The sequence below is a fragment of the Ciconia boyciana genome, chromosome 5, assembly GCF_034638445.1.
Source record: "Ciconia boyciana chromosome 5, ASM3463844v1, whole genome shotgun sequence".
NCBI lineage: Eukaryota > Metazoa > Chordata > Aves > Ciconiiformes > Ciconiidae > Ciconia > Ciconia boyciana.
The window spans coordinates 12,551,014-13,700,163 of NC_132938.1; the positions used below are offsets into that span (position 1 = coordinate 12,551,014).

The 1,149,150-nt window shown below is 40.0% G+C and overlaps 9 protein-coding genes and 2 long non-coding RNA genes across 30 annotated transcripts; 6 read left to right on the forward strand and 5 right to left on the reverse strand.

The window, feature by feature from the left end:
• The first annotated feature begins 53,321 nt into the window (after window positions 1-53,321).
• ABLIM2 (actin binding LIM protein family member 2) lies at window positions 53,322-111,229 on the forward strand. Its single transcript, XM_072861804.1, has 15 exons — window positions 53,322-53,355; window positions 56,643-56,701; window positions 60,779-60,856; window positions 65,506-65,652; window positions 69,015-69,047; window positions 71,747-71,867; window positions 80,574-80,627; window positions 85,754-85,806; window positions 86,430-86,577; window positions 93,782-93,840; window positions 94,154-94,156; window positions 96,240-96,294; window positions 97,662-97,669; window positions 97,898-97,978; window positions 110,867-111,229. The coding sequence occupies exons 1-15, from the start codon at window positions 53,322-53,324 to the stop codon at window positions 110,978-110,980; spliced, it is 1,047 nt and encodes a 348-aa protein (XP_072717905.1). The 3' UTR covers window positions 110,981-111,229.
• A 12,551-nt stretch (window positions 111,230-123,780) lies between these two features.
• On the forward strand, window positions 123,781-245,891 carry AFAP1 (actin filament associated protein 1). 6 transcript variants are annotated; one of them, XM_072863257.1, is made up of 18 exons: window positions 123,781-123,923; window positions 180,485-180,613; window positions 185,827-185,924; window positions 198,322-198,430; window positions 203,194-203,405; window positions 206,431-206,610; window positions 215,956-216,048; window positions 217,733-217,817; window positions 221,160-221,309; window positions 224,632-224,843; window positions 226,323-226,468; window positions 230,385-230,502; window positions 234,087-234,201; window positions 235,714-235,878; window positions 236,478-236,668; window positions 237,394-237,555; window positions 239,505-239,555; window positions 239,785-242,249. In XM_072863257.1, exons 2-18 carry the CDS (start codon window positions 180,487-180,489, stop codon window positions 239,968-239,970), a joined length of 2,400 nt encoding a protein of 799 aa, XP_072719358.1. In that variant the 5' UTR covers window positions 123,781-123,923; window positions 180,485-180,486; the 3' UTR covers window positions 239,971-242,249. The 6 variants fall into 6 exon arrangements, with proteins under 6 accessions (XP_072719358.1, XP_072719357.1, XP_072719360.1 ...); XM_072863256.1 differs by lacking the exon at window positions 123,781-123,923 and adding an exon at window positions 139,606-139,626 and having other exon boundaries at window positions 239,785-242,250; XM_072863260.1 differs by lacking the exons at window positions 123,781-123,923; window positions 239,785-242,249 and adding exons at window positions 139,607-139,626; window positions 242,259-245,891.
• Window positions 245,892-251,068: 5,177 nt separating this feature from the next.
• On the reverse strand, window positions 251,069-904,128 carry SORCS2 (sortilin related VPS10 domain containing receptor 2). 5 transcript variants are annotated; one of them, XR_012042837.1, is made up of 29 exons: window positions 903,786-903,850; window positions 901,630-902,084; window positions 659,174-659,241; window positions 515,592-515,691; window positions 374,134-374,298; window positions 369,350-369,423; window positions 358,673-358,737; window positions 356,391-356,509; window positions 352,175-352,264; window positions 339,463-339,642; window positions 333,976-334,122; window positions 332,456-332,558; window positions 322,054-322,130; window positions 315,790-315,881; window positions 314,210-314,317; window positions 299,497-299,617; window positions 298,022-298,155; window positions 297,289-297,417; window positions 295,696-295,867; window positions 292,067-292,253; window positions 288,042-288,175; window positions 286,572-286,695; window positions 284,695-284,807; window positions 282,939-283,064; window positions 275,868-275,967; window positions 274,260-274,362; window positions 264,414-264,571; window positions 261,955-262,215; window positions 251,069-261,796 (listed from the first exon to the last, which is right to left on the reverse strand). XR_012042837.1 is itself a non-coding variant. In XM_072863384.1 (28 exons), the coding sequence occupies exons 1-28, from the start codon at window positions 847,396-847,398 to the stop codon at window positions 261,773-261,775; spliced, it is 3,453 nt and encodes a 1,150-aa protein (XP_072719485.1). In that variant the 3' UTR covers window positions 251,069-261,772. The 5 variants fall into 5 exon arrangements, 2 of the variants coding, with proteins under 2 accessions (XP_072719485.1, XP_072719484.1); XR_012042835.1 differs by lacking the exon at window positions 901,630-902,084 and having other exon boundaries at window positions 903,786-904,128; XM_072863384.1 differs by lacking the exons at window positions 901,630-902,084; window positions 903,786-903,850 and adding an exon at window positions 847,027-847,398 and having other exon boundaries at window positions 262,136-262,215; window positions 264,426-264,571.
• GRPEL1 (GrpE like 1, mitochondrial) lies at window positions 903,364-909,645 on the forward strand. Its single transcript, XM_072863387.1, has 4 exons — window positions 903,364-903,530; window positions 904,521-904,689; window positions 906,262-906,343; window positions 908,725-909,645. The coding sequence occupies exons 1-4, from the start codon at window positions 903,460-903,462 to the stop codon at window positions 909,069-909,071; spliced, it is 669 nt and encodes a 222-aa protein (XP_072719488.1). The 5' UTR covers window positions 903,364-903,459; the 3' UTR covers window positions 909,072-909,645.
• Window positions 909,646-911,308: 1,663 nt separating this feature from the next.
• Window positions 911,309-917,881, reverse strand: TADA2B (transcriptional adaptor 2B). Its single transcript, XM_072863386.1, has 2 exons — window positions 917,545-917,881; window positions 911,309-916,296 (listed from the first exon to the last, which is right to left on the reverse strand). The coding sequence occupies exons 1-2, from the start codon at window positions 917,869-917,871 to the stop codon at window positions 915,304-915,306; spliced, it is 1,320 nt and encodes a 439-aa protein (XP_072719487.1). The 5' UTR covers window positions 917,872-917,881; the 3' UTR covers window positions 911,309-915,303.
• A 321-nt stretch (window positions 917,882-918,202) lies between these two features.
• Window positions 918,203-920,531, forward strand: CFAP184 (cilia and flagella associated protein 184). Its single transcript, XM_072862341.1, has 2 exons — window positions 918,203-919,123; window positions 919,410-920,531. Exons 1-2 carry the CDS (start codon window positions 918,203-918,205, stop codon window positions 919,989-919,991), a joined length of 1,503 nt encoding a protein of 500 aa, XP_072718442.1. The 3' UTR covers window positions 919,992-920,531.
• A 2,861-nt stretch (window positions 920,532-923,392) lies between these two features.
• Window positions 923,393-998,953, reverse strand: TBC1D14 (TBC1 domain family member 14). Of its 4 annotated transcripts, XM_072861900.1 has the most exons (14): window positions 998,560-998,953; window positions 992,278-993,013; window positions 975,476-975,596; window positions 955,547-955,665; window positions 952,790-952,872; window positions 950,519-950,636; window positions 948,815-948,921; window positions 947,821-947,901; window positions 946,307-946,401; window positions 945,181-945,252; window positions 943,701-943,829; window positions 940,714-940,823; window positions 930,733-930,991; window positions 923,393-926,779 (listed from the first exon to the last, which is right to left on the reverse strand). In XM_072861900.1, the coding sequence occupies exons 1-14, from the start codon at window positions 998,600-998,602 to the stop codon at window positions 926,714-926,716; spliced, it is 2,139 nt and encodes a 712-aa protein (XP_072718001.1). In that variant the 5' UTR covers window positions 998,603-998,953; the 3' UTR covers window positions 923,393-926,713. The 4 variants fall into 4 exon arrangements, with proteins under 4 accessions (XP_072718001.1, XP_072718002.1, XP_072718004.1 ...); XM_072861901.1 differs by lacking the exon at window positions 945,181-945,252 and having other exon boundaries at window positions 923,394-926,779; window positions 998,560-998,950; XM_072861903.1 differs by lacking the exons at window positions 975,476-975,596; window positions 998,560-998,953 and having other exon boundaries at window positions 923,394-926,779; window positions 992,278-992,405.
• Window positions 998,954-999,037: 84 nt separating this feature from the next.
• LOC140652465 (uncharacterized) lies at window positions 999,038-1,015,013 on the forward strand. Of its 2 annotated transcripts, XR_012042819.1 has the most exons (4): window positions 999,038-999,066; window positions 1,005,499-1,005,604; window positions 1,009,409-1,009,630; window positions 1,013,191-1,015,013. It is a non-coding gene; the product is annotated as an uncharacterized lncRNA (long non-coding RNA). The 2 variants fall into 2 exon arrangements; XR_012042818.1 differs by lacking the exon at window positions 1,013,191-1,015,013 and having other exon boundaries at window positions 1,009,409-1,011,940.
• KIAA0232 (KIAA0232 ortholog) lies at window positions 1,006,174-1,079,733 on the reverse strand. Of its 6 annotated transcripts, XR_012042817.1 has the most exons (11): window positions 1,079,263-1,079,733; window positions 1,059,318-1,059,821; window positions 1,043,409-1,043,546; window positions 1,029,633-1,029,699; window positions 1,028,123-1,028,204; window positions 1,023,247-1,026,544; window positions 1,012,146-1,012,227; window positions 1,009,768-1,009,865; window positions 1,008,657-1,008,801; window positions 1,007,655-1,007,760; window positions 1,006,174-1,006,859 (listed from the first exon to the last, which is right to left on the reverse strand). XR_012042817.1 is itself a non-coding variant. In XM_072863283.1 (10 exons), exons 3-10 carry the CDS (start codon window positions 1,043,454-1,043,456, stop codon window positions 1,007,720-1,007,722), a joined length of 3,861 nt encoding a protein of 1,286 aa, XP_072719384.1. In that variant the 5' UTR covers window positions 1,043,457-1,043,546; window positions 1,059,780-1,059,821; window positions 1,079,263-1,079,732; the 3' UTR covers window positions 1,006,174-1,007,719. The 6 variants fall into 6 exon arrangements, 5 of the variants coding, with proteins under 5 accessions (XP_072719384.1, XP_072719379.1, XP_072719380.1 ...); XM_072863283.1 differs by having other exon boundaries at window positions 1,006,174-1,007,760; window positions 1,059,780-1,059,821; window positions 1,079,263-1,079,732; XM_072863278.1 differs by having other exon boundaries at window positions 1,006,174-1,007,760; window positions 1,079,263-1,079,732.
• Window positions 1,079,734-1,093,604: 13,871 nt separating this feature from the next.
• On the forward strand, window positions 1,093,605-1,119,564 carry LOC140652432 (uncharacterized). 2 transcript variants are annotated; one of them, XR_012042786.1, is made up of 3 exons: window positions 1,093,605-1,093,764; window positions 1,095,417-1,095,547; window positions 1,119,429-1,119,564. It is a non-coding gene; the product is annotated as an uncharacterized lncRNA (long non-coding RNA). The 2 variants fall into 2 exon arrangements; XR_012042787.1 differs by lacking the exon at window positions 1,119,429-1,119,564 and adding an exon at window positions 1,096,104-1,096,361.
• Window positions 1,119,565-1,120,361: 797 nt separating this feature from the next.
• On the reverse strand, window positions 1,120,362-1,124,224 carry S100P (S100 calcium binding protein P). Its single transcript, XM_072863382.1, is given in 3 exon segments — window positions 1,120,362-1,120,466; window positions 1,120,468-1,120,518; window positions 1,124,087-1,124,224. Coding segments are annotated over 3 exon segments (294 nt in total).
• Between the last annotated feature and the right edge of the window lie 24,926 nt (window positions 1,124,225-1,149,150).

Genomic DNA, 1,149,150 nt, shown 5'->3' on the forward strand with positions numbered 1-1,149,150 from the left:
AAGAAGAATGTCATTAAGTATGTAATTTACTTATAATGCTTTATATATTTTCTTGTTATTAGTTCTTCTTCACATAGGAAAAAAGCCAAGTCTATTGAGTTATAGTACAGCCCCTTTATAATTAACTGCCTTGATGTTTGCTCTCTAGACTCCTAAGTACACTGCGATAAAAAGTTGATGCAAGTACTACAGCAGAATGGCAAGAATGAAGTCATATCTCACCTGTTCCAAACAGCACTTTGGGATGCCAATTTATATTGTAATTATCAACAGCCCAATAAATGCAATTTCTAATTTACATCACAAGATGGCAGCAAATTTTTAATTCACTTAATATTTTACTAACCTAGATAAACCTAGTATCCTGAAATCATGGTTTTCTTACAAAATGACAGAAATCTTTGTTTAATGATCAGATGCATGTGGTATTTACGGAGATGTCAATGTTTCAGAAGTATGAAGTCAAAACATCTACAGAAGTGTATTTCTGTCTTAAAATCAATTAAAAAGGCAATTACTTTGAACTTTAAGGATCAGTAGCTCACAGTGTAATAGTTACTAAAACCTATTAAAGGTATTTTGGATAAAAACAATAGCTTTTTTCTGTAGTCTTTGATTTCTTGAAGAGAAAATGCAACAAAGCATTTTTTTGAAATTCAGGTGGAGGCTCTCAAGACTTGTGGATCATGTGGATTCTTTCCTCTATAAGCAGTTCTGATTTATGTTTGAAATGTTTGCTGGCATGAGCTTTGAAAGTTATGAAATGAGAAGCTTGGCTCAGCTCCTTTAGCAGATCTTTTCTCCTGTGCTGGCCAATACTAGAAGTTAAAACTGTTTTATCTGTTTGACCTGTTTTGTCCCAGATGTTAATTGTCATTATTTGTAGGTCTTACAGAAGATGCATCTGACAGCCTTTAAAATGCTCTACCTTTTGTTTTCCCTTGCAGTTTCACAACCACAGGCTGTGCATAGCCAACTGGAGAAGCCATCAAGTACTGCAATTCTCTGCAATAACTGTGGAAACCCATGCAAAGGAGAAGTTTTGAGAGTTCAGAACAAATATTTCCATATTAAGTGCTTTGTTTGCAAAGGTAAGTGTTTGTCACAGCTCTTCCTATGAGTGAGGCATTAGCACTGAGCGTGTGACTTCATGGTCCTGGAAACTTCACAAACATATTTTACAATCCAATCCATGCGTGAAAGGATTTACTGTAAACTCTATGATTGCTTACTGTAAGATTATAAACATCCTAAATCCTAAAAGTGGAGTATGTTTTGAATGGATATAAATCCATGGAGTTTACCACGGAGTTGGGACCTGAAGAACAACAGGTTGGGAGAACTGGTAGTGAAACACGGTGCGGGGTTAGGAGAGAATTAGCATTTACAAAGAAATTTGGAGGGTATCCCTCTCCCAGCTCTCTAATGCATGCCATGGGGTGGGCCATGGCCACGTCTGTTCAGACTCTCTTGTGTTGGACTGTGATATTTGAATCCCAGTGTGACCCTCTGTGCTTTTCCATTTTTTGGGGGGGGACTACTTGGTTTGCTCCAGGTTGGTGCCTGGCTGTGACCTAATATTGACACATTGTGAATGGCAGAAGGATGGTCAAGGAAACAGGGAATTAACCGGTACAACACCCCTTCTGTAGATACTTGGTTGTTTGAAAGATTATCTGGAAGTTGCAAAGATCCAATTTGTTTTGAATGTACAAATGAGTAAATGTTAACTGATGTTCACTGGGCAACCTGCTTACTTCGTTATTAAATACTATTTCAAATTACATTTATTAATCCTTGTAGCACAGCCTAGAAACATGAGCATGGCTCTGGTCCCAGCTGTATTAATGTGACTATTTCCACTTCTATTTAGAGGAAACTATCAGAAAGAGAACTGTCATTATCTGTCAGCTACACTGATATTTTTGTAAATGTCATGGGATTAAGTATATAGTATTCAATACCTGAGTCAATCTTTAATGAGTTAGATAGACAGGATTAAATGTTCATCTCAATAATTGTGTTCTTTGCATAATTACACAGCAAGAAAAATAAGCACAGTGCAGTATTGTAAATAGCAAAAATATTTTGGTCACCTATTCAGAACCAAAATGGTATTTAAAGCAGAACACAGCCCCTACATACATCTTTCAGACTCTTTTAAAGCCACTCTTATGGCAAATTTTATTATCAAATTAGTTTTTCACACGTAACTCAGGAAGAGAGCAGCTAATTTGTTATTCAGGAGTCTTGTCTCCTGCATGAAGTCTCAGTAACATACTGGTATGTGCTCCATATAATGATCTTGATGAAATCCAAGCCCCCTTTTATACAGATCTGCTATGAGAAAACATTGACAAGTCCTATGGAAGGAACGAGACACAACTATACATCCACGTTTTCATTTCATAGGGCATCTCCTTTCAGAGGTTGCCAGGTCACCTGCAAATGCAGCAAGCGGATTCTGAAACTATTCACTGATCCCAAATTTAGGCAGTGCGGAGGCTTTTCTTCCCACCCCCATGCAGAAGAAGATGATGAATGTACTGTAGAAGCTATATTACCCCTACCTGTCTGTAAAAGATAAGAAGGAGTTTGTTCGCTTCAGGCAAATCTTGGCTAAAATGAGAAAAAAAAATCACTATGTTAACAAGGAAGAAGCAGGGTAGCGTCTGTCAGCCACCCATCTGCCTCAGCTGGCACAGGAGGCAGTGTCAGAGATGCGTGGTTAAACTGCTTCTTGGTGTCAGGGCTCTCGGAGTACTTCTATTCCTCCTTAATAATCACTTTGCTAAGTGCTAAGTTTGCACCCATAGTTGGGGTTTTTTTTCCCCCTCATTATTTAAATGCCGTAATTCCTTTTATCACTTTCCAAGGGTTTCCATCCATTTACTGGTATCCTTCTAGTATCTGTTTTTGTTTTGTTTCTGGGTTTTATTTGTTACTTAAGAAGCATAAGTTGCTTTCTAGTGTGGATTTACCACCTTGTTACATGAGAAGAGCTTAGGAACAGAACAGAGCACTGAACATACATTTCACTAGCTAACATAAAGGGGAAAAAATCAGGTTAGGCAAATGTGATTTGGGGTTTTCATCATGTGCTCAAATCAATGGATGAAAAAATATAGTTAATGTGTTAGGATTTAGCAAAAAAATGGTACTCAGTTCTCCTGGTCCATTGACCACTTACCTCCTTTCAGCCTTGGAGGAGAGGTTCGTACCTCGACCCCTTTTCTCAAGCCCTTTTCTTGTCATGCTGCTGGACTGTTGTGCATGGGCTGGATGACGATCCTGGGAATATATTTACCTTACAGTTGACTCCTCCCTGCGGTGCATTTATTTTGATGGTACTCAGCGATGCAGTTTGCCCCCTCTCACCTCATCTGCCAAAGATAGCACCTTGACAGAGGCAGCGTGTCCAGCGGCCAGCACAGCCGCAGGACAGTCCCAGGACAGATAATCCCACGTGTGGGCTGGCTGCATTGCCCTGCTAAGCTGCGTGCCTGCTTAGGTTGACTGCCTCTGTGTTAAACTACCTCAGGTATTTAGTCTAGAGGTATTTGAGGTCTGTTTGAATGACTTGATCAGTGGCAGATGATATTACACTGGAAGAAGTCCCACGTACCTTTTGAATATGTGTGAAATGTGAAACCATTTATTTGATAGTGTTGGATAAATTATGAGGTTTCAGGGGGTAGAGACATTTAATTGTTTCTTTTTTTTTTTAGGGTAGAAAGGTAGTTTTGTATATTGCCATGCTGCTGTCTAATTATTTCTGTGGGGACTATGAGTTTCAAAACGGTAACACAAAGCATGTAGGTGCCTTTTGTATTCAAATTAAATTATATAACCAAGGAAGGTTAGTATAAAGTCACTCATTCCCATCCAGTTCTTCTTACATTCCCCAGATAAAGATTCTGAAGAATTCTAAGAAAAGTTTTGAAAATCAAATAATTCTTATTATTCAAGATTGAGATACACATCCAGATTAAAAATTTTAATAGCAATACTGTGAACATCTGCTAGTTTTGCTCAGTATCAAAGTTTAATAGGATTTATGGAGGTACATAGGCATTATAAATAAGGTTTATACTTGTATCTATTCATATATATTGTTTCTTGTTAAAGTGCACGTCTAATCTGCTAGTAAAAGGCTGTAGGGAACACGCCATCTAGTCTCTCTTCAAATTTTTACTTAGTCTCTTTTACTTAGTCTTAAAATATACTTTTAATTGGGTTTAATAAAAATGCAGTTATAATAGAAGTAGGTGCCTTAGAAATATAAGGCAAACATTTTATTCACTAAACTTCAAGGGCTTTGGTTCCCACGTTTGCATGGGAACCAAAAGAGAGGTTGTAAAAAGAGAATAATGATTCTCTCATTTCTTACCGCTGTAATGAAAGCACCAAGGAAAATGACAAAAGGTGATAAAATATTGATGACTCAGACTATCAAATTAAAACAAATTGTGTTGTCTAGTTCATTCTGAGGGTGTCTGTCAGGTCAGGACTGCTTCTCATACGGGGTATGGTATTAGGCAAATACTCACTTGGTGCTGCATTACAACAGCATAATTTAGTGAGCCAGTAGAGACACAGACTAATGTAGAATTGTAGATGGGAGAGATGTAGGTGCTGCAATTATATTATCCTGGATAGCCTCTTTGATCTTTCATAAAGATAGAAATTACCTTGTTTTAGCAGTGTTTGTCAAGTACTTCTTTTTCTGTGATGTGATTGCATCCCAGCATTTCCAAAGTAGCAGTAACCTACGTCAGATACAGTAGTTAGGAAATATTGGAAGCGTGAATCAAAGCCCAATGTTTCTAGGGGGTCTGGATAACTTGATTACGATAGCTTTATATAAAATGAGAAAGTACACTTTCCAGTATTTTGTATAGTCACTCTAGCAGACCAAAAAATGGACAATCCATAGTATGTTTGCAAATCTATTTGCATGCAAAAATCCTGCAGCCCTCACCCTAGTTAAATGGGAAAAATCCATTCAATCCTGCAAAAAACTGTTCTTTCTACAAGATTACTCATATGTGAGAAGAACCATAGTTCATATCTTTGTCCTTCACTAGTTTGGTCTTGATTAAATGATGTAAGCTTGCAATCTGAACCACAGATGTAAAAACATGACCATTGTGCTACAGCAGTGTGGTGAGTAGACCCTGGCTGGACACCAGGTGCCCCCCAAAGCCGGCCTGTCACTGCCCTCCTCAGCTGGACAGGGGAGGGAAAATGTAACGGAAGGCTCCTGGGTCGAGATCAGGACAGGGAGATCACTCCCCTGTCACGGGCAAAACAGAGTCTGTTTTACTGTCACGGGCAAAACAGAGTCGACTTGGGGAAATTAATGTAATTTATTACCAATCAAGTGAGAGTAGGGTAATGAGAAATAAAACCAAATCTTAAAACACCTTCCCCCCACCCCTCCCTTCTTCCCAGGCTCAACTTCACTCCCGAAGTCTCTGCCTCCTCCCCCTGACCAGCGCAGGGGACGGGGAATGGGGGTTGTGGTCAGCTCATCACACGTTGTCTCTGCTGCTCCTTCCTCCTCAGGGGAGGACTCCTCACACTCTTCCCCTGCTCCAGCCCGGGGTCCCTCCCACGGGAGACAGTCCTCCATGAACTTCTCCAGCGTGAGTCCTTCCCAGGGGCTGCAGTTCTCATGAACTGCTCCACCGTGGGTCCCTTCCACGGGGTGCAGTCCTTCAGGAACAGGCTGCTCCAGCGTGGGTCCCCCACGGGGTCACAAGTCCTGCCAGCAAACCTGCTCCAGCGTGGGCTCCTCTCTCCACGGGTCCACAGGTCCTGCCGGGAGCCTGCTCCAGCACGGGCTTCCCACGGGGCCACGGTCTCCTTTGGGTGCACCCACCTGCTCCGGCGTGGGGTCCTCTGTGGGCTGCAGTGGATATCTGCTCCACCGTGGGCCTCCATGGGCTGCAGGGGCACAGCCTGCCTCACCATGGCCTTCACCACGGGCTGCAGGGGAATCTCTGCTCCGGCGCCTGGAGCACCCCCTGCCCCTCCTTCTTCACTGCCCTTGGTGTCTGCAGGGTTGTTCCTCCCACGTTCTTGCTCCTCTCTCTGGCTGCAGTTGCTGTTGCGCAGGTGTTTTTCCCCTTCTTAAATATGTGTTGTGGTTTAACCCCAGCTGGCAACTGAGCCCCACACAGCCACTCACTCACTCCGCCCCGGTGGGATGGGGGAGAGAATTAGAAGAGTAAAAGTGAGAAAACTCGTGGGTTGAGATAAAGACAGTTTAATAGGGAAACCAAAAGACATGCGCACAAGCAAAGCAAAACAACAAATTCTTTCACTCCTTCCCATGGGCAGGCAGGTGTTCAGCCATCTTCAGGAAAGCAGGGCTCCATCACACATAACGGTTACTTGGGAAGACAAATGCCAAACGTCCCCCCTTCCTTCTTCTCCCCCCAGCTTTATATGCTGAGCACGACGCCATACGGTACGGAATATCCCTTTGGGCAGTTGGGGTCAGCTGTCCCAGCCGTGTCCCCTCCCAGCTTCTTGTGCCCCCCCAGCCTCCTCGCTGGTGGGGTGGGGTGAGGAGCAGAAAAGGCCTTGACTCTGTGTAAGCACTGCTCAGCAATAATGAAAACATCCCTCTGTTATCAACACTGTTTCCAGTACAAATCCAAAACATAGCCCCATACTAGCTACTATGAAGAAAATTAACTCTATTCCAGCTAAAACCAGCACACGGGGGAAGCTTCTAGCAGCTTCTCACAGAAGCCAGCCCTGTAGCCCCCCTGCTACCAAAATCTTGCCACACAAACCCAATACAAGCAGCTTTGCTATGTATGTGTCTGTCTTGTTTTACCTCTAATCAAAATTACCTGGATGGCTGTCTTGCTATGGATGCAGCACGTGCAGTCTTCCAAGCTAGCATGGCTAGCAGTTCCAAGTATACTTTTTTCCCCATGAATTTTCATCTATTTGTTTAATTAACCTGTTAGAACATATCACATCTTCAGCTAGAGTTGGGTACATGTTTCTGTGGGTCAGCGTTCCTGATTCTTGTGGCACTACAGTTTCCTGGGAATTGTGGAAAAGCCCTGGACTGGGTATATCACTTTTATACCATTTTTTCAGTAGAACATACAACACAATCCAGAGTTATATCATTTACTTTGAAGCCATGTTAATGGGAAGGGCTAACACAGAATATTTGGTGAAACGGTTAAAAACATCAAGTAACTTGGTAATAGGAGTGATTTGTTTGTTAGATCAAATGCATCTGCTAGGATATAAATATGTTAAAAGCTATGCTGTGTAATCTGAGGGACTTGCGTTTGAACATAGCTACGGGGTTTCACATTTCGGAATTGGGAGTCATTTACGGGAAGCTCACTGGTAAGATTTCTGAGTTCCAACTTTTGGCCAAGCAGTAGTTGTTGATGGCATGTGTGGTATCTTAGGCACTGGGGATGCAGCGTAGGGGCTCTTGTTCATCAGGTGCTCTCAGCAATGTGCCCATCGCTTCCCAAGTACTTCAGGAGTTTGCGGTCCCAGATCATATTAACTCAGTATAATAGGAAAAACTATGCTTTCGGTGCAATACTCTCGGAGTCTGGCTTGGACAGTATGGCTGACTTACCAATGTCACATTAGCTTAATATTTTATTTCATTGAAATAATGATAATAACAGTGACAATTATAATCACTTTTGCCTGTGCCAAAGGGATTTAATGCAGTGGCCAATGGTTCTGTGTTGTGGTTTTGAGATTTTTAAACTTAAACTTTAAAAATCATTAATCACTGACTTTCTAAAAGCAACTCAATAATTAAAGTGTGAAAAAAATTTTCATCGGTAAACTCTCACAATCATAAAGTAATTGTTAATTTTTCTGTTGTTTTGATCACATCCTTATTAGTTGCAACATTTCTTTGGATTTATGAAGAACTTTCTGCAACTCCTCATGTCTTGGTTGTACACCAATCACATCAGCACTTCAGTGAAAGCTTTATTTCATGGCACATGTTTCATCCAGAGTTTGATGAATTTTTTTAAGAGTATCTTTCATGAATTTACATAATATTAGTAAAGTGTGGGAAAGGGACAGGGGAGGAATCACGGTTAAGAGTATTGGTAGAGGAATCTCTTCCTAACATTTCAATAAAGGTTATATATCTGTCCACCACAGGAAGCCAAGCTTCTGCTATTTCTGGTTTCCAACTTGATTTATCTCATTGAAAGACACAAAATTTCTGGGATTTTAGGTTTTTAGGGCATAGTAAAGCTATATGAGAGGTGCTTAACCGTGCTGGGAATGCTGAGATAGATTTAGACAAAGACACCAAATAAATGAAGAGTAGTAAAACTCACCTTGGTTGAAATCAAAGTAGAAGTGGGACAAAACTGAACGCATTTAAAAATTATGCCTGATGTTTGTTAGATAAAGTTTGGGATTGAAGCATAAGCTTTGCAGGCAGTAAAATTATTATTCATATAAAGCAGTTTTGAGCACACATAATTCCAGCCCACATTAGTGTCACCCCCGTGAAGAGCCTGTAATTCTTTTGAATTACTCAAGTTCTCTTCTGTCCTGGCTTTGGCTGGGATAGAGTTAATTTTCTTCCTAGTAGCTGGTAGAGTGCTGTGTTTTGGATTCAGTATGAGAATAATGTTGATAACACACTGATGTGTTAGTTACTGCTGAGCAGTGCTTACACAGAGTCAAGGCCTTTTCTGCTCCTCACCCCACCCCACCAGCGAGGAGGCTGGGGGGGCACAAGAAGCTGGGAGGGGACACGGCTGGGACAGCTGACCCCAGCTGACCAAAGGGATATTCCGTACCGTATGGCGTCGTGCTTAGCATATAAAGCTGGGGGAAGAAGAAGGAAAGGGGGGCGTTTGGCATTTGTCTTCCCAAGTAACCGTTATGTGTGATGGAGCCCTGCTTTCCTGGAGATGGCTGAACACCTGCCTGTGGATGGGAAGGAGTGAATGAATTCCTTGTTTTGCTTTGCTTGTGTGCATGTCTTTTGGTTTCCCTATTAAACTGTCTTTATCTCAACCCACGAGTTTTCTCACTTTTACTCTTCTAATTCTCTCCCCCATCCCACCGGGGGGAAGTGAGCGAGTGGCCGTGTGGAGCCTAGTTGCCGGCTGGGGTTAAACCACGACATCTTCTTAGGGTAAAGTTTTTCCCCACGCAAAAAATGTCAGTGCAAGAATGCCTTTGTGAAGGGGGACTTTCTGTCTGTATCATGCTCTTTCACGTGGGGCTACAGCAGGGATACAGGCAGCACACTGGAGTAGTTACTGGGCGCTTCGATGCACTACGGTGATGTGAGGCCTGCATGGAGACCCAGAGAGAGTTGTTGCATAAAATTCATCACAGCCACAGTGGTGTTACTCCACCTCCCGCTTTCTGCCACTCATTAACACAAGACCATCTGCCATATCTGTGCACAGGCAGAGCAAGCACTTGATTTGCAAACCTGTAACTGGCACCCAAAGCATCATTATGAAAAATCAGAAAATATTTGATGTTGTTGCTTTACATGTTTTTCAAAAAAAAAAAAAAAAGGCAAACTGTTTTAATTAATCTGGCAAATGACAGCAGTATTTTATCATAAACACTTAAGATGCTATTAGGTGGCAAATGGATTAAAAGACATTACTCTGTTTCTTAAATCTCTTTAGCATGCTTCTAAATTTTAAATAACCAGACTGATTTCTTAAAATAATAAATCAATATAAACTAATCAACTTTTCCAGTTTTCCTGGGGGTTGTTTTGGCAGCTTGGAACAGCCATATACCTAGTGCTGTGAGGCTCTCTCTCACCCTTAACGCTATAGGAGAGCTTTTATAGGGCAGTAACACTGTTTTTAAGCTCCTGGGAAATTCTGCTTTCCAGAAGGGAAATGGAAAATGGAAATGCACTTTCTAATGCAAAAATTACTAGATGTGTAGTTCCCATGAATTATGGGACTCAAGTCACATAATGCACAGGAAACTCCCCAAACTCTCCTTCATTTTAATTAGTACACCTGAGTCATTAATGTTTTGTCAGTCTCATAAGAGCACGCTAAATCTCTAAGGGTTTTCCCGCACTGAAGTGTGTACTCTGCAAATTAATTTATGGGTATTATGGCCAGTCTAGCCTGAGAGCTTGTGTAGATGTGCTGTACACTGGATCCTTTATAGCTTTATCAATGCTACACATGCACGGTGAAGTGTCGTAAGATGGATAAGCTATAGCCCACAGTTCTCTGTATCTTACCCACTCCTGAAAGCTGGTATGGTTTTCCTGTGGCAGAACTCTCTGCCTCCCTGCAGTTCCTGGTTGGGAGCTGGGGAAGGGGCCAGCAGGTCTGCCCCAGACTTTCCTGGTGCTGCGTACTCCTAGTTTTGTTTACCCCAGACTGTAACAAACTGAAGTGGGATTCCAGTCCTTGAGATAATAGCTGGTATTTCAGATATTAAAGTTAAAATTGTGCCAGTGACTGACAGGCTTGAGTATTCTTGATTTCATGGGCATCTGCTTGGAAAGACTTAGATATAATCACTCCTGTCTAGGAAGAGTGATTGGATTATATGGATTATATACCATCGCAAGGTTCCTTCTGTCTTGCCGCTGCCTCACCTGTAGGCAGAAGTTTCAGGTGTGAATTGTCCAAGAGGGCGAGTGAGATGATATTCCCATGCAGACTTTGCATGGTCAGTAAACTTCCAGCTGGGGAAGACTTCCCCAAAACCTTCGTGAAAAGCTTACCTGAACTCGTCTGCACCAGAGCACACAACAGAAGGAGTATCACAGTGACAGCTTCTGGAAACAGACTTAGACTTCTTCAAGTTACTTGCAGGTTGGTTTGAAGTTAAGTCAAAGCTGTAGCAGTGGAAGTTTGCCAGGTGGTTGCTGTTGCTTCTCAGAGGCATAGCGGCCAGGAGAAATGTTCCAGATATAATCATGGGCTTTTGGAGAATGGGCTCCCAGACTGCATCAGTGGTGTATGAAGACATGCAGTTTAGCTGCCAAAAGAGAATTATGTCAACAACATACTATGTGTCATTCTTGAGATCTTAGTCAGCCATCAGCATCCATCTCAGAGATGGAGGAAAATACTAGAAATGGACATAAAGCTGCAGTGCTGAGGAAGAAAATTTTTATTTAGTTCTGAGCAAGCAGAGATCTTTTTCTTGGTTTCTCTGTAACAATGTTATGAATGGGTCTTTGTTCCTTCTTTTATTTTCAGGGGCTCTGCCTCTCTCTCTCCTGTGTTGGATTCACGCCTGGTTGCTTACATCAGGCAACAAATCGGGGAAAAAAATAGACTTCATATATGCAGTTGCATGTAAGCAAACCGCTTGATTGTCTGGCAGGCTGAAAGCAAAATGGCACTGTTTGGATGACAAGACCCCAGTGCATTTTACTGTTACAGCCTGCTGTAGTATACAGCAGCACAGCGAGCGTAGCATCTTCCGAGCCTCTCAGGACACAGCTGATTTTCAGGCCCAGCACACAGCCAAAAAATTAATCTACTTTCAGTAGGCTCATTTGCCAGCAAGGAAGATAGAGATGCATTTTATATTCGTACAGTGCAAATGGAATACTGATGACATACAATAGCGGGATAGCAACATGCTTAAAGTGCATTAATTAATTGCTGTTGCTGCTATTTATTTTTATAGGCTGTAGGCAATAAAGAGTTATGGAGTTAGATTGACTGTGAAATCACACAGCATAAATGACAGTGCTCCAGGTGCTGTTACAAACACTGGGCTGGAGGAGAAAGTAGCCTGTTTCTAAGCAAGTAGAGGAAGCCCTCAGATCTATATGAGCTATTTTGGTGTCAGGTAACTGCAAACCATCTTCATGAGTGGAATTAGTGAGTTGTCAGAGAAGCATCCTGAGGTACCCTCCTCAGAAATGGTATGGATATCTTCCATCTCAAGTCCCATAACACATCCAGGTACTGGCTTGCTGCCAAATACCATAAGAGGAGACAAACACTTATTTATTCATTACTTTAAAATTGCTCCTAAAGCTCGTAACTGTTCAGGGTAGGGCATTGCCTTGGTATGCAGGGTAATACCAAGACAATCAGCTGAGTTACTCAGTGTTAGTCTCTTCATTATCATAAGTGCTATGTTTGCAGTGCTTTTCTTGTTTCACTAAGATGAACTTCAGTAATGGTTGGAAACTGTTTCTAAGTTTTAAATAACCCTACCTCCAGATTCTCATTTTGGATGACAAGTGTTGGGTAGGAGTGGATCTGTGACATAACGCTGATTTCCTATCCTAGGAGAGTAAGATCTGGTAGTTGCCTTCAAACATGCTCCCTAGACTTGCTCCAGCTTTCCTTTCCCTGATTTCTTGTTTCTGCAGGTGTGCAGGATCATCTCAGCTGGGCAGTGTCTCTGTCCACGTAAGGAGCAGGCAAGGGGCACAGCATCTCTCCCGAGGGATGGCTAATGGGCCTGTTTTCAGAGCTACTCTTCTCAGCTTTAAATTGGGACTATTTTAATATCCAAGCCAGTATTTAACTGGAATCCCTGTGTTCTCCTCTGGTCAGCTGAGTGTTGAGTTAAATCATATCAGGTGGTTCAAAGAGTGCAGGAGCACACAAGGGTTTGTGACTCAGGTTGTGGCTGGTGGAGCATAGCTGGTGATGGAGTGATGTGTGAAGAGCAGGGAAGGAGGATTTGGATTTTGGAAAAGCTGTGACTTCCCCCAGCCTGCAGAGTTGGTGGGTAAGAGGAGAGACTCCCTCCTGTGCCCAAGATTCACTCATGAGCTAGATTTTTCTTCATTCATGAATAAATATAAAGACTTTGCAGAGGGGAGCACCTCGTGAACTGTCATGTATGTGGTCTCTGTTATAAGCATATGCCAAAACAAGATGGAAAGGAAGGGCCGAAAGCCTGCCCTGCTCAGTTTTCTGGGCCAAAAAATGCATTAATGGACTTTCTTTCTTAGGGGTTTTGCTTATAGCTAATCAGTTTGGAGGGAACTCTAGAAGAACTAATGACCATTGACAAGAACTGAGATTAAGAGGCCAAATGTGGCATCAAGGTCTGATACAAATGATTTTTGAAACTTTTTGGAATGCTAAAACACTAAAAACCTATATCACTGATACGATAAAAATTTGTGTCATGGCCTGTTTGAAATCTTTTCAACCCAGCTTTTTTCTCTGAAGAAATATTTTACAGTGTACCTAACATTTTTGCATGAAAAGCCTCTTTTTGTTTAAAAGCTATAATGAAAAAAATATTTTTCTTTAATATGGCACATGTAAGATTGCTTCAGCTAAGATCTTCACAAGTTATGTTTTTAGTGACATAAAAACGTCTGGCTTTATGAAAGAAATATTTAAGAAAATTACAGTCCTCTGCTATAAAAATGTTCTTGCGCTAAACTGAATCAGTAGTCATACTGATGTACATCAGGAGATTTAATAGCCTTGCTGAGCGGAAGAGGTTATCAAATCTCCGAAGAAGAATAAGCATGTTGGCCACTAGTCTCAATTCAATTTGTTACGGATCTAATTGGTTCCAAATAAATTTATACTGTAACCTATTTATATGTCAGTTTATTTCTACTACTGTATTACACAGACAGTAGTACTGCCAGTGAAGAAAAAGAGCTTCTTTCCTTATTTCCCATGCATTTTCCGCTGTAACCATAGAGTTCAAGGACTTGAAATTTCGTGCAGTATCAGGGAACAGTTGAATAAAACTGTTAGGTATTTGTTATATTGTAATGTTTGCTAAGTGCTGATTTTATGGAGGAAGACAGGTGCATCTGCGTAGTTAAGTAGAAGCATTAAACGGAAGAACTGTATTTTTGAATGTTGATATTTATATTTTATTGATGGTATTCGGTTTAAGGTACTCAAACCCTAAGAAATATTAAAAAAACATTTTTTTTCTCATTTCATCCAAGCTTGTGTGACATTTGATACTTTTTATGGTTTTGTGATCTCTCTGTCATTACCCTTTAACAGACAGTCTCTTTAAGCTAATATTTTAACCATATCTCATAATCCCTTTTAATATTGCTCAGACTTCATTCCAAAGCTATAGAGATTTGAGGCCTTTTTTCCCATATTTCTTCCTTCTTAATGGGATGCTGTTCCACAACCTCTTTCCTGTGATGGTTAGAAACACTTGTATTAATTTGCAGCCTCCATTTATTCATGGCCAGGGTTTCCTCATTTGTTTTTGTGACAACATTCTCCTTGGGTTTAAATAGCTCTTCATCTTTGCTTTAACTCGCTGTGTTTAAACTTCAGATGTATATGGAGATACTAGTTGTTTCCTAAGGCTTATTTTTTTTGTTACACTAAACAAGCCAAGCTCTGCTTGTCTCTTAAAATAGGCTTTTATTCTTTATGTCATCCTGATAGCCCTGCTCTGCTATTAATCAGTCTTTCGTGAAAATAACTGAGCAAGATATACCCTGTGTGCTCACAAGGTATACTGTCTTTAGTACTAGCTAGCTCTGTGCGACCTGCTTGGCTCAGTGCATCCTTACTTATTACTTCAAAACATTAATGACTTGTAGTTGTCCTGTGATCGCCAATATTTCCAAGTCTTTCTTTCCTTCTGCCACTCAGAAGGGAATTTTTTTGTTGTTCCTGTTTGAATGAAAGGCGTTTCACCTTGTGCATTTAAAGTAAATCCCTTCTCTATGTCCCAAGGTATCCAGCTCCCCTTCTATCCGGATCCCCCTCTGCACCGATAGTGCCTATGGGCTTTGGGTCATTAGTGCACTTCATTGTCATGGGTCTGCTTTGTTGTAGCAAGAACATTATTCCTACTAGCATTTCCCATAGTCATTAATCAGCTGTACTAATTGCCTTCCTTGAGGCTGTGCTTCCCCCTTCTTCACAAACCACTGTCATCTCCGCCTTGGCCAATTACCTAATTAAAATCTTATCCTGTTAATTTTTTTTGTCCGATCTATTGCTCTAGAGCTGCAGGTAGGTGAGATTTACAGCACTTGGTTTACCTGGAAAGTGATGTATCTTGCAATAGCTCTGTATTGTGGAGCAAGTATGTTGGTAAGTTGTTTTTCCTTCTCATGGTCCACTTCATTTCTTGTATGAATGCCACCATAGTGTGGTGTGTAGCAAAAGCCACTAGAAGAAACCATCACTTCAGCATGGAGTTCACTTGCAGCGTATCTGCTGTGACTGTCAGGCTGAATTCGTTAATATTAATTGGAAAGTACGGTTACAGGTATTAGCGCAACTTAGGTAGAAAACAATTCTTAATCTTCATTCTGCTGTTCAAATGAACGCGTGCTCTGCTCACGCTTGCCCATGCTTAATGGAGCAATTTGTGTTCCTCCTGATGGAATTCAGGCACTCTTTGGGTACAGGGAGGCTGAAGTGATGGCAATGCAGAGAGCGGCCTGGGTAGATGATGCCAAGCTCAGCTCTTATTTTGAAGTCCAGGTATGTTGTTTATTTGGCTCTCTTTGGGTAAACAATTGCACTGCAGGGCTTCCTGAGAAGCCAGGATTAAGTGCATTAGCGCAAACTGCTTTGGGGGTAATACACAGCAAGCCATAGTAATTGTAACCTCGCTGGCAGCAGAGGGAAAGGCAGATACCTTCAGGGTGGGACAGGGTCCCATCAAACACCAGTGACCGGGCTGTCACCGGCCCCAGCTGCCCCAAACCTCAGCACCGGGGCCCTGTTAGCAGTGAGACGGGGCCTGTGGGGCCTCCCTTAAGAACCCGGGTCAGCAGTAAAAACATATAGATTTGCTTGTGCTTACCGCTCATTTTAGCAGGTGAGTAGTGGCAAGGGTGCTCGACAGAGCAGTGGCAGGCAATTTGTGGGTATGCCATCAGCTCTTCATCTTCCCCTTGTTATGGAAGCCCAGCTCCGAGTCCGTCTTGGATGGCCCAGACCAAAACGCGTAGGTCGGTGCCTGCCCTGTGGCTCAGAATGGTTCTTGCTGGCTTTGTTCAGGTGTGTTGCAGTAAGATCTGCCGCTACTGGCATAAAGAAGTATTCTGTAGGGACGTAACCCCTCCCTGCTCACTTCAGAAACCCAATTAGGTCCTTTAACTTTTTTCTCTCATGATCCACTCTGCAAGTTTAAACACTGTATGATACAATTTAGAACTGCTCTAGTGCATCATTAGTATCAGCTCAGCATGCTGTTCAGCGTCATCTCAAATCTGTAGTTGATTTGTGCTTCTGTCACACCAGTATGTACCTGAGTGAAATATATAGACTGAAATAAACTCACAATATTCAGCAAGTCATGCCATATTTTTGAAAAGTCTGTGCAAAAAGCATGTCCTTAGTAAAAAATAGAGCAAGGATGAGAAAGAAAAATGTTAAAGTGAATGTGTTAAGCCTGTGAGATAAAGAGCATGAACAATGTATTGCAAGATAAATTATATAATCCATAGTTGTGTAAAAATGCAATGCAATATAACTGGAATTATTTTGACTGATAAGAAATGTTAATTAACCCATGGTTCCTCAGTTCTTGGTCATATACTAACATAATTTCAGCATGATTGTTGTTTTCTGTCACTTAGTGGTTGGGGCCATCTCCAGGGAGAAAGATCAGGATTTAAATGCCTACTCAGGGTTTAAAGAGGGCCTTGAGCCCAGGCCTCCTGTGCTGTGGTCTCCAACTACTAAGAAAGATGTTAAAAAAAGGGTGGGTGATTGGATGTGTTTTTGAATGAACATTCAGAATCCTATGCTTTCTTGGGGTTTCTGTGCTGTGAGTATGTGTTATTTTGTGCCTTGAACATGCCTGCTGGATTCATTTCTCATAGGTTAGATGCAAGATGACTGATTCTGGCATTGCAAACAGGCTTTGGTGTGAGTTGGGAGGCTTTACATTTGAAAACCAAAGTGCCTGTGGACTCTCAGGTACCTAAGCAGAAATCTTAGTCTTGAACCTTAAACGTTTAGGTACCTCTGCTAATTTGGGTCCAAGGCACTGAGCAGCTCTGCAGTGTTTTGTACATCCAACCCAAATTTGATAAGCAACATTCCCACTCTTCTTCTGTGTGCTGCATGCGAGGAGTGACACTGCCGTGGTCGTCTGTTCAACCTCGTTTGACTGTAAGCACTGTTTGCTTCTGGAAGGGCTTCCCTACATGCTTATCCTCAGTAGCAGAAGTACATAGTAACAAGTGTGAAGCTGTGACTCAGATGACAGTAGTAGTCAGCACAGCAGCAGAATCACCATTTTGAATTCTAGTTCTCCTTTTAAATCAATTCAAGTCTGTTTTCAAAGATCCTGGCCTATATGGGTGAGGATCATCTTCTACATGTCTGTCTACATCTGTATGACTTCAGCCAGACTGTTGTATCTCTCCTTTCCCATCTTGTATGTTCTCAAAATGCCAACCTAGCTCCATCCCTGGTGCAATGGAGAAAGCCCCTGAAAAGTCTCATAAGCCTTTGGTTAATCAACTTTAACCCTTTCCTACAGATTTAGCTTAAAAAATAAAAATTGACAGATAAGATTAAAAACTCTACTTTTGCCAGGAGCAGGTGGTTCTGGAGATCCCTCCAATTCACGCTTGGTGAGTGATGTTTATCAGGTAAACGTAAGATCTGATTTAAAAAAAGGATCTTGTAAACTTGTGGAAGTTTACAGTGGTTGCCATGCACATCAGACCCCGTGTTTAGAGAGAGCAGATTTTTAACCACTTTTGTGTCCAGGAGCAATATCAGACAATTATAATCCCTCAGAGACGTTTCTTTGTAACATTGGTGCTTTAGATTTTGAAGGTTTTTATCCTTTATGCATTTCCTTTAACCTGTTAAATATGACAGGTGTTGTATGTGCTAGCCCTGAACTCTGTACTAGCAGCCTCTGCACTGAGGTTAATATTTTTACATGGAATAAATCCAAACTATTAGTGTACAAAATACATCACTGATGTAATTTACTATAAAAGTAGTGGTTTTCAGATGTACAACTGTTCTGTGATCATAAGCCCATATATTGAAGTGCTTAAATACTCCACTAGGAACCATACTCATCATAGGTGAAAAATCAGCATCGTCTTAGAGAGTGAACTTTGCTTTTCCAGCCTTCTGAGTCTGCCTTTTCTCTTCCTGCAGCTTGTGGATGTGACCTGGCTCAAGGAGGATTTTTTGTGAGACAGGGAGACTACATCTGTACTTTGGACTACCAGAGACTGTATGGCACACGGTGCTTCAGTTGTGATGAATTCATTGAGGGAGAAGTGGTCTCAGCACTGGGCAAAACCTATCACCCAGACTGTTTTGTGTGTGCTGTCTGCAGGTATGTTTTCTACATGAAGTTGTGTTTCATTTAAAAACTAGATTTTGAAAGACAAATGCCGGGTGTTCAAACTTATATCCTATAGATGGAAAAAAAATAGTACTGTTTTCCATTGTCCACTCCATCAAAAGCAGCAGATTTTTTTTTTTTAAAAAGGCAAATTCTGAGTGCCTCTTTTTGTTTCAAATGCTTTTCTGTGTTATGGTATCTTATGTGTGAGGTTTTCAAAGTACTTGAGAAACTGCCACTGCCTCTACTGTCAGACCTTTAGCCTCAAATGTTGCTTTATTTCTCCGGTGTCTGCTATTTTGTCTTTTGTTGACTGAAGTTACAAAGGATTCAAATGCCAGTGGCTGAGCCTTTGGCGAGCCAAGTGGATACCATATTAATAGATTTAAACCAAAGTTTCACAATGCAGCTTCCCAGAAACTCCAACAGTCATTTAAAATAGGACAGAAAGGTCCTGGACTCACAAACGCTTATGTACGTGTTGGATTTCACCGAGGGTCTCCAGCAGCTGTGGAGGTGACAAGTGACACAGCACACAAGGTTTCCTCCCACTCCCAGCAGCCTTGATGGAGTTCAGTGGGATCATTTCCCACGTGGGTACCTGCGACGTTGTGACCCAGTGTTGGTGGGGATGTTTGCAGGCTCTGCAAGCGATTGATGTCCATTTGACCTGCATCTTAATCCTCTTCTGTGAAAACAGCACAAACAAATCTGTTGAAGACTTCAGGAAGAAACTTTTAAGTCCACCAAATCTTCAGGAGATGCACTGTTATAGCATTTTGGAGCAAATGGAAATGCTCTAATAATTTTTCTGGCTAAACTCAAGCCTTTAGCAGTACAAGAAAAGTAACCCCACGTTCAAAGGGAAAGCACAACGGGGCACTGATGCAGCACATTGTAGATGCTGTATGTGCTGGTGCCACATTCAGGTGACTGTGCAGTCCAAACCAGCGTGTCCCTGTCACTGTGGCCGTCTGCCAGCTGAATCTGCCCAGCCTGTAGGGCTGCTGAGCTCAGATGTTCTGCTGTGCTGATGCAGAAGCAGAACTTCAGATTCCCGAATAGCTGTGTTTCACGGCAGGATCAATTTAGTATATCAGTTGCAGGAATAATTAAACAGGCATGTTAAGGGGAAGACTCTGAGACTGACAAGCCTTTATTATATTAAATTCTGTCCAAGTTTTGCTATGTTTAATAGATTTTTTCCTTTTGAATATTTTAAACAAACATGAAGAGTAAAGATAACAAAAAAACCTAAAATCTTTTTTTTTTTTTTTAAATAGGAGGACAAATTATTTCATTGGCTAATTGTAGATCTCTTGTGTTAACTGCTGGCTGCACATGCTTTTGGCCTGCAGCCTGTCAATATTACAGCTCTTCTGCAGATGAGTACACCTAATTCTTGGTACCTTTCTTCTTAGCACTAGTACCTTCCTAAAGTGATGTACTTCTTCATTTAAGAGAAGAAGAAAAACTGGTTGATTCCATTTTCCTGCTAAATGTGCTTGTATCCTCAGCCACACCGTTAGGGTTTAGCATTGAGGCATAGATTATTTACCTGTGTGTTACTGTACTTAGCAGCTTGGTACCTAACTTAGGTTTCAGTCAGGCCATTGGATATACTAACCTCTTGCTGTATTTAGTCAGTCCTTCAGCTGATAGTTTGGAGCTTGGTGGTACAATTTGTCTTGTTTCCCTGGAAATTCAGAACAATTTTCCGTATGACTAAGCTACTTATTCTTAGGTACCTAACAATTCAGGTGAGCTGAATTGCAATACAGTGAAAATACTCACTAGAACATGCTGCATATATCATGTGTATTGAAGACATGCTAAAGCTTTTAAAAATGAAGTTCCTGATACAATAGTATTTCATATTAAAAAAAAAATAAATCAGAGATGTTCCCTAACCTTCAGTATAACTAAATAGGTGGATTACAAGCTGTTTCACTGATGAAGTTTCTAATTGCTGCTATCTGAAACGTTAGTAGAAAGACACAGATTTGCTTCCGTTGCTTTCCTTAGAAGGACACACAAATTCCTGTTGTCTTCATCAGAGCCAACTAATGCCCTGCTGACTAGCAGGATTCAATTAGTGTCTCCCAAGGGGGTTGTAACACTGACTTGTGGTGCAGAGCAACAGAAGAATTCTGTCATCTGTTTGTAGCAAAAACACTGGGCCAGGTCCTCAACTGCTTTAAATCAGCATTGCTTCAATTACCCCAGTCTTTGCAAGCCAGGCATAATTTATGTTTTTTATGGGAAAGAGTGTCGTATCTAAACATCATCAGCATTTATTTTATTGAGTGATATCCTCAGTAAAAATAAGGTGGGTAGACTGTAAATACATGTGGTTTAAGCAGAAAAAATAACTTTTCTTTTTGTTTTTAAAAAAATATTAAAAGGCAAAAAATAGAGCTCTTTGTTTTGAGGTACAGGATTGTAAAGCACTCAACCTTGGCATTTTCTTTGGTAGGAAGAGTCAGGAGTACCATTTGTGTCCTCATTTCTTACACATGAGCGGAAACCTTAAATAATGGGCCAAAAGCATGCCGTCTGAGGCAGTTGGCTGATCATACTGCATCTGATGTTGCCTTTTACAGACGGACTTTAATGTTGGTGCTCTGTTAGAAATCTGACTTCCAGAACGGTGTGAACTTGAGAGGTGGTGACTGCCTGACAGTGGGGCTGATCTTGCTCTAGTGGAAACGAAGCAAGGCTCTTACCAACTTCAGCAGGAAAACATTGGCAGCAGAAGGCACTTTGCACTCCTGACAAGGGTCTCCAGAGTGGTGCAGGATCATTAGGTGCTTTAAATGAGCACTTTTATAACCTGTATTTCTGTAGCTCTGAAGTAACGCTTTTAAACTGTTCCTGCATTGAGTAGTAAACCAGTCACGGTAGCAACTCCTTTTCTTCTTATTTTCAGAGTAGATAAGATTTGAATAGAAACTGGTGGGAAGTGTATATTGCTTCAGATGGTAAAACCAGTGAGAAAATCTGAAGTGCATACAGCTAGCTGGAGCAGCAGGAAAAAGCCAGTAACACAAGCCCATTTGTTTTCTGAAGCTCCTGCTATTACTACTTTTGAATGCCACGTGGCCCAGCGTTACAGAAAAGAGCTGTATTCCCTGGTGCCCTCTGCACTGCGGAGATAAGCTGCTGTCCTCCTCTGCGAAAAAGCTTGTCTGTCAGAAACCCAGCTCATCCCTGGGCATCCCTTGGGACTCAGATGCTATTGCCCTGGGCTGCCACAGGTCAAAGCGTGAAAAAAAAGAATTGGTATTCAGAGAAATACTGACTAGTAAAAGTACAGTATAATGTATCGTCCTATGTGATTGTTTCTCTCTATCTTGCATTGACCAGTTGGCTCTTAAACAAATTCAGGTTTTAATTGCATGTTTGCTCTGCTCGCATAAAGATTGAGGGTTTAGCCCCTTCTTCTTCCAGCGCTGTTTGTAGTCCAGTGAAACCGTTTTCTGCTGTTGTGTTTCATGATGATAATGCCTAAAACTAGGAATGAGTAGAAGAATAACAACATCAATTGGAAAACATTGCAGATTAACTGCTTACTCTGAATTCCCAGAAAGCAGGTGAGCAATCTTAGTCTTACAGTTTCGTAAATTGGAAGGAGCTGTGTTTGGCAACAGAGGGTTGCCAAAGACATTTCCTCCAAAAGGTTCACGTGTTTGTAAAAGTGAAATAGAAAGAGGGAGAAAATTAGGGCTATCTGTATCAGTAGAAGCTGAGTTTTATTAAAATTGTGCCTGTAGCTCTTATATGGCTGTCAGAGACAGGAGTGTACGGCTCCCAGGAATATCTTATGCAGGAGGGGAAGGGGCAGGAAATTGAGTCTTTCAAAAAGCAATAGGTAATCATACCTGTGATAATACTTTTGAAAATTGAATTTTCAGGAGAAGTCTTAGTGTGATAATAAGTTACATAAATGTATTAATACATCTGTGCAGACCATACATACATAAGATGTATGGTCTCCATAAGGTTGTACTATACAAAGACTCTATAGTTGATTTCAGTGTTACTGACGTGCTGGGTGTACATAGGGTATCAAAAATCTGGGTTCTGGTTTTAAGGGTTAATGTAGTTGGTAAAGTTGCAGGTGTTGTTTATTCACCCAGTTGGAGGAATGTGTGTAATCGTTATCCCTTTAATTTCAGTATTTTTGTAGTTAAAGGTGGGAAAAATAGAGCTTTTTGTGACATGTAAATGATGAAGAGAGAAGGACAATTTGACTCTTACTTAGCTAGGGGGATAAATTAGCACATATGTTCCAGGTTAATAACCAAACAGGTACATGTTTGCTTTACAGGATTTGGATATCTGAGTTCCGTATTTTCTCTGAATTTAGGAAGCTTTGTCTTGAAACAGCATATTGACAGAAGCTGAATATGTGCCATGCAGAGGTGAATAATGTGTGGAGGGGCAAGAGGCAGTTACATATTCTTCAAGGGGTTTTGTGCCAAATCCAGATCTAAAACTTCTCTCAATCCATTTGTATTTCTGTTATCTTCAAGAAGGTAATTCACTGTGGCCAGGCATTTGAATGTAAAAATTCAGAAACCTGAACTTTTTTTTTCCAACAAAGGGTTTTATAATCCTACATACAACACTGCTATTTCTAGAAAGAAGCTGATGGCTTTTGTGTATGTATGTCTTAAGAAATTAAGACAATATTGAAAATTGGAAGTTAAAATTCAGTTTGTTCTAGAACGTAGCAATTATGTCAGACTTTTCAAATATGCTAAACCTTTTTAACTGCTCACTTTTTTTAGTGCTGCTGAATTTTGAAAGAGCTCGGGTCCCACTTAAGCACTACTGGGTACTCCTTAAAGCATCTCATGAAGCAGGCTTCTTCATCTGGATGTTGAGGCCAATGTTTTGAAATCAGACTGAGTGTTCTTCTTGACATTTTGATTCTAAAACAAATACAATGATCAATATATGGTGCTTCCTGAACAAAGGAGTCTTCCTATCCTGCTCTTCAGGTTTACGCATGGAGCATACCTATAGCCCTAGAGTCATGTAAGATGGAGGGGACCTGTGGAGGTCCTGTGGTCCAACCCCTGGCTCAAGGCAAGTCCAGTTCGAGCAGACTGCTGAGGGCATTGTCCAGTCACATTTTAAATATCTCCAAGGATGGAGATCCCACAGACTCTCTGGACAGCCTGTTCCAGCGTTTGAGCAGGCTCGTGGTAGGTTTTTTTCCCCCCTTATATTGAGTTGGCATTTCCCACGTTCCAACTTATGTCTGCTGCCTCTTGTCCTTTCACTCTGTACCTCTGGCAAGAGCCTGGCTCCAATTTCTTATACATGTTATCAGGTAGTTTTAGACAGCAGTAAGATCTCCTCTGAACATTTTAAAGCTGAACGAGTCTATCTCCTTCAGCCCTGCTCACATGTCCTGTGCACCAGCTCTGGACCTAGCCACTTCCACCGGTCTCCCTCCAGTAAATCTTGTCCTGAGGAGCCCAACATGGTACACACTGCTCCAGATGCAGTCTCTCAAATGATGAACAGAGGGAAAGATCAATTCCCTGGACCTGCTGACTATACTAGTGCAGCGCATTATGCAGTTGGCTGCCTTTGCTGCAGGGACACTCTGCTGACTCATGTTCAACTTGGTGTCTACCAGGACTCCTACGTCTTCTTATGCTTTCCAGCTGATTGATCCCCAAGGTGTACTGGTGCATGGGGTTACTTCTGCCTGGGTGCAGGACTTAGCATTTGTCTTTGCTGAGATTCGTGGAGGCAGTAGATAGGAAATAATGTCCACTTTGTCTCATTAGGTTTCACATCCTAGGTCAAATTTGTCCCTGTGGAGCAACCCTGAGGGATGTGATTGTACCAGGTACAAGTTAGAGAAGAATTTGATCCTGTAGGTCCTCAAGTTGCAGTCTGACATTACACCTGACCCAGTGTAAGTGCAGGCTGCTACTGAAATGGATAGCTCTGCTCTTCCCACATCCCTGACCATATGCTTCTGTTAATTTTCTTATATCAAATTTAGTTGACTGTTCAGCCACAGAGTCAGATCAGCAACTTAAAGAACAGAATGCCATCTGTCTGCTCTGAAAAAAATTGAATATTTTCTTTTGGCCCAGAAAGCTTGAATGACATGCCCACAGCTGCATAGGTTGAGGCATGGTGCAGAGAAGGATGAGACCAGGTCCAGACCTTTCAGTGTCAGCACATAGTTACCCTGGATTAGGCTGATGGTGGTTTGATGTTTTACAATATAACTTTGTTGGTCAGCTCCAGACGTTTCTGGGTTTACAAATATTGTAGGCAGGTGGATAAAACAAAGTTCATTGGGAAATGTATCATAGAAGATGTATTAAAATCCTACAAGTCATTTCAGAGAGCTGCTTTAAAGATGCTCTTAATTCTCATTTTAAAAATAGATTATCCAACTGTGAAAATCACGCTGAATATTTTTAAAAGGATAAATAGCCAATTAAAACCCATATCTAGCAATGTTCAGTGGGTGACTGGTTGCGAGATGTCATTATAGTCAAAGGCAGATATGCTGCTCTTAACCTACAATGCTATATATAGTCCTGCTCACAAGTTAAAGAGCTCAGGAACCAAAACCTTGTTAACTGACTGTTACCACCTTCTGTTATGCCTTCACTCGTACAGGCGTTGAAATCCTCGAGTAGGGCTGCTTGTGAAAGGGAGAGGTCAGATGTTACAGAAATACTGGCAAATGTGTTGTGTATGAATTCTGGATTCCCAGTGAACGAAATAGTGAAGCAAGCGCTGAGACTTAATTACAAGTTTAAAAGACCAGTGAGGGAAAGAAACGTCTGCCTGTACCTTTGGGCAGACAACTTCCAAGGAGGATTTCCCTGCTTTTATAGAGCAAGGTATCTTGCAGACATGAAAAACTTAATAGAGAAGTGAAATTGTTGCCCTCTCCCCTCTGAATGGAAGGGCACAGTGAATAGTTACTAAACTTTCAGAAAATGACCAAACAAGATATGTTTATGGGGTAGGAAAGCCTCCACACACGGTCACCCCAAAGGATGCTCTGTGGCATGCTGTGGTGCCTGTGAGCTTTGGCATGATTTGTAGGTGTCATCTACCTGGCTCTGTCTTTGTGCTGTAGGAGGTCAGTTATCCTATTCCTCTCTAAGTTTTGACTATATTTTCTTTCAGACTGTTTAATTGCCTAACGTAGCTGAGCCAATTCAAAGTGAACGGTCCCTACTTCTACATTACTTGATACTTGGTGCATCTGTTTCAGATGAGCTTCTGTGTTCAGCTGGAAGTTCAGCTGGATTTTTGTTAGGTAAATCATTGAGTCAAAAAATATATTAACTTTGCCTCTGGCTTCTACTCCTAATATACTAGATACAAGAATGCTCAGTAGTCGCGGTACTTCTTCAGAGCAGTGAATCGTTCATGGCTTCCAGGACATCACCATCTCCAGGATTATTAATGGTGCAAAGCCTCCCATTTTACTGAGACCTCTCACGAGAGTCCGGTTGGGTCATTAGCTGAGTCCCAGTCTTGTTCCCCATAAAGAGTATGGCAAACCATACTTGATGGTAATATCCTGCCCAGGGCATGCAACTGTGCGTAAGAATGAAAGGTATTAGGGTAGTTGTATGGCAGTGTAGTTGTGTGATTGTATCTGTGGAGCAGGTTACCATTTTTGTGGGGGTTTAATTCAAAATAGATTACCAGTGGTCGTAATAAATATATGGGTGTCTGTAAATCAAGATGAGATGTCTTCCTACAAGCGCATAGGACCCCAATTACAAGTTCTTGTCTCAGTTCTGAAACAGTTGAAATTCCTTGGCTTGTGCCTTTCCAATTCAATCAATAGTGCTTAGTTCTAGACTTCATTTTGTAACATTCTGTTAAACTGAAAGCATGATTAAACGGTATCTTTCACATTGGCAGCAGAAAACTAGGACAGCATTTGAATAATATCACTCCGTTGTTAAGACAGTTTTTGGTAATTAGTCATTAATTTTCATTATCTACATAGAAGTGTATCACATTTGGTAATTTTTATTCAAATGAATGTACGTTCATGTCCAGAGGTCCTTTCCAACCTCAACTGTTCTGTGATGTTCATGAAACCCTTTTATTATTCCATATGTTAGAAGGCTCTGTACTTTAAGCAGTATAAAAATCCATTGCGAATAACGGTTATGACCTAAAAAGAACTTTTTTTTTAATACATAACACAGGAGCTTGCTGCTGCTGGATTGCTGCAAGACAGGGCAGACTTGCTGCTCACTGGAGCAGTGCGGCTCCATCACATCCTGTCTGTTATACTAGAGACAGTGTTGTCTTCGTCTCATCAGGTTATTGAGTAAAATTCATGGTACAAAATCCTCTCTTGAACAGGTGGAAATTTAGGACTCCTGGATCTGTACTAACGTGGTGTTGGGCCTGTTTGTACCAGAATCACACATGGAACGTTTAGTTGTGTCAAAGAGCAGGACAATTTTAAAGGCTATTTCCATAAAATATTTTTCTTTAGCTTAACTTTAGGTAAGTAAGAAGGTAGCAAGTATTTGGAGTATTAAGTCGTTAGTGAAGGGAAAAAAAAAGGTGAAAAGGAGAATTCATTATTAGCTATCCAAAGATGTAACAATATTTAAACTCCATGTGTTCTCATAATTTTTAAAGTATTGCCTATGTTCTAAAATGGATGACGGTGTTGAACACTTAATTAGCTGGTTTAAAATAGATTTTAGTAACATTATTTAGAAACGAAAGACAGCATTGCTTGTGTTCTCTTTTTAAGTAATAAAAATTTTATTTTAAATGCAACACAAATGTAGAATAAGGCACTCTTGCGTGGTTTAGGGAGCACAGTAATGTTTATGCTTAGCAAGTAGTATCTCTGCAGCTTTTGTAGTGAAGGCAACCTCTCAACTGGTATGAATTTGATAGCGTTCGTGGGGGAATGTATATTTTAATGAAATGTTAATGAAATAATCTGATCAGATGGACTTCACCAGGAGGCAGAAGGCTTGCATTATGTTTGTGCCCCACTTAAGCCGTATTTTGATAGCTTGCTTGGGATTTAGTTGGACATGAGCTTTGGGTGGAGTTAAATGTGTTTCTAAATCCTCACCATCCTTTGCTGCATTATGAAGTGATTTGTCCATCTGGTCCTCCTAGAGAAAAACCTCAGCAGTTTCTGTGCCCAGACAAGAAAGCTCACGGCGGAAAGCTTTTTGTTTTAAGGACATTGATAAAAAGGAAGGATTTAATTAAGTGTAAGGAGACCTGTTGTTGAGTAGAGCAAACAAGTATTGTAGACACTTTGGGTTTTATAGCTGGGATATATTTTCTCCTGTGAGAGTTCACTGACATTTGCTTTCTGAGTGTATAGATTAAGAGAAGGACTTTGATATGATCAAAGTTGGGAGGACAAGTGCTGGGTTTTTAATGTATAAAAGTCATCACTCTCATGCAGCATTTTAACAACATAAAAGCAGCTGCATTTGCCTGTACTTACTCCCTGTAATGCCAATTTTATTTTAATTCTGTAACTGATCCTGTTAGTCGTCAACCCTGGCTGATACTACATTACTTAGGTACATAAGGATTTGGACTTGAGTGCTCAGTGTGGTTTTGTATCTTTAGATATTACTGGTTTTCTAAGTAGCTGTAACATCTGCATTTGCAGTTGTCTGTTTGATGTGTCCCTTCGATACTTTAGCCTCCAAATGGCTGAAAAATCGTGAATGAGAACGGGGCAAGTAGGGAAAAAGAAACCAGAGTAATAATCAGTTACTTTATGGGAATATACTTAATTTTGATAAAGGCGTGAGAATGTAACCTGTATGCTTTTGTTTCCTCTGTTGTAGGCTGCCTTTCCCCGCGGGCGACAGGGTAACTTTTAACGGGAAGGAGTGCATCTGCCAGAAATGTTCCCTGCCCCCTTCCAGCAGCACTGGCTCTTTCCCTGTACAGAACCTGCGAAGTAAGTAGGGGTTTCTGCTCTTTTCTGTTGGTACTTCTTAGTCCGCACAGGTTTAAAGAACACAATTTTACACAGATATGGTTAACTGGAATTTTTACCACTATGCTGCTTAAAAGGTGTCAAGAAATACAATGTAGTCATGTGAAAAAGTATATGGCAGTTTTCCAAGAAGTCTGATATTAAAAAGAAATAGAAATGGTGCCATTATAGGGTTAACAATGCACAGAACCTCCCCGAACATTTGATTAAAACTGGAGTAAATCAGATTATCTGGAGAAAGGCGTAATATAGATGTAAATATTTTTGAGGATTTAGTCCAACTCCAGCTAAACTAAAATTCAATGTGATGCTTAATCATTTGTAAGCATTCCAGGGTTGCTTCAGAAAATATTGGTGACATGGCTGCATGGCTAAATACTACACAGGAAGGGTTAATGTATGTAACATGACCAGAGGGACATTTGCCTTGATTACTGTTGTGTGCTATCAGAAGATACAAGCACTGCAGAGAATAAATGTGGTCTTTTCGTAACACGTTTTTTGCACCAGATCATAGCGTGGCATTGTTGCTCTGAACTCTGTTTCTCTGCTGACATGTTCGTGAGGAGCTGCCATGCTTTAGCATTCATCCACTGCCTATATGTAATTAAACATCAATAGCAATTCAATTAAACAGCAAAGACAGAAATATTTTTAATGACTATCATATCGCATCAAGCTGGATTCAGCATGGCTGAGGAAAGACCCCATAGATTGCCCTTCTTTGTGTATAAGGAATCCAGCTCACTTCAGGGAGAACTTTCTCCTTTTTTTTCTTTTTTCTTTGTTTTTCCCCACATCTCCCTTTTTTACAGAAGTTTTCACCATCTCCTTTCTCCAGTTTGCCAGCAAAAGCTGCTGTGTGAATGCAGTGAGAGACGCTGTGCTGATTCCTCTCTTGCTAATGCTGTTCTCTTTTGGGGAGGGGATGGCCCGCTCTCTTAGGTGGTTTCTCTTGTCACTTATTCCAGAGATGGATCATCCTCAGCCATCTTGGCTGGCTGCATTTGCAGATCCATACTTTAATGGCCTATCATCTGTTTGTCTCCTCATCATATGGGAAAAGTGGCTTTGACTTTAATGGAAATTATTTGCCTGGTTGAGTACTGACAGAACAACTTCATTTGATTATCTGTGATACAGAATCCTTTAATGTACTTACATTCCCTTTCTCTGTACACACACACACCATAGAAAGTTTTTCTTGTGTTGCGTTTCCCCAGCTCTCTCAGGTCACTGCACCAAGCCTTCGCAGTGCATGGGTACCTGCAAGCCTCAGCAAAACACTTGCCTCAGAGAGAAAGAGCACTGGAAGCATGTCTTTATGGCAAAACCTGACCTTGGAAAACAAAAGTTTAGCTTTTCCCTGAATAAAATCTCAAACAGATGCAAGTGTTTAAACCTCAAGTACAGGTCTGCTTTAAAACTCATTAGAAATGGAGGAAATCTTGCTTGCTACAGGTTTTAGTGGATTCAGGTAAGAGTCTTGGTTCAAGCCTGGATATCTGCCACACTACACTGGACTGCTAAAAGAATTTGGTTTGGTCTTCACCTGAGACTTACCAGCTCTGCTTCTCAAATGATGTAGTGATGGGGGTGAGCTGATAGATACCATGGCTTCTTAAAGAGCAAACAGGTCCATATGTGGTCTGCAAGGAAGTTGTGCCATGATCTTGCCACTATCTCAGATAAATATCTTCCTTACCTGTGTAGACTATGTCCACTCTTATCTCTTCCTTACTCCATTTCCCCAGGGTCTTGCAGTGCTGCTGCAGGGCAGCATCTTCTGATTGCATGGTGACATGCAACACCCAGCTGGCCCAGGAGCGGCAGAGCTCATGGGCTTCGGGAAATTGGGTAGCAATGGTATAATCCCTCCTTGGTGTGGGGAATAGAGCTTTGATGGGTCAATGGGAAGCACTGCAGCCACAAATACATGGAGGCACATGCATGTATATGTAGCAGGATATGTCAGAGCCTGACCAATGACGATATACAGAAAATTAACCAGGTATCTAAAAAGATAATAAAGAATTTGGGAAACACTCAGATTAATATGTAACATGTGAAATAGCAATGTGTAATAACAGCTGTTTTCCAAGCACTTACTAACCCTTAGGATAGAACCAGTGTTTCAGGAATAAGCAAGCAGTGTCAGAGACATCTTGGTTGAACTGGAAAACTGAAAGTCCAGAATGGCTGTCTGTAGCTTTGCGACATATTATGCAAAGCAATTAATGGCGTTATTGTCTCCTTGTTTTAACAACAGTCTTCTTGGAAAAGACCTTAATGTTTTAAATGAACAATTCTTTTTATAAAAGAACGGTGGTGCACAAAAACACATGACTGCAAGCAAGCTGGGTCAAGGACCAAGTAATAGGTTAACCCACTGTTACATTGGTTTTGCTTTTGGCTCAGATCTGCCTGATACGTGCTATGTATGTTATTCGTCAGCCTATGTATCTCTGACTTGAGCTAAAGAATGCTTTCAGGAGATCTCGTGGGACTCACTGAGCTCCCAACATCACTGCCCCTTCTGACCAGTCCTTCTATTTTCATCCTCCCAGTTTGGTTTTGACCTCCTTTATGCATTACATTTTAAAGAAATGAAGAATCTCAAATATTTGCTTTTTGCCCGAGTCCTTGAATTTTTTATTACTATATAAATACCTAGCTACCTGGTTTGTTTCTTTTCTAAAATGCTAGCTGTGAAAACCTCTTGTGGCAGTGTTGATGTTGCAAGAGTACTCAGGGAAAAACATCAACATGTAGCAGCAAATTGATGTGTCTTGCAGAGTTATTGGTTGAAATTAGGTGAGTCACCAAAGGATGCTGCATCCAAGACAGGAAGACAAGGACATTGCATCAATGGGCACTGTTGGCATAGCAACCACAATGTTTGTTTTTAATTATCTGGAATTTAACAGAGAAAACAGGAATAAAAAAGTAGCTCACAAAGTGCTGCATTTCTGCTCACCCAAGCTTAGACCAGATAAAAGGTGAATGACATCTGAGCGCGCAGTGTTGTATTAAGTTTGTGAAATAAACCCTCAAGCAGTGAGATTAAATTAGATTACCAGATGAACCCCTGGTGCAGGGGAGATCACAAAAAAACATTCTGATTGCAGTTAAAGAGTAGATACTGCAGTATTTATTGTCTTGTGGGACTAAATCCAGGCACACACCCAAATGTTCTCTTTTATTAGCAAAACTCAAATGTTCTGATCTGTGGTGCACACACTTTTGTGCTGGGCTTGTTTCCACATATTAGTGCTCTACAGGGTGGTATTAGAGAGGCATATTATTACTCCCTTAATCCATTCCAAATCCACTAAAGGAAAATAAGAACTATCCTTTATTGTTGTGCACTCAGAAATCAGACATTTACAATTGCACTAACAGAGCGTCTCATTAGGGTCACGTAACCAACTAAATAGAATCTTAAATCAGAAAGTTTTTAAGAGGACTGTTTAAATCTTTTAAAGAGCTCCTATGTTTGAAGTTCTTTCTTAATAACTAGATAAATATTTTTAAATGCTTTTGTGTATCTTTCTTCCATGCAAGACATTGTTGTGGGTTTTTTTTCTTTTCTGGCATCTCTAAATGACTCTTCAAATATCTTTCAGGGTTTCTTTTCTCTAGCAAATTGTTGGTACACATGAAGAATTCCTTAAAAAAATACGTTTTCACATAAGATGGAAGATACAATTGTATGGAGGATTAGAAGGGTTACAGAGATATTGATACTAGAATAAGTTTATTACTGATGTTTATCCCTATTTTTCCACATATTCTGACTATTTGAACACTTTGTAAGAAAATTATGCATAGATCGGAATCTGTAGAGAGTGAAGAGTGTATGAGAGCTATAGGGTAATAGAGGATTCATTTAGGATACAGACAACCAGGTTCAAATCCCACGTCAGTGTAGCTTCCCTAAACAGAGCCCTCACTGGTGGACTGTTCGCATGGAAGCTAAGAGTGGATTTGGCTTTTACTACCATAATCAAAAGCATCCATCACTAAAAAAACCAAAAAAGCAACCAAACCCCCCCAAAAGTCTTGTCCTCAAATACTTTTTCTGAGGAGTGTAGCTGCTTCATGTATAGCCTGTTTAATCAACATAGCCTAGCTTATGTTATCCACTTATGACATGTTTTGCATTTAATTTTCCTTACAACTTTTTGGAGCTTTATATAAGTGAATTTCTATAAATAATAAATATATAGCTAGCCATCACTTTCACATGTTGCAATGTCACTACTACTGAGGAATTTGTAATGCCTCTCAAGTACTGGTGTATTTTTCCTAGTTACAGAAGTTCACATCAGAATTTCAGCTCAGTTTTTTCCACAGCTGCAAAAAGAATTTTGAACTATGAGTAAAGCTTTCAGACCCAGAAGCAAAGTCTAATATGAAGGTTCAATTATTTGTTTTAATCTCATGACTTTTAGGTCTTTTTTAATTCATTTTATTGGGCTGATTTGTGATTCTTGAAAACTTAATCAGCAAAACTTCATATCTTTTAAACACAGTATAAATGAATTAAAATAAAACCTAAGTCACTAGGAAACCTAAGTAATTAGTTTTTTATTTGAATGATTCATGTCTTCTAGCAATGTTAGGACAATATGAGGGCAGCACCACTTGTCATCCATCTGTGAGCAGCCAGCAGCAAGCTTTAGAGCCTCCGTGAGCTGTTAACTAGGACACCGATGGATCCTCATGCCGCAGTAACCAGTATTGTGTGACCATCTAAAATGTGTGATTCACTCATATTGGATTTTTCTCTTGCAGATTGTGGGGGCTGTGGTTCAGAAATAAAAAATGGGCAGTCATTGGTTGCCTTGGACAAACACTGGCATTTGGGCTGTTTTAAGTGCAATATATGCGGCAAGCTACTGAATGCAGAGTACATCAGCAAGTAAGTTGAGGGGAGGAGCATTTTCATTCGTTTTCAACGTTCTTTTAGTACCAAATAATTAATTCAATATTGCATATCATTTCAATTGTGTTTATCAGTGTTTGGAGATATATAAAAGATTAGAGGTTATTACCTAAATTATTATCTAAATTGTATTAAATGCAGAAAAATTCAAATTAAGAAAAGTAGAATTTGTCCATTCACCTGGAATGGGACTTGCCAAAGCTATAGAAAAGCAATGGGTGGAGTATGCCCTTAGTTGTCTATGTTTGACTTTGCTCTATGTGATGCTGTAATGTGAACAAGCAGTTATTATCCTTTGCATGTGTTTCACATAAGCAAAAATGTTCTCAAAAAGTTCATTAAGGCGGTACGTGTCATGCTTTCGTGCTGCTCCAGACCTTCATGCTGTCAGATTTGGACTGAATGTGATGACAGCAATGAGAGGCAGCACAAAGCACACATGCAGACCAAGTCGCATGTCAACACTCATATCAGTCCAGTGAGATACAGGGCTTTCACTGGCCAAGGCACCTGGGATTAATTTCTGCTTCAGAGAAGTGCATTGATATGATGAAATTTTCCTAAACAGCTAAGTAACTCAATCGCCGGTGCCCAGAGATGATGGAGTTTCAGAACCGGTGTCCCACTGACTTTCAACAATTCTTTGGATTTAGATTAATACAAGTATAACATTTAATTTCACAGCTTGCACTGGAGGCTGAGAAAACAATATTTAATAAAAGGGTGTTCTTAAATAAGGTTTTGCATTATCTCAAATGTTATGCGACTCTGCTGTATTTTGGTACGGTGCTTTTTTTGCTTGTTATTTAATAATAAAACCTCCATAAATCATAAAGATACAGTTATTGTAAAAGCCTCTTTTAAAAAAGCTAAATGTCAAACAAAATAACTCAAGAGAAGAAACATCCTTGCTTCAATTAATTCAATTAATTATTATGATAACTTATAGGTTAGTCTCTAAGCAGTCCAACTCGTATGCTATAAAATTAATTTTTATGTTTCTCCAGGGAAATGTCCAATAAAATTATGCCTCTGCTAATAAATCTGTCTGATCATGGGCTGTTTTAGCATAGCACACTAAACATATTTAACTATGTTAAATATGGACCACAAAAATGATCAGAGGGCTGGAGCACCTCTCCTATGAAGGCAGGCTGAGAGAGTTGGTGTTGTTCAGCCTGGAGAAGAGAAGGCTCCAGGGAGACCTTACTGCAGCCTTTTAATACTTAAAGGGGGCTTATAAGAAAGATGGGGACAAACTTTTTAGTAGGGCCTGTTACGGTAGGACAAGGGGTAATGGTTTTAAACTAAAAGAGGGTAGATTTAGGCTAGATATAAGGAGGAAATTTTTTACAATGAGGGTGGTGAGGCACTGGAACAGGTTGCCCAGAGAGGTGGTAGATGCCCCATCCCTGCAAACACTCAAGGTCAGGCTGGACAGGGCTCTGAGCGACCTGATCTAGTTGAAGATGTCCCTGCTCATTGCAGGGGGGTTGGACTAGATGACCTTTAAAGGTCCCTTCCAACCCAAAGTACTCTATGATTCTATCATTCTATATTTAAATTGCACTTTGAAACGGAAAAGTCTGCGGTTTCTTCTAGAGTAATTTATTTTCATTCATCAGTTTAGTGGTCTAAATATAAAATTTTGTAAAATTGTGATCTAAATGTAAAATTAACAGATAGGTTCATTTCAGAGCAATAGCCCAAGTGTTCTGGTTCTGACTTTTTAGAATAAAAGCTAAGACTCTTGTTTTTATTCTTCATATTTTTGAATTGTACATTATCTTAAATCACTTGTGGTGGTGAAATAACTGTTCACATCATGCATGAACGTACATCAGGATCTCTTCAGCTGCTCAGGTTGAAGTCTCTTAGTCATTACTGGCTTCCATGGAGCAAGTTCCCAGGTTGGTTAATCCATGACTGTCTTTAAGTAAGTCCAGTCAGAATGTCAGTAGACTTGAGTGTTAAGCAAAACTTGGTTTACAGTCAGGACAGTCAGTTGAGAAATTACTCTGAAGTCTAAGTGAAGTACAATTAGATGATAAATAAAGAGGAAAAGAATAATATGTAGAAATAAGTATTTTTTCCAGAGTGCGAAACACATGGAAGAATTTAATGAGTAACACTATCAAAACAAATGGTATGAGAGTCTCAGAGACTGAGTGTTGTGACTGCGGGAGAGGTGATAGCTGAATCCAGCGACAAAGCAGGAAAGTGGGATTGTGGTAGACTCTGAAGGGCCAGAATAGTTCATTAACTATTCAATTTTTCACAAAAGGAATAAATACAGGTGTTTGGGAGGGGGAAAATTCCATAAACACCCTGTGAAGTGTTGAAGCATTAACAAATTTTAGCTGTATAACCTCCCAGTAAACCTGTAAACCTACCTAAAGCAATGTCTGTATGGCCTGTTTTTCTTCCCTAGGGATGGCATTCCATACTGCGAAACGGACTATCATGCAAAGTTTGGTATCAGATGTGACAATTGTGCAAAGTATATCACAGGAAGAGTGCTTGAGGTAAGGAGAACCTGTAATTCAAACACATTTCAAAGTGTACAAAGAGACTTGCTCTTTTGGGTCTAGTCATATGCTCACAAATGACTGTTAATGCAGCAGTTTAATGTGACTTTTGTGAAATACTATAATTTTAAATAATACTAAAAAGTATATGCTATACTTTTTTCTATAATTCTTTTCTGTTTCTTCTCTTAATGGTTTGATAACACCCATACTCCCTAAATGGATATCTGTGGTATTGGAGAACGTTCAGGTAGCAGAAGTAATAAGTGAATGGGTTATCAGGCACATTTTAATACTTACACTAAATTTCTTTGTAAGTTCTGCTCTTTGATTCTGTTTTATGTTCCCCAGAGTTAGGGTGAAGCTGCTGGAAAAACTAAAATGAATAATTTGAAATGAATTTTTGCACCCAGAAATGAAATATGTTGCAGGGTTTTTTTGAGTGGTTGTTTTAAAAAGCAAGGAGGTTGTTTAGTGTAGGCGAATGTTTATACTTTATGCAAAAGAGATTTCCACATAACTGACCCAGAGTCAGAAATTGATATATACCTTTGATCTAAATAGAATTTATCCTTGGATCTAAGTGTATGGTTATCCAGTCCATGTTATCATGTATCCATTTTTTCTTTCTGCCCTTTCCCTGTATCTTGTGAAGTCTTAGCAGTAATGTTGTTAGGAAGAGGTTCTCCAGGTCACTCGGTTCACTCCTTTCTCACTCTGCTCCAGTTAAGAAAGCCTGGAGAAGTCCCAAAGGACTTCCACCAGAGAAGGATCTGCTAGGAGTTGTACAAAGACTTAACTATCCAAATGGTGGACAATTATAGCTATGGAAGGGACTGAGAAGCAAGTAGAAGGAAACAGTGAGTCCATACTAGATGGCATGGTACGGTGTTAGGGTTAGGCATGGGAGGCTTCTCCATTATCAAATGTTTTTACAGACATCTCAGAAAACAGACTTCTAATAAGGGATTTGAAAAAGTATAAAGACAGCTTTCTCACTATTTACAGATGGCTCACTCAAGTGGGAGAGGCAAAACAGAAGAAAACATTAAAAAACCTTCCAAAATATAAGGGGTGGCCAGTGGAAGCTGCTACACGTTTTCAGAGAGGTCAGCCTTTGACACTGAATGAAAGGCTTTGGAGTTGAAGCAAATTAACTTACATTTGCTGTGATAAAGGAGAGAGATGTGAATGCAGAGAGAAGAATGTCATGGTAAAAGCTGTAGCAAATTTGGGGTGCATTTACCCATAGCAGGTTACAGGGAGTGATTAATACTAAGACGGGAGAACAGGAGCTCCAGTTTCTCTGCTGACTCTTGGCTTCACAATATTGTGTTTTTCTGTCCTGGTTCTTGCCTTGAAACGTCTGTACAAAAATACTCCTTTTATTTGGTAGTATTTTACCCGCAATATGGTTAAACAATAGCATGTGATGTGATGTGATTAAGAGCTGAGTCCTTACTGTCTCCGTGGATGATGAAAAGAAAAAAAAGTTAAAAAGATTTGCCTAGTAACAGTGCTGAGTTGGATTTGTGGGACCTGGGGGCATATGTGGCTGTATCTGTTTCTTCTAACTGCTTGGTGAGAGCGTACTGAACAGGAGGAGAGTTCCTTGTTTTTATTATAGATGGACCAATAACAAACTCGAGAAAAGTTAATTCTTTAAAGCTGTTGTAGGAATTTTACCATGACCGGTTACATCTGTCATTGTAGTTCTAGGTGATGTTTTCGGTTAGTGCATGTGTGTCCCCCTCCTCTCCCCTTCCCCAGTGTTGCTCTGATGACAGTGCTGTAGCACTGATTCTCTTCTTACTTTGGTACTGGTGCAGGCTGGGAGCGACTTTGATTGAAGTCTGTGGCATTTAACTGTGGAAAAAATACTGATGCCAGATTCTGAAACCTTTTTAAAAAAAAAGATGAGGAGAAAGGACTTTTGCTATCTGTAAAAGCACAGCAGTGTGAGATAGTGTCACTGTCAAATAGCAAAGATAGGATGAAGTTAGTGTGAAGCAGGCAATGGATTTGAACAGATACAATGATATTTAATGTCTGGAGGCTTGCTAGAACAATCTGGAAACTTTATGGTCTATAACCTTCTTTCCATGAGATTGTATAAAAGAATTTGTTGTTTTGTGTGCAACAAAACTAATGAAGCTTAAATATGGGTGAATGTCCTATGTCCTAGCGTTCTGCTGTCACGATAGGTCCTGTTCCTCATGACATCTCCCAAAATACCTGCTCCCATCCCCTCTGTTTCCTTGTGAAATATCTTGAGAGCTTTCTTTACATTTCCACTGCCTGTTTACATGGTCAAGAGGTGACACACAGCGTGAGGCTCCTTCCATGGTGATCAGCCTGTGATTTCCATGAGCTCTGTAAGGGGTCACTTTAAATGGCCATTGAGTTTCAGTGTTGACCGTGGAGAGCAATCAGATGAAGAGGTAGCACGCACACCTCATTTCATTAGGAAGCTAGACTAAAAGTCGTGACCTAAGCAAACAGATTTGAAAGAACACAGAGACCGTATCCATAGGTGACACGGTTAAGTCATTTGCTGTTGGTCTGCAGCAGACGGACTTGTTCGAAAGGCTTGGAATTGGGGCTGATTCTTCTGTCTGTCCGGTATCAAACTCAGTGTGTGTTTGTCACTGGCCAGCTTGCTGGTATGTTTGTGTATCTCCTGGTCAGGAGGACAGAAAGAGAAAAAGTAGCCATGGCTGCTCTTTGTTGCACGAGGTATTTTCTGTGGAATTGTCTGGAATCCTGGAACATTTTTCAAACTTCAGTATTTCTTTTTACCATCTTGAATATAATCTGGAGATGCACAGAAATAATAGGGCAAATTGCTATTAAAGTGGGGGAAAATCTTGACAGCAATAGTTATTAGGCAGAGGAATAGTCTCCCAAGGGAGCTGCTGGAAGCTATGACTTAGATCATGTTAAAACAAGATTGGACAAGGCACTGGAAAATCTACATTAGGAAACAGTCCTGCAATGACAAAGGGAGGGACTATATGACCTAATAGGATTTTTTCCATCTCTGATTTCTGTGATAATGTCAGGACAGCTGCTTCCACAATTATTCTGTGCCCAGATTTTATAATATTGTCTCCCTTTCCAACACTTGTTCGTTTTAAAGTGTTTATTCAGCAGAGGAGGAAGGGAGAGTCAACTAGTGTGAGTTACTGATAACTTATAAAAATATGGCTGTTTTTGTAGGTTGCCAGCCAAATACAATGATGATTTAGTTACTTAAATTCTTCCTTCAGCCCATTTTCTGAGGGCCAGATTAATTCCATGTAGTAAATGGGCTTAAACACAGCATAGCTCTGTTTATAATTCCTTTCTTGTTTCTTTCTTCCCCTCCAGTCCACCTTGGCTTGCCCCAGTCTCCCAGGGAACTTGTACTGGAAAAGCTACAAAAGGAGCTGAGCAGCTAATTTACGGAGACCATAAATTCTTCTATTGCTTTTAAAGGCAACAGTTTTGCTGTTCTTTTTACAAAAACCCTGCCCACTAGTGCTTTTATGGCCAAGGTTTGCTTTGCTCGTGAAGCACGCAGAGCACTGTTTAATGCAACATCAGTCCTCTCCTAGAAATTGCTATGTTTTATCCCTGACCATATATATTGATCAACCTACCATCTTAAATGGTGAGCAAGAGGTAGCTGGAGTTTACATTATAGTTTGACTTAAAATGCAGTGCGACTGGAAACCTTCAGGGAGGAAAAGGGTTTATTTTAGTGCTTACTCTATAGCTCTGTTCCCAATCCAGCAATAGCTAAAATCATGCAATAACAAAGAAAATAAACATGTTTTAAAATAATAAGCTGTTGATTTTTATAACCAGCCATTTACCTTTTGTCATGTTGCAATCTATTTCTCTGCATTTGGCACTAAAAATATTTTTTCTCTCTTTTTCTGTCACAAGCAGTTATTTATTAATTAAAATTGCAACTTGTGCTAATGAGCATATCATAAAAATAGACAAAATAAGTGTAATTGCCTTTTTGCTAAAAATATACTATATTTCGCATGATAATTCAGAGACTGATACAAACCCCTTTCAATCAAGAAAACACTTTCCATTTGTTTCATGATCTTTAATCAGTCTTCTAGCTGTGTTTTGCTCGGAGGAGGCAGAGGAGGGTTGCCTGCCTCCCAGTCCTTCCCACACGACGAGCCGTGCAGAGGCTTGGAAGGCTGTTGAGGTGTGTGGAGGAGCTGTGTGACAGCCAGTGACTCCTGGTCCCCTCCTGGGGAACATGCCTGGGTTTCCTTAACATCGATATTTAGAAACTTAATTCCAGCAAACTCTCAATTTCTAAGTGGTCTCTGTTGTCCTGGTTTCAGCTGGGATAGTGTTTATTTTCTTCCTAGTAGCTGGTATAGTGCTGTGTTTCGGATTTAGTATGAGAATAATGATGACAACTGAAGCTAAACCATGACACTGTATAGCTATTAATTCTTCTGATACAGATTGATTTTTAGCTTTTTCAATCTTCTCCCCTTTAATTGAACTCTAAGGAGAATTTATGTCTTAGTTCCTCCCAACTTCTGTTTTGCGAAACTGAATGAGACAAATTCTCCTCTGCTCATAAAGTCAGCTCCAGGCCCTTCTAGTGATGCTGGTGGACCTTCTCACCATCTATTCCCAGCTGGAACCACCTTCTCTCAGCATGGATAGACATTGCACTCCAGATGATACCTCACCACTGCCTTGTGCAGTGATAGTAACCCCTTCCACAGTTTCTAAAGAAAGTACTTTCCCTGGTATATCTCACACTGAGTGTGAGAGAAAAACTCACACACAGGTTTTTTTTCTGTGGCCTCGTTAACATAGCCTGTAGCAAGATACAACTTGGCGGGGGCATTTCTCTTCATCTGCTTTTTCAGCTAATTATGTTGTTAGAGGAACCTTTCATAACCAAAGATAACCTCCTGGGGATGTTTTGATGGCAAACACAGTATAGGCGGTGAGGGGATCAGGTGTGATCGGACCTGATCCTTGGATAGTTGCCTTGGATAGGCAACTGCAGCCCAGTGATGGCCAGGCTTAGTTGCCTCTTAGCAGGCCTCCACGACCAGCTGTACTGGTAGCTGATGAACAAACTGGATCGCTGCCCCTACTAGCTGGTGTTTTGAAGTTCATGTGAATAAAAGTTAACAGTGTAGCACATTGGAAGTTACGCTTTTGGAAGGGTCTCTTGGGGCTTATTTACATGCAACCCAACTGCTTCTGTAAGCACTGAGGGGTGTTTTCAGCACTTGACTAGACTTCTGTCTACAGCTGTCCTGTGATTTACAGCTACACGGCTGTGGTGTAAATGTGTCCTACAAGTGCTGGTGAAAACGGCTGTATCACTTACAAAACATAAAGATGGGTCTAGCTGCTGTATCTGACATCCTAACATGGCAGCATGGCACTCGGTATATGTGGGAGAAGAAAGGGTTAACATTTTTCTGGTTTACATGTATATGCAAATGTCTAGAAAAGCATAATCAATATATATTTTTTTAAATCTATTAATCATAACTGTATGTTACTTTAAAATAAGGGAACAAATGCAATAGGCACTAGACAGGAATGAGACTAGAAATGTCAATTATTTAGATGTCAATTAAATGCCACTTATACCTCAGTGACTTATTAATTAAAACATTAATCTTATTTTTTTCATTTTTGTAGTTTGTTCTTTGCTTTGCCCTAGTGTTGAGCTGCTTTTTGTTTGCAGCCACATCTACTTTGTAAATCAATTGCCTTTCCCTTTGCAAAAGTCTCATATAGCAGAGAGACGAGACTAATTCTTTACAGCAGGGTGTACAAATTTCTGCCTGCAGTGTGGAAGAATGGTTCATTCTGAAATGTCTGTTACCCTGCTGTTTCGCTAACAACAAAACCTAGTGATGTGTGAAAGGTACTTGAGCAGCTTATAATATAGGCATTAATACTGAAACGTGCAATAAAAGCGGCTCCATCTATACAAAGGAAGGGTTTCCAGTAGCATGGGCAGCCTTGCGAGGGCTGTCAGAGCAGCAAAAGGATCCAAGTGCCAAGTACTAATCTTCAGTTAGAAACTGCTCTCTACGCCAGTTTTCTCCCATCATAAGAGAAGAAGGAAAACTGTTGGAAAAGATACTTCTTAATAAACCAGCATTAGCTCTTGCAAAAGGAAACCATCTAAGGTAGGAAACATTAACTAGCACTTTCAATGCATAGTGTTTGCAGGGATGCAAGGCATTTTGCAGCTTGAGAACAGTCTCTGTTTTGGTGCCACTTGCATTCATCTGGGGCTGCTGGTTTGCAAAGGCAGGGTTAATCATCGTGCATAGTATCTGCACTTGGCTGGGTAAGTGTTAATTGACAGTTGACTTAGACTTTGCTTTAAAACAGGCATCATTAAAAATATTATCAACAAGCATATAAATAGCAATGCAAATGTTTTTGACCTTAGCTTTTAGCCTTTTCTGTAGCCCAATTGTATTGTTTCAGATACATTCACCTTATCTTTCTCCCACCCTCATCCTTTCCCTTTTTCAGCGACCTCTTTTCTGCAGAAAGAGATACAGAGCTACACCTATCCATATTTATTATCTGAACTGTTAAAAACTCATAATTGTTGACATGCCAGGAAAAACCAGTACATATTAAAAGGAACTGTTTGCATAGTTTTTACCCTGTAAATCAGTTTTTAGGTTTATTGAGGAAGAGCACTGAGTAGCATTTGGTGATAGCTTAAGCCTGTTACATTTTTACCAAAGTAAGGGGTTCTGCAAGCTATTTCTGAATAGCACGAGAGAAGTTCAGAATTTGAGGGAAACTGCTTGATAGGGAAGAAAGAATGACTATTGCAGGTTTTGTGGGTTTTTTCAGTTGTTTGCTTGCTTTTCTGTTGAGGATTTCTCTCGTATGTATGGAAAAAGTCCCCGGTAGTGCTGCTGTGCGTTTGTGCCTGTGTGGATTTGTACGTGTTAGAGTTTTAGTGCATAGTTTGACTCTTGAGCCTGGCAGACAGGTAAATGGTGTCCACTGCCTTTTCCCATTATGCAAAAATGTAGTACCAGTTAACTATCTTAAACCATCTTAAATGATTAATTAAAGCATCAAAGCAGTGATTCCAGTAGTCACCCTGATACCTTCTGAGCCTCAGACGCAAACAGCATACAGTATGCCAGTTACAATGCCTTTCTAAGTGATGTGTTGCTGTGGTGATGCATTATTATCTAGTACTATTTGCCGGCATTTGAATATTTTGACAATGTGAAACGTTGCACTTTTTGGACGTCTTCAGTTCCTCATCCTATTACTTTGCACAATTTTGTTCATTTCTGGAGGTCTTCTGACTCAGGCCTTGGGCATGCAGTGGTCGGCCAGACCACTGCTCTGCAGTGCCCTGTACCTGCCCATGATCCAGCCCACAGCACAAGTGTCTCCTTCCAGCTCTCTCCCGTAACCATGACAGTGGTGCAGCAGTAAGTGCACTTAGTGACAATTGGCTTTGTTGATAAAGTATCTGCAGGATGCTCTGGCCCATGTGACAACAGCTCAGTGTGTCTGCTAATAGCAGGAAAGCAGCCTTTAAAAAAAAATCTTTAGGATTTTTCATCCTGCCAACCTTCAGCATTTCTTGTGCTTCTTCAAATTTCTTTTTTCCCCCCAAAGTAAGAACTTCTGAATGGTACCTTGAACTGGAAATGTGTGGATGAGTCTGAAAGTAGCAACTTCCTACTTCCAGGAAGGACTGTTAATATCAGTTCTGCATATGACAGCAGCATTTCCAGTCCCAACTAAACTTGGGGATCCAAACTATCAGTCCTTATTCAGGCACAGAATGAGAGACGGCTTCTGTCCTCAGATGGTTGCAGCCTGGATCACCACAACCAGTGTGAAAAGAGCTGATAAATCATGCTGCCTCTCCAGGGCTGTTCAGTGTTGGTTGCAGCTTCATTCTTCCCATCTGAAATGGGTGGGCTAAATCCACAGCTGCAAAGTCAAAAAGGAAGGGGAAGATGTCTGCAAGTCATCTTCCTCCTTCTTTGCTCCCTCTCCCCTATCAAGGGATGGCAGAAGTGAGAGCCAGCTGCAGCTTGTCTTGGCCTGTAAGTGGGTTTTAAGGAGTGGGAGAGGAAAGTGGAAAAGAAATGAAGGAGGTTGTTGAGCAAACGGAAAACAGAAGCCTCTTCCAGTCTCAGTGGGTGGCAATAAAGATTTGCAAAGCTGAGAAGAAAGAGGCAAAAGGGGCAGATCACTCATCGCATAACAAAGCAACTGAGTGCAAAATCAGTGATTTTAGGCATGACAGACCATTTTGGATTACAAGATCATGTACCAAATTCTGTAGAAAAAATGCACTATTGGCCTTTTGCAGCTTTTGCCTGACTGTGTCAGGGCTGAATTTGCTCCTGAGTCAGAACTTGTTTGCAGGTGTCACAGAATGAGATTACAGTTATAATAGTGCTGATTTTTCTTTCTAGTCTTTCTTTTTCTTAATTATTACCTTTAGGGTTTTTAAATTATGTTTTTATTTCTCCCGCAAGCATTAGAAACTTCTCCTTCTGAGAGTCCAGTATATAGTAAGTTACTATCATTCTGAAATAAATGTCCCCATTGGTACATTCGATCTGCACTTTATACCTGGAAGAATAAAGAGTGTGTGGGAGGCAGTAAAAATGACTCAAATGTGGGTGGGAAGTCTCAAGGCTCTGCAAAGGGATGAGCCAGAACCAAGACAATATGAAATAACCGTACATGTGAGACAGCTAAAGCTGTAAGTAATGCTGCAGGTGCATGTATTGAACATTTCACATGACTGTTTCTTGGCATCTAGTGGGATGATAAATGAATCCAGCAAGGAGAAGATGAGGAGAAGGATTGATTCAAAACATTACACTACATTTACGCTGGTGTAAACCCCGTTGAAAACGGTTCATTTGCCCTGGCACACTGCTGAAGTGACTCAGTGGTGAGTCAGGTCCGCTGTGACTAAGAGAATTAGTAAGAGTTTTCCTCCACATAATTCTCTCTTTGTGTCCTGGCTCTCACACTTTTCTGTTCTCGGCACTGTTGTATAACATAAGCAATAGCTATTTTGCCAAATACCTCTGCCTTGATAATGTCGCCTGTCCCTTCATACCCAGTAGATGACATGACAGTTGTTTACTAACTTAACCAGTTCTTCTGTAAGGTATGCAAAACTCTAGCTTTGCTATAAATGTGAATGGAGATTTTATGTGGTTACACTTAAAGCTGGTAACTGAACACAGTCTTCTACTCCAAGCAGCAAAGGTTATCTGATTTTATGAATATCATCACTATTTTGAAAATACCCCATAGAATCCAGTTTGCAGAGCAAGTATAGTCCACATAACAAATATGCCACTATGTGGATGCAATGGCAGAGTTATGAGTGTGTGGCCATTGCAACACTTGATGGTACCGTGCTGTGCACCTTCTCCAAGGTACTCTTGAGATAAAGACAGAAGGACAAACATCTGGGCCCTAGATTTTTCACAGCCTTTAGCATTAAAGCCACATCGCACAACCTCATGTTCAAGCACTGGCCAAGAACGAGAGGGTTATATTACCAGGTGGGAATAAGCAAGAACAACCCCTGATTTCAGCCTAGTAGGTGGAATAACTTGATAGGAAGATTTTCTGGGCCAGTTTTGTGCTGTTAGGTCAGAGAGTTTTTCAATAATAACTAATCTGGTTCTGGGAGCAGGAACTAGAATCTTAGTTCAGCCAAAGTCAGAGAACTGCTTTTCCTTAAAGAAATTGTGAATTTGCCTCCATAAATCAGTGCAGTGTCTGGTTGGGCCATTTAAAGTTGAAATGCTGTATCTCGTTCAAAAACTTTATTAAATTTCATAAAGATAAATATCTGGAGTTCCTTTTTATACCTGTATTTCATTATCAGTTTCCTGTACATTTCCGCCACCTAAGAAAAAGAACAGTTCATTCACATAATAGTTTAATACCCCAGTAGAAACAGTCATTTGGGGAATGAATGAGGAAGTATAAACAGGATGAATTAAATATCGACTAAAGGAGTTCAGTGTTTTCCACCTTTTTTGATTTGCATACTCTGAAAAAATTTCCCAGTGAAGGTATGTACTCCTCAATGCTGAATTTAAAATGATAGATAATGAACTTCCCTTACCCAGTGTTAAGATGTTTTTCTCCCCAGATCTACTCATATGAATCCATGGACATAAGCTGAAAGTGGTAGGGAATTCATTTATCAAGGATTTATGTCTTGATTTTATGTTCTGTTTCAGTATAACGTACATCAAGCACATCTTGATTTATTTTGATGTCTTCTATTCAGTTATAAGTGCTTGGAGATGCATATGGATATCCGAGGTCCTGGTGGGCAGTCGGCTAAACCTGAGAGCAGTGTGCCCTGGCAGCGATGAAGGCCACCAGCATAGAGGGCAGTTTCAACAGGAACACAACCAGTAGATTGAAGATACACCCTTTTACTGAGCGGTTGGAAGACCACATGTAGGATTGTGCCCTCCCATACCAAAAGATGCTGATTAACTGAAACTAGTTCGGTGGAGGGCGACTATGATAGCTGAGGGGCTGGAGCACATCTCCTGTGAGAAGATGCTCAGGGAGCTCAGCTTGTCCAGTCTGGAGGACTGATAGCTTCGGGGGGACCTAATAGCAGCATTACCATACCTACAAGGAGGCCTTCAAGGGTGTGGAGACAAGCTCCTTACTGAGGTGCATGGTGGGAGAGCAGGAGACAACTATCATAAATTGAAAGAGGGGAAGTTCTGACTGGATAAAAAGAAGGAAAAAAAAAAAATCACTGTAAGGATAACTAAGCTCTGGAGCAGTCTGCCCAGAGCTTGTGCAGTCTCCATCATTGGACATTTTCTGGACATCACTGGAGATCTGACTGGACAAATACCTGAGCAGACTAGTCTGAATTGAACATCAACCCTGCTTCGAGCAGGAGGTTGGATTAGATGACCTCCTGAGGTCCTTTCCAACCTGAGTTATTCTATCATTCTGTGGTGCACTTGCACACTTCCTGACTTCAGACTGAATTATATTTCTACTATTATCTGTATTACAAAGTGCACCTGAAGAAATCTCAGTGCTCTTTAATGAATGAATGTGAATGTTCATATGAATGAAAAGTATTCAGGAAATAGAGACAAAGTATAGAAAAGAGAATAATTTATTGTCTAATTGAAGTTTTAAACTTCTGCCCATCACTACAGTACCTAAGTATTTTTCCCCTTCGCATCCCAAAACTCCCTTCCACTTAAACAGATAACAGCAGTCAAGTCATATGTCTTTCATAAGAGCTTTAGTCCTTCATTTCAGGGTGAGAAGCTGCCTGATGGAAAGGCTTGATTGTCGTTGGTTTTGTGCTTTATTCTGTTTCCCTTTGCTTGAACAGGTGGTTGTCTGGTGATGACCCAACTCTCCGACAAATTTGTTCCATGTGAAAAGCTTTTAACTAAGAATGCTTTATACCAGTCTTCTGTTGGCTTTGTTTCTGGGTCAGGCAACTGCACCGTGCCTTGGCATACCAGCAGGCTCAGTGTTTTGTAGGCTGACTTCCATTATCTTTGTTCAGGATAGGATACAGTTAGAACTTCATTTGGAGATTTTAGATTATGAGGATGGCAGGATTTGGACCTACCTCAAATAGATAACACTCAGTGGTAATAATGCACTATTACAGCAACCTAATATACTCTTAAAATGGAAAATATTCTTTGATATGATTGAATCACTGAAGCAGTCTAACCTTTTCTCAGTTCCACAAATTCTTTACTCCCAGCAGTAAAAGATGTCCATTACTACTGTGCATTTTGATAACGAGATAGATTTTTTAAATTTTTTAAATTTTTTTTCAGGAAGAAGTTTACTGAAAACTTTTCATTCTCAGGAAAGGAACTAAATAGTTACAAGTTTATTTAACACATGAAATTATTTTGTCTACTTTCTTTCTTCCCTCTAAATAGGAGAGGTATGGATTTGATGGGTGTACTGTTCGGTGGGTGAGGAATTGGTTGGATGGTCGCATCCAGAGGGTAGTGGTCAACAGCACAATGTCCAGATGGAGATCAGTGATGAGTGGTGTCCCTCAGGGGTCCCTATTGGGACCAGTAATGTTTAATATCTTCATCAGTGACACAGGCAGTGGGATCGAGTGCACCCTCAGCAAGTTTGCAGATTACACCAAGCTGAGTGATGCGGTTGACATGCCTGAGGGATGGGATGCCATCCAGAGGGACCTGGACAAGCTCGAGAAAGTGGGCCCATGTGAACCTCATGAGGTTCAACTAGGCCAAGGTCTTGCACCTGGGTTGGGGCAACAGCCAGTATCAGTACAGGCTGAGGAATGAAGGGATTGAGAGCAGCCCTACAGGGAAGGACTTGGGGTACTGGTGGATGAAAAGCTGGACATGAGCCACAATGTGCGCTCGCAGCCCAGAAGGCCAACCGTGTCCTGGGCTGCATCAAAAGAAGCGTGGCCAGCAGGTCGAGGGAGGTGATTCTGCCCCTCTACTCTGCTCTCGTGAGACCCCACCTGCAGTACTGCGTCCAGCTCTGGAGCCCTCAGCACAGGAAAGACACAGACCCATTGGAGCGGGTCCAGAGGAGGGCCACAAAAATGATCAGGCGATGGAACACCTCTCCTATGAAGAAAGGCTGAGAGAGTTGGGGTTGTTCAGCCTGGAGAAGAGAAGGCTCCAGGGAGACTTTTCAGTAAAAGGGGCTTATAAGAAAGATAGGGACAAACTTTTTAGTAGGGCCTGTTGTGATAGGACAAGGGGTAATGGTTTTAAACTAAAAGAGGGTAGATTCAGACTAGATATAAGGAAGAAATTTTTTACGATGAGTGTGGTGAAACACAGGAACAGGTTGCGCAGAGAGGTAGTAGATGCCCCATCCCTGCGAACATTCAAGGTCAGGCTGGACGGGGCTCTGAGCGGCCTGATCTAGTTGAAGATGTCCCTGCTCATTGCAGGGGGGTTTGGACTAGATGACCTTTAAAGGTCCCTTCCAACCCAAATTATCCTATGATTTACTAGCTACTTTACTAAGTGAGTAATGCGGTGAGATAGGATGTACTGGTGAGAGAATCATCAGAAATCTTGAGTCTTCTTTCCAGGACTCAGGTCATGCTTTGAGCTCTAGGCTGCTCTGGTTCAGTCGCTCATGTGTCAATCCATTAGCAGTTGTTGCTCATTGGCTGCAGTAAAAAATTACATCAATTACGCTCCTAGCAACGGCATGAGAGGCCAGACAAGCAATGTCACTGTGATAGAGTTACAATTATTTTACATACCATCTTTTATATATTCTATCACTTCATCGGTTATTGCAGCCATAGCCAGAGAATGAGCAGAGGTTTTCACTGAGCTGTCTGCAATAATGTAGTATATTTTTCCTGACTGATGACAGCTAATTTAAAACCCAACCTTAACTAGATAAGGTTATTCTTTCCGGTATGAATTACTCCAGTTTTGCTAGCGTGGCATGCTTCCCAGGCCTGGTGTTCATACTGCTCTGCAGACTTTAGGATAATACCCGTTACTGTCTTCAAATTGTGCTTTAAATTATATGATTCACATTTGTCGCATCAGGTTCGTTCTTCTTTTATCTAGTTCAAGTGCTGAAGTTATGAGAAATGAGAAAAGGTGGTTGTGTGTACTTTGTTGCAGAGCTTTCTTGTCCTGTTTTAAGTGAAGCATGGGTTTACTTGTCAATGGGCTGTGGGACATGCAGCAACAGTGCAGTGCCCCTGATGCTTAGGGCAGGGAATGCAGGGAGGTCCTCGGCTCCGCTCGGAGAACGTTCCTCACGTTGACCCAGCCCAGAAGGCTCTGCCTGCTGTGCAGAGGAGATTTACCATTCAAAGTGGTCCCTCATACCTAATTCATAATACTTTGTCTCAAAGCGTTAAGGACTGTTTTGACTCTACCTTTAAATTACATACCAAGGCTTTGACTTCCACAATCATGTGGAAAGCTGGTGTAGTCACTTGAAGAGAAATTAAACTGTTGGTAGTGTGCTCTGTTCCTAAGGACATGCTTTGCTATTCAGGTTTGAGGAAATCTCAGTTGAGAATTAATCTTTAAATTTATCTTCATAATAATAATATCTTCAGGTCTGGATGCCTGGGCACAAAGACCTGGTGGGGTCTTGAAGCAAATGTAGGATATTGAGAAGGTTTCTTACAATCTACCACTTGAACCGTAAGAGATCTCTCAGAGATGAATGTCACTTCTTCTGTGCTCTGTGTCTGTTGATATTTTACTAAACACTGAGACAACAATCTGTCAAACTAAGTTTTCAAACTGTGCAAAGAAGAAGTAACCATATGGTTAAGAATTTGTTTGCTGCATTGAACTCCCTCACATCAATATAACCAAGAAAAGAAAAAATAATGAGGCCATCATTACAACTGAACTGAAAACACAAAACAGTTGCTGCCCTAAGCTTGTAAAATTTCTGGGTTCTGCTGGAACCGATTGTTCATCTATGAGATGAGGCCTCTGAAACAGTCTAAAGAGAGAGGAGGAAGGGGCACTGATGAAAGTCTCCTTGGCACGTACGCAAGTGGGGTTATAGTTCGCGTTCAGACCCAACACACCCAGGTCTGAATATAATTTATGGTATCTAGTCAGGCTAACTGTATAAACATATGAGGGAATATTATTAGTTAATTCCTGCGTGAAGTCCCTAGCCTCAGATTCACCTATCACCTCTCCTTCAGAAAGATGGTGTAATCTGTTTTAAATACTTACAGTGATGAAGAGTCTGCCGTGCCTCATCTTCTGTGCTTTGGTTAGAATAGGGACATCATAAAAAAATTTTTAAAAGGGGGAACAAAGAAGACTGTCAGCACTTAGAGTTATATGAAGAGTTTGAGTATGTCCCATTTTAATTCAGAGGTAATTATGCAAAATCCATTGGAGTTATGCTGGTGTGAGCATCAACAAAAGGATCACTAGACCTTTTCCCCCTGATTTTTCTGTTACAATTGTATCTAAGTTATAAAAAGAGGTCTCTTTGTGCCATGCTACAGCTAGTTGATATTACTTACTCTACAGAGTGAATTAAAATGATGTATTTGGTTGTGCTGTTAAATTTAGGAAAATAGATTTTATTCTGTGATGCATCCAGGTTATCTGAGAATGTGTTCTGACAGTTTATTTTGGCAAAGGAGTAATTTAATTCCCCTGGAGAGTGTTAGCCTGGGAATTGTATCAGCTGTGCTAAATCAATTGAATTATTGAGGCTATGCATTGCATTAGCAATGCTTGTGCAGTACAAATCTTCCAAGGGAAATTCTATTTCTTTTCAGCTTGATATTCCAAATTTAAGTTTATCTCATGATTGTTAGATAACCTTCTGTGCTTAAACACCTGCACACAGTCAAGCAATTTTAAACCTGAGGTTTAAACCCAGTACTGATACTTCATGGTCTGATACTTTAAGGTGTCAACACAGGTAGTAGTGACCATCTTCCATGTCTAAAGTTGCAGAAATCATCCAATCATCTAGAAATCATCTGCACAAATGACACCATAAAAAGAAGAGTGAACTGGAACAAAACTGTTTTCAAAATGGCAATTCTGATGTGATACGTTGCTCTTCCTTATTGCTGATTTAAAATACAGCAATAGGTTTTCAGGGGTGAACCAAGTTAACACTGATGAAGTAAAACCAGAGATTCTTTAACCTAAATTTATCACACTCCTGTATTTGATATTGTGAATGGCACAATAGCCCCCAGACACAGATTATGTTCTTTAGTATAAATACCTCTGAAGGCTTCGACATTCAGTCAAGGAAAAAGAATAAGACAAGTCATCCCTGTAGTAACAGTGTTACATTTCTAGAGTAATAGAAGGGGGATTTACAGTGCAGTGCTGTGAGACCACATTTACATGCCGAAGACAGCGGGGCAATACTTGATAGAAATTTCTTAAAGGTACACTCAATGCTCTTTCAACCTTTTCCAGATAAACAGGTTATGAGACGTTCTACGTGGACCAAAATTTGCTTATTTTTAACCCCAGGAGAACTTCTACTGAAGTCAGATTTAGCTTAGTTTTAAGTTAAGCTTAGTTTAACTTAGCTTTAGAGTTACTTGGTCTCCTCGGTTTTGTTCGTAATGGAAGTGGCATTGACCTTAAGCCACTTAAACCATGGGCCATTCTGTCTATCACAGAAGAGTGTAGGGCCAAAGAGGAGGAAGGAGGTACCAAGATTTGGCTTTCAGTTCTGTAGGGGTTTTGAAGAGTGAGGAGTGCTGGGAGCATGTGCAAGAGCTGGCTTTGGGCTGTTGAAATCTGTTTTGTGAGTGTCATCTGAAAGATGGGGTAGGGGTGCAGTTTGGAGGGGCTGTCCGGCATCGTTCACGCAGAAAGCACAACTCCCTGAATGCTATTTTTGTCACTAGCTCAAGCCAACATTGCCTTGTGGTGCTGCTGTCCTTGCCTGTGGGAACTAGAGCTAACAAGTTTGCCCACAGTTGGCCATAGAATTGAATTTTGGCCAAGCTACCAAAATTGAGTCCTGCATACATCCCGTGATCCAAGAATCTTGGCTTTTTTTTCTGATAGTCATTTGAGGTTAACTTCACCCTTGTCTCTTTTACACATTGACATAGACAAGCCCTTGCTCCTTTTAGCAGGTAGATGTCTCCTCTTGAAAAACACACTGAGGTCAATGGTGAAACAGTTTAAATTAATGGAGTTATAAGGTAATTGGAAATTTAAATTTATGAAAATTGATGAGTTACCAAGCTGTTCTGAGCAAATTTAGGGCTCAGTCCTATTCTCATTCCAATCAATGAAAATGGTGGTATTAAATTACAAGGATTAATCTCAGAACAATTGGCAAAGCTCCTGGCTTGCCTACATGAGGGATTTAGTGCACAGTACCCAAAAGGGGCAGCTCTGAACTTACAGTCCTATAGGCACACCACACACATTCCTCATGGAAACCCTTTAGTACCCGTTACCTGCAAGCCACTTTCAAAGCAGATACAAACATTCCTTGAACAAGATGGTTCTTGCTGTGCATTAAGAGTATATGTTCAGTGGGATCATGAAGAACATACACTGAATTGCAAATGCATGCTCAAGGTTATGACCTCCAACTTCCTTCTGCAGGTGAGTCCTAAGCTACCTTGCACTTGGTGCACAGCATAGTTGTCTACAGGGAAAATGTGTTCGCTGTATAGATTTGTTTCCATTCTGTAAATTCAGAGACTTAACTATTGCACGTTAACTTTTTTTTGTGTAGGCAAGACCATAATTACATTTTCAATCATGAATTGTCTATAATCAAAAATAAGCATTGTGGTTGTAGGAGATTGTTGAGCTAATTGGCATTAACTAATTTATTCTAATTAGTCATGTTCTAGAGGATGAAAGAAAAACTCCTCATAGCGAAGCTGCTAAATTGATCAGTATACTTAATCATCTGTACCTTTTTTCCCAAACAGGCAGGAGAAAAACATTATCACCCAACGTGCGCACGATGCGTCAGGTGCAGTCAGATGTTTGCAGAAGGAGAAGAAATGTATCTTCAAGGTAAAAACAAACAAAGAAACAAACAAACAAAACTCCAAACCCAAACCAGTTGCACTTGGCAGCATGGCCCTCTTGCCGTACCTGCTAGCATGGCTGAGCTGTTTTGCACATATTCTCACTTCATAACTACCAAAGAAAATGAAGAATGCAATGTGTAGGCTAAAGAAAAGCAAAACCAAACCCTTGTTGCTTCTTACTCACTATTACTTCTCTCTCAAATCCAACAGCAAGTGTGAATCACAGAAAGGGTGATTGGTAGCAGTTATTTCCTGCAGATGGACGTACTTGACAGTGAAGATTATAAAATTTTCCATTTAATAAAAAAATGTGAATTTTTCTGCAGTGATAAATAGTCCAGATGAAAGTTTACACACATATGGGACAGCAGGTTCCTAAGTCCAGTTGTGTACCCATTGCCCACTTGGTTACGAGGAGAAAATCCAAAGGTCCTTACCTGAATTCCCCTCAGTCAGACCTAACTGCCCTCAGAGGGTGGAGAAGAGGACGCCATGGAGCTGAAGCCCTTACCAGACAATATGCCTATACTTTATGCAGCCATAAGCTTGCGTTGCTTAGGAGAAAGCTATGCAGGGAGAAGTTCAGTCTTTCTTGTCAGGGAATTTCAGTGGTAATAGAGAACAACTTGCATAATAGTATATTCAATGGAAAAAAAAAGTTATTTAACATAGATATGAGCTAAAATCTGTATTTCATATGTAGCAACTTTTAGCTGTACTAAACTAATCCAAGAAAACAATGTCTACACAGTTAAATACAGGGTCAGACACCAGAGAAAATGAAGGCTTTTGCCTATGTCTTTGACTGGCAGTACCTTTTCAAAGGAAAACAGAAAAGTGAAGCTCAGTAGGATGTGGGAACTGCAAGGCTGGTATATTATCCTAAAATCACATGCTTGCCCAGATCTGTATTACAACTTTGCAATTGTCCAAAGTTTTCTAGAAGCATACTTTGAAATCATTCATTAAGCTGGAAAAGTTAGACTTTATTTAAAACACAACAGTGGTCTCAGTAAGATCTAATTATAATTTAGTACGTTATTTAAAATGACAATTTTATTGTCACTTTGGTTTGCAACAAGAACTAGCTCATTAAAGGACATAATGATCCTTGTCTGTGCTCATGGATTCTCCCTCAGGAGACAGAAAATGCTGTGGTTCTTCCAATTGCAAACTAGCTTAGCAGTACTAAAGTCCCCTGGGAAATAAATGCTTTAAAAAAAAAAATCAAACTACAGATTTGTTTCTAGATTTCAAACCCTCTGAAACTGGGTTGCAAGTGAATCTTCTTTTTTAGTTCAGTTTGTTATAAGGGTGGTATTTGTTAGGTTTTGTGCTGATTTCTAGTTCAAATAATTGCAAAGTATGCTCAGGTCCTGCTAATTTGGACCCGTCTTACTCACTTCATTTTCTGATGCATGAAACTTTCATACCAGCTTACAATCATATACTTTTTCTCTTCACATAAAGAGCAGTTTCCATTAGAAACTGGTGTTAACTTCATGAAAGCTCTGTGATTAGGTATTTGGACTGCCTGACCTGATGCGTTAGATAATAAAAAATGTCAGAGCCCAGGGTTTTATAACTTGTTCTTCTTCCTCTTAATAAAATACTGTAAAGTTCCTTTAGGTGATGCATGTTCCTTAGCAGAAATTGAGTCACCAGTGGTCATCCAGCAGATGACTTTTGGGTGAAAGGACTCTTTTTTCTTCTGTGTGAAAAAGTTTCCAGCCAGTTTTGCTTGACCACAGATAGGAGTAATTAAAAAAAAGTTGATCTAAATACTTCTTAAAACCATTGGGTAGATTTACATCAACTTATGCAGCAGTTGGGACAAACACTTTCAGTGGGCAAGCTCAGACCCACTCATAATTGGAAGATAAATTAGCACTGAATGTAAAGGTGCTATAAAGATGTTTCTTAGTAGTTCAGTCCCAAAAAAGTGCAGTAACTTAGTAAACATAATTTATCCAGTCTGTACTTACAGATAGTCTTTTACTGGTTGAGTCTGTGTTCATCTGGGTTATTTTTGTGAAATAAATTCCAATGATCTCCATCTGTCTTCTGGGAAATAGACTTTCTGTTTCTATCTTGTTTCCAAGATCCACTGGTTAGAAAACTATCAAACTGCTGTGAAAACAAAGCATTTCCAATAAATCTTCTTGGTGCTCTCCACCCAGTATAAACATTAAATATTTGTAACACAAAAGTTCTCAACTTCCCATTTAGTCAGGCAGAAGTTGCAGTGCACTCACGTTATTCAACTGTGCAGAGCTTTAGCTTGCGGCTCCTCTGAGCTCAGACTGACATAAACATAAACGTTCCTTTTAACTCTTAAAATTTACAAAGAATTCTTTTATTTTATATAGTTACATGCATTCCACTTCCATTGAACACTGAATATTGAACATTGTGTTCAACTTTTTAAAAGGTTTTTTCTTTGCTTTGTGACTGATGCAAAACTACTAAGTTTCTTTCTCACACTTATGGTTACTTGTATCTCTGGAGTTCATAATTCTCTCTTCAATACTTACATGCAGTAGAGAGTTGGTTCATTCTGTATTTCCTGCTTCTCTAGGATGGATATTCCCCTCAATTTATGCAGTTCTTTAGTATTTGACTTATGAGAGACAAACATATAGGAAGTGCAAGATCAGTACAGTGAATAATTCAGAAAGAAAGACTGGATTTTCAGCTAGTGTTAAATGCCACAATGCTATTCCATCCCATCACAGTGTGCTACTTAGTATGACCGGGGTCAGACTATTACGAGAGTATGTATAATAAGAGTACATGAAATTCTGACTATGTACAAGGAAAACAAAATTTGCAATGAGAGTGGAACAGGTTGCCCAGAGATGCTGTGGGATCTCCTCCCTCGGAGATATGCAGAACCCAACTGGACACAGCCCTGAGCCGCCTGCTGTAATGGGACCTGCTCTGAGCAGGAGGCTGGGCTGGAGGAGCTCCAGAGATCCCATATCACACTTCTTAGGACTCAAGTTTTGATGCTGATCTCACGTATTGAAGTCCATGTAGACATCTGAGGTGCACCTAGTCTTTAATATGTGTGCGATCAGGCTCGCTGATACTGAGAAGTTATCAGTTTTAGCTTTGAAAGTATCCATGAAACAGTGACTGCAGTGGAATCAGTCAGTGTGCTGTGTCTTATAAAACCTCATAGGAAGGTTTAATAAGGTTCTTATTTTAAACCTTTTAAGGTTCTTATTGGAGAACTGAATTAAGCAGAACTTTAAATTTACTTTCCAGGTACATCTATTTGGCATCCGGTTTGTAGACAGGCTGCAAAGGCTGAAGAAAAAAACAAGGTAAAAATACCTTATTTTTACCCAGTGTTATTCCATTGTCATATTATTCTCTATCCCTTTTTTTGCAGCAGGCATGGAGGGAAGGATTTGGAATTTTTTCACTACTGTAATTTTAAATTTTAAATGACAGAAATCTAGTAGGTTAATGTAATGTAATAACGTACTATAAATATTCTGCTTATACTTAGTGATTAAAGCTACAACTTCAGGAGAATGCTGACCTAAGAGTTATATGTATAAGCTGAATAAGGAAAAATGTGAAAATATGAGTAAGAAAAAAAAAGTTAATTTTTAACTTCTGTCTGATTATGATGGGATCAGTGCATGACCTCTTCTCTTTTTATGTGGCTCTGCACTTAAAAGATCAGAGGACTTTCACTGTATTTGTTTTTAAAAAAAAAATTCTCCTTGGAATTTCTTTTTTATTATTTGTTTGTAAAATGTTGGCAAGCCAGCCCCAACTTAATTTAATCTCTGGGTTTAAGTACCTCCTTAAGTTGGATGATTTGTGCATCTGTCTGTGTGCAAGAGGAAAAGGGGGGAGTTCTGGCAACTTTAATAATTACAAGGTTAGCAGATGAATAAGCTGCCCCTAGGAGATGAAGAATTAATCTGTAGCTGGGGAAATGATCTCTCTGAAGTGGTGGGACTGAGATGCAACTATCTCATTTAACGCGGAGGCCAAGCATGGGGTTTTTCAGTTCTGCTGTTCTCTGATGCTCCAAGTGGTATCCTTGTAGCCTTGTACCCTGGTATCCTTGTTCGTAAGAGCTCTGCTTTGATTCATCGAGGCTTGGATGCAAGGCACATGGGACAAGTCGGAACAGCAGGCAGCAGCTATAAAAAGAGTGTTTACAAATCTGGTGTGGTAGCAAGTGCAACTTTGACTAAATTACAGTTTTGAAAAAAAATTTGGTTTGGGCTTTGCCCTGAAGGATCTCGGCTGTATTTTTTGTACCCGTGTGTTTGGGAAGCGATTGCTCTGGTATTCTTCATGGCAAGCTCTGAAAATGGCATAAGTAGTATTTCAGTATAAAATGTATTGTTTAATACATGTGTATTTCAAATTGTCAAAATACTTTAATGAGTGTTGTTGATTCAGCCTAATACTATTAAGCAGTATTTCAGGCTTCCTAAGGATTTTATTCTGGCTGAGTAACTGAAATTGCAAGGCTAAAACCCCATGTAATTTATTGAAAATGTAGTAGGGTTTGGGGTTTTTTTCCCCTCCTTCAAAGAAAGACAGCGGACAAGGTTGTACTAAGCTCCTACTTGGCTGCCTTTTCCTCACAAAGAGTACTTGTAAGATATTGTGTAAAGGCTGACTCATTTATAACACATCTCTCCTGAGCGCTGGGAGTCTGCCCCTTCCCCAGCAGAGAGGAAGACATCTGTATCTGAAAGTCAGTGGGAGTTTTGTATAAGTAGGGAAAAAAAACCAGAATGGAGCTCAAAGAATTTTTCCAAGTCTAGTCATTTTTCCTTTTCTTTGGGTTTTTCCTCTTTTTTTGGTCTTTACACTCATTATTGAAAAAATAAACCAAGAAGAAAGGATGCCATTTCAAAGAGGGTAGTAATGGACTTTTCAACATAACTTGTAAAGTTGGGAATGGGATATACTGGTTGAGAAATTTTGTGGTCAACCTTTGCAGTTTGTTGTTTTTAAAAGCTACCTTTCTATATATTTATATAGATATATGCACAGCATGTAATTAAAGTAGGTGAAAAAGGCAGAAGGAGTAAGTGGCAACACACTCCAAAACTTTGGAGATGGAATGGAAGGGAAAAAGAAGTTGTGAAAGAGAGTGACAGCAAAAAGAAAAATGATGGGAGAGTGAAATTGTAAGCAGAAGGGATGAAGCTGGAAAAGACAGCAGAAATCAAAGTAGCAAGAGAAGGAATAAGGATTATCAAAAGGCATAAAGGAAGAAGAGGTAGGTGGAGGGAGAATAAAAATGTGTAGTACAGAGAAAAGAACTGAACAGAAGCAATGGAGTCAACTGAGATGTAAGTTTTTATTGCAAAAGCTAGCAGATTATGTGCAGCAGGCATGGGTTGGGGATGCTAAAAGGGGTAATGGATCATACAGAGAAAAAAGAGCATGTGTGAGATGTGGCATGAGCAGGTTTTAATCACCAGGAGGAGAAATGGGAAAATCTGTGGGAGTCATTGAATAGTGTAAGGAAGCACGGAAGCAATCTGCAGAAGTACCTTAGAAAGATGAGACTCTACACTTTTGTTGCAAATGTTAGAAATTTTAATGAATTGTAGTTCTTAAAACAAGATGGCACCTCTAAGTTGAGGACAGCCCATGAAAAAACTCCAGGAATTTATTAAGAATTATTAAATATATTCAGCCAGGTATGTTATGCGTTTTAAGGTCATGCTACACTGTTTGGTCTTAAAACACACTCCACTGATGCACATGACACAGAAGCTTTATCTGAAGCTTTATCTAGGGAATCCTGAGGTTAATCCAAAACTGTCACTTGACTTTAACAGGGTTTAAAACATTGAGATAGTGCCGTTTTCTTCAGGGTTTTTTTCTCTGCTGCATTGGACCTCCTGTAGGGACATCCTGAAAAAGAAGTATGATTTGCACATGACATCAGTGCATTGATGACACTTTCATGTCATTTACACAAGTTCTGGAAAATTGCAATGTATTTTAACTATGCAGAAGAGCAATGCAATTCCACTGTCCGTGTTGAATGATCATCTCAATGGCAGCCACAAGTATTTCTCAGAGAATACTCTATTTCCCTGTCGGTGTTTGGCTTGTCCCCTCAGACCTTCTGAGCTTGTCCAGAGCCTCAGTGGGAGACAACTGAAAATGAGAGGGAGAAAATTCCAAAATCCCAGTCAGACATGCCAAAACAATTAAACTGAATCTTTTTTTTAAATTAGTAAGTATCTCCACATACTCTCTCAGAGAAATCCAGAGGACTATTTGGGCTAAAGAAGGTCAGTGGAAGGATAGTTGTGATCATTGAGTTTGTTTGCTGTGCTAACAGAGTACAGTACAGATATATTCACATATTGCTTCTAAAAGGTAGCAAATACTTCAGGTAAAGACTGGAGTAGTAGGAAGGATGCTACCTTGACCTGACAGCTTAATAATGCTAAAATCCTTTTAAGGGTTTGAACAGTTGTAACCTCCAGGTGAGAAGTGTCAGCCTTTGGTGAGACAGTAAATGATGGTCATTCTGAGCGCATGGAAAAATATGCACTTTTGTAGTCAAGGACAGGTTTTTTCCATAGATGGGAAAGAATATTTTATGATGAATTAACATATCTGGATAAAAGAGGGTATAAAACCATTGATTTCATAATAAGATTTGTTTAAACTTCAATTATGAATGTCAGGTCTGTTTGCTCATGGTTAATATCATTGTGTCTCACAGCCCTTTGTTATTTAAAAGTAATTATATTTTTCATCATAAAGGAATCTACCAAAAAGAAAGCAATAAAGGTCTGTCACTCTGAATGCCAGAATGATTGAAAACAGAGCAAAACCAGTTCAGTATTAAAATTAATCTGGTAGTCTTACAATCAGAGAGGGGAAAGCTAACCCATTGGGTATCTGATTCAGGATGCTCTGCAGGATGTTGTGCTGTTTGCTGTGAGGGAATGGCACAGTAGCATGACACATTCCAGAAGCAAGATTCGTTTGTAGATTGGTTTGATGGTATAACCTCAGAGTAAAAATGCTGCTACCATATCATCTTGTGATCCCAGACTCAGAGCTGCTGTAACTTGACCTGTCCCTGGTAGTGCCCAAAGGCTGTCCTGGCAGCCCAGAAGTGCTCCAGGCCATTTCATTCTGAACAGAGGGGAAAAGAAAGTAAAAAGTAAAATCATTTTTACATTTTCAAAAGGTCAATTTGATTGACTGCAGGTGTTCTTTTATTTTGAAGTCTTTGGTACGCCTGTATGTTTTTAGCTTGCTGTAATATGCCATTTTTGAGTGGTAAAGGTTAGATTAAATGAAATGTCTTGCACGCTCTTTTTGAAGTATCAATTACATTTTCTTTCCCTCTTCTCTATTTCCTATCTGTTTCACTTCTCCTGCCATAGGAAACGAGGACTTCTTCTGAGAGTATTATTTCTGTACCTGCTTCAAGTACATCAGGTTCCCCAAGCCGTGTGATCTATGTGAGTATTTCATGGTGAAATTCATTTTGGGGAATGGGGAAAACCCTGTGCTTTCTCCTACAATTTAGCGCGTTGTGTGGAAAGCTAGTGTCTCCAAACGACTGCAGTTGGTGATTCCTCTAAAATGGAATTTACTTTCTCATGTTTAAAATGTTTGAGTACTGTATTTACCATAACAGAATTCTGGCAGTTTCCTGTTATTTTTTGTGGTCTATTTATAGCACTTACATTACCACTAGAGCTGGCTTATACCAAAGCATGCAAAATACTGCAGTCCTTTCTAAAAAGAAAAGTTTAAGTAAACGGTACAGCCCACAGGTAGATTACAAGCTTAGATTTGAACACAACTTGTCTAAATTGAGCTCTTGAGCCTGCATCTGATTGCTTGTGAAAACACTTGTGCTTGTGATTGCAGGACTCGGGCCTTGACGAATGCCAGTCCCAAACCTCAGAGGACCTTTGATGTGTTTATGGTTTAAGAAGTGCTAGCTCTGGAAAGCTCATAGGGAGAATTTAAAATAACAAGTATGATAAAAGCTTATGCTAAGTATTTTTTCAATACCAGGTATACCTTGCTTGTCATAATTGCTGTAGCTAATGGTCGTGGCCAAATTCTCAAGGCTACCACCAATAGGTAAAAAACATCCACAAGTGTGGCATGTTCCATACAAACATCGCTTGGAGAGCTTCAGTATTCCCAAGTCTATTCTTTGTCCTGTCCAAGTATCCCTTGGGAAGGCAAGTCGTTCTCATCGGATAGGACCACATGCAGAGGAAGTTGCTGGAGATGCGATTGACTGACAGAAAGATTACTATATGAAGATTAAGGGCTTTTATCTACTACACTGAGACAAGCAAAACATTGCCTTGGAGCCAAACATGTCTTCTTTCTTCCAGTAAAAATTATTTTGAACTCAATATACCCTTTATCTGAGTAAGACTGAGCTAGAAATGTAGGAGCTGCCCCTTATCTAAATGCTCATCAGTGTTTCTGAGTTCTCCTTCCAGCAGAGCTCCATGCTGGTGGATACCAGTGGTATATTCCCAGTAAAAAAATGTCGTTTCCTCAACTCCTATGAAGACATTTCATTGTGCTAGGAGTCTATTATCATGTAAGCACTTTCTTTGGCCAGATGGTCTCTATCTCTCCAGCCATGCACCACTTCATTGTTTTTATAAGCATGAGCATTCTTCTAAGATTTATATGTTTTTAGTGACATTTATCTAACTGTTGGATGGTACAGTTTTTCTTGATGTTAGTGATTACAGATTTAAATATGCTTCGCAGGCTGTTAAGGACAAACCTCCATTTTCTTCTTCTGTTTTTTGAAAGGATATCATTAAATCAGCACACAACTCTTATGTTTGTTACTGTAATATACTTTAGAGGCAGCTGGGACTGTGAAAGAATAAAGTTCTCTAGCAAATGTGAGTAATTAGGAAAAAAGATTCCCCAGAGGCATGCAAGTTCTTGCTATATCTGTCTCATGTCTGACTGCTTAATTGTCAGAAAGCTGTGAGATTGATTAAATCCTATTTTGGCTTTCCTGAATAGGAAAGTAAAAAAAATTAAAAACTTGTTATTGGACTTACATATTATCAAAATGATTCTTTGGCTATCTTTGCATCTGTTTTCTGTTACAGCAGTGTTATGACATACAGGCATGCTCAGGATTTGTCTTGGATGCTTTCATGATTGGTTTTACCAAAACTAAATTCGTACTGCCACTTAAAGGAAGGTCCCACCCACATGTGGCCCTGTCCTTCTCCAGCCATGTCTTCCCACCTCCACTTTGGTGCTAGCACTAGAGGGTACAAAGAGGTACGATCAGTCAGATTTGAGACCAGATTCAGCTAAAAAATAACCCAGGAAAAACCTCCAGTCAACCAAAGAGGCAAAAAAAGACCCAGCCGTCTACATGTCTCTAATGCTAACGTAGAAGGCAGAGCAAAGTGGGAAGTCAAACACAGGACAGCCGCTTTCAGCAGTAGCATGGATTCAGATCATTAAAACCAATAGTAAAACTGTACCTTAACAACTGGTGAGCTCTGTGAAGTATCATGTTGGACAAAAGAGAATTTAGAGAAAACAGTTAAAGCTTAGGAACGGTAAATTCATGGTGCTCATACTTTCAAAGGCATCAAGTCAGAGCAACGCAGTCATTCTGAACAACGTGCCATCTCATGGGAGACGTGTTTCTGGGTCATGGTTGAGTGGTCAGCTAGGGAAAGATGAAGAAAACCTGTTTTAACTAAACCTGAATGTGGTTCATACAGATGGTTTACTAAAGCCATACCATTGTTTCTTCATCTGTTGATATCAGACTTTGGTGTCTTCCTGCACTGAGAGAGGACATAGGCCAATGCCCTTTGAAGTTAATGAGCATCTTTTCATTAACTTTAGTGATGGCTTCACTATATCCAGACTGAAATTCACCCCAGTGCAGGCGTCCCCTGAGACTCCCTAAATTCCACTTAAAAATCAGTTAATTTGTAAATCATGCAATTAAATAGGGCTTAAATAAAAATCCTTCTTTAGATACTTAGCTAAATTTTATGAAGAGAGAATTAGGAGCTCCCTGCAAAGATCTATCTCTCTGGAAGGTTTAGATTAGGTTACATAGCTGTGTTGTACTTTCTCATACTAGGAATAGAAATCACATTATATTTTTATACAGGATCATATTTGCAATTATACAATTTTAAAATTACATATTCCAAATGAAATAGATACTCTAAACTTAGAGCATGGTTTTAACAGAATCCAAAATACCAGATTATTGAAGAAATGGCTTAAAGTCTCTTAGCTGTAATTGGAGCCTTCCCTAGCATATTTGAATTCCACTCACATATTTGAAAGTAGATGAAACAAAATAAAAAACAATGTAGGCTGAATGTTTGTAGAATTGAGTGTTTAGAAAGCAACTGTATCTCTAAGGTGCTTTTTCATCCAAATTTGCCTACATTTTGATGTTTAAGCTGAAAGGAATTACGTAACTAGATAAGTTTTACTCCTGACAGTTCTGAAGTCTAATGGGAGGATCTCAAGTTGCACTTCTATGTTGAGAGATAGGGGCTTAAATTACCGTAATTCACGTTCAAGTATTCCCAATTCTGAACTTCTTTGGGTTCACTTGAATAAACTCCACAACCCTGGATAGCTTAAAAAAGAAATTATTATAGCCTCCTTGGCCTTCCTTGTAGGTACAATGCTGCCCAAAGTCTTCCTGGAACAGACCTGATGGACAGACTCCTCCTTATCTTTGCACAACCTGTCCCTGCATCAGAGCTTGCCACTGGCGTCTCAGTAGGGAGAGATTTATTTTTATTATAGGCTATTTCATTGCTCTTTAGCTTCTTAAAGTAGCTGCAAGGAAGGTGAGATCTATAGATCACTAAAGAATTGCATACTTGATTAAAACACTTTTTTTCATTAGTTTTGAGGATGAGAATGTGTGGTGGTTATGGCAGCTTTGTTCCACTTTCTTAGTTAGGAATTTTCCTCCTTTCCGTGTTGCTTACGTTTGCACAAATTCATACATTGTTTTAGAAAAAAGGATAAATGAAAGTTGTCACACTGAATTTTTCCTGTATAACCTAATAGAAAACTTCAATGGAAAGTCTGTTGAACTTTTCTTAGCTCCTACTAAGAAAAAATATAATCACTGCACACATAAATCCTGGATACTTTCATATTTTTGAATGTGGAAAACATTATTACAGTTTTACAGCTGATCATACTGAGATTTTCAGAGAATAGTGAGATACACTCATCATTTTGTTACCAAGGAAGAGCTTATCATTCTGCAAAGCCTGAACTGGGAACAAGATGATTATGCTGCCCATTTCTCACTCTCAGTGTAGCCACCTTCTCATCATATCTACAAGACAACATGTGCTGGATACAGTTTTGGTGCAAGTTACCATTATCCTAAGGATAATCTGTGCAACTGTGGCATTTTGATAATTATACTTTTGGAATAAGCATAGTAAGAGGAGAATGAGGAGCGACACAGCCCTTGCCCTCTGTTGGCTGTGTGAGTCTCATGAAAGGATTTGAACTTTACTTAAGTGGCATCTGTGATCTTCCAACTAATCCACCATGGTGCAAATCCATCATCTGCTGGTTTGTGACCCATAATTAAGGGCTACTGAGACACAGTCAGGAAAGGAGGTGAAGCTGTGGGACACAGCTGAATGGAAAAAATGAAAGACCTCACTAATGTTTTTCAGCATCTGGAGAGTATATGTTGGAAATACGTATTTGATTATTCACTAGTGCTTATGGTAGGGGAACCCTGCACACCGAAACCGCTTTAAAATGAAGGACGTTTTGACTGAAAAAGACTATGATATCTGTCCCGCATGTCTCTCTGTGAGCTAGCAGTAAGCGGGATATAACCAAGGGAACTGGAATGATGCCATGCTACTCCTATTAGCCAAATGTGAGTGACAAAGAAAAGTAGAAAGCACCAGTATATAAAAAGAAAACAGTAGTAATATTTAGCACTGTGTAGTAAATACAAGAGATTTAAATGCACACAAACAGATGATGATGACTTTTCTACCTACATGAATCTGTCCTTTACTGATTGCATCCTGATCATATTCTTTCTTATTCTCACTGCTTTCTTTCCTCCTTTTCTTAGGCAAAGCTTGGAGATGAAATTCTTGACTACAGGGATTTGGCTGCTCTTCCTAAAAATAAAGCCATCTATAACATTGACCGCCCAGATATGATCTCCTATTCTCCATATATCAGTTACTCTTCAGATGACAGGCATAGTTACGGGGAGGTACTGAAACATGGGTATTTTTTTTACTATGAATTTGAGATTTTGTGTGCATCGTTAAACGTGCTGCTGAACACTCTTAAACATGTGCAAAATTTTAAAAAAAATTTTTATAACTTCAGCTAATTGAGTCATGTCATCCATTCATTCACAAGGCATTTTAGCCTTCCAAAAACAAATGAGATGTTCATTTCACTTTTTAGTTTGTGGAAAATAAAGAATTGCTTTCTGTGATTGTTTTTTAAACAGATGACATGTAATTAAAATATGTCTTTCTGTGAGAGGAGTTCTACATGCATGCAGTAGGAAACAGGAGCCATTGCTAATTATAATGCAAAAATCAGAAGCGAAGCCAAATGTCTTTCATTATTTTTTTTTTTTTTTAAAGTGTACCATGTTATTTTGGTAACACAACAATGGTACCACTTTCCTATGTACAAATTTCTTTCAACTGTCCCTTACTAAAGTTCATCCTCATGTCATGCATGCATTTCAACCTATTCATATGCAGAGCTAATATTATGCAGTTTGTGCTAATGAAATCTAACTTAACATAATCTTACTAATACTAATTCTGTTTTCTGTGAAGCATATTTGTATATAACTCCTGTCATGCAAGTTAGCTTTTCTTCCCTAACCATATCTACCTTTTGTTTGAATTTCTGATTTCTTTTATAATTTTAGATACTTTTTTACAAATCAAACCTCTTATATATACTAGGTCTAGAATGGAAGTCTGCATTGTTCTCTATAGGTGTAAGTGAATGGGTATAAATCAATACTATAAATAATAGCCATACTGTTTATAATAGCCCCAGTCCTGCTATCACTTAGATCTTTTACACTTAATCTACTACTCAAGTCTCAGTACTACTCTCAGGTAAAGTGCAGCACATATGTTAGATCTTGCAGACTCTCTTCCAAACCCTCTCTCTACAATGCTGAAGCACATTAGCTCTGTTATAATACATGCTAAAAGAATTAAGATTGTATCTGGTAAAGAATTTAAATGGTATTTAGGTTTCTGAACTCAAAAACCTGAAAGCTGCTTGCTAGCCCTGAACTTATGGAGTATAAACATTGCCTTTCTACATCAAAATTTGTGGGTGCTGATAATGTTTGTGGTCCTCTTCAACGGCCCGTTTACATCTAGACTTGGCAGAGGTGACATCTAGGCTTGGCAGAGGCGCATAGACTAAACAACCTTCCACCCAGCTCCTGGGAAGACTCACTCATTGCACCCACTCCAAGGTGATGGTTATAAAACCATTGCACCCAGCATAAATCTGTGCTGCTGCTGGAGGGAGTTTCCCCCTGCCTGCCCTCAGCATCTCCTTGGCCACTTCTGCTCCTCTCTTTTGCCAGAGCAAGCGTCCGTGTGGCTGTGGTAGGGCTTAGGTTTCTTCTGAACCCCTGGCGTGATCTGACTCCATGCCATGACTCAAAGGCTGGAGATCCCGCAGGGGGACAACTGCCTGGTGGTGCAGTGAAACTGCCCATCTTGGTGGCAGCCCGGCCTTTGCTGGGACCCAGCGGCTGTGAACTGTGGGAACCTCAGCATCACACTTTCAGGAGTGGGATAAAAGGTAGTTGCAGTTGAGCTCTAAAAAAACAACCAACCTAAGAAATAAAATCACAGCAAAGACGGTATTGCTGCTGTCACCTGCTTTTAGTGGGTAGCGCAGTGATGAGACCACGACAGGAGGGGTTTATTGGTACAACTGGAGTCATTGCCCTTTTCAGTAAACATATAACTTAGCAGAAGATAAAAAGGGACCACATCATGAATGGGGGCCTTTTCCCATGGGGCTGTAGGAGACACCTACAGGGTTTGCATCACCAGCTTAATGCTGTCTTGGGTAGGTCTGTGCTGATACAGGCATTTGTGTCAGCAAGACCTCAGTGATATCTTAAAAAATAAAAAAGTGAGGTCCAGTCATCTGTTTCTAGGTGCCTAAACCAGGAGGGGATTTTGGGCTGTGCTCGCAATCCAACATGCACATTTTCATGATGCTCCAGGTATTTACATCCTTGATGTTGCCAGGGGAAAAAAATATGATAGAATCATAGAATATCTCAAGTTGGAAGGGACCCATAAGGATCATCAAGTCCAACTCCCTGCTCCTTGCAGAACTACCTAAAACTAGACCATATGACTAAAAGCGTCATCCAGATGCTTCTTGAACTCTGACAGACTTGGTGCCGTGACCACTTCCCTGGGGAGTCTGTTCCAGTGACCAACCACCCTCTCAGTGAAGAACCTTTTCCTGATGTCCAATCTGAACTTCCCCTGGAGCTTCACTCCATTTCCTCATGTCCTATCGCTGGTCACCAGAGAGAGGAGATCAGCACCCCCTGCTCTGCTGCCCCCCTTCAGGAAGTTGTAGACTGTGACGAGGGCACCCCTCAGCCTTCTCTTCTCCAGGCTGAACAAACCAAGTGACACCAGTGCTCCTCGTAAGTCTCGCCCTGGAGACCTTTCACCATCTTGGTCGCCCTCCTCTGGATACACTCTAATAGTTTGATGTCCTTCTTATATTGAGGCGCCCAAAACTGCACACAGCACTCGAGGTGGGGCCGCACCAGTGCAGTGTAGAGTGGGACAATTACCTCCCTTGACCAGCTGCCTATGCTGTGCTTGATGCACCCCAGGACATGGTTGGTCCTTTTGGCTGCCAGGGCACACTGTTGACTCATATTCAACTTGCCATCAACCCAGACCCCCAGCTCTCGTTCTGTGGGGCTGCTCTCCAGCCTCTTGTCCCCCAGTTTATACGTATGATGTCCTGTCTTCCAAATTTCAGCATCCTGGCTACAGCTGCACCTGCAATAGTTTGAGTAGATTTCTGCTCAACTAACTGAGTTTAGCCTTTAATTTTGAAAGGAAAATGAACGAACAACAAATTTTCAAATTACATGATGTTTAATTAAACATTAAATAATCCAGGTATTTTTCTTTCCTTTAAAACAGCCAGCTCTGAGCAACAAAGTTCTAGTCCAGATTTTGGAGCTGCTTCAATGCAGATTTAACTAGGGCTTGTGTCTAGTTTCAGGCAGTTGCTTTAAATGTGAGTTTCCCCACTAGCAGTACTAGCAGTACTCTCTGTGGTACAGTACTGGCCTCACCAGACTCCAGGATTTTGTAGTAAAGAAATCAACAAAAGCTTTATGTGAAATTATTTAGATCTTGTTCCTTATTTACTTCTTTAAAAACAAATAGAAAGAAAAATTGCCCTAACTTAATTGACAGGTGGTTTTCGTAACTATGTTATACATGGATATTGATATTTTAAGAGTAGTTCTTCTCACAAGTAACATCATGCATGAATTTGTATCACTAATTTGTTGTGTGTTGCTGTTTGCAGTCACCTCAGTTGCTCTCTCCAACACCTACTGAGGTAATCCCCAATGCCTTTGTTGTCATGTTCTGACCCAGTTTGTGATGCATAAACCTCATCATATTGATAACTAGCAGCGTCTGAAATGTGGGGTTTGCCTCCTGCCTCTGCAGTGCATGGGGTTTTATAATTTATGTTTTTCACAGTGTTACTTGTGTTGAATACGTGCTCTGCTTCTGGATTGTCATCTGTATGCATCTATCTCCACTGTCATCCATGTTTCTGCTTTCCAAAATAAAGGTTGTATTGTGGTCACTTCTTCAAGCTCTACTAAATAAATTACTTTTGGAAATATGATTTATGTTTACATTTAAAGCTGACAGCATGAGTTGACTTGAATTAAGGCTTGGCATAGCTTTCTTTTCTTTTTCTCTTTTTATTTTTTTATTCCACAAATAGTTAAACTATTTATACTACTTGTGCACACATACTGTGAAATCATTTGCACATACCTGAACTTCTAGGTCTGTGTTTTTTGATGTGCATTAATGATCAAAGCCAGTCATTGTTTCAAGAAACGTCATCTTGGAAGCTGCGAAAGCATTTCAGATAGCTTCCCAGATAATAGTAACTCAATTACATATCACAGGCCTGGCTAATTTCTCCATTATCCCAATTTTACATTAAGAGAACTGTATTGCAAAGTTTTGGTAACAGTGGAGAATTGCAAACGTTCATTAAGGATTGTAAATGGCCAGCTCTTACTATGACCATTGGTTAAACAGAAAAGTTAACCAATAGAAATTTAATTTAATTGATAGGTTAAAAATAAAAACATGCTTTATTTAATATTGGATTTCATGAACTTGATTGACTGTTCCTTACAGAGACACAAAGTTCGCAAAAGATAAGGTCTGAAATAATCAATGTGAAATCTTGGTGTTTTGGAAGATTATAATAATTTCCTTTAAATTAGCTATCAGTTAGCAAACAATCATACTATTAAATTCCAGAAGTCACACTGGTATGGAGGTTGGTGCTGCCATGATTCGTGTTACCTGAATTCTCCAGGTTATCCAGCTTTGCCATGCTGTCTTTCTCTAAGAAGTCTATGATTAGGTGCTTCAGGCATCATCATCTGCAAACTTGTCACCAGTTTTGTTGCAGGGATTTTTATTAGAGAATTCCACTGTATCATACAATTGGACACATCATAGACCATTAGCCAACACGCATATGATATTTAAATATCGTCACAAGACTTTCTAGAGACATTGCTATACTGCTTGTACATCTCTTTGCAAGGGTTAAAGTGGGTATTAAATAATGTAGCTACTTCTGGAGGGAAACATCTCAAGCTGGGCATAGAGGAGTTGGTGGCAGAATGCCTACAGAACGCTGCGTGCTTGGGAAGGCATCAGTTGTTCTCATTTTTTCGTATAATTTCTTCTGAAATGAATATTAAAGCAATAATGCTACTTACCACTATACAAAACTGATTTTCCATTTTTGAAAATGCAGTCAGTGAGTCTGGGGTGAGGTGGAAGGGATGAAGCACACCTGAACCAGAGGAGAAAAACTGATGATGGGAGAACATTCTACATCTCTATGGAGTCAAGGATAATCACAGAGAAGCCAAATAAGAAACTGCATTAATCTAAAAATGAATGGATGGATATGATTAGGTTGTCCTGATATGAATCTGGGAGATGATTATAGGGCTAAGTAGGATCTCCTGTGTGTTTAAATGATGAATGATCCAGTGGGAGTCACACAGATGCCTAAAGATGTCCCACTATTCATGACAGGTGACTAACACCTGCTGTGGTATAGCCTATCTTCACTCACTCCTACTGGAAAAGGAGAGGGGAAGCATTTTTTGGAGTATGACTTTTCATAAGGGAGCATCTGCAGGTTACATTGATTTGTTCTAATTTGAAGTTAACTCAAGCCAATTCTTGTTTGTCTTAAAAGAAACAAGAAATGTGAATTTGCTTTTATTGCTAGTTTACAAAAAGCAATTTCCACATCTAATTCACTCAGTAATGCTTTTACTGTTAAGAAGATGTTACATGCAAATTGCAATTGTAATTTAACTAGCTATAGAGAGTGAGGGGTTTGGAGATGGGTCTACATGGTTTTAAGTGGTTGAAGCCAAGGGTTTAGTGGGAAATGGGTTGTATGACTTGCTTTGCACAATGCTGCAGTATTAATGCTAATGCTATATAGGAGCATTACCTAGCTCCTAATGACCATGCTGTAATATGGTACACTGGGCAATTTATATAGCAGGCAGAGTTGTTTCTGTGATGTAACGCAGCCAATAAATGCTGATTTTTGTGTTGCCTGTAACTGTTATGCATCCATTCATATGGCTACAAAGTGACCATTGTATTATCACGCTAACCTGATCTCATCTTCCACCCACCTGTGTATGTTCAGGGAATTGTACTGTCCTCAAACAACACTTCTACAGTGTTATGTCTTTGTCAAATTATGTTGTCATTTTAAATCCATGTATGTGCTGACTTTCCTGGGAACATGACCGTTCTCTGATAGTTGGCAGAGCTCCTTCGGTCACACTGTGGTGGAGGTGCTTACAGCTGAAGGCCACCTCATTTCACTGGGATTGCATGGAGCGTTAACGACAGCATCAACTTGCATCTACACGGCACAGAAATGTGCAAAACGGCATATTCTGCCTGTTTCGGAAGTTATTTATCTTCACTAATGACATATATTTCCTCTCTTCCTCTCAGGGTGACCAAGATGACAGATCTTTCAAGCAGTACAGGCTGTCAAGTCCTAGCTCTGCTGGCTCTCTGGGCTATGGTCGCTACACTCCAACCTCCCATTCTCCTCAGCATTACAGCAGACCAGGTAATTGAAAAGCAGCCTTATTTATTCTCTAGATTTTTCCACTACTTTGTCTTATGTTGTAAGTAGGGTAGACTCTGGTTAGACGGGTTTAAGGTGCAGTAGCAGTTCATTGGAGTGATTTATTGACTGTGAACAGAGAGTCCCATGGGGAGAAAGGAAACAAGTGCTTCAGGAATGAGCATCTAAGAAAACGAAAACAGGCATCTAGAAAGATTGATTTTATGTATCTGTAAACAGAAGATAGAACAGTTTAAAGGACTTAATCCTGGTCCCATCCTGCCTGAACCTACCCATTCAATCCACAGCTCTTTCACAGTGCGACATGGTAGCAGTGAATGCACACAAAGCCAAGAGGGTGACTGAGTGACTTCATATCCCTTCTTGTACTGCAGGGTTATGGTCCGAGTCTTCTCTCCACGGTGCAAGAGCTGGAGGAGTGACTAGTGGTTCTAATGGCTGGATTTTGAAGGCCAAGTTGCTTTAGTTGAGAAGCTTACAGCAATGTTTATTGCAGCTTTGGGCTGTAGTGGCAGCTATGTTGGTGTTCCTGTTGCACAGAAAGGAGGGATCACCCCCTTTTGATCTTTGCATGGGGGCCCCATGCAAAGGCCCATTTGTATTTGGGCATTGTACAGAGTTTTATCCTTAGAAATAATCGACTAAATTGTTCAAAATTCATTCTAATTTTTCTCCACTCCATCATTTGGGTGGAAAACACAGAGCATTTGTATTATTTTCTTGGTGTCTTTTAATTTCATTTGGGATACATTATAATTATAAACTAGTTTGGAAAATTGGGAGTTCTTAATCTTTCCAGTGGAAATGAAAATTTTATGGGTAACACAATTTTTACAGGAATTGAATATTCGTACTACATAAAGTCTTTGACGAAGGGGAAATGAGACTGAGTATCAAAGATCTATTAAAGAGAGGAAAGATTAGTCTCCGCTGAAGGTCTGGCAGCTGTGTCATGCTTAAGCTTAGCTGCACACTGTTAAAGAAAGGAGGAAAGACGAAAGAAATTCCAAATTAATTCTAATGTTTTACAGCTTCATTGAAAATTCAGAAGATAGTCATCATAATTGCCACTTTTAATAATGGCCATTAGTCCTCCAAAATATGTTATCAGGACATTATTACAACAAAGCAAACAAAGATGACTTCTGAGAATGTTTTTCAAAGTACTTAATCACATGTCTAACTTTCAGAGCTCAAATAACTTCAGGATGTTTCTTCAAATGCTTAAATTAGCCATGCACTTGAGTGCCCTGTGAACTAAATCCTACCAGTGTGCACCAACGGCAGTGAGAACTGGACCCACTCATAGCACAGTTCTCAGCAGAGACAAGGCTCTCCCCATTTCATTTCATTAGATCCATTATGAGCATATATCATTCCCTCTTTCAGCTTTTGAATATGCAGATTTTCCCCTGAGTGCAGCTATGCTTTTTGTGATGCCTTTTCTGGAATATTTTCTGATGCATTACATTATCAGCATTTTATATGATACTCTTTCTGTCTGCAGAAAGCCCGTGTCCCTTGGCCAACCGCATAGTATGGCCACTGTGATGTTTTTAGCAATAACCAGAGAAAGATGAAGTCTTAAACATAAACTATATGTTTTCTAAGCATCAGGAGGAAAATGTTCCTGAAAAAAAGGATGGCATTGTAATTTGTGGCTTTCAGTAAGTGAACTAAATAGTTTATTTTCACTTACTCTCTGTTGCCCCCAGCTGGTACTCAGAGTCTTGGTACCAGTAGCTGCATCTCCCTGCCCCAACACCCAAGCCCTACATCTACATTCAGACATCATTACATCCCTTTCTTCAAAGGTAAGGTCCAGGAATGCAAAACCGTGCTGTGATACTGTAGACTTATTCAGATGTGTTTCACTTTTATGTCTGTGCAAGCATGGCTTCCACTTGGATAAAATTTGTCTTAATTTTGTGCAAGTGCTTTCTTGATGTACTGTGTAAGTTTTAAGAACTGAGTGGGTATGGGATATTTTATTTTTGCTTTTTTTGGTGGGTGGTAAGTGTTTTTCAGAGGGGTGGAAGGAAGGAATTAGATTTTCTAATGAAAATGAGGGAGGGAAATATTTTAAAAGTCTATTTGTTCTAAAATACAGTGTTTACCCTATTTTGGTGATGCTAAATAAATATTATAGCAAGCATATACATTGGATCTAACATTGGATGATCAGTTATCTAACCTTCAAATGTACACTTAGGGATTCCTCATATTATTTGTAGCATTACCAAAAATTATGCCAGATAAGCTGGTTAAATCAATATACCTGCACTGATTATCAAATAATATTATAAAACAGAGTAACTGAGTCTAGTCTTCTTGCCATTAAATTTTTTTGCAGTGGATATTAACTTTTAATGACCTCCATGTTGCAGATGTGAGACAGTAACAAGAAATGCCAAGAACTTTTGAGGCAAAGGCTATTTTTTTTTAGCTAGTTAGTTAAATGTCAGAAAGAGAAGACATTCAGCTACCACATGTGTCATCCCCTGAGCCTGGCCTCTCTAGTAACAATACGAGTGGGGAGTAGACATGAATGATGAATGCCAAACATTTTCAGTGCCTGTTCCTTGACTCTCATGTACTGTTTGATTTAATAAAGCAAAACTGTTCTTCTTGCCTTCGTAACCATTACAGAAAAGGAAGTGACCCTCTGCAGGAACCAGACTTGCAAACTCAAATGAATAGCAGGTGTTCATCACCTTTGAAAAAATAACTAATGCATCTTCCTTGGGCCCTAATGCATCCAGAAACAGTTCTGTCCAAAGTCAGCTGAATTTCACTGGTATAAGCAGGAACAGAATCAGGCTCGAGTCTCCCAAATGTGATCCCTGAGAGAAAATTTTGGAAGAAAAAGCTGAGGAGATTAAACTGATTGTTGCCATTTTAAAGGCTACCTGCAAAACTCCTTCCCGCACCCACAAGCGCTCACCCCCCCAGACATCCTTTGGAGGGCTGGCACATACCCTGGTACTCCCTGAGGCACTGCATGAACAATTTTTTGATCTGTCCTCTAAATTTGGACGATATCATCCAACCTGAGGTACTGAGTAAGAAAAACCTCTTCAGTGTGCTGCAGTGCACGATTTCACTGTATGGAAAGCTCTTATTGGAAAGCCCGCCTGCAGTTGCTTAGCAGCACTCCTGTTCAAATGAGTTTCTGTTCAGTGCTACCCGCTGTTGCTCAGAGCAGCAGCAATTACTTTGTGCTGCTGTTTGGAAGAAGAAATCCTCAAGTGGCAGCTCCTTGTGCCCAAACAATTATTAGTAGTGTGATCAAAATTATAATATTTTGCAATTCTGCAGCACTTTTTATCAAGGAGCTAAAATATTTTGCAAGCAGGAGCTCACAGTGCCTCACAGTGCTCCTGTGAGGCAGGCAAGCCGGTTTATAATTTTCCTATATAGGTAATCTTGAGCCCTGCAGAGGTTGTATAGAATATCCACTGTTTTACACTGAGTTAACATCTCCATCTGAAAGGAGTCAGAAGATTTGTTCCCATCCTTTTCAAGTTCTCTGAATTCTTTTCTCTGAGTTGCAGACTGTATTTTTTCCTTATCTTGCGAAGCCTTTTGAGGGCGTCAGTGTGCTATTTTTTTCTCTTCAAAGTGATTAGTGTGGAAAGAGTAGGATTGTAGACATTGTTGCTTTGTATCCAGTAATGTTGCCACTTCAGTTTTAAAAAAGTGAAATCACGCTCATTTAAAAATTTTTTATTAAATCCAAAAATAATGCACTGCTTAATAATACTAGAAGTAGTCTTCGTAAAACCAGCACTCCATAAAAAATATTTCTTTAAGCTTCCAGGAGACAGAAATGTTACTACCCTAGGGAAATTAAAATAGGCAGAATCTTTCTTTTGACTTCAGTAAGTTTGCATCATATTCATCCTGAGAATTACATGGTTCATCATTTTTCCAGAGATAAATGTAATTACTTAGTTCCTGTTCTTTCTTCAGTATACTGTAGTCTAGCTCCCTTAAAGTGTAATAGAATGAGCTATTCTTTATCATGCAGACAAATGATTTGGTTATGCTCTTTTAAGGATTTTTGTCTTCAAAACGTCTTCAAAATAAATCCTGTGACAGCCTTGCTTCAAGGAAGCTTCACAGTTCATGCCTTTGCAAATCATAGGGCATGATATTCCAAGTACCTATGCTTGGTGTAACTCTTCCTCTTGAGGTGATGGAGTCAGTGAGCGTACAGGCTGTGCTGAGCCCTACTAAAAAAATGCGTACGTAAAATGTGGTGGAAAGTATCTTCCCTTTCTAGTGCAGGAGCACAGCTTCCAAAGCCCATTTATTTGGCTTTGAAAGCTTGAAAAGAATTAGTCATCAAACTTCAAAAAACTTTGTCTAGCTCAATGCACCATGTGCAGAGATATTAAAGGATCTGGTTTTGGGAGTAGGCTCTGACATCTCCCTCATTAGGCCAGTGTTTGTTGCTCAATCCCGAATTTAGACAGCTCTTACTGTAACTTGTTATCAAATTTCCCATCCTTCCAGATAAGATAAAAGCTGACTAGGAAGGAGGTATAAACAATGTGATACTTTTCCTGACAATCCTTTGAAAAGGGAGCACGGTCTGAGCTCTGGTCAGTTGGCTCTGCACACAGAAGGTTAAAAGAGCAGCCTACCCTGTCAGCAGCCAAAAGACACAAGGAAGTTTTTGTGGTTGACACTCAAGTTCAAAGTAAACCTTCCCAGATTCTTTCCAAGTTGAACAAAATCCAGGGAAGAGTTCATGATTCTGGTTTTTTGCTCTGCACTGACCAGTAGAGCAGATCACAGCCTGCGGCTGCTTGTGGCAGAAGACAAAACCAAAAGTTTGAAAAATATCTCTCTCTGGTAGTTTTATTTTCTCTGAGACCTTATTTGAAGTTCTTTAGTGTATACCAGGCAAACCTTGAAAGAGACAAATTCTTGTCAAAGTCTCATTTTAGAGATTTTTATTATAGGCTAGATTAAATGACTGTCTGAAGTTCCTACACATGAACTTTCTACACGGGTCTTCAGTTTGCATTATTATTAAATACTTATTTTTGTATGCAAAATGTGAAATACAACTGCTCCTTTGTGTTTGTCCAAATCGGTGTCAGAGTTATAAATATAATTTAAATGTGCAACAACTTGTGTAAATGGGCTGCAAGAACCTTTTCCCTCATTTCATCCTTAATTCTTCCCTTTCGAGCAAGTTAGAGGTGATGGCTTTGCAAACTGCTCCACCCAGGTGATCCTTGCATTGAGAAGTTCACAGATTTGCTGTCCCCTGGTACTTGTGCTTGCATCCTGTTTTCTTACGAGTTTATTCCTCTTAATCAATGCTTCCTCCTGATTCCCCACTGACACCCTACCGTATCCCTTAAGAATGACTATGTGTGTACGATACCAGCACCTTGGGGTCACTGCTCAATGAAGTAATTATTCATGCAAGTCATATATGAATATGAGTTTTTAATAATATGCTAATTTTAAGTAAATGAGTAATTAATACACTGTGAAAATCACTTAAAAACTCATTTTCTTTTTAAATTAAAGAATTCCAATAGTAACATCACTTTGGGATCGAGTTTTTTAAGGTTATTCAAGTTGTAAAGGACCTTACTTAAATAAGTGTCTAACACTGCATTCAAACTTGGAGTGACATTGAGGCTTCTTCCATTTAGTAGGGGTGGCCAAGCATCTGGGCAGCAAGCAGCAAAGAAAGAGGGAATTAATAAAAGGGCAGTGAAAACCTGTCACCACTTCTTTCCTTCTAAGAGCAAAGCAGGAATCAAGAAACTGGATAACCGTCTGGTTCCTTGTCTGAGGACAACTTGACTGCAAGCTGGTGGTGATGCACCAGAATTTTAGTAATGCCACAGTTCTTCCCTTACTTTGTGGAAGGACCATAGGCTATCATCACGTGCAGTTGTGATTTCAATTTCTCAGCTGCTTCGACTACATTTTTTCCAACGTAAAATCACTGTTATTCAGTTCACAGTGGTAATGGGTGAATAGGTTTTGAGTTTTAATTTTTCACCGACTGTGAAAATAACAGACACAAAATTTAGAACGTATTAGTTAGTGTATCATCATGACTTACACAGCACGCTCTTCTGACCTCATCTGGCCTGCTTCTGCTCCCGTTGAACTCAGTGTCACTACCCAGTTGACTTCAGTGGTGCATGTCAAGGCTGGCTTTGGTGACAAACCGATGACCATGCGTCCACTGCTTGTCAACAGAGGCAAGGGTTCAGCCGAGACCACCTCCATGGGCATGGCCTAGATAGTTGTGGTAATCCAGTAGTTTTATGGTTATAAAGCTTAGCCTTCCTGAAGGCAGAACTCAGTTAGAGACCTAGTGCTCTGAGCTGCTGCAGTTTGTTTACCCCAAAAATCTTGCTATAATTTCATCGTTACTAGCCATTAAATTTGTGCTCCATCCACACTAAAACAATAACAGCAAATTAACAACCATTTTATGTTAGAGTAAATGTCATGTTTGGCTTCCAGTTGCTTAACAGTGCTGTAAATTAATTGGATTTTACAAGTCCCAAAAAAGTAGAGCTTTACTTTTTTGTTTGCCAAGCTGCACTATAATGCCATAGAGTGTGCTTCGGGGAAATAAGCTAAGAGGAAATGAATGGCACCTAGTGAACATTTGACAAAACCAGGGGAAAAATGAATACAGATCAATCCTATGTATATCTTGAAATTTGGTGAAGTGACTATGGCATTATAGATCCATGACTTGATAATCCAACCTTGTTTGCATAAATGTAAAATGCTGTGGCATGTTACCTGTGGGAAAAGTTTGCAATTAAGAACCAAATTTCAACATCTGTTTTTGTCACTGATATATGCAGGAATATTTGACTTAACCATAACATCTGTTTTTTGGTCTAGTCCTGCTTTGAGATAATTTAAACACTACCGAATGATTTCTTTACTGGTTTCAGGAGCCATAGCATTAAACTTTTCAAAAACTTGATTGATAGATTATTCAGTTAAGGCTATGCAAAACACATTACAAGATTGTGGATGTTCTTATCTTTATATTTTCTTCTAGAAAGTGTTGTTAAAAGAGAAGCTTTAGCTTCAAAGTGGGGCAGTTTAATCTGATATTATCTATCAGATATTCATTATTGATGAGATGTTTGGAGACTGAGCCAGTACACTGTGCTGAAAAATACTGAGTTTTACAAAAACCACATATTTCAAACTGTTGGATTAACAAGTCATTCTGAACAAGCTTTTATGCTTGAAATACTCTACTTTGCTTTCCATTTTTTCTTTTATCTGCTTTCTTTGCTCTTCCCCTTGGAGGCAGTGAAAGTGGTCGGAGCACTCCAAGCTTATCCATGTACTCAGACAGCAAATCTTCACCTTCTGTCTATCAGCAGGCTCCTAGGCATTTCCATATTCCAGGTAGGCATTCACTGCTTAGCTTTTGATCTTCAATTGCTGGCACCTGTTTATTCTCTTCTGAATGTAATTTTTTTTTTTTTGCATTGATTTGTGAATTTTGAACTGCAAGAGAAGAACATGTCTGATAAGTGAAAAACTGTTACCTGTTAAACTTCATCTCAGAAATAAAGGAGTTAGCGAGCTGTGTGCTTATGTATATTTAAAAAAAAATGCGTTAGAGGAGGCACACAGTGACAAATGTTATTAAGCCTACAAAGATACAGTTATTTATAGTGCCATGGCTGCATAGGTCTGTTGAATTTGTGTGCAGGAGGGAAAGCTGAAGGGGTTTTCGGTTTTGGTTTTTTCCTTATGCATCTCCTCTCTGAATTAAAGAGTCATATTAACATAGACTTGAAAAATAGCTGGAAGACTTCAGAACTCTGGGAAGCTTACTGTGGCTGTGTCTTTGCGTATGTACTATACTGTTTTCAAGTTCACATTCAGCCAAAAAGCACATTAAATTTATGTCCACACTGTTTAGCTTTTTGACTGCTAAGCATATCTACCTGCTCAGTGGAATAGTTTATTTATTTCTGTTTAACTTCTGGGGTTAACGTTTCTGTAAGCACACCTTAATTAGGAATAGTATTTGCTCAGGTCTCTAGTACTAAGTAAATCTGATGTCTGTACAACATGATATGGGAACCCTGGACTGTGGCTCTGGGGGCTTTCGAAAAATTCCTGGAAGGCCAAGTTAGCTATACAACTCAAAATATAGACAAACTATGGGATTTCCTATAAGAATATTGGGCATTTCCAGTATAAACATCTATATCTGAACATGTACACTTTCTTCATAATTAATGGAGAAAGTCCCTTTTCAAGCGCGACTATTATAGTAGTCTGTTGTACCTGTATATGAATTTTAAGTAGTGACAAGTGCAGCCAATTTCTCTTTGTTGTCTATGAAGTATACATTGGTAGTGCAGATATAACCACCTACATTTCACCAAATGGATGCCACTTGAGGTGTCTTAAAGCATTTTGAGGGACTTTGGGGGGATTAAGCTGCATAGGTAGGCATAGCCAATGTTTTAAATATATAAAGATGGTGGGTAAGGCGCCATTCTCTGGTATTAGCCAGTGAATGACAAACCACTGAATGAATGCATAGTCTTTGTTGAAGTGTTTGCATTTTAGTGTTGTTGAGAGGAGACAAGAGCAGCATGGTCTGAACTGCTTGCTTACTCTTTTATTCTTGCCTTTCTCTTTCCTCTTCCTCAGACACTGGCGTAAAAGATAACATCTATAGGAAACCTCCTATCTACAAACAGCATGGTACAGTCTGATTTTCTCTGTTGCAGTTTTCTCTGCCTGTCTTTATAAAGAAATGCATATTGACTTCCAAATTAGTTTGCTGTAGTCTTTGCGTTTCATTACGCCCCTATAATCTCAAATAGAAAAGGAAAAAAAGTACTGTGAAAATTAAATAGCATTTTGTATAACATGCTGTCCAATGATTCAGTAAGTTCTCTAAAACTGGGATAATGATATTTTGATTTGTCTTGGTAATTCAGAGTTGATACTAACTTCAAAGCAGTTTCTTATTTATGGAATGATATGAAACATGTAAATGTAGAAGGTTGCTCTCCTGTTTTCAAACCATGCCTTCGGATATCTAGTTTTTGTAAGTAATTCTTACTTCTACACTGCTGGGGAAAAAAAAAAGTTCATTGATAAGTGGTGTATATGAAATATCTACTTTTCATCTGCAAGTTCTTCAAGCTGTAAAATATCAAGAACAAACGTAATCACACCGTGGCCGTTAGGAACAAATCCAGTAGCTGATAACATCAGCAAGATATGATTGGAAAACCTTTGGTAGACCCAGCAACAAGATTGCTGTCTGAGTTTCTAAACAACAGAAGGAAATATGTAATGTTTTATGCCACTGAGGATCTGACTTAAGACTCTAGTAAATATAAAAAAGAGAAACATAAAGTCTGCATTTTTCTCTTATTATTTTTGCTGTATATTTAATTAACATCAGTGCAATTTCCATGTTGATGTCAGTGCCTATGTATTCTCAGTGATGTTTGACAATGGTCTTGGTTCATGATACAGGCTTAGCAATACAGAATTCGTTTTTCTAAACTGAATTCCATTATTAATCTTTAGAAACAAATAGGTATGGATTCTGCTGCATAGGGTGCCTAGAAAGTGCAGAAGTGCATTTCTGATTAAAAGTCATGACTGGAGTACTCCTGTACTCAGAAGCAAAGGATAAAAAAAAAAAAAAGGGCGTAATATAAATCTGCCACAAACCAAAAATTGTATTTTAATCATGATTGCTCTCCTGCTTGGGAACGAATGAGAGAATAAAGTAAACATGAGAGATGTTCATCACACCGTGAGCAGTAGCTAAGGCACTTTGGGGATGAAACCATGTATCTTTGGGGGTACAGATGGGAGAATGAAGCTCTGCCACTCTTCATGGCAAGGGAAGGTCCAGTCTGTGCCTGCGAGCAGTGTCTCTGTTGGAGCAACTCTTCCCATCCTATTACCTTCTGCAGCACTGTCTGCACAGAGGTGACTTTCCATGTTGTATACAAGAGTGAGAAAGCTCCATGTGTCTGTTCTTATATACTTTGGCTTTAGCTGATAGCTGGTAACTTTCCGTGAGTCAAAGGTTAGGGAACTGCAGATACATCACTGGCTTCATGGTCGGAACAAAGAAAATACATTTTACGTATTTTTCTGTTGTGGTAATAGGGGGCTTTAACTGCTTTTAACATATTCAATTAATATTTAGCCCCAAAAATGATGCTTTTATGTAGTTATCATTTTATACTATCTTTCGTGGAAAACAACATTTATTTCTGTTTTGCGTGAAGTTCTAGTTTAGATCTGATATAGTAATAGGAGAAAGAAAATTGTCAACTGATGTCTCCCAGCTGAGTGAGTCAGCCTGTGCACGGTAACTGGTGCTTCATGCTAAAGTAACTGCACGTTCAAATCATCCAGATTTAGAGAACTTCTGTGGTTTTTCTGGGTATGGTTTTGAACAAAGTCAGACTTGCTGATGTTTCAGTGTGCTTTAGGTATCAGTCTTTGATAGACATTTTCTGCTCACAGTGTCCTAATCTTGGACAAACTAATGTTACCTCTAAGGCAAAAAGATAGTATCTGTTTGGTTTAGTGCTTAATTTAATGTAATCTGCCAACCTCATAGTCTGCCCAAGCTCTAATTCCTTCTTGTCTTTAGATATATAAATCATTTGAGGCAACTACTCAGGGTGAGCAAAAAAAGCTACTGACAGAGGAAGAAGTTGAATATTATGGTGGTGTTTGGAAAGATAATGAGCAAATGCAAAGTTACAATCATCTGGTGTAAATCAGCATGGCTTCACTGATTTACACAAGCTGATGATATGGCTTCGGTGTCCTGTATCCTGGCTGTGTCATTTAGTTTTATAGATATTTTTGGTTTGCAAAGAGGATTCTAAGCAGCAGCTTTTTTTGTTCCAGGCCAGACCTTTTTATATCAATTTTCCATCCATCAGATATGCAGTTAAAGTCTGGATTATGTCAATTTTGCACTGCTCTATAGAGTCATTCCTCATATTCAGTGGAGTGAGCGGAGAATTAAATTACCGAGTCAGCAAGCTCCATAGGTTAACAAGGATATGTGTTTTAAACTGTCTTTTATAGAGTATAGATGTTCTGAAAGGTTGTGTTGAAAATACATGCTCATTGTTTTTCTACTGAAGAGCAAAATATAATTTACTGTAACTCAAAAAAACAAAGAAAATCAATGAACTTCCCTTCCAATTAAAAAAAAAATAAAAATTAAAAATAAATAAAATTTACCTTTTCTTCTGGAAGCACTCCCAGCTAAAGCGTGAACACATGAGCAACTGATGATTCAGCTCCTCAAGCTAACAGGACACTGAACTGATACATGCTGAAAAGGAGCCAGAGAACATTCCTTCGTTGAAGAGACCAAGTTTGAACAAACAAGCACAAAAATGTTCTTTGAAACAAAAACTGCAAGAAGCTCGTCCAAAACATTTGGCTTTAAAAGTTTTCAGTTACAGCAGTTCCCAACAGATTTGCTGTAGCTACAGCTTCTGTGTTTCTATTATAAACACTCAACTTCAGAATGAAAAAAAGGTGGTGGAAAAATGGGCCATATATGAGATCAGGCTGAGAGCCGGTCAGAAAGTGAAGAGTGCGGGAGCCTGCGTGGTCATTCTTTTGTGTGTGTTCATATTTCAGAAATATTTGATAATCATTCAGAGTTTTAAAAAAATTGAAGAGGTTTGCTCTTCAGCGATATTAGCAGTGATCCGTGTGAAACATGCCGTTCACATTGGGGTTCACAGCAGAACTGAGTATCCCTTGTAGCGGTGAAACTAATGCCCAGTACTGATGAAATTCAGGCCACTTGGATTTATCTGCCAACAACGTGTTGTATAAAGGACTCTCAGAACTTGGGAGGGGCAGGCCTTCATGGGTCCTGTTGGTTTTGGTTGTATTCCTCAGGATCTCTTTATAAAACCTTGGTGTTTAAGTAGTTTGAAGTCAGATGCTTTCAAGATCCCGTGGAACATTTGAAAGCTCTGAATAATGCTTTGGATTAAACTTGTTTTTTTGCTTTGAAAACATCAATGTCTTGAAACAAAAAACATTTCCAAAAATGCATCAGATTCTCCATATGGATTTCTGATTTAGTGAGAGCAAGATCCATACATATAGCCTGGAACAACTCGTTGATTGGTGATTTAGGATATGCTCCCAAAATATCAGTGAACCAAGTTTAAGTCCTTCTTGCAATGTAGGGACTTTATTTTTCATCTTTCATATGTGGATATTATTTTCTACTTCTTTCTCAGAGAAGCAGCTTGCCATCTTGGGAAAATGCCCCCTGCTCAGGATGCTATTAGCTAACTGTGAAAACTTCAACTTTTTTCATAATGCTGTTTTTATTTTATGACCCAGCTTTGTTTTGCCACATTAAATTGAGAAAAAAAACCTCTACAGTTACAGATTTTCACCTCTAACCCATAGATTTTTTCCTTACTGCAATTTGTCATTTTTTAAGTATCACCTCCTCAACAAAACCAGTTACGGTCCGGACGTGAGCTCTGTAATGGCACCAGAGAATGAAACAGAATAACACTGAAATGCTGATGGTGGTGGCCTTTTGCCCGTGTTGTTTAGATGCAGGGCAGATCCCCTGCAAACATGCTGGCTGGGGAAACGGAGAGGACAGAGTTGTTCCCAGCTTGCTGGAAGCGTTGCAGCACTTCTCACGGTGCAACTTGAGCTCCTCCTCACCTCTGTCTCTGAGAGTCTAATCTGAGCCTTAACTTTTGTACTATCATACTATTTTTAATATTAATAAATATGTTTCCTAGCTACATTGCGTTGCATGGGGCTCTTGTGTTGCCCTTTTACTCGGGCATTGCAGACAACCCCCTTGTTATGATGGCTTCTCATGGGCTTAAAATTATGCTAGATCATTGCATTACTCCAGTTTTGTACCGTTAAACTCTCCCCAAAAGAACATAAAGTGATACAAAGGCAAGTAGGACTCAAATTTTGGGAATTTATCTGCAATGATGTGAAATTTGGCACAAAATCTTTCTGTAAGATTCTGAGGTGTAACTCAGGTGTAACTCAGAATCTGGAACAATACTCTGGGACATCAAAGACAAGGAAAAACATATTTAATGGTTGGGAACTGTCTAATTAATAGCTTTTAGGTTTTCAGTTTTGAGTTTTTCTTCTCAGCAAGTTGGAAAGTTACAAGAAAAGAAACCAACAGTAAAATATCAGCAATATTTTTTTGTTAAAAGACTCTTTAAGAGGGCAATACAGTCAGAAAAGTGGTTGGTCACAGAATTGTGAATTTTAGAGTCTGACACAGCCTCTCTTGCAGATTTCGTTAAGAGGTAATACCAAATTTGTTCCTATCTTCTTTACCATCATTGTCTATCCTTTTTGGGAATGTAGGAGGCCCAGGTGTGCAGACCACAAAATATCTGTGTAACCATATGTACTTTCACGGTCATCGTAACACAGAATAATGGAGAAATTACTTGCTCCTGTGTACAGTGTTACCATATAAATCTGTCGCTAAGTTATGATGTAGATATTTTCCCACCGATCATTCCCCAAAAGTAGTTTCTTACTAAAAAGATAGGTTCAAAATCCAGCAGGAATAGATTGTCTAAATTCACTGTATGCCTGAAGGATGAGTATTACTGTAATAATTTCAAAATTATTTTAAGTAATTCTGTGAAACCATAGCTCTACACATTGAATTTTCTGCCCAGCTCTGGGGTTTTTTTTAAATTTTTTTTCCACTCTTAAAAATATTTGGAACATAACCACAGTCAAAACAGAAGACAAAAAAGGTGTAATCTGTTCTAATTTTAAAAAATAACTTAATATTCCAGCAGCAAGAAGATCAGAAGGGGAGGATGGAAGCTTGGATCAGGACAGTAAGAAGGTAATGATCAGAAAGAACAAAAGGGAGTAGTTTATTGATCTTTCTTGAAGCAACTGTTTTTTAAAACATGTTCATATGTAAAGTTATTCTTTCATATAGCTGAAATAATCATTACTACTTTTAGGTATTTCCAAGAAGATATAGAAAAGATTAATCTCTCACCCAGAGGGTTTAGAATCTACATTCTACAGTAAATAAAGAAATAGGCATATTGAGATTAAGAGCAATAAGCTCGTGGATTTTCACTCAGTCTCAATATATACATTGGTGATTCAGCTAAGGCTGTGGACTTTTACTTAGGGTGCATATTAACATACACAAAAAAAGTTAACAGCAGATTCATTATAAGAAAATGACATAGTGCATCTTCTAAAGTGGGGCACAGTGGGCAGCTTAATTAAAAGAGAAACTATCTTCAGCCCAGCTGAAAGTTAAAAAGTTTTTGGTAGCTGTGATGTCTAAGTCATGATATAGTCAACTTTTATGGTTTGATAAAGGATGGTACAAGTTGCAATGAGCATAATCATACAATCAGTGCACAAGACTTCCTAGACAGGTGAAGTAGGAGAACTGCATTCAGATGTTAAATCCTGAATCTTGTAACAGGCTTTTACTCTCTCCAGCTAAAGACCAGTTGGCTTATTCTGAAAGGGGATGTGGACACCAGAACTAATTCCCCGGATTCGGACACGCGGTCCCTGTCTCTTACTGCCGGAACCGACAGAGAAAACTTCCCGAGGGCACAGGAGGGCACGACTGCCGGCTACTCCCGTGAGTACTGCATGCCCTGCCCGCCGGCGCTGTCGAGTAGGAATGTGGCAAAGGCAGGCGGCCCTGCTGCAGCCTCGCCCACATAGCTCTCCAGTTGGCTTTATGCTTCATTTCTCTATCGTAACTACACCTATTTGTCAGTTGGTTTTGCTATGGCTTGTAAGCATTCAGTGCCTTCAGACTTTGATAGTGAAACTGCTTATAGTTTCATATTAGTGAAAGAAGCAGCATTGCTTGTATAAAGAAACGGTATTGTCTCTTTGGAGAGCAGAGGTTCCTTACCACAAAAACCTGCCCCTCATTAATACATAAAAGTGCCTATTTATTATACGCTATCTATTTTCAATAGACAGGACGGTAGTATCAGGCAGATTGTTGACTTGTGCTAATTGCTCCTTGATACAAATTATGTATTTTGAATGCTGGTAGAGCCATTTCTTCTGTATCGTGATAAGCGTAAAGAATACTTTGCTCCAAAGATGAACTTAGAATAGGCTTTTTTTGTTATCGCTCACAGTTAAACCTGTAGGTTCACAGAAATCTTCCAGGTGGAGTAATGGGCTAATTCTATTACTAAATACTGGTCTGAAGACCATATGCCCATGCTAGCTGTCAGTACCAAAAGCATGTTCTAGACATTTCTTACTCCACATTTCAGCAAGTCAGGACGTGAAGGAAATGGTCATCAGAATCAGGTCTGAATTTTACTTTTAGATTACATAAATGGCAAAAAATAGGTTAAATGAATTTTAACAGATAACTTGGCCATTCCTCTCCCTGCCTCCTGCACTTTGCACCATAGAGCAGTAGCAGGTCATCTGGGGTAAACAAGTTGGAGAAGCAGTTTTCCAAAAGAATGCATCCAATGCGAGGCATGTCTGGCAGCAGGGCTAGGATGTCAGTCTTGTGGGCATTTTGGTAATGTGATAGCTGGCTCCATCAACTTATATTAAGGAAATTATGGCTTAGCTATGCAAGGAAGAGGAAAAACAGATGCTACTAAGTCTGTCACAAGGCTGTAACAAGATAAAGAAGAAAAGTTATTTTGGATCGTCAGTCTCACTGGTCTAACTTGAAGGGATTTGATTCCTTAGTCCTCACCAGACATCGCATACATGTGCACAAGGTGTACTGTCGGATTCCCTGTGCAGGGGAAACCAAGTCTGACCACCTCACACACCTAACATCTATAAGTCATTGCCCAGAAATGAACACCTAAACCTTTCATTGTAAAGCGCATATCGGGTATGTTTGGAAGCTTTCTGGAGTTGATCTGATGCTTTTCTACATATGTATTGAGAAAATAATCCTCGCGTGCAAATTTTAAGTAGGGAGAAGTATTTAGCACACAAAGAACTGTGTTATACAGGAACAACATACGGTGTCAATTTTTTTCATGAGACTATTGCTATACCTGTCACTCTTCTGTACCAGCATTTCTTTTATGTTTTTTTATTATCTTGGGAATGTGGAGCTATTAAAACTAGCAAAAGATGGTTCACACCTCTGTCAGGGTCAATATCACCTCTCTGCCAATGCAATATATGTTGTGTAGTTCATTTTCCATTGCTTTTTGTCAGCGTTTCTCTGTCCCTCATGAAAGTTGGCCCTGCTACCCAATCAGCAGCTATGCAGAAATGACATTGAGAAATTTTTCTTTTCCTGACATTTACGCTTCTTTTTTTTCCTTTCTTTATGATTTTATTCAGCCACCTGACTGTTTTAATACCCGTGGACAGCCTAAGTAATTCCTTCTCTACTCAGTGTTTCCCTATTTACTTCTGAATATTTGTAGTCTGTCACATGCCCCATTGGCCATGGAAGAGTAGCTTCTCTGCCTCTTGCACTTATGGCTGAGAACTCTGACATTCAGCCCCATCTCTATAGCATAGTCAGTGAGTATCAGAGAAAACAAACTTTTCAGGTATAGGTTTGCTGCCAAGTGGTTACATGCAGAGTGGAGGGGGTTAGCAGGCATGTTGTGGTTTAGCCCCAGTTGGCAACCAAGCCCCACCTAGCCGCACGCTCACCCTTCTCCACCCCCGGTGGGATGGGGGAGAGAATCGGAAGAGCAAAAGTAAGAAAACTCAGGGGTTGAGATAAGAACAGTTTAATAATTGGGGGGGGAAAATGTAATGAGAAGGAAAACAACAAGAGAGAGAGAGAGGAACAAAACCCAGGGAAAAAAAACAGTGATACAACCGCTCACCACCCGCTGACCGATGCCCAGCCAGTCCCCGAGCAGCCTTCACTGCCCCCCGGCCAACTCCCCCAGTTTCTATACTGAGCATGACGCCATATGGTATGGAATAGCCCTCTGGGCAGTTGGGGTCAGCTGTCCTGGCTGTGCCCCCTCCCAGCTTCTTGCTGGCAGGGCATGAGAACCTGAAAGGTCCTTGACCAGTGTAAGCACTGCTTAGCAGCAACTAAAACATCAGTGTGTTATCAACATTATTCTCAAACTAAATCCAAAACACAGCACTGTACCAGCTACTAGGAAGAAAATTAACTCTATCCCAGCCGAAACCAGGACAGTATCCACCCCCTATTCTATACCATATGACGTCATGCTCAGGAAAAACCTTTTTTCCTGGGTTTTTTTCCTCTCTCGCTCTCTTGTTGTTTTCTTTTTCATTACTATTATTATTATTATTATTATTATTATTATTATTATTATTATTATTATTATTATTATTATTTTCCAATGATGAAACTGTTCTTATCTCAACCCCCGAGTTTTCTTACTTTTGCTCTTCCAATTCTCTCCCCCATCCCACTCGGGGGGGGAAGGGTGAGCAAGAGGCTGGGTGGGGCTTAATTGTCAATGGAAGCTAAACCATGACAGTCCTTTTTGGCGCCCAACGTGGGGCAATAAGGGTTTGAGATAATAACAGATTAACCAGAGCGTATTAAGGAATTTGGATCTGTTAATAGTTGCGCATCACAATACTGATTCATCTGTTCTCGATACTGGTTTATCTTATCTGCACCATGCTCTTTTTTTTGCTGTACATGTTAAAGATTGGTGTTGGTTTTTGCAGTTTGCTGTGCTCTGCAGTGATTAGTGATGTTCTGCCTGGGAGATTTGTTATTAAAACAGTGACCTTGAGCTTAGTTTGGTATCTAAGTTTTGTACTGAAGCCATTACTGTGCTTCGGGTACCACCTGGTGGAGACAATTAGCAATTATACTTCTTCCTCTGAGAGGTTTTTTATGGAGGAAATACAGAATGGCAGCTTCGCTACCTTCTTCTATGATGTTTCTTCCTTCATTACAATAACTTCTCAGTATCTTGAACATCCCTGGGTAGTTAAGATACTTCTATTGGTATTTCTTGGGAATATTGTTTTGGTTTTGTCTAGGGTTAATAAGCGATTTAAGAATACCATCCAGAGATCTGCCCCGAGGGTGGATAGTTATGAGTGGCAGGGTGTGTGGGATAGTATGGGCAAGTACCTAGGACAAGGCATCAGACTGCGAATCTCTGGCGATGTGTCCAAACATACTGTGCAAACAGACCTGCATTCACCTGTCCAGCCTCCGAGCAAACCAGACAAAGGTTACTCTGCTCTAGAAGATATTTAGCCACATTACGTTAGCTATATGCCCAGAAGAATATATCTAACAACAAAGCACATCAGTATGAGGCTTGTGTAATTAGCAGGCATCTAGAGTGGAGCTTGTACCTCCTTATATCCACCTGTGTAAATGTGTCTTGTTTCTGTACATGTAGATGTTTAATAGTTAATCATTTACCATAATTCATGATTTTAAGTGTCACATATTTAGGGAAGCAGACATCTAGCAAGGTGTATAACCCTTGCTGTTCATGTGTCCCTGATGTGCTCAGAGGCAACCTCAGAATATCCAGGTTAGAGTGAATGTCGTACTGGAAAAAGCAGGAGCCGTATCCATGAAGAGTGTAGCTGATGTTCAGATAGTGCTTAATTAGAGAGAAAGATTGCTTTATCTTGGCCAGTTACTCCGGAAAATTTACTGTAATGGTACAACTGCAGTTGGATGTGATAATGAGCAGTATGTGATTGTTGGCTTTTGGTGTTATATTTTCCTGTATATTTAAAAAAAGAAGCAAAATAAAATGTGTTTAACTTTGTAACTAAGTTCATGGGAAACAGAAGCTAAGTGAAATACAGCTCCCGCTGGAGTCAGTGGGTCTTGCTAGCTTGTTTTGGGCTATTTTGGCCTTTTTGGCCTCTTGGATTTTTTCCAGCCGGCCACACGATGTCGCCTGTGCCCGCGGATGTGGCTCAGTCCTGGCAGCCTGGGAGGCAGCTCCTCAGTGCTACGTGCTAAAGTGACTTGTGTTTGTCTTCAAACTGGTCTTTCCCTTAGTGCACTTTTCCTTGGTAACTGAGTGGTATTATTTGGCAGTAGAACAAAACCGTCTCTCCCATCTTCTCTGTAGCTAAGGGGCCAAGAAATTGAACTCTGCACTGATGTTCAACACCAGCATCTTTTTCCGGGCAAGAGCAGAGATGTTAGTTTGGTTGCAGATACATGGATTCCATCTCACGGGTATTATACTCTTTGCCCTCTGGTGTCACTGCCATTCAGGTAACAGGCAATGATAAGTTTCTAGTTTCCAAACTGGAATAGCTAAGTGATCCATCTAATTCAGTATTCATCACTACGTCCCTGTATCAGATGTGGAAACCCTCTGCAGGGCTGAAAACAAAAGTTCTGCTCATAGTTTATACCACTCCTCAGATGGTGGCTGATTCTGTTTCTAAAACATCTCTTGCTTTTATAGATCATCTTCATTTTACTAGCTTAGATAAGTCAGGTTTATCAAGCCTTCTTTCCTTTCATTGCCCCAGTTATCCTGTAGGCCACTGGTCTGGTGGAGTTAATTTAAGCCACCTGAACACTGATGGACAAGAACAGCACAAAGGATTCCTCCAGGATCTCCTGTCACTGCCTGAAAATACTATTATTTCCATATTTTATATGTATCAGGACAGACATTTCCAACTTTTGCTTATCTAAGCCAGTCTCCTTCCCCAGCACTTCCAAATTATGAGCTCTCAGCTTAAATAGTAGAAGTTTGGGGTATTTATTAGTCCCCAAGTGCATGAATTTTGCTATGAATTATTAAATTTTATCCCATTTCTATTACTCTAATGTTCAAGGTTATCCCAGTTCTTTATGATATTCCAATCCTCCTCTATATTGGCAGTGTTTTATAACTTTGTGTAGACAGCAAAGTTTATTAGCCCATTACTATTTTTGGTGTCCAGATCATTAGTGAAAACATGAAGCAATTTCAGCTCAACACCAGTCCATGCTGACACTTTTCTCTATCAGCTCTGCTCAGTTCTCACTACCCATTTCTTACATTTCATTATTTTCTTACTGACCCTATAATTCCTCTGATAAACTCCATCTTCTCCAGATTTGCATTTAATTCCATAAGCAGCCAAATACCAAACACTGTAATGATAGTACATTAGATGAGATCCAATAAAAATTATGTTGTGCAGAAATCATTTCTCTTAACAAAGAAAGCTACCAAGCAAGTCTGGCACTGTGTCTTTAACTTATGTCAAACCAATTAAAATCTATATGAATATAATTGATTTTCTGTTTACTTCGATGTTTTTGTTCAGTCTTTCCTTAAGTTTTCTGTTGGAAGCAAACTGGTAGCTCCTCATTATCTTTTTCCCCTCTTAAATATAAAAACTATAGTTGCTGTTCTCCAATGGTAAGAGGTATTGGGCTTGCAATTCGATGTGAGCTTATCGCTCCCTGTTTAAGTACATGAAGTGCTTTGAATTATGTTTCCATCACGACTGTGATTCATTGACGTACCCTTGTTCTGTTAGCTCTCCCTCCTTGCTCAGTACTCTACCTTTTGTTCCTAAAAAAGGAGGTGAAATACTCCTTCAGTGTTGGAGCCCTACCTAGGTTACCTTTCACCTCTGCTGTGCACTGACATAGCGTAACTCCCAGTGATCCCATTTCTTCTTTCCTTGTTCTCTTTTTATTTGGATAGCTGGAGAACCTTTTGCTATTTGTTTTAATATCATTTTCAGTGTTTAACTCAGCTTGACTTCTGGCAGTTCTCACTTTATCTCAGCACATCGTGAACTCTTTGCTGATCCATCTTTTGTTTTTTCTTTCTGTATGCTTATTCCTAATCATCTCCTTAGGGTATTTATTAATCCAGTGGGGTCTGGATTCCCTTTCCCTTTGGACACAGATTGCTAACATTTTTGACAGAAAGAAGCGTTGTACATTCAGTTCTTTGAGCTAACTGACTTCTGTAACTCTTTGCATCAATTTATCAAAGTTTCCTGTACTGGAATCAAGAATGTTTATTACACACGTTTTTGTTCATCTTCTGTTTAATTTAAACTGATTCAGCTTGTCACTTCTATACAGCATTATTTTTATTAACCAAAAACTAATCTGAAACACTTTTTGTCCTTTCACTGACAAAAGGAACTTCCAAACTTTATTAGACTCTCAATATTAAAAGTAAGGCTCTTCAGTTGTTTCATAGTGACTGCACACAGTTCCCTCACCATATTACATCCAGATCGATCATGGTAACACCACTTTGCCAATTTGTCTATCATCTTAAAACTTTCTTTCTCTTGAGTGTTTATACTCTCACTGATTTACTCTATCCATTGCCGTTATCTTCATTTATGCTTTTTTCCACATGAAGCAGTAGAAGTTTTAAAGAAAGCAAAAAAAATTTGTTTTTTTTTTTTAAGTGGTAGGATACCAACCCTTCTTTTTTAAGAAACAAAACCAGAACCAGAGCACATACATCATGATCAGAAATGATGTAACTCTAAAATGATGGTACCTTTAATCCCATTTTCAAGGCATGGTTTAACACCAAGTTGGAGGGCAGAGATTTCACAAGCTCTCAAATCTGCTTTGCATCACGTAGCTGCATGAGGCTTCCATAACATGACTCCCACAACTCTCTTCATGTCATGCCCAGTACGGTGATTGCATCCTGGCATGCTGTTATTTATAGACATGGTTGCACATGTTCGTGCACATTAAATATGGAGAAAAGATGAGCATTGCTTAGTTGTATTTCATCCCGTTAATAGAATGTACATAGTGATCTTGTAATTGCTGTTTCTGGATGTTTTCTTGAATTCTGCATTTTAGCAGGCTGTAAAGGATTTACAAAAAATATAGCTGTATGTTATGTCTTTTACAGGATTTCCATATTCTAAATCTGCTTCTCTACCTGGCTATGGAAAGAATGGCTTACATCAGGTAGGTATACATTTAAATGCATTCTCCAGGCAATAGCATATCATAAATAGGCAGCTTAGTAACTAGTTGAAAATCTACACAGTAATAACACTTCAAAGGTGTTTTGGCTGCCAGCCCTGTCTGACAGATTCATGCCCTATGTGGGTTACATTTTGTCTGTCTGCAAGAGTAAGACAGACTGAGGCTTCTCCTTTTAATTGTGTGCATCATGAGCATTAGGAGTGTTGATTCTCCTCCCAAAACAAATGAAGGTCCAAAATGTACAGGCTGCACATATTAATAGATCACAGTATAGCTTGAATTAATGGTAGAGAGGGTTAGGCCTATAATTAGGCAAGTAATGATCTTAAAGCAAGGGTGGAGCAGCCCACATCCATTGCATTTCTTGAACCATCTGTTCTGGTTTTTTTTCCAGTATGCATGTGTGTGTGTATATATATGTATATACACACATACACACATATATGTCTATATATGTGTATATATATGTATATACACACAGAGTCATCGTACTTTTAAGGTGGGGAGGGAGCAATACAGAGAGAATGGCAGGCAGCAATCTAGAAAGCAAAATGCGTAACAAAATTATGATCAGATCAGACTAGGCGTTCTTTTTCTAATCTTTTTTATAATTTTTGTAAGTCTTTAGGAAAAAGGCATCTTTGACACTGTGGTCTCTCTTTCTATCTGGCATCTAGCGTTATGGATTCTCAGTTCATGGCTTCTATTTTTAGGTACTAACCCATTGTGGTTAATAGTGATAAGTTGGCAATAAATAGATGCACGTGCACTTACATTTTGAAGATTGATTTGCGTCTAAATTACATGGACAGGACTTCATTCAAATTCCCTCCTTTCTCCAAAGGAAGATGTGAAAGCTCCAAAAGTACATGAGCAGGATTATACTTCCCCATTGATAAGAGTCAAACTGCAGGTCATTGGAAGGAGCTACAAGAAGGCAACTGTCAGAGAGTAGCTAAATGAATTTTCCAGTAGCTGCTGAAATGTCCATCCCTTTGAGTTAATATTACAAGACTAACTGTGCCTGCATTGCTTCAATACCTGGCTGCTTGAATTCCTCTCTGAAGGAACCAGTGGCACTGCAACTTGATCAAATGAGATTGAGGAATTTGAAAGGGTCTAGATAAACCTGTCCCCACCTGTGAGTCAACAGCTTTTTTCCGACTTTTCAGAATAACTGTTCCCAGTAACCTGAAGCGAGCAAGGGACCGACTTGCGCCCAGCCACTGTGCTGGTGAGGCACCAAAGCCATCAGAAGGCTTCACACAGATGAGGCCAAAGCAAACTCCAGCAGCGGTGGAGTTGGCCGTGCTTGCAGGCTGACACCATGCAATGTGATATGAAAGCAGCAGATGGCAGCATTTGTCCCACCTAAAAGGTCCAACCTCACAGCCAAAAACTGTAGGAAAGTTGAAAAGGTTGCTCATGGCCAAATCCTTGAGGCCAAAATTCTTCTCCGAATGGATGTCCTCTGTTTGGATTGCAGGTTCATACCAGCTTTTGTGGTTTGTTATTTTTAATCAGCCATCCCAGTGCTGCATAACAAAATAAACCAAAACCAAACAATAAGGAGCCTCGCAGGTTATTGTGAGCATAGCTGTGCACACCGTTGACACCCTAACAGGCAAAAATGAGACTTGGGGAAAAAAGTCATATAATGGTGTTTTTCTGATCTCCTGTAATGTTTTTCATCATAGCGTTTGCCAGCAAGGGAAAAATACAGTGGGTCAAACAAAGCTATGGCACATATGCACAGTTCTCCCTGATCTTAGTGGCATCAGCAGTGTGAAGCAGAATGCAGAATGAGACACGTTTCAGTGCAGCATAAGTGATTCGTGACGACGGCAGTAAGACATCTGCATTGCAGGGAAAGGCATGTGGCAATTTCGATCTAACCTTACTCCCAGGCCTTCAAATAGGGGTGGCTGGTGGCTTTCCGACACCTTTCTGCCTCATTGAAAGCTGCGAGGAATCAGAGCTCAAAAACGTCCCAAGGGCGTAGGGGTGAGGTGGGTTGATACGACACTGCAGTTGCCTCTCTGAGTGACATCCAAGCTCCAGCTTTCGCTGGTCTGTGGGAGCTCATAGCGTAGGCAGCAAACTGCACCTGCAGTGCCTCCGAGGACCCAGGCATTCACTTGACACTCCATCCCTGCCTACAGGCAGAGCTCCATCTCTGCAGTCATCGATTGATGGATGTTGGACTCCTGCCTTGAGCAGTCGGGTCAAGTTTGAATGAGACTTTATTCTCTTTCTCTCTCGCAAGGATCTGTATTTTGATTGTGTGCTACCAACTGGTTTTCTTTTTTCTCTCAACAATGTGCAAGTGATTTTGCGGTGTAGTTTGCTGCTATATTGTTTCTTTCTTTCTCTTTCAGCCTGAAAATATGGGCCAATACGAAACGGACCAGGAGGCGAGCTGGGGGATGAAAGGTACATTGCCATATCATTTCCACTCCAATTCATGTTTTCTTCCTTTGAGGATGCTCATTAACATCTTGCCATAAAGGGTTACTATTCTGAGATCTTCCCATAGTTCACATAATAATGACTAGATAGAGACCCAGCTCAATATCATGGTTATCACAGAGAATCTTCTTTTTATCTGGCTGAACATAAAGGCCTGGCTGAAGTCCTGCATCGTAAAGTGGTGCAACCATTTGAGTCAATCCCAGTATCCTCAATATGTGGCAACAGCCCCTGGTTCTTTTTGCTTAGCAGGTGGTGGTCTCATATCAAAGAGAGGAAGAAATTTAAGATAATCACTCCTTCAAGATGTATCTAATAAAAAAATCCATTGTGCTTCTTGGTTGCGCTACAGTGTGGTTAAAATGTACAGAATTCAAAAAGCAGAATTGATTTGCATTCATTTTTTTTATTACAGTTTAATTGGACTGTGAATTTAATATGAAACTTGGGTTGGAATTTTCAAAAGAGCTGAGCAATTTAGGAACATGCATCTACTCATGAGGAAGAGCAGGATTTTGTTTCCAAGACACAATCTCGTTTTAAAAAGCTTACTCTAATGCTCCACTTCATGCCTCTGTGTTGATACAAATCTTTGTCTCTATGTTTGAATAGTTCAAACTACAGACTTTGAAAGTAGAATTATCTTTTATTTCATTTCAGCCCATAAAAAGGTCTATGAAAACATACTGGCTATTCTGGTTGCATTTAATTATTGATGTGAATAGATGACCTTGTTGTAGTCATAGCATCTATAGTCATATACTGACCTAACTAGAATACTCTTGTGCTAGTTTAGATCCAGGAATCATCGTCCCCACACCCCCAAATCATCTTTTCTTCACTATCGTTATTCCCACTGCAGTCAGCCCAAGTGCAGGATCTTGGCATATCATATTAACTCAATGATTTTCATATAAGTTCACAAACTGACACACCTGTAATAATCCATATATTTTAACTGTTTTCAGTAAAGAACAATAAGGGTAGGACTTTTGGATGACAGACTGACTTAACTGCACAAAAGCCTCCTGTAAAAAGAAATTCCCAGTTTTGCCAGAAATACTTACTGTGTAACCCAACGGCATCAGGAGATGGATTTTCTGTAATAAGCCTTTGATTTTAAGGACTATTGCTTCGATAATAGACAGTGTTATAGGCATTCAGAGCATGGGGGTCAAATGCTTACTATACATGCAGTTATCCAACAACTATTGAAAACCGTAAGAGAAATGTAATAGCATAACAAATTGCTGATGTACCTAGATCGTTACAGTGACTGCAAAAGAAGCCTATAAATTCTAAACTGTGAACCTGTTCTCGTTCTCTTGCAGAATACAAGGTAAGAAGGGCTTTTCCAACACTGGAAGAACAATCAGATTCAGCACTTCCTAGCAAGGTTACCTGTGTTCCTTTTTTTATTTTATTTTGTTAATTTTTGTCCCAGTGAAATATTTGTCAAATCAGGATGCAAGTATGTACCATTTAAATTAGTAAGTTCCCCACACTGTCATTTCCGCACATCAGAATCAGATTTGCTGGAGTTCATATGCTCTTGTCTTTTTAACAGATTTATCCTTATGAAACACTTATTGTAACAAACCGAGTTCGTGTGAAATTGCCTAAGGATGTGGACAGGACCAGGCTGGAGGTAGGAATGGTATTTGCTTGATGTCTTTGCAAGTCTTTGTCGTGTTCGTTTACCATCTTAGATATTCCTGTGCCCAAGTAATAGCAATGAAAGAAGAGAGAAGAGAGGAATAGCATTATGTGTTGTATTTTATTTCAAAACACTAGTATGTAGGCAATTTAAAAAAAAAAAGCCAAAAACCTGGCGAATGTCTGGCCAAATGGATTTTTACAAAGATACTGATGAAACCCAGTAGTTCTGAATGATTATACAGGATATTGAAAGTTGGAATGGGGCGGGTGGAAACTTTTTTTTTAATTCCTATAAAAAACACCCTCCTAGAATAACCTGAGTATTATAAAAAAAGGTCCATTTATCCTGCAAATATACGACCTATGTTTCTGGTTCATTGTCTTATTCAGCCTCTGCTTTGGCTGTGTGATCCATGATCACTGTGCTACAGATTTGCTGTAGCATCCACCTCTCTCAAAGAGTAGTAGTATAAGCTGGAGAAATGCAGATGTAATTTATCATAAAGGAAAGCTTAGTTTCCAAAGGCCAAATCCTGAAGTTGATGTTCAGGCAAAAGTCATGAGGTTGATTTTTTTGACTGAGTAATGACAGGACTGAATAAAGACTCACCTAAATTATTAAACTAATGTATCTTTGTGTGAATTACTATTAGGAAGAAGAAGAGACAGTTCAATAAAAACTATGTGATTAACAATATTGGACTTTTGGGAAGATTTATATTTAAATAAAATCATTGTATTTTTAACTTGATAACGTGATGAGAAAAGAAGACAGAAACTTTAATCTTAAAGCAAAAAAAGAAGAAAAACTATGAAGTAGCTGAAAGTTCCTCACTAAAGATCAATTTTTTTAAGACAATTCATTTACCAAATTCTTATACATGTAGTATATTTTGGAAATGGTGTTATGTTCTTAAATACTTCAATGTGCTTGTCGCTTGATTACCCAGCAAGTGGTATTGATTTGATTGTAAGGAAAAAAGAGCCTCGAACATGTGCTGTTTTAAGCCTGGGGGATAGCAAGGCATGATAGCAATAATAAAAAGCATAGTGAGTCCAGAAAAAGGAGCAGGGAGTTGGAGGGATACTCATCTGGACACATCCTATAAAGGATTCTTTTATATATATGCATATATGTGTATGTGTGTATTAAAGAATAGAGTCTTCGTTTAAACACATCAGACTGGTCTGAATAGCAAATGCAGCTCCAAATTGCTTTTTTAGGACAACATATAGTTTGCTTTGGATGGATCATGCCTGTCCTGGCTGCCATTATCCCTCACTCATACACTGTCCTCAGCTGGGATGGCTGTTTGTTTAACATTGGAGTTGCTCCGTCTGCCTCCCACCAGGTGCAGCCCAGTGCCTGATGGCTCAAGGAGCCCGACTGCTTCAAAGATCTCACAGAGGTTTGCAAAAAAGAACAATAAACAAGATCTGCTCAAACCTGCACCAGAACAGCGATAAGGGGACCAGGCTGATCCTGCTGATTGCTGCACTATGTTAAACATGTGTGTCTGCAGGAAGGACTTCTTTGTAGACCATCTTACATTTATTAGGGATTGGTGGGTTTTTAAACAATTAAATTAGCAGTGTTTTAATAGGATTATAACTACTGGAAAAACAGAGGCAGCAGCTCATCTACACATTCAAACCATATGCAGAGCTGCGTGACATGCACAAACTGTTGCCTTCCCTGCCGGCCTCTTCCCCTCTTCCCCAACCCTTCCTTCTGCATTACAGAATTGCTGGAAACAAGTAGTTTTGCATAGAAAAGCAGTTTATCATTATTTCTTCTTGTGGCAGAAGAAGAAGAAGATTGTAAGTTAGTTGCTGACTTGTGCATTCAGCAGATTTCAGGCTTGGGCAAGACCCAGGACTCAGGGAGCCCAAGACTACATGGATTTCTAGGTTTGCACAGGAACAGACCAGGATTAGACACACAGACAAACACACACACACACCATCTGTTAGTAGAGGACCCACTTAGCATATCTTGGTATCTTCAAGCTTTTGGGGGCAACACTGGGAATGCTGGAAGCAGGTACTAAGGTTAGATTTCACCTTTTCTTGAGCTCTGTTTCACATTTGCCAGAGGATGTGATTCGATGCTCACGGGTCTCTAGGAGGCAAGTGCTCTCTCTGAGCAGAACTGGTTGCCGACTGATCTTCTGTTTTCATCCTGCACAGCCAATGTCACTTGTGAAAGGGCTGGATTGTGCCTACAGAAGTGGTGAAGGTGATAGCACTTCTAAGCCCATGTATTATCCGAACCGTAGAGTGATTTATCTAGGAAAATCTTTTAAGAAAACATCCATGTTCTAATATTCCAGTTTTATTCTGATCAGTTTTGTGGGCTGAAGCCTCACCTTGCTCTCACTGCTGCAAATCAGAACAAGCTCCTGGGTGTGATGGCTGTGGACATGGTACAGGTGGTGTCAGTGAAAGGAGACCTATAACCGTTGTGTTTTATATCAACTATGAAACCTGAAAGCAGTCTTACCATGTCCAGTATGATTAGAATATCTCACACGTGATGTTTCTGATTTCCTGGTCTATTTAGGAGCAATAAGGTGACTGAATCTGCATGAGCTAGATTTATTTAACAGCCCTCTTGCAAGTTGACTTGAAGCGGGCTCCTGTTTGTGAAACAGAGTTTGTTGTGAACTTTGAATGATCTGGCATAGATGTCATGGAAGAGGCTCTGTTGTTTGTCTCTGATTCCCTCTTCCAAGGGAAGTCTCCCATATTGAGTGTTCCTGTCATGAAAAATGAACTCAAGTAAATGGTATTAGCTCCTTGGGTCAAATTAAGGGAGGCTGCAATGAAGGCCTCGGCTAATGGTCAAGGACCGCCAGGAGGGTGGGGTTTTAATGGGTGGTAGTGTTTTCCTAACTTTGCTCCCATTGTGAGTATTTTTTAGATTACGCTGTTGTGTAAGAAATTAAGGATTATAAAAAATATTTTCATGTAAAAATGCATATTTTTCTAAGCCCAAGAGCTTAGAAAATAAAAGCATTCAAATAACAGGAATTCTTTCTTCAAAAGCCATGTATCTAAGCATAGAAACACTCGGCATGTTTTTGTTTGCGTGTTCTAACTCAGCAGTGAGGCAGAAGTAGCCCAGTTCCTTGTGCTCCTCGAGGAGATGTTTATGCCAACAGTGAACTAATACATGCAGCATCGAGAACTAGTTATAATAAACGACCTGCTGATTTTTAAATACGTTACTGGCACGCTGGCTTTTGAATGAATAGCCTGGATCTTCATTTAGTATAAGCTGATTAGAAATGCAAGGAATTTACACTTGATAAGGATTTGGCCCAGCATTTTTTTTAGAAGTTTCTCGCTACCACAGTGCTGTTTATGCTAATGTTAGATGAACAGAGCAGCATTCCCATGAGCTATTCTAACGGGAAATGGTGAAGAACAAGTTAATTCAGATAATGTTGCAGAACAACAAAGCAGTAGGACAGGAATGGATTATACAGTCTGGGTGAAGAAGGGGAATTGCACCTTCACCACGTCGGCAGATGACACAGCCTGGGGGGGACAGCAGTTGATGCTCTGGTGAGCAGAGCCTCCGTTCAGAGGGACCTGGCCAGGCTAGAGGAATAGGTCAACAGGGACCTCGTGAAGTGCAGCAAAAGTAAATCCAGATTCCCGCACTTGTGACAGAATAATGCACAAGATGGGGGGAACAGCTCTGCAGGAAAGGACCTGGGAGTCCTGATGGAAAACAAGCTGAACATGCGTTGGCAGTGCACCTTTGCACTAAAGGGGTTATGAAGGAAAACATACCCTTCTCAGAAGTAGGCACTGGAAGGCCAAGAGGCGCCAGTCACAAGTTGCAGGAAGGGAAATGACATTAGATATAAGGAACAAGTTCCTCACTGGGAGAATAGTGCACTGGGACAGGTTGCCCAAGAGGCTGTGGAGTCTCCATCCCTGGAGGCATGCAAAACTCAGCTGGACATGGCCTTGAGGGATGTGGTCTAATTTTAAAGTTGGCCCTACTTTGAAGACCTCCATAGGTCCCTAATTTGCTTAGGTTGGTGTATTCTCTGAAGACAAAGCCTTAACATAATATAATTCCAAAATAGGATTTTTTGGTGCTCTTGCTGCAATAGGAGTTGAAAAAATACATAATTTGGTCTGTCTCTGAATATTTTATCAAAAGGATCATTTTATTATGCAGGGGCTTAAGTGCAAGTGTCCTGGAGCAAACGTCCCTATTTTGGACAACTTAAGTCCTGAGTTTCCAGGGACTAAGACATCACCTTTGGATGGTACACGTTAGCACATTCCTCACCTGCTGGTTTCCCGGTGGTGTTCCACATGGCCTGTTTTTTTTTTTCCAAAGGAAGCTGGGCTTATGGACACTTTTGAAAATCTTGATACCTCTTTTAAGTACTTTTTAAAGTACATAAAAGTACCTTTTATGGTTTAGGCCTTGGGCTTCTAAAAGCATGCACTTGATACTTTTATCTTAGATTGGATATTGTTTGCCTGTTATTCAATCATAGCAATGTGATTCAGTGCTTGCACATCCAAATTGATGGTTCATGCCCAGCTGCATAGACTTTTTTTTTTTCCTCCTGAGGTTGCTTTTATCACAGAATATAAGATTTCTTTTGTGGTCACAGGCTGGTAGTTTTGAAAGCCAACATAGTTAGAGTCTTCCATTTGGAAACCATATTTTAGTGTTTTCATTTGATTTTCTTATCTTAATGTATCTTAGTTTCTTTAGCCTTTTCTCTTGAATGTCAGAGAGTTAAAAGCATTATTCATTCATGCCTATCAAACACAGTAGAAAGTAAATTATTCCACTTGTGTTTGAGCCTGTTCATTCTTTGCTTAACAGGTATACACCGAAACAATTGCTAAGGAAAAATTCTGGCATGTCAAGTAGCAAACCTTCATCTGCCACCTTGTTCTCTTGTAAACAGAAGTGAGAGATTAAACATGGGTGCGGTCTTGTTTGAACAGAGCACTCATGTTAATTCAAACATGCTTCTCCTCCTGAAACTGCTTGTCTGGATTTGTTTTAGGGATGACATTTTTTCCACTATTTTTTATTCAACAATCCCCCTGGGTTCTAGCCACTTCGGCTGCAACCATTTTAGGACTGGTTTCCAGTAACCAAGCCTGAATTTATAACAGCCCCAGCTCCTAGATGTCATTCATAAAAGTAATGTTGTGTGTCCCACCCCCTCTGGAGCTCCAATGGGGAAAATCTGAGCAAAACTGGAATGCTGTGTGTTTTAACATAGAGCAGTGCAGTTTGTCGTTTGGGGCTGGTTTTGAGGTTACGGGCTCACTTGACGATGAAGCTGATAACCTGGAGTGAAAAATTGCAGGTCACTGGCTTCGGTGGAACTTCATGCTGTTTAACTTGAAAAACGTTTGTGTGGTGTTTCTTATTCTAGGCACATGCTTGTGTTGTGATCAGTGCTGGATGTCTATATCAGTTTTCAAAGCCCTTACGAAAGGAGCTGTTGTAAAATGAAAATATGCATTAGAAATTATGTGATATGTATGAAAGCTAATTCCTATCAGTCGAAACGCTGTGGGAGTGAAGAGAGATTAGATGTGGAGCATTCATATTACAGATGCACTAAAGCCCAAACTAAGGGAAACTGGAAAATTTGCTTTAAGAATAAGGTATTTTGTACCTAAATCAAATGAAATTTTTGAAACTCAAAATCTTATATATATTTCATAATTCATTATGGATTCATAGTTTTAGTTTTATTTATGAATTATTTTCTTAATTATATAATATTTTTTATCAGGAGTCTGCTGAAGGCAATTACTTACATCAGTGTCAGTATGAAGCAGCTCATTTGGTTGAATGACAGAATGATAGGACAGGTTATCCTCAGACATGTTCTATGTGTACTGCTGTGTAGGTAATATATTGATATCCCTGAGAGAAATACTTGTATCTTTTCAGCTTTTTGCATATTTAGGGATGACTCAGCTGGGGAAAATACTGAATGTACAATGCTACTACAGAATATTTTGTGTGTCCCTTGTGATATTTCACAAGAGGTTAGATTGTAAGTACCCCACAGCAGTAGTGCTGAGTGGAATGCAGTTTCTTTGTGAAGTTTCATGATGCCCTGAGGTACTGAACGATATATATCCACAGATCCAGGAGCCTTCCATAGATGCCTGGGGTGACATCGGCATGGGGAAGGGTTTCAGACTCCTTTCCTTGCTGCTTCTGTTGCACTGCTTTTCCTGGGAGCCTTTTTGGGGACCCCCATTGCTATGTGGAAGCAGAGGAGAGGGGGATCTCTACCTCCTGCCAAGGCTCCGTTGCACAAGTGCCCCAACTGTTCAGTGCTGTGACTAAGTGCCCTCATCGAGCGTAACCGCAATTGTAGCACCGACTGCCACATCCCCTGGTCAATGGAGTTGCTCTAGTTATCTTTTGATACCTTTTGAAGTTCATTAGGTGGCAACTCATGCTGTTTCTTAACTTTCCCTCCCCTATCACATAATTGCTTAATAGTTTGAAATATTTATTGAGCGTGAAGTTTAATTACGTCGTAGATGAGCGTAACATTCAATACTCCCTTGGGAACGTGGCACATGGCTAATTACAGCTTTGTAATTAGGCATGCAGTAGGCTTAGAAGAAACCTCTGAAAAGCCTGCTGAGCCCCAGCAGTACAACAGAAAGAAGGGGGAAGAGTGCAAACCTTGTGAAAGCAAAATGAGGATTCAAAATTCAGTAGATAATAAATTTTCCAGAAAATAACAACTGGGCTTCCGAAAGTAATATTTGGGCTAACTTTGAGAGGCACAGGAGAAGTGAATGGGGTGGGAGAGAGGAGAAAAACTGGAGAAGGGAGGAGGCTATAACTGTTCCAAATATATTCAGTTGAGATACTTTTAACATCCTAACGAATACAGGAAAAGTCTATGGTCCCACCAGCAAAGCCTCTGCACTAACTACCCTAAAGAGCTAAGCTCTGGTTATTTACATGAATGCTTGCTTAACTGTGGATAAACCTTTCCCAGTAAATCCCAGTTTAGTTTGACTATTTTGCATTTTGAAGACTCTGGAAAAGATCCTGTAGGTCTTACTTCTGGATTTTGTGGATCAGAGGTTGGAAGTGTTACAAGGATTCTGAACAAAAATGAATTGAAGTGGACAACTACTTAAAATTACACTCTATAAAATGGAGTGCACAGTAGTGCTTCAGAGAGACTATCTGAAAGATTCACTATGGATTCAAGCAAAGGCAATGTAATGCTCAGCTGTCATTTCCTATGAACATAATGTAACAAAAAGCAAAAGAGAAACAAACCTGAGGTTTTAAATGACGTCTAGGAGTTAGGACTTTGATTTTTCTAGTCTTCAACTCATCACCTCCTGCCATCCACTGTGTTGGTTCATTGGTTCAATATGGACTCATGAGGAAGTGCGATATCCTCTGAATTTCCTACATCAGCAGGTTTTCACATGAGGACTCCCATCTAATTACTGACACAGAATAAACATGCTTGTGCAGCATGACCTGGTCACAGCTTACTGCAGGACGGCTGTAGGTTAATTGCAATTTTCCCTTCCTGTGACTTACTCACACTAATGCCATGTTCCTAAGTATTAGTTTTGAAGATCTCTGAATTTCATTAAAAGCACAATTATTCTCCGGGAAAAGAAATCTCATTGAATTAAATAAACATTATAAGTCTGTTTAGAATGATTAGTGGCTTTTTAGCAAGCTACAGAAAAACAGAGGCAAGCCTCATTAATTTACAGCAAAAAGCATCACTTCTTTCTGAGATAACACTGTGGAGCAGGTATTTGAATGTGCAATTAATTACTTTTGTTCTGAGAGACTCAAAAATGAGCGTGTATCTGTACCGCTCATTTTAATGATTGTGTTTCGTAGAGCATGAGGATTTTCCATTATAGTGGTTGCGTTGCAGTAGAGAGGCTTAGCTCAGCCCTTGCTTAGTTCTATATATCTTACTAAGAAACATTTGCGTTTTAATTCTTCCATTGTGTGTTTGCATGTTTTAGGAGAGCTAGCTACATAACTACAGCAAGGTGTGGTGACCCTTCTTACACAGTGCTGTGTCCTATGGGTAACACCCAGGTGAGGAATTACAGCAGCAGCATTCGGTTCCCAAGCTGCAGGCCACCTTCGGGCTTCCCAAAGTGGGATCCCATGGTTGTGATCCCATATCTCTAATCCCAAATGCTGTCAGTGCAGGTGAGAGATTGTGCTTCTGGAGACATGAGTCTCCTCTTCCATACAAAGCCACCGCTGTGACCCATGGATGCATCTGGTGGATCCTCAGCACTTTACTGAACTTGAGCCTCACTGTCTTTTTCTGCTTTCCCGTGCAAGCTGACACAAAATGCTATCCAGAACAAAAGATTGAGCACTATTGACTTTACAAGCCTCAGACTAATACAATTTTAACAAAACAGTACGATGCAGTAGTCCTTTCTAGCGTGGCAATTTCACACTTAAATATATCCAAAATGCTGATGTTCTGATGCTGCGAGCTCCGGTATAGCAGTCTTTTTAATGAAGAACCATTTTTAAACTGTTTACCTTATCTTTTAGCAAGGTTTTCAGGTAGCATCATGTTAACATCACTATGCAGCTTCCAAACTGAGCTCACTTAAATACAGTCAGTTCAGAGTGTGGGCAGAAGGGAACCTCAGTCTGCTCCTCTGTACTCTCCTCAGTGTCTGCTGCGTGCCCAGCTTTGTCATTGATGCAGAGCAGAGAAGTAAATCGAGTTAAGCTGCCTGAATATGGCCAAATTGTCACAAAGGGAATTAAGAAGCGGTTACTAGCACACTGTAAAACACCCAGACTTCCTATGTAAACAAGGCCAACACTAATAAAAAAAGGAATGAATGCTACTTTTACTAATAAGTTTGGCCATTCCTTTAATGGCCCAATGATGCACTGTTAACATAGCTGGATATTTTAAGCTGATCCAATCTTAAAAAAAAAAAAGAAATCATGTTCTTGGCCTTATAAAGCATAGCTTTACGTACACATCGTTTCTCATACCTCAAGATTAATATCCTCCCTATTCCCTATGCATCATTTTCAATTTCCCTTCTTTTGTTTGACTAATGAGACAAGGTAACGCTTCAGTTAAGACAAATTAATATTCAAATAGCTGAGAAGAAAGATAAATCAATCTAACATTTCTTAGGGGTGCATTTTTTCTGCCTTTGTTTGGGAAGAGCTCTAGGTCTTAAAGGTATAAGGTTTAGGAAAGTCCCAACAATAGTGCAGACAAAATTTAACATCATACATACAAAGAAAAGTATGAACATAAACTTCCCACACTGGTCTATTCCCATGGTGTTTAGACCCTTCAAATACTTGTAGACATTTACCATATTTTCCCTTAGTCATCATTTGGCTAAGCTTATACATACTTAGGCCTTTTAGTCTTTCTTCATAAATCAAACTCTGCAACCCATGATTACTTTTGTTACTTTTATCTGAAGCTTTGCCAGTTTGATGACATCTTTCTGGGATCAAGGTTTATTCCAAAATTTGCAGACAGAACTGTAATCATTGCTGCTTCTAGGGTCGTTCCCAAAGCTAGAGCCCATGATGCTTAGGAAAGGGATGGTGAACGTTTCTGAGATGCAGGGAAAACAGTGGGAATTATGCTACACTGGGCACACACTGGTGTCCTCAGAGAAAGTTCAGACAAAAGGGGAACTGTTCCCTTCTACTAGAATTGATTTTGCGTGTGGATAATGCATTGATGGAGTAAGAAACTTTGCTAATATTGCAGTCTGGTTGTTAGTCCTTGAGATGAGGGACAGCATGTGGAGGAAAATTAAAAGCAAAGAAACTGCCTAGTGGAATGGGAGGTGGAAATAAGTGAGCTCGTGCTTCCCCCATCTCAGTCTCTGCTACTGCATCCCTGGGCTGGAAACTCTCAACTCATTTTGAACCAGGTGATATCAACTGAGAACTTCTGTGAGGGGAAAAAAAAATGTTGCTGGTGTAAAACAAAACTTCAGGATAATTAGAAAATGAGTGCATGCAAGGAATGAAGGTGATGTCATCTGGATACAAGCAGAGGAGCAGAACGCGTATCTGATTCATACTGGCTTGGATAGGTGCATGCAGACTGAAAGCTTGCTAAGCCTGAGGGCGAAGCAAAATGATAAATGGCAAAGTATGGCCTTGGAGAGGAAAGGGGGAATTGCAGAGCTTGTGCTGAGATTGGTGGCAAGCTTCGTCAGGAGGGGAAGTGTAGCGAGTATTCACACCCTGCAGAAAAGGCCCGAGGCCTGACATAGGGCTTGCTGACTCTCTCTCCATTGACCTTCAGTATTGAAATAGATCTGATGAGACCACAGCAATTTCTAGGAAGAAATGGTGTAATTTACCTCAAGAAAAAAAATGGTGAAATTGTTCCTTTTAAAGTTTTACATCTGCTATGGTTTTGGATGATTGGCAAAGTGGGTTTACCTGCAGGGTATAGGCTTTCTGATTTTCTCTTTGAGTATGACCTACAGTTTGTCACTGCTGTCTCCTGAGTGAGGGGACATCTCAAGTCTTATCCACAATCTGGAAAGTAAGATAAAATAAAACATGATACACTTTGCTCATCCAGACTTCTTTTTCAATCCCACAACTTACAGACAGGTTCCTTGCTGTGAGAAATTGCTGAAGTTAAGCTTGCTCACATTTGTCCACTGGATTACCAGGAAAATATGAAAAAAAAATCAGTGCAGAGAGAAGTTACTTCTTCTTTCCAGACCCAGTAGAATTAAATTCTGTTAGTGAGAGATTGTTTCTAAAATACATTGTCAGATGTTGCTCATTTCCATGCGATACAGGATCTCCTTTGCCAAATATGCACGGTGTGTTTGTTCCATGCTATGCATAGTGCTTATGGTGGGTTGCTATCATTGGTCAAATGAAAAATGAAGGCTCAGTTCCAAACTTTTAGTCACTGTTGTTCTGAATACATGGGTTTTCAAGGGAAAAAAACCAAGGCTGTCCTTTTTTAAGAAACCACAAGGGCCCATAATGACCATTCAAGGTAATTAAATGTAGTGATTTCTTAGAAACAATTTCATTAATTTTCCTTGAGTAATTTACATTACAAAGATAAATGCCTTGTTAATAAGTGGAAAGTAAAATTTTGCTTTCGAATTTGTCCAAAAAATAGCTTTGTAAGGTAGGCCAATGGGGCTGTGTCCATCCTGGTCAGGTAGACCATCATGGGATTACCAAGGCATGTTAGCAAGCTCCCAGCCACAATTTTGGCTAATAGCAGCAAGCACTCTTCCAGACAATGCTGGGACCTCATTCAAATGATAGACAACCTTGGCTTATTTGAATTACCAGAAAAAAACGTAGTCTAAATGACCCAGTGGCTCTCTGCCTCTGAGGAGTGCTGTGCTCCCCTCTGCCTTCAGCATCTTGCGCTCAGCATTTGCAGGCAGCATTATTCACATTTGTGAGGACTGTATCTCCTTTAAAATTACCCTCCTGGCTGGCTTGCCAGCATGCATCTTGAGAATGAGTGATGTGGACTAGATGGTGTTTTTGAGCCTCCTCGAAATGACGAGGACGTTGACCCCAGGTTTCTCACCTCCTGGGAGGTTCTGCAACCAGGAGGCAGTGAGATGAAAGGAAAGGGCCGATATCCTTCCCTTGAAATAACGCAGTTGTCTAATGTGTGATGAGCCTGATTCTGCTGTGTGAGGCATGTCCAAGTGTTTCTTGCGCTTAGCAGCTTTGGGAGACCTCGTTTCTGGATGCAGGAGGTGCTTCAGCAAGCACTGAGGTGCTCAGGCTGGGGCTGCCTGGAAGGAGAGCTGTGCCTGGGGACTTTCAAGTCAAAAGCTCGGTTGGGGAGGAGAGGGTTAGATTGCAGGGCTGGTCCCAGGTTTCAAGGAAATCTTTATGGAAGAGGAGAGGCCGTGTTTAAAAATTTGTAATTCTCTGCATTTGCACTGTAGTTGCAGAGTCCTTGAGAAACTCTGTAATTGCACTGAATCTGTCCCTTTCAGACAGTGTGTGTTTAACACGTCGGAAACAGAGAACCATAGCTGATACTACTGAAATGCTTGGACAAGAGTTAGTCCACAATTATCAGAAGAATTTTATAAGATAGTAATTTGTAATTTAAACATTTCTCTTTTCTGCCTTTTCTGTGTGTATATATACTAGTAATTGTTAGGCAAACTGTATATACTTTCCTTATCCTAACTCCTTCCAATTTTTTATGTTGGTATTCTCCCCTCTTCATCTATTTTTTTTTTTAAATATTGAATCATGAAAACATGAAATAGAAGCATAGTTCTTGGCATTTAAAAAAAACCATATATCCAGCTTGGACTTCTGATATGAGTTTATCCCCATGGATAAGCATATTTTGGATTTAAGAATTTAGCAGTGTGCTCTCTCCTTTGTTACAAGGCTGCTATTAATGGACCAGTGTGGTGTCCACCACTCTCATTAAAGATCAAGGCAAAACAAATCCAAGTCTGAAATTACATTGTTATCAATCCCTTTAAAGTCCTGGAATAGCTTGAATTTGTTTCAGCGTGCTCTGTCATCAAGCACCGTGTATAAACACATCTTTTTGCCGAAGACCATAGCTTCTGCTCGGTCGGAACTATATTGGAAAAGATTATTTTTTTTCAAAAGTCACTACTGCCATCAATAATTTCATTTCCCAGCTACTCTGAGCTCATTTGGTTTTGATGCAGTCTTTTCCAGAACCAATTTGGGAATTTAAATGCAAATCCTAATGCATTATTTTGTGGTGTGTTTTAAAACTTAGGAAGGGCAGAAATATTCCTGTGCACAGAAGAGCTTAATAGTACCTTTTGTATTTTCATTTTCAAGAGGCATTTGTCCCCTGAAGAGTTCCAGGAAGTCTTCAAAATGAGCATTGAGGAATTTGATCGTCTGGCACTTTGGAAGCGGAATGACCTGAAGAAGAAGGCCCTGCTTTTCTAGCCCCTCCCGGATAAAATATGTGCTTAATCAAAACAAAAATAGTCTTGCCAGAACTATCACATGCACTTGCTGTTGAACCATTGTCCAGCTTCATTGTGTTAGTATGTGTCGGGGGAAACAGGACAGATTAGATGGCAACGCGTTGGAATACAGAGAATTTGCTAATCTTGCATGACCAGATGGTTTTGTCAGTAACTCCTGGTCCTACCCAGTTTACAACGTGCAAAAAAATCTAGCTTTAAATTTATTGTTGCTTGCAGTTATTGCTTGATGCAAATGGAAGTTATGAAAGGAAGAGAAAAAGTGTAGCTGTGACAAAGGAAATGCATCCAACATTTCGTTCCATTGAGTTTTACAACACAATTTTTACAAAATCAAGTAAGTAATGAATATAAAATTCTCCAACAGGGGATCACATGCTATTAAAAATATGGTAAAAGCCAAAGAAAAGCATGTCCGCAAGCAATTATTGCAATTGTTTATGTGTGGTACTTTTTAAGAATGAAAGCAAAAATATGGAAGCACCTTAATTCTACTTCTTATACTTTAGACACAGCCTACTCTCTAAAAGGTCATATTTGTCTAGAAGGTAACTAGCTATCTTTAATTACAACACAAGAGTTTTTATTTTATTAAGAATATATTGTGACATAAGACAGTTATAATGACTAAAATGTATACAGACCTACTTAAAAAGTTAGTCCCATTCATCAGGAAAACTGAAGCCTTATTCAAAACTGGTTTAAGAGTGTATTGTGCCAGTTAACTGTGTTTTCCTACTAGTTTGGGGTGTCTGGAGAACTTTTTTTACATTTCATGCTGATAACAATACCATGTAATCTTAATTATATGCAGATAGATATATCTATCTATAAAAGAATTGTTTTCATTAATATATGTCCTAAGTAAAGACATTCTTACTTTCTCCACTTTCTGGCTTTACACAGTAAGCCATGAGAACTGTGATGGCAATTGGTAGGTGTGGAAATGGAACAGTTCAGCATAAAATGTAACAAAAAAAGCTTGGTGTGCTCTATCAATAATACATCCAATTATAATCAAATGTATAAAACCCTCATGCATTACTATTTGCATGTTTCTATACAAATCAATTTAAAAAAAAAAAACAAACCTATGTGATACTGGTGCAGTACCTTGAAACTATCTTAAATAACAAGCAAAGCTAACAAAATCTAAGCGTTTGATATGAGCGTTAGACCTTAATATCTCTTCCAGCTGAAAGACTGTATTAAATTTAATAATTTCATATAGTCAGAAGAATGGTTGCTGACAAAGAATGTTTTAAAGCGAGTTGCTAGTTTTGTGTGGTACTAAAAGAGCATTACAAAAAGTACATTTTTCAGCCATGTGTCAGTATTCTGCATTTTTACTGCCTTGAATGTTTGTACTCATTTCCTACTTCACTATGTCTTTTTGCATTTCCTCAAAGTAACTGGTTAATATATGCACTACAACACACTGTTTCAACTGGCCCAGCATTGGAAAAACCATAGCATTGAACATGCCTTCTTCCAACTAACTTTCAAAATCCCTGCTGTTGGAAATAAATATTTTCTCATGACCTAAATGTTTTGTCTGATGATACAAATGTTTAAAAAACTCATTAAACAAATACATAACTGAATGACTTTGCTAACGTGTGTATAATTTTTAGATTGCACTGCTGCTCTGGATAGGGTCTTCCCATGATATTAATGTAAATAATATGTAATTTGCATTAGTTTTGCTCAGCGAGGAGAGCGTTAAGTGTACCTCCGAATGTCAACTTACTGTAAAGTTGGTCATGATTTAAACCATCCACCTAGCAACTGGAACATCTCACCAAGCAAAAGCTGCTCCACTGGTGATGATCAGTGTACAGAACCATTAGCCAGTCTTAACTGAGAGCTCCTGATCACCTGTAGACCACATCCATAATGCTCTTCAACCTCAGAATAGCTTGTTATGTTTTGCCTACATGTGAAAATTGGCAGCCCACTGAAATGGGCCAATCTAAAATGTGATCAGCAAGGCCCATTGGTACTATGAAAATTTAAATCCAAGAGAACAGTTGGTTGGAGAATGATGATGAGTAAGTTTGACATTGGTGAAGACCACTCCTCATCTACACCTTTCTGGGACGTCAGATTGATTACAGGCATCTTCTCCATGAGTAAAAAAATTGCAGGTTGATCAAAGAAATCCATATACCAGTGCAGATCAGGTTCAATGTGGATCTTCATAAATAATTTGAAAATTGCTTAACCACAGCAGCTATTGTACCAGTGTAGGATACAACCTATGCTGCAAGGAAAATGTGCCTTACTAAGCAACACGTGGTCAACAGCTCCATGCTGCTGTGCTGTATTATGCAGATGTATAGCTGATGACAAGTGGGGACAGTGAGATCATGTGAGCTCTGTTTGACCCATTTATGCTGTTTTGAGCCAGTTAGTCTATTATAACATCAACAGCCTTAAACGTGTCTCCTGAAGATCCTTGTCCTACCTGAGCTAAATCAGATATAATTCTTGTTTTACATACCCCCATGTAGATGTTCTAGCTCATGAGCATCAGTTCTTATCACAACGCGTAACTGTACCTAGGAGTGGTACCCATCATCTATCTATATTTGCTTACAAGTCAGTTTGTCATTCTGTGCTACCTTTTATGGTCAGTGAAGAGAAAAAAAGCACTTCAATCACATCCTAATGTTCAGAACTAGTTATATGAATTGCACCTATCATGTTTCTGTCCACTGAATATAAAGCAAGCTAATCCAACTGCAGAAGTATACATTGCAAGCTATCTAATCTTAGATGAAGTTAATTCTATGCGTACAGTCTGTAAGTGAAAATAATAAGCCAGATTTAACCAAGTTGGTGGAATACCAGTCTTGCAACCATTGGCAGTTCCTAGACCATGTTACCAAATCACTTTCAAGCCATCAGGACGGTACTTTGAATTGCACAGATCTCACAAAGCGCCTTAACACAGTAATTCTTTGTGTTCATTATACTGTTCACCAAACAGGCATGTATTCGATGCCAAACACGCAAAAATGTTTTAGAAGACAGTCAGTTTATCAACTTACGTTTCTACTACCAGCCAAAACCAAAAAGGAATTTTGGCTTCCATACACAAAACCTTTGCTGACGTTAGATGAACAAGTACTCTTGTGTGCCCTTCTTATTTCGTTTTCCTGAAAGTTTGAAATGGTCTGTGGATGTCTGTTCTGTGCAAAGGTGGCATAACTCAGTAAGCTGTTCTGTTTTTCAGATGATACATGTCGGTGTATCACTGTATATTTAAAGCGTCTGCTGTCATATGGTGTAGGGACCTATTTAGTTAGGCTTTCTAGCCTAACTAAATTCTAATTTACGATATGATATTGTATGCCTGACTTGGCACCAGCCAAATACATCACTGTAAAAGGGCCATAAAGTGAGTAGTGTTGTAATTCACTTCACTGCTGTTTTCTGTACGTGACCTAAACTCCATAAACCAGAACATGGCATACCAGAGAATACAACATTTGTGTTTCAAAAATTTATCATATTTTCCCCATTTAAAAACTGCAAATTGGAATTTTAGTCATGTAGTCTTTTTTCAGGAACTTAAGAGTGTCTTTTTAAATGTGGATAGACTAACATGTGCATAATCAATGTTCTGGTTTATTTCTAGAGTTCCATATGCTAATCTTAAATAGCATTATGAAATGGAAAATGCATTTCAGAGTAATTAGATAAATCTTTGCCAGAATATTCCATCTGATAGTGTGGTCCAGCATTGGCAGTAACAAACTGAGAGTCTCAACAAATCATCGGCTGTTTTTTAGATAATTCTCTTTCGAGTTATTAAGATACTGTTCCATAGTCCTGTGTTCAAGGAACTGCTGTCTTTCACCATTTTGGTAAGTATGGCTATGGCTATGCAGCTCAAAAGGATCAATATAGCTCTTGAAGGATCCTATTTTGATATGTATACAAGAAGCAAAGGAATTCTGTCAGAGATTTCATTTTCATACTTGGATCTGAAGTGTATGTCTCAGCTGTTCATGACAACCCTGACGTATGACCTAATTCTCACCTCATGTATTTTAAAGAAGGCATGTCTCAAACACAGCAATGAAAGAGCCAACTTATTTCATCATCATCGTCTTTGAGACAAAGGAACACATGGATTTTTGTGGTTGCTGAGGAATATCTGACCCACAATTCCAGATAGGAAAGCAGGCGTGCCAGATTACCAGCATAGCTGTCTGAGAAGGCTGGACATTTTTGTCTGACCTTCTGCTATTTCATTTCCTTGTGGTTCAGGGGAGAACTCTGAAAACTGGAACTGCAGAAACAAAAATACATAGTTGTGAGGAGCTACCTGGAATCTAATAACCCTCTGAGACAAGGTTAGTTCTACATGAACAAAAAAGATAAGTTCAGACTAAGAGAGGCCTTGTCTTACATTCCTCATTTTGATGAGGAACTGTCTATTTAACATTTCCCAAGCGTGACCAAGCCAGACCATTAATTTTATTAGCCTTTTCACAGATCTGCAGGAAAATGCTGTTCTGCTATTTGCAGATGAGCTAGGTGACATCCCAGGCACTGCCATCTGTGTGGCACATGGGCTCCAAGGTGTCCTTGCATTCTCCGGTCCCTTTGACTCGGGCGTGTGAGGAAAAGGGTCATGTTCTAAGCTTCCCAAGATCTAGACTGACCCTTGACCAATGTGATTACCTGATAGCTCACAGGCATGGCTACAATTTTTCAGATATCTTAAATATCTGAAAAAAACACAAATGTTTTTAATATCACAATGACAGACTGCAACCCTCTTGTACATGTAAAATTATACTGGAGGCTTGCATTTCTTCTTCATACCCAGGCCACCTCTGAGGTATGGCCAAATCCTCACAGGCTCACGGGAGGTGCTTGGAGTCTTTGCAGCCCTTCTCACTTTTTCTATTCTGTGAAAAGCCGTGTTAGAAAAGGTGGTAGTCAGTAAAAATGCATGCCTTTGAAACATTAGATCTCAATAGTTTACTTCTCTGATAATGAAGCACACACAGCAAATTGAAGCTTGTCGGGTTATTGCGGCTGGTAGTATTCCCTCCTCGCAACCACCGTCTGTGGGGTAGAGCTAAGAGAAGCAAGTAGTTTTGTGTTTTTCTAAGTGCTCTTATGTTCATGATTTAGCACATTTTCTTCCTACCACCAGTGTTTGACATCTTGAGTACTATGCACGCAGGTATTTGTAAGTAGGCTCCATTTTTTTTTTTTTAATGGTGGAACAAATCTATGCAGAATTCAAGCAGTTTGGACAAGCCAGTAGTCCTTCTGTGCCAGACTGCCCAACAGCAGCAGCTCCAGAGTGATCAGTAGGAAACCAAAACCAGACAGAAGCAACGTGTCCCACATATCTAAATTATAATGATTCAAGGCTTTAGGGAAGAGGTTTACTGTCTCAGCTATGATGTATTTACCATTTGTTAGAAGTCTGGATATCCTTGATTTCTTTTTCTCGATCTTGTTACATTTGTGTCCTGAATGATTTGCTGTTGACCTGTTGTCTCCACTTGCTATGATGCAGTCCTTTATTACATCCTGTAACTCTTCTCTGCTAAAAATTGCAATGTTTTCAATTTCTTTGGAGATTAAAACCTTTCTTGCCCCTGATAATTCTGCTGCTAGCTCCTCTCAGCCCATTGTACCTTGTATGCAGGAGGTGGTCTGACAGAATAAAGGCATTACAGTATTTGCTTTATATTCACCGCATTATGTCAAACATTATAACATCTTTTTCTACAGGGAAAGAAGAAAGGTAAGAATGACTTTGACTTCTTTAATACAAATATACATTATGCTGAAGCCCTGCTAGAGCTAGTCTCACTATTGTAAGCTGTTGGGTTTTTTTTCCCCCGAGTCGACATGCTCCTGAACTCTGACAGAAGAGTAATTTTAATTTTTTACAGTATCTATACATTTTTCTATTAACTGATAATTAAATAGGTAAAATGATTAATAGCAAATTAAAAAATTGAAGTTGACAATGGTCATCTGAATTTTTGGTCATGCCAGTGGTCATCTGGAATAATTCAGTTGTGGAACCAGGTTAATACTCTTCACGCCACTTGACAATTTTGCTAGTCAGACTTTAAAAAAAACCTCTCTCAATTTAAGGATCTGCAATACAGACACTTTGGGCTCCCCAGTTTTTGCCAATTTTATACTAGACATTTTTCATCTCCCAGCTAGCGTCTGATAGATGGCAGTGCCTGCAGGACTTTATGAGTCACTGTATAAGCATCAAATTGTTCAAATTGCATTTTTTTTCCTTATCCTTTTTTTCAGTGTAATAACTGGTTATTTTTATAGTGCAATAAAAATAACATAATAATCAAAGGCTACTGAAATAATTTATTCTATTTTAAATGGCACAGAAGAGAATAAATACCTAATAGAAGCTGAAATGTATCTCTTATTTTGAGTAGGGGCCAAAATTACAGGGTTCTACAGAAGAATGTACTCCTGTTGTCAGTAGTGGGAGGACTCTGCTGCTGTAGGTTATTATGAGGTGCTGAATTTCAAGGCAGACACTTTCCTCCAGGGTCTATAAATGTTTTTTAAAATATTCTATAAAAATATAAATATCAGATTATGTGCTTTCACATTTACTTTATCTTTGTACCTCTGAAATAGGCTCACATATAAATTAGCATATTTCAGGCCTTCTACGCTCATGAGATGACTAAAATTAGTATTTCTATACTAACATCAGTTTGGCAACACTTCTGTTATTCTGAAATTAAAAGTTTTTATGAAAATTTTCTTGAACCCTATCATGCTTACTAAAAAATGGTGAAACTTCTTACTGAAATTCAGTAAGAAATAGAGGCCTAATACTTGCAAAACAAACCTTGTAAGTATACTCACTCTATATCATCAGACCTTGATTTCCAAACACTGTACAGAAGGCAAGCATTAAAGTAGCACATGCTCAACCATAAATAAGGTATTTTTCTTTCAAAATCCTTCTAATTCATTGGCTTAAATAGAAATATTGGAAAGGGAGTTTGGAGCAGAAAAAGTATGGCTTTGTTACTTGTGAAAGTATCATTAAAAGCAAACCTGGCCAAGCTTTCTTGAAGGGATAAGAAAATTACTCATGTAAAAAAGTGACATTGTATCACAGTGAGTCAACTCGAGAGTAAATAAGGGGTGAATAAGGAGTAACTTGAAGTAGCTTTCCCAGTGCTTACGTACGTGTGTTTCTGTAGGAAAAAGTGCAAAGTAATGCACAAGTAAAACAACACAGTGGGTTTATCTGAATAATTGAGATTTTCAACAGAATTGCACAGGCATTATTTTGACAGAGGATAAGTTTAAGACCTGGCTGTTCCCTGATCTTGATGATAAAGGAGAAGGAAGGTATAGAGTTTCATATGTTGTTGAGGCATGCAGGGGGAAAAAGAGGCAGGGAAGGGCTGAGATTCCATTTTTGGCCTAATCTTGCTTGAATTCAAAGAAAGCAGGAGCAAGGAGGCGAGATTTACTGGAAATCTTCTCCCAGTGTATTCAACCTTAATATAAAAATAAAAATAATGAGACTAGGATTATTTTTTTTTTTAAAGTTTGTACTACCCAAAGGTAGAGCTACTTTTCAGTGATGCTGGGGGTTTAATATGCAAGTAATAAAAGCAAGTTAGCATAGCATTTTGAAAATGTCAGGCGCTAAATGCTAAGCCCACTGAAATCAGTGGCAATCTCACCTGCGCAAGACCGCAAAGGTCAGGTTATATAGAAATTCTTCTAAAACTGAAATCAGAAGGAGGGATTGTTTGTTTATCTTTAGCTCAAACAGAAGAATATGAGTGGGAAGTAACCATTTTTAGCTACACATTAAGATTCCATAAAGTATATATTAACCTTTTGTATGTATTCCCTCCTTCACCCGGATGCAAACTCAAGTAGCAGTGGAATGAAGAGCCTAATTTAAGATATTTTACATCTCTGTGAAGAGAAGATAGTTGCAAATAGTTTTGTTACACAGGAGAAGACCTATCTGTGTCGAGGGTAAGGAGAGGCCCGTGCATTATGTAAAAGCTGCATAATCCCTCTTCTTGAAGTTTCTGTAATGCACACCTTTTTCAAATTTGCTTTCTGCAGAAAGGTGAATGGCATTTCTGTAAAAGTAAGTTTTACCTGTATCAGAAGTCCTTTTGGGGCACATATATACTCAGTGCTGTGAGATTCCTGAAACAGATTTTAAAAGTATATCTAAAATACGATTTTTTTTCCCCCAGTGAACCTGGAAAGTATGTGGGACCCAAGAAAAAAACAACTCATTGAAGAGATACTTTAAAAAGATACTCTTAAAAAAATCAGAATTATGCTGAGGATTAGAGTATTAATAACAATATATTCTGCAGTAACAGGATCACAGTATAGGATAAGAAAGGGAAAAAAAAAACCTTTATCAAGAGCTTTCTGCTGTGGGTAGGAGACATTTATTCCTAGTTTGTAAATGCCTCAAGCATCTGAGACAGCTGTAGAAACACTGGTGTTTTCCTTACAGAAAAATCACAGTTTCAAAGTAACAGAAGAAGATTTTTGTTCTAAAAAGCTGTAACTTGCCTTCTGGTTTTGAAATCCTGCCATCATTATGTTTTACTGAAGAGAGTGGTAATTACCGTAGTGTCACTCCATCTCTTGACAGCCCAGCTTGCACAGTAGTTTTGCCTGCTTTTCGCTATTCCCTGAGACCATCCATGCCCCCCATGCCAACACGATGCGAGAGCCGGAGGCCGGACACGGCAGGCAGTGGCCGCAGCAAGGCTCGCTGCAGGGAGCCCTCATCTCCCCTGCCCAACACACCAGTGCCTTCTGCACAGGGCACTGTCTGGTCTCTGCATGAGGTCAACATTTTGACAATTGTAGGTTTTTATGTCTGCTCCAACAACAAAAATCCCTCAACGCCCACCCCCTCCCAAAAAAAAAAAAAAAAACAACCCAAAGAGGCAGATTGTGTTGACAGCCTTTCTGGTACCAAATGACAAGAACATACCGGCTCTTTCTTACAGCTATGATTTCACTTTAAGATACTGAAAAAAACCCCCATCTTCTTATAGAAACATCTTGAAAGGTCTTACTGAAAAGTATTGAGCAGACTTTTGGGGGATACCAATCATCACTTATATCACCCAATAGATTTTCTTATACTTGTTTTCTCACCGGGATGTTGCTGAGGTTTTGGGGCCTCTTAAACTAGCAAATTCTCTGCTTATGGACGCAGTCCAAGGCAGATTTGAAGTGGAATTGAGTGTATCTTTAAAAACTGACCCATACTTTTAAATGCTTAAAGTACTGTTTTCCTGCCTTTTTACATTATTTAAGTGAGCCAAATCCAAATTGCCTGGAGTTCCTTACAAGGCATAAATCACAACAAATGGTTGGAGATTTTTTTTCTCATGCCTGTGTTTCTCAGATTTCATCCAATGTTGATTTGCCAAGGGAAAAAAAAAATCTTAAAACATGCATAATAACTCTTCTAAGCACATCCTAAAGATAATAAATATGGCCTGTCATTGTCATGACTTTTCTCCTTCAACACGCTGGGATTATCTGATGGTTAAAGTCCCAATCTTGTAAACAACGATATTTGGATATCTTACTGCTGGGACTACTCGATTATTTTGGGGTTTTGGTCTGATTATTTTATTTTTTTGTGATAACCAGTACTAAGAAGATTACGGGAAGATAAGTGCATCCCTATGGCTAAGCTTCATCAGGTCATGCCTAAAGCTTGTGAAGACTGTTTCTGTGGTAGTGAAGTTACCCTTGATAGAGTGGGAATTTATTGTGAATTACTGAGAACAAAGATAATATTTGGAACATTGCATGGATGTTTGGTCTTAAAGCTAGAAGGCACTTTGTCAAACACGGAGGACGTGTGTTTCAAATAGGGAGATTTATACAAAATTGCCTTCTACTACTTTGTGTTAGAAGATGATTAGTTTAAGAAGTTTATTGGGTGCAAAGTATGACGTACAGTTACTGTGAACCACAGATTTCCTATTAATGACGTGACTTCAGTTTCCATGCAAGAAACGCCTTAGTAATCAATTGATTTATTTTGGTCATATTGTGTTTGAGGTGAGTTATATACTGTTCCTTTTAATTCTATAGAATAGAATTTGTATTTAAATAGTGTCATTAAGACTCATGGGAAAGAAATTCCCTGAATCACTAAGGTCTATTTTGCAGCTGAAGTAGCTTACAGAAGGCATATGGCCAAACTCAGAACTGGGGGGGGGGATGCCATTTTAAAATGCAGCACTGTGGAAACCAAGAACTCAAATAAGAAAAAAGTTCTTTTGAAAGCTTCAGCTTTAGAGAGAGTTTGTCTTCAAGAAGAACTGGATGTTTGTCTCTTTGATAGATGGCCCATTCTTTAGTCCCTGTGGAGTTACCACCAGAAGACAGGAAGTCCTCACCAAGCTGTCCAACAGCCGAAGGACAAACCCCTTGTTATCTCACTTTCTCATCTGGCGTAGGGCATAAAGTGCTCATTTTCTTGCCTGTCTAGTGATGACTATTTCTCATCTTTGTTTCTTTGCTGATCAGCTTCCTAACATCTTCAGGACACTTCTGTGGAAGAAATACTCTGCAGCGTTGCTGGAACCAAGCACCCTGCTTAGACTGCAGAGGGGCCACACAACGTCGTAGGGCAGGCAGGGGCTATACACTGAAGCGTTACTTCATGTAATGTGGGCGTTAAAATTTATCAAACCGGAGGCAGTAAAGCCACCAAATCCTTGAAGTGCTCACTGCAAGCATAGAAATCAGTGGTGCTAGGCACGGATTACACTGCATGCGCCAGAGCAGCCAAGAGCTGTGCTTTTACAGCAAACTTTTGGATTATTCTCGCTAGCGATCATGTTTCACAGATTGTGATACAAATCAAGTAGCTCTAAGACAGCAATAGCTGAAAGCAATTGAACTGTGGAGAAGAGGAGCTACGGTTTAATTTTTCAAGGCCGACTAAGCCCTTTAATATTGCCAGAAAAATCACTACTTCAAACTACTCCAAACCCCACTCCTGCCAGCTCCCAACAAGCAGAATGAAAAAAAAGGCAGGTAGGAGCAGGCTGCTGCTGTCAGAAGAGCTCATCCAGCAGGCAAGTCCTTCCCTGCCCATACCCAAAGGCAATACAAGAAATAGAACAGCTGAAAGTGAGATTTTAGGCTAAATAATTTGTCCTGACAGTGTTGGGCTGTGAATTCAGCACTCCTGGTTTAGGCTACAGAGATCTCATGCATATCCTAGCTGGCCACGCAGTGTAAATGCTGAATAAATGGAATTTTCCCTGGTTGAACCTGTTACTTTGGGTACCACCCTATTGGAATGACTGAGGATGATGAAACAGGACAGAAGACCACATTAAACTTGGCCAGATCAAACCAAATTTTATTCACCAAAATTTAAGATGCTTAATGAGTTGTATACTGTAAGATGTACAACAACATAAGCGACAAGCTTGTACAGAATGATGAACTTGCATGTAGAATGCTCCACAAATACTTCTCGGAAGAGAACATTTGTGCATCCAACTATTATAGTTGGAGTAAAAGAAAAGATGCTCTAACACCCAGCTGGACTATAGGTGAAGAAATATTGTTGCCTTAACTAATCTTCTTCCTTTAGTAGCATGGCTCTGTGGCCTCAGTTTTCCAATTTCTTTATGGACAGAGAAGAAAATAAATATGTGAACTTGTCAAAGTTGGAATGTCTTTACCCACCTTATGCAAGTTTGCACTGGTTCAGTCTGCAATTTTGTGGAAAACTGCAGCCTGCTTTAGGCTCTCAGAGGGCACTTTTAATCAGTATAAACTTGTACCAACATAAACTGACTCACTTTGCACTCTTGATTTAAATCTGGCTTGTATCGAGCTAAACTAAGGTGACGGAGCCCAGTTTTAAATCAATGTTGGGTCTGTGCACGATTTTACACCATTTAACAAAAGGGCTTAAATTGTGACTTTAGATGAATGGCAACACGCTCCCTGTGCTCCAGGTTAACCCTGTGCTGCGGGTTATTCCCCGCAGCTGCCCGCCACAGTCACACCATCCCCCGGGCACAGCTGGGGAGGGGACGGACCGCGCCGAGGCTCCGGCTGGGATATCGCACTATTGCAGCATTTACTCGGGGAAAAAGCCTCCATCCACCACGGACGCTTTAGTCGGGGCAGGAAACCCGCGTCTGAACTGCCACCATCTGCCTCGCAGGGGGGGGCACTTCGGCTCTCCTGCCCCCGGAGCCCCCCTGCCCGGGGGCTGCCGCACCCCCGGCCCCCTCAGCCCACCACCCGGGGGAAGCCGCACCCCCGGCCCCCTCAGCCCTACACCCGGGGGAAGCCGCACATCCCGGCCCCCTCAGCCCTACACCCGGGGGCTGCCGCACCCCCGGCCCCCTCAGCCCACCACCCGGGGGAAGCCGCACCCCCGGCCCCCTCAGCCCTACACCCGGGGGCTGCCGCACCCCCGGCCCCCTCAGCCCTACACCCGGGGGCTGCCGCACCCCCGCCCCCCTCAGCCCTACACCCGGGGGCTGCCGCACCCCCGCCCCCCTCAGCCCTACACCCGGGGGCTGCCGCACCCCCGGCCCCTCCCGGGGCCGCTGCGGGCCCGCACCGCCCCCCGCCCGCCTTTGTTCCGCTCGCTCCGCCTCGCCCCGTCCCCTCCCCGCGGCCCGCGGCGGTGGGAGCGGGCGGGCCGGCACCTCCTCCCCGCCCCGGCCCCGCCTCTCCCCGCCCCCGGCGCGGCGCGGTGCTGGCCCCGCTGCGCTGGGCTGCGCGGCGCTGGGCTGCGCGGCCGGAGCTGCGCCCGCCCCCGCTGCTGCGCGGAGCCCGCTTTGTGCCGGCAGCCGCGGCAGGACGGCGGAAAGGTAGGACGGCTCCCGCGGCCCCCGCTCGCTCCCCTCGCCGTCCAGGCAGCATCTCTGACCCGGGCTCCGCGGGCGGGGAGGGAAAAGAGGAGGCAAAAGAGGGAGGGGAAGGGCTGGGTTCAGACAAGGGCTTTTTCTGCCGAGGCTCCGCTGCTGCTCCAGGCAGCCCCGTGCTAGCAAAGCGGTGGGCTTGCTGGAAAAAAAGCCTAAAAAAAAAAAAAAAAAGAGGCTCGCTCGTGTTCTTGGCCGGGAGAAGCACATGGGAAGAGCTGCGAGGGAGCCCGAGCATCAGGCGGCGGCGGCTCCGGCGGCTGCCGCCCCCCTCGGCTCCCCGCCGGGCCCCGGCGTCGCTGCACGGTGCGGCCCGTGCCCCGACTTCGGAAGAGCAGAAATCCGGCTGAGATCCTCCGGAGCGAAAGCCTCTGTTTGCCGTCCCGAAACTCGCATCCCTTCCCGGGGAAAGGCGGCAGCCGGCAGAGCCCGGGCTGCTGCTTTGTACAGCTGAGAGTTTCATTATTTTCTGCCTTTTAGGGTGGGAAGAGGTGGTCTCTCTCCAGACTTTGCCACTTGAACCCGTTTCATCATAGCGGAGAGATTGCATCATGTTACAGCCCTGGATTCAGTCAGGGCAAAGGCGAAAAGAGCCATCCTTCCAGATCTGTCCCATTGGCTTCCCCATCCGACCCCCTCCTTTTTATTTCCTGTCTAACGCAGAGGTTAACACCAAAGAGCCGCCTGCGATTGGTAGGCAGCGGCTCAGTTCGCAGCGACGTATTTTGATTTCTTCCACTGAGGGGTTTTTTGGAAACTCAGTTTTCACTTTGTCGGTTCTACGCGCGTTATGTATCTTGGGCGGGGGGGGATAGAGAAAACTTGCCAAAGATTTAGCCGGTAGGAAAATAATAGGTGGCAAAAGAGCCAGACAAACAGCCAAAAGCTCTGGAGTCGGAGGAGGTGAACGGCTTCAGGCAGGCAGCCCTCAGAAACCGAGGCGTTCACCTGCCCAGAAAGGCAGCGTAGATGAATGAATGCACACTTCTGAAAGGCAAGACGAGACAGATGTCAGGAACAGAGGAGTATTTAGCTGATCTCCCTTCTGGATCCTATATGATCAGTTTGATGCAAACACTTGGTGTGTCCTTGCCTGTTTTATTTATCATACTTTCGCAATGACTGATCTTTTCAGCTGAGATCCGACTAGAAAATAATACATCTCAAAGCCAGAGAGATCTAATTAAATATTGTGCTGCAGTCCGGGACTTCCTAAGCCGATGGATTCCGCTGTTCTTTGTGCAGGTCTTTGTTTTGTTCCATGGGGAAAAAAAGTCACAGCACGCTTGGTTCGGCTCTCGGAGGTATTTTCCAGAATTACTGTCTCGCCCTCGCAGGTGCCCTGTTGCTGTTTGCTCCGAATGTTACAGGGCCACTTTTTTCTTTCACGCAAATAGCAGTATTATGAAGTTCTTTTTCTCTGCTTCTTCGGGAAGGGTCAGTGCAGGGAACAAGGGAACAGCTTGGCAGCCAGATGGATCCATCCATCAGCGCTCTCCTATATGGGCACTTGGTGCCCTTCAGTCATCCCTTATGCCTCCTGGTGGTTTCCATAGGAAGAGCTGCACAATTACTTTCTCCTTTTGAACAATTCCTTTTTCCTTTTGGAACTGGCGTGAAACAGGAGGAAATCCTGCATTATAGCCGGAGGGAGAGCAGTCCTGTCTTTCTGCGGCTATAGGGCACCAGATGGGTTTAAGAAGAATTTGAAATGGATTCTGAAAAGGAGCATCTACAGTTTTCTTTGTGTGTCTGGATACCCTGTGATGGCGGTGACAAGCCTGCGCACAGAACAATGAGCAGATATTCACTGCCTTTGGTGATATGTGCCACTGTTTGGTGTTTTCCAGGAAATATGTCAGCAAAATTCAAAGTGTTATGTAGTGTTCCTGGGTCTCAGGTAGATTTTTAGATGAAAGGATTTGGAATATCTGTGGGGTTGAAATCGCAGTGTTTCTTGAAGCAGTGGCAACAAGGAGGGGTAAAATGCAAAAACAGTTCAATAGGTCAGCCATTCACACTGTTTAAAATCTTATAGCCTTAGTGGAGAGGTTTTTCATTTTCATCTCCTGAAGCTCTCAGAATTGAAGGGATACTGTCAGAGACATAAAACAAAAAATAATATTGAAATCTCGATGGAGGCAGGCTGTATTTGGTACACATATGACTAATTGTGCTATTCCTTTCAGTGGTGCAAAGAGAACCTGCTGTAAGGGCAGATCAGGAATTGGCTTTGCCCTGCTGCTCACTGCAGACTTCCTTGAGACATTGCCCCAGGACAAAGAGCCAGCAGTTCAGGGCTGGTTTATGCAATCTGGAGTCGACCAATTTAATTTCCGGCCATTTTCAAAAGTTTTGTATCTGATACGTCAGTCAATGGGAGTATGGTATCCAGGAGCCCGCCTGGTTAACCGCATTGTTCAAAGCTGCGCTCTTTGTTTTGCGAGGAGGAGGAATGGATGTGCGTTATATTCACTTGCAAGAGATCTCTTGCTGAAGTGGGAGGGTGGGATGCAAGGACTTACGCTTCCAAACTCCCATACAGTTTAGTTCACTCTATATTATTGTCAGTCACGCTAAAGCCTACTGGGTCAACTTTTCAAAAAATTTATGCATCCCTTCCAGTTACACAATTTAACTTGTTTTACATGTGAATGACACCCAGCTACTGGTATGACCCTGAATTTCCTCTGATTCACCAGTTTATTGACAGATACAGTGTTTCATCTGGCACAGGAACTGACTGACTGGGCTGGGCAGGAGAGTGTTTTACACACTCAGTAGATACGTTCCAGGTGAATATACTCTAATATGAAATGTTGTTAGGCTCACAGTTGAGCTTTAAGACTCAACCCCCCCAAAATAATAGAAGAATTGATGTCAACCAAAGGGCTAGAGTTACTGTGAAGTCTGAACCAGGACTGAAAAAGCTAAGTCTTGAATGTAGTCCTCCCATTCTACGTCTATTAAGGTTATCTATTGAAATTCAGGAGGATTTAGCTTTCCTACTATGAAGCATCCTAAGCTGGCCTTAGAGCAAATATAAGTTTTTAATATCATACCAGATGTCTTTTTGGGGAGTGTCTGTATAAAGCAATACCGAGAATAGTCTGTCAGCACTATGAGCAGGTAGGAAAACATGCAGCTGCAATCACACGGGGTGACCCTGCATGCGGCGTGCAGGTGTTACACCTGTGTGACTGTCGGACTGCACCTACCCATCTACCTATACATGAAGGGCTCGTATTTATATTGCATATGCAACAGCACTGTAAAATGCTATGTATAGATTAAATTGCTCTTACTCTCTGATTAAAAGTTAACTCTTGACTCTCCAGGTCATGAAACACGTGTTGATGCTAGTAATGCTAATGAATAGTATTGCAGGAACATGATCAGGGTTTGTGGAAAGGGGAGATATCTCATAGCAGATAACAAATGAACCTTTTGGGACACAAGCCCTAATTCCAGAGATATGGTAAGAAATGAAATCCTGAATGGCAGAAAAATAGAGTTGTCTGCCGTCCATTATCCCTCTGCCACCTTGACAGAAAGTCGTTCATGAAATACAAGGCATAGTAAGATTTGAGTGCTCAAGGTGCTGAGCACCCTTAACACATAGCAATGTCCAAATGAGCTGATGGTGATCATGTCTCTTAGAGTAGCCCTGGGATAATACACTAGGCTGTGAAAAGGATGAATCAATATCTGTTGTATATTTTATCACTGTCCATCAAGAAATCTAGGAAAGAAACTCCTAAGAGGACTTTTTTATAGGTTTGGTTTTGTATAGGTACTGCTCCTTACATGTAGTGGTATCTTAAAAGTTGATGGTGTATATTTGGTGGTAAAATAAGCAGAACTGCATAGGACTGTTCTCTTTAAATCTCTTTCCTAAACTGAAAAAGAAAGAAACATTGTTAAAAAAATCAGTGCTTTATTCCTTTCATGGTGACATAGTGGTGGGATTTTTTGGCTATCTGGGGGATTTCTGCTGCCAGCATCTCTGCCATCATGTCTTTTTGAGCTGAGTGATAAAGGCTGTCTTTCTCTAGGACAGATGTTGGTAATGTCCTTATTGTGCCAAAATTTTTATGAGTACAAAATGCTGAATAAAAATATTTCCATCCATTAATAATAAGTGCCAGAAAAGAGTACACAAGTGGTTTCAAATTTAATCTGTAATGTAGCTGATGCCTCAAAGATAACAGCATTTTATCCCCAAGAAATCTAGCACTTTGTGAGGTAATTGCTATGAGTTGCATTAATATATATTATTCATTAGGGGACTGTTATTATATCATGTTTGTGAATTCCCCAAAGTCTCTTATCCCTGTCCTCATCACATCTAAACATTTATGGAAAACAAGATTTTGGTGTCCTGCTCGACTGACTGATGTTCTAGCTCACTGAATTTATCCTGAGCTCATAGCCACTTTTAATGAGCGTGCTTGCTTGGTTCATGTAAAATGAACAAGTTTGGGGAAAGGAGCTTAATTCATGTATTCGCATTATCTGAGATAGCACTCCTTCACAGAGAATGCGTAGTGGTAGGTTATCTGAGTTTTGCAGAGAAGCAAATAGTAAAAGCTCTTAGAAGCAAATAGTAAAAGCTCTTTAATATGCCGCTTTCATGCTAAACTACTATGCGCCGTCTTCAAACGTATAAAGGCTCAATATCTGGCCAGTTGCTGTGGGTGGCTTTTTTTGTCCATTAAAGTATGTTTGAGTGTCTCTTTGAAACTTATCTGGTCTCTCATCAGTTACACATGCTTATGGCATTTCTGTTGTTCAAAACTGGAAGAGAAGAGAAGGCAAGGTAAGGAGGGAATTTCCGTCTTAGTAGCAATTAGTGGATCCAGATTTTATTTAGCTGTAGCATTTCTTACCAGGAGCAGCTGCAAACAGAGAATTACAGTGTGACCTTCACAGCATTTCCTAGTGCGGTCATCAATCAGATCTGGCAGGAGCTTTATCGCATCTATCAGTGTGGCTCATAAGCCACATGCTGTCTCGTCTGGGGGAAAAACAAACAAACAATGGGAGCTACTGTAGGTTTTGTTTAACAGAAACAACCAGGAGTGAGCTTTTCCCATATGTGCCAGCTTTGTAGGCAGATTGCAATTTTTACTGTGTGCTGTTGGGCTGATTAATAAAATATGATGATTGCAAAGCAGTGGAAGAGTCTTCCACTAAGTCTCAGTGGCACTGGCAAATCGTTCACAAGCCGTTGCAGCTTCAGCCTTTCGCAGTCGATACGCTCCAGTCTCATTCTAATCCCGAGTGTTATTTTTACTAAGGAGTTCATGCAGTTAGATTATTTTAGGTGTTTTCTGTACACATAAATGTTAGTGAATAAAGAAGTGTTTTCAGACTTCTCTGAGTCTTATATGAAATACCGTAGCTTTCTCAGATTAAGCGGTTTGCTATATTTTGTGGGAATGTGGCTGCCTTCGCAGGCTATTCTAGGGCTCTTTCGGAGGCAAGTTTATAGTGTAGTGGCCAAGGTCGGCCCATCAGCTGCAACATCCCACTTTTAAGCATGCAAAACATTATTAACACCCTGTAAATGTTTTGTTTGTTTGGTGTCTGTGGGTTTGGTTTTCTCTACTGACCTTGGTCTGGTTTTGGAGTTTTACTGAAATTTAAAACATTTTGTGTTCTTAGATGTTTTTTTCACTGTTACACCAAGTTCACTGCCTTTTTCAAATTCCTTTGCTCTCCTTTTCTTGCCAGCTGCAGTAAGTACAACTTTCTTGCCTTCCTTTGCAGGGCTCAGTACGGTGACAGGTTGTCACTTCATGCCTGGCTTCCTTGCAGGCCAAGTCCTAGCTGACGGCTAGATGGGAGAGCAAGAAGCAATGTGGACAGGCAGAATTGCTGGTGTGTAATTCTAACTTCCTTCATGGGCATATGTTTGTGGGTATATCTGATACATACAGGTATATATGTAGATGTATATAGATATATGCAGAGAGAGTGCATATATGTATAGGTGGTATATACTAGAGCTGCCTTTGGCACACAGGTTTTCTGAGAAAAAAGGCTAATTGAGTGCACCTTCAGTAAGTTTGCAGATGACACGAAGTTGGGCGGGAGTGTTGATCTGCTTGAGGGTAGGAAGGCTCTGCAGAGGGACCTGGACAGGCTGGATCCATGGGCTGGGGTCAATTGTATGAGGTTCAACAAGGCCAAGTGCCAGGTCTTGCACTTGGGTCATAACAACCCCATGCAACACTACAGGCTTGGGGAAGAGTGGCTGGAAAGCTGCCCAGTGGAAAAGGACCTGGGGGTGCTGGTCGACAGCCAACTGAACATGAGCCGGCAGTGTGCCCAGGTGGCCAATAGCATCCTGGCTTGTATCGGGAATAGTGTGGCCAGCAGGACTAGGAAAGTGATTGTGCCCCTGTACTTGGCACTGGTGAGGCCGCACCTCAAATCCTGTGTTCAGTTTTGGGCCCCTCACTACAAGAGAGACATTGAGGTGCTGGAGCGTGTCCAGAGAAGGGCAATGAAGCTGGTGAAGGGTCTAGAGCAGAAGTCTTATGAGGAGCGGCTGAGGGAACTGGGGTTGTTCAGCCTGGAGAAAAGGAGGCTGAGAGGAGACCTTATTGCCCTCTACAACTACCTGAAAGGAGGGTGTAGTGAAGTGGGTGTTGGTCTCTTCTCCCGAGTAACAAGTGATAGGATGAGAGGAGATGGCCTCAGGTTGCACCAGGGGAGGTTTAAATTGGATATTAGGAAAAATTTCTTCACCGAAAGGGTTATCAAGCATTGGAACAGGCTACCCAGGGAAGTGGTGGGGTCAGCATCCCTGGAAGTATTTAAAAGACGTGTAGATGTGGTGCTGAGAGACATGGTTTAGTGGTGGACTTGGCAGTGGTAGGTTAACAGCTGGACTTGATGATCTTAAAGGTCTTTTCCAACCTAAATGATTCTGTGATTCTAATAAATAGATATATATTTACTGTTATACTACCAAGTAAAAGGTTAAGGCCCTGAGCCTCAAACTGGTAATGTTGATGGCCAAGAGCGGGCTATGATCTATAATTTTTGTGGTTTTTAACCAGCCAATTCTTGGTAGAAGCTACCTTGGTACCAGATTTGGGTAAGGAAGCTTGAAATGCCATAAGAAATGTGCAATAGCAGGTGCAAGGAAAAAGCTCATAACATGTGAAATAAGTTTAGCAAAATGGTTATCTACTTTGTCAGGAAAAAAATCACGTGAATTGGCTAGCTGGCTATGGAAAGGATGACTTTTGTGGTTTCCCTCTGTGTGTGCCGTGTCAGCTTGACAGGTTTTATGGCCCCGGCTGCTGAAGTGGCACTAGGCAGGGCAGCGGCCGCAGCTCAGCCCCTGCCCCAGAGACCAGCAAACCCACGTGGAAAGGAGCCTGCCCAAAAACAATGCTGTGCATCATCTGTCTTCAAACGCTGGAATCCCTGAGGATTTTGGCAGCCAAGGGGAAGGGTTTGATAGACAAACATCCTTGGGTGGTTTTAGACAGTGCTGTCAGCCACTGCGTGCCAGCGGTGCCCGTCCTCACTGTTGAGCCGGCATCAGCCCCTGAGTCCCAGCCCAGCATCTCTGCCCGAGCAGGAGTTGGGGCCAGGAGAGGCTGAAACTCTGGACCACGAGCTCCAGCAGCCAGGCACCGCGGCTGCACAGCTGCTTGGTAGAGGGGTTTTAGAGGCCAAAGCCATAAGCTGTCCCGTTCCAGCAGGAGGATGATGAGGAGAGGGGAAGCTGCCACCCCTCGGGAATGGATTCCATCCCTCGGGGTGGAATCGGCCTCGGGAACTGAGTCCCATGTTGTCATTCGGGGCCTCCTGCTTCATGAGCACGCAGCAAACCAGCTGGCTGCCTGCTGGTGGCGTAGACCAAGCGAAAAGACATAATTTCAGCCCTGCAAGCAGAGTGGGCTGCAATGAGGAAATGATAAAATGTCAGGAGTTGAAAATAAGATAGATAATGTAAAAGGCAAAGTCATTAGATAAGGAGAAGCAGGGCTGCTGAGTGTCACGGGCACGGGGGTGGCCAGGAGCTGAGCTGCAGAGGGGCCACTCTTTGATGCTGTTCTGCTGCTGGGGCTTAGCATAGATCAAACTGAAAGAAATTGCCCCTGTGGAGAGCGGGATTTATTCTTGTAAGCCAAGTCCGTACAAGGGAATAGAGTGAAATACTTACTGGGTGTTGTTGCTGGTAGGAGGTACAGACAGAAGAAAAGAAATACCTGAAAATGTTAGGAGCTAAATGATTTTCAACTCTGTTAACACATAACATTATCAAAAATACCCTTTGGAAAATGAAAAGATCTGCTTCTTGTGGGGGGGGAATATTCAGGGTGAGGAGCTTCTGTGAACATACAGAGCTCTTCTCCTTGCTGGATCCATCTGTCTGCACCATGTGTTTGCCATTAGGACCATGAAAAGCTGCGAGTCTCCTTGGACAGGGGATGATGGGTGCATGGTGGGTCCTTCAGGAAGAACCAGGAGAGCTGAAAGGAGATAGAGGCTAGGTCAGGCCACGGCATTTTGTTTTCAGCTTAACAGGAATGAAATCCACCCTGAAGAGTCTTGGGGAAAATTCTGGATGAGGGCCAGTGTGAATAATGCTGAGTGCAGATGGGTGGGACCCCACCTGGTTACAAAAACAATCCTATTTCCAAGGTTAGTTAGTTCTGCTGAAAAAAGGGATATTTAACAAGTAAGGTCTCATTTAAAAGGAAAAAAACCTGTTGGAGACCTTAAAAAAACAACCAACCAAACAAACCCCCAAACCCTAAAAGTCTCTCACTTCAGAAATTAATGAAAACAAGCCCCCAACATGCAGACAGCTGAAAGCACACACCATAAACCTCAGACAAACAAAACAAGTGTCCTCTGGGGAAAGGAAGAGCTGTTCCCTCTCTGGGAAAGTTTGTCTGTTCCTGTGGCTTGTGAACTTTTCATCTTCTCTGGGACTTTCTGCTGTCCTCGGTTCACTTTTGGCAGCTTCTTGGTCTCCCGCACTTCTTTCCCTGGAGCTCAGAGAAGTGTTTGTGCAAGCGCTCAGCTTTAAATAAATGAATCATCTTATTTGATGTCGGTGAGATTAGTGCTTTGGGTTGTGCGGCGTGTGTTTACGCTGCTCTGCTGGATGGGAACGTCTGCGGACAGGAGTCGGCCGAGGTGCATGAGTGTGCCCACCCCACATCAACCTTTCTGATCGCAAAAGGAGCCCTCCCACTGACCTCCACTGCTGCGGCTTGGAGCCACCAAGATACCTTCCACCTTGTGACAGCCACGTCCTGAGCCTGATCTCAGAGCTGATCTGGATCAAACCGTATCCAACAAGCCAACAGGACGCAACAGTTAATTTTAACCTGACTCAAGTCCCAATTAGGCTCTTGGTGACTGCTGTTCCCGTCTGTCTGTCTGCAATGACTGAGCCTCACAGCCTCTCAACGCTGCAATTTCCTTCACATCCCTTTGGATCTGCTCCTTTATTATTGTTTACAAAATGCCAAGTCTAGATTTTGCATATGGGGAAAATCTTGCTGAGAGCTGTCAGCCCTTTAACCTCATCTTCTCCAGATCTCTCATTTTTCTCTCGTCTTGCTTATAGTCCAACTATGTAACTTCTTTTAAAAGTAATTTGAGTGTTCAAAATAAGCTATACTGAAGGCTTCCCTGTAAACAGTAGCTCTCTGTACAACCTAAAGGCAATTACAGGTACGTGTAGAAGGCCCATGTGACTGTCTTCCCCCAAAGAAACAACTGAAATATTGATTAAATTACAAGGAAAGCAAAAGCTGTCTTGAAGAGGTATGATGTTTGGGGATTTTTAGATTTCTTCAGCCCTTTTCAACTCCTTCAACTTCTTTTTCCTGCCACAGTAATATCTTTTTAAGGATTATGGGACTAGCTCTGCTGTACTTGCACTTGGGGATTCCTTTCTTGTTTATGGTCAGCACATCTACGGGCTCCAAGATCTAAGTGCAGACTCAGATTGCCCAGAAGTTTATTGTACTTTATGAGAGCAAAGGGTGAATTCAGTCTTTGAGACTCGGGGTCATTTGGGCTAGGTTTCCTGATATACCAACCCCTACAAATAAACCAGCTGTTCTGGGATTGTTACTATGCCAGCTTTAAAGAAAAACAACCAAATAAAGAAAAAATACTCTGCCAAATAGGGATCAAACCTTAGCTTGGTTTGAGTGTGCTTTAAGTAGTCTCAGTCTTTGCATTTACACTAGTTAAGTTCTTTCCTGTCAGGGAGGTGACTTGGAAGCAGTGTTTATGAAAGAGTCCAGTCCTTTCCCTGTACATCACTGGGAAGGGATGCTTCCTACTGAGGTCTAAGTGCTTTCTTCTGTGAGTCAGGATCTGAGCAACCCAGAACAAGATCTAAATGTGCATATCTGAAAGTAAAGATAGCTGAAATGAAGGTATGCAGCTTTCGTAGGTGTGACTGCGGAGCTGTTCTGGGCCAGGAGGCATCACCTGGATGGTGCAGTCACCTGGCTGAGCCAGGACCAAAGTTGCCCAGAGACAACATAGCAGGAATGTTCCCTTGCTTGAGCTATAGCTTGAACTATATATATATAGCCAAAGAAGTGTGTGCCCTTCTAGTAGGTTGTCATCAGTGACTTAGAGAGTACTTGGTACCCTAGAGCAGCTCTTTACATGTTAATAACTCATAAAAAAATTAATGACTTCATGAGGTGGGGTGGGGAGTAGGAACTGGAAATGGCAGATGCTCAGGGCGCAGAGGGAAGGAGAGAACTGACTTCGTCTCCCTGAATGCTTGAAACAAATGCATAATAAAGCTGTAAGGATTTTGGTACACTGGTCATTTGTGTCATCAGCCCTGCTAGTGCCTCAACGCTCCTGAGATTTCAGTACAAAACTGTAATCCATCTTCACTTCAATCAAGTCCATAGGAGGGAGAGTAGTGTGTAAGAATCTTACAGCATCTTTTCCCTTTTCTTGCTATAGTCACCCCTGTTTTATAAGCTTTCATCTTAACTCCTGCAACTCAAATGAGTTTAGGAACACTCCTAAACTCTGGGACAAACAAGCATTTATCTGCTTTACCTGGGAAACGTAGTTTTTGGAATAACGCTAGGTGTTATATGCATAGGACCATTTGTCACACCACTTTTGAACTGCAGTTTACAGCAGTTATCTTACCTTCCCCTTCTGTCGAGCAGTCTATGGAGCAAACATCTCGCCTGCTGGTTTCCAGCCCTGTACTCCTTATGTGAGCAGTGTCACGTAATGCTATGCTATTTGCTATTAAAATGACAGACTGCACTCTTCTCCCAGTGAGCCAGCGTAGGAGAGCCGTGCAAGTTATCTCACTGATGTGAGACGTGCTGGGACTCTCCACACATACGTGCACTTTTCTTTGATTGCATTCACTGGGGTCAGCTATAGGGGGTCATGACCATCCTGGATCAGTTCACTTCATTACAGCAGTCTGCTGAAATAATCCTTCCCCTATTCAGTTCAGCTGCACCCAGTGCAATGAAGTAACTAAAAGTGTGTGTATAATTCTAGAAGGCTCTTATCAGCTCTGGGAGGGGTGGAACTAAGCATGTCTCTGTGTGTACCATAGCACTTCACAGGGGTGGTTTTGCTACAGTCAATAATAAAGAGCATTTTTGCATAGTTCAGAAAGGCACAAAATAATATTGAGCAACTGAACCTTGTGATAATAGAGTCTATCAGGGTATAAATACATGAAAGCAGACAAAGGGCATGACAATAAGGTTTTTCCTTGGATTGGAGAAATTGTTATTAGTGGCATAATTCTCCAAAATTGTAATTATTGGACATTTTCTGAGGTAAGCCAACCTAGGAAAATGTTAAATTCCTTTTGCCGTTGTTTCTTCATTACAGTGAGAATTTCTTCCCAATGCAATTTTTGTAAGGAGGAAACAGATACTCCACATTCACCAGTGGAAGTTGTCCAAAGCAGAAGGGGAAAATGTCATTTCAAACTGTTAAGAACAGAATGATAAAAGCCACCTGGAAAAATAAATGTTCAGTGGTTGCTGATTTCACATGTAAAGTGCATTTTCCTATGGAATTATTGTTTATACTGTAGTAAACCTAATACAGCATTCAATAATTTTATTAATTTTTTAATTTGGCATTGTAATCAGAGTGATGCCTCTTTCTTCCTGTGCTTAAGAAATAGCATCCATGCCCAAAAGGACTCTTCCTCTGCCTGTAGGCAAGTGAATTTTTGTCACTGACTAATAAGAGAAAGATCAAGAACTTGGGACCCTAATAATAGGACTGCTGGGAAATCACTGAACGCCAGCAGAGAGCCCTTTGAGTGAGAATTTTCATTGTCTGCTGCCATTATCTTGTTTTACATTCAGCTTGTCTGCTGGCTTGCAACTAGTAGCGAAGATTACTAGAATCTAGGCTTTTGAGGATACCATTATTTTCCTTTCTTTATGTGATGGCACCATGGAATTATGTCATTGAATTAAAATTCTGATGGTGGTAGACTGTGTATCCTGGATGATTAAAAGCTTCGTCAGCATAAAGTTGCATGTTCTTTAAGGATCAGAGGGCTGCATCCCATCTGTTCCATGTGTGAGGGCTAAGAAATGGCATTATTAAGCTAGCTAAACAACTGTGAAATGTATAATAAGACTAGCAAAGGGATTGATTTGGGTTGTTTTGTATTGCCCTAGCTTCTTTATCTTCCCAGAGGTTTTCTTCTACCTTCTTCATATGTGCACCCATTTTCAGAATCCTTCAAGGCAAGAACTGTGTATTCTGTAAGATAAGTATAAATAATGTGTCGCCACTCTTTTGCTGTATTGCTATTGTAGGATTTTTACTAAGATACGTGTTAGGTCAGATTGCTATCAGTTTCCAGATTAAAAATATTAACTTCTGAAGGGAAAATTTAAAGTGGTGTGTTGATTGTGACTGATAGCTGCTTTTCCAAACACATTTCCAAATGACCATCTATCAGCATCTACTCATACAGGGCACTTTACAATGTCGGGTGAGCTTAATCTAACTGCATCATCCAAAGATGACAGTATTTCTGCTGAACTCAGAAAACATTAAACTGGTTTGTCTCCCCAGTGAAATCACTGCAGTTGTAAATACCTACCCCAAAATAATAGTATTAATTATTATTTATGTTTATGCTTGTTCTTAAGCAAAAGCCTGCCCCATCCTGGGGATTTTTTGGATTTGGCATGTATTCATGACTGAATGGTACCTTATCCTGTATATAATTGTCTGCCATCCCTCTTTTTTTTTTGCCTTGCCTTACTCTGTATTTGATCAAATACCTGCACCTGTTGTGAACTTTCATGTGAGAGGAGATGATGATAGAGTCAGTGACAAATCCTGACAAACTGCTTTAGAAGAGAAATGGTGAGAAAGTCCCTCCTTGTAAGAAATGAGACCAGAGTGCTCCAGCATGGTGATTTTCAGTCCCACAATACACAGTCTTGCCAATGGGAATTTGTTTGGGTCTGCTTTCTTATCAAAAGACCATGGACAGCAATTATGTAGGGAATTTAATTTCAGATTATTTTCAATCATAGTCCTTCAAGGACAGAATGCAACTCAACATGTGCAACCAAAGGCAAAGTGAAGCAGAGGGTAACCAACTTGGACATTGATCAAAGAGGAGAATTATTTCAAATAGTAACAGGACAGATTTGTGAGATAAATGCATTGATGCTTATCTACATAGAATCATAGAATCATAGAATGGTTTGGGTAGGAAGGGACCTTAAAGATCATCTAGTTCCAACTCCCCTGCCATGGGTAGGGACACCTTCCACTAGACCAGGTTGCTCAAAGCCCCATCCAGCCTGGCCTTGGACACTTCCAGGGATGGGGCATCCACAGCTTCTCTGGGCAACCTGTTCCAGTGTCTCACCATCCTCATAGGGAAGAATTTCTTCCTTATAGCTAACTTAAATCTACCCTCTTTCAGTTTAAAGCCCTTACCCCTTGTCCTATCACTGCATGCCCTTGTAAAAAGTCCCTCTCCAGCTTTCTTGTAGGCCCCCTTCAGGTACTGGAAGGCTGCTAGAAGGTCTCCCCGGAGCCTTCTCTTCTCCAGGCTGAACAACCCCAACTCTCTCAGCCTGTCTTCACAGGAGAGGTGCTCCAGCCCTCTGATCAGCTTCGTGGCCTTCCTCTGGACTCGCTCCAACAGGTCCATGTCCTTCTTATGTTGGGGGCCCCAGAGCTGAAGGCAGTACTGCAGGTGGGGTCTCATGAGAGCGGAGCAGAGGGAGAGAATCACCTCCCTTGACCTGCTGGTCACGCTTCTTTTGATGCAGCCCAGGATATGGTTGGCTTTCTGGGCTGTGAGCCCACATTGCTTGGTCATGTTGAGCTTCTCATCAACCAACACCCCTAAGTCCTTCTCCTCAGGGCTGCTCCCAAACCATTCTCTGCCCAGCCTCTATTTGTGCTTGGGATTGCCCCGACCTGTGTGCAGGACCTTGCACGTGGCCTTGTTGAATTTCATGAGGTTCGCACAGGCCCACCTCTCAAGCCTGTCAAGGTCCCTCTGGATGGCATGCCTTCCCTCCAGCCTGTTGACTGCACCACACAGCTTGGTGTTGGCAAACTTGCTGTGGGTGCACTCAATCCCTCTGTCCACGTCGCCAACAAAGATGTTAAACAGCGCCGGTCCCAATACCGACCCCTGAGGAACGCCACTTGTCACTGGTCTCCACTTGGACATGGAGCCGTTGACCGCAACTCTTTTGAGTGCGACCATCCAGCCAATCCCTTATCCAGCGAGTGGTCCATCCATCAAATCCATGTCTCTCCAATTTAGAGACAAGGATGTTCTGCAGGACAGTGTTAAATGCTTTGCACAAGTCCAGGTGTAGAAGAGTAGTAATGGGATATAGAAGGGTAGTGATGGGATATATAACTGCATTATTCAGTGTACTGCTGGGGCTGGAGCTAAATCGACATGGCTGAACTTGTGTTGGTAGTTAGGAAAAGCAAAGGTACTGAGTGCAGTGCAAACCCTTACCCTGCTTACCCGTGGGACTTGAGGGAATAGGCATGTTGTTTGTTAAAACTATTTTCATTATGTTTGTGGTGGCTTGTTGCATTGCTTCTTCCTGATACATGGGTGACAGCTACGAGCCAGAAGTGCTTTCTTTCCCTCCTCCCTTCTCTTGGGACAGCAGGATGAAATCTTTCATTTGTACGTCAAATCTGTTGTTTTTCACACCAGAGTTTTGAGGCTGGGAGAAAAAGACCCGTGATGAGGCTGCGACAGGAGGAAGCCAAAGTTAGAGTGAAATGAGAATGCATTTTTATGAAGTAATGTTACATTTACTAATCTTGAACATTAGCACTTGGAAATGTGCTTTCTAACTGAGGAAAAACAGTTTGTTTTAATCTATTCACTTCTAAATTAGGACTCAACTATTGGTACTTGCAAGGCACTAAGAAAAGCACTCACTGGACCATCTGTATTGAAAAAATGGGAATGTGAAGCTAAGTGTCATCATATGTTCACAAGTCCTGCCTGTCCCTGGTGCTTGTAACAGCAGCCTCATGTGCATGCTGAGTGAGTCAGAAACCGAGGAGACTATGTGAGCTCCGCTGTGGCTCCCAATGGTGCCGGTTAATGTGTACTTCAGAAAATGTAAGTCTAGATATTTCTCTTACTTCTATTCTCAGTAAAAGTGCTTAAGCACAGGTAAAAGATGACATAAAAATGATAAGTGATAATAGCACTATTAAATATGTGTGTGAATATAACATATGACTATATGTAAACAACTTTCTGACTGTATTTAAATAGCTTTACTGTAATGAGAAAGCTCTTTTTCACTTTCGTATTAGTAAACATGGGATCAGATTTTCAAATTAAAGGCATGTGAAAGCCAACAGGCATTTAGGTGGGATACATCCTGCCAGACTCGAGCCACACACGGGAGAGCAGGTCTACAGCTGAGCTCATTCCCTGTAGACTTCCCGTACAATCAGGGGATAGAAATCTGCTTCTCTAGGATGTAATTAATCTGATCTGTTCTAGATGTCTCTTTTAGGAAGCCTAAATTTCTCCATTGACTGTGCATTGAGCCTAGGGCAGCTACCTGAGATACAGATGAGTACCTCATAAGCATTGGCATTTAGTCAGAGGAATGTCACCTCTAAAGCTCAAATGGTCTGCCTCCCTCCTTTCAACCATATGAAATGAGTAATTCTTCTGAAGTAAAAGAATTTATTCAGGAGGTTTAAAACAAGGTGATCGTTCTTTGGATTTGCACAGATAGGTGAATTATTTGTACTCTTAATTTAGGTTTACTCAGTGCTTACAAAAAAGTCTGTCATAACATCTGTGCGTGGCTCCTTCAATGCTGTGAAGACTCAGGGGACTCTGTGAAAACAGCCTTGAAAAGAGAGTGGAGATGCAGGAATGATGACCAAGACAGATTCTTGGAAAATGAGTTTTATGATATAAAATTGTTAGCTGTGTATTTCTGAGAGTTGCTGTATGATATTAGTTCTCTCTTTTATGAGAAATTTGCCATATTGGTCTCATATAAGATCATTCGTATACCAAATGTCAGTTCATTCAGCTGTGAGATTTTTATTTAGACTGCCGTGCTTAGTGCCTTACTCATTAAGATGTCTTGCGTTGGCTGACTGAGGCTCTTAATCTTAAATAGACCAAAAATAATTAGTTTTATTACTACTGTTTAAAAAAAGAAAAAATTGTGCTGTCAAATCACAGAAAAACATATTCTGAAGACAGAAAAAATGAAAAAGAAACTGATTGTGTAGTGCCTTGGGAGTCATTACTTGAAGGTACATGGGAAACTAAAGCTAGAATTTGGGGAAATGTTGCTTGTGTCCTTGGAAAAGGTGCCCATTGGAGAATTTCTGGGAAGGAGAAGCATCTGGGTTTAACCAATAGTTTACTAATCCATTTCAACATGAATTCTACATCTGAGTAGTGCCAGGGATTTGGGATTTTGAAAGGAAGTCCAGGGAGGACCAGTGGCTTGAATTTATTACCAAAACCTGATTTTTTTATAAGCATACTTCAGATTTGGACAGGAAGTATAGATATAGATATAGATAACTGAGAAATATGGCTTTCTTTAGCAGAAATCCATATATAAACTACTGTATTGCAAGGTGATCTCCATAAAGGCTGTTTTTTAACCAAAATTTTATTTGGTTTGGGTTTTATTATATACTATATACTATATTCTATATTAAATACATTATATATATTATCTGTATATCTCATTCTCAGGTAGTTTAGTAGAGCAATCATTTCCATAGAATTTAGTGAGGAGATTTACGTAGAGATGGCTGGAAACTGTAAACATGCAACAGTACTCAAATGGCTCCAGTAGGAAATGAACACCTATAAAAATAGAGTTTTGCCCATGAGACCCAATCAAGCAAAGTTCTTTACACATGTGTGTGTTTGCATTTAAGCCAATGGGAAAATTCAGAGACTGAAATATGTCTGTTAATGCACCAAAAGGTCAAATAAAACTGCAGACCTAGAAGATGCAGAGCGCCTTGTGAAGCTCCTTCGTCCTGGGGTTAACTGCACCCGTCAGGCAGACAGTGTACATAACCCATGTTCTGTATTTCTTTTCCTGTTGATATTTGTTTACTGGCATCAGCCTTTGTCTGAGTTTTTGGTGCTGTTTAAGTCTTAAAAAAAGACTTAAAAATAGTTTATAAAAAAATAAAAATAGCTTTATAAAGAATGTAGTTCTTCATCTCTGCTTCAGGCTGAATAATTGCTATCTGGCTACATCGTGCTTATAATACCTACTGTTGGTGACCTCCCAGAAGGATTCATTATTGTTTGAAATGTGATGATTATTGCTGTATTGTTTTACCTAAATAATTTTTGTTGAAAGAAAGAGATAAGTTAAATATTATTAGGAGCTGGAGAGGTAGAGCATTTATTAGAAAGTGCTATACATAAACACATCACATTCACTCAAGTGTACATGACCACATGGTTGCTGTTTAGTTTAGGCAAGCATGCATTTACATGTTCTTTACAAGGGCTTATGATATGCTGAGCAGCTGGAGTTTATGTTAACATTCTGTATTAACCACAAAGGCAAGACAGAGCTAAAAGAGGGCATCAAACCTTGGTAGGTGTTTCAGTGCTTTCCCCGAAACTGTACCCAGATCCCTAGCAAAACACCATCAGTTGCTACAGATGTTGGCAGAAGATATCTGTAGTACATATTCACACAACCCTCCTTACCTTACTATTCAGAGAACTGGTGATACCTCTTACAAATAAAGACCTTAGATACAACAAAATGTACAGGACTGGGCAGGGATTAAGAATTTAAGTGCAAGGAACAACCTTCTGGAGATGCCTCCCTTTCACTGTTGACCTTGATTTGGAAGAAACTGGTTTGTACCGGCAACCATATAGTATATAGGTGCTTATACCTCTTCAGCTCATGAGGATATTAATAAATAGGATTTCTTGACTTAAAACTAATTTGAAACTAGTCTTCTCCCCTGGGGAGTAGTGAGGTCTGACCTAGTAATCTAGTAAAGTATATTGCTAGTGTAATTCTGCAATAAAACCATATACTGTTCAACAAGCCTATGTCAAGAGAGCACAGGCTCTCAGTTTCAAAAGGGTGGATGCATCTAAATTGTTTTTCTTCAAGCAGCCTCATTTGCTGACCACAAATAAATATCTGGGGAGAATTGGCCCCATGAGATGACTAGCTATTAGATGACTCCTCCCCCTTCTGTTGCTATAACACTATCAATATGTATATGTATATATATACGTAAAAATATGTACTCCAGGGGCTCCTCTTGGGTCAATGAAGGATGGCTGAGAGAAGCCATGCTGTGAAATGACTCTTAAATCAACCCTTGCACTGCCCTGTCTCATCTCTGGCAGTGAGATTCCCGAGTAACATGTATACCCTGGGTCTTTGCAGTGGACCTGATTCTTTTCCTCCTAATTTAGGCAAGCTTCCCCACTTTTTGTGAGTCCATGATGGAGCTGTGGGATTTTGCTGGAGAAACACTAAGTAAAGTTAGATAGTGCTTCCAGCTGAGGAATTGTTTTAGCTTAAGCTGTGGCATTGGAAAGACACAGTTACTTAAACTGTGTTAAGAACAGCTGGTCTTATATATGAATGCATATGTATGTAGTCTCTTGCATTAACACTTCTGCACGCATCTATACTGTGTAACAGACATTCATAGATGAGCAACTAGAAATACAATATTGTCCATAACCTGTTGCAGTGGAATTCTGACAGCCTTCAGGAGAGATTTCTTCCTATCATTTCAGATACATTTCCATTTTCTCATATATTGGAAGCACCAAAGCTTTCCACCTTCCCATACTCTGTCCTTAAAGGGTATGGGTTCTTTTTTTTGGTTGTTTTTTTCTTTTTTACTTATTTATTTATTTACTGCATTCATTTTCCATGCTGCTTGTGGATTCCAAAACCTTGCCAGGAGGTACTTTAAAAATGCTGACTTCTCTTGGTTGTTACATGTCACCACAAATCAAAATAGGTGTCATCTTTTTTTCCCATAAATAGTTTTATTAAATTCATCTTACAGTGTAAGAATATGTATGTGTTGCATGTTATTATTACTGCTTCTGTAAGGCTTGAGTAATATGTTTGAATGATACTTCTAGGAAAAAAGAATGTAGAAGGAACTGTATTGTACTCTATTTCATCTGGAGAACAATGTCCTGAGAGGTAAAATACATCAAAAAAATTAAATAAGTCCCCTTGAAATGGAAGATGTGAATACCTCTGTGCATTCCTCCATTATAACATTTGCTTATCCAGTTTCAGTCTCTTCTGTTTAATTATCAGGTAGAAGCACAAAGTAAAAAGGATAAAAAGTAAAGGGTAGGTGTGGTGCCCACTGGTTCATTATTTTTGTAAAAAAAAAAAAAAAAGTCTCTACTGATGTTGTATTTATTGACCTTAAGACAAATTTCAGAAGGGAAAACAATCTCCTTAATGTAAAACATTAAATACTACTGGGCTGTTTAATTCTCACAGAAATATTCAGAATGAACTTTACTACTCTTTGCATGGTTGCTTTGTAGTCTTTAAAAGCACAGAGCTGCATTGTTATCAGAGTAGCTAATGCTTTCCACAGAGATGCAGGATAACACCCCTGCTAGGAATGCACTGCCCCAGGGAGGAGAAAGCTAAATGTGAGCCTACTTGCAGCTATTGCGTTCATTTGAAAATAATTATAACATTTAGGCTATTGGTGACATTGCCTCCAGTAATTTCAGCAGTTTAGAGTGCCTGAGTGTGTTTCACATATAATACACACAAGTATTTTGCATATGTGTTTAATAAATACCATTTTTTACCTTCAAGTGTTTTGTTACGATACAGTCTGTGCAGCCCAAAATTTCTGTGTCCGAGTCATGCATGCTCCAAGAAGCTGAGTATACTGCATAATAAAAATATCCTTATTCTTGCTTCCACATAGCTACTGAGTCCTACACACAGATGAAATCCCACAGGAATAGGGGCTCTTCTCTGAGGAGCTCGGGGTGAGCTGCAGCTTTCCTGCCATACCCCGCGTGCCTGACCCAGGAGACAGAGATGTTTTCTCCCACCATTCGCCTCCCGATAGCTGTCATGCTTCCACCCACAGCAACATGAGGAAAGTCACATATGTACACATATATTTGTGTGTGTGCAGATATACACACACACACATACATATGCATATATATAGGACTAGACCATGTGCAGAGGTCCCTTCCAATGTTAACCATTGTGTGACATCTACACCAGAGACTGTTTGTTCCACAATAGCTTTAAGTCGAAATGTAGGCTGCCACTCAAAGAGACGATCCAACTCATCCTCCCTTCCTTGCTCGAGCCCTGCCTGGGCACCAGCAGAAGCTCCTGCAGGCAGGCGGGGAGCTGGCTCACCCCGTGGCTCAGAAATGCTCATGTTGGCCCAAAGGAAGGCATGAAAATGAAAGATCAGAGTTGAGATCAGCCTCTCAGCAGCAGCCCAGACATAGGTTAACTTAAAGTTTTTGTACAACCGCAGCTTGCAGGAAAGGCAGGGAGGAAAAAAAAGCAGAAATAACCATCTAATTTGAAATACAAACATATTTGCACACTTGTACATGCTTCTTTCACTTGTACAGACTGCGCTGAAAGTCATCTCAGTATCTCAGAAAGTGACTCTCCAGTTACTGTTTTCTCAGAGCATTGGTAACTTGTTTTAAGGAGAACATCCAGCCTGGCCTAAGGATTGCAGGTTCTCTAATTAAGAAATAGTTAAGCTAAAAGCACCCCGTGAGCATCTTGGAAGGGAAGGAGGGAAGTGGAGAGAGCATCAACAGGAGTTTTTTATTTGTGTTCAATTGTACATGTCATCCTCTCACAGAGTGTATTATTCATCTGATGCTAATCTAAAAGAAGTAGATTAATACATTTTGAATTTAAACTCTTAGCAATGTCAAAATTACCTTTTTCTAACTTTTCGGGGTGTATTACTTGGATGATATGTTACAGCTAACATCTAAATAACTGCTACTCCATGACAAGCATCAGACAGATTCCTTAAGAACTTGATTTTTTTCCTACTTAAACAGCACTCTGCATGATTAGATCTAAATCATTAATGAGAAACACTTATTTCCTGTGAAAATTATATCATGTGATAAACGAGAAAGAAGAGGAGAGTCTTGGAAAAAGATCAGTTACTTGAAGCTCTGCACAGGCTTCTTCACTAGTAAACGTTTGAAACCCTACTTGATTAAGAGCTCTGGCGTACCCTTCATGGCCAACTGAAGTTAATACTACCCTTGCATGGCTGAACTACTTGTGATTCAGCTGCTGAACTGCTGTGGCATTTAAATACTAACCAGAATTCAGGATCTTTCACATTAACATGACTCTTTCAGCCACAGTGCCTCATCAGCTGAAATAAGACCGGTGCAGCTTCCATACATGGGGAGGAGGGAGAGTGATACCCTTGGCAACTGTGCCAAGGTATGTCCAAGCCCTAGGAGATCCGTGGCATTCTTTTGAGATGAGCTGATTTTGAAGGGCCTGTACAGCATCTCATCCTGTAAATATTCTGCCTCTTTTTCCTCCTGCCCCAACTTTTGTAACAATTCAGGACATACAGAAAGGAGCCTATAACCCATTATCTCCACTCTGTAATTAGGCTTTGTCATGTGTCCACTTCTTTGGAACCTACGAATTTGTCATATTAGTAAAGCAATGCTTCCTCATCCCAACCTTTTTTACCATGAAAGGATAAGGTCAGCTGGGCTATGTATATATTGTCACTGTTAATACTTCAGACAGACGCAGGCTGTTTCTCTGATTAAAATGATGTGCAGTAATACCAGGAGGGGATAGATTATGTCATGTTCTTTCCCCCAGTGCTGACACTGTTACTCAAACATTACTTAAGAAGAAAAATAGCAAGTCCAGGCTGAAGGCTGTTCCTGGACTCCTGAGCACCTAATTTGTATCATCCATTTGCAATCCTTCTTTCCATCATTCTGCTTCTCATAAAACTGGCTTTTATAACATGGAGGAGGAGTTAGCAGGTCTTCTCTAAAATCTTGGCATGTGGGAAGGGGTCTCTCAACCTGGAGCAAAGCAGCTTCTTCAGACAGCTACCAGCTGGGATGTTTACAGCTCTTCTGTTGTCTCATGCCCAGATGATAAAAAAGATTTATTATTCTAGGCAATTACGGTGAGTTTTCCCCACTCGTTTTTCATCTTTGGTACGATGAATTTGGTGATGAAACCCTGAAGACTTTTTTTTGTGTTGCTTATACAGAGGCTGAAGGCCAGTATCATCATAAAATGTCATCCCTGCCCCTCCCCTCCATGTTTTTAAGTAACAGAAACAATTTAAGGTAAAAGTAAGTGGTATCTTTCATTTTGTTGCATTACCTATAGCAAGAATAAAACAGCTGTATGCTCTGCAAGATGTCTAGATGTGACAGCCACATCTTGGCCAAGTCTGAAGGATTGATGTCATGCTGTTGCCAGAAAAACAGGCAAATGTTTTACTGGGAGTGTGTCTGGAAGAGATGTGAAATGATTCCCCGGGCCCACATAACCTTGGGAAGGCGTCAGCTGGAGCAGCGTGTCATGTGGAGCGCCGTACGTGAGGGGTAATACGGACCCGTGGAGAGATTTCAGAAGAAAGCAACAGGAATAATCAGAGGGCTGGAAGATGCAGACTGTGAAAGATTGGTGATGGGATTTCAGTTGTTTAGCTGAGAGAAAGCTGAGGAGAGACATGATAATAGTCTTTGAATATGTTAAGGCTGCTACAAAGAGAAAGGGAATGTGTTTCCCGTGTCTTCTGTGGACAGAACCAGAAAAAATGGGCTTAAACCTCAGCAAAGGAGATGGACAGTGCACATTAGAAACACTCTTTGTTATGTTAGCAATGGCTGAAGGTTGGACTTGATTGCCCGCAGAGGTCAAAGGTTGGACTGACTTCCATCAGGAATGAGAGAGGCATAGCTGATCTCACCTTGGATGAGAATGATGAACATCACTCCCTCGCTGTTTCTTTCAGCCATATTCTTTGGTTGAACAAGACCTATTTATGGTGTGTGCATTCTCATATTTTTCTAAGCTTCTCCCACCCAAAAGATCGATTTTTCCTCTGTTTTTGAGTAATGGCTTTCCTCAGGCTAATGCTTAATGATGTCTTAACAAAGTAAACTTAAACATAGTGAAGAACATTTTTTTTGTTGTTTTTCTGGATTTCCAGGATTTCCTGGAAATCCAGGATTTCCTGGCTGCTCTCTTCAGACAATGACCTGACACCTTCTGTTTCTCCATTTTACCTAGAGTATGATGGTCATACAGTAACTAACTAGTGCAAAATGGTTTTGACATCTTGGAGGAAGCTTTAACTGCTAAATACCATTACTTCACTTTCATATCCTTAGTTCTGTCTTCTCAGATCACAGTTTCATATTCACCCAAAGCTTTTCCATATAACTTTATGTTTGGAATTATACTGTTCTTTTTTCTTTTCTTCTTTTATTGTGTTGAAATTGAATTCTGCAATTTTTAGCAAAACTGACATGGACTTTTCACCTTTGATAACAGCTGCAGGGTTAGTTGCTTTGTCACCTCTTCTTGACAGCAATACCTTCCCTTTCTCTCCCTCCCATCTGCCTCTGAAATGGGCAGAAATTGGAGAAAACCATCTGATGAAGCTGCTGTCAGGCTGGGACATGCTTACTGTCCCCTTCTTTCAGTTTTCAATGGCTGGCACTTCTCACTCCCTGATGAGAGTATGTCATTGTACAGAGTCAGCCCACCACTCATCCCTATGAGATACAGCCTTTGAGGGATATGACTTGCAAAAGACAGTCCACTCAAAGGAACGTAGAAGTCTGTGATTATTAAAGCCTAACTTTTTAGGAGGAATATACCCAACTGAGCATTTGAAGGAATGAACATTGGAGAAGCTCCGACTGAGGGGACATCTCATTCTGGTGTTGTGGTCTGTCCTTTGTCCCCTCTGTGTCTGTTGTCTCATCCTGCTTCCTCCGATTGCTGCCGCTTTAGAAGTGGCTTTAGTACAAAAAAGGTTTTCTTTGAAGTACTGTGGAAATACCATTTCTAAGAAAACAAGACCAGCAAATGTCCAACTTTCTTTTTTCAGCTATCTTGTTAGAATACAGCACCGATATCTGTGGTTTTGCCCCTCTGGTGTAACATGCAAACTTTCAGTGACTTTTACAGTTCAATTACTTTTGGCAGACTTCGGTTCTCCATGTTAGACCCACGCACTTGTATAAACATAACTGGCTTCAAGCTGTGTTAAATATAATCACTTAGCTACAAAAACAAAAAACAGAGATAATGACTAAGATTAAGATTACACTTTTTATAAACATTTTTGGGCTGAAAATGATGATTTAGAGTGGCAATCACGCCCTGCTTGCTAGTATTTTTCTCCTTTTGGTTCTTTAGGTCTTGCATCTTGTCCTGTTGTCATCCTCTTTCCCTTCGCCAAAAGTGCATTTTGCCTACTTTAAACCCCTCAGAAATAGATTCTGCCTAAGTTGTGTCTTAAAAAACATGCAGAGAGCCATGACAACAGGAAATATAAAGCAAAAGCTGAAATGTGACACCACCACTCCTTAGGGAGAGGAATACTGAATATTAAGTGAAATCTTGAAGTTCCTTGTGCTGCTGCCTAAAAACAGCTTGATACGGGTGGTGAGAGTTAAAATCAAAATACGTTGTAGAATGAACACAAGCAGCAAAAGAATTCAAAGAATACATTTGCTTTATGTTGGTGTTTGAGAGTAAACATTTGTTCTACAGTCCAGTCAAATAAGAAAAAAAGAAACTAAAAAATTAAAAAAAACATCAGTGTGCAGACAAAAAAACTTAAGTGATGGGACAGAAGAGGTTGCAGGTTTTATTTTTAAAGAGGATCTTGTGATGTTTGTTAAAAACACCTCCCTTCCACACAGTCCTCCAAAGCAATGGATCACTTCAGTCTTTGTTTGAAAGTCAAAAAAATTACCCAAAAGAAAAAAAAAACCCCTCTGCTTTTTTGAAAACTGACACGGAAAGCATGGAAATGTTTTTCCTTACAAATGAGGTCAAAACAGCCTCATCACTCCCCCGGCACTCCTCAACCTTGAACTCTCTAAAAGACGCTTCCTGAAATTCAGAAAACCCAGTTGCACATTACACGAACATCACAAGCTGTAATAAGAATTTAACTTGCTTTATATCTGTCTTTGTAATTCCAGCCTTTAGTTTAGACAAAAAAATAACTGTGCCAAAGAGTAATATTAAGCCGTACCTCCCATCAAGCTGCAGCTCTGGGACTGCTCAGGCTCCAGGAAGGACTGAAGGACATGAATTAGCTGCCTCTTCTTCTGCAGACTTGACTCCTACACTTGCCCAGGTGTGAAGTTGTCTAGTTCACTTCCCGAACACACTTTAAAACCTCTGAACGGAGCTTGGTGCTGCTTTCAGTATAGGCAGGCAGGTCGACGTGAGCAGATAAGCTCATAGCTGAGCGGGCGTCGATGCGGGCTGCTATTCTTGCCACTTCCCCGTGAGGATGGGGCCAAGCTACAGACGACTTGTTACTCTCCCTGTGCATTTCCAGAATTTCCTATATGTGCCTGAAAGGATGTGGTGAACCTACGGAGATGTGCTCCCAGAAGCTCTTGCAAAACCCATCTGGAAAGGCAAGAGGTATCTTACGTATACTTGATAGACCTCCCGCACCTGAACCGGGTTAGTCCTTTGAGCAGTAAAGCAGATGTTCTTGCAGCAAAAGACATGTTTTAGCAGATATTTAAGTATGAGTTTCATGATGATTGGTTGGTTGATTATATGGAAGTTATTAACTACTGAACAGCCTCTAAAGATTTGTTTTAACTGTAAAACTCACAGAGAACTTCACTGAAACATTCTGAGTAAGAATAAAAAAATATTTGAGGATCCTTTCTAGCTGTTTGTACAACCTGGGTATAAATTCAATTGTAAGTTACATTATTGTCTTCTCAAAGGATAAAAATACTCCAAATTTCATAGTAATATAGCTGAATTTTTGAGAAGTCCAAAGGGTCGTTTTCTCTGTGATCTAATTTGCTCTGTTGACAAAGAGGAAAGCATGTGGTTAATATTACTAGAGAAAGTACACACTTCTATTGATGGCACTGCTTTAGTTTACTTGGTTTTGGAAGACATGGATTTACTTAGGGAAAATCCAGATGCAGATGATTAGATGAAAGGGAAAACTACCAAAAACAATAGGATGAGACTAAATCTGTGGAGCCACCATAATATATCTGCGTATCTGGATCGCTCTTTTCTCATAATGAGTAACAGGACCCGGAAACCCTTTAACATATGTTACATTCACAGTGAATCAACCCACGGTTTTACTCATATCCTTTTTATACTTTCATAAAACAAAATTTGGATCTGGTTCCAGCAGTTTAGAAACTTTTTATGGCAACTGAGTCAAAGAATTTGGCAGGTATTGCAGTTTGGAAGGCCACTGGAAAGTTTTGCAAAAGCCATGCTAATGTCTTAGTAATAACGAGGTAAGAGTAATAAATTTTTCTGCATTGCAGAAAGTAGGATTCTTTCTAATTTTTATTTGAATATTTAGAGGCTATTCACTCTCTAGGAGATTCCTATAGTTTTTCCCTTTGACGTGATAGATGCTCTGTAAGGGTAACGCTGGAGGAGTCCATGGGGAGCCTTCTTACTTTTTCTTGTATTTACATGGGGATGGATGGTTTGATTTGACTTGGCAGAGATGGACTGCACTGTTTTGTTAATATCTTTGTTTAGAAAGCTTTGTTTAGAAATGATTGCAAAAATTTATGGTTTCTTTACTTATAAAATTAGAAAAAATAATGATAAATAAGTACTGGTTTTCTAATCCCAAACATAGTTTTTCAGGGAAGTAACCATGAGACAGCATAGGATAGAGTTTGCATGTTTAATATAAGGGTCAAGAAGGTACGTAGTGCTCCCTGGAAATTGTGGGAGTGTAATAACATCAAAAAAACTCACCACTCTTCCTTAAATATGTAAATGTCAATGTGAACCACCATGTCCAAACATTTAATGTGGCCTACATGATTTTGACATAAATAACATGATGTTTTTTCTATTAAATTTGCTCCCTAGCTTTTTTCAGTATGTGTGTTTTTTGGCAGAAGTATTAACAATTCCCGACAAACAGAATCTGTCACTGATGCTGCACTTTTCCAGAAGCGCTGAGATGAGGAATGAAAGAACACACAAATGCAAAGGGTCAAGGAACTGATTTCTTGCTGCCACTGTGTTGTGCTAAGGATTTTAGGAATATAGCTGGATCTTCTCGTAGACAGGAGTAAAGCAAGGAGTAAATGCATCAATGCTAACAAAATATTATGTGTTTAAAATCAGTGTGTTAGAAGTGTTCGTTTATTTATTCCATGATACCAGCTAATGTGGCACCTGAGGGCCTATTTGTACAGGAGCTGTTGGATAATTTCATATCTGTAGAAGTTATATTATCAGTAGGTTGGCTCTGGTGTCCTTTCTGAGAAGCAGACTGTGTTAAACATTTGATGTGATGGTTTGAAGGGGCATGTTGGCAGTCTGACCACTTCTTGCTTTAATCAGAGGACTTCAACATATTGCAACACTTGTGAAAAGAAGGTGGCAATGTGTTAGTGTTTTCATGAAGAACTGAGACTAAAATGTTGCAGTCTAAATTTCCAGCTTCCCCTATCTGATCACTGAAAACACCGGTTCCTGATTTACCGAGGAATAAATCTTGAAAACCACCAGGAACGCAGCAGCGTTATTCCATCTTTACATCGGTTTAAGTGGAGCTGGAGTTATACTGAATTCTTGTCTTGTACCCACCCCAAGGGCCACTTCTTACTAGCAGTAGAGAAACGATCCTTTTTTGGCTCTGTTAGACCTTGAGACTCAACAAAAACCTTGAAATTTTGATTTCCTTGCCATCTAGTATCTGTCATATATATGCCACTGGGACACATGCAAGATGTCTTTGGGGTTTAATATACCTTCCCGTATACTGCCATGATTAAAATACACTTGTGGCATTCTGGTGTGCAGAGCAGGCGTCCCGTCTGCCGGGGACAGCAAAGATGGGCAATGGGGACGTGTTTCATAAGCAACAAATGTGTATAAACATAACTATGCAAAAAAGAGGAACGGTTTCTCCTTCTGTTACTTACAATTAACAGAGCTTTAGGGAAAGCCAATATTTGTTCAGCATATTTGTATTTTGTCATAAATTGTTAACGCCTTTAGTCCAGGTATGCTCATAAGTGATTAATTTATCACTTTTTTGTACTCTTCTGTGTCTCCATCAGTTTCTCCTTTCTGTGAGCACGTTTATTTGCAGGATAGAAAGCATGTTATCACTGCAGCATTAAGAAGGGAATAGGTCCAAAAATAGCAAGAGACTTTCATAAATTTGAAACAAAAAAGTTAGGGAAAACAGAAGAGAAAGCAGTCTTAGACTAACCTTTAGTGTTTAAAGAAAGCTGTATTTACTTCAAAACCTGTCATTTAAAATATATAATAGTAGATCATCATGCAGTTCTCTTTGTTTTTGTTGTATTTTTAGTTTTGATTACTCTCTTTTTGGTGCCATATAATCTTCAGTTATTTTAACTAGCACTCACATCATAAACAATCTGTACAGGTTTTTCATTCTCGCAATTCATATTTACCAAATACTGCTTTTTCTGTTAAAACAGTTTACTCGTGAATTATCTACTTGTATCAAAACAGAATGTGAAATAGTTGGTGTACTTTTTCAGTAGATGCTCAAGAATGAGAAAGGAAAGTTGGACCACACAGCCACCATTGGGAACTGTTACAATTATTATTCTGTATTACAACTTGGTTTTACTGAATATCTTTTTGATTGGCCACCAAGCCTTTCCTGGACTTTTAAGATATGAAATTTGAGTCAGGCCTGTCATTTGAAAGATTATAGTCAAAATTTGGAATTAAGATTACCATTTCATGTATGTTTGACTTCATGGCAATTCTAATTTTTAGACTATCCTTTAAACCAATAAATCTACTATTTAGTTCAGACCGTTGCCAAATAAATGGTTTCTGCTAGCCTGGCTAAGAATTTTTTCCTTTTTTCTCTCTGAATACAAAGATGAGTATCCAGTTAGTGTCCATTTGAAGGGACTCAGTTAGTAAATGGATATGTAGGACTGTTCATCTTTAGGTTATTAGTTGAAACCCAGCCAACCTCCAAGTCATTAACATGGCTGAGGCCATTTGTAGCTAGTGTAAAATGAGCTGGAATTCTCATCCAGTTATTGATAGGCATCTATAGTAAAATGCTTTTGCTGCAACTGGCACAGAACATATCTATCTAGCGGGTATCATTAAATACATAAATAACAAAATAATGCAACTTCCTAGGAGGTGAAAAGCTTTTTACCTGGAAAAATTTTTCTCCGTATCATGTTTGAGGTCTGTTAGTGGAGTGTCTTTGGAGTTTTCCTTTATGTTATCATGCTATAGCTGCTGGGCTTTTAGAAAGAAGGCTTCAGTTTTCACGACTGAGGTACATTTCAGACACAGTAGAATAACCCTCACTATAATTACTGTGTCTATGTCTGAATGAAACCTTGAGATGAATGTAATTTTGATCCAGAATGGAAAGGATATAAGAACTGACTCTCTCCTAACACTAAAATAAATACTACAGGCAGGTGAGAGTATATGTGGAAAAAAACAACCTGAGCATCCAATCCTGCAAGTAGTGTTAGTGTCTTCTTAGCTATAATAAAATCTCAGTTAATTTCACCCCATTTTGCAAATTTTTGGGTACTAGCAGAGTGAAAATAATAGAAGTATTGCCAATATGCTATAGCTGTCAGCAAATGTTACTGAGGCCTGTGGCTCTTCTTCAAAAGGCTTGTTCTGAGGACATGAGCCTTCTGCAGAAAGATCTCTGTGTAACTCACAGCCCATCACTGGCATTCAGTTAAATGAACTTAAGCAGATTAAACTGAAAAAACCCCACACATTTGCCAGTGTAGTTGCAAAAATGGAGAATTAAATGTCTTCTGAAGTTTAGACCAATTAACAGGATGGGATCTTTTACAGCCATGTGAAGGTTACAGGCAGTAGCGGGAAAAATTGATTTACAAATTGGATGTGTCTTTCATGCAGCTTCCAGAGAAATTTTTACATACAGATCCAGTCTAATAGCAGTGATGTAGAGACAGCATATTAAGCCTGAGGACAGTCTGTGGTGTGCGATGGGAGGACTGAACCACATGACAGGGTCTTGCAGCAGTTTTCAACCACCAGGACTAGAGGAGATGGGGAAAACCTATAGCACCAAGGACTGCCTCCTTCCTTGACTGAGCAGGAGCAGTGCTGGGACAGTGGAGAAGGGTTTCAGCTCCCCAGCCTCAGCCTTTTCCTGGTGCGTGAGGGAGGGGCAGGCCGTGCTGCCCGGTGCGGTTTAGTCCTGGGCTGGGGAGGGGAGGATGGGGAGTTTTGCCCGGCTCCAGCTCCGGGCAGCACCTGAAGGCCTCAGGCTCCTCAGGCCAGCACTTCCCACTCCTGGGGGAGAAGTGCAGATGTGCTGGATTTGCTCAAGGTGTGAGTACTGCGCTGATATATTTGGTACATTAGCTGTCCTGGGGGGGACGGGGTGACTACAGAAAAGAATGGGAAGGAACCTCTGTCAGCATGTGTCCTGCTGCACTCGGATGAAGGGATGCCTTCCTGCCAGAGTATGTACCAGCCCTCTGAGGACCCAAGAGAAGGGTTTACTCTCTGAGTAACTGAGTCCAGAAGGAGCATGGGCTGAAACAAGTGACTAGTCCCATGAATTCAAGCAATTATGCATGTGTCTGGTGTATTTTGCTTAGTATCTTGTAGCAGCAAACCTTAACAGAGAGTAAAGACGAAGATTCCCCAGCTGCCACCCACCCACCAGCAGTTGTCCCGCAAAACATCTCAGGTCTAATTCTATTTCTAATTTGAAACTATGTTTTTCACTTTTAGAAACCTTTTTTTTTTCTTTTTGCTTAACTACTTCAGGAGCAGGATAAAAGCAAGCGCTGGCCCTGCAGCAGGAAGGGTGGTTTCAAGGCACGGCTTTGTCTGTGGACGCGTGGGCTCATGTCTGTGGACACAGAGGGCTCCGAGGGGCCTGTAGGAGAGAGGCTCAGACCCTGGCAGAGTTGTTTTGTGCCTCAGGAGATGCAATCTGTACCAGGATCAGGCCTGTAGTTTCCAACAGACAGAGGCCTAATGGAAAACTGCTAGCAGGAAATATTTAATAAAAAATTAGAAATCAGTTCCATGAAGGCAGCTCCTAATTTTCTGTATCTCCGTGTTAGCAAAACATTCTCTTAAAATAAGAGTGACCTGCTGAACGGCTTCTGGCACAAAATTTAACTGCCCTCTGTCATAAATTATCGAACGAAATTCAGGGCAGTACAATTGAACAAATATTGGAGGAATGCGCTTTTTAAATATAAATGGGTTTTGTGATTAAACCTATCAAAAGATTGCATTCTTGACTTCAGAGTAAGACATGAGCAAGCAGAACAAAAAGCAGTTGGAAATTGAGTAGCTGCAGAGTCATTGTAAGATTAAAGTCAGCAGCCCTGAAGATCACAGCACCTGACTGGATTGCTTTACTAGTGACTTGGTTGGATTGGATGGATGCACCAGATCTAACAGTCGTGCAGCTGTAGGGTGAGATGGCTCTTACTCAAGGAAGAGGAATCCTTCCTTTTGCACTGAATCGAGGCACCCTGCAACTGCTCAGTCTAGTCCGTGACGCAGGGAAAAGCCAGAAACTCGCAGCAGAAAGTGGGGGACAGAGCAGCTCCATCCTTTCCCAGCAGCCCACAATCACACTGGAGTAGGAGCAAGAAGAAATTGCGTTTTTAGCTAGATGTGCCATAGGAAGATGATTCAAGTTAACTTTTGGGTTTGCTGTAGGTTCTGCACATCTGGGCAGGGCGATGTTTCCCACATGCCTGAAAGAAAGAGAAGGCTTTTTAGGACTATATCTTTTGTTATAATTGTCTCTTTGATGTAACGGGGATTTTTTTTTCACATTAAACCGTATAAAAGTAGTACATTATGGTATTGGCACTAATACTATGTCCAAATAAATGTTTTTATTTTATTTAGAAAATGTTCCAAACCAAAGGCAAAATGCCCCGAATTAGCTTAAAAAAAATATAACCCAAAGAAAAAATTGTCCCCGGGATAAAGCCCAGCTCTGGGAACAGAGAGAATTAGATTATCTTCCTAACTGGCACCAGTTCCTGCACAGTGTATGGCAAATTACTTAGGTCAGACTTTAGCTCTAGTGTTTATGATTAAGTGGAGAGGCTCTGGTTTCCAAACATGTTAATATATAATGATATTTTAACTGATATTAGGGGCCAGTTCTTAAAAGTGCTGAAAACTTTGAACTTTTGGGGAATTTCAAAATGAATCAAAAAGATATATAAAATAGTGATGTAAATACATAGACTTCAGTATCTTTCTATTTACAAAATTACCTAAAGGTATTGTAATGCCAAAAATTAATAGGCATTTGAAAAGAATGAAATGCATTGCTGTTAAAGAGGCACAAAACAGCCAAAAATAATACCACAATGTTCATTTTTTACCCTCCAAAAATAAATAACTTATGTTCATTATAAACACTACAATTAGGGAGGTAGTGCAAGTTACAAAATCTTCTATTTACTTTGTTTTGAAGTAGAATTGAAATTGATTTCTGCTTCAGAACAAAAGTTTAGAGGAGAAAAAAAAAGAAGTTTCTTATGACAGACGATTTTAATTTACTTCTAATGAATCTGACTCGTAGCATACTCATTCTTCTGGGGTCTTATTGGAAACTGCCTGAGCAGAAAGTTCATTTTTCCTGAAAAGTCACACTTCCTTCTGGATGTGAGTAATAACGTGTGTATGTTTATGTAGTAAAAAAATTCTTTTTTTTTTTTTTAACTAAATAAAAGACCTCTCCAAATACACGAGGCTGCCAAGAAGCAGATATTTGCTGGTAACCTACATGGTAAGTTTCCAGAGCATCTTTTTCTAACATTTAATACTGTATTATTCTGAGGTGAAATAAAATGTTCTTGTGCCTTGAAGGCATGAAGAAATGGCTCTGGAGCACTGGCTATAAATGAGGGGACCTTCTGACTCTATCTAAGTAGCTCCAGTTGGTGGGACCTTATATTTTGGCTTCATAAAAGACTTCTGAACAGGTCTTTGGTTCTCGGAGGGGGCCTCTTGCCACCCCGCATGATCCTGCCTTTTATGCTTGGCATGTTGCAAATATCTCCTTGGTGTGGCAACTTCGCATGCACTTGAGGAGAAAAAGGAAGGATGGTCGAAGAAGTGCAGAAGATCACCTGCTCCTCGTCACAGCATGCAATTCCTGCTGAGGAAATGGTCATCTAACCGCTGACAGCCTCCTCCTCCTTGTATACCAAGACATACCTCCGTCAGAGTGGGATGTGAGGCTGAATTCAAATGATGCTGAAGCTCCTAAAGACCCTTGGCTGTGATCTGGTATGTATGTACTTACATACAACTGTCTTACACTGGAGGGTCTCACAACTGCTCAGTTAACAGGAATGTGATGTTACATACTGGGAAACTGTATTTCTGGGCTGCAGCTCCTTTTCTTCCATCCCTGTTGGTGCCACGGTGAAGCTGGTGTCTATCACATGCAGTTCAGCATCTCTTTTTTGCGAAGAGCATAGCTGAACGGCTATACTCCCACCAGGCTACTACATAAATGTTCGTCAAAATTACACTGTACCTGCTTTAATGTACCTAAATCCTACTATAGAGCAGACTTCTGTTTTCAAGAACACAGCATATTCTTTTACAATGCCAAAATAAATAGGGGGTAGGAGACAGGGATGAAACAGAGCTAACGAGGATTTTCTGCTGAGTGAATGTTTGGATTGTAAACTCTACGGGGGTTTGGACTGTATCCACACTTGTGTTCTGAGAAGGCTGATCTCACTACCAGTGTCCAACAATAAATAAGGTTTTGCAAAGAGAATAAATAAAGTTTTGCAAAGAGAGATAAGGCTGCAGCCTGTCCAAAACCAAAAGGCAGCAAAAGAGGCTCATTAAGAAGTGAAGAATCTATAAGAAAACACAAGGATGCAAATGCCTTTGGAAAACGTGCATATTAGAAAAGAACTTCATAGAATTAAGTGAAACAAAATAATAAACAAATAAACTATGACCCAGACTATTCCTCGTGCTCAGCTTCCCCTTTGTCTTCTCTGCTGATTCACTGGCCCCAGGGCATGCTCCAAGTGCAGGGGCAGAAAGAGGGACAGTTAGTGATGATGGAATCAAATACTGCTAAGATGCTCCCAAAGCAAAAGCAACACTTTCCTCCTATCTGCCCTTGTCTGAGTGCGCTATTGCCAGAGATCTAACAAATGCACAAAAAGAGGATGCCTCACCCTGTCTGTTTGGCATAACCAGACTTGTGGTCTTGGCATAACCTGCCCTTCTGGGAAGTTTCTTCGTAACCCCTGAGAAATAGATAACCCTGTTTGATCTTTGTCCTACCCAGTGATCCAGAATTATTAGCAAAAAATATATTCTTTGCATCCTTGCTAATATTCATACTTTTAATGTGGAAAATTTTGTTTAATTTCCTTTTATCTGTTTGTTGTCTTTCAGTATGTCTGTCTTCCTGCTGTTTAATTATTAAGAGGAGTAAAGAGAACCGCAGTGTCCTGTTTTACATCATCTTTACACTTTTTCCTTTCCTAAGGCAAATGGATTATGTTTTTGGGTTTTCTCTGAAGCAAGTCTGCCAGATCTTTTAATCATCTATATGTGGGTTCTGTGAGCAGCATGTAGCGTTATAAAAATCTGTGTTGTTTCTGTCCCACTGTTGATACATTCCCTGTTCTGTTGCTGGTCGTGGTACATGAAGTAGATGTGTTCACTGAATTTTCCTTTGTGTCACACAGCATGGAGTGTGGAATCAAGATGGCACGGACAGAAGAGGATGGGGAGGTGCTGCAGGGCACATTGGGAGGGTGTCACTAAGAAGTGACATGGCACTCTCTCCTCCGTGTGGGCCATGCTGGGGAAGAGCAGGAGGGAACAGCGGGGGAGCCCGCAGCCGGCAGAGCTGGTGGGAATGGGCATTTCTTGGGTTCTGCATCAGCTTGTGGGTGAATGCTGGGAACACCCTTTCCCAGCAGCATCAGGCAAGCCCGCAGTTAAGGCACCCTGTACAAAAGTGTGGTGTAGAGAGCAGCTTTTCAGAGCTCCTTCCTAAACCTTCTTCCCAATTTTCCGTTTCCCAGACTTTTCATTGTTCGGGTTTCTACCATCTGTAGTGCCTCAGTCTTTTTCTTTTATTTGTTTTTACTCTCCTTAAAGTTCTTATGTTACTTAGCTTCATATTGTTTACTTTTAAGCGGGAAAGGCTTGAAGATATATATTTATTTGTTCATTTGGAAAAACTTCACCATTATTTAGACCACCTAGAAGATTAAACCCTGCCAGGGTACCAGTGACCCTTCCTGTGTCCTTTACTCAAAGGAATATACTGTAAAGGAGGATAAATAGCAACTTCGTTTCTTCTAATACAGGGAAAGTTAGAAATGTCTGAACAAATAAGACAGGTATGTTTGGTTGCTCGCTGGAAGACCTTTGAGATCATACTCTGATTTGCTCCATTTGCAGCACGTTTTCTTGTTGTCATGCTTTCAGATTTGTATGGTTGTGAAACCATTAAACTGCTAGATAGCATACACAATAATTCTTATGTTGCTTTCATATGTGTCTATTAAAAAGCATAGTATAATGGTATCTAACTCTAATGTAGTGTCTTTCTTTAGCAGATATCAAGGCTCAAAACAAAGGGGATTAAAATTATTATCTTTATCTCCAATGATGGGGAACCTGGAGGCTAGAGGGGAGATACCAGTTGCTTCAGTGCATCTCACAGGTCCATGAAGAACCAGAAGCTGGTCTACTGAGTCATCTAGTACCTTCTTTTTAATCCTCTATTTTTTGGGGAGCAAAGGTGTTGGGGCACAGCATATCATTTGACTACTTCCTAGGCTTTCTGCACAGACTTTGCAGCCAGGATTGTGCCTTCTCTAAATAGGTTTTTGAGCTGAAGCAAAGCTGTTTGCCCCAGTGTTTGGCTGAAGGGTGCGTATTCTGTAACTTACTTACACTTGAATAGGTGCCCATCTCTAACTTACACTCGGGGAGGTGTTTGCTGTGGTAGTCCTCAACTGCAAATCAGAGTATATGGGGCTTGAAAGACACTCCCTGACAAAATGTTGTTTTCCAAACTTGAGATATTTTCTGAAAAATTCTGTCTGACTGTGGTAATTGCCAAAGAGCAGTGTTTTTGAGGCACTGTTGCTGAACCTAAATTTTATGTCAAGTGCTAAGTGAACCCTTTCCTTTTTGCTTTTAATTTGAAGCTCTGCTGACAGCACTGCTCCATTGATCAGCTGCATGGATCATTGAACTGTGGCCTCACTGAGCACGCTTTGGGAAACTGCTACCAGAGCTCGGAAGAGTGATATTAGCTCATGATTTGCTACACTTAAGTAGTGTTCCCGAAGGACCAGGGTACTGGACTGAGTTTTCAGAGCTCTGAATTCATCTCTGGCTTTGCCATTTATTTTTGTAGTGGTCTTGGGCAATTGCTTTTCTCCACAGTCACTTAGTTGTTGCTCTTTTTACCTTAAAGAAAGATAATTGGTAAAAGACTTAATGAGGCTATGGAGAAACTACAATCCTCAAGTTCCACTTTGCTGTTGGAAGCTGGGCTTTTATGCATTGTTTTTTCTTCCATAAAGTGAAGACATCAACACTCCAATCTGAAACGTCCTAAGCTGGGAAGCTTAATGAATATTCATGCAGTGGTCTGAAGAATAAGTGCAGAAGAATTTTCCAAATAATAATCACACCTGCTGACTTTTATTCCAAGCCCCCTTGCACCCTTGCTCTTTCATTATTTCAAAATATAGTCTCCCTGTGCTGCAGAACTGAGACCATTGCTTGGAATTTTATAATGAACATTTCAGAGTTGTGCATGTGGTTTGCTTGAATATGATGACAATTTTCACCTCTTGTTTTACTTCTCCATGTTCTTCTTGTTTCAGACTTGTAGGCTAAGCAGGTACAGTGGGATACAGTTTCACCGCAGCCTGTGAAATAATTTTTGTCAGTGTCACCGTGTCAGAGAATTACACTATTCACATATGGCCAGGCTGCACCCTGGCACGTGCAGCAATCAGTTGGTGGCATTGGTAGAGGAGATGTATTGGCGTGGTTGAGCGTTTTTACTCTGAAGCATTTATTCTTTCTCAGTATGGGAGGGTAAAAAGTGAAATCTGAGTCGTTTTAATTAATCCATGCTGCAAATGATCTCTGGGTTGGCTTGAAATCCAGTCCTCTTCCTCACTACTCCTGGACTTAGGTAAGCCATTTGCCTGCAGGCTAGTGCAAGCCAGGAATGTAGATCTGGGGGCCCAACGTGGCCTGTGATTGTCCTCCCAGGCAGGACTCCTTGGATTCGGTGAGGAGCACAGTATGCTGAAATGGGGTGTCCCTCTGAGCCCACACCTCCCCATTTGGCAGCAGCACAGCATCCTTCTGCTCCATGTCAGGCTAATTAGGTGAGGGGCCCCGGGGGCTGAGCGCGCTGCCAGGATGGCTGTCAGCATCTGACTTCTCGCCAGCCATCTGAGGCAGTTTGGCGTTAGAGATTGAGGAGAGGCTGGAAACTAGAAAATCATGAACGCTTACATGGTTCTGCCATCATCATCATCGTTATTATTATTTATTAGCATCTGCACATCTGGTCAAGCCATGCTGCAGCATGCGCAGAGGCAGCTCCTGCCATTCATGGGGCTGTGGCCTTGGGACAGCCCTGTAATGTCAGGGAAACCTGCAAAGTGGTGTAGAAGTTTATTAATAAAATAAAATATTATTGAAGTTATCAATAGTGTAATAGTAAATTCTATATGCTTTGAATGATTTTTTCTAATTCTCTCATACAAATATGTAATCATTTACTATATAGGGGTTTGGGCTCTTATAAGGTTTAAGGAAAGCATATCTCTTTTTCAAAAAGTCCTTAAGGACTTCCCACTGCATCCAGGTCACATGATTTAGATCCACATTTTAATTCAAAAGCCAAAGACAAAAATAGACAACACTGTCAAAAAAGGATAAAATTAGTCAGATTATCTTGAGAGGGCCACAGCTTGATTTTGTTTTTCAGATGTGCTAAGGGTTAGATTATCTCAGCAGCCATTGACATTGGGAGAATTTTGCCATTAATGGGAATCATTAGACAAATGCTGTTTGGATCTGAGATTGCATCTCAAACATTCAGTGTTACACATTCAACGTGGATATATTTGGTCTATAGGGCTAATTTGATGCTATAGCACAGAAATGATTCTGACACCAAATTTATGGATTTAGAGAAGTGCAGAACGTGCACTTTTCCTCATCTTTTGCTGGTGTTCCCAGGAGGGCACTGTCAGGTATTCCTGCCGTAGGATGTGCACAGAACTGCTCCAGCATGCAGTGTGGATGGGACACCAGCCCTCGATGTGTCCTGTCTCTCCTTGTGATATGTCAGGAAATGGGACAGTGAAGACCACCTGATTCTTTCATACTGAGATCCCCCCTGTTGCCTCATACTAGGATAAAAGGAATTTCTAAACAGCCTGAATTTGGGACTACAGCCCCATGGAGCTCCACGGAGCGTGAATTTAGGTACAAGTAGATCTATGGTGGTGTTCCACCATAAAGTTACTCTACCATAACTGGGTACCGCACCTAAAAACTCTATCAGTCCCCTGCTCCGGTCCGTCCTGTGGCTGCACGAATACATGTACCAGCCCAGAGCAGGGGCAGCAGTGACAGCCGGGGAAGGGTACGTGCGGCTGCTCCTTTTGGAGGCAGCGCTGCGTGATGATCTGTGAAGGTCACTGGGGTGCTAAGCCTGCCTCAGTTTCCCAGCTGTAAACCAGAGAGTGCTACTCTGTAAACCCAAAAGGGTGGTAGGAAAATGAAATGGTTAATCGGTCTACAGTGCCTTGAGAATGTAAATTACTTTCTAAAAGTTATGTGATGATATTTGCTCTCCTGCTTCTCTCACTTGAAAAATTGCAAAGGCTTTTTTTAGAATCCATGCCTTCCTCATAATTCATTTCTTGATTTGGCTATTAGTCAGTTTTCATCAGTTTACCATCTGGAATGAAAAGAAAGTGTAAGATGATTTTTGCCTTCCTTTGTATGTCTCTTAAGAGAAACTGGGGACAAAAAAGTGTAATCATGGGAAAACAGATTAAAGCAGCATAGAAGAGAAAAAAACCTCTTTACTGCAAATGCATGTTTGCATCTTTCCTATAAACAAACTATTTAACTAAGATAAACCTTTTTGTTTTTCTTCAAGGAATACTGTTAAGGTTCATGGGCTCCGAATGACCCATGCCTCTCTTGTTTTCCTTCTCATGCTCCCTCCTATTCATGGGACAGCCTTGCCTTTTTGAAGCACCTTTCTGCCATTCTCAAATGCTCCAAAACAAAGGCTTATTTAAATAGTTTCCATTTTTCCACTGGACTTTTCTGCCTCTTGCCAATTGTCTGTTGTTGTCTTGCTGCTAGGAGGTGAAGGAGGTCATCTTGCATTATTTTATTGCTAATGTGTATATGTGTCGTGAGCTTCTGCAAATAGGGGAACAGAACTGGAAAGGACTAGGACATGATGGAACATTTTATCCTTTCTTATATTTTTTTTTAGTTTTAGCAGCTTACTCACTATAACCATGGTGTTCAAAGTATAGCTCATGAAAAAAAATGGTTGCAAACTTTCTTCTTAGAAGTTTCTTCACTGCATTTTCAAACTGCTTTGGACAGGAGGGAAGGGGTTTGGGGTTTTTTGGTTTTTTTTTTAGATATATACATTTCTCTAGAATTCCCCTAAAAGCTATCAAAGTGGATTTGACTGCTGGCTTTCTTATTGTAAATAGTTTCTAACTCAAATGGTGAAAAGTACATGTAGGGTAAATCATTTTTACTAGGAGGCTTTTAAAAATATTCAATTTGATAATGTTTCTATAAGCAGTTTCCAGCGTGTCTTACATGGGAAAGAAGAGAACAGATTTCTGTCTCAGAGTTTTTCCCCTGAAGCCTGTGAAATTAGTCCTTCTCTAAAACCAGCATGTTGCAATTTATAGATAGGGAATACCTCTTCGAGACTTTCTCTGGATTAAAGACTGCAGAATTAAGATTTGTGTGAGCATGCTAACGTCAAGGACTTTATGGCAGTATATACTTGATTATCCTCACATTTCTGCTTTTCTTCATGCAGTGCAAATCAGATGCAAATAGGAAACTATTAGGAATAAATGATGGAATGATAAAATGCAATTTTAGTTGTTTCCTTAATGTCCATGATTGGCGAACAGCCCCTAGAGATTGGGCTAGGAGATGTAATTTATACAAGCAAGACCAGCCCTGAGTTTTCTGTACATTTGCTTGTGAAAGACCTTTTTATGTTCTTTGAATGAGATTTACACTTTATTAATGTACTTTTGAGCTCTGATTAAAGTGTACGGGGGGAAGAAGAAGAAGGGAAAGCAAGGGAGCACAGACTAGGAAGAGGATGATTCAGTCCGATTTATTTCAGGGTCTGCAACTGCAAATGAAGCATTTTGGTCTCTCTTGATGAAGGAAGAATCCTGTCAGATTAGAGGCCACTGTTGCCCCATTTGAGTTGCAAAAAGGGTTGCATGTGTAACCTAATAATTATCTGCAATGCTAAGGAAGACAGATGTAGCATTAGCTTCTGATTGAAGCAACCACCGTATTAATTTTCAAGTGAGCAGCAGCAGAAGCAGATGGTGAGATGAGGCCAGGATGCAAATGTTTGCCATCGATAGCTTTTACCTTTGTGTAATGGCAGTGGCTGATGCCGAGCTGAGCCGGCGGGGCCTGATCGCTGCCCAGCCACACCAGCTGGTCCTTCCCCAGCCTGGCTGGAGAGGGATGCTGCACAGGGCTCATCTGCGCACAAATGCAGGCGTGACACGGCTTGTTTGTGCTGTGATGCAATGGGATAACTTTTACATAGAGTCAGCACATTTTTGATAATAACCGAGACCAACAGATGCAGCAGTCTGTGGTTTCCTAGTTAGGTTATGAGTCTGTGCAAAACAAAGGACATAAACCCAGGAAAATATGCAAACTTGCTATAAACTGAAATCCTTGCTGGTTTTTTTTTTCTTGGGGGAGAGTGCTGGGTTTTTGCCTTTGAGATCTCAGTGGGAGGACATTTGGCAGTGCATCTTCTTTGTTACTCAGGAATACAGGAAGAACTGGGAAGCACCTTTTGGCAAATATTGTTAAACAAGCCATCCGGGACCTTATCCAGTGATACAAGGCACAAGATTGACGGCACACCCAGCCCTTGGTGAAGCTCATGTTGATCAGGATATTCCCTCAGCTGTGACAGAAGACTGGTGAGGACAAATGGAGTCTCAGTGATCCTCCTAGTCATAAAATGTGGCTTCCTTGCCCGAGTGATATTGCTGAAGTATGCTCAGAGGTAGCTGCATAATTTGAATAGAGGGTTTTGTTCCAGATCCAATGGTCCGTTTCTATCTTTATGGTATCCATCAGCTGACACAAGCGGGCAGTTATGAGGAGAATATGATGAGGATATGTGTAAAGTGCATTTTTTCTCTCTCATGACCAGATATGAAGTTTTTAGACACCATAACAGTGAGAAGCTGGTGTTGCTTGTGCTGTTCAGTTCTGTGGCAGCACATTATAAATGGTAAATTAGCTCATTGACCTCAAAAAATGGACCCAGCCTCAGGGTGAGTAAGACTATGGGCTGATACCTGTTACACTTCTCCTGGAATTACTTTTTTACCCCGGACTTTGCTTTCTTGGCTTCTTTAGCTATAAAGTGCTTAGAGTGCTATGCTATGCCTCTGGAAATGGTAACATTTTGGACATATGTCCTCAGAGCTTTGAAATACTTTTGTGTGGGAGAATAATTTTAAATGTCACCTTCCCGAGGTGAAGGGCAGCCGTGAGGGGGGGTGCCCGTGCTGGTGCCAGGGAACGTCCCGGCAGCTGCCCTCTTCTCCCACCCTCTGCACTGCATCCTCCCGCTGCTGGCAGGATGAACGGATATCTGACTCTTTGTCTACTTTGCTCCTGTTGCACAGGAATGAAATTACTGCCTTTTAGATGTTAATAACTAAAACATGGATTTTTTATTTTTTTTTTTTCTCTGAACTCATCCTGTTGTTGTGGTTAGTGAAACCGATCAGAAGGATCGTGACTTTTTTTTTTCTTTACCGTGGGTAAATGTTTGCAAGGTCTGGCCTAAAGGTAGATAAAAAAACCAGCTGCATGACGAGACACGGCGCAACTGTTTGGCGAGGGGGAATGTGAGGATTATTGTTGAGGGGACTGCTGAAAGAAAGAGGGGTTTCATGGGAGAGAGGGAGGTTGCTTGGCAGGGAGAAGGGAGGCTGTTCCAAACATATGGGGCGGCATAACCAGATGAGAAAAACTGGATAATGTGCAGAAAACAGAATGCAGCCAAGGGGAGTGAAAACCATGGAGATAAATCTTCCCTAAGATCTTGTAGGTAAGTCTGTCTAGCACAGTCTGTATTCCAAAGAGGTGTGAAGGTGATCAGATAGAAGAGGAAAGGTGTTGGAAGCAGTTTATTAGTGTTTGTTAAATATATGTTTTCTGGTTTCATGATAAATTCAAAGCACATCTATGATTAAAATGAAATCTCCGTAACATACAAGTATTAGCTGTAAATCCTAGGTTGCAGTGAATTAGTTGAGCATCACTGAAACCATGAGAACTACACCAGATAAGGACCCAAAGTTTTTAATCATTTTTTTTTTCTATTTTGTGGTGAGGGGAATTTGCTTATTTATTTATTTTATTCTGTATCCTTAGAATACAAATATAGATTAATATTTATTTTGTTTGGTGAGGGAAATTAAATTTTAAGTCTGTCCTGGTTTTGGCTGGGATAGGGTTAATTTTCTTTGTAGTAGCTGGTATAGTGCTGTGTTTTGGATTTAGGATGAGAACAATGTTGCTAACACACTGATGTTTTAGTTGTTGCTGAGCAGTGCTTACACTGGTCAAGGACTTTTCAGCTTCCCCTGCTCTGCCAGGTGCACAAGAAACTGGGAGGGGGCACAGCCAGGACAGCTGACCCCAACTGCCCAAAGGGCTATTCCATACCATATGGTGTCGTGCTCGGTATAGAAACTGGGGGAGTTGGCCGGGGGGCAGCGATCGCTGCTCAGGGACTGGCTGGGCGTCCGTCAGTGGATGGTGAGCGGTTGTATCACTGTTTTTTTTCCCCTGGGTTTTGTTCCTCCCTCGCTCTCTTGTTGTTTTCCTTCTCATTACAATTTATTATTATTATTATTATTATTATTATTTGTTCCAATGATGAAACTGTTCTTATCTCAACCCCCGAATTTTCTTACTTTTGCTCTTCCAATTCTGTCCCCCACCCCTCCGGGGGAGGAGGGCGAGCGAGCGGCTGTGTGGGGCTTAATTGCCGACTGGGGCTAAACCACAACAAAGTCCAAGTTTTGTATTCAGACAGGTAGTATATAAAAATCCCAACACAGTAGTTAAGTATGTTTGTAAGAATCTGCATTTTTTAAGGCAAAGTTTTCTGCTAGAATTTTGTACTCTAAAGAAACATCCCAGCAAACAGAATTAAGAGTGAGTGCTGTAGTCCACTTTGGTGTCCAGCCTCACACTTCATCTTTCTGCAGATCCAGCTCACCATGAGTCTTCAGAATAACTGCTGGTAGTACGAGAAAGATGGAGGTTTCTTTAAAAGCTTGTGCAGTATCCAGTATTTAACGTTTCAGGGATCTGACTGTGCATTTTGAAGGCTACCATGAAGAAATAACTTCACTAATTTCAGTGGTTCTGTTCATCTTATGACTCACTATACAGTCAGTAATTAAAATGATGTATCACTTACTGATTTTTAAAGGAGTTCATGGTTTGTATTTCATGCCATTAAATGCTCAAGTCTTTTGAAATGTAATGGTCTGATATCTTGTTTTCTGCCTGATCAGTGCTGGAGACAAAAACCACCATGTATCAGTACTCTGGTTATTGAAAATAGTTGGCTTTACAATTAGCGTATTTGATATAGTTCACTGGGTGGCTGTTGGTGACGTGGTGACAACTTCTTACATCACATTTGTGGGGTCTAAATCCATTCATGAAAATTGTTCCAGAGTGTTTGTGATCCTTCTGCTACAGCATGCTCAGTCTCAGGCCCCATCGTGATAATATTGCCCGTGTTTTGCCAGGGCAGTGAACCTTACATACATACAGCTGCATTTCTTTAAAACTATCGTAGGCACCTCCAGTATTGTGCTAGAATATTTACATGAGGAAGTTTCTGCATATTTTTGAAGCTGGCAGTATGAGATTTTGTGACAAAATAGCATTTTGAATTCCAGCACAGTCCTTAGCTCAACTGGCAAAATCTCTGTTGACTTATTGAACCAGTTTATCACTAGTGTGTTCTTTAGCACCTCTTCTTTTCTAACAAATATGTAAAAATGTACTTTTTGGACTTGCAATTCTCCTATTTTAAGGAAATATAAGTTAGTTTCTGGGACCTAAATTTTCATAGATTTCTAAAAGGTACTTGCTAACTTTATCTGCTTTGAGAGAGAAAGTGTAACCTTCACTTATAAACACATTTATGGAGACAAAAAAGGGGCCTTGAAGGTTGCTCTGTGGAGCTCCATTAGCAAGTGTGAATTCCACTCTTGGCTGATCCCTTACCTCTCGTTAGTGTGTTTGCTGTGACCCTTCTTTGGAGCAGTCTCTCTCCAAGCCTAGAGGCACCTGGACCAAATCCAGGCTCCCAGCACCGACTGTGCCAGTTGGCACGGTAGGGTTACACAGGGAACCTTTGGTCAGTCTTATTTTGGATGCTGTAGAGGTGTGCTGAGCGAAGGAACTGAAAGGAATAATTTGCCTTTGGGTGGCTGAGCTTGACTTTTTGGGTTTTTTTGGTCAGAAGCTATAAAATTAAAAGTTTGTTTAATTTTCCTGTATACACAGTAATCATGAAGGAGAACCAGAAAGAGGAGAAATCAGAGACACACTGATGTATTTCAGAGAATTAACTTGAGGGCTACAAGGGACAAAGGGAATTGAAATTCCCCATTTTAGAATGGCAACTTTCCTACTTTATCACAGCTAGCTGAATCCACTGTTGAAATGCATATATTGCTGTTTTCAATAGGGAATATATTTCATGGTTACATTTACAGATCATGTGTGTCAGAGACAGGTCCAAGTGAATGGTACACCAAAGTTCAGCAAAGTGATACAAGTTGTGTGTGTGCATGCTGGAGAAAAAGCTTTGAAGGTATAGCTTAGGAGAGCTGTACCATGTCACCCATTGATGGATTTGCTTAGCATATAGGCTCTGTCATCAGCCCTACCTGTGTGACACCAAACAGAAGGTCCTCACTTTCATTACCTGCCTGGTGCCTCAAACCCTGCTTTCTATTTTCCACTGCAGACTGGTGTCAGATCTGGTACCGAAAAATTTCTCCATTGGTACCCCACAATTCCAGTGCAAGGGGCTAAATACCAAATACTTTATATTATTATTATTATTATTATTATTATACGTGTTTCTTTGTGAACACTTCATTTACTGTTAGCATCTTGACTGTGTCTTGGTTTCTGAGCTGTTTTCAACATGTTGATTTTCAGTTCTCCATAAAACCATTAATGTCCTGGGACAACGTGTCTAAGACATTGCTCCTTTTTGAGCATCAGACTGTGAAAAGCTGTTCTAGATGGGTGCTTGTGAGAGAGGGCCAGTGTTATGAAAGAAGATACTGCAGGGTATCCTTCCTTAAGGTCCCATACATTTGCAACTGCTTCTTCCTTTGGCCTCTAAAAGTCTATGTTGGAGATGTAGCAAAGCTCACTTTCTTTCTGGCCTGGAAAATCTGTCTAAGGGTACAGACTAATTCATTGGGAAGTTTTATGGTGATATTTATCACGATGGTGGGATTTTATGAAATTTCGATTGCATTTATGTCCTTATTCAGAACAGAGGTCTAGGAATGAGTCAACATGCGTAGTGGGAGAAGGTGTTGATTTTAGGCCCCCTGTTTATGTGTCCTCCAGATTTTTTAATGAGGCAAAGAATTGCAGCAGAGAAAGGATACTCTCATTTTTCTGTCAGTCTAACATTGCCTTAGAGCACTGGATCCTCTGTGTCTTCAGAGTAGCATGATGAGCCAAGCATTTTAGATTTGACTTCCCAGGAAGCTGACAGTGAACACGTAGTCCTCATTCCCTATGCATGGAATCAAGGTCCGGTGAGCCACCCGATAGAAGTGTGGAGCTCTCCTAATCAGCTGATGTCCAGGAGAGCTGTGCTTGCACGAGTCAAATTCTGCATGGTTTCAAGCACTGTGAAAAATTGGGTATTTCAAAGAGGATCCAGAATCAGGAGCTCCTTCTATCTCTACTCTATCTTAGTTCCTTATCTAAAAAGAGGTGATACTGCCTATGTAATTGTGCTTTGTAGCAAACTTAATTTGTGAATCACTTGGACAATCTAAGGGTGAATGCCATCAAAAAGCTCCTAAGAAAACTAATATTTCTGTATTCCATGCAACACATAAAAGAGTGTGAAGTCCCTAAGGCCCAGAGCCACCCCTGGATAAGGAACAGAGCATACAAGATATTAAATAACTTATATATCTATCTATCTATCTATCTATATATATCTCCACGATATTCACAGTGTTCAAGCATTTTTTGCTATGAAGGATTTGTTGAAAACTTGTGGAGCATTCCCTACAGATTTTTTTTTTTTAAAAAACAAGATTTCAATTTTTATGTTAATGGTTCTTCACCTATGGGACTTGAGTTTCAAAGCTACCTTAAGCTGTAATATTTTTTTTCTGTTGACTATGACCTACCTCTCACATAATGAAATTCTCCAAAATAAGACTAAGGGGTGACAGTAAAGGAGCGAGATGTTTCTTGGGGCACTGGTGTGAGGTGGGAAATGATGTATTTTCCACTTGAAGAGAGATTTCAGCTTTTACCATTCTACTCTCTATCAGTGTAAATTACGTTTCTTTGGTCTTATTTTCTTAAGATAAATCCGTATCAATGTGTACATCTATTTAAAGAAAATTCCAAAAGCCTGACAGGAAAAGCAGAACATGCTTCCCACCTTGGGAAGAGCATCAGACAATAAGCAATGTATGGTAGAAGTTATTCATTGCATAATGGACCCAGCAGTGAGAAGGATGGTATAAAAAAGTGTGTAGGATACAATAAAAATTGATAGTTTTCCATCTTCACAGACGAATGTGAGGACTTCTGGATCTGTTCTTATAAAATGCAATATTATCTCATTTCTGGCTTTAAATTACCTGCAAACTGGAAGCCTAGAGCACCAGATTCACAGAGTGCAAACTATTATTGGATTGTACTGCACATATGGCTGATATGATAAGACTTAGGACTTCTTGAACAATATTTAAGTTTGGTATTTGACATGTATAATAAAAATTGTATTGCCGAATACAAAAAATACCAAATGCTACTCTGCAGTTGCCATTGCCATATTTGTATTTCTTTGTCATTGTTTTACTATTCTGTTTTTCCATTCCGTTAATTTCATTAACTTACTGTCTCATGTTTCTGCTGGATATGTAATTATTCATAACTTTGAAAGAAATCCTAACCTAAAAACAGATCTGTGTGCAGCTGAGGAACCAAGTGAAGAATTCACAAGGTGTACTGCAACGCTTTGGTTTCTTTTTATTACCGCAGGTTATCTGCTTCAGGGTGTCTCAGCCTTGACTGAGCCCCATCTCCTCGTGGGACCAGCCTGGGGCAGCCTTTCATCTCCTACCACAGATTTTCTGTCTCCTTTTTGCATCATGAGGGAACTGCTTTTCTTTTGTGGAATTGGAGCCCGTTTATTAATCCTGTAGTGGCTGCTTATCTTTTGTGGTTTGGAGTAATGGAGGAGTTGAGCTAATGCAGGAACCAGCGAGCAAGACCTGGAATGTCTTGTCCTGACAAGTTGATGTCAGCTGATACATTTGGAGATGGCTGAACGGAAGAAATTTCCATTTGCTGCCCTAGTAGGGTAATGGGAGTCTGAAAAGAAAACTCAACCTGAATGCCCACAGTGAGCACAGACACGGCAGGGTGAGAGTCTTGCCCAGGCTGCTGGGCGTGCAGTTGGAGTGAAATCCATGTTCTTTTGCTTTAGATGTGTTACATTTATTTTGGGAACAAAAGAAAAATATACTGAAAGAAAATATAGAAAGAACAAAAGAAAAAATATACTAGTGGAAAATATACTATTAGAGAAAGCCTTCAGCAACTTGATAAAGTCCACTGTAAGTTTCTGTAGTTAGTTATCAGCATTTTTTTTTTGGCTAATGTATTATGAGTTCAATGTAGATAAATAATACTTAAATAAAAATAAATGCCTGTAATACTATTTTTTCTTTTTTCTTTTTCCCTTTTTCTTTTTTTCTTCTTTGTTCTTTCTTCTTTCATTTCTTCTTTACTTTCTTCTTTCTTCTTTCTTTTTTTCTCTTCTTTTCTCTTCTGTTTTCTTTCTTTTTTTCTTTTTTTCTATGAGTCTGTGAACTTGCTTAAAAGGAGGCATTCCTCTCCAAAGTCTGTGGCAGTGCTTAAACACTGGTTTGGACTTTAAAAAATAAACTCTTTATCCATCTACCTTATGCTAATGGATTACACTCCTGCATTGCTGTCAGTCATTGCATGGCTGTAGCTGATTGAGTAGGATTTTTGGCAGCTTGTTTCTTGTCCAAACATTCCTTAATGCTTTCCCACCTCTTGTTTTATCACCCAAGTATTGCAACAGCAGCATTTGGAGCTCTGATAGCTTTTTCGGAAAGCTGGTTTTGTAAAAGCCAATTCCTTGAAAACTGAAGCAGAAGGAAGAAAGAAAAAGAGGAATACCTGTGGGTTGTGGCTGAAATGATCCCTTGACACTCATTGAGGTTGATCATAAATATGCATGAGACAGGAGGAGTTTTTAGTAGCTGTGTTTTGCCTCTCTTGCCCCAAGCTGTCTGGAAAGAAAGCTTGTGACAGTCTGGGGAGCTCCAAATTTTAAACAAAAGATTATTGTTATGAGTTTTTAGAGAGGCTTAAATAGAATTATTTTTATGTTAAAACACTCTGATGACAATCTTTGTATGTGTTTTACTTGCTCCATGCTAATTCTTCATCTTTAGGGCTTCATCTGTGATTTAGGGTTCACCCCTTTTTCATACACTTTTACCATTGCTTCCTGTAATAGCATGGACCCCCAAGATGATAATCTCTCCTTTCTGGAGTGGGTCTTGAGCATACTTAACAGGTAGAGTTCATCACACCTTATAGACCATCATTAATAGGACAGCGAAGAAGGGCCAGTGCAACCATGAGAAAACTCTTCTAGTGAAAAGTCTTGTCTTTTCACTCTGTGTTCTTCAAACAGCATGCCTTTTCATTTCTTGCTGGATAGGATTTTGATAGAGTTTTCAAATATGTCATCTACTTTCCGGTAGTGTACTGAAGAAAGTAAAAATTTTTCCTAGTGCTAAATATACTACCACTGCCTGATTCCAGATTTTGTGTATTTCTGTGCGAAATTCTTTTCCTAGATAATGATAATGTAGTCATCAAAGGAACTTTTCCATTAATTACTGGATTTTTGTAACTGCATTACAGGATTGAGTGGAAGCAAGTCAGAGTGATTTTGTGGTTTTCTTCATCATGTAAAGATTTTTGTCTTCTTGTGGCGCTATATTCTTCATAATGTCTCTGATATTTTTATCTTTATAAAATACAGACATGGTTTTCCCAGTGGTATTCTGTTATGAGCTTTTTAATAAAATATTCAAATGATGACATCCAAAACTAAGGATGATGACACTATTTCAATAGAAATGGGTATAAACACGCAGTTCATGCTCTGCTTTTTATTCAAAACTAGATCATATGTCTGGTTTCTCCACTGTTGCTTTTGTACCCAGATGGCAATGAGGTTTTTTTGGCAGGGTGGGAGAGTCTATACGTTTCAAGAAGTTTTTACACATTGGATCTTAGTAGGCTTTAATCAGATTTTGAAACAGAATAATTTTTAATCATTCAGCCAGCCAGCCATCACCAGCTTTAACGTTTTTTCTGAAGAATGCCCCAAAGTATCATACTGCTAACAGAATAAGGAGGCTTAGATTTTTAAGAGGTGAGAACATAGATGCATTGAAATTGGCCCATGTGGTGTATGAGTTAGAGAACATCTTTATGTAGTACAAAAATGCAGCATGAACATTTTTCAGAGAATAAATACTATTATAGGATTAGGTATGTATTCCATTTAATATAGCCTTGCAATAAATGACCATAAAGGCAAGGTTAAGGCTGAGACATGCATTTTGAAAACCTCGTAGTGGTTACCAAATATAGTGCTTTCGTGTATGTGTGTGTGTGTATGTGCCCATGCATGTGCATCTGCATATCTGCATGCTTGTATTGGGTTGTATTTGGATTGAAGCACACCTATTCTCAATACCTGATTTTCATATCTGGCTTGAAGATTGGCATCAATATTATCCAAAAATCCAATCAAATTTGTTTCAGGAGGTTAAATGGGACCCCCGCCCCCCTCCCCCCCCTGAAAGTAGGGCTCAAAATGCTGACATAGATTTTTTGCTTTCCTGGAAGATGTGCTTTAGGTAAATACATGTCTGTCCACTAATAGAGGAGTAGCTCCTCTAGATTAAAGTCTCTGGCGTGTATTCTACAGAAAGTCAAATTAGGTGATTTCTTCTAGTGGATCTCATCGACATGGTCTGTTCTGGCCTTTACCATCTGTAAATGACAAACTAAATGGAGAATGGAAGATTTAAGCCCAGAGAAATTTGATTCAGCAATGTGCAAGGAACTGATCAAGAGGATCTTCTAAAAATTTGAAGCTCAATTTTAATTCATATTTCTATGATAGATTTGTATACTGACATTTTTGTATACATGCATTTATAATAGACACAGAAGCATGGAAGTGTATTTACTTGGGGGGGGGGGTGTTTGTATTTTATGGGCAAGACAATAATTAATAACAATTCTTCTTGTCAACCTTCCTGGATTTGTCTTTCTTTTTCTTTAAAGGTTTTTCAGCAGATATTAGTCAACTGGAAAACACTTTCGGGTCATGTGTGATATGGCAAGGTTAAGAGATACTGTAATTGCTGTGAGTGACCAAAAAACAATCTGACCATTCTTTTAATGAGCTCATCCTTGTCTTGTCTTCTGGTTTAAGCAACCTTGAAATCATGTGTGTGATATAGCACTGCTCCTACGATTTTTTTTAATCAATTGGAAATGAAAACTTTATATTCTTTAAAAAATGGTTATAGGCTAGTACCCGTAAATGTAGATTTGGAATAATTGCATCATCATGCTCTTTCAATCCCAGTTGGTTTTAGTTCTGGTTTGGAACAAAAACTACAGTGTGATGTAATTGCCTTCCTCTGATTATTTTTACCTTGGTGTATTCCATTGCTGGCTTGTGTATATAGTTTTTATGTGCTGTCATTTGAAAAACTTGAGAGCTAGTCTTGGAAACCCTTCTGGATGTATCATTGTTTTTTATTTGTGCATGGCAATTGCAGCAGCTCATTAGGGGCCTATAATTCCTATCGAGCATAGGATGGACTTCTCATCATTTAATATGGAATGTGATTTTGCTCCTCAGTCGAGCTAAAATCTGCTTACTGTTGTGATTACCATCCCTGGGCTCCACCCTGCCTTTCACCACCTGCCACTTACAAGTAATTCCTTTGGCAATGAGAATACAGCCAAAACTGTCAAATAAATTGGCCCCTTTTTGAGAGCCTTCTGATTATTATTCTTATTTTGTGGTGATGTCAGATTTCCAAGGGTAATCTCTCACTGGAGGAGTATGTTTTTCTTCGGGACTTGCATCACCCTCTCATTTTTAGTCTCCATTTCAGAAGTAATGATTGCTTACTGAAAATATGCATTATGTGGATTTTCTATTATTCAGTTCCATTGCTTTTTGCGAGCACATCATTACATTTCTAGGAAGGAGAAGAGAAGATTCTTTAATCCAGAAAATAAGCCAAGGATTGACAACAGGCAAACTTGTTTTTTCCCCGAGTATGTACAAGCTTATTTGTTACCATCTTAGAAAAAAGAGTTGTCAGTTCCTTATTTAAATACTTTAAATGCACTCCATGGCAGTATTTCTGTTCTCTGCTTAAGCAGCAAAATATTAGAAAAGTGCATTTTTAAGATATGTGGAAAGAGTGTTTCTTACTGGCTGAGAACAGTGTTTCCCTTTTTTATTTTTGGATGTTGACATCATTGCATCTATGTAAAGTGAAATTCAGAACTTCCTTCCTTCACACTTTGATGGTTGTGATGTTATCAGCTCCCACAAAAGAAAATACAACCCCAATTTAATCCTGGTAGAAAAGTAAGAGAAGCGATGTCTAAGTATTTATGCCTAGCAATTTAAACAGCTGCCAACAATTTTATTCTGTTGTCATACTAACATTTTAAAGTAGCTTTTACAACTGCTTGGTGGAAGTCAGTGTCATATACCTGTCAGCCTACAAAGGCAGGAGGAACAAGCCTTCTCACGCTCCCTATTCCTTTATGATGCACCATTAGATATTTGAACCACAGTGCTGGACGCCAGGCCAAATGTAATCAGTGACAGTGAACGCGTGACTAAGGCAGTGGTTTCAAGATGTTTTAAGCATTGTCTCACTGGTATCAGCTTTCTCTTGTCATCCTCTATCAGTCCTAACCGAGGCTTTTTTTTTTTTTTTTAAAAATCCTCTGCTGGGTGCAGTTAAACTGCTTCCAGTAACTTTGGTGGCTTTGTCATTGCAGGTCAATGAACTGTGGTCCCAGTGGCTGCAATGCAGATTTCCTCCAAAGACACGGAGGAGGAGGAGAAGGCCCCACGTTGACTGATGAGGCCTCAGGAGGGATTTGGGCTGATGCCAGCTCCCAGGAGTCTCTCCAGCAGCAGTTTCCCATCTCCTCTGCTGTTCCTTCCCCGTCTCTTTGCCTCGTAACTCCCTCTTGCTCTGTTTTCATTTATCATCTGTTTATATTAGATTATAAGCTCCTTAGTACAAGGATCTTATAATTTTTAATAACTGGGAACAGTTATGCACACTGTGCACATCAATGGTATCTGATGCTTTCATCCTTTTCTCTCTTCCTTCCCAGAAGTGAAGGTTCAAGGCAAAGACAGGGGCTTACCGTGGCACAGGGTATTCATTGGCGAAGAGGAGAAGGGAGAGCTCCCTTTCAGCTTATTTACAGTCCCTTGCCTTAAAGAATCCAGAAAACATGTCATTGCAAAGAAATTTTATTGCAGTAATATATGCAATTACTGACACTAATTTATATGGTTATAGAACTACTTGAAAAATATACATTTCTAGTACTGTATACTGATTAGATTTCACAATGACTGCCTAGATTCTATGGTAATGATAGCTTTTGAAATGCATGTATTATAATAAATAAGTAAATATGAAAAGATTCATAAATTCCATAATTAAAATAAAGCTTATAACAACAATATTAATACATCTTATATTCAAAGCATACTTAAAAGCAAGAGACCACTGTACACTTAATGGAATATACATCCTGTTTCTAAAATCTATCATTTACAAAATAAGTCAGAGCTGATTATTTGGGTATTATTGGGTTTTTTAAGTCATAGGTCCTCCTTTTTTCCTCCTTGAGACTTGTGATCATTTACAGCTTTGCAAATCTGAACCTATACCATTTTGCTTCAGAAAGCTGAATGCTGTGGGTATGTATATTGTTGTTCCATAATGTGAACAACACTGGAAGTAATAGGGTCGTCATGAAATACTTTGGATTTCTGACGGACTCCTAGACAGCTCAGACAGCTACAAGTGTGTTGGAAAAAAAATGGCCTGTAGCCATGGGATGTTTTTCATGAGCTACATTGTGAAGTGATGTAGGCAGTTTTGCTGTCATTTTGGATAGCCTCTTTCTGCCTATATATTGTAAAAATCTTTGGGAAATGTATTTCTTGAAACCATGGACAGTTGATATAATGGCAGTGCTACTGCTCAGTTGAATAGAAGAACGTACTCACCAAGAGAAAACTTGGGCAGGACGGATGTACATGTACAAATTAATGGTGTCTTCCAGAAAAGATTCGCCCAAGTGTATTTCTTATCAGGGATTTCTTTGTTAAGACGCTATCGTGCCTTAGTGTTGCAAACTGGCATGTCGTCTGTGCCTGCTAGGAGTGTGTCAGGTTTGCCAGAACAGCCTGAATGTACTGGCAGGTACAATCAGCAAATAAATGGGAAAATGTGCATTCACTGAGACAAGAAGGGGCCACCAGCCCCTTGTAGGACCATAGCTGACATCTGCAGGTTTCCCTGCACGGTCCTGTTTTCAAGCGTTGGAAAAAACAAATGCATTTTGATCAAGAGTTGTTTAAACATCCAGACACGTTCTCAGAAATGGAAAAAAGGATTCCAGGTTCACTTGGGTAAACAACCGTATCGGAAAAGGTTTTAGGAGTAGGGAAGAGCTGGTAAGGGAGTAGGCAGCAAATAATGTATTTTTTAGAGGTCTGAAGAGGCTTAGCAGCGGTTGCCCTGTTAGGCCTTGAAAAGACTATAAAACCAAATGTGAGTAAGTAGAGAAAAATTTAAGTAGAGGCATTTTGGAATGAGGATAGCACTGAGATTAATCCTAGGTGTGGCCCTGAAGTGAAATGGATGTTTCTCCTCATCTTTTAATGAGGATAATGTCATCAGATACAGAAAGTACAGAAATGTGAACTGTTACATCCAAGATGAAACTTAAACTAAAAATAGCAAGTCCGCTTAAGCAAAGGGACCAGAGAATCTCAGAATTATGAGAGAACTGAAGCATGGAAATTAGGTTGAATACCATGGGTTTCTCATAAATCTGAATAGGTACCATACGATTAAGCTGTTACAAATGTGTTATATGTATGGTCTGAGCTACTGCAGTCATCAAGACAATGCAAGACTTTAGAGGTAATTTGAAAGGAAAAAAGTAGAAATATGCTTATAAAGTTTGCTGATAAAAAAAATTGAGAAGCATTGGGAATACAGAGAAGGAATGCTGTTTTTTCTAGAAAGAATTGGAAAGCCTTGAGATCTGGAATCGTAGAAATAGGATGAAATATTAAGTGCATCATCGGGAATCTGGGGAGTAATAAGAAATTATGTGACGGGTTGGGAGCTTGTCTTTGGAAGTTACAAGAAAGACAAATCACTGTAAAGGAATACCTGTTCTTTTTTTCCACAGCAAACAGAATAAATAAGATGAGGAAAAGAGAGACTTTCCCTAAAGATTTATGAAAATATCGATGTGTCTAGAAGTTTTATCAAACTTTAAATTTGTTCTGCAGTTAGTTAGAAATTGTTTGTTAAAGGGAGAGGAACCAGAGTGGCACTGCTAGAAAAGGAGACGGCCACCACACCTGCACTTACTTTTGTGTAGTACTGGCTTGATGATATGGTACATGAAAGGAACTGTCTTTTCTGCATCAGTTTTGAGATAAGCGCTACAAATGCCAGTAGTGCTCACTAATGGGCTATTCTGTTGGTTTTACTAATGAATAGTCTGTTTCCAGCGGGGAGGACCATACATTTTTAAGAAATGCTGGAAAATAACTATGAATGTGAATAAAGGAGAATTAACTCTGTCTTTTTTCTAATGGGACTTTTTAGAAAAAGTAATTCTCTTTTTTTTGTCTTTCAGCCATGGAAGAGTTAATAGTTGAGCTGCGCCTGTTTCTTGAACTTCTGGACCATGAATATCTAACTTCCACTGTCAGGGAGAAGAAGGCAGTAATAACTAACATTCTCCTGAGGATACAGTCATCAAAAGGTCAGTGTCAGGGGTGGGTTTTCTCGCTTGCAGAATGTACAGAATAAGTCTGTGCTCAGTGAAATAGCTATAAGGGCTAAAGACAAGCCCTAAATTGAAGCAAGACAGAAAGACGGGGTGAAGCCTCGGTGTAACTTTCCTGAATGCTTTCCTTCATGTTCAGCAATAAAATATAGCAAAAGGCATACTGGAAGTATCTTGGGTGCGCATGGGTGAATCCAGCCACAGAATTACGTGCTAGATAGCATGTTTTCACTTCTGCTGATATAGTGGTTACTTCATTTTATTTGTGGCGGCAACGTTATTTATGAGTTTTGATGGCAAAGTAATACTGTGTCAGGGAGTGCTGGCCGCAGCACCATCTTATGGATGCATGGGTGCTGCATGCTGCATTTCTGTCAAATGACCCACATCCATCAAAAGGCTTGATATTGAGGCGACTCTGGTGCGTGACTGATACAAGAGTGTCAAGCCAGAGCTAGGAAATGACTGTCAGCATGTTTGGTTTGCATTTTGCAATTAGAGTTATATTCACTTTCCCCTTTTCTCCCTATCTAAAACCATTTTGATTGCACAATGACTTTTATCTCTGTCAAGAATATAGAACTGAAAGCAATATAAATGATTCACTGTGTATAGCAGCCTTTCCACAGAGCTTATACAAAGAATATTCCTTACTATGTTTCCTAACAGTACCCTTCTATTTCCTTACAGCACCTTTATAAATAAAGAGGCATCTGGGCTATAAGACCTCTGTCTCTCCTACATTTGACAGAAATACTGTCAGTGTAAACCCTCAGTGTTTAGATTTTTGAAAAATACCAGAGTGTGTTGAAGAGAAATGCCACATTGTGAGCAGCTGCATTTCTCGTGATTTGTTTCTTTTCCAGTGCTAAAAAAATATGGTCGTTTGATGCAGTGTTTCCCCCCTTCACTAAAGAAATCATTTTTGCCACAGAATTCAAGTCCAAGGAGGTCAACTTGAAAATAATGATTGTCTTCCTTTCTGTTTTGACATTCTTAAAGACCTGTCACTATTGTTACTTTACTACTGAGAGAAGAAGGCAGGTACCAATTTCACATATTGTGGAAAGAGGCTTCCTGCTCCAAAAGCCGATCAAAATACACCAAACTCTCCAAAACCAAAATCTGTAGGTGAGAACCTTAGAAACAGCTGTATTTTACAGGAGTTCAAAATAACTTCAGCAATGCTGATCTGACACTGCATGTTCTTCTTGTAGTCTTTTCAACTAGATTTATTAAGAAAAACACTTGACTTCCTCAAGAAGTTGGACAACATTCTGTTGCCAGCTTTGCAAACAGAGGGAAGGGTTGTCATATCCTTTTCTCTTGGATTGTGGATGGTGTTTCAGGACACAAAAGCTACAGCTCTACTAGTAAATTAAACAGTGCTGGGTATGTTTCTGTACCCTGGAACTCAATTATTTACAGTGTTAAAATTATGGAGCGGTCCTTGGCATGGGTTTGGCCTGAGCTGACTCGTCTCCTCCATCAGTTCCTAGGCATGATTTGGGAGTTAGCACAGGCAAAGCTGTGTTCCCAACAGACAGTTCAAAATCATCACCCTCGACCCTGGTTTTGAGGGGTGAGAGATTTTAACCGTATGGATATAGATTTCTCTGCACCAGAGCACCTTCCCAGGCATGTTTAATTTATGACTACAGATGTGGCCAAGGATAAAAGACTCAAGGACCATAGCTGTCTACCTTTAGCACCTACCATTTAGGTTTTAAAGCCTATTACAGGATCTATAACAAGATCCATTACATCCTGTTACAGGATCCATCCATTAGCAAGATCCATATGAGATCCATATATTAAATGGTGGAGCTTGGTTCAGTGCAGTTGTCACTGGAATGTTATACCCACTTCTAGTGCCTACATTCAAGGAGATAAAATTCAGACATTTCGAAGCAAAGTCATAAAAGTGATTAAAGGATCCAGAAATACGCCTTCAAATTATCCAAAACGACGTATCATAATTAAACTTGATGTAGGAAAGGAATGACTGAGAATGAGCTCTTAGACTTACACAACAAAAAGCAGTGTGCAATGGCGGGATCTTTGTTTCAAAGTGGAAATAAAGCACATGTTTTGAGCATTGAAGCTATGAAGTAATGGAAGAACTTCGTAAGGTCTGCATGCCACTGCTGGCATTTTATCAAGATAGAATATTTTGCTAAAAGATATGCTCTACAAGAATTAATTCAAGGATATTCCATAGTTCAGTTAAGCAAGAGGTCATAGGACTATGCTTTATATGTCTATAAACTCTACTTTATGGAACTGCAGTTTAAACAGGGTTTAAGCCAGCATGGCCTCTAAAAAAAGCATCCTGTTTCTCATTCTTGCTCATCATGTATTGCATCTTCCTTTCTGCTAGCACAAGCATTATTTGGGTTTTTTTGCTGGTTCAGTCCTAACCAGTGTCACTGCCCTGGTCTGGTTCAGCCTGAGGCCACACACATGCTTACGCTGGCACAAGGCAGAGGTTGGTGCAGGGACAGGAACAAGGCAGGGAAGGAGAGGAGCTGCCTCCTTGGGAGCTCTGCCATCCCGTGCTGGCTTCCAGTGTGTGTGAAACTACCCGGGGAGTCATGTACTTTAATGGAGCTGACCCTGCTGCTTTTTTTATCAGTTATAACATTCAGTACTCCCATCCCTTTGAAACTATTCATCTCTTCATTAAAATTAAAAGCAGTAAAAGATGCATAGACCCACAGTACTCTGTAACTAAGCTGAACTGTCATTCCGAGTCTGTTTTTCTAAATGTTGTTTTACTCCACCCACGTAACTCCACGAGAGCACTTGGGTTGCTGGCACCGTTTAAGAGGCCCGAGGCCTATGCTGAGTTCAGACTCTTTATATGCATTTGCAAAAATCAACTGTGTGAATCCAACAGGATATTTCGATTGCTGGAGCAAACCATTTAAGATCAATGGGGAATGGTAATGAAGGATCTGTGCAACTGGGAATTGGCTGGGTTCTTTATAACATCTGGAAATGAACAATTATGTTTTTCTTTGTAAAGGTGTGGAAATTATTATAATGGGCTGGTTGGCTTTCAGTAAAACACTTTAAACTCAGTAAGTTCTTACTTGGGGAATTCTTTAGAAACCTTTTGCCTTGTTTTGCTCCATCTCCCAAATGCACACTGTTTTCTTCTTTTAATATCTATTAACCAGAGACAACTGGGCCAGGCAGATGTGTTCTTCAGGTCGTAGCTGCCTGGCCTCGACCTGCCCCACGTCCAAACCAGCGGTTACTCTCAATAGCTGGCAAAACTATAAACACTATTTTTCTTCCTGAGCCTTGGCATGCCCAATGGATTGTAGGTCTGAACAAAACACTTGGCATTTCCTTCTGAAACTCAGACTTTCTTCTAAAAAACAAAGACACAAACAGTTTATTTTGGAGTAAGAACTGTTGGTGGATTTAGTCATTTAATATGACTGTCAACATTGCCTGTTTTCCTTAAAGGGACCTGATGCCATAAACCTATAATGGTGACTTTGCTGTGTAATTTGGTAGAAGAAAGTAAATGTTAGAGCAGGTTCTTGCTTAAGCACACATAGTTTAAAACTGGGGAAAAACTAGTTTTACAGAGTCAATAGAATTCACTTGGAATACCTTGTTTTGCGGTAGAAAGCCCTTCATATTTGACTTCTGGTTGTTACGGAAAGCATGGCAGACTTGGATATGGATAGCAGTCATAATATGGATTCATCCTGCATAAAGAGGAACAAGTGAAAGTTATACTGAGGCAAAAAAAAAAATTGGAATGTTTCCCAAGACTAATCCCTCTCTTGATTTGTAGGAAGAAAGAAGAATCTGTGGCCCTTAGAGCCAGTTTATTTTATCAGTGTTGTTTTTCAATCCATGACTTCACAGCCAGTGGGACTGGGTTATTATGACAAGAAACATTTCATCATTGATTACATTTTTGAGAATTATATGATCTTGACCAAAAGACATCCATTTGACTATGTAAATATATATTTTAAAAACTAAACTAAACACTAGGAGCTAAATTCAGTCTAGGGGTAAGCAGTGTACAATCCATTGACTGAATTTTTGCCAGAACATTGAGGAGATGCACCCTAATCTCCCTTTTGATATTTAGAAAAATAAACGATATCATGTTCCTATGAAGTGAGTTCAACTGGGATTTAAATTATTGTGCCAAAAACTCAGAATGAGTGGGTCACTCCTCTTTTCCCCTGGGAGGGAGATGCAGTAGTGATACAAAGGACCCTCAAAGCAGCTTTTATGTTCGGCTCCTTTTCCCTTTTCAAATTCACCTGGAAAACTATGGGATTATTTAAAAAAAAAAGAGAGGAAGAAGGAGATAGTGGGAAAACATGCTCAGTGTGCAGTTCTGTTAATGGTGAGTTGGTTAGGGCAATGTGCCCCCCAGCAGCAGCGTGCTCCAGGTTGGGGTGTCGTAGCATCCTGCATCTCCCAGGACTTGCGCAGACTCACACCGTGGCTCTGTGATCGGAGATGGTGGTGGCAGCGGGGATCCCAGGGTACATGGGCGCTGTGGACTTGCCTGAATAGCTGTCACCACTGCTTCAGGGGAGGGAGAGAGGCAGGGTCTCTTCTTCGTCCCTCTTCCCCGCTCTTTTGGCATGAAAGGTGGTATTGGACTCATTTCTGCATGATAGCCTTACCCATCCAAAATATGCCATGGGAATAACTGTTGCTCGTCTCCGCTGGTAAAAGGCAGCCAGCCACATACTGCCCACAGGCTGACTGTGTTTTATGCACTGTATGGTGCCATTGAGACGTTCACAAGTGTGGTATCTACCCTCATAAGTGGTTTTATCTGTATGGTAGTCGCCTGGCAATGTGTTTGAATTATAGCCGTTTAAGTCTTTCAGTTCCAGATGGATAGGCAGTTCAGAATGATTTCCTGTAAATTTTTTCTATGTCTGGTATTTGTTGATCCAAATACCATATATGTCATTATCATATAGAGTAAGTATGTGTTTGTTCTGCTTGATTAAATTCCTGAATTCCCAGCATTCTTCCAGTCCTGCCTCAGTAACCGCGCTGGGGAGGTAGGTTGTGAGCAGCACTGCCTGCCAGATTTTGGTGTGTGACAGTCAGATGTGGTGGCCGCGTGTGGAAAAAATGTCCCATTTGCATCCACTGAAGTGTTAAGCGATGTGTGTGTTGCTCTTCCACAGGTTTTGAAATAAAAGAACATGTACAGAAGCAAGAAGTTGCCAACAGTTTGCCAGCGCCTCCTCAAATGCCTCTGCCAGAAATACCTCAGCAGTGGCTGGTGAGTGTTAATTTAAATATATATAGGAGAGAATATATTTGTGATAAGCACTAACAGAAATGGTTACAAGGGGAAGGAGCCTGCAGATCCAGGGCAATGATTATTCCTCTCAACTCTGCTCTGGTTGAGGGAATTGGGTTCAACTTGCAGAAGAGAAGGCAAAAATTTCCCTTTGGTGAAATGAGCCTGGGAACAGGTCACTGCAAAGGCTGTGGAATTGCAGTCTTTGGTGATTTCCAAAATTCAAGTGGCAAAAACCTGAGTAACTTAATCTTAACTTCAAAGGCTGACCTGCCTTGTGTTGGAGGTCGGCCTGGCAAAGCCCACAGCTCCCAGCAAGTTTCTTACAATTTTAAGGATCAGCTTTCCCTGGAGCAAGCCTTATGAGAAGACTCCCTCTTGATAGCTGAAAAATGAAAGTACAGAGTTTTAAAATGAAAGAAGAATACTTCCTTTTTTTATAAAGTCTTTAGTGCTTTTCTGTGCTCAGTCTCTTGGTAGGAAATTCCCTGCAGAAGAAGTAGAAGTGTATGTTCTCAGAGATGTTTATAGCAAAGATACTGATTGAGATCTGTAATTCAATTCCTCCAGTTGGGGGAAGCTGTCTTGTTACAGAATAAACTATAAACAACTTTTAATGCTCCTCTGTTACTGACTTTACAGTAGATTTGAAGAAAACATTTTCAACTTTTTTTTTAGAGAAGTGTAAGCAAATCATGGCTTAGCCTGTTGAAAGGTGAACACAGTCTTAGCCCTAACACTGATAATTTTTCATTCATTTCATTCATCTTTTCATTCATTTGTGGAAAATGTTGTGCATGGTGACAAGGGCAATCCGTGGAGACCCGCATTCATTGGCTGAAGCAGGAAATACAGATGCAGCTTACGGGGGAAGAACAACTGGGTGGCTGATGTTCTGCTACATTTTAGTGTGTTACTCTGCTATCACATTTATGCCCAGTTCTAAGAGATACATAAGCCAGTAGCATCTTATGAACATAAGAACTAATTTATCAGATCAAACACTTGGCCAGCCTTTCATAATAACCTTTATTTGATGGTGAATAATGCTATGTAGTGCAGAACAAAGTAAAAAAACCCAACAAACATATGTTATATAGAATACCTTAATCATAGTTTCTCCCTAAGCGCTGCCAGCTTTTGGTTTGTGACCTGAACAAGATATTTTTTTTCCCAATTTTAATTCTACCTAATATAATGAGATATGCTCAAATAGTTATAGGAAGGGAATGTTTATGCTAGAAACATTCACATCCAGAGTTGGTATATATACTGTAGCAAAATTCAACTAAAAGGGATGCTATAAAATAGTTATGTATAAATTTGAAAGGATGCAAAAGTGGTCTTATTAATATGCTGTAAAACCTGGAGAATCCATTTCATGGTTATCAGTGCCTGAAAATGATTATTTTTCTTTAATTCAGGATGCATATAGCATAAATTACAAGGGATGGGGTTGATGAGAGGCAGGAAAATTATGCAAAATGCACATGCCTTTGAAATGCAGACTTCAGGTGCTAGCTTCACAAACTGAAGCCAATTGAGATCCTCGTTCTTTCATATTTATGTAGGTTCAGTTTAATAAATTGGCTCTGAAGATTCAAGTTGTTTTTCTAAAGACAACTGACCTACTTTTCCTTTCTCCTATACTAATGTGTAAATTCCCTTAAAGTTGGTACAGCTGCAGTGAGTGAAATCGTGTGAAGTATGAATTAGGTCCAGGAGGTCAACGCTGTTTTTTGCAGTAGTTCAGTTTGGATTTTGGAGTAACAAAAATATTCTCTGAGATACAGTGGGAATTACCATGGAAGCTGACACAGTTAGAGCTGGCTGGTCTGGAGCACGGTCTTGCCATGTTGAGCCTGGCAAAGAGGAGTTTGAACATGGCCCTCCCCTCTGACCTGCCCCTAACGCTGCGGATGCTTTCATCTCAGTGAAGTCACCAAGCTGAGCTGGTTTTTCCATAGTGGCGGAAGCTGAGTTTTGCCAGTTTTTCTGAAATTCTGCTGCTGCTGTCAGGCAGGGGTGGTTTTCGCTTCCCTTTCTGATGTAGGTGCCACTTTGAGATCAGCCAGGAAATGTCCCAGGCCTCTCGTTGTCCTGCATTATCCAAATACGGGTTATGACTTACGCTATTTTAAGACAGTAGCACATCGTAATTTGTGAAAAAGATAACAGACTGCTGCTGTCCTGCAAAAGACCAGGTGGAGTTGGAAGGGAAGGACAAAACCATCAGCTTTTCGACCTTTGAACACCACAGCAAGCTCAAACCCCAGTCTAACTGTTTAAAGATTTCTCCTGAAGTCATGTTGAACTAATGGAATTGATCATTAGCTGTTTTTTGGAAACCTTTCTCTATTAGATGCCTCTTTGTTAGCCCCTCATTATTATTAGATATGATCAGAGACTGTCATATTATCTTTCTTTTTACATCAGGCTGGACATCAGTGACAGTGGCTAAGATCTAATTTTCCCTTCCATTAATGCTCCTGCATGGTGATTTTCAACCTACCCTGAATCAATGGACTCCTAAAAATTTGTAGCTGATGCCAGTCTCTATAAAAACTGCACATAATCAGATTTCTCAGTGACACAAATACTGAGCTACCTTTCCTAGCCACTTTTCATAGACCATGCTTTCGTAGTCGAGTGGAAGAAATCCCCTGGGCCCACCAGAAGCTAGGAAATTCTGCTCCAGATTGCCCTTGTCACATGGCAAGTTGGAAGTCGTGTTGTATGGCACCTCTTTTTGTCAGCCATTCAGGACAGAAACTTTTTCCACTTGCTGAATAACATCTAGCGGTGGTCTCAGCCTCCAGTGGAAACACAATGTGCTGCTGGAACACAGGAATTTACTGGAGGTGGAATCAATAACTTTAAATAAACTATGCACTGTTTTAACATCTATGGTTTTAGCACATCAGTTATTGAGCGTGATGGAAATTAAAGTTTCATTTACACCACTGTTTCTTTTTATGGCACTCAAGGGATTCTGCATTCAAAAATGTTTAGTCTGAATCGATGTTTAAGCTTTTACTTATGTAAAGTTGTGTGGGTGGTAAGGAATTCAATACTCCTTAAAGTAGTGCCAGGAGCCAGACTTATGTGTGGGCAGGTGCTGTGCAAGGCTTCCTTTGTAAATCTGTAAATAGACCTGCATATTTGTTCAGGCCAAATCTTTTATCAGTTTTGTTATTCATCAGCCCATGAACAAAGAGTATAAAATTAATTTTATTTAGAGACATGCTGCTAATAGTTTAAAAGAAGTCTCTAGTTATTAAAACTCATTAAAGCCCAGAGAGTTTTCCTGGAGTCAGTGGGCTTTGGACCAGGTCTTAAAATCGAGAGACAAAGCTGGACCTTGCCTATACCTGAATGAAGCGAATCACTAAGGACACAATCTCTTAGTAATTCTCTTTTTCTGTATACATTCCCTTGCCTACATCTGGTCTAGCAGACTTTCTGTCAGGCTTAGAAAGCAGAAATCCTCGCTTGCTTTAGCCTGTGCATACAACTCCTTCAGATGGCCAGCAAAGTAAAAGCTGAAGATAAAGCACGTGAGCTTAAGGGCAACTCAGAGTCCTCCTGCAGACCCGAAACACCACTTACCTGGGTGCGTTAGTATGTGCTTGCTAGGGTGAATACAGTGCCAGCAGCTGGTGGAGCTTTGCCTGGGTCAGCAGCAGAGGAGGAGATCACTGCGTCTGAAGGAGTCACACTGGTTCGCCCCTCTTGAATCTGCTTACTGCGAGGGCTTGTGTCTTTTAGCCTGCTGTCTCCATCTCTACATCAGCAGCTACTTTTATGATATTTGCCTGTGCTTGACAGGCAAGATGCCATGCTAGGTAATGGGTTTGGAGGAACAACAGAGTCATTGCTCTGTGTGCACCTCGCAGTGCTGCTGGGGGTTTAACACCTGGGATCCCATTGTTGCACTATCACCAAGTTGCCTTGAAGTACATTTTCCACTGAGGCAATAGAATAAGATCCAGTGTGTCCTGCTGCTTAGATGCGCCTGAGGATTACTGGCATAAATTATCCACAGCATGACAGTGACAGAATACTTCTAGCCTCCAAGCATTTGGTTGTCATATTACATCTGACAGTCAGTGATTTCAGTGCACTGTGCAGTCCAACAAAGTCAAATACAAACAGCACAGCTATTTTGCATGATTTTAACAGTAAAATTGAGTATACATTTTATTTTCCTTGGAATAGGGACAATTTAATAATTATTTAACTGCAACAAGTGTCCAGCAAGATGCCAGAACCCCTGTAGGTATAAATCAAAAGGATAGGTCATCATCCTCCAACCCTTTCCTGCAATGTACACAGTCACTCTGTAGGAGTGTTTCATATAAATGGGTTTCCTATTGTGGAGAAGCAATTTGACAGCCTCCCTTTATCTGGCTGCCTGTCAGGTATACTCTCAGATATTTATTAGAAAATGCTGAAAGGAGAGAGTGTCCTTGGAGAAGAAAAAAATCATCCTGAAATCAAAAGGATTTTTGAGGTGATACATCACCAATTATATTAATCATTCTTTGAACAACAATCAAAAAAGTGCCAGTCTGAAAGCTTCTTCTAAAATGTGCGGTGAGACTAGTGCCGTAACAAAAGCAAGGGGCTCATGTGCCAGGTTGGTACCTATGAATCCTTATTTCGTCTTGCTTTTTCTCCCAACACTGAAAAGCAGTTGTTATTCTCTGCTCTTCTTAAAAGATAATCTTAAAATAGTATTAGCCTTGGAGTTTTTCTCCTTGCAGAAAATTTTTAAAAGCAACAAAAGTAAATTCAACAAAAAATCACTTGTTTCATTCAGAGCTGGCTAATCGCTTCAGTTTGAAGAAATCTCAAGTTCTTCTGTAATGAAGGAACAACTAAAGGGGCCTTTTTGATTATTCAGTGCAGTCACTCTTACTGCAGGCCATTATAAAATATTAATCCTTTCAGAAACTCACTTACCAAAGCCTATTTACTAGCATTTAGGTTTCTTTAACCCACTATTTCAATTTGAAAGGCTGTTCCACCATCCCAGTGTTCATTGCCAGCCTTTGTCTTTCTGTTTAAGTAGCTTTTTTGCTCACCTTGGTACTTGTGGCTCAGATATCCTTTGAGATCACAATTATATTCCTCTCAGGCTTCATTTCACTCCACTGTGTGTAAGAAAGGCTCTATCTGTTTCATTTTGAGCTATAATTTAATTCTATTGAACTATATCAGTGTTTCTCCTATGCATCTGCTGTGGGTTCATGTTCTGGTTTGATCACGAGTGACCAGAACAGCAGAGTCTTCTGGACATGATGCAGTTGGTTGTGGAATACTTTTGGTCATCATATATGATTGCATAAGGATTAAGGACAAAGAAGTGTTTGCAGCCCGTTTTTTGTTGGTCGTGTCTTGCAGGACACTGTAGTTGCCATTCCCATTTCCCCTGAGTGGGGTTGGTGCCTTATTGTTGATTATTTGTTTCACATTTGCAAATGGTATCACAGAAAAGTTTTAGATAAAGTACTTTCCTTCTCAGTTCACTTGTATTATACACTTACAGCAATGCACATCACTGTGTTTCAAAGCTTTCTTCATTTCTGAGCTGTCAGAATGAGCTGGAAATTTGCATTTAAACTGGATGAGCTCAGGTCAGATTTAGAGTAGGATTGAACTGCTTTACCAGATTCTTTCTGTGATCATTGGGAAGCTGTATGCCCTCTCTTCTGTCTTTACTAGATGCTGATGGACTTTGACCTCCACAGACGAAAGCTATTAGATTACTAATACCACAGGTTTGATAGGATATTATCCCACCATTTTTCATAACATACTCCCTCAGGTTTTTGGTTTCTTGTTTCTATGGTATACGTGTCCATAAACCACCCTCCTTGTGCTGATAGTTAGGAACCAGCCTATTTACTTTTCTAAATGTGCTCATTAATGGGCTGTGCACAAACACATGGGAAAGGAATTGGGCCTGTAAGTACCAAAGTCTTTTCTTGTTTTTGTTTGATGCAGTGCTCAGGCTGTTAGAAAATATTGTTCTGGTAGAAATGGTGTTGCCGACACTTTTCTCACCATACTGCTTTGTCTTGTCCGCACTGTCATGTTGTGTACCTGGATGAGCTTATTAACTCCTGGAATAGGAAGGTGATTTTGTCTTTGCTGGGGAATACAGACACTTCTTTGAGCACAGTTACAATAACCACCTCTGACTGAGGGCCCATGCTGCTTAAAATTCAGATTCATCTTTCTCATGTAATATGCATGAAAGTGTTCCCCAGCATTAATTAAAGCCCATTTCTCTTCTTGGTACACCCAGACCCTTTGCTTGACATGAGTCAACTCTATTGTTTTGTCTGAGTGATGCTTCCAGCTGGCTGTGCAATAATCTTATAAAATCTGAATGATACAGAGATATTGTGGTTTTGTTTATGGCTCATTCTTTTTCACTTTTTAATTATTTCCTTAGATCTTCTGTTACTTCATGGAGTCTGAAGTTTATTTCCACTCCTGTCTTCCATAGAGTTTGGGTGTAACTTCTTCCAGCTATCTGTCCTTTCAGTGGTGCATTCTGTGCTCCAGTCTTTTCAGTTTTATTTAATATCTCAAATGTTAATTGAATACAATGCCCAGAACTGAGATTTAAGCTTATGCCTGGCTTCTGACGCAGGCTGACGTTGCCATGAGAGAGATGCAAGAACCAACTGGGTCCTCTGCTCGGTTGATATACTGTGTTGGTTTCTTACTGTTTCCATTTGGTCCTCTTAATTGCCATCTTTACCTTCCTGTTGCTTAGGTAAAGGGGTTATCATGTTATCTAAAGAGAACTCAGATGTGCTGTATTTTGTGAAATGGTAACTCATTTCCTGGTGAGGTTCCTCTGTAAATGCTCTCCAGCCAATCTTCAGATCAAACTGTGGAGCCATAGTAGGCCCTGATTAATTCTTTAAATGCGAGCAAGTCTGTTCAAATCCCTTTCCCATCATCGGGCTGTGCTTTCTGAGGCTGTGATCTGTTTGTAGTCACTATACTTTACATACTAAGCACTTTTCCAGAGATACCTTTAATTAGGCATTCACCCCTGAGTCAGCAGACACAATCTTAGGCTGCGTCAGATCTACCTCCACACCCTGGAGGACAGCGTGCAAAGCGTGTACCTTCTTTTGTTCTTAGTCTTAAACCTACTCAAGTCACAGTTCAGGATCACCCTAAGGAAAAGCTTCACTTGTGCTTATTCTCATCCTCCGCCTGGTAATCACTTCAGCTAGCGTTTCCTCCCTGCCCTCCTCTGTGCAGCACTGCAGTAGGAGCTGGCGGGTTACCAGTTCAGCTCTTCCTTGGATTGCTGGGAGTTGCTGGGCCTCCCATCATGTCTGCCTCCAGCCGCTGATTTCTTGGCAATTCCTTTTGGTTTTTTCCTGGTAGCACCAGTGTCCCAGAGGTGTGTGCTGTAATTGCTTGGGTACACTCAGCGGTGGTTGGGTGGGACTATACCAGCATCCTGTTGTGCAGCTGTGGTACCCACGTTGTGGTGGGACTGACAGGGTTACTCTGCTCCAAAAAGCTGAGTTTGGTGCCTGGCTGGTCTGCTGTCTTTTGTCACGTGTGCTCAGAAGCTGAAAAGAGGAGTTGTTAGACTTCTTTCACATTATTTGGCTCCCGGTTTTGTAGGGTCCAGCTGACAACCTGAGAAATTTATAACTTTGGAATACAGAGCTGAGGTCAAATGAAGAATTCTTCTTAGCTTCTGCTTGTCTATGCTCAGGCTAATATTTCATTCCTGCACAGCTCAATATGGTCTTAACATCCCATATAGTCAGCATTTTTGTCCTGAATAAATCCAATGTCCATGCAGGTCCTCAATAGCTGGCAATAAACAGTAATTTCTTTTTAGTGCCTTAGCGATTTTGAGTTTATCTAAAGGCTTTCATACCAAGTGTGTGGCAAGTACTGGCACCCCATTTCCAGCCTTTACAGTGGTATGATGAAGCCTGGTTGAAATGTACAGTCAGTAATTTTGCCAGTTATATTGGTACTCAGTTTCTTGATGCATCTTGCTTTCTGGACATCCATTTTCTTATGTGTGGGGAGAGGGATCATAAATGTGTGAGGACTTTTCCCCCTCCAGGCTGAGGATGCGGCGGGGTTGTACAGAGGTCAGGTCTAAGCTTGCTCCAAAGCAAATGGCATATGCATGTGTCAAGGTTTCTTCGTGATAGCCCCCATTTGCCTGCTGGCTTCTGAATGGCTTTATTATGCATCACCAATGTGTGACCACTTTTCCAGTCTCACGTTGCTGCTTTCACTGTTGAGGGGTTACGTAGCAGCTGGCTCCACAGTCCGACTGGATCCGAACTGGTGGTTGATCTAATAACACACGTGCGAGCATGGCCCTTGAATTGCTGGCAGCCTTTGCCTGCAGCACGAGTGTGCTGGCAGTCTCTGCTAAAGTCACTGCTTTGCACTGGAAATCTCCACGTCCTAAATCATTGCATAAAGGGAGGTGTTTCTTTCTATTTCCTACATAGTGTAAGTCTTCATTGGGGTGTAAAGTGATTTTATATCCTCAGGCCCCTATATGATGACATTTATTTTCCTCTGTCCTTCGTACTGCTTTCCACACTATATACTTCCATATTGTCAGCAGATATCAGCTAGACTATCCCTAAGAAAAACAGTTACTGCCTATCTTGGTAGGTACCCTTGGACAGAAGGGGGAAATAAAGTATTTTATCTCCTAGGACAAAGAAAGAAAGAGTTTATTTGTGGTCTGTGGAACACAGAGGGTCAGGTGGAGGGGAAGACCATAATACGCCATAAAATTAATATTTCTGTTTCATAGCGTCCAGTAGAATAATGAGTTTTACGATCCAGGTGAATATGGCTTATTACTTGGAGATATTTGTTTCTTTCTCTCAGCAATCCCTCCTGTAAACTGCGGTTGGGCATCCTGTGCACAACCCAGTCTTTCAGAGATCTCATCTCTGTAGTATAATAATCACCCCATCCACTTCTTCATTTCAAATAAAGCATCTCTTATTTGGTCTCAGACCCAGCACCTGACAAACACCTTTATCAGTATTGTTTCAGTATTACGGGTATTATTCTGGGCAACAATATCTCACTCATCTTTGTCCCTTTTCCTTAAATGAGATAAAAATAATGGTAATTTTTTTTTCTGACTCAGTTCTTATTCCTGTGATTGAGCAAGGTTATTTGTCTTGAAAGGCAGCATTTTCTAGTTTCCTTCCCTGTGGCCTGTTGTAAAAAAAAATAAAAGTAAGAATTCATGCTAATGCCTTCTTTGCAGGTTGCCAGGTCTTTCCTCCTGATACCACTCAAACTACACATGTTCTAGGGTTTTTTGAGTTTGAATCCTTTTATAGAATATGTAAATAGTTTTGTGGGTTTTATGGCCTTTTTATTTTTCAGGTAAACTAATGAAAAGTTACTGAATCAACAATTGTTTCAGTTCATAATTCATAACTTCATCAGAATTCTTCCACTAAAAAATCACCAAGTTGAAAGAATTAAACAATACAACTAGCAACGGTAAAAAAATTAAAGCACTGTAAATATTCGTAAGTAATATCAGAATCCTCAGATGCACTTTTTACATTTCTTGATGCTCAAACTCTTATATATTCCATAGCCCCCAAAAGATGCAGCTGTTTATGGTACAGATTTGAGTGAGGTATTTTTATTTTGTATTTAATCAGTTGGATTTTCTTTCAATATTAAAGCATCCTTGCTTTAATCAGAAAGTATTTAATGTTGGATGTTTCTGTTTCTCCTAATTATTTTTTTTTATCTTTTTTGTAATTGTTTTCAACTTTGTTATGGCAAGCACTGCAAAATGCATTTCAGAAAGGAGGGCCTGGTTAGTTCAGCAATAGATTCCATCTGTGTTGATGTTGGCTGCACAGCCCAGCCCGCCCCAGCTGTATGAAGTAACTGGTGCTCCAGCAGGGTCGAATTCAGACAAGCACCATTTGTGTTTCATTTCCTTTTTCTTTCTTTCTGAATAACATTTTGTCTAAAAACAAGGATTCCCTCCCCCCCGCTCCCCCCCCTTTATTGGAACCTCTTATTTATTTCTGGATAAAAGATAGCTTTGAAACCTAGGTGCTGTGTCAAGTCAAAATTGGAATGACTCTCAGAATGGGTATTTCCTGGGTGAATTAGGTTTAATAATGATAGGAATTTCATATATCGTATGTACACCTGACGGGGAAAATAGTTTAAGGCTAGACCGAGATATTAATATATCTGTATTATGAAAGGGGTGGGATGAATCTACACCGCCCCAGGAGCAAACCTTGACCCCGACTTACTTGAGCAAGGCTCTGCCTACCTGCGTGAAGGGAGGAAATGCAAACTCTTTGGAGGCAGTTCCCCCTCTTGCGTCTAGCAGTTCAGGCCACACAGAGCTGATGTGTGCAGGTGTGTAGGGCAAAATTCATAATGTGCTGTCAATTTTCCAATATTAACGAACATGTAACATTTTTTCATGTCCCTTATGCCTGTTGCGCGGCAGCAGCTAACCTGGAAAGACTCATTTATTTTGTGATTATGTGCAGATTTGCAATTTGGGGTTTTTTTCAGTAGAATCACAGAGAAGCTATGCTAAAAGTCATATTTTTTCATTATTTCACTTCTTTGACAGATAATTTCTCTGGTCTGTGAGGAATACTCATTTGGTTCACATTGTAGATAACAGTAATTGCCATCTCTTATCTGTAATTGAGTGTGACATATGAAGTTGGCTATATCATTTGATACAGAAGCAATATTAGTGTAAATCTTAATCTGACCAAGAATTTCTGTGTTCAGTCACGAATCGGTTCATTGTTCTTGAGGAAGTTTCTGATTTTACTCAGTGCACAAAGGGAGGTCAGCGCTGGATGAGCTGAAGGGCAGGTTTATTGGTTAGCTCCTTGCCTTCCTGCACATCGGGAATACATGAGCACTTGCCTGCAAGGTGGAAAAACCCAGTCGATATGAATTTAGCTACAGGGCACACTAAGGGTGGGACTCGTTTTGCTGATGTTGTTAAGCATTAGGTGTCCAGCGTAGATGGGTAATCAGTAATGAGATTTGGAGATGTCTAGCTCTGAAATTTGCAAAGATTAATCCAAGCCTGAAAGTGCCCATGGAAGTAATTTCATTACAGCTAATGCCACGTGTTATTGAAGCTCAGCTTCCTCCCAGGTAACTTTAGGTCTATAGCAAAAGAGCAGTCTAATCACTGTGGCTTCATATATATTATGTGGAAGAAGGCTCTATGCCTCTACTAGACTGTTCAGCCCACTGAATTGCACTCCAGAAGAGTCTGTATCTGACCATGAGCAAAGCTCACCCAGCCTGATTTCTTACTTTGGTATCTCTGTTCAATTCTCCGAGTTTAGACTGGATCAGTCCAATGCAGATAAACACCATCACATCTCTTTCATTACATGAAAAAAAGAGAAAGATGTATTGAAAAAATGTTACTGCAGAAATGAGACTGCTTACAAGTTATATTTTTGTAATCATACAATAAACCACTGGTGTTGGAAAAAGACTTCAGTATTTTCTCCAATATGAAAATATGGAACTAAAAACGTGTGGCAAATATGAATGAGTTCTATAAAATACAGTTGTTTTGGTACTTGTTAAGGAAATAGAACAGTAAAGTCATATGGAAGAAGTCATAGAGTACTAAATTTACTTTGTTACTATATCAACATACCAGCAGTTGGTCAGTTTTAAATTTAAAACAGGTTTATATTTAGAAAAGAAGCATTTTAGAATTTGACCTGGTATTTGAAATATTTATTTTATCATATAATAGTTTCTTGATGTTCTAAACTTCTCCTTGGTTGTAGCTCAGTTTTCACTATGTAGAAAGAGCATTTTAAAAATTAATGTCTATATGAAGAATTGATTTGCCATTGAAAAACAAAATACATCATGAAAATATGACCTAAATTATCTGTCCTTTATCTCTGCCAGCCCAGGCTATTTAGCTTTTCTAAACTATCCAACCAAACTGTTGTTCGCTGCTGTAATACAAATTATTTCAGATGTAAAATACTAATAAAGAAGCCTTAACACTGTAAAATGGTCTATGCACAGAAATCTCTTTCCTACATAGACCCTTTAAGTTTCTAGTTCTTAAATATAGAACTATATCTTTTCAACATTTTTACCACTTAATGCTGTTGTAGAAAGAACTTATTTTAATGTAGTTGTCTTGATTTTGCCATCCTTAACAATGGCAAGTAAGGTTGTACTGTTTATATCCCCAAAGGACTTGGATTACATGCAAGAAGGTTCTGCTTCCTTATCATGAGTGATAGGTGTTCACTTTTTCTTTTTCTTTCTGTTTTTCTTTTTTTAGCCACCAGATAATGGGCCTCCACCATTACCAACATCTTCCCTTCCTGAAGGCTATTATGAAGAGGCAGTGCCACTTAGTCCTGGAAAGGCTCCTGAGTACATCACTTCTAGTGAGTAATATATCTCCAGACCAGTGTCTGAGCAATTGGTAATTCCAGTGTCCTTCAGCTTTTTTAGTATTTGACACCTACATCTCTATTAGGGCTGTGGTGACATGTCGTAAGCGTGCGTTTGACCATTTGGGGCCGGTTCTGGTTATCCTCACTGGCCATGCATTGGTTTGGTTTGCAGAACTGTTTTGGTGTGCACAAACCAGGCTCCTTTTAGAAGAAACTAAACCTGGCGCTCAAGTTAGGTGCACATAAACATGTTTCAGCTGCTGTTGGAGACAGAGGGTCCAAATCAGCCACTGGTCTTTTGGACAGCTTTAAACCACAGACTTGGTGGGGGCATTGGACCAGGACTCCAGAGTTAAGTATCATCCAGAGTAAACCCCTCTAGACTGGCGGTACTGTAAATGTAGAGATGTCAGAAACTGGTGCTGATCTACTGGTATGCCTCTATTGCACTGAATTACTTGCTAAAGTAGACAAATAAAAATGAAAAAGGAATTATTGAAAAGATGTGATTTGCATCATTTCTGATGACACATTGTTGATAGGGATAAATCATTCATACTGGTTCCCACAAGCCATGTTTGATGCACATGACAGTATTTTTGTGACTACTCGTTTAGTGCAAAAGGCAGAGGGCTGCCTCCTAACTGACCATCAGAACATCCTTCTGCAACACACAAATGCTCTTTCTCACATCCAAACACTTATCCAAAGACCTATGCACTTAAGTGGGGCTACGCTGAGAGCACGCTGGTGAACCAATGAAATGACTGCTGTGAGCATTTACACAGGGTCAGTCAACAGGACATTATGTACCAAAAAATTGCAAAGATTTTCCTTTTTGCTGCTTTTTTTTATTAGCTGGGGTAGTTTATTACTTGTGTATGGCTGATTTATCACTAATCGTTATTTTCTATGGGCCAAAGATTAAAGGCATATCTTCCCCCATTTTATAGCCATTTTTATTATTTGAACCAGAACAAATTAATAAAATGATATCTCTGTTCTTAAAACACATGCATAGGAGTCACCTTAGAATATTAATTATTCACTTGTACACTGCACAAACTGAGGTTATCTTAATTCACCTAAGAAATTCAAGGTAAGAAAGAGTTTCATATACTGTAAAGCAAATGAAGGAACATACAGTCTTAAAGCAGCAAAATCACTCCTCTCTTCATTTCCTCCCTTGCAATGCTGCAGGGTGGTCCTGCTACACCCTGTAATCCGGTGAACTGCTGATTTGTGTTTTGTCATTAAACAAGAGCCATGCTCAGGCAGAAAAATATTAATAGAACAAATATTAATAGCACTGCTAAAGGATCACCTAGGGAAAAAAAGGACAAAATATGAAACTGATTTCTTATTGTACTTAACCATCCAAATCCATGAAAATATTTAGGATATCAGCCTTAAAAGTTCATTAATAATTCCATAATTTAAGTATATATATCCAGACTTTAAAATCTCTGTTAGTGTAATGTATCATCTCACTTGCTGTGATTTTGCTATATTTTCTTATGTCCTGAACTCCTTATCATCTCTTTTAATTTGTGTTAAAAGTATTCCGCTCCTCATCGGTAATAAAGTTGCTTTTAATTCAATATACCATTAGTAATATATCTCCACTTAAGCAAAACTTCCACTAAATCCAGTGTGTGTGGTAATTAAAATAAGACACCAGAGCAGTGTATTAACCAAAGATGTAACCTTAGCTGTTCAGACTGTTTGAGGTGGAGATGACCATAACAAAGAAGTGCTAAAAGTGTAAGAAGTGCAAGAATAAACTGTTAAACAACTGTTGGGATACATATAATTATCTTAAGTAAATACTCATATGGAATATTTTTGTAATGTCATTAATAGCAAGGAGGCTTACATACCATGTGTCCTACCTATAAACGTGAACAGCAGCAGAAGAAAATTGCAGAATATAGATCATGAAAATGAAATATCCGTAACTTCCCCAAGTCCCTGTAATCTGCTTGTAAATGAACACTTGCATCTAGATGAAAACAAGACTGTATATGCCTTGTCTGATAACTCTCTTTATTAAAACCTACTGGTCTGTACAATATGCCTAAATTATTACAAGACTGTATATGCCTTGTCTGATAACTCTCTTTATTAAAACCTACTGGTCTGTACAATATGCCTAAATTATTACAGACTAATCTTTGGAATATGCTATTACAAATAATGTGAAAGTCCACTGTGATTTTCACCCCCTAACAGTGGAAAATTTTGATGAAGATAAGTGTGAAAAGCCAATGTCAAAAGAAGCTAGGATAATCAGAAAATGCAGAAGATGCAAAAAAAGGTAGATCAGCAGCATTGGAACATGTTGTATCAGTGAATCTCAGTCTCTGACACTTTAGTAGACTTAATAAAATAACTTTATTTTGGAGAGACACCTTTCACTTTTTCTACACGTTTTGTATTTCTCTCCTTTCTCTTGCCCCCTTCCCCACTCCAAGACCCAAAGAGTGTGTTGACTTGAACATATACACGTTTTTCAGAAAGACTTGAACATATACACATTTTTCAGATTTCAAGAATTTTTCAGATCTTACCTATAGTTTACTGTCAAGCCTCTTTCATTACCCACTGTGATGAGACAATAAGAGACGAGAGGATTTAGTCACTAGTAGCCTTTCCACAACTTACCTTTACACAGTTTGCTTCCACAATTTAGCATTTTTTAATAGGAATTTTACTGCTTCCCAAATTCAGTTCACAGTGAGTATTAGTTGGAAGTAATACTGCTTCAAAACCCTTTGAAACTATATGCACATGCTGGATTTCTCTGCATAACTTTCTGCATGTCTGCTAAAGCTGTTAGGTATGGGTAGTAGACCGCCAATGCTATTTACGTTAGAACAGTCACTTTACAACGTGAGCAGAAGCTAGTTTGTGTCCAGAGCCTGAAAACCTTGTTTTGGTCATGATACAGCAGTTTGGAGAAACAGAGAATAGAAGCGGGATGTGGCAAAGAGCAGGAAAGGTTTCACCCGGATGGTATGAGTGCTCCAGGGTGGTCATCCTTCCTGGTGTGAGTCACACAGCAAACTGCTTCTGGCCAAGAGTCCCACAGCCCAAGGAGAAGGGAAACACAGGGAGTAGTTAATGGGCAGGATATGGCAACAGGTCCCCAGAGATCCTGTTAGACTGTGCGAGGATGGCAGTCCGCAAACGTCAGCCTCAGAAGCTCCTGTTGGCTTTTATCCTCCTATAAACAGAGATTTGGATGAACCTGCAATGGCTGTGCCAGCAGAGTCCCTCTGCTGATCACACAACTTACTGCTAACATGGAATCTGCACTTGGACTGCTTGTGAGCCACATAGGAAGTACCTGTAGCATATTTAATGTGCAGAATTTCAATCTCTACGTTGAAGTCTCAATCAGCACTTCCTACAATTAATTTAATTAATCATCTGAGGCTTTTACCACTTGCCCCTATGCAGCTGCCCCAAACCAAACACTCCGTAGCAGAATTGACCAGAAGATGGCAATTAAATTAAATTCGAAAAAAAGTTTCAAGAGCTTGAAATTTTATTTTCACTTCACTTTGGAAAGAACATAAACTGTTTTGTAGACTTTTGTGAAAACACAGATAGGATCAGAATATCTAGTCTTGATTCAGAGATGTGAGGGCTGGGTATATCCCATTCTGTCTCTGCACATAGGGAGGAACTGATTTAGAATGAGCTTTCCAGCAATCCTCTCTCTTGTCCTTTTTCCAGTTGTCCCAGGCCTTCTTCCTACATCCCAACTGTGTCCTAAATACCTAGCTAAAGCAAACGAGAGGTTTTTCTTCCACCTTCTGGCCTAAAAATATATCAAAGTCTACTATAAGTGTTTGCATGAAATTTCAGCTATTGAAAATATTCCAGTCAAGTCTCCTCCATGGGAGCATGTGCCAGTGGATAACAGGCGTGCCTTCAGGAGCTTTGCTTATATGCTCACGTAAACAAATAAATAAGTATGGATGGTGGAAGAGAGGGTTCTGTGATAATGGCAAATTAGTTTTGTAGTTGAGGGGACTGCTGGAGCTGATTGCCTTGTTGAAAATGAAAGGCCTGAACAAAGATTGTTTAATTAAAAAGGAATCTTGCCATTACATCGCCAAACTTAGAGCAGGATTAAACTGTTTAGGCTAACATAACAAGATGTTTTTTGCAGAATGCCTTTAACTCCAGCAGAATCCATAGTTCAAGGAACAGCATTGTCTATTCAACGTTAATTGTATCAGTGCAGGTGCTGTATTGTATGAAATACTACGATAGGTAGATAGTGCCCCATAATTTACTCTTGTGACCTTTGCCATATTCAGTGTTTGTTTCCTAATATGCTGTACTAATATTGGCATTTCTGTGTCTACATTTTGCATTATGCAATATGGCAAGATGAAGATGTTTCTCTGTAAAAGAATTACAAAAGACAAAGGTATCTGCTAAGTAATATTTTGAAGATAAGAAAAAACTACCTAAAATTCTAACTATTTATTCCCAGCTCCTTCTTTCAATTAAAATTCCCAAGGTATCAGTGTGGGTCTTCTATAAAATTTCATAATGGAACAGCATCTCTTATTCAATTAACTTAATGTATTGCTATTACTAAGCACTGAAACAGTAATTTGTTCATGGCTGACTTTCAAAAGCCTTAACTTAAAGTCAACCCTGTTGAGATTTTCAGTTATTTCAGTACGCTTCATTGCTAAATGTTTTAACTTGACACTTTTATACTTTTCCTAAAGATTATGACTCAGATGCTATGAGCAGCTCTTATGAATCCTATGATGAAGAGGAGGAGGATGGAAAGGGGAAGAAAATGAGACATCAGTGGCCTTCCGAGGAGGCCTCTATGGATCTGGTGAAGGATGCCAAAATCTGTGCCTTCCTCCTTAGAAAGAAACGATTTGGGCAATGGACCAAACTACTGTGTGTTATCAAAGAAAACAAACTACTGGTAATTTTTATTTTAACTAGCTATATTTTCTTTGTACCTTTTGGATGATATATTTATTTTTACAGGAATCTGGTTTTTGGAATATGTTCTGCAAACAGTGGCCAAGTCTACAGTAACCTTACAAAATTAGTTTGGTCATGATTTACCCAAGAAGCAGAGAAACACTGAAATTATAAGTGTATCATTTAGCAACTTAGAACTTTGATTTTTATTGCACTTAAACTTAAACCCAGGCAGTTCCCTGATATTGGAAAGAAAGTCTGGCCTATTAGCTTCTACATATTTCATTTGGAAAAAAAATTGCTGAAACTGTAAATCCAATCTTTCATTCCCTGCGGACCAAAAATCTCATAGGGAGCTTTGTGTATGAACTGTTGGATCAGACCGCTGGAGAGAAAAGTCCCTTGTTAGACTGAGAATTCACTTGGCAGCATATGCCGTGGTAATGTATATACTTTAAACTAAACCTTTGCCATCTGTTCTGCGGTAATTACAGATGCAGTATTCACATGATGCACAGCTGCATTATAGAAAGGAGAGAAACAAGTGGATGTATTTGTTCCTTAAGCATATGTGTTATGTTTCTTTCTGATTGGAGGCACCAGTAAAAGATTCCGTAAGTTAGTAAATGATCTGCTCATAGATGTCTTTTTGTTTTCTGAAAAGAGACCTAATTGAGGGAAACACTCATTTCTGTGCCATCATAAACGAACTAATGCTTGCAGTAATAAATAAGTTGAAGTCTTAGGCACTCCCTGTCTTCCTGTCTGGTGCTTCCAACAGTTGTAACTAAGTATGTGACTAATAATTACTGCAATATCCCAAATGCTAAAAGCTGATTAACAGGTGATAGAACGTTTTCTGTAGAACCTCATTATTCTACACTCTTACAACATAGCTTGGATGTGTTCACTTCCCAAGTACATTTATGCTCGTGGCGGTATAGGAAATAACAGGGTATGAAATAGAGATATCTGAGTAAGAGGTTTCTGAAAATATAGTTGGAATTCATTTGCTAGTTTTCAGTGGTTACTGGGGATTTAATTTTTCTATCCTCCTCTGTTTAAGTGTCGAAAAGAATGTTGATTCCGATTTGGTTTGTGTTATATTGTTATAATGCCATTATGCTTAGTCCATATTTTTGTCACCATATACCAGGATCATATCAAGTTTCAGGACCATCTGATAACAGCTTGAAGAAAAGAAAGAAGGGAAAAACCAGATTTTCTCTGAAGTCACACAATATTTCTTCCACAATTATGTTTGTTGTTCTGTATAGAAATATGTTATTTTTCCTATTTTCATTTCCTTTAGCCACATGTGTGGTCTGAAAAGCTTTTTTTTTTTCCTTATAGGGATTGTCTTTCAATTCTATTAAGAAAATAAAAATCACAATAGGAGTCTAACAACCAAGTTACACAAGATTGGTTTATTGTTTGAAGGAGGACTTAGACATTTAACTTATGAGATATGCAAGTAAAACAAATATATGTTCTTAGGGATTAGCAATTGCTTGTGTTATAAATGCAGCTGTCATCCTAAACCCAAAATATTTTAATTAGAATTAGATATTAGAAATAACTTTTAGTAGGGAATAATTTTTCACTTAAAGTCCTTTAATATATAAATACTTCAGATTTAGTAATGTATAATTATAAATAAAATATTTAAATTAATATAAAGGGAATTACATGCTGTTTATTCCTTGTTAAAGTGACTGATGTTGTATGTTTTCAAGATTTCATAGCTTGAAAACTTAATATTTTTTAAGGTTACAAACTTAAAATCTGTGACCAAGCTAGAGAAACTTTGAGTTAATGGGCTTTGGAGAGGGAAGGAGGATTATGAGTGATTTGCAGAGGCTGGTTTAGAGTGGCTGTATTTGCTCAGCCTAAGTTGTAGTGTTTATAACATACTTTTAACAGCTACTGTCTTCCTGACAGTTGCATCATGACATGAATACGGCCGCAGACATGCAAAAGTTCCTGTGCTTTTCTCTGTTCACATTTATACTCAGCTATTCTATGTATGCATATACTAATAAGTCTTCTTTATTATCAGATACCTTTTTAGCCTTTGTGCTTATTTGTATGAGTAAAAGCCCAATTTCCATAAGTATATAAAATAACTGGACATTCATATACACAATTAAATGTTGTTCTGTAGTCTGGCACTCTATGACAGCATGATGAACCTCAACTATACTGATGTGTTAGAAGACAGGAATAGGGACTAGGTCCATAGGACAACTGATGTAACGTGAAACCCTTACTCTTTAGATCACCAATTTAAACATAGAGCAGGTCATCAATGATCCAGCATGTCAATGTCTGTTCATTGACAGCACTTAATACTGAGGGAAAAAACATCGGGTACATCATATAGTTTTATCCAGGAGCTTACAGTGTAAACTAACATGGAGATTTATGCATTTGTGTGCAGTGACTGATTAAACTGAATTAGCTAAAAAAGTTACCGTCCTGCGACTTTGCCCCCTTTCCACAGTGTGACAATTTTTTTACTTATCTCAAGAAAAAGAACAGCTGAGTAGGGCATGTGCCAGCACCTTTGTAGCTGCACCGTGTAGGCACTGGCGTAGGTTTGCCTTGATACGCTGGGCTGTTGCTGCAGGGCAGGGTAAGCATCTAGGCTTTAAAGTCGTTAACTGTACAAGTTTATTCTGCTGCTACATGTGAGCAGATATCCTAACTCACCCTCTTGCTACCTGATCAAGGTCAAGGTTGAGTCATAAGGATAACGCAGAGGAGGTTAATACGCTCCATATGTTGTACCTGTCCTGCAATAAAAGATATCTATTAATGTCAGTCTGGAAGTAATTTTGCTTTACAGAGGGGATGAGGAGGAGAAATGCAAAGTTGGTGTTGGCTGAACTCTGTGGTATGTGGTAAAGGGGTGCACAGAAAATAGTAAAAATTAAAAAATAGCATTTCTATATAATAACAGCTTTCCCCCAAGGTTCAGAAAGGTGATATCTAACTTCTGAACTTTCCTTACATTTATTTAGTGTTACAAAAGTTCCAAGGACCAGCAGCCCCAGATGGAGCTGCTCCTGAATGACTGCAGTATCACGTACATTCCCAAAGACAGCAAAAAGAAGAAGCATGAGCTGAAAATCTCGCACCAAGGAGCGGATGCCCTGGTTCTGGCAGTACAGAGCAAAGAGCAGGCGGAACAGTGGCTAAAGGTAAGGGGGGATTTCTGACCAGGAGCTATTCCACTCACAAAGCACTTCCATTGCCTGCTCAGTTGCTGTTAAAAACTGGGATACAGACAGTAACATTCAGGCACATCCAGACCACTTAAATCCCATCTAATTTGGGACGGCAGAAATACAGACTTAATGTTCAGGCCTCGAAGCAACTCCTTGAGCAACCAGCAGCTCAGTATTACACAGCTGCTGCTGCTGCTGCTGCTGCTGCATGGGGTTTTCACTGCTAATTGCACAATAATCTGGTACTGAGAGCAGAGGTGGCAAATTCCCTTCCATTTTCATCTCCAGCTCATTTTCCAGAAAGCTTTGCTGTTTAGCACACACTGGTAGTGAGCTGAAGGTTCAGATTCCTTAAGGTGTAGGAGTCTGGCACCCAGGTTGGTTTTTGGAATGGTACATATGCATAACTGCCAGAGGCTACCCTGCAAAATTTGGGCATACCAACACCACAGTCACCTTTTAAAAAGAAGGATCTCTGAGGAGACACCTGTTTTAATTGCTCTGGATGGAGAAAAATCCTTCAGCTTCCTGAAGTCCATTCAAGTTTGCTAATCCTGGTTTAGCAGAATATCATCTGTTATGGTTTGTTCTGGGAATGCAGACTTCTGAGAAATGGGATTTTGTCATCTTCCACTCCTTTCTGTTCAGTGTCTGCAAATGTGGAAAATCCCAATGCAAGGGCTGCAGTTTTAGATCCTAATGAGATTACTAGTATTTATGTTGAACTTTGCCAGTCTCAAATGTGGAGGTCAGTGAAGTAGTGTGGGAAACTATCACTGCAGTTTCAGTAGCTTGTTTTAAGACCTTGAAATCCCGCCTTTTAAATGCATGTAAAAGTCTGAATGCATAAGACTCATCGGGCATTCTCCGTGCTGTGCTCTGACCTATCCTTATATGGTACTTATTTTTCTAAGAATAAATTGTATTTTTCCAAATACAATCGAATTAAACACATAGGAATTTCCTGATGGCAGATAGTTTTTCTGCAGAACAGGGAGACATAAAATGCAGCTTAAGAGGTATGAGTTCTGCTGTGGGCTAATTTACTAAATGGAAAAATAATTTGTAATCTCCTATTTTGTAATATTTGAATATACCTTTTGGGGGTTTGTGGTTTGTGTGTGTGTGTGTTTGGTTTTGACTGTGAGTTTGTGTCTTAGCTTAGAAAGTGCACTTTCTATTGTCTTTTTAATAGAAACTAATCACAGCCATGTGTTTTTCAGGCTTCTTCTAACATCAGTATCTTGTTTTAAGTTTTAAAATCTAGCACCATCCAAGTGTCCCACGAACTCACCTAGAGTTTCAAAAACACTGATTGGAATGAAAAGAAATTCATAAGTCATTTTCTTTTCCAAGGGAATTCCACTGTAATTAGATCATAGTAACTGCCCCATTATTTCCTGTGGTGTTCTAAACTTGGGTTTAGTGATGCTGAATTCATTGGCATTTATCAGACTTTCTTTCATAAAAATTGTTTTCTTTTTTCTTTTTTTTATTTTTTAAATTGTACATAGAGCATTCCCCACACAGGCAGACAGAGCAGTGCTAGATTTTTCCGTATCCCAGATGCATTGCTGCTACTTTATTTAAAAAAAAAAAAAAAGAAAAGATTTTGTACAGTTGCATGTTAATGAAATTGTGTGCGCAGAGGGTGAATGGCCAGACAGAATGTTATCTGCAAAGTCTTTGGAGACAGTCTGACAGCACTTTATTTAGTTCCTTCATGCTGAAAAGCTGTCTATTAATAAAACTCTTTCAAGTACATGGCAATGCTACTGTACGCTCAACTTTCAAGTCCTCAGCACTGCTGCAGCACTCTCTGCTCTGTACAGTAGAAATTGCCTGTCCAACAGCTAACCAAACATGGTCTGTGCAGCTCTTGCAACAGCTCCAGTGTTTTCAAGAGGAAGTATACCTTTTTGAGATAAAAGCATTGGGTTTTGTATTTTTAAAAATGTATCAAAATTTAAGTTTGGGTTTTTTTATTATGAACATAATTATTTCTTGTCATTCAAGCCTTACTTAAAATGACCATCTGAAAATCATGTGTGGCTTTGTGTAGGAAGTTTCTATACTGAGAAAGAGATCACTGCTTTGTCTTGGGAGAAGCAGTTTGAGCTTTCCCTGCCTGTCACTCAGAGGGGCAAGGTTGCCCCCAGCTCTGTCACCTACGTGTGATTTCTCTAGTTAATAAAATGGGCAGATTGAGAGACTGACAATGAGAAAGGTCTCTGTAACCACATTTTTGTAATAGTAACATACCTTCTCTGTCAAAGATACTGTACCAATACATGCCAGTGGAGCCAGGTTATCACTCAGGAACAACAGGTTCTCATGAACTCACACATAAGTGTCAAATTAAAGCTTTGGAGGCCAGATGGCTTTGGAGGCCAGATTTTCCCATGAAAGCTAAACCAGATGATTTTTTTTAAAGTCAGATGTAATCAGTATAAAATACATTTACTTAAACAAATAATTTTAAAATATCTATTGGAGGACAAGTGTGAAATAAATGCAGAATATTTTAGACCTTTTTTGTAAAGATGACACCAAAAAACCCCAGCTGATAAACTTAGTGCAAATTGAAGTCTAGACTTGAAACCACAAAGGGAGTTTCAGGTTTACCAGCTAAGAAATGCTTGATGAAAAAAAGATAGCTGATGTCACCAGAGAGCCTGTCAAGCTTTCAGAGCAAGGAGCGTAACTAGTATAAATTCAGGCTAGAGCTGAGATCATAGCAGTAATATGGTGTGCAACATCAAGTGGTGGAATTTTCCAGACTTGAGTCCTAAAATGTTCCCACAAAAATGTACATGAAAAAATGCGTGCAGTTACACACTCAGACCCAAACATGAGCTTTTTCCATGCGCGCTTGAGTGTATGTGCGCTTTTGTGCATTTGTGGTCAAGGTCTTAAATCTGCCTGTTTGTCTCAGCACATCCAACGGACTGGTTGAAACTACATTTATTTGTCAGCATCTCTGGGTAATGCTACATTAAAAATAAAAGGACTACTAAGGACATGACATTACAAGAAGATGCTTGTTTAGTGGCTTCATTCATACAGATGAATGTGTTCTGTGTGCAGGATCTTCAGACTAGGCCACAGAAAACTTCTTTTAATATTAAAAATACATGGATGCCAAATAAATTAAGTTCTGAAGTAGCTTCTTTTAGAGGACGGGCAGAAGAAGGAAAGGGTCATGGTGTCTGGTCCCAAGGCCTTATCTTCCTCTTAGCATTGCCTCCTGCAAAAATGTATTTCTGATGTATCATGCATGAGAGGTAATCTATCATTTTGGAGTACTGGCCTTGATTTTCATTTTTCCCTAACATTAAGCACCCTTTGTTAACTTTTATTCACTTTACAGTGTGCAGCCATTTTGGAGCAATCTCTTCAGTTGAGGGTCTGTAATTGAGCAGTGAATCTTTCAGGCATAAGTAGACATTTCTGCATCTAGCATTTTGACAATGTTCAGTCAGTTCTGAACTTGTTGTATAAGAGGGATTTTTTGCCCTGAAGAGAGAAGAAAATCAAGGTTGTGACTGTATCCAAAGACCCTGCAGCACTCCTCGTAGGGCTGTTAATCTGGTTTTCCTGCCCACTTTCCATCTCTGATAACTGCATGTTGTCTCTCGTAAAAGTCTTTGAAAACATCTGTTTTTTTCACTGCCCTGAGCTTAGTGAGGGGAGTCAAGTAACTTCTGGGCTCTGCTCTTAATGTGGACTGAGTTTTACTGAAGAATGAACTACTGACAGAGCTCTTCTTTTACCAGTTTAAATCCACACAAGACTGAGCTTGTAACTGTAAACATTGTGTGGCTGGTTTTACTTTCTATGGGAATTTCCAGCTAGAGATCTCAAAACACTTCAAACATTACTTTCTTGGCTTAAGTAATGTTCTCCAAAGAGGTTATTATCTCCATTTTGTAGCTGAGTAGAGTCAAGTGCAGAATGATCATGCCTTAAAACTGACTGGAAAAAGTGCGTTTGGGGATGCATACTCGGTACAAGTGATTTCCATACAGTGTTTGTTAGTTTATAAGTAACTTCAGGACCATACTGTGTCCCAAGACAGTCAGGCTGGGTTCTTTCTCCACTGCACATCATCACCAGCAGTGAAGGCACTGCAAACTAAATTAAACCTCCCAGGACTTACAACCCTATTGTCTCAAAGAGGTGGTTTTAGATACCTTGGTACAAAGCACGGCAAGGTCAGTATGTTTGCATAAGAACTCTTTAGGGCATGATCTGGAGATGCAACAGACTGAGCTGCGTGTGAGGGCTTTGACCAGCCTGCAGGACTGCTGCCAGCCTGCTTTGACAGAGCCGGAGGACCCCATCCTGGCTGTGAACCAGAGCGTGTTTGTGTGACCAGCACCATGGAAAACAATACATTACTTAAAAAAAGCAGATGCACGTGTAAATTTAAAAAAAAAACAACACCACCATATTTGCTTGTTTTCTCAGGGATAAGTTTTCTTTAAGTTCCTGGCTAAAATCATAAATGCAAGCTGTAGCAAATCTCAGAGCAGAACCCAGGAGGGCTGAGACTTGATGCCTTGCTTTCACCACAGGATAGTATTCCTCCTCTCTCCTACTCGCAGCTTTGGATGGAAAATTATTTAAATCATACCTAGCTCAGATTTACGGCCTAAAGTGCGGTCTGCATCTCTGCACCGCCTGGGCTGGGAGTGCAGCTCCCCTTGCACGGGGTACCTCTGCCCTTGCAGCAGCAATGCCTCCAGCTGCCCTCCCAGCCACCCAGCACCTCCTTCCCTGGGCTCTGCCCCATCCAGTGGCCATATATGGCAATAGACTTCATGGTAATAATGCAGTAGAAAGGATACAGGGGTTGTCTTGGTTAAATGTGTCAGAAAAGTATTTTTAAGGGGATATACAGGCACTAAAGATAGGCTTGCTGGCTGCTAGTCTGCTAGAATCTCATCCCCACTTTGCTCAGACAAACAGCAATAGAGGCAGAAAGATTAATCTTTTCAGGCTAGGCGATGTTTGCGAATGATGTTTTCCAGTACAGAAGATAAAGGGGGTTTCTTTTTGAGACTTAAAGCATAGGCTATGATGTGAATAATTTCTGCTTTTCCTCTAATTTATCTGGGTAAACGCCTTGGGGCCTTTCTTCTCTGCAAAATGCTAAGAGCATTTTGGTGCTCTCTTAAGGAGGAGGAGATTGATGCTAATGTATGTAGTGCGTAAGGGTCCAAAAGAGAGAGAAAATGAGAATTTAGTCATGCCAAAATGACGAAAAGTCTCAGAAAGTCAGTACTCCTCCAGCACTGAAAAAGGAGTATGAGAAATACTGAGTTACATCTGGGGCCAAACTCTTTTCCCTCTGCTGTGTTGTGCATAAGCAGATTCCAGCTTTACCATATTCCTATCTTCAGACTTAAGCAGCAGAGACAAGAGGTGGGGGATCTAGCCCATCCCATTTCTAGCAATTCCTGTATTTGTGAAACACGTGGGTAGATGGGTATGAGGGGGTGGGTTGGCTGGATAGATTTCTAGCCTGGTTACATACAGAAGTGAAGCAAATGTGCAGTCAGGCCGTCAGCTTTCTCCCTAATCACTTTTGAACTCGTTCATACGAAAAGTGTGATCTTCTCCTGGGACTTTCATGAAAGCATGAGGCGAGATGCTGTAATCACATCCCCGTGGTGAGCACAGCCTGTAGCCTGAACTCGTCCCATGGTATCCACCAGGAGAGAGGTCTGCAAGCTCCAGTGCAGGAAAACTCAGTCTTATTCCTTATCGGGTCCCAAAGAGATCAAGTACAAGGAACCAGCTACAAATTTAGTACTTTAACTCAGAATTTGTTGGATTTCTGTGTGGCAGGGTCTGGCTGGCAAGCAGCTGGCTTTCTGCTTTTACTGCATAGCCTATGCTTTTTATCTGAAGCCTGCATCTTTGAAGGTAGCTGGAAAAATCTAATTTGATTATTCTGACTTTGCGTGTAGGGTAAGTATTTTGCCTCCAGTCATCACGTGTCATTTAAAATAAGATATAATAACTATAGAAATTTGTAGGTGACAGCAGGTATGAAGGTTTTATAGTAAGTGTTAGGGCTTGTGTAGTAAGATAGTTTTAAAGAGAGAAATACTCCAGACACACCACGTGGCAGAAATTCCACCCATCAGTCAATGGCTTGGGGCAGGGAATCTTTCCAGCTTTGTACCTGCAAATATTTCCCCTCTGTTCCTCATGTCACTGCAGTCAATGCGATACACTGGTGTATATCCCGATCCAGCTGGGGATTCAAGACCTTTCTATGACATAAATAAGGAATAATAATATAGTTCAGGCTGCACAAGGTTTTTCCAGGTCTGCATTTGAAAGAGGCAGTTCTGAAGTCTACTAATTGTAATATTGTAATGGTAATTGTGGTGTTTAAAATTCTTGCAATGGAATAACAGAAGATTCTTTTAAATGTCTTTAGTTTTGAGGCTATCCAAAGAAATGAGAGGTCTTCAGTTTTCTGATTACATTTGCTTATATATTTTAAATATTTGAATACATAGTCTGTTTATGATCTCAGTTTTATTTTCCTGGCGGATCACCCTGTGTGTGTGTATATGTAATGTACAAAAGCATTTGTGATGAGAAAAAGAGCATGATTTCCCTTTCTAATGTGTGGGAAAACTTAAACTATTCATGGAGTATGTGCCATTACAAAGTATTCTCAGTACAGCCTTCCAGATTATGCCATTCTATTAAAAATAACGCATTTGGGGATTCCTTTTATTTGCTTTCTAGTTTTGGAGCCATTGAGATACATTAATTCATATTTTCACACATTTAATTGCAATGGATTTTGCAAAGTTTGCTGATCTCCTTTCCCCACCCTCACTCACAACTATTTTTTAATGAAAATAGCGATCTTTTGTTTTCATATGACTCCAGGAGACTCCATAGAAAAAATTGACAAAAATGCCGAGTCTTGTGATTGAAATTATGCAAGTTGGCAGCACTGGTGGAATGTTTTATCCTTAAAATTTTGAGTTAAAGCTATAAGCATGTGAAAACCACATTTATAATGGTGGCTGTCTGCAAACGTAATTATAGAGAGTGCATCCAGGCAACCATTATATATTAAAGGTATTTCATCCTGGTGAGCTGTGGAAATACGAGTTTTATGCTGTGCATCAAACACAATTATATTGCACACAGAAGGTGATGAGCAAGTCTTTGCCAGTGAACCCCTTGAACCCAAATGAAGTGTTGGATCCTTGAATACACATTTACTTCAGATCTTGCCATGAACTTCCATTTGATAGTGTGTCATTTTTTTAATCAAAATTTAATTACAACCCAATTAAACACTTTAGCTTCTCCTTAAATATGTGAGGTATGATAAGAACCGGATTTACTTGAGTGCATGACTTTGCACATACTATTCATTTAGTGCTGCCAAATCATTTCCCTCTGTTCTGTCTGTAACTCCCATTACTATCTGCCTTTGCCAAAATTAACTAACTGTGTGGTGTGAGCAGATGCTGAAAACATGAGCCATTGAATCAGGGTCATGCAGGAGACAGAAATGAATGTTCCCAGAAACTGTACGGTCACATTTCTCTAGGAAGAAAACAGCAGTGTATTTACATCATACTGAGGACCAGCAATTGAAAATAAAACAACACCCATAAAAAGAATTCTTATGATTTTGGGGAATTTAGGGCTACGTTTAACTCTGAGGTGCAAATGCTCTGCAAAAGTTACACCTAAATTTTATGTTACAAAGGATGCCAGGTGCCATGAAATACTGTGCTTATGTTTCTGGGGCAAGATACAGGGAAGTTCAGTCAAGAAAGGATGCTGAAATGTTTTAAGATACTAGCTCAGAAATAAAAGTGTAGGTTCATTTCCCTGCTCTGCTCAGGTTTTTTTATGTGACATTGAGTGAGTGATTTAATCTTTCTTTTTTTCCTGAGTTCTCCATCTGTAAAATGGGGCTGGTGCTCTTTCTTTCTTTCTGGCATATAGTGCCTGTAATTTATGATGTGCTCATGAGTTGTAGCAATAGGGTCTTTGTAAGCCCATAAACATTTGATTTGTTTAGCTTCACCGTTAAAGGGAACTTCAATGCTGTGAAAGGACTGTTTGGTGCCATCTCTAGCTCTTTAATGGTTTCCACATCAAAATTGTTCAGTTCAAAACTGAAAAGATGTTGTTTCCTGTTTTGTTTTTCCTCGCCTTTAAAGAAATCTGGATTTTGACAGTTAACTAATTGCTGTTTTCCCTGGAACTGGGAGTTCTCAGGCCAGATCTTCCTCTCTGCCAGCCAGGCTTGCTGTAAACAGTGTGAAGGGAGGAGCTGGATATGTAAGCATGTACATGTACATGGAAAGGGGAAAGTTTGCATGTCTAGCAGTAATGCTTGCAGCAGAGTAGGATCCCTTTCTTCTTAGCCCGCTTGGCTCTGCTGTCCTTGCATGGCTGCATGGCTGTAATCAGAGGTGTGGAGCTCAGCACCCCCCTCGGCATGACTCTGGATGGAGAGTTGGGACCTCTTCTCATCAGCACAAGCAATTTCAGACTGATAATGGGCTGGTGGTAACCTCACGAGAGATAAAAAACTTAATTATGCCCATAGGGAATCATCAAATGTCTTTACTCATCACATATTTTTACATTTATATAGTTTCAGGTTTTGAAGTTCTTCAAGTTCTATCAAAATCTCAGTGAATTAAGTTCTGGATTTTTCTTTAACTTTTTAAAAGCAGACGTAATGCCATTCCCATTTCCAAGAACACATTTACAATTACTTTGACCTATACCTTTATGTCAATGTGCAAGTATAATACAAAAATGCCACAAAATACCACTGCGCAGTATTAACTGTAAGTTGATCAGCACTTCATTAGTTCTCCAACAGCAAAAAAAGAGCAGCTGGGTAGTGTATTATGCAAAACTCTTGTCCTTTGACATGCGGGACCTTGGATCTAATCCCACTTTTTCATCATCATAATGAAATTAATTTGGTGGTGTCAGCTGAGTTCGTATTGCAAAACTAGCACATGGAAATCAGCAGCGCTGTTGGTTTCTTTACTCAGGAGAGCCTTGGAGCTTAGCTTGTCTAGAAGCTGAAACCTTCCACCTCTAGGCATTATGTCTCCTCCAGGTTGTACATGAAATGACTGAGGGAGGCAGTGTGGAGAAGTTGGTGTAGTGGCAGCCTGCCTGACACCTGCCAGCCTAGGAAATGTCTGCGGGATTCTCCTTCCCGTCTCCCTTCACATTCATATATAATTACTCTGATTTGTATTTTATGAAAAATGTATAAATTTTGCCTTGTCTCCTAAGGTTATAAAAGATGTGTGCAGCAACTGTATGGGAGCGGTAGACTCCGATGGGCCATTGTCTAGTTCTCCAGTACACAAGACAGAGCTGGAAAAGGTAAAGTTATCAAAATGTTGAATGCAAAATTCCTTGTGATTACTTATTATAGAGGCACTGCTAGGCACTGCATGGTTTAGGGGATGTTCAGACCACAAAGCTGAAATTCAATTTAGGTTCTGGATTTCATGTATTAACTTTTTCATGTTAGACCATTTTCTGGGGCAATCTTCAGTAACTATTTGCTGACTCATGCTACTGTTTTAGACTATTAGCCCCTGTGTCGTTTTTGTTTGTTTGGATAGGTGCACACATCCTACAGAATTAAGACTTCTGCCATGTCTATTCATTTGGTCACGAACAACCAGCAGACTGGCTTGTATCCATTAGCAGCTTCTCGTTAGCCATTGAGGGTGAAGACTAAGCAGGTCTGATACGCCTGCTGTGATTCAGAGAGGCTCTCCATCAAGTGCAAAGAGCAAGCAGGGATGTGACCCTCAGGGAAGAACAGCTGAAGATTATACAAAAGTTTTAAGGGGAAGTCTTTTATTTTTGAGAACTAAGTTCTTGAAGAGCTCCATGGGCATTCTGAGGTCACTGTTTTGGCAGACCCTTTCAAGCATTCGTGCCTCAACACAGAAACTTGGCTATTCACTGTGGTTGTCTCTGCTGCCTTGACTCAGCAGGATATGAGAGCAAGAATTAGAAAGAAGAACAACCCTGCAGTGAACGATTAGTACATTACCAGCACTGATTTAAGCCCCTGCTCTGTTAAGGCATCCATGTGAGCAGAACCCTCTGCATAAAGGACTCTGCTTAAAAGTCCCACTGACAAAGGTTTCGTCACCAAATTCCCGATGGCAAGTTCTACCCACATGGTGGGAGGATGCTACAGTCAGTAGTGTTACATTGCATTGCACCTGGGATAGTAAGAGCAAAGCATGTTCCCTAACAGCTCAGACCTCCTGATTTCACAAGGCAAAAGCTGTTGTGTTTGCATGCTTGCACACACCTGCAGAGTATTAGCAAAGTAACTGAAAGTGTCATAAACCAGTTGTTTTCTAAAATGCATGCCATGAAAAAGGGTAGCAAAACTTCTCGTTCGTTTCTTTTTGTGATAATCTGTACATCTTCTTCATGGCTTCACCACTCGTGAGTAATGTGGTTACCAAAACTGTGCCAGCATAAGCTCTTTACCACGTCATCCTATATCTCATACGCAACCATTACAGAATAATCGGTGCTAAAAATTTATTTCAAAAGCCTCTTTTTTGCAGATATTGAAAGTACTGAAGCACCATGTAGGAATGCACTATTTTCTGATAAGTTGTAATTGTAAATGCATACGTGAAGCAGTTTTTAAATAAATAATTTTAAAATTATTCTTAACTGATCCATGTAATTGTTCATTGCTTAGAAGATTAATAAACAGCAACATTTAGAGTCTAGAAATTAATTAAAAAATATATTGTGTAATAAGAGATATTATGATTATTTCACTGTTTTGACTGTACTTTCAAATATAGACCTATTTTGTGGTTTCTGTGCTTTTCTAAAGCCTATATGGCAATATAAAAAACCCCTCTAAACCTGAATTTTTTACTATCTTCTATTTGTCTTCCAAGTGGATGAGAGCTTGAAATGTGTTTTATTTCACAGTAAGCGTACTTTTAAATTAACTCATGACACTTCATTTGGTGAAGGTGCCAATACGGTATGTCAGCTAATCTCTTTGTCCCTGCAGAAGTTGTCATCTGAGAGGCCAAGCTCCGATGGGGAGGGTGCTGTGGAAAATGGCATCACTACTGTGTGCAATGGGAAAGAACAAGGTACGTCTCAGATCCAGAGGTGCCTGGTGTAAATAATATGTGCATATAGGGAGCGACAGGTAGTGAAATACCTGGCTTTTGTCTTTTAAAAATAGGCAGTAAAGTTTGTGAGTATTTTTATTAGGATTCAATTTAACTTGACAGCTGAATTATGTCAAGAGTGAAAAAATTTTTGCAGTAACAGAAGGATTTGATGTTGTCATGCAGGTAAAATCAATATAATTACTATAAGGCAAAAGAATATCAAAATTTTGACTTGGCCTTTTGTGTGTTCAAAAGTAGAGTTTTTTAGAGCTTGGGCAACCACTATAGGCAACTAACCGTTGCTTTTAGTAACTGTAACTGTATAGTGGCAACATAAATAGGGGGTGTATAGCTTCTAAGCAAAAAAGCTATCATTGAATACTAGAAGGAAATAATAATGAGTATTTTATATATGTATGTATGTATACACATATATAAACAGTTTATATATGTGTATGTATACACAGATGCATAGATATATAAACTATTATGTATGATTATTTACATTAACATACTAAAATGTATATAATAACGTAATACCAGTGGGTTTGTGAGTGTATATGTATATAATTTTACATATGCTACTGTGGAGCCATGCATGTTTTGTAGTCCTTATAATCTGAGGCACATCCCAAACCCAGAGGGAATTTTGTCTGAGTTATATCTAAAAAAACCTCAACCCCTATGCTCTCTTCCCCACCCCCTCTCTGCTCCCCAAAGCAGAGGAAATTCTATGACTTTGTTAACTTGCCATATAGCAATGGTATCATTTCGATAAGGCATTTTTCTGCAGCTGTCAAGCTGAAGGGTAACGTGAGCTGCAGTGAGCACAATGTCAATACTGGCCCTGGTGCCAGCGCTGTCTCGCCTTTTGACTCATTTCCTTTATCTTCTCCCTGGGTCGTTTTCCAACATTTCCTGACTATACAGATCTCTGACATACCCAACAGTATAGAACGTCAGGTTTTGTGGTTTCTAGAACTTGTCATACATGGTTAGATTTCACCCTATAAAATCTTCTCCTAAGCTTTCAAAAAGCGCACTACGGTTTTAGCCTCTGAAATCTGCTGAGAAACATCTGTGACCCAATAGCTGTGTTGTCCATGATGTCCAAAAGTGCCTGGTGGCTCAGGTGCCCCACAAGAGGCATGCTGATGGAGCATGTGCTGCTGGAAAACCAGCCCGGCTTAGATGTCTCAAGGAGGGTAATTAAAAATACCAGTTGCTTTTGAAAATTGTGACCTTCAATATGTAGTAATAAAAATAATAGGCAGTAATGACTGCAAGGAGATTAAAACATCGCTGGCATCATTTTAAGTGGTTCTGGATGAAGTTACACTATTTTTTTAAACAATGGATAGGAAACGCTTAAGGGAGTATGTGGGAAGGGACACTCCGGAGAGCGGTCATCTCCAGCCGGCACCCATCAGCCAGCCTCTGCTCCGCTCTTAACCAGCTGCTCATTTTGCTGTGGGGAAGGAATTGAGAAGAAAAGGCTTTTGTGACAAAAATCACTGGCAGCCAGGCAATCAGTATATTCTTTAGACTCGAAAAGATTAGGTCATGAAGGACTTATTTCTGCTGCCTCTCAGTTCTGCAGGAAAATAAAACAGCAGTGTTAAGGGAAGATAGGACAGAAAAACAAAAAAGCACTGAAATGGGCTTATTCCACTGTCTGTTCGTGCTCCTGAGAATGGTTCCTTTGGGCTTCTGTCTCAGAGAGATGAGTTTTTCTCAATCTCTGGCTTTTTTCAATGCTGTTCATCTCCTCCCCACTCAACAGCCACAGCCGGTCATCGGCTGCCGCTGCGTGGGCTGGAAACCTGCCTGCAGGCAGGTGCTGCCTTCGGGTCTTCCCAAAGCAGGTGACACGAGCAGATGGGACGGGTGGCCCTCCTCCCTCGAACACGGGAGCTCGTTGCATGTTTAGAGAGCACAGTGTAAGTTGTGAACACCCTTCCCTTAGGAAGAGAGAGTGACACCTTTGCTTGCACACGCACGTTGCTGTATTGGAGTTTGCAGGTGAACAGCTATCTGTGCCTGAAAAGCTGCCTTTCCCCCTCAGCACCGAATGCAGCAGGTGACAGATTTGTACAGTTTTGGCTACAGATACAATTTCTAAATAATGTTCCATGATTCCTAACAATTAAACTAAATATGATAAATTATCCCATTGTGAGTCCCAAACTGCTTCTCTATTTTCCGTGCATTCTTCTTCCCAGTTCATCAGTTCATACAGTCATTTCTCATATGAACATTTTGTCCTTTTTTCCTCAGTTTACACAAGTCCATAACCACTAAATGTTCCCTGTTGCAAAGGGAATTGATATGTCGGGGATAAAGTTACAGCAGCTCAATCAGTAACCATCCTACATGTATTTTTCATCAAAATCATGTATCAGGGCAAGTTGGTGGATATTTTTGCTGCCCTTTCAGTTAGCAGAGAGACTTGCTCTCTGTTGATGGAATCCGAATTAGGCCACTGAATGCAATTTCTGGAAGTTCATTTCATTTGTTCTGTTTTGCAAATAAAAGGTCTTTTTTTCTGATTCTGTTTAATCTTAGAAACGTATTTTTTTAATTTGTTAGGGTTTTAGTCAGGTAGGCACTTTTAAAAGTTATATCCATAGTCCTTGCCATGTTACGTTCAGCAGCTCACCATGCCTCAGTGCACAGAGCCGTAATATTACTAGTATTGTATTAAGTTAATGGAAGCATAGACTGGATGGTAGCAAAATACCTCTTTTCAGCAGAGCTTTTTCTTTCCAAGCCCTCATGATCACAAAAAGTGCCAACTTCTAACCATTGAATGCTTACACTGATCCCACTAATTTAATTGTTAGTAGTTAATTTGTAAGTCTTGTCTTTCTAAAAGGTCCTTTGTGATAAGATACCTTAACCTAATTGTTGAAGTATTTTAAGGTAAATGTTTAGGAACAAGGAAGGATCATCTGGCTGGATTTTTATTTTTGTGTATATGAGCTAAATTTATATGCAGGTACCTCAGTCATACTGATAAATTAGATTATGACTGCTGTGGAAAGAGACTTTCAGCTTGATTAGATTAAATTAAATTAGAAGCTTGATTTTTGTTGTTCTTATTGTTCTGAATGCCATGATTTTTATAGCACAGAGGTTATTTATAGGCATCTGCATTAGAGAGGGCATGTAATGTTTATCTCATTGCAGTCTGCGACTTTTGTACAAATGTTCATTTTGCACAGGACTGATTGTCTGAACTACTGTTTTTATTCAGGTTATCTCTATTCATTGGTTAATTTAAACACACTAAAGTACACACTTTTGCTTTCTTAATAGTGAAGAGGAAAAAAAGTTCAAAATCAGAAGCCAAGGGCACTGTGACTAAAGTAACCGGGAAAAAAATAACGAAGATCATTGGTTTAGGAAAGAAAAAGCCATCAACAGATGAACAGACCTCATCAGCTGAAGAAGATGTTCCAACATGTGGTAAGTGATTTTTCTCCTTAAGTCTTAAATGCACATTGCAACTAAAACTATAAAATTCTAGCCTAGAAATTCCTCTAAAATTGCTTTTACTGCTATAATTCTTCCCCCAACATCAGAAGGATGCACTCAGACTGAAAGAGGAGTAGAGTAATCAAGAACTTATAATTTGAAAAGAGGCTAGAAAAACTTGACTTTTTAAATAAAACGGTAGCACAGGCTCAGAAGGAATATCATTGCTCTTTGCAAAGGTGAGGGGGAAGAGAAGGGTGGACAAAAAGCAGAAACAAGCTGTTTTCAAATAAATGGATATAAAATGAATATAGGCTGGACTATGAAATAAATTTAGGCTAGGAGTTAGAAGAAGGTTCTTGGGAAGGGATCAAGTCCTTTATGATGGATTGTGGTGAGATTTTATTGGGATAGCAATGAAGACAGCAGTTGACTGGCCTCAGCCAAAGTGATTTGAGTTTAATTGTGGGTTCCTAAAGTGGTACACATTGGGCAAAACTTGAATGAAGTAACAAATTTCTAGTAAGCTATTTTAACTCCTAATGTTGATCACTCCATGTGACAGCTGAAGTGCTTGGCAGCACCAAGGAAGTATATAAAAGGCATGCAGAAAATGCTTATGTTTTGTATCTTAGCTGTTAATGTTTGCTCATAATTTAGTACTTTGTGCAATGTACGTAGCTGATGGCCTCACAGCTCTGGTATTTTAAAGCAGTGCAATGTATTTACATTCTCCTGTTTGCCATCTGGTGCTCCAGTATTAAGTAACACTTCCATACGTGAATAAGGTGGAACCAACCCTTCTTCCAGTCTCTTCCAAAAAAAACATTTCCATAGAAAGAAAGCTGTGAAGCAGTTGCATTGGATTCTGAATTTGGATTTGCCTTTTCCCCTTTAATTGACTAGGAAAACTTTCGGAAACCCAGAAATCTGTGATTAGGCAGCAGTTGGCAGAACTCATCAGTGCATAAAGTGTGATAGATGCTTGCCCAATGTGAGAGAAGCAGATCCATGGACCACCAGCGAGAACTTCACAGATCACAGGTGGCTCTCAAGCCACACTTTGGGAATCATTCACATAAGCAATCTTTGATTAAATAAGTGTGTGTATATATGCCTATACATCAGCTAAGTACAGATGTGATTTATCAACCAAAAGAACAGCTGGGAAAAGCTGTGTCCAGCCAGATGCATTGTCTGAAGCATCTGGCTTCCATAAAAGCTCAAACTTCCGGGGTCTCATGCTCCATTGATTATTCTGTATTATGTGAGACATTAACCACAGCTGTACAGTCTAATTCCTAGTATTTCTATCATTATTTCGGATACGGACATAAGTATAGCCATTACTATTGCCTGCATTTGGCTCTACTCAACACCACTTGCAGATTTTATAGAAAAATATATAAGTGTCTAGGCTTTGGTCATTGCAGGAAGTCTTTGCAGAAGGAGTTTCTCAGCACCAGAAATTTGGCTCAGTGCAGTGCCCTCTGGGAGGTTGCTCCATAGTTGAAGGCTTTTACACTTTAACAGGCTCTGCCTCCCATGAACAAAGGGAAAAGCTCAGCGGGGCTGCAGGGGACACCCAGCTAGAGTGGAAATGCAAAGCCACCTGCACTCGGAGTCACGGCAAAGCCCTTCCCTACAGCATCACTGGTCTTTGACCGCCTGGGCTAAGCTGAAGTGCTAATGCCCCAACTGGGAACACACTGAAGGCATTTTGGTCATGTCAACTGTTGAAGTTTTAAGTAGGGATATGTGGGAGGAAAAGCATGGGATCCTGCTTAGTTCAAGTGAAGTAGGAGGGTTTGGAAGAGCTTTTCTGAGAGGTGTGTTGGGAGCAGAGGGGGAAAAAAGTACTGTCTGAAAAAGAGGACTCTCACTCCAAAACAAGCCAGCTGGCTTGCACGTGAAGCGTTTTCCATTTCTAGGGATTATATTATAATGCACAGCTATACAGGGTTTTGTTACAGGAGGAGGGAGGAGAGCTGGAGTGTGTGATCATCACAACGAGCCAAAATCAGAGGATTGTGCACATCCTCCTTTTTTACGGCACCTTCCAAGATGTGTGCAATTCTGATCTGCTATATCCTGTTGGATCAAGCTTTGACATTGGAACCATAATGTTGGAAGGGAAACCCAGAAAAATTAATGATAAGTCATAGTTTTAATGAAAACCAAAAAGATGGCTATCCAACAGGATTAAATGAAAATCAGACCTGAGACAGAAGACAATTTTTTTACATAAATTCTGGCCTGTGCAAGGTATCATTTGTTTCCCTCTTCATAGCCTGTTTGGAAGCAGCAACATGCTGAATTCATGTCCTGTTCATAATGCGGAAGCAAAACTCAGAGATCTTTTTTTTTTTTTCATTCCCAAACTAAATAAGGCAGGAAAATTGGGCATTGTCTTGATTTTAAGGTTTGAGTCCGGACTGATTTTTCCTATGGGACAGAGAAGGAAAAACACAGAACACTGCCCATTTAATGATATTATATGCCTAGACACTGTATCCAATATAGAGCATGATAAGAAAAGCAGGGTTTTTTAAAAGGCACTTTGTTCATGAAAATTTGATTTGTTGTAAGGGTACTGTATTATCCCTGGAAAAAAAAATCTTTGTTTAAACTTTTGTCTTAAAGCTTAGCTAAATTTCACATTCATTTAGTTCTTGAATTTTAAACCAATATGAATTTTATTTTTATTGGCATCAGTAGCAATCTTTTAAATTCTGCTTTAAAAGTGTTGCAAACCAAACCTGCATTCTTCTTTCTAAATGAAATCAGAACATATAACATCAACGCTTAGGAGGTCTTCAAAACACTGATTTTGGAAGTTACAGACAGTAGCTCATCACCTAATTATATATGAGCTGTGGTTTTCCCAGAACATTTTGGTGAGCCACAGTTATCAAAGCCATTACACATGGAGAAGGTGGGGCTTCTGTGTGGGCACATCGGCTGTGTACATACCTTTTTATCACTGTCCCTTTCCCATTCTTACTAAAGTCTTGGGGATCGGTGTGCTCCTGCTCATTCAGCCGCCGCAGTGAGTAGCAGAACAGCCATTTGCATGTGAGTGGGATCACATCTTTATATGCTTTTTTTCTAGGTTATTGGCACAGTGAAAGTTTTCATTAAAAGAAGTGGGGCAGGGTCATTTATTTGTCTTCCTAAAATCCATCTGGACTTTCTATTATAAGAGGAATAAGTTGTTTAAGTGCTAGCATTACATTGAAAAGTAAGTTTCTTTTTTTTTCTCCCCAAAAAAACAAGTCAGGAGTAAAATATCTCAAATTTCATTTTATTGCAGGATATCTCAACGTGCTCTCAAATAACCGTTGGCGTGAGCGCTGGTGCAGAGTGAAAGATAATAAACTCATTTTCCACAAGGACAGGACAGATCTGAAGACGCACATTGTTTCTATCCCTCTCCGAGGCTGCGAAGTCATCCCAGGACTGGATTCGAAGCATCCCCTGACCTTCCGCCTGCTCCGAAATGGGCAGGAGGTCGCTGTGCTCGAGGTGCAGTGGTTGCTAATGGCTATGACTTGTAGGAACACCCACAAGCTAAATTAGAGAAGCACTTTCATACAACCTGGCTATTCAAAAAGTTTTTGGAATAATATTATTGCAGAGCTGGATAATAAATACTGGAAGGAGAAAAAAATTGTTAAGAGTTGTAGGCAAAGAGAGCACTGAGATTTAATGCAGTTCAGAAATCTTCTCAGTAAGATGCTTTTCTCTACACTGACCTTCCCTTGACCTGTTACTAAAATATCCCTGCTTCTTCTCTATACATACTTTTACATCAGGGATATAATTACTTTGGGTAAATAACTTAGCAATTATTAAATAATGGATCACTGTTGATGGGAACTCTAGAGCTCTTAACTCTCATTTGTATGTGAACCACTTTTGCTCAGTCTGTATCTGTATGACGGTAATTCTGCAGTTCAAGAATAGAGCGTGCCAGCATCCTGGTGAGTCTCTTGACACACCACGTGTGTACACACCGGCACGCTCCTCGCACTACGAAGGTCATACCTTCATCTATATTAGGTGGGTCAGGATTTTCTGAGGGGATTTATTAATCATATTTTGAAAGCTGAAATGAGAAGACCCTTAAAGCCAAGTATAATGAAGATACAGGAGGAAGCAACCTTTTGTTTTCAGTGGCAGGATGGATACTTTGACCAACAGTTGGATTTCCAACTGCAGGTCACGCTAGTCTCCTGTCCTTGCAGCCAGGCCTGTTATATGTGTTATATTTTTCAGAGAAGTTGAAAAACTAGAAAGCAGCTCAAGGAACTGTGAAAGGCAATGAAGTATTTAAAAAGAATGAGAAATTCAGAAACCACGCAGTTTCCTTCCCTCCCCCCTTTTTTCCATTATTTATTTTGCTACTGTTTAACTTTGCAATTGGTGACTTGAAGCAAAATATGAAAAATTAAAAATTATTTTAACAGTATTCATGTTTGTACTTGTGCCATTAGGAATATAAATGCCGTCATCTAGAAAAACGTATTGGAATTTTTCAAAAACCAACACTAAAATTTCTTCTACTGTTTCTTTTTTTTTTTTCCTCTCATTTCTACTTAGGACTAAGATTTTATTCTTAGGAGTCATCCTAATTAAAATTCCCAAGCCTAGCATAGATAAATAATTCTGTTATAGCTTTCAATTTTCTGAAGTCTAAAATAAGCATGACTTGAATCTAAATCCATGAGCCTTAAATGATTATTTTTCCTTCTTTTTTGGAGATTGCCCACTTCGTATTATATCATAACTGATGAGCACATAGCTTACTTAAAGTGCACTCCTTCTAGCAAAGCAGATTTAATAAGAAATCCTGGAGTTTTTAGGAGTTCAGCAGAGAGAAACCAGAGCTTCTCATACAATGTGGTAGCAATTTGTCAGCCAAGAAGAATGAGCCGTTTTGAATAATGCTCAGCTCAGTGGCAGACTAAAGACCTGACGTACGCCCTTGCCCTCTCCTCGCAGGCATCCTCCTCCGAAGACATGGGCAGATGGATAGGAATTTTGCTGGCGGAAACAGGGTCTTCGACAGACCCTGGAGCTCTGCACTACGACTACATCGATGTGGAAATGACGGCAAGCGTCATCCAGGCTGCCAAACAGACGTTCTGGTGAGAGGCGTTCAGCTACCTGGGTGTTTCCAGTATTGTGAGAATTTATATCCGTATGTTAACTCCAGTGCCAAGAGAGCTTATCAAAATCCACCCCCCTTTGCCAGATATTGAACTCCTGAAGTGTTTCAGCATCTCAGCATGTTAGATGTATTTATGATTATCATGTTGGCATCTTGCTAAGTTCTGTTAAAGATGCAGACACCATCCAACTTTACTCAAATCTTTACTCATTTTTTCAGTAAGTCTCCTTATCAGATGCTATATTTTAGTATTGTATTTTGCCTGAAGAGTTAGAACTATCCCTGGAAGAGGACAAATATGCTGAAAATTAAATAAATATGCAGCTACGTAGTTCACATTTATCTATTGGCTGTATTTGCTGTACACATAGCCAATATGGACAGCATATATTAGCCAATGTATGCTGTACACTAAAAATGCACAGCAAATTTAAGTCTTGGATAGTCACATTCTCAGTGTTTCCTTCTCAAGTTCTTTTTTGATTAATTAAAAACTTCACCAAGCTCACACCAGTCCAATTAATTTCTGGGCTTTAATTTAGGATGTGGAAATAGGGAAGGTGTCTAGGGTGCAGCTCTGTTTAAATTGCAAATCAGTACAGTGAATTCCCCATCACCCATCCTGTGCTAAGAAAAGTAATGTATACTTAGCATATATAGTGATTTACATGTTCAAATCAATTTAGGCATTAAAGCAGTCTTTGGTGAGAAGAGACTGTCATTGTTGCTTGGCTAGATGATGTTGTTCAGAAACTGGAGTGAGAGAACAGTTGGGACGGGCGGGATGCCCTGCTGCAGACGTACCCTGTGGTTTCCTGGGGTCAGAAAACGGGTGGCCTGAGAAGACAGCTGGCAAAGGCGTCATCCCTCATCTCGCTGCAAAATGAGACTACCCACACAAAACTGAAATTCGTGTGACTTGATATATTAGAGAATCATGCCCCATCTGCCCATCATAACTTTAAACAGACTGAAAATGCAAAAAAAAAAAAAAAGGCAAAAGCTTCAGAATTTTCCAAAAGAAGACTCTCCTGCCATTAGCGAGGTGTTAAGAGAGCTTTAATGAGAGCAAATGGGCAGCTTCATCCAGGATCTGGTTTGAATGACTTCTGATAGAAACCAAAGTGACTCAGGGTTACCACAAGCCCAGTTTTGTGAAAACCAGATAATTTTGATAGAATCAAAATGCACTTAGCTTACAGACTTACATTAATATTTGTTTTGAAGTTAATAGGGCTCAAAAAGTTTATCCTGTGTTGACATGTATTTTTGCTTCTGTCAGCATCTAGCAATAACCACATTTAAGAAAGAAATAGAATGGAAACCTTTCCCCCTGAATACTGCTTGGCTTTCCTTTTCTGAACAAATGTGATATTAATTGGAGCCAAGTGAAAAAACATATGCAACTAGGCCACATGTTAGAACGGAATGTCAAACAACTTGCAAAATAGCAGAATTCCCCTATTAAGAATTAGTTAAAATTCATTCGGTGTCTTTAAAAGACTGTAAGAGCTTGTCAATAAGCAACTAGAGCAGCTGTCTGCTGATTTTCAGCTACTCCTAGAAAATTAGGAGAAATTACAATGATACTTAAGTGTTAATAAAATAGTATTGCTGCCCTTTATAGAATGAATATTAGTATTCCAAATTAACTGCAGTTATCATTAAAGCTTTGGTAATTGCAGTCACTTCAGGATTATTGATTATTCGTTTCCTGAGACTGATGCTTTGCAAAACAATCGGCTCTTCATTAATAGTCCCATCAATTTTCTCCATCTAAATCATTAGGTGTCTAGGAAAGGCTGAAGAAAAAATACTTCCAAGCAGGTTTTCTCCATTTGCTTTCCCATCTAGCAGTTTCAGAATACAATTAACTTACATGGATGCATCTGTAAACAGGATTAATGAGGCTTAGTGAAATAATGTGCTTATGAAGTGCTTGCAGATACTTAGATAAATCTTAGCTTCCTTTGGTGGTGGAAATAGTTACTACAGGTGCATCAGACGTCATTAATGAATATCCCAGTTTTCAGACATGGTTATTATGTATCTCTCTACTTAAATAGAAAGAAATACAATAAGGGCTCCAAATGCAGTCTGTCAGACTAACCAGAAACACTTGAGTAATGTTCTTCATTAAGAGGAACAGTAAACAAATGCAGCCCTTTAATAATGTCTAATAAAGTGTGAGATACGATAAAGTTAAAAATATTTTTATCATGGAATTTATCTTGGGCTTTTTGTTGTTTGTTTGTTTGAAGTAAGAAAAGCTTCCGTCTAATGATTATTCCACCCCTGCCCTGCCCTGAAAAGTCCACACAGAACTGGGCAGGTTGATCCCTCCTGTGAGCCGGGGTCTGCCACGGCTCAGGTGAGACACAGTTGGGTGAGGTCTGTCCCCTCTGAATGAGAAATTCAATGGACTCCATGTTATTCCAAAGCCAAAAGAAAGCAGCTGTTGAAACCACAGCATTCTTGAGCTCCGGCCAGCGCTACAGAAGACCCTCTCTACTTTAATAGGGCTTTATCATATTTTATGAATGTCAGCACAGAGTCTGAATAGTTCCATTGTTTGGGATGGAAAGCTTTGTTTTCCCATTCACGTACACCTAAAGCTATAGAAATTATTTGGGATCTCACTCTATATCTTGTTCAATTTCAGCAGTTGCTACAAAGGAAGACTCACCCTTGGGGTCATCATTGCTATTGGGCCTGATTCTGTCATTCTCTGCATTGTTAGGTCTTTGCTCCCAACACAAAGCCTGTTGTAGTCTGTGATATCTTGCATGTGTTCTGCAGAATTCCAGTAAAACAAGCTGCAGTGTTGATTGGGGGGGGGGGGGATAAACTAACAAACATATATATATATATAAAGCAGTATATATAACACTGTATATAAGTAACAAGTGATAGGACAAGAGGAAATGGCCTCAAGCTGCACCAGGGGAGGTTTAAATTTGATATTAGGAAAAATTTCTTCACTGAAAGGGTTGTCAAGCACTGGAACAGGCTGCCCAGGGAAGTGGTTGAGTTACCATCCCTGGAGGTATTTAAAAGACATGTAGACGTGGCACTTAGGGACATGGTTTAGTGGTGGACTTGGCAGTGTTTGGTTTACAGTTGGACTTGATGATCTTAAAGGTCTTTTCCAACCTAAATGATTCTATGATTTTTATATTTTTATATATCTCTCTCTATATATTTATATATATCTCTCTCCCTTTTGAAGTGTCCAGAGGGCTCAGATCCACCATGTGAAAGAGAGCAAGAATGAGCATATAGAGTATTTGCATGCAGAATTACCCAGACAGAGAGTTGGGAAGCATACTGCCATTGTGCACACTCTACCCAGCCAAAAGTTCTGATATGGAAATGAAAAATTCCCAGATTTTGAGGAATAAAACGTTCAGCAAATTTTGATAGATATGTGAACTTAGATTCCGTCAAAGAAGTTCCACTTTTTTTTACAATTTTTTCCTGGATTTGATTCTTGTTTCTCCTAGTTCCTAAGTTCGCATCCCCCCCGAATGTGCATGCATGCAGAAACACCTGCTTCTCCCCAATGCAGACAACAAGGGAACTTTTATGGGACACTGGCAAGCAGGTTCCCATGTAAACATGCCACTGAGCAGTTACAGCTGTTGCCCTCCTGGCTTTCACACAGTCTTACTCCACTGTAAGAATGGAGTACAGGAACATATGTTGTAATATTGGCTGCTAGCAGCAACATGTGAGTAGCAAAGAAGGAAAACAGTCCTCAGCTTTCCTCCAGAAAGTAGGAAGATATGTGCTTCCAGGCTACATAATCAGATACAGGGAACATACCACTGGAATCATGATTTCGTCTTAGGTTCAAGCGCTGTTTTTTATTATTTTTACCTTGCTTTATTCAGTTTTATGAACAGGCGAGTTATATCTACAAATCCGTATCGGGGAAGCACTGCCAATGGCTACGCCTGTCCGAGCGGAATGGCACTTCATTACGATGATGTTCCCTGCATAAATGGATCGGTAAGAATTGAATTTGCACAGAACAAATGGTTTGCATGTGGTGAATGCATGGACATCTGAAAATTATATTATCTAAAAAGCCCCACTGGGCAGTTTCCAGATGAACTCCTATTTTTTTTGATTGGAGGCTGCAAACTTCTCTCACACCTACAGAGTATTAGGGGTGTGGGACATACTGTTTACATTAACCTGCACGTGAGCCAACGTGCATTTAGAAAGCAGTTGCCTGTTGATGATTTGTTGCCAAGTCCTTGAATATAATACTCACTTGAGGGGGTATTTTTTAGATCACACCGGACCTGGCAAAATTAAGGACTCGGTTACACCAGGCACTTTTTGGTGTCTGTTGAAAAAAAAACAAAACCGAAACACTTCTCAGTCCCTGGGGCTGCATTCCTCATGGCAGCAGGTACTGCTCATCCCAAAGGAGAACCACAGTGGTCACTTCCATCTTGATAAATTGCAGAGCTGATCGTACCCAGATGTGTAATAGGGTTTAACACATAGTGGATGTTAACCCATAGCAATATGTGGTCCTCAGGAAGATTTACATAGGAGCTACAGCCTGTGTCAGTTCTTAATTTGGGTTGCTTCAGAAAGGCCCCCACTGAGGCTGAACTCAAGAGAAATTCAGAGTTTCAAAGTGTTAAGTGGGCTGGAAGTTCACTCCTCCATCATGTCTTAGTAATGTCAGAAAGATGGTAGAAAAATCCCCTTGGGAACAACACACGGCCACATGTGTGGTGAGTAGTCTGTATGTGTAGCTCTTGGATGTGCTCAAGCCTTTGTATGAGTAGTGTACTGCCACAGCCAGGAAGGATTAAGGAAGGATATTTGGCAACCAGGTTGGTTTCTTTTAAGATTAATTGAATGAATCACTGCAGTATTGTTGTTGAGCTTTCCATTTTTTTGAAAACAAAAAAAAAAAGGGGGCGGGGGGGGGAAGGAATGGCCTGTAGCTATTTTAGCTGGTTAGCTTAGAATAATAATTCTCCAGCAAATAAAATGTAATACTAGCATACTAGCAGCTGGTATTCACTGGAAAGACATATAGCCTGAAGAAAAAAAAAAAAAAACAAACCTCTTGGCTTCTGCTAACTGTTAGGCCATATTACTTTTAACAACTCATATACCAGATGTTATCCCACAGATTCATCTGTGTAGCCTGTGAGTATCCCCCTGTTAACATAGTCTGCTTGTGCCCCCTCAGTGCTAGGGCTAACAATGGAAGGTGCCGTCTACGAAACAGCCAGGGTGATAGGATAGTACTGGTTTGCTCATGCTATGGAAAATGCACAGGACTGAGGCTATGAGCTATGTATGTAATGCAATGCTTCCTTTCCACACTGTGTCCTCCCTCCCTTTCTAAATAGTTTGACTGAAGTGTAAGCAATAAGCATATGCTTGCTAAACACCGAGGGCTTGCTATGGTCAAAAAACTTACTAATGTTTGAATTTCACTTAGGAGGTTCTGCATGGTGTATTGTTTACTAACTGCCAAAGTGTATGTGTTGCAGTGGGAACCAGAAGATGGCTTTCCTTCTTCTCGTAGCAGGAACATTGGAGAAGAAATGCTTTATGATAACGCAGGCCTGTACGATAACTTGCCATCTCCAAAAATCTTTGCGCGCTATCCGCCAGCTGACAGAAAACCCAATAGGTTATCTACTGACAAACTCTCCTCTAACCATTACAAATACCCTGTCTCATCCAATCTGTCTTCTGCTCAGTCTGTCACTAATACCTCTGCTGTGGGGAGGGGATCTGGCTCGCAGGTACTGTACTATTTAATACTTCACAAAGCTTTTTATTTTTTGTCTGTTCTGTTTATCTGGTTGTTATCTTAAGGGCCTTGGGCTATTTCAGTCCCTTAGTGTTTGCCCTGAAGTGCTTAGAGTTTAGTCATGAGTCCACTGCAAATGAAACATGTTTGCTAAGTTGTAAATTCTGATGTGGAAGTTTTGGCACCTGGGAAACGCTTTCCCCACAAGCTCTTGATGATTTACAGATTGTGAATAATAACAAAAAAAAATAGATGTGACCTTCCAAACTTAACCTGAATGCATATCTAGCCGCCTTCTGTCTCCTTAGGCAGTGATGACTTAAAAAAAAAAAGAAAAGTGAAATATGACGTGGCTATGACAGCAAATTTGCCTCTCTAGAATTTCACTAATCTGTATATTGTATCTACTATGGTTATATATATTGTGAATATATATATATCATAACATATATTTTATATATACTAAATGATATTGTATATAGTGTGTATATACCATATTTAAATTACTGCCTGTTATTTTCTTCCCCTGAAAAAAAGCTAGGCCTATGTCTATGCTACTTTCTGAGGATGGCCTCAGGCTTCTGGACCTCAGCTGAAATTAAATGAAGCTAAAGAGAAATGAAATCCTGTATGCTCAGGCTCAATAGCAGACAGGCAGACCCCAACTGAGGAGCAGAGCAAACCTTGCTCACAGCCACGCCAGGGACCTTCTCTAGAGCCCATAGCCAGTCTCCAAAAGCTGGTCATTGGCATAAGCCTGTGAATGTATCACAAAGATGGGTGGGTTTCAATCTAATCTGAAATGGAACAGTTAGTTAGATGAGTGGTTCCCTTGAATAAGGTACCTGCCATACTGCGTGTTAACTCAGTTAACCCCTATAAAAACTTGACATCAGAATATTAGAATTCAGTGAAGTTGCAGAATCAGAGGTGGACCCGAGCAATAAATTGCCCTGGTCCTTGGCTGCAGCAGCAGGCTTCTCGTTGCACTCCCAGTTCGGTCCTCAAAAGCTTTTGGAAGCAGGTGAGCAGAGCATGGCAAATGTAGGCCCTGGGCTCGCCCAAGGCACCCCATGGAAACTCCGGTTAGTCAGGACAGTGTTGATCTTCCCAGGGTTCAGTTCAGCACAGGGCAGCCCTCTAAATGGAAACCTCTTGGACACGAAATGTGCTGTTGCTGGTAATCTTGTGAGCTTGTCTGGCTACTGTGAGAGGTTTTTTTAAGTAAGAAAAATTGTAATTAGTAGCTAGAGGTTGTATAAGAGGAAATTGGTATGTTAACTCCTAACATTTAAAAATGTGTAATAATTGTATTGTTTTGAAAAAAGACCAAATCCATGCACCACAAGGATGGCAAGGTCATATAGTAAATAAGAAACAGTGTTGAATTTTTGTGTGGCAAACCCTGTTGGGTTTTTCTGTATGAATTTAACTCCAACAAACCTATGTTTCAAGAATCTTTACTGTATAAAATTATTCAAAGGTACAACTTTTCTGCCTCGCAATCGCTTTCTTAATATAGTAAATGCCACAGTTTTAAATAACTTGGAGACTGTGCGGCCACCAGAGAAGGGGCGTTCATCCCCTTGTTATCCTGTGATTGCCGGTGTGGCTCCCGCTGAGCAGGCAGCTCTCGGAGACATCTCTGGAGGAAGCGCCGTCTCCAGCTCAATCAATGCGCTCTATTAAGGCTCTCCGAGCAGGCAGCTTTTTGTCAAGCTTTGCCCTTGATGAAAGGGTGACTGTAATGCCTGTGGCACAGGAATAGCTGGAGCCCATTTGTACTTTTGTTTTCAAACAGTTTAAAGGCAAGAAGCCTCCTGCAACTGCTAACGGGATCACTGGAAAAGGGAGAACTTTAAATAGCCAGCCGAAGAAATCTGAATCGGTGTCATGTGTGAAGCGCACTGCGTCCAGTAAGTATCTCTCCTCTCTGCTGCTTCACTTGTGAGTGGAGTCATGAGGATACCCAAAATAGTTGTCTTAGCACACAAGATAAAGAACCATTGTGGTTCTTCTGTGGCTGAGAGGCTGAGCAGGAGATGCCCACCAAGACTTTGAATAGGAGATATTGTGTGCATTGGTGACTCATTAGTACTCCAGCCATGCCATGAGATAAAGTCTTGTCATAGAGAATGATAAATACGAGATGTGGACTCATGGCTGCAAAGTCATGAGGGCAGTAGGAAAAAAAAAGGGTAATGATTCTTCATTTGGAGCAGAGAGTAACTCTGTATTCCTGTTGGAAGAGGCATATGAGGAGCTGAGAAAGATGTGAGAACACTATATTGGTCAAAAGGGGAAAGCACTCCTATCACTAATGAAAAAGAAAAGGTATAACAAAATGATAAAGACAACCACACAGCTCAAAAGCTTCCTCAGAGAGAGGAGATTTCAATTGGTGAGTGGCATGTTCAGAAAGAGTGTTCTTCTGGGCAGGCAAATTGCCTCTAGGAATCCCTAACAGGGATTGCTTTGCTTAAAGAAGAAAAGACAAAAAAGAAATATAATTGTTTTTTTTAAATATGGATTCAAAAATACGGCTTCTGCTAGAGAAGGAAAGAATGTGGGTTTTTTAATCCCATGATAAATTTTTAAGAAGTCATGTATTTAATTGCAACAAGAGATATTTGGGTTAGACTCCAGGAAAAAAGTATGTATATCTTTCTAGCCATGCAGGTCAATCGGTACTGGAATAGATAGTTCCGGGAGTAAAGGCATCTCCGTTACTGAAGACCAACTAAAACTGGTTTGACGACTATTTGTCAGGAATGCTTTAGTTGACTTTGCCTTTAGATATGCAGACAGACAAAGTGATCTGTTAGCTGACCTGTTTTCTTTGAGTCTGCAACTGGAGCAGAGATATAGAAGGGGCTGTGATATAAATCAGACCACAGATACATGTGAGCCATGAAATGAAAGCATTTATATGAGAAATCAAAAAAAGAAAAAGAAAGCTCTCAAGTATCAAAAAAGTGAGAACATCTTTGTATTCTCTAATGTGAGGTGAGAAAAGACATGTGCTTTAAGGACGAATGGAAACCAGGCAAAAAGGGCAAACAGGTAGCTTTTCTGCTGACCCCTTCCAATTAAAAATCAAGGGTTCAGAGATGAAGAGGAGCCTCCTTTCCTTCTGAACTACATAGAAAGGCAAGGCCATTTTTCAAAACCAATGTACTACAAGGTGACTGGTATTTCTCATCTTCCCCATCTAAATGTAGTGAACAAACTATCTATCCCGTACCATTTCCAAAGCTGTGCTTCAGAACTCAGCAGGAATCACGGACCTTGAGAAAAAGTGGGTGGAAGAGGGATGGTAAACTGGTTTCTCACACCATGAAATGCTTCATGTGATGTTTGGTTGCAGGGAATAGTTTAGAGTTTCACTGTTAATTTAACCATAAATAACCACAATCCAATACATACAGATGCAGAGCAGTACAAATACGGCAAGAATCGTGTGGAGGCAGATGCAAAGAGGTTACAAAGCAAAGAGGAGGAGCTACTAAAGAGGAAAGAAGCGCTCCGGAATAGGCTGGCCCAGCTCCGAAAAGAAAGAAAAGATCTACGCGCTGCCATTGAAGTCAATGCTGGTATGAGGTGCTTTTTTGTGCTGAATTCTGCCCTGGGTAGGCTTAATTATCCAAATAGCTTTGTATTTGGTGCTGAAGACATGCCACTATATGAGGTTTGGTTTTGATGTTAAACAATACTCTGTAATGCCTATATTTACTTTCTATATAGATATAAAATATATAATGTAAAAATATATATTTATATTATATATATGTATAGGTGTATATACTTACTTTGTATACCTATTTTATATATGTGTGTGTGTGTGTATATATACACACCTATGAAATGACACTGAAGGGGACTTCAGACAAGCAGAACATGGGAATAATTTTATTGTGACTGCCCAATTATATTTTCTTGACATGGAAAAATAGCAAAATAAATACTGATTTGAAACTAGACCAGAAATCTAGGGAAGGGACCTGAAAGAAAGCATTTCATTTCTGTTGCTAAACTTTTTACATGAAAGAAATGGTTTTTGCAAAGTACATAACTTTTTGTGATGTCACTGATTTTTAGAGACCTTGTTCCTTACTTTTTTTAAAAGAAAATAATTTCTGTAAGTGTCAATTTAAGCTTCTTATTGAAATAATAACGTTGCTGTGGATGACAGGCAGGAAGACCCAAGTGATTCTTGAAGACAAGTTAAAGAAGTTGGAAGAAGAGTGTAAGCAGAAGGAGGCTGAGCGTGTAAACCTGGAGCTAGAACTGACCGAGGTGAAGGAGAGCCTTAAGAAAGCCTTGGCTGGTGGCATCACACTGGGCTTGGCTATTGAGCCCAAGTCAGGAACATCAAGCCCGCAGGTATGCAAAGCCATTAAACACACAAATCCCAGTACCATGAGCTTCTCAGCTCCAGTAAAATGAGTGGGAACTGAGAGTTTTCAAAAGGTTTATTAAACCCAGGAAATAAGAGCAGAACTAAATGCCTTTCTGCATTATTTGCATTCCTCACCTACATCTGGTGTACTTTCTGCAGCAACGGGGAGCAGGTAGACATGGGAATCACAGGCAGTATGTGTTAGGATGATGTACAAAAACTGACACCTCATTGTCCTCAGTGATTGTGAAAGTGCATGAACTGAGACATTGCTCCATCCCAGGGAGATTTAAATGTATCAAGTCATCGTGCAGTGATGGAGACCTACTTGTGTCAGTCCCCTGTCAATCACTGTCACCCTTTGCAAGGGCTGCATCTCACACATTCCTGATGGAGCATGGCAGCCTTGGCTTATGCTATGGATCTGTGTGAGAAGCAACTGGGTAGCTGCATCAGAAGTATCAGAGGGATGTGTCAGTTCCTCCAGATGACCCAATGTTGTTTAATCCCAGAAAACAAACTTGAATCTTCATCACCGAACACACACTTTGTTTTGTTTTCTTTTGCTCTAACCTCTTTTTCATTTATCCATCATTATTATGAATATGGTTTCTTTAAAAAAAAGTCTGCAGTTCTAAGTCTGGATAGAAAATATTGCTCATGTGACTATTTGGAGGAAACTCAATGGAGGGTTTTCATTCTTTATTAGTCTCCAATTTTCAAGCACCGAACTTTGGAAAACTCTCCAATCTCCAGTTGTGATACCAGTGATACTGAATGCTCAATACCTGTGAACAGTGCAGCAGCGCTGAAGCGACCTCCCTCATCAAATAATTCTCCATGTCGAGGCCATGTCCTTCGAAAAGCAAAGGTGAGAAGACTTATGTCTAGTTTTCTTTGTCTGTCCTTTTTCTTACTTTTAAAAAAATCTTATTTGCTTGTGGCAAGACAAAGACAGAGAAGGAGAGGAGGAGAAGTTGGTTTCTGCTCCTTCTGTGGGTGAAATTTAGCTTTAAGAAGAGAATGTGCCATTTCAATTATTCGTATTACTACATAAATACTGCTGATTTTGGTGAACCTTTTGCAGAAGAATTGGCAAGTAGTTTGGGAGACAGATTTGACTCTACTTTCTCATTCCCTGTTTTTCTCTGTTCCTTTATAGATTTAATTTGCAAGGTAAGTGGTCTGTAGTGTAGACAGCCCATCTAAAATTCATAGTTACATTAATTTGTGTAGCAGAGAATTGGTCAAAAGAGCACTGTTATAGTAAGTGTTCTGAAATAACACAAGATCGGGTCTGAGCTTTGCCAGCTGGTGCAAGAGAAGAATAGTTCTACATTATAATAATCCACCATATGTTGTGCAAGTATCTACTCTTAATGTACATTTAAAGTAGAAGTTGAATTAATTTAATTTAGTCTCAAAAGTACCAGGCTGAAGTTTGCGTTCCTCTTGTATTGTTAGAGTTTTCTAATTATTGTGCTTTAGTTTAAATGAGATTTTTATGACCATTCTTTCAGGCTAAATTTGCTAGCAACATAAGCATGTGGGCAGCATATAACCAAGGGTGACAGTAATAGTGTTGGCCCAAGCTTTTGTTGATTTAGCAGTTCACTGCTAACTGTAATTATAAACAATAATAAAAATAGACATTTTTCTTTCATTTAGTCCATTTATTTTTTCAAAACAATTAAGTGTTCTGTATAGGGATTTTTTTTAAGTAACTTTTGTTACATGTCTTCACTGATTATATACATTTACAGTGACTGAGCATGAGCCTGGCACCTACATGTAGTAGATACTGAAAAATCATCATCTCAACAAATTATTTGGTTTTCTGGCACATGCTAATCTCTCCATTTCCTCCCCCCAGCCCCTTTAACCTCTCTACCTTGCCCAGGCCATGAATTACTGCTCCGACTGTACCGTATGTGAGAGCCTTCTCACCCTTCTTCTACCACCATTTCCTTCATCTTTTCCATGGACATCAACTGCTTTTTCTGCCAGTTAGCCTGAATTTAAATGTAAATCCAACTAAGAATAATTAAACTCAGAGTAACAGGTTTCAGTTCTATTCAGCTTTGAAATTTGCTGCTTGCATTTCAAAGCTGAAGGATTCCCGTGCGCTTATCTGTGTATTCAAATTATACCCTAATTTGTCTCATAAAGATATCATCTCTAACTGTACACTCCATCTTAGATTCGCATGTTAGCACAGCATTACTGGGAGGAATGTGGTCTAGCAGTTAGAGCACAGTCCTTACAAAAGGGAGCGTGGATTTGTGCTACACGCTGGGCAGGCACATTAAAGCCAGACATTTAATCTTTAGAGCTGGAGAAACCAAGGCACTATAAAAACCTAAACATTTTTGGTGTAAAGAATACCTTCCAGCTGTGGTACATTTTTTATGCTCAGCATATACCATACAGGAAAAACCCTGCTGTGTTGTTTGATATCGCTGTGCTTTGGATGGCACGATAGGTTGGTCAAGCTCTTTTGTAGAGGAGTCTTGGATATATGATTAGGCTAATCAGAAAGGATACGGAGCTACTAAGCATATTTCCCATCCTGGGAAAAACAACTCAAAGTATCCAATTCAGCTTTAACAGCTTTTTCCTAAAACCTCATGCACTAAATATTAAGAGTGAAATTCTGCTGAATTAGATAGTGCAACCCAAGCTGTACTCAGCCCATTCGCAAGGAGCTGCAGCCAAAGTCTGCCATCAGGTACACATCTGCAGCACACCCCGCTTTCGGGGGGGTTAACTGTACATGTGCGAGGGTGGAATCTGGCTCTCAATTCTTTTGGCCTTTTGCAGTTATGCGTGAGCCCAGGCCTTATAGATGTGACTAAGGAAAGGGCGTCACACGTGAGTATCCCAGAGCAGAACTTACTTGGCTCTCCACGCATGGATGTCAGTGTAATACGTGGGCGTGAAACAGGTTTCACGTTCGTGCTAACGCTTGCATCTTCAGCAACTGGCAATCTCCCAATGTTATGAGGGAGTTGTATAAGCGTTCCAAATGCCAGATTTTTTCCCCCCAGTATGCATTTGAATGCACTGAATGCCTCCCTTCTTGCTCTTTCCTTGCACGAAGGATGCCGAGTCTGTCACCAGCCAGCCTTGTGTTTGCAGCCACCCTCACGTCACTGTCACGAGCTCACAGCCCTGCGCCGCGCTCTGCTGGGGCTGCTGCTGCTGCTGCCACACGTGCGCACCGTGCCGCCCGCTCTGCGAGAGCTGCGTGGCACAGCAGTGCCTCGGCGGGGCGGCGGGCACCTGAGCCAGCAGCCCTGGAACCTGCTCCGCCGAAACCTCTCTCCTCTCAGATGCGCTGACATTAGAGGGAAGTATGGAGAGAAGCAAGAGGACAGATCTAGTGTTAAATCCAAGAACTAGCAGCAGTTTGGGGATTGACTGTTTAGGACATAAGCTGTATGTATACACATATACGCATACATATATTTGGATCTTTTAACTTTTATGTTTGTAACATGCTTTTAATTTTTTTTTAGAAAGTAATAATGCATATTTTTAAGAAGTCAGAAGGTGTTTTAATTGCAATTTTGCTACTCTCTACTTGGCTGGAAATGGAGACTGTATTAAAATGTGGAAAACAATATTCTTCATTAGCATTCCTAGAGAAGTAAAATACTCCTAATAACCTTGCTGTACAAGAAAAACAATGATTTTAAATATTTCACATTTCAAATGAATTTCTAAAACCAAATTGTTATGTGTAGCAAGGAAACTGCAATGAGTATTTCTGATCTGTTTTCAAAACTGGGGACTGGTGCATGTCAGCAGCTTACATTTTGTTTATGTTCAGGGACTGGAGAAGAAAGGGAGCTCTCCCAGTTTCCCAGCTCCCAGTCAGGCAGTCAGTGTTGACTTAAACATTCTTTCATTGGCGTGAACCTGCTGGAGAAATGGAAACAAAGAAAAAGTTCCCTCTGCACCTGCAATTGAAGCTACTGCTTTCAAGGCTTATTTAACACTTAGAAAAATTCTCCTCCCAGTTGCTTAGCCAACAACTTCCTTTAGAGCTTTGGCAGTGTATACATAGAGAATATACATTTAATATCCATTTTTAAGTAATTTAGTTTTTACCGATACTGTGTTTGAAGTTTAGGTTTACCATAATTTGAAGTGTAAAACGAAATATTTAAAACCTACTGTATTTTAATAAAAGTACCATTTAAATGAAGAAAAAAAACCCCACAAGATTAAAAAAAAATAAACTACTGTCTACCTGCTTTAAACCCAAGATTTTTTTTTCTGTTATTGCTAAAGCAGCCACCAGCTGTGACCTTCACTGTTGCTTTACAATGGTTGAAGAGGTGTCATGGTCATGCAGCTGTTTAGCCAAACTAATGCTATTACTGCTTTCAGCAGCAGAAATAGATACTTACATGGATAAGTAACAAGTCAGAGCTCTTAAATGTTGTGGAATGAGTGTTAAATTCAGGAATTCGGGTTGGGAGCCAAGTCAGCAGGCTGTCTGCAGAGTATCTCTGCGGAGTAGATGGGTGGGAGAGGAATCTGTAGACCCCAGTGCCTGGCTGGGGACAGCTGGGCAGTTGCTCCCCGGGGATTACGGCAGCAAGAGGCCAACTCCTTCGTATCTTCATTATTTTCTGATCGCTGTAAGGGCGTGATTCAGGGAGTAGGTACAGTATGGATGTCCTAGGCTGAGCCCATCCCTCTTCAGCTCTTCTGCTGCTAGGTACTGTTGGGAAATACTGTAGGTATCACTCAGTAGCCACAGGTTTGATCTACCTGGGTATTTAGCGATAGCAATCTCACGATTTTCACTTCTGTGGCAGAAGAAAGGCCAATACCTTGCTCTGAGACATATGGGTGAAAGCATTATAGATTATGTGATTTGCTGTGCATGGTAGGTGCCATTGTCCTCAGCTAACAGGTGGGGAAACTGAGGCACAGAAAGGCAAAGTGATTTCTTTAACTTGCTGAGCAATAGTTCAACTTGGATTATGTATACGGGAAACAAATGCGATGTAAACTAACTTGTTTTTCTTTACTCTGCCTGTAAGTCTCTCTACCTCAGTAAGTTGCCTTTTTTAGCCATAGAAAGTGTGACTGCCATGAATTTTACAATAAAAAATTGAAGAGTAGTAAAGCAATCACTTGGTGTCAGCTGTGAGAGATATCGAGTACTTCCTGCTGTCTCATGCAAGTAAGTTAGAAAGCCCTGTATGCTAAATCAGCCTCTCTCTTATTCAGCTCCAGCTGAGTGTTTTAGACCAACTGTGGTGTGTGAATTTGCTCCATAAGTACCCTTTGCAGAAAACAAACACGGCTTATTTGCACCGTGCTAGAGACAAAGTTGCCGTATATAGTTGCGGAGAGGTGGAAGCTGTGCACAGACGTTATCAGGACATACTTGTTAGCGTTCCCTAACTAACTTGTGGGCAGAAGGCTGGATCCAGCGGCGTGAATGGAAAAACTGTAACTGACCTCAGCTGGCTTTGGCTTAGCAGATCTGATGACATCAGTGAAATATCCTGATTCCTCTAACATTTTCCATATCTTCTTTTCCCCCCCTTCCAGGAATGGGAGATGAAAAATGGAACATAAATATAGCAAAACCACTCACTTTCTGTAAAGGCCTTACCTGTTATGGACCAAGACCTAGGCTGCAAAAGACTCATCTGAAAGGTGGTATCAAGCGATACAACTTAAGAGGTTTTATAATTCTGTTAAGTTAATGGTAGCTTGGCGCTAATTTGCCTGTATTCCCTCTACTGTATTGCTGTGTAACTACGTGTGCCCCTTTTTATTAGCTCTAACTCTTTATTTCCAACTTCACTGGTAAAGAAAATGAAAACCAAAAAAACCAAACCAAGCATAGTAAGTAAAAAGGTGCATAAAGTCGCAGTTGAAAGTTTACTTTGCTGAAACAGCATAGACCAGCAATGTTAATTCTATCGCATCAGATGGCCTGAACACCACTGAAGACTGGTGCGTTAAGACCGATGTGAAATCACTGTGGATAAGAAGTACTCTTACAGGTTAAAACTGACTTTGCGAGGTCTGCCACAGAGGTGGCTGAGTGAAGTCTTGCTCATTAGCAGTCGCCTTGCTGTTAGCGGTTCAAGTGGCAAAAGAAAACTGAAGAAAGGTATTCACAGAAATGGCATAGCTGGCTTGGCTGAGAAGGCAGGAGCTCTTCAGTGCCGCTGTCTTCTACGCTGGTGCAAGACCGTGGGATGACACGACTCAGCTGTGAAGCATTTTTTGGATACTATTTAGACAGATGCTTTTGTCATTGGGAGATAAAAAGCTGCCATACTTTGAAAAAAAAAAAAAAAAGAAGCATTTTAGTACGTTCTCTTTATTAGTATTCCGAAGCACCAGTCATTTTCAAAGGTCATGTTGTCGAACTATGATTTGTTCCTGATTTTTTTAAAAGGCAAAAGGTATTTTTAGATACTGCTTCTTTTCTGTACTTTTAGAAGAAGAAAAAGGAAACGTAATTCAAATTAACCCTCAACAGATAATGGCAACTCAGTCAACTCAGCTTATGCAGTCAGTCTTGTTTTGTTTTTTTATAATATAGTATTGTTAAACTTGAGTTATAGAACACTGCTGTACTTAGTTTCCTTTGTCTTTTCAGACCTCAGCTATTATTTTTGAGGAAGATGGATTGAAAAGATGATCGTTTCCAGACTCTTTTATAAACAATTTTACAAAGAATTGGGGATTTTGTCAGACAGGAGTCTGTGTCTGTTTACTAGGAAATAGCATCTTGCATTTTAGTCTGTAAAATTATAGAAACCTGTTCTTCTTTGTCTCCATCCATGTCACTCCTGAGAACTTACATGCAGTAAATTGCCAACTAAAGTCCTTCAAAATCTCAAAACTGGCTTTAAAAAATCAGGAGAGAGAGAGGGAAAAAAACATATAATGAGTTGGGTTCTTTTAATTTTTCCTCTGTGGATTTTTTAAGCCTTTGGAGAGCCTTCAATCACATTCTCAAGATTTTTTTTCTCCTCAACTGTGAGGACTAGAAAATCACTTTAATTAAAAAAATTAAAATACTACTCATACTTTGAGATAATCACAGACGTTAGGGCTGGAGTCTTGATAATTAGTTAAGACTTGCAATTAAAACCACAGCAGCTGGCACCACAGCAGATAGCAAGGATCACATCCCTTTATGGCCCAGCCTATCGTTTGTCTCTTAACTTCAGGAATAGGTGTGTGTAACTCTTGAAGGGTACACTGGGATTTGCAGCTGAGCTGGATGCCAGAGGACTTCCCGCAGGAGCTGGTGGGATTTGAAGGCACAGAGCTATCAGAAGGACCTGAGAGCTGATAAGGCGCAGGTCCTGTTCCCAAATGCAGTTAGTGCCAGAGATCCCATTGACTTCAGCAGAGTAGAAATGGGGCCCAAAATGAGAAAAGGCTCTTTGCTTCTTGGGACTATGCTTTGTATAAAGTGCCGCAGGAATGCAGATACAGTAGGGAAGCAAGTGTCAGTGTGGTTTTCATTGAAAACAGGATTTTTTAATATTATTTTAGGTAATCTGCTTACTTACTAACTCTATAAGTGGAGGGCACATTCTATGCTGTATGACTATGGACTAAACAGTATCAAGTTCCCATAAATATGAGCAGAAACAAATTTGAAGCAAAAGTAAGTTCATTTAGGCTTTTTATTTCAAATTAAGTTATTTATTTGTATATTTCAATAAATATTTAATTTATATCTGTACATATTTATGATGCAAATTAGGCTTCTAGTCAACATTTTCAATGATGTATCAGTTGCTATTAAGAAGTGGTCCTGCATCAAGTAATGCAGAGTAGTCAAAAGCCAAATCATTTGTCTTGTTTACCCAATATTGGCGTTGTATCTTCCACCCCCTATATCCCATGGAAAAAAAAACCAAAACCTTGGCAAGGACAGGTTTTAATCCATTCCTGAGACAGAAGTGTGCAAATTTCTGTCCAAGCAAACAGAAATAGCGTGGTGCTGGGGCCATGCACGCAACCCCAGCCCCGGTGCCGCAGCCTTCTGCTCTGCCGTAGATGTCAGGTGCCCTCGGCACCTATAGCGCCCTTGGCACCTATAGCGCCCGCTGCAGCAGTGGCTGCCGGCAAAATTAAGCATCTTTCACCCTTCCTCAGCAGAGGCTCCATAAAGCTACCACCACCTCCTCACCCCCAACCCGGCACGTGCTGTAATGGTGTGTCTCTAAGGTATAAGTACATTGGTCCCATCACACTTTGCATTAGGGACACGTCTATTCTATCTAATGGCCAAGGTTTTGAAAGGAGGAAAACAAAAAATCTCGGGAAATAACCTCTCTATAGACCACATTCGGTGCTGTGAAATATACTCTGTTTTGTTGAATAGTACTATTGCTGTACAATTTTTTATAAAAAGCAACAGAGCTTGTATTTTCACCATTTTTTGATTTCAGGATCACCAGGCAAAGTCAGCAATAGAGCAGCATGACTTTTGTTTTAAAGGAAAACTCTTGTATTTTAAACCATTGCATTTCTATGTCTTGTAAGAAAATGTTACACTTGTGCTTCCTCAGCAAACTCCTGTTACTGTACCAGGTGCTTTTTTTAATTGTTTTTTTTATGGGTGATGCTTTTTTAAAAAAAAACAGATCATAACTTTGGGGGATCAAAGGTTTTTTTTTAATGAGATGATTGTGGCAATTTGATTTTTCGAATGGAGAATACTTAATTTAGTATCAATTTTTGTTCAAGACACTTTCAAATTAATTGGCCCAGACTGTATGTTGTAAGATAATGTTCTCATATTAAGAATGTAATTATTTCCTTATTGTATTTTTTAAAAAACAAAATCATATTTAAAAATCTCTGTGAAAAAAAGCATGAAAGAAACATTTTAAAAGTTTTTGTTTTATTTTTGTTATTGGATGTGTTGGCAGTGCCCATTATAATTGACTGTAAATATAGTCTTTCTACTGTTTTTCTCAATGTATTTAAGTTTTTTAACACACATTCATGGAAACTTCTGTTAAAAAAAAAAAAAATCCAAAGCAGACCCACCTACAAATGTGTGTCTTAGTAGCTTCAACTAACGTTATGCCTTTCTAGTTTATTCTTCAGAAAGTCTTGCAGAGTGTGAAAAAAGACTGGCACCTGGTAGGTGCGACAGATCCAAGATCATTATTAATAAAGTTACCTGTCAAAAAAGAAGTATTTGCATTGTTGTTTCTTGGTATTTGTCAGTATAATAAGTAGGTGGCACTTTAGCAGGACACCTGCAATAGTCCTCCTCGACCAACTACCATTCTCTCATGCCAGTCGGTTGAAAAATGCTTGGACAGATTGGAATTAGTATTTTTTTGGTATCAGTTCTGTCCCCATTTAACTGCGATGGCCTTCTGCAACTTGAATGCAGTCTATCTAAGGGATCGTCCAGCAATGGGACATGGAAGCTCGATGTATTCAGAGCTTATAGCAGAACTTACCGCTTATTGAGGGTTACTGCATCAGTTTGCTTAGATGTCAGCCCCGTTAATAAATAATGTAAAACTGTAAAACATTAAAAATTACCCTAAGAAATTAAAGTGGATCAAAATCAAACTGAGCTAATTATCAGGCTACTTAACTAGGAATATAGCAATTCCTTACAGATGACTGACAGATTAGATTGAGAACTGATAAGCCATAATTACTCCTTGTCACTTTTCCTAGATTTATCTCTTGCTCCCATTACACTAAAATTATTACCAAATATCATACTTAAATAGAAAATAAATTTCATTTTGCCGGACTCAGGAAAGCAGTATTATAAGGTAGTCTAATTGGTTTCCTTTCTGTATTCACAGCCTCCTTGACCTCAGGAGAAAAAGGTGGTCAGCATATGTGAAACATGTCATGGTGGTATAACTACAAGAGTTGTCTCTCAAGTAGACACAGCATTTTGTCCGCTTAATCAAAGCTTATAACCTTCACTGCCTTTTGTCAATTAAAAAGCCTTCAAAAGCAAAGCAAATTATTAGTATTTCTCTAGAGAAAGAAAGAATGTCTGTAGAGAAGATATCTGTAGGACGAGTTGTATTAAAAATATGTTATATATAAATATATATATTTAGAATAGTTGTACTATATAATATATACTAATATTATAGTATAATAGTATTCATGCAAAAATTAGAAAATTAATACCTTAAGTTACTCAGGCTCATGGCCTAAAAAAAGGCTTAAAGAGGATTTTAGTGTTTTTCTATAAGCTACATTTAATATTTGGTCTACCCAGTTGCATCCCAAGGGCATTCAATATGAAAGACCCCACCAACACCTAACTTACTCCACTGCGGTTTATTCTTGCAGGTGGGCACCTACATTGTAAGCATTGCAGTGCTTGAAGGTTAGGTTCTTCTTTTTCTATATATTTTTTTAAATTTGTGCATAAGTAGTTGAGCACCATCAGACCCCTCATTACTGTACTTAAGCACAGGGCTTTATAAAGAAGGGCTCCTTGCGAGAGGATGAACGATGCCAAATGTGACACCACTTTTTGAATGGAGAGGGAAAAAATCAGGAAGCACAGACTTACGGCTGTACTGGGCAAGCTGACGGATGGTATAATAAAGTGAAGAATTAGTGAACAGACTGAGAAATCACTGTACTGGGGTAGAGTCAATGCAGGTTTTATACTGGGGTGTCATTTTATACTGGGGTGTCATTGCTCATGAAGTGCTAAGAGGTCTGTGGGGCTGTTAATGAGCATCCAGGAAAAGAACATACTCTGCTTGGATTTCTTCAACACACTTTTGACAAGGTCCATCACTAAAGAGGTTTAAGTAGCTACTGGAAAAAAGGAACAGACACAACAGGATAAAAAACTGGGTGGTAAGCAAACAATAAATAGGGCATAAATTCTCTATTTCCAGTGGCATTGGCCTTGGGATCCCACAGGGCTGGGGTCTGAGCCTTGTGCATATCAGAATAATTGGAAAAAAAAAAGAGATGAAAAATTTGCTGTTACTAATTTATTCAGGATAGTAAGCCAACTACAAGGATTTCCAGAAATACCTTTCACAACCTCACCAGTGATTAAAATGTCCGAAAAAATTCAGTGAAGATAAATGGAGAAAGAACTGTCTATGGTAAGAAAAGAAGACAAAAACTCCAAAAAAACATCTAGACAATTATGAGCACCGAAATAGCTCTGCTACACCCAAAGATGATCATGGAGTTTTAACAGTTAGGTCCAAGAAAAATATCCATGTACTGCATAGTAACAATAATTTTTAAAAAAGCAAAAAACAAAAGCAAAAACATCCTGTGGCAAATACCCTGTGGTCTAAAATGCAGTACATAGCTCTAGACCCTGCCTGACCAAGACACACATAACATCGCGGCATAGGCTCTCGGCAACAAAGCATCCTGGGCTGTAATAATACCTGTTGTCCAGGGCACCAAATGCCCCCATTGATAAAGATAACACTAAAACAACTGCTACGGACAAGAACTTGCAGAAACAAGTGGTAAAAGAAGAAAAACACCCACCTACCACCCACCGATAGCTCCATCGTCTGCTTTAGGACCTACAGAACATTATCCAAAATCTGGGCACCGAACGTCATAAATAGATAAACTCATATGGGTGATGGTACAAGAGCAAGAAAGAGATCCAAAAGTACAGAAACCTCCCCATACAGGGAAAAATAATACTGATTTTACAATTAAATTCAAAGATAAGGGCTTTTCAGTGTGGAAAAAAAAGATCTCAAGGAGGGGAAAGAATATATTAAAAGGTTATAAAAATCGGCAGCAGAACGTGACATGGGAATGAAATAGTCCTTGTCACTAATGTACAGACTCTGAGGGTATCAAAATTAATGGGGCAGGTTCAAAACAACTACACGGAGGTACTTTCACTTACTGCCTAATTCAGCTGTGGAACTTGTTGCCACAGGATTTTATGGATGCTAAAAGCTTATACAGGTCCATAAACAATAAAGCAAATTCATGGCAGAAAAGAATTACTTAAGGCTATTAAGCACAGAGCTACCAGCTCCGAAGCAGAAAGGCCCAGCTCCACGGTGGCTGGAGGCTGGAAGCGCACACTGGGTAAGTGTCCTCGTCTGCTTCCCCCTGTTCCCCTGCTGTATTGCTATTGATAAATGAAGCTGGTTTCTTTCATAAAAGACTATTTAATTTTTCTCACCAGCAGTTGCAAAAGCATTCTTTCCTATAAAATAATGTATCGTCTTCTTTTCAATTTGATTTTTAAAGCAAGCATCTGTCTTAAGATCAAGACAATGCAATGTCGTTCCTTCACAATATATTAGATTATTGAAATAATTAAATTACATCAAGAGTATTCCTCTTCAATAATCTCTCCTGACGACAAGGAAATAATTTTCCTATTAGATTTTGTAGAATTATAACTCAGTAGAATTATAGCTACACAGTCCTGAGTTGAACTTAAGTGAAAAGCTTCATTCCTGGTTTCATTATTAATTTTTAAATAGACTGATAATTGCTGTCACTGAATTATTTCTTGGAATTATGGCATTTTTAACCTGTTTTTTTTAGCATGTACTGCTGCTTCTGATTTTTTTGGAGGTCAGCTTGTGGTGTGATGCTGTAATGGTGAGAATGGATCCTTTTATGCTACAGATGCTGCTCAGTAAAAGTACACTGAGCAGCATTTGTAGCATTTTGCTTCAGCTTTTGAAAACACGAAGGTCAGCGTACAGTAACATTTTCACCACAGCAGCTGGATTCATATGAAAGCAAAGCATCTTTCAAGGCATAAATCACAAAAGGAAAAAAAGGGAAAAGAAATCAGTGTCTTAATGGAAAACAGGAAAAAATATTGGCTGGTGTTTATGACTCAGAAGTTTTATTATAGAGAAATAATTTATGATGATGTTGAAACCAGCTAGGCTTCAAAATAGTGTAGCAATTAATATGGCTTTGATAAGGACAGCAAAGGAAACAGAAGTGAAGTGATTATCTTCTTTTTTCCACGGAAATTGGTTTCTGAAGTAAAGAAGCCCTTCAGGTTAAATATTAGCAAGTTTCATTTGGTGTCTCACTTACGGGAACAGCGTGTCTGTGTCTGTTCTCACTCCTGCCCTTCCAACTCGGGAGCCTTCCTCTGAAGGAGCTATTGGAACATCATTAAAAATAAGAGACTTTAGGGTTTCTTTTCATTTTGCTTTTATTTATATCAGAGCACTACATTTAGGAAATGAAACGTAGTCACTTGAGATTCAACAGGCGGCTTTTTTAGTAATAAATTGCAGTTTAAAGTCTCAGCTAGCCACAATATAGGATTAGAGAACCTAAAATGACAACCACCAGAACGTTTTCTAGCTGAGTTACACAAGTAGGGAAAGCCTCGAGCTTCATTTCTGAACCCAGCCTCACATTTAGCATGATGTGCCCCAGGGTAGGATCATACAGCCCATACCGCGGGGCTCCTCTGGCTGCTAAGTCTTTCAGCAGGGACTACAAGGAAGTGCTGAACTAGGGTAGACTGAGAAAATGAACTTTAAACTTATATTTTGGAAATTTTTCCTTCTCTTTGCCCATCTTCTGATCCTCAAAAATGTACTCACTCCATGAATAAATATTCCATTCGTTGTCCCATTAAAACTTCACGGTAGTCTATAAAATTTCTGTGGCTAATTAAAAAATTGGTAGATAATGTTTTCTGTTGTGCTTTGTTCCAATGTGAGGTTTAGTAAGACTTCACACTGCACATATGCAACCCTCAATTTTGCAAGGAGGATGCAGCTTCTCTACAGCCCAGGAAACTCTTCAGGAAGAATGCGGGATAAAGGAAAGACCAGACAGTTACTAAAAAAAGAATAAATAAGGAGCAAGTAGTGTGTGTGAAGAAGCTAATGAAAACGGAAGAGATGGGAATAAAGACGGGGAAGGGCAGAAGAACACACACAGCTTTGTTCTGTTTATGGCTGTTTCTTACAGGGAGATCAAGGTTAAAGCCTGCTGAATTCTTTAACTCTTTAGCTAGACAGAAATATCCAGCCTTTGATTCAGCAGAGTTCTAGGAGAACTTTTATTTTTCTTCTACTGCAGTTGCATGGCTTCAGTCTCACCACCGAGTGTCACCCTCCACCAGTTATACCGGACTACAAAAGGACTTTTCCCTTTTTCCCTAGGAGGGGAGTTGAGCTGCAGCAGAGGAGGGTGAAGCGGAGCAGCTAAAGTGAAGGAGGGTGAAGCTTCGCTGCAGCCTGTGAGTTCAGCGCTGCTGAAGGTGAGGAGTTTGCTGCTCATTACTGACAAATCACCACACGCACAAACTCTGGGGACTGCCTAAACCATTTCCCCTCCGCAAATCCCATGAAATGCTTTCACAAGAAAAACAAAGCAACCAATAGTTTAAAACCAAATTTTATTAAAGAAAAACCTGTTGTGCAGGTTCTCAGGACAAATGCATACCTTTGGATGCAGTGGAGTACACAGGTACGTATACAGTAGTTTGCCTGCTACGTTTGGAAGCTGAAAGAGACCGTGATAAACTGTACTGCACAGTTCATCACCATCGTTAAAAGTTGCCAAAAACTCGGTTGTGGATCACTAACAGATAACTTGGTTATGTGTGTGCACTACATATTGCACAGGACTTTTGATTAAGCTATTAATTGTGCAATTGAATCACAGTTAAGTGTTACATTAAGCATATTCAAACATATATTTGATTTTTTTCTCAAAACCAGCACGTCACTACAAAACTGCCATTAAATGTTACATATTTACAAAAATATACAAACAACACTTTTCCCCATTTATGACAATGCACCAGTTATGGATTAATTTCATTCTTCCCTTGAGCCCTGATACCGTATACAAAGCAACGTGCTCAAAGTCAAGGTCTCCTGAAACAAAATTAGGAAAAGGCATGTACTGCTTTCACAAATACTAGAATGTGCAAAGGCAAAAGGAGAGGACTGCGTAGTCGTGTATGCTAAAGGTATGGCCTATAGCATACTGATGACTGCTCAGAGCCTTACACGGATTGGAAGGGCCCCTGTGTCAGAAATCCGGTTAGAAAACACAGTGTTAAGCATTTGCTGATCATATTCTGGAAAAGCAGTTGCAAGTTGTTCAAAAACTAAGTTCTACCTTGGTTGTAATTAGCTTATATCTATCCGAAGTACTCTCTTGCTAACCACAGGAATAAGAATTACAGGTGAAAATCAGCCCATCACCTGTGTGAGTACAGATGCAGCGAGATGACAACTGATTTTAGCCTGCAGCTACATTCCACATTCACCGTGGGTGAGCGCCTTTCTGCCGTAACACAAAGCTGAACTGACAAAGTCTGTGGAACTACGTGGCCATAAATTAGGGTAGAATTTGGCCCCGCAATGCCAAATAATGCTCCACATGAACAACAGGGTAGCGAGAAACGCTTTGTGAATCTTCACAAGAAGTATGTCAAGTCTAGTTTTTATTTGATTGGCTTTCATATCTTTACCAAGAGCTGCAGCTCTAAATAGCCAAAAAATATTATTTGGGCTTGGTTTAATAGCCAACTTTTTCTCCTTTTGTTCACATGGATAATGCCAGCAAAATCTATGTGATTTATCTGTCCGAGTCTGAAATTAGAGATTTTGGACCCGCCTGTGCTGAAACAGCCACAGATGCACTGTAAATATGCCAGTATCCATCCTTTACTCTTAAAATGTAAAGTTTTCCCATTCCAACTCTCATTATCTCTCCAAATCTTCCTCCAATACTTAATCCAGGGTGAACTGATATTCCTAGTGCAGCTTCATAAATACAGAGCAATGATACTATGATAATTTTATTTAGGTGAGGAAGGGTGATAGTTGATGTCTCCTAAAACCACACTTGCAATGCGCAGGTGTGGTATTCTTTAGAACCACCTCCGCTTTTGCAAAAAAACGTATCTATGGTTAACGGAAAGGTAAATCACAGTAGCTGTACCTATTTGTAAAAATAAGTGGCAAGTAAAGCACAAAAGCGGAAGCTTCCCAAAGCACCCTGCCACCTGATCAAGTTCCCCACCTCTTCCAATCTGCTACTGCTCTGCACAGTTTTTCTTCTATTTTTTTCAGAGCCACACAGAGGAGGATATAAATGAGTTAATCCCCTTTTGACATCAACCCAGCTTACTGGCAGAACCACAATCAGAGAAAAGGAACTCAGAAGAGACTGGGATCAAGAGGGGAGAATTCAAGTGTACTTCTCCATTTGATTACGTTTTCCCTCCAGAGCCTTCTGCACTGCAGCAAGCGCAGCCCATGACTTACACCCATGAGGAAATAAATCATAGCTTGTCAGTGACAAATAAAAAAAGGAGCTGTACTCAAATGCTTGGTGTGTATATGAAATGGAGGAACTCTGTGTTCCTAAAATTAAGATTTCTAGTCACATGTTCAGCAAACTCCAGTGGCTGGTGTTTACCCTCAGGAATACTATGCCAACTCCATTCATCCTCTCTAAACATTACAAAATTACAGCTCATAGAGTGATTCTAGCAAACTACATTTAAGCAGTATAAATCCAAGACACAGATGCTATAAAATAATTATTCTCCCTTGCCTCCTAGCTCAGTGCTGTGCTAAGGAGGAAAACCATTAGCAAATGGCCTACAATCATCTCAGAAGTCAACCTACATTGGAGCTACCTCTGGAGTGCACACACGTGCATCCGGGCTTCTGGGAAGCAACCTCTTTTCCATGCACCTCAAGTGGGATGTCGCTGTGAGTCAGATCCCTCTTAAATTACAGGTAGAAATGCTGATAATTTTGCATGGTGCTACATCAATTTAGACTCATGGTTTAAAATCTCTGTATGCAACCAAGAAAACAGAAAATAGTCGCCATTATGAATTAATGTAAGCTCCATGGCTTAAGCAAAACAAAATCAACAACTCATGGCAAAATCATAGACACTGGTAACACTGACTTTCTCCCTGCTTTTCCTTGTCCTGTTTAGTCTTGCGTTCCCCTCCCTCCTGCATCTCTCTCACATACACTCCCTCTCTAACACAGGCTCTACCCTACAAAGATATCGCTAAGCTTTTCAATGATCTTACTCCCATCAACTTCTCCAAGCTCCTCCAACAAGAAGATTCTGCCAAAAGTATCTGGTGACTTTACTTAAACTTGCATTTTATGGGGCTTGAAAGCAATGGCAGAATGCCTCTGCCTCTAGGAAAGGTTGCATACAGACCCGTCCCACAAACCTGACAAGTCAAATTGCTCCCAAGAGGAATGATCCCTGGTCCTGCTCCTCTGTTAGCAATGGACCCTCTTTACCTCACCCATTCTTCAGCTTCAGGTTGTAACAATTTATCTAAAAGGCTATATACTAGCTTCGTCCTCAGTATTTCCCACATTGAAATACAAATGCAGCCCAATGGTCTGGCAAGGCGTCTCTGCCCAGCCTTGCTTGCAATTCTGTACCTGCCAGTTTGAAGGGCTGGCAAAGCAAGCCAGCCCTTGCTGTGCTCCAGGAAACTCATGCAAACACCATGTCTCATCCCCATAACGCAAAATGAGGTGGAAGGAGGCATTTGGGAGATAATGGGTATAGCTGTCTGTCAATTAAATATATATTTTCCACTACAGAGAGACAGCAAGGTCAATATCTACATGGATGAGAGAGGAAAATGCTAGTTATAGGCTTATTATTCTTCCAGGGAGTACAACACTCATCCACATCTCGGACTAGAAGTATGTGCTCTCTGGGAGAAGCAGCTGAGAGATGACCTGGAAAGGCAAAAGGGAAGAGCTCCAGAAAGATTTAGAGAAAATGAGAGCCAAAATTAAAAGTGAAAGACTTAAAAGAACTGAAGGTGGGAAAGAAACAGGAAGGACAGACTGCAGAGGGACAAAGCACAGGGGAACTACATCAACCCAGGTAATACAGCAGAGCTCAGAGGGGAGACAGGGATGGGGAAGAGACAGTGATTCTTCTTGTTATCACTCAGGACACAGTAGGGTGCATATCCAAAACCACAGACAGCAACAGAACAAAGCAAAACAAAAAGCAATGAAGAAAAAAGAGGAGGCGGCAGGCAAGGCGGAGCAACAAACAGCAGCAATAATGAAAAAAAAAAAAAAGGACAAAAAGGGAGAGGGAAGAAACGAGGAGAAACAGAAGAGAAAAAGAATGGAAATTCAGACAAGTTTTTCTATAAAGTACCACCAATTACTTAGCAAAAAGTTGGAAGCATTAAACAATACAGGTCACTTCTCTGAAGAGTTCAGCATCTCAAAAAGTAAACCACAAACAGAGGAGTGTATTTACAAGCAAATGGAGCCAGTGAATTGGGCATCTTCCCATGTTTGTGATGATAGTCTGTAATCTTAACCATTTACATGCCCTTCTGTGAATCAGGGCCATATATGTGGTGTATTAAAATGTTCTCCTTTAGACTAGCTTTGTCATTTGCAAACTGCCTGTGTGCGTGTTATTGATGTTCGGGTTGTACACTTCTCTTTCTGCACAGTCCTGCCTATTGATAATCCATAACAAGAATGTCTCAAAAACCATGTGGATACAAGTCTGCTGTTTTCCTGTATGAGCCATTCTCATTAAAAAGCATCTCCTTCAGCATTTCAGAAAGATTTCCTTTTTAAACTGTTTTAATTAATAAGCAAATACTGTGAATTAATACTTTTTTTAAAAAAGAAAATAAGCCAATTCTTGCCCTTTGATCTGCAAGAGCAGACACTGTCAATAAGAACCAAATATAAGTATCAAAAGCTGGCTAAAATTAGCAACAAATAACATAGAAATATAAGACATGCTAAGAAAGTTGTTTGGAACGCCTGGTCTTCCTGGTGATTAACATACTCATTATACCATTAAAAATATGTGCAACAAAAGCATATTATTTAAGCAGCGCCATGTACTGCTGCATGTATTATCGCTGCCCAGCAGGGCTTTATGTCCACTGTATCGCAACAAATCAGTGTAAAGATGCAAATTCTACAGAAACTCAGAAATCAAGTCCGATCAATACAGCTCAAGTTTGTGTAATGCTTTCAAGCGTTGCAAGGAAATAATTTTAAACAGAATTACTTGTATAAAGGAAAGAATCCACTTTTTTCAGGGCTAGTAAATGTCACTCCTAAAAGAAAATCAATCCGGAAGATGAGAGAGACAACGAGTATGTAATTAAGAACATGTATTTTTAGAGACACTATTAAAAAAAGTATTTTAATACAAAAAATAACAGCTCTTTGATAAGGATTTTGCTCACATAGCTATAACGTTGCACTTCAGGGTACATATTTCTAAGCCTTCCAGTATTTCTTGTCTTAGATGCTGTCTTCCAGAAGAACACCTCAGCTACCAGCACATAAACTAGCTGAAAATAGTAATTCTGACAAGCTTCACGTAAGGAGAAAAAAAAAAGATGAAAAGAATGAAAATCCTTCATTTGGTCATACATGGCTCCACAATTCATATTTTAAGTAATTTGCTACTCCATTTAACAGGAGGAAAAAGACCAGGACTGAAGACTTAATGAAATGAGATCTCACACATTAAAAATCATGAAACTAACTTGCTGTATGTATCACTTTCGGGGAAAAAAAAAAAAAAAAGAAAATTCTAAGAGGAATGCATTCTTTAGTTTTCACACCATCCTGAAGTACTGTTACAGGTCCTTATTTCCCTGATGGTGTGTATAATCCTCTCTGCTCTATGCACCATACTTGAAAAGAAAGAAAAAAATAAAAACTTTGTCCACACGTCCTTCCCGTTCAGATTTGAGAAATGAGCTGTTCTAGTCCATCTTGGCATTGAGGAACCCTTCTGCACTCCCTCCAGCTTAAGGTTACAAAAAGAATTGGAGGAAAAGCTGCCGAGGTGATCAATCAGGTAGAAGAGCTGACTTAGGAAAGAAGATAAAAAAAATTAAGAGTGCTCAGCTTGACATTTCCCAAAGACTGCAGGGTTAGGCTTTTAATTGCAAAAGCTAACTGGGGGTCTGAGTTATTTCAAAATTTGTCACTTTGATGATTAGAGTCTGAAAATAAGTGAAAAACACTACCTATATACCTGTGACAGGAATAAATGCTCATTTAAATGACACTGAGAGGGCTAATACTGAAATACTGAAAAGAAATAAGGAACATGAAAATATAGACTTAACATTAGGAAAATGGTCTGAGCAGATCCTGTAACTACTTCTAGGCAATTAAATGCTACTCTAATGGAAGTTTTAGAAAGACTTTCTCAGGCAAGTAAGATTAGGCTATATGCCAGTCTCGTAAAGAAAGTTGTAGAAGCAATGTACAACTGGGACTAGAACAGAGAAAATGAGCCAGGAAGCAGCTTTTTGGATGGACTTAGAAGACACAACAAAACTTTGCATCTCAAAAATCAGTATTTATAAAGGTAAATGCTTATAAACTTCTTCCTGGTGGAAAGCCAGTACTTTGAGAGAAATGTGCACTTACTTTCATCTAAAACTTGAAATAAAAATGAAGATGGAAACAATACAGCGGTATCAATCAATATACAGTAACAACTCCAACTGTCAAGGACTGTGCAATGAAATAAAAATTTTAGTCTCTCTTTTCCCCCCAAAGTCTCATTAATGAAAAATTACAAAACATTGTTTTATAGGAAACATAGGAAAAATCTATGACAGAAATTGTCATCGATCCTATCAACTTAGCAACATTGTATTCGACTTGAAATAACACTAGAAATTCAAAGCTTATCATAACCACTGGTTCATCATCAAAAAGTTACTGCAAACAAATGCATGTATTTAATTTCTTAAAAATAATAAAAATCCCCCACATCTCTCTGAGCATGTATTTGTGTAAGGAGGATGAAAACCACTACAGTTCCATTCTCTATTAAAGAGACAGCATACAGTCGTAGAGTATTCCCACTAAAGGGATGTCTCATTGGACCTAAAACACAGCTAACCATCATAACCATGTCAGATGAAATCTGCTTTGCACTAGGACCTACTAATATCAAAGCACTAATTTGTCTCTGTCTGTCCAGAGGACAGTAATTTAACAAATAATCTACTTCATATGAATAAACATTTTACTCCTCTTTACACTGGTCATTGAAAGCAGAAAACTCATCAAGAAGGATATAATTCAATGAGAATATCCTAAAAGAGTTCAAAGAAATTGGTCGTGAATTGGAGATAATAACAACATCTTGCCTCAGGCTGGTACCTTCTGTTTCTTCACAGCCATTTCTACCACCCTCTTCTACAGGCTATAAAAACATACATTGGTTTGTAGTGCTTTTATTTTTGAGAAATTAATTTAGACTATGTGTGGATTTTCCCTAAATATCTTCTGAGCATTTCTGAGCACTTTATATGGATGGACCACTCCAAAGCCGTATAAAACGTTCAATGTCAAAAGGGAAAGCAAAGATAACAGCTGTAAATCTTGATGACTCTGTTAGAATGCTTCAAATCAGTACTGCTTGGAGCACTCTGAAAAGTACAGGGTGTTTTTGAAACTGCAAATACATCAGAGTTTAAGAAGGCCAAAAGATGTAAATGAGGCCAATATACCGCCAGTTTTGTTGGTTTCAGTATAGTTCAATATCAATGTTGACAAGTATCACCATACCCATTATTATAAGGCTTTTGACCAAATAACACTGCAGAAAAGTAAGTTTAAGATAACAGCAAAATCACAGCCAATGTTGCAATGCTACCACGTAACAATATGTTCCAATAACAGTTTTAAAACAAAATTAGCCTTTTTTTTTTAAAGGTACAGTGATGTACCCTTTTCAGATTATGCATTTTTTACATTTATACATAATTGCAGCTGGTTTCAGTAGACTACCTGTAATAACACCGATAATTACAAGTAAAACAAAGAAAGAGAAACTATTAATGATTTATGCTCACAAAATTCTTTCACTCTGAAGATCCTGAACAAACAGTAATTAATTTAGCCTCACAATACCCCTGTGAGGTAGGTAATTACTATCAGCCCCATTTTACAGCTGGGGAAACTGAGGCACATACAGGTTAAGTAACTTGCCCAAAGTCTCGGTACAGAATCCAGGTACCTGACAGCCGTCTTCTCCTTCTTAGCCATCAAATCACCCTTCCTCACTAACAAATTTAACTGGAATATGTACAAATACTGCATGGGTGTGTGCATGCATGTGTGACTAGAGTTTGTGCATAGAAACAACTCTGTGCTTCTGTATACACATGTATCGGGATTTTAGATGCATATAAAGGATAAAATGTTAAGATATCATGGACGTAGTTCTAGAGATTCAAAACCTAGCACTAGTGAGATTTTTCCTTTAAAGATAAACCAAGACACCATGAATGGGAAAATGGTAATGGTATTTTCTCAGTTTTAAAATAATTCATTTTGAAGTTATTCTTGCCAGGGAATCAAAGGCTTCCTTTATTATCTGCTGGGTATTCTTAATACAGTTACGGCAATACTGACAACTCTTTAGAAAACAATTTTTTTAAGACATGACAAACCAACCTCACAGGAGTGCTGCATGAATCAAACTAATAAGCATTGAAAAACATTATTACAGGCACTATATTGTGCTACGTGTTAATTAGAGTACCAAGCGGTTAAATATTCTACAGTGTTCCAAAAGACTCCTGTTATCAGAGACACAAATCACCCTGCATTAAATGTATAAAAGTAGCTGTTGAAGCATAAATTCGATGTCTGACCTAGTTCCAACAGTGTCCTTTGCCAATCAGACGAACTGTGGGAGAACAACTCCAGGCTAGACCTTCCATCCCATCCCTTGTCCACTAGGCTAATCTGCCACTACCTGCCCTATACAAATAACCCACTTCAGATTTATTTCACGGGAACAAGTAAGCTGTTTGCAATACTATCTTACTCTCTTCTCCAGCTCATTTCCACTAGAAAAAGCATAAAGAGCCGGTGAGGAGGAAAGCCTCTGGTGCAACGATCCCGAGAGATTCCAATGCACAGCACATTTTGTATTTGCACTTCTCTTCAAGAAACCCAGACGCAGATACATGTAACACCTTGGATTTCGACACAGTCTGGCATACAACAGTCAGCTAGAGCATTTCTTCTCCGTAAATCAGTTTGCATGGCACTCTACAACTAAATAGGCAGAAATTTTAGAACAATTTTTGAAATTATTTTCCTGAGCAGTTTGCAAGCGCTTTTCAGAATCTTCGCTTTAACTTTTCCACCTAGTTCCTTACAGTAGATTTATAATCTAGATTTTCTTGTGCTTTACGCGTATATCCTGTGGGGTTTGTGAGAGCCTACAGTACCACATTGAATTATTACATCCCAGTCTGTTGCATTTGATGACAATATGCTCTAGGATATCCACTACATGGAAGAATGACTCCAATGCATACGATAATTTTAAGACAGTTCTTTTCTGTCTTACCAGCATTCATTATTTTCTGTTTGTTTATTCAGAAAGATGTAGTTAGCTATCTGTATCCTCCTTAAGCAAGGTGGTGTGCGAGTTTGCCACTAGCATTAGTATGACATTCAGTGAGTAAAGAGCTATTTATTCTCTATCGAAGGCAAAAAGTGCAGAGATTATATAGGTTTCTGAGAGAAGCATCCTAATCCCAGGCAGCTGTGACAGGTAGGATGCTAGATGTTTAAACTCATCACACCACAGTCCGTTTCCTACATGGCTCCATAAACCACAGGGAAAACACCAGCGGGGTGTGGATTCACCGCACTGCCGTTCCCTAGGGATGCGGAGGTCAGGCCTAGGAAACTCTGACCCAATTTACCAAACTGGGATTAGGAAACTCTGACCTGACTCACAAGCCTTTCTGCAGGCAGCTCCTTCAGAAGCCCACCGCCTTCCCTGCAGAAATAGGGGCCAGCGCTGGTAGGGACTGAGTGACACCCCGCGCTGAGGGAAAGGAAATACGAACCCCTAAATCACAGGCCGTCCTCTCCATGGTGCTCTGGATTGTCAAACCAACCCCAGCAGAAAAGGTCAGGTAAGATTTTGCCCACCCCTGCCTGCCAAGGCCATCAGCCAGGGAAAATCCCAAAGGATGTGGGCGGGAAGGGGATGGCGGTGCACCCACCCAGTCCTGCCCGGAGGAGAGCTCTGACCTACCCAGCACCTCTGCCCTCATAGGAAGTTTTAAAAAAATAACCATACAAAGAAAGCGACTTGAAAGAGGTATTTACACTCTGGAAATTTAAAAAGAGACAGGCCACCAGCATGGGGTTTTACAGGATAACTCATCCGGCAGCTGCCATCGTCCTAGAGGTGCTCGCTCAGGAGACAAGAAGAGAGCAACTGAAATGACTGTCCACAAGTGAAGGCACCTGGTCTGGAAATAGCATCAAGCTGGTGTTTTTCTTTCACATGGGGTAGGATTGGGGGAGATACTGGTGCTGATGGTTTGTCAGGACTTGCTACACTTATAAGAGCATTATCCTATATTATGAGATATCTTAATTAACACTTTACTTCCTTTAATCCACAGAAGGGCCTAAGCCTAAATTCATTAGATTGTCTCACACATGTTTAAGTTAAGAGCTTGTATCGACTAGGAGTGCATCTGTCTCCTCGCTCAGTCCTCTCCCGGTACAGAAACACTTGGCCTCCTGAAAAAATATCATCATGATCAACCAACCATCTGTTCTGGTCTAGTCGCTTGTGTAAAAATCACCTTTTCAGGCTGAAAAGTCCCAGCCTTTCGCTGAATACCTCAATTAAAAATATAATTGAAAAGTTACAGTCAATCCTTCTAAAAATAAACATAAAGAACTAGAGCATATACAGAAAAGAAATAAGGTGGCATTGAAGGTGCCTAGGGCTACAAATTCGCTACCATAGTTTGAGTTTCAATCATAATGAGTTCCCAGGCCATAGAGTGAACACAAGACGTATTATCCTCCTCCCGCGGTAACTGACGATGGATGCTTTTTTCCACGGGACTGATAAGAAACCTCCTCTCCACCAGCATTTACAGCCATATTTGCAATTTTGTGACATCACCAGGGAAAAATAAAACGATACAGAGAAGAGTCTTTCGGTTTTTGTGTTCAGCTGTAAATATCAGCTAACCAGGTAACTGTGCATCTCTCTGGAGTTGATGCTCAAAACCACGCCTGAGTGATTGCCTATGAAAATACAGAAACAAAAGGCCAACATTAGTGTATTTCAGGCACTTCACAATAAATCCCCCTTTTATTGCAGGGACAAGTCAATCGCATAAAGAGAGTGGCTTTATCAAACAACAGGTCAGGTGAAGGTTGGTGCAACAGCTCCATGTACCTACAGCATACTTCCGCGCAAAGCTTTTGCTCATGATGGTGGATTTGTGGCGAATTCCTAGGGTTTCTATCCCAGTGACAGCATAAGTTGGTTCTCTTTGTGGCTTAAAAAGGTGTAGTTGTCTCGAGGGGTGCAGGTGAGGGAGGAGAATGGAACCTGAGGCGTCCATTCGACATGCCACTGACCTGGGACTGGACACTGACCGGCATCAGCAATAGGGGAACTCTGTAGCTGTTCAAGTTGCCACTTCTCCCAGAAGGAGTCACTGCAAGGTAATGGTGTTGAGGAGTCCCAAGGTGGGGGTTGCGATAAAGTAGGCAACATAAAATATATAGAAAACAAAAGAAGTGGATGGGTGAGTCTGGAAATACTGTACTGTGGAAATTCAAAAGTTATGAGAAGAGAGAGAACAAACAGAAACCCAGGCCTGTAACTCCCTGCTGTGCATGGAGCGGAGGCTGCTACTGGCATCTCCCAACAGGGAAGGAGAAAGCTCACCAGAACTAGAAGGGATCTCCATAGCATAAGAACCTTCTGCAAATAATGTCGTAAAACAGAATTTAATATAAAGCAGGGATTATAACATGTTTCATACTCTAGCCAGATAAAATAGAGGAGTATCATTAACAGGAATATTTTCTTGGCAGTACTGAGCAATACCGGAGCTAGTGGAAAGTATTGCAAGTAACAAAACAGTACAGCAAGCAGAAGTATAGTTTTATGTCTTAAAGTCTTGTGTCCAAAAGCTGTACAGTAGCTGACAAATATGGATGATTATGAGCCACAGAAATGAACTCTTTACGCTCCGCTGGAAATGCTGCTGGTGTTGACAACCTGGCAGAAGCACAAATCACCTCGAGATCTGCGTTTGCTAACTGTCTTAAGTTTCACATCAAAACATCATGATCTTGCACTCTTTAACCCTAATAATGCTCTGCCGAGATAGAAGAATTTTTTTTTTTTTCTCCGAGTAAGGGGTGCAGGGCAAGTAGGGATTATTTCTGAATGCGTTACAAATCAGGGTAGCATTTCTTTATCCCAGCATCCCAAGCTGCCTTATATAAATAGGCCATAAGGGATTTCCTACCATTAAAAGTAGTTATGCTTTTGTGCATTACTAGAGGTGTTTGAATGCTCCACTTTAATAGGCATGCCTGCAAGGACTTCGTTAGCATTCAGCCTTCGCCTCTAAAGACCCTGGAGATAAGTTGATCAAACAATTTTAACATAGACTTTGTTTTTCCAGGGTTGTTTTTGGAACTACCTCCGGTAAAGTCAGGAGTGCAATCAAGGTCATCTTGCAAAATCTGAATGAAAACACAGTGATACTCATACACAAAGGTTGTCAAAGAAAAGACAGAAGTACACAAAGCAAAGCAGGAGGCTGGATTCTTCCCTTGTGCTCAAAGATAACACCTCCAAGAACCTAGAAGTGGCACACAGTTCAGCAAATGAAAATAAAGACATCAACAACAAATTATAAAGGTGAAACCCAAGATAAAGAAATCTCTCCTCTGCCAAAGTTCTGTCCTTCCCCAGGCTACCTCTGGTGCAGCTAAAACACATCTTCTTCTGTGAGTTCATGAAGACATTACAGTTGCCTGTTGCTATTGTACAACTGTACAGTTGCCATGAATCTACTGCTACAAATCCCAAAGGCTTTGGGTTATCTGATTTATTTTCACAAAACGTGTAGAAACGGAACTGGGGAGCTTTTTCCATTGTCCTACGCTTTTCAGACTGTGACCTGAAAGCAGTCTGAACACAATGGTAAATTTTACAAGAAATGAATTTCATAGATCAGCACTCCATGTTACATTAAAAATAACCACAGGGTGCCAGGATATACACTTCCACCTGACACTGAAATCATTTGCACTGAGAGATAGTCACAGAAAGTTTCCCTCATTGGTTCCTTATGACCACCCCATGAATACTAGAAAGTTACCAGCTAAATTATGGAAGATAGGATACTTTTTATATAGGAATAAATTTAATGTTTCTAATTGCAAAAACTTTAAATGCCACTGGAATATGGATCCACAGCAAATATAGCAATGGATCTAGATACAATCCATCTGAAATCATGGAAACATTGACTCTACAAATCCTTCTGGCCCTAAACTCCATTTTCCACTAATTCAGGGGATTATTGAGTTAATTCAACTGTTACCTATTATATCCTGTTCTGCCAAATATAATTTCTCTCTAAAATTGTCCAAGTAAGTCTCCTGACATTAAACTGTACTGTTTCTCTACTCATGCTCTATATAGTGTGTCATCCATACATTAGCCTGTATCACAAGCAAGCCAAAAGAAGATAACTGAGATAATCTTTTGTTAGTGGTGTACTATTTGCTTCTTCCTGAGACTGAGCAGAAAATGAAAAAAAGCTAAAATGAAAACAAACATCAATTAAAAATAAATTACTGATGAAAATTTATAAACTAAAAATGAAGTTACCTCTTGCGTTACCTAGTGTTTGAGAGTCCAGATCATCATCAATAAACTCCTCACCCTGGATGATGTTCTGGGTGTCCTCACTATGATTAACAGGGCTTGTCATCTCCTGCTCTTTTTCATTGTGCATCTGGGCATAGACATTTCTGCCTGGCAGTTTCCTAAATCGGACAAGGAGAGAAAGTCTTGTGATGGAGTTCCTTCGTGGCGCACACACACTGGCATCAGAACAGAGCTTCAGCAGAGCAAAGTCGCACCAGAATCACAAAAACAGCACCAATCCCACCCTTCCTTAATTTTGTGTTCAGAACATAAACTTAACTCCCTATTCTCAGTCACAGTTTTATGTAACTGTCTTATCACGATGTTCATACCAATGTAATAATTAAGCATCAATTTCTTTACTAACATTGACAGACAATGAACAATACTAAAAAAAAAAATACTAAAACCACAGAAAAGCTATTTTTAAGCACTCAAGCAATAAAAAGGCCCAACAGGCATTCATTCCTGGTTCCAGGTGTCTTCACAGCCATTAAGCTGAGTCACAGTCATCATCTCTCGTGAGACCCCACCTGGAGGACTGTGTGCAGCTCTAGGGCCCACAGCATAAGAAAGACATGGACCTGCTCGAGCAGGTCCAGAGGAGGGCCACGAAGATGATCAGGGGGCTGGAGCACCTCTCCTACGAGGACAGGCTGAGAGAGTTGGGGTTGTTTAGCCTAGAGAAGAGAAGGCTCCAGGGAGACTGTATAGCAGCCTTCCACTCCTTAAAGGGGACCTACAGGAAAAATGGGGAGGGACTCTTTATCAGGGGAGTATTGTGACAGAACGAGGGGTAACCGTTTTAAACTGAAAGATTTAGATTAGATATTAGGAAGAAATTCTTTACTGTGAGGATGGTGAGACAGATTGCACAGAGAAGCTGTGGATGCTCCCTCCCTGGAAGTGTTCAAGGCCAGGCTGGATGGGCCTTTGAGCAACCTGGTCTAGCAGAAGGTGTCCCTGACCATGGCAGGGGGACTGGAACTAGATGATCTTTAAGGTCCCTTCCAACACAAACCATTCTAGGAGTCTATAATCGCATCTCCCTGGTGAGGTGAGCTGACACTGAAGGTGGGGTGATAGCATCGAATAGCACTCTCATACTCCACCAGGGCTGAGGAGAAAGAAGCAGGAGAAATCCAGGAGACAGGGAATGGAAAGGGAGCAAAGAGTGGAGAACCAGGAGGCCAGGAGCAAGGGTTAAGGAGTAAAGAGGTAAATAGGCATCGACAAGGGCAAATAAGAAGATAGGGGAGGTTAGTGAAGTTAAGCAGGCAGCACTGAAGGAGACAGAGTGTAAATCTGGGCCCAGGACTAATGGGAATTTCTGAATTAGACAAAACTTTCTATAGCAGACAGCATTTAATTCATTCATTCTGTTTTGAATCTAGAAAAACAAAAGGCATGTTATTAAATGGCTCTATCAGCTCTAATGGACAATTATCACCATGAATGAGCCTGAGAGGCTTCAGAGTAAGTACTGATAAAGAGCTCTTAACTAGATTAACTTAAATTAGACTTTGTAAAATCAAAGGGAGTAATCAGGGACTTCTAACTTTTGCAACAGAATTTATGGTTTCAACATTTCTGGAGAGCCAGACCCTTTGCTGTAGCTGCATTCACCTGCAATCTGCCTGGGCACATAAGGACATCCTTTCCTAGGCACCAAGCAGACACTTCTGATTAGGGAGTTGCAGGTTGTGAGCTCCGTTTCCCACACCACAAGGAACAGCTTGACAGCTTGATCAGCATGACAGCAGATCATGGCTGTCAAAGTCTGTGCTTAAACACCGATTATTGCAACGGGCAGACAATGAGAAGAAAAGAGAAAATGGGATTGAACTGCTGCTCTTAAGTTGGGGTTTCTGCTGAGCTCCTTTAGACAGTGAGAAGATAGAAAAAGTGACACATTTTTAGGCATGTCTCTAAAAACGACCATCTTTTGCTCCATATTCTGGGAGCAGTATGAAAGCTGGATAAATACATAGGTTGCTCTGTTTTCTCTAGGTTTTTGAAGATGACCTGTCTTTAAATGTGATTTCAGAAGAAAGATTCTTTACCAGGTGGCACCATCTTAGTTTGAGATAAAAGTTACTGCAGCAAACTATTTTGAACAGCACCTTTCATTGCATCAAAGTAATTAGAATAAATAGAAACTGCTAAACAATGAAAGATGACTGAAGAGGATCTCCTCCCTTTAGTTTGAACTATCCAAGAGATGAATTGCATCCCATACACGTACACACACACACACATCTGTATAGGTACGTTTATACACACACACACAATTATATATATATACAGAAATCAGGTATTTTATCCCATTATTTATAAGCGGCACAAAGAAAGAAATCTGATTGCTCTTGCTCTTTTCTGTATCTCAGTGAGCATGGAGTAAATAAAGCACCGGACTAACCAAATGCAATGGACAAGGATGGAAAGAAGGTCTGATAGCACAATGCTGTGCTATTATGACCACTTCAACAGGTCCAAGGGCTCCTCCAACACAAACATACACATAAAGGCAAGCCCTGCTTCACTCTCCTCCCTTTAATTGGATGAAAAAAACCATGTTGAAAGGGGGAAGGACATTCCTCATTACAAAACAAATACATTAAGTAATTAATTTTGATTTTTTTTCTCTAGGGCCAGTAACTCCAGACTGTTTTTAATGTGTCTGCTAATGAAACTTGTAATGCGGAAAACAATAACCCTCTCAATCAGACCTGCATCAAACCTGTCAAATTGCTCACTTTCAGTCCACCACCAAATGCCTAAGGGAAACAAAACCCAGAAGAATTTCTTTGCAACACATCTGCAGAATTAGCACATATGTTTCTGCAATAATTAGGGGACCTTCTCAAAACTGTATTTCTGACAGATTGTAGAAGCATCAATAGCATTATCAAAATATTGTTGACATAATAAAAATGTTATCCATCTCAAACCCATATGGCACATCAGACCTTTGCAGTTAAGTAAAGGGAGCAGAGCTGCTAGTCTAACTGTTGCCTGCCCAGGCTGAAGGACCTGTCTGAAACGAGGTCAACAAGGTGTGTCCTTTGGTGTAAATCCTGAGGCTTCAACACATGTCTCCAGTAAGACTTACTAGTTAGAGATGGCCACAATCACAACACACACTATTAAAGATATTAAAGGGTTCCTGAATGAAGAAACCTCACAAGTTCACAAATAACCATTAAACATATTGTTGTTAAGAGCACTTCCTCACGGGTTACGGATAAAAGGAGAAAAGGCATAAACTGTTATTTCTCACTCACCTAAACCTCATGAGCCCAGTCCTGCTAAGTACAGATCCTTCGTGGAAGGTATAAAGTTGAGGTACTCAGTGAGTCTTCCATACTTTCCTTTGCTCCTCACACTTACAGAGGAAAACATCTTAGATTGTAACATGGAGTACGGATGGGAGGAAGGAGAATACTACAGGTCTTGTGAAGGCATACACTGTAGGCATTTGACCTTTTATATATTATAGAGATCTCTACGTGTTTCATATTGGTTCAGTTTTACAAGGAAGAGACTCAACGAGACTGAAGAAAATGATAGTCCAAGCCTTTTCAAGAGGCATTTTTAACACTGCCAGATGTTCTGTTTGTAAGGGACAACCACACTGTGGGATGAAACAGGATGTGGATACTGAATCCTTGCTAAAGATGGGCCGGATTCTGGCAATATTCCAGTTGCTCCTCACTGCTCTAACATGTAGGAAGGAAGCTGCTACCCTTAATTATACAGAGAGAAACTCTTGTGTACCCTGATGTGCTTTGCTCTTCGTAAGGAAGCAATTTATGTTGAGTCCAATGTAACTGTTTGAAGTAGGCAGAGCTGAAATGCTTGGGTCTACATAAAAGACTACTGTGAAAACATGACAAGACATGAAATTTGACCCAAGAGATTTATATCAGCAATATGAAAATTGAAAGCACATTTATAAGAACAGAGAAAAAGATTATGCAATAGTTTCTTTTGGGGGTTTGTTCTTCAGCTGCAAAATGCATGTGCTTCACATCCATCACTGGAGACAATTACCTCTGCTGAGCAGCACTCCATGGTTTACATTTTTAGTTCCTTTTGTTTTCTCTGTAGCATTTTATTTCAATCATGAGGAAGAAGAAATATTCATGCCTGCTTTGAGGACCATAAAAATACAAATTGGAGACTTAATTCTGCACAGAACTACTAACAAACGCCACAGCGCATGGCTTTCACCAAGCTCTCCAGGTCCCACACCTTTTAGAAGATATTCCAGAAAATATTTTTTTTCCTCCCTATATTCACAAATTTGAATCAGTTCATACCCAAAACTGTTTGCACTTAAAAATGTTCAGCAGTAAGGAGCAGCAGGAGGGGGATGAGATATTGATTCCCACTCATTTAAACTCTCTAGTTTATTTGGCTTTCAATTCCTTCCTCGTGGAGCCAATATTCATTGGCCTTTATGCAACTTCATTCATTTTCCAGAGGCTTGATTAAGATTCTGTTTAGTATAAAAAATAGGAACATATTCACATGGCAAAGGATATGGAATAATGTAGCATTCTCTTGGAACTTGAATAAAACTAACAACAATAATAATCCATTAAATTGAATACTTTATTGTGGTGTTGGCTTTATTATGTTTGGAGTAATGTTCAGATGACTGACTTCTTTGTGCTTTAAGGCACTCCTGATTTACTTGCCTCTTTCATTTCAGAAATCTTTTCTACATGCTATTACTTTGATTTCTGAGGAAGTTTTTATGAAAATAGTATGGATCATTAAATTAGTGCCTGTTTTTTTATAACTAAATGGCACGGATTGGGACTAAACTTGCTCTCATGGAACATAAAAGTAGTATAAGCAAGGTGGGGAAAAAAGATAGCTTTTCTTCAGAGACTGGAAATGAGATAGTAAGTCAATGAGGCAGAAAGATAACACAGTTCTGCTCCAGATTGTGGAAACGACCCAGGAGGGGTTCGTTTACCAAAAGTGGCACTTGATAGTAGTGGGGGAAAAAGGAATACACACAAAATGGTATAAAGTTGGCTGAAGTAGATTCACGGTGATTTGTGAAAACAATGTATGCAGCTTTAAGTACCCTGGCAGTAGTTTGCATACAAATTAAAAGATGAAGATTTTAATACCCTTTTAGAGAATCAGATTTGCTACTATTAAGCAGGTAAAATACCTAAGCGGAAAAGCCAACTATTTGCTCTGGTTTAGCTGCTCTGATATCCTGTTGTTATACAGAAGTAAAAAATAAGAAAAGGATGATTTCAGATCTTCCACTAGTAACATGATAATTGCATGGCAGCTTTGATGTGGCTAAAATACAATTTTCCTTTCCTCCACTTTGCCTAGTGCAGACAGCGCTATTTGCCTTCTCTATACCGTTGCCCAGGACCCCACACCACAGAAGCGTGCTCTGAAAGGATGAAGAAATCTTTTCTGGATGGCAACTTGAAACCCACAAAAAATATAAACATTGTTTCAAAGGGAATGGAAGAAGTGTGTTTTTACTGAACCAGATTTAGTAAAGATGGTAGGGTATAGAAAAAAATATATGCGGGTCCCAGATCTGCATTAAAAAATAGACCTGATTTCTCAAAAATATTTTCCAGCTGCTTCATATTGTTCTGGTCAAAAGAAGCAGCTGTAGTCTCTTTTACCTGGATGCTTAAACAACTGAAGCATACTAGTGAGTATTGTAACATATTGTTTGCTTGAGGCATCAGATCGGTGATTTCCATACTGAGAAAGTAAGAGCAAAGAAAAGGCACATCATTCTTGGCTTGCCCGCCATCCGTGTTTGCTGTCTGCACTGCCGCTTGTGCCACAGCCACAGTCAGATTTAGCAGCTGCGGTATTACCTCTCGCTCCTTGCTGCCATGTGGAACGTTTCCCCCCAAACTATCTAAACCAATCTTTGTTCATTTGTGGGATATGACTAGAACTAGTTTTTAAAACCATCAGCATTTATCATTTAAAACTTACTTTTCATTTACTGGGTAAAAATAGCCCTAATCTGAATTGCTTACCTACTCTGATCACAAAGGATCAACGCCCTGCGTGTCTCAAGACTTTCTGACTTTTTATTTTTTTTTGTCTAAAGCAGCTAACCACTCTGGGGATTGCCAGGAGGTGCTCCACGAGCTCTGGGGACTCCAGCACCAGTTTTCCGAGCACATGTTCCTGGCGGTAAGTGGCTGGATGCACAAATAGGCCATTAGATAAAGTGTGTGGGGAGGACGACGACAGGGAGACGAAATGATAAATGCTTGCAACGTTACTGCATATAAGAACAGAGGGCAGCAGCCTTCCTAGTCAGTGTTTAAGTATTTGGGATTAGGGCATATCAGAACCGATGTAACCTACAGGCACCTAATCATTAGCTAGACAGCCGTGACAGCTCTGATTATCCAGCAGACCCTACAATTTTAGTTTTGATTGCAGTAGTGGGCAATTATACAATTTTAATCTCTTCTTTTTAATGGGCATTCCTTCAGGAGTGATGAGACAGCATTGGTTTTTACTATGCACATAACTAATCAGCCAAAATCCCACTACCTCTATATGAATTTGCCTCTGTTTTTCCCCTACCCCCTACTTAATTAGATAAAATACTCTCTTCGTTTTCTGCATATGAGGCATCTGACACAGAATCTTATGCAGGATTGTTATTTTTAGATTACTGCTTCCCCCCAAACTAATTTTGTGAGATTTACATCTTGCGAGGGACACAAATTTTTAGTGCTGGGTATTGTAGTTTTCAAAAACTGCGAAATTAAACAGGAGCAGCAAGTTTCATCATAGCTGTCCTGATTGCCCTGAAAGATTCATCAAAAAGAGGTATTAGATTAGTCCCTGATGTCTTGTCAACACCGTCTTTCATCTCGCAATTCTGCCTGACAAAAATTACTGTAAATTAAGACCCAAGTTCTTACGACGTGAACTTCAGAAATAATCCGGGCAGGGAGGGCAGGTGACCATGCCTGGGGACAAGGGGCCTTGGAACTCAGAAACCATTGGGCAGTTTGGGCAGGTTTCTCCATTTTCTGTCAAAACTGTACTATGGTCTACACAGAAGTCTGCTATTTTCTCTTTACTTTTCATCACAAGTCCTGAGCAGTGCCTCTGCTCATTGCAAATGGATGAAATGCTCTCACGTATGAAGCTGTAATCTCCCTGCCAATCCAGCCACCACCTTATCTGCAAGCCAGTCTTTCCATCTTGCATCTTTCCAGGTATCAAATAACCTTAAGTAAAGAACTGTCCTTTGGGCCGGCAAAGAGAGAGAAAGAGAGAGAATATTCCAAGGCATGTCCATGCAGTCCTTTGCAGACCACCCAATGCCAACTGCAAGTCCTGTAGACTCAATTAGTATAGTGATAAAACTGAGATTAATAAACATTTCTCTGACTTGGGGAAAAAAGGAGTTTCAACCCTTTTCTGAAGGGAGTATCTGACTATCAACTTACATAAATGAAAGGAAAGCACCACCAAACGCCTTCCATCTCCTCCTCAATTTTGTGAATCTCGCATAAAAATTATGGACAGTATTAGCATTTGAACACTTACACATGTCTGTAATTTCTATGTGGAAATAATTCATATTTATATTTGCATGTGTTGTCTGAGTTACCGTAGGGCCCAGTAAGTGTTACTCTGCTGAAATTATCTCCTAAAATTGAACAATTTTTGTTGCCTATGGCATTCTTTCAGCAAATTAATTTTTAATATACAGGCATAAAATATTGACAAGCTGCCTTTGTGCATTACGACTTGCAACCTTTATATCTATAAAGGACACTCATAGCCTCAGTCCCTACGGACCAGTTTGTAAACTTACATACTCAGTGTACTGACTTTAAAGGGACTATACTCGCAAGTAAGTACTCCATGGGGATCCAGCAATTCACCATCCAGCTTTATAAACACAGGAAAGACGTTTTTTAAGGGATTAAAGATTTGGGTGGGAGAGGAGTTCACAGAGAGCACACCAGGAAAAAGTAATTTTTCAAAGGTATCACCGATTAGGCGCTCAATATTCTTTGAAGATCAAATTGCAAATGAAGGATGCAACCAAAAAACTGTAATCTTGGAAAAGCTTAGCAGGAATATTTAAAAATAATTCTGTCAAATATCTCAGAAACAGATATGATACGGACTAAAATTGAATACTACTGCATGATCATTCATCAATGCCAACAGCAGTTTTCAGGCTACTGAGAAACATTTGAATATATCTCACAATTCTCCTCACTCGCACCTAAATTAAATTCCCACAAAATTTAAATGCAAATGATTTTCACAAATTATATATAGAAGTGTGAGAGACATTAAAGCTTGCAATTTGCAAACCGTAGTATAGTTTCCTCCTTAATAAAAGCTCTATTTATAAAGCAATGATTCATTGGGCATTTTCTAAAGAACTCAAGGAAAATAATTTTTTTCTTCCTTTCTTGAATATTTTATACTTCTTTTGCCATGTAGTAATTGTGTCTGTTATTTAATTGCTCTCATTTAAGAGCTAATAAAAGATATAAATCATACAGCTTTCGAAAGATACCACAAGCAAGTTTTATGATCCCACACTACGAACAGCAAATCCTCCATGTATTGCTACTGAAATAATATAATTACATCACATCAACCATTTTTATGCTTTTCCTTGCTGCAGGCACCTAAACTAGCAAAATGGATTTTTATTCAGTTGGAGACAGTCTGATACAGCATTCTGTGCTTTGTCCTTTAGAGCAATCAGCCACTGTGAGCTCTAAGAAACTTAAGTGCTGCAGCAAGAAAATGAAAAGATTCTTGGAAAAAAGGGGTTTTCTCTATTGACTTAAAAACTCTTTATCTAAAAAACCTCTTACTTAAACGCTATCTACGCTTATTGCTATCACACACTCAGTGCCGCACCCATTTCTATAACCTCATGTTTATTTCAAATAAAAATCAATCTTTAAAAAATGAGACAAATCAATAGTAATCCTCACTGAATAAGGACACTGGGGTTTTATGATGATGAAGGCTTGTTTCCAGTATGCTCAAACCCAATAGCTTCTAAATGCCCCAGAGATACAAAAACACCAAGAGCGTAGCAAATGATAACACAGACTCATGAACAAGAACAAAATTCTTTGAATTGCACAGCGCCCTAGTAGCTTTGATTAAAATCAATTGTGGACTGAAGATATATTGGACTGCCAAAGGCTGGCATGGCATCCCTTGTCAATTTTGAGAATATGTCTCTCATAAGGGCCACTTCCAGAATGATTTCTTCCCTCAACAGACTCTAGTGTCAAATTAACGCTAATCTATTTCCATCAGTCATTCTATGTGGCATTGCCCCAGCAATTAAAATATAATGTGTGCAAAGAGAAACTCCAGAGTGCTACGCATCTTGATAAAACTACTTTTTTAAGCAAATCAGCATTGCAGATGTACTCCTTGTCCCGATAGCTTTACTTTATTCATAACTACTAGGAATAATGAGGTAGGAATTAATCAGGAATAATATTTTAACTCAGCTCTGATTCTTGATGATATCATTTAGATAAGCTGAACAAACTCTCCAAAGTTCCCATATTGCTGCTATTTGTCTTGGAAGACAGCAAGTGAAAGCAAGCATCAGTGCAGTACCTTGCTGTCTGAAAAGTTCAGAAAAACACGATTTTCAAAGCGGTGGACTTTTTGCAATTCTTCAAGAAACCTCCTTTTCAAATAACAAACTCTGGTTTGCTGATCTGTGGATAAACCTAATTCTTAAAATGTGTATGTTGTTGATTAAGGTTTACTTGCCTTTTGAACTTGTAGAGGATGAAAGCCCCAACTGCAACTAGACAGATAACAAAGAGAACCACAATAGCCCAGTAGCCACTGCCTCCTCCAATCCTCTGAGAGTCTGAAATATGAAATAAAAGAACAGCTTAGCATGTCATCTTTCAGATCAGTCACATTCTTGGGCTTTCTTTTCTATCTAATTGCCAGGTCAAAAACATTTGTTGTTATTTACGTAACCTCTTCTTTTCACTCCATCTGTAGTCTCTTCAAAAAGGCAGCAAACCAAAATTAATTGGTGACTTGTGACTAAAGGACAGAGGACCAATTAAAAAAAAACCCAACAAACAAAACCAAAACCCCAAACCCACGAAGATTTAATTATTTGCATACTCAGTGTGTTTTTTCTTTTGGGAATCTGAAGTTATTGTAGGAAATGATCACATACCCTAAGTACATGTGTTGCAAAAGCAGGGCTGTATTAATTTCAGAGATGGAGAAACTAAGGCTCTGAATAACAAGTGAACTCATCAAGATCATACATTGGTAAAGGCTGCAATGAACGTGGGCTTCCTTCAATCCCAGCCTTTTGTGCTGGCTAACGCATGTTAGCCCTTTAAACCAGATGAGGTACCACAGCAAGACTGTAGCACAATTCTACATTAGAGACTACATAAAAGAACTTTGTCTTCTGCAGAGAGCTGACAGATAAAATATCACACCAGTATTTACATAAATTGATTGCAGTCAGATAAGCTGTTCTCCCACAACACATTGAAATGAGAAAGAAGGATATATTATGGAATAGGATACACAGATAAAAATTACTGGACGTTTTTAAACAAGGTTCAAGTCAAAGCTGAACTTACTGGTTAAAATATCATTTTAACATATCTCTGTTCAAAGTACACGCACATGTATGCACATATATTCTCTTCAACAAGTTTCCAGGTACATCGTGAATCTAGACATGCAGGAAATGCGTGCAAAAAAACTGTTTCCATTTGTTTTAAACACAGAAAAAAGATATAATTTACCTCAGGACAGGATTAGCAATGTGGAAACCCCTACAGCAAGCTTCACGTCAATTGATTTGAAGATCAGAGATACAAGGCAGAGATGCAAGGCTACATCCCAGACCCCTGGAGTTAAATCTGGCTGAAGTAAAGCAGCTCTGCTTTCTCAGCAGCCAGTGGAGCCAAAGTGCTTCACCAGATGGTTTTTTTGAAGCCTGGTTGGCTCTTCCTTCAGGGCACTGTTTTGTATAGTAGAGGTATTTAGTTAATGTCATGGTTACACAGAAAAAAGCAAGAAGCTTCTGATACAAATCATGAGGTATGACAAAATTGAAATATGTAAGAAATATTTATTTTGTGGTGATTGTTAACAAGTACCAAATGAAAATATATCCATATATACATGTGTGTGTATCTATCTATATTTACATACACATATATACACACATATATATTTATGTGTGTATCTATATGTAACAAGTACCAAGTAAGTATGTATATATGTGTGTATATGTACATACATATATTGATATGAAGACTTTCTCCTTAACTTATCAGAACTCAGACAAACATCCAAAGGTTGGTCTGTTGGGAGCCTTCTTTATATATTTACCTGAACCGGAGTCAGCTAAAGTCACTAAGACCCAGTATCCTCCCCTCAGAAAGAAACTGATGTTGTGTGCATTCAAGGCCTGCTTTATAGCCGCTATTCTCTGAAAATACAACAGAGAGAATGTCAGACATCTCGAACTCTGTTCCACTTTGAGAGACTCAATGTTCTAAAAAGGAAAACCTCTGGTTCATTAAATGGTGAGAAACTCAGAAAGCATTTGTCAGTGATGAGCTGAAATCTTAAAGAAATTCCATATTTAAAAATCATGCAAAACTCCACAAGCCATAAAAGCTGAAAATGTCAAAACTTTATAGCCAAATCTTTCTTTCTGCTTACCAAACCCTTCACCCAGTATGTGACAGACAGCATGTCATTTGCACGCGCTATTGGGTTTACCTGGGTCATAACTCACACAATGAATAATCCGTATTAAAAACTCTCAATTTTTCTAACCTTTCAGAACAAAACCTGCAATGTCACTTTAGATTTCTTGCTATGAAAAGTAACTGCTATTTGATAATGAACTACATGTCATAATTTACCTCACCTCCTCACCTATAATGGGATGGATTCCATTTATACCTAATTTTTAACAATACTCTGTAGAAATATATACATCCATCCATGTGGAAAAAATCAGGATTCCTCCTATTTTTCTCCAGTGGATAGAGCATAGTAAAATATGGTCTCTCACATTTTTATGGAGCAGAACCATTAAATATACCATTATATCCTAACCCCAGATGACAAATTGTCTGAATTTTCCCTTCTACTTGCTTGTGTCTTCAGCATGGGTAATTTTCTAAAAGATCAAAGCTAGTTTTATATTCTATGACTTATAATTTAGGATACGACTTCCCACAGGATGCCAAATTAGAAATATGCTTTATATCCGTGAAACCTTCACGAGCAACTCCTTCCATGATATTACCAATTAGGGTGTTAATCTTTGACAAGCCTTTGCAGTATAATAGATAGAAATCCCTGTAGTCTCTCTCATGTTATGGACCGAGACTACACAAAAGTTCAAATTCAAATATCCTCACTCATATTGAGGAATATCTAACTTCTGAAGCCATTCCACTGACTTTATTACATTTTTTTTGCGGGGGAATGATGCAACATAGGGTGATGTGAGCATGGCCTGTTATTTTACAAGACAATTGCTCCAGACAGCTCCTAAGTGTTTATCTGTTTGCCCAAAGTCTGAAGAGAGAATGGATATGACGATGATATTGATTAGCAGCCTTTAAAGTGATGCTGGCACCACTGACATAGAGTTACTTAGTCTCAGGCCAGGTTCATTCACATGTTCATGGTATACAACGCAAGAGGGACCTCTACTTTAGGCTAATCTGACTTTCAGCCAGTAAATGAAATTACTGAGCCCCATAACTTTGGATACATCATACTTTCCTGGCAGGTGTTTGAAGAATTCAACATTTGCTCTGGTTTTTGCTTAAGTGACTAACACTTGTTTGCTATTTCTCTCCCCAACCCTGGGTTCCCACCCAAACCTATACAAACTACACTTCCACAGGTCAAAAATTTGAATCTCATGTGAATCCAGCCAAAGGTTCTGGCTTATTTATTTCACTGCTAGATTGATGGTTGTTTCAGTACCCATAGGGTTTCTTTTCTGCCCTAAGGTAGTTATTGAGCACAGTGCTGCCACCTCTCCAACTGTTTAAAAAACCAAATCTAGTGTTTGGAGCTCCTCTCTACACTCTCTAAGCTAAGGTTCTTATGCCAGCATTTGAATTTTCTATCTTCTTTTTCTACATCCTTTCCAATGATAATATTTGAACATGTGAACACAATGCAAAAATAATGACACTATTCAAACTCTTACCCACTTACTTATACATCTGGGGGTCTGATTTGCCCTTTTTGCCAATGGCAATTTTCATGCACTAGTTTTTCTAGATAGAGCCCCAAATCTTCCTCAGAGCCACTGCTTTCCAGGCTATAGTTTAAATGCACTTTAATTGACTCTTTCAACTGGACTCATCCCATCTGGCATTAGACATGTAATAGGTGTGCATAAATTAAGCTACCAAGTCTTCCTCTAGAGTCAATGATTAGAATAAAATACTTTTGAAATTGCTGTGTTCTTAAAACCAAGTTAAATCACACTCAGCTTTTACTTCTACATGAACAAATTTGAAGGAAAAGGGCTTTTGTCAGAATGGAACCAAACTTTAGAATTATCCAAAGGGCTCCTACTACTACAGTGCCAACTTACTTATGATCTTTATTATTGCTGGCTACTTTTAACAGTGACTCCTATTCTAGACCACTAATTTAATAAATAGCATCACATCACAACACTTCATGTAAAACACCAATAGAAACTCCACCGAGCGGGTGTTCTCTGCCTGACCAAGAAATTATGCCTTTAACAATCCTTCTCAAATCAAATAATATCCCAAATCTAAAAGGTTTTCAGCCAAGAACAAATAGGTTCTCTCTAAGGGAAGACATTTCATAACTATGTCTAAGCTAAGGATTGCAGGGACACCTCCTCCAAACATGCAGAAAACGTTCTGCGTTGGTGAGTCCTTGCAATAGTGTCACAACACTGACTTTGAGAACTGGCACTAGCAGCATGGCAAAGCACATCCTTCCAGTGAAACATGATTAAGACCTTCAAGATTCTCTTCTGGTAACAGAAGAGAATGTAACGAATCTTTGAATAAGTGGGGCTTAGCGACCATGATATGATAGAGTTCTCGATTCAGGGCAAAGTAAGGAGGGGGGTGAGCAAAACCACTACCATGGACTTCCAGAGGGCAGACTTTGACCTGTTCAGGACACTGGTTGAGAGAGTCCCTTGGGAGACAGTCCTGAAGGGCAAAGGGGTCCAGGAAGGCTGGGCATTCTTTAAGAAGGAAGTCTTAAAGGCGCAGGAGCAGGCTGTCCCCATGTGCTGTAAGACGAACTGGCGGGGAAGACAACGAGCCTGGCTGAACAGGGAGCTTTTGCTGGGACTCAGGAAAAAAAAGAGAGTTTACCACTTTTGGAAGAAGGGGCAGGCAACTCAAGAAGAGTACAGGGATCTCGTCAAGTCATGCAGAGAGAAAATTAGAAAGGCAAAAGCCCAGCTAGAACTCAATCTGGCCACTGTTGTAAGAGATAATAAAAAATGTTTTTACAAATACATTAACAACAAAAAGAGCCAAGGAGAATCTCCCTCCTTTATTGGATGCGGGGGAGAACATTGCCACCAAGGATGAGGAGAAGGCTGAGGTACTTAATGCCTTCTTTGCCTCAGTCTTTAATAGTCAGACCAGTTATCCCCAGGGCATTCAGCCCCCTGAGCTGGAAGACAGGGATGGAGAGCAGAATGAACCCCCCATAGTCCAGGAGGAAGCAGTTAATGACCTGCTACGCCACCTGGACACTCACAAGTCTATGGGGCCGATGGGATCCAGCCGAGAGTACTGAGGGAGCTGGCGGAGGAGCTTGCCAAGCCACTCTCCATCACTTATCAGCAGTCCTGGTTAACAGAGGAGGCCCCAGACGACTGGAGGCTTGCCAATGTGACCCCCATCTACAAGAAGGGCCGGAAGGAGGGTCCGGGGAACTACAAGCCTGTCAGCCTGACCTCGGTACCAGGGAAAATTATGGAGCGATTCATCTTGAGTGCACTCAACAGGCATGTGCAGGCCAACCAGGGGATCAGGCCCAGCCAGCATGGGTTCATGAAAGGCAGCAGGTCCTGCTTGACCAACCTGATCTCCTTCTATGACCAGGTGACCGGCCTAGTGGATGAAGGAAAGGCTGTAGATGTTATCTATCTGGACTTTAGTAAAGCCTTTGACACTGTCTCCCACAGCATTTTCCTGGAGAAGCTGGCGGCTCATGGCTTAGGCAGGTGTACTCTTCGCTGGGTAAAAAACTGTCTGGATGGCCGAGCCCAGAGAGTTGTGGTGAACGGAGCCAAATCCAGTTGGCGGCAGGTCACAAGGGGTGTTGCCCAGGGCTCAGTTTTGGGGCCAGTTTTGTTTAATATCTTTACCAATGATCTGGATGAGGGGATTGAGTGTGGCCTCAGTAAGTTTGCAGACAACACCAAATTGGGTGGGAGTGTTGATCTGCTTGAGGGTAGGAAGGCTCTGCAGAGGGACCTGGACAGGCTGGATCCATGGGCCGAGGCCAATTGTATGAGGTTCAACAAGGCCAAGTGCCAGGTCCTGCACTTGGGTCACAACAACCCCATGCAATGCTACAGGCTTGGGGAAGAGCGGCTGGAAAGCTGCCCAGTGGAAAAGGACCTGGGGGTGCTGGTCAACAGCAGCTGAACGTGAGCTGGCAGTGTGTCCAGGTGGCCAAGAAGGCCAATGGCATCCTGGCTTGTATCAAAAATAGTGTGGCCAGCAGGACTAGGGAAGTGATCGTGCCCCTGTACTTGGCACTGGTGAGGCCACACCTTGAATACTGTGTTCAGTTTTGGGCCCCTCACGACGAAAGACACTGAGGTGCTGGAGCGTGTCCAGAGAAGGGCAACGAAGCTGGTGAAGGGTCTAGAGCACAAGTCTTATGAGGAGCGGCTGAGGGAACTGGGGTTGTTTAGCCTGGAGAAAAGGAGGCTGAGGGGAGACCTTATCACTCTCTACAGCTACCTGAAAGGAGGTTGTAGTGAGGTGGGGGTCGGTCTCTTGTCTCAAGTAACTAGCGATAGGAAGAGAGGAAATAGCCTCAAGTTGCACCAGGGGAGATTTAAATTGGATATTAGGAAAAATTTCTTCACCGAAAGGGTTGTCCAGCATTGGAACAGGCTGTCCAGAGAAGTGGTTGAGTCACCATCCCTGGAGGAGTTCAAAAAAACATGTAGATGTGGGACTTCAGGACATGGTTTAGTAGGCATGGAGGTGTTGGGTTGACAGTTGGACTAGATGATCCTAGAGGTCTTTTCCAACCTTAATGATTCTATGATTCTATGATAAGTGACACCATGAGTATTTTCCTGTTGACTTAACCAGTTACTGCTTCTAAGTTTATTTACATGGGGTATATTTTCAGGATATCTCGCAAGTCACACTGGATTCTTACACAACACAGATTTTATCAGTATTTGTGCCATTCAATTCTAAATCAACAAATTTATATGCACACATCAATAGCTAAAGTAGTGTCCCTTAGCAATAATATAAAAATAGAAATTTAGGCAGCTGGCACTAGAAGAGTGGCTCTACAGCATTGTACTCTATAAAACAATCAGTGTTGAAATGGGATACTAGCGTACCTGATTTTTTATCATTGGACAGCACAGATTGCTGTAGTTGCTCCTGTCTCCCTTGTTCCTGCTCAGACCAAATGGAGGTTGTACCATATTTGGTATTTCCATACATGTAACTCCCAACCACCACTGGTCTGACCTGGTCCATCCTATCAATGTCAGAAATATACATCTGTTCTCCAGATTATACAATTACTTTCACCTTTCAGTGATCCTCAAGTTTCAGAAAACCTTTGCAAGGTCTTACTGGAGGACTACTTATTACAGAAACTGTGCCCTGCTAAACTACTGTAATTTCTCCATAGCCCTACTGAAGAGAAGTTTTCCCAAATCATTTGCAACATGTGATTGTTGTTCTTTATGCTTTGGAGTACCTCACAGAGTATTTCATACACAAACATGAAAAAAACCCCTTGAGACAGCATTGATTATAATTGATGATATTCTTTAAGCTGCCTTGAAGCACAGCACTAATAGAACAGTTGAGATTTAAAGGGAACTAATATGCATAACACTTTGCACTGAAATAAAATGTTTGCACAACCTAAGAATCTATCACCATCAGTTCACATAAATTATTAAAGACATCCATTCCCTAAATACTTGGAATAAAGAGAAAGAATTTCCTTTAGAAGCTGCACCTCGCTTCTTCAAGAAGTGGAAATATGCAAATAATTGTGAAGTGCTCACCTGGCTGAAAGCCATAGTTCATGAATGGCTCTCTACTAAAGAAACAACCTACTAAAATTAACCGTTTCCTGCAACATAATCAGTATTTCAGGCTCCCAGGAACTCCCACAGTGATTACAGAGGGAGAGCACTATGGGTTTGGGATTGCCACAAAGCAGAAAATTTTGTGCATTCACACTGTACTCTGTGCATTTTAAAGACACCTGTTCAAGTACTTGGAGAACATCAACATACTCCTTTGGACATTCCAAAGTGTACCGCATCAATTCCAAACACAATCTACTGGTTTTGTGTTAATATGAAGAGCTGCTTCTTACCTACTTCTCCAGCTCTTTGGATATTGTGACCTTCTCTCAAAAAGTTGTAAAATGCCCTTCAAAATTAATGATACCTTACATTGTGATTCTTTGTAACTGGCAGGACTTGAACTGCAAGATACAGGCACAGTTGGGATATGTTCCTTCTCTATCACAGCAAAAGGACGAATATCATAAATTATAAGTGCCAGTCTTCTGATTTTCAACTGGCATAAGGTCTTTTATTATGGAAGAAATATGGTTTGGAAATAAGTAGGGAGAAACTAATATCTGATTTTCATTCCTGTGTTCACTGTATTTGTTTCTTGCCAATTGAAAAGGACATTTGCTCATAAAGGCAGAAACTACCTGCTTGATGCTCTTTACATTATAGGTCAACTATTAAGGCTCTGTTTCTGTTTGACCTGAAATCTAATTTGCTTCTAAAGACAGTGCAGAGACTCTTTAGAGTTTCATCCCTCTTTAGAGACAGTTTCATCCCTCTTTAGAAATATCAGTGTTCTAAACGCACTCTTTGCTCTACTGGATCTTCACAGACTGACATGCCATCACTGTTGTTTCTGTTTAAAAAACAGATCAATATTAGTTATTCTTGAGAAATACACTAATACCAGTAAGCACTAGATTATGCTGGTCTAGACACTGTCAAACACAGCAGTCATAGCTGTTGCTAGCTTTTACATGTCTCTTGTCAGGTGGGAGTGAGATCTTTACATAGTTAGGGAGCACCTTTTAATTTCACATAAAGACAATGAGAGTACAGCCACTGATTGTAAAACAGGAGGAAGATTGTCCTAACCAGACATGCATTGCTCTGGTTACCTTATCACTAGTTACACTTCTCTTCCTTTTTGGTTGGTTTGCTGGTAGTAGAACATGCAAGTCAGCAGTTGTGGGCAGACCAGGTTTCACGACTGTCAGGAGTGTTTCTTTGGGTATATTGGTTTCCTGTGAAGACAAAGGCATATGGCAAATTATAGGACAGTGTGCTTTATATTTTATAGAAAATACATAAGTAACTCCACATGTGTCTTTTAGTCTTTGGTGTTCAGATCCTTAATATTTAGAGGAGATTCCACCAGAAGCTAAAACATGACCAAAGCCAAACATAAATTAACTGAAATGTGAGCTGAAGATTGGAAGAGCTAAGAATTGTTATCGCATTAAAGAGATTCAGTGGCATCATGGAAAGAAGCAAAATGGAGTACGCGGTTTTAGCAAAACTCTGCAATGGCTGTGCATTTCTAGGGTAACATTAAAAAAAATCCCTAAGTGATTTAGGATCCTTTGTGGGCCATTCAGACACTTAGTAGACTTAGAAGGGCATATGCATCACTGCTAACTTTAGCTTAGGGAGGCTGCTTTTCCATCTGTATTTAATGGACAGAGAGAAGTTTTCCAGGGTGAGACTAAGAGCACCTAGGTTCAGTTCCTGAAATTGTTATGAATACCTGCGGCCCCCGGTAAAAGTCAAATGCGTTCCTTTTCAAAATAGTTTGTGCAAATTTTGCTTTTAGTCCCAAATTCCTTCATGTGTTGTGTAATACAGCCACACAATTCGAATTACAACACCCTAGGCACTTCCCGTAGCCTTCCTTTCTCAAACAGATTCTGAAATTCCATTAAATTGTTCATATTCTTTTGCAAATGATTTAGTAATTACTAAAATGCAAGGGCAATTTTACATAGGATTAAAACATTTGCTTGACTGACACTGGTTATGGTATGGGTTTAAGTCGAGAAAAGTGGGAATTTACTTGAATCTGACATTTGATGTGAACCTTAAAAAAAAGGCAGGAAAAAGTATAAAGTCAAAATTCCAGCACCTGATCTGCACTACTGTAAATCTAGGAAAAGTTAAGTGATTGCAAACACAGGCATTTTCAAAACATTATCAACCTGCACCTCAGTGCTATTGTCCTCACAAAAAGCCCGTGTGTGCACACTCGGCTGCTGGCAGTGTGTGCACCGGAAGAGCACAGCTCCAGAGCTCCCAGTTTTTATGGGGTGCTTTTACTTATCTCACAGAACTGCTGCATGGCTTTGTACTTGATTTAACCTACAGGATTCAACTGCTCCCCATCCACATTTCTTCTGCTAATATGATCTAAAAAACCCAGCTGTATGAACTGTTTGCCCATATATTATACATAATTTTCAAAGTTACGTAACTGACATTGTAAATTTTTTCTTTCTGCTTTGTTTTTTCACAAAGTCTATGTCTTTTATATTACACAGCATCCTTTGCTTAACTTCTAAATATATCGCATTTAAGCTACTCTTCCTGTCTTGGAGTCAGCAGTATTTGCCAATATGTCTATCCCTAATCCCAGAGAGCAATATTTAGCATTAATTGCCAATTAGGCTGTGTTAGACCTAAACTTTCTATGTTACAATATCATCATCTACAGCCTGCATGTAAAAGCGACACTAGGCTCAAACTTGTTTGAAATGTGGCTCATGAGGTTCACTTTATTATTTTGTTCTGCCTCCTTTTTTCTAAATGAGAAGGCACTAACTTAACCTTCAAGCTTTACGACTGGCGAGGGAACATTTTACGAGCAATCTGAAAGAGCACCTTTGCAAGAAGTCGTGTTACTAGCCGCCCTATGTCTTCCCTCCACTCTGGTATGTCGGGGTTGTACATGTCTAGGTGCTTAGTAAACTTCAGAGGAAGAACATGAAAATGATCTAGAAAAACAAAAATAAACATTTTTGAACAAGTAACAAACCAGGTTGCAAAAACAGTTTTGCAGAAATAAAACCTGAAAATATATATTTGGCGTTATTTGCTGTGCAGCACTGTAGTATCTAGGAACCCCACTGCTCTGCGTTGTGTACTCTTGCACGGAGCAAGAGTACACTCCTGTCAGGCACTCCATTTCTTTCTCTATTTTCGTCAACATCATCATATTTGTGCCTAAAGATAAAAAAGCAGGAAGAAGAAAAAATAAACAAAGCAGATTTACATACGTGCACTGGGGTCATAACCTTCCCAATAATTTTTCCTTAGGACAATACACCACACAGATGCGGTTGGTTTCTTTTATTTGTAATGGGAATGCGCCAATGGATTTTATTCTCACTGAATCATAAACATGTGTTTTTTGCCCATTACATGTTCCTGGTTTTCATGTAAAATGAATACTTGATGTATTCCATCAACTAGCTATAAAAATAAGAACAGAAATGATATACCAAAGGCTAACTACTGCCCTCTTCAAAAAAATAGAAACAAGGTACACACACAACATTTCTCTGGATATTGTCCAAAATATCTGAAATACCAGAAATGGGCTGTTCCTCAGTAAACAGTCTCTAAAATCTTCTCTTTCTCCATATACGCTCCTTGGATGAACACCTGGGGAACTTAATGCAAAGCAGAGAAAGAGATCCTCTGGAATGCATGAGTCAAATCTGGCCTCCCCAGTGCTTCTGACAGAATTGTATTTTAATGTGGTTTTCTTTTCCAGAGGTTTCTTTATTTCCCCGATGACCAGTACTTTCTTGCTCTTCCTACCAGGATTGGCCAATGCTAAGAGCAGAAGCAGCGTTTGAAAGCCAAAGTCATTGATCTAGTCACACTAAGATGGATTATACTTCTAAAGATTTCTAAAAAAGGGGATGCACTTATAAGTGGTAGCATAAACGTTAAATCCATTTATCTTAGGAAAGGAGAAGATTCATAAAAGCTGCATTTAGCACGAGTGTGGTTTTTACCATTATTTTAAATTAATAAGTATACTAAAAGCAAAAATAACAGAATCTTCTGCAGACAATAGAGATGTATCATGTTGTGTATTTCATGATATCTGAAGGCTTTTAGCTCTGCATTAAAAATAAGCTTTTTCACTTATCACAATTCCCACATGTGACAGCACAAACACAAATGTAAATAATTCGTTGGCACTACATTTTTCACAGTATATTATGCCTTGTCACCACATTATAAGGCATAACAAAACACACCAGGGCACAATGTGAAACAAGAGTTGAAGGGTTATTCAATAATTACAGCGGAGCTATATTTGATCCAAACTCTCAGATAAACATCAAAGGAACAGTGATATATTGTGGTAAAAGGCAATTATTTCACATTGTTTTTAATGCTGAGTATATAGACAACTAAATTTTCTTTTTTTCAGAACTACTTTATTTAGAAACTCTAGTCATAGGCCAAAATACTACCTAAACGCTATTGCTACATATAGCATTTGGGACCCACAGTAACATTTAAAATAAGCAAAGGAAAAAAACCGTTTCAGATGAAACCCTTCCATACTGTTCAATTTCATGGAGTTACCTAGTGACAGTTCATCCCTCTAATTTTAACAATTAAACATGGCATTAGATATAATTTTACAACAGGGTCAGTTGTGTCAGGGCTGGTTTAAGAGGTATAAGAAACAAGTACACGTGAAACAAACAAAAAAATTAACAAGATAAACGTCTCACCAAAAACATGGACAACTTTTGAGTCCTGAAGCATGGAGCTCCCACAGGAAGCCTGCACTGTAACTCTGATGTCTCCTGTCTCAGCAAACTTTGTCACCAGAAAATTGTTCAATGTAAGGAGTGGCTTTAAAAAACAAAGAAAAGTTGAAAATAGAATTTCAGCAAGAACCACAAGAACAGTGGCCGAAGAGACAGTCACTCAAAATATGAGCAAAAAAGGTTTCACATCAATTATTCAATTAATCAACATTTTATCAAATTGTTCAATTACAATTTTCAATACAGGATGTTTTTTTCCCCAAATAGAATGTTTATAAACAGAATAGCTGCCAGATGGGGCAAAATTTCTTTTAGAATAATTGGTAGAGTATTAGGTTTTCATTCAGATAGCACTGAAATAAACAGATTTTGAGTCAGGCTCACAAATCTCTACAGGATCATATATAGAAAGCCATTTGTCTCAAAAAAATGTGGGGTATAGTCAAGGTCAAACGGGTTAATTCTGTCAACTTAGAGCATGACCCATGGAAGTGCACCAGCCCACCGTAACCTCCAAGGCAGAACTGAGATACCCTGTTACCTGACCACATCTGTATGAATTACAAAACCCTTCACAAGACTACATCGATCTGCAGTGCCTGTTCTAGCAATGGCAAAGTCAATAACAATGAAAAGATACAGGCTGGGATTATGCTAGACAGCACATTTACAAGAAGAAAGTTCACTGTGCTTATCTGAAGCATTCCTCTCTCATACTTAGTCTCCCTCATAAAGAAAATATTTTACTTATCTGTTATTGAAAGATTTACCTTAAAAGAAATTAACCCAGCTAGACAAGAAATATTCACAATAGAAATACTTGGATATTTATCATTCTAGGATATGTTTATCTAGACTTTCTATCCCCAAATGAATATCACTAGATTGTTTGAGTGCTTTCAGTGTTTTGATATCCTTTTAGGTATCCCAGTTATTTTTGATACACCAGTTTATTTCAGACTCCCAGAAAATATTTATCTGTACAATGAATATATATATATTTCTGTACAGCACTTAAATTTACAGTACTCACATTATCAACATGGAAGTGCATAAATCCAAGTTTCGTCATTCACCAATGCTATGATCACAAATGCATCCCCCTCCACAAGTTATTTTCCACAGGTAATGAAATAGAATAAATTGTTGTTCCCCCCAAAAGAAAAGGGTTTAGAAATTCAAACCAGTTCTAGAAGAGGAATTTGCATTTCCACATAAGTAGCAATAAAGGGAAATTAACACCTTAAATGTATATGCTAAAACAAGGGAAGTGAGATACTGCTTGGCACTAGATATAACTGGCTATTTGGAACAAAATATGGTCTAAAAGAAGTCGTGCAACATGGTAGTATTTCTATTAAAGTAAAAGGTGTCACTCAACCTTTATTGGAAAGAGATTGAAAATAATCTCAGTCAAAACCATACATGTACCTGAAGATTGTTTCCTATCCACCAGTAGAAGACTGTCAAATTAGGGTTCTTGGGCAGTATGATGGCTGTCAGATTCACCTCCTGGTTTCTCCCAACAACTGGAACCACTTCTAAATTTAAAGCCTGCAGTGGAGCTGAACAAAGTTCCCAAAACATCATTGAACAAGAATCCATCAATTTATTAATGCCTCTTTGCCCAAAAGCCTCTCACCTGCACACCATAAGGTCCTGAATTTATTTTTCCCTCCCTCCTGCTTTTACATCTGTGTTGAAAGCTGCAGGCATAATTGGAAGGACCTTATTTCAACCAAAAAAAACCCCAACCCCCAAACCCCACAAACAAAATCCTAGAGCAATGTGATGGATCAGCAAAATGCACCTCTCTGATGCACTTTTTTTGGTGCATGTCCTACTCTAGAAAACATAAGCAAATATCCCAGTTAAAGGGTGGAAAAGGTAATCTCAGCTTTTTTTTTTCTTAAAGTAATAAACGATCTAATTAATAAAAATCTAACAAATCTCCAACTGCTAAGGGAAAAGCAGAAAACTGAAAAAGAATGTTGCTGTCTACTCATTTTCATTATAAAATATCAGCTGTTAGGCTCACACCACACATAAACTCTCATTAACGCATGCTTTAAAATAAATGTGTACGTCAGGGGAGCATTTATTTGCAAATCAAAATAGATAACCTCTGTACTCCAAAATGTGCCTTACAGTAAGTTTATTTCTTTCTGAACTTTTGCCTACGAAGGTTGTAAACATTATTATTTGTATAAAAGAAATGCATCATTACAACGATTTTATCTGCTTCTTAATGTTGTAGTTTGCTTCATAGTACAATAACTTTATTGAAAGAAAATCTTTCCCTTGGAGGTTTCCGAGTATATCTTTTTCAGCATGTCTGAAGGTAAAAGCTTTATAATAGTATAATGTGATAACTAGAATTTCTTAACCTCAGCTGCACCATCTATCCAGGATACCAAACTGCTGTATGGTCCAACATGCATTCATTACACAGAATGAATGCTAACCCATCCATTTTTGTTCCACTAAATATCTTTTAACTCATTCAAAGGTCTTCCATCTTGGTGCAAACTTAAAGGTAATTAACACTGGTCCAAAGTATTTCTCCTGCTCTCTTTCATGAACTGAATCATTGCCTCTTCACTTCTAATTCACTTTGACTAAACTGATAGAACTTCTGTGAGAGCAAGTTGTCCAAGCAGTGCACACCCTTCTTTTCCACCTCACTTCAACCAGCCTGTGTGCTGCTTCATCCAAATGTAAGGCTCTACTTTCATTCCGCGTTTTCCCCGATGACTCTTTAACCACTTACATGAATTCAAGACATGTTGGGTGCTTAAACAAATGGCTTCTTCACAAGCTTCTTTACCGAAACAGAGTTAAAATGCTCCTTCAGTTGCTGGTGTCTTGAGGAAAATTCAGAAATTGTAGGAATTCCATTAAATTTATTCCTCCTAGAAATAGATTTTCTTTCTGATGAGGCAAATGAAAGAAGTCTGGAGGGATCTGCATAACTGCTTTGATTTTGCCACAAATTTACATTTTCCTGTAGGAAACTGATCATTTTGAGATACGGTTTTCCTCCTGAAGAAGGTTACTTTCTTTTCCAAAATTTTTAGAGGGGAAGCTGTTTGGTACTTGAATGATGACTGTTATTTCAAGTTTGTCATTCCTATATATTAAAGAGCTAAAAATAATTAGTGGGAGTCCTTCTGCTTGTCTCAGTCTCACAATTCCATAATGCATTTGAACAAGCTTTGTAGCACCCTTGAGTGTGTACAATTAGGAATGAAGTTGACTTACATGATTTCTGTTTAACGGAGCTACAATTTCAGTACAGTTTTCATAGCTCCCTGATTATTCACACACTATAGAGATTATGGTTTCATGAAAAAGAAAATGTATGCCAAGTTCTTCTTCAGTTCTTTTCACTCTGGGTTACCTACTCACGTTTATACTATCAGACTTGCTCTAATTTCTCTTACAGTTCATTAACAAGTTGTAGATTGTGTGATCTGGATCAGAAAGCATAATCTGGATGACAGACCAAAGTTCATATAATTGTCCTGCATTACAGGGCATCCCATAGCAACAGAACTTGGCAGGAGTAAAAAATATTCCCTTTACCATTTGTCCCTGAAAATATTCCCTAAGAATACATCAGCTGGAGATGGAGTGAAAGCAGGACGCTATGGACATTTCTGCTTTCATTCCACAGTGAAACATGTCCCTGAATGGCTATCAGTGTTTCTCTAGGACGTAGAAACTGCAGTTTAATTAGTGCCAGCTAATTTCCTCAAACCTTGTAATTTACCTAAAAAATTAAACAGAGCAAGTCACATAGAAAGCATTTATTCAACTGGACCGGGTAGCATGCTTCCATAAGTCTTCTAGGCCTTTCGCAGCATCCACAGACAAGCTCAGGAATGGACCACGTCTGCTTCAGTGCTCTGCCGCCTCTGCTCTGCAGCACCCAAGTCCTCTTAATGCACCACTCATTTTACTTGTGAAAAATACCTCCGGCTTCTGCAATTTGTAAATCCATTGCATAAAACACAATTGACATCTTTTATTTTTACTGTTTATCCTGATGTAGGCCACACCAGAAGCACATTTTGAGAAAGCGGTTGTTCTGCCTTCCATCAGGGCTTGCTACTGCTCGCCATTCCCTGAACAGTAAAAAGTTGTTCTCCCCAGAGAGGAGGACGTTACACAGAGGGTTTTGCTGTTCGTTGCTTGTACAGATCTACTGTTCCTCTGTTTAACCTACTTCTCAGCACCTAGAAGCTCCTAAAAAGTAATGGTGAAGCCCTAAGTAATTTATCTGAGCTCTCTGGAGTTGTTTAAAAAAACAAACACACCAAAGAAACAGATAACGAAACTGAGGTGGAGAATTTAGTTCTGATCCTTTCCATTTGATTTTAATAGGATATTGGCCATTAGCATTAATGGGTTGGGCTCCATCTACCAATCAAAACAGAACCGGGAACTCTGGACTCAAGGACTCTGACTAGCCAAATACATAAATATCAGCAGTCACCAGACAGGCTGACATAAAGCACACGGATCTGTGCACAGCCTTGTATGTGGCTCCAGAGATTTCCATTGCTTTGGGATTAGGATGGAAGACACACCACTCACAACTGAGGGAAACGGACACCTGGCGAATGCAAGATGAGTATCTTTTCTTTCGTTGTTACTTGTTTCTGAATTTTTGACACATCTGAAAACAGGCAAAGCAATAGCTGTCTTGAATCTCAAAGGAAGAGGAAAATTCAGTTCTAGTTATGAGTTTCCTTCTTCATTTCAATTATGAGATGACTGAGGTACATTAAGCTTGCGATGGTGCATGATATTCCCTGTGCCGTGCTATTCTTTTCTTTTAAATCTATTTGATGGGGTTTTTTAGGTCTTAATTAAGGAGAAGGAGAGAAGTCTAAGTCAAGTAATACTGCCTGCCAACATGAAGTTATACCCAAGTACCACTTTAAAACTTTGTGAGAATTAACTACCTAAAATCTAGATTCTAGTACTTTAATAAGTAGCCTTTTATAAATGCTGAGATTTTGATTCTTTTTTAAAATCATACAAGAGCTCATACATTTCTCAACATGTCTGTTCACTTGCTTCACACAGCACCTAGAAGCTCCTAGAAAGACATAGCTTGAAGTGTTAAATTTTAGCTGCTAAGACTGACAACAGGGTCTTGAGTCAGGAAGATGGATCAAACTTGAGATTTGAACTGAGGCATGCTTGCTATTTAGAAGATTAATACACCATCCTTCTCCCAAATCCAAACAAAACTAACTCTGACCTCCTAATACATTAGGTGTACAAGCCTCTGCATTAACAACATACAGCACTGCAAGACTGAGTGAGGTTATTGAAAAAAATATGCATTTTTCCTAATTGTGGCTAGTAATTTTCTCTACTACTTCATAGTTGTCATGAGGTTTTTACACAGCAGCAAAAGTAAGAAAACCAAAGAGCTGATTTACAGTTGACTTGGACGAACACCACAGCCTCATCATGCCCAGCCACATTCTCAGCCTTCACTGAGACACGGTAAATCCCAGGATTCTCATAGCGGTGACGGATGGGTTCTCCAGTCATTGTAAGGTTCACATATATCGCCTTAAAGCCATCTCCAAGATCTACCTGGTATTTGGTATTCAATATATCACCCTAAAAGGAAAATAAATAAAAAATATTTAAAATGGCAAGAACCGAAATAGACAGGATACATGATAACCATTTCCTGAATCACAACAGCATTTCCAGCCCCAGCCAGATATTTTGACTCAATTGCAGTAGCTGCAGTAAAACCACTACACCCACAGCAAAGATTTTAGTGCAGCAGGTGTTGTGTGCATTAATAGAGATAATACTAAATTTCCACAGTAAGATGCCACCTTAAAATAAGACACCCCAGACCACTAACCAAGTTGTATGACACAGAAACCATCACTCCTGTCTTAATGCAGCTGGACATTAACTAACATAATGGTGCAGGGCAGCCCCAAGTTCTGGAGTGAGGCTCATATGATTGCAAACAACTGGATATTGTTATTTTAGCGAATTACCACTCATCCAGTGAACTTCTAGCCTATGCACTTATAAAGTAAAATTAATTGGTTTAGATCTTCTTCACAGCACCTTCTAACCACACCCTCTGAGTGTCAGCCATATGGCCTTCAAGATCCAAGCTGGGATCTTCACACAGAGCTGTACTGCATTATACAGAGCTACCAGCATGTCTAGAACTAACATGCTCTACTGCAAAATTGGATGCATGCTTAATGAAGCAGATTATTGAGCTGAGTTTGGGAAAGGGTTTAAAAGTCCAGCCAAATAATTCTGTCATGTCAAACACGTCACAGAATTTATAATTCATTGCACTTCTGCTAAGTGCTCCCTTAAATTACACTTCTTCCTAAACTTAGGCCTAAAATACTGCAAGACTGATACTACTGTCAGAGGACAAACATATGCCCATCACTCATGTTGTCACAGTGCGGCTGCTCAGGAGAGAAGGCAGGCCTGTGCTATGTGGACTGGCGATGTGGATGGAGTCAAAGGAAAATTCATTTTAGCTGCGAGCAGCAACACTTCCTCAATACTACTGGCAGCACTGCCTTAGCGAGCTGCCCTGCTTCCTCGGTCTTCAGCAATATGTTCCTGCTCACTTGTCATCACAGTCATGCAATTAAAACAGGTTGCAGGGCCAGGCTTGGTAGAAAATCCTCCATATTGTGAAAACACAGTGTTGTTTTAAAAATCTTCATTGCCTCTAGGAAAGGAACGTATCCACTCATATGCTAGTCAGGTAACCTGAATGGCCATCAGAGCAGAGAAGGATTGACACCCATCAAAGTATTCAAAAATCACTTCACTTCCCCATAAACCACTCTCTGAAATAGGTTTATATCAAAATCTAATCCCAAGAGGCAGCACTAATGTAAAATCAAAGGAGGCAACAAAGCTTAGTACTTACATACCCTGGCATTACAAAGGGAAGGAAAACATAACATTATTTCCTCCTTCTATTACTTTGCAGTTTGGTTGATTTTCTTCCATGTTGTATGAGATGAAAGAGCATTGCTTATAATGTAAAAGAATACCCATAATAAGGAACCTGTAGGGTTATCAAATACCTAAACACCATATTTCAACACACATAAAGGACCTTGAAAGCTTCTTCACTGTGAATACTTTTTTCCAAGTAACATCTTTCTTTTGACAACAGATGGGTAGAATTTAGCAGAGGAGATAATATGTTATTAAAGTTTAAAGCAAGAGAGATGTCTTCTTGCCAGCAATGTGCCAGTAAGTGGAATCTCTTTAGACAACATGAGCTTGCAAACAGTTCTTGTCCGCTCTTTCTTATGCTAACAAGTATACATGCATATTTTTTCCAGGTGAGACAGAAACCAGTGTTGAAAGCTAGTAGATGCAAGCTTCTCAATGTTTTATTCTAATAGCTTCCCTAGCATAAAGATGAGGGTGCTGTCTTCAAAACACCAAGGCACTTCTGTTTCCCTGACCAGGAAAGACAGAGTGCAGTGGACAGGTAACAAAAGAGTCACATAGGGAAAAGGAATTAAATTTAAAAGGAATTGGGGCTTCCACTTCCATGCAAAATAGATGATTGTCATGACATTATTTATTCAGTCAAAAGAATTTGGGGAAAAAAAATAATTATAAATTATTATTCTTTCTAAGGTCACTTGCAAACTGCCCAAACATACCTGAAGGCTGCTTTCTTTACTCTCTGATGTCTGGCATTCCTGCAGCTAGTAACATGCATTCACGTAAACTAGTAAATTAATTTTGTTGAGCAGAGAAAGTGGTAAGTTTTGGTTTATACTAGTAGAGATGTTTCTTAAACTCAGTAATTTTTATGAATTCTTATTAGACTTTGTTGTACAGATTAAATCCTAAGCAATGCTCAGGACATTTGAATATAAATATTATTCTTAGCCATAGGGGGCAGCAAACTGTTACATTTCTTCTAAATCTGCCTTCCAGTTCGATGTACCGAGCAAAGACTTCATCAGAAAACACAGCACGGGATTCCCTTCAACATCCCTGACTTCCAAAGATTTTTGAATAGTTTTAAATGTTTTACGTATTGCCACAGAGATTCATGAAAGCTTCAGGATCTACATGGTAGGAAAAAAAAAAAGGCAAACTGCCAATCAAAAGCATTAGAGTCCAAATTGCTACCAAATGCTCAATTCTTACAATAAACATTTCCAAACAAATTATAAAAAGAGAAGGCAGCATAACTTGCCACACAACTGTTGGGCACTGCAAGCATTGGAACGCAGAGCCTGCAAAGTGTTAAGCAGCCCGGTGATCTGCACGTAACCTTCTCGATTCCATTACAGAAATAAATCCCAAGTGCCTGATTTATATCGCACAGGTTTGCCAAAATGTGTGAACTTTCTTCAAGTTCTTGCAAATCAGTGGGGCTAGCCAGGAAGTACAATACTCTGGTAACCTGAGCACAACAGTTAGAGCCTAATACTAAAAAGCAAGCATTAAGAAAGATACTCACGGCGAACGATTAATCCAAAAGTTACTCACTGCCGTTAGTCAGAGCCTTAGGGCATTGTCTCTCTCAATAAACAGAAAAAACCCCGTACCTTTGGTAACACAACTAATGTATAACAAATGTTCTTATGCTGTGCTATTTGCTGTTTTCTGTAAAGCTTTGCCTGATTCCTTTCTGCAAGGCAGATTCTCAAAACCACTTAAACCAGAATATTAAATGTTCTCTGCATTTGTGTTCTTCTCTGATACAGCAGTTGAAATTTTCAGTCCAAGGAGACTTTGGTAACTTAGTTCCTTTGATTTTCAAAGAAGCTGATACCTTTAAAGAATCAGGACTGACCATGCTGCTGAGGAGACAAATCCCATTCTGTGGACAGAACCTGGTGGTTCACTGAGCTTACTGGATTGTCTGATTCACTTGAAAACAGAAGTTTCAATATTTAGTCTTTAGTTTCAATATTCATCTTTGTCTTAAGCACAACTTAATCTCATTCAGAAGCACAGCACTTAGGAGAGAAAGGAACCATAAAAACAGTGAGGAAACTTTCATAAAGCCAATTTTCATTACTACCTGGTCTTGTCTGACGATGAAGGTGATGTCTTCCCCAGGCTTAACAGCCAGGCTTTCTTCTCTGATGCTGATCTGAAGTCCCTTGGGAGCAATCAATGGACACATATGCTGTGCTAAGTTCTGCTGCAGGTCTACGCCACCTTCACACACATTAGAAACAACTTTCCTGTACCTGAAAAACCAGTAAGCAGCAAGCACAGTGAATCAGAGGTGAGCAGGAGAATGCCATCAGAGGCACTGAATGCGAGTGTGATGGTAATTAATGAATATTCCTTGGGTTCACGAACAGACAAGATTGCAGACGATCAAAACCAACTCATGATGCAAATACTTTGATGACAGACATGGCTTTTACTGAGTAAAACCTGCTGAAGAAAGAGGGTGTGGAGCACAATGAGGATTTCACTTGTACGCATTGGAAGAGTCTGCATTTTCAAATTTAGAAACGTGCCTGACCAGCCCTCCAGGAGCTAGACAGTCTGCTCTCCTTTCTGCCATACCCATTCCTAGCATTCAACAGTCTTCAATGCTCTAAATGGTCTTAGTTCAAACCTCAAAGATCAGGAAGAAATCAGATCAAGCAGCTTCTGCATTAACCCAGAACCAACTGTTTATTTGCTGCTCTCAAACCTATGCATTTCTTAAAACACTTAAAGCATTTATTTAACATAAGAGTATAAAAGAGTGAAAAGCCTAACACTTTCAAAGAACTAATAATGAAATACTTGGATGTGTACAGTAATTATTTACAGATCAGTTTCACTCAGGTATGTTATTTTTAAACTTCCTTTAAAATTGGAGTCAGATTTCACTCTTTTGAATTCCTATTCTGTATATGACAGCTGTCAGCCGCAACCCAAAAGGCATCATTTTCCTTGGTAAGGCAAATATACACAGAGATCGTGATTCTATTGCCAGATTTGACATTTCATCATTTGGTTCTCATCTCCACAACCGACAGAGATGATGTTATGATAAGCCAGAATAGATGCCAGCTGCAAGTTATTCTCAGCACAGACGTCAGACTACATTGTAGTGTATATTCTATGGGGTACTGTTTACAGTTACTAAAGCTTTCCTTTGATTCTGAGTGTCCCATATGGTCAGGAAAAGAATCTATTCTCCCCAGAACTCCTTACCCCTATGGAAGTGAGAGACTGGGAAGTTCTGCGAGATGTTACTGGCTCCTCAGAGTAATTCATTGGATTCGAACTGAAAACTGGTCTGAACTCAAGCAATGGGCTAAAAAAAAAAAGCCTTTGAATGGACATTCCTACCAGAAGTGCAGCAATGGTTACAAAATGCAGTCACAAAATAAAAAGTAAAAGTAGTGGGAATGAGACAGCTCCCCCTCTTCTCAAATGGGTTAGTTTTTGAACTGCTGTGAACATGTAAAGTAACATTTCTCTTTCATTAGTCTGTAGGAAGCTTTTGCACGTGCTCTAAGTCAGAGTCAGAACTTTTGCACTTCCCATTTTTTTTACAGTTTGCCTTATTTACATTTCCTTAAACCCACTTTTGTTGCCCTTGGTTGGAATGTTCTCCCCTGCTCTGGAAGCCTCTGCAAGCCAGTCGAACACAAAATCAGCTTACCCAGTGCTGCTGGTGTACGCCTGCCCCAGCACACAGTCTTCAGGAGGTGCTTCTGGGTTAAACCAAAAGTCAGCAAAGCATTTGCTAGAGTCCGACTTCAGAGGTGCAGAGCGCTCAAACCCATAATCACTGAAAAACATCAATACCAAGTGTGTTACTGTCCCCACTTCATTCAGCAGTCTAATTTGGGGTGGATGAGCCTACTTTTTCAAGAGTAAAAGGATTTTTAAAATATTATTCTACCAGCTGAACATACAAGTTGATGAAGTCAGTTCTGTTCTAAGTCTAATTTCAACAGGAGTTGTGTACACCTGGGGGAAAAACTGGTTGTAATTACTTTGTCAGTTCTGCAAAATTAACTCTCTTGGTAGCTTAGATTTTTAAAAGGCTTCCTTTGCCACTCAGACCAATACATTTCTTCTGGTTTTTGCTGCATTTGCAAATAGAAAGGGTTTTCTTGCCTTATAAATCAATCCAATGGTCATTTTTCAAGTTTTCATCAATAGAGAAAAACATCAGGATTTGTTCAGCCAGGTGAAACAAACACTTAAAACATGGCAATGTTTTTAAACAACGGCAAATGTAAAAGCAATCTGTTATTCAAACTACAGGTTGCCTATTTGTTTATACATGGCTATGTGGGGAGGGGGGCAAAAGGAGGAAAATAAACTCAGCTCAAACTCTAAGTAACTATTTACTAGCAATAAATCAAAAGGTCCACAGACAGACTCACCATAAGAAATCAGAGTTCACACATTCACAAACTTTGGATGTGAGAGCTGATGTGAAACTTCTCCCTTTAATGCACCACGATGAAATCTTCCTCTTCCGAAAGGTCCTCTGCTGGCCCATGATGCAGCGATCACCCTGAACATCAAAGCATCGGACTTATTGCACACTGTAACCTACACCACACAGATGTGACCTTCTGTTGTCATGAGAAAGGCAGGTCTCTCTGCCAAGACTATAAATTCATATCAACTCTTTCATATTCAAATATATAGGTATACAAAGCTCTCATAGCCACTGCCATCCACTAATGGGCCATTACAGAGTTGTAATGTACACTATATTTCAGGCCACAAATCCAAAGATGTACATGAAAATTTCAAGTGCAATTTAACCCATGTTTCATGTGTGCACAATCTAGGCACAACCCTACAACTGGCCATTTAAAAATTCAGTGTGGATGCAGATGGCTGAAATTCTATCTAAATCACTATGTCTTGTGTCAGCAGTCAACATGAAGCACCAACCATGTGGGTACAGGTAGAATTAAGACTACTTGAACACACTCTGCTGATAACTGGACAGCTGCATGTACTCTGTCAAAATCACTTTAGTAGTTTCTAATACCTGAAAGACATTTCAATGCCAATATCACAAGATACTGTTACTCTTTAGGCTCAGATCTGCATGACATTCTTAGTAAATACACAGCATTCCCAAACAAGAAGTATAAAATTAGGCATGAGAACTAGCAAATGAGAGCTGAAGAGCTGGAGTAACACAGAGTAGCGTGCAAAAAAACCCCAACCCTGCAGAGAGCAAGAGAACAAATGTACTGGAAGAAGCACAAACATAATAATCAGAATTATTATGAATAAATATGACACATTCCATTTAATGTAAAAAATCCCCTCACATTGGTCTTTTTAATCAATACATTGTATAGAGAATGTAGCTTCCCAAAATTGGATTTGGCCAGAGAATCAGGATTAGCACAGCCTTAATGCATTACTGCAGAAATGGTATTGCCCAAAACAACTGGACTTCATTACATGATCGGTCCACTGAGATCCTAAATTACTTCTGGAATGGGCTTTACTTATGGCAATTTATATATGAGTACAGTATGTGGTCAGGAAGTTGGCAGAACATATGGCTGCATGTTGAAATTGCTTCAATCAATATCACACACTTTAGTTTATGGTATGTGCTTCACAATCCAGCAGGACCACCTATTATTATGGCAGCCCACCAGATACACTTCCGCCTTTCCCCAGGACACAGATCACACAACAAAAGGGAACACAAAATCCTCCTCCATTTTAAACTATTGTAAAATCAGCAAATAGCAACATAAGGAGGACAAAGATGGGGATGTAGCAACCAAATTATATTTGAAAACATTTTCCTAGCACACAGTTCTACATGAATCTGAAAGCTATGGAAAAGTTGTGGTAGTTAACATAAGACTGTGAATACCTGTAGATTTGTGAGCTCCCAAGATTCATAGTCATCATCAGTGCACTCCCTGGGGAACGATGGTCTGAAGTCCACCTTCACCAGTTCCCAGTCCGAACGGTAGCTAATATGTCCAAAGACTCTGAACAAAAAGATCAAGAGTAAAATCTTACTGGAAAGAAGTAAGACGTACATCTTTTCCATAGGTCATGTTTCCCTACTAAAAGGTCCCTGGTTAATTTTTCTTCCACTTTTATTCCTCTTCATATGCAACATGTCTAGTTAGAAAACATTTGCCAATTGTCTATGAAACTTGACAATGAAAAAATATCGCTCAGAGATTAGAGATTTTTTTTTCCCCAGCAAACTATCCAGAAATTTAATTGGAAATACACTACCTTTTCTAATCTGGAACCTAACATTTTTGTCTATTATCTTGTTATATGAAACGTACAGAGCTCTCAGATTTTGACAGGGAGCTCAGATGAGGGAGCAGAACCCAGGACCACCGGGTTCAATTTCCAGCTCTGTCACTCATTCCTTATGATTATGGTGCAACTTCTTCAGTTGTTTTTGTTGGGTTGTTTTTTTTTTAACTTCTACAGATTTCAGATGGCAATTTGCTATTGTTTAAACTCACAGCAGTATCATGAAATCGTATTAATTTCTAAGGAATACACTGAATCTACACATTGTGCTGAGGAACTCTCAGACTCCTCTCCATTTCAGATAGTCCAATGTATAACAAAAAACAGCCACAAACTGTAAATTTATTTTTAAAAAAAAATTGAAATCTCATTGCTTTAAAAACCAAGCTGCAGTTTCAAAGCAGCCAACATTTTCAAAGTCAGAATATTTATTTCAAAAAAAAAAAGGGTAAGTATGACATCCAGCAACAAATTAGAAAGGATAAAGACTCTATTTGGGCAAAAGTCAAATGTATTTGTGGTTTGTATCAGGCTTACGCGGCTTATTTGCCAAAGAATTTAAGGCTGATTCTGAAGCCAACAGTGTCTGTGCAGTTCATACTGCACAGAGTTCATATTCCAAGCTTTAGCAGCATTCTCCAAACTAATTCATTCCTTTTGTTTTGCCCTCAGTTTTGTTCAAATCCAGACACAGCAGGAATGGTACAGTCTTGCTAAAAGCATTCTGCTGCGCGCAGTCATTTCTCTTGTCCTAAATACCAGGTTCAAAGTGGAACTAGGGTAGATCAGAAGTGAGGAAATGGTGGATTCTCTGCAGCACAGAGGTAACACCATCACACTAAACCTCCTCGCTGGTAGATGGATGTAGAGCTCTGAAGTCTATCAAAGAGGCTGAAAAACAGTCGCAGAGACTAAAGATATACAGTGATTCCCCCCTTTCTTTCCTGGCATCTTTGCTTCTCAGCCATAGCACAAAGATGTAGATATCTATAGACTACTGACCATACTGCCCGCATTATAATGACCAAACAATCCATCAGAATCCAACTTCACCATCAGAAGCGCACTTAATTAAACAGAAACATGTGCATTTAGTTTGTATGTCTTACTCTTTTCTTAGTAAGGCTCTGAGATTAAAGGACTTGGATCATCTAACTTTCCTTGCTTTTCAATCTACCCATGGCTCAGAAGCAGAAACAATACACAAGAACTAAAAAATGTGGCTGGGTCCACTGGCTGTATGTGCACATAGGTGTGTGGTCCCACTTCTCTCATCAAGACCTACAGATTTGGTTCCTTTTCTGGTTCAGCTGGACCCTGAGAGCTGCCGTCACCATATAATCTTATTCACTTGTAGTTACATACTCAATAAAGTGACTACTTAGGTGGTCTCATGCTTTTTCCACAATGCCTGCTTCAATATGACTGGCTTTGCTGACAGGCATGAAGTGTCTTTTGCATGCTAAATACCTGTACCTCTTGGTTTTTTAAATCTTTTTTTCTCCATACAAGGTACTAATATAAGGCAGACTTCACCATGTGCTTATGCAGCTACCTACCTCAGCGAATGCTTCTTTAGACACCACATAACTTTACAAATTAGTTACATTTATTTTATTAACTCATTTATCAACAAATATGTTGAAGTGCGAGGAGCCAAGTCCTGTCAAAGCTTCACTCCTGCCTCAAGAGAAGTATTTTCTACAGAACAGATGAAATTCTCTTCATTCATGTTACCTATCTCAGTCAGATTAGTCAGGAAAAAAGAAAGGAGATGGTTGTTTGAGTTCAATGCAGAACAGAATAAGGAAATTCTCCTGAAAATATGAAACAAAATCTCTGAACTATTAATAATCATCTTTGAGACCTCACAGAGGATGAGGGTGACTCCAGATGACCATGGAAAGGGAAACATTTCATCTATATATACCACACACACACATATATATATGTATATATAAGCATATATATAAATCAACAAAACAGAGCCCAGAGAGTCACAGAATTAATTTTGATATCCACAAAGATACCAAACAAATTATTAAGCTATCCTCTTATAAGCACCTCGGAGATAATTAAAATGATAACAAACAGCCACCACGGATTTGTCAAAACCAAATCATGTCAAACTAATGTAATTTCCTTCTTTTACAGGGTAACTGGCTTAATGGAAAAAGGAGAGGAGAACATGTAGCATATTTTGACCTTTGTTAAAACCGTTACGCAGTTCTAGCTCACACTGTCTCAACTTAAAAAGGAAAACATCAGGGCAGATAAAATCATGGTAATGAGAAATGGGAGTACATCTCCAATTAGAAAAATACGTTTTCAAAAAGTAGTTATCAAACAGGGAAATATTTTGATATACGTATCACAAAGATACGATGGATCCACAGTCAATATTTTCATTAACACCCATGTGGTCAAATAACAAACACACACAAAATTTTGCAGATACCACAGAAGGAAGGGAGAGGACACTGACTGGTGGAAGCAATGGTCAGAAATCAACATGATGAATTACTCCAAAATCAAATGCAAAAAGTACACCTAGGAAAAACACAACAACAAAGGTGCAAAACCAAAATGGAGAATAACTTTCAAACACCAAAAAAAGGCTTGGGGAATTCCGGGGAATTAAAAGAAGGCGGCAATGTTGCTGCAAAAGAAGAAAGACTAATTCTAGGTTGTATTCAGAAGTGGAAAACAGAAGACACAGAGGCAGTTATTTTGAAAAACTTGGCACTGGTGGAGCCTCTGAAAGACTTTGGTGTCTAATTTTGGATATTATATGCATATTTACACACCCACTAAAAAAGAATTTGAAGAGGGGCAAGGATGACTCATAAGCTGCTTAGAAAATGTAACCAATGAAGACAGATTGAAAGAATTGGGCTTTTCTCTGGAAAAGATAAAACTGAAAAGTACAACAAAATGTCTCCAAAGAGTCTTGCTACGGATTGAAGACTTGTCTTCAAAGAGACCTGGAAAAGGGGCAAAAAGGAGGAAAGACAAGGATCAATAAACAATACAGCTACACAATTCTCTAATTCTTTCTCCTCAGCACTGGCAAGGCCACACCTGGAGCGCTGTGTCCAGTTCTGGGCTCCTCAGTACAAGAGAGACATGGACAGACTGGAGAGAGTCCAACGAAGCGCCACGAAGATGATGAAGGGACTGGAACATCTCTCCCTATGAGGAAAGGCTGAGAGAGCTGGGGCTGTTCAGCCTGGAGAAGAGAAGGCTCAGAGGGATCCTGTCAGCGTATATAAATACCTGAAGGGAGGGTCCACAGAGGGCAGATCCAGGCTCTTTTCAGTGGTGCTTAGTGACAGGACCAGAGTATATGGGCACAAACTAAAACACTGGAGGTTCCCTCTGAATATCAGGAAACACATTTTTTACTGTGAGGGTGATGGAGCACTGGCACAGGTTGCCCAAGGAGATTGTGCAGTCTCCATCCTTGGAGAATTCAAAAGCCATCTGGACACAGGCCTGGGCAACTGGCTCTAGGTGGCCCTGCCTGAGCAGGAGGGTTGGACCAGATGACCTCCAGAGGTCCCTTCCAACCTCAACCACTTTGTCACTCTGTGATTCTGTAATGGTAATGATACAAGCTATTGAGGCTGTTTATTCTCCCTCACTAGAGCAAGAAATTAGTGAAACATCAGGATTAGAGCTAGAGATTAGATAAACTTTTGAGATATTGCCCAGTCCTGCATCCTATAATTATATAAAAATTATACAAATTACTCCAGAAATTATGCAAATTCTACTAGAATAATATAGAAGCTATGTGCAAACTATATGTGTATACAGCAAAGGCGCTGCTTCAGTGGGTGAACTACAAGCCTCTCCTCTGTGGATTTTTAGGAATAACCTTTCTGCCTGTTAGTTCAGCCTCTTGCAAAAAAATACTCATTTCCATTATGGCTGTTCTGATTCTACAGACTGAAAACCATGTTCTGACAGAGCACAGTAACTGCACCACTGATTCCACCATTCTCTGGCTTAAGTAAAATTCCTGAGATTCGAGGAATTGTCCCAGCACAGCCACAAACCCCATGAAAAATGCAGCCATACAACTTCATAATTCCCAGCCATACAGCTTTGTAATTCCTGGGGCAAATTTCCTAAGGAATCCAGCACCTTACATGCACCCAGCTTAGCAAACTGTTTGAAAACATGGCCTCATGATTATTAACGCTGTTGCTGCAATAACACTTGTTGCCCTACTGAGGACAGGGGTTTGTAGACACATCAGAGGAACCCTAAATGCACTGTCAAATATCACTAGAATTAAAAAGAATTATTTTTCCAAAATAAGGAAGAAAGGCATGTTGTAAGTAGCATTCAATGGATTAGACAATAATATGAGCTACAATAAAGCAATACATGACAGCAGCCACAATCTAATTGCTCAGGTGCAAAATATATATGTCCAATAAAATCACATGAATGGAAAAAACTGGAACAGTGCAGCAAGTGTAACTGATGATTAGAAGCTAAATATCAAGATGATAGTAATTCATAAGCTGCTAAAACCTTCTTCTTGATTAATTATATTTCATTAGAAAGCCATCAAATCAATTCTGTTGAAACGATGAAAGATGACGGTGTGATAAATAATTTTTGAAAGAAATTCCAATTACCTTGGAAATTCATTTACTTTTATTTGCAAGAATTTGGGATCCATAATTTTAACTTCAGTGTTTCAGTTGCCATAACAACTTTGTACATTTGTTCCCAGTTCATTTATGAGCACATCATTTTTTAATTTGATTGCATCATTTGATAACTAAGACAGTTTAATGCAGTTGTTAAGCTAACTCATTTAAACTATTTGCTAGAGGATTGCTGGTTATTTCTGTTCCTGATAAAGCTCATAATCAGGGGGAGCTAATTTAACAGAAATTATATGCAATGATAATCTCTTCCAGTAAATTCACGTTTCTATTCAATAGGAAAGAGCATCTATTCAATAGATGTTCTTAGTTCAGATGAACAGTAATAGCTGTGTTGCCTGCTGTCTGTGCAAACCACCTGACTGAAGCTATGACGGTGCTAAAGCTGAAGTCTCCCAAAGACTTACCAGGTTAACAGTCAGCTTCCATGGCTTCATTCAGGAGAAACGAGCCTGATTTTGACAACACGCTGCTCATCTCAGATGACACAGATATCTTTTTATAACCACTACACTTGCCTTCCTCTTTAGCTTTTCTGCATGTTCTTCAGGATTTTGTTCACACATTCAAAACATTCTTTGCCAGAGCAGACGGATTTTAGCTACAGTATCCCATATCATGGATGTAATGCCATATAAATTAAGACACACTTTGAGCAACTTGTTGTAGTGTTATGGTGGTTTACCTTTGAGCTGTTAGCTGTTGTTTCTGGAAAAAGAAAACGGCTTTGAGCAGCCTGATGTCCGATACACCCACCAGATCCTCAGAGCAGCATAGCTGAACCTGCAACGGTTTTGCTTTACTGCTGAATGTCTGAGAACACTCAAAGACCTCAGAGTGGCGGGAGCAATCCTGCTGTACTGCTGTCACAAAGACAGCACATGTAGAATTTATTCACACATTTTATGTAGCAACTTAAATTGTCCAAGTTTTGCAGTTGTACTGAAGACTAGTGATGACAACTGTGTGATGCACAGCTACTTTTGTTTGAAATCAGATGCCTCTCTCATTCTAGACACGCTGCTTTAATCTCCCAAGTGCTGCATTGGCTTTTGCTCTCCTCTGTATGACACTGTCATCAACTGTGATGTTCGAAACCGCCTGCTGCCAAGGTAGCAGAATTTGCCTGCACAGTCCTGTACTGCCCTGTTGACACACTCTGCTAACTTGACATGCCAGTTGGGGGTGGAACAGGACCTCTAGTTTTTTGGGAGAGCCTTGAAATGTATAAAACTACTGACAATAAAACCTCGGGTTTGAATCAGGGTCAATTGAGGTGATAGGGGCAATCTCAGTGGCTCTATTTTGGATAACATGTCTAATTTCTGCTGGGCAGCACCTTCTAATTTCTTTGGGGGGGGTGGGGGGGGTGGCTACGGGGGGGGCTTCTGTGAGAATCTGCTAGAAGCTTCCCCTATGGCCGATAGAGCCAATACCAGCCGGCTCCAAGACAGACCTGCCGCTGGCCAAGGCTGAGCCCATCAGCGAGGGTGGTAGCACCTCTCTGATAACATATTTAAGAAGGGGAAAAAGTTGCTGCGCAACAGCAACTGCAGCCAGAGAGAAGAGTGAGAACATGTGAGAGGAACAACCCTGCAGACACCAAGGGCAGTGAAGAAGGAGAGGCAGGGGGTGCTCCAGGCGCCGGAGCAGAGATTCCCCTGCAGCCCGTGGTGAAGGCCATGGTGAGGCAGGCTGTGCCCCTGCAGCCCATGGAGGCCCACGGTGGAGCAGATATCCACTGCAGCCCACAGAGGACCCCACGCCGGAGCAGGTGGGTGCACCCAAAGGAGGCTGTGACCCTGTGGGAAGCCCGTGCTGGAGCAGGCTCCCGGCAGGACCTGTGGCCCTGTGGAGAGAGGAGCCCACGCTGGAGCAGGTTTGCTGGCAGGACTTGTGACCCCGTGGGGGACCCACGCTGGAGCAGCCTGTTCCTGAAGGACTGCACCCCGTGGAAGGCACCCACGGTGGAGCAGTTCATGAGAACTGCAGCCCCTGGGAAGGACTCACGCTGGAGAAGTTCATGGAGGACTGTCTCCCGTGGGAGGGACCCCGGGCTGGAGCAGGGGAAGAGTGTGAGGAGTCCTCCCCTGAGGAGGAAGGAGCGGCAGAGACAACGTGTGATGAGCTGACCACAACCCCCATTCCCCGTCCCCTGCGCTGGTCAGGGGGAGGAGGCAGAGAATTCGGGGGTGAGGTTGAGCCTGGGAAGAAGGGAGGGGTGGGGGGAAGGTGTTTTAAGATTTGGTTTTATTTCTCATTATCCTACTCTGATTTGATTGGTAATAAATTAAACTAATTTCCCCGAGTCAACTCTGTTTTGCCCATGATGGTGATTGCTGAGTGATCTCCCTGTCCTTATCTCGACCCAGGAGCCTTCCGTTACATTTTCCCTCCCCTGTCCAGCTGAGGAGGGCAGTGACAGGCCGGCTTTGGGGGGCACCTGGCGTCCAGCCAGGGTCAACCCACCACACGTGTGCAAAAAGGCAGGTACCTGAAATTCTTTCTGGATCTAAACCTCAAAACCCAACAGTGAGCACGTGATCAAGCTGGGAAAGGAAACCAGACTCTCAGAGATGCTAGTTAATGATTTTAACAACTTTCAGTCTGTCTCTTGGAAAGTATTAGTTTAAATGGAAGCAGTCACACAGCTATACTAAAAAGTGGTATTTAGATCCTGTCCCTCATATAAGGCTTTCTCTTCTGTAGTAAATCATATTAGTAGCAATCACAATTGTCAGTGAACTTACTGTACTGTTAAAATATTTTTTTAACTGTCACACCTCCCTGATTATTTTTATAACACAATTGTGATTTCAGATTGAATGCTTAATCCACTTTACAGTTCACCAGATATCAGAGGCCATTTACGTTAAAACAGCAGCAACTTTCTCAGCTGTCTTTTGCCTAAAAGGAATGGTGTGTTAGGAGTTTCTTGTCAATTTATGGTGAGCTGAAAGAGCCAAGTCCTTTGCTTCACTTAGACCTTTACTACAAATGATGGCACTACAACTGAAAAAGCAAATAAATGTGACAATCTTCTTTTTGTTTTGCCTATTGTAGTTCATATTATTACAGTGCCTTTGAACATACAGCAAGACACATAACCTCCCCATGCCAAAATCTGTAAAGAAATTACCAAGCTGAGGGAGTAAAGTGATGAGGTCATGGCACGGAAGGATGCACTTTATCTCTAGCGCAACCACTGCCGACAGGTAGTGTTCTTCTTAACTCACAGAAGCAGTAATGTTATTAATGAAAGATTTTCCAAGGGGATATCGGTTGGAAGAGCGGGTTAGCTGTGACTATGTCCTACAGTGCTATTTAAAAGCTACCATTTTCAAAAAGAAAACGACAGATGAATCTTTACAGACATGCTTTCCTTCTAACAGTTGTCTTTGCTTCCTTTACACCATTGTAAAATCAACAAAAACTAGATACGTTAAAGGGTTCATACTAGTAAAATGGACGAAAGTTATGTAAGATTCAAGCTGCAGTCTGTTATACATCAAGAGCATAATTCCGCATATTTTTCTAATTCCCCAAAAGAACGTAACAGAGGTCACATTTTCAGTGGCCTTTCCAAATTGCAACTACAGAAATGATGAATGCTTCCATGAGCAAAAGTAGACACCTGCCTACATAAAGCAAATACACATAAACAGTACTTGTGTACACAACAGATCATGTGCAAATATGCTAAGACACTTATGATTTAAATGCCTTAAACTACAAACACATGCATATACTTAGTGCACTAAAAAGAAGAGTTGTTTTTCTTCTTCTTTTTTTTTTTCTTTCTTTTTTGGTTTGGCTGCCAAAGTGAAAAACGAGGGGAGGAAAAAAAATTAGTTGAAATTAAACCAAAATCTATTTTTTCATTGTTTCCTGCCCCTAAAAAAAAATAATAATTGCCAATCATTCTTTTACGCCAAAACATCTTGGTTTCAGCTCTTTTGGGGAAAAAGAACGGAAATGAATGCTTAGGTTCTGAGAAGGGCTGGGGAGGAGCAGGATGTGTGTGTTCCCATTTTATCCAGAAGCTCAGTGGCTCCATGATGTTTGTGAATTACCTCCAACATTTTTTTTCCATCTATTTGGTAAATTGCTGTCCAAGAGCAACCTTTTAACTTGTAAGCTGTTTGGAAAAAATTGCAGATCGAGTGCCTAGCCTGATGCTTTATGTAGAAGTAAATACAGGGCGGACAGCGAACAAAATGGATTAATTTAAGGAGAAACATATAACTTTATAAAGGACAGCTTTGCATCATTCTGCTGTCTGCTGTCATCTTACTTGAAGATCAAATTAATTTGGGATACTTACAAAATTTTATAATTAATTTTTTAGCTACTAATTTTTTTTTCTACTCGCATAGTTAAAAATCAGATCTCTTTTGTCACAGGTAGGAAATTCTTCATTCAGACTTAATCTGGCAAATTAAATAGCCAATGTCACCTAAATTGTAGCTCCTTTGTTCTGAGAGCAAAATACAGCAAAATGGAGTTCAAGGCCCCACCAAAATAAAATATTTGAACAATTTTATTGTTGGCCAAAGTTTCCAATGTCTACCTCATCATCATCATTTATTAGAACTAGACACTAAAATGGAACTGGCTCCCTGAAAGAGAAGTTAGAGCACCACAGGCGCGGGCACTCACTCAGCAATAGGGGCTCAAAATGACGCGAAGACTCTATCTGAATAAAAAAGTCACATGTCACCCTTTTTCTCTCCTTCGCTCCTCCTTTAAATAGGGACAAGGTGATAAAAGATTCTTACAGGTCATGGATTCTTAAATTTTCAGTTCCTCTTACTCAAATATATTTCCAGGTCTGCTCTCAAAATGTACTAAATATGGGCTTCAGCAAGACACTGAAAGCATCACGTTCCCGTGCTTTTGAATATGTTATGAGAGCTTTATTGAAAGAAAAGAAAAAACAAAGCTTTAAACACTGGACTTCTTCTGAGCAGAGGGAGAGACAGGGGCAGTCCCATGGTCTTGGTTCCAAGACCACAGGTTGGCAGTGACGCTACAATGCATTGACTTGATCTGCTAACATCTGTGTCCACAAAGATGCCAGCAAAAGCATTTGACTTGCCACTAAACAGGCATCTATACATCTGGATTAGCCAATATCTAGATCAGATTGAAACAAAGTAACCCGTTTGCTTTTTGGATGCTCTTTTAATCAAGGTCACCATTCTCTTCCTGTCTTTCTATATGTTTCCTCCATCTATTGACAGACAGAAATGTTCTTCATTATGCAGAGAGTAGAACAATCATTTAATGACTGAGCAATGCTTCTCAAACAAGAGTTTAACTAGCTGCAAATAAAACAGAGAATTTGCCTTGGAAAATCAACTATTCTCTGACATAATGAGGCTTTATGTACCATTTATCTACCTTTTTTAAGGGTTGCAGTATGAGAAAGTTAGTAGCGAAGAATTCACAACACCTCCACCTCCTAAGATACTCAAAGACAACAGGAAAGGCAGTGTGCTGACATGTGTGGCACAAGAATAAGCCCCACAAACTACATGTAATGTAGAGTGTTATTGATGTTGTTAAAGGTGAGATTGACATTCCTAGCAGAATTGACAGTTGCAAAAATCCAGATGGTTCTCCCTAATATCTAACACTTGTTAATATCATATCCACCTTGTTTTGATTAAGTTTAAACTAGACTATTTTCTTGCTTCCATTATCACCTAGGAACCCAACAGGAATGCAACAACGGACTTTCAAGACAGCAAAATGCACATGCAGGAGTTCTGCAGTTCAGAGATGTCATAAAGTTCCCAGCAGCATCTTAAGTTGTTACTCTACAAGGCCTTAGAAAAAAAAAAAAAAAAATCCCTCTGGAAAAAAATACAATTAACGATAAGGAAGATTTTGATTCTACCTGACATAAAGAATCATAGAATGGTTTGGGTAGGAAGGGACCTTAAAGATCATCTAGTTCCAACCCCCCTGCCATGGGTAGGGACACCTTCCACTAGACCAGGTTGCTGAAAGCCCCATCCAACCTGGCCTTGAACACTTCCAGGAATAGGGCATCCACAACTTCTCTGGGCAACCTGTTCCAGTGCCTCACCACCCTCATAGGGAAGAATTTCTTCCTTCTATCTAATCTAAATCTACCCTCTTTCAGTTTAAAGCCATTACCCCTTGTCCTATCCTTTTATGTAACCTCTTATTGGCCTTTTAAAAGGAGCCGTGGTCTATGGTACCATGCTTATCGTGCCTACTGGGTTTACACTGCAATCTAAATAATCCAGTTTGGGAAACACTCCTAGAAGCTGAACTGTAATTTAGAAGTCATTTTAACAGGTTTAAAACTTTCATTATATGAACTACTTCCTCTGAAGAGGAACATCAATATTTCAGACACACAAAAATCCTTTCTTTTTCCACTGAGTTAGGCCATTACTCAATCCAGCGTTATTAAGTAATTTTTCCCAAATATAATATATTGTTAACTATAACTCTGGGTTACAGTAACTTTCATTCTTAAAGAATTTAGAACAAAATAAAGCCTACTAGACTATGCACTATTTTGATGAATATATATCAATTAGTTGAGAAAATTTCTTAGCAAACCTTACTTATTCATTTAGCAATAAATGGTGGAGTTGAGCTCTTCATTTAGAAATTGATTTTTACACAGATCGAGTTTCCTAAACTTTTTGAATACTTTATTGCTTATCTTTCCTAAAACTCTTAACTAGGCCTATTTAGAAATTGATTTTTACACAGAATGAGTTTCCTAAAGTTTTTGAATACTTTACCACTTAAAACTCCTAAAAATATTACCTAGGTCTATTGCAGAGCACAATGGAATAAAATATATTTTCCTTGGCATTTGAGCGTACATATTTTGAATACTGCAGGGGATTTGGATGAATGATTTAGATTAATGTCGACTGGCAGATGACAACTCAGTTTTATGAAAACTTTTGACAAGTCAAAATTTGTTTTTTCTGTTTTGGAGACAACACAAAACTTTGTGAAATTAAGATTTGAGGCAACTAGGTTCACATTCCCCTGTTTCTTCAGTAAAGCTTTCCAGACCACTTCATTTTGGATAAGTTAGGACAGAACAGGAATTCAAATGGAAGTCCCTTATGAGTCAGGTCAACATCCCACTCACCATGCTGGAGAATGAGAAGTCTCTCTTACACGCAGTGTTACCAGGTCCCTTAATGTCTTTCCCAGACAATCTTTTGGGGAACTTTATTTTATTTTATTTTTAAATAAAAATTAAAAACCTTGAAGGAAATCCCTAAGCTGGTTTCAGTGGAAGCAGAATTTTACTCTACGGTAACAGCTGCTTTCCATACCAGTACAATATTCTTTGACTCTTTTGTGAGTTTATTCTAGAAGCTTTAAATGAAACAGTCTCTATTCCACAATTTTGCTGTATACTTTTGCAGTTATTCCCTTCCCACTTCAGAATTATGTTATCTCTACTAATTTATGCAGACTTTGACATTGGACTCTCTACTCAAAGTCCTTACTCAAACAAACTCCCTACCAAAGGGAGGAAATGAAATTCCTGTACAAGTAAAAAATGTCAGACTAGGTCTTTAGTAATGGATTTGGGGATTCTTTAGGGTGAAAGACACTGTTAATTTATTCCCATTACTATACACAAGTTCATCTTACCATGTTCTACCCAGAAGAAAAAACACTTTTTAAACTAATAAAATGGAAAAGATGGCATAGTCGATTTTTTTTTTTTCAGGGAGTGCGTATCAGTGGATGACATTTCTCAAAAGCAGCAATCACTGTAGATTAAATCATGCACAGCAACTCAGTGCAAGCATGAAGTTTTGAGAGAAAATGACCTAAGCCAGACAGAACAACAAAAGGTCTTGATGTAAAGTCAGACAGAGCACCACTGGGCAGACAATGTCACCCTGAAGGTAAAACCCAAGCAAAAGCAGTAGGAGAGACAAGGAAGCTGATATAATGGTAACAAGGAAACACATACTGTAAGTTTATTCTTCTCGTTATCTTTAGAGCCTGGTAGGAAGGCTGCAAGTCTTTTCAGGGCCAGTCTGTGACAGTAAGCGGTTGATGTCCTCCATGTTCAGTAGAACTAGCTGCAAAGTAAGATCCTACGAGCCTGGCATTGAGATGCTGGAGTCAGACACTTGTTCTGCCCTCAGAAACATGCAAGCCACATGATGCTTTTTTGCCAATCTGGGCTCATGTACCAAAGCTAGTTTTATATATTTCAGATGGACCATTTCAAAAAGGTATCATTTTACATGAGCTCTTTAGCCCATTCAGCCACATACTTAAGTACATCTTCATAAAATCACTGTTTTTAATGATACTTAATAATAAAAAAAGCCACAGAGCATATAGTCATCACACATCGTTTTATCTGCCAGTAAGTACAGTTTAGGATAAGCTTTTGATCCCTCTACTTCCACTGAAATCAATGGAAATCCTTCATTCAGAGGCATAAGTATCTCTGTGTGGCATATATTATACCATAAAAATCCCCCTATGCTTGAGAGAAGGGGATGATGGTGGAGTAATACTGTTCTTCTCAGGTCATATATATATATAACAGAGGATAAATGGGACAGTGGAGAAAGAAAGAACAAACTAACAGACCAAATTCACTCCTGCGCAGTACAGCGTTATGAACTTGGCACAATGCTTTTAAGCACATTGGGTAGGATTTCCGTTTTGCTGAGGATCCTTTACACAACTCCGCATTGGGCTATTTTTTTTTCCTGAGGAAAATGCTACTGGTACACATCAAAGGCTGCTCTATTTGTAACTCCTAGGAGAAAAAGCTTGTCATGAAAACACTGAGCTCCAATATAAAGGATCACACAAGCTGTTCTGATAGAGCACATGTAACAACCTGCACATCTCTGAGTGCATTCCCCTTTCCTTCTGCAGTCAGCATGTGCCTTTCTCTCTAATTGTACAGGTGTTTTTTAGACTCAGACACTTCTAAAATACTAGCATTTATCCTAGAGATGGAGCAAAACCTGCAGCTCAGATCCAGATGTCCCTGGCCCTTTTGAATAAGATGAACAGGGGCCTGAGCTGCAGAATTTGGTTATTTTAAACTCCATTCACAGCATCTGCCTCTGTCACTGCACTGAATTAAAACGTGTATTTGTTAGCACAGTGTTTAGTTACACAAAGTACTGCAATGCTAGTTACTAGGACAAAAACATAGTCATTTACACTGCGAAGACAATTTTCACAAGAAGAAGGGATAGATATTTAGCATTTTTGAAGTCTGCCTAAGAATCTGTAGAAAGCAGAAAAAATGCAGGCTATAGTTATTTTTGTTTACCTCTGTTTCTCAGATTCGTATTCGCAGTCCTATTATTCCACCCTCCCTGGTGGTGACTCTGTGAAATTTCATATGAACGTAACACTTCATCTTTACAATCTGAAATACTGCACTCGGATAATTTCAAAGACAGGTTGCATACTAGGGCTGGTTGGACACCAGTGTGAGTCTGTGTGATAGCAAGAAACTAAAGCCACTGACTCGAGGACTCTCTCAAACATCCACAATTAAAAATATCCTCAAGGGCATAAGCAGAGAGAGCCCTGAAAAAAGAGATGAAACCAGAAACTTACGTCATGACCAGTGTCTCATCTCCAGGTTCACTAAGTAATCCATCTACAAAGACTGAAGTGCTGGTAAAATTATGTGTACTCCAAGTCTGGCCTTCATCTATGCTGAACCTGTAAAAAAGCAGAAATGGTTCTCATTTACAACTATTATTACACAAAACAGAATTAATTCATTCATAAAAAAAAAAATCCCCTCTCTACTAAAGCCCAGGATTTACGATCACCAAAACACAATATGCCTGGACAGTATATCATATTAACGTGATCTTTTTCTCAGCAACGTACCCAGGGGCTCACATCTTTATTAGAAGGTGTATAATAAATTTGCCACAACAATGGAAATTCTCAGGCAGATAAAAACTGAGCTCTGTCAACAAACTATCTTGCTACCTTGTAGGTTCAAGAGCAAGTTAATTTACACTTCATTCTTTCTAGCAGTCTCTGAGCTAGAGACCCGTTAAGCAGAGGTCAGTGAAACATGAGAGGCAAAACAGCCCAATTGCTAAAACCTGTAGGAGGTGCGGTAACTGCAGGCACCAAGATGACGGCCCTTCACAGCTGCTACCATCCACTTGAAAATTTTCAAAAGACGCTGATGAATCAGCAAAACATATTTCAAATACTCTGTGCACCCGAAATTTATGAATCAAAGTCTCTTTTCTTCTGTACATTTCCTCCAGGTCTTTGGGATAGTAGGTTAATGATGGCTTTCATTCTAGCTAACCAAGTACATAGGCTAGTTCCTATTAGTATATACAGCATTATGCAAAAACGAACCTAGTCGCAAGTGATAAAGATCTCTTACGTTTTTTATGCCCAAGATGATAGTTTTGTATGCCGTTACATAAAGGTACCATATTTTGCTTCACTATCACGCAGTTTAAAACTTGGTATTTTATAACAAAATGCTTTGCAGCATCTTTCCTGCCAAACAAGCTGAGAAGGCCATTTGCTGCATTATCACTGTATGACAGGATCTACACATACCACAGTTAATTTGTGCATGAATACCTCAGAAGAACTGGGCTTCTTGCATACTGTACTACACGGCATGTAAGCACACATAAGTCCTTTCCCCACTGGCTCCCAAAGTCTACATTATATTGCTCTTGCCAGAGCAACTCAGGGTTATTCTCCAGCGTCTTCATTCACTGTGGCCCTTTGAGGGGACAGAGGTTTATTACAGTATGAATGAACTATCCTGACTGGATACCTAAGCCTTATATGCATCATCAGTTGAGCATCATTGCCATGTACTGCTGGTGCAAACCAGCAGCAGATAACAATCATGCTGAACATGGCTTGTACTGTAGAGTTCCTGGACAGCCTTTTAAGCAAAAATATCTACACTGATGCAAGAAAATTTCATTATGCTTAATGCATTATGCCATGGTACCTTCAGCACCATGAAGTAATCTTTAAGAAAACATCCACCTGCATTTTTTTGACTTAATGAATGTTAAATTAAACTAACTGCACCTGCATTTCATACATGATCACATTGAAATGCTCATCTTAAACTCTGAACTTTGCCCGAGGTCTCGAATACACAATAGCTCTACACTAATTGGCTGTAGGATTACTTGAGTATTTTCAGAGGGATAGAGGTGTCTTTGATGGCCACAATCACTCCACCATGGTCCAGGTACAAGATGTGATGCTCTTCTTCAAAGACCTAGAAGTCGGACAAAAAAAGGCCAGCTAAGCAAATGTACAAAACAGCAGAAATAAAATGTACGAGCAAACCAGGATTAAAAGACTTATATGTTTTATAATGCCTGCACTTCAAATTGAAAAGGACATAAAAGTCAGTTTAACTCTTATATTTCTCCCAGCTGTAAAAGAAAAGAAAGTTAAGCAGGTGAATCAGAAAATGTTCAGGTTCAAATCACAGTCAGATTAAACTGTCTAAAATGATATTAGTCCAAGCCTATATTTCTCACAGTATGCATTCTGCATTCCTTCCTATTATATATCACCAAGTGACCTATCACCTTACTTCGGTATGTGCCATATTCTGTGTATCTTGCAGAATAAAATGCTTTGTAGTCTACTTCTAAGAAAAATAGGAAAAGTATTGCTGTCCGTGACTTTCTCACATGTTCTCCATACTCTACAGGACTTGAAATAATTGGTGCAAGCATGTTTTCTACATTTCCAGTGCCAGTGATCTATTTAAATTCAAACTTTATATGATCTCACACAGAGGCCGCTCTGAGTTCTGAACCAAAATACAACATGTAATATTGATTTAATAGTATAAAGGATTCAAAATTTCCTAAATTCTTTTCATTCATTTTCTAGAGGTCAGCAGCAGTACTAAAATAAATGAGCAGGTAACTATGTTCCCTTTTTTACATCTGAAATCTGTTTTAAGACAGGGTTTACTCATGTTATTAACCTGTGAAAGTTCATTTAACAAAAGAGCAGGTGATAAAGTGAGAGTTACTACACACACTTAGCACTTAATAGACGAATACGCAGCCTCCTACATGCTTTGACAAAGCAAAGGTGAAAAACATAAAGGTTAGCTTTACTTTGCCTTGTGAATGAAAAATCCTGACAATACTAAATGCTATATTTAGAGGATTTATCAGCAAGACTGAACCGGAGGAGGGGAAAAGTATCTTACAGCACATTCACAATTACTTCAAAAATAGTAAGCATTTAATTTGGGTTCAGAATTCAGTCTTCCTCTCATCTAGTAAGAGCATATTTTATGGGAATCCTAGGGCTTCAAGTGTCTGATCAGCTTTTCAGTGTTGCCAATTTACAGGCGAAACCCTGATATGAGGCATTTACAGTCCTATCTACTTGTTCCACACAGCTGCATATTTTAGAAGAGAATTCAGTAAAGGATAGACATTAATTTTAGATGTACTTCAAAAGGATGAGATCAGCTGGAGTCAGATAAGCAAGCAGAGTTTTGATTCTCCTCTAAACTTTGTTCGAACTTTTGCTCAAATCAAAATGAAACGGTATATGCTGGGACACGAAGTCTCCAAAAGCTTCAGCATCACATTGAAGATAAAGGAAGCTGGTATCTGCATCACTTATCCAAATCAGGATTTCCAAGAAAAGCACCATGGCACTTCCGCGTGAACCATGTCGGTACCCCAGCTTTACCCTACATCCACTTGGCCCACTATAAAGCACAGTGGACACATTACAGGCACATTAATGCCATCTTTATATCATGCTCTTCTTGCACACTTTTCAAACATTTAATAACCAAAATGTATGACATCCCTGATGAAATGAAAGCAACTCTTCATCTTCAGTACATTGAAAAGAATTAACGATTTCATGCCTGTGGAGTTCAGCACAAAAGTAAATATTTATGTCTACTTTCTAGAAACCAAACCAAGACAAGCAGTTTGCAAGGGATTTAGGCAAAGGTGGTCCCAGTGTCAGAGCTGAAGTTTGAACGCAGGAACAAGCAATATCTATGTTCACAGTCAGCCACGAATTCTGATATATGTCTCTCCACTAACTAAAGTCAGGTAATAAATTTACTATGATCTTTACTAGTAGCCAGCAACTACAGAAGTAGACTTTTATAACCTATTTCTACGTTTTTTCCTTCTGTAATTTTTGGACCATGATGTTTGGAGCATGACAATTGTAATGTCAACTCCTTTTCTCTCTCTCTGCTCTCCATGTTTTTTCCTGTGTCTGTACTAACAACTTCAGCAGCTATTTCAGGCCAGGATATCTGTTGGGAGCAATTAAGAGAGTTCCATGAAATCAATGAAAACGTGTTTAAATGATTCTGATTCTAGAGAAATATACTCGACACAATTTTACTCTGAAATACATAAGTTTCAAAACTAACCAAAAATGCCCAAAGTCACTTGCTTCTCTCACAAAGTGACATCCATTTCTAAATTCAAATCTGGAAACAGAAGTTTTCCTACACCAAATAAGCCGGTTGGACCTCCCCGGGGCAAGAGGCTGGGGTTGCAGCCTTTACTGTTGTGCTTAAAGGTGCTACCATTCATCTCTTAAGATGTCTGCAGAAAAACAAGTAGTCTTGCTTAAACAAAGGTTTTCCAAGTTGCTTTGACACAAAAGGATTTGACATAGAGAAATAATATTCCAACAAACAAAGCACTGGACTAAAGCTCCAGAGATCTAGATTCCATTCCTAGACATACAACAGACTTTCTGTGTAACCTTATTAGCTTAATTGAGCATTTTGTTGCTACACTAGCTACTTGGGTAGCAGATCAAGTATGAAAGGTTCTTTGTTGCTGATTTTTTCCTTTTATTTAAGCCATTTCTCTTGAAAGCCAGACCTTTCTCTTACTCTGCCTATTTCAGGCACAGTGTTGTAACAGATGCTGTTGAAATAGCAATAACAACCATAACTGTGAACAGAAACCATTTTTTTTTTTAAATAAATAAAACACACTCAGATGTATACACAAGGTCATCCTTAGCATTTGAAAGAGTAGCCTAATATTTTAAAAATCAGGACTGAAAAAACAGGGCCCCTCGGGGGAAAAAAAAGTTTAAAACCTGTATGGTCTGCAATTGTGTTCAAGGGTAGCCCATTTCTCCCAGAATGCAAGATTTATTTATCTATCTGACTCCTATCATGTTCATTAACACACTTTATGATATTGTTTTCCTGGTATAATAGACATAGAAATCTTCCAAATAGACATATCTGTCCCACAGTTTACCTTAGGCTACATCTTCGTGGTTCACTTAAGATGATCTAAGCCCATGTAGTTCAGGATAACGTCAAGGTGAGATTCCCTTCTCCTACAGGCCAGATCACTGCTGCTGCATGGATGTTTAAGCTACTTATCAATCATTTCCTAAACTAGTGCTATTTACAGTGCAATGTTGTACAATAGAGTCACAAATTTAAGTTTGCCTTAAAATGGTACACAGTAGAGCAACAGTTACAAGAGATACCAACAAGCAGCTCAGGCATCATGCAACAAAATGGCAGGAGAACAACTGGAGCCAGCCCAAGTGATATCATGGCTACTTATAATCAGAATCCTTGTTTTACTTTTCCATTTATCACCAGTATTTACTTAATTTCACAAAGGCTGCATATTCTACCACAGTAAGTCTTCCTGAACTTTCATGTGACCTTACCATATGCAAGCTATGGAAATATGGGCTCAGTTTAAATCTTTTTAAGTGTATACAGCTACTTAAGAAATTATTGAAGGAAAGTGATCAGTAGATTGTTGTTAAATTGAGAATGTATTACAAATTCAGGAACTCAGGGACTGGTCCAGTTATGAATCACAAACTAAATCCGAGTCAACAATGTGATGCTAGCACAAAGAAGAGAAATATTCTGAAATGAGGTGCCAGTAATGTCAAGACATCAAGGGCAATCATTTCATTCTATTTAGTACTGATAAAATTTGTAATTTTGCATCCAGTTTTACCATGCTTCAGGAGAGAGATGTCATATTAGACAGTCCAGTCAATGAGCAACAAAAAGGAAAAGCACTTTAGAAATTGGATCCATTAGGAAAATCAGTGGATCTGAGTTTGCTTTTTTCCAAGGGAAAAAACCCTATGCTCTGGGTAGACATGATAACCACCTTTCAACATCTGAAAAGTTATTCAAAGGTGACAGGAAACCACTCGTCTCCAAAGACAAGAAGAAATCAACTTACCTTGCAAAATTTGTGACACTGCAAGAATAACAGCAAAAAGCACGGCCAGCTTTTGTTTAATATTCAGAAAAATCTATGAAGAATGGTGAAACACCACATAGGAAGACTGCAGAATCTCCTGTGGTGAAGGATTAACAAACAGGTCTGGCAAACCTCTGTTAGAGATGTTCTTTGTATGTTTGATACTGTCTTAGAGCACATGGTTGGATTACATGATCTTTGACCTTCCTCCCAGTCCTGTATTCCTATGAACCAATACTGCTATTATTTCAGGAAAGCTTTTAATGAATTCCTTGAACTGCCATTTCTCCAAAGTCCTTTATATTTACTTTTCTGCATTGCTCTGTCACTCTACTCAAGCACAGACTGCTGCTCTTCCAGTCTGTAGACAGCTCTGCAACATCATGTGTGGCATGTGAGAAAGGTGACAGGCGCTCACTAATGACAACCGCAAAGTTTCCAAGTCAGTGACTTAAACCCTCCTGAAGAGCTGTGCCAAAACATGAGCTTTGCTCTGCTTTTGCCAGCTCAGGAGACCTGTAATTTACTGTCTAAATAATTCCCATATCATCTGACTGAAGCTTTGTCTTTTGTTGCATGAACTCCAACAGAGAAAGGAAATGTATCGCTGTCCTCTGGAAGAACTGTTTGATCATGAACAGTGAGGCCATAAAAATACATACAATAATCTATGTTTTCATTCTGATGGCAAATATTAAGATTGAGTAAGCTCTTTCAAAGGCTTTGTAGCAGTTTTAATTAAAACAAACCTAGCAATGGTGTTTTTCATTTTGACTGTCATAATGAGGAATCAGTTTGTGGCTGGTTTTACAGCATGAATAGACATCTAAAGGTCAAGTTTCATCACATATCATTTGCCTGAGTGTCTCACAAAGAAAAAGCAGTGAAAATATGAATTTGATCCCCTTCACTCTTTCCTTCTTATTTTTCACCCCAGAAAAAACATAGAACTTTGGCAAATGGTGACAATGAATTACTAGAGAGGTCTCTGTGAAGTATTAGACAACACAGTACCCACTGTAAATCCTGGAAGACTTTTTCATTCAAACATCTATTTATCATCTGCTAGAATTCAAGAAGGAATTTGGCATAAAATTTGGCATAAAACCTCAAAGGACATTATCATGACAAAAATAATGTATTTCTTTTTAAAAGTCCTTCTGTGGAGTATTAATGGCACCCTACAATAGCAATATAAGAAACTGTCTGTATTTTTCTCTTTTTTTCTCAAACTCCCTGAGCTCAATAACACTAGTGAGAGCATTTTCACACTTACTTCTTCTCAAATAATAACACAACCGAATTTTATTTTAGCTGAACACTAAAAGACTTTTTTAACTGAAATTAATGACTTTTTGAAACACTTTGGCGGTTTGAGGGTTGTTTTTTTCCTGGATATGAATTATAAGTAGATTCCAGAACTTCCTTATATCTTATGATCATGATTGTTGTTGCTATTTACACTCAAAAAGAAAATATCCCTGTGACTAAACATTGCTGAGACAGAGCAATTGAGGAAAAAATACATAATAAAGGTGCAATGTTTAAACTGACACTAGGCACTGGAAGCAAAAGACATCCAGAATTCAAATGGCATTACAGCTACTACAAGACTCTTATTTTTAAAATAACTTTAAAAACTTTAATGTTTGTAGTCCCAGAATTGATTAAATCATACTAAAAGACATTCAAAGGTTTATTGCTTTTTTCAAACTCTTTTTGCTTTCTCAGTTTCAATGGAGAACAAAGTTTAAGCTTAAATACCAGTTTTCAGACTATGAAGAAGAATTTCTTCCTTTCTACCGAAACCATGTCTTTCAGATTGGAATACTCGTACTGCCAGATCTAGCCGAAGTCCACTTCATCATTAGCATAGGAAGATTACCTAATTTATTGAAAACCTAAATAGACTCTATGCTTTTTTATGCAAGATACTTCTAAAATCTTTAAAAAGACCAAAAAATTCAAGTTTCAGCAGAACCTGACAGCCCGACCAATTTGAGTCTTTGCAAATCACCTCCTTAATCTCTCCCAGTTTCCAAGTGACATGGGGATAAGAACAGCCACCTCCCTCAAAACAGTGGGTATACAAAGATTAGTTAAGCATTATAAAATTAATCATATTGGGTACATTAAAATTATTTCCAGGTGCCTTTGACGATTCCCGTTTCCTACCTGACGCCACGTGTTCCCACAGTCAGACGTTATGTACATTTCTTCTTTATACTCAACCAGCTGGGACCCCAGGTTACCTGTCACAAAACAGGAGGAAACAAGGGTTGCATCCACACGCGCAAAAGAGACTGGATCTAGTCCTGACGCCAGTCAGAGTGACAAGTTTCTAGGTCAGAGCAAAAACTAAACTCAGATAATCAGCAGGCTTATGTGATTTCTGGTAGCACCCGAGAAATCCTTTTAAAAGCATGTATGTACACTTTTGACTTCTTCCTTTACATTGCTAGCTATCCATAGGTGGGAGCAATGAGGCTTAATTCTAATCCTAAAATGCAGATGCCAAACCAACATTTTAGTTTTGTTGCTGCATGCTGAAAAATTATTATAAAAGAACACATATTTAAGAACACTTTTCATTTAATATGAAACGCCCATAAACTCAGAAGCCTTACCTTAACCTTAATCACATTCTGTAAAATTATTCATCTTGAACTTGAATTGCTAAAATAAAACATGTTTTATCTGTAAGACTTTATGAAGTAGTAGCAAAACCAAGAATCTGGAGAAATACATAACACTGAAAAGAAGGGGCAGAGGGTTTGAAAAAGTGTGTAAATACAAAAGAATCTAAAGCAGAATTACTTGATTTACCTAAACATTGACCAGGAAGCTACTGAATATTTTGACAAAAAGCACTGAGGAGCAGCAGCTAGCATTCAGATTACTGCAAAGCAAACAGAAATGTTAAAACAAACTTGTGGAAGATGATCTTGGCAGATGCAATCCCAAATACTGAGATCTCCATCTTTTAACATGCGGTATTTCAAATAGCAAACTATTAAACCACCAGGCAGTTTACAGTATTCTAGGGGAGAAGCAATCATAGCACAATATTCCTTCTAAAAGATATCCTCCAGGGGATTTTGATTTAAATATATGGTTTGCATGTTTTTACAGTAAAAATAAGATCGAAGTTATCAGAGACGAGGAAAGAAAACACTTGAGATTAGGATAGCGGTATGAAATTTCACTTGTGTGTTATATAAATAGCTGTTTTTAACCACCAAAACAGATCTGTTTATGCAGAGGATGCTCATTAGTGCTGAAAGGTTCCTGAGAGGAATGACAGCGCCCACTGCCCAAAATACACCCTCTATTTGGACTATCAAGATTGCATGTGCTCCACATTTAATGGTATAACTCTACATCATTTAACCCTAAATACAGCCTAGACAGGATTAGGATATTTATGCTGAATCAGGGAATTTTTAGGAGTCAGTTAATTTCTTTCAACTGCATCTAATGTTTCAGAAGATGCCACTGCCCTTTCTTGGGTTTTCATCTTTCCAACCCACTTCACGCTCTCTCATTTATCAAATAATTCAGCACAGATTTAGTTGGCAGTGTCAGTTTGAAAATAAGACCCTATTCCTGTAGGCAATGGGGAGATTTGATGAGGTCAGTACTGTATGGATGAAGGCGATGCAGACTGAACACATACTTAAGAACCAAGCTCATGTGGATAAAGTAGATGTAAGACCTGTAAGATTAAAAATGTGCCAAAACCAGCTTAGACTCAAAGTGCAGGGATGACCCTCATGACTTCTATTGGATGTGACAGCAGTTGTGCCAAGTGGGAAGGAAAGAGAAATGGGTAATTGTGGAGCAAACAGCCCCTATTTTTTCCCTGCAAACATCTTCATCTTCAAAAACAGCCCACCATTAAGTCAGCACCGAGGCCACAGGGTGCTCGCCCAGGAGGTGCATGGTCTCACCTTCCCACTGCTCCGCCTGCTGCCTTGGTCCATGCAGCCAGGGTAGCGAGGGCCATCATATGGCTTCCCAAAAGGGTTATCATTTATACATAAGACTGTCTAGTTTTAAGAAACAAAGGCTCTACTGATACCAGCAATCAAAATGAAACCTCCATGGCAGAAATTACAGAAAGTTACAACCACATCATCAGTGTTAAGGACAAAGGACCACAGGCCTAACATAAGGTTCAAATTTTTAAAAAAATAGATTAAGCTTTTGGTTTTATTCTATCCAACAGTCCTTGGGAAAGTACATGTTTTGGTTACAGTTACGTTGCATTCTTCCAGTGTAAGAGAAAAAAACCCAACAATTAAATATGATTAAGTTGTGAATATTATCTAATGAGACAGATCTAAAATGACAGCTTCACATCTGAATTCAGTTGTATTTTCTCCCCAAATTCAAGTTTATTTAAATCTATTTGGTTTATGGCCATTTTCAATTTATTATCACTTTGAATCCTAGAACCCCATCTAAGCAAAGATCAGGAAATATGATGTGATTTTTCCCAAGTCTCACAGATCTCACCAGCAAGTATGACCAGATCCCATCAGCCTTGTGTAGCAAAGATTAATCTGGTCACTAGAAGGAAGCATGAATGAGAAATCACCTTCTCAGGATTTGTAGGAAGGGAAGGGAGATTTGATTTGCTGTTTATACAAAACATATTTCTTTTGCTATTCTTACTTTCCTTTGTATAGTTTTCACTGGTATATGTTTCTGCAAACAGGTATATTGTTGTGCTTCTGCAATTACTCTGAATTTTTTCCTTGGGATAGCTGGGGATAGAAATATTTATTTCCTTGCTAGAACCTAAAGTATTGCTGTCAGTCTACACCCTTCTTTGCACAGATACCTTTAATGAATGCATCATTAGTTTTGCTCCTGGATAAAGGCTGTTTATTCTACCTCTTTTTACCACTTACTGAAATCTGCTTACATGAGTAGGTCTTTATTTTGAGAATTGCTATGGATCTGCACTTTAAAAAGCGCAGTGGTAAATTGCCTTAGCTAATGGAGAATTAGTCTCTAAACTAAACAGCATCAACTTGTGCTTCATTAGAAAGCCTTTTATATCCAGCTGATATGGTAATGACTGAAAGATATTAGCAACAGCTTTATAATTGCAGCTCTGTAACAAGACACACATGACTTCTAGTTTTGGTTTTACCTTTTCTTGGTAAATGAGCAAAAGGAGTTGGTGGACTCAATTATAATTACAGAGAAATGCCATTCTGTCAGAAACCCCAACTGATGACAACCTTGGCAGAGAGGCTAGTGTACTGCTTTGGGACAAAGAACTTCACTGCTCTTTGACCTTTGAAAGTAGTCCGTCCCCAGGCCAAGGGTGAAAACCCAGAGGTGATGCATGCAGGAACTTCTGATTGCTGCCATAATGTTCTGTGCCTTAACGAAGGCTGTAATTTCCACTACTTCCAGATTCTTTAGGAGATGCAACTATATTACATAATCTTGCAAACTTTATAAACTCAAGTCTTCAAGCACGTAAGAAAACCCTTTCCGTAAGGGAGGATAAAACTTTTCAATTGAGCTGCAGTTTGCTATGTGGGTACTGCAGGCAATGTCTTGCTGAAAAACAGCGTCCGTGGATTCAGAAAGAAAAAGCAGGTGAGGCAGCAAGCAGGAAACCCGTGTCACCAATGGAGACAGGCAGGCTCCTGCAAAGCGCAAGGGGTTATTTGCAGTGGGAAGCAGCCACATCTCAGGGGTGACAGGCAGAAGGAAATTTCTATAGAAACACATAGGGATGTGTGATGAGTTTACGCCAAGGGTACCTTTGAAAGCTGCTAGCCTGAAAAAGTAGAACTGGAATAAAACTAAGCCCTTCAAAGAACTTAGCACACTCACCACAGTTTTATTTGCAAACCTTTCTATTTACCGTGTGTCACACAAGAGTTATGAGTTTTCTCTATTTAAAGAGTTACGTTGTTTTAACTTTATTTTTTATATTCTATTAAAAAATAACTTCAAAGATTTTTGAATCTCAAAAATAACAGAATATCCCAAATAAAGTGCACAATTTTACTTCGAGGGTCTAGCTACCTCACAGTGTGTCATGTTACTGGATTAAGCTAGCTAACTAGACAAAGCACATGTAATAGCACCTCGTAAACCCCTTTACAACAGCTCCAATTGACATCAAATGAAATGCAAAAACCCCTGACATTAATAACATTACAAACAAATGACTACAAAGTTACAGGAGCACTCAGAAAGTACAGCTGAAACATCCTGAAAGTTTCCATGCCGTATCCGAGTGGAATTACAAACCTTATTTGTGTGTGGCAGCCAACAACACACGTGCACAACTGACAACACGATCAAGTGATACAGAAGGTGAGAAATGGCCAAGTTATGCTCAGCCCCAAGACTAGAAGCCAATACTTACAGTTTCTAAGTACCATTCCCACCATGTCTTGAAGTGTTCAGACTGTACCGCACACCCACAAACATCAGTGTGCTGCTTGCCTGGTGAATCACACCAAAATCTGTGCTCCTTATTACAGCTGTAAATGTCTGCAGTGACTCCTCAAGTGTGCCACTACAACATGGAAACTTTTTATCATTTTAGTGGTTCTGTGTTAAATCTCAAAATCCATCTGTGGTAACAAGTAAAGGTAATATAATACGCTGAAGGCAATTCAGGTTCATACCAAAAAAGTTACTGCATGTGGAATGGGTAATCAACTGCAGACTATATTAGCCAGAGCTATAAATGGTATCATTTTAACATCACTTTTTGATCTAAACGGCCTGAAAACTCCTGTGACACATGACACTGAGTGTTCTGCCATCTAGTTTCAAGAAGTTTTGTCTGTAATACAGAAGCTTCTTGTTGTGGTTTAGCCCCAGTTGGCAACCAAGCCCCACACAGCTGCTCACTCACCTTCCCCCCCGGTGGGATGGGGGAGAGAATCAGAAGAGCAAAAGTAAGAAAACTCATGGGTTAAGATAAGAACAGTTTAATAATTGAAATAGAATAAAAATAATAATAAGTGGTCATTAAAAAGAAAATTATGAGAGAGAGAGGAAAAAAACAAGTGATGCAACCACTCACCACACACTGACTGATGCCCAGCCAGTCCCCGAGCAGCGATTGCTGCCCCCCGGCCAACTCCCCCCAGTTTCTATACTGAGCATGATGCCATATGGTATGGAATAGCCCTTTGGGCAGTTGGGGTCAGCTGTCCTGGCTGTGCCCCCTCCCAGTTTCTTGTGCACCTGGCAGAGCAGGGGAAGCTGAAAAGTCCTTGACCAGTGTAAGCACTGCTCAGCAACAACTAAAACATCAGTGTGTTAGCAACATTATTCTCATCCTACATCCAAAACACAACACTATACCAGCTACTAGGAAGAAAATTAACCCTATGCCAGCCAAAACCAGGACACTTCTCAAGTTCGTCTTATATTATTTTATATTCTTTTCTTAGCTAAATGACATGTACAGGAAAGAAGACTCTTCAAATTACTGTGAGTGTTTGCTTCAACTTTGCTTTCTATGCTTCTCCTACAATTTTAAATATATTGGTTTTAAAGGCAGTTAGAGACTCATCTTCTGTCCCTAACAAAGGGATGGCATTATTGCAAACACCATGCATACATAAAATAAGGGAAGGTCAGAGACTGCCCTGGAGCCCTGAGCTGGTTGGCATGACCTGACCATGTTCACAGCACAGAGCACTCGGCCCCAGCTCTCCCCAGGTGGTGCTGCAATGGCCAGGAGATGCATTACTGTGAGTTCCCCCTGACCCCCCCACGTTCACATTACCTGAAATAACATGAGGGTTATTTTATAGGCCATGAAAATGGTGTTTTCATGTGATGAAACTGGGATGTGTGTGGCATGCCCTCAGCCATGATGGATGTGTCTGAGGGAGTAAGGCCAAGGTATGCTAACCTTGTTGGGCTGTATCGGTCAGGAGTGGTAAGCCTGGTGCTGCCTTGATCCTAGCACTTATCAGAAACAGTCCCATGTGTGTGTCTTCTACCAAACCATGGCCTGGGGGCACCATATACACCTGAAATGTTCTTAAACACTTCCCCAAAGGCTTTTGTCACCAACAGAGCCAGGATACTGTGCTAGATGGACTCTTGACCTGAGCCAGTATGGCTCTGCTGTTGTTATGTTCTGATGCCTTGTTTCTTAAAATTAGCAAACAAAAGGAAACATTTTGGTCTGAATTTTGGATTCTTTGATTAAGCACAGTCATCTTTTATTTCTCTTACTTGCATTCTTATAAACCTTTTCAAACTGTGCTTTGGGATACAGGAAATCCTCTTCTGCTTTTTTACTTGTCCTGAGTAAAAGCTAATTTTAAAGTAACGGGGTAAAATCCCACGTTCCATCCCTGCAGTGGATGTCCCGAAAACTAGAATACAGGGGTACTAACTACCCTTCAACATATTTCTCCAAGCTATTTGTAACTTTGCACATGCCAGTTTAGCAGTTGGTAGCACAGGGATGTGAAAGAAAGCAATTTTAGTGGTGACCGGTGGCCAGCCGAGCTCTCTGGAAAGGTGGTATAGCTGTGAAAAACACATACAGATCTCAAGAGAGTAATTAAAAGTTTGTCTTTGCTCAAGCATTTTGGCAGGTTCCTACTGGGCCACACAAATATGGGAGATTACCTTCATTTAAGATTTGCTATTAATTTACATGTTTTAAGCGCTACTTATCACTGCATTTACCCATATTTTTATATGGGATTTTAGACATGCTTACTGTGAGAAGAAATAATCCCCATATGCAACACTTCGATAATCTTTCTAATATGGAAAATCTTTTCCAGCCACTTAAATTTAGCATACAGGCAGATACCTATTCCAAAAAGAGAGATGTACCTTGCCTAGATTACTGGTAATTAATACAGTTGTAACATCCCTTCAGTCAATGCACAATAAGCTAAAATTTCACGGTATGTAAACTTGTAGTCACAGTGTAGAACAAGCATACAACCAATTTGTGTTTAAATGTCCCAGATAGACAGTTTTTGCCTGGCAAGCTGAAGATGTGTTTAGCTGAGGGCTGAGGGAGTGATTCACGCCATCAGAAGGGGGGAACATGTTGGTACGAAAAAAATCCAAGTGAATTGCAGCATCTTCACTCCAAAATACACTGGGAAATGCTCAGTCATCTCCCTGTTCCCTCATCCTTTTTATAGTGGCATCCTGGTACGCTACTTTTGTGAAAAATGATATAAATTCATCACAATGTATGCAATGTATTTGGGCCTGATATGACAAAAAGTAAATGGAACTTTCCAGCACTTCCTCAATTCATGTGAATGTGCAGAATTTACTGCTTGCTTGATTTGCCATCTGGACTGGAAGCTAAGCAGACAATTGTTGTAAACTAGCACCTGAAAAATCTACGCTTCTCTAAACATTTTTCATAGAAAAGTCCTTCGCAAGTTTATAGTAAAAATTTACACATCAATTGACACACATTTCATAGCTGATGCTGTGAGAAATAGAAGCTGTTGCCAAGATTAAAATGCACAAAAATCAAATGTAAATGCAAAATCCTATTACATTTCTTAAAGGGAGCAAAGCAGTTATTAAAAAGAACACTTTAATATGCAGCTATAAATTTTAATATTCTGTCTGCACAATTTATATATATACATAAGCTGAAAATATGCATTCCTCAAAACTATTTATGCAGCTTTAATAGAGTGGAATTTTTATTTTTTATGGTAAATATGAGTTTAAAAAGATGCAATTTTAACATCCTATTATTGCATTTTTCCCAAATACTCTAGGCATTAATGCTGTCCACCATTTAATTATTTTTTAAATTAAAACAACATTCAGTAGTCTCTGTGTTCTGATTTTCAAGCACAGTATCAAAACTATCCTTAAGTCACAGGTTAGGTTTTCCATTACCACAAGCAGCTGTGTTGTATAAGCTTTCTATAAAGTAGCCAAACCCCATGTTAAAGGGATTTTTTTTTTTTTTTTTTGCCATTTGATTGATAGCCACACTGCTCCTATTGAGAGGATGAACATCATGGCTCTTATGGTTAGAAACTCTTTTCTAATTTCTAGTTGACTTGTTTACATCACTTGTTTCTACCCCATGGTTACACTTTCAGGGAAAAAATCATATTCTTTATTGTCCTTTATTTTTCTTAGCTAATGAGGTTCCTCTTGTAAATATTCTCTATTTCCATCAACTGCCAAGTAGACCTTCTTAGCACCTGCTCATTGGTCCTGAAAATTGATGATCAGAATTGTACACATTCTTATTAATAAGGTCGCTGTACAGTATTTTGCCAGAGTATTAATATTTCCCTCTCTCCATTGGCAGTTATTTACCTACTTCACCCTCAGAATACATTTCCCCTTTTCACAGCACAAGGCACTGATGGCTCCTAAACATACTGTGATCAACTGACATTCACAGATCTATCGTCTTCAGTCATTTCCAGAAGACGTGCTCTCCCTAAATCTAACAGTAAAATCCCAATAGTGTGAGGTGGCCCAAATAATCTGGTTTCCGCATGTGCCAAGATCCTAGTACTTCTGTTGATTTTCATAAGAGTATCAATTTCAACGATCAGGCCAGAAGAAATTCAGGCTCATTGTATGTAAAGTATTTCTGATAAGAAGTGTAAGTTTACAAGGATATCAGGTTTGCCAGATAAGACTGAACGTGTGCACTGAATCCAGATGACCTGAGCATCCAAATAATGTAAATGCAAGTCAAAATCAGAGTTGGTTCAGGTCCTCTGTCGGCAAGGGGATGTAGTTGCTCTTCAAGATTTTTAAGACTCCAAAACAAGTCCCTTGGCTCTGCTTGCAACTACATGACCTTCTACCAGAGAAAGGACATACTGCACTACTCTTGGGCCCATTTTTCTCACTTTCACACCATCCCTCCTAGCTTTTTAGCCAGCTGCTACGAGTGATGGTGCCTCTCTACTATTTCCATTACATTATAGGTTGCTCCACAATCCAGTCAAATTTAACATCAGTCCAGTTCTTAATGATATCTGGATGTCATCGAACAGGCTCCCTCATATTCACATTGAGGAAAGCTGTTGACAAGTTTACCTACCACTAAGGTAAGACAATGTCACAGTGATAAAATCTCACCCCATTCTAGGAAGGAATTGAGGGCAAAATACTCTTCTCCAACTTGCCATCCCTAATATCACCTCAGAGAACAGTGCACTTAAACTCCACAAAACCCAACCAAATGAAAACAACCCAATATCTCAAAGAATATCTGTTCACCACATCAGATTATGATGCAAGGACAGAGAAAAAGGAAATAGAAGTAATGGACTAATTAATTAAACCTCATTGCTTAATTGCTACTACAAGGCATTCAGCCACAATATGGTGAGGCTAAAATTAAGAACCTACATTAGAATAGGAGTACCTTTATGTAAAAAGAAGATCCCTGAGATGGAAGTTATTTTTTGAAATATTAGAATTAATAAAATGTGAATTAAACACCTAATAAAAATGTATCTACAAGGGCACTGTACAAATTCTTAGTCTCATTCATGTCAATAAAAACATAGCAGCATTTCACCAGGTAGGTCTGCCTCCAGTAAAATACTTTAAACTCCATTTACACTAGGGGAAAACTTGAAATCTTCAGTTATACTGAAGTAATGGCAGCTGTCAGTATCTTTCAGCACCAAATATGCCCACATTGATATTCTCAGGAAATTTTTAATTTAGTAAGCCATTTATAAGAGACTAGTGTAAGCTAAGGCAGAAACCATTATTGATCAAAACCAGATATACTTTTGGGAAAAGAGAAGCAGTACATGTGTGTATTTCACCTAAATGTGATCCATAATGTAAGAATAAAATAATGCAATTTTAAAAAACTCTTAGAACAGTTAACATTTCAATAATTTTGAAACAAAGAAACAGAAAATTAAATGAAATTAATAGATGAATCACTAGGATACAAAGTAAAACAGAGTTATGTGAATATCTTTCTTGATGAGTAGTCAACACCAATGGAATTTTTTTTATTAAATGCCACTTCACAGAGCCATGGCTCCATATGTATGTTATAATGGAGAAGCCACAACCAGCATTGGTCTCATCACAGACACACATTTGCCTCTTTCACTTCATCTCTCTTTAGGCAAAAAGGGAATTAATAAAAATTACAAGACAAATTATCTCTATCCAATCATAAAGAACAAAATCTTGGCCGCTGTTTACATCAGTTGATTGGATTTGCTGGGCTATTCATGATGCTGGAGGACCTACACCCCACTTCTAGAGAAAAAGAATGCCGGACGAGTCCTTCAGCCACCGTCACTCCTCCACACTGCCCTAATGGGGAAGGACATATTACACAGCACAGAGAAGCATAATGTATTCTGTTATGTATCTGTCCTAGAAGACACAGCTCTGGGACTCCAATTAACTTTTATTAAATTGTTTGATCAAGAGATCCCATAAAGGGTTATTCTGCAGGGAAAGCCTTATATTGGCAATGTTTCTAGCATGGTATTGTTATAAACTAAAAGACTAGATCTACAAAGAACTGCTGCCACATTTCAGGTCTCAAAAAATAATTTTATGCATTTACCTGCCCCCATTATGAGCCCTGGTGCAGTGTCCTTCGTATGCACTGTTCCTGACACATAGGGATTGTCTGCCCAGCGGAGATGGAGGTGAAGGTAGCAATCAGGCTTGTGGGGGAAGAAGATGACAGGTTTTAAAACAAAACAAAACAACACAACTGGTAACAGTTATGCTCCTACAATAATGAAAGCACAGTCAGAGAGCAGCTTCAGCAATGTATGTCTTTGTAGAGAAAGAGAACAGCTGTTTCCCATGGAGCCAAACTCCAGTCTGAAATATCCAGTTAATATTAGCTATCTAACTAACAAGAATCTCTGGTGATGTCTGCGTAGTCTGCCACTGTCTCAGCAAACAGACTTCCAAACTCAAAAAAGTCAGGATGAAATTACTGTATAAAAAACCCTTGTGACAGAACAATCGCTTAAAAATCATAACTAACAGCAACAAGTATTGCATGGTTTTTGGTCCCAGGTAACTGGTAAAATTATGACTAAAAACAAGTGTTTGTACTGAAATTTCTTTTTTAGAAAAAAAGTGCTATGAAAAATAGCATAATGACTTTTGGACGCATCTATCACCTCTCCTTGCTAAGCAACTTGCTCTTTGTGCAGCGGCACTTGAAGGTCATATTGCTCACAGCAGTCTGACCATGAGCTTTACCAGGAGCAGGCTGCCAGCACCGCCTGGGAGCTGCTGCCACTGTGATCCCTCCACTCGTCTCACAGAGCTCTGCGTCAGGCCCTGCAGGCTTGAAACATATAGCACAGTCTTACACTCTTCAAAAGGGAACCAGCAGCTCCAGCCCTCCATTTCCGCCACACGGAGAGGGATCAAATCTCTGGCAGTGGCAGGACTAAAAGCATTTCTTTCACCCAGCCTGGAGTCTCCAGGAGCAGAGTCAGTGAGAAAAATACAAGGTTTTCAGTACAGCCTCACAAATAACAAAAATTTATGGGTAGGCATCTAAACAAACTGGAACATCTAAACAGGCTGGAACATCTAAACAAACTGAAGTAACATAATCTTACAAAAAGAGAGGACTTTTTCATGCAGTTAACTGTGATGTTTGTTTCCAAGCAACTCTCAAGAGTTCCCTTTAACAGAGAACCAAGGGTTACCTTGGTTTAAGATGAAACAAAAATAAGAAAGATGGAAAGAGAAAAGGTATTGGGTAAGCTCTGTTTGACTGATGATGCGCCCCTTATATCCAGACACAAATGACCGTTGTCGTGACTATTCTGCACTGGGTTGTGTGGTTGACACACAGGAAAGAACGTCCTCTTTGTATCAAAGGAAGCTCTACACTAAGAAATGCAGCGCAACAGAGAGTCACAACTACTCACTCTACAAGATGACTGGACTAACAGCTTGTGAAACCACTGCTCATGCAATGCAAGCAGATTTGCCTGCTAGTTTGGCTGGTAAACTTGGTGCAAAGCTCTGGGGCTGTCGGAACTACTGCACATCCTACCATAAAGTTCTTCTGCACTTTAGAGAAAGGATAGGCTAAAAAGAACCACTTACAGGTTTGCAGTTTGTCGGTTTGCCATTCATATCAATGCCTGGAGGGTTTAGAAAATCCCAGTCACGGCCTTTGTTGTAGGTTATCAGAGTTGTAACTTTCCCATCAATTTTCTGGTTGGCCAAAAAGACTCCTTTTACACCTCTGACCTGAAGCATACAGGAGAGAGGGTTAATGACCAGCACATACACATTTTTTTCAACGCTTATCCCTGATTAGCTGCTCTTTTGTGGCTCTGAACTGTGTACCTCAGGTAGTTTCTCTACTAGGAAAGTGAATGATACCTTAAAAAAAAAAAAGGGAAGGCAAAAGGATAAGAGGAACAGGAGAAAGGGGGAAGGGGAGGATAACTACTGATTTGTATTTCTACACGTACTTAAAAAGGATATACAGTCCTCCCAATGTCAGAAGACTAACCAAATTACATGTAGTTTATACAGCAAAATACAAAAATTACGATAGCATGGCCTTACTGTACACTGTTAAAATCACAGCTCTGCATTTTTTTTAAATACAGACATCTCTAAAATGTTATTCTACAAATGAGGTAAGCAATTTGTAACAGCAACCTGACTTTTACATTGAAGTCATATGACCCACATCATATAAATAGTACACAAATAGGTTACAATAACAAAATACAATACAATCTCCTTTAAAATAACACTGAATTAGGAAGCACCATTGCCTTTTGTAGGAAATAAATGCAGACAGATCATCTGGGGAAGAAACAGTGAGGGCTGAATCAACCTCTCAAGCATCTGAAATGCTTCCACACCCAGTCTACCTCCACATATGTAGCCTCCCTTCACCTGTTTAACCTCTGGGGAAAAAGAAAAAAAAAGTTTATAGTCTCTCTCTTCTCTTGGGCAAACTTAGTTATTTTATTTCCAAACAATCTGTATTAGAAAGTTATTACAACTCAGAGTGTCAAAGTTAATGGGGATAATTTTTAGAAGCAACCTGACAGTAATCACACCTTAATATGTTTAGCTCTAGCCCTAACATTTATGTTATGCGTTAATATTCCACCCAATGGCATGAGATAAGATCTTGCATTAAAATTGAAGGTTTCCTTAAGAGTGCTTGTTTCCCTCACAATTATTTATGAGGCTTCTTGAATTTCTGAAAAACTCTTGAAAATTTATATCAACTCATATACCCTTTCCAGTATCGTACAGCTCTCTAATCTGACATTTAACAGAACTGAAGCATTCATTACAACTAAATGCACAAGATAGCCAGCTCTTTGCATGATCAGGAATATTTGCCTCTTGCTGACATGATTCATTCCTGGAATTACTATTTATTTTGCATCTGAAATATTTGCTCTTTTCTTTTGCCCAACTACCAGTTATGAACTCCCTTTGACGTTCATTTAACAAAAGTCTGCATTTAGGGTGAAGAGAAGGCATCCATTCCAGCAGGCTGCAGGTTTGATACCTATTATTTATAAATACAAGCTTTTTTCTAAGGAACTGACCCAAATCTACAGAGAACAAGAATGCTTTGCTGGTTATGGTAACAGCCTAGAACTTGGAAATATATTTACATTTAGATAACCAAATTTTGTATAGACATTTTAATTCCCCGCTCTTTCTTGAGTTCCTTCTTCCTTAAACGCCATGCATGTGTGGTTTGGCTTACTTATCCAGGATGCTGGAAGCTCAGAATGACCTCCAAGTCAAACATACTATAGAAGTCAACTACTTTGCAGTGCAGGTGAGAAAAGGAAGGGGAGGGAAGAAACTAGGAACCTGCTTTCTTTACTTTCAAAGCACTTTCATCTTGCTGGGGCTTTATTACATATTCTATCTTCCAGAGACGGCACAGCCGCGAATACGACCAAAAAGCCTGGCAGTTCAAACATTTACTTGGGAAAGTAGACTTGGGGTTCAATTTCTGTGCATGTCTTTCTTCCAGTGAACACAATATTAAATATTTAAACAATAATTAGATCAGGGACTGCAACTGAGGTTTCTGTCTTCATTTGTGGATGGCAAAAACAGTGCTGCATCATGAATATTTTTGTTTCCTCTCTTTCTCTCTCTCTGTCTCATTCTTGTTTAATGAATATTTAATCATTCCATATAATCATTCAATGGGAGTCAGGCTAAAATTTTTCTCCATTCCCACTCCCATCTCTAACCTAACCGAGTGCTAGGGTAGCCTCTCCTCTCTACAATATGGGACATAAGTGTTTGAATCTATCAGACAGAAAGGTTATGAAAAAATTTCTTCCAGTGTCTCAGTTAACTTCTCTCACTGCTGCTCTAAAAAAAGATAAAAGCTGACCAGCACTTCAACAGTTCTATGTTGAATGAAAGGCATAATGCCTGCTGGAAATAATAAATAAGTTTCAGGCATCTATCTTCAGAGCAAGTTCAGAAACATTATGTTTGGAGCAGTGCCTAAAAATAGCCTAAAAAATAATAACTAATATAAAATGATGGTGTGTAAAAAATGGCAGCTTTAAAACACCCCACCCCCTCTGTAGCATTTTCTATTTTATTTGTCCGGTGACCTATGTAAATACACGCCTGACTCTTTCTGTAAATACTGTAAATGCTGTATGTCAAATCTACCTTCTGCATTCAACTGTGATGCCAAGGCACCCAAATTCTTCTGTACTTTCTACTCCTTGACTCAGTTCCCTAATCTAAAATTGGGAGATTAGTATCTTTCTACCAAGAAGGGAAAAGATTCACATTAATAATAAGGTGCTATGGAAAAGACGACACTTCAACATCGTGGAGTGTTCAGTTACTCTGATGAGCAGCCCAGTAGCTACCCAAGACAGACAAACACAAGGCAATTCAAAAGTACCTTTCCTTTGATTTTCTTTTGGACTTTTAGATTAGTTCTCAGAACACCTATTTTCCAAAACAGTTCAGGGGTTAGTGGTTCCCCAGTACTCTTAGAAAAGCACTTTGTACCTTACAAACCTATTTTCTAAACAGGTTTTCTTCTATGACTATGTATTCTGTGACACATTAATTGCTGCATTGTTACACTACTGATTTTACAGCCAAACAATATTCTATACTACTTGGGAGCAAGCAGCACTGTTCAGATGGCCCCACAGTGTTTATTAGCAGCAGTTACTGAAATACAAAAAATGCAGCTATATAGTAGAAGTCTGTGATTAAAATTTAAATATATATGATTTGTTGTTTGGGAAAAAAAGGATGAAGAATGTGTACTGCAACTTGTGTAGCTCTTACCCATAGGAGGAGTCATAACATGGTCCAACCCAGAAGTATTACATTAGTATGCCCATTTTGCAAATATGCCTATGTCAAATTCGTGACTGGTTCACATCGGCAGCACTTGATACAATTTCAAGGACATGTTCCTTTTGTACAGTCACAGATTTCAAGGGCATGCTCTTTTTGGACAGTCACTTAATACTTTACCTTTCTTTTTCTTTCCTTCTTTGTACAAGTATTTGGGAATTATTCCCCTTTCACACACGCAACATGAAAAGAAATATGGTACAAAAAAAAGATAAAGCATATAAAAGAAAATGAATGCAGACAGGTAGAAACCTATAAAAGGTTTTATAGCAGATGTGCAAGTAAAAGATGAAGTGAGGTCAGCAGAAGATAACGAAGATGAACAATGCAAATTTTAAGGAGAATCATGCAGTGGTGGAAAGAGAAATTGTGAACCATTAAGGACTGTCTCTGTGTTGCACTGAAGATTCTTCTTCCCAAGATGGGATACTTGCATTAAAATGCCCAGAGAGAAAACCCAGACTAGACGAAAAAAATCCCATCCTCGAGGACTGCATATATCTTATATTTAGGAGCTATTTTGTACTGTGTAAATAATGCACACATCACTTGTAGATACAAGTACTTGATCACATTCTAGTAAAGAACAAGTACACTAATTATTTATCATACAAGCTATCCGGAAGCTGTAGGCTTTCTTATTGTAAGCATGTAAGAGTGTTCTCCTATAATGCAATTCTATTCCAAAAATAGCCCTAAAAAATTGAATTGTATGGCTCCATGTGTGTTGTCTTTCAATTACTCTTTATCATGTGCACATTTTCTTTTTAATGCAACCCTACAAATTAATCCAGCACTCACAATAATCTAGGATCCCTCTCTTGTGCATTATCAAATATGCCCTCAGTAACATTGTGAAATTCTGAAATAATCAGTGAAACTGAATTAAGTAAATAACTCTTGTAGACAAAAGGACAGCCAGGGGTGGCATCTCTGTACAACTTATCTGAAATTACATGCTACAGGTGACGCAGGGAGAAGAGATTGCACCTGACTCCCTTTTAGCTTTGCCTCCTGCAGGAGTGACCCGGAGCAAAGAGCTGCAAACTAATGCTCTCAATAAATCACCCCATGGGAATGTGGCTACACACAATACCCAGCTTCACTTATTAAGAAGCCTCATTTCTAAAAAGGTAGAGTCTAGAAAATTATCATTGGTAATGATACACCTTTTTGTTTTACTACACTCATTTGGAAAGAAAAAGCTAAACAACGATGGAGGAGATAAGGGGGAAACCCGATCCTTTTCCCCCACCAAGAGTCTATTTACAGCCATTTAACGGCTCTGTAAGCGTATGACTCGTACCTTGAATTACTACAAACCTTTTCCAGAGAAGTCTGGTGCACTTATAAAGATTTATTTTTTTTTTTTAACTAACACCAGGCAGATTAGAGAGTAACAGTGGCCAAACTGTGTCAGAGCAAAGGTCCATTAGTGTAAAATCCTGTGCTATTTGCTACAAGAAAGAACAGAACCAGAGCAAATACACACCTTATAACATTTACATGTCATCATTAACAGGAACGGATAACAGTTTGTGCTACTCTTCCAAAACGCTATATTCTTCAGTCGTTTCTTTTGCCAAGTGTGCTGATGTTAAAATCCAAGATGGATTTGTTTACAGGAGAGTTTGTCTCATAGCAAATGCTGTTGGCACAAGACACCTACTGAAAGCAAGTGGATTTGCTGTCCAATATCTAATTTTGTTGGTTCTTCGCTTGTCAGAGCTGACACAACCTAGCACAAGGCTCGCAGGATTACTATTTAAGACCCTGCTGGCTAAAAGATGTCCTGCTCTAAGTCAGGAAGTGTAGCACTGAGTCATCTAGAAGAAAAAAGCTGTAGTAGGCAGCTGCATAACTTCTTACTTCAATAATAAATTGTGCTGCCAGCTTCACTTTTCAATATCTTAAAAAAAAAAAAACAAAACCAAACCTCAGCCAGTTCTGGTTTTGCACATCCATGGAACCCCATACAAAGAATCTGGTTCTTAGAGTGCACAGCACATTAGCAAGGCAAAAGGGAAACATGTAAGTAGTAATGATGCAGTATCAATAAGAAAGAAATCCTAGTCTTTTTACGTTGAAGATAACTGTGAAAACATAGTAATGTAAAATTAATTATACTCAATCGAAATAAAGAAAATTAAAACTCCACCCAGACTACACACACTGGAAGAGATAAAGACCTACCTCCAGAATATCTATCAGGACATTCTCTTCTGGCTGCTTTGTGCTCCGGACGTTCTCCAGCAGGATAGAGTAGTAAACACCTTGTGGGTCAGACTGGTACAGGTTGTACGTGTCTGTCTGGTACCACTCCTGGACAGCCACAAACACCTGGTTTTCATCTGTACTGATTATCTGTAAATCCTGTAGAAAAATAAGATTCAAAATGACTAATTTTCCCATAATTTCTATTTTACAAACAATAAGCTGTCCAGGAGAGTTGGATAGGGGGAGGGGGGGAAGTGCATCTGAAAGGTCAGCGACAGTAATATCTCAACACAGTACTAATCAACATGCTGTATCCCACCACTCCGAGGTGGTCACTCACTGCCTTCTGGCTCCAGGTTATCAGAGCGCAAACCAGCTTAGTGAAGACCAAAAACCATGAACGTGCAAAAGCTGTGATCTGCTTTGGCTTTTGCGGGAAATGACTTCTTGAAAAGAAGGGAAAAAAGGAAAGGGGGGGAAAAAAAAAGTAAATTATTTTCCAAGATCTGGATGAGAATCAGGGAAAGACTGAAACAACGTAAACAAAGCTAATCTAAAAAATAATCCTCAGGTACCTAGAGAATTAAGAACTATTTTGTCCAGGGTAAAGCATAACATAGTACAAAGAGGATCAGATATAATTTACAGCAGTTACACGTCGGAAGTAGTACATATCATGCACACAGCTCATATATATTATAGTACATAACGCTAATCTATCTATCTATGTAGTCAGATCCACTTAAATATTCAACAGTAATAACATGAGAGTCAACATTCTGCATTCATTTCTCAAGAATTTCAGGCGTGGATATTGCAACAGCTTGCTTTCAGTTTTCCCAGCTTCTTCAGTCCAAACTTCTCAGACAAAAAATGCACAGCTGGGGAAAATAATTTAACACTAATATTAAACAGAAGAAATAAATCAGGAACTAGCAAGACTGAACTAAGCTTAGCAAACAGAAAAAAAGGACATGAGTTTGCAATAGGATATGGCAGCATAAAGGCAGATGTTGGGGCTGCATATGAAATGACATCTAGTCACAGAGAGTGAAAGCTTGTAAACTCTTTATGACCTTGGTACTTAACTGAGAAACTGTATACAGTTCTGGTCACCTTATTACTGGAAAAATAACTAAGGCAATGAAGTGAATATGAAATAAAGCTACCAAAATGTCAAGAGAATATGAGTTTGGGGAAGATTGGCTTTAAAAAATAAATATATATATATCTCAAGAAAACAACTTTGTAGAACTCTAAGAGAGAAATAAAACAAATTCTGTAAGAATCCAGTGAAGACTGAAGAAAATGTGAGTAACACTGAGAGACACTGAACCCTTGGCGAAGCATGGCAGTCATGCTTTAGGCAACATGCACGATGCAATTGAGGCACTCAGATTTAAGAAAAGACATTAATAAAAATAAAATGAATACACTGGAAAGATTTTTAATATGAACAAAAGATGGTTATTAAATAACTAATCCTTTAGTTAAATTTAAAGTGTTTTTACGTATCTGACACATCTCAACACAAAAGAACCTAAGTGAAGCTTCCTATCAATGACAGCTCAATGCTGTTTTCAAAGACTTTCTTGTTGAACTGTGGTCTAAAGTAGATTTTTGTTTAGCATCCCATTAATAGATCTCTTTTCTTGTGTTCTCAAAAATTACTCAGAAGCAGACAGTCTGCCAGAACTTTAATTCTTTCCATCTGAGTATGAAATAGTAACTGTTCTGACACAGAAATGCCAGCAAAACACAGCAACTGATCCCAACAGGTTCTTTAAAAAGCCTCTTACATGTACAGAATGCTTCACCTCCTGCCTTAAATATATGGCTGGGTAGCCCACATTACAGAACATCTAATACTGAATTCACCTTCTCTTTTGCAGTGTTAGAAAAGCCCCCATGATTATCCATTAAGTAAGGATGGAAGTGAAGCAAGGAGTAAAGAAACAGTTCTTTTTGTCACATGAAAGCCTCTAGAAAACCCTCCTGTGATGCCAGGAGCTTTCAGAAAAATTATCATCGACATTATTATAATAAAACATTTGTACAGTGCCGTTAACAAACACAAAACTCCAGTGAAGGCTTCCCTTGCCCCACGCGCTGGTGGGCGGCAGTGGTTGTATGGGCGGCCCGCGGTGGCAGAGGCGAGAGCCGGGAGGACGGGCACAGTTCTGGTTCTCCTGTCTCAGGGTGGGGTAGGAGCTGCTGAGCCAGCAGAAGCAGCGCACAAAGAGCCAAAACGCACGGTGCAGAAGGACAGGAAGATTAATTTGGGGCAGACTGGAGGGATCCGGTGAAAGAAAGAGGGGTTGGAGTGGAGAAGTTTACTGCAACAAAGGAGAGTTTACTTTTGGCAGCAACTGTTACCAAGGAAGAGGTTTGTACATGCAGACTGCTGGATGTCAGTTTTTTTCTGAGGCAAGTACTTAACAGATCCTGGTTTTAGCAAGAGAAATTGCCCTTCCGCTGCCTTGAACTTTGTTCCTTCCATTCAGAATTTATGCTTTCAGATTTCCAGGTCATCCTTACCGTTATTTTCCTTTCACAGTGATTTCTTCTCCCTCAAGAAGCAAACCAGTCCTTCAGTTATACAACCTTGCAATAATCCTGCACAACACTTTCTGCCCACTCATGATATAATCTTCTGGGAAAATTAATTGACCAAGTAAGGAAAACTGCAAAATTCATGCCAGATTCTTAAATGTATCTTTTACAATCCTGGATGATACTGACTGCTGAAAATCTAGCTAAAACAAAGCTAAACTGTCATGTCACTCTTGCACTATTCTTATCCTGGAAAGCTGAATTTAAAAAGAGGAAGAAGAATTTGATTAACAAATACAGAGGCTGGGTCTTCAGTGTGCCAAGTCCAACCCTTCAGCCCAGCTACCCACTGATGACAAGCACGTGAAGATGAAGATGGGATGTCAGCAAATATTGCTAGACAGAACTTACTGTCACTAAAGAGTTAACTAGTAAGGACATCTGAGAAAGAATAAATATCTAGAGTGAGGGAATGCAATTTTTTATTGCTTTATCTAATTCATGGCCACAGATACTACCTTAGGCTGTAATCTCAGCAGATCCTATAAGGACAGCATTTATTCTTTCATGATTTCATGCTTGGACTACTGCAATTGCCTTCTTGCTGGACCTCCTGCTTTCTCTCTCCACATTCTGCAGGCTACTTAATGTCCTGCTGATCATCTAGTTTTTCTGTAATTATGCTATTCACATGTGATTTATTCAAATTCATTTATGAAGATCTTCTTTACTGATGTTAGACACCTTCAGGATTTGGAACATTCCTTATTGTCCCTACTCAGATTTTTGTTTATCTCCAGGCTGCTTTTTTGTATACATTCAGTATTTGAGCTCTTGTGCTTTCTTTTAATTTTCGTGCTCAAATAAGAGAGTCTGTGCACTTTCAGGTGTCCCAAGGCAGAATCTTTTTCCAGATCTGCCATAGCAACCATGTTTCCTCTGTGGCATGCCCATTCCTCCACGGACATCCTTTCTCTCATCTCTACTACTTTACGTTTGCTCTATCCAGTCTGCCATGTCTGCTCTGTTCCATGTCTTGCTGACCCAAGCATCCATGCTCTTGCCATTCTCACTTCTCTCTTTTTTGTTTTTGCAAAGCTCACCAATGGCAATTTGTATCAACAATAGACAATTCACAAATAACAGTACTCTCCATTTACTTTATCTCATCTTCTTAGGTTGTAAGCTTTTGTACAGCTCTGAGATGCTACTAGCTGTATTGTCCAAAACTCCTTTTTTTAACTTCTAAAACCCCATGAGATTTCTCTGTTTTGTTTGCCAAGGTGCTTCTTGTGCACTATATTCTGTGAATTCCTTTGTCACAATGTTTCCTTCATCCTCCTCTCTTTGCTGGGTAATGTTATACCACACTAAGCACAGATGTCTGTATTTCATCATGAAAAATCTGTGGAACCACTCATAGGTTCAAGACAGTGGACTAACCCAGGGCCAGGGCCAGGTCTACCTATAGGTGGAACCAAAGAAGCCTGCGAAGTGATCTAAAATCCACTATGCAATGAAGTCCAGGGGGGCATTTCTCTGTAGGTGGATGAGAGCAGCCAGACAACAGCCTTCAAATAATGTGAACAGGCACCCCAAGGAAAACAGAATAAACTTCTAAGTCTACTTGGAGTTAAATACTGGGTATAAATCGCAGCAAAGGAGATTTAGGTTAGACATCAGAATATCCTTCTATAGTAGGGCCTGGTCATACACACCGAGATAAAATGCTTAGGGAGGTAAAGTAGTCTGCATCCTTGGGAGTTGTTAAGAGTAGATGAGACAAATATCTGCCAGGACTGGTTTAGGCAGATGACCACACTTTGGAAAAGAACCTCTCAAGATCCTTTCCATGTCTATTGTCTATGATTCTGTGAAAACAGGGGATAATAAAACCACACCTTTTTGAGATAACTTGAAATGTTACACATACAAATAGAAATATCATTAAAAAGACAGGATTTGGTTTTTGGTTTTTGTGTGGGGTTTTGGTTTTTTTTTATTCAAGAGCTATAATTTCTTAACTATGCTTAAAAAAGTAAACAATTTCCAGACAAATATGAACTTCAACATGACCATGGAATTAGAATTAAGGGCAGCTGGAAATCTGTTGAATTAGAGTTACTTTTCTACAAAAATGCTAGATGAGTCCTGAAAGTGATCAAAGACTACATAGTTAAAAACTGGTATGATTAAACAAGGCATCCAGTGACAGGTCATACCACCGCATGCCTAGCCAGCTCTCTCAGGGACTTGCAAGCTGCTATGTTTGTACCTTACGTCAGTAGCAGAGAACACAACTGTTCAGATAAACATAAAGACAGTTTCAAAGTGATACTAGAAATAATTAGAAATGTGTAGAAGGCCAAATTGTGCCAAAAGATGAGCACCACTTCAAAGAAACTTCATATCACATGGACAGACCTGGTCTATTAAACAAAATAAATGAGTCTGAGGGTGTACGCGTGACATTGAAAGAACTGTGCATGTTCAGCCATGCAATGGAGAGCAAGCACCCAAGAACTCTTCCACCAAGTATAGAGTAACAATCAAATATTACTTCTTAAAAACATCCACACTGCTTGAGAACTATTTTTTTACTTTTAACACAAAGATACCAACGTAATCAGTCTACGTTTTTGCAAAACTATCTGCTTTTAATGCAGTTGAGTCTGTTTTCACATAAGGATGAATGAACACCAAATAAAAAACCAGTCAAGAAGCCCAAAAGCATTAAACAATTAAAAGAGTTGAGTTTTGGGGGAGCTGAGGATAGAAGGGAGGAAGGAAAGAGGTTTAGAGGAGGAAGGGAAGAGAAATGCATTGTTTTCACTGTATACAGCCCCATACCATCTACATTTAGTAACTCACCAGCCTGTAAGTCTGCTAATACTCTATAGAATTTTATATTCAAGAAATGCTCAATATGGTTTACTATATTACTAACTGTGATAAGAAACCCTACGACACAAATAAATACAATTACACCCTGAAGACAGAAGGATATAAAAGATGACAAGGATCATACAGCAAGCCAGTGCTCCTTTGTGTAGTAAAACGCGCTGATGACACAGGAAATATCATTAAGTGAAAACACTGTAGGCAACGTTCGGCATAGGCGGTATAATGCTACGCAGGCAGGACTGTGGCACTTTAGTCAATAAGGCAAATAATAAAGAAGCTCAGAATTCCTGTTTTTCAAATCTTACCACTTTCAGTCCAGTGTCAGAATTTTGCCCCTCTGCAATCTTTTAATGCTGTGGTTGGGCAATACGTTAACCTGAAGCAAGTGATAAATTAAACAGAGAATCACGAGGAGTAAATGTTTCAGAAGCGCAACAGATGGAAGTACTCAAGGCTGCATAGTCTTGGCCTTGACCTCTAGTTGCACCACATTTATACCCCTTTAATCTCTTAAGTACAATCAAGGCAACTGGATGGCACATATCCCAAAGATAATCTCCCTAATCTTCCTTGACTGGCCGAGTAAAACGGTGCAAGGAGAGAAATCAATAAGAAGTTACGCTGTGAAGAAAAGAACAGTTCCTTGGATCCACCTCAGATGGATTTGGATTTGTACGACTGGGGAGCCAGACAGCTGCTACAGCTCAGGTTCACTGGCGAGTGCTGTGACACCGCCCGGAATACTTCTATTGCATCAAATGCCACTGCTACCTGCATTTCTATTTTGTTTCCCTTTATTCTTTGTTCAGAGCCACTCCAGTGGACTTTCAGAAGGATGGAGCAGTAGTCCTCCTGCAGCTGCAAACCGCTCTTCTGCCTCGCACAGAGGAACCACCTCAGCCTAAGCGTCCCCGAGTGATGGACAGCAGAGGTGGAGAAGGGGCCACCCAGGCAGAGAAACCATTCTTGGGAGACTAAGAGCCTTGCTAAATGAGCTCTCCCAGCCTCAGTACTTTGTAATCCAACCATCACGCAGCCAGAGCCTCAAGAGAACTTTGGCTGCTGACAAAAGGGCTGCAGGAATCTTTCCTGCCATTTCTGCTGTTAATGAACAGACCCATTTAAGGAATCCTTGAAAATGTTATGGTAAGAGGGAGCTTGACAGAGAGGGGAATACATGCTTCAAAAGATTAATGGCTATTTGGGGACAAAGAGTAACATTGCTCAAAATATTTTACTCTTGATAGTGTTATATCTATTATTGGATGATACAGACAAGTCTGGAAGAAAACCTGTGGTTAAAATAGTGATGTATATCTCAGACTGAGGCAAGGAAGAGGTGGGCCTGTTTCGCGCCACTCAGAAGGGCACTAGGGGATAATCAAATAAAAAGAATATATGGAGTTGATAAAAGGCATATATAGGAGATTCATATTACCATGAATACTTTAAAGACTTTAACTTATTTCTAAGGCAATAGGGTTTTTTTTCTTTTTTTTCTTTTTTTTCTTTTTTTTTATTTTTCCCCTGTACTCTCTTTTATCTTGGTTACCTGCAAAAATTTACGTTATTGCCTATTTCACAAGATTGAAAAGACATACAGAGATCAAAATACATGGAAGAAGCTTTTTCTACACCATATCTTTTCAGAACTAAACTTTCTGAATTGCTGTAGGATATAACAGACAACAGAGCTCTTGCATTATTAAGATTTTGTAGCTGGCATGAACAAATGCAGAATCAGTGAATGCCTTGTATCAGTTCATAAAAGGAGATCATTATCAATGGAGTTTATTTACCAGAGGTGGGAAGGGGACTCAGAATAATTAAATTCTTCCAAATTGCAACAGTAAAACTACCATGATTTGTTGCAGATTCCTTGGTTTGGTCAGCAATTTTGTTAACAAATTTTTTGCTTAAACTGTCAGAAAGAACTAGTTCCCAGTTTTATTGTATGTCACATTAGAGCATGACTCAAAATCCCGAATAAGGACCAGAACCCAATGTACTCCTCCACACCACACTTCTCCAGGCAAGGGCAATCAGAGCTGCAGGAAGTTTTATGCAATACAGGTGTGATGACTCTCCGGATGGGGCTGCAGCCTGCACCCCCCGGCAGCCCTGCTCTCCCAGCAGCACCGGCTGAACCCCCGCTCCAGGCTGGAAACAGCCCAAGGGGGATCACTGGATCTCCCTGGGTCTCACTAGATCTTCCTGGAACACACCTGCATGCCTAGCCAGCCATCTCACAACACAAATGCAATCCTGCTGCTCTTGGCTTGGTTTTGGTATTCATTTCCTATGACTTATTCACTCCTGATCTAGCTTTAGCAGCAGAGAATAAGCAATCTTGGTAAAATGGAATAGAGTATAAAAGCCAATTCAGTTTTAAAATCAGCTCCAAATTCCCTCTTCTGTTTCAGGGAGCATACAGGCAGTCTTTAATATGGTCTCACCAACCTTTGCTACCACTCTGCCTGGCAGCAGCCGGCACTTGACTCCTGTCAAATGCAGGAGACAGCTGTGTCATTCAATGGAGTGTCAGGATCAAAAATGCTACTAAAAAAAAAAAAAAAGTAATAAATCCTTCAACAGCAGGCAAAAAGCTAAAAAAAAAATAATCTGAATTCTGTTTGTTAGATGGCCCCCAACAGTTCTGCTCTCTGTACATATACAAAGCTATGGTGTGTTACAAAAAGGTGATCTAAGTGGCACTGTGGAGCTGAAGCCTAGAAACTTAGTACACGTAGAGCTTGCCTGGAAGCTGCTTTTAGCAGCCTTTGATTCACAGGTAGGAGGCCTTGAGATATGTCCAAAGACAAACCTTTATCCTTTTCTATGTTCCTCTTTGGGGGTACATTTGGACAAATACAGACACAAATGCAAATACAAACAATATAAAGCAATTGAATCATTTTTTTGCAGATTTTCAACCTCTTCATATCGAAAGGAAAACGAGATATCAATAACATTTTGTAATTACTCAGTCTGAAAATGTTCATTCTATCTTCACTTATAAAATCACCGTGAAACACATCTGTGCTGCAAAAGAATAATATCTGAACAGCCAGCACTATTCCCTGAGGCTGGAGCCTGGTTTTCCAGCACAGCTTTCCTAATGTTGTTAGACACATCCCTGACCAGCCCGCAGTATCTTCTGGCTCGGCTGCAGTTTTCCTTCCTTGTACACAATCACTGCTCAAAACTCTGGCCAGACATGAAGCACTTTACAGGGACCACTTGGAAAGAGATTTTTTTGAAGCCTCATTCAATTCTTTTCAGAAAAATGAAATATAGCTTATTTCAGACCCGCTTCATCTCCTGGTTAGGCAGAATCTAATACTTAAAAAACCCTGAAATGCAGTTCTTTCAAAAGCTATTGTTTTTAATCAAACTTAAAAACCAAATCCTTTGTAAATTCTTCCATTGTGTTTATCTCCTACCGCCATAAAAGTAGCAACTCCACAGTCACATGTTCTAGATGTACTCTTAATGTGCCAGTGCCTTTGCCGATATCCTGCTGCTTTGCAAAATTTCATCAGTAATTTGTTCATATGAATCTCTTCCCTTGTATTCAAACTGGATTGGAAGACACATTTCTATTGCATTCTGATGATTTTCACTGAAATATGGTGTGAAGAAAAATTTCAGAACTGTGTTCTTATTTACTTCAGTATCTAAAATTTCTGCTGTAATGTGAAGGTACCAAATCACTTCAAAAAAATATATCTTTTACAGAAGAGGTTAAAATCTCTCACATTCACCACTCTTCTAATGGATGTCTGGCTTCCAGGCCCTCTTAGTGAAATTTTCAGCTCTGTTGTGTGCAGATACCCAAGAAACTTCTCTTGGAGGCATCATCAAAATGCTAAAGAGATACAGTTTATTTCGTTCCACTCATCGGGTACTGCCTGAACTAGGAAGAACACAAAAACATCCCTTTCCAAATGACACAGTCATCCTGTTCCTAGCTTGCTATTGACTCTATCCAAAATGAAACCATTAACTTCTAATTTATTTATTCAGTCAAGCCTGGAGTTAATCTGCTTAGCAAAAAAAAAAAAAAAGAAAAAGACAAATAAACAAAACCCATATTTTCCAAGACAAAGAATTCAGCATGCAGCACTATTTCAAACAATCCAGACTACATATGACAGAAATACTAGTGAGTTATGACTGACATTTTTTGAGTATGTCAGAAATGCACTCAGTAAGAGCATATGGCCAGTAAACTAAGCACCCTTTGCAGATTAATGGATTTTAAGGCTAAAAGTGATGATTAGATCCCTTAGGTCACTCTCTGCTATCTTTCCAACCAGAGGATTTCCAAGAATTATTTCTGCGTGTTTTATAAGATGCACGAGGAGCAAATAACTTCTGTATGGTTAGAGCAAATCTCCCAGAAAGGCACTCAGTTATGATTTGAAAACTTCAAAACCTAGAATATCTGTCCCTTTCCTTGGCACGTTGTCAAATACATAATCACCAATACCATTAAGAAGTTGAGCTCAGTTTCTAATTTGAATGCGTCTGGATTCAGCTCCAGGCTATGGTGGGTCTTTCTCTACTAAAGTGCTTTTGAGACTTTGTATTTTCTCCCCACGAGAAGGCTTCTTCACTACAATCAAGTTGCCTCTTGATCTGCCTTTTTGAAAAACAAATTACACTTTTTTCAGGGTTATTTTTCAATGAGATTGCTGCACTGATCTTGTTTATAGTGTGGTCCCGCAAACACAACACACGCCATAGCGGACTGCAGAAGAGTAGTAGAAATAAATGACTGGGGAGGACTTCTTAAACTGCTTTTGCTGCTAAGGAAAGCTCCATGGAGCAGAGATCTAGGTCACCCACATGTGCGGTGTCTCCAGCCCTCCCATAACATTTGCTGCTCTTCACAACTGCTGCAAGCTCACCTATTACAAATGTGGATGCCTACAAGACACTAGTCTCATACAGCTCTTGAGTTCTGACAACCTCCACCCATTTATTGAGATATGTCAGACAGCTAGATCTGAACCCACATAACATGCCTTTTATTAATATAGTGTACTGCAATACTGATATTTAAATCAGAGGCACGTGTCATTAAGGAGGTATAGTACGCATCCAACTTTTTAAAAAAAAACAACAAAACTTTCCTGAATGTTTGAGTAATTATCCACACGTGGAATAAGAATTACTGTGTATAATCATAAGACTCTGTGCAACTCTTAAAAATTTGAGTTAGTATGTCTGTCTTCTACATGACAGCAGTATCAGGAAGGACAAACAGTGCTGCATTGGCCAAATGCAGCAGATTACTGGAAGTGAGAAGGAAACTGCAATGGAAAGGTACAGATTCCTGCACAGGCCATCCAGAAGCAGAAGGAAGAAATGCCCAAATCTCTCTTACAAGATTTCTGCCCTTTCATTTCACAACAGACGACATTTTCCCACACAAGTTAGCATACTCAACACTTGCACTAATGTGCTGACACTTCTTTAGGAAATTTGCCGCAGGCAAAATATTCTCAACTTGGCGATCTTTACGTGATTTAATTTATTGCCAGTTAACACACACTTTTAACTACTGATTTGGCTATTTGAAAAACTACCATAAATAATTAAACATTTAGGGAAACATCCTTCCTCCCCCTTCTCCAGGATCAGCTTAATCAAACACCTCTTCTCCCCCCTTCCTACTCTCAAGTCCCTTGTTTCCACCTTGTTTTAATTTGGTTCCTCCCAGCTACTTCAGTGAGGCAATGGGCTGTGCAGGAGGTTGGGGTCATCTGCGGAAGGGTTTCTTTCTGCCGTTCCTTGCTTATTCTTTGCTTTCCTCCACTGCTCCTCAGTTGTTTTCTTCTGTCCCAGCGTAGGTCACCCCTGAGCTGCAGTCCCTTGAGGTGTCCCTGCCCCAGCAGGAGTTGCCCAAGGGCTGCAGTCCCTCAGGGTGTGAACATCTGACATGTTTTAACTTTTTGAACTGGATATTCTCCTCTTGTTTTCCTCATCAAAATTTCCCCAACAAAGTATAAAGGCTACATTGAAGGCCTTAAAAGCACTGAAATAATTATGTGGAAGGTTTGCTATATTTACCTATCCTTGGCTATACATTTATTGTCAAAACTTTCAGGAAAGTGATAAATAAATAAATAGCTATTTCCATAGTGCTACTGTAAGCATATCCATAATAATATCTGAGGATTTGATTTGAGGGTTTTGTTAATATGTTGTATATTTAAAACTAGAAGACTACGGACCACCGCTTAGATCTAAAAAAAAAAAATCAAAGATGAAAAAAACATTAAACACATTCTTTGTTTTAGAACAGTAACAACAAAAGAAGGAAATACATTGTACTCCACTGTCCTTCATTAGATGAGCAATGAATTAAACCTGTGCATTTTAAGACATCCAAAAATAATATGTCTTCGTTCTCTACTAAGTGACAGAATCACATAGAATCGCATGAAAAGGCAGGAACCTGAGGAGGTCTCTAGCCTGACCTCCTGCTGGGAGCAGGGTGAGCTGTGAGGCCAGACCAGGTTATTCGGGCTTTATCCGGCCAGGTCTTTAAAACCTCCAAATCATTTTTCTTCAGGACTGTAGAAGCCTTCTAACTATACATAAAGTTATGAAACACAGTAAGTGCAGCACAAAAATTAAATTGCTTCAGTTAGACCGTATGTAAATATCTGTCTGTGCTTTATTGCTAATTTACTATGCAAATATAGAAACCCTGTCACTATAAAAATATGCTAGACTGAAGGAACCTCTCAACGAGCCTTGCCATTCTGTGAAGTAATTAAAGTTCATATTGGGATTCTTTAATGAAACAGAGCACCATCAACTGGTAAAATTCTCTTATATTACTATTCATGCTTATACCAGAAAGCACCATGTGGAATTAAAGTGTAATTGATTCTTGAAAGAACACTCGCTCAATATCATTACATTGCCATTGGGTGTGTAGCACTGCTTCACGGAAGCAAAGCTCTAAAACTACTGCGGTAACTGATGAAAAATAAGCTATCACATGTTCTTGCCCTCTTTGGTTTATGAGCTACTACATTCCTAGAATAAAAATAGAAACAGTAAGGTAAGAATATACCACAAATGGGATTCAGAAATCCTTACAAGGAGAAATTGTGATCTCAGAATAATGAGGTTTAAAAAAGAAAAGAACAAAACTAGTTTAGGTAGAAAGAGAAGACGGCAAATATATAAATAGAAAAATGTGTATACTTACTTTTGGCAATGCGTATTTTGGCAACTTCATCTGTACAAAGCCATTGCGACGGTAAGACACATAATACTTGGTCCGATTTGCTGATGTTGTCTATACAAAGGAAAAACAGAACTCTGATAGTTTATGTTAAATCTAAAAAGTCTGCGATAGAAGAAATTTTTTTCTTTTTAACCTGCAACTGAAATACATAGCTATTACTTTTATTGCATGCGATTAATTTGCAGAGTGTACTCCTAAAAGAATAAATCAAAAGTTGTGACAAAATAGACTCAAACTCTTTTGCTCTCCCCCCCTTTAGGAAGAAAATAGCGATTTACTTCCCTCTTTTGCCATTTCAGCTGTCTTGGGTGATACCCGAGACGTCGGCATTTCACTGTCCCCAGTCCTTATTGATACCTCTGTACTCATTGGCTTCCCACATTTCTGCCCTTTCGTAGAAAGCCAGGCTGCAGCACCCTCCAGGTAAGAGGTAGGGAGGAGGTACACTGGCCACGTTCACCAGGTACCTCCAGGGCAAGCGGTACTCCAACCGCGCTACTCAAAGCAAAGCAACAAAGGCTAAATAAATCATGCTAACGTTATGTTAAGCGTTCGCTATATTTGACTAATATTTTCTATACAGGATAAAACACTTCCCAGTGCAAGATGCTGACATGCCACATGGAGGATAATGATGCAATTCTGAATCCATTGGTGGGTCACATTGAAAGTCAGCAATATGTTCCGAAGACACAACTATATGCTTAAATAGAGAGGTAAAACACGTATTTCAACTGCTTGCATGTGTGGAACTGAAGATAGATTAGGCTTTATGTAAAATACTTGGGGGCTTATGAAGATTTTCACTAAAAAAAGCCAACAGAATCACTCATTGAAAGGAACACCTCTGTATGACTATTACCCATTAGCCCCTTTGTCCTCTTTGTAATAGCAGATACAGCGGTCATTTTAAGACTTTTACCTTATTCACACAAAAAAACCCCCAAAACAATACAAATATTGTTCCAAAGTACCAAAAGGAAGATTCTAAATAAACATCGATGAAAACAGTCAACTAACAGCCTCCCTAGGTTTTTCTAGTCAGAAATGTTACGACAAAATCTGTGCTGGTATATAAATGGGCACATTTCCAGCTAAGCCTCTTGAGCACCATCAGATGAGATTACCAAAGGTTTTAGCCTCTGGTAAATAATGTTTCACATTTTTTTTCACGTTTTCCCCCCAGAAGATCAGCTAGATAATGGCTATTCAGTCATTTTCACTAAGTTTATAAAGGGTGGCTGCTTTGCAGGAATGGCCTGGTCAAAAATAAAATGGAAGAAGTGAAATGAGATGTCCAAAATTTTTCTCTGGTTGATTTCAGATTGTGGAACAGAAGCACAAACAAACTCGTCTTCTTTCTTTGACTTAGGAAACCCATTCAAAATCCTACCCCAATCTCACTGCTTTTCTCCTCAACTTTGGTGTTTAAAAAGGAAACCTGATTTGGAAGACAGCCTATCCTGAAGCATGCAAACCTGACTTGGCTTGGTAAAAATAGAGTTGATGCATGACAGCAGGTCCATCTGCCTGACTATTTTAAAGATATCAAAGTATTTAATACTGTAATCATTTTCACTCTTTCTTTAAAGCAATTTCCTTTTTTTGTGGTAGAAAGAATGTGATGCCCTTTAGGAATGTGATTTGTTAAATGACAGATTAAATCAAAAACCTCACCATTTATTTAATTAGTGTTAAATAGCAGTCTTATCCATCTTTTCATAGCCTTCTTGTTCATTATGCATTTTTTTTGTCACTCATTTTAAATGACTGAAGATGATGCAAGGCAGCAGAGAATTGGAGTTGAAGCAGCTAGTCACGTCAAGCCTCACTGACATTAAAGGCTGGTCTTTGCTTAAAAACAGTGTTGAAACTTTAATCCTCCTACTAAAATCACCTCTGAAACTGTCTGACTGTCAGTGCAAACTGGAAAAGAAATGAGTATAGAAAGTTCCTGATCTTCATGGATGCTAAAGAAACGGGGTTGAGCTCATGCTCTAAGATGGTAAAAGTCTGAGATTTGGACCAGGATTAGCAGCGCAGACCTGCAACACTGATTCACAGCTGCACAGCTCAGGGGATGTGAGCAATGCCAGGGGCAATAAGACAGTCTCAAACTCCTCTTCTTTGGGATGATTCTGTTCCATCTTCTTTCTGACAGACATCGCTGTGATATTAAGAGGAGTCCCTGGTCTGATTCTAACTCATATAGCAATATTCGAACTTATATAGCAATATTTTAGTCTAGTGATAAAAGAATTTCTGTTTCTGTATGGTGTCAAAAGTATGCTGTTTCTCAGATGTGCAGCTGCTGTGTGGTTTCACTGGAACAGGTAAGTAGTGTCCTGCATCACACCTCAGGGGTGGCTGCGCTTCAGATGTGACTATAGGATCCCAGAGTCATCTTCTATCCTCCAGTAATATAGATATGGCTAACTGTAAACCAATTTAGCAATAAGAGAGATTTGTATTATATACTGGGATTTACTGCAGATAAGTCTGAAAGGAAAAGACTAGAAATGTTTCCCCTTTAGGAGGAATTCATGCACACCTCACCTGCTAGCATTGACATGTCTCAAATCTACACAGATTACGTTACCAATGGCATCATTTTGCTAGTAGTGACTGTCTATTACTTTGTGTGTACATTTCCAGGTTGCACTACCATTTCATGTCTGCCCATGCCTGGCATGAGATAGAACAGCAACAGCTCGAGATGCAATTATACAGGATGTCCAGCAAACCAAAATGCTTGAAGAAGAAGCAGCCAGTGTTTTCCTGAGCACAGCAGTCTGGAAGTTCACATGGTGAGAAGCACTTCTCACCATCTACACACCGTGAAATAGATTTTAGAGTGTGCCTGGGGGGAGCCACAGATAAGAATACCTCTGAGCAAAATGAGTGCCATGAGTGCTAGAACTCAGCTGAAAAATGCTTACTTTAATTCAAAACTCATTCCCAAATCCATTTTGCTGTTTCTTTGTGGTGCTAAATGTTCTAAGCCATGTGGGCCCTTGAAACTGCTGTGCCAAACAAGAGGAGGACAGATCTTTTGTGTTTCTATTAATTTACAGATCCTTTTGGAAGAAACAGCCACAAGGGGGAAAAGCTGCAAGGAAGCCAATCTGACATACACTGAGGCAGCAGTGGGAAGACCTATCCATTGCCACGATGTTGCTTCCCTGCAAAAGTCAATAAATAGACAAGCCTTGCAACAAGCAAATCATATCAAAGTAAGGGAAAAATGATAGCCAACCACTGAGGAAAGTACAAGCAACTTCCCTAGTAAAATTTTAAAAAAACAGGGAGGACGTAACTGTTCTTTGAGAAGTTTGCAGCTCTGATAGATTCAAATCACAACCAGTCCCAAGCACATAAAACAAAATTTTCAAGTGTGCCTGAGCTGTACTGGTGCCATAAGGCTGACAGAGTTCCAGCCCAGGTTTCTGCATGCAGGTCTTGTAGTTTGGGAATGAAATAACCCCAATGTAATTTAGACCATCACAAGTTGTAGACATGGCGTTTAGGGACATGGTTTAGTGGTGGACTTGGCAGTATTAGGTTTACGGTTGGACTTGATGATCTTAAGGGTCTTTTCCAACCTAAATGATTCTATAATTCTATTCTATGTTGCTCCAAGCTCCCCAGCTATGGCCATTTCACCCTTTCGCTTCCTAAACACAGCCATATAAGTTCTTTCCTGGCAAAACCTCTTCAGAGGAGAATCCATATGAAGAAGCTGAGCCATTACTCTGTCAGCAGCTTTCCTTGGATGCTCTTCTCAGGGAACCTTTTTGTGCTATGGAGGTACTGGAAAGGACCCAGAAGAGGTTGTAAGCACAAGAACAAAAGGGTTGCATTTTGCCTAACACACAAGAGTATTTATAAAAAGTAACTTTGAACCACACAATCCACTTGCAAATTTTCATATAGTTAAAGCTAGGTCAGTGATAAATTAAAATCAACCATATAAAGAGGCAACTGGTTGCACAAATTAAAGATGCATTGGTTTTTTTGACTGATAAAGGAATGCTTTGTTCCATGTAAAACTTCATAAATCATCATTCATACTCTGGAACAGGTTTCACCATGCTCCTAAATTACAGTGTTGCTGCACTGCTCAAAAATTTTATTTTTGAATTTGAAAATGGGCTGTCTCTCCAGAAAGTGGCAGTACCTGAAGAAATATGTAGTCATCCTGCACAGTCAGGGAATCCCGATCAGTGCCACCAGCAAACTGGACTACCATTGTCTTATCAGAGCAATTTTGAATCTGGCAAGTGATGTAGCGATAACCTAAGGGAAGAGAGACAGAAACATATGACAGGGTTATTAAGGGAAAAAGAGGCAAGCAGTATAAAATGTTATTCATGTAGGGAAAGCCCTGCCTTTCCCAGGTGAGTTAGTTGTGAAATTATTATATTAAACCCACATACAAGAGTTTTTCAATCTCCAGTGTACTGAGAATATACTAACTGCTTACAGTTCAGATCATTCCCGGGAGGCAGCCTGTTATTATCCAAATTCTGCTGGTCCAGAGAGATTAGGGGTTAGATGAATGAGACAGTCTTGGGTGGGGATAATAGAAGGAGACTCTCCTCTCACTTAACCTATGCACAGAGCCGAATCATTCACTTGGAGAAATGGCAGCCTGACACAACATAACTGAAATCAATAGATCAACCCCAGTATAAAATTGTGATGAGTGAGAAGAGAATCAGACTCCATTTAATAGACAGCGTGCAGAATTTTAAAGGCTATTTTCAAAGCTCTGTAGGAAAGTTAAGACACTGTAATAACACACTATTGGAACTGCTCTGTTGGGGCAGGACTTCTACACTCCGAGTTAATACCTTGCTGAAAAAGCCTGGACTGATTTGTATCAGTGGAGGCTACGGCCCCTCTCTTCCTCTCCTGTTAGCAATGGACAAGGAATATCCTCTCTGCCTGGGCTGTCAGAAAAGCATCACTGCATCTTTGATGCAATCTGCTCTTATCAGAGAGACAATAATCATAGCTTATACCACATGTGGCCCAAAGACCTTCTTCTGGATTCAAGTCCTTGTACAGCTCACCCTTCCTCAGAAACTTTTGAGCACAAAATACTTGAGTGACTTTCCCGGATGCAGTGAGAAAAATGTTATATACACAATCCTGTGTGCAGATCGCTAATTCTCCCCACACTCCAGATAAAGTATGAAGAAGCAACTAATGCACCCCATGCATGTCCTTCATTACTTCTGCAGTGTGATAGGAAATGCATTCCACACCGTATGACTTTCAATTAGAAAAGGCCAAACCAGTATACTAGATACAAATATTTGTTTTAAAATCTGGATCTGTTTAAGAGGCAGCTAGAGTCAATCCAAGTTCTCCTGCTTACGTCCAAATCACCACCACAAGGACATTTGTGCAAGCACAGCAATGGGCCATAGAAAAGTCTTGCAGCTATTCATAATTCACATGACAAGCATTATAGTTCTTCATCAGACAGGTAGTACAGAGATGCTGTTTCCGCTAAAATCAATGGCAATGCTCGTACTGACCATAAGTGCACAAAGTCAGTTTTTTGAGAACCCAGCCAGGAGATATTTCATGAGAGTTTTTCTTTTTCTGCTAAATAAAAAAAACCTCTTTCCATCCAGCTCCTGAAGAATCTTCTTACACTGCCTCTAAACAGAGCAGTTGACAGGGCTGTGTAGGGCTCACCAAGTCTCAGAAATCTCACTGCTAAAAGATTTAGAAACTTTGTCAACCAGATCTTAACACGGTAACTTTGATTTTTTTAATACGGCTGAAATGAAGAAAAGCTGCTGGATCAGGGAAAGTCAAACTGTGCATTCTTTACAACTTATTTTTAAGACTGCACAGGAACTTAGGTGATCTGATTCAAGGAATTAAATTATCTTTCAAGAGTACAACTGGTAACAAGAAACTATATAAGCTTTTGGAATCATGGTGACTCTTCAGTACAGCATCCTGACTACTAATCTGCTTTTTCGTTTATTTTTCTTTTAAAGTCTCAAAGTATACTGGATACTGTAACATGAGGAAATTCTGGGAGATGGCGGTTAGCGCAGTAGGACTGACATATGCAACGATTCACTTTAACAGACACTTACCCAGCACTAACATTGCATTGCCAGTTTTATTTGCAAATCAGGAAAAAATGTTCAATGTTTAACTGCCAGAATAAATGGCACTATTAATGGACATTTTCAATGGAGCATAGCATCTTGACATCAATTCCTCTTAGAGTGGAAAACAAGTAAATTTTAAATTATACTATATTTTTATATAACAGGACAGCTTTGCTGACTACAGATAAACAGAGAAAGAATCTGACTTGCACAATTTCTCTTCTGACTAGTTTTAAAAACAGTCCAAAAAGTACTCTCTAAAACAAAGAGAAATGATTATACACTAGGGTATCACTTGATAACATTTTCATTTGCATACCTCCACTGGGGTCCTGGATTTCCATATGAACTAAATCAGGGTCTCCGTCAACTCCAGCAACAGCCCTGAGAACATAACATAATCATGTTACACAGAGCCAGCTACAGAATAATAATTATGCAGATGGAAGAAAAGAGAGGATTTCATACTAATCAGCTTTAACATTCTAGCTGGGAAATTAAAATAAACCCCATTTATAATGTCCTATTACTAACATTTAGATGGAAACTATTTTTTCTGTACTTGACATTATGTTTTTCTTAAATTTCTTTACAATCTCTTACTAGAATATGCAAACAAATAGGATCAATTGGAGAAAAGAACAGAAATAGGTATGAAATTGGGAACAAAACTTCATAACCATAAATTGATATATATAGAGAGAGATATATATACACACACAGATATGCACACACTCACATGCACTGGCAAGCGCTAGAGCATCTTTTTACAATTACATTTGACATTTGAGACTACAAGGCAGATTTAGTGCTAAAAAAGACTTGGATTCCATTCTTATTAGAAATATCTTAAACTTGACACACAGCTTCCATAACGAATTGATGTATCTTTGGTTAGTATATTCAAAAGAAGAGTAGATTCTGCTTTGACAAAGGAAGAAAGTGAAGAATAATTTTGAGAATATTCTGAGAAGGAAATTCAGTCAGAATTGGTCAAGGTGCAGTTTAACTTTGAAAAGGTGTAATGGGAATACAGGCTGATTTTCTCTTAATATCTCCCATGTCAAATATGCTCAGCCAAAAGATGAGTTTTCTACCCTCAGGGCTTCCATCCCAACCTGGGAACGGCAGCCCCAGCTGTGCTTTTTTCTGGCCCTTCCATCGTCACTTCTCAGGCAGATTCTGCAGAGAAAGCTTTGAGCTGATAGTCGTGCTGTCACTAAGCAAAGCAGACTCCAGCCCCACTCCCATGGCTACATCACTCTTCACAAGCACGGTAAGAGTCCATCGAGTCAGCAGATGCGAGTTGAAGACACGCAAAGGAGATAAATTGAGTGATAAAGTGCAGCTGGATGCAGATATTAAAAAAGCCCATTAAAATACTTAAGAGTAAATGATCATTTTGATACAATTATTAATAATCAAATGCAATAAAACGATACTTTGGAATGAAATTACATCATTGCTTAATGATTTTAATAGCATTGATTTATGAGGAGCAGTTAAAACTCAGACTCAGTAATTGGTTGTTCCTTGGGAACGTAGGCCAGGGGGAAGAGAGTGGATGATTTCCACTGCTGCGTAACAACCAGAAATAATCACATATGCTGTTCTTCCCTAATAAGATAAATGATCAGTCTGAAGAAGGAAGGGGAGGGGGAGGGATGAGCCCCTGCCAAGCCATGAAGATGTGAAGTGGGAATTTTTTAGTAAATGCATGGAAAAATCTTGCGTTTACTAAGAAATTGGTCTCTGAAACACGAACTATTCTAGCATTTTGGAGGCAACGCATTAAGTCAGAGAAGATGTTACATTCATTGAGGTCTGATAAGAATATATCTGAGCAGAGGAAAGGGATCTGTGAACCTCTTTGCTGTGTGCTCTGTATCTATTTTTCTAGATATTCACAACACACCAAATCAAACCTGCTATCAACTCTGCAGTCAGCTTTTTGAAGGAAGAAAATGATGTTTGCTGAATATTTTACTTTTTGTGCTGGACCTCATGCAGCTGAACCACAAACTAACAGAAACTTCAGGGTTGAAATTTTCCGAGGCTTAGCCTGACATGCTGATTGGCATCAATAATGCAAAGATAGTTTCTGCCTACTTTTGAAACAACTTCTTATATCTATAATTTATCACACATTATTTCATAAGCACAGTTTGAGATATTTGTCAATACCTTTACCTTCTCATATTTCTTTCAAGAGCTCAGAAGTGACAATGATCTCCTAACAGTGGCAGCTGGCACAATAGCCTCTAATCTCATTTCCAGTGTAAACATTTAGTGCAAGAGGTTGTAACTGATCTGTTTTAATGAACACTGCGTGGACACAGAAAATGAAAGTTTCCAACCCAGACTACTTTTCTCCTTTAGACTTTTAAGTGGATGTGAATAAACCACAAGGAAGGGGTTTTTTTAACCCAGCCAGACAAAGTCACTTAAAAGGAAGGCTCAATGATATGCTTTTCATATTGAAGGAGAAATGTAAGACAATTTTTTTTTTACCTTGTCATTTACAAACTTACTACTCCCACAACATAAATGCATTGTATCAGTGTGAGGATTGTGCCCACATACCCATTCACAAGCAGTTTACTGTTCCTCAGCTGGCTTTAGGATAGGACCTCTGCCATCTTATAAAGCACAGATGCAATGGACCCTGATAATACAGCAGCTTCTTCCTTTTTAGTTGACATTTCAGCATCAATTTTTAATTTTTTTTCCCCAAATAGAACAAGCACTTCCTCAGGAACTACCTATTTTTCTCAATTTCAGCAGGGTTTTTAGTTTGGTTTGGTTAGAATTCCCCCACTTTTCTTCTCACAGTAGTTTGCAATTAAAATGTTCATATCTTAGCAATTTGGGACCATTTCTTTGTTTATTTGTTTTACTTGGGTAAAGGAGGGCTCGCCACTGAATTTAGGGTTTTCTGGTTTGGGTTGTTTTAGCGTTTTACTTCAACCGTTAAAATATCCACTGAAAATTCTGACTAAATTTCAGCTTCCTCTAGGAAAAGAAATATCTCTTGACCAAGTATACCATATTGGATAAAGCAAGTGCAACACGCTAGCCCTTCAGATCACCGAACAGCATGGCTACAACACTTCAGAATTAAAACAGCCCAACTTGATTGTAGGGTGGTGTAAATATAGGCAGCCTCAATATGCTTCTCCCCTTTCCTGTGAACACAAGTTCCCATCATCTCCCTTGTGCTTGTCTGACACCATGTTGAGCCTCTTGGGAAAACTAATCCAGCAGAATGTAATTTTGGGGGACTTTTTGGAGGGATTAGTTTTCTGTTTCGTAAATCACCGGATCATGCTGGCAGTTGAGCACCAAACCTGTGGAAGAAAAGTGGCAAGATATCCCCTTTGGTCATGCACTGAGATGAAATTGCCTCAGCCCCGGTGCAGCCTTTGTGCATGTCCAACCCCGTTTACGTCATAGACCTACACCTAATAAAACACAACGAGAAGCAGAGGGAAATCAGGACACCTTTGTTTCCATAGACACACAATGCGGGCCTGAATGTGGTCTCCTGTGGGACACTAGAGCCCTTTCTTATGCATATGGTCTTTCAGGGAAGTTCTCCTGGAAGGTCAGCTGTTGTATGATCTAATTCTTCACGTCTCTGCATTAGTGCTCCACCAGGTAATTCCACTGACTTTAACAGCAGTACATCAGCATAAATACAGTGCGATGGAGGGGACTAACAAGCCCTCTGCATCTGCCTTGGTCTGTGTATAAATATATACTCCATGATACCAGCATTTTGGTCTGTGTATAAATATATACTCCGTGATACCAGCATTAGGTATTTTATACTTTTAAATAACAATGCCAAAATTCTAAGAAGTGAGAATTCTCTGTTAAGAATTCTAATTATCAGACCTTTAAAAATCAGGCGTTATTTTAATAATAATTTTGCTTTTATTCAGCTACTTCTCTTCTGCACAAACTGCCCCAGTATTTTCTTACTCCACTTGCATGCAACATCAGAAAAACACCAATGCTCACCTGGCATCTGATATTATGTTATATATGTGAACAAATTTACCACTGACAGGTAACACTACACATCTCAAAATGTGCATCATAAGCATCAGTCCCTTACATGATAATTATGAGTCTGTATTTTACTTCAAACAGGAAACGATTCTGTGTTTCCCGTAGTCCGAGCTCATTTTGCAGGGGAGCAGTTGTCTGCAAACACTAATCAAGTAGAGTCTCCTATGGACATATATCTTCTCTCCTCCTGTGGATCCCTTCATTGTTAAATATTTGATGCAGTTCACTTGGGTGCGTATTAATGAAGAGACATCTTCAAATATGACATACGAAAACAAAACCAAATCAAACCAACCCTGCTTGCTGACGTGCAAGAGCCTCCAATTAAAGGCCATTTGAAAACTTGCCCGTTTCCTCAACCTGCCCCTCTCAATCTCTGAATACAAAGTTTATCCAGAAGGTAACAATTCCCAGTTTATATTGATTGATTACTAGTAATTCACATTATTGGTTTAAGGGCACTGCCTTGCTTAGAAAGCAAGTCAAAAGCATGCAAACATTTTCACTGAACAGCTTAAAATGGTATTGACTCCTGGCAATGTGGTCACTCAAGGAGACAAAACAATGACTTGATTCATACAAGCTAAAAATACGGTTTATTATGACTGATTTGCGTTTCAGGCCTTGCCTTCTTTGCATCTGCTTTGAAAGACGCACCTTCAATGATTCATCCAATGCCTTACACAGCCAGTGTGTGCTGCTACTTATTTACTCCTTATGTTTAAAAGCTTTTGAACAAAACCAATTTTCCTGCCACCTTTATCCAAATAGCATAGCTGGAGTGGTTTGTCATTGCCATGGGTTGACCTTGGCTGGCCACCAGGTGCCCAGCAAGCCACTCTATCACTCCCCCTTCTTGACAGGACAGGACAGGGGGAGAAAATAAAATGAAAAGCTTGTGGGTCGAGATAAGGACAGGGAGATTGCTCACCAATTACTGTCACAGGCAAAACAGACTTGACTTGGGGAAAAATAATTTAATTTATTGCCAATTAATAACAGAGTAGGATAGTGAGAAACAAAACCCAAAACTAAAAAAAGCCCTTCTCCTCAGACTCAGCTTCACTCCTTGACTCTTTTACTTCCTCCCACCGAGTGGCACAGGGGGACGGGGAATGGGGGTTGTGGTCAGCTCATCACACGTTGTCTCTGCCGCTCCTTCCTCCTCAGGGGAGGACTCCTCACACTCTTCCCCTGCTCCAGCATGGGGTCCCTCCCACGGGAGACAGTCCTCCATGAACTTCTCCAGCGTGAGTCCTTCCCAGGGGCTGCAGTTCTTCATGAACTGCTCCACCGTGGGTCTCTTCCACGGGGTGCAGTCCTTCAGGAACAGGCTGCTCCAGCGTGGGTCCCCCACGGGGTCACAAGTCCTGCCAGCAAACCTGCTCCAGCGTGGGCTCCTCTCTCCACGGGTCCACAGGTCCTGCCGGGAGCCTGCTCCAGCACGGGCTTCCCACAGGGACACGGTCTCCTTCGGGTGCACCCACCTGCTCCGGCGTGGGGTCCTCTGTGGGCTGCAGTGGATATCTGCTCCACCGTGGGCCTCCATGGGCTGCAGGGGCACAGCCTGCCTCACCATGGCCTTCACCACGGGCTGCAGGGGAATCTCTGCTCCGGCGCCTGGAGCACCCCCTGCCCCTCCTTCTCCACTGCCCTTGGTGTCTGCAGGGTTGTTCCTCTCACATGTTCTCACACCTCTCTCACAGCTGTTGTTGCGCAGCTTTTTTACCCTTTCTCAAATACGTCATCACAGAGGTGCCACCAGCGTCACTCATGGTCTCAGCTTTGGCCAGCGGTGGGTCTGCCTTGGAGCTGTCTGGAACTGGCTCTGTCCGACACGGGGGCAGCTCCTGGTCTCTTCTCACAGAAGCCTTAAACACCCCCACTACCAAACCTTGCCACATAAACCCAGTACAGTCATACGCATTGCCACACAGATAGAAATAGAAACAAATACTATCCCAAGTGATGAAGTCAAATGTAAGAATGACTGCCCACGCAGATTCTTGGCGTCCCACACAAGAGCCTTTCACACAAGATTCAGTGTTAAAGGCTCAATGAAATCCTCTTTGCATTTCTCTCTCCCCTTCGGGCATAACATCTCTGAATTCCGCTCTTTCACCTGACACTTGAATAGCCAGGAACTCACTACACTTGATGCTAATGAGATGGCTGTGATTGATTACTCATGTGGGATTTCATGATGAGAACAGAACTTCAGTCCCCTGCTCTACCCAAATAAACTCATGATTTTTTATTTTTATGTTCTCACCTCTCACAAAAATGGAGAACCTATAGCTAAAATTAAGAGTAACAGATACCCATAGCATAGGATCTACACGTCCTAGTGAGTTGAGGATAAAGCATTTCTAAGGCTCTAGACACAGTCATAAAGAAAATGTGCTGGGTCTAATTCTCTGGTAATTACTGATTCATGACTTACTGTCCTGGGGTATATTTGTGCTGGTGTAGACAGCTGATTCACAATCTATTCTTCGCTTATGTATTACTAAGCTCTATTTTAAGAAATCAAAAGGAACTTAACTGGTGCATAAGCCTTGGGGACTGAGAAGAATAGCAGCAGAGCCGAAGGAATCCCAAACCGCACTACTCTTCTTCTCAATGATTACCACATAATACACCATTCTTTTTTTAAAATGGGCTTGATATTTAAAACCAATTACATACCATGTGATGTGTGGGTGTTTAATGTTTGGCTGGGATGGGTCATATAATTCTATTTCTAAAGCAATCTCTTTGCATTCCCTCCTACAAATACACCAAGAACTAGAAAAAGTACTTATAAAGGTTGGGTACTATAACATCCCTTAAACAAAAATCATCACATTGGGGCAATACTGCATGGCCAGTTGCAGTTTATATGCAGCAGTAAAACTGGGCACATTAATCAAAGTTCCTTAATTTTAAAGCACAAGAAAATTAAAGCACACAAAATTAAAACTTTTCACATTTAAAAAAAAGGGATTTGAATCTTCCTAGCTAGTATTTATACAGAAATAAAAGATTTATTTTCTAAATGTTGATACAAAATGATTTTTTTTTTGTTTTGAATTATAGTGTGACTTCGTATTTCATTTTATTAAATTAATTTCAAATCCGCATTTCATGATTTTGCTTTGAAAATTAAAAAAGCTTTATAATGAACAATGTCAGGGCATTTATTTTCTGAACAGTTTTTTTTTCTATATTTTGATTTTTTCATTTCAACTTGAATGAGAAAACAATCAAAGAAAAATAAAGAAATTTCTAGAATGCATCTGTCTTGCAACCACCTTCACATCTATCTGCAGCCTTACAGCTCTTTTATTTTTAGAAAATAATAGACTAGAATATTTTCAGTTGGAAGGCACCTCCAACGATCATCTAGTCCAACTGCCTGACCACTTCAGGGCTGAGCAAAAGTTAAAGCATGTTCTTAAGGGCATTGTCCAAATGCCTCTTAAACACTGACAGGCCTGGGGCATCGACCACCGCTCTGGGAAGCCTGTTTTGCCTCCTAAGGTGCTAAGAGAAGACAAACTGCTATGAGGGATTAGTCAACTTTCCTTTCCAAAAGAATAAATGAAACAAATTGGGAAAACAGCTGGGAGGGGTTAAGAAATTGCCACACTATATCACAGATGGGAAGAAAATATTCTGTGCTCCTAAAATAGAGATGGTAGTATACACTTTCCACTGATATCAATAATCTTTCCATTAGTTCCACTATCATGAAAGACCACATTCCATACATTAAATCTGCAAAGATACTTAAGGGACGGTCCAGAACACTTGAAAAGCAAATAAAGCCTAGAAGATGATTTTAATATATTGCTTATAAACCTACAGTGTAAGATCTAAACATAAATAGTTTAAAATACTCAGTCCCTACTGACCTTCCCTTAATATAAATATATAAGACATTACATTAAATTAATTGCATTTAGATTTTCATTGAGTAAAAAAACATGCTTCTTCAGGAAATGCATAAAGATCCGGCTGCTGCTGGAGGCACAGGAAAAAATCGTTTTTACATAGCACAGGAAAATATTATGACCGATAATATTTGTAGTTACAAGGCTGAAATAAAAATCTTAGGCTGTATTATCAACCTCAGTGGCAAAGCTCGACTGAAATCAAAGAAGAAACATCTGCTAAAGATCTGCCTCGTGAAATGTTCTTGGCACAACCAGGCAGTATCAGCAAGACACATGCCCCTGTTTATAGTGAGATGTACAATTAGTTTGAATTCATTTCACCTATCTTTAACACATCAGATGTTATATATTGCCAAGAAAACAATACTGGACTTAGTGTCCTAATAGTTAAGGTATAACAAAGCCCTTATTCTTACATCTGTTGAAAACTACACAAATACTTGTTTGTATCTAGTACTTGGATAACTCGGGCGATGAAGGCCATAAAGTAGCGGAAAGTTTCATATAATGACAGAATAACTCCCACTGAGAGGCCATCACATCCAACCCTCCCCTTGCAGCAGATCCGTTATATATTGCAATGTCCCATATGATATTAGAAGTAAAACATATTTATGTATCTTTATTTCTATGGAAGTTTAAGAGAAGGATCATTTGGTACTGATGAGGCACTAAACTTCTGCTCCCAAATCCTTGCTGTTGCTGGCTGATACGTTTCTTGTGAGAAATCAGAATGGTCTATATACAGAAAAGGGGAAAACAAATACCTAGAAAATATTTCTAATGGTTATAAATGTACAGACTCTTAGAATTTATTATTCTTATCTGAGAAGAATGTGATGTTTATGAACAACCATGACTTTGAAGTACTACATGGGAGTTATTCCTACGGAAGCTCCGGGACGCTTCCCTGGTTGTGTCTGAACGATGTAAGGAAACATAAGGATTCTGAAACACAGCAAAATACAGACTTAATATTTAAACACTCACTTGCTGGCTTTAATTCTTGCGTCCAAAAAACATTGACAGATTGAGTCAGAGCAAAACTGACACATATTTCAGTGCTATGCTATGTTTTTCATAATTTAAGTGTGCTAAATATACCTAGACTCAGATAAGAAAAACATCATTAAACAAGTCTGCAAGAGAGAGGCTTCCACTATTCTTTCTTACCTGTTAGTGACTTTGATGGTTTTCAGACCTAATACATTTGAAAAATTTATTTGATTAAAGACAGAGAGCCACATGCCCTCCTGATTTACACCCTGTATAATCTTGCTAAGGAGAAAGGAGTTATAAGGCAGACATGACATTTCTGACCCACTGTGTTACTTCTAAATTATTATACCCTTTCACATAGTAGTTAAGAGACCTGTAAAGAGTATTGCCTATGAAACTCCAGCTGCTGTGTAGAAATAAGTTCTTCAATAAGGCTATATTTTGCAGGAGCAAGTAAGCAGAAAGTGTCAGGCTAACTCAAGTCTTTCAGCAGAAAAGGCTGAGACAAACTGGACTAAATCAGATGGGTGTTACTACAAACCAACTGCAGGCTGGTTTTCTAAAAGTACGGACAGTAAGTTGCAGGTTGAAAAAGAGGCACTTGGAAGTGCAAAAAAGCTCCCTTGATATGGCCAGGGATCATTACACCAACAGGGCAGCGGGGCAGGTGAGGTCCTGTGCTCACAGCTCTTCCAAACAGGGTTTAACCTGTCCATGTGTCCCTGTCCTGGGTGACAACCTCCCCCCCGGCCGGGTTCAGCAGCAGCACGCGTGCCAGCGCACCTTTAGACTTGCCAAGTTACATTTTGGGCCAGTGGCCAATGTATCTGTAGGTACCATAACAGCTCTGCATGCTTTGTAGCCTCCACACCAGCAGTTTAAGCAGGCTGGGGTTTTGTTTGTTTTGTTTCTCCCCAAGTATGGCCAGGATGAGTATCTATTTCAACTCGAGATAAAAGCAACTACCTGAAGAACAAGGAGGATCCCAGTATGAATGCCAAACACATCGCAAATCTTGCAACCAAGATCAGGTAAATCCATTTCAATACTGGCAACACCACTAGCAAGCCACAAAATATTGCTGAAAGCCAGATATTGCTCCATAGACACACGGATAATTATACTTTACGTAACTGACACAGATCAGAGTCCTTCTAGAACTAAAATCAAAAGTCATTTAGGGAATGGAAGTGTCTACCATGTTATGACTAATCCTGTAATAAAAGATACCAATTATTGGTAATGATACCATTATGCACAGTCCATACTTACACATGAAGTAAAATGTGAAAGCGGGAATTCTCTGGCTTTTTCAATAGAAATCAGATAAATGTCAAGTGTACAAATTGACCATTTTAAAATGCAAAATCAATTAAAAACACCATCAAAAGGTTAATTTTGGTGTAAAAGAAGTTATACACTTTTCAAATTAATTTAATTTGTATAAAAAACAGGCATTGATTTATTCTTCATTTTGTCAACCTGCTTAAATCATTTCTTAAACATTTTGAGAGACTGCAAAATATTTGAGCTGAGAATGAAATAATTTGATATATGTGTACTCGATAAAGTAATATTTTTCACCAGTTTCCTTAATAGTGTAAGTTTATATATGACTCCAGTTAATAGGTCTGATTCAACCTCTCTTAAAAAAATGTTATAGATTTTTCTCTGCAAAAAGACTGCTCTCCTTTCTAAAGATCAATTTCATCAGTAAAACGAAGAGCAATTTCATTGGACATTACAGCTCTCTAAATCTTGGGCTCCATAGATCCACACCTATAACCCTTATATGTGCTGACACTCAGTATGATCACTAGCATGAGTATGGATTTGCAATAGTGGACGCAGCAACACTGACATACTCAATCTGCAAAAGACTCCAAGGCTCGTACTCTCCCCATCAGTACCTCTGGAAACATCTTTCTTGATTAGAATGAAATACTTTTGCTGTTCATTTTTTATTTGGAAAATAACAGACTTACCAAAAAATATGATCTTTTGAAACTCGTTCCTGCAGAAGGGTCCATTTTTTCCCCAAGTCAATGGATACATAAACCTACAAAAGGAAAAAAAAAACCTTAAAATTAGATGATAGGAAACTGTTAATTATGTACATCTTCAAAGACAGGTCCCCTGTCACTATTAAAATGACAGACTGCACACCAGTAATAATAAAAAAAATCATTACCAGGAACTGTCTACAATGTTTTTCAGAGTAATAACCTTTCATAGAGAAAATCTTTTAAAATATAATCTATAATGAACAAAACTCAGTGACAATGTCTTCTTGTTTATGATGAAAACAATTCACAGTTCATTTTGGGTCAGATTCTTTTTTACCTCAGCATGGTTACACAAGAGGGATGGTAAAAGGACACTTTTCTTCTCCTTTTTCCCATTCATTGACCAAACAAGCACAAATATGCCCTTTATGCTTCGAGCCTTAATTTCATCAAAAATACTTAAGCCAGGAAGCCAATGAATTTAAAATTCTGCTAAAACAGGACCAAAAGATATTAGGGAAATGCTTAAGAGATTTGATGAGGAGAGAGGCACTTAAGGGCTTGCTTCATGGATACCAATTTGTGACCCATGAGAAATGGTCACTCAGCAGAGAGGCAGAAGATGGCCTGGAGGAGGACGACTCCAGCTCCACCTTCCCTCTGAACAGCTCACCCCTGGTATAAAAGGAAATGCTAATGAGATGGATGGATATCAAGAGTGCAGATGAAAGCTGTTTTCCCCAGAATAAAGTGGGATATAAAATAGCTATTCAAAAATTTCCCTCCTTCAGCATTTGCTTTCATAATGCGTTTCCTCTAGTTAAAACAGGAAATATCTATCGGACTTCTAAAAGACAGATTTAAAACCCCCTGCTGTCTGTATGCATTTCTTGTTTGATCCAATTTACGTATGATGGGTTTTCTCTTAATATCTCTTATAGGCAAGTAGAACCGTTCTTCTCTGATGTGGGAATAAGTCGCCAGTTCAGTCGCTGATTGTTCTGGGGGAAAGTCTTATGAGGACTAGTAGGAAATGTTTTTGTTTTAAAATGATGTTCAATAACAAATGAAAAAAAAACCAAAACCAACAAACCATGATTATGCATTATGTTTTGCTGAAGAAAACCAGCAATATTAATATGTAAAGGCAGAGGTAACTTAGCATAAGCTCTGTGAGTAAATTTGCTAAAATTGGAATTAGAGATAAAACAGTATTTCCCAGTTACTCTGCACTTCACAATGACTGGGCTTTGTTCCACTGCGTGCTCAATTCAAGCAGGTAGACTGCAGCTCAGGTAAGAAACTACAATCAGGACTCAGATTGCTTACTTTAGCATTCACCCAGTCAATAGACAGAAAAGATCAGGGATCAAAAAGTCTTCAATCTTAGATCTAAATACTTTACTGATGGGGCTGCAAAGCCAGGCTCCCAATTCACCTGCTAACTTTCTGATCTTAGTTTTATTAGGTGGGTTAGGGTTTGCTGCAACCAGTGTATTTTATAGCATATAGCTGAGAGCAGCCTCCTGGGAGGGAGGGATGTGGCTTTGAATGGGCTAGACTGTGCAGGACGGAGAACCTAAGCTGCTGCTTCAAAGATTTGTCACCACAGGCATTACAGAAAAGATAACCCATTGGTCTGACCGTCTTTCTAAAAGGGTGGACCCTGCTCAGCTAGTTACCTGCCTCAGCAGACTGCTATAAATCTGGAAGAGATGATCATTTAAGCCACTGCCCTAACCCTGGTGTCCAAGCTGCGAAGAAAGCCAAGAATTCAGAGGTTCCTGGCAAGAGCTATTTAGGATAAGGCACAACACTGGCACATGAACAAAGGGATGTAATTTTGTCATGGACGAATTTCAGAAGAAAATGAGAGAAGATTCCCGCCATTAGAACAGTGATGCCTGTGCAGTAGGGGCCAAAAAAGACCAAACCAAACTCAAACCCGCACCACCAAACCCAAACTACCTCCCCTCACACACATTTAAGACTGAAGTCTGGGAGCTTATGAATGAAGAGTTTGGTTTAGTGTAGGGGGAAGCCCTTGCAATCTTACTGTAAGGGAGAGTGAAGTAGGACAGATAAGGCATATTCAAGCTGAGAGAAATTTTTAACTGATGCACTATTTGAAATAAATAAAAAATAACGTGTAACTAACTTATGCACACATTCAACTCCCTTTAATTAAAAAAAAATGACCCATATGTATTTTAACAGCTACATATGATAAGAGTACCAAATGAGATTAGATATGAGATGAAAACAGTTATATTAGTGGACAGCTAAAATCTCCAGCTTCAGCAAACACGTCTAATAGATGTTGTAACTGTTTATTGCCACCTATGTAATAAACGTGTGGAATCACTTTTTAAAAAAATTGAAAATGCTTTTCTCAGTTTTGCCATTTTTTCATCCTTTCAGCTTCCAAATGAACAATGAAAATCTACTGCATCCCTGTCGAGCTTTAAAAAAAAATCTAGAAGCATTTATATAGACTCAGTGAATAGCTGATTGCTATTCATTATAACTGAGGTAGCCAGAAAAAGAAAGTATATATTTGAGGCAGTAAATAGATTAATCCAACCACATTGACTGGATTTGCATTCATTTATAGTGTCAGCTAGAGGCTAGAGCTTTATTTAAACAAAATCTAGGCTTCTGAATGAAAGAACCATGCATATTTTGCAATATAAAATAAGCCCTAAATCAAATCAGAAGTTGTGAGAAAGGCCGTGATGTAGACAGAGAAGGCTGATTGCTGTTTATGAAGGACATGATCCTGTATTCCTTGTATTTTCAAAAGTGCCCTTTTAATAAATCATTTGAGTTACAGGAGGTAACAGCTTCTCCCGAGTTTTAGATTGTGTTACATCCTGATACTACTTTCTTTCAGTGAAGGTAAAGTTACTCAACTCAAAAACCTAGAGTATACCATCTCCCTAGGCCAAATTCAGATCAACACTATCTCTCAAGACCATTGCTTTTAGTACAGTGACCTCTTTTTATGTCAAGTTGCAATTTTCATCTTCATCTCCTCCTCTGCCAACATCACTTCATCTTCCTCTCCCCGCTAGGCCAAATATATCAGAACTTACACAAAATTTAAGCAGGTTACTGACCCAGTTATAGTCAAAGGCATCCTTCATTCCTACACATCTTAGGTAAAGATGTAGGACTTGTCCAGTAAGTCTTTATGGTGTCACATTGAAAGCCTGAGAAAAGTCTATCAGACTGCCTAACCCTTCAAGCTAGCAATGCAGAGCTGTTCTTTACTGAATATTTTGTAGGTTTTTTTGTCCAGTCACATTTAAAATGTGTCAAGTAATAGTATCAGTCCATTGGAAGATGATCCAAGTAAAAATCGCCTGAAAACCTCCCTATCACGCATAATTCATCAAAACACAAAGCAAATGCTTCACCTGGTGCTCCTGCCCCCTTCTCTTTCCTGGCAAATATTTCTACCCACTTGTTGTGGCTGGTCAACTTCTTCAATACACTTCTTTGGACTCCTACACCTAAAAGTTTCTGCCATTTAGTTTTTTAAGACATTTGATCTTCTAACTATACAAAATTCAGGAATTATATCTAACCTCAGAAACAAAAGTCAAAGTGAAAAAAGAGCTTTTCATAAGATAGGCTTTTCATAACTTCAAGCTTCCCTGAAGTATTTTGTTTACATAACATGCATTCAACACATTTGTAATTGTGTTAGGATTTCAAGTTGAAGCTGCTAAGTAAAATTTTTCATGTAATTTGTGACTGAGTTTGGTTTGCTATATTTTTTATTCTGGTTCTAGCCTTATTTGCAAATGTCTGTAAACATGAATTGTTTTGGGATCAGCTATTAATTTATATATCCCAGAAAATATCCCAAAGAATGATGACTTGATACAACATCACTGAAATCAGTGCAGTATTTGATTGCAGCATAAAAAACTTCCTCCAACTACTCTCACCACCAAAATATAAACCTTCTGTGAAGTCTGACAAGGATTAAAACAGACTGGAGTTTATCTAATTTCAGTTTATAACAGGAGTAACAATGGAGGTGAGTCAAGACCACTACTAGGACCGGAATCAAAGCGACTTTACAGCTGCAATTTTGGCACCATGAAAAAGAGATGAACTACACACTTACAGACTGTGTGCTCACTCATCAGTGTTTAGCCTAACCCATCCAGAAAAATGACTTTATAAATTAACCAGAAGAAATCTGAAAGATGGTAAAAATTTACAAATCACGATACAACTCCTGAATCTGAAAGTGGTATAAACACATAATGAGAGAGAGAATTATTCTACATTTCTACAGATTCAGTGATTCCCAAAATCCTCTTCTGCTGTACAACTGTGCAGTTTACTTTATATTACTTTATTTTACATCCCACGAATGGCCTTTGGAGGCACTATTTCAGCTTCATTAACTTTCTACTACATTATAAATTACAGAGCAATTGCTTATGGTCACTTTCTAGGGAGGAGCACATTTCAGAGGTAGTATTTAACTATATTATACAGGAGGATAAATATTACCAATATCCATATCAACTGAAAATGCCAGGATTGAAATTACTGTAAAAACAAAGATTTGGACATGAATACAATGAATATTTAAATAAGCCTCTCAAAAAACAAATATGGTTCCCTTCTAGACAACTGATATTTCATAAAACCCAACACTAATCAGTGTAACAGAACTGTTTTATATCTCCTTAACACAGTAATTCTTAAATTTCAAACAAATCAGTATCTTCAAGCTTTACCTTGCCTTCCTTGGTATAAGCAAGTACTTTATCTTCTTCTTTTGGGTGAAAAAGGAGAGTTTCCACAAAGAAAGTAATGGCTTGTTTCTGGAAAGTGGCTCCTTCATCCGTGCTTATGAAAAGGCTTTGGTCACGATCATTATGGGAAGAACTTACAAGAATTATCTAAAAGACAAAACCGACAACATATATTCAGAAGACTGTTTCCTCTGTGACAGACAACACAGCCTTATTTTTCTTGTATAAATGTCAGATTTTGTACATACCTTACCCAGAAAAATTTTGTGGACAAGAAACTCAAAAGCATCTAAGAGATAAGGACTGCAAGGTCCTATTAATCTTCCCTGACCAAATCTGTGAATTCTATAACTTCTCTTGCAAATCACACCAAACTGATCAGACTCCTCATCTCTACTCAAAATGACTGCCTTGGAATTTGGTCCTTGGGCAAGGTTCATGAGGCCACATGAGAAAATCTTCAGACTAAACAAAAAAGAATTAATACTAGTAATGACTCATTTTAACATGTCCATATAAATACATCACTTTATCTAGCAAGGCTGCCTTTATAAATACTAAATGTAAAAATAATCACTGTTATATCAGAGGAATGACTCAGGAGAAAGAACTAGTTTATAACATCTCTCCGTTGCTTCACCATTCTCCTCCTGCTGATGCATTTTGGATAAAACAGCAATTCACTTTGATGCAGAAAAATATACCCATCAATTATTTGCACTTCCTTCTCAGGTCCAGATAATACCTTGACTCAAACACAGTAATAGCTTGAGGTGTCTCCTTGTGTGAACTTCATGTCAGGCTTTCAGCAACAAAGAAATTCTCCCCACATAATTTAATCAGAATTTTACTCTTTTCAACTTCTTCACCTTTTGCAGTTGGCCTGCATGTTATAGCATAGTTCTAAAAATGCCAATGTGAGGATCCATTTTTATTGTCTTTCCAGATCAAACAGGCCTAGTTTGCATTCAAAAAGATGCCTTTATCAACTGATAGCCTACAAACAAAACATGGATTTTCAAAGCCCAGCTGGGCTCTATTTGGCTCACACTTCAAAAACAATTAAAAAATAAATCTTGAATTCAAAATATATGTAGAATATTCAGCAAATGATGCAGAAGACACCACAGAATCCTGATCACTGTGATACAGTGACTGTAAATTGCTTACAGAGGTAAATGGCAATGAGTTATGCAAACAGAATTACAATAATGTGAATACAGAGAAGGAAATATATTAGACAAACAGTGCCATTTTTATGTAGCCACTTTTTCAGAGTAAAGCTGAAGTTAAAAATCTGAAATTTCTAATGAATTACACAGATATGACAGCTGGACTCAGCTTTTACTGCAATTGGTCTTGGGGGAAAAAACTATAAATACAACATTTGTAGATGCTCTAATTTGACAGGTTAGTTAACCATGTGTACTTGTACTTGAAGCACATACACAGTTGCACTAATTTCTGCATAGATTTCATATGCCTAAAATGGGGCACAAGTTGAAGTACATCGTTGAACAAGAGAGAGAATTGTACATACTTGAGGGTCCATGGTTCACCGCTGAAACCCCACACGAAGGCATATATTAAGCCAAACCTACTTCTATTAGCTGTGTGACTAGGTCAGTAGGAAGAGCAAGATAATAGCCCATAACCTTGCTATGATTTTGCATGTTTTTAATGCTATACTTTACCCAAGAGTAGGAAACTGTGTCATTTTTATTGGAAAGCCTCTATAAATGACACCTTCACAAATGCCACCTCTTATTCCTACTGGGTCCAATGGCTTCCTGTCCCTTGGTAGTATCAGTTTAATTTATTACTATATACACTCCAAGTATGCTGCTGGTGGCTGAGATATAGCGTACAAAGATTCTTGTAACACACTCATTTGGCAAGTTTTCTGTAGAGGACATGACACCAACCTAAAATTGAATGTGCTGTCTTGTGCCCTGTCCCTTTGCTTGCATCACAAGGTAGATGAAGAAGCGTTTATGCCCAGCACAGATATTTGTACTTTCTTTACCATGCTACCATCTGCAACAAAACATCTCGTTTTTCTTGGAAATGGATGAATTCAAACTATCTGCATGCTGAGCGAGCTACATAGCGCTCAGATCCTGACCAGATCACAGAAAGAAGGACCCGGTCCTGTGCTAAAGTAAACTCCACAAGCAAGGCTGCAGTGTGAGCTCCACAATTCTGCTGAAGCTTGTGTCCAGGCACGTCCTCACATTTTAACGCGTGCACAAAGCTGGTCCCGAGACCCATGCTTAGCTTGCAGTGTGTACAAGTCCTTCCATGCTGTATCACTAGAAGCAGTACGGCAGTAAGTCCCTATAGAAAGCTTAATATCTTTGGATACAGTCTTCTAGTCCAAATACAATTTCTGTAAATACCACTATCTTCATTCTCTCCTGTTAGTGTTTTTAAAAATGAAGACAACTAAGACAACAAATCAGTATGGCACATACTCCAGAAAAGGCATAAACGGCACTTGTGCAGAACGGTAATCTCTGGACTACAGCACTATTGTCCTGCTTTCTTTTTCTGGCCCAATAAATCTTAAGCTTCCAAAAATACCAGAATATTGAGTTCAAAATAATAAAGGAATAAGGTTTATAAATTCGGGACTGGTTTTCACTGTTAACGAGCCTTGAGTATAGGCATGTCTAAGTTTCATAATGAGGACCCAAGGGAAGCTTGCAGAGAACATCATTCTAGAAACTGAAGTCATAAGAAAAATGCAAACACGCTGTGATATTTGCTAATGCTATCCTTCAGAGTTAAAACTATGAGAAAAAAAATAGCCTAAAGATTGTAGACATCTAAGCATATATGGCAGAGGCCCTAACTATACTGTTACCCACACACACATCGTAATTCATTTAATGAAATATTTCTGAATTTCACTCAGTGTTCTGATTTATATTTCAATAGTTTAAACTGATCATTATGTGCCAGGCGTACAGATTTGCTTCCCACAGCTAACACACTGGGTGCTCAGACTTGCCTGCTGGCTAATGCTACTTATTGAGGAAAATATTCCAGAGTAAATATTATACCCACATTAAATGCTTTCCATAATAAGTTTTATTTACTTTGTAAGTGGAACAAATAGCAAAACCTTCCTGCTAGCAACTGATGAAGGGACACAACTGGGACGTACTATCTGGAGAGCTGACTAACAGTGATTGCTGAGGGTTTTAACTCAAAATAAACAACTACTTGCTTGAATAACTGTGTATCCAAAAACCTGAATAGATTTTAATCACATCTAAATTTCACTTAAGCTTCTTTTAAACAACTTTTTACAGAGCATTTCCCCCCTTGTGAGACTCTTCTAATTTTTTTTTTTAGTAAATTGTAACTTCATATTATGCTGCTTATCCCTGACCTCACTTCTTACTCTCCCATCAGCTAAATAAACCACAATAATACGTGTGGCTACATTCAGATCAGATGTAAATCTACAACTTCCAATAGTTAAGTGGAGGTAAAATAATATTTCAAGGAGATGAACTATCCCATGGATCGTAAAGAAAATAAGTAGAAATAGGATATGGTATAGATCAACAGGGAGGAAAGCAAAAAAGATTTCTAATAAAAATGAAAAATACTACACCATGCCAACATATGAATTAAAACATTAAAAAAATAAAGAAAAGCTATGCTTTTCCTCATTTCAGGAAAAGTTAGTGAGGCAGGAGGTAATAGAAAAGCCAAATAAATCTGAAAATAACACAATTAAATCCATTTATTTAATCTATATTTCAGGATTCATTGGCCAACGTGCATATCTAACCATTCCCTCTACTTGGTGGAATCACAATCTGAGCACCCAAAGGATAAAAATACTCTGACAGCTTAGGCTACAGTAGCTTGCATATCATACTTCTTCCACTATTACCATGAAGACTTGGAATAATCATAGTGATTACTAGGGAGTCTTAACTGTAGATTTGGCAGCAATTCAAAGCTATGCTGTAATTTCAAGTGGCAATAAACACAGGACATTAACATGCATCATTTGCACTGTGTCTGAAATATAACCCCCCTCCCCTCAGTTTAGGTCCAATCAAAATGTAAACTCAAGATAAATTTGATCTTAATCAGCACTTTCTCTAAAACAAGGCAATCTTCTAACATATTACAATTGTGCTGTCTCTTTCAGCTTCAGCAACTGATCTTAATTTGAATTCTAGCTTTTATTTTCCTTTCCGTTTCTCTAGTATTAAAATAGGAAAAAAAAAAAGTCAAAACGTCCATCACGAAGAAACTTCTAGACTCACAGCATCTGGCTTGCCATAGGAGATTTCTGCAGTAAGTGGTGAGAGAGATGAGACACACCATCTTTTAATTCTATAATCCTGCATACAGTCAGAAATCAAGACATCTCATATTCCTGCGCACTCTAAACTGACCTTGAGGGAAAAAACCTCCTTTGGGCCGAGTAAGAAACCAAAACATGGAAATTCTTCATTAAGCACACAGCAGCCATACACTGAGAGGCCAAGCGTGCCCAGGAACCACCTACACCTCTTCAGTCCCCTCCAGTAGACTGAACTCCCATTGGGCATAGAGGATTTGGCTATGGGGATTCAATCCTAAAGAGTGCTTGACTCACTCCAGCAAAAACCTGAATGATGCAAACTTATGAGCCATCCCCACTAAGGTCAATTAATTTCCGTTAAGAACATGTAATGTTAACGCCTAGATGAAGGTTCTCGTATTCTTCTTCATCTTGTCTAGATGAAGACAAGGCTGCTGGGCACAGGGTAGCACCAAACTCTTAGTGATACCATCACATAAACCTGCACAGCTATGTGAGTTTTGAAGATAAATATTCTTTGTAGCAGTACTGCCAACGTCAGGGCAGTATTTGTAGAGCTTCACAGCACTACAGTCACATCCTCAACATTTTTCAGGTTAAGTAACTAACTCATCTCTTTTTCTTGTTTTTACAATTTACATTATTTATGTGTTATTAGATACGCTTGGCTGATACAGAAATTACTCTAGCTCCTGGTCCCAATTGTAAATGAGATGTTGCTTCTCAGACAGCATTCATAAAACACACAAAGTGGACTGCCAAGGGTTATGATTTTTATCTTGGATGGTATGAAAGACCTGATAACTCAAGAGTGGCAAAGCTGCAGAATGAAACATAGTCCCTTTACTCTCACAATGGTAAAAACAATATCTAAAGAATCAACCCAGGGTAATTCCAAGCAGAGAGCAAAATCAAATGCCTTCCAGATACCAGTTTAATCTTGTAGATTTTCCCTGCAAGTTGCACCCAAAATCACTCCTCATAAATGTTAGTTATTAGTGAATCTAATCACTAATGAATTGCTGAAAATTAACAAGAGCTAGAAAATCAGCTTGTGTGCAACTGAATTGCATAAATGCACATTGATGGAATACATATATATGTGAATGTACGTACATCCCAGAACAGTATATTACTTTTCACAGTAAGCATTCACAGCTTCCTCTGGACTCCGTATTTACTTCCTCTTGCATAGCGCCTTTCAAGGGGTCACACAGATGCATTTCAAAACACCAACTAGTCTCTATGAGAACCACCATAAGGAAAGGGAAGGTTGGAATGTCAAGGATGGCTCCTGAGAAATACGCGCTACACCGATCACCTAATCTCAGGACGCAATCAAAGGCCATGTGAAGCAATCCTGGCGGGGCTAATGAAAAGCATGTATTACAGTTTCGTCTCCCCTGTGTTGTGGTCAGGTCATTAATCATTTGGAATATCACAAGTGAAGCTGTAATATTATTTGTCTAGTACCAGTGATGTATTAGGCACTTTGGGATGTGGAGTGAATATTAAGAGGTTAGGATCTTAAAATGAGCTGGTTACCAACTGGAGCAGTTGGTAACATGAGACCTGCTGAAGAAGGAATGAACATCAGAGTTAGCACCTTAACAGAAAAATGTGTTCAGAACAACTGGATGGAGAACAACTGGCTCACCTTGCAACTAGGCAAGCCTGAAATTATATAATCCGATCGTAAAAGGAAATAGTTTTGAAATAGTTGGCTTTTCTCTAGGGCATTCACCATAGTGGAATCAAGTCTAAGGGTGGTTACATATCATAATAATGAATGCTCACAGAGGAACAGCTACGAAAGTTCTGACTGATGTTGATGACCAGCCTGAAAAATCCTGCCCTGCTGCACCTGTTGGCAACCTGTATATATCTCAATCTGCCTGATCTCTATAACTGAACACCTCAAAGATGCTGACTACGCCAGCTCTCTAGGGGATATCAGTTACAGCTCAGTTCTTCAGTCTTCATATTTAGAGAAGCGTCGGGTAGGATAAGCAAGCTGATCACTACCTCTTCCTCTGCAGGAACAAATCTCATCTATCTGTAACCTGCTGGAACCAAAAAATTGTTGCCACTTGACTAGCGTGGCAGGCCGAATTTTCATGAGGAAAGCTCTGTTCAAAAACATTTCAGAGCAGTAACTCGTGCTGCCTGCCCAAGAATTCTAAAAATCTGGCACATATTAAGCAAATTTGGTATTCCTGCAATATACTGAGAGAGGTAGGAATATGCCAAAGGTCACAGTAGAGGGAGAGGAGAAACAGTACTCAACATCTTCATACACAGTCCTTTCTTTAATAGCTAATTTTTCTAGTGTTATTTGCACCTATCTTGCAGACCTAAGATACACATACAGTGTTTATCTTCTGCAAAATACGTTGGTACTGTTATGAGCAAGTAATTAATGAATAAGGAATATCTTTAATATATTCAGTGGCTCTCTTGGCACAGGCTGAACTTACACTGAGAGGAACAGAAGCTTTATTAGGTACCTAAGGTTGACATAAAGGAAACTAATACTATTTGTTATGGATAATACTTTTTTGTCTCTGTTTAAAGTGAAAACAGAAGAGTCCTTTGGTCTTCCTGCAAGGTCCAATGTTAGCCTGGCTATTGCTAATTCTTCAGCAGAAGTGATCATTTAATGTACCCTTTGTACAGTTCCTACATCTAAAAAGAGCAAAACTTAATGTTGAGATGTTTTGTGGGATGATCATCATATTGATATCTTTACATATTCAAATGGTTTCATTTAAAATTATGCACTCCAGTATACCAGGAACTAAATCAGACAGCCTTTCCCAGTATGCTCAAAATCAGTTTGAGCAGGGAACAGCACTGGGGGAGGCATAGCGCCAATTCTTGTCACAGCAGGGGAATGTTCCCTAACCAGGTTTTATATTTCCCATAAAAGAAGGACATTTTGCGTGACTTGGAGGAAAAAAAAAAAAAAGGGGAGTTGGATTGCACAGCAGAATAGGCAAGTTTCACTCTTTCTCACCAACATCTCCACAAACATTAGTATTTCCCAGACAGAACAGGCACACACTGATCTTTTTAGCTTGGGCATTCACAGACTAATCTAATTCAATAAGTTATTTTGCAGACCTCCAATAAACCTGCAAATACTTTCTGCCTGAAGACATCACAGAGCAAAAATATAAAACAACGCTTCCCAGACAGGATAATGGATGCACAACAAATTACTGCATATATCTGTTCATCTGATTTAATGAAGAAACAGGTCAAACAGTTCCTAATCGCCAGCCATTAATTTGTCGGCAGCAAAAACTACACTAAGCTCAAAGAGAAATTACATGGACAGTAATTAGTGGATGGGGAGAAAATATGAAGGACAGAAAGGTAGTTGTGGTGGTTAAAAATATCAGTCATATGGGATTGATCAGGACCTCATCGGCGTGTGTAATAGGTAAAACACTTGTCTGCCTTAAAAATATTACAAATGTGCCTTTTGGTCTTTTATTATGAAACTCAGTTCTATTATAAGGCTGCGTAGGAATTTTCTGGGAAGACTGGAAAAGGGAGCTCTCAAAACATTACCCTGGGGAATTTAACTTTGCACAAATTGTCCCCTCCAATCCCAAATAGTGAACAGGTTCCTGGCATTCTCACAGCCAAAGGCCATCCCATAATGTTCCCAAGATATCTCTAACACCAGTTGAGGCACCAACTTCAAGCACCTCTATTCCTCTCTCAATTCTATAGAGCACTTCTTATGGAGATCAATGTACTTAACAACTCTGTTACAAAACATAAAGCATAAGTAGCATTTTCCAAACTTGGAGATGTGTGTGTATATATATATACATATATATATGTGTGTGTGTGTGTGTGTATACATCTGTAAATACACACAGGTTCATGCAACCAGATGGGCTACATCCAAAGTTTCTGAAGCAGCTGGCTGAAATCTGAGAGCTTTGAAAGGCCCTAGTGATTGGCAGAAGAGGTTCCTGAAGAGTGGAAAACAATAAACATCATGCCCGTCTTAGCATCATCTACAAAGTCTCTCAGACGCCTCAGATTTTGAATTTGTCCATTCCCATATCTAAAGGGGTAGCTGGCACTACGAAGCAAGTTGTTAAAGTCCTTACCCTTCAGGAAGCACCTGCTTCCTTTTGAGAACTGTAGGCGCTCTCCTTAATGGGGGTCTGGGTATAGTTAAAGATTGAACAGCTCTTCTCTCCTAGACCACAGGGGAAAATACAAACCTGGGGGAAAGGGCTGTGTTGAGCAAGTCTCTCATACATAAGGCACAACTGATTATGTGGTTTCGAAGGGGAAAATGGAAGGGGGAGAAGAAAGGGAGGCAGAGCAGCAGAAGCAAGCCCTGGTAAAACAGTAATAATTTTTCACTTGAATTTGGCCATATCTCCATTATGTAGGCTACAAGGCTTAATTATAAAAGCTCTTACTAGTGAAATATTTCCCCTTATCTTTGATATCCAGTCCAAATGGACTGGAAAAAAGCCCTTGAAAAGCAGAAAGGAAATGTCTTTTAAAGTAATTTTTGGTCCCATTAGGGCAAATCTCATTAATAGAAAAAGGACTTTACTGAAGAATAGGGCTTTTATATTCGGAAGCATACAGTAGCACTGTGCCTGATTCTAGCAGCACTGTAGATAATAAACCTTTCTCCATCAGGGCTTAGATTTTTGCAGTTGTAAAGTACCCATTTTATATTGAGGTAGGGTTTTAGTAAATGCACATACCTGGCACTCATTGTGCTAGTTTTCTCCAGGTGTACTTGGGATGGGTGTTGACTGGAGCTTCTGAAAGATTATGTATAAAACATTTTTTTTCTATTGAAAAGCACTGTTTTGCCATAACTGAAATGTAATACTGAAAACTTCCATCAGAAGATTTACCAGCATGATTCCTAAGGCCCATGAGGGAATTAGGGAGAGAGGGTATTCCTTCTGGGGCTGTTCCACCTTATGCACATAGATAGAAAATATTTGTTGGGGCAGAGACACTGACTTTGTGGATCAGTTGCTAGAGCACTCACATGTGTCGTTGCAGGAATAAGTCTTGGTATCTCCCCAGCTGAATGCTGTGATTACTAAACCTTAGGCAGTTCTGTCCATATTCTCATATATATGAGAGAGAAAACGCTGTACGTCATCAAAACCAAGACAGAAATAGAAACAATGTTCTTTTGCTCATTTGCTAGATTGGTAAAATTTAGAGGCAAGGGTTATTGTTTCTATGTTTATTCCCAAACGTGTTATTTTGGCTGTTTTTCAGTACGTTTTAATGAAAAGTTGAAAAGTGAATAGGAAAGTAAATTAAATGAATGCAGAAACATTTCTACTAATCCCCTTTCTCTCACTTTTGCTAACATTTAATCCTCGTGAAAAGTTTGTAATTAACCCAGGGGATTTTTTTTTTTTTTAAACATAATATTTTACTGAAAATGAGAAGTTGGAGTGCTCACATCCTGGCAGTGTGTTTGCAGACATAGAAAGCAGCTAGGAAGATTTCAGGAGCTTTCTCTCTTGGCAAGAATATTGCTAGAGATTTAGCTATGAATTATGGCTGATACTGAGAAAGAAAATCCAGGTGATATCATTGTTTTTCCTTCTAAGACAGACAGCTACACAGAGCTCTAAAAACATCAGACCGAGGTTATACCTGGGGTACCAATTCTGTTCTCACTCAGCAGGAACTTTGCAAACTGACCGTTTTGCAGACCCTGGGACTGACCCCATCTAAAGCAGAATCCAAACAAAACATTAGTCTGAACCACTGGGTTGGCACTTACAAGATTTTGTATTAGTTCTTGAAGCTGGAACACAAATTTCTTATGAGACTTTACATATATCACAGTTCCTCTACATTTCACATCAATACCAACAGGATGGCAATAAAAATATGTATGTGGCTTTAAAAGGGAAATGGAGGAACTACAAAACCAGAGATATTCAGGAACAGGAACAAAATATTGAAGAAGATATACTGGCAAGAACAATTGCATTTCAACAAAGAAAGGAGGAAAAAACCTCTCTGCCACTCTCCTCAAAATCTCCATATTGTTCATATTTTTATATCATTAGTATAAAGTACCAGACACCATAGAAATCATTGGATGTCTCAAGCATTTTGGAAGTATTTATAGGGCTACTGGAAGCAGCCCCGTATTAACAAGATTAATTTTAGGAGTAAATAAAGCAACTCCTCCCACTTCACCCCACAGTGCTGTCAATGAAGTAAGTATTAATCATGAAAAAATGTTCATATTAATACCAGGAGTTGCTCTTATGAAAAAAAATACCTATTGCAATGTAACTTCAAACTTTCAATTTAAAGTACCATCCACTTCCAAATGACTGGATAATAAATTTCATCCCTTTACTATATATTAAGACCACACTATATTGATGCTTCCAGTGGTCTCAGTACTGTAGAGTTAACTTTCATGAGGGAAGAACACCTTACTGCTCCAGAGCTGATTTCCAGTCTCAGCTGTCAAGATGTGTATGTTTTTGATTAAATCAGCTGGCATGGACATACACAGCAAACAGAACATGGACCTATATATGTCTTCAGATCTGAACAGGCAGTCATAAATAACCTGGGTTAGACAGAAAGAATAAAAACAATGCATCTCAGTTGGTAATTAGGCATCATTCTGGGAGATGCAGTTCCAGTGTTTGATAGACCCAGATGGATGCTGCCCCGGTCTTGCATTACAATATAGATCTTTGACTTGGAAGTTGCATGTTTTTACAGCCTTTCCCTTTCTTTCTTTCCTTTCAAATGAACATGTTCTTATTCCTAGGCAAGAACTTCAGCTCATCTCACTGTTTTTCCCTCTCCTTTGCCTATGCTCCTCAGATCATCTGTGGTGCTAAGGGACAGGCTATTGTGGCTACTGGGAGTTATTTGTCCAGTGTAACTTCTACAATGCTGAAAAGAAGGGAATAATACAAACATATAGGTAGGAAGGGACTTCTGGAGGTCATCTAGTCCAGCCTCCTCCTCCAGGCAAGGCCAAGTAGAGCAGATAGTGCAGAACCATGTCCCTTCCAGTCCTGAATATCTCTAAGGATGGAGATCCGACAATCTGGATGGCCTGTTTCAGTGTTCAACAACCCTCATCATAAACATTTGTTTCCTGTTAAGCCATTGGAGTTTCCCGTGATCCAGCTGGTGTTGTTGGCTCTACCTCCAGTCCACACCACTGAGAAGAGTCTGACTCCAGCTTCATGCACAGCCAGTTTTAGACAGCAATAAGATCTCCCCTGAGCCTTGTTAAGGCTGAACAAGTCCAGCTCCCTCAGCCTCTTCTCGTGTCTCTTGTGCCCCAGCTCTGGATCCAGCTGCCGTTCCACTGGGCTCCCTCTAGTATGTCAATCCCTTTCTTGTCCTGGGGAGCCCAAAACTAGAGGACCTATTCCAGATGCAGTTGCAAAATTCCTAAACAGAGGGGAAGGATCACTTCCCTGGACCTGCTGGCTACACTCTTTCCAGAGTATGCGGTTGGGTTTCTTTGCTGCAAAGGCACGCTGCTCCACCCTCAGGACTTCAACGAGGAACCCCAGATCTTTCCTGCAAAGCTGCTTTCTAGCCAGTCAGCCCCATTCACACAGTTGCTGACATTATGCCACACCAGGTAGAGGATTTTTTTTTGTATTTGCCTTTGTTGAACTTCACATGTTTCCTACCAGCTAATTTTTCCAGCCTGCACAGTGAATGTGACTCTGAAAGCACCATCCTGAAAAAAAATGTGCGTAGATGGAGGCACCTAACAATTGCTGTTGTCTCAACAAAGACCACCTCATTGTCCTCCACAAATGCTGCTCCCTGCACAACTCGTAGCGAAGTGCGAGCACTGAGGCTGGGAAGACGAGATTGCCCTCTGGATTTTTCAGAGGTTTCTATCTTGTTGGAGAAAGCTAGATGCCTAGGGAAAGCGGGGTCTATTGCCCCAAGTAGTCCAAGCCTATAACATTTTGACGAGGCAGAATCTCAGATTCCTAAATGAGAATGATGAGATTCCACTCCTGATTTTCTAACATCAGTTATAATAATTAGAAGTGTTTAATTGCTCACCTCTGTTCTGGAATACATGCAAATGATCTTTTCTGGTCCTCAGATTTGTTTCAAAATTTGCTTTTTGTTCTTTTTTTTTTTTCCTGTTGGTATTAGCCCTGCAAACAACATAGTGTATTTTCTTATGTTTATAAAATCCTTTCCAGTATAACTTTCTAGGACACCTTGTCCTTCACCTCTTACATTTTAATTCATTGTAGCCCTGGACCATAGCAGCTACTGATAAAAAGCGTAAGAAGATTTCTGGTCTTTTATATCAATTGTATTTCAGGTAACACTCCTAAAAACTTGTAAGCACCATCACATTCACTGTAACACAACAAAACTAACTGGGTGGAGGCTGGGTGGTGCGAGTTAGCCATAAAGGATGAGACATAAAAAAAAGAAACATTAGGAGTTATGGAGAGACTCTTTCACATAATTAAAAGTTAATTAAAAGCTCTCAGTGTAATCTATATCCAGAAAAAATGGCCTTTTGTCATTTCTACAAGTGAGTTTCCTGAAAGAAACACTCATCTCAGACTGCAGCCCATTCCAGAAAAGTAAATAGAAATTGCACAATAATCAACAGCCTGTCCCAGGTGGCATACTAATTTACTACCAGTTCTTGATAATTTATTGCAAGTTAAATAGTTCAGTGACAGGCAGGGGGGAACGGACATTAAAAAAAAAAAAAAAAAAAAAAGAGAGGGTTATTTACTCTCTTGCCTGACAGTGTCTCACAGTCAAATCTACCTCGCTTCATCAGCTTGCTCCTAGGCATTTATTTGAAAGAATTAATAAGCAGACAAGAAAAAGTTCATAGAGGAATAGGCTATAACTCATTTATTGCTACTGAAAACAAAGGGGCTTACGGGACTTAAAAGACATCAAAGATGCTACATTTACAAAAAAAAAACCCACCAAACCCCCCAAAAAGCCAAAACCAAGAGAAAAAATAAGCCTCATTCAAGAAGAAAGATGTCCCAGGTGGACGGCTAGTCTTCCCAAATTGCCTCCAAACAGACCCCTGTGGTCTGTGAAGTAATTTGTCTTTGATAACTAAACAATATTGCGTGTTTATACAGAACCAAAGGATCCTAAATCAAAATGTTTTGGAAAATAATAACCAAAATTTCTATGAGTTTTAGCTGAATAAATCAAGGTGGTGATTGGGGATGCAGAAATAATACTAAAGTTAGGATTCATAAACAACGCAGCAATAGGATCCCACTACCTAAAACACAGTCAGCATGCCTGTAGTCCTAGCTAAGTTTTTAAAAGGCTTTAGCACATCCATTTCTCTGTCAGCCTGATTACAAATTGCCTAGGGCAAGACTGCCTCTCTGCTTCACATCTGGACAGTGCCGAGCTCAATCATACCTTTGCCTGTAGGTGCAACTATGATAAAAGTAAATAAATACAGCTGCAAAAACCAGACTGGTCACACCAAGTGCTGAGAGCTGCTGAATGTTTTCTGAACTCAATTCTATTTTTTTAATCCCTAAATGAGAATTTGGTGATTTTTAAAGAGACATTAAATATTTATGGCAAATTAATTCAAATGAGCTACACACTGCCCTCATTACCACCATCATATACAGAAAGCAGCTCCATTAATTTCATTCATTGTACTACTGCTGATACACTAGTGGTGTGATCTGCAAACTGCTTAGCATCAGAAATTCCCAATTGTATCATCGTCTTTCATGCTTTCCACAATTTTCGGAGATTTTAAATCTATGCCTACAGAGAAGCCCGAGTCTGCTTAGCCTCCTATTCTGAGCACCTTTTCCAAGGTTTATCACTAGGAAGAGTTTTCAGTATCCTGAAGCTACGAATGTGACTTTGCAAACAATCACAGCAGTGGGTATTAATGAAAGGTTAGATGTAATTCAGGCTGTTATAATCGCTGCAGCCAAGGAAGAAGAGAGTAAAAGAGAACAACGCAGGTTCATGCCCGAACAACATGTTGTGGCACCATGCTAACTGACAGTAATCACTGCAAGCCATTGAGAAGCTGAACTGTTCACCTGGAAAACAAGCTCTGACTAAAAAACATCAGATTGCCAACAGCTAGTTGAAACAGGATGAAAGAAGAAGTTGAAGCTATTTTTTTGGAGTAGCCCATATCAGTTCTGGGGAATAGTAAATCCCTGCAAACTCTCAATGACAACATACCCAACCTGTCAAGCCTCAGGTAAGACCTGCTCATCTCGTTCCCATCCCTCTCTCTCTGTGACATCTGGGGACTCTCAGGTCCTTCTGCTGAACAGGGCACAGGCCATCACTGCAAGTTTTTACAGAAACCCAACAAGGAAGTGCAGCTGCAGCACAGTGCCAATATTTTTCTAATGCAAAACAATTGTTAACATCTTTTTAAATCCACATTCATACCTACAATTAGTGACTATGTTTAGTCTTTCAGTCTTGGGAGAATTTGCAAATTCAGATTTAGGCCACTAAGTTTCTTATGGAGTATGGAACCTACATCTGCTACAGAGAAGCGCTTTTCTGTGAACTGGGGCCATATGGCTCAATACAGCGCAGATTTGGTTTCCAACTAAAACCAGTTCTACAATAAAATAATGCCACTGAAAAAAGTCTGCCTCATATTGAGACAGTTCTCAGAAAGACACGAAACAGCTAAATTTTGCAGCCTATCCACACGTTCACATAATAACCCATTACGCAGAGGTTATCTCTATTTTTTGTCAGTAAAATGAGCACGGACAGTCTTTACATGTCTGCAAGGCTTTGGAAGCATTCATGGGATACAGATCACGTTCCAATATTCATTTTGAGTTTGTATTGTCATTAGTGTTCAAGATTTACCATGCTCAGGCTGGGAATTTATGTATTTTTTTTTTCCTTCAACCCCCAGGTACATCTTTTGACTTCTGTCCGTTTTTTATGTCTAAGTGAAACTGCAAGTTGATGAACTATCATGGAAGCGGAAGGAGAATGAGCAGTGTAGGTTACTGGCAACTTCAACATTCATATAAGCACCCCCATCAAAAGTTGCAGTTAAAGTGATTTCTGTGCTGCCCTGTATCTTTATCAGATCTGGGCCACCCAGGAAAGCATCTGATGGTCTGTAGTTCCCATTACGTAGCACAACAGCAATGGCTGATCCCGTGATACTCTAAATTCTCATATCATGAAAAACGGTTTGGTTTTATGTCCGCATTCTGTCTACACCTCCCTTCAGAACTTAGGAATGCATTACATTTTTTCTATCTATTCCCAAATCCAGTTATTGTATTTTTAGGCAAAATAATCAGCTGTGACCTTTATTAATCCATACTCACTTTGTAAAACATAAGGGGAAAAAAAAACACATTAAAAATCTTAATTCACTGAAGAGTACTTTTTGCAATAGAGTGATGGTAACAAAACAATTTGCTGTGAATGCTGTAACATAATTCAAGCTGACAGGGTACAATAACTGTTTCCCAAAGCACATTGGACTACGCAAACATAGATCATGGCTGCAAAAAGCACACAGCCTTTTCTCAACAGAAGTTGTAATAAAATTACATGCTCACAAAGCCTTCCCCCTCAACACAAGACCCTAAAGCTATGCCATCTCTGCTGTATTTTGAGATGGGTGTCTGCAACCTCTCTGCTGAAGGTTACACTCTAGCAAAGGAACAGCAAAAATGCCTGCTCTGGTCATAGACCAGTATATTATGACAAACTGCCGCATTGATAGTTCAAACAAGATTCACCTGAAGATGGCTCTTGGATCCCAACAAGGAGGTGGCTGTGATAGGCAGGCAGCAAAACCAGGCATTGGAGACTCAGGTTCCCAAGCTGTATTTGAGATTTTCTCAGCAATTCTCTGTAAGACGTGGGGGACTGTTTACCTCACCTCTCTGTGCTTTATAATACCCATCAACATAATGGAGATAATACTTATGTGCATTGTAGGACTAAGATGATGGAATTAAAATATGACCTAATATTAAAACATATTAAAATATGTCCTCTGCTGCAAGTACTTCAGAATATCCCTACTTACACTTCTCCAAAAAAGCACACAGGTTTCATCCTGTGTGGGTTTCTTCTCATTTTACATGCTGGCATTTTGACCATTTGATGTAAAACTGTTGTTGTAATGGCCATAATGTAGATCAAAATAGTAGCCACTGAACAAGGAAACAAACAGTATGGTGAAGACAAATAAACATTAGCTGTGCTGTCAAAAGGCTCAAAAGCAGCTTTTCCATAAAGTAAGTGTAACCTCCACCTATTCAACTTCATAGCTGCCTCTAGAAATGACAGAGCCAAATATGAAGACCATTAAATCTGCTGAAGTTCCGTCTAACAGATACAAATCTTTACCCTGAGAAATAAAATCCCTTGCTATAAAATCTGGTTCAATCACATTTGCCAATGTAAAAATTGTGGCTAAAGCTATGCAGTCCAGATCTATTTTGACCTTTCAAAAAAAATAGAGAGTTGGAGGTAGGGATCTATACAGTCCTTCTTCACTTTAATATATGAGGTGTTTTAGTGAAATAAATAATCCTTTCTTATTTAAGAGCAGGCTGCAGAATCAGGTTTACTGTGACCATCTGATGAAGTAAAACAATTTGTGATGAGTGTCTTGGTTTTCAGAGGTGTAAGAATTCAGGCCTCGGAGCTGGTTTGTCCCCTGTAGAACACCAGTATTCTGTGACTTTCATATTATCAAGAGGTGCTCAATTCAGTGTGAAAAGTTAACACTTGTATTAGCACTCCATTCTTCCCCCCAATTTCTGATCTGAGAGTTAGCTAATATATCTATTTTTAGATTTAGTAATTACCACTAGCAGTCTCACCACTATGAAGAAAAAGCAGAATCACAGCATTCTCCATTATATTACAAATTCTGAATGGACTGTACTTGTACTACTCAGTAAAAAGGAATCAAAAGTCACATCATGTCAAATCACGCTGAGTACAAATCAGCATAAACCATTCTTTGCCCCAGAAAAAAAGGTCACTCCATCAGCATTGTGAGTTACTGGTGTTTCTGGATGCTGACTTCTGTATTGGTTTATTTGAGCTAATGGAACGATACAGTCTGATCACAGAGAGATCCTTAAAAATACTTTTCAAGGAGGCACTTGTGCACAGTCTCCATCTAGAGTTTTAATAAAATATACACACTTCTGTACTCTGGACAATGCAAGATCAAGAGTGCCCCTTGCAGATGGAAGAGAAGACACAGAGGTTGCTGGCGGTTCTTAGCCTTCCCTCAGACCAAATCCCAAGAAAGCTTTGTCTTCTGCAAAGACAAGCTTCACCCGTTGGGCTAGGGAGTAATATGATAAAGCAGGACTTCAATACCCATGGAGTCCCACTACAAATAAATAAATAAATACATGATGTGCAATTACTGCTGAATTATCAGAATATTTGTCTCCCTCACTCCCCAATATCCATCCTGAATTCAATCCAGTCAATTCCAAGCAGCAATTTGGAAAGCATTAAGTGTGTACCATAGCCTCCCACCTTGAAATTACCATCTTGTAAAAAGACAAATGGCTAAAATGAAGGAAAATCAAGTATGATTCTTACTTCAAAGCAGTACTAGTGTGTTCCAATACAAGTGGGAATATGTACCATGGCAGCAAAATATGGCAGAGAAATACAGCAATGCAAATCATTCTAAGATTTAAGTTATTTTCTTTTTATCTACATAGAAAATGTATTTACTAGAGTAATTTTAAGAACCTCTGAAGAACAGTATTTGACTGCTTGAGAAATATTATATCCCAGAGTGGCTTTTGTACAATTCGTGTAGACAAAAATTGCAGGAAACCTTACAAGTCCTGCTGCCTTCTGAGTAACCATGGGGGATATCATCATTACTCACACCACATAGCCAGCTTCTCCCAAGTCATAAACTGCTGTAATTAAGGAATGATTGGAAAGTGTTGAAATTTATCTTCAGACAGGACTACCAAAATGATTTTCTTAATCACCTGAAGTATAAGAAAAACATTGCCAGTAATAGAAAAGATCTTTCTTTGCAATTCCTCCTCTATACATAATTCCATTCTCACCAAACTGGATCTCTATTTGCCTTGTTTTCTTTAACAAGTACAGATACAAACTGAATCTCAGTCTTACCTAGGAACAATACAAGCACCTTTTTCCTCCTTCATCATCTCTTTACTATCTGTCAAGTCTTGTCTATTTAATTACACCCAGAACAGAACTTGCTACATTTTACAGGGACAAACCTTTTTTACGGTTCAGTAGTGGCTCTTAGTAGTTCGACCCAGCTCCCTGCTATTCAGACACATTTATTTCTTTATTTTCATTACAATGCTGAATTAACCTATATCCTGGCATTCAACAAGGGGCAGCACTGTAGGTGGCTCGGTTCGACATGGCTGAATTATTGACATGACAGTTGCTTCCTGAACCACCTGTCAAAAGCAAACGCCAGCTCCAGCTCCTACAACCTTGTGCTCCTGCTCTTCCCTTCTCTCCCTGCTCCTACACCTTTCTAGATTGCCCTTGGAGGGAACTTCTTCCTTTTTCAACCCACCCTGACTTGGTCCTTCCCCTGTTAGAAGCAAATCTAACACTCCTGCTCCTGCTAACATTGACTGGCACACATACTGGTCATCTTCTCAGAAATCCCCAACAATTAAAAGTGGTGTGATCCTGCCCCAGAAGACTAAAATACAAGAGATGGATCTGAAGGACTTCTGAATACTTCTATGACTCTGTACCAACCACAGCAGATCAGAAATGTGAGCACAGAGAAGGGGAGACAGATCCTGACCATCATTTGTAATGTAAAAAAGAAAACAGACTGAAGTACAAGGGAAAAATAGTACCATCGCTCTCCATGTTGTGAATTGATGGAGAAAAACAAAGACCAGCTTTCAAAAAAATTCTATTCAAGCATGTAAATAAAGACCTGGTTTTCAAAAATGCTGAGCATACAGCAACTCCTGTGGCGACCCCATGAGTACATTTTCCAGTTATGTCAGAACTCGGTACTCTAAGCTCTTGAAACTCTGATCTTAATCATAGGCACTAAGCAATTTTGGTCCTTTCTCTCCTCTCCCACCATCCCCCAAATCCAATCCCCAAAAGGATTTTGTAAATGTGAAGTCTGGTGCAGAGCTGGGTATTAATGCAGTGCATTTTCTTTTTCACTCAAGAACTTAATACCACACATTTCTTCGTTTCATATATGTATTTTTTTATATTTACAGCAGTTAAATACCTGTTCTCAACATGTGTCATTAATACCAAGCACCTACAGTCTGGAGACATCACTTCAGAACACCACACTGTTCTTATGAGTAACAACTCATCCTTTCCATCAGATGAAAGAGAAATAATAGTTTCTGATCTCAGATTACAGCTATGATGTCTCTGATGGAAGAATATGCTGTTTAATAGAACGACCTGTGTTACCTTTTGTTAGGGAAGTGTCAATTATGAAAGGCTTCATTAAAAAGAGAGAACGCACGAGCGAGACAGAAAAGCCCTTTAAGAAAGTTGGGCTGTCAGGTTTCCTCCAAGGGAAGTAACAGTTCTTTTCACACTGCTGTGTGAACTGAATTATATTTGACATTTATTCCAACTCAAAAGTACCTAAAAGTTACACAGTCAATCAACATTCATTAGAGTCAAGAGTTAGGATTTATTAAAGTGTTTTTCTCTTCTGAATTTCACCCTGCCTTTATAGATCCTCTGTCAGTAACTTTCCAACTCAGGATCATACAAGACAGCCAACTTTTTCCTGAGCTCTGTGCATGGAATATCCTTGTTTAGGATGTTTTATGAAGGTGGTATGTACCCATGAAACTTCAGAGATAAGTGTAATTGAGAGGCAGGTATCACTGCTGATACACAGCTGACACAGATGTGCACCGCTGCCCTTTACTGGCCGTGTTCAAGCCTCCGCGATAGCAACCGACTGCTCTCAGCTATTTGCTGCTGGGGTTTTCAAGTGAGAGTTCAAAAGGTATAGCATTAGAGATTCCTATCCTGCATCCCCGGTTTCTACCTCTTAATCAAGTTTTGATAAGCTATTGCTTGTACAGCATGTTGTGAATGTACAGATTAGACAACAGAACCAACTCAGCTGTGCTCAAATCATGACAGTGTTGGTTTTCGTGCAATGCACTTGGATTGCAATATGATAGCATTAAGCAGTGTTCCTGTTCCAATGCAGGGCATGCTTGAGAAAGTCAAGCAACTGAGAAAGCTGAAGGACAAAACCCTTTATCTCTCTTTCCGTGATATAAAAAAGACAATGTATCCCTGTAAGAAAATCATAAAATATTTTGATGTGTTCCTTAATATTAACTCTGAGCACCACATAGTGCTCAAATATATCTATTATGAGGCTTCCATTTATTGGAGGAATTGATCTAAAAGGGAGACTGCAACCCATAAGTAAACAGCTGAGTCAGTTATACATTAAATTATTGACACCAAACAATTTTTAGAATTACTTATTTACCAGAAAAATACAGAGCAATTGCTGTATTTTCCCTAACTATAAAAAAACCTCACAGATTCACACCTTTTAAGGCTAGAAGAGGCCACTACAACAGTCTCTTATGACTGCAACGCTGCTGCAACTGCATGTGACAGTACTGTAGATTTCTAACATCACTTTTACACTGGCATAATTTTTCTGGCTTGCTGGATTTTCCCCAGATCTCTGCTAATTATCTCTTTTATACTGTGCTGCCTATACTTGTTACATAATGTTGTGGTTTAACCTAGCAGGCAGCTAAACACCGCACAGCCATTCGCTCACTCCCCGCCACAGTGGGACGGGGGAGAGAATCAGAAACAAACCAAAACAAAACGAGTAAAATTCGTGGGTTGAGATAAAGACAATTTAATAGGACAGAAAAAGTAGGGAAAATAATAATAAATAATAATAATAATGATAAAAGAATATACAAAACAAGTGATGCACAATGCAATTGCTCACCATCTGCCGACTGATGCCAGCCCGTCCCCGAGCAGCGCTCGCATCCCAGTTTCTATACCGAGCATGACGCCATATGGTATGGAATAGCCCTTTGGGCAGTTGGGGTCAGCTGTCCTGGCTGTGCCCCCTCCCAGCTTCTTGCTGGCAGGGCATGAGAACCTGAAAGGTCCTTGACCAGTGTAAGCACTGCTTAGCAACTAAAACATCAGTCTGTTATCAACATTCTTCTCATACTAAATCCAAACCACAGCACTATACCAGCTACTACAAAGAAAATTAACTCTATCCCAGCCAAAAGCAGGACTGTTTTTATGTAGAGTAAAAATTCAAAATGATGCAACTTTATTTCCTTGATTAGTGTTCACTGCATATGTTCTGCTTTTGCTGTAAAATGTAGTTCATCTCATGAAGCAGAACAATCCAAAGATCAAGAAGGGCTGGTGAGAGTCATACTAACACCATCCTACTCAATATCATAGCAAATGAGTCCCCTATGGGGGAATGTAGGAATATTTCAGGTCTTATCAGGAGATATTGGGACACTATTAGTATCTAAGTAAACTCAATGCATCACATTATTAATGGAACCATATTTCAACTGAAGAAGGCTCTACAGCTGTCAAGGAAGAGCATTACCCACATTAGGAATTGCAGAGGTAGCCGTGGCAAATAAATGGTGCTCCTGAAGTACACTATATTTTTTGCCCAGGGCCTATTTACAAGCAATTTTTCAGTGCCATTAATGACACCAACAAAATGAAATACTTTGTTTATATCACCCAGACCTGAAATTCCCACTCTTTAAAACAAACAAACAAAAATTCTACTTTACATAGCTCCTTTCTTTAATCTGTATCTCAGATAATGACCTCTGCACAATCACTCCAAAACATTCTCTCTGGCTTTAGAAGAACACCTGGGAAAAAAAAAATTATACAGTAAGATACCAGATACATATGGCTGTCAGTTTGCCATCTGAACTGTTCACTAAACACCTTATCTTGGTTGAAATCCAAAGACTTTCCATTAATTTTAATGGAGTGACTTTGGAATTAAACTAGCATGAGAGCACAATTTGCCCCTTAATGACAGTTATTTGCAAAAGGGAAGCTGTTTTATGTAATCAATCTGAACACCTGCTTTTGTAATCAGCCTACACAATCAGACAGATTACATGATTACTACCAAATATTGTGCAGATACTTTCTGAGAGAAGAAATCATTGCCAGTTCACATTTTTAATCAAGGTGGCACCAAAAAAACCACTGAAGAAACAAAAATAAGATTCCATCTCAGCAGGTATTCTTAAAAAGAGGAGGGAAGACAAGCGAGCAGTTTGGCTGAAGCATGTTTTTGGAATAGATTTAAAACCTTTAAACCTAATTTTCCCCCCATAATTCCAGAGAAAAATTCATTGTTTGACATATAGAAGCTATACACAGGGCCTGAAACCAACCAGCAATCCACTGAGCACATCCTTAACTTTAACACCATTTTAGAATAGCAAGGGAAAAAAAAATGGCCATGTGCAAGATAGCCCCTCAGACTCACAGTAGGATGTGAAGGACTTGAGTGAATGATGGAAAATTAAGACACTAAGCTCTTCCCCATGAGCTCTGCTATGAGAATCCACCATCAAACAGAAACACTTGCTAGGAAACCTCATGAAAAGTATAACTTTGGCACACTCTCCACCGAGTTACTGGGCATTAGTATCATTTTTGTTGCTCTTTTTCATTTCTAATTCTGCTGTAAAAACAGCAAAGACCTGCAAAGACCACACTCATCAATATCTAGGTAAAATACCTGACATCAAACAAGTTGAGAAATAGCACCAATTCAAAAACCTCACAGACAGTGAACTTCATGTTGGATTTGTATAATTAGTTCAGAAGTAAGGATATAGGACACAGCAGCAATACAGAGGATCAACTAAAATATCTGATTGTATGCAACTCAAATAACCACTATAACACCGTTATGAACATTTTCAGTATGACGAACTTTTAACACTGAACTCAGTACCCTATATACAATAGAAACCTTTTTAGTATAAGAAGAATATTAGTGTCCTGAAGGTATAGTATGATTCAAACCTTGAAAATTGTATTATGAGCTTCTCTTAGCATTTTGAAGATAGACGTATGATGTTTGGGCCAAATTACTTTGCTTAGAAAATTAAGCAAAATGCAAGTCTTGGAGCTTGTTAATGTTGTGGACAAAAGTTTTGCAATAAGAAAGATTCAGCAAAAAACACTGGTTATTTTAAGCCTTTTAACAAAATTCCTCTTGTTATAAAGAAAACAGGAGAGGATTCTATCCTTCTTTTTTTCAGCTTGGTTATAGACTATGGCATGGAAATGTTACTTTTCTGCACCTCTTCCATACAAAAAAAACCCCCAAAAAACCAAAACCAAGCAAATGATGGTTCTCCAAAGAACTGGTCCCCAAAGGACAGATACATTTCCAACACTTGAGTTCAGCACAGAAGGACATAGGTATTCACACTTCTAGATCGCTGCCTGCACCATCTACAAATAATCAGCTTTCCCAGCCATCTGAGGACAGAAGTGTTTCTGTAATCATAAACTCGCTAGCTGTATTATACAAATGGGCATACTGTCAAGCGTGCTCTTGAAACATTAAGATGAATGACCATTTTGTTGGTGGCAGAGTAAGCAAAATTATGAATGACCTAATTTTTAAAAAGTTGCATGTATAATTATGCATGCAAGTAGATGCAGATATGTAACTGGATGTTTACAGGAGCAACTACTGAATTTTCACCATCACTATGAACATAGGTTAGAGTTTTGTGCTCATAGAGATCTATATGCTTTTATACATACATGTTCCAAAACCAGGAATAAAGTCACTGAAGACTGTTACTGAAGACAAAATATAGTCTTCTGATTTCATATATGTTCAGAAGGGGAAAAAAAAAAATCAAGAACAAAGACTAGAAAATGCTAAGATTAAGATTAAATGACAATGCATATTGGATTGGATAGTGGTTTGAGGTTTATAAAAATGAAACACATTTCACCTGACAGAAAAACAGATGCAGAAACCTCAAGCAGAAATACAGCTACAGTATATTTTCCTTAGTATTTACAATAGAACCACTTTATTTCCTATACCAAAAGCATTTCTAGGTTGATTACTGGCCCATGCAACGTGGCATGATGAAACTGCACATCGTGCCTTGCTGGAAAGGAACACATCATGTGTCACCATTGCATCAGGTTGACCGAGCACAATTATATTTGTTTGGTCAAGCATGCACATAACTGCTCACATGGCTTGTGCGTTGCTATATTTGCAGTGTGCTGAGCTATTAGCATCAGACTATCTCTTTTTCCCCTTACCAAGAAAAGCCAAATCTGGATATGCTACCTCAGTATTTATTCCCTCCACATTCCTACAAATTCCTACTAGTTTTAACAGAACTTGCTAGAAGTCAAAATTAAAAAGAAATAACGAAGACCTCAAATTTTTTCTTGCCAGATCTTCTGTTTGTTCCAGTGCTAGAGAACCACTTCTCTACATTTACTCATGGTGAGAGACCTCTTGCTCTATGAGCAGACCCAATGAATCCAGTAGGGCTACTTCTAGAGCTAGATGCTAACGTACATGAGTCAAGTCATCAAAGTTGGCCTCCAACATGTTATTTGTTGACAATAAAACCACACTTGTTTTCACTTATACTTCATGAGAAAGATCAAAGAGATAACGTCTACCACATAATTGTTCTTCTGTGTCAAAAAGCTAAATAGTTCAGCAAGGGATGTATTTTTCAGAAAACAGCCTAAAATAATATTAGAATCAAGTCTCCAATTTGGGGAGTGGGAGGAAGGAGGAGCAAGGAAACCCAAATAATACTGCTATTACCACATGTGCGTGGGAGGGTGAAGCACATACAGCACATGAGGAAGAGAGGATTCAGCATTGCCTTCTCCGGCACTGCAAGGAATGGGGAATGCCTCTTAGTTATCTCAGGCACAGCATTGCACTTCAGGTGAGAAAGGCCTCCAGGATTCACGTTTGGGGAACAAGGCACAGAAATAACCGATTGTTCCCATGGGACAAAGCCAGAGCTGAATTCACATGGGACTGCACAGACATGTTTACTCTGAGCTCTTAATACTCCAGCACTCTTATCCCAGAGATAGGGACCAGAAACAGTGGAACTGTAATTGCCAAAACTTAGGCTGACATTGCTTGCGCAACCTTGGTTCAGCTTCTTGGGTATATATTACAAGTGGGTCTTTGAGCCTATAATCCTTTCTTGCACATAGTTCCACGAATCTCCTTCATTCACTGGCAAAAGATGCATACCTAACCTTCCAAGGCCATTTACTCCCTAATATTACAAAAAAATGATAGAACTTCCACAGTAAATTAAAACAATCACATAGCAGATATGTAAAACAAAAATTCAGTCTTAACTTTACCAAACTAAAGCCAGGCAGAGTTATAAGCAACTGAAAAGTAAGTCCAGTATTAGGAAATACTAGGCAACTTTCATGACAACCACAAATACTTGGATTATCCTTTTGACAAACGTGATCTCATGGTTCTGGTTATCTGTGCATTTTATTTTCTAATGCCACAGTATCTGCTGGCAATAATGCACTCCCATTAATGGGTTATGAAAGATGTCTGGTATGATTTGCTTCAAACCCTTACTATCTAGTCTGTACCCAATATTAGCGGGAAGTTTGCTTAGGATGCTGTTGCTCAGTGTTTCGTTCATAAGCCAACTTAGCTCCATCAGCTTGGAGGGAACGCAGGGAGAGGACTCTTACTTTGCACCACCAGAATCTTTACCAACTTCTTCACTTCCACTTAAGGAAAAAGTAAATTTCTAGCTGTTCTACCTCACTTTACAGACTGTAACATATATCTCCTTTCACATGGACTGGCTTTATTTCAGCTTTATTTTAGCTTTATTTTATGCCTTCCTTACTGGCCCTTTTACAGACATGTTAGGGCCAGATCACATTTTGGCTAGCAAGAACACAGTTTAATTTGTTACTATCATGCTGAAAAAACCCTTTATCGACCATTGCTATCAATATGATGCCATCTCTGGTTTTTGTCTGATCGCTGTGTATATGACCTGGTGCATACTCCATATGTAACAAGCTACATTTGGTGAATCTCAGGTTTGAGAGGACTCATGTCTTCTTTTGTTCATGTTTGAGTGCTCCTGTCCTAGGGTATGTCCATAAGGAGGAGGATGTTTGTGCCCTCTGGTTGTATTTGTTCTTTATCATGCTCTTGTTGCAGAGCTGGAGATTTAAGGCAGGGAACACTGGTTTTTTTGTGGGCATTTTTTATTTTACTGGATTTCAGCTATACTTCTGTTTTAAGTCACCAGAAGCCTTTAAGTTACAAGCCTCCAGTAATACAGTTAAACATTGGGAAAGTGCTACATAAGCATTAAATGCAAATGTTAATATCTTCTGGGGGCTGCAAACAGCTCAGATCACTCCTAACTGGCCCCTCTGGCTGCCACACAGGGCTGCATTATTCATTTCTGGCAGGAGATGTGTCCAGCTGACTTTATCCACGGCCAAATATGTTTTATTACAGCACTTCAGTGTGTTCTCTAAGCTCTTCTTTTCAATTCTCAGGCACTTCTAGTGTAAGAGGCAGGATTAAAAGAATGCTTCTCAGCATCTTTGGTTAACTTTAAATTTTTCTGCAAAGACATGTATAGAGACAGAAGCTACCCCGTGGCTCTTAATAGCACAGATGATAAGTGATCCTCTTTGGCTGTAAAACATACCTTGCAGCTGTCCCCAATTTTTACCTCAAAAGTTCACTATCCTCCTTGATCTCAATTGTACTTTACTAAAAAAGTGAGGCAAAGAAATGACATGTAATAAAACAAGGGAACATCCTTTTGGCAACAATTTTCTGTTTAAAAAAAATCTACAACAAAAAAAAAGGACTTCATGGCTTAGTGCAGAGTTTTACAGTATCTCTGCTTCCAAGCAAAAGCATATCAAAATATTGTTTAAACAATTAATTTTTCTGGTGCTACAGGCTCTTAAGGTAATCTCTACCTGGAAGGGACAGAGAGAGCAGGAAGCCAAGCATCTTTAAAGGTACTCACTAGTACATGAAAATTAATGTGTCACTTTTTTCCTCTCTTAACATGCCCATAGGGACTGCTCTACAAGCCCAGAATACTGCTAACTGGATTCACTATTCCAAACAGCATCACCATGTGAAAGCACGGTTTCCTCTGAATAGTCTCCAAGTCCAGCCCTCTCCCGTCTTCATCATCCTCCCTTTCTGGCTTCCTCCCCCAAAGGGAATCCTTCAGATTCAACAGCTGCATATTATGACTGGGAACCCAAATGAAATGGGGCTGTATTTATTTAACTTATGGAATAAACTGCCTTTTACAGGAGCCAACCTGAAAGCTTCTCACTCCCTGATGCCACCTTACTCTTACAGCTGGTCTTGGACATGCTTGCAAATAATAAAATCTTCTGCCTGTCTAGAATAGCTTAGGAAGACAAAATCCACATGCTAGCATCACCAGTTAGCCTAGACGCAGACAGAAGCATTCACCTTGAATCCCTAATATTTAGGATAGTTCAACAATATCTTATCTATACATTTGCTCAAAGAGAGTAATTTTTTTTTTCCCCCAAAGAAACAGTTCATTTTTATTAAAGAACAGTAAAATCATACTCATGGGGTACAAGGAGCGTGAAATGGTTGTCTTCTCAGAGGCTAATGCTCATTAAAATTTTTGGAAGGCTTGTTTCAGATAGGATAGATTTATTGGATAAGGAAGATTAAAGAGGCTATAGCTCCTTGATTATCACTAGACACAACGGTATATATTCCTGAATCACATGACATGGTCACGGTTCTGTAGATATGTAGCTTGCCTCAACCTTTCACCCTCCCTTCTCTCCATCTATACCTGGACTACAGCTGCTTCTAAATTCAACATATTCACTGGGTAAGGACTACCTTACATTTTCTCTGCACTGCACAAACATTAACTTATTAACCTTCATAATAACCATGGGAGATTCATCTGAAACCTATTCAAAACCCAGTGGCGGATATGGGAAGATTCAGCTTCGAATCAGGCTCTCATATAGCTGATAAGTAAAGCAAAACATAAGATTCTGTTTAACTTAAGACCATATAGCAACCCAAACTTCAGTCAAGGTCAATTCTATTCTCTTGATTATTTACGGATGTTTCAACTTCTCTGGTTGTTTAAAACATTCCTGTTACTTCTGGTTCTGCTTACAACCAACAGTGAGTGTTACAGCAAATCTCACAAAAAGGACAAAATGTTCAACGCTCCGTGTGGTTTCATCAACTCATTTTTAATATTTTTGATGTTTTTAAAGCAATGCTTATGCTCTGAAAATGAAGATTTAATCAAAATCATTACTGAATGCATCAGAGTGCTTGATTTGATTGTAGCACGTTTTGCCCTATGCATTTGTAAAGTTCACTATTATCACAGATTACAGTAAACACAGGATACGATATTGTCAGAGGTATCTAAGCACACCATTTTCACTGCTATATGTTCTTGTTAGTCATTTAGTCACTTTAAAAAATTCTCCTTGTTATAGTTAATTAAGATGAGCAATAGAAAAACCAAACAGTGTGACTCAGTGCTATATCTACTGTAATTATTTAATGAAGTTTTTAAAACTCAAAATGAACCTAATATTTAAAGTAATCAAGTCCTAATATAAAGGTAATTTCTCTTTTTTTCCTTTGTGTTGGTTTAGGGGTTTTTGAGTTTTTTTTTTTTTTTTTTTTTTTCCTCCAGAAACAATGGTAGGAATCCTTAAACTAAAAAGCATATCACTAAATTAAAAACCCAGTTAAACCACAACCTTATCTTAGACAGCATAAAGATACACTGATTCTGCTCACTAAGGCAAATCACTTTGTGCCCAAAATAGTTAAATTCTTCAGGTTCCATATGAAAATAGAGAATTTATTTGCTAAACGACTAAAAAACTGCCACAAACTCCAAAAATCATGTAATACTAAGAAAATCAGGCCATCATGAAATGGGCCACTGTGACTATATCATCAAACTAAGCAGCTTTGTACTCGTGTTTTTCCCCAATGCTTTGTTCAGAATTCACGAACCAGAATGGTTGGACTGAGATAACCTGAGCCCAGGTTCAAAATGAGAAAGTTCTCTTGAAAACTCATATAGCCATCTGGTAGTCGAAAGGCTTTAAATTGTTCTAGCAGGACTTAGTACCAAAGAAGAACAGATGCTTGCAGTATACATTAGACATGTCATCTAGGGTTTCCCTGCCAAAAAATCAATTATGTAAAACAAACTTTCAACTAGAGGCCAAATTTGAAAAGGAAACAAACATTTGGAAGAAAATAAAACACCTTTGCAAGAAGAGCAAAAGAAAAGCTCATCTGCTTCTGCACCCTCTTTTCCACTACTTTCTATTACTAAAATAACTTTTCATTCTCTTCTCTTTCAGTGATGATTATTTCAGGAAATTCTGAAATTTCCTCAGTAGACAGTTGTACAATAGATAAATGGCTCAGGCAGAAAAACACGGCTGTAAAAATCTTTCTGTTGGAAGATCTGTATTTCTGATTCATTGGGAAAGAATGTGCCTATTAGAAAAAGAACACAAGGCTGAACATAAAGTATAATAAAGAGCAGTTATTGAAAAACTTCTATATGTCATCTACAAGTTAAAGACTGTATCACGAACACAGATAGAGGCAAGTTCCAACCCTGAAGAGCTGGTAAAAACAAGTATGATGAGTACTTGAATAAATATACTGGTGCCCCTCTGCGGATCCTGGTTTAAGATTTTATTCTCACAACCAGTCATGAAACAAATTATTCACAAGAATATATCAGAAATTTGGCAGATTGGATGACCTTGACTCACAACATGAGATGGTATCCTGGGACAAACCCACGGTCACAATTTTAGGCAACTCTGTTTTGACCTCAAACAGAACTACAGAACTATAGAACTAAGGAACTATAGAACCTCCTAGGGTTGGTTTATCATCTACTTTATTTCATCATTTGACTTTTCACACACATCGAAGCTTGTCAAGGACTGAACCAATTGCAGGCTGTATTATCTGACAACTACAGATAAATGGTATATGGGGATTGGGAAGAATTTCAGTGGGTGACTGGGTGATTTTTTTTAATGATAAAATTTCACTATACAAAGTCCTTAGGACTTTTCATCTACAGGAATCCAAAACACTGCACACAATTTCATATTGCCCTTCAGCTTTTCTCTTTTAATATGGTACATACTTGAGAGGCTTATCTTTTACAGAAAGGTACATTATGCAGCTTCAAGAAATTTGCTACTACTTTTATGTCATGTTGGTCAAACTAGGATGAGACATAAATGTGTCAGACTAATAATACAGGTTCTCAAATTAATAGGCTAAATGGGAAGCATTTATACTAAGCTATCATTTACATAATACAGTTTTTCTTTATAAGTAGTGTAGTTGATAGAAAATAAGATACTATACTAATGGCAAAACACTGGGATTTCCTTAGAAAAAAATTGAAAGATTACTCTTTTCTGACGCTACTATTATTTATGATGCTTTTGTCACAATGATTGAAAACGCAAAAAGATCCTTTGGGGTTAGTCAACTTTTTCTTAGCCTGTGCTTTATTTGTGCTTAGACTACAAAAAGGACATCAGTTCTGGATTTCATTTTTGCTTTCATGTTGGACTACTACTTCTGCTCACATCACTGAGGTTTTTCCCTCATCTGGTTTTAGCTGGAAATATGACATCAGAAAGAAACACAAATTACACCATATGAGCCCAAGGCATGGTACATGTGCTTCACATTTCAAATGCTAAAGAATTTAGATAATAAAACAAATGAGGAAAAACTTTTGTAAACTGGATAGGTGGCCTTAAGTCTGAAAACAGACAAGACAACAGACAAGACAGTAAATGAATGTGAGCTACTAAGGCTACCGTCCTCAGAAGAGTGAAGGGAGAAGACGGAAGAGTGCTACTTTCAGAGAAAAGTAATTTTTTTAAATTAGTGAGACAAAAAATATGCATTTCTATAGCTGAGATGAGGCAAGACAAATTCTTCAGAACAAACTTAGCAAAGATTTAAATGGGAGACCTGCACACAATAAAAGGGAAATGACTCCATTTCATGACCCATGACTTGAGTAGAGGAATTTCATACTTTTATAGTCCAAAATCCACAACTGTACAATCCCTACAGTCACACTTGTTTTCACCTATCGTTCCCTTACACACACGAACAGAAAAAAACCAGAATGTGTCACACCCAAAATGCAGAAGACAGGAAGACACAAAACAAACATTTGCTTTTTAACCTAACTTCTAGTGCTTGATTGCCATGTATCATTAGTTTTCAGTTCTTTATTTCTTCACCTATCAGTAACAAAAATATTCACTGTAACACAACAACAGACTGAAAGCTAATGTGAATCAGAAGAAATCTCCTCAAGCAGGACTTCATTGGAGTCAGAAAATACAGGTACTTGAACATGTCCAGAGGACGGAAACAAAGCTGGTGACAGGGCTGGAAGGAACGTCCTGTGAGGAGCGGCTGAGGACTTTGGGCTTGTCTAGTCTGGAGAAAAGGAGGCTGAGGGGCGACCTCATTGCTCTCTACAGCTTCCTGAGGAGGGGAAGCGGAGAGGGAGGTGCTGAGCTTGAGCTCTTCTCCCTGGTATGCAGTGACAGGACACGTGGGAATGGTTCAGAGCTGCACCAGGGGAGGTTCAGAGTGGACATTCAGAAGCATTTCTTTACCAAGAGGGTGTTCAAACACTGGAACAGGCTTCCCAGAGCGGTGGTCGATGCCCCAAGCCTGTCAGTGTTTAAGAGGCATTTGGACAATGCCCTTAAGAACATGCTTTAACTTTTGCTCAGCCCTGAAGTGGTCAGGCAGTTGGACCAAATGATTTCCAACTGAAAATATTCTAGTCTAGTCTAGTCTAGTCTAAACACTCACACAGGCTCCCCAGGGAGGTTGTGGAGCCTCCAGCCTTCAAAAGTCATCTGGACACGGTCCTGGGCAGCCTGCTCTGGGTGGCTGTGCTTGCGCAGGGGGGTTGCGCCAGATGAAATTGTGGAAACCAATGTCTGGGAGCCCGACAGCATTGCCCCAGGGCGACCCCTGGGGAGGTGGACATCACGGCCTCTAAGTGGTGAGCCCTCTGCACAGGGAACAAGCACCACGAGTGTGGAGTGGGGCTCTGGATGCTCTGCTTGCTGCACCGGTGGGAGGCTTGGGCATGAGCCAATGCAGAGCAGCAGCTTGAGAGCTGGAGGCACAGCTAGGGCAGGCGCAGGAGGGAGGAGCGTCCTGCAGCACCAGGCACCTCCCCTCCTGCACCCCCTCATCACCATTCAGAAATAGAGTCTCTTTTGGAACACTGATCTCCCACCAGCACAGCAAGGACAGAGATCCTGCCATGGAGAGGCCTCATCCCACCACAGGGATAGACACCATCACCACCCCCCCATCGGCGCCACAAAGGCACCAAGAGCACCACCATGTCTACATGTCACCAAGGGAGCCGATCCATCTCACAGGGTGGCAGAGCAGGAGTAAACCATCCACGGGCCATGTCAACTTCTCTCACACGTGCACACTTTGAATTCCTTTGGGTGGCCTGCCCATCAGGGTTTGCCCTGGCAGAAGGAATCCAAGAGGAGTTTTGTCTCTGCCCAAGGGCTCGTAGCTCTTCTTTTCAAGACAACTCGGAGTCAGACCACCTGGCCCAGAAGACTTTGCACCTCTCTACGTGAGTCAGGGACATCCACCTACAGTCCCTCTTTCCATTTCAATTACGGCTTTGGGGGCTGTCTGCCCGCTTTGGCAAGAGAGCCCCTGGGAGCTCGCTCCTGCCGGGCGGGTTCGTACTCGGTGTGATGGCCAGGACCCGCTGGGCCGGGCGGTGGGGACGAAGGCTGGGGCTTGCCGGCTGGGTGATGCTGCTCTGGTGGCTGTGACATCACAGGGGACAGGTCACAATGGGAGCTGTCCTCAGGGACATCGCCAGGCAGCCCCACTGCTGTCTGACCTGGGCGATCGGTGAGTGCAGCATGCAGGGGGAAGGCTGGGCTGGATGGGGGCCGGGGCAGAGGGCCAGGGGGTTTCTAACCCAGAGCGAGAGCCGAGCGCCTCAGGGCAGCGCACGGTACCGCCCTCGGGGCTGGGGGCAGAGGTGCTCGGGGCTCCCAGCGGTGGCAGGTGCCCGGAGAGGCTTTGGGGATGTGCCGGGTGCCCGTGGCTCCGTGGGACGCTGTTGGGTGGCAGGGATGGGGCCTCGGCAGACTCTGCTCGGGTGTCCCTTGCCCTTTCACGGGGCACGGCCCAGGCAGCGGCTGGCTGGCCATGAGGGCGTGCTGCGGCTCGCTGGCTGGCCGCAGGGCCTGCAGCCCCTTCGAGCCTGTCGACACCAGTGCCCAAACGCTTTCCTGGGACAGCCCGTGGCTCCCGTCCGTGCAGTGCTCACAAGCCCTGCCCTGGCTCCCTCCCACCTCCCTCACCCCCTCTCCTACCGGCCCCCAGCTCCCGGCGCCTCCTGCCCCGCTCCCCCAGCCCCGTGCTCCCTCCCACCCAGCCCTGCTGAGCCCCCTTTTCTCCCACCTCCTCCAGGCCATGGCTGCGGCAATTGCCCTCGTCCTGGCTGTGCTGGCCATCCAGCACGGGCTGAAGCACGATCACCACATAGATGTGGCCACGGCCGAGCGGATGCAGCAGCGTGAGGAGTATCTGCATCAGCAGATGACTCGGCTGCTGCAGGAGATTGAGCAGACCAGGGGCGCGGAGGAAGCCACGCTCCCTTCTGTGTTGCAGCAGTGGACATTTTGGACTGCTGCAGGAGCCCTGGTCCTGCTCGCCAACGCCTGCTGGCTGGCCAGGGAAATGAAGCTTGCCTCTGACAGCTGCAGCGAGCAGGACAGCTCCAGCAGCGAGGAGGATGACGACGAGGAGGAGGAAGACCTCAATGGTGCAGACAATGGTGCCAGGTCTTTGGCTGTGTCCACCCCATTGCCAATGCACGGCCTGCCCGACACGTGCAAGGTGCTGAAGGAGCTGGTGGGTGACCTCCTTGGTGTCTGTCGAGTGCTTTGCAAGAAGACTTTCATGCCGCAGATGCACCCAGCCAGTGGGATGGACGGCACCTATGAAGCCTGGAGTGTCCACGAGAACAGCATCGCCTACTCCCTGCTCGTGCTCCTGCGGCCACCCCCCGGGCACTCCTTCAGCCTGGAGCTGGACACCACGGGGCAGCTGCCAGCAAGGCGCTCCAGCATCCAGGTGGTGCTGGAGTGCACGTGCTCGAGGGAGCAGCTGCTGGGGGAGAGTTGGTGCTTTCTCCACCACCCCGACGACAAGCTGCCGAGGGATCAGAGCTCGTACCTCCTACGCACCCTCTGCACATGCTCCTACTTAGATGCGGAGAAAATCGCCTGCTGGGTCCAACTGTTGGTGAGATCAGCCTGGCTGCTTTTGCCTCAGTCGCAGCACTGCCAGCTGACGGTGCTGCCCTCCTCCCAGTCCTGCAGGTTCCAGCTGACAAGCACCTCCAACGTGAACATCTGCACTGAGATTATTTTTGCAGTGCAGCAAGGCAGCTCAGGCGCCTACCCGAGCCTCGAGTAGGCGGAGGCCGGCTTTACCGGCAGCACACCACGGCCGGAGAGAGAGCTGCGCCGTTGTCGAGATGCCTGCCGCTTTTCAGACTCACGACGAGGCACACCCAGCAGGACAATTTCCACCTCAGAGGTCTGCGGCTCTGCACCCATATCCTGGTGGTCACAGGCTTTTCCACCCTATTCCTGTGACCCTAAGGACCTACACTTCCTTCTCACGCTGATGGGGCACAGGGGACAATTTCGGACACTGGGACAGAGAATCTGCTCATCTCAGAAACTGCCTGAGGAGTCTCTGCCACAGATCTGAGCAAACCAGGCACGGAGATGGCACCGCTCAAGAGGAGCTCAGCATAAGCAGAACTTGGGGAATCTCCACCGGTCCAGCTGAAGATGCCATTGCAACTGGGGCTCCTCTTACCACCTGTAACAGGATGGGACCACCCATCCTGTTGGAAAGAGTCGATTCCCTCTGGGACCTTTATGCAATACAAATAGGACAATAAATTAGCTTGTTTTAACCAACCCACTGTCTGCAAGTGTCTGTGCAACACTTTGTTGGGAATGTGGGCAGAGAGGAGGTTGCTACCTGCTCAGATCCAGAAGAAGTGTGGAGGCATTTTGAGGTAGGTCAGTAGTACCAAAACAGAATGCTTCCCCTGGCCCCTTTTTCCTTCCTCTTCCAGTTTTCTGCTCTGCTTCCATTTAAAGGGGAAGGGGCCTCTGTGCATGTTTACCTGATGGGAGGGAATGAGGGCAAGGGAGCCAGACCCTTCTCAGTAGTGACCACTGACAGGACAAGAATGGGCACAAACAAAAAACCATGAAATTCCATCTGAACACAAGAAAGCATGTCCTGACTCTGAGTGCTCAGACTTGGTGGAATGAGTCCCACAATTGGAGTGCTGGAGTGGAGGGCTACAGGCTGTTCAGGAGGGATAGGCAGGGCAGGTGAGGTGGAGTTGTCGTGCTATATGCAAGGAAGAGGCTTGTTTGTACAGCCCTTACAGTTAGCGGTGATGTGGTTGAGAGCCTCTGGGTGAGGATTAGGGGGCTGGAAAAGAAAGGAGATGTAGCAGGTGTCTACTACCAATCGCCCAGCCAGAACGTAAGCACTGTTGAGTTATTCTTCGGGCAATTAGGAGAAATTTCTGTATTGGTAGCCCTTGTCCTTATGGGAGACTTCAACTTCCCAGACATCAACGGGGAATATCCCAGTGCTGGGACAAGCAGGTCTTGGAAATTCTTGAAGTTAGTAGGAGAGAACTTCTTGTCATAGGTACTCAGTGAGCCAACTAGGAAAGACGCCCTCCTAGACTTTCTATTTGTGAACAGAGAAGGACTCATGGGAGATGTGATGGCAGGTGGCTGTGTTGGCCACAGTGATCATGAAATGGTTGAGTTTAAAATTTTCAGTGTAATGAGAAAAAAGGACGGCAGAGTTGCTACCCTGGACTTCAGGAGAGCAAACTTCAAGCTATTCAGGGAGCTATTTAGCAGAATACCCTGGGAATCTGCTTTTGAGGGCTTAGGAGTCCCTGAGTGCTGGTCAGTTTTTAAGAACCACCTTTTAGAAGCACAGCAGCAGGCAATCCCATTGTGTCAGCAGACAAGCAAGCGGGGCTGAAGACCAGCTTGGCTGAACTCCTTATAGAGCTCAAGAGGAAAAAGAAATTGTAGAATCTCTGGAAGCAAGGTCAGGCTTCGCAGGAAGGGTACAGAGCTGTGGTTCGTCTATGCAGGGAGAAGACATGAAAGGCCAAAGCTCAATTAGAGTTGAAACTGGCCAGTGTTGTGTCAGATCACAAGAAGGGCTTTCTTAGGTACGTTAATAGCAAGAGGAGGTCTAAAGAAAACATTGGACCGATACTCGTTGAAGACGGTCACCTGACTAATAGGGATGAAGAAAAAGCAGAGGCATTCAATGCTTCCTTTGTCTCAGTCTTTAATAATACTGATAGACCTTGGGCTGCCCGGTCCCCTGAGTCGGAGGACCACGACTGTGGGAACAGTGACTTTCCATTTGTGGACACTGGAATTATAAGGGACCAGCTGTATCAGCTGAATGTTCACAAGTCCATGGGGCCTGATGGGATTCATCCCAGAGTACCGAAGGAGCTAGCGGATGTTATGGCAGGACCTCTCTCGATCACCTACCAAAGGTCGTGGGAGTCTGGGGTGGTCCCTGCCACCTGGAAGCTAGCCAACATTATGCCAATTTACCAGAAGGGCATGAGGGAAGACCCAGGAAACTACAGACCTGTTAGTCTAGCCTCAGTTCCTAGAAAAATTATGGAAAAGATTATACTGGGTACTACTGAAAGGCATTTAAAGAATAATGCAATCATCAGGCATAGACAACATGGGTTCAGAAAGGGAAAGGCCTGCTTAACTGATTTGGTAAGTGCGGGATGAGCAGGTTCACAGTGTGCTGGGTGAAGAACTGACTGAAGGGCAGAGCTCAAAGGGTTGTAGTGAACGGGGTTACATCTGCCTGGCAACCGGTCACCAGCGGTGTGCCTCCGGGTTCAATTCTAGGGCAAGTTCTGTTCCATACAGCTATCAATGATCTGGATGCAGGACTTGAATGCACCATTAGCGAGTTTGATGATGATACCAAACTGGGAGGTGCTGTTGACTCTCTTGAGGGACAGGAGGCCTTGCAGAGGGATCTAGATAGATTGAAGCATGATCTATTGAGGCTATGATCAATGGGATGAAAGTTAACAAGTCCAAATGCCAGATTCTGCACCTTAGGACGGAGTAACGCCGGGCACAGGTATAAAGTGGGAGAGGAGTGGCTGGAGAGCAGCCCTGCAGAAAGGGATCTGGGGGTGCCGGTGGACAGCAGGCTCAATACGAGTCAGCAGCGTGCCCTGGCAGCCAAGAGGGCAAACCGCATCCTGGGGTGCGTCAAACACAACATAACCAGCCGCTCAAAAGAAGTGATTATTCTGCTGGTATTCAGCATTGGTGCAGCCTCACCTTGAGTACTGTGTGCAGTTCTGGGGCCCACAATTTAAGAAGGAGGTTCAGGTACTCGAATGCATCCAGAAGAGGGAAACAAAGCTGGTGACAGGGCTGGAAGGAACGTCCTGTGAGGAGCGGCCGAGGACTTTGGGCTTGTCTAGTCTGGAGAAAAGGAGGCTGAGGGGCGACCTCATTGCTCTCTACGGCTTCCTGAGGAGGGGAAGTGGAGAGGGAGGTGCTGAGCTCGAGCTCTTCTCCCTGGTATGCAGTGACAGGACACATGGGAATGGTTCAGAGCTGCACCAGGGGAGGTTTAGAGTGGACATTCAGAAGCATTTCTTTACCAAGAGGGTGTTCAAACACTGGAACAGGCTTCCCAGAGCGGTGGTCGATGCCCCAAGCCTGTCAGTGTTTAAAGAGGCATTTGGACAATGCCCTTAAGAACATGCTTTAACTTTTGCTCAGCCCTGAAGTGGTCAGCCAGTTGGACTAGATGATTGTTGTACGTGCCTTCCAACCGAAAATATTCTAGCCTATGTTTGGTGTGCAACCAGATTTCTTACTGAAAAAGTGAGTCACACTACCCACCACTTCCATAAACCATTTCCAAAAAAGCTAACTGGAAACTGGTCACCTACCGGGTGAATTCAAAGCAGGAAAATAGGACTAGAGTGATGAGGAGTTACAGAAATCTGATGCCTATGTTTGATGCATATCCTGTATAAGACAGCAGAATATGAGAGGGAAGCTGTCTTGCAACTAAAAATGGCCATTCTATTCACAGAGATTTAGCTCCCAACAGATTGCATAGTCACCTTAACTGGATAGGAATAATTAGAAATCTGGCTGAATATTTATGCTTTCACTTCCCTGGCAAGGAAATACAACAGCCATGTGCATCTTGCAATAAATACTGCCTCATTTCCTAATGTAGCTGCCTACGGCCACCTAGCAGTTCTTAGTAAATCCTTTTTTACCTCTCCTCCCAGCAAGGCAGCATGGTTCAGTAGTCAGAATTGCACCCTAGTGACCACCTGCTCTACTCCGAGCGCTGTCATTATCTGGGGCTGACTCTGCTAGTGAATCGTGATGAAGAAGCCTCTTCACTTTTCCTGTCTGTTAGACTTTTCTGTAAAGATGATGACGACGATAATACCTTTCTCATCACAAAAATGAAAGGGGAATGACAAGGACTGTTAATGATTTGTACAACACTGATAATGTGGAGCACCATTTAAGTGTAAAGTGTATTTGAGTTATGTCAGCTACGAAAAAGAGATCACAAAAGCATATTGGAGCACGGAGTAACATTTTATGCTAATTACGGGTGGAGAGAGAACGAAGAAACTGGCCTTCCTATATCCAGCACTAATCAGACTCAATTTATGCCTGCTTTTACATAATCTACTTATGAGAGCAAAGAAAATCCCCACCCTATCTGCTAGATGTATACTGGAATAAATCTCCTCCCACAGAGATTTGCCTCAATCATGGAAGCAATCAGAATGTTTAGACTTTGATGTGAAGATGGAGGCCAAAGAGGAAAATCATTCTACAAATTAAAAACTGTTCCTTCTAAAATAACAGTTACAAAAATTCCTATAATCAAACACGGCATGAATGATTGGTAATGATGTCCCAGACCACAAGCTAGCCAACGCTTTTCCAGGGCACAACTGTTTTGCTTTAAAGTGCTTATATGCTCTGAATAAACGTCATTTGAAGTTAACCCACTAGTTTGTCCTCAAAATTACACACATAAGGCTGGACATTGACAACTGCGGTTAACTGAATCACTCCTTCATGTGCATGTATTTGAAGAAATTTAAGAGTGTGCTATAAAATATTCTCTTGCAGCATCGATACCTTTCCTAGTCAGATTTTACTTAATAACCATGTTTTACAGAACCAAACTCACTAGCTCCATCAAGCTCATAATCAAGCTGCTGCTCTTTCCTGGTTGTTTAAAAGCATAAATTGCTCTTTAGCCTCAGAACAAAAATACTAAAATACAGAAATTCACTAAGTAGCTACAATGTAATGCTATAAAACACTGAAAAAGCAAGTGGAGACAACATCCTATACAATTGCAGGAGGCATATTCAAAGAAAGACCAGTAAATACTGGACAAAAACTAGTCAAAGTTTACCAAAATATATCCAAGAAAGATAGTTGATCACACATTTATTGAAAGCTTAAGCCAAAGTCAGACTGGGGATAGTCAATGACAGTTTTTTTCCAAAGGATTTTTTCCAAGCAGAAATCAAAACAAGTATATACCATAATAATAGCTAATACAAAAACCTTGTTCTTCATTGCACCATTCCAAACACTAATCTTTTTGCCAAGGTATATTCCCTTGAGGTACATACCTAATGGCGACGTTCTCTGAAGTGGGACTCAGAGCTGTCAGGAAGCAAAGCTGCAGGACTTCTTGGCCAAACATCTGATTAACAGATTTCTACTCTTATATGACCACAATATAATTTTGAGATTCATGTGTATATAAATACATATATGGATATATAACTATTCATACACACACACATAATATGTCAATAGTATTTACTGACATTTATGCTACCAACATCAATGCTAGCTAGGCAACTTCATGAAAACAGCAGCATTGTAAGTTCATATCTGGTGCATAAAAGTTGACTCATTACATACATCTAGATGATTTAAAGGCACTTGCTTGCATCTACTAACACATCTGCTACTATTACTTGCATCTACATGCATCTACTACTGACTTAAAAACATGTAAATAGTTGTCTTAAAGTGCCTAACATGGCAATCAAATCTGAAATAATATAAAATTTACCTGATTTGTAGGCACAAAATTTATCTATTATTTTCAGCCAATCAAATGAACCTGAAACACATTATTCAATTATCCCTATGCATTATAAATTCCAAATAGAAGATGATGCGTTGCAAACATGCTAAGATTTAGAAAATCTTTGTTTCGGTAGTAACCTGAGTGGAGTCAACCTAGGTGTTTTTTCCTTGAAATCACTTGAAATACGTATTTCTGCGTGAACTCAGGTAAGTTGAGCAGTTTTGAGTTTTACTATAAGGATCTATTTTTTTTTTCTACTGGAACATTAAGTGAAAATTGTTTATTGCTACGCTTCAGATCCAAAAACTAGGATAAACTCTTTAAACAGATGTAGAAGAAATAAAATCTCTGAGCTTTGCTCAGCCATAGTTGCTAAGCAATTAATATGTTATCTTACTTGTAAAGTGTTATTTTTATATATACATCTTTTTTGCATGCCATTCCTGGATGTCCTTTGCTTTCTTTGCTGTCACCAGTTAGTTCTGCATATAGAAATCAACAGGGTAAAAACTTACTGACCAACACTTCCACAGTAAAGCAAAAAGACCAAGGTAAATTTTAGTTATTTTCTATTAAAGTTTTAACTGATTAAGGTAAGCGATTACACGATTTGACCTCTCATTAAGAAATGTGAGCAAGTGTTTCTTTGCAGACAAATTATCAATAATGTTTTAATTAAGGTTTGATTGAGCCAAAGCAATTATCAGATGGCGGCAGGTAGTGAGCAGTGAGGTGCTCGGGGTATCATTCTCCCTCTGCAAGGGCTGGAGGTAGAGGGAGTAATTACTATTGACAAGGCTAATCTTCCAGTCTTCTAACATCAGGCATGCTCAGACGAGACAAATCCCACTCAGCATTCCTTGTCTACAAATTGGTCATTTACATAAACGCGTTTTCTCTCCAACATATGCTATTGTAGTCGATTACCCAAAGATGGCAGCAGTCCAGCCACTTACTTAGCAGCCAATGTTCATGTCTTTTGCGTAAACATATGTACTTTTCTGGCCTTTTTCTAGCCTTTACGTACAAGTCTGGAGACTAAACCTTACTACGGGCAAGTGGAGCTTTGGGTCAAAATCAATTAACGAGGGTCCCTGCCTTTGAAGTCACTTCCTATCATCATAACAGCATACATCTATAGTGCTTTTTTTTCTGCTGGACATATCCTGTCCCCCCCAAGGAAATTTCAAAAGTTTTTTGAAATAAAATTAGTTAGACAGACCATACACAAATTTTTACATACTGGTTTAGCTGTCCAAAAGCATTACTTCAACACTGCATCTCCATTATCCACACAAAGCAGTAAGCCATGGCGTGCCTTCCTCACATTGTTTCAATGCAGCCTTTATATCAGTTTTCCACATACCAGACTAAAACTGGGGAATGGCATTATTCCATTCAGACTTTTTTTTCACATGCAGATGCTGTATTTATTACTAGTCACCTCCTTGTTCCCACAAAGATCAGACTGATTCTGTTCTCAACAGATGAGAGAACCCTGCCAGGATGGTTATCTGCAGTGTGACTATGTAGATTATTTCAGCAACAACTACTGATAATAGGAACTGCCCATCCAGTTCCTACATATTTTTGTGGTCTTCTAGTTGGCTTACACTGTTCTGTGCAAAGGGACGGGGTATTGGGAGAAATAAAATAAATAATTAAAAAAATCCCTGCATCTACCTCTTATTTAATTCTGTCTTTTTTTTGACACTAAACGAACTCAAATGCTGCAGTATAAAACCAAGTGGCTACACAAAAATGTTGACAGAACTTAGATTTTTAAAAAAGCGACCTCTGTCATGTCCTTCAAAGATACTGCTAGCTATCCCTACTGACGAGCAGCTATCATGTCTCACAAGGCTTCAGTCACACTAGAAACAGGATATCTAACTACTCTGCATCCATCACGGGAATGATTTATCTTGTACTAAGAAATAAGCACCAAGCCATCTCATTTCATAGTAAATATTTTTAAAAGACTGATCTCTACAAAACAGATTTCCTTGTACACACACACACAAAAAAGAAAATCAAACATTTCTGTGCATCCAGTTTAAACATTCTGCATCTTCTCTATTATTTCCACAAGGAAATTTGCAAATACATTTGCAAATTGTGACTACAGTCTTCCAAAGTCTAAAATTCCAGTCATCTTGCATGGGGTTTTTTCTACTTTGCTGAGTAAATTTCCCTGACCAAGTGTCCTTGACTTCTCACTGCAGGTCAGGTGAAATTTTGTTAGTATTTATCACTTGCACAGTGTCAAAAAGAAACAGTAATGTACTTCTTACAGACAGATAGACGCTGTTCTGAAGGGCATAAAATCAAACCAGATAAAGAAAGAAAAAGAGAATGGAAAAAAGCATGGCTAAGCTCAGTACACATTTTGTTAGCTCAACTATATTTGCTTTTCCTTCCACATCTGCACACATTTCTTCGTAAATAAAGTCATTGCCTGACAAAAGGTAGGCAGCAATGTTTACAAATCCTGCAATATACGGCTCCTCTGGTATCATCCATGCTGGGACTAAATGGTAGAATAGTATCCCAGTGTCTCACCTGAATACATTCCCAGGCTGCCTATTACCACAAAACCCCCTGTGTTTTGCTCAAGATACATTACTAAGGATTTTACCTACATTTTACATTACGAAAGGAAAAAAAAAACAAAAAACAAAACATCACTGGATCAGTTTTTGCTTTCAAAAGGGAACTGTAGAAATTCCGTATGGTGACCAGTGTAACAAAGACACTAGGCATCTTTGGATACAGGTAGTATCAAGGATACAGGTAGTCCTGCAAGGAGCAGGGAGTTGGACTCGATGATCCTTATGGGTCCCTTTCAACTCGAGATATTCTATGATACTAAACAAGTGAAACTGGAAAAAGTAACTAACTGAAATATAAGATGTATTTATTAAACTTCAACTGATGATTCAATCCCTTTTGTCCTTGAAAAGTTCAGTTACAGCTTAAAGATGACAGCTGTAGATTTCTCTCCGTGGTGTTTCAGAGGAGTTTTCTCTCAATATATTCATCGTGCATTGATACCTTTGTAGGGCTAATGCAGAGATTACATTTTCTCATATCTGTTGTCAGATACTAATAAAACGGATTCTAGTAAGTCTGTAAGGATTTGGTCTGAAACTTTTCAGTCTGTGTACCAGTTCCTTACAGACTCCTAGGTGGTGGGGTCAAACAAGGAGGAAGGGATAACGCACTGGCCGCTCAGAAACCCCAGGCTGCTACCACCTTGCTCATCTGTTTGCAAGAATGGTTATGAATTTTGACGTTACATTTCTGCACTAATGAAACCAGAGAAAACCTTCGCAAAATATCCAGTTAGAAGTGAAAAACTTTTGCTGTCAGGTTACAACGCTGGCCAAGGGAAATACCCTGTAAGGTGTTTCAGAGGCACCGCCTGCCCCCAGCCCTGTGAGACCAGACATTGGTGGGGCAGCCCCCTGGACTGTGTCCTTAGTCCGAATCCGACCAAAACACCACTGATAAAATTTGCTCTGCCCTGACTGTCGTAGAAGGTGTTGCTTCATGGGCTGCATAATTAAAAAAAAAAAATAGGGAGTGATACGCTCTCCTAAACCAAGCATCACCTCAGTGGCAGGCGCAGGTAGATGGGATTAGTCACCACGCGGCTCCAGCTCTCTGCAGCACTTCGTTTACCAACATGACTGTAATTAACCTTTCAGCGAACACATTGCTGTTGCCATGGGAACCCACCCTGGACATAAAGACAGTTTCATTATGTACTGCATATGCTGAGTAAAAGTTACGCTTCTGAAAACCACGTCGTCACGAAAGGGTGTCAAAGCGGTTGTGAGCATCATCACGCTGGGGAGAGATGGGATGACAGCTCAATAGGAAAGTCAGGACCAATCTACAGAAACTAAGGCCACAAGAGGTGCCAGGGAACCCAGAAAGCCACGTCACACCAGTTCAAATCACCTTTCCTTCCACTTCTCCAGAGTAAGCAGTCACTGCAGAAAATAAAAATTTCAGAGCAGGAGGAAAGACTGAAAGAGAGCACTCCTCTGTATCTCCACATATAAATGGAATCATATTAAAACAACCCCATGAATTAAAAAAAAAAAAAAAAAGAATTAGAGCTTTAACCTAATGTACAATAGGCACAGAAACTCCATAACGCTATTTATTTTTAAAATTAATGCAGTAGGTTTATCTGAGAAAATAAGAATCATAAAATCTAAACAGAATAGCACCTTACTAGCTAATATTTAGTTTGCACTCCACAATTTGCATTATAATCATTGTCTACTTTCTTCTCAGAAAGGATTTCTAAAGACCGACATAATGAGATTTGCAATTTACTGTACATTAGCCTAAGAATCTCAAGCTTTACTGAAATTTATCAAATAATATTTATTAGCATTCTAGGAAGCCTTTAATTCAATATTAATCTACATTTGTCAAATAAAGAACTAAAATACATTTTGAGTTGCATTATCTTTTCTTTCTTGAAAAAATTTGAATTTGTATATTCACTAATTTGCAAAATTCAGTGCCTATTACATCTTCAGATCATTAGCTCCTATTGGATCCTAACACACTTGTCATCAAAAGGAAGGTAAAAAAATTCCATCTGTAGATTTGAGAACTAATTTCTAACATAAAACATTCTACAGCAATGTAAATGTACTATTTATGTGTGCCTCAGTTTTCCCCAAGACATACTTATCTGTCCATATTTGGGGGGGGGGGACGGGGGGACTCAGGCATCCAAAATTCAAATCAGGCAAAATTTAGGCAGTCCAAGTGTGCGAACAGAACAGAACAACTTCAGTTGGAAAGGACCTACAAAGATCATCTAGTCCAACTGCATGATTAATTCAGGGCTGGCCAAAAGTTAAAGCATGTTATTAAGGGCGCCACAAAATAATTTTCATCATAACACCTTCCATACCTAGTGGTCCCTCAGAACTTCTCTTTTCCCCAGAAAAATTACTGGGGTGCTTCGAGTTCGCTGTTGTGCATTTGCTGTCTTTCCTCAGCTGCGTATGTAAACGCATGCCAGCTCCAGCTGAGATTCCTAAGTTCAGGCACCCATGGGCATCTACTAATGTGGGAGATGTACTCAACACATGCTCACAGGCATGGACAGCACCAAGCTCAAAAAGCAGGAAAATACAGAGCAGAGAGCAGCAGCGGTGCTTACATTTCCCTAATAGTGTGCGGGGCTGGGGCTCCTGCCCAGGAAATACAAAACCTGTCCTCTAGACCTTCGCCCGAAAACCGCCAATTCATTTTTCATTGAACAGTAAAAATAGAAAATGCATAAACCATTGCCAGACAGAAGCTGCAGCCTGATTTCTTCGCTGCCCTCTCTCCTGCCGGCCGGCCCAGCTCTCACGGGGAGGCCGGGCTGTGCCGCCGAGACAGGGGATGCAACTCGGCCTGGCTGCCTGCTCTCGGGGACGGGGTGCAGTCATGAGGCCATTGCACAAATGGCAGAATCCTCTTTCTTTCCATCCCAACAGATTAAGAAAACAGCAATAAACGTAATTAAATTCCTGAAAATTTGAAACAACGATTGCCCACCCCAGAAACACTCCAGTCAGGCCACAGACATTTTGTTCACCTTTTCCTGTCAAATGACTCACAGGTGACTCCAGGCTTCAATATTGTTAGCAAAATTGAATTTTGCAGTGGCAACACAGTGGGTTAAGAACCGCAGAAGAGGCAGAAGCAGCCACCAGCATTTCAAGGGCTAGAGGGGCTAGTGGGGCTTGTGTGGGAAAGACCAATGGCAGGATGCAGGAAGAGTATTGGGATCTGCCCCATTTGGAGGAACTGGGTTTGAGGGACGAGGGATGAGAGTTATTCAAGCTGCAGATCTCTCTCTTTCTCCTCCCCCAAACCACGTCCCTTCTGGGATCTCACTCTCTCCCCTCACTTCTTCATGATCCAGCTGACAGCCTGCAATTGCTGCCGAGACACATTTGCATTACCTCCTGCAGCCCCAGGCAACTGGCTACAGCTTTGAGCTGGCTTAGACATTCCTGCACAGTTCACATGCTTGGACACCTGACTCTATTCATGCGCTTTATAAAGAGCAGGAAGATGGGCTTGTGGGCTCCGTTCCTGGAGCTGGATATTCAAAAAACAACTGTGATGATATTCAGCAATGCTGCAAGTCCTCTCGCAGGTCATCCGCAGACCTGCTGGGTGATACAATATGCTTTGAGGAATGAAGGTGGGGATGCTTCACTGTCCCTTTAGGGGATTCAAGACTTCAAGGTCCTTATTCTAAACTTGTTTAAGTTGAGATGAAAATTGCTTTTCTGCTCTTTTTGCTTTTTTTCTGCTAGGAACCTGCTCCCATTCTCATGGGGTTGGTCCAAAATTCACAGAGGTCAGGAAGACCTGTAGTGACAACGGTTTCTTTGAGCAGGCTATTTGCTATTGACCTCAACAGTGGTGGGATCAGGCCTTCTCCCCCCCCATTTTTGACCCTCACAGTACAACAAAAAAATAGCCACAACAAAGAGTTAAATTTGCTCTCTGTGCCAAAATGAAACTGAAAGGAAATACATGCTATTGCCTTCATTACTTCACAAATACATAAAACACCCAAAACCATAGGATTATTCTGACATCACAAAAGAAGAAACTGATAAGGACATGGTTCATTTGTTTATTAGCAGTATTTACTCTCTGATAATGTGGATTATTGACTCATGAGAAGCAAATCAGCAACAATCAATCCCTCTCTAGGCTTTCTGAAGTCCACTCTGCTCAACGGCTGCCTGGTTCAGACTGAAAGCTTCGCAGAGAGTTTTTTGCCTTGTCCAGCACAGACACTGCTCATGCTTAAGAACAGTTACTACAGAGAAGGTATCAAAGGAGCCCTACCACCTCAATTACTAGAGGATATCCTTTACATTTAATTATTTTCATGCTTTCTTGAAGGCTTAAGTATGAAGGCAACCAATGGGTGTCATAGTTGAGTTTTTCATAGTTGGAAGCATTTAGATATATCCACTGCGTTTACATATTAAGCACAGTTAATGTACTCTACCACTAAATAACTTCTTCAGTTTAAGATCAAAACATGATAATAAATTTGTGCTTTCTTCAAGGCACTGTTGCAACGATAATCCAGGAGGGGAGGCAGGGTAAACATATTTCACCCACCCTCACTATGTCAGTGCTTGAAAGGCACTGAGCTACGTCATACGATAGCTTTTATCACTTTGAGTATCAAGTAATCATTTTCTGATTACCAGTTATGTCCTCCTCAAATGAAAGTGTTGGAAAGCCACTGCATCTCCATTTAATATTAAAGCTTACCATTTGGCTAGCGTAACTTTCCAAATTGCAGCAGTTGTTTTTGATAGGATTTCTGTATGTTCTTGCTTCTGGTTCATTTTTAATGAGACCATGCAATCAGGTACTTAAATCAGAGGATAAAAAGCCTAGGGAAAATTAGGCACTGAACCATGAACTTTACTGGGTGACCTTAGACAACTTTTCCTTATGATTCATCCAATTTATCTGATGGAAAAAAAAAAAACAACAACAACAAACCAAACCCACAAAACACCCCCACAAAAAAAAGCACCACCAAAAAAAACCCCCAAACAAACACCAAACCTGTGTAAAAAATCTCAGGTCTTGCAGAAAATTGGAGGTGACACATCAGCTGAGCTCACCTCCCAACACCATCCTACTGTGGGGCTGAGCACATTGCTGGGATTTCAATTTTATAAATTATGTGTGCTGTAAACTGGAAGAAGATGTAAGTGTAATCCTCAGAAGTCAGCAGTGCCAGCTTGCTAAATCACTATATTTCTTTAAACTTACATTCTGAACTTAGAAACCACTGTGAGAATTTCAATTAGTGCAAACTATGGTTTACTAAAAAGCTGAGTACAAGTAAACATCCTTCTAGTTCACAGTTTTGATGTAAGAAATTCATGAGCTTACCACTGAAACACAAATAATGTTGTAGTACTGGATGTAGATGCTCATCAAAGAGAAATCAATCTAATAAAGAATTTACTCAGTTAACACAGCAGTGCCTTTTTTGAAGCCATGTGTGCAATGTCTCTTTAAAAGGTGCAGCAAGGATTTAGGACATCATAACATGACCCATTGTTTCCAATCCATGACTTGAAAAGATGTCTTATTTCTGGAAATATTTTTGCTGCTATTTCTTTCCCTGTGTGTCCCCACTTCTTCTTCACTTGGGTTTTAAAAATTTATTGCTTGTCCTCTATTCCTCCAAGTGCCATTTTCTGTCACTCCCTGCTGTCTTCCTCTGCACTTGTCAGGAGCTCCGAGTTGAAATGGATTATCTGAACTCAGCACTACCTCCAGAGGAGTCACCAAGATGACAAAATTCAAGGAAATAAAAACCATCTCAGTCACTGATTAGCAGGAGAAAAGGGTCAGACAGGACAGGTGGGGAGGAAAGGGAGATGATCACAGATTATTATAAACCTTCCAAGTGAGTCATGATGAATAAAACCCCGCGCCCAGCTGAGAACTAGGAATTTAGGAATCATGGACTTTAGCAAACTGATTTGTAAAAACTGATTTGTGTTCCCCATACAAATATTTCCCCTTGAAGCACAACAGAGTTGCAAAGGGAGTATTTCTGAATTGTATTTTAAAATACCTCACTGACAAGTACACAGCAACACACCTTTACAATTCATCTGTTTGCCTTAATTTACCAAGAAAATCCAAGACATGAAGGAATTCTGGGTTCTACTGCTATGTAAAAATGATGGAGTTCATTTCCAAAAACAACTGCAGTGAGGTAGCAACAGACTCCTCAGCCTTGTTGAGAATGACAGGCAGTTGGAAAGAAAGCTTACGGATAAAAATCCCAGACTGCATCCCTTTGCTCTAAATGGGAGTCAATACTGTGTTCTGCAAAGGGTCAGGGGAAAAAAGAAAAATCAAGAAGTTGTCAGGGACTGAGAGTGAACAGCACTGATTCTGTATGAATGTAAAAAGCAAACAAAACAAAACACAAAAGAAAATGTCTTTGTGCAGACGTAGAGCTTGGTGCTGGATTTTGTCCCAAAATAGACAGTTTCCAGATATAACAGCCTAGCAGTACCAGGAAATCACACTGAGAACTTTCTTGTTTGGTTATTACTCATTCTTTTCTATGGAAATTATAGATGTTCTGAGTTACAGAAACCTCTGTAAGAAAATTATATTTAAACATAAAAATAAATTATTTTAAAACCTAAACAAATGCCTGCAATGAGCAGGAAATGTCTCTTACTGAAGAACAGCTATTACTATTATTGTCTCATGCTATAGCAGACATTTCATAATCCTCACGTATATTATCCAAAGTACTTCAGCATTTTAGGTATTATACGCCTCATAAATCAGAATGTTTTAGTAAGACTTTTCTGATTTAATAATCTAATTTTGTAATAATACTCAAGGCATCTCATAAACAAACTGTTTACCTACAGACTCCAGACAAACTCTTCAGCTCATCACACTGGTGACATTCTGTGATCTGTATTACGCAAAAAAGTTCAATGGACCTTCAGGCCTAAGATTCATTAATTTATGCATTTCCCTTAAAAAGCAACACAATAGCAGCAGCAGCTACAGCTTCCCCACAAACTGTTTCAGGTCTAATATTCTTCACTGATCCTAAGTAACCCCCTCTACCCCAAAAAGGTCCGAGTTTGACCTGGTAACTTGGTGAATTCTAGTGGTCAAAAGCAATCTTCCTCCAAAACAGAAGAGAGAGCTCTGACACACTTCACTAGGTTTTTTTAATACACAGCATGAGAATGGTGGAGAATCCTCCTCTCCTTCTCTTGATGTCTTTATTGAATGACCGTCACTTTGTTTCATTTCTTGGATAGCTTTTTATGTTAGACACAAGCATTTTCTTATGAAATCTCCTCTACGCCCGTTATCTCCTGAGATATTCTGCTCTTACCATTAATTTAGTATCACTTTCCCTAACCTTTACAAATCCAAAAAATCCTCCCAATGGTGTGAAGAGGAATAGATGGGGATGACAGGAAAGATTGGTGTTCAATACCATACACAAATGATCAGGCAACTAATAAATCACAACATTATTACAAACGTTTGCAGGAGAAATATCCCTGTTTAGGCTGATGAATATGAAGAAAACACCAGTGACTGGCAGAAAGTGACCAAAACTTGACAGATTGACAGGCCTATTCTAGCAGCTGCAACTCAAGCAATATTACCCCTGTAAAGCTGATAACATATGCATGAATAAGGTAAAAAAAAAAAAAGTTAAACTCTGAGGAAGAGATCAGGTGCAACATCTAGTGATGAGAGTGACAGCCATGCTATTACAGGATCAATTCTTAACATTATCATTAACTCAAAAAGATTCAGAATAACGTAATTTCTACAAGAGATAATTTGGACAAATTTGCAGCCATCCATTTAAGTCAGAGTTGGTCAAGTCTGATAGAAAACAAATGAAGATTAAGAGATAGCTCACCATTAGACTTGGAAAATTTAAAACTGAAAACAAAATGTTCAGTCAGTTCTAAAGAACTGGACACAAAGTTTGGGATAGAGTCCACTAACAGTGACACAGACGGCTCAGCTTGCTTAACAAAGATGATGTGCCAGCTGCTTATTCTGTTTGGGATGTAGGAGTGTAGAACAAGCCAGATGTAACTGCCAAGATCTCATGAAAAGTTCATGATTTTCAAGTCCCCTATTTTTCCAGATCTACTGAAGAAAGGCTTTCATTCTGCAAATGAAGCTCAGTTTCATTTTTTGGTCTAACTTTGCCAATTTATTTTTAATAAGAATTTGAGAGGTCAATGTTAGCTTAGTTTTGCGAGAGCTTTTTTACTACTTGGGAATCATTGATTCACAGGTTTCTAAGGGAAAGGATGATCAGAACTCTTAGTCTGAAATCAGTGCAGTAATGACTATGCAATACCACTTACTATTCTCAAGTTCAACTAGTATTTGCCTACAGTACATTTTATATTATAGAATAAGGCACTAGTTTCAAGCCAGGAACCTCAAGAGGTGGAAGTCACAACCCATTAAAATTTGCATGCAGTATAAAGTTTAAATTGTCTGGCTTAGTGTTTCCCGAATATCTTCTGTTACTATACTCACAAATCACAGTCAAGTCATATCTTGATGTTTCTTTTGATAAACTAATGAGATTGCACTACTTGAAAACTGTTTACAAAAAAAAATTCCCCCAAATATGCAGCTTTTAGCAGCAAAACAGTCACCTAATTTGTGACAATCTGGACTTTTTATCATGCTGCAAAAGATTCTAGCTCTGCATGAACTTATGAGCTGCAAGGTGAACCACAGGTAACGGAAATCTGCCATCTAATTCCCAAGTCCATTGAATAGTAATGGAGGTTACTAGAGATTTTTACTCATTTGAGAGGATTACTGGTACAGTTTAAAAAAAATTTGCAGACATTCAGTCTAGGTGCCCCTCTTATCCTACTTTCTGAGCCAGATAAAACAAAGATATGCAAATATTTCTCTAATGCCAAAGAGAAAAGGAACTGAGCTTAGAGAAGAAGGAAATATTGGGGTATTGCCTCTTATTGAATTGCTGACATTAAACGCTGATAGGCTTTTAGTACACTGGTATCACTTAAAAGCTTGAGAAGCCATCACCAGGATGAATAACTGCAGCTGAGAGAGAGACTATGAATGAGGGTGGACACTTAGAGATGCTGATAACAACACACAGAAAACCACTTGAAAAATACACCAGAAAGATTTATTGTTAACCTGCCAGGACTGAAGAACTGCTGCATCCTCAACCGCATGCTTAACTGGTGTCGACCATTCAAAGCATACACGCAGTACGTTGCTAGCACCTTTCCTCCTCTCTGCAGCTCCTAGAGCCCAAGAGCAGCAGCTGTTACTCACCCACCGCCCAGTTGCCTAATCCAAATGATTTGGCTACGCTCAGGTTCTGAACTCTCCTGCAATTCCCATCTGCCTTCTCCCATACCCCTCTGCGATCTTCTCTTACCAAACGCCCAACAGAAAATCCATCTACCATCAAGTACAAAAAAATCTCCATCCAGCTGTAGTATTTTCCATTCTTCTAATCCAGCTGTAAAGATGGTCAACGTTCAACACGATTTGCCTTGAACCTAGCTGAAAATCTAAGGGTTAACAGCCTGTCATCATGCACCCAGATCCCAAAAACGACATAGCATCCAGATTCCTGCATATATTTTGCAGATGTGATGTCATACAAGTGGTGATACTCTCATGCCCATAAGGAATTGTAGCTCCTTTGATTTCTCTCCAACACACTCCTTTTAATTGAAGCTGTACCTTAGGCCAGTAGCAAAGACTTGTTAAGAGAGGAGAAGAAATAAAATACCTGCCAATACGTCTGACAGAAGAAAACTTTAAGATAAGCCATAAGCACAAGACTGCACTCTGGCATTGTTGTTGAGTACATGCCACACAAAAGGATCATTTAAGATATGCCGGTCTCAGAAAGTGCCTTTTACTTACTTATTCATTTTTTAAAACAAACGAGATGCAGAAGTCTCAGTAAAAAATTCTTCAGGTTGAAGAGATTTTATCTTCCCACCAATAACACTGCTCATGTAAGGCAAAGTCACGATAAAGCATTAATCGGTTTTTATCCAGTCTGCAGAAAAATTTCCTTAATGTTCTTAGGAAGAGTCTGACGAAGCTACATTTAGTTAGTTTTTATGTTTAACTGCTACATATCAAGTACTGAAAACTGAATTCTGCATCTTTATTAAAAAGTATGAAAGAAGAAAAGAAACACTATATTAAGGATAACTTTATAAAATTCTCAAAATACTATGCATACATATTTCTCAATGCTACTGTCAATTAAAAATAAATTTTATTTCTTCTGTAGTAATGAGCCACTGAGCTCCTCCTTATCTACAATTTAATTTATACAATAAAACTTTTAGAAGATCTTCTATTATTTACCCTGAGAACACGGACAGCAAGAATGGATAGAGATGTCGTATAGCCTCTAAAATAACCATGCGTAAACACACACAAAGCCAGATGAGAGAGCAGCACATACTTTTATCAGAAATCCATCATGCGTACAGAATACAACAGGGACTCAAGTGTCAAATCTCACAGTGGTGGACTTCAAAGAAAGAATTACAGCTTTGTGTCTTCTTTGACTAGTAGGCCAGGATTTTCTTCAAAGCTTTCCATGAAATCCACTTCTAACAACCCCATAAGTCACCTTTAATCTTTAAAGTCTGAACCAAAAAGGTGCATGTTGTGGTTTAACCCGGCAGGCAGCTAAACACCACAGAGCCGTTTGCTCACTCCCCCCAGTGGGATGGGGGAGAGAATTAAAAAAATGAAACCCCAAAACAAAACAAAAAAAAACACACCACAAAAAAACCCCCACCACCAGAAAACAAAAAACCCAGCCAATTCGTGGGTTAAGACAATTTAATAGGACAGAAAAGAAAGGGAAAAATAATAATAATGATAAAAGAATATCCAAAATAAGTGATGCACAATGAAATTGCTCACCACCCACTGACCAATGCCCAGCCAGTTCCCGAGCAGCAGACCCCGGCCAGCTTTTCCCCCAGCTTTATATGCTGAGCACGACGCCATACGATATGGAATATCCCTTTGGGCAGTTGGGGTCAGTTGTCCCAGCCGTGTCCCCTCCCAGCTTCTTGTGCCCCCCCAGTCTCCTCGCTGGTGGGGTGGGGTGAGGAGCAGAAAAGGCCTTGACTCTGTGTAAGCACTGCTCAGCAACAACTAAAACATCAGTGTGGCACCAGCATTATTCTCATCAGACATCCAAAACACAGCACTATACCAGCTACCTCAAATTACAAAATTAACTACAAAATTTACTAAAAAATTTACTCTATCCCAGCTGAAACCAGGACAGTGCAATTTTAGAGATGTTACAGATACAAGAGTGAGTTCTTTAAGCAATTGACCATTTTCACTAACACAACTGGATTTTAACACAACTTCCTCTAAATCTAAGCAATAGTAAGATCTAAGAATCCAAGCTTTCTCATTAAGAGGAGGAGATCTCAAGGCTTCGCCTTGAAAACAGTACACTGAATGACATCTGCTACTGCAAGCACATTTGTTCTCCAGAAGAAAACAAAATCTGATGTCACTGTAATGTGATTGATAATGCCTTGTTACCACAGAAGAAAACCTGTGATAAGATAAAGGAATTTCCCTGTAGTGTAGGATAAATCTGTCTGAACAAAGAAAGAACTTTCCTGCTTATCCTGAAGTACACATATTTAGTGAAATCTGCATTATAAATATGACTGCAAAATTTCGTTGAAGACAACAGAAGACATTCTCTTTCGGAGATTTTCACAACTACTTACTGTTCCTCCACTCCAAACTCAATCTGGGATCTCAAAGTCAAGCTGAATTGCTCAGAAGTCTGTCACCACCAGAAATACAGCTTCATATATTGGATTATGATTATATTTATTCAAACACATAGTACTCAACCCTGACTTTACTAATATGTCAAACCAACTGCTTTTGATGGATTTTTATAGGTACAACTGCTTTCTGGTCAGTAAATAATCTGACTGACATATAAACAGAAACACCAATGAGTTTTCATTAAGATAGTGAAATTTAGTATGATACAGTATAAGAGTGATGTTATAAATAGGGCTGTTCAGCCTGGAGAAGAGAAGGCTCGGGGGGGATCTTATCAATGTCTATAAATACCTGAAGGGAGAGTGCAAAGAGGATGGAGCCAGGCTCTTTTCAGTGGTGCCCAGTGACCAGACCAGAAGCAGTGGGCACAAACTGAAACACAGGAGGTTCCCTCTGAACATCAGGAAACACTTTCTTACTGTGAGGGTGACCAAGCACTGGCACAGGCTGCCCAGAGATCTTGTGGAGTCTCCCTCTTCAGAGATATTAAAAAATTGTCTGGACACAGTCCTGGGCAACCGGCCCTAGGTGGCCCTGCGTGAACAGGGGAGTTGGACCAGCTGTGACCTCTGAAGGTCTCGCCCAACCTCAACCATTCTGTGATCACTACCAAGAGTAGCTATAACCCTGAACTAGTGCTGGGCATGAAACTTTTCATTACACACCTGACTACCCAAGATCTTCCCAAAGTTAAAGCCTCATCAAGGCAGACTGCCCAATATACAGAGGTTAGGGCACTCCTCTGCTGTATGGGAAGTAAACATTCATATCTCAGTTCTATGTGCAGGAAAAAACTCAGATCTCATTCTCTCAGATTACATACATTCCAATTTTATTTTTTTTTTACATGTGCTTTATCATGAGATGTGAAATATATTTCTGTTAAAGGCTATTGCCATAGCATGGCCTGAACAACATAATTCCAGATTTCCTTATCCAGTGAACAGGAGCTCTTAATTCTGAGATTAAACAGAATTTTGCGTAATGATGAAAAGCCCTATCTTTAAAAGCAAAGTTTATTCTGGAATTTAGAAAAACTAAAGAGACTTGCAGATGGTCACAAAGTCTCAAATGAACAGTGTCAGCAAAGAATCAAAGTGTGTCATATGTTCAGAAAAAAAACACAGGCCAATTTCAGTGAAAGACCCAATGTTAATTACAGAAAAAATATTTCCCACTACTGCTCTCACCTTCCCTGAGCAAAGAAAGTTTATATTTGCCAAAAGACTCGACGTATTTATCCTAGACTACTTCCAGTACCTTGAAATGTCACCACTGGAGGATACTGCAGTCGAGGCTCAGCTACATACTACAGATCAGTTCAAAATCAGAAACTCAGTGAAGCAGCACCCACCTGCCTCCTGCTTGCCTTTGAGTCACTTCTGAACAGCCCCGGTTGTACTAGCAATTCTGTCCCAGCTTACAATGCATACAGTACTAGCTAAGCTAGTGACAAATTGAATTTTGAGGTAAGTAAGTATTTAGAAGACAATAAAGGTGAGAAATTCATTCCAGGTTTAAAAATTAAGTCTGTGTTGGATTAGAAGAAAACACCTTGTATTTTGGACCTATGCTAATATTTAAGTAGACTAATAGTGAATATTCTGGCTAATACTGAAATTAGTGAGGTTTTCCTATTGCAATGCTGCCTTTTTTTTTTTTTTTTTTTTTGTAATTGACTGCATTAAGCTGTTTTACAAATATGCTGAAACTACTGCTTTTAATGGCTTTAACAACATAGGAGCTATCGATTTTTGCACCCAATTCCTAGAGCTGATGAATGTCCTTTTTCCACTTAAAGAGAAGAGAGATGACAGCTCTTCCATCTGTTGGGACTGAGAACCTTTGTAACTGAAAACCAGCTAGGTCTTTTTTCCTCCTGAGGAAGGAAAACAAGAATAAATTGGCTATGTAGATGCTCTTTAATAGGCAGTGCTTAAATTGAGAGTCTATAGCAACATGAACTGCTTTCTATAGCTGGTTTGTTTGTGTCTCAGGCACAGGAGCCAAGGGAGACGGCTGCATTATTCACTGGATGTTGCTGTTACTGCAAGATAAATACAGCATCCTTCTTTTTATCTCTGAAGTGCCTTTCAGATAAACATTCTGACCTGAAGTGAAGCCCTTTGCTGTTTAAAAACAACACCAGAAGAGATCTATTTTCCCAACAAAAGCAGGACCAAGCAGAGAGGTGGCTTTGGACCTGACATTTAACAACAGCATTTGATATGATCCCAGCCAGGGTTACACAAGCCGGGGAGCGGGGAGAGCAGCTCAGTGGCTGCTAAAGAAGTTATGAGACATAGAAACAGGACTATAACAAGGCTGGAAGTTGTAGGACCTTTGCTGTCAGGTTCTGCAAAATCAAAGTCAATAACAAGCACTGGCTAAGAAGCATTGGGCCCAGCGGTGCCATTAGGACAGGGTTAGGACAGAACTACAGCTCTCCAGTGGAACTGTCGTGCTCTGAGCTGCCGAGTGCTGAACCAGCATTTTAGGACGAAAAAAAAATCTGTAAGAAAAGCAGTTCAGATTTGTTCTCTGTTTCACCTTTGAAAGACTAACAGGTAGAAATGCCTTTGCACAGAAGAACGAGAGTGGAAGGGAATAAGTTATGCTCCTCTTCTCCAGTTCAACGCATATTTAACTGCATTACATCCTAGTATTTTCACACATCAGTATCGTACAACAAACATACAATTACAAACACGTTGTTTCCAAGACTCAAAACCAAAGCTAATAGATGTTACTCCACGCATCAGATTTGTATGCATCTATTACCCTAGGTCAAAGAGCACCCCGTGCTCCTGCTATATTCCCCCAACACCAAGTACAGATACTAGTTCTTGAAACCTCAAATAATGGAAACCTCACATTCTCTCCAGGCTACCTGTTTCAAAGCTTCACCATCCTTATTGTTGGAAGTTTTTTTTCTGACGTATAACCTAAATCTTCCTTGCTGCAATTCAAGTCTGTTTCTCACTGATCTCCCTGTGAAAGACCATGAATGTATTCTCTACCTCTTTGTAACAGCTTTTATATATTTGAAAGCTGTTATCATGACACCTAAGTCTTACCTTCTCTGTATTCAAAAAAATCCAGTTCCTTCAACCTTTTCTTATTAGTCTTTTTTTTTTTTTTAAACAGACTTCTGAGTACTCTCATTATTTTTCTCTGAACTCTCCTAAATTGGTCCATATCCTTTTTGACCTTAGGAGGTTCAAGGAGGGCTAAAGAATTTCTTCTGCTGTTTAACACAATGTTCCTGTCACACATTCCAGATGGTGCCTGACATCATTGACAAGACATTGTTTACCTAAGTTCAAGTTGAGATTGACTATTAACCCACATTTTTTCTTCTATTGCTGATGCCTAAGGAGTCATTACCCATCCTGTGCTTGTACAGTTAATTATTCCTATCTAAATATAGAAGTTTAAATCTGTCCTTTCTACATAGCAACCCAGATAAGCTTGTTTTATTTTTCCCATAGTGTTTCAGGAACAGAATGACTAGAATTATTTTACATTCACAGAATTCAAACCTTGCCTCTGAAATATCCTTGTACATTTTCCCATGTTGTTGTTACCTGAAGACTGAATAAGCAGTCTCTATCCTTCATCCAAAGCATTTAATGAAAAGGCAGAACAATAATTGGGCCGAACTCAGGCTCCTGAAAAGTCCCATTTGATGTATCTGTCCATTCTGACAGATTTTCTAATGTGTATGTATACAGACATCTACAGCTTCTCTTCTACTTACCAGAACTGTTAAGCTGTCAGAATAGAGAATTAAATTCATGACTTTTTTTCTTGATTAATCTTGATTTCTTGATTACAGTTATTAAGCACTGTTGTAGTCTTCTAGTTGCCTACAAAGAATTTATTTATTTGTTCCAATGCTTTTTTAAAAGAAAAAAAAAAAAAAAAAGGAGTTAAACTGACGACCTTGTAATGCCAAGACTCCTTCCTTCCCTTGTTTTACAGATGGTATTATGTTTGCCCTTTCCACCCAGGTTTTGCTGAATATTGTGGTAATGAAGAACAGCCAGTTTAAAAACAAAACCCCTAGATTATTTCTGGTCTATATGCTTTTGGAGCCTCAGTCTGGTAGGCGTTCTCAAAGTACAAGTAACATTTGCCATCAGCCTAAAAACCTGCACAAAATGCAGTTGTGACAGAGCAGAAGATTGAAGTCTGATGTCTTCCTCTACCTGAAGGGATTCAAATCCAGGTCTCCTATCAAACTGGCTGCAGCTATGAGATTACTTATGAGGAAGACGGAGGAGGGAGGAACAGGGAGTATGAAGCCTTGTGTCCCTGCTTAGAAGACTACTCGTATATTTTATAGCAAAAAGTCTTTGCTGCTTAATACAGAAGCCGAATCAGAAGGATTCCTATCATTCCTGTGTTTTCTTTCCTCCTCCCTTCCTCTCTTCTGCAATGGCAGTTTCACGAGGAGTGGAGAGTCACAGCACCATCGTGCTGACAACAGCACTGAATCCGTCTCATCTCCTAAGCAAATATTCTACTAACAAAGACATGAGTATCTTCCGAAGGTTCCTCCAAGTGACAGTTAGAAGACCATTATTTGATTTAGAACTTCTTTTCCTCACTGTTTTCCCATTAGGCTGCACAAAACAACGGACAAGTGAACTTGTACTTCAACAGCTCCTCCTGCCCAACATGCTCGATACTTAATTTGGGACACTCAACTCTTCCTATTTTGCTAGTCTTCCTATGGTGCACCTAGCAGTATGGCTTCTATGCCAAAGACAAGGAGATTGAACGCGAGGTGCTAAAGCTCAGCTCTCGTCCTCAACCTTCCCACACCTGGCCCCATTTCCGTTGAGCAGGCTGCTGCAGCAACTACTGCAGTGTTACTTTCAGGCTGGGCAAGAAATCCAGGCATGTGGTTAGTGTACTGGCCAAATTCAGTGAGTGCAAATACTGCAATGTATGGTAACCTGCTTAAGTGCTTTCTTAGCAATCCTGGTATTGGTTCTTGCCATGATTCACCACAGTTCCTTCATTTACAGTTATGGAGACCATATACTTAAAGGATCCTGAAAGTTGAAGTTCTTGCTATAGTGTGGTTATCTAATAAGGTTTCACGTGTTATATGGTCTGTCTGAATTATTATAATTGACAATATTTAAAAATATCAATTATTATACATGTATATTCTTAAAGTTAATGCTAATATTTAGCAATTCCCTTTAGAACAGTATTTTCTGTTTCACCTCAGTATATTAATTTATGTCAGCAGAACTGAAATCACTTTGCTAGAAAAACACCGAGTGAGGCCATACGCTTTAAAGACTTACTGTGTGCCTAAAACCATCACTGCAAGAATGCTTACTCATTCCTTAGATAAATCACAAGAACACAGACTATATTAATGTCTGAATACATAAAAATACCTAGCTCAATGCACCCATACACACAAAGCAATGATTGCATTCAACAAGCATAGCCTGAGAAGTACTTAAATGACCAAAACACCCCTATCCCAACAAAAACACCTTTTAATGGTATCTGCCTATGGTGCTTTTAATTTGCTTCATAACAGTGACAAAAAACCCTGCATAACAGAGCAATTTTCTGAACACCATAGTCATCCTCCATGATGGATTGCTTTAAATCTTCGGAAAAAAACCAACCAAAACCAGAAGATTGCACCTATTTAAATAAAACTATGTGGAAACTATTCAAGATTCCTTACTTCAAGATGGACAGAATTCGTACAGGCAGAGCAAGGAAAGCAGGTAACACTGTCGTGGTTTAACCCCAGCCAGCAACTAAGCCCCACCCAGCCGCTCGCTCACTCCCCCCCGGTGGGATGGGGGAGAGAATCAGAAGGGTAAAAGTGAGAAAACTCGTGGGTTGAGATAAGAACACTTTAACAGGGAAAGCAAAAGCCGCACACGCAAGCAAAGCAAAACAAGGAATTCATTCACTGCTTCCCATGGGCAGGCAGGTGTTCAGCCATCTCCAGGAAAGCAGGGCTCCGTCACGCATAACGGTGACTTGGGAAAACAAACGCCATCACTCCAACTGTCCCCCCCTTCCTTCTTCCCCCAGCTTTATATGCTGAGCATGACACCATATGGTATGGAATAGCCCTTTGGGCAGTTGGAGTCAGCTGTCCCAGCCGTGTCCCCTCCCAGCTTCTTCTGCACCTGGAAGAGCATGGGAAGCTGAAGAGTCCTTGATTTAATACAAGCACTACTTAGCAACAACTAAAACATCTCTGTATTATCAACACTGTTTTCAGCACAAATCCAAAACATAGCCCCATACTAGCTACTATAAAGAAAAGTAACTCTATCCCAGCCAAAACCATCACATTCTCCACCCCTTTTTCCATACCATTCATGTCATGCTCAGGTCTGTCACTATCCAATACATTCTCATTACCCACCACCACCCTTCCCATCCTTTGATATAATACACAGATATGATTCCCTTAGTCTATAGACCACCACTGTGAAATGTCTCTAAAATGTCCACAAATGTCCACTAAGTTCATTTAGTCCATGACTTTAGGCTCCACCTGTTATGGTGGTCACTCAGGACAGGAGAGGTGGTGTGTTGTGTGGAGTTATTGGGCACCAAAGTCAGCTCAGGTCAGGTCACTGCTGCACTTGCACTGCTTCTTGTAAGGCCTGTCCTCCATTGGTTCAGGTGGTTTCTGCTATAGCAATTTCCTCATACAACTCAAATCATAGTTTACAACAATCTAAAGGTATTTTAATTACAATCTCCACCCCTGGTCCCTTTGGACCAGACCATAGGGTTTAACATTGCAATGAACTCCTCCCCTTGCCCCTGCTCTGGCTTGGATTTATCCACAGACTGCAGGTGTACCTGCTCCAAGTGGAGCCTTATCTAAGCCACAGTCTCTCCAGAGTTATACCTGCTGCAGCATAGACTTATCCACAGCCACAGTCTCTTGGAGGTGCACCTGTTCCAGCGTGGCCTTCTCCATGGACCACAATGCCTTCAGAGATATACCTGCTCCCTTGTGGCCTTACCTACAGCCAGAGTCCCTTGAAAAGTGAACCTGCTCCAACATGGCCTTACCTATGGGTGCAATCTCTCCAGGGCTGTACCTGCTCTGTCATGGGCTTATCCATGGCCACACACTTTGAGGTGCTCCAGCATGACCTCATGCACAGCCACTGATGCTTCAAGGTGTACCTGCTGCAGCATGGACTTATCCACAGCTACAGACGCTTTGAGGTGTACCTTCTCCAGCATGGACTTATCCTTGGGCCACAATCCCTTCAGAGGTATACCTGCTGCGGCACAGACAACCACGGCCACAGACGCTTCAAGAGGTACCTGCTCTGGCATGGGCTCATTCGTGGCCACAGACGCTTTGTGGTGTCCTGCTCCCACATGGGACTCATCCATAGGTCACAGTCCCTTTGCCTCGAGTTCACACTGGAGTTCCAGCCTGTCCAGTACAGCAGCACAGAAACAGCAGCAATGCCCTGGCCATCTGCCAGCCCAGGCACATCGCCATTCCTGTTACCGAAGTGCTCCCAGGCACAGGAGAGTAAGGTGATCAGCAGTACAGCAAGCAGTGAAAGCAAAAAGCAGCCACTAACAAGCATTAGACTCTAATATACAGTAAGGCAAGCAAGCCCCATGGCAAGCACAGGAGCCTGCCGATTAATAGCTAAACAGAAATAACAGCTATAAATTCGATCTAGCACACTCCACTCAAACCTGTTGTTACCTTGAACGCTTCGAGTCCCATGTTGGGCACCAAAAAGGACTGCTGTGGTTTAACCCCAGTCGGCAACTAAGCCCCATTCGCTCACCCCCGCCCCGGTGTGATGGGGGAGAGAGAATCGGGGGGGGGGAGGTAAAACCCATGGGTTGAGATAAAGACAGTTGCATAGGACAGCAGAGGAAGATAAAATAATAAATAATAATAAAGTGATAAAAGAATGTACAAAGCAAGTGATGCACGATGCAATTGCTCGCCACCTGCTGACCGATGCCCAGCCAGTCCCCAAGCAGCGATTGCTGCTCCCTGGCCAACCCCCCCTCAGTTTCTATACTGAGCACGACGTTATATGGTATGGAATAGCCCTTTGGGCAGTTTCATGGCTGTGCCCCCTCCCAGCTTCTTGTACACCCAGCAGAGCATAGGAAGCTGAAAAGTCCTTGACTTAGTGTGAACACTACTTAGCAACAACTAAAACATCCCTGTAATATCAACACTGTTTTCAGCACAAATCCAAAACATAGCCCCATAGTAGCTATTATGAAGAAAGTTAACTCTATCCCAGCCAAAACCAGCACACATAAGCATTGAAATGTACCGTAACTAAGTTAGAAAATAATAAAAATGGCTATATTATAAGGTACAATGCATCAGTAATTGCTTAGAAAAGATGCTTGCAAAAGACATGATCCTTATGGTCATAGAACCATATTACACAGGAACGCCTGTGAGTGTTCCCCTTATACCTCTGTTATTTTGCAGCAATGAAAATGAATACAAATAAAGGAATAAGAATCCTTTCCAGACTTTGGTTTAGCCCTGCATGGCCGCCTCTGTCACTCGACCTGATCAATTGGCTGTTGGTGTTAGTAAAAGGTTATCTTGGATTGCATTTGCATGTTTCCAGGCTTATTCAAACTGTACCACAGCAGAAACTGTCAGCACCTTTGAAGCAAGAAGCTGACAAGCTTTTTGGAAGTAACCACGAGATATATATAGCTACATAGTTTATAAATCCAGGCCAATTATAAGTTCTTCAGGCTGTTTTAACCATTCCTCTTTGAAGTCTATACTAAAAACCTTTAGCTCCAATTTAACAAAAATCAATGTAAGTTACCTCTTAAATTAATGGCTCAGACTGAGAGCAGCTTCAACACACAATGGACCAGGAACACACGTCTCGTCTTTGAATTCCACACATAGAGCAAGACTTCCGAGTGCAGCAAGAAAGGACCAAACCTAAGCACAACATTGTCTCCATATTGCAATGGAAGAAGAAACAACCACATCTGTTTTGCAGAAAACAGAAATGCCTATATTGCAATATAGACACGTTATTTCCTCTGCTTTGCTGTAGTTCCTTTAAAATGCTGAAGTTATGTCGAGTTCACCACCATTTCATTAATAACAGACAGTTATTTGTGGGGAGACCTTGGGAGCAGTAAAGCTGGTAAATCCCAGTTTATGTACGGCCTGATCCCACGCAGCACACTCAGTGCTCCAACTGGAACGCTGGCAGTAACCCCATTTAACTCAAGGGAACTGGCAGCACAGCTAGAGTTCAGCTGATGAGTAGGTGTTACGCTGGAGCGAGACCTTAGTCCCCCCCCAGTGTCATTAAAATCAATTAGGTATAAGTAGAACCAAGGGTAGCTCTTCCCTCAGGGTAGATCCCAAACAAGTGGTTGTGTACCCACTTGTCTCCTTCCAGTCTATAATACAACAGAGTCTAAAATTCAAAGCAAACTGATTTTTCTGTAAGTTTTAAGCAAGCACCTACAAGACTTGCATCAACTTTATATTGAAACAGAACTTCAGCTGCACAAAATGATCCAAGAGAAGCCTTCCACTCAAGGACTCTATGTTCTCCGCTCACAGAAATACTGTCCACGAAAACAACAGGCTACATGCAAAAGGTTACACAGCTCCAACTGCAACTTTCACTAAACGGCAAAAGTCACTGACTTCAGTTAAATACAATAACCCACTGGAGGTCAACAAAGAGTCTCTGGTATAAATGTTGAGTACCTGTGAGCAGATAAAAGCCGCTGTCAGATTTCCTAAATTTACACAGAGCAATTAGCATAGAAGTTCCTTTCTTTTAAAAGGATAGTTTACATTTCTACATTGATCTCCTTTTCCTTGGAGAGAACAATTCAGCCTTTTCCACTGCATCCCACAAGTACCAAACTACCTTCTCTTGAATGGTATAACTGATATCATTGTAAATAAACCTTGACAAACTGTCCTCTTTGAAGTTTGCTACTTCTCTTTTGAACTGAACAGCCTGAAAGCTTGCCCACCTCTCCCAACTCTACGGTCAGCGCAACCAAGTAACCCAGATATGCTCTTTTCACTGAGCATCCACCCCCCATGAGAGCTCAAATGTACCGCTTTTTCATGGAGTTTGCATGTAAATTCGGGGCATGTTTAATATATCATTTGAAGAGTGATCGCTGACAATATTAAATCAACCACCAATATATTCATGCTACCTCTTTTTTAAGTCTTGGACAGAACAGGCAGAAGGCCAGGTCTGTACTTTACCAAGGAAGGTTTTCAAGTTCTAAGTAGAATTCCTGCTTCCAGACTCGGACCACGTCAGTTCCGCAGCTCAGATCTTTGAAGCATCAATACAAAAACTATCACAGTAGCTCATCGACCAGCTGAAGAGTGAATCAGTGCTTGAGTACACCACAGACATTCTGACAGGTAGATAAATAGATAAAATTTGCAATTTTGCTAATTTCTGCTGGGAAATTAGAACACACAGTATAATAACCCAGGCTTCACCACAGCTTAAACAATCAGCTTCTTTCGCAAAATAAATTTTACACTGTCTCATAAATGCATCAAAGGCGGAAAAAAATCATCTACAGTCTGACTAACCGGAATTTTTCCTTTCTTCTTACTATGAATAATGTTGATAATGCTACAATAAATTCAAATGCCAGGATCTATCAAAAACTCCTTGCTGGAGAAGGCTTGATTTTTAAGGGAAAGAAATCCATAGAGATTTGACTTATTAATGGTTTATTAAAAATTAATTCATGCCAAGAGCACATTAAATGCTCATCTTATTAAAGAAAATATTATTATTTCAGTGAAAATAAAACAATCTAAGATGGTAAAACATATTAATGGGATTAATATTAAAAATGTATTGTCTAGAAACACAACAAATGAAATGTTAACATTGTAACTAAACAGCAGTTTTATATTAAAAAATATATTCTCCACAGTTATTTTGAAGTTAAACAAATTTTGGAAGCATTTATTTTGCTGAGACTTGATCACTTAAGCCCAATAATTTTGACACGATGGAACAAAATGTTCAGCAATCCTTTACTTAACCCCACAGTGCTCTGACACTTAATAGAATTTCTTTAATGAGGTTAACACAACATTATTAAGGGAATTGGGATTTGAGTTCCAGTCCTTCTATATTTCTTTTGTGAAAGTAAGTAAATAATTTTCTTAAAATATTGGTAGCTTCCTAAAGGAGGCTTTAAGGATAGACTTTTGCAAAATGTAAGGCTCTCAGGTATAATTAACATGCATACAGAGATACATGTATAGACAGTATATTAGAGAGGGATATACAGATATTAATATGCTTCTATAAGAAGCAATATATGATATAAAGACAAAGTAACAAAGTGGATAGCATCCTTTTAACAACTATATTAAAATATGATGCTAAACTACTTTTATCAAGGATATTTGCCTTCTCATTGTTACAGAGAGACAAAAATTGCCTCATTACAGAACTTCTATTCTGTTATTTTCAAATGATCAAAGAAATTGTATTTTGCCCACTTAAATGATAAAACATGAGCTAACATAAGAAAAGCTTATGGCTGGGTAGAGTGGAGGTATCAGCTGCAATCCTGAAATTGAAGTTTTTGGCAGCTGTGATATAAAATAGCTTTAAAGTTTTATATAAAAGATTTGTACTTTTCTCAAACAGATATTATGTCCCTTTTCATTTGCATGGACTCTTTCACCCAAATCATTAGATACAAATATCACACCTTAAGTGCTAACATTAATACTGAAAATCAAATCTTTTTCAATTGTAATCATCAAGAAAAATAGCAAAATGTAATGATCTGCCATGCTTTTTATTCAACCACAATTTATTTTAAACTTTAGCAAAACTGAGGCATTCCTACTTATTGCAACATCATTATATTTTCCAGGTACCTCTCCCTATGTAATCACAATATAACTTTTTTTCCTGATCTTCTGCTTCACTATTTTCCAAGTACCTACAGTACTTCTCAGGTTGGTGTCATCTACGGATTTAATAAGCACATTCTTGACACACGCTTCTTTTTGACAGTGAAATATTAACAACACTCCCCTATTATAGCTTTTTCAACATTTTCTATCCACCTACAATAATTTCTTCTGCTGAAGTCAAAATATATGACATCTACTGCCTGTCCTTTACCCACAAGGCCTGTTATTCTATGAGAGATGAAAATTAAATTGGTTTGACACATTTTGTTCTTGGCAAATGTATGTTTACCATCCCTCATCTCCTTTATTTTTCTAGGTGCTTACAGGTACTTTTAGTGACTTCTTCCAGTATTTTTGCAGGAATTGAAGTCAAGTATGTAATAAATCTCACTGAATTGCCAAAGTCCTGTGTAGAATGCATATATCGAGTATTAATTTAAAATTAAGAACATTTTTAAATGCTTAGTTGATTCAATTTTCATACAACTGAAAATAACTAGGCTTCTTAATCCAAACTATTTTCTTCTTAGAAATACAGTTATGACATTTGAAGAGTTGGACAAAATGACCTTATTCAAATATTTCACTTATTCAAGCATAATAAAAACATAACACTCACAAACCTACCCAATTTTCAGTGACACAGGTTTCAGCATGCTGCAGCCAATTATTTGTTGAACTTTTTAATGGATTGATTTTATTGAGTTCTAAATTATTATGGTTTTTACTAAACTCAAGACAGGCTTTGAAAGTGCTAGTACTAAAGACACTCAAGATCGTATGCATATTTTCTGCCCTACAGCAGACCAAACAGCTGTTATCACACCATGGCTTTGAACAGAGGGGTAATTAGCACAAGCAGCAGCTCAGGTGATGTGTTTTGCATCAGTTGTAACCCCTTATCTTTCCCAAGGGAGACAACTCTCACCTTGCTTTATTTACAAGAGCTGTAAAAGAACTGTACTAAAAAGATGTCAGCAGAACTGTGTTACTACAAAATACAGTGAGGCAGATCACTTCTTCCCCATTATTTAAAAACAAAACACCAAACCCCCCAAAATACCCAGTTTCTTAGAAGTTTAAGATACTAAACTAGGGACATCACAAGAAGGAACAGAAAGTTTTTCATTTTCTACTTTAGACCTCCTTCCTCAGCAAGCCACCTAACTGCATGCTTGACAGAGAATGTTTAACACATGTTCTACTTCAATTTACAGCAAGGCACTTCAGGTATGATGTGGCCAAAATGCTACTGTAACATCTTCTACTATGATTATATCATCACTTCTTCAGGTGAAGAAAAAAATAATTCTGGAGAACCTGTACTATTAGATTGTTCACAAATCCAGCAAGTTTTAACAATATTTGTTATGGTTTAACCCCAGCCAGCAACTAAGCCCCACACAGCCACTCGCTCACTCCCCCATTCCCCCCATGGTGGGATGGGAGAGAGAATCAGAAGAGTGAAAGTGAGAAAACTCGAGGGTTGAGATAAAGACAGTTTAATAGGGAAAGCAAAAGCCACACACACAAGCAAAGCAAAACAAGGAATTAATTCACTCCTTCCCATGGGCAGGCAGGTGTTCAGCCATCTCCAGGAAAGCAGGGCTCCATCACACGTAATGGTTACTTGGGAAGACAAACGCCATCACTCCAAACATCCCCCCCTTCCTTCTTCTCCCCCAGCTTTATATGCTGAGCATGACGTTATATGGTATGGAATAGCCCTTTGGGCAGTTTGGATCAGCTGTCCTGGCTGTGTCCCCTCCCAGCTTCTTCTGCACCTGGCAGAGCATGGGAAGCTGAAAAGTCCTTGACCAGTGCAGCAACAACTAAAGCATCAGTGTGTTAACACTGTTTTCAGCACAAATGCAAAACACAGCCCCATACCAGCCACTATAAAGAAAGTTAACTCTATCCCAGCCAAAACCAGCACAATATTAAATGGCATAACTGCATATCAACAATTGGCATTTCACTTACTTGAGTAATATTTTCATGTATGTGAAGATCTGGCTTATTTGCAGTTGACCATGACTTATGTATTGCATTGATATGTAACATGCTTAAGTCACACAGTTTACTACAGACTTACAACTGCAAATAAAAGCAGCTAGGTGACTGTCTTCAGTGCAAAATCAGGGAAAGGAGACTATATTTCTAGCAGAAATATCCTTGTTCGCAACTAAATTGTGTCTTCCAGGCTAAAAGCTTTAAGAAGATGCATTTCCTTTTCACAGCACCAGGATTTGTCGCTGTGACGGGTATATTAATACCAAGCTGCAAGAAGTGATGAGTAATCTTCTGTGGGTGCAATCAGCCCTGCTTGTGCTCACTTCATCTAGAATGGGGAGAAGGAGTGAAAAGAGTATTACCCCTTATCCTGCGGAGCAGGAGAGAGAACAGCTTTAGCGGAGGAGCTGAAGAGCTGAAGGGGTCTGGGATGTGTTGGAAACCTGCCCAGTCTAGCTAAGTCTGTGACTGTTGCTGCTATGTAAGCCAGTTCAGAGAGAGGCAGTAACATATACGTGTTCTTGTTTTGCTGTTAACCAAGGACTCTGTATCCCCTTAAAAAAAAAGTAAATAAAAAAATTCACCAGCAGCAAAAGCTTCTGAAGAATGACCTAGAAAGCCCTAAAGTTTGCAAGGAGAAACCTATAGCTAGACAACAGGATTGTCTCCAAATTCCTGCCGTGCTCTGAAGCAAAGGCACCTGAGTAAGGGTTTAGTGGCTCCCTCCACTTGAGATCCAGGTGCCACACCTGCAGGTAGGACTTGTATCTATAAGCCACATATAAGCAGGTGACAATCATCACTTACACAGTGCCCTGTAGGTTAGCATATATAACCAGGAATGGAAGAGGTGGGATCTGGGTCTTCCCTTGGGTAGAAGAAACTCAAACCCACCTGTCACACATCTCAGAGAGGCAAGTCTTCCTCCATCTAATTCTAGGTGCTTTCCTAAACTTGGAGAAAATTTGTTGTGGATTTCTCTGGGTTGAGTGGGTGTGTGTGTGTGTCTACATCCCATGGGCAATTCACCTGTAAATGTGTTTGATGGAGAACTGCTTCACTCTTTCCATTCATCACTGAGGTAAGAGCCTGAACTCCTTTTAACATTTCAATTAAGTATCTAGAATTTAGTGGGAGGAATACAAGTCAGAGTGCCTGTCCACCAGCCTTCACGAGAGGCTGGTGAAGATGCATTTCATGGCTGCACATTAGAGGGATGAAGGTATTTGCAGGCAGAGTGAGCTGTTTCTATGGCCTCATACTCAAGGTACTCTGTGGGAAGTGGGAGAAACTACTCCCCTCTTAGTTTATGCGTTGTACATTACACAGCCACCATATGAAAACCAGAAATAATCCCAGGAGCAGGGCTCTGAAGTCAGGTCTGAGTCCCTGGACGTTTGACTATGGAGCAGCTTGCGAAGGTGACACAAGTCGCACCGCATTTCCATTAAATATTTGTGACTGAGGTACATGAAGCAGAACAGAGTGAAAGAATTACATTGCATCCCTCACCTTTTATTAAAGGATAACAAAACAAAAAAAGTCTTACACTTTTTGTTTGCAGTCTGCCAAACATTTAATTTTTGGAATACCATTTGTCCAAGAAAAAAACAGAAATCCATTAAATAAATGTACTCATTTCATGGCTACAAATGCTAAATGCATATTTTTCTGGGAATTGTTCCATTAAGTGCCACAGATCATACTCATCTCTTTCCAGCTGTGGTCTAATGCTTTAGAGGAATGCATAAAACCTCACGCACCTGGAGATTAGGAGATTTCTCTTACTCCAGTTGATCAGCTTGCAAACCCAAAGCTGATGATTTCACAGAATGATGATTTCACATGCACTAAATTTTACTATACTCATTTTCACATTAAAAACAATTCTTCATGTTATTTTCAGATTACTAGTTACAAATTATACCTTTCGAAGCGGTGGAGAGGGTGAGAGGAATCCTGCAAAACAAGCCTGGTATTGTTGCTATCACAGAAGTGTTCCCCTGCCTCCTTGAGTCTATTTAATAGGTTAAGTCTCTCTACTGAGACTAGAGAGTACCATAACAATATTAAAAGTCATTAAGAGAGTTCTGAAAGATCCAAATGGCCTGCAAATAAAAAAAATAGAGAGGAGGGAAAAAAGGAAAAACATAAAAGCTATTTTTACTGATGTACTCACACTCACACACTTACTTTATCCTCATTTTTAATGCACACTTGGTGAAACATTGCCTTATGGAAGCTGATGGCAAAACTCCTTTGATGAGAAATATGTTGGAGAGAAAGTAAAAAGGGAAAAAAAAAAAGGGGGGGGGGGGAAGCTGCATTTCTTTAAACCCAGTGCCTGCTACTGGAATGTTGTGGTGGAATGAGGTTATGCAGAAATAAACTGGGATGTGCTAGAGTTAAATGCAGTGCTCAGAAAACACAAAAGAAACTGGAATGTTAATGAACCAGAGAGCACAGTTAGAATGCAGAATTAATTTGTAGTCAAGTGAAGCCTGAAATTTGCTATTGAATTCTGCTACTTGTTGACTCTGGTTTGTGTTAGGTTCTGAGGCTTGCTTGCTTTTTTCCTCACTCTACTGGGATTTAGCTTTAAAGAATAAACAAAAAACTTAAGTATATGAGTTACACAAGTGACCAAGGAGCAGAAGGCTTTAAAATTGCTGTTTCTTGGCCAACTGAGGTTGATTATACTCTCAATCCTTTGGTAATAAATAGATGAACAGAAAGAGAAGACAGAAAGTCCTTGAAATCAAAAAAGCACAGGGTGGACGTGATGAATGACAAGAAGCTCCACATAGTTCCAGGCACACCAACACACTTGTACTTGTCAGCAGTTCCTCACAAACCTGTCATTTTTGTCACATTTTCCAAGTTTAGCATAGGTAGCAATACCAGACATACCAGTGCATACGTTATGCTTCTGCATATGACACTACTTCCCCAAGCACAGCATTCAAAAGTCTGAGGCTCGTACCTGTCTCATTTCTGCAGTGGCACTATGGGACTACTTGCTTATGCTAATTTATTCACCCTTTCTTAGCAGTACCAGTATCTCATCTATTATCAGCACCAATTCCCTGTTTCACCACCCTGGGCTCACTCATAGATGCTCATTACACAAACAAAAGGTACTAGAGATTCTGAATTAAAAAATAAACACTGGCTGCTGCAGGGCTATATGGCCCTTGGAAGCATCAATAAGTATTTTACACCACTGCCTCTTTGTTCTGCCACTAGATAGATGTAGCACCTCTCTAGCACACTGAATGCATGGGGGTAGGTCCTCTCCTCATGAAAGTAATTTGCAATTCTTGAACATGATGAAATGCTGCCCTCAGGCCTCACTATTGCACATATCCTGAAGGTTATTCTCTGCTCTCCATGGTGAGCTGCATGATACATGTCTGCAGCTCGCTTACAAGATTGGCAGTTGATCTGTAAAACAAACACTGGTTGCTGCTTGGTGTTTAGGTGACCGAAGCTTTCATTGCAGCCCTACCACCACTGCCAGGTTCTGTTAGATATGCAAATCTGTTTCTTTTATTTTGTGACTATGAGGTCTCCATGAAGACAGTTTTCACCTTATGTCTTACCCATTGCTGGACATGATGTAATGCCCTTGCTGAACTTGTGTAGTCAGACTGTCTGAAGTTTCATAACCTGCTAAACTTAGCTCTTCATCTCAATTCTCAATTATTTCACTTCACGGTGTAAGTGTTTGCTGTCAAATATGGTTCACATTTAAATTAATGGAATCCCCAAAAGAAAAATATAGCCATTAATTTTTATGGGTCGTTCATGTTGAACAGTACTTGATAATACAACTCCTTCCCACTACTCACTCACAGTGATTGGCAACGACAGGAAGACAAATCAACTAAAAAATTTGGGAACTGACTGCAGTGTGGAGAACTGAGCTGGCATTCAGACTAGTGAAAGTGATCTGGCAATGAAAGAAAACCCATCACAGATTACTCAGGACTACAGGTACTCTTGATTTCACTAACAGGTACTGGTTTTTATTCTTAGCAGAGAACCATATAACAATTACTAGGTCCAGAAGAAAAGCTAAGAATGGGAACAGGATAATTTAAGATAAAATATGGAAGAACTCATGAAAAATTAACATATTTTTCCAAAAATAAGTATCAGAAAAGTGTTGGCAACAACTTAAAATATTTAGCTGAAAGAAGTAATGCATATTACTTTTGGAACAGAAAAGAAATAATGGGAAACTTAAGTCCCATGCTAGGTCTCCTTTATTTGTAAAATTTTATTGAATGTCCATGTTTGCAAACAAATAATAATAAACCTGAGCATTTTTATAGTCGTTTTCATCCATAAACTGAGGTACTCTTTAGTACGCTTGTCTAACTATAGCCAATAATTTTACCCTCTTGACTGGTGTGGAATGCTAAATGCAAGTGTAGTCCTTTAAAAAGGAAATGAGGAGAAAGATTGTCTTGTGGTTAGTGCCTATGACTGGGAGTAATAATTCTTTGGTTTTATTTCCAGCTCTGCCATTGACTCACAGAATGACCCCGGGGCAAGTCACTAAGGCCAAGAGAATAAGAGAGACCAGAGTTAAGTTCCTACATTTGGTTTAGCCACTCAATAAGAAGTTGGATTTTCATAACTGCCAACTATCTGGAAATTCTCCTCGTGGAAAAACTCTGCCCTAATCTCTTGTTCCAGTAGTTGACAGATCTGTATTTCGGTCTTCATGAGAAATTGAACTGGTTTAACTTGAACCAATTTTAAACTTCTCTCATTAATTTGTTATAAATCTCAACTGTATAGGTGCTTAAGCCAGCTAAACTCTCTCTTAAGTAACAGTTAGGCTTACTTGGTAAAATACACGTTTTATTAAAAAAACCTCAAAGTTCAGCAATATGAGAGCTTCTGAATTAGGAGATGGCACTGTTTTATCCTGGTTCAGGCCCAACTATCCACTCAGATACCTTTTTATCATGCATCTACATTTTGCAGGCACTGTGTGTCAAATCTAAGATATGACTTTCCTTTCATATTAGTCTTATTCAATATATTACATTGTCAAACTATTACTACAGATTCCTTTTTCCTGGGCTTTGCAAATGCAGCCTTCTCCCACTGATACTCATCCAAACAACTTTCTTATCCTCCTCTTCGCTCCCCTCTCTGGCTTCTTTTTTCCTATCCCTGTGAACTACAGCATTCCTGGCATCGCTTTCAAGACTTTTAACTACCTTTAGCTCAACCTTGACCATTCAATGACTGTTGAGACGTCTGCTCCCAATTCCAACTAGCTGATCTTCCCTTGCAAATGTCGGGAGGGAGGAGGAAAAAAAAAATCAAACCTGGAAAAGATTCTAACTGGTAACATTGGTCTGACAGAACTTCTCTTGATTAATTTACTGTCAGTCATAAGAATATTACAAGCTATCAACAATTTAAGGTTTTTAGATTTTAGATCAAAATTTGAACTATGTGTTTCCTCAATAAATGGAAAAACAAGACAAAACAATGTGCTAATACAAGTGACGTTGCTGCCAACCTTTTCTATTGATTACTAGTAAAACCCAACAGAATATCAATAGCTCCTTATTGAAATGATCTCTACCTGCTCTGAGATAGAGTGCCTTGTGTGTGTTTAACACATTTAAAAGGAAATTACCATTAGCGAGTGTATACATTTTAGCATCAAATTATCCACAAATGGAACCTTCCTGATTTTCACAGTTTAACCAAAATTAAGTCACGTTTATTAACATTTCAACACAGTGAAATATTGTCTGCAGCAGAATGACTTCCTCTTCTTCCTTGCGATGTACTGCACTTGGGAGAAGTTGTTCATGCACTGAATGCAGTGGGTATTACTACAGACCCTGACTTGAGAAAGAGATTACCAACAACTGGAATTTTTCTAGATGCCTTTCAGATCTTCTCACTGTCCTCAAATCATACATATAACAAAGTAATTTGTTTGTTAATTGACACAGCATTATCCCCAGTAAAATCAATGGTCTTTACTTCATTAATTCTGAGGTCAGCAGAGCCTTCAAAGTCATTTAATTTCTTCATTGTGAATTCTTAAGAGTCAATTTGTCAAACTGCAGAACAGAAAATAAATAATACAGAGATATACAAATCATTTAGCATTTTGACTCTAATGGAAGGATTTCATGCTGGACATTTGTGCAAACAGGGTAAAGAAATTTTGCTTTCTGCAAAGCAAAGAAACACTGTTTCTAAAGAGAGTATGCAGGGCTGGATATGACCCAACTACTCAGCAGATGGGTCAAGAGGGAGTATCTGCCTGTATGTTAAACAGAGAACAGGAATTTTACTTCTACCTCCCTCCATTGTAGTTGGTGTAAATTTTCCTGTAAATTCATGACTCCAAACAGAATGTGAAAACTCTGAGTAGGTTGTGGAAGGCTGGCATGTTTTTACACAAATGAAAATTCCATAGACAGAAAAGAGGACGAGTAGAGGAGGATGGAAGCTGATGGTGAGAAAGGTTTGGGCACCACACAAGAGAAGAAGCAGCAGTAAGGATAGATGGAAAAAGGAGAGGCAGGCTTGAGGTAGAAGAACTGAAATGTTGAACAGAATTCTGTTCCACAAACCCAACAGCCTTCTTAAGCTTTAATTTGCTCATTGAGCAGTTTTACAAGGGGCTGCAAAGTACCAAATAAATTATTGAACACCTTTGTGAATAAAAAGATTGAAAATACATCCATCTGTTAGGCTTTCTACAGAAAAAAAAACATGTGCTTATAACATTGCTACAGCATGCTGACATTAGAACTTCACCAGGAAGAAAAGCATTGCTTTGTAATATTTAACATTCATAAGATCATGGAGTAATTCGGCCTTTGCAATATGTACATACAGCAGTTTCAAAAATCAAAACTATATATTTTATACCATTATCTAAAACAAGTGAACTCATTTCACCAAATTTGAGCCCTCTCCATCAAGATGGTTTTATCTCGAACATCGCAGCATTTACCTGCTCTGTAAGAGAGAGGAGGAAAGATGAAAGTAAACATCTGAAACATTACTAGTATGTTACTGGGCAAAAATATAAAAGAACCAAAATGAAGTTCAGTGCCACTCTTCTAGGTAGGTTAACAGCAGAACAGGCACAGAAGCTACCGATGTTTTTTAATGGCAAATGGTACCATAAGAATTTAAAACTCTAATACAAATGAGCATGTGCAGAGAACTGAGTCTTGGCTCCTCCCCTAGCACTCATTTCTTTCTGCGTATTTCCAGTGGTCTGCATGCAGCTATGGACTGTAAATGAGAATAACTTAAAAAAAATAATCCCCCAAATTATACATTTATTGGAGGCTTTAGCTTTTAGCTCCTGTAGTCAGATTCATGAAAATATTGAAAGCACTCAAATATAAATATGTGCTTAGAAAGATCTACAGCAGTGCCCACAATGGTTTAGCTAAACTTCGGTTTTCATCACCAAATCGTTTAAGCATTTATGCAAATTCTGCAAAAAGTCTGTCTGCTTCCTATGGTCCCTTAATGTCTTTATAAACCTTAATCAGAGTCTCCAGTTCTATTCACATGGTTTTAAAACTTCATGCAGTCCTAAAGAGATCAACAGATCTATGCAGAAGGGAGCCAGATTAATTCCAGAATCTCTATTGAACTATTTATTTGATTCTCCCTGTATGGCATGATATTAAAAAAAAAAAAAAAAAAAAAGAAAGCCTGTGGTTTGTCCCTACAACATTACCCAACTTTGTCCAAGGCTGACAAGACACCTCATTATACAAAAGAGCATGTGTATAAACTGCATATGGGCACAGAGATGACATTTACAAGCTCTGCATGAAGTTTTCAGTGGAAAGCCCAAGGGGCAAGCCCATGTTATTTGCTATGGTTTGGAACGAATTTAGTTCATTTTTAAGCAAGTATTGGGTCACGTTGCATGGTAGATTACCTTTTCCCTTCTAATCTAGGTAGCATCTGGTTAATGAACAATTCAAATACACCGGGGATATGCTAAATCACTGAGAAAGAAGCATGGAGACAGGAGTGCTCTAATTTCTTTAGAAGTTCTATTAAGGTGAGAAAATGGTAATTACCCTTACAGCACAGGATCATCAGCATCTATGCTTGAGTAGCTGTAAAAAATTCAGTCTAAAAAGTGGTTGGACTTAAACAGCCAAGACAATACCGACTGCACAGCTCTCTTTGGGGTTCAGACCTAAGTGGGAAAAGTAAAAGCAAACAAACATAAGAGTATAGCACTCCAGTTATAAGAGCATGTTGCATTTAACTACTTCCAAACAGCCTTTTCCCCGGCCCCTTCCCTACACAGCACTAATTCCAAAGCCAGGCTGATTTTAAAAGATTCCCAATATGCCACTTGACTTACACGTGCTATGAGATACTATCACCACTTCACACTACTTCCCTCCCCCCCCCCCTTTTTTTTCTTTTTTTAAACAAGCTGCAATTTGGTACTTAGATTGGAATTAATCTGACTTCACCCTAGCAATCTAAAAAGGCAAACACGTACTTTCTCTCCAATGTCAAGGCAGAGAGGCAGGCACCTTGAAAGGGCAACTCCTACTAGTCACCTTAGACATCTGTTTTAGGACAGAACAAATCATCCTCTGTAGATGCCTCTGTCCATTCACTAGACAGAAACACTAGAAAATCAGCTCTAGCTGGATGCCTACATTTATACTGCTAACTCTAAGTCAGATACGTTCCAATCTTTAATATTTGATGTTCAGAATTCTGATGTTTACGGACTATTAGTTCTAGTAACAGATGTTAAAGCCCTAACTGATATTAAACTCAAGCTTGCCTTTTTTTTTTTTTTTTTTAAAAAAAACCTGAAGAGTTAAAGCTCTTCCACCATTTTTGTAGATATCCAGATGGCTGGAAATATTCTCAAAGGCCATCCAATTAATTGCAGTATATGGTTCATAATGGAGAGCAGATAGTCATTTTAAGCATGTACGGCTTAATTTTGAATGCCTTGAAACACCATCATATTCTCATTTAATGAGCCTCTCTCCTAGTGTTGCCAGTTTGTGGTGTCTCCCTTTGGAAAGTGATGAAAAAAGAATCACCTCCCTTGCAGGCAAAGATAAAGGTGATAAAGGAAAGCTTTGGTCACCATTTCAAAGAGAGTAAACAATAATTTTGAAGTTTTCATTAGTGCCACCACGAACATACCTATGACTATTTCTGCTGATTCTCAAGACTTAGCCATTAAAGAAAGCAAATCTTTTATGACATTTCCATTCCCAAGCCCAAACCTTTTTTAATTTTTTTTTTCCTTTTTGAGGAAATTAATACAAGTTTCAGGCTACAGTCACTGGTACTCCATTGGTGACAACAATGACATAGGAATAGGTTTCATTTTACTTTAAACACACTTTAAACCAGACTTCCATTCAGTTTGCATCATTGGAGCACACCAGGCACTAAGAAGATACAGATTCTGCTTTCTCACAAATTTACATCAATATCATTTACATTTTAAAATAGCGTGAAAAAAAAATTAAATCCAGTTATCTGGAAATCAACCTTCATTCGGCACCAGCCATATGTTTTTATTGCTCCCACTTTCACTTCTGCAGGCACACTGACATTTTTTCCTGTTTTTCTCCACGTTGGCTGTGATCCCTTTGTGTGCTCTGCAAATCTGATCATATTTGAACTGGCACCAAAAGCATACTTAAAACACAATCATGAAGCAGGCATACAGATAGCATCAAAAAGCTTCAATATTAAGTGGTCCAAAAAACCCTCTGAAAAACTATGCCAGGGTTCAATTCAACAGCAATTAGCAACAAGCATCATTTAAAAAAAAAGAGACAGACAGATGCTTCGCTGGCTCAACAGACCAAGTGGACATGCTCTGTGGCCTGCCAGTCACTATGACACACAGAGGAGCACTAACAATTGCAGATAACCATGCTACTCATGATCTCTTAATACTTAACACTTGCCATGACACGCTTCTCTCTCAGCCTACCTGTGGCAAAGCACAGGTTATTACACAGGGTTGTTCTTTTATTTTGCTCTAACTCAACTCTCTTTTTTAAATGCATGTTTCCCAAATCTTCATTCTAAAGCATTTCTTCTGCTACAAATGTAAAGCTTTTATTTTTATATATATATCTATATACACATACTGATTATAGACAGCTTCTGACTGCCTATTAGGCAGAATAGATTTACTATGATTAATATATGCATATACTAAAGTATATGCATGGAAAAACTTTGCCAAGTATCCTCATTAGCTTCAGAGTTTGGGTTTCGTGCAGAGTTATAATCCTACAAACTCTCTCCCCCTCCATCTAAACACACTTCCTCCTCAAGAACTATAATACAAAGAGCTGCAATGAATCTAGCTGTCTGTATTCGGTGCTTGCAGAATTCAAACCAAGTTCAATTTAAATATGCATCCACTCTTTTTTCACTTGGCAGCTACCAAGTAAATATAACGTCTTACATAGTGATTATGTTTAAATCTCCATCACTTAGGATCTGAACGCAGGAATATTTACAATTTTTGCATTTTGTTTACTTACATTATTATCACTCTTTACTTAATAATGGAGCATAATAGACAAACATACATAAAGTGTATTTTGCTGTGAGAATGAAATAGTTGAGTGAAAATGATTATTATTACTTTAGAAATTATGCATCTGGCAGCAAGAAGGTTAAGAAACTTCAAGCAGAGGCTCCCACTAAGTCTAACATATTTGCATTAAGGCCTGGAAACATAAGGATTGATTTTAGGGGAGATAACCAGCATTGCATCCCATGGAATCCCTAAGAAACAAGACCTCTTCAGGACCCTTGCAAATCCAGGCATTATTTGCTGCGCACCCACCCCCCAAAAGGATTTAAGAGATTTAACATAAGGCCCCAAGACAGGTTGGCAATGCACAAAGATAAAGAGCTATTGTGCCAGATTGTTTTGCCCTGACAGGAGTCATTATACCTAGATCAACAGTATGAAGACATATGAGAAAGAAATATAGCCAGAAAGGCTGGAGAGAGCCTATAAAAGCAGCTGGAAGGGGCTGTGACAAGTTGGAAACCAGAATCACTCAGGCAAATTCTGTACTACTACAACTTTTGCTGTTCTGCTTCTGTTTTAAATTTAAGATTAAGAGAGAATGCCAAGAAATACATATGGACTCTGGTCCACAGTGCTGTGGAGAAGGGCACTAACTTTTGCCCAGCCACATGGAAATGCTTTTTGGGTTGGTTTAAGAGAGCATAATTATATCACTTATTCCAATGCCACAACAAAAAAGAAAGCTAAGAAAAATTAACATACTTCATCAGTGAATATCTGATCATTTGCAAGCTCTTTGTTTTAAATCTGTTTTATGAAAAAATAAGTAAATGGAATGATCACCACTGAAATTGAAAAAAAAAAAAAAATCATTTCAGCAAATGGTCCCCAAGATGTTTAGGGCACAGCTATCCGCAGTATGCACATACAGTATCCAGCACAGTCTTTACATGTGCTCTCCAGTTTTTACTGTAAGTCTGTGAAAAATAATAATCCTGTCAGCAACATCCTTTTTCCCAGGGTTTAACAAACTAAATCTAAAGGACGAATAGCCTTCCTTTTTCAAACAGGCCTCAAAATTACAGGGATTCACTAGTACACAGCAGTCTCTCTGAAAGTAACAGAAAGCAACCGTAAACCTAGTTTAATCTCCTGGTTTGATGATGTTTTCATAACCTTCACATCAAAACAGAGCAGCTGGTATGCACTAATGAACACAGCCCATCACTCCCGGTTTTAAACCCCCTTCTTGCTCATTCCAAGTCACATTCTAAACCAATTCAACACTCACAGCAGCAGCAGCTTCATGGAAATTTTTGGTTAGTAACAATGTTAAGCATTGGACCACCACAAACTACACTGAGAAAGGGGAGAGAAGTGCACGCAGACAAATATAATTCCAGATTAGGAATCAAAAAACCCCATGCTTTAGTTCCAAGCATCTCATTTTCTGTTGCTTCCCACCACCTCTAATCAGTGTGCTACCTCGTAAATATTTGTCATACCCTTCTGGAAGTGGGCTCTCCATACTTTTTCCCCATGGACCACAAAATAACTGCAGGAAGCTGCTGTGTTGCCTTCTCACGCCACCCCTGTACAGCCCCAGCCCAGCTTGAGCTGGGAATCAGGGAATTTCACAGCAAAACGCAATGCCACCAAGAGGAGGGGGCAATGAGACAAGGACAGAAGTTCCAGATCTCCTTGGCCAAAAAAGGCACAGAGGCACTTAAAAGAGGGTTCAAGGAGCACCTTGATGGCAGATCCTGGCTAAAACCGTCTTTAGGCTATCAGAAAACTTAGTTGTTCTTAATTCAGGAAAACAGGACTTCATATAATCCTTGTGGAATAGGCCAAAGCAGACATGGAAATGGACTGCATTGCTGTGTTTCATCCCACAACTGGAGCAATCAACAAGAGATCACATTTTTTGCTAGCTACTTAAGTAAAACAAACACCAATATTTGCATCAGATATTTAGTGACCTTCAAACAGAACAAAATCTAAAGCACTACATTGACCGCTAGACACAAGATTGAAATGAGTGAAATGGGTTTTATAAATCTAGACTTCAGGAAGAAAAAAAAAGTACATTGCCCTTTAATTCACTTCCTCTTCCTTCGGTTATTCATACAAAGAATAATGAATTCTCATTCTCTTCCTTAGAGGCTCTATCAATAACATTGCAGACAAACCCAATTAGCATTTAAAGGCTGCAACCTGCTTGAATTGCTTTGAGATTCCTTTGAGCTCATCTCCCAGCCAGACAATGTACTGAAACTGATTTAGCCCACTCTTTTTGAAATATTGCTGCTATTTTGCCCTTAATATATCACAAACAAAAATATGCCTTCATTCTGATAGAGGGCCACAACAGATTTTGCATAAAGTTGAATAAATGAGAGCAGATGATAACCAAGCAATATCCAATCTGATGGTTTCAAACAGTACATTTACTTTGCATAAACAAATTAACTATTGAAAAAAAATCCTCAAAACCATTTACTTTCTACTTGGTTCAGAAGTGTTGAAATATGAAATTATCCCAAAGTCACACTGTTCTGGGAGCACTGAAATTGCTTTGAAAACACTCAAATCTCCTCTCTTGTTTTTGAGGGGAGATATTGCATATTATCATCACTGTAGATGTTTCACTTGTTCCCATATATATATTTCCAGTCCCTTTTTCCAAGGCTGGTAAAAAACTCAGTGCCGTCTTAGGGAAATGACTGCCATGGGTTAATTATGCAATGTGTGAATAAAGTCTTTTCTTTCATCAGTTTTCAATTTTCCCCTTCCAGTTTCAATCAGTGTTTCCTTGTTCTTCTATTCATGCTTTAAAAATAAAATACAAATTCCCATCCTGCTTTTCTTTACTGTAATCATTACATTGGCTAGTTTTACTGTTTCCTTCTTATTCATCTCTCCCTAAATAGTCTAAGTCTTTTCAATCTCTTTTCACATGAGAACATTCTCTCCATAGCCCTGTCATTCTCATCTCCTCTCTCAACCACTCTGTTTCTCCAATGTGTCTTCCTGATGCAGCAATCAGAACCAAACATGATACCCCAGGTGAGGGCACAGCACTGACTTTTCGGTTTTTTAAAATAAAATCATAGCAATACTGTTTTCAGCATTCTTCTCTCCCCCATTCGTTTAACTTTTGAATATTTGTTTATTCTTTGGCAGCTGTTGCACAGTACATAGAAGCCTGAATTCAGCTGTCTACACTGATGCCAAGGTCTATTTTTGACTGGATGCTGTCAAGTTAGAGCATAAAATTAATTTCTAAATTTAGACATCTACATACATACCTAGACCTGAGTAAGATATCCAAGTTTCTCTAGGCAACGAAGAAAAATAGGCACTTTTAAGGTACAAATTCAAACATCCATTCTATGAACTGAACTGCACCCTAAAAGTGCAGTTCCTTCCACCAATTATAACTGAGATGTTGACATCTACACCTTACACCTGAGGAATCCTACCCAAAAAGTTAACTATCTGTCCTGGTTTCAGCTGAGATAGAGTTAATTTTCTTTATAGTGGCTGGTATGGGGCTATGTTTTGGATTTGTGCTGAAAACATTGTTGATAATACAGAGATGTTTTAGTTGTTGCTGCACTGATCAAGGATTTTTCAGCTTCCCCTGCTCTGCCAGGTGCACAAGAAGCTGGGAGGGGACACAGCCAGGACAGCTGACCCCAACTGCCCAAAGGGCTATTCTGTACCGTATGGCGTCATGCTTAGCATATAAAGCTGGGGAAGAAGAAGGAAGGGGGGGATGTTTGGAGTGATGGCGTTTGTCTTCCCAAGTAACCATTACGCATGATGGAGCCCTGCTTTCCTGGGGATGGCTGAACACCTGCCTGCCCATGGGAAGGAGTGAATGAATTCCTTGTTTTGCTTTGCTTCCGTGTGCGGCTTTTGCTTTCCCTATTAAACTGTCTTTATCTCAACCCACGAGTTTTCTCACTTTCACTCTTCTGATTCTCTCCCCCATCCCACCAGGGGGGAGTGAGTGAGCGGCTGCGTGGTGCTTAGTTCCCGGCTGGGGCTAAACCACAACACCATCCTTAGTGTTTACAGTTCTATCCATTCATATTTCTAAAAACATAAAAAAATTGAAATAACTAAAAAGCACGTGAAAGACAAAATTCACAATATTAATTTTAGGGGACTTTCCTCCCAGACTTGAAGCCAGAGTTTTGCAAAGTGGTCGGTACCCAATCAAAGAAAAAGAGGATTAGCAGAATGGGTCAACACTGTTTATTTTGATGACAACATTTACTAATGTTATTTCATTCACAAATTATCACAGCTTTGTCACATTTTTCTGATGACGTGTTCAATCAATTTTTTTTTCCTTAGAAAAAAAGCTGCCATTTCAGTTTGACAATTTCCAGCTTGAATTACAGAGTTGAATCCTCTGCTACTTTGTTGAGTCAGTAACGCTATCTGAGTGCAGGAGGGCACACAGATAAGACACTCAAAGTGCAAACCAAAGAGAGATCAGGAGTTTCTCTGAGACAATGTCATTTAAGAATACTTCTCTGTTTCCTTGCAATTCAGTTGTCATTTACGCCACTGTAAAGAAGCGGAGTTGGGGATAGGAGCAGTGGAAGAAAAGGGGAAAAGGAGCAAGAACACAGAGCTGAATGGGAAGGAAAAAAAAAAAAGAAAAAGAGAGAAAGAGTAAAACCATTCCATGTAGAAATTACTGTATTGGTACAGCACATATGAAAATGTGTGATTTATATTCCACAAGAATAGTATGTTATGCTTTCTGTAAAGAAAAAAAAATAATTAGAAAGGTCCTAAAGAGAAGTCAAATTTAATGTAAAACTCCAATGCCATTGCTGCCCTTTTGTGCAAATGCTGAAAGTTGAAGGAAGATTTCATTTCCCAATGGCAATGCAGGCAGCTGTGCTCAGGAGCTTTCTTAGGTTTTCATTTTGCTTGTTTGTTTTCCAATAAAGTACTATTGATTCACAGTCAGGTGGTACAAAAGGGCTGTATAAAATAGTCTTTGTGAAAATAACCACAATGTCTTTACTTGCCTCTCGCCCCCTCCTTCCACTTGACTTAAACAAAGGACACTTAATGATTCTCCTGCTTGATGCTTTGGACAATCGGAAACTGCATGTAAAACAGCAACTGTCGTTGGCTTACCAAGTCTTTTATCTTAAATACAGGTCCTTTAGGAATCTATTGAGTCGATTTTAAAAACTACAGAAAAATTTTAGAACCTCATTCTGTATAATCAGACATTAAAGTTTGATGTGGAATATGGTTTTGCAATAAAATTTTGTCCTCCCTCATTTGCATTTCAAATAAACCATTAATATATTACAAAAGGACTGAGAACCAAGATAAAACGTACTTTTCACTTTGATATGTCAGGTGTTGTTCACCCCTGTGGCTTCAACTTTTTTCTGCTACTAGAGTTACTACAACTTCACTCCACTTTTTTTTTTTTTAAGTTTAACCTTATGCCATCACCAGTATCTGAAGCTGAAAAAGCTGCCCTGACATGGGTTTCTAAAGACCACAAAATCCTATGATAGAGATGGATTATTGCTTTAAAAGCTTTAAAATGGACTTGCAGCTTATTCTTCTCTTTATCCCTGTTTAGTGTGCTCAAACTCCCTTCCAGCCCCCTTTTGTAGCAGGCAGCACCTGCTGCTAGACTCCACGTCCACCTCCCGCCACAGCCTTCTGTAATTCAAAAACAAATTTAAGATAAAAACCAAACAAACACCACCACCCCCACCCCCCCAATGACAAATCATTAGCTTGAGTTGTTTCAATCAATGTTGCCAAGTCTGCTGCTCTAATTTAGGAATGCCACCAGGAAGGAAAGGAGAGGTCAGGTCATCACGGTGCTGCTGGTTCCCACCGTCACCACACGCTGTATGAAATACAAGCGAGTTCGTATCAGCAAGGTCCCAAAGCTGCAGCTGTAAGTTCACGTCACTAACTTATACACAGTTATGCACACCACATCAAGGAGGGTAGGCCAGGAAAGACAACACATAACGATCCAGAAAAGATCTGTTTCCTGCCTACCTGACTTGTTTCAAAAAAGCACATTTTTAGGGTATAAAGACTGTGATTATTCTGGAGATAGTCTGCCTTTGATTCAGTGAAAGGTCATTTCTGTTTTGTGTGCAGCATGGATAGAGTCCTGTGGGAGAGATGCACATCTTAGAAACGCTAATAGAAAGATGCTTGCAATGCATTAGGAAAACAAACAAAAAAAAAGGACAAATACAGTCACACCTCATCCATGTTTCCCAGGTGAACGACCTCTGTTCTCCCCACTCAACCACAACCTCATCCTCGTCACCGTAAATAGAGATCGTTACCATCACGAACACAACTTTTGCCAGAATATTTCTATCCAAAGCCTGTATCATCAGAAATATATCAGCCATAATGAGGACGCGGACTGCAGAGAGCCTTGGCGTGCCAGGCATTAGGTTAAAACAAGACTTCCCACAGCAAAACCCACCAGAGCTCATCCCCAGACGATGCTCTGTGGATGGATGTTAAAGGTCAAGTTGAAACAGCATTCCTCACTTCTGACTGGGTCCTTCCCGTCATGTATACCTCCTCAAAAAGCATACGTCTGGGATGATCTTTCTCCTGCCTGGTCTCGATTCCAAAAGAAAATACTTTGGAAAGGTTAACACAAGATCATTTTGCCAGTTTTCAGTTATTTAAGCACAAGGGAGAAAGCAGTTGTGTCTTTTTAAAAAAAAAAAAGTTATTCTGTACTTTTCTGCACACTCATAAATCTAAGCCTGATATTTTATGTGTAGTTACTACTTATTGTTTATTGGTTTGTTGTATTGGGTTTGCATGGCAAGGTTTTGGCAGCAGGGGGATACAGGGGTGGCTTCTGTGAGAAGCTGCTAGAAGCTTCCCCTGCGTCAGTAGAGCCAACGCCAGCCGGCTCCAAGATGGACCTGTCGCTGGCTAAGGCTGAGCCCATCAGCAATGGTGGTAGCACCTCTCTGATAACATATTTAAGAAAGGGGGGAGAGGCGTGGGGGAACAACAACCTGTGCAACTGCAGCCAGAGAGAGGATTTAGAACATGTGAGAGGAACAACCCTGCAGACACCAAGGGCAGTGAAGAAGGAGGGGCAGGGGGTGCTCCAGGCGCCGGAGCAGAGATTCCCCTGCAGCCCGTGGTGAAGGCCATGGTGAGGCAGGCTGTGCCCCTGCAGCCCATGGAGGCCCACGGTGGAGCAGATATCCACTGCAGCCCACAGAGGACCCCACGCCGGAGCAGGTGGGTGCACCCGAAGGAGACTGTGGCCCCGTGGGAAGCCCGTGCTGGAGCAGGCTCCTGGCAGGACCTGTGGACCCCTGGAGAGAGGAGCCCACGCTGGAGCAGGTTTGCTGGCAGGACTTGTGACCCCGTGGGGGACCCACGCCGGAGCAGCCTGTTCCTGAAGGACTGCACCCCGTGGAAGGGACCCACGGTGGAGCAGTTCATGAAGAACTGCAGCCCCTGGGAAGGACTCACGCTGGAGAAGTTCATGGAGGACTGTCTCCCGTGGGAGGGACCCCATGCTGGAGCAGGGGAAGAGTGTGAGGAGTCCTCCCCTGAGGAGGAAGGAGCGGCAGAGACAACGTGTGATGAGCTGACCACAACCCCCATTCCCCGTCCCCTGCGCTGGTCAGGGGGAGGAGGCAGAGAATTCGGGGGTGAGGTTGAGCCTGGGAAGAAGGGAGGGGTGGGGGGAAGGTGTTTTAAGATTTGTTTTTATTTCTCATTACCCTACTCTGATTTGATTGGTAATAAATTACATTAATTTCCCCGAGTCGAGTCTGTTCTGCCCGTGACGGTGACTGCTGAGTGATCTCCCTGTCCTGATCTCGACCCAGGAGCCTTCCGTTACATTTTCCCTCCCCTGTCCAGCTGAGGAGGGCAGTGACAGGCCGGCTTTGGGGGGCACCTGGCGTCCAGCCAGGGTCTACCCACCACATTTTTTTAGAGTGCTGACAATATGCTCTGCACTGTCATGGATGAGAAGTAATCCGTGCCCCCAGAAGGAGGGTGATGTGCAGTCTTAAACTCACAGGTAATCCCCACTGAATTAAAAAACAGATTACTCTTGTGTAAAGTTACCATTTATACTAAGGGGAACAGATATTCAGAGCTTAAAGGCTGACAACAAAAAACCTAAACCAAACCACCAAAAAAAGCCACAAACGACCACTGGAAAGGGCAGAGGATGGAGCAGAAGGGGGAAAATGAGAAAGAACTTCCTACCCCTAAGGAAACCCCCTGAAAACATGAGCCTGTGCCACTGCTCAGTTATTCTGTAGTGTAATTAGCCACAAACCTTGACACTAATAGGACTCTTCACACGGATATGGTTTCTCCAGCTGAGCTCTGGTATTTTCAGTGAAACATACAGAAAAAATTATGGTTGGGAAGTATGTTTTATTTAAAATAAGAATAAAAATTGTTCTTTAAGTGAGCACTTTCATATTGTTGGCATTGCACATAATCTAACTCCTGATGTATGTATATGGGGAAAGAGTGAATAGGAAATTATTATCCTTGCCTATACAAATAGTCCCACTTGAGACACACCTCACGAGTCAAGTACAGGATTAGGCCTTAATACGTTGTGTTTGGAAACCACCTATTTCTCTGCGTTAGGAAGGTGTTATATCACCTTCTCACATGGAACTCCCAGCAGTGTTACCAGGACTAAGATGCATTAAACTTCATTTCTCAGGATGTTATAATACAGGACAGCTATATGGTTTTCTGCGCACCAAAATTTCAAAATATTACATCTTGTGCATACATAATAAATTATTCTGAGATCACAAAGCATCTTGCGATCAAGATTACTCTCCTATCAGTTATGCATGTTGGCTAAAAGGTTTGCATTTGCTTTTGAGAATTGCCTCTTTACCAACTCAAATACATACTGTATCTACACAAAAATTCAGAGTCCTCTCTGTCATCATATTTCCAGATGAAATATGATAGTGTGTCTGCTCTCCAGTTCCAATGTGTTTTGTATCTACATTATGCTATTAATTCCTAATTCCTGATCATGAATTTCTAAATCTCTAAATTAGAGAGATTTAGAAATTGCTACAAAAAAAGAAATGGTTCTAAGACATTTCCTTAATTCCCAAATACTTAAACTAAAAAAGGGATTAAAAACTAGTGCATAATATAATCACCTACCTTAATGCATTTTTTTATTCCAGTTAGGACAACTTAACAATGAAACTCAATTTTAAAAAAATAAACCAGTACCTCACAATATTATAACCACTTTTTTCAACCTCTAATAATGATATTAATTCAACACAAATTTAAAAGTAGTTTTATTAAGCAGAGTTCTGCATTTTTCACTGGCTACAACTATTAGAGGCAACATAATGCCTCCCAACTCTACTAAACAGTCATAAAAGACCTTTCAGAGGGGCTGACATGATTTAAGCATTGTACAGGGAGACTGTCTGAACTATAGTTCCATCTGAACCTGAACAGAGGGTTTTAATAGCCAGCGCTGTCAGCCTGAAGAGATGTTGCTAAATTCAAGTAACGGGGAAAAATGAAAATCAATATTATTATAAATTGTATGTTTTCTTGGAATTTGCAGTCATTGAGAGACTTTTCTAGGGAGCCAGATATCCATTTGTTTGTAGCACAGGCCCTTGCGCAACAAGGGTGATACTAATAAAACACGCACATGTGTCAATACTTGAATGAGTAGTTACTAAAAAGGTTACAAGTGCAACAATTCTAATCCAATTATAAAAGCAAAAAAACTCCATAAAATCTATATCAAGAACTGAGGTATTAGTCTAAAACTTCTTTTCATTCCGCAGTGACAGATGAATGTGATATTGTCCTTAGCAGTATCTACTGAGTGATGCATTTTTTGCTATCATTTAATAGCCTAGTTACATAAAATCAATACTCCCACACATGCTGTCATTCTTCTCCTTCTGTCCCATTCAGGACTGTGGAAGCAAAGAAACCCCATATGTAACTACAAATCCATTTAAAACAAAATATTGAACCATGTCTTCAAATCTTCTTCATGCTATATGGCATTTTCAATGTAATTACTTCTAAAACTTCCACAGCTTAAGTTACTTTCCTTATGGAAAAGGCTTAGGCATACTTTAGAAATGCAGAAGAGGATGAAAACATGTGTTGAATTCCAGTATAGGTATCAACATCGTCCTTCAGTCATGTCCGCAAGGGGAGTCAAGATACCTACTTGCCAAAGCAGAATTAACAACCCTGTTTTTTTAGAAGCATAAAATTTTGTCTAACCAAGTGCCCTAACAGGGATTCCTAAGCCAGCCCTGTAAGCAGAAGCATGATGAAAGACACTTGAGTTGACACACTTACCCATCATGCAAACAGACATATTGATTCAGGGGGGTGGGGAAGTAAACACTTATTGTGTCTTGTCATTTGGGTTTTCCTTGGGTCTGTGTTAATTTTGGAATTATTTTTATTTTTTTAAAAAACACTCTCTGAGGCATTTAGAGTGGAATTCAACTACTGTTAGTACACTGAAAAGAGCAGAGGATCTAAGGGTGCACCTAAAGTAAGTGAGATAAAATGGTGAAAAATACCACCTCTTTCTAGAGATTGTACGCTGAGCAAGAGCCTCCAGTTTGATACTGACAGAAGACTGGGATTATCAGCTTTCCCCTAAATTAAATGTTTCACTTCGCATAGACGGAAGTGACATACACTTTTCTTTTTAAGTCAGAGGAAGGGGTGTAATAATTGTTATTTACTATATGGTAAGCTACTCACAAGGTTAAAAGGCATGCCACCCATCAGCTTTCAGCCAAACCGGACAAGGGCACACGTTAATGCTTGGCCACTATGCCAGCAAGAAGAGGAGATTTAGGGAGGCAAGAAATGGGGAGTAGCAGGATCCTGTCTTTAGCTCCCCTCTTTGGGGAATCATCTGGGAAGGCAAAGTCCTGGATTTGGCCCTCGGATTAGAAGTACATTTTATATTCACTGATCACTTAGTATAAAACAGAAACTCCTAGGAGAACGGAAATCTATGGGACACCTCTGAGAAGTGCAAGCTCTGGCTTGAATTCCCTCTAGCTAAAGCAGTCCTAAGATCCTGGTTTTCCATTCCCTGGACAGATGCCCTTATCCCTTACCTACAGGTACACAGGTATAACCACCACTCGTAGCAATGACAGCAGCCATAGCTTTGCAACACCTTCAGTATAGGTTAGACATGTGCTGAATACACCTACTAGATTATTTGCTTGGGGGATTAAGCAGTGAGATGCCGGGTGTGTGAATCACACGCTGCCTCAGGCACCAGGTAGGTGCCAAGACATTCAGCTCAGCTGAGGCTGAGGCACCTCTGGGATTGCATGGCAGTAAAAGCCAAGGTACTTTAATAATTCCACTAGTGAAAAAAGTTGGACTTCCAGGAATTGTAACTCACTCAGTGACAGTCTCAGGAATGTTCTCCTGCACTTTGATTCCATCAAAATTGTATTTAGATGCTAAATTTTGAGCTAGGCTTAAGAGAAAGATGATGAGTGTGCTCTAAGAAGCAACAAAGAAATGAATAACCGGGGAGATGTGTGTTCTATTCGCATAGAAGACCGTATCCATATCTATCTGCTGAAAGAAATGAGAAGATTTAGAAAGCTATGAGAAAGTTTAGCACCCAATATCATGTTCATCCAGTGAATCCATCACTTAACAAAGACAATATATAGAAAACATCACATGATAAAGCTATAAGAGAATTCCATTCAGAATGTTGAGGGAGAGTATGTTGAATCATTGCAGGTGCATTCTGGTACATCTCCTTCTGAACAGAATCATGAACTGTGCGATACATCTTTCATACTACTGGAACGGTTTTAAATTAAGTAAGTATTTGCAGTTATAGGAGACTAAACATTCAATAGTAATCTATTCAGATAATAACTATAATATTTAACTTATATTGGCTGCATTTATCATTTCACATAAAAAAATATAGCATCTTCCACTGGCCAGCGGAAGATGCAGATGCTACACAGGGGCTTTTGCAGTTTTATACTCTTTAAGATTCGCCACACTGGTGTTGACAGAGGGTCCACATCAATGTCTTTTCTCCACGACTGGAGAGGAATATACTTCTAAGGAAAACTAATATAGGAAAGTAAATCTTTGCCCTATGCTTTTTGCCCTACAGTTTTTCTACGCTGCCATCTTCCCACAACTCATGGTTCAATAGTTTCCAAGATGAGAGTGGCAGCTAGATGTACTTTTTTTCCATTAGTTTCTTGATCCCTTTTTAAAGCAATGCAAGTTTTTAGCATCTACAGACTCCGGTGCTAATACTGAAACACACAAAGCAGTGGTGGAAGCAGGAAAGTAGGACCATTAGAAAATCCAAGTAGACTATCAACTGGATCTCTCTTGTTCAAATCAAATATTGGTTCATAAAAAAAAAAAAACCAAACAAAAACCACCAACCAACAACAAAAAAACCCAACAAAAACCCACCACACCACAAACTAGCAGCTAACATTTTTGAGCCATTCAGATTCATATAGAAACCCTCAGATATTTTTTTTCTTCTTTAAAAGTGTTTCTAATGATTAGTTGTGGGTATTGGGCTTACTGGATAGTTCCACAGATCACACATCCTCCCTTTCCTTTTTTCCTCCAATTTTGAGGTATATTTGACACCTTCTAGTCCACTGGTGGCACATCAGCAGCAGGTTACAAGGCAGAGCTATTGAATCGCTAAGTTTCTTTCACCTCCTGAGTGAATACTATCAGCTACTGGCAATTTATTTTAGTATCACCTCTACTGGCACTTCAGTTTCACCCTCCCAGATGTCCCCTGTGAACAAGGGTGCTGGTAGGAGGACCTCTTGACTCACTTCAAGGAATACAAGTTTCTTCTATTCTCTTAATTATTTCAAAGTTTACTCCTGGCACAGTAGACACAATCAAACCAATTGATTATCTTCATTGTACGCCTGTGAAATGGGGAACAACATGATGCTTACCTTCCCATTGATGGTTATAATTTAAAATCAGAGTAATCACTATTAAGTGTTCTCACTCCAAGATGCTATTCTACTGCAAAAAGGACATTATGTATTACAGTACAGCAGAAAACAAGTAATTACCCTGAACAGCAATTAAGTTCTTTCACAAGCTCAAGTTAAAAAAAAAAATCTACTTCATCCATGCTAAGTTAAAAGTGTTAAGGAAATTGGTCCAATCTGAATGGGAAGGGAGAGATCAGTTTTCTTATTCCTTGCTGCTGAGGAGTATAGGGGACACTACAACACCCACAGACATGTTGGAGCAGCTTTCTCTCCTGAACTACTTCTTGCTCTGGACATTTGGATAAAGCAATCACACTAACTGTGCTCTCACTCTGGTTCCATATATTCAAAATGATTGAAGAAAGATATTAAACCAGTCACTCTGATGTAAACTGGAGATACTCCTGGACGAAGAAGCTTAGTTTGGACACATCAGTAGCTTTGAGAGCTTAAATACAAAGATTCATATCAACCAAGGAGTATTATTAAAAAACATCAAACAACTGGATTCGACCTTTGTAAAGGTATTTCCATAAAGAATCATATTTAAGCCAATATTTCATGTTACATTTAGGGAAAAAAATTTGAAAAACCAGAAGGTATTTGGTTGTTTGGGGTTTTTTAATCACACAATTTAACCTTTCTTCTGTTAGAATATTTCTGGACTTTCAGAATTTTGCCCCAGAAATCCAATGGCCTATGGAATCCTTTAGTTTCTTCAGCAGATTTAACTATATAAATTTCTCTAACGATATTACTGTAAAGCCATGTTATTTTATGGAGGGGAGTTTGTTTGCTTTATGTTTTTGTAAAGCCAAAAACTTTCCTTGGCAAGACTGCAGCTGCCCATATAAAACGTTTATTCCCTTTAAAATACATTTTATCACATTAGTAAACTTAAATTGGAGCCGTCAGATTTCTTCAAAGCATCCTGAGGAATCTGTCAGCAGTGTGACCAAGTGCATAAATTCTGGCATTTCTTTTCACAGTAGATCAAAAACTAGATGGATGAATGATCTGAAACTGTTATATGAACGCTGCTGTCTGAAAGAGTTGAGCTGTTTGGTTTAATGCTAGACAAATGTTCTTCCAGCTGCACTTAAATGACATAATCGTGATGTACAGTCAATGGTCAGATTTACAGTCTGTGATATAACACCTTTAGATATGTGAAAGCACCAGGCAGCACGCTGCCCATTCAAGTTTCTAGTTCTAAAAGGCAGCCTTCAGTCAAATACTTCTCACAACAGACACCGCTCTTTTCTAACTCAAAGGTCTGCATCAGCCATCAGCAAGGAGATGGTTAGAAGACTCGGTTTGAACACGGAGAAGTTGGTCCTGCCATTAGCCCTTGCTGTCAAATGGTGATTTCAGGGAACCATGCCTGTATTTACTTCTAGAGTAGAACAAATAGAAAGACATGCTCAGTAAAATGCACTCAAATACAACAACCATCTACTACAGTCACAAATAGCTTGTTAACCGAGTTGAGCAGCAGGAGTGCCTTCAAGTGCATCAGCTTGACCATCAGAAGTATATGGCAACGCAACCAAAAAGGAATTGCAAAAAGAATAGAAAGGGGAAAGGCAAGTTGCCAAATATTATCAATTTTAAGTATATTAAGATTTAAGGATATTTGCTATTCTTACAGAGAATTTTGACAAATAAATCAATACTTCATATAAACAGGAGATACATGAGTAGAATAACACACAACAGCAACCTGTTGTGGGGTTAGCAAGTATCGTCCTCTTTAAACCCTGGGTTTGGGCTTTTGCTACTCAAATTGTACTAACTGTGATCTGGCCTCTCTTCATCTGGCCTCTGCTAAGAGAAACTGATTCAGTCACTTTAAAATTGTCCAGCCATGGAGGAAAGTGCTCCAAGCAGAATTAACTGCTGTTGCCTTTCTTCTTTTAAAAAAGTTCTCTATTTTCTCCCTGTATGAGAATTCCAAAAATTATTCCCAAAGTTTCAAATCTTGTAGCTGCTGGTTAACAGTGGAGAAGTCTTAGAAAAGAAGAAAGAAAAAAGAGAGAAAAAAAATAACTGACAATTACATTCTTAGATATCTTTACTACTGTCATACTGAAGTATATCAAATGCATTATACTTCATTATAGAATAAAAACCTATTCTAAAGTATCCTACTACCAATGTTACTTAATTTCTCAAGCATTTCCATGCAGCTTCAGTATCTTTTAAATCATTAAGTAACTCAGTAATTGCTAGAAGAACTGTTCAAAATCTCAGACTATCTTGGGAAACATTTGAAGTTGCAATGATTTCTCCATTACTAAAAGGAGATACTACCCATGAGAAGCACTAGCATTATCCTTGGGATCTTTATAGCAATTAACGCTCATATCTTTAGACGGCAGAAATGGAACACTGATCCTTCAATTTAAATGGTAGCCAGACATCAGCTATACCATCCTAAGTCCTGGGCCCAAATATGTGAACCAATATGGAAGCAGACTGCCACGGTTTCTTTCCCAAACAAAGGACAGCTGCACAATGATTATGGATTAACTTAACTGTACAATTGTGTGTACTGAATAAAGTAGGTTTTTCACTTAATATAATATCAATGAGAAAGGAAGTGCAAGATTTAGTAAAGGAATCTTTGCTAAATTTAAGTTAATTAGGGAATATGCAAAATTGGCATTTATTCAGCCTTTAAATATAAAAATAGAAGACACTGTTTTTGCATTTTCCCACCAAATTAACTTCCACTGTGTTTTTATTTTCACTGACAGAAGAGAAAATCTTCTAGTTATCCTTCAACAATTATTTTCTTGCAGCAAAATAATACTAAGAAATATAACCATGATGAAAAGTCTAAAAAATGCATATTAAAAGTTGAATTATATTTATAGAACACAAGTTTGAACATGGTCTAATTTGGACCCATTTTACCTGAAATTCCCTGACCTAATACAAAATTCAAACAACCTCTACTGTTATTCTACAGCAGCAACAGCAATACATTCCAGATTACAGTGGAAACGTATACTCAAAGACACAGTTAGTAAAGATTAAGTCCTTCTTCGCTCTCTTCTTTACTATGTAAAGACCCCTCAAACAAGGTATGTGCAGTCCCTGCTGCACGCAGCCGTGCTCTGGCAGCACAGGCACTAGTTATGAAAGATACTCGTTCCCCTTGTAGCATCTTCTGACTCCCTGACAAACAATAAAAAGCAGTATATAGGCAGACGTACCAACAACTTTTGACTTGCCCCTGGGCTGGTCATGAGTTGCCTCTTTCTGACCTATCTTTTCGTAACAGTTACAAGGTTTTGACTAAGATTCCTTACATGGAATTTGACAAGTTAGAAGCAATTTTTTGAATGAACGCTGATATATGGAAACAACTGCTCCTATCAAACTTGCTTTTTCAATTTTTATATAAATGTGTTTCATCAAGTAGTCAGACAGCTCAGTTCTATCTCCCAAATTGAAAGCCAAGTTTTGAGATGTACTTAAATCTAATAATTTTCCAGGATGCAGTAATTGTTAGGCCACAATTCTGCAAGGACTCAGCAAGTTTATGTTTAATTTTATACCGCATAATTAATTCTAATGACTTTATTTGTATTGTAAAACAAATCATCTATCGCTATGCAAGAGATGTATTAAGCTGTAAAACCTAATTTAAAATTACTCTAATGCCTTGGTCCTTTCAGAGTATCATTGTGCCTGTGCAACAGCAAACTAAACAAATCTTGTGATTTGAAGAACATCCTGACATGCATTCCAATGCTCTCAAATGCTCTTTCATCTGCAACAAAAAAATTGAGTGCCAGTGCTCAAGTTAAAAAAAAAAAAATTATCTAAAAGACCACCATTGGCATAAGAGACTCCTAATTGAAATATTAAAGTTTAGAGATGTGGAAAAGAGTCTGAGGTTTTTTACAGAGGAGCCACTGTGCTGTTCAAATTCGTGATATGTATGCCCTCATCCACCCTCACGGTCACATAGCTCTCACTGCTCGTTACATAGAAGACTTGGGCTCTAACTCCAGTGCTCTGAGTCATAACTACCTTACAGGTCCTCCATATAGCAAAAAAGTAGCCTAAGGCAAACATTACTAGGGGTATTCATACCATCTCAGAGTATGTTGCAATCATTAGGCAACATAAATTTTTTAAAAATTAAAGTGTTAAGTATGAAAAAAGATGCCTAGACAACATGGATGAGAATGACTTCACCAGTATTAATTAAGAAAAAGATGAAGACAGATAAAAAGGGATGCTATACTTGGAAGAAGCAACTGAGACAGCAAAAAAGAAGTAGTCCAAATGTTGTCCTTATTTATTCTCATAAATATGTAGATTATCTTTGTTCCTCCAGTGACTGTGCTGCCTGGTTTATGCTTCCCTTTGTTATCCGATTCTAACACACTGCTATGGAACTGGACAGTCCAGCATTTCCATTCAAAAGCCCGAACACACAAATTGCAGATTTTATAGGAAATATGTTGCTCTTTCCCTATCCTCCAAAACATAACAAGATAGATTTTCTCATACTAAACTCCAGCTATTTTCAGTCTAAAGGTAGCAGCAGCAGGTCAGTGAACAGATAGGGCATTATTTTCTGACTCCACCTTTTTCCACGATGCTGTGTTATAACAGTAATGTTACATTTATCAAAGGGTTTGTGTCTGGAACATACTTTTAAGATTAGCCATATTTTTAGGAATTCTTTGTAAACAGAGCTTCTTCCTTTGAAGTAGGATTTGATAGTGTTTATCCCAGAAGGGAAATAAACAAGAAGATGCATAACTAATGTATCAAAAATAATGAGTTATATTGAGAGGGAGCTTTAGTTCTCTGTCTCATGACAGAAGAACAAGGGTCATTCAACAAAACTGACTAGCAGTATATTTAAAATTAAAAAAAAAAGATAGGAAACAAACTCTTTCCCCTTCACTCCTTGTTGAGAGATATGGATGTTTTTCCCAAACAAATTTCCCTTGGAGACAGGATATTAAACTAAACAGATCACATCTACCTACCTTAGATCACATCTATTAATGTAATTCTTGGTTTCTTAGCACACAGACACCCTAATAAAGAAGTTCAATAACAACAATACTCTTCATGCACACATTCATCTAGGGATTAGATTCCAAATCCAGTTATTACAGTTTATTCAGCTACCAAATATCAGCTGACCCATGGCAACCATCAGTGTGCATAGTCTTAGACCATAATAAATGCAAATTAATGCACTACAACTTAATACACAGTAAGAAGTGGTTAAAGATAACTTGCATGACTTTGTCAGAGGCAATTTGTAAGCACAATAACTTGATTGTGTATTTGAGCTGTTAACACCAAATTCATCCCACCTAATTGTAGACAACCAAGGGTAATACTTAATCTACGTGTATGAAATGGCATGTGGTCCTTCTACAGTGAGTGACAAGACCAAGCAGAGGACTATTCACATCCTAGATGGAAGGAAATGCACCCTCAAGATGCCAGTCCTTCTCTACAGGGGAAGACTATGATTTACCTTCCTCACCTGCCATCTAAGATAGCTATGAAGTTTTTGGAATGAATCCGGACCCCAATGTACAAATATCACCCTCCCCAAATTTCTTCTCCAAGATTAAAATAAACCAAGAAAAACTGAAGGCTGGCATTTCCAGTGGGTATGTATTTCTACAAGGTGTGAGCCTTTCCCTTGAATAAGCTGTCTGCTAACTCTTCGGCTGGAGACCACCCCTCCTACTGTTGACTGAGGAGCTGATTGTACAAAGGTTCCCCCTCTTCTTCAGCACAGACTCAGAGGGCTTGACTTGGATAACTAGTGTGACCTGATTAAACAAAGATAGTTGATTTTCCAAAAAAGCTGCTGAACAGCACTTGGACGATTTGTTCTGCAACCTCCACTGTCTTCCAGCCCAGTCTCTGACCCAAAGGATGAACAATTCAGGGACAATAACACCTCAAAACACTACAGCTGTTTCTCAAAGGTCATTTGACTACAGCTGAAGTCCCACTGATTTCACAGAACAAAGTCCTATTCCTCCAAGGAGAACAGGACCCAACCGTGGATTACAGACACACTGTAAACTGGCAGCATCTCTGCTAAAAACTGTTAATAATTCATTATCACCATTTTATACCAGTCAGCCCCTGGAGAAGAACAAATTAAAAATGCTGCTTGAAATATCACCCTTATCGGCAATACTGGGAAAAAAATTGCAACTCCTATTCCCTACTCGTTGCATGCAAACACACAAACAAAATGGCCGCCTTTAAAAGAAAGCAGTTGCTGACATTTTACATTTCTGTTTTTAGTTTATTTACAGCGGACTCTGTCTACCGGGAAATGACATTTTCCTTCAGCTAAGAAAATGAAAATATATAGGAAAAAATGGTACAGCTGGCTTTTACAGGAAATGCAGCTAGAAAATTACAGGGGACAAATAACCACCTATGTTTTCTATAATTACACAATAATATGAATTAGACTCCGTATTATTGTGGTATATTTATGATTTTATTTATGACCTCCAGAAGGCAAGAATTGAATCCTTTTCGTAATCTACCTTTTCTAGCAACAGTCACCAGTCTACCACAAAGAATGTTTCTTGAAATTACAGTCTTAGAGTGTAATTGTAAATTTTTGTAATATGGTGACAGAAATATCATATTGCATAATGATGAATACACATAAGTGTAGATTTAACATTTGATCAAAATTACAAATGAATTCTTATCTCTCATCCAGGAATTACCATAGATTTTTATTGTAAGATAATGTCTAAATGATCACATGAATTTATTTATAGCCTTGAAAATACAGGCAGAAAGATGAAATACTAAACTCAAAACAGAATTATTCAATCAAATCTATTCTATTCCACCCAGAAATAGGATATCATGCTAACAGCATACTGGGGTTAGGCAGCACAATTTGACTAAAAATGCATATTTTTATTCATGACTTCTACAAACTGTCAGCAGCTGTAGGAATACAGACTTTATGTTGCCAATGATAGCTGACAGCACAAGTGAAGTAACCAGCTTTCCCTCCTCTACATGCTTGAAGAATTGTAATATCATTTATCCACTGCAAAGGTTTACAAAGGCCTGGCAGAGTGAGATTAATATGCTTCTTTATGAAGGAAGCAGCTATGTTTACATCCTTCCTTCTCCCCAAGTAGCGTCTGACTGCAAACCCTTCACATAATCAGGCTTGATGTGTGTTACTGGAGGCTCAAAGTAAAATAAATGCCAAAACCACACTTTAAAACAAATGGAAGAATATTCTCCTTGTGAAAGAACTACAGAATTCAAGTAGGATCAGCTATGTTTCTGGCTTGGGATTTACCTTACACCATATGGCCAGCTTTTCCAGCAGAACAGCAGCAGGGCATTGCAGACATCCCCATGCCTTTGCACTGCCAGGCCAACGATACCCACCCTGAAAAGCTGAAAGACTGTGTTCCCAAGTCCTTCAACTCAAATACACATTAGAAAAACTTTTCTGCACACTTGCCACATAGACTCTGAAAACTGAAAGCAACCAACAGGTGACACACTCAGCCTCCTAGGAGGAGAAAAAAAAAAAATAAAATTAGATGCCTTTTACCCATAGGAACTTGGCCACCTCATTCCCAAGTGACATTTTCGCCAGCCTCCTACAATGCTGCAGCCAGGGGTGCAGCAAGGGGCAGATGCACTACTGGGAGTCACAAGTCAGCAGCAACTTGGGTGCTGAACCTTGTTAATCCACCCACGAGTAAAGCCAGCAGTAGGACAGCATAGGTTACATTCTGCTCTCACATAAACACACTACGAAGTTAGCACGGATTTGGTAAATTCATTGGAGCTGATTGGGACCGACGTTGGTGTAAGTGCTGAGCACAACATGGTCCTGTGTCTATTGCTCTACTTAAAGAAGCACCTCAGATTCCTTCTGAAAATCCAGCTTTTTCTGCAGTTCTGCTGACAACGATTCACTTGCTTGTATCAACAGTCTCATTATTTTTACAAACTGTAATAAAATACTTCCAACAACTTCGCTAACAATAGTCTTAAAGAATTACAGTAGTTTGGGTATTACCTATACAAAAAAAGTAACAAGGATGCTGAAGAAGCGAGTAATCCAGATTCTTGAATAAACATTTCTAATTAGTCCCAAGCAAAAATTGATTAAGTTTCTGTGTATACATCCAGAGCACACAGGCACATGTTTGCATGCACATATTCTCTTTCCAGAGCATCCAACACTTATTTCTCAGCCCTGGAGGCCCAGAAATGACAGGCCTACAACTGTGTCTTTGTTGAGGCACAAAAGACCTCCTCTGAGTTATTTTTAGGTTCAATTCCCCCCCCCCACCAAGTCATCTTCAGAGTCCTACAGAATCAAATTCCCAGTGGGAGGCTTAGCTTTAAAAAACAGAAACCAGACACAGCCATTTGCTAGAAAATTATTTTTGGTTGTAATTGTAGGGTGGGATTTTCTAAAGCTCTCATTGCCTGCCTAACTTTGCTCCCACTGGCTAGGAAGAGAAGTTTACTATGGTCTCCAGCAGGAGCAGAATTAGGCCAGCAAGAAAGTCTTTGAAAAGCCAACCTCACAATTACAATTACATGTTTTGTAAGGCACTCAAGAAATAGTCAGCTGCCCCAGTTGTAGCATATATAGTTAAGCAGTATTCAGGGTTCTTTATCTCCCACTAACTAGTCACCATCACTGATCATATAGATTCCTATACGACCAGATTTTTTGCTGCTATCGTTTGTAGGTGACAAGAAAACCAATAGAGAGTATTAGGTAGGTAGGGCAGGGTATAATTACCAAATACATTTGCTCAAATGTGAAATGTGATAATGCCACAGAACTGCAAGGAAAAAAAAAAAAAAAAAGAGCCACAGAAATGCTCTAAGGGCTGAAAAGTCAGCTTTACCATGTAAGGCCTCCAGAGCTCAATCTGTTCAGCAAGAGCAAACTGTTGGTACTTAGACAGGGAAAAGATGTAATGGAAGAGAAACGCTCAGTTTTGATGACGTATATATGTTAGGATATGAGAGCTGAGAGCAGAAATAAAAAGACATGATGTTGTGGGAGTGAAAATAAACCATTTTTTAAGTTCATGGTTTCGTCTCCTCCATGTTCACATGAGATTTAGGATTGGGAAGGAATCTTACCCCAGACCATGCTGACAGAGAACTGTTCAGCCAAGGTGTGCAGTGCAGACCTGGAGCAAGTACCACCTTCTGCCACTGCTGAAGCTTCAGGCAGTGGCCATGCCCGAGCCTCCCCTGTTTGCTTGTAGTGTGCAGTGCTTTGGGGCAGAACTGGTTTGAGCAAATCTCTTGAGCCGAGTACAACACTACTCAACACAATTTAATAGCCAGTCTGAACTTTGCATGATTTTATTCTCCCCTTTCTGGTCTCGGACACTGTGAAATAATGATGAGTCTATGGTCAGTCCCCATGCAATATGCAGCCCTGTGCTTCCTGTGCTAATAGCATCAGTGCTCTGGTTCTTCTTCTTACGCATCTATCCTTGCTTTTTTCCACCTCCTTTCAATTGCAATTTTACTCATTTCTAAATACAGAGATGAACTTTTTGCCTATGGCTTCCTGCCAAGCGCTCTTTCTTTCATGTTCTTGAGCCCTGCTGTTATTAGCCTTGTCTATCAGTATGCCCAGAAGATGCTCTCACCAACGCACCTGACAGCCTGTTCCTAACATTTCCTAAAGTACCATCAGCAATGAATTGTCTTGCTTCTTACTTTGAAAGAATTTTAAGTTTCTCCTCTCTCCTTTAGCCTGTCAGTGTGAAGCATTCCCTCCCTGGCATTAGGCATTCTGCTGATTGATCCAGTGCAATAAGAAGAATTACAAATGTTTGGAAACTGAGTTACTTAAAAGTTCAGTAATTGAAGTAATTCAAAGTTCAGAATATGAAAATTCACCTACAGTAATTCTTTAAAATTTTCTCTAAAGGTGTTAATGCCATCTGCAGCTGCTGCTTTTATTAAGATTATATTTAATACATTTGTATTTTGGTGCAGATTTGTATAGTGCTCCAGATGCAATCAGGGTTCCCCTCTGCCAGGCATTCTGTCAAATTTTGACATTCCGGACCACCGAATCCAACACGGTCATGCACTAATATGCAATATCACTGCTTTCCAATAGATTTGCCTTCCCAACTTGTGCTCCTGAGGCTCTAAGAAGGACTTTTTGAAGGGTGACGCTGGGTTACTTACTTGAGAAGTGAGACTTTCTGGTGACTTACAGGTGGTCTAGGAAAGGGATATAGGGGGTCACCTGCCCCAGACCATGGATTACAGCAAAGGTGGTACACTGCCCGGTTTGCTTTGCTGTGTCCCAATTCGCTCTTGTTGCCTCAGCAAGAGGATTTTTTTTCCCCCCCTCACATGGAAGCTTCAGTAGGTTGGCTTGTATTCTGCCTACAATTTTTAATCCAAGAGGACATGTCCACCAAATAGCCCACCATGCAACCCTCTCCATACCTCCTGAAGTGAGACAAGCCTTTTACCAAAATCTCTGACACCAATAAATCCTAGTGCTCTTATTTACATTAGGCTTTTTCCTTGCTTCCTAATTCTTCATTTCTGCACATTGGCTTTTATCCAACATGACAAGAATTTCTATAACCATTCAGATAAACACTCACAATTCTCTTAAGATGTACTCTCCCTCTACATTGGATATGCCATCATGTAGCAGATCTGAGGTCAGTTTAACCCAGCCTTTTTTTTTTTTTGTCCTTTATCAGGTACCTGAATACATCCGGAAAAAGAAGCTTAAGATAAAAGACATTATAATATCGGTATACACCTGTCTTCTCTTCCTGGAAGATGAGCTGGTGTGCATCCATGCATACAGTAAAGACTCCGCTCCAGTCCCTCTCTCTAGTTTTTATCAAGTCTTTAGATTTAGGTCCCTTCCAATTTCTTTCATAACCAGTCAGTACCAATTTGTGGTATCTGTCTTCTCCTTAAAACTTTTACTCTTTCCCCCCTCCAGGAGCTCAGGTGGTTCAACACATGCATCATGGGACGGACACTTGGCAGATCCATGGGGTGCTGCTCCCACAGATCCAGAGGGGCATCGGCAATGGGCTCGGCCACCTCCCAGAAAACAGCACCAAAAGGATTAGCCTTTCAGTTCTCAGGAGGAATAACAGATCTGTATTTTTATCATCAGCACTACCAGTAGTCAAGCTTTAGCACAGAAACTGCTGATCCAATTACCAAACTGAATTACCTGAATCTCAGTCATGTACACATTTGTTGGAGAGAAGAATTAATGTCTTTCAACCTACAAAGTTCATTCTTTTATATCACTGTTGTGGTAGAAATTCATATCTTTGCCTGATTTATTACTGAGTAACCTCTTGAATGTCCAAGGATATCACTCGCTCACCTCCTACTATAAGCCTTGAAGCCTTCTGAAATCCCTATTGATCCAGCGTTAACTCCCCTGAATTTGTAAGTCAACAGCAGCAGCAGCAGCAACTATAGCTTGCAGGCCTTACTGCAGAAGCCCATCTGTCAAAAGCCTGGTAGCACACACAACTGTTTTCTCAAAGAATTGTCAATTTCCCTCCTGCCATCTGTGACACTTTAAAGACTCAAAAGCCAGCGTTGCTCAGCTCAATACCCAAATCTCTATCACTGCTGCTCCTCACAGAGGTTCACCGCATAGATCTGCACATTCTGCAGATCTGAATTTCCCTGGATAACATGTCTTTTGGTATTTACATTTTTATTAGCAATACTTTAACGCAGCAGTTCTGCTCACCCCAAAGGACTTCAAAGTCACATACAGTGCCAACGAAAAGCTCCAGCTTCTGCAGAGTGACATCTGACAGCTAAAGAATGTGCCTAACAATTACAGACTTCAGCAGATTACAATCTTAATGACAGAAAAAAAATCCACCTTCACTAAAAGAGCCATGGAATCTAAATATCCTCATCAAGCAGGTAGCACTCTGATATTTCACTCTCAGCATAAAATACCTATGTGTTAAACTGAATGACTGACAATTAACTTGCTTCAGAAAGGAGATGACAGTCACACCTGCCGCCAAATCTGATGTGTACAACACCGTAGAAGTCCACTGGTTATGTATTTCAGAAAGCATGTATTGGTATGCAACTGAGGAAGACACTCAAGTTCTACAAATATATCACAGTATTTTTCAGTACATCTTAATGTTAATACTATTAACATGTAACATTTATGAAGAATCTCCTTTCTTCATTAATCACACCGAGACTTTCATTAAAGGTCAATTCTAAAAGAAGTTAATTACTTCAATCATACCTTATTGACCATAGTTTCTTATTAGAACTGCCACCTTTCTTAGGCAACGTACCACTACGCTCTATTAAAACAACACTGACTGCAAATTCTTACCTAGCTCAAATTGACCAGCAAGCGGTTTGGATCTACAAATGCAGAGCTACCTTTATCAAGAGACCACCTAAGTATTCATTTTTAACATCTCTATTTGATTAACATTAGACACAAACCTGTTATTCTCCTCTATTTGCCATGTCTACAGGAAAGCCTGCTTAATATTAATATCACCGTGGTCTTGAAAAAGTGACAGATTGTACTTCAATAGAGCCCTTCTGAGGGGAACTTGTAGTAAACACTTTTATGCCCTTGTAATCAATAGGAAATGGCCATGGACAATGAAGACTATTTAAAATGTGGTCACATCATCTTGCTGTGATTAAGTCTTCCAAATTCCAATTAAGTTTTCCAAAAAATAATTTCCAATTAAGTTTTCCAAAAAAACACCAACCAAATCACTGTTAGTAGGAGTGAAATGTCACTTAAGTAGAGATGGAGCTCAAGTCTAATCTGCCATGTGTGTACATAATTGATTTTTTTTTCCCAGGTAATTTCTTCCTGAAGAAATTGAGAAAGAACATAGCTTTTCCAAAGACAAAAGACCTGGATTGTAGGGAGATCAGCTATTAAACTAAAAGTTAGAATAGATATCCCCAGTTCACTTTGTTCATATCAGGCATGCTATGATCTTGCCAAATAAAGGGACCCTTCTAGTTTTACTCTCTTTTCTGTACTGCCACACCCTCATTACACCAATTTGCAATCTGTATCACAGTTCCCCAGGTTCAGAAGTCATATTTTACTGCTTTGAGAGGTGTTCAACATGGTACTTCCCCTTGCACCAAGAGGCAACAGCAACAGACACCCAAATGCCCACCTAACATATCCTTAAGAGTAACAATAAAAGCAATTTATGCCAGAAGGCATGAACGACTGAGCAACCAACAGCATCAATCTATCATTTCAAACCAGTTTGTGATGCGCAGTAGAAATGCATATGGAAGTTAAGAATTCCTCATTAATAGTTTTCATTTGTCAGACATGGAATAAACTCTACAAGCAAAATTCTCCTTTGGTAGTATTGATTTAGAAATGCAAACTTAACACAGGATTAGATGCTTAAGGTTTTAACAGCGAACACACACAAAGAAGTAGTCAATAATGACAATGAAAGGCCAATTTCTAAATCTTCTTACTGGTTATTTCTAAAAATCTGCCTCTCCGTGAAGATATCCTCAGTCTCTAGACAAAGCTGGCCACCCCCACACTTCAATGATATATCATTGAATATGGAGGTGACCAATATATTTCAACTATCTCTCACTCCAATTCTATGATGTGACATGTTGAGATGCCATTTGCTTTTCATTAATTTTGACAACTAAAATGTACTAAACACCTAACTTTTTGGATGGCTACAGTTAAAGGAAGCAAGTCCCTCATTAATACCAACATTCGTATCACTTCTGGATCTGGCCTACTGTGCACAAGATTACAGAACTACAGTAGCAATAATTTTATTTTTTCCATTTTACAAGTCACCGAGTCAAAGAATTATGGGGGAAAATGCCATTCTTTAAAAAAAACCAACAACAACAAACATATACAGTTCAAGAATTTCTCCTTTTCCTAAATCATGAGAACTAGAGACCTAGTTTAACAAGCAACTTTTCCTTCTTCCTATTCGCTTTTTCTTTAATATTTTGCAAGCTACTTCTCTGTACAACACACTTGATCAGACAGGGCCACCAAGTCCTTGCAGAGATTACAAATAAAGGACAGAGGAGTATCAATAACCGTGTTTAAAAACTGCAAAGCTAAATGAGCCAGAAACACTGGACTGTTATATACCAACCCTCGAGTTCAACTTGAGGATAACACAGCACACAGATTTTAATACAATAAATGGTCTAGCAGGAAACAAGATGAGCAACGCTCATTGCTGTGAATATAAAACCAAATACAGGAGCAAGCTGGAAACACTGGACACACACCGCTGGTGCAGACAGCACAGCCCAATGGACAAGACCTCAAACCAGCGCCAGGAGACCCATGTTGTAATTTCTGTCTCCACAACCCAGCTCCTGTCTGACTTCAGGGAGATCGCTTCAGTCTCAGCTTCAAAAGTAAACACCGTAACATTTAGAGAGGGGAGCAAAAAAAACATATCTAAAATGGTTTGATTACTTTTTAATAGAAAGGTTTGGATTTTTGTTTTAAATGAAGGGACAGTTGAACCTGTGAGTCAATGTCTGAAGTCGGTGAGTGCATAGGAAGGTGACAAACCCGAACCACTTTGAGTAGTGCGTGCCTTGCACTTAATGCAGGGAAGGTAAGAGTCACCAAGGTCAGGTCTGCTTTCCCCTGATTGCCATGAAGGTGGAAGCTGTCAGAATTAGATTTTCACTGGTTGTACATATGCATTTAAGTGACTTTACAGTGATACTGGCTGAAACATCAGTCCCGGTTCCTGTCCATTTAAATAGCTGTCGGCTAACTGAAAGCTTAAAAATCCAATGACCTTTTATAGTTGCAACGATGAATGTGTTATACTGCCAATATCTAGTCTCTCATGAACACCATGCTCGTTAGTTGACATGACATGACAGCATGTTAGTTGACAGTGTTGATTGTCACAAAGGTGATGTAGCTGAGCTTTAAATGGTACCTCCATTGTCCTATGGATACTTATTCCACAGATACTCTGTAATTAAAGGCTTTATCAAGCCCTCTGAGAAATTCACTTACAAATAGAGCTAAAGAAATGTGAGTTGTTCTAAATCACTGTATTTTCACCCAGCAATTCAGCCGACTGCCAGAAAATGCAGCCAAAAATCTCAAACACTTTTTAGACCAGGAAATGAGATTAGCAACAATCAGATCACACTACTACTATGTTATTTTGAGAGACCATTCAAGGTACTGACCTAAACATCAATTACTATTCTGTCTCACATGCATACAAATAAGTGTCTCAAATCCCACAATGTGGAAAACACAGCTGGTGATTCCGATGGTTGAACAATATGTTATGTTCAGGAAAAACATTCTGAATTCACTTCCTTGCAGCAAAACAGAATAAAGTCTACATTTCCCACTCAACCAAAATGTTGCCACACCGAGAGCTAAGAGACAGAGCTAAGCTCAGTCAATAACTCTTTGATATGTTATCTGGGTAACAGTTAAGCCCACTTCCTACCCTTTCATAGCTAATTCTTGCCATGTTAAGTGTGGCTAAAATAAATCCACAGCAATCAACCCAATATAAACATGAGATATCACATAAAGACAAATCACCTGAAGTCTACAAAGCTCTCATCCAACAAATCAACTTATTGTCCCAGCCCTTGATTTTAAAAGTAGTGACAGGTTAAACATGAGTGCTGAAGGATGCAGACACATAGCACATTATATCTCCATTTTAACCTTTCTTAAAGGCAGCCTTAGGAAGGGCAGTAAATTCAGTTATTACAATGAAGTATGCTATACAGATGTAAAAGATTTATTTCTTTTTATATCCATTGACATTCATTTTTAGTGTAATTAAAACAGCTCTCATGGATCGATGAGCACAGATAACAACAGCAAGTAGAGCAAGAGCATCCACCAGCAATCTTTTTCATTAAGTACATAACCAAATATTATTTGTTAGGCTGAAACACAAAATGCATCCTAAGGATCTCATTTTGTTTGAAACCTGAGGGACAGCCAGAGCATGTGACCTTCTGAGAGATGAGGACATACAACTGAAGCATCCAGGAGCAAACAAGTCAGTCCTTACTACTGCTATGAGGTTTAAATCTAATTTCTACAGCTGAGGCTATAATGAAAATATAAACCCAATAAAAATGGTAGATCTTCGAATTAGGCCCTTGGCAATAATATAATCACAAAATAAAATAAATCCAAAAGCTTTAACAAAAAAAAAATCTAAATATTCTGGATGTGTATAAGTAAATCCAATTTCCAAGTTTTGTCATATTGACAGTTCTTTAAAATCATCATATAATCAGGAAACTAAATAGGAAGTATCATTTAGGAAGCAGAGGAAGAGTAATGAGAGAGAGTAAAGAGAAAGTAATGTTTATTTTTTTAATCCAGGCCCTTGACATGTTATTTTTTCCCCTGTGTGTTGCTTAGAATATTATCAGCACTGTTTGCAATACAAAAATCTGCTTCTATAACACTACCCCCGCCCCCAAAACAACAACAAAAAATTGCTTCTAAATACATAGGACACAAATTTTCTCAGAGAAACAACATCTAAGGATATCTAAGTTAGTCCACCTACCAAATTTTTCAGTTTTTGGAGAACCTGAATTTGGATTTTGGTGTTATCTTCTGACTCTGTCCCAATATTAAACCAATTCTTGCACAGAGCTATCTTATAAAGGTCTATGTATTAAAAAAAAAAACCACAAACCCTTCACACTGTGTACAGATCCTGTGTGAACAGCCTTTATACCTGGGACAGCGACAGCGGAATCAGCAGAGAAAGCACAAAGCATCACAGCTACACAATACATAGACCAGTAACTGATGATGTCCATGTAAAGCTTTTAATTGCTCTTTTTTCCCCATAAAAACCAAAAGCCATTTCAGTAAATTCTAGAACAGCAATATTTTAGTTTTCAGACAATCCTGGCCAAAAAGATACATATTTCAGATCAGTTTGCATATTTTTACATTTGAGTACTAGCAGAATTTATAAGCATTACCATCATCGGTATTAGTAGACTTTGCATGCTTAAATCCCACAAAGAGAAGTGAGAGTATTTCCCTTAGCTTCCATTATTCAATGCTTTAACTGCTAAAACTTCCCTGTTCCACTGCCTCTGCAAGAATAACTGTACTAGGCAAGAGCCTATTTGAGTTTTAGAAATCTCAAGAGGCAGCATCCTATTCAGTTGCATCATCTGAAGATATTCACACTTTACCTGTGAATGACATGGAGGCCAAGACAAGGTTAGGACAATGATCTACCATTAATGGCCCTGCACCACGTCTGCAAGCCTGCTCTCAACACACAGTGGCAGAAATGGTTATTCAATTTTTCAGGATGACTGGAAGCTTCATATTCCAGGTGTAAAGAGACTCTCAGTCCTCAGCATATCTTACATTTCTAATTATGATAAAAATATTCTTCTGCATTTCTGAAAAGGAGAACTATAGTTGACAGGGTAATCCCAGTGGGCAATACAATTACTTGTGTTGGTCCTCTCTTCCTTAACTGTTGCTCATTAGGAGCCCTGATGCTAGTGAAAATTGTGTCAACATTTTCCCTTAACACAAAGCAGTAGCTTTCCAGTCGCTGACTATTTTGACATTTCTAGCTGAAAGAAAAAACATTTCAAAGTCTGTACTGTCTGTAAGGGATACAGGGAGTGGACAATCTGTTTATTCTTGCACATTTGCTTTCAAGGTTTATCACTTGGTCCATGTATGAAGGGGGGGAAAAAACAAAACATGCAAGGAAATCACAAAGAGAAAATAAAGAGGAGCTTATCTGCTTGTGTACACTGTGAGCAAACTGTACAATTGGAGCAAACCAGGACGCAGAGAATATGGGGCACTGACCCCATTGCCTTCCTCACATCTAAAGCAGGAGCCGATCTGGACAGAAAACTGCCACTGCTAGGTGGGCTGCAGATCTGGCTCTGCTCCCTTTGTTTATTGTATCTAGATTACAGACAGTATCTCTCACAGGGTAAGATGCATCGGCGGTCTCCACAACACCCCTGCAAAGGTAACTTACAGGACCCATTTTGTGACTCCACGCTGACCAGTCTTCTGCAATCAAAGAATACGTGCAACCCGAAGGCAAAGATGCTGTGGTTCCCACCACAAGGCTGCCACGCTGAGCTATGCAGGGGAAGGCAGAAGAAAGCCTCACACAGGCTGGGCTCTGCATCTGCCTCGCATCCCTGGGTAGCCCCAGACGAGTCTCTTAACTGGTCTGGGTTACAGTTTCACCCTACAGTGCTTGGAAAGTGTAAGAAAATTGTACTGAAATGCTTGGATGGAAAGTGCCACAGACAAGCTGATAGCGGCAGTCAGCAAGAGCTACACGTGCACGGGGTTTCCTGCCACAGGACTTCAAACGCTAGCTTACCCTTTAAATGTGGGGATTTATGGAGAAGGCAACAAAAGGCTATCCCAAGCTTAGTTTCTTTGCACTAATGTATCTTCCTTTTTTATCATCTTTTTCAGCATTTCTGTCTCCCACAATTGCCCTGACCTGTTCCTTTGTGCTGCCCTTGACCCTTTCACAGACTTAGCCAAGGAAATATTACTCAAATACATAAAGCTGTTTTCTGCCACTATTACTGATACTAAACAATACCATATAACATACAATTCTTCCTCTACGGCCTTATTCAGTATGAGCAAAGGAAATAAAACCCAATCCACAGAATTTAGTATTTTCTTTCAAAATACTTTTCAAGCTTATCTATACAATTTTATATAAGGAATAGAATTTATCTAATACAGTACAATTACTCCACAGAGAGACACCAAAGGGTAAGGAAAAGCAAGAAAGTAAACAAAAATAACCCAGGCAGGATACATTTAGATCTCACCCTGCAACTCTTCCCACACATAAAGAACACATAGCCACAGAAGTAAATATCTACTATACAATATTTATTACCAGCTTATTGATACAAATATTATTAATTTTTTAAAAATGTATGTTTTGCTTTTATGACCAGTTAACATCTAACTGAACTTGATTTTAATACAAAAATCAATGATTTCTAGAGGGTTACAGTCTTGCAGTGACTGTTGTGTTTATTATTAGATTTCCTAATCTTAATTTCCTAATCATGGCATTTCTCACAGATCAGTCAGTGGTGGATGTCGGCTACTCCGCACCTCCTTTGAGCTCACCGAAGTCTCAGGAAGGCAGCTGACCCACTCGAGAAAAATTCTCACATGTGGCGAGTCACCCCAGCTCCACTGACTCCATCAGTCCCACCAAAAAGGGGTCTGGTTTTCCAGATGTACACAGATGTATTTGACAGAACTCTGGTACAATGGTGGCCTTATCAAGCTCTCCAGCATGCTTCCCCATCCACACCTGCTCTTCTCAGATGCCGCTCTCGTTGCCACCACTCTCCTCTTAACCTTCTCAAGTCACCAAATCAGCTCAGAGACAGCCCTATTTTATTTTGCTGCACAGTACAGCAGACATGGGTGCCATCTGTACAGCATCTGCTGACAGCTCAGAGATGCACCACTCTCCTTCTAATTAACTTGGGCTAAACACTAGGCCGCTTCTGAAAAAAGATTGTGTGTTCATTCAAAATGACTACTAACTTGTAACAAGGAAATGAGTATCTGTACCCATATTCTTAAAATTTGTCTCGCTTTTAACAATCAGTTTCTACTTGAAGTGTTAAGGATCTGTTCTTAAAGAAGAAAAGCAGCAGCTCCAACTGCGACAATGCAGCTATTGTGCCTATTCACCAGTTAACGTGCTGCAAAGACCTACACAGAGATATTTTATATTCTTTAGTAAAACAACTAGCTGCTCCATCTATTCATTCAATCTCCAGTTTAGCATCATTGCTTCTCTAACATTTCTAGCAGTGAATTAACCGGCCTCTTCAGTCCTTACAAATGCATTAATAAAGCTTCCCATCAAAGTATCACCCAAAGTACTATTATTAGCTTAGCTTTAATATAGCACAGAAATTAAGAATGGCTGCAGCTAGAAAAAGCCTATGTAGATGTTACTCGTCTGACAGCTTCAGGCTTATTCTCAACACGTTAAATAACTCAAAAATTACTCAGCCAGCTATTCACTGACATCAACCCCTGCACAGCTGAGTAAGTAATGGTAAGGGCCTGTAAATGGAAGGAAATCCTATTATGAATGCCAGGAGGGGCATCAGTCTTTTCTTCCAAGCCACTGCTCCCTGTGAATGAGGGGAACAGCACTAAGAACCAAACACAAAGCCTGATCTCCAGCAGCTACAGTAAAGCCACACATTCTTCCAAGGTGGGGACACCCGGGGGAAAAGCTCCAAAAGCCTCGGGAGCTGCGGAAATACAGAAGTTTTCAGAGGCAAATCTTAAACATTAGAACTTCTACAGCAATAGAAACTTCACAGAAACTATACCGCATAAACAACACCTGGCTGTTCAAGCTTCCTGCAGTTTTTAGCTTGTTAATTTGCTTTTGCCATTTTCTTCCTTCAGGTCCCAATAACCCCAATGCCATTGGCCAGTCCGCAGCCGGGCAGGCAGGGAGAAGCTGGGCTCTACAGCCCTTGGTCTGCAGCTGAACCACATCTGCACTGAAAGTTATCTTTTATGAAGAAAAGTAAATTGTATTCCTGGGATTCCTCCATCTGCTATGCCTTCTTCTGCTGGATAGAACACATCCAGAAACCCAGCAGATGCCTTACATATCTCCAAATAGACCAAAAAAGGGAGTAAATGGATACAAAAAGAGAAACTTTTAGTCACCACAAAATGTCCTGCCAAAGAACATTTAGCAAATACTGTTATTGAGGTGCATATAAGCGTAAGCAGATCCTTTCTGTCATTCCAGTGACTGAGGAGAGGGAGGAAAAAGGGGACGAAGGAGGTATTACAGAAGGGAATATCCTTGCAGAAATGGCAGCTAGTCTGGGCTAATCAGAAAATGCTAGCTCAACCTCAACGCCAAAGTCTAACTCACCATTCAAAGCCAGGGAATCGTATTCCATTCTGGCTTTACCTTGGCACAGATCCTTCGGTTCTAACTTTGAATTACACCATTTTCTGTGATTAGGACTCAGGGCCATTATTTTTGTCCCTTAAAAAAAGGGCTGAACTAAGCTAGAGTAACTACATTTGTTGTATTAATACAAGTTGGGCAACGGGTAAGTTTTAACTCAGATATATTTCTCTAAAAAAAGAAAATTAAAGCAATGTAAAAACATCTGACAATACACAAATTAGTAAGAGTAAATTTCTTGCTTCTCACACTAATTGCTTCTGGAGTTAATGAAGGACCTTTTCACCTCTCAACTGCCCTGAAAGGTTTGCATTCTCCTCCCTTCTTTGAATCTCTCTAAGGTATTGCTATAATGACCATTTGTCCTGGAGACTGCTGGACAGATTCAGCATGTTTTGGCTATCATTTCCATGTGACAACAACTACATTTCATCAGGAGAGCTCACATGAGCACCACTGCAACTTGCTGCACTTGCTGAACGGGACCACAGTTCAGTGATGTGTTAAAAACGGGAATGTTGCAGCTCATCCCCTCTGTGGCTTCTGCCATCCCAGGAGACCAGAGATCAGCCCTGCAACACAGCACTTACCTGCAGGCCACCAAACTGGCCTTTACATTATTTTCCTCATTAACTAAAGAAAGAGAAAGATGCCCATATAGCGCAGGGAGAGCCATATCTCTCTAGATTCACTTGGAAAATAAAAGAAAAAGTCTCTTCAGAGAATTACATGTTTTATAATGACATCTATTTCTCTGTCACAAGAAGCCTGACAGAGGGTTTTCCTCTTTACAGAAATTATAAATTACTGACTGCATATTCTCTTAAAATAACTCTACCCTTAGCTCCCCTTACAAGCATTTCATTCCTCCAGTGCTCACACACAGCATGAACTTTATTTACACCAGTAAAAATGAAGAGTATTTCATTTCAAGATTATCTGAATCATACTGAAAACAATTCACGTAATTGAAACTAAATCACAGCCATTATCTCACTCATAACTTCAAATTTTGGTGTAACTTACATGAAGTAACATCAGAAGGCATCACCTCTGAGCGAGAGATACTCAGACTCTCAGATTACTCCCCATTTACCACTAGAGGCCAGCAGTTCACCTGCTGCTGCTATACTATGGAGTACCTGGCCACCTGAAGGTAATTCTGCTCCCTCTTCCACCTGCTAAGCCATACTAAAATAGGCTAGAAATACATACACTCCTATCTCACACACAAGGAATAGCTCCCCTTGGTCATAAGGGATGCTATATATTGGGAAAGAGAAGTAATTTAGGCAATCATAGATTTAAAGGAGGTACACACACACACACAAAATCTTTAAACAAAACTATAAAAGTATTGCAATGGGGGGGGGGGAGTGTGTGCAGAAATCTTGGTGTTTGGTTTTGGTCGTTGTCCCCCCACCCCCCAAAAGCTGTCAGTCCAAGGAAGGGCACTAATTTTTCCTGAATTTTAGTGCTGTCTCTGAAACTAGTATCTATGGCCTTAAACACGTGATGCAACATTTGGCTGCCCTTCCCTCTAGCTGTAACAGGCTGTCTAAGAAGCAAAGACAAAATGGATTTGATATGTCATTCCAGCACATCCCCTTGGAGACCATCCCTACTTCAGAAAATGGCAAGCAGTAATCGCCTGGAAAAAAGTCTCAGTTTAAACATCCAAAAAAGTGAAGATGTTCAAAACACCTTTAGCATATATTTATTATTTCTTTTGAAGGCTTTTACTTCTACATATAGGAGTAAGCAAAGACTACTAAATAGCACCTATATCATAGAGCTACTGCTTCACAGTGCTAAAATAACAAGGGAAAATCTCAACTCATCACAGACATTGCACTATTGTACAGATACTGAAAAATGCAGTGTTAGACAAAAGCAGTTTAGCATTTTTTCAGGTCCCTGTGAACTTAGATAGCACCCATCTCCTAGGAATTTTATAATTTAAGAGCACTACAAGAAAGCTACTTAAAGAGATTAAGCTATTCATTAGAAACAACTAACCAACTGATTTCTAGATGAGACAAATCTGTGTAAAGGAGAAAGCTTTAGTTATAGTTTTCCTAAACAGCAGGCAACCTGGAAAAGATGAGCCCACCAATTTCTTCCCCTTATATCCACCTACCTGCCAATCAGCAGCTAAGACCACGATGCAGATACTGCTCACGCATAAATATCTTCAACATGTGACAATACAGTGTCTCCTTGAAAAGAGGACCTCCCTTTAAGCATTTACACTATGAAGCGAAATAACATATTGCATGTATTTATGCCTACCTCAGGGAGGTTCCACATCTGTGACCAGCTGGTGCACTTCCAGCCAGACAAACAGTTGGCACGCTGCACTCTTCAAGAGCTGGGAAGCATCATAGGTGGCAAAAGGTCAGATTCAGGAGACTCTTCAAAATCCAAGAGAGGAATCTCTAAGACTAAACCCAGATATTTGCACTATCTCACAGTAAGCAAAACAGCACAGCACAGCACATGGGGAAAACAGCAGCCTCAGAAAAGCCCCAAATACCACATCCTCAGGTTCACATAAGGAGCAGAGCTCCCCTGAACACAATGTAATTGCATCAATTCATACCAGCTGTGAATCTAGCACATGCTTTTTTTCTAACTTTCTATTAACAGCTGGTATAATTCTGTTAAATCTGTGCCTTAGCACAGTTCAGCTGCAGGTCAGTCTGTTTCAAAGAAAGCAAAGATGATAATTTTGGTGAAATGGTTGCCTGAAAGGCAATAAAATACTCATTAGGAAACTCAGGCTGTTTCTACCCTTGAGAACATTTATTAACCCTGGTATTAGGATCCGCAAATCCTTTCTGTTTGCTGTGTAAAATCAGTCCCGTTTCTCTGCTGCCTCCATTTTGTGTTGTCACAGAGTTGATGGAGTACTTGTGTGCTTGAAGCTTCTCCTCACATTTCAGAAGTCACTAAACAGGTTTCAGGACAGTGGAGAACCAAGTCCCAAGAGTATCAAAATCATGTAGAAAAAAATACATAACTCCTAAAAGAGGGCAATTCCAGCTGTTCAGCGTCATTGAATCCTTCCCTTCTTTTTCCATGGATTTTTCCAGGGACATCAGGTTTGCACACCCAGCGAGAGGGAGGGTAAAGCCATTACATTTACCGAAACAAATTATGCAAGCTGATGAGAAGAGTTTCTTGCAGCTGTAACAACTGAAGTGCAGGAGAGGGCATAGCAAAGACAGGGCTCAAAATGGAATGTTGTTATCAACAAAGCTTTGTCTATCCATCTCAACAGAGAATCTGTGCTCCAGAAGAAAGGAAACAAGGAGGGAATGGCTGTAATTCCCTAGTAGGCAGTCAAATTAAAGGAGGACATACCTCTAACAGAGCTACTTATGAAGTAACTTCAGTAAGTACACCTTAGTCCAGTAATTGCAGCATTCTTACAGCAGTAAATAGATTACTAAAAAGCAACAGCAGTTCTGGGGAAAATGTGATTACGGGAATGGAAGTTCTCATCTAACTGTTTGGTGTTATTTAGCACGTATTTTCCAAGTCATACATGACCTGCATTTTCAAAGAGGAGAAGTACCTGCTTTACTAAACCCAGGGACAAAAGGCAGTTTGAGAGGCTGCCCATTAACATGTAGCACAGTGGTTTGCAGCCATCCAGATAGGCTTGATTAAATGAATTAATTACCCTCAGCTTCAAGACTTTAACTATCAGTTTTTCTTGACTGGCATTTAGTTTGCACAAGAGGCCCAACACTTATACTAAGCCCAGAGTTTGTATGTGTACTGGAGACTCAAGGCTCCCCAAACTTAAGACTGACATGTCTGTCAACGTACAAGAAAAGAGCAGGGATCCAGTTGTAGAGGTAACAATACATAATGCATCTCACAGTTCCTAGCATAGCCTTGGAAACAACAAAAAGTATATTTGTATTCAGAAATGAAATTAATATCAGTGACAGTGTAGGTCAGTTGGACATACTATAATACCTTCATTTGTTATTATTAATTTGTAGGATTAGTATGCTATACTGAGACAGTCTATCTCTTTTTTAAGGTAGCACACTCAGCTGTCACAATCTACCCTTTTAAAATCTTAAAACATTTGTTTCACGTTATGGTCACTGAAGACTGCAGTGACAGGCTCAGATCGTAAAAAGCATGTTTCTCCTTTTCTGCTGAAGAAAGTCCACCAGCTCACAGCAGTGTGGGAGAAGAAAGAGATCTGAAGCGATCTGAATCCTGTCTTGTGACACATGCAAACTGACAGGTGTGGTTGGATGTAGCTGCTAGAAAATATAGTACGCTGAGCAATTACGAACTCGCTGTTTGTCTCGGGAAAAGAGAATTGTGTAATCAGTAAATCTAACTGAGTTTTATCGATCGAGCTAGCAATGTTGCCTCTTCAGAAACCTGATGAAAATGCCAACACAAAGTCCATCAATAGGTGCTCTCCTGTTTACGGGGAGGGCTGAAAGGGGTCACCAAATGTGCTGTACAGAACGTACTTTGCCTATAGGTACACTGCAGATTCTCACAGCTTGCCTGCTTTAAAAAGACTTCAGAAAAAAAAAGAAAAAAAGGTCCTGTACAAGTCTACCTTCAATACCCTGTGTGAAAAGCCAAGGACTCGGCAGTTCATGCCCTAACAGTGAGGATAAACGCCTAAGAAACTAAAGGTTGAGAACATGGTCTATTAATTGGCATGCAGACAGCACTCTGCAAGCAATCCCTGATGCTGTCACGCATGGGGTGTGACCTGCCTCAACTGACTCTACCTTTCTCTCTTTTTCCATGAAAAATTGTATTCCAGCATCTCACTCCCAGTTTTGCCAAGGGTTAGATACAAATCTCTAGTATGCTTCGACATTTTTGTACGAAGTGAAAAGTATAAACCGGTTTACCCAGATAGCCACATTCTAAACAAAATTAGGCGGAAGAGGTGAAGAAAATCCATCAATAAACAGCAAAGTATGCAATGTACAGAAACAGAAAAAAAAAAGTACAGAAGAGTGCACCGCTCTGGAAAGGGGTGAACACTCCATGTGCACGCTACGGCTTTCTGTTTTGCCAGTGAACTTGGTACAAAGGCACTTGCAAACCTTTTGCTTAAAGGGAAACCATAACTAATGGCATCTGCCACAGGAACTGAGCAGCATTCACTGAATTGCAAACCACAGCTCCAGACACCCTTAATTTCTGCACAATAGATCACCAGTGCCTCTCGGGTTCAACTGGTCTCCAACATGCCACTTTGACTTCAAAACAGGGAGGTTGTTAAGTGACAAGTCAGCCAAGTGACAAAAGAACCAGTATCAATATACATAATGCAACAAAACCAAATGAACTTGGGTCATCTTGCTTACAACAGCAAGGCTTTCCATCCCTGGAGAATTCAGGATGCTCTCAGCCTAACAAGGCACCGATTCTTGTCTCACTCGAGCTCCGGGGGGCACGGCAGGAGCAATCTTTTGTCCTATCAGGGGAAGGGGAGGCAGGAAATCTTCAAAAGACTAGTTCAGATACATACAAAGAGGAAAGGATATCAAGGAAATGAGAAATAAATGTTTAAAATGGGGTCTGTAGCCAACTGGAGGATTGAACCAACACATTTTTGGACTGTGAGCTGTGAGAAATTGGTGACTTCAAGACTCAGAGGATCTATTTTAAGGATTTATACTGCATGCTTCATAGCATTTTACTTTCTCATGGTGTCTTTAACTCTACAATATATAACCAGAATGTATACATAAATGGCACAATTCATACTGCTCATCTTATCCGAAAAAGAGTCTTAAGCAGTTTTGAATTTAAGTTGAACAACTGGACATATAAAATAAAAACACATTAAGTAAATCATAACCTCTGACTGGAAGAACCATGAAACTGAATTCTGAACGTGTGTGGCACTCAGTAACCACAGCAGCCCAGCAGACCTCAGGAGGTCTCCACTCCAGCCTCCGGCTCAAGCAGACCAGCCTGGGGGCTGACTGATGGGATTAGCAGAACAGCTAACTCAGGTTGAAAATATTTGTGAAAATTTTGGGGTGGGAGGGAGGAAGAGGCTCCCAGATGCCCTGCGGGGAGGCCACAGCCAGGGCTGACCCCCTTGACCGCGGCTTCATCACCATGGATGTGCCTGGCAATCTGTGTCCCTGCCCCACCGGCCGCGGGATCCCCTTGGCTCCCAGCTCCGCGTCCCACAGGGAGCAGCCACCCACGCTGCGCCCTGACACTAAGCATTGAAGCTAGAAGAAATTTCTAAGGCTTCCTTAAGCCAAGGCTGTCACTTTGTATGGTGGAAATAAGAACTAAGTAGCACTCTGTAGAATTTACGTATTAACACGAGGGTTAAAAAGATGACAGTATAACTACAGTAAGTAATGAAGTGGCTTCCCCAAACCTGCATGCAAAGGCAATAGCAAGTTCTATTGTTTAAGATCTAAGGAAAGTTTCAAAGTGAAATAATTGCTTTTTAAAAAATAATTTTAAAAATATATTGTAAAACAAGTTAGTAGTTCATAGAAGGTATTTTAAGTAATGCAAAGAACTTAAAGCAACTTGAGTCTGGTTCATCAACATTAGACAATACATGCTGCGGGGCAGAAGCACATCTCTACTTACTGATTCACATTGGTAATTTACCCAAAGATTAATAAAATAAACCTTTATTTTGCAGGTTGGTTACATTACCAGACCAGTAGAAGCAAGTAGATGTGTTCCAGGCTTTCTGGGGCAAGGTACCTAGTCTACTTATAAATGGCATTTATGAACTACATAACCAAAAAAGAAAACTGAAAGTATATTTCTTTTTAAGAAACATATTTCAATAATTGAACAAATATCACATTCATAGAAAAACAGTTGGACTTCTATAACAGGCAGCTTTAATGAGTCTATTTCCATAAAAATGCTTGATTTTCAACTTCAAACCACTCCAGTGCCCTCCCTCAACTCCCTTGTTAGGCATCTTATTAAAAAAAAGTACTATGAAAAATATTCACTATTTTAGTCATTTGAGTCTTGTTCCAGGACTATTCCCTGATACTAGCCTTACCTGTTTCCCAGGAAATACTCTAGGGCATCCATTGCTGATTACCAGACACATACACCCCCACCTCCGCCCCCATTTCAAGAACATGGATTGATTTATGGATTGCAAAATGGTCTAAAATTGCTTACAAAATCTCCTACCTTCTATTGCAATGAAAGTAAACAAAGAGTCACCTTCACAACAGAGACCATTATTTGCCACTTCCACAAGAGATGGAGGTTCCATTTCTCTACTCCCTGACTTTCAATTTAGTCATTCACAGCTACGCAAAGCTAAACACACACCACCCTACCCTCTCACCAAAAGCCGCTGCATCCCTACTGAGCTCCTACAGCCTGAGCAGAGCAGCCAGCCTCATCTGCACCATCCCAGGCGACAGGCACCACCGCTCCTCGTGCAGGAAGGCTGCTGCATCAAGCTTTATTTTAAAGCCAAACTGAAGAAACACCAGGACTCACCCCATTTAATGTCCCTTGGGTCTGCAACTTTGCCCTTCAGTCATTTTGGGGATACATCTTCCTCTTTGTGAAAAGAGCTCCTTTGAGCCCAACCTGCTGCTCCCCCTTTTTAGGGGGGAGGCAGAAGGGGAAGATCCTTTTCTGGAGCTCTGTGCTGGCCTAAAACCATATTTAAACCCACCGACTGCGAAATGAGGTCCTGGGAAGGCTCCCCAGCATATACGTGTCCTTTCATTGCAGAGCAGCCATGGCACCTCTGCATGGTCCAAACCCAGTCATCTTCCCTATTTTGGTGGTGCTTCTCATAACAGCAGCTTAAAGCCAGCCCTTACTATTGGCAGCATTTCAACCCCCTTCACATTAGATTTGCCTGCGTTTAAACAGCACTGAGCCATGCAGTGAAGCTACAGCCCAAAATTCAAGCTCTTCCAGAAGAGCCCCCAAGGAACAGCTGACCCGGAATGGAACAACATTACGATACTCCTTAAATTCCTCAAGAAAAAATAAGACAACGCTTTTTCTCAATCATTACTATGGTCATAACCTATACTACTATATTTTAGGATTTAACACTGCCCTGATTCACAAGCAATACAGGAGGGACAGAAAAAAGCAGGAGTTCTGCCAGGTCTGCTCTGGTCTGGTTTGGGTTCTTTTCTGGAGTGTGCAGTTGCTTTCAGAGCGATGAATTGCCCATCACTGCTGAAGATGTTGCTTCAGGAAAATCCACTATGGTTTTAGTCCTTTTATCTCAGCAGAGGTCACCCTGAAAGCTGCATTGAAGAAACGAAACAAAAGCACATCTGATGCAATAAGCCTGGCTACTGAGAAGGAAAAGCCCCACAAGCTTGAAACAAAGCTTCCAGCAAAAGATTTTTGTGTGCCCTGTGGCACACACAGCCATCAGCAATTTATGACTTTAAAAAAAGAGCTAAGGGAAGGCTTCAGATAAACTGCATTTTGCTAGAAAACAGTGATTTAATTTGCTTGGAAAAAAGCTGCTCATCTCATTTACAAATTAAGATATGGAGAGGTTACTGTCCCACTCCTCTGGTGAAGACTAATTTTTGTGCATTCCATTTTATTCCCCAGTTCCCAAATGCAATTGTGCAAATGCTTAACCTTATGCACTGAACTGAAGTCAATGGCATCATCCATGCACCTAATGCCAAACATGAACAGTTTAAACTTCTGCTGAAGCAGAACTCAGAAACCAACTTGAAATTCAGGTCTCCATTCTTAAGTTTTGATGAAACTCTGACTGATGCTGGACGCTGCAGGATGAGGGGACTGTTAAGGAAACCGTCCTTAATACCCATCTTGGAGACACAAAACAACACAGCAGCAGAACAGAGAACAGAGCCCAGGATCTGTAGGTCCTCTTCATTTCAGACTGAGTCTTTAATTTCTCAGACGTATATGCTAATGGAGTAGTTTGTTAAGCTGTTTCAGTACTGATCCAGACATGTGAATGCATACCTTACTCCAGACCTTTGCTGAAGCTGCTTGAATTAAGCTCAGTGTAAGTGGCATGAGAAGCAGAGAGTAACAAAAATGAATCATGGGTTCCTTAAGCCAAATTCTTACTGATTTTACAGGACACTCTTGAAAAGCTGAAAACCTAATTAAGAAAAGACATACATGGATGCTATATAAGCAGAAACAGAGTATCTTTCGTAACTGAACTCTTAAAACAATTGTATTATCCCAATTTTACAATTTAAATCTATGAAAATATATAATGCAGTCTACGTGTATATGCTGTATAAAGCTATCTGACACACAAATATGACTTTCTAAGGCAATGAACAGCAATCATTTCCAGAGGAACCGATGGGAAGAGATGCTGCCCAGCACCTGTGTCAGATGAAGCTCATGATCTACGGGATCATCTCCCTGGAGCTCCCAGAGCCTCCCACCCCTTCTTCCAGGGCTTTCTAACTCAAGCCTAGAGTAAGGAGATGTCTTTTTGAAATAGTGAAGCCTCGTCTGAGAAGGCAATGGGTAAGGGGTGCTAAGCAGGACCCTTCATTAGCAGTGGTTATAAGACAGAACACTGTTACACAACGCAATGATCTATCACAGCAACAGTGTACAAGCAGGCTTGAAATATCCAAATATAAAGCAAGTCTACACTATAGATGAGCTTAATATTCCAAAGATTTTGAAAATTAAATTTATAGCCATTTCAAAATACTGTTTTCCAATAGACAGGCCAAAACTTGCAACCTTAGCACAAGCAAAAGATTACTGCACTTTAGTACAAATACTTGTTCATAACTAACTGAATACCAGCAGCTCTTCTCCCCTTCTTTTACTGAAAAATCTATTGTTTGATGAGGAAAAAACATGTGCAAGGAAAACATTTGAATCCCTATTAAGAAAAGTGCAGAACATTTCACTTTCATAGAAAAACGTGGACAAATTGGGCTATTCCTTGTAAAGATTTATAAATCAGTTAGAGATTGTTGTCACACCAGGCCTAAAACATTTTTACTGCACTTAGAGGCTCAGGAATGCTTTTGTTTGAGCACAGAACTTTTCTAAACACACTGCAGCTCTGCTAACAGCCACCAGCCCTCAAGTGGAAGCCCTTGGAGAGGTATTACCCTGAAAGCCATTTATCTTTTACTTCAATTTGCAAGCAAACACCAACACAGAGAGCCATTAGAGAACAAGTGCTCTCTGGATGCTGAAAATCAATGGAGGAAAATTAAAAATCAACAAAGCTCTCACATACAGCCTCCTAAATGAAACGGCCTGTGATCCAGTCAATCCTTGTTAAGAGGAGAGTAAAATAAATTCTTAATCAAGGATGAGCTCTAGTGACACTTCTTATCATACTTATATTGCATATCATATATCTCTAGCTATATCCTGTGTCATAAGGATATAATCTGATAATAAGGATACTCATAGTGCATAGAACAATTAAGAAACTATTTTCAACACTCAAGTTCTAGTGGCAGACAAAAGGTTTAGGCTCCGAGAAGGGTGATGATGTGTGAATGAAGTGACACAAGTAAACATAGCAGAAGTTTTGTACAATATTTTTATAAATGCCCCCTTGCTTACATCCTGAAGAGTAAATCCACCTAATTGACATATTTTTTTCTTTTTTTTTTACAGTATTAAGCTAGTTACCAGTCTTCTTAGGTCAGCTCATAAAGCAGCACTGGGAACAACACACTGCCTGTGATGCTCTTCCATGTTGCTCACAGACATGGAAAAATTTAAAAAGTAAAAAGTAAAAATATTTAAAAGATTTGACTATGCCATCTTACCTACTAATCACTGTCACTCATGAACCAGTCAAACCACCGCCCCTGAGAACGTGACCAAGTATTGATATAAAGATGTCAACAGAACGCAATGTCACATGTACAAACCACTCATTTACCTTGATAATTGCAATAAACATGCAACAGCATGAGGTATGCTAACAAAATAGGATATCATTCACTGAGGCAATTATTAGCCTTCCTAATGTAACAATTTCCCCATGATGTAATAGCCATGGCACAACTAAGCAGTTTGAGCCAACATATATTGAAATAATATGTATTGATTAATTTAATTTTCCATATTTTTTCTGAATTAAGAAGAGGTCAGTCTTTCCACTTTTGCTGATAATTTCTCAACATGGCAAGAAGACAAAAGATGAAAAGGGTCCTTAAATCCTTCATAATTTCCGTTATAAACATGACTTCTGTGAGGAAAAAGGAATTCTGGGGTGAAAAATCTTCAGAAATGAGACGCCTCACATCTAAGGCTCACATCCATTTGCCTACACCCTGTTCAGCAAGCACTAGTACTGATAAATTAACGCAAAGGATAAGGTAGGAAACTAAGCACAGCAGGTTTCACTGAGATCAAGCGAAATGTAAACAGGATCAGGTTTCTAAGTTATCTACCTTTTTACATGATGCTGCAATTGCTTCTAAATGGATGTTCAAGAGTACTGCATGGCACCATGATAAGAGTTGATGGGTTCACAATAGCACCAGGTGGATATGTTCAAACGATGAAGCTGTTAATTACTCCAGAAGACCAGCACAGTCTGAGCCTTTGATATCAACATGGTTATGGATTTCTCCATTAATGAACGTGTCATAGTCCCAGCTGAGGCTCTTCCAGTGAACCATCCAGTTAGGTGTTGTGGAACCAACCTCTCCTTCCAACCACTGCCAACCAAATCCGGGCAGAACACGGTTTCTCTTTTCCTGCGCTTCCAGAGAAGAATCGGTAGTTCAGGCTCTGCTGTGAAACTCCTTTACCACACACCTTTTAGTCAGACAGCATAATGGAATTACAGATCCAACCAAAGCATGTAAACCCTCTGCATACTTGACTGTTACCTCTTTTGACCAGGCTGTTTTTATCACCAGCAAATGAAGTCCCTCATCCTTGCCTAGCGCTGGTGATGAAATTGCTCAACCTTCTAGAAAACATATGGTCTTTGAAAAACATTTCAAACACCTTTCATCTTTATCTTGTACAAGGACTATTTTCCACAGTGTTTGCAAGCTGCTGGGCATAAAAAGTCTCTAATGATTACCGTCTTTTCTTCTTTACCAGAGTGAGGGTGCTAAAACTGTGGGCATCGCTGATATCTTCTACCACAAAATACAAACTCTAAACTACCCAAAGGGTTACATGTAATAAGCTTCTTACAGCCATGAAGACAGATGGCATGGCATATCTGAACACAAGCATGACAAATTTAGGACTACGTGCATCTGCAGAATTGACTCTTCAGGATATTTGTTTGGCAGTCAAAGTGTTCTTCAAAATGATACAAATAAAAATGGACAATTTATTTTTTCCAGAACAGAGACAGGTTCCACAGGTCTCCCCTCTGGTGACTAACTCAGTAATTTTTAATAGGTAAGAGAACAGAAGCAAAAATACAAACTGTATTTTAACTTTTTATTTTATTTTCACTTCTAAGGTTAAAATTTCAAGATGGTTGGGTGTGAGAGAGAGAATAGCTCAGGGCATCTTTCTTTATTGTAAAGCTCAAGAAAACTTGTGAGAAATCACAGTGGATTTTCTCTGATTAAAAAAGGCAAAGGTAAAATGGCAGTTGCCAAAATTTTGAATATGCTGCTTGCTCTTCCCTAGCAAGGCTCATTTGATTGCAACTTGACTCATCAGATGCTGTTTTAACACCTCTTGAGATGCACGAAGTTGATGTCTGTGCTCCCCTGAAGACAAGAACACATTTTTCAAGGCTCTAAGCTGCCAGCCACACTGCAGTGAAACATATGCTGTCCTGTTACTTCAGATAACAAACGGCTTCTCTTTTGTTCAGCAATTCAGCCACACAAATAACTTATTTTGTCTCCTGAGACTTTTGAAATGAGTGAGGTCTCTTCAAATAGGCATCAACTGCATTGTGTTACTGGGTAATATACTTGAAACACAGGGCTAGATTATTCCAACCAAGGTGTGGTAACTGAGCTGGCTTTTATAAGTAGCAGCTGAGGCAATTGGTTGTGACTCCGCTATTCCCAACGGTAATCCTTATGGAAAGACTATAAATATTGCATACCCACCATTACATGTAATGAACAAATATTGACAATATACTGTATTCTGAAATAGTCAGTAAGTAACCTCATTCACGTGAGAGAACCCTACTTACAGAGAGTCTTTTAGATCAAGTAAACGTATTCAGGGTTACAAAGACATCTGGTGACATAGCTTTAGAAACCTGGAGTACCAACATCGGTCACCAACTCAACCCCGTAGGCACCACTACTCCCCGTATTGTCGTTCCTTTGGCATGGAGAGCATTTAGTCTGGATCATAGGTTCTTCACATAGAACTAGTCTCATATAAAGAGGATCATGGGGGGATTAAGAACACTACAGCAACTGTTATCACACTTCTTGTTTTTGGTATTTGGAAGCCACCCATCACCATGGTACCCCAGCGTGAATGGGATTCATACCCTAGAGTTTAGAAAGGGAAGAAATGAATTTACATAGAGATTTGAACAAGATAATACCAGCACATTTCTTTGTCCAAAGGAAAGAAACAATACATTATGAAAGCAGAGCACCATTTTGAGGTGATTCTTGACCAAAATTGCATCTGATACACAATTTTGCATCTGACATTCAACCCTCTCAGCTTCTGATGCTGCAGCTATTAGCAGTGCCTGTGCAAGGCCGCCCAGCAATACAGGCTGAGCTGAAGGCTGCTGCTCCTGGGGTGAGAGTGCCGGGAAAAGCCCCCTCCAGGCTGATCTGCAGCTGGAAGGGTCGGAGGGGAAAAAGAGAAGTGGAATGGAAATAAGCTGGAAAGGAAAGCTGGAGGGAGAGCCAGTTACCCCAGGGAAACTCTTTTTCAGGGCTTTCACACAAGCAAAGTGGGGAGAGATGTGCTGTTTCCAGCAGCCCACCGCTCCCGGGAACTGACTGCTTTGCCTAGAGCCATAAGGAGTAAAAGCAAACCAGGTCACAGCGATGCCAGACCTCCCCAGGTTATTACTGCAGTTCTCCTTATCTGGAAAATCAATACTCAAAACACATGAAAGCCCAGATTACAGCACTGTAGCCTGTTAAACAACAGCCCTAGATGAAAGGTCATCAAGCTGGAGTACCCCTGATTACCATGTAATATACTACAACAGAGCTGGGCAAGCCTAAATTGGAGGTTTCCTCCTGATTTTTGTGGTTCCTTAAGAAATCAAACTAAGCTGGAAACCCAAATCCTTCAGGGAAAAAGCACAATAACATCTTACTGTGCAGCCATCAACATATATTTACTGGATTAAAAAGTGGACTAAAAATTTATTGTGCCTTCTTATGTTATTCTTCACCTTTCTAAGATCTACTAAAAATGGCTACAGCCTTGAGAATAGACCTTTTTTTTGAGATTTCTGGTAAAAGCCTGTAGCCCCTACCACAGTAGATGTCATTGCCAGTTTACAACCGCAGTGTTCTCTGGGGATAATTTTGTTGGCTGAAGCTTATAAACGGACCTGCAGAGAAGGCAGAAAGGGGGACTCCTGGGTTCTGCCACCGCATCACTTGGTGATTTTTAAATAAACTTATTTGCTAGCATGAATGCTTAGAGATTTAGCCTCTCTCTGGATTTTAACTGGGTGATATTTAGCTTACGCCTGTGAACATGGCTTAAATGCAGTGGCAGGTGACACGGCAGTATTAAGGAACAGCAAAGTGTCCAACCTCAGCCACGGACAAGCTGCACTAGTTGCTCCAGTCAAAGAGGGCAGACAAGAGAGAAGGTAAAAAACCACCACAAACAAAACCCAGTGTGCTATCAAAATGTGCAAAAAAGATAAATAACTGGCAATTACCTAAATCATGGACCACTGAACACAGGAAAAAAGAAAAACATAGCAGTGTCACCTGCAGACTGTGAGCATCAGCTTAATGAATTTGCCTCTTAACATCTTAGTTTAAAAAAAGGGGGAAGGAGATAATCCCCTTATTAACGAATCAAAGAATCCCATGGAGAAAAAATATGTAAGTAAAGCGGAATACATTATAGCTTTGAGATAAACTCAGAGTCATATAAATATTATGTAAGTCAAAAATTTACCAGCTATCAGAGAAAAAAAAAGTATACAACTCTGTGACTTTACTGGCTATTAAAATGCCAGGGCATTTTCAGAAAAAATAAATTTTGGTCAGAAAATGCTGAAGTGGCAAAGTCAATGTTTGCCAACACACATTTTAATTTTCACAAGTTTCCCAATTCAAATTTAATTTCAATTTGGCATATTTATTATTTTTATAAGTAAACCTTGACATACTTTTAAAACACATTTAAGAGGGTCACAATTTAAACAAAATATTTCAGTTAATCTCATCTATTTTTCCTTATTTTGGCTCCATCAACTCTTTTCCAAGTTTTTCATTTTCATCTGTAAGTTGGGATATAATTTTTTTCTGAAATTTTCAGAGCATTGATACACGTTTCTGACTTTATCCTAACCTAGCCATGTTTTACATGGTAACTGGTTTATAGTAGAAAAGTGTTAATAAAAAGTGAATTCTATGAATTGTGCAGAAACACAGGGCCAATGTTTTCCAAGAGAGTATCTAAAATTAAGGTCCTAGATGTAAATTTAGCTCCCTTCTTTCTTCCTGAGTATAACTTTTTAAAGATGCAGTTCAAATTGCCTCTAACACTTTAGAAAAGCTTTAAAACTTTCTTCGTTATCATCACACATTAGCTTTCTATAAAGTTACTATGAAATTTGGCTCAGAAGTCACATCTTCAAATTCTGTGTATTTATCTATTCAGTCTTCCAAAACAATAACACAAAAAAGTGTAAAAATCTACTTGGTCCTTGCTTAAAGCTAATTATGATCTTACCATTGAAAATATTTCCCATATTTCAGTCCTTCATTCTGGAAATATTAACCATTCTGATTTTTTTCAAAACTGGGCTTTCATATATGACTGCTGATAATATTTATGGCATCGATAGACCTTCCACAAGCCCATACTCTACGTTGAACTGGTACAAATGCATTTGATTTAACTAATCCATTATTTTGTTGAGGGGCCAAAGGGTAGTTCTGTGCTTGAAGCTGAGAGGCTGGCTTAGACGCGTGGCATATTATTAAATTTCTCTCGTTTCTTTCCCAGACAAGTCATTTACATCTTTCTGTTTCCACATCTGTGAAAGGGGAATCCTCTAACCTCTTCAGAATTCCCAAAGCTATTAACAGGAGACACCAAATCATCTATGCACATATAAAATTTTGAGATCTTATGGCACAGTACAACTCACAAGTGGTTTTAATATGGTCTTACAATAGACCAAGCAATATTAGAATGGAACATTACTACCTTCTGAATGGCATTTTATTCTAGAAAGGACAGCTTTATAGACTTTGTCTGCTTAAGTCAAGTGAAAAGTTATGGCTGGACCTTGCAGTAATATACAGTGTGGGAGAGTTTCAGAGGAGCCTTTGGGCTTCGCCATCCCAAAGCCCAGCAGAAACCCTGTATCCCTGAGCTCTACCTAGCAAAGATGTAAAAAATGGAGGCCCAGATCTCCTGGCTCCTGTGTTAGAGCACCTTGCAGAGCAGAAAATAATTTCTCAACCCTTCAGATGCAGTAAGTAAGAAAACCATTGCCTTTGCTGGAGCCCACCGAAAGAACAAAGTGTGAGACACTATTATTCTCCCGGTCAGACTTGAACCTTTAGCCAAACCCACGCTAATTTATGCCTGCCTGTGCTGCATCACAAACAAACTGGAAAAGCACTTAAACACAGAAAATCCTATAAAGTGACGCAATGTGGAAAAAACCTAGTTCACAGGTATGGCTGAATGAAACAAACAGGGCATATATTAGCACTAAAGAAGAACGACTCCAGTGCATTTAATACCTTAAATTGACAGATGTTTGCTTATTCCCAGTGATCCCGGTCTGATTCCTGTAGTCATAGATACACTGAAAGCACAGCTTTTTATGCAACTAGCAGTCGTCCGCTTTTGGCACCGAGCTTTACAAGATAAACACTCCACAATCCCTCAGCGCTACCTGAGGCACTTCCCTTGCCAGACCTTTCCACTAGATCTCCTTGCGTAGACTTACTGTCTTCTAGAAAAGAACGAGAGCATTTTAAAGTCAAATCTGAATGCCATTTCAATGTCCAGACTGGTAATATTGTTTAGAGGACTGAGAATAGGATTGTAAACCCATAAATTGTAGATCCAGCAACTGTAGCAGGAATTAATCCTGTTCCATTTGAGGCAAGTAGCTTAATTTCCTCATTCTTGTGAGAATAGAATTAATAACGTCATATTCAAATTATTACCTATGTCCTGAACCAGCCATGCCTGATAAATGCTAAACAATCTTGGAAAACATAGGAACATATTTATAACAATTATTTTCAGCATGCTGCAAATCTTAAAATGCTGTTCAGTACTGCAGGGATGTGACACAAAAAATACTTTATAAATATGCATCCCTCTCGAAATGGGACCATAAAAATACACAGCATTTATTTAGGGATCATAGGTGCTCTGCAGACTTCAGTATTACTGTCTTAAGTTTATAAATAAGGAAATGAAACCAGACTAATTCTGTACTTTATTGCAAAACCTTGTAATCTGACCTCAAGGTAGACTGTCAAATCATGTCATGTCACAGTGTTTTTGCAGAAGGCAAATGATATTACAAGGTGCGAGGCAATGGGAAGCCAGGTTTCAGGGAGGCTCAGGCTTGCTCAAGGTCATAGAAACTGAAGTCAGGTCTCCTGACTAACAGCTCCCTGATCAAATCATCCTACTAGCGCTGTTGAAGAGATTAATTTTATGAGTTATAGTTAGGGATGTGTCAGCAGTTTTGTTATTATCCCCATAAAGAAAATTATGATTTTTGAATAGAAACATAGACCATTAGCTACATTCTTCTAAACAATATTTTTCTTTAGCAATTGTAACTGTGAAATAGCAAGGTTTAATTCGGTCCAGAAATTACTTGCGAGGTGTAAAAAGGAGTAACGCTCAGAAATGGAAGAAAGAAAAGCAGGAGAACAAGAAAGCACTGGAAAGAGATTAAGAGACGGAAGGACAGAAAGAAGTGATGAAAGGCCGCAAAAACATCATTGTGAAGAAAATGGGGAGAGAGAAATACTGGTTAGACACAAAACAAAACAGGCTTGCCGAAGATCCCACCTCAAAACCAAATCAGGAATTATGAAGAATCCACCATTCATCTGATAGCAATTTTCTGATATGAAGGGACGACAGCAGCCTAGTGCATTACTTACTCCCACACATGGAAAAAATCTGTCTCTAGCACAAGCCTGAAAGAGGCCACCGTCAAGAAGGCTTCAGAGGTAGCTTCGTTAAACACAAGAGATTTCAATTTCCAGGAGTAAGAATCTTTCTCTACCTGACAGAAACACATAGCGTGAAATGGGGAAAAAAAAAAATCCTGTTTCATGTTTGCATGAATTTTTGAAGAATATATTCAAATAAATGTGTACAGGCTGCATGAGAAGGACATGATTAAAACGTATTTGTCACACAGGTCCTGCCTTTTCAGTAGAAGTTTGCTGCTGCAGGGTTCTGGGGCCACTGGGAATCAGGGCTAATTTCAGAATTAGAAACAGGTAAGCAAACAGTTACATTCATCCCTTCTAGTGAATGCCACAAAGAGGGTGGAATAAACAAAATCACTGGCATACTTAACTGTGAGATTCACAGTAGTTTAGGAGCCCTGTACAAATATTTGTGCCGGAACAGCAAGACTGCAGCAGCTGAGGGGTTTAAGCAGCAGTGTCACTCCTAGCAGGGTAGGGGGTAGCAGCCACGGGGATTCTCAGTGAGGCAAGCACGCTGCCAGCCCTGCAAAACGGTTGTGGCAGCAATTTAAACCCTGCTCATTTCCACTGTGCTTCCATGCCAACCCCAGGGAAAAAAATCCTGCTGCATCTCTGCTCCTGAGAGAGCAAGAGGAGTTTGTGCGGTCAGCATGAGCAGAGGGAAGTCAAACAGCTGCAGTGAGGAGAAGCAGAATTTGACACATCAGTAGATTGGAAAATGCTAGCAGAGCATGAAGCGTGGAAGCTGGGACTCGTGCTGCCGCTCCATCATTGGGGAAATGAGGAGGAAACGCACAGGTCTCCAGGAGATGCAGAAGATCCATCAGCAAGCATGATGAATATGTTTCAAACACATTACACCATTATTTTTGGGCTGTCTCGGGAATATGCCTGCTGTATGTTGTCCTTGCAGACCTCCTGAACAGTATTACTCATCTTTCTTCAAATACTGTTTAGAAGTTTTCATATAAACTCCTTAACATTGCCCTAGTGGTTAGTTATTGCTGCGGTTAGACTTTGAGTTAAGATGAAGGAGTTCCCAATTTCCTCCCTTCAGTAGCACGGGAACCTTGATACATGCCTTTAGGCATGTTGTGATGCTCAGTAAATAATTAGACAAAAGTAATCTCAACACACAGGATAATTGCAATAGATATAAATAATCTAAATTAATCACAGAAAAACCTCATCTTGTGCATGCCAGTTTTAGCAGAAACTTGACCGTTCTATAGACTTAACTGTACCCATTTCATCCTAGCACACTGGGCAACCAATTAAACACTTATTAAGTATCGTAAGATGCTTGTTACTAATCCTTTACCATTTCCTCTTTACAATTAGCTTCTCTATCTTTTCCCCTCTTTCCTTTTGCAAAGACTCAGCATAGCTGATATAATCACCTCTTCCTTTCTGGTTTTATCCGCCATACGTTTCACACAACCCTGAATCGGTAACTCTCTATTCACTCTTCATATGGACACTTTCTCCTTTGGACACTATCCCATATATTATAATTTGACTCTTTGTTACATTTAATTCTGCAAGGTCCATATTGCATCAGCTTTATATTCTCATGGGAACACATAGCCCTCACAACAGATGTGCATGATCCTTGCAGCTATTGATTAGAAGACAGTTGTAGCTCTAGCTAGGACACAAGAAAGTGTCTTCCATGCTGGACAAAAGCCTAGGTCTCGCTCAGGTCTAGAGACCTACCACAGACAATTTTGGTTGGTTAGTTGATTTTGGTTTTCCCCTCAGTACTTACCTCACAGAGGAGGAATTAAGAAGTCATTTCAGGCCAATGAGCCCATAGGCAGGCCGGACGAGGGAAACACACGACCTGGCTAGTATCCTGCACAGCAAATCTACCACCACCCCCCTAAATTCTTCTCTGGCGTATGGCTCAGATTTAGATCTGGGCCTAAGTATAAGAATCTATATTTTAAAATAAAGAAATTTGAAATGACAGCCTGGTCTAAGTTTTGCAAAATTGTCTTTATTTTTAGACATACCAAATCAAAATCCTAGATCTTAAAAACCGCTCTGGTGTGGAACATCATGCTTTCCAGTTTACGGCTCCTCTCTGACCAGCCACCCACTCAGCAGCACACGTGACCGCAGGTGCTGAGGGTAGCTTCAGACCTGCTTTCTACTGTATGCTCTTGATTGACTCTTCCTATTTCTTCAAGCAATGACCCCTCCTCATCATAACAGGAAATAAAACCTTGCTGCAAATATGAGGCTCGGATTCCTTCTCTTCCCAGAATTACCAGGAGGAAAATGGATGTCTCTCAAGTGCAGAACCGTATGCACAATGGTCTCTTAACACTTGCTCACAGGTCTTTTCCATTTTCACATAAATCTTTTTTATGTTGTACTCCCACCAACTAGTCTTTTTATTTTTGACTTCACTACAGTAAACTTAATTTAACATTACAGCTTTTTGGTAGTTGTTGGTCTGCTTTTATGATTAATGAGTTTTAGACAGGAAATTCATAAAAACAGAACAAAAGAATCTATAATAAGCATGCAGTAAAGACAGGACTATTTTTCCTTAGAATAATTGTACGCCTGAGCACAAAAGAATGTGAAAGTCGCACATTAGGCTACAAAATCACAGCAGAAGGTCAATCTCAAAAACTTCAATTGAGATCTCTACATTAAGCATCAAATAAATTATAGGATAGAATAATAACACAGAATGCCTGTTCAAGTGTGCACCCATTTAGCCCACACACCCTCTACCTTGATGAGTAATTATCCTACATACTATGGCAAACCTACACACTAGTCATGGCAGTCTCCTGTTCACTTCTATTGTTAGCCAGGTTTGTTGGCTTGGGGTTTTTTGTGGGTTGGGTTTTTTTCCTTTTTTAAATGAGGTGCAGCCTTTGACCACAGTCTAGTCCAGGTGCTGGACTATAAAACATTTATAGTTCAAAGGGAGCAGAACTGAAACAAAAAGGTTTAGAGGCAGCTTCAGACTGCATGGTTCAATGTGTTGGTAGACATGCATGCAGAAAAGTATTCAAAGACAACAATGCACCTAATCAACAAGAGCTGGGGATTCCTTTCTAGCTCTGTACGTAGAAGCCCAGGATGGAGAAATGCACAGAAAGTGTCTTTAAAATTTTTATGGAAACCAAACCAAACCTTTCTCCACCACACTATACGGAAAAATGCATTCATAGTCTACTGTTTAAGAGAGAGGGTATATTTAAATAAAACAGTAACACTGCTACTACCTTTGACTTATTGGAGGTGTTACAAGGAGTTAGAATATGAAAATCATGTAAAAGTCATACATTTTTGATGAAGCCCTGTTTACATACAAAGTGTGAAAAAGCCCTGGTTTCTCAAACATAGCAAGAATCAGTCAGACAGGGCAAGCTGCAGTTCCTAGCCTCCATTTAGCCAGACCGTACTTAGCCCAAATACTTTTCTAATAGACAGATTCCTAGTGATTGTTCCATGTATGTTTTTAATTTTCAACTGCTCCACTCTTTGCTTCTCAAAGCATTATCATACTTTTTGCATATATACGTACTCACACCCTGTCAAATAGCATCCATCAAACCTCCCTGTATGGCTCGGTTTCAGTGGTGCTGCATGAACCTCTGACTCCTAGCTAACAGCTCAAGGAAAGCTCTGACTGTTTTAACCTATTTAGTTTCACTTGCATTTAATAGCTTCCTAGACTGACCATCAATTAGACAACTGCTCATCAACTGCGTGTGAATAAAATCTGGGATTTCTTCATAGGACTGCGTCTCACCGCAATCCACTTACCAGCAAACTATGGGTGGAAAAAAATTTTTATTACTGGGCATACTTCTGGAAGCATCTAGAAAATCTGAAGATGAACTGAACCGTCCTGGACAGAAGTCTTAAGCAAAATGATGCAGTCAGGTTACATCAGTGCTCTGGTGGTGCATCACTAGAATAAAACTGAATGGTGACACTGCTTATAAGGAAAGAATGCACCACGGTAGAGAGATGATGCATACAGACTCATATTCTGCAATTTCACAGCGAAACCTTCCTGAAGTAACTACTCGGGTTATTGAAAGGAATATCCCATAGTTGACAACTTCTGCTAATAAAAGTGTAAGATAATTTTGCTCTGTATGTTTGCAGATGCCCTGGAATGGTCTCTAAGGAAATTGATACTTGAGTAGAATTATTCCTTACAAGTAAATACAGTTGTACTGCCTTTTGACAACTTCCACTACCAATTGTTTTGCTCTGAAAGACAAATTTCAAAATTCTGTAGGATTGCATTTACTTGTAAGTGCTTACAAACATTGCTCAAGCCAGTTGCATCTCGGGAAATGCTTTTATAGCTGTGGCAAATACCCTTTTGCAATCATGTGTAATTTATACTATGTTAAAGTATCAGGAGTTAAAATACTGTACAGGATAGCCTATATCCTTATTACTATCTTAAGTGTTCTGCATGGTTTGTCAAGCAAGAATACACGTTTGTCATCTTGCCTTTTAGTTTGGACAAACATGCAGCTATTGGTTCTTGTGACAGCTGGGAAATGTAAGTGTTCAACCCATTTAACTAATAAGTCAGTGTATGCACAATCAACATTTATTTTCTCTTAATATGAAAAGCCTGAATATACACTGCTTAGCTGCCTCTTTTCCAGAAGCATATAAACAGAAGGATGGATGCATCAGTTGCATTAGCACCAATGAAAATTAAAATATGCACTGAATGTGGGAAAAAAATCAGTGTGTTCATTCAACTCCTCCCCAGCAACATTATAAAACAGAATTAAAGCAAACATGTAATTTCTACATTCAACAGCATATATGCCTTATAAAAATGTTAAATATTTTGTTGATAATTTAGCTTAGTGAAGCTGAATTCTGCTAACTTTTGTCTTTTGTAGAAAGAATTTACTTTGTTCAGCTGACTCCAGATTGACACTATGGAACGCACAATCCCATACTCCATGAATCATGTGCATCACTTCCAAACCACAATTATTAATGCTGTTTTGGAAAACAGAGGTTACAAATCAAATTATTTCCCCCACATGGTACAGTATGGGATGCCTGCACTATTTGATGCTATCGGCATAGAGTAATTACTGAAAAGGAGATAATTACATAAGTTCCTTTGTTTAAAGTGCACTGATCCCTTATCAGTGCACAGCACTTCAAGGCCTGCATAGAGTAAGGCTATTTTATGTCACAGATCAATGAAAAAGTGCTTCAAATGGCAAAGTTGGCATCAGAGAGCTTACATAGGAGAACTCCCCTTCATTACTCTACAACTTTCCAAAACCATGTCAGAAAAACAGTTTCAGTATCTTTGGTTGCAGGTTTATACTACACTGAAAACAGCCAGAATCCAAAGCAAATATTACTGCATCCTTAGGAAGCGTGAACTCTTAGTTACAGTGTTACCTCACCTATTACTCTATTGTTTCACAGCATTTAGGGTGAGCCTACGTGGTCTTTTGCAGGTAGGTGCAAATGTCTTCTCCTTGTGCTGCTGGCTGACTGCAATTCAGCTCTGAATCACAACCAATACAGCCACAGTTCACGCCTCCATCCCATGACTTCATCAGAAAGGCCCACTCAGAGTGATACAGACAGCCATCTAAAGCTCTACCCTCAGAGGTTTGTCATCATTTCTTGTCAAAACTGAGTTTCATAGCTTGAGTCCTGTGGTAACCGCAGCAACACAATTTCTGCATCAGAGTTCTGCTGCGTTCAGCCAGAAAAAGACCCAGACTGAGTGAATTTACCTCAATCATCAAAAGCTTATGTAGACATGACCTTGACACAATTCCTTCTCGATTCATCTCTTAGACCTGTGAACAGTACTCATCGCAACTTGTTCATAGAAGGGTAAGAGATAAAAGGAATGTGCCGCTTCTTTGCATGGATTTAGTAGGGTTTATAAATTCCTTCCACCAGCTAGTTCAAAGTCCTCAGCATTCCTGCAGTTTACCTTGTAATTTTGTTCTTTTTTTATACAATCTCTTTTCCATGGAGCACTATCTGAAAAGGATGCTGTTCTACCCTCTGCACCTGCTAATGCACTTCTTCACAAATGGCACTGTAATTCTGTGGAATTTTAACTTCTTAAACAACGGGGTAGGGATGATAAGATGTATAAACTTTTTTTCCTTTTCAATGCATCTTAAGAAAATGTACACTAGAGCAATTCATAGGGACTGAAAATTTCCAGTGCAATTTCACATTTGCTGTATAAAGCTCACTTATAAGTCCATTGGTCTGAACGGTATATAATTGCAGCTCACAGAGTGGAGGCATGTTGAGAGAAACTCTAAGTCACTCCAGGAGCTGGTATACCGGCAGAGATAAACTGAAGAAATAACGTCAGTCCAAGAACTAGACTGGAGCATTCTAGCAAATATTTTCTCTAATTGCATTCCAAAACAAAAATGGTCTTCCACCTGTTTGTATGTCTTTGTAGGAAGCTGCAGTGACACTCTGTTCGGACCCACGATAGTCACAAAGCCATTTATAGGAACCTCCACAAGATCATTCAGTCTTACACAATTACAAAGAACTATGACTTTAGTAGGATGAACTGCCTGGAGGTACCCATGTTTCTCCATTGACTGCAGAGGGACAGGGCTTGACTAGACACCTAAATTGCACAGAGCTAAAACCAGGTGAGGTTAATGCTCTGATGACATTGAGGTGGAAATGATAAGCATTAAATTTGCAGTATCAGTTCTTCCGCAGATTAGGTCTACAATGGGTAAACGGAATGAAAGCACAGAATAACGCTTAATATGCAAAGTATTCAAAAAATCCCTATCAATGTCTTTTATCTCTGCTTTCGTGCATATTCCCAGTCTCTAAATGCTAAGTGGTAGCATGGGACTACTTATTCTTTAAACCTAAAGTGCATGCTCAGTTCCAGTATGCACAGTCAGCACTCCAGCACAGTTTCCATTTTCAGCACATTTCAAAAGAAGTGAACTGGTTGACGAAAACCCGTACCAGAATGATCTGAAGTGTGGTAGCATCAGGAATGATTGAAACCCTGAGATTTTTCTCAGCTCAGAAAAGGGAGTCAGAGCTCTAAATGTTCTATCCCACCTTACTGCAATTGGACTGAAATGGATGGATAGGGACACATTTTCTTCCATCCTAAATAACTTCTGTGAAATCAGCTAGTAGTCTTAGTTAGTGTCCTAATCAATTGTCCAACATCAGAGAAGTTACTATTACGACTGAAAAGTTCTTATGACATGGAGACTTCTTCCTTACCTGCCACGTGTGACTGCAACACCTCCAAGATGAGTTTGATGCTGTTGGCTACAGAATTTAACTCCAATGCTTTCACCGTTTTTCTACCATGTATGTGTATATGTATGTATATTTGCATGTATAAATATGTCTCCCTCTGGCATCATTTAAAGCCCTAGAAATCCTTTCTGCTCTGCTGTTTTTGTTGTTTGTATGCTATTGAACAACATCTTCGCAGAAGCAAATCTCAGCATAAAAACAGAGTATTTAATGACTACCCAAAGAGACTTTCTGTAACAAATGTATTACAATATGATAATGGTTTACTAAGCAGGCTTTGTATCTCTAAGAACTTCAAACTGTCTTGAGCAGAATATAGATTTTTCTAAGATAGGGTTAACATGAGATTTTTTGTGAACATTGGTGTGTCCTTCAGGCTTGAAATTCAGCAGTGATCGTACCACTGTTTATTTTGCCAGACAACTGGCACAACCACATTGTCACTGACCTCCCTGTGCTTATGCAGGCTTTTATATTGTAGCTGGGTGAGCTGGGAAAAATCCTCCACAGAGCTCGCATCTGCCTCTTAACTTTTATTCACAAAACTGAAATGGGTGAAGATTTTTTTTAATTCTTTTGGACTTGAAATCACCAGCAGATCTTCTCCCTGAGACGCAGAGTCTATTAAAACTTTGTGCTTGGTGGTAGTTCCACTTCAAGAAACAAAAAAATAATTTTTGACTTTGCAGCGGATTAAAAATATATCACCGAGCTCAGGCACAGCATAGCTCGGGTGCAAAAACTCCAGTGACAATGCAAGAGAAATAAAATATGTACTTAATCATCCAGGCAGCCTCGCTGAGTTCCACTGATTTTTGATTAAGCAGAACAGACAGATAAACACAACTAACATTGTCCTTCCAATCAGTGGCCTCTGCATGAAATCAATGCTTCTGTATTACACTGGAGTTAAAAGGCCCTTATCAAGAGAAAATTCTTATTTCATGAAAGACCTACTGTGCTTGTGTTATTCACAATGTATTGCACAATTCTTGCCATTTAAATCACAAGCATTTTGCAGACATAGAAGGGTTGTTATTGTTTTTTTTCCTCATAATCGCTCTTCCTGTTGCTTCTAATTTAACATCTATTGTAAATACACTCAATGGGTCGATTTCGCTCTCACTTATAAAGTCCACTTAATCTTCCCAGGCTCCATGAAAAGCTTTTCGGTTCGGTAATGATGCAGGAACATTTTTAAGAGAGTTTCAAGGAGAGGGTTTTTTTATTTTTTAATTAAGGTTTTAGACAGGATAAACATCATTCTCAATGACAGCCTGCACAATCCCAATGCTTTATATTAAGGAACGTGCAAAGGACTTTATGCATAAAGGATGAAGGATATTAAGGAATGTGCAAAGAAATTGTGCATAAAGGATGGAAGAGGTTGAATGCTAGTCCCAGAATTTAGGTTGGATGTGTGAAAACCTACAGGAGTGGCTTTTCCATTTCTGTGGAAAGCTCCATGGAAACTCCATTTCCAGGAGTCAATGGCCTTAAAAGTTTTCATATTCCAACAAGGCATTTCTTTATTTCTGTATTATTCAGCAAGAATAAATATGCCACTTCCATACGTCACAAATTCACCTAAAGGTGACGTGCAACTTTGTGAAAACCACTTCCCTATATTTTGAAAACCTGTAAAACACACTTCACATAGTTGCAGAGTCTCAGCTGCACTATGAAAAGTCATTTTTTTGCCACATACCTTTTTTTTGTTGGTGGGACAAATGTAGAAATTGTCAATAACAGTGGCAATCCCAGGCTGTAGATTCAACTTTGTGTATAACGTCCCAAAATCTGAGGACCTGAAAGAAATCAAACATCTGTAAGTGCTCTCTTCTAAAGGTTTCCGCATTGAAACTCTGCAAAAAAACCCCACTTTGTAGCAGTAACTATCACTTTTCAAGGGTCCTCTGCCATCCTGTTGTTCTTTTCAGTGCTCATTAGCTAAAAGAAATTAAAAGAAACCTGCCACTATTAAGAATATTTTTCTAGGTTTGAAAAAACATGGCTAGTTCTGTCTGTATTTTGCAGTTCTGTGCGGTGCTAGTTTTCATCCTGACACCGCACCGCGCAGTGGCAGAAGCACAACACGTATACCTTTCCATCACCACCCACAAGGTGGGAAAAAAAGAGCTAAGCAGAGCAAAGGCTCGTCTGCAAGTACTAACAGCACCTCCTCGGCTATGCAGAAAAAGAAGAGCTGATTTCAGAGCCCGGTGTTGCATAAGAGAGCAATTTGGCCTGAGATCTGGAAGACTTGCAATGGACCACTACCAGCTTTTGTACTTGATAAAGGTATCCATCCACTCCTCCAGCTCTTTTTCAGAGGATCACATAATTTTGAATGAATAAAAACAACATCAGTACTTGGCCATCAGTATGTCATACACACAAATCTATGAATATTTCAAATGTGGGCACTCTGCAGAAATTGTTTCATATTCCTGAAAAACCTGCAGTGAAAAATGGCATCTGTGCTAAGCACCCGTGTCTGCAATGTCTAGTATAAAAAGAATGCACAAGTAAAATGTTAGCATAGGAAAACATTCGTTAGTGAAACTCCAAGCAAGTCACATCCAAAATTAAATCCCTTTGGATGAAGCCTCATTTGTTCTATATAGGATCAAATTGCACCATATGGTCTCTCCATATTTACAGTTTTTCCTTTCTTGTTTGGAAGGGGACTCAAACACATCTAAGGTACCTGTCCCTTCATCACCAAGAAGCCGTCCCTAGGACAGACGGTTGGTGGGAGGACTTCCAGTCTATATGTCCTTTTCTTCACTGGAATAACAATCTCCTTTAAGAAACGGGGCTGAAGGTGCCCTGCCCGGTACCTCTGTGTTATTCAAACAAGTGGGAACAAGCAACAGCTCTCATGTCCAAGAAAGCCAGGATGAGACCTGTGTCCCTGCCAGTGTGACACTGAGGACTGCTTATGCAGCAATTTCTGCCCTACAGCCCCATTCTACCATGTTCATTGCTCCCTGGGTGGGCTCTGTTGCCTCACACTCCTCGCCCAGGGCAGTCACTGCTGAAATTGGTAGGAACATGGCCGAGTACAGTGAGAGTGAAAAGTGAGAAACCAAATCCCTGGCTGAGCATGTACACCTTGACAGGTGGCTCAGAGCCTGAGGTCTCCTCCAAGCCACCTGAGGCAGAATGGTCCCCAAGGGGCTGCTGCCCAGAGGAGGCTGCAATGAGCACTGTGTGCCCACCCTCCACCCGCCCGTGTCCCAGTCCCGCAGGGGATGTTGCTTAAGTCAGAGGGCATGTGGTATGCAGCCAGAGGTGGCTACTTTGCAATCACACATCCAGCTTTCCACGTGATATAAGAACTTTCAGCTGTGGTCATGGAGCAGCTTTCTATGCCTTTGGCATCACCAAGAATATCGGGCACAGAACTGTATGCCTGGATCAGGCCCTAAGGGACACCAAGTAAAGAAGGGTTCATATTCACCTTGCTTTCCTTCCCTCTCTACCAGTCAAAAAATGGCTGGGCATAAGCCTATGACACACAGACCACACTCACAGCCTAAAGTTGAGAGTTTATCTATTTTATAGTGACATCTGAATGGATTTGATCTGGTTTTCTTCCTCCATAATGTTGCTTCACCTGCCGATATACAGCAATACATTACAAAAGTTAATAGAATCACAGCAATTGAGTTTTGACAAATAATTATGTAGAAATCAAATACACACAATTGCACTGCACTGGGTGTTCAGCACCGAGCTAATTAAAATTCTAAGGGGAATAGGATGGACAGTGCTAAACCTAATTTGCTGGAGGTGTTTGACACAAAAGAAGTTAAAGCAAAGACTAAAATACTGACTTCAGCCAGATGTACTGAAATCATGCAGAACAAGTATGTATGATGGAAACAGAACCTAGTCTATTCTCTTTGAGGAAAGAATATCAGGTCAGTGGCTTGCCCAGTAATAACACCCTGAAATAATTCTCTGAACCTTGAAGATGATCCAATTTACTTTGAAGAGGCAGTTCCAGGATTAATACTATGGGATCACTGGAGAGTGACACTGCAGGAGGGATGGTGGCGGCAACTGTATCAAGGTATGAAAAGAGTACAGGCAGGAAGCCCAAAGAGGATAAGCCCTTTCAAAGATAAAAAGTTCCAGTCTAAATCTTCCCCTTCTAATTCTCATGACTTATATAAAGTACTACAAGAAAAGAATAAAGTTGTAACAAAAAGAGTATGCTAAGGTAACTAAGGTATTTTCAGACAAAGGTAGAAAAACTATATAGACAAAAATCTTTTATTTTCTCATACAAATTAGCTATCTCAAGGTGAAAAAAAAAATCCAATTCCAATCTGAGACAACAGGCTAATGCATATCCATAAAGGTACACCATGCCTAAGCAGGAAGACCTGGATTGGCAGAAGATCTGTGGATCTGTGGAAAAATTTATTCAGACTCCCGAATCTTTTTTACTATAATCCAACCTTGAGGGAGCCCAGGAATGTCAGCCCAAATGTACTCTTTGAGACATTTACATACAAGAGGGCATAGTTCAAGGACATCATTCAGGGGAAGCACTGTCCAAAATAATTGGTTTTCTAAATCTGCTATAATCCAGAGAAAACAGGTCACCATGACTTTTTTACTTGAGATACAAATTTCAAGTTCCTGACTCTGCATATATAAAGAATTAACATTTTGTAGCACACAGCTAGAACAGAATTCCCTGTAATTGCACTACTGGTTACAGACAGGGCTGGGGAGGATGAATTCTGGGATCTCAGAGCATCCCTATTTCAAGAATATATTAAGAAGAATCACAAATTGTGTTTTGCACCAAATTCAGGAGAGGAGGAGCCCTTTATGCCCTTCCAGTCACAAAGAGATTTTTTTTGTGTGTTAAAACCAAACTTGTGCTGCGTCAAAAGTGTTAAGGAGAGGGAAAAAAACCACAAAGGAACCATCTGCGTTTATCAGGATAAATACATTCTCTTTCCTCCCTAAAAATTCATTAAAAGATATTTCAAGGTATAATGCAAAGAGGATACACAAGTACCTGATAAGAAGAGTAAAACATCCTTCTATAGCATGGTTTATTTGCAGTGGTAGCTCAACAGCACAACTCCATAAACCAGAGCAAGAAATTTAAACCAGAGCAGATTTCGTAAAGATGGACCTGACCTGTGGTTCTGAGTGATCTGGACGCAGTTAGTGCCCATTTCGGCTTTCTGGGAGACATTCCAGAGGATACAGCAAGCTATCCACGGGCTGCTTCTGGCTGCTGCTTATCCACCTGTGCACTACAGGCTACAGATTGTATGGATGTTTCTAAGCACAGCAAAACTCAGTGAAGGACTCACAGGAAACACACCTTTCAGTATTCCGGTGACGGGCCATTCAAGACAGGTAGGACCATCGGGTGCTGGAATGCCAGGATTACTCATGTACTGATGCAGGCATCACACAACCTGTTTCTGACAGGGCTTGTGGCTGGGTAATAGCTTCTTTGAAAGTGTGTACATCTGCTGAAATATGTGCCATTCTTTTTTTTTCTTTAAGGAAAAATCACTTGTCACTGTAACAGCGGCGTGTTGAAATAACAATTATCAAAATCAAACAATGACATTACAGCACAGACAGAAGCATGTCTTTTTAGCTTGTTTTAATACTGTGAGCTCAAATGATAGTTGGGAAAACTTCCAAGTGGTACAGAAATGTACCCTGATGAAACAAAACTTCCAAAGCCCCTAAACCTGAGGGAATTTGGGTCTCGTCCTTAAAAATGTAACTTTTTTATATTTGAGCTAAAATAAGTCTATGCCTAACATAATTTGGAACTGTACCTGAACGCTGAGTCTGGATATCTTCCAACAGAAATATTGGGAATGAAGAAGAAATTTAACAGATACCAAAAAAGACATGAACCAAATGTTTGCCTGTCTAAACTTTGCTATCATTATACAGCTCTCCACTGATGACTCACACCTATGATTCAGTATTGCTCACTGTTAGTTGTTTTTCCAGATAATATTTACAAGCATATATTAAAATATATATATAAGAAACATTAAAATGTATATGGTAAGATGTTAATGAAACTTTTGAGAGAGATCAAAATTGCATTCCCCAGTCAAATTCAATACTCAAAGAAAATGTCAACTGCAAATGCTTCCTTCCCTGTTTTCTTTTATTTTTAATGAATTGAAGAGATGCACTGGAAAGAGAATGTTTGCAACACTTAATACACATGTTGATCAGATTTCCTCTACCTTTTCTCCTTGAAAATTAACTCAAGCTCCTTTCTAGCCAAATGAGCCATACTGTACAAGCTCTAGTAACTGAAAATCCTGGAAGACAACAATTGAAGATATTTCAAATGACTCATGGATTATTTAACTAGTAAAACAAAAATAAAACATTTGGAAAAAAACCCATAGGAAAGATCTGCTGTTTAGATTATTGTAAGTTGTTGAAAAAAAAAGATTCAATTGAGGTGCACATGACAGTATCAAGGAAGAGTGGATCTGTGCATAACACTCACTGGACTACTTCCCACTAAATTTTCTCCAGACTGTACTTACATTCTTTACATACTGTAAAACAATCCAGTATTTACATCATGAACTTTAAAGTGCAAGAGAAATTAATTCAGGTTCTTGCTCTATCACATACTTCTGTCTAACACCAGGATTGCCTTTGTGTTCTAGTCCCTCATCTGAAAAATAGAGACAACACTATCTCCTATATCTCAAATGTCTGTAAGGAAAATAGATATCTATAGGATAAAGTAATGAAGGACTGGCTGACAGAGTATCTAAAACAGATATATCAGAAGTTCCAACAACAAATGCCAGGACAAACCTACTGAAAAGAAAGTAAGCAGAGGAATATCATTAAAGAAGTGGTACACTAATGTATCGTCATTACTTAAACAGCACAGCAGGGCTCTTACATGTACAACGTGGAAATTGCACAGACAATGGTTAGCCTCATACAATCTTTTTGAACAACAACAACAAAAACCCCAAACCCCAAAGCCTTTCTTCAGAGTAGAAACACATTGTAATGTCGGGTTCCAATATCTGACTCACGTATTGAGGAATGCATGCAGATGAAAGTTTCTCCAAAGGCTGTAGAAGAGTATGACTCCTAGCAATCCAATTAACAGCTTACTCATCAGCTATCAGCTCTGCTGGAGTACTTTCTGAAAATACCTCTCTCTCTGCTTCCCAGAGAAGTTCAGCCTTTTTGAAGTTACATATTTTTCCTCTCAAAAACAGATACATAGAAAAGTTTATTCCTTAATCCAGTTTTACACTAAAGAATCAATGGCATAGGCAAGAGCTAACAGATAAACAGTTTACCAACTTCAAATTTAGGCAATACAGAGTTTACCTTTTTTTCCAAAAGCACTACAAAGATGAATGGATCCTGTTTCTACTTACCAATCCATTACTGATAACATATATTGATCACATATGCTGATACCACAAATATTTTTAAGAAATGTGAATTATCACAACAGCCTTTTTGGCTGAAGTGATCTGCTCTGTAATGCTCTCATGAGTACAGAACATGGTGCAACTCTGCATTTATACAGTTATAGAAATTCCTTCCCATTTTTACAGGTATTATGTGCACATGAAGAGCCCTATAGTCTCAGCCACTACATGGGAGCACAATAAGGGACAGATGGCCATTCACAGTGGCTTTTTAGGGACCTGTAAATATATATTTGATTGTGAAATACTGACTTAAAAAATCCACAGAAAAAAACCCAAATGAAATGAGAACACTGAACAGCCGTATTCATATCGAGTGAGAACTCAAGGAGGATCAAAATGTCACAAATTCTAGAACTGGACTTTTATTCAATGCATTAAACATACCCAATTCAACTGGCTGCACCAAGGCAGAAAAACAGTCCTCTGTAGCTGATAATAAAAGCAAGGATTACCCTGCTAGGTGACTTTAGGGAGTCAGATCCTTTCTCGGGAACTATGGTTACCAACTTCACAGTGAGGAATAGGACAGGGCCTTATTTTGCAATGTACTTGAAAATCACAGAAGACAAATGCTGAACAATGCTACTCGGTGGCTTCTCCCCTGACGCTACACAGTACCTGGGCTGACTGTGCCCCATACTGGCATGCCAGGCTACAACTTTCTATCTTGATGTTGCTATTACCTTTGCAGAAAGTGTTTCGAAGCCCTCGTTTTCCAGGAGTTACCCTGTCTCAGAGCTGTCTGGACACAAACCTTCGCACGGTAAGGAACCATTCATGGTTTTTTATGAGTGAAAGTGGAAGGTGATAAACAGAGCTCTATGTACGGATGGGGGTGTTACTTGGTGCAGAAATTCAAGCTATATAATATGTACTTATGTACTGTAACATGTTTTCTCTTACTGGTATCTTCTGTCATGCCTTTATTGAGTACTGGTTTTGGTTAATTACTTAATCTGTACAATACACACACACGCTTAAACTCCAATAGTTAGCACTGTGATTTTAGTGTATACTACGTATCTTTCAGCACTGTATTTAAACATTCCTGCTCTGCATAGTCTCACTGTACACCACCACAGTTACCTTTTGCAGCCCTTCATTAGTCCTTCAATATACCACAACCATCCTGCTCATTACCCTATAATTGCACTGCTCATCAGTTACATTTTCAAGCTCCTCATTACTTTGCTCCAATAATTAGACTTTGTATTTTACAGGCCTGTAAAACATTGCATTAGCTTCTATTAGCTGCAGCCATCACCTTTTCTCCCAGAAACTGTTAGTTTAGGTAGGACACCTATTTTGAAACTCCTGCCTTGGTGCATTAATTCCATCATGAACACACAGCACTCGCTGACGGCACGTCTTGGAAGGTACAGCCTGTAGCCACGCTTGCAGTACACAGATATTTGTGATTAATCTGTTCAACCATGAAACAAGCAGTGTCACAGTGACAAAGCAGACAAGATGCAGCCAAGAAGACAGGGTTATGTCTTACTTTTGTAAAAAGTAAAAGCTCTGTGTTATTTCTTCCTTTGCAGCTTTGCAACCCAGGTGGGGCTGGGGCAGGGACAGGGGCTGGGGCTGGGGCAGGGGCAGGGACAGGGGCAGGGGCAGGGGCAGGGACAGGGACAGGGGCTGGGGCAGGGACAGGGGCAAGCAGGGGAGCGTGCAGCCCTCGGGGTGCAGTTGCCAGACACAGCCAGGCCTGGGGGCACCTTAAAAATTCCCCACCATCGTTCTACCCCAGCCATTTGCTCCTGTTAAAACAACTGAAATGACCCACGTTCAAATGAATGGTTTTGAAGACTTATTTTTAACCGGGATCATTTCAGTAATCCTGTTTACAACTCACTCCCACAAACAGTTGTAGAGGCCTAAATAAGTGAGTAGAAAATGAGAATGAAATGGTGGAAAATTGGAAAAGATAAATTCCTTACCACATTTTCTTCACTGAATTCAATGTATCATGTAACTAACCCTTAGTGTGCAAGCACTTATCCTACGAAACAGTCCTGTGTAGATTTAGTTTCAGTAGCTGCAAATCCTGCGTTGCATTAGTAGGTCTCAGCAAGGAACGGAGTATATCATGGAGTGTTTGAGGGGTTTGCTACTGAGAGACAGCTCTGGCATATTAGAAGCATAAATAAAACACCAGAACTGATAACTCACACAGTGCTATAATAATGATTAATATTAATTTGGGGGGTTTTGTATCATAAAAATGCTATCTGGATTGGAGTACAGGAAGAATTTTACTGTTAGGTGTATATTTTTTAATAAAAAGGCTTTCCTTCACAACCTCAGTTTATTATTTCTGAAAGTGCTGTGTTGGCAAAAAAAACAGTGGCTTCACTTAACTATTTAATTACTACCCACAAAAAAAAATGAATGCTTCACTTCCTATGTAGTGTTAACTTCCTTCCACCAATCTGAACAAACAACAACCTTTGAAAAAAAGGTGTGTTTGTTGAAAATTTAGGGAAAATAAGAAAGAAAAGCCTTTGGTGCTAAAATGCAATGCTCCAAAATTATGCTTACCAACCAGATTGCCAAAAGTGGAAACATCCTTATATCACTTGCAGTACCATTCCTCTTTTGTGAGTGCTGTGATTGGAAATGAATAATTACAAAGGAAAATTTCTCATCTCACATACTTGTGTTCTTTAGAGAAACAGGATGGTTTAAGAACATTTTCTTGAGGTTTCCAAGGCGCATTAAAATTCTCCACCATGGAAAAATGCTAGGTATTTTCCACAGCCCAGGCTTTTTATTTAAACCACTACACACAGCTGAAATATTTCTGAAACAACTTTATTCTCAGTCAGGCAGCTCCTTGGAAGGCAAGAATGATGTTGGGATGTATGAGAAGAGAGAATTTGGCCTTGTGCTTTCTGACCAGAACAGCAAGTTCTCTTGTAATCGCTGGATAGATCCGGCTACAACAAGAACATTTAGGAAATTAAAAAAGAACTTATAATAATTTAATAAATTGTATGTGCACATTCACATGTGATTATGTATTCCTCTACTAATGGGCTCTGCCAACTATAATAGTCAGCTACTTACTCTTCAATAAGTGGAACTCTTCTTTAACTCCATTTGTAGAAGTTTTTGCTTTTGCTGCTGAAGTGCTGACCTCAACTTTATGATTGCTCCGGGGGAGGTGGGAGGGGGACTGAATTATATGGCCAGGTTGTAGCACTTTATAAAAAGGCAAATGAAGTCAATGTTTTCTCAGTAATTTGACTGTAGTACACTGCACCTGAACCCAAATGCTTGGCAGAACTAAGGGAGTAACTGGACATTTCTATAAAGAACGAAAATATCCTAAACAGTAAGAAAATACAGATAAATAGACTCTGGACGGTATCAAGCCTTGTGCTGAGTGTATTAGAGACCCATCAACTGCCCCACGGTTGTCTGTTGTGGGTTTTATGGCATGCTTCTCCAAAACTGCTAGTACACATCCGAGATGGAGGCTGGGCAGTGCCCAGATGCAGCCCAAGTTCATCCACGATATAAGTTCCCATGTCCCCAGTGTCAAACGAGTGATTATTCTAAGTTATTACAGTTGCATCAGGAACAAAACATTTACAAGGAACTTTAAGGCATCATTTTGAATTCCTCTCCTGCAATAGAAGTTCACTGTTGGTGTCGAAAACACCACCTGCCTCACCCATGTCTGTCCATGAACGAGGTTGCCATGATGTGTCTGAAGTCATGAAAACACTCGACAGTTAAACAAGATCAGGTTTTCCTAACAGCCTTTAAAATCACCGTGTGTCTGTGCCACCTGAACTGGCAGTTTGCAGAAGGCAGTGGGAAGCTCTGCAGTTAGCGGCAAGAGGCGGCACACCTGAGGGTGCTTCCACTGGGGGGATTCAGATGCTCACAACCACGTCAGCAGGATTTGTTTCTGTTACTTGCTAATAACCCCAGTCATAATCTCCTAAGAGCCTTCTACAATTGCTGAAGCTTTTTTTTTTTTAATTTATTTTGTTTAGAGCTTTCAGCAGCCAAATTTCCCTTGCAGCCGTTCTCCTGTAACTGCAGTGACACCTGGGGAGGGCCAAGCCCATCAGCTGTAGTTTGGCCTGCTGTTGAACTTGGCAAGCCAGCAGCACATAAAGCCCCAGCAGATGTTTCTGCTTTTATAGCAGCTCTTCCAAACCCTTGGCCAGACATAAATCCAAAATAGATCCAGAAAAGAGACAAACAGTGCCACCATCATGGCTCTTAAAATTAGAAGGCAGAACCAGCCTTTTCTGCAGGACCCCAAGAGACCATTAGCAGCAGAAGGTGCCGTGAAGTGTTCCCATAAATTATGCAGACAGATTACGAGGGCCAGCCACAGCAAACGCAGCACATTTTGCACTGCCTCGCAGTTTGCTAGGAAACAGAATCCTAAGACAAATACACGCATTTACATAGGAGTTTCCAAAGTGAGAAGATCACACTTCATAGCAACAAGTACAGGAAGCAGGCGGTTTTAGGGCCATTAATGCTTTCACATCGATCTATGGTGCTTCCATGCCATGGTAATGAATGTTCTAAAAATAAAACAGCAAGGAGATGATCCTTGGCAGAAGAAGTCTTCTGAATACATGCCATGCTGGATCTATTTTGTAAAAAGAAAGTCGTGCTAAGAGTGTGTTCACAGCTGACATTGTGCTTTACAAGAGAGAGGGTTGATATATGCCAGGGTGACATGCTAATACATTCGTTCACTTGATGATGACTAACTGCTCTTAACAGAAGCTCGGTCCACTATGAATTGTTGCCATGTAATTTCAAATGCAAGTGAAAACAACCCCCACAGAATAAGATTAGCTCTCTACATTCAAAATAACACAAAGTACTCAAGGAGCTGAAAACGTCAATCACATTCTTTTCTGGCATTAAGGGAGACTAGGAGAAAAAAGTGACCCAGCGTCTAAAAAGGAGGAGTTCTTTTCGTAGGGGTGAAGGTTATTACATGTTCTCCTGCTTTCCCTAGCTTCTACCATTCAAGCTCAGATGGAGTTGCCAGCAGAGGAGGCAGCTCTGCAGGTCTAGGGCTGCAGGGATGTCTGGGGTCTCTTGCTGAGGATGGGACAGCCGGAGATGGGCTCCTTCCTTGCAGGAGCTCTGTGGTGGCAGAGGATCTGAGTCAACAAGTGAAGAGCTGCAAATGAAGGTCAGCAGACTTCACAGCATCCGAGATGACAGGAAAGAGATCCATGGGATCCTCTCTGAGACTCTGCAGCTTGTAACAGCCTGAATCCTCCCATGATGGTGAAGGCTGGAAGCTGGTAAGTCCTGGCACCAGGAGGAAAGCTCCTGCTCCATCTACAGATCTGCAACTACAGAATACCTTCAGTGCCCTGGAAGCACATGAGGGGCTGGGAGCAGTGTCCAGCAAAGCACTGAGCTGGCTGAGCCTGAGCTGCGCAGCAGTGCCAGGAGGAAGTGTCTGGTGATAGTAGTTGAAGACTCCCCACTACAGTGGACAGAGGCCCCCATCTGCTGAGCTGATCCACTGTCTACAGAGGTTTGCTGCTTGTCAGGTGCTTGGATCCAGGATGTGGAAGACAGACTGCCAAGTTTTTTCTGTCCCTTAGATTATTAACCCGTGCTGCTCTTCTTCACGGACACCTACATGGGTGAGACACAGGGGAGACCTGGACTGTACCAACCATGACTACATGGCTCTGGGGGCAAGGCCAAGGAGGGCCCAGGCTGTTTTCTCCTTGATCCTGGTAGTGTGGGGAAGGGGCTTGAGGAGGTGTAGAAGGATCCTGTAGGTTGATGCCTGGTTGTGCCCCTGGTGTTGACCATAGGATCCTCCTTGGTGATCAAGGACTGCTAGGGAGAGATGAGAGCCACCTGACAAAGTGGAGCAAAAGCGTCTTTGCCAAAAGGCTGGGCAGTGCAGTAAGAAGAGCTTTTAACTACAAATGACAAGGGAGGGAGATTAGTATCCACAGTCAAGTGAGGAAGTGGTGGACAAGTGTGTGCACACAGATAAGGAAGGGCCCACCGGACAGCATGATGGGGGAAGCTCCTCACCCTTTTCCTGGGAAATCAGCATGACTCGGTGCCCATCTGAAGTGTCTGTACACTAATGTGTGCAGCTTGGGGAATGAAGAGGAGGAATTTGAGGTCTGCACGCAGTTGCAGGGTTATGATCTCATTTGGTATTACAACCCCAGAATTCAGGAGAGCAGACTTCAGGCTATTCAGGGATCTGCTTAAAAAAATCCCATGGGCTATGGGACCAAAAGATGGGTGCAGGACAGCTCTTTGATTTTCATGGATAACCTCTTCCAAGTTCAAGAATGGTCCAGTCCGATTAGCAGGAAGTCAAACAAGAGTGGCAGGAGGCCTGCATGGATGAACAAGATGCTCCTGAAAAAATTCAGACATAAAAAGGAAGCATACAAGAGGAAGACTAGAGAAAATGTGTGCCAGCTACTGAATGGAGCACGAAACCATGACAAAGGACATGGCAAAGGTCAAGGTACTCAATACCTTCTTCGTCTCAGTCTTTACTGATAAGACTTGCCTTCAGCAAGCCCAGGTCCCTGAGACCAGTGGGAAAGGCTAGAGCAAGAAAACCTTAACTTCCTTGGAAGAGCATCGGGTTAGGCAACATTTAAACAAACTGGGCAAACAACATGTCTATGGGCCCTGATGGCATGCACACATCAGTGCTGATGGAGCCGACTCATGTCACTGCAAGGCCACTCTTGATTATCCTTGAAAGGTCACGATGATTGGGTGAGGTTCCTGAGCGCAAATCTCACTCTTATCTTCAAGAAGGAGGATCCAGAGAACTAAAGTCTGGTGAGCGTCATCCTCATCCCTGGGAAGGTGATGGAGCAAATACTTCCGGAAGCCATTTCAACATATATGAACAGAAAGATGATTGGGAGCAGACAACAGGGATTTATGAATCTAATTATGTACCCCAGGGATTAATACTAGCACCAATACTGTTGACCTCAATGGTGGCAGCAAGTTTTGAGATGATACAAAACTGTGGGAAGTGGCCGATACTTCAATAATACATCTTGTGGAGATATGGGAAAACAGGAATCTCATTAAGCTCAACAACAGGAGGTGCACAGTCCTGCTCCTGGAGAGGAATAACCCCATGCACCAGTACATGCTGGAGGCCAACAGGCTGGAAAGCAGCTTTGCAGAAAAGGACCTGGGGGTGCTGGTGAACATCAAGTTGAATGTAAGCCAGCAATGTGCCCTTGCAGCAAAGAAGGCCAACACTCTCCTGGGCTGCATCAGGAAGAGCATTGCCAGTAGGCCAAGGGAGATCCTTCCTATCCAGCAGGTGAGACACATCTGCAGTACTGTGGCTCCTCAGTGCAAGAAAGATGTGGATATACTGGAGTGAGCCCAGCAAAGGGACACAAAGATGATTAGGAGACTGGAACATCTGCCACATAGGGCAAGGCTGAGCGAGCTGGGACTGTTCAGCCTGGAGAAGAGAAGGCTCAGGGGGAACCTTATCACTGTGTAAAAATACCGGATGGGAGGGAGTAAAGATGGAGCCAGACTCTTCTTGTCAGCGCCCACTGAAATGACAAGAGGCAATGGGCACAAATGGAAATACATTAAATTCCATTTAAACCTAAGAAAAAATCTTTTTTACTGTTAGGATGGCTGAACACTGGAACAAGATGCTGAGAGAGGTTGTGGAATCTCCATCCTTGGACATACTTGAAACTCAACTGGACAAGGTCTAGAGCACCATGCTTTGAGCAGGGGGGATGGAATTGATGATGTCAAGAGTTCCCTTCCAACCTCAATGAATTTGTGATTCTGCACTTACTCAAAATTATGTAACATGATTTGTCTTTGCTGAAGATTCTGTGTAACAAAAACAACTTTCTGTAGACAACCAACACAATTACATATCACCAAGTCACAAAAGGAACTTATCTGAGTATTTGCTAGGAAATCCGCAACTTCACATGAAGTCTTGACCATACTAAAAACAAAAGCTTTGTCATTTTGTTTTGTCTTTAAGTTCAGTGGAATCAGAACTCTGCCTGGAGTCTGCTTGTGCCAAAGAAGTGCCCAACTGCAGCAGTGTTGGTTAAGCCAACAAAAGATACCCTCACATTTACTGATAAGCAAAGTTCCTACAACATAGGGCCTGCACAATCTTTGGATATGAAATCTAAAATTATAGTCCTATCCCAATCTTTACATTTGCAGTTTGAAAGGTGGCACAGCAGCATTTTACCTACTTCTCTTCTTGCATGCATATAACTAAGTCCTATTCAACTGCCCAAAGCAGTCAAGCTTACATGCAAAAAAAAAAAAAGTGGGTTTGCCCAATGAAAGCTTTTTTTTTCTCTCTTCTTCTCTTGTTGATTCTACTCAAAACGAACACTTTGGGGAATTTAACTTATGAAAGCTTTGGCAAACCTTTTGGTATATGTGGTCAAGCCTCAGGTTCATAGTGAAAGTTCTGCACAATACCACTACTCTACAAATAAATGTACAGATTCCAAATGCTAGCCACTAGTCCCACCAGGCATATTTTATTAAGTACCTTTTATACATGACTCAGAAACCAGCTTGATCTTAGATCAATAAAATGAAAACTAACGTGCTAGTGTTTGGGGAGAGACTAAGATAGATTTGCTGTTCTTACTTCCAAATCACATCCACTCCAAGGCAGTCTTTTTCAAAGAAATTAAGACTCCAGCTATCATTGGAGAAAGCAAAAGGAGGGTGGTTAGGAGGAGTCACTCAATGCAATGCCTATTGCCCCACATTTGTGGGTAATCCCATGGAACACAGCAGACTGCAATCTGCCCTCCTTCACTCAGCTTCATACAGTAAATTTATATGTAAATGTATCGTGTGTTCAGACTGGATCAGACTGGATCTCCAAATATGAACTGACTTTTGTTTTCTTTTTATGGAGACAAACTCTCATTTTCAACATGAGACAATGACCAAGTGAAAAAGCCTCACAATACATCTTAAAGACACATGTAATATCTTGACTGTTGAATGCAACTGAAGTCCTTTCACATGTAGGCATTTTGTATTTTGTCTAATTTTTAATATCCTGTGCTAATAAAAATGAGATCTGAGTAATAATTTTGTTGTTCCTATACATTTACTTAGTAAATAAAGGGAATTCCTTCTTCTAGAGCCATCTGTCTAAATTTAGACTGTGTCCTACTATTAAACTGGTAGACTGGCTGTATTTAACATTACCACTGATTAACCTGTCTGTAACATCTAACCCTGTAGATTAAATGCCACAGACGATTTAAGGAAATGAAACACGGTGGCACCACAGGGCAGGCTAAAAAGTTCCAAAAACTTTCAGCAGAAAGTTAGAGGAAAATGACCTAGCTTCTGACCTGTGTATTTGCCGAATGCATTGAGAGTGAAGCTTGCAGTCATACCACAGAGTATTTAATAACTCAAACAAAATTGTTTTCAATGGCTGTAAATGACTATCCAAGAGGTATCGCTACTAAAGCCTGATAATTCTTAAATGAAATTTAACCATCTTGCTTATTTTAGTTACTTTAAAACATCTTTTTCAGAAAGTTTTGGCATAATAGATTTTTTCAGTTTCTGAATTTCAGAAGTTTTAAACTGCAGAAGAGACTCTCCTATAGGAGACTGCCATATTTCCAGACCATATATAACAGTTGTTCTTCATTAACTACTAATCCAAGGATACCAAAATAGACGTCATGCACATATATTTTCCAAGATACAATTTTGTCATGTTCTGATCTCTTTTCTTTATTAAGAAGTTGCTAGTAAAACTGATTGATGGGTAGTCTTATTGTACCAGGAGGACTTGTCATTCAACTCTTTGACCTTGTCTTCACAGTAACAGTCGAGTGTCTTTGAAATCTGTTTACTTCAGAATTTACAAGAGTATTAATGACAGGATGTCAGCACTTCTCAGGTTTGAAAAGATCTAATAATAGTAAATGAGTTTGGACAGTAGGGTCATCTGTAATGTACTTTAAGCAAGAGAGACAAACTTTATTATTCCACCTTATGATTAACGACAAGTACAACAATTCTTAAGCCACTTTTTATTCTTTGGTGGTTTGTTGTTTTTTTTTTAATTGAAGAATGGTCTCTGTTTTTCGAGGCCAACATAGACCACATTACGTGAGAACAAGAAAAAAGCTATACTGTCAAATAAAGGACTTAACTTGACAGATGCAACACCCTTTCCAGAAACAGCTACAGAACCTAAAAAGCTTAGTCACCTCTTATTGAGCAAGCTCTGGGCAAGTTTGAGAAGCAGCCTACATGACTCAAAGCTGTTTCACTCTTTCATGTTATATACAATGTATAAAAAGGGGCTATTTGTCCCTCTGTTACTAGCATGGGGCCTGCATTCCTGCACTTCAGATTCATGAAAATGAGGCATCTAGATTTAAGGAGGGGGATGGAGGAAAGAAATCTTTTCCAGCGGTAATACTTTCCTTCCTTCATGAGCAGTATTACATAAAAAATTACATATGGCAATAATTTTCTCTTGTGTTTGCTAAAGACCCTTTGCTTTGCTGCATAACTGTCTCAGGAGGAAAAATGATCTTTTGTTCCAACTCCTTCCAATATAGTTGCATGCTCCTTATTTACCTTCTCACAATTTAATCTATTCTACAGCATGACATTAGTAAGAATAATACAAAATATGATAATCAGATGACCCATCAAATCCCAGAGAAATTGTCCTCCAACATCAGTGCTGTGTCTTCAGGAACTGCCTAATCTACCAGAACAACAAACAGTCACGTCACACCTGTATTTGCATTGGCCACATGTGGCCTCTTAGGCAGCTATGTGTGGACAGCATTTTGATTAGCACTTAAAGCTTCTAATTTATTTTTTTTTGGTTACAGCTTTTGGATCTATCTCAGAGTCTTCTAACATTTCACATATATTACATAGATAAATAAATATGCATTCAACACAACTGAGCTTCAGATTCCTCAAATTTCCTCAAATATTACAAGAGGTCAGAGAAACTTCTGGTTTTGCCTCAATAAAGCATAAAAATAGAACGAAGTTGATACCTGTTGCCTCTAAGACACTGAAGGATGTAAAAGAGAAGGATAGTACCATATGATCAAAGGAAGGTGTAAATGGTTATAAAAAGAAGTAAAATAAGAAGTAGCTTTGAGTCACTTATTCTGTTATGAATGCAAATTATAAGTAAGGGATATTAGCTGATGGATTGATAAGAAATTTCAAGTGATTCCAAACCATTAAGTCATTCACACTGATATTCAAAATGTAATTACTTTCAAACCACACGATAGAGTTGGATTAATGGAACAAATACTTTATGAGCAACCCATGAGTCATGCCTACTTATTATTATGAGGTTTTAGGTACTTATCATTTCAGCTCCGTGGCTTTACTAAATAACAACAACAACAATAATAATAAATAACACCACATTCAGACTCTGACATCTTTACAGACATACTGTCAAGTGTAAGAGGAAAGAAAAGAAGAACATTTATGTCATATTTTCAATGGAGTGTCTTAAAGAAAATACAGCTTGGGTTGTGCACACTGTAGGTAGATTTTCAGGCTTCAATTTTATGCTTTGCAGTTGCCTCTTCAAATCTTTAGATATAGATTTTGGGGAAAAAAATAAGTTGTCTTTGTTAGTAAATGTGTCAAAGGGCATAGAAGAACGTGGGAGGGAATTACTTCTGCTGTTCCCCCATCCCTCGAGCAGCAGATACACAAAGGCAGGGGTATGATGAAACAGCAGTGGAGCAGGGTCATCCATGCCTTGAAGCTGTAGTGAATAAGCAATACTGTCAGGTACATGATAACTAAAGATGTATGTGATTTCGTCATTAGAAGATCTAAGGTCCTGAGGAGGAAAAGATGATCTGCTATCCTCTGCTGCCCACCCCATCCCTACTTGTTACTTCCTGTAAGCCTCCTGCTTTCTGTCCCCCTGCTCTCCCCCCCAGCATGCAAGTCTATGAGAGCAGAGCAAAATTTGCCTTTGGAAATGGCTGACCTTTAGTAATTGCATTTCAAATTAGTATCACAGCACCAATTGCACATACAATCTTTCTTTTATACCTATCTGTTCTTTGCCTTCCCCATCAGAACAGCATTGTTTTTTGCTACTTTTTCTTCCCTTTTCATTCTTATCTTTTGGCAGTGATTACAAAAGTCTCTGTGTGCAAGGAGAGAGAAATGCATTATTCCTTATTTTGAAAGCTGGACATGCCAGGCACAGATTTCATCTAAATTGCAGGTAGAGCATCACTAACAGTACTGGTAGCAACGTCAGGAATCCTTGGCACGCAGACGAGAAGGCCTATTTGTATTTGCTTTGGAATTTTCTATTATGTTCTCTTTTAGCATATCAGTGCTCAGTGTCAATTTACTGTCCCATCTCAGAGAAGAGAAAACAAATGCCTTACATATCAGGTATGCTGTCTGCAGGCAACTGGTTCCAAAAATTTTGGATAAGTGGACCTCTGTCAGAATATTTCAAATATCACTATACTTTACGCTTCCAATTGAAAACAACATACCTGCATGTTGTTCCACAGCTCAGCTGTGAAGCACTGGCCCACGAACTTGCAGACCACCAGTGGTCCATACCCAATAGGCAGCTTACAGATATCTATAACAGCTATTGCTAACTATTCAACAGTTTTGATTCCCTGCCATCAATTCTGGAGAGAAAAACAGCACAGATGGCTGGAAAATTGTTCATCAAAGCCTACAGTAGTCTGCTTATTTAACTGCATCATCTCTGTGTACTTACTCTGGATTTAGCCTATCCTTTCTGAATTCACTTGCCAACCTTACCACCCTAGTTTCCATTACAATAGAGAAAAGGTGAAGCTCTGAGAATGGTGAGACAAATTGCATTCCCTGAAAATGGTACATATTCTGCAAAGATGTATGCAGGGAAGGAAGAGATGCTGAGAGGTAGAGAACAATCCATCCTCTAAGTCCCCAATAAAAAGACACCTAAGTGAATCACTTGGAATCAAGCCCTGTGCTTTCTATCTACATGAGCAATAAATTCATCTCAATACACAAGAACATCACAGAACGTTGCATTACATTATTTATTCAGACAAATTACTCTTCTGTTTGTAAATTATCTGAAAAATCAACAATAGTTGTCTCAGATTATTTGTAAAGTAATTCTTGGCTTGTAGCTTGTTAGCTATAAAATACCTTGAGCTCTGACAGGGCATAAAGTAACATGTTAAGTTCATTTTTGCCTGACCAACTTGCGACTTGTAGAATCAGACTTCTGTCCTAAGCACTTGTGATTATAAATTCCAATTGCCATCCCTGAATATTCTGTAATATACAGTTAAAATGTATTGATTTGGCAAATCTAGCCATTTGCTGAAGTCTATTTGTAGAAAATGAACACAGGACGGGTCTAGACAGGATTGAAATAAATTAATTCTCAAATATGAGCTAATACTCACAGAAAACTTGCAATATTCTGTTGCTCAACTCAAGGAGAACAAGAGATTCAAGTACTCGTGGAGCCTCTTCTGTGTGTTCTGTGTCCCAGCAAAGTCTTAGCTCCCCAGCCCACTGCCATATGCTTCCTGTCTGAAACCAAACGCAGTCGTAACCTCAAACACACTCAAATATAGGGAAGACTTCCAAGGGAAAATTAATGGCCACAGTCACTCCTCTGGGTTTCACCCTCACTGGTTCCACAATGGTATCGTTTGGCTTGTCAATTAATCCTCAATGTGAGAGCAATGCTACCATTGTTGCTGCTGGTTTTGCTAACAGGCTCTGCATTGCAGGGAATATTGTCCATCAAATCACACCATCCACAGAACAAAATGATGCCAGCTCCTAACCTCAGAATAAGCAGCTGCAGACAAAAGCAGAGTACCACCACTTGGTCTGGTCTGCTCCTAGAAAACACTCAGAGTTAAGAAAAACAGTGATATAAAAAACAGAATTGGCACTACATGCCATAAAGTACGTGGTAACTACTAGCAGGGCTGATTCTGTTAAATGCCACGCTGAATCCTAAGTACACATAGGAGCTTGGAAGAACTTGCAGGAGACAAGATCTACTGACAGCAGCTCTTCTCAGTCGCAGAGGTTTATCGTGGGAGCCAGAGCTCCTGGCCACTTTGTGCTCCAGAGGAAAGCCACTTGCTCCTCCAGAGCCAAATAAATATTCCAGCATTATCCTTCCCTTTCTCTAACAGCTGCCACTATCCCTGCTGATACGGAACAGCAATACTTTTTAATTTAACAATTCATTCTCTAAAGAGTGCTTCAAAATGTAAATGTTATTTTCTTATTGTCATTCAATATATAGAGAGACATCTATAAATATATGATTTCATCCTGAAATCTGCTTATCCAAGTGGTTAAGAATCATTTCAATTGAGAACATATTCCCATTCAAAGCAAAAGTTATTTCCGTAATCACAGAGCATTGTTCTCCCCAACAACTTGAGCCCAGCTCAGGAGTGCAGGGGGAGCAGTTCAAAAGGTTTCTTAGTTCACCTGATGAACCACTTGCAACAGAGCTTTCTGCCCTTTAATAAGGCCTCTCAATTAATCCTCGTGCACTGCATATGCACTAAATAATGCATGCCCTTTTGCCTAAGTACTCCCCAAACACACTGCTCCGCTGTCTGAAACTAACAGTGACTGAACAGAAATATAAGAGATAATATGACTGAACAGAACTGTAAGACACAGGAGCAATGTGTGCTGCATTTACTGGAGATGCAAAACTGTCACCATACCTGTCCCAACAAACCTAACCACAGAACGGGTGCTTCTTCATCTGGTCTACATTTGTGCCTCTTTGGCAATGTTTTGCCACTTGGAAACATCCCGAATTCAATCTTAACCTTGGAATTACTTGTTCTAATGTATTTTGGAACACTCCGGCTTTCATAAAAATTTGATTTCACTACAGAAAATTACAAATGTCATCAGTCAGTACCACAAACACTTCTTGGCTCCTCTTTTTCACATACATTTGGAGAGCGTTCATATTTGTCTGAAAATGTTTGCAAGTGGTAATGGTTGTAAAACATAGCAGTCATGTAAACCAAGCTCCAACTCTGGTCCTGCAAGTATTGCCATACACAATGCTCACAACCTCCAGTAACGGCAGTAGGCTACTGTCCATACTAAAGCCATTGATAGCTTTTCTTTTTTTTAAAATGATAGTGAGCATTATGTTCAGCAATAACGGGGTCTGATTTCAGTGTTGTACCTTTATAATGGAGCTGACATCTGTGTACAAGATCAAATTCATTAACAACTTTGAATAGGGACCAAGCTAGCGAACAGAGCTAACTAAGTGTTTACTATATCTGATGGGATAAAACCATGAGGTAATGCTGCAACTCGGCACAAACGAGCCTGGTGGAAATTGTCTATTCTTCCAAATCTAAAAGATGTGGGACATTTAAGGTAACAAAAGGAATTGAAAATGCATTAGGGCAGAAATGTGAACGTATGCAAAGCATGAAAAATCTAAAAGAAGCTTCTTGATTTGAGCATAAATCACAATTAGCAGTCAGGATTCCAATTTCCTGTCACAGTGCCTATAAATATTTATCTCTTATATACAACTACTATAAAAATAACTTTCTTCTCAGTGAAAGTGTTTCAGTCCTTGATCCTTCCATTACTGAACTGTGGAGCTAAACACAGGTTTCCAGCATACCTGTAATCCACAATGAAGGAAGCACTAACAGGGTCAAAAACCTGCTTTCCCTCTGAAAAATGAAAGGTCCTGGGGCAGGCAGAGTGGCTGCCGATCCGTGGGATTACCGGCGAACTGCTCACCTCTACAGAGGATTAGTTGCGGTGTCCCACCTCAATCAACGCAGGGTGCCCTGCCTGCTCTGCCGTGCCCATCTCCATCGTGGGTAAGGGACAAACGAAACTGACTCCTTTGCCTCTCCCAACCTCCCATCAGATCCTGCTGTAGGTTATTCCTCCCTGTGATAAAGATGTCACGTTACTTTCCAATGTGAGTTTGTACTACTTTACACAGAAGTATCATGCCACATAGAACAGCACATCAGTATGAATGAGACCAGAGGCACAGAGGCAAATTCTGCTTTATTGTACAAACTTCTGCTGAAGTTAGAAATAAACTCTAATGCCACGTAGGCTACTGTGCCTATGGAGCCTATTAACATTCTTACCGTGTTTTCCAAATTACCACTTTCAGCGGGCCACAGTAGTAATCAGAACAAATCTGACAATTAAAAAAGAGCCATAATACTAACAATATATTTCATTTACCATCAAGATGTCAGAGCAGATAAAAGTGTTTATTTTAGGCATGGTCATAAAAGGAAGTTCTCCAGAAGGAAGCTACAATTTACCACATACTGAAAGGATAATACCATCTGATTTTAGCCTACTGCAGATATATTAAATAATTATCAATCAGCATACCAGTATTGATCTGCCTAATTTAAGAAACCCTCTTATCACTTAAATATAAGCAATATTACCTGTAGGTGTGAAATTTTTCAGGCTTTAAGTACATAAAGCAGTGAGTAGCCCTAAACCCCAAAGTTTACTTTCTGATATCAATTTGTCATTAGAATCACAACAAACAAACAAAACCACTCTGAAATCCAGACAACAGGGCTGCAAGTTTCTTAAAAAGAAGCCTACTTCATTTCCACCACTGCGAAGGCTGCTGAATTATACCTTTGTCATCCCTAACAGATGTTTGTTTATATATTCATTAACCTCCAGTAATGAAGATCTTATAACCTCCTCAAGCAAATAATCCAAATGGCAAAACATTTTATAAAGTTTTCCGTAATTTCTAACTTGTGTTTTCTTTGCTAACATGTAAGCCTGTTTTTCATCACCTAGCACTATGCATTTGGAGACTGTATCCTCTTTGATTACATTTTTTAATATAATTGAAGACTGTTAACACATTGCCTATTGACTTCTCTTCTCTAAAATAAATAGCCCACATTCTTCTGATCTTTGTCATAGGTCATGTGTTAGACCCTCCTTCATCCCTGATGCTCTTCTCTAGGCTTGCTTCCATCTGATGCCCTATAAGGCTGAACTGATCAGAAGGACTGCTTTGCATCTTTTGCCTGTAAACTCAGATATACATATATTCCAGTGTGAAGTTTGGCTTTTCTGCATCACTAAGACAGGACTGAAGTCCAGTTTGTGGTCCTTTTAATACTCAAATTTTATTTCTGTAAAATTTCCACTTAATCAGTATCTGTGAAGCTGGCAATTCCTGTTGAAGTGCAATAGTTTGCACTTATACCTATTAATTAATCCTGTCTCCTTTTCCTATCATTTCCTCAGTTTGCCAGGATCATTTTGAATTCCAGTTTTGTCTTCCAACATGCTTACAACCCCATCAGAAATGTAATACATATACTGCCTACGCCATCAACCAGATCACTAATAAAAATTGACTGACCCCGAACACAAACAGATCTCTAGAGACTCCCATTCATTTCTGTTTTCCCAGTGAAGCAGTAACGACTTTCTGAGAAATTCTCCCGATCAACTATCCATCTCCTCTGTAGTAGCTTGATTTGATTATCATCTCCTAGATGTTGGTTTTTTTTCAGGAGGCCACCAAAATCTTTGGACAAAAATAAAGAACTGGATACTCCAAAATTACTTCTTGGAAAATAACTGAGTAAAGCAATAAAATGTACATGCCTTTTACTCAACTTGTACTGATAATCCCATCATCCTACATGCCAAGTTTCCATTGACTTCAGTGCTCAGCATTGGAATATTAACAATTCACATTATAATTCTGGCATTGTACTTACAAGAGAGATGTGGTACACAACAGCAAAGGAGATGATTTACTGTAGTCCTTTGCACACTAACCACAGAAAGGGAAATTAAAAACTGTAGCAACTGTGGAGAAAATGTTTTCTACACACTCAAGCACACTTCATGACTAGAATTATTTTTGGTGGAGAAATCTGATAGCAGATTATAGAGTTGTCACTTGTAACAAGTATAATCCCTCGTAGTGCGAGCTCAGGAGATTTCAGATTTGGGACTGCAGAGCAATCCAGCTCCATATGCATGGGAGCCTTGTGCCCATGGCCAGAAGAATTGTAGTCCTGGACATTCAGAAGCCAATTTTGAATACGAACAGGCTGCATTAGAGTATCTACGTGAGCTAAACTTTCACAGTTCACATTCCAAATGCATCACTTTATTCAAAAGAATTATTCACATTAATTTGTCTATATCAATGCTTGTAGGATGCATAACAGAAGAAACAGCAAGGCATTTAGAAAAAAAGAAATAGAGAGCAGATGTAGTTTATCCTAAAACCAAACAGAACAACCTAATATGAAGGTAGGCCTGAAGAGCTGAATCCATAGCTTGGGAAACAATGAGTTGCAGAGGATTTTGACAGAGCAAATACAATGCCAGCCAGTATAGCACGCCAGCTATTTAACAAAAGCAAACAGCCTCCAGTGTTGACATATTTAGGCCTCATTAAATCCAAAATACCAAAGCTTCTCCATATTTAAAGCAGAGGCGGTTTATTCAGCACTGAAAAGGCATCTTCTCTCACTTTATCTTTACTGGGAGAGAGTTTCCCAGGTTTCCACAGTGCCACCAGCATATGCTCAAACTAGAAAGCTTAAACAATTCTAAACACTTCCTCAGCCTACCTCTTTCTGTACATCTGGGTGGGGGGTGGGGTATTTGTCTCAAAGCTAAAGGGAAAGGAAGGACTTTTTCATATGACATGGGAAATTTAAAAGTGATTTCTAAGAAGGTGCTTCATGATGCAAGTTCAGGAAAAGGCAATGTTCTTTTTCCTTCCTGTCTGTGACGATGCAAACCTAAAACTTGTCTGAACAACACAATTGCATTATACTTGATAATGTTCCACCATATCCAGAATCCAAACTAAAAGAAAGGATTAACAGAAACAAAATTTAGGAAGTGAGAGAACACTGCAAGCAAACATTTCTGCAGCGCATCTCGTGCTTACCTTCTCATAGGACAGTACACTGCACAGTACAAAACTTTTTTTGGCAAATACAATATCATATATATATATAAAAATGTATGTATTTATGTCATCTCTGGCCATGACCTGAGAGGAAACAGTTGGAAACAGATAACAACTACCTAGAACATACGAACAAATGACTGAAAAAATGACAACTGCATTTCTGAAATAATACAAACCCAGAGCTATCACATGGCAAAAGAGGAACAGTTTTAAATTCTTGATCACCCCTGTAATTAAACTTCCCCGCTATACCTATACACCACAGGATGCATTCTGCATCTACAATGTGCAAGACAAGTCTTAGATACACATCTTTAGTCTGGCTCCCTAAGGAAACTAGACTTACATGATCGTTTGTTTCCTCTTCCAGTTCCTTTCCCCATCCAAAATGGCTTTTGGACCCAGATTCAGAGGAAGAGAGACTTCAAGAATCCTAAACTCCTACAAGTTTTATGAATAGCAATAGCTGGATAAAGGATACAGACCCAATTAGCATCTCCACTGAGGGAAAGGCAAATGGAAGAGGCCATCGGGGGTCTGGCAGGCAGCAGCCGGCTGGCCTGCTAGCAGTCACAGCGGCTCGTCATCGGCCACAGCAAGTACTGCCTCATGCCCTTCCAAGAAACACGTGGAGACGACCACAGGGTATTACAGGAGTCAAAGAGAAAGGTCAGGGGAATACAGCAAGGAAGTTTGTTATTACAGTGGCTAGAAGAAAAACCCATAAGCAAAGTGTTCTCTGATTCTACTACCAGAGCTACTTCCATGTGAATGTGGTGTAAATGACTATACAGTGCAGAGGTTTACTACAATAAAAAGTAAAATGCCTTAAGATATGGGGAGAAACTTCCATGGCCTTTCTCTGCAGTGAGTGGGGTTATCTGATGTCCCACTCGTACGCAGCAGTCTATAACCACAAACAGTAGAAGCCAAGCATTCTCCTATTTGTTTATGATCTCCTCCTTAATAAGTAGTTGCAAAAATAGCTATAGCAAAACCCAGAAATAAGCAGTTCACCTGTGTTTAGTCATCTCTTTCAAAAAGTAGTTATTTCACCTAATATTAAAAATACCCTTTTAAAACAAAACTTTCATACACTATTTTGCTGATTAAGTACCACCTGCAAACCCACAAGAAAAAAAAACCAAACAACCAAAGAAACAAAAACTTACTTATGAACAATTTCTAAACAATGAATTTTTTTTCTTTTTTTTTTCCAATCCAGTCCAGAGAACCACAGTATGATGGGTCTTCTGTACATGTTACTTAGTGTAGCACATTGAATATACTAAGCTCCTTTAGGCTAATTCAATGTTACATCACATATCTATCTAAGTGGTTCTGCTTGATCAGATCTCACAGCAAGGTGGTCTATGTTTTTATTATTAATTTTGAAATTGTGTCAACCTACCCATACACGCTTAAATTCCTGAGATCGTATCATTTCCTTCACTAACATTTCATAATTTTTCTCACCTTATAATGATGCCTCTCACAGCTAGGCAGGAAACCATTTTCTTGTCATATGAAAGTTTTGAGACTCCATAAATTGCCACGGTTTGAATTCGGATGAAAATAAGGATGAAATAAGACTTGCCAAGGTTTTCTCAAAAAAACCCCAAAACAACAAAAAACAGAGAAGGAACAACATCCCAGAAGAGAAAAAAGCCTTATGGTGAAGATACCCACTAGTCCTGTGGGAACCTCTGGTTCAACTTCATGATCCTACGCTGCCTACAGGAGCACTTTGCTTTTTCTGAGACAGCTGTTTGCCTATACGTGGCTCCCTCTCCTTTCAGGGTGGAATCTCCAGTCATAAAATAGAAATGCTTGTAAAAGCATTCTTGGTGAAACCAGTACATTCCTGTAAAAAGCTTTCATTTCAGTAAATGTAAATGTACATTCTAAAAAAGAGACTGTCGGCCACTTTCAGACTGACCCTCATGTTATCTTCTTACTGAAAGCTGGTGAAAGCACAAAACCAAGACGAGAGTACACACACATTTTCTCAGTAACTGTTGGCATAGTACTAGTAAATTAAAATGGGAAAAACATCTCTGTTTAAGTCTGTAACTCATCATTTTGCTTTAAACCTATTCACAGCAACTGACTGATAATAAGGAAACAAACACAGTTTTAGTTCAATTACTAAAATATTTGAGTTTTCACATAGTGCTTTTTAACCCATTTATTTATTGTTAGCTTCCAAACCTGTAAAATCTTTATTTGTGAGCTTTTTTATTTTAATCACTCTAGCCATCTGCAGCACATCTGTTACTTGCTAGTATACAGTAATTAACTTAAATGTGGACTGGGTACTATTCTGCATTAACAGATATCAAAGCACCTGCTTTGATAGAGACCAACACCTCTTTATCAGCTCTAATAGTTGGTCAGGTTAGAGTCAGATTTACTATCCATCCCCTAAACTTATGTGATATATCTTTATGTAGTAATTGAAAGCAAATCTGTTTTTTTTTAATATTCTCCATTCCAGTGGCAAAACGCTGTTTCTTGAGGAAGAGATCTCACATTAAAAGACAGATACTCTGATACTAGTATTTATTTGGTTTTAAACACAAAAAGTGAATGTTTCACATTCACTCAATTAGAAATCTTGTGTCACTGCAGTTTTTCTGCTGAGTGTGGAGAAAGGGATACGTCTCTCTTTGTGATCTCTGCTGGAGAGAGAACATTTAATGAATCCATTATGAAAGTTCTCAGGATTGTAACCAATTCATTAGGTTTTGAAAAACTCCTAATGATTATGCTGAATCCACATAACTACCACCACTTGGGAACTTTGTAGTCAGCCTTGAACTGGCCACACGACTGCAGCCATTAGACTTCCAGGCCAACTGGACCCGTCTTTAATTGCATACTTAGTACAAGTCAGTTTTGACAATCCTGTTACAGTTTAAACAAGACATAACTGAATCCATCATGAATCCCTGGATAATTGCATTTTGTTACCTTAGAGGTCTGAGGCTCCTATAATTAATTGCATTCTTTTTAAAGTCAGCCCAGAAAAGAATGGCTTTCTGCCAACAAAGTTTTTCTAATGTTCAAAGACTCATTCTGAGGAACAGCAGGTGCTCTTTGTTTTTATTTCTCAGTGTGCTAATGCCAGAGAAGCAGGGCATTCAATTGCCATGTGTCCACAACCTAATGCTCTCTCCATCTCCATAAAAGAGAGAAATTATTGTACCATTCAGAGCAATACCCCAATAAACACAGTAAGGATTGGACTATTAGGTAGGCTGTTTCGGGAAGTTGTTCTCCTGGGGAAACATGGTTCATAGGTGCATGTGAAGAAAGTCTGCTACAGTATTTGTGCATCAAACCTTTCGTCGCATGTGTTACATCCTTAGTGAGGGTGCTCAGCCTGTTATTTCTCAGAACACAAAGCATTTCAGGCTGCCTTCCCTGGGCAGCAGGGAGCTCATTAGTATCACCAGCTCACCATCTGTCTCTGAAGGAGGAAGAGACGGAATTAATATATGATAGAGGGGAAAAATAAAAAAAGGCAAACAAAAAAATGGTGGGGAAGCAGCAGGATGTCATCCAGAAAGGCATAGAATGTTTCCTTTGAAATCATCTCGCCTTGTCTGCACAAAACATGGAGAACGGCTTCAGCATGGCTATGAAATGTTCACAAAAGCATTTGTAAAGACTGAATTATGATCATTTTAACTACAGGATCTTCCAAAATCCACAGAAGAGCATCATTAAACACAGCTGTCCACAGAGCAGTCCTGTGAAACCTTCCCGGTTCTGTACTGTCTGAACCACAGGAGCAGACAGCGGCTGAAATGCTGCCTTTCTGGCTTCGAGGCATAACGAGAGAAAAGTAACAAACGAGAGCAGCTCCCAGTAGGGACCGAGCAGCCGTCCTGCAGCACAGACCACATGTAGGGTGGGTGACAGAGGGGAAAAATTATCTACAACTAGGAAGCGTCACGCCTGGTCTGCATACTCAAAATGAAAGCTGTAATCACCCAAATGCGGAACAGTCTCCTTTCCAACTCAAGCCTTTACAAATGATTGGGAAAGCAAGAAGAGACCATAGGAGAAAGCCAGGGCAGGACAGAGGCACTGAGGACAATGACAGGAAGGAAAGGACTGCAGAGGAAGAGGACTCCATGGGGCAAACGCAAGGCAGAGCACAAAGCTTTGAGATAAAGGACCAACCTTCTGAATATTGAATTAATCTCAACATTCCTAAAACATCTCTTTCATTAGACGTTACCATTTTAATACTACAATTATCTTTATAAGAATATTTTATATATACATATAATACAATATAAAACAATGCAGCCTCTGGAATACCCAGCTAATAGGACACCATCTCTCTGAGTACCTGAGAATTTAAAAAATCATATTTAAAAAAACTAACCTCAACTTATTTGGATAAGTTTTTCAATTCTCAAGTGGAGCAATTATGTTTGTAACTATGCTCACTATATATCTACTTTGTGTCTTGAAACTCTAAAGAACAATGTAGACTTCAAATCTGAAACATATTTAAACTAACCTACTTCGTTAATATGGTCATAAACAGTCACAGCTAAAACACAATTGAAATCACAAATTGTAAAGTCCAGGGCAGCCTTAAAGTCAGTCACTAAGTGAATCCTCGACCATCTGGTCCTTCAGAAATCTCAATATAAATATTCAGAAAGAGAATCCATCTTACTGAAAATCAGGAGTGGTTGCACAAAGCATTTAGGGCTTTTTTAAAACTGTGACATAAATATCAATCAGCCTATCAACTGATCTCACAGACCTCTGGGTCAATGCAGCAACTTCGCAGACAAAGATGAACAGCTATCGTGGTTTAGCCCCAGCCGGCAGCTAAGCACCATGCAGCCGCTCGCTCACTCCCCCCTGGTGGGATGGGGGAGAGAATCGGAAGAGTGAAAGTAAGAAAACTCATGGGTTGAGATAAAAACAGTTTAATAGGTAAAGCAAAAGCCGTGCACACAAGCAAAGCAAAGCAAGGAATTCATTCACTGCTTCCCATGGGCAGGCAGGTGTTCAGCCATCTCCAGGAAAGCAGGGCTCCATCACCCATAACGGTTACTTGGGAAGACAAACGCCATCACTCCGAATGTCCCCCCCTTCCTTTTTCTTCCCCAGCTTTATATGCTGAGCATGACGTCATGTGGTATAGAATAGCCCTTTGGGCAGTTTGGATCAACTATCCTGGCTGTGCCCCCTCCCAGCTTCTTCTGCACCTGGCAGAGCATGGGAAGCTGAAAAGTCCTTGACTAGTGCAGCAACACCTAAAACATCTCTGTATTATCAACAATGTTTTCAGCACAAATCCAAAACATAGCCCCATACCAGCCACTATAAAGAAAATTAACTCTATCTCAGCTGAAACCAGGACAACAGCTCAGATATTAAATGTCCAAAATCTGAGACTCCTTCACTTTTTTGGTGGTTTCTACTTAGACACTCAGATGCGAGTCTGTTTTCTTTAGTTGTTAACTTCTGTGTCAAGGAAAAGACCCTCCAAGCCATAAAGAAATTATGGAAAAAAAAATACAAATAATATAGAATCCTTAAGTCAGACGGTGGCATTTACAATCATGTACCTAAGCAGATGCCTTGATTTTCAGGATGGCTGAGCAACTGCCGATAGGTATTGTCAGGCACCACCATTTTTTGGAAAATCAAGTCATTGACTTTCAAGGTACTACAACTGGCTTTATGGGGTTTTTTAAATTTATTTATTTCAAAGCCGTGTTCTGTTAAAAGGGGAAAAAAATGTGTCTAGCTATGAATGCCAAAAACGTTAATGGTATGACCTCAGTTTTCTGATCATGAACTATGTGGAACTTGTCCAATAAACATAATAGAGTGGGAAGATGAGTAACTGAGTTCTTGAAAAAACAAAGTGAGTATGTCATCAGCACACAGAGTAAATGCACTTCTGCGCTACTTTCTGGGTCACAGACACTCTCACAGCCCACAATATCCTCCTCTTGCCTATCTCATACACCTCTGTGGGTCTGACCTACCTTGACAGTACGTCATTGTCATATATGCAACTTCAAAGAAACGAAAGCAAGCACACTAGAGTAGCACATCAGTGAAATCAAACCTTACATCTGAAGAAAAACATGTTAATGAGTCAAATTCAGCTCTGTTTTACAAAGCTGTATAGCTGGTGTAGCTCCCTGAATTTCACTGGAACTGCCCCAGAAATGCAACCACAGAACCCTTTTTAACATTGGTGTAACAAAGAGGTGAGGCCAGTTCACTGCCCAGGTGCTCTTTACATTTCCTTGAGAAAAGGGTATCCAGGTTAGTTACGGAAAAAAATTATTTTCATTTCTGAAGTTCTACTGTCAGTGATGAGCAGATTATTTGCTTGCATTACATTATTTTCTGCTTGTCATGGCAGAATGTATAGCAATGGGATAGAGGAACAGCAACTATTGGATGCAAATTCCCTGCTGTAGAAGAAAATACAGATATACCAATCCCGAGACAGTAAGACAAGACACAACTGTTCATACTGGTTTTGTATCAAGGAATGGAGTGGCTACAGCACTGTAAGGCATATGTTCACAGGGTGAGGTATAGATAAATGGAACTCATGGAAATGATAAATATTTGCAAATATGGAGACACAGGACAGGTCAGGACAGAAAATATGACTGTGCTTGTTACAAACAGGTATTTACTTCTTCTGAAGACATTAACATGAGGTTTATTCATATTGCCACTGTACACTCCACTTCCATTGTTTCAGTGTTCATAAAAAAATAAGTAAATGAATACTGGCCTTCATGATATATTTAACAAGTCTCTCAAGATCTGAAATCAATAATCTTACGGCTATCCAACTAAATCACCACACTGCCTGCCTCTAGCACAGAACAGTTAAGATTCTCTAAATACAGTAGTTGACCATGACAGCTGATTAGCACCCAAATCTCTTGTATCTGTTGGCACGCAAAAAGCAGTGCCATAGTAATTTATGACAACTGATGTCCTCAGCATTAATATTTTGGTTCTGCTCAGTAAGTAGTCTGTTAGGTAACAAATACAACATGGAATATGATGTCTAAAGATGAACCTTCCCCTTTTGGTTAATGGTGATGGATGGTAAGTTTGAAGAAGGTGGTTGCATTTTTTGAGTTGAGAGTTTGACTAGATAGATGACCTCCGAAGATCCCTGTAAGGGCCTGGAAAGTATCCATCCTCCTGAAAAAGAAGAGGAGCATGTGCCAACCCAAAACCAACTTCCTAGAGTAATCGCTGCTGTTGCAGAATTTTATCTGCTAAGTAGCATACACAGGTGCCCCAAAGATGGAAATACAATCAGACACACAAGAAACAGGACAGAACTACTGCCAGTCCTGAAGGTAGAAGATGTTCACAAGGAGATTCATATACAAGTTCATAACATGTTTTGTTTTGATGAACCTCTAGCAAGCAAAAAACTACATATACACTTGTAGACCATTAATGTATTGCTAACATACCCGGCATAATTTTTCAAGAGGGAAGGTACTCTCCACTTTACTGGCATAGTCTCAAAGTAGAGTGCCTTCTTTTTGTTTGCTGAGCTCTTGCCTTGAAGCATTTTTCAAGGTTTTTTATTTATCTATAATCACACTAGGCCTCCTAAAGGTTTGGAATCTTGTTTGTTTTAACAAATTACACTCATAATGAATGTGCTAAACCTGCTATCAACCTAACTGATGAGGAAAATTTGACTGGGTCCTAGCAAGGAAGGATTTTTCTCTGTTGTGCCTTTTTAAAAAAAAAAATCTACTTCTGGTTGAGGACAGAGGTATTGAAATGAGAGAAATTATGTAGAAACATTTTAAAACCCCAAAGAAGTTGAAAAAGGATAGGATTTTAATTTTAAAGTCAAACTTAAGGCAGAATTTAAGTCATGACTGGAATCGAATTATGCCCTTAGAGAGCATTAAAATAGCAAGTTGAAAACAAGAGATGATTGTCCTACTTTACGTGCACCTCTCCAAGAAACAAACTTCTGCCTGATCTGGTCTGCTGATTGCCCACCATATTATTGTTAGTATTTCTTTCTCATGGACATCTATTACTCCTTTTCCCAGAACTACCTAATGCCCACCTATGAGTGTCATGGAGAAGGGAGAGTATTATCTCCATTTGGTTACCCAGTGCCCAGAACTTTGCTCATGGGGCAAATGAAAGGCTGACAGACCTGACTGATATTGCAAAGGCACTAACTGACATAACGGAATCAAAAAGTGATGGTGTGTTTTGTAACCTTGTGCTTGACTTGCCTGTTTGACAAGGTAAGCCTACCTTCAGTACAACTCCCTGTATATAATCTCATTTTATATACTGCACCGATTGCTGCACAAAGGAAGCTGATTTAAAGCTAATGCATAACCACAGTGAAGACTCTCAGACTTCATCAAAAGGAACCCACCAAGAGCTACACCTGTTAATATATTCAGGCTCTGTAAAACCAACATTAAATTAGGAACATCCATAGGTGCTAGCAGGCTAACAGACAGTTGTGCAGAAGTGCCTTGCAAAGGAAAACTTCCTAGTGGAAACTCTATGTAAATGAGTCTTTCAGTGTTAGGGGAGTGAACTGTGAAGTCCTCAAAGAAAAAATGACAACTTAATATGAGTGGTTTCACCGTTACTGATTTTAGCAGAACCATGCCAGCCCAACCATTTGTCAGTTCAAAATGCAATGCAAAGCTTGAGAGGGAAGTACCACCAAGCACTTTGGGGGTAAGGAGACATATCATACGAACTTTATACACTCGGAATAACAATTACCCTCATTTCTAGGGTGAAGAATAAGGAAAAATAAATGGGAAAAGGAAATATAACTGAAAATGTAACACTCCGTATCAGGTGTCAAAAATCCCATGTGCTAAAAGCCCAGCAACACCATTCTTGGCTGTTAAACTTGTTAGGATTTTCACCAAACACAGTGCAATAACTAGTCATCAACAGATAACCACGCTGAACACTTAGGATTCTAAAATACAAGGACAGCATACATGTGGTAAATACTAACTTATGCATTATTGATATATTATTTAATTGATAAATAACTTACTACATTAATTAGGTGGACTTTAGACCAGGGTTCCAGTGGTAATTGTATTTGTCAGGATAAACAAGAGAGCCATACTCTACAATTTCAGCATAATATTCTTGAGAAGAATGGGTATTGATTCAATCTAACTGTGGTTATCTAGTTGTGGCTATAGGAATTATGGTACCATCTTCAGTATAGAGATTGACTGTAAGTAAATGAAGAATATGCCAGTCATACAAAAATAAAAACAATAATGCTATTAGGTTACACGCGATGCTTTAGAAGCTTGCCTAGAGAATTCCCTCAAGTGAAGTTGGGGATAATATTAAAACCAGTGAATCGTAACAGCTACCACAGGGGACTTATCTGGTACCGTATCCTGTTCCGGTAACCTTGCACCCCATGGACAGCTAGGTACATGAAAACACCCTCTAGGGAAAAATACTCTTTATTTTTCTTACGTGCTATTTTGTAAAAGCCTGAGGTGACAATTTACTATTTGCTGTTCCACCTTTTTTCCCCCTTCATAACCACTAAGCCTCTCTGATTTCACTTTCCATTGACAATGCTTAGCTCAGGGCCATAGAAATTAAATTCTTGAAGGACTTCCTTCACCTGGAATTTCCATAATTAAAGCTATGACTTTGCTAGGAAAGTCAGTGCAAGTTTCTGACTTCCTAGTCATGCTACTATGCACATATTATTTGCGTCTCCTCAAGCTCCATCACAATACCTTGAGTTAAAATAAACTATTGGGTCTGACAGCAATGCTTAGATATCAATATAAGTATTGCCAGACTCCACATGGAAGGTATAGGATCCCCCAGTTCCAAAGTATCCGTGTTTCTAAACAGAAACGTGGCTGAGTAATGCAATATCTTCAAATGCCCCAGAATATGTATCTTAAAACAGTGTTAAGCAGAAAAGTTACACTGTATTTCTACTGGTGTTTTTCAGTATAGTCTATCCCTGCTAAGAATAACTCTCTGCTCTAGTAACCCAGAAAGTGGGGCAACATACTCGGCTTTAGCCCTAGCCCTAACTAGCTTTAGCTAGTTATCCTATGCGGCATTTACACAGGCTTGTGTTTAATCTCTTTGCTCGTATACTATACTCACAAATGAAACGGGGTAGTGCAAACAGGACAGATGTGACAGGAGATAAAGAAAAACAGAAAAAAAATAGCATTTTTGCCATAAAAGCAAAATGCCAAAAGCATTTTTGCCATATATAGCAACTATGTGTAAGAAAGGAACAAAATTTTAAGAAAGAATTACTCCACTGTACAGAAGTTGTAATCGTTGCTGCAAGCTGGTGAGAATCCACTTTGAAATTCCTTCTTTTATTAACTTTCTCAGCAGCTTTAAATATTTTTCCAGTATAATTTTATGGCTAATAAATTATCATTATTTTGAATTGCCTGAAAATCATGAATCAATTTAGTCACAAAGCAGATCCGTTCGATTTAATGTTCTTGTTACCTGCTGCCTCAGTGTTGCAATTTTCCCCCTTTGCTTCCTTTACTTCTCTGCCTCTCCTCACATCACCCTGTTGTAATGCCTTTAATATAAAAGATGGCCTTCATTCTCATGTACTATTTAAATTCATCATGTCTGACCTCTTCAAATGCAATGAATGCATAATTAATTTTCATTATAAATTTAGAATACTTCCTCTCTTCTTGCCACTTCAAGCTTCCTTTAGCTTTCAACAGCTATCATGTTTTATTTTATATTCCTTTAAAAATTCTTTCTTGCTGTCTTCTTTTCAAATTTCACTTCACATACAGTCTGACTCTTTGGTACACACACACAGCAGGGACCTGCCTGGAACCCAATGCAAGAATCACCGGTAAAAGAATGGGTGTTTGGTCCATCACTAAAACACAGACTGTACTCATACGGCTGGAAAAACAGCTGGCATAGCAGCCTCTGTGTGCATCATCTTCCCAGTAAAGAAAGGTTTTAGGATTAATGTGCAGAGTCCTTACTGTTAATACCAAGGATTTAAGAAACAGATACAGCACAGAGCTAAAAGTATACATTTATTTCTCTCTTTAAATTATGTCGTTACTTCAGCATTTTTTCTTTTTCACAGTCATTACGAATGCTCTTACTTCATACTCGCACACGTTTCCAAAATCCTGGTACACAGGCTTTATTTGGATATTGGTTCTCTTGTTAAAATAAGTTAACAATTCTCTTTCTCTAAAATGCTGCCAATTGCATCTTCAGCATGAGAATGGGTGAGTAACACGAATTCACGGAGACAGGATTATCAGCCAGAGACTACAGGAAAGGAAAGCAGCTTGCTCAGTTTTGATTTCAGCACCTTCCATGTCACGGGCACTGCTGCTTAGGGGACCTTCCTTGCAACCTAATGGCACTCCAAATTAAGAACTTTGCTGAGCAACATCAGGCTTATCACTGACTAGAACTGAAATGTACTTCAAGCTGAACAAATAGACTTGTGGAACTGCAACACTCAAAATGTTTTCCCATGAAGGACACAGAGGTGGAAGACTTGGTTGGTATACATTTATTTCTGCTCAGTATTCCCAGTTTGTAGGATAAGCGTAACAGTACACTCCAAGAAGTTTTATGATTTGACTAACCAACATATTTCTTCTATGACAACTGCATTAACTTTAGTTCCTGGATTTCTTTTTTCCTGCAAAATAGTCTTCAGAAAAGTTTTTTAGAATATCTAAAACTATTGCCAAAGGAAAAATAAAAAAACCTTAAAAACTGGTGACTAGTCATCACTAAAGATCAGGAGATCTCCAGAAACACTGGTCAATTTAGCTGCATTCCACTCTGTAAAACGCACCATCTTAAGACTGATGCTTTAGTGGCTGCATCAGATCTACTGTAACTTCACAGGAAAGTTTTCTATATGCACATTAAACTACAGGAAAACTGCAGTTTAGTTGTACTGCTTTTTCAGGACACCTCTCTATCACACCCCTCCGTCTCTATCAGCACATTGACTCGAAGAGAGCCCTGTTTCAGAGCAGTAAAGCGTGAATTGTCCTTGAAGTCTTTCCAGGCTTGTTTTGTTAAACCACTTTTGGTGGAAAATATGTAATTTTGCTGGCATTTCCATCCTGCTGTCCAAAAATATCCCATTTTAACAAATAGGTAAATTCTTGCCAAATGAGGTCTCAACGACATGACACAAAGGCAGAAAGGTCACACACTGAGAATGCAATAGCGGCTGCATTGTAATTGTTGTTTTGATGGATTGTCTTAGGAGTGGTTTTGTTAAGGCATGAAGTGTTGAAATTCCTGTTTATCCATCAAAATAAGAAAGCGAGGAGAGTGCACAAATACTGTGCACTTTACCTTTTGAGTATAATTCAGATAAACTGATCATTTCCTAATGGAAAGCCATCTGCTACGCGCACTATTATCACTGTTCTTATCTACTTTGCTTGGATTTTAAAAAGCTGTAATATGGAACTGAATGATGTTAAAAGCAAGCAAATGGTACAAAGTTCAGAGATTTAACTTATGCAATGGAGATTACTGGAAAATTGGAAAGATGGTTATTTCATATGCAGTATCTGATATAATGAACAGATATAATCCCCCTCAAAAAAACCCAAAACGTAAGAGTCCTTAAATAAAGTTATCCCAGTCTCTTAAACATGGTTTAACAAAGTGCTAACACACTACGTAGACTACAGTCCTGAAGGCTGTGACTACATGCAGGAAGTTAGGTCCATTTTCCTGGTCCTATGGAGAGATGGTGAAATGCTTCGTAAGGAAAATGGCATTCCTGTATGGTTAGATACTGAGACAACTAACCTGGAAAATATCCTGGGGAGAAGGAGGAGAAAAAAGGGAAATCCCTTAGTGGCAAGAAGATTTATTGGATAATTTAATAGGATTTTCTCATCACTAAATTCTATTTTTCTTCTGCCCCTAATCACCTTTCTTCTACCTCATTAAATCCAATTTCACTTCATCATATCTTTCTTTCCTCTCTAATTTCATAGATCATCATGTGATCTCTCTCTCGCCAAACAGCATACCTTCTTTTTGCATCATTCTTTCCACATCTACTCTTGTCCACCTTATCGTTATGCTGCCTCATTCCCTGCTCATTACCTCTCTTACCATAAACTGGTCACTCCTGTAATGCTGTCCACCCTGTCTTTCTGCAGTATTGTGAAAACACTGTGCAACTCTACTTTGCTCAATTTCTTCCTTTCTTTTAGCCAATTTGTTGACTGAGCCATTTTGAATTTCTTAATTTTTCTTATTTCTAGAAACATATACATATAGAAATAATAAAACCAAGCTATACAATCATTAAATTGCATTATAGGGAGTTACATCCATGCTTCTACACACTTTGTTAACTACATTGTGGGTTCACTGCACAAGAATAAAAATAAATTTAGTACTTCCACATAGTTTGGACTGATCTGCATTTTATTCATGCCCCTGAATTATGCTTTATGCTTCAGCAATGAACATTTCAGTAATTCTGCACATTTTCTGATTTTACATAAAGAATGAGACTAGTTGAACATTATGTCATCTGGGGAAGATCCAACGACATACTTGAAGCACCATTTAATCTTGTCTGCATTGGAAAGATTGAATCCTGTCAACTAATGCCTCAATACCACATTTTGTAATATGTCCCCCATATATTCTTAACGAAAGTGACAATGTCTTTGTACATACACACAAAAAAAATCCTTCTTAGGCCCTGTTCCACATCTCTCAAGGTTGTAAAGGAAAATATGAGAAAAGAGAATGACTACCAGCACCAATAACTGTTTGAAAGAGTCCCTAGTCTATCATTTTACTAGATCCTCTAAATGATCAAATTATCATCTAAGGCAAGGAAGGGGGCTGGCACATTCCCAAGAAGGGCAAAACCCCAGATAATCAGACACTCTAGGAGGTTTGACTTGTTCCTGTAATAAATACACCTGCCTGCAGGAAACCAGCTTGGCTTGGGTGTTTGCATTGCATTACCATAGGCACAGTATCATGAAAGCGAGCAAATGAAAATCCTCCTAGAAATGGGAGCATGGGAATGCACTCAGGGTCACCCTAGCAGGACCTGGATAAGTATCAGCTTCATGACATTTGGCTCATATAAACTGCAAAATTAAGCCCTACCAAAGGCCCCTAGACCTGGAGACCAGGGGTGTAGGGCAGAGGCAAGGGCTCCAGCTGGTCAGTGTGGTCAGGATTGAGGTGGAGTTCACAACCCATCTTTGATCCAAGCTGGTGATAGAATACACAGAGTTTGAAGCCAGGTGTCATGTCCTCCCTCCCAAAAAAAGTATAGATGCATTTGTGCAATGTGCTCCTGAAGTCCTAAACTTTGATTGCTCTGAGCTGTCCCTGCACAAAGCTAGTTGCCAGGAGATAACACCAATCACCAACCAGTCTGTCAGCTCTTCAGAAATCTGTATATTCAATCAGTTGCCCCCAGTGGTATGGGCAGCCTGGGAAAGAGAGTATGTACTGACCTCTTCCCTAATTATATGTAATGAAAGAGGGAAAAGATGTTTGGGGGACAACATTACCAGCAATTATTAATTAGTGATGACAAATGAATAAATGACAGTGAGTCTCTTCTGATTTAAAACCAAAAAAGGGCCTAGGGATGTCCAACCATCAGATGATCAACAGAATATTTTCAATAGGACAAGCAGAACTGGACCTATTCTCAGTTGTCTTTGGCGAAAGCCTAAAATGTAAAATATTAATAGCCTGGTATCTTCAATGTGTTTGCATGCTCACAAAGGACAATTTAAACTGTAGCTCTCCGACAGAAATTGGCATTAAATGTTTAAACATACCAATTTCAAAATAAACACTGTACACCTTTTGCAAGAAGAAACCCTAATTCCTCTTAGATCCTTTGGATGAATCTGCTTTGTATACAGAGGACTGACTGGACACAGCTACAGAAGGATGCAAGTCCAAAAGCATCTGCAGAGGTGTAAAATGGTTTCAAGAACATAATAAGAGGTGAAGGTAACATAAATTTTAGTCAAATTCATAGGTTAAAAAATGCAGCATATGAATAAATGGGGTTCTAGGGCAGGCATGTCATTCGCACTATTCTTTCTTCCTGCTGAAAGTGTCCATCTGCTTGTGTTACTACTTCTTGACTGTCAGACAAAATTTTACTACTATTACCACCCTTGTTATCATACCATCTCCTTAAAAACAATGCTCAAAAATCCCTGTTTCTCGGGGACAGTGTTACAACCTTGATGAAAAGACAACTAATGACCATTAGAAGGGCCTGCTGCACAGTACATACAGTTAATTAACTTTACCATTCTTTTTCCCTTGAGTTTTCTGCAAGGACATTTTAAAAAATGACAATCCAGTATCACTGATTATTTTTATGTTCCTAGTTGTTTCTGAATAGGATACATTCAACCAGTAACAAATCTGATCCAATGACACTGCAGAAAGGCAAGCTAGCCAGCTGTCCAGCAAAGGCTGTACCTGCATGAAGCTGATCCAGAGGCAAACATTTCATTTAAGTGAGAAATAACAAAGTCAATGCTCAACATACTGTTGATATTTATTAAAATCAATGATGACATGTAAAATGGTACACTGTGGTACTGCACTGTGAATTCCAAATATATAAAAATCACAAGTCAGGTTTCTCAAAAGTACAATTTTATACAACTGCTTTTAATAATAACTTAGGGGTCTACTTTTTAAAAATTCTTTAGTTTATTTTTGTTGCATTTAAAGTGTTTCATCTTTTCAAGGTTTCACCACCACCACCACAATGCCTATCAGTTCATGAAGACTGATGACTATGATAATGATACTATGATAATGAGCCTATGATCATAATACAGTGTAAAAGCAGAGACTATTGGGATATGTGTGACAGTACTGGGATATGTTTCACAGAAAACAAACTCCAAAAACAAGACCACAAAGTAAGGACCGCTGATGAACCAAAAGAAGGCAGGACCATGGAAGCAGGACAGGGTGCAAGATATCAATGCACTAAAAAAAAAAACTTTAAAAAAATTCTTATTTACTACTGGTGTCTGCCTGCTGGCTAAGTGATGTGGTTGTGGCAGGCTTAGTATGACCACCAGCTAATGAGAGTGATTTATCTCATAGTTGTATTTGCACTTAAAAGAAAAACCAAGGCAAAATTAATTTTCTTGGTAGTATCTATGTAAGATTTCAAGTTAACTCACCTAAAATCATGCTGCTCATATGTAAAATGTGGGTGCAGAAAAAAAACCCAACAAATCAATTCCAGTTTGTTCTGTACTGTATTTTCCAGTCAAGGGTCTAATGTTGTGTTTTACCGTATTTAACAATGTACAACTCTATTGGAATCAACTTAACTAATGAGATTTCAAAAATATACTTTGTTGCATTTATCTAACTTAGTGAGAAATTCAAAATTCCTTTAATGACAACCTAATATATTTTCATTTTGCTGTCAAAGAGTCTTTGAGGTTCTACTATAAGTGAACACATCTGTTGCATTAAAATTCTTGTGTAAAGCTACATTCATCATTTGCTTTAGAAAAAAACCTTTCAACCATAAAAATGCTTCATCTGGACATAAAAATGCAGAATACCAAGGACAGAAATAGGAAGAAGAAATCATTTAGATATAAAGATACAATAGTAAAACCTGATGCACTTCTACATTAAAACATATTGGTGCTCAACTTTATTTTTGAGTTCGCCGTACCAGTAGCTAGTGATTAAAAAGCAAAAAATAAAGATTCATTACACTTGAATACTATACACCAAGAAAAGCAATATAATTCCACATATCTCTGCTCCTGATTTTATCTATATAATAAAGAAAACTTTCATATTTTAGGGCATAAGAGCCTTGAGCATGTGAAAATCAACATACAGATGGCATCAGTCAATTCAGAGCCAGCACATTGACAGCTTCTCTGAAGAATGGATTTTGTCTGGAGACAGATACTAGATTCAACAGTCTAAGAGAAATTCTTATACAGGACCAAGAAGATGGAAACCCACCCTATAGGACTTTGAATTGAAGAGGAAATGAAAAAATCCGTGAAACAAATGCAACACCTGTGCTTCAACCTTGGAAAATATTTTGGATTTAGGGCCTGATAGTACTAGTACATATTCAAACATCATATGAAAGCCCTCTAGTCTACTGGGCATGGGAACTGATAGTCAATATTGTAGCAACTACTAAATGGAATGAGTGAAAACACAGAAGCAAATGGGTTCTCATTTGTCACAAGCGTAAGAATATGACAGAATTTAAACAATATAATTTTAATATTTTATCATGCAATTTAGATTTCGTCAAGAATGCAGAAACTTTGAAGTCTAATATAGAGAAAATGTTAATTGGTGTAAAGCATTAACTTGTCATTGCTGTTTTCTAAAAGCACGTGAGCAAAATATCAGTGGGGAGAGGGGAGGGACGCAATTTTTCAATTCGTACGTTGTACGTTAAATCTGCTCTGCTTTCAGGTCATCTACTGTGTTCTTTTAAAGCGTCATTCATAGTTTTCTATATTCTGCTTTCCTTTCCAAGCCTTTTTTTCAGCCACAACTTTATATGCCTCTGGTGCATCAACATTTTAGTAACAGCATAGGGCTGGCATTTGCCATTTTCATTCATTCTGTGCAATATCTTATTATTCAAACATGGTCATGAATCCCACTGGCCCTGCTCACAGTCTTAACTGAGAGTAGGACTGTAAGTATTTAAATCTCTGAAACTGTCAATTTATTTGGAGAAAACTGATGATAAAACATGCAATTTATGCCATTTGAGGCACCTTGTTTTCCATAAAGAATTTACATGAGCACTGAAACAACAAGCCAATCTTCCCTAAACCAAGGGTAATTAAAAACATAAAATCCGTAAGGAGTACCAATCTTATATTAAAGACAAGTTTAGATTAATCAAGACAAGACTAGATTAATCAAGTCATTGAAGAGATGGGAGGCAAGATGACAACACTGAGGACGATGTTGTTTCCTAAAAGTTGAAGTATTTTATGATATGAATCTTAATAGCCCTGTAGCATGCCTCATGGACAAGATTAGTCCAAGGCTTGTCATTCTGCAAGTGGAGAGCTGGAGAAGTGGCAGCAATAACACTCCTGCTATGGAGGGAAGTTCTGGGCTCAAAGGGCCCTAGTTCTGTCACCAGAGATTAGTTCTGTGGCCTCAAATTGTTTAATTTCTCTGTTCTTCAGCTTTGCACCTGCAAATGGGGGTAAAATTTGGGGTTTTCCCACTCACAACTCCTCCTGCCTGATGAGAATACAGAGTTGCACACAGACACACACACACACACATATATATATACTTGCACACACCTACACACTCTGGCATAGAGGACTCCCTCTCACACAGAGAAGCACTTCATGTCAATGTATATTAAGAAATATTAACTAATGTGCATCAACTTTGTAGTGCAGCACGTGGGAATCAACATTGTTTTCACAGCTAACAACACTATTTTTCTCAGAGTATAGCTCTACTCTACTATGAAAACAAAAGAATACTAAATGAATTAATTGCATATGGCCATATTTCTTCTTCTTGAGATAAGTGTCTAGTTTGGTGATCTTCTCTGCCTTCCCACCAATACTGCTTTTCTCCATCTGTGAAAATATGCTATTTTGCATGACTACAGTGCAATGACAGCCAGACTGATCTGCCTTGGAAAGGAGAGAGGCTGTATTTGAAAAGAACACTGCCAGAATACTTAAGAGGATATTACAGAAAAGAAGGACCATGTAGAGACTTTATCACTGAGGAGGTCTCTCCTTTGGTACTATTACCATTCTCTAGAAAAAGGAATTCATAAAACTGACAGATATTGAAGGGTTCAGTTCTACCATTTCTTCCTGTTACATACCCTACTTTCATCTACCCTTACACACTAATTTCCTTCTCAATCTTCCTTCTTTTTCCCTGTTTCACCTCTATAGTTGAAAGAACATCACCTCTTGGAATACAGTGTGTTAAACTATGCTTTGTATGGAACACTGCTGTCTGTCTCTGTAACTGCAGTCTTTACCTGTACAGAAAAGGGTGTGTTTGCTTATAAATGGACAATATTTTGTTCTACCACAATAGTTAACAATAGTTAAATATAATAAAAATATTACATATTGTATACAAAAAGACAATGAAATGTTAAAATTAAAAAGGCCAACATGCTTTTTGCATATTCATATTGCAGATGTAATTTTTTTCAGAACTATTCTAATCAGTGGATTTCAAAGAGAGTGGCATTTCTGCTTATTCTTGTGTCAATTTTATGCCCTTTTCCTTTCTTCACAACCAATTAGTTTATGTAACAAAGTTCTTTGCCCCTGCAGAGATTAAGATTTCAGAGTAAAGTCTTACGGAATGGAGAACTGCACAAATATTCAGATGACAAGTATTATTTAAAGTTGTAACATTAAGAATCATGCTAACATTTTCAAGAGACCAGACTTCATAATTCTTCAGCAATAATTGGAATATATTTTCAGCTTCCTAGGCAAATGCTATCTTTATCAACATTTAACTTTTTTTAATGTCACAAGTGGTATTACCCCATTAATCAAATTGCTAGTGGTGGCTTGAATTTCATACTGAAATCAAAAGCAATAACTATACAACTGTGAAGAAATTCTAGATTGCATGTCAGTCATTCTCTGAAGCAAACACAGCATATCATTCACTGCATTTCATTTAGAAATCATTCAAAATGTCTCTTCTAAAATCTTCTAAATCAAGATTCAGTAGTTGTGCCAACAGTACATTTTATCTAAAATGCTTCTGCTGACAAAATACCTTGTTTGTTTCCATTGGGCTGAGAATAAAAGTAGCTGTAAGATAATTTTTAAACAGTTAAAAAACCTTTCACACAGGTTCAAATTAAGAAAACAGAGAAGAGAAACGCCTCATCTATTAGTCAATAACAACATGACTTGTTTAGTGACAGTAACATGCTCAGAGCTGCGTACAAAAGAAACGAAGACAGGAACCCTGCCTGCCCCAAGGCAGCTATAATCACATACAAGACAGACACATAAGATGTTACAGAGCTGAAGATGACTTTATCTCAAACTGTGAATCATTTTAAGAATACCTAAAATCATTTGCATGGCTTATCAGTATCAATCATACACAGGAGATGAGTCCTCAGAAAGGGTATGAATGAAGACAGCTTATTTCCCCACTGAATGGGGGAAACCTTCCAGGTGTAAATAAGAGATCAAAGTTCAGAGTGGAGAAATAAAACAAAGATAAATGATTTAATATGAAGACCATGCTGTGGAAAAAGAAAGTGAGAAAATCAGAAATATAATCAGCAGCAGAGAGTAGAGTATAAATGGATGACATTAGTTTTGCTAGCAAAGAGATCCAGGGAAAAAGAAAGTGAGCAGTGGGGAGGGCAGGAGGAGGCACAAAGAACGGAGAGAGGCCAAGGGCATGTCAACAGAAATGAAGATAAGGAAAGAAGTTCTAGTTTTGGGGAGAGAAACACAATTCCATGCAAGAAATTACAGCCGAAAAAATGCAAAAAATCCCAGAGGCTGAAGGAAGAGAACTTAAAAAGAAACTCCTCTTGTATATAGGACCTTTCCTTCAGTATTTATTGCCACAACAGGAGACTCATCTGTAGATATTGATCCATAGGTATGCTGGGTAATTGAAACTTTAATTTACAATTATTGTTGCTTTTGCTAGAAAGGTCACTTAATCTATGCCAGCTTCTGCTTTCTCCAACATTATTTATGCTTGTTTTCACCAGCTGGAGAATATTTTCTGTATGTAGCAGAGTAGATTAAAATTTATTGTACATGGGCCTAATAAGTCAAAAACTTTCTACTATGAACAGAGGAGTGTGTAGGTGCTATATTTGCATTTTTATCAAAATCTTATATTTCATACAGCAATTTATATGAGTCTAGAGAGAAAATTAGTAAGTACCTATTATGCTTTAGCATAAAACAGAGCTAATGACTGTGTAAGGCTGCTAAAACCATTAAAAAGACTATTTCATATATGAGAGTGCTATTTGCTATGGGAGAATTATATTGTTTGGATCAATGGCTAGAATAAATTAAACAAATTAATGTATTTTAAAGCTTATTTTCAAGGCCTCATTTTTTCTATTCCTCCATGAGGTACTGATCTTTCGTGGAGAAAGGAAGCTGGGCTGGCAGGACCCCTGCCCTGACCAGAGCAGCAGTTCTTATGTTCCTTCCTGAGCAAAATTAGGACATCCTAAGCAAAAAGAGATGACACATTCTGGACAGAAAGGCTGCTTAGAGGCTGTTAAACTTCAGAATTACTAGAAGGGGAAGGAGGAACTGGCCAATGCCCTTGCTAGGGATCTTGCAGTTTTACTGAAATGGGTCAGGATATTTATAAATCTTTAAAAAGTAGAGGTATTCCAAAGAAAAGCAAACTTGAGACCGAGAGAAACAGATACCAAGTCCTAGCCCGGTTTACTGCTAACCAGTGCACACAAATTCTCCAGCTATAAAAGGGAGCTAGAGAAAACAAACAGCATATGCCACAGAATCATCCGAGCTAGAAATGGAAAAAAAAAATCAAATTAAGAAGTCATTCATATTTCCAATACAGTTTTCTAAAACAAGTTTTCTGATATTTCAGTGCTATATCAAATTCAGACTAGTAAAATGCCCTATCCAGGTCTATCTCTTCCCTTGGGATCACTGGTAAGTGATCCCAGAAACTACTGGAGTGAAACTACTAGAGAAACTACTGGAGTGACTAACAGAAGAGATGAGCAGGGGTGCTTTAAACATTTTTCCCCTTCCCAAAGGAAAGGGATTACAAAAGCTATGGATTGGTTTTGACAGTCACCTGGGGGGCTGCATGTAAATCCCAGCCCAAGGCCCCATTTTCCTAATTACAGCCAAGAGAGATCCTGTGTCTTTTGGAATGAATGGTATCCTAAAGCCTATAATGAAAATTCAGCCTTCTGATTAAAATCCTAAGGGTAGAAAAAGATATTGAACAGCCAACTTAGATTAGAAAAAGTCAACCTGCCCAAAACAAAAACCTGTCTGAAGTTCATCAATAAAGGTGGAAAGAATTTCATGTATCTGACAGGATGGTGGTTTCACCTGAATTTTAAAAGAGAGGATGAAAATTTACTGCTGGTTGACTTCAGATGCCTCAGGTTAGGACTTTATCAGTTTTAAGAAAAAGTAAGATGGAGTCTAGGTATAGAATATAGCAACTGATATTACATGACTAACTGACTGTAGTAAAGCAAGGAAAACCTATCAGTAATTTATTTTATAAAGGTCAGCCAGAACCTCCTCTGTATCTGGGTTTTACCCACAATATCGTTCTTCACTTCATAAATTCCAGCTGCAGTTGAATTCCATGCAGTTGAATCCCATTTCTGTTATAGAATTATAGAATCATTAAGGTTGGAAAAGACCTTTAAGATCATCAAGTCCAACCTAGCACTGCCAAGTCCACCACTAAACCATGCCCCTAAGCACCACATCTACATGTCTTTTATATACCTTCAGGGATAGTGACTCAACCACTTCCCTGGGCAGCCTGTTCCAATGCTGGACAACCCTTTCGGTGAAGAAATTCGTTGGGTGAGAATGACACCCACCTCTCGACAACCTCCTTTCAGGTAGTTGTAGAGAGCAATAAGGTCTCCCCTCAGCCTCCTTTTCTCCAGGCTAAACAAACCCAGTTCCCTCAGCTGCTCCTCATAAGACTTCTGCTCTAGACCCTTCACCAGCTTCGTTGCCCTTCTCTGGACATGCTCCAGCACCTCAATGTCTCTCTTGTAGTGAGGGGCCCAAAACTGAACACAGGATTCGAGGTGCGGCCTCACCAGTGCCGAGTACAGGGGCACGATCACTTCCCTAATCCTGCTGGCCATGCTGTTTCTGATGCAAGCCAGGATGCTATTGGCCTTCTTGGCCACCTGGGCACACTGCTGGCTCATATTCAGCCAGCTGTTGACCAACGCTCCCAGGTCCTTTTCCACCAGGCAGCTTTCCAGCCACTCTTCCCCAAGTCTGTAGCGTTGCATGGGGTTGTTGTGACCCAATGGGTATGAATGGGTATGACCAGCATTTCCAAAAGGAGACTATAACTGTTCAAGTCTTCCTGTTACTTAGACTTTTGACAACTTTCCTTGATTTGCTGCATGTAATTCTATTTGTGAATATCACATAATCACAGAATCACAGGATATGGGTCTAAGCAGCTTTTACTCGTGTGGCACTGTGGTCAGTGGCTCTCACATCGTAGTCACTTCGATGACTTCTTGCACAGATGTGATTCCCCAATGGTTTAGAGCCTTAACAACTGAACTCAAAGTTACTCTTCTGTACAGCATGTTATGAGATGCAGCCCATTTCAACACAAGCACAATGTGTCACTACAATAAATTAACTTGCAATTTATATTCTACGTGGCCTTTATATAGCCTTCTCAGCTGAGAAGGGAGCTTGCATATTAAAATCAGCAATCAAGTAAGGTTTGGGGGTTTCTGACTTTGCCATGCCAACAGTGGGACTCATCATGCCAGCATTATACCTCTACGATGTAAATGCCAACATCTGAGACAGTCATCTGGGCTCCCTTTATCTCTAATGAGGAGAATCAGGCATTCAAGGGCTCTTCATACAAACACATAAAACAGAAATCGAGACAACAAACACGGACATCTACATCACTGACATTTAAATTAGGTCACCAACTATCTGATGGCAATACCCTTACACCAAAAAGGAGTTTTTGGCAAATATTGCCAACTTATTAATGCTTATTTAAATTACTTAGTTGGGGTAAAAATACCAAAACGTGGCCTTGAATAATTTTGACCATTTTATGTTTAGAAACTTCCTGTGCCTGCAATGCTTTCCTACACCACTACAACCCATGAGATATTGTTCCATGCTAAAAATTCATGGAAGCTGTTGCCTGCATGTTGTCAGTGAGCCCTAGAAATGCGGTAAACATTCACAAGCTTTCCAGAGTCAATCCACAGGCGCTTTTTTCTCAGAAGCACTTGCAAAGAAGATCTACTCTGAAGGACTGGATAATTTTACAATTACAATTCTCAGCCATTTGTGAGCTGCCTGCTACAGTTACACTGAGAGCATTTTGCTTATTAAAGCAACTGGATGAAGTGCAGTGTAAGAAGCTTAACTCTCATTTCATTTCCATCACACTGTATTGTGAGAACTCTACGGATCTTGCAGTGAATCATGCCCAGATCCTCAAAGGGATGCAGTTAAAAAATCTGGACCGTAGATGTTTTAGTAAAAGGCAGATTACTTAAAATGCTGTTAATGAACCCAGAATATGGAATAAACTTAAATAAGTATGCTTCACAACTAAAATTATGTATCAAAAAGATAGGAGAAATATTCCAATATTTGTAAGGACATTTCAGTAAGTGAAAAGACTAAGAGAAGGCTGCCAAATAACCAAGGTACTGAATATGTCTCTAAAATCAGTTAAAAAGTAAATCTATGCCTTAAAAGACCCTACAAGGAAGGCACTGAAAATGAAATAAAGTTAGTCTTGAAAACGTGTACTACGCTGAGATGTGTAATTAGAACTTTTAATGCTAAGAAGACTTACATCACCAGATGGCTTAAAACCTTAATCCTTTTATCATTTCATGGCATCTATTACAGACATCTGGAAGAACCAATGGAGGTGGGAAAACAGAGAGACAGAGAGTTCACTGAAGAATTAAAGCCATTGTCCAGCATAGTAAGACACAACAGAAGGAAGGTGTTAAATTATTACTACTGTACATACACATATTTAACTGAATTATAACTGAAGGTATGTCCAGAAGAAGGTAATTCTTCTCTGAGCAGCAATACCATGACTGCAAAAGTATTTTCTAAGACTTTTTCCCACCTGGGATTATAAACATTTATCCCCTAAAATCATGACCCCTGTATAAATTAGAGCTCTCGTCTGTTGCACAGACTTTGGACCACCTACATTTCACAGACTTTTCCCTTCTCTCCAAGACAGAACGAATGTAATTTATACTTTCCTTGTTTAAAAGATAGATATGATTTTAGTTCAATTTATGGATTCACATGAAACTTGAGCGTTGTGACTCTAAGCCCATGTGTAGATTAGATTAGGACAAGCAGACTCCTGTAAAGCACAATTGTTTTTCCATTCAGAAACTATGAAGACAGAAGTCAGTAATCTGTTTACAGATTTTAAAAAGGACCCAACATTCTAAATGCCCACCCTGACACTCCCCTAACACTCTCCATCTGCGTTCCCAGTTCTTTGCTTTCTATCTTGTAATTTTAGGAGGCCCATGGTTATCTTTCCTTTCTTGACAAGAAATAAAAATTAAATAGAACGAACAATATTAACTTCAACTGTTGATCATGACAAAGTTGAAGTGTCTTCATAGGTGACAAATGAGTATCCTCAGAAAGAAATTCTTCTTACTGAGAGCTGAAAAGCAGAACTCTTGTCTCCCAACCACACAATGCTTAGAGCTTCTCTCTCCAAATAATGTGGGGTTTTAATGAGAAAGAAGTTTGGAAAAAAATGCACAACCCACAATATGTGCTGGTAAAAAGAAAGTAGAAATGAATCTTAAAGGCAAATAATTTTTGCATCAACACAATTCCTATTGAAATTAATGAGGAATCTCTCCACTGGCTTCTAAAGATGACAGACATGTTATAGACTTCAAGGAATTTTAGGAACAAATTGCATCTCACCACAGTTTTGGCAGTCAAACAAATGGAAACATCCATAAATGAGAACAACTCTAACTGGAAAAAAAATTAATGAATTAACAACGTCTTAGCAATACACCAACTGATGGAAACTTACTCTCTTTTGAAATTCCAGCCAAATTAATGGGAAATATTGATGTTTCTTACTAAATTATAATAGCTGTGTCTTATAACTTTCACTCATAACAGACCATTTGGGGGATTATGAATGAGGGCCACGCACCTCTATCCATTCTGATGGATTACAGATACTAAAACTGGTTTGCAGGGAAGAAAGCCTCCACCGTTTTGTTTTCCTCTCAAATTTCCACTTCTCCCATCTTTTCTTAAAGCTGAAACTCGAAAATTCTATTTAATTGTCATTTAAATAAGAAGAAAATAAAAAAAATATTTTATGACAACTGTCTTTGTTGGCTTCAGTAAGCTTCCTCAAACGTGAAATTTTGGCCTCTCTGAAAGCAAAGGGGCTTTTGCAATTGCCATCGTCTTCTACAGCAAACTCCAAGCAGAAGAGGAAAGGAGATATATATCTTAGTCTGATATATATGTAAAAAAATATAACTAATAACACCAAGTACAATTAAAACTGGTTGAAGGGTATATTTTATAACATATGACATAAAAATAAGTGAAGTTATCCTTAAAAAATACAAATGAAAGAATGTGGTCTTTTCCCATAACCACCATACTTGGAATGCAGAGTGCACAGCTGTCAGGGCTGGGTGTTGTCATTTCTTCTTTAATTTGATGCCTAGTAATGTATTTCACAAAACAAAAGAAACCTTCACAAACATTATTAGGTACTGGCATAATTATAATGTGACTTCTAACGGTAGAGACGTAGAGATTAATATACTTAATCTCTACATTAGGTTACACTGTTGAGATTTACTATACCAGTATCAGCATTACTGAAAATTACTGCACTTTTAACAGGCAATAAACTACACATTTGTAGAAATGGGAAAAATAAGCAAATCAGTGTGAAGAGAAAATCACAAAAAATTCCGTCTGTCCAGATTAGTAGCACTGGAAAGTTTCTGCCTAACAGTACAATGAAAACACAAGTTCATATTTAAATCCTCTGCAATTTCAATTTCAAGACCATTTTTCAAAAAATCCTCTATAAACACCTCACATTTTTGAAGCTTGTTAGAGTAACTATGGGTTCAAAAGCAAGTTTCTAGTCCATGTTTCTGATCCTTTGATAGTGTTTCCTCATAATATCCTAATACAATGGCACTTCCTTTGAGCATTTCTCTCATATTCTCCAAGTAAAGTTATTCCTAACACCACATGTCCAATGTCTGCATTGGGGGAATTTCATTTTCATAGTGAGGGATCTGAGAATTCAGAACTCTGAATTATGCCTGCAAATTTATATTCATCTTAACTTCTTTTTTACATCTGATTCAAGGTGCATATCTTATTAATCATAGGACTATAGTGGAAAAAAAACAGCTGAAGGACAGGAGTGGCTCTTAGGACTTTTACATACGTAGAGTGAGGAAAGAGTGGTGCAATTACCTGACTTGAGACAGGTGTCTTCCTAATGATAGGCCTTGAGATGCTTCATAGGGAGCCTCTGTTGAAAAGCTTCATCAGGATGCTATACACGAGCTTCTACAAAGGGCATCTCTTGTTATTGTTCTAAATACTTCTAATAAAATCCCTAAAACTGCCCAATGATAATGAGACATGAGATCCTATTGTACGCTTGCTAATATTAAACAGGGAACCTCCTGGAGCTGAGAAAAAAGCATTATGCTTCACTTTATCCCACAAGACTAGGGTCTGAAATTAAAGGTCAGACCCATTATTTCACATCAGTGCTAAAGGCAGGAGAATTTATTCACTACAGAATTAAAGATTAACCAGATGCTTCACCAGGCATATGACTGTTCATAACTTAGCAGATAGTAAGAGAAAGCAGAAATCTGAGAGCACCCTATAAAAGCTGATGCTGTCTCCATCCTTTTGCCAGACTACAGAAAGGGACTGGAGGAGCTAAAACAGCAAAGAAATTATTTGTATTTTCAAAGCCAACTTTTTTAGCATCACCCAACTCTGGCTGCAATTTGCACAGTACATCAACTATCAGGAGAAAGAGGGCACATCTGCATATTTTGGCAAGTGGCAAAACGGCACAAATCCTAAAATTACTTGAGTTACCTTTATATGTAGTATGGTTAAACAAAATGAACTCCCCATGTTTTCCCTCCTTCTCTCATCTGGAAGACGAGTAAATAGAGCAGTAAAATATTCTGTGTTGTCTAAAAATACTTCAGGTGTTGCTTCCCTTTCTTTTGTTTGTTTTTCTTTGCCTACTAGATCCCTATGGTCTAAATAGCTTCCAATCTAACTAGTCTGCCACCTAGCTTTTGCCCAAACTTTCCATAATGTTTCCATCCGTAGCCCCCTATAGTTTAGATACTGAACCAATGACATCAGTGCGATCAGATTTAGGCCAAAACCCAGTAAGTAATATCATTCTCTACCCAGTCACCTCAGCCTGTTTTCAGCTGGGCTGCCTTCTTCATCTTCCCACATACGCAGCCTATAAAATTCTGTCCCATGTTAGCCTTTGCTTGGGTTAAAGGCCAGAATTTTAGAAAACTTAATTTAATGCAATTTTATAAATTCAGAAGGATGACCTTCTTCCTGTTAACATTCTTGTTCTCATGCTCTGACAAGAGCATCGTTTCACACAACTGCCCTCTTCTGCATTCAAATGTATAACCTCCACAGAGGCTAGACTTTGCTTCAGTCACCTTAGTAGAAATGGCAAGTATCTCTGCTGAACCAAACAGATTGACACTAAATTTGCACTGGGTTAACTGAAAGCATAATCGAGGCATGTATGATTTTACCAAGAAAAGCCTACAACTTATATTTTGGGAAGTGTGTACAAAAGGACTCAACGCCAAGGCCTTAGCACAGGAGAGCTCTACACAGTATGTAGCTCTTAATTCCCTTCAGTTCTTGTTGCACGTGTCTTCTCTTGCTCTTGAAAAGTGATGTATTAGCTTTCTGCTGCAATGGATGAGCAGAGCTGCTCCATCCATAACCGTGTCATTACATAACCATGTCATACATCCACCCGAGAGTACTGAAGGAACTGGCAGATGTGGTCACCAAGGCCCTTTCCATCATTTACCAGCAGTCCTGGCTAACTGGGGAGGTCCCTGCTGACTGGAGATTAGCTAATGTGACGCCCATCTTCAAGAAGGGCCGGAAGGAGGACCCGGGGAACTACAGGCCCGTCAGCCTGTCCTCGGTACCGGGAAAGCTGATGGAGCAGATCATCCTGAGTGCTATCACACAGCATGTAGAGAATAACCAAGGAATCAAGACCAGCCAGCATGGGTTCAGGAAAGGCAGGTCCTGCTTGACCAACCTGATCTCCTTCTACGACAAGGTGACCCGCCTAGTAGATGAGGGAAAGGCTGTGGATGTTGTCTGTCTAGACTTCAGTAAAGCCTTTGACATGGTTTCCCACAGCATTGCCCTGGAGAAACTGGCTGCTCATGGCTTGGACGGGTGCACTCTTCGCTGGGTAAAGAACTGGCTGGATGGTCGGGCCCAAAGAGTGGTGGTGAATGGAGTTTACTCCAGTTGGCAGCCAGTCACAAGCGGTGTTCCTCAGGGCTCTGTGTTGGGGCCAGTTCTGTTTAATATCTTTATCAATGATCTGGACCAGGGGATCGAGTGCACCCTCAGTAAGTTTGCAGATGACACCAAGTTGTGCGGGAGTGTTGAACTGCTTGAGGGTAGGAAGGCTCTGCAGAGGGACCTGGACAGGCTGGATCCATGGGCCGAGGTCAATTGTATGAGGTTTAACAAGGCCAAGTGCAAGGTCCTGCACTTGGGCCACAACAACCCCATGCGACGCTACAGGCTTGGGGATGAGTGGCTGGAAAGCTGCCAGGCAGAAAAGGACCTGGGCGTGTTGGTTGACAGCCGCCTGAATATGAGCCAGCAGTGTGCCCAGGTGGCCAAGAAAGCCAATGGCATCCTGGCTTGTATCAAAAATAGTGTGGCCAGCAGGAGTAGGGAAGTGATCGTGCCCCTGTACTCGGCACTGGTGAGGCTGCACCTCAAATCCTGTGTTCAGTTTTGGGCCCCTCACTACACGAGAGACATTGAGGTGCTGGAGCATGTCCAGAGAAGGGCAATGAAGCTGGTGAAGGGTCTAGAGCAGAAGTCTGATGAGGAGCAGCTGAGGGAACTGGGTTTGTTTAGCCTGGAGAAAAGGAGGCTGAGGGGAGACCTTATCGCTCTCTACAACCACCTCAAAGGAGGTTGTAGGGAGGTGGGGGTTGGTCTCTTCTCCCAGGTAACAAGTGATAGGACAAGAGGAAACGGCTTCAAGTTGTGCCAGGGGAGGTTTAGACTGGATATTAGGAAATTTTACTTCACTGAAAGGGTTATCAAGCATTGGACCAGGCTGCCCAGGGAAGTGGTTGAGTCGCCATCCCTGGAGGTATTTAAAAGACGTTTGGATGAGGTGCTTAGGGACATGGTATAGTGGTGGTCTTGGTAGTGTTAGGTTTACGGTTGGACTTGATGATCTTAAAGGTCTTTTCCAACCTATACGATTCTGTGATTCTGTGATTTCCAGCTCTTAGACGCTTCTTGGATACTCCCTCGGGCATTACATACTGTTGCAGAGCATGACCCATTTCCATAACCTGCTTTTTCCACTGCTGTCTGTCCAAATGGGACATGTTCTCCTCTTGTCTGAGAATCCGCAGTAGACCTCCCATGCATATCCAAAATGTTCTTCTTGCTTACAAGTTTCATCACTGGCTCACTCATATGATGTACCAGCACCATTACTCTGACAAACAAAAGGACTTCTGTGACAGTCAAAGGTTTCCCTAGTGATCTAAGGCTGACTTAGCCTTAGTCCCAAATGTGTAGACTGTAAAATGATGACAAATTGATTCTGTACCAATGCATGTACATCATGCATAGCATCTTAATAGTCTGTTTTCGAAAGCAATCGCTTAGGTATTCCGTTCATTTTTACAGATAAACTTTGATATCAATTAAGAAAGCATTTTTTCCCCTTAAAAACATGTCAGAAAACATTACTGTTTCCCATTCGTTCAAGAGAAGTAGGGTACGTGCATTCAAACTTGATTTAACAGAGCACACTATTGGTAACTCTTCTCATTTTAGGGCCCAATCCTGCCTTTCTCCCTTGTAATGCTAACAGAGTGTCATTATCCATGCCCTATGGCAGGTCTTGAAACCACCGCGAGCAGGCAGGAGTAGACATATGCAGAGCAATGTACCCCAGCCTGCCCCACCACCAGATGCGATCACAGAACACGTTTTGGTCTGGAAACTAGGAGCATGACGATTTAAGATGGAAGTTTTACTCACAGCTTCTTCACTTACAGGGAACTGGACATCAGTCTTTGTGACACTAAAGGCAGGGTCTATCTGCTGTTTAATTTTTCCTCTCCATTTATCTTCCAGCTCATTAATCCGTTTCCCAGCAACCTGTCCCCACTTTCTATTCTTACATGCAATTCTTCTCTGAGCTCCTGCTGGGAGGCATCCATCTTTCAAAGCAGTCAAGCTTTAATTTCTTCTTGTCTAGCTTGAGCTACATCAATCCTCCTTCTTTTTTTCTGTCCTGCAAATTCAGGCCTTGTTCTCGGATTAAGAAGATGGTGCTGGAATTGGGACAACTAGCCTGAGTAACGGACACCCTTCCTTAGAGAATAAGCTTCCAAGTAGCTAGAAAAGGAACATCCCATTTTCTAGCAGAAAAATGATAGCACCTCAATAAATAGAGCCTCATTTAGCATGGCAATTCTTCAGAGAACAGAGCAAGTCTCTTCAGTGGCAAAGCACCTTCTAGAACACAATATATAAAAACACTTTTTAAATTATCCCAGCTAAAAAACTAATATATATATACTATCAGGTTCCTACATTTGACGCTTTTTATTTATCCAGAAAACAACTAAACAATTCAGACGTTATTAGTTTCAATTGCCACCACACTGACAGCAGTGAATATAAATAAATGAAAATTTCTTTTTAGAGCATTTGCATATACTGCCAATGCACATTAGCATCTTGACTGCTGTGCTATGTTGTTTGCTATGCTTATGCTAACAGTGGAAAATATTTCTAACACAAAGTGCTCCAGGTCACTTCTTGTACCTGATGCAGAGAGAGATAATAAAAGGTGTTCTCATAAAGACTCCTTCACTTTCAGTCCCAGTTCAGTTAAGAAATGTGTTTTCTTCACACACAGTTTTCCTTTCTGTCCCCATATCTCATTTCACACACTTAGGGACAGCTGCCAGACTAAGCAAGCCAGTCCTACTGCAATCATAGTGATTGTAAGGAAGGTAATGTGACTCCTGGTTGCTTCAGTGAAAGATATTGCTGCTGCAACATTTTACTATCTCACTCTTGTACTACTATTTATATTGTACTGTTTAGGCAGACACATGCCATATATTTGGAGGTAATTTTATCAGCAAAAAAGGGGTTTGCTTTTTTTTTTAATTTAGGGGATTTTCTTCTCTTGCTGGCAGTAACTCCAATGTAGGGCTGTGCCTACAAACAAAAGATGGTTTGGAGAAGAGTTAGCAGATATGATTAAGGGAAAAGATTGATTTCCCTCTCCAGTACTGCTTTTTTATTACTATTTTAGGGTTTGAGGCATGAAATAATTCCCTTATCTGGACCGATATATTTGGCCAGAAGTAGCTCAAATAATAGAAGCGGCAAGGAAAGCTACACAAAAGAATACAGTGCAAAACTATTAGAGACAATACACCTGGGGAGACTCTACAAAGGCAGAGAGATGGTGGATGTGGAAATCCACAGGAGACATCATATCGAAAATGAAAAAACGAGAGAAGAGGAATAAGAAGCAATAGTCTAGTTTGAACCTTTTTATATTTCCTCTATACTTCAAGGCTTGGATGGCACACCGCCTCTCAACACCAATTCCTTCTTTGTTATTATTGTTTCTATTTCATCAAAGATTCTGGTCCCAATAGAGGTGCTCCGGCCATGCTTATACTTAGGCTTGCATCATCCTTCCACGTTTTCTTTGTGGACAGCCTGAACAGAAATCAGATTCTGTGGACAGCTACCAACAGAAATCTATCTACATTTTTGGCACATAAACTTGGTGGCCATTTAAGAAGTACTGCATGAATGTCTGTTGCATGTGTGCCAGAGACACAGGAGACTGCCTGGCTGCATACAAATAAACACACGCTTGAGCGTGTGCTGAAACAGGAGTTCCCAGGAACACTACTGGGTTACCTCAGAGGCAACCCCGAAGGCACTGGAGAAAATGAAGTACATGGGTGATGAATTTAGCCTCAAGTCTGGCCTCGAGGCTGCTCCTGCGCAGCAAGAAGAATGCAACCTGCATGTACAAATGCTTCCTGTTGTAGAAGTGATCCCACATACTTCTAAAGCAAAATTTTTTGCAACCTCAGGCACTATTAATGGATGCGGTGTCTTTCAGTATTGCACAGCCTAGTCAGCCTCCAATGTTGGGTGACAAACGGTGTTAACCATGACAGATATGAAGACAGGAATATGACTTAGATGGAAGACTTTTTTTTCCATGTATCTAAGCTAAATGATAATTCACAGAGGATGCTAGGCATTCAATGCCATGTTTACAGATATAAACTACTAAGAAGCTAACAGCATCTATGTTAGAGAATACTTTTTTCCACAGCTAACTAGCATTAGACGATTCACTGACCTTGTGTTATGAACAGTTCACTGACGGTTTCATTTGGAACATCATTACTACGAACGAGCAGTTTCTGGGGAATTTTTGAGGAAGAAATCCCTCCAATACTCCCTAAAAGTTGCAAGGTCATAATTATAACTAAGATGGATGTCCTGGTTTGTATTCATTTATCACTACAGTCCTCTGGAGAAGACTTCTTTGCTGTGAACAACAACAAAAAAAATGAACAGACGAGAGAAAGACCTGGGAAGTATGACAGAGTACCGGATTCAGCAGCCTGAAACAGTAAAGACTAAGCAGGCATGCTGGAGAAGAACAAGTCTATTTCAGTGCTTGATGGAGTGACTCTCACAAGCTCTGTATCTTAATTTTTCCTTTTTCCTGCTTGTCTTCCTTTTACTGTTTGTTATAAACCTTTTTGTGCTCGATACTCAGTATCTCTCTTCTCCCCTCCAAAGGTATTTTTTTGTACAATGTGGAATCAACTTACCCTCATATAACCTGTAAAGGAAACCAACAAAAGCCCATGATTCAAGCTGTGAGTCTTTGAAAAAACACAGAATCAAATATTTATAACACAACTGTGTGCCCGCATCTATATATTTCATCTTATGACAGCATCGTAAGTTTATTGTAGAGCAACTATCACTCCACAGTAGCAGTTGAGATTGGCTTTCAGCTGTAAGCACCATAAAATATTTCTTATAGAAATAAAAGTTAAAGAACTCATCTACCTCTCTACTACAATGTAACACGTTGTTTGCTTTGCACACACATTATGTCCCCTGAAAATCACAAAATATATGTGCCACCTTCAGTAGAGCTAATTACTAGATCACAAATACTTCCAATTGAAGGGTAAAATATACTGGAGGCATGAAACATTTCATTATCAATAACTCATGTAAGCCTGGAAGGACCCTATGTGGCCACTAAACCACGCATTAGTCAAATCTCTATTTGCTTACATGCAATCAATGTACTTCTTAGCACTACCAGCTGAACTACTGCCACTTCATTCATCAAAACCTATTTCTGGCCCATGTGAAAATCTGTGGCTCATAAATGTAAAGCACATCTTGGGACTACATCTCTTTCAAACTTTTAAATGTTTATTTAGGATCAATTCCAGACCTTTCTGAAGTCTTGGAAAGATTCTTATCTAGTTTTACGGTGCTCGTTTAACCCATTGGGCAGTACGCGCTGGCCCAGTCCACGGCTGCTACGGTTGAAGACCTCGGCTCAAGCTGAGGTTGAGGTTTGAAGACAAAAGTGTGAAGATTTCCATTACCATCTCCTGCACAAGCCAACAGGGAGCCATCACACTTCAATCAGACTCATAAGAAACTCTCCATGCTATGTTCCAAAGTGTAACTGTGTATTTAAAAGAAAAGAGGGTGAAAGGTAAGCCTTGACAGACCATGTATTTCCTTGGCATAAAGTGTAATGTAAGAGCACGTAATAATGAAAAGCTGGCTGGATCCCTCAAAGCCCAGACATCTGTAGAGCAAGTTTATTCCATCTGATTTTTACAATTAAAAAAATAAATTGGGGAGAGAAGAATCAAAGCATTATCCACCTCGAAATACAAATACGCTGAACTAGCAGAAGCCAAGAGCTAATTGTTAGTGGCTGATAATGAGCTAACCATCACCTTGGGCAGAGAGCAAGTGAGGGAGAAACTTTCTATATATTAACAAACAAAACTCTGAACTAGTTTAAAGACTATAAATGCATTTTGTCTTTGGCTCAGAGAACTGAGCTATTGCTTCTTAACCTTCTCAGATCATAAGGCAAACCAAAGAACAAGAATACTGTTATCTTTACTATAATCAATCCCACCTTGAGTTTCAGAACAAACCATGCAAAGTTACTCTCAAACTCTCATGGGCTCTCAGATTGCAGTCTCAAGCCTGCTTATGCGTCGGTCACAGAAACATGGCAAGCTTCCATAGCTGATTCAGAAAACCATGTTAAATGGTCATTTCTAATTTTTAAAAAAGTGTTCATAAGGCAGCCCAAGTCAGATGAAAAAGAAAACACCTTGAAAATGTAAGTTCAAGCATTACATACAGCAAGATTCAAACAACATTATACTGATTTGTGTCTTACTCTCTTAAATAGCCCCAGTGAAAGCAACAGGATGACTTAATATAAGGTGCAAGCAATATGGTCTTCAGGTTAATAAAAGACACATATTCTTCTAGGTATTCTCTTATAATGATGAAGCTCAAAAAGAGATTAAGTGATTCTGAAAGGCTTTTTTCGCTCTTCCAAAATTCATACTCCTCTTTTCAATTTCACTTCAAGTTACACACTTCATACATTAAATTTATGAATACGAACGTGGTCTTACACTTTTACGCTACCTTGGCTACTTGGCTACCATGGCTACTTTGAAATCAATGGCCCCTCTGTATCATGGCCCCTCTGGAGGGGGGCGCAAAGGGGCTGAAAGAAGATTGAGAATTGTTAAGCAGCAATCTGCAAAAACTCAGTTCTTCCAAGGTGGAGAAACGAGAGCAGGCTGTGGTAAGTGACTGCACGTGGTTTCACTAGCAGGGGAAGTGCTCACCTAGTGCAATTGTTTACAACAGCTCGGATCCTACAAAATGTTTGAACAAGCCAGTAATTACAGCTGCAGCTCAGTCTTCACATTGTCTACTCAGGGGGTCACATAAAGACAGATAAGCCAAAAAGAGGTCAGGTATTTCAGTCTGAAAACTGTAGTGTTTCCAAGTAGTCAGATCAAATATGCTGGAAGTCTACAAAAGGAATTATTGCTGGGCCATACACAATGATTCAGATTTCCATAAGCACAAGCGACAGGGGCTGAAAGTCAATGGGAGCTAGGTTGCAATTACACATTCAGTAGCAGTACTGCCTATAGCAGGTAATCATCTCCTCAGTCCCAGCCACTTATTCCTGCCCTTGCATGGCATATGGCGCTGTGCTCAAGGAGGTGTTCATGTGCCCGTCTGATGACTAGAATGGGGAAACTGGTCAAGCTGTAAAACAATTCCATTAGAAAAGTAACAGTGATTATTATTACCAGGGCAGCGGCAGCACACAGAGAGAATCAAGGAGACAGCCCAGAGAAGGAACTGATTAAATTATGCTGCTAGCACAAAGTTGTTCAGCAGCTACATCCATCGAAGAAGAGTTGCTGCATCTCCCTGAAAAGCTCTACCACATTGCGTGTCAGCGTCCTGGATGCCAGATTTCCCATTCTTGTTTTAACAGGAATATAAGAACAAAGAGTAAAAACAAGTAACACACTGAAGATGCCTGCAGCTCAATATATTGGTCTTTACATATTCACCTATCAAAATCTCCATGGATTAGGCTAAGAATATATTAGTATTTAACCTGGATTAGAAAGCATGCTGTATCTTCTACTATAAATCAGCCTAAATTGGCATGATCAATGTAAAGTCTCTCTTTGCAAACTGCTTAATCATTTACTTTTCTTTCATAACAGAAACCTCTTTGAGTTTGTTTGGGTTTTTTGTGTTTGCTTGTTTGGGTTTTGTTTTGTTTTTTTTTTTCCAGAAACAAAATCAAACCCAACATCCCAATGGGTTTACAGAGTCACACAACAAAATAGCAGAAAAACAACAGAGGCAAAATACCCTGTAAAGAAAAAAGTTCAGCCATCCCTGGCACTGTATTTACGTAACAGATGCAATTTTGTACTTACTGCAGTTTCGATATTGGAAAATAAGTCTTTGACTATGATCTTCTGAAACTCTTCAGCCCAGCATATTCTCTCTCACCAGATAGGTTGACCTCTTTCCATTCTCAGATTCGTGTTCCAGAAATCAACAGGACACACAGCACTTTTCCCAGCAGGAAGTTAATTATCAGTATAAGGAAAAGAGTTTTTTCAGAATTCCATTTTCAGATAGGACATTCCCTTTAAATTGTTTTGCAGAAGCAGGCAACAGAGTGTGTAGTTTGTGTATTTTGTCTCCTTTCCTCCCTCACCAGGATTTATAATAGAATGAACCTAAAGCAACTATTGAAACACCAGATTGCAGTGTTTGAATTCATGCAGAGGTAATTAATCCTGTTGTAAAATACATGGAATTATCCTTAATTTGTCAAGGAGCAACAAGGGGTGACTGCTCCCTGAAGGACAAGGTCAGCAGGGCAAGAACCTCACCGACCAGGGCCCCATCCTACCACGCCAAGTGAAGTGAGCTGGACAGACTATAGATGGTGGCCAGGTCCAACCCTGAGTCCAGATCATAAGGCAATGTCATGGTGATGAGGCAGGTCTGAGGTCCAGCCAAGAAGTCAGCCTGCGTGTTGGGGTCCAGATCATCAGGGCCCATGGCCATGCAGGGGCATGTGGTGGCACAGCTGGAGACAGGCACACCCATGGTGGGGCTCAGGCAGGGGCTGATGATCCCAGGCTGAGCGGAAATGGAGCTTCTGGGCCCATGGGCAGGGGATGGGAGAGGCCCCAGCGGAGGTTGGTCAGGGACACCAAGGCCCATTGGTGCCTTCAGGGCACTCAGTTCTAGGAGGACTGAATGGTTTTTGTTGTTGCTTTGATTTTGGTTTTAAAAACACTGAAAGATGAGGAGATTGTGCTTAAGCTCTTCTGAGTGTTTTCTTGAACTGAGTTCTTAACATCCATCTAATCTGGAGGATTGTATCTGCTTTGCTTATAATATAATTATAGATATAATTGCTTGACTATGTTATATTTTAGAAATAACAAAAGGATATATGTGTTTTCCTACAGAAGATGCTACTATTTGTTCCTCTCAACTCATGATTACATAACATAATCAGTACAAAATTTCAAAGACTTGGTTGTGAAAATAACTCACATACCATCAGGTCTTTAAAAGATAATCATGGGGCATTAACTAAATATTATCTTTAATCAGGAGAAAAGTCTTGCATTATTGTCATTCTGCATTTGAAAGTCATTGTTTAACTGTTACTAAAAGATTCTCCAAATGACACTGAATCAGTAACACTCTCCAGAGACTACAAAATTGGGCCCAGTGGGCAAAATGGGGAAAATTACTTTGCCACAAGTAAATTAGGCAATTTTCTGTCACCTACTTAGACCAGTTCAGCAAATAATACTGCTCACAAATCTATGCCTTAACAGTAAATATTTTTATCATCATCAAACACAAAGAATTCCAAAAAAGCTGATTTCTGGTGTGCTGGGAGCTGCATGCCACCACAGATATGCTTCAAGCAAATCTTTGAAGTGGTTTTTTTTTAAATCTCGGATAACTATGAAAGGATTCAAATGTTGCTCTCTGTTTTACTTCTGCCATTTCTGAATACTTTCAAGTTCCACCTTTTTTCTCCTGCAATTTTATTTGCTTTTCTCTATTTGTCAAATTGTAATAAAGCCAAGCTACACTTCTATACTACCATTCAGTGTGACATGCTTGGTTTTCATTAGACTGACCTGAAGTTTCTCAGAAAACTATCTCAGGAACAGCTCTCAGTTATTTAATTCCTCTTGGTGCAAATATGAATACCTCTTTTTACTCCATCCCACATCTTCCTTTTGATATGGTTTCTCGTCTTTATGCCATAGAACAGACTTTTGTGTACTTGCCAACACTTTTTCAAGTTTTTAAGCTATCCACACCTCTTTCAGGCACAATGACTGAGACACAAGGTACTTCTTGGGACATTTAACCTTTGTTGACAATCGATTCCAGAGAAATGACTTGTACTTACTTTATTGCTGTCATAAAAAAAATCAAATGTGATAGACATATGGCTATTTTGAAGCAATGTGTTTTAAATGGACTCTAAAGAAGAAGTAATAAGCTGTACACTAGCCAATCAAATATCTTGATGTAACTCCAGATATTCTATTAATTCTGAATTATTGTCCTCCTTACTAAATCTTCTTTCAGATCTCAGGTCCGTAATATACAACAGAAGAGCACTTATGGGTATTGGAAATAGAGAGTTCATAGTTATGGCTGCAATTCATTTTTTTACTAGAAGTCAAAATCAGCCCATCAGTCAAAGAAATACCATCTCCTATAACTGTTCGTGAGGGACGGGATAGAATTTTTCTACTACTTTTGAAATGCATTATAAAATGGTCTCTTTAATTGAGAAATCCTAAAATCAGAGATAGCAACCAAGACCAGAATGATGTTTCACTTCGTGGACAGAGGAATTACAACTGATTTGCCTAGTCGATCTAACATTCAGGACCAAAGCCTGTTGAATTTTCCCTTCAGAATATAGTATCAGAGATATTTTATCTCTGAATTCAGATATATTACATGCTGCAAGACTGTTTTAAATCTATAGTTTGATTGTTTGGCTTTTTTTTTACTTAGAGTGTCTGAATTAAAAAATGGAAATTATCTATAGGGCTAAACTAATACTGAATTTCAGTACTACTATGCATCTGTGTCACTACATTATCTGTATCACCAAACCTGAGGCAGACAGCAAAGCAGAGAAGAAGAAGATGGTCTTGACACAATGTCTTACAGTCTAGGCAATTAAGCCATTGAATAAGAAGTCAAAATAACAAATTGCTTGTTAAATAATTTTAAGTGATACTTTCCTTAGACTATTCTTGTAACAGCTTGTTACAAGATTCAATGTCCCTGTCAAAATTCAATGTCTCCAGTCCCACAGACTGTGGCAAGCAGATTAATAACAGAAAACGTAAAGCACTGTTATCCTCCATTGACTCACTGACAAATGATGAGGTCCCAGCTACATGCTTTTTTTAAATCTTGTATTTTAAAAATGATATAATCATGAATGAAACCACTCAAAATTTTACTCTTGACACTTAATCTGTGAGAGACTGTGCTTATGTTGTCAGATACTGCTTCTGCTTTAATTCTTGGAACAGGATTCAGGTTATGATTATTGGAACAGATAAAGGATTCTAGTGATAACTCCCATATTTGCCTGTTTTGGAAGGCCTGCCTTGGTTTCTTTTCACTGAATGGCACTCTATAATCCTATTTTCTTGCACTCACAAATCTCACTCCTGCAATCCTGGCTCATGGACGGGACTGGATTGCAGTATTGCACTGCGTTTCTGCAAGGTGTTTGTACCTGTTCTCATTTCAGCTTAAGCCATGTATTTATTTCAGTTTAGCTGAAGTTGCTTAGAAACACATTTAAGGTAAATTAAGTTTAGACATGCAACCAAGAATACAAGATGTATGTACTGAAACGTCATGAGCAGTAATAGCTGTACTGAGGGTCTTAGATTAAACCTGTTTATCTGAAAGGGAGGCAAATATCTCATCTCACATTTGTGATGGACTAAGAGCATAGATTCAATTGATGAAAATGAGCTGATGAGCTGAACCTGAAACACTACTAATACTCAAGAGCGTGTCAAAGTCCTCTTAAGACATAAGCCCTTTGCACCAGTTTAACTGAGGAAGACTGTGATAAGACAAGACCTTATGTTAATAGTCATATACCACCAAAACCAAACAGCTGAACTAATCAAGATCACATCACCTGAAATTTGTTTGCACAAACAATTTGGCACACACTTATGAACAGTGGATGCTTCTGTGAAGGCAGGATCAGTTCATTAGCAGAGTATAGACTGAATTATTCATAGAAAACAAATTATTTAGCACCTGTGCTTGAAAGTACTACATGCCATTTTGGGCACTTATTACAAAAAGAACATTAATAAATCAGAGAGAATCTAAAGTAGGCAAGCAAAACAATGAAAGGGTTGTAAAGATAAAGCCCAGAGGAGAGGGAATGAGAATGCTTCATTTCTACCTGGCAAGAAAGGTGAGAGTACACCTTTTAAGAATAATCCCTTCTCGTAACGGATTATTTACAATGGTAGAAGAGAGAACTAAAAGGAGTAATAGCTTGAATCTAAAAGTGGTCTATATTAAAGCTGATCAAATACTCAGAAGGAGGCTAAATAGGTTAAAAAAATTATTGATAATATAAACCTACAGTTAATAGAAATGGAATCAGTAATAAAATTGTTAATGACATAGAAATACAGAGACATGGGGAGATAAGTATTTCAGATATTCTACAATATTCTACAGAGAAATGCAAGCTACAAAGCCTAGGTTACAATTAAAAAAAAAAAAAAAGGAAGAAGAATAACCTTAGTAATCATCTGCCACGAGACACTGGGGAGAAGAATCTAAGTGACAAAAGTCTAAAAGGAACAGATCAGAGAGTCTGAGTCAATGTCATACTCAATAAAAGGAGACATGTGAAAGGAGGGGGAAAGCTGGCCACAAAAGGCATTAGAGGGATTCACTCTACACAAAGACTTGTCTGTACAACATATAGAACAGGCTGTCAGGCAGCTACAGGATCTCATATAAGGGTTAAAACCATAGTATCAGAAAATATGCTGGGGCATAAAACTCGTAATACAGCTTAATGAGGGAGGGGCAGGGAGGGGCAGGGAGCAAACCCCTAGGCTACAGATTCACTTCGTTTGTAAGAAATCTTTTGTTCTACGCACTTTCCCAATAGGTCTGGCATCTAGTGAGAGGTGACAATATCCTCTTCTCCGTTACAAACTGTATCCCGCTTTACTTGACTGTAATAATTTCTTTCATCAAAAGCTTTGGGATGCAAATAAAATTGTATTTCTAAAACAGATTTGAATTCTTCAGATGACTTCTTATTGCAAGTTCAATACCTCTATTAATGCTCTAACATTAACAGTAAAATATAACTTTCAACGGTGTTACCTTACCCCATCCTTACCATCTGACAATAAATTTTTGTTTGGGTTGGCCAGAGTGCTTTCCTTTTCCTCTTTCAGATAGAAATTGTGCTACTCTGAGTTTGTATCATTCTAATGTTAACACAGTCCAATTAAAAAGCAACAACAACATTCTGTTGTCTCTTCAAAGAACGGGACTTGAATCTTGTTCTTCTCACTGAACTCTATTTACCTCAGGAGAAACTCTGCCCCACCACCACGGAGCAGTTTGCATTCTGAGTAGTATAAAGAATGAATGAGCCATTTAATCATTTAATGCACCGAAAATTTGATAGAGCAGATCAAGAAATGTAATATTACACAGCAAGTCTGTTCAGTTGGGTGTTTTGTTACAAAGTAGGTAGGGCTGAAAAATCATTACAAACACTTAGCTAATTCTCACTTTGGCTCAAATTTTCCAGTTGGGGAAAGGTCTTGCCCTATTAAAGAGGCCCCGGCTATGCATTAGAGTGCTGGAGTTGTGAAATGAAATTCCCTGCTGCTCCTGGAGCTTCACAGCAGCAATGTACGCCAGTAATTAAGAATGGTCCTGATACATCAGCTTGGTAAAGGCTGTTCGAGCCCTTTGCCTGGCAGGATGAGTTGCTATTGCCAGAGAGAACTACAAAAGACATTTCAGAAATATTCCAAACCATTCTGTATCAGCTGATTAAGCAACAGGGGAATTTTCATAAGAGGACATAAAGAAAGGCTGGGAGTGAGCTAGAAATCACTCTTTTCCTAGAGGATGCTGGCAATGTTAGCACTGAAATTTGTATCGTCGTGCTCTACATTTCTAACACCTGAGCTTGCATCCAGTGAAATCCATAACAATTATTTCACTAACACCCAAAATTTTACAATTCTGTTGTTGCATTCTGTGGTTGGACTGTTCAACATCCTCAAGTCTGAGCCAAATGTCTGCTGTGGTATGTATCAATAGCAAGTCACCCCATTCTCGGGAAACATGAGATTACAGCAGCAGCTTGCAGAGCAAACACTCTGACACGGGCTGGGGAAGAAAAAGACTTTCTAATTGTTCCAGGTCTGGACAAATCATCCCAGAGGCTGCAGTCAAGCCATGGACTGTAATTTAGACATTTTGCAAAGGCATAAACACCATTTGGTCAGCTCATAAAGCCACAAACATGCCCGCTCCAAATGAGTTGCAAGTTGTTTCAATACAAGAGCCACAGAAAGATTCTCTTTGGTGCAAGGTGGGAACCTCATCAACTGCTAATTCTGTAGATTGTACTTTTGTCCCAGGGAAAGTATGCAGAGCCATATCAAAGGGAAGTGCAAAGTGACAGTGATTGTGAGAAGTCCTGTACCAACATTTTTATACCCTATCCTCTAGCAGTAACTTTTCCACCTTCTCATGTGTTGTCATTCAAAGGTGAAAAGTACTTAAGGGGCCAAATCCATAGTGGATGTGCAGAGGCATTGCCTCAATGACCTGAAGTTTTAGCTATCATGACTCATTTATTATTTTAACACATTTTTTTGTTGTAAAAACATTTCAGAAAATTTACTCTCCATATCGTTAGAATGATCAATTCAGCTTTCTGCTGTACAGAAATTTCACATATGTTTCTGCTTTTTACTGCATTTGAAAAAAAGTTAAATGCAAAGAAGTAGCCTTAACACTTGCAGTCGTTAACTACCTCTTAGGGTTTTTTAAAGGCTTATTGTCTTGAACACTGCAGTCTGATAAAAGAAAGAAAAAGTATTCTGAGTCTTCACTCATAAACAGGAAGAAAGGAACTCTACAGACCTTTAAACAGAGTTTTACAAAACCAGAAAGTCTTATTGTTATTAAAAATATCGCATTAAACTTGCTCTACTGACAAATATCATTTGACAAGCAACAAGTTCAGCTCATTTAGAGACTATCGTTGCCTAGGGCTTGCCATCAACCCTGACTCAAGCACCACAGTAATCCTTCCATTTGTTACAGTTTGATCATAGTCTAATTTACCTGAAGTAAAAAAATCAGAAAATTACATTTCAATTTCATACATTTCCAAAGTAAGTAACAGGTAAAACCAGAATGATACATTCTCCCATTTTTAATGCTTTCAGTCAATGAGACTGCAGATCCAAGAAGTGCTGATTGCGTAACACCCTTCTACACACATTATAATTCCCTGCAGCGATGCCTCTTGCTCCCAGTATAGCAATAGTGTAACCGATTTCATGCCAGTGTTGGAAGAATCAGTATGCATGAAGTGTTGGTTTCCTACTGAAAAATTAATTAGTGCTATTTGTATGCATCACTCAACTTTTTGTAACAGTGAACAAGAACTGCATAGCGATTTTCCTAAATTTTGCTCTAACTTTTTTGCACTGTTTTAAAATTCAGTAAGCACAAATCACTGCTGTTTTATACAGCTAAAGAACAAATTGCTTTGCTATGACTCCTACATCTATTTACTTAATGGAGACACTTATAATGGAAAGCCCTTTGAATACCAATGCTTGTTTCCATAGAGCCTCTGTCCTAATTATAAAGGTTGTGAAAGAAGTATTACAAAAGAAAAATATAAATTACACTGTACCCTAAATTCCTCTACACTTTTCATATATCATGCCTGTAATTTCAGAATTCACACTTCAAGCATGGATATGGCTCACCCGAAACACCAGACACCATGTTGAGATGTTGAGACAACTGACAGAGTTTGTCCATGTCTCTAAGCATGATTTGGATCTGGGATTATCTGGCACAAAGAGAAGAATGGTGCCAACACGGACTGATGAAACTCTGCACAAAGCAGCATTATTTTTATTTTACAGGTATTAAAAAATAATTCCTGCCTCACTTAGCATTGTTAACATTCACAGCATTATAAGTAGCGTAATAAAATACTGGATAGCCAAAATCAGCATCCTTCCCAAGTTTCTCAGCAAACAGACAAAACTCGGGCAACAAGAGGCATTTCAATAATGAAATTTAAATACAGTACCTAGAAGTACTATGTATGACTGATTGTTATGTTAACACAACTGTAAGACATGAGTTATCTATTTAAGCCTTTAGTAATCCTGTATCATATCACTGATGGCCTTATCCCATTCAAGATCAATCCCAAATGCTTAAACCTTTCAGATGGGCTAATGTTGCCTCTCAGTCTTCATTACAGTGGGAATGAAGGTCAAACTACATGATTAATGGAGCATTTCATTAGTTTTTTCATCGCAAACTGTGAATAGGAGTTTCCATTTGACTGCCCAATTTCAGCCCATTTGGAAAAAGGACACAATATTGGCTAGATCAGCTGGGATACATGGTGAGTAGCGATTCACATGCAATGTGTTTGTGGAGAGAAAAACTCAGTGAACCAAGACGAAGGCATCGACCAGAAGAGTAACAACCACCATTCTCCGACCACTCACTACCTGAAGGTCAAAGTGGCAGAATTTCTGTGAGGAATATTAATGTATGGCCAGTCAAGGATTTCCAGTATTCAGTTTTTTCAAATATGCCATTATAAGAAAATGCTGCTAACATATTCACACACAAAGCAGGTTTAACTCTCTAGACACAGGCTACTGCAGATTTCTAAAGCAACCTCTAGTCTGAAATATATCCACGCAAGCAACACAAAAATTAAAACCCTTCCATTAGCAAGTCCTTAAATTTGTGAAATTCTGAATATACCAGCTGAAAATTCTGTCCATGAAGGCAATTGGCAAAGCAAGTACAGTTGAAGTTAAATATTTGCTTAACTCTGCATTGGTAATATGTAAATGGTTGAGCTGATAACAATATTTTGTAACAAAACAATTCATTGCCTGATAATATCATTCCTCTTTTCTGAATCTCAAGTTCAGCAAAGCTTGTGGAAGCTAAAAAATTAAGAGTTAAGGCAAACCTCTGAAAAGTTAAACTCTACTCCCATTAGAGCAGAATACTAGGATTAATCTGCCCGTGTTCCAGATACAGTCAGTATTTAAGCAATCACCAGGTACTGCATCTTATCAAATCAAAATCCAAAATTAAAAAGGTGTTAGGATTAATCTGTGGTCCCGTATGATTGTGGTGGTATCTGTCATTCCCAAGAAATTAATATTGAGATAGATACTGGGCTAATTCAAGAGGGTTTAAGGTTTGGGTTCCCCCCGCCCCGTGCTACAAACTTTAATATTAACATCAGGAAGAAGAGGAAAGTATGTGCTATGTCGTACATGTAAAGCTCCAAGCGTTATTTATCAGCAAATATTAATGAACAGCTCTTCTGGGAAGAGGTCTCAAATCTCAGCTCAGATTTAAATGGCACTTATCCCTGACAGGCAAAATGAGTATTTCAAATGCTTATTAGTTAGTGTTTGTATCTCAAGAAAGGAGACCCTGTAAGATCATCAAAGCCTCAGATGACATAGATAAACATGTGACCACATGTAAACACCCACTTCCTTTTATGTATGCATTTTAAATCATGCTGTCCCTCCATAAAACACATTGCTATGCACTGCTTGCTTTCAGTACAGCCATTTGGTACTGGCCAGCACCTGTCTATAGGGTATTAGATGCTTCTCTCCAGGATCCCTTAAGTTTTACCCAAAAGGAAGGCTACTGGTACGAATTCACTTCACCTCAGGCTTGGCCACATTGTCTCTGTAAACCACTTTTGAAATTCCTAGAACAGAGGAACAAGCAAGCTGACCATGCAGCGCAGCACCATCTTGTGTCTTGCAAGGAAACCTCTCCTACTGCCCAGATTGCCTTGTGATTCCTCACTTGCCCCCTATCCAGATCCAGCTGACCACTGGAAGCTCTCAGTTACAACTTCTTCCTTTCATTTGCAAAACATCCCCTTACCTCCATGGGACGTTTCATCACCCCAGAGAGGTGAGGCTTTCACCAGTGCTTTCAGATTTTAGGACCCAAGACCAAAAGCCAGTCTTTGTGCAATTCTGAAACGCTCCACTAAGTTACATCATGGGTTAAAGCAGGGCACTCTGCAGTGAGGTTCATTATCACAGGACCCTGCAAGTATTACATCTTCCCTTCTTCCCTCATGCCAAGTAAAGATCTGAAACACAAGAAGAAAGCAAACTGATCCTCGACTGAGTTGGCTGCGAACACAATGCCTAAACAGCGTGACCACCAGTGTGCCATATCTCCCTTCATGCTGGTTACACACTTCCACCCTATTTTCCCTTGCTTCTGCTCCATACTGGCCAACTGCAAAATTGCAGATCTGTTGTTGGTCTGATGACTTACGCCCCAACCTGCTCTCTATCCACTGCCAGTCATTCCAAGTATCAGCACGAAAACCTGGGGGAACATCTGGAACAGTCTTACGGACAGAAATACCTAATGAGTATCTCTAGCACTATAGCAACCTTCATTGGATTCATTTTCAAAGTGACTTTTATCAGCAAAGACGAGGGACTGCTAATTAAGAAATATTAATTCAGGCCTATTACTTTGTTCACAAAAAAGGGCTAAGCAAATTCAACTATATTCAGCTGAGCCATAAAGCATTTAAAATCTACACAGAGGACAAAAACAAAGTAATAATTTCATAGCAACTAAAACAAGGTGATGCTTGCTCCTCCTGGAATATGAACTAGCAGAGCATAATTATAAATTTGAAAAAGGCTCAGATGAAACACTGATGCCTGATCAAGAATGTATCAGCTGATGGGTACAGAGATACTTCTAAAGAGATCAAAAGAAGGCGCGTGAAACTCAAGGAAATAACTATATAACAGAGTACCTGGCAAATCCCAAATCAGAGGGGATCCTACGCCACTTTCCAGTCAAATACACCAGAGAGATGTAGGAATGAGAATATCAAAAGTGCCAAAGCAGTGTTTCACTTTTTTTCTGTCAACCAATATATTAAAATACCAGTCTAGCAAACTATGCATCAACCCTGATTAGTAGCTAAATTCGTTAGCACTAATACTATCCCAAACATCCTCTCTTACCCATCCTTTCAGCTGCGTTTGAGAAACCACAATGCTAACCTACTTCTGCAAATAAAGTATTGCTTGCTGATGCCTTCAGAAGCAGACATGCAGGCTGCCCGTAGCCCTGCTTTCCTGCCACAGGCCACTGCTCCCACCTTTGTACAAAAACCTCCGGCGAGAGAAGTCAGCTAGAGCAAGAAACTGCTGCAAAAAAATCTGGCTGCAAACCGCTCCCCTTCCCAAAGCCGTCGGCCAGCCCCACGCTCTGCCCTGCTCACCCTGTGGCTGCATGAACACGAGCACCCACACAGGCGACGATGTGGGTACGAGTGGCCCATAGCTGGGGAAGGGGAGGGAAATGAGCTGCCCCTTTCTGTGCCACAGGAATTTCTGATCATTAAAATACCTGTGCAACCCCAGCCCTAAGACACCAGCAGAAAGCATGCGGGATGTAATGAGGACTAAGAAACCAAACACAGCACCTGAAGTGTACCCCGGCTTTGCACTTGCAGTCCACTTACAAATAGTCTGAAGCCATTCATAGTAGTGCTTTTTATCTTTTTCAAAAAACATACAGCAATGTGAAGGCAGTGCTGCTGTGTGGAACGTTGTCCACACAGATGCTCCATTGTCTTGTAGAAGGGAAGCTGTGTAACGTATTATACTCGGAGACAACTGACTGCACATTATTCTAACCCATACCCTTTCATATGCCGCTCCCCCAGATATATATGTGTGTAACAAAGCAAAATGTCCACATTCATCGCACAAGCAAGATTATATTCAAAGTCAGACTTCTTTTCAGAAAGATTAATTTTAATGAACTTACAAATAAAACCAATGAAGGCCAGACAAATTGAAGAGATTAAAGTGTAAGACCAAGACGGGCTAGAGAAATTGTGCTGTGAATAATTAATCACAAATCAAAAGTCTTCTGAAGCCAATTATTTTTCTAGACTTCTTTCCATTGTGGATACCCACTACTGAATGACCTATGCCTTTCCCATTGATGTTTCTCTGAAGCACCTTACGGGTACCACTGGCTATATCAAAGATCTCCTAATTCAGGACAAAAATCCTTGTGGTAGTGGCCGGGGGTAGAGGGGTGGTTGTCGATGATTGATAAATCTTACAATTAACTCCTTTGGAGAGATTTTCAGCCATGAAAAATCTGTGAGTTTTCAAAAACCTACAGAGCACAATAAATCTTGGGATATCCCATCAGTTCTCAATGACAGGATAGGCAGAGGCTGAAGGAAATAATTTTATGCAATAGAACGATGGTGGAAGGCATCCTAATTTCAGCAGTACAGAGGGGTATTACACACTGCCATGCAAGTGCACTGATTTCTAATGCAAACACACACAACTGTACTCAGGTTCTCAACAGCAAATTGGGAACGCTGACCTACTTGCTGGTGGGGTGGGGTGAGGAGCAGAAAAGGCCTTGACTCTGTGTAAGCACTGCTCAGCAACAACTAAAACATCCCTGTATTACCAACACTCTTCTCAGCACAAATTCAAAACATAGCCCCATACTAGCTACTATGGAAAAAAATTAACTCTATCCCAGCAGAAACCAGGACAAAGACACATTTTCTTTAGCAATTACTATCTGCTGTCTTCTGAGTACTAAGCGTTTGGACCAGCCTGCTTTTTTACCTCTCCAATACATCTTCAAAAACAAGGTCTCAGCAGAATCTTCTCTCCTTTAATTGCCTAGTTCGATGCTTTAGTCTTTTCAAAGCGCTCCCTGTGTTCTTTAAATATTTAAGGAGGATAGAAACCCCTTCATCTTTTGAAAAGGCCAGACTATCATCTGAAATTCCTCGTTCCAGTTTGAAGTTCCATTGAACTTGGAGCAGAAAGTCCAGGAAACCATCCTGATCTCTCATGAAGTCACTCCCCTGCCTCCCTCCTCCACTGACAATGCATCTTCCTTCCCTTCCTTCCCATGCCCCTTACACAAGAAGCTCTCTGAAGCAAATGATTCCTCTACAGATTTTTCATTGCTCACATCCTTCCCAAAGACCCGCTACTGCCATTTAAACTATAAAAAAAAAATCTTTCTTTTCTAGTAGGGGCTTTTTTTGTCCGACATACTGTGCTTGTATGTGGTAAACTCTTTAATCGATTGCTTTCTCCAGTGGTGCTTTTCAGCCTGTAAGTTCTCCAAGTGTCTCTACTGTATGAACAAAGCACACAGCCCCAGCGAAACAACGCAGGCTAAATACTGAAACTCAGAAAGATGATTTTATCATTAAGCTGGGCTCTTTCTTCTGTTGTTTTGTTTCATTTCTGACATTAGGGGATCTCGGAGGAGGATTGCTCCTGAAAGGCTTTATAGAGTCAGGATAAGGATGCAGGTGAGGTTATTTGATGCTGAAAGAGAACAAAGGAATTCAAATTAGAAAGGACAGGGGGAAAAGACACAGAAAAAGACACAAGGACATACAGAAAAGATATATTTGGGAAGGAAATATGAAGGCTGAGCAGGCAGGGAGATGAGAATAGGAAATGCAAATAGTAATCTTAGCCAACTACTGAACATCAGAGGAAAATGTTCATAATGTAAGAGCCTGTCCAAACACTTTGAAAGGTCAGTACAAATTGGCTCATCATGTTTTAGCCATGAGACAAAGCTCATATCCTATCTCTACAGGTTATCTGATCACTTCTTCCTGAGCTGGAAACATGCAGATGAAATCAAATGTTGTTGCACAACATGTGAACAAACCGAACTCACTGCGTCACTGGACCTACGTAGAAAAAATCTGCTGCTAAATGCGTGATTAGGAAAGGATGTGTATGAAATATGTTTGCTTAATGTTTAAAATATTGATATAGGATCTACTGCTGTTTTCTTTATTTTTCTGTTATTAAAGTACCTCACTTTTGAGTGACCAATAACTCAGATCCACTCTCGGTTTGTGAAGAAACTTACAGCAGCAGCAAGTAAACTTTAGATAAATGCATAAAGTGGAGTTGGTTTTGCCTTACAGATATAGGGCAAGCATGGGGGAATCTGATGATTTCCCAGCATGGCAACACCTCTCTCAGCAATTCACAAAGCTACTATTGTCAAATCAAAAAACTGTGGACTTCACAGGTTTCTTTGTTTGCTTTCCTGTAACTATAATTAAAACACACATTGCCTGATACATTTTCCACACTGTGGCAAATTTTCAGTTTTACTTCTAGTATCACTTCTGAAGGTTTACTTAATTGTCCAAGCTGCTTTTTTCAAGTGTTTACCGAGGAAAAATAAAACAATTCTCACCTTTCAGCCTCCTATAAGGTTCCTCTGTGAAAACCTTTCATAGCCGGCAAGCCCAGCTTGCACCCACTCCTCTTAACAGCAGCTCTCAGGAGGCAGCTTGGGAGGGAAGACAGAGGGCAGAGGCAGGAAACAAGGTAGAAAGAAAAAGGAAAACCGGGATGAAAAGAGCAGGTTCAAAAACCTGAAGACCTAGCTCCGTGCACGACCAATTGCGCCTGTCAGCCCAGCGGGAAGCAGGTTCAGGAGGGCACCGCACCGTGCCTGCGAGCAGTCCTGGGCACTGGCTGAGTGAGGGAACGGCAGAAGCAAAAGGTGTCCCTGCTGTCCCCCCAGCACATCGCCCGCCCAGCATCCCTATCAATGTTAACCTCAACATGCAGCTCTTTGTTAAGTATAAAGAGAATGAAGTGCAGGGGCAAAATGAAGGGTAAAGGAGGACAAAAGAATAAAAGGGAGCATGCTGGATTTACTAAATGGTATTTTTAAAAGAATATATTATGTGTACAACCTGGCAGTCCTTGGCCAAAGGAATTACACACACGCACACGCAAACACTACAGACAGAGAAAGAAAAAATTCATCATGACCTGTACAAGTCTTCACAGGTGCTGGAAAGTAATTTTTTTTTGCAATGACTGGACCCAGATTTACCTCTCCCCCACCCCTTTTTCACCCCTCTTCCTCAGCATTTCTTGTGAAGCTCTAAAGTCTGGTCAGTATTGCTCATCCCTGCGCACTGAGTGACATAAACTGTCCAGGAATTGAGGCATCCCAGGTATCTGCTAGTGCACTGCTGACTCTGAATAGGAGAACAGATTGCCAAGAGTTTCTCCTACTATTGCATCATTTAGCACTGACAGTGGCGGAGAAGCTGCTAACACTTTTAGAAGGTTTCGGACCCTATTCCCAAGTCCCATGGTGACAGGTCTGGGGCACAGAGGCTGTCCTCTAAGGACTGACTGCTACACACTGGTTTTCAGCAACCACCTCCTCTGGAGATGTTGTTCAAGACAAAAACAATTAGAATTAATAACAGAGACAGGTAGGGAACTCCTGAGGGAGAAATCTCTTAGAGTGAAAGTTCTGCTTGAGCTAAACCCAGATGAAACAAATCAGTGAGGGATATGCTTATAGTTGGTTGTTGTTGTCATTAATATTGAAGTTAAGTATGATATCATGTTGTCTTTTGCCTCCTTAGCGTGCTCAGAAACTATACACTGGAATAGAAACACATACAATGTCCTGCCTATCCCAGATACACAGAATTTTAAAATATGTAACAATGGTATGTGGTATTTATATGGCAGTTTGACAAAAAGAATGAGATATTTACCAAAAAATTCCCTTTAAGTGTTTTGATGTGTTTTGATTAAAGTGTTTTGAAAGTGTTTTGATTAAAACAGACCTCCTCTCATGGGAAAGAAGCTATCAAGACATGAGGCCATTTTTTTAAAATGGATTAAAATGAGAAATATGAAAAGTCATCAGACATAATAAGGGAATCCATTAATCCAATCACAGAGATCCTGTCCTTCAGAGGCATTGCCAAAACAGGAGTACCCCACCCGAGGATGCACAAGAAGCCAGAAGCACAGAGTAGTGAGTCAGAAGGCTGACCAAGCCCTACAAGGGGTCTTGGCAACAACATCTTGAAGATCTCCAAACACATTTGTCAGCATTACTCTTTTTGTCACTCATTAATGGGTGACTCAACTGGAGAAAAAAAATTAGAAAGAAGAGTGCAGATGGGCAACGCTCAGTATTTGAATAATGGATCATTTCCATTAAGTTGTAAAAAGAATGTAAAATTGTATGGTGATCTATTAATCTGATTTAGTGATGGATAACTAAAATGATGAATATGGATTATATATTTTTAATGAGTGTTACATTTAACGAGCATGAACATTCGTGAGTGTGAACATTAGTGAATGAATAGCAAGGCTTATAAAGTTTTGGATCTTACATATCTAACTAGAGCTCATTTTAGCATGCGTATTATTAGTATCTTGAGATTAAACAGTACCTATTGGAGCACATAATTGTTGACAGATAAAGAGCTCTTAAGTCACGTAAGCAGTATGTTTCCTCTTGTTTGATGAATATATTTTAGAGCCCATGTTGCACTGCATGGAAATATTTTTCCCTCAGCTAAACCATACTGATCTCTTTCCTGTCATTTACCAGGCTGGCAACAAAAAGAAGAATGAAAAATACAGGGGTTGCTCAAATGTTAGTACAGGCCAATTAACAGGTATGAAAGGAAAGCTCAGGAGAGGCAATGAAGCTGAGACTCTGAGTTTCATTAGAAGACAACCAGATGTCAGGCTGTCCACGCTCCAAGTAAACAAGTCGTGGAACAGAGACCCCCCGAACCAATCCAGCCACCCTTCCAGCTGCCAAGCTCGCCCTCAGCTGTTGATTACCGCATAACCTCCCAAGCGGCTCATATCCAAATTCAAGCATGTTATTTTTCACCTACTCATGCACAGTGCGATAAAGGTCCTTCCCAATAGAGCTCCACTAGTTCTCTACCCACTTTTGCAGCAAACACAAAATCCACTTTTTTATCACCTACTAACTGCTTCACTTTGTGGAATCACTCTTTCTAGAAGAGCCTAGACTTGAGCCTGTTCAACACTGTCCTCTTTCCTTTTTTCTCCCTTTTGCAGTCTTATGTAGCTGCCGCAGTAGTGTCAGCAGGTGAAACACAACATCCTCCTCCTCCTCAAAGCACCAATGATCCCTTTTGAAGCTGTATCAAATAAATAACGTTTTCTAGACAGCTTGATAGCAATAAATTACAAAGAACTTCCTACACTTACAGTTACTATTTCACTTCAGATATTTATCCTTCACCAGTCCTTTGCTTTCTGTTATTCTCACTACTTTTTGGTATCATGATGGTTGCACGCTACAAGATGGACACATGAGAGCAATGATATAAAATTATACAATGGAAAATACTTCTTTAAAAGAGAGAGAGAAAGAGATCTTTAGGCAAAAGGTGGAAGACTATTCCCTCTTTGCAGACAGAGCACACCAGAAACAAGGCATGACAGGTCCTGAGAGGAGCCTCTTGTGGAGCCAGAGATCGAAATTCAGATTTCTTGGCTTTCAGTAACAGGATCCCATCACTCGACCTCCTTGCGCAGTACATTTACATTGCAGCTGACATATGCGGGGCTACTTCTCTGCTTTGCTACTACAGAGCTTTTTAGCCCAACCTTCCTCTCAACTTTCCCCATGTATTTTGATCTTAAGTCCCTTTTTTCCCCATCAGCTACCTCAGTCTGCCTAAAAGAAGTTAGTTACAAAAAGCTGTAAGACTTGGCTAAATATCATGACAGCTCCAACTTTGTTTAGTTCCCCAATTTTGTTAATACAGCCACAGAGCTCACTCTGCAATGATAACTACGATGCAGTGCTTTGTTTCACGTATCAGTGAATACTCTTTTCAAGAAGGTGATTTTCATTTTCTTTAGCACAACTGAGGTTTGTTTCTTTTTAGTTCTCCCACCCTAGGAAGAACAGTCTGTCCTGAACCTCACTGGTAAGCAATTAAAATCTGGAAGCTTGCCAGCCTCTGTGGTACTGTGAATTCATTTCCCAAGTAGACATGTAATTCTTGGAGCTGAAGTCGAGACAATAAAATGTGTAAAACTTGACTATAATATGACTTCTCACTAAACGACAAAGCCCCTTTCATATAAAGAAATTGGAGCAAACCAGTCGATAATGAGAAAGTGCAGGCAGTAATTATTTTATTACAAATCTGGAAATGATGCATAATTTCATTTTCGGAAATTAAATGTTCTACTGATAGTATAATCATTTTTTCAGGCCTGGCGTCATTAGGACTCCAGTTGTCTTTAACATCTCTCAATAACATACTTATTCTCACCATTAAAGCTGAGCAATATTCCAAATGTCTGGACTTCAAAAGCTCGTACTCAGTTTGCAACTATCAGTTTGATACTCTCCAGATACTGCAGAAAAGGGGGAAAAAAAACAGTGGATGAGGGGAAAGGACATTGTAAAAGCAATGTTTTAAAGGTAGCATAGCCCAGCAAATGCAATTAGTGAATCTTTGCCACATATATTGAATGAAATGCAGAAAAACAGCAGTAGACTTGTTAGAGGGTTCACAGGAAGGTCACGGCCACAGATGTGGTGCCCCAGACCAGCCACGTTTCACTGGAAGGCTAAGCGACTCCAAGCAATTTGTCCCTGTGGATTGGATGTGGATTTGGGAAAGCTTCAGGTTTCGGGCTGGGAACTGAAGAAAAAAGGGGAGGGGAGTGGGGGAGAGAACGAGACGCACCAGCCAAACCGCATTACATTTCCCACTGCACTCCCACTACATAGGCAGCTCAGGCCTTGAAAGAAGGTAATCCTAACAAATCCACGTTATAAAACTTTTTTCACCTAATTCACACAATGATTTTATTGTTTGTGTATGTGTACCTATCCCTCCTGAAGATTTAAACTGTGGTGTGCCTTACATATATTGGAAGATTAACAAAGCTTCTGCAGCATACGGCTTGTTGGAACCAAAGCGAACAGATTTGTTCCAATGTCCTAAACTGTTTTAACATAAATTAAGTTATTTCACCTGAAATCCTATATAGTGTTCTATGCTATATAGTCATGATTATGACATTATAGTTAAAGGTCAGTCAAGGTTTCTTTTATAGCCTTTGATAAGTGGAGGACTTATTTTCTCAAACTCTTTATATGCCAAAATTTAGCAGTGTATGATTTGGGTCCTACACTAAATGCAAATTTGTTTCTGAAATGTGGTGTTGATCCATTAAGGAGCAAAAGAAAACTTAAGAACTGAAAAAACCCTCACATGCTTAGATGGCAGTGCACAAGAGTAAAAATATTAAAAATAGTCCTTTATTAAATGCTCAGTAATTTTATTAACTTAATCAAAAAATAGCTAATAAGAAATTAATATTCATTCATCAGTGTCTGCATACTAATTAAGAAACACTTCTGATTTAATCAATGTATTCATTTAGGCCACGGTTCAGCAAAACATTAAAGTACAAGTTTAAATCCATTTCTAGCTGCAGAATTAGTCTGCTTTATGCTTAATCCAAATGGCTACATCCATTTATTAAAGAGCTGAAGGGGGTTCAGGAAGGGGGGCGTATAACATTAATTATAGAGTGATAGCAGTACTCCCTCAAAAAGAGTGACTTAAAAGACTGAAAGATTATTTTACGAAGATAAAACCAGAGGAAACATGATAAGCGTGCTGTATAACAAAAGCACAGGCTACAAAGGGCTGATCGGACACTTTTTTTAATGCAGCACCGTGACAAAGGTATACTGAACGAAACAAAGAACATATCAAATCAAACCCAATCAAGCAAAACAAACTTTCTCAAGCAACGAATCCACGGATTTCCCTGTCACATAGTAAAGAAATCAAGCAGAGAAAGACTAAGAATGATATTTGGGTCATGGCATGATATTTAGAGAAATAACCATTTCTAGAGTTGCCGGCAAGTGTTCCAGCACATTTTGGAAACCTTATTGAACCCAATCCTTCAGGGTCTCAACCAGTTTAGATACCAAAGAAACTTCTAACATATTCTGCACTTTTTCTGAAGCATTTGGTCCCCAGATATTATACACTGGACTAGTTCGATCATTGGTCACCCAGTAATCATGAGCTGCTTGAAGATCAACATACAGGTTTTCTTTTATCAGCAGAAGTAATTTGGTTATTTGAAAGTAACTGCACTGTCGCAAAATTCCCTCTTTCTCCTTTTCTCTTTCTCTTCTTATGCCCATCCGCACTCTTGTATCTGTTGCTCTTAAATACTTGACTTTTTTTCCAAGGTATATCACTAAAAGGGAAAATTTTTTGTTGTTCATAGTTTGTTCTTTTGACTATGGAAGAATAGCTGCTATTCAGACACGGGCCATAAACATAAACCAGTCTCCAAACGAGATGCTTACAAAGATCAGTGGTCACTAGATCAGGTATATGCAACTTAGCATTTGGATTTTTTTGTGACGACAGCATGCCTTGCAACTAGCTTTAATTATTTCTTCTGAAGTAGACCTGACAGCTTTACTCATAATATATTCAATCTATAACATGTTTCATGCAGCACTGCAGACTGAATACTGATTTTGAAAATCTGAATATCAACAACTCATTTCTCGTAACCTAAAGTCAGCACAGAACCAGTTATAGTGCATTTCACAGAGTTTCTTTTCAGTGAGATGCCTAACCCCACTGAAAGAGACCAAAGCCATCACTGAGCAGATTTTTGTTTTTATATTTATTTTATAATTATTTTTTAAACTCAGTATTTTTCCTTTTACAAAGCATCACAGTGGTATGAAGTAATAGCATTTTCCCAAAATCACTAATGGCAGAAACAAGATTTGTGTTAGCACAGGTCTGAGGACCCGAGGAGCAGAGCACCCTTCTAGGCTATGTTCTCCACAGAGGCTACAAAATAGTCTTTGTTTCCTGCTCTATCACTACAGCAATGTAATGCAATGAACTTGTGCAAGGTCTACATTAGAAACCCATACAGCACGAGGTACCTTTCTTTCAACAGTTAATGCAGAAGATGGCAAGAGCAGTTGGGTTGCACCTTTCTTGTCTTCCAAAATGTGAAAGCCATCATTATTATTTCAATACAGTACAGACCATAAATGGAATTGGAATTATCGCTCTTTGCTGAGTAGAAATCGAGAATAAAATGCCCTGTGCTAGATGAAGAAAAAAACCATCATTTAGACACATAATCTCTTCACGATAGTTATTTTCTTTTTAATACAGCATTGCTTTTTTGTGATATGAAGCTTAATTTTGAAGTTGTTATACTTCTTGAGAAACTGATATAAAAACATCAAACTAAGCTATACACTTAATTTACAGCAGAATGTTAATTATTGAAATTATAACACTAATTTGAACTTTCATATTTTTATAGCTCTAAATACAGAAAACTCCTCACATACAGAAAAAATGCTACAGTAGCATAATTTTGGTTATGGAAACAAAGCATTTTTATATTCAAGGACTAAGCTTGACTCAATTAAAAGTGTCTATTCTCATATGGCTGATATCTGTTTGAATATGCTTTATTCTGCACAGACTAATGATTTGAATCTCCTCAGAGATGCAAAAATTGCATTGTTCTATATTTCCATATCACTTGTGTCAGCCCTGGTTGGTAGTGCTTGATATCATTGCAGTTGAACAGTTAAATACTAATCTACAATTCAAATGCTCACAAAAGCACTGCATGTAGTTTTATTTTTTGTAATACCATAGTGAAAAAATAATATAGAAGATAACCGTTCTTATATAGCCCTATTAGCAAATTTTACTTCTACTCTTTCAAAAAGAACTTAAAAAAAAAAAGATATGAGAAAGAGTCCAATAAAATTAGTACATAATTCCATAAGCACTCACTCATAAAAGCTACTCGTCTATCCTATTCCCCCTGTTCATATAAAGGAATTCCCATGCAGTGAAAAACATTTGACTGTGTTAGAAGATTTATTTCACTTCTCAGAGACCAGGACCCATAGGTTGTATTTTCACTCTGCCACTGGCTTGTTCTATAACCTAGGGCAAATGACTCAATGCCTCTGTCTTCTTTTATATGGAAACTGGGGCTGTGAGTACTTTCTTTAAGAGGGCAATTGCAAGGATTATTAATGCTTTGTGAAATGCTTTAAGCTCTTCCAATTAAAAACATTGAATAAATACTATCCAGGGCATAGTGCTGTAGTATAACAATTGCACACTAGCATTATAAATGGAAATTATTGTTATTATTTTGAGAACTAACAAGCATAATATCACGAAGATTTAAATTACATCTTGAAAAGAGCTTTGTGAATAACTTCATTTAAGAAACTAGGCAACTATCGTTTATGATCACTTGGCTTCCTAGGTTGCTTTAAGACTAAATTGTCTCAAACAATTAGTCAATAATTAACTGTTCTCAAACCAAGCTCAAGTCACAGAATCAAAGCAAACAACATCCCAGCCCCCTGCCAATGCCAACAAAAATCAAAGCTCTGTATTAGGAAAACACATACCGGGCCAATGCAAAGAATGTTTTTGTTTTGATCTTCTTTTGGGCATTTCTTGGTATCAATTTTGTCCATTAGGCAAATTACTAAGGAGATCAGAAGAGGGTTGCCCTTAGTGAACTGTAAAAACCCACCACATTTTGGAAATTTTGTAAAGCTCAAGAAAAAAATCTAGGAAGCCTGTCATCCTAGAGTCACAGTCTTCAGACCTAATGTCTTCCTGTCCTACAGAGGCTGATCGAACCTCCCTGGCCAGTCCCTTCTTTAGGGTCCACAGGAACAGAGATGTTTCAAAGACATGTAATTAATGAAACTACATGTAATTCACTAACCTTTGAAATTACTTTACAAGTCTCCTCTAATCTATCATGTCTATAGAAGCTTTTTGCCTTATCTTTTCCCATCGAGGACAGGGAATGAAGAGAATAATTTGTGTTTTTTCATATTATTGATAAGGATGACACTCCAATGCCTTGACTTCAAATCCAGACAAGGAAACATTTGTCCACACTGGAAAAAAACACCCTTAAAACTTAGTTCAGTCATCAGTTGGGAAAACTCAAAATTAATAGAAATTATGAAAACAAACAATAATAGCAGTTCGCTACTGTGGCTTAGCCAGGTACAGAAGCTGCAGTCACTCCCTGTCACACTGTATGTGTTTTCAAGGTTTTAGTTCTTAGCAGACAAGAGCATCTGTACGTCCTGCTGGTGAGAGTTCAGGCCGCTCCCACTTAAATGAATTAGGCATTCTCCTCTTTAAACATTATATCTACAAAATAAAGCCTGCCAGATCCATTTAATACCATGTGCATTATGAGAATGATTAAATGCATCAAAAATAAGTTTCACTGATCAATAGCTTCTTTTTTTTTTCCCAAACATCTTCAGCACTTTTCTGTCCAAGTTTGAGCTATTTACTCTACAGCTCCCTAAGCTGCATGTCCTGTTGGATAACGGCTTATCCATCTACCAGAGATTACATTAGGCAGTATAAAAACCATCATTTAATTCAACAATCACCATTAAATTCTGCAGCAAGCCATGCTTTTTCTAGATAATGAGATCGAATGATACATTCATGTAACTTACAGCCTAATTTACTAAAGATTTGTAAAGCATTTATGAAGTTTTCCCTGCAGATCTCTCAACCAAAATCAGGAGCAAAGATGCAAAAAAAAGACATGTACTTTAGCACATGTACAAGTCAATCTAAAACAGCTGTGCATTTCTTAGCAAAACAGTATTTGCACTACTTTGAAGATACAAAACAACTTTTAAAATGAGGTATCCAGTAAATATTTTCTTTTCCTATTGAACTTGACCCAGAGAAGAACTGCAAATATGTTGGTATGAAAACCTGTGTTTTGTCTTGATGCATTCAAAATTCTTTGATTATGTAATGAGGGATTAAAACTTCATGCACTTGGCATTAAGCAGACACAAATAAGGAGGTCAGATGAACCAACGGACTTAGGGAGATGAAGCAAAAATACAGAAGATGAGACAGTATTGCAGGAGCGAAGGAAAAGGAGAACAGATGCCATCAAACAATCATGACTAGTAATTATAATAAATTGCTGTTAAAGCACATCAGTTCGTTATCATCTCCACTTCTGGCCCCATGAATCAATAAGCACAGTATAGTAGGAGACACTGTAAGTTACTGCACCAGCTTTTTCACTCTGAAGGTCAAGAATTAAAACATTTCTCAGTTTTGTTCATGGAGAACTCAAAAACCGAGGCTGTTCAGTTCAGTGTAGTTCAGTCCTGAGCTGGCACAGAGAAACTGGCACAGCAGCAGCTTTGCACTATTCCTGACTACATTGTTTGCCGCATTTAAACTCAGTGTTATCATTTAAGGAATGTAGTATCATTTTAAAAACACAGGATAGAATAGGACAGGGTAGGATTGGAGAGAATGCATCATTTAGAATAATGCAAGGGGAAACAATACAATTTTGACTCATTTACCACAACAGTACATTTATTTTAGTATAGTTGTTTTTCAGTTATTTTACACCACGACAGAGGATGAATATCCATTTTAAAATAGCCAAACAAGCGAGCGATCTTTCTTTCTGATGTAACGTTCTATATTTTCCCAATCTTCTAAAAAATGTTGCCATCACAAAAAAGAATCACCCCGTGAGGCAGGAGGTGGAAGCAGCAGAAGCTATAAGGAGATAACATCCTTTCCACATTTCAGATCAGGGAGAATGGATTCCTACAGGAACCTTACATCACGATAGAGGTTTTTCTTATTATTACATTTGAGTAGTTAATTTTAGAAGCATTTGCTCAGCATCGCCTACATGCAAGTAGCCACTTATGCCAGTTAATGGGAATAATTTTCTCTGTGCGCTGCAAGCACACACCCATTTTAGTGTGTGCTTTAGACCAGAAGAAAACATGATGAGAACCAGCCTCTTGCACTGTACTTCAACTTGGAAATAAATGCAATAAATCACAATTTCTCTGACATGTTACAAGGCAAAAATATAGCTTGGCTCTTTCAACAGTTTCTAGAAGAGCTGGAATCAGCAAACTGACTTCGGCATGCTAGGTCGGGTAAGCAAGCAAATATGGACAGTGCAAGCTGGTGGAACCAAAGGGCTTTTTACATTTTAAGAATGAGAGCAAAGCCTGAAAAAAAAGGGGTTTAACACTTCATAAGAAAATTTAGAGCACATTTAACCGTCATTCCATAGGAGTCAAGTTCTTTGCAAGTACAGATATGACGTAAAGAACTTCTACTTACTTCTACTAAAAAAAAACCCCACAATGAAGTGTTGTTTAAGTAAAAAGCTCAATGTATTTCAGATGTATATTTCTGAAATGCCAGACAAAGCTATTCAGCTGTGTACTGAATTTTCACCACTAGGTAAATTTAAGCTGGCTCCCTTATCTTATGATCTTAGTGTACTATAAGCTTTATTCACTGTCCAGTTCATGAATAAAATGTTATGATATAGTGTGGCCCTAGTAAAACATAAAAAAAACTTTAAAAGCATCTCTACAGAAAAATAATATTACCTCTGCTTCCACAAAGGAGATAAACAGTCTTGTCCAAAATCAAAGTGAATCATTGGCAGAGTGGGGAATGAAGAACTTGGGACACACACTGCACAAGCCAAACCTTTGTCTTTAAAGAAAAGATAAATCCTCTTGAAAAATGTGATTTGGAAGATGAGGTTTCACATAGCAAAATCTGTATGCATAAAAGAGGGATGATAACAAAGTAGGTTATAGAAAAAGGTGGACAGCTTTCCAAAAAATGTGCTCATAGCCAAGGCAGCAGATTCCTATGCCTGTGGGTAATCCGGGAAGTGCATAGGACAGACTTCGACCTTACTGGTTCTTTTGTAGGTCTTCTTGTGCGTATTGCATCAGCAAAGGAGGATTCATGAATGGCTGCAGTGGCTGCAGTAATCCCGATGCAACCTCTGGTTCACTGAGTCTAAAACGTTGATTGTTGGCAGAGGCAGGAGGTGTCTCTGAAAGTATAACCTATGTTTGTTTTCATACTGTTTCCTAAGCATCCGCTGTCGGTCATTGTTAGTGAGAGGACGCTGGGCTTAAAAACTCCTTGTGCTGAATGTTTTCCAGTTTTTACAAGGATTTAGGTTTCTTAAATCACTTACAATTGTGTTGCCTTAGTTTGGGAAAAATTAACTTCCTATGAAATTGGGCACGATGCAAAGATTGTAATTCTCTTGCACACTGTTGGCACAAAAGTGCACCCATCTCATTTTCTGCTATATAATCCCATTTAGGTGTCAAGACCGTTTAGGGACAGTATCATGAAGATAACAATTCTGTTATAAGGAACAAGAGTATGATCCAGAAAAACTGCTGAGAAGAACTTAAGACAGCTTTTCATATAAAAATTGACAGGGCTGTAATCACATCTGCAGTTATTCAGTATTACCTTCTGCAAGAGTAACACTACATATATAGCTAACTGACTCTGAGAAACACACATCTCCTGATTATAGAATTTCTTCTTCCCGGGAAAAGGTTATCTTGAGATGTAACAGTGATTGCTGGAGCACGGAAAGTATTTGCTCCAGGGATGTCATTATCTGCATCAAGACTGCGGCATATAAAAAGTCTTAACTGTTGGGAGATGCAAATGTTATGATGCTAAGTGCTATGTGTTTGTACGAAGACACTAAATAACAGGCCAAAACCTCCACCTAAAAACAACTGTTCAAGATCGTCATCTGACTCCTGTTCAACTTAACACCTGGCTGAATTTTCTAACTGATGGTATTAACACACTGCCTTCCCGCTGAACATAAAGCGCAGCAGAACCGACAGCCGTACGTGGGTACCACTGAAACAAACCCATTTGTGCAAATCCATGAGACATAACAGCACCTGCTCACAACCCAGACGATCCCGTGCTCTCACATGACCAGCTCCACTCATCGGCAATATCACCCTCGAATTTGGTGCCACCATCCTCCCATCTTCCTCATGCTCTGCTTGCTTCAATAGCTGCTACCAAAGGCTGCTACTTCTGAGCTATGCAAAACACACTTTTTTTGTTTAATTATTATTTTTTTGTGGAAGGCTACACTGAGCGGCAGCCTACCCCAATGTGCATACCACACCACCACAGCATTTCATCTTCCACTCCCGGGGATGGATTCAGCCACTGACACCCAACTACTTCAACATTTGTGCTCTGGCTTCGTAGAAAGAGATTTCACAGACCGTGAGTTATCTTACCATTGTCTCCTAGACCGACCCATTAAGGATATGCACAGTCTGTCTGCTTTGTTGGAGTAGCTACTGTATTCATAACTGTAAGTGATGGAAAGGAAAGCAAGTCTGCAAGCTTCAATACGTTGCTTTGTGGGCCACCATGTTCCCATTATGCATGGGCCTCCTTCAGTCCTCCCTGCTCTAATAGAAACAGGAATGACATGCTAAGAGTCAAATGAGCAGAACATTTGGACAATGGGTGGTGTTAAATTCTGTGAAATACAAAACATCATTTGTGTCTTAGCTGTACATTAAAACCCAAAGTTTTCCATTAAATGCTTAGCTTACTTCAATAGAAGTTTGGTTAGACTTAATCCAGTAAAAGGGAATTATTCACCAGCGCTCACATGCAGGTTGTGGAATACACTGGAGGGTATTTTTAGTTCTTGTATAGTCCATTTACCATGACTACAACACTTACTGAAAGAATAATGCTGATCCCTTCATCAACTGATTTAAACACATGCTAATTTTGTCACCTAAAGCATTCCAAAACCATATAACCAGACCTCAAAGAAATCAAAATAAATGGGAACTACCATTTAGGGCTCATTTTTGCACCCACGTGTGTGTGCTTCAGCATTCTGCCCAGCACTCAAATACACAAATTTCTGCTTAATCTGTGTCCAATTCACATTTTATTACAGAGAATGTGTGTGCATTCACGAGATCTTTCATATCTTTCCAACCCGCACGCCTAAGATAAAAAAATTAATGGATGACCCTCAGCTAGATACGGGGCTTGCATGTAAATTGTTAGCATGGCATTAATAGAAAAATAGAGGAACTGGGTAAGTTTGCTCAAAGGGAACTCATTTTTACCTAGTTACAGTTTTTCAAAACTAGCTGTGTGTAGCATGTTGACCATTTTTTTTCCATTACAAGCAGGCTTTATATGAAGGGGAGGAGGCAGGGAAAAACAGAAGCAGATCACAGGTCATCATTAGAACAGGTTTTATTCCCAGATTAGAGCAAAAGTGAGTATCAGAACCAATTTTAAAAGATTAGTTGAATCAGAGGGAGGCCTCAGAAGGCAGTCATTTTCCAGATACCTACCTCCTATTTGTAAGATATCAAAGGACAAAGCCTAACTTTTGTCTTTCTATTTTCACCTTTACTTTTATTTCCTTTTTAACCAAAGGCCCTCAGTGACAATTCTGGAACATCAGAAAGATTTACTCATAATAAAAATCTATATCTATATCCACATATGGATATAGATAATGATAATGTGCAAGGGTGTGATACTATCGTCATCCTTTAGATTCTGAATTCCAAGAACGTGAATTTCTTTTTGTTAGTGGAATAGGGAGGAAGAAGGTAAGGCAGTATCAGAAAACTAACAGAAAAGAAAATGTGTCAGCTTTAATCAGTAAACTTATTTACATAAACATATGCAAATAATGCTATACAATAATGCCCAAATACGGCAAAAAATGCTGAGCTATGGAAGACGTACTTTTCACAAGGATTTGCTTAGGGCAAAAGTATACATGTAGAAGACCATTTCCCTTTTTCATCATTACCTCTGCCTTACACAGGGCTTTCAAAAAAAGGAAGCTTTCTGACTTCCTAACATTCCCTCTTTTCCTGTCTCATTAGTACAAGGCCAGGTAAAGCTCCCACAGAGATGACATATTTTGGATGCTGTATTTGGACAATGGTTTCTGCACCAGGACTTAAAGGTGGAGCAGCTCACTTCTCTGAGCTGCAAATGCTCTGAACTCAGGGCAGGGGCTCCTGTCTGCACCGTCTGTAAAGCAGGAATCTCAGACAAATGAACTAAACTAAGAAATTCCAACGAGACTGAATTTTTAAACAAAAAAGCCAGATTTTTCCAGGAAATCACAGATAGGCGGGAGCCTGACCTACACCTAGGAAACCACAATGTTTTAGGAGAAGGCTTCCCACTAAGTCTGTGTGCCTGAGCATCCCTGGCATTAGCACACCCCACAACCCCGCTCCCTCCCTCCTACAGCTGCTTTCCCAGGGGAGACCTGCAAAAGCCATTTTCTTCTCCTTGCTCCATCTCCACACATAGCTGAAGTGAGTCACAACAGATTTTATTGGTTTCACCAGCAGAAGATTTACAAAGGCGGTAAGAGTAACCCGGCAGTTTAGCCAAAATTAGTTTGGGATTGGGACTGCCCTGCCCTGCGTGGAGAACTCATGGTCTTGGTGCAGGGTTTCTGTTACGCCCTGGCACCACGTGCCCGCTGTGGGTACCACAGAGGATCTGTGGTGCCTACAGAGCCCACCGGCAGCCTCATGCTGTACAGCCTCCCAGAGGCTCTCGCATCCCCTAGAGTACTGACTTTTCCCTGACTCCCTGACTCTCTCACATCATACCAACTCTCCAAGATTAACCTGAAGATCGCTTCAAATTTTCATGTTAAAATAATCAGTAATTACTAATGCATTCCAAACATTAAATATAATTTCCTATATTGAATATTCATATCAGTTAGGTTTTTAATTGTAAGAAATTAATGCTATTTTAAAGGCCTTAAGTCTGCAGAATGTAACTTTAAAGAATGTAAAAATTCCACAGACTGACTAGTTTTCTCTTATTATGAATGACATTTTATATTGCCCTCAATGCCTGCCATAAATGTATGATGTATCTGACAATCTTAACTTTTTATAGCACGATCGATTTTATCATATAATAAGTAGTCAGTGCTACAAAGTGACACATTCTCTTACTGCAGATACAATTTAGGTCAAATTAGAGTTGGATATTCAAGTTTTAGTTTCAGCTTCTTGATGTTTGTGTATGTTCTTTTTCACCCTTACTGAACAGAAGTCATGAGTATGTGACTTGCTTATTTAACAGTATCATGAGTGCGCAGAAGTGAGAAAAACCTAGAGGGGAAAAAAAAACCCCACAAGCAAACACATTATGGAATAAATAGAAAAGGAGAAAAGAAGCCTCAAGTTGTTCTTCTTGCAGAACAAACAAACTACCCTGGCCTTCACAGGCAGGAGATATAAATATCTTGAGCTCGAACATTCAGACTTGAGGAGCTTATAAGAGCCTTGAACCAGAACTATTCAGTTTGCAGCAATCTGAGCTAAGTCATCCTGAAGTGAACTTGTAACTTCCATGACACAATATACTTACTTGACAATATATAGCTCATGGTACACAGAAGCATAATGAGACAAACTCTTTGAAAAGATCACAGTCTCTCTGTATTAAATCTAATCCTATTTCATACTTGTAATATAGCTATAAAATATAGTAATGCTTCTTTTAGAAAATCCAAGACAGTTTGGTAGAAACATAATCTTTAATTTCAAAAAGATTTCCCTCCTTTTTAAATTAAGGTTAGTCAAAGCAGCACAACATCACTCCTCCCGGTTTTCCGATAGCCTGGCATATCCAAAGCAGCCACGAGGACCATGAAGACATTTTCAGGTGGAAAGCAACTGTACCGAATGAGCTTCTTTGCCACTCAATGCAGCACTTGAGTAACAGCAGTAGGCCTGTGCTATTCATAAAGGAGAGGAGGAATCAAAGATTTTTAGGAAGAAAATGTCCCATACCCACCTCAAAGATACATCCTTTATATCTGATCTGTATAGTACATCTGCTAAAGATGCTGAAGTGAGATAATAATAACCCTGTTCAGGGCTAGAAGTGAATTGCAGCTCAAGTTAGTGAGCGTCCGTTGCTGCCCACCACAGCCCTGCACGTGGGGAATAACCTCGCTGCAGGCAAGCACCATGTACTGCGGGGAAAATGCCTCTATTCAAAGATGAGAGCCTAGCATTTACTGCAATGTAGGGGAAAATCTTGTAGCACACTGAAAAATAAAATTTTAAAGTGAACTAAATATGAAATGATTGGGTCTGCATTTCACTCCCATATTTAATTTTATACTACATTTGATTAACTTGGGTGGCTTTGAAGATTTAAATGGCAACACAGAGAAAGTTTTGCACTGAAAATGCACGAGGACATTATAAATCCTGTCAGGAAAGGCTATAGGGAAAGCAGAATATTTGACAGATGGAGAGGAAATACTGGAAGGTTTAGACACCTGAGGAAGCTGTCTGAGTTTGGAAATCAAGCATATTATTTAGTTAATTATTCCACTGCCTAATCTAGGCAATGGAATAATTAACTAAACTTGAAAGAGTTGCTATTCACACTAGTATCACTTGATTTTTTTTCAAGTCTGGCATCTCAGTGAAATATATGTTTACACCCCTTAAAGACTATTCTTACAGTCAGGCTTTAAAATCAGGCAAGCAAAGAGTTGTTGGTTTACACTTCTAACAACGGAAAGAAATTACTGAAGAGGAGCTTGATTGGTTTGAGGGGTTTTGTTGTTGTTTCGGTCTGGGGTTTTTTTGGTCTTTATTGTTGGTGGTGGTTTGTTTTTTTTTTAAAATAAAAGCTTAGCTACAGGACCAGATTTAACCCAAGGAATCAACTGCAGCATATTACGTGTTGCACAAAGAATTGTCGAAAGTGACTGAATTATCCATGCATGGACATACACTCCAACTCCAAAGCATTTACAGGTCAAAACAACCTTTTTGTCATTCCTGAGGAGGAAGCGGGACGCAAGGGCAAAAGCTTCTCCTGAACTCCAACATACGAAGAAGGAGATAAAATCAATGAGATTTAGAATCATGCAGCTGACGTCTTGCAGCTCCTTTCCATTTCACTCCCATGTCTCAGGCACTGAATTTTGCCACTGACTTTGACTCTCAGCCTTACTTCAAATATATGCATTGAGGCAAGAAATGAAACAGTACGGAAGATTTTCTGTGTTTGGGGCTGCAAGAAGAACAAAGACCACTGGTGAGTACACTTTACATTCAAGCTGCCAGGACTCTGGTTTTAATTTTCTTCTTCTACCTTACTTGTATAGCAAAAACACTGCAAAGTGAGCCCCTCTGGCAAATCAGAAACTCCCTCTCAATAAATGACGCACATTATATAAAGATATTTTGCCTATATCTGTAGGTTTCCACACCACCGAGGCAGGCATTGTTTCCTAAAAATTGTTTTTTACTGAGTTAATTAGAATAAATAGGTTTTCCATTTTTTCCTCACCTCTTCGGTGCCCACAAGCATTTTACTGAATTTTTAGCTGGATTTTATCAATTAGTTGATCAATCACTTCTCTACTAGACGCAAGCATTGAGGACGTGGTTGAAATAGAAGGTTATTTAGTCCCCACACATTCAGTGACAGCTAGAGAACAAAGTCCATCTGTCAGCAGCCAACAGCTCAGGGAAGGGAAGTGATTACAGTGATTAAAAAGGGTCAAACAAACCATAAAGAACATTTGTAATTGTATTCATAATAAAGTCATCTTTACTACAGCAGTCAGAGCAGTCGAGGATACACTGATAACTGCAGGAGTACGAATGAGCAAGAAGAAAACACAGGACTCGGACCCAAAACCTGAAGATGTGGACAAGATATATAGAACTTATTGTGGTAAATGTGTCAGATTTTGAAGGAGGCAATTACGCTTAGGACATCAAATCTGCGCTGTCTTAAGTCTCTACATTTCAAATTCTAGATTTTATCCCCAACCGTTCTCTAGGGGCTAAGAACAATATACATCTATGTGAGCCACTTCTACATTAAATAGGTATTAAAGATATGTACCCACAACTCAGATATTGGAGGCAATCCTGTCAGAGGTACAAGAAGATTTGTGAGACTGAGCTGCTGTGTGCACATGAGCTTCCCCAGTTCAGATGTGCCCTCTACCCTCAACTATCAGCCCCACTTCTGCTCCTCTCTGCTTCTTCAAAAATCTCAACAGACATCCTTTCTCCAAGGAGCAGATTTCCTAATCAGCCCCACAAAACCTCCCTGCACACAGCGCTTTCTCACCATGGCAGCATCCTGAGCCTACCTGGGCTCACTGAACACTGGAGGAGACGGAAAGAGCAGTGATTGAAGCCCCATCATGAGCAGACTCTGCCGCAGGGTGGCCGTGCAATCTATCTTGGGTTCACACCGGGAATCAACCGCTTTTTGAAAAACAGGGTATTTGCTTTCTCTCTATAGCATTTCCTAAACGTAAATCTAAGCCTGTAGGGCTACAGAGCTCTTTGCTGCCAAACAGACTAAACACTGCTGAGGGCAGGAGTGGGGGCCAGAGGGGCACATGGAAGATGGGGCCAGAGGGAACCAATACAGCTTAATAAGACCCAAAACCACACCTCCTCAAACACGGGGAGAGTAGGAAGTAATATTAATACCACTGCAACTGTAACACAGAAGGGACAGCAAGCAGGAGATCTAGCATGTTGCATTAACAGTGCACGCACGAGGGGGCCTGAATGAACTGTTTTCACTGTAATATTTGTGTAAATACCACTGAGTATCATTAAAAGGATGTCATATTTGCAGATACCAGCTGCTGGAATTCACTGATGGCACCGAGCCTGTGCGCTGGCGCAGCGGCACAGCTCTTCACAGGCTCTGCACCAGCTGATTTGCTCAGCTCCACCAAGAAAAGTAAAGGAAATTCTAGCAAAGACAAATATTTGCCTTCTTCCATTGACAAAATCAACACGTCAGAACCCCAAAAACTCCATGTTCATCACCTACAATCTGTTTCAGATATCTGAATGTGAAACACCGTTTGAAAAAAATATGCTCAACATCAGAATGTGATAGTCATGATTGTGACTTCACTGCGCTTACCTTGTACAAAACACCTCCATACAGAAAAACAAATTCTATCTAAAAGCACAAGCACATATTTTACAGGAAATTTGAAAACTCTGGAGGACCATTTTTCCAAAATTTAAAGCAACAGTTGGCATAAAAACTAAAAACCAACAAAATAAATTTAAGTTGTAAGTTTTAACAAAATATGAGGGTGCCTTTACAAGTATCCTTCTAAATTCCCAAGAAGTCATCATTACCCAGATGCACACAAAAAAGGACAAGAAGGTATCTTGCTTAAAATGAGACATGGAATTAGCAGCGAAAACAGAAAAGAAACTAGAACATATAAAGCACACATAGGAAAAAAGAGAGCATGTGGATGTATAAGGCTGAAGAAAGGTAAGTGAATGACAATGTATAAAAGATAATAGTGGGAAGAAAAGATACAGGAGATCTGGAAGATGTGAGCAGTAAAACTGTAAAAGGTGATGTAAAGTACACAGAGATGCTCAAATGGGGTTTTCTGTTGTGTATGCAGAATGAAGCAGAAGGATGCATTCATCTCATGCAAAGTTGGGGATGGAATAGAAAGTTTGCCATATGCGATAAACAAGGATGTTAGGCAACAGCTGCTAAAATTAAGCAATGTTCAAATCAGCAGCCTGGATAATGCATACCCCTGAGTGTTAAAAGGACATGCTGAGGAGCTTCCCTGAATTGTTAATATTAATTTTTAAACGAACCTTTGAAAACTCGGGGAAATTCCAAAGAAATAAAGGACTGCCAAAGGAGAGCCAATATTTTAATAAGGATAAAAGAGATGGGCCACAGACCTCTAGAATAGTTATTTAGCATTCAGTAAAAGGAGTGATTAATCTGGAATTTCATCAACAAAGAATTAGAGGCTAAAAATTTAATTAATGTCAATCAGTTAGTTTAATGGAAGGTTGGTCTTGTAAAACAAACCTATTGTCTTTTTGTGAAGAGATAACAGGTCTGGTTGACAAAGGCAATTGTATGCTATAGTGCACTTGATTTCTCCATGGCATTTGACTTAGTACAACATGACATCTCAATTAAAAAATGATGATGTGGAATTAACAGAGTGTACTTCAGTTGGATTCAATTGTAGTATACTCACAGGTCTCAAAATGTTCTTGATACCGACAACTCCTCATTTAGTGGAGCCGTAAGGGATTAATTCTTCATCTGAAGTTATTTTTATGAAAAATATAAGATCTCCTGTGGTAACAGAGGTAGGTGAGACAGCTTCTCAAAGGTTAGGGAAGAAAATGTGGTGTCTGAGAAGCAATCTGAGTTGCTGCCTACAAGGAGAATCTAACAAAATTGATTTTAATAGAACCAAATGCAAGGCAACACAAGGGGAATTAAGAATGGATTTTTTTATGTGCCTAATGGGAACTTCAGGATTGTACTTGATTTGCCTACTTAAGGAGTTTAGTTTAGATGCTTGTCAAGGTTTTTAAAATGAGAGCCTATGTTTCCTACAGAATTACGGAAAAAGAAATAGATCCAGAGTTGGATGCCTGAAGGCTATCGGTTGGTCACTGCCATGGCAGCCACTCACTTTGGGAACTTGGAGAAGAGTTTCGGTGGAAGTGAGATAAAAAAGAGAAGCTGGAGGAAAGAGAAGGATGAGAACTTCAGGATAAACTCTTGAAAGACCTTCTTAGTGAAAAGCATCTATGACATTCTTGGGGCAGGGAGGGAAATCAAATAAAGGTTAGGCAAGTAGAAATCATCTCACTTTTTAAATATTATTTCTAAGACCTCTGACAGAATACCAGCATAGTGTCCACAATTTAAGAAACATGTGGAAATACTGGAAAACATTCAAAGGAGAGACACAAAAATTACTCAAGCCTAGAAAACATGATTTATGATGTGAGATTTAAGCAGCGCAACATATTCAGATCATCAAAGAGAATGTTATAGGCTGAATTCATCACCATGCACAGGTATTTTCACACATGAAAACCATCTGATAACAGGATGGAAATAGTTAATCATGCAGACAATGGCATAACTAACTTCCAGTCACTGGATCTCATTAGCAAGTTAAACCTTGAAAGAAGCTTTTGATTACTTTCGCAGCTGGGAAAATCAAATTGAAATATTTTACCAGGGGACTCTGCATCGCTTGAAGTCTTTAAAATAAAATTATGCTATCCTTCTAGAATATATTTCTCTTCTTCTTTTTCATTTTTTTCCTGCACATTCTTGAAGAAATGATCTGTAGTTAACATGCTTTGTTGGACTGGACAGGAAAGATCATGTTTTGACTTTCAGGGGCAGAAAGACTATAAAGGTAAACAGACTCCAAAACCTCTGCCTGCTCATCTCTCTTCCTTCACAGGTCACAGGAAAACAGAGTTTCTTGCCTTTCTCCCGAAAGAATCAGAATGACTTCTGTTCTCCATTAAGAAAATCATTGTATTGATATGTCATATTTTAAGGCTTCGAAAATCACCCACTGAGGTCAGAAACAACACCTTCTCCCCCCTATGCAGCTATCTAGACTTACTCCAAAGGCAGAAGAGGAAAGAACTCTATTTAGCTTATCCCACAACATTAGCGATTAAGCACAAGCAAAAGATAAAACTAGAAAAATGTTGCTATCAACTCTTTCTTCTCTGATGGACTCATGTAATCATACCTAATAAATTCCCTGTCATTCCAAGGGTATCAAGTATTGGAGGTTTTGTGATCTCTCTTGCTCTCTGGCACAAAGAATTTCACCTTCAGAAGACAAAAATTCTTTAATCTGAACAAAGGAGTATTTGGGTATAACAAAAAATTATTTTTTTCTATGATTTTCTCTAAAGAAAATTAGAACTAAATCCTCTAGTGGTTCCTTCAGGCCTGAAACCCTGTGAAGCACAGCTTATATCTTCATAGCACATCTGGTGCTTCCACAGTTTTTGTATCGAGTTTCAGCATGTCAAAATATAACATGAAAGATAGGTAACGTTTTCCGAGTGGCGCTGGTGGAGATTATAATTGTACTGACACTATAACAATTATAAACAGAGAATAGTGTCCAAAAAGACAGAATTGCACAAAAGCGAGCACTTTGCATGGGATTTGAGAAGTGCAATATCTGTATACCACTTAAACTGTCAGTGATGGGGGCTGTGTACCCAGCCCAGGGAATCACTTTCCCAGAGCCACGATGGACCTCGGAGCCTCATGTTTCCTAAATGCACAAAACCGGCCATTGAGATCCTCTGTAGGTGCCTAGAGAAAGCTCCTTGAATAGCCTCTGAGAGCACCACATATGAACTTTATAGCAGAGCCAAACCCAGGATTTATGCCTGAACTAGAAGATTATCCACCTATTCTATCTCACAGAATACAAGGCAAAAAATAGACTGCATTTTGTTCTCATCTGATTAGTCCTCATTATTCAGGGCTAGGCACAATCCTGTGATACATCTCTTAACTTAGCAGACTGTTTTTGCAGGATATTTAGCAACCTTTAGTGTCTTTAAAAGCGGTAAAAAACAACACTCAATGAAAACTCCAAGCAAAGAAAACATTAATCATCACATACAAATAAATCTTTCAAAAGAAACAACAAAGAAAATGCGTGCCCTGTTTCTAAGACTAATAAACCATCATTACTAGCAAAGACCGGCACATACAACAGGTAGTTAATGCTTTCATTTGATAGTTTCCAGAACCATCTACCTACTCAACAGGATGTTAATGCTCTGAGTTACAGGGCGATTCATTGCATTTGCAGTGGAAAATTATACAGCATCTGTTATTGAAGGTCTCTATTATGGCTGGACCCCCACAAGTCTGAGTTACAGTCCCTGTTATCTGCCCACAAAATCGTTATCACCCATCTGGCATCTTCTAATATTTTCAACATGCCGCCAAGATTTGCATAACGTACTCCAAACTGTGACGTTATCCCAGCGTTTCAAACACCAACAAAGTTTCAGAGAAAGGAGCTAGCCTGTTGCTAAGTACTCACTCCTGAAAACCAGATCACCTGATCTTGAACTCCCTTTAAAAAAAAAAAGACATCACAATGCATAAGGATCCCCAAGAACCTGGTACACCCTGTCTGGGCTGTGAGGCCCTGCTCCGTGTGTCCTCAGGCAACGTCACGTCGCAAGGAAAAGACTCCCAGCTCTTAAACTTGCCAAAATTGTTGCACTAGAACGTGTGTAGCATGCATGTGGGTTTCTTCATGTACACCGGAAAATGTCTTTTTTTTTTTCCCTCAACTAAATAATTTCCTTAGGCTCAAAAAAGCACCAGAATTATTTTATCTTTATCACAGTTATAAAATACGGCGCAGCTGCCACGGCCATTCTTCTCTGTAAATTTTCAGCTACTCCCCACACGCTGTTTCTTCCAGTCAGTAAATGTTTGCATGCCAGGAAAAGACATTTGACTTCCTTAGCTGTTTTGTCACTGCGACACCAAAAAGCATAAGGTTTCTTGCAGAATCCACTGTGCCTTGATCTAGTCCTGGTTTGGGAAAAAATTCGGGTGGAGAAAGGCAGGGAAGGATCATGAACTCGGACCGCAAAACCTTCCAAAAGCAAACAAAGCTGTCTGTGTTGTTACTTGGAAGTATCCATATAGCTTCCAGCCAAATGTTGGTGCAAGAAAAGATTATTTTTAATATCAGAACTGTTTGTAAGAGAATGTATATTCCCATGATCAAATCTAATGCAACACTGTCAGGATTTGGCTCTAGACAACATCCTCGACGTTTTATAGTAGTTATCAGCACCACAGTTATATGTTGCTGACAGGGTCTGTGCAAAGCGAGCTGGGCAGTCAAGTTACGCTGGAAACTTTTCGGCTCCCAGGGTCCGTTTCTGCTGGGATCTATGTCCACCTTCAGATCACCGTGGCATCGTCTCCAATGCTCTCTCCTGCCACAAGCTGACAGCCTTCACTCACTGGGGGGAGCAGGGGGGGGCAGAAAGCAAAGCCAGCAGCTAAATCACACAGACGCTTTAAAAACAATAAAAGTTGCTGCACAAACCATACATCCTTACACTTAGCAGCAACACATGGTGGGAATTTGCAGCTCCCATATGCTGCAGATTTTTAAAGTCCTATTTAACTTAAAAAACCAACAACAAAAAAACACCCCAGAACATCCAGATGTTTTTGAAAAGTCCAAGATTGTTTCCCATTTCACTGCATATATTATTTCATCATCCGATGTTTTACGATACATTTTGTATTACCTTTTCGGATCAGCAGTTTTTTCTAGCTTAGATCAGCGAGCCACAGGTCTGTGGGCTCTGAGGCTTTAACACCTCCGCAAGTTTTCCAGTTTGGCTTTCTCTCACCATTGGCCACCACAGCGCAGGGCTGCCCTCCCACCCCTGGTTTCCATTCCTCAGTTCTGATTCTGTCCCATGTTGGGCCAAGTGAGAGGAAAAATAAAAAAGTTAAGGTTTAAGTTAAATATTCAAAAGGGATTCTGTGGTTTCTTTAAAGTTTAATTTAATTTTGCAATTTTCCTAAAGGAAGCATATTCATTTCAGACTGTTCTGGCAGGACAGTTAATTCACTCCAACACCTATGAGAGAACAAAAGGACTGAGCCCCAGGAATGAATTCAGAGAGCACCAGAGTCACTACATTAAAGGTGATCTCTTACTTTCACAGGATGAATGCACCACCAGTTCCAACACAATGCTCTGGATTATTAATTCCCACGGGGCATGACTGAAAGCATCCCGCTTCCTCCGCTGGCATTAGGATCAGCTCTGTCACACCTGCAGACCGGCTCACAGGAGGAGGTTCCCGATAAAAACATCCTGCTATTCTAAACAGCACTGACCCTTCCATCTTCACCTCCTATGGAGGGAGACGTGAGAGATGGCCAGCCTTCTCCATAACCAACTAAGTATTTTTTGTCAGTGACATTACATAAGTAGGATAATATAACCCTTCTGGTTTTACCATGTGCCCAACTCCAACCCATGCATTAGACAGTCATTCTGTCCGAACAGAGAGAAACAAATGTATTAGCAATCATTAATCATCAGTGCAATCTACTCGTCTGTTTCCTGCTATTACGAGATCAAATGGAAACCTCAGCCTGGATACATTACAGTCTCATTAAGCCTTAAAGCCAGAATGGAACAAACCATTGCTCGCAAATTCATTTACTCCTGAAATTCAAACCAGTCAGTCAGCATGGGATGGGATGGACAAGCAAATAACAGGCCTTCATAGTTAGTAAATTATGGACAAATGGGTTTACAGGGCAGAAGATCTTAGTTTTTAAAACCTAGACTCAACTAAAGCAACTCATGCCAAATCCTAGAGAAAGAGGTTTCATTTTTTTTTCCTTTTACGGCATGGAACATACATTTGCTGATATACACAAGTAAACTAAAATGTGTTATTATAACATTAGAATAAATAAGGCCACTGTCTCCCCAAGTCCTCTCCTGCATACAAACCAAGAAAACAAGAAGATGACATTTAGGAAAGAATGCAAACTGAGCAAGTAGTTGCAGATACTCATTTACTATAAATTACATAGATCAGTATGAAACTGCACGAGAAGAGGATTTAGAACGATATCGTCAATAGTCTACTCCCATTTGGGATTTGTTAAGCAGATCGTATAAAATCTAATATTAAGTTCATTAGTATAAGACTGCACAGATAGTTTTGCAAGCTCAGTCCAGTCTAGGAAGGAGAGCTGCTTAGCACCCACGACAAACATAAAAACACAGCTAATATTTCCAGAACAAACATGACTTCTTTGAATCAAAAAGCCAAAAGATGCATCTTAGCACAACTAATTAGAAAGTGCTGCTGGTAAATTAACACTATGCCATTCCACCACTTCCCATTCAGCGTTCGAAAGCAAGGATATTCACGTACCACTGTAACAGATCAGTCCTTTACATCCTTGCTGAGTTCTGGATTTGGGATTGCAAGGCTTATGTATATGCAACTCATCAGCTGTTGCAGGGAACTACAGTGTCTTGACCCTAGAACATCAGACCTGCCAGGTGAATGAAGGAAGACAAAAATTCACCCCAGATCCACTTGAGCAAAACCTTACCCATGTGATACTTAACAAAGTTTACAGGGAATCCAGCTGCTTGCTCCTAATCTAGTTTTTTGCATGTTTAAAAACATATGCATTTACGAATTCATATGGGTATTCTAAAATTGCATTTTTACCTCAGGCACTCAATAATTTCAGATGTTATACAGCTTCAGTTGCATTCTTACAGGTTAGCCTAGATATTGCTTTCCAACTTTAAAGCAGTTTGAAAAGAGACAATTTAAACTCACCGTGGTATTTGCTTTGCTCCTAAGTGCCCTGTATTGATTACCCCCTGTATTGGGTTAGCATGGCAAGGTTTTGGCAGCAGGGGGCTACAGGGGTGGCTTCTGTGAGAAGCTGCTAGAAGCTTCCCCCATGTCCGACAGAGCCAATGCCAGCCAGCTCCAAGATGGACCCACCGCTGGCCAAGGCTGAGCCCATCAGCAATGGTGGTAGCACCTCTCTGATAACGTATTTAAGAAAGGGGGGGGGAACCTGCTGCGCAACAGCAGCCAGAGAGAAGAGTGAGAATAGGTGAGAGGAACAACCCTGCAGACACCAAGGGCAGTGAAGAAGGAGGGGCAGGGGGTGCTCCAGGCGCCGGAGCAGAGATTCCCCTGCAGCCCGTGGTGAAGGCCATGGTGAGGCAGGCTGTGCCCCTGCAGCCCATGGAGGCCCACGGTGGAGCAGATATCCACTGCAGCCCACAGAGGACCCCACGCCGGAGCAGGTGGGTGCACCCAAAGGAGACCGTGGCCCCGTGGGAAGCCCGTGCTGGAGCAGGCTCCCGGCAGGACCTGTGGACCCGTGGAGAGAGGAGCCCACGCTGGAGCAGGTTTGCTGGCAGGACTTGTGACCCCGTGGGGGACCCACGCTGGAGCAGCCTGTTCCTGAAGGACTGCACCCCGTGGAAGGGACCCACGGTGGAGCAGTTCATGAAGAACTGCAGCCCCTGGGAAGGACTCACGCTGGAGAAGTTCATGGAGGACTGTCTCCCGTGGGAGGGACCCCGGGCTGGAGCAGGGGAAGAGTGTGAGGAGTCCTCCCCTGAGGAGGAAGGAGCGGCAGAGACAACGTGTGATGAGCTGACCACAACCCCCATTCCCCGTCCCCTGCGCTGGTCAGGGGGAGGAGGCAGAGAATTTGGGAGTGAAGTTGAGCCTGGGAAGAAGGGAGGGGTGGGGGGAAGGTGTTTTAAGATTTGATTTTATTTCTCATTATCCTACTCTGACATTCAACTGGCAATAAAACTAATTTCCCCAAGTTGACTCTGTTTTGCCCATGACAGTAATTGCTGAGTGGTCTCCCTGTCCTGATCTCGACCCAGGAGCCTTCTGTTACATTTTCCCTCCCCTGTCCAGCTGAGGAGGGCAGTGACAGGCTGGCTTTGGGGGGCACCTGGCATCCAGCCAGGGTCAACCCACCACACCCCAAAAAAACCTCTTGGGATTTTTTTCCTTCTGATGCAACACATGCATCCTAAATCATTTCTTCCATCAGTCATTTACTTCCTACAGTGTGACCCAAACAATAACTCGGGAGTAACTCCACATGCCCACGCAGAATATAAAAAGCTAGACTTCTTGCACGGTGGAAAAGCCATCACACTGATACTGTGCTTCTGTGGAAATGCTCAGTGACACGATCCACATGCAGCCCTCACTGTTTAAAACTTGCGAGTCCTTACTGTCTCCATGCGTGTGACAGCCCTGCACCAGGACCTGTTACAAGGCCACCACTATTTGGGGTCAGGAGGGAGGATGGCGGCAGGTGAAGTGACCTGGAGCATGAGTTGTAGCTGGATTATAGAATCATAGAATCATTTAGGTTGGAAAAGACCTTTAAGATCGTCAAGTCCGACCGTTAGCCTAGCACTGCCAAGTCCACCACTAAACCATGCCCCTAAGCACCACATCTACATGTCTGTTATATACCTTCGGGGATGGCGACTCAACCTGGGCAGCCTGTTCCAATGCTGGACAACCCTTTCGGTGAAGAAATTTTTCCTAATATCCAATCTAAACCTCTGCTGGTACAACTTGAGGCCATTTCCTCTTCTCCTATCACTTGTCACTTGGGAGAAGAGACTGACACCCACTCCTTTGAGGTAGTTGTAGAGAGCGATAAGGTCTCCCCTCAGCCTCCCTTTCTCCAGGCTGAACAACCCCAGTTCCTTCAGCCGCTCCTCATAAGACTTGTGCTCCTCATAAGACCCTTCACCAGCTTTGTTGCCCTTCTTTGGACACGCTCCAGCACCTCAATGTCTTTCTTGTTGTGAGGCACCCAAAACTGAACACAGTATTCAAGGTGCGGCCTGACCAGTGCCGAGTACAGGGGCACGATCACTTCCCTAGTCCTGCTGGCCACACTATTGCTGATACAAGCCAGGATGCTGTTGGCCTCCTTGGCCACCTGGGCACACTGCTGGCTCATATTCAGCCAGCTGTTGACCAACACCCCCAGGTCCTTTTACGCCAGGCAGCTTTCCAGCCACTCTTCCCCAAGCCTGTACCGTTGCATGGGGTTGTTGTGACCGAAGTGCAGGACCTGGCACTTAGCCTTGTTGAACGTCATACAATTGGCCCCAGCCCATCGATCCAGCCTCTGTAGTCCTTCCTCTGTAGTCCAGATCCCACTGTAGAGCCTTCCTACCCTCAAGCAGATCAAGACACCCGCCCAACTTGTAGTTGTCTGCAAACTTACTGAGGGTGTACCCGATCCCCTCGTCCAGATCATTGATAAAGATGTTAAACGGAATGGGCCCCAACACAGAGCCCTGGGGAACACCACTTGTGACCGGCCGCCAACTGGATTTAACGCCGTTCACCACAACTCTTTGGGCCCGGCCATCCAGCCCATTTTCTACCCAGTGAAGCGTACACCCATCCAAGCCATGAGCAGCCAGTTTCTCCAGGAGAATGCTGTGGGAAACAGTGTCAAAGGCTTTACTAAAGTCTAGGTAGACAACATGCACAGCCTTTCCCTCATCCACTAAACAGGTCACCTTGTCATAGAAGGAGACCAGGTTAGTCAAGCAGGACCTGCCTTTCATAAATCCATGCTGACTGGGCCTGATCACCTGGTTGTCCTGTACGTGCTGCGTGATGGCACTCAGGATGATCTGCTCAACCTTCCCCGGCACCAAGGTCAGACTGACAGGCCTGTAGTTCTCCAGAGCCTCCTTCTGGCCATTCTTGTAGATAGGCGTCGCATTTGCTAACCTCCAACTGGGACCCCCCTGGTTAGCCGGAACTGCTGATAAAGGATTGAAAGCGGCTTGGTGAGCACTTCCGCCAGCTCCCTCAGTACCCGTACTCTGGCTGGAAGGACAGAGGAGAACACTACTTGTGCTCCTGATCCCTTAACCTGTCGTCCCAAGGCCCTGAAGTCTCTCTTGATTGCCCTCGGACTTCTAGTTGCAACTTCATGCCTACCTCAAAAATCAATAATGGCTAATAATCTGAGGGCCGTATGAGGGCAGGAAGTTTTCTCTTCACATCTTTTACCTGAGCCCCATGGAGGCTGCAGACTTCCCTAAGAAGTGGGTCTGGTCTGCATGCTGGGCCTTCTGTTCCCTTTAGAAGGGAGTCTCCTATGACAATGATCCATCTTTTTTTCTTTATGGAAGCAGTTTTGATGCAGGGCATAGTCCGACTGAACCTCGGCGACACCTCCAAGATAGATGAACCATCATCCTTGTTATTGTTTGGTTCCACTTGCAGAGCCTTGTATCTATTATGCAAGGGCACCTGGGAAGGTGGGGTAGTCGCAGAGGAGACATGCCTGCTGCGCTGGCAGGAGCTTGTCGCCATTGCCCCCTATCCCTTAAGTCACTGTCTTCAGCCAGGCAGAGCGAGGATAGGGAAACCTTCATATTCATGTGTCCTGTCTGCCTGCTGGCCTGTCTCAGGGAAGGTAGGGTGCGATTCCAGTAGTCTCCCTCTCTCTTTCTCTCCCTGATACTCCTCAACCTACTCACCTCCTCCCAGAGCTCTGCAACTAAGCGGAGGAGTTCCTCTACCTGGGCGCATCTCCCACACGTCTGCTCACTGCTGCTGTCTGATACTGGCATAAGAGCAGGGCACACCCTGCAGCCTGGCACCTGGGCAGCAGCGTGTTCCCACCAGAGCTCTGTCTCCTGGGAAGCTGCATCAGTCGTGGTGGGTGCAGAGCTTAGAGAGGCCATGGCTTTCTGCCAGGTGGATACCACCGCTCCCTGGTTGAGCTGGCAGAGCTTCAGCACCCTTCTCGCACACCCTTCTGCACAAACCGCCGTGCCATGCCCTGTTTGCCCACCCCGTTCGTGGCGCTCCTGGTTGCTAGCGCTCCCCAGGGGCTTCTTTTATACATGTGGGGGGGCTTGGCCGCCACTGCTGCTGGCCCCACCCAGGTCCTGTCAGCCACTACCATGCGAGCTGTGGGCTCCTGGCGTCTCGCTCTGCTCCCCTGAGGTTCCCCTGGTTCGGAAACCCCCCTGTGCACCGCACTGGAGCACTCTGCTGCCAACCGTGCCGGCATGCCTCAGCAACAGTTCCGAATGTCTTCCTACAGTCCTGCTGCGTAAGAACCCATTGGAATATGAAATACCTACGCCATGACTCAACGTACCTTGGCTGCACCAGGTGTGGGGCATTATGGAGAGAGAAGGGAACCCTGTCCTGGGAACAAGCAAGACACAAGTCTAGCCGTGGGAATTATCTTCTGTTTCATACTGTGAAATCTTATGACAAATCTGAGTATCATCCTGATAATTAAGTTTTGGGTTTTTTTTTTCCCCTTTGATGTCTTTCCTTTTAGGGAGATACATAATCACCCAAAAATCCCAGCTTTTTTCTTTTTTTTTTTTTCTTTTTTTTTAAAGCATTGCAAAAGAAGATTTCTGTTCTTTGCGAAAGTAGAAAAAACCTTCAAAATACAGGTCCTAAAGGCAAAAATGCCAGAAGACAAGCAAAAAGAATTCAAAATTTATTAAGTCAAGCTTGTTTCTGACTTATGAATGCATCAGATTGACAACACTGCTGAGAGTCCTGTACGATCCCAAAGATTTAGGTCATGTTGCATCCTTGTATACAAACATAATTAATTAAAAAATATATACTTCACTAGTAAGTCAGGAAAGATTTCAGCAGTCACTTATTTCTAATGCCACTTGAATTATTATTCTTAACTCTTGAAATCTGCTTCTCAGTCTAATTCAATTTCAACTCAAACAACTGGTCCTTCCAAATAGTCCAGACTTTCACTAACAAAAGTGATGAGAATCCCATATTGCATATGATAAAGCCGTTTTGCATATTTATGATGTTAGTTACATCAGTAAAAGTGGAATCTGAGGTTTCATTGAAAACTAATGCAATATGCACTGCTCCACCTCAAAGAAAATTTGCATAATGACCTGACGTTGCGTGGTGTCTACCTGCTGTTCTGGTGTCTCATAAGGGAATGGGAAGCACTCACCAAAATTTGCTATTTAATGAGCACAGAACACAGGTTCCCAGTGATGATTAATATCCAAATTTTCATTATATTCAAGTGCATCATTAAATTCAGGGATTTGTTCTGATCCTCTAGAGAGAGGAGATCCAAAAGCAAAGTCTGAATCTAGATTTGCTCCACTTCCTTCCTTAAATCCCACCTCTGGGAAATATTACCAAGGAAAGTACAAATAGCCTGCAAGCTACTAGAAAAGTCATTGCGAAGGAAGAACTGCCTATATTAAGACACATCCTCCAACTGTAAATTAATCAGATCAACACACATATATTTAGCTAACCAAGATGCCCATGCAATATTATAATAAAACATAATAATCAAATGAAAAATAAACTCAGTAGTGGAATTCTGGATTACAATACATGTTGTGTCTGAACAGGCATTAGAAGTTCTTTAAAGGGATAAGAGGAAAGAAATGCAGAATATTGCAAATGTAGACTTCAATGAAAAATCTACAGAGAATTACGCATGGACACACACGAAAAGATTGTGCAGGCCTTGCACATGCCTTCTTTAGTTTTAAAGGCAGTTTGGTTAATAGCAAGAGATTTTATATTTTCCAGGGAGGCTTTAAAAGTAATTATTGTCCGTATGTTCTTTGTCCATAAGTCTTAAGCGTCAGCCAGCAGAATTTCATTTTCTTCCCTTATTTCAGCAATAAATTTCCTTAAAGAAACTCTCTTGTGCCCTGACAGCAAAAGCAGTATTCATAAATGCAAAAAAAAAAAAAAAAAAAAAAAAGAGAGAGAGAGAGGAAAAAAAAGAAAAAAAAGAAGAAAAGAAAATTTCCCCAGTTGACTCATTTCCACAAAATAAGCCTAAGGAATAGAAGAACTGCTGAGAGTATGGCAAAACCCCAGAATTTTTAAAGGTTCTGAAATCTGACAATGGACGAGACAGATCTCTGGGCTCAAGCCCACATTCTGAACATGCCCTCAGTCCTTAAACACTACCTCTTTAGGGACTCGGAATCAGGTCCATGGCTTTCAGCAGTAAGAAAGGATGCTCACCAACTGCATTTGGATCCAGGGTTAAATTTTGCATTTTGGATAGATCACTACTTAGAAGAACAAGGGTAATGGGAACTTTTAGTTCATCTAAAAAACACGTTCAAACAAGAAACTTCATACACTTTCTAGTTCCTTTATTCATTTTTAAATTGTGCGTAAGTAAAATGCCAATGGATATTTTTACTTTTGTGATATCTTTCCTCAAAGATCAACTAAACAGGCTTTTCACCTCTTACTGTAACAACTTTCTATGGAACAAGAATTTTACACTTGGTTCTATAAGGACATAAAGCCAGAATATATCAATTTCTGAATGCACAGCAAGTTAACCTATGGAGCATAAAGGTTCACCACTTCCTAAAGCAAAATAACATTTTTCTTTCCATCCAGCACTGTATAGCCAAATAACGGGTGGGAAATATTTCATTCTGCTTATGACTTGCAATGGTGAGTTCCTGGGCTACTTGTGACTGGCAGTGCTGTGTACCGAGGTTACTGCATGGCTTGGGACAATAGGTACTGCTGGAAAAAATAGTATGGAAAGAAAGAGGTAGAAATAATCTCCCCTGCTGTAGCAGGAAAGAGGAAACAGACGATCCCCTGGGGTTTATTTCACTGTGGGAACATCCTGCAGCTTTAAAACATTCATATGAAAAATTAGTATTACTTTGCAGATTAGACTCAAATGAAAGTTAGTAAATGGCAACACGCCAGAGCACTCAGCTGAGCACTCCTGTCAACACGGGGATCCCTCCAATAACCAAGAAAAATCTTGAACTATATTAAGAAGCAAAAGACTAACAGCTTGCACCCTCCCCCTGCCCTGAGATCTCACTCTTACATCCTGGAAGTTCTCAGTATGTACATAAAGATGGACACCCCCTTACACCACTCCCAGACAAATCCTTAGATAGCGGAAATTAAAGTAAAAGTCATCTGAGTTGATGGAGGCAAACTCACACCTTCAAAGACATAGCCTATCATCTATCTCTACTTGCTTATAATAATAATGGCTTATTTGAGTTGGTGGACAAACACTGGGAGAGCAGATGGGCTTATTATAATACCTGCAAGTGTTGTCTGTGTGCAAGAGCCCACAACTAAAATGAAAACCCCAAATTATTATTCCTAGATGCTGTCAGTGTTTATTTTCATCCAAGTACTACTAAGCCACAAGCATCAGTTTTCAAAAAGGTATAGCCAGTAAACCATTTAATTTGGCACCAATGCAACGTAAGCATAAATGTCTTCTCACAGACTGTGAGTAACATTAAATAATCCAGCAAGGCCAAAAAAAGCAATACGAATGGCTTGAAAAAGTTAATTAGACTCACAAAAACTACCAACACAATTAGTACTAATTGACAGCCTTGTTGGCAATCGCACACTAGATGTTAGTGGTTCAGTGGGCAACAGCAATGGAGCCTGCACCCTCCCTCTGCTAGAGGTGGTCCTTCCAGACAGCGTTGAGCTGAGAAGCAGTTCCTACCATGACCTTTGCTGAACCAGTTCTGCAGATAAAAGGCGGCCTTTACTTCCCAACACTATGATTCTCTCATATTTCAAAACCACTAGGTGTTTCTTGAATATTTCTCCTTCGGGTACCGTAAGGTATTTCAGAAACAGGGCAAGACGGAGTTCTCAGCTATTATCTATCTTCAAAATAACATTAAGGGATAAATATATATTATACACAATAAATCCTGGAGTGCCCTGTGAGTATGCAAGCCTGATTTCCATTTCCATATTATTTCCCTTATCACTTCATATATGCACTTCTATTGCTTATACGGACAGACTAAAACCAGTCTGTCTTCACCTAACATGTGTTGGTCAAATATTGCTATTGTCCCTTCTAAGAAAACACTCCCAAAATCCAGTTTAATTCAAAGTTAAATGTCTGGAGCCAAGTCCTGCAATTCTTGTTTAGAGCAGTGTTGTAAGCAACAAAGGTGGAAACATCCAAAGATGCAAACATCCAAAGGTTCTTTTATATGAATACACCTCAGTGGCTTGATCCCTCTCATAAGCCCTTTATAGGGCACCTTTATTACAAGGAAAAGAAACAGTACTAAAATACAAAAATGTTAAAACATATGCATACATATATGCTAAATACCCAGCCCCACAGGTATGTCAGCAATAATCCCTCACTGCAGTTTGTACAGCTGCTAATGGTGAAATTGCCAGTGCAAAGATCTCAGGAGGCTGCACTACATAGTCTCCAAAAGTCACTTCCAGCCAACATGTCTGTGATTCTATGATCTTGCTTCTACAGCTCACTTACCCCTTCCCATGAGCTTTAAACTGTGGTTAACGAAGTCTCAGAGACTAGACCACACACAAACAAATCCATTTCCACTCCCTACAAAGGGAATTCATGTTCACCTGATGTCAAGAGACTTCTTGCACTACCTCTGTGCCATGCCATCTCTCCTTAAACCACCATCACTGGGCCAAGGCAGTTCGGAGATGTCCTTGGAGATGCCTTTAGCCCAGCTTCATCCTGACACCTGCTGCCTCTATTACACTCTGTAGCACGTGGACATAGAAGTCTCTCTCATCTGGTAGGAGGTCCAGGTCCCCAAAATCCCCAGGCTAAAGATACAATAACAATACTTTCAAACACATTTCTTCCAAGGAAAGGCAGCAATAAGAAGAGAAACTTGAGCATTGTACAGTCAGTTCCAGCACTGAATGGAGAAAGAAATTCAGCAGCATAAAGGACCCTTGGGAAAGCTCCTTGTCTTCCATGTCACCTCTCTGTTTACATCAGCTCCACAACTCAGCTATGTAACACAGTTATCCTTTGATGACTTCTCATTCTCAGAGCCAAGGCTTCATTCTAGTCACCATTTCCAAAGGTGGGAATCCTGCCTCTGGCCTGCTCAGCCAAGACAACACCAGATATCATGCAAGTGGGCAACTCCAGTGGCAATCCTGATTTGGGGTAGGTCTTCCCCTTCAGAGGAGTTTACAAAAAGCACCTGGTATATGGTGTATGAAATCTGGTTCTTCTTTGGTATATGAAATATGATATATTTTAGATATCACCAGAACACTGTATCCTCACTTGAAATAAACCCAAGACAAAGGAAAAAAAATCTTCGGTGCTATCACCCCTGTAGGAAGGACCTGCTAGAGAGATATGGGTCATTTGTTTAAATAATCTATGGCTTGAAGAATGGCTTAAGAGTTCAAGAGCATGAGGGGTATTCGCAAGAATGAATTTTACTTTCCAGGAAAGACATCAAAACCAGATGTTTCTGTAGCAGACATGCCAGCGTATCCATTCAGATGCATTTGAGGATATTTTCTGCTCTTTGGATTTGAAATGTTGGAGCAATAAAACAAGCTCTCATTTTTTAATTAAGTTTCCTGTAGGCAAGGTTGAAGAAGGAATATCAGTGAGTGCCTCTGAAGTGGGAGCTAGCACAAAGCCCCACTAATAGGCCCATTGACCCAACATTCACAGGCTTTATCATTGCTAAAATATTTTCCACCAATCCAGGCAGCAACAAATAACAGGTTTTGAAGTTCTTAGTAGTGATATGTTATCAGGGAATATACAATCAACTGCTATATGAAAAGGTTGACTGTTATTACTCTTCAAAGTGCATTTATGTATTCTACTCTCTTGCTTGCAGTACCAGGGTACATACTGCATATTCTAATAGGACAAAATGGAAATGTTGGGCAGCTGCTGCTAGTTATTCACACTCTATTTGGGCTGAATTTTTTTAAGATAGAAGTGGTCTCTTAATCAACAGTGTGCTTACTGAGAGAGAAAATATTTGTCATGAAGGCAAAACGATCTCCTTCTCTCACAGGAGAGAAACTCAAATGGGGTAAAAGGATGTATATCAGACAACCACCTGTAGCAGACTTCATGAAAAGTGCAATTCCTTTGGATACTGGATATATATTCTTGCCAGTCACAGTTTACAAACTGGCAAAGATTGGACAGAAGAACTTACCTAAGGATAACCAGTTCTTAAGGAATGAATAGCCCATCAGGTTTACACCAATTCCTTCCTGTATCCTGCTGCTTTTGGAAGAACTACTCATAGGTAGCACACTGAAAACTAAGAATCAGTGATTTCAAGTCCAAACACTTAACATTTCCTTATTGCATTAAATTTTTGTATTCTAGTTATACCGAACTATTAATGTTGCATGTTGCAATTACATACTACTAACTACATTGTCTGCCACTCTGGAAGAGGAGGAACATAAAGCAAAGCACAAGGTTTATTTTCAATTTACACCCACCACAATAACTTTTTAATTTGCTTCTTACTTACAGTTAGCAAGAGTTTGGCCTATACCTCAAACATTTTCCAAAATACTAAAACACACTGTTTTATTTTGATTTTTTAAATTTATTCCTCTAGTTTAAAAAAAAAATTAATTACATTAATTCTGTCCTCAATTGTGTGGTTAATGTATGTTGCCTGCACTTGAAATCCACTGGACTCTCACTGTTTTTAAATCAGTGGATTCAGTAAAGATGAAGCCACACTGTTTTTCCATCAAAAAGTCACTATGATATCCAGATGCAAAACCATGACCCTAAACAGACACATCAGAAGATGATGACAGTAATTGCTCTTTTATCACTTTGGTTTTCTTGTCATTGAAATGTGCAGCTGAGAAATTCACGCCTCTCTACCTCTCTATGTAGAGAGTACCTATGTAGAGAGTTCTATGTAGAGAGGTACCTCTCTACCTCTCTCATGCGTATATACACACACACATACAAAAACCACGTTTGAATAAAGGGATGGATCAATATGAAGGTAATCGTATTCCCTCAAAATAAGGAAAGGATAGCGCTCATAGAAGCTTTACCTTTTTCTGCTTTGAATATAGATTAAAACTACAGCAGGGAAACTACATCGATATAATGTTATGCTGAAGATCCAAATGCTAAACTTCAGGAACGTACTTGCAATATACACTAGCACATATAAATTTAAAAATATGTAAATATGCACCTTTTAATGATTGAACTCCAAAGTTACAGATCATGACTTCATTAATGCACTATTTTAGTGAAGTCAACCTGCCAAGAAAACTTGCCAGCTGGTAGAGCTCACCTCTACCCTTTTTAAGGTTTCTAGTTTGCTCCAGGAAAGCCTTGAATATGCACCACCATTATTCGGGCACAGAAGAAATCCCTTTTCCCTGAAGGTTATCAGCATGTCACTCAGACTATTTTATGTACTAAAGTCTGAAAGGGAAAATACATTTCCTAAGTTCCTCCTCTAAGCACATTCCAAATGATGAAGTGTAGCAACAGTAAGTGAATAGTTCAATGACAACCCATTTAAAAATGAGAACTTCCTCTGTTCTGTACAGAACAGAAAATAGTTACTAGAAGTACTTAGGTAATATATTTTTTCAGGTGGGCCGAACATTTTCATTAGCAATTAAGTAATTTTACACCCTAAGGATAACAATGAAATTATCAAACACATTGTCAGAAACTAAACACACAGAGTTTGTAAAATATACAATTTATATAATTGCTTTACACATGGTTGAATTTTAAAACATGATACCTTCTCCAAGTAAAGATGCCTATTTTACCATATTTTCAGTAGTATAGATATACTGATATGCCTGTATCAGTCAAGTTATATTCCACAGTAATATCTTATGGAATTAATCAATCAATATGTAATTATATCCCTGCCATGAAAATATAAAAGATTATTCAAATCATCCAAGGGAAGGCTGTAATTTTTAATATCTTGTTGATTAAATTGTAAGGATTTTTTTAGTAAGGGTTAAAGTATATATTACGCTTCCTACTTTCCCATTTATATTTTCCAATGTGTTCATTCTCTTTCTTCTGAAATCAGTTCAGATACTCCTGTTGCCAATCTGCTCAACCAGCAGATGGAGATGGCACACTAAGCTGTTTCTTTCCATAAGAAAAGGAAGTCTCCCTACCCAGCCAGGAATTTGCTGGGGAGGACTGCAGTGTCCATTTCTTTTGGATACTTCTTCTCAGAAGGAGAAATCTAGCAACTCACTGTACAAGGCAGGAAGCGATAGCAGCAACATCCCTGTTGCATCAAAAAGACTACAGTCGTGGTTATCATCACCTACCTAGCAAGACCTCTGAGTATACAATATACAATCCGTAAATCTTTCCCTACTCCAGAAATGTCCTGCATGGACTAAGCAATGGGAGTGAGCCAGACATGAACATCATCTGAAAAGTATTCTGAAAAGATGAATTTGATCTGCTACTAGTGTTTTTCTCACTCCGTGACTGAGTCATTCTCCTATTGTATCCCTCCCACCTTCTTTACTGTTTCTTGCTCAACAAGGCACCAAGCTGAACTTCACCAATCCCACTTCCCCAGAATTGTTCATGTTGTATTTTTGTTTCCTCCTTTCCCCTAAATGTATCTTAGATCATCATCTCTGATTCCAAAACAAGAGAAATGGAGAACTGGTACCTACTGACTCCTCCTTTCCCCTAAATGTATCTTAGATCATCATCTCTGATTCCAAAACAAGAGAAATGGAGAACTGGTACCTACTGACTCCTCCTTTCCCAATGGGACTGTTATGATCCAGATCCATCCCACTTAACATTCACCTTGCAGAAATCAGTGGACAGAGAAGGGCAACTGCCATAGTCAGGTCATCACTCCTAACTTCCCAAACATCCTCTGGAGGCCTCTACTCATCTCCATTAGCTATACATATGACCTCAGGCAACTACCTACCTAATTTAGGCATTTAAGTTAATAGGAATGTCTGGGGCTCACAGTCACTTCATACATTTAGAGGAGAGCTCTTCCTTTAAAAAATAAAACCTACATGGAGAGGAGAAAAGGAAAAGGGAGTTAGTTACAACTCTGCTCATTAAAGCTTAAGTATCTGTATTTTCCTTGCTTTCTTCTTTGTTTCTAGTAGCACTGCTGAATATTTTAGATAGTTTCTGCTGGGCAGGACAAATGGATTCAAGCCCCTACTAATAAGTTCCCCAACTCTAAATTACTCTTTGACTGTAAGAAAAGTAGAAAAAAGGGCAATTTAAAATTTATAACTTACTTAATATTGTGTACAGTCTTCACAAAAATACAGAGGCAAAACTACAAAGCAGTTAAGTAACTGTGGTCCATTTGCCATACACAGTAAAGGCACTTCCAGAGAATGATTATTTCTGTTTAGCTCCAGCTGTCTGTAGTTTGTGGGGCTTTTCTGACACAGGCAAAGAGGAATTCAGCCAGAAATCTGAAACCTGTTACATTTAGGAACACATTTATGTGTAGTAACTAGGTGACTGATGACTTCATAGGAAACTTCCAAACCTATTTAAGATTTGGAATAACAGCTGGAAGGGTATTTTTACTTCCTGTGTAATCTGTATACCACAGGAAAAAGAAGAAAAGAAAAAAAGAGACAGAAACAGACATCCCCCCAAGAGATCCTATACATTTCATAGTCTCTCAGAGTACCACGTACATAAAATCTTGCATGCTATTGTACTAAGAGCTATATGATGTCTTCCTGTAGCTTTAAGGAAATGCATTCAAAAGCAAATTTTTGAAACGAAGAAGATGGATAGCAACAGCTACTTTGGGTGGCTGAGATCCTACAACTGCTGAAAGTTGATTGTGTCCATGTAATCTCAAGGCAGGATTCCTCCTCCCCCTCCAGGGGATGCCAGCAGTCCCCAGCTGCCAATACACTGTCAGGCAGAACAGTGAGTGTTACAAGAAGGAACAGAAAAACAGTTAAAAATGCCTGTTCAAACCTTATTTCCCTTCATTCCCCCAAGACATACAAACTGAGTCGGGGTTTGCTAGAATATGAGGACAATCATTACAATTTCCTCTGAGGCTGGCACAGTTCAGTTCTTCTAGCATTCCCTGTCCCCGCTTTGCTGGCACGCTGCTTCTTTCTTGTGACGTTAAGGCTGATGGAGCAGCCAGGGTAGGAAATGGATAAACTGCCTCCTCCAGTGTAAGACCACTGGAAATTTCTCTTACATGTTGTCCAGTTTTCTACTCCAAGCTTCTGAATGATATGGAAGCCACAAATTAATGACAAGTAGAAGGATACAGGCCCCAGAAAACAACAGGAAAAGCACTGAGAAAAATATTCTTATGTCTACATGTGAAAAGGTCAAATGTGCCAAAAACAGGAAGGAAAAGAAATTCTATTTTAAATTTCTGCTCCTTACTCTTCATTGGAAAATGAAAGCATCTTAGTATACCCCAATCCAACCAATGACAAAAGTACATTAAGAAATGCAGTTAGATCGCAACTGGTAAAGCTGTTCTACATTTAAATTCTTTGCCAACACAGGTAAAGAACATGCCCGGGGCGGGGGGATCATACTACAAACAGAGCTAGAAATTAGGAATTTAAACTAGGAATTTAACATGAGCCTTCCTTCAATGCTTGCCCCTCTACATTTTAACAAGGTTGCTGTTTCCCAGTTTCAGATACATCTGTCTCACAGCAATAGTTAGTATTTAGATTCCCTTACTTTTAATCTGGAAAGAAGCATTAGAGCCTCTAGCCTGACCTGCTGCATAAAACTGGCCAGAGCATTTTGCTCAAGTACAGCTACACAAGAGGACGGTAATTCTTGTCTGGCCAATGCATGTCTTTCTAAAAGCCACCCCTGACTAGAGGAATCTATCACTTACTCTGGTTGGTTTGTTTCAGCATATAATTATGCTTCCAATTAAAAATGTGTGCCTGATTTCTAATTTGAATTTGTCTTGCTTCAATTCCCAGCCATTGCTGCTATTCATGCCTTTTTTTGTTAGAGTGTAGAGCTCTCCAGTACTTGGTATTTCCTCTGTTTGAGGATACAATGAATTTCTTCTAAATGGTATACATGTCTGAATACAGAAATGCACACATACAAACACACAGAGTATCACATCACCATTACCTGTGATCAACATCTCTACAAAGTCTGAAAAATGTGCATGTGACAGTTGAAGTAGGTCCAGGATAACAGGATTAAGTCCTCTCCTTTTATAGAGACTGGGTTGCTAATAACGAAAGATATTGATTTCATTTAGCACCTTATCAAAGAGACAGCACTGGCATTAATTTTCGTCACTCAGAAGAGCAGTATCAGTTACTCAGTGGCCACCTCTTCTCCCTACTACACTTAGCACGTAGCTCTGGGTTTGATAGAGCAGTAGGGAAGCCTGGCCTAGCCCTGCTTGCCTGGCGATGGGATCCAACAAGATCACAGCTCGAAGTGATTACGGCTCCACTGCTGAATGACAGAACAGATTTCCACCTCATGGCAGACAAGTTCATTTTCTCAATATACCTGGCACATCCTGAAGTCCCATCCTAAACCGCTGACACCAGCAGTAAAAGCCAATTAAAAAGCACGCCTTGGTGCTTAGACCTTGTTTTGGTCCTGATGACGAGGAACAGTGCAAAATCCTAAAGGAAGGACAATCAGTCTTTGCTTACAAAGCACTTCACATTCCCAAGTAGCCTCTTCATGCAAGCATATACCCCTGAATACACACAGTTGAGCTGACATACACAAGCTGACAATCTAATGATGACATAAGCCTTAATACATGGTTTAGCTGGCATGCAACATTTATTTATATTTTGTATATCAGTAATTTTCTGCAGAGAAAAAGTATGAAATAGTCTCCTAGGAATTCCTCCCACCTTTCTTTTTTGTTTTTTTCCCTCCAAGTTTTCACCTCCTACTATCCTTTCCTCTTCCTCAGGCATAGAATATACCTGATGAGAGATATGCGAGGACAAGGGCACAAGGCTTCCTCCTTTTCTTTTCCTGACAGGTCTGATACAAAGACTTGTTCTTGTAATGGGCTCCTTAGCAAGAAAAGGACCTTCTGCTGTACAGGAAGGACATGGACAGAGTTTTACTACTGCAAAAACAAAAAAAAGCCTTTTTCTTAAAAATATGTGAAGTCATGTTTGGAAATGCATGGAAACTTTAAGAAATTTCTAGGAAATTTGATCCACGATTACCCTCTTAGAAACCATCAAGAATTGTATTTATTCTTAGAAATGCTGATCTCCTGCTACTAACATTTCTGCTTATATTCTAAAACACCCTGAAAAAAATGGGTGGGGGAAGATGGGGAAGAGATCTCTTCTTGGGGGAAAGAACGTAAGAGATGTCTCCCTGTAAAGGGGAAGGCAGAAGGAGCAGAGGCACAGACAGTGAGGAAAGGACTACCAAACATCGCTGCCCAAATCACAGACAGGATCTATTACCAGGCAAAAGTGGTAGTGAGATAAACTACAGTCCAGATGACTAAGCTGTTTCTAGCTGTAAAAATTAACGAATAATAATGTTCTGGAGGTAATGTCTATGAGGCATTAAACAGGAGTTTTATTTTAAATGATGCAAATCCATCCCTAGGCATAGAGCTTTAATTGGAACACCAACGGAAAGTGTTGGCTGCTAGATGGAAGGAGTGTGGGAAGCTGCCACAGATAAGCAAAGTCTGTTTCATTCATGTGCATTATCTTTGTTTTTATTCATCAGAAAAGTCAAAGCCTCTGATTCTGGTTAGTTTCAACTTGGTTTTATACCAAATATGTATAACTAAAAGAAAAAAAAGAAAGAAAAAAAAAAAAAGAAAAAAGAAAAAGGCCAGATGACAAATGTACACAAAACACATGGCCAAGGATTTTACAAAGGCTTCCTTGCTCTTAGGGAGAGTTTTCCCAGGGAAGCCGCTGGAGTGATGGAGAAAGGCAGGAATGCTTTTGAGTTAAGGACCCTCTTCCCTAAAAAGAAATGTCGTGCTGCCTCATTTTTGACATCTCCAATGTGAAAACTCAGTCATAGGAAAAAGAGAAAATAGAAGAACCCAAAAAAAATATATTGATAGTAAAAAAAATTAATGTATTTGCTAATATTTAGCATCAGTTGCCTTTTTTTTTTAACAGAAAAAATAACGTAGATTTCTTCCCCTCATCTTTCTACTTACTAGAAGATCTGAAGTCAATAATGTTGATAGCCACATCATGAGAAAGCAGATTAAGAAAAGACATACAGAAAAAGAATTCTGAAAGGCACAGAAGGACATGCAGTTTGGGACAATGCATCTTTTTGAGAAGGGAGTCAAACACTGTATTCTTAAGCAAAGAACAGGAGAGATGTTGGCAAATCTGAAATAGCAGATGATTAAAAGCAGTCAGATAAAAGAAAGTCCCATTTAAGCAAGCATGAAAAAAAATAGAAAATCAGACAAGAGTAAGCAAATGTCCTATATAAATGTTAGATAGCTAAGAAATTAGTAGATTGCTTAAATACTGGGTGGGCAGGAATACAGGAAAAACAGAATAGCTAGCAAAGAAGGGTGCTATACATCATGAAAAGCTTAAAGTTAAATCCAATAAATAAGTTAACTGTATGAAGTAACACACAATCCTTGTGGACTGGAAGTTCAGTCCCACACAGGGCTGGGAGTGCAGTATGCAGTATGTAGCATACCACCACCAGGCTGGCCTGGATGGGAGCAGTGACTCTGATTTGCTTCGTGAACTCAACAACTGAAAGATCAGGAAACACAGCAGTAATGGGAGATTTCAATGACCCCACATAGATTGCTTAAATGTTGTATCAGGGCACGATGCCAAGAGCAAATTTTCAGACCCTGCTTCGTGAGCAGCTAGCCAGGAAACTCCGAGGGGAAGTAACTCTTCATCGGGTCTCAGCAGGGCTGTCAATGAGTCACTCTGCAACCGTGATCAGCATGTACGTAGATTCAACATCTGTGCATAAGCAAGGAAGTCAAAATATCCACAATGGGAGCAGGTTCAACAGGATTCTTGCACAAAAAAGAGGAAGCTTGGTTAAAAAAAGAAAGCTAAAAGAAGCAAACATATAGGTAACATATTTATTGGTGACATGGACAGTGGGATCGAGTCCACCCGCAGCAAGTTTGCCGACACCAAGCTGTGTGGTGCAGTCGACACGCTGGAGGGAAGGCATGCCATCCAGAGGGACCCTGACAGGCTTGAGAGGTGGGCCCATGCGAACCTCATGAAATTCAACAAGGCCAAGTGCAAGGTCCTGCACACGGGTCAGGGCAATCCCAAGCACAAATACAGGGTGGGCAGAGAATGGGTTGAGAGTAACCCTGAGGAGAAGGACTTGGGGGTGTTGGTTGATGAGAAGCTCAACATGACCCAGCACTGTGGGCTCACAGCCCAGAAAGACAACCGTGTCCTGGGCTGCATCAAAAGAAGCGTGACCAGCAGGTCGAGGGAGGTGATTCTCCCCCTCTACTCTGCTCTCATGAGACCCCACCTGGAGTACTGCATTCAGCTCTGGGGCCCCCAACATAAGAAGGACATGGGCCTGTTGGAGCGAGTCCAGAGGAGGGCCATGAAGACGATCAGAGGGCTGGAGCACCTCTCCTGTGAAGGCAGGCTGAGAGAGTTGGGGTTGTTCAGCCTAGAGAAGAGAAGGCTCCGGGGAGACCTTCTAGCAGCCTTCCAGTACCTGAAGGGGGCCTACAAGAAAGCTGGAGAGGGACTTTTTAGCAGGACATGTAGTGATAGGACAAGGGGTAATGGCTTTAAACTGAAAGAGGGTAGATTTAGATTAGCTATAAGGAAGAAATTCTTCCCTATGAGGATGGTGAGGCACTAGAGCAGGTTGCCCAGAGAAGTTGTGGATGCTCCCTCCCTGGAAGTGTTCAAGGCCAGGTTGGATGTGCCTTTGAGCAACCTGGTCTAGTGGAAGGTGTCCCTGCCCATGGCAGGGGGGTTGGAACTAGATGGTCTTTAAGGTCCCTTCCTACCCAAACCATTCTAGGATTCTATGACTCCATGAAAATATCAGAAATATCTTTTTAAAGGCATGAGATTGAATTTCAGTGCAAGTGCATACTACCTAAAGCGGACCAAAGAAAAAAAAGGCATGATTAAAAAGAAACGTTACTTGAAGAAAGAAAGGCAACTTTAACAAATTGAATTTTTGTCCAGCTGAAGATAACAGGGGAGAAAAATCCTCAGAAGGATAACACTGTAATGCAATAGGCCAAAATAAAAACCTTTGAAACACAACTTGAAAAAGTTTACACTGCAATAATAAATCTGTCAAGCTACCAAAAGATGTGAAGCCTGCCACAGCAATCTGTGGAGCCAACACATCAGCAAGGGGAGAAAAGAGCAGCCAGAGACAAGGCCATAGCAGAGAAAGCAAACTAATGTTTTGCATCTTTGTTCACCCTGGAGCTGCTTTGAAAGGTTCCCATGTCAGAGCTCTTCTTTGCTTCACTGTATTAAGATATGTCTCATATTAAAGTGTCACTGAAAGACATTTTACACAAATCAGCACTACTCATCTGCTCAAACCAGATGGTATTCATCCAAATGTTCTAAAGCAACTCAATATTGCTAGAGGATAAGAGGAAAAGAGGACAGGTCTTAATTTGGAGGGATAATTACTCTAAAAATGGGAAACATAAGGTTTGATTCTTTTTTGCTATTGAGAAAGGCCATCAAAGGAGTCCCCCAAGGTACTTCAGTCAGTCCTATTTAACGTATTCATAACTATAGAAACAGGCAGACAGTGACAAAGGGTACTGATAACATTACATCATTCAAAGGAGTAAAACGAAGACAAGTAAATATCAAGTAAGATAGTAAGTATGAAAAGTTGGAGATGAACCTCATGATACTGAGTGACTGGTCATTAAAATGGCAGAAGAAATTCATAGTAGATAAATTTAAAGGGATGTTCTAACATTGCATACAAAATGAAGGCTTTTGCACAAACTCCTACCATTCCGTAAAGGTACCTGAGTGGTATGATACAGAGTACCATGAAAACATCAATCTGCCATTCAACAGTGATTCAAAAAACAAATAAATTCAGAAATTTTTAGGAAGGTAACAGAGGACAAAACAGAAAATGCCAGTATAGCACTGTATTAGCCCCTTCATTGTGCCCTTACCTTTAAAGTTGTGTTCAATACTGCCCTACTTACCTCAAACAGGACGCAAGGGAAGCACAAGAAATACACTTAAAACAGACAAGGGCAAGCAAAGGAATGAAATTACTTCTCTTCAAGGACCAAAAACCATAGTGTCCATAAAATCAAAAGCTTACAGGATAAAGTGGAGGAGGTGTTTCATCATAACCCACAGCTGTGGTAAAAATATGTGCCCAAATTAAAAGAAAAAAAAGAAAAAAAAAAAAAGGAATTCCCGATGCGGGGGTGGGGCGGGGAATCTATGAAGGGATATTAAACAAAGCGACTGCACCTCAGGCTTAGGAACTGCTTGAGTCAAAAATTGTTAGAGGCTGGGAGAGCGTTCATGGAAGAATGAATGTCCCTCCTATCTTCAAGAAGGGTAAGAAGGAGGATCTGGGGAAGTACAAGCATTGGATGTCCTCACCTTCATCCCTGGGAAGGATGGAGTAAATAAACCTGAAACCCATTTCTACATATAGGAACAAGAAGGTTTAGGAGTAGTCAGCATGGATTTATGAAGGGGAAAATCATGCTTAGCCAAACTGATAACCTTCTAGGTAGCTCATAGGATGAGGGGAGAGCAGTAGATATTGTTTATTTTGACTTTAGCAAGGCTTTTGACACCATGTCCCATAACATCCTAATTGACAAACTAATGAAGTATCGGCTAGGTAAGTGGATAGTGAGGTAGGCTGAAATCCTAGGCTCAGCAGGTTGTGATCAGCAGCATGAAGTCCAGCTGGAGGTGAGGCACTAGTAATGTACCCCATGGGCTGACACTGGGGCCAATGCTGCTTAACATATTCATTAATGACCTGGATGATGGCACAGACTGTAACCTCAGCAAGTTTGCAGATGATACAAAACTGGGAGGAGTGACTGATACATCAGATGGCTGTGCTACTATTCAGAGGGATCTCCACAGGCTGGAGAAATGGGCTGACAGGAATCTCATGCAACTCAACAACGGTGGACAACATGTTGAACATGAGCCAGCAATGTGCCCTTGCAGCCAAGAAGGGCAACAGCCTCCTGGGCTGCATTAGGAAAAGCATGGCCAGCAGGTCGAGGGAGGTGAGTCTTCCCACTTGGCACTGGTGAGTCACTCTGGAGTGCTGGGTCCAGGTCTGGTGTCCCCAGTACGACAGAGACATAGACATACTAAAGCAAGTCAACCAAAGGCCTCAAGGATGGTTAAGGAACTGGAGAATGTGACATGTGAGGAGAGACTGAGAGAGATGGGAGTGTTTATCCTGGTGAAGAAAAGACTCAGAGGGAACCTTAGCAATGTGTATAAATACCTGATGGGGGGGTTGTAAAGAAAACTGAGCCAGACTCTTCTCTGTGATGTCCAGTGATGGGACAAGAGGCAATGGGTACTCACTGACACACAGGAAATTCCATTTAAACATCAGAAAAATACCTTTTAATGTGAAGAGGGTCAAACACCGGCACAGGTTGCCTAGAGAGGTTTTGGAGTCTCCATCCTTGGAGATATTAAAAACCCAGCTGAGCATGGTCCTGGGCAACCTGCTATAGTCGACCGTGCTTTGAGCAGGGGGCTTGGACTAGACAATCTTGAGAGGTTCCTTCCACCCCTAATCATTATGTGTTTCTGTGAAACTCCACTACAGACTTGTGTCCTTTTCTTACAGTTCATAAGTATTTGGTATGAGCTACTGGCAGAGACAAAGCACTGTCCAGCTCAGTACTCTGTTGTGACTTACTATGATCACTCACATTTTGTACATGATAATTTTCAGTAAACTATTTTAATTTAAATGTTGTAAAATGTATTATTTTAAGCTGGAATCAGTTTATGTTGATGAAGAGCACTCAATTTGATTAATATTTTCCAAACCTTTCTAGGTTAAAAAAAAAAGAAAGAAAGAAAAAAAAATGAACAACACACACAACACACCCTTCTTCTTGCACAGAAGAATCAACAGTAGAGCAAATCACAAATTAAAGCATAAACCTAATGTTTGCTTGCTTTCACCTCATCTGATTAGAGCCATTAAATTTGCATCATCCTTAGCTGTGCAATTATTATCACAGAAAGCTTAGCCTGTTAAATTCAATTCTCACATTGCAAAAGCTTTCCAGGGAGTGATTCTCCTTTTAATATAACTTCCACAGGATTTAAATGGAGTTTATGTTATTTGAAGAATCCATTTTTCCTCCTTATCCTCCTCCTAAAGGAGAAGGTGCTCGGAGCTGACTCATAAGGACCCAATGGCTCCTTATCCCAGTTTGAAGAATACAGGGCTGAAAATGACAAATGTGTAGCTGAGAAGGACTCTAATATTGCTTTGCACTACATCACTCTGACTCTCACCATACTCAATGAGTTTATTCTCACCTTCCCTCACTCCTCACCTGATAGAAAAAAGGAAGAAAAAAGAATGGCAAGAAAGGGAAAAATGTAAAAGAAGATCTTCCTAAAACAATAATCTCATAAAAAGCTTTCTCTGCATGTACAAGGTTTTTTTGAGGGTATTTATAGTAGGGGTTTTCAAAACCATATCCTCCAACAGAGGATTCATCTTGATTTATTTTTCCTTTTCCTGCCCATTTATTTTAAATTATAATGACTTTCAATCCATCTAAATGTAACAATGCAATTCAGAACAAAACTAAATAATTTTTCAAATTAGAGAAGACTGCTTACCCAGCGTGGATGCTACTCAAATTGACCATTAAAATCTACCAAAAACATACAATCTCCGCTCAGAGAAATGCCCTACACCCAAGCTGTCTAACATAATTTCATAACACCTCTATTTAAATCTAAACAAAATCTGCATTTACTAATTTATAGTGTTTCTGAATCATGTAAGTCATCTGTTCTCCCTCCAAGTACCAACCCCTTCTCCTTCTCCCAACAAGTACGCGGGTAATTAGAGTATTTCAAACTGTTAAATGCTACCTATCTAAGCCATTGGGCGTTTCTTCTCTTTCTTGGGATTGTTTCTATAAGCAGCAGTAACACAGAAGACATGCGGGAGAGTCACTCATTTAATGTTTTCATTCATGCAGCATTTGCTGATAACCTTTCAATTTGAAATATCTTGTTTCTTTTTAATTAATGCTGTCTTGGGAAAACATTCCCATTTGAAGTGACAGAATGCGTGGATGAGAAGCAAACAAAACAGGAATAATAGACTTGCCTCTGCTCTCAGAAGGAAATCCCAAAGCCTGAGAGTGCATAGGCACCTGAAGGCACACAGAAATGGTCTGTACACGTTGCGCTTTGCTAAGACACCTTAGTTACGAAGGCTCTCGGTGAACATCACCCATGCTTGAGTCTGGACTCCTTCCTGTCTCTCTATTGCACAGAGGTGATAATACTTTCTCACTTCACATGGCCTTTAAAAGGATCAACTGATGAGGTTTCAGAGTTTCAAAACCTAATACTGATGAAACTAAACAGACAAGAAAATAAAACCGATCATTGTGCTAATGGCCAAAGCTTTGAACGGAATTGTCCACATCCAAGGAGAAGATAGTACTTCACAGCTACATTTCTATCAGTTCCCCGGTCCTTCTACTGCAGTTGTCTATGGGACCATAAATCAGCATCAACTCCGGTGGGGCTTCAGATCATTCTAACAACTTTGCTGTGAGCAATCAGACCGAGATTACCAACTCTTCCAGCACACTACTGATGCTATGTACTGTTAATTTTTCAGTGGGATGACATTTATAAACTAAGTTAATGTTGTTTAAGAAGCATTTTTTGGCATGTCAAAATGTTAGAAAGCTTTTTGTAAAGGATAGTGATGACTTCTTCCACACAGTTATTTTCTTACTTGCCTCTTACTACTCTTTGGCCTTCCTTCCCTCTATCCCACCCCTGCAAAAACAATCAGAGAACAAACATGCTCATTCAACAGAGCAGTTACTGCCTCCCTTTCTTTTTTAAAGAAAACTACTAGAAAATAGTTTACAGAGAAATCTGTTTGGCTAAGGAGCAAGGAGTCAGAAAGGTATTTTTCATCAAAACAGGTACGATGGAGGATAATAGAAAGAGGAAACGAATAGACGCAGCTGTCATTTCCCTGCAGCCTACTGGCTACAGCCAGGGTCACCTAGGCTTGAGCAGAGCAAACATCAAGCCCTCTTGTAGATGTAAGCGTTAAAGAGCCGTTTACTTCCCTTTGATAAGCTGAAGACCGAACTCTGTGCATCTCTCGCAGCAGGCCATTTTCTCCAGCTTTCAAATGCTCCCATGACTTTCTTCCACTTTTCTACATGCGTCTGAATGTAAGCACAAGAGGCCCTGACGTATTTCAGCATCACCCTCACAGCAGCGTGCACAGAAAGCAAGATACTGCTCTTCTCCCTACTCATGAGTGCCGTTTACATGAAATTCATAATTACCCAAGACACAACCATGGACGTCACCTCTCTGATCCCCTCAGCCTTTTTACCCTCATGATTTGCCACCATATGCCAACATATTTTGTACATCATATCCCACATTTCTTATTCCCAGATAAATAGCATTCCATTAAGCTGAACTTGGTTTTAATGGGCCAACTTAAAGCTCTTCTGTCAGTCCAGTCCTCATAACTCTGTCAATTCTTTTTTGTCACCCATAACTGTAATCAGCAATAGTTTGTATTTACTGCCAAATACGTGGTGAAAATGTTGACTAGAAGCAAGGCTGATACTGATCACTGCTAAACTCCAGGCAGTTACAATTACTCAATGTTAATTACAATTAAAAGATCTGTGAATTAACCAGTTTTTAATATATTTAACCTGTGTCTTATTGATACTCTATAGTGCTTTTCCCCCACCCCCTCAAACAGAGAATGAGTATCAGGAAACTTCAATTTAAAAAGGTAGCAAACTGCCAGAATATGATACAGAAAAGAATCAGTGAAGCTGAATATATCAGTTCAAAAACTCCCAGACTAATTTCTAAAGAAAAAAGCTTAAGCAGAATTTTGGTAAAGATGTGGAAAAACAAAAGCAGAAATCAACAAAACCAGTTCAACTTCTAAATTTCTTTTTGGTGATACTTCTTGCTCTATTGCATAAACAAAACAGTTGTCATCCTTACCAGATCCTGAGAATTCTGGGTGCTCAGTAACTAAAACACAAAACTTGGTGAATAGTACATTTTCTTTGTTTATCAAGTGGGTTTTTTTCATGGACATCTTACCATTTAATTTCAAAGATGAGAAAAATTTTGGGTAACTCCCATTCTGAGTACTCAGAGGGAAGACCTCGGTAACTAGAAAGTATTGAACAACCACCCCCTGAAAATTAGGTGGGTTATCAGTAACTACTTATCATTCACGGAAACACTGCGTTAATTTATTTAGCACGTGAACAAACACAGTGACCAACTTAAGGCACATTTACATTGAAGGGAGCACTGATAACAGCTTTGGTGAGCCTTACAAGACTCTGGGTGAGTCACGTGCTGATTTTAAAATAAAATATGAGAGCACCAGATGCCACACCAAGTGTCGACCCTACCACTGACCAAAGTCTGAGCAGTGGCCCCAGACAGCTGGAGGCAATTAGATCTCTTACACTTTTTTAATATTCATATCTTTATGCAGTGGTGGGACTGATCCATTTACTTGTTTCCAATGCAGAGCTAAGCCAGGTGTTGTAAGCAAACTGTAACAGATAGAAACTATTGCCTTTCTGCAACCGGCTGTCTCGTGCCATTCAGCTGCCTAGGCAGGACTGAGTGAAGCCTGGCTGGGGGAGAAGGACTCGGTTCAACACTGGGACTCTTGCCGTTTGCTATCAAATGCAGAAGGAAACTAGTAGCCAAGAATCTACTCCAGAGCCACTTGGCCTTCAGTGTGCCTCCTCGAAGTCTTCTGCCCATTACACTAAGTGACACAATGAGTGATAAGGGATGAGGCTCAACAAAGATCCTTGCCTGTGACAGAGCAAAGAATAGGTCAGGAAGCCGAGAACAAACAGATAAGGAGACTTAGTTCTAACGCATCAATTCTCTCCACTTTAATGTCCAAACCAACACAATCATCATCAGATGCATGGAGGAAGCCCGAGGCCTTTCAAGCCTACAGTTTTTACTCAGAATAATCTAACCTGTACACAATCAACACTGCCTTCCTCCCACCCCAAGGTAAGATCACCCAATTTCTGCCTAGATGAAAATCCTTTGTGATGCAAAAAAAATTGCTGTGCAAACTGTCAAGACGAGAAAATTCCTGCTGTTGAGCTCAAGTTTAACCCCTTTTCTGCTGCAGGGCTTCATCTGTGGAACAGGTACTCCAGTGATCAAATGAATGTCTCCTCAGAGGCTATCAAGCAGAGGGAAAAAAAGAATGGGAACAGATGATTACTACTTCCATAATACATAACACTGCACTCCACAAATGTTTGCTCTAAAAAATCCACAATTGGTACAAACTGCAGTTGAAGTCTATTGTTAGTTGTAGGACCCGACTTGTAACCTATGCAAATCATTACAGCCCCACTGCTTCCAAAAGCACTAGCACTCTTTATACCAATTAGGCCAATTTATTGCCTTGTCCCTCAGTAGGGCACATGCATTTGTGCCCTAAAATACAGTTTGTTTTCAAGGAAAGAATGTTAGCTTGTCCCCAAGGGTGACACCACACAGTTCACTTCTGGAGTGACTGTTTTCTGGTAGTGAAATCACTCTGTGACTTGCTGATGGGGAAATCCTGCTCACTGTGAGCACGGCAGCAACAACAGCTGCTACTACTCATGGGAATTTTACAGAGAGGGTGCAAAGGAAAATTAAATATTGAATATGCAGCAAAACAAAAACTGGAAGAACCCCTGTCTGGTCTAGGCTCTGCCTCAGTGTCATCCCAACACTTGCTTTGTAATGTGTAACACAGCAATTCACTTTTCTTTGCCACCTGCGAGAGAGCAGACCAGAGCCTCTTCATAAACACCATTCCTGATTAGCCAGTCAAACTGAACATATAGATTCAACACAGGACAGAGTCATAAAAGAGAAAAGCTTTGACCCTTCCTTCTTTAATTTCTCTCTTAAGAAAACAATATGGCAAAACAATACGTTCAAGGGAACAACCTTCAATGGAACAAATGCAATTTGACTCCCTTTTGTTTCTCATCCCCAGTCCTAAATGTTCTTGTGGCAAGGACTGTTTCACAAGCTTGCTGCATGAATTGAGGCAAATCCATTAGCTTCTCACAGATTTTGTAGTGACTACTGTATATTCTGATTTTCAGAGCTAATGCTGAATTTCATGCCATTTCCTTTGTGTTGTTTCCAGTTAGCTTGTATCCATCACATACTCCACAAAAGAATCCAGCTTTGATGGGAAGATGCAAAGAGACAAGAAATCCACCCAACTAATGTTGTGCCTCTTAGAATTTCTTCTCTGTTCATAATAATTTTTTAAAGCAATCAACAGTGTTTACTGTAGCGATTTCAGGTGTCTATGTTTGATCCTTGAAACCCTGTCAATCAAGATGTACGAATCATGTCAATCAAACATGTATGAAAGTATAGGTCAAGCAAAAGATGACCTAAAATTGTCCAAAACGTCACAAATCCGATAGCAATAAAAACTGCTCCACGAAGTCCGCTCTTTGAATAAGACTTTAGCTTTACGCACATCCCAGGATTAGTACATGAATTCTTACCCTCAAAAACTCTGCTTTGCACATTTCAATATTCTGACTTGAAAGAATTCTCTTCTAAGTGAAAGATCATTTAAAATAAAAAGAGAACATAATTCTCCTTCCTTTCCTGGCAAAATTAATCTTCCTAACGTTTGTGGCCACAATAACATTTACCTGTGGTAGACAAATCTTCAAAAGAAAAAACAAAACAACTTTAACCTGTCACTCAGTCTGATAAATGCTTTATTTAGAAGAGTCCATGTTACAACCAATTACAGCACATCCTGTCTAATTACCTGGGAGCTGCTGCACAACAAACTACAATTCTATGACTAGAAACAATAGGCTTGGCTTTGGTTCGTGGATTACAGCAGCTGCAGCCAAGAGATGTCATAAATAATGTACCAGCAACTAAATCAAAACCCATCAAGAATTCACAGTGCATAACAGAAGTGAGGACAAAAGTTAATGCTGGCATCCCCACTGTTCTTATGCTGAGAGGTTCAGTGCAAACAAAACCGATGTTACCTTTTTCAAGAGGTAATGAAGTGACTTGGGTGTCTAAGTAGTTTCTAAAGAACTGAATTCCCACTGTTAATGATTTTGGCATTTAGGGATTTTCACACTTATTTTCTCTCGTGGTTTAACCCCAGACAGCAACTGAGCCCCATGCAGCCGCTTGCTCACTCCCCCCTGGTGGGATGGGGGAGAGAATCGGAAGGGTAAAAGTGAGAAAACTCGTGGGTTGAGATAAAGACAGTTTAATAGGGAAAGCAAAAGCCATGCACACAAGCAAAGCAAAACAAGGAATCCATTCACTGCTTCCCATGGGCAGGCAGGTGTTCAGCCATCTCCAGGAAAGCAGGGCTCCATCACACATAATGGTGACTTGGGAAGGCAAAATGCCATCACTCCAAATGTCCCCCCCTTCCTTCTTCTTTCCCAGCTTTATATGCTGAGCACGACACCATACGGTATGGAATATCCCTTTGGTCAGTTGGGGTCAGCTGTCCCAGCCGTGTCCCCTCCCAGCTTCTTGTGCCCCCCCAGCCTCCTCACTGGTGGGGTGGGGTGAGGAGCAGAAAAGGCCTTGACTCTGTGTAAGCACTGCTCAGCAACAACTAAAACATCCCTCTATTATCAACACTGTTTTCAGCACAAATCCAAAACATAGCTCCATACTAGCTACTATGAAGAAAATTAACTCTATCCCAGACAAAACCAGCACATTTTTATATTCAGACAAATAAGGTAACTATTCTAAACTATTCACCCAAGTGAATATTTTATGTGGGGAGAGCAGCAGAGAGGGACCCCCAGAGAACAGATCATCCCACTTCTACAAACGGGATGAAGTAAGAATGTTCAGTTTTGTGGCACTTCATAGAAGAGAGAGATCAGAAACCTGGAGTGAGTCCAGTGTAGGGTCACTAAGATGGTGAGGGAACGGGAGCACACAACGTAGAAGGAACCACTCAGGGAGCTGAGTTTGGCTAATCTGGGAAGCGAGGCTAATGAGGAATCTGATTTCAGCTTTCAAGTACTTCAACAGAGGTTTTAAATAAGACAGGACCAGGGTACATAGTGAACAGACAATAGATGGTAGGCACAAGCTGCAAGATGGGAAATTCCAGTTGACAAAACCCTTCACAATGAGAGCAGCAAAGGAAGGACAGAGGTTTCCCAGCGAAGCTGTGGGATCTCCATCCTGGAAGATTTTCAGAACTGGACAGTACAAGGCCCTGAGCAACTGATTAACTTCTGCAGCGAACCCTGCTTTGAGCAGGGGTTGTACTTGATGACCGCCAGAGCTCCCCTGCAACCGGAATCATTCTTTGAATGTATGCAATATGGAGGAAACTTCCCAGTAAAGCAGGTATCTAAGTGATCAAACCAGGAATTAGAAAACTTATGTCCTATTCCCAGCCCTACCAAACATGCTAAAGAAAAAAGAAGTAATAATGTTTATTATTATAATATCAATCTGTATCAATTCCCAAGATGAAATCTCAAGAAATTTTATAAAAACTCAAGCATTTGGAAGTACCAAGACCAAGACTTCCAGTTAACATGGAAATCAAATATAATTTGGTACTTAAATATTTACTCATATTTACTTATGGAAGTACTTCACAAATGTTAACATGCCTTTTGAGAAGCTAAGTCCTATTATCACCATGGAGTTCTTGGAAATCCAACCCTGCATTTCACATACCAGTGCACATTAAGAGATGTTGTACCTGGATATTTAAGCAGGGAGTCAAGGTCTCCTCTAACTGTGACCTATTAAGGTAGTGCTGTGATAGGTCAGGGTGCTTTATGCAGTATATTTGTAACATACTTTGCTGATCTTTAAATAATTAACTTTCTTTCCTTCTTTAATTTTATTTAAATCTGCTTCTTGGATGCTTTCCACTCTGGAACACCAACAGATTCATATCTTGACCTGAGGCTATATGGAAAGCCGAGGCATGAGAGTTTTCGCTCTGGGCTTCTGCACTTTGCCAGAAAGCGCTGCCCTCTCACGGCACAGAGGAATAATATTTTACTGGTGCGTCCTTCCCATTAGCATAGAGCAGTCTGAACTAAGCTGGAAATTGCACCAAAATAGCACCAAGAGTTTAAGTATTACACACCTGAAATCATCACACATAAAAAACTCCATCACATGTATATTTTGCTTCCAATTATTTTCAAACGAGACTAAAAAGTGAACTATTGCTATTTTTCTAATTTGACATGTCAGGCTGAAGAAAAAGCAAATTAAAAGCTACTTAAACCTGAGAGACCACTATTTAGCACAAACGCTGCCTAAGGGTAGGGTAAAGGGAGAGAAATCTCAAACTCCAGCCAGTGTACTTCAGAACAGCACAACTTTGTTTTTAAATCACATTTTTCCACATAAATTGTATCCCAAAGAGACATTACGAAATTAAGGAGTGGACAGCATATGGTAAGAATTAAGATAAACCAGTGATAAGTCTCCAAATTCTTGGAAAAAAGTAAAATTTAAAATCATTTTCTCTCCCATGTGTTAACATTTTATGTTGAAGTCTTAGGAACAGCCAGCGATCCTAAGGACAGATCAGCATTACAGAAAACTATCTGAATCATACGGAGAGCCTGACCATACATCCTCTTCCTGCCAGAAAGGAAAGCTTGAAAGACTGGATATCAAAAGGTTGAATGATGTAGATGCTTTTGAGCTGAACTGTTAGTCTTTTTTATATTAAGAAAGCACACTTCACTGCGTGTCTGCTTTACTTGTTTCCCGGGCTTTTGCCCAGAGGTGGCTGTATTTCACTGATACTGCAATGTCTTTTTATCAAGGGGCGTAATTCAAACTGCATGCACCCTCTTGAAGAAAAACAATATTCATTTGGCCAAGAAAGTACATACCAGATTTGAAAAAAATAAACTAGCATAGACAGGTGCTTTTGAACAAAATAGGCTATAACAGGTACTTTCTGCCCCCTCAGACTGACATTACAATTTCAGATCCTATGATAGAAAATTGGGATCAAATGTGCTCACAGGTCATGGAAATATCTACAGTCTGTCAAAGCAACTGCTGGGGAAAAGCCCTGCCATCAGAAGGACATGAGCTCTGAACAGCCTCAAAAGCCAGCCTTGGAGCTGGCACGTTAAGCAAAAATGCAAGAACTTTTGGTAGGCACTTAATAAGTCATCCAAAAAGCAGCTTCTTCAGTCTGGACTGGAGAAGTCAGGCCTGGAAGAGACAGAAACCCAGCCCCATGAAAGAGGGAGAGCAATAGCTAGCAAGCAAAGGCCAGTAGGAAGGAAAATTGGTGAGAAAGCAAAGTATCTTTTTTTGAAGGTTAGCTCAAGAATGGCTATTTGTTGAAGCAAAGTAAGTTGCTATCCTTATATTGCATTCCCTATATGCAATAGGAAGAAATTATGCCAAAGTGGAAAGAGGGGAGCAGAAGTAGGAAGGGACAAAATATCGTATGAAAACAAAACAAACAACAACCAAAAAGACCCCCAAAAAGTAGCTGGAACAGAGCTTCAATTGATTAATTATCAGTCATTTGTTCAATGAGAGGTGGCAGGGAGAGGAAGGAAAAACTCTCGACTAACCTTCCATATTTCAGGACACCAAAAGGAATCAAGACATTTAAATCTTACTGTAAGACGGGTTTAATTTTTGAAAACTACCCATGCCCCCAAATTCTTCAGCACACAGGATTATATTTACATTTTTAAAACTGGCCTGTATGGAGTTTTTAATTGTCTCAATCCCTTCCAAATTAAAGCAGAGAAAGCTGCCTAACAATACAAAGTTCTTAATAAATAAGTTATGGGGGAATATTGCCCTTGTTATTCTCACACTGAAAAATATATTCCATACTGCAGGGATAATGAGAGTATAAAACATTAACACTACATTTTTCTATACCATTCTGCATAATTAACTATGCAGCTGTTCATTCATTCAGCCCCAACAACCAAATTAATTTGCAATCAGTTCGCAGGGGATGCACTAGAGCAGACCGCATGTACTACAGAAGCAAGCGAAGCTGCTCTCATGCCACATACCACAGCAGTGACACAAGGTGCCCAACGCTGACAGAAACAATGGGGGGTCGCAAAACAGCATTTTCAAAATAGCAGATGAGAAAAGACACTTTGTCGTTAGCTGCCTTGTAGTAAGAGTATGGGGGTTTTCGGATGGGTCTCATGGTATGTCAGTGCTCTCTGATGGTCTCCTGTCCTTCTCAGGCTCAAGCCAAAAACATTAAGGAGACAAAACACAAAACATCCCTAACTTTTACAGCTCCTTCATATTATTTATATTAATGCAGCATTACAGCCCCAGTACTGACGGGGGTGCCACTGCGCTTGTACAATCAGTTCTCCAAATTACTTATATTTCAAAGAAACACACCAGGCAAAGACCAAGCAGAGGAAAGCACAGGAACAGTAGGTTCTTCAAGCAAGGTCACACAGTAGGCTGAAGGTGGAACCAGTAGCATCACTCGTTGCTGAGTGCAGTGTCATATCTACTTTACCAACTGCTGCGCTAAGCCATGACTTTGCCCTTTTCAGTTTTTAAAAATATATCCCATTCAGGTTTTTATACCTCATTCATCATCATAAAAATGTGATGAGCAATGAAACCAGCTGCTTTGATTGTGGTTTCTTATGTATTCCATTTTGCAGAATGGCAAAGGAAACATTGCTTAATATACGTATGGTGTCATTCCATCTGCCCCTAGGTTACGGGCCCTGCACCTCCCTGCTGTGCTGGCCTGCTGACAGTGGGAGTTAACAGATGACAATGCAGCAAAGTACTTCTGATTAGCTAAAAACTGATGGCTCAACTGTTTTTATATGAATTTACTACAGAGGAATCATGCCACAACAAAAACTCTGAGAGTGCAATTCTCGGTTTGATTGTATAGAAATGGATCGTGGGCAGTGCCAATGCGAGCTTCCCTCTTTTATGCTGGGAGGGAGGGCAAAACCAACACACACACAAAATTACAAACCCCACAGACGACTCATGCATAGAAGGACATTGTTTCTCTACTCCTCATCTTAAACCTGTCTGCTGAGGCTAGCAAGAAAGATGATCATTTCTTGTAGGGAGGCTTATGCAATAAGATACCATGACAGATCTGGGGAAATGCCAGTGCAGTGGCTTTCCTGAATCTCCTATTGCTACCAAACTGGATGGGTTTTGCATAGGAAAGATTGCTTATTCTATTACCATCAGTCCCAGCCAAAAGGAATCCACTTAAAACAAGAACCTGTGGTACAATTCCCACACAGTCTGTGCCTATAAAAAATGTTTATGATACCAGTTCCAGTTAAAGCAATCAGAAATTCTATGACTCAGGTTCAGGTTACTTAAACAATAGGACAGGATTCTTAAACCATTTAAAATAAACAGTTATTCTTTCTTAATAAATTGACTCACTCATCATCAGTTATATCTCACAATGATTTAATTCCTTTTCCAGAAGAAGGATTAAAGACAAGGAAAAAAAAAATAGAAATCAACCTGTAAAGTAGCAAAATTCCCATGCTCCAAGATACATTTGACATGCTCAGCAGCCATGCTGCAACCAGCTCCAATAAACACAAGTGTATTGCAAGTGTACTGCAAGTTTTCCTAACTATATAAATTACAGCTTTCCAACTGGACTTTAATCCATATGTCATATATTCTTTGTGTATTCACAAACTAGTGTGGAAACCTGTAAACTTTCTAAATCATCATCACCACTCCATGTTCTTGAAGACTTGGAAGAGTAGTTATGACACAGTGCTCTTATCTGTGAGCAACAGATATTCAGTAAAGAATTCTGGATAGACTTCTTTGGTAGCTTATACTTGCTTTTGGGATTTATTTTTTTCGGTTCAGACCTTCATACATACTAGACATAAAAATATTTTTTAAATGCTATTATGGTAACACAGACATAAAAGGACCTCCTTAAGCTAAGTCCCGTGCCCTGGAGAGCCATTTAAAAGACATCTCCTTCAGAGGGGTCTTACAGGTCATGACTCAGAGAATAGTTCCCAACATCCACGACCAAAGTTCATTCCTTTATTGAATGGCCAAAAGCTACAGCCAAAACATGTGACAGGATGAGTGCAGCACCAGGGTAATAGTGAGGTTATTGCCATTGTGATGGGTCTTGGTCTTAGGAAAGACTATGGGGGGTCGTGTGTCCATTAGAGCACACACTACAGAAGCACACTGCAACATCGGCACCCTTTAGGTCCGTAAATCAATACCACTGCCCGTCAAAAACATCAATAACTGTCCCTTCCATATCTTGCACATTCCAAGGTTTGTCAAGACATGTTCCTTTAATTTCCTTTGTCTTTTAGGTATTTTTCTTACCTGACACCCATAATAAAACATTCCTCATAGGCTGAAATCCACTACATTCACCTTCTAACTATGGTTTTACAGCTCATTTTAAATACCCAAAATAAATTTAAAATAGAGACTTTCCTGCACAATTCAACTCATAGTGATGCACTGTAGACTATTAACAAGACAGAAATTGCAGCAAAGATAATGAAAGTCTTTGTAATGCTATTAGGTGAATATGGAAATATGATCAAAGAGAGCATAAAAATCTGTTGTTCAATAAGAGAAATAAAATTCTAATTGTAGGACTGCCTTTTCCACAGTACTGCCCAAAACCTTTTCACAGTAGAACAGGTGTAAATACGGATATAATAGGAGGACAAAAGAGCTGCACAGGTATAATTGAGGGCAGTCTATTTTGATTGCAGAACCTGCATTACTCAGGATAATGCATTAGCCAAAGAAAGCACAGCTAGATATTAGATCCCAAGCTGAGTTAGTTGGGCTGATAATTAGAAAGCCATTTATTTTTTTGTTTTTACTTGGAAAGAGAGCAAATTTGATATGGAAATCACAGACTCAATAACTGCATCCCTTGGGGCCATTTCTACAAAGTCACTTTTCAAAGCAGAACCACAATATAAGACCATCTGGAAGTGCACATTGCTGCAGAATACAGTTGCTCACTTACTAAGCAGCACTTCACACCACGGAAGAATTTCACTGGGGCACCAGACTCTATATTGGGGGTTTTTGTTTTGCTTTTTAAATTAATTTCAGGAAACAGATTAAATTAGTTTCACCTACAAGTCCAAAGAGTTTGGAAACAAATGCCCTTACTCGTTTTCTCGCACTCTGTGAGACACACAGGGTCTGGAAATTTTACTTTCCTGAGTGGTATGTTGTTCGCTGCATCTACCTTAAATGAGTCTCCTGCTCCTTATAGTCTGGATTTTAACCTTAGTGTAGGCATGCACCTTTGTGTGTATGCCCAAAGCACCATGTGGTCACTGTGCATTGATCGCTGCTGATGGCCAGTGGGCTTGTACAACCGGGTCTTGCCCTGAATACGTGGCTTTTTGTGGGTGCAGACAGAAACAGCTGTGCCACCGAAGAGAGGATTTTCCTGAATCCCTGAGGTTTGCCAAGTCTCATGCTGTCCATGAGGCTCACCCAATTGCTCTCACCTCCAACTGCCCAGCCACTGACCTGGACTCACAACCTCCTCGCACACTTCACTCCCTCCTCAGGCTGCATTTGGAGTCAGGAGTCCCAGGATGCTCAGCTAGGGTATCCAACCATATTTAAGCAGTTGGAGAAGTCTGTTTCTTAATTTAAGAAGTTCATTATTGACAACATGGCGCAAAATATCCCAACATCTCTGAAAATGGGCCTACTTGGGGTTCAGCATGCAATGCTGAGAGGAGTTAACAGTGCAGTTAACATCAAATAATGCTGTTTGTTTTGCTGTGGTGAAGCAATAACAACATGGTGATGCCATTGGGAACAATGGCAATTACACAGCAAGTCGCATTAGCACTACCATATCATTACAGCTTGATAATATGCAATCAAAACTTTATTAGCAATCATCATCAGCATCTATTATTCATTGCTTAGATCAAGTGAAGAAAGGGAAGGCTGCATGCATACCAGAAACAGGACTCTGAGCCAGCCTAAGCACATAGTTGGAAGCCAATTCCATGGCCACAGAGTGCTGAGTCACTGCATAACCTTCAGCAATCAGTTACCATCTCAGGTGCCTTACGTATAAAATGGAATAATAATAAAAATAATATATATTTCCAAGAGACATTGTTAGGATTAATTAACTCAGGTGTGCAGATAAGTATTAGTATTAATTTCTTAGTAGCTACCAATTCAAAGTTAAAATATTTGATTGTAAGATTCAAGTACACACATCTAAAGCTGCAGGCATGCAACGTATGCAAGCAGGCAACCGAGGCTGTAAAATATGTGCACCTATATATTTATGCACAAACTGGTCCATAAAGCGTATGAAAACACATACTCCAGTATCTATTATCCTAAATGGTCTGTTTGATTCAGGTCTTTCATACTGTAAACGTGCTGGATAAAGATGTGCATGGACTCTGACAGGAACAGCACTAGTATGCAAAGTATCGTCAATATAGGCACAATTTGTGAAGATAATTTTAGTACCTGAATTGTAAGTTTTAGTCACAGTATCAGTTTTTTCATTATGCTAATGAGGCCTAACACAACAACCAACCTGTATTCCCAATACGTACTGCAGTTTAGAAACTCTAAAAATAAACCTGAAAACAATCCTCTGCTCCTCCTCAATAAGTTATTTTAATTTATATTCAAGAGGCAACCAATTCCATCTCTGTTTATTTCCCTACCTTATTTTGAGTCAAATAACTATACAATTTACCCCAACCTTAACAATTAATAAGCAAGTTAGCGAAGTATCAGAAATAGCTGACTAGAGAAGCACGCCCTGGTGTTTTCTAACTGCATGCTTCCACCGAGATTTATGCCTCCACCTCTTCAGTGTAACCAGACATGGCTACTACGAGTAAAAAGTTGTTAAGACTTTAATTATCCAGCACCATTTTCCCTTTTTATTCAACAATGAAAAGATTCCAAGGTAATTAAAATTTAGGCCTCCCAATCCTGTAACCTGACCTGTGTGGGCAGGCATAAATTACCTACACAAATTAACAACGCTCTGTAGAGGCACAGAAATTTGTCACCTAGATCCACTTCCTAAAAAAAAAAAATCTACCTTCTTCACATAAAGCCCCTGCCAGGCACGTATCTCCGACTGGTGTTTTTCCTCACCATTTGCATTACTCTGAGAAGTCTGACTGCAATTCCAAGGTCACTAAGAATGAATAAGCATCACTGGACCACTGAGTCACCCTTCCCTTCTCATTCCCTGTTCCACTAAGCAAGGAAAAAAAAGCAAGTATTTTGAGTGATGGGAGAAAAAGTTATGGGGTAAAAAATTAACCTGGTGGGGATTGATCAGGTTATAAAACAAGTTTATTCTCACTTAGAGACTAGACTTTAGAATATGAAGTGTCTGGTATGATCTAGCCAGGCAAAATAGGAAGAAGAAAACCATTGGACTGATTCAGGAAATAACCAGACAGGATCCATTCCCACTAGAGCACAGAAACCTCACAAAGATCAATGGCTTTTGTCCACTGACAAAAAATCCTGTAACGTTTTTCACACCCGTTCTACTGTATATTTGTTCTGATGCAAATGAAAGGAATGCAAAAGAGCATCAAACAAAAAAGTTTAAAAATATTAAAAATATTTATATATTTTATAATATTTTTAATATAGTTATAATGTATTTTAAAATTCTGCATTCTGGACAGGCTGGCAATGTGAGTACAACACCCCACCTCCATCAGCAAACATGGAGCCTCTCCAATTTACACCCAACCATTTTACACAGAGAAAAACACAAAAGTTCACTGTCTTCATGGACAGTATTTATTTTTAGTTTATTTAGTACAAATAATGAGCTACATCTCAACAGAAAGAGGCACTATTTGATATTTTTGCACCAGTTGGTGTCATTTGTGCTTTTCCAGATCCAGGCACTCTGTAACTCCCCTGCTCTGACAACCGCATGTGCTGTTTTTACACCACAGTGGGCAGAGGCAGAGGTGAGCCCAGAGCAGAACATGTCTAGGGATGGATCAGCTACTGCCCCTGGCCCAAGTGCTAATCTTAAGCACTTGCTTCCTTTCAGCTTTTCCATCCTAGTTTTATAAACAACCAAAGCATCTGGTACATCTATTACTTGGAAGTAAAAGGGCCTGATTTCCCTATGATGCACACTAGCATCAATTTTATTTGAACGCAGTTCACACCAGTTCTTCTTTCCACCAGCTGTCAGCAAGGTACGAATGACCTTGTTTCAAGTGTTTATGTTCTCAAAAGAAAGCAACATTATCTGAAGCCTGGTTTATGTTCATTTTGAAAGAGCAGAGAGTTTATTTTGAAGAGTCCAACTGAATGAGTTTAAAAGACTTCTATGATAGATTACACTGAAGCGTGGATAGCAAAACTTGAAACATTGCACATGTTGTATAGGCCAGGGGCATATAACAGGAAAGCAACGTGTGCTTACACAATTATGGGATTATCCAAATTGCCATTTGGTTTTCTTCTTTGCACAAGATGTTGGACAAAAATTAAAACAGAAACAAATGTGCAATTAATTTTGCATCTTGTAAGTTTAAAGGATAATTACAAATGAACCATCGTAGCCCTAAAAAGGCCAGTCCTGAGCCAATACTAAGCAGTCTCCATTTGATCTTACTCTCTTTCCTGAACACTCCCTTTTTATGACTAGAAGTTTCTTTTTTCCGTGAAAATACCCTTGTACTGCATGGACCACTGCCCCTGGCCAGACTGTACTACTCAGCTACCAGTATGACAACAAGGTTTTGCAAAGATACGCTGTCACTATGAGAAACCCCACAAGGTTAAAACAATGCAGCCTCATTCAAAACGAGTAACAAGGCTGGTGTGCAGCATGTCCTGGTCAAAGATTTTTCCCACTCCCTATTCCCTTGCCCACTCCATTTCTTGGATTGTCTCTGTAAAGCTCCTTACACACACAGATGAAGGGTGAGTCCCCATACGAGCTCTTGGGACAGTATGAAGTTTACAAGTACCTAAGCCACAAGGTATTAGATAACCCATTTGGTTCTAGACCTGAAGCTTATGGGCTACATAAGAATTTCACATAAGACTCCTCAAATAAGTCTCCTGTCATTTATAACAACTATTTAGATATCCTGGCAGAATATTTCAAGAATATTTCTACTGCTACAGATAACCCAGCAAAACTACATAGCAAACATTGGAGCAATATTATACTTATGGATAACAGTGAAATACTTTCACTTTTGAAGTGTACATAATGGGTCTAGCAAAAATTTGTGGTGGAAGGTTTACAGTTACACAGAAAATTAGAGTACAAAAAGCCCACTTAGCAAAACAAAATTAACACATGAGAAGATAACCAGTATGACTAGTATAACATAGGCTTACCCTAGCCCCGGTTTTGTGCCAATATACACCTGAGCATGCAACTTGTGCACACAGAGGCAACAAGCATATTGATATCTTAATTCACAAATGTTAAGGAAATGAGAATCAATTTAGAAATTTATTTGGATTACTACATATTCCCAGTTGTCATAAGACACAATATAACCTGCACTGGTATTATATTTCATCCAATCGTGACTGCTTCCACATCAGGATTATTTACTAACCTCACTACAGTGCTCAAGAGCAGTAAGAACTCCCAACAGACACATCCCAACACAGTAAGTATTTCAAAGTTTTTAAGTAACTGATGCAAAATTTCTAAGAAAAGGAAAAGAATAGCATCTTGCAAAGTGGCATCAGGAGGGTACTTTATGCTCTCTATCATTGTTTGTCTCTACTGTTAAAACTAATTTCAAACTCTTTCTTATTGAACTGCAGAAACTTCATTTAAGGATGAGCCCATGACAATCTGGATAATCTTGCTATATTAGCGTCAATCAGCTACCAACTTAACTCAGCAGCAGTTTGGAAAGGGAAAAGAGACGCATCTATTCTGAGAATGGGGTGGGGGGAAAGGTTCCAGGAAAAGCAGAGAACTTACCTCCACAAAGAGCTCTCCAGCACTTTCCCCATGTCAGTATGATAATACTTGGTAAGGATCAGGATCACCTAAAAAGAGAACGAGAATGAATATATTTATATATGTAAACTGATATAAGAAACAGAAGTAGATCATGGGCAGCATTATTCTGGTGAATGCAAAAGTGAGGCTCCTGAAAATCTGAACTGTATTTCACTTTATTTTTACCTCTTACCAGTTTTGCTTTTAGACTGGGTTTTTTCCTTTCTCTGAGAAGAGTGATTTCAGCACTCAAAGTTTTCTGCAAACCTGCTGACTTTGTGAAAGATTGCTCGTTTCACATGAGCGGTGGAGTTGGAATAGTCACATAAATCCCCCCCCACATAACAGCCCCCAAGCAATTTGTATGATTTTCTCAGCAGGAAGAGCCAATCTGCTTGCAAGTTTAAATTTAGGAGGCAACTCTCTTGGACATCTACAGACACAATTTTTTTTTTAACCCAAAGTGTTAAACAATGGTGATTAGCTCTGATTATCCAGATAACAAATTCAGGCAGAAAATGAGCTCTGGTCTTCCCTACAAGACCAGAAATTCAACTTCCCTGTCTGTCATTTTTCGTTCCTAGAAGTATCACTTTTTTTTCCTTTGAGAACCAGCTCTGTGGTCTGTAAATTACTCATCTATGTCACCAACGGCCAACAAAATACACAAATTTCATCCACAAAACATCTTCAACCTATGAGAAGAGTCAGCAAGAAACACTTTCCATTCGCTCAACATCTGACAAATTCACTGGTCAAACAACGTAAAGCACTAGTCCATGACTGGCGTATCAAGCTGAATGCTATGTTTTATACCTAGATCATTTAAAACAGATTTCCTTCACTTGCTGCCAGTCCGTATCGGTGGTTCTTACACCCACGTTCCCATAGCAACCCCACAGAGGGAGAATGGGAAGAACCTCTGGTTCCTTGCACAGCTGTTGGCTTTCTTTAATGTGGGGCCAACGTCAGCCTCCACCAGTTTGGAGTATGCTGTTATTTAGCTGGCATTGCCTCTGCTCCTGACCACCAGATGAAATCTGCAGCAAACAGCAAGTGTAGTCATTCACTTTGATTATTCACATAATTAATATGCTGATGATACGTTCATGCCGCAGTCTCTGTATGCTGGAGCTTGTGAGAGAACAGAATTCCAGACCATGGGTGTTATGTACATGGCGTTTTGGAAATAACACAACATTTTGCAGAACTGAGCTATAATAGCAGTCTCACTCAGGGTTATCTAAGCCTAATAAATTCACAATACGTATTGCTGGATGTATATTGATATAAGTAAAAGCAGAACCAATCCATAATTCACAAATAGTATTAATCTCTCCTATTCTCAAAAGAGTCACAGTCTACCAGACGACTTTTTTGAAATTTGATGATTTATAAAAATAAAGGCTTGGTTTAAAATAAAGCAAGCAAGAAAAAGAAATAAAATCTTTTACTTTTAAATAGGTTACTACAAGACTTACAAAGCCAAGAGAAAGAACCATTTCCCAAAGGAGAGAGTATCTACTGATGAGATTCCTGGCTGCAGCCCAAGCACGCTCCATCAGGTCAGCTATTTATTCTATTGTCAGTGTCTTAACTACAGCTTTCTGCTGGTGCTTGCAATTAAGGTGAAAAAGAAAGAAACTTCACTACTGGGAGCATCTATTGGCTCCAATTATTCAGGAAAAAGTTTCAGACTGTGCTTTTCTGAACAATTGAGATTCCTCTTAGGCCACAAAAATTGACCTAGGAGTTTTTTCTAAGAGATACAAGAATGCATATTTGGCGCATGAAAATTAAAAAGAAAATATCAAAAGATGTAAGAGATTACACTTTGTTTCCTTACATTCATGCAGAACCAAAGACTGAATCCTGAACTTAGTAAGCCAAATTTTCATCCCTGTACACCGTACAACCATAACTTTTTAAATTCAGATAACTTTCAGCGATGTACGTTGGAGCCACTCTGCCACAGGGCAAGCCCGATGCTTCATTCCGGAATTAATCTGGTTATTATTGCACACAGAAGATCCTATTGAGTTACCCACAATCCTCTTGCTTTGAACTTAACCTTTATGGAAGCATCAACAAAGCACCTTCCAGATAAGCCCTTTCTGTAACTCAGCACCTGTCCTAAGTATTACAGACTGGCAAGAACAAGGAGTGGGCTCACTGTACTGCTTGGTAGCTGTAATTCATCTAGGGGATGCACACACCAAATCAGAAAGCTACTGTTGTTCTACACACTTCAAATGAATAGCTTTCAGGTAATTGCAAACTGCATGGGGGAGCAGCCATATGCAGCAAGATGTCTTATTTACACTGCAGGATTGGTGCCTTAATCTAAGTCATAGCTCTGAGAAACAGATGTTAGTATTTTCCAATCTGACTGGTAAATTCGTTCAAAAATTAAAATACCTTATTTTGCATTTCAGAAGTATGGAGAACGACTCAGTAGGAAAAACAAAGCCATAATGAGCCATCTTAGAATTCTTAAACACTGTTAGCAGATTCCTGTTGCAACCTAAGAAGTACGAGGCCGCCGGGGGGCTGACCACTATTGCAACTGTGCCAGTGGATTTCATCCCAATATCCAAAAAATGTAGGTCAGCTATTTAACAGATTTTACAGCATTGTCCTCTGGATTGCAGGCATCTTTTCAGGCTAAATAGTGATCCTGCTAACCAGAACGGTGTTTTTTCTCAATTAATAAACAGATCCAAAGAACAGGAGGAATCATTTCACAATAAAAACGTAAAGGTCTTCAGGATCTCTGGATTCTGTGTGTCATTTGTAAGAGCAGAGCCCCGTTTCACTGATTTCATTTCAATGGGACTCCATAATTACAAGCATTTTACAGGTTGGATGGAAGCCAATGGTTCATACAGATGGCTGTCCTACTGAAAGCACTTGGGTGGCCTGTAGATGGAGAGAGGCTTGAAGCACAACAGCAACTGAGCAACAATCAAGGGTACGATTCTTAACCAGCTCATACTACCATCAGTCATGGACAGCTAAAATAAATTTAGCTTTTTAGTGTTATTATTTTATAGCTAAAATAAATATAGGCAATGGAGGAGAATTAGACTCACCAGATTCTTTAGTTAAAGATGGATTTATAGGGTTTACCTAGAGATCTCCTAGTCCATCCAGTCTCCTGTTTTATGAGGAGACTTGTGAAACCATTTTAAACCATTTAATCTTAAATTCACCCACAGTTCTTTGAGTTAGTCCCCACAGTATGTCAATGGAGGTGACAACAATAATTCACTGTTGTGAGCTAGGGATCTACGAACACCTGATGGTGCTTCTTGTCAAATATACCTAAGAGATGTATCCCTTCTGCTTTAATTGCCCTGAAACGAAAGTCCCTAAGCATTCCTTCTTCCCAGATTCCTCAGAACATGTTTGTAACCAATAACACCACCAAGGCCTTTCTACCTGCAACCCCTAAAGAAGGAAAACGTTAATGAAACTTGAAGATTGAAATTTTGGTTGTTTGGGATTTTAAGTAATTACAAGTAAAAATACACACAAACTTTGGTCCAAAATAAAGACATGGATGTCTGGTACAGATCCCTTGCTCAGTGTTTGAGCATCACAGACTTCTCTCAGGAGCAGTCCTTACTGCACCTTACAGTTTTGTGATTACCTTTTTACTCCTTGCTCCAATCCCAGTGCGTTCTGCCCCTTTGCAGCAAGACGGCAGACCACTGCAGAATAAACAGAGCGTCATATCTCCAGTTCCATGCCAGGTTCCCTGCACAGAATTCAGGGGACAATATTTTCACCCTTTTCTTTCAAATAAATTGTTTTATTTTGATACTACATGACAGGCATACACCAACCATGTCACACAATACAGATTTAGAATAAAAAAGGAAAACGAAAACTTTCAGCTTTTGTCACAAAAGTAGTGCTCCATTACTTGCTTCTTTACTAAAGCCCTTGACCTCTCCATAAAGCCAGAGTTGGCCAGTGTTTCTCCATATGGGCCAAAGTATGGAAGATAAATCCTGTAGGATTCTAAAAATCATATGCAATGTGCACTGGAAGTAAGTTTTCAGTGGAAGTAATAACTGTAATTCTGGTCAATTTGCCCAGGCTGGGAGACCTTGACGTTCAGAAATTTCTCTACCTCTACTTTTTCATCCTCCCCACCACCTTCTTTGGGAGGGTGGGAGGGGTGCACAGAGAGAATTTTGATTCTCCCATGCCATTCCCCTGCTTCCATAACATAGTTCCTGCCTGGGTGGATTCTCACTGTTATGGTAGTTACAGCTCAAAATTGTTCTCCAAACAAAAGAGTTGTAGCAGTTTCTGACCCCAAAATCCTTTCTGGATATAGACCTGTCTTCAGTTTTCAGTGAATGAAAATAGGACAAGGAAAACAAATGGAAAATTCCACGGATATTATTACCATGAATAATTAAAGTTAGAGTGATCTACGTTTTTCCCCTCTCCTTTTCTCTTGCTCTCTTCTGAAAATGCTTTGCAGCAAGGCTGGACCAAAACCAGCAAACCTTCACTTTAAGAGATACAATGTGCTTTTAATCATTTCCTAATAAATTTTTGGCTTTAAAGAAGCCCATTTTAATCCTCTCTTTTCATCACCATGTCACCTAGGAGGGGTGAGAAAGAAAAAAGGAAAGAATTCTACATCAATCACTTCCCTAGTGTTTATATTTTATCTTTGGGTTTTTTTCCTTTTCTGTGATGATTTGCTAAGATCCTTCTCTTTTTGATAAACATTGAGTTATGGAAAAAAATCTTTTTCTTTCCATGCTCCCTCCATGATGTTTTCTTTCATGGACCATTCTTAACACAGATCTCTCTTTTTCTATCTACATGGAGATTCTTATGGATTAAGCTTTATTTGACCCCTGCCATTTGTGATTTGAAGTAATTTTTTTTTTTTTGCATCTATTCAGAAGTTTAATAGCAAAAGAGTCATACTTTCAAATGTATAATTGCAAGTATGATTGCACATTTTTGTGTTTTCCCAAGTTTATTAGAAGGTGAGAGCACATTGTAAATACTTCTGGGCAGCCAGAGCTACCACAAAAATATACTGCTCAGACAGACTCAAGTTCCTGCAAACTTTTTAGTATCTGCTTAATTTAATTCATGTGAATGAACCCACTGAAATCAAGCGAAGTGTTTATGAGAGTCACTTGAACAGGCACTTAATACTCTGTATGAGTGGAAAATAAGCTGCTGTTTTGTTCAAGAACACAGCCTAACTCACCTTTTCAGCTATTAAACTATTTCACTGTAAACTGTAACTCTTTCAGGCAGATCAAGATGTTCTAGGCACAGCCTATTAGTTTGTCACCACCATCCCCTGTACTTCCAAAACTTTCTTGACAACTAATAATCAAAATCTTCCTAACAAATTATCGGCAACCACCTAGTGCTCCAATCCCTCAAGCCATTTCCACTTTTGCAGCAGCAGGCTCTTCAATCATTGTGCTAAGGTCGACATTAGTTTTTAAAACAAAGACCCTGACGAGAAAAGTAAAAACCAAGAGATTATTCATAGGAAGGTATATTATCACAGGTATATTATATGGACCAACTGCCATAGTACTATTAACAACTTCACAATAATTGGATTACACTGGGAGAACTGTAAATGGAAAAAGAGCGTTTAGGTTTACTCTGTTGCAGTGTTATGGTGAAAGGTGAAAAAGGAGACATTTAGACCATTACTAAAGCTATTAAGAATTCACTGTATAAGCTTCTACTTGTCTCTGGTAATAAAGTTCATAAAAGCAACCCATGACTTAACATGAAAGACTTAAAGAATTAGATTTATAGTTCTTCCAACTAAATTGTATTGGAAGAAGAGAGAACTTACTGTGTATGAAGTCACTGACTGGACCAGTGCACTTGTCTTAAGCATTAGTAATAATTCTGTACAGTGAATTTATTCATAATTCAAGGCAAGACACAATAATGGCTCAATTCTTATTCTCTAAGAGGTATTTCTATCCACAAGAGCTGAATAAGTGCATAGTCTTGAAAGCGGTGGCTGTGATTGCTTCTGGATTCAAAACCATGTTAAATATAGTACTTTACACATTGACCTTGCAAACATTTATACAGAAGAGTAACTTTAAGATATCTAATGCATTTAATCCACTATCTAGCACAGAACAGGATTATATTCTGTTAGCACTGTACAAACACAGAACAAAAAGACAACCTACTGCCTTCAGAAGCCTACAGTCCAAGTTCAGAAAAAGAGAAGTCTTTGCATCATCAACAACTGATGTCAGATTTTCAGTGCAAGCTCCTAAGAAAATTATGTTTATGTGGTGGCACTGCACGTACAATGTATATATATGCTTTTGGCTGCTCATCCCTACCTTATAGTTCTAAATCCATTGACTGATTTCAATCATATTTGACAGAGAGAGAGAGATAGCCATATGGCTGAAGTAGCCATACTGGTTCATACCACAGGTCCATCTAGATCAGTAACCTGTCTCCAACAGTGGCAAACAAAAAATACAAAAGTCTAAGAATGGGGGAAGCATATAAATAAAGATGCTTCCCAAATATATTTTCCAGCCTTCAGCAATTTGCAACTCAGGCAGTTGGGCTGTTACTTCAGTTTTTAGCAGTTGGCTGCTTGGATAAGCACAGGCTTCTAGGTGGTACTGCCTGACCCATCAGCACAATAGAGAACATTGTGTTTGCAACTTCTAATGTTTAGTCTTCAAAAATCAAAGCATATGTACAATTGGTCAACCAATCTGGGCTGCTGCTACTCATTTCTATAATCATTAGATGCAGCTCGGATTTCTGGGCACGCTGCAGATGCAGAGCTCGCTCAAGCAAATGGGAACTCAGTTGGAAGGCCACAGAACTACAGGGCCCAAAATTCTAGACTAAATCTGCAGCTTGGGAAACAGCGTCTAACATTTTAACTACTTGTTCAATTAAACCTTCTGTTCCTTGTAAAAGAGCCCAAAACAATGTCACCTCTGACACAAAAATCTCCAGTTCTGTGCCATTGCCTTTTTCTACACAACCAGAGTATTTTTTAGGTTTAAATATTTAACATAGCATTTGATAAACTCTTAAAACCACATCTGCAAACATGCCAAGAGAATAAATTTCTAAAGCATGAAGCAAGAATATTTTTTTCCTAGTCTGGCTTGACTCCTAATTGTAAATTTTTTTGAAATATAGACTAGCTTTACTTATCTCCTCTAATAATGTATTCTAAATTGAATTAACAATCCTTCCTGCAGAAGCAAACCTATTGTCTGAATATTCTTTTCCATTCCCATGAAAATTAAAGAGGAAGCAGAGCTGACATCCAAAGAAGACATACATAAAACTTCTTTACTCTCTTCCGGATATTTCAGGAATCCAGTATTATGGATAGGCAATTCACCTTGGTCATCAATGTTATATAGCTATTCACTACCACAAAAGAAAGATCAGATTTTAAGTACTGTTTATGAAATATTCCTGGTCTGTCATGCAGTGTTACTGCCCAATAGTAAAATACAAAAATTGAAACTGAGCTTCCTATCTGCATCACTAAATCCTTTTTCAAAGCCAGAGCTTTTTTCTTTTTTTTTTTTTTTTTAACATTACCATATAAAAATAATTACGCTCTTTATTTGAAAAAAGACATTATTATGCAGGACATATGGAAACTTCTGTAGAGGATACCACAAGCTGGGAAAACTCTTCATTTGACACAGGGCTGTTGGCAGATATGTTCATACTGGTGACTTTCCCTCACAGCTGCTCTGTCTTCACCAGAACCACAGGATTAAATATCATTGTACCAGATAACATCATATTTATCAGAGGTTGCATCAACCTACACTGACCTCACAACTACACTTAATTATCTCTGAGAATGACTTACAGTGTTCAAATAAGACCTAATTACCTATCATAAAGAGGCTTTATAAGAGTGTATGTGGGAGCAAGGACTTTGATGCTGCATCAAGATCAGCCAAAGAGTCGCAATGTTTAATATCCTTCTTATCATGAATAAGGACTGGACTTTATATTTCCTGAACATTGTAGGTACCTGAATTTGTTCTTTATAAATGAGAAAGATAAACGTGGCCACATGATCTACAGAAGGGGACAACAGCACACTCCTACCTGAAAGGCGCACGGCCAGAACAAACATGCTAAAGATCAAGGCAGTTATATTACAGTGACAGAGTGATGCTGATTAATATTTTAGTCAGAAGACCAGAGACAGAGCAGAGGCAGATGCAAAACTTGTTTCGCACCTTTTGTCATACGGAGCGTGCGTGTTGCATTGAATGGCATTAACATGCTCAGGGGTACTTTAACACCCTTTATTCCAAAGACAAGATCAGGCCTAGGCAATGACATAAAAACAGAGTGAGAGGAAAAAAACAAAAGTCAGGGGGTTGCCTAGTAAAACAGGAATAACACAAAACAGATCTGGGCCTGTTACTTCAAGTGCTGTCTAAAAAAAGTCCCCTAGTCCCCCACCACGACCACCCTCCCCGTGGGGTGGGCCCGGCTGCCTCTCCGAGCAAGGACTGTTTGCCCTGCAGCTTTGCACAGCCCCAGACTAGGCCCAATGCCACCCCATCGTTGTCCTTTTGCTGGGTGGAAGTTGGTCTCTCTACATCTGCCTTTCATTTTAACTGTTTCATCCCTACTCTTCTCGCTAAAATAATTAATTTCAGCAGAAGTACCAACGCACTGCCCCCAGTATGGCGTGAAAGGGAACCATTCCCACTCAAACGCCAAGCCCGTCTGCTCCCTGTGGCCACATTCAGAATAAATTTGGAACACCTCAAATGACATTAACAGAATTCAGCTACTGTAAAATACTGGGAATGACCCCCTTTGAGAGGAAGAAGGCTGAAAGCACATTTATCTTCAGCATTATCCCTGAAGCAGCAGACCTTCGTATCCATGCCAATGGAAAGGGCGTAAAGGAGCTGAGGGAACATCCAACTGGGTTGGGAGACTGTTAGAAAGGGCTTGGGAGCAGTTGGGGAAATTGGTCAGGGGCCAAATATGTCAGAGAAAACATTGGAAGGGGCCGGGGGAGCGCTGGAGAGTTCTCCACATTCAGTCCAAAGCCAAACCAGGAAGCTTCCAATCTGTGAGCACTGAGTTTTTGTGAGCTTTTTCTGTTTCCTCACCCCGCCTCTGCCCTAGGTGTTCATTAGTTTAAGAACCATGGGGCCATTAAAGCTAAGTGGAATTATACAGCATTATCTGTGAAAAGAAACAGCTATTCCACCAGGCAATGCCACGTCATTTTGGATCCCTAGCTAATGCCGCCCTGTCACACGGACTCTATGCTTTAGTTTAATCAGTATGAAGAATATTAACACAATCAGTCATCTTAGAGCCAGGTTTCAGATTAGCCTCGCATTCCAATCTTAAACCTCTAATACAGTTTAAATGACCTTCAGATCAAGTAGATACAAGCAGGAAAAGATCGTAGGCCCTGATAAATGAGGTCTATATTTCTTTATTTTACTCCAGCAAAGACTGAGGCATTCAACAGATTCTTTGGAGACAGTTTTGTATGTCAGCATTTAGCAGGCTGTAGCTAGGGCTGCAAAGCAGTTTCAGTAACAAACTCTTAATGTGAAATTCTCCCCCTAAGAGACTGATGTTTTTAATTCCTGGTCTCTCCCCTGTGATCCCAGATTGTTTTAGAAATACGTTAAGAGCTTCTTTCTTCATGTTACGAGGACTACTCTTTTCTGTCTTCATAGATGTAAGGATAGGTACAACAGTTAAGCAGCACAAGACTTGGAAGGAAAATATTTTTAATTCATACCTAGAACACTTTTGAACAGTTCTCTCTAACGCTTACACCTTCTCACAGCTCTTTTCTGTAGAAATGCAGTAATTTCAGGCTTCTCACATCCTCTTAATGTAAGACAGTGGTACTGTCTATTTTACAGTTGGGAAAGGGAGGCAGAGAGAGATCACTCTGATTCATCCCACCTAACTTTGGGATGTACCAGCCCCTAGGGACAGAGACAGATACCTCTCGAGATCAGTTTTGCCTACCTAGATCTGAATAGTCCTCTGGAAGTACTTTTTTTCCTACTGATTTATCATGCTGAGGACCTACACTTCCAGCTTGACCCTCTCAGAAAGACTGGATGAATCCTCGCTTAAATGAGTTGCGGAAGAAGTCCAGGCAGAGCAGAAAGCAACATATGAGAAGACGACAAACTGAGAAGCAGGATCAACAGACACACCATAAATTCCGTGTACCACTAACCTTAAGGATCTTCTTTTCCAATACATGATGCTCCCAGACCCAAGTCTTTCATCCGTTCAAGACCACTTACCCTAACACTGGTACCCGTGACTTACAGCAATGCAGCAGCACTTTGCAGAGCTAGGAGCTCTGAAGTACAGTTATGTGTACAGTTATCTATACCACAGATGTCCTATCTGACACGTCATATAAACTGTGCCAAAAAGTCAACATTTTCAGTATGGGAAAAATTAAGTTTTCCCCTTACCTGCCTTTCCACCAAGGAATAAATGGAAATCTGAGGAAAGAGTTATAAGAAACCTATGCAACTATATACCACCTCAGAAGGTGCACAGACTAGTTTTTGTAACTACTATAAAACCACCGCATTTCATTTCTTCAGAACAGCATGTATGACTATGATGTGTTTCATATCAAGGTACTTTATTACAGAACTCAGTAGTATTAAACAGTTAAAACTTCTGTACAGTGTACATGACATTTACTGTTGTCCTTCATTATATGGAGCATCTCTTTGGAACTGCTATTTATTTTCCAATCTTTTTTTCTAATGAGTTTGTTCTATATTTGTATTGTAAATGCCTGTCTCTATTTATATTCTATTTCTGAAACTTACAGCATAGCCTTCTCTGTTTACAAGTCAACAGTCTTTTTCTTATGGAAATTACCTTATCCCAAAACAAAGAAAAAAATCTGAACCTTTTAATTCTTGCAAATTGTTTTTCTTGAGTTTGGGGTTTGGGATTTAACTGATGCCAGAACAGAAAAGCGCTAATAAGCAGAGTGCAGAGGACACAGCCCAAACCCAATGGCAATTTTTCAGCTCAATGTTGTTAGCAAACGGATGTTTTTCTTCCTCCTTCCTCACCCTTCCATACCCATGCATTTATTTTGAGTCTGATCCAAAGCCTATTTAAGCCAGTGGGAATCTGGATTAAGCCCATTCTAAACATATTAAAAGTAAATCAGATCTTGAAATTTCTTTCATGAAGGGAAGGATCCAATTTTGATAAAACCAGTATGTGCAAAAGCCTCATACGTTCTGTGCACAGGAAAAACAACCATGCTGCATTTTCCACAAAATGCACATAGCTGGGCAAATTTATGACTTTAAATGCCAAGTTATAAGGGACATGAGACTACTCAAAGAGAACAGCTAGGGTTATACTTAATGATGCAAGCTTTTTTATCCTGTAGTGGGAACTTACGCTTCTGAAGATCTCTCTAAACAGACATTTCTTAAAGTAAAAGTTCACTCACAATGTAGAAGAGAAAGTGAGCAGAAGTAGACTACTGGAAATTACCTCAGACCCATTATGTCAATCCATGATCACGTACATATTTTTGGTTTTTAAAAAACACTGTAATTTGCAAGAATTTTACAAGATTAAAGACCACAGGAAAAATATATCATCCAGACGTCCAAAACAACACTCAACTCCTTTAATTTCCCCACTTTGGAACAAAAAATATCTTTTCGTCAGCACAGAAAGAATATTCCAAACTCTGACAATCCCATTATCTTCTTAGATAGGGCAGTAGGCCTGTATTTTTCAACAGCAAGTAGAAGGGAAAAGATGCTTTCAATTCAGCCCAAGAAATAGCTTGTAGAAGTTTATTTTGTAGACACAATAAAATGAATAAAACTTCCATTAAAGATTACTCGGCCACCTCCTGAAAACAGAAGCATGTCAAAAGCTGATGGGGGAGGGGGGGGAATATTTTATTTTCCCTGCCAATTCTTCAATTAACTGTCTTTCTCCCATTGGGAGAACAGTGACATTTCTTCAGGAAGAACAATGTCAAAAATAAGGAAACAAAAGTTTATTTCAGCTAAAATTTGACTTTCAACACTCAAACGTGCGGATGGTACCCAATGAAAACTCTTGTGCACAATATAGGAAAAATACAGACCAAAATGGTCTGTATTTCTCTTTCTTTCAGAGACTTAAAATGAACAAGATTTATTGAATATATATTACAGTTATATTATAATATATAACAGTACATAATACATTACAGTATTAGTTTAATTAATACAGCATAGTTATTACTGCTATATGAAGAAAGAAATTATAAATGTTAAAGTTCAGTGCTGGGAGACGTTAACTCAGTCCAGAGATTTCCTACCTATATTCACAAACCACCCAGCTCGGAGAGCTACCCACAGAAACCTACGCAATTTCAAGGGCATTGATTCCCTATCAGCAGGGAAAGAAATCAAGCCCCGTCCATATTCCCTGGTCCAGAGAAGGTGAAAGCATCCTTTAATCTCTGTGACAAAAAATAGACAGCAATTTACCTGAAGTGATATTTTTTGTAGCTTCCCTCTCCCTTCCCCAAATCACAACACAAGCAGCCTGAAGTGCATTTCTCCAGGAGGAGGCATAACACATACGGCTCTTAATCAGTTGCGCTAATTAACTAAGGCACAACAGGACGATGATCAGAAACATTTTTGAACACAAGAAAGAAGAGGTCCAGAGTATGGATGTAAAGGACATAGAGGACTACGGTGAAAAAACAGGAATCATCAGATACCTGCAAATAACGTGAATTCCCCATGAATAAAATAAAAAGGCAGTAAATGTGCTATCAGAGAAATGCATCAACCAGGAAGGGGAAAACAGATGCTCAAACGCCTCAGTTCAGTTCTTTGGTTCCCATCCAACTCAAGCAGTGTCCATTTTCTCAGCGGGTTAAGCTATTTGGAGAACTGTCAGTCCCTAAGAAATATTTACTCCTCAGTGCCTTAAGAGAAATAGCTTAGGGAAATGTGCAGGGTCTCTGATCAAAGCTCAGGCAAGTCTTTGTTTTGGTTTTAGTATTCTGGTACCTAGGGTTGTCCTTCCTTTTTTTTAATTTTGTCAGAGCAAAGAATGCTAACGGTCTGTGGCTGTGCATGACTGGCTAATATGAACAAGGACTGAGAGATCTGCAAACTGAATACCAACTCACCCAGGAGCGGCGTTATGACTAATAAGCAGCTTAATCTGAAGTTTGTAAAATGGATTTGTGTCTAAAATCAAGACTAGATGCTAAGTCTTCCTTTTCTTTAAAAAACAAAAAAAGAAAAAAAAGAAAGAGCAACTTACATACTCTTCGCCCCACAAATCAATGCATTATAGATACATTCCTCTGGATCTGTCTTTAATTATTAATTACCATTCAGCTTTGCAGTGACTCTCATGGTTATTTCACACTGACAGACCAGAGAAAAGCGTCCATCCCACTTCAGCTAGAAGAGGGGTAGGGGGATGGACAAAAGTAAAAAAAGGGGGGGGCGGGGGGGGGAATCACTGAGCCTCCAAGACAATCTGTTTATTTTATAGTTTCAGAAGATGATGCTGTTTAAAATTTTATTTTCAACACCAAAAGAAAAGGACAGAAATAAAAAATTAAATAACTGCCTGGAGCTAAGCGTTTCCTATCCAGAATGCTTAGAATTGAGCTGCAAATCCATGGAAATAGATATTTCTTAAAGGAATTGTAACTACAACCTTAATTCCAGTAATGTTCAATACAGTAAAGTATAATGATCCTCATAGCAGATAATGGCAGATAATGATCACAAAAGCTAAATGTTTTCTACCTAAATTCATAATGACTCCAACTGGATAAAGGCTACAAGGTAAACGTTTACTAGGGAGGTAGATAAGGCAATTCTTTCCTGAGGTAAAAAGAAATTGAACTAAAAAATAAATAAATAAATAAAAATTTATACAGAAATAAAACATTTTCTGATTTCTGTACTTAGGCATCTCAGCTTGTAAGGCGTTTTGTCATCTAGCTTTTAGATTCACTAAAATGTAGGTTCTAGCTCCTAAGATGTACCTGTAGTCTAACTTACCCTAACATTTGTATTTTATGTAAGATCCTATGATTGTTCCTGAAGGTTTATGCATCAGAAGCAGGCATGATATTCTGATTTATTCTAAATGATTAATTTGATAATTTGCTCTTATATTGGGAAGGGTGGGACAGGGACAAAATTCCCACAGTCAAGGCTGTTTGCCCGTGACACAGGGTAAGGAGAAGATGGTCTCTCGATGGAGCAATGAGGCAGCAACAATTCCGGGCAGCAGAAACGGCCCTTGTAAAGCACAAAACACAATCATATTTCCTAAAAAGGCTCTCTGCCTTTTTAGGTGGTAAGCCGAAGATCTAGTTTCTTTGCGTCCATTATCTCAGGCATTGTCTCATCCCAGGCTGTGCTCTCCTCAGCTCCCTGAAGGAGCATACTCTTGTTGGGGGGTGCGCTTGGGCAGGTGGGACTGCCACTGAGCCAAACATGTGTCCAGGAGGAAAAGGGATCTCTCCTGACCTCCTGCAGACTGATGGTCTGAGGTGCCAGACAATTATCATCTTGCTTGAGATTTGCAGCCATTATGAACACTCAAACAACACCACTCAAATGGCCCTCGAATGAAAGGAATAAACTGAAGGCATCTCAGCTGCAAAGTCCAAAGCTAGAAGGGATCATCTCGTCCTTCCTGTCCAGCTTCCTCTCTTCCTTCCCCTCCAGGCCCAAAGACATATAACTCAGAAACATGCTTAAAGCACATCGCTCAAAATACAGCTACCTACATTTCAAAAAACATACAGCTCCTACATCTTCCTCTAGTAAAGAGTCTCAGTATTTATTTATGCGGACAGCCAGGTAATGACGACTTATTTCTAGACGAAATTTGTCTACCTTCAATCTTTAGTTATGGGATCTTGTCATGTCCTTGTATAGGAGATTAAAAGGCCCCTGCTGACAAACATATTCTTAATATACAAGTACTTATATACAGCAATCGCGTTACACCTCTTAACCTTTTCTCTTTGATAAGATTAATGACTGGCCTCCCTACAACTCACCTCATACAGCTAATTTTCCAGCATCTGGATCATTTTTTGTGGGTCCTCTCCCCACCCCTCACCCCTTGTCTTCAGAGTATGTCCTCTAGAATTGAGGACATTTCTGAGGTGAGGGCACCAGATCTGAACAACAGCAGCTACCAGCAGCAAAGGCAAGTTAATTTTCCAACTTGTACTTGAGATACCCTTTATGGAGAGCCCACAACCAGCTTACAGGAGCCTCATCACAGGTTTCCATGAATAGTGATTCTGGGATAAGCCAACATAGTGCTGCTGTTGGAGAGCTACGTTAAACATTTTGTTCTTTCTCTAAAAGGGAAAGATCACTTGGCAAACGCCTAATAAAATTAGGGCATGCAGAGAGGGGATTAAATGAATGCAGATACATACAAAAATAATCAGCATTTTTTCATCCACGCCACCAGGTTCTCCCCAAGAATCCAAGAACTTTCCAAGTCCAGACATTATTCATCTCTCAGACTCCAAAAAGCTGTTTCTAATCTGTCTCCTCTTGTTTAGCCTTAGGCTTTGTAGACCTCCACCTCCAGCAATAATTATTCTAACTAGTCTCTGCTTCCCTGGGCTAATTGCCAGTAGAATCCAACTGATTTTCTGCAGAAGAAAGAGCAAGTTTGTCAAGAAAAAGTCTGCAGCTGGAGACAAGGGGGGGGAGGGGGGAAGGAGAGAGAGAGAACAATCTTCCAAGTTCAGTTCACAAATACAGATAGGAATTTCAGCATCAACAACAAACCTCACGAGCCCTCTTTGCCACACCAATTCAGTTTAAGTATATGTTGAGCAAGCTACCCCCCCAATAACCTTACACTGACTTCTGGGTTGCTACTTCCCAAAGCAGCCTTCTACCCTGAGAGGCTTATATCAATTTTTCTTTACTTCCTGATGTACGGCTCTTCATCTGGCTGTATTAAAATAAATTTTGCTGGAACTTCATCATCTAATCAGCCATTTGAGATTATCCTTGCAACAACCTTCATTACTTTAGCAATTTTCATGCCATCTCCAAACTTAAGAACAAAATTCACATCAGTGTCCATATCAGTGATTGAAAAGTACAGAAATACTGACTAGCACTGGATTCAGAACTAAAGCCTAGAAAATAAGGTAATGAGTTTTCACAAAATTGTGAATTAAGTCCCCACTGCTTCCCTGAGGGAGACTTCTTTTTTTTCTGGCACTTGCCCCAAATAGACTATTCTAGCTGGTGGAAAACACACTCTGACTTCTGCAGCTGACAGACCTGCTTTGGACTGTAGACACCCAAGATCCTTTTTTCAACACTAAACCATCATTTAAATTCACAGCTTTTAAGGAAACACCATGTGTTCCAACTGTCATATTTACCCAACACTAAAAAGCCTACCAGGAAAAATAAATTTTACTCTCATAATGCAATGGGTTACATTCCGCATTGCAGAACTGGAAACAGTTAAAAAAGGGAACTGTTCACTGCATTACATCATGCTTAGCACTGAAGTGGCTCCAGTGTTTCAGTTAGCTTGAGGGCTTGCAATGTGCTTGCTCCAATCAAAAGACACTCACTCACCTCTCCATAACTCCCTTCTTCGTCACCTCTCCAGGAAAATGAGGCTTTGAATTTGTACTTAATATCACCATTATAACTGAGCACTCTCTACACTCCTCTCTTCTTTCAAACTGGGTTTCTCTCCTATCCCTTTTTTCTCAGAACTGGAATACAAGGTGCAAAGGCAAAGATTTATGTAACTCATCCTTCCAGGTAGCATTGAGCTTGTCATGGCAAGTTTGGCATATAAACTAAGGCCCCTTACATCCAGGTACTTGTGGGGATCCTACCATTGATATTTATTATTCAGCAACTCCCTATCAACAGCTACATACAAAATCTAGAATACTGTGTCCATTTTTGGGATCCTGCTGATCCCAAAGATTGACAGACTGGAGCGAGTCCAATAGAGGATCACGGTTAGAGAGCTGAAGCACATGACAGATAAGGAAAAGTAAGGGAGCTCCATTTGTCTAGTGAAGAAGAGAAGACTAAGGCAGCATCTTCCACTACCTAAAGAAAAGAAAGAGCAAACTCTTCCCAGAGTCTGAGAACGAGAGAAGAAAAACCACAAGATGGAGGGTAAATTTCAGTGGAATATAAAAGGAGAAGTATTTTCACTATGAGACTAGTTAAGTACTAGGACAGGTTGCCCAGCAAGGCTGAGGAATCTCTATCCTTGGAGATCTCAGAATGTGCCTGGACCAGGCCCTTAACAACTTCATCTCACATTTGATATAGGCCCTTCTTTGAGCAGGAAGGTGGGCCCAATGACTTCCAGATGTCCCTTCCAACCTCAATTATTCTGCAATTCTATGTCACATGAACTGCTTTTAAATTAATCTCATGTGCCTTAATATCTCATGTGAATATCATATTTTAAGACAAAAGATTTCTTGATCAAATTTCTAAGTCCAAAACTTTAGAAGAAACGAAGTATATTTTATTACCATAACCACTTTCACCACTTTATAAAGAAAACACAGTTTTTATTCTCTTTTTAGTAACAGCTTCATAAAAACATATTTGAATAATTTAGAATGTATCAGCTCTACTACTGCTATTGCAGTTAGCTCTTCTCACTATGATAAGCAGACAGTAAAATGTCTTGGTTTTCCTGAGATAAAGCAAGTTCAGAGATAGCATTTCTACTCAGACTTTACAATCTCTAACTCAGTTTCATGGCATAATTTGTGGGCAGAGTACCAAGTACATTGCGAGGTTTCAGCTCTTCTTTACCTTTGCTGTTTTCATATCCTTTCTCATTATCACAGTATGGCAACAGAAACCCTATAGCTACAATAACTATAGCTTAACCTAGACCCCTTGAAAAACATTCAGGATTAATATACGCACTTACTAATGAGTATGACTAATAACAGTCTCTTCCTCCCCCAAAATGACTTTTAGTACACCAGTAGCTGTACCCAGTGACTTGGTCTCAGTCATTACGCAGGTTAGTGGCAGAGCTGGGACCAGAGCCGAGGCCTTCTAAGTACCCCACCCTTACCACCAGACCATCCTGCCTTCACACTTCTCAACCACTTTTTTCCAGTGGGATACTATAATTCATTTGTATATATGGTTAAATAAATCAATAAAATTAACAATAGGCTTTCATAATTTGTGCTAGTAAACACTATGAATTTAGGGGTGTTTGTTACAGACTAGCAAGTGTATTTTTAATTGTACAATAATTGTACACTTATTTTCCCCAGAGAAGGAGCAAGAAATATTCTCACTTCTTTTCCTAAGCACTGTTATATACACTCTTTGCAAAGGGGGGGCACTATATACCAGAGATAAACAAATGATCTTCCAATACACCGTCTATAAGATGTTTTGAAATATTCTGGATGAAACAGTGCATTGAAATATAACGCCACATCATATGCTGTCATTTTTGAGGTAAAACTATATGCTGTTGCAGTATGCTTTTCACTCAAATTCGTATCACTGAAAAGCAAGGGGAGAAAGGTAGTGGCAGGACGGCTCATTTTGACAAAGTACCCTGTGGCAACCATATCAATTAGGTTTGCATAGATCTCCAAGTGTGAGGCAGTTAATGAAACACTGATCATTTTCCCCAACTCTAACTTAGACATGTTAATTAAAAATTAGAGGAAATCATCATCATATAAAATGAGTTCACTGAGAGAGAGTATAAAAATACCTACCAGGCAGTGCTCTGTACATGAGACTTCTTTTCAACACTAATTAAAATGGATATTTCTGCACATGCAAGTCTACTCAATGAAACGCAAATAATAGTGTGAGTTTAACATTTAATGATGTCTCTGTTAAAGAGAAGACTTTCATTCAGGAATGCTATAATTTACTCTGAGTAAGATCCATTTAATCATCATGTTTACTGCCTCCTTTTTCTTTCCACATTTCCTTTTTCTAGCCAGCCATGCAATTGGCAATTTAAGATTTAAATTCTGACCACTTAAGCCTTTATCTATTGCATTTCCCAACCCCCATCTTTATTTTCCTCCTTGTACCACAGATGATCTAGCTGAAAATCTTCCATAGCTGACAAAATGAGCCGGTTCCACCGGCGAATAAAACCCTGACGAGTACAGCTTCACCCCACAGCAGAGGAATTCCGCCCGGCAGCAGGATGAGTTCAGTTCAGCTGCACAAGGGAAAAGAAGGGAGCTACAGAAAGCTTTGCAGAGGGAGGGGAAAGAAGCCAGGTCAAAGGGAATCAGGAGAAGAGGGGAACTGCTCTGGAGGCTCACATCCTGAACACAGAGAATCTAGATTGAGTTCCTCTGATGGTAAATTTTCAGCCTCTTAAGGAAGTCTCCTTCACCTTAACTCCCCATGAGCAGAGTAAAGATACAGTAATTCTTTGGTTTCCTCACATAGTCCTTGGTTTGCTAGCACTTTACGGTCTTTGAGACAAACGCTTTCTCTCATACGCATGTAAAGCATTCAGTGGGATGAAATTCTGACCTTGACGGAGATCTTAAGGAAATACAGAGTGGTTAGCAAAACTAAAGGATGCAACATCAAGCTCTCCACAGACTGGCAATGCTAGGATTAAAACCACTACGTCTTTGCCATCTCTGTCTCTCTCCTGTCTGCCTCTGCCCAGATAGCCCTGGTTCCCAGTCTACCATGGGAATCTCTCATTACCCAAATCAGCTTCTCATGCCTGCGTATTCACAAGCAAAGCTGCTAACTTAGAGGAGACTATTTTTAGCTAGGGTGCCTGGTTTCCCAGAGCGACCAGGGCTATAGCTGCAAAGCATGTCTTTCACATCTCCTACCACAACGAGGTGGAGCAGCCAGCCCCGGCAGCAGGGCTGCTAGAGTAGGATGAGTGAGCGCGCTCTGCCCTGAGCACTCACTTGACCCTAACGTAACATTAACTCTTCTGAACACATTAGCTTAAATGAAAAATTTAACAGACTGCAAAGAGAAGACTGAATCTATACCCTATACATTCACAACAAAATGATTAAACAAACTTCTTTTTATTAAGATGTACATGAGTGGCTGAGCAAGGGGAGGTGAGTCACTTCTCTTTTCGAGCCCAGAGAGATTTCTGTTAAATCCATCCTGCTACTGCAGCATAAGTGGAAGGAGTCTGGGCTAGTAGCCCATTATGAAGAAGAAAGAAAATAATGGTGTATTGTGAAAACCACAATGGAGGCTAATGGCCAAAAATGTCATGAATCGCTGTCTTAATCAGTGCTACTAATCAAAAAAAAAAAAACAACAAAAGCCACTGACAAAGTATTTTTATTGTTAAACTGCACACAAACACACAGTGAAGACCTCAGAACCTTTCAGAGCAAACAGACCCATAGCTTAAGAAAAAAAACCTAAAGAAAAGCAATGCAGCTGCAGCAAGTGGCCACAGCTCACTGCAACAAGCATGGACTTGTTCAGCTGCATGAGCAACATTTTCCAAGCCTGAATAGTGACTTTCTCAAATACTTGTCATAAACTTGAAATGACCCTTCCCTACCACCCTGTGCACGGTGCTCGAAGGGGACAGAAATCATGACCTTTAGGAAGCATGGAAACACAGGCTTCTATTTAACAAAAGGAGTTTAATATATTAGTTGTGCCACAGAAGGGACAGGCAAGTTCACACAGTTCCCTACTGCACAAGACATTCGCTCAACAAAAAAAAGCTCAGTCTAAGTGTGCAGGATTCCCAGAATCAGAATCCCATCCAGCCAACACTGCAACAGCCCAAAGGAGATTCAAATTAGGAGGAGCTAACCCTGTACTTCCAGCACAGAAACCGTGATTCAGCAAAGCACCCAGGCACATACCAAGTATTCATCAAATTAGGGCTCAACTCCTAAAGCTCATTTTCTAAAGGACGATTGTGTTGCTGACCTCGACAGCAGCAATTCATTCCAAACCAACTTTTATTCCATTCATACCATGGGCTAGCAAACGTCATTGATCAGCTGCAATTTAGAATTAAAGAAAAAAAATGCATTGCAACAAGTTTTTTTTTATTAGTCTGTTTTAATTCTGATGTTCCTACTGCAGGAGTCAATTCTCCAAACGTGACTGAATTTGAATATAATAAAGAAGAGTGCCATTTAATTGATGCTCAACTAAGATTCCTTTTATAACACACACCAGAATTTTGTAAATGATCTCCTACATGCCTGTAGCACCTTGGAAGCACCCAATATTTCAAATCTATTTATAGTATTAAAGTGTAGTTGGATAAGCTGTGAGGTTGTTTCTGTCATGCTTCTGTAAATATCAGAGGTGTCATGGGCTGTTGTTTGTTTTTGTTTTGTTTTTTTTAAAAAACAAACACTTCATTTCAGCATCTAATTCTCACCCCCACAAGGATGACTATGTTCATTACACCGATGAATTTCTGCCTTTAAGAATGTCTCACTGTGAAAGAATAAGACTGGCAATCGCAGTTAGGATAAAATTCTTCCCACAAAACCAAAATTGGCTGCTCTGATTCTTTTTTCTTGCCTTCTCTACAGACTCAGTCAGTGTTATATGAATATCTCCTGTTACATGAATGGGATCACTTATACAGTCCATTGTGATGCATCAGAATAAGTCCCATTAGATTGTACATGAATATATCAAAACCCCTATACCTTCTTAAAGCTGCATCTCCTTTTCTGAACCAGATCATTTCATTTTAAACAAAGCATTGGTGGCTTGGGAAAAAAAAAACAACTTTGAGAAGTCATCTGTCCACAAGCCATTCAGCATACCTATAGACTATCTTTTAAAAGAATCTTAAATAATATGATATATTCTACTGCTGTAACATCTGGTAGCTGCAAAGTACTGTAAGTCATACTAGAAAAAAGCTAACAGTAACCTGTCTCCAAGAGGATAATACCAGATATGTTAAAGCAAGAAGTCTCCCCTTAATGGTTATAACCTTGCAGAAGTACACTGCACCATGAAAAGGAGTCCTTCCTCAACCAATCCTTTAAGACCAATTCATATCCTTAAGACAATCTCCTGATACTCACTGTAGTTTCAGCCTAGAAAATGAACTAATTTTATAAAGAATAAGCCTTAAAATCTGCAAAAATTATCCGCGCCAGTGAGATCCTGCTATGGACGTCTATCTCACAGAGATGACTTTCTAGCAACTTCTTCTGCAGACTGTAAAATCATCATCTGTTGAAACAACGCTTCATTGCAGCCAATCAGGATTTGGAAGTGACAGTATTAACTAGCTCAAAACTATGAAACAGCTCTTAAAATTGTGCATATAATTTGCACCAATTTACAACCAGATTTTCCTCACAAAAGTTGGTATAATATGCACTTCTGCTATTTTTTCTTTTGGTGGAAAGCTGTATTTCCAAGCATTCCTTTCTTTTATGAACATATCTAACACATTGCTAGACTACAAATATTGTCCTTAAAACGGCAAATTGTGTTGCTGATAATGTGAAGGAAAAATTCATTTTACTGTAATCCCCTTCTCCCAGTGTGTAGAGAAAAAAGAAAGAAATAGGAACAAGCTCAAAAAAATAGTAAAATTTCCTAAAAAATTTAAAGCTAAGAAAGAAAAATAAAGCATTCAGCAATGTGCCTAGTTGTGCTTCATCTGCAGTTAGTTTCATTTAATGGCATTGCATACAGGCGGCACATCGGTAACCAGGCTCAGACTGCCTACTTTAAATCTAAAGTTAAGATGAGCTGAGTCCAGTTGCTGCTTAGGAAGAGCTACAGTGCTCACTGCGTGCAAACCTCTCTCACGATAAGGTTTCACAAGCAGTCGAGGACATTTAACCACGCATTTTCTTTCAAAGTTTCACCACCTGCTTTACATAAACAGCTGCTGAATTGGAGTTAGGCTGTAGTTTGACACTACAGCAGAGCTACCCTGAGGGCTCCTAAAAAAAACACCCAAGTGCTGCATCAGTATTAACTCACCCTGACAGTTCAAATCTGATGAACAAACTCTGAAAAGTTAATTTTCTATTGTCAAGCTTTACGTTGGCTCAGGTATTATCCACCTGCACTGTTCCAATCTCCCCTATGGATCAGGTAACATCTGTCTTCCAGCATCAGGCACGGAGCCAGCACGGATTTCACGCTGTGCTGCCTGGTTAATTTGACAGTGCTGCTCCAGATCACACTTGGGCTGCTGGATGATGAAGGAGCGCCTGGTCTGGGATTAACGATCACAAAGCCAGACTCTTATTTCTGATTCACACTGACCTGGGAGAAGCAACAGGCTCCCAAGGAGGACAGAGCAACAGCGTGCTGGCCAACGCGCTCCTGTCCTGCGAGACTGCACAGCCCAGGGACTAAGGGAAAGAGAGCAGGCAGGGCCATGCCCAGAGCCCGCAGGAAAACCTTCCCCCAAGACTGTGCGCCGAGGCAACCCTGGGCATGGGCACCTGAAGGCCGTCAGAGCCCGTTCACTGCTATGCAGCTCCAGCAGTCAAATTTCTCTTACCTAAGGTGGGCACAGGGACACAGCAACAGGCTCACAGCAATCTGCTCACGCTGCGGAGCCAGAAATGTGGGTGAATTCGCTCCCCGGCCGTCCTCGATTGAGCAGAGTTGTACAGGTGTAATTCTGACCAGACCGGCCTGGACCATGCGGCGTTACAAAATCCAGCTGTGTATTTCAGATGCCACCTAGGTTATTTGCCGTTCAGTGGAAAACGTCGAGACACACTGTCAGTCTGGGACCCCATTACTGGATCTAATTTAATGGTGTTATAAGCTGATAACAAAGGTCCCTGGCATTTAAATTCATTTTTTCTTAAAATCTCCAAAGACAGAAATGGCAACACTCTGAGTCTATAACAAACTTACGTGAACCATGAGTGTGTGTAAAGGGAGAGAGCATAACCTCCATAGACCACAGGAAGCAACAGTTTGGTGTAACTATGTTTGCTGTAACTCTTGTTTTCCCCGATGACTGCTTCCATTGCAAAATTGATCTTAGATTACAGATAAGCAGAAAGTCTGTAACAACTGAAGTGTAAATTATTCCTTTTTACAGAATATTTTGAGTAAAATAAATTCCACAACAGTTCCACTACACCTCACTGCTAAGGTGACTGACCATGACTTGTCCTCCAAAAACCACAAGTTTCCGTATCCAGCTGGTTTCCACAGTACAGCAAGAATGAGGGTGACTGAGTCACATCACTTAATCCAGTGATGAGCTAAGTGTCTTGTTAATATAAAGACAGTCTTACTCCTACTATGGAGTTTTTCATGTTAGGATTATATAGGTTTTTTTCCTAGTAAGTAAATAAGCTTCACCAAAATGTTGCCTAGTTACTTTAAATGAAATATATGCATCATCATTAGAAAAAAATCCTAAAGTTTTTCCTTAAACAGTGACTGCCAGACTCAAATCCTCCCTGTTTCAGAGACATACATGGACTAAAGGAGCAGCTCCATTCTCAATACAATACAAAAATAGTGTCTCGGGCTATTACAGAGCCCTGCAATATGCACATACTGTCTGATGTTTTTTGGGTTTTTTTTAATTCTTGCAAAGAAGAGGGAGAAAATCTTTTTACCAGGGTTTACTGTTTTCTTGATGACCCACACATTTGTTTTTCTGACAAATCTAAATATGAAACACAACTCTAAATGCTATTAAGTAGATGAGATGAGGTGATTAAGTAGATGAGATACTAACATTAAGAAGTAATAAACTGTAAATATCAAGAGATCTAAAAAGATGTACAAAATACGTATAAAATACAAAAACTGTAAGATAGGCTCTAGAATCACTTAGACAGAACCCAGAAAATAATAAGCTATTATGAAAATTTGAAAGCTTTTCTTACTATTTACTAAGAAAGATACATGTATCAGAAATCTTTATGCTACTGTTAGATAAAAAGAGATGTCCGTACATCCATTATCAGAGCACTACTCCACTTGCTGCAAAACAAGCAAACTGAGCTATTACTTGGGGTGGTTTTCTTGTACCACTAATGAATCATGGTGCTTTTAAAGCAACATAAAATTAAGAACAGATGCATTAAGTGTCCAGGGATGTTAACACCAGGTAGCGTAGGCGACTTGACATTTATGCATTTGTGACAGCACCATAGCTGAGCCTGCATCTCAGCAGCGCTCTCTCTAAACACAGCCAGCCCTCATATCCCTGCCCCTCTGTTTTAAAAGCTAAGGGAAGCAGAAAAGAACTCCCCCACGAAGTACCATAGTACACTGAAGAGACACCACCATAGAACCACACAGTCAGGACTGCGTTTGGCACGATACTTGAGAAACACAACTGTCTCCGCTCTGTTCCCAGCACAACGGCCTCTGACAGACACCAGGACTTTACACACTGCAGCAAGAAATAACCGTACGCCCAAGAGCTGCTGCAGCGGGGTCAGAACAATTCACAGACATAGGTGACAACCAACTACTGGCCACTATAAGGCTGGGACAACGTGACAAAGGTGCAAAATGCTGGCAACTCTGTCAATTATGCCCAGACGTGGTCAAATTATTCAAGCTGCCAATTAACTGTCCAGGGTTATGGATGTAGCTCTCTGCAGAGCATGCTAAGGTTTATTTGCTGAGGTGCAGTAACAACTCAATTTTGCTGCTTCTTACCCAGGTTTTGTCTAGAAGCAGAACAGATATATTTTATGTTCACAACCTGAGCTAATTAGCCTTTCCAGAAATGTGGGGAGCTCAGTACAGTGATTCAAGGGTCTTTAAATTGCACTCCAAGCATATCCTGGATGAGGTACATTATCCAAAGCCTACGCCAACTTCCCAATACCCTGGATAATGGAGAAATGTCTACAACAATGATCTCTCGACTTATAATGCAAGGATCTAATCACTATACCAAGTGATGACAAAGGCTGCCTAAGGCCTTTATACTGCTACAGATCCTCAGAAGAGTAAATTAGATCAAGCACAGGCACAAATACAATGTATGCAGCAATCCTGAGCTTTGCATGAAGAATTCATTTGCACTGTCCATTTAAACGTAGGTGAGAATACTGATCAGATACAGCTTTTCCAAAAAGAAAACAAATTTGTTTCCTCCCAATGCCAAGGCCTCGCTTCCATTTTCAAGGCACTTCATACAGCTACAATCAGTGTTTAACCCTCTGTTGTCTCTTTCGCTCTGGTTTTAATTTGTGTCATCTGAAGGTGTCACCTGAGCTTGTTAAATTATCTACTGGCTGCTTAAGTACATTTTATTTGATTCCCATTCTATTTATTCAACACAGGCCTCTTATACCACACTCCTGAAAACAGTATCTGAGCACGTTACAGAAGTATATTAAACTGTGATTAAAACCTGCTATGTATGAGCCTTCTCCAAGCTTCCTCTGGACAGAATTCGACATGCCACCAAGAATTTTATTTTAGAGCTTTGCAAAATAACACAAGTCTAAGCTGCTGTGTGTTTGCTTTCTAAAAAGGCAAGGAGAAAAAGTGTGGCTTGTACAGGGAAAAGAAGTTGATGAGCTTTGCAACGGTCCCATATTACAGGGAAAGATACATATTTCCACAGCCTACCACGTGTTACCCCTTATTAGTCAATAGGAGCAGCCATCCCATACTGCACAAGTCCAACTAACACCTTTAGCCAAAGGATTTCCCTCAATATTATGATGGGGAATGCTTCTGTGTTGACCCTCCTTGGTCAAACCCCTCCGGGGGTTGCCTTTATCTGAAGTCTGAGGCAATTAGTGTTAACACTGCTTACTGCTGAGACCTGTGACTGCATCACATCCTCTACAATGGATTTGTTTGCCTTCTTGCTCCCGAGATATCTCACCCAATCCACTAAAACCTGCCTAGCAGATAAAGAAAATTTACTCTGGTGTTACCTTTCCCCTTTATAACTATTCTGTTTTTCTTGGAAGCCTGGTAGCCCTAGCAATGAAAGCCATCATAACAATGAGGTTAAAGAAAAAAAAAAAACAACAACCACAGCCAACTAAGTTTCTGTACATGATTCAGCAACTGAGAATCCAATTTAAGTCATAAAAGTCTCCCCCCCCCCCCTTTTTTTTTCTTTTCTTTTCTTCCTCCCCCCTCAAATGCAACAAGTCAAGTGCCTGGCCTCAAGACTTTTTCCTGGGAGATATATCCTTAAAGGCATTTCAGAATACAGTTGAGTCTCAACTGGGAAACAGCATCAGTCATCTATGACAACACGACAATTCAGGACGTTTCCATCAAGTTGACAAAGATGCATAACTTAAATAAAAATTCATGTTCAAATTATCAACAAATGAAAGTTAATGATGGATCAAATTTGGCAGAACTATTCTAACATGTAACACAATTTGGTCCCCAGCTATAAGATGTGAAATTTAAGTGATAAATGGTTGCTGGAGACCTTTTCTAGATAATTGACATGCTACGGTGCATTAATATTTCTTTCATTAGTATCAATCTGGAGCGCTCATCTGTTGGCAGAAGGCCAAGTGCATTGTGTAAAAAATACCCCTACTATAAGAGTCTTCTACTTGAAAGACAAATGACTCAGGAAACCAAATATTTTCACTGTTAGTCAGATAGTATTAAGAATCTGATTTTTGACCTTGGTTCTTCACTGTCATCTCCTTTTGCATCCATATCTTTTACGGAAATGATAATACCAGCAATTTAAATTATTTATTAAGTCCTTGATTTCTGTCTGAAATCGGGTATTTTGATATGAATATGACCTGAGTATCACCTGCAGTTCCTTTCACAGATCAAAAGCACAAAAAGATTTTGGAAAGCCAGGCTTTTGTAGCAAGTGTGATGTAAGTCCATTGATCATTTTCAGAGTAATTAAGTTATAATTATCATCTTTTTTAGCTGTTCTAAGAAATATACTTGTCCTCTTCCCTTACCAGGCTCCTCTACTGTACAAGAAGTCTTGGTAAGAGAGGGCATGAACTGGAATCATAGGTCTCTGCGGGCTTCATCCAGCCCGCTGTTGCAATGATATTATCTCCTCTCCATTTTTCCTCATAATTGCTTCATTTGAAAGCCGGCATTCACTCATCACAAGCTCCTCATGCTCATTCTCAACATAGTCAGCATCATCCACCTTTCAGCTCTACTGGGCACTTCTAACTTGTCACAGTGACTTTGGCCTAAGATTCTCCCAGTAAATGCTTCAATAAAGTTAAATTTCTCCCAAGAGCAGCAATAGGCCTTATTTGCCCTGGGCAGCCTCACCTTGGACCCCAACCCACGCAGCCTCTTGTCCACAGCCCCGGGATCTGCATTTCAGCTCCACCACAGGGTCCTGGCCTGAGCTGTATCATAGGTGTGCCTGTTCCCACTCCCGTTCCCTGATGTTCCTGAATCGTTGCTTGCATCTCCTGGCTTGACCTTGGACCTGACTTGTTACCTTGCCTGCAACTAGGGAAATATTCATTCTACATCATTTTTAATCTAGGTTTGCTATTCCCACATCAAATTTTAAAAGCAAGAAAAAAATAAAAGTCTAAAAATTTTCAGATACTGGTTGACCTGCTCTTCCTAGCTTGTTCTACAATATTCTTCTAGGTTCTGAGAAGTGGTTAGAGCATACACTGGCAGCTGAGGTGGAGACATAGCACCACAATTCAATCAATGTTAAAAAGCTAATAAAAATACTTTTAAACCAATCATTGGTATGAAGTCAAAAAATTACAAAAGAAAGAGAGAAAAGATAAATCCTGTGGATTCCCCTGAGCCAGACAAGCCTTGAATTCCCAGCATCAATAAAAGGAACAGAAAAAGAAGAAAGAAATGCAGTTGTCCCTTGTGTCATCACATAGAAGTTAAAAAGCACAAGACCCTTTTCACCCTGCACAATCACAGTTCACTTCTCTTTGAAGAGATCTAAAGATCTGAGAGATCAAAATACATCTATTTTCTGCTATTACAACCACAGTAGAGTGATCCTCGCATGGGTTTTATGCCCACACACAGGCAGCTAAAAAACAGATAGTGAAGCGAGAACTGCTACCCAAGAACAGCAGTACAAATAAAAAAAGACAACACCATAGGGTAAGTTTCTGGCTGCCAAAGCAAATAGCTGCTAATGGTGTGGTGCAGGTACTGCTTTGGGACCCAGGTACTGCTTTGCCAACCAGTTCAGCCACAGAAACTTCCATTGTCTGGAAAAGGAGCATAAGAAGCCAAGTTTTTTCTATCACCAATCCATAGCATCACACATAGATTTCAATGGAATGATAGTAGAGTAAATCTGGAATATCCTGGAGAAGATGATTGTAGCATAGGAGACTTAATTACTTCTACCACAGAAAGAATTTTTCTTCCCACAAGAAAATAGAACTGAACTAATGGCCTGGGAGAAAAAGCTAAACAAGCAGGCAGCAAGTGGAAGTGCAAACGAAGATTATGCTAAACGCACGTGGGACAGAATTCAGAAAAGTAGGAATGTTGCTGAACAAACAGCATAAATCCACCACTCTAGACAGCCACTCAAGGGACAGAAACCAGAAGAGAGCCTAAATTAGAAAGAAAACGGCATAAAATAGCATATATAGATGAGAAAGACATTAATAAAGAAGAGCATATTGTGCCTTTTCCTGCCTTTCCTGAATGTTTTCGATATGCACCTTCCCCCATGCAGTTTTTGCCCATTTGGAAATCCAGTAATCCCACCTGGAATCTTTTCCTTTCTACCTTATTCAGTAATGATTTTTTCCTGCTGCTTAGAAACTCTAGCCATCTCTCTGATTCCACGGAGTTTTCAGGATGTGATCTGTATCAGAAATGGCATCATTCATCTGTACGAGTGATTCCTGGGCAGAAAGGCATTTAGCAATACAGACCTTTGAACTGAGGCTGCTTAGGGCTACACATCTCACAAAACATACCAAATTCCACATATGCTAATGACTGAGGTTACAGTGGCAATGCCGTACTGCAGGAAGGAGAACAAAATGCGGAGGGAATTAGACTTCATAGTCAATGGGAATATTCCATCAAAAGACTAACAGGCCCAACGCACACACATCTCTGATCAGAGCAGCCCTCAAAGGGATGTACAGAGAGAGCGGGAAGCAATACAGGGATGCCCAGCACAGTGACAACCCCACAGAAACAGCTTCACCCTTACAGAAAATTCAACCACCACACGAACTTTGTCATATGTAGAGAAACAAAGGGAACATTGATCAGCTACTACTGCTTTATGGTCTCTTTCTATTACATATATCATAGAAACAGCAAACTGTCTCAGTTGGGGTTCAGTCCTCATTAAGTCACATTATGGAGGCTTGGCCCAACTGGACTTCTCATACTGGATTTCAGCAGCATCTTGCTCGATGTAACATGTATCATGGCTGACGAGCTGCTTTTCATAAGTGTGTAAATTCCACTTGGTTGGGTGCAGCTGCTCTTGATTTGGTCAAGGTGAACAGCCTGTGCTTCTCTAGCTTAGTGACCCATAACAAAACTAAATATAAGTTTTGTAAGGCTTTGATATAGAGCAATGTTCAGTGAGGGTACCAATAAAGCAGCAGGAATCTTCATTAGTCCTATGGGGGAAAGGTATATATTTATTCTGGTTTCCATCAGATAGTGGAAAAAATAGACCAACAATATAGGAATTCCAGTCCTTGAGTAAGAGCACCTGTAAAACCAAAAGACTGAAATGGGAAGAAAGAAAGAAAAAAAAAAAGAAAAAAAAAAAGATTAAAAGGCCTCATGTACCTCTGAAGTACAATAATTTGAGGCAGGAAATTGGTATCACTATAGCAACCAAAGTAGTGTCATGAATGACTGAAAAGACTTTTTTAAACCTACAGGGGTAGGAAACTATGGATGCCCAGGACATGAGAAGAGCATTTTATTTACAGTTAAGCAATAAAAACAATCAGCCATATATTACATCGTATTTCTAATAATTTTTCCTCAAACTTGGCATTATGCAGCTTTGTTATATCCAATTAGCAAGAACTCTAATTACAGATCACAGATGGTGAATTCTTCAACTGGAATACAAAAAGACTACTTTTAATCAGTCAGCATCTTACTTTGGTAAGTCTGCAGGCACGATATCCTGATGTAAATAAAGTTTAAGGTGCCAAAACATCTCCCGTGAAGGAATGACTTGCAGGAGCTATCAGGAAATGAAAGCTTGCAGTAGTAAGACCAAATTTATATGGAACCCCAGTATGAGGTACATAGAGGTATTAGCCTTGTGCAATGGGTTGGAAATTTCTCTTCTAAACCACCAGCAAGAGAGGCAAGAAAACGATTACAGTTTCTCCTGTCAGTCAAATTCCCGGTTAGCAATGAAAGTCCTATCAAGGGTAAGGAAAATCATTCTAAACCAAAGAAAACAATGATAGGCCTATAACAACAGGTTGGGAGTTCAGAAGTGTTGTGACAAAAAAAGGAAATAACTGATTTTCTAACTGATGGGCAAGGATGAAAGTGATGTGAAAGCACGTGAAAATAAATAGGAATGACAGGGAAGACAGTCAGGGTGTAGTCTGGTGAGTAGTACGGAGCCCTGTGTCTCCTCCATAATTGTTCTGTATATTGTGCTTTTGATTTATCTGGAGCTATTTAAATGCAAAGATCTTCTGAGAAGACAGTGAACCTAAGGTTTGGTACAAGATAGGTAAAGAGAAAGATCTATTTTTATTTTTTTTTTACTTAAGCTGTCCCCTGAACTTTCACAGGCCATTAATTTTCACGATGATACTGTACATTAGGTGTCTAATTAAACCCGTTGTGCTAGATGCTGCACAAATACTGAGCCCAAAAGTTCCCTGCCCCAAAGAACTTACAAATCTAGATAATCCCATATAAAGGGTAAATACAGCACATTTAGCAATATTGCAGGACCCTAAAGCCAGTGTGGCTAACCCATGAACTGAGGTGGCATGAAGAAGAAGGGAGAGGAAATTAATTTTACATGTACGGAAATAACTTTGGATTGCTCAGTCTTTGCTTAGTCAAAAAAAAGTGCTTTTTCAGACACAGCAACCTCTCCAGCTGAAAAGCCAAGCCAACCTTTCCATACTGGCCATGAAATAGGCACCCAAGGGACAGCAGCTCTCGTCAACTGTCTTCATGGGCCCAGGGAAGCCACCAAACCTGTACATCCACATGGAGGATAAGGGACATCAGTCATGTTCTAGGAGAAAAGCAGCTCTACCTGTATGGATCTGATTGGAAAAATGAGTTGGAACTCCCAAAGACTAAGTACAGTTTCCTTCTCGTTCCATAAGCAATTATTTCAGCATGCTAACGGCCTGAACAAAACACAGCACCCCTCTAGAAGGGTAACCTCAAGATCAAATATTGTGCCCAGTGGTGAGGTGGAAAAGCAGCATTCACCAGGCCTTCTCAGAAGTTTGACCAGACAAAGAGAGTGCATAATTACAGAAAAAAAAAGAAAATCCCCTAAGACTGTAAACCGTAAACATCAGAACGAGGAGCTGGAGGGGAAATCTTGCTGAAACCAAGGAGTAACGAAGATTCTTGATAGCAAAGAACCAAAGGCAGTGTCTCAAAAATCCCAGTTCACCTAGAATTTTACAAACCGTGCTTTTCCACACTTACCAAATGTAGACAGCCGACGGGATCAGGCAACTGCAGCATTCGCCACTACAGAAAATATATTTTTAGTAACAGAAGAGACAGGTTTACAACTGACAGACAGAAGCCAATTAATTTCTTTGTACGCAAGCTCTACGATATAAACAGAAGGGAACCCTTAATTACCATAGTAGGGGTTTAAAATGCAAACCAAAAAAAACAGGGCAGACTTTTCTGCTACAGCCAGGAAGATTTTGCATGATGCATTCAGATGAGACTTTTGTGCACTAGGACTTGTAGCAATTAAGAAAGTCTGAAACAGAGAGAAAAAAGAAGATGGAGAGACTGTTTATGATGAAAAGCTGGGAAAGAATCTGTGAGACGAAGTGTTTTTGCAAATATTTCAGTCATGAGACGGGTCACGTTGTTAAGCTTGCAAAGCCCAAGACAGTACTGAAATAATTTTCTACTCTCTTGCTTATGATATTTTCTTAGAGCACCAAATATCTTTCATTATCATTATGGCTTACATGATTGAGGTTTGAAAATAATCAGGATCAGAACAGAGGATTCCTGGCAGGAGAATACAGAATGCTGAAGAAACTACTAAGAACCTATTTTTAAATGTGCATTTCTTGGCTAAGATGTGGTGAGAAGTATTTGTACTCTTCTACTGTCTGAGTTAGCAGAAAGATCATAACAGCTATATGAAATTAAGTGCTTCTATTTTATAGTGCTGTTTTGATCAGAAAAGTAGGGGAAGTACCTGAAAACTCAGTGTTTTGATCACTACGTATTTACCACACCTGATGCTATGAATACTACATCTTTTTTATTTTATGGTTACCATATTTTATGGTTACCATAAATATTCCTAATCCCTAATGACTTCAGGTTATGCAAAATGATATTTAAATTGCAAGACACATAAGCCCAGAGGTAAATGGTAACCAAACCTGCTTCAGCAGGAGTCTGCTACAAGACTAGAACTTCCAACTATTTGTTCTCCTGATCTCCATTTATTTTAATGGAGCTCTGCACTTCCACTACAGGTAACTGTAAACCTTACTGACAAAACAAGCTATAACGATTTTTTTAAGAAAAAGACTCAAAAAAATTATTTTTCAAATTTAATCAATGTGCATCCATTTTCACTTCAAATGCCAGAGTCACATTACATAATTGAAATTAGAATTTTAATAAAGTTACAAGTTTGTTTCTGTCTCATTAGTGTCATTATTAATTGCAATGATTTATATCAATTGTAAATATTAATATAAGACACTTCAGGGTTACATTCAGGAGAAACTGCAATTCGAATCTATACTTTATTACATTTAATTGTGTTTCTTTACACAGTTCAGCTATCAGATCTACATGGGATGTGCTATGTCTTGAATTACTTAGAGCTGCTAAGGAATTTAAGTTCAAGATTCTCCTTTCCCCTGGAAACAGAAATTTCCTGTTAAGGTAACATCAGTCCTGACTGCTTACTCTGAATTGTGAGGTGCAGAGGGAGATGTAGAATCTGAACAACTCATTAGAGATGCTGTAAGAAAAGCCTTTCATCCTTTTTTTCAGGAGAAGAAAAATGAGGGGAAATTAGCTCAGGTTTTTGTGTCCCTGCAACACCCTTCATTCAGAATTTCACAGCTGAAATTTCACCACCCATGCAACAAGATTGGCAGAAAGATTGCAAGCTCCAAAGTTAAGAATTCACTACAACTACATTTAAAAGGGGAATTAGGAAAAAAGGCCAGCCTTAGTAGGGTACTTATTGACAACAGGGTCTCTGAGAAGTTCAAGTCGACCTCCCAACCCGCAGATCCAGACTAACCAAAACCACAATAGAGTCTTTTCCTCTGCAAATAAAAAGCTGCCTGCTGCAAGATGACAAAGCTACTTTGGTTTGTCCTTGGCATGACTATTCTTCATTTCCAGCAGCTGAAATTCTTTGCCCACAAAAATCCTCAAGAGGCATGTGTCTTCTATGTAAAAAAATATCAGAGCATGTCTGTGGTCGCAGTACAGCCTGCCTGCATCCAGCTCACAGCAGCCACACACATCTACAGGGCTATAAAGCATGAGATGCTGGAGTGGGATTGAGGGCGAAGGGAAGAACATTACCCAAGACAACTTAGTACTGCAAGAGAACTGCAGGTATCAGTTTGTTTATAGCATCACACAGGGACCTTAGCTTCAATGGAAACGGTGATGTTTCTGACATTTCTCTCCCAGTGAAACGTGTAAACGTTGTTTGTCAAAAAAAAAAAAAAAAGCTGGAGCATAGAGCAAATTTAAACTCCAAACATCCGGAAATGACTCTGAACTGCATTGGCAATTTCCCCAGATACGCTCAAAATATGAAAGCTCTACAGCTTTAAATAAAAATGTGAAGAAGCTAGCAACAGGTAATAGCCCTCGTAGTGATGTATCTAGTAGATTTCTTTTCTTTTTTTAAATACAGCCTATTATTTCTTTAGAGGGATATGTACCTTAAAAAAAAAAACCATAACACAGCATGTCAGCAACATTTTCCTAAAAGATGTTTAACACACTTGAAATGCATCTCTGCTCAAACTTTATGCCCATTTCAAGCATTTCTTTCACTACCACTGGAATACAAAGCTGCTGCTGTGCAAATTGCTCTTTTACTTGATGGAACATGAGGCCTAATAAAATCCTCTTTTTAAAGTTTTGCCTCCCAATTAAAAATAGGGATTAGTGCTCTCAAGGGAAATCCAAGGAACATTTTCTTTAAGTTCCAGATCATGAGATTTATTTTCCATCTCAAAGGCAGTGGATGCCAATAACCTTGACTCCAGTCGATAAGGACTTGAGAGGAACCTGCATTAAAGATGTTCCCATCAGAGCACCCTACTTCACAGCTGAAATGGGAGGCACTGGAGCCCGGCAGGAAAAGCCATCTCTCCCGGGGAAAAGGGTTTGATCGTGGCCATTTGGGTTGAGATGAGTGATCAATGTGCACTAGCTGTTTTGTATGATTTCAAGTACTTCTCATTCAAAGGGTCTGAGATTTTCGTCCCCTGTGTAGACACTGAGTGCAAATAAGATGAAACAGTAGGAGGAGGTCTCATCGCATCTGCGGGAAACACTGTTCAGCCAAGCAGTGAGACAGAATAGCGAGTTCTTTTTAGACTTCCAAAAAGAATGCAAGTTTTCTCATCTCTGCCTCCCATTTCACCTAAGTTCTTGTAAATATTACAGTTACACATCAATAAAATGCAAATCAGAGAGAAGTTTTAAGTGACCTTTCCAAACAGAAAAGAATTCAGCATCAGTAATTTATAATTGCCATTTTTAACATCTAGGATTTTATTGCAATTAGACACTTATTACAGAAAATTATTTATTTTTTAAATTCTAACTGGTTGTGTCATAGTATTTAAGCTCAAAGAAAAGTTCAGGAGACTTCAGCAAGTAAACTCTAGCTGTTCAGAGGCCAGAAAGTAAACACAGATAGAAATATCATATACACTGATTATGTGTTTATATTTACACTGACTGTACATATACTAATCATATAGAGAGAATATATACACATACATATGCACTCAGTAAGCTGCTTACTGATTTCTGAATGAGTTTAATCTCCTGACGCTTGATCACCTGCAGTTTGCAGAATACTGCAACCTCTGCTTTCACATTACTTCTCTACCTACAGGGTGGGTGATCCTGTTGTACTCCTTAGGAACATTTGCTGCTGGTGAGAGACCGCATTCATGCTTGCATCTTAGCATGCCAGGATGGAGATACTGTTACCCAGAAGAACAGCTTTCTTTAAGACCTTCTCCTCTCTACAGAAATAGTGCACTGTGTTATTACAAGAAAAACTGATTTACAATAATCTGATTTTTTTTTTCTTCAATATTAAGTGTCTGACTTAGAACCAGATTCTGAGCTAAAGCTGAAGGGCTGACAACTCCAGCCTCCACTGTCATTACTGTAAAAATAAAGAAAGAAATAAAAATTAAGGCTGATTATCAACATGGATTGTCAGCCTTAACTCTGAATTTCCTTAAATTTTTGAGCTTAAGCCAGGCTCTTCACTATTACTTAAATGTTGGTTTAAGTTCCTTAGTGGAATTTCCTTTTTTCTGTTGGTTTTGGGTTTTTTTTTTTTTCCTCTTTCAGCAGAGTGTGTGTGTGTGTATCTATATAAGTATATATATATATAAGCCTTACAAGTAAAAAAAGCCTTTCAAATTCTACACATGCTTTAACAGTGTCTTAACTACCGAATTACTCTGTAATAGTATCTAACAGCTCCAGGCAATGCAATACTAAGAAATGTGTTTAAGTGTGTTGTTTTAATAAACAAAAATATAATTAGGACTTATAGCATGTGATAAGTTAAAAAAAAAAAAAAAAAAAAACAAAAAAAACCCCAAACACCTGAACAGCTCCTTCAGGTCTGTAAGCAAGCAGGCTCTTCATACCACCATCCCGTGCTCCCATACCACGTGACAGATTCAAGTTACCGGCCTCTGTGTGCACTAAAATCTACCAGTTTAAGGAGGACACTTCAAATGAATGGTATGTAAGTGGGTATGGACAACAAGGGTGTTTTTTTAACATACGAACCAAATCCCTTTGTGAAGATGTTAGCAAACTATGTCAAGAGAGAGCTTCTTATATCTAAGTCACGGGAATTTGGTTTCTGCTAATTCCTGCTGCCTGTCCTTCCCCCAGTGATAACCCCATAAGCAGGAGCTAGCTTCTGAGCTTAGAAGAGGAATTTCACCGAGATGCACAGTGTTGAAACCATGCTCACATTTGGGTATTTTTCTCTGTATATTATGAGCCACACACAGCATCTCTGTTGCAAACAGGAAAACTAAGCTAAGTCCAAAGCCACACGTGCTACCAAAGCATCCTGAACCAACGAGACCTTCTGCTCTCTGAAGCTGAAGGACTCCAGGCAGGATGTGCAGCTTTTCAAAGCTAAATTGTTTCAGAAGAGCTGGGTCATATTTCAGCTTCTGGGAGGCGTAGGCTAAACTGCATTTGGCCATGCCAGCAGAGGAACCCCCACCCTCATAGTCAGTGCCTGCCTTCACCCCCCGTCTCCACCAGTGCCCACCCTGCCTTCCCAGCCCAGGGTACACCACTTGTCGAGTGACAGCAGACAGGGCTGGCTCCAGCCCCGTGCTCCTCTCCAGGGTGGTGGGAAGCCTCCGTCCGCCAGCCTCTGCCCACTGCGGCAGTGAAGAGATGCTGGCAGGCTGTGCAGACAAGCTGGGTCCTTAAGCAGCAGGAGCCACAGTTATGCATGGGGATATGGGGCCAGGAAGCTTGTTCAGGCTTGGCCCTGAGCCGCATTAGGATGGCACCTGGCAGAACATCTCAGTGATTTTGTTACCTCCATCAGCCTGCTCTCCAAACACCTACTCTGCCTTTGCTGAGACACAGACACCTGGCCGGCTTTCAGGTTTTCTGCAGTGAGGTTCAGTACAACCCACGAGCATATGGTGCAATTTTCCCACACTACGCTCCATCCTTGGCTAGTTTGTTTTTAGGAGCGTAAAAGGTGCCGTCTCTCTTGTTACAAAACTGCTTTATGCATCTCATCTGCCTGACACAAGAACTCTGTCCTAATGGCTGGGCAATTGGGATTACTGCTAATGATGCAATTACCACCAACACCCGGATTTCTGTCCTCTCCTTTCCTGGCTTATTTATTTCACTCATCTGCTAGATCTAGTTTTCTAAAGTGCAGGTTTTCCAACATTATAAGGTTATACGTGTCTAGTATATAGATGCACCTTGGCTGCAATCTCTTCATGTAATGGGAAAATACTGTTACTGTGCCATGGAATTACACTAACATGAGCCCCAAGCTGACTTGGCCCTTTGCCTTTTCACCTTTGCAATACAAAGCACAGAGAGATCACATTTTTGAGTAAACAGTAACCTTTGATAAAAATTACTCTTCTTCCCTCTTACTCCTTTTACACTCTGAAATTCTTCACTTTTCCCATATTATATTGGCTATGATTACGAGTATAATCTGCTGTGTCACTTCTGGGTGAACTAAAACAACAAGCCAGCTGCATTTGCCAAGTAAAACCATACCTACCTAGCCAAAAAACCCAGTGGACCTGCATCTTAGTGTTAAAGCTGGATAACAAGACAGTTATCTATTACAGTAGATAACAAATAGTCACATCCTACCTATGGTTGCTGAAATTGTAAATTTTTGTGTTCAAAAATTCTGATCTTTCAAAATAATAATGACAAGTGCTGCCAGCAGATTCAGATGGCAAAAGCATTTCCACATGAGATTAAATTTACTGATAATGTTGATCAGACCAAGCATCTCTGTACTTGAATTTTGGAGTTATCGCTTTCCATATATGAAAATGCTAAAGAAAAAGCTGCATTGTATCTATCAGAATTTTCAACAGTGATACCAAAACCTCTTGCTTGTGGTTTCTCAGTGGGTCTTAGAGATAACTATGCAAGCTTACAGCACTTCCAAGCAGGGGAGGAGGCAGGAAAGACCAGCTTTCGGAAACATCGAAAGAGATGGCAAGCCAGAAGGCAGACAGGAGGAGTAATTCTGTATGCACTGCAAATACTTTCGTGCAGTTTTCCTTGTGCCAGTTGTCTTAAGAGACAGCTCAAGTGAAGCGAAGCCAGCTGTGCCAGACCTGGCAAGGGCATCCCAGCCAGAGCTCTGTGCCCAGATGTAAGACATAAGAGATCGTCTGTGAAAAGTCAGTTTGCAAACAATTAGCAAGGGAGCTTCCTAATGCACTGGTGAGCAATGCAAACACACTGCACGAACCTACAGACCAAGGTGTATGCAGACTTATAAAGCAGACACTGAAGCTGGGGTTTTCTTAAAGATGTCAGCTCTAATTCTCAGCCTCAGGGCAACTACTTCACACCAGATGTAACAATTCAAGAAATGACTGCTAGGGAAGTGGATAAAAAAAGCTGGAAGAGGTCCATGTGCAAGCTAGTCGCTGGTACTCACAAGATCAGATGAGAAAGATCATTTACAAGGAAAGTCCCCAAAGAGCTGACATTTAGAGATAATGTGAAGTCAAAAAACACCTGGGATGGAACTCCAGAGTCAAGTCATGCCACGGAACTGAGAAGTGGCTCACGCAGAAGGGTAACCAGTGGCAATTAATAGAGCAGCCTGCATGAGGAGTTGCCCAGATACCTGTTGCTAGACACAAGGAGGCACTGAGGGCTGCAAAACCACAGTGTGGTCTGATGCGAGGCCCTGAAGCAAGCCTGTGCATGGAGTAAAACTCCTGAACTGGGAATGAATAGAGATTTTTTTTCTTTACTTTTCCAAAAGTTAAAAATTAGTCATAACTCATCACCAGCCTCTGCAATAAAAAAGAAAAATTTACTTTCAGTGGAATGAGAAGTCTCTGCTCACTGTACATATACATATACACATTTAAAAACCAGTATTTCTAATACTGCTGTACTAAAAAGAAAGTTCACCCCTTGATGACAGCATCATAAGAATTCCTAGCATATTAACAAACCAGACTTACTTTTGGGTGATGTTTAAGGTGGTCTCACCAGATGCCCCTCCCAAGCAGCCCTCTTTCATTCTCAGACTTTTTAGCATACTTACTAAGTGACCAATTGCTCTCTTTGGTGGTTCAGACAAGCTCCATGCAACATAATCAAGCCACGTCCCTAAGGATATTGTTGCAGTGAACCTGGAAGAGTTTTTTTAAGCTTAAACACTCCAGCTGAGAATGCTGTTTCTACCAATTTTTGATGCCAGGTGGACAAAGCTAAAGGCTGGGTAAGGGAAACTAGTGCACGTGATCAGTAGGTACAGCTGGGGGGGACTGAAACACTAGGACAGCGGCCGAAACTAGCTGAATACATGTTTTTCAGTGTAAGGCTAACTTGGAAAGAAAAATGCAGTTTAGTATTCTCTCAGCCATCTGAAGAGAGGGAAAAGCCTTAGACTGGCCTTCTGACAACATGAAGCATAAACAGCTTGAGGAATTAGTGTTGGCTCATCAATATATCTACCAAAGGAAACTAAGGCTGCTGAGCATGGAGTAGTTCAATAGCAGTTCACTCTACTGATCTAGTTAACAATTTGCTTCTGCTTGCAGGTTTTACAGGACTGTGTTGTCAGTAAGGTCACCCAAAACAGTACGGGGAAGTTTCCGTAATACAGGGGAGGGTTTTGGGTTTTTTTTGTTGGGGAGAGTACCATGCAGATATTCAGTTCAGATCTCAGTATCTGCAGCTATTCAGGTGGGTGGCTACCTGTGGCTACCAGGTGGGTTACTTTTTGTTGTTGTCATTTTGGCCTTTTGGGGGGTGTTTGTTTTTTCAGGAAAAATACCTTTTCTGAGGCCCTATCAGTTCATATAAGCTGGTTTGAAAGGCCTGCTATCTTCTCCAAGTATGCAGTGGAACAGCTGCAGAAGAATAAATGGGCTAAAACATTTACAGATACAGCAGTGAAACATGTACTACTTCAGACTTGTCCACTAACCTGCATACAATAAATGAAGGTTTATTGAACTACTACAATTTGAACTACTATATGAAGTGTGCCTGTCTAATAACCAGAGTCAGGACTAGAACTGCCCTCCATGCAAGTAGCTTGTGATGAGAGATGACATACCATTGAGTCTTTGAGTCTGAATGACACCAACAAGATGTTAACAGAGAGACTTTTGCCATCTCTTCCAGACACCAGTCAACACAAGACAGGCTGCCCCCCTACCTCACAGATTATTTTTTGGCCTCTCTAAATATACATTCCACTGTGATTTAACTATTCAGGCAATAAGGATGGGAAAGGTCCTTTCTGCTCACAGGCGAATAACGTAACAGTGCCTTGTGGCTTAAGGACAGCACTCCTGAATATGAGAAGACAGAAGTATTAGAGAAAAGAAAGAAATGCATTCCTTACCAGGAAGAAGAGGTGGCCCTGCAACTGAAAAAGTAAGTAACTGGGGGGAAAATTTGAATATACTCTCCTTTTTTTGGTTTTTTTGGAATAAAGCTTTCACTTTGTCATTAAGAAGCTAGTTAGCTTATTCTTCGTGATTAAAAACATGAAGGAGTTCTTACATCAAAAACCATCTCTGGATTCTCTGAAAGGAAGGGGAAGATGAACCATCCCAAAGGGATGCAGGGAGGGAAGTATGGTAAGATCCCGGCATGCTTCACTACACAGCAGTGGGGTATCAGTTCTGAAGAACTAGCAGAATAAACCCAGAGCCTCAACTCATGGAAGTCTTCAAAAAGCCTTTTTGCTGCCTAACCATGATCTCTTTGCTCTTCCTCATACTAGTGGGCAGGTATACACACCTTCTGCATACATGATCGACTAAAGTAGTTGGGCTCCTGTAAGTAATAAAAATAATAGAACTTCTAGTTTTGCTTTCAAACTCTTACTAAACAAATGTAGATATATGACCTGGTGAAAACAGTCTCTGCACCATTAGATGCTACTGCTCCTTTATCTTCAGGGTCTTTGATGTTATATTGTTATGGATGAGGATCAAGGATTTAAAGAATGTTAATTACTGGTGATACATAGCAGCAATTGCTGCTTCTTGAATTCCAATAAACCCTTTGATATCAATGTACGAATATTATAGGAAGCATTGTCCCATTGAAATGACTAAAAAGACTAGCAAAAGAGGAAAGCATGTGGAGATCAGCAGGCAAGTAGGATGAATAGGTTGAAGAGGAAGCTACTATAACTCTTGTCAACTCTATCCCTGTTGATCTAGGTCGCTTAGGAAATGCAGAGGCACATCCTCACATCCCCAGCAAGTGGCGGGAAAGAGTGGGAATTCTTTGGGGGAAAAACAACTGAGGAAGTCATCTGGCGCACAGGGAGGTAGCTACATCATGGCTGGCTGTTCAGAAGCAAATGGGACTTCAGATGCAGGGGAAAAATTTGGGAACTATTTATAAAACAGATTTCAGCAGTGGCTGGGAAAGCAGAAAGAAATTCATATCTATATTGACCTGGGAGGATGGCAGGGCAGAAGAACCTGACTGAGGCACATGATCTCTTTATTCTCAGTAGAAAGGGAACTGAAGAGAGCATCCCAGATGTTAAAAGTGAAGAGGCTGAAGTCTCTATTACAAAGATAGAGCAATCAGTTTCCACTTTGATAACTGTTTCAGCCACTACATCCACAGTGTCTGCAGCTTTTGTCTTTCTTGCCAGCTCTACTAAGGTATTTTTTCATTTTAACTGTGTATCCATGTGCTTAAGCAGGACCCCTGTCTTTGTGGCCCACCTACCTGGAGAAATGTGGTGGGCTTCTCACTTGTCAGAAGAGGGGTCCTCCACCACTCCTCACCCCAGACCAACTCTGACCCATAGTTCAAGGCTCGCTGAGCATGGCAAGTGCATGCCAAGAACTTCAAGCCACAGTCACCACTGCACAAAGGGCAGTTGGGACCTCCCCTCCAGCTGCCCAATGCTTACCAGCAAAGGCCACAGGGACGTGGAAGCACCACCATCAGGTTGAGGGTCTACTGTGCTGACTTAGCAGTCTCATGTTCTTCCAAACCCAGCTGCACCACACACCCGGCAAGCACCCAGTACCCTTTTTTCTAAGCACTTACTTGCCTTTCTGTGCAAAGTAGCCCAAACCCCCATTATTTATGTGTTCTTCCAATAGGAGCCCCTCAGTTTCCACGAACACCTAGTTGTCAAATACCCACACAACCTGTATGACCTCAATACACACAGTCAGTCTCACAAACTCAGTTTCAGTGCCACCTGCCTCCTGGTGACTAAGTAGTCCATCCACATACAACTCTCCTGTCAGATGCCTCAGGCACCCCCCTTGCTTGCAGGAGATGTCAGGCAGGGGTTGTATTTCATTTACACTTCCACACGGCTGATGTCTCCAGTCCCTCCCCTATATGTACAATATTTTGAGCGAGATTCACTGATGAAAATCTGGATTTTTATTCTAAATTCACTTACAAATAGATAGATTTTACTTCATAAACCCTGACAGAACAACCTGCATGACATTTGACAGTAACTTTTTGGCTCTACCTAGCTAAAAAAATCATCTTTTTTACTGTGGCTGGATGTGGATGTGTGTTGAAGTGATATTTTCTCCAAGAAATCTTAACAAGTGTAGCATTACGGTTATTTATAAAATTAAATTCTGTTGTTGACAGCTTTTCTGCAAGCTCAATGTTTTCTATCATGAAGATCGCTATGCTGAAGTCAGAAGTTCTATACTAACAAAGTCACAGTTGGAAACCAAAGTATAGCACTAAAAAGTATTGATATTCACCACTATTACCTCAGATTAAAACAGCTAACATGTTTTCCCAAAGGTGGACAGGTTATCAACAGTGGGAGTGAATAAAAAACAAAACTGCATGTACTTCAAGATACAATAACAGGAGTCCCCAATTCCAGCTAGAAAAAAAAACATGCCCAGGTTGACGTTTGCTACATAAACCACCATGACCACTTTTAACACAAGCTATGCTTCTGCCAACAGACCCTGTTGAAATTAAGATTCTGGAAATTCAGGTATCATCATAATTGATGCGTGTTTGTATCAGAAACTGAGGCTGTGCTCATGTCAAACTCCCAACCTTCCACTTCTTTATTGGTCAGCAGAACATGGGCATGCTCTTCTCACTAAAAATTCATGGAATTATTTAAGCTAGGATAAAGGAGATTTATATCTGTTCAGAGGGGTTTTTTAGTTTGTTTATTTGCTAGCTTTATTTATTGATTGATTTACAACTGGATATGGGGGGCAGGGGAATACTTTCCCTTATTATTTGTCAGCGTCTGGTTTTGGTCAAGATATAAGTCTGCTGTTGTAAAGCTCCAGGTCCATCAGCAGTGCAGCCCTGGGAGCCCTGCCCTTCGTGCTGCATATAGTCCTGTATAAATTTTGCTGACTCTGTGTTTCTAATGGCTGTCATTCATTAGTAAGGGCACAAGGACAAAGCTGATCCTGATAATGACAGCAAAGAAATTAGAAGGATTCTATGGCTTTCAATGCAAAGAAAAAAAGATTTACAATAAGTGAAGGTCCATAAAAACAAAGTTATATTCTTATATAACAGGATAAAAGAAAAATCATTCACCTATAAATACCTTCAGTATCTACAATATTTAGAGCATTTGCTATAGTACATATCTGGATGCACAAAGGAATAATAGAGATTCTTAAGACAGCTTTATTGTTTTAATTTATGTAAAACTGGTAAGATAGAGAATAACAAATCTTCATGTTTAGTCATTTATGATCAGATGTTGTTCCTAGTAATTTATAGGTGAATGTTTTCATTAGCACATGCCCAATGTCCCTTCTAAATATGCAAGTCAGACACTTACAGACATCTCTCTCTCTATCCAAATCATATTCAACATATTCCAAACTGGGAGACTAGTAAAAGCCTATCCTGTCATCTAACCATCAATCAGCCTGATTTCAAAATGTGGTAAATAATCTCTTCTCCCACTGAATTCAGTAGGAAGTGCAAGTTATCAGCATTCAAGAGATCTAAGTGGTTTCTGTTTAGCAACCTAAATTAATTTGAAAATGTTTACCTGCTGGGCCCAAACCTTGAGTAAATGACTTGTGACTTGAACAACGTCTTCCAGAACATAATTAAGAACATTCACTGGTAACGGAGCCCTTAACAAGGCACCAGGGGGTCTATATGTAGCCAACAAATGGGGGAATTTCAATTATTAAGTTGTAACTTCACATAACCTACAAGCAAATAGCTGCTGGACAGGAAGATTAGCCAAAAAAAAAGGAAGAGGGCAGGCAGAAGAGCTGCTGCAAAGGAAGGTATTTGGATAGATTCTACTGTTTATAAATGGATCATTATTTTAAGCTCAGGACATCTCTACTCCATCCTCTGAGCTCTTCTCTGTTAGGCTTCACTATAGCCAAGCCTTCGCACCACGTTCTTCTCTATACAAAGAAGCAGCAGCCAAAACAGTACCAGCAAAGCACACTTACAACGGAACATGAACTGCTGGACTTCGTAGTTTGCAGAGGAAAAGTGTCAAAGAAATGCACCTGGTGATGAAAACTTCTGCTACTGATTAACAGATAGATCAGCATGGTCTCCCCTCCAGAGATTGGTGGAGACTTCCAAAAAGGCTTTCAGAAAGTTGAAAAACTCACCTCAAGGCATACAGCAAAAATCAGACCTGTGCCTGGCTCCTCAAATGCTTCAGTCTATGCTGGAGTCCTCTCCACTCCCACCGATGCAATGCATCAGTAATTCTCAATACTGTCGTAAATAGCGTATGTTGAAATTCTGCTAGAACTGGAGGAGGGGATGAAACCATTGTTTTACATTTCCAACAGAAAGCAGGAAAACCTTAACTCACAGAAAAAGTCTGAAGTAGCAGGAAAAAAGACATTTCTAAGGATATACAGTCAAATCTGTAGTATTATGAAACTTGCGCCTGCTTTACAGACAGAGATTGTTATCGTTTATTCACACACACAATGTGAAAAAGAAGTCAATAATTATTCTACACAGTACACTATAAATGCCAGTCATGGAAAATATAATTGGGCAACCAGAAAAGACAACTGTACATGCAGGACAAATCCTACCGGGGCCCAGCATCTAGCAGGCAGGCTGAATGCCCTTGGTTCTCACTGACACAATTCCTCAGGGGTCCTTTGCAAAGCACAGAAGCAAGTCTTCAATCTTTATTTTTTCTTCCAAACTAACAAGAAGTATTTCCTACGCAGGAATACAATACAGAGAAAGTATGTACAACCTAACATGTTCACTTCAGTTTTCCATCATGCACCTCTTTTTAATGGTTAATTAGTGCTCCAAGAGTTCATTAACTAATGCTTGTAAAAAGTTTTGAAGATGAACATTAGTAGATAAGGATGGCTGTTATTATCCAAGGACAGAGCAGGGGTGATCAAGCGTCTAGCAGATTTGTGCTGCATGATAAGAGCTTTACTAATTCTTTTTCCTCTCTTTACAAATTCTCTCATTTCATGAAAAGACGTTGCAACAAGGACATACTACTTGTCAAGCTCTTCCAACACTATGTACTGACACCAAAACATAGAACCAAAGAAGGCTGTGGGGAGAAAAAATGTTTTAAAAATAAAAAGTTAGTTTTCCATTTAAATCTAGCACCAAACTTCTGAAAATGGACATTTTTAAAATGTTGATGGATAGAAACACATCAATCTTATCTGTGACTCAGGTTGGATCTGTCTGCTTCTACCAGTCTGGTAATTCTGTTCACTGGTAACATGCATACATATCTCTCTACCTGTATAACAAAACTGAATTGAAACAGATCTGCAGTAGTTGTCACTTTAATTTATTATAACATAAAGCTCAACAATAAAGCAATACATCTGTTGAGAAAACAGATAGGAAAATGTTAATGTTGCCGCAAAGACCCAAACAATCCAAGTGCAGGATGATTTCTCACTGCAGCAAGACCACATGGACATGCAAAGACCATCCTAATTTGAGCTGATCAGTAGGCAGCTAGCTCCTCTCCAACAGCGAGGACTCAGGATTTATCACAATTCCCTCAGTCTGTTCTTGAAGCAGAGAGACAAATGGTACAGGAACCTGAAAATGCATCTCCTAACAATTGCAGCTAATTACCATTCAGGCTCCTGCTCCTATCCCAGCTGCTCAAGGATAATTACCCTTAATGAAAGTGGTGGTTGCAGGCTTCTTGGCTCTGCTAAGTTGCCTTATAATAACAGACTGCCAAACACATTTGGCATTCTGTACACCTTGCCACAGAGGAACAGTATTGATCCACGCACCATGGCATCACATTCAGACTAAGAAATTCACTTGTGAAAAACATACGATACACTCAAAAGGAGAGGAAAACATCACTTCTCGAGATCAGACAGCTTCTCTGTGCCAAGACACTGTCTGAAATGCAGCTTGCCTGCAGGACAGCACAATTCCCTAACATGAAGCCATTTCACGTGACAGAAAAGTAATGCTCTTGTTTACAGAGCAGCTAGGACAGGTGAGGGTGCTAACAGGCACAGCAAGCTCACCTAGGGTTGGGGCAGACCCTGGCCTCTTTGACCATATCTGTATAGGGAAAGTTTTGCCGCTACAGCTATACTGCTGTCTTACGGCAAAAAATTGCTCACGGCAAAGATGTGGTTCAAAGGGACAAACCTTAGTTGTCTGTCAACAGGGGTTATTCCAGCTCAAATTTCCCTTCAGCTCTATATTGGCTCTTTTGGCAAAACCACTTTTTGCTCTTTAGCCAGATTGTTACTGGCACAGCTACCTTAGCTGCCAACCTTACCTCCGCTCAGCATTACTTTGTCTCAGAGACCTTGCCTGCGGATGCACTGTTGATGGCCACGGACAGCTTTCCAAAGGGGATATAACCTACCATGCACCTGATGATACTCACAGCCCACACATCATTTTGTACTGTGGAAACAGGGAATAATCACAAGAAACACTTACATTCATTCTTCTCACATTCAATTCTGAAAAGTATTTCCAAAGACTTCAATCAAACTAAAGCAAAACAGGATTCAACAGCACTGTTTTGGTGCAAGAGATATCAGTAATGCACTGTATTACAGTTTCAGCTCTAGAAAAATACTATCAGTATTTCCTGATCAAGGTAGTTCCCTGTGATGGCTTTTCCTTACATGTGCTACACAGCAAATGTCTGCATAATACTTGCTTATGGTTTTGAGAAGGAATGATTCTCATTTGGTCTAACAGAAATAGTAGAAGAATAAGGCTGCTCGCCCTCCCCTTCTACGTAACCATAATCAACATAGATAAGCCAACCTCAAGATGCGGTTTTGCACAACAGAGTTGGGAGCTGATAGGGAGCATTTCCAGAAACTGAGCCTCATTTTTGCAGGGAGAGAAGCAGCCTGGGGAATTAACGGAATAAAGCAAATATTATACAACTTCATCTTACGTCGAGTTTTTCAAACAAACTGTGCCCTTACTGTTTTTTACCTCGAAATTACACAGTTAATGACTGTAATACCAAGACAGAGGAGAATGACAAAGAAATGAAGATACAGACAAGGACAAGAAAGAAAAATATGTTCTTAGATGAAAAGTGAAACACAAGGGACAGTCAATAAGGTGAGCTGATAAGGTGGAGAGATGCGAAGAAATTGTTCCAAATAACAGGAGCCAGAACTAAGGAGTTTCTCTGACAGCAGGAAGACTTTTTGATTTGACAAGGAAGGGGTCATCAAGATGCAGGCACAGGACGCTGGGGAAAGTGATACAGAAAAATATGAATGGAGAATGTGGAGGATTTGGGGAAACTCTCAGGCTTTTTTATTTTTTATGAATGTGAAAATCATCAAGTCCTATTGTTATTGAGATGAAATGACATTTTTGCCTCAAAGTATGATGTGCTGGTTTTGGCTGGGATAGAGTTAATTTTCTTTATAGTAGCTAGTATGGGGCTATGTTTTGGATTTGTGGTGAAAACAGTGTTGATAACACACTGATATTTTAGTTGTTGCTAAGCAGTGCTTACACTGGTCAAGGACTTTTCAGCTTCCCATGCTCTGCCAGGCGCACAAGAAGTTGGGAGGGGACACAGCCAGGAGAGTTGATCCAAACTGCCCAAAGGGCTATTCCATACTGTATGGCGTCATGCTCAGCATATAAAGCTGGGGAAGAAGAAGGAAGCGGGGGACAGTTGGAGTGATGGTGTTTGTCTTCCCAAGTCACCGTTACATGTGATGGAGCCCTGCTTTCCTGGAGATGGCTGAACACCTGCCTGCCCATGGGAAGCAGTGAAAGAATTTGTTGTTTTGCTTTGCTTGTGTGCACGGCTTTTGCTTTCCCTGTTAAACTGTCTTTATCTCAACCCACGAGTTTTCTCACTTTTACCCTTACGATTCTCTCCCCCATCCCACCGGGGGGGAGTGAGCGAGCGGCTGTGTGGGGCTCAGTTGCCGGCTGGGGTTAAACCATGACATACGAAAAAGAAAAGGAACGTGGAAAGGAATAGTACTATGATGAACAGCTAAGAACATAAAGTCAATAAAATCACTGGTTGAGAGGATATCCAATCAATACACCAGTTAATGTTATAAATAATGTTTTGGAGAGAATACTATTCTACTTTTTTCGGTTTGCGTATGATAAGCCTCAGTAATGTTGAAATTTATGTTTATATGGCAGTTACACATTACTGGCCATTTTCTATTCCTGCCTTTGGAAAAATCAAGTACTACCTGGCAATAGAGACTATAGGAATCACACAGTTGTTTTGATGCAGCATTGCAAGTTTTGCATTCTCCCTGTGTTTGGTTTTGTCATGTTTAGAGTTTTGCCTAGAGAGATGCCTAAGTGGATGGTCCCTAATCCCACAGAATTTGAATATCACATTGCTAACTTTTGCTTACACTCCCAAAACACTGAGAATTATAATCTGAGGCCCCAGAGATTACAGCTTCCTACCATAGCTGAATTGTAGCATCCTAAATTATGACTACACATTGTCACCCCTAGGATTAAAGAACACGTAGGCAATTTACAGATAAAGTTAAATACAAGCTTTTTGAGATCAGATCATACCTGTAAGGCCCATGACAAAAACAGAAAGAAATTCAAAATCAATGCTAGGAATCCATTCTTGATGCTCCTTCCAGTGTTTGGATAATAAGTGGTCTCAAAGGACTGGATGACCTCAGTAAGAAGTGGCATGGTTAAACTGCAGAGCGTTTCCATTTTTACGACATCATACACAGAGCATCTGCAGACAATGTAGTATAACAGAAAGTAATTTTAATCTTAATTCTGTAGTTCCCCAATAAGGTAGATTTATATTTGTCTTGCTGGAACTTAAGAAATTATTTGAATACTATTCCAAATCCAAGCCCTGTGCTTCAGACAAACACCTTGTGCTTAAAGCATTTAAGGTTGCACACGCACAAACACACTCACCCCTATTTAGAAACAACTTACTGTGCTCTGATAGTACCCACACTTAAGTCTTTTTCTTCCTCTGAACGAAGCTGTCGACTGACTGACTGATAAAACTTTCTTTGCTTCCTTGGAGATTAACAGGTTATCTCAGATTCTCCTCAATTAGAGGCATAAAAGAACTCCCCAAGTCCTCTCACATTCACTCCATCCATCTAGCGTGACAACTGTCCCCTGCTCCTGTTAGGAAGAAAAGATAATCTTTACACTTGCCAGGTTCTGTACAGAGGGTGATATGTGACATTGCCACCTAGTCCTCAATAAAGATCACCCACTCCACTGCACTCAATTTGCTTCCCATCAGCTGTAACAAACGTCACTTTACTTTTCTCGTGATTTCTCTTCTCTAGGGGAGAAAATAACAACCTTAACTGAATTAGGGCTGCTGGTAGGAAGCCATGAAGTCCAAACAACAAGGAGACCCAATGATCTTTCTTTTAACCTTATTCCTTCCTAGAGCCCTACCAAAGCCCGGTGATCTGCAAAGGGAGATGCAACCTGCAGATCTCTGCACTATTCAGCTGGCAGTGAATTCTCCCTCGAAGACCTTACGTAGGTAGTTAACTGCTTCAGTCACAGCCTCGTCTGATCTGAATGGCAAGGGACGAAAATGAGAGGATTGACAGCATTCAAAATACAGTCTTCTGTGTCAGCTAAGTGTAAGACAAGGCAATAACTGAGTCCACTCATCTGTTCTTCAATCAGTTTAATTCTCATTTGGAGAGCACCCACCCTTACCCTCAGTGAACGGCTCTGCTGCCTTGTTACGTGATGATGCACGTGGCCTTCTTGGCCTTCTTACGTGATGATGCACGTGGTGAACGGTGATTTCTAGGATACGAACCACAAGGCCTCAGTTTATTTTACTCCAAAATATCGTGGCTTCGTGAAGGACTCTGAACTCCCCCACACAAGTAGGTAGGTCCTGTTTCATGACACTACCTGAGCCTAATTTAACACATCATTTTAATTATTGCTAAAAATCAAATAAGCAGCACACTATTTCTGTCTCCTGGGAGAGATAGCAAATTACATCTCCAAAAATAATATAATTCACAGAAAAATTAAAGTCCCAATGCGTATAATAATTTTCTAAAATATACCCACGACTGTCAATCAACCAAAGCCTTTCTAAACCATTCTCTAATGCACCAGATAATTTAAATACTAAAATAGCCTTTAAAATCCTATAGAATAAATACAATACCTCATCCAATACAAAGTGATTATCACTTTCATTTCACTTCTTAGAGAGCTCCTAATAGGGTCTATACTCCTAATATATGTGTGCAACATCCATTAAGGATAATGAGAACAACGCACATGAATCAAATGGGAGACTGCAGTTCACGTTTACTGGTAAGGACCGGTCCGTGATCTCCTTTACCACACAAGTCCAGAATAATTCAGCTGCGCACAGTTACTCCAGACATTGGCCAATGAAAATAAATGAGAATCTTGCCCTAGATTGCTAGTATTTACAGAAGACTAACTAGATCAAATATTTAATGAAATGGCTTGAAAAGAACCTCAGAAATCTGTGTGCAATGCAGAGAAGTAAAGCAAAATATTGTGACCAGCTGCCAACAGAATAATAGACAGCTATATTTCCAGATAACCTACGGAGCAGGTATGCGTTATTCCCGATATTTTTATATTAATAGATACTACTATTTACATAAAAATATTTTAAATACGTGTTATTCCTGTTATTTTTATATTAACAGATACTACCATTTACCTGTAAATATTTTTAATATTTTTTCATATCATTTTCACTGGATGGCAAAGGGCCAACAATGGCCTTGATCAAGGCACTGAATGGCTATTCAGCACTTCAGAAAAGGAATATTACACCAGTAATTGGACCCTTCCTTTCACAGCTGCAGTGGAAAGTTACTCTAGCAACCCGAAAAGGTCTACAGAATCATATTACATTCCCTGAATTAACGCAAAGATCTCATTCATTAGGATTCAGTGTTGAGCTTTTGTTTTGTTATTTTTAACAACAGCATGAAGGTCAGTTCTTATGAAGCTCCACATCTGTCGGTGGTGTCATTCTCCTTAGCGTTTTGAGTTGCAATATCAATTTAAGCCAGCTTGATCTTTTGTAATAGATGCTGGTGCCCAAGTTACATCATACAGCCCCCCTGCAACACATGCACTATAAAAATGCTACCCTTGGGCAGCAGACTCTCCAACACGCTTGTAACGACAGTGCCCAGTGCTGTGTCATTATAGTCCATCCATAGTCCACAGATACCAAGCAGGAATACACCAGCCTATTTGACAAGCTACTCTTTCTACTGTGGAGATGGCTTATACAGAATACCATTACACTTGGTGAAGGAAAATTATATAAGGAGCAAGAAATCTTGATGTGGAATGGGGGAAATTATTCTTTTTGCAGGCTGAGCTCAGCACCAAATCTACTCACGTCACCTTTTATTTACTTCACAAAAAACCTGATGCAGAACTAGCAGACTGTGATGCAATGTTTCATTTGTGGAGCCATGGTGTTAGCAATGGTTCATTGAGACTATTTCTCATAAACTATCACTAAAGTACACTTTGTAATTATGTTGAACAATGAAGCATAAATTAAGTTACCAAAAATGACATTGGGCAAAAACGTTTGCATGGATTAACTCTGCTGACCCTCGTGACTTTACACAGGGAAGAATTTGGAGCTAACAAAAAATATGACTTGATGGGCAACTTGGAGCTAGGCAGAAAAAATAAATTAATATTTCAATCCTATTTTAATTTAAACTACATTAATTAAAGGCATTCATCCTAATCCAGACTCTTTTAAATTATTTATTGAATATCAAAATATCCTGAATTAGAAAAGCCATTTTAAAACAGTCACCTTCCCAAAGTGAAACAAAGGCGTTACTATGCATCTGGTAAAATTCCACTAGAATTGCTGTTGTCCTGTTGCAAACACAGCCCTTTCTGCTGAATAACAAGGAAGAGAATTTAGTCTTTTTTAAAAAACTCTGTACAGATTATAAGAAGGTTGATATTGTTTCCAAATGCCCCCACCGTAGATTAATATATGCTCTAAACCATCTGTAGAAAATTGAACACCAAAAGAATCTTTCATGTCTTTCAGTGTAAAAACTAAAAGAATACTTGGAATTGTTTCCCTGTCTTCCTTGTCTACATTTCCCAGTTTCAAAAGGGATGGGTACCATAAATCTGAAATGCAGACATAGCATTTAAGAAATAAAGAACAAATGTTTTCTAAAAATTTGTGTAAATTAAGGATTGCTAATACTGTTTTTTAAGATTCCATGAAAAATACCATATTTAAAATAAGCTTCCTCTTTCTCTTCAAGAGAAGAGTGGATAAAACTAAAAGTCCATTTAGTTTGAGCAAAAAACAGCACAAGATAAACAATACACATTTAAAAAGTGGAACACAAAAGTCTTTCTAGTAACTTAAACATCATAAGCACTAGAGAGAAAGCCAACGTATTTTCCCCCTAAAATAGGGAAACATTTTCTGGGCCTTTTCCACCAAAGTCAATGGAAGTCACAGTCAGATTATACTGAACCTACAGCCTTTAAAGTCTCCAAAACAATAAAAATACTTACCATCAGTCATCAGCGTTTTGTTTAAATCCACAAGTGAGTTGGTACTTTGGTACAGTTGAAAGCATTTGTCAAGAAATTAATATAATCACCAATTATCCTTTTAACAAATTGTACTGTATCAACTAGGAAGCCTTTTCCCCTCTCCTGTAAGGGTAGCTCCATGTGCCCTGATCCAGTTACAGGAATCACATGTAAGTGCTCAACAGATCTTACTGTTCCAGGGAGCAATCTAGAAAATCCTAACTTTCATTAGTGGGTTTCATGAAATATTTTCATGTCTTTAGATTCTCTATTACTCCCATTTTGATTACAGTTGCTGATACGTTAGTGTATTAAATGTACATGCCCCTGAACATCATCAGAAGAAAACAGTAGTATGAACTTTGCTTTGTTCAACAAGTGTTTGTTGTGAGCCACTGAGATTTTCACTTAGGGCTTTATCTTGTTGCGATGATTCTGTGCATTTCACAAAAGCTGGGTAATAGCTTAATAACAGTGTGCAATGCCAATTTGATGACTGACAAGAAAAAATAGTGTGTGTTCAGAATCACATACCATCCCTGGAGACTTCCCAGATCATGCATAGAGTCATTTGGGACATGCATCATGATTTCTTCAGCTATTTTCCATCCACTCCAAAAAGAGCAGGACTGACAGATGTGAACACTTAACACACTTCAGTTTTTTCTTATGACCTCTGATACAGCCACCCCCATTCTTTATTATTCTAGTATGTGCAGAAACTGTGCATTGACTGAAAACCATTGGTGGTGACTTAATTCGTGGATGGATTCTATTCCATCCTGCTCCGATCTGTTCTACATGCACAAATAGCTGAAGACATTCAACACGTTTTACCTCGCACTGATTTACCTCCAAGGAGAAGCTACTCAGCGAGGTATGTGGGAGCTGCCAATATAAGGCTCTAGCTTTTCTCTGATTTATTCACTTGCTATAAAGGCATATCAAGTTTCTAAACACTCAAACACAGGAGTTCCAGCAACATAGAGAAAATAAATTCCATCTTTGACCTTTTTAAACTGCTCTTATAGCATCATTCTGTAAGACTGAATTTATTTTTCTACTCAATATATTCCATTCAAGGGCTGCAAGGCATTAGCTAGGATTAAAATCAGGTCAACAGCACTAAGAATAAATAGCACTTTAACCTGAAGAATACAAAGGCACCAAAACACCCAAAAATGGCCATAACCGACCTGTTTGCTCTAAGATTCAATATTTTCAGTGGCAAGTCAATGTTCCTCCTGTGGTCTTTATGAGGAGTAACAATGAACACCATTTAAAAGGCAGATATTTCACAGAAGAACATAATGAGGTCATCACAGGCTTTAACTTTAAAGGTGGAAATTACATTACTGTTATTCATGACATGATAATGCCCAGGGGCTCCAATCACAACCTGGGCACCCCTGTGCTAGTTATTTTAAAAAGAACAGGACATAAACAGAGCCATCACACAAAAATATATTAAATATATAGATAGCAGAGAATGGGCCAGGGCCTCAGGGCCACAGGGTCTTGTATGAAAATTTGGGACCATACAGTCAATCAATCCATTTACTGACCTGCCCACAACACCAAACAGCCCTTTTAAATTAGTTCCTCCTTTGCATGTAGCGTGTCTGTGTGTTAGATGTACATGACACCATCTCAGCATGTAGGGAGATCACAGAGAACAGCTGTGCCTAAAAAACTTAATAAATGAGGACAGAAGTACAGTATCTCACTTTAGGTCCATCTCCAGTCAAGGAGGCTAAACTAAACTACATAAAGTATGTAACACTTTTCCCCTTCTCTACCTAATCTCTAAATATGGATATCCCAGTTATGGATGCATGGATATCCCAATGCATTATCTGCAAATTAATATTTCTTGCAATTTCTGCAAATTGCTGTTTCAGAGGAAACAGTCTATCACAAGAACTATCGTTCCGGTTGTCAATGGACTTAGATGAAGACCTCCTGACCTAAAGCATGAGGTCTACCATATATGCTGAAGAACTAAATCCACCTGCTGGTAGCTCAAGTAGAGTTATACTATTGGTGGATAAAGCACTGTGGCGAGAAACGTATTCTTGGCAGCGAGTCACATCAAGTTGTGTGGGTTTGTTTGGGCTCTTATGGAATGGGAATGCACAGCTCTCTAATATACAGACATCTACCAGTGCCCTCTACTGGCTGTCATCACAAAAAATAAACAGCAATTAATAAGAGGTTGAGTCGGGTATCTTCTCACGTATGTTAGTTTACGCTGACTTGTCAGGTAGAAGTCTGTCATTTTAGTATGGAATAATTTAGATACTGTTCTTCATGGTGCATATCTGTGGTTATCCAGTGACAGGTGTATTAGCCTGTAATTGACTGTAGATAATCATGCACTTTTTGGGTGAGCTATGCATGCACTTATGCTTCCAAATCTAATAACTATTATGCTGGCCCTGTTTTCAGCAAATGCATGGCTGCTTCTTTGTAGCATTTTCTTTGGAAATCAATATAATGTCAATGATGAAAACCAACATTAGGGAGGCAGTACGGTCTAGTGGCCAGGAAAACATGCCCTGGAGCCTGGGTTATGTTCCCTCTGTCCCGCCTCACCAGGTGACCTGCTGATATGCATTATTTACATTACAATAGCATCTGGAGACCTCAGGACCAGAGCAGGGTGGGGGCACTACTGTGGTATGAACCTTAACAAGAAACAAGCTTGGCTTTCCTAGGTAATGAGATACAAAAGAAAGATGAAATAATATGTTCTAATAGGGAGCCAGAAATACCACGTCACTAATCTGTGCTCCAGTTTCCCCGTCTGAAAAGCACTTTGGAATGTTCACATGAAAGGCGAACATGGATTTTTAAACACTGGTATTACATTACATGGGGATTTTTTGACACATTTTCCCATATTAGGTTTTTTCTACTGGAACAGATAAGAGAAACTTTCTGTAGACAGTGTTTCCTTGATGACAAGATACAGGACTGTGCAATACATTAAATGTTTGCTTTATGAATAGCAGTAAAAAACACATCTGATACCTTCATCCTTGGTACTTTGCTCATCCATAGTTGCAAATGATCATTCTTATAAGTGAGATTCAGGGACAGGACTTCCACACAAGGGTTTTGCTACTTAAAGAGATGCCCATTGAGCTGACAGGAGAATAAAAACCTCAGAAGGTTAAAAAATAAAAAATAAAAAAAATCACAGCAGGTTTTCTTTCTTTTGATTTCACCCCCTGCAGCGGCTGCTTTCTAGGCATGTGCATCTACAGTTCCCTTCTCTTGCCTGCACACACACAAAACTAGCTTTAATGCAAAAATTCAATCCTCAGTATCAGGCTGTCATGGCACTAAAATGAAACTGCTCATTTTTAACCAAAGGAAGCTTTTTTATGACTCGTTCCCCCAGTAAAGCCATCATCCCATGCTAACGAGGTGCCGTGAGATAGCTCACATGGTCAAGCGGAAGCGCTGCTCCTCGGGCTGAGCAGGAGGAGCGCGAGGAGGCTCAGTGCAGCTCAACCTGCCTGCTCCCCCCTACACAGGGAGACATCACCTCCTCCTGACCCCGTTCTCTGATCGAAATTAAGAGACTTTCCACTGGAACGCAGTGCTACAGGCAAACATGCCCTAAGGAAAGAAGAAGAGCTATTCAAATGAGTAAAGCCTTGCAGGATGAGGCCCTGCCTCTGTCTTTCCCCGATATTCTTATTTTCAGTTCTCAAAAGCTGTGTCACTGCCAAACCTCAAAACTGCAGCTTCCACATCACAGATGTTCAAATGAAGGGGTTTGTGGGTTTTGTTTAGTTAACTAAAATGAATATATTTTAAGCTAAATTTTAATTTGCCATTTATTTGCAGTTTGTTAACATGTTCCTAAACACAGGTTGAAAAACTCTGCTGCGGTTTAATTTCGTTTAATTTTTTTAAAAATTCTCTCAGCAAGATTCCTGAAGGGTAGCTAGACCTGAAAAAGGCTAACATTCTACACTTATCAAAAACACAAAGAATAGAATTAAGGGGAGTTCCTCAGGTAGAGTGGCAGCTCTGATTTTTTTTAGCTGGTGGAGCTCTCTGCAGAAGTGCCTATGCACACATATATAACACAATGGCATTTTAAGAGAACAGTATCCTACCAAACAAGGTCAATTTTCATTAATCTTATGAATATAATATTATGAAAAAAAAGAGAATATTTGGATGCAATATGCTGGAAAACATAAAATATGACAATGATCTTTAATAGACCTTACAACAGTTTCCCACGTGCTACTTTGGCACAGCCTCCATCTTGTCTGTCTCTGTGAGCTTGGGAATAGCCACCAAAATCCCCACCAAGGGCTAGTATCATGGTAGTATATGTGCTATCCATGCTTAGCACAGCAGGGAAATAAGAGTCAAAGATTTTATCAAAGGTTATAAAGGTCTGGTAGGGACAGACCCCACTTTTTCCAAGGAAAGAGCCACACCAATGAGAAAGTTAATCCATCTGCCTTGATGGACCATGTCTTGCAATCATCCACAACAAACCCTGCTTCCCTGTCCACTATTCAGCTGCAGAACTACTACCACTGCTGAGCTTGAATTTTGTCATTCCAACAATCACATCGGAAATAGGACAGGTATGCAATGCCATAAGTCTAGACTGAAAGGTTGCTGCTGTAAAGCCAAGGCTCCTTAAAATGCCTCTACCCACCTCCTGAACTCTTGCAGGACTGAGTCCATAATTTAGTACAGGTCTAAAATATTACTTTGATCAGCCAACATGCCCTGGAGATGTCTTCCCTCAAATAGGCATGTTGAACTGCTTAAACCTGACCCGCATGTGACTGCAAAAACACACCTGAGAACTATGATTTATGAAGCTAACTGAAGAACTACTTCACTTCTAATACAACAGGCAACCACAACTCTAGATATATGTGCTCTGAGGAAACCATTCTCAAGGAAGTATCTCACGTACACCTCCTCCAACCCAACAGTTTGTGGTCCCCAATGCCCCTTATTTTATTTGGGACCCAAAACTGCAACATGTAAACATACTTCTAACTTTATAGCCCTGGGATGTCCCAATATATTTAATGGGAAACACCAAATTCAGCTGGACAACTTGCAAGTATCATGTTATGCATGTGTTTAAAAATGGCAAGATCGGAGCTGGCAATCCATAATACAGCCTAGAACAATGAATCGCCTTCTATCACGTAATGAAGGTCAACCGACTTGGGTTCTGTGGGACTGAGGGTGGCAGCAAGTTTTTAGACATGGATATTTGTGTGATACCTAATACAAAGCCTATGCTTTGTGCCTCTTAATAAATGTGTCCTTGTAAAATCTCTGTGAAGTAGAAAAGTAGTGTTATCCTGATTTTTCACAGATGGAAAATGGAGACACAGAGAAATTAAAGGGGAGAGGCTGTCTCTAGGGTAAGCATGACGCAAACCAGCTAAATCTTTATAGGTCAAACCCGCCACTTTGAATTGCACCTAGCAACAGATGGGAAGCCAGATTCATTCCATTATGTGTCCCTTTCACTAAGGAGACAGAAAATAACCAGTGTAAAAAATACGCCTTACTTTTGCTATTATTGTTTGTTAGGCCCTGCTAGAACAGAATGTGCTGTGGAGGAGATGGAAAGGAAATGCCAATTATTGCAGGAGTAACATTTACCTACAGATCTTGTAATCAAGGAATTGCTTTTTGCACCAGTTTACTCGCAGCAGCTCTGAAATCTCCCAGATGAGTAAAGACATTTGGTCTCTAGCCCAGTGTTCGCTTAAAGGCAGTATAAACACAAAGCCAGCAAAAAGGGAAAAGCCATGCTTATCAGGCTGTTGCTGCTCTATCTCTTGCTGCCTTCCACAGTTTGCAGGGCACATGAAAAGTAAAATAAATACCCAGTTACATTTTGCTTATCATCTGACACATTTCACAAAAAAATAAAGGCATCCACTGAGGGTTTTTTCTTTTTATTTCTGTCTGCTGCTGACAGAAGGGGTGCTTAGAATTAGACAGAGAAGATAAAATGGTTTTAAATATGTATATATTTAAGAGGTTATCTCAAAGGAAAAAATATTTTTCTGCTGTGGTTGGCTACTATCTTAGCCTCACTTTAAACATTTATCTGATGAAATCACTGCATTCCTCAAAAGAGACGGTTCATGAATCCTCAGATTCTTACGGCTAACAAATAATGGAATAGCCCAAACTCTGCACTTTTAACAGTAAAGTGTCTGACTCATGATGCCTAGTTAAAAACCCAGCAGGTTCAGCGTGCCACCCCAGCCTGGCTGGGGTAATGCACTCTCACGCAGCAGACAGCCCGATGGGATTTTGGCCAACCACGTCAGCTCTGGAATCCCACACCACTTCAACCAGCCCCTGCAAACAGCATACAGGCAGATTCATTGTGGAGCCACACTGATAGCCAGGACAAGAGGCATTAACATTGCAGAAATTACAGTGAGATTAATTAAGGACGTTGGCTTTTGTTTGGGATTACCTGGTTTTATAGACCTTGGGAAAAGCGTCAGCTTTTTAAAACTACTTCTCATTTGAGATCGCACGGTTTGAGAGCCTGTTTTTAAAGCTATGGTGGTGACCCCAGTTCAGACAACAGTACAAATGCTCCAAGAATTAGAAGAGTATTTGCTAATATTTATAGTTCTTTGGCATCCAAGTGTCTCACAGCATTTTAGAGACATTCATGAGAGGAATTTCTAGAAAGTGTAAATCACACGGGTGATGGCAAACAGGTACAGAGAAGTTAAATGACTTCCATGAGGTTGGCTGAACATCTGAAAGTCTAAGTCAAGTCCTTTACACTCCACTTCAATGTGTTTTTATTTCATACTACTTTAAAAGTCCTGTCCGTTCATTCAGTGGTACAGCAGTGTCAAACATGATGAGCTGTCTACTGCTGCTATTGTTCCACTGGCATTTTTATTTCAGCATTTTGTATAGCATAACCTGTCAAATTGCAGGGGAGGCAGGAACGTATCCAGTACTTTATAAGAGGAATCGCAAGTAATTAGATCATTTCTACATGTACCCAAAAGTAGGAGGGAAAATTACTTTTAAAATAATTATATTAGGTTATTTTAATCTGGAACAAGCCATGTAAGGGAGGAATAATATGACTTGTCATCACTTTACAAACATTCTCAACAATAAGCTAAGGACAGCTGTCATACTGGTGGAAAACCAGAAGGATTAACACGAGATGACCGCAATGACATTTTCTATCCAAAGATACCTCTGATGTCAACCAATTTACAGTCACTCTAATGTATTTAAAACTCTTCACATTTATACACATAATGGTCTGCATGTGCTAGAAACACCAACTGTTGATTTGAGATGCTAGTAGTCTTCCACAGTGCCTCTCTTCCCTGACAGTGTGAAAAGAAATGGCTGGTACAACAGCCACAACTTCAATTACCTGTGAGGATACAATTCTACATGCACACTGTCCGCAGTGAAAAATGTATGCCATTTCTTAGGCTCCAACCAGTTCTGGTTTTAACATGACAAGAGAAGGCTAAAAAATCTGCAAGCTGATCTGAGTGAGACAGAAGCTCAGGTACCCTTCAGAAATTGGTGGGAGGAGGGGAAGATCTTGAACTAGATTACTTTAATTAAAAATAACCCACTAATATGCAGTTTATAGAGGTGAGCACGAATAAGCCCTGTGAGAATTAAGAAGGCTTCAAGTCAAGCATCACCATTTATCTGACATGGCAGAACGCCTGCCTGCCTGCTCTAGAAGGAGCTTGGCCAAATCTGTACATCCAATTCAATTTCCCAACAGGTACTACAGAGAACTTTGCAAATTAATTACAAGATAATAAAAATTTTAGCTCCATGAAGGAGATGATGCCTTAGATGGTATCAAGATCTCTTACACCCAACATCGGTTCAGCGTAGCAGCCAGGAAGGGATCTGCAGGAAAACAGAGAAGAGAAATTGGGAAAAACTTCTTGCAGCAGCTGGAGTTTTAAAGTGACCGGTCCAACTCTGCTACATCTCACCATGTGTTCCTGGAAATGACCTAGCACCTTTCCATGGGCCTTTGCCTTGCTTCTCTAAGCGTGGCAGCAGGAGCAATCTGAGGGATGGGGGGGGGAAATAGCAGTGCCTCTGAAGTTGACAGAAGGTCCATAAAGGGCAACTCAAGCCTTGAACACTACAAGTAGAAGTTCAGTGGTTTCCGTGGGGTAAGAGGTACCAGCCAGGGTGAAAAGGAGGGATTCTGCGTTCTGCACTTTAGAAATGCCAAGAGCTCACTGCCAACCTGAAGACTGACAATTACGAAGAAGAAAAGCTACAACTGTTGACAGTATTCATATCCAAGCTGCGCTTGTTCCAAGATCATAAAAAACTCTCACTTGCTGCAAAATGTTCATTACCAGAGATATACAATGTGGGAATAGCACAGGAGTGGAGTTTGGACTCCTGCTCCTGTAGTTCAGCCTGGGCAGGGTGGGCTCCGTACGGCTCCAGCCCTGCTTGGGAGGAGCTGAAGCTGAGCCACAGCAGGTGAGGAATGGACAAAGCAGGTCTCTATCAGCCTTTCTTTCCCAACAAGCGTCCTCATTAGGAGAAAACGTTAAAAGCAGCTGTGCAACATGGAGCCAGAGCCAGGTAGTTCTGGATATTCACGAGTCTGAAAATCACTCACATTTTGAGAATATCTCCCTAACGGTAATTCTCAATACACTAAGGCCATCACAGTGTATGTCTTCTGTCTGACTGTAATTTTGAATACAGCTCACTTATCAAGAATTAACTTGAAAACCTTACCTTTAGGTTAATTTGAGCAGTTCTGATCCATCTGCAGTGCCTGAAAGTTGTTCAAAATTATGCACTATATATCTTGAAAGTCTTAAGTTGTCTAGTATAATGGAAAATTTTTATAGTCCACTTTTATAAATTGTAACATCCCAAACAAATTTTAATCATCTTCCCTTGTATGAGCTCTCCTTACTTGTAGCTAATTAAAAAATAGGGTCCCAGATTGCCTGGCCTTGTAATACCATCCGGGGGGGGTAGGGAATGATAAAATTGCTCAAACACTTCTGGAAATTACCTCTCCAAATGTTGCCTCTGAGTGCAAATATGAACAGAACAGAAATAAAGCTAAGTCAAAATAGACAAGCCAGGTCACTGGGAAATAACTTTTCTCCTTACATTACTATGTAAACATATAATGCAGGGAATCTAACACCTGGAGATCACAGTGAAAAGCCTAACAGAGGTGGAGTACGGTCAACGATTCCCAGCATCTGTGTCAAAGAAAGAATGCAACATTTGTTTCCCTCCTAAGTGAACAGATTCTTGAGTTGTCCCTACTTCAGTCCATTAAAAAACTTGTAATAAAAATACATTGTAGACTACTAAAATGCCTTAACGAATCTATGCAAGAGTGGAATTTTTCCATGTTTGCTCTTATTTAATCAAGTGAAAAATTTCATTTCACTGAAGTTTACTCTGTATGATTTCATCAATGCACAGCAGTAGCAAGTAACTTAAGTATATGTGTTTCACAGATCTAAATCTTTACAGTGTAGTTTTTAAATCTGCCACTTCCCTATTTTGAAGGTCCTAACAACAGAGCGCATTCATTCAGTCCTTTCCCAACCAAGCAAAACACTCACTGGGATTTCCTTTTCAAGCCTGCTAATTGAAAACATTCTGCAGCTTATTAGTCACTATACAGATTATCTGCTGACATGCAAACTCTCACTCATTCCAGACTCGTTAATTAACACGTAATTACTGATCCCACAGAGACTGGACTGCAGGTGTGATGCTCTGGGTCCTGCTCTAATAACCGTTCCTCTCGGATGCCGGCACAGATGGAATACATGGCAAATGCATTTTCCCAGAACACCATCCCACCCTCCCCAAAAGTGCTCAAGCTCTGTTTTGGTTTTAGTACGGTTTTGTTTTGTTGGGGTTTTTTGTCTGGGTTTATTATGTCCAACATCCACCCACAACCTATCACAGAAAAGCAACAAAAATCTGCACCCTCCCATCAGCCTGGCTCAGCAGGAGCTGGCCCAGGGCAGCTGTTCTGCATGGTGAATTTGAATAGGAAGACCTGGAGGAAAAGAATGGCAGAGAATGAAGGAGGGAATAACAAGGAGAGAGACAGATATGTTCAGTCATTTCTGTGACTACCTAAATGATGATCTCACCTATTGGTTTATTCAATGCAAGGCGATACTCAGTCAAGTCTTTCATACAGCATAAATCTTGCCATTAAAATATACCTTCCATTCAATTACTCTCATACGAAGCCCCATGGTACCATAACTATTCCCTCTAGGTATTCTTTGGATAACGGGATGTTCAAGAAGAAACCTTTTTCAAATCTCTCCACACTGAATTTCCTTTAAGACTTGAAATGTTTTAAGAGAGTCTTTGCTCACGCAAGGGAAAAATGTTACCAAATAGTAAAAGTGAGAGTATAAAGGCACTGCCATGGAAAGTTAGATTAGATCAAATCACTTTCAAGTTTATAATTCCTTATTAGCAAGGGTATACTGGTCATGGGACACGGCCAAAGAAGCAAGTCCAGAAGGAACTTTATTAAGCAAAGTACCTTTGCCAGGGATAAGTGTATCCAAATTTAAAACAATTAGGGAACTGGATTGTTAAAAGCATGTAGAGTTGGCACATAATTCTATTCTCACTGAAGTCAGAGGTAAAACTACTTTTGATGCCCCAATGGGAGCAGACTATATTAGTTTTGAAAACACCATCCTACATATATAGGGATTAACAACAAACAATTTCCATATCCCTGAGACAGAATCTCCAATATAAACATGATCAGAAGTCATGAAAATTACAACCTTAGATGGGATCCCAAAATTTGTTGCAATATGGTTCATTATGAACCACTGAATATGAACATGACAAACAAGCTTTCTATACTCTTTCAGTACCATATTACAGGAAGCAAAGGATTTACCTGTTCTAGGTAGCAGCCACATTCAGTTTGAAAGCTCCAGTTTAATTTTCTGGATTTCAACAACAACTACACCTTTCTAACAAGAACACTGTGCCACTATTAGGACCTTCCAGACCTTCACCGACTCATCCTTCTATGCATTTGCTGTCAATTCACTGTCAACTACACTTAGTTTATGAACCTTTTTAGAAGGAAATGGATAAGAAAGATGGTGCCAGTACAAATCAGTTGAGAGTCACTAATTACATCTGGAAAGGGACTTCTGGAATTAATAAATCTTTTTTATGGGCTAGAGATACTATCTGGCAAGTACCTGTACATTGGCATCAGAGGAGAGAGCAACTCTGTCTGGAACAAAGGTGCAGAACCTGCCAACAGGAGGAGATGAGAAACTCCTGTGTAATAGATGATTTTGAGATTGTCAGATCCGAGGTATTAAACTGGAAGAGAAGTAGTTACTTTTATTAAACATGGCACATTAATGACATTAAAGACCAACAATGCCTCAACAGCCATGGAACTGGTAGAGAAAACTGTAGCAACGCCAGCCTTTCTGTATCAGAGCAGCAATATGTCTCAACCTGGTCTTGCATATGGGCATTATAGGACACAGCTTTTCAAGTCACTGGCTTCAAAAGACTTGGTACACAAAGATTAAGCAATAATATAGGTCACTGCTCAGTTATCATATGGCTGCAACCTTTTGAGACTTGACAATTCTCAGCAAACTGTTTGGCCAAGCATAGGGTCCACGGTCACTACCTGACCTTGACCTTGCCAACTGCTCTCTCTACTAGGGATTTGCATGAGAAGGGCCTGTTGACAAACCTCCCGTCACTAAAGGCTTTAGAACAGACTCCATGCCATATACTTCACCCAACTGAATTTGCTGATATCAATAGACACATGATGCCCTGTAGGAAAGTTTATGCACTGGAATTTTATGATAATTCCTACTTTGGCTACAAGAAAAACTTTGTGTGCAACTCAGTAACTAAACTGAAAAGAAAACTAAAACTCTGAAGAAGGGAAACGTGAGATAGTTGTTCACAAAGTGATGATAGGTGGGAAAAAACCAGATTTCTATAATCAGTGATTAAGGTGATGTATTCAGCTTGACAGTAGACACTCTCTGTGAACCACTCCACAGAAGTCAGCTGAAAACACTGCCTACAAAGTAGAAGTCGGAGCAAAATCCAGCTCTTGAAGAGTTAACGTAATTCTATGAGAATGAAGCAAGTTCTGCTTCTGACCCTGTCTGCGATACATCAGTCTTCATCGTCTTTAAGTGGCCTGACCTCTTCCTCCTAGCAGAATGATGAAAGACAGCTATTAAAGCTACTCAATTTCAGATCTCAGCTTCTAGGAAAGAGGCAGTTGTCACCCTTTCTGAATAAGAAAACATGGAAAAGAATTACCAGAAAAAGTCACACTCAACCACATCTATAAAAGGGTTCAAAGGCTTTTTCATACCTGGATAACATTGGAACAGGCTTGTCAGGAGAGCAACAGCACCATACAGTGCCACTGAGCAGCTTCCAGCCTCTAGTTTGCTGCTGAAAAACTAGGACAAGAATCGGTGAAAGGAAACAAGTCAGGTGCAGTCCCATTTCTCTCTCCTTTGCTGACACGTTACTCGCAGGCGCTGGCCTGAAAGGGCTGCTCTACACGTCCAACTCCAACACTCACGTGGTTTTTTATAACCATTCTCCTACCTTAATTTTGTTTCAAATAATATAAAAATAAGCCCATCAGCCTTTTGGAAAGATGACAAAGAGACTGTCTACCAACAAACAGAATCACATAATGACATTTGCAGCACACCGTCTTAAACCTGTGCTTTCAGGTCATGTCTTGGACCCTTTCTCCTGTAGATTGTAATGCTAATATAAAACGTATCCCTTGGAAGAGGAGGAAAAGAGATGACACCAAAAAGAAAATGCAAGCACCTTTCTGTCTTCTAAAATAAGGCCAGAGAAGACCTGAGCTGGAATTGAAATACATATGGAGGCTCCTCAAGGCAAAATTACTTTTATAAGTGAAAAGAGGAAAAACCTGAGTAAAGGATTGATTAGAAACTATTACTTCTTTAATCTTCTATCATGTCTTCCTTATTTGTTAACTTCAGTAAAAGAAATGTGCTATATTTTTTATGTGGATTATTTTTTTTTCCTGATATTATATTCACCTCTGGAAAAGTTACAAAAAAGTAACTCCTCTGGAAAAGTTGGTCAGTCTGGTATTTCTGCTCAATAATTAATGGAAGGAAGTGAAATCTGGAAAGACAAAAAAAAAAACCGCAAGCCTCTCCTTTACCCAGGCTGGGTTGTTACCTAAACTGTTGTTCATAAGACAGAGCGGCTTGCCTTAATTAGCTACTGTTTCAGACTTAATATTTACAGATCACTACAGTATCACAGAAATAGCAATATTAAATACACAATTCTGACATTAAATACACATTCCAAGACACCTCCGACTGTGCGTGCTCACTCAATGTGTTCCATGGCAGAGCTGTCCTTTTGAACTAGTGCAGTACAGAGATGTTATTGCAGAGTCTATGAACACGGTGACAGTAATAATGGATTGAAATTTACATCAAATGTAATCTCATTAATTGTCTGATCATCTCTGAGTTTGACTATTTAAATGCATTAATAAAAAAATATTCTATTACATGACATTAAAGATCCTATCTTGGTTAATTTCCTAAAAAATATCATTCCAGCTTACTACTACATCTTGATTTTACATATCTTAATTTTAAACACATAGTACTTGGATTTGGAATAAATTTTAATCAAACAAACAGAAAACCTAAATTGTTGAAGTCTCAAAAGAGTGCTCTAGATTTCTACTTACTTTCTTCCCCATACACTCTGATAGACAGGACACCAGGGACCCAGACAGACAGAGATGACATAGCAGCAGCGTGAAGCCTGCTGTCCTCGGGCTATCAATAGAGCTGGTCCAGCGTGCCCAACCGTGAGCCTCTGAGCTCACCTGAAGGGTCTTCAACAGAAGAGACCTTGGTTTGGCTCCCGCAGCTGGTGCGGCACCATCAGATTGCCACGGCTTTGTAAGGCAAGATAAACGCACGTGCAGGAAGAATTCTACTAAGGTCTTAATGCCTACTTCATACCACCCAACCACCCAGGAAAATAACAACACTCTACACCAGCTTGGGCTGTATGTAACTAAGGTGACTGGATTCAAGTCAATGGGAGGATGCCTTCAGCCATGATGTCCTGATTTCTTTTTCAAATTAAGCACTGTGTGAACGAATGTACTTTAGACGACTTTTTGACACTGCTGGGAAACAGAAGGTGAGGTGGGAGCACTATTTCACCTCACAGAGAGGAGCCCAAGTCAAAATACTGGTTTTTAACATCTTTTAGAATTCAGAGGAGATGTTACATCTATAAATAACAGAAACGCTACCGATTACACAGAGTCTGCATTTCCACCTGCTCACCTGTATTGTACAGGCTTCAGTCCCTGAACAATTCTTTCTAACCTGAGTCACTGGTTTGTTTTGCACAGCTACACAGAGGTGATCGCTGGACATGAATACCTCTCCAGAAGCCCTCCCCCATTGCAGGATGACGTATTCTTAAAAAAAGTTATTTTTAAATATGCAGTAATAGCTCAGAATCAATTACAGACTGAGTTAATATCTTTAAGGTAAATGGAAGGTATCTTATTAATGTAACAGACTTTGGACCATATCCTGAGGGTGCTAAAACTAGGCTCACACATTTTATTAAGAGACTAAACACATGGCTTGTTTTTAAAAAGCGCTCAACCTGTAGCAACTTCCAATGATTTGATTACAATGAATGGAGCCCTAGAAAGTTCAACATTTTTTAAAAACATCAAGGTATATAATTTAAACTTCTAAACATAGGCTTAATGGAATTTGCAAAGAAAATTCAAATAAATGCCTATGCAATTAATTTATGGGATTTGGAGAGTGCCACAGGAAGAGTTCTACTACAGATTCTTCATTTACAAACTGGTGGCTGTAATCCACTGAGGTTTTTTAATGCACTAGGAAAAACATAGAAACACTTACTCCTATGCACTATTCATTATTGTCTCAAGTTCACGTTACCACAACTCTGTTATCCTTATGCGCACTCTCAGCCCATAGCCAGGTAATCCCATGGAGCTCAAACCTCTTACATTGAGATTTAAGGTAGATTATGTTGTTGGGCTTTCACGGCTCTGCCTCAGATGAAGCTGTAATAAACTGATTACAAGTCTGAGCTCTAAGTTTCTCCTGAAGATATGGGCACTTCACTGAGAGGCATGGAGTTACAATCACTTAAGAAGTTACCACTTACCAACCGTACTGTGTGGCTACTTATATTAAGCATCACTACAGGCAGTTTAAATCAATTTGCCTTACCTTCCAATTAGAGTCATTCCATACTCAGTTGTGCCCATACCATAAACAATGTAATTTCAAACTGCATTATTGAACCCCATGCGGTTGCCCTTAAAAAATAAATCTGACTCAGGTAGGTTTAATTTTCCATATATAAACATTCAAATGCAAATTAAATTGATGTAACTGGTTTTAAAACAATATACAGTTGTACATGGAAGAATATGCATCCATTTAAATACATCCGTTTGTTCTTACCCATTCTTAAATAAATTTCAAACTAAATTTAGGAGTACTTAAACCGTTAGATAAACATAGCAGAGCTCTAAAGTACCTAATTAGTTTCACATAGCTTCTTGGATCTTTAAGGATTAACAACCATAATAATTATCAAAAAGAGTCAAACAGCAACTATCCACGTTATTCTTTAAATCATATTATTTTATATACAACTTTTATTCCCCTATTATAGGGGAACCTTAATTATACTAACATAGGAGAGGAAAGCTAATCCAGCCAGGAAATGCTGAATTAAATTTAAAAATCCTTCAGGAACCGCCTGTGAGTGATTTGCTGTAAGGTTTGTATATAACAAGCCATTCCATGATTTCAATAGTACGAGCAGCAAATCCACAATTTTAAATTGGTATACCTGCAAATAAAGCAGGAAAGCTACATATTTTTACAAGAGTCTGTGGATTTCTGCTCCACAAGTACTGACGATACAGTAAAAAGTGATTGGTGCCAGAGCTACTTGTCCATACATTTACATTTGTTATTGTTCCAGAAGGAAAAGACTAAACCTAGAGAAAGTGTAGAAAAATCCATGACTTTCACAAGAACCGTGAACATCTGCTCTTTTCTAGAACAGCTTTTATCAGCTGCAAAATTGGAAACATGAATAGAATTTGGAACAAAGAACTCTCTAACGTTTCTATGTAAACTATCAAAATACTGTGCCAGGGGTACCCGGCAGCACTTCTCAACTGGGTGCTGCAGTCAGCGCTGGTAAGAAAAGGTCCATAAGGGAGAAGTTGGAAAATGAAATGTTTGTTATTTATTTAGCACCTGTGTAAATAGCAATTGATGCTTTATCAACATAAATGTCCAGAGTCAAAGCTGAATTTATCTAGTAGCATTCAAATGCTACAAAAGGGTATATATCAGATTGTCTCAGGGATATTACAAATTATTATGAAACAAAAATCATTGTCATTTAGAAACCTTCCTCGGGTGGAAAGGAAGAATGACAGAAGTCTGCACACAATATAACTAATATATGCCTAATTCTTTTCAGAATCAAGGCATAAAGTTACAGATTTAGAAAGTATTCAGATTTTATAATATTTAAACAATGTTTTGAGCTGTTAATCTGTTGTACCTAATCTTGTCTCTCTGTAAGACAAGGACCATAATGATGAACTGCAACTGAGCTTACCATTTGGAAATTATTTTAAATGTTATCCAACCACTAAAGATTACAATAGAGCAGCACATATTTCATTATGCTAGTCTAGATCCTCGTTGACAGCATACCAAGCAAAGACTGCCTGCTTTACCAGAAAAAGCAGGAGAATATCTCCTGGATTTTGGCAGAAGATCAGTCCAGAGTTCTTGGAGTATAAAGCTATTTGCAAAGCATCTGCAAGAATCCTACAGACTGCAAATTAAAAAGCCTGACTTTCTCAATCCTCCAGAATCCAACAAGAAATTGCACGCTAGTAAAAGAGGAACCAAAACGTGTATATTATCTAAATCATTTCTATCTCTCCTCAAGCTGTGTGGACATTTAAGTCCATAGTTTGGGTCAATACTTCATTATACTGTGAAATTAGAACCCAAAATGTTAACCCAAAATCAGAGGAATTCTAGAATCCAGGTGGAATCATGCCTAAATCCAGAAGATATAATAACGGCGAGGATATAACACAGAGCACGTAGGAAAGGAACAGTTTTCTTTGTACCTGCACGGTCTGCACCTGTCACTCCAGTGTACAGAGACCGATGAAAAATGTTATTTTTAAGAATGATTCAAGAGCCTTGTTTCAGCACTGTCAGAGTTTGCAAAGTAGATGTCCCAAATTACTGAACTCCTAAATGCAATTACATGGCATTAAAAAACAGAATCTGTGTGTGAGAGGAGTGTAGAGACTGCAGTGGCATCAGCAGCAGGGAGCTGTTATTCCCCCCGTCTGCTGCAGAACATGTCAGGTGGTCAAGGCACAGGAAAATGAGTATCGATGAATCTATGTAACACTTCCTTGAAGTGATGGCAAGTTAATACACAGGTCCAATCAAGGCTTTCAGCATGCAAAAACAAAATCAAAGCAGGGCCCTTGAGGTACTAAATATAGCTCCAACTCTAAACTTTCTGAGAAATGTTACTGTATAAGAAAATTGATTTATCCTAACAGAGTCTGGAGCTACATCTGATCTTTGGACACCTGCCTATCAAGCCACATTTTAACCAATTGCCTCCAGTGTTTTAGTTCATGTCTTTCATATCTCCTTAAAATGGCTGTTACAGTAACTACTATCAATTTGAATCTGGCAGTACAACCCACGGCCTGGTGCTATTAAAAAAATACATTAAAGAGGATTATGCACTAGATCACGCTACACACCCTGAAAGCATTTGCCAAGAAACTATGGCATTATAGCTTTGAAAACACTGTAGCACGTGCATTCTCACAGATGTATACACTCATGAGCTCATATGCATGCACACACTTTGCAACAGCTCATGTATATAAAAACGTGCGAGTATTCACACTGTAAGAGAAGGACAGCATGAAACAGTGTTTGATCTGTGAGTAAAAAGAGCTTGACTGTGATTTTTTTAGCAACAGATCAAGTCAAGGAAAAGTGAATGAAGAAAAGAACAACTACAACAAATCTGCAGTGCAGGCACAGCAATTTACACTTGGAAAGCACTGCATTAGGCTACATACAAACTTCTTTTTGAAAAAAAATTAGGAGCAGGTAGAACAGCTCAGCAGGCTTGTGGCATAACCCCCCCCCGTTGTCCCAGCTCCAGCTGCAGCACAGTGTGGTTGGTTTTTGCTCCCAGCTGAGTGCCTTCCCTCGCTTTATTTCACAGCCCGCACCTCCTGGTCCTCTGCGCCTGCTGGCTTGGTGATGGATTTGGTTTGGCGTTTCTTTTGCCAGGCTTGCTCTATTCCGATAGGCACTGCACTTTTGCTACAGCTGTAGTTAAAGTCTCAGGGTGTTATGCACATATAATCAGATTGATGATTACAACTGTAAGAGGAAGGAGGAGCAGGAAGAGAATAGAAATCAATGACTTACTGTACCAAGAAAGAACCAATTATTCAGCAAATCTGCTTTTGCTAATTCTGTCACACAACCTCATCTATTAAAGTTCCATCATTATTTGACTTAACTGTTTCTGTCACAGCAATAATATTCACAATCAGCCACTCACATTCTGCAACTACCTAGCTTATATTAGAACCAATCTAGTGATACTGCCTGCATCTAATGAACTGGTTTGTAGCTGAATTATAGTGCTTACCAGATAATTTATTAGACAGCACCAAAGTTTATATTTACTTCTCACGCAATATTGCTGCATTATTAGAAGATGTATACATGAAGCTACATTTTGCTCTCAATTACAGAGGTATAAACTTTGAGCAACTCTATGAAGTCAATAGTTATTTCAAATTGACATGCAGCTACTTTGTATTCAAAATTCTGTAATAAAGAGCAGAGTTTTGTTCCATGTATGTGCATTACTTAGAGCACTCCAGGTGGTTACTTTGATAATGACACGGAACATTTTTGTACTGTTGAAATAAATGGCAATCCTGTTACAGAAAGTGGTTTTATAATAAGGAAGGAAATGAACTAAATGTTTAGCACAAGAAGTAGCATTCAGACAATTCCTGGTATACAGTTGAAGATTATTAACTAAAAAGGAAAACTGCTCTCAGAAAGGTAGATTTCATCTGCCTTAAAACCAGCTCAGTGAAATATTAGCAAGCAGAAGCTGTTGTATAAAAATCTGACTCTGAGATCAATTAAAGTATTAACAAAGCTGACAGTAAAAAACGAATTGATTTTTGCATACAGATAGGAGAAATACAAACAATTAAATAGAAAAAGAAATTATAATAAAAAATACAATATTATTTATCAGACTACAATACTATGTGGTTTAGTTCTAAGGCGATGCAGGACCCAAACTCCAACGTTTTCACAGTCTGAACCTGGACAAACTCATCACTAACACATACAACTTCATTTTTTTATTTAGAGTAGTGGTGGAATTTTATAGCTGCTTTGATCACGTATAAGCATATAGCAGCTTGCAGTCTTTCACATACCTGCCTTCTAACTAAGCAGTGGCATTTAATACTGAAAACTGTGATTCTTATTGTATCTCTGTGGTGGACATTGAGCAGGGAACTACTGTGAAGGCAAGAGAATTCCTACATAACCTTATAATGCCTCTTTGGGATGTCTGGCTTGGGAATGCCATAGAAAGCCCAATTCACTTCTCTATCATTCTCCTTTCAGTAAAACAGGGTTAGAATACCAATGGTTAACTTACATTGCAGGTATCTGGGGAGACTACCTTCTGCATGATTTTTAAATAATTCTGACCTGTTCAATGTCAGTCACATAAAACAGGTTCGCATTTTCAGAGATTTTGCAAAATGTGGGCTGTGTTCCTGGGGATCCAGGCCTTGAACAGATGCAGGATGTTTAAGTCCAAACCATTGACTTTCCTCATGCCTATACCCCCTATTTGCAAAAGGGAGATACTAATATTTCCTTCGCCTACTGCTAATACTTGTATATTTAGGCTGCAAACCCATTCAATCACAATGGTTTCTCGGTTCATTTCTGTAACAGACAAGGCACTAATTTATGGTGGAACAGGTAGATGCCACCAGCATAAAAATAACTAATTACAAAAATAGTAAAATGGGTTCTTCCGAATGCTGCATGGCATTTTTTAATTGGGAAAACACAATAAAATGCACTAATTTTAAAAATTTAGGAAGCATGAAATGCCTAGACTTTTAAAAAACATTACACATTCTTTCCCATGGCTTGCTTTTAACTCTCCACTTCAATTTTTAATGAACAAGAGTCTTTTGGCTAGAACACCCCACGAGATCTCAAAGCCCATAGCAGCTTCCATCATATCAGTAACTTCAGCCCAAGCTGTGAAACTTTTGCAGCAGAATGACTTTGAAGTAGCTGGAGTTCTGGGAGAAACATGGTTTTGACCTAAAATTTGAAATTTTATAAAGTATAAGCTGAAGAAAAATCTGAATGGCATCCAACCTCTGCCCCAGTCCTTGAAAATGTTTTCTTTCTTTTATTTCTCAAACCCTGTCATTCCTCTGAAGCTGGCTTTCTCCTCAAACTACAGTGCCTTTAAATGGTCTGTGCATCTGCCCACACAGCAGGTAAAGAACAGACTGCTGGTTTAACACACTTACCTCTATGTGGATTTTTATTCCATAGCATCCTGTATGTGTTGGAAATGGCAGAAAGGCCTTGGACGAAATAGGAGGAAAGAAAAATCACAGAAAAGAGAATTCTAAAATACTTGGTTGGTGGGGGAAGGAAGTATGTAGGTATGTACACATTCACACACACACACAAAATCAATACTAACTTATTTACATTTCAAAGCTGTAGCTGATAGGAAACCAGATTTCTGTCTTGAGGTTTTAAGTCAGCCTACTCCAGAGTTAGGGGTTCTTTGCCAAATGAGATCTGAGTTTGGGTTTCCAATATATACAAAAGCTCAGGAGCAGGGCTCACCAGCAGAAGAAGAAACATCTGCCACATGCACATCTTCTGTCTGCATATTCACCCTGTCGGATTCCCTACCTCCTTAGCCAAATTCCCAAAAGCCTTCAATGTAAATGCCATTCCCTGGTGTCATATAGCAATGAAAGAAGAGTTAATAAAAGGAAAATAAATTAATTAATAAAAGTAAAATAGATGAGAAAGAAAAGAGAGCATGTAGGGGGGAGGATGGAACAGTTCATTTTCACCTCTCAGCATCACTCACCCACATATGCACACTGAAAAAATGGCAAGGATGGCACTCACAGACCACTAAACACAAAAGAAATCTAATGGAGGGGGTCAAAAATAACTGAAAACAGTGAATTCAGTCTATCCTCCTATCTCCCACCACTAATGAGCTAGAAGTATACCAGCCCTGGTGAGACTGCAGTTGGTACTTGCTAGTACACCTAACGTTGCTGGACCTTCACTAGAGAAAAATTATGAAATTGGATTTTATCATTGTAGCTTAAGCTCCCACACATGAGACTACAAAAATTATGTTCATCCATCAATCCCTAAAAGCCACCTATATATTGCACTTGGCAAGAAGCAGCCAAGTATTCAAGAAAACCAGTTATTCATGCCGTTCTTGTCTGCCTTGCATTTATATATTGATTGTCCATGTGAAGTGACCACATGGCTTTAACATGCTCCAGTCACCAATGATCTGTGTCAAATCATTTACAAAAAAGCAATGATCAAAGGTATTATTGATCTTTCTTTCCACACTGAAGGCAAATTCTTGTCTTTTCTTCCCCAAACTCCCCCACCTCCTGCTAACTCTCCCTTTAGGCTGCCAACTCCCGGCGTTTGTCACGAACAGAAAGCATACATATAGAAATAAGATGCCTAGAGAAAGCTGAACAATGTCTTATTTAAAATGCTAAAAAGTGTTCCTCCATCATACCAAATGCAAAATACATGTAACCTCATACTGATACTAATAAATGAAGTAGGACAAATTAGAAGTGCAAGGAAAGCAAAAGCTTCCCCCTACTGCCCCACTGGTAAGTCCTTTACTGAGTCCACCTCTGTGTTGGTCTCTCAGCTCTTTCAAACCCCTCCCAAGTCCTATGTGTGTAACAAAGATTTTGGCAATCATGTCTGCCACCCACGATGCTGCACTGAGCCCAATTCCACTTTCCTGTGGCAATCCAGCAGACCTTGGAAGTACCACTCCCTTCTGACCTAGGCGAAACCAAACTAGAAAATCTCTTGGTTTGAGTTTCCTATTCCACCACAAGCCCCAGGAGCCACGGCTGTCAGCGGACTCCCCAGTAATATCCATATGCAAAGTTAATATTAATGGACAGTTAATACCTTTTCATTTATTTTTGACCTACCTGCAGTTTAGGCTTCACCCAAAGTAACAAAGCCAAGAAATACAGTCAAGTTCCACAAATCAAGTTAGAACCTGTTCTCTGAAATATTTTGGTACTACAGAGATATTAATGACAAAAATATACCAGCCTTCAAGATAAAAGAGGAAAACAATTTGAGTAGGAAACTAAGATGAGGCTTGCGCAGCTTTGGGCTTTTTGGCACCAATCTGTTCCACACACATACAAGCTGTGTTCGAGTTACTTAAATACAAGATGTTGGTCACTTTTACTATGTCATATCCACAGGTTTTGTATTTCTAGAAGCTTTTGGTCAGAACTGTTGGATTTGTTGTCATCTAAAATATAAAGCTATTTAGTGGTAAATACTTATAGCAGCAGCAGATACCCTCTGTGTGACTTTTGCATAAAATCTCTATCTTGATTTGAGCCATACTGAATTTAACTATTTTAATGATAACCACCCTCATCAGGAGGTCATGCAATAACATTTCTCCGTCTATAGGGAGAGACTGCATCTGAGCTGAGACAACAGCACCAATAGAGTTTTCTGCATCTCTGCTTCATACTTTAAGGTGGCATCTTCTTTCACACAGTTTACCTGTTAAATATCATGTGAAGATGCCACTCATTTGACTGAAAAAATACACAGCATAAGGCAGGCCTACACTACAAATTTACTAATTTTGATTTAAGTTACTGAAGACCTCTTCAGAGGTTTGGTTGTTTTAATTCAGCCACTAGTTTTTACTCCCTCATAAAACAGAACGAGTCAAGCACAAAGCTACTAGTAGCTCCCTGTATTCTGCACGTATAATTATCTGTAAATTCAGTGAGTTCAATAAAAGGACTGTGTCAATCAAACCGACCGATATCTTGGCAAATCTGGAAGGCCACCGCTGAAGCCAGCACCCCTTTTTCTGCACAAGTGTTGTACATGAGTGCAATGTCATTGATCCAGTAGATGTGCATGAGCTTAAGAGAGACATGAGGCAATGGCTGGACCACTGTAACCAAGATGAGGATTGGGTTTGTGGTCCCAGCTGTGAGAGACTGAAAGAGTTAATGTCTCAAACATCGTGGCGAGGCGAGGTGCGGTTTGCACGTCGACACGGCAAGGCTCAGCTAGCGTGGGCGGCGGAGAGCGGGACGTGGGGAGCAGGTCGGAGGCTGCGCAGTTCCGGGTTTGATGGACCTTACATAACAACTTGCCATCTATGGGCAGAGGCCACACAGGGTTTCTCTGAGGAAGGGGCTTGTGACCACCCGAGAGGCCCCTTGCGACCACCCCCCCCAGCGCCTGCGCAGAAGATTGAGAACTTTCTAGAACAAGAACCATGTAAGTCGTCAAGGGGCGTAACCGGAGGCAGGGACCAGAGTATAAAAGACACACCCTCAAGGAGCCCCGTGCGCGCCCATCTCCAGAGGATTGCCACGCCTGTCGTCATCACCATGGGACCCAAGGGTGGCGATATCTCTCTTTATCTCTCTCTTTCTCTCTCTCTCTCTTTCCTCTCCTTTCCTTTCCTTCTTATAAATGTTCCAGTAAGATTCCACCGTTGCCAACCCCTCTATGCTTTCCCAGTTTTCCAAGTTGATGCGTTCCATGTTCCAGTTGTTCCTACCATAAATAAAGTGCTCAATTGATCGTTTGGTGTCATTTCACCTTAATTTAGTCCAAGGGAATTTGCGAATCTAAGTCACTCCCAAGTGGGGTGGAGAGGGACCTGGCAGGCAAACGCTCACTCTGCCACGTGGCTACCCTTACCGTTCTCACAGCCCTTAGACATAAACCGCTGACCAAGTCTGAGACTAAGGCTGGATCCAGCCGCACCTAGATTCCTCTCTGAGAAGGAGTTTAGAAAGCGAGGGGGTCCTTTCTGAACCTCGTGACTCAACAGGAGGGCCACCTCTTTTCCCTTAGCCACATGCCCTTCACGTGACATATTTGGCGTCACGATTTTCCTTCTCCCTCCCCCCCGGTGGGACATGACACCAGCCTATACACATTTTTAGTTTATTTTGACAAGTATCCCATCTTACCAATAAAGCAAGAACTTCTCTCCTGAAATTTAAAACAAAGAAGTGTACTTTTGCAATCATTCTGTGTACCACAATGTAATAAAATAAACATTAAAAAAAAAATCCCAGCACATTACTTACTGCCAAACTAACACTGAACAAACACAGAAACAATGACAGTAGATATGCAGTAATTGTTATTTTCTACTCAGACCCTTCATACTAGGCTTCTGCCAAAAGCTAAGTTAATTTTCAAAGCTTAAAATTCTTGAAAAGCCAGAAGCACTTTGGAGAGTTTTCCTACTCCTCTGAATATTGGATTACGCTACGTGCATGCAACTGACCCTGACGACTGAAAAAAAAAGTATTATTTATGCTTGAGTAAGACTAGAAGTGTATACAGTAAACATTTCTGACAAGATCAGGACTATTCCTGAATAAGCATCCCATCTTCAGCTCTTGTACAGAGGCTAGTAACTATCCCTGATCCTTCCCAGGGCAGAGGAAAGCATGAGGACTGGAAAGATCTGGAGTCAAATGCTGGCCCCAGTGATTTCAGATGAGTCAGCATTCCATCTGACACTGAATATGGGAGATTTATTTTATAAGCAAACATAAGGAAGGGACAGCACAAAGCAAGGCAAGAAATGCAGTTTCAGAATGCGATTGCTGACACTCAACCTCGTGAGTCTGCAGGACTCTCCAGAGTCCAAAGGTGTTTCATTAGCCTCTATCATCTAGCACCTATTACCTAGAGGAGGGCTAGACTGTCCTACATACAGCACTGGTCTAACACAGGTCACTTCTCAGTGATAAACAGCCCAGCAAATTGCCAGAAGCACTAATAAGAGTACACGTTGCTATAAACTCAACAGTCAGAGCCTACCAAAAAGGGATTCTACACTGGGCATCATCAGTCAGCAGAGTTAAGACTGTTATCAGGAGGCTAAGAAGATTTTGCAACTCTTTCCTTCCTGCAACTACACTGGTATAACCCGCTGCATGATGCACATGATGCACGAGGCAGTGGTGAAACAGAGACATTGGCTGCAGCAGAACGGCATGAATGTTACAGGCTGGCTCCCACTTCCTATACAGCAAGTGGTCGAGTTTTTCATCTTCATCAACGCTATTCTCATTTAAAATCCCTCTGGGAAAAAGAAGTCGACTTCCCTTTAGGTCTCCACTTTCTGCATTGTGAATGGAAGCATATAATTTTATTTATACTTTTCATTTCTAATGGTCCTGCATTGCCACTTGTATTTCAGTCTTAGAAAAAGATATCATGCAATCTGCATCAACGTGCCAAGGCTCTGCCCCTCTCGGCACACCACAGATCTCTCCGAGACGTACTTAGTGCATGCAGCAATATATTTTTAAAACATGTTAAGTGACCATGTTTGCTTATTTGTCTTCAGAACCTTTATCTGTGTCCTACTCATTCCTGGTGAATTAATCTCACACTAAGGAACCACAAACCTGGTTCTTCGGGCACGCACGGAACTACACACACAAAGCAGGGTTGCTAAACTGTGACTTCAACAGCGGATTTAATTTCCTTAACGTCCACACTCTGTACACCTAGATTTGAAGAGAGGAATGAGATGGCACAAATAAGGTTGATCATAGCAAAAGCTGGGAATTATTCCAAGTGAGGATATTTTGAGTTAGGTGCAAGTGCAAAGTTCAGACCTCACGCTGCCACAAGCCCTGGGTCAATGCTTTGCCTCACTCTGTGTCGATGCAGTGAATAGCTTAAACGAACTGCATGTAAGAGGACATACAGCTGGGTAAATCTGCACCCTCTGGGCATACAGTGCTTACAGCAGTAAATACCTGGAATAAAATATAAGTGCCCGAAATACACATGGGGAATGAGCTATACCCTTGTTTGACCTGAGATACTACTCAGCGCAACTGAAGATAGCAGAGTTCAGATTTTACCAAGCAAGGAACACATTTGACTTGGAGAGCTTTATTCAGCATGTCATGGTAATCATTAAGTGTAAATCTACAGTAATTCTATTAGAGATGCTGGAATAACACCAGTTTAAAAAAAGGTGAGATTTAGAAGAGAATTAGGCAAACAATCTCCTTGCTTTGTTTTGCATGGACTAATTAACAAAAACTGCAAACTGCACTACTGAGGCAGGCTTTATCTAAGTGTAAGCAGCAAAAACCAAGCTCCTAAGCAATTCCCTGTCTAAACATTAGGTCTTCCTCAAACTTAAAAATGCATTCCATACCAATTTATTTTAATTACCCCTAAGCAACAGGGGGGAAAACCACTCACATCTTAGTCATTTAAGCCCAAATTTCACTAGTACACAGATGAGTTACAAACACCTCCATAACACAGCTCAGGATGGAAATGCTGACAAGCTGTTGAATCTAACGATGCAACAGAGAGATTAAATTTACCTCACAAACCATTCAAATCCGGACAGAGACAGATGGAGAAAGTATATCAAATGTCGGTATTTCAGGGGGAAAATTTGAAAAAGTGAAAACATAATTACAAAATCAATTTAGGAAACATAAAATCTACTAAGGTCTGAATCCTCTAGTCCACAGAGGTCTCAAATGCAACTGCTGATGGACCAATGCTACAATTTAATTGTGCAGATATTCTGAATATGTATATTACAAATAATAGATGTTTCTACCCAGTTGCTCTGTACCCCATGAAAAGAGAGTCTAGCCTCATTGTCCAACCGCAGGACCTGGCTTCAAATCCTGGCTCTGATTCCACTCCTTTCTGAGATTCTGGGAAAATAATTTAACTCCTAGTGGCCCATTATTAATGCTGATTAATCCTGCACGAACCCTCTGATGTATCAAGATTTAACTAATGAATTCTTTTGGAGCATGCAGTGTACCCTGATGGTACTTTCCTCCAGTCCACTGGGACAGCAAAAATTCAGCCACTAAAACGTCTCCTGTCTCTTCCCAAGAGGGAGTCTTGAGCAGGCACAAAGTCACCATCTCAGCTCTAGTCCTTGGGAAGACTTGGACCCTGGCAGACCACATGTTACTTTGGCTGCTCCATCATGCAGGCACAAGTTTGGGCAAACCAGGAGCTGGAGCCACCTGCAGCAGACCCTAGCATAAGACAGGCTCCTCTCTTGCTCAGATATTGTACTGAGAAAAACTCAGATAAATTTCAGCTGTCTCAATCTTCCCCCTGTACAATGTGAACCTAAAATTACTTTTCTTTATCCACTGGACAACTATGAAGCCGCGTTATTTAATGAATGAGAACTGCATATCCTAGCCCACAAATCTGTAATACTATTCTGGTTCTTGTCACTACATTCAAAGCAATAGAGAACCAAGAAAAAGTGAGCAAAATTCTTCTCCTATTTGCACTCCTTCAGCTACTGTGAATATTAGCCCTGCCTATCCTTAAAAACTTTTTCAACTCTTCAGTCATCTTCATGTGATTAAAGTAAAACCTTCCTGTTCACATGCAACAACAGCCTCTTTCACTCAGGCAATGTTCACCCTCTGCTCCATATCTTTATTTTCATGCTGCTAACAACTCAGTAACTAACGATGGCAGCTATGTCTGACTCTTCCACCTACTCTTTACCTGAAATTACACGATGTGACCTGCACAGTACATTTCTGTAGGGACAGAAGAGCTAGCGACACTGCATCTAACTCCACGCAACATTAAAACCAGGCAAAAAATGTACCTCCTCCAGCGCTGGCCTCGGCTCTCAGCAGGACACCTTCTACCCATCAGTAAAGAGCTGCCCACCTCACAAAAATGACCCTCCTCTTCCTCTCCCTGGCTTTGCAATTAGCACCCACCCTTGGTAAAAGCTACATAAGAGAGCTGGTACTGTTGGGCTCAAAAATTCCTTTTCCCAAATGAAGGTTTCTTCAGGAAGCGGGTGGTAGCAATATAGGCAAGACATTCTTCAGGTGACAGAGACGACATCAAGCCACTGCTGTGTATTTACCAGCTGGTTGGGGATGAGGTGGGAATTAGAATAGTGAGGAGAGAAGCACATGCAGAGGAGCGATGAGGGTGTCCCAGCTGTATACATGTACAAGCCAACACCCAGGTGTCAAATGGTTCACAGAAGATGACATGGCAGCCCTGACTGCACCACATACTGTACTGGATTACGCAGGTCTTCTGAACCGTCCCCTTGAAATGGTCAGATAAGCCTTTCTCTGCAACGCTTCTGGTTCCTCCAGCTCAGCATGTAGGATGAATCTCACAGCCACAGAGGAGAGACCCACAAAGCTGCCCGAAAATATGTTTCATAGATTCTGACTTTAAGACCAGAAGGACTGCTGCAATATCTCATCTGACTTTGCCTCTGACAGTATGGAACATATAAATCCCAGAAATCTTTCAGTTCCTTCCAGGACATCTTTTAGAAAGCCATCCTACCAATGTAAGATATCAAGTGACAGAGATAGACCAGCACTCCCTGATGAGACGTTCCTATGGATAACACCATCAAACACACCCCTGCTAAAAACCTATGCTTTTACCTTTTGCTTGAATTTGTCTAGCTTCGTTTTCCAGCCACTTGATCTTGCTATGTCTTTGACACCTGGATTGAAGATCCCTCTACTCTCAAGAATTATTCCCTGTGTGGGTAATTATACTTGTCACACCATTCAGAAACATGCTAGATGTTCTCACTTCTACCATAACAAGTTAACAAATAGAAGTAGTCAATTTTTTTTCAAAGTAGGTGTTTGTAGACAAAAATGGACTTCTCTGTAATGAAAAATATGGAAAAAGAAAACATTTTGGAAGAGAGGTTTGGAGATTTTGTTTAATTACTTTGACAAAACTTATAGTCTCCTTTTTTTTTTCTCCACAGTTGGTTTTTTTTCCCCTCCTTTTCCCAAATCTTTAGACATCCTCTCATTTCTCAGTAGTGAAATCAAAAAGAGGGAGGCAGCTAGACGGAAATGGCATTTAAAATTCAAACACTTAATTTTAAACCCACAAAATTTAAAACTTTCTGTTGAAATTTTCAAACTTAAAGTAGTGTAAAAACTGAAAGCATGAAAGGTTTCCTTTTCTCTTTTTTTAGGCAACTCTGTATCTTGGGAGGTTAAAGTCTCCTGTTAAAATTATACTCTTGAAATTAAAATATATAAAAATATATTTTTGAAGGAGCATTCTCCTCTGCTACCCATCCTCTGCAATGGTCTTTGCCTCCTCTCTTTTCTTCTATTTCCCTTCCATTTGCATTGTTTCTGAGCTTTTACATGAAGTTCTTTTGTTGTTTTAAGACACAAAGAAAAAAATTCAAATGCCACTGAAGGATAAATGGATATAGAAAAACAATCATGAGCACTATAAATTTATTGTTTCTAGCTGTATAACAAGATGACCTTATTTGCAATGTATCATATTCACTGGCTGTTACACAGTGTCTTTTTGAAATCTGTTAATTCTGCAATAATGTCTTAATAATATCAAACTGTGTGTATTACATAGCATATATATTATCTCATGTATTGAAATAACTTCTCATTACAGCATTTCCTAACTCCTATGTCCCCATTTGACAAACACTTAAACAATTTTTACCTCGTATTTTAAAGTATGGCTGACAAATGCAGAAGATGAATACTTGGAGGAAAATAGGGGAATACTAATGAGTACACTTTTTATCTATGACATTGCATTTTTCTGTTTTCATTGTTCACAGTGCTAATACAGCCTGGGGAAGACAGTGCTGCTTCAAAATGCAGCTACTGATAGAAGCAAATAATTAATAATGGCATATTCTTTTTTCCAAGTATCTGCTCCCTTAAATCTGAATATTTTTAAAACTAAATTATATTTTAAATATCAGTAGTACCAGAAAGCCAATCAAGAGAAGACAGATAGGCTTTATTTTTCCTGTTTCCTGACCCAGCAAAATTGCCATTTGGTTTCTCTCGGGGAAAAAAAATAGCCTTCCTGCTTACACTAACAGGAAGAAAAGAGCTTGATTTTCCAATCCAAAATTAAATTTTAAGACCAGAAAGTAGAGAGAGGGAATAAATATGATGCCCACAAGTCATTTTTGCAGTCACCTTCTGAACCACACACCCATTTTTCTGACAACAAACCTACTCTAATCTAGAATAGAGGTTGACAATGATGTTCCTGTGGTCACAACACTCCATTATATCAGGCAAATAGGTGTTTCTTTTATTCATAATGTCCTTGTGTTTTGCTGTCCAGAGTCACTCAGGTGAATTTACTGAATATATTTTCAGAACAGTAGATCAATTGGAAAGGCTTAGGAACACATAATTATTCCGTATCATTGCATTTTACTGCTGTGATGGGATAAAGTTATCCAATGGGGGGGAGGGGGGGGGAATCCATTCCAGAGCACAGAGGGTTTATTTCTTTCTATTTCTCTTTTCTTTTTTTTCCCAAATGTCCCTAGCTCTTATACTTTCATAAGCAAAATGATTCACTGCAGGAAATGAAGCGTTAATGCAGCTTCACAACATTTTGAAGCTACAGCTGTTTCAATAGACAAGATTTTTAGCCCTGAATGTACTAGTAGCACTTGGAGCTGAAAGCATCTATTGAGTGAAGAAGGGCTTGACCCTTTGCTCAGTGACTTCAAAGTTGTGAGTCATATGGCCTGGAAAGAATCCCTGAAGTCTTCAGAAATAAAAGTGCAACATAACCATTGTGCTACAAATGGCTTCTGTAAAAAAGCATATTTATCGTTATGCACCAAACTACGTAAATGAGTCTGAAAATTTTAACTGCACTTTTCAAAGGATAATTGCAAAGAAACAGGAAGCTGCAGGCCTGGACAGCTAGGTCTCACTGATCTGAGGGGAGCTGGTTCAGCTCCTGCTGCCATCTGCAGTGCAGGTTGGCTCTGGGCTGTGCTCTCCTCACGTCCCACAAGCAAATCTAGGCCAAGAGCAGACGGTACGTGCATGGGAGATCTCCGTCACTCCAAGAAGGCCAGCGTACCTAGAATGCCATTTGGTAACATCTACATAAATTGCTTTGCCAAAGAAGAGTGGGTAGGAATCACAACTGCCAACAACTGTACTGTCTTCAATCTTCTTCAGCAAAGATTGCTTCATTTACCAGTTGCAGAATACTCTTTTCTTTGCCTCTTAACAAACCTTTTTTAATAGCTTCAATGAGAGCTCCCATCTCTCAGAGCCTCAGCCAGGGCCAATAAGCAATGAACGACTCTCTAAAAAGGAAGGAAATACCTGCAGGTACTGCTGAACAACTGTACAAGAGGTAACAGCTACTACAAGCACCATCTCATGTCCAATGTAATCAAGATAGAATGGGGAAATATATTTGAACTACCTGCATAAAATATAACCAAGATGGAGGAAAGAACCTCTCAATAAACAAATAGAGAGAGAGAGAGCACAAAAAAAAAAGTTAGGGCAGCAGGAAAAAAGATGAGGAAATTAACTATCTAGGAAAACCTGAGTAATTACTGGTTCCAATGAAGGAAGGGAGAAATAACTGGAAAGGAGACAAACCACAGGAGAAAAATACTGCAGGCAGTAATATCAAAGACAACAGGAAAACTGGTAGGAATCAAGATAAAGGTGAACCCAGGGAAGAAAGGATGGGAATGAATGCTTATTCACCCAAGAGCTGTGAACACTAGGTATTGGTCTAAACAGACAGTACTGATGTTTACAAAAGCATCTATATAAGAAATATATAAAGCATTTATATAAGAAATTAATCAATAGACATGCTTCCATGCTCTTAGTAACTTTGGGTTTATGTAACATCTTCATTAGAAATCTAAATAGTTAAAACAGATGTCTGCAGGTGACACACTATCATTTAGGTTGGACTCTGGAATGACCTGGGGAAAACTACTAAAACCAAGCAAAGCAAAGTGATCCAGCAATATAACAAAGGGAAGCCACCGGAATGAAATGCACTTTGGAAAGATTCAATGGATTCAAAATCAGCCGTGACTCCCCAGGAAAACAGATCATCTCTTTGTGATCATATGGGCAGCTGGATTTAAATCTTTTGCTCATATTATGGGAAAGATGCCCTTTGATCTGTCAACCAACCTCCTTTCCAGTGAAGAGGCACTGGTTAACTGTCTCCCAAAGTACTGTAGTTCCAACAGATCCCAAGTAATTCATGATTCTTCTAAGACATACAAGAAGAATGAATACTAAAGGATACAACAAAAACTTTGTCTTCCTTTAGATGGGTCTTTTAATTCAACGAATCCACAAAAAAAAAGTGATAAACAAAGCTGAATCTGACAAGAAAAGAACTATTTTGCAGATAGACCATGAATAATAAAACGTTCCCCAAAAGGACTGGCTTGCCAGACATGCAAGGGCCAGATGAATCTGTCTAGCGACAGTCCATCCTTAATTTTCCTGCCTACAGTTGGTGTGACAGTTCCCTTTAGTCCCCAGACAGTCTGCAGACTCTAAAGGGTTAGCTACATGAGGGTTTTTTCCTATTCAAAACTCCGTGCAACCTATTTCCTTACCCAGAACATCTCGTGTATTGTGCTAGCACACAATGAAACTATTCAGAAATTCTTACAATTCAATCTTTTTCTGTCACTGGTTTTAAGCTTCTGGCTAGGGAAGTGTTACTGTGGAATAACACAAGTGCTCCGCTTAAAATTACCTCGGGTTTTTAATTCATCTCTTCCGGACTTAGAGTGGCACAAGCTGAAGCAGAATCTGGCCCCTTCTATTTCTCATGTCCTTAAAATAAATCCATGAAACGTGGCTTCATTACTCTCTTCCTCAGATATAGGAACAATACTGAGTTAGATCATTAATGTCAGAGGGTCGCTAAAGCCCACAGCAATACAATGATTTTGGCCAGCTGAGGGAGCAGGTTCCTTAACGGTTCAATAGGTGATAAATTGTTTCATTCTGGAAGGATACTGCTATCAAATCTGCATCGGCTTCTTCTGATTTAAACGTCCATTTGCATCTGAAAAGATACTCTTCCTAAATTCTGTGTCTGCTCCACATGTAATGCTTCACAGTAATCAAATAACAGGGCGAAGAATGACATGGACGTTTGAATGCTACACATCAGTGTTATGGCTACTGATACCACAGTTAACCCATCTGTAATTACAGATGATAAAGAAAACCACTGCAAACCTCTATGCCCCCAGAAAAGCTTAGAGAATAAGCATGGGCTTATTCAACAGCATGGGCAGGGAGGTGTCTCACAGAAAGGCAGTTTGTGGCTCCATCTCAGCTTGCCCGGCCTCTAATTATGCCCTACACAGTCTTGCTCCTGGGTCAGGTATCCACACTAAAGAATAATCTGAACTGTAAGGGTCTGGTTTGTTTTATTTAGAATATGCCAGGAAAAAAAAGAAACTCTTTATGAAAACAAAACTACAGAGGGTGGAGTTAATTTTTTCCAGGTTTGGATCCAGGCTGATCCGACAAGCCTAGCTTTGTCCCACATCTGTTGGAAAGACAGAAAATTTGCTTACGCTTGCCCTCAGGAAGGGCGAATTGAGTAGCAAAACGTTGGTGGCTGAGGAAAATAAGGGGCTTGTGTCCAACTTGTTTCTCAGACTGCCGAAGCCAAAGCCCTAAAAGATTATGGTATCTGCTTGCTGGAAGACAAAAACTGTTCCGTTTATTAAAGATGCTGTATTATGGAGGATTTGCCGCCACGTATACACATCCTTCCAATTTTGATGAAAGTCTCATAAATAAAATTAACAAAACTGTCTCTCTCCCTGGCAGGTCATTTTTTATTGTAGCCAAATTTCTTAACAAGTAGCAATTACCAAGCCACGTTGCCTGTACGTACACCCAACAGTCACAGACTACAGGATGACATATTATATCCATGAATACCTCACAATTGAAATACATTTTCCCTACGGGACTACATCACTGCTTGATTTAATTTTTCCTGACACTTGGCCTGGAGCTTCTTTAAAGAAATGAACTTAGGATGCCTTTGCTGACAGCAAAGGACAAACCATGGCTATATACTCAAATCCTACTTAAATCATGCACACTACCCTTTTAAAATACTAATCCTGCATAAATTGCAGGATAGTCCCTGAGATCTATTAGTCAGAGTTCATCTTCTACTGTTCGAGGATGAGCTATAGGTCCACATATGCAGTACAAAAGGTCCAGCATAAATCATACAACTGCAAAGGAATAAACACTTTCACCAGTGACAAATTTATTGATGTGGAAGGAGATATGCCAACTCGTCAGAATCCCTACTAGGATTTTTTACAACCTCAATAGTTCTTACCGTGAAGCATCCATATTCTGGTTTGGATTGGTTTCTTTTTCCTTTTCCTCCACAATGTTCCCTAAAAAACAGGTACATAAGAAGATGCCATTTCAAGAGTACTCCTAAGAGAGAGAGGCAAACAGAGTAACTTACTGCAAGCTGGGGGAGAGGAGATGGATTAGGAATTAGAGTACTACAGTGCTTCTAATAAATCTCCTGCCTGAAAAGCAGCCAAAAAAGTCTACATTCATTCTCCAATTAGGTTATATCTTTCTCTTTAACATTATGAAGCTGTTATTAATATTATGAAGTTGTGTGTCTCTCCAAATGTTAAATTTAATGCCCATTATAAGTGACACATTGACGAGTTCAGAGAAGGAAGCGCTCTGGCTGGGATACAGGCATAACACCACCACCTGTGCAGTATTTCCAATGGTTTCCTGAGAGCGTATCTCAGTCCTATGCCTGCGGACCACCCTACAGCTGCACGATCTCCAGTTCTGTTTGAATCCTTGGTTTCATTATCGAGAGGAGCTGAATATATCGCAAGGAGGGAAACTACGTAGTTTTAACTGTGTAAAGCTCTAAGAAATTACTTGTAATTCCATTAACTTATTTTCACAAAAACAGATAGAAATGGTTCCCAAAGGCTTTAGAAAAGGAAAATTATGGAAAAATGAAAATTAGGCCCAAATTAGGCCTGGGCCCAGCCTCATTTCTCTGAGGACAGCTCTCTCTGAGCTCTGCATCTTCACCTCCAAGTGGTCTAACAGTAAACGCTCCTCAACACAAACTGATCTTCATCCACAAGAAAACTGGTCACCCAGGAACCAGCAAGACACCCTGTGACAAGTCAAAGCAGGACAAACATCAGCTGTCTGTGGTTACCATTACACGAGATGCACCCTAGATTTTGGGACCCTCCTTTGACATTTTGAAGCACCTCATCCAAATATACAAGTTTTTCAGGCTTTGTATAATCTGTTCCATACAAGTACCTCTAAACTCAATTTTTTCTCATGCTCTTTTATTGTTCTCCCAATCCTTTTTTCTTCCTGCCTTCTAGAGCAACTTGACCACCCTCACCATGTATGAACACATGCATGGAATAACCCATTTTTGGGTTAAAACTGGGTTCATTATTAAAATCAGTCATGCTGACCAGTCTTTGAATAGATGAATATTTGAATAAATGGCAGAATGCTTAAAAGCAGCTTAGATCTGCCCCATGAATAGCAAAATAGAGAAATCAGGCCTAAGTTTATCACACTTTCAAATGCCCACTATTCACATTTCTCACTCTTTCAAATGCACAGCCTTCTTGTTTGTGGAAACCACAGGATAATATGTTTCAGGTTCATGTCTTAAGAATCATCTCTTTCCTCTTTCATGCATCTATAGGATTACTTTCGTACCTGTTATCAGGGTATCTTTTGTGCCCTGAGCAATATTTAAGAATGTGGAGAAACAATCACAAGCAAATGTGTTCATGTTTATCAGACAAACCTTGGTCACTAACCGATCAAATGTTCTCACTGAAAACATGAAGTGAAATGCACTTCAACTACCACAAAGTAAAGAAATAGAAAGGTTTCCTAGATAGAAAGATTGCCTACACCAGCCATGTTTCATACAGTGTTGGTGAAATTTGTATGTTTTGGAAAAAAAAAAATTCTCCCAAACTTCAAAACTAAGTCAGAAAGTCTCAATCTTTGAAAATATGTCATTTTGGAAAGGCCAAAAATGCCTTTTAAGGCTTTAAGTTTGCACAATGAGAATAGTCTGAATCATATCTCTCAAGAACAAACAACAGCTCCTTCCAGTTCAAATTAACTGACTTCTTTTTGCTGAGCTCTTACTCTCTGTTCTGTTCTAGCACACCTCATCCACATCTCCCTTTGCCCATGCTACTCCCAATAATGATTTTCACTCTCCAATGCTGTAACTCAAGCTCCTAGTCTTGTCCTAGGTTTCTTTTGCTCGAGGCAGTCAGAACTAAAAGAGAGATCATCTGTTTTAAGACCCACATTTTCTCCTACGGATATAGCAGGTCCTTGGTGTGACCAAAGCAAGTCATTTAGCTCTCTGCTTCCATCTCATATATTTAGGGGAGAACATCAGGCAGGGAGAGTCCCTGCATCACAACTCTTCATGCTCGGAAGGAGTGTGACTTTGTGAAAGGACCCAAAGCGTAATATTTCTGTGTCAGATTTTAAATTCAAACATGTCTTGGTTTGCAAAATGGCAAGTAAATTTGTTTCTTAACAACATTGTAAACCTTTTAAATCATGTATAAGCAGCAGAACAAAAACTCTACATTGCTAGGGCAGAAAAAGATATTTCAGTGCCAACTCTGGTCCATTAGATTTTAATTGGCTCCAGCTGGCAGTCCCATAAACTATTACATTTTTTACCTGGAGCTGAGCAGCTGTCCACACAGAGAAGAAAAAAATTTCCTGCCCAGGAAAAAGAAGAAAATATGTTGCATGTAACTTCTTCCTTACAGTCTAATACAGAACCAAGTACAGTCAGTGTACCAGATTAAACAGCTCTTTCAGAATTCTTTTTTATCCAAAATCCAAATAATCTCAAAATCTTAAATTCTGCAATACATTTACACAAGGACAATCAGTCATTCAAACACCCTTCTCCAAGGAATCTATGTAATGCTCTACTAGTGAGACAGTTAAGTTTAAATGTTATAAACTCAGAAATGGCAAAGATCAGGATTTTTCCAAATCTCTGCCTCTGGTTTACCTGCCTGGCTGGACGTGCTACAGGACAAAGCACCTCACTGCTTCTCGCTGGCAAACTCAACAGGCACTATGGCTCAGACTGGACAATTCCTTGAATTTTTCCCACTCAGGTAAAAAGGATTTAAGTCACAGAAACTGTGGAACTGAATGAGTTCTGCCACTACTACAATGAAGTATCAGTTTAGTCAAGTACAGGCAACTGTCCACATATTGCCTATGTATGTGTAGAGCCACAGACATCAATTAAAAACAGTTCACAAAAATTATAGCAGCTTCATCAAATTCCAATCTCATTGTAGTAAAGCCAGAGTAACTAGCAAACCAAAGAGAGATTCCAGATTTTCACTGGAAGACAAAGATCAAAACTTGGTCTGCTAGATTTCAATTGCAGTATTACCTTTCCCTTTCATTTATTCCCCTTTGAGAATGAACAAGGAGGAAAAAAAACCACATTTCAGTCTGACCTGCAGATCAGTCTTTTCAACTAAATAGTCTCACCTGTATTACCGCTAGCAGTGGTAGTAACAAACATGATACTGTCTCCTGCAATGACATAGAAAAACATCTTCCATCCCTGAGAGGAGAGAGTGCTTCAGAGGAGCTGGAGAAGCCCGTAGCGTTCCCAGTGCCACTGCTGAGCTTCCTCTCCACCACGAGCACAGCAAGGACCACCCCACTGAATTCTGCAGGCACTGCCGAACGATCAGCACACAGAGAGCTGCAGAAATCCCCCTTTGCTAATTGGTACGTGCAACACCTGCAAGAAGAGGGATGGCACAGACTCCCCTGTAAAATCTTGAAACGGGTGTCGTGTCGTCTCCCTGCTGAGCACCCAAGCCCCGTTCTCCCGCCTCCCCTGCCCTGCTCTTCTCCTGCTGTCACAAAGGTCTTTTGAGGAACTAGAAAAACCACACTGACACACGTACACCTGCGGTGGTGTGCAGGCCTTCGGAGCTTGAAGCCTCGAAGATTTTCTCTGCTCAGGGAGCGCCTGGGAGGACACAAGGCTCGGCTTTCCGCTCCGCTCAGAAATGAGCAGCGCTCGCACTCTGGCATCCCTCCTCCCAACACTCGTGCCGGCAATAAAGCAAACAGACAGGGCTATTTAAAAAATGACCCTAATGATGTAAATTAGACAAACATTAATAAACTCAGCAGGTTATTTCCCTACTGGAAAAAACACCACAGATCAGAACAGCTTTCATGTCGGTGATTCATATTGTTATACAAGGCCTGTGTCTGAAAATAAAGGTTCCACATGAGACTTGCATTGAAAACACCTTATCCGCCAGGATCGCCTTTATTATTTCTGAACTACAAAGAGGCCAATAAAAGAGCTGTATTAAAACAGGCCCCCTGTTACCAGAATGCTGTGATTAAATGTTTGACTTACAGTTTGCTTTATTAAGCAAAGCAAACACCGGCAGCTTTCCAGATTTCTGAACTTTGAGTCATTTTGTAGCATTAGGGCTGACCCAAACCTGCTCACATACTACAAGCCTGGAAACTGCACATAATACAAACCTGCAGGTTATATTTTATCCTACTGTAAAGTGTTAGATGCCTGATTATAGAAGAGTTAATTTCCCATTACGGGGATCTCTTAAAGCTACACAACAGAGAGACTAAAGAATCACAGTTTTGCTCTTGATGGCAGAAGGCTTTTGCCAGACGGCTACAACTTCTCATTTTAAAAGAAACACATAATCTTATATTAAAATCTAGTCTAAGAATTCTCATATTCCTAATATTTTTGGTTAATGATGTCATTTCTATATGTGAAATAATACATGATACTCTAAAGAAAAACACTAAGGGACTACAGATTAACAGCCAAAAGACTGGAAACACCAAAGTTAGAGTAAGCACTCTTTTCCTACCTCCATACTGGAGAAAAATTAAGCATGAAGAGAAGCTCCTTAAACACCTGTAACAGAACCCAGATCAATGGGACTATCAGCATGACCGTGGTGGATGAGGCCCCCAGGCACCTACCAGCCAAGCTCCACCCTTCCAAGGCCTTGATCCTGACTGACAGCTGATCTTGACTTTGGAGATATGATGGCCATTTTAGCACTTGAGATCTCTCCCAGCACTGTCTTCTGCAATATCCTAGTATGAATGATTAATATCTTACAAACAACTATTTAATTCTATGCTAGCAATAAAAAATATGGAAGCGGACCAAACTACCACTCCAAACACTGTTTTTAAATATGGTGTCAGCAACCAGCGCACAAGGCGAAGGCCCAAATCCTCAAAGATATTTAGACATCAACCTCTGTTTCAGTACCTACATTTGTTGTTGAGGTCCTATGACAGCCTCAAAATCCTACAGCTCAGCTGTTCCTTCAATGTCTCAGGTGTACGGATGTTAAAGCCCGCACAAGTCTGTACGCAGAAAACAACCCACCTTCGATCCTGGGTTCACCCGACCCTGACGGCTCTATCTCAACAAGCCAAACCTTCCTCATATGTTGTTCTGCAATGGTCCAGTTTGTTCCATGGATTATGAGAAGGCATACTCATCTTGCTGTAAAGTGTACAAAGAGAGGTTTGGATCCCGCTCACAGATGGACACCTAAATGCAGGTGCCACACACAGGCATTCACTGTGAAGAAGTCACCTGAGCACTCATTACAGTCAACAGAGTCCATGTCAGCTGCTCAGCTCATCCTAAAATAGGCACTTAAATTTGGTTAGCTGAACAGCCCTGGACTGCGTTACTTTAGAAGCTGAATAGCTTTAGACTCTTATAATGAGATCTTTACTGACTTTGTAATAGAAGCTTAGACTCCTGCTTCACATGTAGACAACTCTATTCAGATATTTAAATTCACAAACAGAATCTTACCCTGAAGTCTAAAGAGATGATGCAGGTTCACGTTTTACTGAATGTGTTGTCATCCAGTCTTTTCCACCCCAAAGAGATGAATGCCTTCATGAGGAGTTGGGAAAGCTTACAGCAGAGACAGATTTTACAATATATCAGTTTGTTAGTCACAAATGAAAATAGTGCATGCTGTTCCTTCTGCCTGCAACTTATAAGTATAAACTAAATTTTAGGTACATAGCTTAGCCGTTGTTCCTCACTTAAGGCATGTTCTGTTCCACTGTATCACTCAGTACCATCAAACCTGTGAGGCCACAAAGGATTTAAGCCTGTCATTTAATCATTCTCCAAAAGGCAAGCTGAACAATGTCACATCTTTATCATTGCATATGGCATCACTTACCCTGATAGCTGTAAAAGCAAGAATCACTGTTAAGCATTTAATCCTGTCAGACAGGGATATTAACCTGCTATTTTAGAAGCCATTGCCATCTGATCTGTGCAGTACTGACAATGATGGCTTCCCAAGGAACAATTCTTTCTGCCAAAAGAAAGAACGGTACAAATAGCTTTGATGGAGATAGAACTCTAGACCTGATGGAGAAAACTTTTGATGGAAGTTATTTCAGTAAAGACAGTGTGGGGGAAAAATGAGTTCTTTAAAACATTCATTAACTTCCTGTAATATGTAACAAATTCATCTCTTTCCCTCATTTGTAGGTATACAGGCCTATATTATTCACTTATCTGTGCCTACGAGGATAAAATCAAAGAATGAGCTCATGCCACAGTTAATGTCCTAGCAAGGATCGCAACCCTAAAGTACTCTTCAAGGGGAAGAAAGTGAATAAACAGAAGATTTCGAATCACAGATTAGGCATTTGCTTGAACAAGTACTGAGCTGAGACTAAGCACCACAACTGAAGGAAGCAACTGGACTCTGGATTCTGGGCAGAATACAGCCATACCAGCTGGACTCAGTTGACAATGACTCTTTCAGACATGAGATGGTTCATTCATATTTCACACAATGGCTATATGAGTAATGAACAGATGGTTTTGCTATTCGCACCACTTAGTGGACCATGAAACGATGCACTGACAGGTAGGAGAGAGAAGAATTTGAAGCAGGTGTTGTAGTAATACTATGGCAGCATACAGTATGTCAAAATCCAGGGTGTAAAATACTTAACCAAAATGTATTCAGAGGCTCCAAAATTAGAGGTATTAATAGGTAATTTTATTTTTTTTTTTTAAGCTCAGAGGGCAAAAATTATAATAAGCAAGGACATTTTAGAGTGAACTCGATAACTAATCCATTCAGGCCTGTATGTTCTTCTGCACTAATGGAAGAGAGACAAGGATCATCCATATATATATGACCTCCAAGCCTGACTACTGCAGCACACAGTGCATGGGACTGAAAGCTAGAGGTTTAAACAAACTCCAGCTGGTGTAACAGGCAGCTGTCCAATTAGTAATGGATTCACCGTCTCACAGACACATTGATGCTCTGGTCACTGTACTTGCTGATGAGAGTAAAGGAAAAAAAAAAGAAAAAGTTTCTATCTTCAAATCTAGCCTACTATTTAACCCTCAACTGGAAACTCCAGCATTGAGTTTCTGCCATCATATGATGGTGTCTGAGGCTGGAATTTGACTTGCCTCCTCAAGCTAACCTGCAGACAACCCAAAGCAGTGTTTAAAAGCACCTTGGTTTCTCTTGAAGTAAGTCAAACCATGCAGAAGCTCACTCAGAAGCCAAAAAAACCCAACTTCAAAATACATTTTGTATTCTTTTTAAGTCTCATGAATGACTTTTTAAGTCTAATTCATTAATTTAGGGCTGAAAGTTTTCAATATCTTAAAAAGAAACCTAGCAATGCATACCAAATTTCGTTTCTTCCTAAAATATTTTAACCATTAAATGTATTATTATATAATATATATTTTTAATATATTATATATAATTATATTTTATATTATGTAATATATTATTATATAATATACAATATAATAATATATTATATTATTAATATAAAAATATATTCACCATGAAATTAAATATTAGTACCAAAAATACAAAGTAAATTATTTTTGGTGTTATACTAAACACACTGCGGGTTTTTGCTGCAACTATCACAATGTGAATGAAATTTAAAAAGAGCTTGTATTCCATAAGGACATCTGTCTCTGTGTGAGAAGCTGCATTCGGGAGCAGCACACCTCCTCATATGTCATTTGTCATTAGGGTTTTACCCATTATACTTACCTTCATGGACCTTTTCTCATATTTTTGGACAAACACCTTGCTAAAGACAACATGTTGGGATCAACCCCCCTTCCGCTTCTATACGTGAATGAAGAACAGCTCCACTGCTCAACAGTCACGTAAAGCTACCTTGAGCGAGACAAGGCTTGGATCTCATGTCTGTATTGTTTCCAAACTTTATGGTATAATAAAAATAGCAACTGTTAACTTGGAAAGATGAGATGTAATTATGAGAGCTATAGCCTACTGGGGCAGAACACACCTACTTTCATGAAATCTGCGCAGCAATCCTGACTGACCCCAGTTCACCAGGATATGGGCTTTATATCTTCTCCAAAAGAGGGCATCTGCAGAACCGCCTTGCAGCTCCAGCTCACTGCCTCCCTGCACTGACTTGGAGGAAAGAGACTGCCATCTACTGAGTTAACCCCTCTACTGGCAAAAAGGGAGCTAAAGCAATGAAGAGTAGGTTCATGGTTAAGGCAAGGAGGTTAGAGAGTTTCCACAGACATCAGCTGTTCACACTAACAAGGATTCAACAGGGAACAACAATTTTAAGTAAGCTGCCTTCTTCTCTTCTCTTCCTCCTCAGCTACTTTCCCTTAGTCAACAAACTGGTTTTCTAATGGGAATTATTCATTCGATGCATACTTTTACAACATCTAACCCCTGTAATCCTTTTGCTCTGAAGGACAGAGATTGCTGTGCCTGCTGTTTCGCCACACAGAAGAAGCAAAGCAAAAAGGTGGAGTATCAGAAAAAGAAAACAGAGAAAAAGATAGTGGAGAGTTGCAAGAAGGGAGGCTTTTGAGCGCTCACAGAGTTCATCAAAACATTTATATGAAGCAGTCAGCAGAAAAGATGGAAGAAAAAGCAGTAAAACATATCATGAATAAAGAACATTGCCACCAACAGCTAGTCCCCACTGACACTGCAGTGGGTTGCTAACACTAAGATAGAGCTTAATAAGCCCTAGCACTTGAATAGCATCTCAAAGCAAAGATCTCAAAGCAAATGCAAATATTAAGATTCCTTCTTGCACAAGGTGCTCTGCATACTCATCTATTAATATCCATCAGAGCCGACGATGTTTAATATCTCACAGTACCCAACTCTAATTGATTAAAAGCTTCAAAATAACGTCACGAGATACGAATTATTGCCTCCAATTTAACCAGGAAGAAACTAAGAAATAAAAGAAATTATTTCGGAAGATCTTGCACGCCTCTAGGTTCCACTAGTTTTCCTGGCAACCCAGAGAGTTCCTACAGCAAAAATAAAGCCAAAAGGTTCAGTCCCGAATGCCTGTATCAATATACAGTTAATTACCCAAATAGCAAGTGCTGGGAACGTTGGGTGTCCAGGATGAAAAGCAGAGTTGTGGGTTTACCTTAAGAAACTAGGTGGCTTATATAAGCACCTGGTTGTAGAACAAGTAAACTCAAAATTTTGTCCATGTGACTTTTCAAATGTCATGCAGCAAGCTGATGTGAAGGCTGGGATGAGAATATATGACTTTTTACTCCTAGCTGAAAATGCCACCCCATTTCTCTCGCGACGGAAAGCAAGCCAAAACAGAGAGGGTAATTATTTTATCCCAGGATATCTCAATTCCATTTAGCCAACTCTGCCCTGAAGGAAATAAAGCTTTTCTGCTTTACTTCTTCCCAGTGCCGTTACAACAAGCATTACCACATAATTTCAGCTGGCTGCACCTGTTCTTGACAATGTCACTTTCCAACTGTGCAGAGATTTGGAAATGGTTATTAAACACTCATCAAAGAATAAAAACAAAATTGAATCTAAATGGACTGTACTACACTCCATGGAAGAGGACAGCTGGCAGAGCTACACTGCACCAAGGCATCCTGTCAGGCTCCACAAGGAATGCCAGCCGGCTCCACTGGTGGCATCACGGCTGTAGTGGCAGACTCCCACATTCCAGGGTATCGGCTCAAATCAATTCTCCATACATAGTAAGAGATGTCTTGCTTGGTTTCCTTCTAACAGGCTGCTGAATATGGCCATACTCAGGAGCACCTGAACAGAATTAATTCAGCTGGTTTGTTAAAAAAAAAATGTATCAATATCACTGTTCATTTTTTATCTTATGCTCCTCCAAGTAGAATCACCCATTTTCACTCATCACTCAAGGCAGAAATGCCTGGAATAGAAGTAATTTCCTATACTATATACACTCCAGGGAAAAAGAATTAGGCTCATGGGAAAGTCCACTATTTGCTTATTACAGCCAACATTATTTTTATTGAAACAAATCATCTCTTGCATAGGCTTGGAGATGCCACACTCTCTCATCTCCCAGGGAGGTCATGTCATTGGCTAGGTGCTCCAAAAAGCAGTCTGTGAAGTGGCTACAAACACGACACACCCCGTTCCCACCTGCAAACTGCCTTGCAGGCAAGTTAGAGCAGGCTCCAGCGCCCGGCAGGTCCAAGAAGATGCACTCTGATGAGACCTGCACTTCCATGTGCCAGCTTGCTGTTGGTATTGCCTACAAGGCTGGTTTGAAAGGCAGCTTCTGGGATGCCTCTAGTGACACACTGGAACCATCACCACTGTCTCAGTGCAGAAAATACTAAGATAAAGAGAATTACTCCCCTTTTTTTAATTGATCAGATTTCTAGCTGTTACAGCCAGTTCAGAAGTTAGTCCCACTCAACTCTGCACTAACAAACCTCGGCAGCACCTGCGAGCAATAAAAAGGGTTACACAACTAGCGATTGTAAAACCGTGAGAACTGCAAAGGATAGACCCAATCAGCCAAATTTTCCTTCCTCACACTAATAAAACCTACAAGAAGAATCCAGCCTACAAGTAGCAAAAATACTGCTCTCAAAATAGAAGAGGTGCAAATATTAGGAAATATTCATATATAGTCATCTCGACTTCATTGCAAAGCTGTTGGCTACAATTTTTCCGCTTGCTGCAGTCATGCATATTTCTAGAAGTTTCAAAGCAGTGTCTTGCACAATTTGGAGCTAAAGACTATATTAGAGAGATGTTGTGGCATTTTTCTGCTCAACTACTGTAAAATGTTAGTAAATAACTGATTTCTTCACTATCCAAACTGTCGAGCTACAAGTGGAGAGGGCGAGGGAGGAAACCTCGGGGGAATGGGTCTGATCTCATTTCTTATCAACGGTTCACTTCTGCCAAATGCAGCCATCAGAGAAAATGCAGCAATCCTTAAACAGTTAAAATTGGAAAGACTGAACATCCCCCAGAGAACAGCTAATGGGATACAGAGCTTTTCACCTTCAGGTCGCTGGCTCAAACCTAGCTTCTCTCGGGAGTGATGAGACTGCCGGGCAAGCTCCTCAGCTGGGGTAGAAGGATGCTCTTAAACCAGCTGAGGGCTTGCTGCTAGTCAGCAAGTTTTGAGAAATAATCCATTGCACACCAGTCCTACTCTTAGAAGAGGCTGTAACTTCTGCATGCAGAATGTCTTACTATCACAACCGAGGCATATTAGCATTGAGGATGAGGAAGAAATACACTGCCCAGGATGCTTATTTAAATTTCAACACTTTAATCTTCTGTCATGGTTGACAGTTCCCAATCCAGTGTTACATACTAAGCTCTTTTATTCAAGATGGTTTTTTTACTGTTTCTGCTTCATATAAATGGTCTGACAAACTTGTATCAAACCGCAGAGGGAAGGCAAGGGGAAGGAATGCAAATAAAAAAGTAGATAAACTTTTAGGCTACAGAATAGAGTTTTTTTCATACAGTGATACTGTGGAACTGCCTCCCACATGCTGTTATAGATGTCACATGTATAAATGGATTAGAGAAATTAGAGAAATGAATTAGAGTCATAAAAGGTCTGATTTAATGGGCACTGGAACAGGACTACAGAGACTCAGAACTTGTACTAATTCCAACTGAAGTCAAAATTAACATCTCCACCTGCTGTAATGGCATGCAGACAGATCTTTTAGGTAGAATTTAGTGAAGTTAGTGGAATAACAAGTGATAAATTCATCTCCAAATATCTGCATGCATATTTAGAATTACAGAATAAAAGGGAAAGGATGTCTGGAGGTCATCTGCTCCACGCCCTGCTGAAAGCAGGGTCAACTTCCAAGTTAGAGCAGGCTGCTGAGGGCTGTACCCAGTCAAACTCTGAGTATCTCCAAGGGTGGGTGGGGATCCCACAACTTGTCTGGGCTCCTAATGCTTAACCACCAATGGTTTTCATGGCAAAAAAGTTTTTACTAGTATCTAACAAAATTTTTATGTTCTTATTAGCAGCAAAGGATCAAGAATGTCCCTGAACTGTTGCTAGTCCCACCTCGACAGCACAGAGGTTTCCTCATCAGATCTGGTAACATACTGTATCCTCTTCTCTTTTTTTCCCCCTCTTTAACAGGAAAAAAATGCAGCTTTTCAGCTGCATTTTCAGCTGCAGGGGAAAAAATATGCTTACTTGGTATCTCAGAATCCATGACATTGCTTTCTGGTGTCAGGAAGAATCACAGCAGTTACAGTCTATGTAAGCAGTCAACAATACCAGCATCAGATTTACAGATGGTGAAGTTGTCTCTAGGTATCCTCTTCTCAGAGGCACAATATATGTATCTAAACCCATGAATATCTATCCTCTGTTTTGGGAAATTTTCATTCTGAAGGTCCACTCCTGTTATTCAAGAAGCCACAGAAATTATGCCTGAGGAGGTTATTTCCACAATGGCAGCATGTTTTTGGCGACAACACAGTTTGCTGCAGGTGACGTTATAAGACATAAAATCTCTGCTATATTAACTTCATCACGGTAGTCCCTTGGGATACATTACTGGAGTGTCTTCCTACTATAATACTCAATTTTTAAAATAAAAATGACCAGAGCTATATTTAGTCCTCCGTTCTGAGGAGCTTAAGATGCTGTTAGAACTACGTCTTCAGTGTCTTCAGGAATTTAGTGCTTAGCAGTAACACACAGCAGAGCATGCACATGACAAAATACAGTTCTCACAAAGCATTTGATGGAGCAAAAAGGAGCACCATTTTCCTCAAACTAGAATCCATTACAGTATTAATGATTTAGATATTCAAAAGCTTTCAACTAACACTCAGGCAATACAATGGAATATAATGTCAATATTTATAAATATATGAATACATTAAGATAATAGCAACAAGAATTCTCTCCTACTAATTGACTCCTTTCCAATAAAGACTTAGCATGAACTGCAGTTCTTTGTGATTCTTCTCTGACAGAAAGATATATGTATTCTCAGGCAAAGTCAGCATTATTGGGTGGGAGGAGTGGGTATTTTGTCAAAAAGGGATTCTTTTTTTTTGGTAAATGCATTGAAATTTACCATTGAATAAAACCTACCCAGAAATTGTTGAATTTCTGCTGAAAGCTTAAATTTTCCAAAATAACTGGTGATTTCACATGCTTAATTTAACAAGAAATACTGAAAGGACTTGATTTTCAGTAAGTGTTGAGGATGTGCTCTCTCAGAACTGGATGTTTTTATGGGGTGACAAGATAGACATGTAAAATCATTAGTGATTTTTCAAAGGGTAAATCAGCAATCAGCTCCTAGAATCACAGGCCCAGGAGACTGAGCAACTAATATTACGCACTAATGTAGGAGAACACTTGAATACAATACCTTACCCAGCGGAAGCCCCTGACAGAAGTCAGGGAGACAGCACATCATTACCCAAGCTGGAATTTTGCCCAGATACCCAAGTTAACAACCTAGAACACACATACTGTGGATCTTTAATTACCACCAGTGTTCATGATCTAAGTTTTATGCATCATCTGAAGACTGCCCTGGGAAATAAGCAAAGCCTCTGGTATATACGATTGAGTGAAAAACAGTAAAGATTTTGGTGACTCCTAGGGAAAAAGGGAAAGCGCTGGTCAGATCTGCAAAGATCCCTCTAGGAAGGTAATATGGATGCAGAATCTGATCTTTGTCTCAAATGATTTGCAGCTAGCAAGATCTCTTGGAGAAAAAAAGGATTGGGCTCAGACAACCACCCCTTTTCTTTCATCAGTCAAAGCAAGTTTGATGATACTGTCTCTTGATTTAATGTTACACTACCCAGGTATGAAAGGGAATTTCAAAGCTACTCCACTATTTAAAGAAACTCTTACTGCCTTAAAGCTTTTGGAGAATATATTGATTGCAAGAAACACCAGCTTTTAAAGAACTTCTGTTGTTACCACCTTATCTGACTCTGATTTTCTTCTATTTTTCATTTTCTTGTGTGTTGTGATACTTAAGAACAGTGAAGTGTTAGATGTACTTCCCATTGTTGAAAAATATTTTATTTGTTCGTCTCTCTTAAAAAACATGTTGAGGTACTCTTTTTAATATGAGTTAAATTGTTTTATGTAAAACACTGTTTAGGAAAGAGCTCTACAGAGAGATTATGAAGGCAGAACAAAACCAGGTTTTTCTTTAGCATCTCCTGTTATTCTTCAGTGAGCTGGCTACTTTTTAATCAGATGGGACTTTCTTGTCACTGCCTGCCTGTTCATACCATCCCACTGCAACAGTACCCACACATCACTGAATGTACTCTCACATGACAGTAGGGACCAATGGGCAGGAAAAAAATCAATGGCTTTAACCTGGTTTGAAACATTTCATTTGGTGTCCAATTTTTTAAATTCATTTTAGCCAGGAAATTGGAAAAATCATTATTATTCATTCAGATTTACTCGTAAGACCACGACGAGGTCTTTGGCCACAAGACGATCCATCTTATGCATGCTGGAGTTAAGGAGGTAGCAAACCAGGCACTGGTACAACCACACATGCCTGTGTCAGAGTCTGACCCCCTTCTCTGACACTGTGCTGAATTACACAGGCTACAAGGTAAAACGATGTGTTCATTTCCTTACCTTTTCCTTGTTAATGTGTCGTTCTCGAGTTATTTTTCTCAGTATATTTTGACTACAGCACAGACGACCCATTGTAATTTGCCTGCGAAGCCTCACTTTGAAGGTCTCAGATGTTTGGTTTTACTCAGAAATGTGACTGCATACAGATTTCAGATTTTTATTGCTATTTTTCTTTTACTCTACTGCCCATGTAGAGTCTGAGTGAACTCTGTTCAGTGGATGAAACCTGTTCAGTGGAATAACATGAGCAGGGCATGCTGCTTTCTGCTTCTGCTCGTCCTGCAAACCCACCTCAGCGAACAGAGGAGGAACTGGATTTTATTCTGGCTCACACTTCATCAGCAGGACTGTTAATGAAGTCCCAGCATTTTCACCTGCACCACCACATTAACAGAAACTTGTTTAGCACTACCGCAACAAAGAGCAGAAGTACAGTAGGAACCCACAGCGCTGCTCTGGCATTCACTTTATCCTCCAGTTCTCTTTGAAGGAAGGATTAAATCCACAGCTGAAATGAACATCTCTCTTGGAAAAAAAAAAAAAAAGAAAAGCCAAAAAAACCCAACACACAGAACACAGAATCCCTCTTAACTGTCTGTGTTAAATCCAGCTTTTCAATAGCATTACTCCCTGCTGTAAAATCAAATAGGATCTTCAAATCGCAATAATTCCTCAAAAAAGGAGATTTGTTATTTATTAGTTGTTTATAATTTGTGTTACTATTCAGAAATACACCCTGTTAAAATAAGAAGTTGACAGTTTTGACACTGCAAAGGTTTTTCAGTTTCTGGTTTTGCAAACAAATAATAAATCACAAGGTGGCAAATACTCTCACTATCTTCAGGCAACAGACATTTTAGTAGTGTCTTGGGATTTTCTGGGTTTCTTTCAGGTTTTTTGTTTGGTTGTTTTGGGGTTTGTTTTTTTTTTTAGGATTTCCTATATTAAACCATGGTATCAGTAACAGAGCTATTTTGTTACTTCAGAGTAAAAAAAACAGCTCAAACTTTGATCTTAATTAAGATGCAAGAACACCACTAATGTTCAAGAAGATATTCGGGATTTAAAAGAAAAACACAGGTCTAAAAGCAAGCAGATTGACAAAGTTCTTTTATGTATGGACAAAAGGATAGGGAAAAAAAAAATCTGGGAACTATAAAGTTAAGTCACCTATCACCATACACATTTAAGTGCTTGTACAGGCAATTAGAGATCTAGCAAGCAACCAATAGCAACTGAATTAGTACCGTAATTCTGATACCTTCTTTGGCTTTTAGGCACATATTAGAAGCTTAAAGTTTTTGTGAGGGTTTTTCCTACAATAAGCCTTAACATCTGCAAGCTGTGTTCAAAATCCTATTCATTACCAATGCCAAGAATATGAAAGGACATTACCCAGCACACACAGGCAGGAGCCAATTCATCTAAACTCAGCATGAAAATGTGCTGTTACTATTCAAACCAGAGGGCACAACAGGCAATGAGGCACTGGCTGGCCTTTGTTGCTGGGGCGTTGATCAAATTATCAAGTAATATACATTCTGATTTTAAAAAAAGAAAAAAAAAAAAAAGGACAGTAAACTGAATCTTAGGATGAACAAAACCCAAGCTTTCTCCAGGACTAGCAACTGATCTAAAACTTCAACCATATTTCTGACTTTGGAGTACTAATACATCATTCAAAAACAAAGAGAGCAGACAGCAAGCTAGTGCAGTCAGTTAAATCAGAGATCTGCCTGGAGATCCCTGTGAAGCAATTAGGGCATACCTAAGGGCTGAGACTCATCATCAAGCACTCACAGAAACTCACCATGGCTCAGCTGATTTACAGTAACCGGTTAAGCAACAATACCTATGGTGTGTTTGAGTCCTCTGAAGAACTACAGTGCAAGGAAAAATGAGACTCAATTCCCAGAAAGCCCAAATCTGGAAAGTCATCCATTAAGTAACAGCGAAAGAGCCTGGAATAGCTAGAGCAGGTACCTATCCTTCCCCCACCTTCAGAAGCAAGACTCCCGGGGAGACACTCACAAAGCAAATTACGGCCTGAGGAGACAAGTCAACTTTGAACACATCCACAGATGGTGAAGTCTCCAGAAGAGAAACAAAGCCTCCAGAAGGTCATTCAGAATCAGAGCCTGTTTCTTTTTGAAAGAGGCAGACAAGTATGAAATCCGGCTCCTCAACATCAAGTTAGCTCATTAATACCCCTTTAATACCATTTGCTGACCACTACCTAGCCACAGGGCCACAGACGTGCAGAGAAATGTCACAGCACCAGTGTCACTCCCAGTCAGGAGGCCAGAGAAAGTCCCCCCTTCAGGCAACGCACACTCCAGATGCATGCCCAAACAACTGAAACAGAAAAGAGTGAAGAAGTCTTCAGCAATCAGAAGGTTATTTTCAACCTTAATTGACCAGAACATTGTATGAAATCTGTAATTTTATCCTGATGAACGCTGTGTGTAGGGACCCTCCATTCCCAGCTCTGCTATCAGCACAGCCAGACACCGCAGTCCCTCGCTCTGAGGTTACTGAAAGTTAATCCCATCTCCGCGACTGGCCCAGTAGCTACGGCACATCATTTAACCTTCCTGCGATTCAGATAATTCACCTATGCATTACTTATAATACCAAAATATATCTTGTATATAATCTTTAACTAATGTATCTAAAGCACTGTTACCTCCTTAGATGCAGGATGATATCAATACAATTTACATTTACATCACACTTACATACATCATATATACTCCTCTCATTGCGCTTTCATTAGATAATCCAAGTATAAACCTACAGTGTAGCTGGGCAGTGATTTTAACCTCTCCTTTTAGCATTTCATTCCCTCCTTCAATAATCTTTTACCCTGCAGTTTGCTGGGGATTTTTTTCTTCTTTTTTTCCTTTTTTTTTTCTGCTCCTCATTACCTTGGCAGCCCAAGGGAAGCAGGGCTTGGATTAACTTTCAGAGACTCCATGGAGGAAGTACAAAATATTAGAACTTGTCCAGCCCAATACCTATTTCATTTAATGTTCACTGGAATATTTATAGGTCACAGCATTTTGTTAAATGTGAGACTGTATGCAAGGGCACTTTATCTTAAAAATAAATCTGCTCAAGATAAGGACATGACTTTGGATACACAGTACTTATAGGGGTTTTTTTCATAACATAAACATATGTCTCCTACAAACAATTATTTCAATGGCCAAAGAATACAGGAAAGTAGAGAGAGCACTTACAAAAGCAAATCTCATTTTGTTTTGCAAATCATTATTAAAAAGTCACTCCGGAAAAATAAAAGAAAGAGCAGGAAAGCGGTCAGGTGTAATGTAACCTAGCTGCTCAGGAGGAAAATTCCCATGTTGAGTGCAATGTTAAATCAATGAAGCTTAGCAAATTTTAAAGAACATTTATAGTTACTTCTTCATAAAGTAATTGAAACATGTTTTTGCAGCACCCTCTTCCCTTGCCTTCACTTTCTCTTTGTTACTCTCAGAGCGCGCTATGGAAGATTTGGTATAAACAGGGGATTAGTTTCCTCTCTCATTGCTCACTCCCCATTTGCTCTGTTTTGACAGCGCAGCCCATTCCTAAAGCAGTAACACAAATACAATTCTGTTTGCTTCACAGTACACAAGGGCCACAGGTACTTTTACTTACAGAAATTGAAGTAGAAAGGGATGACCAGCAAGCCAGGTCATTCCCAGCGTCTATTCGGATCCTCAAAAGCCAGAAGAGGGTATGAAGACAATGAATCTTTTTATGTACTGCTCTCCTCCTCTGCACGGTGGGTCTGGGCCAGATCAGCATCACCCACTGTTCCAAAGCCAGAAGGGGAAAGGGGGGAAAAAAGGGGAAAAAGGGAAAAAAAAGGGAAAAAGGGGGGGAAAAAAAGGGAAAAAGGGGAAAAAAAAAAAAGGAAAAAGGGAAAAAAAAAAGGGAAAAAGGGAAGGGTTGTGGCACTGCTCTCCTTTCAGTGGACCCACGCACAGGGAATGCAACAACCACATGCCCGTTCTTGGAAGCAGTCTGCGTGTTAATGCTGCCTTTGAAATTTTCTACCTTGACATTACAGCTCCAGCTGAGCTGTAATGCTACTGCTAAGTCCTAGGAATTCAGAAAATTAATACATTTTCATAAATCATGTCAAGTTTTCAAATTCTCCCTCCTGCACTCAGCCTGGTTTTGAAAACAATGATCAGTTCCATTTCCTAGGTTGGGTACAGTTGTTCATGACAGCTACATAAATCTGGAAGATGTCCACGTTGCTCTAGATTTACACCAGTAGAAATGAGAACAGAATCCAGCCCTATGGTTTCACCCTTTGAAGTGTTTTCTGGCGTGTTTCATTTTGCTGAACTGCTTTTGATTTTGGATTTCCAGTGCCACAAAGACTCAGACAAACAAAAAAGCATTTAGCAAAACTTAAGTCGTAGCAAAATTTCTAATCATGTTCAGTTTCATATCGCCTTCTTTTCCTTTCACCCCTATTTGCTGAACAATGCCTACATTTAGGACACAGACTGTATGGTCTAAAGATGCAAGCGAAGAATCCTACTGATATCAAAAACTATTTTCACATGAGCAAGGTGAACAGGATTTGGCCCAGAATCCCTAACGGGGGGAGAGGCTGAAGGCAAAGAAACAGAAAATGAGAAATTGAATTCCCCAAGGCTCAGTGTCGCCATGTCAGCGTCAATGTGGGCACTGCTCCATTTTATTTTACACAGAGACGTGAACTTTAGCTACATTAAAAGCCAGCTCTATCTACAGCTGTTCTTTGATGTCTAAGGCCAGATGGTTTCCAAAAAAGACTTATTCAAGCCATTGTAATCCACACCAAAATGGAAGCCAGTAATGCTAATAGTAGGATAATGTGAGAGAATGTGCAGTGAGAAATGGGAAAGAAAAAGCAAAGCTGATCAGAATCAGTTGCTCTGCTCCATCTATTTGATGTACGGCTGCTGCTTAGCCATCACAAGTTCTGTTATAACATGTTCCCTTAGTGTAATTCCTATTTTGTTCCTTTCTTTTTTTTAATCATTTAGGCTGTGAAGGCCCAACTTAATTGTTTCTCTGCAGTAAGTACCATTTTGTCTGATTATCACTGATGTTCTGACAACTAAAAAGAAAAAGACATTAACTCCTGACAGCATCGCACTTACAGAGTTGGCCTCAGTATTTGTTTTCAGCTTCCCTCTCGTCCTTTCCATTTCAATTTTTATTCTCTTGCATATTCAGCAACATGCTTTACAATGTATCTTGTCCCCCCCCGCTTTCTAACCAAGCTTTGACAGTGTTCACTGCTAATCCAACAGTTTGCACAAGTCCATAGCACAAGGTCAAGTCTAATTATCTTCTCCACTTTTCCCCCACTCCCTCAAGGCAATAATAGCTTCAGGGAATTAAATACAGGATCAAAAATGAGAACTCTGCTCCTATTAATTGACCTGCATTTTCAGCAGCACTGGAAGGGGAATGTCAGGGTCTCAGGTGCAGCAGAATAAAGATATTAGCACCCGCTGTCACATGTTAGGCCTCCTTACTCCATTCGTAATGTTTGGAGCTCAGACAGTATTTTTCTACTGTCTTGTAGCAGAGGGTGCAAGAAGTTTAGGCTACATACCACATGCAGAGTTATGCCTAAGTGAGCCTTCATTTGATAAGAATTTTTCAGCTCAACTTTGTTCCAGATACTCTGTTCCATCTTTCTCTGCATACATGACATTCCTCATCTTCCTTGCCCATACCCTTCTTACGCAGACAATTACAAGGCATCCAAAATTCACTGAGGCATCCAGAATTCACTGAGTACCTTAAAGAAGACAGAAGGACAAAGTTAACATTCTTACTCTGTCACGGTTTAAATAAAGAGAAGATTTTGGGAGGAAGACATACTGAGAACAAGTAAGAAGAAATTAAGCAAAGGTCAGATTTTCAAGATTATGAGTTTCCTTGTTTGTTCTGGAGGCAAGTCATGTTCTGCCAGAAGCATGCTATAATCTGTTTCACAGTGTTAGGATTAGAATTCATGTTTAAAGGGTAGTAGCATGTATTAAAGGCCGCAAGTAGTTCTTTTTATTAAAAATTAAGAGACAGAAAAACCCCTAAAAGCAGCCAGCAAGCTAAAACTTAGAAAAGTATCTCCTACCTTACCTACAACCATGGAACGAGGTCTCTAGGATCTCTCCTCATAGATGTCAGCAAACCAGTTAAACTTATCAAATTTTCTCCAGATCTTCTGCTGTCATATTCTGCCACAGATTGCATCCTCCTCCTCACAGAGGAGGAGTACACACCCAGCATGCATGCTTGCCATTTTCATAACACCCAGCTCATCTCCATGAGGACCATCATAAAGCCCTGACCCATCATTATTATCAACGAAGTCTCTCCATTGGCTCTCATTCAAGGACACCTTCCTTGTCCCCTGCAGTGAGCATTTGCACAGCCTATGTTTCCACTACTTGTTTCACTCTAGTATGCTCCAAGGTACCAATAATGGCAATCTCAAATAGCCATTTGTCCTCTGGCGCTTCAAACTCTTTCTCTGACACATCTAGCCCTAGGAACGCTGTCTCAGGACCAGCTGAAAAGGTTCCTCTCTAAAATCTATTTCTCCTAGAGGTTAACAGTTAACTGTGGCTAGACACCATCCCCTTTCTGCTTACCCTTGCAGGGACTGGTTTTTACCTAGGCAGCCATGGGCCATATCATGGTTGCCCTCACCACTCTCCATCCCTTCATACGCTTTGAAACATCTTATTTTGATCAAGATCACAAACTCTCTGGAACATAATTTCTCAGTTACTATGTGTTTGCACAGTTCTCAGAACACCATGGACCAGATCTGACTAAGAGTGCCCAGTGCAACTAGAATATAAATACAACAATAGCAACAACAGTTTTCAGTTCCTGTTTATATTAAGAGTACCAGAGAACACAAATGCCATACAGAGTCTTCTTTTTAATCAGCAAATTAACATGTTTTTTCTATTATCCTCAATTCTCATGTAACCACTCTGAACAACTCTGTCCATGCTGAAAACAGAATTCCTGCTATCGTACTCTTTTCTGCTTTGGGAGGTTTGTCTTATATGGGTTTAGGATGAGCAGCACCCCCCTCTCCGTTCCTAAGTAAAAAGAGACCCACCACTGCCGTCTCTGATCTCTTGGTAGAGCCTCCACCCAGGTATCAGGGAGGAAAGAGACAATATTAAAATCTCCGTTGACAAGAGCAGACACAAAGAGCTGCTGCAGACGGAATGGCACACAGAGGGCTGGGATATGGGAGGGGGAGGGAGATTAGTGCTCTTCTCCCACCAACACTAACAAAACCATAGCAGAACAGAAGAGACTTTTGTTCTGCGGATGCAGACTCAGCTGATGCCTCTATCCTCAAACTATTCATCTGCAAGACAGAGAAATTGCTGGACCAAGCCTGCCACAACCTGCACAGCCGGGAGCCTGGAGAAGCAGCTGCAGAGGGAAGCCTGGACATCAGTGTTGTCATCAGCATCTGTTTTGCACAGCTTTTACTGACAACACGCTTTGCCTGGGACGGGCTGTTAGCCCCTTTGCTCTGCAGTCCCCAGAGGATACCCAGGGCACTGGTGTGGAAGGAGTTAAGATAAGGAAAGCCATCAAAGCTACAGGGGACTCTTCCAAATTGCTTCTTGTGGGGCAAAACACAAATGTTAAAGTACACATTAATTTTCCTCCCCATAGCAGGAGCTTTGCAGATATTGACAGCTCTCTCAGGATGAAGCTTACGGCAGCTGCATTAATTTATACTATTGAGCTATAATGCTTTTAATTTATTTTCTAATTTGCTTCACATCCCCAAATTCCCTAAACTGCTTCTGTCTGTTTAATATGAAGGTTAGCCAAGGCTCCACCAGATAAATCCACCTTAAGGCTATCAGAAACCTTTTGTGAAGCAAGAGCATTCTCCTTCCAAAGAGGCCTTTCTTCTGTTCATGAAAAGACTATTAATAACACAATTATTCCTGTTGAAAGAAAAGACCATAATTAATAGACTCAAGAGCAAAAACATCCATCCTACAGGAAAACAGACTTTCTGCTCCTGGAGGCAATATTTTAAATCCAGAATATTGCTTTGGATTTAGAAGCAGCTAAATCTAGAGAATAATGGAAAATAATAGAGACCAAAAAGAAAAAAAAAAAAAAGTTGCAGATTCCATGAATAGCTCAGCACTGAAAGCAGAAAATGAGAGGCTACACTTCCTATTTCCCAGCAGTCAACTAGAATTACCTTTCACACCATGGCTTGAGCTAAATGATCTGCAAATATATTTTACACGTTATACCAAGGCTCAGCATTTTAAGTATATAGGTATATATTTTTAAGAATACAGCTACTTCAGGAGAAGTATTTCCCTTATTTGCAACCTCATTCTGTTAGCTGGTAGCTGAACAAAATATTAACAAGCTTTCTGTACAGGGCTAGAGGAAAAAGAGCATGGTAAAGAAGGGTGAGAGAAATGAAGAGCAGAAAGCAGAGAAATATCAGAATTTTATGAAAGCTAGTGGTCACCAAACTTTTGCAGCTATTAGCTGATCAGCATCTCACTTGTACAAGTGATAATCTACCCAATCTCAGCTGTGCTTGGGGATAACAGTTCGAGTCTGCTCCATACCTCACCACCTTATAAAACACTGGCGTGCAGAAATGGAGCCCTGTTTTGATTTAAAGTGAACCTAATTAAATGGGATGCATGCCGGGAGATGGAGACACTCATTGACTAGGTAAAGAGTAGGAGCCTGGAGCAGCAGTGATAAAAGTGAAGTACGAGGGGTGGCACCCCAACCAGCTGTAAGTTCATTGCAATTCCATAATATTTCATTGGCATGACAGCTGCTTGTCTGTGGTGCTTCTAATCAGCTGCAAATGTCTGGGGGGCTGTCGCGTGTCCATTTGTCACCACTGTCTTCTCCTGATTCACATACAGGAATGCCAGCATCTCTGCTTTTTTGCCATGTTAATCACAGTGTGGATTTTTGTTGGGTTTTTTTGTTTTATTTTTTTCCCCATGTTCCCTTATAGCTTTGGCACTGGAGAAAAGATCTCTGTTTCATTCTCCCTCCTATCATGATTTACCATTATTATCACACCCTGTGCAGTGTTTTGGCTATCCCACTTTCCACCATTACTGTATGCTTATGCTAGTAGACACGAAAAAAAAAAAGTGAACAGTTGAGAAGTTACTGTCATTTCATCTTACTGTGTTGCTGGAGGAGATTTCTTCAGGGCAGACAGTGATTCAGCATCTTTCTTTATCAAAATCACGCTAAGGTGTTTTGCTCCTCTGCCTGAGCCCCTGTTGGCTGTACTGTATGTCACCCAACGCTTACCAAATGGAAATGGTGTGAAGTCACATCACAAATGCCACAACTCACTCCTCAGAGTAAAATGCATAAACCAGAACAAAACACTTTACTTGTGTTGCAAAAATAAAGCTGTTCTCAACAAGCGTGACCTTTAAGTGTTCAGTATACAGAGCAGAAAAAGAATATTTTGCCCCCCTTTACAATAAAAGATTCCTATTATGTTCTACAGTGTCCAAAACCAGAGCTTTCAGTGGTGAAACTGCTGTGTCAGTATTGTTAATTGTACAAAGAGACACATGCCCACATCTAGACTTATACACAAATATACTGAAGGATGCTTTAGCATATAATCCTTTAAAATGAATTAAGTAGTTACCTATTTCATTCCTATACTACAATTTTATCAGGTACTATACCATCAAAAACAAATCAACATGGAGCACTGCATGAATTACTTTGGGATGACAGAAACTAAGAAAAAATTGAGAGGTGAGGAGAGGCCTTGGGACAAGTTTGGCTTTGAGTATATATTTTGTAAGGATTAATTATTTAATATTTATAAAGTGTTTTGTATATAAAAGCCCATAACTGTAGATATTTTTAGTATTTTTCCACAGCAAGAAGTCAAAAAGCAATGACAATACTGCTGGGTCTGCTCTTGGTTTGGTTGCACCAAAAATGCATGCTTCACTTGTAAAATCTCATACGACAACAGCTATCATTAAAATCTGCTTATTCTTTCTAATGAAGTGTTGTTTCAGTCTTAGTGCATATCCTCCAAAGTGACAGGCTACACAGGCACCCTTCAGGGAAAAATCTGCAGAGTATTATTACGTTTGGATAGCCAGGCTTAAGGAGAAAACGCTCATCGGTATAAGCTTGTTAGCTTATAAATCTGCTACTGTTTGCAACAAGGCTAAAACAACTCCTTAGAGGAGTTCAAAAGATGTACGCTGAACTCAGAGGACAGCATCTATCGCAGGAAAAGGTAGGTGAAACACATTTTGCATTAATTCAGCACACGGTCCCCACAGACTTCCCCAGCAGAAGCTATTCTGCCATCGCCCCAGGGAGCAGAATGGCAAAACAAGCCTCCCAGGCTCGCCCTGTGCCCTCCATCTCTCACGCACAGACACACATCTGCCATTAGCCTCACCACGCAACTCAACGCCCAGTTGCTGCAACACAAATCTGTGGGACAAGGCAGCAAACCGGAGTTAAGGAGACACGTGGAGGCTGCCCATGCCTCACCTCTGGCAATCCATCCTTTGCACTTCCAAACACAAACCTTTTAGCCCTCTCCCTACAGCTCCTGGCTGAGGGATATGACATCCACATTTTCCACATGCAAGTACACGCAAGCCAAGCTTTAATAGCTCATGAGCTTTCTTTCACAGGTCTTTTCAGAATTCTGACTATCTTTTATTAGAACTCTGTGAAATACTTTATTTGCCACCAGGAGGAAAAGGAGGAAAAAAAACCCCTATCTCTCCCTGCTAGATTATCTCCTGTAGATTTCTCCTTTCATGGACCTTTACTGAATTTATATACATATAAATCAAGAGACTGCTGTTGTTAACCCTCTGTAAAAGAATGAGCCTCTTTTATCTTTCACCCACGGATTGGCAAGACATTCTGATGTCGCTAGTTTTCCCACTTCCAATGTGAGTGCAACCGACTGCATTGAGGTCAGAGCTTAGCTCACCTCAGCTACATCTAAGACAAGAGCGCTCCTTCGACTGGCAAAAAAAGACGGAAAGCAGCACCCAGGAGAACGAAAAAATCTTTCATTTTGTATTCTAATTTTTGGTCATTGGAAGTTGCTTCTCTATGGTGATGCTGATTTGTTTTTTAAAAATGAGACTCCCCCCTGGGATGAAAATCTCCTCAGAGGGCTCTGGCCTTTTGTTTCAAATTCCTTGTGAAGTCCTTAGGGTTGAAAACGCGGCTGCCGCTTAATACATTCAATTTTCCATGCATGAGGGTCAGTAATCCAGTCCCGTGCAGAGCAGGATCTCCCAGTTGGCTCCGAGCTTCCATGACGACAGTGAGAAGGGAGATAAACATGACAGAGACACAGAGAGCTCCCACCGGCAGCACCTCACAAAAACACTACCCAGCCTGCCTTTTCTTCCTTTCTTTTTTCTTTAAATAAACCATCAGTGATTATCTGGTTTGTGATTATGTTCCTATGAGAAGCCATCTGACAAATCATAATTAAAAACCATACAAAAAATCATTCACCGCATTTTTAAACATCTGCTTGTAAATCCCCTTTTAGACTTTCCTACCTATTTTGGGTGCACAGTGTATGTAAAACCCAGCGTGCTAAGGGAGAAGTGTTCATCTCACACCACTTTATCTTTGAAGTGCTGATAAGAGGACCTAAAAATGCTAATACATTTGGAAATTCCCCACAGAGCCATAATGAACAGATTTATATAAACCTCAGTATTCTGCCAGTGTCTTGGGTGTGAGTATTCTTCACTAAAAGCAGTTTTCTTCCTCACCTGTGTTGCAAGCTTCAGACATCAAGCAAGCAGAAGAGCAACACTTTACAAAATCCACATTTACTCTCCCTTTCTGCATGTATGTATTAAGAGGTTGTATGTTCAAATTCATGCAGCCCACCTTGAATTGTCCAGTTGCCATACTACTGGGAGGGGGAGGAAAAAAGCAAGAGCTAAATCAACTTTAGCTCAGTACAGAGCAGTGGTCCAAACAAGTACAAATGTGAGAGAAAGTGGATCAGCCTAACCTGAGGGCAGCATGCAACTCCCTAGCAACCACAAGCAGCAGATGGCTTTTTCATCCGTCTCTCTCTTACAAAGGGTAGCAAAGCTGTCTAGCGATTAAAGCTGCTGGGAGACAGGAACCTGGACCACTGAGCAAGATGTATAATCTCCATGAAGGATCTTTACAGGTTCTCCGTTGCTACATCTGTAAAACAGAGATAATGTTATCATCCAATCTTTATAAAGTGCTAGAAGGTTCCTGGACGTAAGATATGTATATAAATTTTTTTGAGGAAAAAAAGAACAGGTTGGAGAAGGGCTTAATGTTCTCAAGGAAACAGTATACTAATGACCACACTTGGATGATAATAAATACATGGAAATGGCACAGCATTTTTCATCAAGAGATGTCAAAGCATTGTGCAATGGATCTCTGCCTCCTTATCTTTATCTTACAAATGAGGACAGCAAGACACAGAAAAGAGTTGCCAAGGTCACCCAGTAAGTCAAAACTAAGACTAGAGAACCAGACCCTGGAGAAACAACCATCCATCCCAGGAGAAACAACTTTGCCCGTGAGAACAAACATGACCTGGGCTTCAATGTATTTAATTCCCTTCCTAAAATTCTGGTGTGCATAAGGCACTGTTTCAGAATGGAGTGGAAGCTGAATTTAATACAGTAAAATAATTTTAAGTGCACACCTCTTTTCATTCCAAAGCATTTCCTAGGTTTTAATATGCCTTACCTGCAACATCAAGAAAACGAGGTGACAGAGGGATATAGCACCAATGTAACTCCTGCGAACATGTTTAAAAGTGATGGAAAAAACGTGGCCAAGAAGTCTAAGACAAACTTACATTATTACAGGATGGTGTGATTTTAATAATAGTACAGCAAATACAGGAACTGTCTTATATAAACAATCAATTCATGTGCCCCACTCCTTTCCCCTACACGCGCTAGCACTACATATATAGGCACAATGCATAACCTGCCAGATATCGAAGTTGTGTTGATTCTATGTGGCGTCTTTGAACCACAAGGCCTTTAAGCTCAACAGGCCCTAATACATGAAGTAAGTTTTACTTGTTGTATTTAATGGCATGTTTCTGTGCTTATCTTGTATTACATGTTTGCTTTACCGTGTGTTGTGCCTAAATATTTCTGCCCAACTGAATTTTGTTTACATTTGCGGGTTTATTTAATTATTTTTCCAAGTAAAGGAAAAACCAGTATTAAACATAAAATCCACCACATTTATGGGAGACTATTTTCCACAAACACTGAAGCACTGCGAGACTGAAAAAAGGATTTTCATTTCCAACCACTGAGCTGGGCATCACCTCTGTAGCTAGCATGGAGTTCAACAGCCATGTTCATGGAGTTCTACAGAATCACTTGGATGGGTATTATCTAAGCTCCACTTTACTCGGGGATGCGGAATAGGGTATAAGGAGAAGACAAATTTAAACACTAAAATTTAAGTGCTGACTATGAACACAACCTTGCCTAACTCCTACTCATGGATGTTCCAAAGCACAATGCACTGACCGTCTGCACTACAACAGATACAGCATTTCAGTAGCAAGATCAGGCTGTGTGTGGCACTTGAAAATCTCTAGCCCCAAATTCCTGCCCCTCTGGTGCTTGTCACTGACAGGGATAGATACAGCAAGGATCTACCTATAAGTCATTTGGGCACATAAGAGAAATAAATAGTTCATTAAAAGGCAGAATAAATAAATCCTTTTTTTTTAAACTTCTCGTGACTCATTTTAGGCTTATTCTCAGTTGATATAGTTATAAATGCCTGAACAAGGCGATAGACGCATGGGCTGTCTGCTGATTCAGGCTTCTGCAGAGCAAAACTGCATTATCTCTACTGCATTAAGGCCTTACACAACTGCCTAAATGGCCTTGGGATTAGGTCCTATGGGAAGTGAAAACAAAAGTAAAATACTTGAGTGCAAACCTAAATCAATAATCCTGAAGCTTTTTATTCCTCTCAGTCAAGAGTCAAATGAAAGACAATCAATACAATTATTGTAACTTCTTCCTGAAAAAGCAACAGATAATCTATTCTGTGGAGTTGGAGGAACCCAAAGCCCAGTGCAGAAGATCAGTCTTCTTCATCATGGGAACAGCAAAGGATGCTCAGTGCTTTCCTAGCCTGTTCTGCCAAACTCACAGGAAATGGAAACAAATTCCAGGTTAGGGCCATTATCGTCAACGGCTGCTTTCTAAAAGAGACTGCATTTCTCCACATCATTTAAATCTGCACACCAAATGGAAACGTTCACGTGCACAAAGTTCAAAACAGATTTTCTACAGAGTAAAACTTTCATCAATAATTATTTTATGCTGCAGGACAAGAAATGTTCAACAATCCAATTTCTCTGTTCACATTCACAGCCTCTTCGATTTCTTCACCACCTCCCCATTTTTTTCAATTCGCACCTACAGCCACCCATGCAGAATTCCCTTCCCACAGATGGCAGCTGCACTAACAAGAACTGAGCATCTCACATTATTAGACCTTTTTCTGCTACAGGTCCTTTATAGAGACTAAATAGCCTACAAGCAATACACAGCAATGAAATGTAAACAACCTTGGAAGAGAAGGGGAAAAAGCAAAGCACTGAAAAAGGAACTGAAATCTGGGAGTTTTGAGCAGAGTCTTTAAAACTGGTGACCAGCATAGTAGCTTTGTAGTAGGGATGCCTCTTTTTTGAAGGCGGCTTTCATAGCAGTAGTTTCTCAAGTATAAAAACCACACATATTTCCCCTACAAAGATCTGTCCTGCTAGTCCCCAGCCTAGCCAGTCTCCCCAACAGGCATGCAGTATTCAGAGCTGACAAGCATAAGACATTCAGGGGCACACACACACTTGCTAACTGGGAAAGCTGCTCCAAGCTGCACCTCCACTGCAGCTGGGATTTAGCCTAAAATCTGAGGACTCAGTTTCTCTTGACAAAGACTGGCTCTAGGAACAACCTGGGTGGAGGGCCTAAAAGGAGCGTTTCCCTTCCACCCAGAGATATCTCTGCTCTGCCACTACAAAGCAGAATAACTCCAGTTGAATAACTGAGTTATTCCAATTGAATGACTCAGCAATATACTGAGCCTCCTCTCATCTTATTGCCTTCGCATCTAAATTTAGAAATACCAACTATGATGTCTCTGCCAGATTTATGCCTTTGTGTCTTCCTCACAGGTGACTCAGTTTTAGACTTCCATCTCTTTGTCTAGTACACACGATCATCATGGCAGCAAGAGAACAATTCTTCTGACAGGTTGCCCCCGTACCTTGCACTTCAGTCCTCCTGCATTACCTTCCAATAACGTCTTTCTGGTTGCTTCCAACATTACTGCTGTCATTATGGCCCCTCTATGGTTTCTTTTTGGCTTCATCAATAGCCAGATTTCCCAAAAGCATTTTCCCAAGGACTCCGAGGAGAGCACTCCATCCCAATGGCAAAGGTTCCCATTCAAACCAGTTTCTCTTCCTCTTTTCACTAGAAGTTGTACAGAACAAGTTTCATTTGGTAAATTTGAATCACTAAAAGCAACAAGGAAAATGGAAAGCTTCCTGGCAGAGGAGTTAATTCTGCATTCAGTTATGCACTTTCTTACATTCATTATTCTCAGCTTTTTTACCGTCATTCACTACTCTCAATTATTCACAATTCTGTGTATTAATACAAAGGAGAAAACATTTATCCAGTAGATATTGGTCCTACAGTGAAACCTGCATCTCTTGCTTTGGTAGAAGGTCATTAAAAAGACTGGAACAAAGATATTTTCCAACACTTCTACTGCCTGTATAAGGGACTACTTAGGTATTTTACAATTTAAAAAGAAGAAAAATAAAGGGGAGAGGGGAAATAAACAGCACAAGAAGGAAATACTAGGACTCAAGTCCTTTTATGAGCCTAGAAGACTTGCCCACAGTTGCACAGAAAACCTGTGGAAGAAAAAGAAATTGAGCCTCAGTCTCTCAAGTTTCATAGGCACAAGGTAGACTTTCCTTTCTATGAACAGCACAGCTTCTGTATTTTCAGCAACAAACAACTATTGTGATTGATATTCTGTGTTAATGTATTAAGCCATCACCTCTAAAAACAGCCTGGAGATCTACATTGGTTTGAAGAGCACTGTAATCAGGAACTAATGTATTATGTTGGACGGGAGTTAAAACACAGTGGTATAGACCTAAATCTATCAAAACAAAGAGAAAGTGTGCATGAGAGTATTCCGGAAGACTTCACTGCCTTCTTGATAGACAAGACAGTTTCCATTTGCTCACCAAGATGAGAAGCTTGTACCTCTAATGCTCCAGGGTATCATTATGAGAGATAGTCCAGACTTTGTCTTCATCCTTGTACTATTTTTAAAAGAATACTATTAATGAGGAACAACGTGTAATTTTGTGCCTGGAAGCAGATGAAATCAGAAGTGTGCCCCTGTGCTTTAACGTGCATTTGGAACAGACTTATGAGTTAGTCACATAGAATACAGCATCAGCTGTTACACTTATTGTAAGAGTCTTTCTCCCAGGAATTTAACTGGCTATTTGATTATGGGTATGTAACTAAGAGGGGTTTATCATGGCCCAAAATCTTGACTTTGAGAAACACACCTCAAAGTCTCCTCTTCTCCAATGCCAGGTTTATTTCTGATATACTGACAGCTTTTTAAAAAAAAAAAAAAAAAAAAAAGTTAATCCCAGGAGACTTCCTTGTAGAAACACTTTAGTAATAATGAATAAAATATAAGAAAAAATAGGCTGCAAGCTCACTAAGTATAGGCATAGAATCGTGTGTGGAATTTTATCTTGGATTCAGAGTCAAATTCCACAGTTTTCCCTTGCTGTACAGTTTCATGGACTATACCAGCACATCTGAACTTCCCTGAAATACAAGACAAGAGGAAATACAAGGGGAACGTAGGTATCAATCTCAGGTCTACACATCAGACTCAAATGTTCTCCTTTATTTTAAATCAGAGATGAGTTATGCCTTATGCTATCTTGCTTAATTAATGAAAAGACATTTTGAGACAATGAAAAGACCCACAATGTCAGTTTGTATTCAAAAATTAATACAATTAAGTAATTAATTAATGCAATTATAATTCTCATCAGAAACCAATTCATTGTTGACAGCCACCTGAATATGAGCCCGCAGTGTAGCCAGGTGGCCAAGAAAGCCAATGGCATCCTGGCTTGTATCAAAAATAGCATGGCCAGCAGGAGTAGGGAAGTGATCGTGCCCCTGTACTCAGCACTGGTGAGGCCGCACCTCAAATCCTGTGTTCAGTTTTGGGCCCCTCACTACAAGAGAGACATTGAGGTGCTGGAGCGTGTCCAGAGAAGGGCAACGAAGCTGGTGAAGGGTCTGGAGCCCAAGTCTGATGAGGAGCAGCTGAGGGAACTGGGGTTGTTTAGCCTGGAGAAAAGGAGGCTGAGGGGAGACCTTATCGCTCTCTACAACTCTCTGAAAGGAGGGTGTAGAGAGGTGGGGGTCGGTTTCTTCTCCTAGGTAACAAGTGATAGGATGAGAGGAAATGGCCTCAAGTTGCACCAGGGCAGGTTTAGACTGGATATTAGGAAATTTTACTTCACTGAAAGGGTTGTCAAGCATTGGACCAGGCTGCCCAGGGAAGTGGTTGAGTCGCCATCCCTGGAGGTATTTAAAAGACGTTTGGAAGAGGTGCTTAGGGACGTGGTATAGTGGTGGTCTTGGTAATGTTAGGTTTACGGTTGGACTCGATGATCTTAAAGGTCTTTTCCAACCTATACGATTCTGTGATTCTGTGATTGTTGTTGCCCATAAAACTCCATCATCTGTGCAGGTCTCAGTGTGGATAGGGCCTTCTCTACCATAACATCCTCCTATAATTTTTTGAAACAGATTAAAGAATTCATCCAGAATGGCAGAAGCAAACAGCACTCCCTTAAAGTCACAACTGAAATAGGAATAGAACATACAAATGTTTGTGTAACATAGAAATGTATTTGCCTATATACTACTGGTCAAATTTACCTGTATTAACATATTAACACAACTGAAAACATTTAAATCACTTATTAACAGGCCATATTAACAGAGATCTAGTTGGCTACCCAGCACTTCTATGCATAGTATTATTTGGAAGATGCAGATAAAGCGGAAAGCTCTCACAGAGGGTAACAAAAGATGATCAGAGCTGGAAGGGCTCGCCTACAATGCAAGCTAAACCTATGAGGGTAGACCTGAAGGAAAGAGAAGGAAACATGAAACTAGTTGATAATGAACTATGTGAAAAGTAAAAAGGAAAGAAGGGAAGGATTTAGTACACCTAAAATTGAGTGCAAAAGGAGAAACTGTTTGAATAGCTAGAAAGTGTATAATAATCTTCCTATAAAAATGACAGCAGACATGACATTTTAGATACTCAAAAGTACTGTTCTGAAGAGCGTCAACATAAAATGACACCATGGCATCTGCTCCTTGCAGAGACATACCTGAACAAAACGAAACACTACTGCTTTCATTCCTCATAGCCTTGTTCTCACTGCACAGTCCCGTTGCCTACAGTGGGTGAGGTCACTGAAGGCATAATCTGAAAAAAAGTGGATTTTTTTTTTTTTTTCTGATGACAGTCAATGAACCTTCCACCTGAAGAAGCCTCTCCCTTACTGGAGATAGATTTAAGCACACACACGCGTACACAGAAAAAGGAGGAACATAGCTTAATTCTCACATTTCAAATTGAGTTTATGGGTCTGGCAGAAAAAATACCCAGCATTTTTCACTAGTAAATTTGATACTTAAAACAATTGAGAAGTTGCAAGCATAGAACTCCAGGATGTACTGACAAAGGCTTTATTTGAGAGAGGAATTTAGGACTAAACAAAACTCAGAAGTAACATACCATGTTAGAGCAAACATTCACAAGAAATCACAGTGCTCGGATGATATCCTCAATGGTATGAAAGCAGTTACAGCAAGGAGCACATGATAAACCAAAAAAGGTCCGCATTCATGACAACAGTTCCTTTCAGCGCAATAACACCAATTTACAGGCATGCTATAACTATACATAGGTAAGATGACAGTATTATTATATAATTTTTTTTTTAAACCATTCCGAACCCATTTGCTTAGGTAGTCTTAAGATACTTGTTTGTGCCTGAAAGCAAAAATACCAATGTATTAAATAATTTTTAGAATAATATTTTAAGCAGGGTATGATTTTATAAAACAGATTTATGGCCTGCGGCAGATAATCACAGAAGAACAATTTCTTGTCATATTAAGTGTTTGCACTGATGTAAATTTACAAAGTTAAGGATATGAGTAAAATCTAAACTTCTTTTAATTGGGACTCCTATTGAAGGAAGTTTATTAATATCAATTTAATAGTCTGGATTTATATCGAGGTGGTATCAGACCACATTCCACAATTAATGCTCTGTTCAAAAAGGCCAGTTAGAGTCACATTTTCTGAACTGGAGAGTCTCCATTTTGAGTGCCACAAATGTCAATTAAAAAACTAAGAAAAAAAACAAACAAACAAACAAAAAAACCCCCAAAAAAGAAAAAAAACAACCACCCAGAAATGTTGGGAACCTAAGCTCTCACAGTATTGGTTCTCTTGCCACATTTTAAAAGAAATTAAGAGGGAGAAGATATTGATGATGATGTTGACACACTTGAAAATCTAGTCTCAATGCCACTAACAGCAAAACCATCAATATAAACCAAAGTGTGCATTTTTATTAAGTTAATATAAAGTAGAGCCAGAGCTTTCCCAAAGATTCTCCTGATGTTATAGTGGAATATGGGAATTCATAAATGAAATATAAAGTTACTGCTATTTGGTTTTGCAACCAAAACTGAGGGGGGATCATTTCTATGTATTCTTTTTTTTTATTCTTGCTGCTTGTGATTATTGCTACTGATTATTTGATCCCAAAAGAGGAAGCATGTAGAAAGGAGAATGAAAAGAAATGAATGGGTAGACAATTATACTCCATCAGATGTACTTGAAATCAATCATGATGCAGTTTACTCAGGCTGTTTTCCTGTGCTTGCTGTCTCTGTGAACTGTTCAAGGGAAAACCTCAGTAATGATCCGGCTTTCTGCACATTGATTTTTAACAGCGTTGTCATTTCAGCCAATAGAACTCAGGTAAACACTAAGTGAAAACGTTTTCTTTTATTGGGGAACTAACAAGTGCATATAGGAATTTCCCCAGAAAATACAAAAGAGAAAGAAAGCAAAAGGGGCGTCTACTCGCAAAATGACTGGGCTGTGCTGCAACGTAAGAGTAAGTGAAGGGGGAAAACAATCAGTGTAAAGGAACAAGGAATATTTCTTTTTTTATTAATGAAGTTTTAAATGTTGCCGGCTTTGCTCACAATTTTTTGTATATATGAAGCATTCTCCAGATAGTAATTAAAAATGTCATCAGTCAGAATATTTTCATGTCTGTTCACTAGCTGCATAATGTTCACCCACTGCATTCCAATGGGGGACTATAGTACGGTTCAGTTTATGGCTCACTTGTACATTAAAATTTGGTGACATCGGGGAAGCTTTAGTAAATTTAAGATTAGGAGAAAACAGTTTAGTATTTATTTATTCATGAAATAAAGACTTTTTGTAAAAGTCTCTCATGTATATTTGCAACTCACTAGCCCTTGGGACAACAGAATCACACGGGGCAAAAAATATGTGTAATAATTGACCCACCTTTTGCTGTTAATATAAAAGAAATTCCAGTATAAAGTATGATCAGTAGTAGGTAAACTGATTTTTTTAAAACGTTTTCCAGTTTAATAACGTAAGCTACAGACTTGAAACCAAAAGAAAATGTTATTTTTAAATCACCTTGTATCTGTTTAACCCCAAAAGCAATCACTTCTAATAAAATGGGAGGGTTAAGAACCGGAGAAGAAGACGTCCACTTCAGCAGCTGATTTAGTTTTACCATTTTAATAAGCAGTAAATTCAAATTGCCTTAACATGCCAATCCAGCAAGTAAAACTATCCAGGAAGCTGCACACTCCATGAAGAGCCTTGCCAGTGCAACGGGTGATACTCTCCGTTTTCTGAGTCTGAAGATGCGCTAATTACAAAACAGATTCTATACCTGGAAGGCTTTCAGGATCAGATCTTCACTTCTAAGCACAAACATTCAGAAACTCTGCACATTTCACTTGTAAAGATTATTGAATACAACAGTAATATGATTACTAGAGAACACTTGTTATATTGGTAGTGCATGAGACTGACTTTATATCTGAAGGGCCAAATATCAGGAAGATTGACGTAATGTACGTAATCTAAATCTAAACAATACATTTATTTCATTTTGAGCATGTGAATTAAATTAATTTTGTTTTTACACAGCACTACTAGCATCTAGGCACTTCAAGTTCTAATCCAGTGATTCTTTTTCCATCTCAGTTTCCCTATCTGTAAAACAGGGATAAAACTTACCTTCCCCACTCAGCGGATGTGTGGATTAGCTAGAGAGGCTGAAAACCCTTTGAAGATGAGAAGCGCTCATCATTATTATCCAACGGCAGCATTCCAATTACAGTGTCTCGTCCTTCTTCCTTTAGAAGCTGTCAAACATAATATACTGCTCCATGCGTCACAAAGATTAAATAGGTCTAATATGACAGGTTTAAGATGGACAGGATATTACCTTAACAAGGTTACATGCAAATATAATTACTTGTTTGCTAATTCATTTCATTTAACCTACAAATGCTGCCAGTCTGCTTTCTGCAAAAAAGGACCCCAGAGTTCTGCCATTAAGGGGACACTGTTTCTTTAGAGGGTGTGTGGAACAACCTCTTCTTCATTACTACCTCCACCATATCAGACCTATGTATTTCATATTGGTCTTATAAAGGCATTATGAGAATTTCACATTTCTTGGATTTCTTGGATTCTTGGAAGTTACTTTTTGTCCTCAGCACACTGTCCAACTGCCACACATTTTCCACTAGTGACTTAATCCTGATTATCTTTCCATTTTACTGAAGGAATATCTGCAGTAGAGAAGCAACAGGGCAATTTTAAAGGCATTTAGGCACCTGTAGTAACTGCAGGCTAAGAACAGGTTGTTTTTTAAAATTTGACAAGGTCTCTGCCTGAATGTTTAAGTACCTACACACCCTTTAAATACCTTCTTTTCTTGAAGTCAGAGAAAAAACATCTAAACAAGAACTAGAATTGATGTGTTTTGATATCGGCAGGATGCGTCTTCTGAAGAGTGGTACAGACAGCTGATTCATTAAACTGACTTCCAGAGCAACAAGTACCGCTTCATGACAGCAAAAAAAGGTACTGTCACCAGCAAGGTATATGTACTCCCAAAGAGTCCTTCTGTGCAAAGGTGCTCCTTTCAGGGGGACAGGTTTTCTGCCCTGGCAACCATGCATTTGGTGTCTTGTTTCTGCATAACCTAGGCAAAGCCGCTGTACCCAGGGCTCAGCTCCCTGGAGTTAACATCTCTTCTGGCCTTGCCACTTCACTCCCTCCCTTGCTACTGGCAGCTCCTGCTCTGCCGGACGCACCCAACGCGGGCAACGCACCAGCAGCCACAGTCTCGTCAGCACGGTGGTCAATACCCTCATTAGCAGCAGAACGAGGCCACACAGCCAGGTGCCCTACACTGCTAAATGGCAGACAGTTAAGCTCGATTTTGCAATGTAATGAAGGAAGGAAGTGAAGTAAATAAGAGCTCAAAAGGCATATGAATAGGATAAAGAGAACACTAAATTTTTTCTTTGCTTTTTCTCAGAATTTTCATGTCAGCCTAAGTCAAGACAAAGGCACCAGCTAACAAGCTTCAGTTAACCTGCTGGAAGTCGAGTTTTACAGGTTAAATTCAATTAGTGTTTTAGAAACCCACTGGATTCCTTATAGCAATCCAACTTTTTTAAAGCTATAGTATGTTTGGAAACTCTTTAATAAAAGAGGTGACAGCACCTCCAGCTTCTGACCTAGACACTTACCTTTACAGAACTGGATTTACAAAAAGCCCTGCAGAAGGTGCTGGTCTTCTAGCCAGTTTAAGCAATAAAGAATGGGGTTTTTAAGGCTCACTCTGCTGTGAAACTACAACCGTGTCCTTTTATGTGGCTCTGTAGGTCAATCCTACAGCAAGTGCAAAGGCAGTCAAGATCCCCGTTTGCTGCAGCAAGACACACAGACTCACTGGAGCTGGTTGCCCTTTCAAAAATGGCAAGCAATACTGCATTTTTACCTATTTTGGACACCCCTGCTACACTGTCAAGCGAATCAATTCCATAGAAACTTTCTTCCCATTGATAAGGACAGCTTGCTAGAGAAAACTGGGCAACGAAGGGGTTTGGGGCCTTAGGGGGGTGGTTGCATTTTTTGTAGAGAAGCCCACTTAAGAGCCAACCTTCTCTGTTACCAACTGTTAATTTTTAAAAAACTATTTTTAAACCCAAGTTTAATTCTTGTTCATGACTTCATAAAGACACAAAGTGTTACAGGTGAAGGAGAATGCTTACTAGAATTACAATTTCCAAGCCATTTGAAACCTATTTTTGCAGAGAAGCACACACACGCACTTAAAAGTTTGATGTACAGACCTACAATTAATTTGCTATCATCTCATGACAGCAAAGAAAGAGGCTGAGAAATGACTGATAGATTACACTTCAGAGAAACAGAGGGATGTCTGTTTGAGCAACTTACCATCATCTCGTCGGTTACTTTGCAAGAGATTGACCTTTTTAACTCCCGTATGAACCTGAAGCTAACTTAAAGCAGAAAAGGCCTGCTACATCACACCACGCTGACAGCTAGAAACATTTTTTTTTCTTCAGACTAGAACACACATTCCTTTATCTTAAATTCTTCAAGGGCAAGGCAGTTAGGCTTTGGCCAAAAGAGAGACTGCTGGGATGATGGCAGCAGCCCTGAGGCTACAGCTGGAGCGGTATGGCCAAACCAGAGCCTAATTCTTCTGCCTGCATCCCTCACACTCCAGTGTGGCCCAGCAAGGCTGGAGATCCGATTTCGCAGCCATCCATCTTGATCTGATCGATGAAGGTAGAGTCCCCTGTGACTGCAAGCCTCAACAGGCAATACTGTATTCTGATTTAAGTAACTTCCAACTCTGACCGACTGTCTCACTGGCCACATCTCTATATTAAAGACAGCAAAACACTACAACTCCGAGGGCTGTATCTGGCAGAAGACCAAATACAATAATGCCATATCTGTATGGGCTTATTTCTATCATTATGTTTTCATTTCCTTAACAGCTTAAATATCTTTTTTATCTCAGATAAATATGCAAGCTAGACTCCTTGCTTGCATAAACTACAAGTTGCTTTATTGGTATGCACGCATCCAAAGTAATCTTTGCAAATGTCTACAATAAAAAAAGCAACAAAGGCAGCGCAAAGTAATCTGAAATCTTTGCTGTTCCCCTGAAATACAGAGCGGCTAATTTTCTTTAACCATCTGCTCTGTCTGCCTTAAACCAACCCTAATCCCCTATCTCATTTGAAGACAACCTTTTGTGGTATCCAAAGCTCTGCTACACCAAGCAATAGGTGTAACAGATTTTCGCTACCACACTAGCTGCCACCATTAAGACCCATTTGCTTGGACTGCTCAGATAGAGCAGCTGCCTTGATTTAAGATCTCCGCTCCAGCTCAGCCCTGATCAGAGGAGCCTCAGAAAACTGTCAGTATATTTAAAGTTATTCACTGTAATGAAGCCATACCACACACTTTAGAAGTCTATTGTCAAAGCATAATTGCCACTGCTGCTACACCTTAGGACCTCCAGACTGGATTACTGTATTGATTTTTACACGGAGCAGCTGTGGATCACTTAAACGTTGCAAGCAATGGATAAAGCAGCTATCCTCAAGGAACACAACATAACAGTTTTTCAGACCATATGACTGCCCTGTTAACCCTAGTACAGTCAAGATGTTAATGCTGAGCTATGGAAGTGTTTACATGGGTTAGGTCCAAGCTATTTTTAAGATCACCTTTCTTCCTCTGAGTGCCATAACTGTTAAGGGAAGCCTCCTAGTTTTAATTAATAATGCCAACAGCAGGACATTTTTATTGAAGCAAATTTGACAGTGGACTATTGTTCCCGTACAGATCTGATACGGCCCTATCTGTCTATATTTAGTGCAAGGTACATGACTATGAAGACACACATGGCAAACAGGAGTCTACACAAACACATCTCACCAGTACATGAATGCTTCTTTTTAATTTCAGAAATATTTTAATGCCTTGTCTTAAATTTGCAAAGCCTTTAACCAAGCTGCGTCTACAATCCCGTCATTTTCCATAATCTTGCAGGATAGCTCTGCTCTCGATGAACAATGCAGCTTTGAGTGAAGCAGCAAGGATTGTGTATTTTCAATGGCTGGATGCCAAATATTAAAGTCCTTGTCAAAAGAAATTTGCTGAAGTCTGCTGTTTAACTCCAAATGCAAACTACATTTTGGGGAAAACTTTTTCTAGGTGAAGCATCAATAAAAATCATCACCAGAAGCGGAAAAAGGAAAGTTTCATTCATATGCTTGTGAATGCAAAGAAATTATGATCTTGATGGGAATACACACTGTTATTCTTATTTTTTTTAAATAAAGCTTAATAAACATCTTGAGCTTCACACTTCATTGGAAATTAAATTGGATTTCTAAATTTCTACATATAAATCTTTGAAAGTACTCAGTGTCTGATGTCAGGAGATCCACTATCCAGTCCCTTTGAAAATGAAACTACATGTATTTCAAAGCCCAGAGAGGATTTAAGAAGGTAAATTTAAAAAAAAAAACACCCACCCCAAAAACCAAACAAACTTGAAAATCTACCCTTCAAATCACATATGCCCAAAGAAAGGAAGAATTGCATGGTGTCTGTATGTCTTAATCCTGGCATGCGTATATTTATTTCTACTGCTTTTGATCAAAAAGCAGTAGAAATCCATGCACCTGGGAAGGTAAAACAGAAATCACAACCTGACTCTGCAGGTTCTCCCACACACAAAGTTGTACTTCCAGAGTGGGTCCTGCTGAGCCAGGATTACACGCAAGAAGGACTGTTCAACACAGGAGAAGGCTATGGGACTAGGACCAATATATCACTCGGGAAAGATGAAGGCAAACAGTAGCATCCACTGTAGCATGGGAGGCACATGGTTTATGTGTGTTTCCATGGGTGGCTCGGATTAACTACTTACAGCACAGTAAAAAAATATGAACCATGAAAATTGTAATGGACTGGTATCATTTCTGGCCACTTAGTAGCTTCACGCTCTCAGCCTTTTCCTCACGCACTGGAAAATAAACAAGTACAGGTGCGAGCTCCTTGTAAATGGGAACAAGCAAAGCTTCCCTAACAGCTGCTTTATCTGCTGTCTCTGAGATAATATTGCAAGCCGAAGCCCTAACTAATCTAACTGCTGTAATAAAAAGGCTGATGCCATCATTTTTCTAATCACTTCAACAAGCTACATATACACAAAGTGATTATTACATATACTATGCTCCCTTTGCTTGCAGAAGACTGCTCATCCTATTGATTGCAGCTTTATATTTAGATTCTAACAATGAAAGTACCTTAAGCTTAGAAAGCAACAGCCTGGCCTTCTGGCTGGGTAGTTCCCTATCAGATAATTAGTAGAGACAGCCAGAAAAAAAATCAGTATCTACATTAATATCTACGACTCACTAGAAAATTCCCCCCTTTAAAAATTTCCATTCTGGACAGCTATGCAGTGGCTCCACTAAGAAGTACAATTCCTTTCTTCTCTGCCCAAGACAGAGGAAGCTGCATTTCCAACCACAACCCTTACAAATACACCAGTGCCCCGTCAGCAAACGCAGCAGGAGCATTATGGCAATTGCATAATTCTGTCCCTTGAAGAAGAAAAGGGTTATTTTTAATGAACAGGCACCACTGAAAGACCTCAATGTTACTGAAGAGAAAGAAAAGAGAGACCTCATGCTCATGCTCTGAAACTGGTATTTTAAATATTGCTTCATCCAGAGCGTTATGCCTTCGCATTTGTATGGCACCAGACCCCGAATGCCACAAACCACAGATCTGAAATGGTGTGGGGAACAGCTGCAGGCTTGCCTCAAGTGCAGCCAGCACTCCCCAACGCGAGACCAAGCAATATGAGATGTCCCGAATTGCTTTTTTGGTAGAAATTGATCATTTACTCTTCCAAAATGTTCTTATGTTTATTTGAGGGTGTCGGCAAAATGCATAAGACAGGAATGTATTAGAAACAAGCACACTGTAAAACTCTTGGTGTAACCACCAGGTGAAACCAGCAAGTTTATATTCTACTCTTTTTTTATTCTACTATTTTCTATTATGTTCCTCCCAAATAGTAGCTATTACGTGAAGTTGACATTGCAGGTGTGCAGCACAGGCCTCTGCATTATCAAGGCATTATGGAATTACATACACCAAATAATTTAATTGAAATAATGAATAATTACTTACTAGCATTGAAGCCAAATATGAGCAGAGCTTGGCTTTCCTCCAACATGTGCTAGCAACAATATCCCAATCTCATTAACATTTTGCAACTTTTGTATAGGCAAGAGATCACAAGATAAATCAGTTCCTCTCTTTCTGCAGTACACAAATCACGTACTCATTCAATACATACCAAATCCTTCATTGACGTCTTGAAGTTTTCTTTCTAAGAATACACTAGGCTGCCTAATAAATTAAAAGTGCTTTCCATGAATGGACCAAATTCCCAGTGAGGTTTATAGAGTTCAGGTACATCACAAAGCAGACCCTTCCAATGAGTTAAGCAAAGCTAGAGGAAATCAACACCACCCAGTGAAAGAAATTCAACTGTTTGCTTTGCAAAGTTCACACAGAATTTGATTAATATATTTTAAATACTCCTTTTTTGGTAATCAGCATGAAAGAGTTAGTCCTCTAAATTATTTGTTCAAACAGTTAACATTTTATATCAATGCAATTTTTTAAACTTACCTTGTCACCTTGCATATCAACATATAAAAAGATAAGGAAGTAGACAATATTTAGCATTAGCACATACAAAGAACACATGAAATCTGCTACTTCAATGAATCAGGCCAGACCTGCACTATTACTTGTACAACACAAATGCTGCATTAGCAAATTTACACATTAAAAACCCATGCTCTCCGCCTTAAAAGACTGAACCAGCTAGGTTGTCTATGGAAAGGTGTCCTTACAAACAGAAATCCCCATAGTATCAAAAGTAGTTACCCATGCAAGCCATCTTGCATGGAGCAAGGTAAGGAGCAAAAGCATACAACAAAGACATCACTGTATTTTGAAGCTTAAAAATGAACATTACTTCAATATAACTGCCTCAGCCTCTAAACACAGGCAGAGGAACAATAGTGTGGAGCTGCTGGAACTCTGGAAGACAATGACACAGCCTTCTAACTGCACCTACATGTGGATTTTCAGATCATCCCTGCTCTTCAAGGCAGCTCTGGATAACAGAGTAAAATATCAGGGTGGAGAGGAATCACGGTTATGTCTTCATTCAGCAGTATTCACTACGGCTGTCTCAGATGAGTGCAAGAACAGCAGCTGTAGCTGCTCAGGGGATTGTAGATGAGACAGATAGCAGAAGGATGGAGGGAAGGTAAGAGTAGCCAACGAGATGATGCATCTAAAAGACTATTCCAGAAAACTGCACTGATGCCTATGTCATTGAAATAAAGGCTAAAATTCTGAAAGCTTCATCCTAAAGCTGGAAAACCAAGTCCACATTTATCTAAATATCTTGTTTTCAAATGATGAATACCATGAAACTTATGAAAGTTATCAGAGGCTACAGGTGTTTAGCACCAATACAGATCAGGTCACTTGGCTATTTAAGAGGGAGTGATAAAACCTCAGATGTAAGATGTGCAACACATCCCAGTTTTGGGGCTCCTCTCACAGGCCAGGCTGATGTGGGAGTGACAGATCTGAGTGTCTTTCCATGTACAGGAGGAGCTAATCCCCATCTCCTCTGATTCCTCTCGAGGAAACAGAAAGAAAGCAGTAGAAGTAGTCCATAGACTACCAATTAGATTACGCTTATTTAGGGAGGTACCTTTAGATGTGCCTGGGATTTGAAAATTTTTTTTGCTGTTACTTTATGCATGAGCAAAAGCACTCCTCTTTCCAACCCCTCAGGATAGAATAAAAAACCTAGTAAATCAATAACTGTCACTAAATACAAAACTATTTCTGAATCCTTATGGTAAATAAAGAACCCATGTCTTATCTAGCCCTCAATATAAAAGGATATCAAATTCTTGAGGTCATATTTTACACTCCTCTGATAGCACACGGTACAATTTATTACCTTGTGGACAGCAAAGAATATCTTATGATATATTAGCATAGGCAGAGAATAAGCCACCTCTGCCGGGTAGACCTGGAAGGCACTCAGAAGTTTATTTTCCTCTAGTGTCTTCCATTCTGAAGACCTGGGAAAATGTGAACCCAGCTGATTCCACTGACTTGTCTTCTCCACGTAAATAGCAATTTAGAAGACAGAAATGTTAAAAGGCTGCTGTCTGTTGAGCTCAATATATTGCATCTGGAGAGAAGGCCATTATTGACCTGATAAATTGAAACTGATAAATATTAGGTTGTATCCATATCATGAGAAAAAATGAATCATGTGGACTGAAAAGAAAACCGTAATGTTGTATTACATTTGCCTCATCTCCAGGAATATACCTAGAAATGTACATTTCAGGAATTAAATGTGAACTATTCAGCAACCCTTATACTGTGACTGGAAAGGACTACTCTGCTTCAAAAAATTACTATAATGTGTACATCAAAAGAGGAATTAAAGCTCTCAGAGTTTATGCAGTATTTAAATATTGCTGAACTACAAATGTAATGGCTAATTCAAGACAAAAAGTCATCTATTTCTTCAAGATGGAGCAGTCATAAGGGTCTTGACTGGTTCAAATGATCAAAAACTATAATGGAAGTGTTTCTCTTGAGCTGTACAGCTAACACATCATCTGCTTTACAGAGTAACAAGCTACAGGCTATATTACCTGGGGAAAATATCCTCTTACATGTTCTCTAATTCTCCTGTGCACTTTTGTATTAACAGATTTGTACCATACAGCTTTTTCCACCCTTTATTTCACACCCATTAACACAGAAGAGAGTGTTCTCAGGAATGAAAGTGTTCCTTTTTTTACTGGTTAAAAAAATAGCTATGATAGATAGCAAATTTTACAAATATTTAGTCATGGAGGGCAACCACATTGTGTAACACATCCAGCACTTAAAAATTCAAAATATCAACTATAAATATAGTCAGTAAGGAAACCCTAAGAATTTGCAAGCTGGATAAAATCTCATTCCCAGAACTAAAATGCAGATTTGACATATGCTTAACACTTACATTGTAGAAGCACTGCCAGGCCAAAGCCAGATGAAGCCTGTTAAGTCAGTAAACTCCAAAGACTGTATCATATTAAAAACAATGTATGTTTGGAAGAGCTGGGCAGAGAGTTTGGAAAGGCCTCTCAGCACTAGCTGGCACTCTTCTGGCATGAAATCTTAGTTTAAGTTTAACAGAGGTTTAACAGGTTTATGTAAACATAAACCATTACACTGAACTATATTTGTCCAGGAAGGAAGCTTCTTATTCTCGATGGGGATGCCCGTGGAATAGCACTTATTTCCTGCAAGATGAACAGAAGGTTACAACTTCTGGATAGCACTGCCTCTATTCACCACAAAATGTCTCAAATAATTTAATTAAGAGAGAGAGCACAGAATCAGAACTGGAATTACTCTACCACATTAACTTCCGATTAGAGATGGATATAAACTTTGGGAAATGAGCCTAGTCAGATCCACAAGATAACCGCCAGGACAGAGTGTCATTAAGCAAAGATGAAGATGAGCTGGCCAGACATTTGTCTTCTGTCTCCCCCTGTTCAATCACAAATTCCTTCAGGTTTGGGGTTTTTTTTTAGAAGGTATCTCTACTACCTCCAAATAAACTTTTTGAGGTAGAGAACAACAGAAAGCATACAGTTGTTTTGTATGCAAGAGCCAGCAACTGAGGAATAGTCATTGCAGTATCTTCTCAGTGTAGTTTTTAATATCCTCTTCCTCCTGCTGTTTTTCAGAAACAGAAAAAACCTCAAACCGTAATTATCACAACAAATGAAAGAATATTGGCCAACTCTTCATATGGGCACCCAACCCTGCTATGCCTGCGAGGCCTTCCTGCTCGCAAGCAGCCATGAATCTCTTCTCTGCCGCCATCAAAAGCTATTATCAAAATAAATAGTACGGGGGGAAAAAAGGACTCCCAGGATGGTCATCTCATCGTAACCCCTTTTCTGACCCTTGCTCTGGGTTCAGCTTCAAATGCCTTCATCGATATCAACAAAAGCATACACAAGCCAAACAGCCTCATAAAAATTTGACTCATCATGGTTATTCAATCAATTTAAAGCACCAAGTTGAAAACAGAATCCTATGCCTTTTTTGAGAATTCAACAAAGCAGAGAACATTACATGACTGACAGGTGTTTGACAAACTATATCCCATAAGGAATCTCAGACTGACTACAGATCACTATGTGAAGAATCAAAAAGTATCTTTTCTTTTTAGAGTCCTCACAGAAACATTTGCACCTATGCTAGTGAGGAGAATAGGACAATGCAAAATTCATTCTAGAAAGTTCATCACCCTGCTGGAGACTGGAAGGGATACCAGCCTCAGTTTCTGGTACAATCATTCAAATACCAAAATAGGTAAAAAGTGGTTCATTCTGAACATTTGCATTTGCTCAAAATAATCAATTTATGTTGCTATTTTAAAAAAATACTTCAGTGAGCAAACTCTCAGAATATAAAACACACACAGGAAGATGGGTCCTCCCCTTGGCTGGTTTACATCCTTGTAATTAATTCAGGTACTAAATCTCACCAGTTGAGAATCTGGTATATCAAATAATTTAATTTCATGGATGGCCCTACATGGCACAGTTAGATGTAGCTGCTGCTGATACACAAATGTTTGTGGGCTGAACAAAGTCTGCTCCTTTCTGGATTGCAGGCGGGTGCCAGGGAGCAGCAGGGTACTCGGTGCCTCTCTCCTCACACGTCCATCAGTGCGGGGACGGCCACAGCTTTCAGCCGGTGCACGAGAGCACCAGGACAGCATCTGGGAGGCAACTACAGGACTTGAAGTCCAAACTGAGATCTCCTGTGCAAAGCAAAGCAGGGTTGCTGGTTGAACTTCAACACGTGCAAGCCTCCCTGCTTGGTTCATTCCAAGAAAAACCTCCTTACCGCTCTACCAAGGTCATGTAACGAGAGATTCTGTCTCACAAGAGACAAAAGGTTTGGAGCATTAAGAAAGTTGTTGCTGTGGTGATGTTGATGATTCACCCTTAATCTGTGGCTTTACACCTAGCTACCATGGCACAAACGTCACACGTACGACACTATCAGACTCTTGCACTTATGTGTGGAATAGACTCCAAGTCAGCAAAGCACGTACGCCCACGCTCACCTCTCATGGTAATGCAGTGGGACTTAGTCATGCGCTTAAGTGACTTTTGACTAAAAATGGATTAAACCCATGTCTGTAGTCGACTACATGCTGAAGTGTTTGGCTGAAGAGGGACATAAATCTGCCTTCAGTTTAACTTGCTTTGCTTCCTTCATCTGTATAGATTTGTGGTGGAGGTAGTTTTTACAGGTCCATAGAGGGATAAAGATTCTTCTTCTGTTATACCATCTCCCAGGACTAGCTGGGAGATCTCAGGCTGGAAGAGAGTGTACCAGTAACACAAACCATAGATCATAAGCAGAGTTTTGCAAAATGCATTAAAATTAGCTTGCACAATTTTATTTTCAAAATAAAACTGTTCAAAGATAGGAAAGACTCCCAAACCACCAAGCAATACTTACTTTGGCTCCCTTGAAATTTTTCAAGCAGCTGAATATTGTTAGATGGATTCTAGCAAAGAAAAAAGAAAAAATAGGGCTCCAAACACCAATGACCTGGCTCTGATCTTAGTTATTCAGGTGTAAATGGGAAGCAACTCCACTGAAGCCACTAGAATAAGAGCACTGTCATCTCCTTAATCTCAGTACACTCCGCTAACATTCAATATTTGTCAAAGATCGAAGGTCTGAGATTTATCTAGAAGAGTGCAGAACTTGTCCTGGAGAATCCAAATCGAAGATTATTAAACAAATATGCAAACAGAATGCAATACTTACGCTACTGCCCAGCACAATCATTATTTTGCAGACAGTTACAATGGCAAGCAATGGCCTGATGCTTGCATATTTAGAACCCAAATGGAGAAATATTAAGAAAGTTAATGTTAAGGTGACAGGGTCCTTATATTCTATTGCCCGCATCCCAAAATAGATATATTTTGTATTCTTATGCAGTACATAGTAAGACATGATCCATTCCATCAACTGCAACAGGAACATTTTTGACACCCCCGCCCAAAAAAAAGTAGGCAAAGTGATCAGCAATCACTCTCCACATAAATTCCCCGTGAAAAGACTTGTTTTGTTTTGCGTGGCCTCTAATATGTCCACTATGAGCAGAGTTTGGCAGCACCCTCTATAAACTATCTGGAAGAGCCTGCTCTCAAGCAAAGATTTAAAGGATCTTTAAGAAGAAGGAAACAGGCAGACACATACAAACCATGACAGTTTTGATTCTGGACTGTTGCCAGTGTTCAGCACAGCTTTAATGTTAAGATACACAAAATTTTTCTGCATGTAGATTTTATAACATGTTTCTTACTCATGGGATCCATATATCTCACTCAGACATATATAATAAAAACAAACATGTATATAACTTTTTTCCAGGAATGAAATGCAAACTGCATTTCATACATTACAAATTCCCTGATTATACACAGATCTATTGCATGGGACATTTTTGTTTCAGTCACATCATCTGAAAACATTTAGAGGAAAGAGGGGTTTACATGTGTGTGCTTTCATTTGTTCCCAAGCAGCTAGTTCACTGCTAAGAAATGTTGATGAAATAGATTTTTATTGATCACCTTCATGCTCCATCTAACATACTAGGATGTGTGGTGCCTGATCCACAGTAATTGAATAATCAATTTCTTGCTTCCTTAATAAATTAATTTATTAAATGCAAAATATGTACAGCTGGTATTTCAAGGACCTAATCTGCAAACTAAGGCAATGGTGGGATTCTTTAAGAAGATGACCTGTGTTTCAAAAGTCTGGGGACATATAGTAAAAAAGGCAGTAGCCAACAAAGTAATAAAATATTTTAAATATAGTTGTTTGAATTTAGGTAACATAAGTTTATTACTTGCCTTAGAAAAATTAGCCTGAAAGAAACATACTCACTAATAAAGAATGCAATTTTTTCATCTATTTATTTTTTTATTTCAATATGTATGTTAGCCAAGCCTCTCCTGCATTCTCAGAACTGTCAGCAGTTTTATTTTTAACCATAAATCACAGAACAAAATACAACACTCACTACATGACAAAAGTAAACCCATCAACCATTATCATCATCACCTCTGGATTAGTGTTCATCCTTCTGAAAATGGAAGAGAAAATGCCAACATCCAAGTTGTTTTAAATTGGGGAGGAGAAGTGAGGTTAGTGCAATTGTCGTTTTTTCTTTTTTAAACTCTTGCCAAGAGATTCCACCTACAGTTCTCCACGACGGATCTCAAAAGCACTGTCATCTCTAACACTTTCTGGAGTGATGCCAGCAGGTATATGTCCTCCAGAAAAACCCCAGCTTCTCATCGGTGGAGAACCCCACACAGAAATGGGCTGACTGGAGGGCAGGGGAGAGGGAAGAGTTTTAGAGCCCTCTCCTCTCCAAAATTGCCTCCCCAGCTGCAGAGCAGGTAGTCCCAAATCAGACAATGCAGCGAGGGGCCACTGGCTATGCAGGCACAGACCAGCCTCGCTGCAGCTACAGCGGGGTCTGCTGAAGTTAGCACAACCTCATTGCTTCCCGCGCACATACACTAGCTTCTCTGCAGGTACCGCAGCCTTTTAAAGGTTTAGATACAAAGCCTGCATCTGAAAGAAAAAGTTCTTATAGCACTAGTTGCCACAGGCACTAAGATGTCATTGCAAATTCAGCTATTAGAGAACAGATAAATACCTTCAGGGCAAGCAGTGGTTATATTCTCTGCAATAACTTGCTGGTAATCTTCTATTTAAATGGTCTCTGCTCCTTCTCATCTATGTTAGGCCATAACCACCTAGCCCCCATCTGAACTCCAGTATCAACCAATTTTGAGGAAGAAACTTTGTCACATCAGCTATGCTAGAAGAAGAGTCACACGTCTTGATGCCAGTGGTGCTTAAATCAGACCAAAACATGAGGGAGAGCCTTCACATCAGCAGGAAGAGTACCGGCCACGCCAGAGTGACACTGAGAAGATGCTGCCTTGCTTTCAGCAGAGCAACTATCAAGTAGCTTTCCCCTATCTTCTGTGTTAGCCCCAAGCCTCAACATAATAACTGCAGTCTGCGCTTCTTCCCAACAACCGTGCAGTTATCATCAAGAGGGATGAGATTAAAACTTGAGGAATGCCATGTGCAAAAAAATAACTTTGCTGTTTGCAATGTCTCCTAAGAGAAGTAATAGTTATGAAAATCTGTTCCTGCTGTCTGCTCTTGTTCTCACAGAGACTCCTGGACAAATCTTACCACAGCATGAGCAGGTAGCAGTGATAAAGACAAACAGGAGATGTACTGCTCTACAACTGGTGCTTAATCTACAATCTGTACCTGCCAACAGAAACTGTGTGTCTTCACACTGTATCAGACTAACAAGCATGACAGGAAACCTAAAGCACCTAGATACTGTAAGCTGCTGCAAACATCTAAACAATCTTAGCCCAAGATAGAATATTAGCGATTTAATGGACAGTGGACATTTTTAAGGATCACATGAGATTGACTTAGCACTCTCAATCGAGCATGGTAGATGACAAGGTACACTCCTAGTCCTTTGCAACACAGAATAAAACAAGGACATTTAAAGCACCTTCACAGCCAGTTTTTAAAACATGGCCACTTGATTGCTTGCAAATAGCTCTTCATGTGGGGATGCTTACTCTGGAATCAGAGGACAGTATTTCAAATTAGTCACAAATTTGATTTGTCAGTCTGTGGAAAAAAGGAAAAAAAAAAAAGATAATTGTAAAATATGGGTATCCCCAGAGGGACATATACCAGTAAAACTGCAATTGTTTAAAATCACACTTTAATTTTTCCATTAAAGCTTTTTACAAGCTATATCATTAGCTAGCCATGTACAAGACACTGACTGGCCAGACTGTGAGAAACAAATTATAAGACCTTGAAATATGGTCCTAATAAATTAATACAGCCACTGCTCAATTAACCATGATTCACATTTTCTTATAGAATTAGAGTAATTTCAAAAAACATGGGGAAACACTGATGATCACAAGAGCTGTGAGCTCTCCCAAGGCATTAACCAGCCAGGAAAAACAAAAGTTTGGAAGAAAATTCTTCCGACATTCCGGGCGTATATTTGTGCCAGAAAACTGGAGTTTGTTGAGATACTCCTTATTTACATGTCCCATTAAAATGTCATCCTTGTATCATGGAACCAAAGTAATTTTGATCAAGGAAAAAAGAAGTCAGGTTTTCTTAGGATGGGGAAAACATGAATCATCTGTGCAAGGCAGACAAATTAGATCAATCAGTTGGTATGACACCCAAATATATCTGCTGAGCAAAAGTTTGCAGTAGGTTTTCTATGGGCAATCAAATTGTTTCCAATCCCACCCTTTTTCCTTCTTGTCCATTTATATCAAGAACTCTCCTATTACATTCTATTTTGTAGAAAACAAAAATGTCAAATTATCTTTAAAAATGCTGAAACAGGACTTTGCAAGTATATTTAGGAATAAATCTCAGAAGACTTGCACTGTCTCAGCATTTTTATGTCAATTTTATTGTATTTGTACTGGTATCATTAAGCATTCTATCTGGCAGAATTTAAATGTAAGCAATTCATAACAGAATATTTTCAAATAAAGTAATGTAACACATTAACTAGAACTTTCAGTTACACCGTACAATTTGTCAAATTGCCAACAGAACAACTCATTTGAAAAGACAGATTGTTGCTTATTCTTTAGCTGTCACTTGTGTTACTTCACTTCAGCTACTTTTGCCTGACACTTGGCACGGAGTTAGTCAATCATACTGACGGCTGCCTGATGATCTCTGATAAAATGCACAAACAAAACAGAGATTCTAGTGACTCATCCATCAGTCCGGAGAGTAACTTGATACCCCAGATAGCGGCTCCAGGGAAGAAACCCCTGCCAGCCACACATGCCGGTAGATATTACTGACACAATCTAGCCATGGCATCCTTCCCAAGACTGGGAAATTACTGGGATAAATTACTTGGATTTGCTGGATTAAAAAATGTCTTAAGATTCTGGATCTGTAGATCTTCTGAGTATTTTTGCAAACTCTGCCTGCTAAGGGCTTCTTCTGAAGTTAAGGCATTTAAAACAGCTATCCAATATGAAAAAAAACCTAAACAAAACAAAAAACTTTGCAGAGTGTGTAGAGATTCTCTGGGCTTGTTCCAAGCACCTCTGGAGATCCAACCAGACATCTTCCACCAGGGACTCCACTGAGACCACCACCAACTTTTGTATTAGCTACCCAACAGTTACAACATAAGCAACCGGCCAGTCTCCCTTCTCAGAGGCTCAATTTTCCTTTCATGTGTTTAACTCATCCATATACTTTTATATCCTGCCTAGCGTTCCACAGGTGGAGCACAAATAAGACCTTATAAAATGATGCCGTTACAGAAATAATACGAGTATGTCCACTGCCTGCCACTTTCCCTCTCTCTTTCATATGCACATACACAGCAATAACCTTCATGCATCTTAAAGCTGCAACTGCTCACTCGTGTGTGAAAATGAACCTCAGACTTCTACCAGTGATGAAGACAGAAGCCTAATGGTTTCGTCCAAATTAGCTCTTGAATTGGGTCATATATATTTTAATGAAGTAGAAGCTAATGTGGGGGCTGGATTCAGGAAGCTGGATGCTAGATGAGCGCCTGTGATTGCTTTTGTCCTTGGTTTGATTAGTTTGGCAATCACAATCATTTACATAAATTGTGACTATCTTACAAAGGGGGAATCACATCCCAAGGGGGCAGGAGAAAGGAATGTACAGCCTATTCATAAAAAGATTTTAATATGCAAATAAATACCAGGTAATTTTATTCTCTGACCATGTGTTCCTCATTGACAAAGCAACTCAGGTGGCTCAGGCAGTGCCACACTGACCAGGACTGCCTCGCAGGCCTCAGCACAGATTACCGTGAGAAACACGATGAACATCAGGTAAAAAGAGATGGAGAGTTTTCCCTCTCATCCCAGTAAACAGGTACGTACATTCTAGCAACAATTATAATCTCCATCAAACACACCACTAAACAAACATTTAAAATTTGCCCTAGTTTGTCAACACGGCCTTGTCTCAGCAGATTCACCCTTCTCGAGCAGCACTGCAATTCACTGACTTGGTCACAAAGCACAGATGCGCACAGAAAATGATGGTATCCGGAGTTATCCAGTTGATAATCTGGCATGAATCCCAATGGAATTAGACAAGCATTAGGATGTAAAAAACTTTCATTTGCCCACAAAACTGATGCAGGCTGCAAGCCTTTCCACTGGCTGGTGTGCTTTCAGATATGAGCTCAAGCCGCCCACCTCAGAGGAGAACACATAATGTGCATCCTGACTGCTCCTTCCTGGCCATTTCGGCCAAGCACACCAACTGAGAACTTCATTATGGAAAGGGTCCTTTCCATCTTTTTTTCACATACTGGACTGAGACAACCAAAACACTTCATCTTCACTGAGGAGTAGCTAGCAGGTGTTACCAACTTCATGATACTTCCAATTCTTCAGGGAAGCCTTTTCTCCAATATTTTTATCTGTTGCATAGGTGAGTCAACATTATGTAAAAAGATGTATTAATAAAAATAATGACAATAGGTCACAGATGACTGGACTGGGCATTAAACCTGACTCAATGGAATTATCCATTTAAGCACACTAAATAAGCACTATCATCTCCTCTAGGAAATTAACATCTTCCTGAAACCCTCAGAGGTTAAAAATGCTGATCTAGGAATATCCCAATGATATTCGTCCACACACGTTTCACTGAAGGCATCATGGCTGCACCTCCTCCTGTGAATTAAAGAGTGCCAGGGAACACCCCCGAGCACTGGAACTCACTTGCCCGTGCTGGGAGCCGTTGAAGGGCCCCATGCTTATTTGGCTCATGCCAACACAGCCAACAATCCCTAGACACAGCCTGAGAGCCATGGTGAGCCAGGGACCAGTCCCAACGGGAGGAGCAGTTGAAGCTACTCTGGTTTGGTTGGAGGTCACACTCATTGAGCAGAGGTGTAACAGTCCTAGGCTGCTCCCACAACTGTCACCCTCCAGGCCAGTGTGGTCCCAGGCCCATTCATGTTAGTACTAGAGGTCTGTCCTGCCTATGGACTTCGTGAGTATCCCAAGTAGGAAAACTGTGGGACTCCTTGCCAAAAGATGTCATGAACACCATGATTTTACATGGCCTTCAGAGGAGTACTTGACTTGGGACAAGTACTTAAGAGATCCATTGAGAGTTACTGTGTAAATGAACCATACCAGGTTCAAGAAATCTCCTGAGCTAAACATTGAGGCTGAGAGAACATTCATGGAAGTATCAGACATGCTTGTCCCCTTCTACCCCGTGGATTTGCTTATTATGGCCGCTGTTGGAGACAGGATGTTGGGCTAGATGAAGTCTTTGTCTGAACCAGTACAGCTGTTATGTTATTATGCAGAAGTGGTAACATCCATAAGAGTTTACTGTGATAGAGCAGATGTGAGGAAATGTTCAAGAAAACAGAGGAGCTGAGAAGTAATTTGGCAAGTAACGTTATGGCAGCAGTGCTGGCTTAAATGGCCTCCCTCCTCCCTGACCTCACCCACTTATTCCCACCGCTCCCTTCTTTGTGCTTGTACAGCTGTTTGTGTAGCCACATTGTGAACCAGGCTAGAAAACAGATTTGGATGAGACACCTCTCTTTTCTTTTTTTCCTCCCTTTCTGGGTTATGTTTCAGCCAGATCAGTATCCAGATTTAGCTGCTCCACAGATGAACAAATAGTTTGCCAGGACAACACAAGAAGCAGCACAAACCAGGAACACGTGTCCAGGGCCAGGAGGTGTTTATGCTCAGCATAAGCAAAGTTTAAGCGGGACCATCACCATCACCACCACCAGCCTGCAACCTGAGACTCCTCAGGGTAATGGAAGAAGTGGCTCTGCCCGGAGCAGGAGCAGGGCTTGCTACCCAGCCACAGCAATGACTGGGAGGACGCTCTGCCTACCTGGTCTAGAAAAGATAGAACTTCAATACGGATCAGACAGTGAGAGTTGTTGTTTGTACAGACATTCCCTGCATCATAACTCAGACAAAAGTAAGAGCTCTCCTAGGAGAAACCAAGCCACGTTCAGTTTAAAAATGGGATGTGGCCCAGGTACCTGTAAATCACCTGAGGATGTTCGTGCTAAGCAGAATTACTGTGTCTCTTAAACAGTAGTTATTGAGTACATTTGGCTTTAATTAGTTCTCTGGGCAATTTTCAGATTAGGAACATCCTGATTAAGTAGAAAATGATACATTACCTTTGCGTTCTCTATAAACAACACATGGTAGTTTACTACCTAAGTGCACACAGAGGCTGAGCAGAACACAAAGCAGAGGGACCTGGGTACTACTAATGGCTGCTTTCTGAACATAGGCAGTAAATGACAACTTGGCCTTCATCTCCTTGCACAATCCAGTCTGACACCTTTGCCTCACAGGAAACAGGAATAATGCATTAGGGAACAGAAGATGCCATAAAAAGCACACGCCTTTTCTTTCTCATGTACGCAGCATTTAAAGGCAGGCACCACTGTTCACATTGCTCTCCTAGCAGGCTGCCAGAAGTAGGAACCAGCTCCTGCCAGAGGCTGCATTACTTTGATACAGGTGGACCAACAGAGCAAAATGCAGTATTCAACAGAATACCTCTACTGCCTTAAAATAACAGTAGCAGCCACTAAACACTGGCATGAGCGCCGGCAGCCAGATTATGCAGCCTCAATGACTGGAGGGCTCTGACTGCATGTACTAAACTCCTCTCAGACTACGCGCTACCACATCTTCCTGGATACTATTTCCCATGTCAGCTAGAGGAAACCAGCAGAGGCTGCGTATGGATAAATTAACAAATGAACTGGGACACCACAGACAGCTTAAACTCTAGACTTCATTATGTTCAAAACACAAACACGTCTCAAACACATACCCAACAAGCATCAGTCAAAGTATTGATGTTGTCACTCTAGATTGTCTCCTTCTGATAAACTGTTTGAAGGTGAAGGAATTAGGTGAATTCCAACAGAAAGTTCATATAATATGACTGTACAAAACCACAAGAGAAGAAACAGAATTCAGACACACAAGCTGATTTCTAAGCCCCAAAACTAAATTCACTTCACCTCTCTCAACCCTTGAGATGCAACTCTCTCTCGTAGATTCTCCCAATACATACATACCAGCTAAAATTAGGCTCATGATTGTGACTCATCCAAGTGGCTGCCAATCTCTTAGTTAAAAAAAGAAACAATTCCAGCAGTTGTGTACCACACACAGCCCTGTGCTGCACAAGATGCTTGAATCCAAATTGGAGCAAAGCAGCTTCATGGCTTCGGAGTGAAAAAACAACACAGGCAGTGCATTTCTTAAAAGTCAAGATCCTTTCTGATCCATTATTTAAAACCACAAAAAACCCAATTGCCTGTGCTGATTCTGCTCAACAGCTGGATTTTGAAAGATTGATCAAGTATCTGATAAACCCACTTGCTTGAAGAACATTTTTCTGGCAGTCAAAATGATTCTGTGTCTGTACTGGTTCGCTACCTGTTAAAGAAAAACTGCACCATGTTAATCAAAATGGACAACACCTTCAGTGTTAACCCAATTATGTGCAAAGCACTGTCAGACCTCTGTACCAAAGCACACCAAACCAAACCAAGTCTGACTTAAGACAGTCTCATCAGGAGCCAAGGGAAAAATTGTTTCTGAGCAATTATGCCTGTCTTGTTTAAACTGGAATCTTCTGCAGGGAAGAACCCCACCTTCCAAGGGTGATAAGCAGTCGGCTCATGTTTAAGTCACTGGAAGCAAGAGGCAGTCAGTACGTCTGGAGATAAACTCCTTAAAGAATAAATTATAACAGAAGGAATCCAGTGGGGCTGCCACTACATTTAAAGACAAAATTCCCATTGAATTCAGAAAGACAAAAGTAGGCTTTGATACACGTTCCACACAAAGTTGCAGCAGACTGGTCTGTCCCCAAAATGGGCAGTTGTCACAGCACTCACGAAACGGAAGGGAGAGGGACACTAGAGTTGAAGACGCTTCTGCCTGCAAACAATATTACATTCACTAGGAACTTCTCTTTTAACACGCACGCTCTGGAGCTTAACTCTGTAACAAGCTGAAAGCAGCAACTGCACTTACTACCATTTAAATCTAGTGCTTTAAAGTATGCCACAGAACTCACTCCCTTTATATTATGAAGCAAGATTAATGTGTCCTTGCCACTGTAAACCTGGACCAGAGGAATTTAAAAGGAGAGCTCTACGCTTTGGTCTCCACGTGATGAAAAGGAAGTTAGCCCCCAGTGTAGCTATAAGCTTCTCTGTTCTCTACACCAGAGATATGTGATGAAAATGAGATTAGAATGTGGCCCCAAAACTTCATCAAGACAGTGGAACTTTTTTTTTTTTTTTAATAAAATGTTCAAACATTCTGCCCTAGCCCACGGAGCCAGCAGAGTACCACAAAGGAGCCCTTATCTCATCAGTATGATATTGCACATGTCTCTAAGAAGCTATCTCACTGCTCGTTAAGAAACTGCAGTTCATCTGTTTTGGTGGAGGGTAGATGAAACCAGGCTGTGTTTAACAGCACAGTCTTGATATTCAGAAATGTATTAGATGGCTACATTTGTACATGACAACTGCACTATGTTTGGGCAATGGATCTGAAGAAATCTCCCTCCTTATATTGTAACAATAACTGTCTTTATTCATAAACCCAAAAACATCAGCTACTGGTTGATCAAAACACTTTTATAACCAGAAAACTCACTGTCCATCAGTTCTCCTGGTGTCCTCTTCAACCAAGTAAGCCTTACTAGGTTAGCTTAACAGAGGGGAAAAAATTAAGCTTGTGTAGGTCAAGGCTGACATTCTCAAACTTGGCTATCTTACATTATCCTCCTAAATCCACATTTAGTTTTCAGTAATGCTGCAAACCCCCACACAGTATAACACATAAAGACACCGTGGGAGTCAGTGTCTATAAAAATCAGAGCAGTCCTACTTACATGCTTAACTACAAATTTGGATGTCTAACTTCAGACATCGACATTCAAAAAATGTTGGCCTAAGACAGTCAGGCTGCAAAGACAGTCAGGGTTAAGGACTAGACATGAAACCGGACAACCTCACTTATGGTGCCTCTGCCTAACCAAAGCCTTCTCATCGTGCAAACGCACAGTTATCTGTGAGCTTCTAGCACAGAAGTAGGAGTTAGAAAAGACAGACAGCTGTGGAGAAAGGTTTTCAATCTGCATGAAAAGGATCATGCATGGAAAGCTCTCTTTCCTTGCGTATGGAAGCTTAATAAGCAGGGTCCTGAAATGAATATATCCACTTCTCAAAGGCAACTACATTCAGTTTCTTCAGCAATGAACTTCCAGAGGACACTTCACTCACTCTACTCTCCTACAGTGTGCAACTTACATTAGGAGGTGCACCCAGCACCCAAAAGAAAAGAAACCACAGTTACTGTTCATCCAGAAGGAAATTAACATCCAGAAGGACAATTAATAACAACTAATAAATCTGTGATCTGGGTGTTCTGCAGAAGAGGTGGCTGTGAATAGCTGCTGGAACATACGCTTGCAAAGCGCTACTGCTTGCCAGCCCTGCCCTGCTCTCCAGGATGCCAGAGCCACGTGGGGCATCGGGGAAGCCCTGGTGCCTTCCCGCTCAGCACGCATAATATGCACATGGGCATCAGCACCAACACAGAGTTACGCTCCATCTATCGCAAAACCATGGAAAATTCAAATTTAAGGCCGTAACTCTGCCTGCTGCTGCGCCACCGTGCTTAGCTGAGGTAGCGCGTGTTGTGTGTCATGTTTGATCACTGTGCTCTCAAGGACATCAGCAAGAGCCAGGCGTGAGAAAGCGGGTTAAAAGCCGTGCATTTCTGATCTGCCACAGAACGTCCTCGCTTCTCGGACTTCAAATTGGATCCACATTGTTTCCCTAGCACGGTCTATTATTTCCCAGGCTCCAGAAGATAGGGTGGGGCCCAGCCCCCTGGCAAACTACCCGAATCCCCCACCTTCTGAAGGACTTGCAGCTTCATGTTATGATTCAACAGAGATTCAGGCAAACAAAGGAGGGGAGATCTGTGGATAAACACAATGGCACGATGCTTAGTTTGGCTGAACTGTCTTTAACACCGCCTATTTCTCATAAGTACACGCATATTAATTAAAGGTATTTCATAAACTGGTAATGTTTCGCTTGAATGGCTTCTGGCAAGCACTGTGATATGCTTGACTTTTTAGGGGATACCTGCAATATTTTTCATTGCCTTATTGGGTTCAGTACCAAAAGGGGCCGACATGCAAATGGCCAAACAACACAGCTTAAAGAGAGAAGAATATGGGAGGAATGTAGTAAGAAGAATTAAGTACTTTTCGTGTTATTTTAAGGTGGTAACATGAGGCTTATTTCTTCAAGAGATGGGATTGTGTCTCAAGGAACTGAGCCAAATCCAACAAAAAGCTAACAAGACACAGACAATAAACTACTGCCAGTGAGTATAACAGCTGTTTTTCAGCTCACTTAGTTTAACCTGTCCTTGCCTTTAGCAGAAGACTTTGGATTTTAGCAAGACAACTAGGATTTCACAGAAATGCTGAACAAACATTTTACAGAGAACACAGAGAAAAAAATGTTTCTGAATTCTCTGTGCACCACTTAGCCAAGATGGACACTGGGTGTGTCCCTCACCTTCCTCCATTTGAAGTGAAGGGTAAAATTCACAATAAAGAGCAGAGTTAAGCCACCGCAAAGTGCTTCTGAAAATCTCGCCCTTAGTATGTTCCAGTGTTTCTCTTCACACTCCCCTGAGGTGGTAATTTATTTTATTAAACAGATAGTCTACACTGGAACTAAAACAACTTATTGCAGGTAATTCTTAATCAGCTTCATCAAGCTCAAGTGAAAAAATATTTAGCTTGTTTTAAAGAGTTACAATATTTGCATTTAGAGGATTATTAAGTAAGAATTAAATCATGTTCCTGACATATCTGGAATTTGATTAATAAGTAATAAAAATGTCTACATTAAATCTTAACAAAATCCAGAGTTGCTGCCTTAATAAAATACTATCATGCAATTTAAGCTTGCAGAATACTTTGCTGATTTTAAAATCCCATACCCAGTCCTTGTGCTGGGTATGCATTAAATCACAAGATATATATTGTTTCTCTCCTGAAAGGAAGATGAAAGGGGCAGCTGGGCTAACCTAAGAGTCACCTGGTCAGAGCAGCAGAAAAGCAGAATATTATTCTGGAAGTTCAGAGTGCCTCCACTGCTAAATGTTTCTTCTGGTGCCAGTAAAAGGAGGATGTGTCACAAGGGGAATATCTGCCACTTCAGCTGTAATTAAACTTGTTGCTGAGTATGATCCACGTAAGAGTAATTCTTGATCCACTTCAGCTGGTGATTATTTCCCCACAGAAAAATGAAGGACTTTTAGCAGGCAGTGATGAAGGCATGGGGTTGAATACAAGCACAGAAGAGCCACTTGGATGGGAACAGGCATGTTGGAGGTTTTATCTTTGCAAGTGTTTTAAAGCAGGGTACAAGAACCTGCCTCCTTCTAAGACTACTTTCAAAACAAGTCAATTGCACCTCCTCACTAGGGGTCAAAATTGCATCTTTTCTATGGCTTTTCCCTGATAACTGGTGTTTACCACATTACTTATTACAGCAAAATCATTCCTTCATGTACAACTTTGTGCATTTAATCTCTAAACGTGCTTAATAAAAGGCTAGTGAGCTTGGTATCTTTCCCAAGCACACGTGTGCAGCCAGGTGTGAGCTAATTGTCCATAGATAGAGCCAGTGGAGTTCCAGGCATTACAAGTGTAATTAAACTAAGTATTCAGTGCAATTTCAGGTGCCTTAGTGTACCCCACCTGGCTGATCTAAAAAGGCACGTATTTTATTCTGCCAATTTCATGCATATTGATAGATATTGGGCTTTCAGACAGCCAAAGTGGCACTAGGTCAGCCTGTTAAACACCTGAATTGCTCCCCAGTGTTTAGACACCACATTTATGTGTCTGCACCCTCATGCTGGGCTCCACCTCCCTCTGCCCCAGCCCTGACAGCAAGAGGCCAAGGGGAGGTGGGGTGGGATGGGCTGGGGGTGATAAGGGGCTGTGATGTGACCATAGCCCCAGGCAGGAGGCTGTCCCCACACAGACAGGAGCAACAGCAGGCTGTGTTGGCCATTTTCCGCACAGGCCTGAGTTATCATCTGTTCCACTGCATCTGAGTAAATCTGAAGAGCAACAGCCCTTTTTCCCTGGGCAGCCGAGGGCTGGGTCTTTTATCAGCTCCTGGCACCCCCCTCCACCGGTTCTACAGGGGCTCTGTCACAGCAGGCAGAACGTGGGCAGGGGCCGTGTCACAGGGGGGTCAGTGACACGGCCGGCGCAGGAAGGGTATAAAAAGGGCTGCGGGGTGAGCCAGCCTAGGCCGGAGGAGAGCCAGTGGGCCAGCAAAGGCTGAGGTGAGAGGACAGGGAAGAGGGCAGGGAAGGGGACGGCTGGGCCACAGGCAGGGAGGCAGGGGTTGCCTGTGGTGCAGCCATTAGTGGCTGCTCTTCCTTTGCCTTCTAGGGCCAGAGGCCCTGAAGAGGATGCATCCAGACCATGGCACACTCCTGTCCTCAGCCACTCAGCTGGAGAGACTTGCGACTTTCTACAAGGACATCGACCTAAAGATAAGGAAACAAAATAACACCTGGCCGGTGCCATTTTTGAGCTATCTGCTCTTGGCACCAGCCCCAACCATGTAGTGGCCATGTCACAGTGAGCAGCAGGCTGGTGGTGAGGTTGGGGACATGGCCACCCCAGGACAGGTGTCTCCAGGCTGCTGGGGAGACATGGGACTCACAGCCTTGACCTGAGGCTGGGAGAGCCCTGGGCAGGGGTTGCCCACGGTGACCGAGGGTGGCTGCTCCCATTGTTTGTACATATTGTCCTGTTTTTCACAGCCTCAGGCCCCGACAGGGACACAACTAGACCCTAGCACGCTCCTGTCCCCTCCCTCCTCAGCCACTCAGCTGGAGATTTCTGCAGCTCTCTGCAAAGCCCTTGACCTGAGAACAAGGAAGCACACACAGCCCCAGTCTGCACCATGCCACGGCCTCACAGACAGCTGGAAGCTCCCCACAACCATGGACAAGCAGAGCTCCGCGACACCCACCTTCTCTGTCTGAAACTTACCTGGAAATAAAGTTTCTGATTTAGGGGGGGACACCACAAAAAAACCCCCAAATATTTGTAGTGAATGGGGCTACATCTGGCTGGTGACCAGTCACCAGCGGTGTTCCTCAGGGTTCAATTCTAGGGTCAGTTCTGTTCCATACATCTATCGACGATCTGGATGCAGGACTTGAATGCACCATTAGCAAGTTTGCTGATGATACCAAACTGGGAGGTGCTGTTGACTCTCTTGAGGGACAGGAGGCCTTGCAGAGGGATCTAGATAGATTGAAGCATGATCTATTGAGGCTATGATCAATGGGATGAAAGTTAACAAGTCTAAATGCCAGATTCTGCACCTAGGATGGAGTAATGCTGGGTACAAGTATAAACTGGGAGAGGAGTGGCTGGAGAGCAGCCCTGCAGAAAGGGATCTGGGGGTGCCGGTGGACAGCAGGCTCAATACGAGTCAGCAGCGTGCCCTGGCAGCCAAGAGGGCAAACCGCATCCTGGGGTGCGTCAAACACAACATAACCAGCCGCTCAAAAGAAGTGATTATTCCGCTGGTATTCAGCATTGATGCAGCCTCACCTTGAGTACTGTGTGCAGTTCTGGGGCCCACAATTTAAGAAGGATGCAAAGGTCCTTGAATGTGTCCAGAGGAGGGAAACAAAGCTGGTGACAGGGCTGGAAGGAACATCCTGTGAGGAGCGGCCAAGGACTTTGGGCTTGTCTAGTCTGGAGAAAAGGAGGCTGAGGGGCGACCTCATTGCTCTCTACGGCTTCCTGAGGAGGGGAAGCGGAGAGGAAGGTGCTGAGCTCTTCTCCCTGGGATCCAATGCAGGACGCGTGGGAATGGTTCAAAGCTGCACCAGGGGAGGTTTAGAGTGGACATTAGGAAGCATTTCCTTACCAAGAGGGTGGTCAAACGCTGGAACAGGCTTCCCAGAAAGGTGGTCGATGCAAGGTGGTCGATGCCCCAAGCCTGTCATTGTTTAAGAGGCATTTGGACAATGCCCTTAAGAACATGCTTTAACTTGGTCAGCCCTGAAGTGGTCAGGCAGTTGGACTAGACGATCGTTGTAAGTCCCTTCCAACTGAAATAGTCTATTCTATTCTAGGTGATAAGTCTCTTTTTCTCTCTTTTTTTTTTTTAATAATCAACATATTTTGCTTAATAAACGAATAAAATGCAGTTCAAAAGTACTCAGTTCATGTTCATATTTCAACTAAAATGAATCCATCATCTTGCAATAATCTTGTGGCAGATACATTAACCACAGCCAGACATGAGAAAGGAAAGGAGAGGCACTGGCAACTTAAATCCTCTCAGCTAGCAGGAGCAAACCAGAAATAATTCCACCGAAGTCAATACAGACTCACTGGTATAAAAAAGCACTGGCAAATCCTTAGACTATTTCTTTCTTCAGAAAAGCAACAGTTAAGGTAGGCTGTGGAAATCAGCCCTGGTTTAAAACTTGCCATTGCTGACAGGCTACTCTCAACAGCACCTGAGGGTCAGGTGTCATGAACCTACACTTTAAAAGCAAATTTATTCTTACAGATATTTTCTTAGAGAACATGAGTTCACTAGGGTTCATAAAAGACACATTCACCAAAGGTGAGGAGCACATCACTAGAAGACATCAACATACTTCCATGGTCCCACATTCGCACTGCCCAGGGAGCATCTTCTCTCATCTGACCCTTTGTCCAGAGAACTACTGAAGGTGTTTCATCTCTTGCTGTGCTGTTCAAGCATATGGTGTAACTTCAAGCCTAGCTTAAACAATCTCCTAACTAGTGTATCACTATCACACTTTTATTAATCCTCTCCTAGTTTAAACAGAGAAGACTAGATACTTATGGGAAAAGTGACTCTTTGGTAATGGCATTAACATAGGACTTCAGATCAAGCCCTTGCTCTGTAGACTTCCCTGCATCTTCCTGTTTGAGATTTAGGCCTATCGGTACTTCTGTAAGGGCACAGTGAAAAATAACGTATGCTAAGAAGCAGAGATTATGGTAACTGGGGCCGTGCAAGTACCCATAATACACAAATACAAGATGTTAGAGATGACGCACAAAGCATATGAGAAATAGCTGGCTTCTAATCATACATTGCTTTTCCTGGCACAATAGCTCAGATAGGCATGTGGGAAATGAAAAGGAGAAGGTGAATAAAACTTATATTTGGAATTGTTTTGACTGCTATTGCTTGTGCTAATTGCTTTAAAAAGGATTTTGTTTGATTGTTTAGATAGCATTTTAGGAGAGTAAAATCCAGCACTGAGACAGGTCTTTGAGCACTTAAACATTTCCAGAGGGATTTACAGACAAAGTCTTTGGTGATCAAGCACAATCAAATACAATCCAAGTCCTGAATCAAAATGCTAGCCTACTTAGGGCTTTTCATCTCCCTTGAGAAACCATGGTCCCTTGAAAGACTTTGGCAGACCTGGCTGGATACTTTGGTACTTAATATGCAACAGCAAGAGCGAACAAGCTTGTGAACAGCCATTAAATCACAATCAAGGATAGAGTCTAATCAAGGCTAAAAAGAGCAACATTACGTTTCAGCATGCAGTTTGTTATCAGCTGAACGCATTAAACCATTAAAAGCATTCACACAGGAATCTGATGAATAATTTCATAGATAGATGATACCAAAATTTGAATATGAATACAAGCCACAAACTCACTCTGGGTTGAAATGCCTGCACCTCTCAGCTACACAGCAGCACCAGATATAATGCAGGACACAAATGTGATGTTAATAGGAATATTTTACAAAGTAGGCATCAAAACGAGAGAGGGAAACAGCTTAAAATTTCAGCTTAAGGGGACAACAATATGGCAGAGGGAACTCTTAAGCTACAAAACCTGCAAAGGGGGACCTCATCAGAATTTCCTACCTCCATCGACTGGTTTCCACTCCCCACAGGAAAAATATAGATTAATACCAAATAATACCATTGTGCTCATTTTAGAGAGATATAGATACAGAAAGGCAAAGTGTGTCTCCACCAGGGGCCACAATAATAAATACATTAATACTGAAGTATTCAAAGTCTTTCAAAAGTGTTAACTCCGACAGCAACATGATGAGGTATATCTCTTTTAGGCCCCTGTAGAGAGGGATTAAATGAAGCTAGAAAAAAAAAATGGCATCAGTGTTTCCAAACAGGGACCTCAAATTAGGCTCCTCAACATTACATAGGCGTAGATTTTCAGAAGTGACTGGTGAGCTGACTTGCACTCATCTCCATTTTAGGCAACCTTAACTAGACCTAATTTTCAGAAAGTACTGTGTTCTCAGTTCTTTCAAATGATCCTTTTAAAAAAAACACTCAAGATGGGTATCCAAAGATCTTAAATATTTGAAATAATTAAATAGCTGTAAATATATTATTGTAATTAATCACTTTTAAAACTCTTTGTTTTGCTATCTTAATTTATTTCCATAAGAGCTAGGCCCTTGGTCTTTGTAAGGATGAAAAAGCAGCATACCACTTCTGGGGAAAAAAACCAGCCAAGTTCATTTAAATACTTGAGCATAAATTTTAGAAAATTAATTTTATTCATACAAGTTTGTAAAGTGTTCCCCAAACCACATTTTGTGTTGTGTGTACAGAGCACATAGAACAAAGATGTTCAGCTCCCTGCCTGGGATGCTTCGACGCTGTGGTAACACAAATAAGGAACAGCAACAACAAATCAGCAGGACAGCCAGCACCAGCATCCCAAAGTCTGCACTCCCAGCATCTTACAAATCTGCCTGGAAAACCTAACTCAGGAGTGCCGGCTCCTGCTCCATGTTCTGACTGATAGAGCACTTTCATTATTCCACACTAAATGTGAAAGTTGTTAGGTATGGCACTTTCTTAAAACTGCCTCTGCTTTGGAGTATGTCAGCAGACAGAACAGCAGCATCGTGCACGTGACGGCACATCAGGGATGTATGTAGTTTCACTGAACTGTCAGCGTTCACCAGCTTAACTGATCACCAATGCAATACACTCTTACTAAATAAAACTTAATGAAGCAGCACCAGTGCATTTCAAGGTCCTAAATCAAAAAATCAAAAAAAGATGCACAAACAGTGACTGCTAAAGGGAAGTGCATTAGGGATGGGACAAAGGGTCAGGCTCATACACTCTGACACGTAAGTTGCTAGACACTGCATCAATGCACCATTAAAAATTAATTTGGCTGCAAAAAGTCTTCTTGGCCCACCAGATCTTCACAGACTGAAAGTTCCTACTCCTACATAGAAGGCTTCCCATTAGGGAATATGAAGTAGACAGGTATGAAGTGGACAGTAGGCAGAATATGAAGTGGAAAGCTTAGTTAACAACCTAGAATCAGTTATGGATCTGAAAATATTCAGAGCCCAAAGCAGACAAAGAGAACAGTTAACAAAGAAGAGCAAGGGAAAGAAAAAACAGTACAATGAAAATATAAATATTGAGCACTGCAATGTATTTCAGCTTGGTTACGTAGTCCTAAGGGACACATTGAACACTCTGAGCCATAGCAAGGGCACTGAGAACTGGCAGGAGTGTCCGGCACACTGCAGGACTGAGCTCTCTAACACAAACCAGAGCTATTGCCATTACATGCATTTTATACTGTAGTCAAGGCGTAGGCATGTATCCAATGCATGTCCGATGCCTACTGGGAGACAATGGAAAACATTATTTCACTTTTAACTTGGACTGTGGTTGGAAAGAACAAAGTCTCAGGTTCCAAAGGAAGAGTCATGTGAACTGATAGTCTTGAAGAAAAACAAGAAGTTCAGATTCCACTTTTGCCCTCATCTCAGTGTGGTCCATAGTACCAAACTTCAGAAAACCTGCAAAATATCACTATGTATTCCATGGAATCCAACTGGATATAGTATGTATGTAACCATACCCGATACCAACACTCCCACCACATACTTGTAGGCCTCCCATCACCAGCAACTGTATGTTAATTAATTAATTCTCAGGATAACTGAGAATTAATATATAAGGAACATAAGGAACCATCATTATTCCCATTTTACAGATTTAAAGCAGAAGCTCAAGATCCCAGAGAGTGGCCATTTTGATCTGGCTTCTGTTGATGTAAAACTGGGACATCCATCATCAAAAACAAAGGATCGCTATTACTATGACTTAAAGGATTTCTTTTAAGTCAAGCTTCTAACCAAAATTCTCAAGAAATTCCATATAAATACTTCAGGAAAAAATGGATACACTTTATGGCACAGTCTAAACTTAGCATATTCTGCAGTTGTTCCACAGGATGGTTAAACTCATCCCTAATATCTGGTTTAATTCTCCTTGTAGAAGATGAAGTCCTAATACATCCACACTGTGGATCAGTGAATATAGTCACTGCCTGTGATCCCAGGACTAAAGAAGCTTCAGCTTAAATTCATACTTACTTCTTAATTCGTTTTGGTTTGGGGTTTTTTTTGACGGCAGGTGTTTATAAATCTCACAAGACGGGAGGCCACTGCAATGACAGCTAAATGACAAAAAAAGTAACTAATATTCAGGCTAGCAACAAAGACAACATGGATGCATCCAAAACCACCACTTCTAAAAATTCTGTCCTACAATCCTTAGCCAGGGAGATAGCAGATCACTTCATCTGAGATAAGTATCAACACTGCAACTGTAGACACTAAATCCACTGCTTTAAGCACCATTTATGCACTTTAACCAATGATCCTTTAAGGAAAAAAGTATAAATAATGCCTACAACAAGCAGCTGAAGCACCCTCCACCATCCCAGCATCCATGCTTCTATAGCATCCTGCCTCCTCTTGCTTATTCTGCATCTGGCCCCCTTAAACCTCTACCAGCAGCAAAAGCTCAACCAGAGGATGCTGAGCAGCCTCCTTCCAGCCTCATCTATTACTTGATTAGGAAGCAGCTGGCACTGAACGGAGCTGGATACTTGTCAAAGAGCAAGTATGCTGAATGCACGCAATACAGTAAACTACAGGCATATTTACTTTAATTTAATCTGGCATATTTACTTTAATTTAATCCTTATGCATCTCCTTAAATCAGGAGGTGGGAAGCATAATCTTTTCTGTATTCAAAGTATTCATATTGGTTCCTAATCATCATTCTAATAAAATAATAACAGTAAGCTTGTGGAAGGTATTTCTTGCAGTTTTTATTTGCTCAGTCACTCTTTTGGTCATCATTCCCCCTTTTCTCATTTAAGCTCAGGCCACATAAAATTAAAAAGTTTATTGTATTTTCATAGGTAGCACAGACAAATATTTCATGATACTTCTGCAAATAAACTATTTTTTTATTCATGCTATGCAATATAAAAGACAAGACAATCAGCTGGCTAGTGAACCTAAAATAGTTATTGGGCTTTCTCTGTGAAATGATGCAAGGATAGAAAAATGAAGTTAGATGGCAAAAGCAAGAGCCAGACCATCTCCTCTAATTAACGTCACACTAGCTTTCTGGTTTCCTGGCAACTTTGGAGTTTCAGCCTTGTCAGATGGAAAGTATTTGCTTGATAAAATTTTCAGAAATTCTCATCACTCTAATTTGCCAGTAAAACAGATTTTTACGGGGAGAAGGAAGGGAAATTAAATTAGATCCTGTTTTCTTCTTTAATCAAACTGATGAAAACAAACAAAAAAAAAGAAAGTGCTGATAAAATATTATGCCAATTCTATCATTTATCTAAAACCTACTCCTTGTTTCACATGAAAGAGCCAGTGGTTAGACCTGGGTGTATACAACCCCCTTGGCCATACTGTAATAAGACCTTAATCTGCATGAGTGAATCTGACTCCCTGGTTTTGCCAAAAATCTGTACACTCATTTGTGAACATAACAACAAGCATTTAATGTCTCAGCTATCGGTACAATAATGAGAAATGCGCTTTCCACTTGGCTGTTAGAAAGCTTGTAAACTTCTCAGCAACAACACTAATATAACCCCACACAGATGGTCCAAATTTAGAGTAGCACAATCAAAAAAGATGACAAGAGGCCAAACTCGTAATATAGCCAGAGACTTTGTTGTAATATAGAAGAAATTAATTCAGTCCAATTCAGATTACTATACTGCACTTCTCAGTACAGCATCTGAGCATGTCTGCACCATAAAATGGTACTAACTCCACTGTAGTCACAGAAAGAGAGCTGGATCCCTGGAGAAAACCCTTCACAATCCCCCTGTTCTGCTTCTGTGCCATATGGCCCAACTCACATCGCAATTTAATAAATGCGAGACTATGCGATCTCTTTGGTCTCTGAATCAGGCTCTGCATCCAAAAGTTTCCATCTTGCAATAGGATGAAAACAAATCTGCTTGAAAAACCTTTTGGAAAGAGCACGACGGTTCCCAATTTCTATTTCTCCCATTCAGCTTGTCCAGGCTCACTCCAGTGAAAGCACGGCATGCCTGGGCCAAATCCCATGAAAAGGTGCTCCTGGAATCATGTCAAAACTCACTTTGTGGTAATCCAGGCACAAATCATGCTGTTAAAAATATGGTGCTCCTAAGATGACTTTGCTAAATACCTCTTCTACCAGTATCTAAGTACTGCTAAGAGACCTTGAATGTTAGCTTGATACCATTATATGGAGCCTTGGTTGTAATCGAAGTCCTTTATTTTTCAGAATTGCATGATTAAATGGTCAGAATATCCTTCAGGTGCTTTTGAAGCTTTACATCCATTAGCCCAGCATATACTATCAATGGTAAAAATATTAACTATCCTTCCACCAGACACAGAATGATGGGTTATTCTCATTTCAATTATCCCAAGGGCCAGATCTGTACTTTGTTTTGTTCTGTTTCCCAGCTACAAAGAGCAAAACATGTCCTTTCAGTCTGGCTGACTTTCATCAGTGATTAAGGGGAGAAAGCAGAAAACCTATCAAATCTAAGGGACACGCACCAAAAGCCAAAATGTTCATTCCTCTAGTGCCATGCTCAGACTAGATGAGCACTCAGTGCCATGGCAGATCACCAGCTTTCATACCACACGGTCCAGGGGAACTGCTGCAAGCTGAATGACGCCAGGAATTCAGGGAGGGCAGAAAGAGACGGAGGATTGCTCGCTCCTGGCAAGGCTCCCCACTCTTACAGGCACTGGTTGATGCAGAAAGCCACTATCTTCCCAAAGGTGAGATAAGACTGAGCAAGACTGCAGCAGAAGGCAGCTTGCTCTAAAGAGGCCAGAGGAGGAGAGAGCTGCTACCCAGCAGAACATAAGCAAAGAGAGATTTCTGTCCTTCAGCTCCCATTCAGTTCACATGCCAATGCTCCACATTTTTATTTTGCAGCTTTGAGCATCGCCCAACTACGAGAGATCTTTCTGGGGGGAAATAAAAGTGCGGAAACTATTCTTTAACATGTAGAATATACAAAGTGGAATAATACAGAAATCACTTTCCAGCTGGCCTTGTTCTCCCATTCATATGATAGTTTTCATATTCTGGATTTCTGCCTTATTCAAACTGCTGGAATATGGATGCTGTCCACTTCAACAGAGCAAGCAAACTCAGCACCTATCACTGACCTGCAGAAAAGGCATCCTCTGATAAACACAAAATTGCTTTGAAAAATCCATCAAATCTAAAGAGATTCAAAGCATCATTTCTCCTGCGATTTTTCTTTTTCCACTAGTTTGTATGCTTTCATTTCTTTATTTATTGCAAAAAACTGGATCCTGCATAGTTAGGAAAATGGCATCTTTTCCTCTTAATTTATTCCACACAGCACAGACATTCAAACTGGTGGTTCAGCAGAAAGGAGGTCAATGTACTAATGGAATCAATAAACTTAAGTGTGATGAAGCAACCACCACTTCAATTACTGTATAAATCGTAAATCATTTTCAAAGTCAAGAAATGTCCTTCTATCAATAAACTATCTCTTTAAGCAATTGTTTAAAAATCAAAGTGTGATCTTGTAAACATTTTGGGGCTCAGTTACACTGTACGTCTTATTCGTAACTTCTGCTTATTCCTCATTGCTTATTCCTTATTGATTCAGATTCAGAGCAGAGTAAAGACAAACTGAAGGAGTATTTACAATTAGAAATTATGATAACAGCCTCCTCCTCCCCATTGTTCCCTCTACTCTCGGTTAGTCACAACTGGATGCTGTGACAGTAAATATTTCTCCCAAGAAAACTGGAAGCATGGAGCCATACCTGTGCCCACTGCAAGCTACGAGCGCTGTCCAGACACGGAGAGCACCATCTTCAAACAAGCTCTCCGCAAGCCACCATCAAACCACCAGAAACTCTACAGGCTGATCACATGCTGATATGGACCAATGGCTAAATACTCCTGTTAAGCTCTCTATGCTGCGTTGCCCTGTATGACATGTCTCTAACTCAGCAAGTGAAGGCATAGGCATTTTTTCCCACCCTAGAAGTTTAAAATATGCTCCCTAGGTGACAGGAAGTCTTGTCTGGCCAAGTTAAAGATAAAGAAATACTGTAGTATGATACAGCATGACCCCCTCTTAACAGTCCTCATGCCCCGGTACAGTGAAGAGCAAGAAAGTCCAGAGAGAACTTATTACTGTTCAAGTAGTATATATACAGTGGCATGAGGATGCACAGCAACCCTTAGATGGAACAAAAGCTTATCATCCTCTAGTCCAGGACAGATATGAGTTATTATACAGAAAGTGATAACCACTGGCAATACTAATTATCTAGCCTGAAGCAGAACATATGTGGGATCACAAACTACTGAAGCATAGATTATTAGACAAGTGGAGCCAACGCTCTCTCTGTAAACTTTTCCTAAAGATCTGCTACAGCTCAGAAGGCAAAATAATTTGCATCAACTCTGCTTTTGGTGAAATCCTCTCTCTGCATTGTAGAACTTCAAAACTCTGTTCAAATCTGGGATTCCTCTGCGCTTTGTGCTGCAGAATTGCATAGTAAGAAACAGCCTTTTCCCCAAAGTTTTATCTAAATAGACAAAAAGGATCAAAAAGAAAATAAAAGGTAGATGATCAAGGTCAAGAAAGAGATTGATTACAGGAGTTGTTCAAAAATCAAATCTGGCTCTAGTAAAGCCAAAGTGAAAAATTGAGCCTGATGGCCATAACACAGTATCACTTTTCCCCATCACAAAACTCCCACATCTCTAAATATACTCACACTTTCAACATGACCCTGCGCTATCTCAGAGCTCAACTTCCTGGCTCTCAGAGAGGTGGGAGACTTAAAATCGCAATGGCAACTCCCACTGGCACAATTTCCTCTGTTCTTTGTTTCCAAAGTTCTCCGAAATTATTTTCAGAGCCTTTATTACATATTTACAAACTTCACCTTTATTTCTTCCTACAGCAAGAACACCATGAGCTCCAAAAATTCACTGACCATGTTAAAAAACAGTCCAAGCAGTAATTATGTCAAATTCAGAGCCTTCTTTAATATTCAGTGAAACTACCCAACGCCAAGTATTTTAGGATGTCTTTTGAAGACCTAAGACCTCTCTCTTCTGGCATGCTAGGCCTTCCTTCAGCACTCTCCTAAAGAGCACTGGCTTTGCACAGCCCTCAGCTAGTGAAGTCTTTGGGTCCTACCAGTGGTAATTCTCAAATTACAGCTCTTAGTGTTTCTTTACAACAGAGGTCCCCGAGGACAGTATACACAACTGCTGATACAGCTGCACTGACCTCTGTAGAAATACATGGGAAATACACAGTTCCACACCTTCAGCATTTCAGTTTCCTCATGCTTAGTGGCAAGCCCTGCCCATTTTCAGTCATCTTCTACCTACATAGATGCCACTAGTAGTCTATGAAATCTACTCAACCTGCAACGTAGAGCATGCAAGACAGTGAGGCATTTTGCTACACATGAACCGCACCAGAAACAGTCATCTAATGTTGTAATTACTACTGCATTCCTGTGTGCACAGCAGACACGCTTTGCTCACCGGTGTCCCCTGTACCACTGGGTACTCTTCAAACTGTAGCGACGGCTTGGTGTGACACCAGCAATGTTTCTTCTTTGTTCTGTTCAGCGAGATATGCACTTCTGTTTATCTGAAAAATCAGTTTAATTCTTGTAGACATAAAGCTCGTTAACATTCTGCTATTTTTTTCCTGTTGTCTGAATGTCTCTGTAAGAAATTCTGCAGCTCTGAGGGTTTAACCAAATGCTTGGTTTTACTGTAACTCACAGTGGCTGGCCTTGGTCATAACTTAATTTCATATTGCTCTCTGAAGTTGTTTTGGATCACCAGCAGGAAGGGAATCGTGTAATTGTCAATGTTATCAAATCACATTTGTCACTTTTTCCTGTAAACACCCAGAAGGAATTTACTCCACTAAATAAATTCCAGATATCTGCCTAGGAAGACACAGGGACACTTAAAAGTTGTGCAGTAATAATAATAAAAGTGAGAAGCCTGCTTCTGAATTCCTATGTTTAATGCATTAGCATCTGCTGAATATTATTACCTGCTTTACCATAGCACCTATATGCCCTACTCCAAGATCAAAATCAAAATTATACTGAGGGACATATAGCATACTGTTCCAGAAGCACAGATTTCATACTGGCTACATGGGCAAAGTGACAGGGAAAAGTAAACATAGAACCAAGGCAACAGAGCTCATTATTTGTAAACATTTCAATGATTTTCTGGGGAGAAAATAAAGGAGAGGTTAACCTACAAAGTATTTCAAGTGAGACATAAATAAGTATATATACATGCACACAGAGCTTCTGATCCTTCCCTGATTTTAACAGAACTTGTTTTTACCAGCTGTGTATTTTACTCACACAAAATTTACCTATAAATGTCTATAATCCAGAAATGTATTATGAAGCTCATGCAGGTTGAAGAATTAACAATGCAGAGGGAGAGAGAAAGCAAATGACAGCAGTGTCAGGAGAATAAAAGAAGAAATAAAGAAAAAACAAATTACGGAAGACCAGCAGACCGCCCAGCAGCAAAAGTGCAGTGAGGCAGAGGTGGGAGGAGGCGTGGGAGGCCATATGCTGTGTGCCCATATGCCAGTGTGGAAGAACATCCAGACAATGGCACGCAAAACCCAACGACACTATGCAGGCCTTGCAGCAGATGCACTAATTCAAAGCAGAGTTTGCCATGTGAAGTAAAAGCCACAGAAATATAGAAATTCATATTTTTCTAAAAGATTCCTGTCTTTGTACATTATTTTAATCAGCAAGAAAAATAATTCGACTCATGAAGTTTACCAATAAAGTGAACAAAGCCACCCAGAAGACATATCTTGGAAAAGGAACGCAGCAGGGCACAGCCTCTCCCAAAATTTCCTTTTAGTCGCTTTTGGGTACAGGCTTCTCCACATGTGATTCCCCCAATGTGGGGGTGGGGGTTAAGGGATGGGGGGAGAGGGTGTCATGCAAAACATGAAAAGGAAAGACATCGTGGAGAATGACTACAGTGCTACTCTTCCTCAAATCAGTTCACTCATCTGCTTTACCACAAGGCTGCACAAAGAGCTGTGGTGGCAAAGCTAAGTGAAATGCATTGAAAAGTAACAGATGCCTGGAGATGGAAAAGGTGGAGGAAGAATTTAGGTGGTATTTTAACAAAGAATGAGGCAACAGAAGCATAGTAATAGATAAGGTGGAGCTGAACACCATCCTCAGATTCTCAGTCACTGCCGTAAGTTTTGAGATTGTTTCATTCACTTCTTAAAGAACTAATGGAAATTGGGGTGCATACCAGATGACCAGAAAAGGACAGACATTGAACTTATTTTTATAAAAAGAGGAAAAGGGGTAGGAGGGGTCTGGAAAGAACCAACTAGTCAGTGTAGCTTCAATTCCCAGAAAAATTCTAGAAGCTATCACTAAATAAACTGTGTGCAAGCAATGAATAAAGTCCAGTTTGAAATTCTCAAAAGCAAATACTATCAAAATTATCTAATTCCCTCATATAGCAGAGCAACAGGCCTTAGCGATAACAGAGAGGCAACAGATACCCTCTCTATCAAGTGGGTCTGCAAGGGAACACGTCCTTAGTCTGGTATTATTTAACATCTGCATGAAGTGGCTACGCTTATTAAATCCAAGGATGAAACCAAGCTGAAACACAGAGACTGAGGTACAGAATGAGAGCTCAAAGTGATCTTTACAAACTGGAAAAATTATAAAAAATGGCCAGGTGCCATTCAGCAAGAAGGCAGGCAATGAGCATAAATACTGAAGTGCGCATAATCAGAATAGGCAACAGCAAAGTACACTCAGCAAAAGAAGAGCTGGGAGTGTTAATGAATCATGAGGCAGTAATGTCTGCCTTTTTCGTAGCAGCATGGCATCATAAGGTAATGCATAAAGAGGCTGCAAGATACATGCAGACAGTGAGTCTCAGAAAGCAAACTTCTACTCCAGCCTGAAAGACCTCAGTTGGAAGAGTGCATTCATGCCAGAGCATCACAGGACTAATGTGGATTAATTGGAGAGAGCCTGGGAGAATGCAATAAAAATGATGAGAGGTCTAGAAAAGCAGCACCAAGTGAGCAACATGGAAAGGATGACAAAGCTGAGGTTATTAAATCTAAAGAACGCAAGACATAGGAGAAGCATAATAAAGGCTTTCAGATATATTAAAGCTTGATAAAAAGAGACAGGGAATAAACTTTTCTCCATATCCCTAGTGGATTGGGAAAGAAGTAAACTGAAGCACCGGCAGATTTAAATCAGACATTAAAGACAATAGTCTAACCCAGCTGTCCAGGTTCTTCTTAGCACCATCAATTCTCCAGTTCAGTTCTCCACAAACAACTACACTGACACCAGCTAAGAGGATCTGTATGGGCCTGGAAATACTCTGTGGCTGCTTAAGACAGCACTGCTACCCAGAGAAACAGCTAGCAAACTACACGTTAAGGAATCTGTTTCACAATACACTGATTCAGCCGCAAAGCTACTCCCCAAAGTTCCTGTTTCCCTACTGCTCTGGCCACTTGTACGCAGCCCCTTGCCAGTGTCCGATGCCCTTTCAGTTGTGTCAGTGCAACGGTTGCAGAGCTGCACTGTATGCTGGTACAGTGAAATGAGCCAACTTAAAAACAACCCTGGTTTTGGAGGGTTTGTTTTAAGAGGGGTATAACCTGGGGGAATGCAAAATCAGCATACTGCAAAGCATCTGAACCCATACAATAGACAGGTGAACATAAATGGGGCATGCACACCACTGTTTACGCTCAGAAGTTGCTTACATCCAAAACCTAGACAACAAGCTCTCATCATGCAGAACTGAGCTAGGGATTATACACCCATCACAACCTTCCACGTTTTCTTATGGCTTTGTACCATGATACTTACAGGACTGTTTCATGTCCCGTACATCTCTACTGAGACCAAACAACTGACACTTCAGTAATCGAAGTGGAACGCTACAATGACATATTCTAAAATTAAAACATTAACATTACTTTCTCCTAGACACTCCCAAGTGAATGGTGGCACTTCCACTATTCTGCAGTAAATTTCAAAGCAGGTATCCTTTGAAACTAAACACATTATTACTATTAGCAATGCTAATGCAATGACCATTAAATAAATGCATTTTCTACAGATCATAAATAAAAATCCCTTTCAAAAATAGAAAGATATCAAGACAAATATTGAGGTTTATTAGGGCTATAATGATAAGCAGAAGGTTAGTTCTGCTTATAATTGGTTCAACAAGGCCAAGTGCAAGGTCCCGCACTTGGGCCACAACAACCCCATGCAACACTACAGGCCTGGGGAAGAGTGGCTGGAAAGCTGCCTGGCGGAAAAGGACCTGGGCGTGTTGGTTGACAGCCGCCTGAATATGAGCCCGCAGTGTAGCCAGGTGGCCAAGAAAGCCAATGGCATCCTGGCTTGTATCAAAAATAGTGTGGCCAGCAGGACTAGGGAAGTGATTGTCCCCCTGTACTCAGCACTGGTGAGGCCGCACCTCAAATCCTGTGTTCAGTTTTGGGCCCCTCACTACAAGAGAGACATTGAGGTGCTGGAGCGTGTCCAGAGAAGGGCAACGAAGCTGGTGAAGGGTCTGGAGCACAAGTCTGATGAGGAGCGGCTGAGGGAACTGGGGTTGTTTAGCCTGGAGAAAAGGAGGCTGAGGGGAGACCTTATCGCTCTCTACAACTACCTGAAAGGAGGGTGTAGAGAGGTGGGGGTCGGTCTCTTCTCCCTGGTAACAAGTGATAGGACAAGAGGAAATGGCCTCAAGCTGCGCCAGGGGAGGTTTAGATTGGATATTAGGAAATTTTACTTCACTGAAAGGGTTGTCAAGCATTGGACCAGGCTGCCCAGGGAAGTGGTTGAGTCGCCATCCCTGGAGGTATTTAAAAGACGTTTGGAAGAGGTGCTTAGGGACATGGTATGGTGGTGGTCTTGGTAGTGTTAGGTTTACGGTTGGACCTGATGATCTTAAAGGTCTTTTCCAATCTATACAATTCTGTGATTCTGTGATTCTGTTAGCTAACACTATCTAAATATTTAACCTTTCGGAGCTCATTGCTGGAGTACAATGGTCAATGTTGTACAACACATATGTAGATTCCAGGCCTTCCAGAGTACTGATTACAGTGATTACAAAGCAGGTAGGTTAAATTTGTTGTCTAAGTAGCTTAGCAATTGACCCTGAAAGTAACTAAATATGAAGGCACAGTTAATTTTAAAGACACACAGATTATGTGGCTAATACAGCTCTAAGAACTGGAACAGGAACAAAGAGCATTGCCCCAAATTACAATGACAGTCATGTGAAAGATTCAGGAATTAAACCAGGTCCTACTATATCGAGTTTTAAGCTCATTTTGCTAGACCACAGATATCCCTCATTATATCTTGAAGACCTCATATGGCAATTATTTTAGCCCAAAGAAAAATTCTGCAGCGCTCCACTGATTTGTAATTCTTCTGCTCTGGAGGAATAGTCATATTCCTTCGCAAACAGTTTAAATACTAATTATTTCTTTGCTGAACCCTGCAGTGAAACTCGTATCTAGAAGGGGCCATGTAAAAGCACTTCTAATATTTCTGCTGCTCAAAGAGCAATACTCTTCATCCGCTTCAGTGATTTTCTACCCAACAGGTACAACATTGAAGTAATGAGCATTATAAAACTTAATACAGTGCCATATATATTTTATGGCTCTGTAGATCCAGATCAGAGAACATCCAGATTGTTTTTACAGAACTAATGCCAGACACATTTCAAATTATTATGTATGCAATGATTCTATGAAATTTATAACTCTTACCAAATTAAAATTAAAAAAACATATAGTTGAGAAAAAGAATTTAAAAAATCCCAAACATTCTTTAAGGAAGGTAAAATTTCCCAATGATTTTTTAAGTAGATGTTATTATGAAAGAAAATAATATATATCAAAATAAAAAGTGGCTTGGTAAGAAGCATATTTCACTAATACAAGTAACAGGCATTAAAAATATATGTAAATGAAAAATCATTCATAATGCTCTACTGTTTTTACAGGACAGCATTTAAAAAGCAGTATCATGTAGGATGTAAAGCCACATGAAAGCTCTGGATAAGGGACTGTAAAATGAGATTCCCTTATATCAGGCTAACATCAGGAAAATAACTTTCCTGTGTAGCTTGCCTCTCTTTTCCCTTATGTTTACCTATGGTAACATGATCACACAAATTTCCAAAGTACCCAAACACTTCATGATCTTTGATGTTGTCCTTACAACGGAAGAGGCAGAACAAGACTTCCATATGTGACATTCAAATATAGAAGGATTCAAGTTACCTGCTCGAGGTCGAACAGAATGCCTCTGTCAGCCCTGCAAACCAGAAGTGGGTCTCCTGAAGCCCAAGAGATGCAAAAACAACCAGACTCGCCTCGTTTGCCATTTCTGCAGGAACCACATCATGTTGCAACCACTGACAGTCCTCTGTAGAGAAATCACAACTCACCTGTAGTCTGTCTGAACAGATACAGAAACTATGGAAATGGAGGCTTACACTATTGGTAATCTGAACAAAAATGTCCTACTTCAGGAATTTGCCCAGGAGAAAGACTGGCTTTGGATCAGTTCCAGACCAAATGGTTTGAAAAAAGTACCCGATGTCCAAATATCTTGATTAGAACGCTGTTCAAGGTTTGTTCAATACTGTTCATTTCCATCAAACACTATGTTTTTTCTTTATTCAGTTTCTCTCCCTTAGCAGCAAGTTACAGCCTGGTGTAATCACAGAGCATTAGCGCAATATTGGCCAAGTATAGCAAGAAGAGTCCACATAAGCACGGTTCTCTGACAGTAGTGCCATAGCTAAAGCTGACATAAGTTGACAGGCTTCCCCTGGCTCCTGGGGAGGAGTCATCTAGGGACTGCCCATCCCAGCACCTAGAAAGCACCCTCACCTAGAAAATTTTACAAGAGAACACACTGTATTCTATTTATATTTATCTGTGTTGTCAAAGAACAGCAGCTCAAACTTCTGCATTAAATCTACAAACCATACAGGCAGAATAAGTGCCTGAAACCACCTGCATACGTAGTTTCACGTACAGCACATACACTGTCGTGGTTTAGCCCCAGCTGGGAACTAAGCACCACGCAGCCGCTCGCTCACTCCCCCCCGGTGGGATGGGGGAGAGAATCGGAAGAGCAAAAGTAAGAAAACTCGAGGGTTGAGATAAAGACAGTTTAATAGGGAAAGCAAAAGCCACGCACGCAAGCAAAGCAAAGCGAGGCATTCATTCACCACTTCCCATGGGCAGGCAGGTGTTCAGCCATCTCCAGGAAAGCAGGGCTCCATCACGCGTAATGGTTACTTGGGAAGACAAACGCCATCACTCCGAATGTCCCCCCTTCCTTCTTCTTCCCCAGCTTTATATGCTGAGCATGACGTCATGTGGTATGGAATAGCCCTTTGGGCAGTCCGGATCAACTATCCTGGCTGTGTCCCCTCCCAGCTTCCCGTGCACCTGGCAGAACTGAAAAGTCCTTGACCAGTGCAGCAACAACTAAAACATCTCTGTATTATCAACACTGTTTCCAGCACAAATCCAAAACATAGCCCCATACCAGCCACTATAAAGAAAATTAACTCTATCTCAGCTGAAACCAGGACATACACAAAACCGAATTTCTGTGTGAACACAAAGTTGAGAACATATAGACTTGGAAAGCACAAATGTCATCAGAACTTTTTCCAAATCTAGTGGCAAGTAGTTTCATACAAAATCACTCATCTGAAGTCCAGCTTAGAATGAGCACACAGCTCTTCAGGAACAGAGGGCAGGATACTGCCCGCTAGTGCTACTACATGTTCCTTTTCTGACCCACGTTTGACAGAATAAGCCTGCATGCTGCCACCACCCTGAAGTATGGCTAGGCCTGTCTAAGACCAAATTTCATCATTAAATCAAAAACTACCTCACCCAAAGAGCAAATCTATTATTTAATTATTCTGTGCTTGGACAAACAAATTTTCCATTGAGTCTATTTCTACAGAACCAGAAATCTACTATTTCCACAGAAAAAGATGCAGCCTTCAGTTCTCACCAGAATATTCCCTTCATATTTAAGAAACCCGATCAACATCCTCAAAGGCTCTGATTTCAGTGCAAGTTACACGTCTTAATTTTATTTAAAATGTCTTCTGGAAACTACTGAACATCTTCTCCTTCGATTTCTTACAGTATGTCTCAGGCATACACGAGGAACTGCCCAGGAATACACTGCAACACTAAATATACTTTTGGTTCAGTTTAGTTGTGTTAACAAAGCATAGCCATCCCAGCTGAATTTGCCCTGTAGATAAGGTATAAGCAGCACTGCTTAGTATGCTTCACAATTGCCTCTAACAAGGTCTGAATGACGGACAGAACAAATACAAACAAAATTATCTTACTTCCCATTGCACTTAAGTTTTGACAGACTGGAAACTTTCCAAATTCTCCTACTATTTTGTGGTTAAAATAGGAAAATCCAGTCTGCTACAAATGGAGAATGGTCCAATTAAACACATTAGCTACTGAAGAATTGTCATCTCTGGAGCTGCCTTGAAGCATGATGAGTCAACAAATTTGCCTGCTAAGGAAGCATCATGTATATAATGACTAAAGTTTGTGACATTAGCAAAGACCTTTCAAGAATGAAAAGTGATACAAATTGCTGCAAGCTTTGCTTTCTAAATTTCTGATTGTTCCTAAATATGACGCAAATAAAATCAGTCTAAACCAATTCATTTTTCCAACATCCGTTAAGGTCTCTTAAAAAGTCTATCCTTAGGGACAATTTGTCACATCACAAAATGATGACATTTGCACCACAACATGCTGACATTATACTATCCCATCAACAAGTAAATGTCACACTTTGTGACATAAACACTGCCCTATGACAACCTTTTGTTAGCCTCAATGATACCATATACAAATATTTGACCATGTAATGCAAACAGAATCAATGACACCTTTGGGACCAAAGCGGAGCAAGTCTGTTCCCTTGTGTAAGCCAATGTCAGCTTATTTGCTCCTAATTCTACGGTATCAGAAAAGCCGTAAGTACTACATGCTCTGATCCAGCAACACAAAAACCCTACTTCATACCCGAACAAGAACAGTCTGATGCAGAATGAGTTAGGTCATTGCAATAGTCAAGCTAAATGAAGCAGTAACAGAACTCTACAGTCAACATCTTTAAGCAGTAATAGAGAAGGGTGAATCCAAATTAGCCTTCTAATTATTTTCTCTTTAACTTGACTATTTAAGCCATTACCTAAGTTATACATTATAGTGCCCTGAAAATTTTTATTATAGAACAGACCTGCTTTGCTGTACCACTGTTCCTTCACCAAAAAATTGAGGGAGAATACCGAAAGGACCATGGTTTTTTCCCCATGTAGATATAATAATGATGCATGTTCAGAAACTACAAAAAGCAGCTGGGTATACTAAAAAATTACAAATAAAATTGGTCCTGCTTTGTTATCAATGCTGTTAGCCTCATGCTGTTAGCAAAGAGAGATGAGAGATCGCTCCTAATGCTTTGGGGGCTTAAATAACTCTTAATAATATGGTGACTAGTATGGTTGCAGCACAAGGATCTGATCCAAAACACAGTGAAACCTGCTGTTGCCTTCTACAGGCTTTGGGTTCAGTAATACTGTATGGAGTACCATTGCTCTCATAGCTAAGTGATAGCAGAGTGCATCCGTGAATTCGGAAGAATGAGACTCCGATACAGGGAGCCTTCTAGAACAGGAAAGTGATGAGGACTCAGGTCTCATTTCACTCTGTTGAATTGATTGCCTGTGCAAGGAGATTGATACAGAAATCAATTAACTCGTGCCAGCTAGTTTCCCTCTATCTGCAGTGATAGAGGTTTCCCTCTATCTGCAGTTGATCGGGATATTAGTTTCCTTCAGCTGATGTGCCTTTCATGGGTACCATACTGACCCTAGTGATGCTAGACAAACAATACAGCAGCTAGAAAGATTAAATTAACCAATCCATACAAAGGAAGATAGAGCACTAAGAGAGAGTGAGAAGACAAAGAAAGGTAAAAAACAACAAACCTCTGCTTGAGCTAACAAGCTTGCTTTTTCTAGATAAACTTGATATTATACAAATGTTTAGGGAAAAAATTGAAGAGGAAAAACAGTAAGAAAGAACACTGTGGAATTCAACATTTAAAATATAATTCTTGTTATATTACCTGTTTCTGTTTACTTTTCCCCATTTTGTAGGCTCCTGCACCTCTTCTTTTTCTTTCTTTCTTTCTTCTTCTTTCCATTACTGTGAGCACTCCACTAACTGTAGGACAAATCAAAGCTAAGAATCCTTCCATAGTGGGTGAAATTTAAGTCAATGAAATGGTGCTGCTCTACTCTAGCTAAGAAATCTAATCATGGCTTGGGTTCCCGTGGAGCCTACAGACAGTCCACGATAATTGAATGTTTTTATTGATATCCTTCAATCCAATATTAAAAATGAAAAGAGAGCACTAGAAATCTTTATTTAAAAATCATGCACTATTTGTAAATAAGAATGTGCAAGAAGATTTTCAAAATTCACCTTCAGCACTTCTTAAAATCTAAGAAACTTGATCACGCCTGTTTAATAATTGGCCTTAAAGTAACTTAAGAGAAAAGGATTGATTTTTGTTTTAACAGAATCACCAATTTTTACTGAACAAAAACCTAGCTTAATTATGCCATGCAAACTTGGAACGAACAAGCAGCATTTCTTGTATGTATCAAAACAACTTCATATACAGCACACCAGAAGATCAGCTGTTTTAAAGTCAAACGTTGAGACATCAAAGGCATTTTTTAATACTTGGAAAGGGTGAGACATTTGAGTACTCTCAGGTAAACTTTCTTAAATTAAAAATGAGACTCACTTTTTGATAAGGACATATACTGTATTGGTTATGTACCAAGAGAATAATGGCTTGAATTTAAAATTAATCCTGTCTCAGATGAGGTTGTCCATTTAACAACCATTTATTCAATTTTAAATAACCAAGGAAAACATTCAGGATACTTAGTACCTTTTCGATATGATAGTACCATTATCCAACACTTCTAAAAAGATGCTTTAATAAATTCCATAAAAACAAAAAGACATCTAAAAACTACTTTTGCCATGCATCTTTCTTGCTAGAAACAACATTCACTCAAGACAAATAGTACCCTTTAAACTTCCCAAATTGGTGAGAAACTTACAGTAGAAAAGAAGTACTTTGTAAATTATGTGTTGATAGGTCTACTTGTTATTTTATATAACTTGCTGGAATTTACATAGTATTTAAATCAATATAGTAAGAAATGGTTTTGAAATTCTAAAATGTAGCTACAGAGCCACAAAATTTAAATCACTCAGAGAACATACCCCAAAATTTGAACTCATTTAGGTTTCAGGAAAGGATGATGTAATCAATAGAAATTCAGTACTAGCCATTTTGGCTAACTGCTGCATTTAAGTACATAAGCTCATCTTCCCTCTCATTTTCATGTTTATAAACAAGATATGTTTCTTGCACCTGAAAAGCTTTTACAGTTACCCCTGAGCCACAAATTGCTGTTGGCCAGAAAAGCTGTCTGGTGTAGGATCACAAAATATTCTTCTGAGTCTGATGTTCTTCCCTAGATATCCACAGGTCTAGCCTAGTACAGACATTCTTATGTTCTTCTTAGAAGTCATTCCCATAAGACAGTATCAATTTCGTGCTAGATAAAAGCACTCTAAATCTGTTCATCTTCTTTCAGTCCATGAACTGTAGCGACTGCACAGCAAGCGCACTTGCATCAGAGAAACAAGCTATGCCAGAAACCAAGACCTTAGCACTTTCCTGCTTTTGACTCCGATGTTTTCAAGGCTCAGCTAAAGCCACAGAGCTTGCATACATGAGCTGCAGAGTTTCCCTCCTACGACAGCTTCACATTCATTTGCTGTCTTTGCTTTCCTCAGCTTGCATTTGTTGCCAAAAGAAGCTTCATTCATTTAAATTCCTCCAATAAGTAACAGCTTGTAAATATTTCATTTCATTTAAAGGAAAAAGAATTCATTGCCTATAGGTTGCAAAAAGTAATAATGAGGCATGCTTGGCAAAGTCACGTATCAGAATGACATCACCCAAATATCAGAATGACATGCACTAATATCAGAATTTAATCCAAACAATAAAATCCATGGTAATAGACATTTCAGAAGTTGTGTTTTACTCACAATACCTCATTTATGCATTAAATCTAACACTGAATAGATTATGATTATTTCTGAATTAAACCTGGATGAGCAGCAGCGTAATTCCAGTGATGGGTAGTATACAAATTCTTATTAGATGGCATGTGCAGATTACAGATCCGGATGACTGGAAATGGGATTTTGAGTCTTTCATTTGTAATTGTGTTCATTTAAACTGACCCAGAAGCTTGACAAAGAAGCAGTGTATTTCACTTCATGTCCCCAATCCAAAACTAACCCTAGGTGAGTTTAAGAGATCACTTCACGGCTTTAGGCTTCGGGCATGAGGTGAAATACACTGCTCCTAGGCCTGTTTCAATTTAGATGATGTATTTTGGGGACAATGTTTTTTTTTAAACATCTGCTATTGCTATCCTCTAGAGCTACGGATACTGCCATGAACACAAGATTTCCTTAACCAATGCCGCGCTATCTGTCCAAGCCTGCAGACAACATGTGACCAAGTGTGAACATCTATATTCACTGGAATGGCAGCTCCCAAACTGATGACATGTCTGTGTCATTACTAACCACGTCTTTGAAGATCGTTTTTTCCAGATGGAACCAGGAAGACGATGCTATTTAAACCCTCAGGGGTGACAAAGGTGATTTAATACAGAGAAGGAAATGAAGGGAGAATAACAAAGGAGACACACAGAGAAAAGAAAGGAGGGAGGAGGAATGAGAGACATACCAAAAAGCAGACAGAAAAGTAACAGAAACAAAGGACAGACACAGAATTTGCCTAAAGGGGAGCAGAGTTTCTCACTGAGTGATAGTGACTGTGACAATCAGGTTCAGTTAATAAATACAAGTCTATTTAGTTGCTACAAAAAATAAAAAGCTTGCATATTTTGTGCAAACCCTCCACATACAACAGACTGTGGATCAAAGACTACGAACTCTTTATATTATTTCCTGGCACTCAGTCTGTGCCTAAATGTGAATTTCAGCACTCTCATCTCAATGGGCTTGACTTCTGAGCTACCGACCCCTGTGAAACATCACGCTGGACTGAGTCCTGCTCCCTCAGGGAGCCTCGATATACTTCACAAAATACAGCAATGCAATAACCAGACTTGCTGGCAGTTTCTGCAAACAAGATAAAGATTATATCCTTCTCTAGCCTTACATTCCCATCTTCAGGAACAGTCTCTTCGCAGTCACGAACATTAGAGCCAAGATGTAATCCCTCACAATAATATGGACATTGATTCAAACAGGAAGTGGAGGGTCTTCTTTTCATGCAGCTGTAGTGTTCATAAAACATCTTTTGCCTCAGTCGCACACACAAAAGCAGCTCAAACATTCCTGAGTGCTTGCAGACTGATCAAGCTGAACCAAGTCCACCCACTGGCGAAGAAGCTTGCTTTCATTCAGTTCTTAAGTTGTGCCAGTTCGTGCAAGTTTAAGAAGTGGCTTTTCTGCAGTTAGCTAAACTAAAAAAAAATTTATATTGATAATTTCCCAGCTAACAACCTAGCTCTCACACTGATTATATATGGTAGCCTGATATCAATCATCTGCCTCCTCTCCCTCAAGGGTTTTTTAAATAAAGAAATGGAACATAGGGCACAAGGTGCTTATACAGTGAATTTAAAAATCGCTGTCTCTTAAGAGTTCTCCAGGAGCAATGAGATTATTAAAAGGAATACCAAGGTTCAAAGCCCTCTAAATGTAGCCCACTTCATAAAAAAACATCTGTTTTAAAGCAGTTGGAAGAGGAGGAAGGAAGGAAAAGGAGATCTTGTTAGTGGTCCTCAGTGCTCTGCACAGTAGCCCTTGAGAGATGCTGCATGAAGATGAACATATGTATTTCATTATGAACCGAAAACGTGTTTGCTGAGCTACATCTTGCAATTTTTAAGCAGAGGTGCCTGATTCAGCCTATATGCAGGGGAATGCGTTACTTCTGCATTTTCCTTCGCAGAAGCTGGTGGGAGCCAACAGCTTAATCGCTGAATCACAAAGTGGGTTTCACGGAGCTACAAAAATGCTGTTCGGCTGAAGCGCAACATACTTTCTTGCTTCTCTTCTTTACAGTGGTTTTAGACAGAGTTTAATCTGTGACCCAAGAGAAATTTAAAACATTGATAGTGGGCTGCTTGCTCCAAAAATATAGGCACTTTTGGTCCATCCCCATATCCTCCTCCCTCCTGCATGTGCTCAGCAGCACCTCGGTGGATGTCACACACAGGAAAAAATAACTCTAGATTTTTATATTTGTTTTTCCTATCAGGCTGGGAAACCTCAAAAAGAACAGGATCAGGTCTCAGCTGACTCCGCCAGTACTGGCCTCCTTCATTCAGGGGAAATAAAAGCTCAGGACCACTAATAGTAACAGATTCCCAATTCTCTACCCCCAGCACCGGCACAGCCAAGGGCAACCAGGGAGTTCACTGTCAGTCCTCTGTAGTCTGTCACTGGTGCTCAGGACACAGCTCCCACTCCGAAGCCACCATAGTCCCAACATAGATGTTTTGCATAGTTTCTGTTCAGTTTGTACTTCTCACTTAGGGCAAAGAACATGTTTCAAGACTGCTCTCAAGGCAGCTGAGACCTTTTGACATGCTTGCCATTATGTGGTTGGGTAACAGGCAGGGAAACATTAGAAACCACTGATTAAAAGCCAAACAAATTAGCAAAATAAGAAATGGCCCTCTAAATCAAAAGCTGCAATTCTGATGAAGTCCTATTGCCTCTGTGGGGGCATCTGAGCCTGGGAGAGGAAAGCTTTTTAATTCATATGCCTGCTTGCTTCTATGCTCTAACCACATGAAATACTACAATACCCAAGACTCCAAAGTCCTATACATATCAATTAAACTTGTGCGGTTTACAAGATTAAAATTAGACAGGCCAGAAGGAATGATGTTCACATAGTGTATCCACAAACCAATATGCAGCAGCCAAATCTAATGTGAACCCTTACTAGTCTCAACAGGGCCCCATAAAGTGCTCAGAAAGAGCACAGTGGGATCACTCTAAAAAACAGCTGGGAACTTATATACAGAAGTATGTTAACACCAACCTGTCGTGGAGTAGGATACTGGGATTTATTTAGTTAAGAATCATCGAGATTAGAGCATGCAAGTACAAACACACAAACACATAACAGATCCCAATCATTCGATTTTGACTTCCTTTCCCACTGAGGAGATCACTGCAGGCTGAGGTGAGTTGGGCAAAAGAGCGTTAGTGTTTCTGTGCCATCCAGCTGCATGTGGTTATGGGTCTCCAATGTCACCAGCCAGGTCCCTGGGCATCTCCAGGCATTTGCTGCTACAAGCCTCCCAGGAGTTCACCTCATGAGCTCTGTAACAGGCTGAATGTTGGAGCACTGTGTATGTCCACTACATCCCAATGGGTTGCCATTGCCTTGTGGTGGTAATTGATTGGCAAAGATCTCTATGCACCCAGAAAGTAATCCTCCTGTCGCTAGCACGTGTTGCTTTTGTTTGTTTTATTTCTGGTTTTATGCCTTATCCATGCAGCCCCTCAAAAACCATGCATAAAAAAGAGCCGCCCATACAAAAGGGGTTCATGAGTTCCCTCAGGGTTATACTCTTATCTCTGCCTATGTTAACACTGATGCCTACTTATGCTGAGCACCCAACACAATACCTAGGAGCATAAAAGAAGAACAGAGAAAAGAATATTCTGCTTTCCACGAATTGCAAGATTTAACGAGTACCGCTGCAGATTTAGATGCCTTAGACTCACAGGCGGTTCCAATCCTCTGAAAAGAGGAAGTTACAAGGTATTTTTCTGCTAGCAAACACAGGAAAAATATCTTACTGAACTTAGACCCAGGAGGATTTTATGGCAACCTACCATCCCCTGATACAATTGTGTTTTCAATGAAGAAACAACTACTTCTTCAGAATCAGTCACATTTAACACTGTGAAACACTGCCCAAAACTCAAAGAGTGATTCCAACATATTCCTTTAACCCTCCAGCTCCATCCCCTTGGGCATCTGTCTTGCAGTGACAATTGCTGGTGGACGCAAGCATGGGAATGCATTAACCATAAACAGGCTGTTCTTCAATACCTGAGAAGAGCAACTCTTCTCTACTGTAGTTCTTCAGTTAGGCAGGCCAGGCTACACACTGCTAGAATTTACAGGTGGAACAGCTCAATCCTCAGTCATCATCATGATTATTTATTGGTATTACAGAAGCACCTAAATGCCACCAACTCAGAGCAGAGCCCCAGTACACCACATCTTGCGCATACATGTGCAGGGGGAAGACTGCTCTTTCCCTGTGGCACTTTCAGTCTTGGGAGCAGAGAGACAGTAACAGTGATAAAAAATGTGTTTTCACAGAGTGTGGCTGCTAAATCTGAACACACTGGCCAGTAAACATGGGCCTACTGCTCAGTAGGAGTAAGGACATGTCCCAGTAGTTGGTGCTTGCAAATACACTTCTACAACACTTCATGCAGTTTTACCATACCTCTGATGAGCTTCCGAAGACCATGAAAGAAACAGATTTCATAAAGTGAATGGGGAAAAAATAAACATTAAATACATCTACTTCATCTACTAGAGCAAACTTCTAACAATGTTACTGCACTGAAATCACAGAAATTAGCTTTTTTGCTAATGACCAGATTATTTAAGTGTTCTTACAACTTATCTTTAAAAAAAAACAAAACTACTTACTGTTCTGTGGTTTTCTTTTTAGAAAACACAGATAATCACAAGGACAGTCAAGAGATTAGAGGGAAGCCAGAAATGAACAATAATGTCTGTGTGTATGTACATTTCTAAAAATGTGCCAGTCAAATACACGGTAGGTAGGTACTATTATATGTAGATACTGTCCTATCCAGATGGTGCAATTAAAGAGCTAGCAAAAGTGAGTTGTAAAAGGAAATTTTAAAGGCCAAAATAAATGTTATTCAGATAAATAATTACTAGTCTACCAGAGTAGGAAAGGTACAAACACCAAGAAAGAAGCAGAGTTATATCAGCATACCGGTAAATGAGGGCAGAAAAAATCATGTTAAATACAGGTTAAGTTTCACTGAAAATGTTTTTAGTCACATAATCTTAAGTCTGTTCAATGATCTTGAAGTGCCAGAGTCTGGGCATTTAAATTAAACTGGACTAAACATTAAAAGGAGCCCTAATCAAAAAAAAATCAGAACAAGCAGAGAAGTTTGCATGATCTGTGAGAGCCTTTTCTTCTCTAATTCCTACACTGTACTGTGAAACAGTCAAAGGAAAAGAGAAACCATAGATGTGATTTTCTATGGCCCTGCCTCTTTTAGGTGTTTAGGTGATAACCATTACTTTAATATCAAAGTGTCCAGCTTATTTAGAACAACAGCAATCCTAAGAGATAGGGAAGTACTGTTATTCTCACATTGCAGGTAGGAAACTGAGGCACAAAATCACCTATGTAATGCAAGTGCTATTTCAGAGGATACTGGTGAGGTAACCGGCAAAGTTCCTCAGTACTCCTATTCAGCTTCAATTTAACCCAACAGCCGTTCATTTGGAACCTCACGCTCTACCTCTGGCCAAGCCTCCAATTGCCCCGAGGTGTCACTGTGAATACCGCAGCACAGCTTCAGAGCTCACAGATGTGGTGACAGGGCTGTGCAGAGCATCACCAGCTCTGCCAAGGGTGGCATGCACGCTCTCAGCCCTGCAAGACATCAGTGCCTCAGCATCTCTCCTCTTTCCACAACAGCCTCACCCAGGGCTGACGAAATCCAATAGGATCCATAAACACGGCACTTCTCCACTCATCTTACCGAAGCCAGCAAGTCCAGCAGATGTGCCAGCACACACCTACGACACTGAGCATTTCACAGCACACAGTGGCAACTCCCTTTGAAACACAGCTTCTCACGGGAGGTGACACTGCCCTCCTCACCCTTGCACAACAGCACCGGAGTTAGAGTGCTCGCCCAGCAGAAGGGTCTAATTCCCCCTTCTGCATGAAGAGTTGAAATACACATCTCCTGCCAGAACAGACACTCACAATCCTTACTGCTTACTGTTCCACTTTTTCTTGATGCATTGCATATCTACTGGTTTGGACGAAAGAGAGACAGAAAAACATACCTACATACATACACACATGTTCCTAAACTCCTGATTAACTCTCAACTCAGAAGGGAAATTTTAGGCCTTGTCCCAATGACTGCTTATGTATGAATATTCCAAGTCATTAGAACCAAAAAATACCTAAACAGCTGTTGGAGCAGCCCTTGGACTGAAACTTAGACCTTTGTGTAATTTCTGTCAATGTACATCCTTTAAGCATATAATTCTGCTTCCCAGGGATGTACACAGGTACAACTGTAATTATAAAATCTTTAGAGCTGCACCTATATTTTTGCATTGCGGTTGTGCAATATCCACCACAACAGAGTCTTAATCCATAACTGAAACTCCAACAGCTGTGCTACAATAAGTAAGGAAGGAAATAACTGCAGGAGCAATAAACTCCAGATATTTGGGTTAGGGATAACTTTAAATAAATTCTGTGTTTTATCAAAGTTTGTCATCTAGGCCCGTCTACAATAAGCGGAGAGAGATGCATGCTTTCAGAAGTCAACTCATCCAAGCTTTCTCAAGTATGGATGTTAAGATTGTCAGGGGAGAGACCAATCCAGGGACCAACTCCACCTCCTTCCTACTGCAGAAGTCTAAGCTGACTTGAAGGCTGAACTTAGGCACGACAAAGGATCCCATCCATTATTTCTTTCAAAAGTGGTTTTGTCATTGGTGATTTGTTAGGGTTTTAAATTATTATTCCTGGGGCAGGGGGTTGGGGATGGGAATGTTTGGTAAAGAATGTGAGACTATAGGAATAAAAATGCCAAAGGAATGTTGCAGGTCATCAAGTTTCATCCTGAGCTATGGAGAGCAGACATATACTGCAGCCTACTTTCAATCTACACTTTCAGCTTTTGCTTAAATGAATTTGTGCTTTCAGGAACTAGAAGGATCTCACTTGCATTGCATTGTACTGCAGATTATCCCTCCTTATGCTAACATCCTTTGGTCTTAATTGACAGGACAATGGTGGACTTGGCAGTGTTAGGTTTAAGGTTGGACTCGATGATCTTAAAGGTCTTTTCCAACCTAAATGATTCTATGAAAATATTTTACTTGGACATACAAAGGGCTTGGCATAAAAACTTCTGTAATCTGGGCAGTTTCATGTTTTAAACTCATAAATCAGTACACACCTCACAAAACTTCCCATTTTAGCAGAACAATTACTGTTTTTCTGAAAAGCTCATCATTTTCCCCCTCTGTTCTTTCAAAAAGAATCTACTAGTCTATTGAATTTTAATAAATTCAAAAGGGATGTCCTAATTTATTTCTCCAAAGATCTGTATTAGTAGATTCCTAACACTGTCAAGCTTGGGAAGAATGCATTATGTTCCCACTGTGCTATGTGAACCTGCTATCAAGAGCCTAAACACATATCTAATGATTGGTATTAAGCCAGATTTGGTTTATCATGCACATGTAATACATCAGCAGTATCAGAGAGGATTTCAATTGGTGTCTGTCTTTAGTGTTCATTGCTAAATTTCCCTCCGAGATTTAAATTCTCTGAGCTCGTCCCAGTGCCAGCACAGTAGTACCTACTCATGCTAAGGCTGCTAGTAGCTTGCTCCTAAGCAAACCAGGCAACGCCAGTTAAACCAGCAAACCAGGTAAAACCAGGTATGACTGCTGGTGTGGAGGGCTGAGCATGGAGGAGGACTTTCAAGCATGTTTGAAACAGGCACTTACTAATTAAAGTAGGTATCAATTTTAAGTGTCTACTTAGGGGACGAGAAGAGGTGCGCTCTCTTTTCTTTAGCAGCTAGAATTTCCTGAAATGTGGAGAGAGCTCAGCAGGCAGAGACATGACTAGCAAGCTGTAGGGCTGGAAGAGAGGGAAAACAGAGGCTGGTAGAAGCAAATAAATGAAGTAAGCCATAAACTTTATATTGTGAAAAAAAAAAGGAAAAAAAAAGATCTTGAACTCCAGAGTTACTTCAGTCAGATTAAAATCATTCTGCTTTGCGTGTGGGATTCTGCTGTTCCATTCAAATATGATTATTGGGTTTGGTTTCTGTTCGGTTTTTATCACACTATCATCTCAAGGAATTTAAAAAAAAAAACCCTCCTGTGGGAAATCTGCCTTTCACTTTGCAATATACCTGCCATTTATCAAAGGTCTGAGCCATCAGGATTTTTGACCTCGTGCTTTCTTTAGTTTCATAAAAAGTAGTCTGGCTACTCTGGAGAAACAGCACCAAAACCTTACCACAAATGGACTCTTGCCCAGTTTGGATAGATAATTACATTTACCATTACAGATACTGCTACAGTAATATTGAATTCAATGCCTTTTATAGATCCCCTCAGCAAAATTTATTGCAAACTGAACAAACCAGAAAACCAATTAAATAAAATATCTGCAAAAGAATACACTTAGTGATGACTGGGCTGTATATATCATATATGGTGAAACTGTATCACAAAGAGTAATATTTTTAAAATTAAACAAAGTATCTGCATATCAAATACAGAAAAGTCTGGATCAGCTAAAGTTTTTGTATGTAGCAATTTCTGTAGATGTGCAATAAACCTTCCTTTCTGATAAGGTGCTGCTAAATATTAAGTCTGGAAAAAATTGTGTGTATATTGATGTTTATTTTCCATAACAAAGAGCTACATGTTTATGAGGGATCATGACATCAACTTACTGGACAAATAAGTGCCTGCATGGACTTAATATTTTGACAACGAACAAAAAAAGGAAATACTGGCACCATGAAACTGCAGACGTAGAACTAGTTGGCCAAAGTCCTGTTCACAACACTTTTGCAGTCTGCACACAGATGAAGAGCAGCCCATGAATCAAAATCAATTGTGAATATAAGTCTCATTCTCCCTGTATTTCTGTTTTGGCTTTGATTTTTTTTTAAATCAGCTAGTATTAATGCACGATGGGAATTATCCCAGAGGGTCAAAAAGAATATAGTATTGCAGAGAAAGTTGTTTACCTAGCCCAAAAAAGCTCCTGGGATGACTATAAGGTCTCTTCTAAGGAAAAGCAGCGTTTTTAAAAGCTGTCATCAATTGACTATTTTTCCTCAAATCAGAAAGGGTAGTGTATTTTTAGCAAATCTGGGAACATACATATTCAGCTTAACACAGTAAGAGGCTATTCCGTAAGCACGCCACCTGTATATATTCCGATGCACAACTCCATGTCATTTATCAGTTACACAAATGTCAATCACTAGCCCTTACCAGAGTAAATGGTGCGCTGCACCACCCACCTGTCATGTCTTCAGTTTATGATATTTTAAGACTGGAAAGGAAATTAGTTCCACTTGCATGAGCCTTTGTTTGAAAGTAATAGTGCACAACAGATTTCTGTGGGCATAGGGGACAGAGAGCAGAAATACTAATTGTAGGAATTCACTAACCTGATACACTCTTGATGTTACAAGGACTAGCTTTGCCAGACTTTCATCACTTGTGATGATTTTTACTATGTATCCCACTGTCAAGGAAGGTTGGGGACAGGCTTATCGTTTATGGAATTTATAAATAATTAATTATTAGAATACAAAATAAAAGTAATGAGGACACAAAACAGGAAGCAATTTGCATACCTCCCTGCACAGCTCTCTCTTGACAAGGCAAGGAAGCGTGCAGTGATCTTCCAAGTTATTCAAGCTCACTTTACAATCAGTGCAACCATATACTCTGCTGTGCTATCAAATCCACCATTTCCCTAATTCACAAAACTAATGGCATTACGAGAGGATAATAAAGTACAAGTCAGACTTCTACAGTACAGAAAAGAAGGGGGAGGAGAGAGGAACAATTTAATTTATAGCCTCCCTAGTTTCTTTCAAGACATCTCATGCAACCGAAAATCACATGCTCCTATTATTGCGGCACAGGAGGATATACAAGATAATTTTTTTAAAGCTCCATGTGCACATCAACCTAGCCTCTGCCCCTTTCAAATTTATTTATTTGCCCTTGATCCACACACATGAGTACTCCATGGTAGCACTTTCAATGAACTATTCATGCAGGTGAACATCCCTCAGAGAAGCAGCTGCCCCCTCTGCTTTTATGGTTATTTGTCTCTCCATCACGGAGCTCAACGGAATAATCCTACTGCATATTTCTTCTTCATTTATTTTACTAGGTGAGGTGTTTAAGAGGATATATGGTCATCTGGAGCTCATCACTGTCAAATTTTCAGCCAGGCAGCTGTAAAGGGTAAAGGAACTAGCTTAGCTCCTTGGTTTACAAAGTGCTGAGTACCTCCAATGAGGTGCCAAATGTGCGTGGTGACACTTTAAGATTGCTCAGCGCCTCCTGAGGTTCGCAGGGCCTGATCCAAAACCCCACTGTTATGACTGACAGTCCTCCCCTAGACTGCAATGTGCTTGGGACAGAACAGCGCTTCATGGCTCAAGCCCATGCTTCTGAGGCAAGGCAAGATTTGCCATAGATTTAAGAATGCAGGGTAAGGTGCCAGGTTCAAGAAGCACTGAATCTTAGCTTTCCTACCTCCAAACACTTAACCCAGAGTAAAATAAATACATACATACATGTCTATATAAACAAACAAACATTCAGGACTACCTTAAATATGCTTTGGATCAGGTACTTATTTTCAGTTGTTTTAATCTCACATACATAAAGGCAGCAAATTTTTCTCCAAACCCTTTAAGCCCATCCTGCTTCCATTGGGCTTAATGTATTTCTTCTACTTCTTTTCAAAATAAAAAAAAAACCCATTCTACAGACTGTCTTTACAAATCATTTTTCTCTGGAAGCCTTTGTTAAAATCAGCTCTTCTACTGGAAGCACGCAATAAAACAAAGCTAACAAGAAAAGAAGGTGCAAAAAAATGCTGACAGTCATACTGTAAAACATCCAGTGCAAAAAGACCGGCTGCTCTCATCTGGGTTAAGGCAGCAAAGAGCCTTTCATTACCAGGTCACTCGTTCAAATCCAGTCTTGCTTGATGGTAATCACCTGAAGGCAGGTAGATTAAGCAACATACTTTTCAGGTAACTCTGCAAAAGTATTTTTTATTAAATGTGTAAATATTGTAGAGAACGTCTGGAGGCATCCATGATGAGAGTATCATCCTGCAAGACTGAATCAGTAGATAGTAACTAAGCAAACAAAAAAAGAACTAAGTTGCAGCAAAGACTGTAACCACTTTAATTTATTCTGACAGTTGCCATTTATCTTTGCTTTTGGAGAGACTACTTGGTAGTATTCTAGTAAGTGAACTGTAGCATACTGTGAAAAAATAATAACATTTTAGCAATACAAGCCCTCACTGCAGCATCTGTTATTAAATCTTTGCAGAGAGGCGCGGAGAGACCACTAGTCATACATGTGGATTAGCAAGGTTCTACTATAGTCATTTCAGAGTGCAGAGCACTTTGCACGAAAGCTGTTACTTGCCTTTTATGTCAAAAAATGAACTTATGCCAACTTTTTAATACTGAATTCCTCAAGGAAGTAGTCCTAACAGCCTGCAAGCACTGTCCACAAAAAACGGCAGCAGTCTAACAGTAGAGAAACGGAGGAAGGACAGAATCAGAATAGCTGATGCTGCTGATTTGCAACATTTTCTTTTCACAGAAAAAGGTCATCATCTTACGCTTCCTGCCTGAGCAAATCAAAAACTGCCTTTGAAAGTGTCAAGCTTCATGATGCTGACTCCAACTCTGACACCTGATTATACAAGAGCATTAACACAAGTGCTCTGCGTGCTCAAGGGAATCACTGCATCCTCACCCGTGGAGCCTCAGCAGCTCCACATCCTGGGTGACTCCCTAGCAAAACAGGCGAAAACCAGGACTCGTGATCCTAGAGAAAGGATGATAGTTCACATACTTATGAGAAGTACAACACAAGCTCTCTGAACTGAGCCAAGTTTAAGTAAACTTTATGCTAAATTCACAAAGTTCAAGCAGAGTTGGAGCTTAGCTGAACTGTAGTAAAAACACTCAAGAGTTTTCCAGAAAAACTAAAATCCTCCAGGAAAAAGTTGATCTTGAGCCTTCATAACAATATTTTCCTGTCTATAAAGTTACACAGACAGTGCAAGGTGCTATGTAATATTTACCTATGACGTGCACTGTTATGATATAATGTTTCAGTGAAGGATAAATTAGAAGCAGCAGATCCCTGAAACCACCCGTGCAAACACAGAACCATTAATGGGTCGATACATAAAGAAATGAAGACTAGCTGAGATTGAAAATGAGTTAAAAATAGATTATGGGTGCTCACCGTGAGAGCTGCTGTCTAAAATAGATAATTAAATAATGAAGGCAAGACACGCTGCTTTAACTGCGAAAAGTTGTGAACGCTGATGCTCTAATGCAATAACACTGCTCCCAGCGCGCGATTTTTATCCACCGACGAGGCTGTAAAAATCCTCGGGGAGCTGCTGCTATTCCCGGACCTTTGCGGGAATCCCCCCCGCGCCCCCGGCGGGGTGAAGCCCCGGGCCGTGCGGGGGGGAAGCCCGGCCGGCCCCAGCCCCCTCCGAGCACTGCCCGCGCCGTGGCAGAGGCTCCGCGCCGTGGCGGAGGCTCCGCGCCCGCCGCGCCGATCCGCCGCGGGGCCGCCCCGCTCACCCGGTCCTGCCGCTCACATCCACCTCAAGCCCGGGGCTGGGTTTTATTTGATTTTTGTTTTGTTTCGGGTTTTTCTTTCCCCGGCGCTTGAGGAGGCAGAGCGCGGCGCGGGGAAGATTACACGGGGATGATTGAATCGAGGTGAATCGATTAAACCTCGACAATTTAATCTGGGACTTTATGCGGGGCTGGAGGAGATAATCCCCGCGCCGCGGCTCACCCCCTGCCTCTCCTTTACCCGGAGACCCTCGGGCAGCCCCGGGGGCACGCCGATGGCACACGGACACCGCCTCGCCGCTCCGGGGCCAAGCCCTCCTCCTCCTCCTCCTCCTCCTCCTCCTCCTCCTCCTCCTTCTCGCAGCGCGGCGCACACCGCGCATCCGGCTCCTCTGCAAGATGCGCGCTCGCAAACTTTCCAAAGTTCTGGGGAAGTGGCGGAGGATGCGCGGGGCCGGCCCGACCCCGGCAGCGTTTCGCCTCCCGGCGGCACCTCACCGGCCGTCGGGGCGCGGCTCGCCCCGAGCGCGGCCCGCGGGGACCCCCACGCCCCCGGGCAGCGGGCGGCGGGGGCAGCGCGCTCCGGCCGCACCGAGCCCGGCGGAGCGCAGGCGGCAGCGGCAGGCTGCGGCCCCGCAAGTTGGGGGAGCAAAGCAGTGGTAAGGGCAGGGGTAAGGGCGGGGACCCCCCACCCCGCCCGCACTGCCCCTCGCACTTACGCTGCTGTTCTCGCCCGTCCAGTGCACCATCGCCTGGTTGTGAGACGCGTCCCCTTTGAGCACGAAGGAGGTGCTGATGAGGGAGACCTGCTCCCGGCCCGCCGCCGAGGACGCTCTCCTGGAGCGGCTGCCCCCCGCCGCCGCCTCGCTGCCGCGCCGCGGCTCCGGCGGGCTGCGCGCCCCGCGGGTCAGGGCTTCGGGGCGCGGGCGGCCGCAGGGCTCCGCGCAGCGCGGCGCGGCGGCGGCGCCCAGCAGCGGCAGCAGCAGCAGCAGCAGCAGCAGCAGCGGCGGCGGCGGCAGCGGCGGCAGCAGCAGGCGGGCGGCCCCGCGCGGAGCGGCAGCGGCGGACACGCGTGGCCCGCCGTGCGCCATGGTGGCTCTCCGGCGTGGTAGTGACAGGCGGGGAGGTGGCGGGGAGGGAGACACCGCCGCGGAGGGCGGGGGCGGGGGAGGGTTGTAACCGGAGCGGGGCTCGCGCGGCAGCGGCGTGCGCGGGTCTGCGCGCCCAGCCGGGGCGGCGCCGCCATCTGCTGGCCCGCGCCGAAACGCCGGGCGGCGGGGGGGGCTCTCGCACGCACGGACACACGGACAGGCGCGGGGTGGCGGGCACGCCCGCCCGCGCCCCGGGCGAGCGGCGGCGGGGACGGGTCTCTCCCGGCGAGGCGGGAACGGCCCGGCGTCGGCAGAGCCCGCTGCTTGCGAAGTTTCACGCCGAGCTCGTGGGAGAGGCTTTGCGGGAGCGCTCTGAGCACAATTCACGCAGCCCCGCGGGGCGGGAGCGCTACAGGCCGAGGGTCGCTGGGGGCGAGCACGCAACCCCTGCCTCTGCCGGCACCGGGGATGGCCCTGGTTTGGCCGTGAGTCCCTGGGGGCTGCAGTGAAGAAGTCGGAAGGGGTCTGTTTGTCAGCAGCTGGAAGCCGAGGAACAAATGAAGTGCGTGCAAAGATACGATTCTTGTGATTAAGACGAGAAGTGCTTCCGTGCAGAGTGGGAGCCCACCCTTTCGAAAGCCCCTCAGCTCCCAGGAGGCACCAGGCTTGTCACCTGCGTTTTCCGGAGCCGATCGCTAATCCAGTATTTCCCACCGTGGGGACGTGTGACTTGTAACCTGTGAGTGATCCCTGGAAGCACCAGGGCAGGGTGGTCACGGCCAGGAGGGACAAGAACTGGGTCTGTGCAGTGTGGCGTAACTCAAAACAGACAGGTGAAGCAGTGGAAGAAGATTTAGGCATCACAGACTGGATGTTCTTCCTGCTCCGCTGCAGCGTGCTGTGTAACTGTGAATAAATTAGCGCGCGTGAAGCGGTTTGATGCCGTGAGAGGGAGCAGGTTAGAATCACAGAGTAATTGAGGTTGGCAGGGACCTCCGGAGGATTCCTGGTCCAACCTGCTGCGCAGTCCAGGGCCAGCTCTGAAGCTGAATCTAACTTCACAGTAAGATAAGGTTGTTCAGGCCTAAATGTCAGAAAACACGCTTGAAAGACCACCGAGGGAAGTAATGACTCCAGCTACGGGCAGACACGTTAGATGACATCTAACAGAAGAGATCTGGGCTGGGCAAAACCAAGGTGAGTAAAGTTAGTAAACCAGCTTTAGTTGTAATCTGCCTTTACCCTAATGGCCTAGAAAATTAGGATTACAAAAGCTTTTCTAGGAGGATTAATAGAAAAAATAGTATCCACTGGTCTAACTATACCATTTTAAAGGCCTGGGATGACTACCATAATGACCTAAAGTAACCTGGTCATCCCAAATGATCGTTGCATGCAGTTAGTTTCCTCAGTAAGTTAGTTTCTTATCCCTCTGAAACACAACCCTTGTAAGGAGAAAAACACCTGGTTTTCAGTGGGCAGAAAGTTAGTTTTGCAGACAAAAGCCTCTTGACTCTTGCAAACTGGTCTCAGTGACAGGGGGTGGTCGAACACTTGTTTGAATCATTGCTGTTTGGACATGATCTTCAGGGGTGCAGAAATTAGGCAGTGATTCAACTGCTCGCAGAAAACACCTGAGTGGAAAGTCATTCCAGCTGGGGTAACACTTGCATGTTGAGTGTGTCACCTTCCATCTTTTGCACCTCTGCACAAAAAGGAACAAGGGAAAAAATGCAATGCTGAATTGTTAAGAAAACACTGACTGACCACAATTGTATCAACCAACATGAAGGGGTGATTTGTCCATTAATTAGGAATTCAAGAATTTTGATTCTGACATCATGGCCTATCTCTTGTGAAATTGCGAAGATTACTCAACATTTGTAGAATAACCTAAAAATACTCAGAATAGATGGAAGGGCCCGAGTCCCTACATGTTAAAACTGGCATACAAAACCTAATACTTCATCTGAATGAATACAGTTGGACTTTGTCATGCTTATCCATTTTGCATTCCCCACTGTGTTCGACAGGTAGGGCTCCCAGTGAGCAGCAGATAAGAGAAGAGACAATAACAACATTCCTAAGAGTCAAGCTTTTTATATCTGTCAGTAACTGACATTTCCCACAATGAGACCTAAAAAGAAAAAGAAAACCAAGCAGTAGTTCTAGAACCAATGAAGCCTGGCTTCCTCCAGCCTTGCATCTTATGGTCAACTGCAAGGTCTGCTTGAATCTTTTCCCACTGTCAGAATATCTTTCCCATGGATCTTCATAGGAACCTAATAAATCCACTAATCAAGTCCTCCTTGTCTGCACAATCACAAAACTTGCCATTTATTTTTGTGACCTCCCCATTTACCAATTTAGTTGAAATTGGCTTACAGGTTCAGATGATATTGACCAAGGTGGATGGACAGACACACAGCCCAACTGATTAGTCACTGATAAAGAATAATTGGACAGGCCTTTTATTCTTAGGCAAGTCAATTAAAGGATGCTAAAGCAGAGAGAAATGGATGTAATTCTTATTTCTCTGTATGAATGGAGAGATTTGAGTACGTGGGGATGAATCACTCAACCTACTACTGTGCTTGTCACTAATTGAATCCCTTAGTATCAGGCTCTTAAGAGGTCAAGGATTAAATGGAAACAAAGGTAACTTCTCTCTTTTCCTCCTTTAGAGATTATAACCAAGACAGATGTGTGGGCAATGCTATGAAATATTTGCACCATCTCTTGTCTCTGCAATAAACATTCTCAGGATAGATAAAGAGAACTTTTGCCACTAAGTGAAAAGCTTTTACCTGGCCACTCCTTCAATGGCTGTTGAAGCTGTTTTTACATCAACCAGATTAATACACACTTATTGAATCCTCCAATCTAATAAATAATGCATATTTAATATATCAGTAATTCACAATAATAAAATGTTGTAACTCTAGACTAGGGATATGGTAGCAACAATACCTGTATTGCATTATATCACTACTGTGTACACTTAATGACAGTATAGTTTCAAAATATGAGTATCGAGCAGACTGGATGAGAAGGCTGAGGTTTGCAAAACTGGAAAGGAAGTTTCATTATATAACTCCCATTAATGTCATTCAAAGTCCTGTAGCTAAATCACCTCAGAGGTAAAACCACGTATTTGTTTTGTCCAAAGTCAGGGGACCACATCATAGATCAGGGTCCAATTGCGTTAGGTAGGTACTGTACAGAAAGAGAAAACAAAGGTTGATCCAGCTTCATAGAAATGTTTGGTTATGCAAAGGACAATCAAAATAACATACTTCTAGTCGAAAGCGTGACCAGAATATTTAATTACTTCTTACTCTGTTGTGACTATTCCAGCTGAAATGCAAACAGAAGAGAACAGAATTGCTACTGATTTTTCTAGGTTTGTTAACATCAAGTATGTTAATAAAGGAAGGGAGCTAATTTACAGACCAGTGAGTATAATTTTGTCTAGAAAGCCCAAGCAAGCTAAGCACTGTAAGAGACCAACTCTGAGAGGCGAAGGGCTCTCCCAGTCTCAAACCTTGTTTAACTGGAACTTCTTAAGGGTTGCCAAAAAGCTAGTTTAGAGTGAGTTTAAGGATTCCTAAAACAAAGAGCCTTCCCTAAATTTCTGTCACCTTTTATGTCTCCTATAAACTCTGGCTCAGCAAATATATACAGGCAGACAAAAAGACAAATAACCTAGTATCAGACACCTCTGAGCTCCTCTAGTCCCAGAATAGAAATAGAAAAAGCTTGAAAAAGAATTAGTGCGTTGTAAATCCAAGTTTCTTCCTGTTAATGGCAGAATTATTAGTGCTATACTAATAAAGTCTACTCACATTTTTATTGACTGTCAGATAGATTAAGATTAAAAAGGCTTCAATTAACCCACTTTATTTTTACCAGGTTCGTGTCTGATCAAACACTAAAAGTATTACAGAAAGCCGCAAGTTCTGCTTGAGCAGGAACCAAGATGCAATGCTAATATTCCTTTTGCTACTGGGCGTAAGGAGTACTCTTGCAAATAAAAATATTGATAACAGTTTGTTATATGTGTCATACTCGCAGCCTTCTTAGGTTGATAATGCAAGATGACCACAGATACACAACATGATGAAAATCACAAAATAATTACCCATGTAAGCATGCTCCTTATAGATTGTTTACCTCTTTTAAAGATTGATTTAAATTAATGTATTGGGATGTATTTAGGATACCTTATTCTATTCATTAGGTACAAACCAATTTCCATTTACGTTGTGTTTATGTTAACAACATCATTAAGAGCACAGTGACCTGCAGGGTTTTAGACAAAATGCTCATGCATGAAAACAACTTAATCTCATACATCTTATCAAAATGCCTGAGTTCAAAATAGCCTTATTACTCACTCCGACCACATTCTAAGCTAACAAATTAATAAATGGCAAAGCTTTATTGCCTTGTTACCCAATTAAAAAAAATGAAATGCTTTCTTCTGTGTTAAATGCAAATTATTATACATAATGCCATACCCTGATTTCCCTTATGCCAAACAGCAGAGTTTTTATTTAGCTAGGCCTCTCGGGATCCAAAATAATTTCTATTTGTATTACTACAAATACAAAAAAAAAATCTTTCTATAGTCAACAAATCTAGGTGTCTTAACACTTTTGTCAATAGTTGTTCCATTTGAGAGAATAAAAAATCAAGCAGATTGTCAGATTGTTTTGTTCATATTAATTCACTGATACATTGCTGTCAGCCGCTAGCCCAGATGCCCACAGAAGAAAGCCTAATTAACAGGAAGCAATACTTGTCACTAGAAAAACAAAACTCTGCTTCTGTGGGCAGTTCTGAAGTCAAAAAAGTGAGTAGCTGCCTTTTTTCTATGAAGGACTGACTAAGGAAAAAAGTACACATTCAACTATCCTATTCAAATTTGAACAGTATAAAAGAGAGTAGATTTCAGGATAGTGTATTATCTCTGATTATTATGGAGAGCTGTGTTCAGGTATGAGTATACTAACTGGCATACACCTATGAGAAAAAATTTGGAAGAGCTGTAAATTATTTCAGGGAAAGCTAAATAGCTTCTAATTTTATCAGTTATCAAACAGCATGTGCACAGAGAAGACTGACACAACCACCCACCTTTATGTAGGGCAGTAGCCCCTAAACAAGAAGTCACTGAGGTTGTCTAGAAACCTCATCCTTTGAGCATCTTCTACTCCCATCTAATTCAGTGAAAGTAATTGAACAGCTCAGCACCTTGCAGGATTTTTACTAGTAAGTAGGTAAATATACACTGTAATTTTCTCTAGTTCTAGCTCATAAAATGAAAGAGAAAAAAGTTGTAAAATTACTGTCACTTACAAAACAGGCTGACAACGAATACAAGCTGCCTTCAGCCCCTGAAGTTTTATCTTCCATCAATCAGAAAAAAAACAAAAATACAACTAACCTGTATAAATTTGTTATGCCACAGAGCCTGAAACAGTGGCTTAATCTGAAATAGAAAACATATGGTGAAGCATAATGTTGTGGTGGCTATTGCAAGACTACCTGTCTTCAGCCTTCATAATGTCTCACCAACAATTAATGGGGAGAGCTCTGAAAACATGAGAGAGTTGGATTAATTATCTACACCTTAAAAGCTCACAACAGAACAAGAACAGCTTTTTCTTTTATGTGGCTAGCTAGACTGTGGGAGTTTGTTTTTCACAGAATAGCTTTGCACTCATGCTTTTTCTGTCCTAAAATTTCATGAAGCTTATTTGAGAAAATATGGAAAGCTGGGGAAGATTTGGGTGTTTCGGTAAGTAAAATGTGGTGTGAAGGATGTAATTCTCAGGTTTACATTCAGCTTCATATAGGTACACATATGCAGTTCCTTTTATTTTAAAAATACTGTTAATGTCTTACCAACCACTTACATTCTGATCTAATCTTACCAGTATTTTTACCAGTGTCATTGTATTAATCAGTTTGCTAATATGGTTGCATTTCTGAGAAAATGGTATCAGAAAAATAAATAAGTATTAAGCTCAACTAAACCCAATCCATTCTAAATCAGTCTTTTGGTCTTTTGCAAAGGATCCCTCAAGGCACCATTTTTCTAATAGGAGATCTTCCCATCTGGTAAATGTTTAGGGGGAAGTCAGTATGACATGTTTACAGCTACCTCGATCCTCTCAAACTCTTCATGGGAAGAGCTTAGCAAGGAATGCAGATGTGAGTAGGCTCCAGTTTATGGTTAATAGGTTTTGACCAACAGAGCAAATCCTTTCTATTGCAAGCATACAAGCTTAAGTTGATGTGGGACTGGGTACTAACTGTGTGGTCTTGCGTGCCTATTTGATGGGGTGGGGAAGGATTTTGCTGTAAGTTTTCCAGGAAGTTTGCTAAATTTTGTCTCATGGCTGAGATCTGCAGATATAGCAGTGGCTGGTTCAAAGCCAAACCAACAAAAATGAGAGAGTTTTGTGTAGAAGACATATTCAACTAAGACATCGTAGAAGACCACACTATTTTCAATCTGTGAAACAGATTTACTTAAAGTAACATCCTTCAGGAATACATGCTTTAAATAATTAACAGAATAGTACATGAATTTTGTTTAGGTAGTACTTTTTTCTGAGCTGGCTTATTCTTTTCCATGTCTTTTTTTTTTCCCTTGTTTGTTTGCAATATAGCTTTGCATGGTCTAGATGAATGGATAAAGATGTCTTCCCCCCCCCTTTCCCCCAAAAAGCAAGTTACCAAAGTAATGTAGCAGTATGAAAAATGTGTACTATCAGATGCCAGGGAACCTGACTATCACACATTTTGCAGAAGACCATTTTCAAAAAAAGCCGTATGGGTAATAGTGAAAATTAAAGTAATAGAAACATAAAAGACAACTGGCACCAATTCCTCTCCTACAAGCTATTGTTCCTGAAAAATGGAACAGCTGAAGGCAGATGTTTTGTGTAAGTAAAAGGCTGGAGGGTGTTGGAATCACAAGCTGGAGAAATACAAAGGACTTCATACTTTCCAAGGCTCCCCTTATCAATTCTATTTCTACATTTAAACATTCATTTATTTTAAATCATTCTTGCTCTGCATTTGAGCTAGTAAAACAAAAAAAAAAATCCCATATATTGTAACATCTTAAAGTCTTGTTTTATGCACCAAGCCAGCTTACTTATATCAAGACAATTTACTACTTCTCCCAAAGAAAAGGTACCTTTTAGTATTGTCCTATGAATACAGGATGACCTAACTAACCTGAAAAAAACAAACTGGTGCATAAATATCAAACTGTTTTGAACAGCCCTCTACAAATTCCATTATCAGTACCTCTTATAAACAGACAGAATGAAAAAATATCCAAAAGAAAAGCATTTCTCTATCTTTTTTTCTTTCCTATGCAGTATTTTCTCTTCAATCCCAAACAATTGCAGCATACCCTGAAGTTCCTTTTGACCCCGAATCTTGAAAGAGCCTAAATCTGTAAAGATGCAGGTAGGCATTTTCAATGCTTTTGGCTCCTAACTTCTACGAAGATCAATAGGAGTTAAGAGCCCAAATGCTTTAGAAAATGAATTTGCCTTTAGAAATCTGGCACGAGTGGTTGTTTCAATTTTCTGTGGGATTATCAAAAAGCAGGGAAGTCTGGGAAACTTGTATGTTTTCCCATGTGCCTGCTACATCATTCACTTGGAAACTGGGAATAAGTACTGTGTGAGAGGTAAATAAGACCAAATGTGTATCCATAGGAAAGTTTATCGATTCAGCAGCTTATAGATTCACAGTATTTTTCTTAGAGCTCCAGCTATTGGAATCAGGAGACTGCATAAAAATCTCAGTGTTGGCACTTAGAAAGTCGGATAGTCCTCATGTTTTCAAAGAAGGACCGACAACACAGAAAAAAATTAATCGCCTAGACTCAGGATATTGGAAGACAGAGAAAGTGGAGTCAAGAATTTCATTTTAATGTCACATTCTTTAAGACATTCTCATAATTCTTCAACGTTTTAGTTTTTCTTTTGCAATGCTGTGGCAGAAAGGTCTAGCATGAGTTTCTCACCATCTACTTCTCCTGCCTGACTAAACTTGCAAAAGCTTTTAGTGGTTATTACATTGCAGGACCTGAGCTGATTTCTGGTTTTGAAATGATACTTGGGAAATAATTTTTAAGAAAAAAAGGACCTTAACTAGGATTTTTTTTTCCATCTTTATTTGGTAATTCTGTATCCCTGATCTACAGAAGATGGAACCAGAAATCTGGGAAAGATGGACATTAGAAACACCTAACAAAACAAATCTGCTTAGGGCTCATGAAAGAGCATATGAAATCTGAATTTGCATCACCAAAACTGTAAAAATTGACAAAGAAACAGAGAATGACTTTTATATATATTTTAGTAACAAACCTACTGCTAAATTCCCATACTTCACTCAAATTTCATATATGATTCAGGCTGTAGCACCCAGAAAAGTAGTACATTTATCCACCAAAATAAATAGTTAAAATAAATACAACTGGGGGGAAAAAAATTAATGAAATAAAATGATCAGATCTTTTCTCCCAAGACAACTTGCTCAAGAAAAACACAGTAAGGCCGCAGATTTGTTTCTGCTGTTGTAAAGATTCTGCAAGTCTGCTGTAATCATATAAATTCATCCATCAATAAACATAACTACTCTAAGTCTTATTCAAGAAAAGCCATTAAAAATACCTGAATGGTAAAGCAAAGATAGCAGTCTGAAAAGCAAACATACCATCCATAGCTATTTTTAGAAGACCTAAACCACCTACACCATACTGTCAAAAATTACTTTTTCCCATGAATTTTAAAACTGTTTCATGTGGCAAAAATAATCACCCTTTGTGCCTATAGTGCAGTGTTTATGTGTTTTCCCTTGTTCAGCTTTCAACCCAGGAATAAATCATTGTTCCTGCAATTTTCCAGCAGTGCTCTTGTAGTTTTAGCCTGTATAGAACTGCATCAGAGGACACAAATCTTCTGTTTGGGGAAGAAAAGAAAAAAAAACGACAAAGAGACTTCTCATGGGGTCTCTGTTGTCAGCAGAAAAAAATATTAGTGAATATATTCAGTTGTAGCTGGCTTGATGCAGAATTTTTCTCATTCTCGGTTTATTTCTACCACTTTATTTTCAAAGCACATTCATTTTCTAGGTTTTCCACCTTAGCTGTATTAGTAGTTATTTCTAGGGATATGAGTATTACTGTGAACAGGGTGCATACTTGACCTTTTTTTATATTGGCTGAGTCTCCCCCCATCTCCAAAACCAGTCTAATTCTTTGTCAAGCTGTGGAATATTGCACATGGCCCCTGGACTTCATTATTTCAATCAGTCACTACAGCAGCATTTGATACGGTGCTTGTCACTGTGGGTTATAAATTATGGAAAATATGTTGAATACATTACTGACTTTGCAATGACAAAAAAGAGCAATAAAGGAAGGTCCTATGCCAAGGCTCACAAATCAGCAGAGACCTTGAGCACACATTTAAGTCATGCAAGTGGATCCACTGATTTCACTAGGAATCTTCCTTTGCATCCCTTGAAACGAAATATTTTTGTGCATTTTTAAAAAGGGTTAAATATGGAGAAAATCCCATCTTCATGTCCATTGCATTCACTAAGCATTAGCATTTCAAAGGAGAAGGATTGACTTCATAGGAGTATTTCCCATACTAATGATGCCCCAATGTAAGCTGTCATATTTGTCATCTGGACTTTTTATTTCCAGCTTAACCTAAAGTCTTATTCATGTTGTGACCCCTAACCTAGGTTGGAAACCCATTTGCAGCACGGTTGAAAGGAGTGGCCACTTAGTCATCTGAGGTCTTGCAGGGCTGAAACCTTAGAGATACCTGGATTCCAGGAATGCCATCAGGTCAACAGACCAGCCAAATTAAAGGGCATTTCTGTGTGTGGGTTATACAGAGGATGCTAATCTAGGACAGGTCATGCAATGCCACAGAACTATGGCTGCTAGTTCTGGTCACTGAACACCTACTAGAGAATAAAAGTAGCCTCTAGCCATTCAGAAGTTAACCACCTCTGAAATATACATCAAATTTAATCATGTCTTAACAGCTACTGCCATTCACTTATTTCTTCTCCTACTATAAATGTTGTTTCTGAACCTTAGATAGACTTGCTACCATGCAAACCAAGCCTACAGTGATCTTTTTAGGTGGATGTATGCCTTAAATGAGCTCAAGTGTAAGAAAATGTGACTCCATTAGAGCCGCAATGCAAATGAGATACGTTTCCTAACAGTTTTGCTTTGACTCAGTTTCATTATTTCCAGTTAGTTAGATATCCTTTCAATCTCTCTGAAAAGCTTCATTCTTTCCCTTCATGAGGTATATTCACTTTAAATAGTTCTGCCAATATTCCCCATCATCATCTTGTAATTGTGGTTTCCCCAAGTTTTAGACAGTAAGCCAGATTCACATCTACTGGTAAAAGAGATAACCAAACTAGCTCTAAACAAGTTCAGTCGTGCCTGCCCCAAGGTCGCTGTGCATATGCTAACTTGCACAGCTGAAACTCTAACAGTAACTGCACTAACTCCTTCCTGAATCACTTGTCTCACTGGACACCAGGAAGAGATTCACACTCACACTTGTTTTTTTCTTTGGGAGCTCCCTGGATGGGCAAGTCAGGATCCGACTTATCTTCATAAAAGGTTTATTGATTATGAAAGTTCCATACCACTTTTGATCTTTTATCTTCTCCTTGAACTCCAGAAGATACATATTAGGCATCCGTGTATCCTGTACTACAAGAGGACCTTGCTCTTCAGCAGCAGAGCTTTCATGAGGGTCTGTGCAACTTCCAGGGAACATTATCCCCTGTGCGATTGATTCTTTTCAAAAATACACTTTACCAAATTCCTATTTTATTTTGAGCTAACATCTTCAAAAATATAGTGCAACAAGCAGTGTTCAAAGTAGGTTTTCCTACAAAACCTGAGATTATCAATGCCAGATATTGCATTTGAAGACACAAAACCGTGCAGATTATAACCTATGCATTTATAACTTCATTGAAATCAGTGAACATACCACTTACTCCTGTAGTTATTTTGACCCTGTAATTTTGAGTGTTAAAAAAATATGAACCTACAATATGATAACAAAGAAATGCAGAAGAAAGGAAGGTGGAAACGAAAGGAGATATTTGCAAATATTTTAATTGAAAGTTAATTTATGTGAACTATAATCTAACAAAATATTGCCAAGAGATGACCCATTAAAGACAGTAAGATGAGAACATTGTCATTGACTTCAGTGGGAGCAAGATGAGGCTTTGTAGTTAATCATATACCAATCTACTGAGCCAGGGCCAGACTCTGAAGGTAATCAAATACCTCCTACAAGCTGCTATTCTGATGAGCATGAGTAGATCACATCAAATTATGTGCAATACATATGCTTTACACTTCTCAGAATAGCATCTGCTTCTTTTATATATGTGTGCATGTCTCGCAAGTGTTTGGGTAGGGAATCCTTGGACAATAATATTTTAGAAGAGCTTTTGTTGGCTGCATTTATTTTCCAAACGTGCAGGTGTGAGAGGCAGAAAGGTTTGGCTCTTAAAGCCAAAACATTCCTCATTTGCACACCTGCACTTCTGGCTGAAGAGCACAATGCTGAGAGCCTGTAAGTGGCACTGCTGTATGATTAATATTAATGTTTAACATTTACTAGCCCTGTGCATTGACTAAGCTAATCAAAACTAAATAACGTGTGGCACTATCCAACTGGCTAAAAATACAGCAAATTACATCAAATTCTTATCCCTTTTGAAGTCAATGGAGTTAATTGTTCCAAGCACCACATGTGTTGAGAAGCTTAGACTTGGTTATTGACCAAGTACTGAAAAGGACACTTTTTATGTAGCACTGACCAGTACAGAAAAGGCATTCATCTGCCATGTTGTCTGAACATCCTTCCTGCTAAATCCTCAAGGAACCACATTGGATGAGATACTTAAAAACAGTCTTTTCCTCAATCAAAATTTCAACATAGCATCTGTTTTACTGTATTCAACAGCAGCCAGATCATCAGTACACGCCAAATCTATAAAACTCCCACAGGATTCCCCTGTGACACCCATGCGATACACTGATGCACTCACTCAGGATACTTTGTCAGGGGGCTGGACTGTAGTGCTAAGCTTTCTTTTTAGAGCACTTTTATTGCGAAAGAAACCTGTGAACACTTGTCTAGTTCTAGAAGAGCACTGGGAACAACTTTCTCAGTGATTGTTCCATATGAGAACTGAAATTGCCTCTCTGCTATTTTTATTATGTATTTCTTAAATAACTGTCAGTAAGCACTCCATTGTCAGAACACTTTAGACTAAACACATTCAAACTATAATTCACCAGCTATGAATGTTTCCCCCCAGGCTGTATTCCCATGGATTTCTCTAAGATGCGTTCTCCTTTTCAAGCCAGGATTTTCTTCCAGGCTTAGTATGGAGGATTCATACATTTCTGATTGGCTGCTAGATACCCAGGGTATCAGCCAAAATAGTAGCTACTAGTAGCTATCAGGCTAATGTGCAAATATTTCTGTGCAAAATACCTTACACAGAAATATGTCACCTGTACCATTTTGTCAATGACCTGAGTTCCCTGTCTACAGAGGCGAGTGGCTCACTCCAGACTAGAGCCCAAGGGTATCATACAGACATTAGGGATGACTGTCGGAGGAGAGAAGTGAAGCCTGAGAATCAAGCTAATACGGCAGCAAGATCTCATTCTTGTCAGCTGAGGATGTGGCTAGAAGTAAAGGGTCCAAAGTGCAGAAAGAAATATTAAGGTAAGGTATCCAGAAAAGTTCCCTAAGGTGAATTGCCAACACTTGGAAGAGAATGCCTCCGGTGACTGCAGATCCCCATGCAGGTTTTTAAGGGCCAGTAGAACAAGGCTTTGTAAGAATGGCTGAGGTACAGCTGATCCTGGTTTGGAGCCAAGAGGTTCACCAGATGACCATTACCAGCCATATTTTGTATGCATATAGGCCTTATTTTAAATCAAAACACCACAAAAGGGAATTTAGCCCTCAGCTGCATGGAGGCCATGCATCCAGAGCGAAAGCACTCAGTAACACCTTTGGCTCAGCTCCTCCTTGACCCCTTTTCAACCAGCTATTCCTTTTACTCCTTTCAAGCGACAGTCCTTCATGTATACATTAGTTTCCTGGCCCATTTGCATAGGGTTTTTCAAACCTCTTCTATGCTTTAGGCTTATATTATCATTTAGTTTTCCAGTCACTCTGCTTGCCAGCTTCTTTACCCTCCATTACCTTGTCTGATAGAATTTAGATTGCTGTTCCAGTATCTACTTCACCGAACCATTTAAAAGTCATTCTTAAGCACTCTTGTATTATTTCTATAGCAACTTTCATTTATTATTCTCAAAAACCCTTACATGTTGTACATACAGGTCTAAGATAGCACCTTACATTAAGATGCTATAAAATATTATGAGGAGAAAAGTATGTCTTAGGTAGAAGTTTTAGTAGTGGAATATTTTGTAGCTTTTTTTAAGCAGAAAATTCATCTATCAATAATAACTTTTTATCATGTCATCGGTACAAAAGACTTCCTGTGCATAAAACCATGAATACAACACTATGATAGGGAGTGCTTGTTATTAACCTTAGAGTGTATTTAGTGTTTTTATTTAGTGTTTCTATTTAGTATTTTTATTGCTGAGACTTTTTTTTTTAAAGTCTTCACTTGAACATGGGTCTCAAGCACAAGAAAATATTGTCTCAATTTTAACACTCTCTTACCTTAGTGCTTAGTGGTATCTGAATCAAAGGTTTGATTCTGCCTATTATAAACACAAGGACTGCTCCTTCCACACCACATTTCAGTACTATAGGTCTCCAGGGTAGACTTGGACCTATGTCTACTTTTAGTGCCATTGTAACTACCTCTAGTTTTTACAGTTCACGGCTCTGCTCCATTTCCCTTGTCATAGCCCCCCATTACCTTTAACTTATGTAGTAAGCTCTTATGAACTAAGATTACCTTTTCTATCAAGTTTGTATGCTGCTTGACAAAATGGGCCAGACCTCCAATCTCCCATCCCATTAAGTGCTTCACCATTGATTTCTAAAAAAGATGAGAAGGGGAAAAATAATACAAGCAAAGTAATGTAGAAGTGGAAGACCCTGAAAGGAGAGCAGGTAATGAAAGAAGAACATGGCACTCCATGCATGTGAAAGCAGTAGGAGGAGTCAGATAAACAAAGCAATGGAGAAGGAGAGACTACAGGCATGTATAAGCTGGGAAGCACCTTTGCATACTTAACATGGGGAGCAGCAGTTACACCAAGCAAGTAGCCAGCAGTAGCTGTTTGTGAGGCTCAGAAGGGAAAGAGCTAAAGGAAGTACTGGTCAAAGAAGTATCTGCTCCAGAGCCAGTCACATCCAGTGAAGAGAATCTGGCCATTTGGGACCTCTGAAACTCTTTAAGACCAGGAAAGGGTCCATTAGAAGAGATCGAAGGGGTAAGGTCTCATCTTCCTGGATGAACTGCACAGCTGGTGGTAATGTAAGTGCCCTGTAAAGACCTTGTAAATGGCATGAAAAGGTACTCAAACATTCTTTTCCCCTAGGAGGGTGACATTTTTAGAAAAAAAAATATTGAGAACAGATGCAAAGACAGTTTTCACTATTGTACGTATATATGGTGTGCCTACACTTTAAATACTGTGTGGAGTGCTGATCTTCCCATCTCAGAAAGGATGCAACAGAACCAGAAGGAAATGTGCAACAATGATGATTGGAAGTATGAGCGACACCTGTATGAGAAGAGGCTAGTCAGACTCTTGAGCTTGGATGAAGGATGACTGAAAAGGAGTACAGCATAGTTCTATGAAATAATTGGTAGGGAGAAAGTAGCTGATGAATTCAACATGCAGCAGGTCTAAAACATACAAAATGAAACACTTCTTAACATAATTAAATTCCACGTGAGAAGTTGTGGAATCCGGAGGTACAAAGAGACATTGGAGAGAGGTAATGGTGCATCAAGGCTTTTGAGCATCATGGTGCAGATGAAACATCCAGGTCTGAAAGTCCTGAAGTTGCCATTTACAGAAAGGTTGAATGGCGCCAGGTAAAGATTATTCAGTATTTGCCCTGTTTGTTTTATTTTTCCCCAAACACCTGTTACTGGGTATTGAGAGACAGTGTTTTATTTATAGCTCTTCGCTCTGTTTGTATCACCATTTTAACTTTTTAAATGCAAAGTAGCTTAACTATAAAAGGAGAGAGCAGCAGCAAGCACACCTTTCTATCTCTGTGAAGGTACACTCAGATATGAAGCAACGATAACAAAATAACAACACAGGCATGTGAAATTCAATTTTTTACATGTCATTTTCCACTACTTTCAGACAGCATTATCAAACTAGACAAACAACTACCAGAATTATGTCCTATTCCCATTAATTTAATGAAACAGAATTCACTTTTGCAAGACATTAAGCAAGTCAGCCACGTGAATATCTGGGTCACAACAAACCTGGTGCAAAAGCACCAAGCTTAGTTAAAGTCTCCCTCTTATTGAATACGTTACTTCAGTGAGGGAAATGGTGCAAGATTACTGAGTTGCAAGAATCCATCATCTAGTCACAGAGGGATTTAGGGAAATGAAATGATTCAGTGTCTCAGAAATTGCAAGGGTGGACTGGAGTATGTGTTCTGGACAAATAGGATTAAAGACATAATGGCAAAAACAGAACTGCAGAAATAAAGTCTGTTTCTGTTGGATAGATTAATATTAGTTACTGGACATTTTCAGCAACAATTTTTGTTAAAATGTATTGAACTCTTCCTAGTGCGTAGTGATGGTAAACTTCTAGTAATGCTCACCAGGGAAAAAGACCTGCTTTCTGAAAAATCAGTTCTAGCCCCATACAGGGTGACAACTTCAGCTTTTGAGTTTTTACTGTGCACCAATCTTCTCTATATTGCCTACTGTTCTAAAACATCACATGGCCCCTACCTACTCCTTTGCTTTATGATGAGGTGCAAAGTCTGTTCCAGATTGATTTGGGCAAAGTCTTGTCACTAACTGATAATACCAGAAATTATGGTCTCTTACCATATAATTAATACCCACCTGAAGAGAAGTAAGGTGTAGTTGCTACCTGTTGAAAATCCTAGATCTAAAACATGAAAAACATGTATAATTAATTTCATAGAAAGAAAGCACATTCTACTAAAATCAAGTGCCCTCTTATTAGAGTGGTGGTGAATGTTCTATTACTTATGGTCTGCATATGACTTCATTTAATTGATCCTCATTACTGAAGCTTTTATTATCCTAACTTACACTCTCAACATAGAAGTAGTGTTGGAAGCTTTGATTTTACTCTATTTAATGACTACTCCTTCCGAAAAATATCTGCTTTGTTGTTTGAATTACAGCTTCTGTGTATGAAGTTTAGAATTTTTCCCTTCATTCACACTTAGACCCTTAGCTTACCTGTTGAAAGACTGACCAGTAAGTTATGGAGTACAGTCTATTTCAATAATGAAACAAACCTCACAGTGTTTCAATGAGGAGATAGAAAGAGGCGGAGAAACTGAGTTACATAGATTACAGTCCTCGTGATCTGGAGTTTAGTCAAGTCGTTCAGCATAAATGGAAAGAGAACTCCAAAAAACACAAAACATAGCTTTCAAATTTCAGTCAGACAAATGATAAAGTTGTAAAGATTAAGAACACAGGATCAATATGGTTCCATCTCCTGGAAGAAGTCTGTATTAAATATTTACATTCTGAAAGCCTCATGATGTACCTGACTTCTGTGAGTTTGAAAAATGGATCAAACATAAGGATCCAAGTGCTGTATCTGCTTTTAAAGTATGTGAGAGGTGATAAGCACAGGATTCTTAGGGAGCCTGAGATATCTGCCTTGAGCTCCTGCAATAGAAACTCTTCTTTATAAATAAAAAAATTAGAATTATAATTTTCAGAAGTTTTTAAGGCCATTAAGTTCCTTTACAATTTCACCAGTTATTTCTTGTGCCATATTTAGAAGCTGTATTCAAAAGGCTATCCAGTTTAGAAAGAAGTAATTAAGTAAAAAGTGGGAATAATAATAATCCAGTTATTCCCAGACACAGCCTTCCAATGATAAATTACAATCAAAATAAACCACCATTTAGTGAGTCCCCCCATTTTAAAATATGTACTTCTACAATTACTAGGATTAAGAAAACCTAATACTCAAGATGGATTGACACTGATGCCTGAACACATTTGAATCAAAGGTATTCCAACACTAACAGGTTACACCTCCTTCACCAGCCAACCTGTTCTCACAAAACATGGAGGAATGTAATACGTCTGATAGCTCTACTCCCCGTCAAATTCAGGAGATTTAAACATTACTGTTGGTGAAACCAGACCTGGCTGTGTCATTTCCGTAGGAAAGCAGGCTCTTAGTATTTATTGGCACTAAATGACTCCGACAAATTTCTTGATGCTGCTCTGAGGACAAGGGAAGCTTAAACCACAAGTGGTACAACCATCTGCAAAAACACATAATTTTCTAGAAAAGTAGAATAGACATAGCTGCAGGAAAAAAAAAAGGGGGGGGGGGGGTGTAATATTCCGATAGCTCAGCATCTGACCCTAAAGCAAGGAGTTTCTTGTCACTGACAGACTGGTTGGGGAAGAAAGTCAGGGCATGGTACTTGACTCCTTTCTCTCTCCCTACACTTCACAAAGGTAGACCCGCTACTGTGGGTATGGGGAAAGCAGTGGACCAAAAGGAGCACATGATATTAGTCAGATGATACAGAAGCAGTCATCCAGTAACATCCCTTCTTTCACACTATGGTTGCATCTGGTACTGGCTTTCTTCTTAGGTCTATTTATAGCATTCTGTTGTCCTTTCAAATTTCTGAATAAAAGCTAATTATTTTCAGCAGTTTCAAAATCAGAGAGACAATTCTCATCGCAATGGTACCTACTGATCAAAACCAACTTTATTGGAGGTACACTAGGTCCATGTAGGAAAAAAGTGGAAATGCAGCTCCACAACACTTTGAGAACCTCACACTCCGTGATAAGGAAGAGAGGAAAGTAATAAATAACTCATATCCCACAGAAAAACTGAAAATGCATTTAAAATGAAAAATCATTAAAAACTTTTCCTATAAACTTCAGATGAATGTTATTTTTTAAATCCCTGTTCCTCGACACAAGGAATAGTAGATTCTGCATTTTATAATCACAACAGAAGACATAATAAACAAAATAGAAATAAAAATAAATTTCTCCTGAGATTTTATTTCCCTCTTATAAAAACACTGATAAATTCTGAGTTTCATGCAGAATGTATATAAGCAGAAACAAGTAGTTTGACAAGATGAAAGCTGCTCAAGTGCTGCAATATGTTGGCCCTACACAGAAGACCACTGAGTGATGAGAACGCTATGATCAATTTGACAGTTTGCAGACATATTGAGCAGTAGCAAGACTGAATTAAAATTTCTAAATATATCACTAGAAACTGTGGCTACGGCATTTGCTGTGCAGTGAGCCAATCTAAAGATGAACTGGTAAAAATCAAAACAAAACAAAACTGTCATAGCTGGCTGATACTAGACCAGCTACAGAAACAATGCAAGGAGCAGGAGAAATGGAGAGAGCGAGCTGCATTTTGCTTATTCAGTATGCTAAATCAATCTTTCAGCATCACGAAAAATTACCAGTTTGGGCACCTACGCTTCGCATAATTAAGATGAACAGAGTACATGAAGTTAAGAGCAATGAAAGAACGAATCTCAATTTGTATGAGGACTGTCAATATAGCCAGGTCCCTCTGTGGATTCAAACCCAGAGAAGACTGGGACAAAGGAATGACACTGATAACCTCTGGAGGTCTCTTTCTATACGAGTGTTTTACGATTCTAGAATTTGTCTGACACAGAGATTTAAACTCCCACCAGGTTAGAGCAGCAGCACCTGGATCATCCCTTTTTTATCATTACCCACCTCTGTCTGCCTTGATGCCTAGAATAAATGAGCTAACGTAACTAAACTAAATGGTTGGTTTCTCTACTTAAACTAGCAAAAATGGGTGCCCTGATACATGCATGTGTGTACTCTACACATCTAGTGGTCATTTGGTTTGGATATTATATGCTTCTCCACTTCTCCCTTGGCAACTTCAACCTTAGGCTGTAGAAGCCAGACACTTTCCTACCAGTCTTATGCAACATTAAACACAGAAAAGCCCTGGTCCTCTTCAGGTCCCCTGAATGAGACAGACGTTATTAATAATGGTGATCAGTGGCAGAGTTCTGAACAACTCCAGTACGGAGGCAGAGTAATGTCTTTCTAATGCTGTATGTCTAGGATGAGTCTTGCATGGACTATTACTATAAGGAGGGAGCGCTGGGGATGAATGCTGAACTTGTAAGTAATAGTTGATGATCTCTTGTCATGACAGGTTGACTCATGCAATAGGTGAAGATTCTTTTATGAGCACAGAAAGTATGTAATAAACCCCCAGATTTTTTATTGAAACTTCTCAAACCTTGAAACCTTGAAACCTTGAAACTTCTCAAAGCAATAAATTTTTTCCATCACACACAGTGCTGTCTAGATAAAATTTGTGCAATTAGTAAGATTTCAGACATATACTAGGCAAAGATATTTTTTATTTTATTCCTGCATCTAATATATATGTACATGTACTAGATATATCAATCTACCACATATCTACTATCTATATCAATTTAAAATGATAGGTAACTACTCATATATTGATAATTCATGTACCCAGTGTGTTGTGTCTATTTCACTCTTTGAATACACTGTGTTCATCGTTGCCATGAAATGAGATTTCCGTATCTATATGCACGTCAGGACTCAACCAGGTAACAGGCTGTACACTGTATTGCTCCTGTACAGACACATATTTATTGACCATTTTAAGTGTTTTGAGGCAGTGGGATGTAAATGGTAATTTTCTTCAGATTTTTCTCATCCTGCGCTCTTGGGCATATTTCAGCTTGTTGCATATTCATGCTAATTGCAGCTAATGAAGCTACAATCCTCAGGCATAGGTGCCTCCTAATCAGAATGTATTATTACTGCTGGATCCTTTGGCCATGTCCACAGTCACCAGCACATCTTTAGGCTGAGTTTGGTTGGGTTATTAAAGGAATGATATAACATAGTTGTCTGCCTCATTGACCCAAGGAGCAAAAGACACTCAGGACATCACTTTGGGGAGAGCAGAAATATCATTTAAGTCCCTGACTGACAAAAAAATACTTCCCTGCCCTTCCGCAGTGCCTTTTTAGAATGAATAATGCAGAGCGAGCAGCGGTGTCAGCTTTTTCACTCCAGCCCACCTCTCAGAGACACCTGCACAGGCTCTACTTCATGCCAGCCTTGGCCTCTTGGTGAAGATTTCCTAAAAACATACCAATTATGAAAAAAATACCAAGATGATACCACTACAAACTCCATTCACATTGCTGAAAATTTTTGGTCACTACCATATCAAACTGTCTTAGAACTGAAAGGCATTGCATGCTTTCATCAGTCCACTCAGCAATCCAACACATGAGGATTTAAATCCAGACGCTGTTCACTATACATTAATCCTGTCTGAATTACTTAGCCACTGATAAATTCTAAATTAATTAGAACCTTTCAGGAAAGAGACAAGAGCACTACTGTAAACAGATTGAATACAAAAGCTTCTGATCAACACACAACTGCAAATAAAGAGGCAACCAATGTGTTAGGATTATGGGAGAAGGAGGGGAAAAGATGATTTCTTGAGATTCTCAGCCTTATTTTCTGTAATGGAATGATACAGAAAAGAATAAAAATAATGATAGCATGCCATTTTATTCCAGTCATTAGTATGCCTACAGCTGAAATACTGCATTTAGTTCTGGGCATCTTATTTTCAAAGATAATGAAGGAAACTAAGTGCTTCAGCGAGATGCCAACAAGAAGACATACAATGGAGATATGACAGTCAGTCAGGGTTTGGTACACCTTCATTCAGTGAATTAGTGAAGGTGAAAAGCAGAAATATTTAAAATATAAAAATTGTCAGGTTAACCTCTGAAACTCATCACTATGAGGCATTAAAAGCAAAACTTAAATGTTTATATACACAGGATGAACACACAAGTTATATAGCAGGAGTAAAAAAAAATTAAACCTCATGTTTGGGTGGATTTCTCACTGACAGCCATTACAAAAATGCCTCCCCCAGAGGAAGGTCACTGTGTGATGATTCAGGAAAGAGTTTCTTAAACCTCACTCTGGAACAGGACATTGTCAAACCTAGGATACTGGACTAGATACACAATATTTTTACCTACATGGCAATTCTTGTGTTCATATACTTCATTGTTCACTTAACTGATACTTCATTTAGGCAAGGGTATTCTTTATCTTCGGTAACCTGATAGAAGATAAAAGAAGTGTCAGCAATTTTATCTTCTTTACCCACTGTCAAGCAGTAAGAGTACAGAGCTGAATCAGTCTGTTAAAGGGATTATATGATCAAATTGCCTGCAAGACCAGGGGATGTGATTCACTGGTGAGCTAGGACCCTTCTGGTCCTAAATTACTAAATGCATATTGTACTGGAAAAGTGAAGAGTTTCAGGATTATCACATTAGAACCATGATCGCCATTCAAGAAAATCAACATCAGTTATGCCTATCAACCAGTTTGATTCTGCATGCAAAGCACATACATAGAAAGAAATCTATACCTTTATGTCTGAGTGGACAAAAAGTGATGCAGTGATGCTTGACAGAGCCTGAGCCACTGGCAAGACATCTGTGCTTATTAAAAGCAAGAAAATATGAAATTCATATTAATTTTTTGTTTGATCAGAATTTGAATTTCATATCAGTTATGTTTGTTCAGATTTAGAAGCATCTGTCATCCGAAACCACCAATCAATATTTTATTCATCACATACAATTTAAATCCATTGAGAAACAACCTGAAGTAACAGCACGGAATTTAAAAGTGTTACAATTAAAAATATAGCTCAGCCTTTTCAGTCCAAATTAATGGTCTTCTGAGGGCTTTTGTTGTTGTTTTGCCATTAAGTTCATATCCAAAGGTAAACTGCTTTTGTTGGCTCAATTTCCTTATGGTGGTCAGTTTATTTTTATCTACTTATAGTTACAAATACAGAGAAAGTGTTACCAGGAGTAAGAAAGAAGAAACTAAAAAAGCAAAAGGCCATCCATAGTCTTAGACTGACTAACCACCACATTACTGAACAAGACGCTGAAATGAATGTGATTTCCTGTAGAGTAAGGTAGCATTTCAATATATGTAAGAACATTTCAATTCAGCTTTAACTGCTGAATAGGCATTTTACCACTGAGGAATTATTAAAAACATAATCGTCAGTCTCCTTCCACAGAATCTTTCTTCTATTTCCCGTCTTGCCACAGAAATTTCTATCTTTGAATACTGAGACTGTCTGAAGAGTAAAGAAAGTTCTGCTGCTGCCTTTGAATTACTGGTAATTTGTAGCTATGCTGATAGTCACAGATTTTAATGATAATTTGAATTACCAAGTAGAAAACCTTAAATAATCATTACTTTTGTTTTGCAATTGTATTCTTTACTTAGTTAATTTTTATTGGTGGCATGCATTGTTATTTTCTCTTTGCTGACAAAAATAAATTAATTTAAGACCTTATTTGAGTAATACACAATTATTTTGACACTTCAGGGTCTTAAAGTCGGACTCTTGTGAATAGCATCTGTCTTGTTTATTAAAGGTCTGCTTTTGTGTAACTTCTGTCAAACTGAATTAGATTAAAAATTCTAATTCACCCCAAATGCATAACACAGCATTTGAAGCTATTTTATGTTAAGTAAAAATCTTCAATCTGCTGTATACCCAAAGAAAAATGTTTGTCAACTCACATTTTCTTTTCAAAATCTTCTAATTGGCAAAGAAGGCTTTACTAATCTAAAATTAGCAAACTAATCTGATTGTCTCTTATAGCTGTTGTCTCCCAGTATTTAATTAGTAGATCTGATCCTCCTATCCTACCAACAGCTTGGGAGAGAAAAACAAGTTTTTCAGTTTCTCAGCTTGGAGTTAAATAATTATTGAACTGAACTATTTGAAAAGGCCAAAATAAGGGAGCATTTTTTTGTGTCTGCAGAAAAAACCTAATCCTGTATTATAGCCTCAGTAACCTATGGCTTCAAACACTTACTCAGTGACTGCAGTGGTTTGACGATTGAAAATATTGACAACAATATCATAAATGTCTAATGCATAAAAATAACTAAAAGTATTTTTTTACTAAAGTCAGGGGTTAGTATATAGTCATGTTTTAAAGGTATTTTTAAAAGATGTATTTTCAAAAGAAAATATGTTTAATTTCAATTTTAAAAATAATTCTAAATTACCTTTTTTTTCATTCTACTTTACCATTACAAGCAAGTTTGATCAATAACTCATCAGAATTGTTTGTTCTTTATTACACAGGCCAAGAAAGAGGAAGAAAACAAGCCAAGTCTTAATAATGTCTAGTCACCTAAAATACACACATAGTTTATGTACTAACATTAAGGTTGGTACTGTTCTCATGGTTTGCTTTAATTAGAATAAAGTTGAAATTAAGAGTAAAATATTAACAGAGACAGAAAACTTTGTAGTTTTCTAATGTAACAGCAGATCAAGATAAAACCTTGGCTTGATTTCTGAAACAAACCCAGCCTGCACTTGTCCTTGCTTTTGTGGGGAAGAGGTGGGATCCTTAGCATTGCTGTGCAGACCTATGCTTACCTAGAATGAAAACACTAAATCTAACACAGGGGACCATTGATAGTGGCCACAGCAGAGAGCGGGTAAAAAAATATCCCTTGATGCTGACAGTTTTTCGCAGGAGTCATTTGTGGGATTCAGCTTTCCCTGGAGTGGCATTAGAGGCTGAGTTCTCCTCCAGAACCCCTGCATGATGATCCCAAGACCCAGGGCGCGAGCATCCAAGTGGACGGCAGCCTCAGAGGTGTGGTCCCACCTGAAAAGCTGTTCAGATCTCCTTAGCCGGGGTACATCCACTGTGTCTCCCCAAAAGTGTAGTTATTGTTATCAAGAGAACCTTCATCTTCCAGTGCTTTGTACACCGACTGCCACCCCCCTGCACCTAGAAGCTATCCTGAGGTTAGAAAGCTCTTTGTTCTGCCACTGGGTTATTCTGCCACCAGAGGAGTTTTCAGCTTTCTCACAGTACAAGGTAATAAACGTGATTATATTCCTGGGGCCACAGCATGTACCTTGTTGGATCTTCTGGGAGGCTGAAGCAGCAAGACACTTCCACCTCGAAGGACAGTGGGGAGTGGGCTGAAATAGTAAGATGGGAAAGAAAGAGAGATACTGTAAAAGAGACCAAGGTTGTCTTCAGAACTAGGTTCAGCAAAGACAGGCTGCAACACAAGATAGAGCTTATGAAGAACAAAAAGAATATTGAGGTAGGAGTTGTCCCAGAAAACAAAAAAGGAGCAAATTTCAAGGTGGTCAACAGCAGCAAAATCAAGACATGCTTGCCATATGGGCCTTTATACAGCACAAGAAGTACTTTATGGGTGCTGCACAAACTCTCAAATATTCAAGAGCCTTTTCTTGGTCTGCATTTGATTCATGCTGGAGAACTTCATGGTGCTGAGGGCAATTCATGGTTTCAGTCCTCATTATTAGGGATTGGGTCATATTTGATACATACCTGCAGTGGATCTTCTGGTTTAGTTCCCTCTGAAAGCAATCTAGCTCATCCAAACTGCAACTGCTCCGTGATGCAAATAAATGCGCAGTAAGTGTTGACAACTGGGAGATCTGCTTCAAAAATACTTTCCTGCTTCGAAGTGGGCTAACAGTGAAGCCACCAAATGGCATGTCACTGAGCCTGGATCTTCCTTCCACCCACACTGTCATGCTGGTCCTGCTACATGGTAGGATGTCATGGCACAGGAGGAAGAGGAGGAACACTGCTTCATGTACAACATCACATAGAGGCTCAACTCCCAATGTCATGTGCTGTGAGATGGGAGCCCTTCACATCAGGGTTACATGCGCCTCTTTCGGGACAGGTAACATTCATTCTGGCATTTCCTGAACTGATCTTTCGGAAGCCATTCATAATATTTTTGTATGTAATTAAACACATTTGCACAATTCCACAGTAGCATGGGGATACTGAAGAAAATCCTCTTTTCTTACATACAGGCAGATGGGGGAATACAAGAAAGCAATAAGACAATATTGATCTGCCCAATAAGCAGAAACCAAAGGCACAAAATATGGGCTACACTTATAATAAGGTTACGTTTATAAATATTTTATAAAGGTTAAATGACTATAACATGTTATAAAGATGGTATAGTTGTAAGATTTACATATTACAGCTGACAATATCATTAGAAGGTTTAATGGATAGTTAAAGACAATGATCATAAGCAGTCTATTGGACTGTAATTGCTGATTTGCCTTTTACTCAAATATCTGTTAAGTCTTTTATTAACCCTATGTATGACCCTCACTATAAATTATGATCATAATAAGGATTTCTGGTTTTTGGGGTCCTATCCACTTGACAATTTCCCTAGGTTAGAAAACCCATTTTAGACAGTGCTTGTAAGTAGGTGTTATCAATACACTATGTTATGCCATTGGAAGAAAACCTAAGTTTATTGCAGTTCTTCTCAATAGTTAAGCTCTTTGCCACTTGGGAGGACAGCATTGCTTACAGAAAGCATGCTTCAAAGCAGTTTAAAATTAGTTCCTTCTTTCTGCTATTATAGTTTACTGGCACTGTCTCCTTTCTCTTTTTCTTTCACTATGTTCCCCTTGGGATAGATGGAGTGAGTAACAGTGAATAAAATGATACAATTAAATTAAATGCAGCAAGCTTCGGCAGGCACAATTCCTGATCCTGCAAGATGCCAAGTACTCTCAAGTCAAGATCAGGTACTTAGAGCTCTACTATAAATGAAACAAGCATAAAAGACTAAGTATGAAACTCATTAATATGGAACAGGCACCAAAGAAGGGCACCTCTTCCCTTACCTACAGGACTACTACCGAATCACTTAAATGGTCAATTACCCAGGACATCACTGCAATATCAATTTCCATTTTTGACTCCCATAGTCCTATGAAAATCAATGACTATACCAGTGGTGCATATTGGCTTTCATACACTTTGACGCTCCCATTTCCCAAAACTGCTGAAGCCAGTAATTGATATTACAGTATGTTCTTTACAGGATGCTTAATAACAAAGTATGTTTTTAATGAGTCCAGTCATACCCCATTGTTTTATTTATTTTTTCATAAAGCCAAGTAATGATAAGGGAGTGACTGAGGATAGCTCCATGGGCCACATTCAAAGCAATGCCTGTTTTTCCTGGCATTGCCAAAGAACATCTTTTCACTTTTACGACAACATTCATACATAGATTTCAAAGCACTTGACAAACACCAATAACACCTCCCATCAGTTAATCAAACAATTAAAGGGAGACACAGAAATCACAAGCAAACATATGGAGTGGGACACAGCAGCTGATTACCAGCACATACTATTCTATGTCAAAGCTTAGAACAGTATTCATGTCAAACTGCATACGGAAGTTAAGTGGATTGCACTATTTTAGAATCAATCTAAAAGCCCCTAAACCCATCAAAAATCTTGAGTCTTGTGACAAGTTCCACTGAAATTAATTAGACCACTTGTAAAAAACAGGAGTAAGGAGTTATCCTTGTAGAGTGTGAATGTCAAGGACACTAAGGTTAGTATCTGTTCTCAAATCCAACCTTTATCAACACAAAGTTGAATGAGCTAGAAGCACACGCATGTAAAGGTACCGGAATCATAAGCTTAAGGAAAAATTTTTATTCAGCCTTTTCTATGCTACAAGTCAATCCATTAGCCCTATATCCTTTTAAGAAAACTACAAAATCCTTAAAAATACAGAAACTTTAAAGGCTTATTTAAAAATCATCATACCAAAGAAAATGTATTCAGGAATCAGAATTCTCCATATTGCAGTTAAATGGACCCGTGATTCTAGCATACAGTTTGAGATCAGTACAGTTCAATTGATCTTTCTGGCTCTCTTTATCACTTTATCTCCCTCTCTTTATCACATAAAAATACACTACTCATAAAAGTCCAACTAAATTTTTCAGAAGTATGTGCACAGATATTTCTTTTTCAGCCAACATAACAATAAGCTATGTTATCACAAATGTGTTTCAATAAAAAAGGAAAAATGATAGATTATGCTTTATAATAGTTTCTCTTTACTTAGCTGTTTCCCAGGTGTCACTGTGCACAGCAGTTATCATAGTCTACAAGAGAATGAACCAACCAAAAGAATCCTTAATAGGAACATTGTCTTTGATAAAGACGTCAGGTTACTTCTGGCCATCTATTAATCTATTTTGTGTGCAGGATTAAGCTGTAGATCAGTTTTCCCAGGATTATCACAGGTCAAGAATTTTCTGTCAGAAAATTTGCTATTGGAAGAGACCTCTTCTCAGTTATGTATTTAGTCAAGGTACTCAAATTACAGCCTATTAATTTCAGAAGGATTTAAGTTCCTCTTCTGAAGCTACACTATAATAATGACGATCATAAAAACAGTTATTGTTACTACAGATAGCGATGTTGCTACACATGAAAGGCAGAAGCTGCATTATGCCATATCTCGTAGACTTCAGGCATTGTTGCTGTTTTTCCTCCCTTGCACACACTTTAATCCAGTTTCCAAACAACAGAACTAAGAGCAGCAATGTTTTCACTAGAAACATGCTACCTGGGTGAGCTCTAAATTTTGGGTTGAGACTTACAAAATCATACAATTAACTTTCACACAACAGTCCATGAAAAGTTCACCAGATCTGTATAAATATTGAGTGTCTGTTGTACTTGACAGGGCTTCTGAGCCCACTTAAGCAGATAGGTACTGTGAGACACCAAAATCCAGTGACTTGCTGGAGGCCACAAAGGTAATGAAGCTGAAAGAACCTGCATCTCCTGCTATCAAGTCCTGTGATTTATCTGCAAGACCAGCATTACATTTCTAGTTGCATATAATTACAAATTACTCATAGATCACATCCTGGAACTTCATGAGGAATAATGAGACAAGCAGGGGCAGTAACAAAATAAAATTCAAAGCTTTCTGAGTCACTTGCCATATGGTCATAGTAGCTCTATCAGAGCAAAACTGAGCAAAGGACAAGTTAATATAAACCTAAGACTAGTATTAATTTTAGAAATACCATCTCCAGAGTAATTCAAATCACCACTCTCAGTAGGTAAGAATCCTTTTTTCTTTCTTCTTTTTTTTTTTTTAAAGAAAAGGGTGAATTCTGACAAATAATTGCTAGGAACAAATATTTTTAAAAGCTTCAGCCCCATCCTGAGCTGTCTCAGATGTAGGCTTTTACTTTGGGAAAGGTAAGGAAATCAGCAAACATGGTTCACAGTTACCTTAACCAATTAGCTCGGCAGCCGTTATGCATGGGAGCCAAGGAGGGCTATTCAGGCATTTAACGCTGCTGAAGTACCATATCCTGTGCCAGTCGTACCCACAGTTGTATGGCCCAGGAGAAAGTAATAACACAGAGCTACTAAATCACCTGTGTGGCAGCTGGAGATTCTCTTCCACAAGTGAGTTAATCTGCCGCTGGCCATGGGGAGTGGGCTTTATGGTTGCTCTTCTACTGCCTCATGGGTGCCAACGCAACGAGAACTATCAGCTGGGTCTCTGAACTCTTCATTTCAACAGTTGTCCCAGCTGTCTTTGTAAGAAGCTGCACGGAACACACACACACAGCATGATCAGACATTCCCTTCCATTTTGGAAAAGGAAAGAAAGGAAGCTGCAGTACTTTGCCAGAAACAATTCTAGTGGCAGCAAAGTTGGCTACAAGAGAATCTCAAGAGCCTATGGCAGTAGTCCACATCAGTTATTTTTCTTAATTCTGGCTCATAAATCCTGTAAGCACTTTACATCAACATTATGTGGAAATTAAGGGTTCACTGTACCCTGCAGGAATTAACACTACAGAATCAACACAAAGTCTTCCACCAAGTCACATAAGGATTTCAGCCCCAAATAAAGCCCTGTGCTTTATTTTTATCTTCGGAGGAGGGAAGAGAAGGGAGCCAGAGGACAAGCAGAGTCTTACAAGCAAATACGGATTCTTCTCCCTTGTCTTGCCCCACTAACTGCAACAAGACTCTTCAACCTCTCTCCTCCCATATTACTCTAATTCAATCCCCGTCTCCAGGCACCGTTGATAACATTTCCATTCATAATACGAGGGGTTTTAAGTCTCTTACTGGGAGCAATACAGCACTGAAGACTTTCATTTTCTCTCAATGTTACACGACAAATGTAGTCTGAGGGAAATTCCAGCTGTAACACTTTGCATTTTTACAGCATTGTTCACCTCAGATGGTGTTTTACAAAAAATAGCACTTACAGACCTACCCAATATGAGGTTCCAGCATGCTGAATGCTAAACAGATAGTAAAAATTCACTTCCTGATCCAAAAAGCTTTCAGTCTAAATAGGGAAGGAATGGGAGAGGAAAACAAACTAGTGACTTGTACATTATCAACTCAGCAGGACGGTCAAGTCTAGAAGCCAGCTCAGAGTGGCAGTCTTGTGTCCCCTACGCTGGACCATGCTGCTATTTCAGGCATTAAAAGAGCTCTGCGATACTTCTAAGGATAGAGACACCCATGGAAATCAGGAGGAGAGCTGACTCAAGGACTGACCTAAGATATAAAAAATCTTCTATGAAAGCCCACCGAATAACTTCCAAACCTCATGCTTCTTACTGATCTCCTCGCTACATCTCTCCTACCTTTCAGAAGGATGTCATGTCCAGAGGTGAAGGCTTATTATAGAATAGGGTAATTATAGAATAGTTTAGATTGGAAAAGACCTCCAGAGATCAATAGGCCCAACCTCCTCCTCAAAATATGTTGAGTTCCAAAGCGAAATCAGTTGCTCAGGGACTTAACAAGTTACAGTATCTGCAGGGATGGAGACTCCACAACCTCCCCGGGCAACCTGTTCCAGTACTTAAGCACCCTCCCTGTGAAATAAAATTACCTTATATCTAAGAAATTTTCCTAATGCCTTTGAATTTTCTATGTAGCAACTTGTATCCATTGCATCTTGTCCTTTTGCTGTGCAGTTCTGGTTCCATCCTCTCGATATCCCTCCTTAAAGTAGTGGAAGACTGCAGTTAGATCCTCTCTTAGCCTTAACTTGTCCAGGGTAAACAAGCACAGCGCTTTCAACTCTTCCTTGCACAGCCTTAACTTTACTTAACTTTCCTATGCTGCAGCTCCCTAACCATCTTACTCACTCCCTGCTGGACTTGCTCCAGTTTATTCATCTCCCTCTTGCACAGGAGGTCAAAACTGAACACACTTTTCTACATGGGGTCTTGTAAGTAATGAATGGAGGGGAATAACCACTTGACTTGCTGGCTACAGTCTTGACAAGGCAGCCCAGTATGCAATTGGCTTTCACTGCTCTGAGGCTGTTCCTGCTGACTCATGATCACCTCGTTGCCCACCAGGGCCCCCCAGACCCCCCCATTCTGCAGAGCTGCCTCCTAGCCAGTTGGCCCCCAGCCTGTACTAATCTGTCCTGGCAGAACAGTGCGTTTGCATTGTGAACATTATGAGGCTTCTACCAGCCCATTCCTCCCACTTGTTGAGGTCCCTCTGTATGGAAGCTCTGCTGCAATCTAGCATATCAACTGCTCCCCTTCCACACACACAATTTGGCATCATTCATGAACTTCCTGAGTGTGCATGTTGCCCCTTCATGCTGATGAAGATGTTCAACAGTATCAGCCCCAGTACTGATTGCTTAGGAAGATCACTTGTAGTTGCCTGCCAGTTTTATTCCAAACCATTGATCACTCCTCTTTGAGCCAACAGCCCAATTTTTCATCCACTACCCGATCCATGTCTCACCAGTTTAGCTACAAAGATGGTATGGGAGACCATGTCAGAAGCCTTGTCAAGGGAAAAAACATCCACGGCTATTCCTTCAACCACAGAGCACTCATTTCATTCTAGAAGGTAACGAATTGGTCAGGCATCATTTGTCCCGGTAAATCTGTGCTGTTCTCAATTATCTTCTCTCTCTTCAAATGTCTGGGAAGTAGCTTCCAACATGACTTGGTCCATAATCTCTTCAGGGACTGAGCTGACGCTACCAAACCTGCAGTTCACATAGTCCTCCTTCCTGCATTTTTGTAGAACCTCATTCATTTAAGAAGCTTGTGGAAGGCCGGATGGGAGGTAAAATAGGAGTAATGAGAATGAAAAACAGCACAGTGGCATGAAACCACAAAATCCTTACGTTTCCTGTGCCTGATCCGGTAGCAGAGGGAGGAAGAATTCTGAGTATCCTGAGCTGACACCTGCTGTGCCAATTTTCCCTGTGGAATGCTATTTACAGCCAAAGTACACAGCTTTCGAAACAGAGTTATTAACTGCCAGATCTTGTCTATGGTGTCATACAGGAGAACACTATGATCAAGCATGTATCTGGTTAGAACAGAAACAAGACAAAATATTTCTGCTTCTTCAACTCCTGTTGTAGACTTGAAGATAGTTCTCTGAAATCTCTCTCATGTTCACAAAAAAGTCAGGAAAGATACTTAAAATTGTAGAAAGGAAACTGGATGCCAGATTCTGATCTCAGAGGATGATTTTTTCTTTGAGAAGTCCAACTCCTATTAATTAATTGAATACCTCCTACTGCTTTCAGTATGGGTTAGACTGAGCCATTGATTGCACTGAGTACAAGACTAACATGAAGGAAGAGTAGAGACCAGCACATATACCATCTGATGTTGTTTGTTCTGACAGAACCAGAAAAACAACTTTCCTCAAGAAAACAACCTGGAATTCAAAGTTAACAACTAAGTGTTTGACAATCAAAACCATCTGTGTTACTTTGAGGACACTTCAGCAGAGTTTAGAGAGAGGAAAAACTGGAAAATACTATGAGTATGCAGCTCAATAAATTGAAGATGTTTATTTTAGCATAAATACAACTTCAGTGAAATATTTCCTGGAAAGCTGTAAGTATATATGAAACCCTCTTTCAGACCCGAACTACACTTAAGAGCTGCAAGTGTGTCTGCCTCTGTACTTAACATTCCTGTCTCAGAATTCATATGGCATTTGACACCTTTGGTTTCTTTGCCATAGATCTTTACTAGGCATTCAGGTCACCTTTAGTTTATGAGCCATTTTTTCCCTTAGACCCTTTGCAGGGGTATCAGTATTTAAAGAATCAAAAAATCTGAAATGGATGGCCAGGGAGTGACTGCTCCTTTCACAGGCATTAGTTTAATCTAGATCATTTCACAAGAAGATTCAGTAACATGTACAAAATGAGTCACTATTTAGTACAGAGCATGACATTTAAAATAACATGGGTTACCCAGGAGCCAAGTCTTATTGACTTTCCATGACATTTATTCTTTCCAATGCCTGAGTTGATTTAGACAGTGGGGCTTAGTAGTTTTTGTAATGTAGTACCCTTTCTTCCCCCCAAATCTCTCTGTGACTTGCATGGGCTTAATCAATGATATTTTGAAGTATTACGCATGAATATTATGACATTCTTGCTTTACATCTGATCTGGCTTACACCTGTGTAGTTTGCATCTGCTTCTTTGAGTTTATGATAGTTTATATCTACATTTTTATGGTACAAAACTAACAAATATAAACTGGATTTTTAGCAGCTGTCTGGAGCAGTTACTGCACTAACACTGCCTTAGGCAGTGTCTCTGCCCTAAAGCTGCATGTTGCCATCTCTCGGCTGGAAGTTATTCCGCTTGCATCAGAACCAACAAGCGAGAGTATAAGTCCTCCTCATTTCTTCAGCGCAAGGTCAAAGCTCCAGTCCTGGCTGGAGCTACATTGGCTGATTTTGCACCACATTGCACATTTACCAATCTGATGCTCTGCATCAGGTGTGCTAAACTCTAGCTGAAGAGTACATCTGTCCCTTTACCCACCTTCTGGATAGCAGGTCTACCCACGTTTCATCAACATTATACAGAGTCCAGCACTGATGCAAATACTCGTTCAATAGTGCCCTTTTAAGTCAAACCAAAATTGACAAAGCAGGTAGACCAATTCTTGTGCAGAAGCTAACATTTCAAAAAGCACGATGATAATTACTTGTAAACGCTACCTTAAAAACAAACAAAATTATGTCTGCTATAGAAAAACAGGCTGTATATATACCATACAAACATTAGGGTTTTTACATGTTAGTTATCACATAGTTAGCACAAATCCCTCTACCTACTGTGGAAAGACCCCAAAGCCCCACAGTCCATAGCTCAGTGTAATTTTCAGCAATTTAAAATAAGGCAGAAGTGTTCAGTGTTATTAACTCACAATAAAAGTGTTTTGCATTCACATTACACTGGTATAGACAACTTTCATCACAACCCATACTGCAAACTTACGGAAAAAAATGAGCATATTTGTAATGCTAGAAGTTGTTTTTCTATTCCAAAATAAGACTGAAGTATCATTGAACAAGTGAAATGGAAGTTCAGGTCATGATTCCCATTCATGTTGCAAGGAAGCATGCTAGGACAGGTATCAATAATTTACAGTAGCTTGTTACTTACTATCCCTTGTCAGAGGCTACTGCTCCCAAACCTTTCCTAGTAGAAGAAACAAGTAAATGCTTCTCCTTTCCTTCAATGCAAAAGCTGGCTGTCTCAGTTGACTTTGCCAGGACATGGTTTGAGATCACCTGCACAATGCAGATCATAGGACACAGTGCTGCCATTTCCAGGAGCTGTAGTGATGGCTTTAATTGATGCAGCTTGATCCAGATGACCATGCCTACCTAGCAATAGCACGACATTCTTCTTGTCTACGCTATATCTGTCCTGAGAATAAACACAGAATTTTGCCTACAAGGTTGCCAACTTTTATAAATAACAACTTCATTAAGGAAAGATCCCTAAATTAAATACGGTGACTAAAATTTCTGTGGAGAAGGAAAGCCCGTAAAACATTTAAAATGGCAACAAAGCCATTCAAGCAATTGCACATTAGAACTCAACTTAAGTGAAAGAAATAATAAGCTGACTAAGCCGTACCCTTCTCTGTAATGTCTGAATTGCTTTCAAGTGAACTCTTCATGACAGCATTTGACATAATTAGCAAGTTCAACATTTTAATTCAACATTCAGGGCTTGAAAAAATATCAAAAGGTGTCTATCTGTTTATTTTATATAATTGATAGAATTTAAATGAAAGTGGTAGAGTACCAATTTAGGTCCCTGATTGGTTACTGTAAAAGTGCTGAGAGACTCTGCTGCCATTTTACAATCAAGAAGTAATTCCACATGGAGATACTGACAGTGAGCATAGTAATGTTTCTGGAGTTGTTGTTGTTGTTATATAATATGCTAGGAGAGACCTCCATTTTTATTAAGCAGGTAGGGAATTCTCCTCACTGGAATTTTTCCATTCCATTTCCAAAATGGAACCCTTACAGTCTAATTTATATAAAAAAATAAACATTGACACTAGACTTCACAAATTTCATGCTGCTTTATAATTTCTTTATTTAGAAATAGGATAGGGAGAGGAATTTGACAGAGAGAGTGACCTTTGCCTATATCTATAATTAATGTTTTCAGAATTTAGTTTAAGTGCACTTATTGATTTGTGGACTACAAAGAACACAACACTACTGGGTCGCAGATAACATTCTTCTGTCGTAAGATACCACTGGAACCACTGAGGAAATCAATTAACACAAAGCCAGATCAGAACCTTGTGAAAAACTGAATGTGGGTCTGCTAGAAGTCAAGAAACTTAGGACATATTTTTTGTGTACGGATAAAAGAAGAATGTGAAATGTTGTCGCTTCTTATCAAATACATCCCACAGAAATAAAAGAAACTTACTGGTTTTGTGAAACGTTTCAAGACAAGAAATCAACCAGCATCACATAGCCAAAAAGAACTTTAATTCTAGATACACAGTAAGTCAGAACACATAAAAGGTGAGTCTGCAAAACTAACCATCTCTGTTGGGAATTCTCCTGGTTTTGGCTGGGTTAGACAGTCCTTTCTGGTGCCCAACGTGGGGCACGAAGGGTTTGAGATAATAACAGATTAACCAGAGCATATTAAGGAATTTATATGTTAACAGTTGCTGGTCACAATATTGATTCATCTCTTCTTGATATTAGTTTATCTTATCTGCACCATGCTCTTTTTTTTTGCTGTACATGTTAAAGATTGGTGTTGGTTTTTGCAGTTTGCTGTGCTCTGCAGTGATTAGTGATGTTTTGCCTGGGAGATTTGTTATTAAACACTGGCCTTGAGCTTAATCTGGTATTTGAGTTTTGTACTGAAGCCATTACTGTGCTTCGGGTACCACCTCATGGGGACAATTAGCAATTATACTTCTTCCTCTGAGAGGTTTTTTATGGAGGAAATACAGAATAGCACTTTAGCTACCTTCTTCTTTGATGTTTCCTCCTTCATTACACTAACTTTTCAGTACCTTGAACATCCCTGGGTAGTTAAGATACTTCCATTGGTATTTCTTGGGAATATTGTTTTGGTTTTGTCTAAGGTTAATAAGCGATTTAAGAATACCATCCAGAGATCTTCCCCAAGGCTGGATAGTTATGAGTGGCAGGGTGTGTGCGATAGTATGGGCAAGTACCTAGAACAGTGGGCACCTCCACTGTTTTGGAACTTCACCCCTGAACAAGTGCAGAATCCTGAAAAAGTAGTAATGTATTTGGAAAAAGTATGTTGTCACCCTGGCAATTCCAGAGAGACACAAATCACTGCAACTTGCTGGGGCCTGGCCCATGCCTACTGAGCCCTGTTCAACACTATACAGAACCCTCAAGGGGAAGAGAAGGTCTCTGGATCTGATGACAAAAGGACAGGCACTGTGGCTACTCCAACCCCAGCAGCAGGCACTGCGGATACTCCCACCCCCGCAACAAGCACTGCAGCTGAACCTGAGAACCAACCTGTGCCAGTATCAGTTGCCCCTATACACAAGAAGAAATACACAAGAAAATCAGCTCATTTAGTAAGGGATAAAGATGAGCCAGGGCCATCATGAGAACAGGAGGAGGAAGAGGCAGAACCCATAAATGAGACGGTAACCACCCGATCCCTATCCCTGAGTGAGCTGCGAGATATGTGAAAATATTTCAGCCGTTGTCCAGGCGAGCACATTGTCACCTGGCTGCTCCGATGCTGGGATAACAGGGCCAGTAGCCTAGAATTAGAGGGTAGGGAAGCCAAGTAGCTGGGATCCCTTTCTAGGGAAGGGGTACAAGCCCTCAGCCTCTGGAGGTGACTCCTGTCAGGCATGAAGGAAAGGTATCCCTTCAAGGAAGATGTTATATGTCACCCAGGCAAGCGGACCACCATGGAGAGAGGTATCCAGTACCTGAGGGAATTAGCTGTGCTGGAGGTGATTTATGATGACCTGGACAACAAGCAGTTATCCAAAGATCCAGATGAAGTCAAGTGCACGCAACCCATGTGGCAGAAGTTTGTACGGAGCGCACCATCGTTGCATGCAAACTCATTGGCAATGATGACCTGGAAAGACGGAGAGGGACCAACGGTGGATTGGCTGGTCAACTCTGGCAATACGAAGAAAGTCTCTCTTCCTCCCTACGGGCCTGCGTCTCGGCTGTGGAAAAACTGTCTGAAAAACTGTCCCAGGAGTTCCAGCAACTCAAAGAGGATACGTCCTACTCCCCACCTATACTAACCAGTATCTCAGCCATTAGAAGTAAGCATCCCTCTGCTCAAGAGAGAGGGTATAGCAGGTATACACCACGGGGCACCCTATGGTTTTACCTGCGTGACCACGGAGAGGACATGAGATGGAAAACCTACCTCGACCCTAGAGGCACGGGTATGTGAGCTGCAAGGAAAAACAATCACCAAAGGGGGTTCTTCCAGGAAAATTGCTGCTCCTGTTTCCAGTGAGCAGTTCCGCAGACAGAGTAAAAGGGCTGATTTTACTTCCAGTCTTAAAAAAGGGACTTTTGATTTGCATTTACAAGAAGTGAGTAACAAATACTATGACCAGGACTAGAGGGCCCCTGCCTCCAGCCAGGCAGAGGAAAGGGACAACCAGGTTTACTGGACTGTGTGGATTCAATGGCCTGGCACATCAGACCCACAGGAGTATAAGGCTCTAGTAGACACCGGTGCACAGTGTACCCTAATGCCATCAAGCTATACAGGGGCAGAACCCATCTGTATTTCTGGAGTGACAGAGAGATCCCAACAGCTGACTGTATTGGAGGCCAAAGTGAGCCTAACTGGGAATGAGTGGCAGAAGCACCCCATTGTGACTGGCCCAGAGGCTCTGTGCATCCTTGGCATAGAAATTGAGACTTTGCCTCTCCTCATCCTCAGGAGAGGGTATTTCAAGGACCCAAAAGTGTACTGGTGGGCTTTTGGTATAGCTGCCTTGGAGGCAGAGGAAATTAAACAGCTGTCCACCTTGCCCGGTCTCTCAAAGGACCCTTCTGCTGTGGGGTTGCTGAGGGTCAAAGAACAACAGGTGCCAATCGCAGTGCACCGGTGGCAATATCACACCAACCAAGACTCCCTGATTCCCATCCATAAGCCGATTCGTCGACTGGAGAGCCAAGGACTGATCAGCAAGACTCACTCACCCTTTAACAGTCCCATATGGCCAGTGTGAAAGTCTAAAGGAGAGTGGAGACTAACAGTAGACTATCATGGCCTGAATGAAGTCATGCCGCCGCTGAGTGCTGCCATGCCGGACATGCTGGAACTTCCATACAAACTGGAGTCAAAGGCAGAGTGGTATGCCACAACTGATATCACTAATGTGTTTTTCTCAATCTCTTTGGCAGCAGAGTGCAGGACACAGTTTGCTTTCACTTGGAGGGGCATTCAGTACACTTGGAATCAACTGGCCCAGGGGTGGAAACGCATCCCTACCATTTGCCATGGACTGATTCAAATGGCACTGGAACAGGGTGAAGCTCCGGAATGCCTGCAGTGTATTGATGACATCATCATGTGGGGCAATACAGCAGAAGAACTTTTTGAGAAAGGGAAGAAAATAGTCCAAATCCTTCTGAAGGCCGGTTCTGCCATAAAACAAAGTGAGGCCAAGTGTCCTGCACAGGAGATCCAGTTTTTAGGAATAAAATGGCAAGATGGACGTCATCAGATCCCAATGGATGTGATCAACAAAATAACAGCCATGTCTCCACCAACTAGCAAAAAGGAAACACAAGCTTTCTTAGGCACTGTGGGTTTTTGGAGAATGCATATTCCAAATTACAGTCTGATCGTAAGCCCTCTCTTTCAAGTGACCTGGAAGAAGAACGATTTAAAATGGGACCCTGAGCAATGACAAGCCTTTGAACAAATTAAACAGGAGATAGTTCATGCAGTAGCCCTTGGGCCAGTCCAGGCAGGACAAGATGTAAAACATGTGCTCTACACCGCAGCCAGGCAGAATGGCCCTACCTGGAGCCTCTGGCAGAAAGCACCAGGGGAGACTCGAGGTCGACCCCTAGGGTTTTGGAGTCGGGGATACAGAGGATCCAAGGCCCACTGTACTCCAACTGAAAAAGAGACGTTGGCAGCATATGAAGGGGTTTGAGCTGCTTCGGAAGTGGTTGGTACTGAAGCACAGCTCCTCTTGGCACCTCAACTGCCGGTGCTGGGCTGGATGTTCAAAGGGAGGGTCCCTTCTACATATCATGCAACTGATGCTATGTGGAGTAAGTGGGTTGCACTGATCACACAACGGGCTCGGATAGGAAACCCCAGTCACCCAGGGATCTTGGAACTGATTAAGGACTGGCCAGAAGGCAAAGATTTTGGAATATCGCCAGAGGAGGAGGTGAAGTGTGCAGAGGAGGCCCCACTGTATAATAAACTACCAGAAAATGAGAAGCAATATGCACTGTTCACTGATGGGTCCTGTCGTCTTGTGGGAAAGCACTGGAGGTGGAAGGCTGCTGTATGGAGTCCTATACGACAAGTTGCAGAAACTGCTGAAGGAGACAGTGAATCGAGTCAGTTTGCAGAGGTGAAAGCCATCCAGCTGGCTTTAGACATTGCTGACCAAGAAAAGTGGCCAGTACTCTATCTCTATACTGACTCATGGATGGTGGCAAATGCCCTGCGGGGGTGGTTACAGCAATGGAAGCAGAGCAACTGGCAGCGCAGAGGCAAACCCATCTCGTGCAGCATTGTGGCAAAATATTGCTGCCCGGGTAGAGAACCTGGTTGTAAAAGTACATCACGTAGATGCTCACGTACCCAAGAGTTGGGCCACTGAGGAACATCAAAACAACCAGCAGGTGGATCAGGCTGCTGAGATTGAAGTGGCTCAGGTGGATCTGGACTGGCAACATAAGGGTGAATTATTTATAGCTCGGTGGGCCCATGATACCTCAGGCCATCCAGGAAGAGATGCAACATATAGATGGGCTCGTGATCGAGGGGTGGACTTGACCATGGATGCTATTGCACAGGTTATCCATCAATGTGAAATATGCACTGCAATCAGGCAAGCTAAGCGGTTAAAGCCTCTGTGGTATGGAGGACAATGGCTGAAATATAAATACAGGGAGGCCTGGCAGATCGATTATATCACACTCCCACAAACCCACCAAGGCAAGCGCCATGTGCTTACAATGGTGGAAGCAACCACTGGATGGCTGGAAACATATCCCGTGCCCCATGCCACCGCCCAGAACACTATCCTGGGCCTTGAAAAGCAAGTCCTATGGTGACATGGCACCCCAGAAAGAATTGAGTCAGACAACAGGACTCATTTCTGAAACAACCTCATAGACACCTGGGCCAAAGAGCATGGGATTGAGTGGGTATATCACATCCCCTATCATGCACCAGCCTCCAGGAAAATTGAACAATACAATAGGCTGTTAAAGACTACACTTTGGGTGCAATGGGTGGTGGGACGTTCAAACACTGGGATACACATTTAGCAAAAGCCACCTGGTTAGTCAACACTAGGGGATCTGCCAATCGAGCTGGCCCTGCCCAGTCAAAACTCTTACATACTGTAGAAGGGGATACAGTCCCTGTAGTGCACATAAAAAATATGCTGGGGAAGACAGTCTGGGTTATTCTTGCCTTGGGCAAAGGCAAACCCATCCGTAGGATTGCTTTTGCTCAAGGACCTGGGTGCACTTGGTGGGTGATGTGGAAGGATGGGGAAGTCCGATGTGTGCCTCAAGGGGATTTGATTTTGGGTGAGAATAGCCAATGAATTAAACTGTATGATGTTAACTGCTATATAATACTGTATATCATCACCTCTATGGTGACTATATGCCATATCAATGGTATTAAAGTAAGAATCACCCAGATGATTAATGAAGAATGAACTTTGATGAAACTGAGCAAAGCACAGCAATGATAGAACCGGACAAGTGCAGCAATAATGGAACCAGAACTGGCTTCGGCACGCAACAGTCCAACATCACACACCATCTCTCCTGCCCTGACGGACTGTTATGACAGATGGAGCCCAAAGTCATGGACTAAATGAACTCAATGGATGTTTTAGAGGGATGTCCCATAGACTAAGGGAATAATATCTGTGTCTTTATACCAAAAGACAAGAGAAGTGGTGGTGATTAATTGGGATGTATTGGAAAGTGTAGGACCTGGGCATGACGGAGATGGTATAGAATAAGGGGTGGATACTGTCCTGGTTTCAGCTGTCACAGAGTTAATTTTCTTCCCAGTAGCTGGTATTGGGCTGTGTTCTGGATTTTAGTATGAGAATAATGTTGATAACACACTGATGTTTTAGTTGTTGCTAAGTAGTATTCACATTAAGTCAAGGACTTTTCAGCTTCCCATACTCTGCCAGGTGCACAAGAAGCCGGGCGGGGGCACAACCAAACTGGCCAAAGGGCTATTCCATACCATATGAAGTCATGTTCAGTATATAAACTGGGGGGAGTTGGCCGGGGGGCAGTGACCGTTGTTCAGGGACTGGCTGGGCATTGGTTAGCAGGTGGCGAGCAATTGCATTGTGCATCACTTGCTTTGAATATTCATTTAGTATTATTATACTTTCTTTCAATTATTAAACTGTTCTTATCTCGACCCATGAGTTTTCTCACTTTTACTCCTCCAATTGCCTCCCCCATCCCACCAAAGAGCGGGGGTGAGCGAGCGGCTGCGCAGTGCTTAGTTGCTGGCTAGGGTTAAACCACAACACAGAACCAATAGTAAGACCTGGGCTTTTGGGAGCCACCTGAAAGGCACAGGACACTAATAGTAAAGGTTGTATTTCAATAGGTTACAAATTGGCAAAATCTAAGCAGCTTTTCATGAGAGTAGCAGAAAGGAAGCCTTCTTACCTTTGAAATCACTACTGAAATGCATCAAGCAGAAAAGCATACAGTACAGTTGAACGGGAGTATGGAGAAGAGGCATGCACCCAAAATCAGCTTTCCTAAGTCCTGTTCTTGTGAACGGGTTATAAGATTTCAGCCTACAAAGAATATGAGAGGACTATGCTTCTTAACATTTCAGCTGAAAGAACCAGAGACGCTGAACTATTTGAACTGTTTATCTGTATTTTAAAAAAATCCCCAACATGATTCAAACCAAGGAATTAACAATCTGAAAGTGTCAAATCTAATACTGCAATCACTATGGTGTGCTATATGGCAACACTTGTGACACATTTGGTGTCTTAATAGTGTCCAAGATGAAACAGAGTTGAGAGTGCTTTTATTTTCACAAAATAATGTAGTTATGAAGTTCTGTTCCCTTTTAATGTAAGGAACTTCAGACCTTTAAACAGAAGGGATCAGAAAGCTTTCCTTGAAAGTATGAAGCTTTACTAGTCTCCTGTCATTCTGCTAGCAGCACTGTTCTAGCAAAGGGTGAATAGAGCTGTTAAATCAGTGTATATATACATGTGACCTTCAGTACGGAGTGTTTTTTCCAGCAACCATGAAGTGTCTACAGTTGGTGACAAGTTATTTTCTGAGTAATCTTGTGTGTATATGTATCACAAGATGATATAAGATTTCATGTAGTAATCTTACTCTGCTCAGTGGAGTTAGCGTGACATATGCTGCTTTGTGATATAGAACGGAGTAAAATTGAGTTTTATAATGTAAGTCCTGACAAAAATAGTAAGTGAAATACCGGTAGTGCAATGAAGACAGGGCAAACAGAGCCGCCATTATGGGCTTCGTAATATCTCAGACACAGTCCTTGATTTTTAGAATTAATTTCACTGGGAAATGGAATGTCTGACAAGACACAGAGGTGAGATTTTTAAGAGGGCCATTGACAGAGGTGACCTCAATTTAACGTATCAGCTGAAAGATAGTACCTCTCATCATGTAGCTTCTTCTAAAATCACTCTTCAGTGACAGCATCAAATATGAGTCAAAGTCCCAGGGCAAGACAACAACCTCATAACTTTCTGCTCCAAAAGTGAATCCACAGTGAAAAACTAACACTCAGTCACAACACCAGCGACTTAATGGATGAATAGAAATTCATCAGGAACCACAGGTTATGCAGAAAAAAAATTTCCACTGGACAAAACTACCACCAAAAATACTTCTGTTTCCTCATCTCCCAAGAAAGCAAGCAGCATCGGACTCATTTCACAAACAATCTAACAGAGGCTGAAAGACGTGAGTTTTAGAGATGTGAGATGTCTAGAAAGGTGAATTTTCAAGAATTTCCTGGCAGGTAACTCCCATTGAGCTCAATGAAATTTGGGTAACTGTGAGTTTTCAAAAATCTGCCTAAAATTACTTTTTTAGCACAGTTAGATGTCATAAATGAAACTCTGGGAGGTCAGCCCTGTGCCCCTCCCTGCCTTGAAGCTGACCATGTCTCTTCACACTCTCTTTTTTATATTGGATTCAGCTGAGCCAATTGGTCATACTCTGATGCAAAGAGCTGACTACAAATGGTCCAGAAATGTAAGGAAGGAGTTTAAAACTTGAACCTTGGTTCCATGTCATCTCTAATATTAACTTTCAGCAGCTTATGTCTGACCTCCTATTCTCTTTGCTTCTTCACCATCCAAATATCCTACATTTCTGTGCCCTTAAGCTGCTGTACTATCACTATAGGACCTCCTTCCCCAGACATGTTGCTTTTCACATTTTTAACCCCATATATAATTTCTATCACCTCAGGAGCAGCAAAATCTCCAAAGCAGTGTTAACATCTCAGTTACCAGCTTCTCATGTTTTAAATTAATATTTACAATGTTAATAAAAAATTCATATTTACCATGGCAACCTGTATCATACATATGCTGCTGATGAGAGTGAGAGAATCCATTAAAAATAAATAAAAATAAGCAGGCACAGAAATGAACCATATACATTTCTGGATACATGATACTTCCAAGGGAGGAGAAATAAAAATGAATTGGCTCTATTAAAAATCCAGATTTTCACATCAATACAAAGGAGACTGGAACATGAAATGTTGGGAGTGAATTATGAATCTTCAGTTTACAGAGAACTTGCTCAATTTAGGTCTGTACAGCCTAACAGGGAGAAAATGAATAATCTCAAAATAGAAACCGGATGTCAAATCTCAGTTTGGTCCTACTTCTGTGTAAACGTTATATTCCTCTATTCCTTTCTGAAACATTTATTTCATTAAAATAGAAGCTTTGGAAAAAACTTCCATCAGCCTATTTTCTTTTGCACCACTTGTTTCTTTTATAACCACAAAATATTCTGATACAACGCTAGAAACCTCCTTGTTAAAAAAACCAAAGCTCCTTCCCCCCTCCCCCTTGATTTCTGGATACTCTAGAAAATATCAGGCCTGAATATCTCATGAGTACTAACCCCAATTTGTTTCTAAAGAAGGTTTCTGCCTAATCAGGTATGTGGTGAAGCATTTCAGATGAAGTACGTGATATGGAACAGCATCCTTCCTCTGAAATGACAAAAGTTTATCTCATCCACCTGAAAGCCACAGATTCAAGTTACAGGGCTCTTCTATCTGTGCTGGCTATAGTCATACAAACAGTTGCAGAGGTAAACACAATTTACATGTATGCGTGTATTCAACTGAAGAGAAGAAACTCCCCTCGAGTGTAGTCTCTCCTAGAACAGCAACACAATCAGAGCAGGTCATTCTCATGCCTAGCAGAAGTAACTGCTGATTTCAGAAAAATTACAGCAAGCATAAATTTAGCTCTGCACAATAAAAATGAGAACTTTACTGTAGCTGAACAATTGTCTGTACCCTATCTTCTCTGAGTAGACATAAAACATCAGAGGAGGAATACTCAGTATGGCTTTTATTTTTTTATTGTTATTCTTGATGCCAGTTACTGTCAAAAAATAGAAATATTTTCATAGCAGTAAAAAACAATCACTCCTATACTTCCTACTCTTCTTTAACGAGGGGGAAAAGATATTAAAACATCATGAATTACTATTTTTAATATAGGATTTTTATGTGCAATGACTTTTTTCCAAACATTAATAAATCAGGGGAAAAGGCTTGCCTTCCTTGCAAAACACAGGATACATTAGGTACAATTTGTTTTTATTGATTTTCAGAGGCATTTACAGAACACAAGGTACAGTATAAGAAAAATATATTACTTAAATATTTTCACAGGTATGTTCTTTTCACTTCAGAACTTTAGAAAAATAATACAAGATCTTTCCAGTCTGCTGTATGCTGGCTGCCACTTCTGTATGGCATATGGGGCAGCATTTCTTGTTAAATACAATGGGGTTTATTTTCTATATGGTCCAAGCACCAGGTAAGTGATTATGGTTAAATCATATAAATCAACATTATATTTTTTTAACAAGTAGGAACAAATGCACCAACTTTGACATGACTGAAAAGAGATTTTTGTAATGCCATTACTACCACTGCATGTTTTCTAAACAAGGAAATAAATTTTAAGTGTTCAGTTCAGTCTGTGATACACATTAATATGCTCATCAAACAGACATGGTAGTATCCTGACACTATGTTAACCTGACCATTACACATATTTCTCTATGTACTATATACACACTTCATCTCTGGCACCAATGTATGTTAGAGAGCCCAAGAAACATCAAGGATAAGCAATGAGCATTTGGCTCATCACAAATCTTGCTGAAGAAAGAAGATCTGATCTGGAAATCGCAAACTCAACTTTCGCTAAGGTTTATGAAGTCCTTCCCAAGGTTAAACTACTTTTTCACTCATCCCAAACATCTGACCTTCCTTCCTGTTCAGTTAGAAGGAAGTAGTTATCCAAAGCTACAGAAGGAGGCTCTTAAGGAGCATCCCAAGCCTTCTTAAGCCAATGGTTTGGTTTAAAAGCCTGTCTCCTGAGGTTGTCTTTGGGTTCAAAGCAAGAACATGCTGGTAAATAGTTAGGAATTCAACATGAGACATAGGGATGCAGTCAGATGACTCAAATCAAGGTTATGGAGACCTTCACATTTCTGACCAGCTCACAAGACAGAGCACAAAATGCAAGAGTCAAAAGACAGGATATCTCCTGAAATAGCTGGGTAAACCACTGACAAGGGTCGTAGTTAAAAGAAATACTGGGTGAAGCAGATGAGAGCAGAGCCAGGGAAAACACACTGAAGGCCAGAAGACTGAGCCAAACAAAGGCCTCAGGATGATTCTGGAAGACAGACTGGCAAGGGCATAAATAATTTTGCAAAGACTCAAGCGGACACACAGACACAGGGGATGCACAGGCAGACAAGCCCCAATGATGTAAAGCTGCATACTGACTGCAAGATAGAGAGCAACTTGCTGGGCCTTAAATATCTTTAATAGGGTCTTCTTTTGACATGCACAGAGGAGCTTGTACACCAGCTGCATTGCTATAATTAATATACTAGGTGTAGAACTGTGGCTTACAGGATTTTTGTAGACATATTTGCTAGAAATGATGTTTGAAGAGTGATTCAGGTGCCTAAAAATAGATTATCTAAAAACATTTAAAATGAGACAACGGCATGGGGCTGGTGGAAACAAAACAAGACTTACTAAGGCTTGTGCACTTCTGGAACAGCTGCTCAAGGCCAGGTGGGGTATGTGGGGTATCTACAACAGGACAACACATATTTAGCACCTGATTAGCACCTGAATCGCTCACTTTGTAACTTACATGGTGGAAAAAACTGAGAGCTCTGCTGCCAGCCCAAACAACAGATAAAATAGTTCCACAGTTCTACTGGCCAACCAAAATGAAGCCTGATGCTCAACTTATCCCTTGACCCTCTGTGGGTCAAAACACTGCTTGGTTTTAATAACATATTACTGTTTCCAGCCTAATAGGACCTCCATCCCACACTACATGTCGTCTCAGCTTCTCTGCTCCAAGTGATTTTCTCTTCCAGAAAGAAATGTAACAAATTTCACATAAAAACAGGAGTTCAAGTAAAGTAGGAACACTTACAGGACAAATGCAGGAATGCTAGAAATGACATTCCAGAAAGTCCCTAAACAGACTGAGATTCTGCCACAGGGCACAGACATTTTTAGAAGAAAACAGAGGCAGTTCTACGGGAATAAGTTTCTCTAAACCAGAGGCTTATATTTATCTAGGTTGCAGATTTACCTAAAATAGAATTTCACCTAAATATACAAAGAAAATATATCATGAAATGCAAGCAAAAAATGATTAATATACAACCCCTGTAAAATGCAGTCTTAAGAGTGATCAGACTACTACAAATTTTCTGGAACTGCAAGTGAAGGACATGTCTGAAGACCAAAATATTTATGTGCACAAATAGAGAGCAGATGCACAATTTCAGCCATTCCATTTGAAAATTTTTGCTTATAGCTTTCATAAAATTTATTTGGAGTTTAAGATACCGGTATTTCTCTATGTCAACTGGATACATGTCATTAACACCAACTAAAGAAAATGAGAAGATGCAAACGCAGTCAAGTTGTATTTATAGTTAGCACAGTGTTTGTCCCACTGTAGGGTCAGGCCTATCTGTTACTGTATGTACTGGGTCTGGCTGGGATGGAGTTAATTTTTCTTCACAGCAACCTGTATGATGCTCTGTTTTAGATTTTTGACTAAAACAGTGTTGATAACACACTGATGTTTTAGCTATTGCTGAAAAGCACTTGCAAAGCACCAATGCCTCCTCTGGTTTTCACTCTGCCCCCCCAGCAAACAGGCTGGGGGTGGACAGGAGGTTGGGAGGAGACATGGCTGGGACAGCTGACCAAAACTGACCAAAGGGTTATTCCATGCCATATGTCATGCTCCACAATAAAACTGGGGAGGGAGTCTTTCCAAGGCAGTCATTGCTCAGAGGCTCGCTGGGCATCAGTCTGTTGGTGAGAGGTGGTGATTGCCTTTGCACCACTTGGTGGGTTTTTTTCATTTTTTCCTTCTCTTATTAAACTGTCATTATCTTGACCCACGAGTTTTTCTTGCTTCTGCCTTTCTGATTCTCTCCCCCATTCCTGCTGGGAGGGGACGTAAGCAAGTGGCTGGTGGCGCTTTGTTCCTGGCCGGGGCCAACCCACCACATCATTGTGCAAAGAGAGGAACATAAATGTATCCTGTCTCTCCCATTCAGTCACTCTGCCTGAAAAGCTGAGACTGCCTTAAGTCATCACCTAACTTTATCAGCATTTTGCACTTACCTAGTGATCTGCAGAGCCCTTACAAAGGCAGGTAATATCTGAAAAGTAAAAAGCTGGGTAAATTTGCTTGCTGCCTCAGAACTGCCCCCCAGCTGGGAATGTATTCCTTACAAACCATGAGCTGTAACAAGGAAACTGCCGTTAATGCATAAATATTTCCTGTGCTTTGCTCTTGCTTGACCTTGCTTGTAGCTGCGCTGGCCAACTGCTTACACGTTCTATGTAGCTTAGCTGGAGTTTACTGAAAAGCTGGCTCTGAAGTTATTTGCAATGTGGAGAACCATGAGAACAGATCCTCTGAGTCTGTCATGCCGTCTTCTGGCAGAACAGTACAGCATCTACTTTACAGCTCTCAGAGTTATCTCTGAAGCCTCAACTTCTTGTTCGTACATCTTTTATGCACTTGGTGTTGTACTAAAGTATTAACAATTGTTATTGAAAAACAACAACCAGCAGTCCAAAGCAGTTCCTTCTGTTCCAAATAACAGAAAAGCTGTCAAATCAATGTGTAGCAGTCACTAATGTGTCTGCAGAGTAGTATAGAGCTGTATGAGATACAAGCTGCCTCAGATACTAGTTGCTTTCCAGAAGCACAACCAGCTCAGAGCCAATTAGCATGACAACATACTGTGACACTCAAGCAGGCATTCAAGCACATACACAATTCTTTGGTTCTTCCAGACTACTGTCAGCATTCAACTCCTACAAAGTTAGCCTGAGTGGATCTGTCCCAAACATCATTGTAATAATAGTATAGATATACCCTTTGGTTTATGTGCATCATGTAGAATTAGGAGGATCAACACATTAACAGTTCATAACTGCAAAATAATTTAACAAATATTTTTCCTCTGTATTTATCCCATTTTACTTAAAATAACTCCAAGATAACTATACTTCTCATTTTCCTCAGCTTCTTCAAACTTGCACACCCCATTCCAAGGAGGAGTGGATTTTTATATCTATAACATGACAGTAATTTTATTCATTAAGACTTTGCCAGCCAAGGCACTTGGGGACTCATAGAAAAGTAATAAACATATTTAAAAAGACACAATAGAAATATCATTTTAAAAATAGGCTTAAAATACAAATTAAGCAAGCAGGAAAAGGTGGTCTAATAAACTACACACAGCACTAGACATAAAAAAGCTATAAGCTCTTTGAAATGGAAGGGTCTGCTCTGTTCAGTAATAAAGATCAATTAAAAGAAAAGTCATGGGAGGGGGCAGGGATTCTCCACCTTAATGCTTTACCATAGCACAAGCATAATTATGAACCAATACTAATATCATGATGTCCTGGTTTCAGCTGGGATAGAGTTAATTTTCTTCCTAGTAGCTGGTATAGTGCTGTGGTTTGGATTTAGGATGAGAATAATGTTGATAACACACTGATGTTTTAGTTGTTGCTGAGCAGTGCTTACACTGGTCAAGGACTTTTCAGCTTCCCTTGCTCTGCCAGGTGCACAAGAAACTGGGAGGGGGCACAGCCAGGACAGCTGACCCCAACTGCCCAAAGGGCTATTCCATACCATATGGCGTCGATGCTCGGTATAGAAACTGGGGGGAGCTGGCCAGTGAGTAGTGATCGCTGCTCAGGGACTGGCTGGGCATCAGTCAGTGGGTGGTGAGCGGTTGTATCACTGTTTTTTTTCCCCTGGCTTTTGTTCCTCTCTCGCTCTCTTGTTGTTTTCCTTCTTATTACAATTTATTATTATTATTATTATTATTTTGTTGTTCCAATTATTAAACTGTTCTTATCTCAACCCACAAGTTTTCTTACTTTTGCTCTTCTGATTCTCTCCCCCATCCCACTGGGGGGGGGGGGGGGGTGAGTGAGCAGCTGGGTGGTACTTAATTGCTGACCGGGGCTAAAGCACAACACATGACCAGGAGCAGGGGATACCAATCACACCATCTCTAGAAATGAACATAGTGCTGTTGAAGCAATGTTTAATATCAAAAAGGTGAAGGTGTTCTTGATCACAAATCATGATGAGATCTTAAGCAAGGATAGCTTTAGCAAAATCCAAGAATGAGTGAGTAAGCAGAGATGGAAGCAGTGTGGTAAAGAGGCTCCTCCACTCCAAACACAGCAGACATGGTGATGGAAAGTGCAGAGCAGAAGGTAGAACGGGAAAAAGGAGAAAGGACAGCATAAGCCTGGGCAGAATCAAAGGGCCAACAATGGGCTGTAAAGGCAATAAGAAGCAGCTTGTCCAGTCAGACCAGAGAACAGTGCAGAGACCAGGAGCTGCTAATGGAGTCAGAGGGAAAGACTATGTGGTTTCAGCTACAGCAGCAGAATTCCTATTTAACACATAGCATGGAAGTACAGATTCCCTTCCTGGTATTTTATTCTATAAAGATCTAGCACAAGAGCATTCACAGTGCTGAACCAATAATTTTCAACTGGTTTCTGATTGATTAATAACACATTAACCTGAGGTGATTCATAAATCTGAGGTGACCTTTAAAACAGCAGTGAAAGTACTTTGGGTAACAACTATTAGAAAACTTAAGGGCAGCCACGCTCTTGCTTTCTGAACAAGCTGCAAGTACTGTGGATGTAAAACAAGGGCTTTCATTCAGTTCTGTCTGTACCTGCCTGGCACACATTTTACATTCAAATAAACTCCAAAACCTGGAGTTATACCACAGGTATCAGCAACAGAACCCAACTGATTTTGAGAAAAATGTGACAAAACAATTTCACCAGCCTAACTTTAATGATGATATGAGCTCCTATAACAGAGTTGAAGTTGTGCCTTCACAGATGCTTGTGGAACAGGAACAAAGTGTGAGGCACTCATTTTAGGTACAGGTTTAAGTCCAGGTTCAGAGATTGTAACCTCTACATAAAGCACCAAAAAGTCATTAGGTAGATCTTATTTATGTGGCAATCAGATTTTTGGAAGCTTTTTATTCCCTCCCACTCCAGCTATTTTCAGCTGAACTCTTTGTCCCCATTCTGGCCAGACCAACCTAGCTAGATTAGGACTGAATGAAGCACAGCAGTGGTCCCACAGGAGTGTTCACCCACTCATTAATTACGCATAGAAACACAATTAAAAGCTCTTGCTGCTTTCTACAGGAGTTGAATAAAAGCAAAAGATAATCCTTTTAAATTTTGCTTTATGCTTCTTGTATTCATAGCTTTTCAATACCCTTGCACAATGTCAGCAGAATGAGCGTTCCTCCTTTGTTAGCCAGCTGGGTGCACGAAGAACAGCCTGCCTATGAGACTGAACTGTGAATCAGAGCACTAAAACATCATGCCTAAACAGAGCTCCGTGCACTGGCCCAACCAACCATGCAGTTCAACATCCTGTCAGTCATCAGAAAAAAATATGTAAAAAGCAAGGGAGAAACATTTGCACAAGTCACACTTGAGCAATAAATAGCCAGGCCTCAGGCTTTTACAGCACTACTGGCAGCCTATTTGCCTAGCACCTGGCTTGGCAGTCCTTCACCGTACAACATTCCCTTTGACTAATACAAATTGTTTGTAGACAAGGGCAGCAGAAATGGGCCAACAGCAACTAATTCATCAAATCTTAAAGAAAAATTAAGAAAGAAAGAAAAATGTAGATCTGCATGGCAAAATACCATTCCAATAACAGCACTTCCATTGTTAGCCTTTGTACAGAAATGGATACCAAAAACCGCTGTCTTCTTGGCAAATCTGAATGTGACAAAAGAGGGCTGACCTCCTCTTCTATCAACTTGTTCTGGTAAGTTGAAAGGCAACAATTTATTTTTAAGAAAAATATTAAGAAAATCCATGACACCCCACTAAAAGAATCACAATTGATTTGAAAACTCTTCTCTCAAAGCTCAATAAATTTGTCTCAAGGTGGAAAGCCACATCAGCATTATAGAAAATTGTTTCTGTGCATTTGAACAGCTTGGTTCTGACTGGTAACTTGACTAAAGTAAGATAGACAATGCTTGATTGACAGAGTTTTTCCATTTTTATATCTCCAGGAATGTTACAAGACATACATGAGTGCCTCTGGTAACGTGAGGGCTAAGAGAACAAACCATAATAGATATAGCCAGATTTGTAAATCCTTGGGATACCAAATGACTTATGCAGGAATATTACAATAAATTGTCTCTGAAATTGTGGCATGCTGCTTTGGGGAAGGATCTCTTCAGTGTCCTCCCAGGAACAGAACTTTTGCTATACTAAATTGCTCTAATTAGCTCTCTTCAGAGCCCTGTGGGTATAGCTATTAGATTTCCAACACAGCGACAACATTCTCCAGGCAACAAGATAGTTACAAAATGTACCTTTCAAACTAGTTAGCAAAAAGCTATGGGAACTCAAAGAGTACTCTTTATAATCAGAGCAAGATGTATGATTCTGTATTTTCAGCCTAAGGAGAAACTAGGCAGAAAGTAGGTATTACACATTCTCTCTCAGGAGAGATTTCTTAAAATGTTTTCATTAAAAATTATAAATTCTGAATGTACAGATTAACCATCTTAGTGCGACTCTAATTAAAAGAAAGTAAGGTTATCTCCCCCACACGCCCCAACCTGCATTTCAGGATTTAAAGTTTCTGGATTCAAGTAATGATTTAATCTTTATTGTCCTCTGTTTGAAATGGATCCAGGGTGTAGCTGATCCTCAGTCTCAATAATCCTTATAGAGGAATTTTTTTTATTATTTTATACACAAGGATCAGTCCCCTAATATTACACTAGACATCTCCCCACAATGGACTATGGAATACTATGGCTAAGTGGTCTTATCTGTGATCTTTTCTAAAGGGCACAGGTATGAACAAGTTTGTCTTCACTGCTATATAGTTCAGTAACAGTCTTACAGCTAAATTAACATTTTTAATTTAATTTAGGTATTTCCTGGTAACTGGCCTGAAAGGTCACTGCTAGAATATTTACAAAGATATTTTTCTGGTTGGGTTTTTTTTTTCCACTTGCTCCCACCATAGCTCAATATTTGGTTCTGATTAGGATGACACAGAACATACCTGATTGGAAAGGTACGATACCCTTTTGCTTTTACCCTCAAAACATTAATAATACAGTTCATATTTGAAATACAAATGTAATGGCATTCTGTTTGCTGGTTGAATATCAATAGACTATATCTTAGCATTAGGAGACAGAACTAGCTTTTTTTCTTTTTTAGAGAAACAGAAATGCCTTGATTTTTCATTTAACTTTTCAAACACAAATCTTGCATTTATGGCATTTTTCATCTCAAAGGATTACTTCACTGCAAGTTCAATGTTAATAATAAAAGAGAGACTTATAATTCAGTTGACATTTTGAATTTTCAAAATATCACAGAAATTCCCTCGTGCTCTCTAAACAACTTTCTTGTAAGGTACTGAAAGATTACTACCCTTAATTTGTAGTTGTAGAAATGTGGAAAAGAGTTTAAATAACTGCACAAGACCACAAAGTGAATCACTAGAGGAACCAAGAATTATATCCAGACTACCTGATTCTATCACTAGTCCACAGAAATTAGAGGTTAGAGTCATTTTTAACCACATCAAGTTGAAAAGCAGCAGCTGGTTAATGTTTTAGAATTCACGACAAGCATTACTTATGATCAAATCATATTCAAACTTGGTATTTATGTGAAGAGCAAAAGACCGCTTGATATGGAGAGGACTGCTCAAGAACAAAACTATGTTTCTTACTGAACATCTGTGACTGCCAACCAGGTCAAGCAACAGATGCTGAATACTCATTAGTTGAGTTTAAAAAAAACCGCAACCCACTAGGTGGCACTACAGTTAGAACAGACTGCAACAGTGTAAGTCGGAACAAAGCATGAAAAAGGTTTTTTTTGGTCAAAGCGGGATAGTACTCACAGCCAACATCAGTCATGATGCAGACAAGCTCCATGTAAACTTGCATGCTCTTCTTTTGTGCTGCATATGCTGTTTAGTCTTAAGCTATCAGCATCTGTGCCAGCTGTGGGTTTTTCTTGACAGCTGTTCAAGTTGAGAAAATCACAACAAAATTCATTTTCACTGTAGAGTATCTTGAATATTTGCTTGCAAAAGGCCTATGAACTGTCATTTGGGGCAAATGGGTCCTAATACAAGAAGGAACTTGTTTCAGAAATCCAATATATTTTAATTGGGTATAAATGAGACATGCTGGCAATGGGCTTTTCTCAACCTTTTGTTATCAGTTCCGTGATTTTGTGATCAATCATTAATCAAGCACAACTTCCAGAGATGGTAGGCAGCAGAGAATGAAGAAAGGCTGAAATAGGAAGCTACATGCTAAGGGTGCCAGGGAAAAACAACAGACAAAAAGACAAGACAGGCAGACTGCTCATCTAGGTTTTGTAAGGAACCAATAATCTTTCCAGGAAACATTTTAAAAACATCAGACCTAAAGATCCACTTACCTTCTCTGTCTCATTTCCTCATGGCTTTCTGTGGGTATCGTCCTTTATGGCCATTCCTATTTTTCTCCTTGTTCTCTCTGATCCTTCCTCAGCATTATCAGCATCTTTAACAGATTTCCTCAACTACTACTTTCAGTATTTCTGAGAATGAAGCTTGGAATTTGTGGCTTATCTAGTTTCCAGAAAGCAGTTACTGACAGCACTACAGCCACTCCATGTATGGACAGCACATGGCATACACCCTTTTTCTTTGCTGTGTTCTGTATAGGCAAGCTGTTGGACTGTACCAGTGTCACATCACAGAAGAGTGATCACCAAAATATAAAAACCACGGACTGCAAAAACATTTGGTTCTTATCTTAAAGCTGTTGCCTGTTGTCACTCAAGACCATTTATTGGTATGCTTCTAGCTCTTCCAAATCTTCTCACAGGAGGAGAAATCCACATCCATGTAACTGTAAGAGACAGCAAGACTCCTTGGGATCTAACAGTTGTCATGGTATGAGGACACTGGCCTTGTTAGACCATTTATCCTGCTTTCTGCAGAGGCCATGAAGCAACACATCATAGACAAGCAAACCTGCCAAATAAAGGCCACACTGACAACTTCCTGCACTCTGCCGAAGTTTGATTTAACTTAGCAAGGTCCTAATTTCTGCAGGATTCTCATGCAGCAAGCCAGAAGTGTCTGCTGCAGCTTGTTAGGAATACTTTAATCATACATTTGAATATAACATTTACTGAATTTGCATTATGGAATCTGCATCTTCTCTATCCTTCAGATTTCATTTGGGAAGTGCACAAATGCATGCAAAAATCAGGTTAAGAGCTGGTGTTCAGGCATCTGTGAATAATCTAGCGCGCGCTTTGGGAACATACGATAAATGCATGACCTTGATTTTTTTTCCCCTTTTAACAGGATAATGACAAAGTAATTGACAACACTGCCAAAGTTAAGAAGTCATCCAAGTATCACCGAGCAGGGCTTCCGTAGCCTTGTTACACGGGACACTTGCACAAACTGGCTGCACAAGCAGGTGGCCAAATTTGGAAGCCGTGGATTAGCAACGTTATCCCTTTTAATGAAAGCTCAAGATTTTAGATCATGATTATCCAGCAAAAGCATATACAGCCATTACAGCAAGCATGTATAGACACACATGATGAAAACCTTTATGTGGAGGTTTGCAGACAAATTATTGACGGCTGCTACAACGTATTACTGGTAACAGGGTTACTTGGCAGTTTAAAAACATGAGCTGAAATCTTCAACTTTTTCCATCACAAATTGCACAGGAAAGATACGGATCATTAGACTGGACCACCTGCGGCCACTGAATTGCCTCCAGCTTGCGCTGACCAGTTTTGACAGGAAAATATGGACGCCTGACCTTAGCCAGTGCCCTGCTAACTCCCGCAGGCTCTCGTTCCCAACGTTATGCTTTAACGCCCCGCGGCGGGGCAGCAGGAAGCCGGCCGGGCCCACACTCAAGGCAAACGCAACCAGGCCCGCCGGCCTCCCTCACAAAACAGAATGGCCCTCTCGGCGCGAGCCCCGCCCCCTCGCCTCGCCCGCGGCCACGCCTACCCTCGCGTCACCTTCCGCCACGCGGGGGAGCGAGGAGAGCGCTCCTCACTGGAGCTCTCCGCAGCGCCCCGGAAGAGCTGCAGGCTCCACCTCCCGCCTCGCCTGTGTGGCCTGAGGCGTCCATCCGCCTTGCGGATTGGTCGTCGGCCGCGTCACTCTTAGCCTGCCCGCTCGCTGATTGGCGGCGGTCGCGCGGAGGCCCGGAGGGGCGGGCTGAGGCGGTCGGCGGGCAGGAAGGCGCTATGGCGGCCGTGGCCCAGTGCGTGTGGGGCGCGCTGCGCCCGCGGTACCCGCTGCTGAGCTTCTCCCTGAGGTGAGGGTCGCGCCGCGCCCCCAGACCTGGATTGGACGCGTCGAGTCGGGTCCGCGTCCGGGTCCGCACTCACCGCCTCGCCATCGCCCGGCCGGGCCGGGCCAGGAGGAGAGCGGGGCCCAGCCCCGCCGCGCTGGGGTGCTTCACCCCCCGAGCCCCAGCCCTCCGGCTCTGCGCCGGGGAGCCCCTTCCTACAGCCGGGACGGGCTGGTGCCGACCCCCCATCCTCCGCCGCCCTTTGCTGGCTTCCCTTACCCTCCCCCGGAGAGTGGCCCGGCCAGGCGTTGCGGGGCCCTCCTGGCCCGGTCTTGAGTCTGAAGGCCTCCAGGCCTGAAGTCTTGATGTGGCGTGCAGGGATCCGAGGCCTTTTGTCATTGCAGCAGTGCTCCATCCGCCTCGTCCGTGAACCGGTTTGCTCGGGTAGCTCAGCAAGTTCAGCCTAAGAAACGTTAGGAAGTGATAAGTAGTCATCTTCACGGAGACTGGCCCGTTCTTGACGTGATATTTGTGATATAGCAATGAGATACAGCAGCGACACAGAAGGTGCTTTTCGTTGCTCTCTAGCAATCAGCGGCAAACCACTGTTCTCGTTGGTGTGTTTTCTGGGAGACTGTTGCAGGCGATTGCATCACGTAAACTGGGTTTGCTTCCTAATAGAGTACTGTGCTGAAAACGAGCTCATATTCCCATAAAAGCGCTGTGACTTTATAAACTGAATATAATGGACACTTACAAGCTGCTGCCCAGTGGTTGTTATCTTGCAGCAAAGTTATTTTTTGTAACAGTTTAGACAGGCTAAGTTCAGTCACTTCTGATGAAAGGTTCTGCATACAGTTTTCACGGACCTAGAATTGTTGTATTAATTTGTGCTTTAATGTGAGAATTTTGTAGACATTGACGTATCAAATAAAGTGTCTACTATGTCCAGAAAATGCTAATATCTTACAAAGTAAGCAATTGATTAATATTGTCCACATGTTTTTGCCTTAGAACTTCTCCACGACTGCTTTGTGTAGCAACACAACAGAAAAATACTGGCCAGAACTTGGAAGAGGACCAGAGTCAGAGCCAAAATGAGCAGAAGGTTGAACCCAGCTCTGCTGAAAAAATGTTAACTGAAGAAAAGGCCAAACTGGAAGAACAACTAAAAGAAGTTACTGTAAGTGTCTTTTGGTTATCATGTTGCATACCTTACAAACTGCATACCTAACAACATTCCTCACGGGTTCTCAGTGCACAACCTGGATGCAGTTGTGTGACTGTGGTTTAGTTGTTGAATAAAAACCTGCAATTCAATAATTTCTTTAAACTTAAGAGGAGATGTATTACAAGACCTGAGATGCATCCCAGGTCCAAAATTAAGATTTTGGATAGTTTCTTTCTGATTTCTGGATGGAGTTGGACCTTCTCCAGCCTGAAAATTTGTTACTGAGTTTTGCTGACTTCAGTTCACTTAAATTTTGCTCAGTGGAGAAATAATTTTTGGAAGCCCATGGAAGGGTTTGAGTGTGTCTGATGTGTGTATTTGTGTGTGCTAAGAGTAGGCTTTCTGAAAACAGCTGCTGACTTTTCAAAGGTCGAGGTTAATGATGCTTAGCTTTTCTATAATAGTCTACTTATTATATACTTAGGAAGTGGAAGTTTCAAACCTTCTTTGTGGAAGAGCCCTTCAAACACAAGGCTGAAGCACCATGTTCCCTCTGTCTGGCCTAATGTATCTTGCATTCTTTCCTGTTCATGACTTCAGCAGAGGGTGTAGGATGCCCTGAGAGGTGGGAGGCATGGATTAAACAAAGGTGTTGCTTTTCTGGATGAGTGCTTTATATAAAATGTCTTTCTAGAGCATTTGAGACTTTGAGAGGTAGCCCAGAACCTTCTATAGAAGCAGCACCTATGGATCATACGTGAACTGAGTTTCCTTTCTGTTGCACTTCCCAAAGCACTGAAGGACAAAGCTGAGGTCATTTAACAGCGCTGTTGACAGGATTTGCTATTGGCTGCCTAACGTGGCTCTTCAGTCAATTCGTTGACTATTTTTATTCTGTTTTGAGATTCTTCACTAGCATGTGAAGGTCAAGCATATTCAGAGTGGAAGCCCAACATGGAGTTCTAGGTTAGGTGGTGAAGCACTCAACCTGAAGTGCCTAAGTTTACTGAATTTCATTCTTAGTACCTCTGCTGCTAGATGGCCATATTGCTAGGAATAGACCAAAACTTAACCTGAACAACAGAGGAGTTACACTTCATAGTTTGAAAAGTTTGGAAAAACTGGAGGACACTCTGTGTTATGTATGGAGAGGGAAGAGATGGTTTGAAAGTCATGGCTGGGTTGAATCTCATTTGCCATAGTGTCAAAATATGTTATGGCTGATGAAAGCTTTCTGTGACACACATCAGAAAAAGCAGAAATCTTTGATTCCTAAAAATTGATATATCTGTAGAGTTAAAAATTTCTTCCAGCTAATCTGTTGACAAATACTGAGAGTCTGGAAACCCATCTTATTTCCTTTCCCTCACTTCTGTCTGTGCTAAAGTGAAGCAAACATCTGCCTTGGTAGGAGGGATGCTGTGATAATTGGCATGTCATCTTCAGATTACTCTTTAGATGGTGGGTTTAGGCTATGTAACTGTTTAAAATGCTGTTTTATACTGAATTTGCTGGTTTGAATTATTGTCAACTACCCAACCACCAGTAATGAAATCTCTTCTGTTACTGGTTTGTCTTTTTTAGGACAAGTACAAGCGTGCCTTGGCAGATGCAGAAAACGTGAGGCAAAGAAGCCAGAAACTGGTAGAAGAGGCAAAGTTATACGGTCAGTGGAGGCTCCTCTTGTGTATACTCATAAGACCCAGGAAATGCAAAGCCTGGAAAATTGAGCTGACTGGCCCACAGTTTTGACAAGTTGTACTTCTGACTACTTGGTTAAAAAAATTTATTATTTGAGGCAGAGAGGTTTGAACGGTTCCTTGCTTTGCATCAGAATTGTAATCATCTTGCTAGACAAGGCCAAGACTTAAACTGCTAAAGTCAACAGCTTGAAATTTTCTTTAAATTTGGTATCTGATTTCCTACAGTATGTACTGCACTACTAGATTTTTCAGTAAGGTTTGCAGCCTGAAGTTTGCCTTTTTCATGCACTTTGTTCTCAGAACTGACTGCAAAAAACTGAACCAAGAGCATGGAATACTAGCTTTCCTTCTGCTTTGGGGTTTTTTGTTCTTGGTGTTTGTTTTGGGTTTGGTTCTGTTTTGGTTTTTTGGGTTTTTTTAGCCTTTTACATTTGAATAACTTTTCTGTTCTGTTGAAGGCCATAGCTTTCAAACAGAAGTAATACATTTAGATGGGTGGATTCTTTTCAGTGGTAGGAATGTACAGTCACTGGCTACGAGGAGTGCTAGAAACACATCTTTCTTCAAGAGCCAGGCTACTGACATCTGATTTTGACAGTTCAAACAAATCTGTAAAGCAGAAATTGTATGCAGATACTGCAGCAGAAGAGTGCTATATCACCTTAGTGTTTGACTGTCACCCTGGCTTGAAAAATGAGTTGGCCTTTTCTGCCACACACTATACACAGCTGTATAGTTTAATTCTGAATACAGAAGTTTTTATTTCTGAATACAGTTCTTCAGTTAATGTGTACTGTAAGAAAAAGCATTTCTCAGGTACATAGTATTTTTGTACCATTTCATGGATGTTTCAATGCTTCACACTGAAGTTGATTTTCAATAAGCATTGCTTCACTAATATGCTACTTAGTGCAGAAGGACTTTGAGTCATGTCTGAGCTCAGAGATGCTACAATAGAAATATATATTCAAATAAAATTTCTCATGAAAACAAAATTACAGATAATCTGCATGATTCTAAGTTTTATCATTCATATATGACTGCTTTTGCTGTTGAATGAAGAGACACTCATTTCTGAGACTTGCGTAAATTCTTAGAGATGCAGTCACAGGTATCTGCAGAGATAACTTACACACACAAAAAAAAAAAAAACCAACCACCAAACCCAAACAAACCACCTTCTGAAGAGTTTGGTTATTTGGTTTGATCCAGATCAGTAGACAACTGGTTAACCTATGTTTGGGACACTTAAGCCCTAACCACAGTTTTGGTTTTAATTTAAAACCTTGATTCATTTGTTCATATTTTTGGAACTACTTGGACAGTGTTAGTTACTGTTCTATAAAGAGCTCGAGTCTCCATGGAGTTGTGCAATTGTTAAAGTGACCCTTTCTTGAGAACTAGCTGATCTCTATAGACTGTGCAAGGTGCTTCTGTAGGTTTTTTTGTTTCAACCAAAGACTTGTCCTCTGGTAATGATCATATCGCTTCTTGGTAAGGAAAAAAACCATCTAAAATGTGAGCTAGAATTAAAAAGGCTGTCTGTGGCTAAAAAAAAAAAACAAACAAGGCTACCAAAATGCAGTGCAGTTTGTCATTGGCTTACCTCTACGTAGAAATGTGTTATTCTACTGAATTGTTTTGATTTTTCATGATTTCTAGAGGCAGTTTGCCTTAAGTGAGATGAGTCCAGATTCTTTTAGTGTAAGCCAGAGAACAGCTTCAGGATACACACTACTGTTAGCTTAGGAATGGCTCAGTCTTACAAGGCACAGCTTCTGACTCTGTAAAAAGTGGTTTGTGGTGGGAGGGAGAGGTGTGAGTTCTTTTCATTCAAGGAAGAATCCCTGTTCATCTCTTGGACTCCTCATCAGTCTGACCACATGCTTTTTCTTCTGCAAATATTTTTAGCACATCAGATTAGAGAGTAGGAATAGGGCAACATAATGCTTGGAACTTTAGGTGAATCCCAGGATGAGAGACACATGAGGAAATTACATTAAGCCATCTGAAGGTTTTGGTAACTGGTGAGAATTTTACCTGTTAATGGCAGGTCATCAGCATAGCTTTAGCTCTTTTAAGTTGAAATACCTTTTTCCATAAAACTAGAGGAGGTGGTGAGGATTTCAAGGTATCTGTAATAGTTCTGTATCATCAAGTAAAATGGGGAAGGACATTTTACCACAAATGTTTACAGTATCACATATCTTGTTAAAAATCTAAGAGAGTACAGATGATTGCTCTAGGTTTTGGGGTTCTGTGTTTTGTTTGGGGCTTTTTTTTTTTTAACACTTGTTTCCCTCAGTGGACTAATCACATTCCCTTCTCTTTTATTTCTTTTTAGGGATTCAGAGCTTCTGTAAGGACTTACTAGAAGTTGCAGACATTTTGGAGAAAGCAACAGAAAGTGTTCCAAAAGAAGAAATTAAGGATGAAAATCCGCACTTGAAGAGCTTATACGAAGGTCTTGTTATGACAGAAGTACAGATTCAAAAAGTGTTTAAAAAACATGGCCTGCTCAGACTGAATCCTGTCGGAGCCAAGTTCGATCCCTATGAACACGAAGCATTGTTCCATGCTCCCATGGAAGGGAAGGAGCCCGGCACTATTGCATTAGTATCCAAGATCGGCTATAAGCTGCATGGGCGTACACTGCGGCCTGCCTTGGTGGGTGTTGTGAAAGATGCTTAGCTGCCTCATCTGAGAATTTAAAATGCCATACAACTATTAAACAGCTGGATGGTTTTTCTCTTACACCATGCTTTCCTCATTCCTCTGCCCCGAGAGGTTTAAATGAATTGGTTGAGGTCTCCCAGTAAAAATGAAGCAACCGATAAGATTCTCCTGCTTAGTGGTCTTCAACATCACTGTTCCGTAAGCTCTCTTAAGTGTGAAATACAAGAGCCATTAAGCCCTCTAACGCTTTAGATTATGTAACTTTTTTTTACAACTATTGCTACCGAAGGTGCATTAAATCAAAAGGAATGAAATGCTCACAAGAATTTTGCAGTATCGTGTCTATCACTATGTGTAGATTGAAAATCCAAATAGTGGTTCAAACACTTCCTTTTGTTTTGTAGACTCTAACATTGCAGAAGTGGGTGAAGTAGTACAAATAACCTGTTTTCTGCAAGCGTCCATCAGCTTTTACACACTGATGTGATAAATGCCCTTTTTTTGTCTATTGAGAAATAATCTCTCTCAACAACTGAAACTGAAACCTTTGTGAATTCTGACCTGTAAATAAAAGGCAATGGAGAGTAGACATCTTTTGTAATTGTTCAACCCTTTCTGTTCTGTAGTAACGTTGACTCAAAAAAACCATCTAATACTTGTATGGCATTGAAGAACCAATGGAATTTATCCTATCTCTGGATTTTTAATTTAATATTGTATAAATTGGTTTAAACAATTTTGATAGTCTTGTAACTTCCAAGCTTTACAATCAGTTTGTTATGCAAACTGTAGTTACAACCCTGCTGAAAGCCAGAATACCCAAAGAAGCATGTAGCCAAGAGTTTGGTATATACCGTCTTTTAGAATTACATAAATAATTGCATGTAAGTGGCTCAAACAAAAATGTGAACTTAGTTTCATCTTCATTTCTTGCATTTACTCAGCTTGGATCTTAAGTTGCAACAGAACTTTTCCCATATGCAGCTCTTGCCATGTCTAACTCCACCTGCTGCTCCCAGTCCTGCAGAATCAGGCTAAAATACAATACATGATTGACTGAATGCTTTGTCCTACATGTGTCTGGTCACCTGGATAGGAGTGGATGGAACTTGGCAAATTACACAACTGACAAAGCATCTGTCCTCTTGTATCCTCAAAGCCCCATACATTTAACACACAGGACAGAAACTTCAAACTTACGCATGTTATTAGGACCTGGCAAACAGTAAGTACTTCTGAATTTTTCACCCTTGTTTCTGGTTGTCTTGGATTAAGGAGCTTCTTACCTTAAAGTCAAGTATTGATTATTTTTTTTGGTTCAGATGCAGAGTTGCCAACAGCTTACTGAACACTAGACCTACTCATGCTGAGACGTGATTACTTGTTCTTTAAGACTTTTCTTCCAGTGCTGGTTTGCCTCATGGGAATCAGTTAGTTAACTAGGAGCAACCTAAGTGCATACTAGTGTTTGGGGGTTAGTCATGTTTAAGGATTCATTCATTCTTTCTCAACTCTGAGAAAGAAAATCAATGCTTTAACTGGGCAGGGGAGAGAGAATAATTTTTGGTGCGTGTGAGAAGACAACTACAGTGTTAGGTTTTTTTTAACTAATCAAGTACAGGGATCAAAATGCAAAGATTGAGTGTAAAAACTACAGAAAAAAGAGGATTCCATATACTTAAGTTGAATTTAGAAGTAACTTCCTTCCATTTGGGTTAGAGCACACTGTAGCTGTGTGAAGTAGGATTGAAGAAACGGTTTTGTTGCACTATGATTGGAACCCATGCTCAACTGATATGCCATAAAGGGACCAGGATTGACTTATATACCTTTTAAGAACTGTCATGTGGTGTTCTGCCCCCTCCCAACCCCTCTGGATCTAAAATAAATCTAGTAATTACTTCATTAGTATATAAGTTTTTCCAGTAGGGCAATTAAAACAGAGGGATAGCTTCTTCCCTAGCAGATTAAGATTTTGTTAATGAGCTTCCCAGCACCTCACACAAGCTTTATTTTTTGGACTACATTACTTCATTCAGGGTGTTCTTAAACACTAGTTGCTGTTAAATGTTCAGCACAGGACTCAAACTATTATCTTTAAAGCTGATAAATATCTCATTTAAGTGGTTCTTTTTCCTTGGCCTGCCCTTTCAGAGAGGCTTTCAGCATGGAGAGCTTGAGTCTTTACTGAGAGCTCAAACCACCTGTGTATTCTGCCATACAACAGTAAGAAGCACTGAAGAAATCAAAGAACAGAGAGAGGTGGTTCTGAAATTTAAGCACATGAGCAGCCAACAAAGCTACTATCAGTACCTCTGGTTTAGCTATTTCATAAAGACCACTTCTCCACCCATCATCATTTAGCTAAAATGCATTTCCATTTGTTCCTGCAAAGACTTAAGCCATTTTCCTCATTACGCAAGCTACGTTACTATTCAATCAATAATGGAAAGAAACTTTAATACAAGTTTATTTACCAATATACAATGCAAAAACCTAGTAAAATGCTGAGTGTGCACAACATCAGTTAGGTTTTACATGATTTCAGCACAGGCATTTGTGTGTCTGGCACAGGTTCACCAGTACACTATTCAAATGAGTGCAACATTCCCTTCAAGGAAGAAGCTGATGAGCTGAACATGCTCACCAGGTACCTTCCTTCACAGTATTTAATGTGTCATCACTTAAGAGCAACTGGGGCACATGCGAAAACATTTTGCAAGAAGAGATAGTAAACCCAAAGGCTAATTAAGTTAGTTACAGTTGCAAAGAAATTTGACACAGCCACAGCACAAGAGAATAATGGCAGAGTGCTTAGTTTGTGTAATTTACAAGGCAGTTTATGGTCAAAGACTCGTGCAAACCTACTAATACTGTTCTTAATGCTTACTGGGACTGCAACAGAACACAGGGCAGGAAGGGTCTGTATCCAGAATACTCCATAACAAGCCCTTCTGCACTGGGTAGTACACACAGAATGGAGAGTAATGCTCCCTTGTTACCTGGTGAGCAAATATGATGGTAAAACATCACTGGGACTGGACTGATTGAAGTAAACATACAGCATTAAAACAGACTTATTGCTGCCTCTATCAGTAGCAGAAGATCGGTATTTTGAGCAGCTTGTGGAGTGTCACTTTTTTGTAGGCTTACATCAATGCTGTTAGGACAGATACTATCATTAGTAATACCTTTAATTAGAAAAGTCAAGAGCATTAAGCATATAAAACACCTTTTCATTAGCAACATGAAGGCTAGGTTATTTGTACAGTACAGGAAGCACTTCCAGATCAACACAAGATACAAGTTGAAGAGCTCTTTGCCATGTTTTTTTCTCAGCCCCTTCACCACAGAAGACAAGCAGCATAGCTCTAGTAGGTTGCTGGATTAACATAACTGCATCTCAACTTAAAAACAAACAGACAAAAAAACAGCAGCTCATAACAAAGGAATGCTTAGACTACATCAGTTCCATGTGAAAAATATGGAACAGCAGCATCCTCTAGTGCAAGTCACCTTTAAAATTAAAAGCATAGCTGACAATGAGACATTGCTTCTAGGGAAGCTCTTTCCAAGGGACTAGTATTTGCTAAAACAAACATTTTACCACCTTGAATTTGCTTGCAAGTATAAAATAAATATTGATATCCATATGTCATACATTAAAAATACTTTATTTTACATTCATTTTGATGTTCAATAAGTTACGTCTAGCACCAAAGAAACATTTTGGAGGGGCTGAGGAATTAAGAAACCACAAAGTGTAAATGCAGAATTGACTTCAACATTTAAATGACTCATTGGTGCCTAGATTATTTTCTTAAGTTATTGTTCAGTATTGTTCAGATGGGCTTTAGACTATTGCTTCAGTTAGACTTAGATGTGCCAAAACAGTGTAAAAATAAAAATCACAGATTTGAGGAAAAAAATAATGAAAAAAAAACCCCAACCAATTATTTTAAACTCCCAGCTACATGCAGAGTTGAGGCTTCAGAACACTATCAGTAATGGTATGTTATGGCAGTTAGGTAACAAGTTACAGGAAGAACCAAATTGCATAACTAGAAGACTAGAAAGAAAGGCTGAGCTTCCTTTCCACAGGAGTAGGACAGAGAAAATAACCACGGGCTTGTACCTTATGAACTTGTGTGCTGTTTGTACACACATATAGGGTGGAATTGGGTCTTAAAGCTACTCAGCACACTGCAGTTACTTCCACTGTTGCCAAGGAGAGACAGTTTTGTCTCGAATATTCCACAACAAGCCACTTACAGGTAAGCCAAAGTATTACATCCAAGAGGACATAGCCCTTACCTTTTTTGAAGGGACATAACACCACAAGCTCAAAAGAAAAAGGCACTAGAGTTTTGGTTTTTTCTTCCTTAGAAATGCTGGCTTTGTAATTGTACCCCTTTTATTCTAAACTCACTGGCAACACTATTTTGGTAATGCTGGATATATTAACTAAAACCCAGTTCTGATCAGTATACCTCTGCCAAGTTGCAGAATTAATACTGTTTTAAGATTTTGTGGTATCCTCACTGACTACAGCCCAAAGCATCAAACCAAGATGACATTTCCAGTGCTTGCACTTGTTCCAAAGCCAGTCCAGTTCCATGTTTTGGCACACCTGCGCTCCAGAAGACCTACCCAACAGACCTCCGGTCACAGCTTCCTGCTCTGGACAAGACCAGCAGAGAGGGTTAGGCACCAGTAACACTGTGCCGTCTTCCACATGGCAGCCACCATTTTTTATTCATTTGGTTAAATACCAGCATGGGAATTTAAGGATTAAATGAGCATAAAAAACCTTTTCTAGTCCTCCTCCAACATCTTTCCCTTAATTGGTCGATCTTACTAAGCAGTACTGTGGATCTGGCATTCCTGTTAGATGCTGTGTTACATCGCCAGCTGGTGCCTGTCGCGAGCACCCAGTTCAGACTGTAGTCGTTGGAGTTGTGACGAGTTACCTCTCAAGGCGCACTGCTCTCACTGCAGTGGGCTGCATTCACTGTTCTCCAACCATGTCAGTGATTTCAGCTTCAATGTGCTTAGTCCGATACGTTTCAAGGTATGTGCAATTAGAACCCTGTAATGGCTTGATTTACAGCTCCGTACTTCAGGAGCATGTTAGCTGTGCATTTTAACCTAATCTGCATCACTTCCTATTTTTGTTTTTAAAAACCAATCTTGGTGCTCACTCTCCATTTCAGAATCTTGCTCCCTTTCCCTGTCCCTCCCCATCAAATTCAGAAGGAGGCAGCTACACCTCCTCAGCCCATACAAGCTCAGAAGTTACAGATACCAAAGGAGGAGGAGTAAGCTCCTCCAACAAGAAGAAATGGTGATTCTGCTGCCTGAGGCTCCCAACCGCTGCAAAATGGTTTTCCCATTTTCCTATACCCCATTTCTGGCCCAAATCGGCCACTTCACAGTAGTGCTGACCCCTCCTCCGGAACAGAGCACCACAGCTGCCCTGTACTTCTGCAACTTTGCTACCAATTAGTTAACATCAAAGCTTCAGTGGGGTCAGTTTCAGCAAAAACTCAAGTCAAAGCTATGTCCACATCAGCTGGGTGTGAAGGTAGATCTTCAAGAACCCTTTCCACAGCACAAGTACCTGAAGGCATCTCACCTACTACCTTTCTTTCCTTCCACTCCCTGCCATGGCTCATCCCTGCTGTATTCTCAACAGAAACGCTCACCCTGCTGTCCCAGCACCTTGGCTGTAGTTACTAAGGAGAATGTTCTAAAAGCTTAGCAATGGTCACAAAAATCCCCGCTCACTGTGCTCCTGAGCTCAGGACTTTTGTAAGCTTCACTTTGCCGCCAGCATTACACCAAAAAACAAAACAAAGGGAGAAGAAAGTTTCCAGCAAATGAAACTGTCTCCCACCTTCAAAGAAAAGCAAGGATTACACTGATACTCATTTGTGCAGTAGTAAGGAGTAAAGCAACTACTCTGGGACTACTGGACGTGAGTACGTTCACATGAAAGAAATCTGTTCCAATAATGTACCAAAAGCAGTGACATCCAATGTAGAAGTTTCACAACTAAGTATTTTCCATGATCCAAAGCAAAAGTCTATTTGAACCATGGATCATGAATACTGTGGGGGTTTATGTATTTCCTTTTTTTTGTTGTTAAGTGACATAATTTCTGTATCTTTGGGGAGGGAAGGAAAAAATAACGGAGTCCTTGAGGCTGTAATGGGCCTCTGCTGTGTTTTTTCAGATCAGCTGAGTTTCATGAAGCATCCCTGGATATCCAACCACTTTCTGTTAGAAAGTTTAAAATCCTTTTCTTCAGTACCTTATCTAAGTAACTGGGAAGGCGACTCTTTGAAGGAATTCCTTGTCTTTTTTGGAGATGGTCTTTAATGATTATAGTTTTTACAGTCACGTAACGTGCAGGACTCAAATTTAGAGAGCTGCAGAGCACCTTTTCCCTGTCCGATAAGAGTTCAAAGCCAGGCAGGTTTTCAATGGCAGCAAATTCACCCTCCTTACCATCTTCCTTCCCTCTCTTGGAACTAGCTATGTTTTTGTTCTCCTTCCTCTTTTCCCGTTTATGCCTGGCTGCCTCATATTCTGCCGACTCTTCCATTTTGGTGATTCCATTTCGACGATACCGCTGCAGCTCCCGAATCTTTGCTCGAAGTATCCTCTCTTTGTGCATGTTCTCAAAGAAGTCTTCAAACTCCTTACAAGACATGAACTGGTACAGAGGCCTCAGCTTCAGCCTCAACTCCTTCTCTTCTTTTGTGATCTTTCGTTTGGGAGCTTTCTCCTTGTCCTTTTTATCCTTCCCCAGAAAGGCCGGTACCAAGTTATAGTCTCGTGCAATGTTCTTCCGCCGTTGCCTCTCCTTGAGTTTCCTTACGTACATGTCTACGTGAGCTCTTTTTAACTCTATTTCCACATCATCATCGTCATAGTTCACCGAAAGGCCACTGATCAGAGTCTCTGCGTCTTGATCGTATTCGATCTCGTAGTCATCCCGAAGCGGCATGTATCCCAACTGCTGCTGCTCAGCCACCGATATATCCAATGGTGGGAGCGGCGTGGTCAAGCTAGGAGAAAGCGGGCCACCACTGGGACACGTGTGATCCGTTACTCTGTTCGGAATCGTGTCAGGGATGCAGGCTTTTCCCAGGTTGCCATGGATATACATGCTCACGTAGTGTTCCATCACCTCCTGAGGCGTTCGGGATGCTCCCACGTGAGCAGCCATGTCCTCCTAAATGGAAAATAAGGAGGAGTGATAAAATGACTCCCATTACATCTCCAGCATAATGTGAGCTCGGGTAAGAGCATGACTTCTTCTTCCCTGCTCCTCAAAAGCCAACTCGCGCCACGTACACTTTTCTAGCAATACTGAAATTAGCCACGTTTCCATCAGATTTGCATTTTTAGGTCCAGATAAGTATTTACACGTGCACGGGGGCAGGGAAGCCATGAAAACAGCACCAGAAACATCGCTGAGGCAAGCTGCATCGGATCCTCTAGGTACAGGAACACCATCGAGACACTGGATCCCCATGGTGATTCCTGAGCATCCATTGCTCCTCAGAAAGCCCGCTTACCATCACCAGGAAGCTTTCTAAGTCCCAAGCCAGCACTGAGACTGCTACATCGTTTGGATTTTGCTCATTTGTATTGCATTGCTGAAGCACTTTTAGAGCAATACAGAAATAAAGAAAGATGGTATTTACAGTGAGAGAGATAGTATTTGCTCTTTTTCTGGTTATTTAAGAACTAAAGCTACAGTGATCATAAACTTTAAGATTTTGAAAGTCTTTACGTTTAATGAAGCAAAATACAACCAAGTAACAATTAACGAATCAAACGATGATGCTTTTTACTGCTATTTTTTAAAAACGAACCTGACTGTACACTGACACAGAAGGCAAGCCCCAAGCTTACAGCTGTGACTTCCTGAAGGAAAAGACCGAACGCGAGGAAGAAGAGGCCGTAAGATCCGTAACACGCTCAGGCTGGGGGTCGGCATACGCTGGAACTAAGGTCGCGACAGGTCCGCGAAGCCTGAAGCGCTCCTTTTACCAGCGGTTCTCCCTCCGGCAGCCCAGGTAAGGCCGAGAGGCCACCGTCCCACGGAGGCACGGAGCCGCCTGCACCTGCCAGCCAGAGCGGCTGCCGCCTCCGCAGCGCTGGCGGGTCTGCGGAGCGGGACGGGACACCGGCGCCTGCTGACAGGATCGCGCACGGCCCCGCTGCTGCCAGGCCTGCGGGCTCCCCGCAGCCCAGGCCGGCGGCTCCCCGCGGGCCGGTCGGCGGCGGCCCGCTGCCCCGCGCACCCCGGCCCGGGCGGGGACGACGGAGCCCGGGCGCGGGGGAGCGCCCGCCGCAGGAGAGGCCCGCCCGCGGCCCGAGGAGCGGCGCTGCCCCGCGGGGCGCAGCTCCCTCGCTGCCAGGCGGGACGCGGAGCCCGCCGCCGGCAGCCCGCCCCGCGGCCCGCGGCCCTTACCCAGTTGCCGAAGCCGAACTGCTCGATGGCGTCCAGCAGCAGCTGCTCCTCCCGGCTGCTCCAGCCGCCCTCGGCCTCGGCGCCCCAGAGGGTGAAGCGGCCGCCGTCGACAAGCTGGTAGCCGTGCCATCGGCGGTGCGGGCCGATCTCGGCGCCCGCCGAGAAGCAGTCGGGGCAGAGCTCGATGTCGGCGCACTCGGTGCAGCGGAAGCGCAGGGAGCTCACCTCGGCCAGGCAGTACACGCAGTACTTCTTCCCCAGTTCCGCCATCTTACCCCGCCCGCCGACAGGCCGCGCGCACGCGCCGGCACGCCCCCGCACCGGCATCGCCAATGGCAGCGGGCCCGACGGGCGGAGCCCCGCGACGGACGGCCAATGGACGAGGAGGGCTTGGCCCTCCTCTCGGCCCCCTCGGCCAATGGGGCCAGCGCGCCTGGGCGCGGGGGGCATCAAAACGAACGAAACGCTAGGATTGGCCGACCGGGATCCGTCTTCCTTTTCCGCGGCCAATCGGAGAGGCGACCCCGAGCGACCCCGCCGCTGAGTGGTGGTCCGAGGCGAGGGGGCGCGGCCGGAGAGGGACGGGGCGGGGCGGGGCCGCCCGCCGGAGCCGAGTCCCGTTGCCCGGGCAACGGGGGAAGCGGGGAGCAGCCCGGTCATGGAGGCGGCGGGCGGGCCGGGGCCGGGGCCGGGGCCTGAGCGCCCCCAGGGGCCGGCGGGGCGGCGGGAGCTGAGCCCGGGTGCCCCGGGGGAGTCGCCGGGGCCCGAGGTGCTAGACGGGCCCGGGGAGCCCGCGGAACCGAGGCCGGAGGAGCCGCCGGCGCCGGAGGGACCGGGGCCCCGCGAGCCAGAGCCGCTGGGGCTGGAGGAGACGGAGCCGCCGGGGCCCCCGGAGCCGTCGGAGCCGGCGGTGGCGGAGGGACCGCCGGGGCCCTCGGTGGCCGCGCCAGCAACCGGCGGCGCCGGGGAGGAGGCGGCGAGCGGCGGGGACCGTGCCGCGGGCGAGGCGCCTCCCGCCGCGCGGGCTGAAGAGGCCCCGGGCCCCCCGGCGCCGGCCGCCCCCGGCGGAGCCGAGCGGAGGAGCGGCGAGGCGGCGGGCGAGGCGCCCGAGGAGCGGGACGCGGCGGGGGAGGGCGAGGAGGAGCGGCGGGAGCGGGCGGCGCTGCTGGCGGAGCACCGCGGGCTGGCGGAGGAGCGGGAGCGGCTGCGGCAGGCCAGCGCCCGCCTGCAGCTGCGGCTGGGCGAGCTGCTGCGGCTGCGGCAGGGCGAGGGGCGGGCGCGGGCGGAGCCGGGCGCGGGCGGGCCGGGGCTGTACGCCCAGCGCCTCCTGCGGCTGCGGGAGCTGCGGGAGCAGCGGGAGCAGGCGGCGGCGGCCTGCCGGGAGCGGCTGGCGGCCCGGCGGCGGAGCGGCGAGGAGCGGCAGGCCCGGGCCCGGGCCGAGTGGGCCGCCTTCCAGGCCCGCCAGAAGGCGGTGGCCGTCTCCAGCCTCGGCCGGCGGCTGGGCGGCCGGGAGGCGGCGGCGGCGGCGGTGGAGCGGCTGCAGGCCCGGGGACGGGAGAAAGAGGAGCGAGTGCGCGAGGTGAGGCTGAGGCCCCGTTCGAGCTGCGGCTGCAGCCTTGTCTCGCTCGTCTCTGTCTTGTCAAAAAGACTTCTGAAAAGGCCAGCCTTTTCCTCTTCGCCCAGATAGGGTAACTTTCTTCCCCTAACACCTACCGCTCGGTAGCAAACGACAGCAGATGTACGATGCTTTTCGCCCCTTGAAGCTTTATTACTGTCGTGACTTACTTCAGACGGAAGCACTTCGGCCCTGGCAAGGCAAGGATTAAAGAATTAGAGTAACTCTTCTTTTATTTCTACTCCTCTAGGCCCGTGTGGAAAACATCAAGCTGAAGCATGAAATCCAAAACCTTGAAACCATCTTGAAGGCTCGGGGAGAACGGGTAGAGGGTCAACATTTTATGGACTTTGAGCACATGAAGAAAGAGAATCGGAAACAGAGCGAAAAGATTGAGAACCTCAACGACGAAATCCTGAAGCTCAAAAAGAAGATATCGAACGCAGTACATACTCTCAGCCAGTTCAGGGAAAAACTACAGTTTGTGGAAGCTGAAAATCAAGGCAGAAAGGCTGAACTGATGGACATTGAGACTGTCTTGTCACAGAAGAGAGACGTTCTGACCAAAACCAAACAGGCCAGAGACAGACTGCGAAGAAACAATTTGAAATTGCAGCAGGAGCGTGGGCTGCTTGGACATGAGATACTGCTTCGGGACTTTGAGGAAAAGGTGGATACTGTAGAGCTGCTAAGCCAGCGACTGGAAACACTGAAACATCACCATGCTGGTCTGATCCTTACCTGTAGGGGAATTCAGAAAAAAATCAAGGAAGCCAATTCCTCTTTCCTTGCTGAGGATGACTACAGAAAAGAAGGCACGGAAAAGAAATAAGCAAAGGCATTTTCTGTAATTCTAATTTTTAACATGCCTTTTTTTTAAGTCCTGGGGAATACATGACACACATACTCCTGAAAAAGCCCTTCCTAAGTGACACATCAATATTATGCATTCAGTGATTACAGTAGTTACTAATTTTGAATGAAACCATATGCACATGCCTACCTTAAACAAACAAAAAAAGCCACAGTCAAAAGCCTACACTTCTAGAAAACCATCTTCACATTCAGTCCTGTAAGGCCATGGCGATACTGTTTAAGCAGAGCACTCACTGCACCCTAACTCAAATCCTGATCCTGCCACCCTCTGTATGGATTTTATAGTTTGGTATCGACTTCATCTGTACAATAACTATACCTGCCTTCTGGGCACGTCGTAAGGGGTCATTTTCATAGATGTGGCCGAGAACTGGATAGAAGCTCACTGTCAATACCTGACGTGACTTGCATACAGCCAATACACTACAGAAGCACTAAACCACTCGCCTGTTTGTAATATACTTAGCTGCCAAGTCTGCCTTGGTGGTGCACAAGAAGAAAGGCTTATTACTTTACAAACTATTTTCATAGTATAAATATATACATAAATCTTATCACTCAAAACTAGTTTTTAATTTTTTTGGTCTTTCAGCTTTTACAGTTTTAGGGGGTACTTAGCCTTGTGCGAAGAGGTAGAGAACAGCATAAGCCCATCACCATTTCAGTCCCCTCTGCACTGCTCAACTCTGGCATACCAAAATTCCAGAAAAAGACTAAAGAAAAAGGGGAGGGAGCAACAAACATTTACACATTTATGACTGTACAGCTCACAGAGCTTTAGTTACAGGAAGCAGCTTCCCCTTTCAAAACAGTATGTTCTTTAAACTCCAAGTCCATTGTGGCAAACAGTGAGACTGATCTATATCCCGCAGCTCTTGCTGCTGCTAGTGTAGCATTATTTTTTTTTTTATTGAAGGCAGGGGATGGATACCAAGAATATAGAAACATTTTAGGCCAGTAAAACGCTGGAGCTCTGACATACTATATTCTCATTACTGGAGGAATCGCAACTTTGGTAGGCTCCTTATAGACCCTCACTAGCTGATGTGCCCAATTATTGAATCAGTCCTACCTAGTTGATTTCTACGTGTGATACCGCTACTTTGCTTAGACAGACCAGCAGTCTTTCGTCCCATTTTTGCTAGTCAGAGGTGGGTATTAAAGGCCTAGACTTACATGTTCAAAGACTGTGAATTTTGCAGGAAAGAAGGCACAGCCCAGTGGGAAAGAGTAGGTGGGAATGGAATCTTCTGGTTTTCCACCACAGGTTGGAATTACACCCTGTGGGACCAGTATTGCTGAGCTGTATTTGAGCTGCTGGTTCAAGTTTCAAAATAAGTTGCTTATGCATTTAAATGAAGTACACAAGTCAGTGAATGCACTTATATGGAGATAAAAAGTAGATAACCTGACATAAAGACATTTCTAGGAATGGACCTACACCTTCTTCTTTTAAATAATCTCTGAACTAGGTGTTCTGAATTGCCTGGGTATTTAAAAGACAAAATATAACTAAACTGGTAATTACACTATTGAAGGTTTAAATCTTGTTCTTTTATCATAGTGAAATGAGAGGAGATCAATACTTTCTTACTCTTACTGCAATCATGCAGTAGCAATCTGGTTATGTTATTCTAAGGTCCTTACAGTTCTGCAGAACTATTGCATAAACTCGGTGGAACAGGGCAGGCTCTCATTCTGCAAACCAAAGTACTCTGTCTCTTCAGTAGCTCAAACACTCTATTCATGAAGAGATATTACACAACTCATATTCAAAAACTTTTCACAAAATACCAGTAGATCTACCTCTGTCTGTTGTTGCTGGACAGTAAAAGGAGACAAGTGTAAGTGCCAACCACTTAGAATGAAAAAAAGGCACCAAAATCAGTACCTTTCGTCTTAAGCCTCGTTACCAAAAGCAAGCTCTTCTCCTGCTGAAGGAGTAGCTATCACACAAGTCCAGTAGCCTCCTGGTGTTCCATGACACTGTTTGCCTAAGTAATTAAGGACAATCAGCACTCATCTCCCTAGGAGAAGCTACTCTTCCCTGTTTTGACTTCTTACAAATTCCTCCCGGGAAAATTCTTACACTTCTTGCTGCTTTTGGCTTAAGACATGCAAAGCTTCTTTTAACCTTCCTAAACACTATTAAGCAACAAATGTAGACAGATAAAGGGAGGAGAAGTGGGGAAAGTGAATCTTAGATGCTTTTCATTGCTGCATGTTTGACATCTGGAGAAGGCAAGAATTTAGGGTGCAAATGAGGTCGACAGTATATTCCTTCTACTGAATATCTCTACTGAAACAACTCCTACTAAGACATTTGCTTAAACTTCACACACTGTCTCCAGGACTTTTCTTCTTAGCACCGAGTTGTTGAGACAACCCCAGCCTTCCAAAGCACCCTGAGGATGAAGATCAAAGATTCCTCCATTTTCCTCCTATAAATATAGTAAGACATTCCATCAGGAAGCAGTAAAGACAAATGTCTTTTTATTTCCTAATCTCATGTGCTGGCACGCAGGAAAGTATTTAACTTCTCTTCAAACAGATTGGAATTAGTACTGGGAAAACAGGTAAGGAAAAGTAAATCTAGTTTTGAACACTTGCGTGCAACTCCTGCAATATATACAATATAAAGCTCTACTGGTATCAGACTGGCAATAGGCTTACATAAAGCAATTCTGATTTTATGTTCTAATCCAGCAAATCAAACGGTAAGATATTTCAGTACAAGGAAGTGAGAGACGTGTTTATTGGAGAAACTAGAACTGTGGCAGCCAAGTCTTTGACTGCGTTCCCCAGGCAGTCGTTGCACTGGTACTGTCTTCTCTCCCCTGCTTTTATCTACCTTTTATTTGGTGCTTTAACCTCTTTTCAGTTAAGTAAGCAACAGGAAGCGTCTCCACTTTAATCTCTGAAGTTACGCCTATGTAAGAATTAAAAGAACACTGGCCTTAAGTTGAGTACAAAAATGCCTTGTGATTATGAAACTTGAAATAAACCAGGATTTCTTCTTTTAAAACAAAGAAAGGATAAGGTATTCAACCATTTCCGAGTTCCGCACATCTCAACAAAGATGTATTTACATCTATTTTTGTAATAAACTTATCAGATCTCAGACCTAGTCCAGAGAAAGCCATATGAAATGGATTAAACCATGGGCACCATAAGTATCAAATCTTCTAAATGTCACATGTAATGTAACAGGTATTTTAACATGAGAACTTGGAACGCATCACCAAAAAATCCTCCACCTGCAATACATAAATGGCCCAAAGTCCTGATTTTGGACAGACAAAAACTGCTAAAGAAGCCTGTGAAGAAACAGACAGGTACTTGAATTTTTAATTTCTGAATTACACTGACAATAGGTGATTAAGATAACTTTACATGACTTTATTTAACAAAACCATATATTTACAGTTGAAAAAAGTTCCAGTTTGGTACACATATCTAAACAAAACAAACTTGATAACTACATAAAACCAATTTAAACATGATGTACAGGGGATGTTATCAACAGTTCTCTGTGTGTCATCGTAGTTTTTAAAACATTCAAAAATAAGCTGTTACAAGGTACCTTTTTTCCAAATGAAATTCTTTACTAAATGAAATAACGTTAATGACTGATTGCTGATTGAAGTTGCAAAACGGCTATATTTTAAAGTGCAGGTCGTACAGAATTCCAAATCTGGTTGAAGTTTTCTGGTTTCTCTAATCTGCTGCACGTACAGTGGCAGTCGCAGACTTCTGATATATTGCAGCATTTTTATTTTTCCTTAAACCCATAAAGAAAAGAAAGTTTGCTTGATAGGGACACTTGCTCAATGAAAGAAAATCTCATGCATCATGTTACAGATACTCTCAAGCACCTGAACGATAAAATTGTCCCAAATTTTTATGCAATCCCTGAATTTGTTACAGAAATCTTCCTTAATAGCTAATTAGGAGATTTGGTATGCTGCAAGAAACTTAAAAAGCTCAGTGGCAAGTAATTCTATGCCCTTACTACTCACCTCTGTTTTTACCAAAATTCAAGCTTTACCTTCAAATCAAGTTACTGAGAAGTTGAAACAATTGCATCTTTAGGCAGGTGATTTTTTTTTTTAATGTATTTTGTTTGAAAACGAACTGTGCAAAGCTCCTTATTGCATTGCTTTTCTTCATTAAAGAACATACCTTATATACACAAATAAATCATTTAGAAAATATATACATCTTCTAAGAACAGAAAGATCAAATCACAGAACAAAGTAATTACATTTGCAAGTAACAAACAGTGCATGTGTGTTACAGCAGGCCTTTTTCCCCACAACTATGCCCGTTTCCACTGTTACATTCAACATCTTATTAGAAGAGAAAAAGGAGAACAGGCTTTGGATGGCTGCAAAGATACCTAGTGGCTAAAGAATGCATTTTAACCAGACAAATGAGCCACACTTGTAGACTTGGTTTAAAAGGAAATACAAATCTAGTTGCAATGAAGACTTAAATCACAAAGCCAGTTACAGTACCACCTAAAAACATACACAGAGGAAAAAGTTGTCTCTGTGTTTAATAAACTGTTTAAAAGCATAGTGCAAATGTTTCAGATGGTAGGCCTCTCATATCCTTCAGGGAAAGGCATATTTGTTGTAGTAATAGAAAAAGTAATATTAAAAAACACTTACTGACCTTCCAGCTTTCTATTGCACTTCAAAGCAATGTAGCATACAAGTACCAGTCACTGAAGGACCAAAGCTATACAAATTCTGGGAGGATTAACATGTGTTTCATATCAACATCTTGACATCTACTTTCAGTAAGTGATGACCTAGAAGAAGTCTTATGGAGGAATTAAGATGGCCAACAAAAACCCACATCCATTATGCCAGGTACACAAAGTGGACAGGAAAAGAGGCCAATGAGGTATCAGACTTGCAAGCTGCATTTGCACTACACAGCTTCCAAAGTGATGATGAGTCCTCACTTACCAGGGAATCTTGCTCTCACTCTTTTTAATACTACAGTCAAACTATCCCTCGCAGAAACAATGTTTGTACTAAGGGACAGTATTTTGACTATGTCCCACAGTCCTTTACATTGTATGTTGAGCTGAGCAGTGTGCAACTATTATTCTCATTTTTTTATTTAGACAATGCCAAAATAATCAGCATAAAACAGACTGAAGAGCATTGGGAAACTACTGACCATATATAGCTAGAGGATTTGGTAACGCCTGTTTACAGTTAACACAAATATTGCTTCAATTAGTTTCCCTTTTCAATGATCATCATTATTTATAAAATAGATTTTACACTATACACTGTGTGATCAACATTCTTGTAAATCAGAGGCACTCATGATTTACAGCTCAACGTCCATCTGAATGCACAGGGGATCTAAGCTGTGTAACAGAATTATGCAGCCACAGTTTCCTGTCTCTGTAACTTGTTCCCATGTATTAGAGGCTGGATAAAATGCTAGGAAATGACAGCTTGTACTTATCCTGATAGTATTTCTCTGGCACATTCCCCAACTTCTTTCACTTGTCACTACATACAGATCAGCTCCACGTAACGCCTTCCCCCTGTGGCAGCAGCAGCTTCAGGAGATCCCACAGAACCTGCTCTTTTCAGCAGCAGTGTTGGCTTACGTAAGTTCTCCCCTACGCCCTTCCTCCTCAGTTTTGCCAGTGAGCAGAGCTGGGTTTAAAGTAACTATAAAATTGCTTTTAACCATTTCTCAATTTATCTGCTCAGCCCACAGTTTTACCAGCACAACTGGAGAGGCAGCACAGGAATAAGTAGCTGGTAGGCAAGAACACCCCGAAACAGCACTGCCCCAGAAGAGGGAGACACGGAAACATACATTTAGTAGTATACAACTCTGTTTAAACAGAGGAAAGAGAGTACAATTGGGAAACGATGCCACCTTAATATTAGAAATCCCCCGGTGAGTTTGGAATCTAGTCTGATTAATGGAACTTCTTCCATATGCATCCAGATTGGAAACACAGATTTCCAAGGCATCTTGAAGAATAATTGGTTTTGCACTGCTAGCATGACTTCTCTTCCAAGTTTACTTTCTACTTAACTTTTTCTTATTAAAGAATGGCATGTAGTTCTACATCTACAGGATTTCTTTGGTAAATGGGACCCACAGCCTATAAAAACACAAAGCATTTCTAAAGAAATGGTCCTTTACATCATTTAACTGTAAATTCCAGCACCAGTTATTTAAAATCCAGATCCAGCTACTGTTACTGGTATGGGAAATACATCCTGCCTAAGAATGAAACTGAGGAATAGCTTTCAAAGCAACTGACATCACTGAATGCCCAGTCTTTTAAAACATAAAAGAAAAGAAAAACTTAACACCCCCCCCCCCTTAATATTGTTTAGTTTCACTGCCCTCATCAGAAGTAGAGAATGTGTAACTCTGTCCACAGCAAATGCTCATTCCACTAAAAGTTTAAGGCTAAGCCTAGGTTTCACTTATAAGGGTTTTATCCCCTAATTTCCTTCCTTGCTCCCCCCCCCTTTTCTTTTTTCCTCTCTCCCTTTAAGGCTATCCTACTACTAAACAAAACTCTGAAATAACACTTAGATTTGCAGGCTCATACATGTCAAACAGTACTCAGTACTTTTGCCGCTTTAGCTCTTTTTCCGTGAGTCACTGGAGGCAATCACAGTTTTAACGTTTGAGTGAAGGACTTCCTTTTTCCATTTCCCGGTTATCCTTCTGCAGAGCAGCCAGTATCTGGTTCAAGGAATGAGAGAGAAAAGAGTATTAGATTTTAAAAGTGACACAATAAATCACTGTCTGAAGAGTTTCCAATTTAATTATCTCTGAGCAATACTATTTTAGCTATTAAATGTAATCAAATTTAGGGAACCTCTCCACTGGTGGAGACTTCTCCCATAAGTTCTTGTGGCATGGTAGATACAAATGGATTTAACAAAGGTTTAAACTCAATCTCCTCCCAACACACACTTTTGAAGCCCAGAGATGAGATTCTTACCCAGATTACACAAGTCTAGCACTATTAAAGGATGCTGTCTGAGGGGAAGTTGTAATTCTCAAGATAAATGGACTGTCTAAAAATACAGCAAGTGAGCAACCTGAGCAGTATGACATTATCTAAGAGTTCAGGACAAAATTACCACAGCACTGACTGGTGCTTGTCTAGAGCATGTCACTGCATCCAGATCTGCTTACATCTTTTGCTGAAGCAAGAAGTCTCCATTTGCATTCACACTGAAAATTTGTATTTCCTATTATCCAAAGCACAATTTTGTTTTGTTAGCCCTCATGTAGAGGGCACAATGCTAGCCATTTTCTCATGCTGCTTAACACGCTCCCTGCCCTGTAGTTAGTCTCTGCTGAAGAAGTCCAGCAGCATCCCCAAGAATCACCCTGGAACTGAATGTACTGAGGGATGTTTCATCTCAAAGAATTGCACTTACGAATAAGCAGTCTTCTTTTCTCTCTCTGACCAACTTCAAACCAACCTCTGCACCATCAGAATTAACAGGAGGTGGGTCTAAATCACTCACAGGGCAATCACACAACACTGCCTATACTTCAATGTAAAAGCATCCATAGCTGTTGCAATGAAAGGGTTCAGCATGGGTCTGAACAGAGCCACAGCTGGCTGGCTGTTCAGCAATTTCTAGAGTTGAAGAGATTTCAATGAGGTCCTCTTCACAGAGATTCAGGGTAAATCAACAGCTCCTCAATCAAATGGCGTTATGAGAGTTTTGAGTGCCATAGTAACAATGTTCGTGGTGGAAAAAAGTTAACCTTTTTAAGGAACCAGAGAATGACACCAAAATACTGATCCAGAAAAGCAGAAAAACATAGACATTAAGCCAACTAACAGAGCTCAGATTCTTTAGTTATTTGCAAACTTTATGGAGCTAAGATTTGAAGCATAGAGATTGCAGAAGTGCTAAGCCAACAGTCTAGTCTGTTCTACCATCTCTATTTCTCTGCCATTGTTGGTATCAACAGTCACTCAACATTTCAGGCTAAGGCTGTATTGGCACAAGGGCCTGGAGTTCTTTGTAGGTAATTCCAGAAGAGAAACAGAGCTTGCAGGTTTCCTATTGATAACCAGAGTCCTTGTTATCAGAAGTGCCCTGTCTGTGATTTACCAGGACTCCTTTCAGTCTTTAGTTTCCCGATCACATTGTCAGTGACCAAAGGAAAATTAAGTGAGATAGAAAACATAAACCAACTCATCTGATGAGGGAACAGGACTGTGGGATCCAGATTCATAAGCAGCCCATAACATTTTAGATGAGGTCCTACATATATCATCACGCCAGAACGTGACCCACAGGATACCAGGACCATAATTACCATGGTACAGCAAGATGAAAGGTTCAGTAAGTGGGTGTTTTCCCGAGTGCCAAATACACCTACTGTTGAGATGTGCAGCTGAATTTGACCAAATATACTCCTACAAAGAATACCTCAAGCTCTGCTGCTTGCTTATGCAAGTTACTGTAACCAAACGAGACAACAGGAACACGAAGCCCACTTTTCTAAGCTCAAGAGCACTCTGCATCCTCTGGGAACTAGTGCACCTGGTCAGTCAGTCCACCTAGAGTTTATCTTAAAGGTAGTGCATCCATCACAATGGACATTAATTTTGCTACTTCCAAAAGGTATTTCCCTACAGAAAACACGTGGATGCTACAGCAAAGCATCTGATTTCTAGAACAATAGTCAGAATTACCATCCAGCTGGGGAGCATTCCAACTGCAGCTAGACTTCTCAAGCCTATTGTCTGAGTGCATGCTGCCACAGCCCGAGCACTGCTATGAGTCCACCTGTGCAACCAAGCCACATGCTACCAAAAGCCTGTCTGTCCTAGAACTGCAAAGTTCAGGTTTCTGAGTCCAAACTCATCCTGGTGAACTTTAAAAACCTGAAGCGAGATAAGAGCTCATCACAGGTAGCATCTTAGTAACAGAAAACATAATCCCATACACTCTGTGTCTTGTTAATGCTTCTAGGTTGGTTTCAACAGTGGTACTTCAGCGACTGAGGAGTCCCAGTAAGTACACGATGTGAGCAAACTCATAGCCTCTACCCACTTTTGGCTTGGAAAAGGATGGTAGGCTAGAGAGTGAAGAGGCTTTCCTGATGGAAACTTACTCTGCAATGGAACTACCTGGTGAAGAAAGACAGTTTGTGCAGAAGTCGACAGGTAAGAGGTCAGCCAATACCAACCCTACAGCGTGCTGTGTTTTGAGATCTGTCTGCACCACAGTTCAGCAGCATTTTTTCTTCAGTTTGCCACCACAAGCAAAAACAATCAGAAATTCCAGTGCAGTCAGAACGAAGCTGATGAAGAGACTGAAGAAGACTGCTTGGGCTAGATTACTTTGAAGTCTTCCTCCTGTTGTGATAATCACCACTAAACCTTCACAGGTGTCAAAGACTGAAAACCACTGGCTAAGCAAGCCGGTTACTTGGCAGAATAGGACCACTATCTCCCCTCCTCTGCAAAGGAAGCAGCAGTAGGCTGAGAATTGATTTGGTACGTGATCCTCATCCACACAAGACGTGTTCAAAGAAAGTGAACCATCTGAACAAGGAACAAGACTGGGAGGTTACCTGTATAGACATAGCTGGCTGAAAAATCTTCTAAGGATAGAAACAAAGCTGGATCTGTACTAGCAACTTATGACCAAGACCAGAAGGTAAATGCAAAATAAGCTGTGAGGAAAGCCGTGTCAGGGAGGAAATGCTGGCAGCGTGCTGCTCTTAGCTAGACAGCACAGGTTGTGCTCCCCCTTGTATACAAGATAAGGCTCAGAAGGCTACAATCTAATCCTACTGCGAAGGCTAGAAACTCTCATCTCAAATAGCAAGCTGGCGGTTTCCCCCCATCTACAGGCAGACTATTACTCCAGGAGAGAACCATAAACTCCCATAAACATGACATTTAATGCCACTTTTCAGTTTCACTGCAAAAAAGAATGGATAAACTGGTCAGAGCTCTATTACAGCATGTTTCATGAAGCAGGCTGTATTACTGCTTTGAAGAAAAAAAAAAAAAAAAGGAGTTTACATTCCAAATACTATGGAGTACATTTGACCTAACTCTTCAGCATGATGGGTGTTAGAGCCACTTAATTTCCACATTCAGATGACACACTTCCATCGTTTTTCTTTAAGCTGGAATTTAGTTGGAATTACAGTGATGAGACTACAGTTTTTGAAGTAAAGGCTTCAATGCTAAATTCCAGTGAAGACGTCAGATGTATTCACTTCTTTACAGCCCAAAATTAGGCAAACTAGATCCTCAAGGATATTAAGATAATGACTGTATGATGTGTCCTGACAAATTGTCATCTTCTCCCAAAGAGTGAATTGCTGCTTTTAAATATCAAGTTGTAATGCTGCTAGCAGCCTTTGTAATTAATAAGTTTAAAAAGTCATATGATACTTTACTTCATTGACTCCACCCAACATTTCAATTTTGAATGTTGACTGAGCTCTCTCTCTCCAGAGGAGAAAAAGCTCAGGGAATCCACTCACCTGAATATATACTAAAAGCATGGAGTGAGGTACATAGTCCTACCTATCTGTAAAATCGAAGACTAGCTCTGCTAAAACATTCTTCCAGCTATTTGCCAAACCCCGTTTTCATCAGTACAGTACAATCATCTGTTATCAAAGATCAACATCCTCTTTACCTGAGCCCACTTTTTGTTTCTACTTTGCATCTGAATGGCAGCAATAGATGTGAAGAATTCTTCTGAAGGCAAGTCCTCTGGTAGCTTTGTTAAAAACTGGGCTATATGAATGAAGTCCATTTTGGTCAAAATATCTTCAAAAAGTTTTAATATTCCCAGGGCTGTACGGAATAAGAACTCTTCTCCATCACGGCAGAACACATCCCAGACACGACATGCCAAGTCTAGTGGCAAAGATTTGCTGTACAATGTGAATATCCTGAAAAACAGAGTAAAATTTTCAGAGTTACTGCACAAAAAAAAAAAATATCTTGGATACTCGCAGAAGTACACAGACCGATTATTAGTTAAGTTTGAGGCTTCTCAAATATTTGTATCTGAATACTTCTTAATTTCAAAAGTACTTCTATTAGTTGCTGCATAGCAATACATGAAACAACATAAAATTGTACAACAGTTAAGGCATCTTGCTATCAGTCTGGGTCTCCAAGTTCAATTTTCTTTGATCATACCAGAAGAAACAATATACATGCTTTTATGATGGACACGCACTAGCCACAGGAATAATCAAAGGCATATTTAATCACTTCAGAGCTGAGGACTGATGCAGTTTTAGCTGTGAGAACACACAAAAAGCTGAATCTTAAGACATACTGCAAAAGGAATTTTGTGGATCAGATGAAGGAGATGTGTAAAATTAACTGTGTTCCAGGCCTGACTGACTGGCCAAAGTAATAATACCATGAGTTTTGGAGGAAAGATCAGTTTAAACTCTAGTGAGTTGAGAGAAACATGCAAGATGTCCAGAGAGAATGCACAGATAGCTGTGATAAGATGGTGGCTCAGCATGCTTGAACGCATGCGATCCCAAAGATCCTGTGTTACCTTTATGGTAACAGCAGAAGCAAGAACCTCCTCCCAGTTGCTAAAACTGCATTTTCATTAACTGCCAAGAGCACATTTCTTCCTTCATCAAAATGCTGACAGCCTTGCAGCCAGGAACACTAAATGCTCCCTACTCCCTCCTCTATCCAACACCTCGCTACAAGGCAGAGCAGTTTTCATTGCCACTGACAATGTCATAACAGCAAGTGAAGAGAATTCAGTTTCCTGGAATCATGTTACAGTATATAAGGGAAAAGAGTTACAGCGATTTTTTTCCTTCAGAATTTAAAGAGAACACATTTCTCCACAGAGGCACTGCATAAAAGATCTCCGTAAAACTGCAAATAATGCTTTCTCCAGCAGAGGTCAGCAGCGCCTCAAATTTAAGTAAAACATTTCCACATCTTTTAACACAAAATTTCTTTTCAAGTACGCCGAATCAAACAGTAGCTCTCTTGTATTTAAGACTCCCCCCTATCCCCTCCAATTTTTTATTTCGGAAATTCGGGTTTGCATTAAAAAAAAAAATATAACGGAACAGATATATACACACACTATATATATACACACATATATATATATAGTCTAGAATATGAATGAATGTATTTTCACAGCAAATTCTAATAATCGAAGGTTTTCTGCGGTATCTGCTTTTTACTATATAAGATTATTTGACTGATATGACATCAAGTATCTGACTTCTGTGTGAATCAGTGCACTTCAGGAAAACAGGAAAATATATTCATTTTACAAGCAGCAAGACTAAACCATTTGCACAAATTCAGGTGACAAGCAAAATTGCAGGTTTAGGATCATTAGGATTTTACTTTTTTCTATTTTTACATCTCATTACAATGCTTTTATAACAAGCAGAAATCGTTTAAATTCTGTTCCCAAAAAAACTAAACTAGAAATATAAAAATAAGCAAGTAAGATGTAGAGCCTGGGATTAAAAAAACACTACTGTTCATGTATGTATTTTACATATATGTACATACGTTACATACATACATGAATGTATAAGAATAGCACAATAAAAGCCCCCTCTTTGGGTTATGGGCTGATTATCCATTGCAGACTTTGTACACTATTTCAACATTCTTGTACAGTCACATGCCATATAAAAATGTCTTGCTACAGAATACCTACACAGCAGAATTAAGACTTTTTGTCTGTACACACACATGCACAGGAAACAGCAGCAGCTGTTCCATTTAAAAAGAACAGCATAATAGGAAGCAATTCAACAAAGTCCTTTTCTGGTCACCAAGTAGCAGGCAAACACTCAGCCAGAAACTAGTCCTGGTTAAAGATAAGTAACAATGCCTATTTTTGTGATCTGTTTTTATTCACAAAAGCTATTATTCTGTCATGATTCAGACCTAACCTGAATAACCCATGTGTATCAAATCTGCAGCTATGCAGAAAATTAACTGTCAGAAGAAATAGTCAGAACTATTTATTAGAACACTCCTTTTTGTAGGAAAATATTTACTTGCATCAAAAAAGCTGTCACATCAAATAAGGTATTTGACATGGATCTCTTCATAATTTGGAAGGAAGTGCAATTTGCAGGAAATTCGCAAGGCAATTAGCTTTCATTAATACTAGCATGGAATTAAATGCATCAAGCCCTAAGAACAGAGACTGGGCCCCCTAGAATAAGCAATGAAACAACAGTAGAAATCATTACTGCTAAGAATGGATACAGCATTTGCTCCCTTCAAACATTTCCTACTGAAAGACATTTTTTATTAGATGTCTGAGCTACTGGTCTGAAACCCAGCTGAAATTTATTATAATAATAAAGCAGCTGCTAGACTAAACCAGTTACAGCAGCAGCTCTCAGCAGCACTAGCACACTACTTGCACATGCTCTGCTCTCGCTGTACTGCAGGATGATTTTCCGTCTGCAGCGCTCTGCCCACGCACTAGAGGTCCCAGGTGCAGACAACACAGCTAACTAGCACAGAGACGTCCGGTGTCAGAGTAATGTCAATGCAGGCTACTGGCCACTATCTGTTTGGAAGAGGGGAAAAAAAGCAAAGTACCAGATGCTCTTGCTCCTCCCAGCCCTGCTTATGATGAAAGTGTACTTTGAGGTAGATGTATGAAATCCTGGCTGGTTTGCTACTCACAGGGAAAGCATATGACCATAATGTTATCAAGAAAGCAAAGCACCACTACCATGATAATCATAGGCTCCATGTTTTCTTCTCTTTGTTCCTTCTTTTTTTTTCCCCCCCTCTTTTATTTTTTAATTAAAAAGTCTTCATAAGATATTGTTAGCAACAGTGACGAAGACGGGTATGCTAAATTTTGGATTGACAACTCATGCACAACAACGCTGATGCAAATCAGATCTCATATTCTTGCACTACACATTCTTTTCCCATGTCTGTAACAGCACAAAAATATTCCTGCAACTTCTGAGTTCAGTTGTGGAAACTGATGAACTAATTCACCTTTTAAACTTATTCTTGGATCCCTCCTCCTTCATCCTGGTACTAGTTTTTAGTTGTTATACTTTGTATCAATTTCAACCACATCTGCTTTGAGACAAAGATTGCATCTTTCTAAGTGTTCACGCATTACTTTATTGTATAATGGCATCTCTGTTCTCATTAGCACCTTTACAGTTCTTGCAATAAGCTTGTTGGTAACAGTTTATTTAGTACAATTTTAAAATCATTACAGTTGAAGAAAAGTGGACATATTTACTTTGTTCCTTATTAGGAAAAGAAAAACTTAAATGTTATGTACTATACAATACCGACTGCAACAGAGCAACTTCTTAGCACTCAGCAAATCTGACTGCATTGTAAAATGCATCAACAGAATACAAATACTGTGTGAGATTCTGAGCAATTTCCAACCAGTCAGAAGCACCCAAAAAACCCTGCTCTCTCACCTAAGAGTACTACACAGCAGTGCAATATTTCACTTGATTCCACCCTAACCTGCAGTGACATAAGAATGAGCACACTGTAAATTGGGCTGAAGACGGTGATCTTTTGGAGTTCGGTAACAACTCCAATTCAAAAAATCAGGATGTCACCAGAAACCTTTGGACAGAATTACAGTCCATTTTTTCTTTGAAAAGAAGGCATCCATTTAAAGCATCACCTTAAGCTTAATTTTTTTGGGGGGTGGAGTTACTGGCATGACATGGACTATGTTTTTTTTAATGTAACGGATAGCAAGCTTATAAATACTTTACTGGAAGTGCCCACTACAAACGTCCACACAAAGTGGCTTGAACCTTTATCATAACAAGCAAATGGCGTCAATAGAAAGTTACTGTTCACGGAGCACAATCACAGTCAACATAATACTGAAGAACCACTGATCAATCCAACAGTACAAACAAAGCTCTTGGCTATAATTATTGCCAAAATTGTTTTTCTGAGTAGGAATAGAGAGGTGTTTGTATAGCAGCAGCAGGCCATAAACAGACAGCACGTGTCCTTTGCAAATCCACATTCTGCTCTGCTCACAAGAGCCTGTGGTATATCAGCTGAGAGCCGAGGCGCCAAAACTGGGCTATTCAGACACACCATTTCCCCCCGTTCTCTGTGAGCCCAACTGTACATTGCTCTTCACACCCCTCTCACACTCAATTGCCTTTGTATTCTTCAAAAATAGTAAAAACCTGTCTAACTTTTGAATTCTTACTGTGAGATTTATCAGTTGGAGTTTGGGCTTGAAGCACATGGGTCCTTTTTAAAAGAGATGCCTTACTTCTGGCAGGTATCCACTGATAATCATGCCACTGTACCTTTTAATTAAATTTTTAAGTCCTTGGTGTTTCTCATCACAGAAGGCGGTGGTGGAACTGAACTGGCAGGGGGGCTCCCCTCCCTAAATCCTCTACCAGCCCCAAGAAAACCCAAAGCAGCATTGCATGACCTGCATAGCTGGGCCCATCTATATGTACAGCATTTCTTTTTCTTGGAACGTATCCCTTCAACAAATGATTTAAGCATTGCAATTTTACTGCCGCTCCCCGTGGCACTGCTTACAGGAAGCAGCACAAAGGAGACTAGTTGATTCCACTGTAATTGCGGCAGGAGCAGGAGGGTTTCCCAGCAACTGGTCTGTGCAGCACTGGCTACTCAAGCCCTCTCAGAGCTGGCACCAACTGAGATTTACTGCACACATGCCTGCACAGTAACCATGCCAGCCACCGGAATAGCAGCAGGCATCCCTTTGGAGCTCAGAACAAATGTGCATTTAAATAAAAGCAATGTTGTTAGAGCAAGTCTGTTTCATAGAGATTTTTTACCTACAACCACAAGGTCTGTCTATTCAGAGCAACACTATACCATATTCTTCCCTGACTTTTAACACAGTGAAACCGCATTCTTATCTTTCCAGAAAAGTTCTGTTTTTAATGGAACAATATCTGTACTACAGCAAATTCACTGTCAGCCATGAGCCACAGGCAACCTTACAAAAAACATTTTCCAAAGTCCTTAGCTTTAATAGTTACTCACTTGTGAGAACACAGACTTTTCCTTACACCTTTTCTATATTGCTTCCTGGAAGTAATAGAAGGACAGCACATACAAAGTCCAATTTGCTAAGTTTCCAGTGGCCATTTAAAAGAAAAACAAACAAACAAACCAACCAAAATACCTAAATCTGCTTCCTATAGGATCAAAGTATTCTAAAGTAGAAAGTATATATATGTATGCACACACACATACGTATACATATACTTACATACACATGCACACACACACATATATATTTAAATATATCTAAATCTTACGCAGTTAAATACCAACTCCACTGTCTAACAAAATTGAAGACAGTGGGACAAGCTGTCTAGCTCCAGACAAGTGTGAAAAAAGTTTAATACAGGATTGGGCAGGACCACCTCAACTAGCCTACATTCCTGTGCAAAATCATAGTGTTGTGAGACTCTAGGGATGGGGAGGAACACAGTGAATTGTCCTTGGGATTAAAATAAACGGCTTTAATATGGATGCAGGTAGTCAGCAAGAAATGCTAAGGGTTGTCAGTCCATTCATACAAAGACCTTGAGAAGCACCATCCACAAGCACTCCTGACAGAAGTTTCTTTCAAGTGCTCATAACAATACCCACAGAAAGAATAAAAGGGGGGGGTCTGACGTGCCCCACACACTCGGACTTCAACACTTCAGTTCTTTGGTCTTAAGTTTTTTTTTTTTTCTAATTTAACATATAGATGTGCTCAGAGAGAGCAACTGATCACATAAATGTTTACTCAAGAAAATACAATAAAGACTAGTCTACCAAAGCAAAATTGCTGAGGGGAATGCAAAGCTTCAACCTTCCGTCAAAACAGTCTTTTTCTAAATCTCCAGTTTCTGCTGTTGTTCCTCAGGATTTCTTCTTTACAATGTGAAGCTCAAAGTTAGACAACAGAGTGGTATTAACATGCCTGCACCATGAAGACACTCGGTTTTAGTCTCTCCTACGTAAAAAAAAATCACCTTATTTACGACAGCATCATATTAAACTAGTAATGCATTAAAAAGATGATAACCTGGTGATTTTAATGTTGTCTATCCAGTTATTCTCCAGCACGTTTACAGTCTTTCTATTCTGATATCCCTTTTATTCAATTGCTTCCTCCACACACAGGCTTTTCACAACATTGTCTGAGGCAACATAATTTCAACATCTTTCCACTTATCATTGAACATACCAGCCTCTGCCCTCTTCCTTCCCTTCTATCCCATTCCAGTATTTTTTCTAGCATCTTCCTGCTCTGTGCATAGATCTAGTTCAGTTTAATATTCTCAGCCTTCAGTCATAAAAATCCTTCCGATGGTATTTCTCCCATCAAATATTGGGAGAAATGAGCCTATCCATTACGCATCCCCTCATTCCTCTACTCTAATGCTGCATTAAAATATAATCCCAGTGTAAAAGCCAAGTCAAACAAAGCCCATGTCACACTATCCTCTGTGCAAGAGGCACATGAAAATCAAGGAACTCAAGCAAAGGCAGCAGGAGGCCTGTATGAATGAACAAGAACTTCCTAACAAAACTCAAATATAAAGAGGAAGCATACAAGAGGCTGAAGGAGGGGCAGATGACCCTGGAGAAATACAAAGACATTGTCTGAGTATGCAGAGAAGGGGCTAGGAAAGCCAGAGCCCATCTGGAGTTGAATCTGGCACTGGCTGTTAAGGACAACGAGAAGGGCTTTCCACAGGTACATCAGCAGAAAAAAAGAGTCGGGGAAACACAAGCCCGCTGCAGAATAGGGCAGGAAACCTGGTGACAAAGTACATGCAGAATGCTGTGGTACTCACTGCCTTCTTCATCTCAGCCTTTACTGAGAAGACTTACCTTCCAGAATCCCAGGTCCTCCAGACTAGTGGAAAAGCCTAGTACAAGGAGGATCACATTAGGGAACATTTAAACAAACGGGGCATATACAAGTGCATGGGACCTTGTGAGACACACACGAGTGCTGAGGAAACTGTCTAGTGTGATTGTGAGGCCACTCTCAATTATCTTTGAAAGGTCCCAGTGATCAGGGGAGGTTCCTGAGGACTAGAAGAAAACAAATGTCATTCCTGTCTTCAGGAAGTAGGATTCAGGGAACTACAGGCTGGTCAGCCTCACCATCATCCCTGGGAACGTAATGGAAGAAAAATTCCTGGAGATCATTTCAAAACATATGATGGGCAAAAAGGTGATTGGGAGAAGTATGGATTTATGAAAGCAAAATCACGCCTGACAGCCTTCTACAATGAGATGACTGGCTTGGTGGATGAGGGGAGAGCAATGGACGTTGTTTATCTTGACGTTAGCAAGGCTTTCAACACTGTATCCCATAAAATCCTTGTTGATGAACTGATGAAGTATGGACTAGATAAACGGACAGTGAGGTGGACTGAAAACTGTCAGGAAGTGCCAAACTCAGGTTGTCATTAGCGGCATGAAATAAGCTTCAAGCCAATCCACTGGTAGAGTACTCCAGGGTTTGATACTCATCCAATACTTTTAAACACCTTCATTAAGGACTTAGATGATGGGTCAGACTGTACCCTCAGCAAATTTGCAGGTGATACAAAACTGGGAAGAGTGGTTGATACGCCACTCCACAGGGACCTTAAGACAATGGAGAAATGAGCCAACATGAGTTTCGTGAAGTTCAACAAAGGGAAATACCCAGTCCTCCACCTGGGAAGGAAATAAGTCCAGGCACCAATACACGTGGGAAGCCAACAGGCTGCAAAGCAGCTTTACAGAAAAGGACATGGAGGCCTTGGTGGACAACAAGTTGAATGTTGGCCAGCAACATGCTTCTGCAGGAAAGAATGTCCGCAAACTCCTGGGCTGTATTAGGAACAGCACTGCTGGCAGACCAAGGCAGGTCATCCATCTACTGAGCACTGGTGAGCCAGCTCTGGGCTTCCCAGTACGAGAGAGACATGGATATGATGCTGGAGCAAGTCCAGCTTGCCATGAATATGATTAAAGGCTTGGAGCACCTGATACACAGGGAGAGGCTGAGAAAGCTGGGACTGTTTAGCCGGGAGAAGAGATGGCTCAGACCTAAATGTGTAAAAATACCTGATGGGGGGGCATAAAGAAGACAGAGCCAGACTCTTCTCAGTTGTATCCAGTGAAAGGACAAGAGTCAATGGGCAAAAATTGAAATACAGGAAATTCCATTTAAACATAAGAAAATAAAAAACTTGTTTACTTGATGGTGGTTGAACACTGGAACAGGTTGCCTAGAGAGGCTGTGGAGTCTCCATCCTTGGAGATATTCAAAACCCGACTGGACAAGCTCCTGAGCAACCTGCTCCAGTTGACCCTGCTTCGAGCAGTGGGTTTAGAGTAGATGACCTCCAGAGGTCCCTTCCAATGCCCCAGCAATTCTATGATCCTAAGAAAACTCACGTATTCAGACTTCTAGCTGTTGGACTGAATTACTTTAAATGGATTTCTGTCCAATGGATCAGGAACATGTTCAGTGCTAACAACTAGGTCTTGAAGATCACCAGGGTATCAAGAGCTTGGTTCAGGTAGAATTGCATTAACAGTACAAATGTTTTCCAAAATAAAAACTTATTCATCTCAGAAAAAAATGCTGTCACTGCTGGGAATTCCATCTTTTACTGAAGGTATTTAGTCGGATACCCGAGAACAGGAGAAGTTGTCAACTATTTAAGGGCAAATCAATGTTTCACAAAAAAGATTTCATATCATCCTGAAATTGGCAACAAAGTCATGCTGAGAAGAGACATTTTAACTGCCCCAAACCAAAGCCTGATAGGCACAAATGCAAATACTCAATTTGGAGTGCCTTATACCACACTGAAATTTGGCAGGAGTGCAAAGAAGATCCTTGTCTTTTTTCCTCTCTAAGGAAAAAGGTTCTAATTACACTAGAAATAAAAAGGAAGGCAGTTTCACCAAATTAAAAGATTGTAATTGCCTATCTGCTAAGTGGAATAGCTGCAGTAATTAAAAACATGCTAATGCCCTTTAGCAATTCAACTAGACTGTGTCAAGATCAGTTTTTAAACAACCTGTACTGGGATACTCTAAACAGGATCTGGGACCACCTAACATATGAATGAGATACTGCCCAGGAGCCATAGCCTAGGTGTTTGCTCTTCTGTAGCTTCTAGCTTTTTGTTGTACGGGTAGAAACACTATGTTTTAACTACTCTTTTCCTGTTCTGTGCAAGAGGACAAACTATAACTTTCAAATGCAAGACTAGCAATGCTGTCTGGATATACACCCCTGGTACACATCTGCACATAAAGTAGAAAAACTAATAGATTTTCTCAGAAGATCAATCCAAATATGCACTAAATATGGATAAACAGTGCTATACAGCTGTATTTCAAAATAAGCTTCGAACTCAACAGAAATACAATAAAGGTTAGGCAAATGTTAAATATCACAGAAGTATGTGGGAATGATTTGGATTGACAAACTCAAGGACTGAACAAAAGATAAAGCCTTTATCTTAAAAGAATACTAAACGAGGTAAGAGCACTCCAGCTTCTGTCATGAATACTGACATGGAGCTATACGCTAGTATGCACATTAATTATACTTTCAATGTCTTACCAATCAATAAGATAGATGTCTGGAGTTAAGTTATTTTTTTTGAAGTGAGCGAATAACTTTGGTAGATTTTCTTCAAAGAATACCTCAAATGCGGCAAAGTAAGTCAACATCTAGGAAAATACAATGGGGAGAAAAAAGCAGTTAGCTGTATTAATAGGCTTAAATGTATTATCCATTGTTGGATTAATGCTCTTCAAAAACAGGACTGTGTGAATTACATGATACAATAAAGAGCTAAACATTTACATAAAGGACAGCATCTGCAAGCACATAGAGTTTAAGATCCACTCTATATACTGCTCTCGTACTAAACAATATAATTATTGTTTTGGGTCTTGGCCAGTTTCCTTTGGAAAGAAAAATACCAGCAGGAGAGAAGTTATTTGCTGATTTCTCAAAATAATTATGATAACAGAATGGTGCTTTATGCTTGTGGCAGTAATTTAATATTACACTGAATAAAATCCAAGACCCAATGAATTATAAAATGAAATACAGAACTAAAATAATTTAACAGTCTACAGCAAGAGTGAAGCATCCAGTTGGCTCCCATCATAAACCATGTTCTAATACCAAAGCTTCTTTTAAACCATACGTTTTAAAATGAGATAATAGCATTTCTATTGCAAAGAGGGAGAGACAAAGTTCACACAGAAAAGCCAAAGATCAAGACAAAACACCTATGCAAGAGAAACAGATTGTAATGCCCATCTGATACCATAACCCCTGAACTGTACTCCTTTTAACATGAAGACTTTCATGTTACTTTAAAATTTGAGTATTTAGGTGAAATTTCATAATGGAGGGCATGGAAAAACCTTCCAATCCAACTAAGAGATAAAGACAAAAGGCTTTTTAGCTCCTCACCTCCCCCCCGGTCCTGTCCTCTTAATACTATAGGAAGAAAATTTAAGCCAAGTCCTTGAATGATTCAATAATTTTAATTACAATATCCCAATAAAAGCAATAAAGAATTGCTGTGATTACTTCAAAGCAAGAGTTGTATCAGCATGCTTCTCCCCAAAACACCATGACAGTAAAAGGAAAAGAGGAGCCTTTTGTCTGAAATCCTTTTAAAGGATGACAGATTTGTTTCCCAGTTTTTTTTAAATGTCCTTACATAAATTTTTCATCTGAATGAAGTGACAGATGGTGGATTACCTTCATTAACAGCAGCAAATAAAAAACTGAGTCTGGTAGTAAGTCAGAGTATAAGGCTTAAAAGCCAAAGATGGCTGTATTCTACAGAAACAGCCATACAAAGTTATGTAAAATCTCTGAACCATCAGTCACAGTCCTACTTCCAAAATGGTCTGTTTACATGCTAGCACCACAGTAAGAGAGTTCTACTAAAGCATTTCAAAAGTACTTTAGAGAAGGGATTTTATACATAACTGCTACAATCACATCTATTGATAGTAATGCAGGCAGCTCTATTAGAAATGCAATAGCAGTTCAGGTATTTATCTTGATCAAATCAACATTCAACAAGACATTTACTTAGTAGTAATTAAAACCAATTCTGGTTTAATAAAACTAACCAACAAAAGAAATCAAGATAAATTGGTATAAATTACTATCATTTCCACAACTAACTTATGCTGGTTTTATTTTTTTTAATTTATTATACGGTAAGACAAAAAAAATAATTTAAATAACCAGCATTTGGTTATTAAGTTGTAAAACTGACACAAAAAGATGAGGGCAGAAAGCAGATCAGTATATTAACCACAGGAAGCCAAAACTGTCTCACTTTATGTCTCACTACTTTGTTTGAAATATTAGGTACAAAGTTTTCCTTGTGGTGTGAATCATGGCTTTTTAATTTCACGATATGTTAATATTCTTTCATGTATCACCACCTCTACTCTTCTGTAAGCATTCATTTATCATGTAGCCTCTATTTAGCCAGGCTAACAGAACTAAACAGCACTACCCAAGAGCATACCAAAACCCACCGTTTCAGCTAAAAAAAAAAAAAATTATCTTATTCTAGTAAATTTAATTCCAAAATCATCTTCACAATAACCATATTTACACAGTGAATGCATGAGCATGTCTTCTTTTTCCAAGCACAGTAATGGAGATGGACTGATACTGCTTCCAGCAATGCCATCTGCGCTGTGGTACATCCCCCCATGGGCACTTACAACTGATGAGATTCAGGGGCTGCAACAGGGAATTACATACTGCTTTTCCAGCAGGAAATACTGATAGGATCCCTAGTGTCCTACTGCTTAAGCAACACAAGTGATTGTTGTTGATGTCATCCATTCCCTTGCTTTATTTCTCCCATTTGAACTCTTGAGAAGCTGATCCTATTTTCATAGTGTTAAAAGGTAAATACATGAGAAAGAAATACAGAATGCCATACATTTTACAAAAAAATACTTTTAAAGTAAATTAAAAACACATTTCAGGAGATGTGTCTTATTTTGCTATGGTACACAAGTAGCCCAGTGTACATGCTAACAAGAAATTTTAGAGAATCAGGCAACCAGCTCCACTGAAAATTGGAGGGGTCTGCTCATCTGATTCCCCCAGGCTCCTTTTCAAACACAGCTGCTACAATAAGAGATGGGAAACCTGGCTCTCCCTGCAACAGACTATTTTTAGCAACCTATTAGTTTGGGATAAAAAGCACCTTCAAGACACTTCTTCTAATATTAAGGTGTTTTCAGCTTTCAACTACAGTACTCAATTTGAAAAACACCTACAATAATATTCTCATAACTATTCTTTGAGCATCATAAAATAGCAGCTGAACAATTTCACTCACCTACCTGTTCAAAAAGGTTAGTGGGGTGGGTTTTGGTTTGGGGTTTTTTTGAGGGGGTGTGCACGTGCGTTGCTTTTTTTTTTATCAAGTGCGTTGCTTTAAAATAAACTCCAACATACTTTCCAAGCTACTGAGCCCATCAATTTTTTTTTAAACTTTCCCTACATGTATGTACAACATGTAGATTACAGTTTTCTTGCATACTTACAAGGCCATGGTCCACACGGAAAAACGCCATCTGACAGGGTTTATTTAAAAGGTTAGAAAAAGCAATGAAGGCATCTGCAGTATCCAAGTTCAAGATCAATACAGCTGCTATGAACGACATGCCCTGTACCTGAAGAAAGGAGAAGTGTTACTGTTCCGCAATAACTGTATTCTTCCGCAAACACTGCCTCATTTTGTCCTCATAATCACTAGTGTTTAATGCACTCGCTGAGTTGCTGAATTTTGCGAAATGTTCAGAAAGGCAGGATTTTTTAACCCACGTGACGCTTTGGTATTGAATGTTCAGAGCATGGAAGCTAATGATCCCCATGTTGCCTCCTTTCAAAGACTCTAAGTAAAACTCCTAAAACAGGCTAGGATGACAGCACTTTCAAATATGCAGAATAAAGATTTTTTTTTTTGAAGAATAATCTGTTTTGAAGCAATTCTCCTAGGGATGGGTCATATATACCCTTATTTGTGGAAAGCTCGACTAGGACACTAGAGACAAAGCCTGTTCTTTCCTTTTTCAATTAATTACCAGCAGTTACAGACAACTGCAATGACTCATTTGACAAGCACCACATTGCATTTGAAGATTAAGCTCATGTTTCATTTACCATAAGCTCATGATGTTGTTGCATTATTCTAAAAAGTATGCTATGGAATCAGCGCTGAATCCAGGCAATGCTTGCTCACTCAGAGGGTGTAACACCGCCACTGCAGAGTGACATGGACCAAGGTGTGACAGTTCTTCCCGCAAACCTGAGGAACAAGTTCCTTCCCAACACAACAGGTTCCATGCCAAATGAAGCATACCACCTGATCTGCCCTTTTTCTAGTTTCCCAGCAGTCACGTTCAGCAGCTTTTTGCCAAGCATCACAGGCTACTCACAGAACAGGAACGTTATCTTTCCACATTTGCCTTCTCTAGAACAACTGCTCCCAAATAAAGAATAAGGTCCTATATATATCCCTGCTCTGGGAAAAAAGACTAAATGAAGTATCTGAAATCCACTCAGTCCTCTCATAATCACTACTTCAAATGCTTTGACGGAGCTCACGTAGCCTTGGTGGGCATTGCTTTGAAGACTGTTCCAGAAGCTCACAGTGCTAATGCATAGAAATGCATATCAAGAGGAGTAAGATACTCAACAGAATAGTCTCAGTAAGACTGCCATTAAGAACAGTAAGTACTTCAAAGGACCAATTTAACTACATCTCTTTTGACTCCAATTTTCAAGCACTACAAATATGTATTTTTAAGTTTTCCAATTATTTAACCTGTTAAAAAGCTTAAATCTAGCAACAGAACCATTATATACACTTCTCAAGCATGTATTGGAATAAAAGAAAGCACACAGAAACCCCCCAAGTATTCACAAAATAATTTAATACTGGTCTACAAAGGAGTGATTAACACAATCCTCCCCCCCATTGGTTCTCCCTCCTCACCCCCCAAAAAAATTTTCTTCACTTACATAGCCTACATCAGGTCTGTAACAAGTATAGGCTCCTAAAATACTGTGCAACGTGTCATGGTAAGGACCACCCTATAATTTAACAAAAACAAGACAATACATCTGAGTTTATAACAAGTGTTAAAAACCCTTCAGTGCTACAGACAGTATCTATTATTTCTCATGAAGGACACATTATTTCCCTATGCAGCTTTAAACAGCCCCAAGTCTTTAAAAATAATTTTGGCTTTAAAAGCATGAAACAGCCCTCCATACCACATTTATTACAAATGCATACAGTTCATCCAATACATCAATTACATATTAAATCCTTACACAAGAGGAACGTAAACCTAAGAGATTTCTTATAGCTTAGCAGCACTTTGACAATACTGCCAAGAAAGCAGAACACTAATGAGAACTACTTAATTGTCTGTTAGACTAGAGGCAGAATTCAACCATGAAGAAAATACTTAAAAACAACAACACTATGCCGTAACACACACAGAGCATATCAAGAATGACATATACAGCTAAAAAGAATTTCACACCGTTGACTATTAGCAGCTGCCATATCTTACACTAAGTACTGTAACTGGTTGAGAATTTCCAAAGGGAAAAGTTTTTCACCCAAAAATGTTGACTTATCACAATCTAAACTTTTTATAGGACTGCTGAAATTTGTGTATAGAAGGACAAAATATCTGGTTAAAATGAGTCTTTAAAGCACACCAAAAACATACAAGTTAATTTGGTCTTGCATGCAACAACAACAAAAAAAAAGGCCACCAAATCTTGCTTGCTTGAGCTCTGCTCTCTCTCACCATGTATTTGCAACCCAGCAGTGTTGATTCACTGACTTGGAAACACTCACCTGCACTTCACCAGACAGAAACCAGCATGAACTGGGCTAGATGAATCATGATGATTAGCCAACAGATTGGCTTTTTGCCTCTTCCAAATGTATAGTACCTTGAGGTTACTCTTTTCTAGATTATTTATAGTTTTCCGAAATCTTTAGGAACTTTTCCTCTCAAGATGTCTACTCTTTCAGATTTGAACTCAATGGGCTGTTTCAACCAAGGGACAGGCAAGATTATGTAAACAATTACTCTGGGAAGTCAAGACAAAAGTTAACATTGCTTACTTGCTGGAATATACAGAGGTTAGGAAATGTTCTTGAGATATCCAGTTTTATTAACTCCAAGCTTGCTTCTCTGTCAGCTGCAGAAAATCCAGCGTCTACAAAAGCCAAAGTTACTGCATTTATTACATCGATCAGTGTACACTTTCCCCCCCCCCCCAGTAAGGGTTAGCTTTTGCACAGTTCATTTATTTTGATGCGAATGCTAGGGAATACAGGTACAGACGGGACAATTCTCTGAATTCAGCACACAGGCTAAGAAACAAGTATGTCCTGACTCAAAGCAACCCTACAGCGCACATTGACCCTCAATATGTTTCAAAGTGATGGGAGGAAAGACGCAGGACAAAGCAGGCCTGGCACTTCACTGGTCTCCGCTGACAAATTGTTAGACAGACACAAGCCTGTTAACCTTTGAGCCCTCACCCTAAGTAAGGCTTCCCAGTGGCTCCTGAAATAGCTGCCTCTGTGGAAATGTTGTGGTGGGAGGGAGAAGTCCTAAAGCAGAAGCATTTGATGGATGCCACCTATCTCTACTACTGTCAGCTCTCCTTCCAAAATCATGTTTACTTACTCTTTGTATGTGTTGTTAAAGATCATGGACACTGCAATACATTCTCCATAACTGAAACAGATCTCACACAAAGCAGACTTCTAAAGTATTAGTTTTCTTTCAGATATTAAAAAGTTTTATTTGTATGTTGTCTATTCTGGTAAGTATAGTTGGGAATTACCTACTGCTACTTATTGAGCAATCAAAAAACAAGAGTTGTCACTAGCCAATGCTTACACCAATCACATGAGCATATACAGTCCAGAAAATAAAGTTCAAGAGGAAGCTGGAAACATGCTAGATGTCATCTTATTTAACATGCAGACAATCTTAAGAGAACAAAGTAGGGGATTTCCAATCAAAAATATTTTTCTGTTGATAAATAATGGTATGTATGTTGTCCTTTTTCTGCTCAGCATAATTACTTACCAAAGGCAATTTCAAGCATCTGCATGTAGTTTTATACTCTCTCAAAACCAGACAACTCTTCCAATCAATTAGTAAATCTCAAACCACTTCATCTGCAAAAATACATTGCTGCTCTCTGAAACACACCCAAGAGATGGGCTCCAAGTTGCAATAGGGTACTAAAATGCAATTTTCTGCTATAATTTCAGTTTCAGTTCCAAAACTACAGGCACAGAAAAGTATTTTAGTGTTGCAATTCAAATTATAATCCCCAAACGTTCCTAGTTTTCCTTCAAACTAGCATCAAATAAGAACTATACCTAGAGATAGTTTATAAAAAAAGAAAATGAACAAGTGTGTTTCATAAGAGACTAGAGTTTCATTGAGAAGAAAGATTACAGCTGTTTCTTCCTTCCACAAAAAGAAGCTTTCTTTTTACCAGAGACATCTTTACAGCTGAAATTTTTTGTTTAAAACCTGTGATTTCATTTTAAGGAACAATTTTACAAAATCTCTTGTTTTGTAACACAGCATAAATCCTTCATGAAAGGCTTACCTTCGCATTCTATTTCAGCCCCTCCTGTGCTAAGCGATCGCCATTTCTCTTTGGCACGAGCCAAGCAAATATCATACAGTTCTGGAAAAACAGAGAAAATCAAGTCCACTATTTGTATATGCTCATGTCCACTGTCAGGGACTGACTACCTACCATATGAGCAATGCTGCCCCAGTCATTACAAGTAACAGTATCTCTAACACAGCAGTTGAATTTCTAAGTAGGTTATGGTTCTGAAAGACTTGTACCACTGACCTATAACTTAAGATTAAGTGAAAAGGAAAGGCAATCTAGGCATAAGTTGCATTTTATGTTCAAGCATTTACTTTTCTTGCAGAGGACTGGTGTTCAAAATAATAGTCTGAATGGTTAATTGGGATAAGTCTAGAAAATTCAATGTAAGAACTACACCCAGGGTAACTCAGCCAAGCACAGAAAAGCAGTACAGTACAGGAGGAGTACAGGCAGTCTACCACATTTCCATGTTGGAATTAGTTACATACGTTAGTCTTTCAGAGCTGTGTTTTTCTGCACTCCAAAGTAGCAGACTATTTCTATTTTCACAAACACACACACAAAAGTACAATTTTTCCCAAGGGTCTTTTAATCTCTCACAAACCTAATGTCTTGCTCTGAATCAAAGGAAGCATGTTATATACATCCTCATAGGCATTACAAAATTAACAACAATTCTAAGTTTCAAAAAGAAAAAAAAAAGCTTGAGTCATTAATTCTGACCATCTCCATCTAACATCAAAGCCAGACACAGTGACAGCAATAATCAGAAACAATTCACAGCAGCAGTCCTAGAGCAGTTACAAGTTTAAAAGACATTGACCTGTTTTGTTCAAAAATACAAAGCACCACAAAAAAGCATAACTAGATAACCTCTCCTCACAGCCACACCTCAGGTTCTGATACACCATAACAAATACATGGCTGTCCCCTTACTATTTCTCTTTGTAAGACAATGTAGACAAAACAACCGTCTCACCGTGGGTGATGTTTAACTCGTTGCCAATTGCCAAGCTCCAGACTTTGCCTCTCACACTCGGTGGGATGCCCTGCCACCATAGCTCTCGAACTTTACGGGAACAACACCTGTTTAAAATAAAACGGATTATTTGAAGAAATATTTCATTGCCAGCTGAATTGTGATTGTGTCCTCCTACCACTGCTGAAGGGATCCAAACCAAAGTGAACATCAACAGGCCAAGAAGTAAAACACGGTTTGCACATACCCATTCTTTAGCACTATTTTGCTTTGAACTGTAAAGGAAAGCTTACTTCCTTCCAAGTTAATAGCTTATTTTCACAAAAGCACTGCAATCACAATATCCGTAATCTGCAACCACACTTGACCAGCAAGAATCACAGGGGACAAAAAAAAAAAACAAACAAAAATTCAATCCGTACCTATGCCACTGCCTATGCTAAAGACTGGACAGACTTAAATCTCCATGTAAAATTAAATACAGAAACAAGTTATGGAAGTCCACCCTCTCCCCTCTGCCATCACCCTGCTGTGCAAATGAGACGTGCAGTTTCCCACCCAGCTTTGCCTCTCTAACCCTCCAGAAAAATGCAGGAAGATGTAACAAGTAACAACTTTTAGGTGGCAGCACAAAAGACATTTTAACAGAACACAGGCTTTGAAATGGCTGCAGCTGATGTTCATCAATCTGAGAGCCCAGAAGAAGGAACAGAATAGCACCTAAGCACCAATGAAAGTTTGTGGTAGTGACAAAAACCACAGCAATCCGTTTATCTAAAAGCAGATTCTGAACTAAAATGTAAAATAGTTAATTTCTATTCACTAGTGTAAAATAGGGGAACTTCTGGATTTATAAACCAATATAGGAAAAGGTGTTCTTATTTTAACAGCAGCCATAACAGATGCATTTTTGAATACTAAAAACAGACCTGTAAATCTGCAATTTGCTTATACTTAATTTATTACTTCAGTTCTCCAGAAATGCATTTTCCAACAAATTCCATCCATATTTTTAACATATATGCTCAGGACAACTGAATTCCATGATTAAGCAAATTGCAATTGTGAGTGCTGTGGAGGTTGGTTTTTGTTGTGGCTGTGGTTATATTCATGTGGGGGCTGTTTTTTTAAGATGACTAGCAAAATCCATGAAAAACCAGACAGTGAAGGTAGCTTACCAATTGTCTGTGCTGTGTCTTTGTAGCAAATCTTTTAGCACTTAATATTTTTTTAAAATAACTTTTTCCCTACTTCTCTTTTCCATCACTTGATTATCCCAGCAGGTATACCACTCTGTAATTAAAGAGGCTTCATAACACCATACACGTACTTCAATCTACATCTGATATTATAACATCAACGGCTCAAGTAGTCAAGGAAAGATCATTTCTGATACATGCATGGTGTTCAAGCATTATGCTTTCTGCTTTTACATTCTCTACCACAGATCACTTCTCAGTGTTTCACAGTTTCTGAATATCCTGAACTCCCATTAAAGACAATAATAAGAACTGCATCACTTCCAGCCACCTTGTAGAAATAATGAAACATATGTTGCTCATTTTCTTTGTAGCTGTCCCAAAAGCGACTTTCAAACAAAAGCTTTCAAGACCATTTAAAATTATACTTGCTAACTTTGTAACTTCTCTTCAGGATACAGACTCAGCAATTTTAATTAAAAGTCAGTATAACATACTGTCTTACATAGTTTCCCAGTTGGGCAAGATTTCATTGTTCCAAGTTAAAACAGCACTGCCGATGCTGTCTTCCAGTTTACAGCGTTCTTCCAGTTGTTTCTTTCTCTTCTGGGCTTCTTTAAGCTCTGCAGAAAAGCAATTTCCTTTTTAAGTTAATAAAACCAGAAACCAAATATTCAGAGTCAGCTATTCATGGCTCTATAGCCATGTAAAAACACACTATATTCACCTAAATGTACAGTGGACTGTTGAAATTCTAAAAATTTCCCAGACATACAGCAAGCTAAGCAGTGATGCCAAATGTGAATGAAGAAAAAAATGGAACTATGCATAAGGCTCATTTTCGATGGATGGGAAAAAGGGAGTTGGATAATATATGGCTCCTTCGACCCTTCAAATCTAACCACATTAGTAACTTTGAATTAGCATCCCTGACAGCCAACAGCCCCACCTAGTAGTTCAGGTCAGAGTATTTCCCAATAAAGCCCCACCCCTTTTTTATGGCAGACTCAAATATACAGGCTAAAATAATACAAATTTTGTATTTTGTTTCCACTCTTATGCATTGGTCTTTGTAAATTATGATGTAGATATACTGTCAGGAAATCACAAGTGCCACACTTCTGATGCTACTTAGCGTATGGTTAATCTAAGAGTCATGCATCACAAAGATATAGAAATAGATATATATATACACACACACACTGGAACCCTTTCAGTTCATTAAAAATAAAACATTGTTCATGTTTAGTTTAAATATATTTTACATTTTTGCATTATCACTCAGTATTTCTTCTTGCATCATCAACTACTATTTTTTCCACAGGCAAATTTGTTAGACATGCAATTTAACAAATGTAGGCAGACACTCTTCATAGCAGCACAGTGGAAATACAGGACCTGTGCGTGCACACAGACACTGTCTACAACATAGGAAGGTGCTGACCTGGCAAGCAAAACTAACTGAAGAACAACAGTACCATGACCAAGGTCTTTGGAATGAACACACACAACCTGATGGGTCCATTTTAAAGCCCAACAGAAGCTGTGCCTGAGCAGACCCATACCAACTGCCTCCTAGTATTTTCAGCTTTGATACGAGATCTTTGTAAGCCTGCCTAAATGCAGGCTTTGAATTTTTCCCTAAACAAAAAGAGGGTGTTTACGCTCTTTGATTTCCTGACCTCTACACGATACATCACTCTCCAAAGTTGTTCATCTGGGGTGGCTTTTGGGAAAATGGGTTTGTCAGGGTATTTATCTGGACAGAATGACATACTCCAGTCCAGTGAAGACAGCAGAAGGACCTGCCCCATTGCCTAACCTGAGCATCATCCCATTTCTCCCAAACCATCTATCCTACATGCGAAGAAAGAGCAGAGAAACTCCTTTGGACTACTAGACATTAAGTGGATATGCTAACATGGGAGTCACATGAAGTTAGAACTTCACTGGTAGGTGTATGATGTTCAAAATCACAAGAGGATACTTTTTCTAACATGTCAACTGCAGAAAGCAAGCAAGTCCTGTGTTCCTATCACCTTCCCACTGTTTCATATGGCTCAGGGGTCTGGCCAGATGGAAAAAAAATATTTCCAGCAGTTCTCACTGGACACAAAACTTCCACAAGTCCAAATTTCTTATTATTGCAATGCTTATTTTTATTAGAAAACCCAGACAGTCAAAAATATCAGCAGAAGGAAACCAAAAGTGTCAGCTCTACCCGATGTGCACAGTACAGTGTTGCTGAGACACTTCTGTGAACAATGTCAGACAAGAAATTATGAACAAAACCTTGGGAAAGCTGTAAACTTTAAGTGTGAGACAGATTATCAAATGAATATAACTACGTACATTTTCCTATGTGTAAAATTATGTATTTATGTACCACAGCCTCAACACGTTGTTCCCAACGTGAAACTATCAAATATCCTGTAGTTATCTAAATAAGTCTAGTCTTCACTAATTTGACTGAAAATCTACTTCAGTATGTTAGGAAGTTTTTTAAACCCACAAACAGATGCAACTCAATTATTTAAGAGTTACAAACTAGAAAATTATTTCCTGCTGGATTCTAGGATTGTTTTATTTTCCAGCTTGGCATGGGGCTTTTTAATGAAACTACCGTTGTCCCTCTCTCTTCTTTGGATTGATTCTTCTTTGAGGGGCGGTACAGATCTCTCATGTTACAGAGCAACAGACTGACACAAGTGTATTTCAGGTTTAGAAATACCCCTTAACATTACTTCTCTCCTCTGAAGACAAGAAATTCCATCACCTCTTTTTTTTGCTTGAACCACCATTTCTTCGTACTGTTGTCTGTGTTTCTGAGCTTCTTCTGCTGGTTTTGCAGGGAGGTTCCTTAAATTTAAAAAATAATAATAATAATCAGCATTTAAATTTGGCAAGCCTGTCTAAAGAAAATTCTAGACACTTCTAAAAGAGAAGCATATACTGCTTCTTGTCAAAATATTCAATCAAAGAGTAGAGCAACAGATCCTTGAAAGAAATTTTTTTTTGCCAGACTCAGCAGAAGAGAAGGAAAGAACACTGACCAGCTACGACTACTTTTATACACAAAATTTGCTGAGTAATTTCCTTATGTTCGGTAATTTCAGCATTTTTATTATTAAACCAAGTGAACCCACAGGCCGATCTTCATAAATAAAGGGAATATACTGGTACACCAAGCTGGTAGTTTTGATTTAAACTGATCTCTACAGATAAGATACAAGACCATACTCTCTCTTACTGTGCACCTCATTTAAGAGTTACATCCACAATTTTCTTTACCCATGCAGTAATGACTCCCTACATCAGCTTCGTTTTCCCCTCTGCCCTCTGAGACCCCATTTCTATTTTAAAGGCTTAACTCTTCCCCCTCACTTCTACAGCAACAAGCAGCACTGGAGTCATCCTCTGTATTCTCTGTTTATCAATGTCAACACAGCCATTTTGATTTGTGATTAAAGCCTGGACTGGAAACATCTCTGCCATACAAATACACATGCTCGTATGTCAGACCACATTAACTTTAAGCTAACCATATTTGTAATTAACATAACCACTATGCATCTCATACAACTACAGGATCACCAAACCATCAGGACAGGAAATGACTAAGTATTTTGTTCTTCTGTATTGTAGAACACTGTATTGTATTCCTAGGACAGTTTGTATCTTTGGTTAATAAAAAAAGATATGCAAAAATTCACTTTCACATTCCTGTAAGGTGGCACACATAAGGCAGCTGCTAGCCATCAACAGCCACCATTAATAGTAGTATGCTTTACTATTTACATAATCATATTACCTGCAAAGTATACATAGCCATGTGATACATGCCTATGAATATTTTTTTAAATCAAGATTGTTACAAGAACAAGAAAAGTGTATTTTCACATTGGTGTCATTGTTAACCACAGAGAACAATCTACTCTTTTCCAGTTTCATTTATGTAAATTGACCAGCATCTTTTTAAATCCAAGTCTTTAGAAATGGAGTAAGTTAGAGAAAGTTTGGAAAGGAAAACCAGATGAAACAATGCAAATTCTGCTATCTTAAATTCCACCACTTAAATTACTTCTCCTATCTCTTAACAACATCATCATACATGTGAGATGATGCTTAGTATCTATTAAGATTTTTCCAGTTAAACCTAGAGGGACTATGGAATATTTATTGATTTTTCCTAGAAAGTTTTACCTAAACCCTACAAGTGAGTGCAAAATCAAGAGCAGCCATTTCAGAAAAAAATCTCACTGCATTTTTCTTCCAGAAGTCTTAAATCTTTTCGTCATAGGAAATCAAAAAGAAATTACTTAAAGCCTAACAGGTAAAAAAAAAAATAGTATGCCAACTGTAAATAAACAATTAAAAAAGATCCTTTAGAAAGATTCATCAGAGGACAGCACAGCTGTCCAGAGCAGTTTTCCCTATTAGACAAAAGAAAAGATGATTCAACTGTCTAGAATCTTAAAAATACCTTTTCTGCTAGGAGTTCCTCAGTCTATCAACAGTAGGAAAGAAAGCAAAATCTGAATGTTATGCTGTAATGTATCACTAATTCAATCTATCTGAACTCTGTACTTCTCAGATTATCTCACATAAAGAATTATTTTTAACAGACAGGTTTTAAATACAACGAATAAGCTAGTATGTATTGTTTCTGGCTGTACACAATAAAACCTGCTGTAACACATAATCACTGTTACATTGTTCTAGATGTTCCAAGAAGTCTTGTCACATAGTCTACCAGTCAAGCCAAAAAGTGTCTTAAATGACCCTACAACTAGATGACTTTGATATGAGCATTCTTCATACAGATTTGTTGATGAAAACACAGACCTATGTTATGCCAGTTCTTTACACCAATGCACAGCTATATGAAAAATGCAGACGCCACGACTGTAAAGCTGGGTACCATTCATAAAGTGACTAAGCACGACTGAATTTGTGAAATTCAGGAGCAAACCATGGTAGAGCAGCTGCCTGTAAATCATTACAGAGTTAGTCCGCATATGCAAGAATCTCCTTGCAGTAACAGAAGCATGAAACAACTTATCAAGTACTTGACAACCTTTAAAATGTGATGCTGAACCCACTGCAGAACAATCATTATATTGTTTCATTATATATGGAGGTGTGGTCTTTCTCTGTGTAAACAGGACACTGTATCCTTGCTTCTCAGTTTCTTTAGCATATACCAGCTTCATTTTTATGCTTATGTTCTCTCAGGGAAAATAAAAATCCCTTATTCATGTTTAGAAGCTAGAATTACTCAAAACTAGAGCTCTGCTCTCCTAATTACCTCCTTTCATACAAAGCTATTGCTGTTGTTATAAAATAAGGTTACTTTTGTTTGAATACTTTTTCTCATTATCATCCCACTTTCATATTCGCTAGCCTGAAAAAAAATTCTTCTTTAAATTTTAAATCATCTGTTTAAGTTAGAGTAATCAAATACAAACAGTAAGAAAAGCTTTGCTAGCCTAATTTTAAAGGGGCCCTCACTGTGGTACTTCCCAAAACTTACGCTGGTCTGTCCTCTAAAATAAGTGCTGTAGTGGAGAGTGGTTCAAAATCAAGATTCTTCCTCACATTCTGTTTAGGAGAGAGTGGTCTGTGAGCTCGTCCAGTTTTTTCTTCATATTCCTAGACAAGCAAAAGACAGGGCAAGTTAAAAGAGTGGAGAACACCAAGATGATGCACATGAGAATTTAAACAGGGTCTACAAAAGTCTTCAAGATAATGTTTTCACATCTCTGCCCAACTGCAGTCCCTTTAAAGCTTTCCAACTAGAGCAACCTCAGAATTGAAAACAATGTTAAAACTTATGTTCAGGAGTGAGTTTTGATGTTTTTTCCATTTCTTCTATTTGTAGAAACATCTTAAGTTCCTCTGACTGGCAGCCTGCTTTTACAAAGTACTGCTAAGAATGGGCTTATAAACAGCAGATACTATCTGAGGTATAAAATAAGACCTATTTAAAATATTTTTGGTTTGATTTATGTGGTTTTGAAACTGAAGACAAAAATGACCACAAGCTCCTTGTCCTAATTAAATCTCATAGTGAGATTTCTCCTACCCAAGCTATTTTCAGATGCAACAGTTCAACGATGGCAAGAAAAAAAGATTAAAATCATGGTTGGACAGAAAGCCCACACTTGTTATGACACCTTGAAGTACAACAATCCTAAATCATAGGAGAGCATATGTATTCACTTGTGTTCGTAATGTAGGCACTGAAATACCAGAGCAAGACTAGCAAAGACGACAGGGTCTGGAGCAAGTGACACACGAAGAGAGGCTGAGAGAACTGGGCTTGTTCAGCCTTCAGAGGAGAAGGCTTCGTAGGGAGCTTTGGCAGACAGCAATAATAGGATGGTGAAGGCTGAGTACGAGTCTCTGAGGCACCTGCATAGAGAACATGAAGACAACAGGCACAAACTGCTACAAGGGGAATTCTGGTTGGGGGGGAATCACTAGGAAGGTAGTCAAACACTGGGACAAGTTCCTGAGATGTGGTGGAACCGCCCACCTTGAAGGCATTCAAAGCTCAGGTGGATGCTGGGAACCTGGTCTAAGCAGACTGCTCTGAGAGGGGAGTTAGGTCCTCAGAGGTCCTTCCACTCTTAATTACTGTATCACTATGATCCACATTAGAGGACTTGGCATTACATCCTATTTTTATTTTTCCTACAAACACTGTTTTGGAAGAAAATGTACCAAAACCATGACCTAATGGGATGAAACAACCTTTATACAACTCCCATTTACTCCAAAGCTTGAAATACTATAGCAAATATTAAGTATTCAAAGTATCAGTGATACACAAACAACAAACACGGTCAAACAGTCCTACAGAAAAACCAAATCTGTATTACAGATACTTTCACATTCAACTTCATAATGAATTTTGCCACTTCCAAAAACCATCTGCTTTCATGTGTAGCTTGTTTATACCATTTCTATTAAAATTAAAAAAAAAAAGGAAACTATACTGTGAAAACTAACCATTATAAATGGCCACTATGAACAGTGTTCCAGCCATGGACTTTTTCCTGTTAGCACAAACAGCTCCTCAAATGGTACTGATTTCAGATTCTCTCAACCTAACCTGTCAATTATGTCAAAACTTCCTTGGGCAATAGATCCAACCTTTCCAACACAATCAGAACAGCCTGGATCATTCAGAAACTAAAACCTACCAGTTTAGATCCCTACCACTTCCAGAAAGGCCTTCTCCTCCAATACTAACTTAAATAAAAAGGATGGATGAAAAACACCCACGAATACAGAGCAACACGGCTGTGGTTTTCTACTCTGTGTCGTACAATTCAATTCTAGTTCAAGCTAGTTTTGTGGGACTCACAGGTGCAGGTCTGTGAAGCTCTCGGGACAGAGAAAAACTCTCTTTTTCCTTGTTTGTTAGCTGGGCACTGTCTCAACAATCAATCCTATGATGCCTGCATTGCTGTGACGGCAAACATTGCCATGAGTCTGGAATGTCTGGTTCATTAATACCAGTTAATGCTGCTATGCATTACATCAGTTTGAAAACAAGGAAAAGAACCAAGAAAAACGTATTTCAACTACTGAATAGTACTTAGCTTTGTTTAGTAAAGGGATAGTGCTGATGCTGACAAAGCTGTTCACTAAAAAAAAACTCTAGTGAGAAAATAAGTAAAGAAACATAGTAAAAAAGGTACTGTGATCGACAGCATATTTACAGAGCTACAACATTATTCTTGCATTAATAACTCCTTGCAAGCACCTGATAGTGACCAGTGTGTGAGTGCACCATCATAACGTGCTTCAGCTGCACCATCCCCTGGGGAGTATATCCACCATGCTGACACGAACGAAGCAAATGGTTATTCTTTCTCCCAGTTTCTACTAGGAGACTGATTTTTTTATTAGCTATTTTTCACAAATTAACGTAGTAAAATATTAACCTCTATTACTGCTTCCACAGACAAGGTGAACCTTGTCCCTAAATCTAATGTTTTTACTCCTTTGAGACACTACTAGTGAAAGAAAAACCATCCAGCATCCACAAGAAACTGCTAACATGCAGAAATCATCATATATTGATCTCCCTAAAGCATCGCAGAACTTGACATTAAAACACATGCACCCAATGCTTATTACAGTAGAAGTTCAAGAAAAGCTGCTTAATTTTGGCTTAAAAAAAAATATTTTCAGGGTCTTATTTCACCGAAAGCCAACTGCAGAGCAAAATTGCTTTTGGAAGGTGAGAAAAACTGTACACGCTGGGCTGCAATAGGGATTTTATTTCATATAGAAGAAATAATTTGGAAATCTCATTCAGTTAAGCACAACGTTTTCCAAACCAGCACTACGCATATCATTCTTCCAAGAATTTCTTGTTTAAGGAATGTTTTATTTTGGAATATGGGTGGCTAGTTATAGTACTGGCATATTAGTACAGTTATTCAAACCTCTTAAAGAGCAAAAGCCCACCCTGCATTTCAGCAAGTATTCATTGACATGCTTTAGTCAGCACTACCCTACAGTAAAGAAGCCAGACCAGCACAAAAATGGGAGTGGCACATTTTATCAGATTATGAGTCCTTTGTAGTAATTTCATCCTTTTCAGTGGTAGCCAAAAAAGAATAAAAATGTCTGTTGGTACAGTCGTTATCTACAAGACTTTTTTAATTAGGGAAAATTAAAAAACAAACAAAAAAACTCCCACTCCACCCAAAAAAAATCCCAACAAAAGAAAAACAAAAAAACAAAGCACCCAAAATGCACAGAAGACAAAAGCTCCTGAAAATGATCTTTTATTCCAGTAAGAAGAGAATGCAATTTTGAACAGAGCACAATGTATGATACAGCAATGAAGCAGACTGAAGCTCCACAAACTCATATTAAGAGTATCTGCTGACTGAGCAAGTAGAAGTATTTGCACATACAGGCATACTGCAATAGGATGAACCACACAATAGCTCGTTTTAAGCTTTTTCTTTTTTTTTTTTTTAAACTAGACTCAAATCTCTCACACGTACAAATAATTCAGCCATCTATTTAAATCCTATACTGTAACTAGGGGTTACTAACCTGATATGGCTGCAAGTTAATTTTAGGATCAATTTAGGATAAGCTGATTGTTTATGATTTAGAATACATCCTTATCACTGAGATCACTTAGGCTTTCTTCCAGGTTTCGTCGTAACCTATTCAGCGTTCAGCCACAATAGCTGAACTAGGGTTTGAAGATGTTCTAAGAGAATGTGCTGTAGATTAAAGCACTCATTTTAAAAACCCAAACCAACCAAACAAAAAAAAAAACAGCAGAAAAACACACCCCCGAAACCAAGTTTAATTCTGGGTGGAACCTGACAGCTTTGCAGTTGAGATGTAGGAAGCTCAAGTTGTGGTGATCCTCCGCAATTCTTCAAGACAGAGAAGGTAACCTGCGAAGGGATCCTAAACCAGCTCTACGAAGAAACGCAAGTAACCCACCAGAACACAGTGCAAGTGCTAAAAGATCAACCGCGCTAGCCGGGAGAGGGCCGTGTGACTCCGCACACGCACCGAGCCTCCCGGGGACCAGCAGCACGGCATAACTGAACCTGCAATACACAAACTGCTCTATCAAGGTCATCTTGTTTTGGCCCTCTTTGTTTAAAGGTAACCACTCTCCGAGGAAGTCGAATATGAAATATTCACGCTAGGTGACAGCCGGCTCGACTCTTGCTCCACGGCTAGCAGCCCTGCACGGGATGGGAGACGGCTGGCCGTAAGCACGCCCGCCGGCTCTCGGCTAGCAGCCTCGGCGCTAGAACAGCCCAAGCCCCCGGCCGGTCTGTGCCGCCGCCTTCCACCCGCGGCAGGGGTCTCGCCGCCCCGCCTCACACAAAGGGGATCCCCTTCCCGGGAAGTTGGTTCTCTACCAGACGCAGCCGAGCGATTTAAAAGGGGCCAAGGCTGGTTTTACCGACACGCATTAAAGTCCGCGCCCACCCATCCCGTCTGCCCCCGACCCAAGCGCCCAGCAGCCGCCCGCCCCGCCCGCACGGCTGCCCGCACCCGCACCCCCACCGCGGCCTCGCTCACCATGAAAGCTGCGGCCCTTCACAGGCAGCGGCGCCGGAGCCCCATGCCCGCCCCGCACCGCGGGCCTGGCTCCCCGCCGCGGCGCCGCCCGGGCCCGCACGGCCTCGCGGGCCGCCCGCCCCGGCCCTGCCCTGCCCTGCCCGGGCCGCCCTCCGCGGGCGCAGCGCCTCCGCCCGCCCCGCCCCGCCAGCCCCGCTAATCACCCGCGGAGCCGGCGCACCCGATCGGTTCTCTCCGTCTCGCCCAGCGCTGCCTGAGCACGCACGGCGCGCCCGGCAGCGGCCCCACGGGGAGACGCGGCCCCGGCCGGCGGGACAGACGCCTCTGCCCCGGCCGGACGCCCCGGGGAAGGCAAGCGGTTGCCCTGCCAGGCGCCGTGCTCCACCTGGCACCAGCTTTCCGCCTCTTGTGCCGCTCGAGCAGCTCTTGCCAGCCCGCTTCAGATCTAGGTCCAAGATGGATAACGAAAACCTTGCACAAGCTCAGGTGCATTAGCTACAATCACCTTTACCTTTGCCTAAGCCAGCCCAGAATTACTTGAGCTGTTTTAGGACGCGGCAGCATTTCGGATACACTGGCATCTCTCTCCGTGGGTTTCCCACACTCGCGCTTCCCCTCCCCACGTCCCTGGCTCCAAGTCGGGCGTTCGCTTGTACCGGGTACCGACACCCCGCCTCGCCGGGACAGCCGCGGTAACAGTCCCAAGTGCAAGAGCAGCTAAAACTCACCGGCCCTTAAACCAGGCCCGAAGAAACGGCAGCAGTGTTACGCTGAAATACTTGCTCAGCATAAGCACCTTTTCAGTACAACTCATGCTCTGTCCTCTTCAGACAGCTCTAAACGATGTATATATCTCTCTGTGTATCTGTATCTTCCACCGTTCAGACAACTTCCACAGCACATCTTGTTAAACACTTTGCCTCAATCCAGATGAATTAGGTTTGCCATTTTTCCTTCGTCCAAAAGCTCTGTTACTGAACTCAGGGGAAATACCCAAGCTGCTGTGGCACCATCTTTGGTAGACCCAAATTTTATTCTATTATCTGTTCATCTGCAACCGTTAGTTGTCCTTTTCTCAGCACTGTACTAAGGATTTTGTATATTATTCCTTAACCTCATGGACTATGGTTTGCAGCTGCCAGGCTGCATTGCTCAAGGCCTGATCCTGAACCACAAAGTGAGCAACAAAGACGGACTCGAAAACAACCAGAGTCACTTCAGTATTCTGCTTTCAAGATGTGGCTTTGCAAAAGCTGAGATAACAGCAATTTTGAGAAAATAAGTTATATCAGCTAATGTTTTCAACCCACGACTGCTCATCTAATTCATGGATGCAGCAATATTATACCAAATGAGGAACAGCTCACTGTTTAAAAGTATCTTAGCTCCATTCCCACCACCAGTTAATGACGGACATCTGCCATCCAAGCATCTACTGTCAGAGCACTAATAATTACCACAACGGCAAGTCAACATAGCTCATGAAAAGCACTACAGCCTCCAATGCTAATGCTTTGTCTCATAAGCTATCTGAAACAGTAAATTATCACATGTATGAAAAGACATTTATGTAAAATTATAGCTATTAACACAAAAATTATGTAAAATTATAGCTATTAACACAAAAAACCCCATTCAGATTACGAGGAAGAGCAACCTGAGGTGGACAATAGTATTCCTGTGGTAAATCTCTGGTTTCACGTGCTGAAAATAGAACGAAACTGCAGCTCTTCTGGATGTAGGAAATAGCCATTTGTTGATCCACAAAAAGAGGAGCTCAATCAGCTAGGCATTCTGCAAAGCACTGACTGGGAGGGAGTGATGCCTGGTGACACAGGAAGATACCGCTGTGGGTGAAAAGCTAAGTACTCTCTGTAACTCAAACCATAACCACACATTACACAGACATTTGGTAGCACTCACTATTTTTAGGCTGCCTCAATTATAAAAGTACCTGAGGCCACTCGAACAAGTTATGCACAAGCTTTAATTACATCTTTTTTTTCCACTGGAATTCCTGCCTCATTCAGCATATGAGATAAGAACTGGACCAGGGTTGCACAAGCAAACAGAAAACTGTTTTTTCCTGGGTTTTGAGTCTGACTACTACCTAAATATTGCTTCAACGTTCCCTCCTGTTGCTTCATAGCTTTCTGCTGCATGTCCATCTGTCCATCCGCAATCTCTTGCCTTTTATTTAAAGTGGTTTACCAGATAAATTTAAACTGGTACACACCCAGCACTTCACTGCCCTCCCCTGCCCTTCTGGCCCCCACACCATTTTTTTGTGCCACCATAAGCAGTTGTGTGACTGTACAATACACTAGATTGGGGAAACGATACTGATAAAAACTAACATTTTGTTTTGATGGATTAGTTTGGTTACTCTGGTAACGTCTGCTGTGGGGCAATGTAAGTGTTGAAGTAAAAGGAAGGAAAAGTAGCAAGCGGCAGGACCGTTTCCTTCAGAAGCTTAATTGAAACCAGCAGATCATGAAACTTGTGATGATCTTTGAGTTGGGAAACTAACATCTGATTCTTGACATGGCACCAGGCCATAGAAAAGTAATTTTAATGGAGACTCTTACATATACAGTAATCAAAGAGAACTTAAGGACACTGACACCTCAGGCAAAGATCAGATTATGAGAATATCCTTCAAAACTTAACAGAAAGAGAATACAAACTGCTGAGCTCAGACATTAAACTTTCAAACAACTCCCCTTAAGGGATATCTATGAGGGCTGTTTATATAACTCCCAAACCAGTACAGAACTATTCTGAAATGCAATTAGTTTATTAGTTACTGATCTAACAACCCGAGAAATCCAAGTTGCACACTCAACCCGCACACTTTGCCAAAGTGATCTGGAAAGTTCTACAATTAACTAATGGTTCAAGAACCATCAGCCCTACTTGCTTTACCCATCTAAATATATATATAATCCTCTTATGTTAGAGAAAGGATACCAGAGCAGAAGATAGCAATGTGATGACAGAACTTGAATGAAATAACATTATGTCCGTGATGTTTTATCTTCCACCAGGACATCCTTCTCGTCTTTAGTACCACAGTATTCTCCTGTTCCACACATAACAAATTAGGAATGCTTAAGCAACGTAAGGGTAAGAGACCACGGCCAGTTCACATGAGGAAAACCTCACGCTATCTATTTTTAGGCATCAAGTGCTCTGAAATTTCCCCCTTTTCCCCTGAAAAGTATCTACTTCTCTCTTCTGATTGAAAGCGATAGGAAACTTGGGCTTGCACCTTTGGTCCCATGCAATCACACTGAAGTTAAATGAATAAAATAATGCACACATCTTCCATAAAGTTAACAGTGAAGAGAGAACTAGAAGCCACATACTCTGCTTTGCAGCCCTGTACTCCAGCCACTGGACTATTTTAGCAATTTTTACATATATGTATTTTTATAGCATCATATTTTGAGCAACAGAAGCACCAAATTAAGGAACATTTAAAACCTAAGCCTAGATAAGGCCAAGTTAGGTCTTCCAAGAAAGAACAACAGCTTGCTGGTTTGGATTCTCTCACCTCTAATCACGCAACATGCTATGTATCAGATGGTTCTCACCCTCAGGGTTCACATTTCATTTGTGCTATATGTAAATAATTTAAGTGCTTTTTGGTTCATATAGAGTGACACGCTTTATTAAAAAAAAAAAGGAAGGAAGCCAGAATCATTCCCCATATTTGAAGTACTCGGAGACAAAGCATATCTATGAGCCATGTGGCTTAAGAAAAGCTATTTATTGTCAAATGTGGGATCTTTCATCAGATTGTACAGCATACTGTTACAAGTGACTCCCGTGAGTCACAGTAACAAAAAACCCCCTACTACTTCAAACACTGAAAAGACTGTAATTTAATCTGCATATACAAACATGCACACAGTTTCCCTATATACTGATACTATCTGATACGCTACAGTATCAAACAAGCGGAAACATCTACAAGAAAGGCTTCCAGAAGGGCAACCATCTGCTAAGTGCTTGAGCAAGAGAATACAAGCTAAATGGTTATTTTACTTTTTTTTTTAATGAACATCTGCTAGAATAAAATACTACCAACACCTGCTTTCAGCATACCCCTTAAATGTCACTTCCAGGGACCAGGATTACACTGGATATGGACTTCATGTAAAAACATAGTTTTACATAAACTATATGTCTGCTCACTGATCTCTCCACCTCAATTTTCTGTATAGCCTCAGCACCAAATAATCTTTCAGCAACTTTTTCTTCTGACATTTTACATTAATGCTGATGTTGCAGAAGAAAGCTTATCTTTCCTATCCAGTCTCAAATAACATGCTCTTTGGTCTGGCTGAAGAGCGTGTCGGAACTGTCCCCCTCATTCTGAGCGAGACACAGAAATAAAAGGACTCTCCATGTCATGCCAGCTTCATGCTGATGCCATTCTGAAACGGCCAAAGCACCAGGTTAACCCTGGGATATGGGAAAGGAGTCACAGAAATATGGCATTTTATCTTGCAAGTTCTCAAATCAGTTGCAAATATGATCTCAAATACTTGCAGTCTTCAAGACAGTGTAAACATCACCCAGGAATGCCATGTACTTTGCAATGCACAACTCATTATTATGCCGTTCAGATACCCACCACAGCACACAGTTACTATTTTTGTTTGCAAACAGCTGTCTATGTAGGTAAGTATGTGCAAGCTTGTATTTAGCTACATGACTTCCGTACGTACACCGAACTAGTGCGAGAAAAGGTACTTCACTTGATCTTTTAACCATATTCCACTCCCCCCCGCCCCTTCAAATCCCTCCACTAATTTCTGTTCTGCTTCCTCATCAAAATTTGTGCATCTCTAAGGATCTCTGACCTTTTCAAGTTTGATACTTGTCTGCCCTTAGAAATGACAGAAAAGCAAGGCGGTAAGTCTATTGCACTAAAGCCTCTTTGAGTGGTTTTCTACATCCATGTTTGCTTCTCTGATCGCTGAAATTACCCTTGAAGCAGTTACTGATGCCAATTTCTTACATGTCTAATAAAAGCTTTAGTACTCATACTGATGCTGTGCATCATGTTATCTCTCATAATCTGTTCAGACTGTCAGACTCTTGTGCATTTGGTATTTAATTTTACAAAAAACTGAATCAACATGTACATTTTCCAGAGTATAATCTTCTTTACAACTTAAGGTTCAGTCTTGAGGAGAAGAGACTGTAGTTTTTTTAAAGCTACACACAAATGTAAATAAAATATGTGAAGGAAGGCAACACACCTTCATAGTCTAGCTTAAAGCAATTACTATTTCCAGGCTTTAATATTCATAAAACTGTTTTCCACTGAACTTTGTCATGCTAAAGAGACAACTTCTCAATACAGCAAAAGAAAATTTTTATGTGGAAATTACTAGCAGGCACCAAAAAATGTGTAATAAAATCATGTCGAAAAATGAGATCAAGTGTCCTCTGAGAGAGAGAGGGAGAATGAGAACATAAAATATGAATAAATATTTTCCCAGTCTTTCTTCAGAAAGACACTTAAGGAAAAAGTACCAGTCTGGGTTTTTTAAAATCCTTACATCCAGATCCTCAGGGTTTCCAATAACACACATACAGTAACTCCATTCATTTTGCAGAGCCAAAGAACATCAGCTTTGTTTGTTGTTGCTAGTGAGCACGATAAGAGTTAGCCTTTCAAAACCTTCACCTCCCTCCTATTCTTTAATTTTAGATGAAGTTTGAGATGTATAAACTGGAAGACAGACAAAGAAAACCTCTGGGTCGCATTTCTTGGGAGCTTGCTTCTGTTTAATACAAAAATAACATACTGAAGTCTAGCAAAGCTTTCTCAATTAATTTTACATTTTAGCAATGCAAGTTCTATTCTCCTGTTAGGATAGGCAGTTCCACCACAATATTTAGAGGCTGACACACCTGCCTTTAAGTATTTATCTCCAGCTTTGCTTCACAGCAATGTTTTCCCAAGTGTTTGTGCAATGCAACATTCAAAAGTATCTACTGGTATTTCCAGGCTTGCTCTCTACAGACTTCTATTTTCATTCCAAAACCAACGGGAAGAAAAAAAATCTGAAAGCCTCCTGTACGGTGCTTATCAGCATGCATGGTGGAAGGTTACTACACTGAAAAAACTTACTGGCTACACAAAGACGTAGGTGTTTAAGTATCTATCTATAAGCACTATCAGACACACAAATGCCAGCTCCATGTTGGATCCTCATTTAACAACAAATGAGAACAAACTTCCACCGATGTATCAGGTCTTCTGAAAAGTTGTCTTCCCTGGCCTTGAAGTTTTGGGGGTAGAAGAGCTGTTTACTTCATCCTCAGAAGTCAAGCATTTTTCCATGAATTTGTGCCTTCCTGCGTTTAAAAATAATTTGCGCATATGAATTTATATTTCATCTAATGCTAAGCATCAGCTCGGGCTACAGAGTAACCAATTCAATTAAGACAGGCAACCTTTGTGATCTCACTGCACAACTTTGAACTTGCTGCATTTCCTCTAAAACATACCACAGGTATTGAAACAGACCCTTCAGTAGAGACTAGCACCTGACATTTTAACTGCAGTAACAACTAACAAAGCTTATACTTCTACCTATTTAGTATCTTTATCCCAGAAAGGAGATACCTATCCTTAAACACCGCTTGTTACACCTATTTAGGATCCCTCCAGCTTCCAGCGCTTTTGACCAAGACAATTTATGAGGAGTCTTAGAGAGTGATAAAGCTGAAATAAAAGCTTTAAAACTGGAGGCCTCTCACTTCCTTTCAAAAAGTACTTTGTAGCTTGCCATAACTGTTAAAACTGATATTCAAAGCCTATTATTTTCTATTAGCCTAACCTTCGTAAAATATTCTGTGCTTTCACATGTTCATAAGGGAAGAAGTTCCAAGAGCATCAAAAGCAGCACTTGGACAGCTAGACTCTGCTAGATTATGATACCTGGGTGCATCCTATTACATTCTTTTATTATTGAAATACTCAGGAGCAATCCTTCTACTGTAGTATTAAATTACCCTTTCATTTACTGTGGATGGAAGCTATTATTCTTGCTTTATCTGTTTAAATACGATAGTACGTTTGTTTGAGGCAGGTAATTTTGAAGTCAGGACAAGGGCAACACACACTTTGTAGAGTAATACAGCCTACTGGAATTGCTGAATAATCTATTTAGTACAGTTGTTCCTGTTGAAAAGAAAAAGATATATTAGGACTTCATAAGTGATAAAATAGGTTTCCTTTCTTTACTTATTTTTATTTACTTCCACAACAATTAGATGCCTTTTACATATGACTACAATAAAATAAAAATATTTTTAATTGGATCAGAAGGAAAGACATGAAACTGCAGTGCTTTAAGGCAACTTGCAAGTTTTGGGTTATAATTCTTAAGTGGGAACATTAGAGTTACACCTTTATTTCTAGAGATTGCAACAAGAATAAGCATAGGTTAGTTTCAGACTAACCACAATAACTATGCCTCCTTGCACTGCAATTGCATTTCTGTTTCTTTGTTCTTAAAGGAACTTGGGCACACCATGACAGATTCAAATCCTGCCTTTTTGAAGGCTGACAAATAGAAATGAACCCAGAGGAGGAGAACGCAGGAAGTGACTCATCTACACCCTTGGACTTCTACTGCAGGACAGAAAAAAATGCACTAGACAGTTTATAGCCTACAACACTTTAAAGTATGAATGAAGTCTACATGCAAACACTCACCCTGCCATTAACAGCTATAGCCATTAGTCACAATGATTTATCCAGTGATCTATCCAAAGACAAAGTCAGTATGAGCAAAGACACTGCTTTATCCAAAATTGTAGATCTAGCTCCTGCCAGAATCAGCAGCCAGCTTGAATCAACCACTTCCTCTTCAAAAGGCCCTGAATCGTCTATCTGAATAGAGTGTAAATCATGGTGAAGACAAATGCTTAGAAAAGCTCAGTATTTTTAGACAACTGCCACCCAACAGCAGAGGGCAAGAGGAAGCGGAACACACGGCGACAGCTAGCCACGCTGCACAGCTTCCATCTGGAGTGCTCTTGCACATGGAGCTGCAGGAGAACCTCCACACATCAGCAGTCAGGGGACTTTTTTCTCTGGTTTGGTTTTTTTTTTTCCTGGATAAAACACACCGCTCTCAAAAGGAGCTCTTATCACCATCTGCCTAAAGCATGGATTGTAGTAATTTATTTCAGTATTTCTTGCTGGGTGCTGTTGCTCTGCAACTCTTTTCCACCTAATAGGTCCAAGCCAAAAAAACAGGCTTTGACTAAAGTGATTTTATTAATCAACTAGGATTATAGCTTAAAAAAAAACAAAGGGAAAATCAAGTGAAGATCGACTTGAATAACTGACCCAAATCAATTTACAAAGGTTTTTCCTCAAGTACTGTTGTAAGCTTAACTATTCATCCCATTAAAAAGCATCACCTATGAGCGAAGCAATGTATTTAGCTGTTTTGAGAGCACATTTTCACTTTATCATATGCTGCAGAGTAAGCCTCTTAAGTACAATTGCTTTTAATTGACTGGAATGTTGATGCCACATATAGTCATGATCTAATTATTTATTTCCTGTTAGTGCATCACTCTTAGAAGAAAGCCTGTTGTGTCTCCAGCTGTGAAGACAGCCCAGTTGGGAAATTTTATCATTGGTAGCAAAAAAGAATGACACTTTTCCATCTCCCCCTCTCCTTGAAAGAAACAAATACAGAAATGATTGGGGGGGAGAGGGAGAAATCAAAACAGTTTGGTAGGAGGGGGTGGGAACACACTGCTTGCACCTCGTATGATAGAAGCAATATTGTATTAATGTGATCACCAAGTCTGAAAAATCTGACTCAAATGACTTTGCTGTAGTGGTTAAGTGCAGAACAAGCAAGGTGTACCAAAAAGCCTGGCTATAAGCTCTTACGCTGCCACCCCACCTACCACATGCCTGAAATCTGCTCCTGGGGCCTTGCACAGACAAGCTTGTTACCCACAGCTGCACATAAACCCCTGTAGTTTTCCACTGCATCTGAGGTGGGCAGACTGGTTTAATCACTGGTGGCTTCATGGCTGGAATCCAACTCCCCAGCAATTCATTTATTTGAAACTTTATCTTTAGAGGGGGTTGAAGTCTCCCCCACCACCCCCCCAAGAGCACACTATGGCTTTCAGAACAGAAATCCTTCTAAGTTTGGGAAGATGACAATCCCTAGGTTAAAAATCATAGCTATGTTTTATTATTAAGGAACTGCCATTAAGAAATTCTAAATATTCTGATATGGAATGTCAGCAAATGAGATAATAAAATATTTAGACATGAATTTATGAGTAAAGATTGCTATTGAAAGGCCTCAAGTGTTGTATGTGCTGAATTTTACTGGTATTGAAGCTCAAAGAAAATTAAGACATTCCATTGAGCTCTTATTGGAATTCATATAGCTAAAGTTAAACCAAGCAGTCTTCATAGGGTCATAGCACATTTAGAAGGGAAAAAATTACGCACTGATTAAAAAAATGGACTTTCATATTACAGAAAAAAGACATATACAATATAGAAAAATAATTTCATTGAAGCTGCTCCTCTGGGGAAGACAGCTGTTACATGTTTCTAGGATAGGATAGGGTAGGATATAGCTAAAATCTGACTTTCCTCTATACACATTAGTCTCTTAATACACAAGATCTTGACTGGCCAGTTGCAAACAAGTTCTGTGAAGACTGATCACATGAGAGGAGACAACCAAATGATATGCTGAGAACAATGTTACCTCCTCTTTAATTTTTAAAGGAATTTCTTTTTCAAGAGCTAACAAAACCACTGGGGGAAACGGGGGGGGGGGGGGGGGGGGGGGGGGCGGGAGGGAAGAAGTTGCAAACCTATGGTATTTACATCTGTTGTTCTTGCCAATCCTGAAAAAAGTTCCTGAAAGAAACAGTCACTACAAAGCCTAGCTCAGCTGTACAGTCTACTGGAAGGGAAGAGAATTTAACTTCGGTTATTACTCTTAGTGAAGTACTGTCATCTGATTTCTAGTGCATTTTCACATATCAATTACAAAAGCAACTCGCATAACGAGTTCTGCTCAAGCAGGACTCCTGAAGATAACTGATACAAAAAATTAATCATGCAAACCTCCACTGTAAATGTACTTCCAGCTTCTTAGACAAGATTACTTGTTCTAACAGCTTTTAAGCTTTAAAACATTTAACTGCACAAAACCTCTTGGTGACGATGCAAAGCAATCCAACCTCAGCCTATGCCAATAATGATTCTTTATCAAAAAAGAAATATTTATGTATACTGTCAGCAGTAAAAGTAGGCCAAACACCAACTTAGCCGGAGTGACTTTAATTCCCACATTGTTAAAATAAACTATGATGCCATGTCTTACATTAGTAGTTGAACAAGTGAGTGCTGTTAGAAGTTTTCATAGGACTTGAGAAAAGGCTTATGTGCTCAAAAACCTGTCTGACCATTCTTTTGGTCAGAGGTCAGACAGAAAAAAATGCTACCACTCCTTACAAATTGTGTCTGGCCTCAGTTGTATATGTACAGGCATCTTTAGCTGTGGTATAGTAACGCTCAACTTGTGAATGGCAACTGAAGTTTGAGGGTCTGGTGTTTTCCTCATTTATTTATTAAGTAGCAGGCCAGAAGGAAATAAGAACTGGTATTTCTAAGAACAATCTTTAGCCACTTCACAGTTCAATTACTCCCCCCCCCCCCCCCCCTTCATGCTCTACCTAAACATGTATCTTACAATTGCATTCCTTCTTGCAAATTTCTTTCAATCCCAGATGAGATTATTATGGGGAAAGTATCAGAACAATATACAGTATGAATGTATTTAAAGATTACTCCCTTCATATAAGTTTAAAAAATGTGTACACAAACATCCTTATCTTCAGAAGACTAAGTTTACAGTTAACCTTGTTCATCTCATTCTGGAAAAAAAAAAATGTATCAAAAGATGGAACCATGAGCATACCAATGAACTCATTATAGGAGTCTACAGCCAAATGGGATAGTCACAGGGCTCTAATTAGTGACCTGGCACAAAGGATTTCTTTGATGTCTGTCCAAAGCAAAAGAAGCTGGCTTGAGAAAGGATTACTTGGTGGCTCAGTCACCTTAGTTCCTGTGCACAAAGAACTTCATACCAAGCAGGTATGATCAGATGGATTGCTCTAGGTATGTGAAACTTGAGGACACACACAAACAGAAATAGATAACCGCAGCTACTACTACAGTCAGGCTATTTTGTGGCATCTTAGATAATCCAAAGGACTTTCGACAGTCTAAAGTTGAATTTTTAATTTATTTTTTCCAAGATGGGAAACCATAACCGAGTAAAAATCACAATGAAGAATTTATCTAAGTTGCCTTTCAGAATTAACTTAGACCAAGGTTTTGCTAATATAAACACTACTCAAAAGCCTCTGTAGTCAGGCAGATTGAGGCTCCTACAATCTATGGGCTAATGAGTATTTTACCACATAGACAATAACATCACTGTGAACAGACAGTTTGCAGGAAGATCTGGGCTCCGTGGTATGAATACGTTTGGTTTTTTTTCCCTTGAAAAGAATCAGTAAGTCAAGCCTGAGCAGCCAGAGAATGGAAAGGCTCTTGCTCAATAAACAATCCCTGTTTCAAGTATCAGCACCAACAGAGGCAGCAACTGGAACAGGAGGGACGGGGTCAAGCTCAAGAGGAAGGCACAGTCTACACCTCCAGCCTTTCCCAAACTTGAGGCATCTCAAGTAACAGACTCTCAGAAGCCTGTCCGTTTTCTGCCACCAGCAAACAGGCGTGAAACCTTTTAACAGGGCACTGAGTATGTCTTCAGTACAAATCCAGATGAATACCCAAGAGGCAGAGTGATGAACAGTTAAGTTACAAGGGCCCACCAACGCACAATTCTTTTGTTCATCATGTCAGCAGCACAAAAATTACAAATAAGTCTGTCAGACTACAGAATCCTATGAATGAAGTCAGATAATCCTGCACATACGGAAGACTGGAGCAATAAAGTGTACTATGGGAAGGAAGCAATACCCATGATAACTGTGGCCAGCAGCACATGAGCCATGTCTGTCTATTTCTAAGTTTGCACAAGCCCAGTTGTGTAATATAATCAGAAATTCAAGGCATGGAGTGACAGGTGACTGCTGCTATGAATTGCTATGTTAACTCAAGAGATCAACAGACAGCAGGGTTCAAAACCCTGCTGATTTCCCATGATGTCAGAAAAACTGACCCTCCCTTTTCTCCCTCCAGTTTGTTTTTCCTGAAGTGTATAGGAAGTTACACAGAACGCTACGTTAAAAGAATACTTAGATTTTGAATTAGTCCCTTCTGTCTAGGTGGCATTTTCCACTTGGACTGGGTGCTCTACACACTTCACTCAATACATAGAGCTCACAGCGTTCAATTAACAATTACGATGTTGCCATCATTGTTCAGGGCCTTGCAGCTCCCCATACAGTCCTCAAGACCCAGCTCCCATACTGACAAGTTCATGTAAGAGTGTTCCACAATATTTTCCACATCTCTTTGCATAAGACAGTGTGGTAGTCAAGTCATGAAACACTGGTGATCAAGATATGGGGTCTCAAGCTCCAAAACAGTCACCAACTTTGCATCCCCAAACGATCGGCTTCTCGGGGCACCTAGTGTTTATAGTGGATTTCATATAATGTAAGTGTAACTCCCACTGCACTGAGCTTTAAGGAAGGCCCTTGATGTCTGTCCCACTTCTGGGAAGAAAAATAAATTAAAAAAAAAATCAAGCCCAATTTCAAGTAAAGCATACATAAAGTGCAGACAACTAACTGCCACCTACAAAAGAAATAGTTCAGGCACCTTGTTTCACACCCCACAGCAAAAAGTGCAGACACTGAAGTAATTTATTAGGACACTAACTGTTTACCTTTATCACAGCCATCTTCTTCCCCAACTCCCACATTTCACTGCATACCTTCAAATTCTTCAATATGTGCGATAAGGATCTTTCAAGTACCTACTCTTCTGGCCTTGGAAATAAAATATATACCTCAAGGTAGAAACAGAGCCAGAGCATTTACTCGTCTGGCCTAGTACCCTTTTTTCCAGAAAGGAGAAGGAACTGGTGTTGCCCAACAAGCATCAATCCAACAGCCATATGCTGTCACCTCCTCCACTTACAGATATGCAAGTTCTTTAGGCACAAGTCAAAGAGCTAAAAGCATGCCTCTAAATGAGGAAAAAAACTCTGCAACACAAGTGCTACTTTGTCATTGTCAAAGCAACCTGTGAGGGGTAACCTAAATTGGGATGTGCTTTTGGGTGCTGGGTGAGGCTGGATTAGTTATTTACAGTAGTACCCATGTCTCAAATTCTACATGTCAAAAATAACTTCAGGAAAGCATCAAATAAATTAGGAAGAATTAGTTATTGTTATCCAAGAGGCATTGGAGACAATTGTTTCAGACTTGCAATCTTGCCAGAAACTCACTAATGGCTGGAAACCATACCATATAATTCTTTAATAGCTACTTTTTTCTAACAAATTTAATACAACATTCAAAGTTGTAATGTTCTAGGAACACTGAATACTCACAATGTAAGATAGTTTGGATCTAAAGGAAAAATATTCACAGTACCAGCAACAACCACGAAATGTTAAATTATTTACCAACTTATCAAAGAGATGACTACAATAAAATACACTGCTAAGTGTCTGAGTACTGAGATTATTAAGGCTCTTCAATTGTGTCATCAAAAATCTTTGGTGAACACTTTGGAGCTGTTAATTGTATAGAGATAAGCTGTAGATAAATCTGAATGGTTGATCATAGTGACAACTTCAAAAAGCTGCTTGAACTTCACTTAAATTAACAGCCTAGCTACAGCTAAGAACAGTCACAGAAGACACCTGGATTTCCAGAGCACTTTACCCTAAATCAAGCAGCACAGTCCTTCAAATCAGCATTCTCATTTCACCCACAGCAGCTGGTTTTGAAGTTCTAACTACATGGTCTCTCTCCATGCAAACCTTCCCAGTCCCACAGTGGTTTGAACAACGTAAGTGAGAACCGAATGACATACAACAAAAGCCCCAAACACATAAAATGCCTATATGCAATCCAAAAATCCCAGATCAAGTGAGACAGATTGAGAGAGGATGTTTTCTTCTCACTGAAAGAGCAGCTCATGAACTACTGACCACATAGTTGGATTTCACAAGACTTTTCCCCACTGGGAAGGCAGGTTATTTGATGCACTAGCAATGTGCTTGGGTTCATCTGTAGTAGAACCAGCCCTCTGAAATGTTGTGTTTTCAGCAACGTTATAATGCTATAGCTGAGAAGGGATGTGCAGAGAAGGAGAAAAGGGGTTTTCACTGTATTTTTCATTCTCTTATGATACACTAAGGAAGGCCTGAAAAGATTTTTGTACAACCTCTTCACCCCCCCCCCCCCATCCCCAAAAACAGCTGCTAAAATTTGACAAATCATGGCTCTAACTACTGGCAAATATAAGCAACAGACACACATAAAAACCAATGTCAAAACTAGTTAATCAGCAATGAAGACAGGGAGAAACCTAAATCCTTTGGTGTTTCTGATGCTTTTAAAGTTTTTCTCTATTCAGGGAACCACTTCAATAAACAATTTCAATACACATTCCCTTTTGAACTATACTGTACAAGGAAAAAAAAATATTTTATTCCACTCACCTATCCTGAACTGTATTGTATTGTTCCAACATTTCAAGTCAGTAACCAAATTTTCATCAAGGCCCACACATGGAAAATTTCAACTCCAAACAGCAAATACTTCAGAAGACAAGGAATGGGTGAAACTAGCATTCCAACACAAGTTTCTGTCACTCTACCATTCACTCCACCTTGAATTTATGTATTTTTAATTACTATTTAAGCACAAATAAGCCAAGGCACAGCAGAACACAATTTCCCTTCAAACAGCATGTTATAGATGGGTCTATGACACAAAGGCCACAAACCACTGACAGCTAGAACAAGATAAAGAACTGTGAAAGATTTTCAAAATACCTACTAAGCCTGATTATAAAAAAAACAAATACACGTTCATATACTTTGAATCTTCACGTGAAATGCTTTATACCGAAGTGGTATGTGCTTTCATGGAGTACTCAATGTAATGACCATATAGAACATATTCTTTTGAATGGCACTGTTCCAATAGAAGTAAAATTTCAATGAAGAACCTTCTTTGATACTGTCCGAGAAATTGTGCACAACTCATCCAACAAATAGATTTCACAGTCATATATACAGATCATAAACTTAACTGGCTTCTACATTTACCACTAATCCTAACAGAGTTAAACAAATACCTTTTGTATTTTCTTTGGATCTTTCTGTGAGTTTTCTCTGAGAGGTACTTTTCCAAACAACTTCCATCCTACATCATTTTGTTTTTCAAATCTTGCACTTTGCTTTCTGGTAAACAAATTCCTACAAAAAAAAAAGTTTGATTAAGAAAAAGGGTTGATTAATTATAATAAACAGAAGGATAGACAATTTGCTAACTTTATGTATCACAATCACATATTCCAACTCCTCTTGTGGTTGTGCTGGCAGGCACTGTTTCCCATCCTCAAGAGGTACACCATGCAGTATTATCACCATACTAGGCAATGGACTTGGTTAAATAAGAATTTTTAGTAGATTAAAAAAAGTTCATTTGTAACTTTCTAAAAGCAACCTTCTTTTTCAGCCTCCCTCTAGATCATTCAGCCTCATTCTTTTAAAGTAAGTCGAAGACACTAAATCTCTTGCTGCATAAACATTCTCCACCTGCCTGTTACAACACACTACTACCAAAAAAAAAAAAATCACAAAAAAGTTGCAGGCATAGTAGCCATTTACTGTATTTGATCTGCTTTCATAAAAGACTACTTTTCCTGAATAACCTTAAAAGCAGCTATCAAAACACATTAATTCTGAGGTCCCTCTCAAATGTCTCAAATTAACCAGCTTAAATACTGTAATAACAGTCATCAAGCTAGACATAAAGCCACTGAAAATGAAATTATTTTTATTGACATTGCTAGTTTTTAATCATAAAGCAATATGCCAGACTTATGTCTTCTCACCACAACTATGTTTTTCCAAAACTGGACATACAGTACAGACCAGTCCTCATGCTTTTGGTAGCACTCAGCTCCTCCAAGAGCACAACAGATATTCTACACCCGTGGCATGTCTAGATTATTAAAGTAACAGATTTTCTTTTGCCCTACTGTCTAGTTCAGCGAATATTCAAACATGTCCAGGTTAGCTCAATTATTTACACACCTTGTGGTAGGTTTTTCTGGGAACTTGACAATAGGCTTTTGCTCCCTCATTTAAAAGATAAAAAAATTCCACTGAGACAAAAGCATTTTTGCTACTTCAAAGAGCAGGCAGCTATAGCACCTTCATACCACGGATGCTTCCAGTCTGGCATTACTGATTTTCCTTACTTACAGTTACTACCTTAATGCCCAGTGGGTTGACCCACCAAGTACAGATTGCTTCTTATTCATAAAGTGCAGCAGTTTGGGAAATAAAACTATATTGAGCTTCATGTTCTAAAAAGACTGAATATACATCTGCAATAGGAACAACCTGGACAACTAAAAAGTTATTTTTCCTGGCCACTTTGGATCAGCTAACATGAACAATATCATAAATACAGCAGAGATAGCATTGCTTGGAATACAGGAGAAATGTTTAATACGAGAAAAACAATTGAAGCACAAACGTCAGAGTACGCTGGAACGTATTATATAAGGTTAACAGGGTGCACTGCCATCCTTAAATATGCATATATTTACACAAATGATCACATGCTTCTATATCACAAGGGTACGGTTACCTTGAAACCCAAACCACTAACAGATTATCATATTAATAAGATAAGAACAAAGTGTTTTGGTACAGAAATCACACGAGTCAGTAACAACTGATGTCAAAGCTAAGCAGTAACTGCACTTCTACAAACCCCTTTCAGCTCTCCCCTACCTCACCTCACATAAAAAATCGTATAAAGATGTGGGGGAAATAACTGTAGGGAAAGCATTAAAGAACAGTATGGAAAACATAGAAACATACTGCCATGTTTTCCCTCTTTCCACTTTTTTCAAAGCATGAAATTATAACTCTACAGCTAAACTACTGGATCAAAACCAAAGATTTGCTTTGTCTCTATAACTAACATACTCTATTTCAGTGTTACGAAGCTCTCCTGTAGCTCATCATTACAGCTGTAATGCTACTTAAGAGATTTATAAGCTAACTAGAGCATTAATCAACAAGTTCAACTACACTGCTACCACTACAACTGCTAGTGCTTGGGAAAGAGACCATCATAAAAACAACTTCCATAAAAGATATCTCAGTTGAATTTGCTTTCTTTTCACCAGCAATTCCTTCACCTTGGCAATAGAAAGAATCCGTTCTGTCTGAGCATTTAATACCCTGAAGGGCTTCTGCATGTAATTATCTTCTTACCCCTGCCCAAGTTCATAACATGTATGTAAGACAGCCTGAGATGATGGATTTATAGGATCATTTAAGACAGCTACCAGGGAAATAAAATGTAAAGACAGACAGACATGAGATTACTTTTTATATGTATGTTTAGTTAATTTAAAATGGAGAAATATCAAGCACGTTCTATAAAATATCTAGGAATAAAAAGGAAAACATGACAGGAATAACATCATCAAAACCACTGCAGGTAAACAGGATACGCAACGCAAGACAGGCTGGCTGTTCTTGCAAAAGGTTGTTACTACTTCAGAAGCAAGCAAACTGAATTCCAGACTACATACTGTCTTCAGAGAAAACAAGAACTTCTAGCATCAGGGACACCTCAAAGAGCCCCACAAGGAGGCACACCTGTGTGACAGTTCCATGCACATTCAAATCCTCTTTTGCAAAGTAAAAGGCTTTCAACACAGTTCATTAGCGCTGCAATAACATGAAAATTACAGGAAAACAGGCAATTTTCTCTCCCTATCTATCCACATGAGAGGTTCCTAGCACAGGTATATACAAGCAACAATCCCCCCAATCTCCTCTGAGGGATTTTAAGAGCGGCAGTAGGTCTTTAACCTCAGAGCAAAATAAAGATTAATCGGAATGATAAAGTATAATAGCTCTCTGCTGCAAGTGCCTGCGTAAGATGAACTAAATCTGAAAAGTCAATCTCACATACTTGCTTTCAGTTCATTTCCACAATCCTAACTGTTTTCCCTTTAGAGGGAGCATCATAATAAGTAAACTGTTCTACAGCTTATCTAGCAGATGGCACAGCACTTGCTCAGCTCACTTTTCTGTCCACGTGATTTCCACTGTACATTCTAGGGCACCAGGCATCTCTTCCTCTCTTTGTACTATGTCAGGGATTTCCAGTTCACTTTTTTTTTTTACTTTAAAATACACATTCAACTGAAAGCACCAAGCATGGTCAACATACAATTCCCATTCTGTACAGAGCAATTTGCTCTCCTTTTCCTCTTTTTCCCTGCTCTCTGTGCCTAAGTCCTGGTGTTTTGCTGGTGTCCACACTCTTTATGCACTCCAAAAAGCCTCAAAACTCCCAAAAGGCATAACGTTATCAGAAGCCACAAATTGGCACAATCAGATGTAGAATCACAAACTACAACCTGTTCTTGCTTTGACTGAGGACACACAACATTGTTAAACCCTGATCTGCCTGGACTGGAACAAGCCAGAGGTAAACCACATGACCATTGGGCTGGCATGGAAGGAGCAGAAGAGATGCTGCTCCCTTTGCACCTAGTTTCAGACAACTTAAGGAAAAAAAATACTATGGAATGTTCTCTGGTCCGATTTCTGCAGAGCTTTGCAATAAATCAGGACAACGCCACAGGGTCCTGATAAAGCCACTACTTGAGACTTCTGGACTGAAAGTAGACCCTCAAAATGCAACTCCCTTAGAAAGAAGTAATGATTTCTGCCATATATGTATCAGAGCAAATAATTTATAGGAAAAGCTTTCATTTTTCTGCTGGCACAGCACAAAAAGGAATTCCTTTCCTCCCATGCTTACACAGCTCCCTAGGATTTTCAAGAAAAGCACTAAGCAGTCTCACTTCTGAGCAAATAATTCACAAAAAAATTCCACTCTACAGGTAACTTAAGGAGATCTTACCTAATGGAAAATACAGGTTAACAAGGAGGAAAAATTCTCTATTTGAAAAACAAACCAACCAACCAACCTTTACTCTAAAGACAACCTATGGTAAAAGATCTCAAAGTTTAATTACAAGTGTTTTAAGATAGAAAAATTAATTTGAGATCTTGAATGTAAGAAGGGTTGACATGCCTGGAAAGAAAAGATCACATGCTGATCATTATCTCAGTCTCATTGTCCTCTTCACAACCATTAGAGCACATCATGCTGATTTACAACAGGGATATTAACAGGAATATCTGACATGATACATCATGTCTGCAGTATCATTAGTGTGGAGCCATTAAAGTGTCATGGGTTACATTTGCATTCCTATTGAATATGTTAACTACTTTACACTAAGTATCTGCAGCTGCTTATTTTAGGAAAACTAAGCACAGAAGTTAAACTGAGATAACATTTCAAATAGAAAATTACTTTTGCACAGTCCCCTAAAAACAATATTTGGCACCAAACAGCTGTTTAACCTTGTTATTTTAATTGAGCTGTGGAGAGGAATTACCTGCCTGAAGAGAATTTAATTCTAACTCCAGAGTTAATGTTTACATACATACAAACAGCATCCTCTGATACAGGAGAGAGACCTAACAGTCTTTTGCTTGAACACACACATTCTGCACCATTACTGTATACTGATCAGCCCAACTGCCTTTTTTGTGGGGAAGAGAGGAAGTTAATATCAACAGATAAGTTCAGCAGTGTCAGGAAAACCTTATTTTTTTAATAAAACTTAAGAACCACTTCATTTTGGTTCTATAAGCACTGCTAAGATAAACTTACTGAAGTTGTCATATATACATACTGCACATTCATATATTGCCAGTATTTATGAAGCCCTGTGTGCTGTCACAGTCAGGCTGAAGCCTCAATCAAATAAAAAAAATAAAATAAAAAAAATATTAGAACCACATCAACAACAAGTAATCAAGCCAAACCTATCCATATGGCATCTATTACAGCTTTTTCAAGCTTATGCTTTTAAACAAAGTCCCACATCACCACAGAAGCAGAAAGTTTATCTAGTTCAGTCCAATTATCTTTTTAGAAAGACAGGAAGTCTATAACCCAACTGCCAGCAACTACTGCTGTGTGATGAGTTCACAGCGCCACTCCACAAGCGTTCAGGTATTCACTTTTTCCACATTTCAGCTGTGGTTTGTCCCAAGCAAGGTTAGCCACTTACGTGAATCACCTCTCAAAAGGTCATCCCTTCCCACCACTCCTCCCAGTTCAGTATACAAACCTATCCACTAAAAGGAGCAGAGACATGGCTGCCATGGCTTCTGCTGCCAGTTTAGTCCAGATCTTAAAAGTCAGCTGGAAACCTCCTCCCTGAAAAGTCTCTAAGTCTTCTCTAGCCAGGTAGGCTCAATACCGTGCCCCTTGAGATATCTCTGAAGTTTGGTAACACCAGAGTCAAGGAACTGTTTCTCTGGCACATGTCACTCGAACAACAGGAAAAAAAGGATGGGCCTCAACACAGTAGCTGTCAGAGGGTGGAACTGAGCAAGGAGGACACATGTATACCCACTGATGCCTGTTGGTGCACACACACACCCTACACCTGGACTTCCAGGCAACACACAGTATTTCCCCCCCCCCCAGAACTCCCAAGATATACCAGCTGTCCGCAATAAAAAGGTACAGGAGCTCAGGACTTTGGAATTGTCACGATTAGAGTATTTGGGTTCTCCAGAAAATCCGAAATTGATGATTTTTAATTATTTTGATGTTACTATTTTGACATGGCTCCTTAGACAAAGTTCCAAAGACCGCAGTATGTGAACTACGGGGATGCAGCATGGAATGATAGTTGTGAGCAAAACAAAAGTGAGATGGTATACGCTGCTCTGTGGTAGACTATTTTAACACTGACCAAGCACAGAGATTATATTTGCAAATAAATGGGTTCCTCACTCTTAAGAAGACAGTTGCTGTGAAGAAACATGCATGAGAATTAACTAGAAAATAATCCAACTCATGCACAGACTGATGCAATTTTTTACCTGCATTTACCCAAAACGAATTTGCAATTGCAAGTAAATTTGTTACAAGTGTTAAAAACACATACAACATTTCCTGCTCTCACACTGCATGCTCTCTCAAGATGCATGCTCACATTCAAATTTTAATTAGTCTTTCAATTAAGAAGGTTATTTTCAGAAGACAAAACAATTAGAATAGTCACGCAAATTAACAACTGGAAGGACTTACCAGTCTCATGAGTAGAGCAGATGAAAAATAAGGGCAGTGGAGAACGTTCAAAAGGTTCAGATTTGGTAGAACAAAATTATCTTGAAAAACAATTTCAAGTGAATATCAGACTCGCATGTATTCTTAAGAGGCAGGAAAGAAACAGAGGCAAGTCAAAGTTCATTTCAGCTGCTTCTGGAAGAAGATTCTGAAATTTCCTGATAACTCTGAACTACATGAAGAGAGAGCACTAAGGTCTTGAGCCCCTCAGTCTCTGCAAAGGTAGTCATACTGGACTGTATAACGGACTTTAGATAAAGAGTCTGACAGTAAGCAGATACCAATCTTAAGAACTAGGTAAACCCTTTGTCAAGCACATAAGCACAGCATAAGAGATGTCTCCACAGACATTATTCCTCAAGGCATCCAGAAACCTACACTGAAACAGGACATTTCAAGTAACATATAGCACCTATTAAGCAAAAATATATTAAGAGAAATTTTATTAATTATTTGCTGCATTGTGAGCAAAAGTGTCCAGCCACCTTACCTGGCATGGTACAAATTCAATTAACACTTTCTCACACCATTATGGAATTGAGGCAAAAGGCATAACAACATCATTATCTTCTCATCCTCCAATGACCTTTTGTATTCTGTACTAACCATAACCTTCACAACTTACCCTTGATAAAGAGAAGAAAGATTCTCACCTCTAGATGTTCCAAATTTGCACTCTAGCCACTTAATTTCCAGAGGCACAGAAAAGAAACCCTGAAAAATCAGCAACATATTCTATCACAGCAATTTTGGTTACCCGATTAGTGGAGGAATAAGACACATAAATCATGACGACTAGGGAACTGACAAACTTGAGAAGAAATTCTTGTCAGAAGACCTACCAAAATCTCCTGAAGAGCCCTAAATCTACATTCTCCACAGGTGAAAGCCAACAGTTGGTACCCATGACCAGATAACACTGGTCTCTAGAAATAATTCACTAGATACAGTGATTGCCAGTTCTTGCATTCCCCCCCTCCCAACCCCAGACCACATCTCAGTCAACCTATACTTCCATTAAAACAACCCCAACAAAACAACAAAAACCCCCACCCAAAATCAAACCAAAACAAAAAAAACCCAAACCAAAACAACACAACAGAACAAAATATCGTCAAAAAGGCCAAGTATTTTGGCTATGGTGAAGAACTTTCATCAACAAGTCAAAAGTTACGCTTTGAATAAAATTCCAAAATCACATATAAAAGCCGGGTTTGCAGAATTTTATCTCAGAGATTGCCAAAGGTCAAGGTAAAGGAAGAACAATGCTTGGTTTATGGATAAACAAATCCAACAGAAGTAGAGCCAGACGGCCTAGAAGTTGGCCTACCTATGAGAGAGGCAACTAATGACAAATTATCTTTTATAAATCCCTATCACATTTTATAAACAAAGTTTTCCAGCCACTGACATTCCAGTATGTTCAGTAAGAACAAAGAATAATGACACTTTACAATGTAACAGATACTTGCAGGTCTGAAAAAAATTTCCACAGTTGAGGGAGACAGAAATAAAAGTTAGCAGTACAGGACATCTGAAAGCTTGCAATAGTGTAACTTTGAAATCTCTCTTTAGATTTCTGGGAAAAAAAGCAGCAGGGTTTGACAAACCACTTATCAAGACTACAATGCTCTGTATTTACCTTTTTTTCCTTAGAGGGTAGCCCTCATTTCAGAGGCGAACAAAGCAGAGCTGCCTGTGCTGAAGTATCAAAGACATGAAAAGATGAATCGGACAGTAACCCTGAATGTTCAGCAGTCAGGACTGGTTGTAGCAAATCAAGAACTATTTTGCATGTGGATAATGGACAGTGCTAGCCTACCACGCTAATGCTGCAGAATTCTCAGAAACAGGACTTTCAGCAAGTTAAGACTCTCATACAAAAAGCAACATTTGAGCCCAAGTTCAAACCGTTAGACAGAGTCGACCAGCTATACATAATGGTACTTTTCTAGGTGGCAAAATTCCCGGTTATCCCAATGTTATCAGAAAAACCTAAAATTCTATTCCCAGTCTGAAAGCAGATTTCTTCATTGATCTGAAGTACTACTACCACACAAATCAAAAATGGAATGAATACCTAAGCAAGAAGCTGAACCTGAGTCAGCAGTAAGACCTTGCAGCAATAAAGATTAAACATGGACTGGGTTGTATTAGCAAGATCAAGAGGAAAAAAATCATTAAAAGCTCTACCTGGTACCCATGAGACTACATCTATATCCAGTTTGGGGCCCCTGGACTAAAATAAAGAAAGAACAAAAACTAGAGGAAGTCCAGTGGATGACCACTATGATGGCTGGGTGCTGAGGCCTACGATACAAGCAGGGACACTAAGAGAGGTGGTTTCATTTAGCCTGGATGACCATTCTCAGAGATGCAAACAGAAAAAACAAGAGGCAAAGCAGCAAGCTGCAGCAAGGTAAATTCCAACTGGAAAAAAGGGGAGGGGAAAAAAAAAATCACAGTGGCAGTGGCTAAATCCTGGACCACGTAGCCTAGAGAGGCTGTGGTAACTCTGTCCTTGGATATACTCAAAATTGACTGGACAAGGTCCTGAGGAACACGATCTAGTGCTGAAGTCAGCCCTGCATTGAGCAGGACGTTACACCAGATGGCTCCAGAAGTCCCTTCCGACCTAAACTGTTTTTGTGATTGTGTACTTGCGAAAGGCTGCAGCTCACAAAGGGGAGTCCAAGCACTAAGTAAATACGTTGTCTTACCTCACGATTGTTACCAAGTTCTTGTGTTTATTTACCATAGGGTTTTATTCTTTATTATTCTTAGGTGTGGCTCAAAAACTTTTGAGGCACTTAATGACTAGGAAGAGAGGCTTAATATGGATAGCTTCTTAAAACAGCAATGTAACTAATGCCCAAATTGAGATTAACAGTTCATAAAGAAGAATTAATAGATTTTTTTTTTTCCCTGCCAGCAAACTCAACATTTATTTAACAGAACTCTGAATATCCAGATCAAGGCATAAAACCACATATTCCTGCTCCAGAAAACCCGTGGTCTCCATATACTATTTCTGTCAAACAAGTATTCATCCATACATAGAATTTTAATAACAGACCATTTCTTGTTTCAGCCTTTATAAACATGTTTAAAAACAAAAGTTAATGTTGACTCCAACTTCCCCACAGGTTACATAACACTGGGAAAAGTAGTAACACAGTATTAAAAAAAAATCAAGGAGCAAGAATTGGTATTTATTCCATCTAATTTCACCTTGCTCACTGCATTTTTCAGAATCTCTAAGCATACATAACGTATCCTCACAATGTCGACTCTGAATTAAGTACTCTTTACAGTCAGAGTAATTTTTTTTAATCACTTCTGTACTTGAAATAACTTACAACAGTTGATATTGCTGATAAGGAAAGGAGGGAACAAAAAGTCAGTTGAGCATTAAATGGTATTTTGAGCAGACAGAGAGATACAGTGTCACATGGCAGTGATTGTGCTGATATTATCCCTCTTCCCCCGTGCCAGTCCACTTCTTCTCACAGCTCCTTTTAACACAGGGAAACATCAGGAATGTTCTTACGAATTAACTGAAGATACGAAGTCCATCTAACCCACTAATTCACTAAACCTTCCTATAGACAATGAATCAGAATGAAAACTGACCTTAATTTCCTTAATCTGAATTAGTTTCCGAAGTCTTGTATACATCTACCAAAACACATGTAATTCTTACTCTTTCTGTTCAAAAGCAAGCATGTATAATGCGTAGAACTGAACAACCGCAAGCTTTCCAAAAGGCAGCCTCACACAGGAGATGAAGGAGAAGGAACAGGGGGAAAAAGCATTATAGCTGAATGCTACAAGCAATGTACAACACCCGTCTATGCTACAAATCTCATTCACTAGTTGGTGTGAGACTTTTGTAATGCTTCCCACCAGCCACTAGAAAATAAACATTTGACTTTAAATAGTAACTGGATCACATTAAGTCCTCACTTACTGCCTAGTTTTGTACCATTACTGAAAAAAAATCCCCAAGCTCAAAGTACTCCTGAGCAGATTTTCATTTAACTTCCATAATGAACAAATAACTTCAACAAGCCTCTTAGTTATGCTGTTGAGTAACTGAAAACAGTTTCGCACAAACAGGAGTTTAAATAAAGCAGGTTTTATCTGCAAAAGCAACTTCCCTTTATTCTAAAGGGCTGCATCTCAAATAAGATTTAGTGCAGAACTAACAGAACAGTAATTCTAAACAAAAGTTATATTATCTCACACATACAGGGAAAATAGGGATTAAAATTAACGTGGACAGTTTCAGTTCAACACCTGGTGGAGAACAGGCCACATGACAATGTTCAAAACTTGACACAGTGAATTAAAGGACAGGAATTCTGAAAACTGTATCATTCAGTTGTCAACAATTTTCAACTTTTATCAAAATAAAAAGTCTGTTTTCTTTGTAAAACTCCAACTTTGCACCTATGGAAGACTTGCTTTGAGAAAGAATGTTTATTTCAGAAAAATTCTGCAACTTTTCTTTTGTTCTACACAGAGACGTGATAGTAAGTACAGATGAGGGGAGGACCACTAGTCTTTCATTTCAAGTAGACAGAAAGTAGCTTTCAAATAAGTAGTATTCAAAACCATATTGCGAAGACTAAAGCACTCATCAGATGAGTATACCTGAATGCCTCATGGGCTGCTGAAATACTGTTTCTGGCACCATCTGTTAATACAGAACCTCGGTGCCTGTGCTGCTTCTCACACCACTGAAACATAAGCTCATTTGCCTTCCTCTCTCCCCAACCCTTTTAAGTGCCCGTTACTGACAACAATTAGCTCAAAATGCACCTAGATAAAGTAGTGGGGAGGGACGAAACTGCCACCAAATTCCTCTTTTTCCCTCCAACAGGGGAGTGAATCCTGGCGGGTCAGGCAACCGCAGCACTGGGGAGCCCGGCCTGCCCGCAGGGCAGTGAAGCAGCCTGTGCTGGGTGTCCCTGCGAGTTCCCTCCGTCAGAGGCTGGGTGTCTGGAGTCCTTCCTCCCAGCTTCTGGACAACTCCACCTGCAGCTCAGCTACTTGTTGTTCATCTGTGGTTAAAAGCAGCGCACTCATATCCTCCCCCACAGCACATCCAGCTCTTTCTGTCCCTCCTCCTACACACTTCAGTCCTGTTCTCAGACTCTCTCCTCCTGAACAGCCTATACTCCAATAGCCTTCATTTAACATAAAACATGCACAGAAGAGGAGACATCATATATAAAGTTTAATATCTCAGATTACTCAATCGTAATTATTTTAGTCATCCTTTACCTTCCCTTCTATGGGCAGTGAATCCCCTTTTTGGAGAGATGACAGTGGGAAATCAACAGTATAATCCTCCTTGTTATTCTATCTTCCTGTTAACATCAAAATTAGAGAAGTACAGTAAGAGGACAATTAGAGTACAATTAAGAAGTACAATAAGAGTACAATTAGAGAAGTAAAATAAGCTGTCCTCTCATTAAAAGCAACAAATGGCATTAGGAAAGGATCCTACTCATTAACACAGGTGACATATATGGTATTGATGGACCTAATTCCTTAAGTTCAGAACTCCCAATTAAGTGCAACCAGTCACCTCAAAACATGTGTGTGTGTGTGTATGTGATATAAATGTATTAGTTACATGATTTCAGAGTTAATGCTGAAACCAGTAGTTATTACTGTGAAACCTAAGCCCTTTTGCTTCTCAGAGTACAACTACAGCCACAGTCTGGACTAGGTCTGTGCTTCTATGTATGGTACAGGATGCCAATCCTGCTTCAGAAGCTTTCTCTCAGAAATACAGAGATTCTTCGGAAACAGTAACATGTAATATTCTTCTTAAAGCCCTTTATTTCATGTGTAGTCCCTATTCTCTGCAGAAGTTTCCTGAGATCCTGCTACTTAGAACATTAGGATCAAAAACTTCTAGGAGCAGCCTGAAAAGAAAGAAGATCCAGATCCTTGGAAAAATAGACAATATCCACAGCAGTGGACTAAGTAAAGACTTAGGATTCTTGTAGCCCATTCAGCCCATTCAACAGGAATGGAACTGCATGGTTTATTATTTAACTGAACATAGTCCTAGTCTTTTTATGGTCACTCTGCACGTAACCACAAAAAGCCTCATCCTCACTGTCCAAAATGATAAATGAAAACAATAAATGAAAAGTACAACTTCTACACTAAGATCACAATGGTCCTGATTCAGCAAAGCTGTTTAAAAACCTGACCATTTAAAAAGTCTGTGTTTCAGCAGTACTGTACAGAAGCAAAGTCCAAAGGTAAAACTCATTAAGCTACCCTACTCTGGGTCACTAGGGCAAAGGGACAAGACAAGCCACCGACTCTTTAATCTCCCAGCCAATTATTTGCTCACACTATTTCTCAAATCAAGTTCCTGCATATATTCAAATTAAGGACATTAATTCAAACTCATGCTTTATGTGAAAGACCTCCGGCCTTTCAGAGCTGATACAAGTACACATGACACTTGAAAACAAACAACATGTCAGGTTTCTTTGTCAGCAGTCAGCATTACAGCTGCTTTCAGAAGCCATCATCCATTTTGATGTGCTAACCTGGAGCCTAATGAGAGCACTAGTACTCCACCTATCACAGTACCGGTGATGCCTTAAGCTCTTTCAAGAGGAAAGCTATGCGTAAACAAGCAGGAAAGCGGTCTCTTTTTCTCACTTTGGATCTTCCTGCCACACCCGAAGAGGCATGTAACAACCAGACCTTTCAGAGCCTCAAACTGCTGAAGAGTCAGCAACTGAGCCAGAGGAGCAGTCCAGGAAACTTTCTTCACCATAATGCTCAAGAAGGCAGGGCAGGGGCACTCCATTCCCAAGTACTCTTTGAAGGTGCTGGGATTGACAGGCAACGAGCCAACAGGGTTCTCCTTTCTCTGATCTTCTTTATAACTCAATTTTCAACTGCAGCCTCAAGCCAACACCAACACTTCATAACACACCACAGATACTGCCACAACTGATATGGAACACACAGCCTCATGCATAGTGCATGTCAACACATGCATACAGTCTCTCAAGGAAAAACAAATCTACAGAGTGCTAAGAAACAATTCCACATTCCGAAGAAACAATTCCACATTCCGAAGAAACAATTCCACATTCCGAAGAAACAATTCCACATTCCGAAGAAACAATTCCACATTCCAAAGCAAGTGCTTCTCTAAGCGTCTTCTCACTACTATACTTCTTGACTTACCCTTAACTGATACGTAAGCAGCTTAGGTACATGTGACCAAGTACCAGAGGCATCTAATTTTTGTCAGTATTATGTCTCCAGGCAGCTGTAAATCTTAACTGACATATGCAGAGCAAACTCGGTCTTGACAAGTTCAGAGAAACTAACACATTCTCAGATGACAGACAGGGTTCAATACAAGCACAGCTGTCATTTCAAGAAGCAAGGTTTCTCCTTTTACTAAATGTCAACAACTTGAGCAAAAACTAAGCTGCTTCATCTTCACTCTCAGTGGTTCAAACTTGTATCCCATTACCCAGAGGAGCCCTCAAATAGCTAAACTTGCAGATGAAGGCCAAGAGTCTCTGCACTGCAGCCCTACCCCACGACCATCAGGCTGCTGGAAAGCAGAAAGGCTGTGTATAAACCACTCAGGTGCTTGCTCTTCCACGTTGTACACAAGTGTGCCAGCTACTGACCAAAGCCAAAGCAATTTGGCTTTCTCCTGCCATAGTTCATCTTTGGTTTTCAAAAGGAAAGGCTTACGCACTTAACCTGCAAGACTCTGAATCTCAAGTGAAACTCCTTTCAGCACAGAGTGAAGTGCTAAGAACAAGCTCCTCTCTGGGACTTTGTTTATACCTACCACTGCAGAACTTTTTACAAACTACTTTAAGAAGCTCTCTTCTCAGCAAGCTGGTCTTCAAAGAAACTATTTCAAATGCCTTCTCCTCATCTAACACTGTACACAAGCCCTGGCACACAGCGCAGGGTGAGCTAGGTAGGAAGGCCCCTAGAAGTCAGTTACTTTCAAACAAAACACTGCAGGGCCCAAGTTTTTACTGAAGTACTTGTTTAAGCCCTGGGAATCCAAGGAGCCCACAGGAACTCCAGGGAACAGGGACTATATGGGATCATTAGAGGAAGCAAGTACAATCCTATGGACAGCAGACTGCAAATATCAACAAAAACTAGCAACAGCATGTTTTGATCCTTAACAATGTTGACAGCATAAACATAGATAGTATTCCCTGTGGCACAGAAGGACCCTCAGAAGCTCCCTGCTTGTTCAATGCCTATGAAACTCACCACTAGGTCGCACGACATAAGAGAACGGATGCGTAAAATATGGGTGCATGGTGTGCAAGTACAGACAAAAAGTGAGCAACTCTTGTTTTCAAAACAGAGCAGGAAGTGGATGTTAAAGGGAAGGATTATTAAAGGCCAGGTTACAGACAGAGCCGACAGAGCACCTGGAACTTCAAAGCTGATAACCTCGTTTGAACTTAATCCTCATATTCTCATGATGACATCACGTGGTGACCAAGGCTACCTGTTCCCCATTTAAAAGGTATTAAGGACAGCTTTTGTTCTCTGGAATTCAATGTACCTGAAAAGATTCAAGTTAAAAACCTCAGTCTAGTGAGTATCACCATTTCTGTAACACTGGCAAAACTACTAGAGACTACACTAGAACAGAATTTGGACAGATGGCTTTATTTTGTTGGATGAGAAAAGTAGAGAAGCAGTTAAACATCCTACTTTGAGCAGGGTCTCAATACACCTGTTCCACTGTGCTCCCTCCAGGGTGAAGGACAGCATTTGTTTGAGTTAGCCATTGTGCTACCAAAATGGGTAACAAAAGTTCATGCTTTGAAGTTCGGAGAAGCCTCCTGCTTCAGAATTAAGTCTGGTTCCATGGCAACAAACAGACAGAGCTCCACAAAAGCTTCAGCACCTCAAACAGGACTGATGACTGGAGTTCTGCTGCACAGTACTCTAACCTAAGAATAAAAATCAATGAAGACTTCAGCCAGTTTAGTAGATCTACAGAAACTGCTTCTCTTAAGCTCTGCAAATAAGGCAGCCTTTCAAAGAATGATGTTTGCCAATTCTCTAAGTATTTTATCAGCCTATTCATCTCATGCAAAAAAAAAGTTTACATGAGGAAAAAGAGATTAGCTGAAGCAACCACATGTTCAAAACAGGTTAGATAGAGCCAACTCTGCTTGATGTCTAAAGTTTATTTCTAGAACTGTTTCTTCAAAATACATCATACTTCAGACATTATATCCTAAAAATAAGAGACATTATGAAGGCCTTAAATAAATAAAACCCAAAAGAAACAGCAACAAACAACCCAAACCCCAAAAAGTAGACTAGTCCTCTTCCTCATTCACTGCTTTCACTGGGTATCTGCATTTATAATACCTAATCATTCACACAAGGGCCACATTTAGAAGAGGTCCTGTAACTGCTTTGAGTGGCCAGTGCTTTCATTTCAACAACTGAGTTACAAAATGTCAGATGTTCTCATTCCATACAAAAATGAAGATATACAAAACTATAACTGAGATGTGGAAAAATCATAGTAGTCACCCAAGTGTTTGGCAAGTATTTTAAGCTTCATACACCTACACTGATCAATAAAATACTCCATCACTACTAAACCACTTATGAATCCTTAGATGTCAAAGGTCTTCAATACAGGTATGGATCCTACCTATATTTACCTATTTATGAGACATGAGATTAAGGACCTTGGCCCAAATCACAAAACGCATCACTGGAGAAGCCAGAAAGAAAACCCTTGTTCAGAGGAAAAAAAAAACAACAACTTGTTCAGAACTCCTTTTACTGTAATGTTGTCCTGGTTTCAGCTGGGATAGAGTTAATTTTCTTCCCAGTACGTGGTGTAGTGCTGTGTTTTGGATTCAGTGTGAGAATAATGTTGATAACACACTGATGTTTTAGTTGTTGCTAAGCAGTGCTTACACTGGTCAAGGACTTCTCAGCTTCTCATGCTCTGCCAGGTGCACAAGAAGCTGGGAGGGGGCACAGCCCAACTGGCCAAAGGGCTATTCCACACCATATGGCGTCATGCTCAGCATATAAACTGCGAGGGGGTTGGCCAGGGGGCAACGATTGCTGCGCAGGGATGGGCTGGGCATCAGTCAGCAGGTGGTGAGCACCTGCATCACTTCCCCCCCCCCTTCCCTGGGTTTTGTCTCTCTCTCTCGTTGTTTTCCTTTTCATGACAATTTATCATCATTTTTTTTTAATTTCAATTACTAAACTGTTCTTATCTCAGCCCATGAGTTTTCTAACTTTTGCTCTTCAGATTCTCTCCCCCATCCCACTGGGGGGCGGGGGGGTGAGTGAGTGGCTGTGTGGTACTTAGTTGCCAACTGAAGCTAAACCATGACAAATGTTGAAGGAATCTTGTAAGCAGATTTAAGATGCTTCCATATATCATAAAGATAACACAGAGTAGAATTCTGAGCCTTAGACCCTAGCAATATTTGCTGACTTACTCAGAACAGAAAAAATACGTTGTTAATACCAATTTAAATTAAAATAGCAAGCTATTACCTCTTTCAAAGTAAAATATTACACAAGACCTTTCTTCTATGATCTTATTTAATCTCACTGTTAAAACACAAATATATTTTATGGAAACATTACCTGGCAAAGAAGTTCGTAAAAGGTCCCAATATTTTTCGTTTACTGTCCACATCTGCCTCTTGACAACATTCCTGCTGGCTCTGATCATTGGTCTCTTTAGTGGAATTCAGGGTAACATCCGAGAAGTGTGCCTCATCAGTCTCAAGATTCACAATTGCACTGGAACTGCTTGTGACCACAAAGTCCAAAATGTCTTCATTGCTAACTGATAAAGTTGTTGACAGTTCTGTGCTGAGACTAGAAACACTACAGACAGAGATATCATCACTTCGATTCAGAGTTTTTGAAGTTGGACTATAAAGTTTGACAGTGTCATACCCAGTTCTTGGGAAAGTAGAGGATTTTCGCACAGCATGGTCATGTTCAGAGGTCAGAGGATGTGGAGGCACATAAGACGGCAGTGTGCACGCGCTCTGAAAAGCCCGGTCAGGCACAATTTCAGGTTCTGACTGCTTTCTCTTCACGTTTAACACACTGCAGTGAACAGGCTCTGGATTTCCTACTTCTAGAGTTGGAATACCAGAATCCACTGATTTAAGGCTATGACAATCTTCTAAAGCACTGGACAGCTGGCCAGGCCCATACTCAGGCAATGAGAGAGATCTCGGGGTCCCGGAGTTCAAGTTTTGAAGGCCCTGGATACTGCTGCCCACTCTTGCATCCAGAATTCCCATGAAGCTCAAACCATTTAAGGAGTTGGATAAATTTACATCGGTTGTCTTGGCCCAACTGGTAACTGGTTAAAAAGAAAGAAAATACAAGATTATGAGTTTGAAGGAAGGTTGTGGTTTGTTCTTGGCTGTTTGTTGGGTTTTTTTAAATTCATTCAGTCCTGTCATAATTTAGGCTTGTTATTCATCTTCTCTTGCACATGATTACTATCCCTTCCCCCTGCTTGAACAAGCAGGACAATGGCAACTTAAATTAGGCTTCTAGAAAATGTCAAGCATGAAAAGCTTTTCATAAGCAGTTTGTGTGCCAGTGTTTGCTTCGTACACATCTCCTGCGAGTGAAATTACATACTATAAGAACTGTAGTACTCTAGTGTTCCATGTCAATATTAAGACAAATATTTGAAATTTATTTTTATACAGTCATAAATGCATATTTACTGATGTTGGGGAGCTACAAAACTTGTTTCAATTCATTTAGTCCAAAATTCTGAAGTGTTCATTTAAATAGAATTTCTTAGCATTCTTCTGGAAACCATAAAACTGATAATATATTTTTCACTGAAACAGAATGCATAATATATCAGTTTTGCATTAAGCAAGAGATGCAAAATCTGAATAGCTATAAAGCTATCCATATAGTCAACATTTTGACAATACACATGATGCATTTCAACAGTGCGCATACAGTAAAACTGACACTTGCAAATATATTTTATTTACTGCACTCAGGGATCGCTATCCTTCATATTTGCAATACACATTCACACTGTCTCCCCAGGGGCTGTCACCAGTGCAGTTAATCCAGTCAGTGCCCCACTTCCAGTCTAAATCTGAGCAACCCTCAAAGAGAGGACAGTCAAGTATGAGCTGCAAGTTGGATGCACTGTCCTCGTGGGCAACTGCAGCCTTTCATAAACCTGGGACACCATCTGCCGCCCTGGCTCCCAGAACTGCTACTGACCCTTTAAAACACTACATGATTATTATTGTAACGTTCGATACATCTCCTCTTTCTATACGAATAGTTAAATTATCTACAGCTCTGCTGAATGTAATTACTCTGCAGCACTTGGCAGAACAAATATGCACATATTGCTTCGGCTTCTTCACTCTGAAATACTCTGCGCGAAGTGTGAAGGAGTGAAGAATACTCCTTCCATCTTGCAAACAGCTTGCTTTCAAGACAGATTTTTCTCCAGTTCCTGAAGCCTGGTCTCCTGCTTCTGGTCTTCCATTCTCTCCCAAGTACAGCACTTAACTAAAGGTGCCAGTTGGTCTCTAGGAGGTCCTCCCTGCAATTCTACTTTTAAAATAACAAACCACCACCACCACCCCCCGCAAAAAAACCAACCAAACAAAAAAAACCACCCAACACCCAAACATCTCATTTGGGAAAACTGGTTCCTCCCAGCAGTTCCAAACCACTGGCTAATGGCACCTAAGCCCTGCCAAATACCAGGGTTTGACACACTGTCCGTTCTTAGATCCGAGCTCATCAATGCACCTTGGCTTTGTGATACTGACAGCCAGTAAGTAACAGAAAACACATTTCAAACATATTCCACTGGTCCAAACCATAACAATTCTTTCCACAAGCTTTCAGTCACATTAAAAGTTCATTAATCCAAACGTACTTCATATGCTATACCAACCCTTCAGCTTACTACACAAATGCTATTCACTAGCTGATCCGACACTCCAGTTCAATCCACTCCTAAGCATAGGGAAAAGTCAAGTAGAAACAACCCTGGATATTTAATCTTTTAGACCTTTTCAGAACTTTTTAACAGCCAACTATGTACTACCCATCCAAATCGATCAATGCATCAACTGCCTAATCCTTTGGATACGCAAGGTTTCAAATTTATTGTTTTGACTAAAAAGCTTGTGAAGATGTACACTGTTCTTATAGAGTTGCTATAGCAACTTTTCATTTTTCACATTACCATGGTTTGAAAAGTTTACATCCCCTGCAATTAAAAGAACTGACGTCTTGAGATAGCTAGCATACCAGCTGCATACTTTATGAACCTCTCTGTTCACTAAATTAGAATTGCAAGGGCCAGCAAAAAAAAAAAAAACACAAAAAAAACCAAATCAAAAAACAAAAAACCCTAAACAACAATCCTTGAATACAGGCAACAGACTATTCTACTTTATTAAGCCAGCTGTGACAGTCAAAGCATACAAATATGATGTAACATGGAGCATTAGATATAATTACTGTCCACGTACTCGGATCTCCTGCTCTCAGACCTTCTTGCTTGGATTCACTTTTTTTTCCTAACATAAGTCTGACTGTTTTCTCTCCCCCATGTTCACGCACCCCTTCATACACATTATATTGCTCTTTAAATCAACAGCCCACCCAGCCCCAACATTACTCTAAAGCATACACACACACACAATGGAACTGTATAAGCAAGTGTGCAGGTGTTTGCTTTATCACAGCTCATACTTATTAATGCATCCAGACAATGTAGTCCAGAAAACAAAGTTCAGAAATGCAATGAGCCAGGAACAACTTTGATGTTGTTTGGGTAAATAGCACAAGCATGTTCCCATAACAAAGTCCTTCAGTGACTGCCTTCACTTCTGCTCAATGATTTTCCCAAGTAGCAGCCAGTCCTTAGTTTAATTGCATACCTCCTCTCGACTAAGCTTACAAATTGTAAGCATTCAAGCAGCCTTGGAAGAGCCAGTAAATACAGCAGCTCAACAGGCCAAACAATTCTGTAGACGAGAGAGTTCAAAGAGAAGTGAAAATAAATTTCCATGCAGGGTACTGAAGCCATTTTAACTTGGCTTGGTATTTTTTAACCAAAAAATTTAACAGGAAGAGATCCTTTAAACGGGCAACCAGCAAATGCAGAAGTATGTAACAGCTACAGCTTGCTGGAGCAAATTATGCAATAACAAGCTACAAAGGTTTTACACAGTTCAACGAAACTGTGGGAAGCTTTGAAATATACCCATCAAGGGCTTTAAATGAAAACTTGAGATGTAATCAGCTGTCAAAAACATACATGAGAACTCCTTGATTAATTTTGCATTAGGTTGTTGTAGGATTGTTTTTAAGGATGTAGTGAAGTGATATTTATACTCCTTATTTTAGCTGCCTCACTGGTAAGTGCAAAATCTGACAAGTGATGTCAAACATTTTAAGTGTCATGTGCTCCAATACTAACTTCCTTCCATAAATCATTTATTAACATAACATTATTGTAACATCATCATAATAAACGTAAGTGTTATTAAGGTATTAGTAGTATAATAAACTATTGAGAAAGAATAAGCTATTTTGACTGCACAACATTCATAATCCCCATGGTTTACTTAAATATATTATCATTAAATAAAATTGGTATTTGTAAAGTCTTAACATCCTACGTCTTATAGGAACCATGATCTCATAACTGTGAATATCCCAGAAGAGAGGTAACAAAGGAAAGGGCGACAGGAAAATACAGCAGAGGTCACAAGTGGCAATGAGAGGGTAGGTACGTATTATTTACTCATTAACTCTTTCAACATAAGTGCTAAGGGGCACCAGATAAAAATAGTTTTGTAGCCAGGTTCAAAATTAACATCAGGATGTAGCTATTCATTCAAAGGGTAGTTGAACTGCCTAAGTCCTTGCCACAGTACACTGTGGATGCTGGAAGTTTACATGGAAGCTCAAGGAATAAAACAATCACTGAACATTCCTAAACAAAAAGAAACTCAGGAAGTCCCTGAACTGCAAGCGTCAGAACTTCATGGAAACATCAACGTACATTAGTCCTGCTTTTAGGCCCTCTCCCAGGTAAATTCTCTTCTGACAGGTGCAGTTTTGGGCTGCCCCAGTATGGCTGTCCATACGGCTTTACATTCCCCAGATTCTGATCACAGCATGCAAGAAGGCATGTTCTGACAATAACCACAGGCTTTAAAACAGGTTTTGACTTTGCGTATCACTCAACCACACAGAGAGAACAAGTCATATTTGATTACAATTTCTAAGGTCTACAATAAAATGGCTTTTTAACCCATTTTAATGTAAAATTTAATGAAAGTTAACAGCAATGCCATGCAACCATTAGAGTAAAACAAAGATCAGAAAGATGCCAACTCAAGCCACATTCCTCCAAGTTTGCTGTGACTTGCAATGCAATTTAGGCAACAAACTTGTTTAGAAGGAAGGGTAAGACAACTATGTACAAAACAGGCTTTATAGCTTCTTGCCTTACAGGAATGATGAATGGTTTACATACTGCTCAGTTCTCAAAAAGTTAACATCTCAAATTTTATCACACACCTTGTCTCTTCAACACTTATCTCTGCCAGCAATTTTTTTTTTTTTTAAGTTATTAAGAGCAAGGAATTTCCTCAATTACAAAGCTGCAACTGTTCTTTTTCTTCTTAAAGGAAAAATATTTAAAAAAAATAAATTAAGGGTTTATACTCTCCATGGATTTGACAATATTTTTTTGAATGTACCAAGAAACACATTGCTGCTATCAAGTGCAACTGCAGGTGACCTCAGTGCACAAGAGCATCAAACCCAGTTTTGTTTATTAAACATTTCTTGGTTCAGACTGTGTTCACATCCTAACAGCCACAGCACTGCCGACAGTGAAGAATTCCTGAGGCTACAAACAGTCTAGCTTTCAACAAAGCATGAGATACCGCGATTAAGGCTACATACGTAAGCACTGCCAAAACTTCAATGGCAAAAAGAAAAGAAACAAGTGGGGATTTTTTTTCTATTAAGAAGTCTTTTATCTAACTCGCAGCCAGCACCCTTCACGAAGTGTGAGCTTTACAAACCTGGCTTCTGAGCAGAGCACTTGGAGAGCGATCATGAGTAAACCATTCACCGCTTTTCCACTTTTTTGCTACGTCAGGCAGGCAATATAAATGAGTCACAGTGTTCTTCTAAAGCCTCTGCTCCTGAAGCAGTTCACAGGGCTTTTTTCCTCCCCACACCAATGTTACTGAAAAATCTGAGGCCACGTTAAATTAGCAGCAGCGTCACGAGAACTTCAGCTAATGCTAGTTGCAGTTTTGTTTGGTCTCTGGGATCGCCTAGGAGACTTCAACTAGAGAGGCAGCGAGAGAGACGAAAGTTGCTTCCTTTTCAACGGGCTTTAAGGCTGACCCGACACTGCGAAGGTTTCCTAGCTGGTGGCCTTCATTTAAAAACAAAACCCAAACAACAGAAAACCACAACCAACGCATTTCCCCAAAGCCTTGAGGAAGCAACGCTCGCTCTCCTCCGTGGTCTTTAAACCACTCGGTGAAGACTCCGGCGGCGCAGAGCTGCTGCTCTAACTTTTTAAGGTGGCCACGAACGGGCCAAGCAAGCAGCTACCCACCCAGCCGCAGCCCGGCCGGCCCTAGGCGAGCCCCTCACCGCCGGGGGGCTGCTCCCGCCTGCCCGGCGCGGCCCGCCCCGCCTCGGGAGCGGCCCGCTCGCCCCCCCGGGCTCTGCCCCTCACCCCAACAGGTGCCACCAAACACCCCCCGGCCCCAAGCTCGGGCCGAGCCCCGGCAGGACGGCAAGCCACCACCCGGCTGGGTCTGCCGCCCGAGAAGGAAGAGACACGCAGAAACTTCGACGCCTCACCGGGGTAGCGCAGCCCTCCGACGCTCTCCTCATGCTGGGCCATGCCCAACCCGCCCCACAGCTGCTGCTGCTGCGGAACTAGGAGGCGGCTGGTGGCTGCGGCGGGCGGTCCATGTCGCTCTCCGGTCCCTGCGGAGGAGCGGCGGGTTCAGCGGAGGTGAGGCGGCGCAGCCCCCGCCCGTCGGGCGCCCTCTCCGCGCGGCGCAGGGCCTCCCATGGCGCCCGCCCCCGCGGCGGGCACGGCACGGTTCGGCGCACACCTGGCTGCGGGCGCAGCGGCGGGCTCTGCCGGCGAGACAGGTGCCGGGCTCCTCCCGGGACGCTCCGGTCCCCGCAGCTGGGCCTCCTCCCGCCCCGCCGCCGCTCCCCCTCCCGAGCGCGGCGCTGAGAAACGCCGCCCGCCGGGGAAGGAAACGCCTGCGCGGCGGGGGGCGGGGAGGCACGCGGGGGGGCGGCCGCTGGGCGCCATTTTGAATCGCCTCAGCGCGCCCGAGGTGGGGGCCAGCGGTGAGAGCGGGTTGTGCGCGCCCGGCTTAGCCGCGGCGGAGGCGGTGGGGTAGCTCCGGGGAGCGGAGGGGGTTTCAGAACGGTGGGCTTTAACTGAGGGCGCTCCTTCAGAGGAGTTCCGCGCCCCGCGCTGGGGTGGGGGGGGCGCTCTCTCGTTACCGGGCGGTTGCAGCCCGTCCTGCGTTACCGCTAGCGGCAGCGCGAGCGGCCGAGCTGTGCCGGGACGGCCGGGCCTGCGCGCTGGCGGCCTCCGGGGGAAGCGAGTCTGCGGCGGGACTCCCCTTATGTTCCTGGCTGCATTTAAGAGGAAAACAAAATTTGGTGGTTTTTTGCAGGTTTGGACTGTGGAAGGTCTGAGGTGTCAAGTGAAGGTGCATCCAGAGCTCTGTGGAACTGACCTGTAATGCCAAAAGTGGAAGCTCTAGGATGGCAATTGCTATTCGAGCATGTTTGATTTATCTTTCAATTCTCTTATGTTTGCCTGCCATCTCAAAGTGCTCCCTTTTGGCATTTGCTTACTCAGCTTATCCTGCACACCCCTTCTTCTCTCCACCCTGACACTGAAATCAAAGGAGTTACGAGCAATCAATACCTTGCAGGAGCAGAGCTCTCATGTTTCCTTATCATCTTTGAAACTCATTCTTGCTTTTTTCTGCAAAGGTCATATGCGTTTTGCACCTAGACTCAGTGATCATGTCTCTAGAATGGGTTAAAGATGAAGATAAAGTTGTCCCCTATCTTAACTGAGGATGCAAGTACTAGCCTCTCATTACCTCACGCCACTTACGTCTACCCTGAAGCTGGAAGTGTGAGTGCAGCAAATGCAGAAATATCTGAACTTGGGTTAATGTAATAAGTTCAATATCAAGATGAGCAGAACCATGATTATTTAAGCTTTGATGTGGGCCAGTTTCACTTGAATAAACTGCAAGAGGCTGAGGTAAACTTCTACGGAAGTACTTGCCACTATGACCCCATTGACACCAGTTCCATGCTATGAAGATTAGAATTAGGTCATTATCAAGATGAGAACTGGGCACTGAAAACCTACCATCAACCCAAAATTATACCTCTGCAGATACTTTCTGTGACTGGGTCAGAGACTGATAAATTTCAGTGCTTATTCTGCTGGATTTCTAAGATGGGTATCAACATAATTAAGATTGGCACTAATTTCTCCATATCTTTCTTTGAAAATCACTGCTACCTCTGCAAGACAGCTTGCATATTGCTATTAAAAGAAGGTAAATAAAAGCAAAACAGCTTTGAAGCACTATAAACTTGTTTATATGCAAGAGACATACTATTTTGGAGCATATACTGTCACTAACTCCTTTTTCAGTATTAATTAAAAATAAAATTCACAATAAAATTAACAATAAAATTCTTACTGTTCTTTGCACTGAAGAAACGCAGAACAACCAGGTTCCCAATGTGCTAGGCAAGGTAAAAATACCAGGGTCAGCCTCAAAATGTTTACAGAAAATCAACGTAAAAAAAAATATTCTTTATTGCATGTGAATGACTGTATAACTCATGGAAAAGGGTAAATAGCATTTCTGGTTGTTGTGAGCTATTGGCAAAAGTTGACTTTTTGCATTAGCAGTTAGCATCCTCCATCCGAGATACCGTAGTTTCTGTCTGCAGGTATCGTGTATTATTATTCCTCTGTATTGGTAAAAGCTGAAGGGCTGACATTATGTGACTAAATACAGCGTCACACCATTAGCTCTCATGGAAGCGTGGCATGTCCCAATTATTAAAAGGAAACAGAACAGGTACTACCAGGTACGGGAAGTATAAATGCATAACTAAGTACAAAGGGAACCTTTAGTGCCTTTGGTTTTCAGCTGTGCAAAATTTAAAGTTCATCCAGAAGGGCATGCTGAGAAATCAAGTCTTCCTGTTTTAATAGATGGGTTGTAAGCAAATCCTCAAAAGCATAATAAGAAGTTAGTTGTGGCACTTACTCAGCGTGGTTATCATCAGTGCTCTGCCACTGATTCAGAGTTGGGTAAACCTGTAAAATACTTAATTTTGTAAAAATTCTTGGGACAAAATCCTGATGTTTTGTTCAAGAGTGTCTTGCCTGTGGCTGTTGTGTAGAAATGAAGAACTACATAGAGCAGCCTCAAATTGGCAACTGATGTTCACCTAGTGTGCAAAAAACATCTACGTGGTCTAATAATAGATCAGTGCTAGAGAATTTAATTTTTTGAAAACATTCAATTCAAAAGCCCTGTCATACAAACTCATATTCATTCCAGCAGAATTTGATACTCCAGTTTTATGGTTACTCTGCAAAAAAGCCTGAAGGGTTTGTGCTCTGTTCTGTGTCACTGATTTCTCCAAAATACACGACATATTGGAAAAGTATGCAAAGTAATAGTCCTTCCTTTGTTCCTTTCGAACAAGGTAGAGTTAAGGAACAGAAACGAAAGCTTCCCTCATGCTTCTTATGCCTGTAGATGTGGGAAATCATTCTCCCCTTAGGCTTTTAGTTCTGTTTTGAAGCTTCGGCAATTTTGCAATTGATACAACTTTTAATTTAAATTTTTTTAAGAACTAGATGGGAACATCTAGATTGAATTTTAATTCGTCAGAAGCCAAGTATGATGCAAGCAGCTTTCAGAGACAGCCAAACTGAGCTTCATTCAGTCGGCTGTGCAGCTCCCTATCCACCTTGAGGTCAGTAATTCGCTGTCATAAACTAGAAGACATTTCAATATAATATTTTTTTCTCTAGTTAACCGAATATTTGCATATTGTGAAGATACAACTGTTGCACATCATTGAATACTAGCTGATCAACAGCTCCTTCCATTTCCCATCACTGTCATTTAAGGTAGTTCTAGCTCACACAAGCAAGAGTGCAAGTGTACCAAGTGTAGCAAGTGATGGATAATCTCTGTTACCGCCTTGAGATACAGAGATGTTATCTCTGTAGTCATGCCAAGAGACAGAAAAGTTCTCTCTTGAAGGTGTTAGAACAGAGATGAGACATTGATCTTTTTCCTCCTTGCTTTACAGAATTACTTGTATGTATGATAAAGTAACTAATGCATGTTTTATAGATATGGCACAGAAAATTAATAAATTCAGGTTTCTACTGACTTGTAACAATGAGCAGGGTGATGATTTGATCAAAAATATCAATACCTCACAAGCAAATGGTGGGTTTTGACAAATGGAGAATACTATGCTTTCCTACTTCAAATTAATAATTAATTTTGTTCTCACAAAACTAATATTTGCCTGCTTTTTGCACATCTGTATTTGATAGCAGGCCATTTCCAGCACAGCCACCATCTGCGTGGGCATTCCTACTAGCAGCGGAATGTCTGTGCACCAAACCATTTTAATAGGTTTGGGATGAATCGGGAACAGCTGGAGAACGTGCCATTTAATTCTCCCAAAAGGCTGCCTCCTCCTGTAGGAACGTAAACCTGATAAAGGATGAGGGCAGTGAAGCCAGGTCTATAACTACCATTACTGTTAACCTTTCTGTTACCACTGGGTAAGAATAGACTTACATGGTTTAAAGTTCCCCTCCATGAGACAGCAAGAAAATGAAGAGCAGGAAAAGCAGGGGAAGATAGTGCGAGACTTTCCAGCGCCTTTGAATTGGTATTACCGAAACATGATGTGTGTGACTGGAATGTTTCTATTGCTGTCTACAAGCTGCTTAGGAAAGACAAAATGAGTAATAAGATGTGAAGGAGTAAGACTATACAAACTAAAAATACTGCTTCTTTTATTAATATCTCAGAATTGCAGAATCTTAAGTGCCCATAAATAATTGCTAACAAAGTCTCCACAGTACTTCTCTTATGGATCTTAACTCATCACTAAGTCATACCAGAGAAGGAAATAAGGTTTTTATTATGCACAGCTGCATAATGAAAAGTTGCGATGTGATAGCAGATTTATTCTCTTAAGCAAGCACAATTTAAATTACATTTCCAAAAGCAAATAGATTAATCTGGTAACACAAAAGGCATTGCACCCAACATGTGGTAACTTTCTATTGGAACTCGTTAGGAAAAAAAAGAAGTACTGGACTAAAAATTAGTTGTTGTCTAGAACTAGTAATGATGAATGAAACCAAGTAACATTAAATTTGGGCAGATAACAGACCCAATTAATATGTCTCTATGGATCTGCAGTGCTTCAAAGAATTTAATATTTTTGTATTGAATAAAATTGTAGGAAAAAGGGACGAAAAATATTTTAAAAGCATGAATGACAATTGAGACTTCTTGAAGAAGACTTTGTTGTGAAATAGATAAGGGTTCCAGAGTCAAAAGATGATGGGCTAAAACCCCATCTCAAAGTGAAGACAATTAAAAGCCAAACATCAATACAAAAACTAGAAATTATGAAATGTAAAAAAAAAGTAAGAGAAAAAGGGAAAAAATCCTACCGAAAGGGTATTAGGAACAAAAAGCATGCTAACAGTCCTTAACATTCATTATTGCATGAATAAAGTAACTGTGCAAAAAAGAAAAATTCAATACCAATTTCTGTCCTGTACCTGGAAGGGATCAGGGTGGCCCACCATAGCAGGTAGGGATTAATGAGGCAAATTACTCTTTGGACAATGGGCGTAAACCACACACAAGTTGTACTTTTTTCAAACACAAGTTTGGGATCAATAAAAGAAAAACTACACAAGTTTTAATGTCCCATAGGCAACCTAATGGTTCTTTTTTCTCTGTAAACTATGAATCAATTTAATAGCCCTTCTGGATATAAGCTCTTCCTGTATGGAAAACAAGATTCAGAGAAATCTGGAGATCACTTAGTTCCTCGTTTTTCCCTGAGGCAGGATGTACATATACATACTTACATAATTTCTGACATGTTTGTCTAATTTGTTCCTCAAAATCTCTAATGGTGGAAGTGGCATCCTTTTTTTAGGCAGTCTGTTCTAGTGCTAATGTATTTGCTTTCAGTACTGCTGCTGTACTGTAGTGCCGGCTGTTCGCTCGGGCATTTCCCTGGCTACAAACAAGAAAAGCACTGAAATGAATATGAAAATATACTCATCTATACTTTTTAATAGGCTTGATTGTTTAGGTTGATTTTAGAAGAAATTCAAGAATTTGAGACTGTTCAGTTCTGTGATACAGGGAGAGTTGCTACATCTCACTGTGTCTCCATTTCTTGTAGCGAGTAAAATAAAGTCTACACAGAAATGAGGGGCAGTTAAGCCTTCTTCATTAACTATTTCTAAAATCTTTATGTGAAAAGCAATTGTAGCAATATTATAGCTGTTACTGTTGTTAATAAAAGTGACCCTGCCTTGTAGTGACAGGGAAAGGACGACTTACTATGGCTTTTGCACCTCCTCATGTTCTGGGATTAACTGGGCTCTACAGTTGCAAATACATTACAGTAACAGATACAGTTAGTTCTTCCAGAAGCACTTGCCCTACAGGAAGACCGTCAGGTAGGAGAAGGCCGTGTACATGGAAGTCTTTCATCTCAGTCTCTGTCCTCGGAGCATTCTTTATAGGTGAAGCTATACACGACAATGAAGTAGGGCAGGGAAACCAGTATTTTGCCACCCAGTCACTTTTTCTCGGCAGCATGCTGACCCACTGCCAGCTCAGTCAGCTTTGTTTTTTCTTTTAATCCCATCATCATCATATTGGAGCACTGAAGTACCTCAAAATTTATAAGCACTTGCATATTATAATACATTTTAAGAGCAACCTGAACACTGGAAAAGGGATCTTACTGTAGAAAGCTAAAATGTATTAAGTTTCATTTGTCCCAAACCTCTGGAGCCTTGCTGCTACAAGTTTCATTTGTCCCAAACCGCTGGAGCCTTGTTGCTACTAGTTTCACAAGTCATAAAATAAAATAATATGAGATGCTGCATGTGAAAGGTAGATGATGAATTCATTGGGGATAATACTTCAATATACTGGTCCTGGCAGGAAAAGAACAAGTTACTGTCACGGAATCCTGGCAAGACTGGCTCTCCAGGAGCCGCAGTACCTTTCCATGTATTCACTGCGGACAGCACTCCCATGAAGGCACGGTTTGACATGCATTTAAAGCCTGCCCTACCACTGACAGATGCAATTGCTGCCAAGGACTATGCAGTGGTTTTTGCATGATAGAAGCATTGTTTACATTGGAAACTAATTCTTTAGGATATATGGAGTTAATAATTCAGATACGACAATTGAAAGGCCTGGCTGATCAAATTTAATTCTTTTGTCAAGCATCTCCAATAAACACAATGAAAATACACTCCTTCTGCTGTATTTAAGAAATAATTAAAAATAATTTATGCCTTTGAAAGTTTAAAGCATGGTAGATACTAATGAACAAAAGTATTCAGGACCTTACAGAGCAACTATTTTCCATTATTTCCCAAGTGTGTACTTATGTGTTGTTTTCATTGCACTTCTAATTCAGGGCAGTTGCAATCATTCGACATGGAATCCCAAGTCATTGTGGCTGTAGACTTACAGCAACATGATGCCCATCTCCACCAAGCTGAATGTAAGCTGTTCAAAACTGGGTATGTCTTTTCGCCTTTTTATAAGAGGAGGTCTGGCCATGGGGTTAGGAGTATGTATTTTCTCGTCACAGATGCAGTTTTTCTAAAAGTAGAAGTGAGATACTGACCATTTCAATGGCTGAGTACAAGTTGAAAGCAGAACTAAAGTCTGCTAATTTAGATCCCATACTATATAAATGTTCTTTGATATGTCAGAGAGGGTCTGGGTTTTAATTTTTTTTTTTTTGAAAGACGTCTCGTGTTCTCTAAACATGAAGTTGTCATTACAACTTAATTTTTGGAATGAGATTGTGACATTTTCTGTAGAAATAACTGAAGTGGGGACTAAGCTTATTTTGTTTTCTTGTCTTTTTTTTTTTTTAAGAACATACATAGTGTATTTAATTTTCCTGCATTGTATTGAAAAAGAATAAAAAAATAGATTAAAAAATTATAGCAATGAAAGGACTCCCAAATTAGATACCTCATGCTCTCTCTCCAGAACGTTTAATTCTTAACTGTCATGTTATATCTAAGTTATATATGTTAGACAAAGAAAATGAAGACACACACACACCATCCAATTGTCCTTTTATATTTTTATTCGGTGTTAAGTAACTCCACAAGAAAACAAAATCAGTTACTCTGGTGTACGTGAAATCAGAACAATACAACCACTTGAAGCAAAAAGTAGAAACAAATTTCAGCCCAGGAATGGAAAACTGATACTTCAGTGCTATGGATATGCAATGCGCTTCATACCACAGTGCGGTTCAGCGTACGCCAACCTTTAATGCTTTTGTTGTTGTTGTTGTGTGTGTGTTTCTATCCATACAGAAAAACGAAAAACCACACTTCCAACTCTCACTGAAAGCTTTAGAGCTTTAGCCATTAAACTATGAAAACAAGTAAAGACAATTTGTTATTGCCCAAGCTCAATACACGATTTTATTTTCCCCAAAGGTGCTGGAATTATTACATGCCACAATGTAACTATAAGCAACACCTTTGTTGGTTTTGAGCCCTTTCTTACCAAAGAAGCAGCTCTAGCCAGAATTAACTGAGCTGAAGTTTGTGTTTGAAATATGTCCATTTGGTCATTTCTTGTTCTCGAATGAAGTTCTATTCCATTCTTCACTGTAGTGATTTGAAGAATTTGTGTGTAAAGTTCTTTTTTACTTTCATGTTACAGTTAACTAGTTCTCAGTGCAGGTGCTAAACAACCTCTCAAGGAAGCTCCAGAAGAAAGTAAAATATATAAAAATCTATCCAAAGTCTGCAAATAAATTAAGGAAAGAAACTGTAAAGTGTCAAAAGATTTGTTGTATGAATACAAACCCTAAAACATAGTCTAAGAGGAGGACCAAAAGAAAGTCCCTGGGTAAGGACAAACCAAGCCAATTTTAAGTAAGGATCTCAACAAAGCATTGCCCAAAGAATGGCATGGTTTTCCAACCACGTATTTCAATTCCTACATTATCAATTGAATAAAGGCAACAAAACCCAGTTACTCAGAAAACCTTTCTAGCACAGAACATACTTCAAAGGCAGTTCAGCTCACATTTCGAACAGCTGTAGTTCTCATGAGGTTTATTGCCTGTCAAAATTGATGGTTAAGCTTTTCAAGTCAGTATTGGACTTTCTGCACTTCCTGATGTTACAGACATGCTGCTATTGTATAGACTAGTTAGTGCTTGTTGTTTTTTAAACTATGAGTTGGTAAAAACTTAGAACGTTTAGTTTTGCAAATATTGCTCCTCCTGGCTTACACATTTTGCATAATGTGTTAAAAGCACAAGGAGTTGATAGTCTTGTACAGATGCAACTTGACAATGTATTGACTTTCTAAGTTAACAAAACTTAAAAGCAAGTCACATAAAGCAACAATCACTACTGCAATCACACATGTATGTTGTAAGTCATCACCTTCCCTACCCCCACCCACCACACACGTAACTTGCCCCACACATTCTCTCAGAAACACAAAATGAACTACGAGATTTACTAAATTACAGCCACAACAGCAGCTAACTGCAGCAGCCACAGGATTTCTTTCAAGTGAAGCACTGACCCTTTGCATTTAAAACATTGAACGCTCTGAGCATTTTAGATAGTTTCAGTCATTCAGGCTCAAGTTCAGTACAGGATGCTTTTGCAGGTTACATGAATGCCATCATCTGCAACAAGACAACATTCTCATTACTCGTTACAAAATTCACAACAATCCACACATCACCCCAGTGGTTTGTTATTTTTGGTGTTACTTTTTGAACATCTGCCCCACATTGGCAAGTTGCTAAAAAGGACAAAAAAAAAGAAAAAAAAGGAAAAAAAACCCCACATTGCCTCCATACCTACAAATAATCCTTGGCTTCTCCAGTTAGCAAAAATACAAACCATGGTATCCTCAGTGTTGGTTTGCGGGAGGGGGGAATCATAGGATAGAAAACACAGTTTCTGTAAGTCTCTAAAGCACAACCCTGTTGTTCCTACTTCAAAGTTATGAGATTTACTGAATGAAGACTGGACAAGTCATTCATGCTTTTCTCCTGCATTCAGAAAGGCACTGATAGATTACAGTGTTAAGTATTTATCTCCCAGTTCTTAAAGAACAAAGCCTAATGTGCAGAAAGCTGAAGTCTCTGAATAGCAGAAGTAGTTGTAGACACTGCGATGCTAAGAAGATAGTAATAGTGGTCGGGCTACAGTTACGAATGAAAATAACTGCAATTAAGATGCAAAAAAGCAGTGGTACTACTAAGACAAGCACATGCACATCCATTCTTGATTTGACAACACAATCTAGTCTAGTTCAAATAGCCAAGAATTTAACAGGTTTTTTTTGGGGAAAAAAAAAATCTTCAACAGGACAGCTGTGTCCTCATCTATAAAATAAGCAAGAAGAGAAAGATAAATACACATCTGAATCCATTAACTGAAGAGGAAACTCAAGTTGTTGTTTTAGAGCTACAGACCCTCAAGAAGGATAGTTTTCCATCTCATGTTACTTTTAAACCATCTGTTCTACTCTGCAGTTTTTATAGTTGAGTTCGAGAAAAAAGCTCCTCCTCACACGGATCAGCCCATTCACTTCCACCTTCTGAAGCTGTGTCTTCAGAGCTGGAGCTATCACTGGAGTAGATCTTCTTCCTGAAGCCATTTGGTTTTGCCTCAGCATTTATATCATCTGCACATCTTGCTTCATAAACAGAAGAAACCTAAGGATTTAAACTGACAGTGTTGATGGGGAACAATAAAAAACATGCTTGCTTTTTTCTGAGCTGGGAGGTTATATAGTTTTGTAGTTGTTCAAGAGAGATGTCACGATTACAGGGCAAGTCCTCCACTTCCCTGACTTAGTCCACTATGTAGAAAGGACAGCAGAACAGCAGGGAAAAAAGGTGGGGCCTTTATTATTTTTTCCTATTCCTTCATTTTAGCATTTGCACAAAAGAGCAAGAGAATCAAAAGTGAACGCAGGTAGAATGCAGCGTGATCACAGGTCATGTTAGAAAATGACTGTAAAAGTTATCTCCAAAATTTGGTAGTAAGTATTAAATACCAAGAAAACACAGCACAGATCTGACTGAACTTCAAAAGCAAAACCAATATATTTTCGGCTGAATTGGTAAAGCTATAGCAAGCATGTCACAGCGTCAATTTAAGTGCTATCATCACTATGAAGTTTAAAAGTGTATCAGTAAGTGTATGAGTACATTAAGATTTCCCCTACAGCAAAAAATCAGGTTTTTGTTCATAAGCAGGACAGAATTCAGCATACATTATGTTTACGCCTTTATTTACTGGTCCCTTCTGCCTTCACAGGGCACATCAGCCCACTCTACGCTTACTGACATTAGAAGTTGATGAAGAAAAGATGCATGTTTAACCCACACGACAAGCAAAAGCCAAGTGTTCCCAAAGGAAACGGAGTTTGCTTAGCTACTTGAAGTACAACCCTTTGTACAAAGGGCTATACTCCCCGAAGTACAACACTAAGGAGTTTTCAGAAGAACGCTCAAGACACAGAAGAGATTAAAACACAAAGTAAGGAAATAAATGCTTTTGAAGGTTTTCATAGGAATTTCATTTGAGGCCAGACTGAAAACTGTCATGAAAGGTTATAAAATGACCCTTATAAAATAAACAAAAAACCTCCTCCCCCAAACCGAAGACACACTTACCATATTAAAATCTAAAAGATGTTCATCATCATTGGATATTTCCTTTACATCTGCAAATTCTCCTACACCATTCTCTCCCTTGGCATTTGTGTAACACTCTTACATTGTGTTTGTGGGGGTATTTCAGAGGAAAAAGAAGAAAAAACAGAATTGAGGAACACTGTTATTTACAGTTAGCCAAAATGAAAGCATCTAGAGAAGTATTCTTGAAATTCACACTCTAAGCCATGTAAACTCTGTGCTTGTGGGGGATTTTATAGTTTGACATCCTTAAAGAGATAAGCATAATACCTTATGGAAGCTTCATCAAATCTTACCTGGATAACCAAATAATAATAAAAAGAAGCTACTTAATGAAAACATCTAAAGTTGTGAGCTACAAAGAGCAAGAATTACTTTTTTATTGTAAATGGTTCAGTACATTTTTCAGTTCTGATACTGCACAGTGTTTTAGATCATTCCTCTTTCTATACCCATACAAAATATACTGCAACAGCAGCCTGATCCTGACTGAAGCTCAAAAAAACCCAAAAGAAGTTGATGTGAATGGCTGTAGTTTCTACTTACCAGAGTAAACTTCCATATAGAATATAAACATATATCAATATATATGGGTCACATGCATCAATATCCATATATAAAAAATACCCATACAGAAAACTGGATACTGCTAATGATTTGTGACAGAATAACATTAGCTCTGAGCATAAAGTTCTAGTTTTGTTAAACTTAGTCTAAAAGTGGAAATCCTGGAACTATTCTACTTCACAGAAATTCTGCCACTGTATCAAGCAGGTTCTGGACTCCACAGTATTTCGTACTGTATATGCTGCCTTCCTCTGACAAAGTCAGGTGGTGAAACACTGCGGTTACACAGGTTCACCAGCGGAGGTCAGCAAAAAGATGACACAACTCACTCACAGCAATTCCAGGATTACTGTGTAAAATACATACTCAGGAGTGTGAATCACTACATCTGCCAGTACACCAATAACACCTCTGCAATTATCACTGTGGGGAAAAAAAACACATTACAAAAGGACACTAAATATCTCTACTTTGTAAATACTGAGTTTTCTTCTAATATCAGAGGTTCTGTGACCAGTCCAGGAGGCAAATCAAAGTCCTGGAGGCATCAATCTATTCTCTTTCACTGTGCAAACACTCTTCTATAGTTGGGAGTGAAGTAAGTTAAGATGTTCTTGAAAGTAACCCAAACTGTCCTAAACACCACAGTAAGGGCATTTAGGCACCAAGAACACTGTTTATCGGTTGCACTTTAAGGTGTACTCCAAAAATAGTTCAGTAATAATTACTGGCTAATCTACTTGCAGATTATTAAGGAACCAGGTCTCTGATCAAAAGTTTCTTGCACTGAGCCTCTACCAACAGAAAGCATCAGATAGCCTGTCAATTCGGCATACAGAATGTTCTTATTTAGCTTCTTGTCAAGCACGGGAACAGGCTGCCCAGGGAAGTGGTTGAGTCGCCATCCCTGGAGGTATTTAAAAGACGTGTAGATGTGGTGCTGAGGGACATGGTTTAGTGGTGGTCTTGGCAGTGTTAGGTTAACGGTTGGACTTGATGATCTTAAAGGTCTTTTCCAACCTAAACAGTTCTATGGTTCTATGATTCTTGCCTCTCCCCAGAAAAGGTAAATTGGTATGCAGGCAAAAAAAAGCAGTCTGGATTCTTGCCTGTCCCCTGAAAACCTGAGCTTGGGCCAGCTGTCAGATGCTACAAATTCTTGGGAGGCAACAGCAAGTGCTGGAAGCACACCTGCTTCCGCTTGCGAGCAGCCTGCCTACCAAGACTGGACTTACCCTCTGTGTGGGACAGAAAAATTCCCAGATTGTCACTGTGAAAGGAGTGGCCAAGAGACAAATCCCTCTCCTTCCCATCTTGAGAGAAATTCCACACATTCACTGAATAACTGGCATGTTATTTATGCAAACCCATAAAAGGTAATTATCATGTTTTCACATTCTTATAAAATCAGCTACCTAATAAGTATTTTTCAGGTTGAAACATATTCAAAAATGTAGTGAAGTATTTCCAGAGTCAGAGATTAATATTCTATTTATTTAACTCCAAGCTCTGGAATTAAGTAAATTTGCATAAGAGTTAAGACTATTTTAAAAGCACTTTTGTTTAAAAACTATTTAGAAGCATGCTAGAGATCTATTACAAATGTAACTGAAGCATCCCAGTTCTCTCTCAGGTAAGAGAATTTATTGTGGAAGTTTACTGTTGTTTTTTTTTTTAAAATACAGATGGTAGTTCCAATCCATCTGCAACAATTCAAATCCATAAGAAAGAGCATTTCATTCTAGCACAGGTGCAACAGCAAGTCAGTTCAAACAGGCATGGCTTCTTACCTTCACACTGTGATGCAGGAAAAAGGGGAGAATAGAGCGCCTTTTCCCACCAGCATTGCTTTTCCTGGCTGCCACTCATTCTCTGCAGATTAGTATTCAATATAGGAAAGTGTTTAGACAATAATCACACTTCGTTATGCCATAAATAATATACTTACATGTAAAGGAGGAAACTCTGGTATTACAACCAATTTGCTAGGTCTTATAGGTCACATTGTTCAATTTCTAATACTAAGGGGAAAGGACTGTCAAACTACAATAGAACATCCATTATCTGAACTCTTATACTCAGTATGAACTCCATGCAGGGGCTCATACTTTGCCGATAGAGAGTTGTACAAATCCAGAACAAAAAGATAAATTGCAGCCCTACACTGTACAATCTAAGTACAAAACAAGAGAGATCAGATAGCCACCCAAGAGATGAAAATACAACGAAACAACATTAGTCAACACGACAAATAGTTCAGTGTAAAAGAAAACAGAAAAGAAAGCAAACAAAAAGTGGCAAAATTTAATGTTTAAAGTCTGGAAGGGTGAATTAGCAGTACCATTACCATCAATGGGATAACGTAAAATTAAACTAGAGAATTAATGTGTCAACATGAGGAAAAACTGGTTATGAGGATGATTAATAATTTGTCTTTATGCCAAAAATAATCTCAATCTACTCACTAAAAATGCCTAAATACTCCCCCCCCCCCCCCCGCCATTTTAATGCTAATTTAAATTTACCAGAGCCCTTTCCTTGTAAAATTAATGGACATGGCTAAAATACCAAAGGCTTGTCACAACAGATGTGTCCCTAGTTTTATGACTGCATCTGTGGTGACCCCATTAACCTTCAAAAGCTGATGCTGGCTTTTAACATCCCCTAGAGATATTAGATAGAATGATTCAAAAACAAACTATAGTGCAACTAGCTACTAAAAAACATTAACAAATGAGCATCGACACTGAGTTTCTATCCAGCTTCCTCCTCTGTAAACCTGAGAACGTTTAAGGATGGAAAATGTTAACGTCGCCTTTTTTTCCTCTTTTGTAGAACGACAAACCTACAGAACCTAAACTTACAAATGCTTAAGTAATAAAGTGAAGTCCCTCTCAAACCAAATAAGCAGCTCAAGAGTGTTGTATTCAGAAGCGTCTGCCAGATCAAACTTTTTTCCCCAAGAAATTCTGCTATAATGAATACTGAAATTATCCATGCTGGTTTCCTCTTGTAACACCAAGGAATAGTCCTTTTGGAACCACCCTCCAAAAGCTCAAACAGCAACTCCAGGTTTAACTAGAAAGTTAAACCATAGTTTAAAAAAAAGAAAAAAGAAACAAAGAAAAAAAAATAGAAAGCTCAAGGGTATTTGAAGCAGGACTTCATAAGAAATATGTGCATTTACAAAGAAATTCCATCATGGAAGCCTCACTCTGCTGTTGACTACAGATAGAGGCATCTAAACTCCACAGACACAATGCTTTATTAACTTCAAAGTTTCCCACATCGCTGGTGTCACACCTGCACTCATATCTGCACACACGATAAGCTGGATGAACCATAGCGGGTTACAAGCAAAGCCAGCTTGAGTCTGACAGGGTATAACAAGCTACAGAGGTCTTGCTTCCCGGGCTAAGTCATCATCAGAGCCTACATCATATCTGCTTCAGGATGGCTCAGTGACTGAACTGATTCTGGCTGCAAGCTGCCTCGGCTCCCATGTCCTTCCATCACTGCCTCAATACCAGAAGAGTTAGAGAAAGCCAGAGACACATCTTCTGGCTGCATGCAGAAGGAGCCCAGCAGGGCTTCAGTCTGAGCTCAGACCTGGCCCTCTTGCCCCCACACTGACCCTTGTGGAATGACCTGTGTTACTTCCAAACCAGCATTAAGGTCAGATGTGTAAAGCAAAAGGACAGATATAAAGACGTGGTATCCATACTACAGCCATTTGGGGGTTTTGTTTGGGAGGTGATGGGGGACACGAGCTGACATCCATTTTATACATTCACTGAAGAAAACCATTTTCTCCTACAGTTGCTTAGGTGTTTACTACAATTGTACAGTCTCTCATCATGAAAATTTCTGAAAATTAAAGAAGTACCCTTAATTAGCAAGTAAGAAACACCAACTCCAGAATAGTTCCATGACTCTACCTTCCTTTCCAAACTGCATTTTCAGTTTATGCCACCTCCTCCTCTCACACATACTCACATGCACTTCCAGTATTTTATGAAAAGTTTTAATAAATTTCCCAGCTACCCATCTAAATAGCTATTATTCTCAATTGTACTAGGATTAGAAATTGCAAGTCTTTCCTCTCTGAAACTATTAATATTTATTTTACTTAAACTATTCATATTTATTTTACTTTATTCTTAAGTACAGCTCAAAGACAAGGCAAAACCAACTGCAATGCTGTTGCACTCTAGTCTTGCTGCAGGTCTGACAGAAGACTGATGGGTTTCCTTCCTTGTTTTACAGCTAGACATATGGTAACTGAGGCTTCTCTTAGAGCTTCTCGTTGAGGATATGTAAAATCACTTGAGGACTTTAGCATTCACTAGCACAAACACTATGGTAATGTTACAGTTATGAAAGATTCTCCTCCCCCCAAGTCCTGGCAGATTTCAGTCACAATTGTCTGCGAATTTTCAGTAGATTCAGGTCAGAATTGTGTAGTTACACGCAAAAACTAAAACTTCAATTCTACTTCTGTCCCCCTCTCATCTGTCCCCTACTGAGAGTTAAGCCAACAGCAGAAAAAAATAATTTTAATGTTTGCTATTGTTTGTATAAGAGTTTGAAAGAGTAAAATAGTTTCAAAACTTTAAATAGCATTTATGTTTTTCATTGGTATCTAGCTCACATCTGCTCCTTCCGACATCATTTTATGTCTGTTTTCTCAAATGAACCTTCCTAAGAACTTCATACAACAGCAGGGCTGCCCACTTAGGTCTTTTATCCAAAATCTCAACTGAAACCTCTGGTATACAAAAGAACAACCATTCTTTGCAAACATCAGTACAAATACTTTCTAAAGGAATAAAAGCAAGTATTGGTTTTTTTCAACTAAAAATTCTAGTGCTGCTTCAAAGATCAAATTACAGTGAAACGACTCTGTAATCTAGCTGGAGTAAAGTAGCTAACATGAAGGAGAGATTTTGTGAGCTTAAGTGGATAATGACCATTTTAAACAGCGTATTCGATCTCCAGCATCACGATGGAATAGCAATTCAGTGTTTTGTTAAGGACACAATTGAAAAAAGGGAAAACAAGCAGAGAAGTGAAAGATTGTTTCCTGCACCATGAATGCCATTTCCTACTGCTGATGAGATTTTTCCTCACCTCTTCCACTCACACACATATTTGAAATAAAGCAGCCAAGGAAGATTCCTGTTCTACACAGTTCTATTGTATTGCTGCTTTCTTTGCAAAACTGCTACGGAGAGCAATACGTATTCATTAGCTGATGAAGCTGTATTGCGAGAATGCAGCAGAATATCATCTTATATTGATCTGGGGACAAGGACAAGCTGCTTCAGTGAACACACTTCAGACTGTGGAGCTGGGCCTACCAGAACGAAGGCCCAGGAGGAGCATTTTACTCTTTTGCTTGCTTTGGTTGTGTAAATTGTTCTATACTCACTACAGCAAGGGACATATCCAACACCACGGTTTTCAACTGTGACCAGTAGGCGGCCCAATAAACAGCCCATTTGAGTGGGACTGTTGGTTTGCTGACATAAGATAAAATTTAACTGTAGTTTCTGTATGACAGGATACTAAGCCAACTTTTAGGAACATCTTTGACAGGGGCATTTAGGCAGGTGAGGAAACAGTGACTACCAAAGTTGGGAAAGACCAGCTCTAGAAGTATGAAAGCAGAATTCAAGAAAAAAAGACCCATTCATATGATAAAATGATAAACCTGGTACTGTCACATCCATAATATGAGGTTCTATTACCCAAATGATAAATGTGCAGATAGAAAAGCCAAGGAACAAAAGGTAGGAGAAATATGGAGGGGGCAGGGAGGGGGGGTTCCTCCCCCCTCTCCTTATGTATACAGAGGTAGTAAAAGGCAAGTTCATATTGAGAAATAAAATAAAAAAAACAAACCCCACAATATTTATTTATATTTAGTTTTATATATATATTAAAAATTCCTCCTCAGGTAAGAGCTTGATTGCTCATACAAGTAGCTCATTAAGAAATTATTCTTTCTTCTTGGCAGAGAATAACAGATAGTTTTATTTTGCAACCTCAAATAAATTTCTTAGAGAGCATTTATGAATATGCAACACATTTTTTTCTCCAACAAGTACTGGTATAGGATGTGCTTAAGAACTTAAATCTTATTTTATCAACAATCTGCACACGGGGAAATATTAGTATGATTTTTTTTGCTGTTCCTTAACTAACTATTTTCTATGGAGGTAGCAATCATTCTTCTTGATTTCCTTGCTTCCATCACAAGTCTTTCCCTAAAGTTACAGACAAAAAGTCCACAGCAAGTTCATATGGCAGATTAATCATTTGCTAGTTAGAAAAGTTACATTGTCCAGAACTTTATTCTTCAAGCAAAATATATGCAAAGCATCTTCTCAGAGTCTACAGTTTTAAGTACCATCTGCCTGAAGGTCTTGAAAAAAAAGGCACTTCCAGTATTTTATGAAAAGTTTTAAGGCATCTTTCTATGCTTTTCAGGATAGACTATTTGGGATGCCTAAGAAAAGGCATCTTTCTATGGCTTTCAGGACAGACTATTTGGACTTTAGATACTAATTTGAAAACGCCAGCATTGAATATTTCTACACTTTCAGAATGCATGCTGACACGGATTGGGGCAGTGACAAGAGTTTTGCAGAATCTGAACAGAATAAACACTAAAGCCTCATTAGGATCTGAATATTATCTGAAGTGTTATGACTGACAGTTTCATAACCAATTGTAGAAAAAGTAAAAGTCATATTAATCTGTAAGTACAAATTTCCTTGAACCTGTTCTGCAACCCCTTACTATCAGAAGGAATACAAGAAACACATGAATAATTAATAAAATAGAAGTCAAATAAAATAAAAAATAAAAGAAGAAAATAGAAGAAGATATAGAAGAAGATAATAAAAGAAGAAGAAAATAGAAGTCAAATAAAATAAAATAAAAATAAAATAAAATAGAAGTCAAAGCAGCAATGAACCCATTGAGTCCCATTCCAAAAGATCAGATCCTAATTTTAGTTCATCAGCTACCCCAGGGAAGATATATCCGGCTCAAGAAGCTAGTCAAAAATGAACCAGGGGAGCCCAGTCTAGACTTTATATTCTTAAAACCTATTTGGAAGTCACTTAATTCTCAAATTTCCCTGCAATATATGTGTAAGGGACCCTATGAGATCATCTAGTTTCTACTCTTGCACAAAGCCGGAATCAACTACAATGCACTATTCCTACACCCTAAATCTCTTCAAGACAGAATTTCCACTGCTTCTCTAAAAATAATTGAGCCTTACAGTAAGCTCATTTTCTGGTTAGAATTTTCTTCATTTTCCCTTGTTGTGATTTAGGTCATCACATCCACTTCCTTTGTGTTTACCAGAGCCTACAGGACAAGCACAGCTTTTTCCTTATCTCCTATAACTATGAACATGGCTTCTGCAAAACTACTGGGTTCTTCTTCAAGTTGTTTTTTTTGGTTTTTTTTTTTTTTTTTTTTGAGATAAAACAACCCCAGTTCCTTCACTCTGTTTTTGAAAGTAGTGATCTTTGCGTTGGTCTCCTCAGGACATCTTTCTTGACACAAGGTAATGGGAGCTGAGCCCAGTACTCCAGGAGAAGGCTTTCTAGCTCCAGCTATAGAAGAGCAATTCCTTCCGCTCTTACAGAAGGACTTTCCTATTTATATATCACAATGCTGTCTTTTGCACTGTGTTATTGCTGATTTACCTCAGCTTATGATCTACTTGAAGATGCTTTTCTGTTTCACATCACTTCCTCGCCTGTCACTCCTCACACTGTGTTTGTGAAGAGGATTATTATTTTCTTTGTATTTGTACCTGCTGGATTGCATTTTAGTCTTCAGACCATTTCTCCAATTTAACAACCTTTTGAGTCTAATCCTGTCTTTCAGTGTAACTGCAGACTTTCCCAGTTTGATATCATCAGGGATTTTCATAAACATGTATTTTACTCCCCAGACCAGAAAAATTAATCATCTTCCTTGTCCTCTAGTAAGCCACTGTGTTATTTTGAGTGTGCAGTCTTTTTGCCAAAACCAATACTTAGAAACTTTCTCACTTTCTCATGCATCCATGCCATTTATTGGTTAAAACATTTACCTAGGAAATTTAAGAGAGTCATTGGTAATACCCCAGGTCCCATTTTCCTCTTTAAAAAGATGGAAATGTGTATGTCTTCCATATATTTTCTATCTTCTCTGTGTTCTCAGGCAAGTATTCTACTAGGCTTTTTTCAAATTAGTTGCTGCTCCTCATGACATTTAGCTGAATATTGCTATGACTAGATGAAACAGTGTAATTTATCTGTACTACTCCTTTGCCTAATTGTATTTTCACCAACAATTCAAACAATGACAAAAAACCACACTGAACAGTACCTTTTTGACATTGTCTTTTCATAGCTTTCCAAGCTTGTTAGTTCTGTCTCAGAAATATCTTTCAGTCATGTTTTCAGTTTCTGATTTACTTCTAGGACTTTCAGGTGTACCAAATCTTTATTTTGTTGACTTACTTTATACCTTGGGTTTTTTACTAACAATTTTTATACTGTCATTGTGAACTCCATCTTTTTAAGGTCCCTCTCATACAAGATAATTTCATCCTTCAAAATCTCAGCAAATTGTTGTCTTATTAATTAGAAAGTTAGAGCTCAGAGTCTTTGTAGGTCTTTTCATCATCTGCCACAATCAGCACATATCCAATGTGCTGAGAAAGGACCAATCTGAGAAAGGACCAATCCTTTCTCAGATAGCCCCAAAGTTACTCTCTCTTTTACAATGAAGTCCTTTGCTTTGTATGTGGATGACTCTACGTGCTCTTGAATGTTTTTCCCACTTGATTCTCATGATTTTAAGCCATAAAGCAGACTCCCCTGAATTTTGTCTCCCTCTTATCACTACCTAGGTTTATGGCAGGTTATCTCCTACACTATTGACCTCAGAACCAATGTATGTAAGGCACCCCTCTTCCCTTCCTCTCTTGACAGTCCTTCCTAAAGGAGTTACACACTTACATTGCATTACTCCAGTCAAGCAAAGTACCTCACCAAATCTAACAGGCCAATTAAGTCAAGAGATCCATGAACACTTATGTTTTTTGCCAGTAAAATTTTCTCATCCCCAAATGCATTGTCCTAGCCATGTTCGGACCTCAAAAGTTTGGTACCAATCCCAACAAAAAGCACAAGTCCCTTTACCTATGTCAAGGACTTAATAGCATAAACATTCTTAGGGCACACCTACTAGATCAGAGCCCATATAAAATTTGTTGGTAAGAGATTCAGCATTGTTACATTCAGAGACCATTAACTGGACCAGATTGTGTACTTACCCATGACTCCACAGCTAAATGGTAAGACCATTTACTTGGAAGAAAAAGGACTGTACTTCAGTGGGTATTTTTTGGTGGGTTTTTGTTGTTGTTGTTTGGAGGAGGGGTGTTTGGGTTTTGGTTTTTTTTTTTTTTGGGGGGGGGTGTTTTAATCTTAAAGCTAGGTATATAAATACCATTCACTCTTGAAGAACTTCTGCAGGAGCTATCAGCAAATTCCTTCTGCAAAATATTCTACAAGTCTAAAAGAAGTGCTCTAATATAGAAGGTAAGAGAGAGGAAACTGAACCAGGTTCTCCTACAGTCTTATAAATAGGAGGTATTCAAAGATGTGTGTTTGCACAGCACGTATATAATTCAAGTTTATGTGATGCAAACCAGAATGTTTTACCTTTACACCATGGTCCACAACAGTATTTTCACACCCATTATGTATGCAAAAATATTGGAGGTACCTCAGAACACAACTCAAACTTCATACCCGAGATAACAGTGAGTGAAACAGTAACTTTAATTTTTATCATAAGTCAGTAAAAGGAAACACAGAAGTTTAATTTAAAAAAAAAATCCTTTACAAATATTGAGCTATACTAATCAGTCAATTCCATAGCCTCTGCTAAAATTAAAACTCTTTTTCCCATGCATGTATGTGTGGGGTGTCCAGGAATAATGCTTCTCCTAAACTGTTCTACTTCTAGGTATTTTATATCGATTTTATTCAATGCTCATGAAAATAAATAATATCACTCTTAAAAAGAGGAAAGTTCACACACAGAAGACATACTTGCATGACATTTGCACCCTTCCTGCACACAATATAGTCATCCTATTTACTGATTAAAGTTTACTTCATAACCAACATATTAAAATTGTTTTAATGCTTAAAAACCCTCTTATTTTACAGACAGACTTAACTACAATAATAAATTTAGATAAATGTTCTCAAGCCAAAAAGCCTGGTATCTTCAGATGCACACTAATGGCTCTTAGAAAAGCCCAGAGGTGCACACGTCCTCTTGAGACATGCTAGATACAGGAGGACTAGTTAATCCAGTCTTTCTGAGTTTAGGTTGTAATCAGGCCCCTCAAGCTCCCTAGGAAGAGCTTAATTGCCAACCAAATTGGACTGCCGAGACGGTTGTCAGTCCTTTGTATTCTTAGTGGCTTATAATTTTGAAGCTATAAAAATGCCTACAAAATCATGTCACCTGAGCAAGGGAAGCAGTTAAGTTTTCCTCTTGTACTAAGGAACTTAAAGAAAATAAAATACCACAGCTTTCTGAGCACTATTCAGTACCGAAGTTTTTTTCAAGCCTCATAGCTACCATAAACTATGGAGCCACTGTAAACTTCTTTTATACCAGACACTTACTACTTTCTTGAATGGATAAGTGGTTGACGCAAAGATGAGAATAAACATCCTCATGGGGCACTAAGCATCCAGAAAGGAGATCTGAAAAGGGCTGGAAGGAACTTTAGACTCCTGCTGTCACAAATAACTGTATTATACCATTTGTTCATTCATTATGTCCTACTGCATGATGAAGTTAGATTCTGCTTACTACTGGTAAAAGGTAATTCCAGAATCTGTTCTTACAGTCTAAGTTTATTAATGTTTTTGGTGACTCTTTTTGCAGGGCCTGACGCAAACCCAGAAGGTTCCCAGACTCCAGAAAAGATTTTGAGCCATTTCATTGCCGTTAACTTAATAGAGCAGCAGGAACCAATATGTCTAGAAAAGGCCTGGAAAAAATCACAAATTTGATTCTCTTGTGCAAGCAGCAGACATCAACTTATTGACATGGGGAAAATAAGTTGCAATAGCAATTAAAGGAGGATGACAGGAGAAACAAATGGGGAAGAAGGAGAATAAGGAACTCTGATTTTGTGCAACAAAAAGGTTAGCTTTAGTTTTACCAAGAAAAAGGTTAGCTTTCCCATACATGAATTAGTGTTTCAGACTTGTAATAGAGAAGTATACAATCACACAACACAAGCTGGGTGCAACTCTCCAGTTGAAAATGAAAAAAAATTCCCTCCTAATGTAGATACTACAACTGCCAAGTATGTGGGAGAGGAGGCTGAAGGGCAAAAGAAAATGTAAGATGCAACTTACTACTATCCAGACAACATCTCTGGGCTGGTTGCACAACTAAATTATTTTAGAATAGAATAGAGTATTTCAGTTGGAAGGCACCTACAACGATCATCTTGTCCAACTGCCTGACCACTTCAGGGCTGAGCAAAAGTTAAAGCATATTATTAAGGGCATTGTCCAAATGCCTCTTAAACACTGACAGGCTTGGGGCATCGACCACCTCCCTGGGAAGCTGTCCCGGTGTTTAACCACCCTCTCAGTAAAGAAATGCTTCCTGAAGTCCACTCTAAACCTCCCCTAGTGCGGCTTTGAACCATTCCCATGTGTCCTATTACTGGATACCAGGGAGAAGGGATCAGCACCTCCCTCTCCGCTTCCCCTCCTCAGGAAGCTGTAGAGAGCAATGAGGTCGCCCCTCAGCCTCCTTTTCTCCAAACTAGACAAGCCTAAAGTCCTTGGCTGCTCCTCATAGGACATTTCTTCCAGCCCTGTCACACTTTCAAGGACCTTCATTTTGCTGGTCAAGTATTTCTTCTCAAGAGCAGAGGGAGCTCACAGCAAGAACAACTTGGACATTTTTGGCTGGAAGGGATTTTTGCTCTTGATCATTACTTAACCTATGGCTACAATGACATGAAAGAAAACTCTGAGCATAACCCGTAGTTATAAGTTAGCCCTCCTTACAGTACTGTGGTAGTGATGGATATTTAGCATACATGTTTTATTTCTTTTTGTGTCTATGCTGATGAGAGAACATTTTAATTTCCAGACAGTTAAGCCTTTTTACAAACCTTTCTTTTCTGAAGTTTACATCCAATAATTCAAGTCCAAATTCTCCTACTTGGAAGTAACTATAATTCATATTGCAAAGACTGACTTCAGATCTTCCTCTCAAAATTTTAAAATAGGTTTGAATCAAAATCAGTAATATCTCATTACTCAAACTTTATGCACATTTTAACAAATATAAATCAGATAAGCTAAAAACCTAAGGTAAACAGATTTTAAAGTCACATGAGTATACACATGCATATATTTTTAAAGGTATGCAAGATGACACCGTAATGCCTGAAGATGGTTAATTTTTCACTGAATCACAGAATGATTGAGGTTCAAAGGGAACTCTGGAGGTCATCATGTCCAACTCCCCCTGCTCAAGCTGGGCCACCTAGAGCAGGTTGCCCAGGACCATGTCCAGATGCCTTCTGAATATCTCCAAGGATGGAGACTCTACAACCTTCCTGGGCAACCTGTGCCAGCGCTAGGTCACCCTTACAGTAAAAAAGTTTCTCCTTATGTTCATGTGGAACCTCCAGTGCTTCTACAAAACTGTATTTTTCTAGAGAACTATACAATTACAAACATTTGAATTGAACTGTCACATGACAAATTGCTGGTTATCAGCTGCCAGCTGCAAATTCCATAATTTTATATATCCACATACCTCTTCAAGCTCTCCTGAAGAAACAGGATTATCCTCGTACGTGGGGAAACGGCACCCTGCTTTACAACTGCAAAACCTGCTAGTCTCCTCACGTGGCTCCACTATTCTGCAGTTTACTTTAGAGCTCTCCATCGCCCTCCCATCTACAGACTCTTTCATACTGCATTCTAAACAGGGATCTTGGTTTCCTACTGGCAACATCCCAGCCGACTCTTCTTGGGAATCCAATGATGTTTGTGCACTCTTCTCCATTCCAGACTTTTTTAATCTGGGAAGGAATTTTCCAGATTCAAGCTCTGATTTTCCATAATAATGCCCTTCTTTTTCTGCATCTTCTTCCAGAGGTTTGAGATCTGCTTGTGGATCCTCAAATACATCTACTTGAGAAGGGACAGCAATACCTCCCTCATCTTTTTCTGACTCAAATTCTGACTCACTTCCACCACCTGGAGAAAGTTCAGATGCAGAAATCGGGCGAAAGTGAGTCCTTGGAGAAATCCGTATAGCCCTGTACTGAGTTCGATCAACACCACATATCCTGGGGTGTAAAACCTCACTGTCTGAATCAGAGCACAGAATTGACTTAGGCTTAAAACTAGGGCTGAAAGATGCAATTCCTTCTGGCTCAAACGAACACTCTACATGAAGAACTTGTGAAAATGGATTGTTCAGGTCAAAGGAAGAGAATGAGTATTCAAGCCCTGGTTCTTCAACTTGAAAGTTACTACAAGCTCCCAGTAAGTCTTCATGGAAGATAAAAGAAAAACCCTTATTTAATCCATTATCTCCACTCTTTGATTGCTCATTCTGTTCAAATGATACAAATGGCCTCCATAGTTGCCTATGACCAGGGGCAAAGCTATTACCTGGAGTCATAAAAACATCTGTACCAGCTATAGTCACTACATCAGAAGCTGCACATTGTAATAAGCTCCCTTTTGAATGACTAGGTGGCACCACTGCCCATTCTCCATCACTGTTAAATGTTTTGAGCTCCCCATACACACCACCAAGTATAAATGAGTTTTCTTTATCCTGGTTAACATCCCAAGGTTTTGATGGTGTAGTATAGTCACCACCATCTACTTTTGATAAATCATTTGAGACAAAGGCTCTCTTCTCTAAATTCTCCTTTTGACCTTCCCAAAGATGATACTCTGATCTCTGCACTGCTTTATTGGGCTCCTGGAGGGTTTCAACTTTTGCTTCTGTATCCAAACAGCAGCAATAGTTATTTACATCAGTTGCAAACAATTCATCTTCTATTCCTTCTATTTCTACCATCGCTGCAGAATTTCTGTCTGTCATATTTGTCCAAATATCTTTAATAACCCCTGAGCTGTAGCCATCTCCATGTGGACTGCTTTCACTACACCCTTGTGTAGTTTCATAGTCTTTACTTTCTGCTTTTTGTTCTAGCTGAATACCACAGACAGATTCTAGCTTAGATTTTTTTTTGAAAATCAAAGTGGGCATTTCTCCTAAAGTTCTAGCTTGTTGCTGGCAGGTTTCTTCTGGCAAAAAATCTAGAATTTCTTCATCTACATAACTCGAAGACACTCTAGGAACTACATAATTAATATCTTCTGCATTAAATTGCGTGGATTCTTCATATGGAATATTTAAAGTCTCATTGTCTGAACGTGTTTCTTCCGAGTGTGACCATGGACTACAGGTTCTTGTTGAAAGATTGGAACAGTGTTCATTTTCATCAAAGGCACTATTTTTGGTCCATATTAGCAATCTAGACTGTGTTTTCCCAATAATATTAGCAGTGCTACTAGAATCTGCATTTTCATTTCCCAAGTTGAGTGTTTCAAAAGAAAATGGTAAAACAGAGTTACTGCATTGCACTTCAAACACTGAAAAACAAGAGTTTATACCAGACCCTTCATTAATATCTGAAAAGAGCTCTTGATTGCCAGCAAGCATGTGTGAATTAAGCATTGTGCTGTCTAAGATGGGGGAGAATCTGATCGGAGAATCTCCTCCAAAACTTTCCCCATCTGCATCACCAGAACTAGAAGATGAACAGCACTCCCAAAATTGAGCTAAATTACTAAGGTCTTGCAAGAACCACCCTTCAGCACCAACAGAGCTGGTCGAATCTGTCCATATTGCACTTTCCCCTTGCAACTCCATTCCATCTAACACTATGCAACATTCTGCCTCAAAATCAGTTTTTTCTTTACTCTTTTGTCGAATCATATTTAAAATCCGACTCTCCCCTTGCATCGTATCTGAGGCACCAGGATCCAACATGGATTGATCAATATCCACTTCATAGAAGTGTGTTAGTTCTGACAGATGAACATCATCTAAATATTTGTCGTCCTCTGGTTGAGAACATATTGAGGTCCCAGCGAGGTCAATATCCTCATTTAGAACTGCAGGCATTTCTACAAAGTGACCATCAATGAAAGTACCTGCTGCGAGGTATGTTTTATGAATATTATTGTTGCTAATACAAAGACCATGCACGGATTCAGACAACTCTTCTACAGCCTCTGATGTTACGCCACATATATCTTCTCTGTTGCGGTATGTAGTCTCCAGCTTGCTTTTTCTGCTAAGAGGAACAAAGTACTCTGTAATCGGCTCAGTATACCACAAGGGTTCTTCTTTGTATTCCTTTTCATTTCTGCTGTCTAAATACAAATCTTTTCCATCGCTACCGCCAGCTTCTTTTCTTCCAATTTCTTTTAATGGCCTTTTACCTCTTTTGCACAGCTGTTTGATGGACCCGCTGCTACTGCTGCTACTGCTTCCGCTGTGGACTTTTCTATCAGCCTTTTCACCAGATTTCACTGAAAGCCTGCTTTGCCCATTACGCCCTTTTTTATTTCGAACCTCTCTTGTTTTGTGTCTTACTTTAATGCATTTCATTGATGCCTTGTATTCACCTTGATTACCACTAGAACTTGAGCCAGCCTCACTGGATCCAGATGACCAGGAGCGAGGACGCATCTTTCCCTCAGACTTGTGTCGGACTTGTTTTTTGTACAAAACAGGCTTCTCTTCAACAGTGTTGTTACTAAACTTGTTTTCTTTCTCATTTTTACTTTTCTTCTGCTGGGTTCTTTCCTGTACAGTGGCAGATACTTTACTACTTCTGTCTTTAGTTACTTCACTTTCACTATTGCAGTCCTTTGGAGAAGATGTATCCGTGCTAGTTGGTGGAGCAGTGGATGAAGATGAGGAGCTAGAGTAAGAGCATACTTTGGATTTATTCCATACAGTCATAATTTCCTGCAGGCAAACTGGCTTTTCAGAAAGAGGAGGAAATGCTTCATAGTACCTGAAACCAAAACAAAACGGTGACATTCAGATCGTAGAACTTTAGACAGGCATTAAGATTAGAAAATATTACTAAAAACACATCAAAACACCACCAATCTAATTGCCAAAAAATCTAGTTTGTTCTACATATGCACATGCCACTCATTGCACGGTTTATTTGACTAATAACAAAGGGGAGATTAAGATAAGCTTTAAAAGTGCTTATATTAATATATGTTTAAAAATATACTGCCAAGTAAAACAGTAGCAGTTTTAGGGAGCACTAAACTTCACTGTAGGCAGAAATTGTGGATGCTTAAAACAGTGAAGGCCTGACTCCAGATTTATTAGATAATGTAGCAATTCACTACAGTCTTCTTAAACATGTTTGATTCAGAGTATAAATGAGGAAGTCCTGAATTTAAGTTTTTTAAATTCTCTGTTGTGAAATGAGACACTATCTGTTAAGTTCTGCATAGCCTGATCATCCAGTTATTAAGAAAAAGCCATTGCAAAAAAAGATTAGTTCTTGAGTAGTTTAAGATGCTTAACAGCTTTGTGCAACAGGGACAAAATAAAAATATGGTTTTCTGTAACGTTTAAAGTAGCCTGTGTTTGACAGTAAAGAGATTTATACTGAATTGCATATATTTCAAGGAAAACCTATTAAAAACATTTGGAAGTCAGTTAAGTTAAATGCACATTAGCACAATCAGCTCCCTGAAGAAGTATCATCCATTTAGCAACACTTCTACTAGACTGTTGCTACCAATGGTTATTATTAACAGATACAGAAGCAGTCATATCTCCAAGAGAAGTCAATGATATAACTCCTAGGTACTTCAGTAACACTGGACTCAGGTAATTGGTAACTAGTAGACCACTTTGGTTATAAAGAGTTTAAAGGTTATAAAAGAGTTTCAGTTTCCCATTTCTGCAACAGAAGACAAAAGAGTTCTAAACAAGACAGGACAAAGGGTAATGGTTTTAAACTAAAAGAGGGTAGATTTAGACTAGATACAAGGAATAAATTTTTTACAATGAGGGTGGTGAAGCACTGGAACAGGTTGCCCAGAGAGGTGGTAGATGCCCCATCCCTGGAAACATTCAAGGTCAGGCTGGACGAGGCTCTGAGCAACCTGATCTAGTTGAAGATGTCCCTGCTCATTGCAGGGGGGGGCTGGACTAGATGACCTTGAAAGGTTCCTTCCAACCCAAACCATTCTATGATTCTATGAACCCAGGAAACTGATTATCTCTCTGCAAGTCTAATGTGTCAATTAATGCTGTTTTAAAGGCTTTTAATTTGTCCAGTTGACTTGGTCTTAAGGAAACTAAGATACAGTATGGTTTGAGTTCTGCATATAGTCAAAAGAAAGCAGTCAGGACTTTGCCAGAAATTAAATTAGCCCATGGTACCAAATGGTCATATAAGATAATAATAAACATATAAGATCAACAGCAGGAAAAAAAATGTATTTCTTAATATCCACAAAACTCCAGATTCCCCACTAAGTTAATTTCACTGTGTTAAAATATAGGAGTAAAAGGAGAAAAGAGAAAAGCATCTCAGATAATAATAATAAAAAACGCATACATTTCTACTTGATCCTTTGCTGTGGGAGATAAATCAGTCTCAGGAGACAAAGAGCCTTCTAACTTTTTGTGAATCTTCTCCTCTGTTTTGGAAGAAAATTCCAAATGCTTAACAGAAAAATTCAAATAGCCAGAATATTTTATAACAGTATTTAACAAAAAGCACCAGGATGTATACCTGTAATAGTAGTAAATTTCCATAAAACACTGTAAATAACAGAATAATTTATAGTCTGGTTATTATACATAAAGAAATTACAAGTTACCGTCCAAGATTCAAGTTTTCCACAGTTGTCTTATTAAGCCCTGCAAATTTCACCAAATGTGACTGGCTAGCAGCTGCATGCAACTTCATGGTTAGCAATGCCCCTGCTAGGAGACTTCCTATTGAATTTTCAGTTATTTCATATCCAAATCCTTATCTCCTTCTTGCATTGCTACATATAAAAAAAGATTTAAAAAAAAAAATCAAACTATTTAACTAAGTATTTTTATGAATGGTTGCATCTAACTTCTCATGTATTTCACTAAAAGGAAGTACCCCTGCAGTAGTTGCTGTGCTTTGGATGGATGTAAAGGCATATTTCCTGTGTGAGAGATTACTCTAAAGATTTCTAATTCTTTATACTAAAATCTGTAAAATAGAAAAGAAAAAAAATAAATCTGTGAGATACACACTAATTTTACTTTTTTTTCCAAAATAAATGGTCAATATCACCTTGGCTCAGTAAGAAAGTGTCACAGCACAGCACTATGAAATACTAAGAGCTAACTAGTAATTACTGTTTAAAAACAGAAAAAGGGAATGGAAACAGCTAAAATCATGCTTTCAGCAGGTAAATATATATCCCTTCTTTACTGCTATTTATACTACACGATAAGCATATTAATTTTACTATAAGTGTCAAAGGTTGCTGCTGTGCGCCTCAACACTTACGTGCAATGAACTTTCATTGGAGACACCATGATTTTATATTATGCTCCCTGCCCTAAGTTTGACAACATGAAGTCCCCATTATCATTCCCCTAAAGCCTGGAAATTTTAAGCACACCTCCCTGTGATGGCTATGTGGACGCTTTTCACAGGAATAACTAGTATATAACCATTTTGAGGCCAATTGGTGAAGAGCAATTACTCTTTGCAAGTATCGATACACAAAAGGAACAAAATCAGGCCTACTTTATTTTGATTTCTTGGGGGGGGGGAATATGGAATGATGCTGAATATGGAATATTTACTTGAAAAGCAGGCCTAGCTGGATATTAACAGTTACAGCTTTTCATGAGGAAAACTCTATTTGTGAATGGCTATTTCTTAGGTAAACAAAGCATACTAGTAGAGAATTGCTTAAACTATTGGAATGAAATTATTCAAATGCATTTTAAAATTGCGCAGCCTGTATTAAAAGCTACTAAATTAACAGCCTGCTCCCCCACCCCCGCATCTCAGAATGTTACACAGTTGATAAATACAATATATGGCTTTAGAAGTTTAAAGATTTAGTCCTCACCTTGCTTACTCTGAAGGTCTTTCAGTCTGGAGCAAAGCTCCTCCACTAACGTTTCAATCCCAGAGCTCTGCACAACAACAAAACCGGCGGGGGGGGGGGAGAAAACATAACTTACTAAAAACTTACTAGAAAGACAACAATACAGTAAACATATCGTAGCAGACATGTATTTTTCTTTTTGCATGGTTACTACGCATTAAAAAGCAACAAAAAATACTACTAGGTATAAATCCATTCCTATAAATACATTAGAGGTCAAAATGATTCCACGAAACATGTAGATACTTTCACACAGAGGCTTCAAACGACAAGTCACATGGTTGCATTACTGTATATCCAAGGTTTTGCAGACTCTGCACTGTCCCATTTACTGCACTATATCGCTTAGGATTTAGCCAAGAGTCTCAGGGCAAAAGTTCAAGAATCAACTGATCACTAAGATGCATTTTAAAAAGCTAAGCCTGACCCTTTTGGTTGCACAGTTTATACCTGTGAGAAAGGGACTGTTAAAAGATACAGAAAATCAGGAGCGAAGGTGAAAAGGAGAACAGTATGGAGACATATACATATAGGTGGCAGAGAGGGAGAGGAAATGCTTCCATAGTATCTTCATGCAAAACTTATCCCACAGTTTTGCCAGTTTACAATGCCCAGTTTTTTTTCTTTTTAAACATTGTGGTGTTTGCTCAGGAGAGCAGAAGGAAAAATAAACACAGTATTCATCTTCCCTATAAGCCTCTATTTTTCTCCTTTATTCCTCCACATAAACTTTCCATACACTCAAGCTTCCTTTTAAATCCCATTTCAGTGTTATTCTCACATGCTTCTGCTTTTACTATCTGCCTAGACTTGCAAGCAGTTCTAGATAAAGCAACAGCACCAGAACAGCAAAATACTGAAAAATAAACACACACACAAAATGGTACAATATATACAATATACTGCCAACTGTCCCATAGGAGAAAGCCCCGTGCTATTCTAATGGAATAAAAGTTGAATTCCAGCCAGTGAAATACTAAATACTAACCTACAGCCTGAAATGACCATTCCTGTTGGAAGGAAAACTAGGTGAGGTGGGTATAGATAATTGTGGTCCTAGTATTTCGATGCTCAGGGATCATGCTCAGAGATGACACTTTGCACTTTCCATAACTGCAAACAGAAGGCTGGAATCACAGCTAAACGCAGCAATCCGAAACAAGTGCAGAGGATGCACGTTACCATACAGCTGGGAATGGTAACAAGGGAGAATGTGCAGCTTCTCGTATCCTGTGTAGTTTCCTCAACAACAACGCCAGCACCTTGCCCCCATCATACTTGGAGATTCTGAGACTTATCCAAACCTCCTCCAAAATCATCTCACCACCTGAATTTCACATGATCTTGTGTGCATATAGTCATGGAATACGCATTCTCTCCAAAGGTAACGCAGATCAAGTATCACGTTACAGAAATGCATAAAAAAAAAGTTTGATTTGCTGTGTCACCATGGTGGTATAAAGATTTCATTTTTCCAAGACCTAAGAGTTTCTCCTGTCTCCTGATTACTGGCTAGAAATTGCTGAGAAATGTGAATAGATGTTGCTAAAGCACAGGAAAATATTATGGAAAAGGGAATACTAATTTATACAGTGAAACTAGCTTGTTTAATTCTCCGTCAGAAACACACACTTGAAAAATCATATACTGGAGCAATGACTTATATGCTAACTTCTAAATTTTAATTATTTGCAGTCAAATGAGAAAGCAGTTTTCTATTCCTAACTGCATTGCTGCACTGAAATGCTAAATATAAACCTTTATGCCACATACTTAACTGAGGATGACTTGGCAATATTAAACTTTAGATGGCATTTTCTATAGCAGTAAATTTACCAACATAAATTGAATTGTTCAGAAAGAACCAAGCAGCACAGTAATATGGACAAACCTATGTAGTTGTAATAATCGTCACTTTATGTCTATACCACTCCTGACTCCCCCCTCCTCCCCTCAAAAGGGCAACAGAGGAGGAGCTGGCCTTGTTTTTTCTCAGCTCTCCGAACTGTCTAATCGAACAGACACCTGTAGCAAATACTCAAAATCTAAGGAATATAGATTCACTTCCTTAACTTAATTATAACATCTTGTCAAAAAAATCCCCCAAACCGGCAACAATATGCTCACCATTACACCGAAGAAGTGAAAACTTTTGGAATCAAACCTTCATTTCCTCCTGTACCATGAAACTAATACTTGAGTCAGCTGACAGGCTGCATGCTGTCCTGCATAGCACGCTGATGTAGCTAGTGCTAGCTTTAAAAAAAAGAAAGGGAGGGGAAGCCACTGTGCAGAATGCCAAGTCTCTAGAGACCACTTGCTCAACCTCTTACTGCAGTATATAAAAACAAGCTGCAGACTTAATGTAATGAATGCCTCAGCAATTATTTCATATATGACGGTGTCGTTCTCTGAATATGAGATTTAGTTACTGTATTTTTTTCATTGTTTAAGTTAATGCATTGTCGTTGCAGCAACCCTGTTGCCAGAAAGTAAGATATTCCAGGCACTGGCTTGGTTCAGTAGGACACAATCAGTTAACAAAATTAGGTGATCTGCCTGAACTGCTTTGCTTATGTTCAGATTTAAAGACAGTCCCCAAATAGGAAAAATACTGGAGTACTTTAAAAACATTTTTCAGCACGGAAGCGCCTAATTATGATTGCTTTTGTAATTCCAACACGAAAAGCTTAGATCTCATTATTATCTGTAAAGTTATTTACACTACTGACCCAGATTTCTACTAACCCTTTTCTCTCATTCAAACTGCAAAGGGCAGCACATCATTTTTTAAATTCGTATTTTTCATTTTGCATAGCAAAGCTTCCCCCACAACAGAAACACATTTTATTCTGTTTTACTGTTTCCAACATATTTCTGTTTCCTTCCCCTGCTTTAACTTACATCCAGTTCCATCAAAAGTTGTTCTTTTTGGCTTTTCATCAGCTGGCTGAAGCAAGGGAAGGATTACATAAAGGATAGGTGTTATGTTACTGGCATAGGAGTGACCGTGCTAACAGATAAATTAAGCTGCTGAACTCAGCCAACACGAACAAGAACAGTCAATCTGACTGCTGGAGTTACAGGACTCTAACAGCCGGTGTCTTGCTTACTGACCAACATGACTCTATTCAGAGCCAAATTAATGTAGTTCTGCATAATGAGGAATGAGAGCAATTAAAAAAGAAACAGCAAAGCTGGCACACAGTTTTAATATATATAAAGTGTTTTCGGGTTTTGGTGGTGGTTTTTTTGTGGGATTTTTATGGGTTTGTTTGGTTTTGGGGTTATTTTTGGGGGGTTTTTTGTTTTGTTTTTTTTACACACACGTGCATATATATATATATATATATATATGTAATGTCAAATCTTAAATCAAAGATCTTTTTAACATGGTCTGCTTTGGAAGTAGAGCAGTCAGAAATGACCAAGTAGTGACTCATTGGCTTAAAGCAACACAATTGCTTTTGAACCTACATTCACACCCCTGTATAGCTGCAGAAAATGTTCCCAGAAGATATTAAATCTATAAATTTAGTTACTTCTGAAATATTTTTATAAATTTAAGATAATCAGTTTAATTAACTGTGAACCATGGAAACAAAACAATATTATGTACACCAAATTCAAATCCACTAAAAACTGTTGCCTATGTTAACAGTGGGCACTGGCTTCTATGTTCTGAGAGTTTTTAGTAAGAAGCTGTGAAACATTAGCTCTCTCAGATTCTTGACGAATCACTTCAATTCTTGTTGACATTCATCTCTGCTAGTAGGTTACTTCCGAATGTTGGAAACAAGCACTGCGCAGTCACCCTCCAGGAGATTTAACAAGTTTTTCCTGAACTTGATCACAAATGTTCATGCACCACTATTATTTCACATTCTATGGAACTGAGGATAGCATTGGTCAGCAAAATTTTTTGTTTTCACTGATCTTTCACTCCTTCCCACCACCCAGTAATGATGTCTAGTTACGGCTCTCGTACTTCCATCCAAAAAAATGCCAAGCAAATATATACTTTGTTCTGCAGATTGGCACATATGCAATAGCCAAAAATTCTGGACAAAACACCAACAAAGTTGCGATAGCCAGTATTTAGAATGACCTTTCCACATCTGATTTACCATAAATATAGACACAGAAACTGAAAAATTCCACACATTATACAACTCAAAGGGAAGGGTTGTTTGGGGGGGGGGGGGGTGTTTTAGTTTGGGAGGTTTCTTTTTTTTTTTTGCTTCTAGCCTAATGTACGTTAACAGCTTTGCTCCAGAAGGTTTGAACTGTGTACCGTGAATATTTACTAAATATGGTTTGTTACTTCAGGCCGGTAAGGTATGAGGAAAGTTCCTTCTTCCTCTTTAAGCTTTTCAAAAAAGAAAAAAGCATTACACTTCATTTTACTTTAACAATTAAAATAATCACTCATTTGCTTTCAGGTTTTTGAGAGCTTTCTAGCTTACACTTTTAAAACAAATCCTCATTTTGCTTTCCCAGACACACAGAATTGTTTAGGTTGGAAAGAACCTCTGGAGATCATCTAGCCCAAACCCCTGCTGAAGCAGGATCAGCTAGAGCAGAATACAGACTCTCCTTTCACAGAATACAAGTTCAAACAATCTAGAAATTAAAGTAAATCAATATAGTCATAGTTTCAAATCATTCTTTTAACAGGTCAAAGGACTCTCCAGACAGAGAAGGAACTCTGACTGTAGTGTACCAGGACTGTTTTCTTGGCATGTAGCCTGTCACCAAGAGCAGGATTAGGTAGCTGTTCTATAGGAATCAGCTGTTAAGCCACGTGAACTGAATAAGGCACAAGATGTGATTCATTGCAACCACACATCTATTTCTATATTTTGTAGGATGATGAGAGCTAGATAAAAATCTAGGCTTTAATTTTCTAAGATTCTGATACAGTATAATTCATCTTGTTCGAAAAAGAGGTGCTCAAGAGATAGAAAGACCAAAAAAAAGGACTAAAAAAAAAAATCCCTAACCCAAGATCATCGCTAAATAAATAAATGAATAAATAAATAAATAAATCCACCAAAACAGAAGCCTCCCTGGGGTGTTCAATCTAGGTAGAGTTCAAAGGAATAAAACAAGGTTCCAGTTTGCATTATGGGATTTTCCTCCAGTATAATAAGGTAGATGACACTAAGAAACATTTAAGAGTATGTATTTGTACAACACCTTTTTGACCCTTCAGTAGTGAGAACATAATTAAATCTTTATCTTTTCACTTGAATACATAATGATTCACAACGAAGACATTGGACCAGTCAGAAAAACGAATTCTGTTTATTCTCTCTTGGGGCTCATGAATACTTGATCCAAGTAATCTTCAATAGATGTATGACCTTAGAATATTGATTTCCAAGCAGACAAACTGACTTAATATCACAAAAATCCAATCTCAAGCAATACAAGAGCAATAGCTGTCCAACAAGGAGATAAAAATACATTCTTGCAACTCTCTTAGTCCTGTCATCTGTACTAAAACAGCATTAGGAAATGTAAATCACATATCTAGGATCAGGCTGAGATTTCAAAGCTGTAATTCACTACTTCACACCGTGCATTCTAAGAGAGAGAGAGAGATAATAGCACGTTATTTACTAATGCTAGATAAAAGAGGTCAACTACCAGCTCAAACTACCTTAAAATGAACATGCTATCCCTAAATGTAGGTTACTAGAGCAGTTAATCTGACTTCTGTTATTTAAAACTTAATTCTGGTAGCTCCCTCCTGTAGCAGGCTACATTGAGATAAAAGTTATCCCCCCAAGCAAGGATAATTCCTCTCTAGAAACTATTCTTCTTGATTATTATTCATCGCTTATAAACAAACATGCTGACTTCAAAGCCAGAAAAGACTTACTATCCTTGTAAGCAGTGCTGCTGTGAGATTTCACTTAATCACAGTACTTCAGTTTGTGGATGCTGAAATGTTCTTATCTATATTATCAATGAAACGGGAGAAACTTTTTAAAGTGTGTTCCCACCAATTATGCAAAAGTTATTTTCTGCATCAAGTGAAATGCAGAAAGGACGCTTGAAATTTCCTCAATAGGTACTCCATATTCATTGGAGTCTGCTTGTGCGTATGATAAGAACTCATAATGGGCCCCACTTAAAATTTTTGGTGAAAATGATTGTTCTACATTAAGGAAAATTACAATCTAATAACATTGTTCTGTGATGAAACACAAAGCATTATTCAGGAGAGCTCTGTAACCGACTTCTCTGGCATTCTCATGGACACAGCTGTGTATATGAAAGATTGTGCCACCTTCTCCCTCCAAGACATGCATATGCAAACTTCCTTTCTGTCCCAGGCTTATCAGAGAAGCTGCTGGCAAGAGAATTGCCTTGCCCCATTTTGCTCCCATTATCATTGGGAGTACACATGAGGTGAAATAACTTTCAATCATACCAAACACCTACTTTCAGCCTCCAAGACAAAATGATCTGTACTATGGGAGATAGTTAAATACAAGAAATACAAGATAAGCATTAATTTACTTTTGCTGGCTTGATGTAAACTGAGAATCAAATGCCCCCAAAAATGTTATGAAGCAACTTCTGTGTGGACTAAGCTCCCACAAAGAACTTCTCCAGTTTGATATATACTTTTTCTGTATCAAGAAAACTTATAAAAAAATGGAATAATTAAAACTTTTGTCAACTTCCATTAAAGTTAATATTATACTCAGGGTAGCAGCTTCAGTAACCTGACAAATCAGACATGTGGTACTATGAATATCTATTTAAATGACAAAGTCATAAGGAAAAAAGGAATTGATTTATTGTAATTATTTTATTCTGTGATGGCTACCTTGGCAAGACAAATTCACTTTGATTTTCTATATGGTATCTGAAGTTATAAAACACAGCCTAATATAGTTTGCCAAATGCAATACCACATAGCTTGCTTAGTATACGAATGGAGAAAGAAGGAAAACTTTTGAAGCCAATGGATTTGATAATACAGAGCCAATACAAATCCTCTTAAACCAATACAAATTAAATTATCATAGAAAAACAATGACTGGTTGGAAATAATAAAACCCTATGGTGCCTTCTCACAGAAGAAGCTGAGTGACACCAGTCCTAGCTTGATTTTATTTTTCAAAACATACATCTTGCCTAAAATTCTTCTTAGCTCCTGAAAAATTTTAAAATTCTTTCCTAAATAACACTGTGTGTTCTAGAAACAGCTAGTATATCCCTTTTCCAGAAAGCCAACTGGATACAACTAAGAAGAAAGATAATATTCACTCATTTTGTGAAGTGTTTTGGCATTTCCTGGAAAAAAATTCTGAACAATCATCTTCAGACACACAGAAATGCTTACTACTGAGCTACTCAGGATATATGCTTCAAGAAGCATTATGGTTGTTTTGGAACCTTAACTTCATTCTTTTGCTTTAATAAATTCGGACTTTTCAACAGCAACTTCAGCATTTCATCTTTCTGATTTGTTAAGATGGCTTTTACACAACTTGCTTCATTCTTGTGCTGTCCTTTACCTTAACGTTAACAGTGTTCATCCTAGCACTTTGCTACCCTCCTTACAGGGCTTTTTGACTAACATTTTTCACTTATTTTTTTAAAAGTCAAAAGAATATTGGGCACTTTCTTTACACATCTCTTGTTTGTGTCACTTCTAGTTACATGAAGATGCATAAGTTAAATCACTTAACAAACCATCTAACGTTTACTAGCTGATTCCCTGGTACCTCAGCATAGTGGTCAGAGTGCATTACCTAATATTAATATCGGCTTACATCAGAGAAGCAGATAACATCAGAAACAAATCAGTGATTAAAATGAATTTTAAATAATCTAGTTAATGTGGCATCCTACATAAGAAGAAAAGAAACATAGTCCCTGCACTATGTGTTCCACAAGCTCTTTTGCCTCAGTTCTCACACATCACTATTGCCAAGTGCAAGATGGATTATACAATAGTGCCTTGGTCTAACTAGCCCACAGATACCATAATCTTTGGAGACCACAATAGTTAGCCAGACTAACCCATCAATAGAAATATGCTCAGACATGGAATCATAACCAACTGATTAATTTGGCCTGATTAGGAACTTATTTCTTCAAATAAGGTTTATGTGCAGCACTGCAGTAACTGCATGGAAAGTTTGACAGTTCTGCACTTAGAGCAAGAAAGATGACAAATGCCAAGAGATTTTCAACAGAATCTTATTTTAGACACATCTCAAATTTGTGCTGAAAGCAAGGTACATTTGAGAAATAAAAGATTACCATTTCAGATTTTTAACAACACTGTTCACTAGAGCTGCACTTGTTCCTGTAAGTGCTCCCATATGAGAACACAGATATCTGAAGGGTCATTCCCCCATCATAATTCAAAGCAAGCGAAGCCAATGCTCCAAGTAACAGCATGCCCACACCTGACTACATTTCAAAGAAAACATTGCTATGAAGTTTCACCAATTATGTTTCAGCGTTACCTCCAAGCAGTAACCTCTTAGAACAGTGGGATGGAAAGTACTGTTTGCTTTTGTCAAATATACTAGAGCAGTGCTCTTTCAAAATTCATTATAGAATCTATCAACCAAGACTAATTCCTACTTTAACGTGATGTACACTGTCTCATGTAGCAGTTAGCAGATTTTGAGAGCCTGGTTAGTTCAGAAACGGACCACATTGCCTGAACCCCATGAGGACATGCCTTGAGAGATCAGGAGCATGAGACACCAGCAGTGTCTCAGTATGTGCTGTGGAACAGCTGAGGTGAAGTGGCCACCTATAGGCAGAGAAGGAAAGAGGCTGGGAGGTCTGGTTGCATCAGTGCAGAAAGTAAGATACATACGAGGTAGTCTCCTTTGCTTATTCTTAAAATGTCCTCATACAGTTCAGCAGAATAAAGATACACCGATTGCTTTAACTGAAACTCTAGCACCATCTTGGGGTGGAATTTCGCATGTAATACTACAAGTGTTCAGTGAATTAACTATATTATATAGGAACTGCAATAACACAGCTGAAAGCCTCCTTGCCCTATTGAGCAATGCAACCTTTAGCAGAAAACTAGTCAGTTAAAGAGTAATTAAGCTTGGATTTATGAGCAATGGACAGGCAACATGAGTAATTTCAATATTATTAGTAGGAAATATACCTACTGAAAAGTCTTAATGTATATCAGTCTCAACAAGTAACCTCCAATTCCAGCCTTGCTCAGGCAATATCCACCTTGCAAAAATACAACACAGGTGATTTTCTAAACTCTTACTTTTTTTACTAAACTTCTGAATCTCAAAGATACTGCTTTCTGTCTTGTTACTGACAGGTTTCATTATTCAAATCCAAAATAATTTACAGACTTTCAGAATTAGGAGGCTTTTTTTTTTTTTTTCCCCCAAAAAAAAGGCATCTCAGAAACTATACATGAGCAAACTGACCTTCTTAGTTTTAGGTGTACCAGACAGGAATTAAAACAACAACAAGAAAAAAACTCCACTAACCAAAAAAAGTCATTTAATGCTGACAAACAGCTGGTTTTACTTAAAATTTGAAGCAGTAATTTCAGGATAAAATTTCTTATTTTCCTCAAAGGACTTTTACATAAATACTCCCCAATCCTAAACAGTCAGGGGTTTTTTACCCAGTATTTCATTAGAAAAAAAGTAAGGATACCCTTACTTTGCTACTTAATTGCAAACCAACATTTTTAAGTTTCTGCAATTAGCAGGATAAGAATTAAGATGAAGTCTCTATTCAAGGTCAACATTAACAAGCTTTTTAAAATTTGAACAATTCTTCAGCACATCTTTGAACTGCTATTTATACTCCATTCAAGCGTTCTGGAAAAAATAAACTTTAGAACTGCAGTAAGAATAGCAATTGATTACTACATTAATGCACTTGTCTTAAAAGTTCTTCTCACCATCATTCTGTCTTCATTTTCTGGCAAGTTGCAACATACTTAAATTTTTGCTGCTTCTGACTGCATCAAGAGCATCTGCAGCCAAAGATTCATACAAATATAGACAACTTGAGACACCAGAATGCTTGTCACACAAAAAATACTGTCCTCAGAACATACATACATTAACAATTTGCATTCTTACATATACCTGAGAGTATCTGTCAAAACCAGGCCTCCACTCACAAAAATGCTTAGTCCACAACATGCTTTGCCACTGCAAGACAGAGTGATGCAGAGCAGTCAAAAGACTGCAGATTCCCTGACTTGTCATACTCTGTAACTTAGGAAATGTTTTAGAAATAAACACCAAACTGTAGGCTTTTTGAAAACAAATGTTTATATTCTGCACCATATAATTATAACTAGAGTCTTGGATTTCTGTCTCAGACTAGTGTTTTACAGCATTATTCTTTTTAGTAAGAGACAAAAAACTGAATTCAAACAAAACTAACCTACCAAATAAAGTACTCTCTAAGAATGAATACTATGTAAATGAAAATCCACAAGAGACAAGATTTCAAAATATTTATTTCAGCCATTAAATGAAAGACTGACAAAACAGTGTTTACTGTTATCAAGACAATTTTCATCTAATCTATGTTATGACTTCCTCTCCCCATCAAGCATCTTTTTGAAGTTATCACCCAATTTTAGGGCCTTGATTACTGGTAGAGGGGAGGAGGCAGACTATCTGCAATTTTTCAACATGTTACTGGTTTAAGTAATTAAATATAAACATGAAAACTATGCTACCTGGATCCCTGCCATTTCCTATGAGAGTTAGAAAAGTTATTCTTAACCCTCAATACCCTTTCATCCTCTGCACATTTTTCCCCCTAAAATAGATCAGGCTGCAGAATCCTAAAATCTTGGTTTAATTGTCTCCCTATTTTGTTGTTTGTTTTTTTTTCATTTTCATTTGTGTGTGTGTACACATACATGTGTCTATATATACTCTCTCTGCAGACACACACAGGGTAAACATTCTAAATATTTCACTTACATACAATTTTATTTGAATATACTTAAGTTTAAACACACTAAGACTTCTTTCAGTTACTCCCAATAATGGAGCTATCTCAACCTTGCTTGCTTGCTCCAATGCTAAGGTTGAAAGAGGAGATGAGGCTGCAAGAGCAAGTGTTCCATATCCGTGTGAGGATATTGGTATTTCCTTATCCACCTACTTTGAAAAAAGGATCACAGAAGAATAGCAAAACTATAAGCAAGCTCCAGAACTGCACACGTGGACTATTGCCAAACCCCTTGCAAGAAGAAAAACTTGTGAGAACAAAGCTGCTAGTTGACATATGTATGAAGATCCTAATGAACACATCCAACTTCTACCTATTTGACAAAAAAACCCATCTCTACAGGTAAACATTTTCAGATGATTCAGAAAACAGTTTAAAAAATTCAAGTGGCATTGGAAAAAAAGTATTTATTTGTATCTCAACAGTTTTTATAAACGCTCCTCACTCACACACCACTAATCATCAATTTTGGCTACAGTTAACAGAGTATTTTTATCTTTTTGTAGAGATGAAATAATGAACATTGCATAGGGCTGCCTGAATGCCTCAGCAGAAACAGCACTGTAACATTATGTTTCACAGTCCAAAAACTACTGATTATTCCCATCCAATTAGCACACAAATATAAGTACAGAAACCAGCCAACATAGGAAATGTGTTTGAAAAGCAGAAAAAAAAGATACCTTACAAGTTACTTTAAAATACCACTAGCATCAAAGCAGGATCACCCTTGCTCCCAATGCGGGGGGGGCAGAGATGGGGAAATCTGTATTTCTCTCTTATGCAATACAAGTGTTGAACTACCTACAGGACAGCTTTAAGTAACAACTTTTTCTTTTTTTTTTTTTTTTTTTTAAAGATTTAAAGGTTCCACCCTGTGTTTGAAAATACATTTTAAAAAATTATAACCTGCAATTTCGTTAAAGACAACAAGTGTGCAAGCTGAATTGTTAAGGCATGCCAGAGAAGTCAAAATAGCCCTGAAATAAAAAGAAGTCTACAGGCTGTAGATTATACGTTAATGTTGAACAATAAAAATCTGGCAAGGTGGCAGGAATCAAAGGAGGAAGTTACTTGTTCAATGTTTCAGATCACACATCTTTTTATTCTTTCAGAACTCTAGCTGAAGGGTTTCTTCCCTTCTTCTGTTTTAGATTATACAAACTTTCAAGTGGAGGCAGACCAGAGATTATTAATAAATCTACCTCCTTCCTTTTTCTTTTCAACTGGATTTCTCTATATGATATAAATTTAGCTCTAAGTGATGCTCCTTGATTTTCAGGTATGTGAAGATGCATCAAGAGAGTAATTTCTACAGCTAAAAATCAATCATCAGTATTCCTGTGGTCTACATATGAGACTACTACTTTTTGTTGTTCATAAAATGAGTATACAAAGACAGTCATATCCTCAAGAAAGACATTACTTCTTGCAATTATTTCTTCATACTTGCTTCATATTTACATTAACTTTTACGGTAGTCAGAGTGCTGACATCAATATTCTATAACTGTAAGAGCAGAGCAAATTACCAACAAAATTATATTTTGCATCACTGTTAGAATACTAAGTAATGGGAAAATGGGAGTTCAGAAAACTCCCAATTAATCAGTTAGCACTTTAGTAACTGAACAAATGCTCAAGTAGCTTCACAAACAGTAAGCCAGTATATGATGGTAATGCTGCTGAAGGTGGTGGTGGTGGGAATAACCACACAAATCAACCCCACTTCCTTCATTATTGTTGGCCACATACCTTCCCCACTCTTGCTGGCACAAGTGTCTGTGCTACAAATCTGACCAGGAAACCTATCTGGGTTAACATTTCCTCCACCCCAACCGGGTTAATCTCAGGAAACTGATTCACTTTCCCAATCCAGTTCTCCACACAACCACACAAATGCTTGCACAAGCACAAACTGTGACTAGGAAACTGGATGGAGCAATAACACAACCAGGCTGCATAGGCGGGGCAGAGTTTCTTCTTACAGCAGTGACAGATCAAAGTATTTGTAGTTCTGTAAACTAGAAGATAGACTTTCTCATTTCTGCTGTCTGAAAAATCTCCCTCGAGAGCTTTCATTGACCTGTGCTACAGATTATTTTTTATTTTTAAACATTTCCTTCGACGGTCTCTCCCTTTCTCTACTTTTCCATTGAGCTACATGGTATCTGCTGCCTCTGGTATCTTCCTTCAAGCTGTTATCTTCACCTCTCCTCACCTTCTCCAGTCAGTGCACTTCAACTCCACTTCCATTCAATTATGTAATCTGGAAAGTGAACATTTGCTACTATACATTGCATTTTATTTAGCAATTCTGGATTACACATACAGCATGCACAAAGCAAGATGACTTTCTGCCCAAATATTCCATTCCTTGCTGCTTGCACACAACACAGAGTAAATTTAGAATTTTAAGAAATATCTTTCTGAAAAGCTTTGTGGTAATTTCAACACAAACTGGTGCACTGCAACTGTCCCTGACAAGAACAGGTGAGGGCTTACAGCAAGGAAAGCATGACACTACATAGTACAGAATCTTTTGTGAAATCCTGCTGCCATACCCAGATTTCATAATTTCCTAAAGAAAAATAAAGAACTCTCAGAGAACTCTTGGGGAACTTGCATTTTAAGAAGCCACAGATTAAAAGATAAGCATCACAAGCTAAATATATCTAACACAGAAGGGCATAAAGTCTTAAGAGTCTATTAAGTAGTCCAAACTTACTTCATCAGAAGCAGAGCGAAGACACTGGACAGCAGCCTGTTTTTTCATTTCCTCTAGTGTTAGATCAGAGCACTTTTTCTTACTCTTTCCCCATTTCTTGTAAGCTCCCTTTTCCCAGCCCAGGAAGATGTCATTCTCCTAAAATCAAAATAAAGACATTACATTATTTAAAATACATTAATATCTCAGCACTACAGCAGAACAGGACTACAAATAACATACCATTCAAAATAAAAACAACCTCATCCTATCTATTAAAAACTACTTTTTGCGAAATTAAAGATTAGTTTGATTACAGAAAACTTGCACTTACTATTCAGAAAAACATATATTTTTCACAGGACATGGAGGCTACTCACACTTCATTTCAGTATTTTCCAATTGCAAAGCATATCCATAAAGATCATTTTATGGCCAACTTATGGTTGAATATGTTACTGTAATTTACACAAAATATGTCAGAGTGTTTCACTGATCTCTGAAATAATAAGGATGAAAAGCAAGTAGTTCAGAGTTAGGATCAAACTTAAAAGAAAACTAAACAAGCCAAAAGAAGAAAATGCAGTATTAGATCCCAAAGTCTTCAACTCAGTCTCACAATGAACATCATTATGACTAGAACTAGCAGTACCTATCTTAAAATGAACCTGAACTAATTTCAGAAGAAAATTAGACACTGGGTGGGTGGTGGTGGGGGTTCCCATACATGTAAGAACATTTAATTAAGAACAATAAAATCAAAGAATGCTATTGTATTATATGTAATAATCTGAAGATATGTAGCATCCGTTTTATATCACTTTTCAGCATTCACAAAATTTATTATCAGACTTGCTTATTCTTCACTGTCCATTCACATACATATACATGATTTCCCATGTTCATCTCAAAGAAATATTTTGTCTACCAGGAAAATAATCTTTAATGTCTTTTAATGTATGCTGGTCTAAATCATCATCTTCAGAGAGATCCACAAACACCTGATGCTTTTTAACATACCTGTTTCAACCTTTTCAACACATCTGTTACTGCTTCTAATGAAATACAGGCTAAGGCCTACCATCATTTAAAACAACTCCCAATTCCCCATGGCTTCAAAATGAAGTAAAAATAAGTTATCAGTGAAACTAGTTGTCTCTGTGCCATCAAAGAATAAGATGGGAAAAAAAGGGGGTGGAGAGGGACCAATCACCTTCAGAAGGAGCCATTGAAATGGCTGCCGTTTGTGATTTTGCATGATCAAGTCCTTCAGGAAAGACTAGAGCAATTCATTGAATTTATTTCTTAAAGTCTTATTTGGTCACCAAAAGTGGAGAAATGGATTTAGTTCTGAAAGAACAAAAAGCTACCAGTCACTCTGTTTTTCCTTATATTTGTGCAACATGTCAGTGGTTCATTTAAAACAAGAAATTTGAACAGGCTACTGTTCTGTTACTAGAAGGACTAACAGAAAGAAATAATAGAAAAAAAATAAGAAAAATAAAATTATCAGAAAATAGGTTCAATAGACTGTGCACATCTACACTCCATTTTTTTAAAATGAATTCATAAGTCTTTTCCAAAATTGTAGTTTATATATTTCTTTATACACAACAAGGCTGTAAAGCACTCTTACTCTTCCCAATATACACGTGAAAGTATACAAACTGATGAGACCCACCTACCCCCCACCAGCTTCCAAAGCCTGTCCTACTCATCCACATGGGCACAATTACGAATGAAAAAATACATACCCACTTGCAATACGTGACTCAAAATGAAAATCCAGACACACCAGCAAATGTGCACTGGGTTAACTTCATTTATTCTGCTATTAGGTGAAAAGTTGATTAAGGCAACATCTACACTAGGAAAACATTACCAAAATGCTGTATATTAAAGTACTTTGTTTTATCTACACCAACAAAGCTTTGCTTTGTACCGGTACATTAAAGCTAACCTCTGCAAGAGTAGCTTTACTAGCCATATAGGCTAGCAGTCTGTCAGCAGAGCAGTAAGAACCTTCATGCTTGCAGAAATTTATAAAGCATTTAATTCAGTTCTCCACACGCATAATTTGAAAGATATCTGACACCTGTCTACAGATTTTGACACTTTTCAGTTTTTAAAAAGTTACTCCTTGCAATAAATACCCGATTTTTTAAAATGGGAGAAGGGAGGCTAGATGGAATTCTCTCTCAGGCACCCACCACAGAGCTGTGTGTATCACGGTCTCATCCCTCCTTCCAGAGTAAGCACATTGTTTGTGCACTCTGGGAACTAGACGGCTCATCTTGTAGGATGCAGCAACTGAGGACAGAGCTCTGGTAGAATCCTCTCCTCCTTTCTACCTCTTTAGGCAATACACAGAAAATTTGTTTCTGAACATACGGCTTTCAGTCACACCTGGCTGCCAGTGCTTCACACTGCCATTTTAAGTTTTATAGGAGAAAAAAAACCCAACTGTCGACAACTTGAGTTTTTGAATTTTTTTCCTGGACAAACTCCATTAATTTTTTAGCCTCAGATTTTACAGGATTAGCAAACACCATGGATTATAGCTATTACACATAAAATTTTGAAGTTTAAAATCCTAATGTAAAGTACAGTATTTATCAGCACTTATATGTATTTGATATAGCCTAATGTTATGGAGGACCTTGCACTTTCTGCACACAAATCAAACACCACACCCATAAAACACTACAGAACAGTGAAGAAAAAAAATCCTTACACATAATTCTTGTGTTATAATCTATCAGAACCACTCTGAATCAATTACCAAAAAAAAAAAGGGGGGGGGGGGGGGGGGAATCCATTACAGTAGAACAGCTAAGAAACAAGAAAATGTCATATTCCCTGAAGAGTGAGTTTGTAGAACTTGAGGTGTGACACTCAAACCGAGAGGAATTCTGCTTTTATGATGACTAAATTGATTAAAAAAAGACAATCCCATAGTTTCAAATAGTTTAAGTTAATCTCTTGCTTTTTTCCCCACTTTTTTTTTTCTTTGTCTCCAGTGGTCAGCAGCCCATTAGTAGGTTTGCTCCTTAGACTGGAAAATATTAAGTCCACGACAAACAGGAAAGAAAGCAGTTCAACAAAACATTCTGTATGCATAAAGGCAAGTAAACGAGTTACTTCACATGGAAAGAATCAGTAAGGGCTTCTGTTCTCTTCAGCTACCAGATGCCTTCATTTACCTTTGTTTCCTAACAGAGCTAGAGATCATATGATAATGCTCGTTTTAATGCAAGAGCTCTACCATAACTTTGAATTTTCACAATTCTGTCCAGTTGTCACTGAACGTTTCATAAAAGCAATACCACCCCAAACTTCTGGATTTAAAAAGTGTGCATACACACAGAAGAAAAACTGAAATTTGGCTTACAAATTCTAATATTTAAAACAGACTACCACTACTTAAAAATTGAAGGGACGACCACCCAATATTAAATAAATATCAACAGGAAGTCAAGGCCATCTAGATATTGGAAAAATTCAAGTTTGAATATCTAAACTGCTGTTTAAACATCTATTCTTCAAAGTCCTACTGTACTTACCTACCACATAGCTAGATAATTTCGTATTAGAGATTTTTAATTGTAAAGACACTGCAAATGCAAAGTTTCATGACAAGAATAACTTAAGAACCAAAAATGTGGCTAAATACATTTTGGTAAAGTATCTGTATTCTTTATGCTAATGCTGCCTCAAGAAATCCAGTATTTGGAATGCTTAATTCAATCCTGAATTAATATAAAGGCGCAAATTTCAGAAAGAGATTTCTAAATTGTTTCTCCTGCTCAATTACACAAAAGCAGCAACTCCACCACTTCCCTCCACCCTACCAAGAAATTGGAGAAGCAAAAGAAAAGCAAGTTTGGTAGGGATTCTTCTTACTTTCATTTGTTATAAAGATAATAGAAAAATATTTACTATCAGTAACAGAACAAACGTGACACCTTGTGATGACTGAAAGAAAATTGTTTTGAAGCTCATAGTCTACATAAACAGAAAATCAGTGTTAAAATGTACTTCAAGAATCTTGCAGGAACTACCTATATTTCATAAAAGCTGGAGTCGGGTTCACTGATGCAGAAACACCAGATGACTCAAGGTCTCAGTTTCTATTCAGGTAAGTAAACAGGCTTAAATTTTGCCTTACCAGCAGAACACACAGGAAAGGAATCAGATTTAATAACCTGATCAACAAACTCCCCAAATGGGGAAATCAAATCAGCAGAAAAACATGTTTTAAAAAAATCAGATTTTTTTTTTCTTCAAGTAAGTTCAGGGAAACTGATTCCCTAAGATTCTCCCTGCATAAATGCAGATACTACAGACTGAATTAGATACACACTAAGATGAACAAATATAATGTGTATCAAGTTTTCAGGTAATCTATTGAACAGCCATAATTATCTATGTGGTCGACATTTCTATTTCGAATTATATACGAGAGACTTTAGGGCAAGAATTTCCATTCTCTTAGAGGAAAGAAGAAAATACCAAGTTAAAAAAAAAATCTGAATCAGAGAATTTTGAAGAACTCTGCTTTTTTGAGCATTTTGATTTCAGCACAAACCAGTTGCTATTCAAACATATTACCAGCCTGGCATTACTTGCTCTCGTAAAAGTTATTGCTGGCCAGCCAAAACATGCTGCTTCATCAAGCAAGTTCTAGTAACAAGTTCATACAAAAAATAAGAAGCATTCAATGTCATAATTTCTCAAATACAAAATAATCACACACACAGAGTCTCTCCCTTTAAGAATCCAACTCAAAGAATACCATCAAAATAAGTAACCCAAACATCCAGACACGATCATCTAATGTGAAAAAGAATTCCCAAAATTGTTAAGGTATGCAAGCAGAGTCTGGAACATTGAATAACATATGTGAACAATTTTTCCTTCTTACAATTCTCAGTCAATAGACTAAGAGATATCTCCAAGGAAGGGGGGGGGAGGGGGGGGAACCTACAGTTTTTTTTAAAAGGGGGAAACATTTGCCGAAGACTCAGCAGAACAGCTGATCAGTATTTTTGCCATGAATAGTTTGGAGTTGTATGTCTACCGAACGGCTGGCCAATTCCTGTCCAGTGCAGTATATAAAGATTAAGTTTTGTCTGCTTGTTCCAAACTGGGGCATTAGCCTGCAGATTCCTGTACCAAGCTGTAGGAGAAACCTTTCTTACAAAACTTTTTAAAGATGCTCAAATGCCATTAAAATAGATCATCAAATTACTGGACAGGCCAAAGGGAAAAATAGAATGAATGCTCATATGGACAGAGTGAACGGTGAATGCAAATGCTGTCGTTTCTTAGAAAGAAGCTCAAAACCAGGAAAAGACAGATCACCCAAAACAACTGCTATACCGAGGTCATGGATTGTACAAGACACCACAAACCCCAAAATGTTTTGACAGAACGACAGAATTTGCAGATCTTTACTCTGCCTATGAGACAGAATAGTCTCAACTCAAGCCAGCAGTGTTCTCCAAAGGCATGCACCTTCTCTCTCTCCACAAACACACCCAAAATAATTCCTGAATATCAACACTCAGTCCACAAAATTTCCCTGCTAAAGTCTATCATCAATATATCTTAAGTCAGTGACTGCTATCAAGGTTTGTAGTGAATACATGAAAACAGAGACTATATAATACGACATCATGAAAACCAGCCCCAGTCTCTTCTGGCAGCAACAGTTTTTACATTGATGTTTAATTAAATCCAATGTTTGCGTAGACAGGTATGAACCATCGTGCACTGCAAGAAAGCTTTTCCAAAAACTTGTTCAAAGAACTCCAAAAATCAACTCTTGAGATGTTTGGATAGGCAGGGAATGGAAGAAAATAGCCATAAATTATACCCAAAATGGAAGAGGTGCTCACTACCTCTGGCAGGATCTCATAATGGAGAATTTGGGGAAAACTGCAACAGATTACAGGTGTATTTCACCTTTAAGATTATTCAAGAAGCAGACTGTATAAATACCTTCAGTGATCTTCCCTGAAAAAATACTTCCCCTAAACTGAGATTCAGGAAAAACTCTCATGGATTGCTTAGAGCCACAGGGATATGTTTCATAATTGCTTTTGCAAAAATTTTAAGAGACATTGCATCTCATTATAATTAATGAGAAAGGTCTAATGGGCCAGGATTGGCTGAGACATTCCTCACAGACTGCCTCAGACTGAGACAAAGATAATGAGATAATACATATGCAAGACAATTCAGAAGAAAACACAAGAACAGTGGCACAAGCTCAGCTTATATTCTCCAAAAGACATGCAACGAGTTTCAGCAGACAAACAGCAGACAAGTACACTTTCAGAGAGCAGCACAAGCTTTCTCCATGTCAAAAGCCATGCTACCACAGAATGGAGAAGACTTGAAAACATTCTTTAGTATTAGATAATTACTCCAAATCCAGGTATTACCAGGGAAAGAATTCATCTTAGACTTTTTGTGAAAAGCCAGAGAACCATCTAGCTGCTACAGTCACCTCTTTCCTGGTTGCTGTAACTGGAACATTACAATCCTATGCAGTTGGACTGGAACAGAACAGCTGATAATATATCAGACCACATCACACACTGCTATGACTTCAAGGTCCTCAAGGCATTCAGGACTGATTATTTTACTATTCACAGGCAGGGAAGAATCTTACCTATGGAAACCAATCAATCTGAGTATAAAATCCTGTAAACTGAGTTTCTGTCAATTATAAACTCTTGCTTAGAATCCTACCAACTTGAAAGGGCAGTCTACGTGTTGTTCACTAATTAGAAGTTACTCTAGGCTGAAACCAAGCAGAAGAAATTTGATCACACCCACTCCCAAGAGCGAGAGAACATGCAAATGCTGCATCTGTTGAAATCCTATGTTTGTTGAGCAGACTGCCTTTAGAGTTTTCCCATTAAAGTAAAAGCAGAAAAGAAGAAAATTTAGGAAGGCTATAGCGACAGTTATAAAGACATCATTTTACTTGTACATCTTACCTACATGACAGAAAACAAAGCCACTCAACAGAAACTGCCACTAGAGAGTCCAAATATCTGAAAGGGACATGTTATGACTGGAGAAGTTATTTCACAGCATTTATGGTTGCTCTCTTGGACTTAGGAATAAAGTTGTGTGGCAAGCATCACAGACCACTGTAATAATCTGATTTCAGAGAATATAGGCAGTGCAAACCTATGCTTGGAGACACGTGGTGAGTGTACCGTCACACAATGGTCTACTGTACGAAGCACACTAAGGAGGTATCTCAGCTAGCTCCAGAATCCGAAACAGTACAATTATATCAAATAAATCCTGACTGTTAGGAGGACTAACCAGCCTGGCACTTGAGCTTATATCTCTGTTTTGCATTATGTAAGCCTTTGTGAGAATACATTAGTAGTCGTAACTTAACAATTAAAAAGTGATTCTGTTATTCTTGTTGCATGACTGTGAGATAGCATCTAATGCTTAGTTAAGGTGTGTATTTAGAAAGTCACAAAAAGGTAATATAGTACTGTTTTAAAAGATAGCTTTGATTTCTCAGAGCAGAAGCTAATGATAACATTTTAACTACATTACACAGATTTGCCTACTTCAATAGGATAGTACATAAGATAGGCGCCACAGAGCCTATGTAAGTTTGATTGTTTCACATATTGGAACAGACATGTTTGCAAAGGAATCAGCATTTCAACATGATCACTCACACCAGTGCAAAGGCAGAAGACAGTTTGAAAGAAAAATTTCTCAGACAACCATAGTCCTTGAGAACAAATGTTTTTCTTTTGCACTAACATATCAGCTGAAGCTGACTACCCTGAAACCTGTGCAGTTTGCACAAATACAATGACTGTGAGAGCCTACTGCTGAGCTCCAATCCCTGCTACCACAATTCCTGTCCCTAAAATGGAATAAAGAATAAAATGCATAGTCCACGATACTCCAAATCTACCCTACATCTAACAGTCACTAAGACAGAAATACAGAACAGAGCAGTTATCTCATAATTAACAAGTCAAATGACAACTAAAAAATCAATACATTTAAAAAGAAGAAAATAAAATTTAAAAAAAAAAAGAATAAGTCCCACGGAGATACTGCACCAGTACAAACTTGAGTTCCATTGGTCAGAACTGTTACATGAGCTTTGGCTGGAAGCTCTTGTACTGACAGCACTTGCAAAGGAACCCAACTGAAACGACTTCAGCACCTGCAAAACAACTATAGGTGCAGCTGTTCTTCACAGGCCGATCCACAGGTGCTTTCACAGGACAAAGCCCATTGCAGTGGGGGAATCATAAATCTGCTTTAAGATTGAAAACAAGAGGCCCTAACCTGCTGCGAACACAGCAGTTCAGAGAGGATATCTGGCAGTTTTCTGAGGCACGTGCCTTTACAGTAAAGCCATTTCAGTCATCTTCCACTGCTTAACTGAAGAGGAATCCACATCCTCCCAATTTTTCTCACCAAGTTAATACTGTATACAAAAGATTTCTTTTCCAAAGTGTAAATATGATAGTGTGAGTTATATAGTCCTCAGCTAGTCACTCCTGAAGGAGAGGGGGAAGGGTTAAACTATTTTCTAGTAATAAGTAAGCTTTACAGGCATATTAACTTGCGGATATAGTCCTGTTGCCTAAATATATCTGCTCTTTCTTCAGTTTACATGTTTATGTATGAGAAAAAGAGGGTTTTTATTCCCAACGCTGCAAATGTACACATCTGAATACTCTAAGGACTTCAAATTAATCATATAAAAAAAGTACAGGCAGAAGTCCTGGTCTCACAGTTCCCTTTCCTAACTATTCTTTTCTACATACACAGATTTCCACAACTTGACTTTGCATACTTAGTTTGGGTAATGATTAAAAAACTAAGGTCAGAAGATTTTAAAAATTGTTCCCACAGCAATGTTGCACAGCTTAATAAGCAGTAACACAAATACAAACTAAACGAAAATGTTTTGCATTCAAGAAATTTACTTCTACATGTTGCTGCTGAACTTTGAAACTTAATGACAATTGTGTGCAGCAGTCAGACAGCATTACCCTACTATAACTGAACTATACTCTGCATATTTTAATGCATTTTAAAAAAATTGGGTTTGAATGACCCACAGTTATTTCTTAGGGATGATAAAAGAGCAGTTGCAATTATACTAGAACTGGCATTGTCATCTTTTGTTAAATAGGCATACCAGCCAGATTAACATTTAATACAGGTTTAGTGTAGTAGAGAGGACCAAATCCTCATTTCTCCTCCTATCTTTACGTTATGGATGAGATTTTCACTTCAAAACAAACACAACAAAATGCATCCTCTTCCCTCTAAAATATACATGTGAAAAACTAAATATCCATTACTAGAATATAAATCTAGACATCAGGTCCCTCTACCGGGTTAACATGGGATGGCAGGGAGAACAAACACCCCACATTCGACTGAATCTGGGAACCTGGCAGGTGTATCACAAGTACTATCAGCAAAAAGTGTCCCGTGCACCAGCATATGCTAGCCAAATGCAGAAGAGCTGGCAATGATATCCCCATCCCAGTTCAGAGTGACAGGCCAAAAGCATTTACGGAGATAAAACCACAGAGTAAAGACCTACAATTTATGATACGTGGGCTCAGGTCTCTTTTACACCGCTCTGTTCTTACTATAAAAAAGAAAACAACATTTTGGACTTTAAATACGTATGTGCTAATGATGAAAAAACAAGAATAAAAACTATGATCAGAGAGTCAGCAGAAGTGTAGTTATCATTTTGAAGACTTTTTCTATCCCTCCATATAAAAGATTACCTGAATGGAACTATTTCAAATCAGTCTACAATTAATTAGTCTTCCAGAATGAAACTCTCCCTCTTATAAATTGAAAAATCAAAAGGCAAAATCTCATGCTGGTCACAGAAGAACAAAATTTGCAGTGCAACAGCTACTTAATTCTGAGAGTTAGGAAAATATTATATTTTTTAAAACTTTTTTAGGATTTTGACTTTTGAGGGTCAGGAAAAAAGTCAGCTTCCAAAAATGAGTTGAAAGAAGTAGATCAAAAGCAACAGAAGACACTTGATATGGAAAGTATGCGTAACAAATGCATTTAGACCTTCATGCTGCATGACCAAAGGCTTACAAACAAAGCCTTTATCTCGCAGTGTCTAGCTGTTGGGTTTGGTTTTGGGGTTGTTTTTTTTTAATAAAGGCTCCATCTCTTCAAAAGGGAGAACAGTCTGCAAGCAAAAAACCATGAACTTGTTATATTCAGCAACAGCTATGCTTACAAATAGTATATAAAAGATACAACATAGAATATTTATTTTAATACTGTACAAATAAAGATCAATGAAATAATGTTTCGCACAAAATATATTTTAAGGCAATGCCTTCTGCTTCACACAGATTATACTATCTTAATGCAATATTTACTGTATCACAAACTGGTTTGAGAACACGTGTATCTACAAATATACTTTTAATTATCATTTAAGTAACAATCAGAAATCTTAAAAGCACGTAGTTGGTTTAACATTAGGAAACTAAGAGTGAGGCATTCCGATTTAAAAAAAAAAAAAAAAATCAATCTAGTCTGAAGTCAAAAGGCTGTCTCACAATGTTCAGATCTCCCCCAACAGCAATTCTGTGGGTCCCCAAAAGTTAAAGATTTGTCAGTAATATCACGGGGTTTTCTCCTTAATTCATCCTCTATTCCAAAACAAGAAAAATCGGTAATAAAATGCAAATTATGAAAGCATATATACTTAACAGAAACATTCTGCACTTTAGTTACCATCACACAATCTTTAAATCCATACCAATTTTATGAGGTTTTGCTTAACAGACCGAAAGCATCTAAAAGGTGATCTCCCACAGAACAAAATACCAGGGGTTTCCAAACATTTTGAAGAGACTATTGATAGGCCTCAAATCTTAAAAAACAAAATCAAAACAAAAAAACCCCTAACACACCTAATAATGAATATAATGTCATACATCATGGTTCAACAGGTTCCTTTAGCAATTTTGACCATGTAGACATCTAATTTATGTGTAAATCAATTCGAGAATCACGTTCTCTAGAAAGTTTGTAAGCAAGAAACATCTTGTTTGTAGGGGGAAAAGAAAACAAACAAACAAACAAACAAGGCAAATATACCACTGAAGTCCTTACTTGTCTTCTGATATGACAGACCTAAACTAACTAGCCACAAAAAACCCAAACTATTTCTATGAACATCCTGCTGTGTCACAGTAATCAAGGAAAATGTGCAGACCCGCTTCATATTGTCTTTGTATTCTCTCCTCCATCAGTCAATGCTGGGGAAAAAAAGCCCAAAGAGCCTCCTCCCTTCCGCCCTCTTAAACCCTCCCACCAGCAATATCATTGCCACAAAAAAAACCAAAAGGGGGGGAGAGGGAAATAAAAAAAAAGAAAAAAGTGCGCACACTAAGAATGAAGGACTGCTTAAGAACTTTTACAGCTTAAGCTCTTAGACTCATTTCCAAAAGTAGCAAGTATGGCTTGAATAAGAATTGTGCTATAAATGCCAACGATAATTAAGTTAACTTCAGTACTTTAAATGTTTTTTAAGAAATACTCAAGTGTGTATAGTTAGGAGGTGTTACAGTAATTCTTGATCGGTATGTATAACATATGTATAACCATAGCAGCTCTGGAAGATCTTGGTACCACAGTGCAATTTACCATGAACAAGATTCCTTTCTTGAAAGCTCTCTAGTACTTTGAAACACAGCTGGGCAAAACATACCTGCTTATCAGTTTTCCCAATATTTTAATAGATATTTCAGTTCAAGCCAATGAGTCAGAATAAAAACTGCAAACATTCCAGTAAAATTTGGTTGCAGTGCGTTAGGGTTTTTACTTGCATCTATGTCTTCTGTACTGTGCCTCCCTCCACAGCCCCACACACAAGTATTGCAAAAAGCCCCTATCAACTCTCTGAAAACTCATCACTTATTGATCTATCATTTTGCGATATTGAGCCTGCATCCATATAATAATACCGAACAGAGACCACTCTAATTGGGCAAGGCATGGAATTAACAGTAAGAATAAAAACAAAAACCACCAGATAAAAAAGACTCCCGAAAACCAGACTCATGCACAAAAAACCCCAAAACAAACACAAACAAAACAAAGAGGAAAAAAAAGCCAACCCCACACACCAAACCCTTAAACATATTTTATCTTCTATCCATGTATCAACCTACCTCACCGTAGAGAGACAGGTAATATTAGAGGAAGAGAGGTCAAGTGACCAAAGCCACAGAAGTCTGCAGCAGAATCAAGACCAGAAACCACATACTATATATCACTAACAAACCAGAAGTTAACATCCTGCTTATTCTCAGAAAAAACCCTGAAGACCTAGTCAATCAAGACCCCCATATTCTTTTGAAATACTTATTTTAAATGTAAACAGAAGTGACTGATAACACAATAACACTGATATCTTAAATAGCTGGGTATGCCTAGTAAGGTTGGGGATGTTTTTTCACTCATTTTTTATTTTAAATCTTTCTGTACTTACCTGATGGAACATCAGTCCAGGACTTCAGAGTTCCATTTCCCTGCTACATTGATGACACCCCAACACTATAAAGAAAGCATGGAAGGAGGCTCCCTGAAGCAGCTAAAACAGTGCTAATGATGTCATCAACATTCTGAGGTGGAAAGATCTTAATGACCATCTTAACTTCAGTTTGCAACATTTCTAATGAAGATGATTTATACAGTGTCCATAAGATTAAGACTTCCTAAATTTGTCCTCTTCACCACCCCCACCCCCAAAACAGTGCATTGCAATGGATTGTTCATATGTGTAATCCCATTCTGGGTGTTCAGAGACCACACATCCCTTTTAACCTGTTCAAAACAGAAGTCATTGCTGTACTTCTGGGAAGATGTGATGGCTAATCACTCCGCACAGAAAGAAGAGTTCTAGAAGCAAAGCATCACAGAATCACAGAACAGCCCAGGTTGGAGGGGACCTTGAAAGATCATCGGGTCCACCCTTTCGAGGGAAAGGGAGTCTAGATAAGATTATCTAGCACCCTCTCCTGCTGCATCTTGAAAACCTCCAGCAATGGGGACTCTACCACATTCCTGAGGAGGTTGTTCCAGTGAATGATTGCCCTATTAAAAAAAAAAAATTCTCTCTCATATCGAGATGAAACTTCACCCAGCACAACTTGTACCCATTGTCCCTTGTCTTCTCCATGTGGCTCCTTGTGAAGAGAGAGTCTCTGTCCTCTTCGTAGCTGTCCTCTAGTTGGGGAGAAATCATTGCAATAAACCCACTATTGAGTACAGTTCTTTCCCTGGAAATTCTGTCATCTTTCTCAAGAATCAAAGGAATCATATGGGAGAAAAAATTCCTGAGATGCCAAGAACCAACTCTTCCATTGGAATTAATCTGAATTAAAGAGGATCAGCAACTCTCAGTATTTTACTCCTTAATTATTTCTCATTTAGATGTTTAATTGCTGCACTATTCCCTACTTTCTATTTGTAAACAACACTAGTATTTGTTTTTCCCCTTTGTCCCAATGTTGTACCCATCACCAAAATTGGACTGAAACTGCTTATATGCAAACATATGCTTCAGAGTACGGATTTTCTTGTTTCAGAATGATTTAACTAAACCAAAATGAATTTTAAAATGCCAGGTCATACAAATAACCAGTATGCAATAAGTAAAATAAAAATAAATTAAAAAATAAAAAATAAATAAAAGAACAAGCACATGTGTTTTAAGATTTCCTCAATTCTCCATATACAAAATTTGTATTTGCCGTCTTTAAAGACTAACCTATTTGAGAAAGGAATTAGGTAGCAGCATGTTTCACAACATATGCATCCAATCATTATTAGAGAACATCATCCCAAAACTAAATTGCTATTATGTCTGAAAACTTAGAAAACAGTTATTTGAAGTAGAGGGAACAAATGCAATAAAAGTATGTTATAAGCAGGATCAAATTGGAGGAGGTGGAAAATAAACTTCGAGCTTCTTCAAATCTCGATGTCGTTCAGAAGACATCCTGTACGTTTGTACTACAGCAACTGCTTAGTGACACAGGTTTTGGCTACCCTGTCAGCATGTGGTATTCTTCCCTCTTTGGCTCATTAGGTTCAGATAATCAGCTTGGAAAAAGAACAGACACATCCCTTAAAGCTCCGCTATCAACTCACAAAGCACCCAGTTAAGGTATCAAAATGAGAAATAAATTGAATGAGGTTTTCATAATATAGTTACCCTGCTTCTTGCAAAGCCTGATAAAAAGAAAACTAATTTTGGCACTTCAGTCATTTCAAATTATCACAGTAGTGACTTCACAGTTATGACTATGCTCTGAAATGGACTGAAAAGAAACAAGTCTACATTTTTCCCCAAGGCCACAGGGCTATCTATAAAGCTCCTCAAATTCTGGTGTGGTTTCACTTGGTTTCTTTTTTCTGTCCTTGTCCCACACCCTCCTTTCAAACAGGTTTTGGAACTTTATTCTGGCCCCTTCTAAAATACAGCTATTAATGTCTGACCAAGACCTAAATAAGTTCACTATTAAGGTACATTATAAAGACTGCTTACAGTGGTTTTTTTAAAATATTATTATTAATCATGAGGTTGTTCCTGGTGACTTACACTGCTGCCAGGTAAACTTTTGAACAAAAATTACTTTTGCACATAAGTTTTCTGTTTTGCACAATGGAAGCATGAAGGGTTTTATGCACAGTAATGGCTGCTAAGAGGTCAGAAACTGGCTGCATCTGACACGAATTTTTTTCTGCTTCAGCTACATTTACATCTATTCCACAATACCCTGCCCTGCTCTTGCTGGATTTTTAAAAAGGTAAACTAGAAAATAATGAAAGTTCTGAAGCAGTTAGGGAGCAATGTGTGAAGTATAACCAAAACAACAGCAACAAAAACGAACTAATAATTAAGCCACCAAATAAGAGGTATTTGCTTTCCTTCCTTCCCAATGTAATCACAGCCACCTTATAAGATGAAGTCTATGATCAACAGCATCCTCATCCCTTCTTGAAAACGCCAGAACTTCCCTGAGTCCTATATCCAGAAAACTCCAGTATTAAAAGCATTTTGATAGAGGTTGATGATGCAGAGAAATTAAAATTAAAAAAAAATAAAGAAAAAGAAAAAAGAGGTGAAATCAGGACTGAAAGGTATGTTCTAGGGACACATAAAATCCATAGCAATAAAGGCACAAGGAAACAGTAATACAGTTGTGCCTATCTGATACACAGCTTCACTTTTCTTCCCCTGCCCTTTTTGCATTACAGCCATGTATATAGCGACTCACTGTTCCACAACTCTTCCGCATGCCTTTTATCAGGATTCAGCATTAACATTCTTTTAGAAGAGATGAATAATGTATGTGCAATAATGTATTTTAAATACTTGAATTTAAAAAAAGTAGTTTTTTTTTTTTTATTCTTTACTGAAAATAGCACAAGATGAAATACATGAGGAGAAGTGTTAGGGAGTCTACAAACTACTGTGAAGCAGGCCAATTTGACACACAGTTTACAAGAATTACATTAATACTGGAACATCAGTAAACTAAATTAACCTTATAATCACGAGTACTGAAGGTCTGCATTTATGATACAGAACATTCCAGTGTTAATAATTCTGATATCAATTGTAGCAATGTGAAAATTTTGTTTAATGTAATTGCTCATACAGCAAACTAACTATATGAATCTCAGTTCACCCACCAAATTTGATCCCTGTGTGGTTTATAGCCCCCTTCCACCCACACACTGAAAGACAACTGCCCCCCCATCTGAGGCATACCCATGTATAATACACAAAACATAACTGATACAAAAACTCACTTTCACTGGACAACATCTAAAATATGTAAATACCTGTTCCTGCAGGTCGTAGTCATAGCTATCATGCAGCAGAAGACTGAGGACATACCGAGTATAAATCATGGCATCAATGCCACACTTCTCTAGCTCTTGTCCCAGCCAGGTCTGCACTGGACCCAAAGCATGTAGCAGAGACATTTCAGAAACAGATACAGGGCCTGGATAAGAGCTTGAGGAGCTTTCAGATGGCAAACCATCCACAACAACTGTACAGATAGGGCGCATGAATCTAGGTGGCTGGCATCCTTATAACGTGAAGCATTTTCTGTAGTTGATATTCCGTCGATATCTGGAGGTGATTTTCACTCCAGTAAATAGGAGAGAGGCTTGACTTCTAGGACAATCATTTATCTTTCCTGGCAGTTAGCCGTCTAGAGACGAACATCACTCTTCAGGCATGACCAGTGAATAAACTAAATCCTAATAGCAAACACATATGTAGATGTGTTTTTCTACCTTAATTTCACATTGAGGCCAGATGCAAGTCCCCAGCAGGACCTATAAAGAGGAAAAAATGATAAGTTGTGATAATATGTATCCATACATGAATAATATTAAACAGTGAAAAACACACCCAATGTAGAAAGCAGTCATTTACATACTGCTTAATCCACATATATAGTACACCTATTCAGTGTCATTTTGAAGAGTAACAGGAATTATTCCAAGTTTAAAGGTGACTTTTAAAAAAAGGTACTTTTTAATGCAGGAAGAGAAACTCTTTCATCAAAGACTTCACAACTAATCCATCGATTGAAATACATGTTTGATCTAGCCTTATGGGAAAGTTGAGATTTTATTACTTTCACTATCAGCTGAAAAAAAAAAAACACTTTGATAAAAAAGAAAATAAACCAACCTATGTTAGTTTGCATGAAGACTGACTGTATATTTTGCATCACTAGAAGACAATATAATCCTACTGTTTTGCAGTGATTTCAGTTTCTGAAATAGAAAAAAGTGTCTTGTTTATAAAACACTGAATTTATGAAATTCGTCTGGCCAGGAGTTTCATAAATCCTACCACTAAATAGTTGCTATCTTCAGGCTTGGGTTTTGGGGTTGTTTGGTTTTTTTTTTCAGTTTCAATATTTGCCTTGCCTCAGGACAGCAAAGCATTTTATCACCAAAATCTGTCCTCATAAAAACATAAATCTCTGGAATACCTTAAAAAAATTTTAGCAGAACATAATTTATCAGTGCCAGAATTAACATTTAACTCTCTTTACAGAAACCATATACCAGTCTTACCTGAGAGCTTACACTCTAAACCCTATGCTAAAATAGACAAACCATCCTAGGACTTATACCACCCACAATCCCAAATCAATCTCGGTAAATAAGGGGCAGAAGGTGCAAGCACCACACACCTAGGCATTCTGCCCTCTAACCCAGAAGAAGCCAGTCCAAAAAAGGCATTTTTGGACCGGTCTGCCAATCTACCACATGCCAGTGTGGCATTTGTGTAGGACTTCCCTCTCCTCTCCAGCTTCTCAGCAAGAGAAAACAAAGCTCAAATCCTAGCAGGAAATATCCCTTCACTTAAAGGACACAAAGACTAAAGGATCTAAGCAAAATCTACTGTTTTGTTTCAACCCCACTGCAAGATGACCAACACACTCAAAACAGACATCACCTAATATAACTACCTAAGCTATACACTGTGTGCAGAATTTTGTGTGGGCAGCACGTGTTTTGTAGCCAAACAAAATTGAAAGGTGACCTTACAGTTGATACCTATGTCTACACAACAAAAGATCGTAGTTTTTAGAAGCTTTCTTTGCATCACCACCCAGGTATAACTGTATATTCCAGATCTTTAGCAAGTCAATTGCGACATCATCAAAAGGAAACCCATTATAATCAGCTGCTACAGAGCTGACAAAACCCTACGCTACGCTAGCTAAAGCCACCTTACTTCTCTGATGGCAATGTTAATTTCAAGAAAGTAGGCAACACGAGTATTCAATCTTTGTCAGTAACATGTTTGTATTAGTCAGGATCTCCTAAGTAAGCACAAATAACAGTAGGTAGAAATATCCTGCAAAGGACCTGCTTCATAACGTAATTAGAGAACCGGAAGTATGAGAAAAGTCTCATATTGTGACCAAGATACTCCACATCAAGAGCCGCAAGTCCAAACTCTTAAGCAGTCCATAGTCTCTTAATTGTTAAAGAACAACATTCCACTCAAACATCTGTTTCATCCTTCTCCTGTTGGTACTCCACATCGCAGCATGTGAACACTCTCCCTACGTCAATGCCACAAATCCCAGTCAGCCCCCCAAACTCTGTATTTCAAAGATCTGGGAAAACTGATGCTCTTGATTTGTCTTTTTTGAGATATGGAGCAGAACTACCTGAATGTTTGGGAAATCAACAACTTTTTGGCAGAGTTGACAGAAAGTTCCACTAGAAAGGCGAATTATGAAAGGGTGGACAGGGAGGAAAATCAGGAAAAAAGAAAAAGTGATTAAGTGACCAAATGAGAAATTCATTTATTCTCATTCAGCAGGTCTCCCATGTACCCATAATCTTTTCTTTTACAAAGGTATAGAGAATGGAAAGGGACAGCAAACACGCGTTACAAGTAGTCTTTGGTTTGCAAAGATACCATCAGAACAGTCAAAGAGAGGTGGGATGGAGAGGGCTTGGTTAAGGTGATCATATTTTTCATTGAAGGTTTTGAGTGTCAAATACAGCAAAGCAATGGGCTTCTGGAAATTGAGTTACTTCAATCAAAAGCGACTGCATCAGTGGACAATGGAAGAGCTATAGATGTCACCTACCCAGCTTCTGTAAAGCCTTTGACACAGTCCCACACAACATCCTTGCTGCTCAGTTGGAGATATATGAATTTGATGAGTGGACTATTAGATGGAATTGGCTGGATGGCTGCGTCCAAAGAGTTACAGTCAATAGCTCAATGTCCAAGTGGAAACCAGTAATGAGTGGTGTCCCTCTAAGGTCCATACTGGGACCAATACTATTTAATATCTTCATCAATGACATAGACAGTGGGATTGAGTGCACGCTCAGCAAGTTCACAGGTGACACCAAGCTGAATGATGCAATTAATTTGCTTGAGGGAAGGGATGCCATCCAGAGGGACCTTGACAGGCTTGAGGAGTGGGCCCATGCAAACCTCATTAAGTTCAACAAGGCCAAGTGCAAGGTCCTGCACCTGGGTTGGGGCAATCCCCAGTATCAACTCAGATTGGGGGATGAATGGACTGAGAGCAGCCTGGCAGAGAAGGACTTGGGGATACTGGTGGATGAAAAATTGGACATAAGCCAGAGCTTGCAGCCCAGAAAGCCAATTGTATCCTGGGCTGTATAAAAAGAAGCATGGCCAGCCAGTCGAGGGAGGAGTTTCTCCCCCTCTACTCTGCTCTCATGAGATCCTACTTGGAGTACTGCATCCAGCTCTGGAGTCCCCAGAGCAAGAAAGACATGGACCTATTGGAGTGGATCCAGTGGAGGGCCATGAAAGTTATCAGAGGGATGGAACACCTCTCCTATGAAGAAAGGTTGAGGGAGCTGGGGTTGTTCAGCCTGAAGAAGGCTCCAGGGAGACCTTATTGCAGCCTTTCAATATTTAAAGGGGGCTTATAAGAAAGATGGGGACAGACTTTTTACGAGGGCCTGTAGTGACAGGACAAGGGGCAATGGTTTTAAAGGAAAATAGGGCAGATTTAGATTGGACGTAAGGAAGACATTTTTTACGATGAGGGTGCTGAGACACTGGAATAGCTTGTCCAAAGAAGTTGTGCATGACCTATTTGAAGTGTTCAAGGTCAGGCTAGACAGGGCTTTCAGCAACATGATGTAGTTGAAGATGTCTGTCCTGGTTTTGGCTGGGATAGAGTTAATTTTCTTCCTGGTATAGTGCTGTGTTTTGGATTTAGGATGAGAATAATAATTTAGTATGTTGGTAACACACTGATGTTTTAGTTGTTGCTGAGCAGTGCTTACACTAGCCAAGGACTTTTCAGCTTCCCCTGCTCTGCCAGGTGCACAAGAAACTGGGAGGGGGCACAGCCAGGATAGTTGACCCCAACTGCCCAAAGGGCTATTCCATACCATTTGACGTCATGCTCAGTATAGAAACTGTGGGGAGTTGGCTGGGGGGCAGCGATCGCTGCTCGGGGACTGGCTGGGCATCAGTCAGGGGGTGGTGAGCAGTTACATCACTTGGTTTTTTTCCTTGGGTTTTGTTCCTCTCTTGCTCTCTTGTTGTTTTCCTTTTCATTACAATTTATTATTATTATTATTTTGTTCCAATTATTAAACGGTTCTTATCTCAACCCACAAGTTTTCTTACTTTTGCTCTTCCGATTCTCTCCCCCATCCCACAGCGGGGGGGAGGGCTGTGTGGTGCTTAATTACTGACTGGGACTAAAAGTCCCTGCCCACAGTAGGGGGGGTGGACTAGATGATCTTTAAGGGTTCCTTCCAACCCAAACCGTTCTATGATTCTAGGATATAGCAAAGCAAAGGCCTTCTGGATACTGAGTTACTTCAATTAAAACTTAGACACATGGTTTAGATCTTCAGCACCTAGTAAGGACTGAGTTTATGCTTCAGTTTTTCCTTGAATGAGGTGATAATGTGGCCTCTCTGTTCTATCTTAACACTTATTTTCATGAGGCATTTGAGAAATTCAGTTCTTGAGATCTAGGCTGACAAAATCTGATTTACTTTGGCTGCCCAGTTAAAGCATGTCTTTCTTTTTTTAGATGGGGAGGAGAGGGGAAAGACAGCGAGAAAGAGATAGGTTATCAGAGGAATTAAGAAATGAGATGACAACAAAATTTCTATGATGTTCAAATATTATAGTCCAGCTGTTTTTAATATCATATTCAATTACCTATTTTAACATTATTTTAAGTTTCAAAATATATATATAAAAACTGGAAATCTGAACAAAATTCTGAAATAATATTTGAGAGTTCTCATTTTACAACTGTCTCAAGTACTTTGTTTTACAGAAAGTCTTAAACATATTTCCATTATGTTTTAGAATTAACAAAATTTCATGCAAACTGAGTATTTTCCCATCCCAGTACTAGAGAGGCTTTCCATATCAAATTAGTACAAGTCACTCAAAGAGCGAACATTTCTGCTAATAGATGTGAAGCTCGATTTTAGAAATAACATTTTCTGACATGTAAGTTATCATCCCTTTTTAAATTTTTTTCACACTGTCTTGTTAAAAATAACTTTCTCCATCCTCACAATGACCATGGCTAATCTGAACAGGGAGACTACAACACAGCCTAAGTAATTAGTGCAAGGCTAGTTACTTTAAGCACCAAGCTGGAAAGAGTTCTCCATTTCCAGCTATAAAATATGATGGAGGGACATGCCTTATAACAAGATTACCAAATAAAACTTTACACATCTCTATCATTAGTTTGTGAAAAGTACTGATTACTTACAAATCCTAAAGTCAAAAATATATGATGAAATTCTTTCAAAAGAATTTCTACTTACTCCACTTCCTAGTCAAGTTTTTCCTTTTACGTAACCTTCAGTTTTTGTAATATTCATCAATTACCTTAACAAGGTCACTGTTAGATAAGCTGTCAACAGCTTAAGAACTATAGGCACAAGAGCCAATTTATGAAGTGTCTTGTAAAGTAATGAGAATACAATATTGGGTAAACACTCAGATTTGACAACTTAGACTACCTCAGAATAGATACTCTTTCTCAAAATTCTACTCAGTGGGATAGTCACTAAACATTCTTTTGACCTAACATAGACAGCAAAAGACAATAGCTGAGTTTTAGTCTCCTGAAATATAGTTATGGAAAAGCAACAACTTTAAATAATCAATAGCAAGAAACAGGAAGGAGGATCAATGATACAGAAACTGAAGCTGGAACACTCCAGGTCTGTTCCCTACAACAGAGTTGTTCCTGCATGGTAAATAATCTTTTTTGGAAGACTAAATAATCCTAGTCTTCCTCATAAGTGAAATGGAATATGAGTATTGTCATAACAAATACATAAAATAGTTTAAAAAAAAAAAGAATTAAAAAAAAATATAAAGAGTGTCTTGGTAATACAATAACGAAAGCCACACAAACACACCTTCTTGTGACAGTTGTGTCTACAGCAATACAGCATTATAGTGTAAAATTACTCGAAGATTACCAAAGAGTGCAGTAAAAGAGAGGTGTACTTAAATCACTCTTCAACGAAGCTTTATACAAGCCCACCAAGAAAGTGCTAGCATATGTAACTGTTCTTATCAGACCAATAGAAAGAGTAGATTGGCTAAAAGCTCATGCCAGGCAAGACATTTCCATGTCTTCAACAGCTTTTTTTCTCCCTGTTCCCTTTCATACCAAAAATAAGTTCTTTTAAGGAGCTTAAAAGTGAGGCCTTTTTTTCCCAATTGTTTCTAATCTTGGAAAACAGCAACCAAAGCCAAACCACAAAACTCAATGAATTAATCTAAAGTAACCTCATCTGTAACCTTATCAGCATCAAGAGGCCTCCGAAAATTATGTATCCATATAGCAAGGTTCTGAACAAACATGTTTTGTAAATGAAAAAATAAGTAGACTTAATGCTTTAACAAGCTTTCAAGCTTTCTTAAAGATATACCCACTATCAAGTCTTAAAATAACATAAAACATTGAATTAGGAGAGTAAAAACCACACCCCTTACTACTGTCCTTTCAGGTAAACTAAAGGTCCACAGACTATTTCTTGGACATCATAAAAAGATAACTTAAAAAGGAAACAAATTGTCTGCAGGCTTAAATTCGCTACACTGGGGTCTACACTCTCAATGGAAAAAAAATTACAGGATCCACATATTGAAGAAAATTGAAAACTAATATATTATTTGTTTCTATAATCTGCAAATAAAGTCTCTCAAGCCTCAAAGATACTCTTTACACATTTTGATAGATCTACTACAGAGAAGTCGATCTCTTAGATAAAGCTACAGATGCAACCTTTTTCCTTCCTTCCATTCCCAAAAGGGGTGACATTTGTGTCCAGTGCTTCATTCTGCCTACTGCAGTATGTCAACAACTAGACAAAACACATTCTCACACAAGTTAAGTCATAACTGCTGTTTTATACAGTTTCTTCTATTATTCTGTGAAATATGGCAGTACATTACATAGTTTACAATTAACAGTTCTCATTTGCAAAAGTTTTTTTCCTGCTATAGTCTTTGACAATGTATGACAATTTTTCAATGCACGAAGGAAAAAAAAAAGATTATAGAATTCTTACTTTTTTTTTTTCTTTAATGTGGATACAAGTGTCCACATTTTTTAACTGGGACAAAGTTATTTAGAAGTAGTATTTTTTCCCAGAATGGTTGTATTAAAAGCAAACAATCCTTCCTCTCCCTGACAGCTACATACAGCAAAAATGTGCAATTCCTAATTAGTATAAATCAAAGTGAAAATTTTAGCGCGTTTGGTTAATAACATACTAAAATCACATATTCACTTCAGTAAATTTCAGTCCCCTCTAGAAGACTGATAATCAAAAGCATGGTCACATCATATGATGGTAATAGAAGTCCAAAATTGTTCTTATATATTATGGAGGAATCAGCTATTTTAGCATCATTTCTTTTGTTTCTTTCAGTGAAAAATCTAAACAAATCCTTAACACACAAACCAAATGGCCACTCACTGGGGAGGGCACTGTCAAAGCCCAGAAACAAAGCCTATTTAAAATCTAGTAAACAATGGAATCTGTGTCCTTAATAAATTTCACATGGCATTTGAAAGACATGTGAATTCAGAATTAAAAGAAGTTGTTACATTTTAATCACATTCCTCGATAATCCAAATTTGGCTGTATAGTCTTCAGAGCAAGGACAGCTTTTTTATGTGTTGGTGATGCTTGATGTTATTGTACAACAAACAGCAGAGCAGGGACTTGATTCATGACCAAGGCACTGAAACAGTATCATAAAACAAAAAAAATTCAAAATGCCTATGCTATAAACAAACCCCTCCCTCCATCCCAGTTCAGAAAATTTCTGCCACAAAGCTTCAGAAGCATTGCCATGCCATGAGAAACACAGATTAAAACACCTGGCTGCAATCAAAGCAAGGAACACTAAAAGTGGTTGGAAGCATAAAAGCAGCTCTGTGAATTAACTTTTAGATATACATAGAATTTCCTTTTTTAAGAAGTATTATCGGGAACTGCAAGAGTGATACAATCTCATTTGTAATGGATATATGTTTTATGGTTGACTGATGTCTAACGAGGCTGGGCTTATGCTATGGCTCTAGTGTAACTCAGTCAAGTCAGAGAACCCATAGAGGGGACAGAAACCAGTCTGTGGGCGTTGCTGCATGATTTTTATTCTTGTAAATCTGCAAGCTTATTTTCATAACACTTATCCAAATGAAAATCTGAAGCTGCTAATCCTGTATAAAAGCTTAATGGAATTACTCAAAGGATTCAAGAGCTACCATATAAGTAAATGAGCTACCTCATTTACTTAGGTTAGGAAAGAAAAAGAACAGAGATATAACCAAGATAACAGCAGGGGACTCACCAGCACAGCTCTGTAGGATTCTGCACTGAGACCTGCATTGCTTAACAAATTCATAAGAGACCTGGCAGATGGGATGGGCAACACAGTTAACAAGCTACCAAACGACAGCAAGCTATCAGGGATAGTGAATACAAAATAACTGAAAAAATGCAGAAGGACCTTATGAAACTGGACTGGGCAATAAAAATGCAAACAAAATTCAGCGTAGATAAACTGGAAATGATACAGAGGAGGAATAATAACCTCATGCGATTAACACATAGAACAATGAGTTGTGAGCTGATAATTAATCCCAGGATCTATTTCCCAAGTAGTATGTTAGATGTTTCATGAAACTATAACCTCAAACCCAGCAGCAGTCAAAAGAGCAAATCACAGAACAAAACTAAAGTCATCTTTGTGTCACTGAATTAATGTTTTGCACGCAGATTGTACATAACATGCAACCCTGGTCCTGTAATATCAAAGACGACCTGCCTCTCCATGGATAGAGATTGACTGTTCAATGTATTTTTTTACTAGAAAGTACCAACAAGTTAGTAAGAGCTATGTACAAAACCTCACACAACAGGTACTAGGAATTCCTTGCCAAAAGATACTGAGGACTCAAAAGAAAAAAAAAATTAGATGGGCTTCAAAGGAAATTGAACATGAGATATCCCTTGAGAGTTTCCAACTAGACAAACCACAGCAGGCTCAGGAAATCCCCTAGACTGAAAATAGTGTGAGGCTGAGGGAGTATTCAGGAGAGGTATCACATATACTCTCCCTGTTCTTTTTTGTCCCTAACAGCTCACTTACAGATGCTGTTGCAGACAAGTACTGGATTTGACAAAGCCTTTGTCTGAACCGGTACAGCTGTTCTTATAAAACATTCATGTTCACCACAATGCAAGGACAACACTTCAAAAAACAGTAGCTGGAGGAGTTCAATTAGCTGATCCACTCACAGGGCTGCACGTCATTAACATATATGAACTTTGGTACAAGATGTCAGAATATCAATCCTGTCAGTGAGCAAAAATTGAGCTATGAGAAACAACTGTTACCGGACTGCAGAATTAGCAGGTGAGGCACCTGCACTAGGGGTTCAGCTGCATATCCAAGACCCCAAATTCTCAGTAATCTGAATATTCTCCACTTCCTCAAAGCAAACATGTAATAGAAATTGTACATTTTCCAGCTTGTAAGTTAGAAAAAAAAAAGGCAAGATGGAAAGAGGAAAAAGCATGACTTAGCAGCAAAACCTACAAACACCATGAAGAACAGTCACAGCATACTATGCCCACCACATACCAAAACTTAATCGCTTTATAGAATTGTAAGAAGTTCTGAAAGTGGCTTCATAAACAGACTCTTTTGAAAGGGTTCCTATTACATAGGGCAGACTTGTAAGAAGCATCTCTATATAGTGGACACCTAGGAAGTAGTTCTTCACTACATGTAATATGACTTAAAAAATTAATTAATAAGCCCTAAAAGTTGGAAAGTTTTGCAGATCATGGTTCAATAGGTGTCTTGATAATTCAGTAAGCAAATTTTACCTTCAGGGCAGAAGTATTGTTATTTCATAGCATTGCTCAGGAAACTGTTTCAGGAGGTCAAAACTCAGTATTAAAGATGTATTAAAAAAAAAAAATCAAAAGCAAGCACTTCATTATGCAGCACAGAGCCACCACTTCCATTTCAGTAAACGTAAGGGAGCCCAGAGCATTTCTGATGAAATAAAACCTGACAAATAAAACAATTTCTGGTACCACAGTTTGTTGTGCAGTTGCAACAGGTAAGTGTAAGTACAGCACATCTGTAACCTGCTACCTCCCAACCCAAAGCATTATGTCTCCAAAAATTTCAGTATTCATTTTAAGAAGTGCTTACAACTGTTAACAACACCTTCAAACATTGATCAGATTTAATAAATTGAAAGATATTTATAGACTGTCTGAATCTAGAGGAGTGAAATACTGCTTCACTAATTTCAAATGCCCAGCTGTCATTAACAATGGCAACATTTACATTATTTTAGTAAGAATTTGACCAAAGTTATCCAGTTACCAATACAGTCCTAATAATTCTATTCTTAAAAAATGATGAACAGAAACTGCCATGACAAATTTTTTTTACAGTTTAGTTTGTTACTGTCCAGACCAAATTTTAAACTAAATTTCAAGCTTGCTCAAAACTGGTGTTCGAACTAAATTTTACTCCTTTGTTTAAACAAGACTACATTTATTTTTGAATCCTATCTGAGAAAAATAAAAATATATACACGTATCATGTAACTTAGAAATACGGTAATTTTTTATAAGTTTAAAAATACACATTGGCATCTAATGACAAAGAATTTAAGTAAATATCTTTCACATTAAAAATGAACTTAAAGCAATGCTGCATATAACTGACAAAATTTGAAGTAATTACTACTATTGCCAGCACAAATACCAGTTTGTAAAAACCAGAAGTGATGGTTTTTATACCAGCAGTAACTAACTTTCAAGAGAACGACACCAGCAGCAGCTTCGTGACAGAGAAACCTGTGTGGCTGACGACTCAAAGGCTAGTTAGCGTAACACAAACTGCACCGCAACTGCATACTGGCACCAAGAGAGGATGTTCTACTGTTTCTCCCATCGTCCCTTCCTGGCATTCTCACCCTTTTGTCCTTGCACTTAACCCATCCACTGTGTGGTTGCAGGGATAAACTGGATCAGTTTGTTCTAAATGTCAAAAAATTCATTTTTGGTGGGCCAGTCTTCAAAAAATACAAATAAGCAATCAACTCACCCCATTGCCACAACATTTCTACACCTGGCATAAGAAAGGAAGTGGGGTTGCCCCTTTCAGCAGTGGCCCACTGTTAGATCCACTTAAGTATAACAAGAAAACATCAGGAAGGCACAGTTCAGAAACTACATTTTAGCTAATTCAGATGCAAGTCTTTCAGACAACCATCGCTCTTTGGAACATGAAATGGGGAAGCCAGTCCAGGTACTTCAGCAGATACGATATGTACTTCCAACATTTTTATAGAAATCCCCTACTGACCCATGCAACTGTACCCCACACATATCATTTGGCAGATTCAGCCCCAAAACAAACAGAATCCCTGCAACAGTAGCCTGGAGATGACAAAGAAATTACTAGTTGCTTCAAGTTTGGTAAGAGAGACACAAGTGTTGCACTGTAACTAGCCTAGAATATTATGGATCACCGAAGTGTGGAGAACCCAAGAGAAACAGTGAGTGCTAATGCAGAAGGCGGCATACGTATGCCTCAAACATAGATGTTGCCTCAGCTCATACTTTACAGTACTCCCCAGCCATCGCTGTAATTTCAGCATCACCAACATCAGGTTTCAGACTGTTCTGTTACGTTTCATTTTACCATTGAATACAACGATATGATTTAAGTTTTTCAATTTAAAATTGCAGATCTTATCAGTGTACTAGAGCAAAGCCAGTGACAAACACTTCGCTCTCCCCCTTTACCTCAAATCTACACACAGGGATTGCCTGGACTCCTACAGGGCCTGAGAGGTCCTGGGCAGAAATACCTGTCTAGCTGTAACTTCAAGGAGGAGACAGTCTTTTTTGTTCAGTCTCATGAGAATCTTCACAGGGACACTATTTATCAAAAGCTGTATCTTTTACTATGTACAAAAGCAACAGACCGCACATTGTTGATTACAATCATCATACTAACTCTTTCTCAGGTTTAAGGAAACATAAATGGAGCTAATAAAAACCAAAACCAAATATAACTAAGATCACAAAGGATACACACATTTTAAGCTCATCAATACATTTATCTTCAGGACTTTTAGCATGTAAAACCTGTAAGATTTCTCCTACTTGTATCTCACTATATTTACTAGCCTTTCTATCACGATATATGCAGGGCTTAACAATGCAATAGAGGATGCAGCCAAGTAACAGAAAGATCAGATAGATGCTCTCGACTATTTTGATCACTCTCCTTCCTGCCCTCCTGATGTCTTCCATTTACCCAACTTTTAAAGCAGTTTAAACTACCTGTTACTAACAGCTATTTGCCTGTGTTTGAACTCCCTTTCCAAGCAGAATGGTAACGGCTTGGAGGCCTGAGCGCCAAGTTACGTGTGTGCCCATTAACGCAGACTTGCCTGCAGTTTCATCCCATCTCAGTGCGTAGACGCAGGCACCAGTGTGCCCCAACAGGTGTTGCCAGCCTCCTCTAAGGCACTGGCGGCCACCAGAAAGGATCCTCCCCCAGGCCACCAGTGCGGCCACCCTCATAAAATCTTCAGTGCTCTTCACATCAGCTGGAACACTACTGCAGCATCAAGTAGCCCAGTAGCCACTCTTTCAGTGCAACTATATAGGATTTGTTTCAATTAATATACAATTTATTCTTAGGCATACATTGCATCTTTCAGTTGGGGAGAGAAAAGAAGAATGGATTACTAATTCCAAAGATCCAATAACCGCTGCCCATTTAAAGGCTATGGTATTTCTCCAGCTTTTTATACTTCCAAAGTTAATAATCCAGCTGTATATAAACATCTAACTAGTTACTGACCACACTACACTTTTTACTTTATTTTCTTAACTTCTTTAATTTGTATGAAGGTCTTCTCTGAATGCTTACTATTGAAGTTTTTTCTATACTTGGTCTGCAATTCAAGGAGTTAATTACTACCTTTTTGAAAAGCTTAAAATAGCTTCATGAAGGGTTTAAAAACAAATATAACTACTGCCTAACTATATAGTCTTTTCAACTGCTCTTTTCATTAAAAAAAAGATGTTACCATAAATTCAGTTGGAAGTCACATATAGACAATGTTTTCATTAATAGCTGTGTAAAAATGTACAATACCTGTCAGCCACAAGAGGCTCAGTAACCACAAAGAGTTGCATTTGCAAGCTCTATGACTTAACCAGTAGAGAAGATATTGACTTTGCAGCAAAGAAAATATGGCAGACCTACAAAGGAAATTATTTCAAGTGCTCTTCTCCTGCACTTCTACTACCTCTAATTTTTAATCCAAAATGTTAGTAAATTAAATTCCATATATTTATGAAATTGATATCAGAAGTAGGAGACTCCCCAATTTGAAGAGAGTAACAATTCACATGAAAGAATATATATTTTAGCACTTGAGTGCATTTGCATAGGCATTGTTTGTTCAGTTTATGTTGTAAGATTGTCAGGAAAACAACTTTTTCTTCTTCTTTTTCTACAAAAACAGTGGTGGTATTTGTTGCCATATCATATCTCCACTTTTATGATTAAGTACGTTGCTTAAAAATGCGATTATTTTTAAAAAAGTTTACAAACTGAACAGGTAGGACAGGTTAATATTGCTCTTAAAATAATAAATGTGCTGTTTGCTACTTCAAATGACAGCTGGAAATCTTATTTTACTAAAATGCAAAATATTTAACTATCACCACCAGAAAACCTCTTACAAAAACAGCAGGTCAGCATTATATTACTTCTCTTCAAGGAAGTTACTGTACTGTTAACCAAGGCATTTCTTTCACAACTCAAGAACAAAGTTACTAAAAACTGGAACTCTGAGGCTTCTCTCAAGCTGATAAGATATCCTGTTCAGAGAAGCTGGTGAAAAAATGATCTATATAAATATAAAAGTTAAACTAATATCTGGACTTACAGAAACATTTTAAAACTCTTGTGTCACCCCACATAATTCAACATGACTTCCAGCAAAGCAGCTATAAAAACTTCAATAAAACAAGAATTCCTATAGGTGATTCTGTTTCACTGTTAAGTGCAATAGTCAAATAAGCAGCAGAGTGAACTTCTACCCCAGAAGACAGAACCAGGACAATAGGAAGTCACTCAACAGCAACCTTTAGCTAATTAGTAACAGTCATTACCTCAAAATCTTCAGCCATTAGAATTAAAATATCATGAAACAGTAAAAGTTTTTCCTGAAGTTTTGTAAGTAAAGTTATCAACCAGACAAATCACTGGAAGCTGGCCCCATTTCTTTCAAGATACCCCAGTGTCCTAAATTCAATGCAGTGTTTTAATGTTGCACTCCCACTCAGCCACAGAGTCTTCAAATTTGTTTCAAGTTTGTAATAACAGATTACAGTGTCACAAGGATTTAGTGAGAATTAATTACTCATCCAATGGCAGCAGTACACACTACTGATTTCTTCATTAGTGATGCTTCAAGCAGCCTTTTTTCTTTAGGCTAACAAAACACTTTATTTTCTTAAAAAGCACATATGACACATGCTAAATGACCAAAATAATTTCCTTAATCACTCTGTGTATGTTTTAGCACGTTTTCCCATTTTACTGTTGAAGATTATCTCAATCGAAGTCCTGACTAAGCTAACACTACCTGGAATAACCTTGCAGAGCGTATCTTGCAACTCTGTTGTTCTCATGTTAAAACTATACAAACTTATGAAAACTCGCTTTATTTTTTCTGGCCTTCAGCTACTCCTAGTCTCTTACTCTCTTATATCTCTCTGTACTTTCTTCCACAGTCTATATATGCAAAACCTCTTCTGCAATGCAACTATGTCTCCCTTCAGAATTCTTCTATAACCAAGCTAGTTCATCTCACCAAACCATAAAAACAACAAAAAGCCCACACTCACACAATTTAATAACATATAAAAGGCATAACAGCTCCTCCTTTCCATACAGCATCTTAAACACAGGCACATTAAGATGAAACAATTTGCTTGAATTCCCTCAGTGACAGAGCTGATAGAAACCTGCAGGTTTCTTCAATCCTAGTCCAGCGTTCAATCCAGCAGACCTTGTTCCTTATATAAATGTAATAGTAACGAGGGGAAGATTTTTTAAAGTTACAAAAAGAACACAAAACCTTTCAGATTTCATCCCTGTTACAATTTATTTTTATTTATTAACAAGTTTTTTGCACAGAGTATAAATTTTCACAGGCAATCCTTTCTAGAATAAGGCCTAGAAAGTTACAGACAAAAGTAAAATTAGCATGGACCACATATTTGAAACTTCTTCCTCAATACAGTAAAAATGAGAAATTTAAACATTCGCTAAATTATATTAAAAATGAAAATTGTTATAGCAAGCCTGAACACAGACTATGCACAAACTTAGCAGGATATAATTCACTTATTAAATATAGTATCACAATAGTGAAAAATGAATTTAAATTCTTTATAATTGAAATTTCCACACTACTGCCTTAGAAATATATCTCTTGGAAAGACAGATACCAAAGTGGATGTACAGAAGCCAAGTTATAAACAGAATCTAGATGATGTACAAATAATCAATTAATAGTTTTATGCAGGTAAATCCAAACACTTGCATGTGAAATTATAAAGGAAATAGCAGATTAAAAATTAAAAATACTCAGTAGCTTCCAATAATGCTAGAGAAATAACTTCTAGTAAGAAGTCTGTGAAAGAATAATCTTTGTACGGAATGTTCAAACCACTCAACACTTCCCCCCACCCCTCCAACCACCACCATGGCCCAATAAAATACACGGTCAATCCCTTAGCATCCATTATAAATGCACCCAACCAACTTTTGGGAAAAGTAGAACAAGATGCTTTTTAGTAAAAATATTGTAACTAAAACTAAAACACTCGGACAGTCCTGCAGTTACCTGGTATTTCTGCCTAGAAAAATCTGGTAAATTATTTTCAAATTATGAAAAAACATACTTTTCCCTCCTATCAGCCTATTTTCTTTTTGTCTGTATATTGAAATGCAACTGAGCATTCAAATATTCATTTGAACATTTTTATTTTGTATCATGAAATTGACCTTACTCAGAAAAAATTGTTGGGGCAGGACTGGGGGGGATGGACACAACACAGCTCATTCCTATAATTACATTTACAAATTACCTAACCAGCCTGCAACTGTTCTTGGACTAAAATGAAGGATTCTAGTCTCTGTTCCACAGTACAGAAGAAACTATCCCAATAAACAGAGCATATTAAATAGCTTCTAGAAGATCATTTGTATTCCAAGCTCCACTAGCAGTGCAGATAACTAGTATAGTTCCTGCTACCTCTCGTAGCCTACAGTAAATCTACATCTTGCTGTCTTCATCCCATTCTGCTTTACCAGACATTGTTACTCATCTTATTATAGCAATAAGTTATTACTTTTAGTCATTAGCTATTGGTTGTTATTACCATTATACAATTTTAGGGGCTCCACATTATCAGTCCATCAGTGAGGTATGAAACCTATGCTATAAATGTATGTCTTAAGAAAAGAAAGAAGAAAAACAAGCTGCAATGGAATAACAATAAATAAGGGTCTTTTACTCCCACAAACTACAGAAAACCCCAGATTAAAAAAAAAAAACAGCTCAAATTTCTTATTTTGAACACATTAACATTTAGATGGCTTTAAAGGAAATACTTAACACATACAACTTTCAACATCCACCATCACAAATTTTGTATGCTTCTTTACGTAAAGCTTAAAGAAGCAGCAAACTGATAGATGATTTTGCTAGGATTCTAGCTACGTAGATAGAAAGTCTATTCTGACTCTACAGCACTATGCCTAAAAACCAATAAAATTCCAAAGAAAATTCACCCGTGCTAAGTATAAAACCAACCTCTTGGCTTCCTTCATTCCCCCTATTCACCTAGAAACAAGATTCTCATGAAGGACAAATAATGAAGTTATAAGTAGTACCTAGACCTTCCTCTGTCCCTATTCCTGCTAGAATGAATAGCAAACGAGCAAAGGAAAATGCTGACATCATTTTACCCCTATGGAATTTCTCTTACTTGGAAGAATAACGAATAGCAACAACAACAGAAGCAGGGGCGAATGCAGGTTATGAAATCAGCATATTAAGATAACAAGAGAAGTTCGAGGCCTCCAATTTTTCCTCTTGGGTCACATATAAATGTTTGCCCCTTCCTTTCCTTCTGATTCTCCTGCTGATGAGCAGAAAAGCTAGAGGGTCACGCATCCAATACAAATTTGCAGAATCTGTGGTCTCAAAGAATCATTACCCTCTCAGTGCACAAAACAAATGAACTGATAAAGTTCTGTGACTGTACATATGGGAGTATCTGCTAAGCAGAATATGGCAGGGATATGAACTGCTGATGCTTTCAATGGAGTGCACAAATCAGGATTTCCCCTGTAATTCTTAGTCTTTGAAAATAGAAAACATTATAAATATATAGTGTACTACTAATTTTATTCAAGTTATCTATATCCCCTCTTATATCTCAATGATCAAAATAGCAGATTTTGATACCTATATGATATGCTTTATTGATTGGAAGGGAGGGGTTGTACACTACCATTTTAGCATATCCACACTGACAAGAAACAGCAGATGGAGGATTAGTACAAAATAAAATCTGTACAGTTACATGTCACATAACAATCAAGTTCCATGTCATTTACTTTTATAAGGCATATTTTTGTCTTAAACAATAAAGAAAAATGTCAATTTCAGACTCCCATGGATTATGAGAAGCCCGCAATACTTGGGTTTTAAGCACTGCAGTGAAGTAGTTTGTTTTACACAATTATCTACTGAATCATCACGAGCTCACTTTTGACAGCTAAGAAACCAAATTTGATCTGCAATTCCCACCTTATCCCAGGAACACAGAAGTAATATATGGTGTACAACAGAAGGGTAAAAACCTAAACATTTAAAAGGGTTTGCACAAGGAAAATCAACTACCTGTACCACAGTGTCCTCTGATCCCAGGCCTATAAACTACAACCCAAATTACTTATATACAGAAAACACAGGAATACAGGAATGTCGTTTCTTTGAAAGGACAAGTAAATTGTACTATTTTCACCCTTCAGATCAGTATCAGGTACTGCAATGAGTAATTAAAACAGACAAAACAGAAAAAAGCACCGCACTTTCGCTTTTCTCAAAGTTTCATAACACGACTTAATGAACGTATACTTTTAATCCAGGCGACACGAGAAGATGGAAATGAGTTTGCTGGAATGAAGTGTCAGTTTGTGTCACTTCTGCATTCAGCTGTAACCTTCGCCAAACCTTGTCCCCCCCCCACCCCGCCCACTGCCTACGAGAGGCTGCGGCCCCGCCGGGCCCGCCCAGGCGGCGCGCAGCTCCGAGCGGCCATAGGATGCGGCTCCCATCAGTCTCCTATCAGCCCAGCTCCTCCTCCTGAAACGGCAGCAGCCCTAGCCTTTCTATCCGCCTTTTGCCTTCAATAGGCCCTAAAGGACAATGCTGTTGGAAAGGGGGGGGGGGAAGGAGGGGAGCGAGTCCCACCAGCTCGGCCCCCGGGTAACCCCCTCCCGCCGCAGCTAAGCCAGCGGTGCTTTCCATCCACCCCAACCCGAGGCATTTAGACCCGTCTCCCAGCTCCTCCTGACCGGTCAGCAGCCGCGGGCTGCGCTTTGTACAATTACGCACCGGATGAAAGGTCACGGCGGGAGCCATCCCCGCACACCAGCCGGGCCTGGCAGCAGCCGGGGGGCTGCGGAAAGCCCTGTCACTTCAACCTCACGGTCAGGCTCGGCCGGGAAGGGGCTCCCCGGCTCAGGTTCTCGCTACCCTGACCCGAAGCGCCGCATCCTCCGGTTTCCCCGTCCACTGCACCGGGTGACATCGGCGCAGGCTGGCACCCACGACGGGTGGGTGGTGGGTGCTGCCTTCCTCTCCTCTCCTCCCGGGCGTGACCCGGCCCGAAGGCACGGGAGCCCCGGTTCCCGCTCCGACACCTCCCTCCCGACCCCCGGCACAAGCCGCTCACCTGACGCTGGGACCCCAGGGGCCGGGCCGGGATGGAGAAGCACGGGGGGGGGGAGGGGGGGAACGGGGAGGGCTCCGCTCCCAGGCAGGCGCTCGGACCGGGGCACCCCGGCCGGGCCCCCGGCCCCGCCCCCGAGCCCTGCCTCGCCGCCGGCCTGCAGCCAGCCCCCCCGCCCGGCCCCTCGCGCTCCCTGTCACCCCCTCCCCGGCCCCTCTCCTCCCGTCGCCGTGCTTCCTCCCCTCTCCCCCCCGGCCCTGCCCCCGGCCTCCCCGGCACGCTGCCGCCGCGCTGCGGCAAGCGCAGCCGAGAAGCGGTACGCGCCGTCCCGGGAAACCGTCCTCCCAGCGCCGGCCAGGCCCGGCCCCGCAACTCCTCCTCTTCCCGGGCTCTTAGCGGAGAGGGGAGGGGAGAGCGGGCCGGCGCGGGCCTTCTCGGCCGGGCCTCAAGCCGCCGGCCCGGCGCTCCCCGGGGGCCGAGCTCGCCCGTCCCTCAGCGCAGCGGCGGGAAGGAAGGGGGGGGAGGGGGGCGCCCGCCACCGCCTCCCGGCTCCGTCCACCCGTTGCCACAGGGAGGGAGGGCGGCTGCCGCCCTCCCTCCAGCCCTGCCCCTCCCTCTGCTCCCCGGGCCCGCGGCGGGTATTTACCTGCCGTGGCGGCGCAGAGCGGGGCCCTGGGGCCTCTGGCAGCCGGAGGAGGCGGCGGACTCCGTCCCGCTGCTGCCGTCCCCGAGTGAGGCGGGCGGGACGGAGCCGGGACCTGCCCTGGGAGGCGTTACGTAAACCGGCGGCGGCAGCGGCGGCTCCCAGCGCCACGGGGAGGGAGGGGGGCCGGCCGCTCCGTCACCCGGCAACAGGACTCAGCGCCCCGGCGGACCGCGCCGCAGGCTCCTCCCCGTATCCTTCCGCCCAGAGGGCGGCCCGGATCCCGCCGCCCAGGAGCGCGGGCCGTGCTGTGGGGCCGCGCTGGGGTGCCTGTGCGTGCGCAGCGGGGCGGCGAGGGGCGCTCCGAGCTCTCCGCCGCGCCGGCGGGTGGGCTGCGGTGGGGCCGGGCCCCTCCGTCCTCGTCCAGTAGTGCCCGGCCGCCAGCGAGCCGGCTCCATGGCGGGCCGCCGCGCAGGAAGGGCGGGGGGGAGGAGGGGAAGTATCCCTTTGCTCTGGTTGTACAGCCTCGGCCCGGCCCCGCCTGCCGGGAGAGCGCCGCGCTGTCCGCCGGGCGCCTGAGGAGAAAAGGGGCGGGCGAGGCGTTTGAAAGTCACCGGCCGGCCGGCGGGGAGAGCGCCTCCGAGGGCCGCCTCGGCGGCGGGCGAGGGGAGCGGCGTCGTGCCTCGGAGTAGCCGTCACCCGGGCGGGGAGGCGGGCGGCGGCGGCCCCTCGCCTCGGCTCGTCTCCCTCAGCGAGCTGCCGGCGGGAGCCACCCTCGGCCCCTCCGGAGGGCTGGCTGCGTGGTAACGACGGAGAGGGAAACACCCAGGGCCGGGGCAGGAATGCGAAGGAGGAAATGGGGGATAATGATGGAGTGTGGCGGTGTTTGTAATGTGAGGTCCTTTTGAAATCCTTAACGACTCTGAGGGCAAGGTTAGAAAATAAAGTTTATTTTGCTGCTAAATGAAAGCCCGTCTGGGAAGAAAGTTGTCTTTTAGAAGATTGATGCCATTGAAAGTCGGTTTTAGTAGGTGAGCTCCTCAGGAGCCGGGAAAATTTTATTCCAATTGATTAAATGCCAGCTTAATCAGAACTGTTTACACAACCCTAGCGTAATGAAAGAGCAACATTTTTAGCATAGTAGATGGGTGAAAATGGGCCACTGTAAGACTGAAAATATGACAAAGAAGACACACCAAAATACTAATTAAGCTTCTTAATTGGGAGGATAATAATGACCTTTTCAGGTGTACACTAGCACCTCGCATTTCTCAAATATATGAATACATACGGGTCTAAGGAAAGTCAATATTATGTAAGATGTCAGAGTAAGTCTTCTGTCTGTGTGTAATCCTAAGGGTTTTATTCCTTTTATTCACTGCTGAATGGCTCTTAGAGTTCCAAAATGTGGTTTGTCATCTACGTTGGCTAACACTGTTTCTTTTGTGCAAACAACATCTTCAGTCTCTGGAACCAAGCTCATCTATGACAAGATGATCCCCCCCACACCCTGGATGTAGTCCCGTTTAGGCCTTTCGACAAGTTAAGCCTATATATAAAAATATGTCTCATAAGAAACATGAACGCAAGCCAAGAGAGTAACCACTGCCTCCCAGTCTATATACTCATTTCCTGATACAAGAGCAGCATTGCTCTTATTTTTATTTTAGCTAGGGTTTGCCTTTTTTGAACATTCTTAGCACCTAATTTAGTCATAAATTTGACTGGCCAAAAAGCCCAAGTTTTTAAAGTTGAATACGCAGGATTGTGTAGCTACATGAGCTACTGATGTTCTCTTAAACGCTGCCGAGGCAGTAATTGATGTCATATGAACGTGGAGTTCATCAGTTCGGCTTCCTCCAAATCTTGAAGGAGTGTTATGGAAAAGCTCTAAAGAGAAAGTAGTGCTTTAAACCCCGTGATAGAAGGACAGCGTGGTTCTCTGAACTATTTAATTACTGTTTAAGTTATTTTCTTGTTATGAAAAGCTGAAACTGAAAAGCTTTGGGGGAAAAAATCTTGCTGACTGTTTCTGCTGAGTCATTCCACTAGTTTATCAGAAGCATTTCACCAACACTGTAATAAGACTTGTGCCAATCGCAATCAAATCTCCTTTTGTTCATGAGCTCAGAATCTGAATTCCCCTTTTCAAGGTAGAAATAAAATACAGTAAAATGTGGGACACCTGGGATTTGTCTGTAATAACAATTGGCACCAATTTAAATCAATGTCCATTCAGTCTTTGAATGTATTCTCAATGTATTAGTAATGTATATCACTAATATGAACCCACTTACCTTATTTCACCCTTTCTATATTTTTTTTTCTCTGAAAGCTCTGTAGAAGGGCCAGATGCTCAGAACATCAGTGTTCTGCGAATGGAGCAAGTCAGAGCATGCAAGCCAGTGACAGATTATTCTGAATATTCACGTAGTTGCTGTGTGACATTTCAAATTGACAGTTCTGGTTTTGTGGTCAGATCTCAGGAATCCCAACAGTGGAATTTTTTGTCTGCTTGTTGGGTTTTGTTGGACTTTATTTTCCTAACAGCCAACCCGATTCTGGTCTCTGTTTGGCAAGCATTTCAGAAACAGCTGGTACATGACCATATGCCGTGCTGGCACTGCTGTGAGCTTATTTCCCACTTGTCCTCCTGGTCAATCAGAGCTGCTCCATGTGCTGAAGGACAGCTGGTCCCTTGGCATGCGAAGCAGCTAATGAACTTTTCCTCCAAAAAGCCATACGGACAGAGCATGCTAACTCCGATCAGAGGCTGTTCCTTTCTGAACTGCTATCAAAGATGGAAGTTCTCTATGGGAACTCTCTTTGTTGCCCCTGTGTGACAACCTGCACGCAGCGAGAACAACTAGGTGGGTGTGCATTGTAGGTGACAGCACTTGTTTGGAAAATCAAGGCTAAATATCTGTGTGGAAAAGAATGCTAAACCACATCTGAGTGACTGATGGATTTGTGCTTTTAGCTGTCGGCCACAGCAAGTACAGCTGTTTCCCTTTTTCATTCTGACCCCTGCTGGAAAGGGTCTCCAATAAATTTCTAAAAAATGTATCAGTTTCACCAATAATATTTTTTCCTATTAAGGAACATATTGAAGGAGGAATTGCACAGCAGTTCAGTATTACATAGCCATGGCTTGTAAGCATTTTACTGTCAGCCATCCATCTTACTTCCTTAAAATTGGTCAGTTTATAATATTCCCTAAAATTTCCTGCTAGGTGCAATAAAAAAAACCCTGATTTTCCCTGGGCAGGGGTTCTGTATCAGTTAACTTTGAAAGTCATGATAGCCAATCATTAGACAGTCCTCTATTGTTCACACTTCATAAACTGTTCGTATAAAATGCTTGATAGAAGCACTCTGCCCATTCAGCATTTTAGAAATGGAGGTAGAGCAACATTCATGAGGGAATAAATGTAGTTTAAGAACAAAAAAGACCATCTAAGTGTGCAGAATCTAAATATATACATAAATTCATAGATATTTTTAAAATCCAGAAAATGGATGGACCTTAATGTAAGGTGAACAAGGAACATCCAACAGATACATGATGCGTTTTGTTGGATATCTTGATGTACAGCTTCAGAAGTATATAATTATCTCTTTGAAACTACTTTGCTTTATTGCATGAAAGCTTGCATAACTTTTTTACTACTTTTCATGGTCCATTTCAGGTTTTGAGCAAAGACTCACACAAAACATTCACACCTCCCAGAAGTAATAACTAGGTTCAAAAGACACATTCAGAAGGCATTCCTCAGCACTAGATCAGGTTTCAGATTCCTTTTTACTGATCCCTCTTTCCTAATAATATCCCTGCACAGCGAAAAAGCAAGCTGTAGATACCCACAGCATCAGAGGGCCACTTTGTTGTCAGCATCAAGGACCTCATCCACCGCAGTGAATGGAAAGTAACATTACATTTTAGTAGGATCTGCATTAGGCTACAGTTCGACCTTTTTCCTTTCAGACTTCTCTCTTACAGGTTTCAGTATCTTTAACAGGAACGTGCTAGCATGGTGAGTTTGGAAGATCTGAGTCAATTGAAAAATCAATTACATAATTCACAGTAAAATTATTTTCTGTTTAATACAACTATATCACTGTAACCTCAAAATGTATTTTTGCTTTCTTTGAACACAAACTGCACATAGGAAACTGTCACAGAAATTGCAGGTCAGGCAGCACTGTCCTGTACCAAGAATGTCTGGGCTTGGTGTTGGTGTTTCTTTGGGACTACATTTTTTTTAAAGTTATTCTGCGTCTGTATACTCTTGCCCTTTTTCATCCTGCAGCACTAACAATTGGGAAACCCTAATAATACCTTGAGAAACCTTTGGGAAGTCCAAAATAATACATGAACAGGACTCAGCATGCTGCTCTGTGCATAAAACAGACCACCTGAAGTCTACCGTAAGAAATACTCTGAGAAGATGTGAAAGAACCCTGATAATTGCCTACACCGCTTTGGACAAACAGCCAAGCAGTACAAAAGATAAAGAAAATGAAAGCTTTATACCACATAATGAATGCAAAAGTCCAAGTACCTAGATACAGCATTTGACACAATAAACCAAGGAACAGCTTTCACTAGTGGTGTAATGAAAAGACTACAGAAAGTACAGTGTTATAAAAATGAAATTATTTCCACAAGTGATGAAATACAAAGCAAGTATTACACGCGATTGTATTTTAAGGACAGTTAGTCACCGTAAAATACACCAATGTCTCAAAATCTGATCTTTTTTTTGGTAATGCATATGTAGAAGAATTTGATGTCATAATGAGGTACTAATTTAATTGCATTATATTTGTTGCTACATCAGCTATTGTCAAGCCATTAAGTTAATTACATGTTAAGTTTTAAACTAGATGAAACACATTATGACATCTGTTTTTTCCTATTTACTACAGCATTCCAGAATTACCATGTTGGAAATGTCTGAGGTTTTGGCAGCTTGCTGTCTTACAAATAGTTCATGAATACAATTAACCATCCTTGAGTAGCCTGCAGCATCAGCATCCAATCCTTGCCTTACTCGTCAGAAATACAATTACTGTTCCACACTAATTCCACCAAACATTTTTTTCAGATATTGGCCATATTCTCAGTCAGTGAAGATGCTGAAAACAGAGTGGATTGCATTATACTAGCTGACGACCCAGCTACAGATTTTGGAATGAATATACTAAAAGAGTCATCTTTATTAATGATCTGTATGAAATGAAATGAAAAGTGAAAGAAACACATGAAAATGTATCGAGTTCTTAAAGTAATTGCATCAAAGGTATTATTCTTTTCATCCAATGCATCAGCATTTTCTTAACATGATATTCTGTTGCAGGCCCTAGTAAAAGAAAAGATCCTTTGTGTATTAATGGCTTATTGTCCTGGCACCTTGACATTATGTTTTGACTGATCAAAAAAGCTTTCTTACCTGATCCCATGGTAAAAACTGCAAAGCAAAAATAGTGCATGTTTTCAGATGTTTAAAAAAAAAGAAATACATGTTTTGAAAACTGTGGCATTTAAGTGAATCTGTATGCATGACTTATAGGCTGTAATAAACTCATGTTTATTCTGTATATTTTTTTAATGTGTAAGCTAACATATTTTATCTGTGTGGGAGCAGAAGGGAGAAGGGCCATTGCTGCTTTCTGATAGAACTGATAACCTAGGAAGTGCTGCCATTAAAAATAAGTAATTCCATAGGTATTGAAGAACCATTAAGGGTGGCTGATTAATACCAGCAGCCATTACAAAGAGTTCATATCGAATAGGAAAAAAAGTCAAGTTTGACAAAAGCAGAATTTGAAAAAGGTATTGAATCCCAACAAAAATATTAGCATTTTCATCTTAGAAAAAAATTGTTTCGAAATACATGCTGAGATCTAGTACCTGCATTTCCAAATCTTTAACTACACTGAGGAGAGATTTCTAGCTTGTGTGATTGACTACAGGGCTGTCAGCCTGAAATAGAAAAAACTGAGCAGCACGACAGAAGGAAAGGATATTTTTCTGTCAAGAAGTAGCTAATATTTCAATACTTTGCAGCTACACTGATATGCTCTCTGAAGTATCTTTCATGATAATTTGGCTTGTAATTCTAAGTGAATGGTATTTAGATGCTCATTTGAAGAGTTACTCACTGGAACTTGTTAATGGGAACAAAAGTATCTGACTTTCTAAGGCCAATTTATGTATATATGTTATAAAGGTGTTTTCTATCAAGAAGCTATCTCTGTTGAGATGAAAACTACTTATTTTCTAGTTTAATCAGGATTTTGTGTTGAAATTGGTGTGTCTTTTGAGTTTGATACTATTTCAATATCAACTCCCAAGAGACAAAAAAAGTAGGCATAGCTTTAACTGGCTGAATGAAAATTACTGTCTTGATGTTAAAACCGTCACATATTTCAGCAGTTGAAGAGGTCATGAAATAAAGAAATGGTTAAATGTCTAGACCCAGCCAGCTTTTCCAGGTGTAGGGAAGATGGAGGTCATTTCCCCTAAGAAAGCAACATTTTTTTTTCTTAGAGGCTGATTGTAGGCCCAGATAGAGCTAAATGATGAACTTACTGTGGTCAGATAACACAAGGAGGAGGCACTAAAAACCAAACTAATGCAGTGGTGGTGTATCAGAAGAGGACAGTAGATGCCAGGTTTGGGCCACAACTACAGATCACAGATGGGAGTATAATCCTACGAGATGGATCGCTTGGACTTTATTTGTTGAAGGGGTAAAAGGAATGCAGTATCATTAAATAAGAGAATAGTTTATTTCTCAGAACAAATATTTTCTTCCTAAATGTCAATGTCAATAATCACAGCGGTGAATAAGAATTGGCAGCTAAAGCCATTGCTTTCTGGCTTGTTGCAATATTTTGATTTTACAGGTCTTTATTCCTGGGAGCATAGTTTCACAGACGCATGTGCTTCTGTACATTGAACAGTACTTCATTGCAAAGTTTTTCAGGTAGGAAATGAAATCCTTAAGAAAAAAGCTGAAAACTCCATGCTTCACTGTTGTGCATGAAACTGATTTCCATATCTGGAATTGAAGCATTGCTGTGCCAAAAAATATTTTGGCAATATTTCTTCCGCAGTCAATGAAAAACTATAAGCCCCTGTAAAAAGGGATTCAGAGCACCTGTATGAGGCACCAGCTTCTCTGCCCCGACTGCCTGGGGTTGCCAGCTGACCCAGGACTCCCGTGTGCTGAAATGGAGAAGTACTTAGAGCTCATCAGTGGAAAACACTATTGAAAACCATCTGAAGAGTCAGCAGGTTTGGCTTTGCCAGAAATAACTCTGGACACTAAGACGTTTTTACAAGTAAGTAGGGGCCATGAGGGGCCGCCACTTCACATCTGCATGACGGCACTTCCTTCTCTCCAGTCCCCAAAACGGTGTGGCAGCATCCATGTTTCCTGTCGGGAATGGTTCTTGGCATGTGCTATCTCCAAATGATGCTAGGCAGTTGTTATTGGCCAACTGTGCTAACAGTTAAGTACTATGTAGTCCTGTGTTTAAGTCCATACCCCCATCTTGGTTTATATGCCACTGTAAACATAACTTCAGAGTTCAAAATACTGTTTTATGTCTTCAGAGCGGGTAGGTACCAGTGGAGGATGTAGCTGTGGCAGCCCTGTGCACAGTAATCTGTTGATTTGTGCATTTGTCTTAGAAGACAGAAATGTTTCTTGTAGGACATTTTCAGTCTTGAGTAAGGTGAACTCACTGATTCTGATTTTCCAAAGGAATGAGCAAATGGTAGAATGCCCTAGGATACAGGCCACTCTCCATCCCTCTTGTTGCAACTAGGTTATTGTTCAGAAAGGAAAGGCAGAACCAAGAAGAATATAAAACCAGACCCTAACTCCCTATATCTTGTTGCTGAAGATACTCCTTTGAAATGAAAAGTCTAAAAGTCTTGGAATTCAAACTCTACTTCCATTTATATGTATGCACTTTACTCAGCTCTGTAATGCAAAATGTAAACACTATCTATCTCATAGGTGAGTTACTGAGAGTTAAGAGGAGGGAGGATATGGACCACATCCTAAGCTATTCTCTAGACTGCTGGTTAGAGCACTCTTCTGGAAGAGCTCTCTCCACAGGCGGCAGGATAAGAGTGCTAATGTCAGCTGGGAGTACTAAATGGATTTTGAGCTAAATTCAGTGCTATTAATCGATGCTACATGTGGGAATGGGTGCATGGGGATGAGTTTAGGCACTTCTTTCTCAATTACAGCTTTAAGAGTTCAGTTTGGGATACTTTTAAGTATGTGTGGGGATCTTTGTAGAAAATTTTGCAGTCTGACGTGGAAACTGTAGTAAATTTTAAGCTCTTCCATGGATAATAGGTGACCTGAATAGCTCTCTCGGATTTTAGGCACCATGCAGACTGGGGCTATTACAAAGCTGATAGGAAGACCAATGAGCAGAGATAGGCTCTTAAAACTGAAATGTGTTACTTGCTCTCTCATCTTCAAGACATGCACACTTGGAAAAGTAAAGAAGGCAGCTTCCCTGCTTACAGTCACATAACTTTTGAATGAGGGGGTAAATTCCCATAGTTTGGATTCACCTCCTTAAGATATTTGATACATTTTCTGTGCGTCTGTGCAGTATTTCTTCTGTGAATTAGGTTAACCATATATATGATACTAGTCTTCATGTTCCTGGTTTCGTAGATTTTCATGTCTGGTAAGGTATCGTGCAGTGAAAGTGAGGCATTCAGCTGCAGTTTCTTTTCAGCAAACTCATTAACTGACTTTTCTAGACAGTCACTACTTGTCATTATTTGTGACAAGGGAGTTTTGAAAACTTACACAAGCTAGTGGTAGAAAGAAGTACTTCCAATGTATGTTAAAAGTACTGCCCCATTTGTTTTACAAAGAAAACCTTAGCAATAGCTCAGTTGAAACTTAGTAACTGCCTGATTTCACTGCTGTTAGTGGTCTCATGCAAAGTCAATGACAAGCACTTACATTTTTCCGCGAGCGGTCTCAAATTTTGAGCGTGTGATTGTGTCAACTATTCAGCTTTCTGTAGTTACATGAGGTGATAACAAACTTCCATGATTTGTTAAATTTTTTTTACCCATAGATGCAGAGGACTTTTTAACTGCGCACCTTTTTCTGGCTCACCATCCCATTTCAGGGGTTCACCTGAGGCATGTCTCATCGGGGGCAGCCAGGTTTTCAGTTTATGCCGTAGCAGGTTCAGTCAGCATACTTATTTGCTTGTGATGTTGATTTTGGGGGGATTTTATTTTAATTCTGCACCAATTAGGTTCTCCAGTGCACTTCTCTTCTTTTCCATGGTGGTAGGTTTTGTAATGTCAGCTGATATTATATTCCTTTGGCACACCTATCATTTGCATGCACATAAGGCACTGAAGGTGCTCATTATTTTCATCTACCAAGTAATCTTGTTCCCACTTAATTTGAAATACATTGTTCTCTGTATCCTAATTTTGGCTTTTACAGTTACTTGCCTCATTGCATTTGGATTACACTGCACATCATATTTAAAACCCGCAAGATAAAACATCACAATAAATAGATACGTAGATATAACTGCAATGGAAACATTATGGCAGCTAGGGAGGTTGACATGATTTATCACCTGTCAAGAGTACATCATCGTAGGCATAGTGGACAGTACAGTGCTGCTCCACTGAGTAGAAGCTCAGTCTTTCCACTGGTCTCACCAGGCTCTCGGCCTTTCCAGGGCTGAATAGAGAGGTTGTACCAACATGTTTCTGCACTCACACACAACAGCGGCAGAAATCTCTACAGACAGGCTCTTGTGATGATATTATTGCAGCAGCAACCCATCCTCAGAGGAGCTGAGAAAGTTTATCAGAGGTTCACGCACCTGCATACTCCATGTTTTTAACCTTGGAGCGGCTGCTGGACAAATATGCCAGTCTTTGCTTGCCCAGCGATGGCAAACCACTCCTTCATGTGGAAGCAGCAACTTCTGCTGAGATTCATGCATCTCCTGAATTAGCCATTTCCTTTCATCTCTGCCTCCAAGATTGTACAAGATGGTAATGATGGTATGAGAAGAATTGTCTTGTGGGCTGTATTTGGCTTGCACAACACCCACAGTAGTGTATCATATTTGCAGACAATATCAGTTGCTGTTTGCAGTGGCTAAATGTCTCAGTAAGAGATTAATGTAATGCCAATGAAAGAAATAAGCTTCATAATTTATCTCTTTGGGAAGGTAAGTTTTACCACATACAACTATGAATACTCCTTTCGTCTTGCATAAGGGTTGTTTCTTTCACTTTCAGTCCCTTTTCCATTTGACATCAGATAATCAAAAGAGCCATTTGGACACTACAATGTAAGGGAGTCCACAAGGAGTCACAGCAGAATATTTATATTTATATTGTGTCGGAAAACCTGCTTCTGAAGATAAAGCATTAGGTGAAAAATATGGGGTACATTTAGTTTTCCAGAAGGGAACACACCCTATAAGCCACAATGCCTGGAAGGGCTCTGGGGAAGGACCATACGAGCTCTATCACACTTCGACAGGGTATAGAGTATATGTAAAGTCCTAATAATTTCCCAACTTCAGCATGCCCACATTTCAGTTGTGGACTTCTAGAAAGCACACAATAACAATGATGCAGACGATTTTTCAGTTTAGCAAAATGTCAGAGAAGACACTATACAGAGATTAATCTATGTTTACCTGGTTAATATACACAAATCCCTTACTCCTCTGGGAAAAAGAAAATACTGGTGTTGCAAAGTTTGTTGCACAGGTCCATAAAAGTAAAAGCAGCAATCCATAAATGTACATGTATATGCTAATGTATATTAATGTCTATAAATTATACTGGGTTTTGAGATAGGAGTGCTGAATGGTACGTCTCTGCATTTCTCAGTATAAGCGTACATCATTTCCATGCATGTTTCAAGAGATTGACTGAATTCTTGAAGGTGAATGATAAGGGATTGTGGGTTGTGGAGCACTGAGATAATGCCAAGAGTCACCTGCAGGGTATGGAAAGGATACAGCTACCAAACGTACTACGTCAGACCTCACAAAAGTTGAATATTTAAGTTGTCTCAGTGTTGTTTAATAAATTTTTCAGCATCTTGTGATCACTTAGTTCTCTTTTGGTGGATTGCCTGGAGAGTGTCCCAGTCACAGGGAAATACTGGTTTACTATGATAAACATTCCTTTGGGAATGCATGTTGTTAAGCTGCTCTTTTAAACACTGAAGTGTAGGCTAAGCCTTAAATGTGTGCTGATATCTCCTTGATTTCACTAGGATTTAATCACAGGTTAACGTGGTTTCCTAAATTAGGGCCAGAAAGATAAACAATTTACAACTAATTGAACAGGAAGAACCCAGCCTGTTAAGATCTTAGTCTGCTCTCATCATCCATATATACATGCTTACAATATCATTTTCATATAAGTCTGGGCAAAATTAGAGCTTTTTAAAAAGCATTCATAATTTGCATAGGGTTTTCAGATAACAGCACGGGACAAGACTGAGGGACACAGGCAGGAAATTTGTAAGAGAAGGGAATACATCATAGCCTGCCTGTGAACTTCCTTGAACTGAGAACTCATTGAATTTGGAGAATTAATTCAAACCCATCTCTACAGCAAACATAATTTGGAATGGCCAGAAGATGCTGGGTTGATATGCAAAAGACAATTAATAAAACAAAAGCTATTCATGTATTTCATGACATGCATCCTGGCAGTAAAATTGATATTGTAAAGCCAGTGGGGCCTGGGTCACCGGTATTCAAGACTATACCTTTAAATATTGGAAAGATTTACCAGGACTTGCAGAACGAACCATTTTCATACCTAGGAAGTTTCTATCTTACAGAAAATAATGTATTATTATAATTCAAAGGTTCGGTGCCATGTAAAGAGAATTTCTTATGTATACCAAGAATACAGGAAATACAAAAAAAGTAAAGGAGTAGTCCATTATGAAAGAGATTAAATAATTAGACAAATAATATTATTGAAATGTATGCTTTAGATAATTTTCTGTGCTATATCAACAAAAATAGCATAATATAAACATTTCAAATATAAAACATGTAATTAATATACATAAATTTAGCTAGCATATACAAAATAGAGACAACTGTAAAACAGAAATAGAGACAGTTTGAATTAAGCAAGAGTAGCTATTCTCTCACACCTAGTATACAAACAGCTGGGACTAGCTTCTGTTTCTTTTATTCTAGTTTAACTCTACTTGTATTTGATCATTTACAGAACTAAAGCAGTAAAACTGAGACCAAATATGATCTTGCAGTGACAGAACACGCTGCCTGGAACTTACATATGGGAACATCTGACAATATTAGTGCTGATCCTGAAAATATTTTCACATGTGAATAGTTTTATTTCTGTATTTAAGACCTTGCATAAAAGGTATGCCACATGTCAAGTAATTATGCAAACCAAAACTTTTATTCTTTTTTTTTTGCAGTTTAATTGTAGTAAATTTACTAGTAAGGGACAGCAAGGAATAATGGGCTCCAAATTCTGGTTTGGTTTGTTAGATCCCACATCTGTGTACTATTCTCTTGTTTCCTAACTTTCAATATATCCTTCTCAGCAGCCACCCAGTGCATGATGCATTGAGTTCACTACCTCATGTGATATATCTGGTTATAGTGTCAGAAACAAGGTTACTCAGTGATTCAGCCTAATGGAATTACAGGTAGCAGTTGGTAATGGAATTACTTGTAGCAATTTCTCCATAAATACATAATGAGGGGAATCTTCAAAAAGAGGTAACGTTGCTGAGCAGATCGATTGTGTCCATTTGGATATTCAAGATAATAAATAGGAACAAAATGTGTTTTGTTGAAGTATTCTGTATGAAAATTTGCATTTTCTGTAACACGGATTTTTAAGAAATTAATACCTCAAACTGAAAAATCGCATTCAAGAATTTGGAGCTTTGAACTTCATTTGAAATCTGAATTCAGATTTGGATCCAAAATTAGTAAATGAACTAGTAAGCACAGCTGAAATTTCTGCCTTAAATGGTGGCTATTGCACAAGAAAAGAAAAAGGTGTAGAAGCTAATAACAGTTCCACCCAACTAATATATAGCACTTGTTTGTCATCGTTATTTCTCAAAGTGCTTTGCAAATTGACCTTCTCTCATTTTGTATAGGAGGGAACTGAGACACAGAGAGAGAAGGTGATTTACCAGAGGTTTTACAGCAGGCCAGAGGCAGAGTCCCACACAGAAGCCCAGTCTCTGCTGCCTGGTCCTGCCGTCTGTCCACCAGCGCTGTGGTGCTATCAGTGATCACTGAAAAACAAAAATCTTCTTCAGAGAGTATTAACCAGCTTCCACCATAATGCAGTGCATTTCTTATCCATATATATGCATATTCCCTTACTTTCTCTGACTGGAAGAACAAGGAAAACTCCCTTCAATTTTCAGGATGAGAAACTGGAACATTATCGTAAAATTAATGCTGGCAGAAACATTTATCCCTCTGTGACCTTCTACTGTTTTCTTAAATGAGCAGCTTCTCTCCCTCCAGCCGTAGTAATTCCCTCTTCGTTCCTATTCAAAGAATCAGTTCAGACCGATTCAAGTACTTTTACAGGCAGCCACCAAATGAATGCATTGCATTTCACTGAGTTGCAAATGCTGGTTAGGTCACAAGATGCTGAGGCATAAAGGTCTATCCTAAACACCGGACATTTTCACTTCTCTCTTCTCCTCCTCCTTCTCGCATGCAAGCGGGGTAAGATTCACTGATTCGCATTTATTTGTGAAGTAGAGAGTCTGGTCTCTTCATACATCATGTACCAATTTAACTATGTTATCTGAGCTGTGAGAATTTTTACAACCCATTTAATTGTACTATTTAAATTGATGCATGCTTATACTGGTACGAAGGTGTTTTACACTGCCACTGGTTTTCCTTCTGCTAAGGAAAAATAAGATATTCTGATACAACTCCTCCTAAATGGGAGAGGTACAGCTTTAACAGTAGCAATACAGTTAGGTCAGCACAACTTTCTATTGTAAACAAGGCCTATATTGTGGGGCTAAGGCTAGATTACTCAGTTTTTCAAAAGGTCTGCCTACAGAATATGCACAACCAGTGTAACTAGTTGTCTTTTAATAAATACTAATAATATGTGTCTAATTACGACAGTTCATCTTGGCATTTCCTGCCTGCCTCTCACGGAATGACTAAGCGCTTCTCGTCTCACCACCGAGCCAATTACTGACTACAGGCTGTTATTAGGGGCAGTCCTATGTAATTTTCACAATTACAATATATGTCATTTCATAGTTGTGGACTGCCAACAAGTGAGCACTGTCCATCTAGAAGAAAAATATTGCCTGCAATCGCTTTCAAGGGCTGAGGGAGGCAAATGTTTACTCACAGGCACAGCTTTTCTGACCGTGAATAGTCCCCCTGATTTCGAAGGGATTAAGCCTGGTAGTAAGTATTTGCAGAATCAATGCCTTAATCAGCATGCTTAAATGTTTAATTTTGCTCTCTCCAAACATGTTTGCAGGATGCTAAAGTAGTCTTATGATTTTACACATGCAGGTTAGCTCCTCTTTTGGAATTGCATTTCAATTTTAAAAAAGCTCAGGCAAGCAAAACCCGCTGTTACACTTACTCCAAGGTGTGTGTTACGATGGATGTAGTGGTCAGAATGACACACAGACAAATACTTCAGTAGAAATGTGCAAATAATCAAATGACCAAGTTCCTAAACCTTGTTAAATAGTGGGATCTAGAAACTGTGGGTTAGATTTATTGCTAGAATGAACAGACACTGTTCACTGACGTCAAAGGCTAAGGTAAAATTGAAAAAATCTAGTAGAAAACAGGGCTTTTACGGAAAGAAAATTGGCATTGATGTCTTTTTTGCCTTCTTTTCCATCTCCTTCTCTTAACAGGCAGGCAGCTCCTACTCTCTGTTTTTGCCCTGTGGTCTCGCTGTCATCTTTTCCTGTCTACACCCTTTTCATACTTCCGTGCAGCACTAGATCCAAGAAATTAGTTTTGCCTGCTACTACCAAATCTGTGGGGTTTTTGGAGTGCTCCTCTCTGCCAAAAATCAATTACAGAACTTTGGCTCTTCTTGTTTCCCTCTAACACTTAATCCTTTATAGATCACTAAGGAGTTTAGCCATGGAGGTGCTCACTTTCTCTCTTGTAAGAGGAAATGCCCTTGAAGGTGTCTTGGGCCCTTTCCAAGGAGCTCTGGGAAGATAAATAGCATGTCTGTGCTGTCCACATTGATCTGCTGCAAATTTTGCACCTACTTCTTACCTTCCCTCATCCACAAAGCCTGCCTGTCACTGTGCGCTTGCAAATTCAGACTGGCACCTGATAGCTGGCTCTGCAGATGAGAAATTCAGATGTAGGTGATAGCTGGGTCCATATCTGAGCTCCACCTCTTTGTAAGCATGGGTGATGCTTCTGCACTCCAAAAAGATCTTGAGACCTCCATGCTGAAGATGTACTTTGTGTACAGCATCTGAATTATGAATGCAGTTTTATATTTTGGCAGTGTGATTAAAAACAGAATCACTTTGTAGAGAACTGGTTTTCTAGAAAATGTTGCAAAGAAGGTAAAGTTATCCTACAGCAGTTGTATATTGCATGAACTTAATTACATCTTTGTCTATAAACTGTAATAATTAAAATCTAATCCACAGTACAATCATACATGTTGCCATTGCTTTCAGTAATGTATGCACATAAGTAAGACTACAGGGAGAAGCTGTAAGTGTATATGATGAAGTTAATGAAGCCTTTGATAATACTTCACTTGGTATTTTCATAGTTGAGGTACATTTATGTACTGATAAGCATAATCTAATGTTAATAAATTACCATTAATAATTAAAAAATTGGAACTGCTTATTGGCAGCAGTTCAGTAGAAAAATATTTGAAAATTATAGAATAAAAAAAAAGCACATACGAGTCAACAATGTCATACTGCTGCACAAAAGTAAACATCCTATGAGGATGTCTTAGGAGGAGTGTTGCGTATAAATAAAACCAAGCAATCCTTCCACACTACCTAGTTTTTTGAAGGTCTGAACTGAAAAATTACTCACGTTCTTTTTTGTAGATCAGTGAGAGCAAGAGTCCAAGGAAAAGCAATAAGATTGATTAATTCCCTTCCCTGACTGTTCAGGACCAGAACCACTGAGATGCTGCAGAGAAATTCACTGTGCACATTTTTGGATCTACATCGTGTGCGTAAGTGTTGCACGTTCATAAATTAAGCAGGGAGTAGGATATTATTGACCTGGATGCCACTGAAAGCATTTACACTCGGTGAAAAATAAAATGACCTCCCAGTTAACAAAGCAGCATATAACTTGCATAAACTGGGGCTGAAAATTTAAGGGTCTGCATAACAAGAGCATCTCTTAAAAAGAGATTATTTGTGGCAATATTGAAATAGTAAGGCATCTCTCTCCTGACCAAGATTGTCAGAAGCAGCAGCATGCAACAAAAGATTAGACTAGGAGCCAACAGACTGAGTTCAAATCCTTCTGTTCTTGATCTGCTCAGCAGTTGTGGGAAGGTCAGTGTATCTCTCTGTTCCCCTTCCCACTGTACTTCTTGGTTTCTCCTTTACGTGTGTTGACCTTTTTGCTACCTTTGACTTTTATCTCTTTGGAGCCAGACCATCTTTTCCAGTGTTTCCATAAAGTTTAGTACAATGCGTGTCTGGATCTTTGTGAGAGACTTTCGGTGCTACCGCAAGAGTAATTTAGAAGGGAGGAAATGAAATTAATTTCTTTCTTAGGCAGAGAAATGATCCCAAATATACGTTAACATCTGAGACTTGCATTTTAACAAATGGCTCTTTGGTTCTGTGGCATCTACTTCAGCGTGCCATTCACTTCACAGTAAGTATCTGGGGACTGAAGCTATACATATGCTGCAGACAACTTTCCTTTGGCTGCAGACTACAGAAAGCTAGACTGGCATTAACAGCTGCCTGAAGCACAGGTTACAGTAAAGTATATCATGTTCATATCATCATTACATACCTTGGATTCCACTGTAAGCCTGAAGTCTGGGGGTGAGGAGAGCTCTTCAGACCATAAATACATTAGCTTGGCATGATGAACTATGCAGCTCTGTCCTTCAGCTAAGAGAAAAAGAATACTTTTATTCCACAGACATATTCTTGAGACTGCTGAAGAGCAAATCAAGACAGGATTTTCTCGCTTATTACAGAAAACGTGGAGATATTTCTGTCTGTCACAGACATTGCTGATATTCTTAATGCACCTATATATCTGAGGCAAGGTTAAGTGTAAATCTTCATTCATAATCAAACTTAGATAATTCATGAGTGTGCTTACAGCTAAGTGTGCAATAAAAGACTTCATTATTATTCATTATGCAGTTTGTAGAGTGTTGGCAATTTTCTTAAAGGGAATAGGAGAGAGACTGTGGAAACAAGTAAGAGATAATTATTAGAAACGTAGGGAAAAGAGAATTGCGGCTTTTATGATGCTTGAAGACTGCAGAGAAGAAATGGACCAAAGGGACAGAGAATCAAGGATGAGGAAAAAAGAGGCATGCTGCTTTTACAAGGAGAGGACTTTGCAGAAAAAGAAATGTTTCACTTTCCTTAATACTGAATCCTTCATAAGGCCAAAAGGAACATGAGGCAAAAAATAAACCCAGGGGTAGAAATCCATCTGTCTGAGAATGGATCCAAGAGAATCTTTTTTTCATCAAAGTTCAATATGTAGTTGGGAGATAAAGATTTTTTTAAAGAATACATATTTGAAACTAATTGTATCCACAACTACCAGGAGTAAGTTCAGCATAAACAGAAATGCTTCATTGCCTTCCCTAATACGGGAAAAAGAGCATGACGCGACGTCTCTGATTGAAAACAAGTTCTCTTTTTTCTCTCATTTGCTGTCAAAGTTTAACAAACTTATTTGCATTCATATCTCCCAAATTTTCTGATAGCTTTGTCACTTGCAGCCAAACCTTTCTGCCATGAAACACAGCATTGTCAGCTCATCCAAACAAGCTCTGAGCTGCACCATTTACTGTACAAAAATTGAGATTAAATAAACAAATTCTGAATATAGAGCATTACGGTGTTTGTTTGTACTTGGAATATCATGGGTTTTGAATCTTACTGGAGAAATTGCCCCGCAAAGCAATTTCTGACCCTTGATTCAGCATGCTGCTTCTGCATCGTTCCCAATCCCTGTTAATCCTGGGCATAAAAACCACCCGAGGCTACTGTGAGCTGCTGCAGAGCACTACACTCTGGGTCAAAGGGACAGCCCTTTTCACCTTTCTTTATTGCCCTCTATCAGACAAATAACTTATAGATGTTAAAAACATTCGGAGTTAATAGAAGAGATGCTACTACCACGTGCAAAGTGTTTTGCAGCAAATGGCACGGGGCTGTGCAGGTTTAACCTGTGTATTGGCTCATCAGCGTGCAGTTCCAGCAAGGCTAAGGACATGAGGCCCCTCTAGCAGGGCTTGCAAAAGCTAATCCACAAAATGTTTCTGCTAATTGCTTAATGTACTTGAACATGTGGAAATTAGAAAGTAGCTCAACTTTTTAATCTAATTGCTAAATTGAGCTTTGTGTACTTCCACTGAAAGTAGCAGAGGGGACCATCCGCCTGAGCAACGTAGTTGTTGGACTGTTATACGGGCTGAACAGGCAATTTAAAAATAGGTATTTATTTAGTGTATTTCTCTAATAGAGTATATTTAGTGTATTTCATTTCTTTAATTCTCATTCTGTATTTCTCTCATATATATATATATTTGTACATGTTTCAATAATGTTTTAGTATGAGCATCTTGAGCGTATTTTTATACAAATGCAGGAGCATTCATATTCATGGATTTGAATGTTTGAAAATAGGGAATACTAATGGAATTTCTTTCTGTAAATACAAGTCATTTACAGAAAGTTCCTCTGTAAATGTTATCAGTTTGTGCTACTGTAACTATTACTATCAAATTAAGCATGTGCATTGCGGTAGCTCCTGAAGGCACTAGTCATAAATCAGGTCTGTACTGCAAGAATATCAGTGGCTCTGGAAAAATGTGTTCTGCTGGGGGACGGGGGAGGACGCCAGAGATAGCTGCTTGCTCTTTCTGGTCGATTAGATGTCCAGACCCCCACTAGTACAGCTGGCCTTGTCATATGCAACGTGCCAGCGCCAAACATGGCTGAGCATGGAGAGCTGTTCTTAACTCATGAAGTATGGTCCTAGTCCTGCAAGGGATCTGCGAGCGCAAGCTTTCTGATCTGTACAAGAGTAGATGAGTAACGCCTAAGTCATCTAGTAGTAGACACGGAGCTGGATTAAACATCTAGGTGCCATGTGCAATTTTTTGATCTGTTGACGAATCTCTAAAATTTGAGCAGGAATTAAAGCATTAAAAATGGAAACCCTTTTATAAGCAAAAAAGAAGGCATCAACATAGTATGAAATAGAGCTTTGAAAGTGACTGTGCCACGTTGCTACCCGGAGCCCTGCCAAGGTAGCTGGTGGGGCTCAGGCTCAACGATCAGCCCGAGCACAGATGAAACTACACAGTGAAGCCTCACGCACTTTTGTCGTGAGTTATCGCTATGCTGCGGCATTACAACTGCAGACAAAAATAGCCACCCTACAGTAAGTATAAGGTGAGTGAAGCAACGCAGTTACTGATGTAATGTTGGAAGTGCCAGCAGTGCCCGAGGTTTTCCTTTTGGTTTCTCTGTGCAGAATCTGGGTCTGAGAGATCCGGACGTTGAATTCTGAAGCTCCCCCTGTGATATTCACGTACGTCCCTAAACTGGAGATTTGCACAAATGGAAACAAGTGTCTCTGCTTCACTGATCATTCTGTGGGAAAACATGTCTGATAAAAAAGTTTACTACCTTTTTTCCCTCAATTCCCTCTGTTTTTACCAGATTCTGCAAAAGCAAATCTCCAAACACTATACTCCCTTGAAAACACTCTTTTTTCATACTCAGACCTGAAATTTTTCCTCATAATCAGTTTCCTGTTTAAATATCCTATGAAGAATTAAATATCTTAAAAGTTGAAGCTGAGAAAGTCAATCTCCGAAACACTGACAGTTTTCGCAGCTGTTTTCGCAGCGTGAGCCTGCGTCCTTTCCGTGTTTACGAAAACGCACTTTATCCTGTTTTATTATGACTGAACTCCTGCAGATTGTCCGCTTCAGAGAAATATTGCCCCGTGACCTGGCAGGAGTCCCCATCGGCGATAACCCTGTCCCTGCCGAGGGCCCCGGCTAATCGCACCTCCCCACCCTGCCAGCCTTCCCCCCGCCTTCCCCAAGCCTCCTACAAAACCCGCCCTGCGCAACCATGACATCTGTATTTGCAATTTAACGGAGTTATTCTTAACAGCAGCTCATTTTCAATATCTCCTTACAGTTTTGCTCCAGTAAGAAGGTTGTTGCAGCTTTCCGTGGTTACTTTGTGTTAACTCAGAACTGTTCCTGTAAATATGTAAACTGAAAATACTCGGTTACAAACTCCCGTCTATGCAAAGCTGTGACCGGATTTGCAAAAATGTGTGGAAAAAAGATGAAAATTTTCAAGATGCCTTTAATGCTGCTCAAAATGAATCATCTATACATAAAAATTAAGAAAACTTAAAAAAGGCACATTAACATATATATAAAGAACAAGTGCATAACAATGATATAAAAACTAAGTCTCTACCCAGATCTAGAATATAATTACAGGCTCAGTTTTCTGAGAGATGAAAGAGGCAATTTTTCAGAAATGTGGTTCTGTCTATCCCTCCAAGATACTGAATAAAACAATTTTTTTTTGGTCCAGCTACATTGTTCCTACTAATCAGGAAAATTCCTTTTTTTTCATAATGTCTTTAGTAATACAATTGCTTCTTGGAGAATTATGGCAATAACAAGATATTTCAACCTCGATGACTAGGTAATACTAAAATATGGATATGGTACGGTAATTCAGATTATTGTAGGTATAATGAGCATTTTTTTCCTGACTTTTAAAAATTTTAACTCTTTTTTGGCTAAGGTTCTGTCTTTACGGTAAAGGCCTACTAAATTTTTTGCTACCACTGCCTTGAGCCTTGTGACTATGAGCCCAGTGTAAGGGAATTTATTTTGAAAGTGAATCTGAAGACAGTCACGTCATTTAAACTGTTTTCTTGAAGACTTTATGTACATCTTTTAAGTGTTAGTTTCCTCCCTCAAGAGCAAATGAGGGAGACAGACAGGATTTTATTCTTCAAATAAATGTAAGCAGTTCTCAGGGCTTGTCACTGAACTTACATTTTCCAGTGGATTTTCAGTCTTCTAGGTGCCTGTTCTAGCTGTCCCCTCTTCCTGTGAACTAGTAGTATGGTGATCACTAGTATTTTAATTTGATTCTTGTATTTTATGCTGCAATTTGATTTACTTCTGTGATATCAAACAATGTGTCAGTCCAGGTTTTGCATAAAGCAGCAATCAGCCACTCTCAGGTTGGCATTAAATGGCTGTGCGGGCTGGATTCCTGAAACCACCTGAGAAGCGTGCTGGTGCCTAGATATTTAAAACGTATTTATGTATAGCTCTGCTGAGTGTGACAAGGCTTATAGGAACTAAATGACTAAGCGGTGTTTCAGAAGTGGCATAGATGCTGCCAGGTCTCAAGATGTAGTGTGACAGCATGCAAAGATACCCAAATGAGAGGCAAACAAGGTCATAACTAGAAAAGAAGCCAGCTCTGGAACTGAATTAACCCACCAGCCTACCCTGGCTAATTGGCCCTGCTGAGAGTGAGTATGCTCATTAATCTGGGTGCAGCATCATCCTCATACCGACTTCAAGACCAAAGCTACTATTTTTGACAGGCAGATCGCTGTGATATGTAGACGTAGTAATTTGCACAGAGGCTCCTGACGCGGCACGGCACAGCAGGAGGGAACGGCGCCGCAGGTCCCTGTTGGCTTTGGGTGACATTGAGGCTCCTCAATGCCCACATTGCCTCAAACAGCAGAGGCACGCCTCGGTGGCGAGGTACGCCGGCCCCCGCAGGGGCCAAGACCTATTGCTGGCAGATCCTGAGCTGATAAACTCCACCAAGACTGCTCGGCTTGGCTCCAGCCCTGACTGCAGGAGATCCAGGCAGGAGCAGGAGAGATGTGGGGCAAGGCGTCGGTGATGTGGGTGGCAGACGTCGGGGAGAGGCTCAGGGCCAGGAGGCAGCAGGAAGACGCAGGGGAGGGAGTGAAGACAGAGAGGAGATAGTGATGGAGCCTGTGTTTAAAAAGTGAAATTTTTGGAGGCCTTTTGGAGCAATGAACATCCGTCAGTTAACCTCCAGGAGTGCCTGGTGGACTCACTGCAGGGACTAACGGGCTTCGTCTTCTCTGTTCATCAAAAGCCTAATCAAAACCAAGATTAGGTTCTTTTGAAAATCCATCCATGCTGCACTGGGATGGGGTTTTCTGCTCAGCACAAAAATATGCTTTGATAATTCATCTAATCAGACGGAGAAAGGCAGAAGGCAGTGAAAGCTGGGAGATAAAAGGGAAAGGCGAATCTGCTCCGGGGTAGGACTAATCTGACAGTCCATCAGTCCATCTTTAAGCTGGGAGGAAAGGCTGTAATCTTAAGGCTATCCTGGTAGGGTACCCAAAGAAAGTGTCACACAGCTGGGGGCTGATTGTCACCTTGCCTTGCAGCTCTGCCTCTCCATTGCATGCTTTTTAAAATAAAGTATTCCTTCTAAACCGCATCCTAATACATCAGTAAACAGTGTTGGAAACTTTCCAACATAATTTTATCCTGTTTTGTAAGCATATAGTAACCATCCAGCTACTATTAACACATATTAGTTTGGGGCTGCTTAGACTAAGGCAACTTTGTACTTCTTAATAGAGAACTTTTGAACTTAATATCCTTTTATTAATGGTATCAGGATAGAATTTGCATTACTTTTGGATATTAACTAAGTTCTTCACTCCTCTGAAGTCTATCTCTCTCTTGAATTTCACTGTGATGGTTGTAGGCTAACCTTTAAATCTGGGTTGCATCTGTGACCAAGACGATCCTCTGATGTACAATTCAGGTGACAACAGACTTGTTAGAAAGAATAAAAGTTGTTAGTGTCGCTCCAGCACGGCCTCTTGCTCTCATGGAAAATTGGGTTGTTAACTGTAAATTAGGTTATTCCAATCTCTCTGTATTCCTACAGTACCTGGTTTTATGCCATTTGGTTTTGCTTACTACTTCATCAGTTTCTTGCTTTGGGGTGTTTCTTTTTTTGGGTTGCATGCACGTGCACATTGCATGCAGAAGGAGCAATGGTAGTGACTATTCTGCAGAAAAGATGCTGGTATGTGTTGGTGAGACAAATAGCGAGATGTTTGTTAGAAGAAATGGAGTCAGTACATGTCTACAGCTAAATCTGCTCGAGCTGAAGTGCACGTATACAGTATAAAGGCAACACTTTCACTCTGGCCTTTGTATTCAAAGAATTGTCTGGACAGTAGGCACATGGCAAGAGTCAAACCACAGTGGAAACCTTGATGCTGGTCAGCTATCTATTCTTGTTAGCTTCTTGGAGTACAGGTGTTTTTTTCAGCTTAAAATGATGATATTAATATAGATTCCTTGGCTTCATATTTCAACCAGCAAGAGAGCAATATATTTACCTTGAAAGAAGAAAAGATATTGGTTGTGAAAAATACTTACTGGAGAATCCTGGAAGAAGAAAGCTCTTTTACTTCTTGTTCTGTTATTAAAAATAATGAAGCACAGGCTCCCTTCCCTGCTCTGTCACAAAAAAAATGGGTTCAGTTCTGATTTGAAGAGACTAGATTTAGGCAGAACTTTCTCAGCTAATAGGTCCAGGTACCAGCAAAGGAATTTCATGAGGCTTGAATGATTTTAGAATTGAATGGGTAATTTATATTGCATGTGCATGACTTATTCGCACTTCTGTTTAGCTCTGACATATTAAATAAACTTTTTTGGAAAGTATGATTAATGGAAGAGACATCAGACATCAGGCTTTTAAAAAGTCCTCCTGCAATGGAGCTACACCACAACTGTTTCCCCAAAATGGAAACTCAAGCTTTTCAACCAAAAGGAATCAAGTGTTAGATGTCTCAAAGATAGTCTGCTTTCACAGCTTTGCAAAACTTAGGTGGGAGGACAGACGAAAATGAGCACCCCTTGCAGAAAGCCAGATTACACTGTGAAAGCAAACGTGCAAGTGAGTACCAGGGAACTCACGCGAGGGAGGAGAGAGCTGCAGGAAATGCTTCAGTCACTGCCTGCACCTTATTACACACATAATAATCCAACCCAGCACACAAAGGCTTCTGAAATCAGCCTTCACCTGTTCTGTCATTCAAAAAGTATTGACTTGTAAGACATGCCTTGATTCTTGCTCACAGGCCGATGAAGCTGAAGCATCGGCTGGAGCACAGGCGTGTTACTCAGCCGTGTTCTGCATGCACACGTCGAGTACCTGCTCTGCGAGGCAGGCACGAGCGCTTACAGGCTGCTCGGGGACTGGCAGCCTGCTGTGCAAACACAGCACGTCTCCTGCATTTTCAGCCCCGTCTCCCCCTCCTTCATCATATTTTTCCCTGGGGTTGCAGCACTACCAGTGTCACTTAAGCCCAAATATTTGCTAGCTACAGAAAAATTATTTTAGAGCTCCAGGTGACACTGTAAGCAAACCGATGAGTTTCCTTCCAAAGTGGCTGGCCAGCAGTTTGCTGTTGAGAGAGAAAATGCCAGGCAGCGACTCCTCTTTTTAATCTGCTGTGCAGTTTCAAGAACTGAAGACTCCACTTTCTGTCCTCCACCGAAGAGATTCCTCCACAGCTCCCCGTCTCCCTCTTCCCTCCAGCAGCAGGAGCCGTCACTCTGCTCACCAGGTGCTCTGCCCCTTCCCTGCTGCCTTCAGCCCGAGGGACGAGCTTGGGTTTTGTCTCTGGCCCCCAGATATGAGCATACAGGGGATGTGACGCACTTCCAGCACTTTTCAGACAATGTTAAAAGATGGTGACTAGGACTCTGGTGAATTAACCGTAACCTGTGAGGAGTCAGCAGTTCAGGTGCAGTTACCTGGCCACGGGCACCTTGAGTTCTAGATTATATTGTGCAAGCTTGTCCCAGATATTACTTTGCCAATATGAAGGATGATCTGTATTTCTTCATCAGGGTGCCCTTCGACACACACACAGTGCTGCTAATTCAGACTATCATCTCAATGACTGTGATTGGCCCTGGAGCTGCTTTAAGAAGCTTCTCAGCCCTTGTGCAAGTTGTAGTCTTGTCCCTTTGACTTCTTTATTTCTACAGCCTGCTTCCAGGGAGATAAATATCAGTGAGGGCGACCACAGGAGATGTACAGAGCCCTCTTCCCTCCCCTTGAAGAGGGAGCTTCTTGGTTAAGAAGAAGATACAGCAGAAATCCCATAGGACAGGGGACCCGGGAAGTCATCTCCTCCATGGCCCCATTACCCATCGAGTGCAATGGTCTTGCTAATCTGTGCGCCTCCATTTCTCTACCCCTGCAAAACCTGAAAAAGCAAGCGTATGTGTGTGTTTCAGGGCAGAGAGATGCCAATGTGAAAAACCCCAGAAGCTTTAGATGGGAGAAGAGGTGGGCAAATTAATTACTGAACTGGAGGGGAAAAGGAAACCCAGAAGAGCAGGAGCTGATTCACACATAAATCAGCAGAGTCCACTATCACCCAGCCAGATTACTGAATTATCCATCCCGAACCTGGTCAGTTTCCAAATTCTACATTGCAGATTCAGTTTACCTAATTAAACGTGTTTCATAGGCTTTGCTTCCCTGCACGCCTCCCCAGAGTTATTTTGCAAAAAATGTAGGAAAAAGAGGCAGCTACCATTCACACCACGAATCCTGATTCTGCTGTACTTGGGAGTGCTGTATAACCACCGGCCGATAATTAGTTAATAGATGCCTTTATTAAGTAGAATAGCCAAGATTATATTCAAGACAAGGTATTTGTCATCTGTGTTTGAGACTTGGCTGCAGATGTCATGTAAGCCTGCAGTTATTTCTGGTTACTCCTTTCAGGGAACAGCTCCATGTCCTCTAAAGCCAGGCAGAAGCCCCGAAAGACCGGGTATACCTGGAAATTGTCTTAGCTTCTTTCTCATACACGCACCCCTCAACAGAAGATATTATCTGAATAGCTTGAGTCAAAATGGCTTTAAGAACAGGTCACAACAGCCTGTACAGATTCTGTAGGGGTCTTTTAGCATGAGTAAATGCTCTCACCTGCCTTGGGCTGTGCTCAGAAGCGTGTTAGAGTGGGAGCTCATGCACTATGGGGAATGCAGGAAATTTTTGACGTGACCGAGTGACAGTCCTTTTCCCAGAGTAGGGAGGGCTTTGGCAGACCTCTGTCCTGCATTAGCCAGCTGAGTCTGTGAGATGTATAATGGCTTGCTCCTTACAGTATCTTCAGCCCGTGGACGTCTCTTGAACATCTCCTGTGCCTCCACCAGCAGCAACCTGCACAAAGCTCCTCTTTTGCACTTCTGCATTGCCCCTTCACAGGCCCTCCAGAAATCGGGCTGGTACAGTGTCTTCTGAGGAAAGAAATATTCCACAGTTATGTCCTGCCAGGGGAAGAAGTACGGTCTTTAAATATAAAAGCAGATTTATTACATGAGAAAAATGCAGGGTGCATTTTGTCAGTATGTTTTTAATACTTTCTGATTTGGAGGGAAAATATTCTATTACAGCAGCAGTTGCCAAGTCAACCGCTGCGTCCCAGCCATCCCCGCGGAGCGGGCAGTGTGTCACCTGAATGTGGGCACAGAGGCTGAGGGGAATGATAGCTTTTTTTAATCAGATATCACCAGTTTTAATATAGCCCAGGTTTTCAGCAGTTATTTACAGGCTGTTTTATGACCCCTGTGACATTACTCTGGATTTACTCCAGTTTTTAGTAGACAAGAGCTCACATGTTTCACTATTTTGTTATTCTCAACCAAAAGGTCTGAAAAGGCACTGAGGGTGGACTCCCAGATTACTGCGGCACAGCCTGTGCAAACCAGTGATGGGAGAAGCCTGGTCGTCCCTTCCTCATTGCCATGGAAAGAAGTCCCGGTCAGTTGGTCACTGTATCCACTCTCAGGTTTCAAGATGTATTCACCAGGATTTCTGGTACAACCACAACCAGGTGAAGTGCTTAAGGACTTTTTAAAGCCCTATGCCCTAGTAGAAGAGCTTGGCTGGTATTCCTATTACCAGTTAATCTTTGAGTTGCAATTTATAACAGTAGGCGCAGGCATTTGCTGTTGTTTTACTGTCTGCCTTCTTATTTATGACCTTGTCCTCATACTCAGCACTACAAATTATCTCTAACTCTTCTATTTATCAGCCTGAAACAGTCTTAAAGATTTCTGTTCTACTTTCTGCTACCACAACCTGGCTCTGCAAGAAGAAACCTCTTCCATTCCCGGGTGACTACAGGGTGTGAGTCCTGGGCCCTCCTGGCAGCTCCCCAGGTATCCAGCTTTAGGAGTTTTTCACCTTAGTATCCTTGCTTTGTTATTTCTTAACATATGCATAGTAGGTGCATCGTTGCCTCACCACTGCTTCTGTGCTCATGTGTCTGCTGGCAGCAGCTGACCTGGAGCAGGTGAACTTGGCCCAGAGGAATGAGACACTGCAGTCCCTTTCCTCTGAGCTGGGAGCATGGAGTGACAAGGACGGTATGTCCTACTAAGCACTCATCAGCCACCGTAGTTGTGCTACCCCTCTTCTTGTGTTTGACGGGATATCATCAGCAGCAACAACGATGATGTGTTTTTAAGGTGTCTGTCACTTGACTGTGGCTGAATTGAGGACAGAAACGCAGTGTGATCAGTGTCACTTATGGCTCTTGTTAGGATACTACTGTCATGCTACCAGTAAGCCATTCCCCTACCCTCCTGAAGCTTCAGTTTACTAAGACCAGCATATATAAGCACGAGTATATAATTCTTCCCCCTCTTATATAGAGGGGAAGAATTAAATTACTTCTCCTTTTGCTTTGAAAAAAAAAACCAGACTGTTTTCTTAAACTCAATAACAAAAAAAGCACTAAGAATGAGGAACATCAAGTCCGGTCTCCTCAGCTTCTCTGAAAATCTCTTATGCATGAAGCAGGAGAATAAACTGAGAATTTGTTTTTATCCAACTTCTTTTAGCACTTAAATTTGCACAGTATATATTGGTCTGTAGTGAATGTGCTTGCTTATTACTGGGTATCTCCTTTCCCCCCACATATTATAGAAAGCAATACTATAAGCAGTAAAAGCATAGCACAACTTAGTCCTATCTGCTACTGGAGAAAAAGAGTTATCCTTGCCCCTAGAGTACAAGCTTTATCCTGGGGCTGGGATAAGTGGGCTTGAGAGAGCCCTGTGAGAGGAGGAGAAAGATACAGAAAACAGCTCTTGGGCTGTATCAGTATCAGAACTGCTAGTACCCAAGTTTGTTTAATATTCTATTCTTTTTTTTTATAGCAAGCACAGATTTTTTTAAAATTCACACAAATAGGGGGATTGTAGATAGTGGGCTCCATGTGGGAAAATAATCAGCTATTGCTCAAAGTAGGCATGATTATGCGCTATTCCAGCAGGTACCTGTTTGGAAAAAAAAAGTGTGTGCAAGTGCATATACCCCAAAAGCATGAGTGTAGAGTCTGGGAATTAGGGCAAGAAGAGAAGGAGATCACGGATGGCTGGCCTTTCTGGCTGTAACAGTCACTTTAAGTCCCAGTTTCTCATTAATTGACAAAAGGGAGGAGAGCTTGAGGAAGAAGTTGAAATATCCCATGAAGGTGTTGAGGGGCGTAGCATCCAAACAAATCCTCTGTTCTGTAGTGGTGGGGGCAGCTTCTGGTTTGGGCTGGGAAAGAAACAGTGGGTTGGCCCATGGGATGGCTGAGCAGAGAGTGCGGCTGCTGAACAGGGAAGAGACTCTTCCCCTTTCTGATTAATTTTAACATTCTGCTGTGAATATTAGAAAGTACATTTGCAACAGATGTTTCATGGGGAGAAACCTCTTTAATCCCTTCCTTCAGCCTAAATAGCTTTACAAAATCCTCCCCAGGGCTTTGATAACCCAGTAAAAATAACAGCTGAGCTACAGATGAACACTAATCTTGCTGTATGAGTTCGATCACAAAATGGACGGCCAGTAATTTCTCACATGTAAGGGGGTTTTGCTTAGATATGGCATAAGTTGCACTTTAAAATCTCCTGGTACGAATTAGGAAATTATAAGATTGACTATGTGCTTGGGTCATCAAACATCAATCACACAGCAAGATGAATATAGGATCTACCAGGGTAAAGTATTTCAGGGCTGGCATAAGACTGAGTTAATGTGATTTAACAAGCAAAATATTACTCCATAAGAATAGAAAAAAACTACGTCTGCATCTCAAATTATATATTCATACTGGGATCTATTTTGAATGAATGTCTCAAATCACTGGAAGCAAGAAGGTCAGGGTTAGACCAGCACTGAGCAGTTCAGAAAATCCCAGCCCTGAAAACTGTTAAAAGACATGTAAGCAACTAGAGACGTATAATGAGAGATAGTATTAACATTTTTTACTTATCTTGCCATACTGCCTGGAGGCCTAGGTCAGGAATTTGAACCTCCTTTGGGCTGGGCAATATGCATAAATTAGGGCAGACCTCTTTAAATTAATACAAAATACTGTGTTAAGAGACTGCTACATATTAAGAAATATGGGTTCTTTGTGCCTCCACCTATGCCTCTGCCGTTCAGAACTAGTAACACCTTAAACAGAGATTTTTTAGATGCAAAATCATCAGCAGCACAAGGTCTGCCAAGAACCAGGTACAGATTAAACCACTGGCTTTAGGCTCCGCAGCTTCTGGAGTCACACAGCTACACCAGCATCTAAATTGTTTCTAAACTTAGATTATTTTTAAAAAGGAAGTTCAGCTTTGCCCTTTATTGCATTGAGCTTTGCTGCTCTATGTAGGTCAGTGGCCAGCCTGTTGGAGCAGATAGTCCTTGGTCTTGCAGAAGCCGATCTGGAAAGAAAACGAAGGCTCAAGACTTTGTTGGAGGGATCTTGTTAAGTGGAGCCAAAACCTGTTGGCACACCTATTAATTATAATTTTAATTCCTGGGCTTTTAGAAGGCCAAAGTCAGATATGTGTCTTCTAACACTACCTGTCTTTTGCAGAATTTCTCACTTATCTTGAGGCCCTACTCTGTACGTCCTGAAGGGTTTGCTTTCGGGATTTTCCAGGGTGGACTGGGAAGACAGAGTCCGATCCTGTCTGGCACGTCAGGCTAGAGCTGATTGCAGGTCACCAAGGCCACCGCCTTCTGTCCTTCGGCTACTGGCTGTGCATAGCACTTCTTAACCTGTGGCCTATGAAAATGAATACATTTGTTTTTATTTACACAACAATAAAGGGGTTTGATCCTTCTTGCACAGAAAGTATAACTGTTGTCTTGGTTTAATGCCCTGAAAGGTGGTCCTCCCCATCACCATCTCATCCCCACACTCTCTAGAGGAGTCCTTTTTTTTTCCCTCATCATCTTCTGCTGTCTTCCTGGGTGCTGCACTGATTCCTAGCCCAGCTGCAGACTGTTCCTGGGGCAGAGGCAGATAAGCCCTGGATGACATGTAGGAGAGCGTGGAGGGGAGAAAAGGAGTAGACAGATGATGACAAGATAGATGATGACAGATGATGACAAGGGTGAGGCAGAATCTCTTTGGGGAAGGAGCAGGGCATAGGGCATGGGCGATTCAGATATCTGGGGGACAAAAACAAAGCTAAAATGATTTTTCTAAGTACTGCAGTGCTTCTCAGAAGGTCAGGGACATCACTACAATGTAGACATACTCTGTAGATGATTTAAAAATTGCGGCATCCATTGCAATAGGGTATTGTAGACTGAGGCACTATCGCCAGCGAAGGAGCACATGAGAAAGGATCTAAAAGAAAAGTGGACGTGGTCTCTGCATCTTACCTCGAGGCGATGCAGCAAAAAAGTATTTCCTTATCATTCACAATTTCAGCTATAAATTTAGCCATAGGAATCTATTTTCTTTCTTTTATGCTGCTTGCCCCACTGTCTTGATCTTTTCTTTTCCTCTGTAAGCTCAATCTGTTGTTCTCACTTGAAATCCAGAGCTGATGGCTTGTTTGTTTTCATTGTCAAGTATTGCTTTCTGTTTCATTGCGGTTATCCTTCACTTGTACTTTGAAACAAAGGCACTGTGTAAATAGAGGACAAATGATATCCTATAACAAAGCATCTAAGGCTCTTTTGTGTGTTATCATGAATCGTCTTCTATCACCCCATATTGTTGACCGGTTGTGAAATGTAGTACTCTTTGCTATCAACTGGAATTGGGGACCCAGCACTTTTTCCAAATCGCTTTGATGGCTTTTTCCAAGCAAGAATCTTAATCTTCACATCTTTCTGCCAAGGTCCACGTCTTGTTTGATGACCATATATCAGCATTCCTCTAGTCTGGCAGGAGGAGGTCCCCAAGTGTAGCTAACATTTGATGCCATTTGAAGAGGTTGTGTGGTTATAGCGTGACACTTACCAGGTCTGTGTGTTCTCAATTTCTTCTTATATTCTTTTTTAGCTGTGTTTCAGTACAATGTACATTTTCAGAGATCAAAATAAAAATTTCAAGGGGAGGTGCGTATTTATTGCAAAAGATCTAGACACATTAGCCCTCCCCAGGCAGTACAAAACACAATTTTCTGGTTTATTTTTAGAATGCTATATGAAGCCCAGGTCTTTTAAAAAAATTGTAAAAGAAATACAGTAATAGGCACCACAGGACAGTAAATATACTAATAATTGATTTATATTTATTTGAAGATGATTCTTTTAAAGAACAGGTAGATTTTAAAAATGGCAGAGGTGACACCACCAGTTACAGAGCCCAGCAGCTAGTAGCCACTGCTAAACCCTTTGGTTTAAAGATGACCTCCTTGAGTTACAGAGAAGTCTGTGGACAGGACAGCATGCAGCACTGCTGGGTCTTGGTCCAGGCATGGGCCCAGTTCATAGCAGGCTCTGGACATCATCTCACAAGGCAGCAGCCTTCCAGCATGTCTTGTACTGCTCTGTATGAGATGGCTCTGCCTGCACCGATTCCTTCTACAGAAAGCGTTTCCAAGCATATGTATCGGGTGTTTTCATCTCTGAGAGGCAAAGTACTAAAGTGGCCAAAATTACGCTTTACAATAGTAGAAACCTATGTAAAGCTACCTCCTCTTCCTATCATCTTGTCCAGACTCTCAAGACCTCATCTGTGAGGTGGATGGCGGGGGTGATACTTGTCTCCCCTTCCCGTTCAGGGGTTAGCAGCCTCGCTCAGTATTTTCTGAAGCACAGTTATCACTACCTGCATGCTGCTGTCAGCAACCACGTTCCTGATACCCCAGAAAGCTGATCCAGAGGTCGCCTGGATCTCTCTAACAAGCCTTCCCCCAGCTTTCCTAAGTGCACGAAACACTCCTATGGAGGAGAACTTAATCCAAAAGTGAGATTGCAGGAGGAGACCCAAATGGACCCTGGGCTTGCTTGGTGTATGGCAGCACCACACTCATTATCCCAAAAGAATTATTAAACAGATATTTAAAGCTGTTGAACTGTCTCTTGAAGAGCCATCCTTTCCTAATCTAAGGTATCAGGAAAATAAAAGTATTTGTCCTTCTACTTTCAGTAGTGCTGAGCTCTGCAGAGGACAGGCTGCCACAGAGAGATCTTTAGCTCATGCTTCTGTAGACAAAATTGCACAGAAAGAAAGTTAACATTTCTTCATTTTTATTGCTGTGAAACTGGGAGCAGTGCAAAACCAAACCTAAAGCATAGCTTTGTTTTATCTGAACCCTGCTGCAAACCAGTCCATTAATAAAGTAATTGGGCATAGCCCGAGCAAATTGGAAGCAAACATTGCTTATATTCAGCTCCTAATGTGCTCATTCTCTGAGGGCTGAAGGACTGAGCTGCCATGCAGCGGTGCGAGACTTGCTAGAAAGGACTACGTTGTGCTGGCTGAACTGCGAGCCAAAATAGCAGCCTCCTCTATCAAGAGGAGGACAGTTCTTTTGCTTGATTTTTGGGGACTTAGCAGGAGAGAAATGCTTTGGTTTGTTATTTACAAAACAAGCCACAGAGCGGCTTTCTGCTGAAAGGCTCCTTCATATTCAGACAGGAAGAAAACAGGAAGGAAAAGAAGGAGGAAAATGTGGACAGCAGGGAAAAACAAGGATACAGCTCAAAATCAGCTGGGGGAAAGTGTCCTTTCCTGCGGGTCTGCCTCACCCCACTACACTGCCTTGGCTTTAGCCTGCCCTTTGTTGTCTTCCCTGCCTCTCCAGCTCGCGGAGTTGAGACGATGTGCCTGCAGAGTCTGTTAGCAAGGGCAGGCTGGCAGCGAGGATCTGCTGCTGCCTCGTGACGTGAGAAAGCTGACAGAGTCTTCCTATCGAGAGACCGGTAGGGCAGTAGCTGGGTTTGCAGGAATTGCACTTGTCCCTGCCAAAATCCTTCTGCCTCTGAGATGATGGCTGGGAATGATACCAGCCTACGGTGTGTGGCTTTCAGTAAGGTGGCACGTGGCTGGGCACCCAGCTCCCTGTTCAGACCATGTATTCTGCAGCAGCAAAATCAAGCAGTTAGCTCTGGAAGATGTTTTCCAGCACCCTAAAACTGCAACTCTGGGCTTTCCCTTTGTCCCAGCCCTGGCCCCAGGCTGAGCCCCAAGCAAGGCACGTGTCTTTGCCTCTGACTACAGAGCCCTCAGAGGGCAAACCTAGCATCATCCCTGATTTACTTGAGATCTGTTATTTACTGTAGATCCTTCCCAGCTCCCCTACAGCTGCAGCTCTGTGCTTTCTCTTTCTCCCAGCTGTTTCATTTGGGAAGTCAGTGGTAGGGAAGAAGAGGTTATTTTTGTCATGGGAGATTGAATATTCATTTCAGACAGACCTCTTAGTACCTGCAGAAAGAGCAGCAGAGGGCACAGGGTCTTTGGCCTTTTACTTGTTCTGCAGGTTTTACTGTTCAGCCTTTTAAACCTATTAACTTACACTGATGGATATGAAATCTCATGGAGAGTATGGGGGCACTGAGCTAGCTGAGGTCAGCACAGGTGAGGAAGTTAATTCAGAAACACAAAATTGACTTTTGTGATGTATCGGTGGCTTCCAGAACTTCTTCATCCAAAACTACTTGGTGAAAGTGTCGCAGACTTAAATTACAGAGTAGGGTTTGGGAATGAGGCGGAAGAAGGGAGCTATAATCACTATAACAAGGATTTAGAAGCACTAAGGGAAAACAAATATTTGAACATTAAAATGCTTCCAAAGCAAACCCACAATCCTGGGATTTCAAGCCTTCATTTTAGGTAGCAAGGCTAAAACTGTGGCAGTGACCTGCTGGTTGGTTCAGTCTCTCTGTGCTTGTACTTGCATCCTGGAGGGGAAGTTCCCGGCTCTCGCAGCACTTCTCTGCTCAGCTTTCTTACCCATTTCTTTTCAGGAACCTTTTGTTCTTTCTGAACGCAATAGTCAATAGCTACCTAATACTTTAGAGACCTACTTCTGCCTGTCATAAAACAAAAGAAAATGTTATTGGCAATTGCATCTAAATAGAAAGCTATAAAATCATAAGGAAAAAACATCAGTACTTTTATTTGGATATAATGGAAAGGTTTACTACACAAAATCAAACCTATTTATAGAATATTCTGGTGCCTAGTCCTGCAGCGTAATATGGTGTATGCACCTATTGATCACCTGCTGGAGAGTAGCAGAGCTGTGCCCTTAGGAAATGAAGTTTTCTCTCCCTTCAGACCATAAGCAGCTTCCAGAATGGTGCTGTGACCCAGAGGTTTTCAGGTTGGTACAGGAGTAAAAAAAAAATTATTGACTAGGAAGGAAAAATAAAGGAATGAGGCTGGAGAAGAAAATGTCCTGAAAAAGCTGTACAAAAGCATAGTCAATTAGCTGCTGGAATGACTAATTTCCAGGTGGGTGGATCTGAGCAGACTGCAGAAACCTGTGTTAAGCCCCAAGGCTCTGCTCCTAGCACCTGGGAAAGGTATCTCAGAAAGGGACCCAAAAGCGAGGGTCCGTCTGTCGGGGAGCTGCACGCGCGCAGGCAGCAGGTGATGTCCCAGAGGACACCGGGAAAGCTCCGGACCTCACCTGGGCTGCAGCCATGAACCCTCTTTAGCAAAACAGAGATCTCGATCCTTCCTTCCAGGTATCTGAGCAGGAGTCAGCTTTTTTTTCATTTAAGAGCTTCGCTGAGCACTGCTGAGTGGTTAGGGTGGGGGAGACTTTCACTGTGCTGGTGGTGGGCTGAGCACGACCTGCCATCTTACAGGGCAGGAGGAGGAGGAGGAGGAGATGCTCCCTCTCCTCCTCTGCTGAGACCTTTTCAGCCTGTTGCAGAGAACATGGCCCAAGAGAGAGGACCAGAGCAGTGACCACAGCTCTACCATTTCATGGCTTGGGAACTCACCTGGCAAAGAGTATCTTTTCGGTTATGCCGGCTGTGTATTTTGTATTAAATAGTTATTGACTAAAATACAAAATCTGCCCTTATAGCGTAGCTGGGACACAAACACCTGCACTGCCACCTATATACTCCATCTACCAGGCTACAGAGATGTGCTACTTCTCATGCGCCCTTTTTCAGGCTTCCTCGGCCTCACTGGTCTCTGACGCGATGGAGGGAGCAGGCGGCAGGTACCCTGGGCCTCCTGCTGCCCTGGCTCCTGCTATGTAGTGCGCTCAGCTGGCATGCCTGGGTTTCAGCCAAGGAAAGGTTTGAACGCAATTTCCCAGCTCCTACAGGCGCGTTTCACAGTGTGACTGTGGCATAAAAGATAGGTAACATCTCCTCCTCCTCCTCCTCCTCTACCCACCTCTTATAAGGAAACTAGCAGCTAAAATGTATTTTGTAAAGAGCTTGATCTTGGCACTGTAGGTCAAGTGTTGAAGGTGCACATTGCTAGCGTGGGATGCTCGGAGGGCTTGGGGAGAGAAATGTCCAGTTTCCAGCCCCAAACTGGATTTACTGGGGAGATAAACACTATGCTTGACTGGGTGAATTATTTTTTTGCATGAGCCCCAGTGAACTTGAAGGTAAAATAATGAGGAACCTTCCCAAGTAAAACCACAAAGTAAGTGACCACAAGTGACTTCTTGTAAGGGTTAGGTAACATTATGCCTCTTTTCTCCTGTATATACGCTCAGAAATAAGATTTCAATATGTCATTTTAAAAACTGAAGAGCCTTGACAGTACCCCACCAAATTTCAAAATGGCAACTATAAATACTGGAGTATCTTAATCTATAGAAGGTATCTACTGTTAATACAAATTTGTATTTTTTCTGTATAGGACAACAAAAATACCTATTGGCTGGTTTGCCTCTTAGCTGACTTTCTGACCTCTGCCTTTATTCCTTGCCTAATTTGAAGCTCATCACAGATGATGATTTCCCATATTGTCATTTGCTGGTAATATCTTTTCCCATATCTTTTATTTTCTGTTAACCAAACTAAGTCAAACATGTGCTGTCCACAACTGTTAGCTCATATTTGCTGAGCTGCTCTTTATGGTGTCTTTTCCTTTCTCTTACAGCTGCCTATACTGTTTCTTAAATTATCTCATCCTACATAATACATTTAAGCCTAAGAGCTGAGACTAAATGGTAGGTATAAAACCAGGTCTAGCATCTCTGCAGCTTGAACCTTGAATGACAAAAGTTTACCCAGGGAAGGAAATACACAGTATATTCTGGGTAACCTGTGGGTTCATAGTGAAAATTAATAATACTGGGGAAGAAAATTAATGGATTGAAAGATATTGAAGTGATTCTGCTCAAATGCTTTTAGGTTAAATAATATATTCTGAAAAGTCACTTTTGTTTTATGGTAAGGTGGGAGCTATATGTTAATTTCTTTTATTCCTGGATCCTTTTCTCTCTGAGGTGTCATCAGTTGAATTTTCAGTACTACATTGAAATGAATATTCATCACTGAGTTACAGCTTTTGAAAGATCTGCAGGGAAAAATAAAAAAAACCCACAACCCTTTTCTTCCCCTTCTTTCTGCATCTCTGAACATGCACGGCTCCCTCTGGTTAGCAAAGCAGCACACAGCACCCGTGTGCTCCTGGGCACGGTCTTTGGGCTCTCCACGTGTCCCCACAGGTACCGGTGGGACCAGGTGGCCTAACGAGAGTTAAACACAAGAGTAAGAGCTTGCAAGATTGGGGCCTGCAGGAACAATGAGAAAAATAATATCTCACTCCTTTCGTAGCACGCTTGAGCTGGTGGCAAGAGGGATAGCTCAGGTACACCTTCACGGGATCGAGGGTGCTTGAGCTCATCGCAGTTGGTTGGTACCCATTTTGGGAGGTGGAGCGGTTACAAAGCAGCTTCGTGCTGCTGTGAGCAGAACTGCCGATAAGCAGAGTAAAACAAGTCTTCAAATGCCCTACGAGCACAGATAAAACCTGCACAAAATCAGGAAAATGGGCAAAATGGCATTAGAGAGTGAGTGAAATTGCATGGGTGTCGGACACTGAGGGCAGGAAGTTTAGGAAATAAGAGTGAAATATGAGGTAAATTGCAGTATTGCTTACGATGATATACAGCTCTCGCTGCTGAACAGTGTGGTTTAAAAATCTGATAGATAAAATAAGGTGAATCTCTTGGCTGACAAGACAGGAGCTTTTCACCGATATACTTTTTAAAAGAAGTGCTTTAAAAGCAATCTCAATGGCGTGTAGAACAATACTACAATAAATTGCGCAAGGGATTTGCAATTTACAAACAAGAGGAAACAACTTTCACGAGGGTGAAATGGGGATGCTGCAGCTAAACCCTACCGAAAGCCCAAGAGATGGAGCCTCTGCTTGGCTCTCGGCTCCTGCTGCTTCCACTGCAATCGGTGAAATGCTCTCGATGGGACATACAGTGTTTGTTTAGAGAGAAAATTGCCATGATGTTAAGAACACTTCTGATTTTTTTTTAATCTTAACACAAATTCTTAACACAGTAATGGTACATGGAATTTTGGGCTCAGTGGGTAATAAAAAGGCTGCATTTAGTGCCACACAGTGGTAAAAAAAAAAATTTCAGTGAGGATGGATATTATGAAGCAATGCAGAGGAAACCTTTCAGATGCTAATGCTAAACTTGGAAAAGGAAAAATACATTTCAAAAAAATTAGGATACACCAATGAAGTGGTGACAGGTATCACCTAAATTTCCTCACCCGAGGGTGGTTTATACCACTAGCTAGCTAGATATGCAATATATGAAATTTACCTCTGTAATTTATAACCAACATCCTTTGCAATAAGGAGAGTGCTTTGCTCATTTATAGCCTTGACAAAATAGTGAGGGATGTGATACTGGAATCTGCCAGCCCTTGCAGGTGATGAGCTGCACAGCAGTCATCGGGCAGGGACATATGGGCTTAGAGCTGTAAAGGTATCTATCTCAAACAACTGAAATATGGAGTAGTCTCTGAAAAAAAGGCTAATTTGGGATTCCTGTATTGGGAAGACTTTTGCGCATTTTCATAATTAGTAGTTTTCTTGCTCAGGTAGTGCAGAGAAATATTAGTGTTGCCAATAAAGCAAGTAACGTTACTTCTGCAAGTGTAATATGTGTGGTGCAATTCATTTCCGGCCATCCAGGAACTCGGCAACCCTCTATGTGTTGTTCTGCATGATTTTGTGTCACAGTGTCATGTCACAAGGATTTGGGGACAGAAAGCAGAGCCCTGCTCAAAGTGGTCTGTTGCATGAGCTCAGTCTGTAGCAGCTGGAACGGTGACACCCCATTGCTGTCCCTTTCGGCAGGGGACAGGCACACTCACACACGCAGGCGGACACACATCCACAGGCTTTCTGTTTCTCGAGCAGTCTCTTGCTCACAGATACCAGTTTATGAAGTCTGTTAGAGAATGAGGAATAACTGATCATTAGTTTTTGTTGTATGTCTACACTAAACTGGGAATCTGTTCTCAGCAAGGCGCCAGGGAGAAGGCATGAATGTGGGCAGTGCTCGCTAGTTTTTGGTTGCATATTAAGTATGGTCTCTGTCTGATTTAACCGTGACCACAGGCTAACAACACCCATTGCAGCGCCGTTTGCAGCTGCACCAGCAAGCTGCTTCCACTCGTAGCAGTCGTGGCTCTAACGCTTCTGGGGTAGGGGGACCCCTGTGCGGGTATCTGTGCCAGGGACGGTGCTGGTGTGTACACCAGCCACACATAGCATGAGGGGGACGGGACACTCTGAGGTCTTACTGGGGTTAGACAGCTCTGGGAGGGACAGAGCAACGATCACCAAGGGAAGCCCGGCCCCTGGATCGTGGTTGCTTGATCTGACCCAACAGCGGCGGGGCAGAGAAGAGCAGAGCCTTTCCTGAAGCAGCCAGCAGTCACAGCCATTAAAAGGTGTTGGGACACTGTGCCCTTGGTATTAGGAATAAAGTTTTAAGTGGTATTTAGTCAGTACAGCCAAACCAAGGAACAAAATACAGCTGGATGAAAGGACAGCTGTAACGCTTAACACAGGCTGAAATAATCAAATAGGCCCCAAAAGATGAAAATTAATCTTGAAAAAGCATACTTAAACATATGTATGCTTATACACGGTTATGAATGGGTCAAACCTGTGGCTTAAATTTAGATTTGGGAAACACAGCGAATCTAAGTTCTTGGTCCAGGTCCAGGTATGCGACTTGACCAGTTAGGTCATTGTACCAGGCTTCAACAGGAAGAGGAAAATGTTTCTGCAGTTAGAGCAGTGCTTCGCAGCTACAGAGCTCTTGTTCCTACATTTGCTGGGCAGCGTGGTCTCCAGCCGGAGCTGGAACGCTGCGCAAAAGCATTGTGCAGCTGCACAGGGAGTTGCAGTGCCTCTACCTGCACAGCACATTTGCACGTGCAGGACAGGGAGTGACTTGACTCTTGGCATAAGATGGGAATAGCACCAAGCAGGACTGTTCTGAAGATAAAGGAACTAAAATCGCTTTATTTTTGCAGTTTACACTGGGATGCTAACCTGCAAAGTGCTCCAAAATACCACTTGGTTCAGTCTTGCTCCAGCTGCAGAGTCACAGCTGATGTCTGTTGCCTGCTCCACTGAAAGCAAACCCTTCTACTTCTCTGCATGGGTGTTTTTCAGGTAAAGAAGCAAGAGCTGCTGTCATTAGTCTTGTTTTGTGCAGAAATATTATGGCATGCTATTTGGGGGGGGTATTTAAATTTACTTAAAATAAAATTGTTATAGTGTGCAACCCTACCTACATTGCCAATGGTATAGTAATATTATATTGGTACAAAAGCCTCATCATGTTATAGAAGTAAATCCATCTGAGCTGGGTGAGGTGGTTCACCAGCACATAAAATTGCACAAAATCCTCCATGCTGAAAACAAAAAAAAGTGTTTGGGTTTGTTTTGGTTTTTCAACCAAGAAGGAGCCTACGTGGCAGCGCACAGCTGAGGGTACCAACGAGGCTCAAAGGCGGTCCCAGTGCGAGCCGTCCCGTACAGCCGTGGTGGCACACGCGGGGAGTTGGGCTGCAGTCGCCATCAGCTGAAGCGTGGCAGGCTGCGTCCCAGAGATGCTGCTGTCTAAAAGCAGCCTCCAGCTGACTCGTGGCTTCAGCAGCATTTACCCTTGTGTGGCCTCTGTGCTGGGATGAATGTTGAGCCTTTTGGCTAAGAACAGAATTTGAAAAAGCAGAGAAAGAGAGAAAATACTCAGTGAGAGATAGTGGGAGCCGTTAAACCCAGGCTCTTCCACAAAGGAGCAGAAATTAACATTCAAGACAGGGAAGTAAGCACAGTAGGATTTATTTTTACAGGCCAGCTTGCTTCTAAACTGCATGGTGGTACATGGAAGCAGTGAAGGGATCCATACCACTAGCATATGGAGCACAGGCAAAGACAGCTTCTTGAGAGCAGTTCGACAATTACTTGGCTGCTTTCTGCTCAAAATATTTGTGACAGCAGCAAGTCAGAGCTGCCACAAAGATGACAAATTCTTTGAAGTCCACTTGGGAATCACCATTTTCAGTTCTTTAAGACTTTCTTGGACACTTTATCAATGGCTTCCTTGTCCTTTCCCGACTGCAAAAGAAAAGGAGAGGTTGAGGTGAGGGGTGGCACAAACCCTAACTCAGCGTCGTGACTGCCTGTGCACCAAACAAGGGCCCTGGTGGGGCTCCGGGCCCTCGCCGAGGAGAGCAGGGGGGCACCCGGGGAGCGTGAGGCTGATGCCAGCTCGGGCACATTGTACCTTTCCGTGGGAGTGTGATGGAGCTGTAACGGCTCCTGCATGCAGCCTTGCCATAGGCCTGCCTGGAATGTCAGGTTATCACATTTTCTGCTAGTGAGACCTTTTTTTTTTAATTCTCTTCACTTGTTTTGTGTGTTATATCTCCGGGCATAAAGCCATGAGTTCCTTTTCACTATGTTTGGCTGAGACAAGTGCTCAGTGCCCAGCACGGGACCTGGGCCACATCCCCAGGGAGCCATACCTCCACCTGCCCATCTTGGCAGGAGCTGCACATCTCCTCCTCCTGCTGCCTGAAAAGCACATCCTTCCCGCAGGGACTTGCGCCGCTGCAGGGGTCAGGCCCAGGCACGTGGGGAACAGGCAGAGGTTGGGGGTCTCTGGGCAATGGTGGGGACGAGTGTGAGTCCTGGCATCCTGATGGCATGGGCACAGACCTGCATCTTCCCACCCTCTGCGCAGTGGCAGCGAGCACAGCACTCCCCCCCCCCCCCCCGAATTGTATGCTCCCAGGTTTATTACACCTGAGAGCTGTGGTCACGCACCAGCATGGAGAGGCACATTTTCTACATGTCAAACCACATTTATCATGGCTAAGCTGTGTAACGCAAAGCCCTGAGGACATTACCCCGCTGAACTAAATGCCATGCGTTCCCCGTCCGCTCCCATGGGGAGGCTCGGCTGGAGCTCGGGCAGTTTGCAGTTCTGCAAAACAATGTGTTGCTGGGGCAAATGTCAAATTTAAGCTTCATTAAGCACTGGCACCCCGGCAAAGATGCAAACGGCCTCAAAAGTGCTTCAAGTGCTCCTTCTGGCCTTGGTGCCCGGCCCGAGCTGCTCACAGGAGCTGGTGTCCGGGAAGGCACCTCCTGAAGCAGGCACGATACTGGGCTTGAGTTACGGCAGGGAAAGATATCAGAAAAATCTTTTTCTTTCTAAGTTGCCATAATTCTGACGGGCTGACTGAACCAGTACGTCGCGAGGCTGATGTTAAGCGAGGCACCATCCAAGTAAAAAGAGATTTTTTTTCTTTTAAATTTTGCCAAAATTAAAAAAAAAAGAAGTTTTTTTCCCTGAAGTAGCTTACAGGAGGGCTTTTGGGCTTCAGTCCCGGCACTGATTAACTCCAGTGATTCTAGAAAACGCAGTTTTAAAAATAAACAGGGGATGGCAGTAGAGACCTATGTAACGTCGGAAACAACCGTGTGGGTTTTGTTGACGCTAAACAAAAAACAAATCTGGTATTATACTAGAAAGAAATTATATAGAGTTTTGGAAAATTTCCAGGAATCTAAAATAATGACTCCCTTAATTGAAATCTGATGGCACTTCTTGATTATGGTCTAATTAACTAAATTTCTCATTCTGTAATTTCATGTTTCCCTTTAAATAGATGCACTTTTAAAATCACTAAAAATTGAACCAGTTCCCTAGATTTGACTGATGAATATGTCTGGAAGGTTTTCTTCCTTTTCACTTTGCAAATTACAATCAGTTTTAATTTTATTTTAAATTATTTAATGAAACATATGAACTAGTTTTAGCCTCTGAATTACTTCTGAAATGCACATGGGAATTTTTTTTTTGAAACTCTTTATAACTGAGTCCAGTCCTTCAGTCCTGTGGTATGGATTTATTTCTGCCCCTGACTGATTCAAGACCTTTCCGGATAGTTGTGAGCTGTGTCAGCTATAACCAATTCTAAGACCAGAAATATACATGAGTATTTAAAAGACTCTGTTTCCCAGACCATTCTTGCAAATAGAAAAATATGGATATAAATGTCAGGAAAATGCACATAAAACTTGTTTTCTGAAGTCAGATTTATGTTCTCAGTTTCTTTCTTGCAGTTATTAGTCTGCAAAACAGGACGTTGTTGGTTTAAATTTATTTTAAGTACTGGCATAAAATGTTGTTTTGTGCCCCTTTTTTTTTTTTTCTAGAAGGTAGAATGGGAAAGGGAGATGGAGACTAAAACATAAGAGGACATTCAGCTAATTATCTTCCCGGAAAAGTCCGGTTTTTCCAGCAGTTTCAGGAAATAAGTAGAGCCAGTAAGAGCAGCTGTGGGGAACTGGAAAAGGTGGTGCCTGGCCAGTAAACGTAGTCAGGCATGACCCTCGAGCATCAGCCCATTTGGTAGTTGTCTAGTGCAGCAGCTCCCCAACTGTGTTTAGACCAAATGTCAAGTTGCTGGGGGATTTCCATGCCCCCTTAGAATTGCGGTTTTGTTGTTGGTTTTGTTTTTCTTTCTGTGGAAGTGCTGTAGATCATGGAACATTCAGCTCGATGATCAGGAACAGGAGGCTTCCTATGATGCTGTTGGGTCACAACCACTGATTTGTTTTACAGAGTTTTTTCAGAGACATTTTCATCTATCCTCCCCCCCGAGCCGTCCAGGTTCTTATTCTGAATATTGCATCTGTGTTTCATTGCAAGTCATAAATCCAGCAGGCATGGATTTCATACGGTGATTTCATATCGCTTGCATGGAAAGATACTACATTGTATCAAGTACCCTGGCTGCAGTGCCCTGAAATAGTTGTTAAAAAATTGAATTATGCTGGATACAAAAAGTGGTAGCCACATTTGGAATATTTGGTTCTAGGCTTTTGCAATTAAGAATAATAACTGCACAGATAGATAAACATTACTCCTGTGTGGAAAGAACAAGACATTTAAAAGTGTTTTCTGGATTTTTAGTGAAGGGAAGCAAGTAAAAAACAATTGAAAATGAAAAGCATTTTGTCTCCCAGGCAGCTAAAGCTTTTACTATAATATATTAAGCATTTTGAATACCTACTAAGAGAAATTTTATATGTGCATATATATATATAAAGCTACTTAAATGCACCTGGTGATTACATACAAATCTATGTTGTAAAATACTTTTTCAGGTCTTTCTTTTACTATTAAAGACAAATGCAAAACAGTTTGCTCTGAGTTCATCTGTTGTTCTTGTTTATGCACCATTTTGATGTGCATACTGAGTATGTAGTATTAATACCTAGAGAAAGTACGTGTATAAATATTTAGAGAGATTCCCCATCTGCAATCAAGATCTTCAATTGCCGACAACATAAGTACCTTCACAGCATTTGTGACATGATGTGAGCTGATAAATACAGGGATAAACAGAAGTAGGTGAGTTCTGAAGATGAAACCCAATCTATTTCAAAGCCATTGTCCTGATAACTGGAGTGATGAATTTAGTAAACAGGGAATGGCCCTGAATGTTAGAATCAGTTTTACACAGTATGTGCGAAGACTTTTTTATTTAAACTTTTTCTACAAACCATTGCATATTTCCGGATGTGATTGCCCCTATAATGTATTAAAACCTGTGCCTCCAGGCAGCCCTTGCACCCGCTACACAGAAATGATGCCGCACTGTTCTCTTACCTAGAGGAAGTTTGGGAGCTCTTTTTCCAGGAGGGTCTTTAGTTCTGCTTTGGTGAGGGTTTGCCTGTTGCCGTCAGTCTTTGAGTACTTGTCAAGGACAGCAATGGTCATTCCCATCGCAGTTTCCAGCTGAGACATGTGGCTGCTGGAGTCCGGCTTTCTTCTGAACAGGAACAGCCTCAGGGCTCTCTCGGAGGATGGAGACTGGTCTTATTCTGAGGTGCTTTATGCAACAGTCCCATCCAATCCATGGTGGCACACCAGAGGGATGGTTGTCCCTTAGCAAACATCCATATCTGAGCACTGCTTAGAGTACACGCCTCTGTGTTGACAGCTATTCAAAAACTCAAGCTTTATCACCCTGGTGTGGCTGGTGCAACCAGTTGCTCATCGGTAGAAACCAGCCTCTCCTTCAAGATACACAGTGTGACTAACAAATGAGAATCAGATTTTGATACTGGCTGTTTGCTCAAGAATCAGATTTGTTCCTTCAGATATCCCCATCTGAGCAGAGGGTTGATAGCCCAGCTTCGGTGGTGTATATGCTAGCCTGCTCGGGAGGAAGAGGAGCATCTCACTTCTCCTTCACTACCATAGTTAGGGGCTCTGCGAGCTCCTGCCTGTGCTGAGCCAAGAGCAGAGATAGGTCTGATGAACCGACAATCTCTCCAGGGCCAGTAAAGGGAGCCTTGCAGAGCCGCTCCATAAAGAACTTGCTCAGATGGAGATATCTGAAGGAATAAATCTGATACTTGAGCAAACAGCCAGTATCAAAATCTATCTTGAGCTGCACTGAAATAACTCGTTATTGACCCTATGCAGCATCAAACCTTGCAGTAACAGGGACTGTACTGAAAACAAAAGGTCACTGAAGTCCTGTGGTCCACTGTGGCTTCTGATGAACTTCGTGATTTGCTTGAATGTCGTGGACCCCATCATTAATATGCCAAACACACTGGACCCACATCTACACAGAACAGAGCTGTTTGAGGGTCTGCGCTGGCAGTGGAGCAGAACATGGCCAGTGTTAGCTCAGGTGATGGAAGCTGATCAGCTACAGCTACACTGAGTTTTGAACAAGTTAAAATTTCTGGCCAAGCAGCAGGGTAACTTGGCCTCTGCCAAACTCCAGGTGGCTATGCTAGACTTGGAGGAGTTCATTTCAGGTGAGTTGCATCTACACTACAGTCTGCAGAGTGAGACACTTTGAGCAAATTATTTGGGGCAAAACATGAATAATGCTGATGGACCCCAGGGTGCAGTATTCTCTGTAGAAGACCCTGACTCTGGATTCCCAAAATTAAACCTGAGTTTGTGTGTCTTTGGACATACCTCTGCATGTGTGAAGATAAGTTTCCACTCATGTTATACTATAGACAAGTTAGCAAAAAATGGTTTTTAATTGAGAAAAATTTTTAAAATTAAACTCCTTTCTCCCAGACATCTATAGCCACCTGTTCCCCAGGCACAATCTGTCCTGTAACATCTACAACATCTCAGAGCAAGACTGCACATCACAAGTAAATGGAAATCTAGTACCTTTCTTAAACAAAAACCCCATGATTTTCCATCTTACATTCTCCAGCAAAGGATTTTGCATTTCCCAGAAAATCACAGCAACATCTCAGGCTGTATGCTTTATTCAAACTGTTTGTTCCTGTCACTTCAACCTCATGACATAGTTGCAACTGATTTGCATTAAGTGGGTAAGGGTTTGAAGTTTTTACATTAAAGTGCACGTTGAAACCTCTGGGGTTCCTTCAGAAGAAGGAACAAGAAGACAGCAAACAACTGGCCTTTGTTAGCTGTGAATATCATCTGGTGTTCGCATACACACACAACAGCAGTCACGGGTGTGTCAAGTGCCAGGAACTTTTCTTTGTCGTTTTCTGACATATATCTGTAACATGAATATTAAACATGGCCACTGGAAAAAATAAATTCCTCCATCTAAAGGAAAACCTAAGAAAACAAAACATCTACTTCACACATTCTCATGACTTTGAATCATGAACATCGGTGTTACTTAAACAGAAGAAGGAAAAAAACATGCCCTGAAAAGGCAGAGGGGGAGATCATCAGCTTCAGTCAACAGGATATGTCAGCATGTCCACGTTTGCCACATAACCTGGCAGAAAAGGTGGCCTCATTCTTCACCCATTTTCCTCTCTAAACAAAGGTGATACACAATTTTTGAGAAGATGGCTCCAAACGTGCTAAAACACAAAATAAAATACAGGGCTTGAATTTCTACAAACTGGAAGGTCACCGTGGGAGCACTGCCTGGTTGGCCTTTTTTTTTTTTGTGTGTGTCATACTTGTATCATGCACATGCGCACACATCAGTACTGCTCAGACTTTTCAGTTCACATTTTTTGTATTGTTTAAATATTTTCTTACAATTTGTTTTTAATTAAAAATAGCAGTTCTGTGCACAAGGCACAGCCTATTACAACTGTTTGCAAAAACAAAGCAGAGAACAAATAGGAGGCACACAGAGGAGAGCAAGCAGTCTTTTGATGCCAACCCATCTGTCCGGCTCCCCAGTGAGAGAAGCCATTTTCTGTGGGCTTGTTTAAATTTTATATTATTATTTTAATGTAAACAATATCCATTATTTGCTTCTTTCAGGTTTCTTTCTTCAAAGAATGGTATAGGCAACAGCTTGGATGAGTGTTTACTGAGGGTTTATACAGAATTATGTCTTGCTGTTCCTAACTTGGGCCAAAAGTTTAATTATTTATGTGATACAAATGTGGACTGTCACACACGTAATTTTCAAAAACCATTCAGATATACTCAAATTTTATGGCATTTGGCCAGATGTTCAGGCTTACATGAGATTTGTGTGACCTTGTGCTGATTTTCTCTTAGATAATAAATTTTATCCTATGCTCTTTGCAGCAGCGTCTGTTTTGGAAAAGTCTGAATAAATAAATTTGTCAGCTCTACTCTAAAGAGCCATTTGTGTCACAGCCAGCTGAAGAGCTGAAATGGGATAGCTGAAATGTTAAACTTCTATTAGAGCTTATCATCCCATAAAGCTTATTCCAAAAGGTGCAGGAAGGTATACGAGAAGGACTTTTTGAGAGTTTCCAGAAATCTGGCATGTATCTGAATGGAAGAAGCACAGGAGGAAGAAGACACAACCTGAAATGATGAATTTGCTGTTTTTCTTAAGTTGTATCTTGTCAGCAGTACAAAAAGCACTTTATTTTTCTCTTAGCAAGAGGGTAACATCTGAACCATAAACAAGCATTGCATGTTCCACACTGAGACAAAATTATCAAACCCTCAAATTTTCCAGTGTCCTGGATTGTTTGTTGAACTTAGAGTATCAACACACTATATTTACTAAAGAGCAAGGTTTTGCTTTGCACCACTTCTGAAAACTTGCTCTAAGTCTGGTTAACAGGTTTTAAAGGTCATTTCATTTCCGCAATGCATGGTTAATGTATTTACGTCTAGTGACTAAATGAGGTGATTACTACATTGTTTTGCAAAACACAGAAAGATTAAACAGGCACTGATGAGGCATAGGCAGAAGAGGCGTTCGTACAAGCACAGTGTGTTGTTCAGTGACACACTGTATAGGTTCTGTTAATTATATACGTATAGGTTTTCATTATTTTATTATCATTTACTTCTCAAAATATCCTTAAAACCTATTTCACAAATGCAATTAATAAGCTAACATACTGTTTAAGTGAAGTTTAAAGGCAGGTAAAATGGAGAAGACCAAGGTCAGCTAACTGGCTGCGTGACTTTCTGAGGTGAGAGCTGGGGTAATAACACTGTCGTCTGGCAAAGCTGTACTGTGGGAAACATGCTTTCATCATTATATCTCGACTCGACTCAAACACATTTGTTGGTGCACTAGACATAGCCATATTAGACTGTAAAATCAATGAATATATTACAGCCAATAAATTAATATTTGCAGTGTAAATACTTCTGTCTAGTTTTCAGTCCTTGATTGAATAATTTCCTGGATGTTATTCTTTACGGTTTTGGGTTTTTTTTTTTATACTTCAGTTTTAAGGTTCATGATATTAAGGCTTCCACAACTACTTTCTTTTTTTTATTGTAATGACAGAAAGAGAGGTCACACCCTAAGGTGACTGAATATTGTCCACTCAAGTGCTGTAGTCATGATTTCTAAGTACCATGATTCCTCAGCCAGTCTCACACAAGCAGTCCAACTGTCATTTGCTCTACCTTAACCCTTATAAAATCCTACTCGGATATAAGCCCATCGTGCTGAGCTGTGGTGAGCATAGTAAAAAGATGTTCTACGGCATGGTCAAAAAGAATAGGCAAAAAAGACAACAAAGACAGAAAAAAAGAAAAAAGAAAAAAGGAAAAGGAAAAAAGAAAGAAAAAAAAGAAATGAGCTGGAGAGAGGACGGTTGTTTTGTAAACTTTAAAACAGAGTGAACCTTTTAAAGGAAGTTCCTGTTTGTTAGAGAGAGGTAAAGACATGCAAGAATGACCGCGCTAATTCCAAGAAAGCTTTCAAAAGACTTTAGTATGCAAAGAGGAATATTTTGGCCGTGTTAAGCTCTCATGAACTAAGCAATACTCTTTTTCCTTTGTTGTACAAAAACATTGTCTCAGAGGGAAGGAATCCCTAAGAGAAAGTTGCCTCGTGTTGAATGTCTGTGCAGGCAACACATCAAGAAAAAAACCTTTGCATCCTCCATAAAAATATTTTTTTTTTCATTTTAAAATATTAATTTATGCATACGTTGAAGAAATGAGAAGGGCTGACCTGCTATCACAGAACTGTGTGTAAAGTGAGGTGATATCTGTGTACGCTGTCAGGAAGATTTACAAGGCAATTTGACGGAGTGGAAGTTCCACAGGCACACAGGTTTCACAGAGCTGGCTGCTTTTGGTTTCCAGAAAGTAATCATGGGGCGTAGCGCAACTGATAAGACGTGGGGCTATTTCAGAGGGCGAACACTGACATCGTTTTGTCATTGTTAACGGGGCAGCAAACGAGCACGCTGGGCTCAGAAATACCGAAAGGTGGGGTGGGAAGTGGGAACCAGAGCATGCTTTTGTAACAGACAATTTAAATTCAGGTTTTGCTTGTCAGAAAAAGAGAAGACCTTCAATAAACAGGGAAATAAAAAAGGGACCTGCACAGCACTGGGAGAGTCCTTGACTTGGAGGGGGGATCCCAACCACGAACTGACTCTTACCTAAAGCCAGAGGATGCTTAAGTGTGTTGAGGAAATGTGGTCATGGATATAAATATAGCAGTTGCATTATTTAGGCCAAAATTTATCTTTTAAATGTGTTTAAATCTATCTAGATGGACTACCTGCTGGGTGTGTTTAACAGAGCAGCCATTCGTGTGATGATGACTGGTTATGGTGTCTCAGAAGCGGCCTGCGCCTGCCTGAGTTCCTCATGCTGGGTGCCAGGCCCACCGCTCACATACCTTTGCTGCCACACTGCAGATCTGAAGGCAAGATGAGAAACCAGTTGTTTTTCTTTCTACCCAGAAGCAATCGGCTCATTTTTCCCCCGCAAATGGTAGTTACTCTTTCCATTTCCTTTCTTGCTCGATAGCAGTCCCTGTTTAGATTAGACCTAGAGTCTTTAGGTTAAGCTTAGTCTATATTTAAAAATAAACTTAAAAGGACAAATGGTATTTAACATTGTACAGCTGCTAAACTGAGAAAGGAAGGTTATTCTATCTGAGCAAACCTGATCAGCCCTCTGGTATTTTTGGAGTGTCTGTCACCTTAACACCTGACCTTTTTCTGCTGTCTTCATTAGAGATGCTTATTTTGTTTTTCCTCTTTCCAGAGTTAAAAGCTATAAAGTAAAAAAGGGAGCAATACCTAGTACTTGCTTTCATGATTTATTCCACAGGAGTTTCAGAAGCCCCACGCGTGGGCTGCAATCGTGTTAGGCCAGGCAATGTACAGATACAACATTCCTGGCTTGCCGAGCCCATCATTCAGCTTTAGGACAAGACAAGCACATCAGCAGGTAACAGAACACAGAGCATTTCAGAGCAGACGTATGTGACAGACCCAGTTCCTTGTTATTATTTTGAACCCTTATGTTGTTTACTTATATCTCTAACCTCTGTCTGTCTTTAGTCCGCTGATAATGCTAAACACTGACTCCCTCTCTGCCTTATCCTTTTTATACTTCTCTGCCTCTGCGGGGTTGAATACTTCCTGAGACAAAGTTATGAAGTAACTTTGATAAGAGCAGCTCTGGCTGTGTAGGATGTTGCTGAGTCCTGCCAACTGGCTCTGCTCTGGAAAAAGGACAAGGAATTAATTGTTGGCACACCCTACCAGCCAGCAAAATCCACCAGCACCCAGCACCAGACCACAGCAACCTAGCCAAAGCCTTGTTACTAGAATGTAGTAGTTCATCAAATCCTTCCTCCCATCTCAGTATTTCATATTACGTAGAAAATGAGAAGCATTTACACATTATCACCTGTCCTTTCTCTTGGTCAGAGAAATTGGTTAATGCTCTTTTGATCTGCGTATTCGTTTGTTAGTTGTATTTGCAGTTTCCTGTTTACAAAATACTGAGACAAGAGTGCTTATTAAAAGAAATAATAATTAAAAAAACCCTCTACAACCGCCATTGTTGTAACTATCCAAGACAAGCTGATGGCAAAAATAAATTCTGATCATCTTGCAGATTTACTCTCTGGTTTATTTCTGCCGTTATTTATAGAGGCTGTGGCAATATATCCTGATTTGGAGTCTGATGGTGAAATAGATGCAGCACACAAAATTGTATTTGTGTTTGAAAGCCCAGTTCATCAAAGCAGAATAAAACCAACATAGCATCCTCTTTAGGTTAGTGGAAACATGGAACCGGTGGACCCCATGATACACTTCAATTTCCCCTCGGGTGGTATTTTTCCTTAAATTTGGGATCTATTTGAAGATTGCAGTCTTTAATAGAGAAGCAGGTAAAAACATTTTAGCTCAGACAAACTATTGATTTCAACTTTTATTTCCCAAGCAATGCTAGGAACTAGGCAAGAGTTACAATTCAAACGAAACCCTTCCTCTTTGCATAGATCAGACTTTCTCTATAGATTTAGCCTATCTCCAGAGTTGCACCTGCCTAATGGAGGAGTGTTTTTAAACTGAGAGTGTTCTTAGCTAGTTGAATGCAGACATCCTTAAGTCAATTTAAGCTTGGGCTGTAGCTGTTGAGTGTTTGAGAATAGTGGCAGTTTTGCAGTGGTTCTTGATGTCAGCAGTACAGAGAAACCACTTTAGATAAAATCAGGTTTCAAACTTACTTTAGTCAACCAAGTAAACATCATTGCTGTTCTGACAGCACTGTTATCAGGCACAAGAACACTAGTCATAGCATCACACACAAACATGACTATTTTGCCAGTACGTTGGTTGGGGCGCCTCACCATCCTGCCTGCTACCGAGGATCCTTGATGTAATGGAGCCAGGAATACCTGCTCCGTACTCTTCTTCCACAGATGCTATGAGAGAACCCAAACCCAGGGCTTGGAAAAAAACTGTCGTTCAAGTCAGACTGAAATAATCCGTACCCAGTTGCTAAGACTAGCTGCCTAAGTGCTAGGTAGATTAATTAAGCTGCAACTCCTTGGATCATTGTGCAATGGAGCTGGAAGAGAGAGAGTTCAGGGCCGTAGTCTCAAGTTGACTATACTAGCTCTCCAAAGCAGGGTCATGAGCATGACAGAAACAGAGAGCGAGCCTCACTTGTAGGACTATGACTAAGCCAAGCACATGGATGAGACATTAAAAGCATAGCAGAACACATATGAGGCTTTAGAATACATTGTGCCAGTCTCGATAGCCTGTGCTTAACACAGAACTTTGAACCTCAAATTAAACTGGAAGGGAACCATCACTTTGCAGCAGCCTGTTCAAGAGGGAATAATCACCAAAACTGGCTAGAAGCAAAGGCCCAGGATTCTCTTCAAGTTCTCTTTTTAGGCAGACGGGCTTCACTGAACAGTTAAACAGATAGTTAAAATTGAGATCATACTGGACACTAGAATGTGTGCTGAGGTTAATTACAAAGCTCTTTTTTGTTTTAAAGCTATCAAAATAACCACGAAGAAAAAGCAGAAGTCTGCCTGCCCTGGAAAATCCTCATCAGGTTTTGTTGCTTCCCCAGTGGTAGAGAAGCAGGGATGATATACATGATGCATAGGTGTCAAACTCTTGTTGACTGAGTAGGACAACCAGCGGGAGCTCTGAAAATTGCTGGCTCGTAGCTACTGTCAGCCATAGATAAAAATAGGTCTTGGTAAATTGAGTGTAGTCTTCAACTGCCAGATGTTGGAAATTACCATGTTAGCATACAAAATATGAGCAGCTGTTAATATGGCAGCATTCTTTGCTGGTAGGAACCACATTTAATCAACCATCTATTAATAGTGTTATAATGAAAATGTGATTTGGAGACTATTAAAATGTGGCTTGGTGGCAATCTCTTCATTTAGTGGTTTTCCTTTAACAATTCCCTGAATACTGTACATCTCCTCATTGTGCTGAAATAGAGAAATAGATGGAAAGACCAAAATTTACCGTACTCATTTACAGGGCTGGTGCATAACTGAGAGCGTCCTTGATCAGGGACCTGGGCTGAAGGTCATCACCCCTTTTACTGATTATGACTTTCTTGTGCAGGGGACAAAGTTACAGAGTTTGTGGGAATCCAGAGGCTTGTTTGTGATCCTCAAAGGAATATGGCACATGACAGTGTTTCACCACACAGTAAAGGAAACAAATCTGTAACAGTAAGTTTCAGGACAAAAAGCATCAAGACTTTTAAGTGACTGAACTTCAAAAGGAAGAAAAGAAAATCCTCTTGCTTTATTCAATTTATATGTAAATATCATGAGATGTACAAATAGTTTCTGTCGTACAGGGTATGTTCACAGTGGAGTGATTACAGCGTATCTCGGACAGCAGTATATTCACTGCAGAAGGGCATTCAGGACAGGTTGCAGAACAGCCCTGGAAAGAGGATCCACACCAAACAGTGAGCCACAGCCGAGCTCCAGTAATTTGAGAGGTAGCGTTGTGAACTGTAGCCACTATAGCACAGACAGAGCCAGAGCACGAGCCATGCTGTATGGCCTCAAAAGATTTCATTACAGAATACTGAGTAGCAAGGCAGTCACACATTCAGACTACACAAACTGTTTTTGAGGGCTCTGGGAAAGCTAGTTTGCGTCTACTGCACTGCCCAGGTACAAGTTGTAACAAACCTTTTGAGCAGTGAAGTCGTTTTTCCCTGCTTTGCTGGCAAGATGATCTAACCTCCAGCTAAGCTTTGAAAAAACTTTAACAGAAGACAAAATAACCCTGGTACATAAATACATTCACATTTCAGATATCTGCTCTTAGTATTCAGCAGCCCTTGAACAACTGCCGTTAGCTTTGCAGTCAATACTCTTCACCTCTGTTCAGACCTTGGAAGCCAGGTTTTACTTATATTTTCAGTTTTGATTTTTCTTCAGAGATTTTTTTTTTAAGTTTTAGAGGTGGCAAAAGTGGAACAAGTGTTAACACTCCCATCTGCAAGCACCTCTCCTCCATCAGTTAGGCAATAATTATACATAATAATAATATATACAGCTTCATTCAAACCTAGTATTTCATTGTGCATAGGATACTACCTTCTCTGGAAGACTTTTCCTAGTGTGTGAATGAATCTAGAGGGGACTAACAGTCCCTCTCCACAGGAATATAATCCTTTCTGGCATACCACTCTGGCTATGATGTGGTCAACACTGATGACAGTTTCAGAGATCAGACTCCATCCTATGTGTAGTACTGTCTATTTGGTCAAATTATTACCATCATGTGCATTTTTTCTCTACCTTCTGCTATTTATACATGGGCTGCCTGAAGAAATGCTTTTGTTGGAGAATGTTGTTCAGTCCAGAAGATTTTTCAAAGTATGATAATACATCCTTTATTATTTCTGGACACGGGGGGAAGAGTTGAAGACAGTCTTCTAAAATGACATACCCTCCAAATTCAGACTCCTTACAGTGTTTTGTTAGTGACAAAACATTCAGACGCTGCTTGGAACCAACGTTTTTTCTTGTATATTGTCCCGCTGACAAGCTTCTGACAGGAAACTCACATAATCCATCCTTCAGCAGCAAATTATCATATTGTTTTCAGTTTCATAGTTATTTAGCCATATTTTGTTTATGATGTTGTCCTTTTAGTTCTGAATGTCAAAGTACACAGCGGATCCTTGTCTCGTTCTAGACTTTTCAGCTGCCCTAGTTTGCAGGATTTGCTCATCTGCTGCATTGGATATGATAGCCACAGTGGATTTGTTATCTTTTCCGCTTGATTCATTGCAAAAGGAATCGAGTGATTCATAAAGTGTAGACACGGCCTTAAAAAGCAAAGAAAACTCCAGTCAAAATAACTTTTACCCATGAAGTCTATTAAAAATGAACTTTTTCCCAAGACACACCATCTAGCACAGCCTGAGGGAACAGAGAGAAACATGGGCCATGGAGTTATAACTTCAGAGGGAAAGAGTGTCTCAGTACTAACACTGAAAGGCAAAGTCTTCCTATGTTTGGATTCAGTTCTCTTAGTTAATTAGGTACCGGGCACAGAGTACTTATTTAGAATACCAAAGATGTCAAGTTCCAGTGTAAACCAGGTTCTATGAAATCTGAAATGGCAAAGCTTTTTTTTCCCCCCTTAATCATTTAACTGCAACATTTCCAAAAAGCTTTATCATGCTGTTCCTTCTGGATGGATGCTCTTTTGATGCAGTAAACTAGCACACTGCTGCAGTATTCAGATGTTATTCTGGACTGTGCAGAAATCATCCTGTTTTCATTTCCTAAGCACATGTAGGATTTGGGATCTTCAGGTAAGTTCTTTAGCAAAACCTGAGAATTAAAGATCTCCCTGAAATGTGCACAAAGACCCGTGCTCACAGATATATCACATCAAATTCTCAAGCTGACATGGCATAAAACAATGAAAAGGTGGAAGTCATGAAGTGGTAGCTTTTTGTCTTCACACTTTTACTTTACTATGGGTGTTTACTATTTTTGTTTTAATGAATGATGTTCAGAACAGAGAGAGGTACCTGCTGGCTGAATGCCAAACAGGAGGCATGGTAGGTACGGCCAACTAATCTGGATCATGCTTCTATGCATTTTTGCACAACCAGAGCCCCTCAGGAGTGTGCTTTTTGTGTGGTTCCATGAGCTGGAAGTTTGCCTTAATGCTACAGCAGCGCTTAGATTTGGGCTGGAACCTGCAGAACTTAGCAATGAAAAAATCATCAATTGCTCCAAGAATTCCCTCAAGGGCCAAATTTCCCTGCAGCTGGCAGAACTGTCTGGGAAGCACTCCCTGAGCATCTCAACTCAGGAAATACAAGATGAATCTCCAGAGAGACAGAGACAAGAGCTATACAGTAAAAGCACAACTGCAGTGGCCAGCTTTGCCACGGGGATGTTCACTCGCAGGTTAAGCTAACTTAGATACTTGGAGCTACATGTTGTCACCTGACCTAATTGCTCAGCATTGTTATGACATATGATACAGGTGAGAGTAAAATCCATGCCTTGATTCAAGTTCTGTGATACAAGATTGCCTTCACAACCCCAAGAATTGGAAAAAAACCATGACATAAATTGGAGACTGTAAATAGCCTTGCAGAGGCGTACAGAACCTTCACGTTCGCTGTTCTAGAAATGGTGCCCAAACCTACCCAGAATGTACAGCAAATTTGCAAGCTTAAAAGAAAAGTGTAAGCAACATAAAAGACTAGCGTAAACTTTTTAGAGACTTACTTTTGCACAAACAAACAAAAAAATAAATTAAACCAATCATGTTCTGCAACACAATTGAAAGGCAATGAGTGCAGCTCCAGAGACACCATAATATTTGCTCATCACTGCTGGCTTAATTTGTTTGAAATACAGTGTCCATGCACATCATATGTACTGGCTTTACTAATCTACTGGATCTCTTGAATGATTTATAAGATCCAATTATGCTTTAATGTTTAAAATGATACCACTATGAAATCACTCTTTCTGCTTTCATTGAAATAGCAAAAAGGTCTGTTACATGAAAGAAAACACTGAACCCATACCGTGACATGTCACTGTGGCTAACAGCTGCTAAATTATAAAGCAACAACAAAAGGCCTTTTAGAACTATATTCACACATCCTCTGGATGAGTCTTGTTGTCCATACGAACCCTGAGCAGTTAATGGCTACTAGTGAACTCTTCACTCTGCACCACCTCTGATGCTTGCTTTCTCATTCTCAACCTTGTTTTCTTATGTCTTCATTAAATATTAACAAGTAGAAGAGCTATCCATTTATAGCTAGTAATTAGAATATTTTATTACTATGACCAGACCATCTCATGCCTTGTATTTTTAAAATTTTCTACTACGATATCTCCTGTAAAAGCAAGTCTCTCAGCTTCAGTGGGAATCTACTTATTATGGGAATGAATTTTCCCAGCTATACATTTTCTTTTTTTAGAATGGTGACTATAGCACAATAAAAGATAGATATTACTGTTTTACTACCTGCATCCTTATAGTCTCTCTCGCCGTGATTTCAGTACCAATATGACCAAATCAGGACTGAAGCCAGGTTCTCTAACAGGAGAATTCAGGAATCTATAAGCTCAATAACTGCAGTTGTGACCATGGGCTTTAGCATTTTACATCACCTCTGTGTGGCTTGTCCAAGCCTGTCCAGCTGATTGTAATGGAAGTTGCGCCTGCCCATGCAAGAGTAAAATTAGGGCTTCTTTCCCTTGCCTGCTTTATGTTTTAATGTAATTAAAAGATGAATAACTGCCTAGAAAAAGGAGCTTGCCTGAAATCTGCTACCTGCTCTCAGCAAGTGTTGCCTGCTCTAATGGCCATATGAGCTGAAGGTGGTCCAAGCCCCTTGAGCTTGGTATACAATTATATGTAAAGGGACTTTACTGTGTTGTGGTTTAGCCCCAGACAGCAATTAAGTACCACCCAGCCGCTCGCTCACCCCCCCTCAGTGGGATGGGGGAGAGAATCGGAAGAGCAAAAGTAAGAAAACTCGTGCGTTGAGATAAGAACAGTTTAATAATTGGAACAAAAATTAATAAATTGTAATGAGAAAGAAAAAAACAAGAGAGGGAGAGAGGAACAAAACCCAGGGGGAAAAAAACCAACAGTGATACAACTGCTCACCATCCACTGACGGACGCCCAGCCAGTCCCCGAGCAGCCATCACTGCCCCCCGGCCAACTCCCCCCAGTTTCTATACTGAGCATGACGCCATATGGTATGGAATAGCCCTTTGGGCAGTTTGGCTGTGTCCCCTCCCAGCTTCTTGTGCACCCGGCAGAGCATGGGAAGCTGAAAAGTCCTTGACCATGTAAGCACTGCTTAGCAACAGCCAAAACATCAGTGTGTTATCAACATTATTCTCATACTAAAATCCCAAACACAGCCCTATACCAGCTACTAGGAAGAAAATTAACTCTATCCCAGCGGAAACGAGGACAATTGCCATTTTTTACTTCTTCTACACTTCTTTCACTCAGTCTCTATATTGATATTCTCCACTTTTTGCTGCCCTCTTCTCCACGCAATTTTGGAGTGTCATTAAATATAACAACAGAATCCAATACTTTCCTACTGCATAATTATATTTTCTCTTATTTCTGAGTGTTGTTGCTTGCAAGAAAACCTTTTTTTGTTTTTTTGCTTTAAACCTTTTTCATGTGTAGTAAGATGCTGTCCTAGGAACAGCAGCTTGTTGTGTGCTTTCTGTTGAGCACGCTCCCCAGTGCCTCATTTTGAAAGTCCTTCTCTCACAGCGAGAGACTTTTTATAAAACACTTACCCATTCAGTAGAATTACGTGATGAGTTTTCCTCAGCTGCTTCGTTAGTGGATTCATTTCTCCCAGGAAGTTCTGTGACTTTGAGCACCTGCTCCTCCTGATGCCTTCCTGCCGGCACAGGAAGTTGTACAGAACCTTAGCAAAAACCAAGTTACAGTCACTGCTTGCTTACTGTCCATTTCCAGAGTCACACTGGTACTCTGCCAGAGCTCTATAAAGCTCTGAAATGAAGAGTGCAGAGGTCTTGCATAGCTAGTCGTGATGACAGGCGCTAGAGCAGTATTCAGCTTGCAGATGCAAACAGCTACCTTCAGGTTTCTGAACATGCCTTAGGTGATGGAGACCTGGTCAGTAGAGTTTGTGCCATGGAAACTGATCAAGAGAACTGATCAAACAGTTCAAACAGAGGCCTCAGGATCCATGCCTGTGTCAACTCCAGTGACTGAAATAGGAGCTTTCATTTGCCTAAATCCCTTCCCCCTGTTTTTTTAATCTGCAAGTTGAATTGCATCTCAAGTCATAGGTATTCCACCTATATCCCTGACAGCTGACAAGCTGAGTAAACCTCCCATTGCAACCATAATACTCATGCTACAGTTACTTAAGAGGCTGCCTTAGGTTCTATGTCACTGGTCTGTACCCACCACCTGCAGATGCCCTACATTTACACTTGTCCTGTACCCTTGCCATTCACTGTTTTTTCTTGTGACTTCTTCCATCCTTCATTTCAGGATTTTGCAACAAACAAAAATTAATAATTAGTTTAAAAAATTCACAGCTTAAAAAACATAGCTCAGAACAAAGTCCCCAAAGTCGGGTCTTTCAGATGTCACTTCCAGGTGTCACTACCTAGAGTAAGACCATTATGCAGAGTGAAGCTCCAGCTCCTCACTTTTTCAGTCTGCTAAGAAATGATGAGAATTGATATTCCTTCGATATCCTAGACAGGTCAGTCTAAGTGATCACTCCTTCTGGAAAGATAAATAATGGAGACAAGTGGCTGCAAGAATGCTCACTTGAACTACAAGCTGTGCCTTCTGATCCCTCCTCTCAGCTTGAGGTGCCCCTAGTAGATCAGGACCAGGTGAGCAAAAGTTATACATTGAAATTCCTCTTAGTGATGCCTCTTAATTCCACCTGTCCAGCCATCTCAAAATAAACATCTAACTTAGAAACTATGTGTTAATGGAAATATTGTCACTCACCAGAAAGTTTTGAGTGCTTTTTCTTTTTGTAGCAAAGATAGAAGCTTCCAACTGCCACTAAGAAAGGAATGATGGCCCATATTGCCAAATCTCTCTTCTTCAATGAGTGAGCTTCTGCAATTATATATTTTAAATAAAGTTACATACTATTCAAAGATACAACAGAAGAACAACACCATAGCAAAAAAAAAATTAAAAAAAAATTAAAAATTACTTCAGGAGTGCATCAGTCCATTCCCCCACCCAAGTGCAAGGTCATCTATACTCTACCATTCCTGAGGGATGCGTGCCTGATGAACAGTAACATCAATCCCTCCCATAGCTCCTGCAGTTTGACAGTTTTTTCCCCCCAGTGTCTAATCTGTGTCTTTTCTGCTTGTACTTTAAGGCTATTACTACTTGACCAAGTAAGAGATCAGATCACTTAACTCATTCTAGGAGCTCAGATTATTTTAACTCCTTAACAGCCTTTTACATTAATTTCCCCCTGTTTTGAACACTACTTCATTCATTCTCTGCCACTGATGTTTTCTAAATCTTTGATAATTTTTGTGCCTCCCTTTGGACTACCAGTTGGCCAATAGTGTAAAATAGTGTCCAAAACCGGACTGTGCTGGATGAACGGAAAGGTTACTTCCCGTGACTTGACCAATCGATATATGAGTGACGTTTGATAATGTTAAAGGTCTAGTCAGAGCTAGTCCCCTAGTCTTTCTCTACAGTTGAGAGGTAGAAAGAGAGGCAGAGATCAGCATCTTCAAGAAGTGATGCATAGTATCTTGAGACAGTTGTGTAACAGAAGTGAGGTAAATTGTTTTCTAGGTATGTCACATTCTTTTCATAATTTAAGGTGAAACACACTTCATTCCTATTGCTGAAAAATTTAATTGTGTTTGAATACTCATTGTATTAATGCTTTTCAATGCTTAATTCAGAATTGGGAGCTTAAATTGCTCCCCTGTAAAGGTTACCATATGACTCTAATAAAATACAGAGACACAGCCTATACAAAACATTTTGTCATAACAACTTTATGGACACAAATCCTTATAAATATAGAGCCCATAGTGCTCTATCTTCCATACTGATTTATGTCCCACTTTTTATTAAGAACTTGTAATAAAAAGATAAAGTAGTTAGTAAAGGGTACATATTACTGAACAGAGCAACCATGTGATTGTTTCAGCCACTCCTTACCAGAAGGCAAATGCATTCACTGTCTCACATCTAGCCTACCAAATCCCTTCTGAGAAGGGATTGTGTTTGGGTCTTTTGTGAAATACACAGATGATGCCCAGCTTTTTTGTAAACCTTAACTAATAATTCCTCTTAGCAAACCCTTGTAGAAGAAAACAAACACTTTATACTGGGGGTATTAAGGCAGAGAGCTTAAGTCAATTGTCATTAAGAGTCGTTCTGGTCCTCTTTGTGTTTGTCTCATTCATCCTGAGATCCACAGTGCTGGGGGAGGGATGTGGGAGAGGGGGGAAATGCATAAAATAGTTCAAACTGAAGAATCTTTATGATGGCAAGTTAAATGGCACGCATATACTCTTGCTAGCTTACCTTTCTCTTCAACAATCACTGTTGTACCATTTCCACATACTTTCTTACAGAAAGGTATTTCAATAATTATCTCACAGTAGTAAAATCCCGTGTCATTTACATTGGCAGATTTTATCACCAGCACATCCTTGCTTTCATGGGTGACGTTGGATACATAGAAAAGGGTTGATGATATGGTTTTGGTGATGTTCTCTTTATTAACAAGATACCAGCTTACTCTATACCTCACAATAGATTTTTCCCAAATACAGGCGATTTCAGTGTGTTCTCCAATTGAAAGATGTATTTTCGTTGGTGTTTGGATGACTGTTAAATTATTGGGACCTGTAGCTAGTGGAGAAATACACATAGAGTTAAAAGTTAAAGCAGCAAAGAGATGACATTACACCTGCAATGTCTACGATCGCAGTATTCAAAATAATGTTAATACTGTAAAATCATTATGAGATTAATTTTTAAGATCAGTAACTAATCCACTTCTCCCTTGAACAATGGCAATTACTTTCTGGCTAAAGGAAACTTTTAATCTGGTGTGTTAAAGCCCTCCATCATTGTTTGTGTGAAATAAATGAACATTTTCCATGTTCTCGCCGATATACTTATTTTTTATTTTCAACAGAACACTTTTATAATAGAGGTTGAGTCTGAAGCATATTAAACACTTTATCTGCCAGATAAAGAATGTCCAAAAGGAGTCATTCAGAATGATTCATCAGTGAATAGTGAAAGAAAAATCCACTACAATTTTTGTCACCATGTAGGAGTTCTTGTCCTGCACTGCTTCTAATTAGTGACAAAAGTACAGCATTTTGGGGGCAGGTTCTTTAACTTTGTTTAAACTTCTTTCATTAAGTTTTTGCTGACAAGTAGTTTATAGCATCAAATTCACCTCCTTAGTTTAATAAGTATACAATATGCCATTCAGTCCACAGTTGTCTCATCAGGTTTGTTGCCTGGCTTTCAGCTAAGGCTGACTCGAACAGTATCAGAGGAAACCTTTTAGTCTTTCCTGCTTTGAATCTCTTTATCACTCACTGTCCATATGCAAAATGATCTACATTTTGATCTACAAAATGAGATACTGTGCACCACTGTACAAAATATTTTCTTCTGATGTGAAACCACTGTGTGGATATCAGATAACTTTTTTTTTTTAATTCTAATGACATTGTTGCTCATCACAAAAGTGCTAATCCTATAAAATCTACCCCCATGACTGCTGAGACCATTAATTTCATATGGTGCGTAAGGAATTATAATTTTGTTTTTTCTAGCATTTATACTATTAAAGTAAGGAACTACTCATAATGAGAGTTATTTTCTTCTAAACTTCATCCTGTTTGTAACTCAGGCGCATTTCATACCAACATATGTGTCATGGGATGATTTTGCCCCTAAAATGGCATCTGATAAAACTTATCAGAATTATGCAAATAAACTTTTTTCCTTTGCCCTTAGAAAAAGCCACATATTTATCACACCTAAAGGAGTTAGGCACCTCTATTTTTTCCACAATGCAACGCTCAACAACATGCAGAGAACAATATGGACAGTATAGGAGTAATAAACAGCAGAAAAAATAAGGGAAAGAATTGAGGTAGTGTATAAATGACAACTTAGAAGCTGTTCAGGTGTCAAAGAACTGATCACTAATTTCAGTTTTTCTGTTCGTTTGGTTTGTCGTTTAAAATACAGTTGCGCTACGGGCTGTGCTATGTTTCCATCTTGTCACTTTACTGCCTTTCTGAAAAATATCACTGACAACATCCTTTTGCCCTTGCTTGATCTCTTAATCTCTCCCTCTCTTTCGTTGCATTTTTTAATTTATACTGAACGCCTTTAGTATTATCCAGTGCAATCTGTATTGCATAAAAAACATGAAACCGTATCTGCTTTGTATTTCGGTACCTACGTGATCTAGAAGAAAACCTCCTTAACATTTTAAAATTCCACATTCAGTGTTTGTCACAATAAATATTCAAGTCTGAAGGTCTAAGAAAAACAGTGCTTGCATTAACCTAACATCATTTTGGGTGTCAAAGTGTAAGATTTGTTCCTCTACACTTTTTCTACAACAATCTCTTGTGAAAATGCTTTTTGATTCCCCACACATTTTAATTTTGATTTCAGCATTATGAAAATATAGTTAACATCCTCCTTGTCTCTCACACAAGTCCATCTGAGTGGATATACTGTGAGAAGTTTTTTTAAATCCAGCTCAAGAATTACAGGTGACTAACTATAAACAAACCAAAGCAAATAAACAGCACTTACCTAAGGAGCCAAAACACATTGTTAAAAGAAGTTTCAGTGAAATTATGATCATCGCAGAGGATTATTAGCACTTGCATCAGGGTGTCTTTGTCGAAGATCAGCAAAACAACAAATGAAAGCATGTCAGATTCGTAGCTAGACTTCCTCTTCCCTCATGTGGTGAGGACAATGGAAACCTAAACGCAACCCTAATTTTCCCTACACTCTTCGAAATTGCCGTCATAGATGTGTCTGGTTTAGAGCACAGCTATCCTGTCTGAAATCAGAACATTTCTTCTTTAACTTTTAAATTGTGTCCTAACTGGTTACCTTTCAACACTAGATTAGCCTCTTTTCTGATATGACATAAAGAACTGCTTTTCCATACTTACAGTGGTCTCATGTGAATGTTTGCCATTGCACTTCTGCAATCCTTCATTTAAAGGCATTTTATGAAGATGAGACTTCTTTAGCTACTGTGTACAAGCTTGGCAACAGCCTCTTCCAGCCAACCTGATGAATCTTATCCAAAGCCAGAGAGACAATGATTGTACATAGGTTACACTGATGCCAAGTATTACTCCTATCTTTCCTTATCACACATTTCATTGTCATCTTGCTGAAATCTTGCCTAAATTCTTCCCTCCTGTGAAGAGTACTTTCCTAGTTTTGCCTTAACAGTAGCATAGCTCCATCGGCAGGAGCAAAGGAGGAACACTGAGTTCAAAGATCACACTTGCAAGTGGCCCCACTGCAAGTTAAAAAAAAAAAACCAAACAAATAGAACATACTGAGAACATGAATCAAGTTACATTAAGAACTTTATAAGAACACAACATTTCCTAGAACTAACATCAGGTTTTAGCAGCACTGGGCAGGTATCCAGAACAGCTGAACTGCAATTTGTAATGAAGACTCAGCCACATTTAAAGCCTAAAGCACTGTTCCTTTCCATTTGTCAGCAACAAAAGCATGATGCATCAGCTCACCTGCTTCTCAGTATCTTACAGAAGGAGTTTCCAGTGTCGTTTAGATTGCCAAATAAAATTAAAAATGAGACAATAGCAAAGATAAATGTCACAAAGTGCTGTAGGCTATCCCCATTTCTGATGGTACTCAGCTGACTTAGTTATCACCTTTTAGAGCTAGTGAGGACATAACAAATACCTTTAAATTCAAGTGAATGAAAGGATATATTAAAGCAAATAATTTATACTTAAGGATATTATTTAATTATATTAAGTAATTATGTTAGCATTGATGTTCATGTTATCTTTGGTACTACTGATCAAAGATGTAGAATAAATGAAGTATGCATGTGTAAATTCAAGGGAAAAACTAGTTTCTCTTGTATTTAAATATCTACATTTGTGCATTTAGTGTTGAGTTATGCAGCCGGCAGCTCCAGCATGCAGCATATTTTGTCTAGAGAATAGGCGAAGCTTTTTCAGTAGTGCTGATAGCAGCTTATATTGACTCTGAAAGATGCCTTGGTTCTAATCCAAAGCACCTACTGTCAGAGATGAAATGAACTAGCACACAGAAAAGGGGGTTGGCAAAAAGGTTTATTTTTAGCCCAGGTTACTTCATTGTACCGTTTTACAACACAACCCCACAAACTCTCATCACAGTACTACTGAGTGGGTGGAAAAACATGGTGACAAAATTTCTTAAGCCAGCTTTGCTGCCAGGATAAGTGCATCCCACAAAACAACTATGTGGGTCAGGAAAGCATCTACAACAGAAAGATCCTTTTAAGTTTTCTTTTCTTTCTTCAACTTAATCTTAACCTTGGAAACTGCATCGATGAGTCTGGATTCTGTAAATGTGTAACTTTACTCACCTGTGGGCTGGAGCTGACTGCAGAGCAGCTGCTCAGCGCAGAGGCACTCTGCCCTTGGAGAGGCAATGACAGTTACAGCCAGCCTCCTCCGGATGCTTTGCACAAATCTGTCTTCCCAAAACTTTTCTCCGTGGCGTTCAAAGAACACCAGTGGAGGCATACTGAAAAATACATTTGAAACTTTTAAACAAAGAGGACCGAAACCCCATCCCCCTCCTCCTTACCCATATGTCAGACTGGCTTGAGAGCTTGTAACACAAGTATTAATGAGACAGCAGCATTTTTGAGGTGTTTTGACAGTGTTACTGTCAGCTGGGAAAGTTTATTAATCTACAGCAGCATTGATGAGAGTATGTGTGAAACTCAAGGTAGTCAAATGAGTTTGTAATTCTGGTGCATTGGAATAAGATGGAGCAAAAACCATTTACATGTATTTGTTATGAAAACTAAATCTGAAATTTTCATACTTGAAACAAAATTCTGAAGTACTAAGTCAGACATGTTATCAGAGTCTTTAAAAAAAAGTTTTAATTCACATTTGCCTTTTCAAGATCTTCTTCAAATCATACCAAACACTGTAGAAATTTGCAGGTGTGCCAAAAGAAAGTTCTGGTGAAAATGGAAATTTGACTTTTGTTGTGCCTAACTCATGAACTTTCCCTCTTCCAACTCAAACACGAGGTGGAAAGCATGCTATCACTTGGGCTTTTTATCCATCACCTAACTTCAGTGTAACAGACCTCATAACTTCTCATGACAGCCAGTGGCGTTCTATGTGTTCTGTATGATACATACACATTATTAATTTTGTCCAGCTATGACCCAAACAAAACCACCAAGACCTTAATTTGGTATTGACTCTAGGACCTTCTTAGCACACTTATTTATTAGCACAGAAAAAACACACCTAATTTATTTTCCAACTGTGAATAATAAATGACATCTCAGTAGGAAAACCAGCTCCACAGCACAAATGGACTGACAAAACAAATATGCCAATTGTGGATAGCACAATTAATTTTCAAATTATTTTTAAGAGTGCAAGTGATTATTTTACCTGATCTAGTGATTAAAGAAGTGATCTGCAAAAATTTCCTTTCAAAAGAGCAGCTGTGTAATTCTTACACACGTGCATCAGCAGGACTTTCTCAAACAACATAAATGCTAGCATGAAAGAGGAACTATTTTCCTTGGCTTTAATTTAGGTTTGCACCTGGCTTAATGTAAAATAAAGGTTGTGAATTAACTTTTCCTAGAAAGCAAAAAAACTAACACAAGAATTCTTTATCTTGTGAGTCCAAATGACTAATATGTACATTTCAGCAACGTGGATGTAACTAGAAGTATTTGAGACGGAACAGGGCAATGGGAAGGAAAGTGGAATATAACAAATCCGACCACGTGTTTGCCAAGTAGGGGCAAAACCTGTCATCTTCAGTAGTTGGAAGTAGTTTCCTTTCCATTTTGTAACTGAGGCTCATGTTTTTGCTATCCAAGCCATATCAGATGCTGAGCAACGCTAGAGCCAGCAGAGCCTAGAGCCAACAGAGAAAACATGAAAAAGTGGCCTTGGGCACTGGAAAAAGAGATGGTAAAACAGGGTTTACTGAGAGCCACTCTTTGCCCCTGGACACAAATAGGACTCCACCAGCTCTTGAGGACATTCAAGCTTCTACTCCTCAAAACTACATGGAACGATGGAACAAATATAATTTGGCTTTCCAGGCAAAAGAAACTGATCTCCCACAAGACCCAGAACAGCAGCATCTTGGAGGGTCTGCAGCCAGGAGTTGTGGACAAAATAAGCTGTTATCAGAAGATTCTGCATTTCAGACTTTTCATATCAGTTTCACTCTGACTGCTTGTCATGTCCTCTCCTTCCCCGACACCCAAGTGCTCTGCTATCTCCTCCTAGCTCTTCCACTCTATAACTGCTACTTCCTTAACGCCAACCAAAATTAAAAACAAAGCTTATTTACCATAGCACAAATATACTGCATGCATGCGTGACTTTTTCCTCTGCTTGTAACATTACATCCACCCTCTTCTTTTGTGTGTCCCATCTGATGTATGGTTTGAAGTAGTATTTAAGTACAGAGTGGCCTGATTTCTATCAAGTCTTGATGTAGCACTGCAATATATGTCCTCACTATCTTGATACATGTGAGGGAAGAAAAAGGACAATTACTAAATGGGTCCCTCTACAGAGATTTGAATGCCTGCAGGCTTCCATTCGCTTGGGCTGAGAATTCTCAGGAAAAAGAACATACAAAATATACAATGACATCTTCTAGCAGGAATGCCATGTTTTTTACAGGCCACAGTCTTGGATGCCTCTGGTGCAACACAAGATCTGACTCTGGCAAATTATTCCCTGACAGCCAATTGCACTGAAATAACTCCAGATAAAATATTCTGTGGTTTTTTTTCTTTTTCTTTTAAATCAGGAGGTCTCCACAAACTGAAGTAGCAAAACCCCCAACAGATCAATCAGCTGGTAATGAGGTATTCCTGTTTATAGTATCCTGCATACAGAAGGTTTTTGTAGGATTTGTTCTAACACAGCCTACTAGAAACATATCAACCTGGGAAAGCAGCACCCAGAGTTAGCAGCTGTAAGAGCCTTTACTGCTTGGCCAGGATTGACCATGCAATTGCCCACTGAAGATACAGTTCGATTTTTATAATCTACCAGCATGACTTGCTGTTACCAGCATGTGCATTAGTGAATACCACTTCAGTCACAAAAATGTGAATTGTAACCATACCACTCTGTAACCTACACAGTATACCCATTATACTACATGGCATAACCAAGTAGGGAATGAGAAAAGATGTACAAGCAAGGAAAATGACTTAGCTGAACACACTTCATTTCCCAAACACATACACAAAACAAAACAAAAAATAGCTGCCGTCATGCTGTACTGCATCCGAGTTACACTGCTATATACTTCCCCTTTGGGCTTAATGTTGCAGGAAAATGGCTTTCAGTGCAGCAGGGCAGGTTAGATTGGCATATTGCTAGATATTTATAGCCAAGTATGAAAAATAACCAATGAAAAACATGAAACAACCTTTCTTCATCCAGTAACTGAATGTGGCAGTTTCTGCGGTGATTTTAATGAGATGCAACCAGTTAGTACACACAGGCTGCCTACACAGAAAAACTGACCACCAGCGCAGCTCTTCCAGCATAACTACTTCACAATAGCTATTCTGGGAGCTATTCTGTCCTTTTCACTCTGTTTCCTTTGTTCTTGAACCGTGTGTCCATGTGGAGGAAATTATTGCTGAACAGCTGAAGTAAATCAGAACAATTACCACAGTAAAATGTCATTTTTACATGATTCTAGATATGAAATTATTAATTGACTGAAAAGGCACCTATTTTCCTCTTTTAAATCTATACATTTCCTCTTTCAGTTTTACGTTTCACTGGTCAGAAATACAGTTTTGTACAGTGTTGCACCAAGCATAACTCATCACTACCACTGCAGTGAAGTGACTGACTTGATTCTCATCTCAGCTATGTGCATTTTCATGCTGAATCAGTAAAATAAGTAGAGATGCCCAATGGGACGTGAACAGAATCAGATTCTACAGCTCCACACTGATTAGAGCTAAGAGGAAAAATACAAAAATGCAACTTTTCTTTTGAACATAAATACATACCAGCTATTAGGCAAGCTAGCTGCTGTCCAAGTTTCCTTCTGCTGCTGCTCAATCAGATCTGCTTAGAATTTGCACTTAACTGCCAGTTTAACCCTGAACACAGTCCTCCGTCATTAACTTCAACTTGATGTTAATGAAACATTTCCTGCTACCACTATGCATGTTCTTTGAGCCTGAGAAGTATGAACGTTCACAGTGTCATAAGAACGGTGTTCCTGCTTCAGGTTACGTGATGAGTTAGTTACTGGCCATGTGGCAATACACCTTCTGTTGACAGACTAGCTCCAGTTTACCCAGAACACAAGACTGAACATCCAGGACCGGGACACTGTGAAGAAAAGCCAATCAGTTCTGAACCTTAAGAGACACAAGTTAAATGAACTTAGCGCAAAGGAATACAAACAGTACATTCAATTCCAGTTTACAGCAAAGCAGAAACTTTGCAGTTGTTGCCCAAAGGACAAAGTAGCTGAAACACATGACAGGCATTCCTCCTTGCATGTAGAAACAGAACGTCATTTGGCAAATCACTATTCTGTGATTTGGAAGCCATCTCCGCTAACAATAAAAACCCTAGGAGAAGACTCTTGAGATCACCACTAATTAGAAAGACAATTCAAGACTGTAGGA

Coding starts and splice junctions, on each gene's coding strand:
- ABLIM2 (XM_072861804.1), top strand. CDS start 53,322: ATGTTTGCAGAAGGAGAAGAAATGTATCTTCAAG. Junction 71,868..80,573: donor TCAGCATTACAGCAGACCAG/GTAATTGAAAAG, acceptor CCTCTTCCTCAG/ACACTGGCGTAAAAGATAAC. Junction 86,578..93,781: donor CACGACTGCCGGCTACTCCC/GTGAGTACTGCA, acceptor TGTCTTTTACAG/GATTTCCATATTCTAAATCT.
- AFAP1 (XM_072863257.1), top strand. CDS start 180,487: ATGGAAGAGTTAATAGTTGAGCTGCGCCTGTTTCTTGAACTTCTGGAC. Junction 198,431..203,193: donor TCCTGAGTACATCACTTCTA/GTGAGTAATATA, acceptor CTTTTCCTAAAG/ATTATGACTCAGATGCTATG. Junction 203,406..206,430: donor TCAAAGAAAACAAACTACTG/GTAATTTTTATT, acceptor ACATTTATTTAG/TGTTACAAAAGTTCCAAGGA.
- SORCS2 (XM_072863383.1), bottom strand. CDS start 847,398: ATGGCGCACGGCGGGCCACGCGTGTCCGCCGCTGCCGCTCCGCGCGGG. Junction 284,808..286,571: donor AAAAGTTGTCCATGTTTTTG/GTGAGACGTTTA, acceptor TTGTTTTTCTAG/ATCATTTTCATGTTCTTCCT. Junction 262,216..264,413: donor AACACTAGGTAACGCAAGAG/GTAACTTCATTT, acceptor ATTACCTTGCAG/TGACTCCTTCTGGGAGAAGT.
- GRPEL1 (XM_072863387.1), top strand. CDS start 903,460: ATGGCGGCCGTGGCCCAGTGCGTGTGGGGCGCGCTGCGCCCGCGGTAC. Junction 903,531..904,520: donor CTGCTGAGCTTCTCCCTGAG/GTGAGGGTCGCG, acceptor TTTTTGCCTTAG/AACTTCTCCACGACTGCTTT. Junction 904,690..906,261: donor AACAACTAAAAGAAGTTACT/GTAAGTGTCTTT, acceptor TGTCTTTTTTAG/GACAAGTACAAGCGTGCCTT.
- TADA2B (XM_072863386.1), bottom strand. CDS start 917,871: ATGCCGGTGCGGGGGCGTGCCGGCGCGTGCGCGCGGCCTGTCGGCGGG. Junction 916,297..917,544: donor AGTTCGGCTTCGGCAACTGG/GTAAGGGCCGCG, acceptor TTTTCCATTTAG/GAGGACATGGCTGCTCACGT.
- CFAP184 (XM_072862341.1), top strand. CDS start 918,203: ATGGAGGCGGCGGGCGGGCCGGGGCCGGGGCCGGGGCCTGAGCGCCCC. Junction 919,124..919,409: donor AAGAGGAGCGAGTGCGCGAG/GTGAGGCTGAGG, acceptor CTACTCCTCTAG/GCCCGTGTGGAAAACATCAA.
- TBC1D14 (XM_072861900.1), bottom strand. CDS start 998,602: ATGGCCCAGCATGAGGAGAGCGTCGGAGGGCTGCGCTACCCCG. Junction 940,824..943,700: donor TCCGTGTGGACCATGGCCTT/GTAAGTATGCAA, acceptor GTATTTTCCTAG/ATGTTGACTTACTTTGCCGC. Junction 930,992..940,713: donor GACATCTATCTTATTGATTG/GTAAGACATTGA, acceptor TCTGTTTTTCAG/GATATTCACATTGTACAGCA.
- KIAA0232 (XM_072863278.1), bottom strand. CDS start 1,059,548: ATGCGCCCTATCTGTACAGTTGTTGTGGATGGTTTGCCATCTGAAAGC. Junction 1,028,205..1,029,632: donor AGACCTTCAGAGTAAGCAAG/GTGAGGACTAAA, acceptor CTTCCAAAACAG/AGGAGAAGATTCACAAAAAG. Junction 1,012,228..1,023,246: donor CTTCAGGAGAGCTTGAAGAG/GTATGTGGATAT, acceptor ACTAATCTGCAG/AGAATGAGTGGCAGCCAGGA.